Source organism: Amphiura filiformis, chromosome 18, assembly GCF_039555335.1.
Source record: "Amphiura filiformis chromosome 18, Afil_fr2py, whole genome shotgun sequence".
In the NCBI taxonomy this organism is placed as follows: domain Eukaryota; kingdom Metazoa; phylum Echinodermata; class Ophiuroidea; order Amphilepidida; family Amphiuridae; genus Amphiura; species Amphiura filiformis.
The window spans coordinates 11,488,745-12,642,177 of NC_092645.1; the positions used below are offsets into that span (position 1 = coordinate 11,488,745).

Sequence of the window (1,153,433 nt, forward strand, 5' to 3'; positions counted from 1 at the left end):
CATTTTTCCCTTTATAGCAAACCTCGCCTGAAAGGCAAAGCCGGAGGAGTTGCTTTGTTGGTTCGTAAAGGATTGGAAGTCAAAAATAACAACACTCTTGACTTCACAAACTTTGAACATATGGATGTGCAGATTACATCACCTTCTAATTCGTTCAGATTAGTTGTTGTCTATAGACCGCCTGCCAATACCAAGAATAGCTTTAAAAGTTCTGTTTTTCTTGACGAATTTTCATCGCTCCTTGAAACATTGACTGCGACGTCATCAAAAGTTCTTCTAGCCGGGGACTTTAATGTCCATGTTGACACCCCAGAAGAACGTGAAGCTGCTGTCTTCATTAACATCTTGGACTCTCACAACCTCGTCCAACACGTCAGCGGCCCCACCCACAAGCGTAAGCATACTCTGGATCTTCTCATCTCTCACAAAGATGATGACCTTGTGTCTGCAGTATCAATTCATAATGATCTCCCATCTGATCACTCTGCTGTGAGGTGTTCCGTTCGGATTGCTCGACCACCCCCTGCTAGGAAACTTGTTCGCGGGCGAAAACTTCGTGATGTTGATGCCAACCAGTTTTGTGAGGACATCGCTGCTTCCGACCTCTTGCAGGGTTGTATTGACAATCTTGACACTTTAACAAACCGGTATAATTGTGTCTTACGTGACACTATCGACGATCATGCCCCTATTGTGGAGCGCAACATCATCCTTCGCCCGCATGCTCCGTGGTATGACAATGCTCTTCGTGCCGCAAAGCAGGAGAAGCGACGTCGTGAACGGAAATACAAGTCTTCGGGTCTAACAGTTCACAAAGAGCTTTACAAGGAACAGTGTCAGACTTACACCACGTTGTTGAAAGACGCAAAGACGTCGTACCACCGAAAGGAAATTGAGAACGCGGAACAAAAGGATCTCTTCCGTGTCATTGACAAGTTATCTGTTCCGAAAAATGAGATTATGTTTCCTTCGCATAAGTCTCCTGGTGAACTTGCAAATCGTTTTTCGGACTTTTTCCATCAGAAAATTGAAAGTCTTCGCCAGCGCCTTGATAGTTCTCCTGCAACATACTTCGTGGATGATCTCGCTGTTCCTTGCTCAACTTCTTTAAAGTCGTTCAGTGAAGTATCTGAAGATGACTTGTTAAAAGTCATCCGTTCGTCAACTGTTACATCTTGCAATCTAGATCCACTCCCCACGTGCATCTTCAAAGATTGTGTTGATACTTTATTACCTGTGCTGACACAGATTGTGAATAAGTCCATAACATCTGGTGAATTTCCGTCTGCTCTCAAGCATGCTAATGTGATCCCTCTTCTGAAGAAAGCGAAACTTGACCCTGAAACTCTTGCAAATTATCGCCCGATTTCCAACTTGCCATATCTCGGTAAACTCATTGAGCGTGTGGTCATTAACCAAGTGCAGTCTTATCTGACCACCAACGGACTTCATACCAGAGCTCAGAGTGCGTATCGTCCCCACCACAGTACAGAAACCGCGTTGCTTTCTGTCATAAACGAAGTGTTATGTGCGTTAGACGAACGCAAAGAAGCTCTTCTGGTGTTGCTGGATTTTCTAGTGCATTTGACACTATTGACCATGCTATTTTACATCGTCGTTTGTCGTCTAGATATGGAATTACGGGCAAAGCCTTAGAGTGGTTTAAGTCGTACTTAACGGAACGCACTCAGTCTGTCGTCATCGGCGATTCTCCTTCAAATAGAGCCAATCTCAAGTGGGGAGTCCCCTGGGCTCTGTAGCCGGACCCATGTTGTTCTCACTCTACAGTGCCCCACTTCAGGATGTCATCACTAGTCATGGAGTTGGCACAATTGTGTATGCTGACGACACCCAGCTGTTCCTTACTTTTGATCCTAAAGATAGGGATGAAGCCTTACATCGTATTGAGAAATGCATCGAGGATGTTAAACGCTGGACAGTGGAAAATAAACTTGTTCTTAATGACGCTAAAACAGAGCTTGTCCACTTTACCTCGCGTTTCTCCACGTCCTCCCTTCCACCTCCGCATATCACCATTGGTGACTCAGAGATTGTCGCTTCTTCATCCGCTAGGAATCTCGGTGTCAAAGTTGATCACAATCTGTCCATGAGTGACCACATCTCCAGCGTATGCCAGAGTGCTCATGCTGCTCTCCGCCGAATTGGACAAATTCGTCCTTTCTTGAACTCTGCAACTTGTGCTAGGCTTGTGCACGCCCTCGTAACGTCTCGCCTTGATTCTTGCAACTCCATCCTGTTTGGCTTACCATTGCACGAGATCAACAGGCTCCAGCGAGTGCAAAACACTGCCGCTAGACTTGTTGCCAGGATATCGCGTCATGAACACATCACTCCTGTTCTCAAAACACTCCATTGGCTCCCTATACATGAAAGGACAATATACAAACTGCTTCTCCTCACCTATAAGGCTGTTCACGGCATGTCGCCTGTTTACATCGCTGAAAACATCTTGCTTTACAAGCCTAGTTACAATACCCGGTCGTCATCCAAACTGCTTCTAGATTATACTCGCAAGTCATCCACCAAATACTATGGTGATAGAGCCTTCGCTACTGCTGCTCCCACCCTTTGGAACAATCTGCCTTTCACTGTTCGCTCTTCACCAACTGTGACAGTCTTCAAGACGCGGCTAAAAACTCATTTATTTTCTGTGAAATACCTGCAAGTTTAATTCATGTGTTTTTTGGGTGAAATTGTGTCGATGCTGGCCATCTTGACTCTGACTTTTTATCTGTTTTCAGCTTGTTTTTTATTATGTTCTTACCTGCATGACTTATGTATATATATTGGTCTTGTGTATTTTATCACTTTTGTCTAGGATAAATTCTGTAGTGTAAGATTTTAAAAATGCTCTCTGTGTATTTTATATATCTATTTTGCTGTTGTAGAGTAAGAGTTTTCTGTAAAGCGCACTGAGACCTTGTTACTTGCGCTCTATAAATGCCTTTTTATTATTATTATTATTATTATTATCAAGCACTTAATCAATCAATCACAATATCGCAAAGGTTCGCCTAATGGCGCACTTGGGCTCCTTTGCCTTGGGGGTAAATTTCATGTTCTACGGGAGGGCACTTTTAGAGGGCACAATTTTACGGGAGGGCACTTTTAGGTTGTGCCTAAAATTCCACTTATGTCAAGTGAGTCCAAAGCGCCGAAAATTTGCGGTATTGAATCATCAGTCATTCAGTAAGTAAATCAATCAATCAATAAATTAATCAATCAATCTTTGTAACATTTGCTTCTTCTCGTTTATATTCAGGTGTTTCTGGTCAGTATTTCCGATACCTTCACGAAGCAGAGAGCTCGAAAGATTCACATGATCTGAACCTTGCCAAGACATTATGGGACGTCAGTGCTGACATGGTCAAATACGAGGCAGCTAAAAATATCTAAGTATGGTTGCAGTTGCTTCCAACCCCGGGCTTCCAACAAGAACTTTTATCTTCTGCTATATTGGCCTGCCTTGTCTTCCATTAAGAAACCATTCAGTCTTTGTTTAAAAAAATAGTAAGATTAAGAGTGATGATGGAAGTTCAGTGACATGGTGAATGATTGTGCATAATATTGACAGTTTTGTCCTGCATGTGTTCCATTGGGCCTTCATGACTTATTACATGCTCAGCAAGGGCTTGTTCCGACCCGAACCGACGATGTAGCTCCCGGTCTATTTATTTAGGTGGTTACGCCTAAGGTCGGAAAAGAGTATAACATATGGGTTTTTGCACTCAAATATTGAGACAAATAAAGATGACACACAAGAGGAATGGACGACGTGGGCTCTACAAAGGCGATCCAGCCCAAGACTTGGGGTGTCACCCCATGCGCATGATATTTCTCGGGAGGGAGAAAACGCCCAAAACATATTAAAACATATTACTGACCTTAACTCAAGAACCGAATGCGATTATTGGCTGCTGCCTTGACTCGTTTCTTATAAAAGATCAGTGAATAGGCCTGGTAATAATTATTAAGAAATATGGACTAGTGTATAGTTCTTTTAGATAAATGGCTTAAACCAGAAAATATGCTCCTCACATCTAACACGCAAATCAACGCAAATCCACATGTATAGGTGTTCCCAATTCATCAGGGTGATACTCAGTGACGTGCATGTTTTCAAAAGTGTGAGCCGGCTATCGATTCGCTCGACTTTTCAAAGATAGAATGCCCATCTTACACGCGTGGGCTCGTAATTATTTTACTAACCCATGTACAAAATGCATGCTCACTTTTCCTCATCGATCGACTTCTGCCTCCTACGATGACTCACCAGACACATAAAATGTTCGTAATTTTGGGTTTGGGGGAAATGAAAAATATTGGGGGGACATTTCCCGTAGTCGGGGGGCACTAGAATATCAAAGTGACATACCTGTGTGTCTACCGGAGTATAAAACAAGGAGTACAAAACTAGGGGTCTATCGGTGGCGACTTTTGTCGAAAAAAGGGGGTAATTCAGTGGGGGTTCCAAGAAAATGTGGGTCATTCAGTGGTGAAACGTTAAAAATTGGGTAGGCCTATCCATTGACCGTGAAAACGTAACTTTCTGGGCAAATGTGCAAAACTTTGTAAAAATTAGCAATTTTGCAGCTAAAATGGCTACAAAAATGTTAAATTTGCCAAAATGTGCAGATTTGGTGTAGAGCTGGGTCTATAAAAGTGGGTCTTTGGGTCATACTGCAGTTACTGTCCGTTTTCCTATACACAATACACAGTGCTCTTTCCCATTGACGCGTGACCTCTACAAATAGCCCTACGTTAAAAGTATGGGGATATGACTAGTTAACGTCGCTGTGTGAAAAATAACCGGCCAATATTAAAAGTACTCTTCTAAAGTTCTAGAAAATATAGTTTTTTTAACATGTCCTAAATTTTTAGCTAATTTAGATGTTTGGAAATATTCGTACTTTGGTGTTTTAGTTAATGTTATAGGTAATAGTACATTGCCTAGTTAACGTCGCTGTGTGAAAAATAACCGGCCAATATTAAAAGTACTCTTCTAAAATTCTAGACAATATAGTTTTGTAACATGTCCTAAATTTTTAGCTAATTTAGGTGTTTGGAGAGGGTCGTACTTTTGTGTTTTAGGAAGGATATGTAAACGACAGATAACACCAAAAATATGAAGAAATTATTTCCAAACCGTGTTAAGTCAACAATCATTATGTTGCTCATTTTCAAGAATGCTGGTTTACAAAAAGCACGCCATTGTCTCATTTCGTGAACAAAAGTACACATACCATTGTTTCCTTTCGTTTCCTTTATAATCGGTTACCCAACTGAAGCTATAATACAAACTTTCATGTGCGATATCGCACATGAAAACAGTCACATGTGCACAGCCAGAGAAGATCCGATTTAATCAGTTGAGCTGTTTCAATGAGTGTTATCTTGGTTTAATAGCTTTTAATGGGGTTAAGTCCTGCAAAGGTCGAGAGGACTTCTACTGTAGACATGACTGCATCATGTGTAAGCTGATGAAAAAAGGGGTCATTGGGTGGCAGATTTGCCTCAAAATGGGGGTATATTGACAAGCTTTGACAGGCACATGACGCGTAACAATGTATGGGAGTGCCCCCCCTCCCCGGGCCCGTAGTGCCATTACTGGTACAGTTGCAGCTAGCTGCAGCTCCTTATCGCGCTTGGTTCTTGTGTCATCACAAAGAATTAGGTCCTCACAAATTAAGATTTGTTCATCCTACATGTATTAACCCAGAGAACTAAGTGGGGCCTATAATATGATTTCTTCCCTATTCGTGTATTTGTTATACAAATAATTATGCAGTTCTGATACTTTCTGCCAGGAATGGGATGACCATTCGAACCCAATACCTATAATAGAGCTTTATAGATTTAAATCTTCCAGAAACGAAGCTAGTGATTGTGGCACCCAGGCCTAATGGCACCCTTCCCCAATTCTTGAAACAAGTGCGCGCGGAGCCGGTTTGAGTCCGATCAGATGCACATTTTTTTCAACATTAAATGTGCTTTGGCTGCTCTGAGCAAATGTTAAAGGAGTATTTTGTGATCCTAGCCCCGGGGGGTTCATAATAAAAACGCGTAAAAAGGGTAGTTTTTCGTGGATAGACACGATACGCGCGTATCGTGTTTAGGGTGTCAAAAACATGAAAAATTGGTGGGAAAAAAAGGGTAGCAAAATTGCAATTGCTAATACGCGAAACTGAAATTTAGGGTATGACATTTGATGCAAGGAATAAAATCCCTGTGAAAACAGGCGCATAGGGTATCTTTTTAGCCAAGGGTTAAATCCTTGTTTAGGGTGCTTTTCAAAAGTTGATTATCGCGGATGGTGTATAGGCCACAATGTGAGTGACCCCCCCCCCCCATGTGATCCTAGCACACTCTTTTTGACATTTTGTAGTAGATATCCACGAAAAAGGCTTATTCTCAAAATTTCAGTTGATTCCGATTTTGCGTTTGCGAGTTATACACCGGTATGCTGCAAAAATTATTTGCACATAAACTTTATGTAGCCAGAGGTATCTAGTGCCAAGTGGTATAAAAATCTCAACTTTTTTGAGAAAAGTGTGGGATGAGGCTGTGGATCACGAGTGCAATTGATTTCAGTTGCACTAATCGTGCAAATCATGTTAAAGTTGTCATATTTGGCAGATGAGTAGTACTTATAGTGGTAATAAGCTTGGCTATGGAGGCATGAACACTGACAGTACCCTCATTTTAGTGCAGTGGCGTAGCTAGGGGTTTTGGCCCCGGAGGGGGAGGGGGCACATCAAAAAATTTGATGGGTATGTTCCCCCGGATTTTTGAGGTGGTGGGTCTTTGGGAGCTGACGGCGTACCGGTAAAAGGGGGTCTTTTGGAGCTGTGAACTGGGCTGGTATTAACTTTAATGGAGCTTAACCATCAAATTTATTGCAAACAATACCTTTAGACGAATTCAAGTAATTGCATAAAGAACATAAAACCTTTTTAAAACCTTTTTAAATCTTCACTTCAGAACATGACAGCCAGATCACCTAACTTGTTCAACCTGAAGCCTTACAAATGTATATATTGCAGCAGGTATTTCCATGACACTTATCTATATCTGAGTCACCTGATCAAACACAGGAAGCGGATTAGATCATAATGGTACGAATCAGACACCAAAGAAGCAAGAGACCCACCACCTCAAAACAAGGGTCTTTCTTGGCTTTTTGGTTGAAAATTGCCTGAAAAAAACCAGAAATATGAGGAATGAGCAATTGGGTGCATTTTGGCAAAAGTGCCCCTAAACATGCTAAAGCGCTCAATTATGGCATTTGGACAGTGCATGATGCAGTCATGTCTACAGTAGAATTCATCTCGACCTTTGCAGGACTTAAACCCCATTAAAAGCTATTAAACCAAGATAACACTCATTGAAGCAGCTCAACTGATTAAATCAGATCTTCTCTGGTTGTGTACAAGTGTCTGTTTTCAATGTGCGACATCGCAATAAAGCTGGTATTACAGCTTCAGTTGGGTAACCGATTATAAAGGAAACGATTTGTTCACGAAATGACACAAAGATCTGCTTTTTGTTAACCAGCATTCTTCAAAATGAGCAACATAATGATTGTTGACTTAACACAGTTTGGAAATAATTTCTTCATATTTTTTGGTGTTATCTGTCGTTTACATATCCTTCCTAAAACACAAAAGTACGACCCTCTCCAAACATCTAATTTAGCTAAAAATTTAGGACATGTTACAAAACTTTATTTTCTAGAACCTATTTAGAATAATTTAAATGTAGCTTTTACCGTTTTTTGTGGCATCCTTCAGAAGTGAGCGGTCCGATACCAATATTTTCGGTCAAATCTCCATTCAATTAACACGGGGAGTTGGCTAGCTATGCCTTGCCCTCACTCATATTTTACAAAAGTGCGACCATTTCTGAACATCTAACCTAGCTGTAATTTTAGGTCATGTTAGAGAAATATATTTGCTAGAAGTTTTGGAGAATAAATAAAATATTGGCTGGTTATTTTTCACACAGTGATGTTAACTAGGCAAGTGTCCATTCTCCCAACATACATCATTTGTTGAGGTCACACGTCAATGGTGAGAGCACTGTGTATTGTGTATAGGAAAACGGACAGTAACTGCAGTATGGGCGTAATTAGGGGGCAGGGGCCATGTGCCTCGGGCGCTACCACTAGTGGGCGCCAAATCGGCCTCACTTAACCTCATATTTGGCTAATTTATTCCACTTTTGCACCATATTTCAACAGTTAAGCTTCAAAGTGGCAAAAAATTTCGCGCGCATTTGTAATATAAACTTTTTATGTCGCAAAAAGGTGCTGGATTAACTATACTTCAAGAAATCTGTCCAACCCCATCCCCCCCCCCCATGTCAAAATGAAATCTACGCCACTGGGTGGGGTGGGTAGGGGCGCCATTATTTCTTGCCCCGGGCGCTACCAACCCTAGTTACGCCACTGATTTTTGATGCTTTTTGTCAAGATTATTGGTAGCAAAAACAGCAAAAAGTAGGTATTGAGAAAGTCAGCATCCGAAAGTCTGCGTAGCGCACCCGGGGTAGCACACCCTTGAACAAATTTTTTCGAAGACCCCCTCATATCAATTTGTAAGCGCTCTTTAGCAAACTTGAGTCATTGAATATACAACCGTATGACAAAACAGGCAAAATCAGTAACTTTTTGCACAATGATTTACAATAAAGAGAATTGGCCATTGCTCATTCTAATCATGCTAATGTAGCTAGTATATGGCCAATGCAAATATGCTCCTTCATTTAATGACATAAAATTTGAAAAATGTTGTAAGGAACACTTGAGGTTTTGACTTTTAAAACCTACATTTTGGTTGGATATTAAGTAGTTTTCAACAGATTTACCACATTCGCCTTGCTATAACATTGAATTGCGTTATCTGTTGACCTAATGTAAAAAGTGTTTTAGGAGGAAGTGTTCGATACAAAAATAAATCTGATTGGATGAAGGATGAAGGAACACTTGAGGTTTTGGCAAAAACCAATCACAGATGTCTATTTTCCACTAGATCTCACACCGGGATCTCACACAGCTATTATGATGATGGGCACTAAACCGTGTAGTATAAAACAGACTGCGTGGAGACTAGACTCGCTGTGCTGGAAATATCGTTGTACTCGGGTGTATGAGGTGTGGAAACTGTGCGTAGATGCATTTATAAGAGAATCGTTTTTGTAGTCAAACCTTTTCATAATCGGGAGTATAAAAATCAATTAGTTTAAGGGATCTGGAATGAGCGTTTTGAGAGTTTCGAAAGAATTTTTGTGAGATATGGATTTTTTTTTTGTGTTTTGGAAAAAAAAATTCATATCTTCAATACAAAAGGTTAAAATATTCAATTGATCGTCAGCTTTTCATCCCACCTACATACACTTTAAGTATAAATTATCAGATTTATAAAGTTATTTATTTATTCCAAGTACTGTTAAATATCAAAAATATCAATTTTTAATCATTTGCCATATAAAATGTGTATTACATTACGAATTTCAAAAAATCAAAATTATTTGATATCAGAAGGACATTCTTCGTACTCAGAATGCAATTTGATATGTCTGATGTGCTCTAATGTCCCACAATAAATACTGTCCAAACGTTCATACCCCAGCCCTTAAGCGTAAGCAGTGTGAAGTTGTGAACCAGCAAAGCCTGATCCTAATAACAAGGGCGGTCATTTTCTTCGGAAGGTGTCATGAATACATATATGTCAGTGTTAATTTATGATGCCCCCCCCCCCGGCTATCGGGTATGACCCCATGCATGGCCGCGCACACACCGTGCATGCCCGCCGGCGGGGGCCCCCGCGGGGGCCGCCCCAAAACGTATTCCATAAACTATTATTTCATCAATGACATTTTGAATCATTTTTATCCGTAAAACGATACAGGATATAGGATATTAATATTACTTTGACTTTCCATTCTACATTGGATCTGTTTGGGGCTGTGCAATAATTATGCCCCCCCCCCCTCGACGGGCCCGCCAAAATTGCTTGCCCCCCCCTCTCGGCCTGCCAAAAATCGCTCCCCCCCTCGGCCCGACAAAATTCTTTGCCCCCCCCTTACACATGCCAAATTTTTGGGATCCCAATGATATTTGCAAACCTTGGGCTTAAATGGTCTAGATGTTGCGAGCGCAGCGAGCAGGGAAATTTGCATACTAAAGCGTTTCCGTACTGTTTTTCTGAGCCTTGCCCCCCCCCGGCTCATAATTATTGCACAGCCCCTTATCAGTCTTCCAGGAGGTCTGCAAATGTAAATCTAAAACACCTGATACTATTTATAGGGCCTAGGCCTGGCATAAGCCTATAACTTATTAAAGTTATTTTCTTCAAAACATAGTTCTTTCGAAATGATATTCTCACTCGTTTTCATTCGTTGAAACAGCAAAACCCCGGGAGAAAAACATACTTTCTTTTTCTTACAAATCAAATACTAGTAAGCAAGTAGCCATATCTTGTCGTACATATTATTTTCACCATAAAAAGTTCCGCATATTAATTCAAACCAATGCTAGTAGGCCTACTGCAATACTTCAGTACTGCAATATGCCTAAATCTCTTTAAGGGAGCGATCGTTATTTATGGCAGGGGGGAATGGGTAAATTTAGGGGGGAACACGATTTTTTTTTGTGATCTTGAGGGGGGAACCTGAAATTTTTAGCTGAACCAGGAGGGGGATTGTTAAATTTTAAATGGAGAAAATTGGGAAAACAAGGGGGAACGCGAAAATTTTGAGCGGACGCGAGGGGGGAACGTGAAATTTTTTGTCGATATTTTTGCCAAAACACCCATTCCCCCCCTGCCGTAAATAACGATCGGTCCCTTATGCAAATAAAGTCGATCTCTAATTCAAACAGCCAGCTTTTAGCCTGCGAAAAGGTCATTATAATATGTAGGCAGCCTATTGGTAGGCCTATACTATTTTAGTGTCTTTGGAAAATACCAGTTCATTGTAACTGCAGTTTTTGCCAAATTTTATATGTTTTTATTTTAAAAATATGCTCCACGCACACCCAAACTCACCATCCGCACAACCACTACCTGGGCACTGGCACCAATCTATCAGCGGCTCACACATCATACAGGCGCTAACCCTTAACCAATCATATCACTCTGCCTCTACACCCTGCTGATACTAGTCGGTACACTACAAGTTTGTGTAAGAGATATTGTTGTTACAAAACATTGCAGCTGAGACCAGGGCGTATTTGTTTTGAGTGCTTTTTGATCGCACAACTTCCCTTGTTTGTTGAATATTGCCTATGTAAATTCTGTGACAAACACGCAGAGTGACCAACGCCCATTTTAAGGATGGCTTCTGAAGAAGGACCACAAAAAGTATGCATTATTACAGGGTCTAATACAGGTAAGCTTACATCTCGTCATCAGCATTGTCAGATAGCACACGTTTTATACACCCATATCGTATGTGTGAGTTACGTCTTTTTGACAATTGGAAGATGGCTTCTGAAGAAGATGGTTTATATATAGGCCTACCGGCTCCATACATTCGATGTATGTACACATGTTTGAAGTTTATCATGTACGCACACCCATTCATTCATTCATTCAAAAGTATTTCGTGATCCTAGCATCCTCTATTTATGTCATTTTTCATTTAATAGATATGCACGAACAAAACCTATTCCCGAAATTTCAGTTGATTCCGATTTTGCGTTCATGAAGTTATGCATGATTATGTATGTATTACCATGCGCTGATTTAGAGGGGGGCACAGCCGCCCGTGCCCCCCTTTGGCGGATCTCAAAAATTTAAAAAAGAAAGGAAAGAGAGAGGGAACGAGGGAAAGAAAAGAGGAAAGAAAGAAAGGGAAAAAAGAAAAGAAAAGAAAAGAAAGAAAAATGCAAACGGAACGACGTAAAAAGAAAGAAAGAAATTCTTCGTGCCTACATGTATAGCCTAATAAATCTGTAGTGAGAATCATACACCGGGTGGCACTCCCCCCCCCCCCAAAAAAAAAATTAAATTGCACGTAATTAGTAGGCCCATCGCCAATAAAAGGATTAGGGATTAATCTAATGTGATAATCACAACCAGGCACATGTAGCTTCCACGAGTGTAGAGACAGAGAGAGAGAGCCCATCCAGACTCAGTGCACCTTAAGGGCACACAACTATGAATCAACTGGCGTAACTACCTCTTTCTCTCTTTTTGTCTTTTAAAAAAAAAAAAAAAAAGATCACTTTCCTCACAAGGAAGTGAGGATAACACTACTAAACAACTACTACTAACAACTGACTTGCAGAAACCAATCTAACAGCTTATGTGAATGAAGACACTGTTGGTTTAGAACACTCAAAATAGGCAATGTGCCAACAGTCAATAACATCAACAGTTCAAGAGTCTTTTTGTCTGCAATGACAAACTGACATTCAACATGAATGTAAAATGGTTCAAAGTTCAAAGAAGTAAACGTCAGTTCCAGAGTTTTCTTTTAGAATTCCAAATGACATCGTAAATCAGTTCAAAGCTCAATGAAGTGACCATATAGGAGGACACCGATGATGGATTAATGTCATAGTACACAGTGACCTGTCCATTTAGTTTAACACATAGTCTTTCAGGTGCTCAGGAAGTTTGTGAGGGGGCGCTGAACGCCTTTGTGTGAGCAATGGTGGCATGATCTCAGGGCCAACCATACTAGCTTGGGGGATACTTTCACTAACCTCACTGCTGTTACCGGTACATGGATTAGACTGTGCAACCAAACCGGAGGTATTGCTGGAGCTATGACCGCTATCGCGCAAGGGATCGCGAGGATCTGACTCAGAACTGGGGTGCGAGTGATTAGCATTCCTGGGCAGGGGGTCACAAGTAGCAGGTGTGGACAACTCGCCAGGTATGAAAGGAGGCTCTGGAGGGGTACATTCAGGGACCACTTCAACAAACTCGGAATCCTCGGTGGGTGGAGACGATTTGGGAAAGGGACGAGAATCCAGGTCAGGATAATACTGGACCTTAAAGCACTCAGATTTCTTGATACGATAAGAAGTATTCAAGCTGAGAACCCACAAATTTGGCGGATGTTGCACCATGGGCCTTCGATAGTAGTGACCAAGTAGCGATCTCTAGCATGAGATTTCTTGCGATCTGAGTAGAGGTAGACAAGATCACCAACCTCCAACTCTGCTGCTGGGGAGGCAGAGGCTAATGGGGCCTTTGAATGAGCACTGTGTGGGTGGTTGGCTTTTCGCAAGGCATGCTGGGCCTGAATCATTTGACAATCAGTGAAAGGAACCTGCTCATTGGTAAACTGGTCTCGCTGAAACCACATCTCACGGGCTGAAAGACCTCGGGATCTGATGCGAGTATTAAGGGCTGCAGTAGCAATGGCAAGTGATAATGCTGTAGCCGGACCACCTGTAGAATCTTGTCTGAGCAACTCATCTTCAAGCTCACGAATGGCTTTCTCAGCAACAGGATTCTTGTTATTATTTTTAATACGACCGATCTCAACCGATAGATGGTAACGTGTGAGAAGTTTGTCATTGGCGAGTCGAACAAACCCTGGTGCTGGGTCAGTACGAATGACTGCAGGGGGGCCATCAAGTGGACGAAGTTCAATGCACAATTGAATCAGGGCATCACGCAACGTGCCATGTTGTTCATTCTCGACAATGCAAGAAGCTGTGTAGGACGTTGAGGTTTCGCGCAGCACAAGGACAAGCTGGCGGCTACGCTTCAGGATATCAGCTGCAAAAGAAATGCCAACTGCATCGGGAGGGTCACTTGAGGACTGCTCGATCAATGCCTTAGGGGCATTGGACAGAGAAGCACACTGGTGACAAGTTGATGTCACTTGATCAATAGCCTTGTCCATATCAAGAGCATAAAAGTAACGCTGGGTCACCAAACTGAGCTGATGTTTGGATAGACCCTCCCTCGGGTCCGTGGAGAACGACTGGTAATGTAGATTACATAGCATTAAAAATCAACCCAATACACGGACCCTCCCAGTCTGTAGGCAATTTGACTTCCAGCTCCCACAAACTGCTGGAAGTTCACTTTTACGGATTTGGAGTCACGCAATCTTTCTATATACCACGTCCATGTTTTCACTACATTAACGTTTGTGTAAGCGACTAAACAACGATATTGTATCCGACCAATCAACGCAGCTTGGCAGCGCGGGGATATTTGAAAAGGCTTCCCTAGCTAAATAATGTGCAAACATTTGCAAACCGCACGCGATAATGTATGCAATATGGACAATAGGCCTAAGTCCGAGTCGAGTGGTTGCCTTTTATTATTGCGCTGTACCATGGGTCTATCAGACACGTGCCACTTGAGCTCAATACCTCTCAGTTGTTGACAAGTGTCCCATCCGATCTTAACGTCACATCCCGCGGCATAGCTTTGTGCTACCATATTTGAATTGAAACTGGGCGGGGCTTTCGTAATTGACATCGGAATCACCGTGCTTCGTTGAACGAATATTTGGAAGTGAGATCTCTAACAGATTGGACCAGTCTCGGAATCAGCGCTCAATGGACTTTCGCGTTCACTTATAATACTGAGTATATTTCTATATTGCTGCATGGTTGACTGTGGTGGGTGTAATTAGTGGCGTCGATTTGTGGATGAAGAGGAATGGGTTTTGGCATTGAAGAAAATAAGGGGGGAGTTGGCATTTTTTTCATAGGGCATTACGTAATTATTTATTGTTACATTATCCAGAGATGGAACCGAACCGAGACTGGGGGCCAGTCTAATGTTTGGAGGGATGGTCAAGTTGGATGTGCAGGGCAGTGAGAAGACCATTTAAGACCTGTCTGGGAACAACAATACAATCGCGAGTTGGGGACAATGGTTGATCACGACGAACAACAAGTAGGCCATCTCTAGCGATAGATGCAACCTGCAAATAGCGCTTCACATCTTTGACAGAAGTAGCTTTCTTTGAAGGGCGAGTGCCCTGAACTAGATGAGCATGTGTTCATCGCAGATCCGGGCATTCCTGCTGAATAGCATGCCAGGCTGCTTTGCTGGCAAAGGGGAGCTTAGCTTTCCCGGACAGAATGTCATGTGCGGAAACACGAAGGACAGTTGCTTCCTCTTCACGTTTGATAAAGGAGCATATTTGACAAGTGGGCTCAGTGCAGTTAGGGGCATTACGACTAGCAAAGTCTGAGGGGGTGTTAGCTGATCCTGCAAGATGACGAACAGATGCTTGGAAACGACTGACAGTGGAGAGGAATGTGGACACGCGAGGACTGGCTGAAAACTCACCCGGCAGAGCTTTTCATATGCCTGAACACAAGGTTTGCTGTCAGTGAGGATACATGTCTTGTGTTTGGACTGAATAACATAGGGACTGAAGTGCTTGGTGGAGGCAGAAATAGACAGCGCCTCAATTTAGAGGGTAACCATGTTGGCTGTCGATCACGCAATTTAGCACTGAAGAACCCGGCGAGGAAGAGTTTGTCATTGCGGGAAACATACAATGTCGACCCAATGCTATGTTTCTTCACGGATCCATCAGTAATGATCCAAAGCTGATCATTGGGATGGGGAAGTGTGACTGCCCTAGCGGAAGACAGTGCTGCTTGAGCCTTGTGAAAAGCAGTATGCAGACTATCAGACCATGTAAGCTCTTCAGTTGATTGGTGCCCTGCAATAGCATCATCTAATGGGGCTACCAGACTGGCACAATTCTGAATGACACGGGCCAGAACCTTGTATGCACCGATGAAGGACCGCATGCCACCAACTTTGCTTGGAGGCGAGCAGCTGGAAAGTGTGTGGCGATGCTATGGGGGCTAGCACAAAGGGTTCCATTTGACCAAATCCAACCCAGAATTACTGTCTTTTGGGGGCAAATGACTGTTTTGGAAGCAGAAAGACGTAACCCAGACTTAGACAAAGCTTGCAAAACTTGACGCCAATTCTCAACAAGTTCATCCACAGTATTACCACCACAGTACAAGTCATCAGCGAGTTTTGCTACGACACCTTTCTCTAAGAGGTCACCAAGGACACGACACATCAGTTCCTCAAGGGCTGTTTCAGAACCTGGCATACCCATGGCACACCGTGTATACACACGCACCCCACGAAAGGGAGTTGCAACACCACAGTATTTCATGGACTCATGGGATAAAGGGATTTGGTAGAAAGCACTAGTCAAGTCAGTGGCAATCAAATACTTCCATTTGGCAATTGAACGCAATGTTGAGTCCACATTGGGCATTAGAGAGGGTTGTGGCTTGCTATATCTACCGACATCAGCAAATGCAGTAACCAGACGAAAGCCTCCATTAGGCTTCTTGACAAGAAAGGACGGGTTAAGGTATTCGACACACACACCGACATCTTCAGGTCTAGCAAAGACGCCTGCTTTTTCAAGCTGATCAAACTTTGATTGCAACTCTTGGAGTTTATCCTGTGCATACAATGGGAGACGACCTTTGCGTTGGGGGGGTTGGACCGGTCCCATATTAACCACAGATTTGAAAGGGCCGACAGCACCATTGTAACCTGGGAAACTAGGGTCAAAAACCTCATCGTACTCATCGAGAAGACTGCGGAAGTTGGATTGCTCACAAGTGCCAAGTATACCATCTGGGTCAAGGGCAACAGCAGCTGAGTAGTTAACCGGTGAACTGGGCTTTGGGACATTGACTGATGCTGCTGCAGCAGTGTGTGATGGCTTAGAAGTTAGTAAAAATAAAAAAACAGTGTGTATCTGGCCAAGATGTTCATGCTTTCTGATGACAAGTGGCACACCAGTATTGTTGGGAATGCGAACCCTGCCTGCAATACTTGTGATTACATCAGGCTTGGGCCAGGCTTGTTTGGGCGGTAGGAACCTACCGAGCGGGGTATCAACACGGGGCGCAATGGCAAAAGTAGCATCTGATTCAACGATGTCTGCAGGGAGATTTACCTCAACGTATGAGCCTGGCCATATGGTAGTGTTTTGAGAAGGTCCACGAAGTATATGGGCACGACATTTAACAGTGTGCTGGGATTTGGGGCTCTTGTTGGCGCCATAAGTGATAATTGTACCATCTGTCAAGATGATTTGGTTCTTAGCAGGGCTTAATTGCGACATCATTGCATTTCATGAAGGGAATACCTGCAAGGATTTCTTCGTCAAGGTCTCTAACAACTAGACCTTTAAAGACAAAGGAGTGTCTGTCACGAGTAAAGGGGAGGGTGTTTCCCCAACTACCTTAAGAGGGGATGACCCATCAGCTTGACGGGCAGACTGCGAACTCTGATGAATGGGGCATCCTAATCGTTGGACAGTGTTTTCGCGAATGAGATTACCAGTGGATCCACTGTCAATGGTGATGCGGACCGCATGGTGCTTGTGGAATGCATCTACATAAGGAGACTGATCAACATGAATTCGCAGCGCTGTCTGAACATTGGGCTGCGCACTAAGGTCAGATTGGTCAACAAAGGCGCATGCTAAATCTGAGTCGCTGTCACAATCATCAAGGATGTTAAGCTGACGAGCGCCTTGGGCCAGGTATTTTCTGTCCTTTTCAGGGAGGTACGAGCACTCGCTTAAGAAATGCGCATGGTCATGCCGACCAGCTTGCTCACACAGAGGGCAGGATTTACCAAATGATTTCTTAGCTTTCAATTTAGGCATTGGTCTCACGCTGACTACTAGTGCGCATGCTGCGAGCAGCATCGTTTGAGCTCAGCTCATCCAGGAGCGAATCCAGAGCTTGAGAAATTTCGGCTTTGATAGAAGCCAAGGTGCGGATCTTAGCTCTGTACCGCCGTGCCGCTGCTTTACTAATCGGGGCAGATCAGGGTTTATAAGACGCAACCACGTTAACACTACAAAGTTTTCGAGTGTAGGCGTAATCTCCTTATCTTCATCGATGACTTGGTCATGGTGACTGATGCCGCCTCCTTCACGCATGAGGTTGTCTTCGGTGAATGCTACTAGACGCTGGTACAAGTCCTCTGGCCGTTCATCAGGGCCAAGGGTAATATTGTTGAACTCTAGGAAGTGGCCACCTGTTGTTTGGAAGCCAAAATGGAGACGGATGGCTTGCCATATCTTTTTCAGGCTGGTGCAGTTTTTGAGTATTGTATTTCGTGAGATAATTGGACAATAGTTGGCTATTTGTCCAAGCATAAGCTCAATGCAGCATTTTTCTGGACTGCTGTTTTCCTTTGGGCTTCCTGTATGTCCTCACCGTCGTTAGTGAGACCTCGAAGAGGGAAGTTTTTGACTTTTGCCCCATACCGCTCCTTCAACCAAGTAGGGAGAAAAGCTTGGGTCTAATGACAGTGTATACTGGAGGTTATGTTTCCAGCTTTCAAATGAGTTTATTGTTTCGTTCTTTGTTAGAGGCCATTGCTTGGCGCATACGATGTGTTGTGGCCATTGCTGATTGTTTTTACACTCGTGTATGTGAACCAGAATAAAAGCTAATATGCAGCCTTGCAGGCTTAAGCTTACTGTTTTAAGCTTACTGGTCGCTCACAGTCTTGTGAAAGATCACACAATTAGGGTTCAAGATGACCACCAATTTCGTCAGGAAGGTCAGCTGAGAGACTTCAGAGATGACTGGTTTCGAATCCAAGCTGTCACCACGCCAATAAAAGGATTAGGGATTAATCTAATGTGATAATCACAACCAGGCACATGTAGCTTCCACGAGTGTAGAGACAGAGAGAGAGAGCCCATCCAGACTCAGTGCACCTTAAGGGCACACAACTATGAATCAACTGGCGCATGCCAAAATAAGGTCTATCTGAAGTAGGCCCTAAATACTAGTATATAGGCCTGATTCTTTTAGGCAGTGCTTGTTGATTACTGCTGGCCCGTCTATGATGCAGGTCCCGTCACAGTATTAATACGGACTCCATGCTGACTTCGATCCACGCATGCTTTAAATTGCGAATCTCCGAGTCTTAGGCCTATAAAGTGTCAGTGTAACATTTTGCAAATTGAGCTCGGGCCTTGTTTTTTTTAAAGCAATGATATATTTTCGTAATATAGTGTAAAACTGATGCACCAAATGGCTTCAATTGGACCTTCATTTTGCACAAATTTCCAAATTTCGGAGGGGGAACATCAGACACCCCCTGCCTATATAAACTACCCGTTTTCGCTTCTGTATTTCACACCCAGCACTCTGAATTTATACAATAACAGTGAAAAAGGGTGGCTTCAATTGGCCTATCATTTCAAATTTAATATTTTCATGCGTTTTCAAACTCAAATTTTACACCATAATAGTGCCAAAATGGTCCACCAAATGGCTTCAATTAGGTCTTGATTTTGCAAAAGTTTCTCATTTCTGAGGGGGCACCCCTCAGACACCCCCTGTCGCGCAACGTTATGGGTACATATAGGCCTATAGCAATAATTTATACAAAATTTGGGTCAAAACTTGTCCACGAATGGCTTCAATTGGGCCGTCTTTTCGCAAATCTTAGGCTTTTTCAAACTAAAATTTTTGCACAATAATAGTGACAAATGGTCCACCAAATGGCTTCAATTGGGTCTTCATTTTCCAAAAGTTTCTCAATTCTGAGGGGGGCACATCCCCCTCAGACACCCCCCTGCGTCGCGCAAGCGCTTACATTTTATATTTTTCAGGAGTGCCCCCCCTTTCTCAAAATCCTGGATCCGCCCCTGTGTATTACACTCACTGCTCCATAGACAATGCGTTGTAATTTCGTTCTGGTGCACCAGAACGAAATTCAAATTTCACGATATCTTTGCTAAACGAATTAATCTGCAAGAAATATTTTGTACATAAAACATTATGTAGCCAGAGGTTTCCAGTGATGTAAAAATCTCAACTTTTTTTGAGAAAAGTGGGGGGATGAGGCTGTGGATCACGAAATGCCCTTTTAAGGGGCTGTGCAATAATTATGAGCCCTGGGGGGAGGGTAAAATTGTGGGGGGGCAAGACATTTTTGGCGAGCCGAAAGGGGGGCAAGCCATTTTTGGCGAGCCGAGGGGGGGAACAAGCGATTTTTGGCACACATTCATGGGGTGCCTTTTAAATAAAATGCTCTAAAAGGCTTATAGAAAACAGTACGGAAACGCTTAAATATGCAAAATTTCCTACAAATTTTGGCATGCACAAGGGGGGGCAAAGAATTGTTGGCAGGTCGAGAGGGGGGGCAAGCGATTTTTGGCGGGCGCATATGGAAAAGTAGTCTCTTTTGCTCTAATAAAAGGGGTCCCACAGTTAAGGGGGTACTACACCCCTCGATAAATTTGTGTCTATTTTTGCATTTTTCTCACAAACTAATAACACAGGGGTAACAAAAGTTATGTATATTATAGGGGCAAGGAATCCAATTACTACACTGGAATTTCAGTGACCCAAGACATGTGGTTTGTTATTTATGATAAGAAATAAGGTACCGCTAGCATGTACCTCGTTTCCTATCATATATACTGAACCGCTTGTCTTGAGTCACTGACATTTCAGTGTAGTAATTGGATTCCTTGCCCCAATAATATACATAATTTTTATTACCAGTGTGTTATTATTTTTTGAGAAAAATGCAAAAATAGTCACAAATTTACCACAGGGGTGTAGTACCCCCTTAAGCAATGGGAGAAAATTGTCTTTTTCACTTTCAACTTCAATTATTATAAAGGGAAAGTCTTTTATTTTTTGGCTCACTCTTAATTGTCTCATGTATATATTAAACTCTACTTTCCCCGATTTTCAAGGAAATCTGATGAAAGACCTCGTCGTACAGGAGCACTAAACACCGCAAGGTATTCCCAAAATCTCACTCAATTTACTGCAAAATACACTGACATACACCCCGTGTTATTAAAGTAGCGTGCTATAGACGGCCCTCACTTGATAATAGTCAGTCCGATTGACTTGGCTCACACGATATTTCCTAGAAATACTTTGCCAGATTCTACTCTCTAAAAAGGAATCCGATTGGTTACAAAATGCCGTCGTACAGTAGGAAAAACCATACCCTCTTCCGTACAGCCCTGCTTAGTGTGTTGTGTGGTAATGTATGCATTGTGCATTGACCTCGAACGCCTCTGAACACACAGCGTGCACACACTGGAGACGAGTATAATTTTTTCAAATAGGAAAACTTTTCCATATGGCCGAGAGGGGGGGCAAGCGATTTTTGGCGAGCCATTCGGAAATTTTACCCCCCGGGGGGGAAAATAATTATTGCACAGCCCCTAAAGGGACATATACAGAGATATGCCAACCCCACACAATTAAACCAGAGAACCCTTGATCGGGAAGTCTATCCTATAGACGAATCCAACGAGCCAAGTGATGGTCAGAATTCAGTCGGCCATTACTGAGTCCCGTCTGCACCAAACTGATGTTGTTTACTGCCCAATTGGGTGGATTAAATCCGCTTAAAAATCGATGTTGAATTGTATTGTGTTGTAAACTTTCATCATTCTTTTGTCTACGTGTAACACGGGTGATGGAATGCAGTTTAGCATCCCCGCCAAGGCCACATCATGTCACATTTTAGGTGGGATAGACCTAAGGGGGGACCCAGCTATGGCTGCCATTGAGGTGTTAGGAATGCGTGAAAATGGAATCGTCTATAGAGGATAGAGCTGCTCCCTGATACGAATCGTGACACCATGGCAGGTAGGCATGTTGCCCATGGGGTCGATGATAAAGTGAGGGGTGCATTAGCGAACTAAAAAATAGTACACAAAAGTAAGTTTGCATGTAAGTGTGATGCTTTAACATTAGTTAGGTTTGCCTTCTCCATAGAGTTGTACATTAAATCATTATACATGCAAAATCAAAAATGTGTACAACTCTATGGAGTAGGCAAACCTAATTGATGTGTTGAAGCCATCAAGACCCCAAGCCAATATCTCTCAGAAATGTTGTCCAAGAACATATCTTCAACATACCTGAAGTTGATGGTGGGGCAAATTGCCTGACATTGGTTTTCAGGGGGGTCAAAATGTAAAAAAAGTGGTTTTCCATGGGTAATATCTCAGCTAAATGTATTCTAATATGCTCAATATTGGATAAGACTAATGTGCTACCAAAGGGCTCTGACTGGCAAAAAAATTGACGCTAAAATTATTTTTACTTTTGGAGTTCTGACCCCCCCAAAGTTGGTCCTGGTTGGACGAAGTTGCATTTTGAGGGCCCTATATCTTTTAAAGTAAAGGAGTTACAAGTTTTCTGATAGCAGATTTGAATTCTACACCAAAAAGTACCCCAGGATACATACTTTTCAAAGTTTTAAAGGGTTCCTTTATACATTTATGGACCTCAAGCGTCGTCTTTCAAGCGTTGCGACACATTTTTACGCTGACCCCCTAAATTTCAAATTGATGCCACGGGAAAAGCGAAATGGAGTATGAAGCTCAAATTTTCAGGATTTTACTTTCTCATCAATATCCACCACCACACAGAAAAAGAAAAAAATTGAAGAGGTGCTGCGGTGCACATCCCTGGAGTTGACATGGAATGGGCCTACTGTAAAAGTGGAAATATTAGTCCTACAGTAATTTTTGGGCATTTATGGACCAATGTATTGAATCTTTGAATTTTTAAATTAAAAAAAAATAAACAATTTTAAAAAGTTCAAAATTTGGCCAAACACAAAAAATTAATTGTGCAAAAATTTCCATTTTACAGTATTCCCACACATCATTATTTTTGCAGTTTAAAGAGTACTACACCCTGGCCAATTTTGTGCCTATTTTTGCATTTTTCTCAAAAATTATAAGCGCATTGGTGACAAGTAAGATATGTATATTATAGGGGCAAGGACTACAAGTACTGCACTGACAATTCAACGACACAAGGCAAGTAGTTATTGATTTATTAATCAAATACTGGTTTTCCCTCATTTTTGACTGTAACTCCACAACTGTTGTCTGTGCTGAAATAAAATTTCCAGTGCAGTAGTTGTAGTCCTTGCCCTATAATATACATATCTTACTTGTCACCAATGCGCTATGATTTTTGAGAAAAATGCAAAAATAGGCACAAAATTGGACAGGGGTGTAGTACCCCCTTAAGAATATTTATCTACAGTAATAATGTAGATATTATTAGAAACATTTGTAGGATTGTAGATAAATAATTGGAACATTTTTGCTTGACAAATCTATTAAGCGAGTACTCACGACTTAAACTTTCGCCATCGGGGCTGATGGCTTGATCACAAGTGACTTGGTCCACTGCTTTTCCTGCAAAACGGCTTGTTTGTTCCTGGAAGTGATGATATTTGTGTTTTGAGCAGTGGATCGTTTATGTCGAGTGCTTTCAGCAGGAGAATCAGGGATGCAATCTACATTCTACATTTGTAAAAAGGGGGCCAAATAAGAGACACAATCTCAAAGATGGACATAACCTGTCATTTTTTTTTCATAATTTGTCCATATATCTGAAAATGAATATAGTTTTTTATTTCCCCGATTTTCAACCACTTTTAAATGACAAAAGATATTACACTTGGGCCAGCAAACTGGGGTCCTCGCCCCAGGATGGGGGCATTTAAACATAAAGCAAACATAAAGCGTGCTACCCATGCTCATTAATCAGCCCTCAAAACAGACCCTAAATCACTATGGACCACAATGGCCTCATCCCAATGGCATAGTTCAATAACCTCAATTAAACAATGATAGTGCAAAATCTGACCTCAAAGTTTCAGAATATTTTTCAAAGGTCATTCAATGAATGTGCAAATGTATTGGGATCATTCAATGAATGTGCAAATGTATTGGGGTTAAAGAACTTTGCCCTGATAGATGAGCATGTTGTGGATCCTAGTGAATGGTGTACGTGTAACTGTCAATATTTAATACTCTAAAATAGCCCCTCATTTTACCCCTAAATGGCATATTATCACCTTTAAAGGAGTATATCATGATCTTAGCATCCTCTTTATGACATTTTTCAGCAGATATCCACAAAAAAAACTTATTCCCAAAATTTCAGTTGATTCTGATTTTGGCATTTTCATGTTATTCATGATTGATTACGGTATGTGTATTCCATAGGTCAGTGTGTTGGATTACATTCTGGATTCATACACTCTAAGATAGCGCGAACCAATCAGAGCAATCGTTAGAAAAATCCAAACCATGCATTGATTGATATTGTGCACTCCGCGTACTACGCGCATTGCTTGCACACACGTTCGCGTCGCGTAGGTTTGATTCATTTTTGGGCGGGTTGATGCATTTATATTTGGTTCTATTTTCCAATATTTTGAGTGATAATTTTGTTATAAAAACAGTAAAAATCACATGTTTTTTTCCTTCTTGTGTATGAAATAGATTAATGAACGCGTAATACTTGTTGCTTAAGAAATTAGACAAAATAATTGCACTTGCGCTGATGTTGATGCGTCTTCGGGGCTCGTACATTAGACACTTCAGCATCAGCGTGTGCATTATTTTGTCTAATTTCACTCCCATCAAGTAATACCTATTAACCTATAAACATAATTCAAATTTGATGATATTTTTGTTAAACAAATTAATCTGCAATCAATATATTTTTGTACATTAACATTATAATGCAGCCAATGGTTTTCAGTGGTATAGAAATCTCAACTTTTTGAGAAAAGTGGGGTGATGAGGCTGTGGATCACGAAATGCCCTTTTGAATTATGATGGTAAAAAGACTGTTTTAACTCTAGACACCTTGCATTTCTCAGACCCGGAGTTTGTGAAGATTTTAATTTAAAGTCTTCAAAATAAAGCAATTATTCCAAAATACTTTGTTAGCAGAAAATGTAACCTTCAATTGTATTTTTTAGGTTGAAAAATGCATGAGATTTTAAGTGGGCACCTCCCCTGATAGGAAGGTTGGGGGTTGGGCACAAGCTATTTTTCAGCAATTTTGGTAACATTTATTTATTGCAGCCGACATATCTTTTGCTTCTATAGGTGTTGGATTTAATGCAGCAGTTAAGCTTGTACGAAATCATAACTTTGAGGTGATCTTGGCATGCAGAACCCCGGAGAAAGGAGAGGCTGCGGTTGAGTCTATTAAGCAGGAGTTGCCTAATGCTAAAGTGACATATATGCAGGTAGGTTGGTTGAAGCCTATGTACCGTACTGACGCGAGTAATAGTCCCACCTTCGAGTAAAGTCCCACCCCAAAATTTTCGAAAAATTTCAGAAATTAAAAAAAAAATCGCTTTGGAGTGTCCCTGGACCTAAAGCTAAATGTTAGGATCATTCATGGTTGATTTAAAAAAAATTGAATTTGTATGCATTTTGAAATCATTAATATAGTATGACATGAGTACAAATTTATTCAAAACACATAGGCCTACAATTTTTTTAAATCGACTATGAATGATCCTAGCATTTAGCTCTAGGTCCAGGGACACTCCAAAGCTGAAAAAATAAATAACTTAAAAAAAATTATAGTATAGTCCCACCCCCAATTTTGAAAAATGTTCACCCAAAACCGGGGTGGGACTGAACTTGAGTCATCAGTGATTAGTTGTTTGGTTATCAAAAATTTCCTTCACCCAATGGCATTTGGGGAGTTGCAGAGATTTGTGGATGTTACAATCTAAGTGCAGATAGGTTTGCAGCGGGTTTGGCTGCAACCAGCCTATGATGCGATCTGATTGGGATGATTCACCAGGCAGCAAAATTACAGCACTTTGAATCCTCTGGAAAAATATGGTATATAAATCCAAATTTTTATTTAGAGGACATAATGACAAAAGTGGCAGTATATCTAGATAATGAATGAATGAATTGATGATTGAATGAATGAATGAATTGTTGAATGAATGAAGAATGAATGAACTGAATGACTCTATCTGATACATATTTTAACCTGTTTCAGCTCTTTGCCTTTCTTATTTCAGTTAGACCTAGCATCATTGAAGTCAGTGAGGAAATTTGCAGATGACTTTCATGCTACAGGCAAACCATTACATGTCCTATGTGATAATGGTGGCTTTGGGAATTTCAATGATGACCAGGCTGCAAAAACTGAAGATGGATTTGAACTACACATGGGCACCAATCATTTAGGTAAGAGGGCCAGAGGGGAGGGGTAACATTAATTTAGGTATGAGGGCCAGAGGGGAGGGGTAACATTCATTTAGGTATGGTGTGTCAAAGGGGAGGGCACCAAGCATTGAGGTATATGATATGTGTTATCATGTGTCAGAGGAAAGAGGCACCAATCATTTAGGTATGTGTCTAAAGGGAGGGCACCAATGATTTAGGTATGATGTGCTAGAGTAGAGGCCCCAATCATCGATTTACAAGGTGCCAGAGGGGAAGGGCACCAATCATTTAGGTATGATGTGCCATGAAGGAGGGGCACCAATCATTTAGGTACAAGGTGCTAGAGGGTAAGGTACGATATATGTACCATAGGGGAGGGGTACCAATCAATGAGTTTTGAGGTACCAGAGGGGAAGGCACCAATTTTAGGTACAATGTTCCATAGTGGAGATGCACCAATCATTGAGGTATGTGGTGCCAGAGGAGAGGGGTACCAATCATTGAAGTATGAGGTGCCGGAGGGGAGGGCACCAATCATTTAGGTATGAGGTGCCAGAGGAGAGGGGCACCAATCATTGAGGTATGAGGTGCCAGAGGAGAGGAGCACCAATCATAGTGGTATCAGGTGTCAGAGGGGAGGGGCACATCATTTAGGTATGAGGTGCCAGAGGGAGGGCCACCAATTATTGAGTTATAAGGTGCCAGTGGGGAGGGGCACCAATCATTGAGGTTTGAGGTGCCAGGGGGGGGGGCAATCATGAGATGCCAGAGAGGAGGGGCACCAGTCATTGAGTTATAAGGTGCCAGAGCGGAGGGTTGCCAGTCATTGAGGTATGAGATGCCAGAGAGGAGGGGCACCAGTCATTGAGTTATAAGGTGCCAGAGCGGAGGGTTGCCAGTCATTGAATTATGAGGTGCCAGAGGGGAGTGACACCAATCATTGAGTTACAAGGTGCCAGAGGGAAGGGAGCGGAGGGGCACCAATCATTGAGGTATGAGGTGCCAGGGGGGAGGGTCACCAATCATTGAGGTATGAGGTGCCAGAGAGGAGGGTCAACAATCATTGCGGTATGAGGTGCTAGAGGAGAGGGGCTCCAATCATAGAGGTATATATTTGTTAAGTGCCAGAGGGGAGGGGCACCAATCATTGAGGTTTGAGGTGCCAAAGGGAGGGCCACCAATCAATGAGTTATAAGGTGACAGTGGGAAGGGGCACCAATCGTTGATGTTTGAGGTGCCAGGGGGGGGGGGGCACCAATCATGAGGTGCCAGAGAGGAGGGACACCAGTCATTGAGTTATAAGGTGCCAGAGGGGAGGGTACCAATCATTGAGTTATGAGGTGCCAGAGGGGAGGGACACCAATCAATGAGTTCAGAGGTGCCAGAGGGGAGGGGCGGAGGGCACCAATCAATCATTGAGGTATGTGGTGCCAGAGGGGAGGGTACCAATCCTTGAGTTACGAGGTACCAGAGGGGAGGGGCACCAATCATTGAGTTCAGAGGTGCCAAAGGGGAGGGAGCGGAGGGGCACATATCTTTGAGGTATGAGGTGCCTGAGGGGAGGGTCACCAGTCTTGAAGTTTGACTTATGTCTTACTTGTCACCAATGCGCTATAATTTTTGAGAAAAATGCAAAAATAGGCACAAAATTGGCCAGGGGTGTAGTACCCCCTTAAGCATAAAATATTCTTGTACGTGGACATTTTTGTATATTTTATGAGTGATGTAGATATGCAAAATTTTCAAGCACATAGCTTTTTGACTGAATGTTTCCGAGACCTTTAATTTTTATGTCCTAAAATGATCATTTCTCATGCGAATATTATTCACAGGTCATTTTCTGTTAACAATGCTGTTGTTGGACGATTTGAAGAAGACAGCAACAGAGACGGGAGAGGCGAGAATTGTTGTCACTGCATCACAATTACATGACCCCAACACAGGCATGGGTAAGATTATTTCATTATTACATGACCCCAAGACAAGGGACGAGGTAAGATTAAAGATATCATTGAATGACCACAAGACAGGACAAGGTACAATTATATCATCATTACATGACCCCAAGACAGGACGAGGTAAGATTATATCATTACATGACCCCCAAGACAGGACGAGGTAAGATTATATCATAACATGACCCCAAGACAGGACGAGGTAAGATTATATCATTACATGACCCCAAGACAGGACGAGGTATGATTATACCATCATTACATGACCCCAAGACAGGACGAGTTAAGATAATATCATTACATGACCCCCAAGACAGGACGGAGTAAGATATTGTCATTATATGACCCCCAAGACAGGACGAGGTAAGATTATATCATTACATGACCCCAAGACAGGACGAGGTAAGATTATATCATTACATGACCCCAAGACAGGACAAGGTAAGATTATATCATTACATGACCCCAAGACAGGACGAGGTATGATTATACCATCATTACATGACCCCAAGACAGGACGAGGTAAGATTATATCATTACATGACCCCAAGACAGGACGAGGTATGATTATATCATCATTACATGACCCCAAGACAGGACAGGGTAAGATCATATTATCATTACATGACCCCCAAGATAGGACGGGTAAGATTATATCATCATTACATGACCCCAAGACAGGACAGGAAAAAAAAGGAAAGTAAAAAAGATCCAAGGATTTTATCAAATGCAGTTTACAACTTTAAAAGTTGTATGGTAACTTTGGTAACTTAACACATAGAATGTCCTTGAATATGCTAGAAAATCTCTACCTACCGTATTGTTTGTAATAAACGCCTGGGGGCGTTGCATTTTTCCAAAAGGGTGCCGTTTATTGGAAGTGAATTGTCATTGAAAAAAGCTTAAAAATCAGGTTCAATTTCCCGATGGTGCTCCTATTAAAAGGAGGGATTCACGACTATACATGATGGCGGCTCCGGGGGCGGCTCCCACGGAAAATGATATTTTCGTGGGAAATACAACAAAATTACTCCTGTAAGTGCATGGAATTAGTGAAATTCTACCATAATTAGGCAATGAAATGGATGGGAGTTGAGTCATAACATGTTTTGTCCATTCAATATAGCGATCGTGACTGACATGACTGATGCAAGTTTTAAGCTTACCTACACGATATGGCATGGAAATGTTTGCATTTTTGTCAATTTTTCACAGAAAAATTGGAGGGGGGCGTTTATTAGAGGGGGAGCGTTTATTACAAACAATACGGTACCTACCTTAATTCTTTTTATGTTATGCCAATCAAGCAATTTCTTTAGGCCTAATAGAAGGACAATAAGGAAATGTGCATCTTCGTTTTTAGTACGAAAAACACTTAATATTATTTTGGGCCCAAATAGGGAAAAATTGCAAAATTGTGTGCAAAAATACTTATTATCTTATTATAGAGGGCAGTTTATTTGATTTCACTTTAATACATTTTAGGTAAAGCCAAACCGCCTACAATAGATTTTGACAACCTAATGATGGAGAAAGAAGGAACATACAATGGTGCATTTGCATATTCAAGCTCCAAACTTGCCAATGTTCTATTCACTAAAGAATTGGCACGGAGACTGGAAGGTACTGGAGTCACTGTCAACTGCTTATGCCCAGGTAAGAATAGTTGCTTGCCTTTTGCATCTCTTAAATTTTTACACACTGTCAACAGAACTAGGGTGGTAAGGTAGGGTGGCAGGGTATAAGTGGAGTGGTAGGGTGCTGGGGGTAGTGGGGTCAGGGTATGGTGTGGCAGGGTGCATGGTTAAGAGAGGTAGCAGTAGGGTGGTGGGATATGATCGTAGGGTATTGTGGTAGGCTCAGGGGATGGTGGGGTACTGTATAAGGGTATATGGGTGGTGGGGTAGGGTGTTTGAGGTAGAGTAGTGGTGTATGGTGGGGTTGGGTAGGGTGGTGGAGTAGGGCATGGTAGGAGTAGTAGAGTGGGGTAGGGTGGTCAGTGGAGTATGGTGATCAGCGTGATAGGGAAATTGGAGTAGAGGGTAGGGATAGGGTGGTAACTGGTGTCACTGGTGAGGCCACAGGGGACGACCAAAGGCATTAGCCGACGACAGATAGCATGCTATAGGCACCCCGACCACAGGCGAAATCTCGGTTAGTTCCAGGTGGTGGAGTATGGTGGTAGGGTAAGGGATAAGGGTGGGGTTATAAGGGTGGGGTAGGGTGATTAACTCATCAAATCAATACATAAACACCTTCGCACCTGTTTTCTCCCATAGAATAAGACTGAGGGTATAGTGGTTGTCATTAATCATGAAAGCAGGGGGGCACTTCAGTGCTGTACGGTGCGACCATTTTAGGCGCATTGGCGACTAGATTTTTTCTGATGCGACTAAACCTTCAATCCATGGGGCCAATGGCGACCAACTGTTAAAGCTTTTAATCGCCAGCAAATGCAAAACATATACATATGGATGATAATATAGGATAGGTCAAAAGTTTTGATTGTTTTTAAGCACTCAAGATGGCGTAAAAATAAAAAAAAATTAATTTGATGGAGCTTTTGGGAAACAAGAAGGATGACGATGAAACAATTAAATCAGGGAATCCAACAGCAGTTGATACTTTTAATGAACCTAGTAGAACCCGGAACTGGAAATGGAAGTAAGCCTAAAAAACTTAAAATTGTTTTTTTTACTTGGGAGCAAAATTTGGGCGCCTAAATTGATAAAGTTAGGAGCCACTGGCTCCTCAATCAGTTTTTGCACCGTACAGCACTGGGGCACTTCAATATGAAATGGCATTCGGTGAGAGCAAAATATAAAAAAATATGGGGTCATTGGGTGAGAACATGCCTTTTTTTTTAAATGGAACCTTTAGGTGAGAGCCGAAACAGCGCCACAGAAACCGCCAACATCAAATTTCTAGTTCTAAATGGCTTTAAATTTAACATTTTTTCAAAATAAGTAACAAAATCAGTGATAAATGAAAGTTGCTGTTCAAATTGAAAAATAAGGGTCTTTGGGTGACAGATCAAATGGAAAAATAGGGTGTCTTCGGGTGACAGAGCATGTGTTCGTAAAAAAATATGGAGTCTTTGGTTGACAGCAACGCTGAAAAAGGGGGTCTTAACAGTCCTACATATGCATCACCTCTACAGGTGGGAGTCACAGCCCCCCCCCCCCATCTGAAGCAGGTGGGCGATAAGAGCCCTTTTCTGATAAGACCTTAATTCCATATTCATGCTCTTTATTTAAACAATTACAAGAAAAACTAGACTTAGCTGTGGTCTAAGACCACGAACACAGCCGTGTGGTGACCCCTTAATCACCTTTGACCCCAAAATATATGAAAACCCCATAGACATTGGCTAATGTCAATGCACGTGTCCACGTGGCATCACTTTGCTATGCTTTTTGTGGCAGAAGGGCCATTTTGAAGGTATATCGTTTTATACCGGAAGTGACTCCTTACTGACCATTGACCCCAAATGTGTGTACACCATATAGACACTGTGTTATAACAATGCATGTGTGCAAGTAGCATCACTGTCCTACGTAATCTGTGGAAGAAGAAGCATTTTAAAGGTATTTTGTTTTATACCGGAAGTGACCCCTTAATGACGTTTGACCCCAAATAAAATAATACCACATATAAACTGGGTAACCACAATTCATGTGTGAATATACCGTTACTGTCCTATGTTTTTCTTAGCAAATAAAATTTTTTAAGGTTTTTCGTTTTATACCGGAAGTGACCCCTTAATGACCTTTGACCCCAAATCTGTGTACACCCCATAGACACTGGGTAATAACAATGCATGTGTGCAAGTGGCGTATCTGTCCTACAGAATCTGTGGAAGAAGATGCATTTTAAAGGTATTTCTTTTTATACCGGAAGTGACCCCTTAATGAGCTTTGACCCCAATTAAAAAAAATACCACATATACATTGGGTAACTGCAGATCATATGTGAACATACCGTTACTGCGCTATGTTTTACTTAGCTAATAAAAATTTGTGAAGGTTTTCCGTTTTATACCGGAAGTGACCCCTTAATGACCTTTGAACCCAAATCTGTGTACACCATATAGACACTGGTTAATAACAATGCATGTGTGCAAGTGGTGTCACTGTCGCACGTAATCTGTAGGAGAAGAATCATTTTAGTTGAAATCACGTTTTTGACCCCTATGACCCCTGCGTGACCTTTGACCCCACAAGTTTCATGTGACGTGTAGGGGCACGGTCAATGATCATTGTGACCAAGTTAGGTCAAAATCGATGTAAGCATGTGAGTGCTAGAGCAAATGTAATGGTTGACAGAAAGAAGAAAGAAAGAAAGAAAGAACCTGTAAGAAAAAGACACAGCCGTGGACGTTACGGCTGTGTAACAACACACTAATGCAGCATGTGTCTTTAATTTTCCACCTATCAGGGTTTATTCCAACGACAGATTTCTTGCGTCATGCATCAGGCTTCATGCGATTCCTCATGAATTATCCCTTGGGATTTATCTTTAGAATGAGAGGCATCACTAGCACCGTGGATGATGGAGGAGATAATACAGTACTCCTGGCATCGGATCCAAATTTGAAAGGTAGGTAATCATGCCAGTAGCGGGGGAATGAGAGGCATCACTAGCAACGTGGATGAAGGAAGGGATAACATAGTGCTTGTTGCATCAGATCCAAATATGAAAGGTGTGTAATCATGCCAGTAGCGAGGGGGGTGAGAGGCATCACTAGCACTGTGGATGAGGGGGGGGATAGCATAGTGCTCGTAGCATCAGATCCAAATTTGAAAGGTAGGTAATCATGCTAGTAGCGGGGGGATGAAAGGCATCACTAGCACTGTGGATGAAGGAGGGGATAACATAGTGCTTGTGGCATCAGATCCAAATATGAAAGGTGTGTAATCATGCCAGTAGCGAGGGGGGTGAGAGGCATCACTAGCACTGTGGATGAGGGAGGGGATAGCATTGTGCTTGTAGCATCAGATCCAAATTTGAAAGGTAGGTAATCATGCTAGTAGCGGGGGCAGGGTGAGAGGCATCACTAGCACTGTGGATGAGGGAGGGGATAGCATAGTGCTCGTAGCATCAGATCCAAATTTGAAAGGTAGGTAATCATGCTAGTAGCGGGGGGGATGAAAGGCATCACTAGCACTGTGGATGAAGGAGGGATAACATAGTGCTTGTGGCATCAGATCCAAATATGAAAGGTGTGTAATCATGCCAGTAGCGAGGGGGTGAGAGGCATCACTAGCACTGTGGATGAGGGAGGGATAGCATTGTGCTTGTAGCATCAGATCCAAATTTGAAAGGTAGGTAATCATGCTAGTAGCGGGGGGAGGGTGAGAGGCATCACTAGCACTGTGGATGAAGGAGGGGATAATATAGTGCTCATGGCATCGGATCCAAATTTGACAGGTTGGTCATCATGCCAGTAGTGGGGGGGGGATGAGAGGCATCACTAGCTCTGTGGATGAAGGAGGAGATAACATAGTGCTTGTGGCATCAGATCCAAATTTGAAAAGTAAAGTAATGAGGTCTGAAACAGTGGCTGAATCAGAGGAATCAGGGGAGAGAATAAAATGCATCACTAGCACTGTAGATGAGGGAGAAGATAACATAGTGCTCGTAACATCAGATCCAAATTTGAAAGGTAGGTAATCATGTTACTACGTAGCTCAACCAGAGGCAGCTTTAGAAATGCTAGGCATCTGTGTTTGTGTGTGTGGGGGGGTGTCCGACTGTCCGTGCATCCCTCACTAAACTTAAAATTTATCAATGCGATATCTATTGAACTAATCGAGTATGGGTGTCTATCTTTGCAGTATAGAATGTATCTCAGGTAGGCTGTGGTTGATCATGAGTTCAGTGGTGGCTCATGTGTCATAGGCCAAATGGGGTCAAATGGAGTTATAAACCTTCGGAGGTGGGTCATGTGTCAAAGTTCAAATAAGCAGTGCATAGCCAGCCCTAGTCATCATGGGCCGTAGGTACATCGCAGCTCAGCTGTATACAATGGTCCCGGTTCTGCGAAGTGCTTTCTGCCTTTTGGCCCATTTCAATCCTAAATTAGCCTAATTTAGGTCTAATTTTAATGCTCAAAAGCATTAATATTGCAAAAAGATATCCCGATATTAAAATTGGGCGGAACTAATGCTCATGGGCAATTTTTTTTCTTCTAGCTCCCCTGACAAAAAGTCCAGCACACCACTTGCAACAAGGATGCAAACACCAAGTGTTCAGTCTTCACTATTACAAGCATAACACAAATAACATGCCAGGGGCGGATTTAGGGGCGCAGCAGCGCACGCCCTCTATTTTTTAACTAGCAAAGGCGCGCGGTAACTTAAAAATACAAAAATTGTAAGAACAAATTCGGCCATGAACAGCAAACAATGGGCCAAAACCGTCGAGTTTTCGATCGGGTAACCCCTTTAACACATTTTTGTCGTAAATGCCGACCAAAAGGCGCCTTTATCAAAAATTCCTGGATCCGACCCTGCATGCTTGAGACAATGGAAGATTCAGTCTACAACACAACCTAACCATTTTGTTTGTTTTGTTTCCAGGAACTACAGGTAAATATTTTCGCTTTCTAAAGGAGACCGAGAGCTCTGAAGAGTCACGTAATGAAGAGGTCGCCAAGAGATTCTGGGATGTCAGTGCTGACTTGGTTGGATATGAAGATGCTAAGAATTTATGAAAATGTAATTTTCCTTTCCAGTGAAAATACTGCAAGATGATTTGTAGCTATTAGGCTATATTAATTAAATTGTTTGTCTCAAAGCTCCCGCATGCATTAATAGAATTGTGCGTTATGCTCAATGAAAAAGTCATATTTCAATTTTTTCATTTTTCCCCCAAGAAAATAACCAAACCTGTATAAAGATCGACATTGTATCATCATCGTATTCACATTCTCTTTTGAATGGTTGTACCCGTGCGTCACAGCCGAGAAACTGGAATGTCTGAGTGTTGCCATTAAATCTGCTGAGCTTTATGAGACTGACAAGTACAAAACAGTCACCATAATACTATAGGCCTACTCGTCATAAAATTTTATATTTAAAAAAAGAATAAAAACACATTCTGCATATGGTCTTCAAAGATTGAAGAGCTTTGAGACAAACAATTAAATTAATGTTCATAAAAGTTCATCTGTGACTGTGTTGTGGTATAAATCATGATTTTGATGTAAACTTTTGAACCAAACACAAAGAAATAATTCCTACCTCGGAATTAAATCAAAATCACAATTAAATTAATATAGCCTTATTACTAGTATTGAAAATGCAGGGTAGCTATATTTTTTAATTAACATAGCTGTAATTTATTTTACTTATTCAGAGAACTATCCTATATTACCGTACTGACTCGAGTATAGTCCCACCCCATTTTTGGGTGAACTTTTTTCAAAATTGGGGGTGGGTCTACATGTATACTCGAATTTCAAAAAAAAAAAAAAAATTTATTTCTGAAATTTTTCAAAAATTTGTGGGTGGGACTTTACTTGAAGGTGGGACTATACTCGCATCAGTACAGTACATACGTATATAAGACATACATTTCTAAAAACCAAAGATAATGTGGTGATATATGTAAATATTGAATGTTTTACATATCTGACACGAATATCGTCTCAGTACACATCGTCCCAGTTCTGGTAAAACCTTGTAACTCCAACAGCTACCATGTGTTAAATATGTACAATACAATTTGCAGGGCATAGATTTCATTTTGGTTTGTGAGAATCTAAATCCATCATAGTCACTGCACTTACTGTATGATACAATGAGAGAAGTTGATTTTCGCAACCGAATCTGACGAGAATCGATTCTGTGATTCTCTTTGAAATCTATGCCCTGAAAATATATTGTATTGTATATATTTACCTACCTACCTACCAGTCAGCTTCATGCAATTCTGCACATGCTGCCTGGCTCAAGAGATGCTTCCAAGTCCTACGGTCCAGAGCTGTGAGTGTCCAGCACTCAGCGGCATAAAGGAGTGTGGAGAGTACACAAGCATTGTAAAACTTCAGCTTGGTCTCCATGTTGATGTTATGGTCCTTCCACACCTTGCCCAGCTCTCTGAAGGCTCCTGTGGCTCTACCAATTCTGTTGTTCAGTTCTTTGACATTAGACCCGTCAGCACTGCAGACATATTTAACATTGTACATATTTAACACACATATTTAAAGGGGCATTTTGTGGTACAGCCTCATCCCCCCACTTTTCCCAAAAAAAGTTTAGATTTTTACACCACTGGATACCTCTGGCTACATAATGTTTATGTACCAAATATTTCTTGCCGATTAATTAGTTTAGCAAAAATATCGCCAAATTTGAATTTCGTTCTGGTGCACCAGAACGAAATTACAACACATTGTCTATGGAGCAGTGTAATACACATAATCATGCATAACTCGCATAAGCATAAAATCGGAATCAACTGAAATTTTGGAAATAAGCTTTTTTCGTGGATATCTACTGAAAAATGTCATAAAAAGAGGATGCTAGGATCACGAAATCCTCCTTTAACATTGCACATATTTAACACATATATTTAACACACAGCAACTATTGGAGTTCAGAGGTTTTGCCAGAACAGTGACGATATGTGACCATCCTCCACAACTGAGCCCGGATGTCGCCAGTGCCACTATTGAGATATGCTCCATTGAACTTAACAATAAACAATAGGAAACAAAGGATTTATTGACTGTTTGATTGATTTTTCACTACTTAAATGTCAAGTACTATAGACATTATATACATCATTTTAAAGCTAATTTCAAGCAGAATATTTTGGTTGAATATCTCAAAAATGATGATTGGCAACTTTGTGCTTGATGGTCACATATAAGTTTTTCACCAATTTTGAGGAATTATTTTATGCACCAAATTAACCCTATTCCATTCATACTATAAAAATATAATATCCGTGTAGTAACAAGCTTTTAAAGAAGGGCTGCACTGCTATAGCTTGATCAGCTCGTAATCGACGGGATTGTTAAGCTTTTAACACTACACCAAAGAGTAAACCCAGAGTGGTCGATATAGTTGACCTGTCTGGTCTATATTATAAGTAGACAAAGTATATAGGACTTGAATTAATAATTTGTGATACTTCTGGCGAGTTGTAACATGACAATTCTCAAAATAAAATATATTAACCAATTATGAGCTAATCAAACTATACCAGTCTCATCTCATTGGAAAGAGTGAAGACTAACCCTTAAAATCAAAGTATATATTTTTATACTAATAATTATTATGATTTCATATCATTCCATTTATGCAAGAACTTGTATTATCACACTTTAAATATATTTCTAATGCAAGGAATTTTACTACTTTTTATGAATTTCATGTGCATAATTTGACCATAAATGCTGCCAAAAATGGATTATGTTATGGTCAATGTCAGCCTTATTTCATGTTTTAAAAGCACATAAATTGATATGAAATGTTGACATGTAGTGTAGCTGTTTTAACTCCCTGAGCACTACCTGCCGATCTAACATTGCCTCTGATTGGTCAATTACGTGATATCTTCCCTTTAATCACCAATCAGAATGGAGCTTTGCAAATAATTCAGCCCAATTTTTTGCGTAGTGAAATTATTCTAACAATGTTGCTGATTGGTCCAATTGATAATGAACACTTCTTTTTGGCCAATCGGCAGGTAAGTTCTCATGGGGTAAAAAGATGTCATCTTTGTACTTAAAGAGTAGAAATAGGTAACTAAAATTTTATGGGGAAACTCAGAGGCATATCATCTCAGTCCATCTTCTATATCTATTATACTCATGCTTCCTATATGGCTTTATGGTCATGCCTGGACTCAGTGGCTCCATATGATTTTAAACGTGGGGGGGGGGGGGCTGACAAAATGAAATTATGTTGATGACCTTTTCTGAGGGGTGCCTGGGGTTTCCCCCTCAGAGTTTGAAAAGTTGGCAAATATAGGTCAAAAAATAATTTTCTGGTATCTTATCACAGTTTTTTACTTCACCTGGAATCGAATTATTGGGGCTGAAGGGTATCTGAGCCACACTCAAATCGTTGGGGCTGTGCCCCCACTAGCCCCTCCCTTGTTCTGGAGCCTATGCGACTTATTGCAAGTCTATAGTTTCACCTCTATCACAACATTTAAAGCATCATAAATAATTTATTTATATCAATTAGCCTTTTTGAAGTATGGCGTACACAAAAGGAGGGCAGTCTTCAATCTAGGTAAAACCGGCAAATTCAAAAGACTTTACCCACTTTGTGCAGCGCCATCCTGTTGTGTCCGCCATATCTCGAAAAGGCTAATTCTTTATATGGTCAGTCAGTTCTTACAGGGTCAGAAGATGGTTAAGTCCAGCATTATTTATAAAATGCAGTGTATATGTGTGTAATTTCAAGAAATAAACTTGTGTAACATTAACATGACCATTTGGTGGTGTAGTTATTTTTGCTGGTCGGGGGGGTTGTAAAGTGACATGCATGTTTGGCTGCAACTTTCAACATCCATGGTGATCTTTGGGGGATATGTGAAAAGCCAGTGGTCTTTCAGAGGCAAATGTTTAAAATTGTGGAAAATTTAGAAGAAAGAGACTCTTGATGCATTATTTTTTTCATTTTGGACCACCTTGCCTCAACTATGAAGCATTTTTTTGGCATTTTGGAAAATGTTATTGTAATTTTAGTAAAACTTTGTACTAGAATTACATAAAACACAGGTAACTGTGAATGGATCATTATGGTTGAGAATACCCTTGATGAATGTGGGTACGGGTTTAGTAATATTTGGCAATCTCAAAATCCAAATCACTCCTGGATCAAATATAATTTGAAAATGAAATTACATGACCAATTTATTCAAAATTGGGAAAGTTATATTAATAACTCTAATTCTTGTAAGAATTATAGAATTTTCACAAATGAATTTGAACTTAAACCATATCGGTTATCTCTTCCACAACACTATATGCTATTAGTATGTGTAGATTTGGAGTAGGAAACAGTAAAATTCCTGTATACTGGTAGATATTATAACATTAACAACAGTTTAGACATCCAAATACCTTATAAATAAATCTTCATTTTAGCAGTCAAGATTTGGGACAATTAAGGGAAGAAGTGCAGTAAAAACACCCATTTAATTTCATTGTCATTCCAGGTAAAAGAGCACATACTTTTTATTCCACAAAAATCGCACCGACGTTTCCCAAGAAACTGCAATTTGAAGTGAAGCATCTTGCGCGATCAAATGTATTATTAATGTATTTTATTGTTTTTCAAGCAGTGATATTTATTATATATTTTATTGTTTTTCAAGTGGTGATATATAACATTTCTATAGTCAAAATTTTAACTTTCATTAAAAAAAATTACATCTCTAGCATCTACGGTTGCATTCCGGTTCTATTTTAAATCCCGACACCTAAAATCCAAGATGACTGCCAATTAAATATGGAAATGATATTTTTTTTTGCATTTTTCTGATTTTTTGGTCTCAAGTGTCATTTACACCAAGTATGAAGTTCCTATCATGTTTAGTTTAAAAAAGTGATTTTTGGTGCACTTCTTCCCTTAATAAAACTCGGGCTTATTTATTATGGAAATTATTTGTCAATATAAGCTCTCCTAGCCACATCCCTTCTTCGATAGTTTCTTGTTTTAATTATTATTCTCTACCTCATTCCAAATGCTCCTATGATCGCATAAATTTCAGATTTCCATATACAATGCCCGGATACAATGTTATATCTATATTTTATATATCTTCATTCTTTCATATAAATTTTATATGTGACGTGCCATGTCAAAAGCAGACACTTTTGGGCAGGTTATCAATTTTAAAGTTTTTACATATATCTTAAATATAGAGATATTTTGCTCCACAACGCCATACGTTTTCCCCAATGAAATCGGACATTCCTAAGTGAAGATATTGAGTTTGTAAGTTATGGTATTATAAAACTGGAAATTGAGATATCAGCCTTTAAAAATATTATTGACAATGTTGAGAGTAGGAATTACCTTGGAAAATGTCTCAAAAAATACAAGATGCCAGTTATATTCCAGTCTGAAACTATCAGACAATATTTTAAACATGAATAACATCACAAATTCGCAACAAACCCAAATTGTGAAAAAATCACTCTCGGGCAGATTTTTGGCTATTTCTCCACTTACGATCCTGCCCAAAAGTGTCTGCTTTTGACATGACACGTCACATATGTTCTGTATGTACATGTTTTATTTATTTTAAATTTTATTTTTACAATATATTTTTATATGTATGATTCTCTAAAGTTATAGGTTATATATTGTATCTATGTAATTGTTAATGTTGTAGTAGGGTACCTGCAGGGAATATGGGACCATTAAGGACGTTTAGCTTATTTGCATAAAAACTAAAGAAGATATGCCTACAAGAGATTGTTATGATGAACAACCTGTCCTTTAAGATTAATAAAACAGGCAATGTTACCTTGTTTTTATGTTTGTTTGGACGCTATGACGTCAAAATGATGTCATCGTCAAGTGTCCCATATTACCTGCATGTGCAGGTAATATGGGACACTGTGTTATCTCTATGGTGAAAATCAAAAAGTTCAGAAAATCACTCTTTTGTTCTAAAAACATTTTTGTTACATGATTTTGAATGTTTATGCAAATTTCTACAAGAAAATTCAATTTTCTAAATAGTTTTGCTTTTCGCATTGACAATGCACACAATTTCCTATATATGTGTCCCATATTACCTGCACCCATTCAGTTGAAAATCAGAGAAAATAATCATTTATAAAAGGAAAGTGCCCCTTGTCAGTGGAATTTTACCTGCTGATAAGCTTAACCCATCACCTAAAGATCATAAAAATGACAAATGCCCCCTCAGTACCAGAGTTTTTGGATACACAATCATAAAATGTGGCGTCATTGATTTTATATCAGGCCAAAAAAAACGACATAATTTTTTGGGCAATTTCACTCTTTTTGGCATTGATTTCCAAGAGTTTGATACACAGACTCCAAAACTGCATTTCTAGAAGCACAATTGATGTCTCTAAACACTTAACAAATCAACTTAAAGTGTTTACCTTCTCTAAGCTACTTTTTGTTAAAATGAAAACAGGTGTCCCATATTACCTGCTGTCCCATATTACCTGCAGCTACCCTACTAACAATAGCCTTTTATTTTGTAGCAGTTTAAGCCATTTGCCCAAACAGCTAGAGCCCAAAGGTATAATAAACCCCGGGGGGCCACTTGACTCAAATATGACAGTGTACGCATACGTGACCAAAAACACCCCCTAAACGAGTTTTACCCTACCAGCAAATTTAGCCCCTTAATAAGGTAATTTAGGCCTATATAGAATTTACCCCCTAACAAGTTTTTGGCTAGTAAAATTGCAACAAATTAAATGTGCCCTTTTTGGACTTGTAATTTACCAAAAATTTGAAATGGTTCCCTAAACAAGTTGTTCAGATTCAGAAAATTATCCTTATTCTTGAAAATCTGTGTTTTTTAGACCCTAAATGCATCACACGCGTAACTTGCCTTGCCTGAAAAAAAACACCCCTTTTTACTTTTTTTTTTTTGGTCACGCATGCATACAGACCATTTATGTGCGTGGGGTAATAAACTGAAACTGAACTGAATCAAGGCCAAGGTCACCAGGCATTTATTGTTGATTGCATGCATGTATGACTTCTCGATGCAAGGACTGACTACTGTGACCTGCACCAAGTAAACACTTTTAAGTGTAAAAGTAAATACTTTTAAAATCGCAGCAGTATTTAAATTATGCTGTGATGTTTTTGTGTCAAAGACACCGAGTCGGCGCCCATTTAAGCTCATTTAGCATATGGCTTCTGAAGAAGGACTGCAAAAAGTATGCATTATTACAGGGTCTAATACAGGTGAGCCTAGGTTTTGTATAATATAGGCATAGTATAAATTAGCATTTGTATTTAGACTAAGTACAACCCATGACTCTAATTTCTGTTAGAAATTAAATGTTTTGTATCAAAAGTATAGTAAACATCCCTGTTTCCACACATTTACATGATTCCAGGGGGGGAGGAGAAATAGTAAAGTGACATGCATGTGCCTCTGTGAAAAGTTGTAGAAAAGAAAAAAGCATGGTCTTTTGGTGATTATCATTTATCAACATCGTGGTCGCAGGCAAAAAGTGTGTGTTATTGCGAAAAAAGGGTCTTTTAGGGGAACATTGTGGGTCAATCTATTTAGTGACAATCTATTTAGTGACAAAAGGGTTAGTTAAGTGAGAATTTTGAGAGACAAAGGGTCTCTAGGCCTATGCGGAAAAATTATTAAAAGTAGTGTAACATTTTCAAAAAGGGGTTTGGTTTTCCAGGGAAGATTTTGTAGTTTTTTTTGAAAACGAGGGAATTCCTCACCAGAACCAACCAGTGGCATAGCATCATATACACCACATTTCCCCATACTGCATTTTAGAAATGCTTGCTGTTAAAATAAGAAATTTTTTAATGCTAATTTATTGCACATTCTAGGGAAGCGTGGTTACCGTTTTGAAATAACCGAGTGAGAGGGTTTTCAAGAAAGTATTTTTCCTGTCAAAACTGAAGCATCCTCTGTATAAAAGAAAATATGAATATCTGCACATCATATATAACGATTTGTGATACCCAATTGTGGCACATTTGATGTCGTTTATGAGGCAGAGAATTTTATTTCAATTTTATATACGCCAAAATATTTTTTTAATTGAGCGAGAATGGCGATAGAAAAAACCTTGAAAATTCCATGTAAAAATGACATTAGACCCTACCAATGATTACTGTTTCGTTTTTATGGTAATCTAATCTTTTATTTCCTGAAATAAAATTAGGGGTCTAATGTGGATTTATTGTATAAATGATGAAAACATCGGCGTGTATACAAGAAGCTACAAGAAAAATGGTAGGCCACGCCACACCGACATACTTTTGGTATACGGCGAGCATGTGCGAGTCAAAATCGATATAATGTATGAAAAAACTATTGTGCGTAGGCTCATTTATTGTATATAGAACATGCAGTTATCAACAATTAATACACATTAATGTTTTAAACAAATAAAATTCCAAAATATGGTACGTTTTCTGTCTTTGCTTGTCACGTGGTATGTTGAAGTAATGAAGTTGCGATTATATGTTTAAATTTTCATCATGATGCAATCAAGCCCTTACGGCCGAGCGATCTAAGGCGCTGGTGTTATGTCAATAATACTGTATAGTACTGCTCAGTGCAGCGTGGGTTCGAACCCCACTGGCGACTCTGCCAAAATAAATTTATTTTTATATTTTTTTTATATTTCATAATATGTTAGGGAAATCTGGCTGGGAGAATGTATGTATGGCGAAGAGTGGTGTGAGCATCATAGAGCTAAATAAGGTCACTGGTCCGATGTGCAGTTGTGCACTCCCCCCACCCCCACCCAGCCCCTCCCATCGATTTGAAAATCTAGAAAATCCCATAGGAAAATTACTGAAAAATGGCTTGTGCCCCAATCAGACCGGTGCCACCCAATCATGGTTGGTTGAAATACAGATCCTACAGTGAAGCCATATTATGTACAAATGGTCAACTCATTCCAGGGGGTGGGGAGGTCACTCCTATTGTGGCCTGTACACCATCCGCGATAATCAATTTTTGATGTCGTTTATGAGGCAGAGAATTTTATTTCAATTTTATATACGCCAAAATATTTTTTTAATTGAGCGAGAATGGCGATAGAAAAAACCTTGAAAATTCCATGTAAAAATGACATTAGACCCTACCAATGATTACTGTTTCGCTTTTTATGGTAATCTAATCTTTTATTTCCTGAAATAAAATTAGGGGTCTAATGTGGATTTATTGTATAAATGATGAAAACATCGGCGTGTATACAAGAAGCTACAAGAAAATGGTAGGCCACGCCACACCAACATACTTTTGGTATACGGCGAGCATGTGCGAGTCAAAATCGATATAATGTATGAAAAAACTATTGTGCGTAGGCTCATTTATTGTATATAGAACATGCAGTTATCAACAATTAATACACATTAATGTTTTTAAACAAATAAAATTCCAAAATATGGTACGTTTTCTGTCTTTGCTTGTCACGTGGTATGTTGAAGTAATGAAGTTGCGATTATATGTTTAAATTTTCATCATGATGCAATCAAGCCCTTACGGCCGAGCGATCTAAGGCGCTGGTGTTATCAATCAATAATACTGTATAGTACTGCTCAGTGCAGCGTGGGTTCGAACCCCACTGGCGACTCTGCCAAAATAAATTTATTTTATATTTTTTTATATTTCATAATATGTTAGGGAAATCTGGCTGGGAGAATGTATGTATGGCGAAGAGTGGTGTGAGCATCATAGAGCTAAATAAGGTCACTGGTCCGATGTGCAGTTGTGCACTCCCCCACCCCCACCCAGCCCCTCCCATCGATTTGAAAATCTAGAAAATCCCATAGGAAAATTACTGAAAAATGGCTTGTGCCCCCAATCAGACCCGGTGCCACCCAATCATGGTTGGTTGAAATACAGATCCTACAGTGAAGCCATATTATGTACAAATGGTCAACTCATTCCAGGGGGTGGGGAGGTCACTCCCATTGTGGCCTGTACACCATCCGCGATAATCAATTTTTGAAAAGCACCCTAAACAAGGATTAACCCTGGGCTTAAACGATACCCTAAACAGGTAACACGCGCCCATTTTCATACCCTAAACAGGGATTTTATTCTTGCATCAAATTTCATACCCCTGACTGAAAATGTTACGCAGATATACATCCCGGGGTTGGCTCACAGGCCCCATGGCTAAAATGAAATTTATGAACTTCAATCACTTGGGCGGGTGCAGGCGTAGCATCATAAGGGCATGGGGCCCCATGCCCCCCCAATCGATTTCAAAATTTAGTAAATCCCATAGGAAAATTGCCAAAAATGACTTGTGCCCCCCCATCAGACCTGGAGCCCCCCCAATCATGGTCAGTGCCCCCCCCAATCGGATGACTCACGCTATGCCACTGGTGCACACCGGATGAGCCGACAGAAAATTGTGAAACTATAATATTTTTGTAAAACCACATGCTTTTTGAAGATCATTTCCCCTTTAATATCATATGAGCAACTAATTTGGGGAGGGGCAAGCTTACCTCCTCCCCCGGCCCCCTCCCACTGATTATGGCATTGTTGCTGATGTGTTTTTATAGGTATTGGATATAATGCAGCAGTTAAGCTTCTACAAAATCTTAACTTTGAGGTGATCTTAGCATGCAGAACCCCAGAGAAAGGAGAGGCTGCGGTTGAGTCTATGAGGCAGGAGTTACCAAATGCTAAAGTGTCATTTATGCAGGTTGGTTTAAGGCTTATATTTTTGTTCTTTATTTAGGCCTATTGAAATAAACTTTATTGGGGGGCGCCCGCTACGACAGGGCCCCCTTATTTGGCTTGACTTTGCAAAATGCTTCTAATTTCGGTCTATAACAAGACTCAGGGGTAGCTTCTACTAAATCATAATCATAACAGACAGCCCTCCCCAAATCACCAAAGGCCAAAAAAAATCCACTTTGTGCGCACAGGAGCGAAAAAAACCCCCATTTTTTATGTTTGTTTTTTTCAATCAAAAAAGGTCAAAGTTTGCCCATTTGTGAGTATATCAATTCATTCATTCATTCATATTTTATTTCCATAAAAATCAAAGACATTACATAAAAAATAATATATGAACACGGTATGGCCGCTGGAAGACCAAAGGTCTGAAAGTTAGCCTTTCCCTAAAATCAAATGAAATCAACAAAACAAATCAACATCACATAACATAACTCGGAAAAGATTAATTATATATAGAGATCAGTTTTGTTTTGAATTGATTGCGGAAATGTTTAACAGATTTTGAAGCTTTCAGATTTTTATCCAAAGAATTCCAAAGAATGGGACCTCTTGTACGTATGGCTTGATCAGAAAAGACTTTCTTATGTAGGTCATTTACATATCGTGTCTTGTAGTTATGTATGTCAGAACGTTTGGTAAAATAATTATCAAATGAACAGGGCAGCTCATTTATAGAGTGCCTGTACATGAATGTAGGCCTACCTAATTCCAGTGTGTCCATACCTTCAACTTTTAATATGTTATAATTAGCAAACAATAGTGAACGTTTGCCACCGTGCTAATAGACCATTTTTGAATTTTTACAATTTTATTTAAGTAAGTTTTACATGTATTTCCCATAAAAGTACTCCATAATTTAAATAAGGCAATATTAACGTACAATAAAGTGTAAATAAAATACGACTTGGAACAAAATGTTTCAATTTATTCATGACACCAACATTTCTTGAAATTGTTCTAGATACGCAATCTATGTGACATTTCCAAGTGAGACATTCGTCTATTAGTACACCAAGGCAAAAAAATTATTTTCTTTATGCTTGCTTTGTCAAAAAAGTCCACAGTTTTGGGAAAAGTCCAAAAAAAAGGTCTACTTTTTCAAAATCAGCTCCCCCAAATAAATCCAGGCTACGCCTCCGACAAAACTGGCCTACAGGATTTATTTGGGGGGAGGGGTGTTGATTTTGAAAAAGTGGACTTTTTTTTCAAAATTTTGACCTTTTTGGACTGGGGGCAGATTTTGAGAAAGTGGACCTTTTTTGACCAAAAGGCATAAAAAACCCCTATTTTTTCGCTGGCTATGCTCGCAAATGGGACTTTTTGGGTCAAAAAGAGAATGGGGGCATCCGTCCCAGCCCATGGTTATGGGCCTGCTGGTCTATAATAGTATAAGCCTTTCTTTAAATTAGTTACAGCCCTTACATACTAGCATAAGCCCCTTTTTTATTTATATTAATAGTATAAGCTCTTTGCCTTTCTTATTTCAGTTAGACCTAGCATCATTGAAATCAGTGAGGAAGTTTGCAGACGACTTCCATGCGACAGGCAAACCATTACATGTCCTATGTGATAATGGTGGCTTTGGGAATTCCAATGATGACCAGGCTGCAAAAACTGAAGATGGATTTGAGCTACACATGGGCACCAATCATTTAGGTATGAGGGGAGGGGTATTATTCATTTAGGTATGGTGTGTCAAACGGGAGGGCACCAAGCATTGAGTATGATGTGCGATCATGTGTCAGAGCGAAGGGGCACCAATCTTTTAGCTATGTGTCAAAAGGGAGGGCACCAATTAAATGATGTGTCAGAGTAGAGAGCACCAAACATCGAGTTATAAGGTGCCAGAATCGAAGGGCACCAATCATTTAGGTATGATGTGCAGTGCCGCCGAGAGCCATTATGGGCCCGGGGGCAATGTGAATGCACAGGTCCCTTTGATCAGTGATGACGGTGCAGGACTTCATAAGTGTGTGGGTGGTGTATGTGTGTGTGTGGAGGGTGGTAGCAGTGGCGTAAATTTCTTTGTGACATGGGATCGAGGGAGGTTGGTGTAAAATCCTTGAACGTATGTTGAAGCGGAGCAAAAGTAGCATATTTAGCTGCCAATAATCAAATATGAACATTGAAGGAGACAAATGCGTGCGAGGCGCACACAAAGTCGCAATTTGAAAGTGGCATTTTGCTCTTAGATTAAGTTCCTCTTAATAACTTCCACGCGAAGTGCACAAATTTTGCCAATTTGAAGCCAATTTGAAGCTAAAATGATCCAAGTATGAACCGTTGAATTGGACAAATACACGCGAAGCGCGCGAAAATATGCAATTCGAATTGGCGACTTTTGATTGAACTTATTGAAACAAACTCCGTGCGAAGCGCGGAAAAATGGCAACTTTTAAGGTAAATGATCAAATAAAAAAGTGAAGGGCACAAAGCGCGCGAAAATTAGCATTTTGTGTTACCATGATGCATGATTAAGCTGCACTCCCCCGATTTCTCGAAGATTTTGATATCGAGGATGATCATTTTGGCAAAATCAAGCAGTAAATTCAAGTGAAATATCCTAGGGATTTTACCGCCCCAGGCAAAGCCTCTCCCTGCCGCCCACCAAAGTATACCTTAAAGGTGTTAAGGGGTGTTACCCCCTTGAAAACTCATCCATTTGTATACTGCCCACGACCGTTTTCCTTCTATTCCGCCCTGTTTTCTGTTTCTCTTTTTTCGCCCCCTTTTTATTTTTCCTCCCATTTTTTCTTTTTATCTGCCCTATATTTTTTCTTCCCTTTTCTTTCTCCATTCCCTTTTTTCTTTTTTTCGGCGCCCCTCTGCGTTTGCCGCCCTAGGCGACCGCCTTACCAGGCCTAATGGTTGGAACGGCCCTGAGAGGAGAGAGTGCGGAGGGGCACATATCATTGAGGTATGAGGTGCCAGAGGGGAGGGCCAGGTTTTTTTATTTCGCACATGCTAGTACAAATGGTAGCGGCTTTTCTGATAACACAATTAAATGCCCATGCAACTGGCAACAAACCTCCCATTAAAAGACACATAAGTTTAAGTAAGTTTGTTTCTACCCCATGTGATAGTATTTGGATAGTATTGATTTTATTTCCTTAAAGTATAAATTATGAAATTTAGTAAAAAAAATTTGTTTTTTGATATACTTATAATAAAATATTCTTGTACATGAACATTTTTGTGTATTTCGTGAGTGACATAGATAGCTTTTTGACCGAATGTTTCTGAGACAAACCTTTTATTTTTATGGCGTAAAAATTATAATTTTGTGTCAACTTCTGTGTGAATTATCCATAGGTCATTTTCTATTAACAATGCTGTTGTTGGGTGATTTGAAGAAGTCAGCGACAGAGACGGGAGAGGCGAGAATTGTTGTCACTACATCATCATTACATGACCCCAAGACGGGAAGAGGTATGATGATTATATATTGTGATATGTTATGCGAATATTTTTCTCTCCCCCCCCCCCTCCCCACTTTGAAGGCAAAAAACCCAAAATTTCACAATTTTCCCCTTTTTGCAGCAATTTTGGGCAAAATTTGTTGATTTTCCCCATGAAATTCACGTTTCCCCGCGATGCTCCCCAAAAATATTCCTGGTGCTGCCACTGCTGGTCGGGGTGAGTAAGATGTCACGGGGAAGTATCTAGCAGGAAAGAAATACTTGCTTTTCTGTGTCGGGTTGGGAAGAATTTGATTTTTGGGGAAGTGTCAGGCCGGGGAAGAAAGGCAAGACATATTGATGGCAGGTAATTAAAGCCATAATGTGTGATTTGCCTCACAGCGACGCCCTCAATTTTACTCGGATTTCTACTTTTTGCATAATTATAATGCCCAGTGGTGTACTAAAATACCACGTAAGAGACTAATCCTGAAGTGCTTTAATATAACAGTAAAAGTTTATACTTTGTATATTAAAACCGGGTCGACCCGGTTTTAATCAGACTGCTTGCTAACATCTCCCGTGAATGTCAGCTTATGTGTACACACGTCGAACGCGATGCTCCGTGTAGTATTACATGTTACGATCGGCGAACGTAGTACACGCATTGTAGGCGCTGGAATGAAATCAAAAATTTTCTTCGTTATGCCTCATTTGTTTGGGTCAAAATTAAAAGGGGATAATGTGATCAGTGAAAACAAACATTCAAATAGGAATCTATTCTTTATGCAAATCACACATTATTGCTTTAACTGATTTCACTTTAATACTTTTTAGGTCCAGCTCCTACAATAGATTTTGACAACCTAATGTTGGAGAAAGAAGGAACATACAAGGGTCTATTTGCATATTCAACCTCCAAACTTGCCAATGTTCTATTCACTAAAGAATTGGCACGGAGATTAGAGGGTACTTGTGTCACTGTCAACTGTTTATGCCCAGGTAAGAGTACTGTAAAAGTGGTCATTTTTGTGTGTGTAATTTTTCTCCTTTTGCTGATTTTGAACTACATTGCTTGTCTTTAATTTATAATTTTGAATTTTCTTACATAGACCTATACATTAAAAGAACATATTCACATGTTTTTATATTTGCGGTAGCTGTGTTGCATGCGAAAAGCACGAAAATTAATGTACTGCGAAAATTTTCACTTTTACAGTTGTTGCTTGCTGTTCGTATCTCTTTGCTGGGAGGGGAAATTTTAATACACTGTCAATGGAACTAGTGTGCTGGGTTAGGGTAGCAGGGTATAAGTGGGGTCATAGGGTGCTGGGGGTAGTGTGGCCTGGGTGTGGTATTGTAGGGTGGTTGAGGGAGGTAGGAGAAGGGTGCCGGGGTATGATGGTAGGGTGTTATGGTAGGGTCAGAGGGTGATGGGGAGTACCGTAAAATGGGGTAACTTTGGGCACTTTTCAGAATTTTTAAACCACTGCTTCCAAACAAAACCAATTATATTTCTAATTAACACTTTTTTATGACATTAGGGTTCCCCACTACACTTTGAAGTTGAAAAAGATTTTTTAATAATTTAATGATTTTGTCGCCAAAAGGTGCCTTCCTTAAAATTTGTCTCTCCCTCCCTCTGAAAAGTGCTGGCTACGCCACTGGATAAGGGTGGGTAAGGGGGTTATAAGAATAGAACTCCATAGAATAAGATGTGAGGGTATAGTGGTGGTTATCAAAAGTAGGTAATCACGAAAGCAGGCGATAAGGGCCCTTTTCTGATGGGGACACCCTGTCAGTCTGAAACACAATCCTAACCTCCGTCAGTCCAAAAATCGAATTGAAAAAGACATCAACCCTAACCCTAGCTTTGAAAAAGATGCCAACCCTAACCCTAACCCTAGCCCTAACCCTAACTTCAATTAGATTTTCGGACTAACGGGGGTTCGGATGATGGTGTTTCGGACTGACTGGGAGACCCTGATGAGGTTTTAATTCCATTATATATTCAGTACACTAATGGCACATGCATCTTTAATTTTCCACCCATCAGGGTTCATTCCACTGACAGGTTCCATGCGTCATGCATCAGCCTTCACATAATTCCTCCTCAAGTATCCCTTGGGATTTATCTTCAGAATGAGTGGCATCACTAGCACTGTGGATGAAGGAGGGGATAACATAGTACTCCTGGCATCAGATCCTAATTTAAAAGGTAAGTAATAAAGCCTGTAACCAGTGGCTCAATCAGAGGGGGTATGGGAGAGAATAAAAGGCATCACTAGCACTGCGGTTGAAGGTGGGGATAATATAGTACTCCTGGCATCAGATCGAAATTTGAAAGGTTGATAATGAGGTCTGTAACAGTGGCTCCTCCAGAGGGGACCAGGGTGAGAATAAAAGGCATCACTAGCACTGTGGATGAAGGAGGAGATAATATAGTGCTTCTGGCATCAGATCTAAATTTGAATGGTTGGTAATGAGGTCTGTAACAGTGTGTCAGCCACAGGGGGCACCAGAGAGAGGAGACAACATAGTGCTACTGGCATCAGATCCAAATTTAAAAGGTAGGTAATGAGACCAGCTACAACTGTGTGTCAAAATCTTTGTTTTGATAAATGGATCTTAAACAATGCTAGTTAACAATATGTAGGATGTTTCATAACCAGGGACAGGCGATTTGTGCGGAACTTTTTTTCCGCGCAATTGGCTATTTTTTTCCTATGGGCAGGGTTACATGACCTAGATTTTGCATCAAATACCGTATTTCGTCAAATAAATGCCCCCGGGGGCGTTACATTTTCCCAAGGGGGGCGTTTATTCAAGGTCAATTTTAGAACGATAATTCCCGTTAAAATCATTAGGTAAACTAAGAACACACGCTAAAATGGCGAACTATGAACTAGAAACACTGACTTCTGGCTCACTTCCGGGTTTCTGATCCAGATTTTCGCCAATTATTGACGCTTATTATGGACCATGTGCCAACTTGGTAAGCTTACTACACAAGATAGCATGGAAATATCGGCATTTTGAAACATCTTGGTTGAAAAAAAGTGGTGGGGGCATTTATTTGAGGGGGGGGCGACTATTTGACAAAATACGGTAGGTCAATGACCATATAAACCTATTGAACTTGACCTATTTTGATGTGTACATAGGTAATGAAACATTCTACAAATTGCTAACTAGCATTATTTAAGATCATTTATCAAAACAATATTTTGGCACTATTTTCATCAAAATGATAGCAAGTTAGAAATTTGACCCTTTAGAGGTCAACGCTTGACCTTTGACCTTTTTGGGAATAACTCAAGAACGGTAGATAGGTAACACAACACTACACATTTTCTGAATCCTTATGACCAGAGGAATTAATACATTAGTAATGTTTTCGACACAATTTGATGAAGTTTGAAATTTGACCCCATGTAAAGTTTAATTACCTTTCCCCACCCACAGGACAATATTTTGTATTGGGAACAACAAAATTTGTGTACTAGAAATTACGAAGAAATAGGTTAGAAAAATAAATCATCTAGGTGCATGGGAACAATGGCTGGGTACTAGACTAAACCATGCATGTTCTTTGTTTCGTTTCCAGGAACTACAGGTAAATATTTTCGCTTTCTGGAGGAGACCGAGAGCTCTGAAGAGTCACGCAACAAAGAAGTTGCCAAGAGATTTTGGGATGTCAGTGCTGACTTGGTTGGATATGAAGATGCTAAGAATTTGTGAAAATTTATTTTTCATTTTCAGGCATGAAATTTCCAGTGTTTAGCTGATTTCAGCTAATGGTAAAAATTCAAATGGTAAAAAAAAACCCATGGTTTTCAGGTGTTTTTTTTCAAGACCATAAAGTAGTTGCTAACATATTTTTTTTAATCAACAGATCTATATAATTTATTTTACTCATTCAGAGAAAAATCCTATATTCTGGTGATTTATGTAAATATAGAATGTTATACATATAAGTTTTTCTTTCACCAATTTTATTTATTTATTAGATCTTATTTTGCCTGGGGAAACCCAATCAGTGTGAACACTGTTTTTCATGGGTGCCCAGGGGTCAAACAAAATACATCAAAATGGTTAACAATTTACAAGAATAATAAATATTATATATTAAAATACATTCAAAATTACAAACTCTGGAACTAAAAGACACTTAGGTACAGATAGCAAATATATATTAAAAATATAAAAATAGCATTAAGATACAATTCTTTTAAAAGTTCCAAGCTTGGCTGGAAGTGGTGCTTTAGCAGCAGTTGGAAGGTTGTTGAATGCTAAAGCCCCCTATAACTAAATTTTCTACTGTCCGATGTGTTGCGACAGAGAGATAGGACCAAATTTCCCTGAGAACCAGCTCTTGTCCTGTAGCTATGAATGTCAGAAACAGTATTAAAAATATTGCACAGATTTGTGGGTAGACTGCCAGTAAGACTTTTGTAAACCATAATATTAAGGTGTTTCAAACGACGATCACAAAGTTTTTCCCAGCTCAGTCTTCCTAATAAGACATCAGTTGGGAAACGACGTGGAAGACCGAGAATAACTTTACCAGCAGTATTTTGAAGAACTTCCAATTTAGACAAAAGAGTATTGTTGGCATTACCCCATACTACATCGCAGTAATCAAAGTGTGGAATAATTAAAGATTTGTACAACATGACAAGAGTTTTTGTTGGCAATACATTACGTACCCTTCTTATCAGACCAATACGCTTGTTGACTTTTAAGACCACTTTGTCAATATTTATACACCAGGTAAGTGATGGGTCAAACCAAACACCAAGATATTTAAATTGGTCAATTTGTTCTATTGCCTCACCTCTAATTTGAATGTTGAGCTTATCTTGGGTACGGGCAAGTTTTTGATGAGTGCCAAAAAGCATGGATTTTGTTTTTTTGACGTTGAGAGTGAGATAGTTGATTTCAAGCCACTGGGCAACATAAGAAAATTTAGAATTCAAGATTCTGTTAAGTGTATCAACTGTCTTTCCCCTGACGAAAATAGCAGTATCATCTGCATATAAATCTACTCTACAATCAACACTCTTTAGGATGGTTGGCAAGTCATTGATATATAGGGTAAAAAGGAGGGGGCCAAGGATGGAGCCCTGGGGACCCCAAACTTGACAGGGGCCTTACTAGATAAGTGATTATTAACTCTGGTGACTTGAAACCGGTCAGATAAATAGGATGAGAACCATCCAAGTTCCAAACCAAGCACTCCGACACTTGCAAGCTTGTTAATAAGCACTTCATGGTTGACCGTGATCGAAGGCTTTTTTCAGGTCGAGGAAAACAGCACCAGTTAAATAGCCTTTACTCATATTATCTAGGAGGTAGTCGCAGACATCGACGAGACAAGTTTGTGTTGAGTGCTTAGGTCTGAAACCAGATTGGTTAGGAGACAGGATTTGATAATAATCAATATATTGATACAACTGATTATGAACAATTTTTTCGAAAACTTTCATACAAGCTGGGATGACCGATATAGGCCTGTAGTTACTTGTGTCCATTGGATCACCTTCCTTAAAGATAGGTGAGACACGACTTAGCTTCCATGCCGATGGAACTATGCCAGAGGAGAGACTCAAATTCATTATATAGGCCAACGGCTGAGCCAGGTGATCGTGACCAATCTTGAGGAGCTTAGGGCTGATGTTGTCGAGCCCTGTGGCCTTACTACCATCAAGATTACTTAGAATGTTAGAAACTTCCTTGGCGTAGATTTCACAGAACCCAAACCGGTCTCTATTTGGCATTTTGGTTCCATCAGCAAGGTTGGCCTGGTTCGTTGTCACTGGAATGGCATCAGCAAGCTTTTTACCTATGTTTGAAAAGAAAGTATTGAATTCATTAGCAATGGCATCACCATCATTAATTACATCATCATCAACTTTGACACTGTGAATGGGGGTTTGTTGACTACCAGGAATAATAGTTTTAATTGTTTTCCATAATTTACGAGAGTCGGTGCCAGCATCTTTAATTGAGGACTCAAAATATTCCCTCTTCAGTTTCTTTGCCATGTTGTTCAGATTGTTTCTAGCTGCCTTAAAAACCTCCCAGTCTTTTGCCAATTGGGATTTTTGGGCTGTAGATTTAAAGTGACGAACATCTTTTCTAAGGGACAGGTACTCATCATCAAACCAGGGTGGAGGTTGGTTCGGAATTTTCATATTTTTGAATGGAGCATGTTTGTCACAGATGGGAGCAAAAAGACCTTCAAAAATACTCCAGGCAGTATCGGGGTTATCAGATACCTCAATGGTGTCCCATGGCACTTTTGAAAGATCATCAAGGAAATTGTTAGTATCAAACTTGCGATATGACCTGGCAGTGATATTACGAGCCAGACCCCTAGCACATTTTGCAGCCTTACTCACAGCATAAACCAAGGAGTGGTCACTGAAAGAGAAAATAGTAGCACCATGATTAGCAAACAATTCAGGTCGGGAAGTCCAAACATGATCAATACAGGTTTTGGAAAATTGAGTTATTCTGGTAGGTACCTTTATGATTTTAAGGACTTATTTTATGAACCAAATTAACCCTATTCCATTCACACTATTAAAATACAATGGCTGTGTAACAAGCTTTTAGAGAAGGGATGCACTGCTATAGCTTGATCAGCTCATAATCGACGGGATTGTTAAGCTTTTAACACTACACCAAAGAGTATAAACCCAGAGTGATATAGTTGACCTGTCTGGTCTATATTATAAGTAGACAAAGTATATAGACTTGAATTAATAATTTGTGATACTTCTGGCGAGATGTAACATTACAATTCTCGAAATAAAATACATTGATATTAATCTGTGATATTACAAGGCCCACCAATTTCGAGCTTATCAAACTATAAAAGTCATTGGAAAGAGTGAAGACTAATCCTTAAAATCAAAGTGTATATTTTTATACTAATAATTATGATTTCATATCATTTTAATTTATATGCAATAATTTGTATTATCACACTTAAATATTTCTAATGCTAGGCTAACAAATGCAAGGAATTTTACTACATTTTATGAATTTCATGTGCAAAATTTGACCTTAAATGCTGCCAAAAATGGATTATGTTATGGACAGTGTCAGCCTTTTTTCATGTTTTAAAAGCACATAAATTGATATGAAATGTTGACATGTAGTGTAGCTGTTTTAACTCCCTGAGCACTACCTGCCGATCTAACATTGCCTCTGATTGGTCAATTACGTGATATCTTCCCTTTAATCACCAATCAGAAGGGAGCTTTGCAAATAATTCAGCCCAATTGTTTGCGTAGTGAAATTATTCTAACAATGTTGCTGATTGGTCCAATTGATAATGAACACTTCTTTTTGGCCAATCGGCAGGTAGTTCTCATGGGGTTAAAAGATGTCATCTGTTGTACTTCAAGAGTAGATTTTATGGGGAAACTCAGAGGCATATCATCTCAGTCCATCTTCTATAGCTATTATACTCATGCTTCCTATATGGCTTTATGGTCATGCCTGGACTCAGTGGCTCCATATGATTTTAAACATGGGGCACAGTGTCATCGCCCCGATATCTTCATGGCAGAAAATGCCATGGTAGGTTGAATCCACAGCCACGCATGGCCATTGTGATCCGTTTAATAAACTATCTGTTTAATAGTTTTTAAACGCATAATAGGCTGAAGGACATCCGACTAAGGCTATATAATGACATTAGCCTGTGACTGACCTCTGTACGGTCAGCGAGCATACATACGCCATGGTCACTGCTTTTAGACTGCCTCTATGATAGTCTCCTACACAGCCAGTCTGACACTCGTCGATCCTGTATGTTCGTGATAGCCACATACAGTCTGGCCCGAGACTACCTCCACGAGGGTCTATGCTGCGCTTATATTTAAAATCTGAATTTTGGTCACTTTTTCAGCTCAAGACGCACGCTAGTTTCTCAAGACGCTAGCTAACGACGATAATATCCGTTGAACATATATGTTTAAGTGCAAGGAACCAGATCTGGTTTCTTTATATGAAATCATTTACGGGAGATATTCATCATTTTCTACACCGGTATCCAAATATTTATCGTCTGAATATCAATCGTGCATAGCATTTATGTGTATCGATCCCGTGTATTCATTTCAGTGTCTCTGGTTGTATAATGTAATTATTAACCGGGTGATGTTGGTGTGTGGGGGAGCTGACAAAATGAAATTATGTTGATGAGCTTTTCTGAGGGGTGCCTGGGGTTTCCCCCTCTGAGTTTGAAAAGTTGGCAAATATAGGTCAAAAATAATTTTCTGGTATCTTATCTTTACTGGAATTATTAGGGCTGAAGGGTATCTGAGCCACACCCAAATCCTTGGGGGCTGTGCCCTCACTAGCCCCTCCCTTGTTCTGGAGCCTATGCGACTTATTGCAAGTCCTCTATCTTAAATTATATTTTCACAACATTAAAGCATTATAAATAATTGAATACCTGAGTGGAAGAAGGGCCCAACTCCATCAAAACTGTTTTTGAGATATTAAGAAAAAAATTAATATTTGGAAAAGTTTTATAGACAGAATGTTTTCATCTTCAGGGGACCTTTAATACATGAACATATAATATTACATACATTCGAAATCATATATGACGTTTCCATGGCAACAGTACAGGTCTTAATACGAGCTGGAGTTGGGCCCTTCTTCCACTAATATACTGCAAGTGCCAGCTCCGTAAGCAGATGTGTTATAAATAGCTACAGAAATTAGGTAATTATCCATTAATTGCACAAGTAGAAGCATGTAATATGTTAGCAAGAAAGTTTATTGTAGTGAAAAGCAGATTTCATGGATGTACAAAATATTCCTCTTTAATCCAATATTTGTGGAAAAGGGCCCAACTCCATGGAGTTGGGCCTTTCTTCCATGAAAACCATGATTAAGTGTATGTGGAAGACTATTTAGAGAGTGAATTTTGGCTCATCTTTCACACACAAGGAAGAACAGGCTGCTGGCAATAAAATGCTGGGTCTAACTCATTTTTGTAAAAAAATTGGAGTTGGGCCCTTCTTCCACTCAGGTATTCAATTTATTGATATCAATTAGCCTTTTGAAGTATGGCGTACACAAAAGGAGGGCAGTCTTCAATGGTGGCACCAGGGGGGCATGGGGGAACTCTTGCACCCCCTGTTTCCCCCAGTAAAACCCAAAATTACAAAAATGTCCACTTTTTGTGGCAATTTTGAGCAAAATTTGTTGCCCCACCTGAAATTCACTTTGCCCCCTCAATGCCCCCCGCCACTGCCAGTCTTCAATCTGGGTAAAACAGGCAAATTCAAAAGACTTTACCCACTTTGTGCAGTGCCATCCTGTTGTGTCCGCCATATCTCGAAAAAGCTAATTCTTTATAAGGTCAGTCAGTTCTTACAGGGTCAGGTCTTTTGGGATGTACAGCATTATTATATAAAATGCAGCTGCAGTGTATGTGTATAATTTCAAGAAATAAACTTGTGTAACATTAACATGATCATTTGGTGGGTGGTGTAGTTATTTCTGCTGGTCATTGTGGGGTGGGGGAGGGGGAGGAATAGTAAAGTGACATGCATGTGTGGCTGCAACTTTCAACATCCATGGGGATCTTTGGGGGGACATATGAAAAGCCAGCGGTCTCTCCGAGGGAAATGGTTAAAATTGTGGAAAATTTTGAAGAAAGAGACTAAGGTCCAGTTTTAAAAGTGACAAACTGGCCTATTCAAAACTTTACTTCTTGAGGTCACATTAGATTCAATGTGGTGTCATAATGTACCGGATTAGATTATTTTTTTTAATTACCCCAATATGGTTCAGTTTTGAAATTGTGATTATTTTTCCAAGTGTAAGGATACTTTTTTGGCGCAGTATACTTTCCAACTGTATGAATGGACAAACAAATAAAGAGATAACTTGCAAAACTATTGAAATTTTAGAATTATAGCTTTTATTTTGCAATTGCTAAAAACATTATATTTACATCAAACTACACACAGATGTTTTTGGATAGATCTATTGTACAAACGGCTATTTCAGTTGAAATCCATACACCCCCCTATGGAAGACATGAGCTTAATCTCTTCCACACAAGGGTGTAGATATTGAATGGAGACCATGTCTTCCATAGGGGGTATATGGATTCTAACTAGAAGAGCCCAATCGGGCATAAATTTCCATAAAACCACAACTGGCTATATCCACTTCAGATCGGGCTTCTAATTTTGATCCATCATTTAACATATTATTTTTATTTTATTTATTTGTAAAAACGTAAACAGGTCCTATTTTGTTTGTTTTTTCCAAAACTATCTCGCCCAGATAGTAGTTGTTAGCTGAAGTTTGATTTAGGGTATGGCCAGGTTTTGGTTCTATACTTGCAGAACTGTAACAACCTCTTACACTGTAAGCCAGAGTGAATCAAATCATTGGGCTATTCCAGTTGAAATCCATACACCCCCTGTGGAAGACATGACATTAATCTACCACACAGGGAGTGTGAATTTCAAATGGGTTAACCTGAATGGGTGCTTCCATTTGAAATCTACACCCCTGTGTGGGAGATTAAGGTCATGTCTTCCATAGGGGGTGTATGGATTTCAACTGAATAGCCTATTACAGAATACTGTAAAAGTGGAATTTTTTGTGCATTTTTTTTGCTTTTCCTTTTTTAACTGTTTCAGTTGCATGGACCACATGCTTTCATACTTTCTCTGTTTTTCTACCTCCCCCTCTTTTCAGTATGCATATTACACTTTAATATTTGAGACCTTCATTGTCTTGTGTTTTATCCAGCAATTTTTGGCTTATTTTTCACTTTTCTTGATACATGTATTGTGTAGGTCTATAAACATTATTTGTTCTTTATTTAATATGCATTACTTTTCTCATAATATTAAAGTTTGAGTGACATTTGTCCACTTATCCTATCTATTCATTCTCTACTACCTCTATTGATTGCGTAACCCCACTTGACATTTACTTCCTGTCAATTAGGACAATACTCTATTGTCCCGTGGTGGTGCTTATTTACATATTGTTTGCCATTCTAACTTTGTAGTGAATTTGCTCTCAATGAGAGAAGACACAACTTATTTTGCTCTGAGTTTGCTGTCTTATTTTGCTACTTATTTCAATTTGAACTTGCCTTCAATTTTTGACTTGAATTTGTTTTTAAACTACAGCATGTAGTTCTTGTTGTTTGGTTTATATTTTGTTGTCTGTCCCTGAAGAAGAGCAGTTTATCTGCTCGAAGCGTCGGTTGTTTTTTGTCTGTTAAGTGTTTCACTGCTATGTACACAGTGATTTTCATCACTTCCAGTGTACTGTTTTCCTGACACTTTTGTGGGCTCTGGAATTGGCAATTTTTTTTTTTCGAACTTTGCCTGTTTTGTGCCTACTCTGGATGTTTGGTTTAGCGTGTCTGTTTATATGCACAGTGATTTTCATCACTTGATTTTCATCACTTGTTCTAGTGCAGTTTTATATTACCATTGATCCTTGTTGTTTTTGCAGGTTCAGCACTTACTTCTGTGGGCCTTGGAACTGGTAATTTTTGGCTATCGAACTTTGCCTACTTCTTCTGCCTACGTCTGATGTTTTTGTCCCCCTGCATACTGTCTAGTCTGTATTTACTTGTTTCCCCACATCAAGTTGGTGTACCTTGCTTTTTTTCTTTCCTGTTGTTATTATTCAAGGTATCCTCTTGTATCATTTATTGATCCTTGATGTGTTTTGTGTCCTCGTCCGTTGGATTCACCATTACCCACTTTTTTTGTTTCAGTTGTATTTAAATTTGTGATTCAAATCTTCCTTAAAACTGACCTATACATGTATTCACATGCTATTTTGCGATTGTTGCTTAATGGAACGTAAAAGCATGTAAAGCATCGCAAAAATTGCCACTTGTAGAGTACAAGAAGAAGATATGGTTAAATATGCGTGAGGTAGTGGCTTACTGTGTATTTTGAATAGCATGAGAGAATACAAATTGTGAAATAAAATGTAAAATGAATTGAATACTATGGTGAGGGTTACCCAAAGGCTTGTAATGAACATTTAAAGATCTCTTATTATATATGCACAAAATAACGTAAGACATTTTAAAACAGCCATTTAGAAATTCCTTATTTGGATTACATAATGAATTCCATGCTTAAAATATTAAATCCAGCTCATAATTTTACCTTACTTTATGTGAAATGTAACAGAAATTCTTAAAATCCTGTTGGATTTGATATTTTGGTATTAAATGATTCCTAAAACACCGGGAACCTGTTAGTCATAATGGCTATTGATGCCAAATGATCTGCACATGAATACCATCAAAATCATACAACTAGGCTGCATCTAGCTACTTTGTGTTTGAGCAACAAGGATCTATCTGGCAGATACCCCCTTGTTGCACTGAAAGTATGTGCATAATATCATGCAGATAGGTCTTTGTTGCACTGTAATTTGGTTACTTTGCATTATTATAATCATGGGCAGTGAGTTTATCTTTGATATGTTTAGTGGCAGTGAATGTGTCTGATATGCTTAGTGCCACAAGGGCCTATCTGCAACCAGCATCAGTGAAACTTGCTGCACCCATCATTTGTAATCTTTAATTGTTCATCTAGGCAGTTAGAATTTGAAAGGAATATCCTGTTTCTCACCAAAACCAAAGAAGTGATAAATACATGTAAACATCTTTAATGCCAGTTTCTAAAAATGACCAAAATGCCGATAGATCTTTGTTGCACTAAGCTTTAGATCGGAGCCCAGGATACTCAAGTTTGGCATGGGTACAGATGTGGCGCTTAGAAAGTGGAAAAAAGTCAACATTTTCAGCCAAATTTAATGCAAATTGCAAACATTTTCGGCAAATTTAAATTTGTTATTGGGCTATTATCTGAACAAATTGGGAAAATTGTTGAAAAATGAACCATCCAGATACCACAATTGTACTAGAAAAAGGGGTCATCAGCCAAAAATGAGTGGGGCACATCCCTGTGTGGTCATTTGAACTAAGTCCCCCCCCCCATCTCCCCTCTGGGGCCACGATATATACTTTGACCAATGAGATGAAGCTTATGATGATGATTTGTAAATATCTGGTCATCTCATTTCATACCATTGGTCAAGAAAGTAATATAGCTCCTTACTAGGAACTTAAGCTATTGGGCTATTCCAGTTGAAATCCATACACCCCCTATGGAAGACATGACAATAATCTCCCACACAAGGAGTGTGAATTTCAAATGGAGCCACCCATTCAGGTAACTCTATTTGAAATGCATACTCCCTGTATGGGAGATTAAGGCCATGTATTCCATAGGGGGTGTATGGATTTCAACAGGCACAACCCATTCAAGGAATGTAATGAAGTATAAAATTTAGTTTCAAGGTGATATATCTCAATATTGCTTCATAAATATCTGGAAAAAATATTAAAATCTACCTACAGTATTTACACACATAGAAGAATAGTATATATCGCCATTACCATGGTTACCACAGAGTAAAATCTACACTATAATTACAATTCTTTTCTTTTTTTAAGTATATGAACTTCAGAATTCCTTTTCACTTTTTCTGCTCCCTCCCTCCCCTATGGACTATTTCATGTGAAATCCACACTATCCCTGTGGAAGATTTTGGGAGATATGTTCCATAGAGGGAGTATGAATTTTGAATGGAATTAGTACATTAGACAGCTCCATTTGAAACTCAGCCTCCCTCTGTGGGAGATTCAGGTTGAATCTTGCTCAGAAGGTGTATGCAATTCAAATGAAGCTGCCTAATGTGCTAATTCCATTTAAAATTCATACTCCCTCTATGGAACATATTTCTAAAATCTTCCTCAGGGGTAGTGTGGATTTTAAATGGCATAGCCCAACGCCCACCATTATTGTTAATATAACCTACTGGAGACTGACTTTTTAAAAGCACACATTGAAAGAAGGCAATAAATAAAACATTATTAACATATATCATTCTATACACACAAGCATACAAAACAATGGCTGGCATTCACAAAGGGGCAAACTTTAGCAACTAAAATACAAAAATATACAAAAACCTTTTTTGAATACCTGTTTTACCACATGAAACACTCACATCTGTTAGTTCTACCTAATTTGGAATACAGTTAAAATTCTTTATCCAATCAATTTTTACAGACAACAAAATACCAAATTTTTTTCTATTTCCTTACATAGTAATCTTGATCTAACCATTCCAAGTCATGGAAATCTAAAGAATCACTTTTAATTTCACTACTTTGTCTCTTTTAATAATACCATATTTCCTTCAATTAACACTCCTCCTCATTTATTATAGGGGAAGAGTAATAATAAGTTGATTGCAATTATATTCCCCCTATGTCAATGCCAGCCAAACACTATTAGGCACTAGAAACAAATTGGTTCGATCTTTGGATCGACCGTCGATGCTGCTTCGATGCTTGTTATTAATGAATTATCAACTAATTAATCGGAATTAATGCTAAATTTATATTGATCAATATCACTACAGGCCCAAATTACTATTTAATCACAATTAAAAATAGTAAATTAATTGATTTCATGAATAATAAGGATCGACCAAGCATCGATGGTCGATCGAAAGATCGAACTAATTTGTTCCTATCGCCTTAGTCACACCATTCTTTTTTTTTTTTGAATATATAAAAAATCTCTGACCATGAACACAATATTTTAACATACCAGCCTCTAGCTCTAATCTGTATATTACTTTCCTCGAGTCGGTAAAATCAAATCAAATTTTGAGATTATCTCAAAAACTATAAATTTTTGCAGGAATCTGTTATGCTAGTTGGATTCCTTGAATCATTTCCTTTCTGAAAATATACTTTTATATACTTCTCATCGTTACATTTAAAGATACAATAAAAAACAATATCAAAATTCCTGACTCAAGGAAGGTATACAGACTACACATTTTTTTCATTTGTGTACATCCATATCAAAAGCTGCGCTTGTCTCCACATTATAAAAATGCAACAAGCATTGAAAACAAAAACAAACAAACATGTGTGTCTTTTTACACAATAGCTACAAACTCATCTCAAGACACATGGTTTAGGAATGTTCTCTAAATTCCTTAAGCATGTGACATAGGGATGATTTGAAGTGACCTGCACTTGAGATGAGTCAGGTATTCAACGACTCTTCCTATACCTTTTTACAGGAGCCAAACATTGTTAATCGGCGACGAATCCACACTTTTCCAGTCACGTTACGTGAACACAAGTTGACGGAAGCGCACATATACCCGTTGCGTGTGAGCGCGTAAAATTCATCATGCCAGGAACTTGGTTTACGTACTTGTACATGTTGGAGAGTTAGCGGCTAAACATTGCCATTTTAGTTTGTAGTTTCATTGCTCAGTGATATCAACAGAGAAATCACCAACTCTTTGTAGGTCTAAGATTGAGTAGCAATGGCCAACTGACATATTCCACATGAAATAATCATGTGAATTAGACGATCTTTAGCTTGTTTTCTTTGTTGAAATTCGCATCCAGCACGTCTGCATAGTATACTTTGCTCGGGTAGCTAAAGCTACCCTCACGAAGTAAACCACGCAAAGACACATCATTGTTAAACGGTGATGAACAATGGTGTAACATGATTGAATCCCTAATTCATTCTTAGCTAGTATTATGTAGAAACTTATGAAGTGCATCCTTTTCGATATGTGTGTACACATTTGAGACACAATGCGATGCAATCAGACCACAGAAGACAAATTTGAAAATTGAGTTATATCATCAGTAACTTAAGCTGAATTTGCCATGCACCACTTTTGGAAAGCGATATGCAATCGCCGAATTTTTGCGATGCATCACTCGTCGCTTTTGAATTCATAATTAACACGGTAATAGCAATTGCAGACAGCATTTAAAATATTCTAATGCCACAAATCCATTTTAAAACATCTATTGAACATTGTCAATAATTATTGTTTTGAATTCATTCATCACTGTTTATAATCAAGCTAAATAATAGATCCAGTTGGATGTAAATGATTGGTTGGTGAATTTAAAATGGGGTTACCTGAATGGGTGACTCCATTTGAAATCTACACTCTCTGTTTAAATATTATGTACAAGAGATAAAATATAATTGTAACAAAAAAGCACCAAATCGTCATAATTCACCAACTTTAAGTACACACGATTTAGTTATAATATAAAATGCGGATGACTTTAACGTAATAATAATAATAATTATATCATCCATTTTCACCCAATAAATTTGTGTTGATTCATCTTTTGGTATGTGCATCAGATTAAGCTAATAACAAGTGAATAAATGTAATGTGATCCATCAAAAATTGTCCTTTTTAGCTCAAATTAATTGAGTATAATTGTCAACCACATGGGGACAGAGATAAATAAGTGATGCAAAAAGCCCTAAATTTTCAAGCCTCTACCCTAAATTTTATTTTGCCCCCTCCACCTAGTGCAGAGCAACTTTATCATCATTGTTGCCACACCTAACCATAATCCTAACCCCTTAATTCTATCACTAAGCCCTAAACTTATCCCCCACATCAAAACAAATGTCATTAAAAAATTTCATGTTTTTGTCTCTGCCTTAAATTTTACTTTGCCCCCCACCCTACAAACTGGTGCAGAGCAACTTTATTATCACTGCTGCCTCACCTAACCATAATATCCTACCGTAACCTCTTAATTCTACCACTAATCCTAACCCTAAACTCTTAACCCCCTGAGCACCACCTGTTGATCTAACATTACCTCTAATTGGTCAATTATATGGTATCTTCATTTTAATCACCAATCAGAATGGAGCTAATAATTCACCCCAATTTTTTTGCCTGGTGTAATTATTCTAACACTGTTGCTCATTGGTCCAATTGACAATGAAAACTTCTTTTTGGCCAATTGGCAGGTATAGTTCTCATGGGGTTAATCCTAATCCTAACCTTTAACTCCTTTCTTTTGGGGTGCGGTAATGATTAGCTTTAACCACTACTTAATAATAATAATGAAGCATTGTTTGCTTGTAACGTAACATGAACTGTAATCCCATGTCAATATGAGACCTGTTCTCACAAAATGAGCAGAAAGTCGCTATTGAAGAAAAGGAGATATGGTTCACTGAATGTCAGAAAACGATAGAATCAAAATAATTATTCTTTGAAATACTGACTTTGAAGACGAATCGAGGGAGTAACATTACAAGTTGTATCACACTCTGTAGCTTACGATCCAGAGATTATGAATCCAGACATAACTTGAAAATAAAGATTTGTAACTTCCCTCTCATTTTGTGGGAACATGTCCAATGGCGTAGCCGGGGAGGGGCAGCTCCCCTCCTGTGAGAAGTCTTGCCCCCTCCCCTGTGAGATCCTGGCCACCCTGATATGTAAGATTTTTAGCCCTTTTTTGTACTTCTTAGCCCATTTTTGTCAAAGTTTCCCCCTTAAAAGTTGTATTTCCCACCTTGTCTCCCCCTCTGAAAAAGTACTGGCTACACAACTGAACAAGTCTCACATAGTATTCAGCATAATTTAGTTTGTTACTGGGCAAGATGGTTAAATAGACAAATAAACATTTACATCCTTCAAACAAATTGAGCTCAATCACATAGGACTGAATTTGTATACCATAACTTAATCAATATTAACATATTACGAAATACTTTTTTGCTGCACAACAAACTTGTAAATTTCCTAGTACACTCAAAATTCAAATTATATAATCTTTTTACATCACGTTACAGATCTATAATACATGGTAACACTAGATCAGTTTATTAAAAAAATGTTATAATGCACTACATCAAATACATAAGCCTTCAGCACACTTTACTGGAAACAGCCGATTAGTGTCTAAACACACTTCATAACGTTATGTATCATTAAGGGTTCCAGAACCCTAATCATGCTACATTCAGAATTATTACCATCACAGCCAGGATCAGCTCCCCAACTTAATTTCATTTTGGTAAACTGGGAAAAGCAACAGCATGTATGGGGTCATGTCATTATTTCAAATTGAAGGACTGTTAGTCAGAAGAATCGTTATTCCCAAGGTTCATTCTTCCGAGGTGTCATTACTCCAAATTAAAAATAACAAACCTTGTTGTAAAATTGAAGTGATGACCATTCAGGATAATGAACCTTGCTGTAATGGGCTATTCCATTTAAAATATCTTCCACAGACGGAGTATGAATTTCAAATGGAATGAACACATTAGGTGGTTCCATCTGAATTTCATACACCCTCTGAAAAAGATTCAACCTGAATCTTCCACTGAGGGAGAGTGAGTTTCAAATGAAGCTGCTCATGAAATGAAGTGTTCATTCTGTTTTAAAATTCATACTCCCCCTGTGGAAGGTATTTCCAAAATCTTCCACAGGGGTTTGGATTTTAAATGGAATATCCCAATTCGTAGATGAGACGTTTACTCACGGCTCAGGGTATGCAGACAATCATCAGCAATTTCAATGCAGAATAACAAGACTTCGGAATAACGACCCATTGGAATAACTAGCCCTTCGGAATTTCGAAAATTACCAGAAATTTTGAGTAATGAGCCTTCAAAATAATGACCCTTTGGAATCACAAACCATAACCTGTAACCGTATGCTCTTTGTTCAGGAGGAGAATCTAGAACATTCTAAATATTTAAAGGCCCATTCAGCGATTTGCTCATACGGACGACGGTAAAAATCATAAAAATTCAGATTTTGGTACTTTTGTCATTGTCATAGATGTGCTAACATAGCTTGTGAGTGGTTCAACCTAAGGCCATCTATTTAAGCCAAAATAAAACATTTTACACAAATCTGTAATTTAGATACTGACAGTATCTAAATTAGCTACATGTATTTGAATGGCGCTTCAACTTCGTTAGTACTGCTGTTTTCTTCGTTTTTTGCCAAATTTTTCATTTCAAAAATACCAAATGACAATTTGAATGACTTATCCTTCCCTTTTAAGCAATTTATAAACATTTTTTTACACTTGCGCTGGGATCACTGAATGGGTCTTTAAGTATAATTTAATTATTGAGAGTATAAAATTTGCTCAATATTCTATGTTGATTGACCCTGGATTGATCTTGGAAGATGAAATAATTTGTCTTTCAAATCCACATGTGTTCCCCCTGGTTTAAACACCAATACTACATGCATTGAAATCTTTGTAAATTAAGGTATTCATTACCCCCCCCTTCAAATAATGTATTCTCCCACTGCCAACACCCATACATCAAGCATGTAATCATCCCAGGGGGCCATTAAAGTTTCATAGTGTACACATGCGTGACCAGAAAAAAACGCAAATTAAGGGTCCTTTCAGAGAATGAACATGAATCGTGTGATCTGAATCCAATTTAGGGGGTCAAAAACACCTGTTTTCAAGGAAAAGGGTTGTTTTTAAACTAGTTGGTGCATTTAGGGTCATTTTTGGATCCCACTATTTCACAAAGCATGTTTCCCTGGCATGTCTTGCATCAGAAACATCACCTAAGCATAAATATTAGAAAATTGTAAACAAAAATATGTCCTATAAGGGTTTATTTTATCAAAAACCTGTAAGGGTGGTACCTTTCAGATAAAATCCTGCTTAGGGGTATATCTTTCAGGTACAATCCTGTTTAGGGGTAAAATTTGTTGCAAAATAGCGCTAAATTCCTGTTTCAGGGTGTATTTTGCTCAAAAGGACAAAATCCTGTTTACAGGGTTCAATTTAACTTGTGTCGTGGAGCAAAATGCTCCCCATTTTGGACAACATGCTACACAAATTTCAGCTTGTATACACCTATCCGACTTCGCCATTACTGCGGTGTCCCCGATGTAAACTGCGGTGTCCCGAGGTCGGGGGTTCCATCCATTATTTATTGTGTGCTATACAAAATTGTACCCGGAATTGTACACAACAGTGATATTCAATACACAATCATGAGTATTGAATTACTAATTAAATCTCCGCTCTGGTACATCTGTGTTGCCGTCAATAGAGGGCCAAATACAGTAAACGCTTCTCGGATTGGTGTATAGCAATTTTTTACAATGTAAACATATGCTAATATTATAAGAACATCGCCTAAATAAGGTTCAAGTAAATTAAACCCTGCCTGTTTAGGGTATGTTTTGAAAATCTCCGGTCACGCATGTGTACACTATGAAATTCGAGTGGTCCCCGGGATAACCGTCCTGGTCATCTGACGGGGCAATGGGTTATTCCATTTGAAATCTGTCATATACCTGTGAAAAATTTAATCCCTTGGATACTACTGGCCATCTAACAGCATTTCTGATTGGTTGATAACTTCAAATGCTCATTTCAATTGCCAATTACGACTAGGCTTTAAACTATTTATGGTCAAACTTGCATTTGCAGATGATTTTATTAATATCCTCCTGATTGGTTCAAAATTGGACACAATATTCATTTTGGCCAATTGGCAGGTAGTTCTCACAGGGTTAAGAAAAAGTCTTCACTAGAGGGAGTAATGTTTTTGAAATTGCTTTTGAAACCTGTACTCCCCCTGAATATGGCTTTACCTATTATGTTCCACAACTGGAGTGAGTATTTCAAATTTCCATTAGAACCCACACTCCCCTTGTGGAAGACTTGAGTAAAATCTCCCACAGAGGTAGTGTTGATTTCAAATGGCCAAATTAATATTAATCTTCATTTTTCACAACCCAATGTCACTTGAAAAGATTTCCAATAAGGCAGTTTTACCCTAAAAAAACCCAAAACAATAAAACTGTAGTGATTTACAGTGCGCTATGCACAGGCACAACCCCTAGACGTTAATCCACAAGCCTCAGCACACTTTACAGCTCTGCCACCCCATGCTCATGCATAATTCAAGGTGAAACTCTGAAACTATTTAATGCATCTATCTGGTCTCTCATGGTTGCCACTTCTGCTTGAGTCTCGGTCAGCCATATCTCCTGTTCCTCTACCCCCTGCTTCAAAATGCCTATCGCTGTCGCATACTCCCCAGCTGTGAACTTTTCCTGCGCGGCTTGAATACGAGTTCGAAATCCCTCCAACGCAGTTGTTTCGATACTGCCAAAATTTTGAATTTCATTCATGAGTTGTTGGATTTGTCGCGCAGTGGCTGATGTACGTGTGGTAGCCATAGCTGAATCGGCTGCTGCGTTGTTCACTAATGTTTCCAGCGCCTGTATTCCGGCTGTATAAGAATCGCAGATTACGCCGGCGGGATGGACGACAGAGTTATTAGTAGCCATGACAGCGTCAATGGTAGTGGCCATGTCATTGAGACTGCTGCCTGTACTGGCTTCATTCAGACGGTTAGCACGCTCATTGATTGGTTCCAAATTCTGCAGACAAAATGAGGCATAAGATTAGAATCTGAAAGCTGTACATAATAATAATAATAATAATAATAAATTTTGGATTTATAAAGCGCCTTTCTCCAGATCTTAGAGGACTCAAAGCGCTGTACTCATATTCAGTGGCGGAGCCAAGGGGGTGAAAAGGGGGACAGTGAGAAGTCTCCCCCCCCCCCACCATCAGTGGGATGCTAGTCACCCTGATATTAAAGATTTTATGCCCTTTTTTATTGTACTTTTTAGCCCACTTTGACCATTTTTGTCAAAATCCCCCCTTGAAAGTTCCCTGGCCCCCTTCACACCCTTTTCCCCTCAATGCTCACAATATAAGGACATAAAACCAAAACCTATTCCAAGGTAACAACAATTCTCAAATTTGATTTTAGCTTAAAAATAACTATAGTTTGTTTAATGTAGGTGGCTTGAAAAATAAGCTGTGATTTTTTATTATCATATATTTGGAAATTGCTCCCTTTACTTTTTGAAAGTGTACACAGCTTAAAGGCCCATTCAGGGATTTGCTCATCAGGACGATCGTTAAAATCATCAAAATTCAGATTTTGGTACCTTTGTTATTACATAGATGTGCTAAAATAGCCTGCAAATGGTTCAGCCGAAAGCCATGAGAAAAAATAAGACATTTTACACGAATCTGTAATTTAGATACTGACAGTATCTAAATTAGCTACATGTATTTCAATAGGCTTCAACTTCATCAGTACTGCTGTTTTCTTCATTTTTTGCCAAATTTGGCATTTCAAAAATACCAAATGACAATTTGAATGACTTTATCCTTCACTTTAAAACAATTTATAAACAATTTTAATATTTTTACTCTTGCGCTGGGATCACTGAATGGGTCTTTAATTCAATTGTTTCAGTAATTTTTAAATATTAAAACAACAGACCGGTAATCTGATTGGCCGATTACGCACAGAAAGAAACTAGCAAAAGGGAACACAAAGTCTCATGTATGTCGCTCATTAACAGGGCACTAATGTCTATCACATCAAGCGAGTGCCATTCTTTTCTGAAAGCCAGTGTAGGTGTCTGACTGTATTCACTATAACAACAGACACATATTTGAATAAAACCTACCATTTTTTCATCTTCTGCTGTATTGAACGCCTCCTCTGCCAAGGCTAATCCTTCAGCAGCATCGCTGGCTGCTGTACTCAGTTGGTTGCGTATTATTGCTGTTTGTGCAATTATGGTGTTACTGGACTGGACGATTGCCTGGGCTCCATTCAACACGTTGGTGGCTGAATTCTTTGCCGCTGACAATGGGAAAGAGAACAAACTTATGCATTAGGGGGCTGGCATTTTCTTCGGATGGGGGGTCCCAAATTTACAAAAAGTCAGCGTCAACAAAATTGCAACCCCCTATTTCGGCAACAAAAGTTTTATGACCCCTCTCACCACCGATACACCTTACCTCCTAAACAGGCTAAAATTGTATTGAAGTCAGTCTTTTGGAATAAAATAAACATATTATCTGTGGTCATCTTGTTACTCCCTACATTTTGGTAATCAACAATTTTATGACCCCCCTATTTTTCTTTCCAAAAATTTATGACCCCCCAGTATATTTGGGACCCACTCCTTCCGAAGAAAATGCCAGCCCCCTTAGTGGCATTGTAACCATTATCTGATCTATCTAGTTATACTTTTCCCACCTGCTACTAGAACTAACACTCTGCTATTCCATTTAAAATCCACACTACCCCTGTGGATGATTTAAGATATATCCGGGACAAGAGGAGTATGAATTTCAAATGGAATTAGCACATTAATCAACTGTATTTGAAATTCAAATGAAGCTGCCAAATGTGTCGATCCATTCGGGGTTAGACAGACATGGCAATTTAAAACTTAACATGGACAAAGCAATAATTGTGAGTGCAACAGCTGAATTTAAAAAGCAAATTTCCTCGCTTAAAAGCGGAGAATTCACACCCTGAGAAAAAAATTTAAAAATTGGAATCCTACTAAAATCAGAGCTCTCACAGGCCTGAAAAAAACCCATTGGGCAGGAAAAACCTCCAATTGTTATTGGGCCCTGATCATGTTTAAAGTAAAACCTCCTATGTACATCTTGGCAGTTTTGTTTTAAACATGTTCAAGGGCCATAAGTATATAGGGTTTTCCTGCTCAACGACAAATGCATTGACGAAAAAGATAACAGACCGCGTCCAAGCAGATAAAAGTCTCAGCATCACCCGATAATGAGGGCCGATTGTTCCATGAAATGGTAGTCTGTGGACAAATGTGTCATTGGCCCCTGAATATGTTTAAAGCAATACCTCCTATGTAACATATTGGCAGTTTTATTTTATACATGTTCAATGGCCACATATTCACCTGTTACTTGTGCATTGAAATTGCTGATCGTCGTCTGCATCTCCTGAGCCGCAGTAAACGTCTCATCCACCAACGTCTGTGAGCTTAGTGCCTTCTCATTTGCTTGTGTAACTCTATCATACAAAGCATTGATGGTATCTATGGTACTGTTGGCATCTGCTTCTAAGGTATCTGTGGCTATAGACGCTGTGTTGACTGCATCTATGATGGATTGGCTAGCTGCAAGTTGGTTATTAGCCTAGAAATAGACAAAGAGGTACATCAATAAAGTGTTGCATTTGCATAGTCCAGTTTTATCTAGGAGGATTGCGGGGTGAGTCTTCCCACTGGACAATACCCCAACCTGGCCCTCTCCTCCGAATGTTATCCATACCATTTTTCACCTTTATGTGTCAAAGCGTTGAGGCAACCACACATTTTTAATCATGTGTGTACATGTACATCAGCGCTTTGAGCAATCACTAGCAATTTATAGGTGTGCCCAATGAAATGTGCACTGGCGTCACTGCCATATCAAGGTGGAAAATGGTATAGGAGAGGTAAAACTATTAGTTTGGGCTATTCTCGTTGAAATCCATCCACCCCCTATGAAAGACATGACCTTCATCTTCAATACAGGGGATATAAACTTCAAATGGAGTCACCCATTCAGGTAACCCCGTTTGAAATGCACACCCCCTGTGTGGGAGATTAAGGTCACGTTTTCCACAGGTGGTGTATGGATTTCAACTGGAATACCCCATTACAAAATGATTCCTGAAAAAAAACCCAATACTTTTTGGCATAGATATATCTACAACATAGAGTGGACGAGTATAATACTGGGCCGATGATCCCTCCCCCTCATCAATGTTGTGGGCACACATATCCCCTCCAGGTTTTAAAAGAAGTCTCCGGCATTCATAATGCCTTATATGTTAGAAAAATAATTATCAAGCACGAATCACATGGTTTTATTAAAACAAACTCATATTGACAGTAAAAATGAATAAAAACAGCCGACTCTCAACATGCGATATTCAACATTCCCACACCGAAATTGTCTAGTGCAATGACATAATGGTTATCTGTGCTCAATTGTCGTCAGCCTTCATTGTATCACTGGGACGTCATTGCACCAGACAATTTCAATGCCCGGGAATTTGGAATATCGAGTGTTGAGAGCCCAGTTGTTTTTATTCATTTTAATGGCCAATATGAGTTTGTTTAAAATAAAATCACATGATTCGTAATTGATAATTATATTTCTAACATTTAAGGCAAAATATTGTGATTGCCGGAGAGTTCCTTTAACCGCCTGGACACTACTGGTCATCTAACAGAATTTTTGATTGGTTGATAACTTGAAATGCTTATTTGAATTGCCAATTATGACTAGGCTTTAAACTATTTATGGTCAAACTTGTATTTGCAGATGATTTTATTAATACCCTCCTTGATTGGTTCAAAATTGGACACAATATTCATTTTGGCAAATCAGCAGGTTCTTCTCATGGGGTTAAACATATAATATAACTTACACTTTGCTCAATTTGTAGTGCTTGTTGTACTTTCCCCATGGCATCTGTAACTACTGGACTAGTAGCCGGCAAACCCGTATTGATTCCATTCACCTCATTGACTTTACGCTGGCTCTCGGTCAATGCATCCCGAGATATTTGTTGCGTTTCCTCTACAACCGTTGCTAGAGTTTCCAGAGACTGGTCGATGCTGTTGGAACGTACGAAGAGGGCAGCCGTTCTGCCGGTAGTGTTGTCGTGGATTGCATTTGCGTCTTGTGCCAGCTGTTATGACGATAAAGAATTAAAATATTGATGAATGATTGAGAATAATGGAGCTATACATGGCGGCGTGGGCCACATATTGAGAACACATATCTATGGTCAAAACTATTTTTGTTTGGCCTCGGTGCAGATATGTTGAGAATTATGCTATTCCAGTTGAAATCCATACACACCTTATGGAAGACATGACCCTAATCTTCTACACAGGAGGCGCAGATTTCAAACAGCTTTCACATTCAGCTATAAACCCCATCTGAAATTCACATTGTGTGGGAGATTAAGGTCATGTGTTCCATAGGGGTGTATGGATTTCAACTCACAGTTTATTATTATTTGATTACAGGCCTTTGCAGATTAACGCTGGGAATGGGAGTACATTATTTTAGTCCATATGGGTGACAATTCAATATGGCAGATGTGCATGTAAATTGGTTAACTCTGTTGTAATGGGAAGTTATTTTCTTGGGTTTTTGTTTTGTGATTATTGTCCGTAATCACTCCGCTTACCTGAACAGCACCCTCTGCAGTCCTAACCATAACGTCAGCAGTAATTTCCATGATAGAAGCTGTTGATTGTAGATTGCCCACCACTAATGTCATCTGTGCAGTAAGGGTGGTAAAGTCATTCTCAACCTGTTGTAATTCACTACTCAGACTACTCAAAATCAGTTGATTTGCTTGAATTTCACCTAAAAACATGAAAATACAACAAATTATGACAAGTTTAGCTTTTGATTAATTAACACATGTTAGTATCCAAATGCATACTTATTAAGCATCTTTTAGTCTGAAAAAAGAAAAACCTAACCAAAATGGCACACATACATACCCACTCTTGTATACTCCTTAAGTGTGGAGTTTCAAACCATGGAGTTTCACACACACACCCCACCCCCCTTCTAATCATGGAGTTTTTCACACGCACGCCCCTACACGATCAACAATTACTGAGGAGGTGTGTTTATCACAAACTAGGGTGTTATACACTATCTCCAACCGTGGGGCTCCACAGCTGTGGCAAGGATTCACAGTTGTTATTAGACGTTCGCCTTTTGTATCTCTTTCCTTGTTGGAAAGGTATAACGTTGTGAAAAAAGGAACATGTACGACCATCCGGGACCTACTCTGCCATGTTTGGCCGAGTAACAGTAGATGAACACGGTCTTTTGTGCCTATGTAAATTATCCTCTGACAGGTATTGTGTTGAGAAATGACCCCACGACTTTCACGTGCTTAGAATTGTACCATTGACATTTATCAAATGTTGACGTTCGGACAACGATCGGATCTTTCTATATATGGAGATCATATTCGTTAGCCTGATATCTGGCCTTTAAACTTACCAATATTCTTCAGAAACTTGGTCATACATCTTTACGGCATGAAATAGACGACATTTGTGTGATATTGGCAATGTCAAAGGTTACGATAATCTGGACTATTCTACATTACGGGGAGTCCGAAAATGAACTTTGGCAGGGGCTGAAATGCATTTTTTACTAGCGCAATCTCTGTTTGTAACTAAAGCATTTGGAGTTCCAAGACAATCCAGCGTGTATTTTTTTATTCCAACTGGCGGCCGGTCGGTCGGTCATGCGTGAATTATTCTCGTTTTATACAGGTGTTTTACGTTTCATGTTAATTTACTATTCCTAATCCACTACTCCGTTATTTATTCACCCTCAAGTAAAATGGACATGACGAGCCGGGACATGAGGCGAGGACCTCGCGAGGTCAAATATAATCAGATGCGATTGCAGGCTACCCATAATGCTAAGCGTATGATGTGCTACGTATCGTATCCCACAAGCTACCACATAAAATCTCATGTAATCATGGTAATATACTGCAAAGCATTCTTGGTAGGGAAGATTGTTGCATATGGAAAAATTCAAAGCACCCTCGCCGCATCAGGTCGAGAGGTCAAATGATGTCAATGATGTAAATAACTGTAGAACCAAGCAATACCCTCCAAGTAAATGCAAGCGTTTTCACAGCAAATCAACAGGGATCGTCGAATTGAAGGTAACATAAATTGGTACAATATGATGGTCAATATAGAGGTTCATTTCTATAGGTAGGGAAAGTGCATGTGCATAAATTTGAAAACTATGTTTTTTCAAATGGAATTTTACAGCTCTTGCGGTAATGGTACACATGCCAAGTGACCCAGGAACACAATGAAAAGGTCAATTTTCATCATTTATTTGTTCCGGTGCGTTCAACCATCTCCAACAATTTTTTCAATGGAAGTTCCTCTGGCCCTAGTGGAAGTAAAAACGGATACTATGGCCAGAGTTCTAGGGCTAGTTGTTATGTGTATAATATAGTTTGAATGCAGTTCCAAATTATGCACCCCTACATCCATGCATACACAGAATGAATACCACCTTCGCAAAGTTTGTAGATACTTAAATACCATCCTAGTTTTTGATTAGCTGACTTTAATACCCCACACTGAAATCATAGTGTGCATTTATATGAGCTATTGACATAGCTGTGATAGCATCAATTGAAGAGGAACCCTAACCCGGTGGTTTTGGCTAATGGAGAGGAAAAAAGGAGAGAAATGAACAATGAAGTTGCTTGGTACCCGGGATTTGACTCCAGGACCCCTCACGTGCCAATCAGTGCATCAAATCCTGTACGTACAAGACGCGCTCATGCTCCTAGTACACAAAGCGCCGCATAGTTGTGTACAGTGTAGTTATGCAATGGTATCGGCACATACCCGGAGGATTTAGTAGGCCAGAAATCCGACAATCTCATCCATAGACAACCGTGTTAAACTTGTTAACCGCAATCGAAAGTAAGTAGTCCACTTGGGAAGCCAACAAACAGAGGGAGTACGGTGACTAAAAAGATCTGATGTGAAAATCTATCAACTGTGCACAAATTAATTAAATCAGAGTTTTAATAATAATAATAATAATAATAATGTACACTTAATAAAGCGCCAGTATCCGCCGAGAGACGCTCATGGCGCTTTACAAAAAACAATGGGCAAGTATGCACAATGGGCAAGTGGACTACGGAGAAGTCTAGGGTTTCACTGGCCCAGCCAATGAAACTGTGCGTATATGACTTGTGATTGCATGCTTCCACAGTGGTTTCACTTTATTAGATTCTGTTAGATTTGGCATGGTTTAATAGGGTAAAGCCATGATTTCTCCGTGTTACAAAATTTAAAATCTGTGTTAGAAATTGGACGATTTCCGTGATTTTCCGTTTTCCACAATAAAGCACTGAAAAGTTAACCCAAATATTTTTTTAAGTGTATTTTGTCTTATCGTTTACTGATGCAGTATGGCCAGAATTAATCGAAGGCCTAGATTTAATGCTAGAATGGTTTGTAATAATAATCACTTTTCTTTGTTTTATTTTACAAATCAACACAAAAGGTAGACATTTTGCACAGTTTTTCACTATTTTGTAGCATTTTCAAATGTTTGTGAGCAAACCCCGAATTCCGTGAATTTCCCTGTTTTTCTGTATCAAGGAGAAATCATGGCTTTAGGTTAAGGTTGATAGACTCTTGATACCTACCTCCAGTCAATGCATAGTGTGCATTTATAAGAGCCATTGATGTCGATGCGATTGCTTCTTCTGCGGCAGCTACACCCATCTGTACGGCAACTACACTAGCGTTTGCCAATGTTGCTGCTTCCTGTACAGGTCCATCTAGTACTGCAAGGAGTTGGAACATGGTAGAGTTGAGAGAAGTGATGATGCCGCTAAGATCTTGTCCTTCCTGAATCACTGTCTGGGTCTAAACAGGAAAATCAAGAAAATGGAGTAAAGAGGTTAAAGGTTATTTCACAAACTAATGCTTGGCTGGACTTTGCAGAGAGTCCTAGTTAAATGGGCTAACATTCTAGTTGAATTATATACACCCCTATGGAAGACATGATCTTAAGGCCAGTAATGGAAGACACATTTGTTCACGCCCGAATTTGAGATTTCTTGATATTTATCAACACTAAGATGTATTCTTTCACTTGAAACTGATAAAATACAACTTGCTAATATTTACTCGTATTTTTGCTTGATTTGTTTCACTCTGTTCAACTCTAAAAAGTCACATGGCTCAAGACAGCTTAGTAAATTGGCGGAAATAATGAATCAGAATTGCTTGAATGTGAAATATTTTGATTACTCATACGATGCGCTTGGCGTGATGCTTGGCGTAAATCTGTGCGTATGTCCAACGCAGTCTAGGCGCATTCGGTTTGTTGTTCACGCCAGCAAATGTGGTATAAACAAAACAAAAATTTGCAGTCAAAATGCCACTTAGATTTTTTAATTATTTTGAATTTTGGCGCACTGAAAGCAGACATTATAGATTTATTGGTGCAAAAAGATGCATATTTAGACCATGCACCAGATACAGCTTTTACAAGCGTGAAAGTCTTACCATTTTAAAATATAAGGACGTTTTGTGCATAATTGTGACATTTTTTTACTAGAACGTTGATTTCTCAGAGTTCACTTTTGACAATATTGCACAATTTTTGTGACAAGATAACTCGAAAAATATGCAAGCAAAAGGTAAACTTTTTGCACTGTCGTTTAGAGTACATCAAAGCCTAGGGAAGGTTTTCTCATTTTTTCAAAATATTTGTTTTAAACAAAAATATACACCATTCTGTGCAATTTTTAGCTTAATAGAGTGACAAAATTGCTTTTTTCACATGTTTTTTTAATATTTCGAAAAAAGAGACAAATTTCAAAAAAATTAAAAAACCTTCCCTAAGTTCATGTCTCTTCTTTATGAAAAGCTAACTGAATTTTTTTTACTCCCAACGGATTTTTTTCTAAGTTGTCACAAAAAAATGGGGGTAAAAAAAAAAAGTATAGTTTTATATACTTTTGACATACAATTCAGAAATAATGATGCTCGAAAAGGTCCATGTTCTCTCACACTGGCCTTAATCTCCCACAAAGGGAGTGTGAACTTCAAATGGAGCCACCCATTCAGGTAACCCCAATTAAAATTAAAAGTCATGCCTTCCATACAGGGTGTATAATCAAATTAAATAGCCCAATTTAGTTATTAATTGACCTCTCCTGGATAACATTCTTCATTCATATTCAAATGATATCCTTTATTTTGGCTTGCAGTGTAAGTCAATAATTGTATTGACATTTCATTTTCAGCACTAAGTTAGCATATTTTCGACAAATCAAATCATGTTTATGTTGCATAATATCCAGAATAAATTGTTATTCACCATCTTCCACAGGGGTAGTGTGGATTTTAAATGGAATGGCCCAATAAAAGGTTATCATAAATACTTTCCCAAACTTACCCTTGTCACTAAATCGGACAGCAAAGACTGTATGTTGGTGAGTCGTTCTACAAAAGGACTCGCACCCAATACCTCATTCTGTGTTAACAACATGGCAACATAGTCTGTCACATTTGTGTTGGATGCTTCCAAGCCATCATACTGGCTGTTTATACCAGCATAGCATGCATCACAGGCTGTAAATAATAAAAATGATTATCATATATAGTCTGTCAGGTTTTTGTTGGATGCATCTATTAGCCATCATACTGGCTGTTTATACCATTATAGCATGCATCACAGGCTGGAAATAATAAGAATGATTATTATATTAAACAATAATAAGGAAACTGCACTGGATGCAAGTAATTGTAAGTAGGTATACTAAAGTTTTCTACTATTATCTGTATTATGTATTCCACTTTTGTGAAAAACAATATACACAAAATGACAGAAAAACATATTTGGTGAATAAACAGATACACTGCACCATTTGCATAATGCTATATTATGGTCTTCAAAGTGTGCATGTTGGGTGTGTCTTCAATACAATTCAATACAATATAAAAACACAAAATCACACATAAGGAAAAAAAATACCCATCTGGCTAACTTTATTCAGCAGGATTTTTTTATTCCATTTTAGCAAGCTTTTTTTCCCAGTTAATTCTAAATTTTCCCTCAAAAACATGAAGAAAAATAAACAAGAAATGTGCTAAAATACATATTTTAAAACCCATGCACCCAAGAAGCTAGAGACAAATCAGCAAAACTGATTTTCAGGAAACTGAAATTTGACTCTCATCACTTCAGAACTCATGAACAAACACACTGGCTTCCCACCAAATGCATTGATTACAGCATTCTTGCACATGTATACCAGCACTTCCCGGACAAGCTCCATCTGACATCATTGATATCCTTCAAATTTGAGTTACTTACTTACTTAAAGCCTTTAAAATTTTAATTTTGTTATTCTTCATTCAAAATGTTGAAATAATATTAGTAATAATTGCTGGGAAGGGTTCCTGTAAACTCTAAGCTCAAATAACAAGGTAAAGTGAAAGAAATTCCACTGGTTATTTTGGACTTTTTTAACATGCAGTTCTATGGGAGGATATAAATTTCATGAATTTATGACTTAATGTCAAACTTTGCTCTGATGACCTACAAAGACAACAAATTTGGCACAACGGTGCTGTACAGTGATGCAGTATACAGGCATAGCAAATCAATAGTGCTGTGGCGTAATGTATATTTTCAGGAGTCCGGCATTGTAAGTTATTAATTCGTTTCTTCGAAGCATAACACATGTATGTGCAGTGTAGGCAACTGATGGAGTTAGTCTACTGATCTCAAATGTAAAAAGACAGCATTAGTTTTGAAAACTAAAAACTAGAGATAGTATTTTTACTTGGTCGACCCAAGTGATGAATACTTACGTCTGCACCCAGCAATGAAATCAAAGAAATTATTGTCACAAGTATCACATTGCATTCCACCATAGTTGCCAGTGCATTGACACTGTCCACTCAGGTTGTCACATTGAGGGTTATTGCTTGTCCCAACTGAATCACAATTACATGCTGTACACAGAAATTAGAAAACAATCTATTAAGGGATCTGGAATGAGCGTTTTGAGCGTTTAGACAGTATTTTTTGTGGGACATCAGACATATCGAATTGCATTCTGAATACGAAGAATGTCTTTCTGATATCAAATATTTTCATTTTTGAAATTCACGATATAATACAAATTTTATGACATATTATTAAAATTTTATATTTTTCACATTTTTGATATATAACAGTCAAATCTTATAAATCTAATCACATATTCTTAAAGTGTATGTAGCTAGGAAGAAAAGCCAACGATCAATTGAAAATTTTGACCTTAATGAAGATATGGATCTTTTTCCCAAAAGACCTTTTTTTTTTTTTTTTTTTGGAAAAAAATCCATATCTTCAATACGAAAGGTCAAAATTTTCAATTGATCGTCGACTTTTCATCCCACCTACATACACTTTAAGTATAAATCATCAGATTTATAAAGTTTACTTTGAGTACTGTTAAATATCAAAAATATCATTTGCCATAAAATGTGTATTACATTCCCGATTACATTGCGAATTTCAAAAAATCAAAATTATTTGATATCAGAAGGACATTCTTCGCATTCAGAATGCAATTCAATATGTCTGATGTGCTCTAATGTCCCACAAAAAATACTGTCCAAACGTTCATACCCCAGCCCTTAATTGGTTATATTGTGAGACATGAGAAATGGGCTATTACAGTTGAAATCCAAACACCCCCTATGGAAGACATTATGACCGTAAGCACCCACACAGGGAGTGTAGATTTCAAATGGGAGTCTCTCATTCAGGCAACACCATTTGAAATTTGCACTCCCTGTGTGCGATATTAATTATAGGTTATGAGCGCGTATTACTTATTGAGAGAGAAATTAGACAAAATAATGCACGCTTGCGCTGATGTTGATGCGTCTAATGCACGAGCCCGAGTCTATTTCATACTACGAGAAGAAAAAAAAAAACATGTGATTTTTACTTTTTTTATATAACAAATTATCACTTAAAATGTTGGAAAACAGCTAGAACTAAATATAAATGCATCAGCCCGCCTGAAAAATGAAACAATCCTACGCGACGCGAACACGCGCGAAACACTGCGCGTAGTACGCAGAGTGCACAATATACACAATCAATGCATGTTTCGTACTTTTCTAACAGCTTTTCTGATTGGCTGCTTTGATATAGGAGTGTATTGCATAGAGAGCATATGGATTTCAACTGGAATAGCCTAATTCAGCATAAAACAAACTGGACAGGCCAGACTAAAATGTTCCATTGATCCATATTTTACATTATGTGAACACTACCAACATGCTACAATTCTCAAATCAAATACCCACCAAATGACTAAAAGCTAATTTTGGGATCATCCCTTCCACTCATCTTACCCGGCAACGAGGCCAACATTCAGAGCTGGTGGGTATGAGGTTGGTGAAACTCGGCACCATTTATTTGGGCTAGGATACGATATGAGGGTTAGGATTAGGCAGGTATGTCCAGAGGCAGGTATGTCTAGAGGCAGGTAGGTCCAGAGGGAGGTTTGTATGGAGTTTTTGCTCCGGTTTATTTGCCAATGCATGTTATATGTTTCCATTTGTAATTTCATGTTTAATTGTGCTTGTGTGCGATGCATGATTCTTCATTCCCCTGTATTGATATATTTATAAGAATATTGATTAAATATCATTAATATGATGTTGGGCGCTAGTTTTGATGTTGTGGGCTAGTTTGTAATGTTTGAATGTTTCTCTGTTTCAGTGTATGATGCATAGGCCTCTTCCCTTGTTTATCTATACTATTAAAGAGGAACTTGCCGATAATCGATACTTTGAAGAGGAACTGATCGATTCATCGGTATCATGTCAGAGATTATAGATGACAAATAAATTAATCAATAGATAAATAAATAAGTTCTAGCATTTCCAGATGAATGGTAATTGCATAGATAAATAGATAAATTAATAAATACAAATAATTATTTGGATTTATTTGGTGGATCAACCAATGGTGGCCCGTCATTTCGTTGCCATGCTATAGGCCTACGTACATTAATACGCACACACGCATAGCAACCCAGCGAGCGAGCACGCGTCAACCTCAAGACGCAAAAATGGCAGAGACGGTCACGAAAATTGCGACAGTAAATGCTATTACCGTTAGAAGATTTTAAGCAGTTATGTCATCATATTGAGGGGGTCACCAACCATGGGGGGGCTTGATGGCGCAGTTTTTCGGCAATTTTCCTGTGGAATTTTCTACATTTTCAGATCGATCGGAGGCACATGCCTGTCCATATCACGCTACACACAACTGATTTAAAGGTATGTAAATTTGTAATTTGAAAATAAATTTTGAGTTTTGATGTGTTTGACTATAACTTGAGTAGGCCTAGAGAGGAAGAAAGACAGAGTAGGAGAAAGGGAAAGAAAAACCTAACGTAAGAGATATAGATAGAAGGAAAAAGACACAGAGAGGGAAATGAGAAAGAAGTAAAGAAATGATGTGAGCAAAAGTAAAGAGAGATAGAAGGACTGAGAACGAAGGAAAATAAGAAAGAAAGAAATGAAAGGAAAGAAAGGTTTAATGACAAGGAGCCCTGGCGAGAAATAAATAAATAAATGGTGGGAAAGGATATAGGAATGAAAGAAAGTGAGGACGGAAGGATGTGTCGAAAAGAGATCAAAGAAAACAAAGAACAAGCGAGCGAAAGAAAGAAAGAAAGAAAGGAAGGGGAAGTGACTAATGGAAAGAAAGAAGTTAAAAAGTATGGCCTACCAAAAATACGCAAAATGGATTTGTGTTTTGGTCAAATTCTAATATACAAACACGCGTTATTGGGTAAAAGCGATTCCAATTGCCATAATTACCATTTCCCCCACCCCACCACCTGAAGTTACGCCTATGTAACTCAACCTTCTTGAAACCCAATGTTGCTATAGTATAGGCCTACTTGATGAAACAGAAACAAATTTAAAAGGAAGAACGAAAGAAAGAAAGAAACGGCCACATACATGCGTGCAAAAGTGGAACAAATTCGCACGAAGACCGCATAAAAATGGGCACTTTTAGTATGGCCAAATTTGAGGTTAATCAGAAACCCACATGTACATATGTATACAGGAAAGAAAGAAAGAAAGAAAGAAAGAAAGAAAGAAAGAAAGAAAGAAAGAAAGAAAGAAAGAAAGAAAGAAAGAAAGAAAGAAAGAAAGAAAGAAAGAAAGAAAGAAAGAAAGAAAGAAAGAAAGAAAGAAAGAAAGAAAGAAAGAAAGAAAGAAAGAAAGAAAGAAAGAAAGAAAGACAGAAAGAAAGAAAGAAAGACAACGACAGAGAGACAGACAGAAAGAAAGAAAAAAAAAAAAGACAGACAGACAGACAGAAAGAAAGAAAGAAAGAAAGAGAGAGAGAGAGAGAGACAGAGAGAAAGAAAGAAAGGGAACAAGCAAGAAAATAAAAAGGCGGGCAATTCCCCTCCCCCCACTTTTGTTGGTCATTCGGGGGATTCGCGGGAATAAATTTTCCCCTTCACACTCCTAATCAGACTCCTTGCAGGGGAACTGAACAACCTCCCCCCCCTTTCAATGTGCTGCGCACGTCACTACGGGAAAGCAAGAAATGGAAAGAGATAGAGAGAGAAACTGAAAGAAAAAAGGAAAGACAAAGAAAAAATAAGTCGAAAGGGTGTTTGGTACAAAAATTACGCAAAAGATTATGCTAAAATGGAGGCAACAAATATTACCACATCACTGACCGAGTAGGCCCTAATAATTGAGCTGTTAAATCGATACCAATTGTCATGATTACCATTTTCCATCGTTTATGCTAACCGCTCCCGTTTACTAACCGCTCCCGTTTACTCACCTAGCGGGGGCCCGCGCGAAGCGCGGGTACCCGCTAGTTAGTATTAAAGTTAGATTGTAGGGTTAGCATGAGAGATTAAAGTTGGGAATATGGCTGGGTGTGGCAACAAAAGTTTCAAGTATTTCAAAGTTGGTCCAACTCATGTAATATACCGTAAATGTTCGCCTTATGGCGCTACGGGCTCCCTTGACATAACTGGAATTTTAGACACAAATTAAAAGTACCCTCCCATAAAAATCCCACCAGCAAATAAGGGCACATACCCTTAAATCTTGTTGGGATTTTTAGAGGAGGGAGCTCTCTATTTGTACACAAAATTTACCCCAAGGAAAAGCCCAGGTGCACCATTAGGCGAACGTTTATGGTATCTTTTCTTTTTCATACAAACTATGTACATACCTTCACAAGCGCCCCCAAACAAGTCGGTTCCACTGCCATAATGCCCTATCATACACTGGTCACAAATCGGCTCTTGGACATTAGCAGCACATGACTGGCACTGATCTCCCATTGTACCAAGTTGACAGTCCAGACACACTCCCGTCTCTGGATCACATGCTGTGGCTCGCCCGTTACAGTTACACGCTATACACGAATCGTATGGGTCACTTAGACCATCTGTTCTTCTGTGACCAATCTCACAAGATCCACATGACATACCTGAAGAGAATAACAAAATCAATAAAAGGTATGCATTTTAACTCAAAGCAATGAAGATTACAAAAATAAATACCAAAATAATCAGAAAAGATCCTTGTGCCTTACAAAAAGCAACTGATCACTTTCGCCCAAGATAAACCTTATAAATCATTAAGAGGTTAATGACTGGGCATCAGTTGTTTTGAGGGCATTGTGAAATATGTAAACATTGAGATATTCCGAGGTCCAAAGCACATTCTTAGTCAGTGGGAGTGGTCTAGTTTGTAGACACATAATCTGATTGGACAAGTGCATGATTTCGGGTGCTGTCTGTCAGACCGTACATGACTTCACGTCATCATGCGTGTTAATAACGCGTAATACGCTTAGCTGTCGTCTATCACACGGTAGAGGATAGTAAAAACACAAATTCCTATCGTTTATTCTCTAAATGTTTAAACATTCACAATTCTTGTAAAATACTGATGCAAAGTCACTTAACATGAAAAATAAGTCCCACTACTTTTCCATTTCCTCACATCTATAGCCCTAGCAGGGAGGAGATAAGTTTTAAGTGACCGCTTATAGGTTTGAATTTCAACCAGCCTAATCATGATGCTCCTGTGGCCGAGTGGTTAAGGCATAGGTCTTGTAGACCTGAGGACCTGGGTTCAATTCCCAGGCGGATTGCTTTTTATTATTTGTGTTGGTGAATCTAAATTATGTTTATTACAAAGTCATTAAACATCATTCATAACCATCAGTTTTGACTTAAGCACTCCTCTCCAAGTTCCCAGAAAATTTGAATATTTTCTGGAGGCCCGCTGCTACTGAAAAAAAATGGGCTTGTTTCTAGTAGTATGTGGATTTGTATGTTTCTAGTTGGATGTGTTTACTTACATAGAACAAAACTTACAATTCTTTTTTTTACTTACCCATTGTATTATCATTACATGTACAATTCTCAACAGTCGTTACATAACCAGTACTAGAGGGCGCTTCACCAACTTTTGCTGAATCCATGGCAATGCTGTAAAATGTACTTGCCGTCCCTGTACCAAAGGAAGCCTTGATTTGCAGGCTTCCGACAGCTGATAAGATTTCTGGAAGACAAACACAAAAACCAGAATTTAAAATTGCAAATCAAAATGAAGCTATATGTTTATAAACGTTAATGCTGTCATTGATGTTTTTTTTCTTGTCGACATGTCAGAAAAATTCATTGACATGTCAACAACATGTAGACATAAAAGTACGCCCAAGACTCGGTCAAGAATTTCAATTTAGTTGAACAAACAATCGCATATACCACAGTAAATGCATAATTCTAATAAGCTTAGTGAAAATGGTGATCAATATGTTGAACAACATGCAGTCACATATTTTGAAAAAAATCACACTTTAAATAGTTTTTTGAGTGTTTGTTAAACATGATTTTAGCACTATTCCGTAAGTACCATGTGTCATAAACAATGTCAATAAATGTTATAATCCAAATTTTATGTCGACATCTGCAACTTTTTCTGATGTCGACAACAGACATAATTGTATGTCGATGACAGCAAGAATGTTATCAACAATATTTTGCCCACAGGTAAGTTTCAGGTTCACATAATTTGCATGCACTTTTCATACCACCTAAAAAAAGGCCAACATTTAACAGTATATCAATATTTCTTTTTATATAACTCATACAAAGATTTGACTGGCAAACGACTATTGATTATTGATTACTTAAACTATTTTGAGCAAAAATGCCACTCCGCACAAGTGCAACAGTCCCATTTTCAATTGTACCAACGCAGACAAACGCAAATGTATAGCATCTGAGGTGATCACTTTGACACGCCAATTTTATGTGTGGATGTTGCTTTCAAATTAGACATCATTTTTAATCAAAAACGAGCTAGTAAAACCCATATATACCAATCCGAGAAACGTTTACTGTATTTGCCCCTCAATTGACGGAACCACAGATGTACCAGTGCAGGAGATTTAATTTGTTCAATCAATAAATGATTGTGTATTGAAAATCACTGTTGTGTACAATTCTGTATAGCACCCTAACAAGTAACTGATGGAACCCCCGGCCTTGGGGCACCGCAATTTTACGTCGGGACACCGCAGTAATTTCCAAGTCGGATGATTGGTGTATACTCACCAAGAAATTCAGCTGCAGTTGGATTCCTCTCCTCACCATCTATGGTCCAGTAACTCTCATACAACATCGCCTCAAATGTCATCACTTCAATGGAAGGTTCAAATGCTTCCTGACTATAGTACACCGTCATATTTGTTTGCCCACCAATCAAAACCAAATATTTTACATTTGTCCTGTCTATATTTCCCGTGTCCAGCTTCATACGGTAGGAGAGTTTTTGGCCGTATGAGCTAAGTTGAAATTTGAGGAATTTGTTTGGTGCCATGAGGTAGAGGAAGGTGCCCGCTTCGAGGCTTGGTGGATGCGAAAGGCGGACGTTGGTGGGGTTCATATTTAAAGCTGTTGGGTCTGATGTCGTCCAACCATCGGATCTAAAAGAGAGTTATTAAAAACAATTAAAACAAAAATTATATAGAAATCAAGGCTAAAAACTAACATGTTAATTGTAGGTGTACCCAAAAAAAAAAAACACATGCAAGATTTGGGTTTCATTTTAATTATATGTGTAAGCTGAGTGATTTGTGGTAAAATGAGCCTCAAATCCAAAATATTTATGGTAAAATCGGTTTTAAACTAACTTTTCTTCCATGACCAGACTACAAGTAACATGTTTATTAGGTCTTTGAATTAGTTCATTAGGAATATTAGATTTTTACATTTTAGTGATGTTGATCACCCCTACACTTGTGGTGGGTTGGTCAAAAATGCTGTTGAGTGTATTGGTCAGAGATGTTGTTGAGTTGCCCATAAAAGGATACAGTCTGATGTAATGAAACCACTTAGTGTAGTGGTGAAATGTCACTAAAATGTGAGTTAAAATCTCTGTTTGTACTAGGAATTGTCCAAATTGAATACAAATCTCACGCAGATGTTTATTAGGTGTCAAAAACAGTCTGAGTGCATTTCACTGGGCGCAGCTGTAAAATGTGAGGGTTTGCTATATATGTTGAGGGACATTGGTTAGGTATGTATGTGCATTTAAGGTTTGACACTATTTTAAAGTGTTGCGATTTGGTAGTTCACAGCATCTTGCGAATGGTAGTCAGCTTTGGCAAAAATCGCATTGCTCATTTCATAGTAAGTGTGTAGAAGAACTCAAATATCACAGATACACTTTGGTAGGTCCTGTGGTTCTTGAGTTATGTTGTAGGAGGGCTGGAACACCTGCAAACGTACATAACTCATTAACAACGATAAATCAAGCAAGGTTTGAAAGTATATGGTTTGTAGAATGAACTTTTGCAAAACATTGAAGTGTTATTTTTCAATAATATATTGATTTACAAAATGAAAATCAATATTTTTGGGCTTTGACCAACAGTACATTGACTACCCTTAAATGAGATGTGTGTGTGTGAAAAGCTACATTAACGTTACTAATCTGCATTGGAGAAAAAAACATGGAGTATAACACATGTGGCAATGGTCGAAACAGCACTCCTCTACCACCCGCACCCAGGGCACACACAGGCCATTTAGCAGGGCCAATTATGCTCCTGTGCTGTTTTGGGCTATTCAAGTTGAAATCCATACACCCTCAATGGAGGACATGACCTAAACCCTAACCATGCCCATAGTTTGTTTACTATCGGAAGGAAAAGAAGAAACAAAAACAAGGTGAGAAGATGAACAAAGAAGTCTCCGACCCTTCGCATGCCACACAGAATATCACTAGCCTCTAGCCACAGGGTTACGCTCGCCCGGCCAGCGATTCCCGTGTATATATGACTTAGGCTGATTGCATCATCGTGAAACGGGAGGAGCTGTAGGCCTTAATCTAGATTTTTAAGCTTACCTAATTTATTATGTCGTCGCATTGTATTCGTTTATGGGGATTTCCGTCATGCAATGTCAGGACTTCCTGGCCCAAATTGATGCCAAAACTGCATCGTTTATTTAATTTCCATGCGTGTATGAAGCTAAATTGTCCACGTAAACAGTCCGATCCAAGGAAAATGGGGTTCTATCGGCACAAAATACGCCAATTTTACCTCGTGGATCGGCTGACATTTCGGTCCATTTCCAGTATAAAACATGGTTCAAATTCTTAGATTTTCTATATTTATATTCCTCAGCAATTCAGGTTTCTGCTGATATGGTGCCCAATTTTGGAGGTGCAACCATTGTTCTAAAATTCCCTGCCAAATTTCAATGTTTACTTTCGGAAAAGACGCCATTATTGTCATTTTGTCGTCGTGACTTCTTCACATTCGGCGAGGGGTTTCTCAAATAACAGTGCGAATTCGTAATACTTTATTTCTCATTAAATTATTATATTCATAAGAAAGCAGCTTCTCCCCAGTTTTGGAAACTAGGCCAGTTTTATAGATTATTAAAGAATTAGTAAAATTATAGTTCGAAATAAGAGCAATTTAAAGAATTACTAATTACTAGGATTACCAGGAATTTTCAATCATAAAAACACTTAATACGTCATAACAAATTATTGCCCAATCAGCTTTCAGTACGTCATTCCTCCAATTTTTTCTAGGCCAATCAGCTCGAGGCATTCTTTGAGCAACAAAATTGTTCACTGTTCAAATTACTTTCGACCAGAGCAGACCTGTATAGAGCAAGCTCGTGAAATTATCGTCTGCACTCAAATTTTGATCTACTGTATTTTTCCAAATACAGACTTTGAGGTTAGCAATTAGCAAGTAATCCCCAAGCTCTTGTTGGGTGATTCGAGGGAGTCTTGGAACGGTATGGATGCTGCAGTCCCGCCGGTTTACGCCGGTGGGGTCTCTGGGAGAAAATACCGTTCGGGATTCCAGCTTGACTCGATATGCCCAAATCCCTTCGGGGTCATAAGCCACTCGGCAAGAGCTTCTTTTAGGAATCAGAACGACGGACATTATCTTTTTATATTAGGCCATTTTTATATCTTTTCATTATTCCAAATTAATCATATTGTAAGTATTTCCTGTGCGATAGAGTCACAGGAAATCCATTCGATAACTTTCTGAATCGAGTACAGAGTTCGCCATTTTGTCAAATGGTACCCGGTTCAAGCAATGGCTCCTTTAGCTCGTACGAATTAGGTGGGAGCCTTGCGAGGTTAATTGCTCACGGGGATCACCCAAGTCCCATGGTTACTGAATGGTTTATCATAGAAACCGAGTCCGTCGTTCTCTCCTGTCCCATTCCCAAAGTAAACAAAGAATAAAATCCCCAAAAGAAAGAAAGAACAATGAACAATTCCAAATAAATAAATAACTATCACATGAATTGCAAGTCAGTTTAATCTGAGAGTTTTATATCAACGTTTTTCCCCTTGTTTATGTGCTCGTTCGATTGAGAGAATTTGCGACTTGTTTGCATACACTTTTGGTATGTTATTTTTAGAATGTGATTCACGTGATTTGAATCAGCTGATTGAAGTTCAAAACAAGCCAAAATAATCCCGTAATGTTCAGCTGATAAGCATTGACCCACAAATATGCAATTTAAGTGATAGTTATGGAAGTTCTTATTTCTTTACAAAATAACAAGAAATAAGGTAGCGGCCTTCCCCCAAAATTCTAAAAGTCATGAATTGACCTTTTATTTATAAAATTGGGCAATAATGCATTAGTGTTATGACAAAAACTCTTCTTGTGCAGTCAGTCTCTGTAGAAATTGAAAAGGCGAATAAAAGCGTATATTTCACATATTTATTTTTCACATTATATATACGACAACCGTATTACCTAATCTCAGTTGTCAGTTACTTCGTGTTAGTGTCAGGTAATAAAAACAATAAGTGTTATAAACCAACAAAATAATGGTGTTATAAAACAATGAGGTGTTATGAACCGAAATAAGGTTCATCAAAGGTTAAAGGTTATGTAACCAGGTTAGAGGTTTCATAACGAGGTTTTAAACAGTCAAACTAATATTTAAACGAACAGTTCAATTCGAACCATTCGAAGTGCCGTGCAGATTAGATCTTCGATTCGCTCGTCCATTCGTTCGTACCTGTTCCAGAACTTGGAGATTGCTGATTAAGCCTGGACTTTCGACGGTTTGTATGATTTCTTTATTTCTACCCCCAAATTTAGGCCAGGCCCATTCAATATTTGGTTATCTTTGGCACTGGGTCCTTTATGGCCGCTCCCAAGAAACGCTACCCTGTATATAAGTTTGAGCCATCGAAATGTAGCCTTAAGATTTATTAGTTTATTTTATTCTATTTCCTGTTTAGGTCGTACTTCACTTGCCAGGCCTATTAAAGAGGTGCCAGTTGCTTTCATTACAATCGCATCATGTGGAATGCATACACGAGCAGTGGTTTCAATAGTGAGCTTTAGTGAGCTCTGGTTGGGTTAGGGTTAATCTTCCACAGAAAAGTGTGAATCTCAAATGGGGTAACCTGAATAAGAGACTCCATTAGAAATTCACACTCCCTGTGTAGAAGATCAAGTTCAGGTCTTCCATAGGGGGAGTATGGATTTCAACTGGAAGCAGCCTAGCTAGGCAAACTGTACTAACCTTCCCTTCGTAAAATCAGTTTTCACTTCACTCGCAATATATCCTGTAGCTGAAGAACACACAGAAGCATGACTGAAGCAGAAGCATGGCTGGCATCCATCGGTATTATTGACCTCCATATTGAAGAACCCATCTTTGCACAGGTCGCATTTGGCACCTTGGACGTTACTTTTACACGTACATGTGCCTACCGTTGGGTGACATGTACTGCCAACAGTACCTGCAGGGTCACATTCACATGATCTGTATAAATGGGAAATAATATATTATCACTGTGTACTTTCTGGGTAGCGTTGACATTGTCTGTTTTGAATCAAAAAAAAATTTTTTTAATAAAATTGTTGATGCCCATGAGAGGAATTGTTGATTCCCATGAGAGGGAATCCTGACAAAAATACTAGCCTTGTTAACAATCTTACCGAAAAAAGGGCTCAAAGTTGATATTCATGCTTTAGACATTGGTAGTTAGGGTTACCTATCACCTGAAAACATCTCTACTCTTAAGTCACTAATATCTCTCAGGTTAACTCAGACTTTTGAGAACGTTAGGAATAATCTCATAAAAATTATCCTGTGCACATCTATTAGTATAGTAAATGGGACACGATTAAGGGACACAAGTCGGATGTTGCTGACATTGATTTTCAGATATTGGAAAAGAAAATGTTAGAATTCTTTTGTTTTATGCTGTTTTCAGCGATTGATAAATTGACGTAACTTTGCAAAGGAAAGTCGTATAAACATAGGGTTTTCAGTTTCTGAAAGCTCTAAATGTCCTCTTTCAAAACATATGTAAAACTCATTTTCGACCAGGGTTGACATGTGACTTATTCGGATCCCCTTGATCGTGTCACATGTATTGTTCCAAATCCAAACCATCGTGGATTGATCCACCTCTATTTAAAATATAATGCCTTTTAACATATTTATCTTGCCAGACACATACTGATGTATTTCAGTGAAAGAAATTCAACAATTAACACAAGGCAGTTATGTCACGTGGTCATTATGATTTCACACCACCAAATAGAAATATTGTTGAGTGCCCTTAATTTACTGTTACTAAAAAACATGAACGGCATTAATTAAGCATTAAAATGAGCAGAATTTTGCATGATTTAGGCTACCTTTGGATTGGTTATGCTGAGTATGTGCCCCGAATGGAAGAGGGGGGGGGCAAGATTTCTCACAAGGGGAAGCTGCTCCCTTCCCCCTTGCTACGCCACTGGTATATAGTATACATCCTTGTCTATAACTTTCTACGTCACATGTTATGAAATATAAGGAATGACACATCTCTATACCATTTTTCACTGATGTGGCAGTGAAGTCAGTGCACATTTCATTGAGCAGCCTTAAATCACTAGCGTTCGCTCAAAGCGCTGGTATACACATGCACACGCTTAAAGATGCTGTAAAGATGCACAACAAAACAGCTGCTTCAACACTTTGACTTCACTGCCACATCAGAGTGAAAAATGGTATAGTGTGAAAATGGCTTACTCGCATCCATCTGCTGAGAACCCAAAATATCCCGGCACACAGTTCTCACAACGCTGCCCCGTGATAGTTGGTTTACACGTACAAAACCCCCCGTTGTCGCACTGTGAATCCAAAGACCCAATCTCGCTGCATCCACACTCAACACATCCTTCCTCGGTTCCAAATCCGAAATAACCAGCCAGACATGTGTCGCATACTAAATCGCTCATTTGGCCATTGGAGTTAAGTTCAGCATCTAAGGCCACCCCAGCTTTGCAAGGGCACTGACCAGTAATGTAGTCACATGCTAAAAACTCTGATCCTTGATCGTTGCAGTTACAAGCTGAAAGAAAAGATGAAAATGTCATCAAAAATTCTTTGAAAAACTTTTATGTATCTAGCTGTTACTTTGAGGTTCCTGTTTGCAACGTATTTTAGAATAGAACAGAATAGAATAGAATAGAATAGAATAGAATAGAATAGAATAGAATAGAATAGAATATACTAATAGAAGCACAGCAGACACTCCCACACAGTGTCATCGCCCTGATATCTTCATGGCGGTAATCTCCATGATGGTAGGTCGAATCCACTGGTTCTTCAACAGCCACGCGTGGCCATTTTGTTCCAACCTGTTTAATAGTTTTGAGACTATGGGCTGAGGGACCTCCAACTAAGGCTATAATAGCCTGGTCACTGAACTCTGTAGAGGTCAAAGATACGTTTCTTCCCCACTACTCATGCGCATATGAAATCCAAATTTGTGTCAGTTTTTGATTTCAATAAGCGGGCTTGGTTTTCAATACGCACACTGAAGATTAGCATGTTCTTTCAATACATATATTTAAGTGCAAGCCTTCCAAGTGGTTTTTATAGAAACCAAAAATAACTAATCATTTTCTACCCTGGTATTCAAAGATCTATCTTCTGAATATCAAATAGCAGATATATTAATCTACACCATGCACAACTCGGCTAGCCCAATTCTCCCAGCCCACCTAGAAAGGACAAGAGCGTGAGCGGTTACTTCAAATTATCTCACTGCCACCATGTGGTTTAATCGTTCAGGAATTATAACAGTCCTGATGAACAACTAAGCATAACCATAATTTTATGGACAGCATGCAGCATATATTTGCTGTGTGAAAATACAATATTTAAAATCACAGCAGTGTCCGCAGCTGATTCTGTAGCGACAGTGAGACACTGCTTATTTTATTGTCCCCTCAACAATATAGGGTTTTTATTCTGTTTGGTTGTTACTAAGGCAATGGAAACAAATTAGTTTGACCATCGATGCTTGGTCGATCCTTTTTTATTTATGAAATCAATTAATTTACTGTTGTTAATTGTGATAAAATAGTAATTTTTGCATGTAGGGATATTTACCAATACAAATTTACCGTTAATTCTGATTAATTAGTTGATAGTTCATTAATAACAAGCATCGAAGCAGCATCGACGGTCGATCCAAAGATTGAACATATTTGTTTCTGGCGCCTAACAATAGGGTAGTTATCATTGATAGGTTAATAGAAATGTCAACTCTAATTTGTAAATGGCAATATAACGGTGTGATAGCAGATACACATGCATTGGTTTAGTTTCACTGCCTGTACAATATAATTATTTACCTGGTGTTGTCGCTGTGTCCCATGTGCACCCATCCCATCCCCATACCCTCTAGCTACCACCACCAACCATATCATACTTACTTAAACATCCACTATCTGAAAAACCATAGTATCCTGGTTGGCACTGATCACAACGTCTTCCCCCAACTCCTGGTTTACAGTTGCATTCACCGCCATAAGCACTGCACACATTGCCAAGAGAACCCATGGGGTAGTCACACTCACACCCTGCAACAAATCAAATAATATATGAGATATATCTTGTGTAATAGCAGACCGTGTTAGTACTTCCTATTCCAGAATAATACAGAACTAAATGTTTGGGATTTAAAAAAAATGAAACAGCTAAATTCTAATCCATCAGTTAGTTCTAATTGGCAATAAAAGTCAAATGTTAATATTTGGCTAATTTTGAAAATGCCGTATTTCGTCAAATAAACACCCCCGGGGGCGTTACATTTTCCCAAGGGGGGGGGCATTTATCATTTTTAGCACGACAATTCCCGTTAAAATCATTAGGTAAGCTTAAAAGTCACGCTAAAATGACGAACTATGAACTTTTGACACTAACTTTTGGTTCACTTCCGGGTTTCTGATCCAGATTTTCGCCAATTATTGACGCTATTATTGACCATGTGCGCAACTTGGTAAGTGTAGTACACAAGATAGCATGGAAATATCGGCATTTTTGAAACATCTTGGTTGAAAAAAGTGGTGGGGGCGTTTATTTGAGGGGGGCGACTATTTGACGAAATACGGTAAGGGCGAAAAACATGAGTTTTTAGGGCGTTTTGTGACATGATGCTAAAAATAATGCTTACATAAATTCTGTGAACTCAAAACAAGACCAGACAAATAAATCAAGGCTATATTATATAGCAATAGCTATTTCAGCTGACTGAAACCTCAGAAGGGGCAGAGGTCTGGGTTGTGTTTTCAAAGTTCAATTTCGGACAGGCATTTTGGTGAAAATGACAGACATTTGTCAAATCTTAGCTAAGACCATGCTCCTGACATCCCACTCACCTTAGAGTTTACTGTAGCAGATTAAAACTCCAATGTATATGTCCCCCTGTTGGACAGTGAAAACTCTGTACTTTGATCAGTCATGAATAGGTGAGTCTTAAAACATCACAGATTTTAAAATATCTTGATTTTGTATTAAAGTTTCTCTTGCATATGTGACACGACCTGGTCCATGGGGGCCAAAGGACGCATTTTTATAAATTTAGTGACTATAATCATTAAATTCTACAAACATTAGGCTATCATATATATAATACTGAAAGCACCAAAGGTCTAGCATACTTGGTTCAAAAGTTATGAAGTTTTGTGACATTTATTTGTTTTTTACCTCCATATTTTTGTCTTAATCTCAATTTCAAATTTGCCGCCTTTGGGCCCCCATGGACCAGATTGTGTCACATGTATTAAACACTGTACATGTAGATGATTCAAGTTTGCATAAATATGATGTAACAGTTCAACTTACTTAGTGCTCCGCCATTCAACTCTGCACTCACAGAAAAACTGAAATCAAGACAGCTTCCAATAACCCTATTACGTGTACTCAGGGCTGACATGTCTTGCAAGCAGGTCTCATATATCTGTTGCTCTGTAGAATCTAAGAAATATACAAATAGAAATACATGTGTTATACTGTGTTATATTAAACTATGATCAGCTCGTAATAGACATCGTGTATTGATATAGAATAGCGTTCATGCAGTATGGGTGCAGCACCTTCACAAAGTGCGCTTTGCGTATTCTTGACACCCGCTTTTGTGAATTTATGAGAGCGTTGAACAAGTTAAGACTCAATTAACGCGTGCAGTAACAACTAGATGGACCGCGGTTCTCGGATGTTGTGGTTTTCGACGCACAGCGTCGACCGTGATGCCTCCACAAAAGGGAGCGATGTGGCACTCAAAAGTTGATACAAAGCAGTTTGTATCAATTTGACCTCAGATGATCTCTGGGTGACCCTGGATGACCCCAAAATGACCTTCCCAATATTTGGCTCTAAATGTTGACTGTACCCACCAAGTTTCATGCACGTATGACAGTTTTTACTAATTTGACCTCAGATGACCCCAATATGACCTCCCAAAAATTTGGCTCTAAATGTTGACTGTACCCACCAAGTTTCATGCCCATCTGCTAGTTTTTACTAATTTGACCTCAGATGACCCCTGGATGACCTCAAAATGACCTTCAAAAATTTCGCTCTAAATGTTGACTGTACCCACCAAGTTTCATGCCCTTACGACAGTTTTTACTAATTTGACCTCAGATGACCCCTGGGTGACCCCAAAATGACCTTCCAAAAATTTGGCTCTAAATGTTGATTGTATGTACCAAGTTTCATGGCCATACAACAGGCCATACAACTGTTTTTGCTCATTTGACCTCAGATGACCCCTGGGTGACCTCAGGTGACCTTGACCCACTAACCAATACAAACTTGTTCTGCCTGGGGTCAAGATGCACCCACCCACCAAGTTTGAGGAACGTATGCGACCCCTAGTCTCTGAGAAAAGAGGTAAATAAGGAAAATGGGCCCCCTGACCTCAAATGACCTTTAACCTCAGTATATGACCTTGAACCTCACCCAAAAAAAAAGTAGCCAGAGTTTTTGACCATAACCCACCTATCCTGAAAATCTGAAGTCAATCCGCCCATGCATGCCCGAGATATAGCTTCCGGACGGAAGCACGGAAGCTCGGAAGGACGGAAGCACGGAAGCACGGACATTGCAAAAACAGTATGCCTCGCGGTGGAGGCATAAAAACCAAACAATTCCCGCCTATAAACCAGATCGGCATTGCAATGCATTGTGGGACAATTTTTGCAGTTTTGGGACACTTTGCCCTCTGACCTATTGAAAAATTCAGAAAAATTGGTTCTTGTGCGTACAAGATATAATCTGAAATGTTTTACAAGAATAAAAACAAACCCCAAAAAACATTATTATTGAATAAATTAATTATTTAAATATTTTTAAATTTAATATTATGACAATAATAAATAAATAAATAATAATTACAGCAATTTCCCGGATATGTCAGAGGTCAAAGTGTCCCCAAAAAACGGAAGTTACAATAGTGATTGGGCTTATTACAAGCTGATTGTAGTATAAGGGCTGAGACACACATCTCACATAATTAAACATTCAAAGGAGAATGTTATGCTTTCATCATGTATCTATTATCTATTCCAACTCCAGTGACACCTGCGCATATTGTCCTGGGTAGGATTAGGTCAATGGTCACTGGTCAATGGTCCCTGGAGGGACATGAAAATTGCATTACGGCTCTGTTATATTGATTTTTCAAAGTAGAATGCTAATATCTATTTTAAGGCATACACAGATCCAGGGAAATTAATGAGGTGTCACTGGAGCTGGAATAGAAACAATCATAGAAATTGAAATGACCTTACTCAACTACAGTTTTTGTAAAAACAAGAAACCTATTTCTGACCTCAATTATCCACTCACCTGCGATTTCAAATGCCAGAGTCTCATTTATATTTGGCATCAACACCAATCCATCGATGTCAATATCATTCACTCCATCCCCATTATCCAGCATCTCTAAGGCAACCTCATATGTGCAATCCCTATCTAAGACTACTGGCCCATCATCATCAGGACGCGCTGCAACCGCAAGCCCAGGAGCAAACATCATTGCTGACGACCACACTTGAGTGCCCGGATCATAGGGGCAAGTGTCGTTAACGGTAACGTCACTGTTTCCAGTGGCTGTTACAATCAATCTGGCGCTGTCCCAGACAAAGTTTGATGAGTATGAATATCGGATGGTTGGGTAGAAAGTTCTGTGAATGAAAAACATTTAGAAAGAAAACGTTACTTTAGTGAATAAAAAAATCCATGCCTGCATATAATATTCATTCACAAAGAGTAACAACACCCCTTAAAGGTTGGTGATCTGATTAGGTAAGGATATGAATTTCCACTAAGCTTGTATCAATTCTTAGTCAGTGGTTTAGCTTGTTAGCACTGAATTTCATTGGTTTCTACATGCCGTCTATCACACGGTAGACAGCAGCAAGATGCTTATCGAAGCATATATATTGGGCTATTCCACTCTATTGGAGACTTGAGCTTAATCTTTCACACAGGGAGTATGAATTTCAAATTGAGTTACCTGAATGGGTGAATACATTTGAAGTCTACACCCCCTCTGTGGAAAATTAAGGTTGAGTTTTCTATAGGGAGTGTATGGATTTCAAATGGAATAGCCTATTTGCATAATATAGAAAAACAAAAAAAACCAGCTAGAGTTAACAAAAATTTATTAAAAAAAAGAACAAACCTTGTTTGGTTAATAGGAGTTGCCACTTTAACATTTTCAAATAGCACCTGGCCGCCAGATTGGCATCGTTGAAATCCCTGCCCACCAAAGAGACTTCTCTCTAACACATCTGATGTATTCATACATGATGAACTGGCTTCCCATGCATCGTAACTACGGGTAAAAAAATGAAGCAATGAAATAGTATTATCAGAGCCCTGATTGCCACATCTGATGTAGGTAATAGCTATCATGGAAGCCGTCATTGCCTGACACTATGTATCCTGAAACAAACGTTTGGTTACATTGTATGTGTCGCTGATCGTGTACACGTTATACTGATGACACATTCCCAGCACCCCCCATACGTGTGTCAAATTTGTGATTCCACACAGCTTGTTTAGAGGTTCCGTACCATGTAAATTTGGCTGGTCCAAATTTCACAGTCCACACACTGGTTTTATCACTAAGAGGAACAATATGATATTCAAAAGCATATTAAAGCTATATCATACGATTTCAGTCAAATGTGTCTTTATTTTGTTCAAATTGACACCCACACACATTGGGGTACTCAATTTTGGTTTGGGCCTGTGCCACTTAGAATTTGGACCCATCAATATATCAAAGTTTCAAGAAATTTGGACCCATCGATATATCCAAAGTCCAAATTTTTGGCCAAATGTAACAACTTTTCCCTACATTTTAGGATATTTTTTGAACATTTTAGCTACAATGAGACCAAATTTGGCAACTTTCTGAAAAATTGATTTTTTTTTTTTTAAATCACCCATCCATATTCCAAAATTGGCCTAGAAAAAGGAGTCATTGCTATACTAAAAGGCCAAACATGGGACCCATGTTTGCAGCACATCCTCATATGGTCTGTATTGAGTTCGTACCCCTGATCTAGACACTTTTTTTTATAAAATGCTAGAGTGAACAATAGCCCATGAGGAGTGACACAAGTCAAGAACTTATATAGGCACCAAGGCACTATAAAAGACAACCACATGGGCCAATCAGTGGTTCACAGCAGCTTAGGAACAACAACAGTGAAGGGGTACAGTAACTTAAGCATCAGACACATGAAATGAGATGCTTTTGCAGCAATTTGACGTCCTTGATGGAGAAAAAGACAGTGAGGCATACTCCATCACACCCCGAACCTGGGCTCTGCAAACGCCCCCCCCATCAAGTCCGGTCCACAACCCCTCTCAGAGCGCCCAGCCCCCGTCCTGCTCCGGAAGGTGTTTACATCTCCCACTGACTACTGATGGACAAGTGAAAAATTCAGAAGCCAAACATCCTGCAGTAGTTGCAGATTTCATAAAAAAGATGTAGATTTTCTCCCAATATGGTACAAGAGTACAATTTCCCAAAATCAGGACATTTTCACAGAACTCTGAATTAATGTTGAGCCTGATTGCTTACCTATTAGCATCTAAGTGAGAGCCATAGAAGAGTGTTGCAGGATTAGAGCACTCTCTACCGCTGATGTTAGCACGACATGAACACCGCCCTGAATCCTTGTTACATACGAGGGATGTAGCGCCACCAGGATTACATGCACAGGCAGTACATTCCTGCAAGAATACAAAATTAATTTATATTCAAACAAATCATAAATAATATACAAACATGGCTAGAACATGATTCTTTTACACAAGACATTTGGCCTGGATCAAATTTGAGGGGACTCACATGTGAAGGTGGTAAAAATATGTGCAGCAGTCAAGGATCCCTTTTTCCAGCAGTTCCGAAAGACCCATCACGTCTGGATCATGCTCCAGCTCTTTGAGCCTCAATTCTAAAAATTGTAGCTCTTTAGCTCTAATTTGGAATTTTTAACTACGCAGCCTATCATTTGTAAAATTCTAGTTCACTAGACCCAAAATTTCAGTTCATCAAGCCCCTATTTTGCACGAAAATCAGTTCTAAGTTTCCAAAGTTCCCCGCTTTCAGCCGTACCCTTCCAAAATTGAAGTTGAGTGCCCCCCTCCCAATCAAATGTGTACAGGAAGCTAGTATTGTTGAATGTACATACCATAAAACTGCAAGTCTGTCCCACTCATTGTAAAAGCTCAGTCCACAAACCCAAAAGGGGAAATAAATATACTGTATTTATTCCATTAACCACCCAATATGCTTAACAAAGTCATTTTTGGGTGGGTGCTTATTTTTTATATTGATTACATTATTGCAAAAATAAAATATAGCCCAAAATATGGCTTTTATGTGTAGATGGTTTTGTGTTTGATACGTGTGTAGTTGGATCCTGCACATAATAATGGGATCATGTCTGGTAAATGTCGCTGGGTGAGCGCTTATAGGGGGATGGGCAGTTAAGGGAATAAATATGGTACCTCTAGTTGGCAAAGTACATCATTTTGGCCAGTAACAACATTATGGATGTTAAACATAAGTTTTCCATTTTACCCTTTTCCCATTCAGTATAAATAACAAACAAAAACATTGTGTATTTGATAATTTCAACCTTAAAATGGAATTCAATTGTCTTGTTGAAGGTAAACTCAATTTTCCCCCATAATAACAAATTGTTTTTCTATGACATATAATCATGTAACATATAGGACCCTATCTCTTTCTTTCCCTGGATTTCATTTTTAAAAAGCCAGTGCAATTGAACAAAAATATGAATATGAAAGGCAAACAGTACACAGACACAGGCCTATCCATTGCTATGCAGTACACATGTGTCTATCCATTTGGCTATTCCAGTTAAAATTCATACACCCCCTATGGAAGATGTGACCTTAAATTCCCACACAGGAGTGTGAATTTAAAATGGGGTTACCTGCTCGAATGAGGGGCTCCATTTGAAATTCACACTCCCTATGTGGAAGATTATAAGGTCATGTTTTCCATAGGGGGTGTATGAATTTTAACTGGAATAGCACAATACTCAACTTTTCTGACAGATCTACCACCTGCTAAATTACAAAGTACTTTCATGCATAAACACAAATCAATTTTCATTATAACATGGTGGCCAACAAATCTTTACTTTTGATTATAACAAAACCAGACATAAGTCACTAATTTTGAAAATTGAGTTTTTGATGTCATCATTTAGTATATGTCTTCAGCTTTCATTTGATACCAAAATTATATTTAATTTCTGGGACATGTGGTCCTCATTCTACGGTCCTTCAATGGGAAGGAGTAAAGTGCTACATATAGAAAAGGCAAATGCAAGAAAAATGGCTTTAAAGTTGTAAAATGACATGTTAAGGACTTGGTTTGGCTTAGAAAATGCTAGATTTTGGGTGCTTTAGACATAAAAGAATAATTATTTTGTTTTCAATGGTAGGTTAAAGTAAACATATTAAGGAATAAAAAAATAATAAAAAATGAAAAACAAAATCTGCAAGTTTTTTCACCCCTTTCCCAACTTTGACTCGCCATATCTCAAAATGGCTGAGTGCGACTTATGGCGGGTTTTGTCAGAGCGGGTCACATAATGTGGTATGAACTTAATTTTTAGTCTCAACTCTCAAATGAAAGCCAAAACTTGAGAGAGAGTTCTATTATGAAATGGACTTATTTTTCCTCCTTTTTACACCATGTATAAGTAATATGACTATGTCATAGGATGGCATTCCTTTGTCTTTTTGGCAGCCTGTATAAGTTATAGGACTGTATATTTAGGATGACATAGAATTGATGTGGTTAAACATGTTTCACTGTTCCCATAACGTATGTTAAACGACCTTTGCTGATCGCTGTATTTAACCACATAATGTGTTAATGACGACAGCAAACCATTGGAATCATATGGCATGATGTCAACAAAACAAGTATGTACATGTATATACATTCTCAAGCCTGTAGCCAGGATTTTTCAGGGTGCAGAATTTCCAAAGACTAGGTCATAATCGATTTTTGATAAATAAAAATATGTTATTAATCTTGATCTAGTAAATGGTCATAATAAGGTTTATATAATTAGTGACAGTAAGGTAAAGTATTAATATGTAGGCCTATATTATTGAATGCAACATATTTTAACAGCTAATTAATGGCTCACTTCAATACTAAACAATTCTGATTTAAGAATCTACTAGTTTTTGATCGCAAAAGATCAAGTAAAAAATCACTTGTGAAGCTAACAAACAGAGGGAGTGCGGTGACTGAAAAGATCAGATTTGAAAATATATCAATTTTAGTGGTATACAAACTATAATTACAAATAGTTTTGTGCTTAAATTTAATAGCCAGAGTATGCACAACATTTACAGTTTGTGTTGTGATAACCATGTGATAATCATGTAACTATCACATCATCATGACTTACATTTGCAATGCTGACAGGGAACCCATAATACATATCAGCACACTCTTCACATGTTCTAGTTGCAGTGGAGTCTTTACATATACACTGGCCAGTCATCTGCTCACATTCACGGCTTCCATTCACCGTGCCTAATGTGTCGCATCCACAATCTGCAACACAAACATTACAAATTTGTTATCAAATGCTAATACACTCTTAAAAAGTAAAAGACAAATGTCAAAAAAAAAAAGTTAAATCCTTCCTAAGCCTTTCAGCCCATTGGGTGGCGCCTATCTCGGTTTCATAACCCTAAGCCACATGTCTGCAAGCAGAAAAGCTACACTAGGGGGCTAGTCCACGGGTAGCCATGTGTTTAGCTTTCCCTACTCCATTCTTTCAATGCCGAAGGCCTGGCAAGAAGGCAGTAGGTACCATTTTTAAAGCCTTTGGTATGGCCCGGCTGGGATTTGAACCCGCGACCTCCTGATCGTGAGGCGGACACTCTAATGTAATATTTCAGTTGAAATCCATGCACCTTCTATGCAAGACATGACCTTAGTCTCCCACACAAGTAATTTTGATGTATTTTTCTTTTATTTCACCAATATACAAATTATAACAGGATTTGCAATAACAATAGGTTTTGTGACCATTCATTGATCAAGCAATAAGTACTGCAAGTGCTCTTCTACCGAATTGCATGATTTAGTCTAAATTCAGAAAAAAAATGCCCAAAATATCCAGTATTGAATAATTTGCTACACCTTTGTACTGAAAAGGTAAAGTTGGCCTTGTTTTTATGCATTGTAATGATTTCAAAATTTTGAAATTGAATTTTTCCCATCGGACTCATTATTGTGAGGTAGCTCAAGGTTGTGGGTTTGAATCTCTGTGGCGTTAATGCGTTGTGCACTCTTTATCCCTATTGCCACTATTTACAACCGGAATTTTTACATAAAACTCACCAGTGCAAGTGACAAAAATGTGTTCATTTCCTAAATTTGAAAAATGATGAATTTGTAATAATAATTATAAGAAATTATAGGAAATATTGGAAATATAAGGTGCCTTGAAGCCCTGAAACCCCTCTATTTTATGCATTTATGCAACATGTCGCAAAGCTTTTACAAAGCATGTGCTATTTTAAGCATATAAAAGGCATAAATACACAAACAACACACACTTCACATGGAAAATCTTGTTTTGAGACTGCAAAACGGGCTCTTCCATTTAAAATCCATGCCCCCCGTAGAACACTTTGAAAATATATTCTTCAGGGGGTGTATGAATTTCAAATGAAATAAGCACATTAACCAACTCTTTTTGACACCCATTTACACTCCCTCTTTCTCAGAGGTTGTATGAAATTCAAATGGAGCTGTCTAATGTGGTCATTCCATTTGAAATTCATAATCTCCCCTGTGGAAAATATTTCCAAAAAGGGGGAATGTGGATTTTAAATGGAATAGCCCAATGTGATCTAAAAAGTATGTCATAACTTACCTTTACATGTCCCAACATTTGGTTCTACGGTCAGTCCAAAAAACCCCTCCTCGCATTCATTACAAGCACGCCCTCTAGTGTTATCTTTACATACACACTGTCCGACAGGAAACCCAAGTTCTTCATCAGGATATTGCGCACACGGCAGAGTCGCATTGTCCCAGCCAATAACGGTACCAAGTGGTTCACAGTCACATTCTGTAAAGATTAAAATGGCACATAGATATCACCAGTATTCATAAACATTCACAACCCCTGCGACACGGTTGTTTGATGGGATCATTTATTAGTTTTTCAAACAAAACATCACGTATAACCAAATTTTAGGCTTAAACAGCTAAAGGTGATATCGTGCTAATGTATACAGGTGCTTTTGAGTCGTTCTGAACTTTAATTTTCCCTCTTTTACAAAATTATTCACTTTTATAGTATTTTTAAAGCTTTTCCGGATATAAAATGTATGTATTAATGCCAAAATTGGTGGCGCTATTTAGTTACTTGAAATTACCCTTTCAAGCTTTTAATACAAATAATTCCTTTTATTGTTTGATAAAATATGTTTATAAAATGTCCTTGTTGCTGGTTTCACCTATTCCAGCTGTTTTAATGGTGGTATTAATCACCTAACCCTTGCAAATAAAGAAATAGGATTTAGGATAAATAGCGCCATCTATAGTTTGCATTTAGTTAATCATGAAGCCAATTCTATATAAATCAAACAGCCGTGGCGAATATTCCCTTCCCTGCGCATAAAAGATCAACTTGACAATGACCAATGGAAAACAGCTATATTTCTTTAGCAATTAATTTGCTGTCTCATTCTAAAAATAAAGAAGTTGTCAAGATTTTGAATGACACTGGTCCTGGGAAGTCACTATCACACAAAAGTGATACCCATCTGCATCCGACAACGTCTGAAATGCACCTGAAAATTGCACCTTTTTTGATAGTTTTTTGGACACAGGTGCGTTGCAAGTCACATAATGAGTGACCCCTGGTCTATAGGATCAGTCATTAGCTACATCAGAGAAGGGGAATGTTTGACTTCACAGAGCACAAATAATTTCAAGAAATAATGTGGAATTAACAGCATTACCCTATTCACCCCCTAGCATAAGTATTTATTGGCAGTTAAATAAGTATTAACCATTGTCATCAAATAATACCTACATTATGTTCACAATGACACAATTATATTCCCATTAATATATAGATTATACATTTTCAGTCTACAAAATACAATTTCTGATGCACATAATATCGTAATATTACCATATAAAAATAGGTTTTTATTTTCCCAACAAACTGTTAGTTTCCACTGTCAGATATGTCCCATTTTAATATTGAGGCAAACAAATGAGGTAAAACAAAGAAAATATCGCCCTGCGAGGTCGGGTGGCTTGATGTGTAATGAACATCCAGCACGTAATGTGTGTACAGTGTTATGACCATTGTGTACACATTCGACTAAAATTTTGTCTCGCTCTGCACTTTTAACTCATATTTTGGCACAAATACAGTACTTCAAGTTTGATTTTGCAGGGCATGTTAGTTATTAAAGTACATTTACAATCATGTAAAAATTGAATTTTGAAGTGAAAGAATGTGAGTGTCCTCCTCAGCAAATGTTACAATAATGCTTTAATTGGCTTTAGTTGTTAAGAAATAGCTGAATAATTTTACTTCTGTGAAAAAATTAGTGGATCATTAGTAGTAGATTAGTAGATCACACATTCCATGTACAGTAGATATAATTTGTGTCTTCAGTAGAAGCACACATTCAATGTACAGTAGATATCACAAGTGCCATCTTCAGTTCATATTGCATGACAGTAGTAATCAAATGTGTTATCTTCAGTAGATAGCACATTCTATTCTATGTACAGTAGATATCACAGTAGATAGCACACATCCCAGGCAGATAGCACACATTCCATGTACAGTAGATATAATTTGTGTCTTCAGTAGAAGCACACATTCAATGTACAGTAGATATCACAAGTGTTATCTTCAGTTCATATTGCATGACAGTAGTAATCAAATGTGTTATCTTCAGTAGATAGCACATTCTATTCTATGTACAGTAGATATCACAGTAGATAGCACACATCCCAGGCAGATAGCACACATTCCATGTACAGTAGATATAATTTGTGTCTTCAGTAGAAGCACACATTCAATGTACAGTAGATATCACAAGTGTTATCTTCAGTTCATATTGCATGACAGTAGTAATCAAATGTGTTATCTTCAGTAGATAGCACATTCTATTCTATGTACAGTAGATATCACAGTAGATAGCACACATCCCAGGCAGATAGCACACATTCCATGTACAGTAGATATAATTTGTGTCTTCAGTATAGGCACACGTTCAATGTACAACAGATATCACAAGTGTCATCTTCAGTTCATATTGCATGACAGTAGTAATCAAATGTGTTATCTTCAATAGATAGCACATATTCTATGTACAGTAGATAGCACACATCCCAGGCAGATAGCAGCACACATTCCACGTAGTAGATTTTACTTGTTATCTTCAGTACATATCACACAGTCCATGTATAATAGCAATCACTTGCACTATCTTCAGTAGATACCATTTTTGCTATCTTCAGCAGACAGCACATTCCATGTACTCTATATAACATGTGTTATCTTCGGTAGACAGCATATAGTCCAGAAACACAATTATTATTTGTGATATCTTCAGTAGACAGCATATGTTCCAAACAGATGTCACTTTTGTTATCTTCAGTAGATAGCATTATATTCCATGTAGATATAGACTATGCCATAGTCGATTTTTGATAAATAAAACATGTTATTAATCATGATGAAAGCATTCAGTTGAACTCGAAATTATACTGATATTTATTACATCAAATACTAGTATAAAATTTTTATGAAAAAGTTTATATAATCATATCAGTGACAGTAACAGTAAAAGTAAAGTATATGTAGGCTTATATTATTGAATGCAACATCATAATGTCATTATATAAGCACTTCAATACTGAACAATTCTGATTTTAGAATCTACCAGTATATTAATCGCATAATGTACCATGAAGTTATTTATGGTAATGGCAGGTACCCAGAGTATTTAAACCATAACAAGATCTGTGCGACCAATCACAAGCCAGATTCATTTAAAGATGCATTACATCATGGCCAATTTGAGTAGGCCAGGAATCCGACAATCTCATCCATAGAAGCTCATAGACAGCCGTGTTAAGCATGTAAACCACAATCCAAAGTCAGTAGTCCACTTGGGAAGCTAACAAACAGAGGGAGTACGGTGACTGAAAATATGATCAGTTGTGAAAATCTATCAACTGTGCACAAATTAATTAAATTGGAGTTTTAAGCTTAAATTCAATATCCAGAGTATGCACAATGGGCAAGTGGACTACTGGGGTAGTCTAATGTAGATATCACTTTTGTTATCTTCAGTAGATAGCACACATTCCATGTAGATATCACTTTTGTTATCTTCAGTAGATAGCACACATTTAATGTAGATATCACTTATCTTCAGTAGATAGCACACATTCCATGTAGATATCACTTATCTTCAGTAGATAGCACACATTTCATGTAGATATCACTTGTGTTATCTTCAGTAGATAGCATATATTCAAGACAGTTATCACTTGTGTGATCTTCAGTAGATAGCACACATTTCATGTACAGTAGATATCACTTGTGCTATCTTCAGTAGATAGCAAATATTCAATGTACAGTCAGTATCAATTGGGTTATCTTCAGTATAAGCACACATTTCACAGCCCGTTCCACAAACAGCAGAAATACACATACAGTAGATATCTCTTGTGCTATCTTCAGTAGAAACATACATTCCTGACAGATACAACTTGCGCTATCATCAGTAGATAACACACATTGAATGTTCAGTAGATATTAATATGTATAATGTATAATAAGCAATAACTTATGCTTCAGAAGCAATCACTTGTGTTATCTTCAGTAGATTATCACATGCGTTACCTTCATTAGACAGAATATTTTCTATGTACCGTAAATATTACTTGTGATATCTTCAGTAGACAGAACTTATTACATGTACAGTAGATATAACTTGTCTTATCTTCAGCAGATAGCACATATTCCATTATACAGTAGATATCAGTTGTGCTGAAGCCAGCTAGCGTATAGCGCAAAAACCATCTCAACTCCCCAATTACAGGAGTGGATGTTGCTTCTAAAATAGATATAGTTTAGATATTTTTTTTATTTCCTGGTAAATTACAAAATTAAGTGGAGGACAGTGGAGTAGATAGGGGGGCAAAGGCGGCATGTGCCCTGGGTACTGTCTGGGGGTGCCAAATTGGCATCTTAGGGGGCATTGAATATAATATGCCAATATTTGCTATTTGCTTCTTCCCCTTTGTCTGTCTACAAAAATAAATAACCAAATTTGGCCATATTGAAGGATTAATATTTCTACAAATAGATTATCAAGCAACATGGGCTAAAAATATTCACATGTTCATAAACATTAAATATTTGTAATATGATACAGCTAGATGCAATAATTTAAACTCGCACTTAATTTTCAAAAACAAAAGTGATAAAAATATCTCTATTTTTCATCAAAATTGAAGCAAAATGTTATTTTTGTTGGAAAATGGTGTATGTCTGAAATGTTCAATATCTTGCTCTGAATAAAACAAAGCTCTTAAGTAATTTGCAAAGGCAAAGTATAAGTAAATTCAGGTAAATTCCACGCAAAATATCTCCAACTATATAAAAGGACAGTACATTGGGTTTCAAATGTCATCATAAGTCCTGTTGTGATTACAAAACAGCTCATATGGGAGTTCCCTATACTTATGATCAAATGCTGCATTGGGCTATTCCAGTTGAAATCCATACACCCCCTACAGAAGACATGACCTTATTCTCCCACACAGGGAGTGTAGATTTCAAATGGAGCCACCCAATCAGGTAACCAGGCATGCGAATACATTTCATTGAAAAAAAATGAAAATCCTGAAAAAAAAATGAAAAAAAGCACGTAAATATGGCAAAAATGCTCAAAACGAGCTAAAAAGAAAATATAAACACGGAAATTAGGGTCAAAAACAAAAGGAATTCCTTTTAAAAAAGGAAAATTCTCATGCCTGAGGATAGTGAGGTAACCCAATTGAAATTCACACTGCTTGTATGGATTTCAACTGGAATAGCCCATTAAAAAGGGAAGTTCCTCATTTGTAACAGTAACAAAGCATCATCCATGTGTGCTTGCTAAGCCTTGCTTGCTTGCTTGCTTTGCTTGCATTTGTAAATGTGCGTGCCGGTGCCACAGCTGTTCTATCAACTATTATTGATTACTGGGTGTTGTCTATTTTATACAGACATAATTAGGACTGAATCAGAGGTTTTATTCATGAATTGAACTGTTCAATTGAAGGTATATACATACACCATAATTTGTTTCATCACATGCAATTTTAGATTAGTTTCATGTTAAGGTTATCAACTATTTTAAACTGTTGTGATTAGGTAGTTCACAGCATCTTACGAATGGTAGTGAGCTTTGGAAAAAACTGCATTGCTCAATTCATAGCGAGCGTGTAGAAGAATTAAAATATCACAGATATACTTTTATAGGTGATGCGGTTCTTGAGTTACGTTGTAAAGAGGGCTGAAACAACAACACTTTTGTAAAACTACATAACTCATTTAACAACAATAAATTAAGCAAGTTTGCAAAGTATACGATTTGTAGAATGAACTTTTGCAAAACATCGAGGTGTTATTTTTCAATAATATATTAATCTAGATAATGAAAATCGATTTTTAGGTTGCTTCGACCAACAATACCTCGTCTATTAAAGGTGGGTAACTCCAATGACAGACTTGTCATCCTCCACTTCATTACCCAATTAAAATTGAGATTTTGCCATCCGAAGAAAGCAAATTAATTTTCTAACAATCGTCCGGGACAATCCTACATTTAGTAAATTTTAGGCCAGAGATATATGTTCTATTGGTCAATGTGATATATGCATATATAAATGCATATTATTAACCTTTTTCATACACAACAAAAAAATCCTATGATTTTTGCTATTCTTATTAAAATATTTTTACTATAAAAATAAGGAAATATAAATGCATCAACCCATAAGAAAATTGAATCAATCCTACATGACACAAACACATTTGAAATCACTGCACCTTGAGTCACCGGCAATAGCTTTTAAGTTCAGCATGTTCTGCATTAGCTTAGCGTTACTTGGTGCATGTACATACTTTTACACACACGATCAACGTGCCGCATATGTACACACAAGAAACCATGCTAAGCCAACGCAGCACACGCTGAACTTCAAAGCTAGTGCCTGTGACTCGATGTAGATATATAGACTATAGTACTATGCCTATAATCTTACAATGCACAAATACCCTATACCAATACCCTCCATGTATGTTTTCCTAACCACCTTTTTGATTGGCTGCTATCGCTGGCGAAATTACGTAATAATCGGATTAACTACCATAGCAATAGGTGAAAACAATTTTGAATATACCGCGCTGCACTGATACTTTCATGCGGTACCTCTGCATTGAACCATATCATGCAGATCACTTGCACCTGTAAGATTAGTATCTTTGAAAAGGCCAGTATTGTGTTCAATCTATGATTGCACACATACACAGGTGATTAGTTCAACCTGATTGTAGTGCAGCGCGATATGTTCAAAATTGTTTTCACCTATTGCTATGGTAGTTAATCCGATTAATTACGTAACTTCGCCAGCGTATAGTATATGAATCTAATATGTACAATGCTGGAGCAATTTAACTCAATACAGCAGCACATTTGTTGATCCTCCATGATCTCAAAGTCATGCATTCACGTAATACAGGTGCGCAAACCAAGAATGCAGTTCAGCCGCTTAGATGTTCATGACGGGTTGTTTAAAAAACAACGGGGATGTTCTCGCAAAATTAACTTTATTTTTTTAAAGGAAAAAAGTAGTTTTACTAACAAAAATTATGCTTAAACTGAATAAGAATGAGTAGAGAGCAAAAGATAGGATTTTGTCTTTGCCTATATCATGTCACAATGGATGGCCTAGGAAATATTTTTATCATAGTGGATACCGGCTACGCTGGTATACTAAACATTGGCCAGCCCATCCATGACATGATATTGGATAGGCAAAAGACAAATCCTATTGTTTATTCTCTTAATTTTATATTCAGGGACACATCAGAATGTATGCACGTCTCAGTTTCGACCATCACACTCATAGACTGTTAATATTTGTATAATATCAGACTGTCCAACTTTAAAATACCTACTATTTACTATTGCACATGTATACATGTATGTGCCTAACCTTTTGAGGAATTTGTGTAAAGTACACACCATTGGTAAGTTATTGGAAGAGAATAATTACCATTGTTATTTACAGAACAACAAGCTAATTGTGCTGTTGCGAGAAACCATTTGCACATGTATGCAGAAATCAAGAGTGATGGCCAGGGGGGAGTACTTTGTACAAACAGGGAACTTCCCTGGTACAAATGACCATACAGGGATGTGGTGCAAACATGGGTCTCATATTCGGCCATTCCTAGTGGCACTTCCCTGGTATATCAATGACCACTTTTTCTAGGCCAATTTTGGTATATGGATGGGTCACTTTTTCACAATTTTCCCAATTCCCCCCTCCCCAATAGCCCAATTTGCAGCAATGTGCATTACATTTGAGCTTTGGTATCTATATAGGGCTAGTAGTGATCAGTGGCAGGATTTTTTTTTCAGGGGGGGGGGGGGCATTGAGGGGGCAAAGTGAATTTCACCAAAATCACCAAATTTTACGCAAAATTGCAGCAAAATATGCAAATTTTCTTAATTTGGGGTTTTTACTGGGGGCAACAGGGGGCAAGAGTTCTGACTGGGAGGTATTGAAGGATTACTTTTCAATCTGTATTTCAAATTTATATTCACATTGACTTTGTTGTGTTTAAGTTTATATACAGCTGGCAATTTGGATTTCATTCAACCACAGAGGCAATGATGCAGAAAAAGCTGAACGTACGTATGTCGTTATTTATACGTCACAACCAAAACGAAGAAAAAAATGTACCGGTATTTTTATTGATAACACATTCTATTTCTGGATGTGGTGTTATCTAGATCCTCCGTCCTCTCTAAACAATAATAATAAATTAAAAAATGGAGAAAAAAGAAGGGAAGTTACCTTAAGGGGTACTACACCCATTGCATTTTTTTTGCATTTTTTTGCATTTTGTGAAGAAATGAGAAAAAGAAATTGGACAAAGTGGTATGCAAAATGAAGGGGCAAATCTTCTCGTTCAATTGGTGGCATCAGTATCAATGACGCGTACATACTTCTAATGGTATAAGCCAAAAAGTGGTACATCACTGATGTTTTAAATTCACTTCATTTTGGAAAGCTTACTATCAACGGATTTCGTTAAAATTTTGGATATGTGTTGCTAACACATTAGGGAAATAATGTTGATATGTAAAATGGGAAATAAGTGGTCCCTGATTTCTTTTATGACTTCATGAACTTGGTGCTCCACAACTATCAAAAAAACGAACCGGTTAAAATGCTTCTATTTTCAATGTTGAGCTATATTTTGTATTTTGAACTTGCGACACTATTTCACTGAAACTTAATTAAGCCATAGGTAACAGGTTACCACAACCACACTACAGCAATGTTGAAAAAGATTGTATTTTTTGTCACCTATACCACCATATTAGGTAGTTTTCCGTAAGCTTCATTTTTGTGATTTTGGTAACTATTTTATATTTATTTGCCCAATCCATCTCAACTAGGCAATCTAAATTGTACTCACCATTTACATCCCAAGGTATTTTAGCATATCCACCTCACACATTTCCATTATATATCCAGTAACAGACAAAATATCAAAATTGATGCCTCATATGACATGTATGATATCACAGACTATCACATGTATTCAAAATTGATGCCTGAATTTGACCTGAACCAATTGACCTATAACCTGACCTTTGATGACCTTATAGCCTTTTTTAATCTCTTTTCCTAACAACACATTATAGAAGATGTACATGGTGTAGTATTAAATTGTCTATGTGGAAGAGATTAGGCGTATTTAATTTATTCAGTGTTATAATCAGTGAGTACATTTCTATAGATAGTATAACAAAGGATTTAATGTATTCTATTCACTACTTGGACATGTTCAATAGAATACATTATGGTTTGTTATGAAACACACATCTCAGTTACTAGGATACAGTAAACAAAAAATATATAGGGCTAAAATGACTTACTAAAATGGTTTAAAAACACTTTGTATGTAGATATATTTTATAAGTTCATGACATGAGGTGATGAACATATTTATGTACTTTATAAATTTGCAAGAAAAAAAAGAAGAGGGGTACTGATGAAAATCAGGGTATTATTCCCCCTTAATTAGCATATAAGTGACTTTTGTCTGAAATGTGTTTTGATGGTCAGGAAATGGCTTTTTCATTGCATTTTTCAGACCACATTTTCTTTGTTTTTCTTTCTTTCTTTCTGAACATTAAAAAACCCTTGAAAACAGAAAGGCTGCTGCCTCCATGAGCGTGATGAGATGCAGTTACTTGCACACAGGCAGGTATACAGAAATCCAGCAACCGGGGGCGCAAATTTCTTGGCAAGCTAAGAAATGATCTTAGATGAGCTTATAATGGTCAAATCTTGTTTAATGTTTAAATTGGAACATAATTTGCACGAAGCGTGCCTAAATTTGATTTTTTTTTAAAAGCTGAAATGGTCAAATATGAACATGCACACAGGGGTTTCTTGTCTCTTTTTCTCCATTTTCTCTTCTCTTTCTTTGATACTGGGGTGCGGACCCGTTTAAAAAGGGCTGTATAAGTGTATAATGCTATTGGTACAGGTATATTGATCTGCCCCAAACACGCTGGACAAGTTCCCAAGAGCACAGCAAGGTGGCACCACCAGGGCTCAAACTCACAATCATTGGTGCAAATCAGCGCCACCGTGCCCTATGAACATTTGGTTTTAAGATTTACTATATTGAAAACTCATCAAGTCTAAAGGTATAAGTAGGCCTACAGAAAATATGACAGCATACTCAAGTAATCCAAAATTTATGTCAATAATGATCATTTTACCCACTGGAGCCAAGTTATATGTTATGAAACAAGATGCTCATTGTTGTCATGGCAATATATGTATGTCATATGCTTTTTAATTCATTGTTTAATTCTAGAACCAATTAACATTAGCCTAATGGTTTTCATCTGTGCTAACTAGTGATTTAAATATTTTGGGAAAAAAATAATGAGCTATATACATAGATCATTTCATTGTCAACATCCAATTATTACATGTTTCATATCTTATTATTAATTTCTATTGTTCTCATTCATTTTCAAATACAAGTATTATGTGACCCATCCCCACTATATAAATACATTGCAACAAATATGATTTTAATATGAGTACAAAATAGATCAAATTAAAATAAAAAGGCTGTATGGATGAACTTGTAGACTTGGATACATTATACACAGTGTTCGAATTAAGGAAAAATAAATGGTTGTCCCACGGACAACCAGATTACAACTTCTGGTTGTCCGTCTAAGTTTTTGGTTGTCCGTAGGCCTACAAAGGTGACTTTTGGCTACAGATTTCGGCATTTTTGGTTGTCCGTCGACTTTTTTAGTTGTCCCGGGCGAACGGACAACCAAAATTTCGAATGTTGATAATACACATAAAACAGCCTACAGGTGTACTGTACAAGACTAAGTTTCACAAATGTGTTAAGGACAATATTGAGCTTATTTGTATTCTTTCCATTGATTTCTTAATAACCAATTACAAACTTTAAATACCCTTAACAAGTTACCAAACTTATCACTGCACTTTTTTTTAAATGATATTCAATCATTCATTACTTCTGATAGAAATGCTGCATGGTAATGTTAATTTTGGTATCAAAATGTTCATTAATTAGTGCAGATTACAAACATATGAATTATTATTTTAGGCTAATAGCAATGAATCATTAGTTTCCAAATGCCCGCCCAACCATATCATATGTTCATGTCTGCCAAAATTTGTATTATTTTATATGCACATTTTCTTTTGAAAAAGGATTAAAAAGTTTAATAGGCTAATAGCAATGAATCATTAGTTTCCAAATGCCCGCCCAACAAAATCATATGTTCATGTCTGCACAAAATTTCAGTCTAGAAAACATATTTAAAACAATATTTTTTGAAACTTTATATTTTGCCATTTTTGGCAGTCAAACCTGCTTCAAATCTGAAACCGTGTCATATACCCATCATGTTAAAAAGCAGATTATTTGGATTCGACATATAATTTTATTTAATATCAGGCATGAGAATAGATTTCCATGACAAAAAGGGAAAATTCTGAAAAAGCAGGAAAAAGTGTGTAAAATGTGGCAAAAATTCTCCAAAACGGGCTTAAAAATAAATTTGGACAACAAAAATGCAGGAATTCCTGCTTGGGCAGGACAATTCTAATGCCTGTAATATTTGTTGCATCTTGATGATGAAATTTCCAAATGAAACTATTATAATATGTATGCTTGCTACCCAGTACAAATGACCATGAAGAACTAAGCATTTTCAGCCATTTGGTATCAATGATCCCTTTTTCTAGGCATATGGATAGGCATTTTTGGTATAAATGGGCAATTTTTTCAATATTTTTCACATTTGCCAAAGCATGATTTTGGGAAAACTTGCACTAAAGTTGGTAATTTGCATCTTTTGACATTTGGTATAACAATGAGTCAAAATTTCTTGGAAAATATAGATGTGTCCACTTTCAAATTATCAGCAGCACACCCAACCTAAACCAAACTTGAGTTCCCCCCTCCCCCATGGTAAACCATGGGACTGACAAAAGTCAAATTGAAATTAAAAACACATCCTAGCATTTCTAAATTTGGCTAATTTTTCCACTTCAAAATTTCAGAACACAACCCACATGATATCTCAGCATTCCTTTTGGTTATGAATTTTGGATCTGAGAGTGCACAGCCAGTATCATTTCAGCATCATTCATTTTATGGGTGTAAAATAATGGATCTTTATTTAAAATGATATAATCTACAGATTTTGAACACCCATTAAACATGTTAAAATGCAAATAAATAATTTCCATTTTCAAACCAACGAACACAATTAACAGGTGCATGTAATTTGTACGTGTATATGTACAATAATTATGCACATGTTGCATGTATGCTGTATAATTTGAAATGCAAGGTAAAGGCCCTTTTAGGTTTATTAAGTGATTTGCTCATTCCAAAAATTGTAAAAATCATCATAACTCGGCCCTTTGCATCTTTTTGTTAGTAGCATCTGTGCGAACATAACCTGCTTGTGGTTAAGCCGAAAGTGGTTATTTAAAGACAAAATAGGACATTTTATATGAAAATTTAATTTCTTTATTTCAGTAGAGAAATTACAGCTGCATGTATTTGAATGGGCTTCAATTATGTCAATATTATAATTTTAAATGTTTTTGCCAAATTTTTCATTTCAAAAATACATTATGTTTCTCATTTGGACACCCATCCATCTACATTGTACCGCTTGGATATTGATGTATATTTTGTACAAAACAACAAGTTTCTACACAAAAAGAATATCTTTATATCAAAATATTTTGAAGAGTAAATATAAAAAAGCCCTTAAAGGCCCAATCAGTAATTTGCTCATCCGGACGATCGTAAAAATCATCAAAATTCAGATTTTGGTACCTTTGTCATAATATGTGCTGTAATACTATAGCCTGCTAGTGGTTCAGCCGATAGCTGTGTATTCAAGGCAAAATAAGTCATTTTACCTGAATCTGTAATTTATATACTGACAGTATATTAACTACATGTATTTGAATGGGGTTTCAATTTCATCAATACTGCTGTTTTCTTTGATTTTTACCAAATTTTGCATTTCAAAACTATCAAATGACAATTTGAATGACTTATTCTTCACTTTTAAGCAATTTATAAACAATTTAAATTGTTTTTATACTTTTCACTGGAATCACTGAATGGGACTTTAAGAATCACACAGAATCATATGTGCAGCAGCAAATATAAGGATCAGTTGCCCAAACTGATGCCAGCCTTGCCCTTGCTTTTATAATTTCCTCTTCTGTTGTTCGTATTGTATTTATCAATGCTATGTATATTTTTAGGCAATTTCCATGAAAATATATGCTAATTTGCAAAGAATGCACATGTGCTGTCATTAGTGATCTTTTTGATCTAAAATTGTGCTAATCATATAATTTTCTGGAAAAAAATCTAAAATGTCTTATTAAATCTGACCCATAGATTACAGAGAAACAGATCAAGCACAAACAAGCAAAGTCCATTATTATCTGTTAATGAAGGCCATATACTGTATGTTCCATGAAATGCACAAGACAACTACTGCTACATGCACTCTGCACCTGTTACGGTGTATTTTCCAAATAACATGCCATATCTTTTATATTTATTTTTATATTATAACATTCGACCAAAGTCAGGCAAAGCCCAATAGAGTGCTCAGAGCCTACTAAATTAAAGGGATGCCATTCCAACTGAATATGACAGGACAGGGATATGGGAAAAGGTCCGATTTTAGCCGCAGGAGGAAAACCGAGCACCGAGAAAAACCTGCGAGGACAGGGACGGATTGGCAACCAAACTCATCTGTGGCAGCGCAGGGAATTGAACCGGGCTGCAATGGTGAGAAGCGAGTGAGAAGACCACTACACTAACCCATCAAGTCATGCAATGCTGTGTCTTTTGATAAAACAATCAGCCTCCATGAATATGTGAGAAACCTCATACAAAGCTAGCACAGGGAAGTTTGTCTATTTGCTCTGGATCTGGTCTGAACTACATAATGAATACCATGCTTAAGTTACATAATTCAAGAACTATGAAAACCAAAGCAATTTACACAATGTACTGACATAATTGGTAACTAAGTATAACATGTTGTACAGAAATATATCGTGTATAAAGAAAATAAAACATGAACTGAATGGCCATGAAATGAACAAAAGCTGACAGTTCAGTAAATGTCAGACCAATTATCTCAACATATGAAACAGACTGCAAGTTGTTTTTTAATGAGAATTTCAGGAGAAGTATTATTGTGATTATGGAAACCTTGCATTTTTAAAAACCATGTTCCATATTAGACCCAATGAGCACCCATGCCCTAATACATGCCCGTACCGTACAGGTTTTGAACGGCAAACCCAGTTTTGGCTGTGGACGCGCTTGTTAATGCACACATATTTGCATCATCGGTAAATCTGTGTGTGTGTAAAGAAAGCTGGTAAAACATGGGACTAAACTGCATGGAAAAAGGGGGGAAAAAAAGAAAAGGAGAGAAAACAGAAATATATAAACAAAGAAAGAAAACAGAGATAGTTATGGCAACGGACATAAACAAATTTATTCTGGTGACCCTCTGGTCACGTCAGGTGTATTCATGACCCCCTCCCCTCTTTCCAAAGAAAATAACAACCCATCAGATCATGGCAGATTCTATTGAGCTCCTATGTGTCTTTGACCCTGTGTTATATAGCAAGCAAAATACATACAAGCAGGCAAAGCAGACCTGAATACGGTGCAGGGCTGCACGCAAGACAGTGAATTAAAAAAAAAAAAAACATAGGCCTATGCATAACAAGGCAATAAATACAATAATGCAAGAGACAAATGAATGGTAAAACACTAAGCTTGAGATGAGGTTGACCACATGAGCCCCATGTCGGTTCATGACGGGCATTCCAGATAGTGTAACTGGAGAGGATTGCAATTAAGTTTGCTTAGGTCATTTTTGATTGACCTGGGTGGTTTTTTGGCTTTGACAAAGGAGAAGATATTGGAAATCCTTTTGGTGGTATCGGGTGTAACCAAACCATGTGACCTGATTTCTATGCAGGTGAGATTGCAGGTTAAAAGCTTTTTGAAGATGCTTAAAACAAAACTGCAAATAGGTTACATAGGAGGTTTTGCTTTAAACATGTTCAGGGGCCAAAGACACATCTGAGGTTTTTCCTGCCCATGGATGCTGTACAACTTAATTCCATCAAATATCTTAATGAAATTACCTTCTAAAACTTCCAGTGTAGGAAGTGTAGTGCGCAAAGGGGAGGGGGTGGTGCAGGGGGGCCATGGCCCCCACTTTTGTTGGTCATTCGGGGGAACAACGTTAAAAACATTTTTGCAAAATTTTGCTCCTAATCAGACTCCATTCGGGGACTGAACAACATGTGCTGCGTACGCCACTGATATAGGAAAAAAAACCATGGTTTGATCAAAAGACGCATCTGGTTGACACATTTTCCTTTTCTTGGGGAGAAACTTTTCTCAGTGATTTTATACTCACCAATACAAACATCTACATCACTAATTGCTGCGGTCTCATTGCGATAGTAGCCATCGATGCAAATCTCGCATAGGTTCCCTGCTGTATTATCTTGACAGTCAGTGCACACACCGTAACCCAACGTATCGTTGTATACGCAACTTGACGCATGGTCCCCACAGTCACATTCTATAAACAAACAAACAAATTTTTTAACAATATTGTACGATTTTTGTGACAAGATAACTAGAAAAATATGCAAGCAAAAGGTAAACCTTTTGCACTATCGTTTAGAGCACATCAAAGTCTAGGGAAGGTTTTCTCATTTTTTCAAAATATTTGTTTTGAACAAAAATATACACCATTATGTGCAATATTTAGCTTAATAGAGTGACAAAATTGCTTTTTTCACATGTTTTTTGCAATATTTGAAAAATAAGGCAATTTCAAAAAAATAAAAAACTTTCCCTAAGTTCATGTCTCTTCTCCATGAAAAACTCATTTTTTTTTTACTCCGAACGGATTTTTGTTTTAAGTTGTCACAAAAAAATTGGGGTAAAAAAGTGCATTTTTGTGATTTTTTCAAAAACTCGAGATTTTTGAACAAATCTGACGTCACCATGGGATTCCTTGACTCAATTCCTTTCCAAAAATGTATAGTTTTATATACTTTGGACATACAATTCAAAAATGATGATGCTCGAAAAGGTCTGTGTTCTCTCCCATTACTCTGCCCTTAACTAAGCTAAACTTTAAAAGCACTAAACTAAACTAAGGGCTCATATTGAAATTCCCTTACACAGGAAGGTGTGCGCCATCCTGCAGATACGGTGCTAGCCTTCTTTTGTTAAAATCCTGTGTGATTATAACACTGCAATTAGCCACTTAAATAGGAGCGCGCTTTCCTGGGTTGTGCGATGAGCCGATTAGTTCAACAATCAATAAAATTGCCGGTCTTTGATAAACTTAAATTATAATCCTTGTCACCAGACCGTTATGTTTGTAGTGGGCGGAGTAAATCTTCCCATTTGTCATGGACCACTTCAAAAGGCAGGGTGTATCACTGATGCATATAATCCATCCGTTTTATGACCGAGCTTTCCTGAGGCGCACGCTTAGTGAGGGGAATCCTGCCTTCTTTCTGTGTGAAAACGTGGTAGGGTATTTCAATATGAGCCCTAAACTAAACAAATACTAAATAAAGAAAAGTTGAAACTATTAAACCTAACTCAACTTACTTTCACAAGCATTAGCAGTACCATTACCATAAGGTAGGTTAGATCCAGCTCGCCAGGGTTTATTGTTGTACATTGGTAGGCACTCCTCACAATTCTTGCCCTGTGTATTATGGTAGCATTCACATATCGTCTCGTTGCCGTGGATACTTGACAAACAATATTTCCCATGGAGATAACAAACGCAGCAGATAAGATTAAAAGAAACATGATAAAGCAGAGTGGTCCAACTTTTGCATGTTCTGTTTCCTACAAAATGTATCTTACATTGAGGCCTACCATTAATATAATGTTTCCAAAAGTTGAGTTGTATTGCTCCATCGGTTTTGATATGAGATATAAAAACGTATATGTGGTGTGATCAAGCAAAATCAGCCTGAAGTTTTCAGTTTTCTACTTTGATGTATAAAGCAACCCCATTGAAATCGGAAAAATTGTTCCATAATTAGGAGCAGTTGAAGGGTTTCCAAAACAATAGAAAAGAGGAGAAATTATTTCCTTTATTTGACTATATTTCAAAATCAATAATTTCCAACTTCTGACTGATTTTGCTTGATCACATTACATACATTGTATGTATCCCAGGATATAGAACATCAGTGGTTACAAATGTACTACAAATCAAGGTATCATGATACTATCATGTGACCATGAAATCTCAAAAAGCACCCTCAATAAGAATTTGCCAAGTCTGAAAATGCACCCCTTTTATAAAACAAGTACAATAAGTGTAATTTTCTACCCTTAGCAAGTATTTACTCTATTTTTACCCCCATAATCCGCCCTATTAGAAGCAAGTAAATCAGTCTTTTTTTTTTTTCTCTAAAACCCTTCATAACAACTGTTAATTGGGAAAACACAAATTCAAAAGTTCAAAACTTTTAAGGTGGTACTACACCCCTGCCCAATTTTGTGCCTATTTTTGCATTTTTCTCAACAATTATAGCGCATTGGGGACAAGTAAGGTATGTATATTATAGGGGCAAGGACTACAACTACTGCACTGGAAATTTTATTTCAGCACAGCCAACAGTTGTGGAGTTACAGTAAAAATGAGGAAAACCAATATTTGATCAATAAATCAATAAATACTTGCTTTGAGTTGCTGAATTCTCACTACAGTAGTTGTCGTCCTTGCCCCTATAATATACATATCTTACTTGTCACCAATGTGCTATAATTTTTGAGAAAAATGCAAAAATAGGCACAAAATTGGCCAGGGGTGTAGTACCACCTTAACCTCAATGCTACATTTGTCTCAAAGGTTCCAAAACACTGCAATTTATGGTGCAAGCTGTACCCCTTTTTCTTAAAGACAATTGGGTCCCTTCCATTTGAAATACTCACTCCAGTTGTGTAAGATATAGGTAAGGCCATAATACAGTTGGAGTATGTATTTCAAAATAATTAACCCTAGCCAATTCCGCTTCAAAAACATTACTCCTAGATGTGGAAAAATTACCTTTTAAATATTCCACAGGGGTATGGCAGGTTTCGCACATACTTACGTGACAAAGGTCTCCACATTTGAAATAGCATAAAAGTATTTGCCCAAGCCGAGATAATCGTCATGCGCACTGATGTGCAGCCCATCCGTCGCTGGCATTAGTAATTGAAAGCGCAAATCTGTCACAGTTAGAAACGACTGCAGTTCTGTGTTTGTTTCAAATTCCCTAGCCAGCTGAGCTACATCAATTCTACCCGGTGTTAACAGCATAATCCTATCACTAATACGAAACGTTACATCCACATCCGAAACACGTACTGAACTGCTATATTGATTGGTACAAATCACATCAGTCGGCAATGACAATGCCGTATCTTCTGTCACTGGCATGCCAAACTGTCGCTCGCATCCCGAAACAACTGTTCCATCGCACCCTTCTTCATCTGCATCACGCTCCGCGCAGCCCAACTCATCAGCGGCATAATACTGATACACCTCCCACGTTTCGCCGTAATCGTTACTCTTTTCCAGAATCATAAGCTGAGGGCGCCCATACTTAAACTCAATTTTGATTTCATCGGACACCTGATATGAATGTTCAAATGCGATTGTAACATTGACGTGTAGGGGCGTTGGGTAGTCATACCATGAAGATGATTGCCACCATGTATTAGCACCATTGTCTCCATTATCAAGAATGTTTTCAGGTGGGTGGGCTAGCGCAGGGTCATTCTCATCACACTTTGCACATGTAATAGCTACACCCTGAAAATACAAAGAAATTGAAATGCTCCTTGCAATAAATACTATTGGTCTAAAAAGAGTTTGCATTATCAATTGTACCAAATACCAATCAGCAACATTGTTAGAATAATTTCATCACACAAAAAAGAGGCAATGTTAGATCAGCACGTAGTACTCAGGGGGTTTAAAAGTTAGCAATTACTGGTACTTACCAAAGTACAATATAAATTATGATTTAAATCTGGATCGCCTCCACATGTGGCGTTCGGTGGGTACACAGTTGCACTAAGTCCAAGAAGAGCCAGCTTCTCTGGACTTCCAATACAGGCGCTGTACTCTCTTTCTCCCATAGAGTTCACTGTTTCACACTGATTATCCTTATCCACAAACTGTGCTGATGACTCATGGAATAAAAAAGAAATTGTGACAACAAGAACAAACATGCATAGGTTTGGTGTAAAGTTTGATGATATGACTCTGCAACTCTGTTGGTGTAACAGTCTGCTCTTCCATCTGTGTTTGGATGTGACAGCTTTTTCTTCCGACGAAGCCATCTGGCTGATGTTTAAAGTTCTTCTGTGCATCATGTGTTGGTTTTTACTTTCCCTGGCAAGCATGTGTGGTGAATGGTGAAGGTTGTACAGTACTATATAGCTCCGACAGACTTATTCTTTTCTTGAAGTGATATTCCGTTGATCACATGATTTACATTTTCTGATTGGTGTTCAAATGAATGTCACTGGATCTGAAAAATCGTTTTCAAAAGACAAATATTTATAACATATAAAAGGGATGCACCATTAGATTTCCAGGGGGCTGGAAGTCTACTAGACACAAAGTATACTGTCCATGAGTGACGTAGTCAGGGCTACGAAATCCCCGGTATTGTGGTGGCGTTCCCAGAAAAAAAATCAGGAGTAGCAGAAAAAAATCAAGACGGGAAAAATAATTTCTGTGAACACTACCACTCGTGAAATATTTTCTGCGAACTTGGACGATACCTGATAAATAAAACTAAACGCCAGTGACAAGAATGAACATGTAAACAAAGTAAAACAGATACCGTGTGTTGATTTTAATTGCGTATGACTCGATTCACTGTAAGTCTCTAACGCTGCTGCGTCAATATGACCTCCAGGCCAGACTATCGTACACTCCGGCTCCACGCTCGCAGAAAATATTTCAAACAACAGTTCACGTTCCCAGAAAGGAAATTATTTTTCGCTGCCCTGGACGTAGTCAGGATTTATATTCCAGAGGGGGCACAAGCTACTTTCAAGGGGGCTAAGATTGGATGCAATTAGTAGTAAAAATGGGCAAAAAAGGCCAGTTGTTATGGACTAAACACCGGGGAGGGCACTTGTATTTCAAGGTGGACACCATGCTCGGGTATAAAAACAAGTAACAAGGGTTGTTTTTCACTATTCAGCATTGGGCAAGTACAGCACTGTACCTGTTTAGGGTGTCAAAAATGCCAAAAATCAGGACAAATGGTATACTTTTCCAAGCATAATACTTGCTTAGCTAATTAGGGTACCAAAGTTTAATGGCAAAATAAAAAGGGTGAAATAGGCTGTTTGGCCTCAATCAGATTTTCGTAGGGTAAAGAAAACATTAAGAAACATCAAACTACTAATATTAGTCAGAACCTGAACATGAATTTTTACTTTCTTAGTGTTAAAAAAATGGCAAAATACTTGTTTAGGGTATGTTTTGCACGCGCTGAGTAATACTCGTTTAGGGTGTGTTTCAAGAGTCCATACCTGAGCATGGTGTCCATCACATAATGTAAGTGCCCCCCCCAGACTACACAGCTATGGTATTAAAGAGCATTTTGTGATCCACAGCATCATCCCCCACTTTTCTCAAAAAAGTTGAGATTTTTATATCACTGGAAACCTCTGGCTACATAATGTATAATACAAAAAAATTCGTTAAGCAAAGATATTGTGAAATTTGAAATTACATCACATTGACTATGGAGCAGCGTAATACACATAATCATGCATAACTCGCAAACGCAAAATCAGAATCAACTGAAATTTTTTGTGGATATCTACTGAAAAAATGTCATAAAAAGAGGATGCTAGGATCACGAAATACTCCTTTAAACTATCTACTAACCTACCAGTGGTGTAGCCAGAGGGAGTCAGGGAAAATTGCCCCCCCCCCCAAAAAAATGGGGATGGCAAAGAGTGAAATGCCATTAATTATATGAATGGGATGAAAAATTGACAAATGGGGACAAAAATTTGCCCCCCCCCCCAGTTCCGATATTTGAAACTTCCTGGTCCGACCGAATGGAGTTCCAAGAAGTGCTGCTGTGTGGGCCTATATATGTATCGCTGTGATTAAGCAATGTATGATGAATATATGGATAGGTCAAACTGGTTTTCAATTATTGTCAATATTAAAATGAAGACAGTTTAGTTTACACTAGAGACACCCTATAGCACTACAACTTGAGAACAAGTCCTCAAATGTTTGAAATCACTATAATCCACTATAAAAATTTAAAAAATAAAAGTTGTTCAAAAAGACCTGCTTTTTGTGTTTTTTAAGAGTAAGTGTATCACTACTTTCAGATGTAAAAAATTGCTAACACCACTTGCATATTTTTCTTTCAGGAAGTCATGATGTTTTTTAACACTAAAACTCAATGTAATGTGAGCTACGTTACCGACTACAAAATGGGCTGGTTTTACTCAATCCAAGGTCATAAAAAGCAAACTAAAGATCGATATAAATGGGGTTCGACCAGGTACTTTCACATATTATTAGGAAGTACATGTAATACAAGTGCATACTATAGAATCCTGGTAATTAACGTAGCTCACCAAGCTTAACATGCTACAGCATCACAATTTTTACTGCAATTTTTAAAAACCTACGAGTGTTTCCTTCCAAAAACCGCAAATTACATTGATACCTCTGTTTTACTTCTTTCCAATAACGTGTGTTAAAAAGGGGTAACGTAGCTCACAGCGTTTTGGTGGAAAGTGCAATTTATTTTAGAATTACACAAAGACGATTTAATCGCTAAAAAATAATGTTGATAAACAATATGATGGTGCGTTATCTAATTAAAAAACAACAAATATGTAAAGAAATCACATTTATTCAAAGAAAATATTCAGGGTCAGTTGTGACACTTGAGTAGTGGAAACGCATTTTTAGCGATTTTTGAGCCTTTGCAAGGGTTAATCAGGCTGAAGAAAGCATTAAAAGTATGGACGACTATACATGTCTGTGTAGATCTCGGTGACCAAAATCATAACATAAAAAAAACCCTAAATGCTCGACAAAGTGTTTGTGGACCAAAGAATGCAAAAAAGGCTATTGGCACCGGATTTTGTAGAATGAGCGATACATCCTGGATACCACACATGAACATGATATTGATCAATGCAAACAAGTGGAAAGTTGGTTTGCCTGTTGAAATTCCCCCCCCACCCGCGCTGCATCGATCAGCTAAGCTATTAAAGGGGCTATCATTTTCTTCGGAAGGGTGTCCCAAATATACAAAAAGTTGGCGTTAATAAAATTGCGACCCCCCTATTTCGGCAACAAAAATTGACCTCCACCACCAATAAATCTTACCCCCTAAAGCAGGCTAAAATTGTATTGAAATCGGTTTTTTTAAATAAAATAAACACTATCACTAGCTGTCTGTGGTCATCTTGTGACATTTTGGTCATCAAAATTTTTATGCCCTTCCCCCCTCCCCTCCTCCCCATTTTTCTTTTCAAAAATGTATGACCCTCCCCCCGCCCATTAGTCCGAGGTGCTCTGACGATAACACTCCGATCGCCAGGCAATCTACGTTTAACGTAGGCCAGTGGGACAACGAAACCGCTACGTGAACGAGCTACCCGCCCATAGGCCTATATTCCCGGGCCTATATTTGGGACCCATCCCCCTTCCGAAGAAAATGATAGCCCCTAAAACATTAGCTTAAAAGTAAATAAGCTTGCACACCAGTTAAAACTATCATCCGAGTATTTTGGATGAACAACAACCAAGTAGGCCTATGATCTGGAGCTGAGACTATTATAGTCTCAGATCTGGAGTATGGTATTGGCAATGCATCTATGATCTAGCATAAAATTAATTTAATTTTAGTTGTTGTTTTTTACTAATTCCCCGGGCATATTCTTTCATTCAAGATTCATAAATACAATTCGTGTCGAAACATTTATACATTACTGACCCATGGCCAACCATACCACTGAAATGTTAATAAAAATCGCTGAACATCGAGCGGGTGCACTGACCCGCAGCTCCCCAGCAATTCCAGCGTAGCTACCACGTTGCGATGGACGCCACACGCCTGATTCCGGAGCATGCGAAATTTTTTATTTTGTAATAAACTTTACTAACGTTGCAAAATGCTCTTAAACTACGTCTACATTAAATTCAAACCATCTGAATTAGTAGATTATTCTTATCTTCAAGCTTACCATGTCATATCATCTTCTGATTATATTTACAGGCTCAAACTGCTCATAGAAAGTACTCATTTTCTAGCTAAATTTCGTGAACTACCACTGACTAAACTCCATTAGCAAGTGGTTCACACACTAATCGATTATCGATGTTTTGATTGATGAATGAGTTTTGTCGAGGCCACGACTCTCGTAAGAATTGGATACACCTGATTGGCCAAATAACGATCGGCTTATAAATATTGATAAGGTTGTAGTTGGGAGAATTTACTTGTAAAACTTTTACCCTGTACTGCCTGGGGCAGGGAGGCCGAGGCGAGACCGGAAAGATAGAAGGAAAAAAGGACGGCAGGAAAGTTACGTAGTGGCGGGTGGGGGAGGGAGGGTCAAAGTGAATTGGGGTGGCAAATTTTGCGTAAAAGCAAAAAGTGGACATTTTCGTCATTTTGTGTTTTTACTGGGGTGAACGGGGGGGGGGCAAGAGTTTTGGGAGCATATGGCCCTGTGGTACCGCCAAAAGGTGGACTTCACCCTCTACAACTTTACAGCACAGTGGAGCGGCCGTGCGTGAGTATTCGAGGACTGGAGGATCGAGTCTAGCTTGATGGTCCTTTACGCCCCTGACTTCATAAACCATCACCTTTACCAATGGGTCAGTCCATATCAAAACAGATTGAGTGTACACCCACCATCTTGGATTTTGCTCTCCTTTGGCTCAGGGGTACCTTTCATGGGTCCCTAGGTGAGGTCACAAGAAAAAAAATCAAATTCCATTTCGTTTGCGAATGGCGGGCAATCAAAGTTTGGCGACCTCGACCAAAATTGGGAATTTAAGGGGTCCAAATGACAAAGTGCTCTCTTTGAGGGGCACTTTCTTCTTAATTGAATCAGTTGTGATCATCTTTTTGAATGTGGTCACTCACTGGCTGTGTCTGAAATACCTAATGCCAAAAAAGATAGATTTCGGAATTTCGTTGGGATTTCAGAGGGGGTCAAAATCAGCACTTCGTACTGTTCAATCAAATTATCTTGATTTTGAAGGACCCATGATAATGTCACAGTGCACTTATAGGTCCTAATTATGTTCAGAATGGATTAACCATATGCCAATGTCTATGAGCAATTCAAAAAGAGAAATTTCTAGACCCCTACAGAATTTTAGGCCACCCCTAAAGTGGTTCAGCCACAAATGGCGCTTAAAATCGGCAAATTTTGACCTATAATAACTTTAGGTGTACACCAGATATGAATTTCTAGTCTTTTGCATCTGAAAGAATGTAGTTTAATGTTACTAGGAACATAAGATTTGTTTTGTATTTTTGGTGTTTTAGTATTAAGTTGACGGTTTCAAAAATAGTAATTTTTGCCTGACATACCATGCATACTGGATACGGTACAAAATGCCAATTTTAGTATAATATTTTTTTTATATTTTTGATCACTTTATAGCCATTTGTATTATTTATCCTGATATTTCAAGTTGCTTTTGAGTCAAGTAATAAGAAAAAACTACTTTCTAATCCTCTGTATGGATTTTTAAGGGGTCAAAATGCACTTCCTGGCAACGATGCACATGCAAAGTACAGGTTATGGGGTCAAATGTTCAGAATGCTCCCAATTATGTCAAGTAATATATCAAATTACTCGTATGGTCATGAGGATTCCAAAAATGTATAGTTTGTTATGTGTCAGACCTTTCAGGAGGGCGCTATGACGAAAAATGTTCATAGGTCAACGACCTTTTTGAATTCTGACCATAGTTAACAACGTCTGATTTTGGTGTCTAATTATATATGTTTTCTTGCATGAGAAATACAACTAAGCAAATTAATAAACTATACAAGGAACCGATGACCCTCTTTTGCAACATGGCTGCCAAAAGCATCCATATTGTAATAAGGAGGTCATTGGTTCCTTGTACAGTTTTTTAAGTTGCGTAGTTGTATTTCTCATGCAAGATAACATAATTAGACACCAAAATCGGACGTTGTTAACTATGTAATAACAGGATAAATAAGACAATTTGCTATAAAGTGATCAAAAATAGAAAAAAGGGTATGTTGAAATTGACATTTTGTACCCATAACCTGTACATTATTAGTCAAAAATTGGGATTTTGGGACCATCAACTTAGTATCAAAACACAAAAATACAAAACAAATCTTATGTTCCTAGTAACATTAGACTACATTCTTTCAGATGCAAAAGACTAGAAATTCATATCTGGTGTACACCTAAAGTTATTAGGTGTCAAAATTTGCCGATTTTAAGCGCCATTTGTGGCTGAACCACTTTAGGCGGGCCTAAAATTCTGTAGGGGGTCAAGAAATTTCTTTTTTGAATTGCTCATAGACATTGGCACATGGTTAATCCATTCTGAACATAATTAGGACCTATAAGTGCACTGTGACATTATCATGGGTCCTTCAAAATCAAAGATAATTTGATTGAACAGTACGAAGTGCTGATTTTGACCCCCCCTGAAATCCCAACGAAATTCCGAAATCAATCTTTTTTGGCATTAGGCATTTCAGACACAGCCAGTGAGTGACCACATTCAAAAAGAGGGTCACAACTGATTTAATTAAGAAGAAAATGCCTCTCAAAGAGAGCGCTTTGTCATTTGGACACCTTAAATTCCCAATTTTGGTCAAGGTCGCCAAACTTAGATGGCCCGCCATTCGAAACGAAATTGAATTTGAATTTTTTCTTGTGACCTCACCTAGGGTTCCATGAAAGGTACCCCTGAGCCAAAGGAGAGCAAAATCCAAGAGGGTGGGTGTACACTCAATCTGTTTTGATATGGACTGACCCCAATATCAAATCATTTCCGCCAGTAGTGGCGTACATTTCTTTTTGACATGGGGGGGGGGATGCAGTTGGAAATATAGTGAATCCAGCAAACTTTTGGCAAATTTATAGTACAAAATGGTGAAATATGGCACAAAAGCTGAACAAATTTCCATGAAAAAGGTAAAAGTTTGCCCTTTTCATGCTAAAATAGCCAAATGTGATGTTAATTTGGTCTGAAATCCATATTCGGGCATCAACATTGGGGCCCGGCCCACCAACTCAACACAAAAGTTGGCAACCATGAGAGGCACCAAATCTTTTAAAGAAATTTACCCCCTTTTTCATGCAAATGCAAGGACAACATTTGGCCAAAAACAACCCCTTTTTTGTGGTTTTCAATGACTAGAATTTCCAAAACCCCTTTTCAATGACTAGAATTTCAAACACCCCTTTCCAGTGACACTAAATATTGACATAAAATTACCAGATTTTCCGAAGTAGGCCCTACCCCATTTATCTAAATTTCACGGACAGTGCAAATTAAATACCCCCTATTTTGCTGATATCATGGTCAAATTTCACGGACTGTCCAAATTAAATACCCCCTATTTTGCTGATTTCATGGTCAAATTTCGCGGACTGTCCAAATCAAATGCCCCCTATTTTCGCAATTTCGCTGTCCTCGCCACTGGTAAAAAAATTACCCCTTTTCCGCGCTATTTTGGTAACTCTCATGGTTGTCAATTTTTGTGTTGAGTTGGGGGCCGGGCATTGGGGGGAATGATTGTATGGACCATTCCCCTTATTTGGGGGATTTATCCCCCCTCATCCCCCGGGTTTACGCCTATGATCACAATGATTACCGCCACCGTTATCATCATTGGCAGCAGCATCATCAATATCATATTGGTCCTCATCATATTACAACAAACAAAATCAAGCATAGATTTGTTTTCCTTCTTCTTTTATTGAAAAAACATTCATTGATAATCTCAAGTATATGGCGATCTCTGGTATCTATATGTTTAGGTGTGGTCGCAGCAAAATGGGTACCGGTACTTTTCTTTGCCCCTGGACCCCTCCAGCTGATTGGGCTATTCCAGTTGAAATTAGACTATGCCATAGTCTATTTTTGATAAATAAAAGCATGTTAATCATGATGAAAGCATTCAGCTGAACTCGAAATTATACTGATATTTAATACATCAAAATACTAGTATAAAATTGTTATGAAAAAGTTAATATAATTATATTAGTGACAGTAAAAGTAAAGTGGCTTATATTATTGAATGCAACATATCATAATGTCATAATTGTATTGGCACTTCAGTACTGAACAATTCTGATTTTAGAATCTGCCAGTTTATTAATCGCGAAATTCCAGGTTAAAAATACACTTGGGAAGCTAACAAACAGAGGGAGTAGGGTGACTGAAAAGATCAGATGTGAAAATCTATCAATTGTGCACACATTAATTAAATCAGAGTTTTAAGCTTAAATACAATATCCAGAGTATGCACAATGGGCAAGTGGACTACGGGAAGTCTAAGTTGAAATCCACACTACTCCTGAGGAAGATTTAGCCAAAGTCCTCCACAGAGGGAGCATGAGTGTCAAATAGAATAGACAGTCGGGTAACTTCCACTTGAAATACTCACTCCAACTGTGGAAGATATAAATCCATAATCTCATAATACAAGGGGAGTGTGGGTTTCAAAATAATACTGATACTCCCCCAGTGGAAGATATTTCCAAAATCTTCCATAGGGGTGTGGAATTTAACTGAAATAGCCCACATTATATTATATTGGCACATGTTGGTTCTTACTTTGATGAAATACCTATGTCGTGAAACAAAACTGATACACCAAAATTGTGTTAATGGGCTCACTGTTTCCACATAGTCCCTATACCTAAAGCGGGTACTCTGCAGATTATGTAGTCATCTGGGCCGAACAGAGTTAGGGGCATTGATAAATATCAATATTTATATGTTCCAATTTTTCTCTACCAACATTCAGTGGTGGTGCCATGGAGGGGGAAGGTGATGGGGAATGGGTGGCTCTACCCCTGTTGCTCCCCCCCCAGTAACAACCCAAAATTGCCAACATTTCCACTTTTTGCAGCAATTTTGTGCAAAATTTGTTGATTTCACCCCCATAATAAAAATTCCTAGCGCCGCCACTGCCAACATTATAATCTCCATTTTATGAATGCATATGGATGGTATAGACAGCTGCTTCCTGCATCCCTTGCTAGGGATATTGTCATTGTAAAACCATAATGCTACAAAATGACTTGTTTGAAGGTTCACTTCCTTCACATATTTCCAGGATATGTGCTTCCTTTAAGGGCTATTTCTTGATCAGGGTATGTTTCAATAGGTTCAATAGATGTCCACGAAAAACTGCTTATTGCCAACATCTTAGTTGATTTGGACAACAGATCCTGTTTGGACATTGGATTTGCAAATTACGCATAATTACATTACAGCGCCCCCATAGGGGGCGTAATTTTGAGCGGTTGACAGCCAAATACAAATTGGACGATATCTTTGTCAATCGACCGAATCTACAAAAAACCTTATGCACACCATCATGAAGAAATCCTAGCTTTCTGATTTTGTCAAAATCTTAAATATTTTTGGAATAAGTCAGGGAGGATGTGGCTGTGTATCACAAAGTGCGCTATTGAGAACCCATTTTGTTTTGTTTTACAAAATACAGTAAAGCTGTTTGTGCTTCATGAAATTCAGAATACATAATTTACACTTCACACTTCAAATCAAAGTGCAGACAGGAACTGATATTGCATACTACAACATATTTTTACATTTATTTAAAAAATTCATGACATGTCTTTTATCACATATCACCAATTTTGGTTGATTCTATTTTTCTGTCAACTGTTTAAGAATGAGACAAGGAGATTCTCAAACCGCAAGCCTTGCCTGTTTTCATTACAACCTGCTTTAAGAATTACTTCTCGGAACAGAAGTTTTATCGACAGTATGAAAGAGCACATTGTTCATTAGAATTTCTTTTGGTCCTTCCTGCCCCCCTGCACGACTACCCAGTGAAAAATGTTCCCCTTACATCAAATGAGTCCTATAAACACTATTTTCCACTCAAAAATACACTTATAAAGATTTCATGATATACTTTTATTGGTTATCATACATATGATTGCGCCATTGATTTCTACTGAATATTCTTTCCGAACGTAGCTTCTATGGGGAACACATTCAATCTGAGACAAGTTTATTGAAAAAAAAGTTGTTTTTGCCACATCAAAATATAATTATGTTGATGCTATTGACCTAATGGTGTCTTTTTAGTCTTTTTTTTTTTATTGAGGATGATCACTGTGAAAGTAGAAATTTGCGCTAGATTAATTTTTCGCACTTTGCCAAGTTTCCCTTGTTTTTAAATTTGTGATTCAAAATTTCCTTACATTAACCTAAACACAAAAGATATATCTTTGCATGTTGTTATTTTCGTTGTAGCAGCTTGGAACGTAAAAAGCGTGAAAATAAATGAAAAGCGAAAATTTACACTTTTACAGTATCTCACACCAAACATCATGAAGAGTACAAATCCACTAGACTTTCAAAGAGTAACTTCTCATGCATGCTGTGTGGTACCATGGCATATGGTCTATGGTGGTGCACATGGACAGCTCTTCACAGTATACATTGGGTTATACCTGTTGATTTTTATACAACCCCTAATGAAGACATGACCTTAACATGGAGTCACCACACTCCCTGTGTGGGAGATTAAGCTCATATCTCCGATTAAGGTCACAACTTCCACAAGGGTGTAGGGATTTCAACTGGAATAACTCTTGTTCAAATACCATTCAGCAAATTACTTCAGCGGTGTCCATCTGCTCTGTCTGATTATTGCATAAAAAGAACTAGGTTACGCAGCTTGACCAGCCAGGGGCGTAGCAAGAGCATCAGGGGCCCATGGACAAGGAGCAGTACGGGGCCCTTTTAACCAAGGCGAGAATTTGGAGGCTTTGAACTCATGTGCTGAGGGAGGCATGGGCACTCAAGTCAGTGGCCAAGTTTTGGTTTACATATAATATAGAGGGGGACTAACATATTTTGTACCGATATTACTAGGATATTTGCGCGCGAAGCACACACAAATTTCAGATGATTTTAGCCCCAGATCAACATGAATTGTGTCAATTGAATGTGCGCGAAGCGTGGAAAATTTTACAATTTAGCCCTATTTTGGCCAAAAAAACATGCTGTTATTGGGGTTATAAGAAAGATGCATAGGGCCCTGGCCCAATGGTAAATCCAGACCTGCTCTCCATTATCAGCCCTTACTTAATTTTTGCTTTTGTGCTCGGGGCCCCTGAACCCTCAGGGCCCATGGACTTCGTCCACTCTGTCCCCCCGCTTGCTACGACCAGCGAATGAAGTGTCAATGTGATGATGACATGATTGAATTAGCCAATCAGAACCGCACTACCATATACGCCATAAACTGCGCCAAATTGGCAGACCACTGAAGTTCTTTGCTAAAAACTATAGTTCAAGTCAATAATTTTCCTATCATCATCTCCCGAATAAGGGAAATTTCCAGGGCAGCTTGCCATCTTTGCTCACTAATGCTGCCTGGATGTCTTCGTAATTGGGCAGCATCTTCAGGTCTCCTACTGCTGCAACTGATGGCTTACTCTATGTAACATACGGAAGGCAACTCTCTGAATATCTTCAACAGTGACTTTACCTGTACAGAAATATGTAAAGGAATACATAATTACAAGAGGTGTATGAACATGCAAATTACTTGGTATTGAACAGGTTCACAAGGGGCCAGTTTCACAAAGACTTGCAATTCATCTTCAGGTGCTGATGTGTAGTAAATCATCACAAGATCGACCGTAAGGCTTTGTGAAACTGGACCAGGCAGTGTTGCTGTCACATTGTCTGTTTTTGCTTACGATATTGGCCGTTACTGAATTAAAATGACATCTGCCACCATCGTCTGGCATATTCAATGAATCGGATCTCCTGTTCTTTCCTGGCAACTTTCCGCTCATTTTGTGAGAACAGGAGTCCATTCACTTAACTTTACGACGCTTTGTAAGTCTCGAAATCATTTATAACTTACGATGAGTCTTAAGTTACATTCCACTAAACGGTACCCTTCGTAAGTAATACGAATCCACTCCTCATTAAGTTACGTCTAGTATTAGGTATTCGTAACTTTACGAATGGTTACTTGAGTTACAAAGGGTTAAAAGTTTAGTGAAATGGACCCCAAGTCTCGTATTACAACATACCTATGAGATCTATATATTCCTCTGGTTGTTTTCTTTCATTGTTGGATAAAACCTGCCTACCAATGTCTTCAAACACAATAGCCCTGGATTCTAGATTCATCATCAGCATGGACTGCAGTTGGCGTTTGGCTCGGCTAAGCTCAACCTGAATAACATAATAGATGTATTCACACCGCACAATTTTAGTTTGAATTAATTTTAATTAATAAAAAAAAAAAAAAATAAGGTTTAGGCGACGAAAAAAAACCTATTCTACGGGCTGACGGACTTCTCATGTAGGGTCAGTCGGTCAGACTTTTTGTTTTTTGAAATGACACCAAAATTCACCCAAATCTGTAATATTTTGCAATTTGGGGAAATACCAGCAAAATTTTGTTCCTGCTATTTTTGAAATTTGGGTCGGCATTCATTTGCACAGGAAAAATTTGTTATTTTGTTTCCTGCAAAATCTGGGTCGGTCGGCCCGTAGTACAGGGTTTTCTTTTTTTGTCGCCTGAGCTGTTTGAATTTTTGAAAAATTCAAACATTTCAGTAACCCGAAATTGCTTTGAAGTTACAAATTAACAAATTGCTAATCAAACCTGTTTGTAAACTGAAGTGGTGTGGGTTTCTATTGGCATAATACGCCACTTTACCAGTGAAATTTCATTGGTGCACTTCTTGCGCTCCAAGCAGCTACAGCGAGAAAACACCACACAATCTTCTCTTTGTGTATAGATCAATGAAAGGATGGAAGCTTAGAATTGTTAACCCCCTGGACACTACTAAATCTAACAGCATTTTTGATTGGTTGATAACTTGAAATGCTCATTTCAATTGCCAATTATGACTAGGCTTTAAACTATTTATTGTCAAACTTGCATTTGCAGATGATCTTATTAATACCCTCCTTGATTGGTTCAAAATTGGACATAATATTCATTTTGGCCAATCGGCAGGTAGTTCTCATGGGGTTGATTTAAAAACAAGTGAAACAGTTCACAAAAACCTGAACAATTTAAAATTGTGCAAATGTTTTAATTCGCAATTTTCATCCACTAAAGGAAACACATTTCTATCAACATGTGACCTGATCTGATCCACTCAGGCCAAAGTTGGAAATGTTGACAAATGAGTTACTACCATTACCGACTTGCTCAGTACATACACTTTACTGATGTTGAATCCCCAGGTCTGTTGAATACTTGCTGGCAAAATTATGAACCTTTTATAATTATGTTTTTTATTGTTTTTCTCCTCAGACTTTTTGTCTATCTCTCAGAAGAGGATTTATCTCAGTTTCATTATTGCCAATATACCATACACCAATGTTCAAAGACCTATGTTCATGGTCATATCTGTTTAGGGTTTGGGTTAAGGTTTAAGGGTTTAGGATTAGGGTGAGCTAGAAATCTTCCGCTCCTATACGTTTACATTGGAATGGCCATGGTTGAATGAACTAATTGGTCAAATATAAGGGTGTGAGCGCGTCCCGCGAATTCGAGTCCCGCCCGATAATCCTATTACCCGGCAGGAAATTCCCTGCCCGGGTACCAAATTAAAAAAAAAAAAATAAAAAAAAAATTTTCAGTTTTTTTTTTCGGTTTTGTAGTGTCTCTGGACCTAGACCTAAATGCTAGGATCATGGTTGACCTAAAAAAAAAAATGAATTTTGCACATTGTTTTAATTTTAATATGAAAATTGATACATAGTTTTCATGTCATACTCTATTAATGATATCAAAATGCATTCAAATTCAATGCATTTTGATATCATTAATAGAGTATGACATGAAAACTATGTATCAATTTTCATATTAAAATTACAAAACAATGTGCAAAATTTAATTTTTTTTTTTTTTTTTTTTTTTTTTTAGGTCAACCATGATCCTAGCATTTAGGTCTAGGTCCAGAGACACTACAAAACCGAAAAAATAAAAAACTTTAATAATGTAAAAAAAAAAAAAAAAAAATTTTATTTTTATTTTTTTTTTCAATTTCGGGTACCGGTTACCCGCCGAAAAATGCGCCTGGTACCGGGCACAAAATTACCCGAAAATCACACCCCTAGTCAAATAACTATATAACTGCATAGTGATAGTGACTTACATCGCTGATTGGAGCAGTCAAGTTGACAAATTCTTTTACTAAAGCTTCTACCACGTCTTTCAGCTGAAAATAAAATGACAAAATGGATGGATTCAATTATCATAAAGAAGTTTCAGGGTACACACCACTATTAAAATTACTCTATAACAGGCCTTCTCAACTGGCGGCGCTTGGAGTTAGTTGAAGTGGCGCACGGTAAATTTACTAATTTTTTTCACATAAATTTTTAACAAAAAAGGGGTGAAAATATCACATCTTAGCCTTTAGAAAGCACTAAAATCTCAGAGCTTCCGGGGGCGCTGCCCCCTGGACCCCCATTACCGGGGCTTTCACACTGGACCCCTCCAAGGGCCATAAGGCTTGCCCTTGGACCCCATCCGCTTTGTGTTCAGTCGCGCACACGCTCCCTCGCAAAATCCTCCCTTTACATGTTGACACTTCATGATCATCAAAATTTCCCAGTTGGCACTTCAAATAAACTAGTTGAGAAGGCCTGCTCTATAATTAGTAATGATATTACTATATAGTTAGAGACCCATTGAGTGATTCCAGCAAAAGGGTAAAAGTTTCATATAAGTTGCTTAAGTATCGCATAGCAACGTTTGCACAGTATTTTTTGTGTGACATGAGTACACATCAGACACATTAAATTGCATTCTGAATACAAGGCATGTCCTGATATCAAATAATTTTGGATTTTTTTTCCTTATAATACAAATTATATGGCAAATTATTGAAAATTGATATTTTTGATATTCAACAGTACTCAAAGTAAACTTTATCAATTTTAATGATATACATGTACAAACTGTAGCTGGGAGGACAATCCATCCATTAGTTGAAAATTGTGACCTTTCGATTGAACATATACAGTTTTTGCCCCCCCAGACTTAAAATTTTAGGTCTTTTAGGGAAAAATAAAATACTAAGTGCAGTGATTGCTGACATAACAGCACTATTTGATAGAGATCTTGTTGGGGCTAGAAAGCATTTTTACAGCTTCTTAGACGAGGATATGTGGAAAGCCTATAGTAAACCTTGGGTCTGTGGTTGCTGGTGCAAGCACACCCTTTCATCCTCATTTGAGAGCGATTACTCATGCATGCACATGTTCATCCCCCATGTAAATATATGCATGTATACACCCCCCTGCGTGTAATCGCCTCCAAATTCATACTCTATCGACATACCACCATTTTGTTTGTGTATTTTTGTGGTTATGGAATTTAACTGTGGACATTATATCTTATATCTTATAACGATAGAGATCATATTTTGCAAATACAATATGCATTTGCAGGCATTTGCAGACTTTGAAAAACCAGGAACAGTCTAAGGGTGTAAATTAACGGTTATTTGTCTCACCGTTTAAACGGACCACAATCCGGTTGGTTAACCGTGTAAACATATGTAAAAAAATCTTTTAAAAAAATATATAAAATTTTTGAAAGTTTTGGGCGACTTTTGGAGAACCACTGGACCTACCGTATTGTCTGTAATAAACACTCCCCCTCTGATAAATGCCCCTCCAATTTTTCAATGAAAAATTGACAAAAATTTCCAAATTCCATGCCATATCGTTTGACTTTGAGTAAGCTTAACACTTGCATCAGTCATGTCATTGACGATCACTAAATTCAATTGCATGGACAAAACCTACTACGACTCAAAGTTCCATCCATTTCATTGCCTAATTATGGTAGAATTTCACCAGATTATTGCTTAATGATGCACTTTCACGTGTAAATTTCTTGTATTTACCACGAAAATATCATTGATCCACGCTGTTCTGTGGGCGCTGCCATTATTAAGTATTTGTAAATCCCTCCTTTCTACAGGAGCACCATCGGGAAATTTAACCCGATTTTAAAGTTTTTTTCACTTTTTTCAATTCATTTCCAATAAAAACGCCCCTTTTGGAAAATGCAATGCCTCTGGAGCATTTATTACAGACAATACGGTAGGTCCAGTGGTTCTCTAAAGTTGTCGAAAACTTTTTATTTTATTTTATTCTTATTTTTTTTTACGTTTAAACAGTTAGTGATTTTCCTAAACGGATAGTGCATTTTACAGTCGGTTAAACATGTAAACGTAGACACCCCTAGGACAGTCCCACATTGCTGAGTAGTCCACGGTTGGAATGTGGAGTGTGTGTGTGTGTAACTTTGTAATACTTCAAAATACTTCACTATAGTAACACCTACCTTAGATGGATGTGCACTAGCTTGGATACAAAACAAACCCCCGTCCTCGTAGGCATGGTTTGCCGCCACAGCACTGTACATATAATGGCACCTGTTCAATACATTGAGATATAACCTTGTGTACATCCCTTTACCGGGACCTCCGGCTGAAAACGAATCGCCTCCGCCCATTAAGGTGTTGAGGACGGCAAATGGCAGGAAGTCATCATCTTTATGGCTGCAGCTCTCCAGTCCCAGGACAAAATGGGCAAGTTCTGGAATGGGTGTGCCTGGTGCAATGTTGGACATGTCTTTGTTCAGCTGTTGTGAAAAATAAAAAATTGGCAAAGAAACATTTATTTTGATTGAAATTTTTGATAGTTTTAACTAGGAATTTCACAGTTTTCAACACAAAGTGTCAGCCGGAATATGCCTTGACGCTTGTTTTGAATTATGCAAATGAGCTACATAATTAGCATATTTTGCACCAAACATGTAAATACCTTTGCTTACTTGTGGGATTTAAAGACCACCCCTCCATCACATCATGTTATACGCCTAACCAGTTTGGAGAAATCAAGATCACAAGCTTGAACGGAAAAGGTAATGCATCTGGTGGAGTCCTAAAAATTGTACGGCTTTCAAAATCATAAATATGACGCACACACCTTCCACAATTTGCCATCAAACAAAGACCACAAACACATATCCAAGTGCAGAGTATAAGCATGGGATTTCAATCACCTCACCAAGAATAATCGCTACGATTTTTTGTGCTTCACTTTGGTATGTTATTCTACAGGGCAAATGCATGTGGACGCATCTAGCATCAACCAATATATACTGTGTCTCTTCTCAAGGTGAGAGTAACAACATGTTGGATTTTGTAGTGGCAGAAAATCAGTGTTACGTGGTTGCATCGCCAGTGTACGGGCAAATTCTTACCGTTGAGATCCCACCAGTATACTGTGATACAGATCCATCCAGCCTATTTCCCATAGCGATGATCTCAGGTTGTTGCCATGACGGTTGGATGTTGCCAAAATACTTCTGCGCATGCTCCACCAATTTGTTGTGTTCCATGCCCACTCCTGCAAGCACCATGCGTTCTGGCTTGTGATGGTTGTTGAGGTAGTGGTACAAGGTCTTCTGATCGATACGTGATATATTTCTTTCAGGGCAATATTTGGGTAAACCAAGTGTGTTCCCCCTAAATGCAGCCTGTGGTACAAAATGCATATAAAATGGGACATTATGATGGCTGATTAACTATGGCGATGTTGTGCACAGATTCTTTTAAAGTGACATGCATAGATAATAGCCTCTAGTAGGAAGGGTTCCCAGGACCAAAGCACTCAACTCACCCCACCCACCCCATCAGTCCAAAGTCGGAGAGTAACAGTTTGGCAGATTTTTACAAAACAGGAATGATATCTACCTGGGCTAGCCAACGACTTGCTTTATCATCTTACTAAAATTCTATTATCCATTATTCATAATCGTTTAAAGTGATTTGTTAAAACACATCATGTGAGAGCCCTTTATTCTGCAATAATGGCTCTGACGCATTCTATGCATGACATTATGATTACATGTACAATGTTTCCGCGATGCGCAGAGTTGCTTACCTTGAAGTAAACAACTTTAAGGGGGTACTACACCCCTGTGGTCAATTTGTGACTATTTTTGCATTTTTCTCAAAAAATAATAACACACTGGTAACAAAGGTTATGTATATTTTGGGGCAAGAAATCCAATTACTACACTGAAATTTCAGTGACCCAAGACAAGCGGTTCAGTATATAAGATAGGAAATGAGGTACATCCTAGCGGTACCTTATTTCTTATCATAAATAACGAACCGCTTGTCTTGGGTCACTGAAATTTCAGTGTAGTAATTGGATTCCTTGCCCCAATAATATACATAATTTTTGTTACCACTGAGAAAAATGCAAAAATAGACACACATTTAGCGAGGGGTGTAGTACCCCCTTAAACAACAACCCAAATAATGTGTCATTGGCAGTAAAACCGTGTAAATAATGAGTTTGGCTTACACATTATTGCCTCGGACACATCATTTGGGTGTAAAGGATACTGCATTACTCTTGAATTAAATTGAAGTCCTAAACAAGAGCCAGGATGCAGCCACATCCGCATTAATCTAACATTTGGCTCTATGAATACTATTCAGCAGTGTAGCTATAAAGGTTCGTTCATACTACCACCCCATTTGCGATGCGTTGCTTTGCGATGCCGATATATTGATTACTTTTGCCGCAACTCAACGCAACTCGTCGCATTTCCAAGTTAAAATGTATTTAACTTCATTGCGATATCGCAATGCAGTATTTTGCAGTACGATGCAGTGCGACAACGCACCGCATCGCAAAGCAACGCATCGCAAATGCGGTGGTAGTATGAACGAACCTTAAAGCCTACTGACTGTCCGTTGGTACATCAAGACCCTTCCTACATCTTAACCCCCTGAGCACTACCTGTCGATCTAACATTGCCTCTGATTAGTCACTTACATGATATCTTTACTTTTATCATCAAATAAGAATGGAGCTTTGCAAATAATTCACCCCAATTTTTTTGTGTGGTGAAATTATCCTAACAATGTTGCTGATTGGTCCAATTGAAAATGAAAACTTCTTTTTGGCCAATCGGCAGGTAGTTCTCATGGGGTTAAACATTTCAGTAAACATGGTCAAAGAGTACTCTGAAGGTTGATAACATTCCACATGAAACCAGCTTCATGAAACCGAATTGCCTCAAATCATTGAAAAAAACCACACAAAATTTCTAACGTAAAATGAGCGTAAACACTTTCAAATTTCTTTTTTATTGCATGCAAGTCCTTAGAACCTGTTTGATTTGAGGCAATATTTTTCCATAAAATTTTCATCATTTTTAGGTTTTCAATATCAATGCCCTACTTACTGCATGAATCAATTCTGTTAGAGTTGGTGCAGGTATTGGCATCATGTCCATGTTCTCTAATTCAAAGTTTATAGACATCATGGCATCTTCCATCTGACACGGGAAAAAAAGCAAAATGGTCATGATGACAAGTTAGTACAGTTTTCATTAAATGAGTATTTTGTGATTCTTTTTATAACAATTTTCAGTAGATATCCATGAAAAAAGCTTATTCACAAAATTTCAGTTGATTCCGATTTTGCGTTTGTGAGTTATGCATGATTTATGTGTATTACACTGCTCCACAGGCCACTGTGTTGTAATTTCGTTCTGGTACACTTAAAAGAAATACAAATTTGACGGTATTTTTGCTAAATGAATTAATCTGCAAGAATTTGTTTGTGCATAAACATTAAGTAGCCAGAGGTTTCCAGTGGTATAAAAATCTCAATTTTTTTGTGAAAAGTGGGGAGATGAGGCTGTGGATCACGAAATGCCCCCTTAATTTAACAAATAAAATGATTTGTGATCAGTCTGAAGTCAGATCAAATCAAATTCCACATTTTTATACTTCTTAAAGACAGAATTTATTAGCTTGGTTTCACTGAAATCCATTATTTCTATCATCTATTGTTAGAAAGTTACTCAAAGTGTAGTCATCACAAACAAAGGAATTACTGACAGTGTTTCCCCCATATCTGCAAACTAGAATTTCTGACTTCTGACTGATTTTAGTTGATCGCATTATATTTGGGGAATGATGTTATTGATTCTTAAATTACATACCTTATTACCATATCACTATCTTATTTACTCACGGACTCAATCAATCAATCAATCAATCAATCAATCAATCAATCAATCAATCAATCAATCACTCAATCAAATCACCAATCAATCAACCAATCTCATACATACACAAATCACTCAGTTATTCACTTGGTCATTCATTCATCTCAAAAACCTCGCTCAAAACCTCATTCACTCACACAATCAGTATACCTTTGCTTACTTGTACAAACATTCTTTACACTAATCCACTTGCAATTTTACTAACTAATAGTTAGCATGCCCACAGTACCCCTGTCATGCCCACATTCCAGTCCTTCACTTACTCAAACTCACTCACTCTTACAAAAACTGTCTCAAAATAATTCACTCACTTATTCATACATTTGTTTACTTGTTTCAACACTTCAACTAATTCAATCACAATCTCACTTGTTACTCAATTCAATTGTACAATCAATCAATCAATCAACTTACTTCAGATTGTGTTAATTTTGGTTTAAATACAGCATCAGATAACAAGTGTATAACTTCTGGTAGACCCTTAGTGTCCGCACTCACTCCATATATCAAAGTATCCCTGCAAATATAGGCACATATGTATCATGATCAAGGGAAATGATCAAAGTGAACAGACATCGCTAATATTGATTTTGAGATATTGGCAAAGAAAGTGTTCAAATTATTTTGTTTTATTATTTTTCAGCGATCGATAAATTGACAAACCTTCGCAAAGAAAAGTCATCAACATGAGGTTTACAGTTTCTGAAAGCTCTAAATGTCCTCATTTGAAATGACTCATTCCCCATGATCATGTCACATATTGTTTGAATCAAAATTGAAAGGGCACATGTACATTATATGATAGTGAAAACTAACATTTTAAAGGTGAACCTCATTGAAAATAAAGTTATATATCAATGGAGAGCTTATGATGTCAGGAAGCAGAAAAGAATATTTTTTATTTGCCTAACGCACCAGGCTAGACATAATCTCCACGCAAAGATTGGATATTGGCACCCCCCCTAAATTACAAACCGAAATCGTTCAAATTGGGCGCTTTCGTTGATGACGTCAGCCCAGGGACACACAGTTACTTCCGGGTTTGATTGTAAACACAATGTCCGTGTATACTATTACTGTGGCATGCATCGGGCCAATGCACAAATTCAGTCATTGTCAACTTACTTTACATGAAAAATATCTTCAATAAAATAAGAATAACATGAAGGAAATATCATGATCAAATTAAGAATGAAGTTCCTGAATAAAGTGTGTGGATTTAAAAATGGGAAAAGTGCTGGTCGGGTGATTTGGGATAGGCCAAGCCATCCACGATATGCATAGGGAATATTACAGTAAAGCACGAAGAGCGAAGATTAGCGAAGAACCGGAATGAAAACAGATTACAAAAAATAACTGCTAGTGCTACCAGTTCAGATCGTCACACCAAGTTGAGATGAACTTATCACAGTGAGAAAATGAAGGAATAGAATAAGGTACATGTACAGGATTTTTTAATTATTTCTTAGTTTTACAACCGGTCATGGCCGGTCATGTATGATAGGCGAACTCGTATACAGGATGAGCTCAGTGACTGACTGAGTCTCACTACGCCGAGTGTTCAGTATCCGCGACTGTACTGTATACTTGCAGACAAAATGACCGATTTGATATTCACATTCTGATATTTCCAACTTATTGCTACTTCATCAGCAAAATTTATTCCTGTTAATGTTCCAAATATAAGGGAACGATTGATCAAATCTGCTGAAACACCCCATGAAACACGGAGGACGAAGCCCCGAAGCGAGTCGCTGTGTTTGTGCATATCCGTCCCTGCAATTCAGCAGCAATTTACGCATCGTATTCGGTAATCCATAAAACATGAATGTTTCACTTTTTCAGTACCGTACACTGATTGTACTATCATTAAAGAATCATGACACAAGTGACAATATTTTAATTTTATTCAGATTTCAGAATTCCATCAAATAACGGTCTACTAAGTCTAAATTGTATTTATTTTATAATAAAGTATCTGCCCAGTATCTGTTTCTTTCAATCGCGATTGTGTGGAAAGAATGTATTACCGCAATACGCTAAATATGAAACCTTTTATGGGCTGGATTTGATGAAATCGGCGGTTTTTTATTAATTTTTTGATTACTGCAAGACGATATTTTTTTTAATCAGACATTTTAAAATGAATCAAGAATATATAGGGAATGTATTTAATTTGTTATTCGATCATGTTTATTCAGTCCATGACATGAACGGTAGCAGCATTTGCGCATGGGATTGATCCCAGCGCGAAATTCAAACTCAATTACCCAGTTATACCCAGCCAGTTATGACTGATTTTGTCAAAAATTTACGGAAAATTGATGTGTTGACAATAATTCTATTATTTCTAATATATATAGAAGGAACCAGCAATTTGAAGATTCCTCTAATAAAAATCAGACTTGCCGGGCAGCTTGCAAAGTACAGGAAGCAAGTCTTGTTTACATGTTTCCGAGTAGGATCACGTGACTCACGAACCCTGAGCTTACGTCCACGAGCATTCCCAAGGTCATAGACGATTGATTTGGGTGCTTTTGGGCGCCTTAAAAAGACCAAAAATTCAATCATTTTTTTAATTTTTCAGCTTTATTGGCCATCAAAAAAATCGGAAAAAATTATTTTTAATATCCTGACATCATAAGCTTTCCATTGCTATATAACTTTATTTTCAATGAGGTTCACCTTTAATGACTATTACCGTATTCATTCCAATAAGCGCCCAGGGGGCCTAACAAAGTCATTATGGGTGGGCGCTTATTTTTTACATGGATTATCCAATTTTTTCTAAACAGGCGTTTATTAGAGATAAATTTACATGCGTTATAAAAGGGTCCTGAGACATTCGGAAGCTTTTCTGATGCAGAAAATATATTGCATGTTTACACAGGCCTTCTAATCCCCCAGCTATTTCACTGTATCGACGCCTATCCGTCACTTCAACATTAATGGTACCTTTTAGCAAATTGAAAATACCCTGGTGGGCGCTTATTGGGGCATGGGCGCTTATTGGAATGAATACGGTAATTAAAATCTATTTTTATGGAAATGTTACAATTGCTTTAACAATAAAAGTCACAGCATTACAAAGATTAAGAAAAAACAGTATTTCTATGATACCTTGAAGACTGACAATCACAGATGCCTCCAAATCTCTCCAACTCCTGTAGAATGTGGTCCCGACTTTCAAATTTGTCTGTAACCTGATGAAAAGATACAAAGGCAAAGAGAATCATAGATCAAAAGCGTTTCCTGCTTTCCTGTTCTCTATTTTGGTTTTTATACTTGTTTCACATTATTTTTCTAGCAATATGAAGAACACACACTTAATTGTCAACAATGACACCATACCGTAAAAACTTGATAGTTAGCATGTGCTTACTATTGTTTAAAACATGAAGAGCCATCCACAAAAGTGTCAAGGGTTTTGAGCAAATCATCGATATACATAGTTAAATATGAACAAGTAAACCTGCAAATTTGTGTCTCAACTCCATTAGCTCAGCTGGTAGAGCGCTGGACTACGGTACAATTGTTTTCAAAAGCGCTCGATAATAAGCACATATGCTAACTATTGAGTTTTTACGGTATGACCCCTATATATAGTTGCTGTTCTGTCAAAACCTCGTAACACCAACAGGTGTTAAATATGTGCCATATAATATAATATATTGTATTGTACATATTCAACACATAGCAGCTATTGGAGTTACGAGGTTTTGCCAGAGTAGCGACGATATGACTTTTGACCCCAAAACCTGTGGGACCTCTGAGAAATCATCATCCAAGGACCAAACCACTCGAGTTGTATTGTATCGCTAAACATAAGGATTATATAGAATTATTATTATTATAGGATTAGGCATTTTAAGAAAGGAAATGATGCTAGGAATCCAACTAGCATAACAGATTCCTGCAAAAATGAACAGATTTGTTAAGTCATTTTTTGTAATTTTAAGAACAAAGTATGTGGTTCAAGCATGCATCAGTTACAAAATCACCCAAATTATTTTGGATTATTCCCTTTATTTGTATCATTATCGTTTGTTCTTGTGAAAACATTGTTGAATAAATATGTTTAAATGCATGATTGAACCATATTTTGTACTTTGTTCTCAAAATTACAAAAAATAACTTGGGCAGTTTGCTGCATAGGCTGACGATAATCGTTGTGCTCTTGGAGCACACCATGTTGAAGGAATTTCATACTTACCCCAAATGCAGTTTTCTCCAAGAAGTGAGATATTCCTTTGATGTAGTCAATTTCATACCTGGAGCCAGAGTCAATAACAACTGTAATACAAAAAATATCAATCACTCAATGTCAAATATCTACCATGGTAACCAGAGATATGGTTTGGAACCATGGGCTTATTAGGCTAAAAAAAATATGTTTGGTTGCCCTCAACAACCGACCCAAAAAATTGGAAATCTTGGGTCAGGTTTTTTTTTTCAATCACTTTTTTAGAAGAAACCTTAAATTTGGACAGAATCAAGGACATTTATATTTGTTATTCACTCATTTGATTTATTAAATGCATATTTGATTGAAAACAAGAAGTATTTCCATTTAAATCCAGTCCAAAAACACACAATTTTTTTACCATAAAATGATCAAGCATTTGTCAATACTAGCCTTTTCAAAATGGAGGAAAAATCGAGGAAGAGTCCATGAAAAAAAAGAAAGAAAAAAAAGGATCGACCTACTGACCCTCCAAATTTTTGTCTCGGAAGGGCAACCAAACAATTTTTTTTTTTTTTGGCCTTATGATTGATAGTATACTATAATGCTTCTATGCCTTTGGCTTCTTTGATAGCTCAGTTGGTAAGAGCGCTAGTCTAGATACCCAGAGGTGAAGGATTTATGGGTCGGTTGAAAAGGGCAATACAAATCTTTTTTTGAGGCCTATTCAGATATATGATTTCAAACCTTGGGCCTACTATAGTATACTATGATAATGCTTCAATGCCATTGGCTTCCTTGATAGCTCAGTTGGTAAAAGTACTGGTCTAGATACCCAGGGGTCCCAGGTGCAAATCCTGTCCAGGGATGAATTATTTTCTTCTTTGACCTACTCGAGCAAAAGCACTAAGTAACTCTCTGTTCACAGTATACTTCACAAACACTCTCTGAATGCATTGTGCACATGTAATTGGCTCAAAATAAGCTAAGGTGTCATAAAAGTGTAACACACAATTATTTTTCCAGCTCTTTTCTTTTGGTCTCCAACCAGGTTTAAATTATAGTATGCACATATATCGTTCATAATACACTACAAGAAAGATAAGTTATAGACCATTTACTTCACAAATTTAATTTTCTAGCCCTTGCGTACGTTATATTTGACAGACACAATTTTGATGATTTTCTGCAATCAAATAAAAATTTATAAAGTATTGCATAAGGTATTTTGTGGTTATTTAGGTGTAGGACCTACAGCAACTGATTGTGGAAAAAATGTGTCCAAATATTACAATAAGGAGGATAAATTGTTATAAATAAAATATGTGTGTCTGTCAAGCCATAACATACGCAAGATGTCTGTCAAATGTAACATACAGAATAATAATTTGGCAAAAACAGTAGTTCAAGATGGGAAATTGAATAAAGATCACATGCAGTTTATAAATCACATGTTTTAAAACACTTTTATAAACTCTAAACTATCATCATAATGTGAACATCAAGTGATTTTTAGTTTTTTATTCGTATTGCGTAGGTGACTTCTGACAGACACAGACATAGCGTGCGTATGTGACTTGCGTACAAATGTTAGACAGACAACACTTAACAATGGATTGTGTCATCAAAAAGCTTCTCCTCACAAAGTGATAGTGCCACAAAGCTAGGTGGAGCTAAATGCTATGTCATGTAGCATAATTAGCTGTATCACCCTAGTTTAGCAGGAATTACAGCACCGTCTTGCGTATGTTACTATTTGACAGACATTTCAAGAAAAATTTTAAAATTGTTATATGTTCAAAAAAGATGGCAGCCACTTACAAATTGATTATAATATGGAGAAATGAAGTTATTTACAATAGATTTACCCTTTAGTTTATGCTTCAAGTCTTTGTTTATAAAAAACTGAGGGACTTCAAAATCAATCAAAAGTTTGACAGACAATAGTAACATACGCAAGGCAAACTTTTAAAATCTGTTAACTTATAATTCATAATGCCTCTTTCTGTTTTTTTTTTGATTGGTTTACTGCACCATTTTGGGAAACAGGTCACATGAATTTCTATAAGGATCCATAAAAAAAATAAAAGCTGTTGAAAAAAGGCGTCTCTTGGCATGTTACAAATAAAAGTGTAAAAATAGGCATTTTTACAGCTATTTTTAATTTTTTTTATTATTTAGATTGAAAGGATTTTACTTAAATTGTGTATGCTATGTCTTTACTACCTAAACTTGCCACTAAACTAGCAAATATTCCATTTCTATAATTATTATTTTAAAAAAAAGATGTCAAAATATATGGCTATAATATGACACCTTAGCATATTTTGAGCCAATTATAGGTTAATAACTGTGTTTCACTTGTTGGGAGTGAAATTGTACAAAATAATTCATAGACATCTGTACATAATGAGATGTTGATCCATCTTAATGCACAAGCCCCATAGGGAGACTGCATTAGATGTATGAACTTCTCAGTAGAAGTGCATTATTTTGTACAATTTCTAGGGCAACAAGTGATATGCATTTATCAATCTATTTCTTACAAGAAAAAATCCTGTGATCTTGAGCTGAGGTTACATTTACAAGTTATAATACGGATACAACACAAGTTTTAAAACTGAAATTGGATTGCTAATATTGTACCCATTTAAAAAAATGTTAGTGCTAAGTTGGTACTATTATAAAAAGTACTACACCCCTGCCCAATTTTTTTGTGCTTATTTTGCATTTTCTCAAAAATTATAGCGCATTAGGGACAAGTAAGATATGTATATTATAGGGGCAAGGACTACAACTACTGCACTGGAAATTTTATTTCAGCACAGACAATAGTTGTGGAGTTACTGTCAAAAATGAGGGAAACCAATATTTGATCAATAAATCAATAACTACTTGCTTTGAGTTGCTGAATTTTCAGTACAGTAGTTGTAGTCCTTGCCCCTATAATATACATATCTTACTAGTCACCAATGTGCTATAATTTTTGAGAAAAATGCATAAATAAGCACAAAATTCGCCAGGGATGTAGTACCCCCCTTTAAATAGGCACAATAAACTTTGGCTGGAAGCTGCTTCACAATCACATGCAGAATTGGTGGTATGCACCCTAAACTGGTATTTGCTTACGGCCATGTGTTTTGAGCTCGCCACCCGTAGCGTTACATCGCAAATATATGAATTTTTACACCAATCGAGTTTCAAATTAGAATATCTCCACAATTATCAACCCTAAACTAGCAAAAGTATACATTTTTGGAAAGCTGAAGGCATAAGGAATGTAACAATACATATTTCAACTCATTATACAGGGTGACCTTGAAGTTATACAGGGTGGAATAAAAAATTCGGATACAAAAAGGGTTACTTAATGCATTGCTTATTACTAACTTGCAGTAATAAACTGAAAGTAAATAACATCTATTTAGTTAGAGGATAGGGGAGCCTACAGACTTTGGAAGATAAAAAATCACAGCTGTTTGGTAATCTCGAATACAGGGTGTCCCAAAGTATGTTAGAATTTTTACAATTCATCATATTTTGAACTGAATCATTTTACCCCTAACCCATACATGAAAAGTAAGTCCATATTTAGATTCCTCATCAAATTTCCTATCAGAAAATGTATACTTTGACTATGATAGGATAAGTAATAAAATTTTTACAGCAACTTTTAGATTTTGAAGACATCCGCATTACTTTCTACAGTGTTTAATATGAAAACGGGTGGTTTTGTGCGTAAAAGTTTGAATTTTATAGACTAAACCAATCATTAAGAGTTCAAAATGATTAAAAACAATTAGCAGAATTGTTTAGCTGTAAATTAAGACCAAAACCAAGTTTATAGCCCCTGTAGCAGTGAATTTATTCAAGTTACACACGTGAAACGTCGCGTTCCCATAGAGTTTGTGTGTACCTTCCCCCCCTCCGCTTCCCCCCTCCACCACCCTGACTGCTCGCAATTCAATCGACCACAGCTTCGTTAGTTGAAAAGCTATATTGTTCATATTTACAGGTTATTTAGTGGTATTATTTAGCTTTTAAATGAGACCAAAACCATGACATAATCTTTTTGTTTAGCCGAGCTATGATGAATTGAACAGATCACAATTTGAAAATACGTAACACCACCACCCTTTTTGGGTGGCGAGTTCAAAACGTGTGGCCTTAAACCGGTATCTTAACTACATGTATTTGCCATCAGTCAGAGATGATTTTGCCAATTATATAGAATGCTCTAATTTAAAATCCACACTGAATTTCAAATGGAATGAACACATTAGGCAGCTCTATTTGAATTTGATACACCCTCTGAGAAAGATTCAACCTGAATCTTCCACTGAGAGAGGGTAAGTTGAGACTGCATTTTCCTAAAAAAACTTGAAAAAACTGAAATGTGTGTGGAATTGAGCAAAAAGTGCCAAAAAATAGGCTGAAATTAATTAAATAAAGATGCGGAAATTTTGACTTCAAAAAAATGAATTCAGTTTTTAAACTGAAAATTCTCATGCCAGGTTAATGTGTTCATTCCATTTGAAATTCATATTCCCACTGTGGAAGATATTTCGAAAAATCTTCCACAGGGGTAGTGTGGATTTTAAATGGAATATCCCATATACATACCTCCCACTGTACAAAACTGTCCAAATTTATTCAACGATGCAACTCTCATGCCATTGTCCAATGTAGTTATATGTGTTTCATGTGTGTCATCATCACTGGACACTACAGCATACACAGGGGTGGGTATCCCTGGTAGTGGCTGGGTCAATGGAATACTTCCAGCTCCATTCCCTGCACTGCAGAATCCCCTGATGCTTGACTTACTGAACCTAAAAAAGAAAAACAATCAACAAGAAGTTATGCAATTATGCATTATAACCCAATGCAGATCTTTAAGAATAGATCAAAAAGTGAGATGTGATCCAAGGGTTCTGGAATACAAGTACTATATATAGCTCCTCGTTTGCCAGGGACTGTCTTTTGGAATTTGCAGGAGAGCATTAAATAGCTCTTCTGGAGCCTTCAAGGAGAGCTGTTTAGAGCATTTACAATAAAATGTAAGGAGAGAATGGTCAACTAAGGAGAGCTAATAATCACTCTCCTATATCAGATTTACGGAGAGCAGTAGAGAGTGATTGCTATTGCTCTCCTCAAAAGGCAGTCCCTGGTTTGCGCAAGTGAAGGCAGTAGTTGAATAAGTTGATAATTTGTAAACATCTATTTTTCACCAGGTTCGCCGTCGCAAATAAAAAAGGAGACAACCACACCACTGTTTTCTATGTCTCTTGAACAGTCGCAAAGAAGTCTAGCTTCGAAATTGTGAGATTGTTCCAGTGTACTCTAAGCTCTAGTCTAGATACACCATCGAGATAGAAATGGAAGGAGAGTCCACAAGACCTTTACCTATTGTACATGTACTATCGATGGGTGTACAAATGTACTAATATAATTTGAGTCTGATGAGTTGAAAAGGTCATACATTTTAGTTTGGCTATGACTTGATGTACATTTTTTATCAACAAATTTATTTCTGATTTGGTGAAAATGTTGACATTCAAAGATAAAATGGAATTTGTCACCCACTATGTTTTCACTCTATTATCATCACCAAAAACTCAAGCTGTTAATATTTGTAGATTAACACAAATATTCCTATTGTAACTGGTAGATATTTATATGTTGACTATGATGTTACAATAGGAATATTTGTGTTAATCTACAAATATTAACATAGGCACCGGAGTTTCGCGCGATCGCGCAAAAAGCGCAAAAAATCACGATTTTGGGGGTCCATCGCGATTTTGGTGGTCCATCGTGAATTTTGAGAATTTTGCCAAACACACTACTTTTAAATTTAAATTTACCAATAACCTTTTTACAACATAACAGGCTTCCCGTCAGTGTGCGTCATTGCGTCCAGATAATAAAAGCCCCAAAATTTTGACCCACCTGCTGAGAATTGAAGTAAATTCTGCAATATTTGTAAATATGCAACGTCAGGAAATCGTGCACTTTTTGCATGCTTTCCGAACGATCGCTGGCCTGATGGTGGGGAAGTCCCGATTGATTTGTTTACAACCAAGCACGTGCAGTTAATGTTTACTTAATTATTTATCACAACCTGACAATATTCAATTTTTAATATTTTAAATTTATTTTCTCATAAATAATCTAGGTTTCCTTTATTAGTATTATTGTTACGATGAATAAAAGCAATTTTAAAGACAAAATCCAAATGATAACTCCTTTTTCATATTATTTGTGGTAGCGCGTGTTTTAGTTTTTGTAGCATCAACTACACGTTAATTTTAAAAAAGAAACGCGGAAGTGAAAGTACGAACGAAAATTGCTCAAGATTGACAGACTTTGCTCATGTTTTTGCACCTGTTTTTGACCACGTTTCGGACCAAAACTGACACAGAAATGAGAAAAATTATCATAGCGAACGGAGATGGAATATCACGGCGAAAATGCACTTTTATTTTTTTAACAATCAACATTTGATGAGGTGTAGACCGGAACGTGTGTATCGTCATAATCGTGAATTTAAATACTGGAAAACGCATTTTCGCGCTTTTTGACTTGTATTTTCGCGCATTTTCGCGCTTTATAAAAAACCGGCTGCGCATTTTGCCGTTTTAAATCGCGCGAAACTCCGTGCCTATATTAACAGCTTGAGTTTTTGGTGATGATAACAGATAACTCTCTAGTTTGAATTCTTTTTTAAAGATTCTATAGTTAGTACATGTACAAGAGCTAGAATTATTAATTACGCTATTCCAATTTTGCAAAAATTGGTCTTTAATTCTACATTTAATGCTACGGTACTTTTAATCCATGGTTTATTTACATTTTGAATAAGCCAAACATAATTGAAACCACATTCGGTAAGAATTCTTTCAACTGTGCTGATCCAACTTGAAACTTTGTTTTCAATATGAAATAGAAGACTGTACTGTAGTCTAGAGCTAGTAGTAGTAGTAGAGGGTGTAAGTCTATATACTTTTGAATATAATAATTACCTTTGCCCAGTAATTAATTACCCTGCATTTAATACTATTAATTACAGGAAAATGACCAAGTTCACCAAGAACCATACCAGTTGCTGTAGATGATTTGCATTTAAGAATTTAAAGGCCCTTTCAGTGATTTCACAGGAACATTTAAAAAAATGGAAATTTGTCATAGTTGCTTAGAAATAAAGAATAAGTCTACAGAATTTCATTAAACCACTTTTCCCTGAATACATCGACAAATTAGTCAAAAACAGAAGTTTTAGAAAGGTTTTCTACTTCAACTCAGATCGACTCGAGAAAATCGAGATTTTCGTACAGTGCGCCACCAACCAGGGGTCGATTTAGAAAATAAAAGTTACATGCACAACTTTGATTTTTTCCTCAAAATGGGCTGAATAACACAAAATTTTGCATGCACAGGCAAAATTCTACATGCACAGAGCCAAAGTTACATGCATTTGTGCATGTAAAACCCCTCTAAATCGAACACTGCCACCAACCGACTGGAAAAACTTCCTAGTCCAGTGTTTCTAACACGGGGGAAGTAGAGTCTAAATTGATTTAAAACAGACGCTTAATTTTTGTAGTAGAAAACAAAATAAGCAATTAAACATGTTAAAGGTCACCGAGGCAAACTAACGGTCAATTCAAATATGAAAAACAGTTAAAATTGTGTATTTTGTTTAAAATAGTAGCTACTGATGTAATAAGTAGTAGAAACAATACGCAACGCAGCGTGTTGGTGCGTGGCGAGTGAGCTTCTTTCGATCTCGAGTCGGACTTTTTGTACTGTCAGTATCAAAAGTCCAGAATCATGCAAATGCTTTATTTTGTCTAAAATACACGGCTTTCGACCGAACCACTAGCAGGCTATGTTAGCACATCTATGCCAATTACAAAGGTACCAAAATCTGAATTTTGATGATTTTTACGATCGTCCGGATGAGCAAATCACTGAATGGGCCTTTAAGAAAAATCTGAGATTAATGATGCAATGCATGGTTGCAGAATTTGGAACCTTGATTGCATCCAGATCAGGATACCATTCATTATCAACAAAAACATCTTTTTCATTCACAACTTACTAATGAGGAGTAAAGAAAACATACAAAGATTGAAATACATACCTAGATCTTGATGAAATCTGATTAAAACACACAAATTCCTGCAACTTTCCAACGCACGAAAAGCACTGCGGGCTGACATTTTGAAAATTAAAAACGCTGGTGTAGTAAAGTTCCTTTTATTGGAGGAGCACCAAAAATGATGGAACAGCAAAAACTAAGGGGGCTGGCATTTTCTTCGGAAGGGGGGGGGTCACAAATATGTCAGTGACCGGAGTCAATTTTTATGACCCCCCCTATCGCGGGCAAAAAATTTTACGACCCCCTATCGCGGGTTGAAAAATGTTATGACCCCCCCCTTCCAATTACAGACTCAAGAAAAATTATTCATTGCCGGAACTAAGGCGCGGAGCGCGTCAAAAATTAAAAACGCTGGTGTAGTAAAGTTCCTTTTATTGGAGGAGCACCAAAAATGATGGAACAGCAAAAACTAAGGGGGCTGGCATTTTCTTCGGAAGGGGGGGTCACAAATATGTCAGTGACCGGAGTCAATTTTTTATGACCCCCCCCTATCGCGGGCAAAAAATTTTACGACCCCCTATCGCTGGTCGACAAATTTTATGACCCCCCCCCCTTCCAATTACAGACTCAAGAAAAATTATTCATTGCCGGAACTAAGGCGCGGAGCGCGTCAAAACTTAAAAGTGAAAAAAGTGTGTGGAGCGCGTTAAAACTTTAAAGTGTAAAGAAGGCGCGCGGAGCGTGTAAAAATATTGTGCATAGATTGTATGCACATTTCGATTGCAAAGTTAAAGAATGCGCGAGCAGCGCGTGAAAATTTTGAGTCACCAGCCCTTAATAATTCTATAACCCCCTATTTTGGGTGTTAAAAAACTTATAACCCCCCCTATTTTGGGTCTGAAAATTCTATGACCCCCCAGTATTTTTGGGACCCCCCCCTCCCGAAGAAAATGCCAGCCCCCTAAGAAAGAAAATCTAAAGAAAGCCTAGAAAGAAAATCTAAAGAAAGAAAAAAGAAAATCTAAAGAAAGAAAATCTAAAGAAAGAAAATCTAAAGAAAGAAAGAAAGAAAGAAAGAAAGAAAGAATAATTATTGCACAGCCCCGTATATTGCTATCAACAGTAGATAGCAGACATAATAATATTGCTATCAGCAGTAGATAGCAGTCAATGTTACATTGCTATCAGCAGTAGATAGCAGTCAACGTTACATTGCTATCAGCAGTAGATAGATAGCAGTCAATGTTACATTGCTATCAGCAGTAGATAGCAGTCTGTATTATATTGCTATCAGCAGTAGATAGTAGTCCGTGTTACATTGCTATCAGCAGTAGATAGCAGTCAGTGTTACAATGCTATCAGCAGTAGATAACAGTCAATGTTACATTGCTATCAGCAGTAGATAGCAGTCAATATTACATTGCTATCAGCAGTAGATAGCAGTCAATGTTACATTGCTATCAGCAGTAGATAACAGTCAGTGTTACATTGCTATCAGTAGTAGATAGCAGTCAGTGTTACATTGCTATATCAGCAGTATAGATAGCAGTCAGTGCTACATTGCTATCAGCAGTAGATAGCAGTCAATGTTACATTGTTATCAGCAGTAGATAGCAGTCAATGTTACATTGCTATCAGCAGTAGATAGCAGTCAATGTTACATTGCTATCAGCAGTAGATAACAGTCAGTGTTACATTGCTATCAGCAGTAGATAGCAGTCAGTGCTACATTGCTATCAGCAGTAGATAGCAGTCAATGTTACATTGTTATCAGCAGTAGATAGCAGTCAATGTTATAATTATTGCTATCAGCAGTAGATAGCAGTCTGTGTTATATTGCTATCAGCAGTAGATAGCAGTCTGTGTTATATTGCTATCAGCAGTAGATAGCAGTCAGTGTTATAATTATTGCTATCAGCAGTAGATAGCAGTCAGTGTTATATTGCTATCAGCAGTAGATAGCAGCCAGTGTTATATTGCTATCAGCGGTAGATAGCAGTCAGTGTTATATTGCTATCAGCGGTAGATAGCAGTCAGTGTTATATTGCTATCAGCAGTAGATAACAGTCAGTGTTATATTGCTATCAGCAGTAGATAACAGTCAGTATGATATTACTAACAGCAGTAGATAGCAGTCAGTGTTATATTGCCTGCCTTCAGCAGATATTAAACAGTCAGTGTTACATTGATATCAGCAGTAGATACAGTCAGTGTTATATCGCTATCAGCAGTAGATAACAACAGTCAGTGTTATATTGCTATCAGTAGAACTGTAGATAGCAGGCAGTGTTGCTATCAGCAGTAGATAGCAGTAGCAGTCTGTTATATTGCTATCAGTAGTAGATAACAGTCAGTGTTATATTGCTATATCGCCAGTCAGTTATCAGCATAGATATTAAAGTATATATTGCGATTGTTATATAATTATAGCCCACGTTGCAAAACCAAGTTGAGGGTGAACTAAATCACCATCCAGATTGGACTGCATTTTTTGATGCCGATTTAACACCCGAGGAAATTAAATCGAGTATTGATGCTCTTAAAAATGCCAAGGCTCCCGGTATTGATGGTTTTCCACCCGAATTTGTCAAAAACAGTCCAATTAATGAGTTGAGTGATATTTTGGTGAAGTTTTGCAACCTGATCTTGACCACTGGATCATTTCCACTCCAATGGGCATCCAGTCTTATTATTCCTATTTTAAAAAGGGGAATAAAACTGATCCAGCAAATTACCGTGGTATTTCTTTACTTCCTATAATGAGTAAAGTTTTTCTAAAGTTTTGCTCGAAAGGTTAAATTTTGGGCTGAGGCTGAAAATGTTTTCCATCAAGAACAGGCCGGCTTCCGTAAAGGTTTCAGAACCACAGATAATGTTTTTATATTGGATACAGTTATCAATAAATATCTTTCATGGAAGCGTGGAAGGGTCTATATAGGCTTTGTAGATTTTCGTAAAGCTTTTGATTTAATAAATCATGATGCTCTATTATTTAAGCTGAAACGATATGGTATTACTGGTAATGTTCTTAATGTTTTGAGTTCAATGTATATGCAATTAAATGCTTGTGTCAGAACATCTACAAGTATAACAAATGTTTTTTCTTGTAAGGCTGGAGTTCAGCAAGGTTCTTTGCTGTCACCATTTTTATTCAAACTTTTTATAAACGATTTGAGTACACGACTGAACTCTGACGACACTGAAAAAGTCCAGATAAATCAATGTTTTATCAGTCATCTACTATTTGCTGATGACTTAGCTCTTATAAGTGGCACTATCTTTGGTCTACAAAAACAACTTGATGTTCTAGCAGAATATTGTCATGAATGGGGCCTTTCAGTAAATATAGATAAAACTAAAATCATGGTATTTAAACGAGGTGGTGTTCTTAAACGTACTGAGAAATGGTTTTATAAGGGAACAAGAATAGAAGTGGTCAATACCTTCAAGTACCTAGGTAATGTGTTTTCAAGTAATGGGAACTGGCTTAATGCACAGAAATCCACTGCATCGCAAGCTAACAAAGCTTTCTTTGGTCTCATAAAGATTTTGAAAAGCTATAGTCCTCTCCCTGTGGATGTTCTATTCAAGATTTTTGACACAAAAATAAGACCTATACTCCTTTTCGGTAGTGAACTTTGGGGAACATCTGAGTCCCAGATAATTGAAAGAGTACATATTAAGTTTTGTCGTTATGTTCTTGGTGTATCTAAATCATGTAAATCTATCCCACACTGTGCCATTCGTGGTGAACTTGGTAGAAATGCACTGTTGGTAAATTCACTTATTAACTGTATTAAGTATTGGTTTTACATTTTATCACTGGATAATAACAGATTTTTAAGACAAAGCTATGAGTTTCAATACAAAAAGGCAGAGAATGGTAAAGAATGCTGGGCTATGAAGAAAAAAAATATTCTGTACTCTTACGGTTTTGGTGAAATATGGATTGCTCAAGGTGTTGACAATGTAAATTATTTTATTGATGTTTTCAAACAGAGATGTAAAGATATTGATATACAAAATTGGCGAAATGCATTAAGTACATATTCATCACTTACTTTTTATACTCAAATCAAAGAAAATCTAGTGGTGGAAGACTATTTATTGTGGCTGGAGAAACCATTTCATAAAATACTTCTGACCAAAGCCAGATTGGGTGTTCTTGAGTTAGAATATGTTCGTGGAATATGGTTTAAGGTTCCTCGAAATTTACGTATTTGTAAAATCTGCCACACTGGTGAAATTGAAGATTTGTATCATTTTGTATTAAAATGTCCTGCTTATGCTAATGAAAGAAATCGCTTATTGCCAGAGTGTATTCCAAATTTCAATTATTTTATTACTCTATTTCAGTCTAGAAATCAACAAACTATAATTTCATTATCAAAATTTATTTTTAATGCTCATAAAATCAGGCAAACTCTTTTGCCCCCTGGTGATGGGTAAATATATTGTACTGTACTTTATTGTATTGTAAGGCTGAAGGCCTTATACTGAGAAATAAAATCTCTCCATATGGAGAGAACTGAACTGAACTATATAGTTAAACGGTAAACGGTCGCTCCATGTGGATAAGCTTGGAGACTGATGGGACTAGGCTCAAACAAAATTCAAGCCAGGCTAAAAAGCATATTTTAGAGCATGCTGGACTATATGGGAAACAGATTTGAAGAGAAAGAACAAGCCGGAAAAGATGGCCCAACAACCAAGTGAGCAATTTTACTGTCAGCTTTTGGGCATAAAAAATGTTTTTAATTACCATTGAGGATAAGTTGCCAGTCAGTAGTCCTACTATATTAGGCTAGGCCTATCAGCAGTAGATAACAACAGTACTAAACAAAAGTATGTTAGAAAAGACTAATAGGCCTATGTCTAATACTAATAGGGCCTACACTGAAGAATAAATTTACAGAATAATGATGGGTTTGCTGTATGGTGCAGTCCCGGGGGATAGGGGGAGGGGATCCTTCCCGTCAATGTTGACGCCGCGCCGCGGCCGACTATCATGTGCTTTGGACAACATTCTGACCACATTGACCATTGACCATATTAGGGGACTATCCTTTTCTTGACAAGATGACAACAAAGTGTTTGTATTTTATTCAAAAAGACTGATTTCAATACAATTTTAGCCTGTTTAGGGGTAAGGTGTATCGGTGCGGGGGGGTCATAAAAGGGGTAAAGTGCATGTATCGGTGTTGGGTCATAAAATTTTTGTTGCCGAAATAGGGGGGCGCAATTTTATTGATACCGGCTTTTTTGGGCAGTGGTGTAGATTTCTTTTTGACATTGGAGGGGATGGGGTTGGGAAAAATCTTAAAGTATAATGAATCCAGCACCTTTTGGCGACAAATAAATTTATGGTACAAATAGCAAACATTTTGCTATTTTGAAGCTAAACGGATGAAATATGGTGCAAAAGTTGAATAAATGCGCTCGAAGCGCACGAAAATTTGCACTTTTGGGGCTGAAATGGGCAAATATAAGGTTAATTGGTCAGACACCCATATTCAGGTGTCAACATTGGGGGATGATTGTATGGACCATCCCCCTAGCAAAATATTGGGGGGGGGGATAAATCCCCTCTTCCCCCCGGGATCTACGCCTATGTTTTTGGGACCCCTTCCGAAGAAAATGGTAGCCCCTTAGGCCTACACATTTGGTATATGCTTCGCGCGAACATTGTTCAAATTTACGTTATATTTAACCATTTTACATTAAAAGTTGCAAAGGGACTAGATTTTCTCTAGTTTAGAATCTGCTCACAATCCCCATCCCCCCAAACGTCGAAAAAAAAAATCTACGCCACTGGTACGTTTATGGTGGCCAAGGCACCCTGGGGTGGGGGTGGGTTATAGTGACTTTGGTACCCCGTTCGGAAATGAGTTGAAATGCCCTCATAGTATCATTCTTGAAACTTTAATTTGCATTTTTAAATTGCTTGAGTTTTTGAAATTGCACATGGATATTTATACAGTACTGAATAAAATGAAAGAGCTGCCTGCTAAATAAAAAAATTCAAAGTTTATCTTTAAATTGGTAGAAATTTATTATTCGGAACCTGATTCGAAACCCGATTGAGGAGCGCATACTTTTTCCCCTACTCGTTGATTGCAAACTGAATTCTCCCAACATCGCACTTTCTCTTTCGCATCTCATTATCATCTCATAAATCGATGTATCGATAAATCCACCTGTTGCCCATCGCAAGCTGACAACAAATTGGAAGCTGATGAAGCAACTGGTTTGGTACCGAATTCGGCATACTTGAACGATCGAGTTTTATACTACGACGTGTGCAAGTGAGGAAAATTGAATAAAACGAAATAAAGATCTGTTTTGGTAAGTATGGCATTTTAATTAATTTGATTTTGTTTGTTCTTTTATGATCAAAATGATGATTCATGTAATTCGTTGTGTTTGATGACTAGGCAAGCGCCAAAAGTACCATCACGGAGTGCCGCACTGAGCTGAGTTGAGTAATCAGTATTATACTGAGTATATTGAGTAAGCTTAAAAATGATTAAAATACTACCGATTGTGAATTCAGTCACGCGGGCATAATATTTTGCTGAGACGAATATACCTGCACTATCCTCGGGAATGGTTAGTTGGCGAGTTATGTGGCGGTAAGTTAAGGGCGAGTTACTGTTAGACCATTGGGCGAGTTACTGTTAGACCTTTGGGCGAGTTACTGTTAGACCAATGGGCGAAGTTACTGTACTGTTAGACCAATGGGAGAGTTACTGTTAGACCAATGGGCGAGTTACTGTTAGACCATTGGGCGAGTTACTGTTAGACCAATGGGCGAGTTACTGTTAGACCATTAGGCGAGTTACTGTTAGACCAATTGGCGAGTTACGGTTAGACCATTTGACGAGTTAAAAATAACTTGTAGTAAATTAAATTTGCAAATTTAAATATACATGTTAAAAATTGTAGCTTCAATACAGTAATACATGGGTGGGAACATTGTGTGACACATTTTAAATTCTGGTATGTGAACTTTAGACTAACCTGGAAGAGCTTTAAATACAGTAAAATTTAAGTTTTTGTAATAAACCGGAGATTTCCAGGTTTCTTTAAAGTCTACTGATTGAGTGGTGGCTAAACACATCGCGTGCATTAATGAATCATTGAATCAGTGATGTATAAACTGTGTACATATTGCTATTAGTCTTACGCCTTGTTTGTTCGTGATAATAAGCGATCGGCAAGCTAACACACGCATTGTAGGTGCTTGAATGAAATAGCAATTTTCTTCGTTTTGCCTCATTTGTTTGGCTTGAAATTAAGAGGACAATGTGATCATAATGTCATTGAAAACTAACATTTTAAATAATAGGAATCTATTCTGTATGCAAATCACACATTATGGCTTTAGAGGGACAGGCCACGATCCAAATTTTCAACTGCTACTTTTTTTCCACACTTACAAACTCAACAACATCTTTTAAAACCGACTCATCATGCCCTCTATGGCGACTGCTGATATAATTGAAGACCAAATTAAAAAGACTAGTTTGCGTCTGATGTCAGGGCAAAGGCGCGATGTGATTGGTTGCTGACCTGCGCAGTACAGCATTTTTGGTCTGGTTGACAGGACGTCATATGAAGACTTTTTTTTTTCCGGTCTTTAATAATAAAAGCAAGCTAAAAAGCATGATCTGTACCATGAAAACACAAACTATTTGGGTTGAGTGAATCTTGCCCCCCAACACCCAGATACAAAAACCACTTTGATTTTTTTTTGGATGGAGTTCTGATGCTTTATAGTCGTAATGACCCCAAAATGACCTTGCCATTTCTTGTCTTCATTCTGTAATCATTCCCACCAAATTTGATGAACGTACAACTATTTATGGCGATTTGACCTTGGATGGTCCCAAAATGACCTTGACATTTTTTGTCTCGCTTCAGTATTCGTTCCCACCAAATTTCATAAACCTACGACAGTCTATAGTGATTTGACCGCAGATGACCCTAAATGACCCCAAAATTACCTTAACCCACCTCCCACGATATACCCTACCCAGTACCCACCACACCTTAACCCACCCCAAGCTACAGTAGCTGCTTTCCACCCTGTTCCTGCACTACACCACCACACCATCTTATCATATATCCACCCACTGGTCTAACCGTACCGGTAACTCGCCAATTGGCCTAACAGTAACTCGCCCAATGGTCTAACAGTAACTCGCCCATTGGTCTAACAGTAACTCGCCCATTGGTCTAACAGTAACTCGCCCATTGGTCTAACAGTAACTCGCCCATTGGTCTAACAGTAACTCGCCTATTGGTCTAACAGTAACTCGCCCAATGGTCTAACAGTAACTCGCCCATAACTTACCATCACTTAACTCGCCATTTATCCATCCCCACTATCCTCTCAGTTAGACTGCGGAACTCAGTCCTCAATGATCGTCAGTCATTTATCTTTTGGTCGTTATATGACTATCATTTGAGGGACTGAGTTGTTATAATATATCTTCCGAGGTGCAATTTCAGACAATAGCTGGGGATTAGTGGGGCAGAGGTTATCTATTGAATCCTTTCATGACCACTGAAGCATAGTCAAGTATGCCAAGGACACTCGGCACAAATTGAAAGACCATCACAAAAGAATGCATGCATGTCAGGTCATCGACACCAATTTGGTGTTTGTTATGACACAAATTTTGTGTCTGTTATGCACCTCGAAATATGTACCTTAAAGTCTGTATCTACCTCTCAGTTAGGGTTGTTCATCTATTGGGCTATATTCATTTTACATGTCCGGCAAAGGGGACACCCTCTCAAAATATCTTGGACTTCGTTTTGTGCAATGAAATATGACCCCCCCCCAGGTGTGGGTGATTGGGGGGTGCAGTAAAATTTCCAAAGCATGGCTTGTTTGGCTGTTGGAGAGTATCACCGTAAGAGTAAGAGTAAGATAATGCTTTCCCGCCTCTCCGCTTGCCAAAAATTGCTTGACCCCCCCCCCCCCCTCGGTCGGACTGCCAAAACTCCCAATTTGCAACCTATAAAACGGTCTTTAGGCCTATATTTGGAGCGCAGTGAGCAGGAATATTTGCATATAAAGCATATTACATCCACTTTCCTAAGCCTTTTTAGAGTGTTTTCTATAAAAGGTCAACCGGGGTGGGGTGACTGGCTCCCCCCACTCCATGTTAATCAAACCCATAATGATGCTGTGTGTCACATGTCTGGGAGAATATAAATAATCACATATCTATTCTAATGAATGTGCAAAAATTATGCACAAAATAAATTTAATTGGAAGGAGGGTCTAGCTCTGCACCCTCGGAAAATATACTTCTAAGTTCTATTCAATGTTTCTATCAGAAAACATGCATAGAAAATTATTTTTAAGCTATGTTAACAAATTCAAAAAGTGTCCCTGGGGTCAACAGGGGTCTAATTTCATACACCAGGGTGGAAATTTCAAAATTGCTCAGAATTTTTCAAAACCATGCCAAAGTATTCCTCTGGTCCAGGCCTTCTCAACTGGCGGCGCGCGCGCCACTTGTGGCGCTTGGAGTCAGTCGAAGTGGCGCATGAAGTAGCGCACGGTAGTTGTAATAATTTTTTCACATAAATCTTGCAATAAAGGGATGAAAATACCCAATCTGGGCCTTTAAAAAAATCTTAAAATTCATATGCCGATAAATCCCTACTTCACCTTAATCACTGTGCATACGCGCTACCTCGCAGAGTCCTCCCTTGACATGTTGGCGCTTCTGGATCACTCAAAGTTTCCAGTTGGCACTTCAAAGAAACTAGTTGAGAAGGCCTGCTCTGGTCTATCCAGGGGGGGGGGGGGTCACTCTCACACAAAAGTGCTACCCAGCCGCGTCCGACCACCTCTGAAATGCACCCTTAATGGCGAATTTTCACATGACCAAATTGCACCCCTTAATGGCGAAACACATGCAAAATCCTACCCTAAATGGCGTATCACATGCAAAACCATACCCTAAATGGCGTCAACGGAGAAATATACAATTTATACCCTAAGTGGCATAAACAGAGCTAATGGCGTAAAATGAGCTAATTTGATACTAAGGTGTTATTTTGATGTTGCAGACCTATAGATACTAAAGAAAACAATAATATTACTAACCCTAAACGTCTAAGGATTTGGCTGAAAAAGGAACCCCTAAATGGCGATGCCTTCTGAAAAAGTACCCTTTTTCAAAAAGACGCCGACGACGCTGTGTGGTGAAAAACATACCCTTTTAGACGCTTTTCTTGGACGCGGGTGCATAGCAAGACAAGTAGTGAGTGACCCCCCGGGTGGTCTATAAAATCAGAAAAAGTATAGTTTGACCTATCTGTGACTTACCATTCTTGAGTTATAAGCAGAAAGTTCAAAATTGGGGAGGCGGTGGCCACACAGGGGTCAAAAACTAAATGTGCTCCAATGTCAATGAAAATGGTCTTAAAAAATTGTTCATCATGTAAAATGAACTCACCTATGTTTCCTCCCCGGGGGGTACTCAAGTTTGGTTTTGGTAGGGACGTGCCGCTGAGATTTTGGAAATAGACCCATAAATATACCAATTTTTCAAGAAATTTGGACCCATTGATATACCAAAAAATTTCGGCCGAATTTACCCAAAATTGTCTTAGTTTTTACAAATTTTCCCAAAATTTTGGGAAAATTTTGGCTAGATTAAGGAAAAATTGGGCTGTTTTCCGAAAAAATTGAGAAAATTTTGAAAAAGGACCCATTCATATACCAAAATAGGCTTTGAAAAAGGGGTCATTGATATACCAGAAGGCTGAAAATGCTACCCATGTTTATGCACGCCCCGTATGGTCATTTGTACTGAGTACCCCCGGTGTTTTCTGATCTAGAAACATTGATTATAAGTATATATATTTCTGAGGGTGCATGCTAGGGCCTCCTTCCAACTAAGCTAGAAATTGCTTCAATTGGACCTTCATTGTAAAATTGTCCAAACCCCAGTCTATGAATAACAGTGGCATAGATTTCTTTTTGACATGAGGGGGATGGAGTTATTTTGAAGCTAAACTGATGAAATATGGTGCAAAAGTAGAATAAATGCGCGCAAATTTGCACTTTTGGGGCTAAAATGGGCAAATATGAGGTTAATTTGGTCAGAAACCTATATTCAGGCGTTAACATTGGGGGGGGGGGGTGATTATATGGAGCATCCCCCCTGGCAAAATATTTGGGGATAAATCCCCCCATCCCCCCGGGATCTACGCCTATGATGAATAAACTAAGTCTATTGGACAGGACATTGAACACTGTCATGCTTTTATACATCAATTTTGCAATATGTTAATGTTTTAACTAGAGTCTGAAGTTTTATGGAAAACGGAAAAAAAATTACAGAATCGGAGGTACAACACGGATGATGACATTTTTGTATGATGTGATAAAAATTGTTAAAAGATAAGAGAAATAAATAAAAACAATCATGAGTTGTGTGTGTAAATTTTTATGATAAATATACTGTTTAATAATACCGAAATCAAGGTATTTTACCAAGGCATCGTAACAGTCGGCGAGCCGAAAGGGGGAGGGGGAAGCAATTTTTGGCCAGCTGAGAGCTGCGCTCGCAACATATATCTAGACCATATAAGGTTTGCTTACTACTCGTTTCTGAAACATCCGCAGTGAGTACTGCTTATTGCACTAAGAACTTTCTGAATTTATGTTGCAACAACGGTCCTGATGAAAATGTTCAGTAATTATTTGTTAATACAAAAAATCAGGCTGAAAAATAAAACATGTTTCTCAACCCCTCCCACTTCCTTTTTGGAGGCTGCTCCAATTTTATTTTAATTTTAAGAAATTCAGTTACAACTTTTGGAAAAAGATGTCGAGGAAGTTCAGATGCTTTCTATAGCCTTACTAATACAAGAAACACTTGTGGTTCTGTGATCAGCAGAGGGGCATACCTTCAGAACAATGAAATAAAAAAATCCTCCTTTTTTGTATAATTATTAATATGCTAAATATAGTGCTCACTAAATACATGTATGGGTATTTACACCTATTTTTGGCTAAAAAATAAAAAGAACTTTTGGGTTGTTCCCTTTATAGCTTGTATACTTTTATAACATGTAAACCAATAACTCAGACAAATAGTTAAACATAGACAACAGTTATGTAGTTAATTTCTATCTCAATGAATTCTGTCATGGTCCAATGACTTATCCAATTATGTACACAGATTGGCATTGAAAGAAAATATTGCATTGTCATTATCTTCCATAGGTGGTGTATGGATTTAGCCCAATATATTTTCCCTTTCGGAAATGTTAATGACGAAACTTACATAGCACACCTACATCGCCTGGCTAATAATTATTTGGTGCAGCAGAGACACTAAAATGAATACACGGGATCGATACACGTGAATTGCTATGCACGATTTTGATATCAGATGAAAATCTTCGGATACCGGGTTAGAAAATGATGAATATCTCCCGTAAATGATTTCGTATAAAGAAACCAGATGTGGTTCCTTGCACATGAATATATATTTTGAACAGATATGATAGTCGTTAGCTTGCGCTTTGAGACAGTAGCTTGAGTCTTGAGTCAAAAAGTGACAATAATTCTGCAATAATTCTGATTTATATGTGCCAAATTATATAGCGCAGTGTATAGGCCAATCGTAAAGGTTGTCTAAAAGAATATGACCTATGGCATACCATGCTTGACTGACACACAGCGAGGTGAGTCACCGAGCTAATCGGGGCTATTGTTAGTAGCCTTAGTCAGATGTCCTTCGGCCTATTATATTTAACAGGTCGATATGTATAATGGGCATGTGTGGTGGTGGATTCAATCTACCATGGCGATTTCTGCCATGAAGATATCGGGGCGATGACACTGTGCATAGTACTACTGTCTGTTCAATTAGCTTAGATTCTTGTATTTTTAAGATATTTGAAAAAATAAAAAAATTTGATCAAAGTCATCAAAGAAAAGTGTTAGCACAGCCTTAGACCCAACATGATTTATACTTTTCAAATTCCAAAGTTTAATTTGAAACCCCATTTCTTTTCAATTTTGGTCTTTTCCCGCGATACTTTTATAACAAGCCGTAGAACTTCGGGTACCATAAACTTTTTTGAATGAATCCATTCAGTGCAACGGGACGATTGTCGTAATAATTAGATGAGCTGAGAATAAGATAGATAGTACGTATGCGACCATCCGCAACAGGAAGTATTGTCCAGCAAAATAGCTATAGGCCTATTTGCCAGTAATTTGTGTTGAAACCCCACTGTTGAAACATTATGTTATAAAAAAAAAAAGTACAGATGAACTAATGTTTTCAGAAAAGGCCAGCTTATATAAATACATTCCTTGCGTATTTATTTATTTATTTATTTATTTATTTATTTATTTATTTATTTATTTATTTATTTATTTATTTATTTATTTATTTATTTATTTATTTATTTATTTATTTATTTATTGATTGATTGATTGATTGATTGATTGATTGATTGATTGATTGATTGATTGATTGATTGATTGAGTGGATGTGTCCGAGAAGGTGTGGGCCTAGGCCTATTATAAAAACTACACATTTATTATCAATTTGTTATTTCGTTTTGTTGAAAAAGACATTTAGAAACAAAAGATTTTTTGTACAAGAAAATATTATTTAAAACAATGACTTAGGTTACAGAAAACAATTCTTGTAAAGTCACTGTATCTGAAAATGTCAAGTGAATGCTGATATTCTTGGGAAATAATGATAATATTTATATATTTATTAACATAGGCCTATTTGTTTGTGATATTTCAAGCGTTTTAAAATTTCAAAATAATCCCATTCAATTACACGGTTGACGTATGAAAATTTACTGAATTTAGAGAATGCACAGCGACCACCACCTGCAAAAACTGGTGGATCATCACACCGAACGGTATAACAATTGAAATGGCAGGACAGATTGGTGGACATATTGTTTTGCTAAATTCGATAGGGTCTATGCCGTAAGTTGAGAATGGACCGTCCCACTCGATTTGCGAAAAGGTCGCGAACCCTCTTGGTGGACCCAAGTAACTGCCTAAAATGAGGCAAAATTGAAAAGATATGGGGTTTTAAATTGAACTTTGGAATTTGAAAAGTGTAAATCACGTTAGGTCTAAGGCTGTGCTAACACTTTTCTTTGATGACTTTTAACACAATTTTTTATTTTTTCAAATATCTTAAACATTCAAGAATCTAAGCTAATTGAACAGACAGTAGCATACATACTTCATAACTTTCATTGATGTTAATAAGGAGGGCAGATTTGTGAAAAAGTGGACTTTTTTGGGGGGGGGGGTGGTGAAAAATGGAAGTCATTTCATTACAAGTTTAACATCAGTAATTTTTTAGTTGGAAAATATTTAAAAATGAAGGCCCAATTAATTGACGCCATTTTATGGACCATTTTAACACTAATATATTCAGTGTGTAAAACAGTCAGTAGGATATTGCAAGTGGAAGAGGGAAGGCAGGGGGCAGAGTGTTACCAGTGGCATAGCTATACAATGTAGAGTTGTGGCACCCAGGGCTAAGTAATGGCAACCCCAAGTCTTGAAACAATTTGCACCAATAGGGTCTACCACAAATTTATTTTGGTTACAATGAAGTTGAATATTGGCCCTAAATGGATCTTTCAAATGACTATTTGTGCTTAAATGTGTGCAAAGCCTGCAAAAATTTTGACATTCATCGCTTGGAGGGCACATGCCCTCCTTGCCCCCCATCGCTACATCCCATTTTTGAAGCTCAGACTTTACATGTAGGCCTACAGTTTCTCTATAAAGAACCCAATATAATACCACTGATAATGCTGGGTCAAAATGATGCAACTGATCTTTGACTCCACCAAAACTGAGAAGAAATTGTTAATTTGCCCCTCCCCCATCATGAATGCTGGCTACGCTCCTAAAAATAGTGCTGGTCAACAGGTACGAGATAGACTACTTTGCAGCTTTTGTCATTGGACATGCTATTTTCTTAATCTGTAAAGCCACGATTTCTCCGTGTTACAAAAGTGTGATGAAATAACTAGAGAATAAACCAGATAGCTTTAAAATCTGTGTTACAAATTGGACAATTTCCTTGATTTTCCGTTTTTCAATATAAAGCACTGAAAAGTGAAAACAAATATGTTTTAAAAGTGTATTTTGTCTTGCCTGTTACTGTACAGGCCTAGAATTAATGCTAAAATGGATTGTTTAATGGTTGATTACTGCTAAATAATCACTTTCAAAACAAAAGTAATTTTACACAGTTTTTCACTATTTTATGGCATTTTCAAATTTCCATGAGCAAACCCTGAATTCCATGAATTTTTCCATATCATGGAGAAATCATGGCTTTATCCATCTGACAGACGTCCTGAAATATTGCCACTATATAACTAGCAGCACTTGGCGTACAGAATGCCAAAATATCGGAACAATTTGACAAAATTGACTAAAATTGTTCATTTCCACTTTTTTGGCCCATTTTTTGTAAGACAGCACAGATCTTTTTTCCCCTTCTGTTTCCTCTCATTTACAGGACCCGCAAAGTGCCCCTCCGCACCCTAGCTCTGCACCCATCCCCCATACACACATTTCAATAGGGTCAGCAGGACGATTTTGCATTCATCACCCTTTGGAAACAGTGTTGCCAAAACTTTTCAGTGTCAAGGCGCGGCGCATTGACTCGCCAGGCCGCGGTAAAGGATTCTCAAGTAGCCCAATTTTTAAGCTTCAAAAAGCGCCTAATACCGGATATTTGGGCGGATTTACCCAATTTAGAACGCATAAAACACCCTATTGGGCGGAAAAGCACTTGACTTTGAAACTTCCGGTACTTACTGGGAAGTTACTGACCGATCAATAAATGGTCACAAAACCCATTGTAATTTCAATTTGGAGCTTCAAAGACTCAAAACCTTTATAAATCGGCTAAATTGAAAGGAAAATACATCAAATTACTGCCGCTGCCTGAGACTGGCAAAAGTAGCCCAATTTTAGATAAGTATCGGCATGCTTTTTTGAGTAGCGGCAAGTGATCGCCAAGTAGCCCAATTGTGCGCCTAAGGCGCGGCGTTGGCATCACTGTTTGGAAATCGTGCCTGATATCTCCCATGAAATTGCTTACATTGTATATTCTTTAGGTACAAATGCCACAGGTCTAACGGTCATAATAAAATTAATGAAATTTAATATTTAATAACCAATACCAATGAACCAACACAGAAATAGGTAACTAAAACAATGACCAATCAATGTGCCCCCAGCTGACGACAATTCTTTATGGTCAACATGCATATTACACTGCATAGCGTATTATGAAGCACAGAGCACGCCTATTTAGATGCTTCAATGAAAGAATCAATCAATAATTGGTCCTTTGTATTTGTCAATGATTCATAAGTGAAGGGATGGGTGTGTGTTTCATTTAGACATCTAAATGAAGGCTGCTGTTTGTGAAAATTTAATATCGTTCAATTTCAATAAATTTGATTTCAATATTATGATTTCTAATTATAGTTGCAAACATTTTGTGTCAATATTTGAAAATGATTTTAAAATGTTATTAATTAGAAAATCTGCTTTGTATGCCTAATTAAAAATGTTGCAAATAAACATTGTTTTCTGGAAGCTCATTTTGCTTGAAATAAAAAAACTCGAATCAGAAATTTTCATAAAGCAGCCACTCGATGATCCTTTGAAATTAGTTCATCATATGGGTGTTGGTTGTAAACAGAGTTGGAGCTTCCACTAATATAGTCAATGGGTGATAACATTTCAAATCCAGCCTGGTACATAGTCAAGTTTGTTTTGGGTTGGGGTGTTCCACTGATAATTTGAAAGTGGACCCATCAATATACAAATTTGTCAAGAAATTTGGACTCATTGATATACCAACATTTTTGGCAAAATTTAACACAAATTGTCTTGGTTTTTACAACTTTTTCCTCAAATTTTGGGAAATTACACAAATGAGGTAAAATTGAGCCATTTTCAAAAAAACCAAAAGAGGCTGAAAATGCTACCCTTGTTTGCAGCATGTCCCGCTATGGTCATTTGTACTGAATACCTCTCTGGAATGTAATATTTACCCATTGCAGTTTCTTTTTGCAGTTGACAAAATTAGTGTTTGGTAGTTGGCAATATCGCAGTAATAATTCTATATATTTGTTTTGAAATAAAAGCTAAAGGTCAGTTGTTTTTCATTCAAGAAGTGGAATATCTCATTGGTGAATGCAAATAAAGATACAAACAAGCAACATGTATGCAGATAAACAATTTTCCCCTGAAAATGTCCTTAAAACACACCATACTATTACTGATATTTTTTGATATATTTCTTTCTTTCAGACCTGTTGCCATAGAAACCTGGAAACTGTGCTAATGCTATACAATAATAATGGCCACCAAGATGATTGCTATTGGCAGCAATTAACCTGTGCTTGAAATATTGGTAGCAAACAACTTTATAACAGATTTAAACTAGAGTTAGAAAGGCAAGGCAAAATGGCCGCCATTATTCAACGCAGCTTTATGTGGTGCTATTTTACGTTATTACTGCTGTCTGCTATCATCAAGGTAACTCAAACGCAAACCTGTCGTTGGAATCGCCCCTGCTACCCACCAACCGTAGACTTTCTGCAGAATATAGATAACAGGACGATCACCGCCAGCTCAACGTGTGGTGACCAGGCAGCAAACTACGACCTCCGGTTTGCGGGAGATTTTCAAGACACGTACCAATCCACAATGTGTGATGCAGCTGATCCTGACAATTCCCACACAACGGTCATGCTCTATGATTTTTCAACGCATGAAGTTTTTGGGAATTTTTATACCAGGCCTAGATTGGATACATGGTGGCAGTCTGTGAACACCGAGCAAGATGTCACCCTCATGGTGACGCTAGGCGACTCGTTTCTCTTCCAAGAGACCATCCTGTCATTTCGTAGCGTGAGGCCGCTTGCTATGAAGATTGAAAAAAGTAACGACTTTGGGCAGACTTACGTACCACTGCATTATTATGCACAGGATTGCGGCGCATCATTTCCAGGTGTAACAACGTCAAGTAATAGCTATAATTTACCGTTTTGCGAGCAGAAGTACTATTATGGGGATGCGGAGACTACTGTTCCAGGAAATGATATTCAGATGGTAAGTTTTATGGCCTGTTGGTATCTATATAGAGTTAACACTCAGCAGGAAAATTGGAAATTTGGGTTGGGGTGGCATGATTGATGGGCTATTAAAGTTGAAATCCATATACCCCCTATGAGGGAGGTCGAGGGGGAACTAATGCATTCTGAGGTGGATATCAGCAGGGGCATGCATGTATGAACGTTCAAAACGGAACCTAAACACCCGGTGTCGTCACTTTACATTGACTATGTGTACGCATGATCGTTCCCAATTTCAGGAAAAAAGGGGTTATTTTTAAACTTTGTTTTAAAAATAGGGTTGTTTTTGACGAAGGCATACTCGAAATTAAAAAATAGGGTATATTTTTGTGAATCATGATAATGTTGAAATCCCAAGAAATCTTACCATTTCTCGCTCAATTTACTCCCGGACTTCACTTTTGTGAAACTTTTTGCCTTCCTAATATCCCGCCTGATATTCAGCAAAACGCTTCGACTCGGTTTTATTTGTTTACACTGATTACGTTAATGGGGACTTACCCAGTTTGGCCGCTGATTCCATGGGACTTTTTTTTTTTAAAAGACTAGTTTGCGTCTGACGTCAGGGCAAAGGCGGAGCGTGATTTGTTTTTTTACCTTCTCATTATGGCATTTTTTGTCTGGCTAACAGGATGTCATCGCAAACTAGTCTTTTTAATTTGGTCTTCATATATCAGTGTGTTTAATTTATGTCAGTCAGTTTAAGTATTGGTCATATTCAAGTTTTATTTAGCCAAAAAAACAACAACGGGAGGATTACATTGTTGATAACTGTATCATAAAAAACACACGATGCATCCTATTTGTATATATTTTTCTGTTATTTTCCTCATTTATATAAAAAGGACAACAGAGTTCTCCTCAGAAAAGAAAATGTTCAGAACAAGTGTTTTTGTGTGTGTTCTTGAAATGTTAAAAAAGGGGGACTTTTGTAAAAGTGTACTTGAAATGCAAAAAATAGGGGTATTTTTTAAGGCTAATTTGTACCCGTTTTCGAGTAAAATAGGGGTAAAAAATGACGAAAATGTTCTTGAAACCGCGCAAAATAGGGGGGTATTTTTGACTTGGGGAACGATCATGCGTTACGCCATTGAATGTTAAGTGACGACACCGGGCCTAAACAAGTATTTATCCGGGGATTCAGGACTAAATACCATAAACTCATATTTTGGTCGCAAGTTTTTGATGTTTTATGTTCAAGTCCTTTCAAATGGACCTTTTTCTGATTTTTGACATTTTTGACACCCTAAACGACGTATGTGCTTAGGCCTACTACATCATTTAATGCCCATGAAAAAGTACCCTTGGCATGGTATCCCCCTCAAAATACAAGTGTCCCTGGAATTTTGAATTTGTATAATTGATTGTATAACATATATCTCTTGTGATCATGCATGCTACAGGTGGAATACTCCCCTGCTGGAGATCTTGGGCAGACATTTTACCAAAAATTTGTGATGGAGTACTTTAGCTCGACCAATTTACGTGTCATGCTGGTCAAGACGGGAATGGCTGCACCGGATACTCGCAGTTATTTTGCGGTTGCTGATTGGACTGTTACAGGACAGTGTCTTTGTTACGGGCATGCTGTAGAATGCACGGGGCGGTAAGTACATATTGTTCAGTTTCCCTACATAAAAGAAATAAATCTAAAACCACTAATCACTCTAATTATCCCCCTGCTGAATGGCCTATTCACCCATTGCATGGTTCCGCCATGATCCATGATCGAGGAGAGCCTCAATCTGGCAGAATACATGAATGGGAATTGAGTTTATATGCTTTTCTATGGGGTTGACCCATAATTTTCATGTTAAAAATGGGAGGAGGGGCCCTGAAATTTTTGAGGTCTGTAAAAGGGGGGGCCCGAAAAATTTTCGTGATTAATTTTTTTTGCATCAGGCCCCCCTTACAAGTGTTTGTGAATGGTCCCTTATGCTCTCCTTGCTTGCATCATGGCGAAACCATGCAATAGGCGAATTGGTGTAGCTGTCAACAGATTCCATTATAACATTATTGCATACCGGTACCATTTTTCTATCAGTTGGTTTATCCATTATTCTGGTTGGTCTGGCCAACTGGGAATGAAATAAAAATTCCTTTAAAAAAGGAATGGGCATCCAGTGGGAATTTTGATGTGATGTGCTGAAATGTAACAGTTTGGATAAAAAATTTGTCTTTAAAACAATTGTAACATTAGTAACGTAATTAGCAGTATAATTGTTTGATTTTATATATTATTATTCATAGAAAACTCCAACTATACATATAATTGCATAATTATACAAAATTATAGGTAGGGTTTGGATTGATATGTGCTGTAAAGACCATTATGCTTTATAAAATGTATGTCCTCTAATGTAGAGTCGAACATAAGTCCTTGAACATGGCACAGGTTCCAAGTCAGCAAAAACATCTAATCATTGGTCGGAACCAAGTACTACACTACAATATTCTTATTGTGGTCGCCTGCACAGGTACACTGTCGCCAAGATACCTGACTGGTACACACAAGAGTACCTACACAGTACCAATGTTGCTACTGTAAAGGACCAACCAGCTGTGGTACAGCACTGGTACTCCCCTGGTACTGCAAAGTACCTGCCAAGTATGTTGGTGATGGTGTACCTGTGCAGGCAGCTCCCATAGGAATCTTGTAGTGTACATTTGTAATTACATTGTACCTGTCCGGTTCATGTGTGTTGAAATGCCTGTCTCCAAAGGCAACATAGGATTTTGTATACTCAAATCTGACAATTTGCCATACTAAATTTAGCTAGTGAATTTGCAGAAGTTTGATTATTAAAACAGTGTTGGTACCATATTTTTCTTGGGAGGGAGGGATGAACCCAAATAATATTTACCTAAATTAGCTTAAATAGTGCTTATTGCTCTTAATGTGTAACAGTTGATGCTAGTGAGGTTGAGACACCTCTGATGACGTCACATGTGTAGATGACGTCAAACAAGGGATGTTGTTCTTTCCGGAGTGTCAGGAGGTTGTCCCAGACAGGATCACTAGCAACAACAAATCTTATTAGCAGCAACTGTGGCGTGTCCAGGGGGTGTTTTAGGGGCTGACCCCCCCCCCCCCAATACACTTTGTTAAAAATCATGTAAAGCTGTTTTTTGGCGATTTTAGCCATTAAGCCCCCGCATAATTGTGAAAGCCCCTCTGAGCTCCCCGCAGGAACAGATCCTGGACACGCTGGCCAGGCACACCGGTGACCAACATCTGCTGAAGACGCTGGTTGAGCTAGTGAAAGCTCTCTGATGAGTGTACTAAATTTGAATAGCATAGAAGTTTCATTTTACCTTTTTTTTCATTTTTAATCAAGAATCAAGCAGAGTGTGTGTGTCAGCATAACACCCAGGGAGCAAGCTGTAGGGAGTGTAAACCGCTATTTAATAACAGACGTTGGATGGAAGGAAGAGGCAATAATGCCAATGCATGTGAAGGTATGTACATTTGTTTTTTTGTTGAAATGGTCGCTCCATGTGGAGATACGCTTGGTTCCTGATGGGATCAGGCTGAGACAAAATGCTCAGCCAGGCTAAACAGTGGCATAGCCAGCACTTTTTTGGAGGGGGGGGGACAAAGGGTGGCAAGACAAATTTTAAAGGAGGGTACCTTTTGGCAAAAAAATCAGTTAATGTTACAAATGCGCGCGAAAATTTTTGCCATATTGAAGCTAAACTGGTGAAATATGGTACAAAAAGTGAATAAATTAGTATGGCGCTCAAAAAGTCTTAAATGTCGGGCGGGCACCATCCCACAGGGGGAAAAAGGGGGCAAGACTTTTCACGGGGAGGAGCTTCCCCTTGTCGAATAGGAGGTCTTTGAGTGCCTGAAAAGGGGGTCTTAGCAGCCCTACATAAGTGTCGCTTCTAAAGTGGGAGTGCCCCCGGTATTAGCACATCAAAGTTTTTAAGAGCTTTTAAAGACTGAAAGAAGATCAAAGGGTAATATTTAACTGACTAAGATTAATAAACAATATGAACGCTGAACGATCCTCTAATTACATACTTGCTGAAATTATGTATCTCAAATTATGTCTGCTTACAAAAGCCATTTAGGGGGCTATCATTTTCTTTGGAAGGGGGGTCCCAAATATGTTTTATGACCCTCCTATCACAGGCTACATTTTTTGTGACCCCCCTATCTTGGGTCAAAAATTTTTTATGACCCCCCTTCTGCCAACACAGACACTCAAGACAAATTATTCATTGCAGGAACAAAGGCGCGGAGTGTATGGAGTTTGTTTGTTTGTTTATTGCTTGATTGATTTATTGATCGATTGATTGATTGATCGATTGATCGATCGATTTTTATCGATTGATTGATTGACTGACCGACCGACCGATGTACTCGCTTGATTTCCTTGGTTTTAATATAAACACCCATAAGGTGACGAAAAAAAGAAAACACAGTTTTGGGAACAAACATTTTTCTTGGTCATTTGAAAAAAAGGCCCTGAACGACCCTACTTGAAAGGTCCGCCCCAGTAGAACAGGATTTTTTTTTCATTGCCTGAACTGAACATGACTTCTACATTTATTTTGCAGGGAAATGGAAAAACATTAATGAAAACAATTAGAAACATAGTGAATATATTTGAAATGAGACACTAGTGACCTTCATGGGCACCATTGTAAAATGTCTATGTTAGTTGCTCAATTAATTGAAACTGGAATTTGATTACAAATAAGAGCATTTAATCAGGAAATTAGCCATTGTAAACATTATATATAGCAGTTTCATGAATACCAGTATCTGTTTCTGAAATGAAATACTAGCAACCTTAAGGGATCTAGAATGAGCGTTTATGCGTTTCAACAGTATTTTTGTGGGACATGAGAGCACCTCAGACGATCGAATTGCATTCTGAATACGAAGCATGTGTTTCTGATATCAAATAATTTTCATTTTTTGTAATTCACGATATAATACAAATTTTATGACAAATTATTAAAATTTGATATTTTTCAAATTTTTGATAACAGTCCTCGAAATAAATTTCATAAATCTAATGATATATTCTTAAAGTGTATGTAGCTGGGAGGAAAATGACGATCAATTGAAAATTTTGACCTTTTATATTGAAGATATGGATTTTTACCCCAAAAGACCTATTTTTTTTGGTGTTTTGGAAAAAAATCCATATCTTCAATACGAAAGGTCAAAATTTTCAATTGATCGTCGGCTTTTCATCCCACCTACATACACCTTAAGTATAAATCATCAGATTTATAAAGTTTACTTCAAGTACTGTTAAATATCAAAAATATCAATTTTAATGATTTGCCATAAAATGTGTATTATTGCGAATTTCAATTTCAAAATTATTGATATCAGAATTCTTCGTATATGTCGATGTGCTTAATGTCCATTAATAAATACTGTCCAAACGCCCAAACGTTCATACCCCTTCCCTTAAGGGATCTGGAATGAGCGCGTTTTGAGCGTTTGACAGTATTTTTGTGGGACATGAGAGCACATCAGACATATCGAATTGCATTCTGAATACGAAGAATGTCTTTCTGATATCAAATAATTTTGATTTTTTGAAATTGCAAATTAATTTTTCTTACTTGTATTTGATACAACTGTGGATTCACTTGTAAATGGTTTTAAAAATTTAGTTTTCAGCTGTTGGCTCCATATTATGTCATGGTACAACCAGAAATTTCTTTTCAGGGGAGATTGTGGGAGAGAGCTAAGGGACTTTCAGGGAGGGGAGAATCTTAAAATTGGGCAATTCCCCCCCCCCCCCCCCAAAAAACGTTTTTTTTGTAGCCAGTATGGCAATAGCATACAATAAAAGTTGTGAACCTTTTATTTAAACGGATGATAATTTACCTTTTTTGGATATATAATCTGTTGAAGACATTAAACTTAAAAAATATATTGTGTATTAATAGGCTTGCAGTGAAGAGATGAATAATTAAATATTTGTTCTGAATTCTGTCCATACTGAAAAATTATATTGAAAATTGTAAAATAAAAAAATAATACAACAATTTGCAAATTAAATACAAGGATCAGGTGTTCTGCCATCTGTTGTCATTAATGTATGCAGAACAGGGAGTAGGCTGTTTGTTGCTATGGTAACTTGTGTTACTAGAGTATAAACCAAGTAAATAATGTGATGGCAGAGAAGATATCGTACACTTCCCATGATGCATTTCTTTCATTTTAGTTTCCTTTATGGATTCGCTATCTAGTGCAACATGAGTCGATAGAGACGAAATGTAACTCAATGAACAGAGCATATCCAGATCTTACAAAATATGTCTATTTCTTGACTATTTACCCATGTTTAACCAGTCTATTCTCAAAATTAACAAAGGGAGCCTGCACAAAGTAATTAGAGTGCCATTTGATGATATGAGGGGACAAATCATGTTGCTATGGATTCTGGGAAGTGTATTGATATCTTCTCTAATGTGATAGTTTTATATCAATGGCTATCAAAGGAGCAGATGATAAATAAGACTACCCATTCATTGTGGTCTTTGTAAAAGTCCAGTGGCATATCAGTGTCAGTTGTCTGTGGGGGCAAAAATAAAATCCCAGTGAGCATCATTTTGGTCCTGTTTAATGTGATATTAAATGTGTGTGAAGCACAAAATTCTTTTTCAATTTACACTATTTTAGCCCAAAATTAAGGTGAAATTTTTGGTTTACCACATTAATTTTCAATTTTACACTATTTCTGCCCAAAATAAAGGTAAAATTTTGTATTTACCAGGCAAATTTTCAATTTTATGGGGGGGGGGGTAGTGGTTCCTCTTTTGGGGCTTGTTTTTAGGGAATTTAAATGTTTTTTTTTGCAGGGTTGAGTTAGCACATTACCAATTGGGAAATAGCAACATAATGAAAATTAGTGTTCAATTCGTTCCTTTTGTAACCTGTTTACCCTCAAACTGGTCAAACTTCCCCTAAGAAATGACCAGATAATGCTATGTCCCTATAGCTCCTGTCACACATTTTCTCTGGGTTGGAGTATCATGAACGTGAACTCAAGCAGTGGCGGCGGCAGGAAATTTTTTTTTTGGTGGTTTTGGGGGGGAAGTGAATTTCAGGGGGAAAAATTAACAAATTGTGCACAAAATTACCGCAAAACATGGAAATTTTCGTAATTTTGGGTTTCTTCTAGGGGGGCAACAGGGGGGACAAGAGTTCTGACTGGGGGCATTTTCTCCCCATGCCCCCCCCTGTGGCGCCGCCACAAGTAAATTTATAAATTGCCTGTGGTGGCACCTTTTTTATGCTATAAATTAGACTAAAAGTGTACAATTTTGCCCCAAATGGTAGCAGTTAAATGCTTTTTGTTCTGACAGGGGGAGCCCTGTCTTGTCACCTTTGTTGAACTGTTCCATCTGTCCGTATATCCATCTGTCTTTCTCCCTTTGTCTGTCTGTCTGCCGCTCATATTTCTCTAGATTTGTTGCTCTCTGTCTGTCTGCCCCTGTCCCACTCTTTCCTCTCATTCTAAAGATGTTTCCGTTTTGGATGTTCAGTTTGATTGCAAATTTTATGTTATAATGTAACCTTTCATTTGTTATATTTTCATTTACAGCATTTTGTTTAGTTAATTAACGAACTATTCCCTGTGGGGTCACTCAAGTTGCATAGTGTACATGACTAGAAATTGTCAAAACATGCCCTAAACAGGATTTGCCCTTTTGAGCAAAAAAGCACCCTTAAACAGGAATTTAGCATGATTTCACAATAAATTTTACCCCTACATAGGATTGTATCGTAAAGATACCCCTAAGCAGGATTATCTGAAAGGTACCAGTCTTACAGGTTTTTGATAAAAATAATGTAGCGATCGAAGATGTAGAATGATCCATGCAGGGAATCCCGGAAAGGAGTCGAGCTGAGGAAACATGCCAGGGAAACACACTTTTTGAAATAAAGAAATTAAAATGACCCCTAAGGCTGCGATCACATAGATGTATACGGTATACGCTATTCACTATACGAAATACGCTCATTCAATCAGGCTGAGTTCACATACATTGTACTCCTATGTGAACTCAGCCTGATCGAATGAGCGTATTCCGTATAGCGAATAGCGTATACCGTATACTTCTATGTGATCACAGCCTTAATGCACCAACTAGAAATTTAAAAACAACCCTTTTCATCAAAACAGGCATTTTTGACCCCTAAATGGGATACAAATTTTGTGCGATTCACAAAAGGACCATTAATTTGGAGCATGTGTATACTGTGAAATTTGAATGGCCCATATTATGCTTATAATATCTCTGATTTGATCAATACATATACTTTTGCAGCCTATATGGGATTGATATTTACACAGCTGTGACGTTAGTCATGGCTGTGTCTTTTTTCTTACAGGATCTTCTTTCTTTCTTTCTTTCTTTCTTTCTGCCGACCATTACATTTGCTCTAGCACTCACATGCTTACACCGATTTGGACCTAACTTGGTCAAAACCATCACTGACCATGCCCCTACATGTCACATTAAACTCGTGGGGTCAAAGGTCACGTTGGAGTCATAGGGGTCAAAAACGTGATTTCAACACAAAATGCTTCTTCTACAGATTACGAATGACGGTGACCCCACTTGCACACATACATTGCTATTACCCAGTGTCTATGGGGTCCTCACAGATTTGGGGTCAAAGGTCATTAAGGGGTCACTTCCGGTATAAAACGAAAAACCTTCAAATGTTTTTATTTGCTAAGAAAAACAGGACAGTAACGGTATGTTCACACATACATTGTAGTTACCCTGTGTATATGTGGTATTTTTTATTTAGGGTCAAAGGTCATTAAGGGGCCACTTCTGGTATAAAACGAAATACCTTTAAAATGCTTCTTCTCCCACAAATTACGTAGGACAGTGACAACACTTTTGTATTTGCTAAGAAAAACATAGGAGAGTAACAGTATGTTCACACATGAATTGTGGTTACCCAATTCATATGTGGTATTTTTTCATTTGGGGTCAAAGGTCATTAAGGGGTCACTTCCGGTCTGAGACGAAAAATGCCCCTTCTGTCACAAATAACATAGCAAAGTGGTGCCACGTGCACCCATATATTGACATTAGCAAATGTCTATGGGCGTTTTTATATATTTTGGAGTCAAAGGTCATTAAGGGGTTACAACACGGCTGTGTTCGTGGTCTTAGACCACAGCTAAGTCTAGTTATAAACTGCTTTCTCTTTCTGAAACAAAATGAATGTTATTCAGCAGTCAAATTCATCATTCGAAATGTTTTTGCTTTGATTGCAGATTGCGGTTGTGATGGTTTTGCGTCAATGTGCGTTTATGACGAGGTCAAAGGTTACGGAGTATGTCAGGGATGCAGAGAAAACACGGTTGGTGATAAATGCGAGATGTGCATAGATCATTATTATCGTAATCCTAATTACACCGGCCCTGGACGCAATGATGGGAATACTTGCGAAGGTAATGACAATTATCTAACTATCTTAATGGAATTCATGAAATTAAAACTAAGAGTTTGAAAGCCTCTTGATCTAACATTAACCCCAGTGGGCTATTCCAGTTGAAATCCATACACCCTGTTTAGAAAACGTACATGACCTTAATCTAAAGGTCCATTCATACTATGCTGCAATTGCTTTGCGTTGCGTTGCCGATATATCAATTACTTTTTGCCGCAACTCATCGCTTTTCCAAATTAAAATGTAGGCCTATTTAACTTTATAGCGATACGTACCGCAATGCAGTATTTTGCAGTACGATGCAGTGCAGCAAATTAACGCATTGCATCGCTAAGCAATTGCAGCGTAGTATGAACAAACCTTTACACACAGGGAGACTGAATTTCCAAATGGGGATACCTAAATGGGAGACTCCATTTGAAATCTACACCCCCTATGTGTGAGATTTAAGTCATGAGTTGGGTGAATTGCTGGTTAAGTCAATTCACTTTCAGCTATTTCCAGGTTGACAAGTCATTTGGGTTACAGGTCAATAGTCCGTAGGGTTATTAGTCCAAAACCCAAAAACGGTCATTATAAACCATAATCCTTACCCTAACCCTAATACGAGTTATATAACCTAAGCTCTAATCCTAAACCTAACCCTACTATCCTCAGCCCTACTATAATCCTAAATGTGATGTGATCAAGCAAAATGAGTCGGATGTCATGAATATTGATTTTGAGATACAGCCAATATTATACTATTCAACTTCTTTGTATTTATTGTTCTGAGCAACACTAAAATGGCCATATACCTGAAGTCTAATTATGATGGGGTTTTAAGCAAAATAAAGTTCTAAGAATATCTTGTGTAATGGAATATTGAAAACTGAAAAGTTTGATTTTTTTATTGACATCGGACTCATTTAGGTTGATCGCATTTCAAATGTATCCCAACTCTAATCCTAACCGTAACCTAAATGCCCTAAACCATAACATTAACCCTTTTTGTACTAATGACCCTTCGGAAATATGATCTGTTCCTGTCATTTGATTCAAATTGAGTCATTTGATACATACTGAGTTATAATCTGAGTCTAATTGAGTCACATACTAATGGATATCAGGGAATATCCATAGTGACATATGTTGAAATTTCCCCCAAAATGGTTATCACATAGTGACAGATGACTTTGTCAATCTTACACTGGAGATACACAATACACCCGGATGTTCACATCCATCACCTGGGGCGTGCCCAGAAACCGGGACCCCGGGGACTGATATCTGAACGGAAAATGTTTAAAGGTGTAACATTGGCGCAGAAGCGCATGAGGCGCGCTATGCGATAGGGGGTGTCTGAGGGGAAGTGCCCCTCAGAATTAGAAATTTTTGAAAGTAAAAGCCCTTTTGATTTTAGGTGGTAATACGCCCCCCTGCCCCCACTGGCTATGCCACTCTCACTCCCTCTCCCTCCCTCTCTCTTCCTTCTCTCTCTCTTTCTCCCTCACTCCCTCTTTTTTTTTTTAAAGACCCAGGGGGCTGAAACCCCCAAAGCTCCCCGGCACGCCCCTGATCACTATGTGATACACCCGGATGTTCACATCCATCACTATGTGATACACCCGACCAATTCATATTGTAGTTTGTTGAACTAATTCATCTGTTTTCTTTTAATACACAAAGTGAGTGTTTATATTTTGAATCATAACTTTATATTAACCATTCTATCAAACATTGTAATTATTTTTTTCACATTTATAGCCTATGTCAAGGGTTTAGTGAAACGCTACATCATCTTCATATTTTGGTGAAAAGAGGATTTTGATATCAAAATTAAAAAAAAAAAAGGTTTGGTATTGAGAACAAAGAATTACATGCAATCCAATCCTAACCCCAATAAAGCCACTGACTAAGAAACATAGCCTTATCTCCAAGAGGCCTAAGTTGCTAGTGCAAAAAAAAAATACTGAAATGGGACAATCTGAACAGAATGTTACCCATCTGAAACTCTCCACTGCCATATCCGGATTGCGTTTGCTTTTCAGTCAGTACGAAAAAGGCATAATACCACCGTTTAAAGCAGCACTTCTTAGGCTATTGATGTGCATTATGCACCCATTACTCCCAGCCAGGCTGGTGATTTTGAAACTTTACAGGTCCAGCCGCAAACTTACTCGTCACTGACTGGACTGGTGTTATTTCTGGAGCTGTACATACATGTATAACAAATGACCATACAGGGATATGCCGCAAACATGGGTCTCATTTTCGGCTATTTGTTCTAAAAATAGCACAATTTTGCCTAACAGTAACCAAAATGATCAATATTTGCCAAAAAATTGGGCAGTTGGCAATAAAATTAACTAAAAAATTAAAATTTGGGAATAGGGATGGTCGGGTAAAATTGGTATATGGATGGGACCACTTTCAAATTCTCAGCAGCACATACATCCTCATCCACAGTTGAGTACCCCCCCCCCCCCCTGTTTCATCCATGGGGTCATGAGGTCAAAATGGAGGTGAGTTAGTATTGACTAAGCCATTGATGTATTGTTTGTGTCATATTAACCATACTTACACTATACATATTTTCTTTGTGTACATTAACTTGTTGTGGACAGATGCGTTGGCACCGGAACCATGTTCACGGTACTGTTGGTGTAAGTAACATCCAATCTTGGACCTAGATTACACTATTTGCCTTTTGCATGGATCCGCCATCTTGCTTTCAAAACGAGGTTCTCCCTGCAAAGCATGCGCAAAATGTGTATTTTTGTTTCTTGCGTGTCTCTTCAAGTATTGTATTTGTTTGTCTCTTCAAGAATGTTTCTTGCGCTTTTCTAGCAACACGCCTGTATTCATTTGTCATCTATATGGGGATGCTAATTCCCGGGCAAATGAGCCGATTTGCATGTTTTGCCTGCATTTTTATTAATCCACTCTGCAGTTTAAATGCAATAACTGATCAACTTCAAACTTGGTATGGTGATAGTATATGGTGACCTGATGTGCTGTATATTTTTATCCCATGTTATTTTCATGTTTATAAATAGTAATGAGCTCATGTGCATATTTTGCCTACATATTCATTAATCCACTCTGCAACTTAAACGCAATAACCGATCAACTTCAAACTTGGTATGGTGATAGCTGATAGTATATAGTGGCCTGATGTGCTGTATAGTTTTGTCCCATGTTATTTTCATATTTATGAATAGTAATGAGCTCATGTGCATATTATTTTGCCTAAATATTCATTTATCCACTCTGCAGCTTAAACGCAATAACCGATCAACGCCATTATTATGTTTTCAGGGTTATTAGAAGTTAAGAAAATCTAATAATGATAATATTGATGGCTTATTTCAAGATGATACCATAACATATCGGATTCGTCATACAAATATCGAACTCCGCCGCTGGCTCGACCGTCCGATATTTTTATGACTCATCCGATATGTTAAGGTATCATGCTCAGCCATCCAATATTATATCAAACTTGGTATGGTGATAGTATATATGGTGACCTGATGTGCTGTATAGTTTTGTCCCATGTTATTTGCATATTTATGCATAGCAATGAGCTCATTTGAATATTTTGCCTACATATTCATTAATCCACTCTGCAGCTTAAACGCATTAACCGATCAACTTCTAACTTGCCTTGGTGATTGGATATGCTGGCCATATGTGCTGTTTATATAGTTTTATGTCATGTTCACGCCGCATTGCATGCTACAGATGCACTACCTTTGATTGTGTGTGTATCAATACGGATTCTATTGTCTCAAGAAAGCCAAATGGACTATACTGCGCCAATAAAGTATCCTTACACTTGGAAAAATAATCACAATTTCAAAATTGTCCCATATTGGGGTAGATTTGTTTTTGTAATAGATGCAATATCTAATTCTGCACATTATGACACCACATTGAATCCAATGTAACCTCAAGAAGTAAAGTTACAAGCAATTGAATAGATGAAGGTCCAGTTTTAAAAGTGACAAACTGGCCTATGCAAGGCGCACAAAGATTCCAACAAGCACAACAAAGAGACAACACAGTTTCTTCAATAAAGCGTTATTTAAAGCAGTTTTTATTTCAGTTTTTACTTCTCTGTACTTTTCATAACTTTCATTTTATTTCTCAGTTGTTTTGTTTCAGTTTTCTTTTGTTCTTTTTGTTTTAAATTAAAGCCAAACGCATAAATTAGCCATTCACCACTCTCAAACTGGCCTATGCAAGGCGCATAAAGATTCCAACAAGCACAACAAAGAGACAACACAGTTTCTTCAATGAAGCGTTATTTAAAGCAGTTTTTATTTCAGTTTTTACTTCTCTCTACTTTTTATAACTTTCATTTTATTTGTCAGTTGTTCTGTTTCAGTTTTCTTTTGTTGTTTTTGTTTTAAATTAAAGCCAAACGCATAAATTAGCCATTTACCACTCTCAAACCAGATTTGTGGTCGGTGGAGTTTTGAATAGGCCAGTTTGTCACTTTTGAAGCTGGACCTCCGTCTAATCAAATGCTTGTAACTTTATTTCTTGAAGTCACATTGGATTCAATGTGGTGTCATAATGTGCAGGATTAGATAGTGCATCTATTAAAAACAACAAATTTACCCCAATATTGTTCAGTTTGGAAATTGTGATTATTTTTCCAAGTGTAAGGATACTTTATTGGCAGTATATAATAGTTGTAGGGTGCTAATTAGATCAAATACAGTATTGGGAATTCCTGTGTGGTGTTCAAATTTGACCTCTACATCAAGTCTTAGTTGAGGGGCAGGAACTGCAAGTTAAGATCTCAAAAAAAAGTCATACCTATTTTAACCCCCTGGGCACTACCTGCCGATCTAACATTGCCTCTGATTGGTCAGTTACATGATATCTTCACTTTAATCACCAATCAGAATGGAGCTATGCAAATTAATCATCCCAATTTTTTTTTGTGTGGTGAAATTAAATTGATAATAAAAACGTCTTTTTGACCAATCAGCATGTAGTTCTCACGGGGTTAAAATGCAATATTTTAATATTTTTTCTGCCTGCTCCCGGGGTGCCTGCTCCTCTGCAGCTACATGCTGTTCTTCACAATTTTTAAGTGCCAGAAATTTTGAGAAATTTTGAAGGGATAGGAGCAATTATAAGCACAAGGTCACCACCCCAGTAATCCTCATCTGAACGTATAAATATCATAATCCTTACTTTAATCTAATCACTCTGTTCATCCTAATTGTAACCTTTCAAATTGTAACGCTACTAAGTTCTAATGGCTAGGATTGGGGAAATTATATTGTTATCTCACCGTGAACTTGCTACTTTGTAACAAATCTAATTGCATTATGTGAATTGCATTCACTTCATGTTCAAATTCAAATTAATTAAAAATTGACTTTTGGTTGTTTTTATAGCTTGTGGGTGCAGCAGGACAGGAACTGTACGAGGGAGTGTGTGTAATGAGACGGATGGGCAATGTGAGTGTAAGACACATGTAACAGGCCGGAAATGTGATGAATGCAAAGATACATACTACAACCTACAGTCTAGTAACCCTGCTGGTTGCCAAGGTAAGTCAAATCAACTCAGATCAGAATCAGATCAATCTTATAGCATATTGAATCAAATCAGATTAAGCAGTGGCATAACTAGAGTTGGTATCGCCCGGGGCAAGAAACAAAATTGGCGCCCCTACCCCCACCCGAGAATATCTTAGACGCAGGGTGTATTTTAATAATAAGACATTATGGAATTGAATACCTGAGTGGAAGAAGGGCCCAACTCCATCAAAAGTGTTATTGAGATATTAACAAAAAACTTAATTTGGAAAAGTTTTCATCTTCAGGGGACCTTTAATACATGGACATACAGTATTACATACATTCGAAATCATATATGATGTTTCCATGGCAACGGTACAGGTCTTAATACAAGCTGGAATTGGGCCCTGCTTCCACTAATATACTGCAAGTGCCAGTTCCGTAAGCAGATTTGTTATAAATAGCTACAGGAATTTGAAAATTGTCCATTAATTGCACAAGTAGAAGCATGTAATATGTTAGCAAGAAAGTTTATTGTTGTGAAAAGTAGATTTCATGGATGAACAAAATTCCTCTTTAACCCAATATTTCTTCCATGAAAACCATGATTAAGTGGTGTGGAAGACTATTTAGAGAGTGGATTTTGGCTCATCTTTCACACACAAGGAAGAACAGTCTGCTGGCAATAAAATGGTGGGTCTAACTCATTTTTGTAAAAAAATTTGAGTTGGGCCCTTCTTCCACTCAGGTATTCAATTGCAATCATGCTAATGCATGCCAAATGGTAGGTTCAATATTTTTTTAAGTGAGGCCGATTTGGCGCCCCCCCCCCTTGACCCCTAGTTACGCCACTGACATTAAGTCAAATCAAATCAGAACAAGTCAAATCAAATAGATCAGATCAGATAAGTCAAATGAAGTCCGATCAAATCAAGTCAAATCAATTCAGATTAAATCAAATAAGATCAAGTGAGATTAATGAAATCAAATAAGATCAAGTCAGATCACATAAGGTGAGATCAAGTCAAATCAGATCAAGTCAAATCAGATCAAGTCAAATCAGAACAAGTCAAATCAGATCAAGTCAAATCAGATCAAGTCAAATCAGATCAAGTCAAATCAGATCAAGTCAAATCAGATCAAGTCAAATCAGATCAAATCAAATCAGATCATGTCAAATCAGATCAAGTCAAATCAGATCAAGTCAAATCAGATCAAGTCAAATCAGATCAAATCAAATCAGATCAAGTCAAATCAGATCAAGACAAATCAGATCAAATCAAATCAGATCAAGTCAAATCAGATCATGTCAAGTCAGATCAAGTCAAATCAGATCAAGTCAAATCAGATCAAGCCCAGATCAAGTCATATCAGATCAAGTCAAATCAGATCAAGTCAAATCAGATCAAGTCAAATCAGATCAAGTCAAATCAGATCAAGTCAAATCAGATCAAGTCAAATCAGATCAAGTCAAATCAGATCAAGTCAAATCAGATCAAGTCAAATCAGATCAAGTCAAATCAGATCAAGTCAAATCAGATCAAGTCAAATCAGATCATGTCAAATCAGATCAAGTCAAGTCAGATCAAGACAAATCAGATCAAGTCAAATCAGATCAAGTCAAATCAGATCAAGTCAAATCAGATCAAATCAAATCAGATCATGTCAAATCAGATCAAGTCAAATCAGATCAAGTCAAATCAGATCAAGTCAAATCAGAACAAGTCAAATCAGATCAAGTCAAATCAGATTAAATCAAATCAGATCAAGTCAAATCAGATCAAGTCAAATCAGATCAGATCAGATAAGTCAAATGAAGTCAAATTAGGTCAGGTCAGATCAGATCAAGATTAAATCAAATAAGATCAAGTGAGACTAATGAAATCGAATAAGATCAAACTCAGATCACATAAGGTGAGATCAAGTCAAATCAGATCAAGTCAAATCAGATCAAGTCAAATCAGATCAAGTCAAATCAGATCAAGTCAAATCAGATCAAGTCAAATCAGATCAAGACAAATCAGATCAAGTCAAATCAGATCAAGACAAATCAGATCAAGTCAAATCAGATCAAGTCAAATCAGATCAAGTCAAATCAGATCAAGTCAAATCAGATCAAGACAAATCAGATCAAGTCAAATCAGATCAAGTCAAATCAGATCAAGTCAAATCAGATCAAGTCAAATCAGATCAAGTCAAATCAGATCAAGTCAAATCAGAACAAGTCAAGTCAGATCAAGACAAATCAGATCAAGTCAAATCAGATCAAGTCAAATCAGATCAAGACAAATCAGATCAAGTCAAATCAGATCAAGACAAATCAGATCAAGTCAAATCAGATCAAGTCAAATCAGATCAAGTCAAATCAGAACAAGTCAAATCAGATCAAGTCAAATCAGATCAAGTCAAATCAGATCAAGTCAAATCAGATCAAGTCGAATCAGAACAATTCAAGTCAGATCAAGACAAATCAGATCAAGACAAATCAGATCAAGTCAAATCAGATCAAGACAAATCAGATCAAGTCAAATCAGATCAAGTCAAATCAGATCAAGTCAAATCAGATCAAGACAAATCAGATCAAGTCAAATCAGATCAAGTCAAATCAGATCAAGTCAAATCAGAACAAGTCAAATCAGATCAAGTCAAATCAGATCAAATCAAATCAGATCAAGTCAAATCAGATCAAGTCGAATCAGATCAAGTCAAATCAGATCAAGTCAAATCAGATCAAGTCAAATCAGATCAAGTCAAATCAGATTAAATCAAATCAGATCAAGTCAAATCAGATCAAGTCAAATCAGATCAGATCAGATAAGTCAAATGAAGTCAAATTAGGTCAGGTCAGATCAGATCAAGATTAAATCAAATAAGATCAAGTGAGACTAATGAAATCGAATAAGATCAAACTCAGATCACATAAGGTGAGATCAAGTCAAATCAGATCAAGTCAAATCAGATCAAGTCAAATCAGATCAAGTCAAATCAGATCAAGTCAAATCAGATCAAGTCAAATCAGATCAAGTCAAATCAAATCTGATTAAGTCAAATTAGATTAAATAAAATCAGATCAAGTCAAATCAGATTAAATCAAATCAGATCAAGTCAAATCAGATTAAATCAAATCAGATCCAGGCAAATCAGATTAAAGCAAATCAGATCCAGTCAAATCAGATTAAATCAAATCAGAACAAGTCAAATCAATTCAGATCAATCAAATCAAATCAGGTCAAATCAGATCAAGTGAAATCAGATCAGATCAGATAAGTCAAATGAAGTCAAATTAGGTCAGGTCAGATCAGATCAAGATTAAATCAAATAAGATCAAGTGAGACTAATGAAATCGAATAAGATCAAACTCAGATCACATAAGGTGAGATCAAGTCAAATCAGATCAAGTCAAATCAGATCAAGTCAAATCAGATCAAGTCAAATCAGATCAAGTCAAATCAGATCAAGTCAAATCAGATCAAGTCAAATCAAATCTGATTAAGTCAAATTAGATTAAATAAAATCAGATCAAGTCAAATCAGATTAAATCAAATCAGATCAAGTCAAATCAGATTAAATCAAATCAGATCCAGGCAAATCAGATTAAAGCAAATCAGATCCAGTCAAATCAGATTAAATCAAATCAGAACAAGTCAAATCAGTTCAGATCAATCAAATCAAATCAGGTCAAATCAGATCAAGTGAAATCGAAACAAGTCAAATCCCTGGTGGGGTCACTCAACTTGCAATACTGACTGCACGATTGTTACCAAAATAGCAGAAAAAGGGGTCATTTTTAGAATTTGTCTGTGGACAAAATTTTCTGTGAAATTGGAAAAATAGGAGTGTTTTATTGCACAAATGTCTGCGAAATTGGAAAAAAAAGGGGTTCTCATTATTTTCTCCCGAATCCGTGGATAGTCGGCCAGATAAATAAATCACAGGAATAAATTTGGTTTCCTACTTCGGCCTTGTACTCTTCCCATGATCAATGTTGTTCTCGGTCCTATTTTGTGCGTATAGCCTTAGCATAGATTCGCGGAAATTTTGCAATAGCCACGGGAAGGCTCTACATACCAGTAGCTCGTTCTGTTGCTGATTTTGGAATATTTTGAAGTATGTGAAAATAAGCCTGTGGAACGAAGACATGAAGAAATGATTTTCATTGTCTAAATCAATATATTATTGAAAAATAACACTTAGATGTTTTTGCAAAAGTTCATTCTACAAATCATACTTTTTGTTTTGTTTTTCCATTACAAATCATACTTTGAAAACTTGCTTGATTTATTGTTGTTAATAAGTTATGTACATTTTACAAAAGTGTTGTTGTTTCAGCCTTTTTTGCAACATAACTCAAGAACCACAGGACCTATAAAAGTATATATATATCTGTGATATTTGAATTCTTCTACACACTTGCTGTGAAATGATCAATGCAATTGTTGCCAAAGCTCATTACCATTTCCACGATGCTGTGAACTACCAAATCGCAACAGGTTAAAATGGTTGCTAACTGTAAAGTACTGATTTGATCATAAATTTGGTGTCCATACTACCATGACTCCCGCTTAATTGTACCATAAAATTATGTGAAAAGTGACAACAATAATGTTTAATTGTGGTATTAGAAAATATTCACACATGACATGCTTGTCCATCATATAGTGAGTGCCACAGTTCATAATTGACTGAATCAAGATGATCCCATTTGTCATTTTAGAATCACCACAGGTTCAATTGATTCCAAAAGGTATGTGTGATAATATGTTATGTGCTTAAGTGAGGGTTATACCCAACCTATCCTTTAATAACAATTTGCTTTGACACTTATAGCAAAATCAGATAAGTCAAAATTATGTAATCAATCACTTTATGTAAGTGAAAATTATGTAATCAATGCAGGCCTCTGTACCTGTTTCAACCGAAATTTTACTTATAACATATCTTTTTTTTTGTGTTGCACTTTCTTACATGCAGAATGTCAATGCAGTATAGTTGGATCTTTAGGATCAACAAACTTCTGTGACAAATCTTCCGGCCAGTGTATATGCAAGACTAATGTCATGGGAGACACATGTAATATGTGTAAGGTAAGAAATTGGGGTTTGTTTAAAAAAAATGAAGGCTACTTTTTACTTTTACAAACTCTTTATTGTTGATTATATATTTCCAATGGCTTAATTATGTGACTTCAAAACTGCTCTATACACACACTACCTATAGACCACTTGGCATGTGACATCATTGCCCGGCAGTATGCGCGCGCATTATGGCTATTTCCATTGTTCTTTGCCCTGCAGTGTGCGTACGCATTGTAGTCTGCTAAGGGCATGTGCATTTTAAATCGCCCGCCACATTTCATATAGTACATGAAAGCCATTGAACAGTGTAGCGGCTTGTTCGACCATATCGATAGACGAGTCCCTCGCCTTTGTTGATAAACAGTGATGTCAAGTGGTCTATAGGCTACCTGCATGTGCCAAGCAGGTTGCGACTAATCATCTGATAGTCTTTTTTTATTTGTTAATTCAAATTTTCGATAATCAGGGCAAGCCATTTATCCAGTCCAACTCAATGTGACATTAAATATTTCTGTTAAACTTAGTATGTTCACAAAAGTAAAAGGCAGACAAGACCCAGGAGTAAAAAAGCCAAATTTATGAATTAAAGGAGGATTTGCGAGATTCTAGCATCCTTATGACATTTTTCAGTAGATATCCACAAAAAAAGCTTATTCCCAAAATTTCAGTTGATTCCGATTTTGCGTTTGTGATTACATGATTATGTGTATTACACTGCTCCATATAGGCCACTGTTGTAATTTCATTCTGGTATACCAAAACAAAATTCAAATTTGGCGATATTTTTGCTTAAGGAATTAATCTGCAAGAAATATTTGGTACATAAACATTATGTAGCCAAAGGTATCCAGTGGTATAAAAATCTCAACTTTTTTTGAGAAAAGTGGGGGGATGAGGCTGTGGATCACGAACTGCCCTTTTAAGGGATCTAAAATGAGCGTTTATTGCGTTTAGTAGTATTTTTGTGGGACATGAGAGCACCTCAGACCTATCGAATTGCATTCTGAATACTGAAGCATGTCTTTCTGATATCAAATAATTTTCATTTTTTCAAAATCACAATATAATACAAATTTTATGACAAATTATAAAAATTTGATATTTTTCAAATTTTTGATATATAACAGTCCTCAAGTAAATTATATAAATCTAATGACATATTCTTAAAGTGTATGTAGCTAGGAAGAAAAGCCGACGGTCAATTGAAAATTTTGACCTTTCATATTGAAGATATGGATTTTTTCCCCAAAAGACCTATTTTTTTTTTAGTGTTTCGGGAAAAAATCCATATCTTCAATACGAAAGGTCAAAATTTTCAATTGATCGTCGGCTTTTCATCCCACCTACATACATTTTAAGTATAAATCATCAGATTTATAAAGTTTACTTCAAGTACTGTTAAATATCAAAATATCAATTTTAATGATTTGCCATAAAATGTGTATTAAATTGCTAATTTCAAAAAATCAAAATTATTTGATATCAGAATGACATTCTTCAGTATTCAGAATGCAATTCGATATGTCTGATGTGCTCTAATGTCCCACAATAAATACTGTCCAAACGTTTCATACCCCAGCCCTTAAGGGCCAAAACATGCATTTTTAGGGTGTTCTTGTAGGCCTATAAAGTTATATTTCAATTTATGCATTCCAACTTTTGGAAAAGACATGTAACCAATCATAAAGTAACACAAAAAGATGAAAACTACAGCATAGAAACTTTTGGCATATACTCCAGATTTTGAATGATTAGACTTGCTCCAAGTCTTTGATGTTTGAGATTGTCAGAAAACATGTCGAATATGCATCTTTTTGGCTCTTTTTTCAAGAAATTTGTAAAATAGTGAACTTTTTCTTTTTTCTCAAGTTAATACTAAAATGAATGATTAGGATTGAGCTATGTTTCAATTGGCAGAAATTGATTATATTTTTTTATTAAAAAAAAAAAAGTAGAAGTGCTGTTTTTTTCTGGAATAGGGAGTATTATTGAATCCAATAATGAGACATGGTTGTGCTTGAAGATGAAACTTAACGGGTATATTTTAACACAATGTCATATTGTTTTCTAATATCTAATGAACCTTCGTTTAGGATGGCACCTACAACCTGGACGTCAATAACCCTGATGGGTGCACTGTATGTGAATGTGACAAAGGTGGGTCAATCAACGGTCAGTGTAGTGGTCTAGAAGGTGCTTGTGACTGTCGACCAAACCTAGATGGACGATCATGTAACACAACTTCAGCTGGATTCTATGTGCCAAAACTGGACGGGATTTCATACGAGGCAGAGATGGCCACCAATAACCGGGTAAGTAGGTCTAGAGGTCAAAAAGTCATGGTATTAATCAGGCTGTCATTGCTCAAACAAAAAAAATCAAGATAATCATGTTATTACCTATTCCAACTCCAGTGACACCTCATAAAATTTCCCTGGACCTTTGGATGCATTGAAATAGGTATTAGCATTTTACTTCGAAAAGTCAATGTAACAGGGCTGTAGTGCTAGTTTTCATGTCCCTCCAGTGAACATATGCCTAATCCTACCCATGCAAATATGCACAAGGTGTCACTGTGACTGGGATAATAACTGAACTTCTCTGGATTCTGTGTGCCAAAACTGGTTGGGATTTCATATGAGGCAGAACTGGCCAACAATAACAGTTACAGGGGGAATAGGTCAAGCGGTCAAGAGGTTGTTGCATTAACCAAGTAATTTTGAAAATTATCATTAATGAATGTAAGTTCATATTCTGAATTCCATAAATCAGCCTCAACTATAACAAATAAGGACCATGCATTAATAATTACAAAATGGGGGCAGGAGGGAGGGTGTATCTGAGGTCAAATAGTAGTGTGACCTCGGGTCCTGACATTGCCCATATGAACTCTCACCCTCCTGATTTACTCAAATTGAATATCAGAGATGGATGGCTAACTATAACTGGGCCGAAAGGTCAAGAAGTTTAAAGGTCATGGCATTAACCAGGGAGTAAGGAAGTGATAAACATACTTTTTTTGAACAAGTTCATATATGGAATGTTAGTATACAAATATTTACTGCTCATGAGGGATCTGGTGGAATCTATTGGTCCCCGAGGTGAACTGGAGACCGTGAGCCTACTATTTTCCCGAGACCGCCAGGTCAAGGGAAAATAGTAGGCTCACTGTCTCCAGTTCACCGAGGGGACCAATAGATTCCACCAGATCCCGAATTTAGAGCAGTAAATATTTGTTTTATATCCTTCATTAATATATTCTTTGTTCATTAAACACAAGGCATAGGCCTAGGCATAAATGTAGGCTAGGCCTAGTCAAGGCTACGCCGGCCTTGCTTTGTTTTGATTGAATGCAAAAGCACGCACACAGTTGAGTAGCTAAAGCTTACCGTGAAAATGTGTGACAACCTCTACAATACCGCCGTGAAACGAGTAACCATGTTAACATGTTCCCTGTTATTTCACCATCAATATTAAGATACTGATCCTGATGTAACTCAGATTATGCCATTAAACCGCCGTATTTTAGCTGCACTTCTGTCATGTCTGTGCTGCTTAACCCTAACACTGGACCCTGCTTTTTGGGATCGGAAGTCAAAGAAGATCCGAAAAAGTCAAGGAGAAGAAGAATTTTTGACTTGGCACCCCAGGGATTCGAACCTTTGACCCTCGCATGCCAACCACACGATCACGGGTCCGTAGCTACATCGGGTTATTGCTGCCCGCCAGCAATTCCGCAAGCGATATGACACTTAGGCTGATTGCGCCATCAAGAGACCCTGGGATTCATGCATGCGCATATTTTTTCCTCGTAAGATTTTGTAAGATGTTTGGGTGTTAGGGTTATAGTAGGCTCTAAAAAATACATCTTAGTTAACCCTAACACTGGACCCTGCTTTTTGGGATCGGAAGTCAAAGAAGATCCAAAAAAGTCAAGGAGAAGAATAATTTTTGACTTGGCACCCCCGGGATTCGAACCTTTGACCCCTCGCATGCCAACCACACGATCACGGTCCGGTAGCTACACGGTTATTGCTGCCCGCCAGCAATTCCGCGCGATATGACACTTAGGCTGATTGCGTCATCGCAGACCCTGGGATTCATGCATGCGCATATTTTTTCATCGTAAGATTTTGTAAGATTTTTGGGTGTTAGGGTTAATTGTGTGCTTCGCAAGACAAAACGAATTGCTACACATTAATACCCCGGAGCCGGTACTGATATTCCGCGTATGTGGCGAGTTGCATTGACCACTAGGAACTGCGACGCGGTTATGAGGTCATACGCGCTCCGGGACGCTCTCAGAGGGAGATAGTAAAACTATTTCCCGGAGATAGTACTTTGAATAGTACCCGCTCCCTCATCAATCGGGTTGTTAAAAAATAGTAAAACTATTTTTGGTCACATGATACTCGTTTAACCAATTAATAAACGAGAATATATTAATGAGGGATATAATTTCAACTGTTAACAAGTGAGGAAATTTACTCTCATTGTTTGCTATCTTCAGTTCAGTACTTGGAATTCATTATTTTGCTATTTTCAGTAGATAGCTTTCATTTGCTGGAGGGGCCTATTAATAAATTAAGTTTTCATTTGCTATCTTCAGTAGATAGCTTTGTTACCTTCAGTGGATACAATTAGGGATTCAATCATGTTTCATCGTTGTTCATCACCGATTAACAACGATGCGTCCGCGTCATCTGCGTGGTTTACTTTGCGAGGGCAGCTTTAGCTGCCCGAGCGAAGTAAACAACGCAGACGCGCCGGACGCGAGTTGTTAATCGGTGATGAACAATGGTGAAATATGATTGAATCCCTTTCAACAACGAAAAGAAGCTAAAGATCATACCGGTGATCGTATAATTCACAATTATTTTACGAGGAGTGTGAGTTAATCATTGCCACTCAGCCTTACAAAACCTTGGATGATTTCTCTGTTGATATCAGCAATAAAACTACAGAATAAAACTGCAATGTTTAGCCGCTACCTGTAAAATACTGAATTCAAATTGTAAGCTTGCATACGCACAAATGTTCCAGGCATGAAAAATTTTACGCGCTCTCGCGTAACGCATAGTCTCGCTCGAGTTTGCGTATACGCTACAGTAAAAGTGTGGGTTCATCACGGATTAACAACGGTTGGCTCCTGTACAAAGGTATAGGAAGAGTTGTTGAATGTTCTATAGCTTACATTTGCTACCTTCAGTCGAGCTTTGATAATTTGCATTCTTCAGTAGATAGCTTTCATTTGCTATCTTCAGTAGATAGCTTTCATAATTATGAAACCACTAGTGTAGTGGTGAAACATCACTAAAAATGTGAGTAGTCAACATCATTTTTCACTGGCCTTGTTATAACATGAACCATGTTAACAGTTGATACTGTCAAGCATCGGAGAGAACCAGTGTTTCTGGGAGAAGAAAATTTCACAAATTTGCACACTTTCTCAAGTAATCGGAGAGCAACGTTTGCAAAGTATTTTTTCTGGAACATGAGAACACATCATGCAGACATCAAATTACATTCTGAATATGAGGAATGTCCTGATATCAATTTTTGTTGTTGACATTTTTAGGTCTTTTAGGGGAAATAATGTGTATCTTTAATATGAAAGGGCAAAATTTTCAAATAATCGTCGGCTTTTCCTCCAGCTACATACACTTTAGAAGAGAATTATGTGAGAATTTGTTAAATGTTAAAAATATAGATTTTTAATAATTGTAAATTTGTATTATATCACAAATTAAAAAAAAAAAATCAAAATTATTTGATATCAGAAGGACACTCTTCGTATCTAGCATGCAATTCGATATGTCTGATCTGCTCTTATGTCCCAAAAAATACTGTGCAAAGGTGGGTGACAGAGCCATAAGGTCTATAAAAAGAAGAAAATATTTGCATGCATGACAATTTTATGATTTGAGTGTGCTGGTGCAATTTTTGGCACATCCACCATTCATAAAATTTACCGCCCCCTGTAATCTCACAACCTGTGTATTTTTTCTCTCGAAATGTGACAAAGCTGTCATTACTTTGACATAACAGCTGATATGATATCAATGCAGTGTGAAGGCTGCATATAAACACCACCTGCTGTACTTAGAATATTTGAATGCTAAGTACAGATCACGAGATTGTTAGACATCTATATGTAATCAACTGCACCTGACAGCCTGACAGGCATTTTGATTTTTGGGTGGGACTTGATTTTGGAGATATTAGACTAAATTAATATTTTAACACAGTATGCCTAGCATAGTATGATATTTTTAGACATCTAGGCGGAAATCATGTATGATAACAGTATTTGGGTGGGGCTCAGTCATTTTCATGTTTTACATTCATAATATGCAATTTGATTTTTGGGTGGGACTGATTTTGGAGATATTGGATTATTTTAATACAATAGGCCTAGCATTACAGTATGAGATTGTTAGACATCTAAGGGCAATCATCTATTGTAATGATTTGATGTTTGGGTGGGGCTCAGTTATTTTCATGTTTTACATTCATATGCAATCATTTATAGCCAGTATGCAGTAGGGGGCTTTGGGTGCTGAAGCCCCTGACTTTGTTAAAAATCATGTAAAATCAGTTGTTTTTTGGCGATTTTAGCCATTAAGCCCCCTCCCCCCTGCCTAACTGAGCCCCCTGCAGGAAAATATCCTGGACACGCTGGTGATAGCAGGGATTTGATTATTGGGTGGGATTGATTTTGGAGATAGTGGACTATTTTAACACTGTGCATATTATTATCATAATTATGAGATTGTTAGATATCTAGGGGCAATCATCTATTCCAATGGGGCTGATATGCATAATAGTAATCATGTGTGCCAGTTATTTTATTTTTGGGTTGGCTGATTTTGGCAATAGTGTTTTATAAATTACATTGACATGCAATAATGTATGACAGAAATGGTGGGTGTGGTGAAAGCATCCAAATTTAGGGGGGGGGGGGGCAAGAATATTAATTATACTGGTTTTCTGATACATTTTTTGACATATTTTAATTTCAGACTGTAAATGTTGGTATTGCAAAACATGTAAAATTGGGCAATTTTACCCTAGCTCTTTGAATCCAAAACAGTATTGCAGGACAGATTTGCTGTGGCCAGGATTTTTTGTGGGATGCTGATTTTGAAAAAGTGGACTTTTTCCAAGGGGGGGGCAAATTTGGACCTTTTTGACCCAAAAAGCTTTAAAATATCTGATTTTTTGGCTCACTACGCTCGCAAATTCTTAAATTTTGGGACTTTTTGTATACTTTTGCAAATTTTTTTTGGGGGGAGGAGTGCATCGCACTCACTGTCTACGGGCCTGATTGTGGAGCGCAAAATTTTGTTTACCATGATGGACAGGTCACCATGCAGGGATTGATGTAACACCAATTCTTCTCAATGCCAACGGCTTCCAATTCAGAATAGATATCTTATCTGAAGGCATGCTTGTATACGAGTAGCCATTAAAGTTGAATCTGCATGGCCCCTGTGTTGAATTTTGTCAAGTTGAGAAATTTAAGAAAGGTATATGGGTCCCACACGATTGAGCTGTAGGGCTACTCTAGATATTTGACCAACGTGAGTTGAAGGACTTACAACACAAAAAGGGCTGCGGATAATTGGAATTTTTTCTATCCCGATTTTACTTGAAAATACTTTTGCGAGGGTGGTGGTTATAATGTACCTGTTCATTTTAGACTGTGATAACCCCACTTTCATCCCAAATATGGTGGACAGGTCAAGTTGAAGCTCAACACAAAAACATGTCAGCTATTTTTCTCATCCTGGTTCAATACCACCATGGGGACTGCAGCTTAATTATCAATGATTGGTTACAAAGAGGACTATAATCATGTATTAAGCCAATCACAGATATTGTAAGAGTAGGGCTGAAAGAGAATTAAGTTTAAAAATTACTAAGAGATCTAAAAGCTCTATTTTCATTGGTTATAGATGATTTTATCATGTAATTAACCAATCAGAAGTATTGTAAGAAAGGTACTCAAGAGGTTGATCATTCATTACCCAGACATTACCCATTACATTAGTGGCAGATGAGATTGGAAGTTTCTTTCTCTTGCGCCAGAGGCTGACAGTAAAATTCTTCGCTTGCTTGTTGGGAGAAGCCTAATTCTTTTCCTTCATCTTTATCTTCAAATCTGTTTCTCTCTTTTCTTTCATATAGGCCAGCATACTTATATTGACTTTCTAGCCTGGCTTGAGCATTGGGCTATTCCATTTAAAATCCACACTACCCCTGTGGAAGATTTTGGAAATATCTTCCACAGAGGGAGTATGAATTTCAAATGAAATTAACAAATTAGCAGCTCCATTTAAAACTCATTTTCTCTCAGGAAAAGATTCTCGAGGGTGTATGCATTTCAAATGGAGCTGCCTATGGGCCCAAGTGCGTTTCTGCATGGAGCGATTGTTTAAATAAACAACTAAGCAAACAAACAAACAAGTTTCCCTTCTCATTCTGCAGGACGCGGTCGTTACGGAAGAGGATCTTATCGATTTGGATGATTCTGACAATGTCACCAGCAGACACACTGGATCTGGATTTATGGTTGTGTCTCCTAGTGACGAAGTATATTTCACCAATGTGCGGATACCGAGGACGCAACGATATTCACTTTTTCTCAGACACAAAGTACGTATTTTATTTCTTATATTCGTTAAAAAACAATGAAACTCAGAATAGCCAGTGTGCAGGTCCATAGCCAGGATTTTTGGTGGGGGCAGGGTGCTGGTTTTGAAAAAGTGGACTTTTTTTTCAAGAAGGGGGGGCAATTCTGTGAAAAGTGGACTCTCTTCCCCAAATTTAGACCTTTTTTGACCAAAAAAGATTAATTTTTTTTTGCTTGCTATGCTCGCAAATTCTTTTACAAATTTTTTTGGATTTTTTGTATACTTTTACAAATTTTGGTGGGGTGCGTCACATCCCCCTGGCTACGGGCCTGCCAGTGGGTAATACTGCAGGATGTTCACACATGGGGATTTAGTAAAGTGCTGCTCCATTTGCCAATAAGCCCAATCGCCATCCTAACTTACGGTTTTTGAGAGCAGTTTTGGGACACTTTGACCTCTGACATATCGGGAAAATTGACGTAATTATTATTAATTTTCTTATTATTGTCATAATTTTAATCATTAAAAATACCAAATAATTAATTTATAAAATACTAATATTTTTCATATTTGTTTTAAATATTGTAAAACATTTTAGATTATATTTTGTATGTACAAAAATCCAATATTTCTGCATTTTCTGAAAGGTCAAAGGACAAAGTGTCCCAAAACTGCAAAAACTGTCCTACAATGAATTGCAAACTTCCAATGCCGATTGGGCTTATTGCGCAGCTTTTTAAAATTTGTCAACTGGTCATACCAAAGAGCCTCAAATTAGGATGGCATAAATTGTCAAGGTTTTCTTACTCTGTATAAATAGCACAATTGGGCCAATAATGTCTGATATAAACCAAATCATTAACTTTGTTTGAAATTTGCTTGAAATAATTATAGGCTCCAAAAATGTATTAAATAGAGGGGGTAAAAGGTTCACTTTGGGCCAGGATGAAGAGTTCTCTACTCGAAAAAGTCTGCATTTGGAAATCTATACCCCCATGAAAAAAACTCTGGCTTACGGGCCTGTACAGGCTTAATGAGTCATATCAGTCATATTGCCCCTCACACCAAAATGGCTACAAAGGGAATCTTCCTTCTCCCCAGTTTCAGCCTTTCCCTTGCCAGTGGCCTAAAAGTTGTGGAAAATGCCACTATAAAAAACCTGTTCTAGCCAAAAGACATCCCTGCATGCCCCTAGTTAATAAATTGAATACATGAATACAAAACCCACCCAAGTCCATGGGAAGTGATTTTGAGAGAAAAACCTGTGTATCATTTTAATTCCTGAAGTTAGATTTACCTGGTCAATATGATCAGTTTTACGTGCAAATGAGTGGATTAAACTGTATAAAGTATGACGATTAGCATTTCAGGGACTTTGTAGGGTTCATTTTAAATTTTGGACTTGGGTGGTTTTTTAAATCATATACAAAGACAATAACGTTGGAATGAGATTACCACTAGTAAGATAATACAAAATAAAGCACACAGGTATGTATAATGTTGATAAGCATTCTGCCATGTAATATAAACCACACACGTTCCTTTATTAAACCCATTTTTTTTTCAAAAGTCACTCTCCAGCAATGAATGTTGTTACAAGTGGACTTTCATACATACTGTATTTCAATCAATGTGTTTCAAGACTCAAATCACAGAATTGGGTGGTTCTTTCATACATGCTACTTTTCACATGCTCAATAGACACATAATTATGATGAATTTGAGTTGTTCTTTCATACATATGACAGGCCTATGTATAGCAACAATTTCCCATGCTTAACTCAATCTGGCCAAGGTATGGACTTGGGTGGGTTTTGTATTCATATATTCAATTGTTTTTCTTGTTTTTGACAGAGTAAGGCCATCTGGAATACCATTACAATAAGCTTGACGCCACAAAACACAGCGGACTATACCTGTAATGGAATCACTATCCCCGGGAACGCGCCCATTAATTTACCAACCGGATCTATTTTACCAGCGGAAAATGGAGGTAAGGTATATGGGGGTTTAGGTCAAGAAGGCCCTATCTGTAATAGCTGCCAGATGTAAAATGTTGAGATTGTGTGCAATATAGAAAGCAGAAACTGTCAAATGTGTATAGGGCAGCTATTGCAGAGAGGGCCTTGCACCAACACCTCAATATCAAGGGTTTTGTGCATAGATTGCTCTATGTGTAAATAGCTGCCAGGTGTCATATGTGTACAATTACCCAGTGCAGAAATTGTCAAATGTCTATAGGGCAGCTATCACAGATAGGATCTTCTGGCACTAATCCCTCGATTATGTTCTTCTACCAATCCTGTCCGGCCTCATCCCAGACCCGGCCTATTCATCACAGAAATTGTCTTAATTTTACAAATTTCCCTCCAAATTTTTGGGAAATTTGAAAAAAATGTTGGCTACAGTGAGGCAAAATTTAGCTATTTTCCCAAGAAATTTAAAAAAAACCCTACCCATATACCAAAATTAGCCTCATTGATATACCAAAAGGCTGAAAAGGCTACCCATGTTTGCGGCATGTGGTCATTTGCACCGAGTACCCCAAATCCCCCACCCCCCTGGGGTTGCCTCCTTCATTTGGAATTTTCTCCTGGTCAATGAAGCTAATTCCCAACAGGTTTTAATGGCCATCCAATAGGGGCCTATACTCCTTTAGGCAGTTCTCCTTATATTTTGTTCATTTTGTTTTAGAATTTAAGGATGCACACAGGATCACTGAAGTGTTACATGGCCAAAATTGAGATTTCATCACTAATGTCATCTTCAAACCGTATTTTATCTTGTCATTAATAGATTTTAAAGAAATCTTAACATTTGAACCATAAGAAAAGCTATTTTAAAGACCCTTTTTCATTAAAATTAGGTCAAAATGCAAAAAAAGCAAATAAATCATTGTTTTCCATAATAGATCGCGTTCTCAGAACGCGTAGCGTACTGTGGCGATACAGCTAGCAAAGACACGCACACATGGTCAACTGGATGGGCGAGGTGATTGCTGATTGAGGCGCTGGAGTCGCCAATCGCGATCACTACCGTATGTTATCGTATTGATCTCTTCCAAGGTAGGTAAAGCTTGCACCATTGCATTGCGAAACTGCGGGCCGACAGACCACCACCGTCCCCGTCCCAGAATCAGTAGGCCTACTCGATAAATTTCGCCAAAAAGTACTGGTATAGTGGTATAAATTAGTCTCTTTTTTTTTTATATATATGAACATAGTAGTGAATTTTTTGTTTGTTTTTGTTTTGTTTTTCAAGTTTCATTCTGAACTTGAAGAAAAGATGAAATTTATCTGTAAGAAGTAGTTACCCGTAAGAAGCTCTGTAACAATTTGTTTTATTTTATTCATTCATTCATTCATTCATTTCATTCCCATTAACGCAATTTCAAAAACGTTGACATTTCAATACATCGTATCGACTATAGGCATAGGCCTACAACTCTATGTCAAAAATGTCTATTATTTGAAATCGGCATGAAGCATTTTCATGAATGTTTTAATGCTAAATAATAATTTCAAACGAGAAATATAATCGAAAAACGCAAATTGCGTGCTTTTTTTCATAACCCATTTTAAGTACATTTCCATTAGTAGGCCTATTAGGTCTACCATATGCCATGCATGATTGCGATAAAAGCTTTTGGTTTTACAACACTTTTTGCGAATGTTTTGGCCGAATGCCTTTTTATTTGCAATGTTTTTCTGGCTTTCAACATTCACGTTTATAATGTTTTCTGTACTGCTTTAAAGCATTTTTCGTGAATGTTTTCATGCAGTGTTTTAAAACGCTCTTTATAGCATGATGCCTATATCCTACGGTAGGCCTACTGCATAAACCACAATCTAATTTAAAGCCATAAGTGTTCCGTTTTCTACTTTTGAAATTCGGTTTTGTTAGGCTATGTCAATTTCCGTGTTTTTCAGTTTTCTTGTGACCTCTCCGTGTTTTGCCCGTTTAACATTAGGCCTATATATGCCTACTTTTTGTCCGTTTTACAAGAAGTTTATTCAAGACATAGTACAACTTTTATCCCACTTATTTTTGTTGTTGTATTTTATTCACTTTTTATGCGGTACAAAATATTTTACAACTTTATTGTGGCTTTAGGCCTATAATAGGCCTATGACTTTTGTACGTGTTTGATATTCCATAAAAAGTTAAAATAAAATATGATAACAACAAACAATTACAATAACAAAAACGGAATATTGAGTAATGACACATCAGAATCTTTTAAAATTTTACTTGGGATTCCTGTGGTGTAGGCCTAGCTATAACGGACGTTAAAATGCCTATCTTTGGCGCGGACGGCCCGCTGTGGTGCCTCTCAAGCACCAACTAAAAAGAAAAAGCAACGAAAAGTAACAACATCATGTTTGCGGTTCAGAAAAGGACAATGAACATAAAAATGCAATATTTGTCAACAAAAAAAAAAAAAGAAAAAAGAAAATCACCAAAAACGATCAATTAAAAACATTGCATTTCTAAAGCAAAATTATGAAAATTAGGACAAAACAGAAATCGCAATTATCATGATTATGTCTCAATTTATTCTTCATTTCATAAAACTCCCTGATTATCTGCTAAAATAATTGCTTGTCAGTTATTCTATGCTACTTTTAATGTCCGCAAATTTTAATACAGAGCATGATCTTTTTTTATACGGAACAGGACAAAAGTGTGCTTAAATAATCATGGTTTCGTTCGCGGCAACACGACCATGCACTGTGCAATTTATTCGCGTAACCTGTCTGTCTGTCCGCGCCCTGTCGCTCCTCAACGCCAACGCGACGCCGCTGCCTTGCGGACGCTCTGCTGCACCATGGAAACAAGACTGCAGTAAATAAAATGGCTGCTCCATGTGGATAAACATCTGCCGAATGTGCACGGATAATTTTGTCATATTGTATATTTTACCTTCTAAATCACCAACAAAATGCCAATCTGCTGCAGTTGGACGCCCCTTCTCATTTTTTTACTTGACCAAACGTCACAAGTCACCGGATTATATATTTATGGAATAATCTTCAAAAATGGACCTAAAATCCGCTGTATTTTTTCTAAATCGCGATTTTCGCAAGTTCACTTTTCACCACTTTTAACCATTTTTGGACCGCCGTACCGTCTAAATGAAGCATCACTGAGGTAAGTTTTTAAGTCGAACCTTAGATATGGCCAAAATCTAGATAGTGTTTTTTCATTTTTTTAAATTATGGCCTAGAACTTTTTTTATTACCCATTATTTTAAATTTTTAACACGGGTCACACGTTTTTACTGATTTTTTGCCTATATTTTAAAAACTAAGCAAAAATAAAAAAAAAAAAAAAAACACTTTCTAGATTTATTTGTCTAAATTAATAAAATTCATGTTTTACAGTTTTTGATTTTCAAATAATTTTTTTATGGCGGACCAAAAATGTTTGGTCAAAAAAGCCGTTTTTTGAGATTTTCTCGAAAATTGTACTTTTTGACCCAAAACTTACATTTTAAATGGATTTATGAGTTAATTTCCTTTCAAAAAATGTATATTTTTATATACTTTACATAAATAGTTTTCGAGTTATGAGGTGAATAATAATGGATAATTAGTGATCCTGTGTGCCTCCTTAATGTTTTTCTTGTATGTATTTTGTTATTTTGTAGTAATGTTTAATTTAGTTGCAGGGCAATCCTTCAATGTTGGGTTTGCCTGGCCTTGAGCCAAATGTTATAAATAGCAGTCAAGTTAGCTCAATCGTTAAGTAGTTCGACTATGGTGCGAGAGGTTGCGGGTTCGAACCCTGGCGGTGCCTAGTATGCTCTCGTGGAAAATTGAGTTAGCATGAAATTCCCCTGGACAAGGAACTTACTGCTAATTTGTCTTGTTTTAACCCATACGAAACTCGGGGAGCTGATCCTGGTTGCGATGGTTATTTGTGGAATGTCTAGGGTGTACTGTGCACTCTTGGGCATGTTGCAGTCCCTGATTTGTGGTTAAATGGTTTATGGAATGGTGTGGGGCTGTAGTGGTCAGTGACAACCTGTAAAGTGTGCTGAGGCTTGTGGATCAACGTCTAGGTGTTGTGCCTGTGCGTAGCGCACTATAAATCACTGCACTTTATAAAAAAAATAAGTATATGAGATGACACATGGAAAAACAGTGACATGATTGACAGGAATTATATAATTATATATTTCACAGGTTCATCGCCGCACATAATAAAGGAGACAAGCAGAATCGGGTATCGAACCCAGGACCTCAGGTTAACAATTCCTGGGCGGGATCACTTTTTCTGCTTGTCTCCTTCAGGGTCTTAGCTAGAAATTGAGGGTTGCCCATCTTTTGAATAAAATTGCCTGTCCTAATTTGGCCTTTTAATTAACATTTACTAGATGTCTATAGCCCATTGGGGAGTTCAAAGAGTTCAAATATGTGCTGATATGGCCTTGTTCTACAAATTGGGTCTACTAAAAAGGTCAATTAGCTTCTCAAAACATACAATTTATAATATAGCATCTGTCAAAGGCATTAATTTTGCCCATCCCATGAGCAAACTCCCCGTCTAAAATGACGGCCACCAGACGGATGGCTAGCCAAGACCCTGGTCTCCTTTATTATTTATTATTTGTGATTGCAAACCTGGTAAAAAATTCTATTTGTATTATGAGATGTCAGTTGAATACATCTGGAGTCATTTTCACCGACACCTGTGACAAATCTTAATGCTCTTCGTGCTAGCCATGCGCTTCAACGGAAAAAGTTGAAGTTTTGAAATATTTTCTCAAAATATCAAGAGCTATCTTAAGAACTACTGAATCAATACTAGGCTTGTTTGTACTCATTTTAATGCATTTTTCATGCTGATTCCAAATATGGTCATGACAATTTATATTTCTGACATTTTGAATTTTTGAATTTTTTTTGAAACATGTCATCAAACAAATCAAAACAAACGGTGACCAGGCCAGCCAAGCACCAACATATGGGCATATGGTATAATATCTGTCACCAATAGCACCCATAAAATTTGACCTTATTGACCTTTTTTCTATTTCTAAGATTCAAACCTGTTTACAAGTTGTCAAATTCCTTACACTAGATCGTAAAAAATGTCATTATCCAATTATGAACACCTCCCTGGTGTATATGTAGTTGGGGCAGTGAATACGGCCCTTTAAGTAATTTAAACCATCATTAGTCTATAAATATCGCTACTATCTTATGGAGATCGAGTTACGAAGGTTTTGGTACTTACGAAGTGTAGCAACTGTTTGTAAAATCAGCTGTTGGTCACACCACTGAGTCAATCAAGTCACACCACTGAGTCAAGCAAGTCACACCACATGATTGAGTCAATCAAGTCACACCACTGATTGAGTCAAGCAAGTTGGCAAACATTCTCCTCACTCCGAGTCACATAGATCACATAATTGTGTTGGCACTATTGGTTTGGTGGGTGTGGTTGGTGTAATGTGATTTAAGTGGTGCCCGATGACCCTGCACCAGTAGATTTTGATTTGGGCCAATGAATATTCAACAATTGTGGCGGTAGATTTTTGATATTCATATGAGTTAATTTTGACTTATTACAATAAGGGCATGTTCACATATGAATTATTTACCCGGGACCCGAGTTAATCCGGGTTGTACCCGGGTCCCGGGTTAAAAAAATCTCTGTTCACACTATACCCACTCTCATGAAGAAAATTGACCCGGGTTGATTATTTTACCTAAGCCTTCTGATGATGCAGGCGTATAGGCCTACATATTCTGTCAGTGCCGGTATATATAACAGGCTCCCCGCCTAACTATGCTAATTTTTTAAAGTTTATTTTCTAATTCCACCTTATGTAATTTATCTAGTTGCTTCTGTTTTGGGTTAAAAACTCACAAACATAATTGTTACTTCTTGATTCGATAATACTAGTAATTTGTTTGCATGAAAATAACTTTCTTATCTCAGGAATAGATGTTTATTGATTTTATTGCCAAAGAACTGAATCATCCTTTTCCCAGTGCAGACAGACACAATAGAAATGGGGTGATAATGGTTGCGCTTACTTCTAGTAATGCGGGTCAAACAGTGAATTTCTGTTCACACTACAATTGACCGGGTCATACCCGGTTTGACCCGGTTTTAACCTACTCTTTCCTAGGTTGAAAAAAATTGACCCGGGTCGATTTTTTTGAGGTTTTTTTTCCTGTTCACACTTATATCTAACCCGGGTTGTACCCGGGACCCAGGGCAAAACAGGCATAGTGTGAACACGACCTAAGTGATTTGGGACTGATACATTTGTGTAATTTTATTTTTTTATTCTTTGTTGATCAATCTATTCTTATTCTTGACGCCACAAGTTGCAATTTGTATACAGCGATTGTACTTGCAGCTCTTTGGTGTGCTTTCTGCATGCACTATGGACCACAATGGCCTCATCCCATTGGCATAGTTCAATAACCTCAATTAAACAACTCATAGTGCAAAATTTGACCTCAAGTATGTAGAGATTGAGTTTTTGTACCCAAAATTTCTGAGGTCATAAATGTATTAGGGTTAAAGAACTGTGCCCTGATAGATAAACATTGTGGATCCTAGTATTTCCATCAAAATTACAAAGCTACTTTACACCAAAATGATTAAAAAACACAAGATGGAAGAGATGCAACAAAAGGCAAAATATTAAAAGTATTGCACCACCTTACAAAAAAATAAAACACACACACTAGAGCAACAAAACAAGACAAGTGTGGAGGCCTAACAAACAAAGGATAAACAACAGGGACGGATTTAAGCAGTGGCCCGGTGGCCCGGGGCCAGTTGATTTTGCCTCGGGCCAGTAAACTTCCAACAATGCTGGCCCGGCAGGCCACTAGATTTTTGATCCTGATATAACTTGTATGACTGAGGCAAGATATAATCAGTGATGGACACAATTTATTTAATGATTTTTTTGTCTATTTATTCTTATCCTTGCTTTTCAAGCAAGTTGGAAATATACGACTGCTTTTTACGGCGATGTAGGCCTACGTACTATTTCCAAGCTCTTTCATGCTCTATCTGATGATGATAGCGATATCGCAAATACCGCATAGGCCTACTTGAACCTTTTCTTTTGTGAACTTTTGGAGTAACTATAGATTAAGGAAGGACTACTGACTAAACTTGTGTTAGTGACTAGTCTCTCTATATTGAGTATGCTCAGTACAAAACAATTAAAATTGTTCAGGTTTGCTTAAATTAAAGTGGCAAACCTGGATGTGGATGTTTAGGGTCCATGGTGGCACAGAATAAAATAATGTTAACACACAAGTAACATGTGTCAAGTTTGGTAGGCCTAATTGGTAGTCTCTAACTTTAAAAGTCGCATTGGAACATGCAGGCCCATAACCAGGATTGAAAACCTCATTTTTTTTGCTCGCTACGCTCGTGAATGGGTGAGGCGAGGGGGTATTCACCACCTGCCCCCTGGTTACGGGCATGGGAACATGCTTCTTAATCTTTATTTGCATTTTTTGCAGTCATCATAAACTTATCCCTGTGTAAAAATAAAATTCGACCTTTTATAACCCTAATCCCAGTTAAAAACACTCAGCCTATCACTGACTCAGGCCAATCAATAACAGTTTGCCTATCACAAAGGCACTAGCCAATTCAAGAAATCAATAACTGGTTATGCACTGGTCTGCTAACTTGGTAGAAATTGATGTTGATGTCCACTAACCTAGGAAAAACTGTCACTCATACAAAGGGGCGACTACGTTGAATTCATTGTCCAATGGGATTGGTTTTTGGACTCACGATAGGGAAGAAAATGAGGATGATTGACATGTGCGTTGCTAAGGAATCGAATATATGGTTCGCTTGTGGCGCTGTTGTAAAGTTGGACCAAATTTCAGGCAGTGACAGGCATGAATCTCCATTCAATTAGTACACGGATTGTGGTGATCATTTTCCTGCACAACGTGTCATATAAACCCTACAACCACGTTGAAAACATGCTCTATTATTTCTTTTGAAAAGATATTAGTAATCACAACAAATTTCTGCAAATGATGATCTGAATTGCTAAGACTTTGAATTAAAAATAACACCACCACGATGTTAGAAAGAAAGTGTCCTCCTTCAACACAGAGCTGTGTGCAGAGGTCACACGTCAATTACGGACACACTGTGTGGCTAGTATAGGAAAATGGACAATAAGTTTACAATGTAGAACATATATTGAAAAAGTTGGGCCAGTAAATTTATTGCAGGGCCAGTAGATTTGCCATTTCACTGGCCCGGAGGGCCAGTAGAAAACTGAAACCTAAGTCTGTCCCTGATAAACAAAGATAAATATGTCAGTGTTGTAAAGTGGGAGGTGGATTCAGTGGAGTAGCCAGGGGACAGCTTTCCCCTTGTCAAAAGTGTATCCCCCTTCTTGCCCCTCTCCCTGAATGCTAGCCGCCCTGATATTCAAGATTTTTAGGCTTTTTATGTGTACTTTTTAGCCCCTTGATAATTGCCTTTAATTGCCCCTAACCTGCCCTCTCTGCCCACCCTCTAAAAAGTGCTGGCTATGGGTGGAATTTACTTGGTTCAGGTGGAGGAACTAAAAATGACCAATTTTGCTCCCATTTTTGTTGTTGTTCTGATGGTGGTGGTGGTTGGGGGGGGGGGGGGGGTGGTACTGTAGTGCTGCAACTCCTCAAAGCAGACCTAAAATGTTGTAACTCATAGGTAGTTGCTGTCCTTGATTTAACCAGCATCTACATGTATACCAGCATCTATTTTGGGCATCTTTTTGGGCAGCATTGTTGGGCATCTTTGTTGGGCATCTTTGATGGGCATCTGTGGGCCTATACCAACATCTATCTTGGATACCTGTAGGCTTACTCCTATACCAGCATCCATCTTGTGCATATGTAGGCTACACCATACTCGCAATGATTTTGGGCAGCTATCTTGGGCATCTGTGGGCCAACACCTGTACCAGAATCTATGTTGGGCTTCTGTGTTGAGCATCTATTTTTGGCATCTATGGACCTACACCTATACCAGCATCTATGTCTGGCATCTATGTTGGGCATATGTGTTGGGCATCTGTGGTCCTCACCTATACCAACATCTATGTTGGGCATCTGCATGTAGGCCACACCTATACCAGCATCTATGTCTGGCATCTATGTTGGGCATACGTGTTGGGCATCTGTGGTCCTCACCTATACCAACATCTATGTTGGGCATCTGCATGTAGGCCTACACCTATACCAGCATCTATGTCTGGCATCTATGTTGGGCATATGTGTTGGGCATCTGTGGTCCTCACCTATACCAACATCTATGTTGGGCGTCTGCATGGAGGTATACACCTATACCAGCATCTATGTCTGGCATCTATGTTGGGCATATGTGTTGGGCATCTGTGGTCCTCACCTATACCAACATCTATGTTGGGCATCTGCATGTAGGCCTACACCTATACCAGCATCTATGTCTGGCATCTATGTTGGGCATATGTGTTGGGCATCTGTGGTCCTCACCTATACCAACATCTATGTTGGGCATCTGCATGTAGGCCTACACCTATACCAGCATCTACGGTATGTCTGGCATCTATGTTGGGCATATGTGTTGGGCATCTGTGGTCCTCACCTATACCAACATCTATGTTGGGCATCTGCATGTAGGCCTACACCTATACCAGCATCTATGTTGGACATTGGGCATCTGTGGGCCTACAGCAATTCCAGCACCTAGACGTTGGGCACATGGGGGCCTACACCTATTGGGCATACTCAAGCGTCCTGTAGTGGACATGAAGATCATGCATGGTTTGCCCTGGACTGATGAGCAATAACTATCTGTAAGAGAGGGATAAGAACATCATATCTGTTGGGTTATAAACTATCACACAGCAATTATACCATTTTTCACTTTGATGTGGCAGTACGTGACATCAACACGCTGAGGTAGCTTTGTATGTAGCGTCTGTATGCCAGCGCCTTGGGCGAAACGCTAGTGATTTAAAGCTGAGCCCAATGAAATACGCACTGACGTGATTGGCTGCCATGATCAGGGTGGGAAAATTGGGAAAAAGGGCCTTAAATTGAGCAATGTTGTTCCCAGGGAATGATATCCTACTACTGGGTTTCCAAGGAAAAGGAATTCCATGCCAGCAATGAATGAAAAAACTGAGGGATGAACTAATAGCAGATGGTTATCATGCAAGTATTGATGAATGTAGAAGATATGGGAGGAAAATTGATTGATATTTATTGGCCAATACATCCAATTTTTTTTCAAATCCTGACATCGACGATCCTTACTCCAGGGAACTCATGTAAAGTAAAAAATTTGACTTAATAGTTTAAGGCACAGGAAATGAAATGAAATGAAATGAAATGAAATGAAATGAAATGAAATGAAATGAAATGAAATGAAATGATGAAATGAAATGAAATGCTTATAAAGCGCATTTCGTCAAAATGACCCCAATGCGCTGTACAAAAATCTTACACTACAACTTAAAACTACACATAAGGGCTATTTCAAGTTAGCAGTTTATTTCTCAGTCTCACAGAGGGTCAAAATTAGAAGTCCTTAAATTCATGAAAATTCTATGATTTTTAGAACTTCATGATGATATCTACTCTCTTTTCCAGAAAAATACAGCACTAATTTTTTGGGTATTAAAAAAATATTATCAAGTTCTGTCAAATGAAACATAGCTCAATACTAATTATTCACTTAGTCCTAACTGGCATTAAAAGTTAATTTTTTTCTATTTGGCCAATTTTTATGAATTAAGGGCCAAAAACATGCATTTAAGGGTTTTTAATGTTTTTTTCACATGTGACAATTCAGTCTAAAGACTTGTACAAATTTCAATTTTTGCATTCTAAAAGACATTTGAAAAAAACATTTGAAAAGACACATTTATTCTTATGACCAATCATTTAATTAAAGTACATTGTAACACAAAAACAAAATTTTGGCATAAACAGAAGATTTTGAATGCTTAGACTTGTTCCAAGTCTTTTGATTTTTGTAACTCGAATTGTCAGAAAACATGCCGAAAATGCATGTTTTGGCTCTTTTTTCAAGAAATTAGTTTCTGTTTGAGACCCCACTACATTCACAAAATGTGTACTCGGCCGTGACAAAGGTGATTATTTCAAAAGTGGTGTCATTGTAAAGGGGAATAACATAGCTGTCCATTGATAACACAATATGAACAAAAATCTGAGATATAGATGCTGGAAAAAACTTTACAAACTTTTGTTGAGGAGTTACGGACACCAACTGAATGGTCATTCCACATTCATTCCATTCGGTTGTGAAGCAGGTGACTACAGAGTTTCTCCATGTACTACGATTTGAAGCCAAAGTGGTAATGGCATCTGGCAGTAAAAAGTTGCTGAAGTCCCCCAACAGTTTTTGCACATAAGACAAGTAGGGTGTTCTTTGCCTTCCAGGTCTTCTTTTACCATGTAATGGGGTGTAGAGAGCATATCTTCTGCATGGTTCATCTTCCTGCATCCCTGGGCTGCATCCTCAGGATAAGTCTTAGGAATCGTAGTTGTCGTGATTTAACCGAGTTGATAAGAGGCACAGTGTTGGTGATGGTATAGATCCTTTCATTACTAACATGGTCAGTGCGCTTGATGTTCAGCTTTATTCCGTAACATGATGCACCAAAAGCATTGATCTTATTTTCCATGTCAGTAGATATCACCCAGGACTCACAGCCATAGAGCAATACTGTAATATTTCACACCTGTCATCCATACCTTAGTGAAAGGTATGTTTACCCAACTAAAGCTTGTGAAGATTGACTATGGATACCTTTACAATGAGAGAATAATTTCAATCTATTAAACCAGATTATTCCAACATACCATGGAGCAACCACTGGAGTCCCGATCAGGTGACATCATCGGGACTCCAGGTGTTATTGATTGTTAGATTGAAATTATTCTCTCATTTTATGATCCCCAGATGATTGAGGGTATATACAGTGGCAACTCGTTAACACGAACCCTCTTAACATGAAGTTCCTGATAACAACATGTTTTACATTCCCAAGCATACCTGGATAACACAAACTCCTGATAACAAGAAGTAAAATTTGAAGAAGTAAAATTTGAATTCTGCACAACTTCGTGTTAATGAGTTTCCACTGGGTGCATGGGGCAAAATGCCCCCCAGTCAGAACTCTTGCCCGCCTGTTTCCCCCAGTAAAAACCAAAAATTACCAAAAACCGGCAAATTTGTTGATTTTGCCCCCTGAAATTCACTTTTCCCCCAGTCAGAACTCTTGGCCCCTGTTGTCCCCAGTAAAAACCAAAAATTACCAAAAAAACGGCAATTTTGCGCAAAATTTGATTTTGCCCTCCTGAAATTCACTTTACCCCTCAATGACCCCCCGAATTTTTTTTTTTTTCTGGCGCCGCCACTGATTGTATTCACAATTTGCATGCTCTACAATCATTACAAATAAATTGGGAACTCAAATAAGATGTTGCTGGACCTTGAAGGCACTTTAAACATTACAACAAGAAGCTGAGTTTTCCACCTTTCGTCCAGTTTTGTCCAATTTCATCAAGTAATTTATAGGAGTTCTTTATGTCAAGAGTAACTAAAATCCTAACCAATGGGCTATTCCATTTAAAATCCACACTGCCCCTGTGGAAGACTTTGGAAATATCTTCCACAGGGGGAGTATAATTTTCAAATAAAAGGAACACACTGGGCAGCTCCATTTGAATTGCATACACCCTCTGAAGCTTCCACAGAGTGAGGGTGAGTTTCAAATGGAGCTGCCCAATGTGTTCATTTCATTTGAAAATCATTTTCCACAGGGGCAATGTGGATTTTAAATGTACTAGCCCAATCTATCATGCAGTATCTGAAGAGAATTGGATAAATGATTGCAGTACGTACATTTGATCAAACAGTACGTACTGCAATTGGCAAGAGCTCTTGGAGGAAGATAGACAGGAAAAACCTGTATTTGTGCCCGTATTTGTGGCCCCTGAACATGTTTAAAACAAAACTGCCAACCAGTTACATGGAAGGTTTTGATTTAAACATGTTCAGGGCCATGACACAGGTTTTTCCTGCCTAACTACATACTGTTTAACTCTGCAAATATAAACCAACACACAAATTAGAGAATAAGCGATAGGAATTTTTATTTTGCCTATCCTCTATCGTGTGATAGGCGACAGGCAGGTCCAATATTTTGAGTAGTGGATGCGGCGCAGCCGGTATCCACTACGATAAAAATATTGGACCTGCCTGTCGCTCATCATAGGTAGAGGATAGGCAAAATAAAATTCCTATCGCTTATTCTCATTCTTAGTCAGTTAAATATTATTTTAATAACTGGAAACAATTTTTTAAAGCAAAAACTAAGTTGCCGTTATAAAAACTCCCCTCATTATAAAATGAACGAAACTTGTGTACAACTTCACGTATTCTGTTGCGCGTACTGCTAGCGCGTCGCGTATTCCGCACTAGTCTACGCATAGAGCGCGATACATACGCGCACCTCTACAAGCATTTGTCTGGGTCTACAAGCGTGTAAGCCATTATCAAGACGCATGATGACGTGGGGTCGTCTACGGCCTGATAAACGGCACCCGAAATCTTGCGATTGTCCAATCAAAAATGTGTCTACGAACTAGACCACTCTCACTGACTAAGAATACTTAAATGAATCTACTCTATCCTATCCACAACACTATTTACATATATGAAAGTTTATTATTATCAAATGCTTTGTACCATGTGACCATAAGATTGTTTACTACAGTACTACGTGTAAGTATGAGCTTATTTACATGAAACCATTACTGTGCATGATTTGAATGCATGAGCATAAACTGAGCATACAACAATAAGCGGTTGATAAATTGACATATAACGAAAAGTCGTATCAACATAGGGTTTTCAGTTTCTGAAAGCTCTAAATGTCCTCTATAGAAAAATATGTAAAACTCATTTTCAACCAGGGTCGACATATGTGACTCATTCCCCATGATCCCGTCACAATTCATCAAGTGATGTGCCAGTGTAAAGCCCTTGTTGCATACATTACATGCATGGCTTCTCTTTACTGTGAGTCTGTAAATGTACTTTTAAGGCTTCTAAAGTGGATGTTTTTTTTACTATGAATTGATTTGTGCTTTTTCAAGTCATGTGCCCCTGTAAAGAGTTCTGTATCATTAAGTGATATGACACTGTAAAGCCCTTGTGGCATACTTTACATATAGGTTAATGAACGCGTATTACTTGTTGGGAGAGAAATTAGACAAAATATTGCACACGCACTGATGTTGATGCGTCCAATGCACGAGCCCCGAAGGGGGGAGTTCATTAGACGCATCAACATCAGCGCAAGTGCATTATTTGGTCTAGTTTCTTGAGCAACAAGTAATACACGTTCATTAACCTATTTCATACACGAGAAGAAAAACATACACATGATTTTTCTATTTTTTTAAAAACAAATTATCACTAAAAATGTTGGAAAATAGAAACAAATGCAAATGCATCAACCCGCCCAAAAAATGAATCAATTCTACGCAATGTGAACGTGCGCGAAACACTGTGCGTAGTACGCGGAGTGCACAATAATTATACACAATTTTCTAATGCTTGCTCTGATTGGTTCTTGCTATCAAAGAGTGTATGAAATGCACATGGCTTCTCATTGCCATGAATTACTTTTTGCTGATCAACTGATATATGGCAGTGTAAAGTCCTGGTTGCATATTTTACATACAAAATGATTATCTTTATTAGGGGCTGTGCAATAATTATGAGCCCTGGGGAGGGTAAAATTGGGGGGCAAGAAATTTTGGCGAGCCAAAAAGGGGGGGCAAGCAATTTTGGCCAGCCGAGAGGGGGGGGCAAGCGATTTTTGCCACACATTCATGGGCGCCTTTTAAATAAAACGCTCTAAAAGGCTTAGGAAAACAGTACAGAAACGCTTTAATATGCAAATTTTCCTGCTCGCTCCGCTCGCAACATATATCTAGACCACTTAAGGTTTGCAAATTGGGATCCCAAAAATTTGGCATGTGTAAGGGGGGGGCAAAGAATTTTGGCGGGCCGAGAGGGGGGGGCAAGCGATTTTTGGCAGGTCGAAAGGGGGGGGCAAGCGATTTTTGGCGGGCAGTTAGGAAATTTTACCCCCCCCGGGGGGGGAAAATAATTATTGCACAGCCCCTTATGGCTTGCTATTATGGCTTGCTATGTGCTGTATCAAGTGTTTTTGAAACTGCAAAGCCCTCATCGCTTATTTGCATACATAACATAAGGATTCTTGCGATGAATTGCTTTGTGCTCTTCCAAGTGATGTGCCAGTCTAAAGCCCTTGTTGCATACCTTACATTCATATAGCTTCTCTTTGTTACATATTGCTTCATGTTGTTTCAAGTCATGTGCCAGTGCAAAGCCCTTGTTGCATACCTTACATACATAAGGCTTCTCTTTGCTATGGATTGCTGTGTGCTGTTTTAATAAATATGCCAGTGCAAAGCCCTTGTTGCATACTTTACATATATGAGGCTTCTCTTTGCTATGGATCAATGCTTTATGCTGTTTCAAGTGATGTTTCAGTTTAAAGCCCTTGTTGCATACCTCACATACATGTGACTTCTCTTCACTATGACTTGCTATGTGCACTTCTAAGTATTTTCCCTGTGTAAAACCTTTGTTGCATACTTTACATACAAGAGGCTTGTTATGGATTGCTTTGTGCTTTTTCAAGTAACGTGCCAGTGTAAAACCTTTATTGCATACTTCACATACATGTACAAGAGGATGGATTGCTTCATGCTTTTTCAAGTCACGTGCCAGTGTAAAACATTTGTGGCATACTTTACATACATGTACAAGGTTATGGATATTATTGCATACCTTACATACTTTGGCCTTCTCTTCCCTTGCATGAATTGCTTTGTGATGTTTCAAGTGATATGCCTGTGTAAAGCCCTTCTTGCATACCTTACATACATATAAAAGCTTATGGATTGCTTTGTGCTTTTTCAAGTTATGTGCCAGTCGGAAGTCTTTATTGCATACCTTACATACATAAGGCTTCTCATTGCTATGGGTTGCTTTGTGCCGTTTCAAATTACATGCCAGTGGAAAGCCCTTGTTGCATACTTTACATATATGAGGCTTTTCCTCGCTGTGATTCGGTGAACGTCTATTCAGGTATGTAAAAAAGGTTTTTCTAATAGTTGGAGTGCATTCATGGTCCATCCAATTCTGTTTTCTTGTGAAGTCTTTATTACAGTGTTTGCATTCATAAAGCTTCTCTTTGGTGTCTGATTCATACCAATATGGTCTTATCCGCTTTTTGTGTTTGAGCAGGTGACTCATATATAGGCAAGTGTCATGGAAATGCCTGTTGCAATAAATACATTTGTAGGGTTTCAGATTGAGTCTATTCAGGGGTGTAGTAAGAGTACATTCATGGTCGATCCAATTCTGTTTTCTTGAGAAGTCTTTATTACAGCGTTGGTATTCATAAAACTTCTCCATGGTGTCTGATTCGTACCAATATGGTTCCCTTCTTGTGTTGGATCAGGTGCTCAGATAAGTATCATGGAAATGCCTTCTGCAATATATATATTTGTGAGCCTTCAGGTTGAACCAGTTTTGAGGTGTTCTGGTAGTCGATCATGATCTGAAATGAAGATTTAATAAATGGAAATTATACATGAACATGTTGTGCCAACGACATGGCTTTGAAAAATATTGTGCAATAAATATGATGATCCGCTCCAAGAAGCAATACAATGTATGGGCCATGAATATGAATTTGACACCCTCCAAAAAGTGATGTGTCTCTACTTTATTTGCATCACTGCATGCAAGCCATAGACATCTGAAGTCCAAAGTTTTGAGATATTTTCTCAAAATATCAAGAACTATATCCCAAAAACCACTGAACCAATACTAGACTTGTTTGTACTCATTTAAATGCATATTTTATGGTGACTCCAAATATGGTCATGAAAATTTTACAATTTAGAAATGTTTGAATTTTTAAAAATGTGAAACTTATCATCTGCATTCGACATCTGCATGCTGCTCCTGCAAGCGCGCAGGTCCTGCACCCCTGCAGATCTTAGTGTACTGTATTGCTTTATTGCGAAGTTCACATTTGTAGGGCTTATCATTATTTGCTATGAATTGTCTTGTGCCATTTCAAGCGATGTACTTTTATGGCCTTAAGGTACTTGAAGTCTTCACCACAAAGTTCACATTTGTAAGGCCTCTCATTGCTATGAATTAGTTGGTGCTGTTTCAAGTTCTCTGCCCGCGTGAAGCCCTTGTTGCATACTTTACATACATGAAGCTTCTCATTGCTATGGATTGCTGTGTGCCGTTTCAATAAATATGCCTGTGTAAAGCCCTTGTTACATACTTTACATATGCAAGGCTTCTCATTGCTATGAAATAGTTCGTGCCGTTTCAAGTTACCTGCCAATGTAAAGCCCTTGTTGCATAATTTACATACATGAGGCTTCTCGTTGCTATGGATTGCTATGTGCCGTTTCAATTCACTTGCATATGTAAAGCCCTTGTTACATACTTTACAAACATGAGGCTTCTCTTTGCTATGGATTGCTATGTGCCGTTTCAATTTACTTGCACATGTAAAGCCCTTGTTGCATACTTTACATACATAAGGCTTCTCTTTGCTGTGAATTGCTATGTGCCGTTCCAAATCACATGCCTCTGTAAATCCCTTGTTGCATACTTTACATACATGTAAATGATGGTTCTCATTGCTATGGATTGCTATGTGCTGTATCAAGTCATCTGCCAGTGTAAAACTCTTGTCGCATACTTTACATATATAAGGCGTCTCGCTATGAATTGCTTTGTGCTGTTCCAAGTGATGTGCCAGTGCAAAGCCCTTGTTGCATACCTTACATACATGTTTACTGTGAGTCTGTAAATGTACTCTTAGGCTACCTCTGTTCTTGAGGTTTTTATTGCAAACTTCACATTTGTAAGGCTTCTCATTGCTATGAGCTCTTTCATGCAGCTTCAAAAGATTCTCCAGTATAAAGCCCTTTTTGCATACCTTACATACATATGGCTTCTCTATGTTGTGAGTCTGTAAATGATATTTTACACTATTAGGGTACCTGAACCCTTTATTACAAAGTTCACATTTGTAAGGCTTCTCATTGCTATGAACTGCTTCATGCTGCTTCAAATTATTCCTCAGGGAAAAACCCTTGTTGCATACTTTACATATATTAGGCTTATCATTGCCATGGATTACTATGTGCCGTTTCAAATCACATGCGTATATAAACTCCTTGTTGCATAATTTACATACATATGGCTTCTCTTTGCTATGAGTGTCTAAATGTATTATCAGGCTGCTAGCATAGCCGAAACCTTTTTTACAAATTTGACATGTATAGCTACTTGGCAGTGTAAAATCCTTCATGGATATCTGAGATACAAGTACATAAGACTTTTCTTTGCTGTGAATCGGTGAAAGTCTATTCAGGTGTGTAAAGGCTTTTCTACATTCATGGTCCATCCAATTTTGTTTTCTTGTGAAGTCTTTGGTGTCTGATTCATACCAATATGGTCTAATCCGCTTCTTGTGTTGGATCAGGTGACTCAGATATAGATAAGTGTCATGGAAATGCCTGCTGCAATATATACAAGTATGAGGCTTCAGGGTGAACAAGTTTTGAGGTCTTCTGGAAGTCATGTTCTGAAATGAGGATTTAAAAAAGGAATATTATGAAATGTCATCTGTGATACATGATGATGTTGGTTGTGTGTTTGCAGACTGAACATATTGTGCCAACCACATGGCTTGAATTCTTCTAATGATGCAATAAATAAATGCTTCTTTGTATCTCCATTTTAGCCTATTGTATGGTCATGTGTGTCTTGAAGTCGAACTTCTGTTATTGTGAAACCCTTTTCCAAGAATGTGCCTTTTGTTAGGCAGTATTTACAGTCAAACTTAAGGGAAGGGTATGAACGTTTGGACAGTATTTATTGTGGGACATTAGAGCACATCAGACATATCGAATCGCATTCTGAATATGAAGAATGTCTTTCTGATATCAAATAATTTTGATTTTTTTGAAATTCGCGATTTAATACACATTTTATGGCAAATCATAATAAAAATTGATATTTTTGATATTTAACAGTACTCGAAGTAAACTTTATAAATCTGATGATTTATACTTTTAAAAGTGTATGTAGGTGGGATGAAAAGCTGACGATCAATTGAAAATTTTGACCTTTTGTATTGAATATATGGATTTTTTCCCAAAAACACACACACAAAAGGTCTTTTTGGGAAAAAAATCCATATCTTCAATATGAAAGGTCAAAATTTTCAATTGACCATCAGCTTTTACTCCCAGCTACATACACTTTAAGAATATATCATTAGATTTATATAATTTACTTGAGGACTGTTATATATCAAAATGTGAAAAATATCAAATTTTTATAATTTGTCATAAAATTTGTATTATATTGTGATTTTCAAAAATGAAAATTATTTGATATCAGAAAGACATGCTTCAGTATTCAGAATGCAATCGACACGCCTGAGGTGCTCTCATGTCCCACAAAAATACTGTCGAAACGCCTATAAACGCTCATTCTAGATCCCTTAATGTAGTTTATTACAGAAAGAATTCTGTCTTCAATATAGACTACTCCGTAGTCCATTTGCCCATTGTCATGATTGTGCATACTCTGGATATTGCATTTAAGCTTAAAACTCTGATTTAATTAATTTGTGCACAATTGATAGATTTTCACAACTGATCATCTTTTCAGTCACCGTACTCCCTCTGTATGTTAGCTTCCCAAGTGGACTAGTGACTTTGGATTGCGGTTAACATTTTTAACACGGGACCAGGGGTGCAAATTGCAAGGTTTTTAGGTTCACAAATTCCTCAATCATACCAGACATAAAATAGCTTTATTCTGCACTTCATTAAGATGAGAATGGTAAAATAGCACTTTTTTTAGATATACATGTATATGCTACATGTAAAGTCATCGATCTTCCAAAAAAGGGTTTTATTTGGACAATGTGCGCAAAAATTTGGTATTTTACCCTAGCTTGGGATGAATTTTGGTGGGACCCAGGCTATAGTTACCCCTTTTCTTTTCCTCCCCTCCAATTTTCTCTTTTTTTTGGGAGGGAGGACTTTTCTCTTTCTTTTATGTCAGAGGACGCAATTTTCTCTTTCTGTTTCTTCTTCTTCTTCCTTATAAGTGCCTCCCTCATATGTATGAGTATTGTCGCACTGCGTACAGACAAGCTGTACTTAGGGAGCACTTTTCTCTTTTTTTTGTAAGGGGGAGCACTCTGCATGTATACAGAGTATTGCTCCATTGCTTTAAACTTTCAAACTGCTTCCCAAATCTGAAATCTGATTACATATGTACTTTGATAAACTGATTAAGTATTGTACTTTGTCACCATTCTTCAGTCCATCATCTTACATGTAAATCTTTCTCAGCCATGTGGTGAGTAAAATCATATGTAAAGTGAGCTTTGTGTAGATCAGTGGCGTAGATTTCTTTTTGACATTGGGGGGGATGGAGTTGGGAAAAAATTCTTGAAGTATAGTAGATCCAGCACCTATTGACGACAGAATAAGTTTATGGTACAAATTATGGTACGAACATTTTGCTATTTTGAAGCTAAACTGATGAAATATGATGTAAAAGTAGAATAAATGCGCGCAAAGGATTAAAATGGGCAAATATGAGGTTAATTTTGTCAGAAACACATTATCAGGCGTCAATATTGGGGAGATGACTCATAGCTACTCATATGGACGGCATCCCCACCTGGCAAAATATTGGGGGATTTATCCCCTCCATCCCCCCGGGATCTACGCCTATGGTGTAGAATGAGTGAATCAGAGAGATATTTCTGAAAACTTGTGGAAATACTGCTCAACAATGCCTCCTCAGTTCTGCAACTACATCTTTCTTTGTCAATAATTTCACCATTTATTGAATTGTTTGTGAAGCACCTATATCCCACCTACCTGCATGCAGTATATGCCCTTAGTTTTAACTTCTTCAATTTTTGCATCAACAGTTGCATCAAATTTGCATATCAAGTTCAAGTATTCTGATTAATTTGGCCTTCTTCATTTGTTTCCGATTTTAATTTCGTGGTGGTCAGTGGGTCAGCCACTCAGCAACTCATCTCCAATTCTGTTACCATCGTTGGTTTATCTGCCTTTGTATGATTACATGTATCTCTTAATGTTAATGGGTCCATTTCCTTCTAGATTATCCTTTACAACTTGTTCGGTGCTCTATGGTTCTTTTTAAATTTCTTCCAATTTTTTTAGGTCGACCTCTCCTCACTGGCATTAGCATTGATACACCGAATTGACTTTTATGTTAAATTACATTAACACGGCTGTGTACTCAAGACATTGTTTCTTTCGCAAAATTGAGCTTTTTTGAAATGTATTTACTTTGTTATGTTTTTTATAAATACAAGGAAAGAAAATCCAGATTTGTTAACGCCAACTGCTCTATTTTATGGATTTTATTTCACTATTTCACTCGTTTCCCCAATTTAAAAGGAAAGAAAATCTGTGTTGTACCATCGGGGTATACGCTGGCATAACAACGCATCGCGTTTTGTAGACGCGCAATTTGTTAACGCACAGATACGCTACGCATACGCAACGCTTAGCTGCATGCGCCGCGCATCTTATGGAAGCACCGCGGAAGCACTGATTTCATTAAAACCTAGCGGTCAAATGGCTCTGTTTTAGCTGATAAAATGTGAATTTTTCAAGTTCTTTCCCCGATTTAAACATCAAGATATGAATAGATTTACCAAACTTCTCAAAGGGCTGTGGATTACCCGATGTTCACGTAATGTAAGGTAGAAAAACGAGAACTGCCTCATACTCCTGTGAGCTTCGATCAAAGTGCAAAATATGACCACTTTAAACTTCAACAGCCTTTATTTCAATGTTCATTTTCTCGGTAAAATGACGATTTAGGTACACGATAACTCAATAAATACAGCATCTATAGGTAAGCAATTATGCTCATCATAAAAAGCATGATCGACTTAAGAAACGGTTTTCTCATCTTTTTATATTTTGGTCTATTTCCGATTTTAGGCATCATTTTGTGCAAATAGGCGTTTGTGAATTTTAAAAAGTTCATTTTGATGCCTTATATGATCAATATCTCAAAAAATAAGGCTAATATCAAAAAACTAAAAAAAAACGTTTTTGGAATGGTGTCTCAAGATTAAGAAAAAAACAAAACAAAACTTTTTGGAAAGAGTGTTTTTTGTTGTGATGTACCGAACAAAAATTGCCAAAAACTCACTTTTTTGTGATTTTCTTCATAATTGTTGTTTTTACACCAAATCTGTATTTATATTAAGATTCATTGATGTCTTGCCTTTATAAAAATGTATACTTTTATATGTCTTTGCGTTAATAATTACAAAGTTATGGCACTTTTACTACATGCATGTCTGAGAGTACACAGCTGCCTTAAATACTGTACTTCCACTGGTGATGAATTGTAAATTTCCTCAATAATGCATAGCTGTCCATTTCCATACCAATTGTGTCGAAAGTCCGTTCCACCTATATTCCGACTTCCCCTGGAGTGTAGCATCAATATTGAAGTACCCCCTCTGTTTATTTGCCTTTGGGCTACTAGCTGCAATGAATCTTAAGGCTCATTGCAGCGAAAAAAATATGTCGGCCGTTGTTCTAGATTTTTAGAGCTAATTTTGTATGTTTTGACGGATTTAAAGGTCTGCAAACCTCGAATTTCAATGAAAAAACAACAATAACCGTGGCTTGTATACCTTCGGAGATTATCGACCATAAAGAGACAACAACTGCAAATAAATTGCAAAGTGACATTTTTATTAATGTAAAACAATAACCAGTAACAAATTAATATCAAATTAATTGTGTAAGTTTAATCTAAAGCATGTTAAAGTGATTTAGAAGAATTTTTTGACTTCAACACTACTTAAAATTTGATCGCTTACCGGGAGCGCTTTCACAGTACCAACTGCGTCCTCAGCCGGATGTTATGGCTCTGATGATTTATGGCTTGTTGACAACCTTCGATGACGTCACACTAGAAGAAGATATGACGTCAAAGGTGTTGTCCTCGTCCCCCTGGTGGTCTTGGGTATGAGGAGGTTAATTGTCCCAAACTGGATCTAAATCCAGTCCAGTGTCTCTGTTAAAGTTTGGTCCTTTCCTCCTGATGTGAATGGCTTCTAGGACCCTTCTGGAAAATTCTTTGGGTTCTTTTTCCAGCACATTTACGTTTTCCCAGTCTATTTGATGGGTGTTTTTGCTCCTGGAAATATGTTCATGTACAGCAGATTTGGACGGGCAGCCTTTCTACCTGTTTCACCAATGTACATACATTGTAGCATCACAGTCTGAACAGGATCGAGATTACGTAGACGGTCCCTGACTGTTTTAATTTGTCTACTTTATCTTTCGGTGACACAAGTGTTTGCCGGAGTGTGCGGTATGGTTTAAAGGCTGTGGGAACACCTGCTGTTTTGAATGCTCGTGAAGCTGCTCAAGTTCCTTCCAAATAAGGTAAAGTTATTGTGAACCCCATGGAAGTTTCACTATCCGGTTCGTCCTGTGAAGCTGATTTTTCACGCTTCTCCTGGGCCCGGCTCTGAAAAAGGTCCAGTCGCGATAACCGCAGTTTCGGAGCGCTCCATTTACGTGTTCAAAAGAGAAACCAAAACTAAAGATTTGAAATGAGGGAATGTGTTTCACATGCATCCCTGAATGCATATCATGTATTATTCCCCGGGGGGGGGGGGCACTTACATTACGTGATGGACACCATGCTCATGTATATGACTCTTGAAACGCACCCTAAACAAGTATTACTCAGCGCATGCAAAACATACCCTTAAGAATTAAGTATTTTGTCATTTTTTTCACACTAAGAAAGTATAAATTCATGTTCAGGTTCTTCTTTAATATTAGGCCGTATAAAATTAATGTTTTGGTTCTCGCCCAGAGGATTTTCATGAATTGATGAGGGAGGGAGGTTTTTTTTTTTTTTTTTTTTTTGTCAATGTAAAATTAGCATTGTGAGTGGTTTTCGGTTTTCTCCAACAGTGCTCGAGGAAACGATGAGGCCTTTTTTTTTTTTTTCAAATGTGAGATTCTGAGGGATAAACCCCTAGAGTACCACAAAAAGACTTGGAAGTGATGCTTGTTCTCTAATAAACTTATTTATGTATGAAGATTTCATAAATCATTCCAAAGTCTAAAAAAATTGAAAAATCTAAAAAAAAAGAAACTCTGACAAATCCCAGAAATTGAGGAGGGAGGGGACGAGAACCAAAATATTAATTTTACACGGCCTTAGTAGTTTGATGTTTCTTAATATTTTACCCTACAATATGTTCTGATAGAAGCCAAACATAGCCTACATGTATTTCACCCGTTTTTATTTTGTCATTTAACTTTGGTACCCTATAAGACAGCATTCAAGCTTTGACTTACATTTTGTGGACAGAATGGTGAAAACATAAAGTGAAAGATATCCTACTTAAAGGAACATTTTCTAAGGTGAAATTTTGTGTAGAAACTGAATCTGACATAAAAAATGCATAATTATCAACTTGAAAATTTTCCCCATAGCACTGTACAGGCATATTTCTGCCCGAAATCCTCAACTGTGACTGGACGCGGCGAATCAGCGGTAAAGTCGGCCCCGGTCAATTTTGTTTTATTTCGTGTTTAGAAAATATATACCATAAGCTTTAAAATGGTATATCATTTGACTTCAAACGATATCCAAAAGCGGGTTATGATTTGTTGAACTCTGTTCCTTCGACAAAATTGTATTTTTTATCGGTTCTACATGTGTCTGTTTTTCTACATTTCTGGTAATAAATATGCAACAGTCATAATTGGCGGTCATTTCAAATCATCCCCAAGTTCAGAAATATCCTCTCATTGTTCATTGTTGATTATACATACCTAGACAAAATACAATGCTTTGTTATCTACCACTTGAACAGGATTTAGCCAAAGCAAACAAAGACAAGAACTATTCTATAGAAATAGGTAGAAGCTTATTATCCTCTTCAGCAGTAGTATTATTGATTGATTTAAATAGCGTTTGATAAGATACTTGTCGCAAGCGAATTGATACACCTATGAATACGACCTTCACATACATTTTACACTTTAACTCAGAATACAATTTGCCGAGTTTACGGCTGATTCGCTGCGTCCACTCACAAATATCATGAAAATTTGCTCTAAAAAAAATAAGTCCTTCAAAATGGGGATACTTAGGGCTAAATAAACATAAACTTGCTCTAGAGGGAGGTATTGGCAAGAGCAAGTTTGTGTTTGTTTAGCCTTAAACCTCCCAGTTTTGAAGGACTTATTTTTTAGAGAATCCATTAATTTTTTTTCACGCCCTCAAAATTCTTAGGGGTGGGGGTAGCATATTGCAAGTTATTTTCTTTTCTGTAAATGAAGCTTACTTATTTATTATATTACCATTTAGCTATTGAAATACTGAGCAAAAAGACACTTAAAGCATCCCTATAGCTCATACGAATGAGGAGATATGGCCTTTTCAAATAGAAAATGATCGAGGCGAATATCGTACTTTTTTCCAAATCAATTGTCACCCGAACACTCAAGTTTCTACTGCTGCTACGGAAATAAAGAAAGATGTTGATCCCATTCAATGCTTTTAATATCACAATTGTACCCTTGTTACACAATTAGTATAGAAAATTAAGCTCTATTTAATAGTGTTCATGTTCATACACTCACAGGAAATCTGCAAGTCAATTTTTTTGTCACCCCAAAACTGCTATTTTCGGTCAAAATCGGACATAAAATTGAATTTTTCTTGAAATCTATAAAAGATAGGGAGTTTAAAGTGCCAAAATCTGAAACTACATGATATTTTACCCTTGGAAACATATAAACAATCAAGAATTTTTATTGTTTTCACCCCTAAATAATTTTTTCACACTTTTGTCCGGCAAACGTAAGTCAAAGCTTGAACACTGTCATAAGCAAGTATTTTGCTTGAAAAAGTATATACCCTTTTTCCTGATTTTTGGCATTTTTGACACATACCCTAAACAGGTACAGCGCTGTACTTGCCCAATGCTGAAAAACAACCCTTTTTACTTGTTTAAAAAAAAATACAAGTGCCCCCCCCCCCGGGTATTATTCATGTCATGAATGCAAGCATGTGTTTTGATGCTGTTAAAACAGTTAAGCATAAACATCATATTAAACTACATGTATGGATTATCATCATGCATGACTGACACATGAGTCAACTAGCACCACTTACTACTATAAAGCTATAAACTTACTATTTATTCAATGACTGGCATCCATGCAAAATTGTCATTCTGTATTTACTACTTCACTAGTGTGATAGGTATACGGTACCCTAGCTCTTGCATAAACACACACTGCACTGAACTAACTGCATCCCGGTACCCCAGGTCAACATAAAAAGTGGTAACCATGTGTGTTCTAAATTTCGCAGAAAAGGGGTATTTTGTTGACTGAAATCGCGGACCATGAAATCGCGAAAAAAGGGGTATTCTGAGCATTGTCTTCGTAAAATTTAAAAAAAAAGGGGTATTTCACAGGTTCGTTTGATCGATGTCTTCAGCCCTACATACATAGGCCCTACTGTGTAATTGCCAAAGGAATCTTGTAAATTCATTCCCTTTCCAGAGATATCGGCAAATATATTCGATTTGTATTTTTTGTCCCGGGTTTTTTGTCTGTCGACAGACAGAAAATATACAATCCTATGGCTATGGACCATTGAAAATATACGTTTTGGTCCATATCTCGCCAACGGTAAGTCCCGGCAGTAAGTCCGATTTGCGGGAGTACAACAGACACAAAGTAATGTTCATACTTGCACATTTTGTACTTAATATATTAAAATATTTGGAGTCATTGAAAAGGGTGTCTGGAAATCTTCTCATTGAAAACCTTGAAAAGGGGGTATTTTTACCCTGATTTTGTCAGTGATTTGGCAAAAAAGGGGGTAAAATCAATGAAAAAACAGTGAAAAGGGGGGTTTTGAAAAAAGGAAGAACACACATGGTTACCACTTTTTATGTTGACCTGGGGTACCGGGAACTGCATACAATGATACATGCTGTGTGCTGTTGTATAAAGGTCACTGCATATTAATAGGGGTCACTGCTCTGTATGATAACAATCCCTTTAAAAGGGATGTGCAGTTACAGAGATTGATTTTAATTTTGTGTGGGATAAATTAAGCCTACATTTTAGATCAACATTGTTTTAATAAATTAATGAATTTACTTTTATGTTTGCCAAACTTGTCAGTATTTAATTGAATACCTGAGTGGAAGAAGGGCCCAACTCCATCAAAACTGTTTTTGAGATATTAAGAAAAAACTTAATATTTGGAAAAGTTTTATAGACAGAATGTTTTCATCTTCAGAGGACCTTTAATATATGAACATACAATACTACATACATTCGAAATTAAATATGATGTTTCCATGGCAACGGTACAGGTCTTAATACGAGTTGGAGTTGGGCCCTTCTTCCACTAATATACTGCAAGTGCCAGTTCCGTGAGCAGATATGGTATAAATAGCCACAGAAATTTGATAATTATCCATTAATTGCACAAGTAGAAGCATGTAATATGTTAGCAAGAAAGTTTATTGTAGTGAAAAGCAGATTTCATGGGTGAACAAAATTTCTCTTATATTCCAATATTTGTGGAAGAAGGGCCCAACTCCATGGAGTTGGGCCATTCTTCCATAAAAACCATGAAAAGTGTACATGGAAGACTATTTGGAGAGTGGATTTTGATTCATCTTTCACACACAAGGAAGAACAGTCTGTTGGCAATAGAATGTTGGGTCAAACTCATTTTTGTAAAAAATTTGAGTTATGCCCAATTGGGCCCTTCTTCCACTCAGGTATTCAATTGAATAACATGTACCGTACTTCTTTTAAAAGATTTTAGGGGGTGTTCATAAATTCATTGGGGGGGTAAAAGGAGGAGCCAAGAAAGAGGGGGGGCCAAAAGTTTTAGTTTGGGGCCAAAAAAGTTTTCAGCTTTGAAACCCAAAATTTCTGCGCATTTGCGCGCATTTGAGACTCTCTATATATCACTTTTCATTGCAAAATGATCCTGGAAAAACCAAGGGTTACCGTATATATTACAATAGAGTTGTGAGCATCATCTGCCTTTGGTGAATAGGCCTATTATTAGAATGTTTGAATCTCGCGTGTATTGGTATATAGGCCTACAACAGGAAATGAAAAAATGAACAAAATCCATGTTCTACCCCCCCTGCAAGTTTTGAGCATTCTAGAAAATAGATTCTGGTCAAGGACTTTCGGCGGAAAAATATCTGCGTTTTATTAGTAGGCCTATAATATCCATGTTGCAAGACCCCCCCTCTGGCTTTAAGTAGAAATTTTAGCACATTTGTTTAATTTTTCAGCCAATATGCGTTTAAGATAAGCCGGTTTCTTTGATGCTATCATTAGGAAATCATATTTGAAAAAGCCAAAGAGTTAAAGTCATTCACCCGCCTAGAACTAGCTCTAGTTCCTCGGCTGGGATCGAGGCACGTAGCTCCGAGACGTGCAGCGAGGCGCGCAGCGCCGAGGGCTGGTGGATTTTGTAATGTCAGAGAGGGGTTGTCATGGTCCCATACAGGCACTGAACAAGTGCTACACCTCCCCCGCCCCCCCCCCCCCCCATAAAATTTGCTTTAAAAAAATAGCAAATCACACCAGAAAAAATTAAAATTGTGTCAGACACTGCCTGATATCGTTTCAAGTCACAAGGAGGCAAACACTTCCAACGGACCGGAAGTGCAATGTCACTATAGGTCTCTAACACCCTAAAAATGAGCATAATATGCTTGTATTTCCAGACAAAAAAAAAATTAATATTTGTATTACATCATTTTAGGGTAATATATAAAAGTTGAACAATCCTAAGGCAGTTGGACATGATATATCGTGCATAAACTTGGCGCATTGTTTTCAAGAAATGTTATTCTATACGCCTCGCGGCGTGTCTTGTTCCATACACCCCCCCTTTAAAAAAAGGGGGACTTTAAATTGCCTTTGTATTTTGTTTGCTTAAATATGGATTTAGTTTGATTTCTGTTGTATAAATAAAACACAGATGAGAGATTTTGGGAGCTGATGGCGTACCCATACTACCCACGTGCGTAGCAAGGCGTATAAAGGTAGGGCACCCAATATGGCACAGATAAAAATGTAAAAAAAATGGCCGGGAAGCGACCATCGCGTCATGCTTGCGCGACGCAGGGGGTGTCTGAGGCGGGATGTGATCATGTGCCCCCCCTCAGAAGTTAGAAACTTTGGCAAAATGAAGACCCAATTAAAGCGATTTGTTGGACCATTTTAGTACTACCGTATCAGTGTGTAAAACTTTAGTTTGAAAAAGCCGAAAATTTGTAAAATGAGCATTCCATGAAGCCTTTCGCTCGAATTTTGTGGACAAGTTTTCCCTATTATTGTAGGCTTATAAATTGTGTTGAAACATAAATTGGCAAATGTCGAAAGGAGAAGCGAAAATTGCCGCTTGTTTGTCCACTACGGGGGTGCCTGAAGTAAGAAACTTTTGCAAAATGAAGACCTAATTGAAGCGATTTGGTGGACCATTTAGCACTATTAGTGAGAAAAGCCAAAAATTTGTGAAATGACGGTCCATGAAGCCTTTCTTGGACAAGTAGTTTTGCCTAGAATTATTGTAGGCCTATAAATGCTGTTAAACATATGGCCTAAACTGGCAAATGTTGAAAGTAGAAGCGCGAAAATGGGCACCTGTTTACCCACTTTGTTTATTACAAACAATACGGTAGGCCTATAGGCCTGCAATTATTTTAGGCATTGCTTGAAGGAGCCGATATGCAGGGCCCGTCACATTTTGTCAACAAAGTCTGTATTATTATGACGGACTCCATGCTGACTTCAACATGTGAGTCTAAAAAAAGGGGGACTTTAAATTGCCTTTTGTTTTGTATTTTGTTTGCTTAAATATGGATTTAGTTTGATTTCTGTTAAAAATAAAACACAGATGAGAGATATAAATTAGTTTTATAAACAATTTCGACTTCTTGTTCATTAAGTTTGTCTTTTTACCTCAAATATATATCTTGCCTTAATATGTGGCGCAATCGGTTAGCGCTATACCGTATTTTTTACATAACACATATATTGCATGTGTCACTTAATCTAGGTTCGAACCCCACCCAAGCCTTCTCTCAGGTTTTTTTTTTTTCTTCTTCTTCTTTTCTACATTTTCCCAGTTGTGTTTTTGAATCATATGGAACTGGTCAAAAACCTGTATTTCATACAACAAGTGTTTTTTTTGTGTTCTTGATTTAATTGGAGAATACTGCTAACTGATTCCTGGGGGGGGCAGATTATGCAATTATGTAAACTATATGCATGCTAGATACGGCTGGTTTAGCTGAGTGCCATTAGATCTCTACCCACAAACTTGATTGAAAATGACAATAACTTTATGTCCTTAAGCTTCAGCAATGAAGCGTTATGCGACCCCCCTTGAAAATATTGTTTGGACTAAGCCCAATAGTGCTCAGAGGCGACTAAATTCAAGGGATGCCATCCGGATATGACGGGACAGGGATATGGGAAGAGGTCCGATTTTAGATGCAGGAGGAAAACCGGAGAAAACTGAAGGAAAACTGAAAAAAAATGCTATTTACTGAAGAGAACAATGTCAAATGATATCTACTGAAGATGCTGTCTACTGAATATAGCAATGTCATGCTATCTACTGAAGATAACAATTTATCTACTGAATATAGCAATGTCAAATGCCATCTACTGAAGATGTCAAATGCTACCATAAAGATTAGCCTAATGGCGCAAATGGGCTCCTTTACCTTGGGGTAAATTTCATGTACAAATAGAGAGCTCCCTCCACTAAAAATCCCAACAAGAATAAAGGGTATGTGCCATTATTTGCTGGTGGGATTTTTATGGGAGGCACTTTTAGTTTGTGTCTAAAATTCCAGTTACGTCAAGGGAGCCCATAGCGTCATTAGGCAAACGTTTACAGTATCTGTACTGAAGATAGGAATGACAAATGATATCTATTGAAGACAGCAATGTCAAATGCTATCTGCTGAAGATAGCAATTTCAAATGCTATCTACTGAAGATAACAATTGCTAATGCTATACTGTAGATAACAATTGCAAATGCTATCTACTGAAGATAGTAATTGCTAATGCTATCTACTGAAGAAAAAAATTGCAAATGCTATCTCCTAAAGATAACAATTGCAAATGCTATCTACTGAAGATATCAATTGCTAATGCTATCTACTGAAGATAGCAATTGCTAATGCTATCTACTGAAGATAGCAATTGCAAATGCTATCTACTGAAGATAACAATTGCAAATGCTATCTACTGAAAATAACAATTGCAAATGCTATCTACTGAAAATAACAATTGCAAATGCTATCTACTGAAGATATCAATTGCTAATGCTATCTACGGAAGATAACAATTGCTAATGCTATCTACTGAAGATAGCAATTGCTAATGCTATCTACTGAAGATAGTAATTGCTAATGCTATCTCCTGAAGATAACAATTGCAAATGCTATCTACTGAAGATATCAATTGCTAATGCTATCTACTGAAGATAGCAATTGCTAATGCTATCTACTGAAGATAGCAATTGCAAATGCTATCTACTGAAGATAACAATTGCAAATGCTATCTACTGAAGATATCAATTACTAATGTTATCTACTGAAGATAACAATTGCTAATGCTATCTACTGAAGATAACAATTGCAAATGCTATCTACTGAAGATAGCAATTGCAAATGCTATCTACTGAAGATAACAATTGTAAATGCTATCTACTGAAGATAGCAATGTCAAATGTTATCTACTGAAGATAGCATATCAAATACTATCTACTGAAGATAGCAATGGCACCTGGGCTCATGGAAGAACAGAAGATACCTTGAAACATCCACTGGCAAAAGAAGAAAACTATATGGTAAATACTATTGAAGACGGTGATGTCATATGCTATCTCTTTTATTAAGCAATGTACAGGCTAATGGTAAAGCCACGATTTCTCAGTGATACGGAAAATACGGTCATGGAAATTTGAGAATGCCAGAAAATAGTGAAAAACTGTGTAAAATGTCTAACTTTTGTGTTGATTTGCAAAAGAAAACAAAGAAAAGTGATAATTTAGCAGTAATCAACCATTCTAGGCCTTTGATGCAAGATTATGGCCGATACAGCTATCGGAAGAGCTCGGAAGTACACACAAGACAATTGATGATGCTTAATTTTAATGGTGATGTTGAGGGAGACTACAGTAAAAGGTACATATAATTATATAAGACAAATTACACTTATAAAAACATGCTTGTATTGCTGTATAATGTAAAACGGAAAATCACGGAATCGTCCAATTTGTAACACAGAATTTAAATTTTGTAACACGGAAAATTTGTGGCTTTAGCTAATGGTATCTACCTTAATGAACAAAAAAGCTCTCTACTGATAAAGAGTGATATCAAAGTGTACTATACTTAAGAAATAAGGGCAATGCATTATCCTTTACGCATAAATAATGTGTCGAGGCAGTAAAACGTAAATAATGGGTGAGGCGCAGCCGAACCCATTATTTAAACGTTTTACTGCCGAGGACACATTATTTGTAAAGGATAATGCTGCACCCTTTATTTCTAGGCTATTCTATTACCACAAAATAGTGCAATTTAAAGAGAAAATATCACATTTTTTGCCCAAATATTACAAGTTGTTTACCTCAATGTGGAGCGCCTATGCGTAGCCAGATCGTAAGTGATAGCGATATTGCATAACGCGTAACCAAGCGTAATGCTTTGCGTAGAATGCGTAAAGATGCTAATATACTGCATCGCGCTTTGCTGTGCGCTGTGATGCGAGAAGAACACAAAGTTCGTTGCCCTGGCCACTTTATTGCTAATTAATGGTCTTTCACGTGACGCGTTTCAACAAATCACAGTGCACGATTTTGAATAATGGGTCGTACGGGGTAATAGAATAATAAATTAGGTTTCTTTATCAGTTTATATATCTATCTCTTTCGTGCAGCAAACATAAAAATGTATTTGAATTGTTACAAATGTGTTATAAACATCTTTTGGATTTGGTCAAAACATTTTAATAACATTGCGGGACTAGTGCATTTGATGCATCAGCATCTCAGTACACGTTATTTCACTCACAACAAGTTATACGCATTTATTGACCTTTACACACTATGCTATATCAATTCCCAGTCCTTTGAGTCTAGCATGTGACCAGCTCCAACAAAACCCAGAACAAGTTGCCAGACACATTATCCATATCTTGAAAAGTATTGATGCTATTAATTTTGGTATAATTTTAAAGCTTATTATCTGATGCTTACACATTTTAATTCAAATCATGGAATGTCAAAAATGCAACTTGTTCCTGGTTTTGTTAGAACGGGTCACATAATATGAAAAGATGAAACCAACACAGTACAAATAAAAATTCATTTCAAATCAGTGACAATGGGGCAAAAAACAAAGAATGATGTTCTTGATTGGTTCCATTGTAACACAAATCAAAGCCTTTTTCAACATTATTGCAGCACCTTTAAGTTTGAATGCCCTCTGCACTGTGTTACATATCTAACATCAACATGTTAATTGTAAACTAAGTCTTTCAACGAAGAATTCACTGGAGCTTCATTTTTGGGAACATCATGGGTTGATGGACAAGAGTCCTGAAGCTTCTATTGTTTGGTTCCATTGTAAAACAAATCAAAGCCTTTTTCAACATTATTGCAGCACCTTTACATTTGAATACCCTCTGCACTGTGTTATGTTGTATAAAGACATCAACATGTTAATTGTGAACTTGTGAACTAAGTCTTTCAACAAAGAATACACTGGTATCTCATTTTTGGGAACATCATGGAGAAGGGTCCTGACTGAGGGCAAAATAGGGCTATTCCAGTTGAAATCCATACACCCCCTATAGAGGACATGACCTAATCTTTCACACAGGGGATGTAAATTTCAAATGGGGTTACCTGAATGAGTGACTTCATTTGTCTATACCCCCTGTGTGGGATATGCCATGCCTTCCATAAGGGGTGTATGGATTTCAACTGGAATAGCCCCATGATCATTCCCCTTCTGGTTATGCCATGCACTGATACTCATATCTCCTTAATTGTCAGTTAAGTTCAATAGCACAGTAGATAGGGCATCACGCTATGAGGTTGGAAAAATAATGTTCTCGTAAAAATAATTGCACTAGCTTGAAATTCCCTTGGGCAAGGAAATGCCTTATTATCTCAGTTTTAACCTGTATGTTTTGGAGCTCGACCCTGGTTGCAATGTTGCAGACTAGAAGACTGCCTCTGAGCTTCTCTTTACTATATGAGTCTACAAAAATTAATTTTAGTCTAGTGTACGTAAAGCCTTTATTGCCAAGTTCACATTGGTAGGGCTTCTCACTATTTGCTATGAATTGCTTTGTGTTTTCCACGAAGTTCATATTAATTGTAAATAGGCTTCTGTTGGCTATGAATTTATTGATGCTGTTTCATATTCCCTGCCACTGTGAAGCCCTTGTTGCATACTTTACATACATGAGGCTTCTCATTGCTATGGATTGCTATGTGTCGTTTCAAATTATATGCCTGTTTAAAGCCCTTGCATAGTTTATACATAAGTCAACATTAATAGGTAAATTTTCACTGAAAAATTTTCTGGACATGTGACCAATGCGTATCATTGTGAGTGTAACCTCGAGCCTGATCCCTGACCCCCGGCGTTGACCTTGCTATTCAAGTCTTAGTCATTTTGAATTGGAACAGTATTCTTGCCCACAATTTTGATAGAAATTTGTGCATTGCAAATTTATTGAATATTATGTAATCTTTAAATATCATCAAAACGTAATTTCAAAAATATCTACCTACGGAAAAATCTATTTATCTACGGAAACTCTTACCATTATATTATTAACTTGTGACAAGTAACATATTTTGCATCAAAGGAGGAATTCTTCCTATTCAAATACATTGGAAGACCACCCGCTGTGCTTGGGGGTCACATTCCATAATGCTAATAATCTGCGCCCATGGGTGTCACATGTCCAGAAAACCTATTAAGTTTGACTGTACACAAGGCTTCTCTTTGCTATGGATTGCTGTGTGCCGTTTCAATAAATATGCCTGTGTAAAGCCCTTGTCGCATACTTTACATACATGAGGCTTCTCATTGCTATGGATTTCTATGTGTCGTTTCAATAAATATGCATATGTAAAGCCCTTATTGCATACTTTACATACATGAGGCTTCTCTTTGCTATGGATTGCTGTGTGCCGTTTCAATAAATATGCCTGTGTAAAGCCCTTGTCGCATACTTTACATACATGAGGCTTCTCATTGCTATGGATTTCTATGTGTCGTTTCAATAAATATGCGTATGTAAAGCCCTTACTACATACTTTACATACATGAGGCTTCTCTTTGCTATGAATTGCTATGTGTCGTTTCAAATCACATGCCAGTGTAAAGCCCTTGTTGCATACTTTACATACATGAGGCTTCTCTTTGCTATGGATTGCTATGTGCCGTTTCAAATAATCTGCATGTGTAAAGCCCTTGTTGCATACTTTACATACATGAGGCTTCTCTTTGCTATGAATTGCTATGTGTCGTTTCAAATCACATGCCAGTGTAAAGCCCTTGTTGCATACTTTACATACATGAGGCGTCTCTTTGCTATGAATTGCTATGTGTCGTTTCAAATCACATGCCTGTGTAAAGCCCTTGTTGCATACTTTACATACATGAGGCTTCTCTTTGCTATGAATTGCTATGTGTCGTTTCAAATCACATGCCTGTGTAAAGCCCTTGTTGCATACTTTACATACATGAGGCTTCTCTTTGCTATGGATTGCTGTGTGCCGTTTCAATAAATATGCCTGTGTAAAGCCCTTGTTGCATACTTTACATACATGAGGCTTCTCATTGCTATGTATAGCTTCATGCCGTTTCAAGTTCCTTGCCCGTGCAAAGTCCTTGTTGCATACTTTACATACATGAAGCTTCTCATTGCTATGGATTTCTATGTGTCGTTTCAATAAATATGCGTATGTAAAGCCCTGATGGCATACTTTACATAGATGAGGCTTCTCTTTGCTATGAATTGCTTTGTGCGCTTTTAATTGAGATGGCCATGTAAAGCCCTTATTGCATACTTTACATAGATGAGGCTTCTCTTTGCTAAGAATCGCTGAACGTCTATTCAGGTGTGTAAAAAAGAGTGTTTTAATAGTCGCAGTACATTCATGGTCCATCCAATTTTGTTTTCTTGTGAAGTCTTTATTACAGTGTTGACATTTATAAAGCTTCTCTTTGGTGACTGATTCATACCAATATGGTCTAATCCGCTTCTTGTGTTGGATCAGGTGACTCAGATATAGACAAGTGTCATGGAAATACCTGCTGCAATATATACAAGTGTGAGGCTTCAGGTTGAACAGGTTTTGAGGTCTTCTGGAATTCATGCTCTGAAATTAGAATTAAAAAGGGAATATTGTTTTAAGTTTCTGCAATACATGTGTGCAATGTGGTAGTGTTTTTGCAGAGTAATTTGTACATGAAATAGTGCGCCAATCAATTGTGCAATAACAATCTGCTCCAAGAAGCAATACATGTATGGCCATTTATATTGAACTTGCCACGTTTTACTCGCAAGCTCTCATCACTATATGAACCACAATGGCCTCATCCCAATGGCATAGTTCAATAACCTCAATTAAACAATCAAAGCCCAAAATTTGACCTCAAGTTGCAGAGTTTTTGTACCCACATTTTCAAAGTCATTCAATGAATAAACTTAGATGCATTGGAGTTAAAGAACTGTGCCCTGCTGATATATGAGCATGTTGTGGATCCTAGTGCATACTCCAGGAAGAAATCTACCCCAACTACAAATTAGGTCAGTCCATACTTCAAGAACAGAATGTGAGTAATCAACCACCTGTGCCCTCACCTCCCTTTTGCTTGGCTTCTGCAGAAGTGTTGTGCGGTATACAGTCAAAGTGCTAGCCATACACTTTTCAACATCAAAAGTCCCAAGTTTTGAGATATTTTGTCAAAATATCAAGAACCATCTTAAGAACCACTGAACCAATACTAGGCTTGTTTGTACTCATTTCAATGCATTTTTTATGCTGATTCCAAATATGGTCATGAAAATTTACAATTTTGAAATTTTGATAAATTTGAAACATCATCTGCAGTCGACACGACTGTGGAGAAAGTTAAGTTTTACTTTGAAAAAATATAAGGTACAAGTATATGCACATGGTCTTAAGCTTTCACTTCTGCTGTGTACATGTCATGAATTTATGTTGCTAGATATTTGAGATATTTGAAAGGAATAGTGGAGTGTGTAGTTGTGGGTAGATTTCTTCCTGGACTAAATGTGGAAGGGTGGATGTATGTAAAGTCTATAATACGAGTCATTTGACTGTATACATTGTAATGCATTGATTTTAACTGGAGTAGCCCAATGAGCCTTCCAAAAATGGTGATCAAATTTGAAATAAAGTTCCGTCATGAAGGAATTACTCAATTTTAAGCCAGAATAACAAGCTAGTAAAGGCCATGTGTTTTAATTTGAGTTGGGCCAGCAATGCGTAACATGCTTTCGCGAGAAAGCAATTGCACATTTTTTTATTTGATGTCCTTGCCTTGCCTTGCCTTGCTGGCTACGTCAGCCCATGTCGGCTGTAGCCCTCCTCATGAAGCTTCCATGTTTCTCTGTCTTGCGCTATCCTAGCCCAGGTTGTGCCAATGTATGATGTAATGTCGTCCCGCCATCTGCGTTTTTGTCTTCCCCTTCGCCTTCTGCCTGTTCTAGGTTGCCACTCTGTTAGTCGTTTTGTCCACCTGTTATCATTTGATCTTGCTAGATGACCTGCCCATCTCCATTTTGCCTCTTTTATTTTCTCCAGAATGTCCTTGACTTTGGTTTTATTTCTTATATACTGAGTTCCTAATTTTGTCCCGTGTATTGTGATATTCAGCATTCTTCTTTCCATTGCCCGCTGTGCTGTTATCAGTTTTTGTTCTAGGTATTTAGTTGTTGTCCACGTTTCGCAGCCGTATGTCATTGTAGGCAGCACACATTGATTTAAGACCCTCTTCCTTAATATCATTGATAGTTTTTTATCACACAGAATGTCTTTATATCTGCCAAAGCAGCTCCAGCCAGCCTTAATTCTGATTAGAACTTCCTCTCTCGTGTTGTCTTCCAGCTTCACAGTCTGGCCAAGATATTTGTAGCTTTCTACTTTTTCTATCTCATCAGTTTCAACTACAATGGGCTCATTTGTTTGAAATTTGTCATGAATTTTGTTTTTCCTTTGTGTATTTTTAAACCGATCTTCTTGCTTTCACTGTTCAAACCATTTAATTGAATCTCCATGTCCTTGACTGATGTTGTTGTTAAAGCAACATCATCTGCGAATCTCAGGTCTGTCAGCCATTCTCCATCTATATTTATTCCTTGCTTCTCCAAATCTAACTTCTTGAAAGATTTGATGTCCATCCTTTCACATATCATACCCAACATATTTAAGAGCATATGTTTTCTTGTAGCAAATGAACTGAGGAATCCAAAAATGCACTTCAAAGTGACATAGGGTATAACACTAAGGAGTTATGAAACTGAAAATACCAAATATTAAAACATATTAAAACATATTAAAAGTTCCATATTTGAATTCCTCTCAGTCAAAGCTTTTTATACATATTACATCATAGAGTTCAATAAAATCAAAATAATTTTGTGCCAGTCTCTTTCTAGACATATTTCCCCCTTGACTTGTGTAACCCAAACGGAAAATAACATATGCAAAATTGCTTCTCAAAGCAAATTAAATTACCTGAAATGTGATTGTATGGTTAAAGGTTGCATACGAAGAATGTCTTTCTGATATCAAATAATTTTCATTTCATGAAATTCACGATATAATACAAATTTTATGACAAATTATTAAAATTTGATATTTTTCACATTTTGGAGATATAACAGTCCTCGAAGTAAATTTTAATTTAAATTTAATGATATAGTCTTAAAGTGTATGTAGCTGGGACGAAAAGCTGACGATCAATTGAAAATTTTGACCTTTTATATTGAAGATATGGATTTTTTTTCCCAAAAAAAAAAAAATCCATATCTTCAATATGAAAGGTCAAAATTTTCAATTGATCATCGGCTTTTCCTCCCAGCTACATACACTTTACTAATTTACCTGCTGTGGATGCTGTGTCCCGGTGAGGTTGGAAAATGTTCTCATAAAATACTACGAGTCTGTAAATGATTTCAGTGTACTAGTGTACTGTATTGCTTTATTGCAAAGTTCACATTTGTAGGGCTTATCACTATTTGCTATGAATTGCCTTGTGCCATTTCAAGCGATGTACTTTTATGGTCTTAAGGTACTTGAAGCCTTCACCACAAAGTTCACATTTGTAAGGCTTCTCATTGCTATGAATTAGTTGGTGCTGTTTCAAGTTAAATGCAAATTTATATAAAGCCCTTGTTGCATATTTTACATACATGGGGCTTAATGGATTGCTATGTGCCGTTTCAAATCACATGCCCGTGTAAAGCCTTTGTTGCATACTTTACATACATGAGGCTTCTCATTGCCATGGATTGCTATGTGCCGTTTCAAATTACATGCGTATGTAAAGCCCTTGTTGCATACTTTACATACATGAGGCATCTCATTGCTATGGATTGCTATGTGCCGTTTCAAATCACATGCCAGTTTAAAGCCCTTGTTGCATACTGTACATACATGAGGCTTCTCATTGCCATGGATTGCTATGTGCCGTTTCAAATTACATGCGTATGTAAAGCCCTTGTTGCATACTTTACATACATGAGGCTTCTCATTGCCATGGATTGCTATGTGCCGTTTCAAATTACATGCGTATGTAAAGCCCTTGTTGCATACTTTACATACATGAGGCATCTCATTGCCATGGATTGCTATGTGCCGTTTCAAATAACATGCGTATGTAAAGCCCTTGTTGCATACTTTACATACATGAGGCATCTCATTGCCATGGATTGCTATGTGCCGTTTCAAATTACATGCCTGTGTAAAGCCCTTGTTGCATACTTTACATACATGAGGCTTCTCTTTGCTGTGAATTGCTATGTGCCGTTCCAAATCACATGCCTCTGAATGAGGGTTCTCTTTGCTATGGATTGCTATGTGCTGTATCAAGTCATCTGCCAGTGTAAAACTCTTGTCGCATACTTTACATACATAAGGCTTCTCACTATGAATTGCTATGTGCTGTTCCAAGCGATGTGCCAGTGTAAAACCCTTGTAGCATACTTTACATACATGAGGCTTGCTGTTATGAATTGCTTTGTGCTCTTCCAAGCGACGTGCCAGTGTAAAACCCTTGTTGCATACGGTACATGCAAATGGCTTAACTTTACTGTGAGTCTTTAAATGGCATGTTAGGCCATATGCCCTAGTAAAGTCCTTGTTGCATACTTTACATACATGAGGCTTCTCATTGCTATGTATTGCTTCATGCTGCTTCAAATGATGTGGCATTGTAAAGCCCTTGTTGCATACTTTACATACGTGAGGCTTCTCATTGCTATGGATTGCTATGTGCTGCTTCAATTTGAATACCTGTGTAAAGCCCTTGTTGCATACCTTACATACATAAGAATTCTCTTTGCTATGGATTGCTTTGTAACGTTTGAAGTGATCATATAGCTTCTCTTTGGTATCTGACTCGTACCAATACGGTCTAATCCGCTCTTTGTGTTTGATCAGGTGACTCAGATAAAGATAAGTGTCATAGAAATACCTGCTGCAATATATACATTTGTAGGGCTTCAGGTTGAGTCTATTCAGGTGCGTAAAAAAGGTTTTTCTAATAGTTGGAGTACATTCATGGTCCGTCCAATTCTGTTTTCTTGTGAAGTCTTTGTTACAGTGTTGACATTTATAAAGCTTCTTTTTGGTGTCTGATTCGTAGCAATATGGTTTAATCCGCTTCTTGTGTTTGATCAGGTGACTCAGATATAGATAAGTATCATGGAAATGCCTTCTGCAATATATACATTTGTGAGGCTTCAGGTTAAACAAGTTTTGAGGTCTTCTGGAAGTCATGTTCTGAAATGAGGATTTAAAAAAAGGAATATTATGAAATGTCATCTGTGATACATGATGATGATGGTAATGTTTTTGCAGACTGAACATATTGCGCCAACCACATGGCTTGAATTCTTCTGAAGATGCAATGAATTAGATGATTCTTTGTATCTTAGTCCATTGTATGTCATTGTGAAACACTTTTCCAGGAGTGTGCCTTTTGTTAGGCAGTATTTACAATCATACTCAATGTACTTTGTTTATTACAGAAAGATTACAGTATGCTCTTCAATCCAATTCGCCCTTTGAACGGAACTGCCATCTTGCCACCAAAATGAGGTACTCCCTGCAAACACATTCACAAAAAGTGCATTTTTGCTTGTCGCCTTTTTCTAGCAATGCACCAGATGACTTTTGCAAAGCGTGCATGGCAATACACGTGCAACATCACACACTTTGCGGGTAGAATCTCGTTTCGAGATGACTGGGATTAGCAAATTACAAATTGCATTTCGTTTGCGTATGACAGGCCGTCAAAGTTTGGCGACCTTGACCAAAATTGGGAATTTAAGGGGTCCAAATGATATAGTGCTTTCTTTGAGGGGCATTTTCTTCTGAATTGAATCAGTAGTGACCCTCTTGGTGAATGTTGTCACTCACTGGCTGCGTCTGAAATGCCTAATGCCAAACAAGAGAGATTTTGTTGGGATTTCAAATTCAACACTTTGTACTGTGTTCAATCAAATTATTTGGAAGGACCCATAATAATGTCACAGTGCACTTAAATAGGTCCTCAATTACATTCAATGGATTAACCATTTGCCAATGTCTATATACAAAAGAAGAGAAATTTCTAGATCCTCTGCAGAATTTTAGGGAGTGTTCAGAAATACTTTGGTGTGGGGGGCTGGTAAAAAGGGAGGGGGGACCAAAAAAGTTTTGGACCTAAAAAGAGGGGGGACCAAAAAGTTTTAGGTGGTAGGAAAGGGGGGCCAAAAAAGTTTTCCTCTTCAAAACCCAAAATTTTATGCGCGCTTATGCCAAGCATTGAGACTCCCTCTATATCACTTTTAACATGTGCAAGTTTTAGTTTTCAGTGCTTTTTTGAAAAATGATGGCACTAATAGTGTACACATACATGTATCTATTAATTAATATAACATTAAAGATGATCAGCAACATGCAACATCTGGGTTGGTCTCGAAACACTGGCACTTTTTATCATAAAATTTTATATCTCTTCAAAGTAGGCTACAAATCAGTATGATTATGTACCAATCTGATCAAATACAACTAAATCCAGAAAATATTGTAAATAAATTGGATTTCTTTGCACGTAAACTGCACACTTCAGCATGTTCAGTTTACTATTTCTCCTTGCAAAATTATTTTGTACACTTGCCATTTGTTGGCAATTTTCCTATGGCATTTTCTAAATTTTGAGATCGATTGGGGGTATGTGCCCCCCCCATGCCCCTATGACGCTACGCCACTGAGTCCTTGTTTGGTAATGCACTAGCACACTCGCCTAATTATAACCACAATTAGTACATGGGTTTGAGCCCGGTGTTTGAGGCCAGGCAGGATTGGAAATAAGGAAAAAAAGGAGGTTGTTCTGAGGACAGCATATATGCATGTAGATAAGAGTCCGAAGTTTACCGTTTTCTAAAATCCATTTTCCGTGTTGTAAAATTTGTAAATCCATGTTTCATGAACAAAGCTTAAAATGCATGCATAAACAATGATTATGAATGATATTAATGTCACAATAAAGTGTTCAATATCGTGATCAATATGATCTGATTGGAATATTCTCACGGTAATAGGCCGACTGTTACGATGTTTGGATGGATATAGGGGGTTCATGCCTTGGTAATATACCTTTTTCGGTATTATTTTTATCATAAAAATTGACACACACAACTCATGATTGTTTTTACATTTATTTCTCTCATCTTAACAATTTTGTTACATCATACAAAAATGTCATTTTCCGTGTTGTACCTCCGATTCCGTGATTTTTTTCCGTTTTCCGTAAAACAGAAAACTTCGGACTCTAAATGTAGATAAGATTCTGCTTAAAAAATCCTTAAAACATTTTGTATCCCCATTGAATTGGATGCAAAAAAAAAATCAAATTTGTGTGATGGTTTTCTTACAAATTACGAAATCTGCTCTAGCTAGCTTAAAAATTTGCCATTCTGATCATGATGGGCGTGTATACATACATACATACATACATACACAATTTTTTTATAAAGCGCCGTTTCATCTAGATCACAGCGCATAAACAAATTCAATGATTATCTCAATGATTATTGGTTAATTAACTCAGTGAAATGGTTAAATTAAAACTGAACATGCTGAACAAGTGAACGTCACAGCATACGGTGCATGTGCATGTGTAGTCGGTAGATCTACATTCTTGTTGATACAAATTTCATAATTTAAACATGACAAGTCAAAACTTTTATACACTTTAAATAGCTTTAAAATCATGAGGTAAAACTGTCCTTCAGAAAAATATCTTGTTTGTAATATAATAATACACTGCACTAGTCAGGCTGGTATAATAATAATTTTCCAGAAAACAACAATTAATTGTGATCAGAGTCACTAAACTTCAGATCGACACGCGTACTGAAAATTGTTGACTGGTGTCTGCAACTGCATGGTGGTTAAAATATAAGCAAATAACAAAGAATTTTTTCAAAACACATATGGCCATGAACATGAATGTACACAATGACTGTCTCATATCTGGCATCCCTGAATGCATCATATATGTGACACGATCAAGGGAAATGAGTCACATGTCGCTAATATCGATTTTGAGATATTGGCAAAGAAAGTGTTAAAATTCTTTTATTTTATATTGTTTGATAATTTGATAAATTGACATAACTTTGCAACGAAAAGTCATATATCAACATGATGTAAACTTTCAGTCTGTGAATGCTCTAAATGTCCTCTTTAGAAACATATATATGCAAAACTCATTTTCGACCCGGGTCGACATGTACATGTGACTCATTCCCCTTGATCATGTCACATATGTATATATTGTTCATGTCATGAATGTAAGCATGTGTTTTTTAAAACACGTCCATGCTGCAATCGGCTCTGGCTGGTTATGGAGGCTGCATGTGTACATTGTAGGCCTACTCTCAGACATGCATGTATAGTAAAGTGCCATAACTATTTGTAATTATTCACACAATAGACATATAAAAGTATACATTTTTATAAAGGCAAGACATCAATGAATCTCAATATAAATACAGATTTGGTGTAAAAACAATAATTATGAAGAAAATCACAAAATAGTGAATTTTTGGCAATTTTTGTTCGGTTTATACATCATAAAAAAAAAACACTCTTTCCAAAAATGTTGTTTTGTTTTTTTCTTAATCTTGAGGCACCATTCCAAAAACGTTTTTTTTTTAGTTTTTGGCCTTATTTTTTGAAGATAATTTTGCCTTTTTGGACACTAAAATGCATTCGATCCTTATAATTTTGTTTCAATTTCAACCGAGTCTTAAATTAGCAAGCACAATAAAGTTGCTACCGGTACCATTTTTATATACTGAAATTTTAAAGATTTTTTTTCAAATTTCTGACCTGCGCAAATCGTTAAGTGTGTATTTCCCATTGACATATCCAAAATGGTGTGAGCCAGGTACGGTATGTATCGTAGAACTGGCGAGCGAGTCTAGAGTACACATCCGCGTTTAAACAAGCTTAAACATCATAACTCATCATGCAATTCCAATGACTGGCATGAGTCAACTAGCACCACTTTACTACAAGCTTAAACTTACTATTTATTTAATGATCGACTGGCATCCGGCCATGCAAAATTGCTCATTCCTCATATTTCTTGTTTTTTCAGGCGATTTTCAACCAAAAAACCAAGAAAGACCCTTGATTTTGACTTTTCGCAGCTCCAAAAGACCCCATTTTACTTGTTCACAGCCTGGTTCGCAGCTCGAAAGACCCCTTTTGCAGCACGCCATCAGCTCCCAAAGACCCACCACCTCAAAATTCCGGGGGAGCATACCCACCAAATTTTTTTGATGTGCCCCCCCCGGGAAAATTGGTGTACTCTGTAATACATGTACTACGTACTAGTGTGATAGATTACCCTCTTTCTAGCTGCATGTGTATACACACACACTGCACTGTTACAACTGCATGTTGCTGTGTGCTGTTGTATTATTATAGAGGTCACTGCATATCAATAGGGGTCACTGCTCTGTATAATATTGATATTAAACAATCCCTTTAAAAGGGATGTGCAGTTACAGAGATTAATTTCAATTTTGTGTGGGATAAGCCTACATTTTAGATAAACATTATTGTTTTAAAGGGGGGGGGGGTATAACCCTATCAGTTTAGGATATGGATTGTCTTCAAACTTACATACAATTTCAAATATTGACCCCTTTATGCATCTATGTGAGAAAACGAGAACATTTTCAGCGTAAAAGTGAATAATTAGCACAATTAGCAAGCCAATACGTTGATACGCATGAATTGCATTGTGGTCCGGCATCCAGAAACAACACTCCCGTCGAGTGCTTCGCCATACCACTACGCCCATCATTCTTGTGACAAAATATCTCATTCTTTTTATTTTAATTTGACCCTGATACATTTCCTTTTAATTTTGTATATTATAATCATGTACATTTTACACTTTTCTTTTATTTTAGGATTTGTTTTAATGATAAAATGATTTTTTAAATTTTATTTCTAATTAATTAATTAATTAATTAATTAATTAATTAATTAATTAATTTTATAGAGGGGGGCATTTTTTCTCATATTTTTGTTCATATTCCTCGTATCATACTTAAGGTCTTGTTTTGTATTTATTTCATCCCTTATGTATTTCTTTATTTTTGTTTTAAGCGTTTATCATTATAGCGCCCTCATTATTTCGGACCTATTTCCGTTCGTGCGAATTGGTATGGGAGTAAAACGGCTCTTATTCACGGATTCATTTTTTCCTACCCAGAATGTCGAAGGTGGCTACCACTATAGCCTGTTTGTTTCTTGATTTCTCCGAAAATACATTGGATCGTCAAATTTCAGGATGGTAATGAGAAAAATATAATCTATTAAATGATACCAAAAACTCATCAACAATGAGAAAAATCGGGGGGATGATGCTGTCGATCGGGTCACAGACCTTTAATAAATTAATGAATTTGATTATTGATTGGGCTAATGGAAATTAAGGAAGTGTTAATTCATAAATTCTGTGGTAGGGGGAGGGGTGGAAAAGTTGGAACCTCGGACGTCAAAATATTTTTGATCCCCCTAAAAAAGGGTGGATTTTTTTTATCCCCCTTTTTATGGTCTAAAATTTTCTGATACCTCCTCCTTCATTTCCTAAAAAAGAAACCAAAAATATACATCATTAACAGTGGCATAGATTTCTTTTTGACATTGGGGTTGGAGAAAATTTCTTGGAAGTCTAGTGAATCCAGCACCTTTTGCCGACAAAATAAGTTTATGGTACGCGCAAAAAACTGGTGAAATATAGTACAAAACTGGAATTAATTTGCGCGAAGCGCAACAATTGGCACTTTTTATTTTAAAATGACCAAATATGGGGTTAATTTTGGTTAGAAACCCATAACAGGCGTCAACATTGGGGGATGATTGTATGGACCATACCCCTATCAAAATATTGGGGGGATTTATCCCCCTGGATCTACATGTACCCCTATGGTCATTAGCTAAAAATACCGTTTGGAGGTATGTATTACTCATTGGAGTCATAGTGTTACACCAAAATTGTAAAGTGCGCACATTTTGTTGATTTATAGCTTGAGATTACAAAATTGAATACCTAACATTCATGCGCGCGTAGCGCTCAAAAATTTTGGAATGTACATGCCTTCTCGTACATTTTACCCCAGAATTTTATCCTCAAATTTTTTTGATCCCCCTATTAAGGACTGAATTTTTTTGATCCCCCCAATATTTTCCAACCCCCCCCACCAAAGTATTTATGAACACTCCCTAATCATACCTTTCCAATTCATGCTTGCCAAAATTGTCAGTATTTTGAAAAACATGCACTTTTCTCTGGGGGTGTGGGGGGGGGAGGGAACTCAGAATTATACTTGTAAGCATCCGCGTGAAAGAAAACAAGGATGTAGGGTCTCAAAACACTCATTTTACTAGAAGATGGGGTGTTTTTTTTAAAGAACGATCCTCGCTTAGGTGTGTAGTTGTTTAAAATTACCCAATTAATGGCCAATTGTGGTAACATAGTTATCAAGTTATTTGCACAAAAGAGTGGTTTCCAAGTGATTTTTCAAACCAGATTACAAAAAAATTGGGAGTCGACTTCAACAGCGCCAGGAATAGCCAATCACCATATCACTGAATGACACTCATACCGACACATGCAATGGCTATCCTTGTTTAGGAGCAAATTTCAAGCCAACATGGTGTTTTTATAATGTCTATCCTTGTTTAGGGGCAAATTTCAAACCAATTCCTCGCTTAGGGTGTTTTTATTTGAGTAAAATCCTCGTTTGGGGTTAGTTTGACAAAATTTCAACATCCTTGCTTAGGGTCATTATTGAAAGTCAATTCACACGGATGCTTACAACTTTTATACATGAGTGGCCCTCGGGACTTAAAAAAAAGAAGATTTTAGGGAGTGTTCATAAATACCTTGGTGGGGGGGGGGTAAAAAGGGAGGGGGCCTTAAAAGAGGGGGGACCAAGAAGTTCTAGGTGGGGGTCCAAAAAAGTTTTCCGCTTCGAAACCCAAAATTTCTGCACGCTTTGCACGCATTTAAGAATCTCTATATCACTTAATTCATGGGTAAGTTTTGATTTTCAGTGGTTTTATTTGAAAAAAATGTTGGCACAATTAATGAATGTAACATTAAAGATGATCAGCAACATGCAACATCATGCACTATGTATCCTCTGCCCAGGAGGGGGGGCACATTAAAAAAAATTGGTGGTATGTTCCCCCAAATTTTGAGGTGGTGGGTCTTTGGGAGCTGATGGCGTACCGGTAAAAGGGAGTCTTTTGGAGCTGCGAACAAGTAATAAAGGGGACTTTTGGAGCTGCGATCAGTCAAAATCAAAGGTCTTTCTTGGCTTTCTGGTTAAAAATTGCCCGAAAAAACAAAATATGAGGAATGAGCAATTTGGGGGACTTTTAGAGCTGAAATTATCAAAATCAAGGGTCTTTCAAGCTATTTTTGGTCAAATATAGGCATTCAGAGCTGTAAAATCCAAAACGGGGATTCTTTCCGGGTGAACATACACTGTACCCGTATGGTCATTTGTGATAAGTGCCACCCTGGGGATCCTATGATGGTTGCAGAGCAGAGTCAGTTTCAGCCTTTGTTATTACTACAATGTAGCCCCTACTACCATACTAAATCACAATCTGGGTGGGTCTAGGAAATACTGGCATTTTTATCATAGAATTTTATATCTTACAAATAGGCTTATACAAACATGATTATGCAGCAATCTGGTCCAAAACAAGGAAAAATACAGTTAAATTAAGAAAATAAATTGCAAATAAATTGGATTTCTTTGCACATAAACTGCGCACTTCAGTTTTACTTTCTTCCTACATTCTTCCGTCAGAAAATGTATTTCTTTTCTATTTATACCTCATGTGTAAATAAAAGCTAATATAGTGACAAAATTCAGAAAACTGATAAATATCTTTGGTGAACATTGGAACTGTGTCGAGCGGAGACGTGTTGCAAGGTATACTGCTAGACCGAGAGTGAGCATGAAGCGAACGAAGATGATGAAGATCGAATAATTATCGATCGAAAACGATCAATGATCATTGTGTGTGATACGTACACACCATGCACCTGTCGTGCTAAAACGAAAAGAAATTTCACTTTTCTCATTGTGGAATAATTTTATTCAAATAGACCCATGGGTAGATTTACCACAGGGCAGAGTGGGCACAGGCCCGGGTGCCATGGTTTTAGGCGGCCCGTAGCCAGGATTTTTTGGGGGGGTGCTGATTTTGAAAAAGTGGACTTTTTTTCCCCAAAATTTTGGACCTTTGTGGACTGGGGCGGATTTGGGCATTTGGCCAAAAAGGCATAGAAAACATCTATTTTTTTCACTCGCACGCTTGCAAATGGGACTTTTGGGGCATTTGACATTTTTTGGGGGGGGTGGGCCTGGCTACGGGCCTGCTTGTGTGGGTGTGATTTTGACCAAATTAATCTCTGTGCATTTTTTGCACAAATATTCCAATTTTAACAATATTCATGACATTTGACCATTTAACCCTATTCTATTACCCCTACCAATTTCGTGCCATATGGCACGAAATGAATTAATATGCATGTAAAAAAATATTTACACAAATTAAGTCTTATCTTTGGAACAGTTTTGATAATTTATCACTTCTCTATCCACAAAACACCTTTTTTCCTAATATAACTACCATTAACACATCATAAAATGGTTTAAAATGTTGGAAACCTGCATATTTTAACCATTTTTAGGCCAAATTTTGCCCTAAAATTAGCCCAAAAATGTCCATAAACTTTTAAAATATAGTCCAAAGTAATTCGGATTTCTTTTTATTATATCTAGAAACACGGCAGTGTATTTAAAACTGCATAAAAATGCCACATTGATGTACTCATACACTTCAAAAATTTAAATTAAAAAAAAAATTTCATCATATTTGGCTATGAGCTCATTTCAAATCATATGCCAGTTTAAAGCCCTTATTGCATACTTAACATACATAAAGGCTTCTCATTGCTATGGATTGCTATGTGTCGTTTCAGATGATATGCCCTCTTAAAGCCCTTGTTGCATACTTTACTTGCATAAAGGCTTCTCATTGCTATGGACTGCTATGTGTCGTTTCAAATGATATGTTCGGTTAAAGCCCTTGTTGCATACTTTACATACATAAGGCTTCTCTTTGCTATGGATTGCTATGTGCCGTTGCAAGTCACATGCCAGTGTAAAGCCTGTGTTGCATACTTTACATACATGAGGCATCTCATTGCTATGGATTGCTATGTGTTGTATTAAGTCATTTGCCAGTGCAAAGCCCTTGTTGCATACTTTACATACAAAAGGCTTCTCGCTATGAACTGCTTCGTGCTCTTCCAAGTGATGTGCCAGTGTAAAGCCCTTGTTGCATACCTTGCATACATATGGCTTCTCTTCGCATATTGCTTCATGCTGTTTCAATTGCTGTGCCAGTGTAAAGCATTTGTTGCATACCCAACATACATGAGGCTTGCTATGGATTGCTATGTGTCGTTTCAAATCATATGCCTGTGTGAAGCCCTTATTGCATACTTTACATACATGAAGCTTCTCTTTGCTATGAATTGCTTTGTGCACTTTTAATTGAGATGGCCATGTAAAGCCCTTATTGCATACTTTACATAGATGAGGCTTCTTTTTGCTAGTATGATTTGCTTTGTGCACTTTTAATTGACATGGCCATGTAAAGCCCTGATGGCATACTTTACATAGATAAGGCTTCTCTTTGCTAAGAATTGGTGAACGTCTATTCAGGTGTGTAAAAAAGAATGTTTTAATAGTCACAGTACATTCATGGTCCATCCAATTCTGTTTTCTTGAGAAGTCTTTATTACAATGTTGACATTCATACAGCTTCTCTTTGGTGTCTGATTTATACCAATATGGTCTAATCCGTTTCTTGTGTTGTATCAGGTGACTCAGATATAGACAAGTGTCATGGAAATGCCTGCTGCAATATATACAAGTGTGAGGCTTCAGGTTGAACAAGTTTTGAGGTCTTCTGGAAGTCATGTTCTGAAATGAGAATTAAAAAGGAATATTGTTTTTAAGTTTTTGCAATACATGTATGCAATGTGGTAGTGTTTTTGCAGAGTAATTTGTACATGAAATAGTGCGCCAATCAATTGTGCAATAACAATCTGCTCCAAGAAGCAATACAATGTATGGCCATTTATGCCCGGGGGGGGGGGGGTCACTCACTACTTGACTTGCTACGCACCCGTGTCCAAGAAAAACGTCTAAAAGGGTATGTTTTTCACTACACAGCGTCATCGACGTCTTTTTGAAACAGGGGTACTTTTTCAGAAGGCGTCGCCATTTAGGGGTCCTTTTTCAACCAAATCCTTAGACGTTTAGGGTTAGTAATATTATTGTTTGAGTGAGTTTGCACTAATTTGATAAAAATCAAAAATTCTTGTTACTTTTGTGCATGTTTTCTTCAGTATCTATATGTCTGCAACATCAAAACGACACCTTGGGTATCGAATTAGCTCATTTCCCTGTTTACGCCACTTAGGGTATCAATATAGATATTTCTCAGTTGACGCCATTTAGGGTATGGTTTTTGAATTTGCTACGCCGTTTAGGGTAGGATTTGCAATTTGGTTATGTGAAAATTCGCCATTAAGGGTGCATTTCAGAGGTGTTCGGACGCGGGTGGGAGGCACTTTTGTGTGAGAGTGACCCCCCGGGCATTTATGTTGAACTTGCCACCCCCCAAAAAGTGATGGTGTCTCACTTTGTTTGTATCACTTAGTAATTAATGCTATGCGTGCTGATAAATGCTTTACACACAAGCTCTCATCACTATGGACCACAATGGCCTCATCCCAATGGCATAGTTCAATAACCTCAATAATAACAATCAAAGCGCAAAATTTGACCTCAAGTTGCAGAGTTTGAGTTTGTGTACCCATATTTTCGAAGTCATTCAATGAATAAACCTAGATGTATTGCGGTTTAAGAACTGTGCCCTGATAGATGAGCATATTGTGGGTCCTAGTGCATACTCCAGGAAGAGATTTATCTATCCACAACTACAAATTAGGTCAGTCCATAATCCATACTTCAAGAACAGAATGTGAGTAATCAACCACCTGTGCCCTCACATCCCTTCCTGCTTGTATTGGCTTCTGCAGAAGTGTTGTGAGGTAATATACCAGGGGCGGATTTAGAGGGGGGGCGCATCCGGCGCGCGCCCCCTCTAATTTTTGCAGAGAAGCGCCTGACTCTGTATTTTTGCAGAGCCGCGCCTGATTTTGTGTGGCAGCGGCGGTGGCTCGGCGCCCCCCGTATTGAAAATTCCTGGATCCGCCCCTGTATACAGTCAAAGTCAAAGTGCTAGCCATAGGCTTTTCAACGTCAAAAGTTTTGAGATATTTTCTCAAAATATCAAGAACTATCTTAAGAACCACTGAACCAATACTAGGCTTGTTTGTACTCATTTGAATGCATTTTTACTTTGAAAAAATATATAAGGCCCTTTACAATTAATTCTTAGTTTCCTGTTTCCCGCACGCGTCCAAAGTAGAGAATTGCAAAATATTTAATTATTTTTTTTTTATTTTGGATTTTCTTTTAAAATAACTTTTAATGACTTCCATTTGCTACTTTCTGACTTTGCTTGTATCAACTATAATGATGATTAAACAAAGAACATAACTGTACCATTACTTATGTATAAAATCAAACATAAACTGGCCTCAAAAAGAAACTTATAATTTTTCACAAGGTCATATCTTAAAATCCTCTCCATAAAATGAACAAAAATTGCACACAGGATTACTTCAATACTCTACTCTAAACACTGGTCAGTAACCAAACAGTTGTCCAACGGACACAACAGCAAAATGCACTGACATGGAACAACCTTCCTGGACCACATTAACAACCCAACAGACTTCTTTGGCTGGGTTCCAATTTTTCATTTGGACAACTGTTTGGTTACTGATCAGTGTTTAGAGTAGAGTATTGAAGTAATCCTGTGTGCAATTTTTGTTCATTTTTATGGAGAGGATTTTAAGATATGACCTAGTGAAAAATTATAAGTTTCTTTTTGAGGCCAGTTTAGTTGTAAAATAATTAAATGCATGTTCCGATCAAAACAGGTTGCTGTAGGATGCGACCACTTGTTTTAAAATAAAGAAAATAATAGATAATTAATAATTAAAAGTCGCCTCATCCCTTGTTTTCAACCATGAAACAGGAAACTAAGACTCAATTGTGAAGGGCCTAAGCTACAACTACATGCACATGGTCTTAAGCTTCTGCTGTGTACATGTCATGAATTTATGTTGCTAGATATTTTAGATATTTGGAAGTCATCTAGTTAGCAGCTACCTTGGGTAGCTGCTAACTAGATGACTTATGTGGCCACTGAAAATCGTGGAATTCTGTATAGCTTTATTAGACCACTATGGATCATAATGTTAAAAATCCAAAGTTACCGTACACCCTTTACCGTGAAAATGACCATATTATAGCGGCAAGGACTACAACTACTGCACTGAAAATTCAGCAACTCAAGACAAGTATTTATTGATTTATTGATCAAATATTGAGTTTCCCTCATTTTTGACTGTAACTCCACAACTGTTGTCTGTGTTTAAATAAAATTTCCAGTGCAGTAGTTGTAGTACTTGCCCCTATAATATCTTACTTGTCACCAATGCGCTATAATTTTTGAGAAAAATGCAAAAATAGGCACAAAATTGGGCAGGGGTGTAGTACCCCCTTAATAACTGCATGCGCCAGGGATGCAAATTGTAAGGGAGCGGGAGCACCGCCCTAGGAAATGACAGTCAAAATTGAGGAAATAATGCCTTGAGAAGAAAAACAAAGAAAGTGAGAAAAAAAGAGGAAAGGAGAAGAAAAAGAAAAGAGGAGAGGAAGAGGAAAGAGGAGGAGGAGGAGAAGCTAGAAGAGGGAAACAGATCTCTGTAAACATGGTAAAAGATAATAAGTTAATAGGTGAAGCAGTGAAGGTACTGAATGGAAAAGAGGAAGACACTTGTGAAAAATATTGAGGAATGGACATGATTAAGAAATAAGAGCCTTAAGTATTAAAAGAGGAAGGTTTTGGTGTTAGAGTATGGATGTTGTGGGTAACAATGCATCTTTGAGAAAAGTTACAATTTAGGGCACATATCTGAGGAAATTTATAAAGTGAAGGCAATGAGGATTGTATGAAAAAAAAGAAGTCATAAAGGAATTCAGTGTATCAATACTAAAAATTCAGAAGTGCCAGTGCAGGAGATGAAGACCTGGAAAATTGTGGGGAATTTAAAAAGAGAACATGAAGCACTGAACAAGTTCTAAAGGATAGTGAAATGGACCCATCAACATTAAGAGGTAAACATAAAAATAGGCAGTAACCAACAATGGTAACAGAAATGGAGATACAAGTGGCTCCTACTGACCAGCACAATTTGAGGAAATTAAAGGGAAACAAATAGAGAAGGGCAAATCAAACTACTTGAACATGATATGCAAATTTGATTCCCTATATTGATGCGAAAGAAAGAGAGACGAAAAGAAAGAAGACAGACAGAAAGAATGTTGACATAAACAAGCAAGAAAATAAAAAGGAGAGAAGTGGAATGAAATAACGGAAAGCAGTGGTGTAAAAGCAAGGGGGGAAGGCAGGCAATGCCCCCCCCCCACTTTTCTTGGTCATTCGGGGAATTCGCGGGAAAAACATCAACATTTTCCCCTTCACACTCCTAATCAGACTCCATTCGGGGGAACTGAACAACCTGCCCCCCTTTCAATGTGCTGCGCACGCCACTGCAGGAAAGCAAGAAATGAAAAGAGACAGAGAGAGAAAAAAGGAAAACAAAGAAAAAATAAGTCAAAAGGGTGTTTGGTACAAAAATTACGCAAATGATTATGCTGAAGGAAATCGTTTGCAAAATGGAGGCAATAAATTGTACCACATCACTGACCGAGTAATAATTGAGCTGTTAAATCGATACCAATTGTCATGATTACCATTTCCATCATTTATGCTAACTGCTCCCGTTTACTAACCACTCCCGTTTACTAACCGCTCCTGTTTACTCATCTAGCGGGGGCCCGCGCGAAGCGCGGGTACCCGCTAGTATAACATTAAAGATGATTCATAACCTCATTAATATACGCAGCAAGTGCGATCCAATCACAGATAATAACTTTTGAATATGCGGACGCAGATGCGGGTCATTGAAAAAGTATAATTATACGCGTTCGAACAATTTACGCAAACGCAGGCCGCCGTATTTGGACATCGCATGATTGCGTGCTAGTATGATTGGTCGCTAGCGGTATTTCCTTAATGGGTTATTCGATTTTGTACAGGCAAATGACAGATAAAGTTAAAATTGTGTGCTTTTTTCAGAATAAGAGAAGACAATGTGACTTAAATTTAATTTTAAAAAGTGAAAAGTGGCGGTTATGAATGAGGTTAATGACTTTGCATCAGTTATTTTTCGGTATTGTGAAATATCTAAACATTGTGCTTTGAACCGAGGAATATCCCGAGGGCAGCCCCGAGGATATTCGAATGCCTGCTGTTCTCTGTTGGACAGCCATGCTGGTGTTAGCTTGTATTTTGGTTATAACAAACAGGCATAGCCGCTCCCAGTTGTGAATACAATTATTGTGTTTTATGTTTTTGTTTATAAAACACCTCATCAAAAATCATGGACAATTTCAAAATACCCAATTCTAATTTATACAGGATCGTCCAGATTTTGTAAAAGTTTTCATGAAAGATGATTGAATCTTTTCAAAATATTCAACCCTCAACTAGTTTTAACAAGTTTGTACATAAGTGTTTCTAGTTTTATAATAGCACTTTGCAGTCAGAAGTAATTAAGCCTACTAGGTATAATAACATTCAAAATGGCTTGAACTAGAAGGATTAGTGGATTGTATTAAAATTTAAATAATTCAAATATTATAATTCAAATTTTACAAGAAACGTTTTAATATGATATCATCAATATGTTGGTGTGAATGTGTCAAATTTTGACAATAAGTGCATAATTCATAAACACTTCACAACTTGAAGTAATTACCCCTCTATTTATCTACGGAAATTCTTACCATAATATTTTTAACTTGCGACAAGTTACTTATTTTGCATTAAAGGAGGAGTTCTTCCTATTCAAATACATTGGAAGACCACCTGCTGTGCTCGGGGTCACGCTCCATAATGCTAATATGTCTGCGCCCATGGGTATCATGTGTCCAGAAAATTTTCCTGTGAAAATTTACCTATTAATTCTGACTGACTTGAAGTAATTACCCCCCTATATTATGAGACTATAACTCAAAATCTACACATTAATTTTTTAGAACTGAAATAGCTAAAAGAAACCCATTTTAGTTCTGCAAATGTCTGGATATAAATTTGTAACCATGGCGACTCATTTGATAATAAAGAGATGCAGATTCAAAAGTTGAACTAAAAAACTACTCAAGTCATGGCCAGTACATTCTATACATATCTGGTCAACGATGACCACAACCCTGGAAGGCACTCACTAAAAATGGGTGACGGGGATGTGCGGCCACATTGACCCCCATTTTTCAACTTTTACTTTCTTTTTTTGTTTAACCATATCAAAACCTTTTAGCTTTGAGAGACCCATTACAAACTGCGACTTATAACTTCTTTCCAACACTGCTTATAGGGATCACAAGGTCAAACGCAATCTCTGTGTGTAGTTCAATGCAGTCTCAGATTACCATCTTTAACCTTTGGTGAAACCTCAACACGAACCGGCTCACTGCACGGACTGTGTACAGAATGCGGAGAGACCAATATACCTAGTTCAAGCAGAGGTGATTTGGGGTTTTGCTCGTACCAAATTTTTTTCAGATTTTTCGCTGTACGCGATCGGGCGAGTGAGATACTTGACAAATCATATTCTTTCTTAGATGATAAGCTTGGAAACATCCCAAGCTTCAATTGGATACCTCGACCAGGTATACAATGGTTCCATGTCATTATAACGCTTTGAGATAAATGGTCAAAATACGTAGAAAATCATAGAAAAGTTGAAAAACGTGGATTTCATGCAGAAAACGAAACATTTTTAATACAAAGGTGGAGGTGAATAAAAATTATTTTGAGTAAACAATATCATCTACATTATTTTCGATGCGATCATAAATTGCAGGACATTCTCATGTTTGTTTTGGTATATCGACTGTGATATATGACTAATAATTTCAAAGTTGTGATTTTAGTAATACAAATGTTTTGAGAAAATGTTTGATTTTTGTTGATGTCAGTGGACGGTACGCGCGGTTCTTAATGGAATGAAATAAGAAAATGAGTAATGACGCTTAGGGTACCCTAACGTTTTGATATGTGAACTCCCTCTCACCCAGTGACCCCATTTTTTGTTTTCCTGTCACCAAAAGACCTCCTTTAAAAAAAAAATTGGGGAAATTTCTGATAATCTCTCACTAAATGACCCCATTTTTTCATTATTTTTCAATTTTTTTTTTGATCCAAAATTTTTCCAAGTCTCACTGAATGACACCCTCTTTTGGTCTGATTTTCCTTAGTCTCACGGAAAGACCCACTTTTTTTTTACCTTCTCACTGAAAGACACCCCTTTTTCTGTGTCTAGGCTCTCACCGAAAGACCCCTAGTTTCAAACTACTGTTCGCACATCCTGTCAATTCCAAAGTCAAGTGCCCCTGCCCTCCACAGTGCCCCAGGCCATCTACCAACAAAAGCAAAATTATCAATGGGCAATGTCAATTGCTACCATAAACATTAGCCTAATGGTGCAAATGGGCTCCTTTGCCTTGGGGTAAATTTCATGTACAATAGAGAGGTACCTCCACTAAAAGTCCCAACAAGAATAAAGGGTATGTGCCGTTATTTGCTGGTGGGATTTTTATGGGAGGGCACTTTTAGTTTGTATCTAAAATTCCAGTTATGTCAAGGGAGCCCATAGCGCCATTAGGCAAACGTTTACAGTATCTACTGAAGATAGGAATGACAAATGATATCTATTGAAGACAGCAATGTCAAATGCTATTTACTGAAGATGACAATTGCAAATGCTATCTACTGAAGATAACAATTGCTATCTACTGAAGATAGCAATTGCTAATGCTATCTACTGAAGATAGCAATTGCAAATGCTATCTCCTGAAGATAACAATTGCAAATGCTATCTACTGAAGATAACAATTGCAAATGCTATCTACTGAAGATAACAATTGCTAATGTTATCTACTGAAGATAGCAATTGCTAATGCTATATACTGAAGATAACAATTGCAAATGCTATCTACTGAAGATAACAATTGCAAATGCTATCTACTGAAGATAACAATTGCAAATGCTATCTACTGAAGATATCAATTGCTAATGCTATCTACTGAAGATAACAATTGCTAATGCTATCTACTGAAGATAAAAATTGCAAATGCTATCTACTGAAGATATCAATTGCTATCTACTGAATATAACAATTGCTAATGCTATCTACTGAAGATAACTATTGCAAATCCTATCTCCTGAAGATAACTATTGCAAATGCTATCTACTGAAGATAGCAATTACTAATGCTATCTACTGAAGATAATAAATGCTATCTACTGAAGATAACAATTGCAAATGCTATCTACTGAAGATAGCAATTGCAAATGCTATCTACTGAAGATAACAATTGCAAATGCTATCTACTAAAGATAGCAATTACTAATGCTATCTACTGAAGATAACAATTGCTATCTACTGAAGATAGCAATTGCTAATGCTATCTACTGAAGATAACAATTGCAAATGCTATCTACTGAAGATAACAATTGCAAATGCTATCTACTGAAGATATCAATTGCTAATGCTATCTACTGAAGATAACAATTGCTAATGCTATCTACTGAAGATAACAATTGCAAATGCTATCTACTGAAGATATCAATAGAGGCCGTCAGCCTTTCGCCATCTTGTGGGTACAAATGATACCGGTACGTGTGTTCATGCGTCACACATTATGCGCAAGGCGCACAGTGATTTTGCTGTTCACGCATGGAGATCGAACGACCATCGCAGCTAGTACCCACAAGATGGCGGCATATGACGTCAAGCTGACGGCCTCTATTGCTAATGCTATCTACTGAAGATAGCAATTGCAAATGCTATCTACTGAAGATAATTGCAAATGCTATCTACTGAAGATAACAATTGCAAATGCTATCTACTGAAGATAGCAATTGCTAATGCTATCTAATGAAGATAGCAATTGCTAATGCTATCTACTGAAGATAACAATTGCTAATGCTATCTACTGAAGATAACAATGGCAAATGCTATCTACTGAAGATATCAATTGTAATGCTATCTTCTGACGATAGCAGTTGCTAATGCTATCTACTGAAGATAGCAATTGCAAATGCTATCTACTGAAAATAACAATTTCAAATGCTATATACTGAAGATAACAATTGCAAATGCTACCTACTGAAGATAGCAATTGCTAATGCTATCTACTGAAGATAGCAATTGCTAATGCTATCTACTGAAGATAACAATTGCAAATGCTATCTACTGAAGATAACAATTGCAAATGCTATCTACTGAAGATGACAATTGCAAATGCTATCTACTGAAGATAACAATTGCAATAGAGGCCGTCAGCCTTTCGCCATCTTGTGGGTACAAATGATAGGTGTGTTCATGCGTCACACATGCGCAATGCGCAGCTAGCCACGCAGCTGTTATCACGCATCGACACAGTGATTTTGCTGTTCACGCATGGAGATCGAACGACCATCGCAGCGTGTACCCACAAGATGGCTGCATATGACGTCAAGCTGACGGCCTCTATTGCTAATGCTATCTACTGAAGATAGCAAATGCTATCTACTGAAGATAACAATTGCAAATGCTATCTACTGAGGATAGCAATTGCTAATGCTATCTACTGAAGATAGCAATTGCTAATGCTATCTACTGAAGATAACAATTGCAAATGCTATCTACTGAAGATAACAATTGCAAATGCTATCTACTGAAGATAGCAATTGCTAATGCTATCTACTGAAGATAGCAATTGCTAATGCTATCTACTGAAGATAACAATTGCAAATGCTATCTCCTGAAGATAACAATTGCAAATGCTATCTACTGAAGATAACAATTGAATACCTGAGTGGAAGAAGGGCCCAACTCCAATTTTTTGCAAAAATGAGTTAGACCCAGCATTTTATTGCCAGCAGACTGTTCTTCATTGTGTGTGAAAGATAAGCCTAAATCCACTCTCTAAATAGTCTTCCACGTACACTTAATCATGGTTTCCATGGAAGAAAGGCCCAACTCCATGGAGTTGGGCCCTTCTTCCACAAATATTGGGTTAAAGAGGAATTTTGTTCATCCATCCATCTGCTTTTCACTACAATAAACTTTCTTGTTAACATATTACATGCTTCTACTTGTGCAATTAATGGATAATTACCAAAATTCTGTAGCTATTTATAACACATCTGCTTACGGAACTGGCACTTGCAGTATATTAGTGGAAGAAGGGCCCAACTCCAACTCGTATTAAGACCTGTACCGTTGCCATGGAAACATCAAATATAGTTTCGAATGTATGTAATATTGTATGTTCATGTATTTAAGGTCCCCTGAAGATGAACACATTCTGTGTATAAAACTTTTCCAAATATTACGTTTTTTCTTAATATCTCGAAAACAGTTTGGATGGAGTTGGGCCCTTCTTCCACTCAGGTATTCAATTGCAAATGCTATCTCCTGAAGATAACAATTGCAAATGCTATCTACTGAAGATAACAATTGCAAATGCTATCTACTGAAGATAGCAATTGCTAAAGCTATCTACTGAAGATAACAATTGCAAATGGTATCTACTGAAGATATCAATTGCTAATGCTATCTACCGAAGATAACAATTGCTAATGCTATCTACTGAAGATAACAATTGCAAATGCTATCTACTGAAGATAACAATTGCAAATGTTATCTACTGAAGGATAGCATATCAAATACTATCTACTGAAGATAGCAATGGCACCTGGGCTTATGGAAGAACAGAAGATACCTTGAAACATCCACTGGCAAAAGAAGAAAACTATATGGTAAATACTATTGAAGATGGTGATATCATATGCTATCACTTTTATTAAGCAATGTACAGGGCCACCTATTAATGATGGTATTGGCTAATGGTATCCAGGGGTAGCGCTAGAACTAAAAACTCTGGTGACCACAGGGACCCCCAAACTTTCAGAAAATTAAAAAGTAGGGGGTCAGAAAGAGAGTTTGGTGAGTCCGAGTTGCACAAATGCAGCATAAATAGTATGTCTGCAATAGCGCTAGGTTGAAAAACTGGGGGTCTGCAGGGACCCCTGAACTTGCAGTAAATTTAAGAACAGGGGGTCCAAACTCTATTTTGGTGGGTTCGGGACCCCAAAAAGCAACCTAGCGCTACCCTAGATGGTATCTACCTTAATGAACAAAAAAGCTCTCTACTGAGTGATATCAAAGGGTACTATACTAATAAATTAGGTTTCTTTATCTCTTTCGGGCAGCAAACATAAAAATGTATTTAAATTGTTACAAATGTCTTATAAACATGTTTTGGATTTGGTCAAAACATTTTAATAACGTTGCGGGACTAGTGCATTTGATGCATCAGAATCTCAGTACACCTGAATTATTTCACTCACAACAAGTGATACACATTTATTGACCTATACACACTATGCTATATCAATTCCCATTCCTTTGAGTCTAGCATGTGACCAGCTCCAACAAAACCCAGAACAAGTTGCCAGACACATTATCCATATCTTGAAAAGTATTGATGCTATTAATTTTGGTATAATTTTGAAGCTTATTATCTGGTGCTTACACATTTTAATTCAAATCATGAATGTCAAAAATGCAACTTGTTCCTGGTTTTGTTAGAATGGGTCACATATAGGAAAAGATGAAACCAACACAGTACAAATAAAAATTCATTTCAAATCAGTGACAATGGGGCAAAAAATACTGCTTGTGACTGAGTTTGGTCGAAATCCGATCAAGGATGTGAAAGTAGTAGCAAATTGTGAGAAGAAGAAGAAAGAAAGAAGAACTAGAGCAACTGTGCCCGTTGCAAGGCGATTATGGCGATCTGATCAATACTGTAATACTGTAATACACAGCAATACTGTGCTGGATACAATTAATAAAGCTGGTATTTTGAAACAAGCAGCAATACTGTGCTGGATAAGATTAATAAAGCTGGTATTTTGAAAACTTGACATTTGACCTCTGTATGACCCCCTTAATGACTTTAAATGAATTTTAAATTTTTTAAAACATGTTAAGAATGTCATAAGGATCATTGCATTTAAATTTCCGCTCAATTGAAGCTGAATTGAAAACTTGACCTTTGACCCCTTTATGACCCTTTATGACTTTTTGCTCAAAAGTTTATAAAAATAAATGATTTTTACATCTTCCCTTTCCAAGAATCGATCAGGCTAAAAATAACAAAAGTGCGTATCACAATCTGTGCAAATATGGTAGCGTGCAATCCAAGTACGTCATCCAGCGCGCACGCAGTTTGTTCGACGCACAACAACACGCAAACGCCTCCGGTCAATTGTGTGTGACATTGGAACAATTTCCCCTTTTTTGGTCTCTTATGAGATATTAATGACCTTGATTTGCATTTTCACAAATAACTAAATGTAATTGGATCGCACATATCGCGTTTATTAATGAGGTTATGAATGTTATATTATGTAGATTAAAGTGAATTGTAAAAATATGAAAAAAGAAATGGACCTCTTGCATCAGGACCCCTGGGGCACACCGACACCGCCTGGCTAATAATTATTTGGTGCAGAAGGGACACTAAAATGAATACACGGGATCGATACACGTGAATTGCTATGCACGATTTTGATATCAGACGAAAATCTTCTGATACCGGGTTAGAAAATGATGAATATCTCCCGTCATGATTTTTTTTTCTCAAGAAACCAGATTTGGTCTCATAAACTTGGAAATACGTGTTGAACAGATATGATAGTCGCTAGAATGCGCTTTGAAAATTGGCCGTGCGCTTTGAACTCAAAATTTGACCATTTTATATTGCGTTGGTCCTGTTATGGACTACAGCGTGCAGCGTGTAGTACAGCTGCACTCACTGTAGGCAGTATAAAAGTCGATGACCATTGACCTCAATGGGGTATACAAGCTTAATCACGCACAACCAAGATCGATTACCCGGCTATTGTGAGTAGCCTTAGTTATGTCCCTCGACTAATTATTAGTTTAAAAGAGCTTTAAAGGTTTGAACCAAATGGCTAATCGTGGCTGTGGATTTAACCTACCATGGCGATTCCTGCCATGAAGATATAGGGTCGAAGACACTGTGTGGGGTCACTTTTATTAAATTGGCTCCTCCTGAATGATCCTCCTCCACCCTGCGCATTATGCTTATTAGATGCTAATTATTCAAATGTTAATAACTTTATTTATTATGTTTATTGTATTGGACTCATCACAAGCTTTAATTTGACACATCTTTTAGCACTATGCATACGCCGCTGCCTGTCAAAGACTCATTTTTACTACTGTGCATGCTAATTAGCTGGAAAATGATATAAGAAAATTTGATTTATTGTCAGTTTTTGTTTTCAAAACAAACGTTGGGTTTTCAAAATGCAGACTAAAGAATATCATATATTCTTTCAACGCATACAATAGTTTTACAGAAACCAAAAATAACTGGATATTTTCAGAGTTTGAGAAATATAGGCATTCAACGATCTAACTATGAATATCAGTAGGATATGACACCACCATGAGAGTAGCATGCATTGGTAGTCCATTCAGACACACTTGCCGAAACTTGTTTCTCTGTTTACATTATAGCTATAGAATATTTAAATCACATGGCTGCCAATTCTATAGTATGGAGCATAGTGAAACACTATGCAACTTTCAATTGTCTGCAACAATGGAATATTGACTCTAGTGTTAATTAATGGAATTGAAAATACATGATCACTGAGTGATAGCGATCTGTTTTTAGCCAACCAGATAGGACTCCTTTTCTTGCGTTCGGAAAAGTGAGCAATCTTATTGGTGAAAAACCAATTGCCCGTCGCTCACCGATGGAGTATAGGCCTAAATTCAGCTTATTTTGTAAAGTGGCACTTGGTGGTGTTATAACAAATCCATGTGATTCGCTGCAGGAAAAAATAATAATTTACCTGCTGCGGACACTGTGTCCCGGTGAGGTTGCAAAATGTTCTCATAAAATACTACGAGTCTGCAAATGATTTTAGTGTACTAGTGTACTGTATTGCTTTATTGTAAAGTTCACATTTGTAGGGCTTATCACTATTTGCTATGATTTGCCTTGTGCCATTTCAAGCGATGTACTTTTATGGTCTTAAGTCTTCACCACAAAGTTCACATTTGTAAGGCTTCTCATTGCTATGAATTAGATGGTGCTGTTTCAAGTTAAATGCAAATTTATATAAAGCCCTTGTTGCATATTTTACATACATGGGGCTTAATGGATTGCTATGTGCCGTTTTAAATCACATGCCCGTGTAAAGCCTTTGTTGCATACTTTACATACATGAGGCTTCTCATTGCCATGGATTGCTATGTGCCGTTTCAAATTACATGCGTATGTAAAGCCCTTGTTGCATACTTTACATACATGAGGCATCTCATTGCCATGGATTGCTATGTGCCGTTTCAAATTACATGCCTGTGTAAAGCCCTTGTTACATACTTTACATACATGAGGCTTCTCATTGCCATGGATTGCTATGTGCCGTTTCAAATTACATGCGTCTGTAAAGCCCTCGTTGCATACTTTACATACATGAGGCTTCTCATTGCCATGGATTGCTATGTGCCGTTTCAAATTACATGCGTATGTAAAGCCCTTGTTGCATACTTTACATACATGAGGCTTCTCATTGCCATGGATTGCTATGTGCCGTTTCAAATTACATGCGTCTGTAAAGCCCTCGTTGCATACTTTACATACATGAGGCTTCTCATTGCCATGGATTGCTATGTGCCGTTTCAAATTACATGCGTATGAAAAGCCCTTGTTGCATACTTTACATACATGAGGCATCTCATTGCCATGGATTGCTATGTGCCGTTTCAAATTACATGCCTGTGTAAAGCCCTTGTTGCATACTTTACATACATGAGGCCTCTCTTTGCTGTGAATTGCTATGTGCCGTTCCAAATCACATGCCTCTGAATGAGGCTTCTCTTTGCTGTGGATTGCTATGTGCTGTATCAAGTCATCTGCCAGTGTAAAGCTCTCGTCACATACTTTACATATATAAGGCGTCTCACTATGGATTGCTTTGTGCTCTTCCAAGCGATGTGCCAGTGTAAAGCCCTTGTTGCATACTTTACATACATGAGGCTTGCTGTTATGAATTGCTTTGTGCTCTTCCAAGCGACGTGCCAGTGTAAAACCCTTGTTGCATACGGTACATGCAAATGGCTTAACTTTACTGTGAGTCTTTAAATGACATGTTAAGTTACTATTGTACTTGAAGCCTTTACTGCAAAGTTCACATTTATAAGGCTTCTCATTGCTATGAACTCTTTCATGCATCTTCAAATGATATGCTAATGCAAAGCCCATGTTGCATAACTTACATTCATAAGGCTGCACTTTCCTATGAGTCTTAAAATGAACTTTTTGGCTATTAGTGTACTTGAAGCTTTTACTGCAAAGTTCACATTGGTAAAGTTTTTTATTACTGTGATTAATTGATTGGTGCTGTTTCAGGCCATATGCCGTAGTAAAGCCCTTGTTGCATACTTTACATACATTAGGCTTCTCTTTGTTATGGATTGCTATGTGTCGTTTCAATAAATAGGCGTATGTAAAGCCCTTGTTGCATACTTTACATACATGAGGCTTCTCTTTGCTATGGATTGCTATGTGCCGTTTCAAGTGATATGCCAGTGTAAAGCCCTCGTTGCATAATTTACATACATGAGGCTTAATCTCATTGCTATGGATTGGTATGTGCTGTTTCAAAGTATGTGCCCGTGTAAAGCCCTTGTTGCATACTTTACATACATGAGGCTTCTCATTGCTATGAATTTGTTGGTGCTGTTTCAAGTTACTTGCCAGTGTAAAGCCCTTGTTGCATACTTTACATACATGAGGCTTCTCATTGCTATGGATTGCTATGTGCTGTTTCAATTTGAATACCTGTGTAAAGCGTTTGTTGCATACCTTACATACATAAGAATTCTCTTTGCTATGGATTGCTTTGTAACGTTTCAATTGATCATATAGCTTCTCTTTGGTATCTGATTCATACCAATACGGTTTAATCCGCTTCTTGTGTTTGATCAGGTGACTCAGATATAGATAAGTGTCATGGAAATGCCTGCTGCAATATATACATTTGTAGGGTTTCAGATTGAGTCTATTCAGGTGTGTAAAAAAGTTTTTTCTAATAGTTGGAGTACATTCATGGTCCATCCAATTCTGTTTTCTTGTGAAGTCTTTGTTACAGTGTTGGCATTCATATAGCTTTTCTTTTACGTCTGATTCATACCAATATGGTCTAATCCGCTTCTTGTGTTTGATCAGGTGACTCAAATATAGATAAGTGTCATGGAAATACCTTCTGCAATATGAACAAGTGTGAGGCTTCAGGTTGAACAAGTTTTGACGTCTTCTGGAAGTCATGTTCTGAAATGAGGATTTAAAAAAGGAATATTATATGTGATACATGATGATGTTGGTAGTGTATGTGTTTGCAGACTGAACATTATTGTGCCAACCACATGGCTTGAATTCTTCTGAAGGTGCAATGAATTAGATCATTTTGTATCTCCATTTTAGCCTATTGTATGGTCATGTCTTTAAGTCATTGTGAAACCCTTTTCCATTAGTGTGCCTTTTGTTAGGCAGTATTTACAATCATACTCAATGTAGTTTATTACAGAAAGAATACCGTCTTCAATCCAATTCGCCCTTTGTACGGAACCGCCATCTTGCTACCAAAACGGGGTCCTCCTTGCAAACGCACATGCACAAAAAGCGCATTTTTACTTGTTGCCCTTTTCTATAGCAATGCGCGAGATGGCTTTTGCAAAGCGTGCACGGCAAGGCACACGCAACACACACTTTGCGGGTAGAATCTTGTTTTGAGATGACTGCGATTAGCAAATTACAAATAGGGTCAGTCCATCCCAAAACAGACTGAGTGTACACCCACCCTCTTGGATTTTTCTCTCCTTTGGTTCAAATGCCTTGCATGGATCCCTAGGTGAGATCACAAGAAAAAAATTTCAAATTGCATTTCGTTTGCATATGACGGGCCGTTAAAGTTTGGCGACCTTGACCAAAATTGGGAATTTAAGGGATCCAAATGATGTAGGGCTCTCTTTGAGGGGCATTTTTGTCGTAATTGAATCAGTTGTTACCCTCTTGGTAATTGTGTCATTCACTGGCTGTGTCTAAAATGCCTAATGCCAAAAAAAGAGGGATTTTGTTGGGATTCGAGGGGGCGGGGTGGTCAAATTCAACAATTTGTACTGTTTAATCAAATTATTTTTGATTTTGAAGGACCCATGATAATGTCACAGTGCACAAGGTCTAATTTCAGAAAGGATTTACCATTTGCGCCAATGTCTATGAACAATACAAAAGAAGAGAAATTTCTAGACCCCTACAGAATTTTAGGCCCCCACCCCTAAAGTGGCGCTTAAAGTCGGCAAATTGTGACCCCTTAACTTAAGGTGTACAACAGATAAGATCTTTTGTATCTGAAAGAATGTAGTTTAATGTTAATTCTAGGATCAGAACATAAGAGTTGTTCTGTATTTTTTGTGTTTTGGCATTAAGTTGATGCTTTCAAAAATAGTCATTTTTGCCTAATGTACAGGGGTTTAAGGGCTGGGGTATGAACGTTTGGACAGTATTTATTGTGGGACGTTAGAGCACATCAGACATATCGAATTGCATTCTGAATACGAAGAATGTCATTCTGATATCAAATAATTTTGATTTTTGAAATTGCAATTGAATACACATTTTATGGCAAATCATTAAAAATTGATACTTTTGATATTTAACAGTACTTGAAGTAAACTTTATAAATCTGATGATTTATACTTAAAGTGTATGTAGGTGGGATGAAAAGCCAACGATCAATTGAAAATTTTGACCTTTCGTATTGAAGATATGGATTTTTTTCCAAAACACCAAAAAAATTTAGGTCTTTTTGGGAAAAAATCCATATCTTCAATATGAAAGGTCAAAATTTTCAATTGACCATCAGCTTTTCCTCCCTGCTACATACACTTTAAGAATATGTCATTAGATTTACATAATTTACTTCGAGTACTGTTATATATCAAAAATTTGAAAAATATCAAATTTTTATAATTTGTCATAAAATTTGTATTATATTGTGATTTTCAAAAATGAAAATTATTTGATATCAGAAAGACATGCTTCAGTATTCAGAATGCAATTCGATAGGTCTGAGCTGCTCTCATGTCCCAAAAAAAATACTGTCGAAACGCAATAAACGCTCATTTTAGATCCCTTAAATATGTGCAAAAACTTGCTCCCCCCGGCCTGCCAAAACTTGCTTGTCCCCTCCCCTAACGGCCAGCTAAAAACATTAGGCCCCCCTAAATGTTATCCTCCTCAGGGCTCATAATTATTGCACAGCCCTAATGGCATTGATAAATACAATTCAGTTGGATAAACAAACATGTTATATAAACACACAAACAAAATCACCTGAGAATCGTAATTTAAGGGAAGGGGTATGAACGTTTGGACAGTATTTATTGTGGCTTAATCTCTTTGCTATGGATTGCTGTGTGCCGTTTCAATAAATATGGCATTTTAAAGCCCTTGTTGCATACTTTACATAGATGATGCTTCTCATTGCGGTGAGTGTGTTGGTGCGGTTTCAAATATCTTGCCAGCTTAAAGCCCTTGTTGCATACTTCACATATATAAGGCTTCTCTTTGCTATGAGTGTTAATGTGCTTTAAGGTTATACATGTAAGGCAGCGTAAAGCCTTCGTCACATATTTGACATTTGTATGGTTTCTCTTTGCTGTGAAATGATCCATGGTGTTTCAAATCAATTGCCCTTACGAACCCCTTGTAACATACTTTACATACATAAGGCTTCTCATTGCTATGTATTGCTATGTGCTGTATCAAGTCATCTGCCAGTGTAAAACTCTCGTCGCATACTTTACATATATAAGGCTTCTCGCTATGAACTGCTTTGTGCTTCTCTTTGCTATGGATTGCTATGTGTTGTTTTAAGTGATATGCTCGTGTAAAGCCCCTGTTGCATACTTCACATACATGACGCTTCTCTGTGATACATGTATGCATTGGTTCATGCCGTTTCAATTGATGTGCCTGCTTATATCCCTTGTTGCATACTTTACATACATAAGGCTTCTCTGTGCTATGATTTCGTTTGTGCCGTTTCAAATAACATGCCAGCTTAAAGCTTTTGCTGCATACTTGACATACATGAGGCTTGCTGTTAATTGGTGAACATCTATTCAAGAGTGTTTTTCTAATGGTCCAAGTACATTCATGGTCTGTCCAATTTTGTTTTCTTGTGAAGTCTTTATTACAGTATTGACATTCATACAGTTTCTCTTTGGTGTAACGTGACGTCCGATTCATACCAATACTGGTCTAATCCTTTTCTTGTGTTGGATCAGGTGACTCAGATATAGACAAGTGTCATGGAAATACCTTCTGCAATATATACATTTGTACGGCTTCAGATTGAGTCTATTCCATGTAAAAAAGGTTTTTCTAATTGACAGAGTACATTCATGGTCCATCCAATTCTGTTTTCTGTTGTCTTTACATAAATGAGGCTTCTCATTGCTACCAATTTGTTCATGCTCTTTCAAGTATTGTGCCTGTGTAAAGCCCTTGTTGCATACTTTACATACATGAGGCTTCTCATTGCTATGAATTGCTTTGTGCCGTTTCAAGTTACATGCCTGTGTGAAGCCCTTGTTGCATATCTTACATACATGAGGCCCCTCATTGGTAACATGAATTGCTTCATGCAGTTTCAAATTTGTGCCTCGTGTAAAGCCCTTGTTGCATACTGTACATATATAAGGCTTCTCATTGCTATGAATTGCTTTGTGCCGTTTCAAGTTACATGCCAGTTTAAAGCCCTTGTTGCACACTGTACATACATGAGGCTTCTCATTGCTATGGATTGCTATGTGCCGCTTCAAATCATGTGCCTGTGTAAAGCCCCTGTTGCATACTGTACATACATGAGGCTTCTCATTGCTATGGATTGCTATGTGCCGTTTCAATTCATATGCCTGTGTAAAGCCCTTGTTGCATACTTTACATACATGAGGCTTCTCTTTGCTATGAATTGCTATGTGCTGTTTCAAAGTATGTGCCCGTGTAAAGCCCTTGTTGCATACTTTACATACATGAGGCTTCTCATTGCTATGGATTGCTATGTGCTGCTTCAAATCATGTGCCTGTGTAAAGCCCTTGTTGCACACTGTACATACATGAGGCCTCTCATTGGTAACATGAATTGCTTCATGCAGTTTCAAATTTGTTCCTCGTGTAAAGCCCTTGTTGCATACTGTACATATATAAGGCTTCTCATTGCTATGAAGTGCTTTGTGCCGTTTCAAGTTACATGCCAGTGTAAAGCCCTTGTTGCACACTGTACATACATGAGGCTTCTCATTGCTATGGATTGCTATGTGCCGCTTCAAATCATGTGCCTGTGTAAAGCCCCTGTTGCATATTGTACATACATGAGGCTTCTCATTGCTATGGATTGCTATGTGCCGTTTCAATTCATATGCCTGTGTAAAGCCCTTGTTGCATACTTTACATACATGAGGTTTCTCAGTATGGATTGCTATGTGCCGTTTCAATTCATATGCCTGTGTAAAGCCCTTGTTGCATACTTTACATACATGAGGCTTCTCTTTGCTATGAATTGCTATGTGCTGTTTCAAAGTATGTGCCTGTGTAAAGCCCTTGTTGCATACTTTACATACATGAGGCTTCTCATTGCTATGGATTACTATGTGCCCCTTCAAATCATGTGCCTGTGTAAAGCCCTTGTTGCACACTGTACATACATGAGGCCCCTCATTGGTAACATGAATTGCTTCATGCAGTTTCAAATTTGTTCCTCGTGTAAAGCCCTTGTTGCATACTGTACATATATAACGCTTCTCATTGCTATGAAGTGCTTTGTGCCGTTTCAAGTTACATGCCAGTGTAAAGCCCTTGTTGCACACTGTACATACATGAGGCTTCTCATTGCTATGGATTGCTATGTGCCGCTTCAAATCATGTGCCTGTGTAAAGCCCCTGTTGCATATTGTACATACATGAGGCTTCTCATTGCTATGGATTGCTATGTGCCGTTTCAATTCATATGCCTGTGTAATGCCCTTGTTGCATACTTTACATACGTGAGGTTTCTCACTATGGATTGCTATGTGCCGTTTCAAATCATATGGCCATGTAAAGCCCTTGTTGCATACTTTACAAACATGCGGCTTCTCTTTGCTATGGATTGCTATGGTTTCAATTCATATGCCTGTGTAAAGCCCTTGTTGCATACTTTACATACGTTTCAAATCATATGGAAGTGTAAAGCCCTTGTTGCATACTTGTACATACATGAGGCTTCTCATTGCTATGGATTGCTATGTGCCGTTTCAATTCATATGCCAGTGTAAAGCCCTTTTTGTTGCATACTTTACAAATTGCTTATGCAGGTTCCTTGTGTAAAGCCCTTGTTCTACTTACATATATGGATTGCTATGTGCTTTTCAAATCATATGGAAGTGTAAAGCCCTTGTTGCATACTGTACATACATGAGGCTTCTCATTGCTATGGATTGCTATGTGCCGTTTCAATTCATATGCCTGTGTAAAGCCCTTGTTGCATACTTTACATACATGAGGCTTCTCTTTGCTATGAATTGCTATGTGCTGTTTCAAAGTATGTGCCCGTGTAAAGCCCTTGTTGCATACTTTACATACATAAGGCTTCTCATTGCTATGAATTGCTTTGTGTCGTTTCAAGTTACATGCCAGTGTAAAGCCCTTTTTGCACACTGTACATACATGAGGCCCCTCATTGGTAACATGAATTGCTTCATGCAGTTTCAAATTTGTTTCTCGTGTAAAGCCCTTGTTGCATACTGTACATATATAAGGCTTCTCATTGCTATGAATTGCTTTGTGCCGTTTCAAGTTACATGCCAGTGTAAAGCCCTTGTTGCATACTTTACAAATATGCGGCTTCTCTTTGCTATGGATTGCTATGTGCCGTTTCAAATCATATGGAAGTGTAAAGCCCTTGTTGCATACTGTACATACATGAGGCTTCTCATTGCTATGGATTGCTATGTGCCGTTTCAATTCATATGCCTGTGTAAAGCCCTTGTTGCATACTTTACATACATGAAGTTTCTCTGTGATATGAATTGGTTCATGCTGTTTCAAATGATGTGCCAGCTTAAAGCCCTTGTTACATACTTTGCATACATAAGGCTTTTCATTGCTATGAATTGCTTTGTGCTGTTTCAAATGATGTGCTTGCGTAAAGCCCTTGTTGCATACTTTACATGATACATGAGATTTGCTGTTAATCGGTGAGAGTCTATTCAAGTGTGTAAAGGCTTTTCTACATTCATGGTCCATCAAATTATGTTTCCTTGTGAAGTCTTTATTAAACTGTTGGCATTCATAAAGCTTCTCTTTGGTGTCTGATTCATACCAGTACGGTCTAATCCGCTTCTTGTGTTTGATCAGGTGACTCAGATATAGATAATTGTCATGGAAATACCTGCTGCAATATACACATTTGTGAGGCTTCAGGTTGAACAAGTTTTGAGGTCTTCTGGAAGTCATGTTCTGAAATGAGGATTTAAAAGGATACTGTCAAATATGAAGTCTTGTTTTTGTAATGTATAATGTGGTATTGTTTTTACAGACTTAACTGATACAAAAATATTGTGCCAACCATATGTGACATGATCAAGGGGAATGAGCCATATGTCGACCCTGGTCGATAACCTCAGCTGAAATTGAAAAGGGGACATATCAGTAAATTATGTAAAAGATTGTGGAAATGTTGCAATTCGCCAGCAAAGTTATAATGTTACTATGTCAACAGGCTCAAGAGCTTGAGTAATGAACCACGATCAAAACAACCACCACATATGCACAAAGTATGTGGCACTTGACGGCATAAAAAGCACGATCCGGTAATCAAGAGAATTACATAACCACTTCGATAATGAATAATTAAATTGAGAACAACATAAGTACAACTATGCACATGGTCTCATTTTTGATGGTCTCAATTTGACCTTGATTTTGCCCATGTACCCCTGCAGCCTAATTATTTGTATCGATTTTCATGTTTCTCATGTTGTAAGATATATTCCAGACTTGCACTACGTGGCCGGCACTCGGATGTCCCAGCTACATGTATGTGCCATGGTGATGATCTCCTTTTTCAGCGATAGAGAAAATCAGCACCGCTAAAAGGAACTTACATACAACTCAACTCAACATGTTTTCAGCCAATCACCATCCAGGAATCTTGATGATGTCATAAGAAATTATTTTGTTTCTTATAGCTGACGGTGTCCCTAATGGAAAATTTACAATGCAATTTTCAGGGGATAGTTAATGTTATTCAAATATAAATATCCTTTTCATAACATAATCAAATTTGCTCCAGATCTACTAAAAGTACTCCTGTGAATGTCAAGTTCAAAGACCCCATTACGATTCCAGTCATTCCTGGGACTAAGCACACCCTTAGGTGAAATAATGCAACATGGGGTTCCTTACCATTGCTTGATTCACATTCCCAAGGTTTTGTGGGGGCATTTTGAGTATTAAGCCCACCCCATAAAAAGCAGTGGAAAGATGGTAAACTTTATTCTGATAAACAAAGAATAAAATTTTTGTCCAGTTTTATTTCGAAGAGTTCAGTTCTGGTATGTAAAAACAAATAAAGCGATCTTCAAGTTGCAAAACAAAATCCAAGCATGGCTCATTGTTTAAAAAATGCAAAATCACCTTTCACCAAAAAGGCATTTTGTTATTACTGTTATGTAAGAATTCTTCATTTATTTGCTTATTTACCACCTTAGGATTTGATTTATTTTCAGTGCAGTGTACAATATTTATTTTTTTTCAATATGTTTCTTTTGTGCAATAAGTTCAACCATGAAAATGGAAGAGAAACATAAAAGTAATAAAGTAAAAATCTGAAAACAAAAGCATGATTGCAATCTTGTTTGTGTTCAACTTACGATCAAATAAATTGATGACAACGATATTGATTGAATGGTTGCACTCCGCCATAACTACGGTAAAGGACACCCCTGTCATCTTTGCAGGGGCTGACACTAAGTTAAGTTATTTTTAAGATAAGGATTTGAAACTTGGTAGAAAAACAGTTATCGAAGAAGGATGAATAAACTTGAATATCTGTTGACAAAAAAATTACATTGTTTTGTTGTTCAATGCGAGTACCAAGCCTTCACAGAAATCCACGGTTCGCTTTTTCTGAAACGCCTCAATGAGCTAACCTTTTATGGGACACAAATTGGTATATATATAAGAATGATCTAGTATTTTGTTTCTTAATTTTAATGACCTTTATTCAGCTTGTTTCAGCTTCCTAATGGAACTATTTAAACCCACAATGCAATTGTCATCAGGGATATCCCATTTATGAATATTCACAACAAAATGATTCATGTGCCACATCAAAGCGATGATCAAATTTCCAGATTTCGCTAAAAGTTTTTTGCCGTCTTGTGAAGACCAGTTCCAAAGACCCGCATTAGTAGCCGATCAGTTCCTAGTTTTTTGGGCAGCCGTTCATCAAAGTTGACCCCTAGACTTCAAGATCCTGGTGGTGGCACACCCTACCATATGATAGTTTTTAAAATGACCTCCACCCCTGACCCCGGGTGACCTCGCAAAATTTCTCAAATCGCTGCTGAAATTAATTACCCAGAACTGTTTCCTTTCAATTGCTTGATTCAAATTCCCAAGGTTTTTGTGGGTCCGAATTTGGGCCATTGGTTTTAACCTGTGAACCCCATAAAAAAGTGAGAAAAATGGTAAATTTCTTGCTGGCCATTTAGGCCTGTCGGATGTATCTTTTGCGGGCCCTCACTGATTTTCGGGGCCCTTGGCCCTCCTTATCTCGAGGCCTATGTTTTCATTTTGCTTGTTGCTGGTATTTAAGTAGCAGCCACTTCAAAACATCTTCTCAAGTTGCAAAAGCCAACAAGGCTCAGGGACAGGAAGTCCTACATGTAGCTCTCATTGTTTAAAAATGATTTGCCAAACACTTTAGTCCCATATGTGTTGTGACACAATCTGGTCCATGGGGGCCAACGGAGGCATTTTTGAAAATTGAGTTACTGTTATGTAACTGTAATTATTACATTATACATACATGTTATGCTATCATTTACTGAAAACACCAAAGGTCTAGCATATTTGATTCTAAAGTTATGAAGTTTTTGATGTCTATTTTCTTATGTATTTTACCTGTATATCTCAGTTTCAAATTTGCCAGAGTTTTTGGACCCCTATGGACCAGATCGAAGTCACATATAGAGGCCTTGCATGTGACGTATCATCCCGTAAATATGACGGACTACTCGAATGCATTCAACAAAAGCATGATTGCAATCTACTGTGACAGTTCGTCTCACACACATAGCCCTGCACTACGATCAAATAAATTGATGACAACGCATATTGATTGAATGGACTGCACTCCGCCATAACTACGGTAAAGGACACCGGTTCAACATTTCTAAATGGCCTATTTTTGCCTGAGTCACCTGGGGTGACACTAAATTCACGGTTATTCTAGTTTTAGTGCCAGACATAAGCACGCAAACCTATGACAAATTCCGCTGGTTTGTTGGTAGAAAATGAGTCCAGTTATCGATCGGTTATGAATATTCATGTTCTGAATCCATATTGATCATGTTAATTACGGTTGACAAACAAAAGCCGCCATTCAGTTGTTGCGAACTTTGTCGGTTCAATATGAGTACCAAGCTTGATTTGGCATCCTTGTAAAGAGCTGAGACCACTGACCTCCACTGACCTCGTATTTTAAAAGTTTTGAAACGAATCCCTCATTTTACAACTGAGCTGAGGCCATTCTGATTATATTTAATCACCCGAGTGTTTTGAATTTTGATTTATACACTACAGCGTGTGAGCCGGTTAGTAATATTAATGAAGTGACACACTGATGCACGGCGTTTATAGCACATTGCAATGATATGTCACTTGCTGAATTACGTGTACGGCCTACTCATAGTATTTAAAATCTATGGCCTACTAGAAGAGTTTAGGTCTATCAAAAGAATGATTGAATGATTTTGGAGAGTATCCCCAGAGATTATCAAGAGCTGTGTAATAATTCTGAGCCGGGGAGAAGGGGATTTTTGCACATATTCATGGTAGGCCACGCCTATTAAATAAAACGCTCTAAAAGGATAACTTGTCTAAAAATTGTCTTATGAACAAAACCAAATTCTTCGCCTGTTTAATAGGCCTATGGTCAATAATGAGTAAAAAATCGGTTTTGTTCAAAAAAATGTTTCTTACTGTAAGCCTAGGAGGGCCTATCCACCAATCTGATGAATCTATTTAATTTAAGGTTTGCGGGATCGGATCCCAATAATTTGGATGTGCAACGAGGGGTGGGGGTGTCACAATTTTATTTGCAGATAAGCGATTTTTGGCAGGCCGGTGGGGGACCCATAATGAGCCCCCCGGGGGTAAAATTTCCGAACGACCCGCCAAAAATCGCACCCCCTCTCGGTCCGCCAAAAATTCTTAGCCCCCCCCTTGCACATGCAAACTTTTTGGGATCCCAATTTGCGGGTATCATGCGGTATGGCTTATTATGTTGCGAGCGCAGCGAGCAGGAAAATTTGCATATTAAAGCGTTTCCGTACTGTTTTCCGAAGCCTTTTTAGAGCGTTTTATTTAAAACGCCCCATGGATGTGTGCCAAACATCGCTTCCCCCCCTCTCGGCTGGCCAAAAATTGCTTGTCCCCCCCTCTTGCGGCTCGCCAAAAAATTCTTGCCCCCCCCATTTTACCCTCCCCCAGGGCTCATAATTACACAGCCCCTAATGATTTCAAAAGAGAAATAGGCCTACAACAATTTTATGAAAACAAAACAAATATACAGATAGATAGCCCTAAACGAAATGGGACATCTATTGCATTGATTTTTCTTGCACAACTTTTATTTATTTATTAATATCTAATAATTAATGAATTAATTAATTGATTAATTGATTGATTGATTGATTGATTGATTGATTGATTTGTTTATTTAATTTAGGCCTATTGAAGTAACTTAGCTCTTAAACATTTCACGTACTCACTTGCACTTGTGATGACGTGAGACTAAATGACTGACAGATTGACTGATTGATATGTTGATGTATGGATTGATTGATTTGATGATTGATTGATTGATTGATTGATTGATTGATTGATGATTGATTGTTGGAATAAAGTGTGAAGGTATAACAGGTAAATGAATGAATGCAAGAGTGATTGAGAGGAGGGAGTTGATTGGTTGATTGATTTACTGACCATATATTATTTCACACAATATTATTTTGTAAGATGGATGATTACTGAATCTGTCATTATGGTAAAATAGACAGTGGTGACGGTAGATTTCTTGGCATTGGTGGATGAATAAATTTTTCTGAAATAAATGCGAGCAATAAATTGCCATTTTGAAGTTAAAGTGAGACAGGTGTCAAGAGAAATCAAAAAATCATCATTATATCAATGTGTTTTTCATTATTAGACACATTAACATAATGCACTTTTGATAATACATTAAACAAAATTTTAAAAGTTATGCAAATCGGATAAAAAGATTTAAAAACAACGCTTTTTTTTTTAAATTTTCAAACGCGTTTTTTACACATTTCATTTTTTTCACCATATTTAGACCTGAGATAAAATGTAGCTCCAAAAGTATACCCACCATAATAGGCCTTAAACTTTGCATATAGTGTCTTTAGACTATTTGTACCTACAATCAAATTGATCTATCTGGGACATTTATAAAAATATTTTGTCAAATTTACAAAATTTAAATAATTTAAATAATATTGTTCATGATATAATTAATTGGGTTGTTTTGTCATCAGAATGAGATTAATTTTAAGTGAGTGAGTGATGAAGTGAGTATAAATGTTAGTGATTAAATAATAAATAAATAAATAAATAATTAATTAATTAATTAATTAATTAATTAATTAATTAATTAATTAATTATTAATTAATTAATTAATTAATTAATTAATTAATTAATAAATAATAAATAGTATAGACAAGTTATTGTAATATTTTTTTCCAATAGAGGCGTAACATTCTGTTTCAAAATATTTATTTAAATTTATTTGATTATTTTCTAACTTAAAATTTTCTTTAGAGCAGCGACAAATATTTTCCCTTTTCTCTAGTATAGCTTTCTCCAATTTGAGCCCTAAATAAAACTCTGCTTCTTTTATTATTGATTTAATTTCACGATTTATTCCATTGAGCAATATCAAGGATTAAAATCACACGCCTCACAACAGATAGCTACTTGGCTTAGTGGTCGACGCTGTGCCTTTCAACCGAGAGGTACCGAGATCGATTCCGCCTCCGCCTACTATTTTGTTCAAGACTGGAAAGAATGAAGCTTATTTGACTTTACAACACTAAATTATTCATGGCTTACCCTACGTGGTGGTGTAAAGTGCTACCGGTAAACATGAATATGAATTTATAACACAATGGCTAATATAAGAATGCGGCCTCATGCTAAACTAATTAGGGAGTGCCTCTTCCTATCAATTATTCCATGTCCTTTGTTTGGAGCCAATCGATAAACTGATGCAGGACCTCTATTCGCCACTTGCACGGTTCCGCCATTATGCACTATATGCGGGAGAGCCTCGAACTGGCAGCATACATGAAAGGAAGAATTACGTAACCTTACACAGAATGTTATATGACTGGTTCAATTCCCATTCATGTATGCTGCCAGTTCGAGGCTCTCCCCGCACATAGTGCATAATGGAGGACGCAAGTGGCTAATATGCTTTGTAACCCACTCCCACCTCAGTCCAATCAAATCAATCAATAGGTCTATTAATTCTGCAGACATGGTTTTATTTATTGTAATGTATTGTATTGTATTACCAGGGGGGTATTGATTATTGATTGATGTGGTTGACTGGCATATATGATACATGAGCTGACTGTTTATATTAGACTGACCAGATAACACAAAATCCTGTTAGTGTTACCTCAAACTAAAATCTTAAGCTCAGACATTTTCATCTGAACAAAATGCCACTGCTAATATATTTTTCTATAATGTATAATGATTTGCTAAACACTCTACATGTAGTCCATACAATGCTTTGTAACCCACTCCCACCTCAGTCCAATCAAATCAATCAATGGGTCTATCAATTCTGCAGACATGGTTTTATTTATTGTATTATTGTATTGTATTACGGGGGGGGGGGTATTGATTATTGATTGATGTGGTTGACTGGCATACATGATACATGAGCTGACTGTTTATATATAAGACTGCACAACTAAAATCTTTTCATCTTTTCAAAACATTTTCAAAATGCCACTGCTATATATTTTTCTATAATTATTCTAAGGGCATTTTTTTGTACTGACCATAACAAAGATTTGGTGTAAAAAACAACAATTTTGGAGAAAATCACAAAAAAGTAAATAATTTGCCATTTTTTTTGTAACAACATTAAGGTCATATTCAATACCAACTGAATGAATCAGAGCTTTGCAGGTGAGCACTTTTGGTCACAATTGAATGCACCAAAAACGGCAACACAAAAAGTTGTGCTTTTATTTAGCGTGTAGCTGATGTAGCGTGAAAAATATGGGCTTTGGGGGACTAAAATAAATGGCCAAATATTAAGCTAAATGTGAGGTTAATTTGGTTAGAAACCCACAAACAGGCGTCAATCAACATGGTGGGGGGGGGGGTTAATTGTATGGACCATCCCCCCTGTTCAGTGGCGTAACTCCTATGGGCTCAGGGTGTGCAAAATTAACCCGCGGGCACCCGAGCCGTGAGGCGAAGGGTGCCCCCTCAGCTTGGGTGCCACTGCCCATTGGTTCCAGTGGGGCAATGGGGCACCCAGCTATTAATGCCCGCGGCACCCAAAACCAAAGTTACGCTACTGCCCCTGTTAAGATAATTAAGTGAACATAATACACACAATGTGTCTCATATCTGGGTTATAAGTTAGGATTAGATTACACGAAATAATTACATGAAGGATCGATCGACCCATATCTGCCATCTCTGGATTATGCATATTATGTCATCATGGATGTACATCATGTAGGCCTATAGCAGTGATACATCATGCATGTGTTTTAACAGTTAAGCTTAAACATTATGATATAACTATCATCATGATCATGATCAACTGGCACCACTTTACTACTATAAATCTAAAACTTACTATTTATGTGACTGGCGTCCATGCAAAATTGGTGCACTCTACATGTACTTTAATTGTGACAGATATAGTTCTGCTGCATGTGCATTTTACACACACACTACAGTTACTGCATGTTGCTGTGTGCTGTTGTATGTTATAGAGGTCACTACACTGCACTGCAGGGGTCACTGCTCTGTATAATATTGATAACAATTCCCTTTAAAAGGGATGTGCAGTTACAGAGATTAATTTCAATTTTGTGTGGGAAGCCTACATTTTAGATAAACATTATTGTTTTAATAAATTAATAAATTTACTTTTATGTTTGATTATTGATTGGGCTAATGGAAATTAATCATAAGTTTCCAATTTATGTTTGCCAAACTTGTAAGTATTTAATTGAATAACAAGATTTTCAAGATTCAAGATTTATTTATTTGATTGATATTCATCTTAGTTACAATGAGATATGATCAAATAGGCCTACATTTTAACGAATACAAATGTACCAGTGGCGTAGCGTCATAGGGGCAGGGGGGGCACGTGCCATAGGAAAATTGGCAAAAACGGTGTGCCCCCCCAATCAGACCCGGTGCCCCTCCAGGCATGGTCGGTGCCGGCAACGGATGACCCACGCTACGCAACTGACATGTACTTCTTTAGGGGGTGTTCATAAATACCTGGTGGTGGGGGTAAAAAGGAGGAGCCAAAAAAGAGGGGGACAAAAAAAGTTTTCAGCTTTGAAACACAAAATTTCTGCACATTTGAGACTCTCTATATCACTTTTAATTAATGGGTAAAAGTTTTGGTTTTCAGAGGTTTTGTTTGAAAAAATGTTGGCACAATGAATGAATATGACATTGATGATGATCAGCAACATGCAACATCATGCACTATGAATGTATCCTCTGCCCAGAGGCGGGCACATCAAAAATTGTGGGTATGTTCCCCAGAATTTTGAGGTGGTGCGTCTGTGGGAGCTAGCTGATGGTGTCTCGGTAAAAGGGGGTCTTTTGGAACTGTGAACAAGTACAATGGGGACTTTTGGAGCTACGAATAATCAAAATAAAACATCTTTCTTGGCATTCTGGTTGAAAATTGCCCGGAAAAAGAGAAATATGAGGAATGAGCAATTTGGGGGACTTTTAGAGCTGAAATGATCAAAATCAAGGGTCTTTCAAGCTATATTTTGGTCAATAAAGGCCTACTGGGTCTTTCAGAGCTGCTAAATCCAAAACAGGGGTTCTCTCATGGGGAACATACCCGTATGGTCATTTGTGTTAAAAGTGCCACCCTGGGGATGCTATGATATTTGCAGAGCAGAGAATTTTTTTTCAGGGGGGACATGGGGGGCAAAGTGAATTTCAGGGGGAAAATTGGTAAATTTTGTGCAAAATTGCCATAAAAAGTGGAAATTTACATGATTTTTGGGGTTTTGCCTCAAAAGTGGGTGGGCAAACGTGGGGGGGCAAGAAAAATATTTGGGGGGGCAAATGCCTAGGAAATACTAGCATTTTTATCGTATAATTTCATCTTACTATAAATAGCGAAAAGTTGTATGTTTGTATGTTTTTGTGTTAGTATGAAGATTGAAAGGCTCCGTCAGTTTTGATCCCAATGTCATCAAATTCATACGGGAGTTTGATGAATATACGGGGAATGCATTGCACTTTAAATTGAAGATAGCAATGCCAAATTTATTGAAGATAGCAATGTCAAATATCCTGACCCAAAAATCTCACCGAATGACACCCTTTTTTGGTCTGATTTTCCGCAGTCTCACGGAAAGACACACTTTTTTTGGACCTTCTCACTGAAAGACCCCCTATAGGCTCTCACCGAAAGACCCCTAGTTTCGAACTGCTGTCCGCACATCCCTGTCACTTCCAAAGTCAAGTTCCCCCACCCTCCACAGTACCCCGGCCATTTACCAACAAAAGCAAAATTATCAATGGGTTTAGATGCAACTTTCGAATCTGCATGTATCATTTCATTCAACTGGTCACTATGGCAACTCATTAAGTTTTGGCAAATGAGTCACGAAAATTTGTAGAATAAAACTGGGCATCTCTTTGCTATGCCAGTGTTAATATTTAATGCTGAGATTTTGAGTTGCTATCTACTGAAGATGGCAAAGCTTAAAGCTATCTACTGAAGATAGCAATGTCAAATGCTATTTATTTACTGAAGAGAACAATGTCAAATGCTATCTACTGAACAAGAATTAAAGGCACTTTTAGTTTGTGTCTAAAATTCCAGTTATGTCAAGGGAGGCAAACGTTTACAGTATCTACTGAAGATAGGAATGACAATGATATCTATTGAAGACAGCAATGTTATCTACTGAAGATAACGACTGTAAATGCTATCTACTGAAGATAACACTGCAAGTGTGAATTGCAAATGCTATCTACTGAAGATAGCAATTGGTAATGCTATCTACTGAAGATAGCAATTGCAATCTACTGAAGAAAGCTAATGTCAAATGCTATCTACTGAAGATAGCAATGTCAAATGCCATCTATTGATGATAGCAATATCGAATGCTATCTACTTAAGATAGCAATATCAAATACTATCTACTGAAGATAGCAATGACACCTGGGCTTGGGTATGTGTCCTTATTTGCTGGTGGTTTGCTGATGGCATGTTTAGTTTGTGTCTAAAATTCCAGTTATGTCAAAGGAGCCCATAGCGCCATCAGGTAAACGTTTACAGTATCTTCTGAAGATAGGAATGACAAATGATATCTATTGAAGTTAGCAATGTCAAATGCTATTTACTGAAGATAACAATTGCAAATGCTATCTGCTGAAGATAAAATTGCTAATGCTATCTACTGAAGATAGCAATGTCAAATACTATCTACTGAAGATAGCAATGTCATATTGATGATAGTAATATCAAATGTTATATACTTCATTCATATATTCTTGTTCATTGATTGGTTAAAGTGGATCACATGACCAAAAATAGTTCTACCTGCAGTACTCCTATCCGTAAATAGTATCTCTAAGCCGTAAATAGTATTTTCAATGTCCCGGATGAGCCGTAAATAGTACTTTTGACCATGCCTTCCGCGTACACACATTCGATGCGACGGAACAGTTCATGCACGCGAAAGTGCCATAGCATGATTTCGCTCTGCTGTAATTGGTTAGCCAGATTTTAGCCTATTAGATTTTTTGAAGGGCAAAAAGGTTGTGCTTAAATTGGTCATGCTGTGAGAGTCCAAACGTCAAATAATTTTCTTTTAACCAATCAGTGAACAAAGAATATATTTAGAAGTATATAAAACAAATATAATACTGCCTTTATTCGAGGTTCTGGTTAAAACTATGGTCCTCATTGAGATCAATAGTACTATTGATCTTTGGGCCCATAGTTTTAACAAGACCCTCTCATGGCAGTGTATATTTGTATACTATCTACTGAAGATAACAACTGCAAATGCTATCTACTGATATAGCAATGTCAAATGTTATCTACTGTCACATATATGAAAAGATGGAGTATCAGCTTATAAAACCAACACAGTACAAAGAAAATTCTTTCATCAACATTTTATTAAGGGAAGTTTTCAGCATCTCACTAGGAATTCAAATCAGTGACAATGGGGCAAAAAAACAACAACAAAGAATGATGTTCTTGATTGGTTCCATTGTAAAACAAATCAAAGCCTTTTTTCAACATTATTGCAGCACCTTTAAATTGGAATGCCCTCTGCACTGTGTTATGTATAGACATCAACATGTTAATTGTAAACTAAGTCTTTCAACGAAGAATTCACTGGAACCTCAATTTTGGGAACATCATGGGTTGATGGACAAGAGTCCTGAAGCTTCTATTGCCAAGTTCACATTTGTAGGGCTTCTCACTATTTGCTATGAATTGCTTTGTGTTACTAATGTACTTTCCGCAAAGTTCATAGTAATTGTAAATAGGCTTCTGGTAGCTATGAATTTGTTGGTTCTGTTTCAAGTTCTCTGCCAGTGTAAAGCCCTTGTTGTATACTTTACATACATGAGGCTTCTCATTGCTATGGATTGCTATGTGATAGCATTAGTGAGCAAACTTATTGGTGAAAAACCAATTGCCTGTTGCTCACCGACAGAGTATAGGCCTAAATTCAGCTTATTTTGTAAAGTGGCACTTGGTGGTATTATGACAAATCCATGCGATTCCCTGCAGGGAAAATATAATAATTTACCTGCTGTGGATGCTGTGTCCCAGTGAGGTTGCAAAATGTTCTCATAAACTACTATGAGTCTGCAAATGATTTTAGTGTACTAGTGTACTGTATTGCTTTATTTTGAAGTTCACATTTGTAGGGCTAATCACTATTAGCTATGAATTGTCTTGTGCCATTTCAAGCGATGTACTTTTATGGTCTTAAGGTACTTGAAGCCTTCACCACAAAGTTCACATTTGTAAGGCTTCTCATTGCTATGAATTGGTGCTGTTTCAAGTTAAATGCCTGTGTGAAGCCCTTGTTGCATACTTCTCATTGCTATGGATTGCTGTGTGCCGTTTCAATTCACTTGCATATGTAATGCCCTTGTTGCATACTTTACATAAGGCTTTTCTTTGCTATGGATTGCTGATGTGTGTTGTTTCAAATCATACACATGTGTAAAGCCCTTGTTGCATATTTTACATACATGGAGCTTCTCATTGCTCTGGATTGCTGTGTTACATACTTTACATATGAGCCTTCTCTTTGCTGTGAATTGCTATGTGCCGTTTCAAGTTACCTGCCAGTGTATTAGCCCTTGTTGCATACTTAACATACATGAGGCTTCTCAGTGCTATGAATTTGCTGGTGCTGTATCAAGTTACCTGCCAGTGTAAAGCCCTTGTTGCATATTTTACATACATGAGACTTCTCGTTGCTATGAATTGCTGTGTGCCGTTTCAATAAATATGGCAGTGTAAAGCCCTTGTTGCATACTTTACATAATATGAGGCTTCTCATTGCTATGGATTGCCGATGTGTGTCGTTTCAAATCATACACACGTGTAAAGCCCTTGTTGCATACTTTACAAACATGAGGCTTCTCATTGCTATGAATTTGCTGGTGCTGTATCAAGTTACCTGCCAGTGTAAAGCCCTTGTTGCATATTTTACATACATGAGACTTCTCGTTGCTATGAATTGCTGTGTGCCGTTTCAATAAATATGGCAGTGTAAAGCCCTTGTTGCATACTTTACATATATGAGGCTTCTCATTGCTATGGCTTGCCGATGTGTGTCGTTTCAAATCATACACACGTGTAAAGCCCTTGTTGCATACTTTACAAACATGAGACTTCTCATTGCTATGAATTGCTGTGTGCCGTTTCAATGAATATGGCAGTGTAAAGCCCTTGTTGCATACTTTACATATATGAGGCTTCTCATTGCTATGAATTTGCTGGTGCTGTATCAAGTTACCTGCCAGTGTAAAGGCCTTGTTGCATATTTTACATACATGAGACTTCTCGTTGCTATGAATTGCTGTGTGCCGTTTCAAAAAATATGGCAGTGTAAAGCCCTTGTTGCATACTTTACATATTTGAGGCTTCTCATTGCTATGGATTGCCGATGTGTGTCGTTTCAAATCATACACACGCGTAAAGCCCTTGTTGCATACTTTACATACATGACGTTTGCTGTTAATCGGTGAACGTCTATTCAAGTGTCTTTTTCTAACAGTCGGAGTACATTCATAGTCCATCCAATTATGTTTCCATGTGAAGTCTTTATTAAACTGTTGGCATTCATAAAGCTTCTCTTTAGTGTCTGATTCATACCAATATGGTCTAATCCGCTTCTTGTGTTGGATCAGGTGACTCAGATATAGATAAGTGTCATGGAAATACCTGCTGCAATATATACAAGTGTGAGGCTTCAGGTTGAACAAGTTTTGAGGTCTTCTGGAAGTCATGTTCTGAAATGATGATTTAAAAAGGAATACTATCAAATATGAAGTCTTGTTTTTGTAATGTATAATGTGGTAGTTTTTTTACAGACTTAGCTGATACAAAAATATTGTGCCAACCATATGTGACATGATCAAGGGGAATGTTGACCCTGGTCGATAACCTCAGCTGAAATTGAAAAGGGGACATATCAGTATTATGTAAAAAGATTGTGGAAATGTTGCAATTCGCCAGCAAAGTTATAATGTTACTATGTCAACAGGAGCAAGCTTGACCTTGATTAATGAACCACGATCAAAACAACCACCACATATGCACAAAGTATGTGGCATTTGACGGCATAAATATACCATGATCCGGTAATCAAGAGAATTACATAACCACTTCGATAATGAATAATTAAATTGAGAACAACATAAGCTACAAGTATGCACATGGTCTCATTTTTGATAGTCTCAATTTGACTTTGCCCCAAGTACCCCTGCAGCCTTTCATGTTTTCTCATGTTGTAAGATATATTCCAGACTTGTACGTGGCAGGCACTCCGATGTCCCAGCTACAAGTATGTGCCATGGTGATGCTCTCCTTTTTCAGCGAGAGGGAAAATCAGCACCGCTAAAAGGAACGGACATACGACTCAACTCAACATGTTTTCAGCCAATCACCATCCAGGAATCTTGATGATGCCATCAGAATGATCTAGTATTTTGTTTCCTAATTTTAGCTGATGTTTAATTCAGCTTGATTCAGCTTCCTAATGGAACTATTTAAACCCACAATGCAATTGTCATCAGGGGATATCCCCATTTATGAATATTCACAACAAAATGATTCACGTGTCACATCGAAACGGATGATCAAATTTGCTCTAGATTTCGCTAAAATTTTTCTGCCGTCTTGTGAAGACCAGTTCCAAAGACCCGCATTAGTAGCTGATCAGTTCCCTTGCTTCCCCTTTTGGGCAGCCGATCATCAGTTCCCTAGACTTCAAGATCGAAGCTGGTGGTGGCACACCCTACCAAAAATGCCCACCCCCTCCCGGGTGTGCGCTTCTCAAATCGCTGCTGAAATTAATTACCCAGAACTGTTTCCTTTCAATTGCTTGATTCAAATTCCCAAGGTTTTTGTGGGTCCGAATTTGGGCCATTGGTTTTAACCTGTGAACCCCATAAAAAGTGAGAAAAATGGTAAATTTCTTGCTGGCCATTTAGGCCTGTCGGATGTATCTTTATGGCCCTCACTGATTTTCGGGCCCTTGGCCCTCCTTATTTCAAGGCCTATTTTTCTCATTTTGCTTGTTGCTGGTATTTAAGTAGCAGCCACTTCAAAACATCTTCAAGTTGCAAAAGCCAACAAGGCTCAGGTCAGGACAGGAAGTCCTACATGTAGCTGTCATTGTTTAAAAATGATTGCCAAACACTTTAGTCCATATATGTGTTGTGACACAATCTGGTCCATGGGGGCCAACGGAGGCATTTTTGAAAATTGAGTTACTGTTATGTAAATGTAATTATTACATTATATGCTATCATTTACTGAAAACACCAAAGGTCTAGCATATTTGATTCTAAAGTTATGAAGTTTTTTGATGTCTATTTTCTTATGTATTTTATGTATATCTCAGTTTCAAATTTGCCGCCTTTGGACCCCATGGACCAGATCGTGTCACATATAGAGGCCTTTGCATGTGACGTATCATCCCGTAAAATATGACGGACTACTCGAATGCATTCAACAAAAGCATGATTGCAATCTACTGTGACAGCTGTTCGTCTCACACACATAACGCTGCACTACGATCAAATAAGTTGATGACAACATTTGATTGAATGGACTGCACTCCGCCATAACTACGGTAAAGGGCACTGGTTCAAATCCTTTGTTTGGAGCCAATCGATAAACTGATGCAGGGCCTCTATGCTTTGTAACCCACTCCCACCTCAGTCCAATCAAATCAATCAATAGGTCTATTAATTCCATATAGGGTATAATCTTCTTCCACGGTAAACCAAACAGCTTCCGTGGTAAACCTTGTAGCGCCATCACTTGATGAAAATACGTTATTAGTAGGCGTGAGTTAACAGCTATCTTGGCTAGAACTATTGCGACTGTAGGGGTGAGCTTGCCTACAGGTAAAAAAAAATACTGCGTGGCGGTTATATAACACGCCTTACGCCTAGTTTAGGGCAACAGGGTGGAAAGGAGGGTAGGCCTACAGCCTACTACGGGATGTGCGACAGATTCGGGGTGCATTTTGGTTTATTGATGGCCCTCAATTTCATGAAAATTTGGTTTAAGAAAGATTGTATTTGTTTATTTTTTTTAAATTAATTTGTTTCCCAAATTTTCATCGGAAAGTGTGCCATTTTTTTTTTTTTTTCTATGGCGCGGCGTGCGATTATAAATAGGCCTATTAATATAATTTTTAAATGCTATTTTATTATTTTGTTATTAATTGAAAATCTAAAATAGTATAAAATCGTAGGCCTATATGATGCCTTGAATTAAAGTTTAAAACGTGATTACTATTATTAAATAATTCCTAACATCTCGGACAACATGCCCCCCTCCCCCAACACACACACCCCCCACACCCCTACACCAACAACCACATGCCAATTCTTGGCGAAAGTCACCTTGCACATCGTAGCCACGCGTGCACCATCCAGCATTGTCCCGCTAAAATACACTACCCTATTACGAGCAATGGAATAGCCCGTCAATCATGCACAGTGGTTGCTCCTGGAAGGAAGATTATACCCGATGTGACGCGGTTGCTCATGGAAGACAAGATGGATTATACCCCTTTTCATTAATTCTGCAGACATGGTTTTATTTATTGTATTATATTGTATTGTATTACCAGGGGGGTATTGATTATTGATTGATGTGGTTGACTGGCATACATGAGCTGACTGTTTATATAAGACTTACCAGATAACACAACTAAAATCTTAAGCTCGGACATTTTCATCTTTTCAAACATTTTCAAAATGCCACTGCTATATATTTTTCTGTACTGATCATAACAAAGATTTGGTGTAAAAAACAACAATTTTGGAGAATCACAAAAAAGTAAATAATTTGCCATTTTTTGTAACAACATTAAGGTCATATTCCATACCAACTGAATGAATCAGAGCTTTGCAGGTGAGCACTTTTGGTCACAATTGAATGCACCAAAACGGCAACACAAAAAGTTGTGCTTTTATTTGCGTGTAGCTGATGTAGCGTGAAAAAATATGGGCTTTGGGGACTAAAAATAAATGGCCAAATATTAAGCTAAATCTGAGGTTAATTTGGTTAGAAACCCACAAACAGGCGCCAATCAACATGGTGGGGGTTAATTGTATGGACCATCCCCCTGTTCAGTGGCGTAACTCCTATGGGCTCAGGGTGTGCAAAATTAACCCGGGCACCCGAGCTGAGGCGAAGGTGCCCCTCAGCTTGGGTGCCACTGCCCATTGGTTCCAGTGGGGCAATGGGGCACCCATATTAATGCCCAGCATGCACCCAAAACCAAAGTTACGCTACTGCCCCTGTTAAGATAATTAAGTGAACATACACACAATGTGTCTCATATCTGCCATCTCTGCATAATTATGCATATTATGCCATCATGGATGTACATCATGTATAGGCCTATATAGCAGTGACACATGTGTTTTAACAGTTAAGCTTAGGGGGGTATTTAAGAAATAAAGGGTCAATTTTTATCCTTTTTGCATTTTCTCAAAAACGTAAATAATGGGCAGGGACGAACCCATTATTTAAAGCTTTTATGTATATTATTTGCGTAAAGGATAATGGACTATTTCTAATTACCATAAAATAGTGCGATTTAAAGAGAAAATATCATTTTTGGCACAAATATTTTAAGTTGTTTACTTAATGAGGGAAAACGCGATAAATGACATCAGATCGCGGGAAATATTGACGCGTAACAAGCGTGATGCTGTGCGTAGAATGAGTTACTTGGCTCGACCCATTATTGCAGAATAATGGGCTCTCACGTGACGCGTTTCAACAAATCACAGCGCGCGAGTTTGAATAATGGGTCGTGGAGGTAATAGAATATGATATATAACTATCATCATGATCATGATCAACTGGCACCACTTTACTACTATAAATCTAAAACTTACTATTTATGTGACTGGCGTCCATGCAAAATTGGTGCACTCTACATGTACTTTAATTACCAGTGTTATAGTTCTGCTGACATGTGCATTTTACACAACTTCAGTTACAATGTGCATGTTGCTGCATGCTGTTGTATGTTATAGAGGTCATCACTGCACTACATCAAAAATAATAGGGTCACTGCTCTGTATAATATTGATAACAATTCCCTTTAAAAGGGATGTGCAGTTACAGAGATTAATTTCAATTTTGTGTGGGATAAGCCTACATTTTAGATAAACATTATTGTTTTAATAAATTAATGAATTTACTTTTATGTTTGATTATTGATTGGGCTAATGGAAATTTATCATAAGTTTCCAATTTATGTTTGCCAAACTTGTCAGTATTTAATTGAATAACAAGATTTTCCAGATTCCAGATTTATTTATTTGATATTCATCTTAGTTACAATAAGATATGATCAAATACATTTTAATGAATACAAATAACATGTACCAGTGGCGTAGGGTCATAGGGGCAGGGGGGCACGTGCCATAGGCAAAAAATGGCGTGCCCCCCCCCCATCAGACCCGGTGCCCCTCCAATCATGGTCGGTGCCGGCAACGGATGACCCACGCTACACAACTGACATGTACTTCTTTAGGGGTTGTTCATAAATACCTGGTGGGGGGGTAAAAAGGAGGAGCCAAAAAGAGGGGGACAAAAAGTTTTAGATGGGGGCCAAAAAGTTTTCAGCTTTGAAACACAAAATTTCTGCACATTTGAGACTCTCTATATCACTTTTAATTAATGGGTAAAAGTTTTGGTTTTTTCAGAGGTTTTGTTTGAAAAAATGTTGGCACAATGAATGAATATGACTTTGAAGATGATCAGCAACATGCAACATCATGCACTATGAATGTTTCCTCTGCCCGAGGGCGGGCACATCAAAAATTGTGGGTATGTTCCCCCGAATTTTGAGGTGGTGCATCTTTGGGAGCTAGCTGATGGTGTCTCGGTAAAAGGGGGTCTTTTGGAGCTGTGAACAAGTAAAATGGGGACTTTTGGAGCTACGAATAATCAAAATAAAACATCTTTCTTGGCATTCTGGTTGAAAATTGCCCGGAAAAAGAGAAATATGAGGAATGAGCAATTTGGGGGACTTTTAGAGCTGAAATGATCAAAATCAAGGGTCTTTCAAGCTATATTTTGGTCACTAAAGGCCTACGAGGTCTTTCAGAGCTGCGAAATCCAAAACAGGGGTTCTCTGCGGGGGAACATACCCGTATGGTTGTGTTAAAAGTGCCACCCTGGGGATGCTATGATATTTGCAGAGCAGAGAATTTTTTTCGGGGGCATGGGGAGGCAAAGTGAATTTCAGGGTGAGCAAAATTGGTAAATTTTGTGCAAAATTGCCGCAAAAAGTGGAAATTTACGTGATTTTTGGGGTTTTGCCTCAAAAGTGAAAAGTGGGTGGGCAAACTGGGGGGCAAGAAAAATATTGGGGGGCAAATGCATAGGAAATACTAGCATTTTTATCGTATAATTTCATCTTACTATAAATAGCGAAAAGTTGTATGTTTTTGTGTTAGTATTCAAGATTGAAAGGCTCCGTCAGTTTTGATCCCAATGTCATCAAAGTTTGATGAATATACAGGCAATGCATTGCACTTTAAATTGAAGATAGCAATGCCAAATTTATTGAAGATAGCAATGTCAAATATCCTGACCCAAACATCTCACTGAATGACACCCTTTTTTGGTGTGATTTTCCGCAGTCTCACGGAAAGACACACTTTTTTTGGACCTTCTCACTGAAAGACCCCCTATAGGCTCTCACCAAAAGACCCCTAGTTTCGAACTGCTGTCCGCACATCCCTGTCACTTCCAAAGTCAAGTTCCCCCGCCCTCCACAGTACCCCGGCCATTTACCAACAAAAGCAAAATTATCAATGGGTTTAGATGCAACTTTCGAATCTGCATGTATCATTTCATTCAACTGGTCACTATGGCAACTCATTAAGTTTTGCAAATGAGTCACGAAAATTTGTAGAATAAAACTGGGCATCTCTTTGCTATGCCAGTGTTAATATTTAATGCTGAGATTTTGAGTTGCTATCTACTGAAGATGGCAAAGCTTAAAGCTATCTACTGAAGATAGCAATGTCAAATGCTATTTATTTACTGAAGAGAACAATGTCAAATGCTATCTACTGAACAAGAATTAAAGGCACTTTGAGTTTTTGTCTAAAATTCCAGTTATGTCAAGGGAGGCAAACGTTTACAGTATCTACTGAAGATAGGAATGACAATGATATCTATTGAAGACAGCAATGTTATCTACTGAAGATAACGACTGTAAATGCTATCTACTGAAGATAACAATTGCAAATGCTATCTACTGAAGATAGCAATTGGAAATGCTATCTACTGACGATACCAATTGCAATCGACTGAAGATAACAATTGCAAATGCAATCTACTGAAGTTAGCAATGTCAATGTTATCTACTGAAGATCTAAAATGCTATCTGAAGATAGCAATATCAAATGCTATCTACTTAAGATAGCAATATCAAATACTATCTACTGAAGATAGCAATGACACCTGGGCTTGGGTATGTGTCCTTATTTGCTGGTGGTTTGCTGATGGCACTTTTAGTTTGTGTCTAAAACTCCAGTTATGTCAAAGAGCCCATAGCGCCATCAGGCAAGCGTTTACAGTATCTTCTGAAGATAGGAATGACAAATGATATCTATTGAAGACAGCAATGTCAAATGTTATCTACTGAAGATAACAATTGCAAATGCTATCTACTGAAGATAGGAATGACAAATGATATCTATTGAAGACAGCAATGTCAAATGTTATCTACTGAAGATAACAATTGCAAATGCTATCTACTGAAGATAACAATTGCAAATGCTATCTACTGAAGATAGCAATTGCTAATGCTATCTACTGACGATACCAATTGCAATCTACTGAAGATAACAATTGCAAATGCTATCTACTGAAGATAGCAATGTCAGATGTTATCTACTGAAGATAGCAATGTCAAATGCCATCTATTGATGATAGCAATATCGAATGCTATCTACTTAAGATAGCAATATCAAATACTATCTACTGAAGATAGCAATGACACCTGGGCTTGGGTATGTGTCCTTATTTGCTGGTGGTTTGCTGATGGCACGTTTAGTTTGTGTCTAAAATTCCAGTTATGTCACAGGAGTCCATAGCGCCATCAGGCAAACGTTTACAGTATCTTCTGAAGATATGAATGACAAATGATATCTATTGAAGACAGCAATGTCAAATGTTATCTACTGAAGATAACAATTGCAAATGTTATCTACTGAAGATAGGAATGACAAATGATATCTATTGAAGACAGCAATGTCAAATGTTATCTACTGAAGATAACAATTGCAAATGCTATCTACTGAAGATAACAATTGCAAATGCTATCTACTGAAGATAGCAATTGGTAATGCTATCTACTGACGATACCAATTGCAATCTACTGAAGATAACAATTGCAAATGCTATCTACTGAAGATAGCAATGTCAGATGTTATCTACTGAAGATAGCAATGTCAAATGCCATCTATTGATGATAGCAATATCGAATGCTATCTACTTAAGATAGCAATATCAAATACTATCTACTGAAGATAGCAATGACACCCGGGCTTGGGTATGTGTCCTTATTTGCTGGTGGTTTGCTGATGGCACGTTTAGTTTGTGTCTAAAATTCCAGTTATGTCACAGGAGTCCATAGCGCCATCAGGCAAACGTTTACAGTATCTTCTGAAGATAGGAAGGACAAATGATATCTATTGAAGTTAGCAATGACAAATGCTATTTACTGAAGATAACAATTGTAAATGCTATCTACTGAAGATAACAATTGCAAATGCTATCTACTGAAGATAACAATTGCAAATGCTATCTACTGAAGATAACAATTGCAAATGCTATCTACTGAAGATAGCAATGTCAAATACTATCTACTGAAGATAGCAATTGCAAATGCTATCTACTGAAGATAACAATTGCAAATGCTATCTACTGAAGATAAAGATAACAATTGCAAATGCTATCTAATGAAGATAGCAATGTCAAATACTATCTACTGAAGATAGCAATGTCATATTGATGATAGTAATATCAAATGTTATATACTTCATTCATATATTCTTGTTCATTGATTGGTTAAAAGTGGATCACATGACCAAAAATAGTTCTACCTGCAGTACTCCTGTCCGTAAATAGTATCTCTAAGCCGTAAATAGTATTTTCAATGTCCCGGATGAGCCGTAAATAGTACTTTTGACCATGCCTTCCGCGTACACACATTCGATGCGACGGAACAGTTCATGCATGCGAAAGTGCCATAGCATGATTTCGCACTGCTGTAATTGGTTAGCCAGATTTTAGCCTATTAGATTTTTTTGAAGGGCAAAAAGGTTGTGCTTAAATTGGTCGTGCTATGAGAGTCCAAACGTCAAATAATTTTCTTTTAACTAATCAGTGAACAAAGAATATATTTATGAAGTATGTAAAACAAATATAATACTGCCTTTATTCGAGGTTCTGGTTAAAACTATGGTCCTCATTGAGATCAATAGTACTATTGATCTTTGGGCCCATAGTTTTAACAAGAACCTCTCATGGCAGTGTATATTTGTATACTATCTACTGAAGATAACAACTGCAAATGCTATCTACTGAAGATAGCAATGTCAAATGCTATCTACTGTCACATATATGAAAATATGGAGTATCAGCTTATAACACCAACACAGTACAAATGAAAATTCTTTCATCAACATTTTATTGAGGGAAGTTGTCTTAGCATCTCACTAGGAATCAGTGACAATGGGGCAAAAAACAACAACAAAGAATGATGTTCTTGTTTGGTTCCATTGTAAAACAAATCAAAGCCTTTTTCAACATTATTGCAGCACCTTTAAATTTGAATGCCCTCTGCACTGTGTTATGTATAGACATCAACATGTTAATTGTGAACTAAGTCTTTCAACGAAGAATTCACTGGAGCCTCATTTTTGGGAACATCATGGGTTGACCGACAAGAGTCTTGAAGCTTCTATTGCCAAGTTCACATTTGTAGGGCTTCTCACTATTTGCTATGAATTGCTTTGTGTTACTACTGTACTTGAAGTCTTTTCAGCAAAGTTCATAGTAATTGTAAATAGGCTTCTGGTAGCTATGAATTTGTTGGTTCTCTTTCAAGTTCTCTGCCAGTGTAAAGCCCTTGTTGCATACTTTACATACATGAGGCTTCTCATTGCTATGGATTGTTATGTGTCGTTTCAAATTATATGCCCGTTTAAAGCCCTTACATACTTTATATACATCAGTCAACATTAATAGGTAAATTTTCACAGGAACATTTTCTGCACACGTGACCAATGCATATCAATGTGAGTGTAACCTCGAGCCTGATGACCCCGGCGTTGACCTCGCTATTCAAGTCTCAGCCATTTTGAATTGGAATAGTATTCTTGCCCGCAATTTTGATAGAATTTTGTGCATTGCAAATTTATTGAATATTATGTAATATCGTAATTTCTCCACAATATCATCAAAACATAATTTCAAAAATATCTACCTACGGAAAAATATATTTATCTACAGAAACTCTTACCGTAATATTATTAACTTGTGATAAGTAAGGTATTTTGCATCAAAGGAGGAATTTGTCCTATTCAAATACATTGGAAGACCACCCACTGTGCTCGGGGTCACATTCCATAATGCTAATAATCTACACCCATGGGTGTCATGTGTCCAGAAAATTTTCCCGTGAAAATTTACCTTAAGTTTGACTGTACATGAGGCTTCTCTTTATGCTATGGATTCTATGTGTTGTTTCAAATAATATGGCAGTGTAAAGCCCTTGTTGCATACTTTACATACATGAGGCTTCTCATTGCTATGAATTTGTTGGTGCTGTTTCAAGTTACTTGCTTGTGTAAAGCCCTTGTTGCATACTTTACAAACATGAGGCTTCTCATTGCTATGGATTGCTATGTGTCGTTTCAAATCATATGGCAGTGTAAAGCCCTTGTTGCATACTTTACAAATATGAGGCTTCTCATTGCTATGGAGTGCTATGTGTCGTTTCAAATAATATGGCAGTGTAAAGTCCTTGTTACATACTTTACATACATGAGGCTTCTCTTTGCTATGGATTGCTATGTGTCGTTTCAAATCACATGCCAGTGTAAAGCCCTTGTTGCATACTTTACATACATGAGGCTTCTCTTTGCTATGAATTGCTATGTGCTGTTTCAAATCACATGCCAGTGTAAAGCCCTTGTCGCATACTTTACATACATGAGGCTTCTCCTTGCTATGGATTGCTATGTGTCGTTTCAAATAATATGGCGGTGTAAAGCCCTTGTTGCATACTTCACATACATGAGGCTTCTCTTTGCTATGGATTGCTATGTGCAGTTGCAAGTCACATGCCAGTGTAAAGCCTGTGTTGCATACTTCACATACATAAGGCATACTATGGATTGCTGTGTGCTGTATTAAGTCATTTGCCACTGTAAAGCCCTTGTTGCATACTTTACATACAAAAGGCTTCTGGCTATGAACTGCTTTGTGCTCTTCCAAGTGATGTGCCAGTGTAAAGCCCTTGTTGCATACCTTACATACATATGGTTTCTCTTCGCATATTGCTTCAGGTTGTTTCAGTTGCTGTGTCAGTGTAAAGCCCTTATTGCATACTTTATATAGATGAGGCGTCTCTTTGCTGAGAATCGGTGAACGTCTATTCAGGTGTGTAAAAAAGAATGTTTTAATAGTCACAGTACATACATGGTCCATCAATTTTGTTTTCTTGTGAAGTCTTTATTACAGTATTGACATTCATATAGCTTCTCTTTTGTGTCTGATTCATACCAATATGGTCTAATCCGCTTCTTGTGTTGTATCAGGTGACTCAGATATAGATAAGTGTCATGGAAATACCTGCTGCAATATATACAAGTGTGAGGCTTCAGGTTGAACAAGTTTTGAGGTCTTCTTGAAGTCATTTTCTGAAATTAGGATTAAAAAGGGAATATTGTTAGTTATTGAAGTTTTGTGTTTCTGTTTTTGCAGAGTAAATTGTACATATTGCACCATTCACATGGCATTGAAAAATAGTGTGCAATAAATATATAACAATCTGCTCCAAGAAGCAATACAATGTATGGCCATTTATACTGAACTTACCGCCCCCCCCCAAAAAAAAAGGTGATGGTGTCTCACTTTGTTTGTATCACTAAATGCTCCATGTGTATGTGTGTTGATAAATGCTTTACACACAAGCTTTCCATCACAATGGACCACAATGGCCTCATCCCAATGGTATAGTTCAATAACCTCAATTAAACAATTAAAATTTGACCTCAAGTTGCAGAGTATTTGTACCCAAATTTTCAAAGTCATTCAATGAATAAACCTAGATGTATTGGGGTTAACGTGGTAATGGAGTCATTTTCTAGAAATTAGGAAATGCTTTGAGCATGTTTTAAGCAGATTAATTGAATAGGGTAAAGTGCACTGATAAATACCGTATTGTTTGTAATAAATGCTCCCCCTCTAATAAACGCCCCCCTCCAATGTTTCTGTGAAAAATTGACAAAAATGCGAACATTTCCATGACATATCGTGTAGGTAAGCTTAAAACTTGCATGCAGTCATGTCAGTCACGATCGCTAAATTGAATGGACAAAACCTATTATGACTCAACTTTCATCCATTTCATTGCCTAATTATGGTAGAATTTCACTAATTCCATGCACTTGCAGGTGTAATTTTGTTGTATTCCCCACGAAAATATCATATTCCGTGGGCGCCGCCATCATGTATAGTGTAAATCCCTCCTTTTAATAGGAGCACCATCGGGAAATTGAACACGATTTTTAAGCTTTTTTCACTGACAATTCACTTCCAATAAACGCCCCCTTTTGGAAAAATGCAACGCCCAGGCGTTTATTACAAACAATCTGGTATGCCTTTTGTTTGAAGCAAATCGGACATATGGTTTCCATAATACATCAAATTATATTTTCTTTGTATCTTATTGGTTTTATCAATAATCAATACAGTTAATGAGCAAAAAAGGCTCATTAATACATGTATGTAATTTTTGCCAATATTTTGCTAAAAACCAATGCATAAATGTTCATGGTACTTTTATTTTGCATTCTTTTGCCCTGAAACTTGGTCAAAGTGTTTCTAATATGTTCTATTGTATTATATATTGAAGCCGCCCCCTAAGTTGCATATTTGCATAATTAATTAGCATTTATGCAAATTAGCTCATTAATTTCTGATTTGATGAACTTGGCAACATGCCAAAGACACTCCATGTGCAAAATCTATGGAGTTTTCCAATCACAAAAAATTACTTGAGTCAAAAACGCTCTTTTCAAAAAAAAAAAAAAAAAAAAATTGTCAGGTGAGTTTTTATCACCCATCTACATATCCTGTATTATTTTCAAGCAATAATGAGCATGACACCATAGCCGTTCATACTACCTTAAATCACAGGCTGCCAATTCTATAGTATAACAGAGCGTAGTGAAACACTACATCTACATGTATATTCAATTGTCTGCAACAATGGAATGTTGACTCTTGTGTTATCAATGGAATTGAAAATACATGATCACTAAGCGATAGCGTGTTTTTAGCCAATGAGATAGGACTCCTTTTCTTGCACCTTATTGTTGAAAAACCAATCGCCTGTCGCTCACCGACTGAGTATATAGGCCTAAATTCAACTTATTTTGTAAAGTGGCACTTGGTGGTATTTTTACAAATCCATGTGATTCCCTGCAGGGAAAATATAATAATTTACCTGCTGTGGACGCTGTGTCCCAGTGAGGTTGCAAAATGTTCTCATAAACTACTATGAGTCTGCAAATGATTTTAGTGTATACTGGTGTACTGTATTGCTTTATTTTGAAGTTCACATTTGTAGGGCTAATCACTATTAGCTATGAATTGTCTTGTGCCATTTCAAGCGATGTACTTTTATGGTCTTAAGGTACTTGAAGCCTTCACCACAAAATTCACATTTGTAAGGCTTCTCATTGCTATGAATTGGTGCTGTTTCAAGTTAAATACCTGTGTGAAGCCCTTGTTGCATACTTCTCATTGCTATGGATTGCTGTGTGCCGTTTCAATTCACTTGCATATGTAAAGCCCTTAATTGTTGCATACTTTACATATAAGGCTTTTCTTTGCTATGGATTGCTGATGTGTGTTGTTTCAAATCATACGCATGTGTAAAGCCCTTGTTGCATATTTTACATACATGGGGCTTCTCATTGCTATGGATTGCTGTGTGCCGTTTCAATAAATATGCCTGTGTAAAGCCCTTGTTACATACTTTACATATGAGCCTTCTCTTTGCTGTGAATTGCTATGTACCTGCCAGTGTAAAGCCCTTGTTGCATATTTTACATACATGAGACTTCTCATTGCTATGAATTGCTGTGTGTCGTTTCAATAAATATGGCAGTGTAAAGCCCTTGTTGCATACTTTACATATATGAGGCTTCTCATTGCTATGGATTGCCGATGTGTGTCGTTTCAAATCATACACACGTGTAAAGCCCTTGTTGCATACTTTACAAACATGAGACTTCTCATTGCTATGGATTGCTATGTGCTGTTTCAATTTACTTGCGTATGTAAAGCCCTTGTTGCATAGTTTACATACATGAGGCTTCTCTTTGCTATGGTTTGCTATGTGTCGTTTCAATAAATATGGCCGGTTAAAGCCCTTGTTGCATACTTTACATACATGAGGCTTCTCTTTGCTATGGTTTGCTATGTGTCGTTTCAATAAATATGGCGGTTAAAGCCCTTGTTGCTTACTTTACATACATGAGGCTTCTCTTTGCTATGGTTTGCTATGTGTCGTTTCAATAAATATGGCCGGTTAAAGCCCTTGTTGCATACTTTACATACATGAGGCTTCTCTTTGCTATGGATTGCTATGTGCAGTTGCAAGTCACATGCCAGTGTAAAGCCTGTGTTGCATACTTCACATACATAAGGCATCTCATTGCTATGGATTGCTGTGTGCTGTATTAAGTCATTTGCCACTGTAAAGCCCTTGTTGCATACTTTACATACAAAAGGCTTCTCGCTATGAACTGCTTTGTGCTCTTCCAAGTGATGTGCCAGTGTAAAGCCCTTGTTGCATACCTTACATATATACATATGGTTTCTTTTCGCATATTGCTTCATGTTGTTTCAGTTGCTGTGTCAGTGTAAAGCCCTTATTGGATACTTTATATATATGAGGCGTCTCTTTGCTGAGAATCGGTGAACGTCTATTCAGGTGTGTAAAAAAGAATGTTTTAATAGTCACAGTACATACATGGTCCATCCAATTTTGTTTTCTTGTGAAGTCTTTATTACAGTATTGACATTCATATAGCTTCTCTTTTGTGTCTGATTCATACCAATATGGTCTAATCCGCTTCTTGTGTTGGATCAGGTGACTCAGATATAGATAAGTGTCATGGAAATACCTGCTGCAATATATACAAGTGTAAGGCTTCAGGTTGAACATGTTTTGAGGTCTTCTGGAAGTCATTTTCTGAAATTAGGATTAAAAAGGGAATATTGTTAGAAGTTTTATGTTTCTGTTTTTGCAGAGTAAATTGTACATATTGCACCATTCACATGGCTTTGAAAAATAGTGTGCAATAAATATATAAGAATCCACTCCAAGAAGCAATACAATGTATGGCCATTAATATTGGACCTACCGGCCCCCAAGTGATGGTGTCTCACTTTGTTTGTATCACTAAATGCTATGCGTGCTGATAAATGCTTTACACACAAGCTTTCCATCACTATGGACCACAATGGCCTCATCCCAATGCCATAGTTCAATAACCTCAATTAAACAATTAAAATTTGACCTCAAGTTGCAGAGTATGAGTATTTGTATCCAAATTTTCAAAGTCATTCAATGAATAAACCTAGATGTATTGGGGTTAAGGTGGTAATGGAGTCATTTTCTAGAAATTAGGAAATGCTTTGAGCATGTTTTTAAAAAGCAGATTAATTGAATAGGGCAAAGTGCACTGATAAATATGCCTTTTGTTTGAAGCAAATCGGACATATGGTTTCCATAATACATCAAATTATATTTTCTTTTTATCTTATTGTTTTTGTCAATAATCAATGCAGTTAAGGTTAGCGAGAGTTTTTCATGCGCTTGATTTCAGAGGCGTAAGTTCATAACAGAAACAGCCATGCAGAAAATGAACAAGCGTACTGGGACGTAGGCCTACAATAGAATATTGATCCACGGTCAAGACATGAAACTTGGCTTAGCTTCGTGCCCGGAGCTCGTGAGTCGAGGCGGGCGGGGATTTATGAGGCGACATGCGGGTCGGATGCGGGGAGGGTACAAGCCATTTTCGGCAATTTTCATAAGGATTTTATAAATTTTAAAATTGATTGGGGCACTTCGTCAAGCTACGCCCTGGAAAATGTGTTGATTTTGAATTTATAGCCTTGATATCTTTGATGAAATAAATCAATGCTGCTATTCCCCTGATTACAATGTAATAGGGTACAACAATAACATCAACAACAATATCAAAAAGCAATTATTTGCAAATCGAATTTAGAAAGAATATTCAAAAAGACAGACTTAGCAGGCCTACAAAATTTCTGAATTATATGATAAAGTGGAAAACAATCAATCACGATTCACTGCAGTCAGCGAATCAATCAAATAAAACTAAAAAGAAAGGAGCAAGAAAGAATAAAGAAATAGTGAAAAAGAGAAAGAGAGAGAAAGAAAAAGAACGAAAAAGAAAGTAAGAAAGAAAAAGAAAGGAAGAAAGAAAGAAAGAAATGAAAAAAGAAAAGGAGAAAGAAAAGAGGAAAGAAAGGAAGTAAAAATGAGGAAAGAGAGAAAAAAGGAAAGAAAATTCAGCCACATGCATGGGGACTCGAACCCACAAAAATTGTTCATAACAGATTCCCAGTCCAACGCTCTATCCACTGGCCCATACATCAGCTTACACAATATCTTATTCTCGAAGCGGATATGTAACTATAATTTGATGTAATTACTTGATTACAATCGCGTCCGCACAATGGCTCTTAGAATAAACACGCATGTCGGCGCTGAAATTTTGAACGAACTGATGGAGGAAAAACCTCGTTTTTTGCAATACTAGCTTCAATTTGGAGTGAAAATCAAATGGGATAGCAATTGGCAGAATGTTGAGAAATAATGTAGGTATTCAGATGTCTAAATTAACGCCCCATTATCAATATATCGATAATTTCACAAAACAGTTTTTTCTCAGACAAGATTCGCGAAAATGTTCCCCCAAAGCGGGCTTTTTAAATTTGATCGGTGCTGTATTTGGTTCTTCCCCATGGCAACATTATTTCTTTAATCGATTTGTAGTACAATAAAAAAAGGAGAAAACAATCACTCGGCGTGGTTTTATACGGAGCGAACATTTGAAAAAAACTGCATGGAGCGTGTTTTTGATCTTGTGAACATGGTGCGTAAAAAAATGATTTAAGCGAAGGATTTTCAAAGCGGATTCTAATTTTTTTTATAAACACACAAAAATAATGTAAAGATACATCCATGCACCAACATTTGACTCACTGCGATATTTGATTGCTGAGAAAACGCGGTTTTAGAGAACAACTTTATCGTCTTTTATCGTTTTTTATCGTTTCTTCGTGTAACCTTAACCAATGCATAAATGTTCATGGTATTTTTATTTTGCATACTTTTGCCCTGAAACTTGGTCAAAGTGTTTCTAATATGTTCTATTGTATCATATATTGAAGCCGCCCCCTAATTTGCATATTTAATTATCATTTATGCAAATTAGCTCATTAATTTCTGATTTCATGAACTTGGCAACATGCCAAAGAAACTCCATGTGCAAAGTCTATGGAGTTTTCCAATCACAAAAAATTACTTGAGTCAAAAACGCTCTTTCGAAAAATTGTCAGGTGAGTTTTTATCACCGGCCATTTACATATTCTGTATTCAGAGGATGATTTAAGGAAGCCCCATCATGCACTGTAAAAGTGTTATCACTAGAGTTTCAACTGCCACTTTACTTTCCAAATCCCATTGAACTCTGTGCAAAAGATGTTGTTTTAGAATTGCCATGCGTGTGTCGTCATTATTTGGTCGATTTCAGATCTAAAGTGATGTATGCATGAATGATAATTCACACCCTCTGTAGATAACATAAAATGTGAAATCGACCAACTATTTGAAGGTGTATTTATTGTAAATATATCTGTCCAAATTCAAATTTAACCATGCACGTGTGTATGCAGTGGGCATGGTGGGCGGGCAGTGGTGTCATGTTTACCACACAGCTGTGCTAACCGCAAGACTTGCTGGGAAGTGCTTAAATCATCCTCTGTTCTGTATTATTTTCAAGCAATTCTGAGCATGACACCATAGCCGTTCATACTACCTTAAATCCCAGGCTGCCAATTCTATAGTATAATGGAGCATAGTGAAACACTGCATGTATATTCAATTAATTGTCTGCAACAATGGAATGTTGACTCTTGTGTTATTTAATGGAATTGAAAATACATGATCACTAAGCGATAGCGTGTATTTAGCCAATGAGATAGGACTCCTTTACTTGCATTCCGAAAAGTGAGCAACCTTATTGTTGAAAAACCAATCGCCTGTCGCTCACCGACTGAGTATATAGGCCTAAATTCAACTTATTTTGTAAAGTGGCACTTGGTGGTATTATTACAAATCCATGTGATTCGCGGCAGGGAAAATATAATAATTTACCTGCTGTGGATGCTGTGTCCCAGTGAGGTTGCAAAATGTTCTCATAAAATACTGTGATTCTGCAAATGATTTTAGTGTACTAGTGTACTGTATTGCTTTATTTTGAAGTTCACATTTGTAGGGCTTATCATTATTTGCTATGAATTGTCTTGTGCCATTTCAAGCGATGTACTTTTATGGTCTTAAAGCACTTGAAGCCTTCACCACAAAGTTCACATTTTTAAGGCTTCTCATTGCTATGAATTGGTGCTGTTTCAAGTTAAATACCTGTGTGAAGCCCTTGTTGCATACTTCTCATTGCTATGGATTGCTGTGTGCCGTTTCAATTCACTTGCATATGTAAAGCCCTTGTTGCATACTTTACATATAAGGCTTTTCTTTGCTATGGATTGCTGATGTGTGTTGTTTCAAATCATACGCATGTGTAAAGCCCTTGTTGCATATTTTACATACATGGGGCTTCTCATTGCTATGGATTGCTGTGTGCTGTTTCAATAAATATGCCTGTGTAAAGCCCTTGTTACATACTTTACATATGAGCCTAATTCTCTTTGCTGTGAATTGCTATGTGCCGTTTCAAGTTACCTGCCAGTGTAAAGCCCTTGTTGCATACTTAACATACATGAGGCTTCTCATTGCTATGAATTTGCTGGTGCTGTATCAAGTTACCTGCCAGTGTAAAGCCCTTGTTGCATATTTTACATACATGAGACTTCTCATTGCTATGAATTGCTGTGTGCCGTTTCAATAAATATGGCAGTGTAAAGCCCTTGTTGCATACTTTACATATATGAGGCTTCTCATTGCTATGGATTGCCGATGTGTGTCGTTTCAAATCATACAGGCGTGTAAAGCCCTTGTTGCATACTTTACATATATGAGGCTTTTCCTTGCTGTGGGTTGCTATGTGTCGTTTCAAATCATATGGCACTGTAAAGCCCTTGTTGCATACTTTACAAACATGAGACTTCTCATTGCTATGGATTGCTATGTGCCGTTTCAATTTACTTGCGTATGTAAAGCCCTTGTTGCATACTTTACATACAGGAGGCTTCTCATTGCTATGGATTGCTATGTGCTGTTTCAGATCATATGCCTGTGTAAAGCCCTTGTTGCATACTTTACATACATGAGGCTTTTCATTGCTATGGATGGTTGTGTGCCGTTTCAATAAATATGCCAGTGTAAAGCCCTTGTTGCATACTTTGCATACATGAGGTTTCTCTGTGATATGAATTGGTTCATGCTGTTTCAAATGATGTGCCAGCTTAAAGCCCTTGTTACATACTTTGCATACATAAGGCTTTTCGTTGCTATGAATTGATTTGTGCTGTTTCAAATGATGTGCTCGCATAAAGCCCTTGTTGCATACTTTACATACATGAGGTTTGCTGTTAATCAGTGAACGTCTCAAGTGTCTTTTTCTAACAGTCGGAGTACATTCATGGTCCATCCAATTATGTTTCCATGTGAAGTCTTTATTAGACTGTTGGCATTCATAAAGCTTCTCTTTGGTGTCTGATTCATACCAATATGGTCTAATCCGCTTCTTGTGTTGGATCAGGTGACTCAGATATAGACAAGTTTCATGGAAATACCTGCTGCAATATATACAAGTGTGAGGCTTCAGGTTGAACAAATTTTGAGGTCTTCTGGAAGTCATGTTCTGAAATGAGGATTTAAAGGGATACTATCAAATATGAAGTCTTGTTTTTGTAATGTATAATGTGGTAGTTTTTTTACAGACTTAGCTGATACAAAAATATTGTGCCAACCATATGTGACATGATCAAGGGGAATGAACCACATGTTGACCCTGGTCGATAACATCAGCTCAAATTGAAAAGGGGACATATCAGTAAATTATGTAAAAGATTGTGGAAATGTTGCAATTCGTCAGCAAAGTTATAATGTTACTATGTCAACGGGATCAAGAGCTTGAGTAATGAACCACAGTCAAAACAACCACTACATATGCACAAAGTATGTGGCATTTGACGGCATAAATATACCATGATCCGGTAATCAAGAGAATTACATAACCACTTCGATAATGAATAATTAAATTGAGAACAACATAAGCTACAAGTATGCACATGGTCTCATTTTTGATAGTCTCAATTTGACTTTGCCCAAGTACCCTGCAGCCTTTCATGTTTTCTCATGTTGTAAGATATATTCCAGACTTGCACTACGTGGCAGGCACTCGGATGTCCCAGCTACAAGTATGTGCCATGGTGATGATCTCCTTTTTCAGCGATAGAGAAAATCAGCACCGCTAAAAGGAACTTACATACGATTCAACTCAACATGTTTTCAGCCAATCACCATCCAGGAATCTTGATGATGTCATAAGAATGATCTAGTATTTTGTTTCCTAATTTTAGCTGACGTTTTATTCAGCTTGATTCAGTTTCCTATGGAACTATTTAAACCCACAATGCAATTGTCATCATGGGATATCCTGGCCATTTATGAATATTCACAACAAAATGAGTTACGTGTCACATCGAAACGGATGATCAAATTTGCTCCAGATTTCGCTAAAATTTTTCTGCCATCTTGTGAAGACCACAATCTCAGAAATATTTGTTCGAACACTTTTAAGGCCATATTGGAAATGGTCCCCCTTCTACCCCCGTACAATGTTGGCATGCCCAATATGCTCATCTTCACCATATCTTCTCCCAACATTGTTTGGTGGGGAAAGGGAGGGGCATGCTTAAGATGAACGTTGAGACAACACTATTATAATTCTTATTTTCCAGTGACTCATATAGCGTGCGCACTATGCTAAGAAGAACATGGGAATTACAGTGGGTGTTTGAACACATTTTTTCCGGGATTGTCTACAAAATTGCTTAGCAAAATCATCTGATTTTAGTTTTTGGACAATAACTCTGCAGTTACGCCATCGATCTTAATGCAATTTGGAACACATGTCAGAGACATAATTTGCTATCATCTCACAAAATATGGAGGAAATCGATGAATATTTGGATAGCGGTCAGTTACCATAGATTTAATATAGCGTTTTGTACACACAAATATTAGGCCTTAATGGTTTATGTGCTATGTTAATTGCTCATATGTTCATATTGTATAATAAATTAAGAGGAGGAATTAAAATTTTATTTTCAGCTAGAAATAAAAAATAAACATTACTCGTAAATTCAATGTTATTTATTTAAATGTCACAGAGTACCACGGTATGATAAATGGGGAGGGTGGGGGCATCGAGAAGCGAGGGAGAGGAGAGAGTGATAGGAAGGAGAAACGCACCGGATACGCACATGTATTGCTTTAAAATTAGTTTATAATAAAAAAAACATTACTTGACCAACATTTAAAAAACAGCCTAATGTGTGAAATTGTGTTCATTAAACATTTTAAATACACCATGGTAAGGATGGTCAAATGGTAAAACGTAATGATTTACACTCATAGACAAGCACGCATATCCATCGATTTACCATATAATAGAAAAGTAAATCATATTATTCTTTATGTTTTGTGGTCAATCGTGCATACTGTGTGTTTTCAATGGGGAGATGAGCAATGATTTACCTTTACCATGAATAGGGTTTCACACTTTCAGTGTACATAATTATACCCACTGAAGAGACAACGTAAATCACGTTTTTAATAAAGTTTGCCCATGTCAGATTGCATATAGGCCTAAAAATAAAGGTCATTATCCATGTTATCTATCATGCTCATAATGATCGGTGGTTCTTTAATCGGAAAACAGCATTTTTGAATCGTTTATATTTTCTTTTATTCCATTCAAATATAATGACAATCATGAAATAACCCTGAGCTTGCATACCAATCATTGAATATGTCAGTTAAAATTGATTTATGTGTCTTATACATTGCGCATGTGTGTCTTTTAATGTGCAATTGGTCTTGGACTTGAAACTTATTGACCAGCAAGTGACATGTGCACTTTTTATTACTTTTTTATTCTTCCTTCTTTTTTAATTCATGGTTTTTTTTTTAGTTTGATTGTTCGTTTTATCTTCTTTAATTTCTTTTTAGTATTTTCTTTGCATTTTTGTTTTGATTTCCTTTCTTTGTTTCTTTCATCTTTTTTATTGGGGGGGGGGGTCTTTAATGATTTCTTTTTCTTTGCCTTTACTTGAATTCTTTGAGGTATACTTTCGTGGGGTCGGGAATTACTGGTTTGGAGGGAGAAGTTTGGCAAAGCAATGGGCATAGGTTGGTAGATGTCGTTGCATTATTTTGCTATCTACTGCAGATAACATTGATAAATTTGCATCCCACATCCGTATGATGTTTGCTTGACGGTGCCCTTAGTGTCATAGCAAATATAAAAGATGGTGAATGATTTTCAAAAAGATTTTCAACTTTTAACTATCCAAATTGCTATGTTTTAAAATGTTTGGGGCTACTTATAATGTATTCTACGTCTTATTTGACTTAACTTAGTCAAAATTTGATGACAATATATGTTTAAACTGACCGATCCCTGAAATATTTGTGAATGGAATGTAATATTTTTTATTCCCTATGTTCCTTAGTATATATAAACTAACATGTGTAAGTTTCATTTAAATATGACGGACTACTCAAATGCATTCAACAAAAGCATGATTGCAATCTACTGTGACAGTTAGTCTCACACACACAACCCTGCACTACGATCAAATAAGTTGATGATAACATTTGATTGAATGGACTGCACTCCGCCATAACTATGGTAAAGGACACTGGTTCAAATCCTTTGTTTGGAGCCAATCGATAAACTGATGCAGGGCCTCGATCTATATGCTTTACTCACCCCCACCTCAGTCCAATCAAATCAATCAATAGGTCTATTAATTCTGCAGACATGGTTTTATTTATTGTATTATATTGTATTGTATTACCAGGGGGGTATTGATTATTGATTGATGTGGTTGACTGCCATATATGATACATGAGCTGACTGTTTATATAAGACTTACCAGATAACACAACTAAAATCTTAAGCTCGGACATTTTCATCTTATCAAAACATTTTCAAAATGCCACTGCTATATATTTTTCTATAATTATTCTAAGGGTATTTTTTTGTACTGACCATAACAAAGATTTGGTGTAAAAAAACAATAATTTTGGGAAAATCAAAAAAAAGTAAATAACTTGCATTTTTTTTGTAACAACATTAAGGTCATATTTCATACCAACTGAATGAATCAGAGCTTTGCAGGTGAGCACTTTTGGTCATAATTGAATGCACCAAAAACGGCAACACAAAAAGTTGTGTTTTTATTTCCTCATACTTTTGTAATTAACGGGTTAGGCCATTTTAAATCGACTTTCGAAAAGTTTTTTGATACATTCATTGATTTCTCAAAAAGTAAAAATCGCAGTTTAACAAATAACGGTTCAAATGAAAGCCGTTATTGGGGGCTAATTGTTGTACCACTATGATAGGCCTGACACCAATATAAACACTTGTTCCGGTGACCCAAGTTCATGGTCATTTCTGCTCACGCACTTTTTACAGATGGCCTGGAATTTCATATTTCGGTTTCAGCGATTGCCGAAAAAGGTGGTATGTTTTTGAAAAGCGTTTCCGCTTGGAATGTAGATAGTTATTGTTGCTATTACTCTTTGCGATTTTAATTTATGCCCTCTTTAGCCGACAATTTTCAATGCATTTTACACAATAGATACGTCGCTTGCATAAATACCGCTATTTTTAACAGTATCGTTTTTGTTAACCAACATACCATCCAAAAGAGTTCTCAAGACTTTGATGAAACCATTATCGGACTGCATGTGATGAACAGATTTTACACTAGAATCAAAAGAACCAGCGTAGGCCCTCTCAAAATGTACTTTTTTAAAATATCGCGATGTGATAAAATGACTGCCTTTTCCTTGTTTTTTATAACAAGGAAAAGTTTTACTACCTCAAACTTCAAGCGTAGTGCTGTCTCATCAGTGTCCGTTACTGGTTGGTATTATTCAGATTAAGCGATTTTCATGATTTAGGCCTACTTAGCCTACATTTGACCAACTATTTGCCCACACCGTGTATGCGAATATATTCCAAATATGGCGCTGCATTCAGTATCACACTATATTCACGGTTGTTCTAATGGCTATTCAAACTTTGGCTGGTTTGCGTTTATACCATTTCACCCTGATGTGTCAGTGACGTCACATCCGGGGTCACGTCAGTATAAAGCTGGTTTCATACTATCCTGCCGGTTGCAATGAGCGGCGTGGCGCACGCGCATTGCAGACAAACGGACACAATCAAGGCTTGTCATTGGTTGAAATGCTATGCCGCTTGCCGGGTGTTCGTGATCGCGCGCCATTATCGTGATGATCGAGGATTCCTTTTTTGTGATGAAGGGACCAGCCGAACTGTCCGTTTTCCAGAATGCAATGAACATAACTCTGTACTCCCGGGAGATGATGCATTTGCGACACTCATACCCCTGGAATAGTGCATGGTGGGAAAGAGGAAAAGCGGTCTATCTGAATTTTATTAGGCGCAGCGCATCACTCGCTGGAGTTCGATAGCGCTGGTGTACATACGCACGCACGATAAAGGTTGGCAATTGAAGCAGGCCTCAGTTTAGCGAACTTTGTCTAGTTTAATGCGATGCGAGTGCAAGCGCTGCTGCTCGGACTGTGAAGGTTTCTGGATACCGAATATGGGTTTAGATTAGGCCTATATCATGTCCTCTAGGCCATATAATTTATTTTTGGAAAGGAAAGTCTAATCTCGGAGCCTACAATGTATTCAATTGAGAAGGGACTGGATTTTGTCATAATAATATAAAAATTAATACTTGTCGTCCATAACAAGAAATAATGCCTCGCGATTTTTTTGATATCCAGCCATAGTATTTTAATTGATTAAACTGAACATGAAGCTATATCTTTACTAGCTTCATGCACTAATTTGCAGACCCGCCCGGCCTACTACATGTAGTGAGTACCACATTAGATTGTGTTTACAAGAAATAATAAGCGCTGCCTCCTCAAAATTTCTTATGCCATCAGCTTTGATGATTAAATATTATCTACAACTCTGCACCTGTGTTCAAGGCCTTTCTTTTATCTATTGACCTCAAAAGAAAGGATTAGAATGATCAGAATGAGCGTCCCTGACCCCTTTCCACACATTAATAATGAGTCGGTAAGGAGCGTGCTACCGTTATACTCCAGTGAGTACATTATGGCTACTACGCAGTTCAATGGCCTTATTGTGATCTGGCGGGCGTTTTAAAAGCACGGTCCCTGACTACGTGGGCATATTTCCGGACAAGGTTAAGGAACAATATAGAGACCAATTGCCTGGCAATGACGTCACATGTAATCCCAGTCTATAGTGTGATTAGAACATTATAGGCTGGTGGTCACTTATAGTACGATCAGTACGAAAAGTCCAAGCGATTATTAATGTATTTTCTAAAATTAAAAGAACCACTTTCTAGTGGGAATTTTTGTAAGTTATACAGCTAAAGTTGTGAAAGGGTTGAAAGACTACAATATTACGGCATAAACAAGAATTTCTTTGTTTGGTCGTTATTCCTATAGGCTCATCCCTTCAAAACAGGAATATTGGTATGAAGCAACAAATCACTACTCTGATGGGTAACTTTTACCCATATTTAAATTGCCATTTTTGCTACTACCAGATTTTGCCATCAAAAACACTATGACTATACCTACCCTGTTAAAAAAACCCGAGTCCCTAAAAATGCCATTTTGTAATGCGGAAGTGCTAAAAGTCCATGTTTGCACCCTATAAAACCCATATAAAGTACGTAACCCACAATTCTCAAATTGCAGGATATTAAATTTTTTACAGTTAGTTTGGAATTGGGTGGGGTTAAAAGTTGGGACGGGGAACCTCTCAACTCAAACATTGCCCATTTTTTAGTCCAACACGAATTCAGCATCCTTTCTCTCTAAAATAGCAAAGTTGTTTATATTTTTCAAGGGGGGGGGCGTTCAGCTGACATATCTCATAGAAATTTTTGTGAATGCATTTTAGATCTACCTCAAAAACTAATCTCTTAATTGTTGGTGACTTTAACTTTTATTTTGAAGACCCAAATGATAATGACACTGCACGGCTGAAAGAACTATTGGATATTTGTAACTTTGATCAATATGTTAATTCTCCGACTCATATCAAAGGACATATTTTGGATTTAGTAATTGGCGCGCCTCTGATAATTTAATTAATTCTGTTAATGTCGACTGTTTTATGACTGATCATGTCTCGATTCTTTGTAAGCTGAACCTCAAGAAACCTCCACTTTTGAAACAGCACATTTCTTATCGAAAATATAAAGAACTTGACCATGAACAATTTGCTTTGGATATTGGGAAATCTTTCACAAGCACTGATTCATCAGCAGATCTAAATGAAATTGTACATAAATATAACTCATCTCTCTGTAACATTTTGGATGCATGTACCTTTGAAATCCCGTACCATTACAATTCGCCCTTCCCATCCCTGGTACTCCCCTGAGATTGATGAAGCGAAGGAATTGAGGAAAAGACTTGAACGTAAGTGGAGGAAAACCAAATTGGAAGTGGATCGTCAGCTTTTTATAACTCAACGCCAACATGTTTATAACAAATTGTTCTGACCAGAAGGAACTTTTTAAGATTGTTGAAAGTCTGCTGCACCAAAAAGGAAAAGCAAAACTTCCTTCTCACAACTCTAAGGAACAACTGGCACAAAAATTTAATAGTTTCTTCACTTCAAAAATTACTAAAATACGTGATGATTTGGACTCTGAACTTACTGCTATTGACAAGCAAAACACATCCACTACTTCGGACATTGAACATGATTTAAAATCTTATTTAGATGCTTTCCGCCCGCGTCGGAAGAGGAAATTTGTAAAATCATCAGTGCTTCACCACCAAAATCATGTGACTCTGACCCTATTCCTACTTGGCTTTTAAAGAATCATCTTCAGCTGCTTGCTCCGCTTATTACACGCATTGTTAATCTGTCATTGGAATCAGCAGTTTTTCCATCTTGTTTCAAAACTGCCCTCGTCACACCTCTTCTTAAAAAGCCATCGCTTGACTCTGAAATCTTGAAAAATTACCGACCGGTATCAAACTTGGCTTTCATCTCAAAAATAATTGAAAAAGTTGTTTCATCTCGTATAGCTGATCATCTTAGTGCGAACAACCTATATGAGCGCTTCCAATCAGCGTATAGAAAACATCATGGAACTGAAACAGCATTACTTCGTGTTCAAAATGACATATTATGTAATTTGGATAAAAAACGTGGTGTATTTATGGTATTACTTGATCTATCTGCTGCCTTCGACACCATAGACCATGGTGTCCTTCTGTCGCGTCTCTCCTCTTTTGGTATTAGAGGTAGTGCACTTGAATGGACCCATTCTTATTTGACCGACAGATTGCAGGCTGTCAACATCAATGGTTGTTTGTCATCATTCATTCCACTCCTTTTCGGTGTCCCCCAAGGATCTGTATTAGGACCTCAATTTTTCACCATTTACTCGTCTCCAATAGCTAACATCGCCCGCAAGCATGGATTACAAGTTCACATGTACGCCAACGATACACATCAGCTTTATTTATCTTTTGATTTAGATAGTGCATCAGATGAATTTTCTTCACGTTCGCAAATTGAATTATGTATCAAGGACATTAAATCATGGATGACTGTAAATAAATTGAAATTAAATGATGACAAAACTGAACTTCTTATTATCACCTCCAAATATAATCAATCAAAACTTCGCTCCAACTTTCTTCAAATTGATTCTGCCAACATTCAAGCTTCTACTAATACTCGCAATCTAGGAATTATATTTGACAACATTCTCTCAATGGACGATCACATCAAAAATGTGTGCAAATCAACTTATTTTCAGATTAGAAACATTAATGAAATTAGCAAAGTGCTCGATTATGATACTGCTGCAACACTTGTCCACGCTTTAGTCACATCACGTCTTGACAATGGAAATGCTTTATTATATGGAATCACTGAACGACAACTCAATAAACTTCAACTGGCTCAAAATGCTGCTGCACGCATGCTCACAAGGACTAGGAAATTTGACCATATTTCACCCGTCTTACAACGTCTGCATTGGTTACCAATTCGGTATCGCATTCATTTCAAACTCCTTCTTCTCACCTGGAAAGCGCTCCATGACATGGCACCTTCTTATATCAGTGAACTTATCAATTTTTATATTCCATCACGTAACCTTAGATCATCGGATAAACATCTTCTTTCAGTTCCACGGACTTCTTCATCATTTGGCGACCGGGCCTTCTATGCTTGTGCACCTGCACTTTGGAACTTGCTTCCTTTAAATCTCTGCGTATTTCGATTCACTTGATATTTTCAAAAGACTTTAAAAACTCATCTGTTTAAGATTGCTTATGACAATTGACTTCTATATGTGACTGTTTTTATAATTGTGTGTTAATTTTAATTGTTCAATGTTTGCGCCTCGGAATAGGTTGTCTAGATAGATGGCGCATTATAAATGCATTATTATTATTATTATTATTATTATTTATTATGGTGATTCCATTATAATAAGGCCAATCAAAGTCGATTTTGAATTTCCCGTCGCCCGCCCTCACTTCATTTTCTGACCCTCACTTGAATTCATGTGATTTTCCAAAAAATACCGATAAAAACAAATGCAAAAAAAAGATGTCAGGCCTGAATTAAACCTGAATTCAGCTAGAAATCAGGCCTGAAATAATGACTAAATTCAGGCCTGATTCTAACCTGAAAAAGGGGCGAAATATTTAAATGAGATAAGCCAGAAATGTAATGTCAGGCCTGAAATTTTAGCCAGAAAAATTTAACCAGAAATAATAAGCCAGAATTTTAGCTAGAATTATTAAACAGAATTATTAGCCAGAAATATTAACCAGAAATGAAATCAGGCCTGATTCTAACCTGAAAAAGGGCCGAAATATTTAAATGAGATTAGCCAGAAATGTTAGGGCTGAAATTTTAGCCAGAAAGATTTATACAGACAAAATTAGCCAGAATTTTAGCTAGAATTATTAAACAGAATTATTAGCCAGAAATATTAACCAGAAATGAAATCAGGCCTGATTCTAACCTGAAAACGGTCTGAAATATTTAAATGAGATTAGCCAGAAATTTTATAAGGCATGAAATTTTAGCCAGAACAAATTAGCCAGAATTTTAGCTAGAATTATTAAACAGAATATTAGCCAGAAATATTAACCAGACTTCACTCTTCTCAACTCCCGGTCCCCGCACTCCGTGCATCCGCGGGTATCCATGCTTGTTGGTGAACTTTAAAAACACCCCTTTTGCATCTCATTTCGCGAATTATTTGCCTTCGACAATACCCCTATTTTCGCTAAAACGCAAACGATATTTCTAACATATCCTTTTCTGACAGAAACACGTAGGCTGCTCCATGAAAATATCCTTTTTTTTTTCAATTTCGCGAACACATGGTTTGAAAAAACACCCCTTTTTTGTGTGTTTCGCGAATCGCATTTCTTCATCTGAAAACACCCCCTATTTCGCGAAATTTTCGACGAGCATGAATACCCGCGGATGCACGGAGTGCGGGTCTCACATTCAGCCTCATACATGTGTAGATTGAAATTCCCACAATTGCCATGATCAGAATGCACCAGTGGCATAGCGTCATAGGGGCATGGGGGCATGTGCCCCCAATCGATTGCAAAATTGAGAAAATCCGATAGGAAAATTGCCAAAAACAGCTTGGGCCCCCCCCCCCAATCAGACCCGGTGCCCCCAATCATGGTTGGTGCCCCCCCCCCCATCGGATGACCCATGCTTCGCCACTGGAATACACCTTTTATAGGATTGAACTCTAAACCTGAAAGAAGTTTGATATTCATACTGTGCACTTGACCCTCTTTACAAATTAATGCTCTCCTTTCTCAAATGTTGGTCACAACCTTGTCAGTTTTGTTTTCAGTCTTTAACCCAGGTGAAAAGTGTTACTGATGTTCTTGGGGTGTTATGAAGTGGGGAAGGGTTATTTGGAGAGTTCACATATGGTGAGTTGTCATTTGGAGAGTTTTGATATTGCGAGTTGTCAATTGCAGAGTTCAACTATGGTGAGTCGTCATTTGGAGAGTTCCAAAGTGGCAATTTGTCACCTTGAGCATATTGGAAAAGTTTTGTTTGTATAGTTGGGATGTGGTGTGTTATGTCAATGTAATGGGAAGTTTCTATTTTGAAGTGAGGAGGGTAATTTAGAGAGTTTATGTTTACAAAGCACATCCTAACGGTATTACACAACTCTCCCAATATGCAGAAGGTGACAACTCACCATATTTGAACTCTCCAAATGACCCTTCCCCCACAAACATCCCCAAGACATCAACATGACATACCACATTGCACCACACCCCAAGTTTACCAAATACAACACTTCAAATTTGGGTGAAAACTCACCACATTTAAACTCTCCAATGACTCTCCCCCCCACTTCAAAGTAGAAACATCCCCAATATATCAACATTGCCCACCAAATCATCCCAACTTTAAAACCAATACAAAGCGTACCACTATGATGTAACAACCTTATTTGAACTCTCCCAATGACAACTCGCCATATTTGAACTCGCTAAATAACCCTCCCCGCTTCAAAGGACAACCTCCCCAAGACATCAGCATAATTAATACCCCAACAACATCAGTAACACATTTCACCTGGGTCAGCCAGCATCAACCTGCAGTATACCCACATAATTATTATAAATAAATGATACATGCATAAATGCATGCATGTCTGCTGAATTCAACAACCTTTCTAGGCAATGTTTCCTGGGGAAAAAGAATGACAAACTTCAGGCTTTGAAACTTACGAACATCTGATCTTCCTTCCACAGACATAGCTGGTATGTTTCCCATCAACTACACAATGTTAAAAGACCCTAAAATACCCTTTAAACTGTTAATTTTTCAAAAAGTTGTGGCAGTTTCTGAGCCTTATCAGTAGCCTGCTTCCTTACAGTTGGTGACCTCTGACCTAATATCATGTGACCATAATTAGCCTGAAAAATAATAAGCCAGAATCCCAAATCTGGCTAATATTTAGCCATATTTTTGATTCTGGTTAATCTTTTAACCAGAATACAAAATCTGGCTAAATATCTTAGCCAGAAAACTTTTCAAGTTAAGATTTTAGCCTGAAATTGGATTCAGGTTATGATTTCTGTTTATTAAATAACCAGAATTGATATTCTGGTTAATTTGTTAACCAGAAATTGATATTCTGGTTAATTTATTGGTCTTAGAATAATTTCTGTTTAGATTCAGGCTAAATTAACCAGAATGTTTGGTAAGGGCCCTTTATTTTTTGTGGAAAAATCAAAATCAAAACATATAATTTTGCTGTCAACCTTGCAGACTCTTTTAAATATACTTTTGAATCTCATTTAGGCTATAAACATCCATCTTCAAGTGAGTAGTAAGGTACATTGTATTTAATTATATCGTATTTACAAAAATGTCTGTATCACATAACGACATATTTGCCGATCATCTATAGCCCAGTATTATATTGTATCTGCATATTTGGAAGAATTTGCAGTTTCACGTAGTGACGTAACATATTTGTGTGACGTATTTGCGCAACTTTGTTTATTGTATGCATGGTAAAATTGCTGTTTTGTCCTTAGCATGACGTATTTGCACAACTGATACAATGTAGATTCGTTTTGATATGGGGGATGGGAATGAAAAAAATCATTGAAGTAGAGTGAATCTAGCGCCTTTTGGCGACCAAATAAGTTTTTGATACAAATGTACGTGAATAATTTTGCCAAAAAATGGTGCACAAGCGGAATATATGTGCGTGAAGTGCGCAAATATTGGCACATTTGGGGCTAAAATGGCCCAATATGAGGTTAATTTGGTCAGAAACCCACATACAGGTGTCAACATTAGGGGGGGGGGGTGATTGTATGGACCACCCTGCGGCAAGAAGATTCGCACCCACCCTCTGATCAATTTGATTTGCTCGAAATGCATATTTTGCAAATACGCAAAATCGCTGTTCTGAGTAAATTTTGGTACCATACCATATTTTGGTACTATGAAGACAACACACTGATTTTGGTCTATATTTTGTGTACTAGCTCTCACATGGTGGAACCATGCAGTGGAAGAATACTGCTAATATAATGAAAGGCAGAAAAATAATGAATAATGAAAAAGTTACCTAACTTGTTTTCAGAAATTATGTGACGGGAAACTCAAAATTGACTGTTAGTGGCCTAATCTGTAAGTGTGAAAACAATACAATATAGTGAAGCTAAACTGCATGAAATATTGTGCGGAAGTGAATAAATTCGCGTGTATATGCTGTAGCGTGAAAAAAAATATGGGCTTTGGGGACTAAAAATAAATGGCCAAATATTAAGCTAAATTTGGTTAGAAACCCACAAACAGGCATCGATCAACATGGTGGGGGGGGGGGTAATTGTATGGACCATCCCCCTGTTAAGATAATTAGTGAACATGTGTATATACACAATGTGTCTCATATCTGCCATCTCTGAATTGGGCTATTCCAGATGTATTCCGCACCCCCCTATGGAAGCGTTTAAAAAAATACAATTCCAGCTGGAATTGAGATGTGTCTAGAATTCCAGCAGTCACTTTTAGCAAAGATTCCGGCTGGAGGGTATGGAAGACATTGAGATTAGGTGAAATTACGTCTGCTAAAATAACAGAGTGGGGATTGTGAAAGGCCATGATGTGCCTATGGAAGACATTCACATTTCTTAATATTCCGGCTGGAAAGTGGTCACAAATGCTCCAATTCCAGCAGAATCTTCACTAATTATGATCACCATCTCGATTAACCTAGATGAAAGACATTTACTTGAATTCTGGCTGGAAACAAAAAATGTTCTAATTCCAGCTGGAACCCTATGGAAGACATTTACATTGACGTGATTTCCAGCTGGCCATATATATTAGACATATATAACAAATTCCGGCAGTGTCTTCCATGGAGTTATCCCGACATGTGAATTCGCTGTCAATTTAGCCGAAGTCACTCCCATTGTGGCCTGTACACCATCCCCGATAATGAAAGCAGCGTAAAAAGGGTAGCTTTTCAGGTGGGTAGGCACGATCTGCAGCGTGTCGCGTTTAGGGTGTCAAAAACATGAAAAATTTGAAAAAAGGTAGCACAATTGCAATTGCTAAATACGCAGAAATGAAATTTAGGGTATGAAATTTGATGTTAGGAATGAAATCCTTGTTTAGGGTGTCGTTTTAGCCAAGGGTTAAATCCTTGTTTAGGGTGCTTTTCAAAAGTTGATTATAGCGGATGGTGTACAGGCCACAATGGGAGGGACACCCCCGGGCAATTTAGCCATATACTTGCTTGCCAGTCCTATACACCGTACCTATGTATATTAAGGACTGGCTTACGCCATTTTGGATGTCAATGGGAAATACACACTTAACGATTTGCGCCGGTTAGAAACTTGAAAAAAAATCTTACAAATTTTATCAATGTATATAAAAGTGGTACCAACCTTATTGTGCTTGCTAATTTAAGACTCGGTTGAAACAAAATGAAGGATCGAATGCATTTTAGGGTCCAAAAAGGCAAAATTATCGTCAAAGTTCTGCGAAATCGGCACCCTTCAAGGGTTCAGAATTGAATCGGGAAGCGAAAATATCCGATCATTGCGATCAAAAACACAAAATTACAACTTTAAGGTTACACGAAGAAACGTATAAAAAACGTATAAAAGACGTATTTAAAGTTGTTCTCTAAAACAGAGTTTTCTCAGTAATCAAATATCGCAGCAAGTGAAATTTTGGTGCATTGCATGTAGCTTAACATTTTTCTTGCGTGCTTATACAAATTTTTAGAATAAATTTGAAAATCCTTCGTTTAAAGCCGCTTTTACGCACCATGTTCACAAGATCAAAAACAAGTTCCATGCGTTTTTTTCTTTAAATGGGCGCTCCGTATAAAACCACGCCGAGTGATTGTTTTCTTCTTTTTTGTATTGTACTACAAATCGATTAAAGAAATAATGTTGCCATGGGGAAGAACCAAATACAGTACCGATTAAATTTTAAAAGCCCGTTTTGGGGAACATTTTGAGAATCTTGCCTCGGAAAAACTGTTTTGTGAAATTATCGATATCTTGATTACGGGACGTTAATTTAGACATCTGAATACCTACATTATTTCTCAACATTCTGCCAATTGCTATCCCATTTGATTTTCACTGCAAATTGAAGCTAGTATTCCAAAAAACGAGGTTTTTCCTCCGTCAGTTTGTTCAAAATTTCAGCGCCGACATGCGTGTTTATTCTAAGAGCCATTGTGCGGACGCGATTGTAATCACGTAATTGCATCAAATTATAGTTATATTTCCTCTTCCAGAACAATTAGCAATTGCGTAAGCTTATGTATGGCCGAGTGGATAGAGCGCTGGACTGGGAATCTTTTATGAAACATTTTTTGTGGGTTTGAGTCCCCGTGTGGCTGAATTTTCTTCTTTTTTTTTTTTCTCTTTTCTCATTTATACTTCCTTCCTTTCCTCTTTTCTTTCTCCTTTTATTTTTTTCATTTCTTTCTTTATGGTCATGTGTCATATGGTGGGGCACATTTGCGTTACAAGTACTGATTTTGATCATTTAATTGTCCTCCTTTTCACTTAAATTGTTACATCTCTAAAACTATACATCTCACATCAACAAAACTATACATTTTTGGAAAGCTTATGTTCCAAGGAATCCAACTATGCAAAAATGAAGTTGGTATACAGGGTGCGTAAGAAAATATAAAGGGTGATATCATGAAAAAAATTAATTTTACTTGTGAATTCATAATTTATTGCATTTGCTACTGATATGGAATATCTCAAATGTAATCTAACTTTGTGGCAGGCAACACTATGAGCTTAAATAAAATGTATACTTTTGCCATGTTATGATTGACCAAAGTGGTGATACAGGGTGTGAAAATATACGTAACTTCATGCACAAAATGTTGATTACATTTTTGAAGATATTTTCTTTAGAGTGTATCCTACATTTATTTTAACTGCATATTTGGATTCCTGGGGTAAAAAGCTTTCCAAAAATGTATAATTTTCCTATCTTAGGGTGTATAATTCTCAAGATACAACAATTGAAAGCCAAAACGCATGTCGTGACTGAAAATCTTAGAATTAGAGTGTAAGAGAATAGGAAAAAATTGAGGTTCTTGTGACTTGCGGTTCTCAATTAATACTTGTTAACACGATTAGATAAAATTAATAGCTGAATATGAATAATGAATGATCAAGCTTTCATTTGAGGTATGATTTGCAAGTATAGCACACAATTTGGCAATTATATAATTTAAAATTCAAAAGGATGCCATGTCTCCCATAGAGAATGCACATACTCCACTACCGCTTATCCACTACCGCTTATCCACCAGGTTTATCTTCGTTAACATTTTGGTATTTTTCACTAATTAAACAAATTGGCATTCCAAATTGAGAAACATATTTGAAAATTAGAATAATCAGGCTGTATAATGAGCCCAAACTTCATGCAATTGAACCAATAATAGCCCTGTGACAACAAGTTAAATCTGAAAGAGGAGAGAAAAATGTAACATCACCAGGTATTTTATGGTCCCACCATAAGACACATGACCTTATTTCTTTCTTTTTCGTTCTTTTTCTTTCTCTTTTTCACTATTTCTTTATTCTTTCTTGCTCCTTTCTTTTTAGTTTTATTTGATTGATTCGCTGACTGCAGTGAATCGTGATTTTTCACTTTATATAATTCAGAAATGTGTAGGCCTGCTAAGTCTGTCTTGTTGAATATCCTTTCCAAATTCGATTTGCAAATAATTGCTTTTTGATATTGTTGTTGATGTTATTGTTGTACCCTATTACATTGTAATCAGTGGAATAGCAGCATTGATTTATTTCATCAAAGATATCAAGGCTATAAATTCAAAATCAACACATTTTCCAGGGCGTAGCTTGAAAAGTGCCCCAATCAATTTTAAAATTTATAAAATCCTTATGAAAATTGCCGAAAACGGCTTGTGCCCCTCCCTCGGCATCTGACCCGGCATGCCGCCCCTCATGACACCCCCCCCGACTCACGAGCTCCGGGCACGAGCTAAGCCAAGTTTCATGTCTTGACCGTGGATCGATATTCTATTGTAAGTAGGCCTACGTCCCGGTACGCTTGTTCATTTTCTGCATGGCTGTTTCTGTTATGAACTTGCGCCCCTCTGGAATCAAGCGCATGAAAAACTCTCGGCTAACCTTAAACATTCTATTGGCAAAAGACATTATTACCAAACAATATAGAATAGAAAATTTGACATCATTTTCTCAAAATATTGAAGAAATTTACTCACTAGACATCGAAAAAGCACGCAATCCAATTCCGTTCAAACGCGTGGGAAACTGAAAGTGCATAATCCCGACTATTTAGCCCAATTCGGAAGTGTCTTCCATGGGGGTGCAGAATACATCTGGAATATCCCATTTAATGCATATTATTTAGAGAATAAAAGGTATTGGTTTTAGCCCCTGAAGTGTATCTATTGTCTCATATAACATGGGCGACATCATTATTTTAAGTAAAACAACGAGGCGAAGCCGAGTTGTTTTACGCCAAAAATAATGATGTCGCCTGTTATATGAGACGATAAAACATACAACAGCTGACTAAAAGCAATAGTAAATATATACCTTTATTCTCATTCTTAAACACTTCAATTCAAATAGAAATATCATAAGTACCGGTATTACAAATTTTAATCAAACTAAATCCTACGTTTTAAAAGGAACTACCTATATGGCCCTATGGCTTTAAATCGATCAGTCCTGTTGTTGCTGTGGTTCAAATAGCGAGCACGCGTATCGCATTGATGCACACACGCTAACCCGTGTGATACCGTGTCATATATCACACGGGTAAAGAACCAATGAGATTGCAGGAACATTCTCAAGTGTTTAAGAAGTCGATCATCATGTACGTAAATATAGGCCTATAGCAGTGATACATGTGTTTTAAGAGTTAAGCTTATTACATTTACTCATTACTAGCATATGATATAACTATCATCATGATCAACTGGCACCACTTTACTACTATAAAGCTAAAACTTACTATAATTTATTTTTACTGGCGTCCATGCAAAATTGGTGCACTCTACTTTAATTACCAGTACACCGTTCTGCTGCATGTGCATTTTACACACACACTACACAACTGCATGTTGCTGTGTGTTGTTGTATTATTATAGAGGTCACTGCACTGCATCAATAGGGGTCACTGCTCTGTATAATATTGATAACAATTCCCTTTAAAAGGGAAGTGCAGTTACAGAGATTAATTTCAATTTTGTGTGGGATAAGCCTACATTTTAGATAAACATTATTGTTTTAATAAATTAATGAATTTACTTTTATGTTTGATTATTGATTGGGCTAATGGAAATTAATCATAAGTTTCCAATTTATGTTTGCCAAACTTGTCAGTATTTAATTGAATAACAAGATTTTCAAGATTCAAGATTTATTTATTTGATATGATCAAATACATTTGAACGAATACAAATAACATGTACCAATGGCGTAGCGTCATAGGGGCATGGGGGGCACAAAAAAAAATTGCCAAAAAACGGTGTGTGCCACCCAATCAGACCGGCACGGCCCCCCAATCATGGTCGGTGCCACCCAATTGGATGACCCACGCTACGCAACTGACATGTACTTCTTTTAAAAGATTTTAGGGGTGTTCATAAATACCTGAGGGGGGGGGGGTAAAAAGGGAGGAGCCAAAAATGAGGGGGGACAAAAAAGTTTTAGGTGGGGGCCAAGAAAGTTTTCATCTTTGAAACACAAAATTTCTGCACATTTGAGACTCTCTATATCACTTTTAATTCATGGGTAAAAGTTTTGGTTTTCAGTGGTTTTGTTTGAAAAAATGTTGGCACAATGAATGAATATGACATTGAAGATGATCAGCAACATGCAACATCATGCACTATGAAGTATGAATGTATCCTCTGCCTAGGGGGGCACATAAAAAATTGTGGGTATGTTCCCCTAAATTTTGAGGTGGTGCGTCTTTGGGAGCTAGCTGATGGTGTCTCGGTAAAAGGGGGTCTTTTGGAGCTGTGAACAAGTAAAATGGGGACTTTTGGAGCTGCGAACAATCAAAATCAAACGTCTTTCTTGGCTGTCTGGTTGAAAATTGCCCGGAAAAAGAGAAATATGAGGAATGAGCAATTTGGGGGACTTTTAGAGCTGAAATGATCAAAATCAAGGGTCTTTCAAGCTACGGGGAGTACAGGGTCTTTCGGAGCTGCAAAAGTCAAAACAGGGGTTCTCTGCGGGGGAACATACCCGTATGGTCATTTGTGTTAAGTGCCACCCTGGGGATGCTATAATTATAAAGACAGAGATAAAAAGAATTTATCGCGTGGCCGGATGTCACTGTCAATTACGATCCTTGATTGGTTTACATAGGTTAATCAGCGCGTAAAAGGAAGACCGATCTATCTGGTGCTGATCGGAGAAAAGGAATAGCAGCAAATGGCGAAAAAATTATTTACTTTTACAAGGCAAAATGCAGCTTTTCTAGGCATTGTGGACATGGTGCCTTCGGTTAAGAAAGTTTCCTACTATAAAGACCTAACTTTTGAGATGGTTTGCATGTCGAAAGGTGCAAAATTGACAATAAGGCGCCTGGTTATAAATCCGCGTTCAGCAAGTCATCATCACAACACTTGTAAACAAACCGTGCTCGAGTTTGATTGACAAATGACGTCAGACGCGATAAATTATCTTTATCTTTCATTATATGATGTTTGCAGATCAGAGGTCAAGCAGTTTCAGCCTTTGTTATTACTACAATGTAGCCAGCCCCTACTACTAATCATAATCTGGGTGGGTCTAGGAAATACTGGCATTATTATCGTAGAATTTCATCTTACTATAATAGCGAAAAGTTGTATGTATAATGTTTGTGTGTTAGTATGAAGATTGAAAGGCTCCGTCAGTTTTGATCCCAAATGTCGTCAAATTCATATGGGACTTTGATGAACATACGGGGAATGCATTGCACTTTAAATGTCAAATTTATTGAAGATAGCAATATATGTCAAATATCTTGACCCAAAATTTTTCCAAGTCTCACTGAATGACACCCTTTTTTGGTCTGATTTTCCGCAGTCTTACGGAAAGACCCACTTTTTTTTGACCTTCTCACTGAAAGACCCCTATAGGCTCTCACCGAAAAGACCCCTAGTTTGAACTGCTGTCCGCACATCCCTGTCACTTCCAAAGTCAAATTCCCCCGCCCTCCACAGTGCCCCCGGCCATTTACCAACAAAAACAAAATTATCAATGGGTTTAGGTGCAACTTTTGAATCTGCATGTATCATTTCATCAATGGGTCACTATGGTAACTCATTAATTTTGGGCAAATAAGTCACCAAAATTTGTAGAATAAAACTGGGTGTTTTTTGCTATGCCAGTTTTAATATTTGATGCATAGATTTTGAGTTGCTATCTACTGAAGATGGCAAAGCTAAAAGCTATCTACTGAAGCTAGCAATGTCAAATGCTATTTACTGAAGAGAACAATGTCAAATGCTATCTACTGAAGATAGCAATGCTACCGTAAACATTAGCCTAATGATGCAAATGGGCTCCTTTGCCTTGGGGTAAATTTCATGTACAAATAGAGAGCTCCCTCCACTAAAAGTCCCAACAAGAATTAAGGGTATGTGCCCTTATTTGCCGATGGACAAAGAGATTGTCATAACAGATGGACAAAGAGATTGTTAGATTGGCAACCAAGAATGGGAAAAAGAAGAAGAGGTAGACAGAAGAGAAGGTAGAGAGATGATATAACATCATATATTGGTACAACATGGGCGAGAGTAGCATTGGATAGCATATCGAAACGTTAATGCACAAAAGTCATGCTTATTTTCTGTGTGTTGTTGCACGAGATTGACCCTTTGATCCCACACCTCGAATCACCGTGGCTGTGTGTGTAGTGAGTCTGGCTAGCCTCTTCTGCAATCTGTGAAACAGTTAGCATTGTGCCGTTATGCCATGTGCAACGTGTTTGATGACTGTGCACAAGACTAACGTAGCAGGCAGGCAGCGACTGAACTCGATGACAAGAAATCTGCCATTTGATTTGGGGGTGACCTGTAGGTTTTTGTTAAATCTCGAGGCCAGTTATAAATAAATCAAAGTTATTTTTAGATGACAAGAGAGAGTACAACCATATCAGTTGAGAAGTATATTTCCTTTTGTAAAATGAGTGCGCACTTTATAGTTTCAGGCAGAGACAAAGTAGCCCAGACGAGGCAAATCAGGATTTTGTGCAGCAAATCGGCCAAACTTCATCGGTTTACTCAAAAGAAAAAAAATTATTCTCGAGTGCGTTGTAATATTTACCGTTTTTTGAAAGCTAGATTATGGAAGAAAACAATCTTAGCCACAGATAAATACCAGCCTTTCCTGAATTTTTTTTTAAAAATAGCCAACTGACTACGATTGAAAGCAAAATTGGCATATTTGACAGGATTGTACATTACGGTTTGCTATTGCTGCACAGCCTTTTAAACAGGGATTCTGAAATGTGACCAAGGGTTTTGATATGAAAGGTATGGAGTGATCATGAGGAGGGCTACATCCAACAGTGGATTGACATAGCCTAGATAGATAGATAGATAGATAGATAGCCCTTATTTGCCGGCGGGATTTGTATGGGAGTGCACTTTTAGTTTGTGTCTCAAATTATGTCAAGGGAAGCCATAGCGCCATTAGGCAAACGTTTACAGTATCTACTGAAGATAGGAATGACAAATGATATCTATTGAATATCAAATGTGCCTTGCAGGGGGGGTAACAATTGCAAATGCTATCTACTGAAGATAACAATTGCAAATGCTATTTACTGAAGATAACAATTGCAAATGCTATCTACTGAAGAGAACAATTGCAAATGCTATCTATTGAAGATAACAATTGCAAATGATATCTACTGAAGATAACAATTGCTAATGCTATCTGCTGAAGATAACAATTGCAAATGCTATCTATTGAAGATAACAATGTCATATGCTATCTATTGAAGATAACAATTGCAAATGATATCTATTGAAGATAACAATTGCAAATGCTGTATATTGAAGATAGCAATATCAAATACTATCTACTGAAGATAGCAATGACACATGGGCTTGGATATGTGCCCTTATTTGCTGGTGGGATTATTACAGGATGGCACTTTCAGTTTGTGTCTAAAATTCCAGTTATGTCAAGGCAAACGTTTACAGTATCTACTGAAGATAGGAATGACAAATGATATCTACTGAAGATAGCAATTGCAAATGCTATGCACTGAAGATAGCAATTGCAAATACTATCTACTGAAGATAGCAATTGCAAATGCTATCTACTGAAGATAACAACTGCAAATGCTATCTACTGAAGATAGCAATGTCAAATGCTATCTACAGTCACATATATGAAAAGATGGAGTATCAGCTTATGAAACCAACACAGTACAAATGAAAATTCTTTCATCAACATTTTATTAAGGGAAGTTTTCTCAGCATATCACTAGGAATTCAAATCAGTGACAATGGGGCAAAAAACAACAGCAAAGAATGATGTTCTTGTTCGGTTCCATTGTAAAACAAATCAAAGCCTTTTTCAACATTATTGCAGCACCTTTAAATTTGAATGCCCTCTGCACGGCACTGTGTTACGTATCTAAGATCAACATGTTCATTGTGAACTAAGTCTTTAAACAAAGAATTCACTGGAACCTCATTTTTGGGAACATCATGGGTTGATGGACAAGAGTCCTGAAGCTTCTATTGCCAAGTTCACATTTGTAGGGCTTCTCACTATTTGCTATAAATTGCTTTGTGTTTTCCACGAAGTGCATAATACTGCATATTAATTGTAAATAGGCTTCTGGTAGCTATGAATTTGTTGGTGCTGTTTCAAGTTACCTGCCAGTGTAAAGCCCTTGATGCATACTTTACATACATGAGGTATATCACATTGCTATAAATTGTTATGTGTTGTTTCAAATAATATGCCCGTTTAAAGCCCTTGCATACTTTATATACATCAGTCAACATTAATACGTAAATTTTCATGGGAAAATTTTCTGGACATGTGACCAATGCGTATCAATGTGAGTGTAACCTCAAGCCTGATCCCTGACCCCCGTCGTTGACCTCGCTATTCAAGTCTCAGCAATTTTGATAGAAATTTGTGCATTGCAAATTTATTGAATATTATGTAATCGTAATTTCTGCACAATATCATCAAAAAATATCTACCTATGAGACTTCGTATATATTTATCTGCGGAAACTCTTACGATAATATTGAGTAACGTATTTTGCATTAAAGGAGGAATTCTTCCTATTCAAATACATTGGGAAGACCACCCGCTGTGCTCGGGGTCACATTCCATAATGCTAATGTCTGCGCTCATGGGTGTCACATGTCCAGAAAATTTCCCGTGAAAATTTACCTATTAAGTTTGACTGTACATGAGGCTTCTCTTTGCTATGGATTGCTATGTGTCGTTTCAAATCATATGGCCATGTAAAGCCCTTGTTGCATACTTTACATATATGGGGCTTTTCCTTGCTGTGGGTTGCTATGTGTCGTTTCAAATCATATGGCACTGTAAAGCCCTTGTTGCATACTTTACATACATGAGACTTCTCTTTGCTATGAATTGCTATGTGTCGTTTCAAATCATATTGCAGTGTAAAGCCCTTGTTGCATACTTTACATACATGAGGCTTCTCTTTGCTATGGATTGCTATGTGCCGTTTCAAATTATGTGGCAGTTTAAAGCCCTTGTTGCATACTTTACATACATGAGGCTTCTCTTTGCTATGAATTGCTATGTGCTGTTTCAAAATATGTACCCGTGTAAAGCCCTTGTTGCATACTTTACAAATATGAGGCTTCTCTTTGCTATGGATTGCTATGTGCGTTTCAAATCATATGGAAGTGTAAAGGCCTTGTTGCATACTTTACATATATGAGGCTTTTCCTTGCTGTGGGTTGCTATGTGTCGTTTCAAATCATATGGCACTGTAAAGCCCTTGTTGCATACTTTACATACATGAGACTTCTCTTTGCTATGAATTGCTATGTGTCGTTTCAAATCATATTGCAGTGTAAAGCCCTTGTTGCATACTTTACATACATGAGGCTTCTCTTTGCTATGGATTGCTATGTGCCGTTTCAAATTATGTGGCAGTTTAAAGCCCTTGTTGCATACTTTACATACATGAGGCTTCTCTTTGCTATGAATTGCTATGTGCTGTTTCAAAATATGTACCCGTGTAAAGCCCTTGTTGCATACTTTACAAATATGAGGCTTCTCTTTGCTATGGATTGCTATGTGCCGTTTCAAATCATATGGAAGTGTAAAGGCCTTGTTGCATACTTTACATACATGAGGCTTCTCTTTGCTATGAATTGCTATGTGCTGTTTCAAAATTTGTACCCGTGTAAAGCCCTTGTTGCATACTTTACATACACGAGGCTTCTCATTGCTATGTATCGCTATGTGTCGTTTCAAATCATATGGCCGGTTAAAGCACTTGTTGCATAATTCACATTCATGAGGCTTCTCCTTGCTATGGATTGCTATGTGTCGTTTCAAATCAGATGCCAGTGTAAAGCCCTTGTAGCATACTTTACATACATGAGGCTTCTCCTTGCTGTGGGTTGCTATGTGTCGTTTCAAATCACATGGCCGGTTAAAGCCTTTGTTGCATACTTTACATACATGAGGCTTCTCTTTGCTATGGATTGCTATGTGCAGTTGCAAGTCACATGCCAGTGTAAAGCCTGTGTTGCATACTTCACATACATAAGGCATCTCATTGCTATGAATTGCTGTGTGCTGTATTAAGTCATTTGCCACTGTAAAGCCCTTGTTGCATGCCTTACATACATATAGTTTCTCTTCGCATATTGCTTCATGTTGTTTTAATTGCTGTGTCAGTGTAAAGCCCTTGTTGCATAGCCAACATACATGAAGCTTCTCTTTACTATGAATTGCTTTGTGCACTTTTAATTGACATGGCCATGTAAAGCCCTTATTGCATACTTTACATAGATGAGGCTTCTCTTTGCTAAGAATCGGTGAACGTCTATTCAGGTGTGTAAAAAAGAATGTTTTAATAGTCACAGTACATTCATGGTCCATCCAATTTTGTTTTCTTGTGAAGTCTTTATTACAGTATTGACATTCATATAGCTTCTCTTTTGTGTCGGATTCATACCAATATGGTCTAATCCGCTTCTTGTGTTTGATCAGGTGACTCAGATATAGATATGTGTCATGGAAATACCTGCTGCAATATACACAAGTGTGAGGCTTCAGGTTGAACAAGTTTTGAGGTCTTCTGGAAGTCATTTTCTGAAATTAGGATTAAAAAGGGAATATTGTTAGAAGTTTTATGTTTCTGTTTTTGCAGAGTAAATTGTACATATTGCACCATTCACATGGCTTTGAAAAATAGTGTGCAATCAATATATAACAATCTGCTCCAAGAAGCAATACAATGTATGGTCATTTATAATATTGAACTTACCGCCCCCGAAAAAAAGTGATGGTGTCTCACTTCGTTTGTATCACTAAATGCTATGCGTGCTGATAAATGCTTTACATACAAGCTTTCCATCACAATGGACCACAATGGCCTCATCCCAATGGCATAGTTCAATAACCTCAATTAAACAATCAAAGCGCAAAATTTGACCTCAAGTTGCAGAGTATGAGTTTGTGTACCCATATTTATTTATGCTATCTACTGAAGATGGCAAAGCTAAAAGCTATCTACTGAAGATAGCAATGTCAAATGCTATTTACTGAAGAGAACAATGTCAAATGCTATCTACTGAAGATAACAATTGCAAATGCTATCTACTGAAGATAACAATTGCAAATGCTATCTACTGAAGATAACAACTGCAAATGCTATCTACTGAAGATAACTGCAAATGCTATCTACTGAAGATAACAACTGCAAATGCTCTCTACTGAAGATAGCAATATCAAATGCTATCTGCTGCTGGGATTTTTATGGGAAATTTCAGTTATGTCAAGGGAGCCCATAGCGCCATTACGTTTACAGTATCTTCTGAAGATAGGAATGACAAATGCTATCTACTGAAGATAACAATTGCAAATGCTATCTACTGAAGATAGCAATTGCAAATGCTATCTATTGAAGATAACAACTGCAAATGCTATCTACTGAAGATAGCATTTGCAATCTACTGAAGATAACAATTGCAAATGCTATCTACTGAAGATAACAATTGCAAATGCTATCTACTGAAGATAACAATTGCAAATGCTATCTACTGAAGATAACAACTGCAAATGCTATCTACTGAAGATAACTGCAAATGCTATCTACTGAAGATAACAACTGCAAATGCTCTCTACTGAAGATAGCCATATCAAATGCTATCTGCTGCTGGGATTTTTATGGGAAATTTCAGTTATGTCAAGGGAGCCCATAGCGCCATTACGTTTACAGTATCTTCTGAAGATAGGAATGACAAATGCTATCTACTGAAGATAACAATTGCAAATGCTATCTACTGAAGATAGCAATTGCAAATGCTATCTATTGAAGATAACAACTGCAAATGCTATCTACTGAAGATAGCATTTGCAATCTACTGAAGATAACAATTGCAAATGCTATCTACTGAAGATAACAATTGCAAATGCTATCTACTGAAGATAATTGCAAATGCTATCTACTGAAGATAACAATTGCAAATGCTATCTACTGAAGATAGCAATGTCATATGCTATCTACTGAAGAGAGTAATATCAAATACTATCTACTGAAGATAGCAATGTCAAATGCTATCTACCGAAGATAGCAATGTCAAATGCTATCTACTGAAGAAAGCAATATCAAATGCTATCTATTGAATATAGCAATATCAAATACTATCTACTGAAGATAGCAATGACACATGGGCTTGGATATGTGCCCTTATTTGCTGGTGGGATTTTTACAGGATAGCACTTTTAGTTTGTGTCTAAAATTCCAGTTATGTCAAGGCAAACGTTTACAGTATCTACTGAAGATAGTGCTATCCACTGAAGATAGCAATTGCAAATGCTATCTACTGAAGATAACAACTGCAAATGCTATCTACTGTCACATATATGAAAAGATGGAGTATCAGCTTATGAAACACAGTACAAATGAAAATTCTTTCATCGACATTTTATTAAGTGAAGTTTTCTCAGCATCTCACTAGGAATTCAAATCAGTGACAATGGGGCAAAAAACAACAACAAAGAATGATGTTCTTGATTGCTTCCATTCTAAAACAAATCAAAGCCTTTTTCAACATTATTGCAGCACCTTTAAATTTGAATGCCCTCTGCACTGTGTTATGTATAGACATCAACATGTTAATTGTAAACTAAGTCTTTCAACAAAGAATTCACTGGAGCCTCATTTTTGGGAACATCATGGGTTGATGGACAAGAGTCCTGAAGCTTCTATTGCCAAGTTCACATTTGTAGGGCTTCTCACTATTTGCTATAAATTGCTTTGTGTTACTAATGTACTTGAAGTATTTTCCGCAAAGTTCATAGTAATTGTAAATAGGCTTCTGGTAGCTATGAATTTGTTGGTTCTGTTTCAAGTTCTCTGCCAGTGTAAAGCCCTTGTTGCATACTTTACATACATGAGGTTTCTCATTGCTATGGATTGTTATGCGTCGTTTCAAATTCTTAGTCAGTGGGAGTGGTCTAGTTCGTACACACATTTCTGATTGGACAATCGCATGATTTTGGGTGCCGTCTATCAGGCCGTAGACGACCCCACGTCATCATGCGTCTTTATAATGCGTAACACATGTGTTGAGATGCGCGTATGTATCGCGCTGGATGCGTGAGACTAGTGCGGAATACGTGACGCGCTAGCAGTACGGCAATAACAAAATACGTGAAGTTGTAAACAAGTTTCGTTCATTTTATAATGAGGGAGTTTTATTACGGTAACTTAGTTTTTACTTTTAAAAATTGTTTACAGTTATTAAAATAATATTTAACTGACTAAGAATGAGAATAAGCGATAGGAATTTTTATTTTGCCTATCCTCTACCTATGATGATAGGCGACAGGCAGGTCCAATATTTTTATCGTAGTGGATACCGGCTGCGCCGGCATCCACTACTCAAAATATTGGACCTGCCTGTCGCCTATCACATGGTAGAGGATAGGCAAAATAAAAATTCTATCGCTTATTCTCTAATTATATGCCTGTTTAAAGCCCTTGCATACTTCATATACATCAGTCAACATTAATAGGTAAATTTTCACGGGAAAATTTTCTGCACACGTGACCAATGCATATCAATGTGAGTGTAACCTTGAGCCTGATCCCTGACCCCTGGTGTTGACCTCGCTATTCAAGTCTCAGTCATTTTGAATTGGAATAGTATTCTTGCCCGCAATTTTGATAGAAATTTGTGCATTGCAATTTTATTGAATATTATGTAATATCGTAATTTCTCCACAATATCATCAAAACATAATTTCAAAAATATCTACCTGCAGAAAAATCTATTTATCTACAGAAACTCTTACCGTAATATTATTAACTTGTGATAAGTAAGGTATTTTGCATCAAAGGAGGAATTTGTCCTATTCAAATACATTGGAAGACCACCCACTGTGCTCGGGGTCACATTCCATAATGCTAATAATCTACGCCCATGGATGTCACATGTCCAGAAAATTTTCCCGTGAAAATTTACCTTAAGTTTGACTGTACATGAGGCTTCTCTTTATGCTATGGATTGCTATGTGTTGTTTCAAATAATATGGCAGTGTAAAGCCCTTGTTGCATACTTTACATACATGAGGCTTCTCATTGCTATGAATTTGTTGGTGCTGTTTCAAGTTACTTGCCAGTGTAAAGCCCTTGTTGCATACTTTACAAACATGAGGCTTCTCATTGCTATGGATTGCTATGTGTCGTTTCAAATCATATGGCAGTGTAAAGCCCTTGTTGCATACTTTACAAACATGAGGCTTCTCATTGCTATGGATTGCTATGTGTCGTTTCAAATAATATGGCAGTGTAAAGTCCTTGTTACATACTTTACATACATGAGGCTTCTCTTTGCTATGGATTGCTATGTGTCGTTTCAAATCACATGCCAGTGTAAAGCCCTTGTTGCATACTTTACATACATGAGGCTTCTCTTTGCTATGAATTGCTATGTGTCGTTTCAAATCACATGCCAGTGTAAAGCCCTTGTCGCATACTTTACATACATGAGGCTTCTCCTTGCTATGGATTGCTATGTGTCGTTTCAAATAATATGACCGGTTAAAGCCCTTGTTGCATACTTTACATACATGAGGCTTCTCTTTGCTATGGATTGCTATGTGCAGTTGCAAGTCACATGCCAGTGTAAAGCTTGTGTTGCATACTTCACATACATAAGGCATCTCATTGCTATGGATTGATGTGTGCTGTATTAAGTCATTTGCCACTGTAAAGCCCTTGTTGCATACTTTACATACAAAAGGCTTCTCGCTATGAACTGCTTTGTGCTCTTCCAAGTGATGTGCCAGTGTAAAGCCCTTGTTGCATACCTTACATACATATGGTTTCTCTTAGCATATTGCTTCAGGTTGTTTCAGTTGCTGTGTCAGTGTAAAGCCCTTATTGCATACTTTATATAGATGAGGCGTCTCTTTGCTGAGAATCGGTGAGTAAAAAAGAATGTTTTAATAGTCACAGTACATTCATGGTCCATCCAATTTTGTTTTCTTGTGAAGTCTTTATTACAGTATTGACATTCATATAGCTTCTCTTTTGTGTCGGATTCATACCAATATGGTCTAATCCGCTTCTTGTGTTGGATCAGGTGACTCAGATATAGATAAGTGTCATGGAAATACCTGCTGCAATATATACAAGTGTGAGGCTTCAGGTTGAACAAGTTTTGAGGTCTTCTCGAAGTTATTTTCTGAAATTAGGATTAAAAAGGGAATATTGTTAGAAGTTTTATGTTTCTGTTTTTGCAGAGTAAATTGTACATATTGCACCATTCACATGGCTTTGAAAAATAGTGTGCTATACATATATAACAATCTGCTCCAAGTAGCAATACAATGTACTGAACTTACCCCCCCCAAAGTGATGGTGTCTCACTTTGTTTGTATCACTAAATGCTATGGGTGCTGATAAATGCTTTACACACAATCTTTCATCACTATGGACCACAATGGCCTCATCCCATTGGCATAGTTCAATAACCTCAATTAAACAATCAAAGCGCAAAATTTGACCTCAAGTTGCAGAGTATGAGTTTGTGTACCCATATTTATTTATGCTATCTACTGAAGATGGCAAAGCTAAAAGCTATCTACTGAATACTATTTACAATGTCAAATGCTATCTACTGAAGATAGCAATGTCAAATGCTATTTACTGGAAAGAGAACAATGCTACCGTAAGCATTCGCCTAATGGAGCAAATGGGCTCCTTTGCCTCGGGGTAAATTTCATGTACAAATAGAGAGCTTCCTCCAACAAGAATTAAGGGTATGTGTCCTTATTTGCTGGTGGGATTTTTATGGGAGTGCACTTTTAGTTTGTGTCTCAAATGCTATCTATTGAAGATAGCAATTGCAAATGCTATCTACTGAAGATAGCAATTGCAAATGCTGTCTACTGAAGATAACAATTGCAAATGCTATCTACTGAAGATAACAACTGCTATCTACTGAAGATAGCATTTGCAATCTACTGAAGATAACAATTGCAAATGCTCTCTACTGAAGATAACAACTGCAAATGCTATCTACTGATGATGGCAATGTCAAATGCTCTCTATTGGAGATAACAATTGCAAATGCTATCTACTGAAGATAACAATTGCAAATGCTATCTACTGAAGATAGCAATGTCATATGCTATCTACTGAAGATAGCAATATCAAATACTATCTACTGAAGATAACAACTGCAAATGCTATCTACTGAAGATAGCATTTGCAATATACTGAAGATAACAATTGCAAATGCTATCTACTGAAGATAGCAATTGCAAATGCTATCTACTGAAGATAACAATTGCAAATGCTATCTACTGAAGATAGCAATGTCATATGCTATCTACTGAAGATAGCAATATCAAATACTATCTACTGAAGATAGCAATGTCAAATGCTATCTACCGAAGATAGCAATGTCAAATGCTACATGTATCTACTGAAGATAGCAATATCAAATACTATCTACTGAAGATAGCAATGACACATGGGCTTGGATATGTGCCCTTATTTGCTGGTGGGATTTTTACAGGTTAACACTTTTAGTTTGTGTCTAAAATTCCAGTTATGTCAAGGCAAACGTTTACAGTATCTACTGAAGATAGGAATGACAAATGATATCTACTGAAGATAGCAATGTCAAATACTATCAACTGAAGATAGCAATGTCAAATGCTATCCACTGAAGATAGCAATTGCAAATGCTATCTACTGAAGATAACAACTGCAAATGCTATCTACTGATATAGCAATGTCAAATGCTATCTACTGTCACATATATGAAAATATGGAGTATCAGCTTATAAAACCAACACAGTACAAATGAAAATTCTTTCATCAACATTTTATTAAGTGAAGTTTTCTCAGCATATCACTAGGAATTCAAATCAGTGACAATGGGGCAAAAAAACAACAAAGAATGATGTTCTTGATTGGTTCCATGGTAAAACAAATCAAAGCCTTTTTCAACATTATTGCAGCACCTTTAAATTTGAATGCCCCCGGCACTGTGTTACGTATCTAACATCAACATGGTAATTGTGAACTAAGTCTTTAAACAAAGAATTCACTGGAACCTCATTTTTGGGAACATCATGGGCTGATGGACAAGAGTCCTGAAGCTTCTATTGCCAAGTTCACATTTGTAGGGCTTCTCACTATTTGCTATGTGTTTTCCACAAAGTTCATATTAATTGTAAATAGGCTTCTGGTAGCTAGGAATTTGTTGGTGCTGTTTCAAGTTCCCTGCCAGTGTAAAGCCCTTGTTGCATACTTTACATACATGAGGCTTCTCATTGCTATGGATTGTTATGTGTCGTTTCAAATTGTATGCCTGTTTAAAGCCCTTGCATACTTTATATACATCAGTCAACATTAATAGGTAAATTTTCACGGGAAAATTTTCTGCACACATGACCAATGCGTTGGAATAGTATTCTTGCCCGCAATTTTGATAGAATTTTGTGCATTGCAAATTTATTGAATATTATGTAATCGTAATTTCTCCACAATATCATCAAAACATAATTTCAAAAATATCTACCTACGGAAAAATATATTTATCTACAGAAACTCATACCGTAATATTATTAACTTGTGACAAGTAAGGTATTTTGCATCAAAGGAGGAATTTGTCATGAGGCTTCTGTTTGCTATGGATTGCTATGTGTTGTTTCAAATAATATGGCAGTGTAAAGCCCTTGTTGCATACTTTACATACATGAGGCTTCTCATTGCTATGAATTTGTTGGTGCTGTTTCAAGTTACTTGCCAGTGTAAAGCCTTTGTTGCATACTTTACATACATGAGGCTTCTCATTGCTATGGAGTGCTATGTGTCGTTTCAAATCATATGGCAGTGCAAAGCCCTTGTTGCATACTTTACAATTATGAGGCTTCTCATTGCTATGGAGTGCTATGTGTCGTTTCAAATAATATGGCAGTGTAAAGCCCTTGTTACATACTTTACATACATGAGGCTTCTCTTTGCTATGGATTGCTATGTGTCGTTTCAAATCACAGGCATGTGTAAAGCCCTTGTTGCATACTTTACATACATGAGGCTTCTCCTCGCTATGGATTGCTATGTGCTGTTTCAAATATTGTGCATGTGTAAAGCCCTTGTTGCATACTTTACATACATGAAGCTTCTCCTTGCTATGGATTGCTATGTGTCGTTTCAAATAATATGGCCGGTTAAAGCCCTTGTTGCATACTTTACATACATGAGGCTTCTCTTTGCTATGGATTGCTATGTGCAGTTGCAAGTCACATGCCAGTGTAAAGCCTGTGTTGCATACTTCACATACATAAGGCATCTCATTGCTATGGATTGCTGTGTGCTGTATTAAGTCATTTGCCACTGTAAAGCCCTTGTTGCATACTTTACATACAAAAGGCTTCTCGCTATGAACTGCTTTGTGCTCTTCCAAGTGATGTGCCAGTGTAAAGCCTGTGTTGCATACCTTACATACATATGGTTTCTCTTCGCATATTGCTTCATGTTGTTTCAATTGCTGTGTCAGTGTAAAGCCCTTGTTGCATAGCCAACATATATGAGGCTTCTCTTTGCTATGAGTGTTTAAATGTACTATCAGGCTGCTAGCATAGCTGAAACTTGTTTTACAAATTTGACATGTATAGCTACTTGGCAATGTAAAATCCTTCATGGATACCTGAGATACATAAGACTTCTCTTTGCTGTGAATCGGTGAAAGTCTATTTCTACATGTACATTTGTGGTCCATCCAATTCTGTTTTCTTGTGAAGTCTTTATTACAGTGTTGGCATTCATATAGCTTCTCTTTGGTGTCTGATTCATACCAATACGGTCTAATCCGTTTCTTGTGTTGGATCAGGTGACTCAGATATAGATAGGTGTCATGGAAATGCCTTCTGCAATATATACATTTGTGAGGCTTCAGGTTGAAACCCTTGTTGCATACTGTACATACATGAGGCTTCTCTGTGATATGAAATGGTTCATGCTGTTTCAAATGATGTGCCAGCTTAAAGCCCTTGTTGCATACTTTACATACATGAGGCTTGCTGTTAATCGGTGAGCATATGTTAATCGGTGAACATTTATTCAAGTGTCTTTTTTTAATTTTCCGAGTACATTCATCGTCCATCCAATTTTGTTTTTTTGTGAAGTCTGTATTACAGCATTGACATCCATAGAGCTTCTCTTTTGTGTCTGATTCATACCAATATGGTCTAATCAACTTTTTGTGTTTGGTCAGGTGATTCAGATAGAGATGAGTGTCATGGAAATACCTGCTGCAATATATACATTTGTGAGGCTTCAGGTTGAACAAGTTTTGAGGTCTTCTGGAAGTCATGTTCTGAAATTTAAAAAAAGGATTAAAAAAGGGACACTGTAAAATGTGAAGTCTTGTTTTTGTATTACCGTATGTAATGTGTTATTGTTTTTTGCAGACTGAATTGTATTAAGAAAATATTGTGCCAACCATATAAGTATACGACAGGATCGAGAGGAATGAGCATTGTTGACCCTGGTCGATAACATCACTTTAAATTTAAAAGGGTACATATCAGTAAGTTATGTAACATTTATGTTACAATATGGCTTCAAGTTTCAATAATTAAATTGAGAACAACATATATACATATGTAAGCTCACTATGCATTGTCTCATTTTTAGGCCCCAAGCTTATCCCCACACATAATCATAATAATAATGGAGATTCATTAGGCAGAGGCATCCTATTTAGCTTTGGATATTTTATTTATTTATTTTCAACCTGACTTACCCGCGTGAAAATATAAATCAATAAAACAATTAAAATGTCCAAAGCTAATGTTAAATAGGGCGCTTCTGCCTAATCTTATGTTATGTTATCACCCAGATGGTTGTCTGCACTGCCTGGTTAGTGGTTACTTGGCTGTCCAAACTGTGCAGCTTAAGGGCTCATATTGAAATTCCCTTACACAGGAAGGTGTGCGCCATCCTGCAGCTTTCCTGTGCTAGCCTTCTTTGTTAAAATCCTGGGCAGGGTGTATCACTGATGCATATAATCCATCCGTTTTATGACCAAGCTTTCCTGAGGCGCGCGCTTAACGAGGGGAATCCTGCCTTCTTTCTCTGTGTAAACGTGGTAGGGCTAGCCCTAAACGCAATAACCGATGAACTTATGTTGCCATAAATCTCGCCGCTTTTGCCTTTGTACATATCCTATAGCTGTCCGATTAATTCACTACTCGGACAGTATAGCCACGTTTACATATTTATGAAGACTGCTTATTCTGAAAACATAACGATAAAATTTGATGTATTTTTTCATGAAACGTGAATCTAGAGTTTTCAATTTCATATATCATACTCAACTTCAACTCGCTGAACTTTTTGCAATAACTCAAAGTGAGTCGGAAACTAAGCACAACGACTCGGACCTCAGGATTTGAGAACTCAGCTTTGAGTCCGGCAAAATTGGGTCTTTTTTTCATTTTTTAAAATCATTTACCTGATGAATTTGGTTTCACTGAGGAACCAAATTCAGTCCTATTTTATATCAAACTTGGTATCTTCATGATGATAGTATATGGTGACCTGATGTGCTGTATAGTTTTGTGTTGTGATTTCAATTGCATATTGTTTGTACATGTATTTGTGTTTTTAATGGGGGTAGCCTTAATTACGAACTGCATAATTCTAGTTTAAGCTTAATTAAACTTGCTGTATATTATCATGGTTATGTGTATGTAAATGTCATGCATGAATTTATAAGATGTGTGGATGAGTGGATGCATGTGCGTCGTGCGAATGTGTAAAGTCTAGATGGGAGTCGCTGATACAGTCATTTGGCTATGATGAGACATTGGTTTGATTTTGCCCATTGTCACTTTTAAAACTGGACCTTCTTCTATTCAATTGCTGTAACTTTACTTCTTGAGGTCACATTGGATTCAATGTGGTACATATACGTGTCATAATGTGCAGGATTAGATAGTGCATCTATGAAAAAAATTAAAACAAATTTACCCCAATATGGTTCAGGTTTGAAATTGTGATTATTTTTCCAAGTGTAAGGATACATTTTTGGCGCAGTTTACAATGCTTTGTAAACACACTTCTACCTCAAATCAATCAATAGGTCTATCAATTCTGCAGACATATTATTTATTGTACTCTTTATATGATTATTGATTATTGATTCACATTGATGTGGTTGACTGGCATATTGAGATACATGAGCACCTGACCTGACTTGGGTACATTTGACTGACATGGTTGCCAAACCCGCGATTTGGTAGCCCAATTGGGCAACTTTTGACAGACCAGATAACACAAAATCTGTTTAAAATCTTATGCTCGGACATTTTCATCTTAACAAAATGCATGCTATACATTTTTTAAGGGCTTTCTTTTTTTGTACTGACCATAACCATAACATTACTTAACATAACAGGGTCATTCCCAAACGCACAATTGTATTGCTGGACGCAATGTTCAACAAATTTCATCAACCCGTTGCATCCAGTCGGACGCAAGTTGATTCAGCCTAAAAATGAGTGAACCAAATTGGTGTTTGCAAAAATCACGAAAATTATGTTGACTGATCACTCCTAATTCTCCTAATAATGCTTTTAATATTCATTACCAAGTCCGGTTCTCAAAAATACAGGGCTGTTCACAATTAAATCTAATGTGGCAGTGTTTACTGAACATATGACTGTACTTTCAGGATAAGAAAAATTATCAATGAACTAACTGAAGAAAACACAGGGTTTTACAAAAATGTTACTGTTTTTATAGTTTTTCAAAATGGCAATATTAAGTACATTTAAGCCTGCTAAAACTGAACGCAGTAACTCCCAAAGCTGATTATGCTACCCAAGGTAGCTGCTAACTAGATGACTTATGTGGCCTAAAATCATGGAATTCTGTGGCTTTATTAGAACACTATGGATTAAAATGTTAAAAATCCAAAGTTACACCCTTTACCGTGAAAATGACCATATACATATGTCCAGCGAGGTCATGTCACACACGAATCATCAAAAGGTACAGTTTAGGCCCTTCGCACTTGATTATTAGTTTCCTGTTTAAGATTTTGAAAAAGGGACAAGGTGACTCTTAATTATTAATTATCTTTTATTTTCTTTATTTAGTTTGAACTATACAAGCAACTATTGTTTCGTTTTTACTAGAGCGGGCATTTAATTATTTCACAACAATATTTGATTTTATAAATAAGTGAAGGTGGAGTTGTACTCTCTGTTCGTTCATCATTATTGTTGATATTATTAAAGTCAGAAAATGGCAAGTAGAAGTATAGTTGAAAGTTTATATTTTAAAGGAGAAAATTAGAAATAAAAATAAAATAATTAATTATTTTGAGATTTTCAATTTTGGACGCGGGCGGTAAACAGGAGATAAAATTTCCAAACGGCTCGCCAAATATCTCTTGCACCCCCCTCTCGGCCCGCCAAAAATCGCTTGCCCCTCCCCTCTCGGCCCGCCAAAAAATCTTTGCCCCCCCTTGCACATGCCAAATTTTTGGGATCCCAATTTGCAATTAGGTTGCGACCACTTAATTGTTTTAAAATAAAGAAAATAAAAGATAATTAATAATTAAAAGTCGCCTCATATCCCTTGTTTTCAACCATGAAACAGGAAACTAAGACTCAATTGTGAAGGACCTTAAATTGTCTATACATGTTGCGAGCGCAGCGAGCAGGAAAATTTTATTTATTAAAATATGGCACCCAAAAATGTGTGCCAAAAATTACTTGCCCCGGCTTGCCAAAAATTTCTTGCTCCCCCTTTCGGCTCGCCAAAAATGTCTTGCCCCCCCCCCCACCCCCAATTTTACCCTCCCCCAGGGCTATAATTATTGCACAGCCCCTAATGTATATACATACATGCTCATGCAGTCATGAACAATTATGAGCCAGAACATGAAATATAGTACATGCAGTATAACATATCAACATGAGTGAACTAGCTACCGGTACTTCACCATTTTACTTTACTACTAATAACTATAAGTCAGCTTTTCAACTTACTATTTATTTATGCAAAATTGGTGTTTCATTCTGTTTGATAATAATACACTCTTTCTAGGATCTGTTCATAAACACACACTGCACTGAACAACTCCATGTTGCTGTGTGTGCAGTTGTAGGTCACTGCATATTAATAGGGGTCACTAGCTGTTCTGTACATAATATTGATAACAATCCCTTTAAAAGGGATGTACAGTTACAGAGATTATTCTTATTTTGTGTGGTATATAGGCCTACATTTTGGGTAAACATTATTTAAATAAATGAATGAATAATTTACTTTTATGTTTGATTATTGATTGGGCTATTATGGAAATTAAACATAACTTTCCAAGTCATGTTTGCCAAAATTGTCAGTATTTTGAATAACATGCACTTTTCTGTTAAGCCTTAATGTACGATCTTTTTTCAGAATTTACCTTTATTTTTTTCAAACCCGATTTTTTTGGCATATTTGTAATACTTACACATGTTCTAACTTAAATCTATGAGCAAACTGTCAAATTTGCCCTATTTGTAGTAAAACGGGATGATTTTCTGTTGGTCCGACATAAAATCATAATTTTTTAGATTATGATTTTATGTCGGCCACAAAACTAGTTTGGTTACGCTCCCTCCACATGTGGAGAGAGCGTAACCAAACTGGCCGCTGTAAGATCCAATAGATTTAGGGGTTGTTTACTCACTGTAATAACAGACACATTTCACTACTCAAGTTGACAAGTACTTTCATGGTCGACGCCATTTTATCTTGTGACCTTTGTTGTAACCCTAGCAACCAAATAGATGGCGCTATACTGTTTACTCTCAGAGGGGTTGGTAAGCTTGAACATTACATCTCTCCCTTTTAGATAAAAGTCACTTTGCTTATTGTAAACACTGAATGTTAATGTCCATGAGTTCAAGAGTTCTCAACAAATTGTTCACTGTTAAGCAACTTGTATAGTGCTATGAACTTGTAAGTTTATACCAGGTTAAATAGCAATGTTCATTAAAACTCAGAAGATGATCAACATACTTTGAGTCTGGTGTTTTTGTATTGACCTGTTTTGCATTTTTTTTAAAATTTTTTTATAACACCAAAACAATTAATACAACGTGTTCCAAAAAACTCCAAAACAACACTGAGCACAACTTGCTCAAATTATCAAACTTTGGCACTTGGTATCTTTCCAGTGCTAAGATAAAGTTTAAAGTCTCACAACTGGTACACATGTCTTGTGCACTTTAACTATCAATTTTCAAAGAACAGTTTCAAACAGGGAACTTTGAACATGACGCGATTACGCACCAAATGCGCTTACGCACCAAAACAACCTAATAACATGCGCTTTACTTATGCGGGTAAATATAAGTATGCACTTTACAGAGTGTTACGCTTTTAGAGAGCTAGGTAACATAACTCTCAAGTTTCTTGGGTGGCTGTCTGATCCTTGTGGACCGTCTTGGTTGAGTTGTGCTGAGTTGAGATGGCTGCAATTCAACAGATGGTTCTGCTGGAGTCTCAGCTGCTGCTGGTTGATCAGAAGTCACAGGGAACATTGAGGCGGGGTATCTGCATCTGGGAGTTCCACAGGGTCGTGTGTGGGGACCATTTCTAGATTCATGGGAGTGTCTGCAGGGAGTCTCTTGAAGAAGGATACATTCCTTGTAAGTCTTGCCTCACCTCTTTGGACAGTTATAGCGTTTCCTCTCCTTTCAACTACTATGAAGGGATGAGGATTGTATGGTGGATCGAGCATGTTTTTTCTGTTCTGTTTCACTAACACCCGATCACCTACTTTGATGTTGGATTCAGTCACATGGAGATGCTTGTCTGCGTTTGCGTTGATTTTGCCCTTTTGTTCAGCATCTCTACTGCGAATTTTGTCGTTGACAGTCTTTGTCGGGACTTGTGGAAGGGTCGTTCTCATCTTTCTGCCGTTCAGTGCTTCACTGGGCGAAACACCTGTCGTCGCGTGTGGGGGTACGGTATTGGCGAAGAAAACCCCACAACTCTTGCTTCCAGTTGCTTGCTGTCCGGATAGCTTTCACCAATGTTCTCATAAACCGCTCAACTTCCCCGTTTGCTCGCGGCCACAACGGTGTACATTTACGATGAGTGAAACCGTAGAATTCTGCGAACTTAGTAAATTCACTGCCATTGAACGGCGGTCGATTGTCTGTGCGTACTACTTCAGGGATCCCCTGACGAGCAAATACTGCGTCTAGTTTAGGGATTACCGATCTTGCTGACGAGAGCTTACTATTTCCACTTCAGGAAAACGACTAAAGTCATCAACTATCACGAGCAAGTATTCACCAGTCGGAAAGGGACCTTTAAAGTCAACCGAGACTTCCTGCCAGGGACCATCCGGTAGTTGAGTCATTCGTAGTGGCTCAGGAGGGATCTTTCCTGACGTTGTCGCTGCTTGACATGGGACACATCCGCGAACCTTGTGTTCTACTTTGGAGTCTATGCCGGGGAACCATATCTTTTCACGTAACAGTGTCTTTGTTTTAACGATTCCTTGGTGCGAGTCATGTGCAAGATCGCTGGCGCGTTCTCTCAGGGCTGACGGTAGAACTAATCGCGTATCACAGAGGATGACCTCATTGTCCAATACCATAAGCTCGTGGCGATTTGCTTAAAGTCACTGATCGCGTTGTCATTCCAGTCCTTTTCTTTTCCACTTAGAAGGGCTGCTTTGATCTCTGTAGTGTGGAATCATATGTTTTGTCGCTTCGACGACTTCCTCGTATGTCATTGCTTTTGGAACTGCGTTATGACATACGTAATGAACGTATTCATCAGATACTGATACTTGCGATGCAAGGTTAGGGTCGGTGTGACTGGGTGGGTGCCTGGACAAATAGTCAGACGGATTGTCTTTCCCAGGTTGATAGACGAGTGTGTAGTCATACTGCTGAAGTTTTAACAACCACAGTTCAATGCGTGCATTTGGCTTTGAGTTCTTGTTATTAAACAATGGCAGAAGTGGCTTGTGGTCAGTACATACTACAAAATCACTACCGAACAAGTACATGCGAAAGTGCAAAATTGCCCAAGTCACGCCTAAGCGCTTCAAGCGCTCAATTTGTGAGTATCTAGATTCTGTATCCTTAAGCGCGCGGCTTGCATATGCTACCACGTGACCTTCTTGACATAACATCGCTCCTAGGCCGCTGGGGCTAGCGCCCACAACAACAGTTGATTTTTGGCAGGGTCAAAGTACACGGTTACTCCTGATCCAGCGAGGCGCTCTTCAGATTATCAAAAGACTGTTGTTCATCGGTTCGATCCCCACTTCCACTCTATATCTTTGTGGGTTATCTGGCGCAAGGGAGCGGTGATTGATGCATAGTGTGGTATGAACGGGGCGACATATTGTGCCATTCCAAGCAAAGACATGACCTCTTTCGCATTGCTAGGGGGCGCTGCATTGACTATAGCCGCTATCTTTTGCGGGTCAGGGGTGACGCCTTCTGCGCTGAATACATGTCCGAAGAATTGTACTTTGTGCTGCGAAAACGCGTGCACTTGCTTTTTGTTTAAGCGCGTTACATTCGCAAGAGTCGCTGAAGCACCGCTGCAAGATTCTTGTCATGTTCCTGCTGCGTACTGCCATAAACAATTATGTCGTCAGACATGTTGCGACATCCATCCAAACCTGCTAACATACGCGCTACCGCATTTTGGAAGATTTCTGAGGCCGCGTTTACCCCAAACATTAATCTTTTATACCTGTACAATCCTGAATGGGTTGTAAACGTGGTAATGTACCTACTCTCTGGGTGTAATTCAAATTGATGGTAGCCTGCTTTTAGGTCAAGTGTACTAAAGACAGTGGCTCCGTTCAAATCTGTGATAACTTCCTCAATGGTAGGCATGGGGGCGTTTTCACGCTGTATTGCCTGATTTGCTTCCCTCATATCAACGCTTACACGCACTGATTTGTCTTTTTAGGCACTATCACAACAGGGCTAATCCAAGGTGTTGGACCTGTCGCGCACTCGATTACATCATCATCGAGTAGCTGCTCAATTGCTACGTCAACATCTTTTCTCACATGAAAAGGAATTCTCCTATGTTTTTGGATTTTTGGTTGCACGTTTTCATCGATGTGCAGTTTGATCACCTCATTTTTCACCTTACCAATACCATTGAAAAGATCATCATAACTTGCTATCATGTCATCAGTATTGTTTGTGACTGAGACATTGTTTGTGATTTCAATTAGCCCAAACTCAGATGAAGTTCTAAATGACAATAAATTGCCTGCGCTGCCCTCTACAACACTGAATTTGGTTGTTGCCTGCGCATTTCCAACGCTTACACACGCTTTAATCTCACCAATGACAGGGAGGGAGCTTTTGCATTATAACCAAAAACCGGCGACTTGATTCTCTTAAGCTGGTTGAGGGCGCACTAGTTTCCTTGGCGGAGGCGATTAAAGGATGCGCTATCCATGATATTGACACTGGCTTGTGAGTCAATACCGGCTTTTAGGACTACGCCGCCAATCACCATGTCGCATGAGGGGAGCCGATCTTTTTTACGCGAGCTGGTGTTTGAGAACACGTATTCTGAATCGTCATCCTCTTGCGCGTTTGTTGCTGCGCCTACTGCGTTTGCTTTTTTTGAAGATGAACTATAGCAGTATTTCTCAAAATGATTGCTCCGCCCACACGAGTGACATGTTTTACCTGCTGCTGGGCACGGCGACTGCGTATGCGGATAAACGCCACCACAATTCCTGCATTTGTTTGACGCTGGGCATGGCGATTGCGGATCATGCGGCCATGCGCCACCACAATTTCGGCATGTTTTCTTTCCTTTGCGGTTTCCTGATCGCGCGTTAGCTTTGTTTGCGCGCTGCTGATTTGATCTACGGTGTGCTTTAGGCTTTCTTGCACCTGCACTATGCACAGTGGCAGTATTAGGCTCGAGCGTGGCTGTATCTGACATAGACATCGCTTTCATATTTGTGCTTGATGTATGTCCTCTAATTGCGCAGCTTCGGACAAAAATTGAGCGAGTGTCCACACCTTCTGCACAGCTTTTTCCTTTAGCCTTGCATTGTCCACAGTTAGAATTAAGTGTTCCAAGATACGCTCATCATGAATCCATGATTGTCACCAAATTCACATTCACCTGCTTTTTCTCGTAGTCGCGCACCGTACGAAGCAGTAGATTCACCAGGGTAGGGTCTTGTGCTCGAGAAAAGGTATCTCGCATGTTGTTTGTTCTTTTTAGGAAGGTAGTACGTGTTCAATTTAGTTCTCAGTTTTGTGTACACATCACCTTCATCTGGGTCTGGCAGAGATTTCGCCAACCTAGCTATCTCCTTTCCCCCGAAAATTATGATTGCATCTTGCTTGTCTTGTGCCTGTGTTATTTTGAAAATCTAAACTGTCTCTCAATATCCTCGATCCAATCTTGCCATGCAATGCCCGTCGATATTTGGTCGCCTGCATGAGTGAATGGGGCTATTTTTAGATTTCTCGATTCAGTGACAACAGTTATTTCTTGTGCCATTTTCACAGTTACTCACAGTTACAAAACCTCTCTTGGATCACTACTAGATGCTGAAGTATCTTGTATCCCATCCTCGTCGCCAAAAATGTAAGATCCAATAGATTTAGGGGTTGTTTACTCACTGTAATAACAGACACATTTCACTACTCAAGTTGACAAGTACTTTCATGGTCGACGCCATTTTATCTTGTGACCTTTGTTGTAACCCTAGCAACCAAATAGATGGCGCTATACTGTTTACTCTCAGAGGGGTTGGTAAGCTTGAACATTACAGCCGCAGAGGAGATGTTGTTTCTTTGCAAATTCCCAATGTTTTTCAAGCGTCCAAATGTATTGGGAACTTTCATAATGATTGCATATTATCATTTTGGAAGAAAAATCTAAAAATTTAAAAAGATCGTACCTTAAGGCTTTAAATGATTTTAGAGTAGCTGCATGTACCAAACTCAGCTGTTACACCAAGACTGCTTTCCCCCTTCCCCCTGGGGTGCTGCAAAGTTAGTGACCAAAACGCCAGGCCAAAACGGGGGCCCCATGGGGGGTGCAGGGGCAGTGGCGTAATTAGGGCATAATGGGCCTGGGGGGAGCTGGGGGAGGGGGGCAACGTGCCCTGGGCGCTACGACTATAGGGGGCACCAAATCGGCAACACTAAAAAAATATGCTATTCCCACACCCCCGCGTCTAAGATATAAGATATAAGGAAGGGGCGTAGGGGTGCCAATTTTGTTTCTTGCCCCGGGCACTACCAACCCTAGTTTTTTAATACAGTTTCAAGTTAGTGTATAAACCTTTTTATTCATTGGTAGAGGAATTTAACTGTTGTTTTTACAAAAGCTAGACCTGTCAAAATAAGTGACTTCTAGCTAGAGATGGGTTATTCCGTTTATTTTCCTACATCAGTGATGCGCGCGTTTAACATATTAACACACATTGACCTAGCTCGCCTGGCGGAAAGATTTCATGAATATCGACCGCAACTCACAAAACGGAATTTCTAACAGAATATGTTATTACCAATGGTGCCATACATAAGTTAAAAGTCGCAGTCAACGGCCCAAACATGTCAGAAACTATGCATTATTTCGACGTATTAGTATTAAATAATGAATGTTTTGAGCAAGTTTCATGTAAATTATTAAGGTCGTCTTCAGATTTTGTTACTGTTGATTAGCATTGAAAAATGGAAAATTGAAGGTTGAAAATGACTCTAAACTTTGCTCTAAACGTTTAACCGATCATGCATGCGTTTAACGATACATGGGTTTAACGTTCCCATGCCTAATTCTAGCTGCTGCTAAAAGCATAACAACACCTTGGACTAATAATGATGCTTGAATAATGAAAAGAGCTCTCGCTCATCCTTATTTTTAAGTGTGGAAACTAATTATCCATTTCCATGGAAAGATTTGGTGACCGCACTTCTGCAGTGACCCGGGCCATCTACCAATACATGTAAAAGCAACATTATCAATGGGTTTAGGTGCAACTATTGAATCTGCATGTATCATTGCATCAACGGGTCACTATGGTAACTCATTAATTTTGGGCAAATGAGTCACCAAAATTTGCAAAATAATACTGGGTGTCTCTTTGTTATGCCAGTTTTAATAAGTGAAGCATAGATTTTGAGTTGCTATCTACTGAAGATGGCAACGCTATCTACTGAAGATGGCAAAGCTATCTACAGAAGATAGCAAAGCTATCTACTGAAGATAGCCAAGCTGTCTACTGAAGATGGCAAAGCTATCTACTGAAGATGGCAAAGCTGTCTACTGAAGATGGCAAAGCTATCTACTGAAGATGGCAAAGCTATCTACTGAAGATGGGCATGCATCTACTGAAGATGGCAAAGCTATCTACTGATGATGGCAAAGCTATCTACTGAAGATGGCAAAGCTATCTACTGAAGATGGTAAAGCTATCTACTGAAGATGGCAAAGCTGTCTACTGAAGATGGCAAAGCTATCTACTGATGATGGCAAAGCTATCTACTGAAGATGGCAAAGCTGTCTACTGAAGATGGCAAAGCTATCTACTGAAGATGGTAAAGCTATCTACTGAAGATGGCAAAGCTATCTACTGAAGATAGCAATGTCAAATGCTATTTACTGAATATAGCAATGTCAAATGCTATTTACTGAAGATAGGAATGACAAATCGTCAGCAGAGTGCTACACTATCGTAATTGACATTTTTTGGCAAATTTGAGATGTTGATGAATTATGAAAAAAAAAAAAAACACACATTTTAAACCAGGTTTTAAGTTTCCAAATAGCTTTATTATTTTTTCATTAAATAAAATATCGTAAGTGCAATGCAATTTTATTACTGCCTGCAAGAATATCACAAGTCATGTGCCACTTACAATAGTCTTGCATGCTGATTTTGTTTTTCATCTGCTGCAAGACCATCATACTTTCTTGCAAAACAGTCTCTAACACATCACTGACTGTGAAGCTGACAGCTGTATAGGCATTGTCACTAAGCTCATAGCTCCCATGACTGGTAATAGAGATGATAAATCCGGTGTTTTAATTTTTAGATTCAGTAATAAATCTTGAGAGATAACATTAGGGCAAAAGGTGTCTTGCTATTGTAAATATCATTTTTGGTCAATTAATTAAAAATAAATATCTAATGCTTACAGACAGTACAGTTTTACTGGGTATCATGTATTTTGCATCGCAAAACCGATACATGTTCAGAAAAGCCTTCGTATTGACCCTTTTCCATAGGTTGTTGACTTTGATTGGGTTATTGTTGGTTCAAGTCATATTAATTGGTTCATAAGTTAAAATCAGATAAGTCTTATGCACAGTTTTTGTATTTTGCAAGTACATTGTATATACAAGGTTATTAACAAACTGTTCATCTTATTTTCACAATAAGGGCGTGTTCTCACTATGCCTGTTTGATACCAGGACGTGGACTCATACCAGGACGTGGACTCGATCCTACATTGAGTCCACTTCTTAGAATAGTGAGAACGCGAAATAAGTGGTTTCGATCCTACATTCAGGATGTAGCATCGAGACCACCTCGGTACCTAGGACGTGGTATCAAACAGCATAGTGAGAACGCGTTTACAAGTGGACTCGATCCACTTATACCGGAAATGTTGTATACACAACCTTGATGGCCGTCGTTGTACTATAGGCCTATACAATATACATGTCTACATTATATAATTTTCCATGATAAAATGTAAACATGCATTTTTAACTTAAAAATTCGTAGCTGGTATTATAGAACAAATTTATACATGCGCATGCTTTATTTCATGAATTTACAATATTTATTTTTTATGCGGAAAAAGTCGATGTTCGTTCGTTGTTCGAGATGCTTGCCGTAGTTTGATGAGCAGCATGCTTCTCGTGCAGTGTGAAAACAACGGCATCGCGGCAAGATACAGATTTTATCCAGTTTCAGAATTAAACAAAACGACATTGGGCTTTACAGTATAATACAAAAGAATATTCAGGTGTCATATTCGTTTTTGAGGTGTACATTTTGCTAGACTGAGTTAAAATTACCAATCAAAATTAGTATTTTGATGGTGATTTAGAAGTTGTGTTATGCGTGTGAATCGGCGTGCTTGACCAAAATCAGAAATAACAACCCGATGTATTTCTCTCATTTTACACGTATAGGCCTATATAAAATAACAGTTTTTAGAAGTGTTTATTTCAGATCTGTCCAAATACATGCATATATCACAAAATAACATATCCATAGATTGAAGGAATATATCAGGGGGCCTGGAAATAAAACATGATCTTTCCAAATTGATAGTCTATAGTAAAGTTTGATTTGTGCTGTGAGTTCGGCTCAAAACATGCATTGGAACAGAATTTGTGACGCCATGGTCATATGCATTGAAGCGCTTGATATTATAACATCCGGGTAAGTGGAGTCGATCCTACATCAGCATTTTGGTGTTAGTGAGAACGCGAAATCAATGTGGACTGAGTCCACTTGTATGTGGACTCGGACCTAGGTACGAGACCCCATGTCTGTAGTGAAATGCACGACCTAAGATGCACCCATTGCTTAAAATAGGACATAATTACAAATTACCTTTGTGGTCTAGTCGTATTCTGGCAAATTTCACTAACATTTGTTTGTCTGTTGAACCCTTTAATGTTTTCTTCTCAGATAAAACATGTTTCATTTTGTTTTGAAGTCCCGAGGCATGTCAGGGAGCTTCAGTTTTAGCTTCAGTTTTTAAAAAGAAAACCAAAAATAACATTTTCATCAAATAACTGTTGTTTTGTAGCATAACCATGGGTAATTTCAATATCCTGGCACGTAAGATAATAGAGATATGATGATGGAGGTAGAAGTTTTTGAATGACCCTCGTATATTATTAAATTTAAATTGCTTTACATTCCCATGTCATTTTATGGTTACTTTGGAAACAAGCGGTTATGCAAAACACAGATATGTTGCTCCTGTCCACAACTGCACTTATGACAGTGTAGCACTCTGCTGATGAAATGATATCTAATTATCTATTGGAGACAACGATGTCAAATGCTATCTAATGAAGAGGTGAATTATAAATAAAATACTGGAATAACTTACGAATTTTGTGAATTTTCATCCAATCTCATTGGACTTCATCTGGCAACTGCAAAGATGCTCCGGTATTGATCGTAGTCGGAGACTGGTCACGTGTCAATCGGCAAGGAATATTGACAATCGATGAATCCCAGGCGTGCGACAGTTGGAATCTCAGGCCCCCTCGTTTGTTGATAACTATCCCCTATTGTGCTGGTGTCTCTGAAAGAGTAAAGAACATCTACAAACTCTTCGACATCACAACAGCGTTTAAGCCGGTAAATAAATTGCATGCGGAAAACTAGTGCATGTTAAAGATAAGCCCCCAGAGACAAACAATCTAACCTTGTCTACGGTTATAAGTGTGGGGATTCGGACTGCACAGAAGCGTATGTAGGAGAAACAAAGCAATCCCTTAAAGGCCGCTATAAATATCTGGAAAACACATTAAGTTGGGAGCTGTACAAAGTTTGGTGGAAAAGAGGTGAACATTGACTTGATTATATTTTAAGCCTACTTAATTGGGTGGTCCTTGAAAGTTTGCCTGGTCAACTGGATCCCCCTTTAAAGCTCGTCTTGGTCAACATAGACGGCCTAGTTCTACTGACTGGCAACCGGATTCTGCTATATACGCTCATGCCAAAACTTCCGGACATCAAATCGACACGGAGGATGTTATCATTCTAGATCGTGAGGAGAGGTGGTTTGAGCGGGAGTTCGTGAAGCGATTTGGGAACGAGTGGAGAAGCCATCCCTCAACAAACGAGGGGGCCTGAGATTCCAACTGTCGCACGCCTGGGATTCATCGATTGTCAATATTCCTTGCCGATTGACACGTGACCAGTCTCCGACTACGATCAATACCGGAGCATCTTTGCAGTTGCCAGATGAAGTCCAATGAGATTGGATGAAAATTCGCAAAAATTCGTAAGTTATTCCAGTATTTTATTTATAATTCACCTCTGTTTCTACGACTGGATGAATCATAATATACATCAACAGCTATCTAATGAAGATAACAATGCCAAGTAATATCTACTGAAGATAGCAATGTTATGCTATCTACTGAAGATAACAATGTCAAATGCTATCTAATGAAGATGGCAATGTCAAATGCTATCTACTGAAGATAGCAATGTTATGCTATCTACTGAAGATAACAATGTCAAATGCTATCTAATGAAGATAACAATGCCAAGTGATATCTACTGAAGATAGCAATGTTATGCTATTTTCTGAAGATAACAATGTCAAATGCTATCTACTGAAGATAACAATGTCAAATGCTATCTAATGAAGATAACAATGTCAAATGCTATCTACTGAAGATAGCAATGTCAAATGCTATCTAATGAAGATAGCAATGTCAAATGCTATCTACTGAAGATAACAATGTCAAATGCTATCTAATGAAGATAACAATGCCAAGTGATATCTACTGAAAATAGCAATGTTATGCTATCTACTGAAGATAACAATGTCAAATGCTATCTACTGAAGATAACAATGTCAAATGCTATCTAATGAAGATAACAATGTCAAATGCTATCTAATGAAGATAACAATGCCAAGTGATATCTACTGAAGATAGCAATGTTTTGCTATCTACTGAAGATAACAATTTCAAATGCTATCTACTGTAGATAACAATTTCAAATGCTATCCACTGAAGATAGCAATGGCAAATGCTATTTACTGTAGATACTGAAGATAGTGATATCAAATGCTATCTACTGAAGATAACAATTTCAAATGCTATCTGCTGAAGATAGCAATGTCAAATGCTATTTACTGTAGATACTGGACTATCTACTGAACATGCTGAAGATAGCAATATCAAATGCTATCCTATGCTATCAAGATAGCAATGTCACCTGGGCTTATGGAAGAACAGGGGATACCTTAAAACATCCACTGAATGAGTATTCCAGGTAAAATATACAAACAAACAAATGGTAAATACTATTTTGAAGATGGTGATGCCAAATGCTATCTCTTTTATTAAAAGCAATGTATATACAAGGCCACCTATTAATGATGGTATTGCCTAATGGTATCTACCTTAATGATCAAAAATGCTCTCTACTGATTAGAGTTGATATCAAAGGGTACTAATAAATCAGGTTTTTATCCTATAGTTTGATCAACTCGTAATCGGCGGACCTTATAACATCGCGGATTAATATCAATATATTTTGTTGCAAGAACTGTCTTGTGATATCTCGCCAGAAACATCATAAATTATCAGTCAATTTTGTCCTATATTTTATCTACTTTCTTTAACATGCACATTATAGACCAGACAGGTAAACTATGTCCCTAACGTGGGTCTACTTTTCGGCGTAGTTGTAAAGCCTAACAATTCCTGCCGATTACAAGCTGATCAAAGTATACATGCCTATCTTTCCATAGAAGTGTAACATGCAGCAAACATAAAAATGTATTTAAAATGTTACAAATGTGTTATAAACATGTTTTGTATTTGGTCAAAACATTTTAATAACATTGCAGAACTTTATTAGATGCATCAACATCTCAGTACACCTGAATTATTTCACTCACAACAAGTGATACGCATTTATTGATAAATCGATACATCATTTACCAGTGCTTGAATCTAGCATAATGTGACCAGCTCCAAAAACCCCAAAACAAGTCGCCAGACACGTTTTTGAGTTAAAGGCCTTTAAAGAAGACATTCCCATAAAAAAAAAATCAAAATTTTGGAATTCTTAATTTCATGGTATTTGACTGTAGGACTAAGTGGACTTTTGAATCCTTGAAAGTACCATTGAAAAGAGGTTTATTTAATCAATAAATAACAGTTGAATTATGATAATCCCTATTCAATCCTGTGTAAAGTAAACTAATTGGCTTATTACTCGGAGTAGCAACCGGCAAAATATCAGTTGCGCGCGCTAAAGGGGGCAGGGGCCACAGCCCCCACTTTGTTGGTCATTCAGGGAAATCGGTCATTTCCGAAATGACTGATTTTGCCCGCACCTTACACTCCTAATCAGACTCCATTTGGGGGAACCGAACAACCTGCCCCCCCCACTTTCAACAAAGGCGACGCCACTGAAAAATATCAAGGTATCATTTACAAACTTATCCATATCTTGAAAAGTATTGATGCTATTATAATTTTGGTATCATTTTAAAGCTTCTTGTCTAGTGCTTTTATTATTTATTGAAATCACGTAATGTCAAAAATGCAACTTGTTCCTTGTTTTGTCAGAGCGGGTCACAATCATAATATATGAAAAGATGGAGTCTCAGCTTATGAAACCAATGCAGTATAAAAAAAATTCTTTCATCAACATTTTATTAAGGGAAGTTGTCTTAGCATCTCACTAGCAATATACCATAAATGAAGGGGGTAATTACTTTGTTCAAATCAGTGACAATGGGGCAAAAACCAACAACAAAGAATGATGTTCTTGCTTGTAAAACATATCAAAGCCTTTGTCAACATTATTGCAGCACCTTTACATTTGAATGCCCTCTGCACTGTGTTATGTTGTGTAAAGACATCAACATGTTAATTGAATACCTTAGTGGAAGAAGGGCCCAACTCCAATTTTTTACAAAAATGAGTTAGACCCAGCATTTTATTGCCAGCAGACTGGTCTTCCTTGTGTGTGAAGGATGAGCCAAAATCCACTCTCCAAATAGTCTTCCACGTACACTTAATCATGAGTTTTCATGGAAGAAAGGCCCAACTCCATGGAGTTGGGCCCTTCTTCCACAAATATAGTGTTAAAGAGGAATTTTGTTCATCCATGAAATCTGCTTTTCACTACAATAAATTTTCTTGCCAACCTATTACATGAGTTCTACTTGTGCAATTAATGGTGATTATCTAATTTCTGTAGCTATTTATAACACAGAACTGGTACTTGTGGTATATTAGTGGAAGAAGGGCCCAACTCCAGCTTGTATTAAGACCTGTACCGTTGCCATGGAAACATCGTATATAATTTCAAATGTATGTACTATTGTATGTTCAAGTATTAAAGGTCCCCTGAAGATAAAATCGTTCTGCCTATAAAACTTTTCCAAATATTAAGTTTTTTCTTAATATCTCAAAAACAGTTTTGATGGAGTTGGGCCCTTCTTCCACTCAGGTATTCAATTGTGAACTTGTGAACTAAGTCTTTCAACAAAGAATACACTGGCACCTCATTTTTGAGAACATCATGGGTTGATGGACAAGGGTCCTGACTTGAGGGCAAAATAGGGCTATTCCAGTTGAAATCCATACACCCCCTATAGAGGACATGACCTAATCTTTCACACAGGGAGTGTAAATTTCAAATGAGGTTACTAAATGAGTGACTTCATTTGAAGTCTATACCCCCTGTGCCTTCCATAGGGGGTCTATGTATTTCATCTGGAATAGCCCCATAGATCCTTCCCCCTCTGGTTATGCCATGCACCGATACTCATACCTCCTTAAGTGGCTGTTAAGTTCAAGCCCCAGTGAGGTTGGAAAATGTTCTCATAAAAATAATTTGCGCAAGCTTGAAATTCCCCTGGACAAGGGAATAGGAAATGTTTTGGAGCTGGTCCTGGTTGCAATGTTTATATGTTGTAGACCAGTGGTGTAGCCAGGGGGCAGGGGGGCCGGTGCCTGCCCCGCTCGTCATGGCTATTGGTTCATGTAAGGCCGTCGGTAGTCGGAAGGCGTTGGTGAAAAAAAATTGGGTTAACAATAGACTATTTTTCACCCACAATGACAGAAAAAAGGGAGGAATTGTAAAAAAATGATAAAAATGGTGAATTAAATTGAATTATACATAACAAATATTTCCATCGGTACATTTACAAGTTGTGTCCCCCGGATCCAAAATCCTGGCTACGCCACTGTTGTAGACTAGAAGACTCGTGCTGTTCAGGAGCCGCTCTTTGCTCTATGAGTATTTTAGGGTATTGGTGTCCTTGAGGCCTTCTCACTATTTGCTATGAATTGCTTTGTGCTATAATTCACATTAATTGTAATAGGCTTCTCATAGCTATGCATTTGTTGGTGCTGTTTCAAGTTCTCGGCCAATGTAAAACCCTTGTTGCATACTTTACATACATGATGAGGCTTCTCATTGCATCTCATTGCACTCTTTTGCTTTGTGCTAAAGTTCAATTTAACTGTAGGCTTCTGATAGCCATGAATATGTTGGTGCTGTTTCAAGTTCCCTGCCACTGTAAAGCCCTTGTTGCATACTTTACATACATGCGACTTTTCTTGGCTATGGATTGATATGTGCTGATTTAATTTGAATGTCTGTGTAAATGTGTGAATTGGTTCGTGCTCTTTCAAACGATGTGGCAGTGTAAAGCCTTTGTTGCATAGTTCACATGCATGAGGCTTCTCATTGCTATGAATTGTTATGTGTCGTTTCAACTTATGTGCCTGTGTAAAGCCCTTGTTGCATACTTTACATACATGAGGCTTCTCTTTGCTATGGATTGCTATGTGTTGTTTCAACGTATGTGCCCGTCTAAAGCCCTTGTTGCATACCTTACATACATAGGGCTTCTCTTTGCTATGGGTTGCTATGTGCTGTTTCAAATATTGTGCAAGTGTAAAGCCTTTGTTGCATACTTTACAAACATGATGCTTCTCTTTGCTATGGATTGCTATGTGCTGTTTCAAATATTGTGCAAGTGTAAAGCCTTTGTTGCATACTTTACATATATGAGGCTTCTCATTGCTATGGATTGCTATGTGCTGTTTCAAATCACATGCCAGTGTAAAGCCCTTGTTGCATACTTTACATATATGAGGCATCAAATTGCTATGGATTGCTATGTGCTGTATCAAGTCATCTGCCAGTGTAAAACTCTTGTCGCATACTTTACATACAAAAGGCTTCTCGCTATGAACTGCTTTGTGCTGTTCCAATTGATGTGCCAGTGTAAATCCCTTGCTGCATACATTACATGCATATGGCTTAATCTCTTTACTGTGAGTCTGTAAATGTGTTTTTAGGCTACCTCTGTTCTTGAAGCCTTTATTGCAAACTTCACATTTGTAAGGCTTTTCATTGTTATGAACTCTTTCATGCAGCTCCAAATGATTTACCAATGCAAAACCCTTGTTGCATACCTTACATACATATGGCTTCTCTGTACTGTGAGTCTGTAAATGTACTTTTAGGCTACTATTGTACTTGAAGTCTTTATTGCAAACTTCACATTTGTAAGGCTTCTCATTTTTTGAACTCTTTCATGCAGCTCCAAATGATTTGCCAATGCAAAGCCCTTATTGCATACCTTACATACATAAGGCTGCACTTTCCTATGAGTCTTTAAATGAAGTTTTAGGCCACTTGTGTACTTGAAGCCTTTACTGCAAAGTTCACATTGGTAAGGTTTTTTATTACTGTGAACTGATATGTGCCGTTTCAAATCACATGCCCAAGTAAAGCCCTTGTTGCATACTTTACATACATGAGGCTTCTCATTGCTATGAATTTGTTGGTGCTGTTTCAAGTTACCTGCCAGTGTAAAGCCCTTGTTGCATACTTTACATACATGCGACTTTTCTTTGCTATGGATTGCTGTGTATGCGTTTCAATAAATATGGCAGTGTAAAGCCCTTGTAGCATACTTTACATACATAAGGCCTCTCTTTGCTATGGATTGCTATGTGCCGTTTCAATTCATATGCCTGTGTAAAGCCCTTGTTGCATACTTTACATACATAAGGCCTCTCTTTGCTATGGATTGCTATGTGCCGTTTCAATTCATATGCCTGTGTAAAGCCCTTGTTGCATACTTTACATACATAAGGCTTCTCAGTGCTATGAATATGTTGGTGCTGTTTCAAGTTACCTGCCAGTGTGAAGCCCTTGTTGCATACTTTACATACATGGGGCTTCTCATTGCTATGGATTGCTGTGTGCCGTTTCAATAAATATGGCAGTGTAAAGCATTTGTTGCATACTTCACATGCATGAAGCTTCTCATTGCTATGGCTTGCTATGTGCCGTTTCAAGAAATATGGGAATTTAAAGCCCTTGTTGCATACTGTACATACATGAGGCTTCTCATTGCTATGGATTGCAATGTGCTGTTTCAAATCACATGCCAGTGTAAAGCCCTTGTTGCATACTTTACATACATGAGGATTCTCATTGCTATGAATTGCTCCATGCTGCATCAAATAACGTGTCAGTGCAAAACCCTTGTTGCATACCTTACATATATAGGGCTTCTCTTTGCTATGGATTACTTGATGCTGTTTCAAGTGATGTGGCAATGTAAAGCCCTTACTGCATATTGCGCATACATGAGGCTTCTCATTGCTATGGATATGCTGTTTCAAGTGATGTGCCCGTCTAAAGCCCTTGTTGCAAACCTTACACACATAAGGCTTCTTATTTCTATGAATTGCTTTGTGCTGTTTTAAGAGATGTGGCCATTTAAAGCCCTTATTGCATACTTTGCATAGATGAGGCTTCTTTTTGATAAGATTCAGGTTTGTAGCAAAGGGTTTTCTAATAGTCCAATTCTGTTTTCTTGTGAAGTCTTTGTTACAGTGTTGGCATTCATATAGCTTCTCTTTGGTGTCTGATTCATACCAATACGGTCTAATCCGCTTCTTGTGTTGGATCAGGTGACTCAGATAGAGATACGTGTCATAGAAATACCTGCTGCAATATATACATTTATAGGGCTTCAGATTGAATCTATTCAGGTGTGTAGCAAAGGGTGTTCTAATAGTACAATCATGGTCCATCCAATTCTGTTTTCTTATAAAGTTTTTATTACAATGTTTGCATTTAAATAGCTTCCCTTTTGTGTCTGATTCATACCAATATGGTCTAATCCGCTTCTTGTGTTGTATCAGGTGACTCAGATAAGTGTCGTGGCAATACCTGCTGCAATACATACATTTGTGAGGCTTCAGGTTGAACAATTTTTGAGGTCTTCTGGAAGTCATGTTCTGAAATGAGGATTTAAAAAAGGAATATTGTGAAATGTCAAGTTTTATGTTCTGTGATACTGTACATGATGTTGGTAGTGTTTTTGTAGACTAAACATACTGTATCAACCACATACATTGTAGCTTGAATTCTCAGAAGATGCAATAAATTAGATGATTTATGTCCATTTTTAGCCTACATGCCTTGAAGTCAAACATGCAATAATCATGAGCCCTTCAGCCCTGCTAAAATCACTTCCCCTCCCCCTCTTGGCCTGCCAAAAAATCTTCGCCCCTTTGTACATGCCAAATTTTTGTGATCTCAATTTGCAAACCTTAAATGGTCTAGGTACATGTTGCGAGCAGGAATAATTTTATATTTGTAAGCGTTTCCGTACTGTTTTCCTTCGCCTTTTTAGAGCATTTTATTAAAAGGCGTCCCATGAATGCGTGCCAAAAATTGCTTGCCCCCCCCCCCTCGACTTGCCAAAACTTGTCCCCCCCCCCACTTTTGGCTCGCCAAAGGTTTTTTGTCCCCCAATTTTACTCTCCCACCGGAGCTCATAATTATTGCACTGCCCCTTATGTTATTGTGAAACCCTAATCCAGGAGTGCATTTTTGTTAGGCAGTATTTACAATCAAACTCAATGTAGTTTATTACAGAAAGAATACGCTCTTCAATCCAATTCACCTTTGCATGTATCCGCCATCTTGCTACCAAAACGAGCCCTTACCAATGTTGAAGTATTTTTAAGCAGTATTTAAAGCCTTAATGTACAATCTTTTTTTCGGAATATACCTTTATTTTTTTCAAAACCGACTTTTTGGCATATTTGTAATACTTACACCATGGACGTACTAGTACGTCCAGTCGTCCATGCTTACACATATGTTCCAACTTAAATCTGAACTTAAAATGAGCAAACTGTCAAATTTGTCCTATTTGTAGTAAGTTCCGAGTTCCGACTGATTTTGCTTGATCGCATCACATAATTATAAGAAAATTTGATTTATTGTCAGTTTTTGTGTTTCAAAACAAAGGTTGGGTTTTCAGAACGCAGACTAAAGAATATCATATTCTTTCAACTCATACATTAGGTTTTACAGAAACAAAAAATAACTGTTATTTTCAGAGTTTGAGAAATAGGCATTCAAAGATCCAACTATGAATATCAATAGGATGACACCACCATGAGAGTAACATTCATCGGTAGTCCATTCAGACACACACGCTTGTTTCTCTGTTTACATTATAGCTATCGAATACATTTAAATCACAAGGCTGCCAATTCTATAGTATGGAGCATAGTGAAACACTGCAACAATAAAATATTGACTCTATAGTGTTAAATGGAATTGAAAATACATGTCTATAGCTGAATATGTACTGGGGGGGGCACTCAACTTCAATTTTGGTAGGGGTATGCGGTGTGGCGCGCCAAACTGTGGGAACTAAGAACTGATTTTGGGCAAAATAGAGGCTTGATGAACTGAAATTTCAATATGCTTTATGAGTCTTGTGAACTAAAATTGGGCCAAACTACAGGAGCTAAAAAATCCAAAATTTTCCCAATTTCGACTAAAGAGCTACAATACACTTGTCAGAGTTTGAGGCTCAAAATACTGGAACATGATCCAATTATGGGTCTTAAGGAATTATCAGAGAGCCTGAAAAAGGGACCCTTGACCACCGCACATACCCATACCACATTTATATGTCCCCTCTGGGTATATATACTACATCACTGAGTGGTAGCGATCAGTTTTAGCCAATGAGAAAGGACGCCTTTTCTTGCATTCGGAAAAGCCAGCAACCATAATTATTGGTGAAATACCAATCGCCCGTCGCTCATCGACTGAGTATATAGGCCTAAATTCAGCTTATTTTGTAAAGTGGCACTTGAATTCATATGATTCGCTGCAAGGAAAATATAATAATTTACCTGCTGTGGATGCTGTGTCCCAGTGAGGTTGCAAAATGTTCTCATAAAATACTATGAGTCTGCAAATGATTTTAGTGTACTACTGGTGTACTGTATTGCTTTATTTTGAAGTTCACATTTGTAGGGCTAATCACTATTAGCTATGAATTGTCTTGTGCCATTTAAGCGATGTACTTTTATGGTCTTAAGGTACTTGAAGCCTTCACCACAAAGTTCACATTTGTAAGGCTTCTCATTGCTATGAATTAGTTGCTGTGTGCTGTTTCAATAAACATGGCAGTGTAAAGCCCTTGTTGCATACTTTACATACATGAGGCCTCTCTTTGCTATGAATTGCTATGTGCTGTTTCAAATCACATGCCAGTGTAAAGCCCTTGTTGCATACTTTACATACATGAGGCTTCTCATTGCTATGAATTTGTTGGTGCTGTTTCAAGTTACCTGCCAGTGTAAAGCCCTTGTTGCATACTTTACATACATGAGGCTTCTCATTGCTATGAATTTGTTGGCGCTGTTTCAAGTTACCTGCCAGTGTAAATTAAGCCCTTGTTACATACTTATCATACATGAGGCTTTTCTTTGCTATGGATGGCTGTGTGGCGTTTCAATAAATATGGCAGTGTAAAGCCCTTGTTGCATACTTTACATACATGAGGCCTCTCTTTGCTATGAATTGCTATGTGCTGTTTCAAATCACATGCCAGTGTAAAGCCCTTGTTGCATACTTTACATACATGAGGCTTCTCATTGCTATGAAATAGTTGGTGCTGTTTTAAGTTACCTGCCAATTTAAAGCCCTTGTTGCATACTTTACAAACATGAGGCTTCTCATTGCTATGGATTGCTATGTGCCGTTTCAATTCACTTGCATATGTAAAGCCCTTGTTGCATACTTTACATACATAAGGCTTCTCTTTGCTGTGAATTGCAATGTGCTGTTTCAAATCACATGCCAGTGTAAAGCCCTTGTTGCATACTTTACATATATGAGGCATCAAATTGCTATGGATTGCTGTGTGCTGTATCAAGTCATTTGCCAGTGTAAAGCCCTTGCTGCATACTTTACATACATAGTGCTTCTCTTTGCTATGGATTGCTATGTGTTGTATTAAGTCATTTGCCAGTGTAAAGCCATCGTCGCATACTTTACATACAAAAGGTTTCTTGCTATGAACTGCTTTGTGCTGTTCCAATTGATGCTCCAGTGTAAAGCCCTTGTTGCATACCGTACATTCATACATGTATGGCTTATGTTTACTGTGAGCCTGTAAATGTACTCTTACATGTACATGTAGGCTATCTCTGTTCTTGAAGCTTTTATGGCAAAGTTCACATACATATGCCTTCTCATTGAGGTGAGTTTGTAAATGATATTTTAGAATACTAGGGTACCTGAAGCCCTTATTACAAAGTTCACATTTGTAAAGCTTCTCATTGCTATGTATTGTTGCATGCTGCTTCAAATGATGTCTCTGAGAAAAACCCTTGTTGCATACTTTACATACATGAGTCTTATCATCGCTATGGATTGCTATGTGCTGTTTCAAATCGCCTGCCAGTGTAAAGCCTTTGTTGCACACTTTGCATACATAAGGCATATGAGTATTCAAATGTATTATCTGAGATACATAAGACTTCTCTTTGCTGTGAATCGGTGAAAGTCTATTCAAGTGTGTAAATTAGGCTTTTCTACATTCATGGTCCATCCAATTCTGTTTTCTTGTGAAGTCTTTATTACACTGTTGGCATTCATATAGCTTCTCTTTGGTGTCTGATTCATACCAATATGGTCTAATCCGCTTCTTGTGTTGGATCAGGTGACTCAGATATAGATAGGTGTCATGGAAATGCCTTCTGCAATATATACATTTGTGAGGCTTCAGGTTGAAAACCGTGTTGCATACTGTACATACATGAGGCTTCTCTGTGATATGACTTGGTTCATGCTGTTTTAAATGATGTGCCAGCTTAAAGCCCTTGTTGCATACTTTACATACATGAGGTTTGCTGTTAATCGGTGAACGTCTATTCAAGTGTCTTTTTTTAATGGTCTGAGTACATTCATGGACCTTCCAATGCTGTTTTCTTGTGAAGTCTTTATTACGGTGTTGACATTTATACAGCTCTTCTTTCGTGTCTGATTCGTACCAATACCGTCTAATCCGCTTCTTGTGTTTGATCAGGTGACTCAGATATAGACAAGTGTCATAGAAATGCCTGCTGCAATATATACATTTGTGAGGCTTCAGGTTGAACAAGTTTTGAGGTCTTCTGGAAGACATGTTCTGAAATTTAAAAAAGGATTAAGAAAGGGACACTGTAAAATGTGAAGTCTTGTTTTTGTATTATGTAATGTGTTATTGTTTTTTGCAGACTGAATTGTATGGGGCTGGCATTTTCTTTGGAAGGGGGGTCCCAAATATGTCGGTGACCGGAGCCAATTTTTTTATGACTCGATCCCCCTATCACGGGCAAATTTTTTTTACGACCCCCCCTATCTTGGGTCGGACATTTTATGACCCCCCTTCCACCTACACAGACTCAAGACAAAATATTCATTGCCGGAACTAAGGCGCGGGGCAGGTGGTGGCCGCATTGCATTCTCTAAATTTTCATCGTCAACCGTGTAATTGAATGGGATTATTTTGAAATTTTAAAACACTTGAAATATCACAAACAAATAGGCCTATGTTGATAAATAATATAAATACAAGCTAAAACCATTTGGGTTTGATAATGAACCCCACAAAACTAACCGACTATATTGGAAAATGCCATATACGGCCGGGTGGTTTCATGAAAGTGCACGGAGCGTGTTAAATTTTTCATCGAAAGTGTAAGGAAGGCCCGCGGAGCGCGTAAAAATTTTGCATAGATTGTACGCACATTTTGATTGTACGCACATTTTGATTGTGAAGTTAAAGAATGCGCGCGCAGGACACAAAAATTTTAAGTCACCAGCTCTCAATAATTCTATGACCCCCATATTTTGGGTGTTAAAAAAATTATAACCCCCCCTATTTTTGGTCTAAAAATTCTATGACCCCCCCTGTATTTTGGGACCCCCCTTCCGAAGAAAATGGGGCTGGCCCTAAGAAAATATTGTGCCAACCATATACGTATATGACATGAAACATGAATCTAGAGTTTTCAATTTCATATATCATAGTCATACTCATTCGACTACAACTCGCTGGACTTATGAGTCAAACTGGGCACAACGACTCGGACCTCAGGATTTGAGAACTCGGCTTTGAGTCGGGCAAAATTGGGTCTTTTTTCATTGTATAATCATTTACCTGTTCTGAATTTGGTTTCACTGAGGAACCAAATTCAGTCCTATTTTATATACAAACTTGGTATCTTCATGGTGATAGTATATATTATGGTGACCTGATATACTGTATAGTTTTGTGTCGTGATTTCATTTGCATATTGTTTGTATTTGTGTTTTTAATATGTATGGGGGTAGCCTTAATTACAAACTGCATATATATGTGACACGATCAAGGGAAATGAGTCGGATGTCGCTAACATTGATTTTGAAATATTGGCAAAGAAAGTGTTAAAATTCTTTTGTTTTCTTTTGTTTTCAGCGATCGATAAAGTGATATAACTTCGCAAAGAAAAGTCGTATCAACTTGGGGTTTTCAGTTTCTGAAAGCTCTAAATGTCCTCTTTAGAAATATGTAAAACTCATTTTCGACCAGGGTCGACATGTGACTCAATCCCCTTGATCATGTCACATGTATCATGGTTATGTGTATGTAAATGTCATGCATGAATTTAAAGATTTGTGGATGAGTGGATGCATGTGCGTCGTGCGAATGTGTAAATTAAGTCTAGATGGGAGTCTCGTGTACAGTCATTTGGCTATGATGAGACATTGGTTTGATTTTGCTCACTGTTGGTAACCCACGTACGCTTTAGATAGGGTGGGTTTGAGAGGTCCACAAAATGCTTAGGTTTGAAAAATTTCTGGTTAAAATGTGTGTCCAAATATAAAGGGTGGTCACTGATAAAAAGTGTGGGTTTATAATTCAACAATCTCAAAGCTTACTGTAATTTCCGATTGAATGACACTAAATGACACACTGTAGTGTTTGGTCATCTAAAACTTCAATATGTAATTCTCTTTGGATGCATGTAATTCTCTTTGGATGCAAATCTGCACCTCCTTGACCACCATAACCACTTATGTATGATTTAATAGTAAGTAGTAACCACGCTTAGAAAGGGTGGGTTTTGGAGTTTTGGTATAAAGGGTATAAAATAAAAAGGGTGGGTTTGAAATAAAAAGGGTGCGTTTGCATCACCACTGCCAACTATGTAATCCCCGTTGTCACTTTTAAAACTGGACCTTCTTCTATTCAGTTGCTGGTAACTTTACTTCTTGAGGTCACATTTGATTCAATGTGGTATATGTGTCATAATGTGCATCTATGAAAAAAATTTAAACAAATTTGGTTCAAGTTTGAAATTGTGATTATTTTTCCAAGTGTAAGGATACTTTTTTGGCGCAGTTTACAATGCTTTGTAAACACACTTCTACCTCATGTCCAATCAATCAATCAATCAATCAATAGGTCTATCAATTCTACCAGACATATTATTTATTGTACTCTTTATATGATTATTGATTGATGTGGTTGACTGGCAATATGAGACTTGGGTACATTTGACTGACAGGGTTGCCAAACCTGCGATTTGGTAGCCCAATTGGGCAACTTTTGACAGACCAGATTTAACACAAAATTCTTTTTAAACCCAAACTAAAATCTTATGCTCGGACATTTTCATCTTTTATAAACAAAATGCATGCTATACATTTTTTAAAGGCTTTGTGGGGGGGGGGGCACTCAACACAAATGACCATACAGGTATTCCCCACAAAAAAACCCTTTTAGGATTTCGCAACTCCGAAAGACCCCGTATAATTAACCAAAATACAGCTCCGAAAGACCCTGATAATTTCAGCTCCAAAATTGCTCATTCCTCATATTTCTGGGTTTTTTAGGACATTTTTTTAAACAAAAAAGCCACGAAAGACCCCTTTTACTGGTACGCCATCAGCTCCCAAAGATCTACCACCAATTTTTTTATGTGGCCCCTCCCCCCGGCGGAGAGGTCAAACAGGTTGTTAATTATTGTCAAATTTAATATTTTGCAACATAACATAACACTGTCCTCAAACATTTGAAATTTGTAGTTACTATATATACAACTGCATGAATCCCCATAAGAATCATCGAATGGTACTACGTTTAAGTAATATAAACTTTCAAGAAAAACGATTGTGGCCTAATTCAGATCGACAATGAAAATTGTTGACTGGTTAAAATAAGCAAATAACAAAAGAAAACTCAAAACAGATGGCCATAGTAATCAGGGCTTGAAATAAGATTTCAGATCCAGGAGCAATTTGGTTTTGTGCACAATGCACAAATCAATTGTAGCGGGTCCAGTGGGGACTTGGCCGGGATGTAACAGCTCAATGTGTCCCCGCAGTGTGGGGACGAAGCGGGGGGGTGTACGGGGATCAGTGATGCCTCTCAAACAGGTTGGGATCTACCCGGGAGTGTACCGGGACGTAACAGAAGGAGTATACTCACAACTGTGCTAGGTCGTATGTGGGGGAAACACTCGCGGGGACTTCGAACATGGTGCCTGGGGCTAGGGGCAGGCACTTGGCCGGGGATGTACCCGGGATGTACACTGCGGGGACTAAGGTTAAGCCGGGACTGTAACATGTTTGTAACAGTTTCCAAAATTACATCCCTGACCCCGGGTAGGTCCCTGCTATCCCCGGGACTACAATTCATTTGTGCATATACACACTTTTTCCTTTTAGCAGCCCGGGTAAGTTTGCCCCTATATTTCAAGTCCCGATAGTGAATACATGCATGTACATGTACACATGATAATGTATGTATTCAGTCATGCATTTTTAAGAACTATATGATCCAGAACATGAAGCTACATGATGAAATATATGTATACATGCATAAAGTTGTTTTCTTTAAACTTCCGTGGTCGTGCCTGTGCGTATCGCGTACACACAAAAGCAATAAACAATCACGCTGATTGGCTGATCAATGCACTTGACAACAAGCCGGCTGACTCATTGGTCTTGGCGCGGTAGCGTAGTAGGCTTAACCTTGTCACTTCTACGCGATCGCAATTCACCAGCGCGTACCCGGACCACGGAAGTTTAAAGAAAACAACTTTAGTATATATATGTCATGCATGTGTGTACTATAAGCTTAACAATATTATAACATCATCATGAGTGGACTAGCTCACCATTTTACTTTACTACTATATAAATCAGCTTTTCAACTTACTATTTATTTATGCAAAATTGGTTTTTCATTCTGTTTGATATGTACGGTACATCACTCTTTCTAGGATCTGTTCATTGACACACACACTGCAATGAATACACATTCTGCATGTTGCTGTGTGTGCAGTGTTATTAGGGTCACTGCATATTAATAGGGGTCACTGGCTGTTCTGTATACTATTGATAACAATTCCCTTTAAAAGGGATGTGCAGTTACAGAGATTAATCTTATTTTGTGTGGGATACATTTTGGGTAAACAATATTTAAATAAATTAAAGAATTTACTTTTATGTTTGATTTATTGATTGGACTAATGGAAATTAAGCATAACTTTCCAATTCATGTTTGCCAAAATTGTCAGTATTTTGAATAACATGCACAGACCCCGGGCACAGACTTTTCTTTTAAAAGAAGCTGCACATACCAAACTCACCGGGGCACTCAAATATAATGATGTAAGCATGTGTGACAAAAAAAACGTGTGAAAAGGGGTGTTTTTTCTTGGTTGAGCACGTGTGACGCGTTAAAGGGGTAAAAAACAGTTCAATTTTCATGAAAAGGGGTATATGTGACATGATCAAGGGGAATGAGTCACATGTCGGCCCTGGTCGAAAATGAGTTTTACACATGTTTCTAAAGAGGACATTTAGAGCTTTCAGAAACTGAAAACCCCATGTTGATACGACCTTTCTTTTTGAAGTTACGCCAATTTGTCAATCGCTGAAAATAATATAAAACAAAAGAATTTTAACACTTTCTTTGCCAATATCTCAAAATCAAAATTAGCGACATCCGACTCATTTCCCTCGATCGTGTCACATATAGTTTTAAAATCGTTTGTAATTCATTTAGGGTACCATATCTTAATCCGCTTTTCAAATCTGCTGAAACTCCGATTCCGAAAAAGTTTATTCCAGTGCCGGAATTCCCCGTTCATAGAAATGTCTACAGCTTACTCCAAACCTAAAGTGTCACTCTGTTATGCAAATATATTTCATGACGTATTTCATGTCAAATTTTTTTTTAACCCTCCCACTTTGTGAACTCAAAACATTCTTAATGGACCTAAAACTTTTTGACCCCTCATATTAGGTTCAAAACTATTTTGACCCCCCTCATTTTAATGTAGCCTACCATTCTACATCAAAGGACAGAAGAAACATATTAATGATACCTACTAAAATTTGTATTGATGTGCAATGAAATTGTATGTCCATGTCATTGGTATAAAATATGTGAAATTGTGGAATTGTTTTATCATTTTGTAAAGTATGGTTTATGCAACCCGGGAACCCAGTATAAAAAAAACATCCAATTATGATTGGAATCAGTGGCGATGGAAGCATTGAAATTTAGGGGGCCGGGGGACGAGTATATTTTGTTCTGGTTTTACTGGAACTTATAAATAAAAATAAAATTTTGGGGGCACAGTTGACAAAAAAATTGCAGTTGCAAATACATATAGAGACTCTATTTTGAGCATTTCAAAATGTCATGTATTTGAGCTTCTAAGAAGGCCTTATTGGGATGATGTGTGTGTGTAGCGTTCAAAAATTTTGTATTTTACACTATTTTCGCCCATGATTGGGATAAAAATGCCTTTATTGTGACAATGTGCGCACACACCGGTCGCAAATGTTTCCTATTTTACACTATTTTGGCCCATGATCAGGGTGAATTTAGGTGGAAAAGGGGCTACTTGCCCCTTTTCTTTTCCTTTGCCCTCCAGATTTTATCTTTCATTTTTTTGTCAGGGGAACTTTTTCTTTCATCTTTGTCATGGGGGCACTTCCCCCCCTGCCCCCTGGCTACGGTACTGCAGAAATGGTGTGTTTTGCTATTTGATGGGCCAGTTCGCGTGATTGCAAAGTGCAAAATTTTGTAATTTTACCCTTATTTGGGCCCAAAACATGATGCTTTTTGATATTGCATGCAAGTAAATCTTAGGGCTCTCCTATTGGTTTTTTTAGGGGGATGTCCCCCATGGAAAAATTAGAGGGTGGAAACGTGTACCCCTCCCCCCAGTTCTCCAAGCTTCCTCTGCCTATGATTGTAATGCAGCATGGTTTAGTTGTATATATCAGTGATAACTGCATGAAACATTAAGAAGAACAAAGACATTGCATCTTTTTAATGATTAAAAGAGCAGACCAGAAGGAACTGATACAAACCTCAAAATTAAGTTGCAGACAACAAGACAATTTTTAACACTTCATATTAAAGCCATATTATAACATTTCCAAACAAAATAGATTAGCATTTCTTTGCCATAAAATGTTAGCTTTTACTGTCAGATATATCCCCTTTTATTTTTGAGCCGAACAACTAAGCCAAAGCAAAGAAAATTGGAATTTACTACCAGCGCACATGTCGCCAATACGTACCACTCCTTCGGTCATGTTATGGTACGACCCTTTGTTGTGTATATCACCGTCCGCGCTACCGTGTGTTATGAACATCGTGTATGCGTTCGACTAATAATTCCATCGTAATAATAAAGCGCCGGTTCCGGCGTTTTATTCAAAATCTCAGATTTTGACAAAACTACAGCACCTAGAGCCTTGATTTTTGCAGGCAGTGTTCGAAATAAACACTTATCCTCTTGTCCTCATGTCCAAAAATCACTGGGGACAACCATATTGAGCTATGTACTTATCCCCTGGACAACCACTATATTTTACCTCTAAAAGTATGACACATTTTGGGGACAACCAAAATGTATTGAGGACAAGCAGAATTCATGCTTTAGTTATCCTCGGGATAACCTCCATATTTTCCTTATTTCGGACACTGTTTGCAGGGTATATTGGTTTAATAAAGTACAATTTAATCTTGTAAAAAAAAGAATTTGAAAAATTCAGTGAGGGCGTCCTCCTCAGCAAATGTTATAATATGGCTTTAAATATATCTTTGACTATTGAATGACTTATCAAAAAACATAAAGGACCTGATCAAATACCCTTATAGCTCCTTATCTGTAATGAACTTTTGTTCTGGTTTTTAATACTGGAACATTTGCGCACAAAAAAATTTCAGGCTATTTTATATTTTTTGCTTCAGGACTAATGTTGCTAAAGTTTTTACACCCCCATGTGCCCAAAACCTTTTAACCCCCTATTCATACACCCAAAATGTTTTTACCCCCCCTTATTCAGAACTCCTAAAATGTTATGACCCCCTACATATTTTCCAGCCCCCCTACCAAAGTATTTATGAACACTCCCTTACCCAGTTTCAAGATAGTGTATTAAGCTTTTTATACATTGGTAGAGTTATAATTTAACTGGTGTTTTTACAAAAGCTAGGCCTGTCAAAATAAGTGAATTCTAGCTGCTGCTAAAAGTGTGTTCTAACGCAGCTGTGTACTCTAGACGTTGTTTCTTTCGCGAAATTGAGTTTTTTGATATGTTTGTACTTTGTTATGTTTGTTATAAATACAAGGAGTGAAAATCCAAATTTGTAAACTCCAACTGCAATATTTTACGGAGTTTATTTCACTATTCCACTTGTGTTTGAAATTTAAAAGGAACGAAAATCTTTGTTGTACCAGCAGGGTACATGCGCGCAACAACGCGATCGCGCATTTTGTTTACGCATATGCGACGCCTATCTGCATGCATGGCGCATCTTATGGAAACACCACAGAAGCACTGATTTCACAAAATCCTAGTGGTCAAATGGCTCCGTTTTAGCTGATAAAATGTGGGTTTTTGAAGTTCTTTCCCCGATTTAAATATCAAGTTATGAATGGATTTCGCTCAAACTTCTCAAGGGGCTGTGGATTTACCCGATGTTCACGTAATATAAGGTAGAAAAACGAAAACTGCCGCAATTTCCTGTGAGATTTGATGAAAGTGCAAAATGTGATCACTTTAAACTTCAACGGCCATTATTTCAATGTTCATTTTCTCGGTAAAATGACGATTTAGGTACATGATAACTCAACAGCATTTTTAGGTAAGCAAATATGATCATCGTAAAAAGCATGATCGACTCAAGAAACAGGTTTCTCATTTTTTTATATTTTGGTCTATTTCCGATTTTAGGCATCATTTTGTGCAAATAGGCGTTTGTGAATTTTAAAAGTCCAATTTGATGCCTTATATGGTCAATATCTCAAAAACTAAGGCCAATATCAAAAAAATTAAAAAAAAACGTTTTTGGAATGGAGCCTCAAGATTGAGCTAAAAACAAAATAAAATATTTTGGAAAGTGTGTTTTTTGTTATGATGTACCTAACAAATATTGCCCAAAACTCACTTTTTGTGTGATTTTCTTCATAATTAGTGTTTTTACCCCAAATCTGTATTTATATTAAGATTTATTGATGTCTTGCCTTTATACTTTTATATGTCTTGCGCGAATAATTACAAAGTTATTGCACTTTTACTACATGCATGTCTGAGAGTACACAGCCTCTAAAAGCATAACAACACCTTGGACTAATAATGATGCTTGAATAATGAAAAGAGCCCTCGCTCATCCTTATTTTTAAGTGTGGAAACTAATTATCCATTTCCATGGAAAGATTTGGTGACCGCACTTCTGCAGTGACCCGGGCCATCTACCAATACATGTAAAAGCAACATTATCAATGGGTTTAGGTGCAACTTTTGAATCTGCATGTATCATTGCATCAACGGGTCACTATGGTAACTCATTAATTTTGGGCAAATCGAGTCGCCACAATTTGCAAAATAATACTGGGTGTCTCTTTGCTATGCCAGTTTTAATAAGTGAAGCACAGATTTTGAGTTGCTATCTACAGAAGATGGCAAAGCGGTCTACTGAAGATGGCAAAGCTATCTACTGAAGATGGTAAAGCTATCTACTGAAAATGGCAAAGCTATCTACTGAAGATGGTAAAGCTATCTACTGAAGATGGCAAAACTATCTACTGAAGATGGCAAAGCTATCTACTGAAGATGGCAAAGCTATCTACTGAAGATGGCAAAGCTATCTACTGAAGATGGCAAAGCTATCTACTGAAGATGGCAAAGCTATCTACTGAAGATGGCAAAGCTATCTACTGAAGATGGCAAAGCTGTCTACTGAAGATGGCAAAGCTATCTACTGAAGATGGCAAAGCTATCTACTGAAGATGGCAAAGCTATCTACTGAAGATGGCAAAGCTATCTACTGAAGATGGCAAAGCTATCTACTGAAGATGGCAAAGCTATCTACTGAAGATGGCAAAGCTATCTACTGAAGATGGCAAAGCTATCTACTGAAGATGGCAAAGCTATCTACTGAAGATGGCAAAGCTATCTACTGAAGATGGCAAAGCTATCTACTGAAGATGGCAAAGCTATCTACTGAAGATGGCAAAGCTATCTACTGAAGATGGCAAAGCTATCTACTGAAGATGGCAAAGCTGTCTACTGAAGATAGCCAAGCTGTCTACTGAAGATGGCAAATCTATCTACTGAAGATGGCAAAGCTATCTACTGAAGATGGCAATGCTATCTACTGAAGATGGCAAAGCTATCTACTGAAGATGGCAAAGCTATCTACTGAAGATGGCAAAGCTATCTACTGAAGATGGCAAAGCTATCTACTGAAGATGGCAAAGCTATCTACTGAAGATGGCAAAGCTATCTACTGAAAGATGGCAAAGCTATCTACTGAAGATGGCAAAGCTATCTACTGAAGATGGCAAAGCTATCTACTGAAGATGGCAAAGCTATCTACTGAAGATAGCCAAGCTGTCTACTGAAGATGGCAAATCTATCTACTGAAGATGGCAAAGCTATCTACTGAAGATGGCAATGCTATCTACTGAAGATGGCAAAGCTATCTACTGAAGATGGCAAAGCTATCTACTGAAGATGGCAAAGCTATCTACTGAAGATGGCAAAGCTATCTACTGAAGATGGCAAAGCTATCTACTGAAGATGGCAAAGCTATCTACTGAAGATGGCAAAGCTATCTACTGAAGATGGCAAAGCTATCTACTGAAGATGGCAATGCTATCTACTGAAGATGGCAAAGCTATCTACTGAAGATGGCAAAGCTATCTACTGAAGATGGCAAAGCTATCTACTGAAGATGGCAAAGCTATCTACTGAAGATGGCAAAGCTATCTACTGAAGATGGCAAAGCTATCTACTGAAGATGGCAAAGCTATCTACTGAAGATGTCAAAACTATCTACTGAAGATAAGAAAGCTATCTACTGAAGATAGCAATGTCAAATGCTATTTACCAGTGTACTTCGGTTATATGTATAAATGCGCTTTTATAAATGTGCACATGACCCATGGGCATGACATACCAAGACAAGTGTGACCAAATCCTCATGCATTGACTACTATACAGAAAGTATTAAATTTAATATAGTATTAATTGAATTACAAAATTATTACACATTTTGCAATTCGAATTTGTAATGTTATCAAAAACAACATTTTGAAAATACACTAAGCCAAAAAAGAAACTTATAATTTTTCACAAGGTCATATCTTAAAATCCTCTCCATAAAAATGAACAAAAATTGCACACAGGATTACTTCAATACTCTACTCTAAACACCTGTCAGTAACCAAACAGTTGTCCAACTGACACAACAGCAAAATGCACTGACATGCAACACCTTCCTGGACCACATTCACAGCGCAACAGATTTCTTTGGCTGGGTTCCAATTATTCGCCTGTACATGAACAAAAACTACACACAGGATTACTTCAATACCCTACTCTAAACACATGTCAGTAACCAAGCAGTTGTCCAACTGACACAACAGTAAAATGCACTGACACGGAACAGCTTTCGGGATCACATTCACAGGCAAATAATTGGAACCCAGCCAAAGAAATCTGTTGCGCTGTGAATGTGGTCCAGGAAGGTGTTGTATGTCAGTGCATTTTGCTCTTGTGTCAGTTGGACAACTGCATAGTTAGTGGCATGTGTTTAGAGTAGAGTATTGAGGTAATCCTGTGTGTAATTTTGGTTAATTTTGATATGACTTTGTGAAAAATTATAAGTTACTTTTTTGGCTTAGTGTATTTTGATGATGGAAAATAATATCCAATGACGTTTACAATATAATCACAAAGTTTAAAAAATCGAAAATTTTGCTGCTGTTATGGCAGCGCGGAGGTGGTCATGTGTGCATTTATATTTTATAATTATAACCGAAGTACACTGTTTACTGAATATAGCAATGTCAAATGCCATCTACTGAAGAGAGCAATATCAAATGATATTGAAGACAGCAATGTCAAATGCTATCTACTGAAGATAGGAATGACAAATTGTCGGCGGAGTACTACGTACGTACTATCGTGACATTTTTGGCAAATTTGAGATGTTGACAGAAGTATGGAAGGCCATACAAAAACACACAATTTAAACCAGGGTTTAAGTTTCAAAATTTATTATTTTTTCATTTTAAAATAAAATATTGTAAGTGCAATGCAATTTTATTAATGCCTATTATTATATATGCCACTTACAATACTGTAAACGTCAATATTTTCGTGAAAAGATATTTTCGCGATTTTGTCAATTGCGTGAGAATAAAATTTCACGGTTTTGATATTGATACAATAGAAACCTATTGAATAAGTGCACCTGCATGATCCCACTTTTTTTTACTTGCAATCAGTTAAACATAAGCCCCTTTAGCTAATCATCCAAAAAGTAGATGGGATCTTGTTGGTGCACATTTTTATTGCCGTTCCACTTTTGTGCTGTACATAGGCAAAATAACGGCAATTTGGCTCAAAGTATGAACTTTGACCTCTATTGAATAAGTTGGTGCTGTTTCAAGTTCTCGGCCAGTATATAGCCCTTATTGCATACTTTACATACATAAGACTTCTCATTGCTATGGGTTGCTATGTGCTGTTTCAAATATTGTGCCAGTGGAAAGCCGTTGTTGCATACTTTACATACATAAGGCTTCTTTTTGCTATGGATTGATATGTGCCGATTTAATTTGAAGGCCTTATTGTGTAAATGTGTTAATTGGTCCGTACTCTTTCAAACGATGTGGCAGTGTAAAACCCTTGTTGCATAGTTCACATGCATGAGGCTTCTCTGTTACTCAGCAAATAACAAATCATATCAATGTCTATAATCTAGGTGAAATCTATCAATCAGCTTACAAAGCCAACACAAGTACTGAAACTGCTCTCTTGAAGGTGAAAAGTGATGTGTTGAATGCCGCAAACAGGGGAAGTTGTCCTTCTTGCACTTTTAGATCCGTCTGTGGCATTCGATACCATCGACCACGGTATCATGCTCAAACGTTTACAGGATAGAATTGGTTTGTCTGGTAATGCATTGCAATGGGTTCATACATATCTTAATTGTAGAAGTAGTCATGTATTTATTGATGGTTGTGTTTCTAATTCATGAACAATCTTCATGCTTCCGATTAGCAACCACATTCAATTCAAATTCTGTCTTCTGATTTATAAGTGCCTGACTGACTCTGCTCCACAATACCTCATCGATTCAATTAGTCTTAAGCCAACACCTTCCAGTGACCCTGTTACAAAACTCTCCTAAACATTAATTCCCAAGTGCAAGTTAACCTGTGGTAATAAGTCATTTACAGCTGCTGGACCGTCCATCAGGAACAGCCTGCCACGGAACATACGGGAAGCTTCATCTCTCACACAATTCAAAAAGCTGCTGAAAACTCACTTGTACAATTTTTAGTATTTTTCATTTTGTCTTTGCATTGACTTTTCTTGTTTTTTCACTGGCTGGTTATTGTTTGTTGTTGGTATTGTAGTTTTGCGCATTTAGATCAATTTTTTGCATAAGCACCTTAAATCACCTTGATGTATGTAATGTATCTCTGCTTCTCTTTGCTATGAATTGCTATGTGTCGTTTCAAATTATGTGCCCGTGTAAAGCCCTTGTTGCATACTTTACAAACATGATTAGGCTTCTCTTTGCTATGGATTGCTATGTGCCGTTTCAAAATATGTACCCTTGTAAAGCCCTTGTTGCATACTTTACAAACATGAGGCCTCTCTTTGCTATGGATTGCTATGTGTCGTTTCAAATTATGTGCCAGTGTAAAGCCCTTGTTGCATACTTTACAAACATGAGGCTTCTCTTTGCTATGAATTGCTATGTGCTGTTTCAAATCACATGCCAGTGTAAAGCGCTTGTTGCATACTTTACATACATGAGGCTTCTCTTTGCTATGGATTGCTATGTGCTGTTTCAAGTTACCTGCCTGTGTAAAGCCCTTGTTGCATACTGTACATACATGAGGCTTCTCATTGCTATGGATTGCTATGTGCCGTTTAAAAGAAAATGCCCATGTAAAGCCCTTGTTGCATACTTTACAAACATGAGGCTTCTTTTTGCTATGGATTGCTATGTGCTGTTTCAAATTATGTGCCAGTTTAAAGCCCTTGTTGCATACTTTGCAAACATGAGGCCTCTCTTTGCTATGGATTGCTATGTGCTGTTTCAAAGTATGTGCCCGTGTAAAGCCCTTGTTGCATACTTTACATACATGAGGCTTCTCTTTGCTATGGACTGCTATGTGTCGTTTCAAAATATCTACCCGTGTAAAGCCCTTGTTGCATACTTTACAAACATAAGGCTTCACTTTGCTATGAATTGCTATGTGCTGTTTCAAATCACATGCCAGTGTAAAGCCCTTGTTGGATACTTTACATACATGAGGCTTCTCTTTGCTATGGATTACTGTGTGCTGTATTAAGTCATTTGCGAGTGTAAAGGCCTTGCTGCATACTTTACATACATAGTGCTTCTCTTTGCTATGGATTGCTATGTGTTGTATTAAGTCATTTGCCAGTGTAAAGCCATTGTCGCATACTTTACATACAAAAGGCTTCTCGCTATGAACTGCTTTGTGCTGTTCCAATTGATGCGCCAGTGTAAAGCCCTTGTTGCATACCTTACATTCATATGGCTTCTCTTTACTGTGAGTCTGTAAAATATGTGCTTTTAAGTTACCAAGGAACACGAAGTCTTGATTGCAAAGTTCACATTTAGGCTTCTCATTCTTATGAACTGCTTCATCATGCAGCTTCAAAAGCGTCACCAATGCAAAGCCCTTATTGCATACCTTACATACATAAGGCTGCACTTTCCTATGAGTTTGTAAATGAAATCTTAGGTTACTAGTTGATGTGAAGTATTTATTGCAAAGTTCACATTTGTAAAAATGCTTCTCATTGCCATGAACTGCTTCATGCCGGATCAAACCATGTGCCAGGGCAAAACTTTTGTTGCATACCTTACATACATGAGGCTTCTCTTTGCTATGGATCGGTGAACATCTATTCTGGTGTGTGAAAAAGGTCTGTCCAATAGTCCGAGTACATTCATGGTCCATCCAATTCTGTTTTCTTGTGAAGTCTTTATTGCAGTGTTGGCATTTATACAGCTTCTCTTTGGTGTCTGATTCGTACCAATACAGTCTAATCCGCTTCTTATGTTGGATCAGGTGACTCAGATATAGACAAGTGTCGTGGAAATGCCTTCTGCAATATAAACATTTGTGTGGCTTCAGGTTGAACAAGTTTTGAGATCTTCTGGAAGTCATGATCTGAAATGAGGATTAGAAAGGGAATATTGTTATAAGATTTATGTTTGTGTATAAGGGGCTGTGCAATAATCATGAGCCCTGGTGGGAGGGTAAAATGGGGGGGGGGGAGACTATTTTTGATACACATTCATCAGGTGCCTTTTAAACAAAACGTTCTAAAAAGGTTTAGGAAAAAAGTACGGAAACACTTCAATACCCAATTTTTCCTGCTCGCTGCACTCACAACATGTATTTAGACCATTAAAGGTTTGTAAATTGGTATCCCAAAATGGCATATGCAAAGGGGTGGGGAGTGGGTTTTTTGGCAGACCAGGGGGAGCAATTTTGGCATCCATGAGGCTGAGAGGGTGTTGGGGAAGCAATCATTCGGTATGCCATTGGGAAATTTTACCTCCACTCAATGCACAGCCCCTAATATGTAATGTACATGTAGTAGCGTTTTCACAGACTAATTGTACATGAACATATCGCACCAACCACATGGCTTTAATAAATAGTGTGCAATAAATATGACAATCGGGTTGGAGATATATTTTCTCAAAATATCAAGAGCTATCTTATAGAACCACTGAATCAATACTTGGCTCACTTAACACATTTTTTTAAGTTGATTCCAAATATGGTCATCATAATTTACAATTCGTAATTTTTTGGGAAGACAAAAAAATGTATCTCCCAAAATGGGAGATGGAATTTACTTGGTAGTCAGTTACTTATTTTGCAATTGAAAATATTGAGAAAGCTGGTCCAGTAACCCGGGGGCCATTCATATACAGGCCCGTAGGTAGGAATTTTTTTGGGGATGCTGATTTTGAAAAAGTGGACTTTCTTCAAGAGGGGGTGCAATTTTGTGAAAAGTGGACTCTCTTACCTTTTTGACCAAGAAAGCGTAGAAAAAACCCTAATATTTTGCTCACTACACTCGTAAATTGTGATATTTTTGGGACTTTTGTATACTTTTGTAAATTTGGGGGGTCACAGCCCCACACCCTGCATGCTGGGCCTGCTCATATGTAAAAGTTGTAAACTACAGAAAATCACTCTTTAACAAGCACAACCATTGTATCTTCAAAATGACCCTTAATATATAAGGATGATGATTTGTTTTAAATAATACCCTTAACAAGGACAAAGTTACAAACTTGTGGATTAAAATCAAACCCTTAGCAAAGATGCACGATCAATTTTGAAGCAAAAAAAGATCATAGCTATTGTTGTAGCGATCTTTTTAAGTCAATCTCTGACATTTTTCTCATAATTATCGCCTGCATTATTAGGGCAGTATTATCTTATTACTAGATTTCGCGGTTCTCAGGTCGGGCGCTTCTCGTGATAGGCCTATTTCTAATTACCCAAACCCGTTACCCATATACATGCCCTGACTTTTTTAAACTACTATGAAATGCGTCTCTCAATGATCAAGACCCAACTTGACACAACTTCGGTAGTTCGGTAGGCCTACCCATAATCTGGAAACCCATCATTCGCCTCTTCCAAGCCCTGCCCTGCTACCACATTTAGAGAAACCGAAATTAATCGCAAGAAACGTGAACGCAAACACGGTTATATAATAGGCCTTACCATAACTGATAATTTTTATGTTAACCCATGCGTTCTGAAAATAAGGCCTATAATTATTGGTCCGATGAGATGCACCTGTTAGTCACACTGTAATGCTTTCCGATGCGCGCACTGTCATGTGTCGGAGATGATACATCAGCATTTTCATTCATTGACATCATCTCCGTCACTCTACAGGTAAGCCCCCCCAAAACAAACAAAAAATTGTTTGCTTCTCCATAGATCACTTTCAGCTGTTGGGTCAATCGGTCGGGAAAAGGTTTTTTTTTCATGTACCAAAAGTATAATGTGAAGTACTATAATTATGTAAAACACTCACTGACCACAGAATTTCCACCAAAGATAAATTCAAAGGTAAACACTACTTTATTTGACACGTACGTGTCTGGCAGACTTAAAATACTGCATTTTTAAGTTCAAAAGTGTTTTACTTTTATAGACGCTGAGAATGATAATACAAAATATTAAAACCCTCAGCCAGGTACAACTGGACAGTTCTAAATTAAATCTTCAGTTTATTGCTATGAATTGCTTCATGGTGCTTCAAACGACTCGCCTTTGCAAAGCCCCTATTGCATACCTTACAAACATAAGGCTTGCACTTTCATATGATACGTCTGGAAATGATGTTTTAAGTGATGTGCCAGTATAAAGCCCTTGTTGCATACTTAACATACGTAAGGCTTCTCATTGCTATGAATTGCTTCATGGTGCTTCAAACGACTTGCCTTTGCAAAGCCCCTCTTGCATACCTTACAAACATAAGGCTGCACTTTCATATGATAAGTCTGGAAATGAAATTTTAGTGTTCCAATGTACTTGAAGTCTTTATTGCATACATGTAGTAAGGTAAGCACTGGCGTGTCCAGGATCTTTTCCTGCGGGGGGGCTCAGCCCCTCTTTCAGATTTATGTGGGGGGCTTAATGGCTAAAATCGCAAAAAAACGGCTGATTTTACATGATTTTTAACAAAGTGCGGGGGGCTTCAGCACCCAAAGCCTCCCCCCTGGACACGCCACTGGTAAGGTTTTTGTTTGCTATGTTTTACTTCATGCAGTTTTAAGTGATGTGCCAGTGTAAAGCCCTTGTTGCATTCCTTACATACATAAGGCTTCTCTTTGCTATGTATTGCTTCATGCTGTGTCAAGTGATGTGCCAGTGTAAAGCCCTTGTTGCATTCCTTACATATATGAGGCTTCTCTTTGCTATGCAATAATGCTTCATGCAGTTTCAAGGAATGTGTCAGTGCAAAGCCCTTGTTGCATTCCTTACATATGTAAGGCTTCTTTTTATAAGGCTTCTCTTTGCTATGTATTGCTTTATGCTGTGTCAAGTGATGTGCCAGTCTAAAGCCCTTGTTGCATTCCTTACATATATGAGGCTTCTCTTTGCTATGGATTGCTTCATGCTGTTTCAAGTTTTGTGTCCGTCTAAAGCCCCTGTTGCATACCTTACATACATGAGGCTTCTCTTCACTATGACTTGCTTCATGCAGTTTCAAGTGATGTGCCTGTGTAAAGCCCTTGTTGCATTCCTGACATTTATAAGGCTTCTCTTTGCTATGAGTTGGTTCATGCTTTTTCAAGTTTTGTGGCTGTCTAAAGCCCTTGTTGCATACTTTACATACATGAGGCTTCTCTTCTCTGTGAATCGGTGAGCATCTATTCAGGTGTGTAAAAAAAGATTTTTTAATTGTCGGAGTACATTCATGGTCCATCCAACTCTGTTTTCTTATGAAGTTTTTATAACAGTGTTGGCATAAATAGAGTGTCTTTTCGGTATCCGATTCATACCAATATTGTCTAATCCGCTTCTTGTGTTGGATCAGGTGACTCAGATAAAGATAAGTGTCATAGAAATACCTGCTGCAATATATACATTTGTGAGGCTTCAGGTTGAGTCTATTCAGGTGTGTAAAAAAGGTTTTTCTAATAGTCGCAGTACATTCATGGTCCAACCAATGCTGTTTTCTTGTGAAGTCTTTGTTGCAGTATTGGCATTCATATAGCTTCTCTTTGGTGTCTAATTCATACCAATATGGTCTAATCCGCTTCTTGTGTTGTATCAGGTGACTCAGATATAGATAAGTGTCATGGTAATGCCTGCTGCAATATATACATTTGTGAGGCTTCAGGTTGAACAAGTTTTGAGGTCTTCTGGAAGTCATGTTCTGAAATGATGATTTAAAAAATGGATATTAAAATCTAAATTCTTTATTGCAAAGTTCACATTTATGTAAGGCTTTTGCTATGAACTCTTTTATGCAGCTTCAAGTGATATGCCAATGCAAAGCCCTTGTTGCATACCTTTACCTTACATAAACAAGACTGCACTCTGAGTCTTAAAATAAAATTTTAGGCCACAAGTGTGCTTGAAGCCTTTGCTGCAAAGTTCACATTGCAATTTGTACATTGTGAGGGGTTTTCACTACTGTGAATTGATTTGTGGTGTTTATATTATGTGCCCTTGTAAAGAGTGATGTATCAACTGATGTTGCAGTGTAAAGCCCTTGTTGCATACTTTACATACAAAGGGCTTCTCGTCACTATGGGTTGTCATGTGCCTTATAAAGTCATCTGCCAGTGTAAAGCCCTCGTCGCATACTTTACATACATAAGCGTTCTTGCTATGAATTGCTTTGTGCTGTTCCAAGTGATGTGCCAGTGCAAAGCCCTTGTGGCATACCTTACATGCATATGGCTTCTCTTTACTGTGAGTTTGTAAATGATCTCTTAGGCTACGTCTGCTCTTGAAACTTTTATTGCAAAATTCACATTTGTAGAGCTTCTCATCATTCCTATGAATTGCTTCATGGTGCTTCAAAAGACTCGCCTTTGCAAAGCCCCTGTTGCATACCTTACAAGTATTAGGCAGCACTTTCATATGATATGTCTGGGAATGAGATTTTAGGGTTCTAGCGCACTTGAAGGCTTTATTGCATAGTTCACATTGGTAAGGTTTTTCTTTACTATGTTTTGCTTTATGCTGTTTTAAGTGATGTGCAAGTGCAAAGCCCTTATTGCATACTTTACATACATAAGGCTTCTCTAAGTTCTCTTTGCTATGGAATAATACTTCATGTAGTTTCAAGGAATAAGCCACTGCAAAGCTCTTGTTGCATTCCTTACAGTATATATAAGGCTTCTTTTTATAAGGCTTCTTTTTGCTATGTATTGCTTCATGCTGTGTCAAGTGATGTGCGTGTGTAAAGCCTCTGTTGCATTCCTTACATATATAAGGCTTATCTTTGTTATGAGTTAGTTCATGCTGTTTCAAGTATTGTGGCAGTCTAAAGCCCCTGTTGCATACATTACATACATAAGGTTTCTCTTCAATATGACTTGCTTCATGCTGTTTCAAGTGATATGCATATGTAAAGCCTTTGTTGCATTCCTTACATATATAAGGCTTCTCTTTGCTATGGATTCCTATGTGCATAATATAATAATATTCATTTGTAAAGTCCTTGTTGCATACTTTACATACATGTATATGAGGCTTATCTTTGCTGTGAATCGGTGAACGTCTATTCAGGTGTGTGAAGACGGTTTTTCTAATAGTTGGAGTACATTCATGGTCCTTCCAATTCTGTTTTCTTGTGAAGTCTTTATTACAGTGTTGGCATTCATATAGCTTCTCTTTGGTGACTGATTCATACCAATATGGTCTAATCCGCTTCTTGTGTTTGATCAGGTGACTCAGATAAAGATAAGTGTCATAGAAATACCTGCTGCAATATATACATTTGTAGGGCTTCAGGTTGGGTCTACATGTATTTAAGTGTGTAAAAAGGTTTTTCTAATTGTCAGAGTACATTCATGGTCCTTCCAGTTCTGTTTTCTAATAAACTTTTTATAACAGTGTTGACATTCATAAAGCTTCTTTTTGATGTCTGATTCATACCAATATGGTCTAATCCATTTCCTGTGTTTGATCAGGTGACTCAGATATAGACAAGTGTCATGGAAATACCTGCTGCAATATATACATTTGTAGGGCTTCAGGTTGAACAAGTTTTGATGTCTTCTGGAAGTCATGTTCTGAAATAAGGATTTAAAAAAATGGATATTGTAATACATAATGTGGTAGTGCTTTTGTAGACTACATTGTATGTGGCTCAAAATAAGCTAAGGTGTCATAAAAGTGTAACACACAATTATTTTTCCAGCTCTTTTCTTTTGGTCTCCAACCAGGTTTAAATTATAGTATGCACATATATCGTTCATAATACACTAAAAGAAAGATAAGTTATAGACCATTTACTTCACAAATTTAATTTTCTAGCCCTTTGCGTGACGTTATATTTGACAGACACAATTTTGATGATTTTCTGCAATCAAATAAAAATTTATAAAGTATTACATAAGGTATTTTGTGGTTATTTAGGTGTAGGACCTACAGCAACTGATTGTGGAAAAAAATGTGTCCAAATATTACAATTTGGAGGATAAATTGTTATAAATAAAATATGTGTGTCTGTCAAGCCATAACATACGCAAGATGTCTGTCAAATGTAACATACAGAATAATAATTTGGCAAAAACAGTAGTTCAAGATGGGAAATTGAATAAAGATCACATGCAGTTTATAAATCACATGTTTTAAAACACTTTTATAAACTCTAAACTATCATCATAATGTGAACATCAAGTGATTTTTAATTTTTTAAACGTATTATGTATGTTACTTTTGACAGACACATACAAATCTAGCGTATGTTACTTATTACAAATGTTTGACAGACAACACTTAACAATGGATTGTGTCATCAAAAAGCTTCTCCTCACAAAGTGATAATGCCACAAAGCTAGGTGGAGCTAAATGCTATGTCATGTAGCATAATTAGCTGTATCACCCTAGTTTAGCAGGAATTACAGCACAGTCTTGCGTATGTTATTATTTGACAGACATTTCAAGAAAAATTTTAAAATTGTTATATGTTCAAAAAAGATGGCAGCCACTTACAAATTGATTATAATATGGAGAAATGAAGTTATTTACAATAGATTTACCCTTTAGTTTATGCTTCAAGTCTTTGTTTATAAAAAACTGAGGGACTTCAAAATCAATCAAAAGTTTGACAGACAATAGTAACATACGCAAGGCAAACTTTTAAATCCTTTTTTTGATCTGTTAACTTATAATTCATAATGCCTCTTTCTGTTTTTTTGATTGGTTTACTGCACCATTTTGGGAAACAGGTCACATGAATTTCTATAAGGATCCATAAAAAAATTAAAAGCTGTTGAAAAAGGCGTCTCTTGGCATGTTACAAATAAAAGTGTAAAATAGGCATTTTTACAGCTATTTTTATTTTTTTTATTATTTAGAGTGAAAGGATTTTACTTAAATTGTGTATGCTAAATCTTTACTACCTAAACTTGCCACTAAACTAGCAAATATTCCATTTCTATAATTATTATTTTAAAAACAAGATGTCAAAATATATGGCTATAATATGACACCTTAGCATATTTTGAGCCATGTATACAAACATATTGTGCCCACCATGGCTCTGAAAAATAGTGTGCAATAAATACAATGATCAGCTCCAAGTAGCATGTACATGGCCATTACATTGAATTTGCCACCCTCCCCAAAAAGGGACATTGTTTCACTTTGTTCTTAGCTATAGAACCACTGAACCAATACTAGGCTTGTTTTTATGCATTTTCCATTCCAAATACGGTCATGAACATTTACAATTCTGAATCTTTGTCATTGGCAGTCATCACCTGCATCGAGAATTAAGTTAGCATTCAATTTGAGAACAACATTAAGGGGGTACTACACCCCTGTCCAATTTTGTGCCTATTTTTGCATTTTTCTCAAAAATTATAGCACATTGGTGGCAAGTAAGATATATGTATATTATAGGGGCAAGGACTACAACTACTGCACTGAAAATCCAGCAACTCAAGGCAAGTAGTTATTGATTTATTGATCAATTATTGGTTTCCCTCATTTTCGACTGTAACTCCTCAACTGTTGTCTGAAATAAAATTGTCAGTGCAGTAGTTGTAGTCCTTGCCCCTACAATATACATATCTTACTTGCCACCAATGCGCTAGAATTTTTGAGAAAAATGCAAAAATAGGCACAAAATTGGGCAGGGGTGTAGTACCCCCTTAAGCTACAATTGTGCACTTGATCTCATTTGAAAGCTTACACTAATTCTGCTGTGTACATGTCATTAATTTTTGTTGCTAGATATTTTAGTATTACCGGTACTATGTACATGGAATAGTGGAGTGGAGGAGATATATGTGGAGGGGCGAAGTATGTGTGTAACTGTAAAGTCTATAATGGGAGTCCCAGAGAAATAGTCATTTGCAACACATTGCTGTGGATTGCAGGCCTTGCCGTCTAGATTTCAAAGGCGAGTGGTCAATCGCTCGCTACCTTGATGCTAGGCGAGTAAGCGAATCACTCGCTAGTGGTCGAATCACTCGCTAGTGGTCGAAGATCGCTAGTGGTCGAATCACTCTCTAGGTCTGAAAGAGCAATCAGTATGATACACTTACCATACGCACTGCTGATATCCTGTCTTTCAGAAATCAAGACTAGTTTATTACGATAAATTGAATACATTGGAAGTGCTAAAACTTGAATGTAATTTAGATTCAATTTGGGTGATTCGCAGCGAGCGATATTTATTGTCTATGGTGAGTGGAAAATCGCTCGCTAGAAATTGAGTTTGGGCAAGCGGTGGCGAGTGAGAGCGATCGCTCGCCTCAAACGGCAAGGCCTGGATTGCTATATGATGTTTCAAATAACATGCCTGTGAATGTAACCCTTGTTGCATACTTTACATACATGAGGCTTCTCATGAATTACTTTGTGCCGTCACAGTGAGATGAGCTAGTGTAAAGCCCTTGCATACTGTGCAATATTAACTCAGTTCTTGGTGCCTGTTACCTGGTCCACTCATACAGCAAATAGCCCCCCCTCGCCGAAAATCTTATGTAAGATCCACTGTCAGCTTCCCCAAACCACACCACTACTATATGGTCATTTTCAAGGTAAAGGGTGTAACTTTGGATTTTTAACATTTTGATCCGTAGTGTTCTAATAAAGCCACAGAATTCCATGATTTTTGGCCACATAAGTCACCTAGTTAGCAGCTACCTTGGGTAGCATAATCATCTTTGGGAGTTACTGCGTTCAGTTTTAGCAGGCTTAAATGTACTTAATATTGCCATTTTGAAAAACTATAAAAAACAGTAACATTTTTGTAAAACCCTGTGATTTCTTCAGTTAGTTCATGGATAATTTTTCTTATTCTGAAAGTATGGTCATATGTTCAGTAAACACTGCCACATTAGATTTAATTGTGAACAGCCCTGTATTTTTGAGAACCGGACTTCGATATTTGTCGTTTCGGAGGCTTCATTTTCCGTTAACAATTGTTAACAAACTTTGTGGGTATAGCTTTGGTTCATAATTCTTGGTTATTTCTTCACTTCTTCTTGATTCATAACAGTTGATATCTTAACTTGAAATGGGTAACAAAAATTAGTCGATTTGCAAGCTTTTAAAATTTTTATAAAATCTTGACTTCAAAGAGCCGATTTTCCGTTAACTTTTTTGAAGCCTCCGAAACAAACTGTTCAGCTAGCTTGGGCAAATATAAATAAAAGAGCTCATCCAATCTATTAATCAAAATGTAGCAAAGTAGATCCTCAAGTCACTTGTTTTTAAATCGTGGAGATATATATCACAGTTTGAAAATGGGACCCAATACAAACTTTCCGTTAACACTTGAAGCCTCCGAAACAAATGAAGCCTCCGAAACAACAATCCTCTTTGCACATCTAAATTGGTGTGTTCCATATTGATATCTGCATTGTAATTGTTACTTGATATGTGCAGAATGTCATAAATTTAAAAAAAATTGATATTATGGTTAATGTTTGAAAAATATACTGATACCCAAGAAAGCCTGTTTCGGAGGCTTCACATGCAAGTTAACACCATGCTTAACGAATGGGTGAAAAAATTAATGTGTGATTAATCTACAATATCTGCTGCATAGAATCATTAATTCAATACACACAAGAAAATAACAGCTTAGATGATCACAACAGTGTTGTTTTCAAAAAATACTTCTGCAATGTTTAACCATTGTTAACATGAAGCCTCCGAAACAAAAAAAAATTACTTGCTGTGATAATTTAATTTTTGTCACAACTGAAATTCAATACTTAGATGCAAAGCATGAAAATTGGTAATTGTGATATTTTGTACCTATTTTTTCATGTCAACTTGTAGTAGTTAGCCAAATATTTTACTTTTATGATCACCTGTGTTGTTAACTGAAGCCTCCGAAACACAAATCGCTTGAACTGCCAATTCTAAAAAATAACTCCAATTTCTGTGAAACTTGGCTGGTAGGTTCCTTTCATCAAGTAGTATTTGAACATGAAGTTAGACATTCAAATTATTTTAGGAACCCAATTAAAACTTAAAAAATATGTTTAAGGTTGGGAAATTTCCATTGTAAATGACACTTGATGTTTAAAATTTTCAAAACTGCAATTACAAACATAGCAAAACATGGTATAAAATTTAACTTATATCTGTTGACTTACTTTGGAATGGGATTTCACATGTATTCCAGCTTTCATGTCATAATTTTCTGAGCATATGTAAAATACATTTTTCTTAGATTTTAACCAAAATGTTATGGAAATGTCAAATTTTTTATTAGAAATCAAAAGATTTAAGCCTTGAAACATTATGTTACTGAAATTTAAGTTGCTTCTATGCATGATTTCAGTAAACAGAAACATATTTAAGTGGTTTGAAATTTTGACCCTAAAAATCAAAAGTTACACCCTTTACTGTGAAAATGACCATATATGTCCAGTTCAGTCTTTACTGTGGTTAAGATTCGATCTGCTTCTATAAAACTTTAAGAATTTCACAATATTTACGGTCAGGTTGTCTACTGTCAATGTATAGGTCACCATGCCTAATGATAGCTGTTCTATCAAATATTTAAGCCATGTCAAGATATGAAAAAGAACCTAAAATATGAATATTGACCATGAGTAGTGTCACCCCCCCCCCCCCCGGTGGGGGAAATTATTCTTTACTTTTAATCTCTTTCATTTGATACCACTCAGGGGGGTCATACCTTCTTGGCATTTTGAGATATAAAAAGGATATTAATATTGACCCAGGCTCAGGGCTTATTATGAGTGGGAAATACCAGACTCATCTCAAGTGGAGGTCACTTCCAATCATCCCTAAGTTATAGATTTAAGGAATGTTCTCTGTATTCCTATTTATCATGTGATTTTGGATGATTTGAAGTGACCTCTGCTTGAGATGAGTCTGGTATTTCTTCCTAGCTATTATGTGAAATGAGACACATGTAGCAGCCGACAAGTGCATCGCTTTTGATATGGATGAACACATATCGAGATACCACAGAGTTTCTATTCTACACATTATTATGATTTGCACATGCTCAGTACCCCATATGATGTTGCTGATTACAAGAAAATTTGATTTGTTGTCGGGTAAAACCCAGGTTTTGTTTCCAATACACTAACTTGAAATGCAATACCCTAATTAGCGGCAATTGCTGGTCCTGTGTCGCAACCTGGGGTACCTTTGTGTTACATAGTAAAAAATTAAATGGTTCAAACATTTTACTTACACATCTCATTTGAAGTGGTTCATCCTCCTGAGCATTTTGACACCTTTTTTTCTGGAAATCCGTTAAAAAATGAGAGAGTGCGGGCAAAAACAATCACAAAGTAGGGAGGATAATCCCACCTCTTTATTCCACATGTATACACTCATTCTGAGCAAGTATTGGTCTTTTAAATGAACTTCTGTATTTATAAACATGTTTTAGATCTATGCCTGGGAGTCCATTTAGACATTTTTTATTACATGTAGAATTTGTAGATTCAAATTTTTAATGGGGGTTTTAAATCAAATTTATGATAAGAATCCCTCCCCCTAATCCTCCTCCCCCTAATCCTCAGCCACCCTTGGCACATTTCATGCCAAACGTCATAAGAAAATAATTTTAAAATATTTTAAAACAGGATCAAAATATGAGTAATCTAGAATAAATTAGCCTCAATTTAAGACCTAATTGAATCTTCTAAGTGAAGGAATACTCAAGAGACAGTGTTTTGAAATCCAAGCTGCACATCAAAATGTAACAAAACCACCTTTTTGGGTACCCCAGTATATGACACAGGATCATATATTTTACTGCATTTTATCCGTAACAATTTTTAAAATTGTTTGAGAATTACAATTATATAAAGGAACACATTTAGCCCATTCAGCTAAGATCCAGGTGCTTGTTAGAATATTAAATCACAAGTCTAACACAATGCATATATTTAAACTTTCTTTATCTGATGTGTCTATATGACAATAGAATATTGATTTCAATAGAATTGATACATTTTGAGTTTGTACGGTACTTTACCATTGAGCGATCGATTTCTAGCCAATCAGATAGGACTCCTTTTCCTTTTCGGAGTATGGAAAAATATTTATAATACAGGGTGTTGACACTGTGCGATGCTATACTGCTAGTACCGTAACCATGGTAACCACTGGGTATAAGCCCACCCCCTAGTTGGCAGATTTCACTTCAAAAATGGGGGTGGGCTTATAACCGGGGAAGGGCTAGTGCTTGAATTTAAAAATAAGAACAATCACCCCCATTTGTATATGCCCAATGTACCAGTAATTTCTATCAACTATGTCAATTTCTTAAAATTATAAGTGTGGAATGTTATAAAATTATCAACTAATATTTTTTATATTTGTTCTTAAATATGAGAACAAAGCATTGATTTGATTTAAGAACTTGGCCAAAATTTAGTACTGGGCTTATACCTGAGTGCACCCTTGTTCCCAGAATGTTTTGAAAAATAGGGGTGGGCTCATAGCCGAAGTTGGGATTATCACCTGGTAGTTACGGTAATAGTATTTGCTACACATGAGCTGATATATGCGAACATGTCCGAAATAAGGAAAATATGGAGGTTGTCCCGAGGACAATAAAGCATAAATTCTGCTTGTCCTCAAAACATTTTGGTTGTCCCCAAAATGTGTCATATTTACAATGTAAGAGGTAAAATATAGTGGTTGTCCAGAGGATAAGTACACCAGGCACAAAAAGAAACTCGTCAGTTATAGTCATCCTTGCTGTTCTATAACTTGATAATTTTGGATTATTCTGAAATATACATTTTGTTAATTGGACTTTGCTTTCTCATTTGACACCCTGTTTGTGAAAAACGAACAAGAATTGACCATTATATACGCCTCCAAAGCCTCAAACTCCAAAATCAAAAGTCGCATTTTCAACGATTTTCAATGGGAACACATCGTTGTATTGCACACAAGCACCACAGGTCAATCAATAAAGCACACAGTGTAACAGGCACAATTGAATCGTTATTGCAACTTTTCATTTTGGGGTTTGAGAGTTTGGAGGTGTATATCTTGATCAATTCTTGCTCAATGTTCACGAACAGGGTGTCAAATGAGAAAGAAAAGTCCAATTAACAAAATGTATATTTCAGAATAATCCAAAATTTTCAAGTTATTGAAAAGCAAGAATGAATATAACTGACGAGTTTCTTTTTGTGCCTGGTGTACATATCTCAATATGTCCCCAGTGATTTTTGGACAAGAGGATAAGTGCTTATTTCGAACAACATGCGAATGATTCACTTCAGTGAAGCATATAAATTTCATTACCATGCATTCAAATATCAAGTAATTGGCATTCTGATTAAATTTTCTCTTAAATTTTCACTAAAATTTGGCTTGCTATACAGTCAGTTAACTACAAATTTGAACGTTTGAGGACTTGTTCTCAAGTTGTAGAAGGTGCCATAGGGTGTCTTCAGTGTTAATTATTTTCATTATAAATGTCTTAAAATATTAATATTGACAATATAATTAACAACCTGTTTCACCTCTCCATATATTCATACATTGCTCACCTGTGTTTTCACATATATTTTGTGGTGAAAAATGATTACAAATAATGTGTAATTTGCAATCATTTTTGGAGCAACGATTTCTTCGTACCGACGGCTAAGTGTGTATGTGAATGCACATTAAACACAATACAAACACATACACAGCACCTGTTGGAACTCCCCGACGGAGCGGGGAGTTTCAATTATTGGAACTGAGCTACAGTACAACCAATGCACTACAAGTACAAATACAATTTGTACATGTAGTAAAATATATTATAAGCTTACCATTATTTTTGATAAACCATGCTATGTCATGGTCCCATTTACATTCCAGAATGAGCTGAATTCCACTAAATAAATTGTAACATATAGCTTTTCAACTTACTATTGATTTAATGACTGGCATCCATGCAAAATCTTTGTTGTATGATGTGCTGTTGTTACACTGTTCAGTGATATCAGTGGATGTATGTGTGTGCCTGCATGAACACATGCACTGTACAGCTACAATACAATTTAGCTGTGTGTGCTGTGGCAGGGTCACTGCATATTAATAAGGGTCACTGCTCTGTATGTAATATTGATAACAATCCCTTTAAAAGGGATCTTCAGCTACAGAGATTAATTTTCATTGTGTGGGATATGATACATTGTGTTTGGGTATAAAACATTGCCCTGGGAAACATTGTTTTAATAATTAAATGAATTTACATGTTTGATTGTATTGATCATAACATATATGGAAACCTCAGGCCTGTAGCTGGAATTTTTTTGGAGGGGGGGGTGTATATATTTTCCAAATGTAGACCTTTCCAGGAGAAATCTTCATTCTGGTCAATAGTATAGACCTTGATCCCCTCTGCAATTTATTTTGGATCCTATTTTTTAACAAATTTCACAGAGTATATGATTTGGGGTAGGCCTATTTTATCAAAATGTTTGACATTTTTGGCCCAATTTTGCTTTTATTTTTACAGACAAAAGCAGACCTTCTGAAGATTTATGGGCCCGCATCATCCCAATGCATCCCCTGGCTACTGGCCTAGGAAATTAACCTTTTAGTGAAAGGACCCTATCAAAATTGGCCTGAATGCACAATTCACACTTGGTGAACATCATGCACAGATCGATAATGTGACTCTATCTGGACCAGTCCATTGCCGGGTGTATGTGCTAGACAGAAAACCTCAAAACCATTTAAATCAATCTTCTTCAGGGACAGACAACAAAATATAAAACTACATGATTGTTGTAGTTTGAAAACAAATTCAAGTCTAAAACTGAAGGCAAATAGAACTATACCTGCCGATTGGCCATAAAGAAGTTTCCATTATCAATTGAACCAATCAGCAACATTGTTAGAATAATTTCACCACACAAAAAATTGGGTAGAATTATTTGCAAAGCTCCATTCTGATTGGTGATTAAAGTGAAGATATCATGTAATTGACCAATCAGAGGCATTGTTAGATCAGTAGGTATAGTGCTCAAGGGGTTAAGGACAAAATAAGCTGTGGATAATGCAATGCCGCAGTTTGAGAGAATATGGTGACGATGCAATCGAAATACACCTTTAGTCCTTTGTTATTAAGGGTTGACTAGGTATTGTTGGTCGAAGTAACCAAAAAAAAATTGATTTTCATATTCTAAAATCTAAATCAATATATTATTGAAAAATAACACCTTGATGTTTTACAAAACTTCATTTTACAAATCATATACTTTGAAAATTTATTGTTGTTAATGAGTTATGTACGTTCTGCAAAAGCTGTTGTTTCAGCCCTCTTTACAACATAACTCAAGAACCACAAGTATATCTGTGATATTTGAATTCTTCTACACACTCGCTATGAAATCAATGCAATTTTGCCAAAGCTCATTACCATTCGCAAGATGCTGTAAACTACCAAATCGCAACAGTTTAAAATAGTTGCTAATTGCATTTTTTCTTTCCATTCTCTTTCCATGTGCTGACCACATACTGCTATATACACAGGTAAGTGAAATGTACATTATTTTCTATAGATTAATGCTCTGAGTGTGATTAGCACACCTCAATTTCTAAAATAATACCAAATAATACCGAAAGAAAAGGGAAGAAAAATGAGGGCGGATAAAAAGTTAAAATGGGAGGAAAAATAAAAAGGGGGCGAAAAGAGAAAAAGGAAAAATAGGTAAAAACTGATGAGTTTTCAAGGGGGTAAACCCCTTAACACTTTTTTGGTATGCTTTGCAGGGCTCGCGCGGAAGATTTTTGAAAGTGAGGGGCGAAAATTGTTATCATAAAATGTTGCGGAGCGGCCATCGCGTCACGCTTGTGCGACGCATAGGGGTGTCTGAGGGGGGATATGCCCCCTCAGAAGTAAGAAACTTTTGCAAAATGAACACCTAATTTTGGCACTATTAATGTGTAAAATTTTAGTCTGAAAAAGCCAACAATTTGTGAAATGAGCGGTCCATGCAAGGGCTCCATGAAGCCTTTCGTGGACAATTTTTCCCTGTTACACAAGTTGGCAAATGTAGCCTCAAGCAGAAGCGAAAATGGGCACTGTCCACTACGCAGGGGGTGTCTGGGGGGGGATTGAGTGCTTGAGTGTAGTCAACCAGAGTTTACCTGAGGTCAAAGGTCAATCAGAAGCCTGATATTCATGGCTCTTGAGCCACAGTAACTCTAGTTTATGTTGTTAAGATATATAAGGGTACTAGCGATACTGCTGCTCAAAATTTTATGATGACATTGCATAAGATGGGAAATCTCTTCATCATAATATTTTGTGTAAAATGTATGCTTCCCTGGTTGGTTCATAGTAAAACAATCTTGACTATTAAGAGGCTGTGCAATAACTATTAGCCCCCCGGTAAAATTTCCAAACGGCTCGCTAAAAAATCGCTTGCCCCCCTCTCGGCCTGCCAAAATCGCTTTCCCCCCTCTCGGCCCGCCAAAAATTCTTTGCCCCCCTTGCACATGCCAAATTTTTGGGATCCCAATTTCCAAACCTTAAATGGTCTATATACTGATGTTGCGAGCGCAGCGAGCATGAAAATTTGCATATTTAAGCGTTTCCATACCATTTTCCTACATGTAAGCCTTTTTAGCACGTGTTATTTAAAAGGCGCCCCATGAATGTGTGCCAAAAATCGCTTGCCCCCCCTCTCGGCTTGCCAAAAATTGCTTCCCCCGCCTTTTGGCTCGCCAGAAATTTATTGCCCCCCCCCCAATTTTACCCTCCCCAGGGCTCATAATTATTGCACAGCCCCTAAGAGCATGAAAGGGTTTTTGAACCACTTTTGATGTACTGAAGCTTAATTTAAAATTGATAAATAAAATTCCCTTTAAAAGGGAAAGCCAGCCTCAATGTAGAAGAGGTCTTGTAATTAGTTTTGGTCAATGTGAAAGGCATTTTTAGGATCACGCTTACATCTACATGACAGTCCACCAAACCATCAACGATGAGAACATGCACATTGAAACAGCAGAAAACATTAATTCCTAATCTCATGTCAACTCTTTTAATTCATTACATGTACTCCAAATTGTTCTGGTCTGTTTGTTTTGTTGTTGTTGTTGTTGTTGTTGTTTTTTTTTTTTTTTGTCTTTTCAGCTTTTTACCCACGATATCTCAATTTCCAATTTTGTAATACCAGAACTTACGAATATCTTCGCTTAGGAATGTCCGATTTCACTGCTTTCGATATATACACTGCGGTTTGAGTTAACTTACATGTACATTTTATTTTAAAATAACTTAATTAATTCGCAATGTATAGTTTAAGCCTACTATATTATAATAGATAGTGGCCAGCACATTTATAAAGGACTGGTTACTCACTACAATCTTCACTCTTAAACTGTGTTTTTCTGAATGTGCTGATCATGTTGATTGCTAGTCGGAAACCGGGGTCGGAAACTCCTGCGAAGCAATGGACATGGCATCTTACATACTCCATTCTATAACAGTCTGCCTAGTGCCTTGTGTGTTTTCTCTTCAATCATTTTGTTGAATGTAATTTTATGAATCAAATAGTTATGTGTCATTTTATTTTATAATAAAGAAGTTATTAAATTAATAAAGTAAGACAATTTATTTATCTATAAGTGCATGTCAAATGGGGTACATTGTTCAATACTATATATGCATAAATTATGCCCATATTATAGCTAGGCCCTAAAAACTTTATTTTGCATCGGATTTTTCCCGTTGAAAAGACAAAACTGATGTTTATGATAGCAACCATTTCATCAATAACATTTTGAGTCATTTTCGCCAGCCCATTCGGGCTGGTACCTGTTTCAGGTTTGGGGTCAGTTTACTCAAGAGATTATATTTTAGTGGTATTGGAATGATTTTTTTTTTTTACTTTTTGTGGTTAAATTTTTTAAAAATATTTTAATTCGATTTGTTAGGAAAAGTAAGTATGTTTTGCCGTTTCAACGAGCAGCTAAAACGAGTGAGTATTACCAAAGTTATGTTTGAACTAATTAATTATGACTTTAAAAGTTTAAAGGCCTAAATGTAACAATAATAGTTAATATATATAGCATCATATGGTCAGCAGAAGAAAATCAGACATCACCTATGATGTCATATCAGTGTCCTTGACCGGGGTCCTTACTCCTTGACCACTGAACAGCGTGATATCATGTTGATAACAGATCTATAGAATCAAAATCTTCATCATATCCCGGATCATATCACAGATTCTCAACAATCTGTGATCATATGGACCATATTGATGTGAAAGTAGTTATCTATCATCGGGTCTATCATATCCTGTGTCGTTTTATGGATAAAAATGACTCAAAATGTTATTGATGAAATGGTTGCTATCATAAACATCAGTTTTGTCTTTTCAACGGGAAAAATCCGATGCAAAATAAAGTTTTTAGGGCCTAGCTATAATATGGGCATAATTTATGCATATAGTATTGAACAATGTACCCCATTTGACATGCACTTATAGATAAATAAATTGTCTTACTTTATTAATTTAATAACTTCTTTATTATAAATAAAATGACACATAACTATTTGATTCATAAAATTACATTAAACAAAATGATTGAAGAGAAAACATACAAGGCACTAGGCAGACTGTTATAGAATGGAGTATGTACGATGCCATGTCCATAGCTTCGCAGGAGTTTCCGACTAGCAATCAACATGATCAGCACATTCAGAAAAACACAGTTTAAGAGTGAAGATTGTAGTGAGTAACCAGTCCTTTATAAATGTGCTGGCCACTATCTATTATAATATAGTAGGCTTAAACTATACATTGCGTAATTAATTAAGTTATTTTAAAATAAAATGTACATGTAAGTTAACTCAAACCGGCAGTGTATATCGAAAGAAGTGAAATCGGACATTCCTAAGCGAAGATATTGAGTTCGTAAGTTCTGGTATTACAAAATTGGAAATTGAGATATCGTGGGTAAAAAGCTGAAAAGACAAAAAAACCTAACGACAACAACAACAACAACAACAACAACAAAACAAACAGACCAGAACAATTTGGAGTACATGTAATGAATTAAAAGAGTTGACATGAGATTAGGAATTAATGTTTTCTGCTGTTTCAGTGTGCATGTTCTCATCGTTGATGGTTTGGTGGACTGTCATGTAGATGTAAGCGTGATCCTAAAAATGCCTTTCACATTGACCAAAACTAATTACAAGACCTCTTCTACATTGAGGCTGGCTTTCCCTTTTAAAGGGAATTTTTATTATCCATAAAACGACACAGGATATGATAGATAACTACTTTCACATCAATATGGTCCATATGATCACAGATTGTTGAGAATCTGTGATATGATCCGGGATATGATGAAAATTTTGATTCTATAGATCTGTTATCAACATGATATCACGCTGTTCAGTGGTAAAGGAGTAAGGACCCCCGGTCAAGAACACTGATATCACATCATAGGTGATGTCAGATTTTCTTCTGCTGACCATATGATATATATATATTAACTATTATTGTTACATTTTAGGCCTATACCTATAGAACTTTTAAAGTCATAATTAGTTCAAACATAACTTTGGTAATCGTTTTCATTCGTTGAAACGGCAAAACATACTTACTCTTCCTTACAAATCAAATTAAAATATTTAAAAAAAAATTCAACCACAAAAAGTTTTAAACAAAAGTCATTCCAATACCAATAAAAAATAATCTCTTGAGCAAACTGACCCCATCCCAGAAATAGGTACCAGCCCGATGGGCTGGCGAAAAAGGTTTTGTTTTTTTCATTAATGTTTTTTTATTGGGTTCAATTACATCACTAGTTACACTTACACTTTTTTTTTGGTTTCAATTACATCACTAGTTACAATTCTTACTTCAAGATGCCTAATTGATTTCATATAATCATCCCAGCCCTCTACACAGTACACACAAAAACAGTATTTTAAAGTAACCTTTTAGAAGACTAAAATTGATGAATTCATCTGTAAATGTGCATGTAAAATTTATGTGCATTTTCAATTCACTCTAATCATATACAATAATACAAGTATACATTTTTCTGAAGGTAAATTTTCTGGAAAACTAAATTTTGATGAGAAACTTAGGGTAGGGGTAGTAGAGGTAAAAAAATATGAAGGAAGAAAGATACACTTTTTGTACTTGTATAGAAAAAATTTAATTTGTTGCTGACATTTTAGTCTTGACAATTTAACACTAGCCCTGCACTTTTTAAATGGCATTTTAATTCATGAAATTTCCTTTCAGAAAATTTGTACTTGTTATAGTAAGGTGAATATTTATGTTGACTTCATGCTTCTACTCCCCATTCCAGAAAAATAAAGCACAATTTTTTTTTGGATTAAAAAATATTAGACTGTTTTGCCAAATGAAACATAGCTCAATCCTAACTAATTTAGTCCTAACAGGCAATGAAAGTAAAATTTGAATATTTGGTCAATTTTTGGAAATAAGGGCCAAAAAACATGCATTTTTAGGGCATTTTTCAACCTTTTTTGTATTCTGTGACAATCAAGCCCAAAGATGAGAACAAAGACTAATTTTTCCAATCTTTTTCATAACCAATTGGCAAAAATAACATATTATATTAAAATTATGAGCTAACTCTTACCCTATACTCAAGATTTTGAATGCTTAGACTTGTGCCAATTAAGTCTTACAATTTTGTGACTTCAATTGTAAAGATTCTTTCCTTCCCCCTCACCAAAAAGCAGCTAGGAGTTAGCTCGCAATTTTAATATTAAGCTATATTATATGTTTGCTAATTGGCTATGAAAAAATGTAAATGGGAAATGTGTTTTTCAAAAATCAGAATGCATTTAACTTAAGAAATTTGATCAAGTCTTTGGGCTTGATTGTCACAGAATATGAAAAAGGTTGAAAAACGCCCTAAAAATGTTTTGGCCGTTATTTCCAAAAATTAACCAATTTAAATTTCACTTTCATTGCCGGTTAGAACTAAAGGATTAGGATTTCACTTGGCAAAACAGGATACATTGTAATAACTGGAATGGGGCTCGGAGTAGCTGATACTCATATATCTCCTTCCAAGGTTAATAGCATAAGTGATAGCTATATAGCAGTGTTGTAGTCGAGTCCTCGTCATCCGAGTTCGAGTCCTTGGTGTCCGAGTCCCTGCCAATTTATGATGTCCGAGTCCGAGTCCTCAATGTTCGAGTCCGAGTCCGAGTCCGAGTCCTTATGTATCAAATTCAAGCCCCGGGGTTTTCACCAATACTTTATCAACATATAGCCTATACTTAACCAGAATTTTAGTTCTATATTATTTTCTTGTAAATACATAATTTGCTAGTCCCACCTAACATGCCTAGTATTGTTTTGGGGCTGTGCAATAATTATGCTGAGCCCGGGGAGGGGTGAAATTGCCAAAAATGCTTATCCCTTCTCGGCCTGCCAAAAATCGTCCCCCCCTCCCGACCTGCACCCCTTTGCACATGCCATTTTTTGGGGATCCCAATTTACAAACCTTAAAAGGTTTAGATAATTATGTTTCGAGCGCAGCGAGCAGGGAAATCTATATTATGTAAGCATTTCCGTACTGTTTTCTAAGCCTTTTTAGAGCATTTAATTTGAAAGGTGCCCCATATTGCTTGTTCCCCCAGTGCCAAAAATTGCTTCCATCCTCCCATTCGATCAGTCAAAAAGTTTTACCCTTAGGTAGCATACCTTGGAAACAGAGTATAATCACAGACTCACCCCAACTTATTAGGCTTGTGTTTTAGAGAGGCAAAAGATGCAGTCAGGGGTCCTTTTTCAGGCTCCCCGGCAGTCCCTTAACACATTTGCATCATGCTCCAGTTCATTGAGCCTATAACACTCTGAAAATTGTAGGTCTTGAGCTCAAATTTGGAAATATTTTGAATTTGTTAGCTCCAAAGCCTATAATTTGGCCCAACTTTAGTTCACAGACCTCCACAAAAATGTTGAAATTTCCGTTCATCAAGCCCCTATTTTGCCCCCAAATCAGTTCTTATACTATAGTTCCCAAAGTTCGGCGCCGCACACCCCTACCAAAATTTAACTTGAGTGCCCCCGAGTATTATTATTATTCATGTACATTCTAGACTTGCGTCTAACAAAGCAGTCATGTCAAAACAAACAAATATGATTAAAATCCATTTAACCAATTAAAAAGCAATCTTGCTATTTGATTGTAGGCCTACTTTTATTTACAAACTGAATTTATTTGCATGTAAAACTACTTAAATTAATCATGTGATGTGAAGTTTACAATGAACGAAAATAAAAGACCTAAAAAGACCCTATTTTGTCGGACTCAAGGAGGACTCGAAGCCGAGTCTCCGAGTCCTTCGGGTCCGAGTCCGAGTCCAATTCCTTAGCTTCCGAGTCCCAAGTCCGAGTCCGAGTCCTTGAAAAAAGGACTCGAGTCCGAGTCCGAGTCCCGAGTCCTCCAACACTGTTATATAGGGTATAAGAATCTGCAAATGATTTTAGTCTACTAGTGTACTTGAAGGCTTTATTGCCAAGTTCACATAGGGCTTCTCACTATTTGCTATGAATTGCTTGGCGATGCACTCTTAAGTTACAAAGGTACTTGAAGCCTTCACCACAAAGCTCACATTTGTAAATAGGCTTCTTATAAATGCTATGAGTTTTTTGGTGCCGTTTTAAAGCATGGGTCTTTGTAAACCCCTTGTTGCATACTTTACATACATAAGGCTTCTCTTTGTTATGATAAATTGCTATGTGCTGTATCAAGTGATGTGCCTGTGTAAAGCCCCGATTGTTGCATACTGTACATACATAAGGCTTCTCTTCATGAATTGCTTTGTGCTCTTCCAAGTGATGTGCCAGTGTAAAGCCCTTGTTGCATACCGTACATACATATGGCTTCTCTTTATTGTGAGTTTGTAAATGAGCTCTTAGCTTGTAAATGAGCTTGAAGTCTTTATAGCAAAGTTCACATTTGTAAGGCTTCTCATTGCTATGAGATTGTTGGTGCAGTTTCAAGTGCCCTGCCAGTTTAAAGCCCTTGTTGCATACTTCACATACATGGGGCTTCTCTTTGCTGTGCGTTTGTAAATGTAACTTTAGTCTACTAGTGTTCAGGCAATCTTTATTGCAAAGTTCACATTTGTAAAGATTCTTATTCCTATGAGCTGCTTCATGTAGTTTCATGTGAAATTTTAGGTTACTAGTGTGCTTGAAGTATTTATTGCAAAGTTCACATTTGTAAGGCTCGCTATGAACTGCTTCATGCTGGATCAAATCATGTGTCTGGGCAAAACCCTTGTTGCATACCTTACATACATGAGGCTTCTCTTTGCTATGAATTGGTGAACATCCATTCAGTTGTGTGTAAAAAGTTTTTGTAATAGTCTGAGTACATTCATGGTCCATCCAATTTTGTTTTCTTGTGAAGTCTTTCTTACAGTATTGACATTTATACAGCTTCTTTTTGGTGTCTGATTCATACCAATACGGTCTAATCCGCTTCTTGTGTTGGATCAGGTGACTCAGATATAGATAAGTGTCATGGAAATGCCTGCTGCAATATATACATTTGTGAGGCTTCAGGTTGAACGAGTTTTGAGGTCTTCTGGAAGTCATGTTCTGAAATGAAGATTCAAACAAGAATATTGTGAAATGTCAAATTTTATGTTCTCTGAGTTCTGGTTTTTTTTTGCATACTGAACATATCGTGCCAACCATTTGCACATACATGTGACTAGCTCCAATAAAACCCGGAACAAGTCGCCAGACATGTTTTAAAGTTATAGACCTTCAAAGATGACTTATTCCCATAAAAAATGGTATATGACTGTGGGACTAAGTTGACTTTCAAATCTTTGAAAGTACTTGTTAAAAGAATGTGTGTGCAGCATGCAAAAATTTTGACCCCCCCCCCACCATGTAAAAATATTATGACCCCTTATTTTGGTATAAATGGCCCAGTATATTCATGACCCCCTTCCAAAGAAAATGACAACTCCCTAAAATAGTAAAATGTCTTCCAGTGCATTGAATGTGTGACCCCGGCATGACCACTAACAGTTATCTATATACCACAAACCATCTCTCTAGGCCTGCCTTAAAATACAAACTCTTTTAATTTTGAGGGCTACTTTCGAAACAAAATTGTTCCGGTATATTGACTTTTTGTGGATTTCGGTAGCTAAATACCCAAAAATGCCCATTTACTTTGAGCCACAATATGCCAATTATCGCGGCTCTTTATATATTGTATGAAAACAACATTAAGAAATGTCACATTGTAGTTTTAAAGATATAGAAAATATTGGAATATTGGAAATAAGTTTTTATATGATCATAATAGGCTGTGCAATAAAATAAAATTGATAAAAAAGGTGTATTTTTTTCATTAATGTTTTTTTATTGGTTTCAATTACATCACTAGTTAGTTACAATTCTTACTTCGAGATGCCTATTTGATTTCATATAATCCTCCCAGCCCTCTACACAGTACACACAAAAACAGTATTTTAAAGTAACCTTTTAGCATACTAAAATTGATGAATTCATCTGTAAATGTGCAGGTAAAATGTATGTGCATTTTTAATACACTCAAATCATATATAATAATACAAGTATACATTTTTTCTGAAGGGAAATTTTCTGGAAAACTAAAATTTGATGAGAAACATAGGGTACAAAAAATGTAGGGGTAGTAGAGGTAAAAAATATGAACGAATAAAGATACACTTGTATAGAAAAAATTAATTTGTTACTGATATTTTATTCTTGAGAACTACTAGCCCCTGCACTTTTTTAAATGGCATTTTAATTCATGAAATTTCCTTTCAGAAAATTTATACTTGTTATAGTAAGGTGAATATTTATGTTGACTTCATGCTTCTACTCCCCATTACAGAAAAATAAAGCACAATTTTTTTGGATTAAAAAATAATCTTTAAGTTAATCTTTAAGTTAGTCCTAACTGGCAATGAAAGTAAAATTTGAATATTTGGTCAATTTTTGGAAATAAGGGCCAAAAACATGCATTTTTAGGGCATTTTCAACTTTTTTTGTATTCTGTGACAATCAAGCCCAAAGATTAAAACAAAGACTAATTTTTCCAATCTTTTTCATAACCAATTAGCAAAAATAACATATTATATTAAAATTATGAGCTAACTCTTACCCTATACTCAAGATTTTGAATGCTTAGACTTGTGCCAAGTCTTACAATTTTGTGACTTCAATTGTAAAGAAAAAAAGTTTTCTCTTCTTCTTTCTTCCTTCTTCATAAAAAGCAGCTAGGGCGTTAGGATTAATAAGGCCATTATGTCTTCCATATAGCCCAATGACCTTTCCCCTTCTGGTTATGCCATGCACTATTCCCTATTCCAGAAAAATACAGCACTAATTTTTTGGAATTAAAAAAAAAATGGTCCAAAAACGTGTAATTTAGCATGTTTCCTTACAATTGTAGTCGCATAATTGAAAGACTTGGCACAAGTCTAAGCATTCAAAATCATTGAGTATAGGCTAAGAGTTAGCTCGCAATTTTAATATTAAGCTTTATTATATGTTTGCTAATTGGCTATGAAAAAATGTAAATGGAAAATGTGTTTTTCAAAAATCAGAATGCATAACTTAAGAAATTAGTCTTTGTTCAAGTCTTTAGGCTTAATTGTCAGAATATATGAAAAAGGTTGAAAAACATCATAAAAATGCATGTTTTGGCTGTTATTTCAAAAATTGACCAATTTAAATTTCACTTTCATTGCCGGTTAGAACTAAGGGACCGTTCACAAACACTTGTAAGGGGGGGCCTGATGCAAAATTCGGGGCCCCCCTTTACAGACCTTGAAAATTTCAGGGCCCTCCCTTTTTGACACGAAACTTATGGGTCAACCCCATAGAAAAGCATATAAACTCAATTTACCCAGGAAAATTTGTGATCATTTTTTCAGGGCCCCCCCCTTAGGAGGTCAAAAAATTTAGGGCCCCCTTTTTGCATCAGGCCCCCCCTTACAAGTGTTAGTGAACGGTCCCTAATTAAGGATTAGGATTTAGCTACCGGTATATATGTTTCACTTGGCAAAACAGGATACATTGTAATAACTGGAATGGGGCTCGGAGTAGCTGATACTCATTATCTCCTTCCAAGTTTAATAGCATAATTGATAGCTATAGGACATACGACTGAGTCTGCAAATGATTTTAGTCTACTAGTGTACTTGAAGGCTTAATTGCCAAGTTCACATAGGGCTTCTCACTATTTGCTATGAATTGCTTGGCGATGCACTCTTAAGTTACAAAGGTACTTGAAGCCTTCAATGCAAAGCTCACATTTGTAAATGGGCTTCTTATAAATGGGTTTTTTGGTGCCGTTTTAAAGCATGGGCCTTTGTAAACCCCTTGTTGCATACTTTACATACATAAGGCTTCTCTTTGTTATGATACATTGCTATGTGCTGTATCAAGTGATGTGCCTGTGTAAAGCCCCAATTGTTGCATACCGGTACTGTACATACATAAGGCTTAAGCTTCTCTTCATGAATTGTTTTGTGCTGTTCCAAGTGATGTGCCAGTGTAAAGCCCTTGTTGCATACCGTACATACATATGGCATCTCATTACTGTGAGTTTGTAAATGAGCTCTTAGGGTTTTACTGTACTTGAAGTCTTTATAGCAAAGTTCACATTTGTAAGGCCTCTCATTGCTATGTGTTTGTTGGTGCTGTTTCAAGTTCCCTGCCCACATAAAGCCCTTGTTGCAAACCTTACATATATATGGCTTCTCTTTACTGTGAGTCTGTAAAATATGTCCTTTTAAGTTACTACTGTACTTGAAGTCTTTATAGCAAAGTTCACATTTGTAAGGCCTCTCATTGCTATGAATATGTTGGTGCTGTTTCAAGTTCCATGCCAGTGTAAAGCCCTTGTTGCATACTTTACATACATGTACATATGGCTTCTCTTTACTGTGAGTCGAAATATGTGTTTTTAAGCTACTAAGATACTTGAAGTCTATATTGCAAAGTTCACATTTGTGAGGCTTCTCATTGCTGTGAGTTTTTCCATGCCGTTTCAAGTGCCCTGCCTGTTTAAAGCCCTTGTTGCATACTTTACAAACATAAGGCTTCTCATTGCTATGAATCGATTTGTGCCGTTTCAAATTCCCTGCCTGTGTAAAGCCCTTGTTGCATACTTTACATACATGAGGCTTCTCTTTGCTGTGAATTAGTGAATGTCTATTCAGGTGTGTAACAAAGGTTTTTCTAATAGTCAGAGTACATTCATGGTCCATCCAATTCTGTTTTCTTGTGAAGTTTTTATTACAGCGTTGACATTCATATAGCTTTTCTTTGGTGTCTGATTCATACCAATATGGTCTAATCCGCTTCTTTTGTTTGATCAGGTGACTCAGATATAGACAAGTGTCATGGAAATGCCTGCTGCAGTATATGGCTCTGGTTTTTTTAACATGTATCAAAAGGCTAAATGACACTTTGGGAGACCCCAGCAGAAACACATGACCTATTTCCGGATAACTTTTTATATTTTTATGTAGTGCAGACCTAGGCTTATCTCCCATAGCTTAACAAAATTTGTCACAGTTTTCTTTCTTTACTTGTGACAAGACCAAATGTCCAATTGTTAACGGAAATTTGTCAACCTAACAAAAGTGACTAATTTGTTTTGTTTACAAAATAAAACTAGATCAGCTCTGAGTATTCTGTTCAATATTTTATGAACACATGTTAGTACAAGATCCAAGAAATCCAAGATTTACCTAAATAATTTCTAACATGAAAAAATTTTGAGCACTTGAAAATTATGTTTCGGACGTTACATTTTCCGTTAACAATCTTGCTCTATTTTTAACATGGTCTAAGTGATTGTTTTATCATGTAAAACATACACAAATACTTTAAATGTTTGCCTCATGGCAACATAAATAATTGCAAGTGCAAATTTTGTATCAGTTGAATGTTTTCAAATTATGGTGAAGCATTACTTAAATGGGTCTCATTTTCCGTTAACAGTTTTGTAACATCCGAAAAGAATACTTATTGTCTTATAATTATGTGAAGAACAATACTAGCTTTGAATTTTCATTATTAAGTTGAAGTAGACATGACAACATGTATCTAAATGAAAAATGATTTCACTTCCTCTTGACTTTATGTAAAATGTTGGCCACACAACATTTCCGTTAACAATGGTAACATCCGAATCAAATGTAACATCCGAGACAGAAAGAGTGACATTTTGTTGAAGAAATTTAATTAGAGGGGAAATAGAAAGGTCAAATGGATTGGAAATCATGGGAAGGCCATAGTAGAAATATTTTTTACCATACCCAGGTTTGTTCTTTGAGTGTGCAAACCGTTAACATGTCAAGTTTGTTTCGGATGTTACAAGGCAAAATGTTAACGGAAAGTGAGGCCAATAACAGGGCATTGTAAGAAGATTTTAGAATATACACTTAAATGAATGTGAATTTCTAGTAAATATGGTGTACATCCTCATTTTCCTAATATTGCTGACTCCATTTCACCTTTGTAAACCTTGCTAGTGGAAAAACTTACAAGTTGTTAACTCTACAATATCTATTGTCTCTATGCATAACACATAAGATAAAAAGCAACAGAATTAATTTGGTTCACTCCTTTCAAATTAATTTCATTACTGACATATACACATGTCCTAAGAAATTTATTTTAAATTTGAAAAGCAACTTACACTGAATATTTCTCCATTACACTAGCAAAATACTTTGATTTAAAATGTGTTTAGGATGTTACCCATTTTTTGTTAACAAGTCCAAAATGAAGTTGTAATTTCAATAAACTTTATAATATTTTAGCATTAGATGATATCTAAAACTTATTGAAATAATTAAGTAGCAATTTTGTCATAATCATTTATTTCAAAATTGAAAAAAGCTGCATTTTCATAAAAAAGTGATCATTTTAACATAAAATATATAAGTATGTACATGTGTTAGGCCTATATTGGAATCACTATGCACATATACCAGAAACGAAGCAGGAGAAATACTTACTATGCTTCATACAGCTTCATTATGTCCGATAAAACAATAAATTATCAATGGAAACAAATTAACCACTAAGAAAAATACTCTTACAACAGAACAAGTTTCATGGGAATTATTTGTTAACACAGATTTATGAGCTGTTTTAATACGATCAGTTTTTGCATATTAATATGTGTGCAAATGATAAATGATTGTGCCTTGCATTAAATAATTTCTGAGTGTCCATCATGGCAACATACCTGTTGTATATGCAATGATCTCATGTTTGTTAATTCAACTTCCAACCATCAAACTTTGTAAAAATGTTAACATCATGTAACATCCGAATCACTGCCTTTAATTATACACATATTTGTACATATTTTGAATCATTTGAATAATTTCAACAGGTTTTCTGATTCAAAGTGATTGATATTATGCTAAAATAATGAAATGTCCCAAATGTTTCGCTCAATAAGTTCATTTAGATTGCAATTGCATGTTAACGTAATGTAACATCCGAAACACTCTTAAGTTGGGAAGATGTAAACGAAAGCCTGATTATGATTGTAAGAAAGGTGTAGCCCTTTGTATTATCAACTTAATGCTTCAGGGAGCTAATTAATTTGGTTTATTATGATGTCCAGTGCACATTTACAATAAGGATGTGGGTAACAATGTATATGAATAAATGCCATATCAGTACATGTATATACATCTAAATTAAAAATTTCTTCAGTAAGATGAAAATATCATTTAATGATGATTAGATTTTCAAGTGATAGGTTTAATCATCTGACAGTGATTATCATTTACATTTTTGAACTAATATGTGCTTAGAAATAGGGCCAGATACCTGCAAATAATGCATGTTAACAAAATAATGTAACATCCGAAACCCACAAGTATCTAGAGTTACATTTTTACTATAAAGGCATTATCAAACTTATTTTGATATGTCAGTACTTGGTTATCATTACCTTGTTCACATATGGATTAGCAATATATGTGGATGAAATTAATTACATTTAGAGCATATTTTTGACCACCAAACCTGCTATTTTGCCCATTTTTCAGTTTCATATGCCTGAAAAGTTACCTAAAATAGATCGCAGAATGGCCATATTTGGTCAATAGTAACTTGGACTCATTATTTTCCTATGACAACTAATTTTGTAACTAATGGGCATTACATTAAGCAATATCTAGCTTTGGCAACAAGTTGCTTTTTTATGAAAAAATCTCATTTGGCCAAAGGGTCTACAAAGTTTACAGACCAAATGAACAGAATTAAGCTCCAAGTTTTGTATTTTCATAAAATTCAAGTCATCTGCTTTGAGAAATGACATATTTTAAGTGTCTTCTGTCAATTTCATTTTTACCCTCTCAGTTCACACTTTTGATACATGTTAAAAAAACCAGAGCCATATACAAGTGTGAGGCTTCAGGTTGAACAAGTTTTGAGGTCTTCTGGAAGTCATGTTCTGAAATGAGGATTTAAAAAGGAATATTGTGAAATGTCAAATTTTATGTTCTCCGAGTTCTGTTTTTGCATACCGAACATATCGTGCCCACCATTTGCACACACATGTGACTAGCTCCAATAAAACCGGAACAAGTCACCAGACATGTTTTTTAAAGTTATAGACCTTCAAAGATGACTTTCCTAAAAAATGAAATTCTTAATTTCATGGTATTTGACTGTGGGACTAAGTTGACTTTCAAATCTTTGAAAATACTTGTTAAAGGGACCATTGAAAGAAAATATGATTTGGTATCAAAATAAAGCATATAAAATATAGAATCAATATCTAAAACAATTGAAGAACTAACTATTTTAGAAATAAAAATACAATGAAAACAACGTACTCGATTTACCCCCTTCCGACGCTACATCGTGCGTCAATTATCAAAAGTAGAAAATTGGGCGCTTTCCTGATGGCGTCATTGTGGTTACTGGCGTTTTGTGTTTGCGTTGACATTTTGCCGGGATAATTTGACAACAGCGATCGCGATCTAAATGAAATAGGCCTATCAGATGCAATAATCATGGTAATACACTGACCACTTATAATCATTTAAAGGTCAAGTAAAAACAAAATTCCAGTTGATTGTCCACATGTTATCAAAAAGAGGAAGTGGAGGGCCTTTTTATTTATCATTTATTAGTTATTTTTTACAATGCAAATGGATCATTTCGATCATTTAGGCCTATGTATTATTCCCGGACATTATTACTAGTTGTGTAATTTGTAGAGGAGGATGATAGGATCGAGGCTCTTGTTATTTGATGGTTCTCTAAGAAGATGATTAAAACAAAGCCTCTAAATTGAAATGCTTATTGGACAGAAGCAAATCTGAACTATTGATAATATTATTAAGTTTTGAAACATTTAAAAAAAGAAGTTTTCCCTTATAATAAAGAAAATAGCATTAAACATTTCAGACTCCCTCAATTACAATGCCATGCTTGAAAGCGAAGCGGGGGGACGATCAATTGGTTTTTTAAAATCATTATCAAGCATGCAGCTTCCTATTTTACTTATTCATAAATTCAACCCCCCGGTCAACATGACCAAGATATGATTCCGATGACTTTATGTAGGCCCTACATGGCATATATAAAACCATAAAACTAATTATGAGTATGCCTATAGGCCTATGATATAGTGATGATGTTGAGGGAATATCGCCAAGATTTGTCATAATACATAAATTGCAGATGATGTGCGGCGCGAGCACCTTCCATGGGTATTATTATTATAGGCCTATGTATTTTTTTCCGTACTGAGGACCTACCTTAAAAAATATTCAAGAGATGATTATTTTTTCCAAAACCTGACAATTGGTATAAAAAAGCTTTTTCTTCCATAAGTTAACTTTCAAAAGTGCTTATTTTCATACCCCAAACAATGCAAAGTAGGCCTAGGCCCTTTTATTTTGCAAATTTATTCCCCTATATACCCAGCAAACACAAAAGCGTTTTAAAAACGTTTTAAATAAGTTATATTTTGGCTTTTGGTTTAGGTAAAAACGTTTTAATAACATTAAAATGTCGGGTTATATAAAGGTCATGATAACGTTTTAAAACGTTTTTGTATGAAAACACACTACAACAATATTTTGAAATGTTTTCAAAAAATGTTATTGTAAACTATTTTTGCAAACATTTTTGCCAAATATTGTGTCAATATTTAAATAACATTATGTTGAAATATTTGAACCCAGCAAACACAGAAATGTTCTTAAAATGTTTTTTTTTTTCAAAACCTTTTAATAACATTTAAATGTCGGGTTATATAAAGGTCATGAAAACGTTTTTAAAACGTTATTGAAAATATTTTGGGCAAACATTTTTCGCAAAATATTTGTTCAACCCAAAATAACATTCTGTTTAGAATGTTTTGTATCAAGTTTTCAAGAATGTTTTTGGAATGTTATTAAAACGTTTTTATACCATTTATATAACCCAACGTTTAAGCGTTTTCTGTAAAACATTTTTGTTTGCTGAGCAGTAGATTATCAAAAAGGTTTTTAAGGTTATGAAAAGCGTTTGATACTCTTAATATACCCTTTATATAACCCGACATTTAAACGTTTTCTGACAACCTTTTATAACCTTTTTGCGAATGATGTCGAAAGCGTTTTTGTGTTTGCTGGGTAGGCCTAGGCCTACCATGTGTTATACGGGAGACTTGCCAATATTATTTGAGCCGTTGGCACTGGGGCAGTAGCTGAACGACAGAGGAAGAAGTTGGTTCAGAAGAACATGACATGCAAGCTGTTCTTGAAATAAATTACGAGGAGCGCCTACAAACATACATGTAGGCCTTCAAAAAGCCTATTATGCTACAAACATCAAATGGGAAATATTATAGGCCTACACTTATTTTAATCCATGGATGGTTAGGACCGGGGTAGGCCTAGGCTATGCGAAATTGATGGCAGTCATTTCTAAAAACGAAATATTCATCCAGGCGCGCTGTATTTTACAAGATTTACCCAATCAACATAAACTTTGTAACTGTAGGCCTACCTTTGATAAAACGCTCGGACACTTTGCACTTTCAAGTATCAGTGGGAGTTGAGATTGGATTAGGCCTATAAGCATTTCCATAACGTTAACTAAAGGCTGACAGTAAATATTGTTCATATGATTGTTTGGAGTGGCCTTTATATGTTCCTCTCGTGGTTCTTTATCTTCAAATTTGTTTCTCATTTTTCATATGCTTTTAAAAATAAATAAAAATAAATTTCGGCTTTTATATAATAACGCCTTTTTCCAGATCTCGGAGGGTTCAAAGCGCTGTAATTTCGCTGCCATGGTACTTATCACAATCAGATCGCATCATCTAGCACAATGTCTAGGCTGGATGCTGCCGAACCTGTCGCAAATCTAGCCGCACTTCGATTGTAACATCCACTATCTTTTCAGCTCCCCAAATTTCATTGGGTGAAGGAAGTTTTTGATAACCAAACAACTAATCACCGATTTTTGAGAAGCAGGAGGAAACTGGAGATCCCGAAGAAAACCTGCGGGATCGAGATAAACCAAGTTCACATGAGTCTTTGGGCCGCGCGCCAGGGGCTTGAAGTTGAACCTGGGACCTTAGTAGTGGTGCAAGGCGAGGAAACAACCGCGCCAACTCGCTCTCCCGAGCCTGACTTTTGTTTTGAACCTGGTCCCATAAGTGTGTCTCTACACGGAGCGATTTTTTTAAATAGATTTTTCAATTATTTTAGACTTTGGAATGATTGATGAATTTTTCATACAGTTTATTAGAGAACAAGGGCCACTTCCAAGTCTTTTTGTGGTAGGGCCTACTCTAGGGGGTTTATCCCTCATCTCACATTTGAAAAGTGCGTCATCGTTTCCTCGAGCACTGTTGGAAAAGACCGAAAACTGCAGACGATGCTGATTTTACACTGAAAAAAAACACCCTCCCGCATTAATTCATGAAAATCCGCTGGACGAGAACCAAAACATTAATTTTATACGGCCTAACCTAGGCACTTGCACGCCCGGAGGTAGGCTAATTAGGCCTAAAGAAATTAAGTCGCATGTCATGGGCTATAACCCGAAACATCATTGCCTTCTCTTTCCTATCCTCACCAGCAGGCCCATACACAGGATTTTTTTTGGGGGGGGGTGCTGATTTTGCAAAAGGGGACCTTTTTCCCAGGGGGGGGGGCGATTTTGTGAAAAGTGGACCTTCTCCAATTTTGGACCTTTTTTGTACAAAAAAAAAAAAAAAGCCCCATTTTTTTGCTCGCTACGCTCGCAAATTCTGCAATTGTGGGACTTTTGTATACTTTTGCAAATTTGGGGAGGTGCGGTCGCACCCCCTGCGTCACGGGCCTGCTCACCAGGTATTTCAGAGGAAATATAAGTAAAGAGTTGATATATCAGAATGCCTCAGTCAAAACAAATGATACTCTCTTGCAAACGCCGAGCAGCTAGCACTGACAGCTTTGACTTTGTCAATATGAAGGCCTAGGCCTAACTTACTTACCGTATGTTTCCCCCGGGATGTTTCCCCGTTGTTAGCTAGAATTTATATATAGGCCTATCATAGAAGTCATTGTAGCTTTGTAATTTATATTAATATAATATCCTTTTTAATAAAAATTATACTTGTTAGGCCTAAAAGGCACATAAAAGTTCATTGCTGTAAACACGTTCATGCGTTGGTTTGGACCAAGTCTGGACTATGCAGTGTTGCCATGCAGCGGAAAGGATAACCACTTTGACGTCACAGGGGTTGCCACATGTCTCTGCACATATGAATTGGGCGGAACGACGCGACATTGGGCGCTTTGTCTTTATTTGCTGATTTGGGGGGTAAAATAAAGGAAAATTGCGTTTATCATTTTAGAAATGGATTCTATATGTTATTAGCTTTATTTTGATACCAAATATGTTTTTCTTTCAATGGTCCCTTTAAAAGAATGTGTGTGCAGCATGCAAAAATTTTTAACCCCCCCACCTTTTAAAAATATTATGACCCCCTATTTTGGTATAAATGGCCCAGTATATTCATGACCCCCTTCCAAAGAAAATGACAACTCCATAAAATAGTAAAATGTCTTCCAGTGCATTGAATGTGTGACCCCGGCGTGACCACTAACAGTTATCTATATACCACAAACCATCTCTCTAGGCCTGCCTTAAAATACAAACTGTTTTAATTTTGAGGGCTACTTTCGAGAAAAAAAATTGTTCCCGTAATTTGACTTTTTGTGGATTTCGGTAGCTAAATACCCAAAAATGCCCATTTACTTTGAGCCACAATATGCCAATTATCGCGGCTCTTTATATATTGTATGAAAACAACATTAAAAAATGTCACATTGTAGTTTTAAAGATCATAATGGGGTGTGCAATAATTATGAGCTCCCCCCCCCCCCGGGTAAATTTCCAAATGACATGCCAAAAATTGCTTTCCCTCCCAGCCTCGGCCTGCTAAATATTGATTCCCCTCTTCTCAGCCTGCCCAAAAATCTTTGCCCCCCCCCCTGCACATGCCAAATGTTTGGGTTCCCAAACCTAATGGTCAGTGTTGAATTAAGGGAAAATAAGCGGTTGTCCCACGGTCAACCAGGTTACACTTTCTGGTTTTCCTTCTAATTTTTTGGTTGTCCGTACTTGCAATTTTACCATCGGCTAAAAGATACACATCTAAATGTGAGTTTTGGCTACAGATTTATGGTTGTCCGATGGACAACCGAATCAGTATTTTTGGTTGTCGTGCAACTTTTTTAGTTGTCCCGGGCGAACGGACAACCAAAATTTCTAACACTGCTAATGGTGTAGATAAATGTAGTGGCAGGAAATTTTCATTAAACATTTCTTTGTTTTCCTAAACCTTTTCGAGTGTGTTATTTAAAAAGTATGTGCCAAAATTGCTTGACCCACCCCTCTTGGCGGTCACAATTGCCTCTCGCCCACCAAAAATCTTACCCCACCCAAATTTTACCCTTCCCAGGGCTCATAATTATTGCACAGCTCTGATGGCATTGATAAATACAATTCAATAAGATAAACAAACATGTGATATAAACCGGGGTACCCTCCCGGATATAAACACACAAACAAAATCACCTGATAATTGTAATTCAATGGAGATGGTGTTCAGATTAAACCAGCTGTGAAATAACACAGGCCATAGGTCAAATTTATATTAATGGTATATATTTTAATGTGTGATTTGCATAAAGAATATAGATGCTTATTTAAATGTTTGTTTTCACTGATCACAATTTCGAGCCAAACAAATGAGGTATAATGAAGAAAATTGCGATTCATTCCAACGCCTACAATGCATGTACTACGCTCGCCATTTGTATTACATGTAACTGTACAGAGCATCGCGTTCGTCGTGTGTACATTCAAGCTGACATCCACGGTACATGATAGCAAGTTAAGTACTCGATCGCTGAACTCTGAATAAAACCGGGTCGACCCGGTTTTAACACAAAAAGTTAAATTTTACTGTTATTAAAGCACTTCAGGCTTAGTCTTTTATGTGGTATTTTAGTATACCACTGGGCATTATAATTATGCAAAAAGTAGAAATCCGAGTAAAATTGAGGGCGTCGCTGTGAAGCAAATCACACATTATGGCTAAAGTAATAGTAGTATGTCTCAGCCAATAGGATTGGGAACTTTGCAAATTAGCCATGAGGTGTAGTCCAATTTAAAGCTCTCATAACATCTGCAATGAAAAAGTCTTAATGGTTTCACTTGTAAAGACTGTTATATCCTACAATAGTCTATATTATAAAGAAACACTCCGACAATCACATCATTATGCCTTATATGTGATGCGATCAAGCAAAATCAGTCGGAACTAGGAATTTTTAAATTTTCAGTTTCTTATAGGAAGTAAAAAACATTTACAAAGCTGGATTTTGCAAAAAAAAACAATGAAATTGAACAACCAGTTCCAAAGTTGTGAGCAATTAAAAAATTTCCTTTATTTGGCTATATCTCAAAATCAATATTTCCGAGTTTGAACAGCAACAAGTCATCTATCATTGATTTTGTTACTTCTTTTAAAATAACAAAGCCATTTGAACAGCGGCGGCAATACGTGGGCAAGGGGGGCTTCTTGCCCTACCCCCCCCCACCCCCGTATTTACCTTTTGGAGGACCCCCAAGTCACCGTAAGGAAGGCATGTGCAGATTATGCACTCAAGCATGTCAAGTGGCCAAGTTTTTGTTTACGTATACATACTATAGACATGTGCGGCAGAAGCATTTAATTGAATTTAGATGCATATTGTTTAGATTTTATTGTGCAAAAAAAATTTCAGACTAACATAAAATTGTTATATATATGAAAGGCTACTGGATGCATGCAAAGCATGCACAATTTTGCAATTTTACCAAAATTTGTTGATTCCCCCCCACCCGAAATTCACTTAGCCCCCCATGCCCCCCGAAAAAAATCCTGGTACCGCCACTGCATTTGAAGCTATTTAGAACTAGAAATTCAGTTTTCAAAGCTCTCGCCCAAATATCCCGTTTAAAAAAAGCCCATAATGCCACCCTAATTTAGATTCAAACGGTCCATCTGTCACCCAATGACCCCATATTTTGTACATTTTGCTCTCACCGAATGCCAAAAATTATGCTCTCACCCAATGACCCTTTATTGCTGAACCATGAAATGGATCAGCCTATAACTGCATATGTTACTAGGTTACTAGGTTACTAGGTCCCTAACTAACCATTTGGTCTGAAATGGACATATCTCTAAATGCCACGAAGGTATGACCCCATGAGTGGTGTCATATGAAAGAGAAAAACATAAAGAATATAATAAAAATATTTCCAAACGTCAGAGGTCATCCAGGGGTCACATGGGTCAAAAAAGGACATTTCAACCAAAAATGCTCCGATGGAGCTTAAATTTAAATGCAATGATCCTTATGACATTCTAAACATGTTTAAAACATTTTTGAATTTATTTAAGGGCATTAAGGGGTCATAAGGGGTCAAAGGTCAAGTTTTTCAAAATGCTCCGATTGAGTTGAAATTTAAACGAAATGATTCTTATGACATTCTAAACTTGTTGCAAATATTTTAAAATTCATTTAAGGTCATTAAGGGGCAATAAAGGGGTCAAAGGTCAAGTTTTCAAAATGCTTCAATTGTAGGTATAGGCCTACCACAATATACTGCCGAAGCCACATGGTTCAGCTATGGTGCGGTTATCGCTCTAGTTTTTTATGTTTTGCTCTCACTTAAAATTTATGCCCATACTGTGCAAGTGCCAGCCCTACACCTATCCATTTCATATTTAAGTCCCCCGGGCAAAAGGAAGCATTAACAATACATGTGTAGGTCTCAACCAACCCTAAACCATACAAAACAATTACAGCATGATGCAACTGCAAGACCCCTATGATCCTGCCAAACCATGTGCATTGAACCATTGGCCGGGTAACACCCGTGGAGGCACTCAACTTTAGAAGTGACGGGTATGTCGCAAAGTAGGGGCCTATCGGGTACAAAGCATTATTTTAAAAAAGGGGGTCATTGGGTACAAACAAAATAAAAAAGGGGGTCATTGGGTATAATATTTTGAAAAAAAGAGGCAAAATTTTGAAATTTTCGGCATAATTTTGGAAAAAATGGAGCAAAATTTGAAAGTTTCGGCATTATTTTGTTGCATTTTGATGATGCTATTCTAGAAAATCTAGAAAAAAAGGGGGTCATTGGGTAGACGCAACCAAAAGAAGGGGGTCATTGGGTAGCCGCAACTAAAAAAAGGGGGTCATCGGGTATAACTTTTAAAAAAAGGGGGTCAGCGGGTATAGGCGACTTCAAAAGAGGGGGCCTATTGACAGGCACATACCTGTCACTTCCAAAGTTGAGCCCCCCCCCCCGGGGGTAACGGTCATACTGTCACCCAAAAGGTCGGTGGTTCAAAACCTGTGCAGGAAAACAAAGTTCTTTTCTCATCTTCTTTCCTGCCATGTAGGCAAAGCAGAAAGGGAGTTGGGGTTACCATGTAGCATCCTCTTTTTATAACATTTTTCAGGAGACAGTCAACATTAATAGGTAAATTTTCACGGGAAAATTTTCTGGACACGTGACCAATGCGTATCAATGTGAGTGTAACCTCGAGCCTGATCTCTGACCCCTGGCGGTGACCTCGCTATTCAAGTCTTAGTAATTTTGAATTGGAATAGTATTTTTGACCGCAATTTTGATAGAAATTTGTGCATTGCAAATTTATTGAATATTATGTTATCTTAATTTTTTCACAATATCATCAAAACGTAATTTCAAAAATATCTATCTACGGAAAATAATATTTATCTACGTAAAACTCTTACCATAACATTATTAACTTGCGACAAGTAACTTATTTTGCCTCAAATGACGAATTCTTCCTATTCAAATACATTGAAAGAACACCCGCTGTGCTCGGGGCCCGGTACCCCAGGTCAACATAAAAAGTGGTAACCATGTGTGTTCTAAATTTCGCAGAAAAGGGTATTTTGTTGACTGAAATCGCGGACTGAAATCGCGAAAAAAGGGGGGTATTCTGAGCATTGTCTCCATGAAATTTTTAAAAAAGGGGTATTTCACAGGTTCGTTCGATCGATGTCTTCAGCCCGAGTCTTCAGCCTCCATCAAAGTAATATGTTCATACTTGCACATTTTGTACTTAATATATTAAAATATTTGGAGTCATTGAAAAGGGGTGTCTGGAAATCTTCTCATTGAAAACCTTGAAAAAGGGGGGTATTTTTACCCTGATTTTGTCAGTGATTTGGCAAAAAAGGGGGTAAAATCAATGAAAAATCAGTGAAAAGGGGGGTTTTGAAAAAGGAAGAACACACATGGTTACCACTTTTTATGTTGACCTGGGGTACCGGGGCTCGGGGTCACATTCCATAATGCTAATAATGTCTGCGCCCATGGGTGTCACGTGTCCAGAAAATTTTCCCGTGAAAATTTACCTATTAATTCTGACTGACGAAAAAAGCTTATTCCCAAAATGTCAGTTGATTGTGATTTTCCGTTTGCGAGTTATGCATGATTTATTTATGTGTAAAAACTACACCATATTCAAATTTCACAATATCTTTGCTAAAGGAATTAATCTGCAAGATTTTTCTTGTACACAAACATCATGTAGCCAGAGGTTTCCAGTGATATATAAATCTCAACTTACTTAAAAGTGTTGGGATGATGCTGTGGATCACGAAATGCCCTTTTAATACTTAAAAAGGGACTTGAGGTTAATTAAACTTACAATTAAAAACTTAAAATGCATATGATACCCAGTAAGTCTGTGACCCAGTTCTATGAAGTTACTAGTTACTAGCCTATGCCCCTAGCTCAATGACAAATATTGAATAAAACAAGGCAGTTTCATGTGTCTTTGGAAAGTATTTTTATTATGCATTTTCATAATATGACACCAAATTAACCCCTGTATACAATTTATGACATGATGAACATCACTATGTGAAAAGGTGTTACAGCATTCTACATGTACAGTTTCCAGAGGGCACATGAGTTCTCAGTCAATGGGATTGGGAATGAGATGTAGTCTACTTTCATAACCTGTGATCTCATCTGTGATGAAAAAAGACAATGTGAAGTCTGAATGCGCATGTATAATTCATGAAATCAGTGAATGGTTTCATTTGCAAAAGACAGCCCTATCCGGGAGCCCTATTAAGGCTATTCTATGCAAGTCCACAGGAATTCTGTACAAACTATGTATATAGTGCATCGCAATACAAATTTCCAAAAGTATACCGGGGTCACAAAATACATAGCAAAAAATAATGCACAATCTATTTCCTACCTATCAGTGAAAATGGGCTATTCCATTTAATATCCACAATACCCCTGTGGAAGATTGAGCTAATGTCTTCCACTGAGGGAGTACAAGTTTTGCAATTTGAGTAGCTACCATTTGAAATACTCACTCCAGTTGTGGAAGATATAGGTAAAGCCATAATACAGGGGGAGCATAAGTTTCAAAATGATTAACCCTAACCAATTACATTTGAAAAACATACTCCTCCTGTGGAAGATATTTCCAAAATCTTCCACAGGGGTAGTGTGGATTTTAACCGGAATAGTCCAATTGCTTTCAATTTGGTTTAGCGTTTGGCAAAAAGAATTAATTTGATGTCAATACATTTTATTTCTTTTATTTTTATATATACATAATCTTGCTTAGCATGCTTCTTATATTATAATATTTGTCGTTTTCAATGGGGGAGGGGGTGTTACTAAATTTGGCAGTACCTTTCATGAGCATGTACTACAAAATTCAAAGCTAACAACACATACATATGTACGGCACAAATTTCATTCATAAATTTCCACTCGGCAACAGCAGATAGCTTCAGCAGCCAATCAGAGACAAGTGCGTTTCATCACAGTAAAGACGCGATGTACGCTTAAAATACGCCCTCGTCAATGATTTTACTACAATATGTTGTCTTACATGTAATTTGTTGCATGTCCTTACAATTGCCATGACTGTGTAAAGCCCTCATTACATATCTTGCATACATAAGGGTGTTGTTCAGGCATCTCATCAAGGGTGAAAATAAGTGGAAGACGGGAGCCGTTTAGCCCCCAGAAACCCTGAAATGGCCCCTGGTTCCATCTAAATTTAAGCTGACCAGGGGATACTTTTGTACAGAAACTGGCCCCTGGTCACTACACCCAAAAATTAAATTCTGTAGCCATTAATGCATGATGAACTTATCCAGAACAAATATTCGCTCCTTGCTGATTAGAAGTGCATGACCCCTGGTTCCATGTTGAATGAAGTGTACCAGGGGCCATTTTGTGTAAAAAGGCGCCCCTGGTTCATCATTTCTTATTTTCACCCTTGCTTCTCATTGGCATGAGTTAGTATGTGCCTCTTCAAATAGCCTGCTTGCTTAAAGCCCTTGTTACATACTTTACATATATGTGGGTGTTGTTTTAGCTTGTGTTTCTTCAAATACCGTTCATGCTTGAAGCCCTTGTTGCATACGTTGTATCTTTTTGATATGAGTTTGTAAATGTTCTTTTAATTTACTAGAAACGGTAAAGGCTTGCTTACAAATTTGGCATTCGTAAGGTTTTTTACTATGAATTGCTTCATGGCGTTCCAATTGAAGTGCCTGTTTGAAGCCCTTGTTACATACCTTACATATATGAGGGCGTTGTTTAGGCTTCTCATTGGCATGAGTTAGTTTGTGCCTCTTCAAATAGCCTGCATACTTAAAGCCCTTGTTACATACTTTACATATATGTGGGTGTTGTTTTAGCTTGTGTTTCTTCAAATGCCGTTCATGCTTGAAGCCCTTGTTGCATACGTTACATATCTTTTTGATATGAGTTTGTAAATGTGCTTTTAATTTACCAGAATCGGTAAAGGCTTTCTTACAAATTTGACATTCGTAAGGTTTTTGGCTATGAATTGCTTCATGGCGTCCAATTGAAGTGCCTGTTTGAAGCCCTTGTTACATACTTTACATACATGAGTCTTTTCATTGCTATGATGTGCTTCATGCTGTTTCAAATTTGCTGCCAGCTTAAAGCTCTCGTTGCATACTTTACATATATAAGGCCTCTCTTTGCTATGAATTGCTTCATGTACTTCCAAAATATGTGCCTGTTGGAAGCCCTTGTTACATACTTTACATACATATGGATGTTTATTGTTATGAATCACGCCTGCATGCTTTTTCAACTGATGTGCCAGTGCATAGCCCTTGTTACATACTTGGATTATGGCTACATGCTGTATCAATTTATTTGCCTGTATAAAGCCCTTGTTGCATACTTTACATACATAAGGCTTTTCCTTAGTATGAATTAATATGTGCCGTTTCAAAAAAAATGCATGTGTAAACCTCTTGTTACATATTATACATACATGAGGCTTTTCGTTCCTATGATATGCTACATGCCGTTTCAATTTACTTGCCTCTATAAAGCCCTTGTTACATACTTTACATACATGAGGCTTTCCCTTAGTATGAATTAATATGTGCCGGTTCAAAGAGCGTGCATGTATAAAGCCCTTGTTACATACTTTACATACATGAGGCTTTTCATTGCTATGATGTGCTTCATGCTGTTTCAAATTTGCTGCCAGCTTAAAGCTCTCGTTGCATACTTTACATATATAAGGCCTCTCTTTGCTATGAATTGCTTCATTTACTTCCAAAATATGTGCCTGTTGGAAGCCCTTGTTACATACTTTACATACATATGGATGTTTATTGTTATGAATCACGCCTGCATGCTTTTTCAACTGATGTGCCAGTGCATAGCCCTTGTTACATACTTTACATACGTGAGGTTTTTCATTGCTATGGTTTCTGGCTACATGCGTTTTCAAGTTACCTGCTTCTGTAAAGCCCTTGTTGCATACTTTACATACATGAGGCTTTTCCTTAGTATGAATTAATATGTGCCGTTTCAAAAAACATGCATGTGTAAACCCCTTGTTGCATACTATACATACATGAGGCTTTTCGTTATGGTTTCTGGCTACATGCCTTTTCAAGTTACGTGTTTCTATAAAGCCCTTGTAACATACTTTACATACATGAGGCTTTTCATTGCTATGGTTTCTGGCTACATGCCTTTTCAAGTCACCTGTTTCTATAAAGCCCTTGTTACATACTTTACATACATGAGGCTTTCCCTTATGAATTAATATGTGCCGGTTCAAAGACCGTGCATGTATAAAGCCCTTGTTACATACTTTACATACATGAGGCTTTTCATTGCTATGATATGCTAATTCATGCTGTTTCAAATATGCTGCCAGCGTAAAGCTCTTGTTGCATACTTTACATACATGAGGCTTTTCATTGCTATGGTTTATGGCTACATGCTTTTTCAAGTTACCTGCTTCTGTAAAGCCCTTGTTGCATACTTTACATACATGAGGCTTTTCCTCATTATGAATTAATATATGCGTTTCCAAGACCGTGCATGTATAAACCCCTTGTTACATACTTTACATACATGAGGCTTTTCATTGCTATGATATGCTAATTCATGCTGTTTCAAATATGCTGCCAGCGTAAAGCTCTTGTTGCATACTTTACATACATGAGGCTTTTCATTGCTATGGTTTATGGCTACATGCTTTTTCAAGTTACCTGTTTCTATAAAGCCCTTGTTGCATACTTTACATACATGAGGCTTTTCCTTATTATGCATTAATATGTGCCGTTTCAAAGACCATGCATGTGTAAACCCCTTGTTACATACTTTACATACATAAGGGTGTTCATTGCTGTGCGTCTTTGTGTGTTGTTTCAAGTTACATGCCAGTGTAAAGCCCTTGTTGCACACTTCACATACATAAGGCTTCTCTGTGCTGTGTGTCTTTGTGTGTTTTTTCAAGTTAAATGCCTGTGTAAAGCCCTTGTTGCATATTTTACATACATAAGGCTTCTCTTTGCTGTGTATCTTACCATGAAGTGCTTCATGCTTTTTCAATTGAAATGCCCATATGAAGACCTTGTTACATACTTGACATACATGAGGCTTTTCATTGCTATGATATGCTTCATGCTTTTTCAAATATGCTGCCAGCTTAAAGCTCTTGTTGCATACTTTACATATATAAGGCCTCTCTTTGCTATGAATTGCTTCATGTACTTCCAAAATATGTGCCTGTTGAAAGCCCTTGTTACATACTTTACATACATATGGATGGTTATTGTTATGAATCGCTGCATGCTTTTTCAACTGATGTGCCAGTGCAAAGCCCTTGTTACATATTTTACAAACATGAGGCTTTTCATTGCTATGGATTATGGCTACATGCTGTTTCATTGTATGTGCCGCTGTAAACCCCTTGTTGCATACTTTACATACATGAGGCTTTCCCTTAGTATGAATTAATATGTGCCGGTTCAAAGACCATGCATGTGTAAACCCCTTGTTGCATACTTTACATACATGAGGTTTTTCATTGCTAGTTTGAGTCTGTAAGTAGCCATGAGTTGGTATGTGCTGCTGCAACTGATATGCTAGTCTAAAGCCCTTGTTGCATACATAACATACATGTAAACCAGACTTCTCTTTGCTATGAGTGTCTAAATGTACTATCAGGCTGCTAGCATAGCTGAAACCTTTTCTACAAATTTGACATGTATAGCTACTTGGCAATGTAAAATTCTTCATGGATGTTTGAGATACATCAGACTTCTCTTTGCTGTGAATCGGTGAAAGTCTATTCAGGTGTGTAAAGGTTTTTCTACATTCATGGTCCATCCATTTCTGTTTTCTTGTGAAGTTTTTATTACAGTGTTGGCATTTATATAGCTTCTCTTTGGTGTCTGATTCATACCAATACGGTCTAATCCGTTTCCTGTGTTTGATCAGGTGATTTAGGTAAGTGTCATGGAAATATCTGCTGCAATATATACATTTGTAGGGCTTCAGATTGAGTCTATTCAGGTGTGTAGCAAAGGGTTTTCTAATAGTCAGAGTACATTCATGGTCCATCCAATTCTGTTTTCTTGTGAAGTCTTTGTTACAGTGTTGGCATTCATAAAGCTTCTCTTTGGTGACTGATTCATACCAATACGGTCTAATCCGCTTCTTGTGTTGGATCAGGTGATTCAGATATAGATAAGTGTCATGGAAATACCTGCTGCAATATATACATTTGTGAGGCTTCAGGTTGAAAAAGTTTTGAGGTCTTCTGGAAGTCATGTTCTGAAATGATGATTTAAAAGGGATATTAATTGTAACATGTCAAGTCGTCTTGTTTTGAAATATGTAATGTGGTAGTGTTTTAGCAGACTAAAATTGTACATGGCTTATATGCAGTTTTAAGAATGACGATGACACCGCATAGGTCTTACAGGTGAGGGCTAGGCTGGCAATCAATTAATATTCTGTGAGCACAACCAAATCTTCTCCAGGAGCACTAACCCTCACCAACACCTTAACCATACTCAAAACCCTAACCATAACCCCCACCATTTTACTCATGGCAAATCCTTTGCTGTTTTATATGTATGTAACTCAAGGGGCCGAGGGGGTAAAAGTATAAGTGAAAATGGCGACAATTATGAACAGCCCCTGATTATAAAGTAGTATTTATACAGTTTCATGACCATCTATCTTGAATTTTCTCCCCCAAAAGGGGTGGTGTTTTTTTATTTTAAAATTAATTGAGCTGCCATTGTTAATGGTCCAGGATAAGAAATGTTCTTTATGCAATTTGGTGTAAAATCAATTAAGCCTAAACAAATAAGTAAACGGTATAAGACCGCTGTGCATTATACAGTCAAAATTAAACAGAAAATCATTGTAAAACCAGAATTGCTGGCGTTTTGGTCCTTAGTTTTGGTTTAATCCGCCTACTAATGACTAAAACGCCAGCAATTCCGGATCGCGTAAACGTAACATCGTATGGTACAACCCCTCTTCAGCAAGCAAGCATGTATCTACCAATGTGGGTCGAAAATTACTCAACCTTATTAACAAGCATTTCCCTAAAGGTCACATTCTCCACAAACTTTATAACCGCAACAATGTCAAAGTCAGCTACTGCTGCATGAACAACATATTAAGAATGATCAAAACCCACAATGAGTCTATCATCCAAAACCTGAGAACAATACTTCCAAACCCATAAAAACATGGAAACCCAAGAATGCCCCTAATGAGAAACTGTTGTGTAAAATCTATTATTTACAAGGCAACAGTCACCACAGATAATGATTTGAAATTATACACTTGATTATGTGAAACTGACTTTAAAAGCCGCTGGAACAATCACAAGTCATCTTTCAAACATGAACACAAAAGGAAAGAAACTGCTCTAAGCAAATACATTTGGGACTTAAAGCCATGTTAATGTTATAACATTTCCATAAAAAATAGAGTATTTCTTTTCCATATTAATGTTAGCTTTTACTGTCAGATATGACTCCTTTTGATTTTGAGCCGGACAACTGAGGTAAAGCAAAGAAAACTGAAATCTACTACCAGCGCAGATGTCGCCAATGGATGTCACTCCTTCAGTTGAGCTACTGCACGGGCCTTTGATGTGTGTGTACAATCCCGCACGCCATGTACGTACTGTGATGTGAACCACATGTACGTGTTCGACTAATATTTCCATCATAATAATAAGATGACGGTTCCTGCGTTTTATTCAAAATCACGAATTGACAAAACTACAGCACCTAGACATTCTTGATTTTTGCAGGACATGTTAGTTTAAAAAAGTATTACAACCGTGAAAAAAAATAGAATTTTGAAAACTATTGAGGCATCCTCCTCAGCAAATGTTATAATATGGCTTTAAAGGACAAGAAAACAAAATACAACATTAACTGGTAGATCCAAAAGAAAACTTGAAACCAATGTTTCCAAAAGGTGCCATCTCTGTCTATGGGAAAAGTACTTTATCATAACCGGTGACTGCATTAAATTCCCAATCTGAACTCATCAGCAAATGTAGACATGCCAACAAGTTTCTCCTAGTGAACAATAAATTGCTTTTAATGTTTTTTTCATGTTTGTAATTGATGACAATTGAAATAAATATTATTATTATTATTACAATGTCTTCTAATTTTTATCCAATTAATCTGTCTCATTTTATCAAGTTTTATGTTTATACATTGTCAGTTCCTTGAGTACATTGAACTTGTGGCTTTATTGTCCACTAAACTTTAATTGCTATGTTTATTGATAAACATGTGTAAATTATGTAACGACTCTTTAATTCTTAATTTGATGGTATAACTTTGTTTGTTCTATATTTCTCTCATTCAGGGTTGCCAAATTTGGTAGCCCAATTGGGCGACTTTTGAAGATTTTTCCTGTGACTTTTGACAATTTCCTGCTCCATAAAAACCAATGGTTAAGAAAAAATTTGGGCGACATTGGCTCCTGTGACTTCCGATAGTTTAATGCCCAATAGAAACCAATGGTAAAGTGAAAATTGGGTGACTTTTCAATTATTTGACCCATGATTCGGGATCCAATTCCCAAGTTTTGGGAATTTGATCCGTTTGCTGCCAGCTTAAAGCTCTCGTTGCATACTTTACATATAAGGCCTCTCTTTGCTATGAATTGCTTCATGTACTTCCAAAATATGTGCCTGTTGGAAGCCCTTGTTACATACTTTACATACATATGGATGTTTATTAGGGTGATTCACAAAAAATGAAATTGGTATTTTTCAACGGGACACCCCCTCATTTTGTTCATTTTGATAATAAAATCATACCTGCAAAATATGAAAAAAATTCAAAAAAGTTTAGGGGGTGCTACCGGTCAATGAACTTTTGTACACAAAGTCAATGGGATTTATGAGCCATTTTCTTTACAACACATAAAAGCCATGTTAATTTTCCCTGATTGTGCCAAAAATATTTGATCATAGTGTGAGTAATGTCCTTAAAATAAATGCTAAAGAAAATTGTAAAAATGTTAACCCGCTTTCCAGAAAATTGCATTTTTGTGAAAACTGTTACATTTGGGGCAAGGCAGTTGCTGGAACAGCCAAAATATTATGGTACTTGGCTATTCAGTACCTTGCACAAGGTGTAGTTTTGAACTGGCCACTATCCAATGTTGTGACCCCAATTTATATACATTTCTTTTCAACCATGGTGAATCTAATCCTTCCTGTGGTCATTCAATTCAAACAATACAAATCTTCATCAGGTATGGCCATAATGACCACCCCTGATACAGATGTATGGATTTTGATAGTTACTATTACATAAGATTTCAAAAGCTGGTATCACCATTGGGGTAAACTAATATGTGAAGAATTTTAATCTTTTTTTTTTTATCAACAGTTCAGTTCAAAAAGGTATAAATTTGGGGTGCCTGGTGGGATTCCAGGGGATATCCCAGGGTATTCTTTTCTTGAGCTACACTCCCTCTGTCACTTTTGAAACATTTTTTATTATTACAGTCAACTATGAACTTTAATTTGGTAAAAACCCATGTTTTCACAAAGTTAGGTATATCATTGAACATTTACTTCAGTTTTGCAAGCCTGGTAGACATTTTAGGCCCTGAAATAAGTGTTTGAAATTGTTGACAAAAAATCCCATTGACTTTGTGTACAAAAGTTCATTGACCGGTAGCACCCCCTAAACTTTTTTGAATTTTTTTCATATTTTGCAGGTATAATTTTATTACCAAAATGAACAAAATGAGGGGGTGTCCCGTTGAAAAATACCAATTTCATTTTTTGTGAATCACCCTAATGTTTATTGTTATGAATCACGCCTGCATGCTTTTTCAACTGATGTGCCAGTGCATAGCCCTTGTTACATACTTTACATACGTGAGGTTTTTCATTGCTATGGTTTCTGGCTACATGCGTTTTCAAGTTACCTGCTCTTAGATTACTTCACTTCAATACAATATCAGCATCACTTTATTGTTCAATTACATGTACAAAACTTCATACAGTAAAATGGGACTTTTAGGTTGTTTATTCACATTTGAAAAAATCTTTGGAAAAAAATAAAATAAATAAAAACAGATTTCACATTAGTTGGAGAGCTTTAAGACAACCTTTTTTTTAATTTGGCCTATAAACTCTCGCTGAAATTTTTCTACTTTTCATTTTTTCATATTTTTTGTTCTGCTAATTTTTTCTTTGTTCGGCATTTTGCTATAGTCTTATTTAAAGGGGCATTTCGTGATCCACAGCCTCATCCCCCTACTTTTCTCAAAAAAGTTGAGATTTTTATATCACTGGAAACCTCTGGCTACATAATGTTTATGTACAAAATATTTCTTGCAGATTAATTCGTTTTAATAGCAAAGAGATCGTGAAATTTGAATTTCGTTCTGGTGCACCAGAACAAAATTACAACATATTGTCTATGGAGCAGTGTAATACACATAATCATGCATAACTCGCAAACGCAATATCGGAATCAACTGAAATTTTGGGAATATGCTTTTTTCGTGGATATCTACTGAAAAATGTCATAAAAAGAGTATACTAGGATCACAAAATACTCCTTTAATTTTACAAACTGAAAATGAAAATATACCATGAACTCACCTTCGGCATGGCTGGTATTTTCATGACTCAGTACAATATATTAGTGTATCGCACTCATAGCCATCCTATTATATAAATAAAAATTTGGTTAATGGCATACCAAAATTAAGAAATGTAAATTAGTTACCGTGTACCAAAGCTACAAATCTTTTTAGTGACCGAAATAGCCCCTATATATGTACTCTAACTTCAAAATTTGTGATAAAAACGTCATTACGTGGATCTCGGACCAAAATATTAAAAATGCTTGTTCAACGAAATAAAATGTGCCGGTATATGTTTGTAATTGTATTTATATTTACTATGAAAACACATTACCTTGATGCAAATTAAAGTCTAATATGATACATTCAGATTTTTTAACCATAGCTCGGGTGCAGTGTTTGAAATACATGTATACCTCAAAAAGTTACAGGCAAGCCGGGCTTGACCTTACAAAGTTATGGGCCAGCCAGGCTGGCAGCTAGATGCCAGTCAGAAAAGTTACCAGCCAGGCCAGAAAGTTACAGGCCAATGGCCGGATGACCGGCCCTATTTCGAACGCTGCTCGTGTGGTCTAAAAGAAAAGATTACCGTTAAGTCTTTAGACATTACAGAGATACATTGTACAGATACAGAGGGAATGTCATAAAACTTTACAGAAAAACAGCTGATGATTTGCTCGAGAAGTCGACTAGCCAAGAATTTGCTCACTGATAGCTTCACATTCTAGGCTAGAGACCAATGCATTCAAAATCTAGTCGGATTCACTGAAGCATGGCATCGTGTAAAGCAATGGAAGTTGAAAAGTAAACACAGCCGATCATGACAGGCGATCGAATCAAAAATGTTGCTAAAATTACACTTTAAATAATGAAGAAGGAGGCGGCCTATTACACTTTGCCAGCAAAATTTTAGACCGTCCAAAATAGCCAAATCTTGCTCAAAAGATACAGTTGACTCATCGAAATAACTTTCATCCAAATTTCAACATAGGCCATTCGCACTTGATTATTAGTTGCCTGTATAACTTACCGCCCACGTCCAAAATTGAAAATCTCAAAATAATTAATTATTTTATTTTTATTTCTAATTTTCTCCTTTAAAATAACTTTCAACTACTTCTACTTGCCATTTTCTGACTTTAATAATATCAACAATAATGATGAATGAACAAAGATTACAATCCCACCTTCACTTATTTATAAAATCAAAATATTGTTGTGAAATAATTAAATGCCTGCTCGAGTCAAAATGAGTCAATATAGTTGCTTGTAATAGTTCAAACTAAATAAAGGAAATAAAAGATAATTAATAATTAAAAGTCACCTCGTCCCTTTTTCAAAATCTTTAACAGGAAACTAATAAGGCCCTTCGCACTTGCAATTATTAGTTACTTTCCTGTTTACCGCCCGCGTCCAACATTGAAAATCTCAAAATAATTTTATTTTTATTTCTAATTTTCTCCTTTAAAATTAAAATAACTTTCAACAACTTCTACTTGCCATTTTCTGACTAGTAATATCAACAATAATGATGAATGAACAAAGAGTACAACTCCACCTTCATTCATAAAATCAAATATTGTTGTGAAATAATTAAATGCCCATCCTAGTCAAAACGATCGAGTCAATTTAGTGTACATTTTGTAATAGTTCAAACTATAAAGAAAAAAAAAGATAATTTAATAATTAAAAGTCACCTTGTCCCTTTTTCAAAATCTTGAACAGGAAACTAATAAATAATCAAGTGCGAAGGGCCATAATCAAGTGCGAAGGGCCTTAACAGAATAAATAACCTCCGGTGCAAAAATCTACACCGCTGTCTGACCGAAAAACCATAGCAAAGCACTGCATGCACTCCAGCTATCGTGTGCAAATTTGAAGCTAGAGTTCTCGAGTAACTGACGATTGGACTGAAAAATGTGGACTATCACACTTCATTTAAATAGTATATATGGTATCTAACCATGTAGTTTAAAATAAAATGAGCAATTATAACACCCATAACATACAAATTGAAACACTGAAAAGTGTAAAATCTTCACCCTATAACTATAAGCATGTAAGGTACGTGTCACTGCCAACTCAAAACACATGGACATTTATATAGATATATACACAAAATTTTACACTTCACAGCACAGCACAGTGCAGTGCACAGTAGTCATGCTCATGTGTTTTTTAATAACTGAATGTACATGTAAGCTTAACCATCATTCATAAACCATATATCGCTCATTCTACAAAATCCGGTGCCAATAGCCCTTTTTCCATTCTTTGGTCCACAAATACTTTGTCGAGCATTTAGGGCATCAAATATGTTGTTTTTCTGGTAGAACTAAACGAGATCTACGGACATATATAGTTGTCCATACTTTAAATGCTTTCTTCAGCCTGATTAACCCTTGCAAAGGCTCGAAAATCGCTAAAATTGCGTTTCCACTGCTCAAGTGTCAAATCTGATCCTTAATATTTTCTTTGAATAAATGCGATATCTTTACATATTTGTTGTTTTTAATTAGATAAGGCACCATCATATTGTATATCAACATTATTTTTAGTGATTAAAAGCGTCTTTGTGTAATTCTAAAATAAATTGCACTTTCCACCAAAAGCGCTGTGAGCTACGTTACCCTTTTTAACACACGTTATTGGAAAGATGTAAAACAGAGGTATCAATGTAGTTTACGGTTTTTGAAAGGAAACACTCATAGGTTTTAAAAATAACAGTAAAAATCGTGATGCTGTAGCATTTTGGCATAGAAATGTTGTAAACATTGAAATTTCGACCGACCATGTTAAGATTGGTGAGCTACGTTACCAGAATTCCATAGTATGCACTTGTATAACAAGTACTTCCTAATAATATGTGATAGGTACAAGTGATCGAACCCCATTTATATTAGAATTAACCGACATAACATTCTAACGTTCGCAAATCACATCAAAAACATTAAAAACCCGTGAACTACGTTACTGTGAGCTACGTTACGCACTCATTTATGCATCTTCAAAACTTCTATGAAATGGTGAAATCGGTGTTACATTTCACTCAAGTGATCTTTTGTTTGCTTTTTATGACCTTGGATTAAGTAAAACCAGCCCATTTTGTAGCCGGTAACGTAGCTCACATTACATTGAGTTTTAGTGTTAAAAAACATCATGACTTCCTGAAAGACAAATATACAAGTGGTGTTGACAATCTTTTACATCTGAAAGTAGTGATACATTTGCTCTTAAAAAACACAAAAAGCAGGTCTTTTTGAACAACTTTATTTTTTTCAATTTTTACAGTGGATTGGCACCGGATTTTGTAGAATGAGCGATATATATGCAGATATATCTGACATGGTTCCAGATTTCTTGTTACACATGTACTAGCATATGAGCTGAATTCCATATAATATATATAATTATTATATAATTTTTCAACTTACTTAACGACTGGCATCCATGCAAAATCAAGCTGTTTGATATCAGATTATGAGCTGCTGTGTCTGTGCATTGCCATTGTGTGTACAACAACTGGCTGTGCTGTGCTGTGTAGGGTCACATGAATATTAATAGGGGTCACACTGCTCTGTATGTTGATAACAATCCCTTTAAAAGGGATGTGCAGTTACAGAGATTGATTTAGATTGTGTGGGATAAATATTATACATTATACATCGTAGTTTGGGTAAATATTGTTTTAATAATTAAATGAATTTACTTTTATATTTGATTATTGATTAATGGAAATGAATCATAATTTTCCAGTTGCCTGCCTGTCTGCATCAAAATTAATGTTCATGTTTTTTTTTTTTTTTTTTTTTAAGAAGGCCTAAACACTTCATCCTCACACAGTCAGAGAATTTTAATAGATCATATGGAAACCTTTTTAGTGAAAAGGACCCTATCAAAATTGGCCTGAACGCACAGGTCACGCATAGTGAACACAGATCGATACACTGTCAACGAAATGAGAGGATCGGTCGAATTTTTTTATTTTGACATACGACTCGTTTATTGCTATTTTAACCACTTTATATTGTGTTTTATTGCAAACAAAAACACACCTTTTATTCTGTATTACTTGTTTTGCAATATTGTGGTTACAGAATAATAAAAAAATTAAAAATTTAATTACAATTTGGCCACAAATACGAAAGAATCTACACGGACTTTGCGAAGAAGCTTGTCCGTGTTACACACAATAGCCCACTTAACCTCTTCAGCGGGTTGTTTGTTTACTTCCTGATCGATTGGCTTTGCGCATTCAGTGCGTCGAAATGTTTAGGTCTGTGCAAACGACTAGGATATGACGGCCTGATGACTAGATTTCAGCACGACTTCGAATTCACGATTTTTTCTTTCTTGAACACACGCGAGTCTTAATCTGAAGCCATCAAAATGAATGTTACATCAATGGAAAGCGGTCACTTTGAAGAAATTTTACTCAAGAGATCCAGTGATTAGATGGCGCTGTTTATTTTTCTGGTGAAGAGAAGCTGACTAGAAGCTTCCGGTTTTTCAAGAAACGTGAAATTTACACTGAAATTTTCGCGATTTTTGACTAAAAATATAAAGTTTACCACAAGATACGCGAGTCTAAACAAGTTTCGAGCATGTTTATTTTTGAAAAAATCAAAAGATCACAGTATTAGCTCAACGTAACTAGCGGATCGAAGTTATATCACTACAAATTATGTTTCGGTGGCAAGAGATGTAAAAAAGGACCCGATTGTAGCCCGTGTTTCTATCGGAGTTCAAGCGTGGAATAGCTTGGAAAATCTTAGTTCCCCAAAGGTTTCGATATGGTAGGGGCCTAAGCTTTACGACCCCTGAAAGTTTGGTAATGATAGCCAGGAATGATAGCACCTTCCTTGTGGGATAAAAAATTAAAAACTGGCAAAATTGAAGGAATTAAAAAAAAAATTGTTAAAATTCCTACTTTTATTTCTTTTAATTTAAATGAATAGACATGATTGGTTTGAGACAGGGGCTATATTTCCCAAGCTAGGGTGTAGTTACACCTATCGTATGAGTGAGTTACGGCTTTTGACAATTGGGCAAGCCTTGATGGTTTATATACCGGGTCCATACATTTGATGTATGTAGGGTGTCAGTAGTGTCCAAGTAAGCTACCGGTACCTTAATAGCATTGATAAATTCATCTATGTAAATTTGATACTGGAGAGCTAATATCTGATCATGAGATGCATTGGCTTAGGAAGATTTTCAACATGGGGTGGGGGGCTGAAAATTGAAAAATGTTTTCCAAAATACAGGTCACAAACACTCATTTTCCCTCTATTTTATCACACTTTTTTAACTTCACCTGGGACTATTGGGGAGGGGGGCTAAAAGGTATTCCAGCCCCTGCACCAAATTATTGAGAGGTGAGGCCCCCAGCCCCCCAGTTCCTAAGCCTTTGAGATATTTAAGATAGGGGCAGAGGAATAAAATGGTTAAATTTGTATTTGTATAGGTCAGCAGAGCATTGTTATGAAGTCATATTTTGTATGACTGGATGGGGTATGAGCGTTTGGACAGTAGGCCTACTTTTTGTGGGAGATGAGAGCACACCAGAGATATTGAATTGCATTCTGAATACAGAGAATGTCCTTCTGATATCAAATAATTTTGATTTTTAGAAATTTGCAATGTAATATACTTTTTATGGTAAATACTAGTAATCAAAAATTGATATTTTTGATATTTAACAGTCCTCGAAGTAAATTTTATAAATCTGATAATATGTACTTTTAAGTACATATTCACACTTAAAAGTGTATGTAGCTGGGATGAAAAGCTGACAATCAATTGAAAATTTTGACCTTTCGTATTGAAGATATGGATTTTCCCCCAAAATACAAAAAAAATCAGGTCTTTTGGGGAAAAAAAAAGTATATCTTCAATATGAAAGGTCAAAATTTTCAATTGATCACATACATGTCAAGGTAAATTTTCACAGGAAAATTTTCTGGACAGTGACATCCATGGGCACAGACATATTACCTGGGGGGGGGGGCCACTCACATAATTGGTCTGTGCGCATGCGTGACCAAAAAAACAAGGAAAAGGGGGTGGTTTTTTTAGGCAAGGCGAGTTACGCGACTGACGCATTTAGGGTCTAAAAAACACTGATTTTCAAGAATAAGGGTAGTTTTCTGAAACTGAACAACTTGTTTAGGGTACCTTTTCAAATTTTTGGTAAATTACGAGTCCGAAAAGGGTACATGTTTTCATTTTACTGGCCAAAAACTCATTAGGGGTAAATTCTATATTAAATTACCTTATTAAGGGGCTAAATTTGCTGGTAGGGTAAAACTCGTTTAGGGGTGTTTGAAAAAAAATTTGGTCACGCATGTCGCACAATGCCATATTTGAGTGATCCCCGGTACATATTAGCATTATGGAATGTGACCCCGAGCACAGCTGGTGGTCTACCAATGTATTTGAATAGGAAGAATTCCTCCTTTGATGCAACTTAAGTAACTTGTTCACTGGCATATAACTTGATACAGCACATAACAATGCATAGCAAAGAGAAACCTTAGTTTCTTGCCCCCCCCCCCAATTTTACCCTCCCCGGGGCTCATAATTATTGCACAGCCCCTAAATACATCAATGACAAAACCACACCCAAGTCTATGGAAAGTAATTTTGAGACAATTAAAAAAAGTATCATTTTAATTCCTTCAGTTAGATTTACCTGGTCAATAAGGCAAGTTTTACATTCAAATGAGTGGGTTAAACTATATTATGTATGACGATTAGCATTTCAGGGACTTTGTGGGGGTCATTATCCCAGGGCGGTACTTAGTACAAATGACCATATGGGGATGCGCAAATATGGGTAGCATATTTGGCCTTTTGGTATACCAATGTACCTCTTTTTCTAAGCCAATTTTGGTATATGAATGGGTCCTTTTTTCAATTTTCTGGAAAGGTAGCCAAATTTTGCCTCAATCTAGCCAAAATTTAAAAATTTTCCAAAAAAAGACAATATGTGATGCGATCAAGCAAAATCAGTGAACTCGGCAATAATGAATTTTCGGTAGCATTTACAAAGCTGGATTTTTGCAGAAAACTCCATTGAAATGGAACAACCAGTCCATAGGTATGAGCAATTAAAGAGTTTCCAAAACAAGAGGAAACAAAGGGAAATATTTCCTTTGTTTGGCTATATCTCAAAATCAATATTTCCGAGTTGCGACTGCTTGATCGCATCAAGTATGGATTAAATTTGCAGTGGCCGAAAATTTTGAATTTTGATATACCAATATTTCTTGAAAATTTGGTATATTTATGGGTCCACTTTCAAATAATCTCAGCAGCACACCCTACCAAAATCAAACTTGAGTACTCCCGGGTCATTATATGCTGGACTTGTTTTTTGAATCACATACAAAGACAACAATGTTGAAATGGGCTTATAAGATAATACAAAATAAAGCACACACATGCAGGTATATGTATGTTGATAAGCACTGACTGCCATATAATATAGACCACTTGACATGTGACGTCATTGCCTGACAGTATGCGCGCAGATTATCGAAAGCCCTGCAGAGTGCGTACGCATTGTAGTTTGCTCAGGGCACATAAAATTTAAATTGCCCACCACATTTCATACAAGAAAGCCATTGAACACAATGAACAGTATAGCAGCCTCGTTCAAGCATATCGATAGACCAGTCTCTCGTCTTTGTTGATAAATAATGATGTCAAGTGGTAGGGGCCTATATAAACCGCACATTTTCCTTGAGTAAACCCTTTTTCTTTAATACATGCTGGATTTTACATGCTCAATAGATGCACTTACTCTCTTAAAAGAGAGTGGAGTTCTTTTATACATTATGAGAGGCATGATGTCCACCTTATGTATAAGCAATTATAACATGTATAATGTCCCATATTCAATTTGGCCAAAGTATGGACTTGGGTGGGTTTTGTATTCAGGTATTCAATTGTACTCCATGATTAGAGTAACAGGCCATATTGCAAAATGGGCAGGGCTGGCAGATTTTGTTTCCTTTCCACTTCCTGTATAATTTACTTGATCTCGCAGTCATATAAATCACAAAATGACAAAACAACTTAGAATAGTACTTTCATTTGAACTTCTGTGTTGGTTGCATTCCTTTTGAAGAGGAACACTGCATAGTGGTTTTTCATGTTTTTTTAAAGTCAAAAATGGAAGATTTAAGGGCTGTCATTTTCTTTGGAAGGGGGGGTCATCAATATACTGGGGGGTCATAGAACTTTGAGCCCAAAAATAGGGGGGTTATAATTTTAAACCAAAATAGGGGGGGGTTATAGAATTATTAAGGGCTAATGACCCAAAATTTTTGCACATTGCGTGCAGATTTTAAACTTTTTAAACACTTTTTTAACAAAATGTGCTCACAATCTTTAGTTATACAATGCAAGATTTTTGTGAGCTCCACGCACCTTCTTTACACTTACGATCAAAATTTTAATGCGTTGCCAAGCCTCCGCTCTAAAATGTTTGGCGCTCCACGCCTTACTTCCGCAATGAATAATTTGTCTTGATTCTGTATAGGCGAAAGGCGGGGTCATAAATTTTTTGACCCGCAATGGGGGGTCATAAAAATGTAGCTCACAATAAGGGGTTCAGTAAAAAATTGACTCGGTCACCAACCTATATTCATACATTGACACCCCCTGCCGAAGAAAATGACACCCCTCTAATTCAACTGAAAAATTCAAAACACAAAATGTAAACAATTAAGTTGCACACACAGAATATTGGATTTCCTATGTGCCGTTGGTTTCATTCTTGTCATAGATTGAACTCATGTAGTAGTGTTTTAAAACACTAAGAACCATCATAATTTGTTTTATTTTGTTGCTGTCAGACTTTTTAATTAAAGATGTAAATTGCTTCCTGGTTGAACTGCTTCATATCGTTAATTATTTCGAGCTTGTTTCTAATTTTCTTTCCATTCTTTCAATATAGTGGAAACCATGTAGTTTATGTATATGCAACGCAGGGGGCTTCTTGTGTTTAAGAGCAACAAAGGACTATCTGCATTTGATCTAGCTATCTGCAGATATTTTTATAGCCCTTTGTTGCATTTATAGCCCTCATAGGTATATTGCTGATCAAGATCGATGGGCAAACGTGATGCATGCTGGGAATGAAAAGGGCTCATAAGCTATAAAATTTGTCACCCGAGATCACAAATTTGAGGCCTTTTCCTTCCCAGCATGCATTACTTTTGCCTATCGATCGCTATCAGCAATGTACCGTATAAAGTGTACATGAATCCTTGTGCATCTTCAATTGTGTCAGCCTATAAAGCCCTTGTTGCATACTTAAAACATACATAAGGCTTCTCATTGCTAAGAATTGCTTCATGCTGTTTACCCGGGGGCACTCCAACTTTGGAGGTTGACGCATATGTAGGGCTTTTAAGACCCCCTTTTTTCAGCAACGCTGTCACCCAAATACCCCATTATGAACACATGCTCTGTCACCCGTATTTTTCCATTTGATCTGTCACCCAAAGACCATTTAAGAGTTCAATTTGAACAGCAAATTTCATTTATCACTGATTTTGTTACTTATTTTGAAAAAACAAAGAAATTTGAAGCCATTAGAACTAGAAATTCAATTTTTGAGGTTTCTGTGGCGCTGTTTCGGTTCTCACCCAAAGATTCCATTTAAAAAAAAAGGTCATGTTCTCACCCAATGACCCCATATTTTTTTTACATTTTGCTCTCACCGAATGCCAAAAATCATGCTCTCACCCAATGACCCCATATTTTTAACATTTTTGGTCTCACCGAATGCCCCTTAGTGCGAAAGTGCCAGCCCTACACCTATATCCATTTCAAATTGAAGTGCCCCCCGCTTAAAACCATTTGTTGCATACTTTTACATCATAAAGGCTACTCATAAGGTTTCTCTGTGGTATGAGTTGCGCTGAATTTATGTGCCAGTATAAAGCCCTTGTTGCATACTGTAGTCAAACAAGAGGCTTCTCTTTGATATGAATTGCTTGACAGTGTGTCAAGTGATGTACACTAGATTTGTAAATAGGCCTCTCATTGCTATGAATTTGTTGGTGCCATTTCAAGTCATGTGGCAGCCTAAAGCACTTACAAACTAAGGTTTCTCTTTGCTATGCATTGTTATGTGCTGTATCAAGTTATATGCCAGTGTAAAGCCCTTGTTGCATACTTCACATACGTAAGGCTTCTCTCTGCATCTTTGTGTGCTGTTTCAAATTCCATGCCCGTGCAAAGTCCTTGTTGCATATTTTACATACATGACGCTTCTCAATGCTAGGGATTGCTATGTGCCGTTTCATGTGCTGTATCAAGTCATTTGCCAGAGTAAAGCCCTTGACGCATACCTTGCATACATACGGCTTCCCGATATGACCGACTTCATGCTGCTTCAAATGATGTGCCAGTGCGAAGCTCTCGTCGCATACCTTACATACATGTACATGATGAGGCTTTCCTTTGCAATGTATTGATATGTGCTGTTTCAATAAATCTGCCTGTGTAAAGCCTTTGTTGCATATTTTACAAATATGTTGCATCTGATTGCTGTGCATCTTTGTGTGCCGGCCGTTTCAAGTTTGCCTGCATATGTGTAAAGCCCTTGTTGCATATTTTACATATATGAGGCTTCTCTTTGCTGTGTTTCATTGTGTGTTTCAAGTCATATGCCCGTGTAAAGCCCTTGTTGCATACTTCACATACATAAGGCTTCTCTGTGCTGTGCGTCTTTGTGTGTTTTTTTCAAGTTAGATGCCTGTGTAAAGCCCTTGTTGCATATTTTACATATATAAGGCTTCTCTTTGCTGTGCATCTTTGTGTGTTGTTTCAAGTTACATGCCTGTGTAAAGCCCTTGTTGCACACTTCACATATATAAGGCTTCTCTGTGCTGTGCGTCTTTGTGTGTTTTTTCAAGTTAGATGCCTGTGTAAAGCCCTTGTTGCATATTTTACATATATAAGGCTTCTCTTTGCTGTGCATCTTTGTGTGTTGTTTCAAGTTACATGCCAGTGTAAAGCCCTTGTTGCACACTTTACATACATAAGGCTTGCTGTGCATTGCTATGTGCTGTATCAAGTCAACTGCCAGTGAAAAGCCTTTGTTGCATACTTCACATACATGCTTCTCATTGCTATGGATTGCTTTGTGCCGTTTCATGTGCTGTATCAAGCCATTTGCCAGAGGAAAGCTCTTGTCGCATACCTTGCATACATACGGCTTCCCGATATGACCGACTTCGTGCTGCTTCAAATGACGTGCCAGTGCGAAGCCCTTGTTGCATACTTCACATACATAAGGCTTCTCATTGCTGTGCATCTTTATGTGTCGTTTCAAGTTATTTGCCAGTGCTTACCAAACATGAATGCCTATTTGGCATTCTGTAGGTATTCGCCAAGCCCTCGAGTGCCAAGGATAGCGGTACTAGGTGGTCACTAGCACTCAGCAGCTAATGAATGCCTATAGAGCTGGTTCACAGGCATTCCGAATGCCTCACAAGAATGCTACCGAATGCTTATTTACTCATTAAGCCCTCGTTAAAGCTCAATACTATTAACTTAGGCATTCCTAAGCATTCGTAACTTAGGCATTCCTTTAATTAGGCGGTTTGCTATAGGCACTCAGTGGCATTCGGATAAGTCAGTGGCATTCGGTTAAGTAATAGGCATTCCACTGAAAAATTTCTAAGTATTAGACATTCGGTTAAAAAATTTCTAAGTAATAGGCATTCCATTCAATTAGGCATTCTGCTAATAGCCTTGACTAGCATTCCTTAGTGGTCAAGCAGGTGCATGATGGGAATATATTTCTAACTGCCATTTTGAACTGGTGTGAATGCAGAGATGATGGTTTCTTAATCCTTTCATGTTTCCAGCTTTATTATAGGCCTTATTTTTCACTCTTTACATTTGGGATGTTACATGACAATGCATATATTATGTGGACAACATCATACATGTATGGGATCCATGTAGTTATCTTTGTGTACAATAATTATGCCACAATATGGATGGTGTAAGTATAGGTAAGCTTAAATATGACTAGATGTAACTTTGAATATAGGTTTTTATGCAGGCAGTTTCTTGAAATATGGAATGGTCTAGTGTTAGGAAAGAGGAGCTAGTTACCATATTGGGGCATTATTGTTAACATTAATAATAATAGTGTACAGTTATACCATGCACCCACTAATCCACTAAAAAATGCACTCATATGGCGCAAGAAGAGCTCAAGCAAAGAGCAATGAAACCTCAAACAATGAAACCAAACAACAACGACAAATTACATAATTATGACGTAGCTATAATTATTTTGTGTATTTATAAAACACACTGATCCCAGTGGGCACACCTAACGTTGAAATCAGGTTGAAATTTCGACGTCGACTAGTTGAAATCGGGTTGAAATCAGGTTGTATAAATTTGCAAAAAGACTTCAACCTGATTTCAACCTCCTTAAATTTTGCATTGAAAGTTGGTTGAAACCAGGTTGAAATTTCAATGTGATTTCAACTAACCGTAAGGTTAAAATCAGGTTGAAATCAGGTTAGGTTGAAACTTGATGTTGTTTCAACGTTGATACAACCTCAAAATCCTAACCTGTGCCCACTGGGATGTACTCAATTTATCAGTTATCAATTTGATCATGCAATTTATGCTCTTGCTGATGCACATGGCTATATTTGAGTTAAATTTGTGCATATTTTTAATCCTTAATCTCCTAGAATTCCTATAGCAACCCCTATAGGGGTTCAAGTGCTATCTCGGGAAAATATGGGAAATCATATGGAAAAATATTTATCATGAGCCTCATTTGATCAGGAAAATGGGAAAATTAGCGGAAATTGTCTTTTTTCACTTTTGACCTAAAAATGTCATAGACTCGACAAAGACATACGCTGTACTGAACTAAAATGCCTCTGCATCTGTCACAATGGATAAAAAATGGTTCTGGGCTATTACCATGTGTGATTTTCTGCAGTGCATTATATTCCTATTTGTCACTCTCGTAGAATTGCTTAGCCAGCATATAGCTATATAATTATATAGTGGTTCGAGTGCCTCACCTGTAAGTGGTTGGAATACCTATAGGCGGTTGGAATGCCTATAGGCGGTTGGAATGCTTCTGAGGCGATTGGAAATTTCTTTGGCGGTTGGAGTGCTTCATAGGCGGTTGGAATGCCACTAAGTGGTTCGAGGGCCTAGCTCATTTACATATTTCGCCTCTGAGGAGGGCTTATGAACCACTTACGAACCGCTTATAGCGGTTGAGGGCTAAATAAGTGGTTCGAGTGCTAACCGGTAGACGGTTGGAATGCTTCTGAGGCAGTTGGTATGCTTCCTAGCGGTTGGAATGCTTCCTAGCGGTTGGAATGCTTCCTAGGCGGTTGGAATGCTTCCCAAGCGGTTCGAATGCTTCCTAGGTGGTCTAAATGCTAGGCGGTTTGAATGCCTCCTTAGTGGTTCGAATGCCTCCTTAGTGGTACGAGTGCTTAGCTCATTTACATATTTCGCCTCTGAGGAGGGCTTATGAACCACTTATGAACCGCTATAAGCGGTTGAGGGCTAGCAAACAGGCGGTTGAGTGCTAATAACCGCCTATTAACTCAATGTTATAGTATTGGAGGCATTCACCATTTAGGCATTCATTAACGGTTCTTTACCATTCAATGGAATGCCTAGTGAGTGCTTAGGGAATGCTAGTTTTTTAGGTAAGGCCGGTAATTGCACACTTCACATACATAAGGCTTCTCTATGCTGTGCGTCTTTGTGTGTTTTTTCAAGTTAAATGCCAGTGTAAAGCTCTCGTCGCATACCTTACATACATGTACATGATGAGGCTTTCCTTTGCAATGTATTGCTATGTGCTGTTTCAATAAATCTGCCTGTGTAAAGCCTGTGTTGCTTATTTTACAAATATGTTGCATCTGATTGCTGTGCATCTTTGTGTGCCGTTTCAAGTTATTTGCCTGTGTAAAGCCCTTGTTGCATATTTTACATATATGAGGCTTCTCTTTGCTGTGTTTCATTGTGTGTTTCAAGTCATATGCCCGTGTAAAGCCCTTGTTGCATACTTCACATACATAAGGCTTCTCTTTGCTGTGCATCTTTGTGTGTTGTTTCAAGTTATATGCCAGTGTAAAGCCCTTGTTGCACACTTCACATACATAAGGCTTCTCTGTGCTGTGTGTCTTTGTGTGTTTTTTCAAGTTAAATGCCAGTGTAAAGCCCTTGTTGCATACTTTACATATATGTGGCTTCTCTTTGCTGTGTATCTTTGTGTGTTGTTTCAAGTTACATGCATGTATAAAGCCCTTGTTGCACACTTCACATACATAAGGCTTCTCTTCACTATGACTTGCTTTGTGCTGTTTTAAGCCATATGCCAGTGCAAAGCCCTTGTTGCATACCTTACATACATAAGGCTTCTCATTGCTATGGATTGCTATGTGCCGTTTAAAAGAAAATGCCCATGTAAAGCCCTTGTTGCATACTGTACATACATGAGGCTTCTCATTGCTATGTGCCGTTTCAATTCATATGCCTGCGTAAAGCCCTTGATGCATACTTTACATACATGAGGCTTCTTTTTGCTGTGAATCGGTGAACGTCTATTCAGGTGTGTAAAGGTTTTTCTAATAGTCGCAGTACATTCATGGTCCATCCAATTCTGTTTTCTTGTGAAGTCTTTATTACACTGTTTGCATTCATAACGTTTCTCTTTGGTGTCTGATTCATACCAATACGGTCTAATGCGCTTCTTGTGTTTGATCAGGTGACTCAGATATAGATAAGTGTCATGGAAATACCTGCTGCAATATATACATTTGTGAAGCTTCAGGTTGAACAAGTTATGTCGTCTTCTGGAAGTCATGTTCTGAAATGAGGATTTAAAAGGAATATTGTGGAATCTTAGTTATTATGTTCTACTTACGCAACTGCTTGTTTCAGCAGTAAATTAGATGGTTAAGCTCCATTATTAAAGGGGCATTTCTTGATCCACAGCCTCATCCCCTCACGTTTCCCAAAAAAAGTTGAGATTTTTACACCACTGGATACCTCTGGCTACATAATGTTTATGTACCAAATATGTCTTGCAGATTAATTAGTTTAGCAAAATATCGCCAAATTTGAATTTCGTTCTGGTGCACCAGAACGAAATTACAACACACATGTCTATGGAGCAGTGTAATACACATAATCATGCATAACTCATAAGCATAAAATCGGAATCAACTGAAATTTTGGAAATAAGCTTTTTCGTGGATATCTACTGAAAAATGTCATAAAAAGAGGATGCTAGGATCACAAAATCCTCCTTTAAGTACCAGTAACAAATACAAAGTGTGACCCTTTAGGTTGAACTAGTCTTCTAGAAGTTATGTTCTGAAATGTGGATATCACCACAACAGCATGCTCATCTATCACATCACATATTACCCCAATACATTTACACATACATTGAATGACCTTTAAAAATTTGAGTACAAAAACTTATACTCTATAATTGAATACATGAAAACAAAAACCACCCAAGTCCATGGGAAGTGATTTTGAGAGAAAAACCTGTGTATCATTTTAATTCCTACAGTGAGGGGATTAACCTGTATTAGGTACTTGACGATTAGCATTTCAGGGACTTTGTGGGGTTCATTTTAAATTTTGGACTTGGGTGGTTTTTTAATCATATACAAAGACAACAATGTTAGAATGAGATTACCACTAGTAAGATAATACAAAATAAAGCACACAGGTATGTATGTATAATGTTGATAAACATTCTGCCATGTAATAATTATATAAACCACACACTTTACTTTATTAAACCCATTTTTTTTTCAAAAGTCACTCTCTAGCAATGAATGTGTTACATGTAGACTTTTATACATACTGGATTTCAATCAATGTGTTACAAGACTCAAATCATGGAATTGGGTGGTTCTTTCATACGTGCTATTTTTCACATGCTCAATAGACACAGAGGATGAATTTGAGTTGTTCTTTCATACATATGACAGGCTTATATATAGCAACAATCCCATGCTTAACTCATTTTGGCCAAAGTATGGACTTGGGTGGGTTTTGTATTCATGTATTCAATTATGCAACATGAGGTCACATTTTGCAATCTGGTTGTTTAATTGAGGTTATGAATCTATGCCATTGGGATGAGGTTATTGCAGTCCATAGAGTATTGTACAATGTGATGTCTTGTTTTTGTAATATGTAAACGTAGTAGTGTTTTGCAGACTAAATTTTTGCCTTCAGCAGCAAAAGCTTTTATTTGTAAGGTACTCTTTCTTTTTTCTGAAAGCTGGTTTGACTGTAAACTGGTTAATTATTTGACCAGTTTATGATCTCAACAATCCTACCAAATGAATCTCTTTGCTGGTTTGACTGTGTCTGAAAACTGGAGGCATAATGACATACGGCACTGAGCTTAACATCCTTGCCTCAATAATATGAATGCAGAATGCTAAGAAGATCTCAAGAAAGAAAAGAGAAATGCAGGGAAAAGCGAAGACATCAAGTAATCTGATCAGCATATGAAGATCGAAAAACATAACAACATTCTCAAAAAGTGAAGCGGTCATGGCGTCCCATGCCCTGCTTGTTTCATGTTTAGTCAAGCCTGAAAGATACAGGTCACACCATCAGAAAGTTGACTCATATTGGCAGCTTGGATGTGGTCATTGTGGTGTCAATATTCACAGCTTTTTGAATGGCAATGGAGACACTCACAAATCTGGACCCTTTTGAATATGCCCAATCATTCCAGTTAAGAAATACACCATGCAGGCACAAAAAGAAACTCGTCAGTTATATTCATCCTTGCTGGGTGCACAATAGTAATAAATTTCCCTATACTTTGTGTACAAAATGGCCTCTATTCAAATGGCTCTACCTACCTTACGAAGCGACTCAATTTTTCAAAGTGATGTTTTCCTGACTGACAAACATACAAGCAAGTAAACAAACTAAATTAAATATATTGGTGACCATTGAATTTTCGAGCTACCGGACCACGAATGCAATACACTTTTTTCACCCAATTTTCAAAATAGAAGCACTTGTGATTTTACCTAGAAGCAGCCGGTTTAAGAAATACATGAAAAATCTGAATAAAAGCCCAGAATCTTTTCCAATCTTGGTAGATGCTTAGATTCAAGCCTACATTTATTACCTGGCACAAATTTTTCCCAAAATCTGCACAATTTTTTGGTTTTTAATATTGATTTATAGTTGGTTAACTTTTACCGAAATGTAAAAACACCGCAGATCAGGACGGAATCCCACAAGAGACATTATTTGGTGATGTGAAATCTGCTGTTCAATAACTTGATAATTATGGATTATTCTGAAATATACATTTTGTTAATCGGAATTTGCTTTCTCATTTGACACCCTGTTCGTTATAAACGAACAAGAATTGACCAAGATATGCACCTCCAAAGCCTCAAACCCCAAAATGAAAAGTTGCATTTTCAACGATTTTCAATGGGAACGCAACGTTGTATTGCACACAAGCACCACGGGCTAATCAATAAAGCACACAGTGTTACAGGCACAATTGAATTGTTAAAATTGCAACTTTTCATTTTGGGGTTTGAGAGTTTGGAGGCGTATATCTTGGTCAATTCTTGCTCAATGTTCACAAACAGGGTGTCAAATGAGAAAGACAATTCCAATTAACAAAATGTATATTTCAGAATAATCCAAAACTATCAAGTTATTGAACAACAAGGATGAATATAACTGACGAGTTTCTTTTTGTGCCTGGTGTACATGGCAGAACTCCTGCTTATAGAAATCTCGGGGGTTCCTATGGGCCACATATCGTCAGGTAGCATCTGCAACCTGTAGGTATATGGATGACAGGAAGTTAAGATGACCTACAAACTTTGGTCCAGCAGGTTTATAAAGTTTATAAACTCTTTCAACAAAGAATACACTGACACCTCATTTTTGGGAACATCGTGGGTTGATGGACAAGGGCTAAATAGGCTATTTCAGTTGAAATCACATCCCCTGAGTACCTCTGAGTGGGAGATTATTAATAGGTCATGCCTTCCATAGGGGTAATGGATTTCAACTGGAATAGCCCATCATCGCTCACCCTCTGGTTATGCCATGCACCTATAGCTATATCTTGATTAACCCCATGAGAACTACCTGCCGATTGGCCAAAGAGAAGTTTTCATTATCAAATGGACCAATCAGCAACATTGTTAGAATATATAAATACATAATTTTGTTATGTAAAACTGCAGTATCAACACCTAAAATCTTCAATTTCTTGCAAATTCCGACTTGATTTCTGCATTTCTTTCGTTAATTTTGGCAGAGTAAACATAACAGAGAATAGACAGATAATGGGACAAAGAGACACAAAATTCGCCTGCCACACACCGAAAGTGCTTTATTGCCATCATTCACTTCCAATAATAATCTTAGCTCAAGAATGTATATATATAACTAAGCATCAACAAATATCAGATTTCTTACTATCAAAGAAAGTTTATTCAGCATTGTACTTTTTTAAACCGTTCCCTTACCTAAAAAACTAGCATTCCCTAGCACTCACTAGGCATTCCATTGAATGGTAAAGAACCGGTAATGAATGCCTAAATGGTGAATGCCTCCAATACTATAACATTGAGTTAATAGGCGGTTGTTAGCATTCAACCGCCTGTTTGCTGAGTGCTAGTGACCAGCTAGTACCGCTATCCTTGGCACTCGAGGGCTTGGCGAATACCTACAGAATGCCAAATAGGCATTTATGTTTGGTAAGGGTTGCTATGGATTGCTTCATGCTTTTTCAAGTTACTTGCCAGCTAGTGCAAAGCCCTTGTTGCACACCATACATACATAAGGCCTTTCTTTCCTATGTATTGCTTCATGCTGTTTCAAGTATTGTGGCAGTGCAAAGCCCTTGTTGCACACCATACATACATATAAGGCCTAATTCTTTCCTATGTATTGCTTCATGCTGTTTCAAGTATTGTGGCAGTGTAAAACCCTTGTTGGACACCGTACATACATAAGGCTTCTCTTCACTATGGCTTGCTCTGTGCTGTTTTAGGCCATATGCCAGTGTAAAGCCCTTATTGCATAATGTACATACAGGAAGACCACCCACAGTATTGAGGTCACCTTTCCAGACAGTCTGTCTACAGGCAGTAATGGATGCCTCCTGTGCTGGCATCAATGAATTGTTTAAAACGAATTAATAAATTCGGTATTTATACTGGTCAAATGGATGTGTTGCTACACATTTTCATACCAAAATCTCATTTTTGCCAATGGTTGCGCTGAGCCCTCGTAAACAAATGTATGTACTTGAAGTCTTTTCCGCAAAGTTAACATTAATTGTAAATAGGCTTTTCATATCTACAAATTTGTTGGTGCTGTTTCAAGTGATGTGCAAGTGTAAAACGCTTGTTGCATACTTTACATGTACATGAGGCTTTTCTTCACTATGTATTGCTATGTGCTGTATCAAGTCATCTGCCAGTGTAAAACTCTCGTCGCATACTTTACATATATAAGGCTTCTTGCTATGAATTGTTTTGTGCTCTTCCAAGTGATGTGCCAGTGTAAATCCCTTGTTGCATACCATACATACATATGGCTTCTCTTTACTGTGAGTCTTTAAATGACGTTTTAGGGTAAGAGTGTACTTGAAGCCTTTACTGCAAAGTTCACATTTGTAAGGCTTTTCATTAATATGAACTCTTTCATGCCGTTTCAATTTATATGCCCATTTAAAACCCTTGTTGCATACTTTACATATGTGAGGATTCTCATTGCTATGGATTACTCCATGTTGTTGCAAACAATGTTTCAGTGTAAAGCCCTTGCTGCATACCTTACATACATAAGGCTTTTCTTTCCTATGAATTGCTTCATGCTCCTTCAAATAATTTGCCAGTGCAAAGCCCATGTTGCATACCTTACATACATAAGGCTTCTCTTCGCTATGACTTGCTTTGTGCCGTTTTAGGCCATATGCTAGTGTAAAGCCCTTATTGCATACTGTACATACATGAGGCTTCTCATTGCTATGGATTGCTTCATGCTTTTTCAAGTAACGTGGCAGTGTAAAACCCTTGTTGCACACGCGTACATACATAAGGCTTCTCTTCACTATGGCTTGCTTTGTGCTGTTTTAGGTCATATGCCCATGTAAAGCCCTTATTGCATACTGTACATGCATGAGGCTTCTCGTTGCTATGGATTGCTTCATGCTTTTTCAAGTTACTTGCCAGTGGAAAGCCCTTGTTGCACACCATACATACATAAGGCCTTTCTTTCCTATGTATTGCTTCATGCTGTTTCAAGTATTGTGGCAGTGTAAAACCCTTGTTGCACACCGTACATACATAAGGCTTCTCTTCACTATGGCTTGCTCTGTGCTTTTTCAAGTTACTTGTCAGTGCAAAGCCCTTATTACATACTTTACATACATGAGGCTTCCCATTGCTATGGATTGCTTCATGCTGTTTCAAGTGACGTGGCAGTGTAAAACCCTTGTTGCACACCGTACATACATAAGGTTTCTCTTCACTATGGCTTGCTCTGTGCTGTTTTAGGCCATATGCCAGTGTAAAGCCCTTATTGCATACTGTACATACATGAGGCTTCTCGTTGCTATGGATTGCTTCATGCTTTTTCAAGTTACTTGCCAGTGCAAAGTCCTTGTTGCATACCGAACATACATAAGGCCTTTCTTTCCTATGTATTGCTTCATGCTGTTTCAGGTTACATTTCAGTGTAAAGCCCTTGTTGCACACCTTACAAACATAAGGCCTTTCTTTCCTATGTATTGCTTCATGCTGTTTCAAGTTACGTTTCAGTGTAAAGCCCTTGTTGCATACCTTACATACATAAGGCTTCTCTTTGCTATGACTTGCTTTGTGCCGTTGTAGGCCACATGCCAGTGTAAAGCCCTTATTACATACTTTACATACATGAGGCTTCTCATTGCTATGGATTGCTTCATGCCTTTTCAAGTGACGTGGCAGTGGAAAACCCTTGTTGCACACCGTACATACATAAGGCTTCTCTTTACTATGACTTGCTTTGTGCTGTTTTAGATTATATGCCAGTGTAAACCCCTTATTACATACTTTACATACATGACGCTTCTCATTGCTATGGATTGCTTCATGCTTTTTCAAGTAACGTGGCAGTGCAAAGCCCTTGTTGCATACTGTACATACATGAGGTTTCTCTTTGCTATGAATTGCTTCATGCATTTTCAAAAGATATGGCAGTGTAAAGCCCTTGTTACATTCTTTACATACATGAGGCTTCTCTTTGCTGTGAATCTGTGAAAGTTTATTCAAGTGTTTTTTTCTAAAAGTCTGAGTACATTCATGGTCCATCCAATCGGTCTCTTCATTGCTATGGATTCCTATGTGCATCATATAATAATATTCATTTGTGAAGTCCTTGTTGCATACGTTACATACATGTATATGAGGCTTATCTTTGCTGTGAATCGGTGAGCGTCCATTCAGGTGTGTGAAGATGGTTTTTCTAATAGTTGGAGTACATTCATGGTCCATCCATTTCTGTTTTCGTATGAAGTATATGTTACAGTGTTGGCATTCATAAAGCTTCTCTTTGGTGTCTGATTCATACCAATATGGTCTAATCCGCTTCCTGTGTTTGATCAGGTGACTCAGATATAGACAAGTGTCATGGAAATGCCTTCTGCAATATATACATTTGTGAGGCTTCAGGTTGAACAAGTTTTGAGGTCTTCTGGAACTGGAAGTCATATTCTGAAATGAGGATTTTAAAAATGGATATTAAAAGGTTTATGTTTCTATAATACACAATGTGGGCTTTTGTAGACTAAATTGTACATAAACATATTATGCCAACCAGATGGCTCTGAAAAATAGTGTACAATAAATACAACAAATAGCTCCAAGTAGCATGTATGGCCATTTATATTGAACTTGCCACTCAAAAAAAAAGAGACTTTGCCTCACTTTGTTTGCAACACTTTATAATTCGCATGTTAGCCATTGTTTGCCATAGCTATATGCTTCAACATAAAAAGTCCCAATTAAGTTATTTTCTCAAAATATCAAGAGCTGTAGAACTACTGAACCAATTACAGTGGAAACTCATTAACACGAAGTTGTGCGGAATTCAAATTTTACTTCTTGTTATCAGGAGTTCGTGTTATCCAGTTCTAATAACATGTGAAATGTATGCTTGGGAATGTAAAACATACTTCTTGTTATCAGGAACTTCATGTTAAGAGGGTTCGTGTTAACGAGTTGCCACTGTACTAGGCTTGTTTGAACTCATTTGAATGCATTTTTCATGCTGATTCCAAATATGGTCATGAAAATTTACAATTTTGACATTTTTGAATTTGTAAAAAATTGAAACTTATCATTTGCAGTTGACACCCATGTGGTGGAGAAAGTTAAGTTTGCATAATCAATTTGAGAACAACATAAGCTACAACTTTGCACATGGTCTCATTTTAAAGCTTAAACTTCTGCAGTTTTGGCCTACATGTCATGACTTTATGTTATTAGATATTTTAGATATTTATCATATTACAGGTACTAATGGAATAGTAGAGTGGAGGATATGGGGAGAGGCAGATGTGTTTGTTTGTTTTATTTCTTCTTTTGCCTGGGTTATTCATTCAGTGGATGTTTTAAGGTATCCTCTGTTCTTTCATGAGGCCCAGGGGTCACATTAAAATAAACATCAAAATACATCAAAATAATTTAACAAAATATTAAAATACATAGGATCCATAGGCACAATCATGAACTTAAAATGGGCAAACTAACCCATATTTATATATAAAATAAATATAAAAAAATTAAAATTTTTAAATTTGTTTGTTTATTTTATAAATTTAAAAATTTACCGTAAATGCAAAGCACTTTTATCAAATATAAAATTCAGAATTCAGAATTTGCGAGCAAAAACCCAACAAAACCTGGGATTTTTTTTTTAAAGAAAAGATTTCTGATTTCCATGATACTAGCCAAAATGCTACATAAGACAGCATTCAAGATCCCGATACCACCTGGTGGCCACAATTGTGCAAAAACTATCCAGGGGTGAAAACAGTGATAAAGTATTTAGGATACATGCATGTGTAGAATAGATCCACATTTCAGAACCAAAAACCCGTCATCTTACGCTTCAATTGAGAAAAAATACTCTTTGGGGTCCCTCCTGCCAAAAACGGGGAAACTCCCCGGTGACCTCCCCCACAGCAGACTTTAAACATGCCACTTTACCCAAGAAACCATTTTATGATTCAAACCATCCATTCAATTAAACAATCACCCCAACAAGTATAACCTGTCATGTTATTAAATACCCTTGCAATGTTTTCCCAAAATTTAGAGTCCCTGGGTGTGTAATAAGTCCACAATGGGGATCACAGAGAAATTACTAGTAAGTTGTTTGACTGTATAACTATATCGTATCATAGATATTGAAATATCTGTGATTGTATACAGTAAAATGAGATTATGGGCTTGTTTGAAAGCCATTACATTATGTATCATACCTAATTATTTTTCTAAAAAATTGACTGCTCAGTACTAGAAGTGGGTAAATGCATTGAATAGCTGCCATGAGCATTAATGGCAATTTAACCCCTGACAATACTGGTCATCTAACAGCATTTCTGATTGGTTGATGACTTGAAATGCTCATTTCAATTGCTAATGACTAGGTTTTAAACTATTTATTGTCAAACTTGCATTTACAGATGATCTTATCAATACCCTCCTTAGTGATTGGTTCAAAATTAGACACAATATTCATTTTGACCAATCAGCAGGTAGTTCCTATGGGGTTAAGGACAGTGTCTCTTTATCTTTTCAGTTTTGGTTTCTGTTTTTGTTTTCGGTTTCAGATCTCATTGTTATATAGAAGTGTTAGCATGGTATATGCGAACAATCCTTTTATTCTAGTCTTTTGTTGCTCACTAGATAGTTGAACAAAGTGAATTTTTGTTTCGATTTGGTGAGTTATGTTAATTTCCGACATGAAAACTTGATGAGTGGGTTGGTGCTAATCTAGACAAAAGAAGTGTCCACATTTTATGGTCTTAAATTGACTTGCATTTGGTACATGTAGGTACTTCCGCCTATGTGGAAGTGGCTCATATAAATAGTCTAGCATCAAAATATATACTATCCATGTTGCTAAGTAGTAAGCAAAATTTGGTCCAGGGTGGGGGGGGGGCACTCACATAAATGGTCTGTACGCATGCATGCATGACAAAAAAACGAGTAAAAAGGGGTGTTTTTTAGGCAAGGCAAGTTATGTGTGTGACACATTTAGGGTCTAAAGAATAAGGGTAGTTGTCTGAAACTGAACAACTTGTTTAGGGTAGCTTTTCAAATTTTTGGGAATTACGAGTCCAAAAAGGGGACATTTTTTTCATTTTTACTAGCCAAAAACTCATTAGGGGGTAAATTCTATATTACATTTGCTGGTAGGGTAAAACTCGTTTAGGGTGTTTAAAAAAACTTGGCCACACATGTATATACTATCATACTTGAAGTTGAGTGGCAATTAAACGAGAGACTGAAATATCGCCCAATGGGCATGCAGGTGGCAATTTGGTAATCACGTTATATTGCTATGCAGTACAAAACTAGAGCGGTTACCGCACCATAGCTGAACCATGGGGATTTGGCAGTATATTGTGATATAGAGTAGAAAATTAACTGCGTCGACATTTGATGAAGGAAGCAAAGAAGCGAAGAATAATTATAATGTCGTAAAAGAATATTTATTACACGAATTTTCGGGCCTCGCCCTTCGTCAGGTGATAATAATATTCTTTTACGACCTTATAATTATTCTTCGCTTCTTTGCTTCCTATTGTGATATATATATATATATATATATCACTCCTTTATAACCCCTTAATGCCCTTAAATGAATATTAAAATATTTTAAACATGTTTAGAATGTCATAAAGATCATTGCATTTAAATATCAGCTCAATTGGAGCATTTTTGAAAACTTGACCTTTGACCCCTTTATGACCCCTGAATGATCTTAAATAAATATTGGAATATTTTAAACATGTTTAGAATGTCATAAAGATCATTGCATTTAAATATCAGCTCAATTGGAGCATTTTTTGCGACTTGACCTTTGACCCCTTTATGACCCCTTAATGACCTTAAGTGAATATTAAAATATTTTAAACATGTTTAGAATGTCATAAGGATCATTGCATATAAATTTCAGCTCGATTGGAGCATTTTTGGTTAAAATGACCTTTTTTTACCCCTGTGACCCCTTGGATGACCTCTGATTTTAGGAAATATTTTTATTATATTCTTTACTTCTTTATCTTTTATTTGACACCACTTGGGGGTTCATACCTTCATGGCATTTAAAGATATGTCCATTTCAGACCAAATGGTTGGTAAGTAAGCAAGTAAGTAACATACACTCATATAGGCTGATACCATTTCATGGTTCAGCAAAAATTGCATTTGAGCGAATGTAATTTATTCTATTCATTCATTCTTCACAATAGCAATTGCTAATCTTTGGGCCTATATGCGAGATCTGAGTTTATTTCAAATGTATGTTCGGGGCAAAGGGGCCGGGAGGGAGAGGGGAGACTGAGGGGGAGGAAGCGAAATAGGGAGAGATACGTTGATACTGAAGGAAGGGTACAGTCCGTAGCCAGGATTTATTGGGGTAAGACCGGCTCATATTAGTGAAGGACTGATTTGCAACGTTTTTACAGAAAAAGGGAACCTTTTCAGTCGATTGGCATTTTGTCACATAAATGTGAACCAATTTAACAACATCAAAGGCCTATTCTGCAATAGCTATAAGAGGAACTCCGCCATCTGACAGCCATTTTATTAAAAGGAACTGTTGGTAGGAAAAGCTCCACCATCTTACAGTAAGTAGGAAATGGAGGATTTATTAAAGAAGGTTGAATTAAAATGTCAACTTCATAGGCTCATAACTTGAAAACTAACCTACATGGTCCTGTGTCACAACCTGGGGTACCTTTGTGTTACATATAGTAAAAAAAATGAAATGTTTCAAACATTTTACCTACATATCTCATTTGAAGTAGTTCATCCTCCTGAGCATTTTGACACCTTTTGTATGGAAATCGGTTACAAAATGAGAGAGTGAGGGCAAAAACAATCACAAAGTAGGTGGGATTTAAACCCGCCTCTTTTTTCCACATTTACAATCATTCTGAGCAAGTATTAGTCTTTTAAATGACCTGTATTTATTTCCTTGGTTTAGATGTCTGGGAGTTCATTTAGACATTTTTTTACTAGATTCAAATTTTTAATGGGCGTTTTAGATCAAATTTATGATACGAATCCCTCCTCCTAATCCTCCTCCTCCTAATCCTCAACCACCCTTGGCACATTTCATGCCAAACGTCATAAGAAAATTATTTAAAATTATTTTAAAACAGGATAAAACCATGAGTAATATAGATTAAATTAGCCTCAATTAAAGACCTAATTGAATCTTCTAAGTGAAGGAATACTCAAGCGGCACTGTTTTGAATTTCAAGCTGCACATCAAAATGTAACAAAACCACCTTTTGGGTACCCTAGTATATGACACAGGATCACATACACATATGACCTGCACCATGAGATAGAGCTTTTTGAAATAAAGCTTTCCTGAAAAAAATATGGACAGAGCTCTGTGCTCTCACAAACCCATTTAAGGGGGTGCTACACCCATGTGGTAAATTTGTGACTATTTTTGCATTTTTCTCAAAAATAATTACACACTGGTAACAAAAGTTATGTATATTATTGGGGCAAGGAATCCAATTACTCCACTGTTACTCAAGACAAGCGGTTCAGTATATATGATAGGAAATGAGGTACATCCTAGCGGTACCTTATTTCTGATCATAAATAACAGACTGCTTGTCTTGGTCACTGAAATTCCAGTGTAGTAATTGGATTCCTTGCCCCTATAATATACGTAACTTTTGTTACCACTGTGTTATTAGTTTTTGAGAAAAATGCAAAAATAGACACAAATTTATCGAGGGGTGTAGTACCCCCTTAAGGAACTGTCAGTAGGAACTAAGTCCAAGGGCATGAAAAGGTTGAATTAAACTGTTAACTTTGAAGGCTCATAACTTGAAAACTGGGCCACCAGTACTTATTAACTACATCATGAGATAGAGCTTTCTAAAATAAAACTTTCCTGAAGTAAAAATGGAGAGATCAATCAAATCACAAGTTGGAAGTTGGATCCTTATATCTTTATCACTTAGTTGATTTATCACCAATGACAAGAACAGTCTTTAAAAAGACAATCATTGCTCAGAATGGTGTTTAAGGCCAGAGTAATGGAAGACACATTCGTCCACGCCCGAATTTGAGATTTCTTGATATTTATCAACACTAAGATGTATTCTTTCACTTGAAACTGATAAAATACAACTTGTTAATATTTACACGTATTTTTGCTTGATTTATTTCACTCATTTCAACTCTAAAAAGTCACATGGCTCAAGACAGCTTAGTAAATTGGCGGGAAATAATGAGTCCGAAATGCGCGAATGCGAAATATTGTGATTACGCCACTGATTCGGCGGCCGCGTGTGTGCAAGAATAGCGCTCTTGCGTATGTCCAACGTAGTCAAGGCGCATTCGGTATGTTGTTAACGCCAGCAAATGTGGTGTAAACAAAACAAAAATTTGCAGTCAAAATACCACTTAGATTTTTTAATTATTTTGAATTTTGGCGCACTGAAAGCAGAGATTATAGATTCATTGGTGCAAAAAGATGTATATTTAGACCATGCACCAGATACAGCTTTTACAAGTGTGAAAGTCTTACCGTTTTAAAATTTAAGGACGTTTTGTGCATAATTTTGACATTTTTTACTAAAACGTCGATTTCTCAGAGTTCACTTTTGACAATATTGCACGATTTTTGTGACAAGATAACTCGAAAAATATGTAAGCAAAGGGTAAACTTTTTGCACTATCCTTTAGAGTACATCAAAGTCTAGGGAAGGTTTTTTCATTTTTTTTAAATATTTGTTTTAAACAAAAATATACACCATTATGTTCATTTTTTAGCTTAATAGATTGACAAAATAGCTTTTTTCACATGTTTTTTTCAATATTTGAAAAAGAGACGAATTTCAAAAAAATAAAAAAACCTTCCCTAAGTTCATGTCTCTTCTTCATGAAAAGCTAACTGAATTTTTTTTACTCCGAACGGATTTTTTTCTAAGTTGTCACAAAAAAATTGGGTTAAAAAAGTGAATTTTTGTGATTTTTTCAAAAACTTGAGATTTTTGAACAAATCTGACGTCACCATGGGATTCCTTGACTCATTTCCTTTCCAAAAATGTATAGTTTTATATACTTTGGACATACAATTCAGAAATAATGAAGCTCGAAAGGGTCCATGTTCTCTCCCATTACTCTGCCCTTAAATAAAGAACAATAATGATCACAATGGGACTTATTAATATTAAAGTCAGTAATGTGCAATTTCCATGAAAAACATTTGTTTTCCACAAAATGTTAGTTCACTAGCAGATTAATTCTGAGTTTTAAAAAAAAATGAGGTAAAACAAATAAAATCGCTAATTATCATATATCAGATTGTGGATCGTTATGAGGGGAGAGCTTCTTGCAGGGATATATAAATCAGACGTATAACTAAAGATATATAGAGGAGACTGGGCAAGTCCGTCCTGTGTTTCTGATCTTGCGACGGCTGTAAAAGTATGATGATGTAATTAACTGGCATACATCATAGCTATAACAGTCCGACACATCTCGCCAAAGATATTATCGTCAAAATACGTTTCCAAGTCGAGCAAGTTTACTTTTTCAGAATTAGTAATATTGTAATAATCTCAAGACCTTGCAGAGATGGTTTTTATGCCTCCACCGGAGGTATTATGTTTCCTGGTTGTCCGTCCGTCCGTCCATCTGTCCGTCCGTCCGTCCGAGCTTGCGGGTGCAATATCTTGTAACTGGTAAGATGTACAGTGATGCAATTTGGTGGGGGGATGGTCGTTGGCAGTCTTCAAATTCCAGTAGGTTTGGTTAGTGGGTCAAGGTCACCCAAGGTCATCTAGGGGTCATCTGAGGTCAAATTAGCAAAAACCGTTGTATGGGCATGAACCTTGGTGTACAGTGATGCAATTTGGTGGAGGGATGGTCGTTGGCGGTCTTCAAATTCCAGTAGGTTTGGTTAGTGGGTCAAGGTCACCCAAGGTCATCTAGGGGTCATCTGAGGTCAAATTAGCAAAAACCGTCGTATGGGCATGAACCTTGGTGTACAGTGATGCAATTTGGTGGAGGGGATGGTCGTTGGCAGTCTTCAAATTCCTGTAGGTTTGGTTAGTGGGTCAAGGTCACCCAAGGTCATCTAGGGGTCATCTTAGGTCAAATTAGCAAAAACCGTCGTATGGGCATTAACCTTGGTGGGTACTGTAAACATTTAGAATCAAATTTTTTGAAGGTCATTTTGGGGTCATCTGGGGTCACACAGAGGTCATCTGAGGTCAAATAACTTAAAACTGTTGTATGGGCATGAAACTTGGTGGGTACAGTCAACATTTAGAGTCAAATTCTTGGATGGTCATTTTGGGGTCACCCAGGGGTCATCTGAGGTCAAATAATTTAAAACTGTCGTATGGGCATGAAACTTGGTGGGTACAGTCAACATTTAGAGTTAAATTCTTGGAAGGTCATTTTGGGGTCATCTGAGGTCAAATAACTTAAAACTGTCGTATGGGCATGAAACTTGGTGGATACAGTCAACATTTAAAGTTAAATTTTGGATGGACATTTTGGGGTCATCTGGGTTCACACAGGGGTCATCTGACGTCAAATTACTAAAAACCGTCATCTGGGCATGACACTTGGTTGGGTACATTCAACATGATACGCCTCAAGGTGGAGGCATTGTGGCCGACGCTTTGCGTCGAGAACCGCGCAAGCCGAGAACCGCTCTAGTGGTTCTTATATTTATTTGGAAGGTGAACGTTTTGCCCAACATATTGTGCAATTTCAAGATGGTGTCAGTTTTACTCATACAGCGGCGTAGCTGGGATTTTTTCCAAGGGGGGCCCACCTGTATGGGGTGGGGGCCCAAATCCACCAAATTTCCCTGCACTTGGGAGGGGGGAGGGGGCAATTTTTGCCAGGCTTATTGATAATAATCGTATGGTATTGCATATCGTATGGATTATCCATCTCTATGCCCCTCTTCTCCCTCTCTCCCCCTTTCTCTCCTCTCTTTTTTTTCTCCCCTCTTTCTCCCTCCTTTTTCCTCTTTTTTCCTTGCACTAGGGGGCGGGGGCCCAAAAAAATTGCCCCCCTGCCCCCCCCCGGCAGCTACGCCACTGTACTCATACCACTGTTTATGCCCTAAAACCTTAATTGCCGAAGTTGTAAATAAAGGTTTTGCTCATAATACCCCTCTAATAAATTTAGAGAATGAGTGCCAAATATACCCGTTACTAACCGTTTGCATTACATTTATCATTATTATGCAATATTATAACATTTTCATTTTATCAGGGCGAACTTACCACCATAGGGGCGGACTTGCCCCAGCACAGGGCAAGTCTGCCCTTGCATCATGATTTTTATTTTCTCCTGCCGTTACTGAAAGCTCAATGTTCTTACATATGTGGTAGTACATGTATTTAGCAACAGCTTACAGCAGAGAAGATGCTCTCATGCAAAAGCTATAGCCTTCTAAAATAAGAATTGCCCTCTCTAGGCGAGATTTTAAAATAATAGGGCGGACGTGCCCGGTCTCCCCTACAGTTTGCGCCAATGATTCGCACAAGACAAGACATAAAGCCATCTCTAAGATTTTGATGGGTGAACAGAGTGAATAAAACCCGGGATGCCTCGAAAAATTAACTGGGGGACATGAGGGGGCAATTAACTTTAGGCTTATTCATAGTGCACTCCCCATTGGGCATTTCAAATTGTGCAAAAAGTAGAAATTCAAAAAAAAATTGAGGGCATCGCTGTGAGCATGCAAACATGCAAAGGACACAATGATAATTGTTAGTGTCACTTACACTTTTGATAGGGTGCTTGCTCAGTCTGCAAGGTCAAATATTCAGTGTCATTTCACTTTTCCCCTCAATGCCCCCCCCCCCCCCCGAAAAAAATTCCTGGTGCCGCCACTGCAAATATTGATCCATATGCCTTGGTGATTTTACTGGCTCTATAGGCTCGGGGGGTTGTTTGTGTACATGACTCTTCTAGAAATTTACTTTGCATTTTCATGTTATATATGCCAAGACATTCACAAAATGTTTGGGTAAGAAATTCAGATCAAGTATAATTTAAAGATGGCATCCAAAATGGCGCCAAATAGGAGTTTGCCCACTACAGCAACATACAAATGATCTAATGAAAAGATCAATGCAATTAATGTTTATAATCAACAGAAATAACTTTTTAATGTTTGGGGAAAGTCAACAGAACTGATAAAAACATTAATTTTCCACGTTTGCTATTGTTGGCAATATCAAAATGTTTATTGATTTAAAAAGCCTTGTTTTTGGCAAAAAATAACACATTTAACCACATATTATAAATAAAACCTTTCCAGCCCAACAAAGTTTATTTTATGAGATGGAAGTTTGCATTCTACTACTATTCCACAAGGCAGCACTCTCCGTATTTTTAGTTCCCGAGAGAGAATATCGAAAATATACAACAATACCTCATTTCAGCCTGATATATTTTCAGCCAGTGACTGTAGACCATTATGTTTATGCAAATTTGGTTATGTAATCAAGTGTGTGATACATTTAATTATACATACATATTTCAGTTTTTAAATGTATTTTCAAGCTCATACTATGTTTGAAGCCTTTTTTACAAATTTGACATTCGTAAGGCTTCTCATTGCTATGAGTTGTTTGGTGCCGTTTCAAATAATGTGCCTGTGTAAAGCCCTTGTTGCATATTTTACATACATACGGCTTGTCATTGCTATGGATTGCTGTGTGCCGTTTCAATCCATTTGCCCGTGTAAAGCTCTTGTTGCACACTTTACATACATGAGGTTTGTCATTGCTATGAATTAGTGTGTGCCGTTTCAAACTACATGCCAGTGTAAAGCCCTTGTTGCATACTTCACATACATAAGTCTTCTCCTCGCTATAAGTCTTTGTGTGCCGTTTCAAATTACATGCCTGTGCAAACCCCTTATTACATACATGTACATTCAAGCTCTTATTATATTTGAAACCTTTTTTACAAATTTGACATTTGTAAGGCTTATCATTGTTATGTGTTTTTTGGTGCTGTTTCAAATAACATGCCAGTGTGAAGCCCTTGTTGCATACTTCACATACATGTACGTATGACTTTTCATTGCTATGATTTGCTTGAACATGGCATTTTAAATAATGTGCCTGTGTAAAGCCCTTGTTGCATACTTTACATACATGAGGCTTCTCATTGCTATGGATTAGTTTGTGCTGTTTCAAATAACGTGCATATCTAAAGCCCTTGTTGCATACATTACACACATAAGGCTTCTTGTCGCTGTGAATCAGTGAATGACTATTGCTATGCATTGCTTCATGATGCTTCAAAGTAAAGCCCTTGTTGCATACTTTACATACATATGGCTTCTCTTTGCTATGAGTGTCTAAATGTACTATCAGGCTGCTAGCATAGCTGAAACCTTTTTTACAAATTTGGCATGTATAGCTACTTGGCAATGTAAAATCCTTCATGGATATCTGAGATACATAAGACTTCTCTTTGCTGTGAATCGGTGAAACACTATTCAGCTGTGTGAAGAAGGTTTTTCTAATAGTTGGAGTACATTCATGGTCCATCCAATTCTGTTTTTGTGTGATATCTTTATTACAGCGTTGACATTCATAAAGCTTCTCTTTGGTGTCTGATTCGTACCAATATGGTCTAATCCGCTTCTTGTGTTTGATCAGGTGACTCAGATATAGACAAGTATCAAGGAAATATCTGCTGCAATATACACATTTGTGAGGCTTCAGGTTGAACAAGTTTTGAGGTCTTCTGGAAGTCATGTTCTGAAATGAGGATTTCAAAAGGAATATTGTGAAATGTCAAGTTTTATGTTCTGAGATAAATAATTATTGTGGTAGTGTTTTTGCAGATTATAAAACTCTACACATGTTATGAAAATATTGTACCATCCATGGCTGGAAGGTGCAATCAAAGTAGATTATATAACTGATTCACCTCCATTCAAAAGTACCATAAATGTATGGCCATAAACTGTGTCTTGAATTTTTTTTAATAGGGGCCGGTGCACAGTGTCATCGCCCCGATATCTTCATGGCAGAAATCGCCATGATGGTAGGTTGAATCCACAGCCACGCATGGCCATTTTGTTCAGACCTGTTTAATAGTTTTGAGGCGCATAATGGGCCGAGGGACATATCTGATAAGGCTATTGACAATGGCCTGGTGACTGCATGACCTCTGTAGATGTCAGTGAGCATGGTATATGTAATATGACGTCATCTGCTTTTAAACTGAGTCCACCAGTGGCTTATGCTAACCCGAGTGTTTATGAATGAGAACAGCTGTCATTGTTTTTTTGTTCAGCACATATAAAATAAGAATTTTTGTCAGTTTTTGAGTTCAACACGCACAGTTCTCAATACGCAAGCTAACGACTATCATATATAAGTGCAAGCCTTGAAATTGGCTTCTTTAGAATCAAAAAATTACTGGAGAGATCATTTTCTACCCCGGTATCCAAAGATTTACCGTCTGAATATCAAATTGTGCATAGCACATACACAACAATGTATCGATCCTGGGTATTGATTTTAGTTTCTCTGCTGTACAATGTAATTATTTACCAGGCGATGTCGGTGTGGGGTGTCGTATGTGTAAATCACACCTACTTGGGAGTAGAAATAATTAATAAAATTTACATCAAAAGGAAATCAAATCCTTGGTTTGCTGTGTAGCTGAAGTGAAATCGGTAGCATACAAAACTTAAGTTAGGCCGCAGGTGGTACTGCGCAACAATCTGGGATCCATATCAGAAGGACTACAAACTTCAATTAGAAGCGGTTCAATGCCGATCGACCAGATTTGTTTTAAATAATAACAAAAGGAAGGAAGGTGTCACCCCGGGGTGTCACTAAAAATGCTTTCTCAACTTGAATGGGGCCTTTGGAATACCAGCTAGAGCAGCCCACAGGCTTAACACTCCTTTACAAGTGTTTCAACAAGTTAGTTGTAGACACCAGTCATTACCAAGTGGTCACCACAAGAATAAAACAATTAAGCTTCAGCTGTTCCTGAATAAAACAAGCTCCTGACACAAAACTGTTTAAAATATTCATTCTAACAAGCTTCAACTGCATTTGTCAAAATACCTCGGCAAAAAGACTGATTTTATGATTACAAATATTTACTATTTTCCCAAGAACATTTTGCTGAATGGAACAGAATATCATTTCGGGAGGCACCATCATTAGGAATTTTCAAGTTCAAATAACAGGCACTTATAACATTGAGAACGTCATCAAGGGGCACATTTCAAAAAAAGTAGTCACCGTCTGCTCAGTCACGTCTGCAATATACATCCCATGAAGATGGAGCTTGAACTTAAAATAAAGATACAATTCTGGTCCAATGTCCCCAAACTATCATGAAATCTATCAAACAATATATAGAAAATTGTCATGTATAGAAAATTGCCATGATATTCAAAATAAGGGGGGTTCAAAAACAAATCCCCTTCTGCATTGTTTTTGACCGGTATACCACACAGCGTTGCCATCGACCGGTACCACACAGCGTCATCATCTTTGTGTCATCAAAATTGCCATGATAGTAGGGCGAATCCACTAGTTCTTCAACAGCCATGTACTCGATCATGGCGATTTTGTTCGAAATAAAGTCCGAGCACTTCAACACACATGAATTAATGAGCTACTAAGTCTTAATCTATATAGCTCTGTTATCTTTTTACTGTGAATTTTTCCATGTTACACACTTTTTTATGTACTTCAGGGCGATGAGGTGTGAATTCCTTTGTGCTTTTTCAAATAGTCTGCTGCTTTTAAAAGCCCATGTTGCATACCTCACATATAAACGCATCCCCCCCCCCAAAAAAAGTATCCAGTTTGATTTTGGTCCATAAATCAAAGACTGGGTCTTAAATCAAGACCTACCAAAAGTATGGTACAGATGAATTTATTCCGCACAGTTTGATACCTCATTTGTCCAAATCGATGCAGAATTGATGACACAATGACCTTTTAAATGCAATCACCTCAATTTTAAAAGTTGCAGTAAACCCTATTGATGTGGTTTTCCTGCTTCTCAAGATTCTTCATAAAGGTAGGCCTACACAATAACAAAGACGGTATATGGTGGTATAAGACTGTTTGACTTCACTTTTATGTGTTTAAAATTCAATACATATGCTCTTTTACTCCTTTCTCAATGTTTTACCATTCACTCTTCACAGTCAATATCTGGTATGTCCTCCTGCTGCATCAATAACTGCCAGCCAGACATCTGCGGTACATGCTCTCAGCGAGACGTCTGATGCGCCCTGGCCTTGATCTATCGCTGCCCATATTGAGCATGATATTGTTGATCGAGTAGCAGGACCAAATCAATAGAAATTTACTGCAACTTTTAAAATTGAGGCGATTGCATTCAAAAGATCATTGTGTCATCAATTCTGCATCGATTTGGACAAATAATTATGTATCAAACTGTGCGGAATAAATTTATCTGTAACATACTTTTGGTAGGTCTTGATTTAAGACCCCATCTTTGACTTATGGACCAAATTCAAACTGGATACTTTCTTTTTGGGATGCGTTTATATCTAGTTCTCTTTGCTGAGTCTGTAGTGTAAATGTTTTGTTAGGAATTACTAGAAAGCATAAATTCTCAGACATTTGCAAGGCTTCTCGTCACTGTGAATGGCCTCATGTTGTTTCAAGTTATTTGTCCATATAAAGCCCTTGTTTTAATCCATACTCTATCTACATGAAGTACATTGTCATCATCCCTATATCTTTGTGTCAAAAATTGCCGTGATAGTACAGCGAATTCTCTTGTTTTTCAACAGCAACGCATCGCGATTTTGTTCAAGATAGGCCGAGCGACTCAGGCTTAGCATACCATGACTATCATATGAGATACCACAGAGTTTCTACTGTATATTCTACACATTATTACGTTTTCGGATTTTCTAAATTTTCAATTTTTTAAATTATCCTGGATGATATCTGTCGTGAAATAAATCAATGCTTCTATAGGCTATAATAGGCCTAGTATGCCTATTTATACCCTGATTATGCAATATATAGGCCTACAACAATAACTACAACAACAGTAACAAAACCAACAACCAATATTTTGTTAATCTAATTTGTAAAAATATATAGGCGCGCCTTATTAGACTATTATAGCCTAAAAATTCTTGAATTATATAATGAAAAAAAACGGGCAAAAACAATCAATCGCTGCAGTCAGAAAGAAAGAAACGAACAAGAAAAAAGAAGAAAGTGAGAGAAAAATAAAATAAAATAAATGGAATGGACCACATAGGGACTCGAACATGTACCAAAGTTTTCCAGCTCAAAACTATAGTATTATATATAGTCGAACGTGAGTCTGGCGCCCTGACCGATTGAGCTACTGAGTAACCTGTGAAATCGATTGATCTCAAACTGACTATTATGGAATAGTGCATACCAGGCTTTTATGATAAACAATCTCGTCACCGTTGTAAATGTCGGAGGCATCGATGGCGAAAAACCTCGATTTTTGCAAAAGTAGCTTAAATTTGGAGTGAAATTCAAATGGTAAAGGAATCAACATACTTTTGAGAAATAATGTAGGCAGATAGAAATCAAAATTAACGTTCCACAATCCAGATATCGATAATGTAACATAACAGTGTTTTGTGGTACAAGATTCTCGAAAATTGTTCCCAAAAACGGGCTAATAAAATTTAATCGGTACTGTATTTGGTTCTTCCCCATGGCAACATTATTTCTTTGGTCGATTTGTAGTACAATACAAAAAAGGAGAAAACAATCACTCGGCGTAGTTTTATACGGAGCGAATATTTGAAAAAAACTGCATGGAACATGTTTTTGATCTTGTGAACATGGTGCGTAAAAATGATTTAAACGAAGGATTTTCAAACGGATTCTAAAAATTTGTATAAACACACAAAAATAATGTTAAGATACATCCATGCACCAACATTTGACTCACTGCGATATTTGATTGCTGAGAAAACGCGGTTTTAGAGAACAACTTTATACGTCTTTTATACGTTTTTTATACATTTCTTCGTGTAACCTTAAGTGACTCAGATAGTCTGGTGTCATGGAAATGTCTGCTGCAATATTATATGTGACCATCCAGCACAACTGAGTCCTGAAGTCGCCAATCATCATTTTTGAGATATTCAACCAAAATATTCTGCTTGAAATTAGCTTTAAAATGATGTCTATAGTACTTGACATTTAAGTAGTGAAAAATCAATAAAACAGTCAATAAATCCTTTGTTTCCTATTGTTTATTGTTAAGTTCAATGGAGCATATCTCAATAGTGGCACTTGTGACATGCCGACATCCGGGCTCAGTTGTGGTGGATGGTCACATATTTGTGAGGCTTTAGGTTGAACAAGTTTTGAGTCTTCGGAAGTCATGTTCTGAAATGAGGATGTGTGAGACTGATGAGGCTTCTCATTTGGTATGAGTTCGTTTGTGCTTCTTCAAATAAGTTTCTAGCTTAAAGCCCTTGTTGCATACTTCACATATGTAAGGTTTCTCTTTACTATGAGTCTGTAAATGTGCTTTTAAGCTACAAGGAAGTGTAAAGCATTTTTTACAAACTTGACATTTGTAAAGCTTCTTGTTGTTATGAATTGCTTCATGCTGTTCCAAATAATGTGCCCGTATGAAGCCCTTGTTACATACTTTACATCCATAGGGCTTTTCATTACTATGATTTGCTTCATGCTGTTTCAAATATTTTACCAGCTTAAAGCCCATGTTGCATACTTTACATATAATAATATATAAGGCTTCTCTTTGCTATGACTTTAAATGTTCTTTTAAGTTACAAGAAACGGTAAAGCCTCTTTTTACAAAATTGACATTTGTAAGGCTTCTTGTTGCTATGAATTGCTTCATGGCGTTCCAAATAACTTGCCCGTATGAAGCCCTTGTTACATATTTTACATACATGAGGCTTTTCATTGCTATGAATTGCTAATTCATGCTGTTTCAAGGTATGTCAGTGTAAAGACCTTGTTGCATACTTTGCATACATGAGGCTGCTCATTGCTATGAATTGCTTTAATGTGCCGTTTCAAGGAAGTTGCCCATGTAAAGCCCTTGTTGCATATTTGTGCCCATCCACCACAAACTGGTCGTAAAGTCGGCATTTTCCATTTTGAGATACAATCAAAAACAGTAATGGATTTCTATGTAAAATATATTAGGAATTTGACCTTTGATGAACCATAACTTCACTTCCAGATGTCCGATGAAGCTTGTTGAGGTCCCGGGTTGAGGTGTCATTTTAAAGCTGAAAATGCATTCTTTCAAAATCTGCAATAAACAGAAAAATGACCTAGAGCCGACTTTACTACCACTTCGTGGTGGATGGTCACATTTTACAAACATAAGGCTTCTCTGCGATATGAATTGGTTCATGCTGTTTCAAATGATGTGCCAGCTTAAAAATTTGATTTGATTTTATGTCATCTTTAAAGGCCTATAATTCAAAAACATGCCTGGCGACTTGTTCTGGGTTTTATTGGAGCTGGTCACATTAAGGTGTCTCGATGAATTGATTTGTGCTGTTCCAAGTGATGTGCCAGTTTAAAGCCCTTGTTGCATACTGTACATACATATGGCCTCTCTTTACTGTGATCCTGTAAATGTACTCTTAGGCTTGTATTGCTAAGTTCACATTTGTAAGGCTTCTCATTGCTATGAACTTTTTCATGCAGCTTCAAAAGGCTTGCCAATGCAAAGCCCTTGTTGCATTAAGGCTGCACTTTCATATGATGAATCCGTAAATGATATTTTAGGCCACTTGTATACTTGAAGCCTTTATATTGCAAAGTTCACATTGGTAAGGTTTTATTACTGTGAATTGATTCGTGCTGTTTCAGGTCATATGCCCATGTAAAACCCTTGTTGCATACTTGACATATGTGAGGCTTCTCATTGCTATGTGTTGCTTCATGCTGCTTCAAACGATGTGTCAGTGCAAAACCCTTGTTGCACACCTTGCAAACATAAGGCTTCTCTTTGCTATGGATTGTTTCATGCTGTTTCAAGTGATGTGCCCGTGCAAAGCCCTTGTTGCACACCTTACATACATATGGCTTCTCCTTGCTATGGATTGCATCATGCTCTTTCAAGGACGTGCCTGTGTAAAGCCCTTGTTGCACACCTTACATACATAGGGATTCTCTTTGCTATGGATTGCTTTATGCCGTTTCAAGTGATGTGCCTGTGTAAAGCCCTTGTTGCATACTTTACATACATATGGCTTCTCCTTGCTATGGATTGCTTCATGCTGTTTCAAGTTATGTGCCAGTGTAAAGCCCTTGTTGCACACCTTACATACATGTGGCTTCTCATTGCTATGGATTGTTTCATGCTGTTTCAAGTGATGTGCCCGTGCAAAGCCCTTGTTGCACACCTTACATACATATGGCTTCTCCTTGCTATGGATTGCATCATGCTCTTTCAAGGAACGTGCCTGTGTAAAGCCCTTGTTGCACACCTTACATACATGTGGCTTCTCATTGCTATGAATTGCTTGATGCTGTTTCAAGTTATGTGCCAGTGTAAAGCCTTTGTTGCATACTTCACATACATGAGGATTTTCTTTGCTATGAATTTCAATCTCTAAATGTACTTTCAAGCTACAAGCATAGTTGACACCTTTTTCACAAATTTGACATTCATAAGACGCCTCATTGCTATGAATTGCTTTAATGTGCCGCCTCAAAGAATGTGCCAATGTAAAGCCCTTGTTGCATATTTTACATACATGAGGCTTCTGTGCGATATGAATTGGTTCATGCTGTTTCAAATGATGTGCCAGCTTAAAGCCCTTGTTGCATACTTTACATATATGAGGCTTCTCTTTGCTGTGAATTGGTGAATGTTTATTCTGGTGTGTGGAAGAGGTTTTTCCAATAGTACATTCATGGTCCATCCAATTTTGTTTTCTTGTGAAGTCTTTATTACAGTGTTGACATTCATAAAGCTTCTCTTTGGTGTCTGATTCATACCAATATGGTCTAATCCGCTTCTTGTGTTTGATCAGGTGACTCAGATATAGATAAGTGTCATGGTAATGCCTGCTGCAATATATACATTTGTGAGGCTTCAGGTTGAACAAGTTTTGAGGTCTTCTGGAAGTCATGTTCTGAAATGAGGATTAGGGATATTGTAAAATGTCAAATGTTTTGTTTCTGTAGTAACCAATGTGGTAGTGTTGTCTTGAATTTCCACCCAAAAAGGGGTTTCTCACTTTTTTGATAAATAATGACAAAATCCGATATTTTAAATAAAACGAGGTGTCCCGCTGATTAATTCATACCATCTAACTGATATACTCGATGTTTTAATGCCTTACGTACATAATAATAAATATTAAATAATAATAATTTTGGATTTATATAGCGACTTTTTTTTCAGATCTTAGAGGACTCAAAGCACTGTAATTTTGCTGCCATGGTGAATCATCACAATCAGATCGCATCAACTAGGCCGTGGCCCATTGCAGCGCAAACCTAGCAGCGCAAACTTAGATTGTAACATCCACCAACTATCTGTGCAGCTCCCCAAATTCCATTGGGTGAAGGAAATATTTGATAACCAAACTAATCACTGATTGAAAGCAGGAGGAAACCGGAGATCCCAGAGAAAACCTGCAAGAGCAAGCAAGGAATTGGGATAAACCAAGTGCACATACATGTACAGTCCTTGGGCACTGCTAGGGTTTGAACCCGGGACCTCAGTAGTGCAAGCTGAGGGAACTACCGCTGCACCAACTCGCTCTCCCGAATGGCAATGATGGCAAACAGGATGGTGATAACACATCAATAGGGCTGACCTCACTCACGCATTGGCGACATCGGTACTGGGATTAAATTGCTATTTTGTTAGCTTTTACCTCTCAGCTAAAAATTAAAAGGGGACATAGTTTAGTTGGAAGACAAGGCTACCATGCACCCTGGAAATCAATTTCTAACCGACATCTATAGGTCAGAAAAAAGAAAACAATAAAGCTACGTTAAAAAATTCAAAAAATGTCCCAAGGGGTCAAAATTCATACAACAGGGTTCAAATTTCAAAATTGCTCAGATTTTGTCAAAGACCATGCCAAAGTATTCCACTGGTCATAACGATTCAGAAAAAGTATAGTTTGACCTATCTGCGACATACCATTTGATTCTCGAGTTATAAGCAGACAGGTCAAACTTATTCTTTCATTTCTAAAATAGTTCTTTATGGTCTTTGCAGAAGCCTTTTCAGGTCGTCCGAAGGCATCACAAGTAGTGCTTATGCACAGCGGTTGGGGGTGTGTGGGGGGTGTCAGTGTGTGTTCCGTCAACAATTATGTAAGGCTTTTGGTTAAAATTTGGTCTCACATGAACAGTTCAAATCCTTTTACGACCATTATCATGTTTTGATGGGTCCAAGTGTTTTGGCAGGTCGAGAGGGGGAAAGCAATTTTTGGCTGGCCAGGGGGGGCAAGCAGTTTTTGGCGAGGTATTTGGAAATTTTGCCCCCCTGAGGGGGGCTTGTAGTTATTGGACAGCCCCTCCCTATCCTCAAAAGTGAACCAGAAGTCATTGTTCCTAAGTTCATAGTTAGTCATTTCAGCTTACCTAATGATTTTAACGGGAATTATCAATCGTGATGAATTAAAAATGACCTCAAATATATACGGTCATACATATAGACCATTTCCCCAATTTCAAGTTTGCAAAAACAAAACATTTGGTGTGTGCAAAGGGGGCGGCAATGATTTTTTGGCAGGCTGAGGGGGGAGGAAGCACTTTTTGGCAGGCTGAGAGGGGGGAATGAAGGTCAAGCAATTTTTAGCAATTGGCACAACAGTTGAAAATGTTACCCCCCGGCTCATTATCATTGCACAGCCCCTAATAATAATATATGAATATACATGTACATGTATGACTGTCATCAAATTATTTCAAGAAAACATAGGGGAGATTGGGGTTAGTTGAAACATTTTTCACAAAATCGTCTTTTTAACGCAAACCGATTACTTTCAAGAAACACTAACCATATCAGTATAAACATACATACATGCTACAAAATACAGCTTTAAACTTTATTGGACCTGCTTATGATTATTCATAATCCAATTTGAAAATTTGAAAAAAAAGTGTTTCAACTAACCCCACCCCTGGGGTAAGTTGAAACATAGGGTGGGGTTAGTTGAAACACGGCTTGTAAAAATTTCAAAATAATTATTATTGTGTTGTTAGGGTTATACTTCCCTTGAAGGCACCCTTTAACATACAATCAGTGTGAAAAAATGAATAAATAAATATGTGAGTGCTGGTCAATACTTTGGACACAAGGTGACGAGTGTCACCATGGACCAAAATATGAGAAGCCTAAAATATTATAAAATGTACTTTCTGTGTGCACTTTTTGCTTGTATTATTGCTTTTTAACCATATTAAAGCAATATTGAAGAAATGGTAAACATGTTACAAATTTTTAAAAAGTCGAATTTTTAACCATATTTTTCTATGCGATTTTCACGTGTCAACTAACCCCAACTCAAAAGTTTCAACTAACCCCGATGCCTATTTTTACATTTCAAAGTTCATTACACAAAATAAGAAATACAATAAAACTTTTATTTAACATTATTCTGGGACTTACTACAAGTACTAGTGCTTATGATACTCAGATAATAATCTCCTGAATCTTCAAACAACATGGAGATAACGATCTTTTCTGAGGGGTATAAAAATTAGTCAGTATACAAGTCAAAAAACAGATATTCCTTTCCCAAGCCAACACTGGTGGGGCATCAGTGCTGTTGCTAATTTGGTGGATGACCCTTACTAATACCTATTACATGTACTACATTTTTGTAGGTGCCAGTATTTTACCAAATTAATTTTTTGTGTCAGAAAAAAAAATTTTTCTATAATTTAATTAGACTATGGATTTTAATGAAAGTGGTTTTAAATTAAAGCATATATTTATTTAAGTGGAATTTTGAATTATATTTATGTATGCAGTCATTTGCAGTGTTGCTTAAAACTACACTAAAGTTGTAGTTCTGTATGTGAAATAGTTAATTTCCGATATCATATTTAAAATTGCTTCATACTGGTCTATCTTGGGTGATATCTCGAGTTCGCGAACGGTGACGTTACATTAGACGCTTCACATACTGGTCTCGAGATAGACCAGTATGTAATGCACTTTCAATACGATATCGGGAAATTAACCGGGCCCCCTGGCCCCCACTGGCTACGCCACTGAAAGTCAGTATATGGAAACAATTGTAAAACAAACAAATAACACAGAAAGAGTGCATACTGGAATGTGCATGTATGTATGGAAGTGCCATTTTGACGCCCTTGAAAATCCATACAGACGATTTTGAATTAGTTCTTTCTCACTATTTGACTCAAGAGCACCTTGAATTGTCAGCATAAGTAAAGAAATTGCAATAAAACTAAAAAACCTAGAAACAATAGCACAGTGAAATGGGTACTTTGTACAGTGTACCATTACCTGTAATTTGCAAGTGCATCGTTGCCAGGAAGCACCATTTTAACCCCCTTGAAAAAGAGTTAGAGAATTAGAAATTAGTTTTTTCTTATTATTTGACTCAAGAGCAACTTGAAATAACATTGCAAATAAAACAATTTGCTATAGAATGATCAAAATGGAAAAAAAGGCATTTAAAATTGGCATTTTGTACCCAGAACCTGTACGTTGGTAAAAAAATGGCATTTTTGAAAGCGTCAGTTTAGTATCAAAACACACAAAATACAAAACAAATCTTACGTTCTTTGTAACATTAGACTACATTATTTCAGATGCAAAAGACTAGAAATTCATATGTGTGTGTACACCTTAAGTTATTAGGGGTCAAAATTTGCCGATTTTAAGCACCATTTGTGGCTGAACCACTTTAGGGGGCCTAAAATTCTGCAGGGGGTCTAGAAATTTCTCTTCTTTTGTATTGGCACATGGTTAATCCATTCTGAATATAATTAGTGATCAAAAATAGAAAAAGGGCATATTAAAATTGGCATTTTGTCCCCGTAACCATGGTAACCTGTATATGTTGGTAAAAAATTTCATTTTTGAAAGCATCAACTTAGTATCAAAACACAAAAAATACAAAACAAATCTGATGTTCCTAGTAACGTTAGACTACATTCTTTCAGATGCAAAAGACTAGAAATTCATATCTGGTGTACACCTTAAGTTATTAGGGGTCAAAATTTGCCGATTTTAAGCACCATTTGTGGCTGAACCACTCTAGGGGGCCCTACAACTCTGTACTAGGGGGTCTAGAAATTTCTCTTTTTTTGAATTTCTCATAGACATTGGCACATGATTAATACATTCTGAACATAATTAGGACCTATAAGTGCACTGTGACATTATCATGGGTCCTTCAAAATCAAATATAATTTGATTGAACAGCACAAAGTGCCGTTTTTGACCCCCTCCCCTGAAATCCCAACGAAATTCAAAAATCGGCCTGCCATTCGCAAACGAAATGGAATTTGGAATTTTTTTCTTGTGACCTCACCTAGGGATCCATGAAAGGTACCCCTGAGCCAAAGGAGAGCAAAATCCAAGAGGGTGGGTGTACACTCAGTCTCTTTTGGCATGGACTGACCCCTATATGAAGCTTCTCTTTGCTGTGAATCACAGAATGTCTATTGGCATTTCACATTTTGTTACTTATTAATTTGATAACCATGCAGTTTTAGTTCACCCCAGAAGAACTGCTCTGGTGGGGCTTCCTATTGAATGAAAAATTAAGTCTTTTACATTAAATCGTTTTTAATCGTTTTTTTAAAGTTTGATATTTTTCTTTTGCTTTTATAAACTGAAAATGAAAATGTATACAAAACTCACCTTCGCTCGGTCGGTAGTATTTTCATGATTCGTATGCGGTATATTCTTGTATCACACTCATAGCCATCCTATTATAATAGTGGTTATAAAAATTAGTTATTAATGGCCTGAGCTTTTAATCCTAGCAGGATCTTTAGGCCAATTACAATTAATTCTTAGTTTCCTGTTTCCCGCCCGCGTCCAAAGTAGAGAATTGAAAATATTTAATTATTTTATTTATATTTTGGATTTTCTCTTTAAAAATAACTTTTAATGACTACCATTTGCTACTTTCTGACTTTGATCATATCATCTATAATGATGAATAAACATAGAACCTAATTGTACCATTACTTATGTATAAAATCAAACATAGTAGTAAAAATAATTAAATGCATGCTCCTTATCAAAATGGCTTGATGTAGGTTGCGGCCACTTATTTTAAAATAAAGAAAATAAAAGATAATTATAATTAAAAGTCGCCTCATCCCTGGTTTTCAACCATGAAACAGGAAACTAAGAATTAATTGTGAATTAAGGGCCTTATCAAAGGCAGAGTGACAAGACAAGACAAAAATTAATATTAGAAGACAAGGTTGTTACATCGGCATGCAGAGTAAGATAAATATTGTTTTCCGTTACGTATCGGAAATATTTATACCAAACATACATAGACAAGGGGCTAGAAATGAGATGAGACGGATATGATGTAATGATCAATAGATGCAAAAGTTGAATAGAAATTTAATAGAAATGAAAGAAAAGAATCATGTTCCTACAATGGAGCAGGAAGTTGGATGACATTTGGGATTTAAGAAAAGACAATTAAATGTGTCGACAGGGTGAAATGGGTAGAAACATTTTGTGGAAAAGAAATTATTTATTACATTTTTATCTATTTCAGTGGCATAGCCAGTGGAGGGGGGAGGGCAGGGGCCGGTGCCTCGAACCCCTGCTCATCATTGCCGTCAGTCCATCTCAAGCCGTCAGTAGACGACAGGCCTTGGCTAAAATAAATTATGAAAGTTACCGGTACTAATATAATAGACAATTTTGTGCCAAAATTTGAGTTTATATGCTTTTCTTTAGGGTTGATTGACCCATAATTTTCATGTCAAAAAGGGCCGGTCCCTGAAATTTTTGAGGTCTGTAAAGGGGGGCCCCAACATTTTTGCGATAACAATTAAGTGTTTGTGAATGGTCCCTAATTCAATGAAGTTTTGAGATGACAAAAAAATTGCATTGAAGTAAAAAAAAATTGGCAAGGTTTTCTCATCATCCTATCGTTTTCTGTAAACATTTCATAAACGCTGTATGCCCAGGTCTTAGCTAGGCGATCCTGACTTTTAGACCACCCGAGCTATATAAGGTACAAATTGCAAATTTATCATATTAAACTTTCGCAACAAGGTTAAACATGTTTTCAACTGTACAAACATACCTTTTATTCCATCGAACAAGCTTTATTTTGTTCCAAAATTCATGTTTTTATAGCTATTTTTGACATAAAAGAGCTGGTAACAAAACCGGTGATGCCAGCTCCGAAGTTTTCCCGTAGCACAAGCGCTAGGGTGCATCTCTTGCCCCTCATGTTACCCAAATTTCTTGTCCCTAGTCTCAAAATGTGCCATTGGTTAAAATATTACCCCATACCAAATTTAAAATTATTCCGAAGTCGTTTAGAGAGGCCTCCGTGACGTTGAAATTATTGGTCAATGGCCATACCATATGCATAAGGCAGCTATTTTGTTTTGCATGGTTAACATTAGAAATGACTGCTGCCTTATGTATTTTGTTCATGTAGTTGGACTATTAATGATTCAAGATGTTAAAAATAGTCTAAAAAAAAAAATAAAACACAAGGGAGCTATCTACAGAGGTCAAGTTTATGTAAACATAAATGGCTGCCCTTTGCTATCTTTACTGTGTAATTGTGAATTTGCTTAGATACTAGTATACATATCTTTCCTGTTTTCGTGCTAACTTTGACCTGTTAGGCTGATATACAGAAGAGTGATCGCACACTTGCACATTTATAGACCTTGCTCAATTTGATGAGACAGCATCGTGTTATACGTTAAAAAGAATGGAAGGCTGAGGTTCCTCAAATCTTCAGATCGGAGTTCTCAGCAGAGATGATTTCGCGAAGTTGTGAATTGCATTATTGTGGGTAGTGGTGAGCAAACTCAGAAGTTAAGTTTAAGATTCCAGAGCATTGTAGATGCTAGGCGAGATGAATGGCAAAACTTTTGTTCCCCATAAAGATCTGCTTACTTGAATTGAGGTTCCAATCCAAGAAGAACTACATGTATCTCTCATGAAAATATTCATAGGCCTTCAAAGGTTACTTTGTGAATCATATAATTTCAATGCCAGTTAAATCATAGTACATAAAAGAAAGTTGCAATGTAAAACCAAACCAAATGGTACATTTTGCAGTTGCACTCTGCAGTGACAATTGACAAAGTACCAACACAGGAGAAGCACTGACTTAAACGGCCATAACGAAGACAATGTATAAAGCCGTATGGGGTAAAATGATCATGCCAGTACCAGTCGGAGATATCCAATATCAAGATTTGAAGAACCTCAGTCCTGTGTGTGTTGTCTCATCAAATTCAGCAAGGTCTAGATGCAAGTGTGTGATCACTATAGTCTGTACATGTAGTAGTAACTATCAGCCTAACGGTTCAAAGTTGGCATGAAAACAGGAAAGTTATGAATATTTAAGTAATTTCACAATTACACAGTAAAGACAGCAAAGGGCAGCCATTTATGTTTACATAAACTTGGTCCTTGTAGATAGCTCCCTTATGTTTAATTTTGGGACATGGGCTTTTTTTAACATCTTGATTCATAATAGTCCTAACTACATGAACAAAATACATAAGGCAGCAGTAATTTCTAATGTTAACCATCTAAACAAAATAGCTGCCTTATGCATATGGTATGGCAATTGACTAACAATTTCAACGCCACGGAGGCCCCTAAACGACTTCGAATAATTTTAAATTTGGTATGGAGTAATATTTTGACCAATGGAACATTTTGAGACTAGGGACAAGAAATTTGGGTAACATGAGGGGCAAGAGATGCACCCTAACAAGCGCTTGATGTACGCTCGTTTCTACGGTAATTTACGCTAGCATTTTGCATTTTCAAGCGCGTTTGACATCCTTTTACTGCGTGACGCAATTCTGCATTTATTCAAGATGGCGAATTTCTCGAAAAACGTAATGTATTTTACCCCGTAATTTCCCTCATACTCAAAACCCTGCCCTCTAGTAGCTTTCACAATATTTCAGCTTCTTGGATATCATCGGAAACATAGATTAATAATATTAGGTAGGTCACTGTATTTTTAAAGATTTTTTACGATGAAAAAATTGATGTTTTAAGCTTCTTTTCAAAAATTGGTTTTAGCTTGTTGAAAATCGGGTAAAAAAATCGTTTTTAGCTTGTTGGTTATTTTTGCTTAATAGTTTAGGCTAATGAAAGTCAATGTTATGTTTAGCGTAACATTTTTTTCAAACCACAATGAGGCAACTTTTTCATTATTCATTATTCATTATTTTGCAACGTTTCATTAATTACAAAATAGCAGCCACTTCATCAACACTTGTCGCACTATATACATGTATATCCTCCAATATTCTATTAAAACAACTCTAATCAACAGTAGGCCTTTTTTTGAAGGCATATGAACCAACACATTTGTATTAAAAATATTTTTCACCATCCAGGTATTTATACCAGCTTTCTTACCAGTTAAAAGGCCATAAATTGTTAAATGACTGTCCACATTATTGGTCCCAAACCAGCCCTCCTTGGGGTAATGGCCAATTAACCCCAGACAAAATAATGAAATTGGAAGCAATGATTTGCGTCTTTGTCAGACGTTCAACAGACATATATGATTTATTTGCAATAAGTATGTAACAAAAATATATAGCATGCATATAAGGAATCAGCCCCAAAACCTGGACTTATTAGCAAAACGATATTTAGATTTACAAAGGACCCTGATGAACTATCAAAAGTCACCACCCAAGTGACCTACACAATAAGGGCTTATAAATATCTTAAAATAAACAAGAATATTTTAGAGGACCTAGATGAAACCTATCTTAAGTCACCACCCTCGTGACCCCTACAGAGGGAGCTGAATAATATCTTGTTAATATAAAATATAAATATAAAATAAGGAATATTTAATATAGCACCCCAGATGACCTATCTGAAATCACATCCCCAGTGAACTACAAAAAGGGAGATTATAAATATCCAAACAAAGAGCACAGCCAGTAATATTATATAAAATGATATGGGCTGAAACCTTTAACAATATTTGTGCATGCAAAATATATAATATATATTCCTGTCAGATGGTTTCCAGGAATCGTACATTCATATAGGGGAATTCCCTGACAGGTTAAATTGGATACTTGATCCATACTAAAATGTCTACATACTTTAATTTGTGTGCATTTCTTATCCATACTTAAATAGATATATGTTTCAAATTAGAAAATCTCTGCCAGCGGATTTTAAATTTGTTTAAATTGCTGCTAATGCTTTAGCATTGCTCACTTCAAATGACATGGTTAGACATGTGTGTATTTTTAATCAACTACAGCTATCTCGTCCTTTTCTTTTCTTTTAATTTTTTTGTTTGAAAAGCTATAACATATGAGATAACATTTAACTATATGCTTTATTAACCCAAGGAGAGAGAATCCATGAGTTGTACATTTTACAAGATGAAGTTAAAGTATCAGCAGGAAGTTCTTGATTGATAAAGCAAAGGAAGGCACCTATCAAGAGTTTCATGATTTGAGCAATTTACCGCTCTCAAAAGGAATTAGACGACTGCACCAAACCAATCATCAATCACGAATATCGTGACCGAATCTTTGCTCTATCAATTACGTTAGAATTGCTTCTTTAACTTTAACATAAAAACTTTAAATTTTCTTTATAAATTTTCCGCACCACCACTACCATACTCTCAATATGAATAATTGCACAGGGGGTGGTGGGTGGGAAAGAAAATTTTAAACACAACCTAGTCTTGTTGAATCTGACAAAATAATGACGAAACAAGAAATGATCGGAATGCAAAACAACGCCTGTGTACCACGCGACTTAGCAACAGTACACAAAATCACACAATAGGCCCTACCAACGTGGGACCACAGCATTAATTCTGCAGGGTTAAATTGGTTTTCAATTGATGGGATTGAAAACTTTATTAACCCCAGACAAAATAATGAAATTGGAAGCAATGATTTGCGCCTTTGTCAGACGCTCAACAGACATATATGATTTATTTGCAATAAGTATGTAACAAAAATATATAGCATGCATATAAGGAATCAGCCCCCAAAACCTGGACTTATTAGCAAAACGATATTTAGATTTACAAAGGACCCTGATGAACTATCAAAAGTCACCACCCAAGTGACCTACACAATAAGGGCTTATAAATATCTTAAAATAAACAAGAATATTTTAGAGGACCTAGATGAAACCTATCTTAAGTCACCACCCTCGTGACCCCTACAGAGGGAGCTGAATAATATCTTGTTAATATAAAATATAAATATAAAATAAGGAATATTTAATATAGCACCCCAGATGACCTATCTGAAATCACATCCCCAGAGAAATAAAAAAAGGGGAGATTATAAATATCCAAACAAAGAGCACAGCCAGTAATATTATATAAAATGATATGGGCTGAAACCTTTAACAATATTTGTGCATGCAAAATATATAATATATATTCCTGTCAGATGGTTTCCAGGAATCGTACATTCATATCGGGGAATTCCCTGACAGGTTAAATTGGATACTTGATCCATACTAAAATGTCTACATACTTTAATTTGTGTGCATTTCTTATCCATACTTAAATAGATATATGTTTCAAATTAGAAAATCTCTGCCAAAGAAGTTAATGGATCATGCAAGAACTGAATGAGAAATAAACTTCCCAATCCCCCCCCCCCCCCCCATTTTTAAAAAAATTCTATTTTTTCTTTAATTTTTTTCATTTAAACCCGGGGGATATGGGAAGCTCTCTGGGTGTTCTTTTGCCTGATATATAGGAGACCAAACGGTGACTGCGAGTGCAAATGGTCTATGGTGCAATCCCCTACCCATAGTGGTTTGTCAATATTACGCATATCTGGATGAACTATATCTGTGGGTAATGACATGTGCGTTTGTTAACTCTGCTCTACAAATTGTGTGTGCCACTCGTTTATATTTCTGGTACATCTAAGCCCCGCACCATGTTTTTCTCATCAAACGAGAAATGCTATAAAAGTGTACAGAGATCTAGGATAACATGCCTATTCTATAAAATACAATAGGTCAACCTACTTCTTGAATCAACGTGATAACTAGGCGGCTGCGCAACCTCACGAAAAAACTTGAACACAATTTTTTGATTTTGAATTTTGTTGAACAAGAAAAATTTTGAGGGCATAGTACTTGGCCCCTGCCTAGGCTATCCCATGCCAACCTGGAGTTGATTCCTTCCTTAGTACAAACAAACCTAATCGACCAAATAATAATAATAATAATAATAATTTATTCTTATATAGCGCATTACATCAAAGACCACAAGGCGCCTTACAATTAAAACATGTGTACTTAAAAACAAAATACCCATTAAAATATAAATATACATCATTAAGAAATAAGAAACAATTGAAATAGGCACACGATGAACATTGCACAAAAAGGTATTGCACGGAAAAAATACATGCAAAATGAGTAAAGAAACAACTGAGTGAAATGTTCAAAGTGACGGCATAAGCACTAAAGCAAAATAAGTTTAACCAGACAACAATTGAATAAACAACAGCAAGATACTGCTAACAAATATCAAACAGAAGATGAAATTAGAATCATAAAACACGAATTTTTAAAAGCCAAGCTGTACACACATAGATAAACACGTGAGTAGAAAACAAAATGAAAATGAAGTATACAGCGAAGCAATAAAACACATGATCAATTCAATGTAATCTCAAAATTGGCAAAACACAGTATCAAATTGAATATGAAAAATTCTAAACAAATAAGGATCCCACCTGCTAGACCGGTCTTCAATAAATATTTATTAAATAAATACAATAGGTCAATTCATGGTTCTGAACAAGAAGATCGTTTAAAACAATACAAAACAAAACCAAAACAAACATTCAAGCAGCAACTTGACACGTTCCTTGCTTATTAACTTATACCAATCTGACAATTGAATTCTTAAGTGTTCTTGGCATTAAATTTACATCTTCTTAATCCACTATATCATGTGCACATATTCAGTGTGCATTCCAACTGTTATGGATACTTTCATTAAACAAGAATTTTGAGTACCTGACAACTGAAAGTATAATTGATGATGCTGTACAAGTGTACATACCTGTCAAATGTTCAGAATGTCAGAAGATTGACTGCAGCAACTGCAGGACTTTGGGAACAGAGGTCTATTGGTCAGATGACATTCAAAACCAACTTGTGAATGCTCAACATGCATCATCTTGGATTGGACAGGCAGAGTTGAAACAACACTCTTAAAATCACAATACCAGGTCAGTCATATTACTTATGACCCATGCAAGATAAACGACGACGCATAATAATTGTACATGATTTGTGATTCTTTATACCAGATTGTACTCCATTTTATGTTTTTTTTAAAAGCACTTGAAATGATTCTTCCATTGTACATAGCTTGTAAATAAAGCAACGTGCAACATTCGATATTAATTCAAAATGTGCAAATATAAGTCATTGATTGCTGCAATGTAGCTGTTATGTGGCTCCATGTAAATGGTCTATGGTCTAACTGAAGTAAACCCTTGATGATGAGATCACCACAAATATTGTGGTTATAAACAAATCTCCAGTCTCACAACAAGCAACACGTCTTCCCTTCTGTTACCTGATATAATCTGCAATGAAGAAGACAGAAAAAGGGAAGCAAATTGTGCAAGCAAATGCTTTTGCATATATACAAGCCTGATGATTAATAAAACTACCTTACTATATATTCAAAAGTTGAAAATTGAATTGATCTTGAACATGATTATTTTTCCATTTATTTTGTTTATTTATTTACCTCTTTATTTACTTTTCAACTTTTTTAAATATGCCAGAAGGTCCAAGTGGAAAGGCAGTGCTCTGTTCCCACTATCTAGGCTAGCTTCACAAAGATGCTGCCAAGTAGATTAAAACCAAATCTAGTAAAAAACTATGCCGAGTTAATTTGGGCAAGTAAATATAAGGAATCGCACCATGATCCACCAAACTTATTTTACATCAGATGACTCTACAATTTCCTGATGATACATTTTCTATGAGTTCCTTAAATGCCACACACCGACACCGCCTGGCTAATAATTATTTGGTGTAGCAGAGACACTAAAATGAATACACGGGATCGATACACGTGAATTGCTATGCACGATTTTGATATCAGACGAAAATCTTCGGATACCGGATAGAAAATGATGGATATCTCCCGTAAATGAATTTTTCTCAAGAAACCAGATGTGGTCTCATACACTTGAAAAATACGTGTTGAACAGATATGATGGTCGCTAGAATGCGCTTTGAAAATTGGCCATGCGCTTTGAACTCAAAATCGACCAAAACTCTAATTTTATATTGCGTTGGTCCTGTATGGACTACATCGTGTAGTACAGCTGCACTCACTACTAGGCAGTATAAAAGTCGATGACCATTGACTTCAATGGGGATACAAGCTTATTCACGCAAAACCAAGATCAATTACCCCGCTATTGTGAGTAGCCTTAGTCATGTCCCTCGACTAATTATTCGTCTCAAAGAGCTTCAAAGGTTTGAACCAAATGGCCAATCGTGGCTGTGGATTCAACCTACCATGGCGATTTCTGCTATGAAGATATAGGGTCGATGACATTGTGTGCCAACACCTATGCATATGTCAGAAAACCCATAAAACGATCTCCCAATTGTTAAATTATAGGGCTGCCACTCACTGTTAATATTTTCTGTAATTTACAGGTATATACGACCTCCAAAATTGTTAAATTATAATGCTGCCCTTCGATGTTAGTATTTTACGCCAAAAAGGAAATCTGTTCACCTATCCTAACCCTTACCGATTGCTTTAAACAATTGTCCAGGAATTTTCATGAAAATCCAACCAAAATTTGACTTCCAGTAATTTCAAGCTTTTTCAAAAGCCACTAACATTATTTAATCAGACTAAATGATTCACGAATATCCCACTTGTAATATCCAGGATATCATATACCGCGCATCACTAATGCACCGCAAGCGATGTTACTATATTGCATATCGCACAACACTTGTTTACGATCTTGGCAGATCAAAATGCCTACTATATAAATGTAAATATATTATTTATATCAGCGTTCGTGTTACTTTTATCTTGCAAAGTCTGGATGTGACACCCCCTTTCCTTGTTCTTGTTCTTCAAATTAGTTTTTCACGTCTCTTTGCATATAGGCCAGTATGTTTATAGGCTTTTTAACGCTGGCTTGAACATTTTGTTTGAGCCTGGTCCCATCAGGACCGGAGCGTGTCTCCACACGGAGTGACTGGCTACCATATATGCCCTACCAGAAACTTTTTTTTTTTTTTTTTTTTCATTAATATGCCCATAGGCTATATATTATTTTCAATTTATTTATTAATTTTTTCGTTTATTCATATGCCCCGAGGCTATAATTTTTATTTATTTATTTATTTATTTATATGCCCATAGGCTATATATAATTTTGATTAATATATATATTTTTCCCATTTATTTATATGCCCATAGGCTATTTATTTATTTATTTATTTATTTTTTTCATTTTATTTCATTTTATTTATTTATTTATTGCACGATTTTTAGATGTCGCTTGTATCAGCAAAAAACTTGGAGCACTATTCATATTTATTGATTGACTGATTTTTGGCTGCCGCTTGTATCAGCAAAAGCTTGTGCTCTATTCACTGATGTAAATGGACTTAAAGATTTTATCTTATTTTATTATTATTATTTTTTACTTGGATGGGAATACAAACTGCTTGTAAATTTTCCCGACACTAGTTACCTAAAAAACATAACGCCTCCCAAGCGCTGCCTGTGAATGACTCCTGTCCCACGATTGGACAAAGCAGAGGCATTTTATATGTTTTATGCAAAGCAGGAGTCACAGCACACCACGCATGGCTCCGCATCTTAACCTTTTCAGGACTGAAACCCTGGGATTATTTTATAATCCCTACAATGCCCGGATATTGCAGCCACAACAATACAGTTTGTTTTCAACTAAAACCAGGCACGCCGTGCATCAGCATGATTATATAAAGGGTTTTGACCACCCACGGTTGTTGTTTCTGATCCATGTGTTTTTAACCAGGGAAGTGATTCGATCTTTCCCGTCCATGGATTCTAGAAAATCAAGCATGTCGAATTCTGCAACCTATACCACGCGCCTATTTCATCCTGCAGAAGTCCGATGTTTTACTTACAATTAAGTTGATACATTTTGTGAACGATGCTAATTATATGTGGAAACCCAAATTTAAACTAAATAATAAACATTTTAAATCATAACTGCTCTTTATTGGCACTCAAATTTCGTTTGAACACAACTTGATATCGCATTCAACAATGTAAATATCTTTGTATACGTGGTACATGTTCGAATGACGTCATCTCATTAATGAATTACTGATGTAATTTCTCGTAATTTCAGTAAATGGGTTTGACCATTTAATCTATGGGGTTGATAACGCGCCATAGAAATTGGCTATTTGCATAATCCCCAGGACTGATTGACGGTAAAGAATTTACTCAATCATCGAGACCGCCATTAAGTATTGCCAAACCAGCGATTTGGTAGCCCAATTGGGCTTAATTTTGAAAAAATATTATTTATTTATTTTCGCGACTTTTGACAATTTCCTGTCTCAAAACCAATGATTAAGGACAATTTTTTTTTTTTTTTTTTTTATTTGGCTCCCGCGACTTCAGATAGTTTCCTGTTCCATAAACCAATTAAAAATTTTTTTTTTTTTTTTTGGAGACTTCGATTATTTGGCCAGCAAATCAAGCAGAAATTTTTTGTCTTTTTTTTTTTGCGTTCTGCTTTTGCGAATCTCACAGTTTGAATTGAAGTGAAATTATTAAAATAAATCGCACTCAGGCGACCCAATGTTATTACTTCCAATGCCCATTTTTTACAAATGTGCTCTACCTTTAGGCTTTACTACTAAAACCCGGGATTGATTATAAAAGCAAATTTCTCACCAAATCAACTTTTCATCTTGATCTCAACTCGGGATCTCAACACCTCTGCCGGATGACGGCCGACGGACACCTTGCTTGGTCATTGAATTGCATTTGCTGGGTGACCCGTTCACGTAGAATTGTCACATACCGCATGTATACCAGCAACTTCGCCTCTATCACTCGGGTTAGTTTTTTCCAAATATTTATCATTTTATAACAAAAATATTAAGGGAATCTCAGCCAATGTCACAATTTCCACTTATCATATTGATGACTTTTAATACTCCTTGCTGCAGCTGGTTGTTTCGTGCGTAAACTCAATTAAACATCGATTTTCCGCTCACGTAACAAGACTTCGAACTCGTAGAAAGGAGTCCAAACTGGAACTATCATACTACAGCCTATGATCGCACTTCAATAACTGATGAATTATCAGCCATCATGCACCTGGCGAGATGCTCGGTGATAGTGCAAATAGACATAAAATTCGATCCTTTTAAGTCCAGCTGGTGGTAGGCATACCTACTTTTCTCCCCAATGTTCCACTCAAAGTTCTTGAACTGAATTCCAAACCGCCGCACAGATTTTGTTGTATTTTTCCGACGAAATTCATCAATGAAAATCCACGTAATATTGTAATTACACTAACCAAATTAATATATAAAGCTACTGGATTACTACTTATTATGAACGATGGTTAAATTGTAAAAATATGTTCACTAAAAACTTCCGAAAGAAAATTTTTAAACACAACCTAGTCTTGTTGAATCTGACAAAATAATGACGAAACAAGAAATGATCGGAATGCAAAACAACGCCTGTGTACCACGCGACTTAGCAACAGTACACAAAATCACACAATAGGCCCTACCAACGGGGGACCACAGCATTAATTCTGCAGGGGTTAAATTGGTTTTCAATTGATGGGATTGAAAACTTTATTATATATAGTTTTATATACCTCATATATAGATTCCTGTCATCTGATTGGTTGAAAGTGCAGTCATTGAATTAACTATGCCCGCAAAATGAACTATGGACCGTCCATGGAAATGAACTATGGACCGGTCACGTGCGCCACGATCAAACTGCGCGCTTTTTCCCAGCGTAAAATGATATTACGCACGCGTTGATGTTTTCACGCGTTATAATCACGCAGAAATCGCAGATTGTAATCTGTGTGCCGCTCGCATTGAAACTATTAATTTCTCTTCCCAAAATCGATGCTTTTAACCAAACAGATGACAAGAATCTTAAGATTTGGTAGAGAACAAATATTGACTGCTTTTTATTGGGCATGGTTAAAATTATAGGCCCTTGGTGATCTCAAAACCATGACTATGCCCCTCGGCCACGCCCGGGCATAGTCATGGTTTTGAGATCACCTTGGGCCTATAATTTTAACCATGCCCCTCATAGCAGTCAATATTTGTATAATATTTGATAACAGAATCTTGTTTTTAGTTCTTTTTTATGTTGGAATAGGTTGATTTATCATTGGCATTTGTGCTTGTGTCCCCACTGGAAACTCTCTCTCTCTGTGTCAGGTGGCGCTGTGTAGCGCTGCTGTGGTCTTCACAAGAGTACGCCATCTCACTCGATCCGATGCCAAGTGTGTTGCACCTTGCATTCCCTGGTTAGAAACCAGCTTCACGTCATTAGTCCAAGATGTTGGTGGACGCCCTCTTCCTCGCTTGCCTTCCATGGCCCCTTGCAAAATCTGTTTTTCTACACCTCCATGTTTCCTGACAATATGGCCAAAGTACTTCACTGGAAACTAATTGTGTACAAAATACAAAATAATGAACTGTTTTGGGATTTTGGCATCACAAACGCGGCCAGAAAATCCAAACGCGGGCGGGTGACGCTAAACATAACATTGACTTTCATTAGCCTTAAAGCTTGTCGACTCCTTAGATGAAACTTTTAGTTTAAGCTTGTTAGAATATTAAACCTTGATGAAATAGTAATATTTGAGCCCTATATAGCGCGGGTGGTCTAAAAGTCATGATCGCCCTTAGCTAGACCAATCACGCACGCTGTTGTTACATAGCGTATACATGTATGTATGAATTACGGATTCAATCATGTTTCACCGTTGTTTATCACCGATTAACAACGATGCGTCCGCATCGATCGTCTGTGTGGTATACTAAATCTGCCCAAGCGAAGTAAACCATCAGCCGCGCCGGACGCGAGTTGTTAATCAGGTGATAAATAACGGTGAAACATGATTATTGAATCCTTTCAACAACAAAACAATAAAGCTGATACCTCAGAATATCCCTCGGTTCCAAAGCACATGTTTAGATATTTCACAATACCCTCAAAACAACTGATGCGCAATCATTTTCTCTAAATAATTTTAAGCTTACCATCAATCATGTGCATTGTCCATGTTGTCATGAGTTGAGTGACTAACATTTATTTTTATTCCAGATTTCTTAAAACATATAATTCCAATAATGAATTAACATATAAGCTCTTCAACTTACTTTTAATTTTAATGACTGGCATCCATGCAAAATCATTGTTCATATGCCTGCATGTTCTTTGATATTCAGTGTTTATATGTTTTGTATTCTTTCCAGCTACTATGGGCATGTGTGCATGCACACACACTTGTAGCTGTTTGTGCTGTAGGGTCACATGCATATTAATAGGGGTCACTCTGTATGATGTTGATAACAATCCCTTTAAAAGGGATGTGCAGTTATACAGAGATTGATTTGAATATGATACATACATTGTAGTTTGGGTATTAAACAGTTAGTGCTTGAATAAATTAATGCATTTACATTATATTTGAGTATTGATAAGGCTAATGGAAATGAATCATAACATATGCAAACATTTTTAGTGAAAACGAAGTCATAATTGTGAGGGACACTTCCGGGGCTGTGCAATGAGCCCTGGGGAGGGAAAAATTGGGGGAGGGGAGAAATTTTTGGTGAGGGGAAAGCCAGGGTCAAGCAATTTTTGGCCAGCAGAGAGGGAAGGAAACAGTACGAAAAGCTTGAATATGCAAATGTTCCTGCTCGCTGCGTTCGCAACATATATCTAGACCATTTAAGGTTAGAAAATTGGGATCCCAAAATTTGGCATGTGTAAACGGGGAGGGCAAAGATTTTTGGGCAGGGCGAGAGGGGCCAAGCAATTTTGGTGGGCTGTTTGAAATTATAGTTTTTGCACAGCCCTTCACAGATCGATGCAGGCCGGGTTGCCAACCCCCCAAATTCAAGTAGCCCAATCGGGCGACTTTTGAACATTTTCTCTGTGACCTATGACAATTTCCTGTCCCATATAGAAACCAATGGTTAAGAAAAAAAAATTGCTGACTTTTTTATTTTGAAATTTTTGTGATACTGAAAAAAATATAACAAAAACTGAAAAAGAAATTGCAAGAAAATTTTAAGGTTGGCTAATGGGGGGGGGGGCATTCTATACCCCCTTTTATTTGTATGAAATGCTGAAATAAATTATATAAAAAAAACTGAAAAAGGGGGAAATTAAAAACATACTTCTGAGCAAGAAAAAGTCAGCTCAGAGGATTCTACTCCCCACTTATTTGTGAAAATTTTGGGAAATGCTGAAATAAATTATTTCAAAAATAACAAAATGGGTATTAAAAAAAGGGGGAAATGGAAGAAAATAGGCTCAGGGATTTTACACCCCCTTTAATTTGTGATTTTTTTTGGGGGAAGATGAAATAAGACAAAAATAATGGTTGTAGACAGAGAGCGGAAAAGTGATGAGTTTGTGATAGATGGACAGCAGATTGAGGAGGTGAAGCAATTTGAATATCTGGGTTCAATGATTAACAACAGTGGTGACAGCACAACTGAAATTAAGAGAAGACTGGCTATTGCAAGGACAACTGTGCAGGGCATCTCAAGCATATGGAAAAGCAGAGGCCTATCCATTGACCTCAAGGTACGCCTACTTCGTGCAACTGTGTTTTCCATTGCCACTTATGGATGCGAGTCTTGGGCTATGACCAAGAATGATAGGAAAAGAGTAGATGCTTTTGAGATGTGGTGTTACAGGAGGCTTCTACGAGTGACATATGGAAAGACAGGAGAACAAATTCCTGGATCCTCGACAAGATTGGTACAAGTCTAACCATCAGAAGCGGCATAATGGAGAGAAAGCTGAAGTACTTTGGCCATATTGTCAGGAAACATGGAGGTGTAGAAAACAGATTTTGCAAGGGGCTATGGAAGGCAAACGAGGAAGAGGACGCCCACCAACATCTTGGACTAATGACGTGAAGCTGGTTTCTAACCAGGGAATGCAAGGTGCAACACACTTGGCATCAGATCGAGTGAGATGGCGTACTCTTGTGAAGACCACAGCAGCGCTACACAGCGCCACCTGACAGAGAGAGAGAGAGAGAGAGATGAAATAAATAATAAAAAACTAAAAAAAGATAAAAAAATTCATAAATAAACTGCAAGGAAAATTAAATGTTGACTCTACACCCCCTTTTATTTTTTAAATATTTGGGAAATGTTTGAATAATTATTATAACAAGCTAACTTTTAATAATATATTGCACTTGTTCAGTGCGTATGGCACCATGACAAGCAGTGGCGGCACCAGGAATTTTTTTTTTGGGGGTGGGGAAAAATGAATTTCAGGGGAAAAATCGTCAATTTTGCATCAAAATTACTGCAAGTTGAGTAATTTGGGGATTTTGCCTCAAAGGTGGGGGGAAAATGGGGGGGGGGAAGAAATATTTGTCCCATAGCGCCATCAAATGATGACAAACCCTCTCTGACCATAACAAAATCCAGAGGAAGGGGGTGCACTCAAGTTTCAGTACTCTAAACAGGATTTGCCCTTTTGTGGAAAAAACACCACTAAACAGGAATTTTGTGTGGTTTTCAAACAAATTTTACCCCTTAAAGATGTCCCTTAGAAGCAGGATTTTTTCTGAAAGGTAGTAGGCCTACATGTTTTTGCTTACAATATTCAGGGAATCCCCTGAAACAGCCGAGTTGAAGAAACATGGCCAGGGAAAAACACTGTGTGAATAGCGTGATCATTAAAATGACCCCCTAAATCCACCAACTTGAAGTTTAAAACAGCCCTTTTCTTGAAAACAGACGTTTTGACCGAGATTTGCGTAATTCACGTCCATTCTCTAAAAGGACCCTTAATTCGTGTTTTCTGGTCACATGTGTACACTCTGAAACTTGAGTGGCCCCAGGAACGAAATCGACCCCAAGCTCTTACCAAATGGCATTTCCTGATAGGTGAAAAGTTTGTAAAAATTAGCCTTGTGCCAGCTTGGCATAGACCAGGGATGGGGGTACACGTACATGCGAGCCGTAACCCTCACCTGTCATGAGTCATTGTTGAGTTCCAACAGGAAGATCATTTAAGGGGTACTACACCCCTGCCCAATTTTGTGCCCATTTCTCAAAAATTATAGGGCATTGGTGACAAGTAAGATATGTATATTATAGGGGCAAGGACTACAACTGCTGCACTGGAAATTTTATTTCAGCACATACAACAGTTGTGGAGTCAAAAATGAGGGAAAACCAATATTTGATCAATAAATCAATAACTACTTGCCTTGAGTTGCTGAACTTCCAGCGCAGTAGTTGTAGTCCTTGCCCCTATATACATATCTTACTTGTCACCAATGCGCTATAATTTTTGAGAAAAATGCAAAAATAGGCAGAAATTGGCCAAGGGTGTAGTACCCCCTTACACACAAGCAAAAAACAAAGTATGCAATGCCCCAGTTTGAGAGTATGGTAAAGGTGTAATTGGATTATACCATTATTCTTTTGTTATTAAAATTAATTGTATTTTTTTTTCTTTCCATTCTCTTTCCATGTGCTGACCACATACACAGGTAAGTGAAATATCAATTATTTTCATAGATTAATGCTCTGCTGTCAGGGCCCAATTTTAGTTCACAAGACCCACCAAAAATGTTAAAATTTCAGTTCATCAAGACCCAGGCCCGTACGCAGGATTTTATTTGGGGTGCTGATTTTGAAAAAGTGGACTTTTTTCAAAGGGGGGGGGGGCCATTTTGTGAAAAGTGGACTTTTCCCCCAAATTTGGACCTTTTTGACCAAAAAACGTAAAAAAAAACTGATTTAATTTTGGGACTTTTTGTATACTTTTGCAAATTTGGGGAGCCCCCCCCTGCGTACGCACCCCCCTGTGTACGGGCCTGTCAAGACCCTATTTTTCCCAAAATCAGTTCTTAGTTCCCAAGGGGTGTGCTCCGCACCACACACCCCTACCAACATTTCAGTTGAGTGCCCCCCCCCAGGTTTGTACTCTTTTTCATGCTAATTAATTCAACCTTTTTCCTCAGGATTCCACACCCAGGGGGTTCACTAAAGAGGGCTATAATTTTCTTTGGAAGGGGGTCCCAAATTTACAAAAAGTCGGCATCAATAAAATTGTGACTCGGTCCCCCTATTTCAACAACAATTTTATGACCCCCACCACCAATACACCATACCCAATAAACAGTGTGTATTTGAATAAAATAAACACATCTGTGTTCATCTTGTGAATCCCTACATTTTGTTTATCAAAAAAAATTTTCTTTCCAAAAATTTATGACCCCCAGTTTATTTGGGACCCCCTTACAAAAAAAATGATAGCCACCTAAAGTGGTACCCATGCTTGTCACAGCACCTCAAAATTCGACCCTAAATGGCCTTCTATATTCAAGGGTAGACTGCTTTGCATTCCCCTTTTGATAAACAATTCACACCATGCATTAAACACAACACATCCCTTGCTGCTATGCTATTTTTCTCGGGGGATAGCGGTTTTTGGGCAACCAACATTGAAGATTTTATTTAGATGTTGTCAGAGGGAATTTACAGGGAAGATAAATTTAATAAAAGGGTCTACTACAGCAGACTAATTCAAGGGTAGCAAATTTCTTGTAGAAGAAATTCAGGCTTGTAGAAATATCAGTATTCGACTTGCCCATGTGTTGGGCCAAAAAAACCAGGTTTGTCTCAAAGCTCACAAGTGGTTTGAAAACAAATGCGAAATGCAATTTTTTTTTTGTGTGTGAAAATGACGGGCACTTTTCAAGACACAGACTGTATTACCCTAAATGTGAAAGAATGACAACTTTGTTTATTTATTTATTTATTTATTCTTTCTTATTACAAATGAAATATGTTAACAACAAAATTATAAACAATGAATACATAATTAATAGAATAACATAATTAGGCCTACTATATACATGTAAAAATAGAATTTGAAGAACAATCATAATATCATATTTATTGACTATGTGGGTGCAACCATAGATAGTGATATATGATGCAACATACCAAGCAGTGGCATTACCAGGAATGTTTTTATTTGGGGACAAAGTGAATTTCAGGGGGGTAAATCAATGAATTTTGCGCAAAATTGCTGCAAAAAGTGGAAATTTATGTAATTTGGTTTCTTTCCCTCAAAACAGGGGGGGCAAGAAAAATTTTAAGGGGGGCAGACAAATCCCCCCCTCCCCGTAGTGCCGCCACTGATACCAAGACCACCAAGTGTGACCAAATCCACATTTTATTGCCCACTACTTATGCCCGGGGGGTTACTCAGTACAAATGACCAAATGACTTTTGGTATATTGATGGGTCCACTTTCAAATTCTCAGCGGCACTCCCCTACCAAAACCAAACTTGAGTACCCCCGATGCATGCAGACAACTTTTAAGATAAATATCATCAAAGTTTAGTTCAAGGGTGTGATTCAAAGCTTGTGAATTATTCAAGTAGTAGGAAAAAAACAGCGCGAAATTGAGCTAAAATACCCCCAAACCGGCTGATAATCAATAAAATGTCGTAAATTTTGGCACAGAAATTCTGAAATCGAGAGAAAAATCCTTAAGAATCACACCCCATAACTTAAAATAGCAAAATTATTCACATTGGGGGATTCCAAATTTTTGATATATCCTGTCTATCTTGTTATGGCAGCGCGTCATGTGCATATATTATACAGACTAGCGGGTACCCGCGCTTCGCGCGGGCCCCCGCTAGATGAGTAAATGGGAGCGGTTAGTAAACGGAAGCGGTTAGTATATATAAACGATGGAAATGGTAATGGCAATTGATATCGCTTTTAACAGCTCAATTATTACGCGGTTAGTGATGGTAGGCCTACCTCTGTCTTCTTTCTTTCTTTCTTTCTTTCTTTCTGTATGTCTATTTTTTCTTTGTCTTTCCCTTTCTTTCTTTTCGTTTGTCTCTCCCTTTTCTTTCATTCTTTCCCGTTGTTTCTTTCTTTCTTTTCTTCTTTCTTTCTTTCTGTCTTTCTTTCCCTCTTTCTTTCCCTCTTTCTTTCCCTCTTTCCTTCCCCTTTTTACTATTTTTTCTTTGTCTTTCCCTTTTTTCTTTCAGTTTCTCTCTCTCTTTCCTGCGTTCCATTTCTCTCTTTCTTTTTCTTGCTTGTTCACTTTCTTTCACTCTCTTCTTTCTTTCTTTCTTTCTTTCTTTCTTTCTTTGTTTCTTTCTTTCTTTCTTTCTTTCTTTCTTTGTTTGTTTCTTTCTGTTTCTTTCTTTCTTTCTTTCTTTCTTTCTTTCTTTTTTTCTTTGTCTTTCCCTTTCTTTCTTTTCGTTTCTCTCTCCCTTTCTCTTTCTTGCTCTCCCTTTGTTTCTCTTTCTTTCTTTCCATTTTTTCTTCCCTCTCTCCTTCCCCTTTTTACTTATTTTTTCTTTCTTTTCCCTTTTTTCTTTCAGTTTTGTTTTCCATTTCTCTCTTTCTTTTTCTTACTTGTTCACTTTCTTTTCTCTCTCTCTTCTTTCTTTCTGTCTGTCTATTTTTTCTTTGTCTTTCCCTATCTTTCTTTGTTTCTCTCTCCCTTTCTCTTTCTTGCTTTCCCGTTGTTTCTCTTTCTTTCTTTCTTTCCCTCTTTCTTTCCCTCTTTCCTGCCCTCATTCCTTCCCCTTTCCCCCGCTAGATGAGTAAACAGGAGCGGTTAGTAAACGGTAGCAGTTAGCATAAACGATGGAAATGGTAATCATGGCAATTGGTATCGATTCAACAGCTCAATTAGTACGCGGTCAGTGATGTGGTACCATTTGTTGCCTCTATTTGGAAACAATTTCCTTTAGCATATATATTTTGCGTAATTTTTGTACCAAACACCCTTTTGACTTTTGTCTTTCCTTTTTTCTTTCAGTTTCTCTCTCTATCTATTTTATTGCTTTCCGTTATTTCGCTCCATATCTCTCTATTTCATTTTCTTGCTTGTTCGCTTTCTTTCTTTCTTTCTTTCTTTCTTTCTTTCTTTTAAATTTGTTTCTGTTTCATCAAGTAGGCCTATAATAGGAACATTGGGTTTCAAGATACCCCCCCCCCATATTTTGATAAGGGCAATGGTCCATACAATCACCCCCAAGAAAGTTCATATAAAATACCATCTTCATTATGGCCATAAATTATTCTGTCGCCAAACGGTGCAGGATTCACTGTAGGCCTATTTCAAGAAATTGAAACGGACCCTACCTATCCCCATATCAAAAGAAATCTACGCCACTGTTAATGTTGCCAAAAGGTGCTGGATTCACTATTATAATATGCCTACTTCAAGTTCAAGAAATGTTTTTCATATCTCTACCCCCCCCCCATGTCAAAAAGAAATCTACGCCATTGAGATATCATAGTGTTTCGCTATGCGGTTACCATGCTAATAATGCTCCACCATCCCCATCGAAATACATCACAACAAAAAAAAAAAAAAAACTCAAATTATACTTCCAATATTATAGGCCTACCTTGAATTTAAAATCTTCGGAAAGTTATCACAAAATAAGTTACCAACAGTCATCGTAAACTAATGCAGCTGATTTATTATATAGCGGTTGCGGTTAGCCCGTTACCATGCTAATAATGCCCACTCTCCATCGAAAGACACCGCGAACGGATAAACTATGATCACTTTCAAAAAGATCACTTAAAATTTTTCGAAAATCATCTGTGTAGCGGTTACAGCATGAAATATCCGCCGTGAGCAGTGTGTTTGTCTTGAACATGCGTATAGGATACGCGTATTTTAAAGCTTGTCCGTAGCAACGAAGCAACGCGTAGTGAGTTCACCATTGGTTGATCTACCAAATAAATCCAAATAATTTTTGTATTTATTAATTTATCTATCTATCTATGCATTTACCATTCATCCGGAAATGCTAGAACTTATTTATTTATCTATTTATTAATTTATAATTTATCTATAATCTCTGAGATGATTTGTCTATAATCTTCAAAGTATCGATTAGTATCGATTATCGGCAAGTTCCTCTTTAATAGTATAGATATTGACTGCTATGAGGGGCATGGTTAGGCCCGCGGTGATCTCAAAACCATATGCTATGACCCAAGGCGCAGCCAAAGGGCATAGCATGGTTTTGAGATCACCGTGGGCCTAAATGTTAACCATGACCCGTAGTCAATATTTGTTTTACATACCTCATTAATGTAGATTTTGGTCATCTGATTGGTTAAAAGGCCTATTTTATTTTTCATAGGCCATGGTAAAATTTACAAAGAAAGTTTTTCGTTATGAACCGACCGCGTCACCGCAACTGGCAGGCAGTGCGTTGGTGCTGTGTGCATGCAAACACGCCATCACGCGCGTAAAGTTTGATGATGTGAAATTGGATAATGGGTACCGGGGACAGAGTTAGGTGCACTGAGGAAGGGCTAGGTGTACTGAGGACAGGGTAAAGGGTACAACGGGTTATGGGTCCCCGGTGAAGGGGCTATGGGTTTCACTCCCATGACTATGCCGGGGAATAGTCTTTTTAAAAGACTAATGACCGGGGAATAGTTCAGTTTTTACGTAATTCTTAAAAGGAGGGCATAGCTATTCAATTACTGCACTTTTAACCAATCAGATGACAGGAATCTATATAAGGTATATAAATATAATTAATAACCTCATTAATATACGCAGCAAGTGCGATCCAATCACAGATAATAACTTTTAAATACGCGGACGCAAATGCAGGTCATTGAAAAAGTATAATGTATGAAGTATAATGACCTCGGAATATCGGGATATTCCTCAGTTCCAAAGTACAATGTTTAGATATTTCACAATACCCTCAAAACAACTGATGCGCATTAACCTCTAATTATATACCTCATCTAAAGATTCCCGTTATCTGATTGCCAGGGTCTGATTGGTCAAAAGCGCTGGCATAGTTTTGATTTATATACCTCATATATAGATTCCTGTCATCTGATTAGTTAAAAGTGCAGTCATTGAATTAGCTATGCCCTCCTTTTTAAGTATTAAAAACTTTTAAAAAGACTATTCCCCAGGCATAGTCATTTTCACAATCAAACTCTACGCGCGCGATGGCGTGTTCGCATTACGCACGCGGCGCCAACGCGCTGCCTGCCAGTTGCGGTGACGCGATCGGTTCATAACGAAAAAGCTTTCTTTGTAAATTTTACCATTAGCCTACAATAAAATAGGCCTTTTAACCAATCAGATGACAAAAATCTATATTAATGCGGTATATAAAACAAATATTGACTGCTTTATTCGGGTCATGGTTAACATTATAGGCCCGCGGTGATCTCAAAACCATATGCTATGACCTGAGGCGCACATAGTATGGTTTTGAGATCACCTTGGGCCTATAATTTTAACCATGCCCCTCATAACAGTCAATATTTGTATACTATGCCTGTAAAAGTAACTATTCTCCAGGCATAGTTCTGTTTGTGCTTTGTTCCCAGCGTAAAATGATATTACACACACGTTAATTTTTTTGCGCGCTATAATTACCGCAGACAATGCCAATTGTAATCTGCCGTTCACATTGAAACTATTAATTTCTCTTCCCAAAATCGATGCTTAATTACCAAATAGATGACAAGAATCTTAAGATTTAATACATAAAACAAATATTGACTGCTTTTAATTTGGGGCATGGTTAAAATTATAGGCCCGTGGTGCACATGAACTCAAAACCATATGGGCCCCGACATACTGCAATACAGGGTAGGGCACACATAAAAGATCTCTTTGCCATGTCCTATGTTTGCCATGACTATTACGTGCCTTGGGCACAGTCATGATTTTGAGGTCACCTTGGGCCTATAATTTTAACCATGCCCCTCATAGTATACAAATATTGAATGTTTTTATTCGTTCAATGGTAAGAATATTTTCATGAGGTGAAATATGGACTGTTCCATTCAACAAGGCTTTCCATTGAACGAATAAAAACATTTAATATTTGTTTTATATAACTCATAAAAATGTTCCTTTGCTTCCACTTAATTTTAAAAATTACCAGGAAAACAAAATAAATTAAAAGATATCTAAATGCATATTTATTTTAGCAGCAACACCCGAACCTATAATAATTGGCGAGTCGAGGTGGAAAACTCACGCTATACGCTCGCGCGTCTGTCAGCGTTGCAATGGTAGCTCCGCATCCATGCAATGGAAAAATATTGCACTGACGCGGAGTGCAATAGTCCTTTTGTAGCTGGCCGCTAAAAATAGCAGAAATAATCAATAGTAGTTGGCCAATCAAATGACAAGAAACTTTGTATGAGTTATATAACAGTCAATATTTGTATAATATGTAAATACATCACACTAATATATACAAACCATGCAGATTTAAACAAAAGCATTTTTAAACATTTTAACTCCCTAAGCACTAGCTTTTTAACAACAACTTTGATTGATTGATAACAAGAAATAATTATTCAGTTGAATAGCCAATAAAAACAGTTTTGAAATTATTTCACCACATTCATTTTAAATGATGGCATTATTCTTACAAGATCACTGATTGGTTCAAGGCTGGTTCAATAAATGAAACAAATGGAACACATCAAGAAGCTGATTTTCCACCTTTAACCCCGGTCCCCACACTCCGTGCATCCGCGGGTATTCATGCTTATCGGTGAACTTTAAAAACACCCCCCCTTTTGCACCTCATTTCGCGAAGTTTTTAGGGGAAAAAGACCCCTTTTTTTAGCGATTTCGCGAATTATTTGCCCTTCGACAATACCCCTATTTTCGCTAAAACGCGAACGATATTTCTAATATACCCTTTTCTGGCAGAAACGGTAGGCTGCTCGATGAAAATACCCTTTTTTTAATTTCGCGAACATGTGGTTTGAAAAAACACCCCTTTTTTTGTGTGTTTTGCGAATCGCGTTTCTTCATCTGAAAACACCCCTTATTTCGCGAAATTTTCGACAAGCATGAATACCCGCGGATGCACAGAGTGCAGGGACCGGGCCTTTAACATGCAGTTTTGTCCAATTTAAAGATTTATCTACTAATATTTATAGTTCTTATGCATATATCAGTTCCTAAAATCCTAATATCTAAAAGCAGTATCAAGGGTGAAATCTGGGGGGGGGGGAGGGGTACTCAGTACAAATGACCATACAGGGGACGTGCCACAAACATGGGTAGCATTTTCGGCCTTCTGGTATATCAATGCCCCCTTTTTCAAAGCCTATTTTGGTATATGAATGGGTCCTTTTTTCAAAATTTACTCAATTTTTTCGGAAAACAGCCCAATTTTTCCTTAATTTTGTGAAAATTTGCCACCAAAGACAATTTTGGTTAAATTGGGCCGAAAATTTTGACTTTTGGTATATCAGTGGGTTCAAATTTCTTAAAAAATTGGTATATTTATGGGCCCACTTCCAAAATCTCAATGCACGTCCCTACCAAAACCAAACTTTAGTACCCCCCCCCCCCCCGGATGAAATTGGCCGGGGAAAATGGGCTAAAATACCCCAAAACGGGCTGATAATCAATAAAATTGCGTAAATTTAGGCCACAGAAAATTCTGAAATCGGGAAAAATCCTTAAGAATCACACCCCTATATAACTTTTAAAAATAGCAAAATTATTCACATTGGGGGATTCTGAATTTTTGATATATCCTGTCTACAAATATTTATGATGAGGGGGATGGTTATAATTATAGGCCCAATGTGATCTCAAAACCATGCTATGTCCCGAGGTGCAGCTGAGGGGCATTAAGTATGGTTTTTACTTTATTGCAGTTTTTTCCATTACTGTAAATTGAATTAAATTTATGCTGTTTCAATTACATGTACACTTGATGTATGTGCCCTTGTAAACAGTGCTCTACCAAGTGATATTCCAGTGTAAAGCACTGGTAGCACACTTTACATACAAAAGGCTTCTCTTTACTATGGATTCCTATGTGCCGTTTCAAGTCATTTGCCAGTGTAAAGCCCTCGTCGCATACATTACATACATAACGCTTCTTGCTATGAATTGCTTTGTGCTCTTCCAAGTGATGTGCCAGTGCAAAGCCCTCGTCGCATACTTTACATATATAAGGCTTCTTGCTATGAATTACTTTGTGCCGTTTCAAGTGATATGCCAGTGTAAAGCCCTCGTTGCATACTTTACATACATGAGGCTTAATCTCATTGCTATGGATTGGTATGTGCTGTTTCAAAGTATGTGCCCGTGTAAAGCCCTTGTTGCATACTTTACATACAAAGGGCTTCTCTTCATGAATTACTTTGTGCCCATCCAAGTGATGTGCCAGTGCAAAGCCCTTGTTGCATACTGTACATACATAAGGCTTCTTGCTATGAGTTGCTTTGTGCTCTTCCAAGTCATGTGCCAGTGTAAAACCCTTGTTGCATACCTTACATTCATATGGCTTCTCTATTCTGTGATCCAGTAAATAAAATTGCTCGAAGCTTTTATTGCAAAATTTATTTCTATGAAGTCTTTGATGCTCCTTCAAAAGACGCACCTGTCTAAAGCCTTTGTTGCATATTTTACATACGTAATTCTTCTCTTTGCTATGAATTGCTTCATGCTCCTTCAAATAATGTGCCTGTGCAAAGCCCATGTTGCATATTTTACATACGTAATTCTTCTCTTTGCTATGAATTGCTTCATGCTCCTTCAAAGAATCTGCACGTGTAAAGCCCTTGTTGCATTCTTCACATATATGAGGTTTTACATTGCTATGAATTGATATGTGCCGTTTCATATCATATGCCTGTGCAAAGCCCTTGTTGCATACTTCACATATATGAGGCTTCTCATTGCTATGGATTACTGATGTGTGTCGTTTCAAATAGCCTGCCTTTGTAAAGCCCTTGTTGCATACTTTACATACATGAGGCTTCGCATTGCTATGGATTGCTGTGTGCTGTTTCAATAAATATGGCATTTTAAAGCCCTTGTTGCATACTTTACATACATGAGGCTTCTCATTGCTATGAGGCTTCTCATTGCTATGAATTGCTTCATGCACCTTCAAATAACTTGCCCGTATGAAGCCCTTGTTGCATACTTTACATACATGTAAACCAGACTTCTCTTTACAATGAACGTCTAAATGTACCACCAGGCTTCTAGCGTAGCTGAAACTTTTTTTACAAATTTGACATGTGTAGCTACTTGTCCATGTACAGTTCTTCACGGATACCTTATATATGTAAGACTTCTCTTTGCTGTGAATCTGAGAAAGTCCATTCCAGAATGTTTTTCTAATAGTCAGAGTACATTCATGGTCCATCCTATTCTGTTTTCTTGTGAAGTCCTTCTTACAGTATTGACATTTATACAGCTTCTCTTTGGTGTCCGATCCATACCAATACGGTCTAATCCGCTTCTTGTGTTTGGTCAGGTGACTCAGATATAGATAAGTGTCGTAGAAATACCTCCTGCAATATATACATTTGTGAGGCTTCAGGTTGAACAAGTTTTGAGGTCTTCTGGAAGTCATGTTCTGAAATGAGGATTTAAAAACGGATATTAAAAGTTTTTGTATCTGTAATACATAATGTGGTAGTGCTTTTGTAGACTACTAGTACATTGTATATGAACATAGTGCCCCCCCCCCCATGGCTCTGAAAAATAGTGTGCAATAAATACAAGAAACTGCTCCAAGTAGCATGTAAATATTGAACTTGCCACTCAAAAAAGAGACTCTGCCTCGATTTGTTTGCATCACTTGGTAACATTAATTAATGCTCTGGCTACGTGCGCTAACCATAGGCAGATGACGGTCAAAAATTTAAAGGGTCGAATTGATTTTTTTCCGAGTTCTTTTAAGGGCTGGGGTATGAACGTTTGGAAAGTATTTATTGTGGGACATTAGAGCACATCAGACATATCGAATTGCATTCTGAATACGAAGAATGTCCTGATGATATCAAATAATTTTGATTTTTTGAAATTCGCAATGTAATACACATTTTATGGCAAATGATTAAAAATTGATATTTTTGATATTTAACAGTACTCGAAGTAAACTTTATAAATCTGATGATATGTACTTAAAGTGTATGTAGGTGGGATGAAAGCCGACGATCAATTAAAAATTTTGACCTTTCGTATTGAAGATATGGATTTTTTTCCAAAAAACACCAAAAAAATAGGTCTTTTTGGGAAAAAAAAACTCATTTACTTCGAGGACTGTTATATATCAAAAATGTGAAAAATATCAAATATTTATAATTTGTCATAATAATTTGTATTATATCATAAATTTCAAAAAATGAAAATTATTTGATATCACAAAGACATTCTTCGTATTCAGAATGCAATTTGATATGTCTGATGTGCTCTCATGTCCCACAAAAAATACTGTCGAAACGCTCAAAACGCTCATCCCTTAAGCCGTGCAAAACATAGATGTTTACAAGGGGTCCAATGAGAATTTGAAGGTGTTTGAAGTTCTGAACTTTAACAAGGCGGTTCTTGAACCACGAGTCTCGCCTGCTTTTGCGACCGCCTGCTTTTGCCATTACTTTTGGGAGAGGTAAATGAATTTGGCTGTTATCGGCTGGGCACGATTATCTGGCTGATGGTGACTGTACCCACCAAGAGTCATGCCCATGCAACAGTTTTTACTAATTTGACCTCAGATGACCCCTGGTGACCCTGAAATGACCTTCCAAAAATTTGGCTCTAAATGTTGACTGTAGGCACCAAGTTTCATGCCCATACGACAGTTTGTACTAATTTGAACTCAGGTGACCCCGAAATGACCTTCCAAAAATTTGGCTTTAAATGTTGACTGTACCCACCAAGTTTCATGCCCATACAAGTTTTTACTAATTTGACCTCAGATGACCCCTGGTGACCCCGAAACGATCTTCCAAAAATTTGGCTTCAAATGATGACGGTACCCACCAAGTTTCATGCCCACCCGACAGTTATTACTCATTTGACCTCAGATGACCCCTGGTGACCTCGAAATGACCTTCCAAAAATTTGGCTTAAAATGGTGACTGTACCCACCAAGTTTCGTGCCCATACGACTGTTTTTACTAATTTGACCTCAAATGACCCCTGGTGACCTCGAAATGACCTTGCAAAAATTTGGCTTTAAATGTTGACTACCACCAAGTTTCATGCCCATCCAACAGTTTTTACTAATTTGACCTCAGATGACCCCTGGTGACCTCAAAATGACCTTCCAAAATTTGGCTTTAAATGTTGACTGTACCCACCAAGTTTCATGGCCATACGACAGTTTTTACTAATTTGACCTCAGATGACCCCTAGATGACCTCAGTGACCTTGACCCACTAACCAATACAAACCGGTTCTGTCTCAGGTCAAGATGCACCCACCCACCAAGTTTGAGGAACGTGCGACTCATAGTCTCCGAGAAAATAGGCGGAAAGCAAACTTTAACCAAATTTGTCACATACACACACACGCCACACATACATACAGGAAAGTGATTATATAGTCTCCTGCCTTATCAGGCGAGACAAAAATATCAAATCCCTGAATCAGATTCAATTAGTTTTTGTATCGACAATGACGGAAATTTAATTCATTATGAGCAACTTGGCAAAAACGATTTTATAATCTTGCTATGAATTGCTTTGTGCTCTTCCAAGTGATGTGCCAGGGCAAAACCATTGTTGCATACTTTACATATGTGAGGCTTCTCATTGCTATGCATTGCTTCATGCTCCTTCAAATAATGTGCCTGGATGTGCAAAGTCCTTGTTGCATACTTTACATACATGAGGCTTCTCATTGCTATGGATTATTTTGTGCCGTTTCAAATCACGTAACTGTGTAAAGCCCTTGTTGAATACTTTACATATATGTGAGGCTTCTCATTGCTATGAATTGCTTCATGCTCCTTCAAATAACACGCCTGTGCAAAGCCCTTGTTGCCCGGGGGGCACTCCCTATCTGAAATGGCAGGGATGTGCCCAGGCAATGTTAAAAGTAGGGGGCATTCAGGTCAAATGTACAATTACAAAAATATGGGGTCATTCAGTACACAACCTGAAAAAAATGGGGTCATTCGGTATGAAACTTTGAAAAAAGGATGGTCATTGGGGTAACAAATTGTAAAATGGGAGTCATTGGGTACAGGATTGCCAAAGGAGTATCATTAAGTACACATAAATAAGTGCTAAACTGCGAAAAAACAACTTGGTCACCTTGGAAATTTGAGAAATCTCATTATTTCTGAAGGAGAACACAAATAGGCCTACCACCTAAATTTGGGAATTAAAAAGGGGGGTCATTGGGTAGCAGGAAATAGAAAAAGGGGGTCAATGAGTACATGAATTTTTTTAAAGGGGGTCATTGGGTAATAGGAAGGACCATAACACAAAAAAGGGGGTCATTGGGTACAAGCCGGTTTGAAAAAGGGGGTCTATCCCGAGGCACATGATGCATATCTGTTATGGAAGTGCCCCCCCCCCCCGGCCTTGTTGCATACTTTACATACATGAGGCTTCTCATTGCTATGAATTGCTTCATGCTCTTCCAAGTGATGTGCAAGTGTAGAGCCCTTGTTGCATACGTACCTTACATACATGAGCCTTCTTGCTATGTATTGCTTCATGCTCTTCCAAGTGATGTGCAAGTGTAAAGCCCTTGTTGCATACTTTACATACATGAGGCTTCTCCTTGCTATGTATTGCTTCATGCTCTTCCAAGTGATGTGCAAGTGTAAAGCCCTTGTTGCATACCGTACATGCACATGGCTTCTCTTTACTGTGAGTCTTTAAATGTACTCTTAGGCTACATCTGTGCTTGAAGCTTTTATTGCAAAATTCACATTTGTAAGGCTTAACATTGCTATGAACTACTTTGTGCTCTTCCAAATGATGTGCCCGTGCAAAGCCCTTGTTGCATACTTTACATACGTGAGGCTTCTCTTTGCTATGAACTACTTTGTGCTCTTCCAAATGATGTGCCCGTGCAAAGCCCTTGTTGCATACTTTACATATGTGAGGCTTCTCTTTGCTATGAACTACTTTGTGCTCTTCCAAATGATGTGCCCGTGCAAAGCCCTTGTTGCATACTTTACATTCGTGTGGCTTCTCATCATTTCTATGAATCGTTCCATGCTCCTTCAAGTGATGTGCCCTTGTAAAGCCCTTGTTGCATACTTTACATACGTGTGGCTTCTCATTTCTATGAATCGTTTCATGCTCCTTCAAGTGATGTGCCCTTGTAAAGCCCTTATTGCATACTTTACATACGTAAGGCTTAACATTGCTATGAACTGTGTCATGCTTCTTCAAATAACTTGCCAATGCAAAGCCCTTGTTGCATACTTTACATATGTGAGGCTTCTCATTGCTATGACTAATTGCTTTGTGCTTTTCCAAATAATGTGCCCGTGCAAAATCCTTGTTGCATACTTTACATACATTTATATGCTTCTCTTTGCTATGGATTGCTGTGTGCCGTTTCAAACTACGTAACTGTGCAAAGCCTTTGTTGCACACCGTACATACATGAGGCTTCTCTTTGCTATGGAATACTGCTTCGTGCTCTTTCAAGCTCTGTGCCAGTGCATAGCCCTTGTTGCATACCTTACATATATAAGGCTTCTCTATGCTATGGGTTGCTTCATGCCGTGTCAAGTGATGTTTCAGTTTAAAGCTCCTGTTGCACACTTCACATACATGAGGCTTCTCTTCACTATGACTTGCTTGGTGCACTTTTAAGTGTTTTGCTTTCCTATGAGTCTGTAAATGTATTTTTAAGATTGTTTGCACTTGAAGCCTTTATTGCAAAGTTCACATTGGTAAGGTTTTATATTACCATGAGTTGATTGGTGCTTTTTCAAGTTACATGCCCAGGTAAAGCCCTTGTTGCATACTTTACATATGTGAGACTTCTCCTTGCTATGTGATGCTTCATGTCTTTCATGATGCTCTTTGCTGCGAATCGATGAACGTCTATTCAGGTGTGTAAAAAAGGATTTTCTTGTCGGAGTACATTCATGGTCCATCCATTTCTGTTTTCGTATGAAGCATTTGTTACAGTGTTGGCATTCATAAAGCTTCTCTTTGGTGTCCGATTCATACCAATACGGTCTAATCCGCTTCTTGTGTTGGATCAGGTGACTCAGATATAGACAAGTGTCATGGAAATACCTGCTGCAATATATACATTTGTGAGGCTTCAGGTTGAACAAGTTTTGAGGTCTTCTGGAAGTCATGTTCTGAAATGAGGATTTAAAAGGGGTAATGTTAAAAAGTTTTATGTTTCTGTAAAACACAAAGTGGTAGTGTTTTTGTAGACATTGTACTTGAACATATTACGCCAACTAGCTATGGCTTTAAAACAAAGTGTGCAATAAATACAACAAACAGCTCCAAGTAGCATGGCCATTTAAATTGAACTTAAGAGACTGTACCTCGATTTGTTTGCATCACTTGGTAATGTATGCTCTGGCTGCATGTAGCCCTAGGCAGATGACGGTCAGAAATTTAAATGGTCTAATTGATTTTTTCCGAGCCCTTTAAGCCGTACAAAACAGTTTACAAGGAGTCCAATGAGAATTTGAAGGTGTCCGTAGTTCTGAACTTTAAAAATATCAAATCCCTGAATCAGATTTAATTAGTTTTTGTATCGACAATGACGGAAATTTAATTTATTATGAGCAACTTGGCAATTTGGCGCTTAGGGGTGGTGCAATAATTATGTACCTCGGGGTGAATTATAGGGGGGCAAAGATTTTTGGCAGGCCAAAAGGGGGGCAAGCATTTTTGGCAGGTTGAAAGGGGGTCAAGCGATTTTTGGCAGGTCGAAAGGGGGGGCAAGCAATTTTTGGCACAGATATTTTGGGCACTGTTTCTATATTACGCCCTAAAAGGCGAGGAAAACGTTATTTAACACGCTCAAATATGCAAAATTTCCTGCTCGCTAAGCGCCGCATTATATGTTAAGACAATTTAAGGTTTTAAATTCGGGTTCCCCAAAATCTTGCATGTGTAAGGGGGGGCAAAGATTTTTGGCACGTCAAAAGGGGGGCAAAGGTTTTTGGCACGGCCAAAGGGGGAACAAGCGATTTTTGGCAGACCATTTTGAGAATTCACCCCGGGTACACATAATTATTGCACCACCCTTAGGGTGTCAAAAACATGAAATATTGGAAACAAGGCGGTTCTCGAACCACGAGTCTCGCCTGCTTTCGCGATCGCCTGCTTTTACGATTACTTTTGGTAGAAGTAAATGAACCTGCAACAACCCATGGCAATTTTTCTGTTCAATTTGAGCTTGATTGGACCAATATTGGAATTTGACCTTTGATCCCTAAATTTTGGTGGGTCTCGGCTGGGCACAATTACCTGGCTGATGGTGACTGTACCCACCAAGTCTCATATTTTTACTAATTTGACCTCAGATGACCCCTACTGACCCCAAAATGACCTTCCAAAAATTGGGCTCTAAATGTTGACTGTACATGTCATGCCCATACAACAGTTTTAGTCATTTGACTTCAGATGACCTCTGAGTGACCTCAGATGACCTTGCAATGACTGTCCAAAAATTTGGCTCTAAATGATGACTGTACCCACCAAGTTTCATGCCCCTGTGACAGTTTTAGAAATTTGACCACAGATGACCCATGGGTGACCTCAGATGTCCCTGAAATGACCTTCCAAAAATTTGACTTTAAATGTTGACTGTAACCACCAGGTGTCATGCCCATGGATGACCTTTGATGATCCCAAAATGACCTTCCAAAAAATTGGCTCTAAATGTTAACTGTACCCACCAAGTTTCATGCCCATACGACAGTTTTTAGTAATTTGACCTCAGATGACCCCTGGGTGACCCCGAAATGCCCTTCCAAAAATTTGACTCTTAATGTTGACAGTGACATAAATTATGCAAATTAGCTATGTTAATTTGCATATTTTTCCCCGAAAACATACGGTTACGGAGCAAACTTGGATACCCTTCCTCCCACCAAGTAGCGTCGCCGTAAGTCTTACGGTTCCCCAGATATAGCTCGGACGGACACACATACATACACACCCCCAACCCCCCCCACACACACACACCTCTGTTTGTAAACACGTTCAAACGAGGACCTCGACTTTAGAAGGATCTAACCGAGGACTTACACACCGTTTTTAATCGACACACCGTGGACCTCACGCAAACACACCAGGCAACTTACTATCCAACTGAGACCCGCCCCTATACCCGCTATGGGGACCTATCTTATATGCATATTTGCATCATTTACGTCATCCTGGGCATAGTTTCAAAACGAGGACGCCCTCGTTTGGAGGTGTGTCCTCGTTTTATGGTGTGTATCCATATGTAGGTCCTCGTTAGACGGCATTTACAAACTCACACACACCCCCACACACACACCCCCACACACACACCCGCCCACCCCCACGGACAGACAGAAATAGTGATTACTAAGTCCCATCCTGAACAAAGTTCAGGTGAGACAAAAAGGGTAGCAAAATTGCAATTGCTTATACGCGGAAATGGTATTTAGGGTATGAAATTTGATGCAAGGAATAAAATCCCTGTTTAGGGTGTGAAAACACCTGTTATCGTTTTAGCCAAGGGTTAAATCCTTGTTTAGGGTACTTTTCAGAAGTTGATTATCACGGATGGTGTACAGGCCATAATGGGAGTGACCCCCGCAATTCATGGGGTCCAAATTGTCCAAAACAATAAAGTAAAGGGTCCCAGGACAAGCAGACATGCAATAATGTGACCCCCGCTTGCATAGGCTTCGATCAACATAAAAAGTTTTGAGCTATCTTTAGAACCACTGAATATCAAGAGCTATCTTAAGAGCTGTAAGATCCAATAGATTTAGGGGTTGTTTACTCACTGTAATAACAGACACATTTCACTACTCAAGTTGACAAGTACTTTCATGGTCGACGCCATTTTATCTTGTGACCTTTGTTGAAACCTAGCAACCAAATAGATGGCGCTATACTGTTTACTCTCAGAGGGGGTTGGTGAGCTTGAACATTACATCTCTCCCCTTTTTAGATAAAAGTCACTTTGCTTTTGTAAACACTGAATGTTAATGTCCATGAGTTCAAGAGTTCTCAACAAATTGTTCACTGTTAAGCAACTTGTATAGTGCTATACCAGGTTAAATAGCAATGTTCATTAAAACTCAGAAGATGATCAACATACTTTGAGTCTGGTGTTTTTGTATTGACCTGTTTTGCATTTTGTTTTTTATAACACCAAAACAATTAATACAACGTGTTCCAAAAAACTCCAAAACAACACTGAGCACAACTTGCTCAAATTATCAAACTTTGGCACTTGGTATCTTTCCAGTGCTAAGATAAAGTATAAAGTATCACAACTGGTACACATGTCTTGTGCACTTTAACTATCAATTTTCAAAGAACAGTTTCAAACAGGGAACTTTGAACATGACGCGATTACGCACCAAATGCGCTTACGCACCAAAACAACCTAATAACATGCAGTGTTGTAGTCCTCGAGTACAGTCCTCGGCCTCGAGGACTCCTCGAGGATGCAGGTTTTGAAGTCCTTGGTCCTCGGACATGTAGTCCTTGGCCTCGGATGTGTAGTCCTTGGCCTTGGCCTTGGCCTCGGACCCCAAAGTCCTTGGTCCTCGACAACAAGGACCCAACAAGGACAGGCAAAATCATCAAAAATGCAGGCAAATGTTTAAAGAGTGAAAGAGTACAATCTGCTGTTTAGGTATAAATTAAAACGTTTTAGAGAAACATAACAGTTAAGGATAGCTTTTTATTGTACCTGATTGAAATACAAAACAGTTTGTCAATATTTTGGTGCACTCTTAACTATCATCTTTGCTCTTTGCAAAAGATGCACATGGAGGCCAAATATGTGGTTTTATATTAAAATTCCACTCAGCCAATATGATTCCTAAAATAGGAATATCGAATAGACACAACGGGTTCTTTAGATATTTTTAAGGAACTCATTGGACACTACTGTATGACATGTTTCGATTACCGGGTAGGCCTAACTGTGATCAAATGAATTTTATCTATTTTGGTTAATCTCATCAGCTACATTTGCTGCGTTTGATCTTAAGATAGATCAGTGCCCATTTTAGACTGCTTTGTCGCACATTATTATATACCACATAACTGTCTAGCTTTTGACATCAAAATGGTAGGTATGCGATCAAACATAAGTGTGTTATGTTGTAATCTTCACTACTTGTCTAGATAAGGGAACAGCCCAAAAGTTGAAGTCTTATTTACGAAAGTCCTTACGTTAGCTGCGATCACATAGAAGTATCACGGTATTAAGCTATCTGAAATCGCTCATTGATCAGGCTGAGTTCACATAGTATACTCCTATGTGAACTCAGCCTGATCGAACGAGCGTATTTTGTGTAGCGAATACCGTATATTGTATACTTCTATGTGATCGCAGCCTTAGGGAGGGAGGGGGCCGAAAAGTCAGATTACGTTTGTAAAAAAGTCGTTAAAACATTGGTCAAAGTTGATCTTTTTTAAGGATTTAATATAAAATTTTAGTATTTTCTGAAGTAGGCCTACGATATTGAAATTTTACAGTGGTTGCTTCAAAATGATTTTAAATCAATCTAGTGTACAGTATTCGCAACCTGCAACTTGTAAGTTAATTTTGTAAGCAGCTGATTATTTTTCATATGAAAATCCAGCAAGTCCTAATTATTTTTTTTCGTGCTAAAAAGGTACGAAGAAAATATCTTAAAATAAAATAGAATATTTGTTTCTTCCATAAACGTGATCACATATAGTATCCTAGCATTGTCGCACCCATCCACCACAGCGACCGCACTGTATCCTATGAATACAGGTTGGAGCTTTCGATATTTGACACTTGCGTTAGAGGGGAGGGTGGAAGGGTTAGCGTTCTAGCTTAAAGGACTTTCGTTTATAGGACTTCATCAAACTTTTGGGTTGTTCACTAAGACTAAGAAACAAATCGATATAATGAACAAGTTGGGTTTTGTTGGTTGAAACTAGGATAAATAGTCCATTTTAGGCATGTTTATTTTATAAAGTTTAGGCTTACTGTGCAGCGTTATTTAAAGTGCATATAAAATTGCCTTATGTTGACGACAATATGACCCCCGATCGGGCGTGGTTTAGTATGGTTCATTATTATGAAAGTCCTTGGTCCTTGGCCTTGGCCTCGGAGACAAAAGTCCTTGGCCTCGGAGGGTTGTCCTTGGCCTCGGACACCATGTCCTTGGCCTTGGCCTTGGCCTCGGACACCAAGTCCTTGGCCTTGGCCTTGGCCTCGGACATGAGGTCCTCGACTACAACACTGATAACATGCGCTTTACTTATGCGGGTAAGTTTCTTGGGTGGCTGTCTGATCCTTGTGGACCGTCTTGGTTGAGTTGTGCTGAGTTGAGATGGCTGCAATTCAACAGATGGTTCTGCTGGAGTCTCAGCTGCTGCTGGTTGATCAGAAGTCACAGGGAACATTGAGGCAGGGGTATCTGCATCTGGGAGTTCCACAGGGTCGTGTGTGGGGACCATTTCTAGATTCATGGGAGTGTCTGCAGGGAGTCTCTTGAAGAAGGATACATTCCTTGTAAGTCTTGCCTCACCTCTTTGGACAGTTATAGCGTTTCCTCTCCTTTCAACTACTATGAAGGGATGAGGATTGTATGGTGGATCGAGCATGTTTTTTCTGTTCTGTTTCACCAACACCCGATCACCTACTTTGATGTTGGATTCAGTCACATGGAGATGCTTGTCGGCGTTTGCTTTGATTTTGCCCTTTTGTTCAGCATCTCTACTGCGAATTTTGTCGTTGACAGTCTTTGTCGGGACTTGTGGAAGGGTCGTTCTCATCTTTCTGCCGTTCAGTGCTTCACTGGGCGAAACACCTGTCGTCGCGTGTGGGGTAGCACGGTATTGGCGAAGAAAACCCCACAACTCTTGCTTCCAGTTGCTTGCCCGTTTGCTCGCGGCCACAACGGTGTACATTTACGATGAGTGAAACCGTAGAATTATGCGAACTTAGTAAATTCACTGCCATTGAACGGCGGTCCATTGTCCGTGCGTACTATTTCAGGGATACCCTGACGAGCAAATACTGCGTCTAGTTTAGGGATTACCGATCTTGCTGACGTAGAGCTTACTATTTCCACTTCAGGAAAACGACTAAAGTCATCAACTATCACGAGCAAGTATTCACCAGTCGGAAAGGGACCTTTAAAGTCAACCGAGACTTCCTGCCAGGGACCATCCGGTAGTTGAGTCATTCGTAGTGGCTCAGGAGGGATCTTTCCTGACGTTGTCGCTGCTTGACATATGGGACACATCCGCGAACCTTGTGTTCAACTTTGGAGTCTATGCCGGGGAACCATATCTTTTCACGTAACAGTTTCTTTGTTTTAACGATTCCTTGGTGCGAATCATGTGCAAGATCGATGGCTCGTTCTCTCAGGGCTGACGGTAGAACTAATCACGTATCACGTAGGATGACCTCATTGTCCAATACCATAAGCTCGTGGCGTATTTGCTTAAAGTCACTGATCGCGTTGTCATTCCAGTCCTTTTCTTTTCCACTTAGAAGGGCTGCTTTGATCTTCTGTAGTGTGGAATCATGTTTTGTCGCTTCGACGACTTCCTCGTATGTCATTGCTTTTGGAACTGCGTTATGACATACGTAATGAACGTATTCATCAGATACTGATACTTGCGATGCAAGGTTAGGGTCGGTGTGACTGGGTGGGTGCCTGGACAAATAGTCAGACGGATTGTCTTTCCCAGGTTGATAGACGAGTGTGTAGTCATACTGCTGAAGTTTTAACAACCACAGTTCAATGCGTGCATTTGGCTTTGAGTTCTTGTTATTAAACAATGGCAGAAGTGGCTTGTGGTCAGTACATACTACAAAATCACTACCGAACAAGTACATGCGAAAGTGCAAAATTGCCAAGTCACGCTTAAGCGCTTGGCGCTCAATTTGTGAGTATCTAGATTCTGTATCCTTAAGCGCGCGGCTTGCATACGCTACCACGTGACCTTCTTGACATAACATCGCTCCTAGGCTGCTGGGGCTAGCGTCCACAACAACAGTTGATTTTTTGGCAGGGTCAAAGTACACGGTTAGTCCTGATCCAGCGAGGGCGCTCTTCAGATTATCAAAAGACTGTTGTTCATCGGTTCCCCACTTCCACTCTATATCTTTGTGGGTTAGCTGGCGCAATGGAGCGGTGATTGATGCATAGTGTGGTATGAACCGGGCGACATATTGTGCCATTCCAAGCAAAGACATGACCTCTTTCGCATTGCTAGGGGGCGCTGCATTGACTATAGCCGCTATCTTTTGCGGGTCAGGGGTGACGCCTTCTGCGCTGAATACATGTCCGAAGAATTGTACTTTGTGCTGCTAAAACGTGCACTTGCTTTTTGTTTAAGCGCGTTACATTCGCAAGTAGTCGCTGAAGCACCGCTGCAAGATTCTTGTCATGTTCCTGCTGCGTACTGCCATAAATAATTATGTCGTCAGACATGTTGCGACATCCATCCAAACCTGCTAACATACGCGCTACCGCATTTTGGAAGATTTCTGAGGCCGCGTTTACCCCAAACATTTATCTTTTATACCTGTACAATCCTGAATGGGTTGTAAACGTGGTAATGTACCTACTCTCTGGGTGTAATTCAAATTGATGGTTAGGTCAAGGGTACTAAAGACAGTGGCTCCGTTCAAATCTGTGATAACTTCCTCAATGGTAGGCATGGGGTGTTTTTCACGCTGTATTGCCTGATTTGCTTCCCTCATATCAACGCACACGCGCACTGATTTGTCTTTTTTAGGCACTATCACAACAGAGCTAATCCAAGGTGTTGGACCTGTCGCGCACTCGATTACATCATCATCGAGTAGCTGCTCAATTAATTGCTACGTCAACATCTTTTCTCACATGAAAAGGAATTCTCCTATGTTTTTGGATTTTTGGTTGCACGTTTTCATCTACAGGGTGTCCCAGAATGATTTGTACCGTGTTTGCAAAAATAACTAAAAATAGAAGACGGGCAGTGTATCTATTTTTGATACCAGCATTATAATGTTGGACATGTCTCCTACTTATTCTGTTAATTTCAGCACGCTACCTTTATTTGTTTTGGCGTGGCATGTAATAATGTAAAATCGATGAAAAACGACTCGCATACCTTTGAAAAATGGCACGATACGATTAAATGAAGAAGCGTGGGATGTTTGGCACAGCATTTCGACGACAACTACTGTTTGGGTTGCGCTTAAAGCTTGCCGGACAGCTGCAATGTTCGCTCTAGTTCTTACAGTCTTACGAGCACCTGAAGCTTCACTCTGCCGATTCCTGACAGTTCCGTGCTCGTCAAATTTCTTTACATTATACACTATCGTCTATGATCTTCTTTGCGTCTCAACATAGCTGCCGGTTTGCCAGTAAGTTTTTGAAAGAAATCCACGCTGCTGTACGGTAAATTGAGGAGCCGTCGTTTCTGTACCACAACCAGTTCGATCTCTGCAAGCATTTCAAATGACATGGACCTCACACCACAATAACTATATTTAAAACTACAACTAAAATACCTGCATAACTTTTTCCAAATAACTTTGTGCTGAACGGTTAGCAATGTTACAGATTTTCAAAATAGGTTGCGTTGTCAAAACTTAGAATTCACCATTTTTACGTTAATCTTCTATAACTTCTACTAGAAACGTCAAATTTTAAAATCTAAAAAATCTGAGAAAGCTAAATATCTGTAAAACTTTAAATGTAAATCAATATGACCATTCAACATGCCCTTCATACCTAAACAATTCCATCTTTACCGGTATAGATCATTCTGGGACACCCTGTATGTGCAGTTTGATCACCTCATTTTTCACCTTACCAATACCATTGAAAAGATCATCATAACTTGCTATCATGTCATCAGTATTGTTTGTGACTGAGACATTGTTTGTGATTTCAATTAGCCCAAGCTCAGATGAAGTTCCAAATGACAATAAATTGCCTGCGCTGCCCTCTACAACACTGAATTTGGTTGTTACCTGCGCATTTCCAACACTTACACGCGCTTTAATCTCACCAATGACAGGGAGGGAGCTTTTGCATTATAACCAAAAACCGGCGATTTGATTCTCGCAAGCTGGTTGAGGGCGCACTAGTTTCCTTGCGGAGGCGATTAAAGGATGCGCTATCCATGATATTGACACTGGCGTGTGAGTCAATACCGGCTTTTAGGACTACGCCGCCAATTACCATGTCGCATGAGGGAGCCGATCTTTTTACGCGAGCTGGTGTTTGCGAACACGTATTCTGAATCGTCATCCTCTTTGCGCGTTTGTTGCTGCGCCTACAGATGAACTTGCACTTACTGCGTTTGCTTTTTTTGAAGATGAACTATAGCAGTATTTCTCAAAATGATTGCTCCGCCCACACGAGTGACATATTTTACCTGCTGCTGGGCACGGCGATTGCGTATGCGGATAAACGCCACCACAATTCCTGCATTTGTTTGACGCTGGGCATGGCGATTGCGGATCATGCGGCCATGCGCCACCACAATTTGGGCATGTTTTCTTTCCTTTGCGCTTTCCTGATCGCGCGTTAGCTTTGTTTGCGCGCTGCTGATTTGATCTACGGTGTGCTTTAGGCTTTCTTGCACCTGCACTATGCACAGTGGCAGTATTAGGCTCGAGCGTGGCTGTATCTGACATAGACATCGCTTTCATTTGTGCTTGTATGTCCTCTAATTGCGCAGCTTCGGACAAAAATTGAGCGAGTGTCCACACCTTCTGCACAGCTTTTTCCTTTAGCCTTGCATTGTCCAGTTAGAATTAAGTGTTCCAAGATACGCTTTTTCTCGTAGTCGCGCACCGTACGAAGCAGTAGATTCACCAGGGTAGGGTCTTGTGCTCGAGAAAAGGTATCTCGCATGTTGTTTGTTCTTTTTAGGAAGGTAGTACGTGTTCAATTTAGTTCTCAGTTTTGTGTACACATCACCTTCATCTGGGTCTGGCAGAGATTTCGCCAACCTATAGCTATCTCCTTTCCCCCGAAAATTATGATTGCATCTTGCTTGTCTTGTGCCTGTGTTATTTTGAAAAATCTAAACTGTCTCTCAATATCCTCGATCCAATCTTGCCATGCAATGCCCGTCGATATTTGGTCGTCTGCATGAGTGAACGGGGCTATTTTTAGATTTCTCGATTCAGTGACAACAGTTACTGTATTGGCGTTTTCTTGTGCCATTTTCACAGTTACTCACAGTTACAAAACCTCTCTTGGATCACTACTAGATGCTGAAGTATCTTGTATCCCATTCTCGTCGCCAAAATGTAAGATCCAATAGATTTCATATAGGGTATAATCTTCTTCCACGGTAAACCAAACAGCTTCCGTGGTAAACCTTATAGCGCCATCACTTGATGAAAGTACGTTATTAGTAGGCGTGAGTTAAAAGCTATCTGGGCTATAACTATTGCGACTGTAGGGGTGAGCTTGCCTACAGGTAAATACCGGTACTCGTGGCGGTTACATTATAGATTTTACAGATTAGACACTTAAAAGTGACCACCTAAATAACATATTTGAAAACACAACCCTCTCCTGTATAGTTTAAATAGGCCTATTAATATAATTTTTAAATGCTATTTTATTATTTTGTTATTAATTGAAAATCTAAAATAGTATAAAATCGTATATGATGCCTTAAATTAAAGTTTAAAACGTTCTTCCAATATTAAAAACTATTATTAAATAATCCCTAACATCTCAGACAACACCCACCTCCCCCAACACACACACCCCCACGCCCTACACCAACAACCACATCTACCTTGTACTAGTACATGTGCAACGTACCGCGCGTGCACCATCCAGCATTACCCCGTTAAAATACACTACCCTATTACGAGCAATGGAATAGCCTGTCAATCATACACAGTGGTTGCTGCTGGAAGGAAGATTATACCCGATATGACGCGGTTGCTCATGGAAGACAAGAAGGATTATACCCCTTTTCATAGATTTAGGGGTTGTTTACTCACTGTAATAACAGACACATTTCACTACTCAAGTTGACAAGTACTTTCATGGTCGACGCCATTTTATCTTGTGACCTTTGTTGAAACCTAGCAACCAAATAGATGGCGCTATACTGTTTACTCTCAGAGGGGGTTGGTAAGCTTGAACATTACAAGAGCCACCATTAATACTAGGCTTGTTTGTACTCATTTTTACTGCATTTTTCATGCTGATTCCCAAAACAGTCATGAAAATTTGCAATTCAGAAATGTGCATAATCAATTTGAGAACAATGTTAGCTACAACTATATGCACTTGGTCTCATTTTAAATTGAGTGTGAAGAAACAAGATTTTCATGTTAGAAGATCTCGTATGAGACACTCTCGCTGTCAAGGGAGAGAATCGTTTAGCCATGTTTTACAAAATTCATGAGTTGGTGGGGATCAACAAAGAAGACTGCATTCAAACATCATCTGCAGCGGGTGCAAGAAGAAACCACCTAATGTTCCATTCAGCAATAAGGATGCCCGGGGGGATCACTCACATAACAAAGTGGTATGCATGCTCGTCCCAGACCCTCAAAAATGGACCCTAAATGGCGTAATCAGTGTGGCAAAAATTCACTCCTTATTGGCGTAAGGCTCTGTAAATAGTACCCCTAACATATGGCGCAATTCGGCATAAGAAACTAAAATGGACCCCTAAATGGCGTAAATTCTAAAACAAACCCACTGAAGTAGAAAAAATATACCCTAAACGTCAAAACTTTACCTGAAAAGCACCCTTTTTTTCTAAAAGCGTCGACGACGCATACAATGCCAAAAATCAACCCTTTTCGATGTTTTTGGGGACGAGCATGCGTACCACTTTGGTATGCGAAAGTGACCCCGGTAAGGATGTCTACAAAAACTTATTCTTTCCAAGAACCAGTAATTACAAACCGCTGAGATTTGTTTCATTTTATTTATCTTATTTTGCCCTTTCGTTGTTAACTAAACATATCTCGAGATTAAAACAAGCAAATTGAACAGAACAGCATTTAAGGTGGTATTGGATGTATTTTCTAGAAATTAGAAAATGCTTTGAGCATGTTTTAAACAGATTAATAGGTAAAGTACACTGATCAATGTGCCTTTTGTTTGGAGCAAATCGGACATACGGTTTCCATAATACATCAATTTATATTTTCTTTGTATCCTATTGTTTTTGTCAATAATCAATATAGTTAATGAGCTAAAAGGACTGGAAAGGCTCATTAATATGTAATTGTTGCCAATATTTTGCTTAAAATCCATGCATAAATGTACAGGGTACTTTTATTTTGCATACTTTTGCCCTGAAACTCGCCCTCTAATTTGCATATTTGCATAATTAATGAGCTAATTTGCATAAACACTTTGACCAAGTTTCAGGGCAAAAGTATAAAAGTACCCTGAACATTTATGCATGGCTTTTTAGCAAAATATTGGCAAAAATTATATTCCCAAGGACTTGTATGTAGATGCCTAAAAGTCTCTGTTTACATGTACATTAATCCCAGGGAGCTGATTATAGTGGTTATGTGTGGTACACTAGGAGATTGTGCCTATTGAGCTTCCCTTGAGCTATGAGTCTGCCACAGAATTAAAGACGTAGAATCGGGACTTGACCGCCATCTTGATACAGGCATGGAGCAAAAATTGAGGATATTCGGTTTCCCTCGGAATGCACTCGAGGCATTTGTTGTCATGCAAGCGCGAAATGGATGAAGGACGCATTTGAGAGAGGCACTTGATGTGACAAGCACGCGAGTACAAAGACGCTTCAGATAAGACCCAGAATTGTTTTCGTTCGTCTCCGTCCACCGTTGGCAAGGACCCCAATACCCCCAATTTTCTCCCCATAGCTCATGTCGCGATTGTATGTGGCGGTATAGGGAGTCTAGGTTCTCCTTCTCTAATTCTGTGGAGTCTGCAAATGTAATTTTATGCTGCTAGTGTACTTGAAGGCTTTATTGCAAAGTTCACATGTGTAGGGCTCCTCTTGAATTGCTTTGTGCTGTTTCAAGTGATGTACTTTTAAGTTGCCAAGGTACTTGAAGTCTTTGCTGCAAAGTTTACATTTGTAAATAGGCTTCTCATTGCTATAAGTTTGTTGGTGCTGTTTCAAGTTCCATGCCAGCCCTTGTTGCATATTATACATATATCCAGGCTTTTCTTCTTTATCAATTGTTTTCTGCTGTTTCAAGTGACGAGCCAGTGTGAAGTCCTTGTTGCATAGTTTACATACATACATGAGATCAAGATTTCTCATTGCTATGGATTGCTATGTGCTGTATCAAGTCATGTGCCAGTGTAAAACTCTTGTCGCACACTTTACATATATAAGGCTTTTCGCTATGACTTAATTTGTGCTGTTCCAAGTGATGTGCAAGTGTAAAGCCCTTGTTGCATACCTTACATGCATATGGCTTCTTTTTACTGTGAGTCTTTAAATGACGGTTTAGGTTACTAGTGTACTTGAAGACTTTATTGCAAAGTTCACATTTGTACGAAGGCTTCTCATTGCTATGAACTGCTTCATGCAGCTTCAAATAATAAGCCATTGCAAAGCCCTTTTTGCATACCTTACATGCATAAGGCTGCACTTTCCCATGAGTCCCTAAATGATATTTTAGACTATTAGGGTACTTGAAGCCTTTATTGCAAAGTTCACATTTATAAGGCTTCTGATTGCTATGAACTGCTTCATGCAGCATCAAACGGTGTATCAGGGCAAAACCCTTGTTGCATACCTTACATACGTAAGGCTTCTCTTTGCTATGGATTGATTTGTGCAGTTTCAAGAGATGGGCCAGTCTAAAGCCCTTGTTGCATACTTCACATATATGAGGCTTCACATTGCTATGAATTGATTTGTGCAGTTTCAAATCGCCTGCCCGTGTAAAGCCCCTTTTGCATATTTCACATATATGAGGTCTCACATTGCTATGAATTGATATGTGCTGTTTCAAATCACATGCCCGTGCAAAGCCTTTGTTGCATACTTCACATATATGAGGCTTCTCATTGCTATGAATAATTGATATGTGCAGTTTCAAATCACTTGACCGTGTAAAGCCCCTGTTGCATTCTTCACATACATGAGGCTTCTCATTGCTATGGATTTCTGATGTGTGTCGTTTCAAATAGCCTGCCTTTGTAAAGCCCTTGTTGCATTCTTTACATACATAAGGCTTCTCTTTACAATGATCATCTAAATGTACTATCAGGCTTCTAGCGTAGCTACTTGTCAATGTACAGTTCTTCACGGATACCTTATATATGTATGACTTCTCTTTGCTGTGAATCAGAGAAGGTCCTTTAAGGTGTGTCCAGAATGTTTTTCTAATAGTCAGAGTACATTCATGGTCCATCAAATTCTGTTTTCTTGTGAAGTCTTTATTACAGTGTTGACATCCATAGAGCTTCCCTTTGGTGTCTGATTCATACCAATATGGTCTAATCCGCTTCTTGTGTTTGATCAGGTGACTCAGATATAGACAAGTGTCATGGAAATGCCTGCTGCAATATATACAAGTGTGAGGCTTCAGGTTGAACAAGTTTTGAGGTCTTCTGGAAGTCATGTTCTGAAATGAGGATTAAGAATATTGTGATATGTCAAATTTTATATGTTCTGTATTAATGTTTTTGCATAAACATATTGTGTCAACCATGTGCACATAGATTGGCTTGAATTCATCAGAAGATGCAGCCTTATATTCCTATTATTGTATTCACAATATTTAGAAGGATGGTGTTTTGATGCATTTTGATACCCCATTTGTGCTTGTTAAAGAAAAATTTACAGCAGTCAATGGTTATTATGCAAGCATTGTAGCACAAAAAACCTGACATTATCTTTGCACTGACTTCAAATCAATAAAAGCTGCAACTTTTAAATCCAGGTACAGTGTACTTTCAAAGCATTGAAGTGTTGTTAATAATATTGAAATAAAATTTGGACAAAATGGCTGGTGTCTCGCCTGGGGAGCACTTCAATTTGAAATGGATATAGGTGTAGGGCTGGCACTTTAGCACTAAGGGGTATTCGGTAAGAGCAAAATGTAAAAAATATGGGGTCATTGGGTGAGAGCATGATTTTTGGCATTCGGTGAGAGCAAAATGTAAAATATATGGGGTCATTGGGTGAGAACATGACCTTTTTTAAATGGAATCTTTGAAAGTTGCTGTTAAAATTGAACAAGTATGGGTCTTTGGGTGACAGATCAAATGAAAAAATAGGGGTCTTCAGGTGACAGAACATGTATTCGTGAAAAAATATGGGGTCTTTGGGTGACAGCGATGCTGAAAAAGGGGTGTCTCGATAAGTTTTGCTTGGTACAATATGGTACTTTGGATAACAGAAAGAATACTCTTTTCACTCAAATCACAAGTCAGATCCTTATTTTTATTAGTTTGCTGATTTCTCAATGACAATCATTGCTCAGGCCAATAAAAAAATAGTCTGTTTGCCCTTAAATGAATTTTCAAAATTGGGTCGGTCAGGATTTCTTTCTTTCTTTTTTTAATTACTATCAAACTCTACTGTTTGTATTAATTAAGGCTCAAAATATCAAAAATCAGGCAATTTTGTTGTAAAATGAATTAATTAACATTACAAAATAACTAAAATGTTGAACACAAGCTCTAAAACACATTTTTTTTACATATTCAGAATGCAAAAATTTGTAAAAGAGAAAAACACTTTTCCAGGATTTTCCAACATACTGACATCTGTTATGCAGTTTTGAAGAAGTACAAAGATTATATATATTTTAGTAGGGGTAGGTTAAATTAGAGATTCAATCATGTTTCACCGTTGTTTATCACCGATTAACAACTCGCGTCCGGCACGTCTGCGTGGTTTACTTCGCGAGGGTAGCTTTAGCTGCCCGAGCGAGTAAACCACGCAGACGCGCCGGACGCGAAGTTGTTAAACGGTGATGAACAACGGTGAAACATGATTGAATCCTTTCAACAACGAAAAGAAGCTAAAGATCGTATAATTCACGATTATTTCACGAGGAAATGTCAGTTAATCATTGTCACTAAGCCTTACAAAAACTTCGATGATTTCTCTGTTAATATCATCAATAAAACTACAGAATAAAATGGCAAAATTTAGCCGCTATCTGAAAATACTGAATTCAACTTGTAAGCTTGTATACGCACAAAGGTTCCAGGCATGACGAATTTTACGCGCTCTCGCGTAACGCGTAGTCTCGCTCGCGTTCGCATATACGCTGCTTACAGTAAAAGTGTGGATTCATCACGAATTAACAATGGTTGGCTCCTGTACAAAGGTATAGGAAGAGTTGTTGAACAGCCTTTTAAAAAGGGTGATGTTTCATAATTCTTAGGGAACAGGCTTATTTCGTCGCTGTTTTGGCATACTGTCGTATGATGAAAAATGCTGTTTTGAGAAAATCGCATTTAAAGTTTTTCCAATTTTTGAAGACCCACTGGAGAGCACCAAAGTAAAATATGTTTATTATTATCAAAGAATATAATCAATAATATGTTTGTCTTTGTTCTTAACTTAATACAAACTTTTTATTCATTCACTAATTAGAAGTAATTAATCTGCAAACTCATACGGCAGTATGCCAAAATATGCACAATTTGACAACCTATGTAAAAATATATGATACGCCATGTGATACGACAGCATGCGCCAAAACAATAGGAAACCCCAGTTACACGGTGGCCTATGGCGACGTATCATGATACGACTATGATACGACTGTATGCCAAAAAACAAAATGAAGATTTAGGGGGGGTTTTACATAAAAACATACGACACTATGCCAAAACAGCGACGATTTGATTCAGTATGATCTCCTGAGGATTTTGACACCATTTTCAACCAAATCGGCCAAAAAATGAGTTGGTGCTGGCCAAAACAAGTACATTTGGACCGGGGGGGGCTGTCTAAAAATCAATATTTTCAACAATAATCATTATTAGTATGCCTAATTCAGTTATAGTTGGTGCTGATTTGTATGTAATTTATGTCTAGAAGTTCTCAAGTTCTTTAAGGATCCGTCCAGCTGATGGGATTTGTTACATATTTATTTGCTTTTGATTGCTATAAATTATTGCTTCATGTTGTTTCTTATTTACCAGTTCATAATCCTTGTTGCGTACTTTACATACATGTATAAGGCTTGTTGCATACTTTACATAATTATATTTAAGGCTTCTCTTTAAAGAAATGTACCTACATGTAATGGCTATAAGGATGTGTTAAGCCTTTTTTACACATTTAACATTTGTAAGGCTTCTCATTGAGTATGAATTGCTGTTCCAAATAACATGCCCGTATGAAGCCCTTTTAAACATACGGTACATAAGGCTTTTCATTGTTTGCTTCATGCTGTTTCAAGTTAGTTATTTGCCAGTTTAAAGGCCTTGTTGCATACTTTACCAATATCTTTGCTGTGAGTCTGTATGTACTTTTAGGCTTTTAGGGAGTACAGTATAAAGCCTTTTTTTACAAATTTGACATTTGCAAGGCTTCTCATTGTCTATGAATTGCTTCATGCTGTTCCAAATAACTTGCCTGTATGAAGCCCTTGTTACATACTTTACATACATAAGGATTTTCATGGCTATGAATTATTGCTTCATGCTGTTTCAAGTGATGTGCCAGCTTAAAGCCCTTGTTGCATACTTTACATGTATAAGGCTTCACTTTGCTGTGAGTCTGTAAATGTACTTTTAGGCTTTTATGGAGTATAAAGCCTTTTTTACAAATTTTGACAATTGTAAGGTTTCTCATCGCTATGAGTTGCTTCATGGCGTGTTAAAGAACGTCTCCGTATAAAGCCCTTGTTACATACTTTACATACATAAGGCTTTTTATTGCAATGAATTAGTTCATGTTGTTTCAAGTTATTTGCCTTCTTAAAGCCTTTGTTGCATACTTTACATACATAAGACCTCTCTTTGCTATGAGTCTGTACATGTGCTTTTAGGCGATGCTTATCTTTAAAGCCATTTTTACAAATTTGACATTTGTAAGGCTTGTCGTTGGTATGAATTACTTCATGGCGTTCTAAATATCTTGCCTCTATGAAGCCCTTGTTACATATTTTACATACATAAGGCTTTTTATTGATATGAATTGCTTCATGTCGTTCCAGATATCTTGCCTGTGTGAAGCCCTTGTTACATACTTTACATACATGAGGCTTCTCATTTATATGATTTGCTTCATGTTGTTCCAAATTTCCAGCCCGTATGAAGCCCTTGAAGCATACTTTACATACATAAGGCTTCTCATTGCTATGAATTAGTTCATGCTGTTTCAAATAACGTGGCACTGTAAAGCCCTTGTTACATACTTTGCACACATAAGGCTTCTCTTTGCTATGAAGTACTTCATGCTTCTTTAAATATTCTGCCCGCTTAAAGCCCTTGTTGCATACTAGACAGATATAAGGGTGTTGAGGCTTCTCATAGGAATGAATTGCTTCATGACGTTTCAAATATTTTGCCAGCTTAAAGCCCTTGTTGCATACTTCACATATATATGCCTTCTCTTTGCTATGAGTCTGTAAATGTGCTTTTAGGCTACAAGGTTGTGTAAAGCCTTTGTCACAAATTTGACATTTGTAAGGCGCTTCTCATTGCTATAAATTGCTTCATGCTGTTCCAAATAACTTGGCCTTATGAAGCTCTTGTTATACATGTATACATAAGGCTTTTCATTGAAATGAATTATTGCTTCATGCTGTTTCAAGTTATTTGCCAGTATAAAGCCCTTGTTACATACTCTACATGTACATATATGAGGCTTCTCTTTGCTGTGAATCGGCAATGAACATCTATTCAGATCGGGATTCAGGTGTGTATAAAAGGTTTTTCCAATAGTCAGAGTACATTCATGGTCCATCCAATTATGTTTCCTTGTGAAGTTTTTATTACAGTGTTGACATTCATATAGCTTCCCTTTGGTGTTTGATTCATACCAATACGGTCTAATCCGCTTCTTGTGTTGGATCAGGTGACTCAGATATAGACAAGTGTCATGGAAACATCTGCTGCAATATATACAAGTATGAGGCTTCAGGTTGAACAAGTTTTGAGGTCTTCTGGAAGTCATGTTCTGAAATGAGGATTTACAAGGGATGTCAAGTCTTGTGTCTGTAATACGCAATGTGGTAGTGTTTTTGCAGACTAAATTGTATACATAATTTGCCATGAGTGAGCAATTCAATTAGATTCAGCTTCATTATAAAGTAATATTATTGTATGGCCATGCATGCATCTTGAATTTCCACCCAAAAAGGGGTGGTGTCTCACTCTTTTTGATTAGCCCTAACTCTCTACAATGAAAACCACTCCGCATGCATGCATGCATTCCATATGTGACGCGATGACACAATCACCCCAAGTCATATGCTCACTGAATCGCTGGCCTGGCCAGTCAAACCTCAATTGCATGAGGTCGTTGATCATCTGCATCATGCACTCGAGGGGTACCAGGGTCAATTCCTGGTGGTACCAAGTGAAATCATTGTTCACCTTCCCTCCTTTTTCGTTCCTTCTCTGCCTTCCGATAGGAAATAACCATGGTGCGTGTTAGGGTTAATAATTGAATATTAACCCTAACACGCCTGAATACTACAAAATACTTAAATACTACTTGATATATGCGCTGTTCATGCATGCATCCCACTTGGTGTGATGATGCAATCACCAAGTGAAATATAGGCACGGTTTCGCTGGCCAGCGAAGCCCAAGACCTGTGGCAAAGTGTCGCGGACCTAGTGCTTGGCATGTGAGGGGTCTCGGGTTTGAATCCCAACCAGAGCAAACAAGTTCTTTCTTTGTTTTCTCTCTTTATTCCTTCCTTCTTTCCCTTCCCGTCACCAAAAAGCCACTATCAAAACTCAATATAGGCTCAATGAACAACTAGCATACATAAACCCTGTAAAAATGATGCCTTAAGGTGCAGTGTTTGTCAGGCGGCGGATGACATGATCGAGCCGGCAACTCGTGAAACCGCCCGGCCGTATGGCATTTTCCATATACTCGGTTAGTTTTGTGGGGTTCATTATCGAACCCCAACGGTTTTAGCTTGTATTTATATTATTTATCAACATAGGCCTATTTGTTTGTGATATTTCAAGCGTTTTAAAATTTCAAAATAATCCCATTCAATTACACGGTTGACGATGAAAATTTACTGAATTTAGGGACTGCACGTCATACACCACCTGGTGTTTGTGACATAATCCAGGATAATAAAACAATGTGTCCCAGTCGAACACAGACATGATGTTAATAAAACTCCACGTACATGGCGTACAGGATGCATATGTAACAGGGCCGACCTCACTCACGCGTCACGCATTGGCGACATAGTACTGGAATTAAATTGCTATTTTCTTTGTTTTACCTCAGATCAAAATTAAAAGGGGATATATTTGACAATTCTGATATTTTGTGGAAAAGAAAATACACATTTTTTGCTGAACCATGAAACGGTATCAGCCTATATGTGACCCCTCGGCACAACTGAGCCCGGATGTCGCCAGTGCCACTATTGAGATATGCTCCATCGAATTTAACAATAAACAATAGGAAACAAAGGATTTATTGACTGTTTTATTGATTTTTCACTACTTAAATGTTAAGTACTATAGACATGATATACATCATTTTAAAGCTAATTTCAAGCAGAATATTTTGGTTGAATATCTCAAAATGATGATTGGCGACTTCAGGGCTTAGTTGTGCCGAGAGGTCACATATTAATGTATAATGTGACCCCTCAGCACAACTGAGCTCTGAAGTCGCTAATCATCATTTTTGAGATATTCAACCAAAATATTCTGCTTGAAATTAGCTTTAAAATGATGTATATCATGTCTATAGCACTAACATTATTATGATCCTCCTCATTATGCAGGCCCACATGTTTAGTTTTCTTCATTTATTGGACAGTCATTTATGGAAAATAAGGAATCAAAAGATGAAAAGCCAAGGCCTTTATTTTATTTTATTTTACAAATTCGGCTAAAATACAATGTACATCAAAAAGCAAAGTAAAATTTCACAATACATGTACATAAGAAAACAAAAGTAAAATAGACCCAATGGGTTAGCCAGGAAGAGTCAGAAGCATCAAGACACTGTCACCAAGAGGTGTGACTCCTCCAACCCATTGGGGCAATATAAGATAAATACTATTGCCCTATTTAAATTGGCTAAACATCAACTTTCCTTCTTTTGTTGCTCCATATGTTTTAAACAAGCCTAATTTTAAAGTCATTCTAAAATGTTATGCGCCTGTCAATTGCAGTCCCCGCCCCAGGGCAATAGCGGGGACCTAGCCGGGACTTAGCCGGGATTGTAACAGCTCATAGGGTCCCCGCACTGCCGGGACATAGCCGGGACTTATACGGGGATGTAATGCATTTCGAAAGGGCTGGGATCTACCCAGGATGTTTTAAAAGAGTCATCTCAACTGTGCAGGGTCTTAAGCAGGGGAAACACTGATCTGTTCTATCCATTTACCAGGGGAATCCAGGTTCTTTGATATTAATATGATTTGAGTCACAGAACAATTCAGAACAATTTCATCGATTAAAATAACTGATGTCTTTTTAAAAGACACTTCTTGTTTGAGCAACTGTTTTATTTTAAAACTTGCCGCAACCCTATAGCACCCAAGACCCAAATAACAGTAGCGTCATAGGGGCAGGGGGGCACGTGCCCCTAATCGATTGCAAAAATTGTGCCCCCTGTAGATTATTGTATGATCATCTATCATTTCATATCATATCGCCCATCATTAGATCACTTAACACATAATGTATCACGCCCATGACTAACCTCCCCATCATGCATCTAATATCTGAACTATGACCTTGTACATGTATCATACCATTTACCTGTCAAGTTATCCGTGTAATAAACCCTGATATATCAAGCTGAATCTATCGTCTCAGCCATCCATATGATCCATTATTCTACATGGTGTCAGAAGTGGGATCCGACCCCCCCCCCCCGCATCAGACCCGGCGCCCCCACAATCATGGTCGCGTGCCACCCAGTATGGCAGTATGTGATGACCCACACTATGCCACTGCCAAGTAATATTATACTTCATTGCAAGTTTGCTTTTTAAAAACATGCTAAAATTGTATCATTTTTAATCATACAGATATTAAAGATTCCTATGTACAAAGAAAAAGTTTTGAAAAAGTGAAGTTTTTGTCCTTATTCAATATACCATATTTTACCGGTAAAATATAATGGTGGTAATTTGCCATGATAAATAACCGGAAATTTACCGACTCTTTTACCAACACTGCTGGGTGCGGATATATAATTTCTTAGCTCAAAATATGTGCTTTACCCAAGGCTGTCGCTTGCCGTGCCCTCGAATGAAGTTACCGTCTGTGCCTCATCAGCCCTGCCCCTTCATTATAAAATCATCTGTATACCGTCATGACGCGCACAGTATCGGCGTCCTATACGATAAATATAAATTTAATACTCCGTTGGTGAGCGACAGGCGAGTGGTAGTGGCGACAGGCGAGTGGTATTTCACTGAAGCATAAGAAAAGGAGTTCTATCTGATTGGCTAGCAATCGATCGCTTAGGTCGCTCAGTAGTCAACTACAAACTCATGCATTCAATTCGATTGAAATCGATTATTCTATTATTGACGAAGATAAAGAGCGTGATAGTGTGTCAATAATGTACATTGTATTGCACCTGGTTTTACCAGCATTCCTTTATAAAATAATTTTCTCAAAGAGTTGAATATTATCAAAATTTTTACAGCGGATTTCAAATGTTTTACATCAAAATTGCAGTTAAACATATCCACAGCAAAATACCGGTCCTCACTAATTAGTACAAACATTAAATTCTTTCAAATTGGACTTTATTTTATCCACTATATATTTCAAACTTCAAATAATTTTACTTTGTGTAGCAAATATGATTTTGAATTTCCAATTCATTATCCAAATAAATACAATGTTTTAGGACAGACTTGTTGCAGTCTAAAAAGTTTTTTTTATTGAATTATCAGTATTGTAACATGGTAGACTTGGAACAAATCTTAATTAATTTTTATTCTAAGAAAAAAAACATAGATAGCATTAAAATGAGCAGAAATTTGCATAATTTTGGCTAAATTTGGATTGGTAATGATTAGTAATATTAAATCCTACAATTGTATCACAGATGGCAGATATCAAAAATTGTTTAAATGATTTTAATTAGCATTTTTATAGAGAAAAACTGGCATCATTTTCAGTGATGTGCGCCCTTATGTTAATATTCTCATGCGATATCTGGCGATTTGCACGATGGTCGGATTCAGCACCTTTGAAGAGCTAGCGTTTGAACTTGAAAATCACTGTACTGTGAAAGCCGAATAGATTTCATGATGGAATTTGAATGTCTGTGATACTAGTGATGTGAGTAATTATGATTGTGTGTGTGGGTGGGGGGTGGGACATAGACCTGTATGTTCCGTAAGCTTATAGATTTCATGCACGTGAAAATGCAATGCTGTTGATAATGCACTTGTCAATAGAAACCCTGACCCTGTGATACTAGTGATGTTAGTAATTATGATTGTGTGTGTGTGCTGGGGGGGTACATAGGCCTGTATATTCAGTATTTAAGCTTATAGATTTCATGCACGTTAAAATGCAAGGCTGTTGATAATGCACTTGTCAATTGAAACCCTGACCCTGTGATACTAGTGATGTGAGTAATTATGATTGTGGGGGGGGTGCATAGGCCCGTATGTTCAGTAGTTAAGCTTATAGATTTCATGCACGTGAAAATGAAGACTGTTGATAATGCACTTGTCAATTGAAACCCTGAGTCCCTGACCCACTCCAACCCCTGCCTGCAGTGCAGATCAGGACCCGGAACAAATAGCCGGGCAGTTTATTATAACAGACGGGCATTGACACAAAATTTGTCCCTGTAGGGCCGGCCATGTGTTGTTTCCCGTCGGTCCGGGACTTGGCGGGGAGTTTTAACATTTTGAAATTTAGCCCTGGTATAAGTCCCAGCCACCCATCCCCTGGTACCCTGGCCATAAGGGGGGGGCTGGAAATTCACAGCTGCATATAGCCATATCTTTGATAACATGGACAAGTATAGTGATGATGTACATTATACAAATGATGAGATATCCTCTAAATAGGCACAATTTCACGGCTTTACCAGGCAGCGTAATGTTTTGAGTAAATTAAACGCCATTTTGTGCGTAGGAAGTTGCAATTAAAAAACTGCGATAATTTAAAATGACTGCAATTTGCAATGAAAAGCAAACCACCAAAAATTTCTCATTTGTAGATGTACACACATTGGTATGCATATAGCCTCTGGCATTGGCCAATTTGTCCTTGTACTATAAAAAGACCATGCACATTCTTCATATGAATCACAAGCCTATATTCACATAGCCATACATGTACCTGTACAGATGTACACACACCCACACAAACAACTGTATTTTATCCAAGGTAATTGCAGACCCCTCCTACATACGGTGCCCTATAACCCTAAACCCTAAACATGGGCCATAACACTAACCGTAATTCTAATCCTAACCCTAATCCTAACCCTAATCCTAACCCTAATCCTAATCCTAACCTAACCCTAATCCCAACCTTAACCCTAACATACCCTTAACAGGCAAACCCTAATCCTATATCAATTCCTAACCTTAGTCCAAATCCTAATCATATAGCCTTGGAAGTGGGGGGTGCTCCTTTTGGAATGGATAATAAATTGGACATTCAAAATCATACTTGTTACACAAAGTGAATTTAATTTCAAGTTTAAAATTAATCTGGACTTAGTAAAGTCCAAAATGAAAATCATCTCTGTTGTAATATGTAATCTGACAAGCAAAATGGATAGCAATTATCCATGCTGGTCAGCACTGGGATGGATAAGAGCTATCTATTATTTTCCCATTTCACTTGTATGCATGGATAACTGCTATCCAAGCCTTGTGCCAAACACATGTAAACTGAGAGGCAAAATGGATAGCAATTATCCATGCTGGTCACTCAGCACTATGGATAAGAGCTATCCAATGTCCATTTCACTAGGGCTATCCATGCATGCATTGGTCAAACATGGATAACTGCTATCCAAGCCTTGAGCCATACACCTTAGAACATTAAATTCTTTCAAATTGGACTTTATTTTATCCACTATATATTTCAAACTTCAAATAATTTTACTTTGTGTAGCAAATATGATTTTGAATTTCCAATTCATTATCCAAATAAATACAATGTTTTAGGACAGACTTGTTGCAGTCTAAAAAGTTTTTTTATTGAATTATCAGTATTGTAACATGGTAGACTTGGAACAAATCTTAATTAATTTATATTCTAAGAAAAAAACATAGATAGCATTAAAATGAGCAGAAATTTGCATAATTTTGGCTAAATTTGGATTGGTAATGATTAGTAATATTAAATCCTACAATTGTATCACAGATGGCAGATATCAAAAATTGTTTAAATGATTTTAATTAGCATTTTATAGAGAAAAACTGGCATCATTTTCAGTGATGTGCGCCCTTATGTTAATATTCTCATGCGATATCTGGCGATTTGCACGATGGTCTAATTCAGCACCTTTGAAGAGCTAGCGTTTGAACTTGAAAATCACTGTACTGTGACAGCCGAATAGATTTCATGATGGAATTTGAATGTCTGTGATACTAGTGATGTGAGTAATTATGATTGTGTGTGTGGGTGGGGGGGTGGGACATAGACCTGTATGTTCCGTAAGCTTATAGATTTCATGCACGTGAAAATGCAATGCTGTTGATAATGCACTTGTCAATAGAAACCCTGACCCTGTGATACTAGTGATGTTAGTAATTATGATTGTGTGTGTGTGCTGGGGGGGTACATAGGCCTGTATATTCAGTATTTAAGCTTATAGATTTCATGCACGTTAAAATGCAAGGCTGTTGATAATGCACTTGTCAATTGAAACCCTGACCCTGTGATACTAGTGATGTGAGTAATTATGATTGTGGGGGGGGGGGGGGGTACATATGCCGGTATATTCAGTAGTGAGGCTTATAGATTTCATGCACGTGAAAATGAAGACTGTTGATAATGCACTTGTCAATTGAAACCCTGAGTCCCTGACCCACTCCAACCCCTGCCTGCAGTGCAGATCAGTACCGGAACAAATAGCCGGGCAGTTTATTATAACAGACGGGCATTGACACAAAATTTGTCCCTGTAGGGCCGGCCATGTGTTGTTTCCCGTCGGTCCGGGTCTTGGCGGGGAGTTTTAACATTTTTGAAATTTAGCCCTGGTATAAGTCCCAGCCACCCATCCCCCTGGTACCCTGGCCATAAGGGGGGGGGGCTGGAAATTCACAGCTGCATATAGCCATATCTTTGATAACATGGACAAGTATAGTGATGATGTACATTATACAAATGATGAGATATCCTCTAAATAGGCACAATTTCACGGCTTTACCAGACGCGTAATGTTGCGAGTAAATTAAACGCCATTTTGTGCGTAGGAAGTTGCAATTAAAAAACTGCGATAATTTAAAATGACTGCAATTTGCAATGAAAAGCAAACCACCAAAAATTTCTCATTTGTAGATGTACACACATTGGTATGCATATAGCCTCTGGCATTGGCCAATTTGTCCTTGTACTATAAAAAGACCATGCACATTCTTCATATGAATCACAAGCCTATATTCACATAGCCATACATGTACCTGTACAGATGTACACACACCCACACAAACAACTGTATTTTATCCAAGGTAATTGCAGACCCCTCCTACATACGGTACCCTATAACCCTAAACCCTAAACATGGGCCATAACACTAACCGTAATTCTAATCCTAACCCTAATCCTAACCCTAATCCTAACCCTAATCCTAATCCTAACCTAACCCTAATCCCAACCTTAACCCTAACATACCCTTAACAGGCAAACCCTAATCCTATATCAATTCCTAACCTTAGTCCAAATCCTAATCATATAGCCTTGGAAGTGGGGGGTGCTCCTTTTGGAATGGATAATAAATTGGACATTCAAAATCATACTTGTTACACAAAGTGAATTTAATTTCAAGTTTAAAATTAATCTGGACTTAGTAAAGTCCAAAATGAAAATCATCTCTGTTGTAATATGTAATCTGACAAGCAAAATGGATAGCAATTATCCATGCTGGTCAGCACTGGGATGGATAAGAGCTATCTATTATTTTCCCATTTCACTTGTATGCATGGATAACTGCTATCCAAGCCTTGTGCCAAACACATGTAAACTGAGAGGCAAAATGGATAGCAATTATCCATGCTGGTCACTCAGCACTATGGATAAGAGCTATCCAATGTCCATTTCACTAGGGCTATCCATGCATGCATTGGTCAAACATGGATAACTGCTATCCAAGCCTTGAGCCATACACCTTAGAACATTAAATTCTTTCAAATTGGACTTTATTTTATCCACTATATATTTCAAACTTCAAATAATTTTACTTTGTGTAGCAAATATGATTTTGAATTTCCAATTCATTATCCAAATAAATACAATGTTTTAGGACAGACTTGTTGCAGTCTAAAAAGTTTTTTTTATTGAATTATCAGTATTGTAACATGGTAGACTTGGAACAAATCTTAATTAATTTTTATTCTAAGAAAAAAACATAGATAGCATTAAAATGAGCAGAAATTTGCATAATTTTGGCTAAATTTGGATTGGTAATGATTAGTAATATTAAATCCTACAATTGTATCACAGATGGCAGATATCAAAAATTGTTTAAATGATTTTAATTAGCATTTTTATAGAGAAAAACTGGCATCATTTTCAGTGATGTGCGCCCTTATGTTAATATTCTCATGCGATATCTGGCGATTTGCACGATGGTCGAATTCAGCACCTTTGAAGAGCTAGCGTTTGAACTTGAAAATCACTGTACTGTGAAAGCCGAATAGATTTCATGATGGAATTTGAATGTCTGTGATACTAGTGATGTGAGTAATTATGATTGTGTGTGTGGGTGGGGGGGGTGGGACATAGACCTGTATGTTCCGTAAGCTTATAGATTTCATGCACGTGAAAATGCAATGCTGTTGATAATGCACTTGTCAATAGAAACCCTGACCCTGTGATACTAGTGATGTTAGTAATTATGATTGTGTGTGTGTGCTGGGGGGTACATAGGCCTGTATATTCAGTATTTAAGCTTATAGATTTCATGCACGTTAAAATGCAAGGCTGTTGATAATGCACTTGTCAATTGAAACCCTGACCCTGTGATACTAGTGATGTGAGTAATTATGATTGTGGGGGGTGCATAGGCCCGTATGTTCAGTAGTTAAGCTTATAGATTTCATGCACGTGAAAATGAAGACTGTTGATAATGCACTTGTCAATTGAAACCCTGAGTCCCTGACCCACTCCAACCCCTGCCTGCAGTGCAGATCAGTACCCGGAACAAATAGCCGGGCAGTTTATTATAACAGACGGGCATTGACACAAAATTTGTCCCTGTAGGCCCGGCCATGTGTTGTTTCCCGTCGGTCCGGGACTTGGCGGGGAGTTTTAACATTTTTGAAATTTAGCCCTGGTATAAGTCCCAGCCACCCATCCCCCTGGTACCCTGGCCATAAGGGGGGGGGGCTGGAAATTCACAGCTGCATATAGCCATATCTTTGATAACATGGACAAGTATAGTGATGATGTACATTATACAAATGATGAGATATCCTCTAAATAGGCACAATTTCACGGCTTTACCAGACGCGTAAAGATGAGAGTAAATTAAACGCCATTTTGTGCGTAGGAAGTTGCAATTAAAAAACTGCGATAATTTAAAATGACTGCAATTTGCAATGAAAAGCAAACCACCAAAAATTTCTCATTTGTAGATGTACACACATTGGTATGCATATAGCCTCTGGCATTGGCCAATTTGTCCTTGTACTATAAAAAGACCATGCACATTCTTCATATGAATCACAAGCCTATATTCACATAGCCATACATGTACCTGTACAGATGTACACACACCCACACAAACAACTGTATTTTATCCAAGGTAATTGCAGACCCCTCCTACATACGGTACCCTATAACCCTAAACCCTAAACATGGGCCATAACACTAACCGTAATTCTAATCCTAACCCTAATCCTAACCCTAATCCTAACCCTAATCCTAATCCTAACCTAACCCTAATCCCAACCTTAACCCTAACATACCCTTAACAGGCAAACCCTAATCCTATATCAATTCCTAACCTTAGTCCAAATCCTAATCATATAGCCTTGGAAGTGGGGGTGCTCCTTTTGGAATGGATAATAAATTGGACATTCAAAATCATACTTGTTACACAAAGTGAATTTAATTTCAAGTTTAAAATTAATCTGGACTTAGTAAAGTCCAAAATGAAAATCATCTCTGTTGTAATATGTAATCTGACAAGCAAAATGGATAGCAATTATCCATGCTGGTCAGCACTGGGATGGATAAGAGCTATCTATTATTTTCCCATTTCACTTGTATGCATGGATAACTGCTATCCAAGCCTTGTGCCAAACACATGTAAACTGAGAGGCAAAATGGATAGCAATTATCCATGCTGGTCACTCAGCACTATGGATAAGAGCTATCCAATGTCCATTTCACTAGGGCTATCCATGCATGCATTGGTCAAACATGGATAACTGCTATCCAAGCCTTGAGCCATACACCTTACTAATATGTAATCTGACAAGCAAAATGGATAGCAATTATCCATGCTGGTCAGCACTGGGATGGATAAGAGCTATCTATTATTTTCCCATTTCACTTGTATGCATGGATAACTGCTATCCAAGCCTTGTGCCAAACACATGTAAACTGAGAGGCAAAATGGATAGCAATTATCCATGCTGGTCACTCAGCACTATGGATAAGAGCTATCCAATGTCCATTTCACTAGGGCTATCCATGCATGCATTGGTCAAACATGGATAACTGCTATCCAAGCCTTGAGCCATACACCTTAGAACATTAAATTCTTTCAAATTGGACTTTATTTTATCCACTATATATTTCAAACTTCAAATAATTTTACTTTGTGTAGCAAATATGATTTTGAATTTCCAATTCATTATCCAAATAAATACAATGTTTTAGGACAGACTTGTTGCAGTCTAAAAAGTTTTTTTTATTGAATTATCAGTATTGTAACATGGTAGACTTGGAACAAATCTTAATTAATTTTTATTCTAAGAAAAAAACATAGATAGCATTAAAATGAGCAGAAATTTGCATAATTTTGGCTAAATTTGGATTGGTAATGATTAGTAATATTAAATCCTACAATTGTATCACAGATGGCAGATATCAAAAATTGTTTAAATGATTTTAATTAGCATTTTTATAGAGAAAAACTGGCATCATTTTCAGTGATGTGAGCCCTTATGTTAATATTCTCATGCGATATCTGGCGATTTGCACGATGGTCGAATTCAGCACCTTTGAAGAGCTAGCGTTTGAACTTGAAAATCACTGTACTGTGAAAGCGAATAGATTTCATGATGGAATTTGAATGTCTGTGATACTAGTGATGTGAGTAATTATGATTGTGTGTGTGGGGGGGGGGTGGGACATAGACCTGTATGTTCCGTAAGCTTATAGATTTCATGCACGTGAAAATGCAATGCTGTTGATAATGCACTTGTCAATAGAAACCCTGACCCTGTGATACTAGTGATGTTAGTAATTATGATTTGTGTGTGTGTGCTGGGGGGTACATAGGCCTGTATATTCAGTATTTAAGCTTATAGATTTCATGCACGTTAAAATGCAAGGCTGTTGATAATGCACTTGTCAATTGAAACCCTGACCCTGTGATACTAGTGATGTGAGTAATTATGATTGTGGGGGGGTGCATAGGCCCGTATGTTCAGTAGTTAAGCTTATAGATTTCATGCGTGAAAATGAAGACTGTTGATAATGCACTTGTCAATTGAAACCCTGAGTCCCTGACCACTCCAACCCCTGCCTGCAGTGCAGATCAGTACCGGAACAAATAGCCGGGCAGTTTATTATAACAGGCGGGCATTGACACAAAATTTGGCCGGGTAGGGTGGGCGCTGTGTTGTTTCACGTCGGTCCGGGGCTTGGCCGGGAGTTTTAACAGTTTGGAAATTTAGCCCTGGTATAAGTCCCAGCCACCCATCCCCTGGTACCCTGGCCATAAGGGGGGGCTGGAAATTCACAGCTGCATATAGCCATATCTTTGATAACATGGACAAGTATAGTGATGATGTACATTATACAAATGATGAGATATCCTCTAAATAGGCACAATTTCACGGCTTTACCAGACGCGTAATGTTGCGAGTAAATTAAACGCCATTTTGTGCGTAGGAAGTTGCAATTAAAAAAACTGCGATAATTTAAAATGACTGCAATTTGCAATGAAAAGCAAACCACCAAAAATTTCTCATTTGTAGATGTACACACATTGGTATGCATATAGCCTCTGGCATTGGCCAATTTGTCCTTGTACTATAAAAAGACCATGCACATTCTTCATATGAATCACAAGCCTATATTCACATAGCCATACATGTACCTGTACAGATGTACACACACCCACACAAACAACTGTATTTTATCCAAGGTAATTGCAGACCCCTCCTACATACGGTACCCTATAACCCTAAACCCTAAACATGGGCCATAACACTAACCGTAATTCTAATCCTAACCCTAATCCTAACCCTAATCCTAACCCTAATCCTAATCCTAACCTAACCCTAATCCCAACCTTAACCCTAACATACCCTTAACAGGCAAACCCTAATCCTATATCAATTCCTAACCTTAGTCCAAATCCTAATCATATAGCCTTGGAAGTGGGGGGGGTGCTCCTTTTGGAATGGATAATAAATTGGACATTCAAAATCATACTTGTTACACAAAGTGAATTTAATTTCAAGTTTAAAATTAATCTGGACTTAGTAAAGTCCAAAATGAAAATCATCTCTGTTTACATTTAATTTCCAGTTAGTACATTTAAACGAAACCTGTGATTTACGTGACAACAAATAAAATTTTCTTACAATAGAAATATCATATGGGATACTGATATGGTAGGCCGCAACCGCCACAACGTGGAGCTGCTACGCGTAGCTGACTTTTTGTTCCGTGGAGCCAAATTGACCAATCATGTTAGAGTTTTTCATTACTCGGAGGTAAAACTGACCAATCAAGTACGACTTACTCATTACGTGAAGCGAATTTAGTCATTAAGAATTTGCCAGGCGAGCTTCACGTAGTTGCAAGATATCCTCGGTCACGATAGTTATGATTCAAAAGTAATTTATGAAAAGTACGAACCGACTTATTATTAAGATGGACACGCACTCACAGGAAACTCATACAGTATTGTACACAACTATATAGCTAGGCAGAGTGATGGTAAACCATGCACACAATTCTGCGATCTGCAGTGTATCGCCGGGAGCTGATTTGTACATCTTCTTGCGGGCGTGGCCTGCGGAATTCGACCTTCAGCAAACCAGTTCGGATTTACTTTATATACTAGTAGTAGGCCATACATACTGTAGTTACGGTACTGCCCGTTTTCCTATACACAATACTCAGTGCGCTCACCATTGACGCGTGACCTAGTGTATGTTAGAAGTATTATGCCATTGCCTATATGACGTCACTGTGTAAAAAATAACCAGTCAATATTTAAAGTATTCTCTGAAATTCTAGAAAATATAGTTTTGTAACATTTCCTAAATTTTTAGCTAATTTAGGTGTTTGGAAATATTGGTACTTTTGTGTTTTAGGAAGGATATGTAAACGACAGATAACACCAAAAAATATGAACAAATTATTTCTAAACCGTGTTAAGTCTGCAAACCATTATGCTTCTCATTTTCAAGAACGCTGGTTAACAATAAGCAGACTATTGTCTCATTTCGTAAACAAAAGCCCAGACAGTATTATTACCTTATGCGTTAAGCTTTATAATCATTCACCCAACTGAAACTATAATACCAGCTCATTGTTCATTGCACAGGTAAAACAGACACAAGTGCAGTGTGTATTTAACCAGAGAAGATCTGATGTAACATAGTTGAGCTGTTTTATTGAGTGTTATCTTGGTTTAATAGCTTTTAATGGGGTTTAAGTCCTTCAAAGGTCGTGGTGAATTCTACTGTAGACATGACTGCATCATGATTATTTTAAAGTCAACAACATTCAACAATATGATCACCGTGATAGTATGACAGTATCAGTACCGTGGGTGTCAGTGATCCTGGCCTGACACAGTAGACAAACAAACAAACACGCCACACACATGGCACATGCATGCAAGGTAACATTGACTATACACTAATCAAACAATGGTATTGATCCTGTACAACTGTTTGTGGTTTATTTACATTCGATTCATTTAAAATCCACATAGTAAACATTAATTTTGGCAAGAGTTTTTCTCTCTGGAGCGATGATGCATCAACTGGCTCCAGCGTAATGAAAAGATCTAACATGATTGGTCAATTTAGCTCATGAAGTTTAAAAAGTAAGCTTACGCCAGTAGCAGCTCCATCGTTATGGCGGTTACTGCCAGCCATATACTGATCATGCGAAAATCGTAAAACATAGAATAGAAACAGTGTGGCCGGCTCTCAAAATCTCAAATTGTATGCATAGCCTGAGTCGCACGGCCTATCTCGAACAAAATCACCATGCGTAGTTGTTGAAAAACGTGAGGATTTATCGTACTACCACGGCAATTTTTAACACGAAGATATAGGGATGATGATGGTGTGGACCGTATCTATGTTTGTGTACGTGTGTTTTCTTCATTTTTGAAAAATTGCCTTGGTTTTTGGTGCGCCCTTCTCAAATTTTCAACAGTTGCCATGATGCCCTCTTGAAATATTACAAACTACCGTGCTGCCTTCCCTTTTCAGTGAAAATCCAAGCAAGGCAATTATTAACTTGCCCAAAAAAAGTTGCCGTACGTGCCCCTTCAGATCCTTAATTCGAGGGCACGTACAATGTACATGTATCACATATAATCATATGTATATGCACATGCTGATAATAATTACTGTATAACTTATAAGCTTATGCTGATAACATGTGGATCATGAATTCATGATAATATTAATATTAAAGTGTAACTTGATAAGCTTATCACCCACATTAAGTCTACAACATACATTACAATATCAACATTAATTTACATCTCGATCCTATTCCATTTCTTGTAAGCCTATAATACATGTCATAATCATGTAATGATATTATTATATAAAGCTTTTCAACTTACTTGATTTTAATGACTATATAGCATCAATTAAAGCAGAATTGTGGTGTCATGCATATCACTATTTATCAGATAGATCTGTGTACTATGATGTACATGTACAGTATTTCCTGTGCATTGTGTGCATGTACTGACTGTACAACTACATGTGTGCTGTGGCAGGGTCAAATGCATGGGTCACTGCTCTGTATGTTGATAACAATCCCTTTAAAAGGGATGTGCAGTTATAGAGATTAATTTTCATTGTGTGGGATGATACATGTTCACATTGTTTTAATAAATTAATGTTTGATTATTGGGCTAATGGAAATTAATGAATCATATAAGTTAAGTTTAATATGTTTTTTAAAGTAGCCTAAACACTAAAATATCTACAAATCTGTGAGAGAATTTAGAAGCTTTACGCGCAGCTTTATGAACCCAGTGACAGTTTGGTAAATGATATCACTTTTTGCCTCTTGGCCGCCAAAAATTGCCCCCCCCCCTCTCGGCCCGCCAAAAAATCTTTGCCCCCCCTTGCACTTTTGGGATCCCAATTTTGCAAACCTTAAATGGTCTATATACATATGTTGCGAGTGCAGTGCCAAAAATTTCTATCCCCCCCCCCCTTTTGGCTCGCCAAAATTTCTAAGAGGTGGGGGAAATACTCTTCTTCCTTATCTATGAATAGACATTTGACACAAGAGCTATTTTCCTGCAAGCTAGGAGTATAAGGGAACATTCATACCTCGATGAGAGGGGCTGGAAAATTCCAGGGGGGGTCAAAAAAGTTTTGACCTTCCAAAAGAGGGGGGTCATAAGTTTTTGATGTGGCAAAAGAGGGGAGGCGGGAGGGGAGGGGCCGAGTGGGGTCAAGAAAGTATTGACACAGATACAGTGAGGCATATATGATTTAAATCATCGTGTTTAATTATGCAGGAAAGCTTAATATTGATTTTAGCATATTTTGCAGGAGATTTTGTGCTCAAATTTCATTTTATGTTTTAAACAGCTAATTTTTCACAAAAATGAAGTTCTTGAATGATATCCGAAATTTTTAGTATCATAGGCCAATCAAATTAAAAAATCACCCACCACTAATTGCAACAGAAACCATTTAATCACCATTCATTTCAGAAAAATATATTTAAGAACATATTAAAAGTCCCCAAAAGTCCGTAGAACAGTGCCTAATTTGCATAAATTAAAAACGGCCGCTTTATGCAAGGGTGAAATTTCAATTTTAGTATGTTTTTAACAACAATTGACCAATGTACTATATTCATTTTCATCATAATACATAGGATTCAGAAAAAGTAGTTTCACTTAAGTATCTCCGATATACATTTCTTGGGGGTGGGGTGGGTACACAAAGTTTGGGTGGTTACAAATAAAGGAGGGCCAACAAAGTTTTGAGTCCATAAAGAGGGGGGTGTTCTAAAAGTTTATACAGAGAGATGGGGGGGGGGGGGTTAAAAAAAGTTTTGACATACCGAAATCAAAATATTCCAGCCCTTCCCCCCCCCCCCCACCAAAGTATTTATCAATTTTCCTTAAGTTGCCTTTATAATAGCATAAATTGATCAATTCATCTGTGTAAATTTGCACATCAAATTTATCTGTATTTTCACAGAGTAATTTCGAGATGAGGGCTGTGCAATAATATTATGAGTCCGGTTGGGGTTTCCATTGTACTCCATAATTGGTGTAATAATTATAGCACGGTAGACTTTAAGATTTCAGCCCCCAATAATTGGTGAGGGGCTATACAAAGTTAATAGGCATATCAGTGGCGTACCGTGGCCGTGCCAACCCCGGGGGGCTGAAGAAAATTCAATTTTGCCGCCCCTTCTTCAACAGCTTCAAAAGGTTGACCCAATTTTTTTCTCGGTCGTTTGAAAAAGTGAACAGCCCCCCTCCCCCCCAAAAAAATACGCGCATGCATATACCCATTCCACGTCACGAAAAATATTACTCATCAGATACCGAAAAAATAGGCGTTTTGGACCTATTTTTTTGAGCACCCCCACCCCCCCGGCCATTGGCAAAATTGCCAAATATACTCTTCCTAACACTGATCTGTATAGACATCGGTCAGACATCACAAATAGACCAATATATTAAGGTAAAGCCAAGAATTTTCTGCTTTACAAATGCTAAATTCCGCTTTGTAATTTTAGCACATTTCTGACATAATAAAATTTCACAAGAATCTTGTGACGATCATTGCGATTGGCAAAGTTGGGATGGGTGATTGGCAGCGTTCGAAATTTTGGTTGTCCGGTTGCCCGGGACAACTAAAAAAGTCGCCGGACAACCAAAAATACTGATTCGGTTGTCCGCCGGACAACCATAAATCTAGCCAAAAGTCACATTTGTAGGCCTACGGACAACCAAAAACTTAGACGGACAACCAGAAATTGTAATCTGGTTGTCCGTGGGACAACCATTTATTTTTCCTAAATTCGAACACTGGTGATTGGGTATCATGGCTGCAATGGGAGGTAGGACAGGCGTTGTACGGTAAATCTATGATGGATTTTACTTATTTATTTCTTTTCAATGGTATTTTTTTCCTTTTTCTAGGTCATTTTTACTTATTTTTTATATTTTTTCTCAGAAATCGTTTTCCGCTTTACCTCAATTCGCGATTTGGCGGAATTTCCAACGCTGGAAAATTCTTGGCTTTATATTAAGGTTATTTATCAGCCAATTATCCGACGTAACCGTGACATGACTGACGTCTTCATACCAACATTAATAAGTCAAAATCTGGCCGAAGTGTGGCCAACTACTCCGACCTATATGACCCTGACGTGTTGCCGACTTCCCTACCAATATCCGATGTAGGGCCGGGGGGCACTCCTACTTTGGAGGTGATGCATATGTAGGGCTGTTAAGACTTTTTCAGCGTCACTGTTACCCAAAGACCCCATATTTTTTACAAACACATGCTCTGTCACCCAAAGACCTGGTATTTTTCCATTTGATCTTGTCACCCAAAGACCCTTATTTTTCAGTTTGAACGGCAACTTTCATTTATCACAGATTTTGTTACTTATTTTGAAAAAACTAAGAAATTTGAAGCCATTTAGAACTAGAAATTCGATGTTCGAGGTTTCTGTGGCGCTGTTTCAGCTCTCACCAAAAAGGTTCCATTTAAAAAAGGTCATGTTCTCACCCAATGACCCCATATTTTTTACATTTTGCTCTCACCGAATGCCAAAAATCATGCTCTCACCCATTGACCCCATATTTTTTACATTTTGCTCTCATCGATTGCCCCTTACTGCAAAAGTGCCAGCCCTACACCTATATCCATTTCATATTGAAGTGCCCCCCCCCCCTGGTGTAGGCTTATGTATTAAAAAAAAAAAAAATGGTTTGTCTCAAAGCTCACGAGTGGTTTGATAACAAATGCAAAATTCAATTTTTTTATTTTTTATTATTATTCCCGACTTTTTTCATGGTATTTGGAGAAAAAAATCGGAATTTTGCTGAATTTTTCTGGAAAAACTATAAAAAAAGAAATTTTTGAAATAAAAAATTCCGCATTTCTTTTTTTTTCCAAATCTCACGATTTTACAAATGCGCGCTGGAGCTTTGAGACAAACCTTTTTTTTTTCCTTATCAGGGTTATCCCTTTGTTATTGTAAAGTAGAAATTTTAGCGAGGTTTTTATTTTCGCAATTTCGTGAGTGGACATAAAATCGCTGAAAATAAAAACTCACAAAAATAACCTTTTGCATTAGGTTTCTATTGTATCAATATAAAAACAGCGAAATTTAATTCTCGCGCAACTGACAAAATCGTCAAAATCGCGAAAATATCTTCTCGCGAAAATATTGACTTTTACAGTATTAATATTAATTGCATTTTCTCTTTCATTTCTCTCTCCATATGTGCTGACCACATGCTGCTTTATCACAGGTAAGTGAAATGTATACATTATTTTCATAGATCAATGCTTTTTAAGTTTTGAGATATTTTCTCAAAATATCAACAGCTATTTTAAACACTAAGGGGCTGTGCAATAAATATGAGCCCCCGGGCTATGTATAGGCCTACATGACCGCACCCCATAAGTCTTGACACAATTGTGTGCAAAAATTTGCACAACTAACTGCATTACCACTGATTTCAAATTTTGACTAGTGCTGGAATTGATGCTGTATTGGTCAATTCAGTGCCCCCCTAAGGTCGCACCCAGGGCATGTGCCCCCACCTATCCCCCCATAGCGTTATCAAATGTATGGGCCTCAGTGACTGTTACCTCTAATCTAGTCCTGTATTGTATATATATATATGTGCTTGCGCTTATAGCTACAAATCTGCTGAATATATGTTTAGTGTCACTTCTACACAAGTCATGTCCTAATCCGCACTCACACATCATCAGCCAATCAAAATTCATGAACCAATCAGTGATCGTTATTTCAAGCTTTTTGACGGTTTGATTAGTGACGAAGGAGCGCAATCCGGGTGGGACAGGGACTTAATATTTGACCCACTCCAACAAAACCCGGAACAAGTCGGCGAACAATTTTTTGAGTTATTGATGTCGATTTCATATAATGTGGAACTTATATTAGTTGACTTTCAAATACAGTGGAAACTCATTATAACGAAGTTGTCAGGGACAGAGAAATTAGTTCTTTATATCCAAATTTCGTTATATCAGGGTTGTAAAAACAATAAATAACAAAAGTATTTTGTATCTTGGTTCTGGAAAAATACTTCTTTATAACAGGGTTTTTCTTGTATCAGATTTCGTTATAATGAGGTTTTACTGTACTTGAAATTTCTTATTTTAAAGGTTTATTTACTACATAATTAACCATTAAAATAGGATAATCCCTATTGTGTAAAGCCTTAATCTTTTTTCCATTTCTCAGAATTGCAATAAGGTAAAACTATATCGTTTACAAAATTATCCACGTCTTGTTATTTTGTATAATTTTGGAATTATTTCAAAGCCTATTGTTTAGTGCATGCATTTATATTCAAATCTTGAAATGTCAAAAATGTGGTTTGTTTACTGGTTCACATATGTGACCGCCTGACCGGCTCTGACGAAACCCGCCATAAGTCCTACTCAGCCATTTTGAGATATGGCAAGTCAAAGTTGGAAAAGGGGTGAAAAACCTTGCAGTTTTTGTTTTTCAGTTTTTATTATTTTTTGATTCCTTAATGTGTTTACTTTAACCTACCATTGAAAACAAAATATTCTTTTACATCTAAAGCACCCAAATTTAGCATTTTCTGAGCCAAACCAAGGCCTTAAACATGTCATTTTACAACTTTACAGCTTTATGTGTCGCATCTCCCCTTCCTGTTGAAAGATGTTCAAAATTAGGGACTTGTCTGGTTTTGGCAGAGTGGGTCACATAATTTGTTTTGAGAATGTAACTATAAAGCAGGCTATCAAGCCATCATTAAAATTGGCTGCATAAGGGACCGTTCACAAACACTTGTAAGGGGGGGGCCTGATGCAAAAGGGGGCCCTGAAAATTTTGACCCTCCTAGGGTGGGGCCCTGAAAAAATGACCACAAATTTTCCTGGAAAAATAAAGTTTATATGCTTTTCTATGGGGTTGACCCATAATTTCCATGTCAAAAAGGGGGCCCTGAAATTTTTGAGGTCTGTAAAGGGGGGGCGAAAATTTTTCGTGATGAAATGTTTTTGCATCATCCCCCCCCTTACAAGTGTTTGTGAACAGTCCCTAAATGAGGGAAATTTGAACTTTGTTCTACCTTGCATGCTCTACTCCCAATTCCAGATATTACAGCACTGATATTTTTGGGATTCAGCCAAAAAATGTTGTTTCCGATAGCAGGTCTGAAAAGTGCAATGCGCAAAGATGTTTTTTATTTGAATTTTATTATTGAATAGCGACGTATTATTAAGAAAAAATACAAGAAGAAAAAACACACACAAGCAACACCATTGGTATCCGTTTAACATTTATTTAAATAAAACAGAAAAAATTCCCAATTATACACCAAAACTGTTCATATATGTGACCTGTCACGGCGAATGAGCCGTAAATTCCTCCCCCGGTCAAAATTGTTTTATTTCCTATTTAGAAAATATATATCATAAGCTTTAAAATGGTATATTATTTGACTTCAAACGAGATCCAGTAGCGGGGCTCCTTCAACAAAATGGTAGCTTTTTTTCGTTTCTACGTGTGTCTCTTTTTCCACATCTAGTCAACAAGGTTCAAGAAAGTTCAAGAAAGTTCTCTCATTGTTAATTGTTGGTTATACATACCTATACAAAATACAATGCCTGGTAACCCACCACTTGAACAGGATTTAGCCAAAGCAAATTAACATTCTATTGCCATCTAAAGTAGAAGCTTATTATCCTTTTCAATAATAGGATTATTGATTGGTGTTGTGACTATCAAAATGAGACAGATGTCGCGCCAGCTTAAGTTACCAATGCATACGACCTTCGTACACATTTTACACTGTAACTCAAAATACAATTAAGGGAATTTATGGCTCATTCGAGCTGTACGGTCACATATCACAATATTTTCAAGTTCAAATTGTCAGCATTTCCTTCTATTCATTTCCTTTTGGGGGGATACGGGCAGTGGCGTAATTAGGGTTGGTAGCGAGTAGCGACTAGATATGGGAATCTTAATTTGGGGACGGCAGGCGCTGATCAAACAACATTGACAGATTTAAGCATTCAGAAGTTAAGCTAGAGTGACATTTTTTCTCATGAACACAAGCATTTTATAGTTTATACAGGTTATTCCTTCATGTAATTTTACACAAAATTAGGGTTAGGGTTAAGGTTAGGGTTAGTTTAGGGTTAGGATTAGGGTTAGGATTAGGGTTAGAGTTAGGATTAGATTACACGAAATAATTACATGAAGGATCGACCTTTATACACCTGAGCTCGTTGCCCATTACGTTTTGTTACCTGGAGAGATTTGATCATGTCTCACCTCCTTTTTCAACCAAATTGATGGTAATAAGTAGTGAGGGATCAACATTTAACCACAAATTGCCTCGGGCAAAACTTACTTCCTGGGAACAAAATACCACACAAGGTCATTTTTATGTGACTCATTGACCCATTTGTGTTATATACTGCCTCTAGCTATAGACCACTTGACATCATTGCTTATCAACAAAGACAAGGGATTGGTCTATCGATATGCTCAAACGAACCGCTTCACTGTTCAATGGCTTTCTTGTACTAATTGAAATGTGGTGGGAGATTTAAAATGCACATGCTCTCAGTGGCATAGCCAGCACTCTTTCAGACGGGGCAAGATAAATTTAATGTTACAAATGCGCGCAAAAATTGGCACTTATTAGGTTAAAATGGCAAAATATAATGTAAATTTATTTATTTATTTATTCTTTCTTTATTGAGGGTTATACTGCTTCAGTGACAAGCACTGCTTTTCAAGCAGGCCCTCATTGCTACATGTTGCATAGCAACAAAATATATTACGATACACAATATTTACAAAATATCATACAGTATATTTACAATGTATTTACACTATATTACAAATAAGTATAACTTACAAGATAATTACAAATACCATGATTAAAAATACAGAAATACAATAATTATATTTATATACAAAAAATCAAGCAAGTAAATGAATAAAATATAGATAAAGACAGACCTAAATTTCTTTAATTTTTGATTGAAATCGGCCTAAAGTCATATTTTCCATCTGAGCTCTTACTGTCGGTGGCAAAGAATTCCATGCATAGGCTGCCCTGACATGAAAAGTACGTTGACCTGAATTTGATTTAAATTTGGTACAATCAATGTATTAGAAGTATGATTTTCTAGTTATATGATTATGGTTATCATGAACAAAATCAAATTGAGAAGTATGATGGATATTCATTCTTTAAACATTTGAAAACAGTCATTAATAGAGTATTATGCCATCTTTGATCAAGTTTAACCCACTGCAATGTATTCATTAAATCATTAGTTGGTGTCCTTATATCTGCTGAGAGAATTATTCTAGCAAAATTATTATGAAGTACCTGAAGCCTATTATGGTACTCTACACTAAAATTTGACCAGACCATGCTTCCATAATCAAAGTGGGGAAATAACAAGAGCATTGGATAACATTACAGTGGTTTTGTATGGAAGGAAATATTGTATACGTTTTATTATGCCAGTTCTTTTGGAAATAGTTTTACTAACATTATCGACATGAGCTGACCAAGACAGCTTGCTATCAAATTTCACACCTAGATATTTAAACTCATCTACTCTTTCAATATCATTGTTGTTATATATTAAATGTACATTGTTGAACTTTTCAAGCATTTTGTTTGTACCGAAGATCATAAACTTTGTCTTTTCAACTTTTAAAGTGAGTTTGTTTACTTTGAACCATTCAGCTACCCTACTTAGACATGAATCCATTTGAATTTTAAGATCAGATTCATTTTTAGCTTTACACATTAAAGAGGTATCATCTGCATACATTACAGTTTTACATCGAGACACAGCATTAGGTAAACAGTTAACAAAAATTATAAACAATAAAGGACCTAAAATTGAGCCCTGAGGAATACCAATATCAATTGGCCTAAAGTCAGAATTAAAGTTGAGTTAACATTAACAGTTTGTTCTCTGTTGTATTAATTGCTTCATGCTGCTTTATATGTGTCAGTTCAAAGCCCTCCCAGACAGCAAGACAATGTTGGCCCATGGTCGGCATGGTCGCGGTTGGTAAGCAGAAGCCAATTAAGCCAACGTTGGTCCTACGTTGTTATGCCAACCTTATGGTTGGTATAAACATTATGCCAATTATGCCCACATAAGCCAATGTAGCCTGTCAACCTTAATATGACAGTGTGTATGCCAACGTTGGGCCAACGTTGTTGTGCCAACCGTAAGCAGGCCAGTAAGCAGAGGGGTTGGGGGCAGAGTAGGAGGGGAATTTTTGACAGGCCGAGAGGGGGTGGGGTCAAGCGATTTTTGGCAGGCTGTTTGAAAATTTCAAGGGTTCATAATTATTACACAGCCCATTAAATGAATTTTTTGGTGCCGTTTCAAGTTACATGCCAGTGTAAAGACCCTGTTGCATACTTTACAAACATGAGATTTCTCTTTGCTATGGATTACTTTGTGCTGTTTCAAGGCCGGTGCCCTTTTAAAGCCCTTGTTGCATACTTCACACACATACTCCTCACTGCTATGGATTGCTTTGTGCTGTTTCAAGTGACATGCCTGTGTAAAGTCCTCGTTGCATACTTTACATATAGGAGGCTTCTTTGTCTGAATTTTGCTGTGAATTGTTTTGTGCCTTTTCAATGTCTGTGTCATTTTAAATCCCTTGTTGCATACTTCACATACATAAGGCTTCTCATTGCTATGAATTGCTTTGTGCTGTTTCAAGTTCCCTGCCTGTTTAAAGCCCTTGTTGCATACTTCACATACATGAGGTTTCTCTGCGTTATGAATTACTTTGTGCCGTGTCAAGTAAAATGCCATTGTAAAGCCTTTGTTGCATACTTTACATACATATGGCTTTTTCTTAATTTTGATGTGAATTGTTTTGTGCTGTTTCAAGGCCTGTGCCCGTTTAAAGCCCTTATTGCATACTTCACATACATGAGGCTTCTCATTGCTATGAATTGGTCCATGCTGTTTCATTGCTATGTGTCTTTTCAAATCACATGCCCGATTAAAGCCTTTGGTGCATACTTTACATACATGAGGATTCTCTTCGCTGCCAATTGGTGAACGTCTATTCAGCTGTGTGAAACAGGTGTTTCCAATAGTTGGAGTACATTCATTGTCATTCTGTATTCTTGTGTAGTCTTTATTACAGGGTTGACATTCATAAAGCTTCTCGTTGGTGTCTGATTCATACCAATATGGTCTAATCCGCTTCTTGTGTTTGATCAGGTGACTCAGATAAGTGTCATGGAAATACCTGCTGCAATATATACATTTGTGAGGCTTCAGGTTGAAGTTGAAGGTTTGAGGTCTTCTGGAAGTCATGTTCTGAAATGAGAATTTAAAAGGGATATATTGTCAAGTCTTGATTCTGTAAGCTATTTGGTAGTGTTTTAATTAGCAGGTTAGCAGATTAAATTGTATAATTGTCGCTGTTCTGGCAAAACCTTGTAAAGATCTGTTCATACTACCACCGCATTTGCGATGCGTTGCTTTGTGATGCCGATATATCGATTACTTTTGCCGCAACTCAACAAAACTAGTCGCATTTCCAAGTTAAAATGTATTTAACTTTATTGCGATATCGCAATGCAGTAGTTTGCAGTACGATGCAGTGCGACAACGCACCTCATCACAAAGCAACGCATCGCAAATGCGGTGGTAGTATGAACGGACCTTAACTCCAATAGCTGCTATATGTACTGTTACAATACATTGTACATGTTTAAAGGAGTATTTCGTGATCCTAGCATCCTCTATTTATGTCATTTTTCATTAGATATCCACGAAAAAAACCTATTCCCAAAATGTCAGTTGCTTCCGATTTTATGCGTTCATGAGTTATGCATGATTATGTGTATTACACTGCTCCATAGACAATGCGTTGTAATTTCGTTCTGGTGCACCAGAACGAAATTCAAATTTCACGATATCTTTGCTAAACTAATTAATCTGCAAGAAATATTTTGTACATAAACATTATGTAGCCAGAGGTTTCCAGTGATATAAAAATCTCAACTTTTTTGAGAAAAGTGGGGGATGAGGCTGTGGATCACGAAATGCCCTTTAACACATATTATTAGCAGCTATATTTGAGTATTATGTGTTAATAAGCGAGAGGGTGGTGATAACGATATGATAAAGTGGAGCGAGAGGGGTGAATGGCTGGTTACGATATGATTAAGTGGAGCGAGAGGGGTGAATGGCTGATAACGATACGATAAAGTGGAGTGAGAGGGGTGAATGGGCAATAACGATACAATAAAGTGGAGCGAGAGGGGTGAATGGGTGCAACAATACGATAAAGTGGAGCGAAAGGGGTGAATGGGTGATAACGATGTGATAAAGTGGAGCGAGAGGGGTGAATGGGGATAACGATACGATAAAGTGGAGCGAGAGGGGTGAATGGGTGCAACAATACAATAAAGTGGAGCGAGAGGGTGAATGGGCGATAACGATACAATAAAGTGGAGCGAGAGGGGTGAATGGGCGATAACGACGATAATTAAGTGGAGCGAGAGGGGTGAATGGGCGATAACGATACAATAAAGTGGAGCGAGAGGGGTGAATTGGAGATAAAATTATGATAAAGTGGAGCAAGAGGGGTGAATGGGCGATAACGATACAATAAAGTGAAGTAAGTGGGGTGAATGGGCGATAACGATACGATAAAAAGTGGAGCGAGAGGGGTGAATAGGCGATAACGATACAATAAAGTGAAGCAAGTGGGGTGAATGGGCAATAACGATACGATAAAGTGGTGCGAGAGGGGTGAAGGGGCGATAACGATACAATAAAGTGGAGCGAGAGGGGTGAATGGGAGATAACGATACAATAAAGTGAAGCGTGAGGGGTGAATGGGTGCAACAATACAATAAAGTGGAGCGAGAGGGGTGAATGGGCGATAACGATACAATAAAGTGGAGCGAGAGGGGTGAATGGGCGATAACGATACAATAAAGTGGAGCGAGAGGGGTGAATGGGCGATAACGATACAATAAAGTGGAGCGAGAGGGGTGACTTGGAGATAAAATTACGATAAAGTGGAGCAAGAGGGGTGAATGGGCGATAACGATACAATAAAGTGAAGCAAGTTGGGTGAATGGGCGATAACGATACGATAAAGTGGTGCGAGAGGGGTGGTGCGAGAGGGGTGAATGGGAGATAACGATACAATAAAGTGAAGCGTGAGGGGTGAATGGGTGCAACAATACAATAAAGTGGAGCGAGAGGGGTGAAGGGGCGATAACGATACGATAAAGTGGAGCGAGAGGGGTGAATGGGCGATAACGATACAATAAAGTGGAGCGAGAGGGGTGAATTGGAGATAAGATTGTGATAAAGTGGAGCGAGAGGGGTGAATGGGTGCAACAATACAATAAAGTGGAGCGAGAGGGGTGAATGGGAGATAACGATACAATAAAGTGAAGCGTGAGGGGTGAATGGGTGCAACAATACAATAAAGTGGAGCGAGAGGGGTGAATGGGCGATAACGATACAATAAAGTGGAGCGAGAGGGGTGAATGGGCGATAACGATACGATAAAGTGGAGCGAGAGGGGTGAATGGGCGATAACGATACAATAAAGTGGAGCGAGAGGGGTGACTTGGAGATAAAATTACGATAAAGTGGAGCAAGAGGGGTGAATGGGCGATAACGATACAATAAAGTGAAGCAAGTTGGGTGAATGGGCGATAACGATACGATAAAGTGGTGCGAGAGGGGTGAAGGGGCGATAACGATACGATAAAGTGGAGCGAGAGGGGTGAATGGGAGATAACGATACAATAAAGTGAAGCGTGAGGGGTGAATGGGTGCAACAATACAATAAAGTGGAGCGAGAGGGGTGAAGGGGCGATAACGATACGATAAAGTGGAGCGAGAGGGGTGAATGGGCGATAACGATACAATAAAGTGGAGCGAGAGGGGTGAATTGGAGATAAGATTGTGATCAAGTGGAGCGAGAGGGGTGAATGGGTGCAACAATACAATAAAGTGGAGCGAAGGGGTGAAGGGGCGGATACGATAAAGTGGAGCGAGAGGGGTGAATTGGAGATAAGATTGTGATAAAGTGGAGCGAGAGGGGTGAATGGGGGATAACGATGAATTAAAGTGGAGCAAGAGGGGTGAAGTGGCAATAACGATACGATAAACATTGATAAAGTGGAGCTAGAGGGGTGAATCGGTGATAACGGTACAATAAAATGGAGCGTGAGGGGTAAATGGGGGATAATGATACAATAAAATGGAGCGAGAGGGGTGAATGGGTGATAACGATTTGATTAAGTGGAGCGAGAGGGGTGAAGGGGCGATATAGATACAATAAAGTGGAGCGAGAGGGGTGAAATTCACCAGGTGATACCTTGATAAAGTGGGGCGAGAGGGGTGAATTGGAGATAAGATTACGATAAAGTGGAGCGAGAGGGGTGAATGGGGGATAACGATACAATAAAGTGGAGCAAGAGGGGTGAAGGGATATATGATAAACATTGATAAAGTGGAGCAAGAGGGGTGAATTGGACATAAGATTACGATTAAGTGGAGCGAGAGGGTGAAGGCGATAACGATACAATAAAGTGGAGCAAGAGGGGTGAAGGGCGATAACGATACAACAAAGTGGAGCAAGAGGGGTGAAGGGGCAATAACCATACGATAAAGTGGAGCGAGAGGGGTGAATGGGAGATAACGATACAATAAAGTAGACCAAGAGGGGTGAGGGGATAACCATACGATAAAGTGGAGCAAGAGGGGTGAAGGGGCGATAACCATATGATAAAGTGGAGCGAGAGGGGTGAATGGGAGATAACGATACAATAAAGTAGACCAAGAGGGGTGAAGGGGCGATAACCATACGATAAAGTGGAGCAAGAGGGGTGAAGGGGCAATAACCATATGATAAAGTGGAGCGAGAGGGGTGAATGGGAGATAACGATACAATAAAGTAGACCAAGAGGGGTGAAGGGGCGATAACGATACGATAAAGTTGAGCGAAAGGGGTGAATTAGAGATAAGATTACGATCAGGTCCAAATATTAATTCACAAACGACAACTTAATTGCCATGATTGTAGAATGCAGTGAATGAACTGTGGCTTTGGAAAGGAGAGTTGGCTCATACAAATGTAGTGAAAAGTGACAATGTAGTGACGATGTACATGTAGTAATGAATGAGTCCCAGCCAGTCTATGGCCCTTCGTCTCTGAACAAACCGTCTTGTGGGCAGGGGGGCACTTGACTTTGGAAGTGACAGGGATGTGCGGACAGCAGTTTCGAAATTAGCGGTCTTTCAGTGAGAGCCTAGACACCAAAAAAGGGGGGTCTTCTAGTGAGAATTTTTTTGTTGCAATTTCTGCAAAATCAGTTCGGGGGCACTGCTAATTCAAAGACGTCTCTGATATCAAAGACTCTTCAGTGCCGAGTCACCTGACAGTATCATAATTCAAAGACGTCTCATAAATCACATACTCCCTAGTCTCAAAACCCAGCCGCAAAGCGATATTGTGAACGTGAACTGGCGCAACGGGAATAATTTTGCGAGTAGGCCTAATCAGCATGATCAGGGTTGTAGCTAGCCCAAGTGCCTGCTAGCTCCTGCTAATTTTACTATCCAATTTTAGTCTTTGTCAAAGACGACTCGCTATCCCTCCCTACGATCCTTGGGAGCGGCGAAGCCGCGACAGCGAGCCGCGAAGCGACGAGAAACGACCGGCGAAGTCTCCGTGTCGCGGCGGCGCTACTTTATTACTGGGTATTTTTACTGATACAATATTTATGTGGGAAAATAACCAACGGGCCTTTCAGAAAGGCTAATCCAATTTATGAATTAAATCGCGGGCTCGGGATACACTCTTTCAAGTGAACGTGAGAAATCGGAGAATGCTAAAAAAATGTTGCTCTTTTTCATAATTGAGCTTAAGGGATCTAAAATGAGCGTTTATTGCGTTTCGACAGTATTTTTTGTGGCACATGAGAGCACCTCAGACCTATCGAATTGTATTCTGAATACGAAGCATGCCTTTCTGATATCAAATAATTTTCATTTTTTGAAAATCACAATATAATACAAATTTTATGACAAATTATAAAAATTTGATATTTTTCGAATTTTTGATATATAACAGTCCTCGAAGTAAATTATATAAATCTAATAATATGTATGTAGCAGGGAGGAAAAGCCGACGGTCAATTGAAAATTTTGACCTTTCATATTGAAGATATGGATTTTTTCCCCAAAAGACCTAATTTTTTTTGGTGTTTTGGAAAAAAAATCCATATCTTCAATCTGAAAAGGTCAAAATTTTCAATTGATCGTCGGACTTTTCAACCCACCTACATACACTTTAAGTATAAATCATCAGATTTATAAAGTTTACTTCAAGTACTGTTAAATATCAAAATATCAATTTTAATGATTTGCCATAAAATGTGTATTAAATTGCGTAATTTCAAAAATTCAAAATTATTTGATATCAGAATGACATTCTTCAGATCGGAGTGCAATTCGATATGTCTCATGTGCCCTAAGGCCGTGTAAAATTAATATTTTGGTTCTCGTCCTCTCCCTTCTCCATTTCTGAGATTTGTCAGATTTTTTTTTTTTTTTAGATTTTTCAATTTTTTTAGACTTTGGAATGATTTATGAAATCTTCATACATATAAATAAGTTTATTAGAGAACAAGCATCACTTCCAAGTCTTTTTGTGGTACTCTAGGGGTTTATCCTCAGAATCTCACATTTGAAAAAAAAAAAAAGGGCCTCATCGTTTCCTCGAGCACTGTTGGAGAAGACCGAAAACTACTGACAATGCTAATTTTACATTGAAAAAAAAAAAAAAAAAAAAAACACCTCCCTCCTCATCAATTCATGAAAATCCTCTGGGACGAGAACCAAAACATTAATTTTATACGGCCTAATGTCCCAAATAAATACTGTCCAAACGTTCATACCCCAGCCCTTAAATGCTGCAGAATAACTTTGCTCCCTCGACGACATTTTGCAGACTTTCAATTCTCCGGACACATCAAAACTGTTTATTGGTTATTTTCGAGCATATATTTTTTACAGATTTCCAACTGAGCGCGAATTTTAGTTTTAGGCTTAGGGGAAACTGGGGTAATTGTGGCCCCCTTTTGCATTTTTACCCATGTAATTCTTTAAGTATGAACTGGAGAAGTAAAATTTCCACATGAGTGGATAGAGGCAATGGATGTGATAAATATAATCATAAATATATTGCAATTTGCATAATAATTAACATAATGTTTTAGGGGCCAATGTGGCCCCTGAACAAAATAAAGAATTTAAAGAGTATTGTGAATCCAGTTCTTCCTGATAACTATTAATAGCATGTTTTATAGTCATTGCGATAATTCTAGGCCATTTGGACTGGTTTATTTACCAGAAAAAGGCATTTTAAGGCATTTTGTAAAATACTTGTTATTATGCTAATTTTTGCATGCGAAACTGCGGCCGGATCTGACTGTTCATTATACTTCCTTGTTTTGCTTGAAAACATACTAAATATGTCTTTTTTGTTTCAATAATGACCCCAACCAAATGGCTAATTTGATTAACATATAACAGATTAATGACCAAAATAGCTTTTTAGGGGGTCAGATGCAAGTAATTTGCATAAGACATGAACAGGGGCCACATTTACCCCAAGCCGGGTATTACATAATATGCAAATTTAGCTCATTAAATAAACAATTCTTTTATAAAATTGTTATATCAATGGGAACTGTTATGATTACCTTTCATGTCAAACACATACAAAATAGTCAGTGATACAACCAATAAGTACCACCCCTATGAATAAAAAGTGGACTTGCCACTTTTTTAGAGCCATTTTGATGTCGCTCCGCTAATTAGACCCCCTCATAAATTTTTTTAATGCTATTTGAATATTTTTTCACCAAACAGTAACATAAAGACCACTCTTTCATACAATACAAAGTTAAGTCACCTAGACCAATGCTTAGTATAAAGACACCCTGATAAAGACAAAGGGGTCACAATTACCCCGGGGCCACAATTACCCCAGTCTCCGCCTATATTTAACACTCGTGCTCAATAATTCCTTCAATTCAGCCTAAGTTTAGGCTTTTCTGTTTTGCTTGAGGGGGATGTGCTATAATAGGCCTATAGTCATTATATCTATGAAAGATAGGCCTATAATTCCTAACAAATTTCCTGCGGACCTGACTTCTGCATGGGTATGAACCTGCTCAATTAGGCCAATATGGATAAATGCAAGTTAGCCTTTTCTTTTTTGACGGAGAAGGGTGCCTGAGGGGGATGTGCTCCCTCAGAAGTTGGAGAATTAATAAAAAAAAAGTTATGAAAGGCACAATAAAGTCATTTGGTGTAAAAGTTTACACTTATTATTCAGTATTATTTTGGGCATAACAGATTTCAACGGACCCGACTTGTGAGGGAATATTATCCTCAAACTAAAAGCCAATTGGTGCATCATTTTGCATTAGGCCCCTATTATTAACTTATTTTTCCGACCATCATGATTAAGCATAGCCTATAGGCCATATAACCATGTCATGATAATGCATAATATGTATTTTAGAATGGATTTCCAGTGGATGCGACTTCCGTCACAAATTTCAAGCATGAACATAATTATGATGCATAATGACTCAGAACGTAGGCCTACTCTTCCTCGTTTCTTCTTGTTTTCTTCCTTGTTTTCTTTCCACTTTTCCCCCTTGCGTCTGCCTAAAAATCCCCGGATATTGAAATGAGCCTGGGTGGCTGAGGCAAAACAAAATTTTCAACCCAATTTTGCTAATATTTTGTCCTGATTTTTGTAACATTTTCGTTCCGGTATATTGGCAGTTATTTTATATATGTTTTCAGTTGTCGGGTTATTTCTTTCAATTTTTGGGAAATCACACCGAAAAAGTAGACCTTTTTCTTTTCCCTCCCGTTTCCACCCTTCAATTTTTGTAGGGGGCACTATACTGCCCCACTGGCTATGCCCAGGCCCGTACGCAGAGTGGGCCGTGCGGGCAAAAGTCCTCAAAACAATCCTAATTTACGACCGTAGTGAGCAAAAAAATATGTTTTTTATGCTTTTTTAGTCAAAAAAAGGTCCAAAGTTTGTGAAGAAGGTCCACGTTTTACAAAATCGCCCCCTGGAAAAAAAAGAAACACTTTTTCAAAATCAGCACCCCGCAAAAAAACGGGCCTGGCTATGCCACTGCTCTATCACTCCCCTTCCTCTCCCTCCCTCTCCCCAGTCTCTCTTTCTCTCTCCCTCATTTTTTTTTAGAACCCGAGGCTGCAGGCCCCAAAGCCCCACTCCCTGGGGCACGCGCCTGGTTTACCGTAATTTGTTGATCTATTTTGAGCCACCTAATCATAACATAACCCTACCCCTATCAATAAAATACAAGTGTCCATATTTCACCGAATTTATCCCATGCACGTGTGCAAGAATCAGGCCACGAGGTTAGGCCTGAACGTTTCCGTGAGGGGCCTACCATTTTCAAGTCATTTTGAATATATTTTTGAAAAGTTGCCGCCACAATGCGTGCCAAAAATCGCTCCCCTCCCCCCTCGTTGACTGGCCAAAAATTCATTGTTCCCTACTTTTTTTGCCTTGCCAAAATATTCACTCCACCCATGACTTGGGATGTTTTGTTATACTTCAAAACGTTAGATATGGCTCGATTTTGCCAATCTAAGTGTTTTCTGGGACCATTTGTCAAAATTTGCACAGATAGATATGATGTTTGCACAGGCAGATATTTGCTAAACATAGGAAAGCATATTCCGATACAGTCACCTTCTTTCCGATATGCTGCATCTAGCCCCAAACTGTAAAAAAAGCACGGCGTATGTGATATCACAGACCCCCGTATGTGAAATCACTGACCCGTCTTTGATATCAGAGACGTCTTTGAATTAGCAGTGCCCCCGAACTGAAATACGACGTGACGCCAAAATACTTTGCATAGAGAATTTTAGAGAAATACATGCGCTTTACAAACATACACATATTCAGGTACATATTTTATCGAAAATATAACAGAAAATGTGATGAAATCATTTTCCTAAAAGTTACAGCGTAGGCCTATGTTTACGCTGCCAAAATAAACGAAACAAATGCAGAGTCAAAATTTGCAAAAATGTATGCATTTATACTGCAGTTTAATATAAGTAAAAAAAATATTTTGAATATTATAAACTAAACTATGACATTTCTCTATAGCCAAATTTAAAAAAACGCGACCATGTTTTTTTAGATTTTTGGGTCGGTTGATAAAGGCAAGTCAACTTTTTTTGAAAGCCTTATATCAGACGATTGGCGCCTCTGGCTAGAGGCTTGCGGTTAGCTACAAATCTGGACACAGACCATAGACTGTAGAAGGTAATGCACAGACCCTAAGGCCTCAAAATAAACGAAACAAATGCAGAAATCGAGTCCGAATTTGCAAAAATGTATGCATTTATACTGCAGTTTAATTTAAGTAAAACACATATTTTGAATATTATAAACCAAACTATGACATTTCTCTATAGCCAAATTTAAAAAAACGCGACCGTGTTTTTTTAGATTTTTGGGTCGGTTGATAAAGGCAAGTCAACTTGCGGTTAGCTACAAATCTGGACACAGACCATAGACTGTAGAAGGTAATGCACAGACCCTAAGGCCTCGTATCCATAGGCTGTTCCCTTGTGGCGTGTGCCCTTGTTCCGTGTTTACTTTTTCCCATGTGACCTGCCACACAGACAACGAACCTTTATTTTGCTTATAGTGGCCGCTACGGTTCGTTATTGTCTGTGTGGCAGGTCACATGAGATCACGCGAGAGGAACTCTGGTGGTGGACCCATATCAGCCCAATTTGACCCAGGGTGTCAGGTTTTCCTGCACCCCCGGTATGTCACATAGTGACGACCATAGCGTCAAAACGGGGCTGGGGGTCCACATCCACGGAGACTCCGTCTCGGGCCTGTGGGGGCCATAGAGACCAGTGCCGTACTATTACGCTGACTTTCGTATTCGGCGAGGAGGACGATTTCGACCTCCTGGTTTGTTTACAAACAGAGAGGTAGACAAAAAAACCGTTCCGCTTGTCCAAACACTCAAGTATCAGAAGGATGGTCCACAATAGCGTGATTCACGTAACCTGAATAGGGATTAAAAAGCTGTCACGTAGAACCATGTGCTTCTATTGTCCAATTTGCCATCAAGATTTCATATGGAAACAGTTCAGACCCAGTACACGATCATGTCAGAAATTAATATTTTGTTCTGGGTCTGATTATTCGGACTAATAGAGACAGAGTTTCACATCAACCTCCCTCGCTTACGAGGAGGTGATCGTGGAATCAATAGAACAATAGACCCTTCAGTGCGTTGCTCAACATCATGAAAACCATATTGATGATGTACCGTACAATGAATGAGTCAATGACCCCAGATTTCTTGTAATGTGTAGCATGAGCTGAATTGTAACACATATGTGACTCCTCGCCACAACTAAGCCGGATGTCGCCAATCATCATTTTTGAGATATTCAACCAAAATATTCTGCTTGAAATTAGCTTTAAAATGATGTATATCATGTCTATAGTACTTGACATTTTAGTAGTGAAAAATCAATAAAACAGTCAATAAATCCTTTCTTTCCTGTTGTTTATTGTTAAGTTCGATGGAGCATATCTCAATAGTGGCACTGGCGACATCCGGGCTCAGTTGTGGCGAGGAGTCACATATATTATAGCTTTTCAACTTACTATTGATTTTTATGACTGGCATCCATGCAATATCATCGTGACTTGCTTGCTGACATTTGATAATATCAATGCAGCGTGTATTCTTCTATCACAGCTGTGCATGCACACTGTGCAACAGTAGTAGTCTATGGTGCAACTGTACATTTATGCTCTATGCTGTGGCAGCTAGGGTCACTGCCTGGGTCACGTTGATAAAAATCCCTTTAAAAGGGATGTGCAGTTACATAGAGATTAACATGATTAATTTGAATTGCGTTGCATGGGGGTATTCCCGTGCGGTACTCAAGTTTTGGTATGTGCTGCTGAGAATTTGAAACGGGTCCATCAATACACCAATTTTTCAAGAAATTTGGACCCATCGATATACCAAAAGTAAAAACTTTCAGCCAAATTTACCGGGGCACTCAGATATGACAGTGTACGCATGCGTGACCAAATTTTTTTCAAACACCCCCTAATGCGAGTTTTACCCTACCAGCAAATTTAGCCCCTTAATACGGTAATTTAGTGTAGAATTTACCCCCTAATGAGTTTTTGGCTGGTGAAAATGCAACAAATGTACCCATTTTTACAAGGTACCCTAAACAAAAAAAACACCCCCTTTTACTTGTTTTTTTGGTACAGACCATTTATGTGAGTGATCCCCCCGGGCAAATTTACTGCCCATTTGTCTTAAGGTAGGCCTATTAATATTGATATACCAAACAGCCAAAAATGCTACCCTATCCCTGTATGGTCATTTGTATTGAGTAGGCCCTATATCCCCCCTCCCCCTGGTGCTGGATATATTGATACATTGTAGTTTGGGCATTGTTTTAATAAATTAATTCATTTATGTTATTGATAAGGAAATGAATCATAACATACAGTGGGGGAACAGTGGGGCAGGGGTGGTGGTGGCATATGCCCCCACTAAAAACCCAAAATTATGAAAAAATTCCACCGTTTTGCCAGCAAGTATGCACTAAATTGGTTGATTTTGCCCCCCTCCAAATTCACTCCCCCCCCCTCATGACCCCGAAAAAATTCCTGGTGCCGCTATAAGACCCCTTGGTCGGTTTTATGACGGGTCTCATTTAGTAATTCTTCTTAGTAGATTAGTGGTTATGTTAGACGACGGATGGTGTTAATAGTGAAGACAAAATCAAGACAGCATCAGGCCAGATGTGTGGTTCCTATTGATTCATGATTTATTGGCTGACAATCTTACAATATGAAAAGTTGATACTGAAAAGTGAGAGAGAGCCACGATCTTCGCTCCGCTCCCCCCTTATATGCGACCCCACCCTACCATCGATCCGGTATCTGGCGACTCTTGACCAATCGTAGCCGAGGATCGCCCGACACCCGTGATCGGCAGGGCGGTTCTCCAATAAAGAGGGAGTGGCGCGCATGATCGATATTAGGCTGATATTATCTTTATCTTATCGCGGTATGGTAACTTTCCTCAACCTTTTGTGGGGCTTTCCCTAGATGGCGCTCCACTCATTCGTTCCAGCCCATATGGTCTAGTGGTTAGGATCCGGCGCTCTCACCGCCGTGGCCCGGGTTCGATTCCCGGTGTGGGAACCAGTTATAAGACCCCTTAGGTCGGTTTTATGACGGGTCTCATTTAGTAATTCTTCTTAGTAGATTAGTGGTTATGTTAGACGACGGATGGTGTTAATAGTGAAGACAAAATCAAGACAGCATCAGGCCAGATGTGTGGTTCCTATTGATTCATGATTTATTGGCTGGCAATCTTACAATATGAAAAGTTGATACAAAAAGTGAGAGAGAGAACCACGATCTTCGCTCCGCTCCCCCCTTATATGCGACCCCACCCTACCATCGATCCGGTATCTGGCGACTCTTGACCAATCGTAGCCGAGGATCGCCCGACACCCGTGATCGGCAGGGCGGTTCTCCAATAAAGAGGGAGTGGCGCGCATGATCGATATTAGGCTGATATTATCTTTATCTTATCGCGGTATGGTAACTTTCCTCAACCTTTTGTGGGGCTTTCCCTAGATGGCGCTCCACTCATTCGTTCCAGCCGGAGTATGATTCAGAGGGGCTTACACCGCCACTATAACTGAGTGAGGACCCTATCGAAATTGACCTGAATGTACAAGTCATGCTTAGTGTTGTGGTTTATAAACAAACTGAAGTCAAAAACTGAAAAACTGTAAAGATATAATTGAATACCTGAGTGGAAGAAGGGCCCAACTCCATTTTTTTACAAAAATGAGTTAGACCCAGCATTTTATTGCCAGCAGATTGTTCTTCCTTGTGTGTGAAAGATGAGCCAAAATCAACTCTCCAAAATCAAATAGTCTTTCAAGTACACTTAATCATGGTTTTCATTGAAGAAAGGCGGCCCAACTCCATGGAGTTGGGCCCTTCTTCCACAAATATTGGGTTAAACAGGAATTTTGTTCATCCATGGAATCTGCTTTTTACTACAATAAACTTTCTTGACATGCTTTTACTGGCAATTAATGGATAATTACCAAATTTCTATTCTATTTATAACACATCTGCTTACGAAACTGGCACTTGCAGTATATTAGTGGAAGCAGGGCCCAACTCCATCTCGTATTAAGACCTGTATCGTTGCCATGGAAACATCATATTTAATTTTGAATGTATGTAATATTGTATATTCATGTATTGAAGGTCCACTGAAGATGAAAACATTCTGCCTATAAAACTATTAAGTTTTTCCTTAATATCTCAAAAACAGTTTTGATGGAGTTGGGCCCTTCTTCCACTCAGGTATTCAAATGAAATATAGGCCTACCAATATTCCTTTGATATTAAAATTCATTGCATTTGTTTTCCTTTCTCTTTCCATGTGCTGACCACATACTGTTATATACACAGGTAAGTGAAATGTACATTATTTTAGATTAATGATGCCTTTTAAAGCCATATTATAACATTTCTGTAAAAATAGATTCCATAAAATGTTAGCTTTTACTGTCAGATATGTCCCCTTTTAATTTTGAGCCGAACAAGTGAGGTAAAGCATAGAAAATTGGAATTTACTACTGGCGTCCATGCATGTTACTCCCGCGGTTATAATACGGTACGATTCTCTGGGTGTATGTCTATGTGTATCCCGCACGCCGTGTATGTACTGTGCATAAGTGTTTGACATCGTAACAATAAAACGCCGGTTCAGCGTTTTATTCAAAATCTCGGATTTTGACAAAACTACAGCACCTAAAGTCTTGATTTTTACAGAGTATCTTTATTGACAAAAGTACATTACAATCGTGTAAAAAAAAGAAAATAAAAAAAAATTCGAGGGCGTTCTCCTCAGCAAATGTTATAATATGGCTTCAAGTTTGAGATATTTTCTTAAAATATAAAAATATCAATTTCCTAACCAATACCAGGCTTGTTTCACAGTCCAGGATTTGTGCTTGTTTAATATTACCGTACTCATTTTAATGCATTTTTCATGCTGGTTACCCAGCAAAGTACCACAATGAACAGAGCACATCCAGATCTTGCAAAATATGTTTATTTCTTGACATGAAAACAAATAGTAGGGAACCTGTATAAAGTCAAGTTCAAAATTTGAGAGAGTGTACATCATTTGATGTAAGGGACCGTTCACAAACACTAGTTAGGGGGGCCTAATGCAAAAAAAAATTTCCTCATGAAAATCAGGACCCCCCCTTTACAGTCCTCAAAAATTTCAGGGCCCCCCTTTTTGACATGTCAAAAATGTGGTTTGTTTACTGGTCTTGGTACAGTGGGTCACATATTTGTTTTGAGAATGTACTGTCAAGCCACCAATCAAATTGGCTGCATAAAATGAGGGAAATTTGAACCTTGTTCTACCTTGCATGCTCTACTCCCAATTCCAGATATTACAGCAATGATATTTTTGGGATTCAGCCACAAAATGTTGTTTCCGATAGCAGGTCTGAAAAGTGCAATGCGCAAAGAGGTTTTTTATTTGAATTTTATTATTGAATAGCAACGCATTATTAAGAAAAAATACAAGAAAAAACACATACAAACAACACCATTGGTATCCTTTTAACATTTTTATTGAAATAAAACAGAAAAAATTCCCATACACCAAAACTATATATACATCACAATATATTTTCAAGTTCAAATTGTCAGCATTTCCTTCTTTTCATTTCCTTTTTGGGGGGGGATATGGGCAGTGGCGCAACTAGGGTTGGTAGCGAGTAGCGACTGGATATGGGAATCTTAATTTGGGGAGGGCAGGTGCTGATCAAAAAACATTGACAGACTTAAGCATTCAGAAGTTAAGCTAGAGTGACATTTTTTCTCATGAACACAAGCATTTAGTTTATATACACCTGAGCTTGTTGCACAATAATTGAGTATGCCTAAATCTGGATGATCAAGACTTTCTGGACCCAAATTCTACTAGTCAACAATTGAAACAAACAGTAGACCTTTGACCAGGATAAGCACCAAGATTGAATTAAATTGGTACGGTATTTTCAAAAGAAAAAGAAATTAAAAATGACATGATGAAAATTGAAGAAACAAAATGTAAACAAATTTTACACATATGACTTTGGATTTACTGGGTGCCATTGGATTTACTGGGTGCCATTGGTTTCCAAATTCCTTGTCATATATTGAGCTCACGTAGAAGTGTGTTAAAAGCACAGCAGGAATCATCACAATTTGTTTCTTTGTTTCACCCCACTCTTTGCTATGAGTCTGTAAATGCAAAGATCATGTTTATAAGGATCGATCCTCATTGCTTTGAATTGCTTCATGTTGCTTCATATGTTTCAAAGCCGTCCCAGACAATGCTGGCGCAACGTTGGCAATGGTCGGCATGGTAGCGGTTGGTAAGCCGATGACAATTCAGCCAATGTTGGACCTACGTTGTTGTGCCAACCTTATGGTTGGTATGAAAACGTTATGCCAACCTATGGTACGTCAGTATGCCCACATTAAGCTAACTTAGCCAGCCAGCCTTAAAATGGCAATCTGTATCCTGCCCACGTTGGGCCAACGTTGTTGTGTGCCGTAAGCAGGCCAGTAAGTAAAGGAGCTGGGGGCAGAGTAGGAGGGGCTAAGAATTTTTGGCAGGCTGTTTGAAAATCCCCCCGAGGGTTCATGATTATTACACAGCCCCTTAATGAATTTTTTGGTGCCGTTTCAAGTTACATGGCAGTGTAAAGCCCCAGTTGCACACTTAACATACATGAGATTTCTCTTTTAGCGTGTTTATACCGAGCACCTCGCATTACCACGCTTTCACATTCACCCGCATTTTAATCCCGTCACCTTCATCGGGTCGTTTCTACTGCACTGTGAATGCAGGGTAACAAGGTGGATGATGGATTCACTCGCATTACCGCGCATTCACCTTCACCCGATCTGTTTCTGCTGGGGCCGTTACCGCGTATTCCTCGCATCACCCCAATTCTAATTCACCCGCAACCGCCTGCACAGTAGAAACACGCTATTTGCTATGGATTACTTTGTGCTGTTTTAAGGCCTGTACCCTTTTAAAGCCCTTGTTTCAAATCACATGCCAGTGTAAAGCCCTTGTTGCATACTTCACATACATGAGGCTTAGTTCTCACTGCTATGAATTGCTTGATGCCTATGCCATTTCAAATCACATGCCAGTGTTTTAAGCCCTTGTTGCATACTTCACATACATGAGGCTTAATTCCAGGGGGGGGGCACTCCAACTTTGGAGAAGAAACGTATGTAGGGCTGTTAAGACCCCCTTTTTCATCATCACTGTCACCCAAAGACCCCATTTATTTTTACGAACACATGCTCTGTCACCCGAAGACCCCCTATTTTTCCATCTGATCTGTCACACAAAGACCCTTACAAATTCAATTTGAACAGCAACTTTCATTTATCACTGATATTATACTTATTTTGAAAAAAACAACTAAATTTGAAGCCATTCATAACTAGAAATTCGATTTTTGAGGTTTCTAAGGCTCTCACCCAAAGATCCCATTTAAAAAAAGGTAATGTTCTCACCCAATGACCCCTTATTTTTTACATTTTGCTCTCACCGAATACCAAAAATCATGCTCTCACCCAATGACCCCTTATTTTTTACATTTTGCTCTCACTGAATGCCCTTAGTGCGAAAGTGCCATATATCCATTTCATATTGAAGTGCCCCCCCCCCCCCGGCTTAATTCTCACTGCTATGGATTGCTATATGCCATTTTAAATCACCATTTGGTGCAACATTTTGTACTATTTTAGCCTGTAGAAGTAGAACCTGGGAATTTATTAATTAATTTTCTTATATTTTTTTAAAATCTAAACGGCGCCACGCCACTCGGGAAGCCACGGCGCGGACCCCTGATATATAGGGGTATTTTTCCGAATTTTGCTATGAATTGTTCTGTGCCTTTTCAAGTGATGTACCAGTGCAAAGCCCTTGTGTGCCGTTTCAAGTTGTATGCCTGTGCAAAGCCCTTGTTGCATATTTTACATACATGAGGCTTTTTATTGCTATGAATTAGTTTGTGCCGTCTCAAACTACATGCCTGTTTAAAGCTCTTGTTGCATATTTTACATACATGAGTCTTTTCATTGCAATGGATTCCTTTGTGCTCTTTCAATCTACATGCCAGTTTAAAGCCCTTGTTGCATATTTTACATACATGAGGCTTTTCATTGCTATGAATTAGTTTGTGCCGTTTCAAAATACATGCCAGTTTAAAGCTCTTGTTGCATATTTTACATACATGAGTCTTTTCATTGCTATGGATTCCTTTGTGCTGTTTCAAGTCACCTGCCAGTGTAAAGCCTTCATCGCATACCTTACATATATAATGCTTCCCGCTATGAACTGCTTCATGCTTCTTCAATCCATGTGTCATTGCAAAACCCTTGTTGCATATTTTACATACATGAGGCTTCTCATTGCTATGAGTTGTTTTGTGCTGTTTCAAATAACGTGCTAGTGTAAAGCCCTTGTTGCATATTTTACATACATGAGGCTTCTCCTTGCTATGAATTAGTATGTGATATTTCAAATTCCCTGCCTGTGTAAAGCCCTTGTTGCATATTTTACATACATGAGGCTTTTCATTGCTATGGATTCCTATGTGCCGTTTCAATAAAGATACTATTGCAAAGCCCCTGTTGCATACTTTACATACATAAGGCTTGTCATTGCTATGAGTTGTTTGGTGCTGTTTCAAATTCCCTGAATGTAAAAAGCCCTTGTTGCATATTTTACATACATGAGTCTTTTAATCTTCATTGATATGGATTCCTATGTGCATCATATAATAATATTCATTTGTAAAGTCCTTGTTGCATACTTTACATACATGTATATGAGGCTTATCTTTGCTGTGAATCGGTGAGCGTCCATTCAGGTATGTAAAGAAGTTTTTTCTAAAAGTCTGAGTACATTCATGGTCCATCCAATTCTGTTTTCTTGTGAAGTCTTTATTACAGTGTTGGCATTCATACAGCTTCACTTTGGTGTCTGATTCATACCAATATGGTCTAATCCGCTTCTTGTGTTTGATCAGGTGACTCAGATATAGATAAGTGTCATGGAAATACCTGCTGCAATATATACATTTGTGAGGCTTCAGGTTGAACAAGTTTTGAGGTCTGCTGGAAGTCATGTTCTGAAATGAGGATTTGAAAAAGGATATAGTAAAATGTAAAGTCTTTGTTTCTGTAATGACATGTATGTGATTACGTGGTAGTTGTTTTGCAGACTATAAATCGTATTATACAAATACTACATGGTTTGAAGAGAAATAGGATAAACTATACTGGCTACAGGGTGTAATATAGGCACAGAATTAAAACCAGAGAACCAGGAGTCGACAGCCATCTTGATACAGGCATGGAGCAAAAAAAGAGGGTATTCAGTTTCCCTCGGAATGTGCTCGAGGCATTTGTTACCATGCAAGCTCGACATGGATGATGGGCACATATGAGAGATGCTCTTGATGTGACCAGCACGCGAGTACGAAGACGCTTCAGATGAGACGCAGAATTGTTCGTCTCCATGCACCGTCAGCAAGGACCCGAATACCCCCAATTTTCTTCCCATAGCTGACGACGCGATTGTATGTGGCGGTATAGGGAGTCCTGGTTCTCCTTCTCTAATTCTGTGGTGGTACGCCTGTAGCCAGTACCAAGGGAAAAATAGTGATCCTATTTCCATGAAAATACCATGGTATTTAATTGTTTTATATTACACCTCATACATATTTATGAGCGAATGATATCACCAATTCATAACATTTTAATAAGGATATAGCCCTAGTCCCCTCGGTCAGGCCAATTTGCTGTCTTCATCAATTTCATTGCACCAAATGAAGTTATATAAGCTTTGGATTCGAGAGCTCTTCTAGGCACTACACGCTTCTCCTGGCAATAGAGCCTACATCTTCATGGCTTTATGAATCATAAATTGGGTGTTGAGTGCATCCATAGAGGAAAGATATAAACAGAGAAAGTACCCTGTGTATTGTATGCTACCAGTTCTCGCATATTCATGAGGGCCGATTGTTCGATCGTGCCGTGTCAAACAATCATGCCAGCACTGTGTGCCTTCGCGTATACGCAATAGAGCATTGCATGCTTTCGCGATCGACCATGAAAATAAATAGTAATTGCGTAGCAGTCTCGCCTGTCACATTTCATGGAACAATCGGCCCTCATTATCAGATGACATGGAGACTTTGACTGGTGGTATGCGCTCTGTAGTCCTCTGTGATGAGTGCATCCTTTTACAGAAATAGTTTGGCAGTATCTGCTTCGGACAGCAACATGGATGCTGACATTTTTGTTGTTGCTATAATAAATTGGTTAACCCGTTTATTCATATGGAGAACCATGATACAATATAAAATGTCCTAAATATAATAATAATAACAATATAAAAAGTCCTACCAAAAAAAAAAAAAAAACACACTTACGAAAGGGACTATACAAACGCTTTTCTCTGATGATGATATCGTGAATAGGGGGGATATGACATGCTGGCTTACTGGGGATAGGTCGATCTACTTGGGTTGTGTCAAGTCGATTGACCAATGAATTGGTGATATGCTAGCCAGGCAAAATTTTTTTTTTTTTTTTACGGGTTTTTCGTCAAAAAATGTCCAAATTTTGGAAAGAAAGTCCACTTTTCACAAAATCGCCCCCCCTCGGGGAAAAAAGTCCACTTTTTCAAAATCAGCACCACCCAAACAAAATCCTGCGTACGGGCCTGATGCTAGCTCTCATGAATATGTACGAGGTGTAATAAATATATACACATTGTGCCAACCATATGTAGTGCACAATCATAACAGATGGCTGATTCAGCTCTATTTTCACATGTGTCTTAATAGAACTTGCCATCCTGGCTTGCCATGAAAAAAAGTTTCACTACTTGGAGAGAAATGAATTCCCTAGCTCCTATCTGTTTCATATCTGTAAAGGAGCTGACCTGATCACAAGGATGTCATCATTATAGCCAGAGGACTTTGGTATAACACAAATGGGTCAATGAGTTACATAAAAATAACCTTATTATAATGGTATGGAAGTGAGTTTTGCTTGCCTCATAAGGGGCTGTGCAATAATTATGGGATCCCCCTTGGGGGATAAAATATCCGAACAGCCTGCCAAAACTCGCTTCCCCCCACCCCCCTGCCTGCCAAAAATTGCTTGCTCCCCCTCTTGGCCCGCCAAAAAATCTTGACCCCCCCCCCCCTTTACATAAGCCAAATGCCTGAAATGGTCTATATATGATGCAAACGCAGCGAGCAGGAAAATGTGCATTTTATTTAAGCCCCATGAATGTGTGCCAAAAGTTGCTTTCCCCCTTTCGCTTACCAAAATTTGCTTCCCTCCCCTTCGCACGCATAAAATATTTCTCCCCCCCTCCAATTTTATCCCCTCCGCTCATAATTATTGCACAGCCCTTAAGGGAAACTGTAACTGTGTGCATTTCAGACAAAAATGAGTTTGAAAATGGCCGATTTGTAACAAGGTTGTGTTGTTGCTGCTCATTCCAAATTCTCTGTATTGAAAACTTTTATTGTTCAAAGCACATACTATTTTTACTTCACATTTTAGCTTTTAAATGGTTTGAAAATGATCTTAAAGTTACACGTCAGAACGGGAAATAGAAAAATGCTGACATCGGAATTTAACATAGAAGCGTATTGCCACTATTTCACCCATGCGAGGAGAGCCTCGATCTGGCAGCAGGCATGAATGGGAATTGAACCAGTCATATAACATTGTGTAAAGTTACGTAATACTTCCTTTGATGTCTATTACCAGTTCGAGGCTTTCCTCGCACATGGCGAATGTGATGAACTTTTCCTTAAAAAGGAAAAACTGCATCACATACATCACTATACATCTTTTTACTTTTTGTACCATCTTACTTTTTCTTACTATACACCAATAATTATATGCTCCGGGCACGGGGGCTCCTTAATCACCTGCCAAAATCGCTTGCCCCCCCCCCCACCCCTATCAGCTTGCCAAAAGTTGCTTCCCCCCTCTTCGACTTGCCAAAAATTTCTTGCCCTCCACCAATGTTACCCTCCGACAGGGCTCATAATTATTGCACAGCCCCTTAATTATAATTAATTAATTTTCAGCTTTGGGGTTGGCGTATTTGAAGAGAGTGATATTCAAAACCGGGGGGACTACAATATGAAATGGATATAGGTATTGGGCTGGCACTTTCGCAGTAAGGGGCATTCGGTGAGAGCAAAATATCAAAAATATTTAGGGTCTTTGGGTGAGAAAATGTTTTTGGCATTCGGTGAAAGCAAAATGTACAAAATATGTAGAGACGGACCATTTGGATCAAAATTAGGGGGGGGGGGGGCGTTGGGTGAGAATATGACCTTTTTAAAATGGGGTCTTTGGGTGAGAGCCGAAACCTCGAAAATTGAATTTTTAGTTCTAAATGGCTTGTAATTTCCAAAGAAGTAACAAAATCAGTCCTAAATGATTTGTTGCTGTTCAAATGGAAATATAAGGGTCTTTGGGTGACAGATCAAAAGGAAAGATATGGGGTCTTTGGGTGACAGCATGTGCTCATAAAAAATATGATAGTCTTTGGGTGACAGCGATGCTGTAAAAGGGGGTCTAGCTAGCCCTACATATGCATCCCCCCTGCCCCGGCCGGGGTCAAAACCTATACCAAAAATGGCAAAAATCACTCCAAATCATGATACATCACCATTTCTAACAGGTGACAGGTTATCTTCTGGTCATACTACACAAGGCATAAGGGAATGCCCTGGTGCCGTGTGTCATTACTGCTCATGCACTGATCAACCACACGATAAAAAGATTTGGGAAGCACCGTAAGAAAACTTGGCAAGTGGTGGCAAGAAAGTTTCGCACCACGTACGTTGAAGTTCACTTTTCAAAGGGCGAACTGTTACGAAAATCAAAACGACTGGTAAACATGTCTACTAAATGACCTCATAAGGTCAAATCTTCTCATTTCGTCTGTGAAAAATAAAATGACGAAATTGCAACAGTGACTGTCTGCACCCTTACGAGTGAAAATACAGCTTATTTAGCCAGTGTCAACATGGTCATCAGTTTGAATATTTTCCTAAAATATTGGACTAACTCCACAGCTATATGGTTTTTCACAATATAACAGTAATGGAAAAAAACTGAAATTATTCGTCATTTTTCGGCACAAAAATTTTGGCAAAAAATGAAGTCACAGACATAAACAACAATCTCCTAATTAGCATAATGGTCGCCATTCCTCCATCCAGCTAGCTCGTCCTGTGATTGGTCCTTTAGTTATCTAGTTTTTATTCTATATCAATGATACTACATGTATGGATCACAATGGCCTCATCCCAATGGCATAGTTCAAATAACCTCAATTAAACAATTCACAGTGCAAAGTTATCAAAGGTCATTGTGCAAATATATTGGGGTTAAAGAAATATGTGCCCTAAGGGGCTGGCATTTTCTTCGGCGGGGTGGGTGTCCCAAATTCACAAAAAGTCGGCGTCAGTAAAATTGCGACTCCACCCCCCATATTTTTATGACCCCCACCACCGATACACCTTACCTCCTAAACATGCTGAAATCTGACATTTTGAATAAAATAAACACCATCTGTGGTTATCTTGTGACTCCCTACATTTTGGTCATCAACAATTTTATGACCCCCCATTTCTTCACAAATTTAATGACCCCCCCCCCCAGTATATGTGAGTGGACACTACGAATGAGCCGTTTATAACTCGGCAACTGGCATTCCGAGTTGCAGTGTAAAATGTATGTGAAGGTCGTATTCACAGGTATCTTAATAAGTCATGTTAGTTATGAGCCAGGGCCGACTTTACAGCAGATTCGTGGTTTCCAGTCACATATTTGGGACCCACCCCTTCCAAAGAAAATGCCAGCCCCCTAATAGAAGCTAGTGTCATGGCCATACATAATTATTGTATTGTATGTGCTGTTTCAAGATCCATGCCAGTGTAAAGTCCTTGTTGCATACTTTACATACAAAAGGCTTCTTTGCTATGAAGTAGTATGTGCTGTTTCAAGATCCATGCCAGTGTAAAGCCCTTATTGCATACTTTTAAGTACTTTAAGTACTTTTTTGTATGATAAAACATACAAAGGGCTTCTCTTTGCTATGAATTAGTATGTGCTGTTTCAAATAATCTGCACGTATAAAGCCTTTGTTGCACACTTTACATACATAAGGCTTCTCTTTGCTATGAATTGGTATGTGCCGTTTCAAATAATCTGCACGTATAAAGCCTTTGTTGCATACTTTACATACATGAGGCTTTTCTTTGCTATGAATTGCTATGTGTCGTTTCAAATCAAATGCCTTTGTAAAGCCCCTGTTGCATACCTTACATACATTATCTTTGCTATGAATTGCTATGTGTCGTTTCAAATCACATGCCAGTGTAAAGTCCTTGTTGCATATTTTACATACATTAGGCTTCTTATTGCTATGGATCGCTATGTGCTGTATCAAGTCATTTGCCAGTGTAAAGCTCTTGTCGCATACTTTACATACATAAGGCTTCTCATTGCTATGGATCGCTATGTGCCTTTTCAATCCATATGCCCATTTAAAGCTCTTGTTGCATACTTTACATACATTAGAATTCTCTTTGCTATGGATTGCTACGTGCTGTTTCAAATTATGTGCCCATGTAAAGCTCTTGTTGCATACTTCACATACATGAGAATTCTCTTTGCTGTGCATTTTGTGTCCTGTTTCAAGTTAGATACCAGAGTAAAGCCCTTGTTGCATATATATGTATGAGGCTTCTCATTGTCCGATTTCCTATGTTGCATACTTTATGAGGCTTTTCTCCACTAAGAGTTTCAGTCTCTAAATGTAATTTCAAGTTACAAGCATCATTGATGCCTCTTATACAAATATGACAAGGTGATTGTTTATTCAGCTGTGTCGCAGAGGTTTTTGTAATGGTCCGAGTACATTCATGGTCCATCCAATTCCGTTTTCTTGTGAAGTCTTTATTACAGTGTTGACATTCATATAGTTTCTCTTTAGTGTCTGATTCATACCAATACGGTCTAATCCTCTTCTTATGTTGGATCAGGTGACTCAAATATAGACAAGTGTCATGGAAATGCCTGCTGCAATATATACATTTGTAGGGCTTCAGTTTGAACAAGTTTTGAGGTCTTCTGGAAGTCATGTTCTGAAAAGAGGATTTAAAAGGATATTGTAAAATGTCAAGTCTTGTTTCTGTAATAATGTAATGTGGTAGTTTTGCAGACTAAATTGTATATAAAAATACAAACATGTATCGTGCCAACCATAGGCATGTGGCATAAAGGTTGTGTACAATCAAAACAGATGTCCGATTCACGTCTATTTTCATGTGTGCAAAAAAAGTATGATCTCTTATATATCTTATTAAAATATATCTTATTATCTCACTTTAAGGAATCACACAACTAAATCAAGTTCCTATTCTTTTATGTGTTAAAAGGTACCCAAGAAATCATCATTTTCTCATGGTTATAACGTCATCATTCATTCAAAACACCATTTTTCCAAAAGTTTATGATATATTCTACCCTACATTAGAACCAGCATTTTTTGGTAGTTGAGCCGCTTGATTTTTCGCATTGGTGCCTTGAACCAGGGCTTGAACATGATGTAAACCATACCAAAGTCTACATCTCAGCGCCTCTATGCTGTGACATCATTTGGTGCATGGAACTAAAAAACCTTCCTAAAATGTCAGAAGTGTAATATTTTTTATTATTTTATGCTTGGATGATAAAAAAAATGGGCACATCAGCCTTCCGGGGCAGCCTTCATTTCAAACTTTTTTTCCATTAAAATGCACCTGGTATGGTCAGCGAATAATAACACTGGTTGTTATTTCTTCAGTCAGATAGGGTTGGACCCGATTTAGTGGTGTGATCTCTTAAAGCCACCATGCGAAACTCAATACAACTGTGGATTTGTCCAAAGAAAAATGAAGATGATGAATGTGTGCCAAAATTGCCCTCCCCCGCCCTTCTCAGCTTGTTAAAGTTGCTAACCCCTTTGGGGCTTTGCGTATTTGAAGAGAACGATATTAAAAAACCTATACTGTACCAAAAATTGCAAAAATCACTCCAAATCATGATACATTTTTTGTACATCATACAGGTGAAAGGACCACAATGGCCTCATCCCAATGGCATAGTTAAACAACCTCAATTAAACAATCATAGTGCAACATTGTCAAAGGTCATTCGATGAATGTGCAAATCTATTGGGGTTAAAGAACTGTTCCCTAATAGATGAGTATGTTCCTAGTCTATGGCCATACATTGTGTATTCGCACACAGATGTGGTACTTTGTCAGTTTCTATTTGTCAGACTTTATCCTCTGGCATTGGCATTATTATACGACGTGTTAAGCCCTTGTAACATACATGAGGGCGATGAGGCTTCCCTTGTTGCACTAGTCTTGCATATTTTACATACATAAGGCTTCTTTCTTTTTGCTATGACTCTGTAAATGTGCTTTTAGGTTATGAGGAAGTGTAAAGCCTTTTTTACAAAATTGACATTTATAAGGCTTCTGGTTGCTGTGAATTGCTTCATGGCGTTCCAAATATCTTGCCTGTATGAAGCCCTTGTTACAAACTTCACATACATAAGGCTTTTCATTGTGATGAATTGGTTCATGCTGTTTCAAGTTATTTGCCATTTTAAAGGCCTTCTTACATACTTTACACATATGGCTTTTCATTGCTGTGAACTACTTGATGCTGTTGCAAGTGATATCTCCGTTTGAAGCCATTGTTGCATACTTTACATACATACGGCTTGTCATTGCTATGAATTTCTTCATGCTGTTTCAAGTATGCCAGTGTACACCTCTTCTTGCATACTTTGCATTCATAAGGTTTATCAATGATATTGCTATGAATCCGGCTATGAATTTTTGTGTGTTGATTTAAGTTCTGTACACGTGTGAAGCCCTTGTTGCATATCTTACACACATAAGGCGGCCTCTCTTTGTTATGAATTGGTTTGTGCTCTTTCAAACGATGTGCCAGTGCAAAGCCCTTGTTGCATACTTTACATACATGAGGCTTCTTTTTGCTATGGATTGTTATGTGCCGTTTCAAATAATTTGCCATTTTAAAGCCCCTGTTGCATACTTTACATACATGAGGTTTCTCATTGCTATGAATTAGTTTGTGCTGTTTCAAATAACATGGTAATTTAAAACCCTTGTTGCATACTTTACATACATGAGGCTTCTCATTGCTATGAATTAGTTTGTGCTGTTTCAAATAAACTGCCAGTCTAAAGTCTTTGCTACATACGTTAGAAATGTGAGGCTTCTTTTTCCTGTGAACCGGTGAACGTCTTTTCAAGTGTGTAAAAGAGGATTTTCTAATGGTCCGAGTACATTCATGGTCCAACCAATGCTGTTTTCTTGTGAAGTCTTTATTACAGTGTTGGCATTCATATAGCTTCTCTTTGGTGTCTGATTCATACCAATATGGTCTAATCCGCTTCTTGTGTTTGATCAGGTGACTCAGATATAGATAAGTGTCATGGAAATATCTGCTGCAATATATACAAGTTTGAGGCTTCAGGTTGAACAAGTTTTGAGGTCTTCTGGAAGTCATGTTCTGAAATGAGGATTTAAAAGGGATATTGTTAAATGTTAATTAGTCTTGTGCTTATGATATGTGGCAGTGTTTTTGCAGACTGAATTGTATATATGTGACCATACCGCACGAATGAGCCATAAATTCCCTAAATTGTATTCTGAGTTACAGTGTAAAATGTGTATGAAGGTCGATTCATCGCCAAGCTGGCGCGACATCTTTCTCATTTTGATACTCAAACACCAATCAATAATCATATTGTTGAAGTGGATAATAAACTTCTACCTTAAATGGCTATAGAATTTTTAACAGCGCTGGTCTTTGTTTGTTTTGGCTAAATCCTGTTCAAGTAGTGGGTTACCAGGCAAAGTATTTTGTATAGGTATGTATATAAACAACAATTAACAATGAGAGAACTTTTTAAAACCTCCTTGACTTGGGGATGATTAAATGACCGCTTATTATGACTGTTTGATATTTATTGCCAGTAATGTGGAAAAAGAGACACATGAAGAAACGAAAAAAGCTACCATTTTGTTGAAGGAGCAAAGTTTAACAAACCATAACCTCGCTTCTGGATATCCTTTGAAATGATATACCACTTTAAAGCTTATGATGTATATTTTCTAAACATGAAATAAACCAAAATTGACCGGGGAGGAATTTACGGCTCAATCGCCGTGTACAGTCACTTATATGAGGTCCTGTGTCACAACCTGGGGTACCTTTGTGTTACATAGTAAAAACATGAAATGGTTAAAACATTTTACCTACACTCATTTGAAGTGGTTCATATCCTTCTGAGCATTTTGACACCTTTTTTTATGGAAATCGGTTAAAAAATGAGAGAGTGCGGGCAAAAACAATCACAAAGTAGGGAGGATGTAACCCCACCTCTTTCTTCCACATTTACAATCATTCTGAGCAAGAATTGGTCTTTTAAATGAAATTCTGTATTTATTTACTTGGTTTAGATGTCTGGGAGTTCATTTAGACTTTTTTTACTAGATTCAAATTTTTAAAGGGGGTTTTAAATCAAATTTAGAATATGAATCCCTCCCCCTAATCCTCCTCCCCCTAATCCTCAGTCACCCTTGGCACATTTCATGCCAAACGTCATAAGAAAATAATTGAAAAATATTTTTAAACGGGATAAAATCATGAGTAATATAGACGAATCCAACGAGCCAAGTCATGGTCAGGATTTGGTCGGCCATCTTTGCGTCGCCCCCGCATGCACCAAACAGGTGTTGTGAGTACCCAATTGGGTTCGATGTTAGATTCTTTTGTGTTGTAATCATTCTTTTGTCTACGTGTAACACAGGTGATAGAATGCAGTTTATAATACCCTTCAAGGCTGCATCATCTCACATTTTTAGGTGGGATAGTTGGGTATACCTGTCGAGGCTAATGGCTGCCATTCAGGAGCAGGAATGTGTGAAATTGGATTCGCTCTCATAACGCTGAACGCTTTTTCTTCTTTTGGTCATGGCCATAATTGTATTCACCAGGATGTGCACTGATTCAGTTTCTATTGGCGTAACAGACTTTATCGTCTGGCATTAGCATTATATGGTATGACATGTTTTAAGCCCGGGGGTACTCAGTACTCAGTACTCAGTACAAATGACTATACAGGGACGTGCCGCAAACATGGGTAGCATTTTCAGCCTTTTGGTATATCAATGACCCCTTTTTCAAAGCCTATTTTGGTATATGAATGGGTCCTTTTTTCAAAATTTTCCTAAATCCAGGCAAAATTTTCCCAAAATTTGTAAAAACTAAGACAATTTGGGTTAAATTTGGCCGAAAATTTTGAATTTTGGTATATCAATGGGTCCAAATTTCTTGAAAAATTAGTATATTTATGGGTCCACTTTCAAATTTTCAGCTGCACGTCCCTACCAAAACCAAACTTGAGTCCCCCCAGGGTTTTAAGGCCTTGATAGATACATAGGGTCTTTTTATCTTTTCCGTTTTCATATGTTCAGAAACAAAAATGCAAGGGAAAAGTGAGCTGATCTGTAACTTGAATTCATGGTTAGTTTGAAGTACCAATCAGCTTATTTCAATAGAGGTAGATGCATGTGTCAATAAAGGCTGGATAAGACAGGATTATGGAACACCCCTCTCGCCTTTGAGGTTGTTCAATTGGTTCACATTAATGTGACAAAAATGCCAATCCGAATGAAAAGGTCCACTTTTTTTTTCTGTATAAGCGTTGAAAATAACCCTCACAAAAGGTCCGCTTATGAGCTATGGACATTTCTTATGGAAATGTTACAATATGGCTCCATCCCTAAACCAAACCCATGGTTTTTTTATGCAAAAGGGAAAGAAGAAATGAAAAGAGAGAAGATGAACAAAGAAGTCACTTTGTGGTACTATCAGGATTCGAACCTCGGACTCCTCGCACGTTATGCAGAAGATCACCGACCTGTAGCCATGAGTGTTATGCTGGCCTTATTCCTGGGTATACATGCCTTATGCGGCCCATACAGTATTAATATTGGGGACCCTAGATGCGGACTGGATACAAAATAATATTTCTCTTCAATATTATTGAAGAGATCTAATCTAGTTTGATTTTATTGATGGTTGCATGGCCAATAAAATCACTTTTATGTCTGTGTGTACAGTGCACAATAGTAGATTTTTTATGCACTCTTGTATCTAGGGTCTTTGATATTGATCAATCAAATTGATCGTGTATGGGCCGCATAAAGCTGGTTGCTTGATCATATCATGTGGAAACCGTGCATGCGCAGTGGGTTTCATAGTACGCTTTAGTGAGTTCCAGTGGGGTTAGGGTTAATATGATAATACATGTAGTATTTCTGAATTCTCTGAATCAAAGAGCTTCAAATGGTATACTTCTGCTATACCCTAGGATGAGGCCGATGGGGGATGCAATTTTTGGCACACCATTTGGAAATGTTTAATTTGTTCATAATATTGAAGTTTCCACAAATGGGTTCCAGATGAACTCCTTATGATACATGTACATTCCACTTTGGTAATAAAGCTCCTTCTTGGTCAAACAATAACATAGCAGTTGCTGATTTGCACAAATTAACCAAGAACAAAATTTTTTTTCGAAATGGACTAATACATAGTCCATATAATTTTCATTTGAGCCTTATCTGGTAGTTGATATTTTTTGTTGGAAATCATGCCCGAAGTTTAAAAATGTGATTTAAGAAATGTATTCCTTTGACAATGGTATGCCGGTAGTGATGATGATTATGGTGTTGATGATGGTGATAATGATGATGATGATGACGACGACGACGACGACGACGACGACGATGACGATGATGATGATAATAATCTAGAGATCCCTTGTTGAATCACCGTCAAGTTTTTATTTATTTTTCAAATGTCATTACCATCGCATATGAAATTGTAAACATAACGCAAGGTACAGAAACTAGTCTTGGGAATCTTGAGGACCATGAACCGTCTTCGACCCCCCCCCCGTCCCCCGTAACAATGTTGATCTGGGTCTTATGATCAGCCTCCTTGTTCGGACTCTGCAATTTTGAATCCTAATTTGTTTGGTCACGGGAGTCTAGTAGAACCCAACATTGATTGGAGGGGGAGGGGGAGGGATGGGGTGTTAGCAAAATGTTAAGGTTTTAGCACTTCATTTGCATTCTTAATAAACAAGTAATAACTTTCAAATGAAATGACGTTTAGTCAAGTGTTTGCTTAAACATTGATGGGGGGGTAAAGGAAAGTGAAACATTAATGTTACATTATTATAGAGCCTGTCTTGCTCACGTGTTATGTCCAACCAGACATGCGTTTTTCTCGCTTCATAATATTTTACAAAGTGAGCCTGTTTTAACACACAGATGCATAGCGAAGCATATAAACTGTCTCTCTCGAGGACAACATTAGAACTTTTACAATGACACAATTTCCAGTTCATTTCACTAGGATCTATCAGGGGAACAGTTCTTAAACCTCAATACATTTATACATTCATTGAATGACCTTTGAAGATTTGGGTACAAAAACTCATGCTCTGCAAACTGGAGGGGGAGTTTGGCGCTATGATTATGTAATTGAGGTTATTGGACTGTGCCATTGGACGGCTCTTATGGTCCATAGTGTTTACTTTGAAAGGATACATTACGTAACCAAATTAAATCGGCATACTCCCCTCGAACATGTTGAAGGACGAGCAAGGTCTGCTGACCTTTTATAACGAGAGGCAAATTATGTACTACGCATGTTTGTGCGTAAGCACACTTGGTTGTCATATACGCGTACTGTGTTCACATACGTTTCGCATTTTGAATAGTATACTTCGGCTATAATGCGCAATGCGTTTTGGGCATTTAAATGTTACAAGTAAAATGTGTTGGAGACGTTTGTGCGTATGTGTATGCACTAGTAAATGTCATATGCGTACAAGGTTTGGCAAGTCTTGTGTTGATTATTATATACGTGCGCGGTCCGCGGGGTGCGTATGTATGTGTATACACTCGCGTCAGAGGAGGCTTTAAGGCATTCCTACAATGCACTATGATTGGGAAATTTGATCAATATAACCTAATTTTAAAGGCAAAGTCCCCATTGCCACAGACACAAAATGGTAATTTTAAAACTGCAGCCAACGAGCTACATGTAATAGTTGAGACTTAGGACTGATATTTGATTTTCTAACAGGAAACATTCATATTGTCCCACTGCATTAATTTTATTCCTAAGTCTCGATGTTATGAATGTTAAATAATAGGATGAAAACACCAGATATTTGCACACAATTCCAATGCAAGGCATGATCAACTGTACCACATGTGTACAAAAGCCAGACATACAAGGTCCGAAACCCCATTGGGTTGTGGGAATGTCTTTAAACATCCTCTGCACTCGCGTATGTCATTGCGTATACTGTTCAGTAAGTCATGCATTCAGCATTATGTGCGTGTGCAGGCGAGGAAATGCGTATTCATGTTTATTCACTCGCGTATAATCCTACGAGTACCCTGCGTACAATGATCGCGCGTCGGCATGCGAGGTGGACAGATGTATCTTGTCACGTGTGTATTTGGCGTGTGCGTTATCAACAATAATTATTATGAATACTGCCCTGATAATTCTAACACATTGAACCTACTTAATACAAGCAATACTATAGTATATACACGCATTACGTATGTTTAAAAAAACCTTAACTTTTTTGGTGTACACCAAAAAAAAGCCTTGTTTCTTCAAAATCATGGACTTTCAAAAGTCCACTTCGAAAAAATTTGTTGTTCAAGTCTATAAATTCCTATACCTTTATAGTATTACAGATTTGTGGGCTTGTTTTTGACAGAGCTTTAGCATCAAGATGGAACCTTTCATAAGGTGGTGCTCAATCGGTGACATTGATTTTGATTGGTTTCAGGCAGAGGCCCCCCAGTATGGTTCAAATGAATTTTTCCCATGGGGGGGGGGGCTATAGAAGCAAAATACTATGAATTTGATTTGAGCAAATTTGAAATGTAGACCAAAAAACCCTGAGTAGAGCATTTGAATGTTCTAACAGGTGCAGTTTGTGCGAAATAATGGCCTCTTTAAGGGGGTACTACACCCATTGATTTTTTTTTTTTTTTTTTTGCATTTTGTGAAGAAATTACAAAAAAAAATTGGACAAAGTGGGATGCAAAATGAAGGGGCAAATCTTCTCGTTTTATTGGTGGCATCGGTATCAACGTAGCTTACATGCTTTTAAAAGTAGAAGCCAAAAGGTGGTACATCACTGATGATTTAAATTCACTTCATTTTGGAAAGCTTACTATCAACGGATTTCGTTAAAATTTTGAATATGTGTTGCTAACACATTAGGGAAATAATGTTGATATGTAAAATGGGAACAAGTGGTCCCTGATTTCTTTGATGACTTCATGAACTTGGTGCTCCAAAAATAAAAAAAAACGAACCTGTTAAAATGCTTCTATTTTCAATGTTGAGCTATATTTTGTATTTTTAACTTGCGACATTATTTCACTGAAACTTAATTAAGCCATAGCAGGGGTGGAATTTCGGCGGGAGTCTGAGAGTCGACTCTCGCAGAGACTCCCGTAAAAGCCCTATTGCGAGAGTCCATGTGGACTCTCACTGGAAATGGATCTGGAAATGATCGGCTCAGCGAACTTACGTTTAAGTTCAACACGCCTTAAAACTCAAAGCCTGCAAAATAAGATAAAATGTCATATGGAAGTGAGAGTATGATGACACATATTAAAAACTTAACTTTGTTAGTTTATTTGTTAGTTTGTTTGTTTGAATGCATTTTACGTAGGCCTACATATAATACCTTTTGGACTCCCGCAAGATTGTACAACGAGAATCCATTTACGGGAATCCATGGACTCTCGCAAAACTCTCTTGCGAGAATCCACTTGGACTCCTGTGGCACTTTACGAAATTCCACCCCTGCATAGGTAACAGGTTACCACAACCATACTACAGCAATGTTGAAAAAAATTGTATTTCTTGTCACCTATACCACCATATTGGGTAGTTTTCCGTAAGCTTAGCTTTTGTGATTTTGGTAACTATTTTATATTTATTTGTGAAATCCATCTCAACTAGGCATTTTAAATTGTACTCACCATTTACATCCCAAGGTATATTAGTATATCCACCTTGCACTTCTCGATATATATCCAGTTAAGACAGAATATCAAAATTATTCCTCATTCTGATATCACAGACTCTCACATGTGTATTCAAAATTGATGCTTAAATTTGACCTGAACCAATTGACCTATAACCTGACATACGGTGACCTAATAGCCTTTTCTTCTCCTAACAACACATAGTATTGACTTGACTAATGACTATATGCATCTATTGTGTAAGTGTTTATTTAATTTATTCAGTGTTATATATTTTGCATGTACCACTAGATTTTCTATAGAGAGTATAACAAAGGATTTAATGTATTCTATTCATGTACCCTACTTGAACATGTTGAAAAGAATAAATTATGATTTGTTATGAAACACGCATCTGAGTAACTAGGTTACAGTAAACAAAAAATATATAGGGCTAAAATGACTTACTATACAATGGTTTAAAAGCACCTTTTTTTTTCTTTTTTTTTATTTCACATGATCCGTGCATATATCGCCTAGCTATATATGACAAAATATTTTTTTAGACCAATCAAACCAATATATGGGTGTAGTACGCCCTTAAAGGAATATTTCGTGATCCTAGCATCCTCTTTTTATTACATTTTTCAGTAGATATCCACGAAAAAAGTTTTTTCCCAAAATTTCAATTGATTCCGATATTGCGTTTGCGAGTTATACATGATTATGTGTATTACACTGCTCCATAGACAGTATGTTGTAATTTCTTTCTGGTATACCAGAACGAAATTTCACGATATCTTTCCTAAACGAATTAATCTGCAAGAAATATTTTGCACATTTATAAACATTATGTAGCGAGAGGTTTCCAGTAGTATGAAAATCTCAACTTTTTTTGAGAAAAGTGGGGGGATGAGGCTGTGGATCACGAAATGCCCTTTTAAGTTGGACTTTCGTGTGATGACACACTTTTCATGCAAATTTCAAATTAATGCTCAAGAGGCTCAAATTTTCAGGTTTTTCATTTCTCATTGATATCTATACATACCCAAACTAAGAAAAAATCCATGAGGTATGGTGTACACACCTTGTACATTTGGCATGGGATGGTGGCTCGCTTTGGTAGACCTATAATTAATACACATCAGTATTCGTATGGGTCTAGAAAATCACATTTTTAGCTCTCATATCAAAACGAATTGAAACTATTGACATGAAACGTCACAGATGGGAATTGGTGGTAAAGGTCATTCAATCAAGCCGAAAACTTTATATTGGTAAATCCGGCCATCCCCGTTAATGCTTTTCAAGTTTTGAGTTGATTTTCTCAAAATATCAAGAGCTATCTTAAGAATCACTAAACCATTAACCAATACAGTTGAATACACCACCAATACCAGACTAACTTGTTTCACAATTTCAAGATAGCTTGTGTGTACTTATTTTAATGCATTTTTCATGCTGGTTCCACATATGGTCATGAATATTTAACAATTCTGACATTTTTTAATTTAAATGCTATCTAGTGCAACATGCGGTGACGGTGACAAAAAACTGAACAGAGCACATCATCCAGATCTTGCAAATATGTTGCTATCTACCCATGTGTAGCCAGTTTATTCTCAACATGAAAACAAAAGTGTCATTTGATGTAATGAGATGATTCAGCATGTTCTGGCAAAACCTCATAACTCCACAAAAGTTCCTTCAGCTGTATTCCATGCTATATGGTGAAGTGGCGTAGTTAATCGGATAACTACCATCTAGCAATAAATGAATTATTGCAGAATACAATTTTGACTATATCGCCCCGCATTTCAACGTCCATGCAGCACCAATGTATTGACGTTAGCAAATCACTTGCACCTGTATGCAAGATAAGTCTCTTTGAAAAAAGCGGTATTGATTGATTAAATCTATTATTGAACACAGGTGATAAGTGCAATCTACTGTAGTGCAGAGCGATTTATTCAAAAATTGTATTCATCTATTGCTATGGCAGTTAATCCGATTATGATGTCACTTCGTAGCGTACATGGCGTAACAGACTTTATCCGTGGCATTGGCAAAAATTGGTATGCCGTGATAAGACCTTGTTACATGAAATGCTTTTTTGTGTTCTTCAAATATTCTGACCGAACACTAGTGGCATACTTCACATTATAGTTTCTCTTTGCTGTGAGTCTGTGAATGTACTTTTAGGCTACTAATGTACTTATAGTCTTTATTGCAAAGTTCACATTTATAAGGTCTCTCGTTGATATGTATTTCCTCATGGCATTCCAAATAGCATGCCAGTATGAACCCCTTGTTGCATACTTTACATACATGAGGCCTTTTATTGATACAAATTGCTTTATGGCGTTCCAAATAACTTGCATCTATGAAGCCCTTGTTACATAATTTACATATATAAGGCTTCTCTTTGCTATGGGTCTGTAAATGTGCTTTTAGCCCAGAAGGAAACATAGAGCCTTGTTCACAAATTTGACATGTGTAACGCCTCTCATTGTGATGAATAGCTTCATGTTGTTTCAAATATTCACCCTGTTGAAAGCCCTTGTTGCATACTTTACATATATAAGGCTTCTCTTTGCTATGGGTCTGTAAATGTGCTTTTAGCCCAGAAGGAAACATAAAGCCTTTTTCACAAATTTGACATTTGTAACGCCTCTCATTGTGATGAATAGCTTCATGTTGTTTCAAATATTCACCCTGTTGAAAGCCCTTGTTGCATACTTTACATATATGCGGCTTCTCTTTGCTATGAATCGGTGAATGTTTATTCAAGTACTGTGTAGAATATATTTTTTCTGAGTACATTCATGGTCCATCCAATTATGTCTTCTTATAAAGCTTTTATTACAGTGACATTTATAAAGCTTCTCTTTGGTGTCTGATTCGTACCAATATGGTCTAATCCGCTTCTTGTGTTGGATCAGGTGACTCAGATATAGACAAGTGTCATGGAAATACCTTCTGCAATATATACATTTGTAGGGTTTCAGGCTGAGTCTATTCAGGTGTGTAAAAACGGTTTTTCTAATTCTTGAAGTACATTCATGGTCCTTCCAATTATGTTTTCGTAAGTCTTTATTACAGTGTTGGCATTCATGAAACTTCTCTTTGGTGTCTGATTCGTACCAATATGGTCTCATCCGCTTGTGATGGATCAGGTGACTCAGATAAATATAAGTGTCATGGAAATACCTGCTGCAATATATACATTTGTGAGGCTTCAGGTTGAACACGTTTTGAGGTCTTCTGGAAGTCATGTTCTGAAATGAGGATTTAAGGGATATTGTAAAATGTCAAGTTTTGTGTTTCTGTATAAATACGCTACAGGTGACTGTGTTTTGCAGATTAAGCCGAGAAAAATAGAACGAGAAGCGACACTCTATACAAACTGCCTATACAGTGGCATAGCCAGTGGGGACCAGGGGCGGTCCCCCGTTCATGATGGCCGTCGGTTCATGAGAGCCGTCAGTAGACGGACGGTGTTGGTGACAAATAATTTGGGTGATCAATGGAATAATATTTTACTTGATATAAAAAAAAATTTAAATTGAATTATACATAAAATTAGTTGTTTTTCGGTTGCTAGCGCACGCCTGATATCCTTTTTTTTTTTGCTTTTCACTTTTTCAAACCATTGAAAAAATATTTGGGGCAACCATTCACAACTTCCGTCGGCAAAAAATATTTCCGTCGGTACATTTACAAGTTGTGCCCCCTCAGTTCCAAAATCCTGGCTACGCCACTGCGCCTACATGTATACCATGCTTAATACCGCAGTTGAAGACAGGCAATTTGGTAAGCGTCGTCGCTGGCCAAGTCTTACTACGATCGTGTAAAGGGAAGAGACCACATAGAGTCCTATGGAAGAGTCTGAGGAAGAGACGGTCCAAATCCTTTAATTTATTAATTTATCGGGGAATCACATTTTGGTACCGCTCACAAAACAAAGAGTATAAGTCCACCCACCGCTGTCAATCATTCTAATGAAAAATAAAACAAGGTCTGACAAAATTAGCAATGCGTAGTCTTAACAAAGTCTCTAACAAAGTCCTCAGTTGATTTACTCATTTAATACCATGTTTACGTAATTTCAGAGCATTTGATGACCACTCAATAACAGAAAACATATTCCCATAAAACATTCTCGGTTTGTAATGGTTTAATCCCATCTTAGATCTGGTTTTAATCGTAGCAGTTCTGTAATGAAGTAGGCCTACACACTTTGGTCGAGTCTACGTTCTCAAAACTTGCACGATAATGTATTTCATAGGAATCACAATTGTACATGTACTACTGTCTGCTGTGCTCCTGTCTTCCAACTACATGTAGTATAAAATTTGGATGATAGCTATTTTGATGATCGAGTCAACTGTATCTTTTAGAGCAAGAGTTGTGGACCATTTTTCACTATTTCTGTAGGCTTATCAAGTTTTAACATAAAGTACATGGATGTCCAAAATAAAAGCGGAAACGGCCATTTGTTTATCCATGTACGCAGGTTGGATGTTGCCCTCAGAAGTTGGAAAAGGTCCAATTGAAGCCAATTGTTTTTATCATTTCGTAATTTTCACACTATTTATATCATCGCTTTAAACCAACAAAAGGGCTCAAATTCAATTTCACATTTGCAAAATTTTATATGGATTTAATGTTTATACGCTGTACATGTACATATATAATGTGGCAAATTATCGATGCTGTCGTGCACATTTTTCATGCTTGCTTTCGCGGAATATTTTGTGTTGTTTGGGGGATTTTTGTCATCAGATTTGCGAGAATCCATGGATTAATTCTCGCAAATTCTTCACGGTTGTTTGATGGCATGTAGAGCTGTATTCATTTTTAAGCAAAGTTGAACACTGATGGCGCTATTCATCTAACTCTTGTTTGCGTCTTTATAGGGTGATTTAGACACTTGTGTAGTGACATCAAAATGTCAGAAAACTGTACGGTACAAATAGTAAGGAAATTTTCTAACATATTTTTATCATAAAAAGAAATAACTCACATTATTGGGCTAAATAAAACTTAGAATCATAGAATGTATGTAAATAGCGCCCCCAATTTGCATACAATTGATAGAATAAACTTACCACGAAAATGCAGAAAAAGATGAAAAAGTTGATTAAGAAAGGAAAAAATTATTTAATTGACAGCTGTTGGTATAATACGGTATACCAACAATTAAAGGAGTATTTTGTTATCCTAGCATCCTCTTTTTATGACATTTTTCAGTAGATATTCACAAAAAGCTTATATTCCCAAAATTTCAGTTGATTCCGATTTTGCGTTTGTGAGTTAAGCATGATTAGGCCGTATAAAATTAATGTTTTGGTTCTCGTCCAGCGGATTTTCATGAATTGATGAGGGAGGGAGGTGCTTTTTTTTTTTTTTTTTTTTTTTCAATTCATTGTGCATTATCAGTATTCGTCTTTGCCATACAGTGCTCGAGGAACGATGAGGCCCTTCTTTTTTTTTTTTTTTTTTTCAAATGTGAGATTCTGAGGGATAAACCCCCTAGAGTACCACAAAAAGACTTGGAAATGATGCTTGTTCTCTAATAAACATATTTATATGTATGAAGATTTCATAAATCATTCCAAAGTCTTAAAAAAATTGAAAAATCTAAAAAAAAAAAAAAAATCTGACAAATCCCAGAAATTGAGGAGGGAGGGACGAGAACCAAAATATTAATTTTACACGGCCTTATGTGTATTACACTGCTCCATAGACAATATGTTGTAATTTCGTTCTGGTATAGACCACTTGACATCAATGTTTATCAACAAAGGCGAGGGATTGGTCTTTCGATGTGCTCGAACGAACCGCTTCACTGTTCAATGGCTTTCTTGTACTATATGAAATGTGGAGGGAGATTTAAAATACACATGCCCTGAGCAAACTACGATGCGCACGCACACTGCAGGGCAAAGAACAATGGGAAATGCTATAATGTGTGCCCATACTGCCGGGCAATGACGTCACATGTCAAGTGGTCTATACCAGAACGAAATTAAAATTTCATGATATCTTTGCTAAACGAATTAATCTGCAAGAAATATTTTGCAAGGTTTCCAGTGATACATGCATGTATAATAATCTCAATTTTTTTTGGAGAAAAGTGGAGGATGATGCACTGTGGGTCACGTAATGCCCTTTTAATTGTCCAGGTCAATGTTAGGCCTACATGTATATTAATGATCGCATGTGAAACTTTGTAAAATACGCACACTAAAGGGAAGCCTGTGCTCGCATCCAGGGTTCGATTTACTTTGAAAAAAATGCATAGCAATTTTTAGCGAAAACCTTATTAAATATGTAAAATATTGTTATACAAGCTGAAATTTGTGTAGCAGGTTGTCCAAAATGGGGAGCATTTTGCTCCGCGACACAAGTTAAATCGAACCCTGCTCGCAATCATATACATTCTAGACCATTTCCCCAATTTCTCCAAGTTTGCAAGGGGGGGCAAAGATTTTTTTGGCAGGCTGAGGGGGAGGAAGCAATTTTTGGCAGGCTGTGGAGGGGGGGAAGTGCAAGCAATTTTTGGCAATTGGCACACCATTTGAAAATGTTACCCCCCCCCCCGGCTCATAATTATTGCACAGCCCTAAATAATAATATATCATCAAATTATTTCCAGAAAAACGTACATCTGCAATGATTGGACTTAAAGTAAAAACTAGTAAACAAATTAATCCATTTCCATGTGAATTTAATTTCACAAATATTTTGGCCTTTATCATTTATGCGCCTTAATTTCAAACCCTACATGACGATGTACGCAGGGTTCGATTTAGAGGGGGTTTTACATGCACAAATGCATGTAACTTTGGCTCTGTGCATGTAGAATTTTGCCTGTGCATGCAAAATTGTGTGTTATTCAGCCCATTTTGAGGAAAAAACCAGAGTTGTGCATGTAAATTTTATTTTCTAAATCGAACCCTGGATGTATGTGTGAAGTTTATACGTACCATAGATCATAAACCATACAACAAGCTTGGACGTATAAACCATGAAATAAGCAGACTGGAACCAGGAGAAATTTGTTTTTGAACATTGCTCCTGGTTCACTGGGATTTTACAACAACAGGAGCAATTTCTGAAGAAACAGGAGCAATTTACAAATAGTAATCCTTTTCTGCATACAATACCAGCACTACTGATGTGCCAAACTGTAACAGCAATTTGTTCTAGAAAATTGCTCCTGGTTCATGTGAATTGAACAAGGACCAGGATCGAGCAATTGGTGGCTTTACGAGAGCAAATTTGCTCCCCGCGCCCGCTTATTTCAAGGCTTGGACGTAACATTCAAAATGACAACATTCATAATGCTGGGTCCCCAGGGCTGAAAAGGGTCAGAAATTTGCCAGGGAAATTTGCAACCAAGTGCAAGAATCCTTTTGGATTCTCCCAGGCAGTGGAATTTTGCAAGAATACATGGATGCTTGCCATATGTATTTTACTTTTGTTAAAAATTTGTATGATAAACTGAAATATTTATGAAAATCCATACCGGTACTAGTCTTGCAAGATGATGTATATAAATGTATTATTGACGAGACTCCTTCTCACAGAATTTCTGACCAGGCAAACCAAAAGCACATGAGCTCGAATTCCACTGGCACTATCATCAAGATCATATGGAGTCCCCGGGATGAAGTACATAAATTATTATTAAAGCTTTTCAACTTTATGTGGCAAGCAAAAATCAACAAGTGTTATGCAAAAGCTTGCAAATCTCATGTATACATGTATGTTCTACACTGACATGACTGTACATACATGTACATACACATACATGTACACCCCAGCTTAAGCTTAACAATCATAACAAACATCATGAAAACCATGTTCATGTAAAAAAACATGCAGCATGAGCTGAATTGTAATATCATATAATATTTATAAACTTTTCAACTTACTATTGTATTGATTTTAAGACTGGCATCCATGCAAAATCATTGTGTCTTGCTCACAGCTGCATACATGTGCATTTGTGTGCACACTGTGCAATACATTGTGTACAATGCTGTATGCTGTGGCAGGGGTCACTGCATATCTAAGGGTCATGTTGATAACAATCCCTTTAAAAGGGATGTGCAGTTGCAGAGAGATTAACATGATTAATTGGATGGGGGTGAATAGAGTTGGATGGGGGGGGTTAGTTGGCCTACTCAAGTTTGGTTTTGGTAAGGGTGTGCTGCTGCAGAGTATTTGAAAGGGGGTCCGGTCCATCAATACTCCAATTTGTCAAGAAAATTGATATTCGATATAGGGGGTAACTTGGGGCAAATTGGGACACAGGGTAATTTGGGACAGTGATTTCGGAAATACTTTTATACCTTAAAATAGTCACATTTTGCCCATTTTGCAACAAAATAACTTTGATATAATGTCTATTTATATTTCAAACCGCTTAAAAGTACCATTCTTCATTAAACAGGAACTTCTGAGGGTCGTAAGCTTAACACATCAAAATAAGTATTCCATTTTTTTGTCATGTCTAAGCAGAGGTCACGACTTGTGGCTCAATATCTGAATCAATGGTCCGGATTAGTGTTTCTCAAATTAAAAATAACTTCTAAGCTACCCTTTCAATTAAATAAGACAACAATTGTAACTTTTTTCTTCGAAAATTATAAGAAAAGCTTTCTTTTAGAAATATGCCAAATTGGGGTAAAATGGGACGCCATTGATTTACTGTGTACTAACTCAAACTGTCCCATTTTGCCCCAACAAAAAAGTCCCATAGTAAATCAATGGCGCCCCATTTTACCCCAGCTGTCCCATTTTACCCCAGCCTCTGTTACAGAAAAATCTTGCAGTGGGGTAAAATGGGACGCCTTAAAGACACCTTTAATAAAATAATGAAGCCGGAGGCCAACCGCACCAATTTTTGTGAAACGTAAGTCTACTAGACACTTGGTGATGTACCTTTTGTTTCAGAGTGGTCACTTATGCATCGCAAGTTGTCGGGTATTAGTATTATAGCCGAGTAAAATCTGGTGGGGCAAAATGGGACATTAGGTGGACCAATTTGCCCCTACCAAAAGTAACTTTCGGCCAAATTGTCTTTATATAGGGCCTATATTGGTATCATCATGATCATTGATATACCAAACAGCCAAAAACCCTCCCCATGTTTGCAGCACATCCCTGTATGGTCATTGGTACGGTACTGAGTAGGCCCTATCACCCCTCCCCCTGGTGTTGGAAAAGATACATTGTAGTTTGGGCATTGTTTTAATAAATAAATTCATTCATAACTTATGTTAGATACCCCGGTATGGAAATGAATCATAACACACCGTACAGTGAAGGCACTATGGGGGCAGGATGACGGTGGTGGTGGCATGTGCTCCCCACCCCACCGTAAAACTCAAAATTATGAAAAATTCACATTTTGCAGCAATTATGCACTAAATTGGTTGATTTTGCCCTCCCCCCCACTCCAAAATTCATCCCTCCCCCGAAAAAAATTCCTGGTGCCGCCACTATAACATATGGAAACCTTTTGAGTGAAAAGGATCCTATCGAAATTGGCCTGAATGCACAAGTAGTGTTGTACCGGTAGATAAAGAACAAACTGAAGTCAAAATAGGAAGAACTGTAAAGATGTACCGGTAATTGAAATAATAGGCCTACCATATATTCCTTTGTTATTAATATTAATTGCCTTTTTTCTTTCATTTCTCTTTCCATGTGCTGACCACATGCTGCTTTATAACACAGGTAAGTGAAATGTACATTATTTTCATAGGTTAATGCTCTGCGTGCTGATCATAGGGCTTCAACATAAAAAGTCCAGGTTTTGAGATATTTTCTCAAAATATCAAGAGATATCTTAAGGAATCTGGAATGAGCGTTTTGACAGTATTTTTTGTGGGACATGAGAGCACACCAGACATATCGAATTGCATTCTGAATATGATGAATGTCTTTCTGATACCAAATAATTTTCGTTTTTTGAAATTCACAATAATAAAAATTTTATGACAATTTATTAAAATGTGATATTTTTCACATTTTGATATATAACAGTCCTCAAGTAAATTTTATAAATCTAATGATATATTCTTAAAGTGTATGTAGCTGGGAGGAAAAAAGATATGATCAATTGAAAATTTTGACCTTTCATATTGAAGATATGAAGATATTCAAAAAGACCTAATTTTGGTGTTTTGGGAAAAAATCCATATCTTCAATACGAAAGATTTTCAATCTCACCTACATACACTTTTTTAAGTATACGGTACTTAAAAGTATAAATCATCAAATTTATAAAGTTTACTTGAGAATTTTAAGGGTACTACACCTGCCCAATTTTGTGCCTATTTTTGCATTTTTCTCAAAATTATAGAGCATTATAAGTATATTATAGGGGCAAGGACTACAACTGCTACACTGGGAATTTTATTTCAGCACAGACTGTTGTGGCGCTACAGTCAAAAATGAGGGAAAAACCAATTTTGATCAATAAATCAATAACTACTTGCCTTGGGTTGCTAAATTTTCAGTCCACTAGTTGTAGTCCTTGCCCTATAGTATACATATCTTACTTGTCACCAATGCGCTATAATTTTTGAGAAAAATGCAAAAAATAAGCAAAAAATTGGCTTGGGGTGTAGTACCCCCTTAAATATCAAAAATATCAATTTTTAATGATTTGCCATAAAATGTGTATTACATTGCGAATTTCAAACAATCAAAATTATTTGATATCAGAAGGACATTCTTCGTATTCAAAATGCAATTCGACATGTCTGATGTGCTCTGATGTCCCACAATAAATAGTGTCCAAACGTTCATACCCCATCACCCCTTAAGACTTGCTCAGATTTAAATGCAATATTTGGAAAGATTGGACATTTTCCTTTCAGAAAATATATACATGTACTTTTGCTATGATAGGGTCTAGAGTTTGGAAATTATGAGTGTTTCAATGCAAAATGATGCACAATCCTTGAAATTTGCTAAGGAAATTCAAAGGAACACAGCCATATAGGCAAGTGTCATAGAAATACCTGCTGCAATATATACATTTGTGAGGCTTCAGGTTGAACAAGTTTTGATGTCTTCTGGAAGTCATATTCTGAAATGAGGATTTAAAAAGGGATTCATAACTGCGATTCATACCAATATGGTCTAATCCGCTTCTTGTATATTTTGATCAAGTGACTCAGATATAGATAAGTGTCATACGTGTCTTCTGGAAGTCATGTTCTGAAATGATTGATGCGTGAGAATGATGAAGCTTCTCATTTGATATGAGTTCTTTTGTGCTTCAAATATTCTGCCCGCTTAAAGCCCTTGTTGCATAGGCCTACTTCATATATAAGGCTTCTCTTTGCTGTGTCTGTAAATGTGCTTTTTAAAAGCTACAAGGAAGTGTAAAGCATTTTTTACAAATTTGACATTTGACAGGCTTCCTTTTTGGGGAATTTTTTCCGGGGGGCATTGAGGGGGCAAATTGAATTTCAGGGGGGGGGGGAATGGTGAAATTTTCGTCATTTTGGGTTTTTACTGGGGGCAAGAGTTCTGACTGGGGGGGACATTTGCCCCCTCATGCCCCACCGGGTTTTCTAATCAAAATACTACATTCATGGTCCACCCAATGCTGTTTTCTTGTGAAGTCTTTATTACACTGTTGGCATTCATATAGCTTCTCTTTGGTGACTGATTCATACCAATATGGTCTAATCCGCTTCTTGTGTTGGATCAGGTGACTCAGATATAGATAAGTGTCATGGAAGTCATGTTCTGAAATGAGGATTTAAAAGGGGTGCAAATATCAACATTTGAATAATTTAACAATAAAATTATATCCTGAAAAGTTCATCATGAGTGATTTTCCAACAATATTTGACTGCTGGATATAAATATGTGTCCTGTAGTTTTGGAACTTATAGCCTTTTATAGGCAATATGGCGCATTACTTTGTGAAGTTGGTAATGACTTGAAGTATTTGCTGCTCTATGCATTTTTAAAAAGCCTTTAAGTTAGTTGCAGTACTGGAGGACTCGAATCCTGGACTCGGACTTGAGTCCTTTTTTGAAGGACTCAGACTCAACTGTGCAGGACCTGTACTCGAACTTGGGCAGTTAGGATTTGGCTCCAGGACTTGGACTCAAGTCCTAGAGTACGTCCGGCAAAATGTGGCCTTTTTAGGTCATTATTTATACCATAAAAATTTGTTGCATTGAGCTTCTTAATTCAACAGTCGATCTTATACTTGGGATTGAATTCTTAAATTTCCCTTGAAAAATACCTAAATAGTAATATTAATAGTACATAAAATAACAATAGCCTAATATTACTACTAATAATTACAATAATAATGATGATGCAATAATAATAACAATTGTAGAAAATGCATAATTTATGATTTATTTGCATTATTGTGGATGTTGCTATACAAAATCAATGTGATAAAATATACTGAACACAGTAGAGGAACTATTATATATTATTAAGTTCTCACAATATACTTTTTAAAACATTGAATATGCTGCAAAAGCAGTTTTTTATGATCATAATGGCATTGATAAATACAATTCAGTTGGATAAATAAATAATGCGATATAACACACAAACAAAATCACCACCTGAGAATTGTAATTCAATGGAAATGGTGTTCATATTAAAGCCATATTATAACATTTGCTGAGGAGAACGCCCTCACAAAATGTTTAAATTCAGGTTTTACCCCGGGGTTGATAACAATAATTATGGTATATTTCTTCAATCTTGTGCACATATTATACTTGACCTGACAGCAATTTATCCAGGGGGGATGTTGGCACTCAGTAAAATGGGTGTTGGGGATGTACATGTGCGGCCACTTTGACCCCCATTTTTCAACTGCCTCTCACCCAATGACCCCCTTTTTTGTTTTACTGAACTCCCTCTCACCCAATGACCCCCTTTTTTGTTTTCCTGTCACCAAAAGACCATCTTTTTCAAAAAATTTGGGAAAATTGTTAATAATCTCTCACTGAATGACCCTGATTTAAAGTTTGAATTTTTGAAAATATTTTGACCCACAATTTTTCCCGTCTCACTGAATTACCCATTTTTGGTAAGATTTTCCACAGTCTCACGAAAAGACCCCATTTTTTGGGCCTTCACACTGAAAGACCCCCCTTTTCGGTGTCTAGTTTCTCACCAAAAGACCCCTAGTTTCGAACTGCTGTCTGCACATCCCCGTCACTTCCAAAATCGAGTGCGAGATCATGAGATCAGCGACTGGTTTCACTTGCAAAAGACTGTCATCCTAAATCCATATCCAAGTTGAGTAATTCCTTAATATATTCAGCTTGTTACTGTGAGTTGATCCATGTATATAGTCAAATAAACATCTCACAAAAAGTAAATAACCCCTTAAATAATGGCCATTATTCAAAAGGGGCTATTGTATTGCAAATCTGTAAAATGCATTTTGACACCTCAATTGATACGATGGCCCAGAAAACAATAAAACACCGCTCAATTTAATGTAGTGAGGTCCAGATTTGAAAGTTGCACTTTACATACAAATTTTACAATACAAAAACACTCAGATATCATTACACAGATTTCCTTCCATTACACTGAATGCAAAATCAATAGAATTTACTGCAACTTTCAAATCTTAGGCTACATTGATTTAAATGTATACTGTGACGTAAATTTTGCTTCCAACGCATTTTACAGATTTGTAATACAATCATCCGTTTTTGAATAATGGTCATTATTTAAGGGGGGTTAGTTACTTTTTTTGAGATGTTTAGTATAGCAGTGTAAAACCCTTGTTACATGCTTTACAAACATGAGGGCGATGATTTAGCTTCTCATGAATTGCTGTTTTGTGCTTCCTTAATAGCCTGACCCATAGCAATAATGTGAATTTCTGAATGTATTTTTAGGCCACTCATGTACTTGTACTCTTTATTGCAAAGTCCACATTTATATGGCCGTATGGAGCCCTTGTAAGGCTTCTCATTGCCATGAATTGCTTTGTGCCGTTTTAAGTAATGTGCCTGTGTGAAGCTCTGCTTGCATACTTCGCATACATGTACATAAGGCTGCTCTTTGCTATGAATTGCTTCATGCTCTAATTGCTGATTCAAGTTACCTATAAAGCCCTTATTGCATACTTTGCATACATAAGGTTTCTCATTGCAATGAATAGGTCCATGCTGTTTCACTGTCATGTGTTTTTTCAAATCACATGCCCGTTTAAAGCCCTTGTTGCATATTTTACATACATGAGGCTTCTCATTGCTATGAGTCGATTTGTGCCGTTTCAAATTCCCTGCCTGTGTAAAGCCCTTGTTGCATATTTTACATACATGAGGCTTCTCATTGCCATGGATTGCTATGTGCCGTTTCAAATCACATGCCTGTTTAAAGCCCTTGTTGCATTCTTTACATACATGAGGCTTCTCATTGCTGTGGATTAGTGAATGTCTATTCAGGTGTGTAACAAAGGTTTTTCTAAAAGTCAGAGTACATTCATGGTCCATCCAATTTTGTTTTCTTTTGAAGTCTTTGTTACAGTGTTGGCATTTATACAGCTTCTCTTTGGTGTCTGATTCATACCAATACCGTCTAATCCACTTCTTGTGTTTGGTCAGGTGACTCAGATAAAGATAAGTGTCGTAGAAATACCTCCTGCAATATATACATTTGTAAGGCTTCAGGTTGAACAAGTTTTGAGATCTTCTGGAAATCATGTTCTGAAATGAGGATTTGAAAAGGAAAAATGTCAAGTCTTTGTTTCTGTAATGACATGGTCCTGTGACACAACCTGGGGTACCTTTGTGTTACATAGTAAAAAAATGAAATGGTTCAAGCATTTTATCTACACATCTCATTTGAAGTGGTTCATCCTTCTGAGCATTTTGACACCTTTTTTATGGAAATCGGTTAAAAAATGAGAGAGTGCGGGCAAAACAACAAAGCAGGGAGGATGTAACCCCACCTCTTTTTGCACATTTACAATCATTCTGAGCAAGTATATTGGCCTTTTAAATGAACTTCTGTATTTATTTACTTGGTTTAGATGTCTTTCCATGTGCTGACCACATACTGCTATGTACACAGGTAAAGTGAATGTCAATTATTTTCATAGATTATTGCTCTGAGTGCTATAACCAATACCATAGGGCTTCAACATAAAAAAGTCCAGGTTTTGAGATATTTTCTCTAAATATCAAGAGCCATCTTAAGAACCACTGAACCTAACTAGACTCGTTTGTTATTTTTCATGCTGATTCGATTGTGTGATGCGATAAGCAAAATCGGTCAAAACTCAGCAATATTGATTTTGAGATATATTTTGTATAACAAAAATGTCATTTTCCCGGATTTAATTAAAAATTCATAATTAAAACAGTAAATGAGATATTTCAATTTTTCTTTTTGATTTTGAAAGCATTAGTCAAGTTACATAAAGTAGTGCAAACAAATGGGCTCAAATTTGATTGCAAATGTGGTTTCTAGAAAAGGGGTCAATTTATTTTGTTGCAAAAGCCCTTACATCCACAAAAGGCGCAATATTAAATTAATAAAATAAATAGGAAGGCTTGAAAATTGTACCAAACCTATTCTTTTAGTTTCTATTCATCAACACTTTATCCGAACCCAAATTGAATCAAATATAACAAGTCATACTTGCACATTTGAAAAAAGCTGCTTTTCTCAAAAAGTCAAAAGTGGATGCAGGGTTTTGAAACAAAGCTCTTCATATACTGCTCCAAGAAAGTATCCTTGCACTTGGAGAAAATAACCACAATTTCAAAACTGAACCATATTGGGGTAAATTTTTTTTTTTTTTTTATCTAAGTCGGCACATTTTGACACCCTGTTGAATCCAATGTGACTTCAAGAAGCAAAATTACAAGTATTTGATTAGACAAAGGTTCAGTGTAAAAGTGACAATATAACTGGCCTATTCAAAACTCCACGGACTAGACATCTGGTTAATGGCAATTTTGTGCGTGCCTAATTTAATTTGAAAGAAAGGGAACAAAACTAAACTGAAACAAAAGCTGACAAATAACATGGAAGTTATGAAAAGTACAGAGAAGTAAAAACAGAAATAAATACTGCTTCATTGAAGAAACTGTGTAGTCTCTTTGTTGCGCTTGTTGGTATCTTTTTTGCGCCTTGTATAGGCCAGTTTGTTACTTTTAAAGCTGGACCTTCGTCAATTGCTTGTAACTTTACTTCTTGAGGTCACATTGGATTCAATGTGGTGTCATAATGTGCAGGATTAGATATATAGTGAATCTATTACAAAAACAAATTTACCCCAAATATCTTTCAGTTTTGAAATTGTGATTATTTTCCAAGTGTAAGGATACTTTTTTGGCGCAGTATCCCGCGCAGTATACTTTACATACATGAGACTTTTTGAGATGAACTGTGTTTTGTGCCGTTTCAAGGTCTGTTTCAGTTTGAAGCCCTTGTTGCATACTATACATACATGAGGCTTCTCATTGCCATGAATTGCTTCGTGCTGTTCCAAATAACTTGCCTGTTTGAAGCCCTTATTACATACTTTGCATATATGAGGCTTTTTGAGATGAATTGTTTTGTGCCGTTTCAAGGTCTGTTTCAGTTTGAAGCCCTTATTGCATACTATACATAGATGAGGCTTCTCATTGGCATGCATTGCTTCATGTCGTTTTAGTTGTGCTTGTGTGAAGCTCTTCTTGCATACTTTGCATTCTTTGCTATGCATGGCCTCATGCTGTAATTGCTGATCCAAGTTACCTATAAAGCCCTTATTGCATACTTTGCATACATAAGGTTTTCCATTGCAACGAATTGGTCCATGCTGTTTCATTGCTATGTGCAGTTTCAAATCACATGCCTGTTTAAAGCTCTTGTTGCATACTTTACATTTATGAGGATTCTCTTTGCTGTGAATTAGTGAATATCTATTCAGGTGTGTCAAAAAGGTTTTTCTAAAAGTCCGAGTACATTCATGGTCCATCCATTTCTGTTTTCGTATGAAGTATATGTTACAGTGTTGACATTCATACAGCTTCACTTTGGTGTCTGCATACCAATATGGTCTAATCCGCTTCTTGTGTTGGATCAGGTGACTCAGATATAGATAAGTGTCATGGAAATTCCTGCTGCAATATATACATTTGTGAGGCTTCAGGTTGAACAAGTTTTGAGGTCTTCTGGAAGTCATGTTCTGAAATGAGGATTTAAAAAAAAGGAATATTGTAAATATATTGTTAAATTTTGTGTTTCTGTATTTCTGTATATACAATGTGGTAGCTATCTTTGTTTTGTAACGTAAAGTGTATGAACAATATGCCAACGATATGACTTGAATTTGAGATCTGGTGTTGAGAACCTTCTTGGTTTATCTAAATGAATGCTTAGGATTTCATTTGGCAGAACTTGATAATGTTTTTAATCCCAAAAACTTAGTGTGCTGTATTTTTCTGGAATAGGGAGGGAGTAAGCAAAAGTTAAAAGTATACACTCTTAGCATTATTTTTGAACATCTGTAAGGTCATAGATTTAAGAATATCATCTAAATTGTTTCAAATGATTGCACCTCTATGTATGTAACTATGTTTCTTATAATCTGTCCTTGGTTGAGGGATCTTAACATTAAGATTCTCTGGAATTGAAAATATATGAGCTAAAATAAGATGACAAGTTATTCAAAATCTTGTTATATGTATATGTTAATTAAAACAGAACATTTTACTGAAGCCTATGAGAAACTGGCTTCCAACCAAGTTGATCAAGAACAATAGCTAACAATATTACTAGATATGTCCCATTTACAGTTTGATCAGCTTGTAATCGGCAGATTAATATCAATATATTTTATTCCAAGAAATGCCTTGTGACATCTCGCCAAAGTCATCATGAATTAATTAAAGTCCTATACTTTGTCTACTTTCTTCAACATGCATATTATACACCTATCCGACTTCGCCATTACTGCGGTGTCCCCGATGTAAAACTGCGGTGTCCCGAGGTCGGGGGTTCCATCCATTATTTATTGTGTGCTATACAGAATTGTACCCGGGGAATTGTACACAACAGTGATATTCAATACACAATCATGAGTATTGAATTACGAATTAAATCTCCCGCTCTGGTACATCTGTGTTGCCGTCAATAGAGGGCCAAATACAGTAAACGCTTCTCGGATTGGTGTATAGACCAGACAGGCCCACTATATCACTCTTAACGTGGGTCTACTTTAAGGTAGAAGCCTAATAAGGGAGCGATCGTTATTTATGACAAGAGGGGGGGAATGGGAAAATTTAAGGGGGAACACAAATTTTTTTGAGGGTCTTTAGGGGGGAACCTGAAATTTTTAGTTGAACCAGGAGGGGGATTGTTAAATCTTAAATGGAGAAAATTGGGAAAACAAGGGGGAACGCGAAAATTTTGAGCGGACGCGAGGGTGGAACGCCAAATTTTTTTGTTGATGTTTTTTCCAAAACGCCCATTCCCCCCCCCCCCCTGCCGTAAATAACGATCGGTCCCTAAGTCCCGCCGATTACAAGCTGATCAGACTATAGCATTACAAACTATAATGTGCAGTCCTGTTTTGGATAATTTGTAGATGAATTGCTACAGAAATACTACATTTCCCCAAACATAACAATGGGCTATTCCATTTAAAATCCATACTACACCTGTGGAAGATTTTGCTAAAGTCTTCCATAGAGGGAGTATGAGTTTCAAATAGAATAGACAATTGGGTAACTTCCATTTGAAATATTCATGCCTGTTGTGTAAGATAAAGGTAAAGCCATATACAGGGGGAGTAGGCCTATGGGTTATGATAAACCCTGACTAATTACATTTGAAAAACATAATCCCTCTGCTAGATATTTCTAAAATCTTCCACAGGGGTAGTGTGGATTTCAACTGGAATAGCCCTCCAGATGAGGCAGATATATTGAATTATAAACCATCGACAAAATATCTTCAATGAGGAAAGTAGATTTACAATTTTTTAGCATGAACATTCCTTTGAGAGCTTTTTTACGCAGTATCAATTTGTTGGTTCCAAGACAAATTATCATCAATAATAATGAAGGTATTGCTCTCAATATGCACCCTCTTATTATTAATACCTTTTGGGCGACTCTAACCCCTTCCAGTTTTACGGGTGGATGGACTTTTCAAGTAGGGTTAGGGGCTGTGCAATACTGAGCCCCCCCCCCCCAATTTCCCAAAATTTGCATATTTAAGCGTTTCTGTAGCATTTTCCCAAGCCTTTTTAGCGTGTTTTATTTAATAGCCGCCCCATGAATGTGTGCCAAAAATTGCCCCCTTCGGCTCGCCAAAAATTTCTTGCCCCCCCCCCCAATTTTACCCTCCCCCAGGGCTCATAATTATTGTACAGCCCCTTAGTCGGTCGAGATTTTTTTTCTGGTGGTGATATTAACGCTAAAATATCACCAATAGCTTGAAAATTTGACAAAATATTGAAAACATTTCACGGTGCAAATATTTATGTTCTGATTTTTTTAAGTCATTGGCTGCATGACCAATGACTTCTATTCACAATTCACATGCAAAAATGTATATATCTTATTCGATTAGCCAACATCAAAGTGCATCATCAATATTGCACCACAACGATAAACACAACACAGATGCTATACATGTACGCGCGCTGTAGCGTATAAAAAGGTAAATATACCGGGGGCTAACCTGTATAAACAGTGAACGGAGCGCCCATCTCTCTTTCATTGGCGATTGGGCCAGACTCCCAGCGGCGGCACCAGGAATTTTTTTCGGGTGGCGGGGGGCATTGAGGGGGAAAAGTGAACATTTTCAGGGGAGGGGGCAAAATCACCCAATTTTGCTCAAAATTGCCGCAAAAAGTGGAATTTTTTGCAATTTTCATTTTTTTCTGGGGGGGGCAACAGGGGAGCAAGAGTTCTGATTGGGGAATTTTCCCCCATGCCCCCCAGTGGCGCTGCCACTGCAGACTCCTCCATGTAATGTTGCTGTAGGGGGATTGCTACACCTCCTCCACAGCGAGTAGCTGTTACCTTCGCAGCATTAAAGAATGCCTGTACCCATATATACACCTGGGTGGAGAGGAGTAAAAAGTACCTTACTCAAGGGCACAACACGATGGCGTCGCCGGGGCTTGAACCCACAACCTTCTGTTTATGAGTCGGAGCTTGTTCCGCTCGGCCACCGTGCTCCCTACGTATGTAAGAGACTAATTATTCAGGTCTGTTGAAATGAATGCCACAAGGCGATTCCACATCACTCTCAAAGATGAGCCCGAAAAATTCCAAGGAAGTAGGATCGAGACCACTCATTTCACTTCGAGTGGACTTGCTGTAGGATCCAGTCCACGTCCTGGTATGAAACAGGCATAGTGAGAAAGTTTTACCCAGAATGTTTAACCTATCATGTACCACACCTACCAAACATTGCTCTCACTATGGATCACAATATAGCCTCATCCCAATCATAGTCCAATAACCTCAATTATATAATCATAGTGCTACATTTGACCTCAAGTTGCAGAGTATAAGTTTTTGTACCCAAATTTTCAAAGGTCATTCAATGAATGTACTTAATGTATTGGGGTTTAAGAATAATAATAATAATAATAATAAAGAAACATTTGCCCCTGATAGATGAGCATCAAGAACTGTGCCCGTGATGAACATGTAGTGGATCCTAGTGTGTCTGTTGGGCAAATATCTATGAGGAGGTAACTTCAGATTCAGATTTCTTCTTATAGTGGGAATATTCCAATTGAATGAATGCAGCTTTCAATAGCGTGATGAACATTTGCGTACACTTTGCGATGTACGCCAGCGTGTGCGACTGTGCGTGAGTAATGCGGAAGTGAATCCAACCATGCCAACACACTTGTGATTGGTTAGCATTGTATCCAAGGATGTGCGTTCGCATTGTAGTTTGAAATACGAAATATACAATCGCGGTTGGATCGAGTATAGCTGTTGAAATTAAGCTGCGTTCATTCAATTGGAATTCCTACTATAATTATATTCTCTGAATATCATGTAAATGCATGCATGTTTTTTTATCTTTCGACAGCCATGGTGTTACTGATGGTTTATTTTTCAATATTTTCATAATAAAATTATGGCTGATTTATGATTTTTTTTAAGCAGCAATAAGGACAAAACAAAAGGAACAAAAACAATGACAAAGACAAAAAGACTAGTTTCCCATGTTATTTTCATCAGTTGTGGAATGAGGAAAAAAATTATAAAAAAAATAGAATTAGAAAGAGGCGAAATGCAGGAAAAAAGAAGAATTTCTTGGTTTTCAAACAAATATTGCAATTGACCAAATAGAGTCCTGACTCCTGAAGAAAGTAATTATTATATAACCTAAATTCCCCTTTATTTAGTCCTTACACACATACCAAACCCTAAGAGTTTCTGCCAATTGTTTAAGGGATCTAAAATGAGCGTTTATCGGGTTTCGACAGTATTTTTTGTGGGACATGACAGAACCTCAGACCTATCGAATTGCATTCTGAATACGAAGCATGTCTTTCTGATATCAAATAATTTTCATTTTTTGAAAATCACAATATAATACAAATTTTATGACAAATTATAAAAATGTGATATTTTTCAAATTTTTGATATATAACAGTCCTCGAAGTAAATTATATAAATCTAATGATATATTCTTAAAGTGTATGTAGCAGGGAGGAAAAGCCGACGGTCAATTGAAAAATTTGACCTTTCATATTGAAGATATGGATTTTTTCCCCAAAAGACCAAAATTTTTTTGGTGTTTTGGGAAAAAAATCCATATCTTCAATCTGAAAGGTCAAAATTTTCAATTGATCGTCGGCTTTTCATCCCACCTACATACACTTTAAGTATAAATCATCAGATTTAAAAGTTTACTTCAAGTACTGTTAAATATCAAAAATATCAATTTTAATGATTTGCCATAAAATGTGTATTAAATTGCAATTTCAAAAATCTAAATTATTGATATCAGAATGACATTCTTCAAATATTCAGAATGCAATCGATATGTCTGATGTGCTCTAATGTCCCAAAATAAATACTGTCCAAACGTTCATACCCCAGCCCTTAACATGGCAAGAACACAATTTGGCGCACCTGTTTTCCATAAAGCTGATGTGTCAGTATGAAATTTTGAAAGAACATTTGTTTCCAAATGCTTCCAAAAATCGACACAATCAGGGTCCAGCAAATGATTTGCCCAAACTTATTTTTGCGTAACCCTTCATTGCTGTAATCGTTCAAAAGGTAGTTTCATTTTACCTGGTCACTTCCACCATTCCAAATAAATCTAAAAAACAAAGAATTCAATTTCTTTTTAAAAAAAAAGCTTTGGAATTGGAATTCGCTACTTGCACGGTTCCGCCATTATGTACTATGTGTGCGGGAGAGCCTCGAACTGGCAGCATACATGAAAGGAAGAATTATGTAACCTTACACAGAACGTTATGACTAGTTCAATTCCCATTCATGTATGCTGCCAGTTCGAGGCTCTCCCCACATAGTGCATAATGAACCGTGCAAGTAGCTTAATAGAACTGAAAAATAACAAATATGACGCTGTGATAATAACAGACTCAATAATCACTGCAACTTTACCAACTAAAGATATTCTTTGAACGCCAACAATTCAGAATTCGCTGAATTTGATTAAGTTTGGGGAGAAAATTCAGCCTATACAATGCATTCATAATCAACTGAACACCAATTTTCCAAACAAGACATTTATCACTAAATGGTTTTGATTCATTCATATTTATGATTCACTTTTTTTATGATTCATATTTATATCTAGTTTATAAAAATTAATAAGACCAATCTTAAAGCACTTGTGGCATACTCCATTATACTCCACATATAGTTTCTCTTTGGTGAGTCTGTGAATGTACTTGAAGCCTTTACTTGCAAAGTTCACATTTGTAAGGTTTCTCATTGCTATATGTATGAGTTTGTTGGTGCTGTTTCAATTGATGTGCCAGTGCAAAGCCCTTGTTGCATACTTCACATACATGGGGCTTCTCATTGCTATGGATTGCTATGTGCCGATTCAATTCAAATGCCTGTGTAAAGCCCGTATTGCATACTTTACATAATACATATGAGGATTCTCATTGCTATGTGCCGTTTGAAATAACATGCATGCGAAAGCCCTTGTTGCATACTTTACATACCGGGTACATGAGGCTTTTCTTTATGAATTGTTTTGTGCTGTTTCAAGTGAAGAGCCAGTCTGAAGCCCTTGTTGCATACTTCACATACATGAGGCTTCTTCTTGCTGTGAATTGGTTTGTGCCGTTTCAAATAAGATTCCCGTGTAAAGCCCTTGTTGCATACTTTACATACATAAGGCTTCTCACTATGCATTGTTTTGTGCTCTTCCAAGTGATATGCCAGTTCAAAGCCCTTGTTGCATACTTTACATACATGAGGGCGATGAGGCGCTGGTATATGAATTCTTTTGTGCTTCTTCAAATATTCTGCCCGCTTAAAGCCCTTGTTGCATACTTCACATATATAAGGCTTCTCTTTGCTATGAGTCTGTAAATGTACTTTTAGGGTACTAGGAAGCGTAAAGCCTTTTTTACAAATTTGACATTTGTTAGACTTCTCGTTGTTGTGAAATGCTTCATGGCGTTCCAAATAACTTGCCCATATGAAGGTCTTGTTACATACTTTACATATATAAGGCTTTTCTTTGCTAGTATTGCTACATGTATGTCTTGCTGCATGCCGCCTCAAATATCCAGCCAGCTTAAAGCCCTTGTTGCATACTTTACATACATAAGACTCATTGCTATGAATTGCTTCATGTTTTTCAAGTAACCAGCCAGTATGAAGCCCTTGTTGCATACCTTACACACATATGGCTTCTCTTTACTGTGAGTCGAAATATGTGTTTTAAGCTACTAAGGTACTTGAAGTCTATATTGCAAAGTTCACATTTGTGAGGCTTCTCATTGCTGTGAGTTTGTTCATGCCGTTTCAAGTGCCCTGCCTGTTTAAAGCCCTTGTTGCATACTTTACATACGTGAGGCTTCTCACTGCTATGAATTGCTTGATGCTGTTTCAAGGTATATGCCTGTATAAAGCCCTTGTTGCATACTTTACATACATGACGCTTCTCACTGCTATGAATTGCTTCATGCCTTTTCAAGTAACTTGCCAGTGCAAAGCCCTTGTTGCATACCTTACACACATAAGGCTTTTCTTCACTATGAATTTTCATAGTACATTCATGGTCCATCCAATTTTGTTTTCTTTTGAAGTCTTTGTTACAGTGTTGACATTCATATAGCTTCTCTTTGGTGTCTGATTCATACCAATACGGTCTAATCCGCTTCTTGTGTTGGATCAGGTGACTCAGATATAGATAATTGTCATGGAAATACCTTCTGCAATATACACATTTGTGAGGCTTCAGGTTGAACAAGTTTTGAGGTCTTCTGGAAGTCATGTTCTGAAATGAGGATTTTTAAAAAGGAATATTGTGAAATATCACTTTTAAATAATGTTCTAATGTGGAAGTGTTTTTGCAGACAAAGCATACATGATCAGCACTAGTGTTCTCCTGTCCATTTTAGTGATTTGGTTGAACCATTTTATTGTGCAAATGGGGGGGAGTTAAAGTTAATTAGTCCTCATGTGCAATTCCCTCTATTGTCATATATGTGAAACAATCTGGTCCATGGGGGCCAAAGGAGGCATTTTTACTGTAATTATTACATTACACATACAATAGGCTATTGCCAGAGCCAACAAACCTTTAATTTAGCAGATAAGCGAGGTCTGCTTGTTTTCTGTTGACAAGGGGCAGTCTTCAGTGAACAGCTCTTTTCAGAGCCACCAAAACTTAAAAATCAGCAGACAGGCGACGTCCCGGCCCCCGCACTCCGTGCATCCGCGGGTATCCATGCTTGTCGGTGAACTTTAAAAACACCCCCTTTTGCATCTCATTTCGCGAAGTTTTTAGGGAAAACGCCCTTTTTTTAGCGATTTCATAATTATTTGCCCTTCGACAATACCCTATTTTCGCTAAAACGCTAAGCGATATTTCTAATATACCCTTTTCTGGCAGAAACGCGTAGGCTGCTCGATGAAAATACCCTTTTTTCAATTTTGCGAACATGTGGTTTGAAAAAACACCCCTTTTTTGTGTGTTTCGCGAATCACGTTTTATTCATCTGAAAACACCCCTTATTTCGCGAAATTTTTGATGAGCATGAATACCCGCGGATGCACGGAGTGCGGGGACCGGGGGCGACGTCTGCTTGTTTCTGTAGACAAGGGCAGTCTTCAGTAAACGGCTCTTTTCAGAGCCACCAAAACCATTATATTAGCAGATAGGCAAGATCTGCTTGTTCTCTGTAGACAAGGGGCAGTCTTCAGTGAACGGCTCTTTTCAGAGCCACCAAAACCTTTATATTAGCAGATAGGCAAGATCTGCTTGTTCTCTGTAGACAAGGGGCAGTCTTCAGTGAACGGTTCTTTCCAGAGTCATCAGTAGACAAGAGGCGGTCTACATGTCTCATTCTTATAGGTACTTTGTCCTGAAGAAGAGCTACTCCTGACGAAAGCTTGACAGTTATAAATTTGTCCGATGGCGAACCCGCTAAAAACCCACTAATTGTTATGAATTCCCGTCATAGAAGCCTATCCCACAATTCAATAGGCTATCATTAACTGAAAACACCAAAGGTCTAGCATACTTAGTTCTAAAGTTATGAAGGCTTTTTTTATTATACCACTGGAAACCTCTGGCTATGTTCATGTACAAAATATTTCTTGCAGATTAATAATTAGTTTGACAAAGATATCGTCAAATTTGAATTTCATCATTGGTATACCAGAACGTAATTAAACACAGTGATGGAGCAGTGTAATACACATAATTACATGTATGCATAACTCGCAAACGCAAAATCGGAATCAACTGAAATATTGGGAATATGCTTTTTTCGTGGATATCTACTGCAATTATGTCATAAAAAGAGGATGCTAGGATCACAAAATACTCCTTCAATTGTCTATCTTTATTTAAATTTAATTGTAATTCACCAAATAATTACAGTCATTTTTGCTGCCCTTTGAGTGTTTTTTTAAAATAAATATACCTGAAATAATCCATTATAAAGTACCAGTAGCATACACTCCCACTTTGGAGGTGACATGTATGTAGGCTGTTAAGACCAAATTTTTCAGCATCGCTGTCTGACTCTGATGGCGGCGCCAGGAATTTTTCGGGGATTTACATGATTTTGGGGTTTTGCCTCAAAAGTGGGGGAGGGCAAACTGGGGGGCAAGAAAAATATTTGCAAAAAAACCACTGCAGACCCAAGACCCCATACACATGCTATGTCAACATTTTTCAATTTGAACAACAACTTTGTTTTTTCAAAATCAGTGATAAATGAAATTTGAAGCCATTATAAAGAACTAGAAATTCAATATTGGAGGTTTCTGTGGCACTGCTTTGGCTCTCACCCAAAGGTTCCATATGTTCTCACTCAATAACCCCATTTTTTATATAATTTTGCTCTCACCGATACCAAAAATCATGCTTCCACCCAATGACCCCATAATCTTTACATTTTACTATTGATCACTGAATGCTCCATACTGTGAAAGTGTCAGCCCTACACCTACATGTACAGGGTCGAAACCACTAAAAACAAGCAATTCAGACTTCCAACAAGAGCACCAATGGCGCTGTGGCTCTGTGCTTTTTTGAATGTGAAAGTAATTGCAGTCGAATGTGCAACAGGTGAAATCATATACATTGTATGTGCCAGATCACATGCAATCATACATCTTGCTGGTTGGTAGCTATATCTTATTTGCAGAGCATAATACATCCATCAATAAGTTTCATATCCACATGAGGTTTTAGTAATTTGACCACAGATGACCCCTGAGTGACCTTGGATGACCCCAAAATGACATTCCAAAAATTTGGCTTGAAATGTTGACTGTACCCACCAAGTTTCATGCCCATGCGAGTTTTTAGTAACTTAACCTCAGATGACCCCTGGGTGATCGGACCCCTTCCAAAAATTTGACTCTAAATGTTGACTGTACCCACAAAGTTTCATGCCCATACAACAGTTTTAGTAATTTGACCTCAGATGACCCCTTGGTGACCTCAGATGACCCCAAAATAACCGTCTGAAAATTTGACTCTAAATGTTAAGTGTACCCACCAAGTTTCATGCCCATACAAGTTTTAGTAATTTGACCTCAGGTGACCCCTTGGTGACCTTGGATGACCCCGAAATGACCGTCCGATAATTTGACTCTAAATGTTGACTGTACCCACCAAGTTTCATGCCCATACGACAGTTTTAGTAATTTGACCTCAGATGACCCCTTGGTGACCTTGGATGACCCGAAATTACCTTCCGAAACTTTGACTCATAATGTTAAGTGTATCCATCAAGTTTCATGCTCATACGACAGTTTTAGTAATTTGACCTCGGATGACCCCTAAGTGACCTCGGATGACCCCAAAATGACCGTCAGAAAATTTGACTCTAAATGTTAACTGTACCCACCAAGTTTCATGCCCATACGACAGTTTTAGTAATTTGACCTTAGATGACCCCTGGATGACCTCGAGTGACCTTCACCCACTAACCAATACAAACTTGTTCTGTCTGGGGTCAAGATGCACCCGCCCACCAAGTTTGAAGAATGTGCGACCCCTAGTCTCCGAGAAAAAGGTTTTTGCATATTATGCATAAATTATGCAAATTAGGTAGGTAATTACCATATTTTGCGCTGAAAATCGAATCAGGTCGAGATCCTCTGGTCATGCTACCCCCACCACGTTTCATCATCATAGGGCTTAGCATTCTTACGGATCCCCACTAGAAACAGCTTCACAAGGAGGATTTCTTCAGATTTCCAACCATTTTGTAGAAGCGTTCCGCATAAATTATGCAACTAAACAACTAAATGCGCATACTTTTCGCCAAAAACTAATCAGGTGATCAGCAGGTGTGTATCATTCCTGTCACAAGGTTTCGTTACCATGCACCGCTATCAATTTGCGCTGATATTCGCATAAATTATGCAAATTAGCTATGTTAATTTGCATATTTTCACCGAAAACATACAATTACGGAGCAAACTTGGATACCCTTCCTCCCACCAAGTAGCGTCCCCGTAGGTCTTACGGTTCCCCAGATACAGCTCCGGACAAACATTCGGACACCCCACCCCCACACACAGACTGAAATAGTGATTACTAAGTCCCATCCTGAACAAAGTTCAGAAATGAAATTTTATCAATTTGCGCTGATTTTTGCATAAATTATGCAAATTAGCTATGTTAATTTGCATTATTTTTCACCGAAAACACACAATTACGGAGCAAACTTAGATACCCTTCCTCCCACCGAGTAGCGTCCACGTACGGCGTAGGTCTTACAGTTTCCCAGATACAGCTCCAGGCGGACACACGGATATCCACACCCCGGACAGACAGAAATACTGAGGCGAGACAAAAATGAAATTTTATAACAAATTTTTGTGACTTGAGATCATTTGCATTTTTTTGTAAACACCAAAACTGTTCTGTCCTGACATGTCTGTTGTGTCATGTGTGTTGAACCCGGTCCAACCGAACAATCGTAACTTAAGTTCTGTTCGGATCTGGATCTGCCTGGTCTGGATGCTGTACTCCGATTAAGCAGGACTAGCCTACATCACATCAGTGTTTATTTCTGATAGATTTCACTTCATGATTTTTTCTTCAATTTCATCACTTACGAAAGTACAAAAGTAGACAATCTAGTAGTCAGTATATGGAATAGTAGTACATGGCTTCCGAATTTGGAACTTTACATGTTCAACTCGTCATGCCGGTCGAGTCCCGCGTTTACAACTAAAATCAAACCACTTCTAGATTAAGTCCATCGCTGAATTTTACAAATAACTTAAATAAACATCTTTATATTTAATAAAAAAAATATTATGGTATGCTCGTAAATGCTTCGGAATGACATTTACCAAAAGCTCATGAGCTCAGAATGGTAAACAAACTAGCGTATTTTCACCTCGATTATGCACCGTAGCTCTCTGTGGTTGAGTTTGCAAGGTCAGTGGGTCAGTGAACTTAGTCTCCTATGCAGCCAGTTTGGTTACGCTCCCTCCACAAAAATGTTTGTGTGGAAGGCGGAACCAAACTGGCTGCTATGGAGACTACTGCAAAATCGATCAATCACACAAAACTGTTTGCTGATTGGTTCAGAAATGGTGATGTCATCAATCAAGAAAAACTAATCGATTTATTGGTTCAATATAGCCTCATAGAAAAGTACGAAGTTTGTTGAGCATCGCAGCTTATCGGTAAAAGCGTGACCTTTAACAAAAAAAATCGGCACAGTGCTTTCGTACTGCACTTGCATAAGCCAAATAGTCCCCAGAAAAGTCATTTGTTCAGATTTATTCGGGATTTATTCAAGATTCAGACATGTTCTTGACTATTTTTTGACATTCCTTACCTATCTCTTTATTTAAATTATAAAGAAATAGTGAAGAAAAGTTAAGAAGTAGTCAAATAATTTCTGATCTGAACTAAATCTTAAGAAATGTACCTCCATTGGTTTCCGTCTGTATTACGCATCTTAAATTATACAGACCAGAATAATCTCTAGCACACACAGGAACCAAGATATAACTTCGATTATCGTGACTATTTTGGTCTTTTTACCCAAAAATAATACTTTTATCGCCTGAATTTCAATAAAATCTGGAGTGCAATCGATTAGAAAATAACTTAGCCAAACTTAGAAAGCGAAACTTAAGTCTTCATATCAGTCATTAAATGATCCTTAGCATAAAAACCAACAGCGTATTGTGGCCTGAAAATGAATGCTAGTTAGTTGCATGACAAAGGCACTGATAAGCTCCGCTCAGAGCCAAAAATGGGAAAAATAAAATGTTATTCTAGTCATGCTTACACATATAAAATCAGAGATTACACTTCAGATTCTGACCCACACAAATATGTACACGTAATATTGTGAACATTTTTATTTATGGCACTTTCAAGTAACCTAGCAAAATTTACTGCTGTAACATATGTTACTATGGTTTGTAAGAGTCGGCAATGTTTATGTCAGTGAGGGAAGCGCATTACTATTGATCGGTTTTCACCATTTGAAATGGATGTTTGAACCCCGGTTTGAACAGTGCTTCCTTCAACCCAAAAGACTTATTTCACCCTTTGGTATCCTATGACATTATAAGTAAACTATATAGCGAAATTTACTGCTGTAACATATGTTACAACTGGTTCATAAACTCAGCCGTGTTTTTTTTTTTTTTTGAAGCGCATTACTAATGATCGGTTTACACTATTTGAAATGGATGTTTGAACTTGCTTCTTTCAACCCAAAAGACTTATTTCACCCTTACCATTGGCATCCTGGAATGTGTGTGAATTTTAATACAGGAGATGTGGAATAAGTAATCTAATATCCATCTTACATAATTTAGACTATTATCTGGTACTGATGCAAGTATTGGATCAAAAAGTTTCTTGTTTAATGTGTTTGACATATATCAACAAATAATTTCCATATGGTTCCTCATATTGCATAATTGTGTCACTGTTAAGAATGGTAACGTATGTTACGTAATGTAAGTTACATAACGTATGTTACAAATCGTTTACATGTACTCATAGAACTCAAAAAATAGAAATGATATACATGAATTGCTAGCCGTGCGAGGGGGCGCTAGACGGACTAAAAATGAGATGCAGGCAGGGTCTGATGTTATTTTCTTATATTTGATCATGGTCATACAAATACTGGTAACGTATGTTTCAGTAACGGATGTTTAATTCATTTAAACTTCTAAAATTTCCACATGTTCTGTTAATGATAGCAGTGCAACAAAATTATTTCACTAATATCAGGGTATCACATGCTAATGTTTACTACCTACCAGGTGTATATTCTACCGTTTGATTTTCAGACAAATGGTAACGTACATGCAGGTTACTTTCCTTAACCATACGGTCATAGATTATATGGTACTTTGTCTTGCTTTTCTCTAAAGCGGATACCCACATTACGTTTTCAGTCATAAATTTAATTTCCACGCCATTAATTTGACATTATAAAGGCAAAACATGATACCTAAATTGATGAAGGTAATTAAGGGTTAGATAACATGTCAATGTAACGTAGGTTACACAGAGTATTGCGACAAATTTCAATTGTAAATAAATCATCTTTTACAATTTAGGGATGGTTGTTTCCTTTTTTATACACTGTAAATTACATTTTAATCAAGGCATCATTCATTGCGTTCCTTTTAAGCACATTACACAAATATGTGACACGAACAAGGGAAATGAGTCAGATGTTGCTAATATTGATTTTGAGATACTGGCAAAGAAGAAAGTGTTAAAATTCTTTTGTTTTATATTGTTTTCAGCGATTGATAAATTAACGTAACTTCACAAAGAAAGGTCGTATCAAGTTCATGGGGTTTTCAGTTTCTGGAAGCTCTAAATGTCCTCTTTAGAAAAATATGTTAAACTCATTTTCGACCAGGGCCGACATGCGACTCATTCCCCTTGATCATGTGACATATGTGAAGTTTGTGATTTGTGGGTTTTGACCGCTCAGCCAACTTAAACATCGCTACTTCCAAAATAATACGATTTGAATGATCAAATTTTCAGGTTATAGCCTAGCCTGTTTATATGTGTTAAAGATGATTCCATGATCATTTCTTTATATTATGATCCACATTTTTTTAATTGGTACAATATATTAAAGGGCATTTAAGTGATCCACAGCCTCATCCCCCACTTTTATCAAAAAAGTTGAGATTTTTATATCACTGGAATACTCTGGCTACATAATGTTTATGTACAAAATATTTCTTGCAGATTAATTCGTTTAGCAAAGATATCGCGAAATTTGAATTTCGTTCTGGTGCACCAGAACGAAATTACAACGTATTGTCTATGGAGCCGTGTAATACACATAATCATGCATAACTCGCAAACGCAAAATCGGAATCAACTGAAATTTTGGGAATATGATTTTTTCGTGGATATGTACTGAAAAATGCCATAAAAAGAGGATGCTAGGATCACGAAATACTCCTTTAAGGGACGCACCATTATATTCTCAGGGTGGGGGTAGGAAAAACAAAACTTCACCCACTACATGAACAAAAAAAAACAACTTTCCCCACCAACACTCAAAAAACCAAAAACTTTCCCCACCTAACTGTGTATATAATGCATGAAATTGAAAAACGAAACAAAACGTGGCGAAAAAAAAAACTTCTTCCCCTGACCCCAACTTCCTACCCCCCCCCGAGTATCAAAAAATGGTATGTCCCTAAGTTGAATGGTTGCGACAGGATTTTCACCGAATTGCTCGTTTTTAGTGGTTTTGACCCTATATCACATTTCATATTGAAGTGTGCCCCCCCCCCCGCGTCGGCACCGGTTCGCTATCTCTAAAAAAATAATAATAATTCAATGAAGCCTGACGATGAGCACAAATAACCATGACGTCATTGCTCTAGAAAATTTCGGCGCAGGAATTTTGAATATATCGCGTGTTGAGAGATTGCTCTTTTTATTCGTTTTTATGGTTAAAAGGGCATTTCGTGATCCACAGCCTCATCCCCCCACTTTTCTCAAAAAAAGTTGAGATTTTTATATCACTGAAAACCTCTGGCTACATAATGTTTATGTACAAAGTATTTCTTGCAGATTAATTAGTTTTAAAGCAAAGATATCGTGAAATTTGAAATTACAACGCATTGTCTATATGGAGCAGTGTAATACACATAATCATGCATAACTCGCGAACGCAAAATCAGAATCAACTGAAATTTTGGGAATAGGTTTTTTTCGTGGACATCTATAAATGAAAAATGACATTAATAGAGGATGCTATAGGATCACGAAATACTCCTTTAATATGAGTTTGTTTTTAAATAAAACCATTTGATTTGTGCTTGATCATTATTTTTCTAACATAATGTTGTTATTGCCAGACACTTCCTTTAATTACACTAATTAGCAAAAGGACGTTTATTGATTCTAACAATAACGTTAGTGAAACTAAAACGTAGTGCCGTACTACTACAATAAATCCCGGTGGGTTCAGTTTGTATTTAAAGGTAGGACGTATGACCGTTCCAGGATTTGAAAATGACCCTATTTCACGGGAATCGAGGACATTTGCAGCAATTTTACCCCCTATTTTGCGCGAAATCAAGGAAAATTTGCCCCCAAATACCTCCCCTATTTTTATCATTTTGAGGCCGCATTTTCATTTCACCCCCTTATCACGAGGAATCAAGGACATTTTTTCGAAATAAATACCCCTATTTTTACCATTTAAGGGCGCTTTTGCATTTTTACCCCTATTTCACGGGGAAATGAGGACAATAACGAAAACTGTAGTGGTAAAACACGGATGAAAGTCCTAGAAATATACCCTATTTTTCATTTCAAGGACAATTTTGCTCCAAAACACCCCTAATTTGGACAATCGCGAATAATTTTGTCCTCGAAAATTCCGCGGACATTTCTTAAAAAGTACCCCTAAATTGGAACCATCATGTGTACACATTGTCAGTGAAGACTGAACCCACCGGGCAATAAATACGTCCTTTTTAAAAAAATTGTCCGGCTGTTTATAATAAAACATAAAATGCAACTTGAAACACTAAAAAGGTTACATATCTCCACCCTTAATAATTATGGGTAGCAAGCTCAAAACATGTCATACAAAGTGATATGATTTATGTGTTTTAGTTATTAGCTTAACCATACATACCATGCAACTTGCAAGTGAATGGATCCAAAATTACAACATAGGCCTATATTCTAGCATGAGTATGATGAGCTGAATTTATATATGGGTTGCAACTTACTAGATATACATGTATTGATTATTTGTGAAAATCCTACTGGCATACAATCGACTGGTAGGCCTATCCATGCAAAATTATCTTGTCTACTGTTCAAGTATAAACAAACATGCAGACAGCTATAGATATGCTGTACATCATCACTGCACAGGGGTCATATAGCTGTCATGATAAAAAATCCCTTTAAAAGGGATGTGCAGTATCGTACAGAGAATAATTTGAATTGTAATGCGACTACATTTTTTAATTCAGTTTAGTTTATTTTCATCAACACATATAAATAACATAATACAGAGAAAACATTTTGAAATAAATTAGTAAATACCGGTATACAAAATGCAATATGCCAAATAATTTACATGTTCCCCCTCGCATCGGCTCAAAATTTTCGGAGACTCCCTTGTTTTCCCTAATTTCTCCACTTAAATCCCCCTTAATTGTTTTCCCTAATTTCTCCATTTAAAATTTATAACAATCCCCTCCTGGTTCAACAAAAAAAATTGCGTTCCCCCACAAGATCCCAAAAAAATTTTGGGTTCCCCTCAAAATGCCCATTCCCCCTGTCGTAAATAACGATCGCTCCCTTAGGCTAATGAAAGTCAATTCCCAGTTTCATGTTACATAATTTTTCATGACTGTTTCATTATTCATTATTTTGAACCATTTCATTATTGCATCTGTTACAGGTGTAAACCAATAACTACCCATGTATACTGTATGTACATCACAGTTTGTAGTATAGATGTACTGTTTACAACCACATGAAAAATATTAAGGTGATTGTACAACTATTATCAAAAGTTTCACAATATATTTTACAGGATGAGATCAGAGCAGATAAAAAATGTGGACAAAGAATTGAATAGGTATATTCATTATTAACCATATACCATGCTGACCTACTGCAAAGAAAATCCCTGAAAATCAACAGAAAGCGAATTATGATATTTTTAAAACCACAATTATTTATTAGTACGGTATGTTAAAGTTTGTTAGAAATCAACATTTTATTCAAAATAATGAAATACTTGGCGGCAATTGTTTTGGCGGAGTAGGGTAACAGGAAACTGGGAATCGACTTTCATATCCTAATATTAAGGTGAGGCATTATGGAAGTTCTCTAAGCATGTGTTAAACATATTTTATTGAGTAAAGCAAAACACACTTGTCATATGCCTTTTGTTTGAAGCAAATCGGACATACGGTTTTTAAAATATATCAATTTATAATTTCTTTTTATCTTATTGTATCTAGACTATAAAAGGTTTGTAAATTGGGATCCCAAAAATGTGGCATGTGCAAGGAGGGCAAAGAGGGGGGCAAGCAATTTTTGGCGAGCCAAGAGGGGGGGGATTTTTGGTGAGCCATTTGGAAATTCCCCCAGGGCTCATAATTATTGCACAGCCCCTAAGTGTACCTAACCTTTGAATTAGAGAATAAAGGTATTGTATTTAGCCACTAGAGTGCATCTATCGTCTCGTATAACACGTGCGACATCATTATTTTAAGTAGCCGAGTTGTTTTACGCCGAAAATAATGATGTCACCCGCACAGTGTCGACTTCCTATTCGATAAATATAAATTTAATACTCCGTTGGTGAGCGACAGGCGACTCTTATTTCACGAGCGCAAGAAAAGGAGTTCTATCTGATTGGCTAGCAATCGATCGCTTAGGTCGCTTAGTAGTCAACTACAAACTCAAAACTGAGCATCGTATTCAATTCGATTGAAATCGATATTCTATTATTGCCGTAGATAAAGAGAGTGATAGTGTGTCAATAATGTACATTGTATTGCAGCTGGATTTTACATGTATTCTTTTATATAAATTTTTTCTCAAAGAGTTGAATATGATCAAAATTTTTACTCAGGATTTCAAATTTTTTACCCGCAAATTGCAGTTAAACATATCCACAGCAAAATACAGGTCCTCACTAATTAGTGTATTTAATTTCCAGTTAGTGTATTTAAGATAAAACCTGACAACAAATAAAATTTTCTTGCAATAGAAATATCATATGGGATACTGATATGGTAGGCGCAACCGCCACAGCGATGGAGCTGCTACTGCGTAGCTGACTTTTTACTCCGTGGAGCCAAATTGACCAATCATTATCATGTTAGAGTTTTTCATTACTCGGAGGTAAAACTGACTAATTAAATACGACTTACTCATTCGTGAAGCGAATTTATTCATTAAGGATTGGCGAGGCGAGCGTCACGTAGTTGCAAGATATCCTCGGTCACGAAAGTTATGATTCAAAAAGTAGTTTATGAAAAGTACGAACTGACTTATTATTAAGATGGACATGCACTCATATGAAACTCATACAGTATTGTACATAACTATATAGCTAGGCAGAGTGGTGGTAAACTATGCACACAGTTCTGCGATCTGCAGTGTATCGCCGGGAGCTAATTTGTATAACTTGCGCGGTGTCCCTGAGGAATTTGACCTTCAGCAAACTGCAAACCAGTTCGGATTTACTTTATATACTAGTAGTAGGCCACACATACTGTAGTTACTGTCCGTTTTCCTATACACAATACTCAGTCGCTCACCATTGACGCGTGACCTCTACAAATAGTGTATGTTAGAAGTATAGGCCATTGCCTAGTTAGCGTCACTACTGTGTAAAAAATAACCGGCCAATATTTAAAGTATTCTCTGAAATTCTAGAAAATATAGTTTTGTAACATGTCCTAAATTTTAGCTAATTTAGGTGTTTGGAAATATTGGTACTTTTGTACCAAAAATATGAAGAAATTATTTCTAAACCGTGTTAAGTCATTAAGCTTCTCATTTTCAAGAACGCTGGTTAACAATAAGCAGACTATTGTCTCATTTAAGTAAACAAAAGCCCACAGTATTGTTACCTTGCGTTCGCTTTATAATCGTTCACCCAACTGAAACTATAATACCAGGTCATTGCTCATTGCACAGGTAAAACAGACACAAGTGCAGTGTGTATTTAACCAGAGAAGATCTGATGTAACATAGTTGAGCCGTTTTCATTGAGTGTTATCTTGGTTTAATAGCTTTTAATAGGGTTTAAGTCCTTCAAAGGTCGTGGTGAGTTCTACTGTAGACATGACTGCATCATGATTATTTTAAAGTCAACAACATTCAACAATATGATCACCGTGATAGTATGAGAGTATCAGTACCGTGGGTGTCAGTGATCCTGGCCTGACACAGTAGACAAACAAACAAACAAACACGCCACACACATGACACATGCATGCAAGGTAACATTGACTATACACTAATCAAACAATGGTATTGATCCTGTACAACTGGTCGTGGTTTATTTACAATCGATTCATTTAAAATCCCCATAGTAAACATTAATTTTGGCAAGAGTTTTTCTCTCTGGAGCGAGAATGCATCCACTGGCTCAGCGTAATGAAAAGATCTAACATGATTGGTCAATTTAGCTCCAGCGAAGTGAAAAGTAAGCTACGCGTAGCAGCTCCACGTTGTGGCGTTCTGACCAGCCATATATTGATCATGCGAAAATCGTAAAACATAGAATAGAAACAGTGTGGCAGGCGCTCAAATCTCAAATTGTATGCTTAGCCCGAGTTGCACGGCCTATCTCGAATAAAATCACCATGCGTAGTTGTTGACAAAACGTGAGGATTCATCGTACTATCACGGCAATTTTTAACACGAAGATATAGGGATGTTGACGGTGTGACCCGTGTTATATGAGACGATAGATGCACAACAGCAGCTAAAAACAATACCTTTATTCTCATTCTTAAGGTGGTACGAAAGGCAAAATCAAGTTGCTCTGATTGAGATTAAAATAGACTTGTTGCAGAGGGATATGCAAAATAATCTTAATTCCAAAATTTGAGCCAAATCGGACATACGGTTTTTGAGATATTGCTGTTGAAAGATTCTTTGTATTCTATTGTTTTTGCCAATATATTGATGAAGTTAATGAGGAAAATTGGCAAAATGTGCTCATTAATATTAATTTTTGCCAATATTTTGCCAATATTTTATGAATAAACCTTCATACTACATGTACTTTTACCTTTAAGAATTTTGACCTGAAACTTTGCCAATGTGTCTCTGTGACCTAAACCTTTAACATGTGATTTTCCCGCCCATCTAATTTGCATATTTGCATAATTAATTAGCTTTAAGTATAATGCTAATTAATTATGCAAATATGAAAATCACATGTTAATGTTTTAGGCCATAGAAACACATTGGCAAAGTTTCATGTCAAAATCATATAAAATAAAAGTAGTACATGTATGAAGGTTTATTCATAAGATATTGGTATAATATTGGCAAACATGAATATTCATGAGCACATTATGCCAATTTTCCTCATTAACTTCATCAATATATTGGCAAAAACAATAGAATACAAAGAAACTAAAAACATGTATATCTTGACAACCGTATGTCCGATTTAAAAAAAAAAAAAACTATTTTGCTCAGTGTATTTAGCTTAACTTATTCAATCTATTCAAATGGTTCTAAATTCAGTTTCTGTTTTCCAGAAACATTGTTTCGACACAAAAAATAGAAATATCATAAGTAGGCCTGTTACATTGCGCCTCCGATTGATTCAAATAGCGAGTACGCATACCGCGTTGATGCTTGGACGCGCTGACATGTGTGATATCGTGTCATCACACGGGTAAGAACCCTGGGGTAAGAATTACCAATAAGATTGCAGGAATGTTCCCAAGTGTTAAAGAATTGAAAATTCTAGATCTTGAAGCCATAATGTATGCCCCCCCCCCCAATAAAAACCCAAATTTATGAAAATTTCCACTTTTTGCGGCAATTTTGCACAAAATTTGTTGATTTTACCCCCCCTGAAATTCAGTGTGCCCCCTAAATGCCCCCCCCAAAAAAAAAAAAAAATTTGTTGTCTTTGTAATTGTTTTTTTTTTACCTGGCAGTATATTGCGCATCATATTTTGTTCAGGGCTCGTCGTCTTTAAAACTCCCGCTACATCACAATAAGACTATTAAACAGTGTAGTGGTTGCATGGGGTTCTGTATTCAAGCATAAAGATATACCAGTCCCTTGCCTTTGATAAACATTATGAGGTCACCTCATCTATGTAGCCTATACATTTATGATGCTTTAGGTTGAACAAGTTTTGAGGTCTTCTGGAAGTCATGTTCTGAAGATAAAAAAGGAATATATTGTCAAATGTACCGGGAAAATGTAATGTGGTTGTCTTTTGCAGAATTTCAAATAATATCTAATTAATGCGATTTGCACAGATATGTGAAACTGATTGTGCTTCAAATTTCTTTTTGTGATTCCAACTGTATACCTTTGAAGATAAAAGCACTCAGTCATTTTGATTAAAACACTGTATTTATCTCTCTGTTGTCTTCTTACTGTGAGTTTTTCCATGTTTTTTCAATTGGCATGGCTGTGTAAAGCCCTTATTACATATTTTACATACATGAGGGCGAGGAGGCTTCTTTTTTGTGCCTCCTCAAATACGCTGCCTGCTTAAAGCCCTTGTTGCATGCTTCACATGTATATGTCTTATCATTGCTATGGTAATCTTTGCTGTGTATATGTGTGTGCCGTTTCAAGTTCTCTGGCAGTGTATATGCCTTGTTGCATACTTTACATATATAAGGCTTGTCTTTGCTATGGATTGCTATGTGCCGTTTTAATAAAGATGGCAGTATAAAGCCCTTGTTGCATACTTCACATACATAAGGCTTCTCTATGCTGTGCATATTTGTGTGCCGTTCAAGGTCCCTGCCAGTGTAAACCCCTTGTTGCAAACTTTACATATATAAGGCTTCTCTTTGCTATGCACTGCTTTGTGCAGTTTCAAATTACATGCCAGTGTAAAGCCCTTGTTGCATACTTTACATACATGAGGCTTCTCATTACTATGGATTGCTATGTGCTGTTTCAAGATCCATTCCCGTGAAAAGCCCTTGTTGCATACTTTACATACATAAGGCTTCTCTTTGCTATGAAATAATTTGTGGTTTTTCAACATCCATGCCAGTCCAAATCCCTTATTGCATACTTCACATACATGAGGCTTCATCTTGTTATGAATTGGTTTGTGCGTTTCAAATGAGATTCCAGTTTAAAGCCCTTGTTGCATACTTTACATACAAAAGGCTTCTCATTACTATGGATTGCAATGTGCTGTTTCATAATCCATTCCCGTGTAAAGCCCTTGTTGCATACATTACATACATAAGGCTTCTTGCTATGAATTTGCCGGTGATGGTATGTCAAGCTCTGTGCCTGTCTAAAGCCCTTGTTGCATATTTTACATACATGAGTCTTCTCATTATTATGGATTGCCATGTGCTGTTTCAAGAGATATTCCCATATAAAGTCCTTGTTGCATACCTTACATACATAAGGCTTCTCATTGCTGTGAACTAGTTTGTGCCGTTTCAAATAAGATTCCAGTGTAAAATCCTTGTTGCATACTTCACATACATGAGGCTTCTCTTTGCTGTGTATTACTTCATGCCGTTTCAAATTCCTTGCCCATGCAAAGCCCCTGTTGCATACTTTACATACATGAGGCTTCTCATTAGTCTTCTTGCTATGAATTTGTTGGTGCTGTTTCAAGACCCCTGCCTGTCTAAAGCCCTTGTTGCATACTTTACATACATAAGGCTTCTCTTTGCTGTGAGTCTGTAAATGTGCTTTTAGGCTACTATTGTAGTTAAAGCCTCTATTGCAAAGTTCACATTTGTAAGGCTTCTTATTGCATTGAATTGCTTCGTGCTGCTTCAAGCGATATGCCAGTTTAAAGCCCTTGCTGCATACCTGGCATACATGAGGCTTCTCGTTGATATGAATTGCTTTGTGCACTTTCAAATATTGTGCTTGCGTAAATACCTTGTTGCATACTTTACATATATGAGGCTTCTCTTTGCTGTGAGGCTGTGAATGTCTATTCAGGTGTGTAAAACAGTTTTTTCTAATATTCTGTGTATATTCACAGTCCATCCAATTCTGTTTTCTTGAGACGTTTTTATAACGTTGACATTCATACAGCCCCTCCTCTGTTTCATACCAATATGGTCTAATCCGCTTCTTGTGTTTGATCAGGTGACTCAGATATAGACAAGTGTCATAGAAATACCTACTGCAATATATACATTTGTGAGGCTTCAGGTTGAACAAGTTTTGAGGTCTTCTGGCTGTCATGTTCTGAAATGAGGATTTAAAAAGGAATATTGTGAAATATCAGTTTATGTAGAATATGCAATTACTTGTTTTTGCCAACAGAATATATTGTGCCAACCACATGGCTTGAATTTGTCTGAGGTATATGTAACGGGATCCGATACCCCTGGGTACGTTATAATAAATCACGCCCTCTTTGGGTCCTTGGTGATGAATACTCAGATAGGCTTTAATAATATAGGATGCTAAGGATTTATTCTGATAGTCAAGGTAAACAATCTAGCTCATGTAAGTCGCCATTTTAGATAGTGATGGGCGATCACTGATATATGAATAATATCATTCGATGTCATTATTCTACATCTCCCTTCTTAAGATAAACTGCACAGTAATTTCAAATGAAATTGAATTAGCAAATCTTGCTAATTTAGTAGTGTCTGAAACTTTCACACTAAAAGTCAAATGTGACATCTCAAGATTTTTTCTTGATTGTGATATCAAATAAACTGTAAATATTTCTGTGCCGAAATAAGCTTTGCTTGCTTTTTGTCATTCTTTATGAGTTAAAGTATCCTTTATCACTTATAGTCTTTTTCAAAGTTTCTGCTCTTTCTTTTAGAACTTTGTCCAAAGCATCTGATTAAAACTTGTGAAACTTTTAACTGTAAACTTCATAGAACTCACAAACTAACATTCTTAAAGTTGCGAAACAATATCAAACCTCGACAGTCTACTTTTTTTTTTTTTTTTTAGAACTTTTGGAAAGAAAGGAAAAATTATTTTCCCTGCCAAAATTGTCAAAATGTGGTGACCGAAATAAACTGAACTGTCGACTATTGACATTATTCTTACCTACTCTAGAGAACAGGGTAGACTACCTGGATTCTCACTGTGTGGTACATGGACCTTATTCTGAGTCCATTAGTGTTGTGATTATATACTCACACAGATCTACACTAGAATTACATTTTTATGTTTAGACTTGCTTGCAGACTGGTTGACAGGTAGAACTTCACACACGCTCACGCGAATGTTGTAATTGGTATCATGTGTGTCAATGAGTATTATGTTGCAGACATAATAATAAACAACATGCAAACCTAACAATACACAATCTGCTAACTTTAACAAAATTAGTGTAGTAATGTATCAATTAGAACTTCAATTTTGGTTTCAAATGCCAAACATTTTTACAATTAGTTTTGTTTCAAGTGCCAAAACTTTTAAATGTCATTTTTTTTTTTTTTTTTTTTTTTTTTTTTTTTTTTTTTTTTATTTTTTTTTTTTTAGACGATTTGTCTTGTTTCAAGTGCCAAAACTTTTAAATATGTGACGTGTCATGTCAAAAGGAGACACTTTTGGGCAGGTTATAAATTTTGAGGTTTTTACATATCTTAAATATAGAGATATTTTGCTCCACAAGGCCGTTTTCCCCAATGAAATCGGACATTCCTAAGCGAAGATATTGAGTTCCGAAGTTATGGTATTATAAAATTGGAAATTGCGATATCGGCCTTTAAAAATATTATTAACAATGTTGAGAGTAGGAATTAACTTGAAAATGTCTCAAAAAATACAAGATGCTAGTTATATTCCGCTCTGAAACTATCAGACAATATTTTTAACATTAATAACATCACAAATTAGCAACAAACCCAAATTGTGAAAAAATTACCCACCGACAGTATTTTGGCTATTTTTCCATTTACGATCCTGCCCAAAAGTGTCTCCTTTTGACATGACACGTCACATATGACTTTTTAGAAGTTCAATAAGAGTCTCTGTCTCTAAGTTTTGGTAGTAAGGCTAATGTGAAAACATCTATGTACGGTCATACACTTCTGAATTGTACTTTGGGTTAGGCTTCACCACTCGTCCACTTCTGGTTTTCACTGGTGGATGCTGAACAGGCTGTTCTTGTTCTTGCTGTGGTGCTGGCTGTCTATGATGACCAGGTTGAACTGTTGCTGGTTGCACTGCACTGTTGACTGGTTGTTCTAGTTGTAACTCTGGAAGTGTGTCATTTCTTGGCTCTTGGCGTACATATTCTGGTACTGGTAGGAGATGTTTTCTATTTCTCCTAAGTTCATGTCCTTCACTTGAAATTATGTAGGATCTTGGTTGAGGACCAACTTGCTTGACAACACCAGCGCGATCAAATCCTTTCTTTGTCTGGAGTCTCACAGGCTGATTTACAAGTGGAGGTTTCAGCACTTTTACATGCTTGTCGTAAGATGCTTTCTGCTGATTTCTCTTCTTGTCAAGTTGGTTTCTTACTGTCTTTGGTTGGATAACAGCAGGTTTTAGCAGTTTGCTGTTTGTGTACATGGGTGTTCTAATGGATCTAGACATAAGTCTTTGAGCTGGAGATCCAAGAACTGAGTCTCTGGGTATGTTTCTGACATTTAGCAAGTTCATGTAGATGTCGGAACCTTCTCTCTTGGTTTTCTCTAACAGTAGCTTGGCTTGTTTCACTGCGTTTTCAGACAAACCGTTTGACTGGGGGTATTCGGGACTGCTTGTAATGTGAGTAAAGTTCCATTCTTTGGCGAACGCTTTGAACTGGTGTCCGAAAACTGACCACCATTGTCGCTTATGACGATTTGGGGGTACCATGCGTTGCTATGAAGTGACGCTTCAGCTTTGTTATCACTGTTGTCGCTGTCAAATTTGCGAGGCTGTTTATTTCATACCATCCCGAATAGGAATCTACTACCACTAGATAGTGCAAACTATTCCATTCGAAAATGTCTGTACCGACAATTGTCCACGGCAGATCTGGAATGTCATGAAGCACTAAAGGCTCCTTCTGCTGGTGGCTCTTTAGCGCGTTGCAAATTGAACACTCGGTTACATGTCTCTCTAAATCACTGTTCATTCCGGGCCAGTACACTATATCGCGGGCTCTGCGCTTTGTAGCTTCTGCGCCTTGGTGTCCACGATGTAAGATCTTAGCATACTCTGTGCGGAGTGATTGTGGAATTACTGCTTTCTGTCCTTTCATGACTATACCGTTATCTACTACCATCTCTTGGCGGAATGGGAAGTAGCTGCGTATCTCTGGTGCACATGCTGAATGTGTCTTGGGCCATCCACGATGCACTGTGTCTATCAGTTTCTGCATCGCTGGATCTTTCGCTGTTTCTTGATTAGCTCTTCTTTTCTACTGTCCGACACTCTGGAGTTAGAAATCGTCATGACTTCATATTCAAAGTTAATGTCATCCTTTCTAGTAGAGGGCGCTCTTGAAAGTGTGTCAGCTAAGTAGAGTTCAGCTCCTTTCTTGTAGTACAACTCGAAATCATACCTCTGTAGCAGCAGCATCATCTTCTGTATAAGCGTGATGGTGCTTTTGATATTGGTTTTTTCAAAATTGTCACTAGGGGCTTGTGATCCGTTTCTATGCGGATGTGCTTGCCATATATGTACTGGTGGAACTTGCGACACGCTTGAAGGTTATACTTAGCAACTCCTTCTCAATTTGCGCGTAATGTTGCTCTGTCTCCGTCATAGTACATGACGCAAAGGCTATAGGTCTGCCATCTTGCATACATGCACATCCAAGTCCGAATTGGCTAGCATCGCAGGTGAGTGTCAATGGCTTGTTGACATCATAAAATGCGAGTACTGGAGGGCTACTTATCAAACGCTTAAGCTCATCGAAAGCTCGTTGATGCTCATTTTGCCAGCTGAATTGGACGCCTTTGTGTAGCAACTGTCTTAGCGGTGCTGATACTTCACTGAAGTTTTCTATGAACTTTGACACATAGTTTACCATGCCGAGAAATCGTTGCAGGTCTGCTGGTCCTTCAGGTATCGGAATTTCATTAATCGCGGATACCTTCGCTGGATCGGGCTTGATCCTTTTATCTGTTACGAGGTGACCAACATAACCGACTTCTGACTGCCTAAATTTGCATTTGTCCTTGTTCAACTTCAAACCGACTTCTCTTGCTCTCTTCAACACTCTCTCTAGATTTGCATCATGCTCTTCTAAGTCCTTTCCCGCAACTAACAACACATCTACAATGATTGAACATGGGTATCCTTCAAACAATGTTTCTATTGACCGTTGAAAGACTTCCGACCCACTGTTAATTCCGTATGGCATTCTGAGATACTTGTATCTCCCTAGCGGAGAGTTAAAGCAAGTGAGTTTGGATGACTCTTCATCCAGAGGGACCTGCCAAAAGGAAGTTTTGGCATCTAGCACTAATGAACACTGTAGCATCCGCTAAATTCATAGTTATCTCTTCGACCGTTTTCATTGGATGATGTGGTCGCCTGAGTGCTCGATTAAGATCTTGCGGGTCAATACAAAGTCTTATGTCCTCTCCATTCTTCTTCTTTGTTGCTACTATTGACGAAACCCACTCTGTGGCTTCCTCGACAGGCTCTATTACACCTAATGCTGTCATTCGTTTCAACTCTTGAATCACTTTCTCCTCCATTGGCTTTGGTACTTTTCTGGGGGGTCGTATCACGGGAGGTACTGCTGGGTCAAGGGTCATCTTGTACTTAATTGGTAGTGCGCCCAACTTATCATCAAATAAGTCTGCGTATTCAGTAATTTCTACCGGAGTGTCAATGATGTGAACCATGTTCATGTTCAATGTGATTAAACCCATATTCAATGAATCTCTGCAACCCAGTAGTGGTACGACTGAAGATCTTGATGCGGCTACGATCTTGAATTCTGTGTTGTATTTCTTTCCATCACTGATACACTCAAGTCTAGCAACACCAATAGTTGGTATGATGGTACCTCCATACGCTAATAAACCTGGTTTGTATTGCGTGTTGAGGTGTTGGTCACAACCGATTTGCTGTAGAAGAGACATTGGCATAACACTGCACTTGGCTCCTGAATCAACTTTGATGTTGACACTGTGACCATTCACTTGCAAATTGGTGTAAATAGAATCTTGATCAAATAGCTGAGGGCAGTTTATACTTCCTATCATGTCTATCACATAGTCTGTATAATCTATGTCCTCCTCCTGCACATCTATTTCATGTACGCTTCGCTGACCGTGTTGTGCAGGTCTTGCTTGCTGTCTTCTGCGACTCGACACATATGCTTGAAGTGATTGCTTCTTGCAGAAATGACAGGTTTGCCCCATTGCTTTGCACTGTCCGTTCGGATGACTGGCTCCACAATTCTTGCATTCTCTTAATGGCTTGCTTGTACTAGGAGGGGTAGGACTGGGATTTGAATTCACCTTAGGCTTGAATTTCCTATAATTTGCGGACTGTGGTTTTTTCTTGTTGATATAGTGTACGGCGCTTGTTGAATCCGAATCGGCTGCTGCGGCTGTAAGTGTCTTGGAATGCGCATCAGTCATTTCAGATATCTGGCCCAACTGTACTGCTTTCACCAGTGTAAGATCACGTTCTTTCAACATCGATCTTCTCAGTCTATCATTATTTATACCACACACGATCCTGTCCCTAATAAGTTCATCTGGGGTGAGCTTATCAAACTCACATGTTTGAGCTAATGTCCTGAGTTCTGCCGCGAAGCTTTGAAAGCTTTCACCAGGTTTTTGAAACCTTGAGTTAAACTTATGTCTTTCCATTATGACGTTTTTTTGTGGGGAACACAACTCTCTGAACTTTGTTTTCAGTATTTCTGGGTCTTCTTTCGACTCAGCAGGGGTTACAATGTTACCTTCATCGTTTGTAACAGCTGCTTTATACGTGAAACTCCTACTCTTTTCTATTGCGTCTTTGCCGGCAATATTAAGTAGGATGTAAGCTTGTTCCTTTTGGGACTTCGCTCCATGTGCGGCCATGACGAATATATCGAAATCCTGTTCAAATATTCGCCAATTTTCTGCCACGTTCCTTGAAGCTTAGGGGTCTGGCTTGCGAAATTCTGCCATGTTTTTGGATTACACGCGTGTAGAGCGTCTGATATCGATGCGGTAAGTAAGCTTAAATGCTGTGGTGCGTACGCTGACTTTATCACTACGTTACTCACTGGTTATTGCGTGTATTTACGGTATCTACTTGCCACCGGTTTCCAAAACATATCCTCTACGACTGACACCATGATGAATACTCAGATAGGCTTTAATAATATAGGATGCTAAGGATTTATTCTGATAGTCAAGGTAAACAATCTAGCTCATGTAAGTCGCCATTTTAGATAGTGATGGGCGATCACTGATATATGAATAATATCATTCGATGTCATTATTCTACACTTGGAGTCTCCATCATGGCAGAATAGCAACTAAACCACGTCGTCTTTGCCTCCTGATTTATTGTAGTTTTATGAAGCGTTACATCGATCACGCAACATGGTGTCAGAGTGGTTTTCTGACATTGTGGAGGACTCCCGCCCGTAGTGAAACGAGTCCAGTCGCCGTGGACGTCGTTAAGACTGTGAAAATGCAAGATTTCATCTGGTCATCGGGGCGTAAAATATAAGCTTTCTGAATGAACTTCGTCAATTTCCGTGAGAAGCCGATTGGCCGAAAGTTGAGGTGACGAGCTGTCGTACCTAATTGCCTACGGCTGTGTTTTAGAGAATTGATGGAAGTGCGTATCGGCGAATGCATGAATGTGAATCTGGTCCAAATTTAAGAATGTCACTGTATAATCGTCCTTGAGTGTGGACACCAGCTTGGAAGAACTGACGTTTGTAAGTAGTCGTGTATCATAAACTGTTTGCTGAGCTAATGTATAAGCAAGATTGCAAGCATAATAAACTAATAAAGCAATTAAGTGACAGTGAGCTGTACAGAGAACAGAGCTTTTGGCATATTGTTTATTTGTCATCATAGTCATTGTTTCATTGAAGGAAAATATCCAAAATTGTAATCCTTGTTCTGAGGATACCGTACATGTGTTACTTATAAAATGACTTTTAACAGAAATAATCACAGATAAATGAACAGTTTGTTTCATCACAACCACATGGACAGTCAAATTGACAATATGGACACTTGAACAGATTTAGTGAAAAAACTCCTTGAGCATAGAATTTTTTTAAATCATTTTTTCTAAAGGAAAGGAGATGTAACGGGATCCGATACCCCTGGGTACGTTATAATAAATCACACCCTCTTTGGGTCCTTTGAGTCTCCATCATGGCAGAATAGCAACTAAACCACGTCGTCTTTGCCTCCTGATTTATTGTAGTTTTATGAAGCGTTACATCACGCAACAGTATATATAATTTAACGCTATTATAAAGTGGCTAGCCTATAGATAATGTGACGTACTTCTGACGTCAATGCCTGGCAGTATGCGCACGCATCATCACTCACAATTTCCATTGTTTTTTACCTGGCTGTATGCGCCCATCATATTTTGTTCAGGGCTCATGTTTTTAAAACTCCTGCCACATCACAATAAGACTATTAAACAGTGTAGTGGTTGCATGGGGTTCATTCAAGCATAAAGATATACCAGTCCCTTGCCTTTGTTGATAAACATTGAGGTCACCTCATCTATACAAGTTGAGCCTATACATTTGTGATGATTTTGAGGTACGTCTTCTGGAAGTCATGTTCTGAAGATTGAAAAGGGATATATTGTAAAATGTAAATAGGCCTATGTAATGTGGTTTTTTTTTTTTTTGCAGACTAAATTTTATATAATACAGGGTGTCCCAAAAAAAAGAGGCCCCTCATTTCACCCTCTTTTTCTCCTATTTCTGAAAATTTGATCAAATATATTTTGGTATGTAAAGATACCTTGAGTCGTTAGCTTGAATAAACCAAAACAATTATATCAATCGGCTCACAGCTTTTGAAGATATGCTATTTTAAGGAAATGTACCCGTTTTTCACTCTGTCCACGGAGAAGGTTTGGCTACTTCAAAGATTGAAAAGGAGTACACATACAAACATTTGATCATGCATGAATATCAAACATTCCTCAATGATAACTTTATAAAATAACTTTATTTATGGAATGGACTTTACCGGTGGGTTTATGGGCAATGGATTTTGTTAATTGTGTCATTAATTTGTGGGTAAAATCCGGGGGTAAAATGGATGCTGAATGGGACTTCTTTTGCTTTACTTGCAATTACTTATTTTTTCTTTGTTATTTATGCCTTTTTGTTTTATTATGTTTCTTACTTTGTTGTTTCTTGCTTTCTTTGTTTTTATTTACAACATAAGTAATTTCTCTTTTTAGGATAAAAGGTAGCCCTAAAGGGCTGTTTGGTTTGTCTTTGGTTCTTCTGAAGTGAGTTTACTGTGCTGCTCTGCCCTCTACCTGGTTGCCTCCTTGGCGAATACAGGTTTCAGCCCTGGTCTTCATTGCATCAATTGCCTTGCGTACCATCCTTGTGCGCCGGATACTTGCGAATGCATTCAGTAATACGTTTGCGAAGATCTTGGATTTTGTCACAAAGGAAACAAATCAAGTGGTGTGAGGTCTGGTGATCGTACAGGCCACTCCACAGCATGAGCCATCCCAACCACTCTGTTTGCTATCCGTGGACAGAGTGAAAAACGGGTACTTTTATTCAAAAGGACATATCTTCAAAAGTTATGAGCCAATTGAAATAATTGTTTTGGTTTAATTATTAAAGCTAACGATTAAAGGTTTCTTTACATACCAAAATATATTTAATCAACTTTTCAGAAATAGGAGAAAAAGAGGGCCCAATGAGGGGCCTCTTTTTTGGGGGACACCCTGTATCTAATGCGATTTGCATGGATATGTAGGATATGTAGGATATGCTTCAATTTCTTTTAAAATTTTGTGATTCCAACTGTATACCTTTGAAGATAAATGCACTCAGTCATTTTGATTAAAACACACTGTATTTATCTCTCTGTTGTCTTCTTACTGTGAGTTTGTCCATGTTTTTTCAATTGGCATGGCTGTGTCCGGGGCTGTGTAAAGCCCTTGTTACATATTTTACATACATGAGGGCGAGGAGGCTTCTTGTACAAATTTGACATTTGTATGGCTTCTTGTTGCTGTGAATTGCTTCATGGGGTTCCAAATATCTTGCCTGTATGAAGCCCTTGTTACATACTTCGCATACAAAAGGCTTTTCATTGTGATGAATTGGTTCATGCTGTTTCAAGTTATTTGCCAGTTAAGCCCTTCTTACATACATATGGCTTTTCATTAATTGTGAACTGCTTCATGCTGTTTCAAGTGATGTCTCCGTTTGAAGCTTTTGTTGCATACTTTACATATATAAGGCTTCTCATTGCTATGAATTACTTTGTGTTGTTTCAAGGAATATTCCCATGTAAAGCTCTTGTTGCATACTTTACATATGAGGCTTCTCTTTGCTTTGAGTTTGTAAATGTACTTTTAAGTTACAAGAAACGGTACGGTAAAGCCTTTTTTACAAATTTGACAATTAGGCCAAAAAAAAAAAATTGTTTGTTTGTCCTCCACAGCTTTGAAAGAGGAGGTGCGGGCGGGCAGATTTTTTTTTTTAAATTTTTTTTCGGATTTGGCATATTCCTGAACCTACAATCATTCATGGTGACTTAAAAGAACAACAACATTTTGTTTCTTTAAATGCAAAGTTATATTTTGTGTTCATGTCATAGTTTTTTAATGATTTCAAAATGGATATAAATCCAATGTACTTGAAGTCATTAATATTATGACTATGACATGAACACAAATTATAACTTTGCATATTGAAGACACAAAATGTTTTTTGGTGGGCTTTTTATTTTCAACCTTGAAAGGTACTAGCATTTGGGCTCTAGCTAGGTCCAGAGATACTCCAAATCTGAAGAAAAAAAAATTGAATTTGTTATTTAATAAAAAAAAAAAATTAAAAAAATTAAAAAAAAACAATTTGGTCAGGCCTAACTGAGGAGCGGGCGGTGGAGGACAAACAAACAACCTTTTTTTTTTGCCTTATAAGGCTTCTTGTTGCTATGATTTGCTTCATGGCGTTCCAAATAACTTGCCCGTATGAATTAAGCCCTTGTTACATATGAATTGCTTCATGGCTTCCAAATACCTTGCCATTGTAAAGCCCTTGTTACATACTTCGCATACAAAAGGCTTTTCATTGTGATGAATTGGTTCATGCTGTTTCAAGCTATTTGCCAGTTTAAAGCCCTTTTTGCATACTTTGCATACATATGGCTTTTCATTGCTGTGAACTACTTCATGCTGTTTCAAGTGATGTCTCCGTTTGAAGTCCTTGTTGCATACTTTACATATATAAGGCTTCTCATTGCTATGAATTACTTTGTGTTGTTTCAAAGTATGTGCCTGTGCAAAGCCCTTGTTGCATACTTTACATACATGAGGCTTCTCTTTGCTATGGATTGCTATGTGTCGTTTCAAATCACATGCCCGTGCAAAGCCCTTGTTGCACACTTTACATATATGAGGCTTCTCTTTGCTATGAGTCTGTAAATGTAGTTTTAAGTTACAAGAAAAGGTAAAGCCTTTTTTACAAATTTGACAATTATAAGGCTTCTTGTTGCTATGATTTGCTTCATGGCGTTCCAAATAACTTGCCCGTATGAAGTAAGCCCTTGTTACATATGAATTGCTTCATGGCGTTCCAAATACCTTGCCATTGTAAAGCCCTTGTTACATACTTCGCATACAAAAGGCTTTTCATTGTGATGAATTGGTTCATGCTGTTTCAAGTTATTTGCCAGTTTAAAGCCCTTCTTGCATACTTTGCATACATATGGCTTTTCATTACTGTGAACTGCTTCATGCTGTTTCAAGTGATGTCTCCATTTGAAGCCCTTGTTGCATACTTTACATACATGAGGCTTCTCTTTGCTATGGATTGCTATGTGTCGTTTCAAATCACATGCCCGTGCAAAGCCCTTGTTGCACACTTTACATATATGAGGCTTCTCTTTGCTATGAGTCTGTAAATGTAGTTTTAAGTTACAAGAAAAGGTAAAGCCTTTTTTACAAATTTGACAATTATAAGGCTTCTTGTTGCTATGAATTGCTTCATGGCATTCCAAATAACTTGCCCGTATGAAGCCCTTGTTACATACTTCACATACATGTACAAAAGGCTTGTCATTGCTATGAATTGCTAATTCATGCTGTTTCAAGGTATATGACCGTTTAAAGCCCTTGTTGCATACTTTGCATACATAAGGCTTTTCATTGCAATGAATTGATTCATGATGATTTTTCAAGTTATGTGCCACTTTGAAGCCCTTCTTGCATACCTTACATACATAAGGCCTTGCATTGATATGAATTTTCATAGCATGGTCCATCCAATTTTGTTTTCTTGTGAAGTCTTTCTTACAATGTTGACATTCATATAGCTTCTCTTTGGTGTCTGATTCATACCAATATGGTCTAATCCGCTTCTTATGATGGATCAGGTGATTCAGATATAGAAAAGTGTCATGGAAATACCTGCTGCAATATATACATTTGTAGGGCTTCAGGTTGAACAAGTTTTGAAGTCTTCTGGAAGTCATGTTCTGAAATGAGGAATTTAAAATGAATATTGTGATTGTGAAATGTCAGTTTTATGTTCTTTGATACACAGTTAATGTGGTAGTGGTTTCGCAAACTGAACATATTTGTCTGAAGGTAGTGTGCAATTAATTCAATGATTTTCCTCCATTATAAAGTACCGTACCATATACAAGTGTGATGCTTCAGGTTGAACACATTTGGAAAACCTCTGGAAGTCATGCATGCTCTGAGGATTTAAAATATACATAATACATACATTTGTAGTGTTTTGCAAACTAAATTGTATAAAAAAAATGTACCAACCATATGATATGCACTATGATTATTTAATTGAGGTGGTTGCAGGGTCAGAATTTTGTTTCACATTACGAGAATCAATCTTGATTCTTGCAGAATAAATTTGCGGGAATCATTTGATTCTCGCAAATCAACTTCTGTGTAACCTACAAACGTTTGCGGGAATCAACTTTGATTCACACAAATCTGTTTACGAGATTCTTTGTGAGTATCGATTCACGCCGAAATTCTGACCGTGTTGTTGAACTATGCCATTGGGATGAGGCCATTGTGGTCCATAGTGTCAACATGAATTGGAATACAATTAAAGATCTGAAGAACAAATCTGAACCAAATATAATGCGATTTGCACTAACGTGTAGGAAACTGATTGTGCTTCAAATTCCTTTCTGTGTGATTCCAGTGGTTACATTTGAAGTTATAAATAAAAGCACTCAGTCATTTTTATTAGGTAGACAAACATACTTTAACCCCCTGAGCACTACCTGCCAATTTGACATTGCCTCTGATTGGTCAATTGCATGATATCTTCATTTTAATCACCAATCAGAATGGAGTTTTGCAAATAATTCACCCCATTTTTTTTTTTTTTTTTGGTATGGCGAAATTATTCTAACAATGTTGCTCATTGGTCCAATTGATAATGAAAATTCCTTTTTGACCAAAAGGCAGGTATAGTTCTCATGGGGTTAATTTAAACTTGTATTGTCTTACATGTGAGTTGTTCCATGTTTTTTCAGGGTTTTTTTTTAATCGCCATGGCCTCGTAAAGTCCTTGTTATTGGCATGAGTTAGTATGTGCCTCTTCAAATAGCCTGCCAGCTTAAAGCTCTTGTTGCATACTTCACACTATATATAAGGCTTCTCTTTGCTATGAGTCTGTATATGTGCTTTTAGGTTATGAGGAAGCGTAAAGCATTTTTTACAAATTTGACATTTGTAAGGCTTCTCATTGCTATGAATTGCTTTATGCTTTTTCAAGTTATTTGACAGTCTAAAGCCCTTGTTGCATACTTCACATACTTGAGGCTTCTCATTGCTATGGATTCCTATGTGCCATTTCAAATCATGTGGCAGTGTAAAGCCCTTGTTGCATACTTTACAAACACAAGACTTATCATTGCCATGTTTTGCTTCATGCCGTTTCAAGGTATATGTGGCACTGTGAAGCTCTTTTTGCATACTTTACATACATAAGGCTTTACATTGACATGAATTTTCGTAGTGTACGTATTCATGGTACATCCAATTTTGTTTTCTTGTGAAGTCTTTATTACAGTGTTGGCATTCATAAAGCTTCTCCTTAGTATCTGATTCGTACCATTTTTTTTGTTCATTATTGTCCACAACTCCACATATAAAAACAAGTACCGTATTCGTTGCATTAACTCCTCATACCCCTATAAGTGCCCACCCAGCGACTTTACAACACATGATCCTCTAACGCTCTTTATTTGCATATGCTCTACGCGTTTTTAACCTTAGGCCTACGCTTGTGCTTGCGCGACGCCTATAACTTTTTTGTACTCGCACACACGTTTACGCATTTTATAATTTTATTTTATTTTCTGTCTTGCGCGTTATGTTTTCCAACTTAAACATGTTTAACGCGCTGTATTTGTATACGCTCCACCCGCTGCTCTCTTGTCGCTCATGTGTCACTTGCGTGTCGCTCCCACCATTCACCTGCGCTCGCGTTTTAATCATGTTTTTAAATGTTTCTCTCGTGTAGGCCTCACAACACCAATATTGTCACCTGACGAAGGCGAGGCCGAAAATTTGTGTAATAAATATTCTTTTTACGACATTATAATTATTCTTCTACGTGTTTGCCATCCTCTATCATTATGTGGATCCATGCATATTCAACTACTAGTGTATCAAACACAGAGCCATCAACACACAAAGTCCATATTCTGGGCCATTTTTTACCTATATGTAATTTTGTAAACAATATAAAAAATAAGAGCCCACCCAAAATGACTTTGTGGTTAATGGATTTGTAAAACTTCTTGAAGTGTGTGCATTATAATGTGAGAAAGATAAGGGCAAGAGGCTGTCTCTTGTACACATATTTTATTGATTTAATAGTCGATCATGAGTGTGCATGGAGGCCATGATATGTACCGGGATATGTAGCTAGACCCTTACCAATGTTGAAGCCTAATTAAGCAATATTTAAGCAATATCACAAGCAATAAACAAAATATGCTTTATTTTAGCAATACCACAAGCAGTGTTGAAGCATATTTTTTTCTCTTTTCCACTGAGCACATATTTCGGTGCCAGTGCTTTTATTTTGTTTTGTTTTTATAAACAAAAGAACAATTAAAAAGAATCACAAAAAATCATTAAAAATCACAAAGAATTACATACACAGCATTAATAACAAAGTGTTACTATATTTTAAACTTAAACAAAATACAAGAGTATACTCAAAGAATCATGTTCTGACAACCAGTCTTTAAAAATCAAATAAGATACAGTACATGTACTTACATGTATGGTATGGTACCAAAAGAAAAATTAAAAATCAAACCGCCATTTTTTGAAATGGGCAGAAAGTTTTCCCTTTTTTGGCAATAAAATACTACGTAATGTTGTTTTTAATAAAAGCCTTACAACTCAAAAAATTAAGCTTCTTTTTTTGAAATTTGCAAACATAAATATAGTATTTTATACATAAAATTAAGTATGTAATGAAATTATCTTTACTAATCCCAAAGATCATATCGAAATTTGAAATGGAAAAATCAATATCATGTTTATCTTGAATAACTTGAACAAATTTATCCCAAATAGGTTTAACCTGTTCACATTCACAAAAGATGTGAATGATTGATTCAGGAAATTTATCACAAAAATCACAAAGTGGGGAATCTTTCCGCTTAATTTTGAATAAAAAATCATTAAAAGCAATTGCCTTATGGAAAACTTTGAAATAAAAGGAACGGAGCCAGTGTTCGAAATAAGCACTTATCCTCTTGTCCTCTTGTCCAAAAATCACTGGGGACAACCAAATTGAGCTATGAACTTATCCCCTGGACAACCACTATATTTTACCTCCAAAAATATGACACATTTTGGGGACAACCAAAATGTTTTGAGGACAAGCAGAATTTATGCTTCAGTTGTCCTCGGGACAACCCTTACGAAAATGTAATCATAAAAACAAGCTCGAATAAGCTTGTTTCGAGCTCGAGTGAGCTTATTTTGAGCTCAGATGTGATTGATTTTGCTTGTGTAAGCAACATTGAGCTCCTTCAAGCTCGAGGTCGAAAAGGTCGAGCTCATATTTACGAACACGAGCTCACAATACAAACAAATTACGAGCACAAGTAGTCAATTGCGATCTTGCCCACACAAACCTTACGAGCTCAAAATGCTCGTTTCTTATATGTGAGCTTGCACGAGCACACATGAGCTCATAAACTTTACATGTGAGCTCACACAAGCTTGTACATTTTTAAGTAAAAATTTCTATTAAATTTGTAAGCTCAAAAATTTGAAACAAAAACGCATGAGCACATACAAGCTCATTAATTTTGTACTTCATATTTCTAAAACATGTTGTGAGCTTGCAAATTTGATGTGAGCTCGCATGACCGCATACAAGCTCGTAAATTTTGTACTTTTGTAAAATTTCTACTATGATAATTTGTGAGCTTGTAAAAGTGTAAGCTCATAAATGTTGTACTTGATAGTGACAATTTCTCCTTTGAATGATTCATATAGACATAGCTGTCATCACCATCACTTTTTACATTTTTAATTCCAATATATGTATTAACATTTTTTAGCGAAATAAGAAGTATTGTCGAAGGGCAAATAATTCGCAAAATAAAAAAAAAAAGGTGTTTTTTCACCGACTAGCATGAATATCTATATATCTGTGGATGCGCTGCACGGAGTGCCGGACCGGGGTTCCTGTACTAAGCATCATTTCAAATTCAACAAGTTGTTGTTTATCTAAAATGCAACAAAACATTTAAAGAAAAAAAAAAAAGTTGTTGTTTATCACATGATCAATCACAATTCAATTTTAAGGCTTAAGCTTACTTGAAGTTCGACATCAGCTGTCTTTAAATTAATGAATGGTGCATTCATTCTCAAATTGACACAAGCTCCAGTACAGGAGCTCTTACTTAAACACTCATCATTTCATTACCTTCCCTGAAAATGTGAGTTTACAATATATACAAACCTGAATTGGCTCAAAATATTTTCAACAGTACTGGGCGCTGACATCTTGGATTTTCAATTTGGCATTGTCACAAATCTTTTTACAACAAAAAAAAAATATTTACAATAAACAAAAACTGCCACAATTTTTGACATAAAAATATATTAAAATGCGAAAAAAAAATATTTAAAACAACAATTGTACATTATAAAAGATTACTAACCAAATATATTATGTTGAAAGATCTTAGTTTTAGAACGAGCCGACAAGTTAACCTCCACGCATGCGCACAAGCCTTAGCAACGATTTGCATAGGAAGTTTATGGAATCCGTGACGCACGTATGTGACTATTTTGAAGAGCATTTGTCACGCATAAATTCAACCAATTTACAGGTGTGTGTAGAGTATTTTTAAAAGGAATGGTTAACGAGACATTTAAGAATCACACGATTGCCTAAATATGTAAAAGTAAGGTGTATGTTAAGGGTTTTTTTTTCTTTATTTGTATTTACGAGTCGCAAGAAAACTGCCGAATTAAGCCAGCCTTGGCACCTTTGGTCATGTATTAAAAATTGGTTGGGTATGAGAAAGACAGAGCTGGAGGGGGGCATGGAAAGGAGAGAGAGAAGGGTAAGATAGAGAAAAGAAGGAGACAGATTAGAAAAAAGATGAAGGAAAATGGTGAAGAAAACTGAGAGAATGCGGCGATCGATCCTGAATTAGTAGACCACCCAAATAAACATGTGAAAAGGACTACACGCATTGTGCACGGTATTTAACTTTTACTTTTGCATCAAGGTTTAGTTTTACATCATGGTTAAAAAGGTGCCAAACACTTTGGAGTCAAGGTTAAAATGTATTGGAAACATCATTTATTTTAACATGTGGAAAGAGGGCAGGGCTTCGATAAATGCTTCGAGGGCAGGGCTTGGGAAATGTTCAAAATAATCTTCATTAATTAGCTCTTTTCATGACGCTGACGCCATTAAATGCGCATAGACCTTTGACTGCGAAGTTGGTGAAGCACTACAGCATGTCTGGCAATGCCGACTCAACCAGAACCAGAATGAAGGAAATTATGATGGGGTAAAAAACAAGGTCAAAAGTAGGTATGAGCATGATGATGATGAGAGGCAAACCTAATTTGCTATAGCCAAAATAACAATTTCTCGATCATAAGAGGATGCACCTTCTGCGTCAATGTACTTTCCATAGAATAACAATAGTCAATCACAATTTTTTTTTTAAACATCATAATATACCTACAGGTGTAGGACCACATGAAGCCCTTTGACCTGACAACAGGATGCCCATCAGCTGACCTGCATATTAGCCAGAATGTGCTTTTTGGAAAAGACAACAATCGAGAAATTACGAATATTGGCTTGTGATATGGAGCTCAATTGAGCTTGAAACAAGCTTGCATTTGTTACAAGCTCGTTAACAAGTTAGCTTGTGAGCTTACATTTATAAGCTTGTGTAAGCTCGATAGAAATTGCTGTTGCGAGCTTGTTTCCAGCTCACAAATGTTGCAAGCTCGATATGTTTCAAAAATAAGCTCGTTTTGTTTCAAAATTGAGCTTGTAATTTACAAGCTCGTATTTGTGAGCATATATTAGCTCGTAATGAAACTGCGAGCTTGTTTCAGCTCGCTTGGGGTGCAAGCTCGTTTTGTTCCAAAATAAGCTCATCAGTTCCAATATCGAGCTTGTAATTTGCAAGCTCATCAAAATGCAAGCTCGTAATGTTTCAAAAATAAGCTCGTTCTGTTTCAAATACGAGCTTTTTCTTGATCATTACGAGCTTTTTCTTGATCGTAACAAGCTCTGAACGAGCATATATAACAAGCTCATAACAAGCTCGTATACAAGCTCAAAATGTGCTCGGCATTTTCATAAGGGAACCTCCATATTTTCCTTATTTCGGACACTGAACGGAGCCTTGTATCGATAGAACATTTAAAGTTACGTAAATGAATTTCTTCCCAGTCCGTTTCTTCATGGCCATTATCATCAGAGTCTTTTTCAACAACAGTTTCCCAAAAATCAATACGACTCTGAGGTATTATAGTGCCTGTCAAAATAGAATAAGAAAACCTTGGAACCTTGCTAGCAATATATATATTTTAGGCAATATATTGTTACCTGCACCAATGTCCATTAGCAATATAAAACTAAATAAACAATATAAACATTTCAAGCAATATACTGTTAACAACTAGTATTTAGCAATATAAAATTAGCATTTAGCAATATAAAATATTTTGCAATATGACCTCAGGATCAAATGGTGCATTATGGGAATATATTTCCAACTGTCATTTTGAATTGTGGTTACTGCAGAGATGATGGAAGCTCCTCATTTTTTTGATGTTTTCAGCTATGAAATGCCTTCTTTTCATTTTAACATTGTGATATTGCCCACTTGGACGCCCCACCAAATCCCAAAATGGCCAAAAGTCCCATTAGCGAGCATAGCGAGCAAAAAAAAAAAAGTAGTTTTCTATTTGGTCGTAAATATGATCGCATCAACATGGTCGTTCTTTTCATAGGGGTAATTGCGATCAAACATATTGATAAAAAAAAACGATCAAATTTACGATAAATATTTGGATTACAATCAAAAATACGATCAACATTCGTGTTACGATCATTTCTATGACCATTCTTTATAAGATCACAGCAGTCCTATTATGGTCATTTTTTGATCGTAACGATCAAAATTTTGATCGTTACGATCATGATTTGATCATTGTTTTTCATGCCTTTTTGGTAAAAAAAAGTCCAAATTTTTTGGGAAAAGTCCTCTTTTCAAAATCCCCCAAGTCCAAAAAAGGTCCAAATTTTGACAAATGAGCCCCCACAAATAAATCCTGGTTACGGGCCTGAAGTCCACACAAGGTCATAAAAAGCATACAAAAGATCACTTGAGTAAAATGTAAAACTGATTCACTAAAAATGTGTCAATGAGTGCGTAATATAGCTCACAGTAACATAGTTCCAATTTTTAATGTTTTGATGTGATTTGCAAACATTAGAACGATATGTCTGCTTTTGGGGTTCGATCACTGGTACCTATCACATATATATTAGGAAACACATGTTATACAAGTGCATACTATGGAATCTGGTAACGTAGCTCACCAGTCTCAACATGATTTAAAAAAACCTTGACTCATGTTCGAAGGAGGCCTGGCTACATTATACATTTGTATGCGCTGGTATGCCGATAATCTTTGTATTTCTGTATCTGTTTGGGCCAAAATTAAAAGAGGCAATCCCTGATTAACAGTTCCCATTTGACAAACAAGGCAACATATTAGTTAACTGTAAAAAACATTATCATAACAATGTGCCAGACTCTACTCAAGCTGTGAATCTGGCCAGGATCGAGGGGCAATTATCAATTCTAGTGAGCAATTATAGTTTGGACCCGGGACCCCTCACATGCCACGCACACGATCACCGACCCGTAGCTATGAATTCATTGCCGCTGGCCTTAGGGACTTTGCAATAATTTTGAGTAAAATATCCAAACAGCCCGCCAAAAATTGCTTGCCCTCCCCCTCTCGGCCTGCCAAAAATTGCTTGCCCCCCCTCTCTGCCCACCAACAAATCCCCCTTACACATGCCAAATTTTTGGGATTCAAATTTGCAAACATTAAATGGTCTAGATATGATATTTAAAAGGCACCCCATCAATGTAATGTGTGGCAAAAATTTCCTGGCCCCCCTCTCCTTGGCTGACCAAAATTGCTTGCTCCCCCCTTTCGCTTGCCAAAATTTCTCCCCCCCTCAATTTTACCCTCCCCCAGCATGCCAGGGCTCATAATTATTGCACAGCCCCTTACAGTTAGGGTTATCATGGTTATTAGGGCTAACCCTAAAAATTCAGACTGACAGTGTTTTCGGACTGACAGGGTGTACCCATGAAATTAGTGAATAATTAGGCAATGAAATGGATGGAAGTTTGAGTGAAATGCTAGGAAAATATAACCAATGCCCCTATGTCAACTTTGGCTAAATAAGCTGTATTTTTGCCAGAAAGGGTCCGAATAATTTGCAGTCACTGTGCGCCATCTTGGAAAAATATCTGAAATAGACTTCCTTGACAGTCTCGCTCAAGATTGAGGAGATTTTAGCCTGGCGATGTTAGACTTGATCATGATCAAGACGGGAGTGTCGCTTTGCACTGTTTATGTGCACATTTCATAAATAAAATTTAGCTCGAAATTCAATAAAACAAGTAAAATATGGGTCTAATATTATCTCTACTAACATAAAATTTGAAGAAAATGGTATTTCTTTCTTAAAACAAAAAACATTATACTTTCAAATTGCATTACAATTGAATACCTGAGTGGAAGAAGGGCCCAACTCCATTTTTTTTACAAAAATGAGTTAGACTCAGCATTTTATTGCCAGCAGACTGTTCTTCCTTATGTGTGAAAGATGAGCCAAAATCCACTCTCTAAATAGTCTTCCATGTACACTTAATCATGATTTTCATGGAAGAAAGGCCCAATTCCGTGGAGTTGGGCCCTTCTTCCACAAATATATATGGTTAAAGAGGAATTTTGTTCATCCATGAAATCTGCTTTTCACTACCGTAACATGGGGTGGCTTTGGATAATTTTGATGTATTGTCGTAAATATTTTTATAATGATCAGTAGAATTCTGAGTTTCATGTTGGGTTTGGCAAGTACCAATAGAGGACAGTTCATGCCCATAAGGTAAACTCGAGTTTATTTTATTTTACGATAATTTTGGGGGCAAAGTTTGTCCAAAGTCACCCCTGGGTTTGGGGTGACTTTAGACACCATGTAATCAAGTGCATGTCCAAAGTCACCCCTACCTGAAGAGTAGAGCAATGGAGAGGGTGGAAGTAGTTGTGAGGTGGGTAGGAGCACAGAGGACACTGTTGTGGTAGGGCATGGTCACTGTGGTGTATTTTTAACAAAGTGTCAAATTTTTTTGTATTCATTTGTTATGTCCAAAGTCGCCCCGGAAAGGAAGCCAAACCCTGGGGTGACATTGGACACAGCCTGCTTTTAAATTCTTAAGAGTGGCTAGATATCATGACTATCCAGGTAGGTTCTTGATTCATCTGTGTTTACTATCCAACCAACAGGCTTGAGTTTCTACTCTTATGTTCCGGTGGAGTACCGAAAGTTTGACCACCACAAAAATCCTGTATTTTATGGACCCCGCTAAAAAGTTCTGAAAAACATATAAGATAACACATTATACTGGAAAACTTTAGTCATTTGTAATGTCCATACATCACCACATAAGAACATACAAAAATATTCTTAGAAATATTAAAAGGTAAAACAGCCTACATGAAATAATAGTTTTTCCCATGTGTGTCCAAAGTCACCCCAGTGTCCAAAGTCACCCCATTTTACAGTACTATAAACTTTCTTGCTAACATATATCACATGAGTTCTACTTGTGCAATTAATGGTGATTACCTAATTTCTGTAGCTATTTATAACCCGGAACTGTCACTTTCAGTATATTAGTGGAAGAAGGGCCCAACTCCAGCTTGTATTAAGACCTGTACCGTTGCCATGGAAACATCATATATAATTTCGAATGTATGTAATATTGTATGTTCATGTATTAAAGGTCCCCTGAAGATGAAAACATTCTGTCTATAAAACTTTTCCAAATATTAAGTTTTTTCTTAATTTATCTCAAAAACAGTTTTGATGGAGTTGGGCCCTTCTTCCACTCAGGTATTCAATTGTACCTGTACTTGCAGGTCTGGAAACTATTTGGGCACTGAAATGCCCTAGCAACTGTCAATCAAATAAAAGTTGACTGACAAAGCAGTAACACGCATAATATTCATAGCTGTGCACAAGTACATATTAAAGTTTTAGGCTACGTGACTGGATTGCATAGCAACCGCATAGCAATGAATGATCAGGTATACATAGCAATTACCGTCAATCAAACTGCCGGCGAAAGTGACATCACTTTTTATACATGGGATATTGAATACGACGGTCACGGCCCTGGTTGCATTAGCTCGATCACATAGCGGTTCCGTTATCCCACTGGCCTGCTACAAAAAAACGTAGATTGCATGGCGATCGGAGTCAGGGCTGTCAACTTTTTGGAATTGCTTGGCGTGAGACAGAGGCGTACGTACCAGGATTTGCCAACTAAAATGTTCATTTTATGATTATTTGAGCCACAGCTCTCAAGAATCTGAAAAGCGGGCGGGAGCTTTTTGGGATTTCTTTTAGAATACCCTACACTGTAGATTTTCAATGGGGGTCTTTTATGAACGACCCATACACATACACTGTGAATGTAAAAATGGTAGGGTATTCTATAAGATAGCCGCTTTTTGTGTGACATTCATTTACTACCTAGGCGTGAGATGTACTTGGCGTGAGACCGTGAGAAAGTGACCCAATGCGTGAGACTCACGGCCAATGCATGCAGTGAGAGTTGACAGCCCTGATCAGAGTGTTATCGTCAGAGCATGGAGGTATATAAATACCTCCATGGTCAGAGCTAGACTGCGGAACTCAGTCCTCAATGATATATAGTCAGTCATTTATCTTTTGGTCGTTATATGACTATCATTTAAGGACTGAGTTGTTAGCCAGACAGGGTCTAATTCTGCATAAAACCGGGCAAAGTTATTTCTATAGATCTGCTGCGCATTCAAATTGCATTGTATTGCATCGTAATTTCATTTGTGTCTATGCTAATTATGTTTACACAACATGAACTCACGTGTTTTCAAGCAAATTCGCCGATAATAGGTGATCAAAAGCGATCGGAATGTTACAAAAGTACAGATCGCATTCAGCTTACTTCATATGAGACGATCTTTGGAAAAATACGGCATAATTTGTCTTGGTGTTTGCGGAATGCCATGCAGTAAAATATTAATACGCTGCGGCAATTCATGATTGACAACTAACAATCGGCGTGTCCTTCGATCCTCCACTGTCAATTTCTTATCCACTCACTAATCCTCACAAAAGCTTTGTGTTGATTACGTAATGTGTGGAGGCAAATTGCAATAAGTACAATGAAATAATGAGTAGGGCGGGCTCGAGGCGGGTTTCTTCTTCATCTTACGTAACAGTATTGTTCTCCAAAAAACCGAAGCTTGTCGTTTGGAGCTCTAGCTGAAATACAGCAAGATAATGTAAGATAGTAAATGTAAACCTGTATTTTAGCTAGAGTATCTCGAGCTATTGTTAGCATACATCTTCCGAGGTGCAGTTTCAGACAATAGCTTGGGATTATTGGGGCAGAGGCTATTGAATCCTTTCATGACCACTGAAGCATAGTCAAGTCTGCCAAGGACACTCGGCACTTAATTGAAAGACCATGTCGCTTCTCGACAAAAGAATGCATGCATGTCAAAGGTCATACGACACCAATTTGGTGTTTGTTATGACACCAATTTGGTGTTTGTTATGCACCTCGAAATATGTACCTTAAAGTCTGTGTCTGGGTCAGAGCACCTCGGACTATGGTTGCATGTGTTATATTTTAAAAAGCTTTTTAGTTTTGAACTTACTATTATTAATTTATGAAAAACCTACTGCATATTAAATCGACTGGCATCCTTGCAAAATTGTTGTCATGTTAGCTGTTAATTGATATCAGTGTGATAATACTGCTTGCTTAAGTACTGTTGTAGACAAGAACACACCATACACCAAGAACACACTATACACACAGTAATATCTGTGAACACAAGCTGAATGTACACAGTGTGTGTGCTGTACATGTGTAGTAAGCATGGTAAGGTCAATGCATGTTAATCAGGGGTCATTGCACACACTGTATAATGTTGATAAAAAATCCCTTTAAAAGGAGGGGATGTGCAGTTACAGAGATTTATTGTAGTTTGGGTATTTAATAAAGTTGTTTCAACCCAATCGGGTTAGGATATGGATTGTCTTCAAATCATTTCATTTCAAAAATACCAAATGAATGACTTATCCTTCACTTTTAAGCAATCTTTGTACACTTGCGCTGGGATCACTGAATGGGCCTTTAATACCTGTACCAAACTTGAACACCCCCCAGTTGACCAGGCAAACTTACAAGGGCAACGCAATTAAGTAGGCTTAAAATATAATTAAGTCAATGTTAATCTCTATACCACCAAACTTTACACAGCTCCCAACTTTATATGTTTTCCAGATATTTGGAGTGGCCTTTAAGCAGTTGAAAATCAAAACCGCTCTTGTCCTTCCGATGATTTTAACAGTTATCAGGGTAGTCATGTATATAATTAACAGTATTATTTAGGGGGCTGTCATTTTCTTTCTTCAGAAGAGTCATATCAGTACAGAGTCATAGATTTTTTAAACCAAAAATGGAGGGTTGTAATTTGTCAACCCTAAAATAGGGGGATTACCGGTACTTAAATTAAAATGATCAAGGGCTTTGTGCACTACTCATGCAATGTTTCACTAAGGACCAATGGCCTCATCCCAATGCCATAGTTCAATAACCTCAATTAAACAACCATTGAGCAAAATTTGATCTTGAGTTGTGTACCCAAATTTTCAATGAATGTGCAACTGTATTGGGGTTAAAGAACTGTGCCCTGATAGATGAGCATGTTGTGGATCCTAGTGTTTACACTTTCAATCAATTTTGCGCTTTTCACCAATTGTGATGCACAACGACTGTGACAACATATATATGGGCCTTCTTTCCAAAAATGGGACTCATTTCCTCTAACCTGGAATAATTTGTTTTGGATCTGAGTGTCCAAAAGGGGGGGGGGTCTTAAAAATTGGCAACATGTGATAGGAGAGGGGTCATAATAAATTTAACCCATGATAGGGGGTCCGAAAAAATTGACTCCAGTCACCAACATATTTATGACCCACCCCTTCTGAAGAAAATTGACATCTTCCTATTTAAGCAGTCAAACATTTAAAAGTAAACACAGAAAGCTCATGAACAGTTAGTAAAAACAACTTTTAATGAATCAATTTGTCTCAAAATCTTTACACATGTTAGCATGGTTGAAGGCACAAAGTGGAAAACCTTATTTCCCAGGAAAACCAGCATCAGGTCAGACAATAGATTTTAAATATATGGTCAGACCCAGTGGCAGCACCGGGGGGGGGGGATTCCCCTCTTGCCCCCTGTTTGCCCCTCCCCAGTAAAAACCCAAAATTATGGAAAATTCCACTTTTTGCGGTCAGATGGTAACATGAGTAGGTTTATTTCACCTTCAAGGCATGGATAGTCTAGCAAAATGGACTAACTTTCCCAAGGGCCATGAACTAGTAGGACTACTGCCAGTTTATTTACTCATTTTCACATTAGTGAAGAAATTAACATTGAAAGCTCCCCGAATAAAATTTCAAACAGCCTGCCAAAATTGCCTGTCCTCCCCTCGGCCTGCCAATTGCTTGCACCCCCCCACTCTTAAAATAATTAATAAAATTTCCAGCTGCATTTTTCATTAACTTGTGGAATACATCTCTTTTGATGTATGTTCTGACTGGTGGGCATTTTGTAGCTTGTAGCCTTCACCAGTGGCGGTGCAGCGATGGCCGTCCCCGTCAGAACTCTTCCCCCCCAGTAAAAACCCAAAATTACAAAAATGTCAACTTTTTCACTTTGCCCCTCCATGCCCCTCCAGAAAAAATTCCTGGCGCCGCCACTGGCCTTCAAACTCATGCTTCTATTTGTGTTGAGTCCGCGTCCGTATATGTTTGTTCAAGTTTCCGGTCTGTGTAAAGGCTTTATTACAAATTAGACATGTGTGAGGCTTTTCTTTTGTATGCCTTCTTATGTGAATAAGTAAGTTATTGTAAAAAAAAAGGCCCTAACAAGGTTGACAAATGTGGGGTGGCCATCACAAATGTGGGGCAGCCAAATTACAAATATATGCCCGGGGTATATGCCTAAATTGAAATAAAGATATAAAGAAAAACATAAAAAATTCTCAAAAGTGGGGAGGCCATATGGCATTCCCAGCCACCCAGCTTGCTACAGCCTTGGTGTGAAGCAAATGCCTTGTTGCAAAGCTCTATGAGTCTTCCTTTGCAGTGCACTGAGCGCTCATGTCTTGTCAAATATAGCTTGGTTTCCCAACCAGCTATTGCATTTACATGACTTCTTTTTTACGTTTTCTAAGCTGTGCCCGGGAGCTGTGCATCATTTCATGTTGGTTTATAGGCTACCTTTATCACAAAATTGGCACCAATATGGCTCCCCTTTGATGTGACTATTCCGGTTTGTTTTTCTTATGCGATTGGGTGCATTGGCTCTTATTCTCATAAGCTTGTCACATTCTTGCTTATTCCAGTTCAGTCTTGTTAAGCTTTTATTGTAGTTTTTGCATTTTCTGTGAGTGTGTTTATGTTCGTTCAGATTCCCTATTGTTGCAATGCCTTTATTGCAGATTTGACATTTGTAAGGCATCTTCTGTGCAATCTGGTAGCATTTGTGGTCTACTACAGTAATTTATATACGTGTGAATCCCTTTACATTCGTAAAGCTTCTCTTTGGTGGGCGACTTGTACCAATACGCAGACTTGGGACCCGCCATGGGTACGGGTCGACGTCTTAGACATAGAGTTTTCACTTGCATCCCAAAATATGCCACCTTTAGGCTAGATTCGCTATGACCACCCACAGGGTTCGAATTCGTTTAAAATTTTGCGTAGCAGTTTTTCGCTAATTCATCGTAAAAGGGCATTTCGTGATCCACAGCATCATCCCCCAACTTTTCTCAAAAAAAGTTGAGATTTTTATGTCAGTGGAAACCTCTGGCTACATAATGTTTATGTACAAAAAATTTCTTGCAGATTAATTCGTGCAGCAAAGATATCGTGAAATTTGAATTTCGTTCTGGTATACTTTCGTTCTGGTATACCAGAACGGAATTACATGTACAACACATTGTCTATGGGGCAGTGTAATACACATAATCATGCATAATTCGCAAATGCAAAATCGGAATCAACTGAAATTTTGGGAATAAGCTTTTTTCGTGGATATCTACTAAAAATGTCATAAAAAGAGGATGCTACTTCCATATACTAAAGCACGATGCTATACAAATGCAAAATTGGGTAGCAGTAACTTACAAAATAAGGAGCAAACTGCTACGCGATACAGCCAATTGGAACCCTGACCACCCATATTTAATCTCTTTTTGTACTTGTTTAATTAATTTGTTTATATACCCATACCCACAATAAGACTTATACAAGTCCCAATTTCCATACCCGTACCCATGGCCAGTACCCGTACTCAGGGACCCTATCCGTACTCTAGTCCCAATTTCCATACCCGTACCCATGGCTTTGAACCCGTACCTATGAGTTATTTTGACTTTGGACTCGTACCCATAATTTTGTTTTCATTATGAATTTATGATCAGAGGACTCGCATATTCATGAGTGGAGGTAACATGCATCTGGGAAGTGAGAGTATTCTCACTTTCCTGCATGTCACGATCATCAGCATGTAATGGCTCTTCAGCATCGATGTCACCATCACCATCACAGGTTTGCTCTTCAGCATCAATGTCAGTTATTGGTCCTCTTTCCCAGTGGCTCTAGGCCTCTCATGGATCTCTAAAGGATGCATTGGAATCGTTGCAAGAGACTCCATACACAGTCCTATTAAAACTTGAATACGTTCATTTATTGTTTTACGAAGTTCACTGTCTAAATGGCATGGCATATCTTGGAAATTACGTCCTCCAAAAAGTAAATGGCAAAACGCAATTGTTGAGATCCCTTTTCTACGGCGAATGTTACCCGCCTTGTCAAAATGGTGATCTGGATTTAAACCGTTTGTTTGCAGAAACTTATCAAACGTGCCCCATCCCACATTTTTCTGCCTGTTGGCACATCCAAGGAAGAGCAGTGCATTTTTTGCAGGAATAAATGTTTTACCATCAATGACATATGAATGGAAAAAATGTGTCCAAATTGTGTAGCCAGGTTCTGTGTACCCGTACCCATTGGTCCGGGTCCCAGCCCATGAGTATGAAGAGTACAGGTATGGGTCCCGTGCCATGAATACGGGTCCGGGTCCCAGGCCATGAGTACGGGTCCCAGTCCATGAGTACGGGTCAAAAAGGGCCGAAGTCAAAATAGGGCATGAGTACGGGTACGGGTCTGAAGCTGTGTGTACGGGTACGGAAATTGGGACTCGAGTACGGGTACTACAAGTCTGCCAATACAATCTTATCCGCTTCTTGTGGCAGTTCAGGTGATTAATATATCGATGAGTATCATGAAAATGTCTGCTGCAATATATACAAGTGTGAGGTTTCACCAGGTTGATCAGTTGTCTTCTGGAAGCCATTTGTTCTGGAAAAGAGGATAACAAAGTATGATGTTGTGTGAACTTGAAATTGCCTAGACTGCTCTGCATTCCCTTTTTGATAAACAATTCACACCAGCTGTATGCCATTCTTTAATAGAAATTGCCTAGCCTACAAACCACATTGTTAAATATGAAAGTTTTCAGCTCTATTATTAACTCCCGATTCCAGAAAATACAGCACTGGGGGTAAAAATGTTATCCTGGGCATGTTTTGCCAAATGAAAAGACCCACTCCTAAGTTGGAATGGGCAATAAAAGTTAATTTTAATATTTTTAGCCAATTAATTTTGGAAAGGGTCAAACATGCAATTTTGCTTCTTTTTTTTTGACAATTGCAGTCACAATTTTAATTAAAAGCCCCCCCCCCCCCCCGAAAGAAAATACGGCACTGGCTAAAGTTTGTTCGGCTTATATAAAGCTAAAATTATTCGCCTTATGCACGCATCAATAAATTCACACAAACGTGCACCGATCATGCATTACGCAACACACAACCAGCATGATTGTGCCCTGCAACTGTGTGCATGCCATTCTATATCAATACACATTGTTATAAGTCTTATTTTTTTCCGCCTTTTGAACAAACTTTAATTTGGTTATATTATTACCGGTTGACATATTTCTAGAAATTAGGAAATGCTCTGAGCATGTTTTTTATAAATTGATTGAGTACCCTGATAACACAAAGAGGTTGGCCCGACGTCGGGTATTGGTCGGTCGCCATGGACAGTGGCTGAACGTCGGCTCAGATGTCGGCTGCTCACTGGGTATATGTCCTGCCGACGAGGTCGGCCCGACTTTGGTTCGACCACCGGCCGACGTAATGCCGACTGCTTAAAAGCCGGTGCCGACCCTAACCCGACTTCAACAACGTCGGCCCGACCTTGGAACTACGTTGGACCAACCATCCAACGATTGGCAAGTTAGCCCAATGAGACGAAAAATCATGAAAAAAAAAATCAAAAATATTATTTCGTAGCGTATACTCTGCTTACACCGAGTATTACACTTACCTACTCTCTATTTTACAACGAACACAAGTTTCCTAGCTTAATTTACACAAGTCACTTACTGGACCTACCGGGATTCGAACCAGGGACCTTCGGTTTATAAATCTGGTGCTCTACCGACTGAGCTACCGAGGTTTCTATATTTGATGAAGTGTTTTAAGTTAATATATAAGCAATATTTTGATGGCTAAACCAGCTAAAGTGTATTATTTAAAGGATATTGATCAAATTTACTAAATGTGTTGATTTGTTTTCTTTATAAAGTAATATACATGTAAAAATAAAACATTTGGATTAATAACATTGGCCCAACATTTGATGAATTTCACCGACCTCAACCCGACGTCGCCCCAAAGTCAGCGGGCCGACATTCACTTAGTGACGTAGGGCCGACCTCAACCTGACGTCGCCCCAAAGTCAGCGGGCCGACATTCACTTAGTGACGTGGGGCCGACCTCAACGGAAGTCGCCCCAAAGTCAGCAGGCCGACGTTCACTTAGTGACGTAGGGCCGATGTCCGCCCGACTACTTCAGCAGGACCCCGACCCCTTGCCGACTTCGCCGACCAATACCCGACGTCGGCACTGATCAACATGGTTTTTGTTTAAAGCAAATCGGAAATACTGTTTTCTTTCTTAATACAATTTACATTGAGCTAAAATGACTGAAAATGTAATCTATGTCACATATCGTCAGCTTGTTACGCTAATTGCCTAAGTTTTTTTTTGTAATTTTGAGAACAAAGTACAAAATATGGTTCAAGCATGCATTTAAACATATTTTTTCACCAATCTTTGCACACAAACAAATGATAATGATACAAATGAATAATCCGAAATAATAAGGGTGATTACATTAACTGATGCATGCTTGAACCACATTTTGTTCTTTGTTCTCAAAATTACAAAAAATGACGTAGGCAATTAGCGTAGCAGGGTAACGATATGTCACTTTCAGCATGGAAGTGACCACCGGGAGGGCACTCGACTTTGGAAGTGACGGGGATGTGCAGACAGCAGTTCAAAAGTAGTGGTTTTTTGGTGAGAGCCTAGACACCAAAAATGGGGGTCATTTGGTGAGAAGGCCCCAAAAGGTAGTCTTTTCATGAGCCTGGGGATCTTTCCGTAAGACTGGGAAAATTTTGGGTAAAAATATAATATTATAGTTTATAAAAAAAGTAACAAAATTTCAAAACAAATTTCAAGAAAAATAATGAAAAACAGGCCGTCATTCAGTGAGAGACTATCAGACATTTTTCCAAAATCCATGAAAAGGGATCTTTTGGTATCAGGAAAACAAGAAAGGGGGTCATTGAGTGTGAGGGAGCTCAGTACATCCTTGTCACCCATTTTTAGTGAGTGCAGTCCCCTTCTTAAAAAAAATTCAAGAAAAATAATGAAAACAGGGTCATTCAGTGAGAGATTATCAGACATTTTTCCAAAATTCATAAAGGGGGGTCTTTTGGTGTCAGGAAAACAAAACAAGGGGTCATTGAGTGCACCCCCCCGGAGTGCTCACCTATGTTACTTTCAGCATGGGTTTGCTCCTCATCTTGGATATTGCCTCCAACATCGGATTGTTCTTCAATATTCATGTCACGATCATCAGCATGTAATGGCTCTTCAGCATCGATGTCACCGTCACCATCACAGGTTTGCTCTTCAGCATCAGTGTCAGTGAATTGTTCCTCTTTCCCAGTGGCTCTTGGCCTCTCATGGATCTCTAAAGGATGCATTGGAATAGTTGCAAGAGACTCCATGCATAGCCCTATTAAAACTTGAATACGCTCATTTATTGTTTTACTAAGTTCACTGTCTAAATGGCATGGCATATCTTGGAAATTACGTCCTCCAAAAAGTAAATGGCAAAACGCAATTGTTGAGATCCCTTTTCTACGGCGAATGTTACCCGCCTTGTCAAAATGGTGATCTGGATTTAAACCGTTTGTTTGCAGAAACTTATCAAACGTGCCCCATCCCACATTTTTCTGCCTGTTGGCACATCCAAGGAAGAGCAGTGCATTTTTGGCAGGAATAAATGTTTTACCATCAATGACATATGAATGGAAAAAATGTGTCCAAATTGTGTAGCCATGTACTGTGTACCCGTACCCATGGGTCCGGGTCCCAGACCATGAGTATGAAGAGTACAGGTATGGGTCCCGTGCCATGAATACGGGTCCGGGTCCCAGGCCATGAGTACGGGTCCCAGTCCATGAGTACGGGTCAAAAAGGGCCGAAGTCAAAATAGGGCATGAGTACGGGTACGGGTCTGAAGCCGTGGGTACGTGTACGGGTACGGAAATTGGGACTCGAAAGTACGGATACGACAAGTCTGCCAATACGATCTTATCCGCTTCTTGTGGCGGTTCAGGTGATTAATATATCGTTGAGTATCATGAAAATGTCTGCTGCAATATATACAAGTGTGAGGTTTCACCAGGTTGATCAGAGGTCTTCTGGAAGCCATTTGTTCTGGAAAAGAAGATAACAAAGTATGATGTTGTGTGAACTTGAAACCATGGGGGGTACTCAAGTTTGGTTTTGGTAGGGACATGCCGCTGAGATTTTGGAAGTGGACACATAAATATACCAATTTTTCAAGAAATTTGGACCCATTGATATACCAAAAGTCAAAATTTTCGGCCGAATTTAACCATGCAACATTGTCTTAGTTTTTACAAATTTTCCCAAAATTTTAGGAAAATTTTGGCTAGATTAAGGAAAAATTGGGCTGTTTTCCGAAAAAATTGAGAAAATTTTGAAAAAAGGACCCATTCATATACCAAAATAGGCTTTGAAAAGGGGGTCATTGATATACCATTGATATATCCCTGTATGGTCATTTGTACTGAGTACCCCCGGACTTGAAATTGCCTAGACTGCTCTGCATTCCCTTTTTGATAAACAATTCACACCAGCTGTATGCCATTCCTTAATAGAAATTGCCTAGCCTACAAACCACATTGTTAAATATGAAAGTTTTCATCAGCTCTATTATTAACTCCCGATTCCAGAAAATACAGCACTGGGGGTAAAAAATGTTATCCTGGGCATGTTTTGCCAAATGAAAATTCCCACTCCTAATGCTCAAGTTGGAATTGGCAATAAAAGTTAATTTTAATATTAAGCCAATTAATTTTGGAAAGGGTCAAACATGCAATTTTGCATTTTTTTTCTGACAATTGCAGTCACAATTTTAATTCAAAGACCCCCCCCCCCCGAAAGAAAATACGGCACTGGCTAAAGTTTGTTCGGCTTATATAAAGCGAAAATTATTCTCCTTATGTACGCGTCAATAAAATCCCAACTCACGCTCACATAAATTCACATAAGCGTGCACCAGTCATGCATTACGCAATGCACAACCAGCATGATTGCGCCCAACTGTGTGCATGCCATTCTATATCAATACACATTGTTATGAGTCTTATTTTTTCCCCGCCTTTTGAACAAACTTTAATTTGGTTATATTACCGGTTGACATATTTCTGGAAATTAGGAAATGCTCTGTCTGAGCATGTTTTTTATAGATTGATTGAGTAGGGCATAAGATATATCACTGATCAACATGATTTTTGTTCAAAGCAAATCGGACATACTGTTTTCTTAATACAATTTACATTGAGCTAAAATGACTGAAAAGATATATGTAATCTATGTCACATATCATCAGCCTGCTACGCTAATTGCCTAAGCCTTTTTTTGTAATTTTGAGAACAAAGTACAAAATATGGTTCAAACATGCATTTAAACATATTTGTTCACCAATCTTTGCACAAGAACAAATGATAATGATACAAATGAATATCCAAAATAATTAGGGTGATTACGTAACTGATGCATGTTTAAATCACATTTTGTTCTTTGTTCTCAAAATTACCAAAAATGACTTAGGCAATTAGCGTAGCAGGGTAATGATCTATGTCACTTTCAGCATGCAAGTGACCACCGGGAGGGCACTCGACTTTGGAAGTGACGGGGATGTGCAGACAGCAGTTCGAAACTAGGGGTCTTTTGGTGAGAGCCTATAGACACCAAAAATGGGGGTCATTTGGTGAGGCCCCAAAAGGTAGTCTTTTCATGAGACTGGGGATCTTTCCATAAGACTGGGAAAATTTTGGGTAAAAATATAATATAGTTTATACAAAAAGTAATAAAAATTTCAAATTTCAAAACAAATTTCAAGAAAAATAATGAAAAACAAGCCGTCATTCAGTGAGAGATTATCAGACATTTTTCCAAAATTGCCATGAAAAAGGGGAGGGTCTTTTGGTGTCAGGGGTCATTGAGTGTGAGGGAGCTCAGTACATCATTGTCACCCATTTTTAGTGAGCGCACCCCCCTTTAAAAAATTTCAAGAAAAATAATGAAAAACAGGGTCATTCAATTCAGTGAGAGATTATCAGACATTTTTCCAAAATTCATAAAGGGGGGTCTTTTGGTGTCAGGAAAACAAGAAAGGGGGTCATTGAGTGTGAGGGAGCTCAGTACATCCCTGTCACCCATTTTAGTGAGTTCACCCCCCCCCCCGGAGTGCTCACCAGCATGGGTTTGCTCATCTTGGATATCATCTCCAACATCGGATTGTTCTTCAATATTCATGTCACGATCATCAGCATGTAATGGCTCTCCAGCATCGATGTCACCATCACCATCACAGGTTTGCTCTTCAGCATCAATGTCAGTGAATTGGTCCTCTTTCCCAGCGGCTCTAGGCCCGTCATGGATCTCTAAAGGATGCATTGGAATCGTTGCAAGAGACTCCATGCATAGCCCTATTAAAACTTGAATACGTTCATTTATTGTTTTACGAAGTTCACCGTCTAAATGGCATGGCATATCTTGGAAATTACGTCCTCCAAAAAGTAAATGGCAAAACGCAATTGTTGAGATCCCTTTTCTACGGCGAATGTTACCCGCCTTGTCAAAATGGTGATCTGGATTTAAACCGTTTGTTTGCAGAAATTTATCAAACGTGCCCCATCCGACATTTTTCTGCCTGTTGGCACATCCAAGGAAGAGCAGTGCATTTTTTGCAGGAATAAATGTTTTACCATCGCTACCATCAATGACATATGAATGGAAATAATGTGTCCAAATTGTTGGTGGATTCATCTTTTCTCGTTCACCACTATCTGAATCTGTTTATTTTTTAAAGTTGGGCTCGATCAGTGGTTGAACTTGAATACCAGTACAAAACTAATTATGATCTTCCCTTGCTGACTGCATAACTCGGTGGATGACGTTGCTTTGAGGAGAGGAGAGTTGAATATTGTTCTCATGTTCTCTGTTAGTATTTCGTCATTTCAAACATCTCAATACCAAGATTGATATTTACTCTGGAAACAAACAAAAAATAAATAAATAAGATAATATAAACAAATCAAGTTTATTAAATTTATTAAATCAAACTTATTCAATTCAGTTCATTTTGACTTGTGTCATAGACATTGGTGCAAAAGGTGGCACCTTCCTACCCAAACTCACCCCCTTATTACTTTCGGATTCTTGGTGAGCCCCCCCCACTATAAATTTTAGATTCTTGGTGACACCTCCCTACCCAAATTAAACTTGTGCCCCCCCCACTATAACTTTTAGATTTTAGGCAGGCCCAGTATGCAGGGGGTGCGGTTGCATCCCCCCCCCCAATTTCACAATTTGCGAGCGTAGCAAGCAAAAAAATCAGGTCAAAAAGGTCCAAATTTTGGAAAAGTCCACTTTTTACAAAATTTCCCCCCTCCTCTTGAAAATAGTAGACTTTTTCAAAATCAGCATTCCGACATATGAGCCCAGGCTTGGAGCAGTAAACAATGGTTACTAACGTGCACTACGACAGCGAATTGTCACAGACCAGGGGTTTGGGAAAAATATATTAAAAGTCAGACTTGCGACAAAGTTTGACAAATTGCCTGGCCATGGGTAGTGTGGCCTTAAATTAAGGATGGGACCAAATAAATTTAACATTAATTTTATGAATCAACAACTCATTAAGACAAAGACTGAAAACTTAAATTTGAAGTTGCAACATTTGAATAACAACATTTTTATTTTTCAATCAATTAAGGTACATGTACATGCATGAAAATGGTCAAAATTTGATACATATTTTCTTTTACACACAAAGATATTTATAAAAGTGCTTAAAGCCGGCTGCCATGGACCTCGCATCTCCACCAGTTAACTGGCAAAACAATGAAATGCCGACACCGATGCAGACAAGTCCAGGACACCCAACGATAAACACAAATTATTTCTTTTTGTAAACATAAATATATAGCTATAGCAATCACATACAAAAGACAATGTTGGCATATTAATTGAACAACAATAAATCACTGTATAAATAAAACCATTCTTCTCCAATCAAGACCTTTCCAAAATACTTAAATTACTTAAATACAAAATCCCTAAATACAAGTAATGGTGCTCATCATTGCGAACATGTTTTAATGAACATCATCGCAACTATTTTTTTTAATGAACATTACAAACATTTTTTATGAACATCGCGAACAAATTTCAATGAACATCGCGAACATTTTTAACTAACATCACAAACATTTTTTAATTGATACACAAGGTATTTGAACCTCATAAAATAAATCATCCAAATGATCGAATTAAATCATCCAAATGACCAAAATAAAATATCCAAATGATCAAAACCATTCAAATGATCCCAGTTACCAAATGATCGAATCAAGTCATCCTAATGATGAAAATAAATCATCCAAATGATCAAATTAAACCATTCAAATGATCCCAGTTACCAAATGATCGAATCAAGTCATCCTAATGATGAAAATAAATCATCCAAATGATCAAATTAAACCATTCAAATGATCCCATACAGTTACCAAATCATCAAATTAAATCAGTTCGGGGGCACTGCTAATTCAAAGACGTCTCTGATATCAAATACTCTTGAAGCGTCATGTCACATAACAGTATCATATTTCAGAGACGTCTCATAAATCACATACTCCCTAGTTTCAAAACCCAGTCGCAAACGATATAAGTAATTTTGATGAACGTGCCAGCGCAGTGGGAATAATTTTGTGTATAGGCCTTATTAGGGTTGTAGCTAGCCCAAGTTGAGCAGGTTGAGTGCCTGCCAATTTTACTATCCAATTCATGAATTGGATAGTAAAATTGGGATTTTTTTTACTTCAAAACATTTGATTTTGGCCATTGCAATCTTAAGTGTGATCTGGGACCATTTGTCAGAATTTGCACAGATAGATATAATTTTTGCACGGGTAGATATTTTCCAAACATAGGAAAGCTTATTCTAATACACTCAGCTTCGTTCCGATGTGCTGCATCGGGTGCCGAGCTGTCAACAAAGCTTGACGTATGTGATATCACAGACCCCGTATGTGAAATCACTGACCCGTCTTTGAAATCAGAGATGTCCGTTATTACGAGTGCCCCCGAACTGAAATCACTCAATCAAATTAAACCATTCAAATGATCCCATTACCAAATGATCGAATCAAGTTAGTCATCCTAATGATGAAAATAAATCATCCAAATGATCAAATTAAATCACTCAAATGATCCAATCCTGATGTAAAATCATCTGAGTAAATTAAACCATTCAAATAATTATAATAAATCATCCCAATTGGCATAACAAAACAACCTTTGCTTTAAATGACGGAAAAGAAAAGTAGGATGTATACAAAATGAAGTGTTCGAAATTTAGAGTCCCCCAAACACTTCGGGCAAGTTAGAGGGCAATTTGGGCTGCTAAAACCCTGAATTTTTAGCATGCAGTCTGCACTGCAGAGTATACAAAAGCTTGAGCCAAATACCAGCCGAATGGGAAGAATAATGTGGATCAAGTAATCTAGGCCTTTAATTAGAAGGACCTGAATAACAAGTGTAAGCTTGTGTAATAAATTAGTCTTTGTCAAAGACTGACTCATGATAGTGTCGGATTCGCGATCAAGGGGTGAGCGGCGAATTCGATTCGCGGCGAGTACAAGCCGCGAGTGGTTCCCAGTTAGTTTCTCTCCCTATGGATAATATAGGTACACGGTCTGTAACACAGACTATACATTAATCAGATAACACATCACATTGTCGCGGCATTCCAGAATGGAGGACTAAATTAAATCATAATTATAACTACCCTAACAATTACTTTTTAGAAAAAGATCATGACCAGAGAAGAATTAAGTTTGTTTAGGCACAAAAAAAAAAAGGTTTGTCTCAAAGCTCACGAGAAATTTAAAAACAAATGCGAAATGCGATTTTTTTTTAATTTTTTTATTCCCGACTTTTTTTCATGGTATTTTGAGAAAAAAGTCTGATTTTTGCCGATTTTTTCTGGAAAAAACTATAAAAAAAAAAAAAAAAATTTTTTTTTTTTAAATAAAAAAATTTCCGCATTTATTTTTTGTCAAATCGTGGCATTTTACAAACGCGCGCGCAAGCTTTGAGATGAATTGAATTTCGTTCTGGTGCACCAGAACGAAATTACAACGCATTGTCTATGGAGCAGTGTAATACACATAATCATGCATAACTCGCAAACGCAAAATCGGAATCAACTGAAATTTTGGGAATAGTCTTTTTTCGTGGATATGTACTGAAACATGTCATAAAAAGAGGATACTAGGATCACAAAATCCTCCTTTAAGGGATAGAATGCGTTTGGACAGTATTTATTGTGGGACATTAGAGCACATCAGACATCAAAATGCATGCATTCTGATATCAAATAATTTTGATTTTTTGAAATTTGCAATGTAATACACATTTTATGGAAAATGATTAAAATTGATATTTTTGATATTTAACAGTACTCGAAGTAAACTTTATAAATTTGATGATTTATACTTAAAGTGTATGTAGGTGGGATAAAAAGCGGACGATCAATTGAAAATTTGGACCTTTTGTATTGAGATAAGGATTTTTTTCCCCAAAACTCCAAAATAAATTAGGTCTTTTTGGGAAAAATATCCATTATCTTCAATATGAAAGGTCAAAATTTTTAATTGATCGTCGGCTTTTCCTCCCAGCTACATACACTTTAAGAATATGTCATTAGATTTATAAAATTTATTTTCGAGGACGGTTATTTTTATCAAAAATGTGAAAAATATCAATTTTAATAATTTGTCATAAAATTTGTATTACCGGTATATGTTGTGAATTTCAGAAAATGAAAATAATTTGTTGTCAGAAAGACGTTCTTCGTATTCAGAATGCAATTCGATATGTCTGATGTGCTCTCATGTTCCACAAAAAATACTGTTGAAAATAATGCTCATTCCAGATCCCTTAAAAAGTTTTTAGAAAAAAAAACCCTTTTTCTGGAAATTCCAAAATTAGGGTTGATATTCTTTCATTCATAGTAAAACCAAAAAATAAAAACACTTTTTTCTACACTTTTCAGATTTTTAATAGGGTCGGTCGGTCGGATAAGGACTTTTTTGCCTAATTATGTCTTAACTTTACCATGTTGATATCTGTTCCCTATCACATATCTCATCGTCAGTTAAAGTTGCCCAATGGCTACTCTCTGGCACCAGAGTGGCAGGGGTGTTAACAAGTTGAAGTTCAGTTTCCAATATTAACCTTTGACCAGGGCTGTCAACTCTCACGCATTGGCTGTGAGTCTCACGCATTGGGTCACTTTCTCACGCCAAGGTAGTAAAATCTCACGCCCAGGTAATAAATCTCATGCAAAAAGCTCAAAAATGAGTAAAATCGCACGCATCGTCATGAATAATTTGTTGTACCCCCCACTTTTCACAGTCTCGAGCGCCGTGGCTCAAATAATCATCGGTCGAAATGAACATTGGAGTCGGCAAATCACGGTACACTTCTGTCTCGCGCCAAGCTATTCCAAAAAGTTGACATGCAGCCCTGCCTTTGACTTTGCTCAATTAACTCATTGCTTGTATGATGTAGTGTGTGCTCTTGTAATTCACCACTTTTTATAAATCCTTTGTTGCATATCTATGAGGTATCTCCTTGAGATGCGCATTTTCAAGTTTTTGCAAGTGTACTGAATGTTCAAAATCTTTGCAGCGATACTGGCATCTGTATAAGTCTTTTACATCAATTCCAATATGTGACCATCCTCCACAACTGAGCCCGGATGTCTCCAGTGCCACTATTGAGATATGCTCCATCGAACTTAACAATAAACAACAGGAAACAAAGGATTTATTGACTGTTTTATTGATTTTTCACTACTTAAATGTCAAGTACTATAGACATTTTAAGGCTAATTTTAAGCAGAATATTTTGGTTGAATATCTCAAAAATGATGATTGGCGCCCGGGATTGGCGACTTCAGGGCTCAGTTGTGCTGAGGGGTCACATATGGTTTCTAGGGTCTATGCTTTGTTCATGGCTTGTCAAGTTTCCTGCTTGTTTTTTCAAATTTTCCAAGTTTCCAATGCTTTTGTTACATTGGTTCGATTTCCGTTGGTCTTGGTGAGCTGAACCCCTCTGCAGTATGAATAAGCATATGCAATTTCAATTGCTCCGAACTTGAAAAGTCCTTGTTGCATTTTTTGCATCGATGACTCGATATGTAAATGTAATGGTGTGTCTGTTCATGGATCCTCAAGTCGCAAGCCCGTATGAAGCCCTTCGCACAGATTTGACATACATGAGGCTTGACATCACTGTGATGTGACTGTTTAATTTCATGTCTCTTTAAGTAAGAAGCCTGTGTGAAGCCCCTGTTACAGATTTGACATATGAAAGGCTTCAGAGTTTCACTGTGTGCCTTTTCATGTCTCTTCAAGTTGGAAGCTTGTGTGAAGCCCTTGTTACAGATTTGACATACGTGAGGCTTCCTTGTGACTTGAGAACATTTATGACTTTTCAGAATGGAAGCCTGTGTGAAGCATTTGTTGCAATATTGACATATGTACTTCTCTTTGGTGTGCGTCCACTGATGTTCTGTCAAATTCAGTGTAGTGGAGAAGTTTTCAGAACAATGTTTACATTGGTAAGATTTCTGTTTGTCTTTACTAGTAGTTACTTGTGAGCTGAATTCCTCTGCAGTATGAATAAGCATATGCATTTGTAATTGGTCAAAACTTGTAAAGTCCTTATTGCATTTTTTGCATAAATGAGTCTCCTTACTGTGGGTATAACATTCATGTCTCTTCAAGTCAAAAGTCTGTGAGAAGCCCTTGTTACAGATTTGACATACGTGAGGCTTCCTTGTGATTTGAGTTTCTTCATTGACATCACTGTGTGTCAGTTCATGTTTCTTCAAGGTGCAAGCCTGTGTGAAGCCCATGTTACAGATTTGACATACGTGAGGCTTCCATGTGATTTTAATTTCCCCATTATTGCCATCACTGTGTGTCAGTTCATGTTTCTTTAAGGTGAAAATCTGTGTGAAGCCTATGTTACAGATTTGACATACGTGAGGCTTCCATGTGATTTTAATTTCCCCATTATTGCCATCACTGTGTGTCAGTTCATGTTTCTTTAAGGTGAAAATCCGTGTGAAGCCCATTTTACAGATTTGACATATGTGAGGCTTCCTTATGATTTGTGTTTTTTCATTGACATCACTGTGTGTCAGTTTGTGTTTCTTTAAGGTGAAAATCTGTGTGAAGCCCATTTTACAGATTTGACATATGTGAGGCTTCCTTATGATTTGTGTTTCTTCATTGACATCGCTGTGTGTCAGTTCATGTTTCTTCAAGGTGCAAGCCTGTGTGAAGCCCATGTTACAGATTTGACATACGTGAGGCTTCCTTCCCGGGGGGGCCACTATAGTGTCAAGAGGGGGTATCAGGCGCGTCCGAGGACTCTCAAAAAGCACCCTAAACAAGTATTTCCGAGACTGAAATTTCCCACCTAAACAAGTATAAGTTGCACGATTTGCTACCCTAAACAAGTAGTTGTCTTTTCCCCAACCCTAAACAAGTAATTGATGCAATTACTACCCCTAAACAAGTAAACACACAGAACCCAGGCGGCGAGTGGCATGATATGGCTAGCAATTTGTGGCAAGCCGTCTGAATTTTGAGCCATACAAGTTTACGTGGTGCTAAAGCTTACCTCAAAGTTCATGCAGTATGTCCAATATTTTCAAGATTTTTGGGCCAATAATTTCCCTTTTTTGGATCACAGGTCCAACCCTTTTTATTGAAATATTGTAGAATTTATTCTTTGGGATTGGGATGTACCCATTTCTCCACATATCCAAGAGAATTTTGAACTGCAAGCCCAACGCGAATTACGACCATGGCGATTGGAAACCACATATTGAAGCTGGAAGAAGACGGCAAACATGGTTTATTTCCTAATTTCGTCTAGATTTAAAACATCCTAGAGCATTAATTATCATACTGGATTTAGTGGTAAACCCAACCAAAATCCTGAAACTCATTGATTTATATTTTAAGAAAGCCAAAATAGTTCCAAATTATTCAATCGTTCTGTTTGTAAATACCCCGGTAAAATTTCACACAATCATGTCAAAAGTTCATTGACACAGCTTGTTTACAAAGCTAGAAGTTCGTGGTTGCTTTGTTGCTCCTTTAGACCATGTTCCGATCAACCAAATTTTCTGGGCTGGAAGCCACCAAGACTATGAATATTAATGAGTTTAAAGAGGTTCGCCAATCAGAAATCCTCTTATATTTTTCCTCATAATTTATTGACTCCACAGTTAAGAAAAAGCATGCTGATTGGTTGTATATTCTGAACAAGTTGTGACCTCGTCCGGGGACCTTGTGTTTAGTATGCTAGCTGGGCCAGTATCCCGGGGCACATCAAAAAATTTGGTGGGTATGCTCCCCGCAATTTTGAGGTGGTGGGTCTTTGGGAGCTGACGCGCACGGCAAAAAGGGGTCTTCGGAGCTGCGAACCGGGCTGTGAACAAGTAAAATGGGGTCTTTTGGAGCTGCGAAAAGTCAAAATTAAGGGTCTTTCTTGGCTTTTTGGTTAAAATTCGCCTGAAAAAACAAGAAATATGAGGAATGAGCAATTTTGGGGTCTTTTAGAGCTGAAATTATCAAAATCAAGGGTCTTCGGAGCTTTATTTTGGTCAAATATAGGGGTCTTTCGAGCTGCGAAACCCAAAAGGGGGATCTTTCGGGGAGCATACCCGTATGGTCATTTGTGTTGAGTGCCCCCTCGGGGCCAGTATAGGGATCTATCGTCTCTGACAGCTATAAAAAGATGGTTTTTAACTGCTTTTGGGGTGTAGGAAGAAGACACTTTCCTTTCACTTTTCATGAATGAAGGAGAAAGCACAAAATCCCAAACTTGGCAAAACTACCCTAAGTACTTAAGAGCTCCAAAAACATAACCTTTTACACCAATTTTACATGAATTTGATACCCTATTCACGTTACGCACGTAACGTACCTAATCTGAAAAAAATACCCTTTTTACGTGAATTTACGGACGCGCCTGATACCCCCCTTCACCATTACAGTGGCCCCCCCGGGGCTTCCTTGTGACTTGAGAACATTTATGACTCTTCAGAAGGGAAGCCTGTGTGAAGCCTTTGTGACAATACTGACATGTGTAAGGTTTCTCTTTGGTGGGAGTCCACTGATGTTCTGTCAAACTCTGTGTTGAGGAGAAGACTTCAAAACAATGTTGACATTTGAAAGCCTTCCTAGAAATGAAGTGGATCTGTGTGTGTCGTTTCAATTGGCTAGCCACTGCGAAGCGTTTACGACAATACCAACATATGTAAGGTTTATCTTTCTCTTTGCTGTGGTTCAGTACATGTTGCTTTAGAAGACTAGCTTGCGTGAAGCCATCATTACTAAACCGTTTGTGTGTCCTTTGATGATCTTTCAACTGACGACACTTGTAGGCTGCCTTTTTAGTGCGAGTCCTTACATGTTGCTGCAAATGACTAGGCCATGACAAGTCTTTACTAAAGTACTGACATCTGTTTCGCTTTACATTGGTATAAATCCACTTCTTATGGCGGCGTAAATGAAGCAAATATCGGCAGGTGTTATGGAAAGTTCTCTTGCAATAGTGACAGATGTGAGGCTTCAGGTAGTACACTGGGCTTCTGGAAGTCATGTTCTGAAAAAAGCGGAAAAGGTATTGCATGAAATTGAAATAATCTGGAAGACCAACACATTCTCACAACAGCAGTGATTCTTGAAACTCAATCTCATCTGGTTTTGTCGTTACTTTCAGCCACTCAAAAAGATTACAAGTAATTATATTTAGTGTACATGTTTTTCAATAAAACATAACAACAGTTGATGAAAGTGTGATTATTGATACATGTATGTACTATGTGACCTTTTTACAGTGCAATAACCTTTTTACAGTGCAATAATTTTATAGTGCAATATATATATATAACTTAAGTGAACAAGTGTTTTGGGATTCTGGGACTCAACAAGGACTATTACCGTACTGACGCGAGTATAGTCCCACCCCATTTTTGGGTAAAAATTTTGTCTTAACTTTACCATGTTGATATTGATATCTGTTCCCTATCACATCTCATCGTCAGTTGAAGTTGCCCAATGGCTACTCTCAGGCAACAGAGTGGCAGGAGTGTTAAGAAGTTGAAGTTCAGTTTCCAATATTAACCTTTGACTTTGCTCAATTAACTCATTGCTAGTATGATGTAGTGTGTGCTCTTGTAATTCACCACTATTCTTAAATCCTTTGTTGCATATTCTGCATCTCTGAGGCATCTCCTTGAGATGCTCATTTTCATGTTTTTGCAAGTTTACTGCATGTTCAAAATCTTTGCAGCAATACTGGCATCTGTAAGAGTCTTTTACACTAATTACAATGTGAGTTTTTTCGTGTGTTGTCTTGTTTCCTTGCTTCCAAGTCTCCTTGAAATGTTCATTTTCATGTTTTTCCCAGCAATTTCTTTCATGTTTTGTCAAGTGTCCTGTATGCCTGAAGCCTTTTCTGCAATATCGGCAACTGAAAGAGTTTTTAAGAGCCTCGGCTGGAAAGTGATTTTGTTCATGTCTTTTCAAACTCTCCAAGTTTCTGAGGGTTCTGTTACAAATTTTACATTGGAATGGTAAGCTATTTGAGTTTTGAACGGTCTTTTGAACAGGAATGTGATTTTGTTCATGCTCTGTCAATTGCTCCAAGTTTTTGAGGGTTTTGTTACAAATTTTACATTGGTACGATTTCTGTTGATCTTTACTAGTTACTTGTGAGCTGAACTCCTCTGCAGTATGAATAAGCATATGCAATTTCAGTTGGTCCGAACTTGAAAAGTCCTTGTTGCATTTTTTGCATTGAGTTTCCAATATGCCAGAGCTGTGGCTGTATGTCAGTTCATGGACCTTCAAGTTGTAAGCCCGTATGAAGCCCCTATTACAGATTTGACATATGTGAGGCTTCAGAGTTTTCCCATTGACATCACTGTGATGTGCCTTTTCAATTTCATGTCTCTTCAAGTTGGAAGCCTGTGTGAAGCCCAGTTTACAGATTTGACATCTGAAAGGCTTCTTTGTGATTTGAATTTTTTCATTGACATCATGTATACTGTGTGTCAGTTCATGTTTCTTCAAGGAGTAAACCCTTGTGAAGCCCATGTTACAGATTTGACATATGTGAGGCTTCCTTGTGATTAGAGAACATTTATGACTTTTCAGAAGGGAAGCCTGTGTGAAGTCTTTGTGACAATACTGACATGTGTAAGGTTTCTCTTTGGTGTGAGTCCTCTGATGTTCTATCAAATTTTGTGTTGTGGAGAAATCTTCACAACAATAGTGACATTGGTAAGATTTCTGTTTGTCTTTACTACATGTAGTAGTACCTTGTGACCTGAATTCCTCAGCATTATGAATAAGCAGCATATGCATTTGTAATTGGTCATAACTTGTAAAGTCCTTGTTACATTTTTTGCATTGGTGAATAAGATGAGTCTTTCCATTTATACCATCACTGTGTTCAAGTTCATGTCTATTCATGAGGTAAAACCATGTGAAGCCCTTGTTACAGATCTGACATACATGAGGCTTCCGAGTACTGTGTTTCTTTTTATGTCTCTTCAAGAGGTTAGCCTGTGTGAAGCCCTTGTTACAGATTTTACATACATGAGGCTTCCGAGTGTGTGTCTGTTTATGTCTCTTCAAGCGGTAAGCCCATTTGAAGCCCTTGTTACAGATTTGACATATGTGAGGCTTCCTTGTGGTTTGAGAACATTTATGACTTTTCAGAAGGGAAGCCTGTGTGAAGCATTCTTTGCAATATTGACAAGTGTAATTCTCTTTGGCGTGTGTCCCTTCATGTTCTTTCAAACTCAGTGTAGTGGAGAAGTTTTCAGAACAATGTTTACATTGGTAAGATTTCTGTTTGTCTTTACTAGTAGTTACTTGTGAGCTGAACTCCTCTGCAGTATGAATAAGCATATGCATTTGTAATTGGTCCAAACTTGTAAAGTCCTTGTTGCATTTTTTGCATAAATGAGTCTCCTTACTGTGGGTATAACATTCATGTCTCTTCAAGTCAAAAGTCTGTGAGAAGCCCTTGTTACAGATTTGACATATGTGAGGCTTCATTGTGATTTGAGTTTCTTCATTGACATCACTGTGTGTCAGTTCATGTTTCTTCAAGGTGCAAGCCCGTGTGAAGCCCATTTTACAGATTTGACATACATGAGGCTTCCTTGTAATTTGAGTGTCTTCACTGACATCACTGTGTGTCAGTTCATGTTTCTTCAAGGTGTAAGCCCGTGTGAAGCCCATGTTACAGATTTGACATATATGAGGCTTCCTTGTGACATGAGAACATTTATGACTTTTCAGAAGGGAAGCCTGTGTGAAGCCTTTGTGACAATACTGACATGTGTAAGGTTTCTCTTTGGTGTGAGTCCACTGATGTTCTGTCAAACTCTGTGTTGAGGAGAAGACTTCAAAACAATGTTGACATTTAAAAGCCTTCCTATTACTAATGAAGTGGATCTGTGTGTGTCGTTTCAATTGGGTAGCCACTGCGAAGCGTTTACGACAATACCAACATATGTAAGGTTTATCTTTCTCTTTGCTGTGGTTCAGTACATGTTGCTTTGGAAGACTAGCTTGTGTGAAGCCATCATTACTAAACTGTTTGTGGCTCCTTTGATGATCATTCAACTGGCGGCACTTGTAGGCTGCCTTTTTGGTGCTTACATGTTGCAAATGACTAGGCCATGACAAGTCTTTACTAAAGTACTGACATTTGTTTGGCTTTACATTGGTATAAATCCACTTCTTATGGCGGCGTAAATGAAGCAAATATCGGCAGGTGTTATGGAATGTTCTCTTGCAATATTGACAGATGTGAGGCTTCAAGTAGTACACTGGGCTTCTGGAAGTCATGTTCTGAAAAAAGTGGAAAAGGTATTGTGTGAACTGTGAAATTGAAATAATCTGGAAGATCAACATATGACTTCACTGATATTTTGTATAATTCTCACAATATAGTAATTACTCAATCTCATCTGGTTTTGTCATTACATTTAGCGACTCAAATGTTTATGGTATTATCAAAAGTAATTACATGTATGATTGAGGCAACAACACCCTTATGAAAAAACAACGACCAAATCATGATCGTAACGATCAAATTCTTGATCGTTACGATCAAAAAATGGTCGCGGCGACCAAAATTTTGACCGTCAATGATCATACGACCATAATAGGACTGATAGAGAATGGTCGTAGAAATGATCGTAACAAAAATGTTGGTCATATTTTTGGTTGTAATCCAAATATTGGTCGTAAATTTGATCGTTTTTTTGAATCCAAATATATTTGATCGTAATTATTGCTTTGATTGTGAATACAGTTGATCGTATTTTTGGTTGTAATCAAAATTTTGGTCGTTTTTTTGATCGCTTTTTCAACCAACTATATTTGGTCGTATATTATGATCACAATTTTGATGGTTGTAATTTTACGATCATTCAAGATGGTCGCAATCATGATACTTATATGATCTGAGAATTATACTATCAAAAATTCAAATTCATCATTTGAAAATTACAATCACAAAATTTTCATAAGATTTTAGGAACACCTCATCATCAAAATCATGAAAATGACCAGATATTATATTCCTCATTTTTTTGCCATTTTATTTCATAATCAATTTATTTCCACAGTAAAAATTGCTTTTACAATAAAATTGACTTCATGAAATATACCACGCATACAATGTAGAACATAATTCCTGAAATGTTTGTTGATGCCACTTTGGCCACATGTTCTGTATGAATTCGCCATGCACCCTTAGCGTTACATCGTTATATGTTATTACGACAGGTGCACATGTTTTATAGTCTCTACATTTACATTACAATTGTGTTAAAAGTTTATGGTGATAAAATGAATTGCAAAATAAACTTTGAATTTAAAACATGCAGATATCATGCAACTACTTCAAGTTAATTGAGCTATTAAGCTGAGATATTCATGTATAGCAGTAAAACATAGTACTAGCAGAATATAAGGTACTGCATGTTGTAATATCAATATGTTATGACTAAGTATGATGATGAGTATATACCATACATACCAGCCCGGGATAACAGCAGATTGTCTTTTAAACCAACTATAGTTTGATATTCAAACTTAATATAGCCTTCAGCTTCATGCAGCTACTTACAATTAAGAAATAAATGTCCTCAAATAATCATTGCATATTATCTTATACAGCACAGCATTTCAGCACTCACTTGTTGATGTTGCATTCTGTTTTATCAGCATTAGCTTAGTGACAGCTAGTAGCCCATGACCTTTTGTGGTTCATTTCCATTTTAATTATTAATTTTTGACTCATTTTTCAAAAATATTTTACAAAATAAAAGTGATTAATAATTTTATTATCATATATGCATAAATATTTGTTACAAAAAAAACCAAAAATACAACCAAATAATATTTTGAAATAAAAATTTTCTCAAGGGTCAAAGCCCGTAGCCCCCATACAGCCAATCACAATTCACATGGCCAAAGGTCATATTATATTCAAAAAATTGGATGCATGCAGTCATGGCAGTTGCAGAGATCACAAATAATATGATATATCTTTTGATTTAAAAAAAAGTTCATGAGAAAGAATGTGAGAAATATGATCTCTGCCTACATGTATAACTAGGACCATCCAGCCAGCGCAGGTAGTATAGTGAAATGAGATGGACATGAATGATGAAATGAGTGTAGCATGTTACATGTACATGTTGTAGGTAAGCTTATTAAAGGGCATATGTATTTTTATGGAATTGAATGGTCGATCATGATCAGATGATGGTTGGCAATCCTTTCTTTGCATGCACCTGGCCTGGATCAGGAAATTATTCTCTTCCATTGTCTTCTGCAACTATACTCACACATCATGATTCGAGAATCGAGAACTTTTTACTTTAATAATAATGTTGAGTTATAAATCAGTTATATTACATGTAACTCATGCAGTTTAGTTATATTAATTTTTACAGGCTTATACTACATGACTTTGTTTTAAAGATTAATTTAGGCCCCTAAGTGAATATCTTGTCCAGCATTTATATACCATTCATAACTGTTGATGCTTTTCTTGGACTTATGAAAATAATTCAGGGTTAAATGGTGCATGCATGGTTTGTACGTACTAGTGAGTCATTTTCGGTCACAGCAGTGGGAAATTTTACGATCATTAAAATATTGATCGCGATAGAAGCAATCAAATGCAGCGATCAGAAATAGCAATCGTAATAATGCGACCGTTTTAATGGTCGCATTACACAAAATTACGATCATTATTTGCGATAAAAAAAACAATCAAAAGTTGGTTGCATATATGGTGGCAGATTCGCGATCAAAATTACGACCATTAATAACGGTCAAAATAATGATCGCTGGGGTACCAAATGTGATCAAAATTACGATGATAAATACAATCAAATTTTGGTCGTAATTATGGTCGCAATTTTGGTCGTAATTATGGTCGCAAATTTGGTCGCAAATTTGGTCGTAATTATGATCGCATCAACATGGTCGTTCTTTTCATAGGGGCAGTTGGTGAAAATGTGAATATTGATGATGTACTATGTGAGTATACATGTGACCTTTTTGCATATCAGACTGGAACCCGTTGCTACATAGGATAGCTATGTTTTTGTTTATTATTTTACATGTATCATGTCATTTGGATGTTGTTTTTGCGTGTTTTAGAGAACAGTTCTCAACTTAAGTGAAATTGAATCAAGAAAAACTCTAATTCCAAGTTACAAATCCACAATATTCAGAGGACCCCATTCTTGACTTGCATATTACAAGATGTTCAGGAAGGGCATTAAATATGTTGGAAGAAAAGGGGAGAAACTTTAACACTTTACATGTACATACAAATTCACATAAGACAGCATTCAAGCTTTGACTTACATTTTGTGGACAGAATGGTGAAAACATAAAGTGAAAGATATCCTACTTAAAGGAACATTTTCTAGGGTGAAATTTTGTGTAGAAACTGAATCTGACATAAAAATGCATAATTATCAACTTGAAAATTTTCCCCATAGCACTGTACAGGCATATTTCTGCCCGAAATCCTCAAATAACATGAAAATTTGCTCTAAAAAAAATAAGTCCTTCAAATTGGGGATACTTAGGGCTAAATAAACATAAACTTGCTCTAGAGGGAGGTATTGGCAAGAGCAAGTTTGTGTTTGTTTAGCCTTAAACCTCCCAGTTTTGAAGGACTTATTTTTTTTAGGGAATCCATTAATTTTTTCACGCCCTCAAAATTCTTAGGGGTGGGGGTAGCATATTGCAAGTTATTTTCTTTTCTGTAAATGAAGCTTACTTATTTATTATATTACCATTTAGCTATTGAAATACTGAGCAAAAAGACACTTAAAGCATCCCTATAGCTCATACGAATGAGGAGATATGGCCTTTTCAAATAGAAAATGAGGCGAATATCGTACTTTTTTCCAAATCAATTGTCACCCGAACACTCAAGTTTCTACTGCTGCTACGGAAATAAAGAAAGATGTTGATCCCATTCAATGCTTTTAATATCACAATTGTACCCTTGTTACACAATTAGTATAGAAAATTAGGCTCTATTTAATAGTGTTCATGTTCATACACTCACAGGAAATTCTGCAAGTCAATTTTTTGTCACCCCAAAACGGCTATTTTCGGTCAAAATCGGACATAAAATTGAATTTTTCTTGAAATCTATAAAAGATAGGGAGTTTTAAGTGCCAAAATCTGAAACTACATGATATTTTACCCTTGGAAACATATAAACAATCAAGAATTTTTATTGTTTTCACCCCTAAATAATTTTTTCACACTTTTGTCCGCCAAACGTAAGTCAAAGCTTGAACACTGTCATAAACTGTATTATTTCAGCTGACCTTTCATAAAGTGTGTTAATTCTTCAAATGATATTTGTCAATGCACAAAAAACATTACACATGTATTAAAAACTTCGGTCGAAGTTTTGCCACAAGTTTAAAAAATAACGGTTAGTTCATGAAAAAGAAGAAGTGAAATTTAGCAAAACGCGACGAGGTTTATTTGCCCGTAAGAGAGCTCTATTGTTCCGCTATTGTATCCGCTATTGTATCCACTATTGTATTCTATTCATAAAAGCTACTGCAAGAATCGCGGCAATCCCTGATCTTGCAGGTGTCTACCCTTGGCGTTTCGCATTTATTAACATTCAAAATGATCCCATACTCTTACATTTATAGTCTTATTAGTGCTTTTTATATAATATTCAGAAATTGCAATTCTGAAAACTACTAAATTTTCAAGTGAAAATATATATTCCATCGAAAATATATCATACTTAATTGTATAGATAGAAATCTATTATACCCAACCCAGAAGTGCCCATTGCACCCAAATATCCCCGCAAATATCTCATACACGATTTTATTCATTCATTTTGGGCTTTATTAACTCAGAAGTCGTCCAAAATGGCAACATCATCAGCATGATCAAACCCTCTATGACTTGTTCACAAGTTGATGCTTTACAAATTACCCTCACTTGACCAAACACGCATAATACATGATCGAAACACCCAGCAGAGTTTTACATAAGATTATAAGACGGCGCGTATGTGGCTTGTCTTAACGATTCAAAAGAGGCCACCATCTAACCCACTGACACTAGCTAATTAGCATGGTAGAAATCTATAGTGCGGACACTCTTCAGTCGCAAACCAACAAAATTCGTGCTATTTTGGCGTTCTTGCAAAAGAAATCTCGTGAATCGAGTGCCCTCTCAACAATATCCCTAGATGTTTGCCAATAATGACACACTCTAGAAACGCCAATATAAATCACCCAACAGCTTCATTTTAAGAATTATTTCAGTATCCAAATCAATAGGAACAGAAAGAGTATGCATGGTCTACACATTCCAGGAAAATGTTTCATTTGTTTGTTCCAGCATTCTATATTTCCCTAAAATTATCACATTTTTGTCACCAAAATACTATGAAAATGATTCAACAAGCTACGCAGAAATTATGTGCGATAAATCATACAGATTTTACCAAATTTTACATAACTTTAGTAAATATTGGAAGATCTTGAAGATTTTTAGCCATTCTGAAGGGCAACATGAGTATATATATTAAGAAATCAAACATCGCGCCCTCCTCGCAACCTCCATTTAATCGAAGGTTGTCAAAAATGATCCGATAATATGACCTCAAAAAAAGAATTAATATCTACCAAAAAACGTTTCAAAACGTAAAAAGGGGCCAAAGTTTAAAAAATCTTTCCTGTGTGGCTTTTCACCCTTTTTTAAACTTGGTCCCATTCAGTAAAGTAGTAATAACATGAAGAACAAGTCCTAATTTCTACATGCAACAATTACATGTAGGTTTAAGACTGTTCGAAAGCATAGGCTATAATGTATTATCAAAAACATTTGAAGGTTTATGTTTTATTATATTGTGTGTTCATAAGAGTAGTAGAGTATTATATATACTTAGCAAATTGACTGTCTGTCAACCTACATCTGTACATGAGGCGCAGAATCACACAAGCCGATGAAGAATTTAACAAAGTGAGTATTTGCTACTTTTGCTTAAATCAAAATACATTATAACGTCTTTACGGAAAAACGTCAATCACGCACGAACATTAATTCATTTACTCTACAAAATGAACACTGACAACTAAGAAAACAAACAAGTAGCCTAAGTGATCACATGGTTTGCCGAATGTAGCCGAATGAAGCCGAATGAACGGTATCGGTGTCGGAACAAGGATTGTTACTTGTAAACAAATCGTTTCGCCGACACGTTTCAAGAAATTAAATTTACGATCTTTTGATAATTAGTTAGGGATCGTTTTATTTTAACCTCTGGCATGAGAGATTGAGAATGTGGGTTAAAGATAAGCCACTCTGTGTCCTCACTATGTTCGGGTCTGTGAGGGTGCTCGACCAGGCATAGGTTCGCTATACCTAAAGGGATCCGATCATCCGCTAACTTAAGGTTCAATACCACTAATTCAGAAAAAGGTTCGCTAGTTCTAAGGTTCGTTATCTATCTCTAATTGAAATTTTAAGGTTCGCTATTTTAAATTTAAATTAGATAGGTATAGCGGTAGCGAGCCTTTTCTAATATTAGAGTTACCGTATTTAAAATTAGAGATAGCGGGTCTGATTTCAAGTTAGTGATATCGAACCTTATAGAGATAACGATCTTAAATATAGCGAACCTCAGAGATAGCAGGCCTTATTTCAAATTAGAGATAACGAACCAGGGATACCAGGTTTGTTAAAATTAGAAATCGTGGGCCTTATTTAAAATTAGTGATAGCGAACCTTATTTAGCCAATTACCTTCAATAAATTAGTGATAGCGAACCTTAATATTTCAAATTCATGATATCGAACCTTAGAAATACTGAACCTTTTCAAATTACTGTTTTTAAACCTTGGTATAGTGGACCTTTTTGTAATTAGTGATAGCGAACCTTAGAGATAGGGAACCTTGAGATAGTGGTCCTTAGAGATAGCGAACCGGCGCCCTCCTAGTTTCCCCTAACACTACGAGAACTTCATCCCCATAGTAAAAGGTTGTGTAATAAAACAAATACTATACATGGTTTATATTGGGACAGTTTATAGGGCTCACTTAGGCATTTTCCCTCTGGCTTCGCTTCGGGCCTATCACCCCTCACCCTCTGCCCCGGGTTCGTGGTGATAGGTCCGTAGTAGGCGTAGCTGTGAGTACCTCGGCTCGGTAAAATACATGTTGTTTGCCCTATTTCCATCCCCTCATGATGATGTAGTATTAATTGTATACTACAGTTCAACTGACTACTATGTCAGCTACTAGTTCCTGTACTTATAGTAGGGATGACCACTGTTAATACAGTTTCCACTAGAACGATTTTTCATTTACTGTGTGCGTGCACTCACACACGTATTGTCTATGGAGAAAGTGATCGATACAAGAAATCCCAGGCCTGTTAAATGGCGCACATACTTGTTTTGATCCAAATGTGGGCCTATATCAGGGTGTTTCAAGAAATTCCTGATTCCACCAGAAAACATTAACCAAACTTTTTCCTGTTTGGTCAGTAAATAGAGATGACCTTCCTTCATGAAGAGATCAACTTTTTTAATGAAAAATTTAATGAGATGAGAACTACAACAGGTTGAAGTGACACCATTCTAGACTCGCTGAGTCTCATGGACGCCGTTCCTATGTCCATCAGACTCGTATTTCCCATTTTGGATGTCAATGGGAAATACACACTTAACGCTTTGCGCCGTTAAAAACTTGAAAAAAAATCTTTAAAATTTTATCAATGTATATAAAAGTGGTACCAACCGTATTGTGCTTGCTAATTTAAGACTCGGTTGAAACAAAATTAAGGATCGAAAGCATTTTAGTGTCCAAAAAGGCAAAATTATCGTCAAAGTTCTGCGAAATCGGCACCCTTGCGAAGGGTTCAGAATTGAATCGAACGAAAATATCCGATCTTTGCGATCAAAAACACAAAATTACAACTTTAAACATACTATTGGCAAAAGACATTATTACCAAACAATACAGAATAGAAAATTTGACATCATTTTCTCAAAATATTGAAAAATTTGCTCACTAGACATCGAAAAAGTAGGCAATCCAATTCCCGTTCAAACGCGTGGGAAACTGAAAGTGCGATAATCGTGACTACACCATTCCGTGCATCAGGTGTTCAAACGCAATTATCTCGAATTTGGAGTGAATCAGACAAGCAAACTTACATACTCATAAAATTTAACTATTTTTGAAGACAAAATGTGCAGGATGTTAAGAAATTTAAGAATGTTTAAGCCTACCATGCCCATCTCAAATCTTTTACTTCCCTGCACTACTCACTACCTAGTCTGTGTTACAGACCGTGTACCTATATCCATAGGGAGAGAAACTACTGGGAACCACACACTCTCGGAAACCATAGTGGGCACATGCACACACAGGAAATCTGAATAACGTGTCATGTTTGGAGGACGTCAATCACAACACATCAAACAATCACAATGACATGTGTATACAATTAGTTCAAATGCTAAAGCGTATTATTTCAAGTTGATCATGTTTTTATATAAATCAATCAAGACTTACTTGTAATCATTCTCTCCAAACTCAAGGAATTAATTGCTAAACTACACCAACAGAAATCAGAATTGTGGTGCTTGTTACGTTGTGTTATCAATTTGTTTTTGTGACTTGTTATAAATGTGGATTAATACCAGTATTACAAATGCAGAAAACTGAGAAAACACAAAAGTGAAAATATTTTTGTTCTTGAAATATAATGAATATATTTGTCATTAATAGTGAAACAAGTTTTGTTTTCCAAAAGGATTCTACTTAAGCAATTAAAAGACAAAAGCAATTGATTTTAGGATTACTCTTTTCTCATTTGTAAACACTTCCATTTGGCTGAAATAAAATTCCTTTAAAAGGTGTGTCATTGTGTAGCCCTGTGCATTGTTAACTGAGTAGCTCTGTGTCAGGTTCTGTGTGTTAATATCCTGCTGTGAGCATGCCCCCTTTATAAAAGTCTATAAATTTCAATTTCAGTAATTTGTTCTTGTTCAATACAAGCCTTAAAGAATAAGAATAAGAATAAGAATAATGTTTAAAAAAAAAGATGGATTAAAGAATAGGGGATCCAAACAGTTATCATGGTTATTTTAATATCATTAGGGCCTATAAATATTAATGTCATGTCATAAAATGACTCTGTGCTAGCTCTATGCATCATATTCTTCCAGATCAATATCCCTACAATATATTGTTAGTTATTGTTAAATATATTGTAAATTTGGTAAATGTTATTGACTATTCCTTAATCCCTACACTGTCCTGGCCAGGGGCATCTTTTAGTATAATTTGTTTCTCTTTCATAACACCATATTGAAAACTTTTCAAGACCACTATGTTGTCACAGGTTGTTATACTATTTTATTTCAACTCTGATTTATTTATTTTTCACCTGACTTACCCGGATGAAAAATCAGTAAGTATATATAGTTTTAATGTTCAAAGCTAACTTTAAATTGGGTGCATCTTCTCTGCTCCCCTAATGTTAAGCCCCACATTTGGAGCTGCTCCAGTTCTTTGAGCCTCAAACTCTGACAATAGTAGTAGCTCTTCAAATTTGAAAAAAAAAACCATTTAGCTCCATTTTGAATTTGGTCTTAATTTCAGTTTATCAAACCCCTATTTTGCCCGAAAATCAGTTAAGAAAAAGTTAAGCCCCCTCCCCGGATTTCCTCCAATTGGATTTTTTTTCCTTCAAAAAGTGAAGGTCAAAATTTGCTTTTCAGAGGTGGGGTTCAGTGGCGTACTGTGGGTCATCATATTGGGGGGCACCAACCATGATTGGGGGCACCGGGTCTGATGGGGGGGGGGGGGCACAAGGAAAATTGTCAAATGTTGCCCAATATAGGTTTGGCAACACTGATTTAGATTAGAAGCGTCTACACAAAGAGCAATTAAAAAAAGGTTTGAAAGTAGTTTTTTGGAGGTGCTGATTCCGAATCTTTACGTACATCTGAAACAATATTGTAACTGCATGAATTTAGAGAAATTTAAATAAACTTGTACTTTTACTGGAATAACTGTGTTATGTGGGTGAGATTGTTTGATCTTGGTTATTGAATGTTTCCATTTTTATTTTGTGGTCTTGGAATGTCCCTGGACCTAGAGAGCTAAGAACGATCCTAGCATTTAACTCTTAGGTCCAGGGACATGACTGCAAACCGGTTTTTTTTGAAAAATTGGGAGTGGGATTTTATTCAAAGGTGGGACTATACCTGTGACCTGCATCAGTACGGTAATTTGCAATTTCACAATATTTTTAGCCCTAATCAAGGTGTTTAACCCCTGGGGGGGTACTCAGTACAAATGACCATACGGGGACGTGCCGCAAATAATTATGGGTAGCATTTTTGGCCTTTTGGTATAATCAATGACCCCTTTTTCAAAGCCTATTTTGGTATATGAATGGGTCCCTTTTTCAAAATTTTCTCAATTTTTTCCGAAAATAGCCCAATTTTTCCTTAATTCAGCCAAAATTTTCAAAATTTTCCCAAAAGTTTGGGAAAATTTGTAAAAACTAAGACAATTTGGGTTAAATTTGGCCGAAAATTTTGACATTTGGTATATCAATGGCCAATGGGTCCAAATTTTTGAAAAATTGGTATATTTATGGGTCCACTTTCAAATTCTCAGCGGCACGTCCCTACCAAAACCAAACTTGAGTACCCCCCCCCCCGGGTTTAACCCCGCTACAACAAAGATTCGATGGTAATTCTGATTTCGTTCTCCCTGATTGGGAATGGAGTTCCCCCTAATGCTTTTTGAAATAAATTGAAAATTATTTAACGAAATGTAAAATTGTAAAAAGTTATGAGTAACCTTATCTGTTTTACAAATCTGGGCCAATTTGTAGTGTCACACATTATTGTGTTTGGTCACAATGGTTCATTATGTAAAAAAAGAGTGACTTGCTGGTCCATGTTGTTCCATACATGTTGGATTGCTTGGGTTAGCTCTTGCAGTGTTGTGGTTTCATTGATAAGATATCCATTTATCATTAAAAAGAAAAGAATTAAACACCTGCTTTGCTTTTGAAAAAGAAGAAAAAGTTTTCTTTTACAAACACATGAATAGCCCTGGCCTACGTACTGTATTGTTTGAGAATTGAGTCCTATGGACTCAGATGCAACTTTTTAACACTGTTTAAAAGGTCGCTTTTTTACATAATGAACCATTGTGACTGAACGCAATGACGTGTGATGCTGTGTAAAACAAATAAGGCTACCCATATCTTTTTACAGGTTTGCATTTCGTCAAATATTTTTCGATTGATTTTAAAAAGTATTTAGGGGGAACTTATAAGTTGTGGACCCTATATCTTGGGGCTTACCCCCATGCACTCACTACTGATAATGACTCAAGAAAATCAAGAGCTGTTCACATGAATTTTACATAACACTAATGATTTTATTTTTCTTTCTTTTCTCTTCCATGTTCCTTGTTGGATGTTACTGTGATTATTCTTCTGTACATAGGTAAGTCTTCTAATAGGTGTCAACATGAATAAGGCCTAAAAAAATTGTTTGATTGGCGTAACCCGACCTACCCTAAAATTACATGTAGGCCCGACCCTAACTTTTTTTATTTCTTTTTTGCCTAATGGGCTGTGCAATAATTGTGTGTGGGGTGAATTATCAGAATGCTCTGTCAAAAATCACTTCCCCCCCCCCCTCTGGCCATAAAAAAAAATCTTCCACCCCAATCCCCAATTTAGGGGCTGTGCAATAATTATGATTCCTAGGGGAGGTTAAAATTGGCGAGCCGTTTGGAAATTTTACCCCTCCCTCTTGCGGGGCTCATTATTATTGCAAAGCCCCTTAAAACTTTAAATTGTCTGATCATGCGATACGAGCAGGAAATTTGACATATATGTGAACATTTTCCTAATGTTTTTAGGGTTTAATATCATAATAGTTCCCCCAAAAGTGTCAGAAATTGTTGACTGACCATGCTTTCCTCTGGGCATTATGGCTTTACAACAACCCCACCCCCCTCCCCTATATCCAGTACCTGGTGTACACATAATTATCAGCATAATTATTACACTATGAAAAGCCTTGATAGTATTTTTTGACAGGAATTCTCTATAGATGGACCAGATCTGGCCTGCTGACCAATGACGTAACTAGGGGGCAAGGGGGCAACGTGCCCCGGGCGCTTCCACTAGGGGGGGGGTGCCAAATTGGCATCACTTTAAAAAATATTGAAAATTCCCACACCCCTGCATCTAAGATATTCTCGGGTGGGGTGCCAATTTTGTTTCTTGCCCTGGGCGCTACCAACCCTAGTTACGACACTGCTGCTGACCAATTTTGGTTGGAACTTGAAGCTTTGATATATGCAGTGACGGGAAATTTTTTCTAGGGGGAGTGGGGGAGCAAAGTGATTTTGACGGGGGCAATATTGACACATTTTGTGCAAAATTGCTGCAAAAAGTGGACATTTATCGCGGAATTTGGAGGTAAAGCGGAAAACGCATTTCTGAGAAAAAAATAAAAATATAAGCAAAAATGACCTAGAAAATGAAAAAAAAAAAAAAAATGAAATGGGTCTTCAAAATTCATCAAAATAAAGTAAAATCCGTCACAGATTTACCGTACAACGCCTGTCCTACCTCCCATTGCAGCCATGATACCCAATCACCCATCCCAACTTTGCAAATCGCAATGATCGTCACAAGATTCTTGTGAAAGTTTATTATGTCCGAAATGTGCTAAAATTACAAAGCGGAGAAAAGCGGAATTTAGCATTTGTAAAGCAGAAAATTCTTGGCTTTAGTATATGCACAGTAAACATAGCAAACCAAGATGTATCTGCCTCTCAAAAACAACACAAATCTTTTAAATAGACAGGTCTGGAATTCAATATCTAGCATGAGCATCAATCAGGAGGAGGGGATATACCCCCCCCCCCCAATCCTCGGGGTAAAATGACCCATTTTTTGTTCTTTTCAGCCACTTTTTGACAATTCAGGTTGATTGTCACTTATGTAAAATAGCACAATGCACATAGAAAGCATTCATGATTGTTTAAAGTGGATAACAAACATAGGGTGATTTGAGGGTGCTGAATTTAAAACAGTTATCATGCTCAATGTTGGTGCCTTGAACCTAAAAAATTAATTTGAAAAAATTAACTTACTTTACTCAAAATCATATCAAATTATTCCTCTGGTCCCAGGAACTCCAAAATGTATATTGAGACCATGCGCATCAAAGGTTAATCTACACATTGTACAGGGGGCAAAATTTATAGTTCTCCAATTGAACCTCTGCAGAGATTCAGAAAAGAATAGCTAGCACTAGCTGTGATGTATAACCATGCTAGGAAATGATTATTAGGTCAATGACCATTTGAATGGGTCTTTTTACCCTTTTTTATGTAACACACACATATACATCACAGCTAGTGCAAACTATTCTTTTTATGAATCTCTGAAGGCAGAGGGCACTATGTTTTATTATTTTTGTAATTCTTAGGACCAGAGGAATAATTTCCAAATTGGGAATTTAATTTCAGCGTCGATGTTGCCATTAATGTGTTTCACTACGTCAGTCGTACTGAAGTGATCCATTGAACCATCCCGTACGCCATGTACGTACAGTTCATGCATATTGTGAACATCGTGTGTACGCATTTGACAAATATTCCACAATCATGTGAATAATATACAATGTGACATGTCGTTTTATTAATTATCTTAGATTTCGTCATAAAGACAGCACCTAAATGTTAGTTGGTTCATTTATATTGTGCATTGTATCATATAAAGTTATGACAAAATTTGAGGGTGTCGACCTCCTCAGCAAATATTACAATATGAGCTTCAAATTCGGACTCTGATAAGCAGTGGCGTAGATTTCTTTTTGACATACGGGGGATGGAGTTGGAAAAAATTCTTAAAATATAGTCAATGCAGCACCTTTTGGCGACAGAATAAGCTTATTGTACAAATACGCGCAAAGCGCCGCGAAAAAATTTTTGCTATTTTGAAGCTAAACTGATGAAATAACGGTGTAAAAGGAGAATAAATGAGCCAAAAAATTGGCAAATCTGAGGTTAATTTGGTCAGAAACCCATTATCAGGCGCCAACATTGGGGGGGATGATTGTATGGACCACCCCCTGACAAAATATTGGGATAAATCCCCCATCCCCCGGATCTACGCCTATGCTGATTAAAGGTACAAGCCTCGTGGGGAGGGGGGTACTCAAGTTTATTTTGATAGGGGTGTGCCACTGAAAGTGGACCCATCAATATACCAATTTTCCAAGAAATTTGGAACCATGCATCGATATACCAAAAGTTAAAATTTTTGGCAGAATTTTACCAAATTGTCTTTTTTTACAAATTTCCCAAAATATGAAAATTTTGAAAAAAGGACCCATTGGCCTAAAAAATGGTCATTGATATATCAAAAGACTGAAAATGCTATACCCATGTTTGCAGCACATCCCGGAATGTCATTTGTACTAGTACTCTCCCGACAAGCCTGTACCCCTAGGCTTTTATTACATCAAGTTATTGATCATCTGCTAGGCATCCTTTTAGTGTGGATGTTTTGTCTCCTGCCATACATCCCATACCAGTATGGTTTAATCAGCATGTCATGGTGGCGCAGGTGGATCAAATATCGACAGGTGTGATGGAAAGTTCTCTTACAATATTGACAGATGTGAGGCTTCAGGTAGTACACTGGGTGTCTGCAAGTCATCATCTGAAATAGATGGGAAAATGAAATCAAATATTTACATACAGGCTATAGCTAGTCATTATCACAGTTGTAGTGGTTTAGGGAACAAACCAAAAGATTGATGACATCCTAGTTTCGTTTAGGGGGAGGGGTAAAAATACTCGATAATGTTTGTAGTGTTATAATTATTAATGTTAAAATGTTCAACATTTTATTATTACGTTTCTGGCAGGGAGGGAGGGAGGGGGTCGGCTAAGAAACAAAACTAGTTAGGTTTATAGGACATCATCAATCCTTTGGTTTGTTCCCTTATGGGGCGGTAATTTGCTTCAGAATGGTGGGTCACAATATGGGGGGATCATAAAATTGACCAAATATTGGGGGTATAAAATTGTATTGGTATAGGGGGCTGTCATTTTCTTCAGAATGTTGGGTCACAAATATACTGGGGGATCATGAAATTTACCAAAAACAGGAGGTATAGAATTACAGTAAAACCTCATTATAACGAAATCGGATACAAGAAAAACCCTATTATAAAGAAGTACTATTTTTCCAGAACCAAGATACAATATTCTTTTGTTATTTATTGTTTTTACAACCCTGATATAACGAAATTTGGATATAAAGAACTAATTTCTCTGTCCCTGACAACTTCGTTATAATGAGTTTCCACTGTATTAAGGGTTTAATAGCGCACTTTACACTTTAAAATTTGTGCATAATCTTATTTTCCACAATTTCAGGGTTAAGGTTAGTAACTATTTTGAACTATTGCGATTTTGTAGTTCACAGCATCTTGCAAATGGTAGTGAGCTTTGGTAAAAATTACATTGATCATTTCATAGCGAGTGTGTATTCAAATTCAAGTTAGTAGTGGTTCTTGAGTTATGTTGTAAAGAGGGCTAAAACAACAACACTTTGTAAAACGTAGTACATACATGTAACTCATAACAACAATAAATCAAGCAATTTGCAGCATGAACTATTGCAAAACATCAAAATTTTATTTTTCAATAATATATTGATTTAGAAATAATTTTTTTTTGGCTGCTCCTACACTCTCAGAACATTGGATAAAAAATGAATGGGCAGAAAACAGTTGGTTAAAAATGCCCAACAGTGGTTAAGATTCTTGAAGTTGGGCAAAATACAGTTTAATACATTGTTGGTCAAACCTGTTAAGTGCAATATCAGATATTTATTTAGTAGGGTTGGCCACGGTCAAAAAAATTTTTCTTGCTGAGGTGAAAGGACTTTGGTTGGAGGTTACAAAAATGAATTTCGAAAATTCAGCTGAAGTCCGTTGAAGAACGGCCCCATTTGTGTTTTTTACAATTTTCGCATATTTTGGAGCTAAAAAAAGTGAAAATTGCCCTTAAAAGGACGCCTTGTTGCCTTTTATACAATAAATTATATCATAAAAAAGCCTTATCCTTGTTCTATCTACAAATGAAGTTGTGTTTAGAGATTTGTTTTCTAAATATCGATTTCGGGCCTGGCAACACTGCAAGTTTTTCAAATTTTTACCGATTTTGGTGATACTGAAAAATGAACTTTCAAGCGCCACCTAGGATTTTGTCGTTATGGTTATTGGTAGAACATACCTTGCCCCCAACATATATAATAAGAACATCCTGGGGAAATTTATTTCTCTAAGGAAGGTGTTGCCAGAAAAACATACATTTTGTAAAAATTCAAAATTCTCATAAAAGGAACATTTGCTGCAATTTGCCCTAGATTTAGCACATGTGATGTAATGAGTCATTTTATCATCATGGTCAACGATTCTGAATGTTTGGAAACAATAAATGAAGTTTAATTTTAATGCGGTGTTGCCAGATGCCCAAAATTATGAAAGCTACATTACATAAAATAGCCCAAATATGTCAAGTTTTCATGTATGAATCTAGTCAATCCAGTCAAATCACAGTCTATTATTATAAATCATTTTATCATAATTTTCACCTGTTTTGAATGTTCATCATACAGTGTTGCCAGATGCCAAAAAGTAGAAAAGGTACAATTCTGGTTTACCCTGTGCATCCTGTGTTTTCAATACCATTTTTGATTTACCGTGCGCATTTTCATAAAGGGACATTTTTTCCAATTGCCCCGAATTTAGTACATGTGATGTAATGAATTGTATGTAGAGTCACATTATCACCATGGACAACTATTCTCTATGTTTCAAACTTTAACTTGCAGTGTTGCCAGATGCCTAAACTATGAAAAATAGGACAAGTTTTTATGTATGATAAACAATTTCTTTAATGATGTATCTAAAATACAATTAAATTATAATAAATTATGATATGACCCTTAAACTATTTGTTTGGAGATTTGATACGGCGCCGAAGACTACAGCTGTGCCATAATAAAACTGAAACCCTGTTTCCAGACGAAAATGTGTATGTTGTTACAAGAAATTCAAAGTAATTCATAGAGCAATACGACATCGATCGTGAGCCAATCTGCATTCTGTTGCCTGCAAAAGCCGAAGATCAGAATGAAATTCTGAAACGACCATGACCAGATATTTTTCTTAGTAAACTTCAAACGTATTAAAAACACCAAATTGCAGTCACAAAATATATGATATTAGTAAATCACCAAAGCGAATGGTAACAAAGGTATGCGGAAACGAACTGCATTAACAATAACAAAGTATGTGCCCAAAGATTTGTCTTTGGCATGTCGCTTTTTTGAAATATCACCAAAAATGTTAAATTTTGGAAAAACACCCCAAAACTTAGAACGTCGAAACAAACACGAACCTTCCAAAATAAATACATATTCACACTCGGCGGCCCAGTCACTACCTGCTGCTGTGATTTGGGGTAACTCGTTGCTTCCCCTCTTCAGATACCTGTACTTCAAGTATACCCCAAAGAAATTTGTGTATTAACACTTTCTAGGGTGTTAAATTAAATCGTAGTAAGATGCATTGAGATTACAAGTAGATAGTGTGGCAGAATGGTGATAGATTGTAGACAGTGTCTGTTAGGTTAGACCTGGTAAGAGTTATTGGAATGGCTCCACAGTATTCAATACTTCAACGTGCTTTCATAATGAAGAATTGCTGGTTGACACGAAGCTATGGAGAAGTGCAGAGCAGATTTAGAAGACAGTTTCAATTTCAAAACGTTTCAAAATTTGATGCGGGCAGTTACAGAATGGATCTATCCAAAGCTCATTTAAAATCACGGGGCTTCACCACACACTGTCAGAGTCGTAAGGCAGAGACTTGGGAACTATCTTTCTAAAAGTACGTGTACAGCAATTTTATGTTATGTAGACTGAAGTGAGATAATGCTTGAGAGCATGTATGCAATAAATAGTTCAAGCAGTGAACCTATTCATCTTGTGCTGTGTAAGTAAAACAATGCTTAAGTCGATCTTCGCTTAAATGACTGTAGCTCCCAGATGCATCAACCTATTATCTTCAGATTATTAGAACAATAAGTTAACATATTCCCCTTTCCATTTGTTTTAGCAATTTTATATTTTTAATATATTTTTGAAAATGTCACATATCCCGGTACCAACCATTTTGATACACCCTGTACATCAAGAATGTCTTGTTAAACTCAAAATTATGTTCTGGGAACACTTTTTGATCAAATACCTGGTCATATAATCATGATAATAGAACACTGGTAAAGAGTGTATGTGTATTGATAAGATATGATTGGCCAATTCCTTTTCCAACTTTTCAGCAATATCTGAAATGAAAATTAAAATCGGCGATACTGAGGACTTCTATTAAAGTAATGAAAGTACAATTTTGTTTGTAAACATGTTTACTGGAAAGTTTATGTCAATGTTAAAGGCTTAATGTACGATTTCCTTCAAATTTTAAATTTGTCATTACATGTAGGGGAGAGCGGGGAGTGTTCGCCCTATTTTTTTCTGACCAGCCTAGCGATATCAATTTTAAGGTTAGGGATGACCTGATTAGCCCATGTGAAAGCCCTATGTCTTAGCTATATACTGCCACAATCCCTGAACTATAGGCCTTACAATAGCAACAGGATAGAGCAAACAAAAAAGTTTTGCAAAGTGGCGAACTTGCCCCATATTGGGGCAGGTTCGCCCATATGGTTGGGTAAGTTCACCCTAATCACAAAAAGGTTTAAACATTGCATAACAATAACATATTCAATGCAAACATTTAGCAAGAGTATACAGGGCATTCATTCTCTTCTGGGGAGTCACTAAATTTGTTGCAGGGGTCGGGTCAGGGTAAAATGTAGGGGTCCAAAGTGAGCTTAAACGTATCATGTTTACAACTTCGGGAGAAATGGATTAGGACATAAACGGTGGTATGACTAATACCGATATCACATAACTTTAAAAAAACATGTTTTCAGTAGTTTTACCTTGTTTAATGGTTTAATTATCAATATTTTGCATAATACGCTGATGGGGCAGGTCCGCCTCCAGTTTGGGGTAAGTCCGCCTGGGAAGATATAGGGCTTAACATGCCCCATCCTCAAAAGGGCTTAACGAGCCCCTTGTGCACATTTTTGTATTTTCTTGGGTATGCAAAACACAAATCGAATAAGGAGTTTATAACTGCATTAAATCTTTGACAAATCCCATATGTTCTCATTACAGATTTCCATTAAAACCATCTGTATTTATGTATCAATGATAATACAACATTATGAATGCAAGAAAAAATTACGTTTTGGTGTAATTTTTTTGTTTTGGCTGCAGTTCGATGAACACTTCCCTATATGTCGCGTAGCTAATATGAGAAGTTTATAATGACCTATGTCACCTAATTTTGCCATCACCAAATTCCCTGCTAGCCGTAGTGCTGAGAAACAAGGGGTGGGCGAACCTGCCCCCATTGGGCGAACACTCCCCGCTCTCCCCTATATACTCAAAATGCTGAAATAATACTAGTAATAATGATCGGGAATGGTTTCTGTCCATTTTAGCTGAAATAACGAGGTAACGTGAAAGAAACACTGCTTGTTATTTTGGCCGTTTAACACGCAGTTCTATGGGCGGACATAAAGTCATAATTTCTTGAATTATGACTTTATGTCTAACTTTGCTCTGTTTACCTACAAACACAACAAATTTGGCTGATTCCATTTAGGGCAAGTTGTGACATGTGTAAACATTACAAATATGCCAAAAAATCAGGTTTGAAAAAAATTAACCAAATTCATATTATAAGATCGTACATTATGACTTTAAAGTGGTTAAGTAAAGACTACAAGGTTTAAAAAGCTCTGAGAGTGTATGGCATGTATGGTGTATTTTTTACAAAATCCTCCTACATTTGTATGTCTGCTAGTATTTGGCATCTGGCAACACTATGTCAAACATTCACAACTGACAAACAGATAGGTTAACATGGTTAAAGAGGTCATATCGAAATTTAGTATAATTTAATTGTATTTTAGATGCATCATCAAAGAAATTGTTTATCAATATCATACATAAAAATTATTTTTTATAGTTTACGCATCTGGCAACACTGCATTAAAATTAAAGTTTCGAAACATAGAGAATAGTTGTCTGTCCATGATGATAATGTGACTCTACATACAATTCATTACATCACATGTATACTAAATTCGGGGCAAATTAGAAAAAAAAATGTATTGAAAACACAGGGTGCACAGGGTGAACCAGAATTTAACCTATCTTTTCTACTTTTTGGCATCTGGCAACACTGTATGATGAACTTTTTTGTTTCCAAACATTCAGAACAGGTGAAAATTATGATAAAATGATTTATAATAATAGACCGTGATTTTTGGATTGATTAGATTCATACATGAAAACCTGACCTATTTGGGCTATTTTGCATAATGTATCTTTCATAATTTTGGGCATATGGCAACACCGCATTAAAATTAAACTTCATTTATTGTTTCCAAACATTCAGAATCGTTGACCATGATGATAAAATGACTCTACATACAACTCATTACATCACATGTGCCAAATCTAGGGCAAAATGCAGCAAATTTTCTTTTTATGAGAATTTTGAATTTTTACAAAATGTATGTTTTTCTGGCAACACCTTCCTTAGAGAAATAAATTTCCCAAGCTGTTCTTATTAGATATGTTGGGGGCAAGGTATGTTCTACCAATAACCATAACGACAAAATCCTAGGTGAGCGCAAAAGTTAATTTTTCAGATCGCTAAAATCGTAAAAAATGGCATTTTTCAAATTTGAAAAACTTGCAGTGTTGCCAGGTCCGAAATCGATATTTAAAAAACGAATCTCTTAACACAACTCAGTTTGTAGATAGAACATGGATAGGACTTTTTCATGATACAATTTATTTTAAATACCAACTTGTATATTATAGCAACGAGGCGCCCTTTTAAGGGCAATTTTCATTTTTTAGCTCCAAAATAGGCAAAAATTGTAAAAAACACAAATCGGGCCGTTGCCATGGCAACGGACTTCAGCTCAATTTTCGAAATGCATTTTTGTAACCTCCAACCAAAGTCCTTTCACCTCAACAAGAAAAGATTTTTTGACCATGGCCAACCCTACTAAATAAATATCTGATATTGCACTTAATATGGTATTTACACAATGTTGGTTAAAAGTTAACCTTGGCAAAAAACATCCTTTTCCCGCCAATAAAGTTGGGCAAAGTATGGTTTTGCCCAACCATGGTCACATGGTGTTCCTTTGCGAACTGTGATTGGTCATTGTGTTGGGCAAAAATGCATTTCAGAAAACAAGATGGCCGATATGAGTGGCTTGTTGCAAAGCTGTGGATCGGGTCTTCAAGATCTGTTGGAGACATTTGAAGGTAGGAAATTATATTATAAAGTATATCATTTCATCGGGTATAACACTTAGTTTAAGTGTGTGCGAGGCCGAGACTGTGAGCAAGACTTACGATGCTTTATCGACGACGACTACCACCACAACCAGTAAGCTTATTAAGCTTAAGCTTACCGTTGTGGTGGTAGCTGTCGCTGATAAAGCATCGTAAGTCTTGCTCACAATCTGGCCTCGCACACACTTAAACTAAGTGTTACAATGTATACCCGATAATGTTTATAATATAATTTCCTACCTTCAAATGTCTCCAATTGGTTAAAACATGAACAATGAAATGAACTTCCCATTCATAGTGTTTAACCAACTATTGGTTATATTTAGCCCATTTTGCCCAACATGCTTTGCCCAACTGGTTGGTTACTGTAATGTTAACCAGTAGTTGGTCAATGTTTTTAACCAACCTGTGGTTATATTGTTAAAGGCCCTTTCAGTGATTTCACAGGAACATTAAAAAAAATGGAAATTTGTCAGAGTTGCTTAGAAATAAAGAATAAGTCTACAGAATTTCATTAAACCACTTTTCCCCTGAATACATCGACAAATTAGTCAAAAACAGAAGTTTTAGAAAGGTTTTCTACTTCAACTCAGATCGACTCGAGAAAATCGAGATTTTCGTACAGTGCGCCAATTAATCGACTGGAAAAACTTCCTAGTCCAGTGTTTCTAACACGGGGAAGTAGAGTCTAAATTGATTTAAAACAGACGCTTAATTTTTGTAGTAGAAAACAAAATAAGCAATTAAAGGTCACCGAGGCAAACTAACGGTCAATTCAAATATGAAAAACAGTTAAAATTGTGTATTTTGTTTAAAATAGTAGCTACTGATGTAATAAGTAGTAGAAACAATACGCAACGCGTGTTGGCACGGTGGAGAGTGAGCTTTTTCGATCTCGAGTCGGACTTTTGTACTGTCAGTATCAAAAGTCCAGATTCATGTAAATGCTTTATTTTGTCTAAAATACACGGCTTTCGACCGAACCACAAGCAGGCTATGTTAGCACATCTATGCCAATTACAAAGGTACCGGTACCAAAATCTGAATTTTGATGATTTTTACGATCGTCCGGATGAGCAAATCACTGAATGGGCCTTTAACCAACCCAGGTTGGTTAACAATATAACCAACTGTTGGGCTGTTCACCTGTAAATACATGGTTGGTTAAAATTTTAACCAAGTTGGTTAAAATTTTTAACCAATGTTCTGAGAGTGTACCAGCAATACAAACTGTACCCTTAAAACCACCCTTAAATCATTAGCATGCATTTCATGCAATGAAAGGGGGTTTCTCGATAGCCTTGATAAATGATACTATGATCTTCATTTCGATTGTACATTATACCATATCCACAGATCCCCGCACAAATCCTGCTCAAATATTGAGATTGTGAGAGAAATCAAAGATTTTCTTGCCTTTCTCGATGGACTGTCTTTCAACATTCTTTTAGTGCGTTTAGCCTCAATAGCCTGTATAGAGTCAACATGTCTATTGTAGTCAGCAATAAGCTCGAGTCGTTTCTCATCATTTTTGTCAGTGGTTTCAACTTTTCTTGCACAAGCTTGACAAATATAATTTGACGGATGTTGGTTGTTATCTACTAATATAAGTACTAACTTTGATAAGATACCAATCTTAAGTTGTGAGTGCACATTTGGGAGCAGGAACTTATAGGAGTTCTTGTTCCTTTTCCCTGTAATAGGATCCACCTTGCCCACCTCACAATGGCAAATAACGCACCTCCTTTCTATATTTGTTGGTGTTGGTGTTGGTGTAGGCCGAGTACCAAAATAAGTCTTTGGTCGACATGATACCATTTCAATAAGCTCGAGTCGTTTCTTATCAGTTTTCTCAATGGTTTCAACTTTTCTTGAACAAGTTTGACAAATATAATTTGACGGATGATGGTGGTTATCTACGAACTTTGATAATATGTTCTCAAGTTGAACATTTATGTGTAGGAATTTGTAAGACTTTCTGTTCCTTTTCCCTGTTGTAGGATCCACCTTGTTGCCCACAAGACATTGGCAAATCACACACTTCTTTTCTGTATTCACAGCATTTGGTGTTGGTATAGGACTAGGAGTACTACCAAAAGGCTTTGGTCCACATGATGCCATTTCAGAGAAACTATAAAACTTCCAGCTATAAATATGAATCTGCATACGTTACATGATCATGATCGATGTATTATACACTAAATCATGAACTATATATATCCACACCAAATATATGTAAATCCTGCCTTTTACAGAGAAAGTTGACCTTCCACTGCACTGCTTACTATATGCAGCACTAGTGATGCACTGTGTGTACATCTTGCTTGGGCAGTTCCATTAAATTTGTGGGTAAAATGGATTGTCAGTTCAACAGCACCTGATTGTGTGCAATAATTATGAGATCAAATTAGCTGGAATATTATGTATCAATTAGGGGCTGTGCAATAATTATGAGCCCTGGTGGGAGGGTAAAACTGGGGGGGGGAGACATTTTTGGCTAGCCCAAGGGGTGGGGGGCAAGCAGAGGGGGGGACAAGCAATTTTTGGCACACATTCATAAAACACTTTAAAAAGGCTTTTAGGAAAACAGTACAAAAATGCAAATTTTCCTCCTCACAGCACTCAACATAATCTATATAGACTCGGGTATAGACTATTATTTAAGGTTTGCTAATTGGGATCCCAAAAATTTGGCATGTACATGCAAGGGGGTGCATAGAATTGGCAGGTCGAGCGGGGCTGGGGACACTCAATTTTTGGCAGGCTGAGAGGGGGGCCATGCAAGCAATTTTTGGCAAGCCAATTTTAAATTATAGTACATTAATTGAAGGAATATATGTGTGCTGCAGAAAATTACAGCATATCCCGGGATCCAATCAGGCTTCAGTTTCAGTGACTGAAATAGGTCAGTTGAAATACATACGTACACGTATCAATAACTGACTTGCAGACCTCTTCAAGATTGCTACATCAATATTAATATGACAAAAAGTTTCAGAGTGCTGAATACTAGGCACATCTAGAATTTCCAAATGGCGTGCCAAGAAATGCTCCTCCCCCCTCGGTCACCCAAAATCGCTTGCCCCCTCCTCTCTGCCTACCAAAAACTCTCCCCGCTCCGGCCCTTGGACATGGCAAATTTTTGGGATCCCGGTTTGCGAACCTTTCGGTCTAGATATATATTGTGAATTATTCAGCTGGAAAAATGTCATTATCTATAAGCATTTCCATAGGCCTACTGTTTTCCTAAGTATTTTAGAGCATTTAAAAGGTGTCCATGAATGTGTGCCAAAAATCACTTGCCCCCCCCCCCCATACCGTGCTGTTGAATAACTAGTGGTTCACCCTACTATCATGGAGATTTCTGACACGAAGATAGGGATGGTGATGCTGTGCTCCCCCTCCTTCCGCTGGCCAAAATTGCTTGCTCCCCGGCTGGCCAAAAAAAAATTCTTTCCCCAATTTTACCCTCCCCAGAGTTCATAATTATTACACAGTGGCGTGTCCAGGGGGGGAGCTTTGGGTGCTGAAGCCCCCCGCACTTTGTTAAAAATCATGTAAAATCAGCCGTTTTTTGGCGATTTTAGCCATCAAGCCCCCCACATAAATCTGAAAGAGGGGCTGAGCCCCCCACAGGAAAAGATCCTGGACACGCCGGTGTTACACAACCCCTTACCTTTATACACCCGACCTTACAAGCACTTTTCATCATAGGCCAATGGCTATACATGTAGATCTTTTGCAGTACATTATCAGTATTATAAAGTGCCATTGGAACCATTCCTGATATCGTAGACTGTATTTCTGAAGTTGACGTTGATTGATGTGACATCTGAGATTTTCTTGCCTTTCTCATCATGCTCATTGGACCTGCGCTGTCTTTTGATATCCTTGAAAAGCGTTTAGCCTGTATGGAGTCAACATGTCTATTGTAGTCAGCAATAAGTTTGAGTCGTTTCCGATCAGTTTTGTCAATGGTTTCAACTATCCTTGCACAATTTCCACAAATATAATTTGATGGATGCTGTTGGTTACCTACTATCTTGGATAATATGCTTGTAAGTTGTGAATTTACATCTGTGAGCAGCAACTTGTAAGACTTGTTCCTTTTCCCTGTTATAGGATTTATCATGCCCACCTCACACTGGCAAATCACACACTTCTTTTCCATCATATTTGTTGGTGTAGGAGTATTCAAAGTCTTTGATGGACATGATGCCATATTTTAGCAAAACTAAAACGGGAAACTTCCGCATGAAATGTTGCTATGAAATATCCACCAAATATAAATCATGTAAATCCAGAAAGTTGACCTAATCCCTCAGCAGCATGCAGCAGTATCAACACAATGCAACTTTTAGAAGTCTAAACACATGTGTGACCCTGGAAAGGAAATCCAGCTGATTAGCACTGTGCATGCACTATCATGTACAGTAGCAATTCAAAAACACAGGTTATGTATACATTTGTATCATATACATCTTGATTGGGCAGTTCCATTAAATTTGTGGGTAGGATGCACATTACATACACATTATTGTAGACTCTGTTTTTTGATACTGATAACATTTTCAAGCAATCTGCCAAAAACGGTTCCCCTCCCGTCTTTGCTTTACCCCTTTGGGTTCCTAATTTGCAAACCTTTAAAATGGTCTAGATATATGAGCATAGTGAGCAGGAAATTTGGCATATTTCGGAACGTTTCTGTACTTCTCCCCCTTCTCCTAAGCCTTTTTGGGAAATTAGGTTAAGTTAGGGACCGTTCACAAACACTTGTAAGGGGGGCCTGATGCAAAAAGGGGGGCCCTGAAAATTTTTGACCCTCCTAAGGGGGGCCTTGAAAAAAATGACCACAAATTTTCCTGGAAAAATTGAGTTTATATGCTTTTCTATGGGGTTGACCCATAATTTTCATGTCAAAAAGGGGGGCCCTGAAATATTCGAGGTCTGTAAGGGGCTGTGCAATAATTATGAGCCCTGGGGGGAGGGTAAAATTGGGGGGCAAGAAATTTTTGGCGAGACGAAGGGGGGGCAAGCAATTTTGGCAAGCCGAGAGGGGGGGCAAGCGATTTTTGGCACGATTCACGGGCACCTTTTTAATAAAATGCTTTAAAAAGGCTTAGGAAAACGGCACGGAAACGCTTAAATATGCAAATTTTCCTGCTCGCTGTGCTCGCAACGTACATCTAGACCATTTAAAGTTTGGAATTTGGGATCCCAAAAATTTGGCATGTTCAAGGGGGGGCAAAGAATTTTTGGCGGGCCGAGAGGGGGGGCAAGCGATTTTTGGCGGGCCGAGAGGGGGGGGGGAAGCGATTTTTGGCGCGCCACTTGGGAAGTTTACCCCCCGGGGATCCTAATTATTGCACAGCCCCTAAAGGGGGGCCCCGAAAAATGTTCGCGATAATTTTTTTTTGCATCAGGCCCCCACCTTACAAGTGTTTGTGAACGGTCCCTTAAAGCATGTTTTATAAAAGGTTAACCCAATTAATGTGTGCCAAAACTTGCTGGCCCCCTCTCAGCTGGCCAGAAATTGTTTACCCCTCCTTCTTTGCCTGCCAAATTACTTTCCCCATTTTTGACTTGCCAAAACATATTGGCCCTCATATAATTCACCATGCACCCTGCCTGGGGTACACATAATTATATTGCACCATCCCTTATCATGTATTAAGACCTTATAAATTGGGTGTGTGCAAAAGGGGGAGCAAAGTTTTTTTGGCAGGCCGGGGGGGGGGGGGGTAGTGCAATCTTTGGCAGGCTGCAAGAGGGAAGCAATTATTGGCACACAGTAGGGGAGAGCTCAAAATTATTGCACAGCCCTTTATGATCAACAGTGTACACAAATAATTACCATTTTTCTTCTCTGATCTTTGGAAGCATGCAGTTGAGGGCAAGGTGGTTGGCGAACAGAAAAAGTTGAATTAACATGTGAAATTATATCCGATTTATCAGTTTCAACAGGAAGTTGCGATTGCTTTAATTTTGGAATCCCAACTGTTGTTGCCAGGTATCCCCGCGTACGGGGCTTATACTTGTGTGCATCTCCTTTTGATCCACAAAACCCCGCATGATACGATGAACACGTTTCACATTTTCCAGTCTGTGGATGTTTTTCCCAGTTGGGTGAATTGAAAGCTGGATTGGAACGATATTGTCGTGTGCCTCTTCTTACATGAGAAATTTTCCTTCGACATTTGTCACATATTTTCTTAGGATGTATACCATGTTTGTCTTTCCATACATTAATGTTCCAAATAGCTTGCAGCTCATTCGCTACTAAAAGTGAATCAATATATTTGGCTCTCTTTGTTATGTAAGAACTACAAACTCTACACAAACTATTCAGTGCTTTTGTGTGGGTTTCCATAACATCTAAAACTGTGTGTCTCAAACCCGGGGTCTCAAAAGGTATTTGAAGCGTGAACGATGTTGAATGTAACACAGCTAATGACTGCGACTCTTCCAAATTACTGTCTTTAAATGGTGAAAGCGTTGCAACATGCGGTGTTGTTAAACTGGGGATAGATAAAAAAAAGGAAAATAATGTTATTGTATTTACCTTGTAGTATTTGATTTATCTACAGGGGAAGGGGTTGTTTCCTAAAGGCCCAGGGGAGGAGCACTCACTAAAATGGGTGACGAGGATGTGCGGCCACATTAACCCCCATTTTTCAACTCATTCTCACCCAATGACCCCCTTTTTTATTTCTTATCACCAAAAGACCCCCTTTTAAAAGACCCCTTTTAAAAAAATCTCTCACTGAATGACCCTATTTTTTCATTATTTTTCTTCAAATTTTGTCTGAACATTTTCTACCCGATGACACCTTGTTTCAAAATTTTATACCAAATGACCCCTTTGTTTCTAAAGCTTGTACCCAAATGACTCCACTTTGTTTATACCCTTTCTTTTAAACAACATAATAGGTAATAGGTCCTACTTCTTTAAGCTGGTAGGCACATACCTGTCACTTCTAAAGTTGAGTGCCCCCTCCCCACCGATTCCAAACTCAGCATTTTCAGATTGCACTCCATCTTTCATCAACCTCAAACGATCAACTGTGAACAATGTTTTAACTACATTTATTTTTTTACGAAAGTAATCACAGCCTTTGACCCCATCCCCCTAATGCAAGGACTTTCATTTATATGTCATAAAACATTTGGTTTGTTCCCTAATATAGGTCATAACCCTCAGATGTAAAGCCTTTGCATCTAGTCTTTTTAAAGAATTATGTGCAAAGCCTTATTACAAATATCGCAACTGTAAAGCTTCTCACTGGAATAAGTTCATGCTTTTCCTGGTTAATTTTACGTGCGCAGCCTTTGTTACAAATCTTGCAAATAAAAGGCTTCTCGTTGTTGTGAATCACTTTCTTTCAAGCTTTCAAAATTGAGCAAATACATTTTACATAATATATGCCTACTATCCAAAAAGTGAAATTTTCCAGATTTATTTTACTAGGGGGTGCATGGAAGAGGCAACTTACCTATTGTTGTTTCCCCCCTTCTCCCCAAATCTTTTGAACATTTATGCTGAGCCAATTTTGGGTCATTTTAAGTACTAATGTAAAAACAATAAGTGTTTTGAATTGCAAAGATACACACCAGTGAGTTGGAAAAGAAACACTCTTTTCTCATTTTTGTTAATGCTCACCTATTCACTAACTGTAGAGTGGAATATTTTCCCTGGGTTAAGTTTTTGGACAGTTTAGTTGGTATTAAATTTGCTTTTTTCTATTATATTCACAATAATGTGTAGTAAATATTTTTAAAATATTAAAAAATTAATGGCTGCCTGTTTGACCACAAAAAGCATGAAATTTGGCCCTGTGAAAAAATCCCAGCTATATTCAACATGAAATAGATTTCTCATATCTATTTGACCACATTTTTTGAGACACCTGACACAACAAAAAACATGTAAATTTTGTTACTATATTTCTATGATCTTTTTATTCTATACTATATCCATATTTCTGTGATCTTTTTTCTTTGATAAATTAAATTATTACTGGTTGTTGAGAAACAGCATCTAGCTAGTTAGCCCTGGAAGCTAGCCACCGGTCTGCCCTAAGATAAGTCCATGTAAATATTAAGCACTCAAATAATACAAATGTGTGCAGTATACACTGTGAATGAAAGGGGTGTTTTTTATGACAGGCAAATACTTTGTGACACATTATTTTTAAAAAGAATAAGTTTTTTGAACATGATCATTGATCACCTTTAATCAAAATAGACCAGTTTTTCAAAAACAATTTGTAAATTGAGTCCAAAAGAGGGACTCATTTATGGCCAAAACTTAAACAAAAAATTGGCATTCTTGTGATGGGGGGAATTGTTGCTGGTAGGTTGAATCTAATTTACAGGGATTGCCTTTTGAGAAGAGTGAGAGCAATAACTCCTCTACAGCTCTTCTAAAGTTGCATTTGCAAGAGTGATTTATAGCTCCTCTAGATCGATGACTTGTTAAATTCTCTATGCTTTAATGGCCACAGGTGCAGACAGCTCTTCTAAAGCTCTTCTTGAAGAGACCAGAAGAACATTCTACAGCTCTAAATTTCAAAAGGCAGTCCCTGATTTAGCGGGTGTTGCATCTTCAAATATGTAAATCATTCTGTATCATACTACTTTCAGATGTTAAGCCTTTGCATCTAGTCTCTTTATGTCTTCTTAAAGAAAAATTATGTGCAAAGCCTTTATTGCAAATATCGCAACTGTAGGGCTTCTCACTGGAATGAGTAAGTTCATGCTTTTCTTGGTTAATTTTACGTGCGAAGCCTTTGTTACAAATCTTGCAAATAAAAGGCTTCTCGTTGCTGTGAATCACTTCATGCGCTTTTAGACTACAAGATTGAGCAAAACTTTTATCACAGATGTTACATTTATACGGCTTTGGTCTATCACTGGTATGTATAAGTTCATGCCGTTTCAAATAACTTCCTCGTCTGAAGCCCTTGTTGCATATTTTGCATATATGAGGCTTCTCTTTGCTGTGTGTAAGTTCATGTCCTTTTAGGGTTCCAAGCTGTGTGAAGCGTCTGTCACAAATTTCACATTTGAACGGCTTCTCACTGGAGTGAGATCTTTTATGTACTTCCAATTGCCATGCTGATATAAAATCTTTATTGCATTCGTGACATTGAAAGGGCTTCTCTTCAATGTGGTAGCGTTCATGTACTTGAAGATAAGAACTTGATGCAAACTCTTTATTACAGTATTGGCATATATACGGGGTAATGTGAGAATGTTCATGTTTGTGTAAGTAATTTGCTGTAGAGAAGCTTTTGGTGCAGTGTTTGCATTGGTAAGGCTTCTCATGACTCTGTTCATGCGATTTATAATAACTTTCCTGACTGAAGCCTTTATTACAAAATTTACATTTGAAGGGTTTGTCATCAGTATGAATGAGTTCATGTCGCTTCAAATGATCTCTCCGTATAAAGCCCTTGTTGCATATTTCACATATATACGGCCTCTCACTACTATGTGCCTTCTGTTTATGCTGCCTGAGGTAACCAGGTGCAGCGAAGCCTTTGTTACAGATTTGACACTTGTATGGTTTCTCTTTGGTGTGGATCCTTCTATGAATTTCCAACTGACCTGAACGTATGAAGCCTTTATTGCAGTATTCACATCGATAAGGCTTCTCTTTCACATGGTACCGTTCATGGGTTTGAAAATACTTGAATGTGTTGAAACTTTTGTTACAGAATCGACATATATGCACTTTTTTGTTATGAGAGTCTTGATGTTCTTTCAAATAATGTTTGCGTGTGAAGCCTTTATTACACTGTTTGCATCTATAAGGCTTCTCTATAATGTGAACTACCTGATGTTCTTTTAATTGCTCAATTCCAGTGAAGCTATGATGACAGCGATTACATCTATAAGGCTTCACATTCAACTTAGCATAAGTCCAAGGATGAGGTTTATTGTCATACCAATAAGGTCTAATCCATTTCTCATGTCGCCTTAGATGAATCAGATATCGATGCGTGTCACGGAATGTTCTGCAGCAATATTTACACCAGAGAAGCCTTAAGAAGTGCAAGTTTTGTGTTCGTATGGAGACCATGTTGTGAACTGGGGATTAGAAAAAAGTTACAAATTGTGTTAATAATATCCAAATGGGTTTATCATCTGTTTTTATTTATACTAACTAGTGTCACATCCACTTGGTTGTCATTGGTTCTTGCCTGTTGTATACATTTTATAAGACAATGAGCACAATAGGCAGATTATAGGCTAGGTGTGTATTGAACTGTGCGGTTGCAGTTATTGTATGCATTGCGTGTAACATGGTATGTGTGTGGCTCGATCTGCGCTGTGATCTTGCTTGTTGGCGCGGTGCAACATTTTATGTCCGTGTGTGAAGGAAGGACTCAATGGATTCATCACAGGAGGGTAACTGGTCTAACTTTATAAAAATGGCCATACAGAGTGAATATTACAGGCAGACATTATTTTTATGGGTGATCATTTTTAAGAATGGGAGTGGCAGTGTCATTCAAAGCACATTTATTTTGCACATGACTATGTACATCACTCTGTGTTGAGGTATGTGATTTGTATCACTCCTAGAGCACTCATATGTCTTGAGGAGTGCGATCGGTAGCACATCTAGACTTTAGGTGAGCTAGTTTTTGAACGTTTGAGGACTAATTGTTCTCAAGTTGTAGGAAGTGCCATAGGGTGTCTCCAGTGTAAGCTGTTTTCATATTATTATATTATATGCCACAAAATATTAATATTGACAATATTTATTTATTTATTTATTAGATCTTATTTTGCCTGGGGAAACCCAATCAGTGTGAACACTGTTTTTCATGGGTGCCCAGGGGTCAAACAAAATACATCAAAATGGTTAACAATTTACAAGAATAATAAATATTATATATTAAAATACATTCAAAATTACAAACTCTGGAACTTAAAGACACTTAGGTACAGATAGCAAATATATATTAAAAATATAAAAATAGCATTAAGATACAATTCTTTTAAAAGTTCCAAGCTTGGCTGGAAGTGGTGCTTTAGCAGCAGTTGGAAGGTTGTTGAATGCTAAAGCCCCCTATAACTAAATTTTCTACTGTCCGATGTGTTGCGACAGAGAGATAGGACCAAATTTCCCTGAGAACCAGCTCTTGTCCTGTAGCTATGAATGTCAGAAACAGTATTAAAAATATTGCACAGATTTGTGGGTAGACTGCCAGTAAGACTTTTGTAAACCATAATATTTAAGGTGTTTCAAACGACGATCACAAAGTTTTTCCCAGCTCAGTCTTCCTAATAAGACATCATTAACGACGTGGAAGACCGAGAATAACTTAACAATAATTGACAACCTGTTTGATGGGGTGGCCTACATGTATATTCATATTGCTTTTTTTTCATATCATATGTTGTAGTGAAAAATGAATACAAATGTGTAATTTGCAATCATTTGTAGAGCAAAGATTTCTTTGTTCTGATGGCTAAGTGGGCATGTGAATGCACACTAAACCACAGCGACACATACACAGCACTTCTTGGAACTCCCAGACGGAGCCGCGAGTTTCAATTATCGAAACTGGTAGTTTTGTCACTCTAATATTTTGAATAAATCGTTTATTATTAATATGATGGAAATATTAAACATCCATGCAATGTTCATAACATGTACACGTACGTACATGGTGTGTGGTACGGTCATATACACACATCAAAGGACTGTACCATAGCATAAATTCCCATTTTCTTTGCTTTAAAGAAAATCATTATACTTAGTTCTATGGGTTAATACATGTAGGTTGAACAAATTTTAATCTTTCCCTAGAGCAGCCAGTGCACACAAACGTTGAAAAAACCAGTGCATCTGGCCGGCCAGATGCACTGGATTTTTTTCAACGCTCACGTGCACTGGCCACTCTGGGGAAAGATCAAAACATATGACCTTTATATATCTCCGTTGTTTGACTCAAAATTAAAAGGGGACGTGATATCTGACAGTAATTAAGCTAACATTTTATTTTTCATGGATATGTTACAATATCATATGGCTTTAATACACATGCATATTATAAAATTATATGCAGTACAAATGAGTAAAGCCCGGGAGTAAAGCTTACAAGTTCTGTATGTTTATACACTCACACAGTCACAGTGTGACTGCAGTTGTACTCATGTACTGTAGTGTAGTGTGGAAGAGATAAAAGGTACACATACATGTATGGTACATGCAATAATAACTAAACAATAAATTAGTTTATCAATTAAATCACAAATTTAATCTGCCATATTACCAACTTACTTCAAATGCATACTACATGTCAATAAACAGTAGAATCAAGTGATTATTTCTCACACCCACTCAAGTCAACAGCTGAATAACAAAGCTAGGGCACAATACCAGATCATTAAATAATGAAATTACTTGTATCAAAAAATTAAACTTATGAGGCTCAAGAAACTATTTAATTTGTAAGTACAAGAGTTACTTCATGCTATTTGATCATCTGTTGTGATATGTTTACTTAAAAATATAATAAAATTAAATTAGTTTTTGGACAATTTTATTTCTCTTTTTAGAAACACTGCAGGGCACTATTATAGAAAAATTCCTTTAAAAGGGATGTTTATAATTGTGTTGGAGTACGTAGCAGGCGCAGATCCATGTTTTATAAAAGGGGGGCATGAGCAGAAATTTTCCAACCCTCTGTACTCCGCAAAATTAGTCAACCATTTATTTTTTTTTATAATGGCCATTCTGGGGAGTCCATGGAGGAGGAAATTGTGCAGATGTGGGGGTCATGATAATCGCACATTTGTATCTGAACAGTTTTTTTTTTTTTTTTTCCTTTTTGAGTTTTTAGGGGTTGTGCAAGTGCAATAATTATCTGTGGGTTAAATTTTCAAAATGACCTGCCAAAAATGCTTGCCTTCCCCCTCTCGGCATGCCAAAAAAAGCCTTGCCTCCACCGACCCCAACCGGAGGAAAAACTTGGGCTGTTTAAAAAAAAAACCCTGAAAACATGACCCCCCCATATACCAAAATTGGCCTGGAAAAACAGGTCATTGTACAAAAATTTTGAAGAACCCACCCCAGCGGCATGTCCCAATGGCCCGTAATGGAAATGGTATGTACTGAGCATGGTACCCCTGGGTCCTATCCTCTACCCTTTGATAAAAATGTTGCTATGAAATAACTAACTAACAGTGTTTGTTTCTTCTTTTATGAATTAACAGGTGCAGCAGAGTTTGGTTCAGATACCACTCCATGTTTGGGAGAAGGACTGTATGACATCACTGTGACTTTTGCTACATCCAGTGGGGGATCTACTGATACACTGCTGCTTGATTCGGTAAGCTGGATTGATTGATTGATTGATTGATTGATTGATTCTGCCATTGATTGATCATTTTCATTGGTTGATTGATGGAGTATGTAAGTGAGTGTTTGAGTGATTGATTGAGGGGTAATTGAGTGAGTGAGTTCAAGCGAGCGAGTGAGTGAATGGATAAAATGGTTTAATGCTTTGCATGCTGGCCATAATATGTGATGCGATCATGCAAGCAAAATCAGTCGGAACTCAGAAATATTAAATTTTCAGTTTCTTTTAGGATAGTAAAAAGCATTTACAAAGCTGTATTTTGCAGAAAACCCTATTAAAATTGCACAACCAGTTCCAAAGATATGAGCAATTATAGAGTTTCCAAAACAAGAGGAAACAAAAGAGCTCAAAAGGAAACATTCCCCACTCTCGGCTGGCCTAAAAATTCTTGCCCCCCCCCCCCCTCACCCTTCCGGCTCATAATTATTGCACAGCACCTCGGACACATTTGGAAAAGTAGTCTCTTTTGCTCAAATTAAAGGGGTCCCACAGTTAAGCAATGGAAGAAAATTGTCTTTTTTCTCTTTTAACTTCAATTATTATGAAGGGAAGTCTTTAATTTTTTGGCTCACTCTTAATTGTGTCTCATTTATATATTAAACTTTACTTTCCCCGATTTTCAAGGAAATCTGAAAGTCCTCGTCGTACAGGAGCACTAAACACTGCAAGGTATTCCCAAAATCTCACTCAATTTACGGCGAAATACACTGACATGCACCCCGTGTCATTAAAGTAGCGTGATATAGACGGCCCTCACTTGATAATAGAAAGTCCGATTGACTTGGCTCAAACGGTATTTCCTAGAAATACTTTGCCAGATTCTACTCTCTAAAAAGGAATCTGATTGGTTACAAAGTGCCGTCGTACTGTAGGAAAAACCATACCCTCTTCCATACAGCCCTGCTTAGTGCACTGTATGCATTGTGCATTGACCTCGAACGCCTCTGTACACACAGCGTGCACACACTGGAGTCAAGTATAATTTATTTAAAGAGACTTTCATAGGAAAACTTTTCCGTATGTTCAGACTACTGACCTGTAACTGTTTAAAAAGGTGGGTGAGTGACTGAATGAGAGTGAGTTGTTCAAGTATAAGCAGAGATGCCATTTTTCAGGAAATTTGTGTAATTTGGGTTTTTTTTTTTTTTTTGTGGGGGGGGGGGCGAGAAAAATATTTGGGGGGAAAATCTATTCATTCCTCTAAATATAATCAATTGACCTTCTGTCCTGCTTTCCTTTCAGCTTGTCCTTCTACCCCGTCTTGATGACATTGAAGCATATACATCAGTGGACACACCAGCAGCCACCAAGGAGGACATGACTGAATGCTGGGGTGCGGCTGGAGCAGCCTATGATCCCCTGAGGGACACTGTCAACTGTACCAAACTTGAGTTCTCACTTATGGCAGAAGTGTATAATGGTGCTATCAGTAAGTCTGTATCTGTGTGTTCTGTGTCTGTCTGGGTGTCTGTGTGTCTATGTCTGGAATGAAGGAAGAGAGTGAGGGGGAGGGAAGGAAGGAGGGAGGGGCAGGGAGGGAGGGGCAGGGAGGCAGATGGATAGTAGAAAGGAAGGGAGAGAGAAGAAGAGAGAGAGAGAGAGGAAGGAAGGAAGGAAGGAAATATTGTTGCAGCATCTCTCATTTACTCATTTATCAGCTTTCTTGGGGCTCTCTTGAAGGCTTCACTTTTTACTTTCTTGAAGTTCTATTGAAGACACCAACTATTGACACTTCTTGTTCATGCTTATGAATGTCGACATTGTATTTTCTTGTTACTTGCAGGCTGCTTATGTGAAGTTGTTGGTACCGTTCCTAACACTAACACAGAATGCGACTCTCATGGTGGTCAGTGCCTATGTCAGCCTGGAGTCATAGGCAAGTCATGTGACACTTGTATGGCAAATCACTATGGTTATGACACAGGAAATGGATGCACAGGTAAGAGATATTGACAGTTTACATTGTTGCAAGCATTTTGGAGGGTAAGGTTTCTGGGGGCTTGAGCCCCTTGCTCAGGAATATTGTCACTCTATTGCTTTAGTGCTTTCCAAGTGAACTATAGCAGTTTATACAGATAAATTATAATTGATCCAGCACCATACCATATAGAAATCCCAATTTCAACTGCCTGTTACTGCACTGGCAAGTTTTGTCACTTCCTCCCCCTCATTAATAAGTCTGATCAGATTTAATCAAGAATGCTGATCAGAAGTTAGAGGCGAAATCCCCACCTGTTGATTCAAAGGAGCATAACTCCTCAAAAGGGTCATGGCAAAAACCTCTGAAACTCAGCGCAAGCAGTTTTTTTTTTTCCATGAATTTCCTTGCATAAAACAGTAGTGATACCTTATACTATGTGAAACTACATCTATATTGCTGATTTATTGATTGATCAATTGATTTATTTGATTGATTGAACAGTCATCCAGTCAGTTAATCATGATTGCTCGGTATATTGAATGATTGATTTGTTGATCGATATGTTGATTAATTGGATTGATTGACCAGTAATGTGGCCAATTAATCATGATTGGTTGATTGGTCCAGTGATTGATATGTTGATTGATTGGTCAGTTGATTGATTGATTTGTTGATCGATATGTTGACTGTTTGGATTGATTAATCAGGAATGTGGCCTGTTAATCATTATTGGTTAATTGGTCCATTGACTGATATGTTGATTGATTGATTGATTGATTGATTGATTGATTGGTTGATTAGTCAATTGGTCAAGTAAGTGATTTGTATTAAACTGTAATGGTGATGTTGATAGATTAAGCGCTATGAACATGATGAAGTATACCCAGAGATAAAGCAATGGCCAATAACAGTAAACTTCTTTTTCTTCATTCCCAGCATGCAACTGTGATCCTTTGGGGTCCGAGAGATTATCATGTAATCAAACCAGTGGTGAATGTGACTGCAAAATTCATGTCATTGGGAGCAAATGTGATGCTTGTAGACCAGAGCATTATGGGATTGCATCAGGTAAGAAACTGGGTACAATTTTATTTTGTAACAATTTCATTCCTCAAAAGAGGATTTTATTAAAGTATATATAGTCCACCGGCCCAAAATACATTGACAATAAAAGTAAATAATTTATTACAATTAGCTCAAACATTTATCTCTTTTCTGGCACGGCATGACCTGCAAAATTCCCTGTGCAAATCAAATGCAACTTTTAGTGACTATCACTCATTTTGTGGACCGCTCTTTTCCGAAGGGCATTAAAACTAAACCACTTGACGGATATTTTTGTACTTGCTGTCAATCAAGAATAGTACATGTAGGCTAAATCTGAGTAGGTGGGGCATCTGGAAATGGTCATACCTCCCTGATATGTAAATGACAGATAACAGCAAAAGCAACTCCCAAATCTGTCCATAGCTGGTCAGTGAAGAGAGTCAGGGTGATTATTGATTGGCAAGTGACATATTTGGGCATAAGTACAGCCCACCATTCAATGTGTAGGATGGACTAGACTTTATTTTGCTGGAGTAATTTCCTGTTAACCAGGTTTAAGTACTGCAACAGTCGAATCCTGTGTGCTGTGCAGCATAACTGCACTATGATGATATCAGCTATCTTCAGTAGATAGCAGCATTAACACAATATGATATCACCTATCTTCAGTAGATAGCAGTATTAACACAACCTCATATCCGCTATCTTCAGTAGATTGCAGCGTTAACACAATCCCATATCAGTTATCTTCAGTAGATAGCAACATTAACACGATCTGATATCAGCTTTCTTCAGTAGATGGCTGTATTAACACAATATAATATATCTTCAGTAGATATCAATTTTAACACAATATGATATCAGCTATCTTCAGTAGATAGCTCAGTAGATAGCAATTAATTTAACACAATCTGATACCAGCTATCTTCAGTAGATAGCAGTATTAATACAGTCTGATACCAGCTATCTTCAGTAGATAGCAGTATTAACACAGTCTGATATCAGATATCTTCAGTAGATAGCAGCATCATATAAATTTGTAAATGCTCTTTAGCAAAGTCATAGCTCATTGAATTTACAACCGTGTGACAAAACAGGCGGAAATAGTAACTTTTTGCACAAGATTTGCAATTTAAAGAGAATTGGCCATTGCTCATTCTAACGATGCTAGTATAATTATGTTTTAAAAATATTGTTTTGATTTTTAATACCTACATTTTGGTCAAAAATGTGCTTGGATAGGTAGTTTGCAACAGATTTACCACATTCGCCTTGCTATATAAGATAGCAGCATTAACACATATGATATCAGCTATCTTCCGTAGATAGCAGTACAGGGTGTCCCAGAATGATCTGTACCGGGAAAGATGGAATTTTTTAGGTATGAAGGGCATGTTGAATGGTCATATTGTTTTGCATTTTAAGTTCTACATATATTTAGCTTTCTCAGATTTTTTAGATTTTAAAAATTGGACGTTTCTAGTAGAAGTTATAGAAGATTTCGTAAAAATGGTGAATTCTAAGTTTTGACAACGCAACCTATTTTGAAAATCTGTAACATTACTAACCGTTCAGCACAAAGTTATTTGGAAAAAGTTATGCAGGTATTTTAGTTGTGCCCTGTTCGTATTTCCACTAAATAGTCGATATCTATCTATTATTTATGACGTTACGAAGCAATCATTATATGGAATTAAGGATTTGTGGCCTTATCCCATTCTCTCTTTGGCGGTAGTTTTAAATAAAGTTATTGTGGTGTGAGGTCCATGTCATTTGAAATGCTTGCAGAGATCGAACTGGTTGTGGTACAGAAAAGACGGCTCCTCAATTTACTGTACAGTAGCATGGATTTCTTTCAAAATCTTACTGGCAAACCGGCAGACACAAAGAAGATTCATTAGACGATAGTGCATAACGTAAAGAAGTTTGACAAGGACGGAACTGTCAGGAATCGGCAGAGTGAAGCTTCAGGTGCTCGTAAGACTGTAAAAACAAGAGCGAACATTGCAGATGTCGGCAAGCTTTAAGCGCATAACCCCAACAGTAGTTGTCGTCGAAATGCGGTGCCAAACATCCCACGTTTTTCATTTAATCATATCGTGCCATTTTTCAAAGGTATACGAGTCGTTTTTCATTGATTTTACATTATTGCATGCCACGCCAAAACAAATAAAGGTAGCGTGCTGAAATTAACAGAATAAGTAGGAGACATGTCCATCATTATAATGCTGTTATCAAAAATAGATACACTGCCCATCTTCTATTTTTAGTTATTTTTGCAAGCACGGTACAAATCATTCTGGGACACCCTGTATTAACACAATCTGATATCAGCTATCTTCAGTAGATTGCAGCATTAAAACAATATGATATCAGCTATCTCCAGTAGATAACAGCATTAATACAATCTGATAAGCTTTCTTCAGTAGATAGCAGTATAAACACAATCTGATATCAGCTATCTTCAGTAGATAGCAGCATTAATACAATCTGATATAAGCTTTCTTCAGTAGATAGCAGTATTAACACAATATGATATCAGCTATCTTCAGTAGATAGCAGTATTAACATAATCTGATATCAGCTATCTTCAGTAGATATCAGCATTAACACATTCTGATATCAGGTACGGTATCTTTAATAGATAGCAGCATTAACACAATCAGATGTAAGTTTTCAGCATTAATCAGCAGATAGCAGTATTAGTACAATCTGATATCAGCTATCTTCAGTAGATAGCAGTATTAACACAGTCTGATATCAGCTTGCCCTATCTTCAGTATATTGCAACATTAACACAATCTGATACCAGCTATCTTCAGTAGATAGCAGTATTAACCCAATCTGATACCAGCTATCTTCAGTAGATAGCAGTACAATGTATTAACACAGTCTGATATCAGATACCTTCAGTAGATTGCAGCATCATATCAATTTTTAAATGCTCTTCAGTAAATAGCAGTATCAATACAGTCTGATACCAGCTATCTTCAGTAGATAGCAGTATTAACACAGTCTGATATCAGATATCTTCAGTAGATAGCAGCATCATATAAATTTGTAAATGCTCTTTAGCAAAGTCATAGCTCATTGAATTTACAACCGTGTGACAAAACAGGCGGAAATAGTAACTTTTTGCACAAGATTTGCAATTTAAAGAGAATTAGCCATTGCTCATTCTAATGATGCTAGTATATGGACAATATAAGTGTGCTTTTTCATTTAATGACATACAATTTGAAAAACATTGTTTTGACCTTTAATACCTACATTTTGGTCAAAAAATGTGCTTGGATAGGTAGTTTGCAACAGATTTACCACATTCGCCTTACTATATAAGATAGCAGCATTAACACATATGATATCAGCTATCTTCCGTAGGTAGCAGTATTAACACAATCTGATATCAGCTATCTTCAGTAGATAGCAGTATTAACACAACCTCATATCAGCTATCTTCAGTAGATTGCAGCATTAAAACAATATGATATCAGCTATCTTCAGTATATAGCAGCATTAATACAATCTGATAAGCTTTCTTCAGTAGATAGCAGTATAAACACAATCTGATATCAGCTATCTTCAGTAGATAGCAGCATTAATACAATCTGATATATTAAGCTTTCTTCAGTAGATAGCAGTATTAACACTATGATATCAGCTATCTTCAGTAGATAGCAGTATTAACACAACCTCATATCAGCTATCTTCAGTAGATTGCACCATTAAAACAATATGATATCAGCTATCTTCAGTATATAGCAGCATTAATACAATCTGATAAGCTTTCTTCAGTAGATAGCAGTATAAACACAATCTGATATCAGCTATCTTCAGTAGATAGCAGCATTAATACAATCTGATATATTAAGCATTCTTCAGTAGATAGCAGTATTAACACAATTTGATATCAGCTATCTTCAGTAGATAGCAGTATTAACATAATCTGATATCAGCTGTCTTCAGTAGATATCTGCATTAACACAATTTGATATCAGCTATCTTCAGTAGATAGCAGCATTAATACAATCTGATATATTAAGCTTTCTTCAGTAGATAGCAGTATTAACACTATGATATCAGCTATCTTCAGTAGATAGCAGTATTAACACAACCTCATATCAGCTATCTTCAGTAGATTGCACCATTAAAACAATATGATATCAGCTATCTTCAGTATATAGCAGCATTAATACAATCTGATAAGCTTTCTTCAGTAGATAGCAGTATAAACACAATCTGATATCAGCTATCTTCAGTAGATAGCAGCATTAATACAATCTGATATATTAAGCATTCTTCAGTAGATAGCAGTATTAACACAATTTGATATCAGCTATCTTCAGTAGATAGCAGTATTAACATAATCTGATATCAGCTGTCTTCAGTAGATATCTGCATTAACACAATTTGATATCAGCTATCTTCAGTAGATATCAACATTAACACATTCTGATATCAGGTACGGTATCTTTAGTAGATAGTATTAATATTATATGTTTATAATACAGCTATCTTCAGTATATTGCAGCATTAACACAATCTGATATCAGCTATCTTCAGTAAATAGCAGCATTAACACAACCTCATATAAATCAGCTATCTTCAGTAGATATCAAATATCAACTACCTTCAGTAGATAGCACCATTAACACAACCTCATGTTGGCTATCTTCAGTAGATAACAGCTTCAACACAATCTGATATCGGCTATCCTCAGTAGATAGCAGTATTAACACAATCTGATATCAGCTATCTTCAGTAGATAGCAGTGTTAACAAAATCTGATGTCAGATATCTTCAGTAGATATCAGCTTCAACATAATCTGATATCAGCTATCTTCAGTAGATATCAACATTAATACATTTTGATATCAGGTTTCTTTAGTAGATAGCCATAGGGCCAGCAGTTTGGCTCGTTTTTGGCAGGTTTACATGGTCCAGTAACCATAGATGACTGACATGTGCTAACAAAGGAAACAGTCACTGCAATCAAAATATAATCTGTGTACAGACAGATAACTGTGTGGGTATCATTATAATAGAGGCGTGTCCAAAAAAAAGTTCACACCCCTTCAAATATGAAGCCAAAATGCAGACCTTGTGTAGAAAAATGCATGCACATTCAATTTAGACTCTCCTTCCCCACCCCCCCATCTTTCAATGTTGGGAGACTGAAATGTAAAAATGCAGACCTTATGTAGACAAATGCATGCACATTCAATTTAGACTCTCCCCTTCCCCACCCCCCATCGCTCAATGTTGGGAGACTGAAATGTAGAAATGATGACGATTTTGTCCAAATCAACATTGCAATAGGGGGGCGGGGAAGGATGTGTGCCAATTAATGCTTTGGAAGATAGAACACGAAAAAATTAAAATATATTTTAATGATGACGAAATAGCGTGAAGTTTAAGTATTAGCCCTAAAATAATAGGTAGGATCAGAAGAGATAAAAAATATAATCATAACAAAATTCATCAGACGGATTCGAACTCCGTGATTCCACTAAGCTATAGATTACAAGTCAGCGACTTAACCACTGAGCCACAAAGAATTCGATGATTACGTATCCATTTCTAATGTATAAATGTTAATTTAAAATTGTTAAATGCATGTCCCGTGACTTGGTGTGTGTGTGTGGGGGGGTACTGGTCATTATTTTCCTAAAATATTCCCCCAAAGATTTGTGCACTAAAACAGGTGATTTACTTGTCAGTCAGAAATACTGGAATATATCTACATGTGTGCCATTTCAATAATTATACCGTTCTGATTGATGTATTTGATAGGGTCTATAATAGAGGTTTTGCATATGATGTATCATCCCGTAAATATGGCGGGCTATTATAATGCATTCAACAAAAGCATGATTGCAATCTACCACGAAAGTTCGCCTCACACACATAGCAAATGTACTACGATCAAATAGGTTGATGACAACATTTGATTGAATGGACTGCACTGCGCTTGTCCTTCACCGGTTCAAATCCTTTGTTTGGAGACAATCAATAAAAGCATGCAGGGCTCTATAGTGGAAATAATAGTGTACTGACATATGTCCTAACCTCATAGTAGAATAAACATGTCAAACAAATGCATTTAAAATCAGTGACCCATTGCACAGAAGGAGTCGAGGTTGATGACCTAACGATCGACACAAATAATATTAAAAGAAATTGATATAATTTGTTTTATTTTAACTGAGTCGACCGTGGTGGGATTGCATGAATCCAAATTCAAAGTTTATTTTCATAACATAGTTCTCGTGTTGCAGCGGTAGAGAATTTGACTTGTAAACCATAGGTCATGAGTTCGAGTCCTCTGTTGTTCTATTTTGTTTAATCATTATTACTTTTCCTCTCCTCTCGCATTTAAATGTTCCATCTTGACACAAAATTTGAAACAAAAATGATAGCAATATGGTGTTTTTTTTCTTCATTTTTTCAGGTACCATAATTTTATTGTACTGCCCTAAGCCACTCCCAAAATCCTTGTGTACATACTTTAACAATACAAACCTGAAATTGACTTCGTGCATTTTACATAGGGCCAGCAGTTTGGCTCGTTTTTGGCAGGTTTACATGGTCCAGTAACCATAGATGACTGACATGTGCTAACAAAGGAAACAGTCACTGCAATCAAAATATAATCTGTGTACAGACAGATAACTGTGTGGGTATCATTATAATAGAGGCGTGTCCAAAAAAAAGTTCACACCCCTTCAAATATGAAGCCAAAATGCAGACCTTATGAGCATTAACACAATCAGATGTAAATTTTCTGCAGTAGATAGCAGCATAAATCAGTAGATAGCAGTATTAATACAATCTGATATCGGCTATCTTCAGTAGATAGCAGTATTAACACATGCTGATATCATCAATCTTCAGTAGATGGCAGCATTAACACAATATGATATCAGCTATCTTCAGTAGATAGCAGCATTAACACAAATTGATATCAGCATTAACACAAATTGATATCAGCATTAACACAAATATTGATATCAGCATTAACACAAATTGATATCAGCTATCTTCGGTAGATAGCAGTATTAACACATTTTGAATTTAGCTATCTTCAGTAGATAGCAACATTAACACAATCTGATATAAGCTTTCTTCAGTAGATAGCATTAACACAATTTGATATCAGCTTTATTCAGTAGATAGCAGCATTAAACAATCTGATATAAGGCCAAATTTAAAAAAAAGGTTTGTCTCAAAGCTTCTGTGCGCAGTAGTTTATTCACCTGCATTAGTTAAAAAAAATTTCTTCTTTTTATATTTATTTTTTAGAAAAAGTGTATATAAATACGATCGAAATGATATTTTTACAATTTGAGACCCCTAGCTGCTCTTAGATTACTTTACTTCAATACAATAGCAGCATCACTATTTATTGTTCAATACAACACTTCATACAGTAGAATAAGACTTTGAGATTTTTTTCACATTTGAAAAAAATATTTGGTTAAAATTTTTTTTTAAATAAAAATGCATTTTGCATTAGTTTTGCAGAGTTGGAGAGCTTTGAGACAAACCTTTTCTTAATTTGGCCTAAGCTTTCTTCAGTAGATATCAGCATTAACACAGTATGATATCAGCTATCGTCAGTAGATAGCTACTGCTATCTTAAGTAGATAGTAGCATTAACAAAATCTGATATCAGCTTTCGTTGGTAGATAGTAGTATTAACACAATTTGATATTAGCTTTCTTCAGTAGATAGCAGCATTAAAACAATCTGATATAAGCTATCTTTAGTAGATAACAGCTTTAACACAATCTGATATCAGCTATCTTCAATAGATAGCAGTATTAACACAATCTGATATCAGCTATCTTCAGTATATAGCAGTATGAACACAATCTGATATCAGCTATCTTCTGTAGAGTGCAGCGTTAACACAATCTGATATCAGCTATCTTCAGTAGATAGCAGTATTAACACAATTTGATATCAACTATCTTCAGTAGATAGCAACAATAACACAATCTCATATCAGCTATCTTAAGTAGATAGCAGTGTTAACACAAATTGATATTAAATATCTTCAGTAGATAACTGAATGCTGCTATCTTCAGTAGATAGCAACATTAACAAAATCTGATATCAGCTATCTCCAGTTGATAGAAACATTAACATGATCTGACATCAACTGTCATCTTCAGTAGATATATAGCAGTATTATTAACATGATCTTATATTTTATCATTCAGTAGACATGAATGACAACATTTCATGCCAAATAATATAAATTTGCATCATCCAGCTTAAATTACCATATAATATATAGATGTATTAAATGCTCCAGAAGCATGTTTGGCTACTTATAAATAAATTATTTTCAATTTAAGTACATGCTCCGGGAGCATGTTTGAATTAGAAACATGTTTGTCAAACATGCTCCTAGAGCATACTAAGTAAACATGCTCCTGTACTTAAATTAAAATATTTATTAAATCAAACATGCTCCTGTACCATATGGTGCCATGGGCCTGGACCATATTATCGGAATGGAGCTCTTCATTTAATTGTTATACACCTTTGTTGTTATGTTCAGGAAATGGCTGTACACCATGTATATGCAACATGGATTACTCAGAACATAAGGACTGCGCCAATGACAGCGGACAATGTGTCTGTAAGCCTGGTGTGGGAGGAATGAACTGTAATCAATGCGCTTCTGGGTAAGTACAGGAATTGAACCAGGAACCTGTAGTGTGTCTTGTTTTAATGCTCTGCATGCTAGCCATGCGCTTCAATGGAAAAAGTTCAAGTTTTGAAATATTTTCTCAAAATATCAAGAGCTATATAACATAAGAACTACTGTATCAATACTAGGCTTGTTTGTACTCATTTTAATGCATTTTTCATGCTGATTCCAAATATGGTTATGAAAATTTACATTTCTGACATTTTTGGATTTAAATTTTTTTGAAACATGTCATCTGCAGTCGACACCCGCGTGAAGAGAGTTAAGTTGAGAGTAACAACATGTTGGATTTTGCAGTGGCAGATTTGAATTGGTGTGTTGGGGTGGTTGCGTGTTCAGTGTACGGATAAATCACACTTTCATGCATGTGTAAACACTTTTGGGATTAGGTTCGCAAGTGCGATTTGAATGCAACTGCAAAATCCAACATGTCGTTACTCTCAACTTAAGACGAGACAGACTATAGAATAGGTAGTGCTCTTTTTTGACTTCTAATTACTTAACAATTCGGTCATTGAAAGGTCTAAAATGTTGGTTTGTCATCCAAGTTAAAGCAATAATGTCTGATTTCTGACATTTTGGGGGAAATTGAGTTGTTAATGGATTGTAAAAATATTAAATATAGATAAATGCAAACATTTTAATCTATTTTACAAGTCTTGGAAGCAATGAATTAGATTTAATTAAATAATTGAAATACCAAAATGCTTCTTGTAAAATCACTAAAGCCACTGACACAACAAAATATATTTATATTAGAACAGTAAACTGATAGAACAGCTAGAGTTTCTAATCCTTTGGTCTCAGATCAAAACTGAATACACTATGGACCACAATAGACTCATCCCAATGGCATAGTTCAATAACCTCAACTATGCAATCAGTGCAAAATTTGACCTCAAGTTGCAGAGTATGAGTTTTTGTACCCAAATTTTCAAAGGTCATTCATTGAGTGTGTAAATGTATTGGGGTTAAAGAACTGTGCCCTGATATATGAGCATGTTGTGGATCCTAGTGATAGTCCGGGGTGATAGTTTGATGATTTCTATATTACAGGTACTATAACTTAACTACTTCGGGCTGCACATCATGTGGCTGCAACTTTGATGGCATCACAGAGGATGGAGGATGCGATGATAATGGACAATGTGTGTGTCGGGAAGATGTGACGGGAGAACAATGCGATGTGTGTCCTCAACGATTTTCACAGCAAGGAGAAGAAATACGTATGTATAACGTTTAACACTGTTAAAGAAAGGTGCGGGTGGGTGGGATGATAATTAATGATGGACATGTGTCGGGAAGATGTGACGGGAGAACAATGTGATGTGTGTCCTCAACGATTTTCACAGCAAGGAGAAGAAATACGTATGTATAACGTTTAACACTGATAAAGAAAGGTGCGGGTGGGTAGGATGATAATTAATGATGGACATGTGTCGAGAAGATGTGACGAGAGAACAATGCAATGTGTGTCCTCAACGATTTCCACAGCAAGGAGAAGAAATTGGGACATTGATATACCATGGCTAAAAATGCAGTCCATACTTGCAGCATTTACCTATATGTACTGAGTCTCCCCCTTCCTCCCCCCAGGTCCCAGGCCCCATGCCTGGAAAGAGAGAGAGAGAGTGAGAAAGCAAGAGTATAGGTAGGATGGGATGGAAGGAATACGGGGAAGGAGGAAGGAAAATAAACGGAATAGATTAGATTATCAACCATTTGTAGTCTTATTTTGTTTTTACTATGCGCAAGATGTTGCCATAATTGACAGTAATTATGTGCCATGATTTGATTCATTAGTGATCTATCAATGCACATCAACCTATGAATAATAAATGATAACAAATTATCAAGTGTTTTACCGGTCGTAAGCATCTCTACTAGAGATATGTGCAGCTTTGCTTATTCAGGTTTACAAATGTGCTTCATGTTTTTGGCATTCAAATGTAAGTACAGAGCACATGGGTTGTTGAATTAACCCCTTGAGTTACATTAGGTTTCACTGCCTGAACAGAATTGATCATGTCTCACCTCCTTTATCAACCAAATCAATGGTAATAACTCTTATAGTGAGAGATCAACATTTAACCACAAATTGCCTCAGCGAAACTCACTTCCTGGGAACTAAACACCACACAAGGTCTTTTTATGTAACTCATTGACCCATATAACGTGTCATGCTGCTAGCTCTAGCTACAATGACAGCATGGTGATCTGGTCTACTCATTGACAGATACTAACCTCAGGAAGGTATTCAATTTTTGATCAATTCTCTTCAGGTAGTGAAATGTAATGTAGAACTACCAGTTTTCTTACAGTGTTTCTTATTGGTTGCAGTTTTCTTACAGTGTTTCTTATTGATTGCAGTTTTCTTACAGTGTTTCTTATTGGTTGCAGTTTTCTTACAGTGTTTCTTATTGGTTGCATCTGAGTGACCAATTAAAAAACAGCTCAATCTTTCTCAGCCCTACGACCATTCATACCATGTTGCTGATTGGCTTAGTAAATCACAATAGTCTATTTGTAACCAATCAGAAGTTAGTTCTCATGGGCTTAACCATATTTTTCATCCACATTTGCATTTTTCCAGTTACATATGGTTTTGGTCCGTGGAGTGAGCGTGGATGCATTCGCTGTTACTGTTCTTCTCATTCGTACAATTGCACGCAGGCAACGGGTTGGCTTGAAGCCAGCGTTGTCAGTCGTTTCTCTCTGACCAACTTTGGGGCGGTATCACCACGATGGACTGGATATGATCTTGATACAAACACAACGGTGGCTGTCGGAGATGTACCAGTTTTGAGTGTTACAGATCCAAGGTAAGAAACACATCTCACAAGGCAAATTTTTGATGAACTGCAGGGCAAAAAGTGTTAAATTCTTGGACTTTTGTTGGGGCCTCTGGATTTATTTGATCATCATGGTACAATGAACATATAAGAATTCAAAGATAGTCATATTGAGTTGGGTCATTTTGGGTCACATGGTGAGTCCATTTAGTGAATTATCTATTTTTTGTTGTGCACATATGTTAACCGATGAATTGAAGGTATTAAAAATGAAATAGATCAATAACATTCCAAAACTGCAAAGACTACGAGTTTAAGGAATTTTAGTGGGATTTGGCCAAAAAAAAAAAAAAAATTAGGTGGTTAGTTTTTTCCAGCTTATCTGCCTAACTTTGTGACATGATTAATTTACCTAACTTCCATTCAATTTATTTTGCCTAACTTTCCCTATGGAAGATTTAACTCAACTCTTCCACAGAGGGTTTATGTTTTTCAAATGTAATTGCTTATTGATAATTATTTTGAAACTCATACTCCCCCTATGTATGGATTTTATCTTCCACAACTGGAGTTAGCATTTCAAATGGAAGTTAACCAATATTGTTAATTCTATTTGAAACCCATACTCCCTCTAAAAGCTACATCTTCCACAGGAAAGTGTGGATGTCAGATGGAATAACCCATTATAGGTGCTACTGTATATTAAAGTGGTAATTTTCGCAAACATTATTTTCACGTAAGAGACACATTTTTGCTAATGTTATTTTCGTGATTGCCCAGTCCTTCCCTATACTTGTACTACATTATTGCATATATTTGCAAGGTGTTGTTTTTGCGGTTGAAGCTCTCATCGTGAAATTTGCAAAAATAAAACCCTCGGGAAAATTTAAAAAAAGGAGCTTATATTCTTAATATTGGAAGTTTTCTACAAATATTTATATTTATATCATGAAGCAAAATTATACTTGTTTAGGTCTAAACTATTGATTTTAATCTTTTCCCTTCCAGGATAATTTTAGAGCTCATAGATCCCAGCAATCTCACCAGCATATTCTTCAAATCACCTGATCTCTACAATGGTGACAAGCGTACATCTTATGGCCAGATGTTGACCTTTGTCCTCAGCCAGTCTACGACTTCTGACCCCTTGATTGACCCTGATGGTGATGTGTTCATCTACAGTAGATTTGCAACAGAGCCCATTGCAACAGCACTCCCTACACCACCAGGGACTGATGCTACACCGTACAATGTAAGTGCTTTTATATGGGATGAATGACCTCTGACCCCTTGATTGACCCTGATGGTTATGTGTTCATCTGCAGTAGATTTGCAACGGAGCACATTGCACCAGCACCCCCCCCACACACACACACCCCACACCCCCACACACCCACCCCCATGGACATGCTGCTACACAGTGCAATGTAAGTACTTTTATGACCCAAGAATAGCTTATGTTTACTGAGGTTTGATTATTTTGCAGTTTGTTGCTGGAAATAAGATTTTGTTTTTCAAAATGAGGGCATGTAGGCAAGAGGTGCAAAACAGGGTAAAAATTTCCAAATTAGAAGAAATAATTTAAAAAAAGGATAACTTTTTATGTTAAACTATTCAAAATAGCCCCCTGTTCAGGATGGTGAAATCCACTTTTTGCATTTAAGCAATTTGTGGAGGAAAAGATCCACATTTTGGACATTCCTGTGTTCGAGCCTGGAGTTACTGAAGTATATTTTAGGTAGGTAGGTGACTCCAAGAATATAAAATATTAACTAATTTTCCAAGAAAATTGGACCCAAAACCCAAATATTCAATCAAATTTAAAACAAATTAAGTATCCCACAGGTATCCCAGAACTCTGGGAGACTTTCAGGAGCTAGTGCCCAGAAGTCTCCCAGAGATTCCAGAACCTAGGCGGTTATAGGAGACTTTCGGGAGCTAGTAGTGCCAAGAAGGATCCCAGAAAGCGGCTTCTTGGAGATCTCCGGGAGACCTCTCAGAAATGCTTATAAAGTATCCCAGTATATGGTTTTGGGATACCTAATTTGCATGAGAAAAAAGTCAGAAACCTCCCAGAGACCTTCCTGCCGGCTTACCTGCAATGGGACATCATATAGGCACAGTTTTTACCCAAATTTCCAACACTATTTAGCATATTTTGACCCATCCATTATTAAAATTGACCTAACAAAGGGGCCATTGATGGCTAAACCTGTTGGCTATTCCAGTTGAAATCCATACACATGTGGAATATAGACTCATGCCTTTCATAGGGGTTGTATATGGATTTCATCTGGAAAACCTCAATGTTGTTTATTTATTCAGATCAAGCTTCATGAAAACTACTGGAAGAAAGGTACAATAGCAGGTGCACAACCAACTACACAGGAAATGATACACATACTAGCTGGTATCACATCTATCCAGATTAGAGCAAAGTACACAACTGTAAGTATCATATATTAACTTGGGTTAGGACTGAGTTAACTAGAGTTTATTACAACCAACTACACAGGAAATGATACACATACTAGCTGGTATCACATCTATCCAGATTAGAGCAAAGTACACAACCGTAAGTATCATACATTAACTTGGGTTAGGACTGAGTTAACTAGAGTTTATTACAACCAACTACACAGGAAATGATACACATACTAGCTGGTATCACATCTATCCAGATTAGAGCAAAGTACACAACCGTAAGTATCATACATTAACTTGGGTTAGGACTGAGTTAACTAGAGTTTATTACAACCAACTACACAGGAAATGATACACATACTAGCTGGTATCACATCTATCCAGATTAGAGCAAAGTACACAACCGTAAGTATCATACATTAACTTGGGTTAGGACTGAGTTAACTAGAGTTTATTACAACCAACTACACAGGAAATGATACACATACTAGCTGGTATCACATCTATCCAGATTAGAGCAAAGTACACAACCGTAAGTATCATACATTAACTTGGGTTAGGACTGAGTTAACTAGAGTTTATTACAACCAACTACACAGGAAATGATACACATACCAGTTGGGATTTCATAGATTAGAGCAAAGTATACAATCGTAAGTATCATATACATTAACTTGGGTTAGAACTGAGTTAACTAGAGTAAGTATCATACATTAACCAGGGTTAGGACTGAGTTAACTAGAGTTTATTACAACCAACAACACAGGAAATGATACACATACTAGCTGGTATCACATCTATCCAGATTAGAGCAAAGTACACAACCGTAAGTATCATACATTAACTTGGGTTAGGACTGAGTTAACTAGAGTTTATTACAACCAACTACACAGGAAATGATACACATACTAGCTGGTATCACATCTATCCAGATTAGAGCAAAGTACACAACCGTAAGTATCATACATTAACTTGGGTTAGGACTGAGTTAACTAGAGTTTATTACAACCAACTACACAGGAAATGATACACATACCAGTTGGGATTTCATAGATTAGAGCAAAGTATACAATCGTAAGTATCATATACATTAACTTGGGTTAGAACTGAGTTAACTAGAGTAAGTATCATACATTAACCAGGGTTAGGACTGAGTTAACTAGAGTTTATTACAACCAACAACACAGGAAATGATACACATACTAGCTGGGATTACATCTATACAGATTAGAGCTAAGTATACACTCATAAGTATCATATACATTAACTTGGGTTAGAACTGAGTTAACTAGAGTAAGTATCATATGTTAACCTGGGTTAGGACTGAGTTAACTAGAGTTTATTACAACCAACAACACAGGAAATGATACACATACTAGCTGGGATTATATACAGATAATTAGAGCTAAGCATACAACCGTAAGTATCATATATTAACTTGGGTTAAGACTGAGAGTTTATAATTACTATTGTAAATGGGGATGTTAATTATTCCAGTGTCCATAATGCAAGTCCATGAGCTATAGGAAGCCATATGTGTACAAAAAAGTTACCAAAGCTAATGTCAATTCTGTTTGTATACTGATAGCCTATACATGAGCATTATATTTTGAGAGGTCCATGTATACCCTATTATTTGTCTAAATTGTATTTTGATACATAAAACTAGGACCTTGTATAATTATGAAGATATGGGTAGAGCCATATCTGTGTGCAATATAAGGCCCTATTGTAGGTTTGATAAGAAAACAGGAAAATGTACATTCTGAAATGTACTGAAAAATTCTGAAATGTTTGAATGTTTATTAATTGAAACTTGTCATCTGCAGCCTCCTGCATGGAGAGAGCTATATAATGAAAAAAGGGGACAGCCTTATGTATTGTGAAATTCTAGAAAACTGAGTCAGTGGTGGCGCCAGGAATTTTTTTTTGTGGGGGGGCATTGGGGAAAAGTGAATTTGGGGGGGGCAAAATCAACAAAATTACTATAAAAAGTGGACATTTTCAAATTTTGGGATTTTACTAGGGGACAACAGAGGGGGGGGGGGGGCAAGAGTTCTGACTGGGGGCATTTGCCCTGATGCCCCCCATAGCCAGCTACTGAACTGAGTTGGTATTCTCTGATATCCATGAAATTTGAAATCCATTTGTCTTGACCTGTTTTTGTTTGTGTATGTTTTTATATATTTCAGTTGGATAAAGAATCAGTATTTTTTCATGAAGCTGAATTGCAGTTTGCAGTTGATGGAGCAATTGATGATGATGCATACACTGTTAGTGCTGTACCAGCAATGTTTGTTGAACTGTGTAACTGTCCACCAGAATATGAGGTAAGATTGATTGATTGATTGATTGATGGATTGGTTGATTGACTGATTGATTGATTGATCAGGTGGATCATATCAATTCATCCACTGATTCATCCGTTCATGCAGCATTTCATTACTTTCTTGATTAAATGATTAATCGACTGATATTTTTCGACAATATTTTTAGCTCGGAAATGCAATGTCTCCCTGCTGCAACGATTGTATACAAAGTAGAAAAAACAAATAAAGACCATAATCTTTCACATAGAGGATGTAGATATCAAATGAAGTCACCCATTCAGATAACCCCATTCAAGAGGGTGTAAGGTACACATGACAATTTGGGTTAATTCTACTCAGTATGACAGTAATCAAGCTATAGTAAGTACTAGCTCCCTGGGCGAACTTCGCTGTTCCGAAAGGTTCGCTTTTCCGATGGTTCGCTATTCCGAATGTTCACTATTCCAAAAATTAAAAAGGTTCTCTATTCCGAAGGTTCTCTATTCCGAAAACAGAAAAGGTTCTCTATTCCGAATATGAAAAAGGGTTCTCTATTCCGAATATGAAAAAATGGGTTCTCTCTTCCGAAAACGAAAGAAGGTTCTTTATTCCGATATATTATAAAGCCACCGTGTTCTCTACTCCAAAAATGAAAAAAAGGCTCTCAATTCGAATATGAAAAAGGGTTCTCCATTCCAAAATCTGGGGCCGTGACCTTTGACCTCTGGGGCTAAGATGGGCAAAGGATAAATCTACGGGGTAGGGCCCGTTAGTGTTCCACATATGGGCACTGGGGCCTTTGTAGTTTTAGCGCTAGCCTTGACAGAATGATGTGTTTGATGACGGAGGAAAAGGACCTAAAAGAAACCAAGTAAAGTTTTTCGGTGTTATGAATTCCACTGCATATAACATATTCGGAATAGAGAACCTTTTTTCATATTCGGAGTAGAGAACACGGTGACTTGTTTCGGAATAGAGAACCCATATTTGAATATTCGGAATAGAGAACCTTTTTTCATATTCGGAATAGAGAACCTTTCTGTTTTCAGAATAGAGAACCTGTTTATGTTTTGGGAATTTTCGGAATAGAGAACCTTTGGAATAGACAACCGTTTTTACGGAATAGCGAACCTTTAATTACATTCGGAATAGCGAATGGTAAAATTACACATTCGGAAAAGCGAACCTTCGGAATGACGGACCTTCGGAATAGCGAGAAGACCCCAGCTCCCTTAGTCCTATGGGCTTATCCAGTTGAAATCCATACACCTATGGAAGCCATGACCTTGATCTCCCACACAGTGGGTGTAGACTTCAAATGGAGTCACCCATTCAGGTAACCCCATTTGGAATAGATGAGTAAGGTCATGTCTTCCATAAGGGTGTTTGGATTACAACTGCAATACCCAGCACGCCACAGGACATATGCATAGGGCACTGTGCAACCATCTATTTATATATCCGTTTCTAATTTTAGGGTAACTTCTGTGAGCAATGTGCCCCAGGTTATCGCTGGCAGTCTACAGACCTCGGCCCTGTCGCGGGCTGCGTGATATGCAACTGTAATGGTCATAGTGACGGGGCGTGTGATCAGGAGACTGGTGCATGCCAAGACTGTCAACATAACACTGCTGGTGATACATGTCAACTTTGTCAGGATGGGTACTATGGAGATGCCACAAGAGGAACACCAGGTAAGCAATTGTGTATGGTGGCTTTTGAAAATGTGAGTGTGTTCGCTACTTGCACGGTTCCACCATTATGCACTATATGCGGGGAGAGCCTCGAACTGGCAGCATATATGAAAGGAAGAATTAGGCAACCTTACACAGAATGTTATATGACTGATTCAATACCCATTCATGTATGCTGCCAGTTCGGGGCTCGATCCCCTGCACAGAGTGCATAATGGCGGACCGCCAAACCATGCAAGTAGCGAATATTTGGTTATCAAAATCAAAATGATTGATGGTTATTGTCAATGAACTGGAGTATTTTGAAATATTATAATAATTACTTTTGGTTAATATTTAGGGGGCCAATTTTAAATGAAATTGATAAATTGACCCAAGAACAATCACATGGGTGTTGATTGTCATCATCACCATCATCAACATCTTTGTTATCATAATTCTTAACAACTGTCGTCATCAGCAGCAGCATCATCAACTTGATATTGGTAAATTTGTATTTTTCAGATGATTGTCAGCCCTGTATGTGCCCAGGTCCCCCAGGTGAGAACTCATTCTCCCCTACATGTGATGGGAATGGCGTTTGCTTACAGTGTGCTGAGGGACATGAAGGGAACAACTGTGAGACCTGCTCAACAGGATACTATGGATTACCTACTGATATACAGGTACTGTCATTTTAGTATGGGAGCTACAATCAGGGAAATTAATGTTGGCACACTTTGGCATTATATTTAATGTAAATCGCCACCCCTCCCCCACTCCAATGTTGATGAAAGCTCTTTTTCCATTGACAGTCTCCCAAACATTGATTGAGGGGAATGGGGGAGGGAAGGAAAGGAGAAGGTTTGTACTTCTCATTAAACATATAGTACTAATTTCACTGAACTTTCAGAATGGCAATGAAGATCAAGTTCCAACATTATTGTCAAGGTGTGCCAACTATTTATTTCCTTGATTGTAGATTTTGTTTGTCCTGGCATGGTATTTGTAGTTTGCCAATGGTAAAAACACCATAGCTTCATCTACATGTATTACCTTTGACTTGGGTCAAAGGTCATCTTTGCTGTCAAATAAGGATGAAAGCATGTTAAATGTTTTCACACCTGCAAATGTGGACCCACATCAACCACAAATGGTTCACATTCTTTTTAACACCATTTGCATAACACTTTGTGGGTTGGTGGGTGGGCAGGCAAGCAGGTGCAGTTGAGTATGTGGGTTTTGAATGGGTGGATGAATATGCATACAAGCCAAGAATGGGCTATTCCAGATGAAAGCCAAACACTCCTGTCATAGAAGACACAACCATACCTTAATCTCCCACACAGGGAATGCAGATGACAAACAGATCTCTATTTAAAACTCACACTCCATAACTGGAAGATTAAGGTCACATCTGCCATAGGGGGTGTATAGATTTCAACTGTAATAGCCCAATGGGGTAGCAAATTGGCAGCTTTTTCAAATTCATTCCAAAACCATGAGCCTTAATTATAATCTTGTTTTAATTGTCATCTCTCCTTACAGATGAATGGTGGTCAATGCCAGCCATGTTTCTGCAGTCTCAGCCCAGCTGTATGCGATAGCATTAGTGGGCAGTGTTTGGATTGTCAAGGCAATACAGGAGGGTTGACTTGTGATGTGTGTGATAATGGCTACTGGGGAAACATTGCAAACTGCCAAGGTAGGTTTGTTTCTTGGTTTTGTTGAATTATAGGTTAATAAATGCATATTACTTGTTGGGAGTGAAATTGTACAAAATATTAAATGCATGCATATTGAGATGTTGATGCATCTAATGCACAAGCTTCGCAGGGGGAGTGCATTATATAAACATCAACAGCTCAGTACAAATGCATCATTTTGTACAATTTCACACCCATCAAGTGATACACATTGATTAACCTATTTCATGCATGAGAAGAAAAAAAAAATCTCCAATGATTTTTGCTATTTTTATAACAAAATTGTCACTAAAAAGCAAATATAAATGCATCAACCCACAAGAACACAATCAATGCATTGTTTGCATCCTTCTTGCTTTGATTGGTTCTTGCTATCTAAGTGTGTATAAAACATTAATTGTTAAAACAGTCCAACTTCTCTTATCTGGACTTTTTATAAATAAATCTATCTGATATACGGCTGTATGCATGATCTTCACAGGAAAACATGTTTTTAATGCTTTTATACTTTAATTTCATATGCTTTTAGAAAAACATATCTATGTGACATACACCACTCAAATCTTTCAGTGTTATATTGCCCCATGAGTATCTTTAGTTGTCCCAACTTGAACACCTTGGACACAATTACACATAATTTACTTATCCTGAGAAATATGAAATTACTCATTGTGAACAACCATGTCCCAGCACATCCCTTTTAAAGGATTTTTATTCACTTATCTGGCCAATAGTTGCATACTGCAGTTACTGTCCGTTTTCCTATACACAATACACAGTGCTCTTTCCCATTGACGCGTGACCTCTACAAATAGCCCTACGTTAAAAGTATGGGGATATGACTAGTTAACGTCGCTGTGTGAAAAATAACCGGCCAATATTAAAAGTACTCTTCTAAAGTTCTAGAAAATATAGTTTTGTAACATGTCCTAAATTTTTAGCTAATTTAGATGTTTGGAAATATTCGTACTTTGGTGTTTTAGTTAATGATATAGGTAATAGTACATTGCCTATTTAACGTCGCTGTGTGAAAAATAACCGGCCAATATTAAAAGTACTCTTCTAAAATTCTAGACAATATAGTTTTGTAACATGTCCTAAATTTTTAGCTAATTTAGGTGTTTGGAGAGGGTCGTACTTTTGTGTTTTAGGAAGGATATGTAAACGACAGATAACACCAAAAATATGAAGAAATTATTTCCAAACCGTGTTAAGTCAACAATCATTATGTTGCTCATTTTCAAGAATGCTGGTTTACAAAAAGCACGCCATTGTCTCATTTCGTGAACAAAAGTACACATACCATTGTTTCCTTTCGTTTCCTTTATAATCGGTTACCCAACTGAAGCTATAATACAAACTTTCATGTGCGATATCGCACATGAAAACAGTCACATGTGCACAGCCAGAGAAGATCCGATTTAATCAGTTGAGCTGTAATGAGTGTTATCTTGGTTTAATAGCTTTTAATGGGGTTAAGTCCTGCAAAGGTCGAGATGAATTCTACTGTAGACATGACTGCATCATGGGTCCCATCATGGTTGGATAAAGAGCTTGGACTGTACTTGCAAGTTGACATTAGAAATAGAGTTTGCCCTTGACTGATACCTGACGGTCTGATTGACTGAAAATTTTGAAAATTGAGTTACCATTTCTTACATTCTCAGGCTCTATTGTTCAGAAACTAAAATGCAAGGGATTAAGTCAGTTGATCTGTAACTTGAATTCATTGTTAAGTACCAATCAGCTTATTTCAATAAAGGTAGATGCATGTGTCAATGAAGGTGGGGTAAGACAAGATTATGGTACACTGGTGTTTTAGAGCCCCTCTTGTCTTTGATGATGTTAAATTGGTTCATATTAATGTGACAAAATGCCAATCCGAATGAAAATGTCCACTTTTTTGTCTAGATTAGCACCAACCCCCTCATTTCAAGTTTCCATGTAAAAATTAACATTACTTACCAAAACAAAAACAACAAAATCACTTGCTTCAACTGGTTAGTAAGTGACAAAAGGCTAGAATAAAAGAAATTGTCACACCTAGGAGGCTTACACTTCAGAATAACAATGACATACAAAAATGTATGCGTAAACGAAAACAGAAACTGAAAAGATAAAAAGATCCTCAGTACCTGTACTTACTGATGTTGAAACCGTCATATCCCTTGCACACTTGGTTGAAAACTTGTGTTTTTATTGTATTTTTACTCCATATTTTTCCCATGTCTCAATTTTATTATTGCTAACTTTGATACAACTGTTATATTTTCCATTCACTCAATCAGAATGTGACTGTGACCCAGTAGGAGGAGACGGGAATTGCACCCAAGACCAAGGCATATGTGAGTGTCATCCTAATGTTATTGGTAATCGATGTACTCAGTGTGCTCCAGTGTCTTGGGGATTCAACACAGGGGAAGCTGGCTGTACCTTGTGTGACTGTCACCCAATAGGGACGGTCTTTGGTGCCTCGCAGTGTAACTTGGTAAGTGTTTATTACTATGTGGGAGGCATGACATCTTCCTTTTCTCAAGTTGTCCATGGAAAAGATTTTTTCCCAGAAAGCAATTTTTTCACACCTCTTAGGCTAAGGGATGAAATAAAAACTTGACCGGTGGTTGACTGCCGGTTCCATCCGCTTTCTATTGTTCTAAACAATGGAAACTGGATGGAACTGGCGGTCAACCTCCAGTCGAGTTTTGATTTCATCCCTAACAAAATTGTAACATTATAAGTCCCTTTCAAGGTGGTTTTGGATCCAAATATGTTTAAGAGTTCAACAATATGTAGGTTTTCTTCTTTCAACATTCCAAATTGTAAAGTAGGGTACTCACAGAAATGTGTTCAAAGCATCCAACTGAAATATGTGACGGGAGTGGATTAATATTTCCAGTGGTAACCTACGTAACTGATTTGATCTTTGACCTCTTACAGGAGACTGGTCAATGTGAATGCAAGGAGCGAGTGACAGGTCTAAAGTGTGATGCCTGTGTAGATGGTTACTACAGTGTGGAACAGGGATGTATACGTAAGTTGATATCTGTGGCTCAGCGGCACAAAGCTGTATGTCCATTAGCTGCCATATTAATGATAATCCATTGCACCAAGACAGCTGAGAGCTCAGCGGCACAAAGATGTATGTCCATTAGCTGCCATATTAATGATAATCCATTGCACCAAGACAGCTGAGAGCTCAGCGGCACAAAGATGTATGTCCATTAGCTGCCATATTAATGATAATCCATTGCACCTAGACAGCTGAGAACTTAGCATCACAAAGGTGTATGTCCATTAGCTGCCATATTAATGATAATCCATTGCACCAAGACAGCTGAGGGCTCAGCGGCACAAAGATGTATGTCCATTAGCTGCCATATTAATGATAATCCATTGCACCTAGACAGCTGAGAGCTCAGCGGCACAAAGATGTATGTCCATTAGCTGCCATATTAATGATAATCCATTGCACCTAGACAGCTGAGAGCTCAGCGGCACAAAGACGTATGTCCATTAGCTGCCATATTAATGATAATCCATTGCACCTAGACAGCTGAGAGCTCAGCGGCACAAAGGTGTATGTCCATTAGCTGCCATATTAATGATAATCCATTGCACCAAGACAGCTGAGAGCTCAGCGGCACAAAGATGTATGTCCATTAGCTGCCATATTAATGATAATCCATTGCACCTAGACAGCTGAGAGCTCAGCGGCACAAAGACATATGTCCATTAGCTGCCATATTAATGATAATCCATTGCACCTAGACAGCTGAGAGCTCAGCGGCACAAAGGTGTATGTCCATTAGCTGCCATATTAATGATAATCCATTGCACCTAGACAGCTGAGAGCTCAGTGGCATAAAGATGTAAGTCCATTAGCTGCCATATTAATGATAATCCATTGCACCTAGACAGCTGAGAGCTCAGCGGCACAAAGCTGTATGTCCATTAGCTGCCATATTAATGATAATCCATTGCACCTAGACAGCTGAGAGCTCAGTGGCATAAAGATGTAAGTCCATTAGCTGCCATATTAATGATAATCCATTGCACCTAGACAGCTGAGAGCTCAGCGGCACAAAGACATATGTCCATTAGCTGCCATATTAATGATAATCCATTGCACCCAGACAGCTGAGAGCTCAGCGGCACAAAGCTGTATGTCCATTAGCTGCCATATTAATGATAATCCATTGCACCTAGACAGCTGAGAGCTCAGTGGCACAAAGCTGTATGTCCATTAGCTGACATTTTCCCAAGGGGGGGGGGCGTTTATTAGAGGTCATTTTTAGCACGACAATTCCTGTTAAAATCATTAGGTAAGCTTAAAAATCACGCTAAAATGACGCACTATGAACTTTTGACACTGACTTTTGGTTCACTTCCGGGTCGCCGATGCAGATTTTCGCCATTTATTGCTGCTATTATCAACCATGTGAGCAATCAGAATTTTTGAAACATCTTGGTTGAAAAAAGTGGTGGGGGCGTTTATTTGAGGGGGGGCGACTATTTGACGAAATACGGTATGGACATACATCTATAATTTGACCATCATGGTTAATATAAATGTATTTTATTTTGAGAATTGTCTTGTGACATCTTGCCAGATGCATCACCCGTTATCAAGTCAAGTCCTATACTTTGTCTACTTTCTTCAACACACACAAGATAGACCAGACAGGTGAACTATATCACTGTGGTAAAGCCTAACAATTCCTGCCAATTATGAGCTGATCAAACTATATGCCATTGAGTCATTGATCTATATAAGATATCTTAGAATGCCTACCCTAACTATGAAATTCTTTTCAAGATTTTTAAAAACATGAATGAAATAAGATATTCTTATTCACATCTTATTCGGCTTCATGGAGTATAAGTTCTTAGTTGTGATATTAATCATCATAATAATTGAACACATTACCGAAATAGAGTCTCAACATTGAGTCCTTTGATCTATGTGTTCTTATAATGATATTCTCAGTGTTTATATATTTTAATTTTGTCTAATATCTAACATTAATATTAATTAATCTCAACAAGTGTGTATGTTTTCTGTTTGTTTGCTATTGTTGTTATTGGTTTCTTTGTTGGTGTCCTATTGAAATGTTTTACACTTTAAACAAAGTTGGATTTTTGTAATAAGTATTTCTGTTATCCAAAATAATCTTGACCATGTTTATAATTATTTTGCTCTTCTTACTTGGATAGTTGGTATGTTTGCAATCAATAGATATTTTGATATTTTCCATAATATATTTTGGAGGAAAATGCATGTTTTGTATCAACATTTAATTAATATTTGCTTGTTTTAAAATATTTTTAAAGAATTTTATAAAGCATGAAGTCGAGGTGTTGGTTAAGCTTGACGCTTCCTGATTCTTTCAGTGCTTGTTTGGCTGGTTCTTTTTTAAACAATTGACAAAAACGTAGTTTTGCATTTCACAACATTCTGGTTGTATTTAGAATTGCCTTTTCTCTAATTAGTAGGCCTGTATGAATTTTATACCTGATTGATAAATTCAATTTCCTGAACAATTTTCTTATATGTATTTACTATTGTCTTGCAGTTGGTTTGACATCCAAATTTGCTTTTATTTATATCTTTTATTTATTCATATATTCAATTGATTGTTTGTTTGTTTATTTATTTATATATTTGTCTGTTCATTTTTTGTTCCTTCATTCGTTGGTTCATTCATTCATTTATTCATTCATTCAATCATGTTATATTTATTTGTTTGTTTGTTTATTTGCTTGCTTGCTTATTTGTTACTTGCTTACCTACTTTCTTATTTTAAATTACAAAATATGTGCTCTGAATTATGAAATGTCCACTTGGAATGGAAACAGAGGTGACTGATTATTACTTTTCTTAATTGATAAATTTTCTAAATTAAAAAAGTTTTTTATTTATGTCCTTATTTTTTTATCTGCCTACTAGTATTAATTGACCTTTTCCTTTATTGTTCTCTGAGCCACTATACCATTTTTACCCAATGTGGCATTGAAATCGGTGCACTGCCTAAATTACTAGCATTTGCTTAAAGTGTTTGTGTACATAAGAATGTACTTAAAGACTCTGCATAGATGCGCATTGAAAACAGCTGCCTCAGTGCATTGATGTCACATGGGTGAAAAATGGTATAGAGTCTTAAAGTTATGATGTACAGTATAGTCACACAAATGAGAATCCTGCTGTGTATGCTGAAGAAAAAGCCATCAAATAATTAACATTAAATAAAAATAGTAGGAATTCCAATTGAATGAACGCAGCTTTCAGCAGCTGTATTTGATCCAACCGCGATCGTGTATCACTTATTGCAAATTACAACCTGGAAGCACGACCTTGGATACAATGCTAACCAATCACAAGTGCGTTGACATGATTGGATTCACTTCCGCATTACTCACGCACAGTCGCACACGCTGGCGTACATCGCGCAGTATACGCAAAAAATTGTCACGCTATTGAAAGCTGTTCATTCAATTGGAATTCCCACTATAGGCAGAACATTTTTTGTTGCCTAATTGTGCCTGAACTCGCCACCGTCGTCTGCTAATCAGTATATCTTTGTGTCCATCCATTTCAGCATGTGAATGTAGTAGTGAAGGTACATTAGCTTCTACATGTGATGCACAGGGTGTGTGTTCATGTAATGTTACCACTGGACAGTGTACCTGTATGCTGGACACCATAGCTGGACGCACATGTGACAGGTGTGGACGTGTTGGAGATGGTACGTATGCAATATAGATACAAGATTTACCTGTCATTGCATAAAGGTGCCCATGTACTGACCTAAGGGGCTATCATCCCAAATATACTGGGGGGTCATAATTTTTTGGAAAGAAAAATAGGGGGGTCATAAAATTTTCGATGACCAAAATATAGGGAGTCACAAGATGACCTCAGATAGTGCATTTCTTTTATGCAAAAAGACTGATTTCAGTACAATTTTAGACTGTTTAGGGGGTAAAGTATACGGTGGTAGGGGATCCTAAAATTGTTGTTGCTGAAATTTTTGTACATTTACATTTTGTAAATTTGGGATTCCCTTCCAAAGAAAATAATAGCTCCCTAATGGCATTTGAATCTTTAAATATTGAAGGAATTAAGAAACATAAAATAATAATTTTATTTCAAATATTTCAATAATGTTGTAAAAGTTGCTTTTGTGAACAAAAATATGTTACATTGAATCACAGGATCTGTGATTGAATGAATTATGTTATTCAATGTTCATTTTGCACATCCAGACATGATGAATGTGGTAGAGGAAGTCTTCGTCGGAGCCTACCCAAACTGTGACCCATGTCCTGAATGCTATCAGAATTGGAGGAGGACCCTGCTGGATCTTGGTGAAAACTTTGAGGCACAAGAGCAAAATCTCATGAGTAAGAGCTTCTGATTGGATGATATAATCATAGGCTGAGTAACCAATTAAAATAGAGCTTTGAGATTTCTGAGTAATTTCTATTCTACCATATCTCTGATTGGCTCAATACAGGATATATCCTTCTTTGTAACAAACCAAAACAGTTCTTAGAGGTCAGATAATTTGGACTGGTAGTGCATCGCTCATTCTACAAAATCCGGTGCCAATCCACTAAAAAAATAGAAAAAATAAAAGTTGTTCAAAAAGACCTGCTTTTTGTGTTTTTTTTAAAGTAAATGTATCACTACTTTCAGATGTAAAAATTGCCAACACCACTTGTATATTTTTCTTTCAGGAAGTCATGATGTTTTTTAACACTAAAACTCAATGTAATGTGAGCTACGTTACCGACTATAAAATGGGCTGGTTTTACTCAATCCAAGGTCATAAAAAGCAAATTAAAGATCACTTGAGTGAAATGTAAAACAGATTTCACCATTTCATAGAAGTTTTGAAGATGCTTAAATGAATGTGTAACGTAGCTCACAGTAACGTAGTTCACTGGTTTTTAATGTTTTTAATGTGATTTGCGAACGTTAGAACGTTATGTCGGTTAATTCTAATATAAATGGGGTTCGACCACTGGTAGCTTTCACATATTATTAGGAAGTACATGTAATACAAGTGCATACTATAGAATTCTGGTAACGTAGCTCACCAATCTTAACATGGTCGGTCGAAATTTCAATGTTTACAATATTTCTATGCCAAAAATGCTACAGCATCACGATTTTTACGGTGATTTTTAAAAACCTATGAGTGTTTCCTTTCAAAAACCGCAAATTACATTGATACCTCTGTTTTACTTCTTTCCAATAACGTGTGTTAAAAAGGGGTAACGTAGCTCACAGCGTTTTGGTGGAAAGTGCAATTTATTTTAGAATTACACAAAGACATTTTAATCACTAAAAATAATGTTGATAAACAATATGATGGTGCGTTATCTAATCAAAAAACAACAAATATGTAAAGAAATCGCATTTATTCAAAGAAAATATTCAGGGTTAGATGTGACACTTGAGCTGTGGAAACGCATTTTTAGCGATTTTTGAGCCTTTGCAAGGGTTAATCAGGCTGAAGAAAGCATTTAAAGTATGGAAAACTATATATGTCCATGTAGATCTCGTTGAGTTCTACCAGAAAAACAACATATTTGATGCCCTAAATGCTCGACAAAGTTTTTGTGGACCAAAGAATGGAAAAAAGGCTATTGGCACCGGATTTTGTAGAATGAGCGGCATGCTTGTAGGGTTAACATATTATTTTGTTTGCATTGTAAATGGAGCAATTTACATGGGTTACCAAATAAAGAATATGTTGTATACCGGTACTTCAAAAATCCAGATCATGCAACAAATGGACTTGCTTAGGACTCTAGTCGCTACACAGTAAACAGTGCAAATTGCATACAGTAACAGCACAAGTCACAGCGTTGCAATTTTTGAAATTCTTAAACAGCACAAGAACAAATCAGAGCAATTAATGTAAAAAATGTTAAGATTGTATATTTGCACTGGCATGCACTCTGCATACCATGGGAAATGCTTTCGGATGCACTCATTTTTGATCAGTTGTATTTTGTATTTCCAATATTTTTAGTGACAATTTTGTTTTAAAAATACCAAAAATCACAGGGTATTTGTGTGTGTATGAAATAGGTTGTTGATAAATGCATGTCACTAGTTTTACTGAGATGTAGATGCGTCTTATGCAGGAAACCTTGCTTGCCTTCCTGCTTGCCTTATTCCACTTGGGACGTTAAGCAGTATCCGAGAAGAAGAAGAAGAAGAAGAAACCCATCAACATCAATGGAGGGGGGGCAGGGGAGCTAGAAGCTTCAACATCTCAGTGCAAGTGCTTTATTTTGTACAATTTCACTTTTAACAAGTAATTTATGCTGCAGAGTTGGTTGCTTTAATGGGCTATTCCAGTTGTAATACATATACCCCTTATGGAAGACATGACCTTAATTTCACACACAGGGGGTGTAGATTTCAAATGGAGTCACCTAATTCAGGTAACCCCATTTGAAATTCACACTCCCTGAGTGGATGGAAGATTAAGGTCTTCCCTTCCAGGGAGGTATATATTGATTTCAAATTCAACAGGAATAGCCCATTAAATAGATAGATTTTAACCTATAATCCTACAATTTTATTATCAGATTTGATGCAGAATTATGGAGATCTAGCAGTGTCAGAGGTAGACATGTATTTAGGCAACATCCGGGGGAACCTGTCATATGCAGAACGGGCAATACAAGAAGGGACAGAGGAGGCTGGTGACCTGGAAGCAATACAATCAGGATTTGATGCGGTATGGGGTTAGGCATAGAATAAAGAGATACAGAACAATCACCAACAGACAAAATCCCAGCATCACCCATTATATGAGGGCCACTCATTCCAACGAGCGCGACATATACAAAACTGCTATGCACATACCATGTATGCCATGAAAACCGCTAGAGCAATACAACTGAAAAGTTTGAAATATGTTGTTTTAATGGTAGCCCTCAATGTAAGATGAAAAAATTGGACCACACCCCTGTAAATGTTTGTGCAAAATATGTTGAATTTCCTCATCCCCACCATGGTGTTATAATAATTATTATATCACTCATACATAAATTCTAGATAGTTCATTGGTTGATTACCATTTATCATTTTTACCATCACCCTCTCCGTGTGATAGTCTTTACTATCATAGTACTCTGCCATAGTGCGCCTGCGCCAAACCGTGCGCTGACTCTTGGGCTCCCCGATTGAGTTATGGGGTGGACCCCAAAATGTGAAGTATATCACTGCAAAACATGGTGTTATGTTGATGAAAAATGTATTTCCTACCTTAAATAGTATTTTAGTAATATAATTTATGCATGAGTGATATAAAACAAATATTAACTGTCTTAAATTAGGTGTATGGTGAAATATAATCACTCGGTGAAAGATGTATTGTTCCATTCCACTCGCTGCTCCAGCTCGTGGAATGGAACAATCCATCTTTCACCTCGTGATTATATTTCACCATCACACTCATAGACAGTTAATATTTGTATAATATTGAATGATTCCTTGCGACACTTTTTAAGTATCCTCAGGGATGTAGCCAGGGAAGTGGGGACGGTCGTTTTCCCCATCACCAAATACCAAAAAAGTCCACTTTGCGAGCATAGCATGTTCAAAAAAAGGTCCAAGTTTGTCCATTTTCGAGTGTAGCGAGCAAACAAGTTAGGTTCTTTATGTTTTTTTGGTCAAAAAGTTCAAAATTTTGGGAAAAGGTTCACTTTGGGGGAAAAGTCCACTTTTTTCATTATTATGTTTTGATGAATCCAAGTGTGTGAAAATATTGGATCCAACACATAATAATGATAAAATTGGATGCTAATAATTACGCCCAATAGTTTTTGGTCTCGCTGTGACTTTTAAATATTGTACTCAACTACTTCTCGTGCAGTATTTTGAAACTTGTAGCTCGGCCAATATTATATATATGGGCTCAATCGATCCAATTTTTGTATCAAAATATGCCCCTTCCCCAAAATTTATCATGACTACGCCCCTGAATATCTTTCCTTTAATCTCTTCTACAGATTACATCAGGTGTTTTCCTTATGTCTAGCCTGATAGCTGATATAGAATCACAAGTGAACAACTTGACGTTACTTGCAGAGGATATCAAATCATATGATGGCATGGTGATGGTTGAACCAGGTCTTACCAGGAATGCAGCACAGTTGCAGCAAGAATTAGACTCCCTCGTCAACACAAGGGTAAGTGGAATATCATTGCTATACCAGGAGGATGAAGGTGTGCTTGAGAGCCTCATCAACCCCTTTACCTCCCTTGCCCAACTGCTATGAACCAGTATACCATGGTTATAGGCAGGGGGGTAATTCTGAACGGCTCGCCAAAAATCGCTTACTCCCCCTCTCGGTCTGCCAAAAATCGCTTGCCCCCCCTCTCGGCCCGCCAAAAATTCTTTGCCCCCCCCCTTGAACATGCCAAATTTTTGGGATCCCAAATTCCAAACCTTAAATGGTATAGATGTATGTTGCAAGCACAGCGAGCAGGAAAATTTGCATATTTAAGCATTCCCGTACTGTTTTCCCAAGTCTTTTTAGAGCGTTTTTATTAAAAAGGCGCCCTGTGAATATGTGCCAAAAATCACTTGCAGCCACCCCCCTCTCAGCTTGCCAAAATTGCTTGCCCCCCTTTCGCCCACCAAACATGTCTTCCCCCCCAATTTTACCCTCCCCAGGGCTCATAATTATTGCACAGCCCCTGACTCGTTTTCATTTCATTGCCAAAATTCTTCCCCTTCCCAGGAAACTTACTATAGTCTAGCAGAGGAATCCTGGACCACGATACAAGAAATGTACCAGCTAGTTGAAAACCAAGAGATCCAAGTACAAACTTTACAAACCCTCACCGAAAAATTACTCGATGACACCGAGAGGGCAGCAAACGACAGGCGAGATGCTCGTAGCATCATCGTCAACTCACAAAGAGACACTGAATTTGGCGAAAATTTCCAACGTTTGCAGCAGATTAATACAATCTACGAGGCGTATCCATTGAACCAGGCGTCCAATTTGGCCATACTAGCAGAATCCAATGTGAATTCCGCCAATTTAACGGTGCAAAGTGCCAAGTTGCTAGCAGGACAGAAGAAGACCGAAGCTGAAGCGAAGAAATATGATAGTGAAGTTGCAAAATTCAACGCAACGTCTGCAGAGGTTGCTGCTAACAACGCCAGGACAGCAGCAACGACTTATAAGGATGTTGCCCTTAGTTCGGCAGGAGACATGGCGTGGTCATATCTAACTGTACTAGATGTCAACTCAAGATTGTCAAGAACAAACACAAGACGTACAGAGATTGAAACACTTGGTATGTACAAGGGCTATTCCACTTGAAATCCACACTCCCCAGGTGGAAGATTTGGAAATATCTTCCCCAGGGGGAGTATGTTTTTCAAATGTAACTGGTCAGAGTTAATCATTTTGAAACAAATACTCCCCCTGTATTATGGCTCTATTTTTGGGGACATGACTGATTTCCCCGAATGACCAACAAAGGTGGGGCCATGGCCCCTGCCCCCCCTTTGGCGCATGCCACTGGTCCATGAGACCCTCCAACATAGATAGATGTGGAGTGGGGAAGGGTGAGATACAGGGGAGAGTGTGTGCTTTACTTAGATAGGGCATGTACGCATTTCAATTGTTTAGTACAAGTGTTCCAACTATTTTTTTCCAGGATTGTATCTATCAGGGGGGGGGGGCACTCAACTTTTGAAGTAGCAGTATGTGCCTGTCAAAATACCCCCTTTTTTTAAGTCTAATATACCCGATGACCCCCTTTTTAAAAGTCATAACCAATGACCCCTTTTTGAAGTCCGGGTACCCAATGACCCCCTTTTTTCTGATATTGTATCAAAATGCCACAAAATAAAGCAGAAACTTTCAAATTCTGTTATTTTGGAAATAAATTTGGGGCAAGAAATTTACTGATTTTAGTGGTGAAGTATCATAAAACGTCATTTTTCGGCAATTAAAGTAAACATCAATCTCTTACACAAGACATGTTATACACACATTGAACTTCGCACTGCATGTAATGCTGAAGAGGTACCGATATATATATGGTCGAATCCAACGAAAAGTGTACACGGCATGTTCAGGGCCATAACTTAAAAGTATTAATCAATTGGCATTCGTTTTTGTATTGTGTTTATTCGCCTTGATCATACGCTTCGCGCCATATATATAATAAGACCCCCTTCTATGAAAAATTTAGACACAGAGACCCCAAAACATGCTATTTTTACCCATTTTTTCAAAATATTTCTTAAAGTATTTTTAAAAACATCTAAATCAGTTATGAAAAGAAGTGATTGGATTGAATCTAAATTGATTTCCTGAAAGGTGTGTATTCAAAGATTGCCTGTTCAATTTTTCACATATTTGTACATAATTATGATATTTTTGTGATAATTTTTTGAGTGGTATTTTTTTACATTACCTACGAATACAATTTTTCATAGCACTAGATATATCTTTAAAAAATGAAAATCACTAATAAATGTGTAATTGATACAAGCTTTGATATGTCCAATACTGAAATGCATTGCATTCGGACATCTTTATTATTGTGTTTAGCTGCCAGAAATTCTAAATGGCACAAAGGTAGGTTTGGTAAAAAATATGCATTACCTCCGAATACATGTTAAAAGCTGTGTCATTTCCACAAAGTGAGAGAATAGTAAACAATAGTTAAGCAATATGTGCAGGGTAATACACTCTTTATTTCTACCAAATTTCAATAGCCTGCGTTTAAATATTTCTGAGATGTCAACAATAAAAGCAAGTATTCAGAGTAGGTAAATTTCGGTAACCGAATGTTACCTACGAATACACTTGGACATCATGACAGTATTGTGAAACACCGCTATTCATGCCAATGCCCATATTGGTACATAACGAAGGCCTGCATGTTTGCTATCAAATCATATGTCAATGAAAGTTGCGAATTCACATACATGCCCACCATGCAAAACTGAATACGGCTTAATTGTTGAAAAATATGTACTGAAATAGACGACGGTCTGCTCATTTGAAAGAAAAATCACATTCAAAGAAGATTAGAAGGGGATAAATACTTTGATTTGTCAACTGTCATGTGTGCTTCATTTTAAATGTTTACCGACCTTCTGGTTTCTGAGTAATTTGTGTCCAAATTGATTTATTCGAAGGTAACTTTTGACGTTTTCGCTAAGGTTACCTACGAATACCATGGAAAAAACGACTGTTCTCATTGTCTCATGATCTAGACAACACAGTGATGGACCCTGGTATAAAGCTAACTGTAGTTGCCCTCAAACGAAAGGCCAAAAGACGTAACTGACTCCAAGATGGACTTCACAAGTCTGCAATAACGGTTTTAAGCGATTTGTGTGCAATTAAGCAAATGAAAGTCACTTTAGTGCCTTTGTTTCTTACTTCAATCCTCTTTCAACCGCTGTGAACCGACATTATTAATACATGATAGGGTCTAAAGTATCAATAAACGCACATAAAGAAAATAATACATTGAAAGTGCTTTATAAAATGAAGTTTTGATTGCGATATCCACCAAAAGTCTAATTCTTACCGACAAATACTGAAATGTTACTTACGAATACAGCATAATACATGACATGTGTCATGAAGTGTCCCTACCAATGGAAATTAATTGTCAAAAACTTTAAGCGGTACCCCGGGACACTATTATTACCCATATACGGATTCATTCAACAATTATTTATTATGTAAAATTGCTGATTAACTACTTGTATATCAAAATGAAGTGGTCAAAATCTTGCTAAAAGCATCAAATTTTTTGGATCTAAAGTAATAGCATTTATTCATTTGGACGTACCATCTGAAAGAGATCTAAAAATTACCATTTTATTAATTCATTACCATAATAGCAAAATTTAAACCTCTAAACTCAATATAGATATTGTTAAATCGCTCATGTTACCTACGAATACCGGGTTTCTTCACCTTTTCATTGTATAAAGCGTTAGGTGTATGCGTATAATTCCTAATATTCTTGAAAACATATATCCTACTCGTTCTTATACAATGTGTAAATTGATTCATACTCATTTGATAAATAAAATACAGAAACTGACCTAAACTTCATTTTCAAAAATAAACTAGCATAAATTGACTAAGATCATATTGATCGCGTTATAAAAATAAAAACACATATTTTCTGGTTGAGCTAGCATTTTCCTGACACCCTGTGGTCTACATTACACGAAAAAAAAAAGCGTTAATGGGAATATTCCATTTGTTTTAGGTTGATTAGTATTGCGATAGTGAAAGCATCCTAGTGGTATTCGTAGGTAACATTGGGTTTTGATATCACATTTACTATCACACGTCCTGGATTTATTTTTCAAGATTAGTAATGGCACTTTTGGTTCCTATAAGGCCAATATGTCATCAATCAATGGGCAAAAGGAAAAAATTGTGGAGACATTTTTATTTCGGACTTTTATTTTTGGCCCGTGGACACTTTTGGTTGGATTCGACCATATGTGAGCATTCACACCACTCCACGCCATACATAAATTCTCCCAGTCACATTTCCCCAATATGAAATTTTAAAAAAGTTAAAATTTAATTTTAATTTTACTTCTTTTAAAGTTTGGCAGAGGCGGGGTTCGAACTCACGGCGCACCACGCCGCTTTGGATATGCTCCATGAGCCTAGCGCCTTAGACCACTCGGCCACTTGTCTTGATGGAATCCATTTGAAACTTATTTGAAGATACAATCGCAACTTCAATATAGGCCTACCACGTGACAAGCAAAAGCAGAAAACGTACCATATTTTGGAATTTTATTTCCCTAAAAACATTATAATGTGTATTAATAGCGCTCAATTGTTGTTAATCCGACAATAAACATGATAAATGCGTCTATATGGACAATACATTATATCGATTTTGACATGTGCTCGCACGGTGTCAGTACATTTCCATGGTCAGTAAAATAATATAGAGGAACCTACCATTTTTCTTGTATGTCGTTCGATGTTTTTATCAATTACATAAAAAATCCATTTTAGACCCCAAATGTTTTTTCAGGAAATAAAAGATTAGATTACCATAAAAACGAAACAGTAATCTTTTGCCGGGTCTAATGTTATTTATACATAGAATTTTCAACGTTTTTTCTATCCTTATTATTGCCCAATTAAAAAAATATTTTGGCGTATATAAAATTGAAATAAAATTCTCTGCCTCATAAACGACATCAAATGTGTCACAATTGGGTATCACGAATCGTTATATATGATGTGCAGTTAATATTCATATTTTCTTTTATACAGAGGATGCTTCAGTTTTGACAGGAAAATATTTTCTTGAAAACCCTCTCACTCGGTTATTTCAAAACGGTAATCACGCTTCCCTAGAATGTGCAATAATTTAGCATTAAAATTTTTCTTATTCTAACAGCAAGCGTTTCTAGAATGAATTATGGCGAAATGTGGTGTTGTGAGCATTTGGGTAATTATTTCATGCTTTGGATTTAATCGGAATGAATTGATTTGAAAAAGTCCATTGGATGCCTTACATCTGAGGCTCTACTGAATCTAGCTCATAAAAGTTAAAAAAGTTAAATCCTTCCCAAGCCTTTCGGCCCATTGAGCGGTGCCTATCTCCGTTTCATAACCCTAGGCCACATATCTGCAAGCAGAAAAGCTACAGTCCACTGGTAGCCATGTGTTTAACTTTCCCTACTCCATTCTTTCAATGCCGAACGCAAGAAGGCAGTAGGTACCATTTGTATGGCCCGGCCGGGATTCAAATCTGCGACCTCCCGATCGTGAGACGGACGCTCTAACCACTAGGCCACCACGCCGGTCAAATAGTAATGATTTTATTGTAATGGGATTTGTCTTAAAGGTAATGAAGTCCAGAACATACAGTTGCGTCCAGCAGCAGAGATGACAACACTGGTTGAGCAGATCAATGCATTAAATGTTGATGGCAATGCACAGACATACTTTGATGATTCAGCGGCAGGATTGCAGACTGCGGAAGAGACTAGGAATACATCACAGCTGGCTCAGTAAGTTTGTGTGTCTCTGTGTTTGTTTGTTAATTTGCTTGCTGAAATGGAAAGAGAAAGAAAATGGTTTTTGAGAAAAAAGTAAAATGGGGACTGCGAACTGTCAAAATCAAGGGTATTACTTGGCTTTTTGGTTATAAATTGCCTGAAAAAAACAAAAATATGAGCAATTTTGGCGTCTTATAGAGCTGAAATTATGGAAATCAAGGGTCTTTCGGAGCTCTATTTCGGTCAAATATAGGGGATCTTTCGGAGCTGCGAAATCCAAAAAGGGGGGTCTTTCCGGGGGAACATACCCATATGGTAATTTGTGTTGAGTGCCCCCCCTGGCTGAGATGTGAAGACATTACCTAGTATTATCTAAATTTGATAGAGTGTGAAACTGTGTTTTTTTTCTGTAGGATGGAATCTTCCAGTGTGGAAGCCTTAAAGAACACCATTGAGTATGAATTAACCCAGGCAGAGACGGTGCGTGGCAACACGGTAACAAGTCTGGATACATCAGATGGATATGTGGAAAACATAAACAACGTGGCACAACAGGTTGGTATATCCTAAAATATAAAAGGAAAATAGATATGGATATTAATTGACCAGAAGTCTTTTGGTGAAAGAGTTCTTTTTGACATTTATGGGATGGGGTTGGAAAAATGTATAGTGATGCAGCACCTTTTGGCGACATAATAAATTTATGGTACAAATGCGAGCAAAGCTTGCGAAAAATTTTGCCATTTTGAAGCTAAACTGATGAAACAGTGGAATAAATATGCACAAAGTGAGCAAAAAATTGCACTTAAACAGGAAGCCCCACTTGGTCAGTTCACCACAGAAGAACTGACTTACACCTGTTACAGAACAGAATTTACATTTAAATTTTATCCTTGACTAATTCCCTAAGGAACTTGAACCAAAAGTGGGGCTTCCACTTTAACCATCCCCCTTGGTAGCTCATTTTTACTCAAAGTATTGAAACTGAATGAATTGACTTAATATGTATTTATGAATATCCTCAATCATTCAGGTAGATAAATGAAGTCATTTATAAATCTTCACAACTGGACTTATTATTTTTGCTGGCTACTGTATCATGTCATATCCATGATGCATCATCAGGCCTAGTGATCATGAATTGTATAAATGTATAATATTGTGTTTTCCCTACTTGTTGTTTAGGTTATGCGTAGAGGTGAGGAAGCCACCAATCAAGGCCGCTCCACCTCGGATATCATCAGCGAGATCCGTCAAAGTGCGCAAAATAATGACCAGTGTTTGATATCCAAGAGAAATCAAGCTGAGAATGCTAGGGATAGAGCTCAGGGTGCTAAGTTACAAGCTGAAGCTGCACAACAGGTTAGTAGCATAGTGACAGAGAATCTTCACTCTGTGTAGACTAAAATATTTTGGTACAAGCCATATTAAGGCCCGGTATTAAGGATTGAAAGTGTCAGAAGGGCTTATCCTATCCTACCTGTCAGAACAAAAAAATAATTGAAACCCCACTATTTTGGACAAAACATGCAACATTTTCCACCCCAGAAAAAATTTGCTACTGTACAAACTGCACATATTATACTTTATAGCCCATTTTTTTAACTGCTTTACTTTATATATGTGACCAGATCTAGTCCAATCAGGCTAAAGTTGGCAATAATGAAACTGGGATATAAGCAAAAAGTGAGGAGAAAAAGCAATTAAAGACATATACATATAAGGTTCATAACTTAGCAACCAAGTATTCAAGAGACCTGGGACTCAACATCAGTAATTGTATGTACTGAGCAAGTTAGTAATGGTAGTAACTCAAGTTTCTGACTTTAGCCTGAGTGAATCAGATTGATTCACATATATAGTAAACTTTATGATAAAATTTCACATAAAACAAGATGCGAAAAGGTTTTTTGTACTCTAAAGATCAAAATACTTGTTAGTATTATTAACACTATTTTGTTATACCTGTGCATTTTGATAGGAGTATTTAACCAGCATCAATGATCAGCAAGTACTGAGGAATATGATATCATCTGAGATGAATGCAAAGGCAGCAGCCTTCAATGATGTCAACACTGTATCATATTCAGCTAATAACTTGTATGATGATGTTATAACAACTAAACAGATGGAGGACTTAGATGGTAAGTGGGTGTGTGTAGGGGTGGGGGTGTGTAGGGGTGGGTGTGTGTAGGGGTGGGTGTGTGTAGGGGTGGGGTGTGTAGATGTGGGGTGTTCATACAATGATGTCAACACTGTATCTTACTCAGCTAATGACTTGTATAATGATGTTATAACAACTAAACAGATAGAGGACTTGGATGGTAAGTGGGTGTGTGTAGGGGTGGGGGGGTAGGGGTGTGTGTGTAGGGGTGGGGTGTTCATACAATGATGTCAACACTATCTTACCCATGATAACAGCTAAGCAGATGGAGGACTTAGATGACAAGTGGGTGTGTATGTTGGGTGTGGGGGTGTAAGGTGTCCATACAATGTCTACTGTATCTATATAACTCAGCTAATAATCTGTGGCGGTTGTGGATGTCTACATGTGTGTATTGGGAGGGGGCAGGGTGTGTCACTTCATGTTCCAAGGATCCAAGCATATGCTGTTTGGGAAAACACACTAAAGTCACATACTGTCTCAAAAATGGAATAATACATTCATATAATGTCCATGCAGACCATAGGTTAAAGAGGTACAGATTGGACACCAACAGGTTAAGTCCATAATGAGCTCAAATGCTTTGTATTGGCCCTCATTATACTGGACTTTGCCACTTTGGGCACCTGCTGCCCCCATTTTTATATTATTAGTTCATGCCTGATCCAGACATGCTTGTATACGTCACTTGAAATAACTGTACCCCACAAATATTTACACACATATATGTGTATATTCTCTTTTGCATCTTTTTATTACAGCACTAATTACTCAGTACATTCGGCAGAGGAATGACATGCAGATATTAAGCACACAATTATCTGAGATGGAGAACCACTTGGATGCCATATTAACTAACTTAGATGGGGCCACTGATGGCAGCTTACAATGTAATGAACCGTCTAACTAGCAATGTAATTTCTGATTTCCAATAATTAGTGTGTATTCTCTAATAAATGCCTCGAGTGGCATAACATATTCAAGAAGGGGGTGTGTTATAAATCAATTTTTACAATGGTAATTCCATAATGCTAGTACTGTCTGGCAGTGCTGTGGTGCGCACCACAAACAATATGAAATTTGTACAAGTACTGTCGAAAAATAATGGATGCACACATGGATAATGTGAAATTGGCGATCACATCTTTGAAAATATGGGTACTCTATGGTATTTTGACAGCATTTATGGAACAGCTTAGCTCAAAAGAATGGTGAGGTGTTTATTAGACAGGGTGCATTTATTAGAGAATATATACAGTACTTGACACAATAGGTAAAAACAGTCGGGGAGAAGAGTGATAAAACTAAAGTGAAAAAAAAGTGGCCTGGAATGTTCCATTTAAAATCCACATTCCCCTGTGGAAGATTTTGGAAATATCTTCCATAGGGGGAGTATGAATTTCTGATGGAATGAACACATTAAGCAGCTCCATTTGAATTTCGTACACCCTCTGAGAAAATTCAACCTGAATGTTGCACTGAGAGAGGGTGAGTTTCAATCTTCTGCTAATGTGTTAATTCCATTTGAAATTCATATTCCCCTGTGGAAGATATTTCCAAAATCTTCCACAAGGGGAATGTGGATTTTAAATAGAATAGCCCATTGCCAAATAGAAAAAAAAAACTGTCACAGCTAAAAAATTAGCTACGTCAGCTTCTGTTGACAGAATAAAGCAATTCAAAAGCTTGATTGCTACTCACGCTCAGCGAATCTTCTGAAGTGCCTCATGTGTTTGATAGAGAAGTTCATAGTAAACTGTTCTTCGGTATTCTGTCATCTTCATAATGATATAATGTCTTTATTTCTCAGTTCTTTATTTTCCCCCAAAATTAAAAATTATATCATGAAGTGGAGAGGCCAAAAAGAGCAGGGCTCAAATTTATTTGGTTACCCTTCATTTTGTTCTCTATCCTGGGATTCTACTTTGTGTTCTGATTTCAGTGGTGGCGCCACAGGGGGGTGAAGAATGCCCCCCAGTCGGAACTGTTGCCCCCCAGTAGAAAAACCAACTTACAAAATTGCCTCCCCCCCTATTGCCCCCCTGACAAAATCCTGGTGCCACCACTGTCTGTTTTGCCCACTGTCACCTATTGTGTCTTTTTCAAGTACATGTTGACAATCCTTAATTTGTTGTGTTGTGTAAGGTGTTGTGTACCATTCATCCCATCGGTGTGTTTCTCAAACTAAACTATCTGAAATTAAAAGCTGATCTTGATCTTGATGTTGTGATCTGTTGTCGTGTGATGTCGCCCCCTGGGAGATCAGCAGTTGAGTGCCCGAGTTGATATATACTCTCGCAAAGAAAGTCCACTGATTTACTACAAAAATGAAGCAAAAAAAAAGGATATTATGGCCATGGTTCATGAACGTTTTGAGTTTCAAATTTATGGATTTCAAATTTATGAATTTTTATCAAATTTTGTTACTTTATCTTTTGGGTTTCACAAATTTTATTGTTAGTTTGTACTTCTTTTATACTGTTAAAGTGGCAATTTTCACTACATTTATACGCACGAACATATTCCTTTTGTGTATAGGTCAATGTAAGGAAACTTAGAATCGCAAATTTGAAAACAAGGGAAACAGTTCAAAATTAGCAAAGTGCAAAAAAGTAATCAGACAGAAATTTCCACTTTTAGAGTATTTGGTCAAAGAAGTAAGCAGAAAAAGTTCTCTCATACTCTGAAGATGACAAAATATTTATTCAGCAGAAAAATGATACATATCTAGCAAGCTGATTACTATGACCAATGTGTTGTCTAGAAACAGTTGACAACACTGCAGATGACATGTAGTGAATACTGATGAAGGGGCCTATCATCTTAGTCACTTATTCAATCAGCTGATCTCCCAGAGGGCGACATCACATGATGATGTCACAACATCAAGATTGATTAGATCAGCTGTCATTTAGATACTTTAGTTTGAGAATACACACTGAATGATTAAGTGTAAAGTATCTCTTGAATTAAAATTGAAATAATGCTGACTTGGCACTTACTTGGATCGTTACCCAACCCCTGGGATTGTAAACTCTAGCTGCACCTCCAAATTGTGCTTTATTTAATATTAGATATCTTACTTTTTTTTAGAGTTTGAATTTTGCAACTGCCCACCCTTATGTACATCATTATAGAAAGGGCTCATCAGGGTCATGTATTTTGTAGTAAGAATTATTACTGTGTACGAGGGGGTATCAAAAAGTTTTAGAAATCGCCCAGAAGTGAAAGAGCTATATCAAAGAAATTTTGTCAGTGCAATCACTGGTCCTTATGTACACTATGATGCAAAAATGGTCTCATAAGAAGGTTTGCTTTTTTTACATGCGCTAGATGTCAGTACCTGCCTATGTAACCGCATAACCAGCAAAATGGAGAAAATTGAGGCATGCAGCATGATTAAGTTCCATTTTAAGGGTTACAGTGCCCAAAAAATCTGTGATGAAATAAAAATTCATTTTCCAAAAAGCAACAGCGACAATATCACAATCACCACCGAAGATAACTTTCATTTCATCATTGATTTTCAAGGCACTGCAACCATTCAAAAGCAGGATCTTAATAACGCTGCTTGCCTCAATTTTCTCAATCTTGCAGTTTATGCGAAGTAACTGTGGCAGCAGGTTATTAACATCTAGCGTAGCCTGTAAAAAAAGTAAACATTCATATGAGACCATTTTTGCACCATAGTGTACATAAGGACCAGTGATTGCACTGACAAAATTTCATTGATATAGCTCTTTCACTTCTGGGCGATTTCTAAAACTTTTTGATACCCACCTCGTATATAAAGACAATAAATTATTACTTAAAATGGAGAAAGAACTTTAAAGTGATGTTACACCTCAGCATTCCCCCTTGATACTGTGCACAAAAATTGCAGCCATTTTTTAGACTTGCATTAAGAAGTTTACGGTCTAAATGACCAAATAATTATATTGAATTGAAGATTCATATATTATGAAGAGGTAATGCAGTGAGAATAATTTAAAATTAGACTTTCACATTACTCATGTATTTTGCTTTATACTGGGAGCACTGTTGAGGAAGTTGCCCATCATCTTGATGTTCTTCTTTGGAAAGGGCTAGAGACCGACCTGATCAGGATGGTGACGTCACCTGATCATGCCATCCAGATCAAGAAACAAGGCCTCTTCATTGAACCAATTAAGACACAGGATTGGAATTAGATCCTGTGTGGGACAACCTGATCAAACCCAGATCAAGACATGGGACAGGAAACCTGATCAGGTTAGTCTCTAGCCATTTCCAACAAACACATTGGCTGATGACAAGGAAGTTCCTCAAAAGTGCTCTCGGTAGGCCTAAGGGAAATCAGCAAGTAGTGTCGAAGTTTAATTTAAATTATTTTCAAATGATAGTTGTGAATTTTGGGGCAAACTTGTGTCCAAAAATACAAAAATACAGTGAGAGATTGTTAACCCCTGAGAACTATACACTGCCTTTCTTACATTGTTTCCGATTGGTTGATTACACTATATTTCCATCTGAGTGACCATAGTTTCTAAATACAAGGTGTCCCATAAAAAGGTTACATGTAGAAAATTAACCGCATTTTGCGATGGTACAACAAAACAATGTTATTTTTTCAGATATTATTTATTGCTTCTTCTTGTAACTGTTTGCAAAGTTTCAATTCCATATCTTAAAAACAACTTAACCTATCAGCGCAAGATGACATGGGTGTCAATATGTGCTAACCATCAAAATATCGCTGTGAAAGTTGAACACACACACACCTTTGTTTTTAGATTTTTTCTTTATTACTTTTTATGTTTCTCTTATTTTTCATTGTTGAACTTATTGAACAAAAGAAACATACTGAAAAATAAAATATTGTACACTGAAAATAAATCAATTTTAGAACTTCTTGACTCTTGGTGGTTACAAATAAAGGAAGGTGGTCATTAGCAGTTCTGCACGCTGTATCCCATGTCATCAACATGAATAACAATCTTTTGCAATTAGGCCTGTTTGGATTTTGCTGACTTGAAATCTCTGCTGTTTGTTTTTACATTTCTGACTGAACTCTTGAAATAAAAATGAACAAGTCTTATTCTTTAGGCCTATTTATCAGAAGAAAATACTGCATCTGCCATGATATGACTGGGCCTACTCAAGTGCCCCGCCAAATGCATGGTGGCTGTGACGGTGGTATAATGAACCTCGTGTTGCATTATGTCATGTAAAGAGCTTGCTCAGGAATGCGGGTTAAGTACGTAGGTTGTGAACTTGACATTCACAGGGGTACTAGTAGAGGGAACATAGATTATGTCATGAAAAGGATATTTATATTTGTTAACTTTAACTTAGATTATTTTCAAAAATCTACATGTAACCTTTTTTTGGGACACCCGGTATTTAACCTCAATCCTCTTCTGTCCTGCCACCATTCATACCATGTTGCTGATTGGCTCAATAACTCATAATAGTCTACTTGTAACCAATCAGCAGGTAGTATACTGGGGGGGCATTCACTAAAAATGGGTGACAGGGATGTGCAGCCACATTGGCCCCCCATTTTTCAACTCCCTCTCACCCAATGACCCCTTTCTTGTTTTCATGTCACCAAAAGACCCCCTTTTTTCAAACATTTTGGGAAAATTTCTGATAATCTCCCACTGAATGATCCCATTTTTTTTTCATTTTTCTTCAAATTTGTCAAATTTTAATAAATTTTTTTAAATTTTTGTATCAACTTTTATATCTTGACCAAAACTTCACAGTCTCACCGAATGACCCCCTTTTTTGGTCAGATTTTTACCCAGTCTCACGGATAGACCCCCTTTTTGGGACCTTCCCACTGAAAGACCCCATTTTTGGTGTCTAAGCGCTCACTGAAAGACCCCTAGTTTCGAACTGCTTTCCGCACATTCTTGTTACTTCGAAAGTCGAATGCCCCCCCCGGTAGTATATTCATGGGGTTACATTCCCCATCCCCTTTGAAGTTCTTTCTTTATACATACTTTAACACCTTGACTTGAATCACAATCTTCCTTGAAATGCAATTCTGAAATTTACATTCCATTTTTATACATTTTGAAATATTTATTTATGACTTGCTTAATTACGCACTTAGAATTTGTGTATTGTGACATGAGGCTGAGGTCATTTTGTTATTGGGAATTAAATTATTCATGATTTTCCACTGCAAGTTTTTGTTGAAAACAAGAATATAATATTGTCTGTAAAATGGTGTGCTTTTATAAACTTTTCAGTATTTAGACTTCTTGTTGTGCTATGTAGTTTGTGAAACTGTTTACCCTACTTATCAGTGGCATAGCCAGGTTTTCGGACTTGGGGGGTAACCTGTTAATGTACAGATGGAAATATTACTTGCAGATAGCAGTTGACCCTAATTTCTATTGACAAGTACACTCATGAATTAAGTGGCAACGTAAAACAGGCAGATTGGGGGTTTTGTAATTGTTTCTTCACCATGCACAAGCAGTGCACATAAATTTGTCTAATGTTCACCCCAATTGTTTTCCCAAGACCCATCATGTACCTAAGACTTCATGTACTGACAGCCTAGCTAAGATGTAATGGTCTATGATGAGAAGGGGGCACCCCTCTCCCCACTGGCTATGCCACTGCTACTTATGTATATACTATTTCCTATATGAAGTTATTTATGGTATAAGTGTATCTAAATCATGTAGTGTAATGTTTTTCAAAGGAATTGCTATTAAAATTAATTAAAATACCATTGTGCCTGTACTTGGTCAATTATGACATGTTCTCAGTATAATTTTCCTTGACCAATAATTGGCAATCTCCTCAATTATGCATATTGTTAATGTAGCTGGGAGGTTTTGATTTTCAGTTACCACTAAAAGCAAACAGATAAAATCTTTTTATCTTGTGATAATTAGGTACATTAATTGGTGGTGAAGGCAAATCCAAATCTTTTCAAGTATTTTCAGTGCATGAATGTGTTATCTAAATGTAAGGACATGTATATGCATAGTAGCTCCTCTTGAAGCTCAATTACATTTCAAAGTTAAGTTTTCTGTGCAAAGTGAATGTGGTACATTATAGGCTCCACTAAAGCTAAAACCTGAAAATGCTCAGATTTTAACAAAACTGGTCTCAAGTAGTTTGTAGTGTAAAAGTAAACCAAATAAGGAATTGGTTTACTGAGTATTAGAGCAAGAAACAAATTCACCACACCCTATATCTTCAACTACACATGGAAAACTTAACCTTGCTATTATATAATCCAGCTCTAGTGACACCTCATTACTTTCCCTGGACCTTAGGACTTATTGTAATAGGTACTAGCATTTTATATTTCAACATGACATGACCAGAGTGCTAGTTGCAATACACCACCAGGATTCGCTAATCCTACCCAGGACAATATGCATGAGGTGTCACTGGAATTGACACAGATAAGAAGCCCTTTTGCAATGTCAGGAATCTCGGACTGCGCATCACCTGCACATCAACGTCCAGGTCTGTTTGAGAGATAAACAACCCAATCTCCTTCATTGATGATGCATGTGATTTTCTAAGGCTGAAACGGCTTGCCACATCTCCACCCTTTCTCCGCACTGCGCATTTCTAGCTAGCTTATCAATACTTGCTTGTCTTATGCAAGTGTTCAGAAGACATGGCCAAAAAATTGCAAAACACACGTAAGAAATGTGCACTTTGATTCTGAGACTGTGAAAGGGCTTAAAGTATATTTTAAATCTGCATGAGCTAATTCTAGCCTTGGCTCAAATATTTAATTAAGATACCTAGCTTCTTGCAACTTTGCAAGCATGCATTTGATGAGCAACCTGTAAGCAACTTGTGTGATAAGCCATATGTTGCTTGTATGAATGAGTTTCAACCACTAGGCTATTCCAGTTGAAATCTATACACCCCTTAGGCTGTGATCACATAGAAGTATACTGTATACGGTATTTGCTATACGATATCGCTCATTCGATCAGGATGAGTTCACATAGTATACTCCTATGTGATCGCAGCCTTATGGAAGACATGACCACAATGTCCCACCGGGGATATGAGACAATCATCCCTGGTCCCACACAAGGGGTATACATGCTCCCTGTGTCACTGTGTGGGAGATTAAGGTCATATCCTCCATAGTGGTGTATGGATTTCAACTGAAATAGTCCATTTATGCTAGTAGGTGCATTCCATTTCAATAATAAGGAATGTTTCTCCTAAGACAAGATAACTAATAATTATACTTCTTTTAATCATGTTAATCAAAAATTGAATTTTATATTCTGTCCTGTCTTTCTAATGCACAATAAAAGCAATAAATAAAACCAACCTTTTTAGTATTTTTTTTTCTTTCTGAGTGATGCTATGGAAATGGTCCAGCAGATATTATTTTGTGGTTTATGTGCAGTATCCAACAAATTGATTCAAGTGACAGAAAAAACAACTGTTTCATGATTTATTAATTCCCAGACCTGCCAACCTACAGAAGTCAGAATGAGGGACATTGAGACCTAAACCTTGTACATGTACAATAGAATGCTACAATGTATAGCAAAATTTAAAAGTGAAATTTGCATCATTTCCTGCTGTTCTTACATTTAAATTTGCCATCACTGAAATTTTCAGAAAGCAGGACTGTCCCTCTTTTTCACTTCGGAAAACCCCAAATGAGGGAGTTGGCAGGTCTGTATTCCTCATTTTGCATGGTACTTTCAGAATAAATTATACAATATGAAATGCTCCCTTAAAATGACTTTGTCAAGCATCTGAAATCAAAATAGGTAAATAGGCAACTGATTTTACATGATTTTCAAAAAATGTTTAAAAATTGCACGCTTTAATGTTGGCATTTTTCACCCGGATGTGGCAGTGACGTCAGTGTGCATTTCATGGGACGCAGCATCAAAGCGCTGGTGTACGCACGCTGTGCACAAGCGAAACAGCTGCTACAACGCGTTTGACGTCACTGCCACATCAGGATGAAAATGGTATAGGAAAGGATGCTTAATAGAGTACATCAAATTTCTCAACACATTAAAAAAGTAAACCAACACATAACGCATGTCACAATTATATAAAATGTTTTTAGTTTATTTTAACAAAACTAAGAGAGTAACCTTAACAAATTCATAGAATAACCAAATATAAACATAATAAGATCATGCAGTTATCGCCTACTGAAGCAAAAGAAATAAGTTACACCACCTAAGAAAAATAGGAAAAACATTAACCACCAAAGTTGAAAGAAAGTCTGTGAATAAACCTTGTTAATTATATGAAATTAAGTTTTGCCATGATTGGATTCTTCTTCTAAATATAGAAAAAAAACTCAATAATACTATTAATAGCACCATGATGGCATACACACTTGTGTTAATGACAATTCATCCACAAATTTTTGCATAAAGTAAATTTGTTTAATACCTTCCGTGGTCTGTGCTGTGAGTTGAGTGCACACGTGCATAAACATAGAAGTGATAAAAAATTCACGCTGATTGGCTGATCGACAGTAATGACAACAAGATCAATCATCACCATTGCCTACCAGGACCACAGAAGGTTAAAAAAATTACTTTAATAATAAAATACAAGCACTACACGTTAAAAACTATACTGTTGAAAACCAACGATGTGTATTTCCACTATGTTATGACTTTCAAGTCTGCTTTTAAAAACCTCCATAAATTCAATCAAATGACCTGCGAGACTTCAGATATTCAGAAATACCGAATCATTTCTGTACAGATATAGTGAGAGGAAATATTTTCAATTTCATTTGCAGAACCAAAATATGACAAATTAGCTTTTCAGGGATATATTTTTTTTAATATCATCCCATATGAATTGCATACTTTCAACAACTAAGAATACACAGAATCTACATTCAGATACAGATCATACAGACCTAATTTCCTTCCTACATGTTTTCTACACACCAGCACCCTCTCTTGTATGACATCCAAATGTGGAGTTTCACACACCCACATTCTAACCATGAAGCTTTCACACACCAATCCGTACATCATCAGCTTACTGTGGAGGTCTTCATATCATAAAAAGATGGTTTTATACCCCCCTCTATGGCTCAAAGACACTGTTTTTGAAGCGATAGTGTTCCACAGTTGGTATGTATAATATGCGCAACTTCACAGTTTGAAAACAGATGCAAATGAATAGCCGAGTGGAAAAAGGGCCCAACTCCAACACTTTTTTGAGATATTAACCGCCAAAAAACATAATATTTGGAAAAGTTTTAGGAGACAGACTGTTTTCATCTTGAGGGGACCTTTAGTACCGGTACATGAACATACATTATAACATACATGTGAAATGATATATGTTGCAATGGCAATGGTACAGGTCTTTTTTAAATATGATCAACTCATTTTTGTTAAATGGAGTTGGGCCCTTCTGCCACTAGGGTATTCAAATGCATTGAATTATGCACACAAGTGGTGTTTTATTGGCTTAGACTACAACAACAACAAAAACCCAATTCTAGCAGGGTCAAGGGTGTGTGTTTTTGTTTTCCTTAAATTGCAAATGACCATACAAACCCTTTAGAAATGCCCAAACTGGGTTGTTTTGTCTCCTTATGGAAACATTATTTACACATCAAACTATCACACTATCATTCAAGTTTATTTCTTGCATCATAAATTGATGTTGCACACCTTACCCTTGTTTCACAAAGACCTGACATGCATAGTAATACTGCTATCAGACTAGCTGTAATTGCAGCGTTTAACAGAGAAATCATCCAGAGATTTTCCACACCTTACCCCAGTTTCACAAAGACCTGGCATGCAGAGTATTGCTGGTATCGACTAGCTGTCCCAGTGTCCAACAAATCCTTGGGATTAAAAGCTGGTTTGCAATTGTGCAAACACTACTAGCAGGGTCTTAACTAGCCACCTGTCTGGCCGTCATTTTAGACGTGGAGTTTGCTCCTGGGACGGGCAAAATTAATGCCTTTGACAGGTGTTATATTATAAATTGTATGTTTTGAGAAGCTAATTGACCTTTTAGTAGACCCAATTTGTAGAACAAGGCCATATCAGCACATATTTGAACTCTTTGTCTATGATTAACTGGGCATGTTGGCAACTTCCGATTGATATATACCGGTAGCTCACTTTCTCCAACAAGTGACTGGATACATCATCAAAACACTACACTGGTAATGATCAGAAGACTGTCATGATTTTTAAATACCTACTATACTATACATTGCAGGTCATTATGAAACCAATAATTTAGGCTTGATTTGCCGACTGGCCATGATTAGTCTTGCCATTATTTCAGAGTTGTTACCTTCTCATATTTACATCTTAAATTATCACCGTTATCATTTCCTGAAACAATGATGCACTGTTTAGGAGTGTGATTTTCTCTGTTTGATTTTGACCTTTGACCTGTAACTTTCTTGTTGACCTTTCATAATTGACTACTACTAGACCTTTCACCTTATCAATCAATGTAACCTTTTTGGCAATTCCCAGACTCCTATGCATATTGTTACTGCACATGATGACATTGTGACCTGCACAGTAACACATTCCACTTACAATTTTATTTCAATAATGTGAATTCAAAATTTTTGAAGACCCCACAGTGCATCTTTCACTATAAAATTCTTGCTATGGTTTTTACAAAAATAATCTATTATATTATCAGATTCAAATTTCCAGATCTAACATGATTGATTCCTTTATTCAGCCATGATTTATCACATTCCAAATACTGTAATTGTGGAATATAAAACACGGCTTCACAACAATACACACTGTGTGCAAACCCTGATAGCCTATACTACTGTCAGAATTCCTCTCAAGAATTCCTATGGAGAATGGAATAAATGAAGAATTACTGTACATAAAATGGTGGAAACTACCATTTACCATCCTAGCCGATACTAAATAATTCATCGTCTATACCGGCATATATTTGTGTTATGCTTGTAGTCATGGTAGTGATGACTAAAAACCTTACGGTTCATCTCGTATCAGACTCATGTGACTTTGGTTGTGCACCGTACAGCGATTTCCTATCGAGGCCCACGTCATACCGTGCCGATGTGACAGGATTGTGCTCTGATGTTCAATTTGGGCAAAACTGCGCAATCTCTGTTCCCCAAATTCTTGATAAAGTCGGACACTTTTTTAACACCTAAGTTTCTCAGTCGTTAACACAAACAGTTGACAAATGAGGGCAGCAGTCTAGTTTGGGCCTGCTATTTCTAAGGCATATACAAATATCCTTCTCATTTTGGAGGACATGGTAATTTGAATGATGATAATTGTGACCAGCACTGACCATGTTCTACCATTAAATTTGTGTTGGTTGGTTAGAGGAATTCTGACACTGCTATTATACATATTGCTACTACTAAGCAGTACAAAATGGCAAAAGAATGCATCTCTCATGTCCTATCCGTGGCAATACACATGTCATCTACACACATATCGCACTGGCAGATGTGCTCAACCTGATTATTGTGCAAAATGCTACACAGCTGTATCAATAAAGGTGCCGATAATTCATGATCTTATTCATCACTAAGTAAATCGAAACCCCACTTCCAAGTTTACACTGTACACGGGCTAAAATTGGCAAAGAGTGCAAAAGCTGATAAATTGTATCATTCTAAAGTTTAACACTCTTACACTGCATGTGATACCACAGTAAATAATTAGTCATACAAGACAATGTGTAAAGTGTTGGGAAGGACAAAAAGAGATGCATACTCTTCTGCTATTGGGCTGTTCCAGTTGCATTCCATACATCCCATATGGAAGACATGACCTTGTCTTCCACACAGCAGGGAGTGGGGTTACCTGAATGGGTGACTGACTCACTTGAAATCTACATCCCCTGTGTTGGAGATTAATGTCATGTCTTCCACAGGGGGTTATGATTTCAACTGGAATAGGCCATTTAGACACATATCTATTGCAGAACTAAAGAGGCAAGACTTTGAATATTACATCATACAAAACACTACACACGTGAGGTTACATAAAAGACATGAACAGTTTTATATTACACGTTTTTTTAACAGAATATATCAAATTTGAAATACCAGTTGTTCATTTGGCTGTAAGTAACCGGCCTATGTTAGGGTTATTTCTGTTAGAACTCAAAGGCACATATAATATATTTCTGCCAGTTTGCTACCTAAATGTATCTCTGGATCAATTCCATTGTCCAACTGTATGAATGCAATAGACTATCCATGGAATGAACAGGGCATTCATCCAGGGCTCGAAATAAGGGGAGCCCAAGGGCCCTCGCCCCCACGAAAATCAGTGAGGGCCCACAAAAGACACATCCGGCAGGCCCAAATGGCCCGCAAAATTTGTGACAATTTGCTTACTTTTTTGTGGGGTTCATAGGTTTTAAAACCAATGGCCCAAATTCCGGCCCACAAAAATTTGTGAGGGCCCTCAAAACATTTAAGATCAAGGGCCCAAATGGCCCTCAGAAATTCTGGCTTATTTCGAGGCCTGCATTCATCATTAAACAATGCATTCTACCTCTTACATAATTGAGCTAACAAAATGGTAGAAACATAAAAATAAAGACAAAATTACGGACACAAGGCTTATATTATATTTGTTTGCATAATGGTATTTTTGATCATTTTTTATCCCCAAACATCTGTTTTAAGCTGTACACCTACCCTGTAATAAGTAATCATCATTTTTGGTATTCATGTAATATAAATTTAAAAACTTCTCACTGCCCCTGGGATTTATTTGCTAATGACAAGTATACAAGTTTCTACATCATACGTACAATCTTACACTGCTGGTCTAATTACCGTAGTTATTCCTGAAGTTGATAACCAACCACAATACTAACCAAGATTAAATTACATCTCAATATAAAAAACTATACCAATATCATCATTTTAGCACATGATACTGTTTAGGGCTCCAAGGATACAAAAACATACATGATTTGGCACCTAGTTCTATATAAATCATGTTGTACACCATGTAGGAGGGCTAAAGTAATCTTACTTTTATTTTGTAATTCCTGAGATTCATAGGCTATTCATAAACCAGTGGATATATTTGGGATTCAGCAAACATGGTTGTATATGAAACTCATAGCCTTTTATTGCCCTAATGATCAAGAGTACATAATGTGATATGATCAAGAGGAATAAGTTCAATGTGGACAATTTTCAATTTTGATTTTTGCTCATTATCCAATCACTTTGAAAATGCTTAACCACATGAGAACTAACTGCGGATTGACCAAAATGAATATTGTGTCCAATTTTGAACTAATCAAGGAAGGTATTAATAAGACCATCTGCAAATGCAAGTTTTACCATAAAAATTGGCAATTGAAATGAGCATTTCAAGTTATCAACTAATCAGAAATGCTGTTAGATGACCATTAGTGTCCAGAGGGTTAAAATGCTTATATGCAAACTCCATTACATTTGGATTTCTTATACTTATAGAACTCAAATTCAATAATAGCGACATTAGAACTCATTCCTCTTGATTATGTCACATATTTAACACACTGACACAAAAGGATATGGGCCACAAACCATGGTCAAATTCAAGTGTCTTGCTTATAAAGCAGGTGTTAAATACAATCAAATATTCATGTGTATACACATGGCTTTGTATGTATGCCAACAAGCCCACTTGGATGACACCAAACTGCAGACAAGTGTTGTGTACAAGTAATATGACAATCTAAGGCAATAGAAACAAATTAGTTTGCTTGGTCGATCCTTATTATTTATGAAATGAATTAATTGACTGTTGCTAATTGTGATTACATATATGAATTTTTGCCTGTATTGATATTGACTGATTAATTAGCTGTTAGTTCATTTTAAATAACCAGCATCGATGGTGTGATGCAATATGGGTTATTTTGAGCTTTGAGCTTGACACCCCTGTATTATGCACTTACTGAAAATTACCGATTGTCGAATGATCACAGGACTAGCATTTGGTTCACAGCAAATTCGATTAAGGCGCAACCGTGAAAAAGCACTGACGTCACTACCGAACTTGAGGTGAACCACAATAGACTTAGTCATTTCCTTTGCCGTATCTACGCGTCTTGTACGTTGATGTTTCATGAGGTGCATGGTAACCATGTACAGTGACGGCCGATATTATTGCAAAGCCGATTCCCATTACCCAGGGGTGTTGTTCTGTGTACTCATCATAGGTGATAATAGCATGGAGTGTGATGAGAAGAGCACCGATGAGATTCTGTAGAATGAAATAAAAGAAATGAAGCAAAAATGTCGTCATTAATAAGATTCAGATTTTGTTATCTTGCCATTCACAACAAAACACATATAATGGGAGTCACACTTTTAATGATGCACATTTGAGTAACTTTCTATCAATTGGATACTGCTATGATACAATCATAATCCGGAACCTATGGATGGGTTACTCCTGAAATTGAAACTCGACCAGTGGTTGACCGGCGGTTGAACCGCGTTCATTTGTTTAGAACAACAGAAAGCCGGAACCACCAGGAACCAGCGGCCGAGTTTTGATTTCTTCCCTAAAATAAAGTAAACATTATTGCTTGTAACTGTGTGATGGTCAAGAGATAAGACTTAATGAGTCTGGACTTAATCATGTTTGCATATATCCCTAAGGCTGCGATCACATAGAAGTATACGGTATATGGTATTCGCTATACGAAATACGCTCATTCGATCAGGCTGAGTTCACATAGTATACTCCTATGGTGAACTCAGCGTGATCGAATGATCGTATAGCGAATACGGTATACAGTATACTTCTATGTGATCACAGCCTAATGGAGGGCTAAATAGTATACCACTAAATTATTATGTCATGCACAAGGCAAACTACTATTGAAACTGCTTGTTAGGCATTCTGCATGCTATGTGCTGACTTGAAACTGACCTTCGTGAAAAAAGCTGAAAAACAGCGTGAAATTTGTGTACAATAGCTCAAATCCGCTAAAAAGCTGAAAAGTTTCAGGTCTGTATGTATTGTGCCTGCTGTAAACACACTAAGCTGCCAATTATCTTTTGATTTTGGGCTTTTGCGGATGAATATCAGTGATAAAAATATTTAGGCCTCTATACATATATATGTGATAATCTAATATGGCAGGGGATTTACCATAGCATTGCACACTGTGCCATTCAGAGTCCAGGATCTCTAAGTCTCTTTGGTGATGGAAACATACAAACCCAATACATTTTGAAATCATTAATAGATTATGAAGTGGACCCAAATGAAATCTTTGCATATTATTGAAAACACAAAATGGTGGTTTTTTTTTGGTTTTTGGTTTGATTTTTGGTTTTTTTACAGTGACCCATGAATGATCCTAGCATTTAGCTCTACAATGTAGGTCCAGGGACACTCAAAATAAAATTGAAAAAAAAATGAGGGTGGGACTGCAAATGTGGGACTGTACAGTAGTCAGACAATTACGGTAAATTTAGAAAGGACAGACTGGACAGTCTTTTAGTAAACATTGACTACAGCTAATTTTGATGCAAGTGGTAAAACTATTAACATTATAAAATAATTAGTAATATAGAAATCTTGTCAATGTGAACACAGAAAATATTCAATGCAACAACACTGTGAAGTGATCTACCTGAAATGTTAAAATGGAGAAATGTGAGAAAATTATGGCTGATGTTAATACATAATGCTAATGATCTGAATGTATTACTACATCGAAAGTGTTTGGAAAGAAGAATTTTGAGTCATTCTGCACTTAAGTTGAAATTCAAAATGTATTCATAAGAATCATCATCATCCTGAATTTTAAAACATGTTACTACCAAAGCAAGTACCCACTGCATGCCGTGACTGATTTTGAGCTAGTCAACATGAAGAAAGCATGAATTGCATTCAATAGTTCTGTATAAAAGGAAAAAAACAGGTTACCTTACTTAAAAATATAATTTGAGTTACAGCAAGAATATTTAATTATTGAACACCTATTTTGTAAATTTGGAAAATTCCTATTTCAAACACTCATATGGTTATGTATTTAATTATATCATTCATACAGTTTAGTTGTATATATTCTAGACAGTTCATTAGTTTCTAGACAGTTTATAATAATAATTGTTACCATCATAGTGCTGCGCTGTAGTATGTGTGCACCAGGCTGTGCACTGACTCTTAGAATCGTCAAATTTAGTTATGGGGTGGAACCCAAAATGTGAAGTGCATCATGGCAAAACATGTGTTATGTTGATGAAAAATAGTACTACACTAAGCCAAAAAGAAAATTTTTCACAAGGTCAGTATCTTAAAATCCTGTCGATCAAAATTATGAAAATTACACACAGGATTGCCTCAATACTCTACTCTAAACACATGTCAGTAACCAAGCAGTTGTCCAACTGACACAATAGCAAAATGCACTGATATGGAACAGCTTCCTGGACCACATTCACAGCCCTATTGACACCTAGCAAACGAAATCTGTGAGAATGGCATCTTGAATCACAGGTCACAAACTTGCCAACCGATACAAACAGATCACAAACTTACCAGGATCATTATGTCACATGTCCAAACAAATAATGAAATCCTTTAGTAACGGTCCACCGTGCGCTTGCACGCATGCTGTGCACCTGCTTCTCATGCTTCCAACCAAGTTCCTGATGATATCCTGGGGAAGATTGCCCCATACTTCCCGTTACTAAAGGACTTCATTATTTGTTTGGACATGTGACATGATGATCCTGGTAAGTTTGTTTTGACTCTCTTTAATGTTTTTAACTTAATGTTGTTAAAATTGTTGGCTGTGACCTGTGATTCAAGATGCCATTCTCACAGATTTCTTTTGCTGGATGCCAATAGGGCTGCGAATGTGGTCTAGGAAGTTGTTCCATATCAGTGCATTTTGCGGTTGTGTCAGTTGGCCAACTGATTGGTTACTAACATGTGTTTAGAGTAGAGTATTGAGGCAATCCTGTGTGTAATTTTGGTAAATTTTGATGGACAGGATTTTAAGATATGACTTTGTGAAATATTATAAGTTTCTTTTTTGGCTTAGTGTATATATCTATTTACAGGTGATATACAGGGGACACAAGAATCACACATCGGACACTGGCACATTTACAACAGAAACATAACATGGATGGGCAGATACATGTTCATACGCCAGAGAAAAAACTCTGGACACACCTGCCTGTGTAGCTATGGGTGAAAACAAATATTAACTCTTTATACTGTAAAAGTGGCAATTTTCGCACAATTAATTGTTCACACTTTGCCAATTTTGAACTGTTTCCCTTGTTTTTAAATTTACGATTCTAAGCTTCCTTACATTGTCCTATACACAAAAGGAATATATTCACACCTTGTTATTTTCGCGGTAGCAGCTTAGAATGCGAAATGTAGCACGAAAATGTCCACTTTTACAGTATTTGTGTCATGATAATAATATTTGTACTATAATCTAGTCAACTGGACTAAACGTGAACTAAACTAGATATAGTACAAATATTACTTTTGTTTATGACCAGGATGAACATGATAATCTTCACAAACATATTTGTGTAATGGTCAAAATATAATTTCAAACAATGAAAGATGTATTGTTCCATTCCACGCACTGGAATCCATCTTTCACCTTGCAGGGAAAAACGTTCATTTTGGCATTTGCAAGGGCAGCCAGGCAATTCTGCTAAGGCCTGGACACCAAGACAATCACATGCTGAAGAATACATCCAAAGTTACACATTTTGAGGGCCACCAAGGCATAGGAATGGGGCACCAAAGGCAATTGTCTTCGGTGCCTCTAGTTATTTTTTCCCCTGACCTTGTGACTATATTTTGACCATCACACTCATCTACAGCAACATTGGTTGTAACAGCAAAGTGGTGCTAGAACAATACAAAACAAACTGCTAATGTGAAGATGTCAAAGTATGATGTGTATTACAGTGGTATTCCTGTGGAACTCCATCAAGTGACTACTACTCATCGTGTTGGTCCGATAAACTCCTGGTTTTACGAGTAGGGGTCTTGTAATTGGACGTTTCATGTGGTGCATACTTGTATCCTAGAATGGCATTCAGAATCCAGAGGCTGTTCACGACAACTGATACAATGGGGCGATTCACCTCATATTCAGATGTGTAGAACATACTGAAAATGCCAATAATTATGTATGTGATCAACATCTGTAAAAACAAGCAAAGCAAAAAGTACATGATGTGCACAGCCATCTCACCCATGCCCGATACTTCTGTAGTGATTCTAAACATAATCCAGTCACAAGCGGAGAAAATCATAGCAAGCAGGATTCAGGAAAGTATGCACCAGTGGGAATTATAAAAGTCAAAGAATACCTTTAATAACTTCACCCTTTTGGAAAATGCAATGCCACAAGGGGGGTTTAATAGAGCAATTTGGAAACCCTTCATTTTCAAGCACTCCTATGGATAAGACACAGGACCAATGGATGCAATGATATATGGTAGAAGTGCTACAACAATACAAAGTGCTAATGTTATGGTGTCAAATATGAAACAGAAGTTTTAATTCATTACAGAGGCAATTTTGTAGGTCCATCTCAAGTGGTATTTATTCATCATGTTGGTCCGGTGTGCGCCTTGTTTTACGAGGAGGGCTCCTGTAATTGGATGTTTCATGTGGTGCATACTTGTATCCTAGAATGGCATTCACAATCCAGACAAGGTCTAACACAACCGATACAATGGGATGTTTATCCTCATATGCAGCTGCGTAGAATAGAGAGTAAATACCAACAAGTATGCTTGCGATCAACATCTATGAAACAAAACAAAAACCGGACATGATGTACCTAAAGTTAGCACTGGATTCTGCAGCAGCATTAACTAACATTCAAAACTACTCACTAGCGTTCTGCAGCAGCATTAACTAACATTCAAAACTACTCACTAGCATTCTGCAGCAGCATTAACTAACATTCAAAACTACTCACTAGCATTCTGCAGCAGCAAAACTAACATTCAAAACTACTCACTAGCATTCTGCAGCAGCAAAACTAACATTCAAAACTACTCACTAGCATTCTGCAGCAGCAAAACTAACATTCAAAACTACTCACTAGCATTCTGCAGCAGCAAAACTAACATTCAAAACTACTCACTAGCATTCTGCAGCAGCAAAACTAACATTCAAAACTACTCACTACTGCTAAACGTTTCGCTGGTTCTCTTCAAACAACAGTTGCATTCACTAACATTGAAAGCTACTCACTACCGGTAAAGGGTTGGCTTGTTCTCTTCAAACAGGAGTCGAAGGACTACAGCACCCGGGATGACATCACTGCTCCTATAATTTGGTTCACCTCAAGTTTGGTAGTGACGTCAATGCTTTTTCGCGGTTGCACCGCAAGCGTGACAACAAACCACCTCTGTACGCGTGCGTGTACACTCACCACGTCTAAATTTACACGCGTAATTCCATACTACGTCACTACCAAACTTGAGGTGAACCAAATTATATGACTTGTGCACCCAAGCTTGCCACTCTCCCTAATCTCAAACTAACATACGCTTACGAACTCTTACTGCTACATTGCCAAGCAGATCTTTTGTTTGTCTTCTTCAAAACAACAACCCTGTCAAAGTTACATTTCCAAGGATGGCATCTACTCACCGATTCACCATGCCACTCTCCCTTCCTTCAAACCCTAATTGGGCTATACACCACCTTTGGAAGACATGACCTTAATCCTCCACACAGGGAGTGTGAATTTCAAATGGGGTTACCAGAATGGGTGACCCCAATTGAAATCTACACCCCTTGTGTTGGGCTGTGTGGAAGATTAAGGTAAAATGCGACACAATCTGGTCCATGGGGGCCAAAGGAGGCATTTTTGAAAATTGATTTGCTGTAAAACACCAAATGTCTAGCATACTTGGTTCTAAAGTTATGAAGTTTTTTTGATGTCTATTTTCTTATGTATATTATTGTTTTTTACTCCATATTTTTACCTTTATCTCAGTTTCAAATTTGCTGCCTTTGGCCCCAATGAACCAGACCGTGTCACAAATCTTCCATGGGGGATGTATGGATTTCAACTGGAATAACATATTTTGGAGCAGATGACCCTATATGGGTGAAATCTACCCCAGTGTCATGCCTTCCATAGGGGATGTATGGATTTCAACTGGAATAGCCCTCTAACACTTACCACAACTCTGCCAAGGAGAACATTTCGCTTGTCCTCTTCAAACAGGAATCCTGGAGCTACAGCACTGAGTATGGCATCACCTATAAGCATAGCACCAAGGACCTGGCCAAAATGCACCTGTACGGTATCAGGTGCAGTTACGCCCATCTGAAATTAAACAAATATGTGAATTGAGAAAGAGTATTATTACTCATGCAATTAATTTTGATGCATGGTCTTAATCTTATTGAAAACTGATGAAGTGCCAAGAAACAAAAATATTTTTACATGAATTTCCACAGCAACATTGTATTTCTTTTATGCCATTTCTATCAAGTTGACGTTCACTCTATTCTGTTTTGAAAACAATTAGAAATATTGTTCAGCTACAATGTACCTTGTGTACATATGTTAGCGTTCCGCCAGTATATATATACATGTAAAGTGTAATGTTTGGAGTTCAAAACACAGCGACGGTAATGTTTTATGATATTTGTGTTGCCAATTTGTGACAAAAACTTTAAAATGACAAGGCAATCTTATCGAATTTGATGAGTTTCTTGTCATTTTGATGAGAAAATCTGATTAAAGAGAAATTTGTTATATCCCCCTCTGAATAGTCATACTTTTCAAATTTGAATAGATTCTATTCATTTGCAAGGAGTCAATTTTTACAGTGCATGACAGCATGTTATATACATGTACTAACCTTGAAACCAAGAATTGTTGGGGTATAAGCAAGCCATACCACTCCCGCTATAAGTGTGACAAAGAAGTCGACACGGAGATGAATGTTAAGCAGGCTATCCAGTGATGTATGTCCACCATAATGGCGTGATTTCAAGAACCATACGACATTGCCGAGTAGGGCACAGATTACAGCTGTCATATTAAGTGATCTCCACTGAAAATATAGAAAAAAACATACTGCGTGTTTACACTGAGCACTCTGTATTTTTACCTGGTATTACCTGGTAACCCACTATCCGATTCAGGCAACAACCAGCACATTTCTACAGATGCTTAAAATAAGGGTTGTGGTGTGTACCGGAAGTACTGACAATATTTTCCTGACCCCCCAAGGTCACAATGTGATACATAAATTGAACATAAAAGAAGTTCAACACCCAGCAACCGTTAACCATTGTGTTTCCACTGACAGAAATACCGGGTGTCACACCACATGGTCTACCTCATGAGGTGGATCACGGTTGCCAGATGTCCACACCGCATCACTCTGAACCGATCTGTTTCCACTGAGCACATTAACCGGTAACACTCTAAACTTAACCACATTACCCACCAACCGTTCCCCAGTAGAAACATGCAGATAGAGATAATAATGAAACGGGGCTATTCCAGTTCAAATATGCAAGACATGACCTTAATCTGCCACACAGTGAATTTCAAATAGGATTACCTGAATGGGTGCCTGATGGCTTCATTTAAAATTCACAATTCACTCTCTGTGTGGAAGATTAAGGTAATGTCTTTCATATTTGGGTGTATGGATCCGGATTTCCAATGGGATGTTATTTTAAAATGTTATAAAATATCCAACTATTATTGCGACTCCAGATACAAGAGTCTGAGATACACAATTTCCATGAACACATACATTTGTAAACACATTTGCTGACCAACCTTTTTAGTATGTAATTTGTCACAAAAAGACCCGTACATGTAGTTCAGGGATGCTGAAAGCAGTCATACGGTAATCTGTGATAATATGAAATGCTCTCAAATTTAAGCATTGCAGCAGAGAAGATACCCCACCCTTCCCAGAATCCTTTGCAACATGACACATCACATCATTACAGCTTTGTTCAGCTTCCCTTGTTTTCATCATGGGTCAATAGTCAAGAAATAAACACATTTTCCAAGATCTGGATGTGCTCTGTTCAGAAACTTTTTGTCAATATCAACTTATGTTGCACTAGATAGCAAATCAACTGGTACAGAAAATTGCAATGGAAGAAATGCATTGTGGGAAGTGTAAGATATCTTCTCTGACGTTGAATATTTTGCACCAATACCTGGTCATTGAAGACTACACCCTTGGCAGGGGTTGGTGCAGGCTTTTCTCCTTCTTTAGGTTTGGGTGGAGCTTCTTCAACTTTTCCAGCCAATCGATCCCCATAGACTGAGTGGGCTAACACTATTAGGAGTATCGATGTACTCTGTTAAAAAATAAATAAACAAACAAACATAATTTCATACAGTGAGCTAAGTCACAAAGATTTCCCATAAATTCATAATTAGAATAGCGCTTGTGAAGTTGTAACACTGAACTGGTATGAATCAATTTAATTTAAATGATAAATTAATATTTACTCTGTGTCAAAAAGAATTTTAAAATCACAAAGATTTCCCATTATTCATAATTAGAATAGTGCTTGTAAGTTGTAACACTGAACTGGTATGAATCAATTTAATTTATGATAAATTAAATATTTACTCTGTGTTGTTCACAAAATATTTTGATCGTAAGTTAAAGAAATAATTATGTTAAGTGCTATTTTGTTCTGTACAAATTCAGAAAAAAATCCTGTGATATTTTTTTTTATTACTGAAGACACTTACCATACTTAAAAATAAAAATATCTTGATAATTTATGATCTAGTCTTTTAAAATTGCTAGATGTAAATATATTTTTGTCTTAGTGTTGGCTTTCAAGTTTGTAATTGATCCTTGCAGTTGATACACAGATGTTCATTGACCTGATCCCACCTGGGGTGAACAATAATAGACCAATGAAAGGTTTCGCTCACAGCTAACTGCATACTTGCTTGTGCTGCTGTACACAATGTACTGGGAATGGGAGATGATGCTTGCATCAAAACTTTAGTGATGGAGCATACAGGATATTTATGTTAGTCATCAGTAATTTTTTAATCTACTCGGTCCAATATTTGATGTAAAGGAACCAAAAACAAGTAATTGCTCAATTTTCAAATGCTGCAGAGTATATACTATTTGCAATTTATACTCAGAAATATAATAATTGAATAAAACAAATTATAAATATTCAAAATTAAATATGATTTGCAAACACCTATACCTTGTAAAGTGATCACCATATTGCTCTCTCAATTGAAATGAACAAGAGCAGTGCTTGTTTTGAAGTTTATATTTGATGACACACCCCACCCCAGTAATTGGATTCCTTGCCCCTATAATATATATAACTTTTGTTGCCAATGTGTAGTTATTTTTTGAGAAAAATGCAAAATTAGTCACAAAATTTATCAGGGGGTGTAGTACCATCTTAAAGTTCCGTTTGAATTTGCAACTTCCAAAATCATTGTGCTACACACATTCATTTATTTTATTGTTTTTTAATTTTGCTGTGTTAAAACTCAATGATGTGTGGACATCTGAATGTCTAGAACTCTATTAAACTTAAAGCTGAGTTTACCAAAGGAGAAAAGGAATACTTACCACAATTCTTGAAGCCAGCAACATGACTTGAGCATAGCTGTCATGAGACCTATAGTTAAGGTACATCTTCACTGCTCCACATAACATTACAACGCCAAACACTCGGCCCAAAAATAGATGGATGCCATTTAGTTCTCCTTCAGTCTGCAGGGATTATGTAAAAAAAAAAATATGAAAATAGTCATCACATTCAATTTTGTAGATTGGTCAATAGCTTGTATTACTATGAACTACCGGTATAGCTATCCTGTAATGTTACACTCATCTTCGCAACATCATATCTCATGTCGTCATCATGTATTTAAAAATTAAAAGTCTCCGAATCTACTTTTTAAATTTCAGTACTGGTACCAGAAGTTGTTAAAATATTTATACTTAATTTTGTAAAATGGACAATGATTGTACATCAACAATATTTTGTATAATTTGTTATTTTTATTTCACCAAAAAATATGGGTCAAAAAGGATCAAAATACAACTTTTTTTTTCAATTTTGACTAAAATTTTGAATATTTTAAGGTAATGGTATGGTATGTAATTTGAAAAAGAAAACAAAATGTACAAATTTGAGAAAACCATTTCTAGTTTCAGGTTCCATATGCTGCTGCTCTGGTTGACACTTTACACTCAGCAATACATTGATTTTATGAAAAATGTATAATGACAGCAGAGATGGTTTGGTAGGGGTCCTTAAGGGGCTGTGCAATAAGGGGGGGGGTAAAATTTCCGAACGGCACGTCAAAAATTGCTTGCCCCCCCCCCTCCTCAACTCAAGACTCTCCAACAGCTTTGCCATATGATTGGAGAGGTCATTATGGCGCTAAAGTGCAGACCAGTTACCAGGGGGGAATATTGGGAAGTATCTCAATCTCAACAGGTACGGCAAGAAGCAAAAGCAACAGCAACAAATAACATCAATGGGGAGAGAAGATTTGCAATGGTAGACTCCAGGAATACACCAAATGTGTCAGTTGCTTGTAATGGAGAGCAAATGCCTGGTGAAATCCAACAACATTATGGAATATGGTTGGCCCTAGTACGGAAGAAAGACACAAACGACTAAAGCTTGCCAGAAAAGACGGAAGAAGACTTGTCAAAAATGATAAGGAAAGAAAGAAGGATATTCAGTGAAAGTGATGGAAAAGATAAAGGCGAAGAGACGTATGAAAAGTAAAGGAACAAGACAGCAGAGAGAAAGGTGCGTTCTTAATCCAATCCAACATATAGTGGTGGTATTTGGACTTCTATGGATTAGATGAGAACAAACTTGCCAAAACAAGGCATTTAAAATAACTGAAAGCCCCGGGCTGAAAGCTCAAATTCAAATAAGGAAAGTGTGATGAAGGAGCAAAAATATTGGTTTCCAAATGCTATGACATAGAACTAAACCATGTAGTGCAGCTGGTTCAAGTCCAGTGAACTGTGAACCCAACAATAAATTTAAAACATTGTAAACATTGTAGATGTTTTGACCAATCCGCATGGATTAGTAGGAAAGAGATTTTCACAGAATTGGCCAGATGATGAAACAAACCAAGTGTGTGTTAAACGGCATGGCCATGTTGCAAAAGTGGTATCTGCAGACAATTATGAAGAATTTGTTTTGCTTTAAAAATGTTGATGATCCTTCACAGCCAACTTATTTGAATGTGTCTGAATTTACTGATATTATTTTTAAGGAAACATCTGTGTTTAGGAATAAAGTACTGCATAAGTGGTAATTTTCGCTATTTGGCGTGTGAGACACATTTTCGCGAATGTTATTTTCGTGATTGCCCAGTCCTTCCCTATGCTTGTTATACATTATTGCATACATTCGTGAGGTGTTATTTTCTCGGTTGGAGCTCTAATCGAGAAATTCAAAAACAAAACAAAAATTACCACTTATACAGTAAGTAAGTAAGAAAGGGCCTTTGTAATGTAACTCTGTGATTTGTCTTGTCAAATGGTAAAGCAAATTAGCAGTATTTACATTGTAATAGTGATAGGCTGTATTTGGGTGTAGTTGCAAACAGCTTAGGGTACCAGCTTATTTGATGCAGCTTGTTGTTCTGAGTAATTTGACACCAATTTCATTGAAATCGCCAAAATTGAGACAGTGCCGCCAAATAACGACACACAAGGGGGGGCAGATTTGTCCCTTATTTTCTAGTTTTAGGGGAATTTGATCACATTAAGGATTATGTAATGCATTTTTGGTATCTACTTACATAGTTTTAGGTCCAGGAAGGTCATTTATGCACTTTGTGTCAAATGAAATCTTTTAGTGTCCTTAAAATTAACGGTTTTGGGTAAAATTAGGCCGTGAGGGCGCTTTACCTTTTAGCAACCCATTTCGCAACCATTTTTGATTTTTAAGTTAATCATACTAGAGATAATCATCAATCATCCATATTCTGAAATTTTCAGCTATTTATCACATTTGGTGTAGCCTTGGCACTAATTTTTATTACAGGGGTAACCTGCCCATAGCAATATACAGGGGTCAACGAACTTTGTATCATATGTAAGTCAATGGAAGCGTCTCTACACATATTCAAATGGGTACCACGCACAAGTGAAATAAGGTTGAGAGTTCAAATTTGGACAGAAGATGTTATTTATCAGTAACTTTGATTTGATAATAAAAATGATAAAATTTTAGTAGGGGGGATACGTAACAGCTATTAGGCAGAACAGCGCCCTCACATCCTAAATTGGCTCTTAAACGTGCATCAAAACATATGATTTGTGTAAAAATTGCATAATTATATCCAGGGGACCCAAAATCATGTAAATAATCATTAGAATCCAACAAACAGCAAAGAAAATGCCTATAATTGTCAAAATAGTGGAAAATAGGGGGGGTCCCAAGAAATCCCCCTTATGCATCGTTTTTTGGCCGGCACTGTCTCATTTTTCAACCGATTTTTTTTTTAAAGGTGTCAAAATGCTCAGGAGGATTAGCTGCTTTAATTCAGCTGGTACCCTAAGCTTTTTGAAACATCACCCTTTTTTTGGGGCTGTACAGCCTATCACTAATTGTAAGTCTAAAATAATAGTCCCAAACAGAAATGTTTGGTAGACTCATAACCGGTGCGATCTTACCTTTCCGATGTTGATTAAGATACTTCTTGCATCGATCCCGAGATGCGGAAAAAACCAATAGTCATTTTGTCCCACATAAATGAATAAATAACAAAACCCCCGATCCCCGGTGGACTCACCCAAAAGGTGACGTCACACCATATGATAAATCCCTTATCCGACTTGGGATCCCCTACTCGGACCAAACTTGTAGGGGGTGGCCGGGGTCCGGATAATCAACATCGGAAATGTAAGATCGCACCGGTTATGAGTCTACCAAACATTTCTGTTTGGGACTAGACTCAGTACACCGGTCGATCTTACCGCTTCCGATGTTGATTAAGATACTTCTTGCATCAACATCTGAAAGATCGATCTAGCAAGTAACCGACGGATGGAGGTACAAGATTGGTCAGCATCTGATCAGGGATCGGGAGCGGGTAACGATGGTTTTCGCGAGGTCAGAAATATATTTTCCCCCAACGGTCGGGAAACAAAAAGACCCGCGATCACAGACATAAACCTCCTTACTTAATAAGTTTGGTGGTTAAGAATAGCGACACTGGTTCTTACCATGCTGAGTATTCTGTATAGTCTGAAAACCTGGTACCGTACACCACCGTATTATGATCGCCGAACAATGTCCCGGTAAACCTCCCGCCCGTCTCTGATTACTAACGTAAGCGGAAGTATCGTAGAGAAGGGCGAAGGTGGCTTCGGGACACCGCCTGCTAGATCTCCTCAAGGGACAACCGAACGGTATACCCAAGATGATGAGATAGCTCGTGTCGAGTGGGTCGGGACGCTTGAAACCTTCGCGATCCCGGACCCCACCAACACCTGGACCAGCCATTGCGACAGCGGCTGGACCGAAAGGCTCTGTAAGGGTGATGAATGCGGTCGTGAGTCCCTCGCAAGGCTTGTGTTCGGAAGAAATAGTGCTGCAGCGCCTTATCGGACACCCCAGCCTATCTTTGGCTTCAGCCGAACCTTGCCCAACCCTGGGGATTGGAGAGGGACGAATGTCGGTATGCACCGCGCCCGTTCAGTAGTCACGAGAACAGAGCGCCCGAAACAGTGTCGCTCCAGTGTTTGTGAACACGGAAGCTAACCTCGAGACCGTGTGCAACTCAGCACCGCCGCCCCGAAGCCAACGCCAAACCGGAAAGCCATCTTGAGAGTTACGTATTTAAGCGTCGCTTTTGGACGGAAGGTCAAAAGGTGACCCTTAAAGTAATCTAAGACTGTGTTGGGATCCCTTAGGAGGATCACTTTCCTTTTTGGTATACACTCGTTGAACATACCGTCGAGGCGTAGACTAATAAGGTAACCATCGGCTATGATAGTTTAACCGCCTCGAAACCTCGGTGAATGGAGAGGACAGCTGACTTATAGCTGGCCCCAGTGGCCCGCTGAAGTCTTGCTTGGAACTTTTCTGTCAGAAACTCCGGAACTAGCAGCACAGAGGCTCTAGCGGGAGAGCTATTTGTCTCATTGCACCAAGCGTAGTATGGAGCCAGACTCTGGCTATACGCACGGAGGGTAGACTTCCGTCTAGCCCGGCGATGAGAAAAACAGCTTCTGATGAAAAGTATCCCTCCGCTGCGTGTTCCCTGGTAAGGGCCATGCAGCTAACTGCAGGTGCTCTAGTGATAGACTGGGTACCTCCGCTCCGGGCATCCGGAGTAGATCTGGTACCTCGGGGAGTGCCACCGCTAGCAGAATGACAATGCAGTCTTCCCACCCGATCTTGGCCACCACCCTCCTGAGTAGTGAGATCGGAGGGACTGCATAAGCTGTCATCCCTCCCCAGTCTATGGACAGAGCGCCCACGGTGAATGCTTGGGGTCCGCGACCCTTGAGCAGTACACCGGCAGTGGATGATTGCGATGAGATGCGAACAGATCTTTCGAGGGTGGTACATCCCTTGAAGATCGTCTGAGCGACCTGCATGAGCAAGGGACCATTCTGCTGGTCCCGACACCCTTCCTCGTGACAGATTGTGCGCGAGGATGCTGGTGACGCCAGCGATGTGTATCGCTCTCATCGTAATCTGCCTGAACTTGCACCACCCTATCAGGTGTTGTGCATGCAGGCTCAATCGTGGTGCCCCGGAGTCCCCTTGTCTGTTGGGGTAGGCTACCACGGTTGTGTTATCCGTCAGGACAACGGTATGTGATTCCACGATCACCTCCTCGTAAGCGAGGGAGGTTGATGTGAAACCCTGTCTCTATGGCCCCCATAGGCCCGAGACGGAGTCTCCGTGGATGTGGACCCCCCAGCCCCGTTTTGACGCTATGGTCGTAGATCTCGGCGGTCGCCGGATCATGAAAAAAAAAAACCCTGGGTCAAATTGGGCTGATGGGTCCACCACCAGAGTTCCTCTCGCGCGATCTCCGACAACGGAACCGCGAGGGATATTGGTGACGACTGGGCCTGCAAGCAGGCTAGAAGGTGTAGTTGGGTAAGCCTAACGAGAAAGCGGCAGTACAGTACGAGGTCTACCATACTGGCCATTAGGCCTACCACCTTCATCCATGCCACAGCGGGTTTTGCCCGAGACTCGGCCAAGAGTCAGGCACACCGCACCATGTTAAATCACCCGCTCGGGTGAGAGCACCGCGAACCCCTCCGTGAGGGTGATCTGGGCCCCTACAAATAGTGGTGTCTGCGTCGGGACCACGCTGGACTTTTTGAGCTGATCAAAAATCCAGGGTCCCGCACCCACGGACTATCAACCCCATGAGACCCGTAGTCTTCAGTGGAGTGCGTCCGTATATGAGCCAAACGTCCAGGTAGCAACTGATGTTGACACCCCTGTGCTTCAGGTACGCTGCCACCGCTCTGACCAAGAGTGTTAAACACCCTGGGAGAGATGGACAGGCGGATGGCGGTATCAAAACTGGTAATTTTGATCCTGTACCTAGAAGCGCAGATGCCTCCGATCTTGAGAGGCGATTGGCATATGCAGATAGGGCGTCCGAGAGATCTAGCGATGCTGTTCCCATGCCCCTGATGGGGCAGGCTAGCACCGAGGCGAGAGTCCCCATTCTGAACCTCTTGGGCCTGAAGAACGTGTTCAACAGCCTGCGGTTCCGGATGGGGCTCCGTCTTGGTCTTCCTTGGAGCCAATGGCTCCAAGATCACCGTAGAACGGGGGTAGACCGGGACAATCGCCCGCCGTGAGAAGCTGTGTGATCCCTGTCAGTAGTGCCCGACGCTGGGGGCCGTCTGACGGCACTACTGTGGACCTCTGAGATGTGCAGACGAATGTGGGGAGACTGGGTTGCCAGTCTGTAACCCCCACTCACCACTGACCATACCCAGGCGCCAAAGAGATGGTTTCCCACCTCTGGGTGAAAGCCATAAGCGGTCGCCCACTGGGAGATCCCCTGTGGAAAAACCGCTGAGCCCCCAGGAATGCTCTGCCTAGCTTCCCTTGGAAGAGCGCTTGCTCTTCTTCGGGCTTGCCAGCTGTTCCTGTGCTACCCTTGCGCCTCCCAGAAATGGGTGCTGCAGAGGTAGTGGGCTCGGGTACTGTTGGTGGTGCACGGCCTGCTGAAGTCGGAGCTCCTACCCATGGTAAGGGCAGTTTCCGACCTCTTCAGAGTGCTCCCGTTGGTAGCTTCTTTGCACGGTCCTCCACCGTAGCGCAGAAGCATCCAAAGAGAAAAAGGACCCTGCCTTTCCATCGCGTTGAGCGATTGGAGTGGCAGGCCCCTCCCCGGCGCTGAGTGGACACCCTATGGGCTAGGCCCATGGAGCTCTCGTTGAGGCTAGCTGTTAGCACCGCTAATAGGCTCACCTCGCGGAAGAGCTCAGATGTTGTCTGAGCGTGAAACGCTTGACGACATCTGGGTCCCTCTCGGATCCCCTCAGGTAGGTCCCGTGGTCCTCCCGCGTTACACGCAGAGGAAGCGTGCAAGCACGCGGCGCCATAGCTCTACTGAGCTCGACAGCCCACGATATCTACCCGTGAGGTTTGCGGGAATGAGAGTGCAGGCGTCCCCTGTGAGGAAGCAGCAGCTGAGCATCCTACTGAAAGGATCCCTGGTCCTCCTCCATGGACTCCCCCTTAGGGGTGTCCGGAGGAAGATCAGTGCTGTTGCTCCCTCGCGGGGCAGCGGGGAAGGAGATTGTAGTGATGTCACTACCGGACTCAGCTTCCGACTCCTTTCCCTCGCCCACAGTATCCGTGATCATGCTCGGCGATGATGACGGTAACTGAGGACGGGCATCTGAAAGCGGGTAAGAAGGCATAACCACTGTGTGGCTCGCCGACTACCTGCCAGCAGAAGAGGGAGTACTCCCGCAAGACCCTGAGGTATCCGCCATGGCACCACTGGGTCCGCATGCTCTCGCAGCCGCCGTCCTAGCGCTAGCAGCACGGGGCCTACCCTGATCAAGATCTGGGTTAGCCCCATGCCGGCTGGCCTGGTCAACAGCTGATGTTGGTACTGCGTGGCCATCGCTAGGCGACACTTGCCACGGTGCTGGGCCGTGGAAGAAACACCCTGCGGCGGGTACCACGGGCATACCCAGCCGGCAGCTGACCCTGAAAGGATCCGCCACCAGGGTAACCCCATGGTACTGCAGTACCAGCACCGCCTCCCCCCTTGTTGCCACAGAGACTGTGGCGACTAAAGCGGTGCTGCGGTACCGGTGCGGTATCAGCGTGGGTACCCGTGAGGGTTCCCAACTGTGGACCGCTGTACCCTCGCCACACCGCGCTCCCTGTTTGGGGATCAAGCTGTGTGCTGGCGTGGTACCGGCGCTGGTACTAGCATGGGTACCCGTGAGGGTTCCCGGTTGTGTACCGCTGTATGCGTGGTTCCAGCGTAGGTGCCCGTGAGGGCTCCCGGCTGTGTACCACTGTACCCATGCCTCACTGCGTTCCCCGCAAGGGGATCAAGCCGTGTGTATGGGTACCGCTATACCGGCTGTCCCTTGGCTAGAGGGAGCTTGCCTAGTACCACGGGTAGCTGGCGTGCATACCCCGATCAATCACCTCGCCACCTGAATAGGCAGCGTCAATCAATGGAGCTATGCCCTGTTGATTTGACAGTGATCGATCAAGAGAGGGTAATTGACCCATTGACGGTAATGGATCATCCACGCTCCGCTGGCTCTCGAGGACATAAGTGGGTTGTTGATCAGCTAGGCTGTTCAAGCTACTTACTGTACCCTCTAGAGCTTCGCCAAGGTCGCTGTGTGTGGCGGACCACTCACGGCAGCTATGGGCGGGTGCATAGCGGCTACCACTGAAGTCAAGCCGTGGCTCGTCTTTGTAGCTGCCACCGAATGCACCTGGGTCGCTGTCCCGTGAGAGACTGCGAGCCCAACCCCTGAATAATCGCCAGCCAGTCCCTGTGGACAGCCAGCAGCTATTCTAGGGCCCAGGGTATCACTCGGCGGTCCCGCCATGGAACGCTGCCGTGTGACAACCCCAGTTGGTTCTGCTAAGACTACACCCACAGCGTTAGCCGCGGTATCGTCTCTGCTGAACCCATGCATGCTAGGGTTCAACCCAGGCAAGCCCGAGGTACCCTTGCATGCTGCCCGTCGCTGGCTACTACTGTGGCTGTTTGAGCCGTAGATATGCCTGCAACAGGCGGGTGCCCGCCTGCTAAAAACCCGTGAGGATTTTCGCTAGAGGACTGGTATCCTCCTGCTACAAAACCCGCTAGGGTTTTCGCTGGTGGTTACCGCTCTGCTGCCTGCTACTTTGCTCCGACGTATAGTCAGTGCTTTCGCTGGCTGCTGAGCCTTTGGACGCGCTTAGCAGTCCCGAAGGAACCGCCTGCTTGTCCGGGGACCGGAGCCCCTTAAGCAGACCTGCCATGACCCATAGGGGCTGTCACAGCAGAATCTACCGTATCGACTGGTATCCTCCTGCTGCAAAACCCGCTAGGGTTTTCGCTGGTGGTTACCGCTCTGCCTGCTACTTTGCTCCGACGTATAGTCAGTGCTTTCGCTGGCTGCTGAGCCTTTGGACGCGCTTAGCAGTCCCGAAGGAACCGCCTGCTTGTCCGGGGACCGGAGCCCCTTAAGCAGACCTGCCATGACCCATAGGGGCTGTCACAGCAGAATCCACCGTGATCGACCTTACCAGTGCCCTTGGTAGATTTCTTCTTCGCCGTCTTATGGCGATGGCGACGGAGCCTATCCCAATCGTCAAGCTGGAACTCGGAGAGTCCTAAGCAAAAGAAAGACATCTAGAAGATCGTGAGCACTCCTGTGGGTGAAACAGAGCGGGTGTGGGTCCCACTCCGTCACCAGGGAAGGGCAAGCCCGACAGGGCCGAGGCGAAGCGAGGAGAAAGGGAGGGGGGCACTACCCCCCCCCCCAACACGCGACTCAAGCCCAGTAAGCAAACCTGAGCACGGAGGCTGGTCGCTAACGTTAGTGGTAAAGTAAGGACTGGCTAACTTTATTACTAAAATGTCAGACGGGTCCCTACCAATCCCCACCGTATGAATATCTGATTAACTCGTCTTTATTGGACGGTAATGAAGACATAACGATAGAGTAATCACCCTAACATAGCAACAATAACCTACCGTACATGAAATACAATGTGTATGTACAAACATCTATTGTAACTTACAGGCTGCAATGGTTGTTTTACGTGGGAAACAAAATGAATGGCGCCAACGAGCGGCCATTTTGAATTGCTCGTGTGTCCCGTATACAAACGGAGGCACGATATGTAGCTAAGTTTTGGATCGTTTTTTGTCACTTTTTCGCCAGAAAATGGCGTCAAAACTATCCTCAGCCGAACAATACCGGTTTGGTTTTACCTAAGGTGTGAAACTACAACCGTATATCTCGCCTTGGTCGAGAAATTGATACACAGTGCTATGAACAATCGATAGGCACGTCTGTGTCAGTCGGAGACCAAGGAGGAGGGGGCGATCATATGGTGTGACGTCCCCTTTTGGGTGAGTCCACCGGGGGATCGGGGGGTTTTTGTTATTTATTCATTTATGTGGGACAAAATGACTATTGGTTTTCCGCATCTCGGGATCGATGCAAGAAGTATCTTAATCAACATCGGAAACGGTAAGATCGACCGGTGTACTGAGTCTACTAGAATATTTTCCTTAAGAATTTTATGAAAATAGACAGTGGTCCCAAGATTGTCCAAAGATATGGGATTCATGCCAGACATTTTTTGGCCTTTTTAGCCTATTTTACAAGTTAACCTCAAGTCCTCAAATGACCTTCGACCTCAGTATGTGATTTGCATGGCTGTGATATCCTTCACAGCCAACTTATTTGAATGTGTCTGAATTTACTGATATTATTTTTAAGGAAACATCTGTGTTTAGGAATAAAGTACTGCATAAGTGGTAATTTTCGCTATTTGGCGTGAGAGACACATTTTCGCGAATGTTATTTTCGTGATTGCCCAGTCCTTCCCTATGCTTGTTATACATTATTGCATACATTCGTGAGGTGTTATTTTCTCGGTTGGAGCTCTAATCGAGAAATTCACAACCCTCACAAAAATTACCACTTATACAGTAAGTAAGTAAGAAAGGGCCTTTGTAATGTAACTCTGTGATTTGTCTTGTCAAATGGTAAAGCAAATTAGCAGTATTTACATTGTAATAGTGATAGGCTGTATTTGGGTGTAGTTGCAAACAGCTTAGGGTACCAGCTTATTTGATGCAGCTTGTTGTTCTGAGTAATTTGACACCAATTTCATTGAAATCGGCCAAAAATTGAGACAGTGCCGGCCAAATAACGACACACAAGGGGGGGGGGGCAGATTTGTCCCTTATTTTCTAGTTTTAAGGGCATTTTATCACATTAAGGATTATGTAATGCATTTTTGGTATCTACTTACATAGTTTTAGGTCCAGGAAGGTCATTTATGCACTTTGTGTCAAATGAAATCTTTTAGTGTCCTTAAAATTAACGGTTTTGGGTAAAATTAGGCCGTGAGGGCGCTTTACCTTTTAGCGACCCATTTCGCAACCATTTTTGATTTTTAAGTTAATCATACTAGAGATAATCATCAATCATCCATATTCTGAAATTTTCAGCTATTTATCACATTTGGTGTAGCCTTGGCACTAATTTTTATTACAGGGGTAACCTGCCCATAGCAATATACAGGGGTCAACGAACTTTGTATCATATGTAAGTCAATGGAAGCGTCTCTACACATATTCAAATGGGTACCACGCACAAGTGAAATAAGGTTGAGAGTTCAAATTTGGACAGAAGATGTTATTTATCAGTAACTTTGATTTGATAATAAAAATGATAAAATTTTAGTAGGGGGGATACGTAACAGCTATTAGGCAGAACAGCGCCCTCACATCCTAAATTGGCTCTTAAACGTGCATCAAAACATGTATACGATTTGTGTAAAAATTGCATAATTATATCCAGGGGACCCAAAATCATGTAAATAATCATTAGAATCCAACAAACAGCAAAGAAAATGCCTATAATTGTCAAAATAGTGGAAAATAGGGGGGGTCCCAAGAAATCCCCCTTATGCATCGTTTTTTTGACCCGCACTGTCTCATTTTTCAACCCGATTTTTTTTTTAAAGGTGTCAAAATGCTCAGGAGGATTAGCTGCTTTAATTCAGCTGGTACCCTAAGCTTTTTGAAACATCACCCTTTTTTTTGGGCTGTACAGCCTATCACTAATTGTAAGTCTAAAATAATACTAGAATATTTTCCTTAAGAATTTTATGAAAATAGACAGTGGTCCCAAGATTGTCCAAAGATATGGGATTCATGCCAGACATTTTTTGGCCTTTTTAGCCTATTTTACAAGTTAACCTCAAGTCCTCAAATGACCTTCGACCTCAGTATGTGATTTGCATGGCTGTGATATAACATAGTATACAAATATTGACTGCTACATGTATGAGGGGCATGGTTAAAATTATAGGCCATGGTGATCTCAAACCATGACTACTCGGCATAGTCATGGTTTTGAGATCACCTTGGGCCTATAATTTTAACTATGCCCGTATAAAAAGCAGTCAATATTTGTTTTATACCAAATCTTAAGATTCTTGTCATCTGTTTGGTTAAAAGTATCGATTTTGGGAAGATAGTTTCAATGCAAACGGCACACAGATTACAATCTGCGATTTCTGCGTAATTATAGCGCGTGAAAACATTAACACGTGCGTAATATCATTTTACGCTGGGAAAAGCGTGCAGTTTGATCGTGACGCACGTGACCGGTCCAAAGTTCATTTCCATGGACCGGTCCATAGTTCATTTTGCGGGCATCGTTTTTTTGAAAATGAATTTAAAAGCTACCGTTCTGTTTTACATATTTTCTAAAAATTTGGTAAAATTCTGACCCGCAGGTATTCATGACCCCCTTCTCAACGAAAATGGTAGACCCTCCCTTTATCTGGTGGGGTGCTACCGTGCTTGCCAAGGAACTATTTACGGAATCCATAAAGATTACATAAGTAGCACACTTGTAAGTGTTTTAGTTGATGATGTGTGTAGTTTATATCATGAAGTTCATTTGGCTCATCAGTTTTCTTTAGCTCTTCATGAGACTAATTTTTAAAAAGCCATTAATTTACATTCAATGTCTTCAATATTTTTCAAAATTCTGTTAACTTTGGTAAAACTAACATGTACCCTGCAAAAATCAAGACTCTAGCCCGGTGCTGCTGTAGTTTTTTTTTAATCTGAGATTTTGAATAAAATGCAGGAACCGTCATTTTAATATTAAGCCACCGGCAATGAATTCATAGTTTCCTCTTGGAGCACTCATCATTTTTCAAAACTGGCCCAAACTTTCATTATTTTCATTCAAATCTCACATTTTCCTGAAGATGATTGTCAGTTATGTTTGTCTCATTCAAGATTGTAAGTATTTTAGCAGTTTTTTGCTGCAGTAGGGGTAGAGCGTGTGCTAAATAATGGCAATTTAAAACACTTTCCGGAGCAGTTTCAGATGCGCTTGCAATAATAGTAATTTATTTTTAAAAGATTTTTATTTCACAATATGAGCAAAATGAACCTACATGTATGATATGCTGCAGTATTCATTTGGAACATGTTGATTTAGAGGGGTTTTACATGCACAAATGCATGTAACTTTGGCTCTGTGCATGTAGAATTTTGCCTGTGCATGCAAAATTTTGTGTTCGATTTAGAGGAGTTTTACATGCACAAATGCATGTAACTTTGGCTCTGTGTGCATGTAGAATTTTGCCTGTGCATGCAAAATTTTTTGTTATTCAGCCCATTTTGAGGAAAAAATCAGTGTTGAGCATGTAAATTTTATTTTCTAAATCAAACCCTGAACATGGTTCCTTTCAGATTCCTGATTGTAAATATTATTGTCAATAACAAATTACATGAATGCAAACTTGCTGACAATGGAGTGTTGCAAAATGGGAGTGGTTAAATATGAACCTGGTCAATAACTTGTGTTGCTACACGTACCCCCGCGGTCTACATCTCATCAAACATCGATCGTTCAAATAAAATAAAGATGCATTTTCCATGATATTCCATCTCCAGTCGCTATAATAAATTATTTCTGTGTCAGTTTTGGTCCGAAACTTATGCAAAAACATGCACAAACTTTTTTAACACATTTTCGTAGTTTCGCACATCTTAGATTAACGTGTGGTTGATGAGAAAATTTCTAAATCACATGCTGCCACAATAAATAAATAAAAAGTTATCATTTTGATTAAATTGTCTTTAAAATTGCTTTCATTCATCGTAACAATAATATTAATAAAGGAAAGGTAGATTATTGATGAGAAAATAAACTTAAAACATTAAATTCTGAATATTGTCAGGTTATAATAAATAATTAAATAAACATTAACCGCACATCGTCAGTCCGACACACCAGTAAGGCCATGGGAATTAAAGTAGTAGATTTGCGTCCACCGCCCGCATGCTCCAAAACCTACCGCATATTTTTTTCATTATTTAATTACAAAAAATTTCATTATTTACCAGAAACAAGAAAAAATGGCTTTCAAACATAAAATCAGCAAGTTTGAAGTTGGTAAAACAGTCGTAAAAAACGTGAAAATGAGTCTGCAATTTGATGTTGTTCACCCGTGTTGGTTGTTCACTGCGAGTCCCGGGCGTGTAGTTCAGTACAACAAGCATGACAGGCCAGGCAACGCCGGTAGCCAGCAGCCATCTCAAGTTTTTCAGAGATTTTCAAAGTTTTTCTACGGAAGTTTAAGGTTTATTCAAGCTACTTGTGTAGGAAGTACAAGTGGAGACAGTCAAATGTTGATGGACAAACGTAATATGCATGAGCATTTTCATAGTCCAGAACAAATTTTCTTGAAAATCCATGCACCTGATTGGTCAGTTCAGTGCATGGGGTTGTAATGTGAGCAGCTCTGTGTGTACTGTTGGTTGGTGGTTCTGTGCAATTGATCATCATGGTGGTGGTACTGGTACCTGGTGTGTTCTCTTAATTATTTGTACAGTGCCAATGGTGCAAGTTTGATTGTGCTCGTCCCTTTTTCAAAATCTTAAAGGAGTATTTCGTGATCCTAGCATCCTCTATTTATGTCATTTTTCATTAGATATCCACGAAAAAACCTATTCCCAAAATTTCAGTTGATTCCGATTTTATGTTCATGAGTTATGCATGATTATGTGTATTACACTGCTCCATAGACAATGCATTGTAATTTCGTTCTGGTGCACCAGAACGAAATTCAAATTTCACGATATCTTTGCTAAACGAAATAATCTGCAAGAAATATTTTGTACATGTATAAACATTATGTAGCCAGAGGTTTCCAGTGATATAAAAATCTCAACTTTTTTTGAGAAAAGTGGGGGGATGAGGCTGTGGATCACGAAATGCCCCTTTAAACAGGAAACTAATAATCAAGTGCGAAGGGCCTTACGGAAAGCATGCAAAAAGTGCAAGATTTCCTGACGTTGCATTTACAAATATTGCAGAATTTACTTCAATTCTTAGCAGGTTGGTTAAATTTTGGGGCTTTTATTATTTTAGAAATTATATATAAAAGAATGGAAAATTTTTTATTTTATTTTATCATCAATTAATGATTAAATTTCGAAGTTTTGTCTGTCTGCGTCCACATGCATGTGAATTTGTGAAATGGACTTAAAATACGACCGACCATCTGTAAGCAATGGCGCACACCAGCAGCGGAAGCCTGGTTCATACCCACCCCTTAATTGATGAAAGGGGGGTGCGGCAAAGGCCCATAAAGTCCCTTTTTTGAACCAAAAAGTCCCATTTGCGAGAGTAGCCTTTTTGGTCAAAAAATGTCGAAATAAATCTGAACAATCCATTTACAATTTTGAGAAAAAAGTCCACTTTTTCAAAATCAGCACCCCCCCAATCAAAATAAATCCTGGCTAACTACGGGCCTGTATTTGTTTATCATGTATTATGTGTCACACCCAGATCAAAGCAATGAAAAGAAGAGTAGACTTACATGAAATCCAAGCACAATTTGTGGGATAAACACCCAAGCAGCTCCCATCACCACACTGGCTATCAAATCAACAGTCATCCAAGTCACTCGGTCTCTCGACATTGCAAGCAGAAAACCAACGACTATAAAAGCCGTGCGTACTAGCTCAAAATACTCCATCATGATGATTTAACTTTCCTCAAAGTTGTAAAATCACTAGATCTATATTATCGGAGAGTTCAAAATGACAGATTCTTTTGTTTGCTGATAGAATTAGTGAAAATTGAGAGGATTAAAGCTTCGGATGCTGTCTGCTTCAGCAAGCAGCCATGAAAAGTGTTTCCAGATAGTTTTAGATCACAAACATGATTATGCACACTGTTTTGTATTTTTTCCACTTTGAAAATGTTAGTAAATAAAGGTTACAATAGTTTTCTAGTTTATAGGTCAATTTTGTTAAATTTTCTATATTAGATTTACTGAAAAAAAGATGACAATCTGATCAATTATTAGAAACTTTTCCCTCAATTTTAATCACATTCAACGCGTCTTATTTTGCGCGTCGGTAATGAATATTCATGAGGCGGCTGCTTTTAATTTAGGATCAGTCTGTCAAACAGGGTCATATACGCAACTATTGCGCAGCCCAGTAATATTCGGCTGTCAAAATTGTTATTTACAAGTTTTAGGCTAGAGTGAACTACCATAGTCACGTGACTTTTCCATCAAAAAGGGCAACGTGTGAATAATTTTGCTGGTAAGTAAAATTACACAAAACAGCTAATTTTTCTATTTATTTGAAACGCTTTATGTTTGAAATTTTGCCACATGAAAATCTAAAGTGTAAGGTCAGTGAAGGTATCATGTAAGTAAAGAATGTATTTTGTGTGTGTTTTTAAAAGTGTTTATTTTTTGATCCTAAAATTGGTCTAATTTCTAAATTTGATGATTTTTAAGCTTACCACATACACATTCGACATTCAGTCATCAGCCGACGTGACATTTTCACAGACATTCCTTCTTCTTCTTCCTTATAAGTGTTTCTCTCATAATTATGTATGAGTATTATCGCACTGCGTACAGACAAGCTGTACTTATTTTTTACTTAGACTCGCTTGCCAGTCTTGACTGTGTACACCGCCCGGTACGCCGTTTGTACACTGAGTGAGACTGGCTTATGCCATTTTGTGTGTCAATGGGATTTACACACTTAACGTTTTGCGCAGCTCAAACATTTCAACAATTTTTTTTGCAATTCGGTCAATTTATATGAAATTGGTACTCGCATATATCTGATCTCCAAATCATAAATCTTATTCTGTTATTCAATGTATCCAAGTAAATTAAACTTGGAATTTCTGATACTTAAAAGATAATTTCCAAGCCGTCGACCCCCCTACGTCCGTCGAGCGTGATCGGTGGTGAAACAATGCAAGTCACGAGATGACCCACCTCATTTACAGCCGATTTCTGTCGTCAAGTCGTGTTCGCGATACAGCCACGTTGCACAAGTGGGGTCGAGACTAATTGGTGACGTCGATAACAACGAGTAAACAAAATGGCTGGGAGAACTGAGAAAGTAGTGTTTTTTAAAAAATGTTTCATCGTGACGATCAGAAACCTCAAAAAACTTTTTTTGACCGCGCATAATATGCTAACGATATAGGCCTACAGGTACATTGAAGGATATAAATTGGATGGTAAATAAGCCAAATATTGCAAGAAATCTACTCGCTAGAATCCTAGCGAGCCCGCAAAAACATGTCCATCCATGCGAATGTAATAGTGACAACGTAAAATCCCGACTATTTTTTACTCTTGAAACCTAGAGCAGGTGAGTGTATTTTGTAGTACAACAGTACCGGGATGATCCCCTAGCTGGCCTGCTCTTTTCGAATAGCCTCACAATCAGTGTTCGAAATAAGCACTTATCCTCTTGTCCTCTTGTCCAAAAATCACTGGGGACAACCATATTGAGCTATGTACTTATCCCCTGGACAACCACTATATTTTACCTCCAAAAGTATGACACATTTTGGGGACAACCAAAATGTATTGAGGACAAGCAGAATTCATGCTTTAGTTATCCTCGGGATTACCTTCATATTTTCCTTATTTCGGACACTGCTCACAATCAAACTTCTTACCAAGTTAAAATTATCTGATCGGCCGAATAAGACCATGTGTTTGTGACGTGTTGGGTTCATGAATGAGCAGCGCGCTCCTGCCTGACACGGTAAATAAAGATAACGGGGATCACCAAAAGTCCGATGCTATGCACTTTGCATGCTTAGTGGTGCCTGGCGTGCTAACTGGCTCCTTTAATTCTAACTTTGTACAGCGTGAATGGGGGTAGTTCGTTCGTGAGCCTGTGACATTCTTTAAATGTGCACACTACACTAATGTGATTGTGATAAAATATGCATGTACATGTACACGGGACTGACAGCTTAAAGTGCCCTCCGAAGCACTAAGCAAGTAGAGTGAAGTGCCTTGCTCAAGGACAAAAAGAGCCAGCCGAGCTCAGGCGGACCCGGAATTCGAACCCTTGACCCTGGGATTCCCAGTCCAACGCCTTAACCGCTAGGCCACGCTCTCCTCTTACTGAGACTTACATCAGCACATCATGTACTAGGCATAATCGGTATTGTAAAAACCAAAAACCGATAAAAACCGATTAAAAGTTTTTTAATGTTTTTCCTACCTATAAACAAACTCTAACCCTCCCCAAACCTTACTACATAATATACAAACCCACCCAAGCCTAACTAGCCTAACACTGTTGCCCCAAACCCCAAAATGGAATAGGAGTGAAATTGATTTCACCACAAAATTTAAATCGGACCTATATTTAGCATGTTTAGTAAATGCATGAATATATATTAATAAAGTTTCAATTACTTTATTTAGCATCATCTCATCAAAATGGCCATTTTTATGGCTAATTATAGGAAGGCGAAACCTTTCACATAATTTTGGAAATTTCAAAAAAAAAATCTAAAAATACCAAAAAAAAACCAAAAGCTTATTTTCTTCTGGGTAAAAATTCTTTTCTTACGTTATTTTGTTTTAATGTTTTACTGACCTTAAACAAACTATAACCCTTTTTCCCAGGCATTACTAATTACTATATACCGTAACCACTCGGGTATAAGCCCACCCCCCTAGATGGCAGATTTCACTTCAAAAATGGTGGTGGGCTTATAACCGGGGAAGGGCTAGTGCTTGAATTTAAAAATAAGAGCAATCATCCCCTATTTGTATATGCCCAATATACCAGTAATTTCTATCATCTATGTCAAAATTATAAGTGTGGAATGTTAATTATCAACTGATATTTTTTTATACTTGTACTTAAATATGAGAGCAACGCATTGATTTGACTTAAAATTTAGTACTGGGCTTATACCCGAGTGTACCCTTGTTCCCAGAATGTTTTGAAAAATAGGGGTGGGCTTAAAGCCGAAGGTGGGCTTATACCCGGGTGGTTACGGTAAGTCTATAACTATGCAAACTCACCCAAGCCCAACTAACCTAACACCCGGCCTAGCCCCAACCCCAAAGAGGGAATTAGAGGTAAATTGATTTCACCTAAAATCGGACCTAGACATGTTTAGTGTTATTAAATGCATAAATATATGTCAATAATATTTCAATTACCTTGTTTAGCCTCATCTCATCAAAATGGCTATTTTTATGGCTAATTATAGTAAGGAGAAACATTTCACATAATTTTGGAAATTTCAAAAAAAATCTAACATTCTGAAAATACAAAGAAAATACATTCGAGTGCACAAGTTGTTTTCTTCTAGGTAAGAATTTTTATCTTACATGCACCAGTTTCTTTCTTGCAGGTTAGAAATTTGATAAATAGGCCCATGCATGAATTTTGTATATGATGACCTATTTATCAAATTTCTAACCTGCAAGAAAGAAACTGGTGCATGTAAGATAAAAATTCTTACCCAGAAGAAACAACTTGTGCACTCGAATGTATTTTTTTTTTGTATTTTCAGAATTTTAGATTTTTTTGAAATTTCAAAATTCTTTAAAGGTTTCTCTTTTATAATTTAGCAATAAAAATAGCAAATTGATGAAATGAGGCAAAATAAAGTACCGTAATTAAAACGTTATTAACACATTCATGCATTTAAAACGTAAAAAAATAAATATAGGTCCGATTTTCAAGGTGAAATCAATTTCTCCCCTAATAAGGGGGCAAGGGTTTTGGGTTAGGTTAAAGGTTAGTTGGGCTTGGGTGGGTTTGTAACTTTGTATAGTTATAGTAAGGTTTGGTAGAAGGGGTAGTCGTAAGGTTCGGGTGGGTTATAAGGTTAGGAAAAACATTTAAAAAAAAAAAATTTAAACGGTCGGTATCGGTTTCGGTATTGATTTCAAACCGATATAAACCGCGAAATTCGGTATATCGAATATGCCTATCATGTACACACACATGCAAATTACAGCAGTCCAGGGCCAGAATCTCGTTTCGCACATGCGCAGATTAAATTCTGTGTACTCAAATCTGTTTATGAGAATCTTTTGCGAGAATCGATTCTCAGAATCTTGCCGAAATTCTGACCCTTTTTTACAGTTTATAGTTCCTTAATTCCTTCCTAGTGCAGCCTCATTACATGGATCGAATCCATGGGTTCCTACAGTCACCCATGGAAAACAGGGTACTGAAAACCAGTACACCATGTTCACATGGGCCATGAGTTAGTTTGTTATGTAAATATAGCAGTAATTCCCTCAGAATAGTCAATACAGATTCCAAACAGATAAAACTTACCTCAAATCAGTTTTAGTTGCCCTTAAGGGGGTACTACACCCCTGCCCAATTCTGTGCCTATTTTTTGCATTTTTCTCAAAAATTATAGCGCATTGGGGACAAGTAAGATATGTATAGTATAGGGGCAAGGACTACAACTACTGCACTGGAAATTTTATTTCATCACAGACAACAGTTGTGGAGTTACAGTCAAAAATGAGGGAAAACCAATATTTGATCGATAAATCAATAACTACTTGCCTTGAGTTGCTGAATTTTCAGTACAGTACTTGTAGTCCTTGCCCCTATAATATATATATCTTACTTGTCACCAATGTGCTATAATTTTTGAGAAAAATGTAAAAATAGGCAAAAAATTGGCCAGGGGTGTAGTACCCCCTTAATAACCACAAATTGACATGACACTGAATTTGATTTGCTCAATTCCATACCAAAATCAAGGAAAACATGGTTTTGTTATTGCAAAATAACATGGAAATCATACAGGGTTATATCAGGTCACTCCAGTAGGCCACTTGAGGCAATCAATATTGATACTTGAATGGTGTGACTCAGTGACTTTCTGCTCATTGTATATTAGATAGTGTTGTAAACTTGATTGCATAACATTAAAATTGCCAACTGATATCCTTTGTATTTGAGTTGTCTGATGATGGTATTAGAACTGTCATGAAGGTAAACATTAAACAAATGTAAACAAAACATGCTACTGCAGAACTCTATGCCTGTATGGGCGAATTTCTCGACGGGTGGCTTAGCAGTTGGCTAGTCTAGCCTCAAGGCTTAAGAGGTCGTAAGACCAGGCTTAACTGAAAACACATTCCCTGAAGCACGGCTACCATAGCCTCGAGGCTTCGTTAGCCTGTGTTCCAGACTTGTAGGATTAGCCCAAGGCTTCGGTAAAATTTGCATTTCTCGAAATCAGTCTTCTGTAGCCGTAGTGTACGCAAGCCTGTTAGGCCAGGCTTACAGCGGCTTTTCTTGGCCTTGCCTCAGAGCAGGTCTTAGGTCGTAAGCCGTGGTCTATTTCAATTGACAAATTGCTTAAATTGTAATGGAAAGTTTTTCTTTCATATTTTTGAGAAATCGAAACAGATGCTGTCTTTCATTCAACATAGAGTAGCCCCCCCCCTAAGTAATAATTATTGTTCGATTTAGTTGAACATTTTACCATTTTATTTTAGTGTTCATTCGAGTCAGTTAAACCTGCTGTTGCTATAAAGCCTACTCATTTTGAACATTGTTGAATGATGAACTTTCTTTTGGAGCAACGGTGCCAAAGGGGTGAAATTAGAGCGTGACGCAATCTTCAACGTCAACTTGCTGTTGTGAGCGTCTTCAGGGGAGGAAGGATCCTTTTCTGAAGTATTCGGGTACCAAATTTAAATTGCGCTGCCGATTCAGTAAAGGCAAAGGCTTACTGATCTGCTTGAACCTAACTTGTAATGGTCAACAAATAGGAGCAACCCTCTCCTTCCTGTTCAACGAATATTGCTAACCTTGCGATATCGATATTTTGCTACAAGTGCCCCCCCCCCCCCATATCTGACATGTCCAAAAACCTTGACGTTCCACATGAACATGCTCCCATGCTTTCCTCTTTTTTGCCTGAGATTTATTATCGGACGCCTTGCTTTCAATGACATGAAGCAGTGGCTGCAAAATATGCAGTAATTCAATTCTGTATACATTTCTTGCCTGAGTGCGACTTTTCGGAGGCATGCTGATGGTAATAATGATTATATTTGTGCACGGAGTCGTTTCGTTAACATACCCGAAGGAACAGTTCTTGAAACGTTTGAATGACCAAGAAACAAAACCTTTTATCATCATCGTCCCCGTCATCATCATCATCATCATCATCATCATCATCATAAACTGTGCACTCATGCTAAATTCACAAATAGAACATGAAAATATCAGCAGTAGACATGGTAGATATATGGTTGTCAAATGCTTGGTTATGTTTTTGTTTTTGCACCAAAATTATCCTTAAAATAATGTTTTACTTTTGACAAACATGCGTATGATTTGTTTGAAGTGTGAAACCATTTTTGCTTTAAGCCTACTTTTAGGGGAACCAAAGCTTCCTTTTCTGTAGGCTTGCAGTTTGACCCTTTTTGAAATGCAAAGAAAAATTAATGAATCGAGTAAAAAGTATAGAAGTATGATTCATGCAAGCAGGACTCATAATAAAGTAAAGTGGAAATAGAATAATACATAAAAGACACAAAAACAGAAAAAAATACTAGTCTTGCATCAAGTTGTGTACGGAGTAAGCCCAAGCACAAGACCGCCGGGATTTATAGGCGCTACCGCCCCAAAAGCAATACATTTTGATATATATAGTACAATTTTTTCACATTTTCCGCCCTTTTTTCTTTACTAATTCTTTTTGTCGCCCTTCTTCTTCCGCCGCCCTCTTTTTGCCGCCTTCTTCTTTCCGCCGCCCTCGATTTGGCCGCCCCTGCTTTGACCCGGGGCTAGGCGCCCAAAGCCCCCCAAAATATGTGCATGAGTACGGTGAACCGTGAAGGACAACAGCTTACATGTATGCACATCTACCTCCAACTGCCTATACAATTATGTCGCTGGTAGAAAGGGACGCGGTTGTCAAGCGTTAAGCCTGCAAGGCCACTAAGACCAGGTTAAATATGCGTTCAAGAAATCCGGCTACAGTTAAGACTCCTGCTTCGAGAGCGGGCTAGGCTTAGTAGCCTCAAGGCCACCTTAAGCCTAAGGCTTACTAAGACTCCTATCGAGAAATTTGCCCTATGTGTGTGTCTGAGGGCCGATGACCGGGCCGATGACACACATTCGATGGGTGTACATATATATGAGGAAAAACGCACTGTGTGTGTGCATGGGTAGGAACTTGAACATAAGATTGAGGTTGTAATAGTCTTAGGCATTAATTTTATACGGCCTTAATTAAGTATTTTAGTAGTACTAAAATGTACTAAGTACAAAGTATTCCCATTCTTTCAAGCATGCAGCATAACTAAAACATATTAATATACATTGCAAATTGAAAAAAAAAAACAGAAGTGAAATGTACCCTTTATAAATTGACTAAATTAGTCATTTTATTTTATGAATAGAAACTGTCTGGCATCATGGGGGACGTCAAGCAGTTCTTCTATGCGTGGCTGGGTAAAAAGAAGCTGACACCATCATATGATGTGCGGAACAGTGGACCAAAACACAGACAGAGATTCCTATGTGAGGTAGGTACTCCACATGTGAACACAAAAGTGAAGTGATCATCATACTACACCAGGCACAAAAAGAAACTCGTCAGTTATATTCATCCTTGCTGTTCAATAACTTGATAATTTTGGATTACCCATAGACACGAGAAATGAATATGAGACGCACCACTTAATTTGCCACACATCAGCATCAAACCGAATCAAGAATTTATTTTCGCTTAATATTTCTACATAAACAAACAACGATAAGCATTATCAATTGCATAAGTATATAAAGGTTCCGGCAAGCCACATACATGTAAACAAACATTAAGGCAAACATAATTCTTTTGGATGAGGTATCTAAAAGTAATAATTATGCGCTATTATGCGTTAATAGCTTCATACAAAAACAAAGCAAATAAAGTTGCAAGAGCAAAAGCTAGGGTGTGAATTACTCTAAAATTTTGTAAGAGAATAGCTTCCTACAAAAACAAAGCAGATAAAGTTGCAAGAGCAAAAGCTAGGGTGTGAATTACTCTAAAAATTTGTAAGAGAATAGCTTCATACAAAAACAAAGCAAATAAAGTTGCAAGAGCAAAAGCTAGGGTGTGAATTACTCTAAAATTTTGTAAGAGAATAGCTTCCTACAAAAACAAAGCAAATAAAGTTGCAAGAGCAAAAGCTAGGGTGAATTACTCTAAAAATTCGTAAGGGAGCAGCTGCTTACAAATAACATCAAAAGCTAGGGTGCATTAAATATAAGTTTAGCAAAAGCTGACAAATATGAAACAATGGCTGCGAACCTTCAGAAATACATCAAATTAAGAAAATATGCAGAAAAAGCAGAGGGAATTACTCCCATTCACTATCATTGACGCTATATACATGTAGGCTAAAATACCCACCTACTCATAAACCATGCCATATTTAGCACTAACGCTAATGCTTTTGAAACACATTGTAATTAGGCAAATTGTAACATGCAATGACTGGATCTCAAAAGAGATTCCTGGCCATCTTTTAATTAATGGCAACAAAATCGCAATTGTGGCTGCTCAACCACTGACTTTAAAGATTTGTAAGCGACTGAACAACAAACATACTGCTTATGTTAAAATGCACAGAAAGGAACCAGCAGAACGGTTGGTCCTCTTTTGAAACACTAAACTCAATTTAAGACATGATGTGCCAATCAACTTTTCTTTTTCCAGCACATAAAATCATTACATGTACTACTCATAGAAGTACATGTAACTAATCAAAGAACAGTTGCTGATTATTTTTAAAACCAATATTACGGTAATCAATATTATCAACCCATTTCGATAATGAAATAAATATTTCAGCTTAACAATATGTGTACTAAAAATATACTGTACTGTTTACCAAGTCTCACAGACATTAACATGTACATGTACATCATTCCCAATTTAAAACACATACAAAATCCAATATGCACAAATAAAATAATACATGTGTACTTCTCATGGGAGAAGCACATGTATACAGTCTACATGTATGAAAGGTTGTAGACTAATATTATATCAGAATTTCAAAATCTTTAAATGATTTTCAGCTTAATTATACCATATGTACACGATTTATAGTTGTACTAAAAACTCAATCACTTACATGATCCCCCCACACCCATTGATCCACTTTCCTCATGGCAGATTGATGATTAACTTAGTGGAATAAAAGTATCGTTTTAATTGTACATTTTTCGCTTAATATTCTAAGCTGTCTATATTACATGCATGAACAGTACCAACAAGTTTGATTTTTTAGCTTGGATTTATACCTTTACAAATGTATTTCAAATTACCTTCCCCCAGAGCACTAGTCCACCACTTCAAAGCTTTCCTCAACCTTACTTTCCTATTTAGGGAGTGGTGGGTGGGAAAATAAATTTCTCGATCCGAATTTGATGAAAGCTGAATGTGATATGAACCAAAAGCAAACCCGCATCAACATTAGGTCTACTCCCATTGGTTCATGGCTAGGCCATAACGGGCCTTACGATTGGACGTGGTATGATGCACTCGTAAACCATAACAACAATAACCTCACGGTTCAAAACACAATGACCTTACATCAACAGTCATTACGGAAGCAACCATTTCTCTGCATGGGTAAACTGGTTTCTTACAGACAAGCTTTCAGAAACGTTATTATTCTGAAATATACATTTTGTTAATTGGACTTTGCTTTCTCATTTGGCACCCTGTTCGCGAAAAACAAACAAGAATTGACCAAGATATGCGTCTCCAAACCCGCAAACCCCAAAAACAAAAGTCGCATTTTCAACGATTTTCAATGGGAACGCATCGTTGTATTGCACACAAGCACCACGGGCCAATCAATAAAGCACACAGTGTACAGGCACAATTGAATCGTTAAAATTGCAACTTTTCATTTTGGGGTTTGAGAGTTTGGAGGCGCATATCTTGGTCAATTCTTGCTTAATATTCACGAACAGGGTGTCAAATGAGAAAGAAAAAAACAATTAATAAAATGTATATTTCAGAATAATCCAAAATTATCAAGTTATTGAACAGCAAGGATGAATATAACTGACGAGTTTCTTTTTGTGCCTGGTGTATGTGGTTTTGAATAATTGTAGTCCAAAGAATAATGTTTCTGATATTAGCATGGAACTGTATATGGTCATTTTCACGGTAAAGGGTGTAACTTTTGATTTTTAGGGTCAAAATTTCAAACCACTTAAATATGTTTCTGTTTACTGTAATCATGCATAGAAGCAACTTAAATTCCAGTAAAATAGTGTTTCAAGGCTTAAACCTTTTGATTTCTGATAAAAAAATTGACATTTCCATAACATTTTGGTTAAAATCTAAGAAAAAATGTATTTTACATAAGCTCAGAAAATTATGACATGAAAGCTGGAATACATGTGAAATCCCATTCCAAAGTAAGTCAACAGATATAAGTTAAATTTTATACCATGTTTTGCTATGTTTGTAATTGCAATTTTGAAAATTTTTAACATCAAGGGTCATTTGCAATGGAAATTTCCCAACCTTAAACATATTTTTTAAGTTTTAATTGGGTTCCTAAAATAATTTAAATGTCTAACTTCATGTACAAATACTACTTGATGAAAGGAACCTCCCAGCCAAGTTTCACAGAAATTGGAGTTATTTTTAGAATTGGCAATTCAAGCGATTTGTGTTTCGGAGGCTTCAGTTAACAACACAGGTGATCATAAAAGTAAAATATTTGGCTAACTACTACAAGTTGACATGAAAAAATAGGTAAAAAATATCACAATTACCAATTTTCATGCTTTGCTTCTAAGTATTGAATTTCAGTTGTGACAAAAATTAAATTATCACAGCAAGTCATTTTTTTGTTTCGGAGGCTTCATGTTTACAATGGTTAAACATGGCAGAAGTAGTTTTTTTTGAAAACAACACTGTTGGGATCATCTAAGCTGTTATTTTCTTGTGTGTATTGAATCAATGATTCTATGCGGCAGATATTGCAGATTTATAACATGATAATTTTTTCACCCATTTGTTAAGTATGGTGTTATTTGCATGTGAAGCCTCGAAGCGGGCTTTCTTGGATATCAGTATATTTTTCAAGCATTAACCATAATATCAATTTTTTTTAAATTTATGACATTCTGCACATATCATGCAACAATTACAATGCAGATATCAATATGGAACATACCAATTTAGATATGCATAGATGATAATTAAGTTTACTGTTGTTTCGGAGGCTTCATTTGTTTCGGAGGCTTCAATTGTTAACGGAAAGTTTGTATTGGGTCCCATTTTCAAACGGTGATATATATCTCCATGATTTAAAAACAAGTGACTTGAGGATCTACTTTGCTACATTTTGATAAATGGATTGGATGAGCTCTTTTATTTATATTTGCCCAAGCTTGCTGAACAGTTTGTTTCGGAGGCTTCAAAAAAGTTAACGGAAAATCGGCTCTTTGAAGTCAAAATAATATAAAAATTTTAAAAGCTTGCAAATCAACTAATTTTTGTTACCCATTTCAAGTTAAGATATCAACTGTTATGAATCAAGAAGAAGTGAAGAAATAACCAAGAATTATGAACCAAAGCTATACCCACAAAGTTTGTTAACAATTGTTAACGGAAAATGAAGCCTCGAAACGACAAATATCAAGTCCGGTTCTCAAAAATATAGGGCTGTTCACAATTAAATCTAATGTGGCAGTGTTTACTGAACATATGACCGTACTTTCAGGATAAGAAAAATTATCCATGAACTAACTGAAGAAAACACAGGGTTTTACAAAAATGTTACTGTTTTTTACAGTTTTTCAAAATGGCAATATTAGGTACATTTAAGCCTGCTAAAACTGAACGCAGTAACTCCCGAAGATGATTATGCTACCCAAGGTAGCTGCTAACTAGATGACTTATGTGGCCAAAAATCATGGAATTCTGTGGCTTTATTAGAAAACTACGGATCAAAATGTTAAAAATCCAAAGTTACACCCTTTACCGTGAAAATGACCATATCTGTATTGGCAATCCATATAGAAAAGTTTAAACTCTTAATCTCAATACAAAAATATTTACCTCCATAATTTTAAGCTGTTGCTACTACAGCGAGTGTCAGCAGATTGACCCGATCGTGAACTCTTGAAGAGTGCCATAATTATTGGATCATAGATCTTTGGTAACTTGTTAGTTGTAGTACCCACTGTCCTTGGCCCAATGACTCAATATGGATATATTTTGTATTGAGATCAAGAGTTTTAAATCTTTCTAAATTATGTTTCTGGTCATTATCAAAATAATGATCTTTATGAAAATATTTTCTTATTGTGAATTGTCAAATGAGGGCATAGCTGAGCTGATGTCTTACGATAAAGATCTCATCATTTGATTCATTTTGTAAAAATCTTTGTAAATTGCTCAATTTCCTTTGCAATTTTTTCCCTTTTCTTTTCGTTTGTTTATTTGTTTTTTGTTGTTTTTTGTGGCTGCTTTTAAAATATAAAAAATATTTGTACAAAAGTTTTGTCTTGAAATGCAATTCTTGAACACAACCAGTCATACATGTAGTAGGCTAGCATCAGGGTCAAGCTTTGAAATAAGCCGGCGTAAAGCCATCAATTGCTCCTGGTCCTTGTTAACTTCACATGAACCAGGAGCAATTTTCTAAAACAAATTGCTCCTGGTTCCAGTTTTGCACTTGATACAGTAGTGTTGGTATGCTGTATTGTACATGAATGCAGAAAAGGATTTACTATTTGAATATTGCTCCTGGTTCTTGTAAATCCCAGTGAACCAGGAGCAATGTTTAAAACAAATTGCTTGTGGTTCCAGTCTGCTTATTTCAAGGCTTGATCATGGTTGTAATATGAGTGTAATCCACAATCGACTAGATTCTCTAAAGATTGATGCGAACAGATATAAAAAAAATCAGCAAAAGAACTGAAAAATCATATTGTTTTATATACATTGTATTATCTCAAAACAAGCTCTGTTACAGCCCATTCACAGTGGATGGTCGCAAATTGATTCTCAGGCTATGTGACAAATTTCTAGCCTTAATATTTTATAATTGGATATTCCAGTTGAAATCCACCCACCCCTATGAAAGCCATGACCTCAATCTCCTACACAGACGATATAGGTTACAAATGGAGTTGTCCATTCAGGTAACCCCATTTGAAATTCACACTCCCTGTGTGGGAGATTAAGGTCATGTCTTCCATATATAGGGGTGTATGAATTTCAACTGCAATAGCCCATTTAATTAAGATGGACTAATATTTTGTTACAGGTTAGAGTACCAGGGTACAGTTATACTGGTGTTGGTAACTCCACAAGCAAGAAAGATGCACAGGCTAACGCTGCGCAAGACTTCTGCTCATACTTGGTGCGCATCGGTGAGATGAACAAGGCTGAAATGCCAGCACAGGTATGGTAATGGTTAACTTAAGGCCAGAATAAGGGGAGGCACATATGGCCACACCCGAATTTGAGATTTCATGATATTTATCAACACTAAGATGTATTCTTTCACTTGAAACTGATAAAATACAACTTGTTATTGTTAATATTTCTTCTCATTTTGCTTGATTTATTTCACTTTTTCAACTCTAAAAACTCTAACCTCACATGGCTCAAGACAGCTTGGCAAAGTGGCGGGAAAATGCATGAAATGCATGAATGCGAAATATTGTGATTACGCGCACGATTCGTGTCACATAACACAGTGCAACCCTGTGCGTAAGTCCATCGCAGTCAAGGCGCATTCGGTATGTTGTTAACACCAGCAAATGTGTGTAAACAATTTTCAAAAATTTGCAGTAAAATGCCTCTCAGATTTTTAAATTATTTTGGCACACTAAAAGCAGACATTATGGATTCATTGGTGCATAAAGATTCACATTTAGACCATGCACCCGATACAGCTTTTACAAGCGTGAAAGTTTTACCATTTTAAAATATAAAGACTTTTTGTGCATAATTTTGACATTTTTTTACTAAAACATTGATATCTCAGAGTTCACTTTTGACAACATTGCATAATATTTGTGACAAGATAACTAAAAAAATATGCAAGCAGAAGGTAAACTGGTACAATATTGACTGGCACATTTTGTGTTAAGGGAGTACTACACCCATGTGGTAAATTTGTGACTATTTTTGCATTTTTCTCAAAAATAATTACACACTGGTAACAAAAGTTATGTATATTATTGGGGCAAGGAATCCAATTACTACACTGAAAATTCAGTGACTCAAGACAAGCGGTTCAGTATATATGATAGGAAACGAGGTACATCCTAGCGGTACCTTATTTTTGATCATAAATAACAAACCGCTTGTCTTGGATCACTGAAATTCCAGTGTAGTAATTGGATTCCTTGCCCCTATAATATACATACCTTTTGTTACCACTGTGTTATTAGTTTTTGAGAAAAATGCAAAAATATATACACATTTATCAAGGGGTGTAGTACCCCCTTAACTTGCACTAATCTAAACTCTACAATCCATGTGCGTCTGTTTTAGGGAATGATTGGAGCAGGAGCCATGGGAGGAGAAGGAGGTGATGAAGGAGATGGCATGGGAGGAGGATTTAAAACCGAAGGAGGAGGAGGAATGGGAGGAGGAGGAATGGGAGGAGGAGGAATGGGTGGAGGGGGAGGAGGAGCGTTACCCTCTGGTGTTGTAGCACCACATCTTGCGTTAATGGATATTGGAGACAGAAGAGGTAAGCTGACAGAATAATGTGAAGAGATAGAACAGACAGGTGCAACACATAAGGAACAAAATGGCCCGGGGGGGTACTCAAGTTTGGTTTTGGTAGGGACGTGCCGCTGAAAGTGGACCCATAAATATACCAATTTTACAAGAAATTTGGACCCATAGATATACCAAAAGTCAAAATTTTCGACCAAATTTAACCCAAATTGTCTTAGTTTTTACAAATTTTCCCAACATTTTGGGACAATTTTGGCTAGATTAATGAAAAATTGGGCTATTTTCTGAACAAATTGAGAAAATTTAAAAAAAAGGACCCATTCATATACCAAAATAGGCTTTGAAAAAGGGGCCATTGATATACCAAAAGGCTGACAATGCTACCCATATTTGCGGCACATCCCCGTATGGTCATTTGTACTGAGTACCCCCCCCCCCCTGGGCAAAATGGGGTAGCTGGCATAATCAGGGAAGGCCCCAAAACATGTGTTGGAGCATAGCATACAAAATCACCACAACACATGACATGCAGTCACATTAAAAGGCAAAATAACTAATTCTTGATCATGAGAGGATGTACCTTCTGCGTCAGTGTACTTTTCGTAGAACAACACAATCGCGAGACCTACATGACCAAACCTTGACCTTGCCTAGCATTGACCACATGATTGGCCAATTCTCAAAAGCTGTGTTTGCGTCGTAAGCGTCAGTCGTTGCGTTGTACGCTCTACGCAAATACCTGTGATCGAGAATTATATATTTTGCCTTTAGTCGTTGTCGTTGGTGGTGCATAAGGAGGAGAGGCAGATAAGAGAATACAGCTTTATATGTAGGAGGTGGGAATTTTGACAAATGGATAAGAAATGGTAGCTTTTACATCTATAGTGTTACAGGAAAAGGGGAATGGCTGTTTTATGGATGATAGGATTGGAAGTTAGTACATTAGGAGTGATAGATGAAGATGGAGGAATGGGCAGCAAGTTTACTGTTTTATTTAGATGAGTTGTGACTTATGACTCAAGGGGAAATGAGGGAACTGACTCAAGTGACTCAACCCTATTAAATTTGTACAGTGACTCAAGTGATTTCGATTTGACTCCAACTAAAAATTAAGCCAAATTTAAATAACTTGACTTGACTTGAATTTTTGGTGAATCTGTACAATATTACAAAGTATAACAATTTGATTTTTTCCTTCCAGCTGGACCAAGTGGACAGCATGGTGGCGCTATATTTCCTGGCGGTAGGCGAGATGGAGATGAAGGGGGAATGCCATCATATCAGAGAAGTTACTTTGATTTCCGTGGAGAGAAACGAAAACTGGAAGAGGTAAAGTACATGCAGGAATAAAATAAAAATCGGATAATCGTCTTGTAGTTAAAAAATATTGCACAACATGTTCTGGGCTCAAGTGATAGACTTGCAAACAAAGGATGTATCTCTTCTGCACAAACTCAAAATTGTGTGGCATTTTGTTTATAATATGTACCATTTTGTTTATAATATGTAGCATGTTGCTATGCAATACCAGTGAAAACACTGCAGTGAGTGCATACATGTATGCTTGATTTGTCAATACTTTTTTTTTCATTATCGGTAACTTTGATATATCGATTTTCTTCAGAAAGTGATATCGGCAATATCGATATCATTGGATAGTCGATTTATTGATTATTATCAATATATCGACAGACCTTAGTTAGAGGTCACATAACATTAAACAAGCGACAAAAATCAAACGAGTTCAGGTTCTGTGTTTATTCCAGAAGGTGTGTAATTTTCTTTTTTACCAAACAAATCATGTTTTTTCCCTCTGCAGTCTGAAAGTGTGGATTTCAATTCCGGTATCCATGGTAACTGGACGTTGGCCAATGCCAAGTCTCGCTTACATCAGTATCTACAGACCAACAAGATACCGGCTGACTACAAATATTCACCAGTTGGACAGGACCACAACAGGTAACCATGGTGATGTATGGGTTAAGAAGCAATATGAGTCAAATTCCATGCTTTTCATTTAAATTATTTTTTTTCAAAAACACTTTTAAACAAGTTTCCTTTCAAATGCCAAAATTCCTCTCAAAGGAACTTTCTACAGGGATGTAAGTTTTCAGGTATTTGTCTGAGTTCAGGCATTTGTTATTCCAAATTTCGCCCTTTAATTTATGTTCAGCCTATTTTACACGCTTTTTCCTGCATTTCCTTGGAAGGTCACTTCAGGCCTCTTGCATCTCGGTTCCTAAATTGCACTTTACTTTTCAGAAAAAGACCATTTCTAGTATATTTGTGGTGTTAATGTTCAGGCAAAACAAATGATATTTGGTTTGTGAAATTTGTATAACTCAAAACAAAAGATACTATTTTTTAATTGTTGATGAAGTGGAAAAAATGTGACAGAAACCAGGAATCCTTGGGTTGTCCTTCAATCAGAACAGTTACAATTATTGTAGATTTCATTTCAAACTCTGTTTTTAAAACTTTGATAAACAAAATATTCCCCCTTACATTTGTACAGTCCTAAATCACTTTGAAAATTATTGCATCTTTATTTGGTTGTGTTTGTTTTGTTTTGTTTTGATTTCTATCTAGATGTGTAAAAATTGTGGAAGGCAGGCAATAATATGAATTCCATAGTTTTTGCACATAGATGCACATTTAGGCAAAACTTACGCTGTTCATTAATATGTGAGGTGTTGTATGAGAGTGTTGACTGTAAATGGGCTGTTATTATAGTTGGCAAAGCTGTTTTACAGCAAACTGTTAAATGCTGTAAAAATCCTATCCAAACCAAATCCAAATACACAGTGAGTCAAGAGTATATTCACTTGGGTTGTGCCCTTTGGAATACCAACTACCAGGCGTGAGAATTTTCAGTTTTAAAATTGAATTCTGTGGGGTTTTTTTAAGTCAAAATTTACGAAACTTTAATTAATTTCAGCCTTTTTTTGGGGGTACTTTTTGCCCAATTTTATGTGCATTATCATTTTTTTTAGGAAAGTGTTGTCTCATGCTTGATTTACCTATTATATTATATGTAGGAGGAAGTAAAATTGCCAACTTCGTAGCCCATTTTTAACAGTCATGTGATAGTGATAATCTTTTTCAACAGACAAGCTTAGTTTTCTGTTAATGTGTTTGCAACATGGAATTTGTTTGTTTAGCGATATTGCAAACAGGCCAATTGCATGTTTCCCACACATACATACATTAATACAGGAATATAAGTTTGTCACTGATTTTATGATGAGTGCACCTGCAAAACAAATACCCATAGTAACAGTTACCATGGATATTTGGTATTTTGACACTTGGCATTACATTTTCTCTGTGTAATTAAATTTCATCCATAATACTGATTGGTTTCGTTTGAAAAAACTGGCAGAAGTGAATGGGTGCTTGATATTGATAAGCCATACACAATTATAGATTTATGGAAGGGTTTTTTTTAATGAAATATTTTGAGACTTCAAACTAACAATTCCATGTTTTACAGCTGAAGCTGTTATTGTTTGCAAGGTGTTATTATCAAACATTGAATTGCTAGTAGGAATTCTCAACAAAAGTAAAAAGGGATTATTCAATATTTATGCTGTGGGAATGGGAGTTTTAAGGGTGGGAATCTGAATTTTTTACTAAGTTTTAAATGGCGAAAAAGAGGAAACAAGGAGAGAATCCAAATTTTGAGGGGCCACGAGAAGGGAAATGCAAAATATTTTGGTCAAAGCTCCCACTGTCCCCCAGGCGTAAATGTTGAATGGTCCCTAAGTGAGACACAGAGAAAATGTGATGACATCCACCAATGTGATGTCTACTCCGTTCACATAATTTCATGTTTTCCTGTTGCCAATTACGTACCAGTTGTATTTGGTGATGGAAATGCAAGAGAGGACTGTCTATAGGTCATTTCAGAGTCTCAAGTATGCAAGCATATACCATCCAAAATAAACAAACATAACTAATTTGGACTCAAATTCAAGTTGAATTGATGCTTTCAGAATCTTGACACTCTGTAATGGGCTATTCCAGTTGAAATCCATATACTCCCTCTGAAAGACACAACCTTAATCTCCCAAACAGGGCATAGATTTCAAATGGAGTCACCTTATTCAGGTAATTCCATTTGAAATTCATAATCCCTGTGTGGGAGATTAACATCATGTCTTCCATAGGGGGTGTATGGATTTCAACAGGAATAGCCCAATGGTCCCGAGTCCAAACAAGGTATATCATGACCCGTCTTGTCATAAGTAGACAAGTTTGTTTAAGGAGAGACAGCTGACAACTTCAGGATGCAGCTGTACTCATAAGGCAATCTGTTATAGCTTTACGCCTTTGTGAGCGATTTTCCGTTGCGACATTATCAGTTCTTAATTTCTCATCCTTGATTTTCCACTCAAAATCAAGTGATTAGTTGTCCAGAGTTCCATTCTCCATCTGATGTTTTCTGCAGCGGAAGATGCTGGCAGAAATTATGCTTGTCGCAAAGGGGAAAAACCCATGAGACCTTGAACTATAATAGTATGGCCTTTAATATCACTGACAACTTGTACTTGTGAAGAAATGGGTCAAAATTAGAAACGAACATGTGAACTGAGTATGACATCATTGATGATGTGACACAGGGTTGTAGGGTCAAGGTTCAAAGTTGAAAGGTCAATATTACATGTAGCCCTTAATCTTCTCTAGATGTAGAAGTGAAACATGAAGTCTCTTTAACATGCAGATCAAAGGAGGGGGATTAGGTTGAAGTTGGTGCAGCACTCGGGAGAGATTTTTTTAAATATCACAGATTTATAAGAATTTGGAAAACCTAGCAGCCATTTTGTTATATCTGAGGATACAAGATGTAATATTCTGGCTGAGCCAAAATCGGAAGTCTGTAGACGACTTATTAATGATATCATTTAACTTTAATATGGGAATGGAAGCTAGGGAGGGATGAAAACGGTGTCGGACGAAAAACGGTGTCGGACATTGTTATAAAGCAATATTTAGAGGTGGGAAAGGTTTAGCCATAAAGCAACAGTGATTGACTTCATGTATCATTTCTACTTCCTCTCAAGGTCACATGTTATATTGACCTTTGACCCTTCCCTTGTGGGCACTATCATGTGGAAAGCTGTACTGGTGCACTCTGTGGTGGAGGAAACGCTTAGAATGGCGGGTGACTCTATGGGACTAGTGACCGGAATGCTGTAAAGGTTAGTATCAGTTTGGGAACAACCCAAAAGATTGATGATGTCCTCAGGACGAAATAAGACTTGTTAGTTAGCGAGGGGGTTAAAAATGTTGATTTTGTGTCTCGTAATGCACTTACAAACATAAGTGATTTTGGCCCTAATCCGATCTCATTACAGATGGGATGAGATAGGGTCAGCTATGGGCCCAAACTATAATTAAAGACAGAGATAAAAAGACTAGTTTGCGTCTGACGTCACTGTCAATCAAATTCTCTATGATCCTTGATTGGTTAATAGCGCGTACAAGGAAGGTCGATTTATCTGGTGCCGACCGGAGAAAAGGAAAAGCAGAAAATGGCGAAAAATTACGTACTTTTACAAGGCAAAAAGCAACTTTTCTAGGCAGTGTTGACATGGTGCCTTCGCGAGAGAAAGTTTTCTACTATAAAGACCTAACTTTTGAGATGGTTTGTAGGTGCAAAATTAACAATAAGGCACCCGGTTTTACCGCCACGTTCAGCAACTCATATCATCACAACACTTGTAAACAAACCATGCTAGAATTTGATTGACAGATGACGTCAGACGCAAACTAGTCTTTTTATCTTTGTCTTTCATTATAGTTACGTTTATATGATGTCATCAATCTTTGGGATTGTTCTTTTTAGACTGGAAAATTGATACATTCATTTCAATCTGTGCCAGTTAATTTTAGGTGCTTTTTATCTCTATCAATTATTGACACATGCATTTTGTCAACATTCTCAATTCTAAGCTGATAATCCTAACACTGTACTGAGTGTCATCAGCAGAAAGTTATAATGTACTGTGTGTCCTCTGTGGAATGTTATCATGAGTCAAACTTCAAACAATGTTTGCAATTAGTTCTGTTAGTTATGTTCATGCTTTTGAATGTCTCCCTTTTGCTCAATTCTTTCAGAACTTGGATTTTCTGTAAATGTATATTTGATTTCATTTTAGTCTTTGAAAGTAAAATAAATTATAGTTTTAATCTTTCTTGTTGTCTTATTTTCTTTCTCTTTCCTTTTCTTTCTCACTCTTCTTTCTTGGGGGTGGGGAGCTTAGTTGGCACAGCGGTTGTTCCCTCGCCTTGCGCCAGTCCTGGGTTCAAGCCCCGGTGGTGCCTAAGGACTACATGTGCATTTGGTTTATCCTGATCCATGCTCGCTCTCAGAGGTTTTCTTACTTTTCTAAGTGATCTCCGGTTTCCTTATGCTTTCAAAATCCATGGTTAGTTGTTTGTTTATCAAAACTTCTTCACCCAATGGAATTTAGGAAGCTGCTCAGATAATTGGGAATGTTACAGTTTTAGAGCGGATAGGTTTGTGCAGAGTTCGGCTGCAACCAGCCTAGTTGGTGCACTTTTAATCCTCTGGAAAAATGCGCTATATAAATCCAAAATTTATCATTTATTATATTTCTTCCATCCATATCTTTCTCTTCCTTTTTTTTCATCTTTTTCATACTTTATTCTTATATCTTTCATATTGTAGCTATTTGTTCCTTTGTAATTAAATTACACTTGTTGATTTGATTGACTTATTCATCTATCTTGAGTATCATTATTTTAAATATTATTTCTATTTGACACCATTACAGGAGCTTTGTTGCAGAGATGTCAATCTTCGTCAAACCACTTCGGCGAAGTAAGTCGTGCCTTGTGTTTACTTATATCAATAGTAATAAGTGTATTATCTGGCCCTTTGACATACAAGGCAACAGTTACCTGTGCAGAACATTTGGTTATAAAAATGTGCCAGTGGAATTAGTATGTAGTATTTGAAAAATAATTACAATTTTTCTTCATGATTGGTGCATAAAATTTATTCACTCTCTTAAAAAACCTACTCGAGTTATTCTTCATTATATATTATTCTTATTTGTTTTAGGCATTCATGCTCGTGAGCAAGGGTCCAACAAGAAGATAGCATCGATATCGTGTTCGCTGTCATTGGTACGTCAGCTTTATCATCTGAAAATGATTGAGGCCTTCACAGGAGAAGCCAAAAGAAGAAAATAGAAACAGTAAGTACATGTATTCATTAGTGCTGTGGTCGGCACCATTTTTTATTGTCGACATGTCGATATAATTCGAATACCGACGTCGACAGTGCGTCGACATAAAAAATTAAAAAACTAGAGAAATACTGCTACTCAAAAAAAAAAATGCCAATTTTTTTTTACAAAGTTGTAAAAAGTTGTACATTTTAATTACTTTTGTTTCTATTGAACAGCTAGCAATGCATACTAATTCAATGTGTCCCTGACTGTTCAATAGAAGCAAAGGTAATCAAAATGTACAAGTTCATCCAACTTTGTAAAAAAAAATTGGCATTTTTTTAATTTTTAGTAGCAGTATTTCTCTGGTTTCCAACCTTGAATAACAAGTCAGTTTGGGCCTATAACTGGCTTTTCTGTCCCAAAAATATTTTTTGAAAACTAAAAAAAAAAAAAAAAAAAAAATTTTTTGTTGTCGACATGATTTTTTGATGTCGGCATACGTGCCGACGTCGACATTATGTCGACATAAGGCATGTCGACCACAGCACTAGTATTCATTGTACGGTCCAGCCTCCCTTAACAGGACGCTAATAAGTGCAGTGTGTTATTACCCCATGTTGAGTTATCTTTTGTTATTCCAATTTTGGCAGTTTGATCATTCGATGGAACTAAATTTCACCCTTGTCTAAAAGGTGTCATAATGGTTTGTCCATTTCCCATTAATACAATAGATTGACCCTTATCATACTAAAAGAGATTATGGCTCTGAAAAGGGCTGTTAGAGCATAACTTGTTTCTTCTGATTAAATGATGTAATAATATCTCTTGACATGTTACAGTTGCAGCCATATGAAGTGTCCCTCATGGGAGACGTAGAGGAGAGAATCACCAATGTGTTACAAGAATTAGAAATAACACCAGTACCAGAACCAATGAGTGGGGTAAGTACAAGGGATGTGTGTATCGCTAAAGCATATGGCATGCATACCATGCAGGAGTGCAGTGTTACATATGATAGAGACTATAGGAGAGACTTGCCAATGTGTTACAAGAATTAGAAATAACACCAGTACCAGAACCAATGAGTGGGGTAAGTACAAGGGATGTGTGTATCGCTAAAGCATATGGCATGCATACCATGCAGGAGTGCAGTGTTACATATGATAGACTATAGGAGAGACTTGCCAATGTGTTACAAGAATTAGAAATAACACCAGTACCAGAACCAATGAGTGGGGTAAGTACAAGGGATGTGTGTATCACTAAAGCATATGGCATGCATTAGTTGTAGTAACTACAAATTTCGAACGTTTGAGGACTTGTTCTCAAGTTGTAGGTACTCTCGTAGGGTGCCTCCAGGGTTTTATTTTGGCAAGTTTGCATTAGTATATCTGGTAAAATACTCACTTTAGAAACCTGTGTTACTGATGTATGTCATCTGTGATTGCTAAACTTATTCTATGCATCAGCTTTTGTCCAATTTAAAAAGACAATTTTCGAGCGATTTTTATGAGCAGCGAAAAGTCCACTCCATACGACTATGTATATGTGAATGGTGATGAATGCACGCTAAATCGCGGCGGCACATACACATAGCTCCTTGGAACTCACGGTCGGAGCTATGAGTTCCAATTATTGGAACTAGGCATGCATACCATGCAGGAGTGCAGTGTTACATATGATAGAGACTATAGGAGAGACTTGCCAATGTGTTACAGCAATCAGGAATTAGAAATAATACCAGTACCAGAAGCAATGGGAAAGTGAAGCGCAAGGGATGTGTGTATCACTAAAGCATATGGCATGCATACCATGCAGGAGTGCAGTGTTACATATGATAGAGACTGTAGGAGAGACTTGCCAATGTGTTACAGCAGTCAGGAATTAGAAGGTGAAGTGCAAGGGATGTGGGTGTGTTACATATGGCATGCATAACATAATCATGTCATGTGTAGTAATATCACATGTGATGTATTATAGGAGTATGTTATAAGAATTAGAAATTATACTAGTACCATACATGATATGACCATACCACATGCAGTAGTGTCACGTGTGAGAGGTAAGACTCAGAGCCCTTAGTAAGCCCCTGCATGATTTTGGAGAGTTGTTGCTCAGTGGTTAAAATTTTTGCTTCTGGTGAATGAGGTCCTGGGTTAGAATCCAGGCAGTGAAAAACTTGCTGGGATTTTGATCTGGAAAAATGAAGTCTGAATTGAATTGGTAATCGAAAACATGTCCAGAACTTAGTAAGGCCGGATTCATAACGCCCTCAGCGCTTGTTGATCGAAAGACAGCCTAGGCTAATAGAAATTGGCACTCCACTCGTGGTGGTTGTTGTTGTGAACCAAATAATAATAAAGTATCCATAAAACATGAATATGTCCGGCACTTCGGCAGGGTGATTCTTTGTTGGATTATTTGATCCTATTTGTGACCTCTTCTCATAATTTATTATTTTCTTTTTCTCACAAGTCTGAAAACATAGAGCGTTGTATGGACTGACAAACTATGTAAGCTTAAGGGGGTACTACACCCCTGGCCAATTTTGTGCCTATTTTTGCATTTTTCTCAAAAATTATAGCGCATTGATGACAAGTAAGATATGTATATTATAGGGGCAAGGACTACAACTACTGCACTGGAAATTTTATTTCAGCAAAGACAACAGTTGTGGAGTTACAGTCAAAAATGAGGGAAAACCAATATTTGATCAATAAATCAGTAACTACTTGCCTTGAGTTGCTGAATTTTCAGTGCAGTAGTTGTAGTCTTTGCCCTATAATATACATATCTTACCTGTCACCAATGCGCTATAATTTTTGAGAAAAATGCAAAAATAGGCACAAAATTGGCCAGGGGTGTAGTACCCCCTTAAGCTATTAATATTATCATGTGTGTAGGCCTACACGTTGACGCAAATTCAAGAAAGTAGAAAACGTGGAAATATGACTGTATTATATCTCCTTAAATTTGCCTCTGTGTTTTGCAAACTAACTTATAATAAAAACGAATAGGCCTAGGCCTATATATTAATTTAGATGCCAAGACAAACTGCGTAAAAGTCACCAGCGCTTGTAGTTATGAATGAACGCTGGACATGGTTTACACTTGTCACACGTTTTTATGGTCGACCTGGGAGAAACCGATACAATAACTTAGGTGGTCTATCCGGTGGCGATAATTATTTTGGGTCGACCTGGGATTTTTTTCTCCGAGCTTTACCCAAAACACCTTAGTAAGGGCTTGTAGGTTCCTGCTTCTTTTGCGCAATAAATTATTGCCAACTAATATAGCTTTGACTATTTTTGTACCTCTGTGTAGAATGAAGAAGGGGTAGTCTCTCTGCTCATTGATGAAGGAAGGCAGACATTTGAGAATCCTGAAGGACCCAGAGGGGCTTATGGGATATCATGGTCACCTCCTCTGGCTAATTGGAATCCCTGGTTGAATTGCAACATAGATGAAGGACCTCTTGCACATGTAAGTAGTGGGAGGGAAAACGGAACACTGCAATAAGGGACCTGCAACTTATTTCCTACACAACAAAGAATTTCTGCTATTTTTTTTTAAGTGTTTTAATTGTCCCAGGGCTTGAATTTCAGGGAGGCCAAAAAGGCCATTGCCTGCTCTTTTTTCAGTTTTGGCCTTGGTTCCCCCACCCCCAGATCTTTGTCAACTTCAAGGCAATCTTCATCACTTGGTGCCCTTCTTTGTCTTTGCCCAGTGGCCTTGAAAATGGTGCCCCTAAAAATTAAAATTTCAAGCCTGAATTTGTGATGTGTATATCAATATTGTGAATTTACATAAAGTGGATGACGACTTCTCTGGCACAAAAATGTAGTAATATTTATAAGTTACTCCATCAGTGTACGAAAGTTTGTTTATATCACTTGGAAGACAAAATAACTGTATGTACATGAATTTCTTTCAATATAATTTTAATTTTAATTTCCTTTCAGTTGAGTCTGCAAGAAATCAGCTTACAATTGCAACAAGATATGGAGCATCAACGTACAAATCCACAGTATCAAAAGGTACAGTGTATGTAGGGGTGACTATGTTTACAGTGTATATATAAATGCTATCACTCAGGGGACACACAGAAAACCCTGTGTAACTTGGAACTCACTAAAACTGAGGACATCTGCATTTTACATAAACAATGTCTGTGGCTGATGGTGTATGGTCAGTCTGGGCTTGGGCGATAAATCTGTATGGAAAGGTAAATCCATACCGTGGAAACATGGCATGTTGCCTCAGGGAATCGACGCTAAATCAGGTACTGCATGAGCAAACTCAAAAATGCGTACACAAAAGAAACTTCGCGCGTAAGATAAGCGATGTCGCCAGGCCTGTACGTTGTACCGGCGTCAGCTGAATGCGAGTACGCTTTGAGGGCACAGGCATGGAAAATTCCAATCTGTGTATTAATAATCTAAGGGTAAATCAATCTTAAATGTGCAGGTGTCCACCAGAGATGATATTTCACACTTCCCACAATGCATTTCTTCCCTGAACTCTTGTTAATTTAGGTGATTTTTTGTCACTATCAACCTACGTTGCACTAAATAGCAAATCAGTACAGGGAAGAAATGCATTGTGGGAAGTGTAAGATATCATCTCTGTGTGTCCATGATTACACTAGACTTTTCGCATTCAAACCATGGACCTACCTGCAAACAAGCACAATCCTTGGTTTGCGGAGGTCTGCAGTAAGTCACAACTAAATACCAAATGCATTTTAGAGATACATCTGCTATTGTGTATTATACATGGCAACCTCAATGTTCACTGCTATATAAATGTAAAAATCCATGCTGTTGGGCTTAGTTTGTGTTTTGATAGCAATAGGATGGTAGTGGTGTGTGTGTATGTGTTTATGCCTGTTGACATGCTCGTGTGATCAGAGTATTAGAACATCATCTTACCCATATCAAGATCAAACTCATCATAAGTCATCAAGCTTTAAACAAATTCATCAATGTTTTAGCTGTGATTTTGGGTTCATAACTTATTTCCTTAAGGGATCTAAAACAAGCGTTTATTGCGTTTCGATAGTATTTTTTGTGGCACATGAGAGCACCTCAGACCTATCGAATTGTATTCTGAATCTGAAGCATGTCTTTCTGATATCAAATAATTTTCATTTTTGAAAATCACAATATAATACAAATTTTATGACAAATTATAAAAATTTGATATTTTCGAATTTTGATATATAACAGTCCTCATAAAGTAAATTATATAAATCTAATGATATATTTTAAAGTGTATGTAGGAGGAAAAGCCGACGGTCAATTGAAAATTTTGACCTTTTTATTGAAGATATGGATTTTTTCCCCCAAAACAGACCTAATTTTTGTTTGTGTTTTGGAAAAAAAAATCCATATCTTCAATACGAAAGGTCAAAATTTTCAATTGATCGTCGGCTTTTCAACCCACCTACATACACTTTAAGTATAAATCATCAGATTTATAAAGTTTACTTCAAGTACTGTTAAATATAAAAAATATCAATTTTTAATGATTTGCCATAAAATGTGTATTAAATTGCGAATTTCAAAAAATCAAAATTATTTGATATCAGAATGACATTCTTCTATTCAGAATGCAATTCGATATGTCTGATGTGTTCTAATGTCCCAAAATAAATACTGTCCAAACGCTCATACCCCAGCCCTTAAAAGTAGCATATTGTATATATTTACATTTTCCACCTTAACAACTGAAATGCTAATGTCACACATTCCAATTAAAAAATACATGACCCTATTTTTGTTCTAGATGTTGGGTGACAGGCACTCCCTACCTATTTACCAATCAGAAGGATTAATTATTGATGCGATCACAAAGAACCCCATCATTGTGATCCGTGGAGCCACTGGGTGCGGTAAAACAACACAAGTACCACAGTACGTCCTGGACCACTACATCAGACAGGGACGAGGAGCAGAATGCAATATCGTTGTCACACAGGTGAGTGGTTGATGGCAGGGTTATCACTAAGCCAGTTGGAGGTAACTGCCACTAGCTTCCGACCGTCACAAAATTCAGCAAATATTGTATGATTACGAACAGAATTTAGTAAATATCACAAATCTAGGCTAAAATCTACAATATTTCACACCCATATGCATATAAAATTGCAATTTGCAGCGACATACACCGCTGCCATAACATTCACTCGTTGTTCATGGCGGCCATTGTTGTTGCTGTAGTTATCGGAGTTTCGTCAATAGGTGGCGCACTAACACGTGTCCCAGACAGGTGTTTTAGTGAATTAGCCAGCACTCAACTTGAGCTGGTGACAACCCTGGTTAATGGTCAGTATGAACAGAAGAGGACACTTTCTCGATTTTGAAATTGATGGGGCTGCACTAATCCTAGATAATTATATCAACTTGCATTACACAAGATCCTTTACTATAACTTGTAAGTGCTGTAGGTTATTCAATTTGAAATCCACACTCCCCCAAATTATTTCAGGGTATGTATGATCTGCATCTGTGATTGATTTCAGCCTCGTCGTATCAGTGCAATATCCATTGCTGAGCGTGTTGCTGAGGAACGCTGTGAAGAGCTGGGACAAAGCTGTGGCTACTCAGTACGATTTGATACCATCAGACCACGCCCTACTGGAGCAGTGTTATTCCTTACTGTTGGTAAGTATTGAGTCATAAAGGCACCAAGGAAACAGGTGCAGTACAAGCTAGTGATGTGGTCGACATGCCTTATGTCGACATAATGTCGACGTCGGCACGTATGCCGACATGTCGACATCAAAAATCATGTCGACAAAAAAAATTGTTTTTTTTTTTTTTTAGTTTTCAAAAATATTTTTGGCCAGAAAAGCAAGTTATAGGCCCAAACTGACTTGTTATTCAAGGTTGAAACCAGAAATACTGCTACTAAAAAAAAAAAAAATGCCAATTTTTTTACAAAGTTGATGAACTTGTACATTTTGATTACCTTTGCTTCTATTGAACAGTCAGGGACACATTGAATTAGTATGCATTGCTAGCTGTTCAATAGAAACAAAAGTAATTAAAATGTACAACTTTTTCCAACTTTGTAAAAAAAAAATTGGCATTTTTTTTTTTTTTTTTTTGAGTAGCAGTATTTCTTTTTCAACCTTGAATAATCAAGTCAGTTTGGGCCTATAACTTGATTTTCTGGCCCAAAATATTTTTTGAAAATTTAAAATTTTTTTTTTTTTTTTTTTTTTTTTTTAGAATTTTTTTTTATGTCGACACACTGTCGACGTCGGTATACGAATTATATCGACATGTCGACAATAAAAAACGGTGCCGACCACATCACTAGTACAAGCCCCGGCAAAAAGCGCAATTTTTTGAAGCAAAAAACGAGATTTTCCCAAAAAAATGGCACAAGAAGCTTTAAAAATGCCCGAAAATACGAAAATTTTAAAAAAAATCCAAGAAAAAAATATTGCCTGCCCGGCCCTCTATTGATCAGAATAGGTCAGTTTAGATTGTCATGTAAACAACTCACTGAACTGATTTGAAAATGGAAGATAGCATAAACATGCTTAAATCATGTTTGCTTTATATTTGACTCATTATATTTGACTGTATGAGTTATTGGATCGTAACAATGTAGGCTAAATGTTAATTTTCGTACATAAATGAAATACAACACATTCAGCAGTCATTTTGTATGATACAATTAGAATTGGTGAATGGACCACTGGTAAAAACATCAAAAATGCAAGAATACCAAGAATATAAAAATGCATTGTACAGAAATACAATATTATATGCTGGCGAAGTTATGTAGTAATCAGATTAACTTCCATAGCAATAGGTGAAAACAATTTTGAATATACCGCGACTGCACTGGTGCGTTCACGCTGTACCTCTGCATTGAACCATATCATGCTGATCACTCGCACCTGTAAGATTAGTATCTTTGAAAAGACCGGTATTGTATTCAATCTATGATTGCAGACATACACAGGTGATGAGTGCAACCTGCTTGTAGTGCGGCGTGACATATTCAAAATTGTTTTCACCTTTTGCTATGGTAATTAATCCAATTTATTTTTGTCACTTTGCCAGCGTATAAAAGAAGACAATTATTTCTAAAACTGTTTTTTTATATTTTTTTTTTTTAATTCTAACAGGTACATTATTGAGAAAGTTGGAGGCAGGATTGAGAGGTATATCTCATGTGGTAGTGATGAAATCCACGAAAGAGATCTCAATGTGAGTCATTGCTTATGCATTGTTTCAGTTCTTCCCCTCACTGTTAATCATTGTACCTTACGTATTATTGTTAAACATTTATGGGTCCAACAGGCATGTTTTTCTACCAGGTCGACTCATAACGCCCCATTACAGAGATGTAAGTTTTCCGTATTTATACGGAATTCCGTCTTTTTTTCAGATTTGCCAAAGCTTCCGTATTTTTCCGTAATTTTAGTATTTTTCTGTAATTTAAAAAAATACAAAATCTCGCAATCACCGTCTGGGAAGAAAAACTATAAAGGGCGTCTCGAATTGTGTAGACTAATCTGGGTCATAAGTTATTATTTACCGTTTCTGTATCGTACCATGTGCGACTGTGTGCCTGTGTCTGTAATAATGATAAAGAGTGTGTGTGCACGTGTTCATGTCGGAGTTTATTTCGCAATAAAAATAAAGTGACGTTTATGTGCTCGCATGTGCGTGAAATTTGTGTGAAAAAGTCGCCGTTTTGTTTAGCTTAAACATCAAAATTGCGATCAGTAATGGATGTTGACTGAACAGCGGATTTTCGCATTATGAAGAGGGAGTGAAATATCTTGAACTATTCTAGAAGGGCCTCCTAAGGGTTTTTTAAGTGTAGAAGCCCAGGAGCTGGACTCCATCCCATGATGGGCGAGAGCTCCGCTAACTACGCTTCACTATAGAAATACTTTCCATATTTTTTTATTAAGGCCACTTACATCTCTGCCATTAACCCCTCTAATAAAACAACAGGTTACTCAAAATTTGAGTCAAATACATCCTATTTTCCTTCTCTCCACAGACTGATTTCCTGCTGGTCGTACTACGAGACATGCTGCGCGCATTCCCAGATATGCGTATTATTCTTATGTCGGCAACTATTGATACCACACTCTTCAGCGAATATTTTGACAATTGTCCAGTAGTTGAGGTGTATGGTAGAGCCTACCCTGTGCAAGGTCAGTGTACTTTATTTTTATTCTTTTCACATTCCATTATCCCACTATTGGTATTGGCTATTCCAGTTGAAATCCATACACCCCCTATTGAAGACATGAATTTGATCTCCCACACAGGGAGTGTGAATTTCAAATGGAGACCCCATTCAGGTACTAATAACGGTTAAATAATCCCTTTTGAAATTCACACCCCCCGTGTGGAAGTTAAGGTCATGTCTTTCATAGGGGGCGTACAAATTTCAACTGGAATAGCCCAATTTGTACTAGATGTATCTTATCAAAAGTGAAAAAGGAAGAAATTCAAAATGTCTATGGTGAATGTGGAAATGATAATCATTTTAAATTATGAGTACATTTAGGGATTCAATCATCACCCTTTAACAATGATGTGTCCGTGTCTTTTGCATTGTTTACAAAGGCAGCTTTAGCCACTTGGCAGATGCGCCGGACATGTGGTATTAAATGGTGATGAACAATGGTGAAATATGAATCCCTTTCATCAATAAAAACAATCTACAGATTGTCTAATTCATAAGAATATCCCATTTGGAATGTCAGTTAGTCATTGCCACTCAATATAACAAGAAGATTGATGATTTCTCTGTTAATATCAACAATAAAACTACATAATTCAGCAATGTTTAGCCACTTTCTCTAAAATAATGAATTCAACATGTAAGCGTGTATATGCACAAAAGTTCCAAGAATTTTACACATAGCGCATATGCACGCTTCCGTTAACTTTCACTACTGTGAAAGTGTGGATTCATCACCGATTAACAACAGTTGTCTCCTCCTGCACAAAGGTATAGGACGAGTTGTTGAAACAGGTTTTAAAACTTCCCATCACTTTGTTTTTTCTCACCTGTAGAATATTACTTGGAAGATGTAGTTCAGATGCTTGGATTTGTGCCCATGTCACAAAACAAGAAAAACAGGAATAACAAGAACAACATGGAAGATGACGATGATGCCATAGACAAAGAGGACGATGTAAGTAGAATTTGGTGTAAGATTTTGTTATCTGATATGATTTGATCTGATCTACTGTATTTAACCTAATTAGCACATAATTAGCATTCAATGTGAACTGCTGTAACTTGCATCTGTGAATGTGCTTATTTTGATTGTGCTTGCAATTCCATGCCAAATTACCTGATGGTCCCTGCTTTCATATTCTTAGATTTGGCCAATTTTAGAATAGGATTTATTTGAACAAAAAACCATTGTGGCAGTCACCTCTTACCCATGGGTAAAGCCGAACCGTCAAACATTGAGTTAGCGAGGTATGGTTGGTGAAACCCACTGTAGCTTTCTACAGTAAAATCCTTGAGTTAGGTTTGTTGTTTTGAAATTATTCTGTGGGATATGGACTTGAAGCATGCTCACAGGGACATCATAGTATCAATACGTGGGGATTGTCGAATGTTTGTACTTGGTATCACTGAATAGAGGAGACCCATGGCTAATATAACAGTGTATGATGTTTAATATAGAAAAACATATGGGGTTGCAACACCCTCTTTTTAGTTTGTGTTACAAAATTTGTCTCAGTAGGATGAGTGATAAACAGAGGAGGGTGATCACAACATTTGCATAGGTGCTCTAACTGGAGGCCAATTTAAGGATGCTCTGTGTAGCATCTTTGATAGACCCTTCGTCGTCTGCAATTGGTTCAAAATACTGCCGCTCGCCTCATCACTCTCACAAAGAAACGTTCGCACATCACTCCAATTCTCATTGACTTGCACTGGCTACCTGTTGAACAACACATTGAATTTTAAGATCCTCACTTTTGTTTTCAAATCACAAAACGAACTTGTACCATCATATATCGCCGATCTTCTGCACACTTATATACCTGGGCGCACTGGACTTCGTTCAGCCAATCTTCATCTTCTTCAGGAACCACGATCTAACAACTCTTTTGGCGACCGTTCTTTTGTCATTTGTGCTCCTAAACTTTGGAACAATCTACCATCTCACATTAAAAACTGTACTACTTTGGACTCTTTTAAATCTTTGTTAAAAACACATCTGTTTAATATCGCTTTTGCTGATGACTTGTAGTGTAAAATGTTTTTCTTATTATGGTATGTTTTATATTTTCTGTATTTGCTCTGTTCATCATGTTCCCCTTTGTGGTCATAATCCTGTTGTTGCGCAGTGAGCGGCTCTGACGGATACTTGCGCATTATAAATTTCCTTATTATTATTATTATTAGTTTTTGGAGCAAAAGTAACAGATATTGCAATTATTTTGCACCGGTCTTGAAGAAAGGAAGATATCCATGACAGCAATTGGTAATTTATGCCATAGTACTTGAATTTGGAGGTGGGATGAGGCACAATGTCAAATACCTTTGTGAAGTTGAGTAGAAGGACATCCACATTTTTTCTCTAGTCTAAAGCACTGCCGAGATCACGATGCATAATCAGAACCTGTGTGTCACATGAACGCTGAGATGACTCTTGATTTTGCTGTGGATGACATGTTGCATGGTTTTGCAGGAGATGCTCGTCAATGTATAATATTCTCAAACCACAATTATTTTGTTTCTGTAGGAGGACATGAATAAAATGGTGAGCAATGACTACTCTGAGCAGACTCGGAGAGCCATGGCACAGATGAGTGAAAAGGAAATGAACTTTGACCTCATTGAGGTAAGTAATAAGTTTTGAATTTGTAATTATTGGAATACTGTGGGTGTAATGGGAGAGAGGGAAGGGGCGAGAGGGCAAGTGAGAGATGGGGAATGTAGAGGAGAGGAGAGAAGCTGATTTTTTTTTAAATGTTACATAATCACAAGACTGGCGCCGTCAGTTGTTCAAGTGGGTTGCTGATCAACTTACACAGGAAACCCCACTTTGCCAGTTTGTCACAGAAGAACTGACTTACACCTGTTACTTTGATGACAGACAGAACAGAATTTACATGGATAAATTTTAACCTTGACTTATTCCCTAAGGACTTGAACCAAAAGTGAACCTTCCACTTTAAGTGTGATTTTTGTGACAGAATTTTTTTTTAAATCACTTATCACATATTGTTAATATCTATTCTGTTCTTATTTTCTTCCCAGCAACTTCTTGGCTACATTGGTAATCTGGGTGTAGAAGGAGCCGTCCTGGTGTTTCTGCCAGGTTGGAATTGGATATTTGCTCTGATGCGTCATCTACAAGAGCATCCAAAATTTGGTGAGTGCAGACTTATTTTGGTGTGTGACTGGAAAGGGGGTGTATGTGCATTGTGTGTGTGCTTGTAAACACTGGTAAACAAAATCTCTGTACAACAGTTCAACTGTCAAAACACATAGTTTGGAATGTTCCATACCTGTGCCCTCTAAAGCATACTTGAATTCAGCTGATGCCGGTAGAGCGTTTGGACCTGAAGACATTGCTCATCTGATTGTACACAACTTGTCAGCGCTCACGCATAAACTTTCTTTTGTGTACACTCAGGCTATTTGCGCTATTTTTGAGTTCGCTAACACACCAACACTTATCGTCGACCCCGTGGGAAACATACCTACCTTCCGCGGTATGGGAATCGTGTATATCTACAGGTCCTAGGTGGTATTTCTAGGTGTAAAACATAAGAAAGTCTTATGGCTGAAGGAGTACAGTTGGTGATATAGAGTAAGTCTGCTCTCGGATTGTAAAAACTTGGCCACTCCATGGTAAGGCAAAAAACAACTGTAAATGTGTGTGTCCACTGCTCGATAGTAAGAACTCTTCATCATAAGTTGCAGTGATTTCAATAATCATTTTTGCATTGTAAATTATGTAGCAACAATATGACAGTGAAGAAGTGACAATCAAGAATTAAGACATGTGGGTAGTTGAAATCCATACACCCCCTACTTGGAAGACATGACCTTAATCTTCCACACATGGAGCGTGAATTTGAAATGGGGTTACCTGAATAGGGGGCTTTAATTTGAAATCTACACTCTCTGTGTAGTAGATTAAGGTCATGTCTTCCATAGAGGGTGTATGTATTTCAACTGGAATAACCCAATCACCGTACATTTTGTCATTGGGCAGGAAAAACCTATATGTCATTGGCCCCTGAACATGTTTAAAGCAAAACCTCATATGTAACCTGTTGGCAGTTTTGTTTTAAATATGTTCAGGGGCCATAAGCACATTGCCCAACAACGATTTTCAATATCTTGCATGTATATATTGACATTGCAATATAAGCTTTAAAGGGGTAAAGTTTGCCTGAATGTGTAAATACACACATTTATATGCGTGCAGAAAACCCTGACCCATGCCCATCATCTCACATTTTTGTGCCAAAATTTCACACCTTTTTGACTCTCATAAATCATTGTTGTCTATATTTCCTTCGCATATGCAGGAGGGCGCAATTTCTTGATCTTGCCACTCCATTCCCAGGTTCCAAGAGAAGAGCAGCACCGAGTCTTTGAGTCGGTCCCTCCTGGCGTCACCAAGGTAACTTAGTTTTACTATTCAAATTCCTTTCGGTGTGGGTTGTCATGTAGGGAATAACAGTTTTGTTTGGTATGTTTTCCGCCACAAGCAGGCATCAAAGTACAAAAGCATCTAATTGCCATCCTCTTGATAGTGAGATAATAATCTTGAGAAGTAGACATATGTGACATGATCAAGGGAAATGAGTCGAATGTCACTAATATTGATTTTAAGATATTGACAAAGAAAGTGTTCAAATTCTTTTGTTTAAATATGGTTTTTACCGATTGATAAATTGACGTAACTTTGCAAAAAACAGTCATATTTACAGGGGTTTTCCGTTTTTAAAAGCTGTAAATGTCCTCTTTAGAAATATGTGTAAAACTAATTTTCGACCAGAGCCGATGTGTGACTCATTCCCCTTAATCATGCTGCAATATCAAAGCATTGTTTTATAGATGTCATATCAATGGAAAGAAGAAGTAAATATGAAGAAAAAAACAGAACAAAAATAGTTCTAAGGTTAATTTTGTTATGTCGCAAGTTGAAGTTACAACTTTTATCTTAATTCCCCAGACGTTGTTTAGTTTAGATAAATGTAAAATGAGATTATGAGCTATTCCAGTTGAAATGGCACTGACATACCCATGCCAGGTTGAGGCATATAGGCCATCTCATATCTTCTTTATTAACCTTTATTCCTGTGAGAAAAACAATATTGCTATATTATATTACTAGGATTGACTATGGGTTTTTATGTTCATTCATCCTATAGATTATCCTGTCCACCAACATTGCTGAGACGAGTATCACCATCAATGATGTCGTCTATGTCATTGATATCTGCAAGTAAGTCTCTCAAACAACAATGTCGTCATATCCATGAGTATAAAGGGTTTCATGGCTTTCATGGCTTTCATGGCCTTCTAACAAGAATGACTATTGAGGCTGGAGAGTTTGTTCGCATTTTCTTGTTATGATGGGAATAAAGTGGTATTTGAACCAGTAGAACGTTGGTAGAACTGATTTGTTACTCATCCGGGCCCTCCATTTACTCAATGTCTCAAGGGTCCTCAAGCTTAGTTCCTTATGTCTGGCCATGAACTCATAATATCAATCCATTCCCAGGAATTTATCAATTTTATGTGATGGCTTCTGCTTGTCTCCCTATAAATAATCATATAAGCAAGCTCTTTGACTTGTTCTCTGGTTTCCCATCCCCTAACTCTGAACAAGCTATTAGATATTCTTTTAACCTTTCCTCTTCAAAGGTGAGACTGTATCAGCCCCTGGATTGGAAATTACTCTATTCGCCTAGTTACACAATCTCTTAATGTTGAGTATGGAATACCATACATTTCATTGGTCTTTTTAATGGACAATTCCCCTGCTTTGATTTTTGCAACAGCTTCAGGAATTTGTTTCCCATCTTATTGAAGTTTAACATATTTACTAGCTCTAGGAATCCTGCAGAAGTTATCAGCGTAACAACTACAATGGCTAACTTACTGGGCTACAAAGGAAATGTTTATACAGTGGTTTACATTACACCACATGTACTTGTGTAAGAATGAATATTTACACAGGTTTACATCTGCTATTGTATGTAACCTCATCTGATGGGAGGCATGGATAGATGTATTCAAGGTGGATTGTGATATGGCATGGCTCTGAAAGTTGACAAGATTTACTAAGTATATTACAAAGGTCTTCATGAGATCAGTAACATACTTCATAAGTGAACAAGACTGTCGTATTTTAAGTAAATCAGAATGGAGCTTTGCAAATGACAGATTAAAATAGTCCATGTAGAGCCACGGTAGAGGGATACATGGTCATAGGTTAGGCTCTTTGACGGATGTGTTTAATGACTTGTTTCTTGACGATATTGAGTGACCTGCTGTTGATGATGTTGTCAGGGAGTCTGTTATAGTCTTTGGAGTTCCGAGTTAGACACAAAAACTTGTATGCGTCTGTCCTGTCGTAGGCCTGGTTTAGTTACTGTTACTAATCATTCAATGGTGTGATCTTCATTGAAAAGAGCGGTATTGTATTCAATCTATTGTATTCAGATGCCATTTGCCGACTATGCGTGTAGAGTATCCGATGTCTTGTAATTTATCTGCTATTGTATGTAACCTCATCTGATGGGAGGCATGGATAGATGTATTCAAGGTGGATTGTGATATGGCATGGCTCTGAAAGTTGACAAGATTTACTAAGTATATTACAAAGGTCTTCATGAGATCAGTAACATACTTCATAAGTGAACAAGACTGTCGTATTTTAAGTAAATCAGAATGGAGCTTTGCAAATGACAGATTAAAATAGTCCATGTAGAGCCACGGTAGAGGGATACATGGTCATAGGTTAGGCTCTTTGACGGATGTGTTTAATGACTTGTTTCTTGACGATATTGAGTGACCTGCTGTTGATGATGTTGTCAGGGAGTCTGTTATAGTCTTTGGAGTTCCCGAGTTAGACACAAAAACTTGTATGCGTCTGTCCTGTTGTAGGTCTGGTTTAGTTACTGACTGTTACTAATCATTCAATGGCGTGATCTTCATTGAAAAGAGCGGTATTGTATTAAATCTATAGTATTCAGATGCCATTTGCCGACTACGTGTGTAGAGTATCCAATATCTTGTAAGTTATCTGCTATTGTATGTAACCTCATCTGATGGGAGGCAAGAAGGTAATTACCAATGCTTCAATCACATGATGTTGTAAAGCATATTTTATCTATAAATTGTAATAAGAATAATTGCATGATAAGTAGTCCAAGCATGCAATGTGATTGAATTCAGAAATTGCATCGCAAAGTTTCGCATGTTTCTACACAAATGGTGTTAATGACTTTGGTATGGCTGAGTCCCTCATCTAGATTTGCTTCATTAGTACAAACCTGGTGGCTTCACAAAGTTCTGAGCTCTGAAGACACATTTCAGTGATTGGTTGCCTCTTGTAATATATCAATGAATATTTGGCGTAAACCATAACGGTCAATCAAGCCCAGCTTGAAAAGGTACCAAGCTTTAAAAGGTACCAATATTATGGACAATAAAAACTCATCATCATCATCATCATCTTCTCTGTCATCGCGTCTGTCTTGGGTGCCTCTTGTAATATATCTATGAGTATTTGGTGTAAAACAATCAATCAAGCCCAGCCTAAAGAGGTGCCAAGCTTGAAAAGGTACCAGTACCATGGACAATAAAAACTCATCATCGTCATCTGGTCTGTCTTGGTGAAAATCATGTGGGTTGTTTGAATTGTCCATTTACTCAAGATATAAGATAAAAGAAGAGATTATTTGAATTAGCTAATGTAGCGATTCAATTCAATGATTTCCAATCAATCCAGAAAATTATCCTGCAAAAAAGGTCTTATTTAACACTATATTGAGGTTTTTTCTGCACAAATTGTGTGAAATGCGAAATGTGAAATTTTTTACTTTTTAAAGGATTCCTTGTGGAAGTAAAGTGTAAATATGTGTATGTGCACATCTGGTTCAAAACTTTATTTAAGAATAAACAAACAAAATGGGGTGGTGGTTTTGTGTATGGGGGGTGTGTGTGTGTGTCGCTTAAGGTCAAAATTGTAATTTGTTTTAATTGTTTGTTTTACAGATGTAAGATCAAGTTGTTCACATCACACAACAACATGACCAACTACGCCACAGTGTGGGCATCAAAGACCAACTTAGAGCAGAGACGAGGTCGTGCCGGTCGAGTCCGTCCAGGTTTCTGCTTCCATTTGTGCAGCAGACCAAGATTTGAGAAGTAAGTTGTGAGAATGTAGATTGTAATATATGGACCATGGAGTTGACTGATCAATATCAAGTGGCAAAACCTGTGCAATGATTCCCGTTAACAGATTACACTGGTCAAGAGAAGACATCTTACCCTTCCCAGAATCCTTTGCAGCATGACACATCGCTTAATTCCATCAAATGACGCCCCTATTACTTGGTACAGGTTCCCTTTGTTATATTTTTAGAGAATAAAGGTATTGTTTTATAGCCGCTGTCGTGCATCTATCATCTCATATAACACATGCGACATCATTATTTTAAGTAAAACAACGAGGCGAAGCTGAGTTGTGGAGACAAAATTTTGATTTGACAAATTCAACACTGGATTTTATTTTTGTAGGTTGGAGCAGCACACCACACCAGAGATTTTCCGTACACCACTACATGAATTAGCCCTGACCATTAAGCTCCTGAGACTTGGTGGTATAGCAGACTTCCTGGGTAAGGCCATAGAACCACCGCCATTGGATGCTGTCATAGAAGCTGTAGCTGCGCTCAAAGGTAAAGAAATAACTTTTCAGGGACAAGTTCAAATGAAACTCTTTTTAGGTAGATGTGCTGAGGAGTATTATAGTCCAGTTTGTGGGTAAACCCAATTCAACTGGCACAATTGTATGCTGTGATAGAGGCAATAACTATTAATTTGATCTTAATTGTATATATTATGCTTTATCACAGGTACGTAACTATGTATAATTACACCATAATGAAATACAAAATATTGCACATGAAGGACAAACAAAATAATAAGTGACCTTTTAAAACACTTCTTAGTTGCACTTTCTGAGATTGTGTGTGTATATTATGCACAGGGCTGTCGAAACAGCTGCGGAAAGTGCGGTTATGGCTGCGCCACTTTTCAGCCTAAAAAAAATTTGAAATAAATCAAGTGACCCAGACCCATAATTTCAGCTGCACCAGTTTAAAATTCGTTCTGATGGGCCTGATTACGCAGGAGGCCTATGCTTATACCTACAATGTGTTACATACGCATGCCTCGACAAGCGTGTTACGTGATATCAATACTCATTATGACGTAAGGTCAACTACAGCCTGATAGATGACACCAGAAACCATGCGATTGTCCAATCAAATTAAAATGTGTGTAAGAACCTGACCACTCCCACTGAATAAGAATTGGCAATATTTATTTGATAATATTTTTTAATCCCAAACAATTACTGCTGTATGTTGCTGGAATCGGGTGTAGGCCCACTGTGTTACTCATCATAGTGTTTATATTTAATTTGGATTTACCTCATGAAATCTGATTTCAGATATGCATGCGTTGGATGAGCAGGAAGAGCTGACTCCAATGGGTCGTGTGTTAGCCAAGCTTCCTATGGAACCACGACTAGGAAAGATGATCATACTGGGATGTATACTATTGTAAGTATATAAAGTTGGTGGGGTTTTTTTTGTGTGTGGTTTATTTGCTAGACTGTGCAGTTATAGGTCATTTTATGTTTGCCCAAACATCAGATAGTATAGATGAGTTGACTTCTGACGTCAATGCCTGGCAGTATGCACACGCATCATCACAGTTTCCATTGTTGTTTGCCTGGCAGTATGCGCGCGCATCATATTTTGTTCAGGGCACATGTTTTTAAAACTCCCACTACATCACAATAAGACTATTGAGTAGTAGTTGCATGGGGTTCACTCAAGCATATCAATATACCAGTCCCTTGCCTTTGTTGATTAACATTGAGGGCAACTCATCTTTATTTTCTACAACTGACGTATTTCAAATGGATGTTACCTGATTGTCTTGAAACTCATACTCCCTCTGCGGAAGTCTTCAGCTAAATCTTCCACAGGGACTGTGGATTTCAATGGAATAGCCCAATGCATTTTTGGCTACAAGTTGTTTTTTTACTTGCCTATTCAGGCAAGCTAGGTCAATGTATGCTTGCCCAAACATGCCTGAGAATTTATGGAATACTATCATCATCAATCAGCTGAACACTGTGATAGCTGAAATCATGCAACTGCATTCCAGGTTGTAGTCGGCTTGCATTGCCACTGCTGCAGTAATTTTAGCAGACTATCCTACTGGGCTTTCACAATAGCAATGCTCAGTTATACTACTATTTCAAGTTATGTAATTCATGTCAAACAAACATCATACTTTGAATTACTTTCAACATAGGTTTTTGTTCTTAACGAAGTTCAAATGATCAATTGTTTAACAACCTTCAATTTCGGGCTCATCGTCAGCATTCTGCTCACTGTCAATCGGCCAATGATTCAGCTGATGGCTTGTTGTGTCTGTGGATAGGACATTGTCCTTCTCCTGCAGTTAAAAAGTTGTTGATGGCAGTGTCTGTGGAAGCAGGTGTATTATTCCTTCACACTTGGAGTATTCATGCTCACCATAAGATGACTTCTAAGACATGGGATAGTCCAGTTGAAATCCATACACCTCCTATGGAAGACATGACCTTAATCTCCCACACAGGGAGTGTAGATTTCAAATGTAGTCACTCTTCCAGGTAACCCCATTTGACATTCACACCCATTGTGTGGAAGATTAAGGTCATATCTTCCATAAGGGCTGTATAGATTTCAACTGGAATAGCCCAATATTGATGTCCCCTAGTTTAATATGGCGGCTGAGCAGATCAGGCTCCGAGTCATAATTGGAAGGTTGTGGGTTCCGAGTCCTGGTGATGCCATCATGTTGTGCCCTTGAGCAAGGCACTTTATCTTGATTACTCCTCTCCACCCAGGCACCCAGGTGTATAACTGTGTACTGGCATTCTTAAATTTAGGGATTCAATCATGTTTCACCGTTGTTCATCACCGATTAACAACGATGCGGCCGCGTCGTCTGCGTGGTTTACTTCGCGAGGGCAGCTTTAGGAAGAGTTGTTGAAACTGAGAAGGTAGCAGACTCACTGTGGAGGAGGTGTAGTCTGGCCTACTCACTAACGAAAGAGAGATGGGCACTCCGTCCTGTAAAAAAAATGCAGGTTCACCTAAACCTTTTGCATGTTTGTTTCAGTGTTGGTGATGCTATGACCATTATTGCAGCTGCCAGTTGTTTCCCAGAGCCATTCATCACTATGGCTGGTAAAGTGAGCGGGGCTCATAAGAGGTTTGGAGGATGTCGCCATAGCGATCAGATTGCTGTGATGGGAGCTTTCCAGGAGTGGGAGGAACAACTGTAAGTTGTGTTCACTATGTGAAGGTTAAATAATATTGTCATCTAAATGACATTGTTGTCTTGCTCTTCGCACCGACCCATATTTTGAAAATTGGAAACATATTTTTTACTGTGCTCTACTTTTGTATTTTCAAGAAAAAGGGTTTTGTGCTTTTTTTGTCAAATTTTTAAAATACAAATTTACTTAAATCAGCAATTTGAACAATTTAGAACATGGATTTCTGTAATAGTAACAATTATTCCTGAATATATTCCCGTACGTACTGCTCTTGTTCAGGTTTCTATCATGGTCGATTGTTCAGACTTTTTTTTATTCATATTCATATTCAATGTATTTCCATCATAATCACACACATTATAACACCAATAACTTTTTGTAAAAACAAGATGGGGGAGGTGCAACTAAAAGCAAAAGCCTGAGAAGATGTTGCACCACCTGACAATTAAATTAAACACTCTACAGACATGACATGACAAGAGCGGTAGACGAGAAACACACACACACACACAAAAAAAACCATTATATATAACATGACTGTCCAACCTTCCCAATTGGTATGGCAACACAACAATTCACCTGTTTGGACTATTGATACTAGACAGAAGGAACCCATATCCTGATCTTGACATAAATGTGTTGCACACTTACCATTAATTAACAATTCACCTGTTTGGCCTATTGATACTAGACAGAAGGAACCCTAATCCTGATCTTGACATAAATGTGTTGGACACTTACCTTTAATTTCGCAAAAAAAAGGGTACATAAGTGATGTTATCAACTTTTTTATAGAAGTGGAAAATTGGATAAAATAATTATTATTTCCATAGTGTAAGACTTAAAAGGGCATTTCGTGATCCACAGCATCATCCCCCCACATTTCTCAAAAAAAGTTGAGATTTTTATACCACTGGAAACCTCTGGCTACATGTTTATGTACAAAAAATTTCTTGCAGATTAATTTGTTTCGCAAAAATATCGTGATTTTGAATTATGTTCTGGTACACCAGAACGAAATTACAACACATTGTCTATGGAGCCATGCTTGGCGTATTTTGAGGGAGGCTTTTGGGCGGCAGCTCCCGGGTCAAAGACGGGCGGCAAAAAGGAAGGCGGCGGAAGAAGAAGGGGGGAAAGAAGGGCTGCGGAAGAAGGGGCGGCAAAAACAATTAGTTAAGTAAAAAGGGCGGAAAATTTTGAAAAAGCATAAACAATTGTGAATAAAAATATCGTGAAATTTGACAGAACAAAATTACAACACATTGTCTATGGAGCCATACGCGTATTTTGGGGGCGCCAGCCGCCCGGGGTCTAAGGCGGGGGCGGCAAAAGAAAGGGGCGGCGGAAGAAGAAGGGGCGGCAAAAAGAAGGGCGGCGGAAGAAGAAGGGGCGGCAAAAACAATTAGTAAAGTAAAAAGGGCGGAAAATTTTGAAAAAGCATAAACAATTGTGAAAAAACGGTACGGTACGCCACTGGGAGCAGTGTAATACATATAATCATGCGGAATCAACTGAAATTTTGGGAATAAGCTTTTTTCGTGGATATCTACTGAAAAATGTCCATAAAAAGAGGATGCTAGGATCACAAAATACTCCTTTAAATGTTAATCAATATATCAGACATAATCATTTATTTTTTCTGCTATAGGAATGGAGGAGAGGATGCTGCCCTTGGTTTCTGTGACCGTGTTCAAATTCAGATGCAAAATATGCGCATGATATATGAAGCAAGGGTAAGGAAGGTGCACTAATTAATTGAAAAAATGTGATCGTTTTATGATATTGTCATGGTCGTCTTCATCATCTTTATTGTCATCATCATCGTCATCACAATAATCAACATGTGTGATATGATCAAGGGAAATAATTCACATGTAGACCGTGGTCGAAAATGATTTTACATGTTTCTAAAGAGGACATTTAGAGCTTATAGAAACTGAAAACCCCATGTTGATATGACTTTTCTTTGCAAAGTTACATCAATTGCTGAAAACAATATAGAACAAAAGAATTTTAACACTTTCTTTGCCAATATCTCTCAAAATCAATATTTGCAACATCTTACTCATTTCCCTTGATCGTGTCACATGTGCGATGCGATCAAGCTAAATGAGTCTGATGTCAATCAAAATTCAGTTTTCAGTTTCATTACATTACATTTTCAGAGCTTTACTTTGCTGAAATCCCCATCGTAATTAGACATGCGATTTTTGAGTGGATTTTTCTCGAATAAACTTAAAGATCACACTACCATGTTTTCTTTGTGTACAAATACCTTACAAACAAACGTTTTTATTTTCATATTTGATTTTGGTTCTTTTCTTTTTCTTTAGAACCAACTGAAAGATATCTTAATTATGGAGGGATTCCCAGAAGGTAAGACTTAACCCCATGGGTTCTACCCACCTTTCTTACAATGCCTCTGATTTGTTAATTACATGATATAATCATATGAGTAACCAATCAAAATACAGCTCTTTTAAATCTCTTAGCAATTTTAAGCTTAATCTCCTGTGGTCCAACTGACTATAGCCCTCTTTGTAACCAATCAGAATAGTGTTTAGAGGCCTATTATTCACCCAGTAGTGCCCATGGGGATGAGCATCAGTTGTTACATCTGGCTATAAAACACTTTTCCCACTAGGGGTTTTGAGTCGTAACCAACCAGAACCAGAAGAATAGTGTTATTCCAATGCCGCCATAGATCCACTCTGTAATCTTGGCCCCAGTAGATTACTTAATGGTAGGCCTCAGAAAATAGAAATCCTTGTATGTTTTCATGCATATTAGCACAGCAAACTCTTTATATATGCAGAAATGTGTATAATCTTATATTTGCAAAAAGGAAACATATTTAATGAGTCCACCACATTCCCTCATAGCATCATTTCCTAACGGTTTGAAAATATTTTTACCCCACAGAATGTCTAGCTCCTCAATTCTTCAATTACAATGGTCCTGATGCCAAGATGGACGTCATAGTAGGTCTTTTGGCCATGGGACTGTCACCAAATGTCTGCTACCACAAGGAGAAGCGCAAACTACTCACCACAGAGAACAAGAGCGCCCTCATTCACAAGTCGTCAGTCAACTTCAGCAAGTTTGAGCAGACATTCCCTTCACCTTTCTTTGCTTTTAGTGAAAAGGTAAATATAAAATGTTTGTGTCCAGTGGCAGCACCATGTGATGTGGGGGGGGCAATGCCCCACTCAGAACTCTTCAGTGCAAAATTCCCTTTCCCCCCCCCCCCAAAAAAAAAAAAAAAAAAAAACAATACTTGGTGCTGCTGTCAGTATTCACACTTGAGGTCAAGTGATGCTATTTTTGTACACTTAAAATGAGATTTGTTGTTTTTCCATTCTCAATAAATAATTTAACTTATTGCCAAAATATGTATTTCTTGGGGAAAAGATGTTTCATAAAAACAAATTAGTATGCGCACTGGAATGCAGTGCAGATTGCATTTTGTGTGATATAAATTGTAGTGATGTTTTGATAAAAATGGATGGGCTTATTACTTTATTAGGTCTTGTTCCTTCATCATATTCTAAGTCAGTGGTCTAGTTCATAATTTTGATTGCACAATCGCATGATTTCGGTGCCATCTATCAGGCCGTAGACGACCCCACATCATGAGTGTTGATAACGCGCAACACGCTTGTAGAGGTGCGCGTATGTATCACGTTGTATGCGTAGACTAGTGTGGAATAAGCGCACACACTACATGTAGCAGTATGCGCAACATAATATGTGAAGCTGTAAACAAGTTTCGTTCATTTTATAAAAAGGGGAGTTTTTATGATAGCAACTTTTGTTTTTACAGAGTCTTGAATTGTCGATGTTTTTGGTCAAAAAACATCACTCGGTGTATTTTGAAACTCGAGGCATTAACTCTTCTCAAATTGGCCCCAAATCATAATTTATTATATGCACGTGTAGCAAACACCAATGGGAATAATTGGACGTTGTTTATGGAGCCTAAATTTGGTTTGATTTTATTTCACAATAATTCTAAGGTGCGAATTTTGACCTGACACTTACCTTTTGGCTTTCAAATTTACATTTATTGATCTACATATTTTGAATAAATAAAGAGTACGCTTACCTCTCTGCAACACTTCCCGGTAGCATTAAGCATCTGCTGATAACCAACATTTTAGCTGGAAACAGCCCTTCCTATCATTTTGGAACAAAATATGGTTCAAAAGTGCGCACTGCCGTAGTATAAACGGGCACAGCGAGGCAATGAAGAGAGCTATTTACGGTGGGGTATCTATTGTAAGCTATTAGGGTAGGCCTATAGTATATCTTCCCGCAAATGACAGGATGTGTCAAGCAGGGCGGTATATTCAAACGCTATTGTTTGGATCTTTGAGTATCGATTGCGCACGTATACATGCAACACGGATGTGTGTGGTCCTCCCCAGGTTTTGACATGAATTACAAATGACGTCGTGAATGACCCAGCGTTTTCATTTTATTATTACTAAATTAATCGTCGTTTATCACGAAGTGCTAAGAGTCGTACCAGTTCAATTCATCAAAATTAATTTGTATTAAATGAAAAACAAACAGACAAGTAGAGTCATATGTCTTTCTATGACCGTATTCCTACCAAAGTCTGATTTTCAATACAGTAGAAACGTGTTGATATGTATATCTTTGAAAATCGCCGAATGTTAACCACAGTCACCGTGGCACAGTAGGCATCTTTAGTATTCATAGTGCAGTTGGCAGTGGTTGAACCCGGTGACAATTTTAGTATTTTTATTCTTTTTACTAATGCGCTGTGCCGTTTTTCAAACACGCCCCTGAATGAAACTGATGGGCAAGTACCCTTAACCTACCGCTAGTTCGCAATGTCCTTAACCGTGTATTACATTCCTGTAATGATGCATTTTTCTCCTTGTTCAGATTCGTACGAGGGCAGTATCAGCTAAAGGGATGACTATGGTCACACCACTTCATCTGCTGTTGTTCTTGGCACGTAGAGTAGAGAATGAAGATGGCCTCATCAAATTGGATGACTGGTAAGAAATAATTATAATATTAAACTCTTAATGTACGATTTCAGTCAAATTTAATTTGGTTATTCTTTCCCATATCTATACTAATAAAATAATAAGCGGTCTCTCTCTGTCTATCTGTCTGTCTGTCCGGCTATGCGTTTCGCCGTGCTTCGACGCATCGCGCTGAAATTTCGCATATATAGGTAGGTATCGGGAAAAGCATGTTGCCCATGTGGTTTTCAAGGTCATCGGAGGTCAAGGTCAAAGGTCAAATGGGGGAAAATACCCCACGTGGATACAAAGCAGCAAGTGGATAAAAAGAATCCAGTAGACAATCTACAACATGTTTCAAGCTGCCCAAGCGGGTTTCATTCAGCTTTTGGCTATCTGCCCAATTTGAAATGCACTGTAATGTCTACCCAGAATGCATTGCTGCAAATGATTTGTACATTTCAAACTTTGTCCGATCGGGCCCAAACTTGCTGGCAATGAATTCTATAAGCCCATACGCCAATAAGTGCCCACACCCCAATAAGTGCCCATACCCCAATAAGCGCCCATACCCCAATAAGCGCCCATACCCCAATAAGTGCTCTCACAGCATCAGGCCTCTCACAGCCGCAGGTGCACTAGTATTATAAAATATTGATAGAAACAAATGTCAGGAAAGTTTTCTGGTCATTTTAAGCCAAACTAATGAAGTGGTGTTCTATAGGGGGGGAGGGAGTTAAAGTCATAATTATGACTTTTAATTCAAACTTGCTCTGTTGTTCAAAAACAATGAATTTGGCAGCATCAAATTAGTTGTAAGTTGGGACATGTGTAAACATTACAAATATGCCAAAAAATCAGGTTTGGAAAAATTTAACAAATTTCATGTTAAAAGATTGTACATTATAGCTTTAAGCTAAACTAGATACCACTAATAATAATAAGCTGATTATGCACAAATGTAAAATAGACGTCTGGTGAATGTTACAGGCTCTACATGATACTAAAAACACTTTTATTTGGCTGAGTTTTTGGCTGAGCCTAGCCTGAGTCAACTCTCAAACAATACAGTAGTAGGCCAGGCCTGTTTATGGGTTCATTAAGGAGGTTAAGAAAAGTTGACTCATGGACTTGGGTGCAACTTTTAAAACTGCCTCTTTTTTACACAATGAGCCATTGTAACCAAACACAATGATGTGTGATGCTATAAATTGGTACAGATGTGTTAAACAAATAAACATGCACACACCTTTTTACATTTCATAAAATAATTTTTCAATTTATTTGGAAAACTTTGGGAACTTAAAAGTTGTGGGTCTTATTATAATGATAATATGTCAATATCCAATTTGTCTGAAGCAACAAGAAAAATATTGATTAGTACTGAGCATTGGGATGATTTATGTAGAATTTTGTAATTTCAGGAAATTTACTTTTAACAGTTTTCTTTTCAAACTGTTTTTCTCTCCTTTCCAGGGTACAGCTACGCATGCCACACATGTCTGCTTCTAAGATATGTGCCCTCCGTCCTGCTATCGAATCGTTGATATTCCGCATGACGGGTGACCCAGAGACCATCATGCAGCCGCAACCGAGGGATGAAGCCTTGCTGAATGTGGTCAAGACAATTTGTAAACCCATGTCAGGGTTGTACTCCAGTGGGGAACCTCAGAAGGAAGGAGGAGACTTTGGGTAGGTCTAATATAATATTATGTAAGAAGTCATCAAGAAGCGCCGATAGGAACTGCAATGGCCCTCTAAATCATCCCTATAACACATGAAGTATTCCCCAAGCACTAGCAACTTGAAGCAATCAAAGCAAAATAATAAAACATTACAGACTGGTGTATTCACAGCAGTATGACTTGCTCACAATGATATGATGATTATCAGTCATTGACTGTCAATTGCAAATGCATATAATAATATATGTAACACTTGTCATGGTATTTTCTACAAGTTGGTGATGTATTTGGTTATTCCATTTGGAATCTATAATAGAGCCTATGCAATAAACCAACCAGAACGGTATAACAATTGAAATGGCAGCCATGTTGGAGCACAGAGGGACAGGTCTTTAGATTGATTTCACAACATTCATACCTGTCACCTGTTTTATTGTATTATCATGCAAATTGGCCTGTAGTACCTTATTGAGGACAGAATTTTATTTAAATGAGGATAACTCTGTGATAACTCTGTCATGAGTGATGTCGTATTGCATACCCTCTATACACCTCATCTTCCACAGTGTGAATGTCACATAGGCCTACAACCTGAATGAGCGACATTATTTGAAATCACCGTCTGTGTGGAACATTAAGGTCATGTCTTCCATAGGTGTATGAATTTTAAATGGAAAAGTCAATTGGATGTTCGATGTGTATTAGAATCTTACCCTTCCCAGAATCCTTTGCAGCATTATGCATCACCTCATAACAACAAATGATACTCCTATTACTATATATACAGGTTCCCTTTGTTTTCATATTGAGTATAGACTGGCTAAACATGGGTCGATGGTCAAGAAATAAATATCTTTTGCAAGTTCTAGATGTGCTCTGTTTATTGAAGTACTTTTTGTCAGCTTTCCGCCCATGTCACACTAGATAGTATAATAATTGAAGACAGAGATAAAAAAAAAGACTTGTTTGCGTCTGACGTCACTGTCAATCAAATTCCCTACGATCCTTGATTGGTTAATAGCGCGTAAAAGGAATGTCGATTTATCTGGTGCCGATCGGAGAAAAGGAATAGCAGAAAATGGCGAAAAATTATGTACTTTTACAAGACAAAAAGCAACTTTTCTAGGCATTGTTGACAAAGTGCCTTCTCGAAAGAAAGTTTCATACTATAAAGATTTAACTTTTGAGATGGTTTGTATATTTGAAGGTGCAAAATTAACAAGGCGTCCGGTTTTACCACCGCGTTCAGCAACTCATATCATCGCGACACTTGTAAACAAACAGTGCTCAGAGTCTTTTTATCTCTGTCTTCCATTATAAATCAGTACAGAAAATCGAAGAAATGCATTGTGGGAAGTGTAAGATATCTTCTCTGAACAAGTATATACTATCATACTATTCTGATGGGGTTTATTAGTAAATATTATAGCTTATTATTGATTCATTGCATTTCTTGTGACCTGTATTAATGAAAGACTGAACTTTTTTCCACACAGGGCCGGACCATCAGGCCCGGACAATAGACGGTTCCGTTTCTCAAGACCACCCGGACAAGGTTACAGTGACAGAAGAGGACGAGGAGGCTTTGGTGGCGGACGAGGTGGCTTTGGTGGTGGTGGCTTCAGAGGTGGATATGGAGGGGGAGGACGCGGCGGCGGTGGTTTCCGTGGAGGGCGTGGAGGCTGGATAAGAGGACCAGGAGGAAGGGGTTTCCATGGTGGGCGTGGAGGAGGAGGATATTAAGATGTGTCACAAATATTGACTGGGATTTCAGTGAGAATCCATGCCTCACAAAACCTTCTGCTTGAAACCAAAAATAGATTTTGGTGAACTAACTGTATATTATTCACTCAAACTATGTGGTAGAGTACTTAGTAGGTTCTCTTTGCTAGAATCCAAAGAGATGGAACAGAGGGGTTCCAGTAGGAAGCGAGTGACCAAAATTGTTGTTGCACTTTGCATCTTTGCTCCATTATAAATATTAAGTTAAACAATTTTACCATGAAATAATTACTGTAGGGATTCAATTCATGTTAGTTGCTACACAGTGGTTCATCAGATTTAGGAACGATGCCTCACACATACAGGCATGAGAATTTTCAGGCTTTTGCCTGAATCCAGGCAGTTTTGTTGTCCAAAAATACTCGGACACGCCGGGTGCAGAGCTGGAAATAACAGGCTATTTTCCAATCTTCTAGGTTGTCGCTCAGGAAAAGAAAGGGTTGGGAACCGCCGACCTAAGAGGAAAAACAAGCAACCGCCAACCTAAGAGGAAATACAAGCAGGAGGGATACAACTTGCAATTGCTTAGTATAAGTAACCCTCCTCAGTGACAATTTTGGTATAGCTGACATACCAATCCTTCACAACAGACTATTGTATTGTTTAAGGGCTGGGGTATGAACGTTTGGACAGTATTTATTTTGGGACATTAGAGCACATCAGACATATCGAATTGCATTCTGAATACGAATAATGTCATTCTGATATCAAATAATTTTGATTTTTTGAAATTCGCAATTTAATACACATTTTATGGCAAATCATTAAAAATTGATATTTTTGATATTTAACAGTACTTGAAGTAAACTTTATAAATCTGATGATTTATACTTAAAGTGTATGTAGGTGGGATGAAAAAGCCGACGATCAATTGAAAATTTTGACCTTTCATTATTGAAGATATGGATTTTTTGTCCCCAAAACACCCACAAAAATAGGTGTTTTTGGAAAAAAATCCATATCTTCAATATGAAAGGTCAAAATTTTCAATTGACCGTCGGAATTTCCTCCTGCTACATACACTTTAAGAATATATCATTAGATTTATATAATTTACTTCGAGGACTGCTATATATCAAAAATTTGAAAAATATCAAATTTTTATAATTTGTCACAAAATTTGTATTATATTGTGATTTTTAAAAAATGAAAATTATTTGATATCAAAAAGACATGCTTCAGTATTCAGAATGCAATTCGATAGGTCTGAGGTGCTCTCATGTCCCACAAAAAATACTGTCGAAACGCTAATAAACGCTCATTTTGGATCCCTTAAGATAAATCTTATTCCTTATGATCTGTAGGAAACAATAAATAAGTATAATTATATAAATTATGAAATTAATACCTGCTACTGATATTAAACATATCCATAGTTTAACATGAATTTTAAAAACAAAATGGAATATGATGACAAGATATGTAGCATTTTATATTTCATATTCAATGTCGCATACCGTATTTCTTCGAATAGTCGCCCCCCTTAAATTAAACACCCCACCACTTTTTTCAACCAAGATGTTTCAAAAATGCTGATATTTCCATGTTATCTTGTGTAGTAAGCTTACCAAGGTGCACACATGGTCTAGTCATAAACTGGAAGTCATCGTTCCTAAGTTCATAGTTTGTCATTTCAGCGTGAATTTTAAGCTTACCTAATGATTTTATAGGGATCATTGTAAAATTGGACCTCAAATAAACGCCCCTTTTGGAAAATGCAACGCCCCTGGGGCGACTATTCGAGGAAATACAGTAATTGAATACTTTTTGTCTTATCAAACAAATATTTAACAGCGCACAGAACTCGCTGAGATGCTGAGTTGAACCAGATTAAATAGCACTATAATCCTGGTATTTCATTGATATCTGAATCAAATTATTATAGGCATACATCTTAAACTGGTCTATACTTTTACTGATGTTGAATATGAATACTTTTTTTTTTGGACATCTCAAAAATATTCAGTATTGAATATTATATCTGTTTCAGCTACGATGACATCTCTGTCACTATAGAAGAGGTACTGTAAAAGTCAATATTTTCGCGAGAAGATATTTTCGCGATTTTGAAGATTTTGTCAGTTGCGCAAGAATTAAATTTTACGGTTTTGATATTGATACAATAGAAACCTAATGCAAAAGGTTATTTTCGCGAGTTTTTATTTTCGCGATTTTATGTCCATTCGCGAAATTCGCGAAAATAAAAACCTCGCGAAAATTTCTACTTTTACAGTATTGGAGTGGTTTGATGAGACAGGTGCCCTGCTCAATTCAGAGCAAATAAAGGCTGTAGTATTTGGAGATTTAGGCTATTTACTCCATTGCATTCACACACACAAACCTCCTCTGACAGTGAATGGCATTTGTCCACAAGGTGTCACCATAACTGGTACATATCAAGGCTTCCCATTGCACTGTGACACAGTTTTATTACTTAATATGTCACATAAGCAGATGGGCTTTCTTGACGGGAATTCATAATAAGTTGTATATAGTATTTCTACAAGTATGTTGTCGGTTATCATAATACCAGTGCAGCCGGTCCCTGTGTGAGTGGTCGATGCATCTCTGACGTCATCAGGACTGAAGAAAAGTTGTGCTTTTCAACTTTTTTTCTGTCCTGATCTGATGAAGTCGGAGACACGCCTGATGAAGCAAGACCACTTGAATTTATAAAAAAGGAGATGATTTATTTCAGTTGTTATTCTCATGGGTACTACTGATGGAATTATTGACCTCTAAGAACTAGTTTGATTGGCTACAAAGAGGGCTATATCATATATTAAGCCAATCAGAGATATGGTAGAATAGTCAGTAGAGCTGAAGGAGATAAAGCTCTAAATTGCTTAGAGATGAAAGCTCTATTTTGATTGGTAACTCGGATGACTATACTGTGTAATTAACCAATCGGTGGCTTTGTAAGGAAGGCAGTAGTTATTGTGCATTGGGTTAATGATGTAGAAAACAATAAAATGCATAAGTTTTTTCATTTCTTCAATTTCAGCAACAAACAATTGATTTTGCTGTCTTGTCGTAATATTTCAAAGTGGTGAATTGTGTGTATATGAAGAAAATTAAAAGCAAAATTACCATCCGATAGCCATGTCTATATTGTATCTTTTTTGTTGTAAAAGAAGTGTTTCTTGTGTTCACAAGTTAATCCATAGTTCCAGGGTCTATGGTTCATCCCTAACTCCCCACTCCAGAAACATACATGCACTAATTTTTTGGGATTAAAAAAAATATCAAGTTCTGCCAAATGAATGAAATGCAGCTCAATCCTAATCATTCATTTAGTATTAACTGGAGATAAAAGAAAAAGTTCACAATTTTATCAATTTCTTGAAAAAAGAGCCAAAAATGTGCATTTTTAGCTTGTTTTCTAACAATCAAGCCACAAAAATCAGACTTGATGCATGTTTGAGCATTCAAATTCTTGCATGCAATGTCGAAATTTTGCTAAAATTTTTACTTTTTTGTGTTACTCTAAAGGGCATTTCTTGGTCCACAGCATCTTCCCCCCCACTTTTCTCAAAAAGTTGAGATTTTTATTTCACTGGAAACCTCTGGCTACATAATGTTTATGTACACAAAATTTCTTGCAGATTAATTCGTTTAGCAAAGATATCATGAAATTTGAATTTCGTTCTGGTATACCAGAACGAAATTACAACACATTGTCTATGGTATGGAGTAGTGTAATGCGCATAATCATGCATAACTCGCAAACTTAAATCATACAAACGCAGAATCGGAATCTACTGAAATTTTGGGAATAAGCTTTCTTCATGGATATCTACTGAAAAGAGGATGCTAGGATCACAAAATACTCCTTTAAATGATGGGTTATGAGAGTGAAACATGTATTTTTCCAAAAATTAAGATGCATGAATTTTATTAGACTTGATTGTCACAGCATGTAAAAAAATACCCTAAAATGCATGTTTTTGGCCCTTAATTCATAAATTCGGCCAAATAGTGAAATTTAACATTTATTGCCAGTTAGAGCTTAGAACTAAGTGAATAATTAGGATTGAGCTGTATTTCACTTGGCAGATGTTGATAATATCTTTTTAATCACAAAAAATTCGTGCTGTATTTTTCTGGATTCAGTATTAAATAAACTTGTATGTGATGGATATTGTTGGCAACTTTTAGACCAACCATAATTGGAGATTGTAGCTACTTTTAAGTAGCTACAATGAGGAATTCTATTAAAGCCATATTGTAACATTTCCATAAAAAGATAAATTAGTATTTCTTTTCCATAAAATGTTTGCTATTACTCAGATATGCCCCCTTTTAATCTATTAAAATGTTAAATTTCTGAAGTAATCAGGGAGCAGTGGCGTAGCCAGGGAGCAGCTGCACCTCCTATGAGAAATTGTCGAAAAATTGATATCTACTGCTGATTTATCAAATCAAGTAATACTTATTAGCAGGCCCGTACGCAGGGGGTGCTGATTTGATTTTGAAAAAGTGGACCTTTTTCCAAGTGGGGTGATTTTATGAAAAGCGGACTTTCTTCCCAAAATATAGACTTTTTTTGGACAAAAAAAGCGTGAAAACCCGATTGTTTTTATCGCTACACTCACAATTTTGGGGAATTGCTGCGGCACCCCGGGCCTGCTGATTAGATCCACAGGAAATAAATCAAATCACATACACACATATTACAGCTGACTAAGAACAGTGCCCGTTGGTAATTAGAGCCTACATAGACAGCTATGGTTCGTCCAGCTTCACTCACTTTTCTATTAAATTTTCCCTATCACCCTTTGTAACAATCCCTCACCAACATAATACACTATCTCCAGACATTTTCAGTATAAATGAATTAATTTCATTTTATATTCTAGGGTAATGGTGTTTAGGGTACTGATGATGTAACTATCCACTGCTGATATGGTATCAATGAAATAGCTATCCACTGCTGATATGGTATCGATGAAATAGCTATCTACTGCTGATATGGTATCGATGAAATAGCTATCCACTGCTGATATGGTTTCGATGAAATAGCTATCTACTGCTGATAAGGGTGTTAATGAAGTAGTTATCAACTGCTGATATGGTATCGATGAAGGAGCTATCTACTGCTGATATGGTATCAATGAAATAGCTATCTACTGCTGATAAGGGTGTTGATGAAGTAGTTATCAACTGCTGATATGGTATCGATGAAGTAGCTATCTACTGCTGATAAGGGTGTTGATGAAGTAGTTATCAACTGCTGATATGGTATCGATGAAATAGCTATCTGCTGTAAATAAGGGTATTGATGAAGTAGCTATCTACTGCTGATATGGTATCGATGAAGTAGCTATCTACTGTAAATAAGGGTATTGATGAAGTAGCTATCTACTGCTGATATGGTATCGATGAAATAGCTATCTTCTACTGATAAGGGTTTTGATGAAGTAGTTATCAACTGCTGATATTGTATCGATGAAGTAGCTATCTGCTGTAAATAAGGGTATTGATGAAATAGCTATCTACTGCTGATATGGTATTGATGAAGTAGCTATCTACTACTGATAAGGGTGTTGATGAAGTAGCTATTTACTGCTAATATTAGTATTGTGAAGTAGCTACATGCTGCTGATATCAGTACTGATGATGTAGCTATCTATATCTATCATTGCTTATATGGTATTGATGAAGCAGCTATCTACTGCTGATATGGTATTGATGAAGTAGCTAACTACTTCTGATGAGAGTACTGATGAAGTAAATATCTGCTGTTGGTAAAAGTATTGATAAGGTAGTTATCTACTGCTGATATTAGTCAGTGGCGTGGCGTGGGTCGTCACATGGGGGGGTCGACCATGATTGGGATTGGGGGGACACAGGCCATTTTCAGCAATTTTTATGGGATTTTCTAAATTTTCAGATCGATTGGGGGCATGTGCCCCCCCCCCCCATGACGCTACGCCACTGATATCAGTATTGTTAAAGCCATATTATAACATTTTCAAACAAAATAAATTAGCTTTTCTTTGCCATAAAATGTTAGCGTTTACTGTCAGATATATCCCCTTTTATTTTTGAGCCGAACAACTACGGCAAAGCAAAGCGCACATGTCGCCAATACGTACCACTCCTTCGGTCATGTTGTGGTACTGGTACGACCCTTTGTTGTGTATATCACCGTCCCGCACGCCGTGTACGTACTGTGTGTTATGAACATCGTGTATGCGTTCGACTAATAATTCCATCGTAATAATAAAGCGCCGGTTCCGGCGTTTATTCAAAATCTCGGATTTTAACAAAACTACAGCACCTAGAGTCTTGATTTTTGCAGGGTATATTGGTCTAATAAAGTACAATTTAATCGTGTAAAAAAAGAAATTTTAAAAATTCAGTGAGGGCGTCTTCCTCAGCAAATGTTATAATATGGCTTTAAGTAGCTACATGCTGCTGATATCAGTACTAATGAAGTAGCTAACTACTCACTGATAAGAGAGTTGATGAAGTAGCTACTGCTGATATCACTTGAGTATTATGAAGTAGCTACATGCTGCTCATACCAGTACTGATGGTGTCGCTATCTACTGCTGATATGGTATTGATGAAGTAGCTATCTACTACTGATAAGGGTGTTGATGAAGTATCAACTGCTAATATCAGTATTGTAAAGTAGCTACATGCTGCTGATACCAGTACTGATAGTGTTGATGAAGTAGGCCTATCTACTACTAATAAGGGTGTTGATGGAGTAGCTACATTCTGCTGATATCAGTACTGATGATGTAGCTATCTATTGCTGATATGGTATTGATGAAGCAGCTATCTACTGCTGATATACTGCTGATATGGTATTGATGAAGTAGCTATCTACTGCTAGCTGATGAGGGTATTGATGAAGTAATTATCTGGTGTTGGTAAGAGTATTGATAAGGTAGTTATCTACTGCTGATCAGTGGCGTAGCGTGGGTCATCATAGGGGGTCGACCATGATTGGGATTGGGGGCGGCACCGGGTCTGATGGGGGGGGCACAGGCCATTTTCAGCAATTTTTCTATGGGATTTTCTAAATTTTCAGATCGATTGGGGGCATGTCATTGTTGTGCCCCCCCCCACATGACGCTATGTCACTGATATCAGTATTGTTAAGTATCTACATGCTGCTGATATCAGTACAGCGTTCGAAATAGGGCCGGTCAGCCGGCCATTGGCCTGTAACTTTTTGGCCTGGCCGGTAACTTTCCTGACTAGCGGTCGAGTTGCCGGCCAGGCTGGCCGGTAACTTTTTAAAGCTCAAAGTTTTAGTTTTTCATGATTCGTGAATAATGTATCGTCTATCTGTCATTATTTATTAAATCAGTTACGAAGTTTCAACCCGAAACAATTCAGCCCCGGTCTTGCCAGAAACATTTCAACGGTTTAACCACCGCTTCTACCAGCCTAAGTTTTATTCTGTGCATTTTGAATTAGTACCGGGGGTACCAACGTATTTCGTCATAGTAACGAGATGCCCGTTTTGAACAGCTTGAGTTGGACGCTAAACACAAAACCCAGCAAACACAAAACGTTTTCGACATCATTCGCAAAAGGTTAGAATAGGTTGCCAGAAAAGGTTTAAAATGTGTCGGGTTATATAAAGGGTATAAAACCTTTTCATAACATTCATAAACATTTTTGATAAATAAAAAAAAAAAAATATTTTCAATAACATTTTAAAACATTTTGAAAATACTGTAGTATGTTTTCATACTAAACGTTTTAAATCGTTTTCATGAACTTTATATAACCCGACATTTAATGTAAAAAACGTTTTTACCAAAAGCCAAAATATAACCTGTTTAAAACGTTTTAAAAACGTTTTGTGTTAGTTGGATATTGAACTTGTGTAACTTGACGGAAATATGTTGATATGTGTCCCAGCATATAATTTCCCGTTTCAAAGCTCTAAAAAGTTTTGACCGGTAACTTTTCACCCGGGCCTGTAACTTTTCAGAGTTACAGGGCCGCCTGGCCTGTAACTTTTTGAGGCATATTTCGAACACTGTATCAGTACTAATGAAGTAGCTAGCTACTCACTGATATGGGCGTTGATGAAGTATCTACTACTAATAAGAGTATTGATGAAGTAGCTACTGCTGATGTCAGTATTGAAGTAGCTACGTGCTGCTGATATCAGTATTGATGAAGCAGCTATCTACTATATGATAAGGGTGTTGATGAGTAGTTATCTACTGCTGATATCAGTATTGAATTAGTTACATGCTGATGATATCAGCATTGCTGATGTAGTTATCTACTGCTGATATGGTATTGATGAAGCAGCTATCCACTGCTGATGAGGGTATTGATGAAGTAGCTATCTACTACTGATACGGGTGTTGATGAAGTAGCTATCTCCACTGCTGATATCAGTATTGTGAAGTAGCTATATATACATGCTGCTTATGTCATTAGACCTACTGATGATGATATCTATTGCTGATGAGGATATTGATGAAGTAGCTACATGCTGCTGATATCAGTAGGCCTACTGATGATGTAGCTATCTACTGCTGATATGGTATTGATGAACTAGCTATCTACTGCTGATGAGGGTATTGATGAAGTAGCTATCTGCTGTTGGTATAAAGAGTATTGTAGTTATTTACTGCTTATATCAGTATTGTGAAGTAGCAACATGCTTCTGATATCAGTAGGCCTACTAATGAAGTAGCTAACTACTAAGGGTGTTGCAGGGGCGTAACCAGACCTGACCTTCCGGGGGGCAAGATTGAAAAATTTCCCAATTCTTGACCAAAAGTCGCGAGCGGCTTGCCGCGAAGCGTTAAACGGTGGGGTCCAGGGGCCCGCCTTATGGGCCCTGGTGGGGTCCAGGGGCAAAGCCCCGGGGGGGTCAAGGGGGCGGAGCCCCCTGAAGCTCCTGGTTTTTGGCATATTAGAAGCTAAAAAATCAGTGTTTCAGAGTACAAATTTCAAATTCCCTCTTTCTTTCCCTTTTCTCTTCTCTCTTCCCTTTTTCTCTTCTCCCTTCCCCTTTTTTCCCCTCTTTTTTTCTTTTCTTCTTTCCCCTTTCTCTTCTTTCCTCTTTTCCCCCCTTTTTCTCTTCTCCTTCCCTTTTTCTTCCCTCTTTTCTCTCCTTCCCCCTTTTCCCTTCCCAATTTTTGGCTCTTCTTCCCAGTTTTTTTGTGTCCGGGGGGCAGCTTGCCCCCCCCGGCCACCCCACTGGTTACGCCGCTGGGGTGTTGATCTATTGATCTATCTACTGCTAAGGGAGTGTTCAGAAATACTTTGGTGGGGGGGCTGGAAAATATTTTTTTCATGTCGAACAAATTTTAACCCCCTCTTCGCGAACCCAAAACTTTTTGCCCCCCCTCTTAATGGACCTTATTTTTTTTACCCCCCCATCATAATGTACCATTCTATTAATTCAATTCCACTACCGGCATTTCAAATGGCATTAATGATACTAAAATTTGTATTCAAGTGCAATGAAATTGTACGCATGTCATTGATATAAAATATGTGGAATTGTGGAAATGTTTTAAAGTAGCACACTAAAATTTTTGCCATTTGGAAGCTAAACGAATGAAATTGGATGTAAAAGTGGATTACATACGCGCAAAGTGCGCAAAAATTTGTACTTTGGGGGCTAAAATGGCCAAATATGAGCTTAATTTGGTCAGAAACACACATACAGGCGTCAACATTGGGGGATGATATATTTATCTAAGGGCACTCCAAATAATTTATCAAATGTTGACAAATCAAAATCAATGTCATGTTTAACTTTGATAACTTGAACAAGCGCCTCCCAAATAGGTTTAACAATATCACAATTGCAAAAAATGTGGGAGGACGTTTCTGGAGCTTTATCACAAAAAGCACAGTTTGGAGAATTTTTCTTTTGATTTTAAATAAAAAATCATTAAAAGCAACACATAATCTATTTTTGTATGCTGCTTTTTTTTGCTTTTTCCATGTGATTTCTTGTGATTTCTTTGTGATTTCTTTGTTTTGATAATAAAAATACATGAAGATAAAAAAAACATCGGGGGGATGATTGTATGTGCCCCCGTATGTGCCATACCCCCGGGATCTACGCCGATGTTTACTGGGACTTTTTGTTGCGCGCAAAAACAAGACTATTTTAGCCCAAAATACAGGGGCGTAGCCAGTTTTCTTGGTCGGGGGGGTGAATAAAATTTCGGGGGCACAGACGAGAAAATAAATTGCAGTTGCAAATACATATACCGGTTTTATTTTTTTGAGAGACTGAACATGTATTTGAGCTTTAAAAAAGGCTTTATTGGGACAAAACGTGTGCAAAAATTGTGTATTTCGCCCATGATGGGATGAAAATGCCTTTATTGTGACAATGTGCGCACACACCGTGCAAACATTTTGTATTTTACACTATTTTGGCCCATGATCGGGTTGAATTTATATGGAAAAGGGTCTCCTTGCTCCTTTTCTTTGCCCTCCAGATTTTCTCTTTCATTTTTTGTCAGAGGGGCACTTTTCTCTTTCATTTTTTGTCAGGGGCCCTTCCGCCCCCTGTCTACAATACACCGAAATGATGTGTTTTGCTATTAAAGTGATGGGCCAGTTCGAGTGATCGCGAAGCGCAACATTTTGCAATTTTACCCTATTTGGGCCCAAAAGATGGTGCTTTTCGATGTGCTAAAAAAAGTTGCACATGGCAATTATTGCTTTATTTGTTCTTCTTTAAGGATTTTTAGGGGATGTCCCCCATGGAAAAAATTAGGGGGGACGTGTACCCGGGTTCACCAAGCTTCCTCCGCCTATAATTGTAATGCAACATGATTTAGGTGTATATATCAGTGATAATAAATGAATAAGAAGTGACACAAACCTCAAAATTAAGTTATAGACGACAGTTTTTAACACTGGATCAAATGTACTTTTGTTCTGGTTTAAAATGGGAACATTTGCGCGCGCAGCGCGCGAAAATTTTTTACACCTCCCCCTTTACGTTCCGAAAAACTTTTTAACCCCCCCCTGTTCATACACCCAAAACTTTTTTAACCCCCCTATTCAGAACTCCCAAATTGCATGACCCCCCCTGCTTCTTTTCCAGCCCCCCCCCCCCACCAGAGTATTTCTGAACACTCCCTAACAAGGGCGCCTGGTTGATGAAGCTATCTGCTGCTTGGTGAATTAGCTATCCCCTGCTGATATGAGTGATATCAGTATTGCTGAAGTATTTATCTACGTACTACCATAGATGAACTCCTGGATGGGGCAGCTTTAATTAGCATGAGGCCGCATTGATATGTAAATAGCGTATTGTTATTTAAATTTGCGCCCAGACGTATTGAGGGCGACAGTCATGTTATCCAGACGGAGAATGGCTGCATATGCCGGGCATGTCAATTTGCTGAGTGAATGCTGATAATCACCTTTCTGTATAGGTATAAATAAGCTAGTATATTGCGTGTACCAGTTGGTTATAACAAAAAATTAGTATCATATTAAATATATTAAATGTATAAACTTTGAAATTTACATGAATTTGAAGATCAGAGCTCCGAAATGTAGCTAAGTCAGGTGATGTGAAATTCTGCTGCGTGACCCCCTCTGCGTGGTAGAATTATATTCATAAAACATTGAATTTAACAGATATCATGGGTAGCCAACCACGATTTATCAGCATTTAAAATATATGTTAATTAACAAAGATAAATAATAAAGAGTACAAATGGCAATTAACTAGTAAACAAGCCTGAAATCTTAAAATGTTGCCACGTGATTTCCCGAACACATGATATGTTAACATGTGACCACTATTCAGATTTACCGTAAATATTTGGAGTATGCTTGCACATCATGCACATACACTGTGCATTTCTTTACTTCCGTATAAAATCAATAATTCATGCTGGGAGCCAAGTAACATTGTCTGCTCAGAGCAGATTGGTATTTTATTTTACTTGAGAGCATAATAGAAATACATAAAACGAATAAGGCGCCATGATGGAAGGTCAGGTCGGGTATCAAAGGTTATTATAACTTAAATACTACTTGTATTTCCCACCTTGCCTCTGTCACATGTTTCCTTCATATTATTGACAGCAAGTCCTAATTTTGACTTTGCTATTGCAAAATGTCATTTCATATCAAATTAGTAGACTTTCTTTGAAAAAACATATCACTGGTGCCTGATGGGAATACCGTCCGCCATTTCATTAAACTGGATCGTTTTCGCCTGTTTTGTGCCCAGATGTATTGGGGGCGGGCTATACTCTCATTGAACAGGCAAAGTTCGCAAAACTAACAACGTTGTTATTTGCCAAACTCAATTAACATGATCCAAGGGGTCGAACATGAATTATTCATAACGAGCTATAACGGATCGATAACTGGCCTCACTTTCTAGCTAGTAAACCAGCTGAATTTTTCATAGATTTTGCGTTGCTAATAGAACAACCGTGAATTTAGTGTCACCCCCTTGGTACTACTGATATCGGTATTGATGATGTAGTAGCTTTAGTATGCGGATAAGGGTAGTGATGAAGTAAAAAAAGAATAAGAGCAATGATTTATACACTGATAGCCAGAATGGAGTCAAGAGATTCTCAAAGTCAGTGTAATAAACTAGCACTTACTCTCAAAAGGAGTCCCCTGACTGTCACAAGAGAGTCAGTTGACTCTACCCGTGGAGTCAATTGTCTCTACATTCAGAGTTGTTGACGGAGTCAAGAAATTTATGACTCTTCAAAGGAGTCAGATGACTCCCAATATGGAGTCATTTTAGACATAGAGTCGCAGAGTGGCTGGACTCTGCTTTTATAGTCATCCTGACTCCAGTTTGGCTTTCAGTCTAGGACGCTACGCTACGCACATGCACAACGCAGTACAGACGTTGATCCACAAGCCTCAGCACACTTTTCAGTATAGCTAGCTATCTGCTGTTGATAAGAGTATTGATAAAGTATATCTACTGCTGATATCAGTACCGGTATTGTTATTAGCCACATCCTGCTGATAGCAGTAGCCTACTAATGAAGTAGGTGCCTACTGCTGATACGGTACTGATACAGTAGCTGCTGATAAGGGTGTTGATAAGGTAGATATTTACTGTTGAATGCTAATAAGGGTTTTCATAGCAGACGTAATTATATCTACTACATGTAGGGCCTATAGGCTACTGGTAACTAGACTGTATTAACGAAGTTGCTACTTATACTGTTGTTATCAGTATTATATATAGTTATCTACTGCTGATATCAGTATTGATAAAGTATATATAGCTACCTACTACTGATATAAGCATTGATGACGAATATCATCTGCTAGTGACAGGGTTATTGATATCATAAAGTATAGAAAGTATATGCTGATATCAGTTTGAATAAAGAAGTTACTTGCTGATGTAATAATATAATTGATGAAGTATCTATATACTACTGATATCAATTGATGAAGTATCTAGTGGAATATTTAGGGCCTAATTATATTATTATAGGCCTATAGCGTTTACAGAACTGCATCGTCTACTAACTTACTTTTTCTGAATCCTTAGGCCTATTAGTACCCGCCTTATTGGCCCTCCCTGCAAAAGCGGTCACTTTTTGTCCAAATATGCAACTTAGTATTTTTCCTTATTTTCTTTCTCTCCTTTTGTAATAAAATTATGTTGTGCTTTGTGGAGAGGCTTGAATAATTTGAATAAAGGACGACAACGATATTCCAATATTTTATGGTCAAATTGAAAATGAAAGTTATTCTTACGCCCAAACCTCAAATTACATGTAAAGTTTACACCTAAACAATCCGCCCAATCAATTTGGTTCCTGACCGATTCTTTACGTACAGGAAGTAATTACCAACAAAAGTATGACGCGAGAGCCAACAAAAATTGTTGCAGAGACTTCTCACTGGCAGTGCTCAATGATGGCGGGGCAGGAAAGTTATCGCAGTTCGACCATGTTTTCTGCCGCAAATATCTCCAATTTGCGAGCAATTTTCGTCTTCTTGTCCTGCCTAATAGTAGTAACGACAGCTCAGGATTCCTCGGCTGTGCCATGTACAGACAGTTACGGTCGTCCTCAGAGATGTCAGCCTGCTTTCGTCAATGCAGCTTTCAATGTTGAAGTAAATGCTTCCAATACCTGCGGTGAAAACGGGCCAACCAAGTACTGTAGACAAACCGGTGTCACTGGGGCTGTGGAAACATGCGAGTTTTGTGGAGAAGGCCGGGCTCATCCTGCTAAATATCTGACTGATTTCCATCAAGAGGAACAAATGACGTGGTGGCAGAGTGAAACTATGCTAGAAATGAATTCAAAAGAAAATGTGAATTTAACCATACATTTGGGTAAGAAATTTTAATATGAATTAAATAATTATGAAATATAACTCATGAACTAAAAAATAAGACTAATAACTAAAACATGTACCGTATTCGTTCCAATAAGCGCCCATGCCCCAATAAGCGCCCATTCCAGGGTATTTTCAATTTGCTAAAGGGTACCAGCTAAAGGGTACTATCATGCTATACCATTAATGTAGAAGGTCATGTGTCATATGGTGGGGCACATTTGCGTTACAAGCACTGATTTTGATCATTTGTCTTCCTTTTCACTTAAATTGTTACATCTCTAAAACTATACATCTCACATCAACAAAACTTACATTTTTGGAAAGCTTATGTTCCAAGGAATCCAACTAGGCAAAAATGAAGTTGGTATACAGGGTGCGTAAGAAAATATATAGGGTGATATCATGAAAAAAATTAATTTTACTAGTAAATTCATAAGTTATTGCATTTGCTACTGATATGGAATACCTCAAATGTAATATAATTTTGTGGCAGGCAACACTATGAGCTTAAATAAAATGTATACTTTTGCCATGTTATGATTGACCAAAGTGGTGATACAGGGTGTGAAAATATACGTAACTTCACGCACAAAATGTTGATTACATTTTTGAAGATATTTTCTTTAGAGTGTATCCTACATTTATTTTAACTGCATATTTGGATTCCTGGGGTAAAAAGCTTTCCAAAAATGTATACATTTCCTATCTTAGGGTGTATAATTCTCAAGATACAACAATTGAAAGCCAAAACGCATGTCGTGACTGAAAATCCTGGCATTTGTGTGTAAGTGAATAGGAAAAAATTGTGGTTCTTGTGACTTGCGGTTCTCAGTGAATACTTGTTAACACGATTAGATAAAATTAATAGCTGAATATGAATAATGAATGATCAAGCTTTCATTTGAAGTATGATTTGCAAGTATAGCACACAATTTGGCAATGATATAATTTAAAATTCAAAAGGATGCCATGTCTCCCATAGAGAATGCACATACTCCACTACCGCTTATCCACTACCGCTTATCCACCAGGTTTATCTTCGTTAACATTTTGGTATTTTTCACTAATTAAACAAATTGGCATTCCAAATTGAGAAACATATTTGAAAATTAGAATCATCAGGCTGTATAATGAGCCCAAACTTGATGCAATTGGACCAAGAATAGCCCTGTAACAACAAGTTAAATCTGAAAGAGGAGAGAAAAATGTAACGTCACCAGGTATTTTGGGGTCCCACCATAAGACACGTGACCAGAAGTGACAGATAGACAACAATATTTACGACGTCGAGACTCGATACAGTGTCAGTGAAATAGCTGGACTAGTCCGACTACTAGTACTACAAGTCCTGTGTAAACTTGTAATAAATTTTCTGCATCAGAAAAGTTACTAGAACGTCAAGGACCCTTTTGTAACATGCATAAATTCGTCTCTAATAATAGACGCCCAGCCTTGAAATAAGCAGGCGCCAGGAGCAAATTTGCCCTGGCCTTGACAAGCCATCAATTGCTCCTGATCCTACTAAAATTCACATGAACCAGGAGCAATTTTCTAAAATAAATTGCTCCTGGTAGTGGTAGTGGTACCACTTTTTTGCAAGTTTAATAAGTGCTCTACTTAAGCTAGTGTATGCAGAAAATGGTTTACTATTTGAATATTGCTCCTGATTCTTCAGAAATTGCTCCTGGTTCTTGAAAATTTTAGTGAACCAGGAGCAATGTTCAAAACCAAATTGCTCCTGGTTCCAGTCCAATTATTTCAAGGCTTGTAGACGCCCATTACGAAAAAACCTGGTAAACCCGGTAAAAAATAAGCGCCCACCCAAAATGACTTTGTTTAGCGCTATGGGCGCTTATTGGAATGAATGCGGTACATTGTAGTCTACAATTATACCCTGTGTGGGCAAGTCATACTTCAGTATGACTTGCCCTGAATGTCCATATATGTTCGGAAGAGACGGATACATTGGGTGAGAGCCTGCCAATTTAAGCTTCCTATTAAGCCACTTGCACGGTTCGCCATTATGCACTATATGCGGGAGAGCCTCGAACTGGCAGCATACATGAAAGGAAGAATTACGTAACCTTACACAGAATGTTATATGACTGGTTCAATTCCCATTCATGTATGCTGCCAGTTCGAGGCTCTCCCGCACATAGTGCATAATGGCGGAACCTGCAAGTGGCGTAATAATATCAATTGCACATACTTTGTAACATACGAAGTCACAAACTTATAAACTTCAATATGCTTTTCAAATACAGCAGACCAGCTGTTAATTATTACCGATCCTGTAGAATAACTTACATAATCGTCCATTTCATGGAATCCCGTTGCTCAGAATTGCCAATTTCATTTTTATCTGTCAAATGCGCTGTGGATGTGCTCCATTAAATCACAGGTGTGAAACTGACTTTATACCACTCGCTCGCTTTCGCAGAAAAGCCAGCCTTGTGGCACTGGGGCATGACGTCATCGTGGGACGTATGCAAAATTTCCGACGAGCGTCATATAACCCAGATTGTGATTGGTTGCAAAAGCCATTCTTTGAAATCGTAAGCCAATCAATGAACGCTGACGGCTTTTTAAAAAAAAATTTTACAGTATTAATTAATGTGACTCGCCAGTAAAGTACGTCTAACGTTCATTGGTTTACAAAACTACTTTGATAATTGCTAAGCCAGTCAGCGTGCTCGATGCAACAACCTCGTAGAGGTTTTCGAGAGGCGAATTCACGTGGTGATCCAGCGATCGAGTATAAATTCAGCTTGACAACTGCTCTCGCGCGAGATCGCAGGTGCAATAACAATACATGGACACAATCACTGACATTTACACAATGGAATAAAGAATTATTTATGACATGCATCGGCTGGATTTTACGATCGAGGTAAGGTTTTTGGCCTGTCCCTGCGTGAATATCCTTAAGTAGTTTTCAGCATCAAAGATACTTGCGATGACCAGTTTTTTGCGGACACTTTGATAACAGGTAACTTTTATAGGTCATAGGGTAGAAACTATAGTTGTACAATTTGTACGAAATATACATTTTGTTATCTAGGCCTAAAATGTTTACAAAAATATATTGGTCCATACGTTGTGCTTGTATTCAGTTGTTCGACGTATAGTCTACAATTGCAGTAAACCTTTGTTGACGAGCGTGTGTTTTAAGCATACATCGCGTATTTACTGCATTGGATGCACTTGTCTCTGATTGGCTGCTGAGGCGATCTGCTTTTGCCGAGTGGAAATTTATGAATGAACTGTGCGCCGTACCGGGGCGCCGTACGCGTTGTAATGTTAGCTCCGAATTGCAACATCATGGTAGTCACGCTCCTCGACAAAGGTTTGCTGCAAAATAGTACTCGATTGCGATGAAACGCTTTTGAAAAGCGATGGGCAATCGTTGAATTTTGCGATGCATCGCTCATCACTTTTGCATAAATCTATACTTGGTGAGATTTCTTCAACTCGCAAAAGCAACACCGTTTTTGCCTCAGGCTCAGCGATTTGAATCGATTGATCGGCTTGACACTCTGGAAATGTAAGTTAATACTGAGTCTGAGCATGTGTGAGAATTGCTTTTCTGCAAAAGCGATCAAGTATAATTTATAAATTCAGCTTATTATGTATATGATCCAGCTGTACCAGCTGTTTGACTGGTGTAACATTAAAAAAAAAGGTTCTAATTTTCTTCTAAAGGTCGGTCGAAAGTTTACAGACAAGTTTAGAACTGTCTAAACTTGTCCGACGGCGAATGAGAATTTTGGAAATCCCAGAAAGCCTTATTTGCAATTGAAGTGAGAATAAGTCGTTGTCAATGTGCAGTGTACCGTGCGTGCAGCTCACGGCATTCACCGTGCAGTTCACGAGCACAGCCTTTATCGGCATTTATACGCAATGTGTCTTAAAAAGACCATTGACGATGTGTGCATCAACAAAGTTCAGGATGTATTTTGCAAAGGATTCTGGGAATTGCAGGATGTCATTACAAGTGAGAAACATCCCACCGCCGCGTCCTTTATCATATGGGTGTCCATCTCGCTACAGTTTGTCCGCTCTGAAGTACAAAGTGACAATGCGCACATATACTATACATCGCATTAACGGTGCGTAGTGCTCTGCTGCAGGTATGTGTGCCTTCAAAGTCAGCATAATGTGTGCGTCCGCGACGGTACTTTGTACTTCAGAGTAGACTGACTGTAAGGTGGGAATTTGTTATGTACATTTCCGCGATAGCAAGTACCCCCACACAAATTCAATTACGGTAAAACTGCGGGTAAAAACTTTCCTGTAGTTCTCTATGCGTGTCACGTTGGCTCCCAATCTCCAAGCATGCGGTGTGGATAAACTTACTGGGGACCACCACGATCTTCTGCTACGTGTTTCAGGGCTACCGGTATTTATTGTCCAACTTAGTGGAGAGTCGTTTTCCGTTTAAAAAAATCAATGTGATTATTGATAACAGTCGATGTCTGTGTTGACGAAACTAAGTTGGACTAAGTCCATGGCATAAAAATGCTACTCAACTCGAAAATTGTGTAGCAACTTGATAAAATGGTGTAGCATTTTGCTATGCGATACCAGCTTTTTCCAACGCTGATTGGATCGTGTACAGATTTTAACGTACCACAATGAAATGCGGGGACAATATTTGTATCCGCATTGCAGCACTGCATCACCTTGTTGTGAACAGTGGAAGTATACGCGAACCTTAGGGAACGTTCACAAAAATTTGTAACAGTTGGGGGGGGGCTGATGCAAAAAGAAAACATCACATTTTTTTTTCAGGCCCCCCCCCTTTCGGGCCTAAAATTATTTTCAGGGCCCCCTTTTTGGCCATGAAAAATGAACATCAACCCTATACTAGAAAATAGTTTAAACTCATGTTCTACAAGAATAATTACGGTGATATTTTTAAAGCACCCCCCTTCAGAGAGATAAAAAAGTTTCAGGGCCCCTTTTTTGCACATGCAGACTTGTGTTTGTGAACAGTCTCTTATTATTACTTAGCTTTGACTTGTATTTTATTTAGGGCAGATCTGAAACATCCATCCAGTGATTGAGTCCAGGTCAAGTGACAATTACCTACTGACAAAAACAAAGCAGCCTCTATAGCCACAATATTCAGGTGAAACTTACCAAATGTGAAACCAATCCATCACATTCTTTCAACCATATTAAATAATACACAGTTCAACTTCTAAACTAACCTTTAAGAATTCCTTTAAGTGTATGTTATCAATTAAAACCAAAATTACAATTCCTGTGATTCTTAAAACATTGTCCAAGTGAGTGCTGCATACAAAAACCAGCTGAAGTCTGACCACAGCCACATTTAGGAATATGAAATGGGTGTATCATGATCATGCTGTGCTATTCTACGTTCCATATATGCTTAACTGCTACTTGCCTTTTAATTTTATGTGATATATTAGTATTTATTCATGAGTTGGATTTCAGAAATGGGTATGTACATGTACATAGGCCCTATACGGTACAGTAATTGCACACACGTTCTTGTGCTGCTGTAAAATTCAGGGTTTCTTTTCAAAATATTAGGCCTATGTATTCCAAAAATGTGACCCATCACATCGAAACACGGCAGTTGTCGTCAAAAATGAACTTGTAGGTTTCTTTACCAGACTAAAGGACTGCTTTTAAATTTTAAAATGACACCTCTTCCATTGATGTCGCATGTAGAATAGCTCTAGTATAGAGCCTCTCTGCCATTGCCCAATAGCACAAGTAATTTATAATGAGGTCTGATGAAACGCGCCTCGATGTCGGCGCTACGCGCCTCTACTGTTTGGACATCGCGATCCGAGGGAACTGACCAAGTTCTAATATGTAGAATGGTGATTTTAATGTGACAAATAGAATTCAAATTCCTTATTGGTTTCTTTATTTTTCGGGGCACATTTACTTTATTATCTTTAAATGTGGGTTTCCGACAACTGCCATGTTTCCATGTGAGGGTCACAAATGCAGAACTTTCTCTTGGCTATTTTTTATTCCCCAAGAACTGAATTGGTTAATTGTTGTAATTTTAAAACTGCAAAAAATAATGGGTAGGCCTAAATTGCATATAAGATGAAAAAGGGATTTTAAAAGATGAAACAGGCCTACTGGTAACATACATAGGCCTACAATACATGTACACTATGTTCAGCATTTCTGGCAGTTAATTAAGACATATATTTGTTCACAAATTCATTTCAAATTTTATACAATAATAATTTTTGTTTATTTTGCTTCTGAAGTTTAAAAGTACACAGGACTTTTTAGACAGGTCTGTCTAATCATAGATCATGGTCTAATCATAAAATAATTTTCTTCCTCCTAGTCCTACAAATCTTGTGTGAAAATAAACTAGGTTGAAAAATATACTGGTCAGTGCATCCCCTGAGGCCTGATGTAATTAAAGGGCATTGTTCTATAAACAATGACAGATCCTTCACTTCCCAATATGAATAGGAACAAGTTCCTGCCCATTCATATTTTGTGTAGCTACAAAATCTAATTCATAGTAATTTATTAGTCATTTTGATGAAGTTGTTCAGGGGATTATTAAAGTAGGGACTAGATTTGATTAAATTGATTTCTTTTGATTTTTGAAACAATGTAAAATACACAATATCATACTTATTTTGCATAAATTTGGTACTACTCTTTTGGTGGTCAATTTCGTTTCTGATGGCTTAATAATAATAATTTAATCCAACAACGGTCAACAACAACAGGCTAAAAATGTGTATACCGGGTAAAATCTCAAATAAATTGATTTTAGGGATGCACCATTAGTCTTCAAGGCGGGGGGGGAAGTTTTTGAATAAAAAAAAAACTTCACCCACTACATGAGGAAAATAAAAAACCTTTCCCCACCAACACTAAAAAAAAATTCCCCACCTACTGATTCTACTCTGCATGAAAATATTAAAAAACCTTGCAGCCTTCGGTGTGGGGGGGGGGCCACTAAGGGGACAAAAAAATTGCCCTGACCCCAACTTTCAACTTTAAGATTTAACTCTTCGCAGAATAGTTGAGAGTATACATTAGTTACGCAAAAATATAATATGAAATTTTGTTTGATATTATTTTAGCATTTTAGCATTAAATGTTATTGGTAGTAGGTGTGAAATAATTAAAGAATGTCAACTCATTTATCTTAGAATAAATACAACAATCAGCCCAAGTTATCAATGATTTGTTGACAAATTGTATACATGTAGCTCTGATAAGTCCTTTTGAATCAACTGACAACATGATACATCCTGACATCGATCTCTGTTGAACACAGATTGGCGTTATTCTGATATAATTACACATCCAAAATGCACATGTAAAGGCAACATCAGTAAGGTAATCAAAGCAATTATTAAAATTTTGAAACTGAGTATAGAAACTTCCAGATAATATTCTGAGTTTTATTCAGGATAAAATAGGGCCCTATGTAAGGACTCCCAAAAAGTCTTGAAAATAGAATGCCCAACTTGAAAATGAAGATTTTTTTGCTGCTTCTTTGGCCACACTTCAAGGTTCCCTGATATCATCATGCATGTTGTAGCAAATGGCAATATTTTGTAACCATCATCCACATGCCAGCCAAAAGCAACAAACCAGTCTTCTCAGATCTCTGGATGTAACCTGTGGGCCAGCAAAACCCATCACCAAGATCTTGTAACATGCAAACTTGCAAAGCTTTGGAGTACTAACAGTTTGAAAGGCAAATAAACCCCAATACAAAAGGCATTCCAGGCTCTAGAAATGGATTGTATTGTATGGAATAGTTACTCAGTCAACACTTTACTGAACTGGTTATATTTAGCCATCAGATTATTGAGGGTTATAATGAAAACTTTACAAGTGATGTATTACTGGGTTTATACATTCAGATGGAGATTTTATGTAGTGTTATAGGCAATGCATGGCACAGTATTCATATGTGGCATCCGGGTATATTAATCTGCTGGCCTGTTTGTTTTCTTTCACCAGGCTGGTCAGGAAGGGGTAACATATTTGCTATGTTACTTGTATTAAGGCCAATGTATACTCAAAATTCCATGGAGTTTGGCATGTTACATTTACGTAGTGTTTTAGGCAATAACATGGCAGAGTATCCACTGGCCTGTTTGTTTTCCTTCACCAGACTGGTCAGGAAGCGGTAAAATTGTTGTCGTTGGGTAGGAAAAACCTATGTGCTTGTGGCCCCTGAACATATTTAAAACAAAACTGCCATCAGGTTACATCGGAGGTTTTCCCTGCCCAGCAACGCTTTGTTTCAAGACTTGTTATTAAGGCCGATGTATACTTCAAATCGTAGCCGGAATGAAATTAGAGACAGATTTTTTAGACTCTTCAAAACAATTTCTCATCACAGTATGGATTTCTGGCTTATCGCTGGCCAGGACTTGAATATTGTTTAACCTCTTTGCTTAGATTCGCAATATCTCAGTGCTGTGAGTTTATGATTTGATGCGCCTGATTTACATGCAATAATAAAGTTACACTTTCGGAAGTTTGGAATGGGTCCACAGAATATAGACTGCAACAATGATGTTATCATTGATCACATCAAGCCTTGGGGTAGTCAGGAAAAGAACATTCCAGTGGTCCCCAGGTCCCACGATAAGCGTCCACAGAGAGCACATGAGGGCAAATGTTTCTCATTTTATACATGAATCATGACTTTGGAAGCTGTGTTTTCATCCCATCTGTGGTTTTCATGTACATGTAATACACAAAATGTAACCAGTTGCAATGTCCTAGATCATGTCCAGGCAGACTTACTTCAGAAAACTATTTTGGGGCCTTTAAATTGAAACCAAACTAGTAAACTTTCTGTAATGTTTTAGTGTTGTTGGTTTGGAATGCATGGTGCCCGTATTACATTTACATACATGTAGGGCTTAAATGTATGCCATTCACACACACAGAAAAAGAAAAATGCTTTTAGGGAAGGTACATGCAAATCAGATCAATAAATCCTTTTGAGGAGAGCGATCTCTACTGCTCTCCTAAAATCTGATACATTGTAGGATCAAGCGATTTTTAGCTCTCCTTAGTTGACTATTCTCTCCTTCACATTCTATTGTAAATGCTCCAAACAGCTCTCCTTGAAGGCTCCAGAAGAGCTATTTAATGCTCTCCTGCAAATTCCAAAAGATGGTCCCTAAATCTTCAAATTGTCACCGCATAAAAGTTCTTCCAAGAAGTTAAAAAAAACCATGTCAGTTACCATGGTATCAAAGTAGACCAGTTGATGAATGGTTGATATGTCATAAAGCGGCCAGTTTTCATGTTGCAGGCCTGCATGAAGAAGTGCAGGAGCATTAATTATCCTAATTGCTGTGTACACATATAAATATACCCACATGCACTTGGATTCACCTTTGATATGATTTACATGTAGGTTAGTGTGGGCCAGTTTGTAAATGGCATCAGTTGACAAATTAATTTGCTGTTAATTTACATTGAACTCAGCTAGTTTGCATTCCACTTGAGTGATGCAATAACAACATGGTTCAGATACAGTCTTGAATCAATAACAGTTACTGAGCATTATAATTTTGTAAAATTTGATTTTTAAAATATGACCAATTAAAAAAAATCTTGTACCGGTACATTGCTTCAGTGCACAACTTACAAAACTTACAATAATAGTTCAGAGGTTCTAGATGTTGTCACATTTTGGAAGTTTCTTGTGGCAAAACTGATGAGCTCTTTGGCTTTTGTTAAAATATGATGCCACAAAAATAGTGCAAATTTATGGACCTGATTTATGTTTGTACAAGTTTGCAAGTGTTAGTACACAAGCTAGCTGGAGTATGGCAACATGTTTTCAAGGGTCTGTCAAGTTCAAGGTTCTGTTGTCATGGTAACAGGTTAGTTATAATAGAAACTAGTCCAGAAGATGTAGGGCCTAAATTGCAGTTGCAGTGTGTAAGGTCAAAAAGTGAAAAAGGTGAAACTATCTAACAAAATTTGATCACTCAAAATAAAAAAAATAATTTAAAAAAATTTAATTTGCAGGGCAAAAACTATGTCAGTCCCAAAAAATGGCACTGTTATTACAATTTTGCTGAGAATCAATGAATTGGCACTCATAACGATAACAATGCTCAAACAGATGTGTGAATCGGGCGGATTTCTTTTGAGTGATACTTGATAAATTAAGCAAATTAATCACTAAGACTAGAGTCAAATGATTCTTGCTATATTCTTTTCCAAGAATTGGCACCGATTCTCATGGTCTGGGATCATGACATTTTACACCTCAGCCTGCCTATGGCCCAAAAATGAGCATGTTGAAAATGTGTAACCAATTCCTGAATACTGTTGTTCAGACTATGTTGATCATGCATCTTGTGGTACGTTATATTTCATTTAATTTAATTTAATACCATTTTGGATTTTGCCAATCCAGCTTTTGCTTACAAAACAAACAATTTAGTGGCCATTGACCAGTGTAAAATAACATGGATGGAAATAGCTTGGTAACTGGAACTTTGAAGTTCACTTCCACATTGCCAGACAGAACTGACATTACAATGTAGTGCAAGTTGAAATCCAAGTCATTGAGAATAACCCATATAACTTCATCATCTCTCTCCTTTATGGACTTGAGCCAAAATTCTCTGTGGGTTTGAGCCAATAAATAAGTATCGTTTTTTTTTATATCTAATTGTAGCTTGGAGAGAGGCTTAAGTCCTGATCAGCGGGGGTGACAAGGAGGGGAGGGGGGTATGGGCAATTCCCCCCAAGTCGAAGCTCTTGCACAAGATTCCTTGATTTTTGGTCTCTCCTCCCTGCAATTCAATTCACTTTGCCCCTTAATCACCACTGGTCCTGATGGGACCAGGCCCCAACAAAATATTATGTTTAAACCACAATTTCTTGAGGGGGGGGGGGAGTCAAAGTGCTATCATTTGAATTAAAAGAGACACAATTTTCTTTCAAACCTGAGGACTGGCCTTTGCTGTAATTTTATTTGTTATGAAGTAGGGCCTATGTAATGGTGGCACAACAGTTTGCTAGACTACATACATATGTATGTCCAGTCTCTGCTTACAGATTTGAGGGTTGGGGTAGGGCACTCTTGTAATGAGACTAGTAGAGTTGCACACTATTCGGTAATCGCTCTGTTTGTTGTCAGCAGAAATATCTCCACAGCCTGTGCACCCTTTTGCAGAAAAAATTACATTGAAGTGGTGGGCAAAGGAAAATAGGTCTGGAATAGAGGAAATGAAAGGATCTTAGCTGCCCAACTACTGCTAGCCAATGTAGCTTGTTATTTGAAATGTAGGAGAGGCGCCAAATCCGGTAATATAAGATCTGGAACACAGACTAATTCAATTAGTGGTAATTTATTAATTTGTTTTATTTTTCCAATTTCAAGTTTTCTAGTTTTGCACTTTTTATCACATATCAGCCTTGTAGAATATGTGTAAAAAGTGCAAAAGTTACTGTATCACATAATGGACCACTGGACTTTCATAGCATAAAGCAACCCAACTGATGGTGGACCATGATCAATATTCTGTCGACCTGAACTGAACCATAGGTGGATGATTCCTAAAGTTGAAATTGGTGAAATCACCTTTCACATTGTAATTCGCTGGCGTAGTGCATTAGAATATGAGGTGGGAATTCACATAAACATGGCATATTTGGAGCATGAGTAAGGGGTTTACCTGGATCTGGCCATTTGTAATACAGTGTGTTTCATCAAGAAACGGATCTGTCAAACTTTTGGAAAGTATACAAAATTTTATTCTTGACATTGTACTAATTTTTATGCAGAGTTTTTTACAGTGCAGCCAACTACTGTGTTCATGGTTTTGGGAAGGGCGGTGCACATTTTGCAGGGTCAGAATTTCGTTTCACAGTGCGAGAATCAATCTTGATTCTTGCAGAATAAATTTGCGGTAATCATTTGATTCTCGCAAATCAACTTCTGTGTAAACTACAAACATTTGTGGGAATCAACTTTGATTCCCACAAACAATCGATTCTCTCATTCACGCCAAAATTCTGACCCTGTTTTGTATAGCAATACACAAAATAAAGCTAGGACAAGATTGGGGTAGGATAATCAAAGGATGGGGATGTTGTCATTTTGGCATCAGAAGTGTAGGATGGTTTGAATGATTAGAGCCAGACAAACTATAGGCAGCAGCAGGCGAGGCAGTGAAGGTTCACTGCATGTGAAGACTGATGTCACACAGAATATTGATGCAGAAGTGTCAATGGTGAAAGGTAGAATTTATATTCTATTTGTATTATAGTAGGGGCATTATAGGCCTATAATGTAGTAGGTTCCTTCTTTCTGATATTATATACACTGGCCACATGTGTGACTCGCATGAACTTGATGAAGTAAAGTGGATATGACTTTACTTACTCTAGGCCTACTTCTTTATAGTTAATGAGTTGGTTATATTTTGGCTGTAAATAATAGCCAATTACTAGATCCACTGGTAAATTAATGCAATTTGGATTAACGAAAATACTAAATTGTGATTAGGTCCTATGCCATGAGCTGCCATACGTAGACATTTAAATTTAGGATACAACCGTCATGCTTTGCGCTTGTTGAAATCTGTTTTCCGTACTTCCGGTTTACAGGAAAAAATGCTGTGCATCGTGCGAGACCCGGCTTTCTGGTCTCAGTAGAAACAAGCTGGGTAACGGTGGCCGGATTATGATCGGTATTTTGTGCCCGGAAAATAGCGGGTCAAAAAGCCGTACGCTCAGTATAAACACGCTCATAGACCATTGTTTTAAATGGTCTATGATGCAGCGGACAATGTCATTAATTCCATTTTGAAGGATGTGTGCTAAAATTATTTTACCTGCAGAAAAGTATGTGATCGATAATTGAGAGGGGAAATTGTAAAAATTTGATGAAGAGATTTAGAAATTGAGTTTTCACTCATGAAATTTATATTTTCAAACTGAGACTTTTATTGTTTTTGTACCCATTGGAGATGCATTCCAGGCATAACCATATGAAAATAAGTGTGTACACACACAGTATCTGTGGTACACATCACGCTCTGTAAAATGTTATGTATATATGTAGGTGTTTCTAGGTACACCCTGGGATATTTTATTACTTTCTAGCATTAATAATTGAATCAGTTTGTCTAATTTGTGTGCCAAAACCTTCAATAATTGTATGTTTAGAGATCATTATTACCATGGTATAGCAGGTACACCTTTACATTTTCACCTGGTAATTTTGGTATGGATTTGAGGTATGTTTTGGCTGTCCAAGGTGGACAACCTGCCTGCTGTTTACACACCAAAGCCTGAATAACAGACAGAGTGCTTGCCATGCATTAATATTGTGAATATGTGAGCAAATCATATTCCAATAAGCCGGCCACCCTCCATGCCCGTAGCATTTTAATTAGATTGCGGCAGTAATCGGGTATTCCACAATCCTGTTTCACACGTGATGTGCCATTGCTATCTTGAATAATCCTTATCCTTAAGGGTCACCATTAGTGCATACATCTTTATTCACTGGGAAGCCAACTTCCATATTTTAATTTCCTGTTGGTGATGTTCGTAACATTGCAGGTTCCTTCAGTCTCCTTTCTCTTTCAGTCTTAATTTATACTCCCTCTGCATACATTGTTATTGTATGTATCCTCACATGAAAGTGTTTGTGATCTTCTTCTTTTTCTTTGACTTAAATTGCTTAGAAAGTGATTATTGAAAGCCTAAAGCCTAAGATGACCTTTTATGACAGCATATAGGTTATTTGGAATTGGATAACCTATGATCAGCTCGTAATAGGCGAGAATTGTTCGGTTTTTGTTACTTTTTGTAAAGTCCCTATTTACACCCTCGTAAATTCACAAAAGTGTGTGTCAGTCATGCAATTCACAAAGCACACTTCGCGTATACTGTGTTCAGCTGTGTGTATGCAATTCTATATCATTATCAATCCAAGATGTTATGAGTCCTGCCTATCATGAGCTGATCAGAGTATCTTATGTTATAGGGTAAGATGTCATTTATTCTGATAAGCAGTAACATTCATGTACTGTAAATGTGGTATTTTTCATGTTACATTTATTTTGGCACTCAAGAAGCTGTGCACAGTGAAAATATGTACATTTGTGCATATGTCTATGCAAGGAAAGTCAAAATCACAACATTAAAAACAGACGAAATAGCAAAAATCGACTAAAACCCGCCAAAACACAAAAAAACTACATGCACAAAAATTACTATGTACTTTTACAGTAGAAGACTGACAGTAGTGTATTATTCCTTTAAAAACCTTTGGAGAATAGTTGTTATTTCAGTGAAAATATTTGATGGGACCCAAAATGGACATTTAAAATTTGTAAGTGGTGGTTCTATAAACAATAATAAAAGGCTGAAAACATTAAACACTACAAAACATTGTTTTTTTAAGTGGTGACCTTTAAATTGATTCCAGCTCTGAATTTCAGAAAACAATTTTCAATCAATTCAGGAAGTTGTATGTGAAGGGTTTGGGAATATAGCCTTTAGTGTATATACATTGTACTTATTCCACCAAGAAGAGGAAATGAAAAAATAACTTTATTTCTAACCAGCTTTCTAGGACATCAGTGTTTCTAATATCTGTCCTTCCTCTTTCCCTTTATTCCATTAAATTCATTTTAGGTCCCTCAAAATCTTTGTGCCTCCAGAGAGAGGAAAATACTTGGGGCATTGCCTTGGATCACACAAAATCAACCAGGATCAATGAAGTGCTAATCTAGCTTGAAATCATCCAGGAATATTGATGTGTGATTCTAAGATGATGCCTTGCTGAATAGCTGCTGCATGTGATTTTAAGAGTACGATGCTTTGCTGAATAGCTGCCGCATTGTACTCTTCCTGATACTAATAAGTCTGTGCTGCAGACCGTGTACCTATATTACCCATATAGTGAGATAAACTACTGGGAACCACACACTCTTGGAAACCATAGTGCTCGCTATTTGTAGGGCATCACGGTTTGTGACTCGCGGCTCGTGTCCTCGTAAATCGTGAGAAGTCTTTGATAAAGACTAGATACTAATTTGCCAATCAGGTACATTCCCTAGATACCCATATACCAGAGCCAGATCGGGTTTATGAATTTAAACTTTCCCATTTGGCCAAAGGTAGACCAGTTGTAAATGCTTTCTGGAGTCTGGATTGTGTCTCAACATAGACTCTGAAGACAGTGATGCCTACAGCAGGCAGTTATGAGTATGAGAACTGTTGCCTTCACTACAGCAGGCAGCTATGAGAACTTTTGCCTTCACTCCACAACCAGATATCCCTTACATGTATTATCAGTGACCTCAGTATGGCCCACCATGATAAATGTCAACTCTGTAAATTGCATCTAGATATCCTATGATTAGCATAGTAGGAATATTGTATAGAACCAAGTGCTAACTTTAGCCATGCCCATGCACCCTTTCAAGAAATACATTTTCACACTGGATTGGAAGACATTATGAAATTAAGTCCTGTAATTTATGCCCCCCAAACCCAACAAACAAAAAATAGGCCTATATATTTCCTCAATTAAATTTCCCTGCTCTAAGTTTGTTCCCTGATTTGTTTCCATGACCAAGTGACGGATAAGCTAAAATTTCCTTGTACCATTTATATCATATCATGCGAGTAAGCATTTCAGAACATCAGTTGCTGGATGTCACAATTACGGAATTCCACAGACAAAACCTACATGTATTTTAAACTTCCATTTCTAGCAAAGCATAAAAAGTATTTAGAAGCAAACCCCTAGATCAAGATAAAGAGGTCAAGTGAAATACTTCAATTTCATTTATGATAATGAAGGCTTCCTCATCTAGGAAAGGGAGATGGCATTACATTAGATTTATTCATAATCAATTTTTATGGTAAATTTTACACATTAGCGTAATTAACATAATTGAGTGCTTACTAATTGCCCCCCAAAGGGGTAAATCTTGTGAAAATTGCTCTTACAGTACTGGTGTCAACAAAGTCTGCTTTTACTCCGGTCTAATTTAATAGATTTGGAAAAGAGTCTGTGTCAGACACTCTATTTTAAATGCAGTTTGAATCCTTCCCCTTTTCTTTCTGACATTTGAATGCTCTTCATCACTGTGTTCCAAAATAGTCTCAATTCCAGTGATCAGTGATCTACATTCAACAACCATATCTCAATTAATCTTAAATTGTGTTCATACTAGTTTTTGTACCCAACATATTCAAAGGTCATTTTGTAAGTGTACACACATATGGTTTTAAAGAACTGTGGCATGACAAATGAGCATGTTTGAGAATCTAGAGTGCTTTGCTCATGTTACACTCACCCTTCCTCTCTTCAGTATTCTTGCAAGCTTCAGCAAGCAGTACTCAAATGACAAAATTATCTCGAAACAAAAACCTCACTCTTCTCACCCCCTATCTCTCAAGTTCATAACTTTGTAACAAAGCAAATATGATATCTCTTTTCCCTACCAGATGAGTCCATGCAGTTGCTGTTTAACTTGTAATGTTTTGTAACTAATTTTCAAGGGTAACTTAATTTTTGTGGAATGATGAAACCACAATTTGATTGCATAATGCTGCTTTCTGCAATACAGTTGCATGCCATTTCTACAGGTTTTGTCAGAATTCTTTCATGGCACTTGATTGCCAGTTAAGCATGCTATATAGGCATTCTGCATAAATTTACAGTGATTTTCATTTCAATTAATTTAAAAATTGATTAATTGAACAAGCTTTGGCATCTCATTGGGGGTGCACTGGGTGAACAACTTGCAGCATGTAATCTTTTGCGCATCCATCCATTATCTGGCATCAAATCTTTACTTGACTATCGACTTTGGACTGGTGCAGTGGCAATTAATAGGGATTTCCAATGTTTCCAAATGCTCATTCAAGAGCTGGAAAACCAACTTTGGAGGCGGGGGGGGGCACTCCTGTGCGTTGAGCAAGCTCATCATACAGTGCTAACATGCGAAGTCCACTTTTTGTAAACATTCACACCACCCCCAAAAGTAATTTCTGGCTAGGACCTTAGTTGGCCAAAAGATGTTTGCAAACTTATTTTCAGTTGCAGCATCGAGTCTTTAAATAGGAGGATAACCTACTTGATCAATACTTGCATGACAGCATGCATGTCACAGTAGAGTTCATATTGTTTCGTTTTCCAATTTGTCACCAAGTTGTTTGACAGAGCACGTAGACATGATGGTATGTGCTGTGTGTGAGACTGACTATATGAATGTCGGTCAGGTAGATGTGGAGTCATTGGAAGTGTTGAATTATCATCAGTGAAAGATGATTGCAATGATATCATTTACAGCTTTGCATGTTTACTTTCCAAGTCATAGACCTGAATTAGCATAGTCTGACGAGTAGGACCTGTTTTTTCTAAGTTTATTCTTCGCTGGCATAGTGCACGTTAGAATATGACCGTTACTAGGCCAACTGGCTCACGCTTTCTTTGTTACGAATCACTGATCGAAATGATCACAACACAAAGCCTATATGGCATATCATAATTCGGAACAGGTGTATGAGCACAGGCTTGAACCCGTAAGCAATGGTTATTAATGTGCACTACGGCAGCGAATACCAGTCCACCAGATCATCTACTCGGATCGCTATAGAAAGATTTTGGTAACCGTGAAAATACAAATTGGATGATTTCTTTGTTTACAATTAAAAAAGGTTATATTGGTAGGACTAATTAGCATGGACTTGATTTCAAGATGAGAAAATATTCAAGACACCAATGAATAGGAGCTTAGCTCTCAGAATGTTGATCTGATTGGACACATCATAGTATGATCTTTGAAGATGTTGCATATTAAAAAAGTCATACCCAACAACTTGAGATCAATTATGATTTTTTTTTCTTCAAAGACGGAATGCTGTGGAGCCTGTGGTGCTTCTCATATTGATTGTAGGATCCAAACTTGGCTGTTCACAAATTAGTTTTAGAATTGGGGAAGAAAAATTTTGGAGTTTGGTGGACCTTCTGCATAATTTTCAAGAAACAAATCCTATATATTTTGGCTATATTTGATGACAATCCTTGAAATAGCCGACTGGAACCAGTAGCAATTTGTTTTTAACATTGCTCCTGGTTCACTGGTTTACAAGAACCAGGACCAATTTCTGAAGAAACAACCATGCAATTTTCAAAATGTAAATCCTTTACAGCATTATACATCATACCAGCACTACTGCATCAAGTGCAAAACTGGAACCAGCAGCAATTTGTTTTACTAGAGAAAATTTCCAATTTTGAGCAATTGGTGGCTTTACGAGGGCTTATTTTAATTTTCGCCCGGTGCCCGTTTATTTCAAGGCTTGTTTGATGATACCTGATATTAATGTTTTGAATGTTGTATACCCAAATAGACAGTGATGTCATGTGAGAACTAGCTTTTGAGTTGAGAATGGAATGGATGTCAAGCCTTCTTGGTTTACTGAATCATGACCACAGACCATCTATTTCAAGACATTCATTATTTTCATACAATTTATTTTCACGTACAAAAAATCTAAGCAAGTTGTTCTGTGATAAATAACTTGCATTGTAAAGCTAATTAAACATTAATTAAGTTGCCTAACCAATATGTCATGTCATAATTTTTCAATGTGTTCCGTCAAGTCTACAGTAGGATTTGGTGGAAAGGTGTTCCATCCCAAATGTCCAAAAATAACTCGCTTGATCGCATGCAATTGGACACCGGTCTCATACAGCCCAAAATACACCAGAATAATATTCATTCCATTTCTGTCTTCAGGTTCAGAATTAAAATGCTCAAACTGTGATTTCTCTATCTGGTATCGGTGACGATTCGGTAGGGGGTCCCACCACTACCCAGCTGATTCAGTATCAACCCTATATGGCAAAGTTCATAGTAGTATTCGACTTCTATTGGTCATGTGGATTCTGACCTATTCAGCATCATCCCTAAGGAAGTTGTTAACTTCATGCATGTGTATGAAAGTTTTGAACTGAGACATTGGTTTTAAGAATAGGTGGAGTGGTAGTGCTGGGAGGTAAGGATGTTGTATAGCAAGCACTAGGATCCACAACATGCTCATCTATCAGGGGCACAGTTCTATAACCCCAATACAATTGCACATTCATTGAATGACCTTTGAAAATTTGAGTACAAAAACTCATACTCTTCAACTTGAGGTCAAATTTTGCATTATGATTATGTAATTGAGGTTATTGAACTACACAATTGAGATGAGGTCATAGTGAAGGCCATTGCCAGGGCAAGGCCAATGCCACCGTGAGGAAATTTATATACCTAGGGGCGTATACTCAAGCTTTAAAGCACACTGGGAGTGATCGCTGTTACAACAGCAATTGTATGTTGTACTCTATGGAACATTTGTACACTACAGATATTTCAACGATGCAATTGTCTAGTTTTGATTCAAAACATTTTCAGGGTAGAAAGTTCACTTTTTCATTCAACTTTGTTTGTAGGTCTTCATATAGTGTGATATTTAGCCTTTTTCTTTCATAAAATATAAATTCAATTTGCAACATCCCAAGATTGAACTGCATATTACAGCATTCAGAACTTTGAAATGCTCATGATGAGGTTGACAAATCTCTCCAGAAACCAAAGACCTGTAGTGTATTTAGGTTTACCACTGAAGTATCACTGAAGATTTGTGGTTAGGTTGTAGACATGCATTCTTGATGGATGTTTTAATGTCTGGTATTTTTACACTGAAACTGGACAAGTTATTCACTTGCTTATTCCATATGGCTTCCTCAAGTGATGGCAGTACTTTGTCAGAGTGTACAACTGTACGTGTGTACCATCTTTATAATATTCAGGGATGTATAGTTTTCTGGTTTTTTGTACAGATTTTAATTAATTTTTTACATTTCCAGAATTTGATGATGATATTTCATCATAAAATACCAAGTTATAGCCTATTCCCTGATCCCTAGCGTTTGTTGAAAAGATAGTGCTCCAATCTAGCGTTCAGTCTGTTTTATAGATTTTTGTTGTCAACTACCACTGATCCTCATCACATACACAACTGATAAAACTAAGATGGTTCTGATCTAATAATGATGTCTTCACATCCTTCTTCACCATGTATATGAACCAGTCATCACTCATTTGACCAACAAATGGAAACTGGTTGGTATAACGGCAATTGATGTTGGTTGGTCACTCAAAAATGGTGTTTTTGTAGAGAAAAGTGGAATGGACTTAGGGCAGTGCACTATGCTCAAGACCAATATTGTTTCATCACATAAACAAAGTGTTAAAACAAAGAGAGGATCTTGTGGTGAAGTGAAATATGTGATAACATATAGGTTGAGATATCCCAATGTAAACCCAGCATTTCTGAAACAAGGTTGTGCAGGGAATCATGGTAGGCAGTGGATGTGGGTTTGAAGTTAGACCATTGAACAATATAACATTTGGTTTTAATAAGGTCTTTTGGTGAAAGTTAGCAAGGATGCAAAATATTTTCTAAAGTACCATAGTCTTTATACTTTTCCATCAGTCATGCAATTTTGAAGAAAGGAATGCTGTTTTTTACTGCCTTTTCATCCCGTCAACAAATCTAAATCTAAAATGTGATCATTTTGTGTGTGAATACACAATTCAAATCTTGGTACCATTTAAAAGATTAAATACCAGTAAGGCTGCCAGTTCATTCATAAATCCCTGCCTTCCACTGAATATAATTTGTCAAAATTATATAATTTGTCAAAACTATTTATATTTGACAATGAGGATGATCTCTTGATACAATTATTGTCAACCAAAGTGCTAAATTTATTTCCAGAATTCCTGTAAAACTTTTTACACTGTGTCAATTCAATCACACAAATGGTTTTACCGTCCAATCCTTTCATTGTATGGGTAGACTGACCTAGGAAAGACGACCTTCTTGAACATGTTGAATAGTACAAATTACCTCACGCTGAAGTTTGACCTAACAACTTCAACTGTCAAATTTCTTGTACATCACAGAATAGTATATTGGTGTCATGCTATTTGTTGGAATGTTCTTCAGGTTTTCCTCAATGTGTAGATGGGAGAGTGGTATTCTGTAAGTTTGCTGCAACATAGGCCTATATTGCTTGTTAAAAATACTAAATAAGCCCATTGTAAAGTGAAATATTTTTGTCTCAAAATTTGGGAAAGAACCATAATTTGTGTGGCATGTATTTAAATTGTCAAAAACGTGATGCATTTTCGGACCTTAGTGCGTCTATCGGAAAAAGAAATATTTACGAGCATAAAAATGTTGCGAATTCATGCACACAAATATTTCGTGTTTTACATAATAATAAGCACCTTCTTCAAATGACTTGCTTAACCCGCTGCTTTTGTTGTTGACACAAGATGATCACATTTTGTCTTTGCACACATTTGTTCCACAAGAACTTATTCAGGAAGATGCACCATTCCCTCTGCTTTTACAGATTTTATATCAACCCCCAATGTCACCCCACAGAACAGTACTACTGTTTTTGATCCCTGTTGACAGTATCATAATGTTGCAGCATCCCCATGTTGTAACATACAGGAATAAAACATGAAAGTATCCGCGGCTACCATTTCCATTAAAACCGGCAGAGCTTTTAATTTTGGTTCAAAAATACACTACTTATTTACCTTTGGATGTGGTTCATGAAGCAGTAATTTGGTCTTGGTAACCTTTTGTTGAGTAGGTTTTCCCACGCTTATACAGGATTCTGTACTGCTAGTTTTAACAGACTCAATTTCCTCAATTTAGATAACACAGTCTACAGAACTGACGCCATGTTTTTACCTGCAGCACTCATCCAAGTATTGCCTAAATGGCTTACATTTAATGCTCACTAAATAAATGGCGGTACAATTGAAAACAAATGATCAAAATCTTATAAAGGGGGTACTTCTGCTGATATGTTTAGTCAAACCTAAAGCAACAAAACGTAAAAAAGGGACAACATTTTTCTTTTCTTATCATTACAAAATATCATAGAAATTGCTCTGAAATAAAATGAAAAGTGGCTGTTAGTGCCCGAAGAGTGAACTGTATTACACACAGCAAAATAATGCACTATTTTGAATACAAAAATTATAAGCACCAAAAAAGTTTATATAAAAAGTGGGATTTTTGTATTGTTTGGGGAATAGGTGCAGAACTCTCTCCTTGTTTTTCCAGTGCAGCTGGATTTGGGTTTACAACAAAAATAACCAGAAGATAGAATAGATCAAAACTGAATGTCAGTATAAAGGGGTGCACCATACTACTGGAAGTTCCAGGGTGGGGGATGTCTGAAATTTGTGGTTAAACAATTTTTTTTTACAGTAGGTCACTTGGCCAGGATTCAGTTTGGCAGTTGTTTATAGAATTATGTGCAAAGTTTTGTTGTTACTCATTTAGTGGGTTCAAAGTATTTTCCAGGCCATGGACTTCGTTATAAACCTAATCATAAATGGAACAAAATATTGTTTTATTCTGATCATATAAGAAGTACACCAAGCTCAAACAAAGCTGACCATATTCAAGGGGGTCGACTGTCTCTTGATAAAAGTCAGATTTTATCACTTTCCTTCAGTGCAATTTCAAAGTTTAAAGCTTGAAGTTCTTGATTTTAAAAATTCTCTTCAGCGGGATTTCCAAGTTAGATCTTGGAAGTAGATTATCACCCAAGTTACACACCAGTCTATAATTTAGTTACTAGATGAAATACAGATAAAACATGTCTGAATGAAACTTTGAAAGGAGTGGCCTAAATTAGTTACTGTGCTATACTTAACACCAGTGTTCGAATTTAGGAAAAATAAATGGTTGTCCCACGGACAACCAGATTACAATTTCTGGTTGTCCGTCTAAGTTTTTGATTGTCCGTAGGCCTACAAATGTGACTTTTGGCTAGATTTATGGTTGTCCGGCGGACAACCGAATCAGTATTTTTGGTTGTCCGGCGACTTTTTTAGTTGTCCCGGGCAACCGGACAACCAAAATTTCGAACACTGCTTATAACACCCTTAAACCTAGATTAACCTGCATTTTAACCTGCTACAAAAATGTACTTAGCAAAAATTACAAAAAAGCTTTCGAATGGTTTTTAAAACCGCACACTCCAGGCATGTTCTAAGATGAAAAGTGTCCAAGCTAAAATTTATATTGAAGTAGTCCGTACTCCGTAGTGTCCATTGCATGGATAATTCAACCGAAGTTGATCAGTTCTGCACCAGAACTGGAATTGTAGTTCTAATATTTACAGAGCCACCGTGAGCAATTTATACCTGTTTTATCCACAAGCAATCTGATGCGGTCATTTGGCAGCACTGCCAGCTTCGCTATTGGCACTATGCACCTTGCGCTACAGGCTTGATGTTCAGGTATGGTTATCCGAAGCAAACAGAGCAAGTTCTACTCGAAATAAGCTATTCCAGTTAAAATCCATATACCCCCTATGGAAGACATAACCTTAATCTCCTGTCACAGGGGGTGTAATGGAGTCACCTATTCAGGTAACCCCATTTGAAATTCACACTCCCTGTGTGGAAGATTAAGGTCATGCCTTCTATAGGGAACTTCTGGATGTCAACTGCAATCTTGCCCATTTATACATATTGTAGGTCTGTGTGTATGGTATTGGAAGTTCGAATGGTCCCTAAAATAACTATTTTAAAACTAGTACAAGACTTGACTTAGGGGAAAACTGAACACAATAGGCACGTTCCAAGTACTGAATTAAGTGTCCAGCCAAAGCTCTATAGTAGTGTCCATTGCAAAGAATAGTTCAATGAAGTTGTCCAATTCTGGTGTTGAATGGTCATGGTGTTAGGTTAATGAAAGGGACAGATTTAGGATTTCTTTACTGCCTGTAACCGCTTCCTTTGTCGTGCCACTCGACTTGCCCCGTGGGTTTGTTACTGTTTCTATTGAAACACACTCTATTATTGCGGTGTTTTGGTACAAATCGAAGGTCAGGGTGAGAGCAAATGCGAGCTCTGGAAAGAGACAGAATAACGAAATTAAGTGGGTATTTAGTCAAAATAGAATTGGACATTTAATGGACCTTTTGGTTTCCTGTACAAAGAATGGGAAAGCAGTCAGGCAAGACCATGTTGGTTTCGCTTGAGTCTCCATGATTTCCTGCCTCGTTGGCTGCTTCCCTCGAGCAATTTTTGTGTTATAAGCCTTATAAGGTGATGATGGAGCTGATTTTAAAGTGGGAACCAGAGATTATCTACAGTGAGCTACAAAGTTACAAAAGTGTTTGTGCATATAAAATGGCAACACTGTTGCATATGAATTATTTAACACTTCATGTATTTCTGACTAGACAATCATCCATGTTGATATTGACTCTGGGATATTGATAATAATATTTACATTAATCTGCGATACGATGCAATACCAGCAAAATCGGGGACAAAATATACTTTGAACAGAAAAGAACTTGAAATATTTCGTAAATGCGGACAATGGACCCTACACACGCAAGATCTTGTGTAGAAAATACATCCTTTTTCCTGGTATTTAATACCCTATTCACGTTACGCCCATAACATTCCCGACCATGAAAAAAGACCTTAATTACATGCTCTTTTGTTCACGGATGATACCCCCCTTAACAGTACAGAGTAGCCCGCGGGCCAAGTACCCCCTTTTGACTGTAGATACACTGTATTTTTTTAAGTACAAATTCCATAATTCATTTCCTAACTTTAATAAGTGCCCCATGAAATTGACTGACTGTGTTAGGTCAAATATGGGATATCAATCAATACTTCAGATATATTTTTGTATACAAATTTTGTTTATAAATTTTAGTTAACCCTGTATAGAATACTATGCTGTAGTGACTGCTTACCAGTTGAATGGAAATGTAGCTGAGAAGTGACTTTTTATTGAACTCCTAATTGCCACTATAATATTTAAGTTGACCTGTCAAAGATTACTATAGCTACACACAACAATAAATTTCTGTGGTTTTAATAACAAGTTCTAGAAAATCTTCCACCAGTTTTTCAGAGCATGTTCAGAGGACCATGTAAATAGCACATACAATCTCCTTTTATAATTCCATAGACTGTCTTCAAGGATCCATTTCACTAAACTTTATTAAGCTTTGTGAGTCTTCAAATCGTTCATAACATACGACGATTTGTAAGTTCTATTTCGCTAAACTTACTGAACGGCACCCTTTGTAAAATTACAGTTAGTATTGGGTGTTACTTGAGTTGCGAACTTGCGAAGGGTTAAAGGTTTGGTGAAATGGACCCTATGTGTACTACAATGTATGCATGTTTACACTCATTGGAATCCAATAGTATTAAAATGTTTAAATCTTATGTGGTCCAGGTACTCGCTGGATTATTGATCGATGTGCCAATGACCAATGGGTCAGTAAAACTTCTGGTTGTCATGACTGTTGACCAGCCAATCAGCATCAACAAAGAGGGCGATTGTTTATAAATCATTTTGCATTCACACACATGTTCGCTAAATGCACAGCACACACCAAAGAATTACAAAATTTACTTCAGTTAGACCTAAATTTAGATAGTAAATATTGATGTGTAGAAATATCATGTGGTACTGTAATCTGTTTCACTGTAGAAATAAATGAGTGCTTCTTGATAGCACTTAGTATCAGCATATTAGACTTTTGTCAATGTAAACTAGAGTTGTCAATTTCTTGGCACTGGTGCATAAATAGTCCATTGTCAGCAATGATAGGATGCCCAGGAAGGATTTAGACAATAATTGGCATTCACTCAGTTTATTGAAAAGGAAAATTATTGAAAATTAGTCAATATTTTACATAATGTCAAGCTGTTTTGCATTGTAACTGGTGTCATATTCAGTTATGTTTTGATGATTGATCATGGAATATAATAAAAGAGTTTTATTCGGTTGTTTAATAGGCATGTGGAGGAATATAAACCAGGCCAGTATTGGGAGATGATGAGATAAATTATGATATTTGTTGATATTTAAGTTTGGGTTAGGCTGGGTTGGACTGGGAACTTATGCTGCAATGATCAGAAATGTTAGTGGACTTTGAATAATAATCATAAACAGAATTGTGAGAAGTAATACAATAAATACTTGTTCACCCACAGATATATCAGTAGAACATTTACCCCAAAATGGACTATTCCAGTTAAAATCCATACACCCCCTATGGATAACATGACACTAATCTTCCACACAGGGAGTGAATTTCGAATGGGGTTATCTGAATGGGCAATTCCTTCTCCATTTGAATTCTATGCACCAGTGTGGGATATTAAGGTCATGTTTTCCATAGGGGTGTATGGATTTCAACTGGAATAGCCCATTGTTGAGTACAAAACCAAGAGGATAGAAGATATTCAAAATAAAAATCCCTTTAAAAAGGAATGTACCGTGGCAGAATTTATTCCACGTGAAGTATAAGTAATGCTTTTGATTATGTTTTTATTTGATACTAATTGCTGATCGGAAAGATTGTCAAGCAGGACTGTTAGCTTCACATTCTGTTTCTTGGCTGCCAAGTTGTTTGGAATTGGATGATGGCATTTGATTATCTGATTTGGATTAATTGAAAAATAGGGCTACCTTTTGCCATATTAAATAATGTGCAGCGCCAACATTCATAATATCGGTTACCTAATTATTAATCCTGCCTTTATCATCAGAGCCCTTACCCAACCAATGATCCTGGCATGGATATTTTCACTTAGATGTGATGTATTTAATTGCTTCCTCCTCTCTTTACCATTACTAGTACTGTATAAGTGGTAATTTTCGCGTACAGTTATTTTCGCGATTTGGAGTGAGAGACACATTTTCGCGAATGTTATTTTCGCGATTGCCCAGTCATTCCCTATACTTGTAATAATACATTATTGCATACATTCGCGAGGTGTTATTTTCGTGGTTGGAGCTCTAATCGCGAAATTCGCGAAAATAAATCCCTCTCGAAAATTACCACTTATACAGTACTTAGTGCACAGGTTTAGGCCATGGCCTTTGTATTTCCCCATTGTATAGGGATAGTATGTGTAACCTAACCTTCCCAATTACTTCCTTTAAAACTAGCTACGGAGTTAATCATCAGTCCTTAGATAGTTGAGATTTAGACACAGCAAAAAGGATGTTTAAGTAAACTGTTCCCTGAGCATTGGCAGGCTGACAGTGGTTTGATCCAGGACTGTTTGAAGATTACCAGCTCATAAGGACTGAGTACAGTTGAGTCGGGCTGGGTCCTACTCCTAATAGACTATTCGCATTTAGTATTATTAAAGTGCCATGAAAATAGTTGGGCACAAGTCGGAGGATGCAAGATGTTTTTTTTTGCTATCGGAAGGGAAAGAAGAAACGAAAAAGGAGAGAAGATGAACGAAAAAGTCACTTGCCCCTCCACCACAGTAGCCACAGGGTTTGTGATTCTGTGGGATATATGACTTGGGCTGAGTGCGTCATGCACTAGTGGTTTTCCTAGTGAGTTTTAGTGTAGTTAATAGGCTTTCCTCGGACCCCAAACAGAAAAAGGTTTGATGTGTATGTGCGCAAACATGGGTAGCATTGCAGCCTTTTGGTCAATGACCCCTTTTTCTAGTCCAATTTTGGTATGTGGATGGTTCCATTTATTCAAAATTGTCTATATTTTTTCGGAAAATAGCTCAATTTTGTATCACTGTCATCAATTTTGAACTTTCCCCAAGATTTGGAGGAAATTTAGACAATTTGTGTTAAATTTTGCAAACTTGAGTACCCCTTGGGGGAAACCAAGCACTGGCCAAAGTGCTGGATGTGACAGATCATCCTTTGGTAATGCAGTCTAGTCACCATCCAGTAGCTGCTTGGATGAGAGCACTGAGCCAGTAGCCCTACCACACATTATACACATTATATACACCATGCTATATACTGAGAACTGCTAAAAACACAGTGACAGCTCACAACCCACTAACCGCTGCTGTCCCCAAGAAATTTCTGGGGAATTAGCAGTCGCTGGCAGCAGCTCTCTGGACATAGCCAGGTTTTATGATATAGCATGGTTTTGGATCACCACAGTCAAAAGGCCCTATACTATAGGGCTATGAGCCAGTTCTAGTAACACCAATTGCTGCTGAGTCTCATCCACAATAAGAAGCGATGCATTTTGCATCTATCTGGCAGTGATGACATTAAAAAAACATGACGTTGTGATTTTAACTTCAATAACTTAATTCAATACTAGTATGAGATGTCCCAAATTAAACATGATCTTTGAAGCTGTTGAGTGAAACTATCTGTCAAAGAAAATCATCTGAGTGCAGAGTTCCAATCACATGGAAGAAAACATGCAAAATGGAACTGTTGCCCCTTGTTCATGTGCTGCATTGAGAGATCAAACCAGGGTACAAAGTTCAATTACAGCATGGATTACAGTTCATGTAGTAAATGAACTTTGACCTTTTTGATAGCAGCAACATTTTGGTGCTAGGAATTTTAGTTGACATTTTGTGTTACTCTTTATACACATGGATGATGTCAGTGTTCTGTAGATGGCACACATCCTCAAATGCCATTTCTGTAACTCTTGCTCTTGAAATAATCTGGAGACTGAATTAAAGACTTGTTTGCATCTGATGATTAACTTCCCACATCCAGTGATTGGTTAGTAGAGTGTAAAATGGAAGGTCGGTTCGTATCATCTGGTGCCTTCATTGGAGAAAAGGAATCACAAAAAAGGTCGAAAAATAACTAAAAAGCAACTATAGTTTTCAAGGGATTGTTGACATAGTGCCTTAAGGAAAGAAAGTTTCTAATTACTAAAACCTGTAGGCAGGATCTTATGAATTGGAGTCAAGTGTTCAGCCCTGATCTACCTAGAGGTGGATGGACTTCCAAGAGAATGTAGACATGTAAATAAACAAACAAAGCAAACCAGCTTGCATGTAAAAAAAGGAATTAACCTTTGGGCTATTAAAAGGTTTTCTTTTTTAAACATTTTCACTCAAAATAGTGGACTTACCCCCCCCCCCCCCCCAAAAAAATTGGACATTTTGGAGCAAATTGTAATGCACATTCACAAAAAAGTGGAACTTTTATTAGATCACACCACCATGCACCATGACACCTTACACACCACCATAGCTACGGGCTTGATTGGAGGGAAAAGATATTTCAGATGATTCCTTACTAGCATCTGCATTGCCAATTGCATCCTAGCGTGTCCATCCTGATCTAATGTTGACAAGTATTGTCCTGAGGATTTCATTGTGAGTATTGTATCACTTGTGAGGAAGCAATAGATTACCATGCCCAATTGCGTTTGAATGCATCTATAGGCAAGATGCAATCCCAGTGGCTGCGGAAGTTGTAGGGAAATAGATCTGTGACTGAAATGAGCTGACTATTGAAGATTGATATACACTGTCTGGGATGGATTTCACTAACATCCAAGTCCTAAACCCAATGGTGCTATTCTACTAGACTTCCATACACGCTAACAATTGCACATTTTGGGTACAATAGCGTATTTTAGGTCCGATCGCAAGTTTTAAGATTTGCCCAAAATAACCATTTTTCATGTACTCAATTTTCCAACAACCTGTAGTTTTCACTAAAATCAAAGAATCCATAATGATCTGCAATGCAATTAATGTTTAAAAAAAAGTATAGAAAATAGGTCGTTGCAAAAATTTGCAAGAAAATATAGAAGAAAAATGGTAAATTTTTTTAAATATTGCATATATATTTGAACTTTTTTGGGACAAAAAATGGTCAAAAACTGGCGCACACGTTTTACTCTCAAAAATAGCACATTTTCCCTATGCTTACATACACCCTTGTGGAAGATGTAACTTTAATTGTCTACCTGGGGTGGGGTTCAATTTGAAAACTACCCCTGTGTGTCTTCTAGGGGGTGTATGGATTTCAACTGGAATGGTCCATTGTATCCCAAACCCTTCATAATTCCAATAACATAAATCCTATGGAAAAGTGAATGGAATTCATGATCCTTTGGTGTTTGACCATTTGCAATTATGAGGTATTTATGAATAACTTCCAAGTTGCAAAACACAGCATCTGCATGGTCCAGCGGCGCAGGTGATGACTTCCAAGTTGCAAAACACAGCATCTGCATGGTCTAGCGGCACAGTTGATAACAAAAATTAAACACAAGTTGTGTTATCTAGAGTTTTTCACATTGATTTGCAAAATATGAATTTAACACATCTTTATGAAAAGTAACTTTGAATTTCATAGTATTGGATCAGGTCATGGTACTTGTATTTGGTATGAGATTTGGTACTCAAATACTTCACTTTCAGGTCGTAACTGGATTAATTTAATTTTGATCTCCAAATTTACACAGTTGCAGTACTACTTCAACCCCCTACCAGCATTCCAACAAGTTTAAAATCACATTTCATAAGCTTAATATATTCACTTTCAAAAATATTTTGCCGATATTTTGTCTACAAAGGTGTAATTGTCATGGTGTGGTGGAATTGTCTCCTTTGAACTCCGTATCTGGTTGCCTGTGTTTATAGTTTCACATCCTCCACCCTAGACACAAAATATACTCAAATTGATGTGAAGATGTGGAAAAGTTATGTGAATTGTACTCAGGCCCATACGCAGGATTTTTTTGGGGGGGTTCTGATTTTGAAAAAGTGGACTTTTTTCCAGATGGGCGATTTTGTGAAAAGTGGACTTTCTTCCCCAAATTTGAACTTTTTTGACCAAAAGTGTAAAAAAACTGATTTTCTTAAATTGTTGGGACTTCTTGTATACTTTTTGCAAATTTGGGGAGGCCCCCCGCATCCCCCCCCCCCTGCGTAGGGGTCTGATTGTACTTTGCATATAATTGCATACTGATTAATGCTTTTGTGAATTTATGCAAGCGTAAAACACCTGATTTTCTTAAATTTTGGGACTTTTTGTATACTTTTGCAAATTTGGGGAGGCCCCCGCACCCCCTGTGTACGGGCCTGATTGTACTTTGCATATACCGGTAATTGCATAACTGATGCATGCTTTTGTGAATTTATGCAGGCGTAAGTTGGGACTTTATTGACAGAATAATTCTTGCCTTATTATAAGTGGATCGTAGTAATATACAATCCGTTTGGACCAGGGGCTTTCTTTCATAGGTTGCAGCACTGTATTAGCAAAAGACAAAATTTGTGATCAATTTATGACAATATTATTCATGGAAAAGAGACTGAAAATGTTATTTTCACTAATATTAGGCCTACACATAAATTGGAAAGGCCATGACATATAGCAATAAACACGGTATTTATAAGTGGCTGTCTCAAGCAACATTCGTACAAATCATGATGTAAAGGTAGAAATTTGTGTGCGATTCAATTTTCGCCCCTTTGCCAATTGTGAACTGTTGCACTCGTTTTCAACTTTGCATTTCTAAGCTTTATTACATTGACCTATACACAAAAGGAATATATTCACACTTTGTTATTTTAGCGGTAGCAGCTTCGAATGAGAAAAGTTTGAAAATAATGTAGCGTGAAAATTGCACCTGTACAATACACAGACCCACCTATGGGTAGATAGTTTCTGTGTCATCTTCAAGGTGAACTGATATCTGAACCACCAACTGGGATTGGCCAAAGTGTCATGTAGCATATACCGTGTCTGATCGGGAAAATTGCTTGCCGTTTCGATTAGACGAATCGGGTTTCACTAGTCCGACTAGTAAAGGTTTGATTCAGTATCAGGGTACTCCATTCATGAATGCTAAATGAAGTGATCAGTATTGAGATATATGTAAAGACTGCACAAAAAGTAACACAGCTGTTATAAATACACCTATAGCTTCAGAACTAATTATTGTTTTCACAATATTTCAACATAGGATGATTTTTGTGTGCATTTTGATACCTAATTCGTCCAATGTTGTTCAATATTAACAACACAGAAAGTGCTTTTAAAGAAAAATACCCAAATTAAAAAGTTGCAGTTAGGTGCAATTTACAGCGATCAATGGTTATACGCAAGCATTGTGGCACATAAAACAAGCCATTACCTTTGTGCGGACTTCAAATCACAGGGATGTAAGTTTGTAGGATTAATCCTGAATTCTGGATTTTTTTGTGTCCCAATTTCCGCACTTTTATTTATTATCAGCCCATTTTGGGACTTTTTAGCCCAAATTCACACACTTTTTCAGGATTTTTTACAGATTTTCAGGATTTTTTCTTCAGGCCTACTTACATCCCTGAAATCAATACAAATAGTAGCCGCAGTCTGTGGCCCTCATGGACTTGGCGAGCGGAGCGCGTAGCGCGAGGAACCGAGCGCGGAGGCGTTCTCAATCGAGCGCACTAAATAGCAACAGAGCCCGAAAGTAGTGCTATACAAATAGCTGCAACTTTTAAATTGTTCATACCTCAAAGTCATTCTAGCAATTAATCAGGGCCGTAGCAAGCGGGGCGGCCGGGGATGCCATGGCCGCCCCACTTTTTGATAAATTAGTTATATTTTTCTTTATATCTTTATTTCAATTTGGGCAAATATTTGTATTTTGGCCGCCCCACATTTGTGATGGCTGCCCCACATTTTTCAACCTTGCTACGGCCCTGCAATTAATTAATGTTCTTGCAAAAAAAAATGGGATCCCATCTCATTAGACTACACAATCATGACAATGATAATTCTTAGAGTTCATTATACATTATATTGCTTCTGTCATCTACTCCAATGCTATTCGTTGGCCATTTAGGCAGCTGGACAATTGTGTTATCCCTACAGGTTGGACTACATTACACCTCTGAAGCAATATCAATTGCTATTAAAGTTGTGAACTATAATGGTGGTCACTCAGTCTCAATGCCCTGTAGGATCTATGACTTGTGTGTTTTGAAAATAAATTGTTTTGTTGATATTTGAGTGATGTAACATTTGAATTAAGGATATTATATAAGTTTATTTTGCAGACATACAAAAACATGCACATTTTTGGCTCTGAGCGGAGCTTATCAGTGCCTTTGTCATGCAACTAACTAGCATTCATTTTCAGGCCACAATACGCTGTTGGTTTTTATGCTAAGGATCATTTAATGACTGATATGAAGACTTAAGTTTCGTTTCTAAGTTTGGCTAAGTTATTTTCGAATCGATTGCACTCCAGATTTTATTGAAATTCAGGCGATAAAAGTATTATTTTTGGGTAAAAAAGACCAAAATAGTCACGATAATCGAGTTATATCTTGGTTCCCTGTGTGTGCTAGAGATTATTCTGGTCTGTATAATTTAAGATGCGTAATACAGACGGAAACCAATGGAGGTACATTTCTTAAGATTTAGTTCAGATCAGAAATTATTTGACTACTTCTTAACTTTTCTTCACTATTTCTTTATAATTTAAATAAAGAGATAGGTAAGGAATGTCAAAAATAGTCAAGAACATGTCTGAATCTTGAATAAATCCCGAATAAATCTGAACAAATGACTTTTCTGGGGACTATTTGGCTTATGCAAGTGCAGTACTGAAAGCACTGTGCCGATTTTTTTGTTAAAGGTCACGTTTTTACCGATAAGCTGCGATGCTCAACAAACTTCGTACTTTTCTATGAGGCTATTTTGAACCAATAAATCGATTAGTTTTTCTTGATTGATGACATCACCATTTCTGAACCAATCAGCAAACAGTTTTGTGTGATTGATCGATTCTTGCAGTAGTCTCCACAGCAGCCAGTTTGGTTCCACACAAACATTTTTGTGGAGGGAGCGTAACCAAACTGGCTGCATAGGAGACTAAGTTCACTGACCCACTGACCTTGCAAACTCAACCACAGAGAGCTACGGTGCATAATCGAGGTGAAAATACGCTAGTTTGTTTACCATTCTGAGCTCATGAGCTTCTGGTAAATGTCATTCGAAGCATTTACTGAGCATACCATAATATTTTTTTATTAAATATAAAGATGTTTATTTAAGTTATTTGTAAAATTCAGCGATGGACTTAATATAGAAGTGGTTTGATTTTAGTTGTAAACGCGGGACTCGACCGGCATGACAAGTTGAACATGTGAAGTTCCAAATTCGGAAGCCATGTACTACTATTCCATGTAACGTAGGTCTCACACGAACTGCTCGAGGTTATACTGACTACTAGATTGTCTACTTTTGTACTTTCGTAAGTGATGAAATTGAAGAAAAAATCATGAAGTGAAATCTATCAGAAATAAACACTGATGTGATGTAGGCTAGTCCTGCTTAATCGGAGTACAGCATCCAGACCAGGGCAGATCCAGATCCGAACAGAACTTACGATTGTTCGGTTGGACCGGGTTCAACACACATGACACAACAGACATGTCAGGACAGAACAGTTTTGGTGTTTACAAAAAATGCAAATGATCTCAAGTCACAAAAATTTGTTATAAAATTTCATTTTTGTCTCGCCTCAGTATTTCTGTCTGTCCGGGGTGTGGATGTCCGTGTGTCCGTCTGGAGCTGTATCTGGGAAACTGTAAGACCTCACATGATGCGTGGACGCTACTTGGTGGGAGGAAGGGTATCTAAGTTTGCTCCGTAATTGTATGTTTCGGTGAAAAATAATGCAAATTAACATAGCTAATTTGCATAATTTATGCAAAAAATCAGCGCAAATTGATAAAATTTCATTTCTGAACTTTGTTCAGGATGGGACTTAGTAATCACTATTTCCGTCTGTGTGTGGGGGTGGGATGTCCGAATGTTTGTCCGGAGCTGTATCTGGGGAACCGTAAGACCTACGGGGACGCTACTTGGTGGGAGGAAGGGTATCCAAGTTTGCTCCGTAATTGTATGTTTTCGGTGAAAATATGCAAATTAACATAGCTAATTTGCATAATTTATGCGAATATCAGCGCAAATTGATAGCGGTGCATGGTAAGCGAAACCTTGTGACAGGAATGATACACACCTGCTGATCACCTGATTAGTTTTTGGCGAAAAGTATGCGCATTTAGTTGTTAAGTTGCATAATTTATGCGGAACGCTTCTACAAAATGGTTGGAAATCTGAAGAAATCCGCCTTGTGAAGCTGTTTCTGGGGATCCGTAAGAATGCTAAGCCCTATGATGATGAAACGTGGTGGGGGTAGCATGACCAGAGGATCTCGACCTGATTCGATTTTCAGCGCAAAATATGGTAATTACCTACCTAATTTGCATAATTTATGCATAATATGCAAAAACCTTTTTTCTCGGAGACTAGGGGTCGCACATTCTTCAAACTTGGTGGGCGGGTGCATCTTGACCCCAGACAGAACAAGTTTGTATTGGTTAGTGGGTGAAGGTCACTCGAGGTCATCCAGGGGTCATCTAAGGTCAAATTACTAAAAACTGTCGTATGGGCATGAAACTTGGTGGGTAGTGTGGGTACAGTTAACATTTAGAGTCGAATTTTCTGACGGTCATTTTGGGGTCATCCGAGGTCACTTAGGGGTCATCCGAGGTCAAATTACTAAAAACTGTCGTATGAGCATGAAACTTGATGGATACACTTAACATTATGAGTCAAAGTTTGGAAGGTAATTTCGGGTCATCCAAGGTCACCAAGGGGTCATCTGAGGTCAAATTACTAAAACTGTCGTATGGGCATGAAACTTGGTGGGTACAGTCAACATTTAGAGTCAAATTATCGGACGGTCATTTCAGGGTCATCCAAGGTCACCAAGGGGTCACCTGAGGTCAAATTACTAAAAACTTGTATGGGCATGAAACTTGGTGGGTACACTTAACATTTAGAGTCAAATTTTCAGACGGTTATTTTGGGGTCATCTGAGGTCATCTGAGGTCAAATTACTAAAAACTGTTGTATGGGCATGAAACTTTGTGGGTACAGTCAACATTTAGAGTCAAATTTTGGAAGGTCATTTCGGGTCATCCGAGGTCACCCAGGGGTCATCTGAGGTTAAGTTACTACAAACTCGCATGGGCATGAAACTTGGTGGGTACAGTCAACATTTCAAGCCAAATTTTTGGAATGTCATTTTGGGGTCATCCAAGGTCACTCAGGGGTCATCTGTGGTCAAATTACTAAAACCTCATGTGGATATGAAACTTATTGATGGATGTATTATGCTCTGCAAATAAGATATAGCTACCAATCAGCAAGATGTATGATTGCGTGTGATCTGGCACATACAATGTATATGATTTCACCTGTTGCACATTCGACTGCAATTACTTTCACATTCAAAAAAGCACAGAGCCACAGCGCCATTGGTGCTCTTGTTTAGGTTAAGGGTCACCCTGTATGGGCTGATTGTAGTAGGGTCACATTTTTGTTCTCCATGTGAAAATGTAGTATATCTACTTTCTGTTGATTCCCAGGGGTGGAATTTCGTAAAGTGCCACAGGAGTCCAAGTGGATTCTCGCAAGAGAGTTTTGCGAGAGTCCATGGATTCCCGTAAATGGATTCTCGTTGTACAATCTTGGAGTCCAAAAGGTATTATATGTAGGCCTACGTAAAATGCATTCAAACAAACAAGCTAACAAATAAACTAACAAAGTTAAGTTTTTAATATATATGTGTCATCATACTCTCACTTCCATATGTCATTGCATCTTTGGCGACTTTTCCTTTATATTTTGCAGGCTTTGAGTTTTAAGGCGTGTTGAACTTAAACGCAAGTTCGCTGAGCCGATCATTTCCAGCGAGAGTCGACTCTCAGACTCCCGCGAAATTCCACCCCTGGATTCCTATCAGACAGTGTTGTACTTTGTTAGCATTCTGCTTTTAAACATTATAATTTTAAACATAATTATTGATAAAAGTATTATTTCTTCTGATGCTTGTTGCTACAAGCAGAAGAGATATAATTTCAAACCTTGGGCCTATAGTATACTATAATGCTTTGATAATGATACCATTGGCTTCCTTGATAGCTCAGTTGATAAGAGCAGTGGTTTAGATACCCAGGGGCCCCAGGTTCAAATCCTGTCCAGAATGAATGTTTCTTCCTTGGTCTACAGGAGGGAAAGAAAAAAGAATAAATTACGTTCAAATAATTACATGTCTTTGAAATAACACAGTATACTTGCAAATATTATCGAAGGTAAGTTTTCCATGCGCAGTGCAATGCGGAGTGCTAGACGATAAACCAGGAACCCTTTCTCAGCAAAATTACAGTGTTTGAACCCTCCGAGATCTGGGAAAAGGCGCTATATAAATATCGAAAAAATTTTAAAATTTTTCTCAGTGACCTAAACATCAATCCTATATGGTCATTTTCACGGTAAAGGGTGTAACTTTGGATTTTTAACATTTTGATCCGTAGTTTTCTAATAAAGCCACAGAATTCCATGATTTTTGGCCACATAAGTCATCTAGTTAGCAGCTACCTTGGGTAGCATAATCATCTTCGGGAGTTACTGCGTTCAGTTTTAGCAGGCTTAAATGTACCTAATATTGCCATTTTGAAAAACTGTAAAAACAGTAACATTTTTGTAAAACCCTGTGTTTTCTTCAGTTAGTTCATGGATAATTTTTCTTATCCTGAAAGTACGGTCATATGTTCAGTAAACACTGCCACATTAGATTTAATTGTGAACAGCCCTGTATTTTTGAGAACCGGACTTCGATATTTGTCGTTTGGAGGCTTCATTTTCCGTTAACAATTGTTAACAAACTTTGTGGGTATAGCTTTGGTTCATAATTCTTGGTTATTTCTTCACTTCTTCTTGATTCATAACAGTTGATATCTTAACTTGAAATGGGTAACAAAAATTAGTTGATTTGCAAGCTTTTAAAATTTTTATAAAATCTTGACTTCAAAGAGCCGATTTTCCGTTAACTTTTTGAAGCCTCGAAACAAACTGTTCAGCAAGCTTGGGCAAATATAAATAAAAGAGCTCATCCAATCTATTGATCAAAATGTAGCAAAGTAGATCCTCAAGTCACTTGTTTTTAAATCATGGAGATATATATCACCGTTTGAAAATGGGACCCAATACAAACTTTCCGTTAACAATTGAAGCCTCCGAAACAAATGAAGTCTCGAAACAACAGTAAACTTAATTATCATCTATGCATATCTAAATTGGTATGTTCCATATTGATATCTGCATTGTAATTGTTGCATGATATGTGCAGAATGTCATAAATTTAAAAAAAAAATTGATATTATTGTTAATGCTTGAAAAATATACTGATATCCAAGAAAGCCCGTTTGGAGGCTTCACATGCAAATAACACCATACTTAACAAATGGGTGAAAAAATTATCATGTTATAAATCTGCAATATCTGCCGCATAGAATCATTGATTCAATACACACAAGAAAATAACAGCTTAGATGATCCCAACAGTGTTGTTTTCAAAAAAACTACTTCTGCCATGTTTAACCATTGTAAACATGAAGAAAAAAAAAAAAAAAAAATGACTTGCTGTGATAATTTAATTTTGTCACAACTGAAATTCAATACTTAGAAGCAAAGCATGAAAATTGGTAATTGTGATATTTTTACCTATTTTTTCATGTCAACTTGTAGTAGTTAGCCAAATATTTTACTTTTATGATCACCTGTGTTGTTAACTGAAGCCTCCGAAACACAAATCGCTTGAATTGCCAATTCTAAAAAATAACTCCAATTTCTGTGAAACTTGGCTGGGAGGTTCCTTTCATCAAGTAGTATTTGTACATGAAGTTAGACATTTAAATTATTTTAGGAACCCAATTAAAACTTAAAAAATATGTTTAAGGTTGGGAAATTTCCATTGCAAATGACCCTTGATGTTAAAAATTTTCAAAATTGCAATTACAAACATAGCAAAACATGGTATAAAATTTAACTTATATCTGTTGACTTACTTTGGAATGGGATTTCACATGTATTCCAGCTTTCATGTCATAATTTTCTGAGCTTATGTAAAATACATTTTTTCTTAGATTTTAACCAAAATGTTATGGAAATGTCAATTTTTTATCAGAAATCAAAAGGTTTAAGCCTTGAAACACTATTTTACTGGAATTTAAGTTGCTTCTATGCATGATTACAGTAAACAGAAACATATTTAAGTGGTTTGAAATTTTGACCCTAAAAATCAAAAGTTACACCCTTTACTGTGAAAATGACCATATACTATTGATCTTGCTATGTTACACTGAGAACCATATCTGAATAATACATTTTTGTCTTTGGAGGGCAGAATTTCCATCATCTTATTATGTCCAAAAAATTAACTTTTCAAATCTTTTGTCTTTTCATTTTACAGGAAAATCATTTGAGATCACTTACATTAGGTTAAAATTTTACTCACCCGGCCGGAAAGTTTTGCAATCTACAAACGCATTACAACAGTGATGGGCCGTGGATTCCTTTATCAGTACTACAGTGGCTCGTGTTATTCTACATATGGAATACCCAGTGAAGGAATTGTAAGGCGCGGGGACGAGACGGAAGCTATATGCACAAGGGAATTTAGTGATATATCGCCGTTGACTGGTGGAAATATAGCATTTAGTACACTGGAAGGAAGACCAAGTGCCTATGATTTTGATAATAGTGATATTTTACAAGTAAGTGTTATAATTTATATACCGTATTTCGTCAAATAGTCGCCCCCCTCAAATAAACGCCCCCTCAAATAAACGCCCCCCACCACTTTTTTCAACGCAAGATGTTTCAAAAATGCCGATATTTCCATGCTATCTTGTGTAGTTAGCTTACCAAGTTCCCCACATGGTCGATAATAGCGTCAATAATTGGTGAAAATCTGGATTGGAAACCCGGAAGTGAGCCAGAAGTCAGTGTTTCTAGTTCACATTTCGTCATTTTAGCGTTATTTATCGTTCTAAAATTGACCTTGAATAAACGCCCCCCCCTTGGGGAAAATGTAACGCCCCCGGGGATGTTTATTTGACGAAATACGGTAAGTGTACATGGTGTGGACATGTAAAACAGCAGGGATGCAATTTGGCGAGAATCAGAGAATTGATTCTTGCTCGCAATGACTGGGATGCGAGAATCAAAATTGATTCATGTATTAAACATTTTGGCAAACAACATATTCTCTCTAATAAATTAAATTTAAACGCACAATAAGCCCATTTTTAGCCCCTAGATGACCTTTGCCCTCTGTTGACCTTGATTTTATTTGGCACATATATTCCCCTCATATCATTATCAAGGATTCCACCCACCAAGTTTGAGCCCAATCGAACAAAGTTTAAAATTTGAACCCTCCACGACCTTTGACCTTCAACACCGTATGCCCGGTACCTATCTATATCTGTGAACGCATTTTGGCAAAAAAATAAGTTTGATTGGGTCTCATGCATCGCATATATTCATGAGGTTATAAATTAATTTTAGGGTTTTCTAGTTCGGCAAATCACTGGTACGATCCTTGTAAAGTGAGATATCCAAGATGCCATTAACTACCAATGATCTCTTTTCAGGAATGGGTTACAGCCACAGATATTTTAGTAATGTTGAACAGATTAAACACATTTGGTGATGAAGTTTTCGGCGTCGCTGACGTCTTGAGGTCGTATTTCTACGCCGTTACAGATTTCTCCATTGGAGGAAGGTAGGTAGATCATCACAGACAATTATAATTTGGTTCACCTCAAGTTTGGTAGTGACGTATGTGCGTATATTGCTCGTCGCAGTATCGAATTGTGTGAGTAAACTTAAACGTGCTGAGTGTTCTCGCACATGTACAGAGGGGGTTTGTTAGCATGCTTCGGCGCAATCGTGAAAAAGCATTGACCTCATTACTAAACTTGAGGTGAACCAAATTTTAGTTATTGAACTGTGCACAAAAAATATTGTAAAGAGACAATATCTGAAACAAAAAAATGAAAATTTCAGCTGTTTGTAAAACCTGTTTTCACAGTTTATCAGAAAATCAGAACAAATTTTGTGGAACTTTGGTTTTCTTTTTTGAATGTGAATTTATTTAAGAAATTGCCTTCTATATATTTTGCCCTACCTGCCCAGTTACAAACATTTCAAGAGTTTGAATGCAAAAAGTGATATATCTGTCTTTCTCGATTTGAGATATAGGCAAATATAACTTGTCAAATATAAAGAACATAATAAGAAAAGATCTGCTATATATGATCATAGTTAGAAAAATTATAAATTTGATTTTTGAAAGTAGTTATCAATTAAATATTAGCATTTACGGCAAATGTTAGCGGCCTTAAACTCAAAAAGTTTGAAGATGGTTATTTTTTCAGCTTCAGCATCAGAATTCTTCATTTAATCCTCACGGTTATAAATGTTTATGTCTCTGGTATGGCTTAAAGCATAAGTTGCTGCTATATAAGCATTTAGTGATGCTATCTTCAAGACCATGTATAATGCCATAGCTCATTAACTCCCATTCAACAATCAATACCTCAAACCTCTCCTGCTCTCAAGTTGTGGAGTTTTGTGCCCAACACATTCAAAGGTCATTTCATGAGTACACACACATTGGGGTTAAAGGACTATGCCTGGACAGATGAGCATGCACTATGGACCACTATGGCCTCATCCCAATGGCGTAGTTCAATAACATCAATAAAACAATAATAGTGCAAAATTTGACCTCAAGTTTATACAGAGTATGAGTTTTTGTACACAAATTTTCAAAGGTCATTCAATGAATGTACAAATGTATTGGGGTTAATGAATTATGCCCTGATAGATGAGCATGTTGTGGATCGTAGTGATGTTTGTGGTCCTAGTCATCAGTGATACCATCTTCAGCATGTTTAGTGAGTGACCGACCTGGCAACTATCCTCTACAAATCACTTTGTGTTCACCACCCTATCTATTGCATAGCCCTGGAGGGTGTGGTAATGAGAAGGTCTAAGCCAAGTTCATGACCTTTGACTTGACTAGTCCACTAGAGAGTTGAATTACTAGGCTCTGCATTAGAACATGCTCATCTTCCAGGGTGCAGTTCTTTCACACAAATATGCTGGTGTAGTCATAGAATGACCTGTTGATGTGTTTGGTACAAAAACTCATACCCAACAACTTGAGATCTACATTTGAGCTATGATTATTGAATCGAAGGTGCTGAACTATACCATGGAGAATGAGGCAATTTTGGCGCAAAGCTGGCGGTGGGATTAGCTAGACAAACAGAGCTTTGTGTGTGTGGATTGAAATCTAGTGCTTACACTAGGATCCACAACATGCTCATCTATCAGGGCACGGTTCTTTAACCCCATACATCTGTACATTCATTGAATGACATCTGAAAATTTGGGTACAAAAACTCATACCCTACAACTCAATGTCAAATTTTGCACTATGATTGTTTAATTGAGGTTATTGAACTATGCCATTAGGATGAGGCCATTGTGGCCCATAGTGCAAGGAGAGGTGTCTGGTCATGGCTTTAGGCTAGGCAAGTGGGTTACTAATAAATGGTAATTTTCTTTCATGATTAAGACTCAGATTCTCATCTGCTTTTATGTTCAAAAAGGGCACGACAAATTTGCATTACAAATTGATTTTGTTAGTCCATTTACAATGTGCTTAATTACAATTTTCATGCATCCACCACAAGGCATACAGCCTGTGTCTGCAATGTTCCCATTTTCTACCTGCGGCAGGTACCTCTCTCCATCCGGATGCTGTAGCCCTTGAATGGACAGGCAGATTGACTTCAGATATTCTAGGATAGGAAGGCCAGGTTTAGAAACTCAAGCTACTTATTCTGGGTCTGATATGCACCACCTACCACTCAGACCAAAGACCAAAATTGTGACATGCAGATTTAATGCAAGCATCAATTTGAAGCTTGAACCTACCAACCTCAAGCCTTAACATATTATCGATGTCAAGTCATTTTGATGCCGATTGAGGTCATACTTTTGGTCAGTCATTGGCATCAAATCAACATCGATAGTAGCTTCAAATTTGACATTTGCATAAAATCTTAACTCTTTTTATTTGTAAGAAAATTTATGCAACTTTGCAACCAAAATAAAATATGCTAGGGATATGAGGATGTCAGCAGTAAAATTGGGAGTAGTGTGTAACTAAGCTAATGATGATAATAATTTGAATTTTCAAGATTTACCCCGTTGGCCTGATTGGATCTGATTGGGGTCATAAATCAGGGTTGGGGTAGGAATGCAGGGACTAGCTTTTGGAATTTGTAGGAGAGCATTAAATAACTCTTCTGGAGCCTTCGAGGAGAGTTGTTTAGAGCATTTACAATTTAATGTAAGGTGAGAATGGTCAACTAAGGAGAGCTTAAAATCACTCTCCTATATCAGATTTAAGGAGAGCAGTAGAATATTGCTCTCACCCTACTGAAAAGGCAGTCCCTGAGAATGCCCTATCTCTTGCCTTATCTGCAATCGCTACCGGGTGCCATATGTTTAGAGTGCAGAATATAGAATGCAGAAATTATCAAATGTCAATAGGGCAGATATTGCTGATAGGACCTTCTGACACCAATACCTCAAAATGTCTTTCCATTCCACCTGACTATGATACTAACATTTGTTGCTTTGTGTGCTAGGTGCAAGTGCAATGGTCACGCCAGTGAATGTGTACCCAGCTCAGGATTAGATAATTCACAGAGACTTGTATGTCAGTGTCAACATAACACAATGGGACCAGATTGCAGTGAATGTACACCCATGTTCAACGACAGACCGTGGAGAAGAGCGACGGGAAACGAAGCCAACGAGTGCATGCGTGAGTACAATGAGATTTCATGCATTTATCATGTCCTATATCAAGTTGAAGATGAAGTATAAACTACTTTACGACCAATGTGTTCTCAGTTTTGAACCATTCCTTTTCAGCAAGAACATTGGACATGTTACCTTAAATGGCTACAGGCAAGAGCTGCCGTCAGACAATGCTGTAAATTCTTCATTATTTGTAGAAGTCACCTTCAGCTTGATAAGGAAAAAATGTTTATTTTGTCAAACATTTCATATTACCCCCTTCCCCCAAATCTTCAACAAAAGTACTTGCATAACAATTACTCCATCTATGGATCAAAACAAACAATTTCATGTAGACCTACACCAAATTCAGTCTTTGACGTGACCATTACAGGTGAGCTTCATGTCACTCTCCTGAGAAGGTTTAGGAGTGATGTCAGGAGAGTGATTTCACTTAAACATCAGGTGTAAGTTTAAAAATCACAATTGTGTGGATAGTATGTACATGTAATAAACCAACCGGAATGGTATAACAATTGCAATGGCAGCCATATTGGAGGTCAGTTCTAAGATAGCTTAAGATGACAGAGGGACAGGTCTCTAGATTGATTCCACAACCATTCAACCTATTACCTGTTTTATTATAATTTAAACAAGCAAATTGCCCTGTGTTACCCTATGAAGGACAGAATTTTATTTAATACTCTGTCATGAGTGTCGTCGTATTGAATACCCTCTATAGAGTCGTCTTCATCTCCTGCTTACAGCAATCACTCCCATGCTTCATAAGTGAAAGCCTGCATATGTTAGGTTTCTACTTCTGATGCCATTAGAACCCAAGTCTGTCTCTGCACAGAGCGATTGTTTAAACAATTGAGCAAACAAACATCTGATTGGCACTATCATAAACACCTTTTACATAACTTGCTAAAAGTACATGGAATCATTTCACTATGTTCACCATTAAAGAAAGAATTTATGCAAACCAAAACATACTTTCCCACTTTACATACATTTGTATGAAATTTTCCTTGTCCTTTCTGTGACCCATCCACAACTATTAATATCCCCCTTGCTATAGGAATGGACCCAGAAGAAATCTTCAACTGATCATACAGGTATCATTATATAGTTTGATCGAGAATACATCTGCCAATAACAAAAAATTATTAGCTAAATACAATATGGACACATACCAGGTGCTATTGCAAGACATTAATGTACATGTACAAACCTTGCACACACACCTATATCATTGCCAAATGCAGCAATAGAAGTTGTTAACTTGTTGATATTTTAGCACCGATGTGAGTATAGAGTAGGCTCAAGACAGGTGTACTATGACCCAGCCAGCATTTGTGTTCCTAGCAGGTGTTTTTATCCTGCATCCTTAAGTTCACTTGTAGCACAAAGAACTTTGCTCATATCATACTATCAGCTAAAACACTCTCATGTCCAATGGCACAGTTCATAACATCCATTCAGCAATCACAGCATTCAATTTGACTTCTACTTGTGAAGTATGAGTTTTAGTACCCAAAATATTAAACTTCATTTTGTGAAGTTACAAAGCAAATTGGAGTTACAGAACTGTGTCGTGACAGATGAGCATATTTGATGTCCTAGACAATATATGCACTAGATAGATTGCTATTGCAATATTTGAAAACAAAGGGCATGGAATTCAAAGTCTTGATGAGGTCTCAAGTGAGTTCTATCATTACAATTTACAAGATAATGTATACTTTGAAAGTTTGCTATTTCAAAACTCTTTCTCAAATGTTTGTATTAAAATGTCATTTGAATTGGAAATACCAAAATTAACTTGATGTTGCACTTTTTAAAACAAATAATATTCTGAAATATGCTGAGAGAGAAGAAAGTTCAATTTCACTAATATTCTTGACAAACTTACTTGAATCTCCTATTAAAAGTAGCTATGAACAGTGAATTTGAACAGATTTGCAATATATTTGGAATTTGACTCAAGGCATTTATTAACCCTAACATGGAACATGCTTTTTTGTTATCGGAAGTTGGTTTTCCTAGTACGATTTTGTAAGATTTTTACGTGTAAGGGTTATAAAAGATTAACGCTTCCAGCATTTTCAATGTGATGCCTCTTAACAAAATAAAAGAACTATTTACTCCTTTGTTTCTGGTCAATATGCATTTTGGTGATCATAAAGGTAAATTTTGCTTGGAAGTTGGACTGACCAGTCAGCTTTGCCTGTTGGTCAATGTATAATTACATGTATGTCATCGCAAAAACAACAGTGATGATTACAAAATCACATTATCCAGATTTCATAAACTTGTTTAAGTTCCATTTCTTCAGCCTTTCTAAATTTGTCAGTTCTCCACAGTCCATTGTAAAAATGTGCAAATAACCCTGTTGAATCAAAACCCACCAAATTTAGAGTTGAAAGGAATCGGAAGAATGGTGGTTTATTTATTTATACAGTGGCATTTACCTCCATTTGAAGTTAAATAACATTACATAGTTGACTGCACTTGTTTGCTTGTCCATTGTAGTCAGCATTCAGTGAACTTCAATGGCTTTGACAACTGAGGTTTTGGCAGAAGTCATTTGTGTTGTTCTCTGTTACCAAAACTGAAAAGATTTTTAATTGTTTCAAAAATTGAAAATGTATATAAACATTGGCAGACGCCACATGTTTATTTGTTCTACAAATACATGTGAGATCAAACATTTAATAATGATTTTGATAATTTCTTGCTGCTATTAAAAGTTTTATTTGATAAAAATTGTTTTTGTCAAGATGTCATAAAAAATACCTTTCTTTCATGACCTATTGCTGTCAACTGTCAAATTAAGAAGTTATCATCAAAATTGATCTAGAAAGTTGAATACATGCAATATTTCCATGTCAATATTATTATCAAAACATTCTTTTAACTCTCAGAACATGCTTGCATGCTTCTGACAGACAGCAGAAAGCATATTTAAGATTATTGTGCACATAATCTGAAAAATCAACAATAAAATAATTTGAAAGTTGAAAGTTGCTTCAAGTTCAATGCCTACAAGATATTGATTTAGGTCAAAGTTCAATATTTAGGTCAAAGGTTATAGGATTATGGCTTAGTAACTAACAAACTGCTTATCAGTGAAATGATCATAACACTAACACCCAAAACTACTGAATTCATCAGGATTGAGCTTGCTGCATTAGACAGATAAAATAGGTTTCCGGAAATACATCACAATACACAATATAACAATGACTGACCTGCATAGTAAGTACTAAGTAATGTAGGTCATGGAACTGTTTATCTGACCATGAGACTATTATCTGTCTTGTTTTGTCTAGCATTTCTGTGTGGGAGTTTTAATTTGTTATTATTTGGTATTACTATTTTCTCAAAGCACAATTTTTAGTCAAAATAGATGTGGGCAAATTCTGGTGTGGGTTGGTGCATTGACAAAGCAAGTCATGGCTGAGTGGAAGTGGTGACATTGGACTTGATTGTATACATGCTGTGTGTGGCACATTTTGAAGAGCTAATTCACAAGTTTAGAAATGCTTCCCAGATTTATTTAAGCAGTCAGTGAGTCCGTGGATATTAATCTACTGCCCAAGATTTCTAAAAAGAGGGGGACAAGAGTCTAAATCGGTAAAAAAGGCCCGGGGGGGCCACTGGTCATTGACAAGGGGGTATCATGCGTGGCCATAGAGTTTCAAAAAGCACCCTAAACAAGTATGTGCAACGACTGAAAATACACCCCTAAATAAGTATAACAAGTGTAATATCCTACCCTAAACAAGTATTGGCGTTTTTTTTACCCCTTAGCAAGTAAAACATATATTTTCGACACCCTAAGCAAGTAATACTACTTGAAGCTCCATTTTCATTGATTTCTTTAAAGTAACTCAGAATGGCTCTGTTACCATGCAGGGCAAAATATGAGATTTATAGTATCAGAGAGCCTAAGAGGGAATTAAATGAAAAGAAAATTTACAAAACTCTAACTAAGAAAAAAACAAATGAAGAAAAGAAAATAGAGAAAAAGTCAAGAAATGTTTTTATATCATTTTTGTAGGCCCTATTAAAGTTTCGACAATTTATTCCCCATCCTCCAAATATTATTATGAGACCTACAAATCATGTTTCAAAGTGAGACAAAAATCATATAAAAATCCCCTTTAAAAGGGAAAGCCAGCCTCAATGTAGAAGAGGTCTTGTAATTAGTTTTGGTCAATGTGAAAGGCATTTTTAGGATCACGCTTACATCTACATGACAGTCCACCAAACCATCAACGATGAGAACATGCACACTGAAACAGCAGAAAACATTAATTCCTAATCTCATGTCAACTCTTTTAATTCATTACATGTACTCCAAATTGTTCTGGTCTGTTTGTTTTGTTGTTGTTGTTGTTGTTGTTGTCGTTGGTTTTTTTTTTGTCTTTTCAGCTTTTTACCCACGATATCTCAATTTCCAATTTTGTAATACCAGAACTTACGAACTCAATATCTTCGCTTAGGAATGTCCGATTTCACTGCTTTCGATATATACACTGCCGGTTTGAGTTAACTTACATGTACATTTTATTTTAAAATAACTTAATTAATTCGCAATGTATAGTTTAAGCCTACTATATTATAATAGATAGTGGCCAGCACATTTAAAAGGACTGGTTACTCACTACAATCTTCACTCTTAAACTGTGTTTTTCTGAATGTGCTGATCATGTTGATTGCTAGTCGGAAACTCCTGCGAAGCTATGGACATGGCATCTTACATACTCCATTCTATAACAGTCTGCCTAGTGCCTTGTGTGTTTTCTCTTCAATCATTTTGTTGAATGTAATTTTATGAATCAAATAGTTATGTGTCATTTTATTTATAATAAAGAAGTTATTAAATTAATAAAGTAAGACAATTTATTTATCTATAAGTGCATGTCAAATGGGGTACATTGTTCAATACTATATGCATAAATTATGCCCATATTATAGCTAGGCCCTAAAAACTTTATTTTGCATCGGATTTTTTCCGTTGAAAAGACAAAACTGATGTTTATGATAGCAACCATTTCATCAATAACATTTTGAGTCATTTTATCCATAAAACCGACACAGGATATGATAGATAACTACTTTCACATCAATATGGTCCATATGATCACAGATTGTTGAGAATCTGTGATATGATCCGGGATATGATGAAGATTTTGATTCTATAGATCTGTTATCAACATGATATCACGCTGTTCAGTGGTCAAGGAGTAAGGACCCCGGTCAAGGACACTGATATGACATCATAGGTGATGTCAGATTTTCTTCTTCTGACCATATGATGCTATCTATCTTACCTATTATTGTTACATTTAGGCCTTTCATCTTTTATAGTCATAATTAATTAGTTCAAACATAACTTTGGTAATACTCACTCGTTTGCGTTCGTTGAAACGCAAAACATACTTACTTTTCCTAACAAATCGAATTAAAATATTTAAAAAAAAATTTAACCACAAAAAGTAAAAAAAAAAAATCATTCCAATACCACTAAAATATAATCTCTTGAGTAAACTGACCCCAAACCTGAAACAGGTACCAGCCCGAATGGGCTGGCGAAAATAGTGATCAGATTTTTTTTTTATGACCTAGGCCTTTATTGCGAAAAGATGAAAAGTGCATAATATTAATAATTTATTTTAAAAGCTTAAAATGATAACAATTAAGGCCTATACTTCTGGAAGGAATTGGATGAATAATAGTGGTATTATTTCATAAGTTGAATAAAGTATTAGGATGAAAATAAGTCGATAAATAGCGACTGAGATGCATGGTGCTCAATCAGTTCAGCCAAGACCAGACAGGGTCTAATTCTGCATAAAACCGGGCAACGTTATTTCTATAGATCTGCTGCGCATTCAAATTGCATTGTATTGCATCGCAATTTCATTTGTGTCTATGCTAATTATGTTTACACAACATGAACTCACGTGTTTTCAAGCAAATTCGCCGATAATACTTTAATAGGTGATCAAAAGCGATCGGAATGTTACAAAAGTACAGATCGCATTCAGCTTACTTCATATGAGATGATCTTTGGAAAAATACGGCATAATTTGTCTTGGTGTTTGCGGAATGCCATGCAGTAAAATATTAATACGTTGCGGCAATTCATGATTGACAACTAACAATCGGGCGTGTCCTTCGTATCCTCCACTGCACTGTCAATTTCTTATCCACTCACTAATCCTCACAAAAGCTTTGTGTTGATTACGTAATGTGTGGAGGCAAATTGCAATAAGTACAATGAAATAATGGTAGGGCGGCTCCGAGGCGGGTTTCTTCTTCATCTTACGTAACAGTATTGTTCTCCAAAAAAACCCGGAAGCTTGTCGTTTGGAGCTCTAGCTGAAATACAGCAAGATAATGTAAGATAGTAAATGTAAACCTGTATTTTAGCTAGAGTATCTAAAAGCTAGCCAAGACTTGCAGGATTCGTGTATGACTGCAGAATTTGATACCAATCCAAAAACGTATTTTAATTCTGCACCATATCCATCTTACCTTTTAATATTCATTTGATGTTTTCACAATTTATTCAAAAGTTTAAAATTTGTTTTTAAATAAAATCAAGATCACTTATTGTGACAAAATTCTGACAAAAATATGATGCTTTTGACGATAATAACATGCATGTTTTTATTTATTTATTTTGTGGATAATATGTAGGTCACAGGTCAAATCAATCAATCCTCTATCGTAGATATTTGTGGTTTATAAAAGTAATTGTATACAACATGAAAATTAGCTTGAAAATCTGTATTTTTTATCCATAATACAAGATAGAAAATTCAAATAATAGTAAAAATATTTTGAAATGAAATGAGAAGCTTTGGACTTTATAAAGGAGAATTGAAACTCTTAAAATCAGAATATACATGTCACCATTGAATGTTGTAGGGTTGTGTAGCATTGAATGGGTTAATGGAAAAATATTAACAGGGCCAGCTGGGCGAAGTCGGCAATCTTTATGGACTTAAAGAAGAGATAAACAGAGAACTACACAGTCAAGTCTAGGGATAAACATGAAGGACATGAAACTTATGAAGGACTGGAGTCTGGACGGACCCTAAATTCGTAGATCTGTTGTGAAAAAGATAGCCTTTTTCTCGTAATTTCTATGTTTTTGACACCCTATTCACGATACGTGCGTACAGTGCCTGATCGTGAAAAAAGACCCTTTTTACGTGATTTTTTGGCCACGCATGATACCCCCTTGTCAATGACCAGTGGCCCCCCCGGGAAAAAAGGAGGGACCGAGTGGCTGTTAGAATCCCCAAACAGGCTAAATTTGCCAGATTTAGCTGTAAAAGATGGTGACTGGGCCCCCATCATTCAACTCCCACCCCTTTTGATCCACCCATGATCTAGCACTCTTCAACATATCAGGTGGCCAACTTTGGGGAAGTAAAAACTTGAAGGGGAAAAAAGACAGGTTTTTGATCAATTGTTAAGATTCAATGAGACTAAAATTGTTGAAATTGAGAAATGGTTTCCAATTTTGGAAGCCCATACAAAAACCAGTTCTAAATAAGAAAGAACATGATGGACAATACTATTAAAAAACATGAAATAAAATAAACCTTGTAACCTTTTCATTACCCTGTTATGAACATAAGTAAAGATCTAACTGGCCCCTTGATAGAAACAAATGTTAACAATTCAGTTTTTCTCATATAATTAAAATATGAGTCTTTCACTACAAGCCCAATTCGCTTTCATGCGTAGCCTAGTATGCTAAATTAATGCTCTGTGTGCTAGCCGTAGGCTTCAACATACAAAGTCCCAAGTTTTGAGATATTTTCACAAATTAATATCAAGAGCCATCTTAAGAACCACTGGAACTAATACTAGGCTTGTTTGTGCTCATTGTAATGCATTTTCCATGCTGATTCCAAATATGGGCATGAAGATTTACAATTCTGAAATTGTTTTTAAAAAATTTGAAATTTGTTGTCTGCAGATCCCGTGTGAAGTGAGTTAAATCAAAAGTTTCAAGCCTTATTTCATTACGCAAGTATGCATGACAGCTTTGTTTAACAACTTGATTGGAACGCTAATTTCTTTACCCAATTATGTATGACTGGTATGTTTACCAACCAATAAAGGTTTATGGTTTAACAACTAAATCTCAAATAGAGCTTAGATGCACTGAACTTTAACATGTAATGCAGTATATCTAAACATCCTCAATAGCCGCACTGTTATTGTTCCATGTTTTCATAACTTACAAAATTTTTTAAGACAATTTCATTTGCCGTTTATAATAAAGTAAATGATGGATATCCTGTGGCACATGGCCCAATGCCTTAATTCTATGTGTCTATTAAATGGATTGGAAAGTGCAGGACACTAGGATCCACAACATGTTTTTGTTCAATATTTCCAATATTACGCCAAAAATGGTCCTTTATGGCCATTTTAACCAACTTGTTAGTTGTTGGAAAGTGGGAACTTCACTTAATAATATGAACATGTAATTGTACTTTAATGTTAAGCTATTTCAAGATCCACTAGTATGCCCACTACCGTGGTAGCAGCAATTTTATCTACTTTCAATGCAGTAAAATGATGACTAAAATGATTTTGCTGCATTGAAAGTAGTAAAATTGACGATATAATTGCTTCTGCCATGGAAACCGAGCTACCAGTGGATCTACAACTAGCTTAAAATGAAAGTACTATAATATATCCATAATATATGTGAACTTCCCACTTTCCAAACACTGAAAATTTTGTTAAAATTACAAAAAGGTACCATTTTCAGCCTAATATTGGAAAAATTGACAAAAACATGCTATTTTAGTCCATGTGAATTTGAAAGGGCCATAGATCAAAAACTATAGGTCACAGACATTCACCATCATTAACTTTTTGTTCAGAATAACTAGGTTGATATAATGACATATTTTTTAAATCAAGAAAATATATATTTATTTTTTCCCCATGCAAAATTACATTTTAGCTCAAAAATGGCAGAAATAGCACAAAAATATGGTTTTTGCCATTTTTTTATATTTTAGAGTTGTGCTGTGACATTTTTATTCACCAGTGTTAGACATCCATGTAATATGTAACATCTACAATAGAAATGAAATTTCTACTCAATTTATTTTGAAAGTTACAGCTATTTTAATATTTGACATTTTTTGGGCAAAATGGAAAAAATCACTGAAAAAACACATTTTTAACCCCAAATAACTCCTAAATTACACAGTAACGTGCAACTTTTGAAAGTGGGAAATGTTATATTATTGATCAGTGATATAATAGCTATATTTTCATGTATAAACCATCCTCTACCCAGAAAGGGAGAACGAAAACTACTTTCTGAAGCACTTAGCAAGCCTTGTCCCATGGTCTACAATACATTTGTACATTCATTGAATGACCTTAGAAAATTTGGGTACAAAAACTCATACTCTGCAACTTGAGGTCAAATTTTGCACTATGGGTGTTTAATTGAGGTTATTGAACTATGCCATTGGGATGAGGCCATTGTGGTCCATAGTGTGATCAGAGAAGATATCTTGCCCTTCCCAGAATCCTTTGCAACATGCTATTTCACCTCATTTCATCAAAAGACACTGTTACATTTGCACAGGTTCCCATTGTTTTTATCTGAATAATTGGATTCGCTAAACATGGGTCGATAGTTAGTCTAAAAATAAAAATATTTGGATGTAGTCCGTTTGTGGGCACACTTTTTTGTACTTTTTTTGCAGCATCGCTTACTCCACTTTCCAGGATCTTAAATTTAGGCGTTCCATTTTTTATCACCCTGCTACGCGCCTGCTATCGGCCCATGTTACACTCAAATCAATACAGAAAATTGAGGTGGGAAAAATGCATTATGGGAAGCGTAAGATTTCTTCTCTAGTGCGTGATTTTGTGTGCAAAAAAAATAATCAACAAAATAATGTTAAGGCTCAAATTTTCATTATTGCTCATGAAAGTTGCTAAAATTTACAATTTTTAATGGAAAAATGAAATCAAAAGCCAAATGATGAAGAACTGATCTATCTCAAAAAGAACTTGTAGGCCTACATTAAAATGGTGGAAGTTTTTTTTATGAGAGTAGAGTTTTTATGAAATCAAAGAAATGGCTAGTACACACTATAGGCAAATTTTGCACTACCTGAACTATCTGCACAACATACGATTTTACCCTAGAATCTGTGGTTTTACGCCATTGAGCCATTGACCGCCATGTACTTGTTGGTGACAGAAGGATTTGTTTAGCTCAACCGCAAACTTGGGAGTGAGTCATTGGGTGTTTGGCTGGCTGATGGATTTGTTGAAAACATAAACATTACACTAGTGAAGTTCCCATGTATGTTTCTATAATTGATTGTTGTTGGGAAATTGAGTCTATTTTCAGCCAAGCTCTTGGGAAGTACTGTTGTTTACTCTCCAAGAATGATGCTTCTGAAGTAGTATAAACTGAATGCTAACGATGCTACAACTGACTATTCAAAGGAATTCAAAATCTCTAAAGGTGAACCAAACTACCAATCCGATATCAATGTTTCTAATATTGGCAGATATCCGATCCGATTAAAAAAGAAAGTTATAGACCCTAAACTACTTGTAATTCAAGGTTGGAAAGAAATAAATTATTTTGAAAGTATTTTGGCAAAGCTGCATGGATAACAGCTATAGCTAAAATAATAATTTCTCGATCATGAAAGTATGAATGTACTGCGTGCACTGCGTAATGTCGCAAGTTTAGTGGAATGACACGATAGCGCTACCCAAAGCGTGTGTTGTACACCGACGCAATTGTCATTGCGTGCCTATTGAGCTCTCATGATCGAGGAACTATTGTTTTAGCTATAGCAATGCATACAAATTCAATGTGTCACTGGCTGTTCAATAGAAGCAATGCACAGTAAAATGTACAACTTGATCTTAAAACTTTTATCTTCTTTAATTTTCGTTAAAAAAATATAGGCCCTATGTATTTTTTTTACTGATCCGATATTTTACCGATGACGCACATATTGGTACTGATCTGATATCCAATCCAAAAATTGGTTCAGCCGGAATCAGCCCTATAAGTATAACTTAGTACAGCAGTCCATGTCAGAAACATCCCTGGTATATATAGAAGGGAGCCAACCCTGGTTGAGATTGTATGAATGCATAGGCTCTTCACCTGAGCTTGAGGGTTAAGGGTTATCCAGAGTTTAAAACCAGGAAGCTAATCCCCTGGGCTTAAAAATTGTCAAAATGACACTAGGAAATGTCAAGTGCAGGTAAGCTTAGGTCTTTGTTATAAAAATGTTACAATACCAACACATTAAAATGTCAACATCAGATGCACAAATCCAAGTGAATATGACAATTGTTATAGACCTCTTGGTCTCAGCTATCAAGTCATGTAAAAATCACATGCATGTGTATACACTTCTTATTTGGGCTATAAAGCAGCAACTACTCTTTCAATGCAATTTGCAGTGAACAGGGCTTTAAATGAAGAGTGTATACTGTGCACAAAAATATCTCAAAGACACTGTAGAAACCTAAATTACCAAATAAAGTAGTCAATAGATGGAGAAGTTTGTTCTGCGTATTTTGATACCTTATTTAGCTCAGTGTGACTTTATTTTCCCAACTTAAAACCAATTTGATTGAAAAAAAGAGCATTTCAATTAAAAAGTGAAAAAAGTTTACACTATTACATCTATAGACTTTTCTCTCAAAACATGCTAATTATGACCACAGCGAAGCGAACCACAGTTTGTTAATCCCAAATTCTTACATACTCTTGACATGTTAATGCATTTGGCACAAAAACTCGTACCCTTTAGGTCAAATTTTGTGTCATGATTGGTTTATATTGGAGGGTATTGAACTACACCGTTTTAGATGAGAGTATTGGGCTATTCCATTTGAAATGCACACGCCCCTTATGGAAGACTTGAATCTTTCACACGGTATTTATTTTGAAAATAAAAATTGCCTGAATGGGTGACTTGTAAGTGCACCCTAGACTGTGAACGATTATTTGCATCTTACAGGGGGTGTATGGATTTTAGATGGAACCGCCCATTTTGGTCGATAGTGCAAGCATCCATTTATACCCATCACATATCAGTACCTGAATGAAGTTATTTCAGGCTGCAAAGCATTATGACCTTGGCAGTGACCTTAAATTCCCAAGATTCAGAGTGTTGTACCTTGTGTAATTGATCTTGAAACAAGGCCATTACTGTTCACCAATCCTACTGATAGCAAAATGACAACAAGATGACTAGGCCTACAGGTATTCAGTGGTTCTATGTGTACCCAAGGATTTTCTAGTTTTGGGAGGGGGGGAGGGCTTCAATATCTGGACCTCTTTTTTAAGAGGGGGAAGGCCGGGGGAAAGGAGACTTGAACCTCCTTATTCTATCAGATATGTTTTGTCTTATTGTTGACATTTTCACTCAAGTTGACCTTTTGTAAATGTTTCTTCCAAATGGGAATCTGTTTTGGAACATTTTAAGACACATGTTGTAGGCCCTAATGTAGATTAAAAATAGTGGACTTGTTGGATTTGTGCGTCTGCGTTGTACCCCCTATTTACAAGCTATTCGGGGCCCAGTGTAGGCATGTTTTCTCTTCAGTTCAGTTTTACAATATATGCCTGCCTGATGCGTGATGAACTGACTGATCGAATATCTGATTTATCAGTCTGTAGAAAAGTAATTGAACATCCTGAGGGACCTATGATTATGGCTTGCACTCCCTGTCATCAAGGCTTTGACTTCTAATGTTCCAGCCCCGTGTTCCAGTTGCAAATTAGTTCTGCAGAGTACTCTCATGATCTTGGGAAAACTTTCATCTTCAGGAAATTCCAGCCATTTCAGAATTTTTTGAAAACTGGTGAATGGTAGACATCTCTAAAATAGTGGGGATAATAGTGGTGTGCTAATAATTACACTTTATTTGTATGGAATTTACTAAACATATTTACAAAACATTCTTAATTGAGTATCCCTGGGGACTATACCACATTCCATGTCACTTGACTCTGACCCCAAAATCTATGGGTAGACCTATGCATGCACTTTATATAATTGAACTTGAAACAAGGCTGTCCCTGTTTTTAAGTTTCCTTAGGGACAACATAGATTACATTTGAGCTCACTTTTGTTTAGTCTAGAACTTGCATGTAGATCCTGAAATAAGGTTTCACTAGGATCCACAACATGTTCATCTATCAGGGCACAGTTCTTTAACCCCAATACATTTGTACATTCATTGAATGATCTTTGAAAATTTGGGTACAAAAACTCATACTCTGCAACTTGAGGTCAAATTTTACACTATGATTGTTTAATTGAGGTTATTGGACTATGCCATTGGGATGAGGCCATTGTGGTCCATAGCGTTTATGGCTGCAATGTGATGGACTCCAGAGGGAGGGCAAGGAATCTTTGTTTTGTGACCTGATTTGATCTATCCAGCCCAAAGGTAGCAATTGTGAAATTGAAATACTGTAAAAGTGGAAATTTTCACGGTACATTAATTTTCGCGCTTTTCGCATGCAACATAGCTAGCACGAAAATAAAAACGTGCAAATATATTACTTTTGTGTATAGGTCAATGTAAGGGAGCTTAGAATCAGGAATTTAAAAACTAGTGAAACAGTTCAGAATTGGCAAAGCACAAAAAATTAATCTTGCGAAAATTTCCACTTTTACAGTAGGCCCTAAAGGCAAAAAAGGAACAAAATAAATACACCCTAAACAAGCAAAAACACAGCACAATAAAAATGGCATTATAAAAGCCGTTCTGATATGCCTGCCGATCATGTTATTAAAGTGATGGCATTGGCAAGAAGAGTAGCTTTTTTTTTGTGACGTAACTGCCATCACTTACCGAAAAACAAAATGGACCCCCTTAAAGTTGACGCCGCTGTATGCTTTTCTCGCTGTTTGTATTTAGGCGGATGCGTAGCGTTGTTATATTCAAGTGACCCCCTGGGCAATAAAGAAATTAATTGGCATGAAAGTTTAATAATGTCTTTGGATAATTAATACACAAGTTCACTACTCAGAATTATGGCTCCGAATCAGTGCATCCATTTTGACAACAATTAATAAGCGAAGACACCATAATGGTGATTCCCACTGATAACAAATTGTCAACACTAATAGCCCATAATTATTACAGACATTGACATAGATTTGGCAGTGAAAACGTTGTTGTTTTAAAGCCAGCATGATGTGTAATATGGGCGACTTCAAAAAAAATGACTCCTTTCAGTTTCCACCCTATATTTGTAAATTGAAATGATTTTTAGAGCAGGTAATTATTCTTAAATATGAGTTATGATGCCCACCTTTCGTTACCAGAAATTCTTTTCTCTGGCTGCTTCAGGAAAAAAATATGAGAATTTTTGATGCCAAAAATGGTCAGGAGGGTAACGTTTTTTATGGACATTGAAATTCAACATGAAATTTCTGTAAGCTATAGCAAAAGTAAGACCTATTCAATTTGATTCCTGATATTTGTTCCAGTAACATGTACCCTTATATTATAATTTTACCAAATATCTGTGTAATTTATCTTTTGTAAGTACCAAAAAATGTATCATCTACCAATGAAGTCAACATTTTCAAAAAAGGGGGTCAAATTCTAATTTAGCAACAAAATCACTCAAGAAAGAATATTTATCAACAGCTGAAAATTCCAGTTTCCATATTTTGAATAGGTGTTCTGTTACCTTTCATTCAATGCTGAATTGATGTTTGTAAATTACATTTTCTTATTATAAATTTGAGTTCAAACTGTGTACCCTACGAATGTCAGGAGTGTAACATTGAATTTTATCCTGGATTTTGACAATGTTATTGCTGATGAAATTGAGCAATCATATTTTTCTGTTGTTGTATCTAGTGCAAATAAACTAATAATGATGGAAACAGACATGCTATGTTACATGTGTCTGCTTCATTGTGCATTAAGTTGGTTGTCAGGAGTGTAACACCATTTTAAAGTTACACTCCTGACAACAAAACAACATCAATGCACAATTGTAAAGTGAAATTTATGGCAATATTATCAATAATATATCATGTAATCATATAAACTAAAGTACAAATAACCAACAAAAATAAAAATCATGGTAATGTTAATGTGTTCTGTTCAAAAACAGGGCTTCACCTTGCCTAAGTACCATAACAGGCACTATGTTTAGCCACGTATTTGTACTTTTTATAACTAATTTATGTATAATTAATATATTTATGATTGTCAGCATTACTTTAACATCCCTAACAGTTATTTCTTTAAACAATGTCAAATGTTTGTGATCATCAAGAGTTGCTAGTATTTACCACTCTTGGTGTGTCAGGAGGGTAACACAAAGTGAACAAAGTACATTATGTGTCTTGGTGTTGAATTATCTTAGAAATGAATGAAGCATTAGCTCCACATTTTCAGAATGGTTAAAACAAGACTATGTTGACATTTTAAAGGCAAGTTTACATGGTGTTACTGATATTTTTTTGAATTGTCATTAAAATACTAAAAACTTGAGATAAATTCTTGCAGAAGGGACAAAACATTTCAAAGACACCCATAATAATTGTTGTAGAATGAGCTTTTCTATGTTTCATATTATGTTGGACAATCTTAATACTTGATTTCTAAACAAGACAAGGATTTTGAGATCCACAGAATAGCAATTTCCTATCAAAGTTGGCACGTCAGGAGTGTAACACCAATGTACAAATATGGCATAAATACATTTTGGATCCTGCAGTGCCTTGTCATACATTATGCTATGAACTTGAAACTTTTGGAATAGTTTCTGACAGGTATTGTTTATAATGTAGGTATGTTAAACAGTCTAACTACAGTTAATTTTTTTGAGAATGAAAACTTGATGGTAAATATATACTTTAAAGGGCTTGTTTGTCTTTAACCATGTCACAGATTACCTCTGAATGTTACAGTAGTGTTGATAACCATTATTTTAGATACCTAAAACACAAATAAAGTTTTATATGACTTTTCTTACAAAGTGGGTATATTCTATAGTACATGTACCATAAAAAAATAAATAGATGCTTTCAGACTGTCCCCTCAACTGTTTCACAAACTTTAACATACTAACTTCAAAGTAACATACAAAAATCACTTGAATAGCGAATTTGAATTTTCGGACAAAATGTCCCACTTTGGAGTCATTTTTTTTGAAGTCGCCCATATGGTAATTGCTGGCTGGGAATGGATAATTTGGATATAGCAGTTATTAGTTGTACTTGTACAGCACAATATTTTAGTAGCAATACTGGGAGGGGGATTTACATATATTTAGTCACAATACTTGGGGGGGGGAGGCTGTGAACATTCAAATTATAAAAAAAAACCCAAAACATGGCCCTATTTTTTCAGATTTTTTGTCGGTGGAAAAGGGCAATACACACTAAGCTTAATGTTAAAATTGTTTTCAAAAGTAAATGTTATCCAAAATGTTACATTTCAAGCTGTTTATCAAAGTTCCCATTGGTCGCCCCATTCCTTTTAAGGAATTTTTATTTTAGGCCTTATGTTAAATCGTTCAAACACAGGATATGCACAGATACCCAAGAACAAGGCCACACAGAAAATGGTGATTCCGGTTATGTCATCTAAACTGTATAAGCACTTATTTTAGTGGCAATAACCGAGAAGTTGGAATTCCCTATTTTATTGTGAGAACTTGCAAATTTCAGATACAGCATGCTAGAATTTAAACATTGCAATATAATGTTCAGTCCAGCCTCTCTTAACTGGCCATGATGGTGGGACCAAGGTCCGGGGACCAATGGTTGACAGAATAAAGTGAAAAAACCCCAGATACATGGAAGTGAATTATGTGCAAAAGTGAAATTTATATGTAAGAATATTAAATAGTTCATAGTGTCTAAAGATAGGCTTATGTAACTTAAAATATCAGGATTGGTAATCAATTAATGATTAATTACCCCAGGTAACCTAATTATTACATTTAGAACCATCTTGTGGTTTAGGTCTAAATTTACTAGGTCAACAGTTTTATCATCTAACTTGTTTGTAAATTTATTGTTCAATTTGGGGTGTGCATCATTTATTTCTGATCTGCGCATAGGCCAATATTATTTGTGTATCGCAATGTCTTGTGCCCAGCTAGGTTTGGGAACAGGAAACGGAGTCGATTTTAATGCATGGTACTTAAAGTGTCTTTTTTTTCAGGATTGTACAAATTTAATATATCATTTTGCTATTACTTTATTGCAATGCCATGATAACCTGCGTAAATTACAGACATGTATAAATATCACATCATATTCATATGGAACCCCAAGTATAATCCTGGACACACCTGGTTTGTAGTCCTACTGGAATGGACAATGTTCTCTCTCTCTGCATATTTACTGTCATAGTGGAAATTTTTGCTTTGTCCATTTTTGAACCATTTCTCTTGTTTTTAGATTTGCGATTCTAAGCTGCCATGCGTTTACCGATATACAAAAGGAATAGATCCGGGTCTGCAAAAAGTATGAAAAAAGTCACAAAAATCCCAGTTTGCGAATGTAGTCAAGCAAATAAAATCAGGTTTTTATGCCCTTTTGGTCAAAAAGGTCCAAATTTTGGGAAGAAGGTCCACTTTCACAAAATTGCCTCCCCATCTGCACCCACAAAAATAACATCAGGATCTAGAAGGACCCTCCTCCCAAATATTTTTAAAAAAATGATCAGGGATGCATGGTTTCACGACTTGGCTATTGTACTCGTTTCAGTTTATTCCTTTCACAAGGTAGATTTTGGTATGAAAAATGTTCTACATGTTTAGACTAACAGCGTAAGCTAAGGCTAGTGACCCAGTGGGTGGAAGCTTAAAAAGGTCACAGAAAGGTTCCGACCACTAAATCTACATCTCTACTTAAATGTTTGGAAGAAACTGCCACTAATTTCATGAATTTATATCTTTGATTCAAAAACAATGGAGTGAGTTGTTCAGGGAGGGACGGTGAGATCATGAAGGTGAATTGGGGTTGTTGCAAGACACACTGACCTCATATCCAAAGGCACAGTTTGTAAAGCTCCAACAACTATCATAGATCAAAAGTTGGAACTCAAGTTGTGGAGTATGAGTTTTTGTACCCAATACATTCAGAGGTCATTCTGTGAATATAGAAATATGTTGGGGTCAAAGAACTGTGCCTTGGTAGATGAGCATGTTGAGATTCTATTGAGTATGAGAGTTAAGGGTAACTAAAGTGGGCATATGACTGTACAGAATAATACTAGTAAATGGATGGATGCTTTAGGCTTGCCCATAAGCATAAATTTGCTGCTTGTAACCAAATCTATCTTCATTTGATTATTCCTGTACCAGTACATTTTTGTAGGCATATGATAAAGTTGGATATCGATATTATAATTTTTAAAGGCATTTATGAAAGTTAGATAGATAATAGAATTTTTAAATAGGAATTCTTTTGATTTATACTGCAGATAGCTTGAAGTTGGTATCTATAGTATTATAGTGGTATGAACAAAATGGAAGTTATGCAGATATTAATTAACAGTGTGTAAAGACACTGGAAGATTAGGATATTCATGCATCTAAAATTGAAGTATGTGTCGTCAAATTAACTCATTCCATCTTTATGGGTTTTTTTTCAAGTCAGTTGCTTTGTAAAGTTAATTACGGTTCACAGTTCAGCACTTCCCTCATAAGAGTCCGGAAGATGAGCCAACACTTAATAGTTAAATAAAATGCATAAACCTGAAATTATCAAAGCTCTTTTAGGTCTTTAAAGTGGTAAGTTGCTACGCTTTTACTTGCATGTCAAATTACTAATAATTTGAAATTTACAATCAATATTTGACATATCTGGCATTTCATTTCATGTAGCTTTCATCACAGATTCTTTCATCTATCTTGCAGGGCTCATTGATTGTCAAAAAAGTTAACAGTAGGGTATAACACTGCCCTCTAGTGATTACCTTACACAATATAGTGTTGCCAGATTCTCTGACCAATGCAAAATTGTGTCTGCTGCCATCGCTTGGTAAACATTACTACCATGTATGCGACCGTTGTAGTTTGGCTCTGTAGAAACAGCATCTTGAAAACTTTGCTGAGCCCTCTGGATAAGCTGAGTTAAAAATGCAACTTTTCAATCAGAAGCATTTATGTAGATGGCAGTATATCATTTGTTCATTGCACTGGCAGGTTGGTTATTTCTCAGGGAAAATTAGCTTCTGTTGCTCTGTAACACTCTGGAGGAAGACAGTTGAGGCATGTGGGAGGGGGGGAAGGGGTGATGCCAAAGATCTGGATTATTCGTTCATTCATATTTATTCGGCAAAATCGACAAGAACAATAAATATAATCAATCACAAATTTAGCATATATGAAATACCGTAAAACCTTGTCTACAAGCATATAGTGTGTTTTTGATGAAAGCTAAATTAAAACGAGACAGCCGTAAATATGCCAATACAATATATTGTTCTTACAATGGTAATTGTTTGTATATATGTTTGTATCGGTAATTAATTTACTCAAACTCCATAATATTATACTTTTGTCGGTGGATGGCATCTGGATTAATTTAGCTTTCATCAAAAGTACTCTATATGCTTGTAGACGAGGTTTTACGGTACATGGATACAAGCAAAGACACCAAAAAGCCGAAATGCCAGGATAACCCATAAAGTCTAGCTGCAAATGTGTAAACTTATTTCCAATGGGGTCCTACATAAAGACAAGGCGGTGCCTGGGATGGAGGACAAAATAAGCAAAAGGACAGAAAGGAACAGGTTACACAAATAAATGCAGCTGACTCTTGGGTTAACACACTTCTGGCAAGGTGTTTTTTATGGCATATTTTAAAGTATTTTTGTCAATAATAGCTTTGATTAACTTATTCTGGGGTCTCTATGTGACTATAAAAGATCGTTTTACTGAATGACACATACCTTTAATATTACAACAAACATTTTGCAATTGCAGATGGAGAAATGGAACATTTGTTTACAATTTAATGAAATAGGACTTGGACAATTTCCTGTGAAGATTTGACCAAACTTACCACAAAAGTAGCAATATATTCTGCAATTTTCTATATGTTTCTTAATTTGGGAAAACAAATTGTCAACCCAAAGTCCCAAACGCCAACATTTCCTTTCAAATCCAAATGTCAACATTTCCATGGAATTGAAGGAGCCCCGGGAAAGGAGCTACTTGAATTGCTCATTTTTCAAGGCATGATGTCCTGAGCATGGGCGAAGCACACAAAAACCAAAGTAGTTATATGAATGACCCGAGGATGACACAAACATTTAGCAGTCATACAATCATAGTTAAGTATCAGTTATGACATGTGATATGCTGTCACTACATGTAAAATACACTATGAGCCAAATGATCTCAACTCTGATACCAAAGTTTAATAACCCCCCATTCAATAAGCATAGCTCAAAAGTTGGTCTCAAAAAGTTGAGCCCAAGTTGTGGAGTATAAGTTTTTGTACCCAACACACTCAAAGGTCATTCTATGCATGTAGAAGCCTATTGGGGTTCAAGAACTTGGTACTGAGAGATGAGCATGTTTGAGATGCTAGTGATAGCACCACCAAGATTCAGATGTGGCACTGGTACTGGTAGTATCAAATGTTCACCAATCTGGAAGCTTTCAAAATGCCAATGTCAAGAGTAACTCTGATGGGATTCAAGCTGAACCTCCCCTCCATGGTTTGGTTTGGAAAAGCGAGAGAAAAACAGAGATGGTCTGAACTTTTTAGAATGATATCTGAAGGCCTGCAAATTGAGCATAAGTTTGCAATTGAAACAATTTGCACACATTTTGTATCCAAAGCAACAAAAAATGAGGACTGTGTATAATATATTACAAATGTAGTGCATCATTTTGTATCTTTTTATGTTATTGATATTTTGTTTTACCTCTGATTTTGTGATAATAAAAGCACAGGACATTTTGGTGCATTGTGGAAAAGATTGAAAAAAAATTAGGACAATTTCAGATTTTCTATCAGATTTGAAAAATCATCCCTATTGTAACCCATTTTCTCTCAAATTTTGTGACCAGAGCCTGAAAATAGCCCATTCCAGTTATCATTATATATTATACCCCCTATAGTAAGTATAAGACATGACTTTTAATCCCACACACAGATGTGATATAAATTTTAAATGGACTCACCCATTCAGGTAACCCCATTTGAAATTCACACTCCCTGTGTGGAAGATTAGCGTCATGTCTTCCATATGGGGTGTATGAGTTTCAACTAGAATAGCCCAATGGTACCCTCTCCTTCCGCACTTCCCCACCCCCACATTAGGACAAAGTATCCTACCCCTTGTGGTTTTTTTAATCAGACTTGACATTAAATCCCTAAGAGATAGTAAAAGTCATCTTTCTGTAAGCATGTTGGGGTTGTTTGGTGGAGCATAGGTCACTGAAAGTATGAATTTATCAAACTTCAAGTGATGGATGGACTTGACTTGAGTTGTACAAATAAACAATTAATTCCAACTTATAAAAAGGTTTGATGGTTTGACTTTAGAAGTATTTCAGTATTACATACATCTGAGGAGTAAGCTAACCAGAGGTTAATTTGGTCATGATAAAGTCCCATATTTTTGTGTACCAATATTTTTGCGGTTGCAAGCTGTTCTAACATTTTTGCGATTTAATGATTTCACGGTTGTAGATTTCTTAGTAATTTAAAAGCTTAGTATTATAATGTGTAGGAAAATAAAAGGAATAACCTATCTCTAATAGGCATGGTGCCATTTTAAACTGTAGAATGATGTGTTTCGGGAATTTTAAAAGCTTTGCTTATTGACGGAGTAGAGTAGATGCTATCAGGACTATTCATCATCATTTAAAATATAAAACTCAAAAGTTTCATGTTCTATTCTGCCATTTATGTGTCATCTGATATAAACAGGAAACATTTTCTAGTACAATTATGCTCATTATTATGTTTTGATGGATCCAAGTTGTGATAATATTGGATCCAAAACATAATAATGATAAAATTGGATGCTTTACGCCCAATATTTATTGGTCTCGCTATGAGTTGTAAGATATTGGACTCGACTACGTCTCGTCCAATATTTTAAAACTCATAGCTCGACCAATAAATATGGGCTCAACCGATCCAATTTTATATCACTATTATGTGCCAAATCTATCTAAATTAGGCTAATGGTGCCCTGTAACATTCTGCTGTGAAGTAAATTGGCAAATAGTACCTTTCATCTCCTTAGTCTTGACCTAAGGTCTTGTAATCTAGCTTAGACTTGACCTAAGGTCATCTCATTTATCAAGTTGTAAGTTGTCAACATTGTTGGGGTTGTAACAAGCTTTCTTTGTTTACTAGAGTTCTCAAGATTTGGAGTGAGTAGTATAAATTGACAACTTCTCTTGGGGACTGCTAGATAATAATACCACGCACAGCTCCAAAATCATCAGTTAAATCCACGGGCTTGCAGGAAGAGACAAAGAATTTTCAATTTCTTTATTTGTTTCAAAAAATTACTAAAACTCCATACAATTCACAACACAAAATCTGCCAAATATCATGTATACCATGGTGTGTATGAGAACTGAAATGAGAAGTGGCCAAAATAATATTTTTTACAAGGATCATTTCTTAAGTTTGTACAATTGGATGTTATAATTACAAGATTTATAATGAAATAATATTTCCCTTTCCATTAACATAGACAGTTGCACTTGACAATATACACTTTCAACTGATTCCCCTAATTCGTATTTTACCCTGATGAAGCGTGAACCTTTTCCTGAAGAGATTTCATACCATTATATTGAGTAACGTCTCAAGAATTTTGAGGTGCTGGTTTTCTGTGTGAGCACATTGTAAACCAAACTAAAATCTCTCCTGAAGTCAGAAGCATCAGCATCCAACAGCGATATAAATACGGAGGAATGGAGGATACACTCATGCCATGTTGTCTCAAGAATTGGAGAATATTGAGGGGTTGATTCCTCTGTGAACACACACATACAAAAGTAGAATCTCTGAGTCTGACAGAAGCATCAGCTTCCAACCGAGATTAAGGAGGAATGGAGGATACATTGATGCCATATTGTGATCTGTTGTCTCAAGAATGGGAGAATATTGATGGGTTGGTTCGGCTGTGAACACACACATACAAAAGTAGAATCTCTGAGTCTGACAGAAGCATCAGCTTCCAACCGAGATTAAGGAGGAATGGAGGATACATTGATGCCATATTGTGATCTGTTGTCTCAAGAATGGGAGAATATTGATGGGTTGGTTCCGCTGTGAACACACACATACAAAAGTAGAATCTCTGAGTCTGACAGAAGCATCAGCTTCCAACCGAGATTAAGGAGGAATGGAGGATACATTGATGCCATATTGTGATCTGTTGTCTCAAGAATGGGAGAATATTGATGGGTTGGTTCCGCTGTGAACACACACATACAAAAGTAGAATCTCTGAGTCTGACAGAAGCATCAGCTTCCAACCGAGATTAAGGAGGAATGGAGGATACATTGATGCCATATTGTGATCTGTTGTCTCAAGAATGGGAGAATATTGAGGGGTTGGTTCCTCTGTGAACACACGCATATAAAAGTAGAATCTGTGAGTCTATGAAGTAGCAGCATCCAACAGCGATATAAATGAGGAGAATAGAATGATACTATCTTGGGATACTTCTTGTCAGGATGGAAATTTGACATTTGCCAGCTTTGTATGACATGCTTGTAATGGAAATGTATCATTAGGTGTATATTATGTCCCACACTGTCAGTTTCAGGGATGAGTTTTAAGGCATGTAAGTGCGATCACACAGCATTGCATACCTTAAATCGCCTGTCCAAGTGCGATTTATAGCACACCTCAATTCCTAAAGTTAACTTCTTAGGGAGTGCATTTTAATAGCACACCTGACAGCCCACCTTAACATTTCAAGAAGTGTGATTTGTAGCACGCCTGCAGTAAGTTTTTAATACACTTGGTCTTTACACCGTATCAGCATGTTATCATCTACAAACCAGGCCTCAAAATACTTTTATTATTTTGGGGCTACTTTTGAAAAAAATGGCACTCATTATTTATAATTTAACTTTTTGGGCTACTTTCAGTATTTCAGTGATAAGTTTCAATATTTCCTTTTTTTTTTAGCCACAATCCTCAAAATTTTGCTTTCCAGGGTCTACTCTGTATTAAAAATCACCCCTGTAATAATTTTTGAAGGGCTATATTGGGATTCATGTTGGAAAATCGCCGACAAATCTTATCGGTTGCATTTGGTTTGTAACCAGCACAATCAGTGAAAAACAAGTTGGTGATGAGAAAGCTTATTGTCACCGTAACATTTGGCGTCTTATGGGTGCCAAACAATTACCTAGTAAGTGATGTTGCTACCCGAGGGCTTAGGCTTGATGGCAAACAATCGGATGTTGAATTGGAGGGATAATTGCGGTGATTGGTGGTTGAATACATTGACCTGTCCGGATTTTTCTCAATTACTTGAAGAAAAGTGGAACAGAGATGTTGAGAAATGCAGGTGATGTACAGAGGATTTTCAATATAATGTGGTTTAGTAGCCATGTTGGAGGCAAGCCTTGAAATAAGTGGGCGCAGGGAGCAAATTTACCCTTGTAAAGCCATCAATTGCTCCTGGTCCTTGTAAAATTCATACAAACCAGGAGCAATTTTATAAAATAAATTGCTCCTGGTTACAGTTCTGCACTTGATGCAGTCGTGCTGGTGCTGGTATGCTTATTGTATACATATGCAGAAAAGGATTTCATATTGAAAATTGCTCCTGTTTCTTCAGAAATTGCTCCTGGTTCTTGTAAAATCCCAGTGAACCAGGAGCAATGTTCAAAACAAATTGCTCCTGGTTCCAGTCTGCCTATTTCAAGGCTTGGTTGGAGGATGGGAATTAGTCTAAAAAGGGTTAAAGCCAGGGTTAAGGACATTTTATGTAAGAATAAGGGTAAGGTTATGGATAGAGTTAGGGTTATCATTTTTGTTAGGGCTAGTGATAGGAATAAGGTTAAGGTAGGGAGAGGGTTAGTGTTGGGATTAGAGTTTTGGTTAGGTTTTACATTAGGATTAGGGCTTAGGTTAGGGTTAGGGTTAAGTTTAGAACTAGGATAAGGTTAGGGTTTATAATTAAGTTATTGAGTTTTTGAACTAATGACCCTGCAGACTATCTACCTATAACCTGGATGACTTTGACTAGTTGTAAGATGTCAAAGGGACTGGTCTGTAGATCGATTCCATTGTCATCCAACAGTATTTTATTGTTCTGTGAGAAATTCCCACTAGAACTTCTAGTAGAAGGCAGCCAAATTTGAATAAGGATGGATATTGTATTGCATAGATTCAACATATTTGTTACGAAGTGTAAACAATGTCACATAAGTGATGTCACCTAATTGAGAAGTGAGAAGCGTATCAAAAGAAGATATGTTGTGCCACAAATCAGTAGTTTCATAGCAACTCGCCACATTCTCATCGCTTGAATCATAGTTTTATTTATTAGTTGATGAGCCAATCTCTCTGATTCTACCTTCAAAGGAATGTGAAATTTCAGTGAAATAATAATACCTGTCAATACCTAAATGAAGCGAGTAAAATGAAGATGATAATAGCAACTTTGTTTTAGGGATTTTTGTCAAAACTGTCCCTACTATTAAGAGATTTTAGTACCTACCTTTTGTTTGCGTTTGTGTAACTGTATTCAAACTTAGTGTGGAAAATATTCAAAAAGGCACCATTTCTGGAATGAAATATTCTGAATTTTGCTTTAACTAATCATCTTTAAATGGTATTGACCACTATAAATTGAGAACACATTGTTAATTGACGTTTCATTGTGTTCTGTCACTTCAATCATGTACAACATGGAAGTCAATAATTTAAGGTATAATGATATTTGTACTGTGGAAACAGAAGGACAAATATGGGTGCACGTCTTAAAGAAATCAATAAGACAATCAATGAAAAATGTCTTAATCTTCCACAATACATGCCATCAAATCAGACCAATAAGCAAAATATTCTGTATGAGATACACTACAGCTTTGAAGTAAATTTGAGAATTTTGTGTATTTTCTTGCTCATGTTGTTTGATGCTGTGGATAGATAACTGATTGTCTCTTATGCCCGGTCCCCGCACTCCGTGCATCCGCGGGTATTCATGCTCGTCGAAAATTTCGCGAAATAAGGGGTATTTTCAGATGAAGAAACGCGATTCGCGAAACACACAAAAAAGGGGTGTTTTTTCAAACCACGAGTTCGCGAAATTGAAAAAAAGGGTATTTTCATCGAGCAGCAGACGCGTTTTTGCCAGAAAAGAGTCTATTAGAAATATCATTAGCGTTTTAGCGAAAATAGGGGTATTGTCGAAGGGCAAGTAATTCGCTAAATCGCTAAAAAAGGGTGTTTTCCCCTAAAAACTTCGCGAAATGAGATGCAAAAGGGGGTGTTTTTAAAGTTCACCGACAAGCATGAATACCCGCGGATGCACAGAGAGCGGGGACCGGGCTCTTATGCAATCCCTGGTTATCCACCCTGCTTGTAAAGATAACACCTATTAACTAGTGTAAATAGTATAGGTGTGCAAGAGGTTAATCATCAATATCTAAATGTACCCAAGAAAACTTACCTCTTGCACAGTCACAAGAAATCTTATCTTAATTGTATAAAGAACATTGCAATTAAAGCAAACAGTACAGGTGTGAAAGAGGTTAACCATCTCAAAGTCCATGAAAACTTTTTCTCTTACACACTTCTCAAATGAGATACTTAAACAAGGCAACTGGTGCAACAGTACAACTGTGTAAGAGACTTATCATCTCCTCAGAAGTTTGGCATGTAGTACATTTGTAAGTCTCACTCAGTCATCACTGTTTTGATGCAGCGCATGTGTGTCTCACCGACACCACTCCCAATATAGGGACATCTTTCTTCTACGGGTATAAAGAGTGGGTGTTAGATGCACTACAATCAAGACCTAGGAGAACTAAAACCCAGTGATAATCCAGAAGAGGAAAGAAAAATATTACATGTGGTGATGGGTGAGGACTATTAACCCACTTATATCTGGTGTTAGTCAAGATTTAGCTTTTTGCTGAAGAACTTGAGGTATTACATTGTATTGCGAGGTGCTTGATTATACGAAGTGCATATCGTGAGGAGGGAACTGGCAACAAACTTCATCAAAGTTTACATCTTCATTGGACATAGTATTCATCATTATCATTTGATCTCGTCGATATATTGATCGTAGTAGGCTCCAATGATCTGATGAGGAATAATTAACTTCTGAAAATACTAATGATTTCAAATCAACCTTGAAGTTTGGTATTTTTTTATCATCGATTATCACCAACTTTGACATTGACAGTTTTGAAATCTGTAATTGTAAGTATTGATCGTTGGTCAATAGATATTGATGTACAGAGGTCATCAAGGTGAACTTGAACTGAACGGTCAACATCAGTCGTGACAACTATCCGTTTTCGGCATCTTTTCTTCGACGATACTGAAATTGTGATACTAGTTCTTACTCAACAAACAGTGGAAGTTCCATCATTAAAAATTGAGTGAAGACAAATTTATCATTTGTATCAAAGGAAGTTGTGAGAAATTGAAACAAGGACATAAAATTTGACACAGCCATTTGTAAGATTGTGATTGCAGCACCTGACTGGTTACATACACACCATACCAGCTAATTGAAAATAACATTAATGTTTTAAGGGATCATCAAACAGTGCTTCTTTAATGACTCATACCAAAACATAATCTAATCACAGCACGGTTATTTATTCTCCTACGGAGCTGAGAAGTGATCTGAGTGACAGGACAAGATTTTGTTTCTTTTTGCTTTTAACTGGAAAAAACACTGTGTTTCATCTGCTGTACAAAGTGAGCGAAAGGAAAAATAAGTTTTGAGTCATATATGTGTAATTATTCAGAAATCATCAACAACTGTTCATTAATTATTCAGAAATCATCAACAACTGTTCATATGTATTCGTATGAAGAAACATACTACTTGCAGAAGATTGTGGATGCTTAGTAACATATAACAGTGGCGGAATCGTACAAAGTCGAGGCGAGTATTCAGAACTGCCCAAAGGAATCGTTTACTCGTTAAGCAATTAACAAATTGCTCATGTAACTCATAAGCGTTTAAATTGACCCTCAAAAATAATAAGACCCTGAACCTTAGAACGGTCACATCTGCCGACCAGGAGCTGGGACATATCGACGGCGTGGTACAATTAACCTGTGACCATAACACCGGCCACTTACCGAGTGTTTCTAGGGTGCGTAAACATTGCGCAGACTACATCATTGTTACAAGTTTATCGTTGAAGCTCAGGTGTGCTGGAGTTTGGTAAGCAAGAGACAGATGGACAATGTAAGATGGTGAAACTTATGGAAGTTAAAACGTGGTGAATTTCAAGTAAAACAGATACACACTAAGTGGGAATATTGACTTCATACTATGCTGGAAATTAACATCAAGTGGACTTGATGTAAGGAGTTTGAATAAAAAGTCTCTGGTGATGAAATAAGATGCAGGGATGATATCATTGAGCAGTTTATAGGATGTAACATTATGCACATGGAGTGAGATCAGTATTGCAGTACACAGTCAATGGAAATATGCAATTTTTAGCATAAGTTTGGAATTATATGTAGAAGAAATTCGAGAGATATATGCCTACAAATCATGACTTGTGATGAGCACATTACCAATGGAAATAATATGTATGCAAATTTCTTCAACAGTTTGGTGTCTAACTAGTGAGCAGTTCTAAAGATATACAAGTTGTGATTCATATACAGCACATTACCAAAGTTTTTCAGTAGATTACATTATATAGAATAGAAAGACATACTTACAGAATAATAAGCTTGTGGAAATGTGATTTCGCACAAAAAAAATAAGCTTTTTCAATTACGGAATAATTTCTTGGAAATGTAACATTGCTTTGCTGTATCAGCAAGACATTTTGAAAACCAAAACTTTACGGGTGAAAAATGGTGTTGTCGTCATCGAGAATGGAGAAACAATTTTATCGGTGTGTGTTATGTGTGTTAGCTATACTTCAAGTCTTTCAGTACTCTTATGCTCAAGAAATATTTGAATGGTGGTATTGGGACGGTTTCCAATGGCAACGTAAGTATTTGTTTATCAATTTTATTGAAAATATTTGTATGTGGTGTTTTTATTTAAGGTATTCAGTTAAATACCTGGTATTTGATCAAAGTTGACGCTTTCATAAATATTACCACAATACTATTATTTTCAATGGAAGTTTCTGTTTAAAAACAAACAAGAGAAGCCTATTACTTGAATTTTGTTACATTAACTTTATGATTCTGTGCCCAGGTACGATCAGCCAAATTTTGAGGTAGTAAAAGTTTGGGATCAAATCATGTAGCAAAACTTTAATCTACAGCTTAACAAATTTACGAAGGTATCAGTGCCGTAGCAAGTGGGCGGCCGAGGATGCCATGGCAGCCCAACTTTTAATTTTGAGAAATTTGTTATGTTTTTCTTTATATCTTTATTTCTATTTGGGCATATATTTGTATTTTGGCCGCCCCCACATTTGTGATGGCCGTCCCACATTTTTCAACCTTGCTACGGTAGGTATACCTGTATCAAAATAGGGAAGTGAGGGAGGGAGATTGTGCCATTTATTGTTTGTTTGCATATTATAGAAGTGAGCATTTAAAGTTTTGACTTTGATGAAGTCAGTGCAGGAATTTCATCCTCCATTGGTAAGATGATATTGTTAAGTAGGACACTATGATTTCTCATGTGTCAAGCTCAGTTTTAGAAGGCACTGTTCACTTTACATTAGATGAAATGCATTGAACTAGTGCCATTTCTTGATGGAAAATTTATTCTGCATAATTTGTTTCTTTGTCATACACTTAATTGGATCAATTTATACCAATTTCAATGGTTAAACGTAGATTTCCAAAAATGAAGACTGCTCCATGGATATTTCCTTCGAACATGCCAATGATGCACACACAGCAACATCTCAAAAAACCTGTCACATAATAATCAGCCAGTTCCAAATGTGGCGGAAAGCACTGAAGAATTAGTTGAATTAGTCATTTTGAAATCTGAACTTTATTTATGCCAAGTGCCATATATTTTAGATGATTTAACCAAGTGAGGTATTTAATTTCATTTAACTGTAAGGGTACTTTTTGTTATATTTATGCAGTTTACTTTGTGCACAGTGTGCCTTGTCTTCCTGAAGATGGTAATGATAACCTTTAATACAGGCTCTGTGATCAGGCCAATGTGTCACAAATCAAACAATGCATGCAATTGAAGCTGCAGCAAGAAACACACTTTAAAAAAGTCATAGCCAGAAGGGCAAGGAAAACCTTTAAATTGTTGTATTTATTCACTACACAGCAGGCGTTGATCGTATTGCCAGGATTTGGTAATAGGAAAAAAGTTTATAAAGATTAAATACTTGTAAGAGAAAGTTTGCAAAGTCCTTTTACTACAGGTCAGTGGGGTAGCAACTTAGGGCTCTCCCCCCCCCCCCCATCGTGGTTGGTGCCCCCTCCAATATGATGACGCATGCTACACCACTGCTACTGCAACTTTGAAACTTCATTGGGCTATTCCAGTTGAAATCCATATATCCCCTATGGAAGACATGACCTTCATCTCCCATGCAGGGGGAATAGATTTCAAATGGAGTCACCCATTTAGGTAACCTCATTTGAAATTCACACTCCCCTTGTAGAAGATTAAGGTTATGTCTTCCATAGGGGTACGTACATGGATTTCAACTGAAATAGTCCATTCTGTTCTGTCAAAGATAGGACTCACAGAATTTGCTTGCCCGGCTGCCAGGGACAACCAAAGTTTGACACTGGGCAACCAAACAGATAACAAACTGACATGCCCAGCTGGGCAACTGGGTTTAAATTTAAAAAAAATGATTAAATGATGCTCTGTTATGATTTTCAATTTAAAAAAAAATGCAAATCAGGGAGGATTTGTTGAAGGAGTTTTGCCATACAACTCCATCTGCCTGGTGAAGGAGTTGAGAATATTGTGTATGATACAATAAGTTGCTAATTGAAATAGTGGATGTCAGCATCCATCTACTGGTGTCATCCTGCATCCATTAGTCAAGAGGATTGGTAGTAATCCATGGATGGATGCTATCCTGATGGAGAGGAGATGCCTGCAGATATTATTACAAGGTGGAAAGTTTAGCAAATAGCTATTTAAAACTTGTAACATGTGTACTCCAATTATGGGGTTGGGTAGATTGGTATTGGAGGAGAAAGGAAACAAGGGGGAGAATAAAGGATGATAAAAATGAGATATTTGAAATACCAAACATAAAATAATCTCTTAGCACTGTATAAGGGGAATAGAATATTACAATAAAAATTATGCCAAATACAATCAAAATAGTGTAAAAATTTATATGGACCGAGTCAAAACTAATGTGGTCCTTGACCAACAGCCCAACACCACATATTACGAGACAAGTCATAGGTTATACATCGGACAGAGTGTCTAGAGGCAAGTAAAAAATCCTGCAAAAGTTGTCAAAATTTGAAACTCTAGACACCCGTACAACGTAACCAGAGGTGCACACTATCCAGTTTGTGAAAACATTGTCAAATGTTAGATAAACAATGTGGCGTAATGGAGCATGGGAGAACAGCAGGAATACCCCAAATTAATGAGCGGTTTTTGGTTGGGAGCTGGAAGATGATCACCTAGTCGCCTTACAAGCAAGTGTAATTTAGGACGGATGTGTGTACAAATAGGTTTTATTTGGCGGTGATGATGGTGGTATTGAGTGTGCTATTGGAATGTGACTTGTGAAACTTGTGTCTGATTCATTGCTAAGGTTGTTCACTAATTAAAATGTGATGTCTTGTACTGGAGGCAGGAAGAGAAGCTTGTAGGGAATATGAATGACCAAATTTTAAATGGTTAATGCAAGCACAGACCTGATGGGGTACTCAAGTTTGGTTTTGGTAGGGGTGTGCCACCGAGAATTTGAAAGTGGACCCATCAATGTACTAATTTTTCAAGAAATAGATCCTCGATATACCAAAAGTCAAAATGTTAGCCTGAATTTAACCAAATTGTCTTAGTTCTAACAAATTTTCCTCCAAATGTTGGGGAAATTTCAAAGATTTTGGCTGGATTTAATTTTTTTCAAAAAAATTGACAAAATTAGGGTTTGGTTGGGGTGCTAGGCACTGGTGAGTATTCTAACATTGTGCACAATAAAAAGGAGATATAATTGGGGAACATCGATATGCCATTGTTAGGTTTGATATTCATATATATATGGGTAATGCCCACTACTTGACTCTTCATGGCAGTATAGTATTAAGTTGCAGCCCAAGAAGACCAAGCTGTACACCATGACTTGGTAGTATGTTTAATATCAATATATCTAGGTGCTTAAGGGTGTCCAAGATGTATCTCAAAGGTGTTCTAGCGATAAGATAAAGCAAGGCATCTATGTATTTTGAGGACACATTACGTTTACATAGTAGATAGGTCTTGCTTAATGGGCTTTTTATCGCATTTGCGAAGGCCATCAATCAATAAGAAGATAGCACTTGTTGTTATGTGTATCTGCAAGGATACAAAAGGTGTTTATTAACTGCTCATATTCAGCCATTTACTTAATTGATTGAAATAGGGTGTAACTGTAAAAGCTTGTAAAGAATGGACATTTGATATGCAGAGCTGCAAAAATGTTTATTTCCTGGGAAGTTAAAACCAAATTTCACTCAAAGATAGCAACAGCTTTTCTTGTGTATTTCTTAAATACGAAAACAGATTTTCCTTCCAAATTCAAATTGTCCCTCCAAATTCCAAATTGTCCCTCCAAATTCCAAATTGTCCCTCCAAATTCCAAATTATCCCTCCAAATCCCAAATTGTCCTTCCAAATCCCAAAATTTCCCTCCAAACCCCAAACTTTCCCTCCAAACCCCAAAATGTCCCTGGCATGAGCCGCCATGATTCCACATGATACATCGGCCCCAGAAATAAAATTATATTGAAAATAATAAGAGCCTCCATTTCAAAGACAGTATTGGCTATGATTACTTGTAGAATCCCAGAACGTCATTTACATGTAAGGAGCACATCCATTATAAGAAATCATACATTTATATGCCATGTCTGCTAAGTTATGTTTTATGCAAAGAAAATTTCTTTTCAGGAATTTGTAAAATGTAATCAAATTATTGATGTCTCTTTAGAGAGTTGCAAAGATGAACAATACACCTCTATGTAATGGATCCATTCATACATCTGATTGGTTGTCAGACTTTTGTAAATAAGAAACCATAGTGAAAATTGAATCGGAGAAAGCCAGGAGATCCCTATGTGTCGCTGGGGGCCAAATTGCATAAACACAGCTAGAGCCTGACTCACAGCTGTTGAGGGGTAAGCTATTATGAAAGCATGGAGGAGACCAGAAAAAAGAGTCGGTTTGGGTCTGATCTTGAAAAGATGGAAAGTATAGATATGTGGACTATCCATTTGTTGACATTGTTCCTCAGCTGGTGGTTGAGAAATTTGAACTTACTTGGAAAGATGAAAAATGCATGTATTTGAACTTCATTTTGTGGTGGCGCATTTTCTTTTAGTTTGTATTGTGTAGCACAACAAATCTAAACTTCAAATAATGAATAAATCAGGGTTTACATCATATTATTGTAAACATCATATGTTTGGCCTCATGTTATGGTGCAGTTGGTTGGTTGATCCATCTGCTGTTTGGCTGTCCGGGGGCGGAAGCAAAATCATTAATCCACTCTGCAGCTTGGATGCAATAACCAATACACATTTATGAATATTAATGACTTCATTTGCATACTCTTTGTATTTTATACAAACCTTTGTTATTTACAAACTTTTATTGTGGGCCACCTGAATTACGATAATAGCATAATTGTAGTTTTAGAAATAATACAGAGTTCAACAATGAACCAATTTGACTTATTTTGTAACATGTTTCACTTTTGTCCATTCCAACAAATTGTTACCAACTGCTTAGGGCAACATTAGGAACTACTAGACTAGGAAAGTTCAGAGAATTTGTGTGATTTACATTTATCCCAGTAAAAGGGTTTATACAGGGTTTTACTGTTCAGTACTTGGTTGAGATCAAAAAGCTTTGAAACATGCCGACGTTGTGTGACATGGCCCTGCAAGTGTGGAGAATAGCCTATATCATTAATTCAATCTTGGTATGAGAGTTACATGTATGGATGAGGAAAAAACTTTCATTAGCTTGTCACAAATTAATACAAAATATGAAGTGATTGAATAGTCTCTTTTCAGGATCAACAAAATAATAATGAAATAGTGAGAATTAGAACAAAATAATGTGACTTTCTTAGCACTATGGTGTGACCGAGTCGTAAATGTGCTTTCAAAGAATGTACACTGTTGACTAGTAGATGACCAGACATCATAAAACCATACATTTGTGTGCAGTGCAATGAAAGTCTACAGCGACAGATATTATTTAATGATCAAATTTGAAACACATAAAATGAGTACAGAATGTTTTTTCTACATTTTGTAGTAAACTGTTAAAAGTATATGGTAATTGAGAACAGACATTGCAAACAAACACATCACCACACCAATCAGAAACACAGGGTTTGATTCCTAACAGTTTTCTATGGAGAAGCTCTGATCAGAACTGTTTGGACACAGGTCTGTGTTAGCACTACTTTCGGGCTCTGTTGCTATTAGCATAGACCATGGTCTATTAGTATACTATCCAGAGAGGTTGCGTCGATTGAACGTCTCGCGCTCGGTTACTCGCGCTACGCGCTCGCTAAGTCCGTGATGGCCACAGACTGCGGCTAGTCTGTGTGTACAAAAGAATTGACCGGGTCTCAAGTTAGACCTGGTCTAACTGGAATTGAGTGCCATCAGGAACAGTCCTTTACTGTTATTTCCTTCCTAGAGTAGCTAGCAAATTCTAAAGATTCAAATGCAAAGTTCAAAAATAATACAAAATAATTTAAGCAAATGTAAAGGAAAATGTTCTTTCTCCTTGGACTAAATTTCACTTAGACCAGGTCTAACTTTAGACCCAGTCTAATTCGTTTGTGCATACAAACCGTATTGTACAATATCAGCGCTGCTTCCACAAAAATGATTGTATATGGGTGAATGTCAGTTTCAGTCCCAATATTTGAGCACAGCAGTTTTGAAAATAAAGTAGTCCAGGGCACAGAGCAGATTCGAAAATAAAGTACATGACAAGATTCCTATTGCGACCACCGCACAGTTACACCGCCGCCAAGGTAACTGACAGGTACAAACCGAGTACCTACACAGTACCAATGATGCTACTGCACAGGACCAACCAGCAGTGGCACTCCACTGGTACTACACTGGTACTCCCCTGGTACACTACAGTACCAGCCAAGGTGTACCTGTGCAAGCTGCCACAAGAGGAATCTGGTTGTGTAGTTTAGGGAAGTCCGCATAGTTTACAAATCTGCACATTCTGATACTGCACAAGCCATGCAGTTACAGGATGCCTAGTTATTACGAATCATGAGTCCGCGCAGGTGTTTTGGGCTATTCTATAATAGTCTTGCCGCTTCTGAGAATAAATTGTTTTTGTGTATTCCAAAACTGGTGGTGTGATTCATCACACAAAAATGTTTTAATTGATGTATTAGCTGGTTTCATGAAAACCTCAAACCAGTCCTGAAACAAGTGTCTGGGTACCTTGCACTTAACGCAGCACACATTTAGGTGCAAAGTTCTATAGTCCGCATGTCTCCCATTCACTTTTATAAGGCAGTAGATTCCTGGTGGTTTGAAACTGACATTATTTTTGGAATTCTTAAAAAGGTGAAACATTTGTATACAACCTCAAATTAACCACAGTTAATCAAGTATAAGTAATTAAAAAGTTGAAATTTCATTAATGATGTATAATGAAAAAGCCTATTCATGCAATTGAAAGTAAAATTATTCATTTCACCTGTTCGTCATTCCAACAATGCAAGACAGTGACACTTGTTTGAATATGATTATGAGGGGATATAGGAGGCAGAATAACTTGAACAACATCACCTTCACAAACAATCTCAATTCAACTAATGTATAATCCTACTTCTAAATATTAAACTTGAAATTATTCATTTCACCTGTTTTTCACTGAACAATGAAAGGCAAAAACATTTGTTTGAATGAGGATAGAAGTTAGATGGAAGAAGCATCAACTTTATCAAGCATTCAACCAAATGAAAATATTAAACATATTTTACACTCTTGCTAGTTAGGAAATAATTAGCATTTTTCATTAACCTTTATCTGCACTATTTCAACATGCGATTTATTAGACCTCTAAGAACTATTTTGATTGGTTACAATGTTAGCTGTATCATGTATTGAGCCAATCAGAGATATGGAAGAATAGGCGATAGTGCTGAAGGGGCTTACGCTTAATATTATGAAAAAAATCCAAAATCCAATTAATGTTTTAACATACTTATTACTTATAAGACACATATTTTAGTAGTGCCCACTTAATTGTCCACCCCTGCCCTCAAGGTATCAGTGTGTGTAAATTAGAAAACAATTAATCAATTAGTAACACAGTTTTAATTAATTACACAGGTTAGCTTGTGAAATATTATAGGAATGCCCCAGATTCATGTTACCTTTTGTAGTTATTTTGTGACCAGTCTACCCACCCATGGACAAAAGAATAAGTTCCCAGGGACTTACTGTTTTCTTGAAAGTCAAATACAACTGAAATGTTTTTCTTTACAGAAATCAAATTCCAACCAACAGCAACATGTCCCAATAAATTTTACAAAATGTGCAAAATAAAGGATGATGGGGTGGTGAGATGGCCAATAAGACCTCGCCCCCTATTGAGACCATTGAAGTTACAATAGTCAGATGAAAATGGCACAAACACACATAATAGAACTTGATGCTTCTGGTGAACCCAAATGGACACACCCCACACCCCCCCCCCCCCACATGCCCCTTGTCCACATTCACACACACCTTCCACACACACCCCACTAAGACACAAACAAGGGGAAAGTTGACTTATATTGAATAGGAAACAACCAGTTTGTTTCAGTTGGTTGTTTGATCAAAAAAACTGTGGAAAAGAACAATCATTTTCGTTAAAAATAGCAGTACTGGATGTGTAATTTGACAATGTTTAACAGAAATATTCTTTGTGTGAAACCAATAATTTGCTAACTGATCATCTGATTTGTTTGTTGTTTTTACAGCTTGCAACTGTAATGAAAAGTCCAACAAGTGTTTCTTTGACCAGGACCTCTACGACAGGACAGGTCACGGAGGTCATTGTACAGAGTGTAGGGAGAACACAGCTGGTGTCAACTGTGAGAGGTGTAAGGATTATTACTATAGGCCCAGTCCTCAGGAGCAGTGTAGACCATGTCAATGTGACCCTACAGGTAAGTTAAATATGATATTTGGGGGTGGGTGGGGAGGTATGGCAGGTTACAGCCTAGGTCATTTTACAGCATGTAGGGTGGAATTAGCCGGTGAACTAGATGGATATTTGAGGGTGGGGTAGGTATCAGCTTAAGTTATAGCTTGAGAACTGTCCATGAACAACCATTTAAAAGCATATTTCACTGTTGTTCAACACCGTTTAACAATGATGCGTCCGTGAAGTCTGCATAGTTTACTTCATGAGGGCAGCTTTGGCTGTAAACCATGCAGACGCACCAGATGCGAGTTGTTAAATGGTGATGAACAGCAGTGAAACATGATTGAATCCCTTTCACATACCTGCCAACTGTCCCTATTTAATAGGGATTGTTCCTATTTTTACTGAAACAAAAAGCATAAAAGAGAGCAATTTTACCACTGTCTAATTCACATGGTGATTTCATGAAGAATGTTTATAGTTAGTCATTGCCACTCAATATTACAAGAAGATCCGTGATTTCTATATTAATATCAGCAATAAAACTACAGAATAGCCGCTACCTCCAAAAAACTGAATGCAACATGTAAGCGTGTAGGCCTATACACACACAGGTTCCAGCCATGACAAATTATACATGCTCATGCGTACTATACGCTACTGTTAAAGTGTGGATTCATCACAGATCAACAATGGTTGCCTCCTGTACAAAGGTATAGGAAGAGTTGTTGAATGCACTATTATCCATCATGTTTATTCACATTGATGACATCTTTAAAACCATGAAATGGCATTGCGAGTTGCAATCTGTTCATGTCTGTTCAATTAATCTCAACCTGTTTTTTTGTAACATATATTTCTGTATTTTTCTTACCCCTCAATTCCAGGTTCATTAAATCAGCAGTGCGATAGCCGTGGTATTTGTCCGTGTAAGGTTGGCGTTGGTGGAGACAAATGTAACCAGTGTCTGCCCAATTACTTTGACTTTGACGTCACTGGGTGCAGGTAAGGAGATTGGTGTCATCATTCATGGCAGATATCTTTATACATGTGAAACAGACAAGTTATACACCAATCCGAGAAGCGTTTACTGTATTTGGCCCTCTATTGACGGCAACACAGATGTACCAGAGCGGGAGAGTTAATTCGTAATTCAATACTCATGATTGTGTATTGAATATCACTGTTGTGTACAATTCCGGTACAATTCTGTATAGCACACAATAAATAATGGATAGAACCCCCGACCTCGGGACACCGCAGTTTTACATCGGGGACACCGCAGTAATGGCGAAGTCGGATAGGTGTATACTGATGAGTCTGGCCCATAGATGTTATACCCAAAGAGTACTTACTCAACATTGAGCTATTCCAGTTGAAATCCATACACCCCCTATGGAAGACATGGCCTTCATCTCCCACACAGGGAGGTGTAGATTTCAAATGGGATTACCCGAATGATTGACTCCATTTGATATATGTGTGGGAGATTAAATTCATATCTTCAATTTGAATAGCCCATTGCCCCTTGTATAATGCTATCAATCAACCTGAGGGATTACCAGCCAGTGGCCCATGGGGTGGAAAGTGGACCAACTTTCAAGAATTGGGATCATGTTTAAAAAACAAATGGTAATGCATGATCTAAATAGATGCAGATCAGCTAATTTGTTTGTTTGTTTAAAACAGATCATATCAATGTACCCCCAGAAGGTAGTGTCAACAATGAGCCCAGATGCGATACCTCCACGGTCATGTTTTAGGGTCATGTTTTCAAAAAAAGTTGGTAATGCCTGATCTAAATAGATGCAGATCATTTAATTTGTTTGTTTGTTTGTTTGTTAACAGATCTTGTCAGTGTACCCCAGAAGGCAGTGTCAACAATGAGCCCAGATGCGATACCTCCACTGGAGAGTGCGACTGCAAAACAAATGTGGAAGGCAGAGATTGCGAAAGGTAGGTAACATGAATGTAGTCAGTTTACAGAAAATTTCTTGATATCAGAAAAAGCAGAGGAAAAAGGACATTTTTAGGATTGTTTGACAGCACTGACTGCAATGACTCAATTGGATAATTACTATTTTTATCATCAAACACCACCGTTTGATATTTTTTACCATCCCAATGATGCTTATAGCGCTCGCATGTTGAAAGGTATGACTGAAAACCAGATCTGTTGACCAAAAATGGAGATGAGTGCCATATAGAGAGCACCCTTGGTAGGTAGGACTTAGATCACCTAATATCATCTTTAATATAGCGGCACAGTGTGCTTGGGCAATAGGCCAAACAACTCCCATACCTGTAGGTATGTTGTGTACTACAGTGCAACACAATGTAGGCCATATATTTTTGCATATCAGTACCAAATGGAGGGCATTGTGTTTGATAATCAGTTGTCAATATCTTTGGCGTGGATGGCATGTATAAGGGGGAGGGTCCTCAAGTGAGAATTTCGAAGAGGACCCATCCATAAACCAAATTTCCAAAGAATTTTGACCCATCGCTATAACAAAAGTCAACATTATCGGCCAAAAGTAATGCAAATTGCCCAAATTTGTTCAACTCTTTCCAAAATGTATATAATTTTGGCTAAAGTAAAAAGAAAAAATTACCCATCCATACCAAAATTGGCCAAAAAAATATCCAAAATTGCCGAAAATGCGACCCATGTTTGCGGCACATCCCAGTATGCTCATTTGTACTGAGTACCCCCTGGGGACGACATTTATTATCAATTAGTAATAAATAAATGGCTATATATAATAATAAATAATACTTCTTGAATTGAAGTGGCTATGATTTACAAGGATGTAAAAGAAATATCTTGTAAACAAGAACAGCAGAGGGAAACAAAAGTGGGTCGTTAGTGGGGATGCATAATTGCCCAAAACTTACTTTCACATGAAGCCATCATAATTTGGTGAATACATGCATGTCTGTCTGGGTTGTAGGGCATGAAGGGAATGCTGTATACCTGATCTGCACAACATCATAGCCAAATATTTGACATAGTCTAATACATTGGCTATAATGAGTTATGTCTAGGGAATTCATTTCAATATGCAGAACTGGCAGGTTTACAAGTTTCTGATTGAGAGTTGAAATATACCTTTGTGAAAATGGTTGCATCCCGTTGCCAAATGTAAATGGAAGGAATGAATCTTTGATGTGCCATGGCTCTACCTACCCCGGCCATGCTGGGCGAGGGCTCCCCTTGCTATGCTTCGCACTTTCATGATTTTTTGCAGCAACCAAGTGGCATCTCTGGGGTTAGCATTTTGGTTATGATTAAGTTAGAATTAGGGAAAGTGGAAGGATTCGAGTTCTGGTTATGTTTTGGGTTAGGAATAGAACTTAGGTTAAAGGTTAGGGTAAGGATTAGTCATTAAGTAATTGGGTTTTCGGAGTGATGACCCTTCGGCTATTAACTGTAACCGTTAAACGAAGGAAAAAAGGCAAATTTAATCATTTGAATGATTAGAATCTTATGGATATGGAAAATTATAACATAATCTCTCATCAAATGTCTAATGGGCTATTCCATTTAAGATCCACACTACCCCTGTGGAAGATTTTGAAAATATCTTCCACAGGGGGAGTATGAATTTACGATTCAATGAACACATTAGGCAATTCCATTTGAATTTCATAAACCCTCTGTGAAATCTGAATCTTCCATTGAGGGAAGGTGAGTTTCAAATGGAGCTTCCTAATGTGTTCATTGCATTTGAAATTACACTCCCCCTGTAGGAGATATTTCCAAAATCTTCCACAGAGGTAGTGTGGATTTTAGATAGAATAGTCCAATATGTAAAATAAACTGTGAACACTATCATTCATTTGGGTATGTTGAAATAAAGAATAAGTTTGAATGTAGTCAACCATTCATATCTATTTATAATGGACAAACTGACATTGTGATGGTGTGTAACATAAATCGTACTTGTTGTAAGTGTAAACTTCCATGACATATTAATGATATGACATATGATTTGATATGTTGTAGCGGATGTTACAAATGATTTACATTGGTAGGAAACCGGCCCAGTTTCATTACTGTCATGCCCTCAAAATAACCTCATTCTACACACCACAATTATGTGGTATGTAGTTTTCATGTATTACAAACTCCATTAATCATATACAAAGTGTCATCTACTTTGGAATGCCAATCAAATCCAAACGTTTGAAGATTTCCAGATCCAACGTTAATCAGTGGCGACATGTCCACAGGTTTTCAAAAGCCACAGAATTAAAGAAGGAGAATCGGGACTCCCTATACTGCCACGTACAATTACGCCATCGGTTATGGGGTGAAAATTGGGGGTATTCGGGTCTTTGCAGATGGAACACAGAGACAAACAAAAGCAATTCTGTGTCTCATCTTTAGCATCTTGGTATCATGTGCCAAGTGCGTCTCTCAAATGCGCCCATCATGCGATGTTGCGCTTCCATGACAACGAATGTCTCGTTCGCATTCCGAGGGAAACAGATTCCCCCCAATCTTTGCTCCATGCCTGTATCAAGATGGCAGTCGAGTCCCGGTTCTCTTTCTCTTAAATTCTGTGGGAAGCACAGGTCTTGATTCCTCCGATTGTTAAAAAGTAACTCCAAAAATTTCCCCGTCAACAAATAAACTGGTATGATAAGATGCTGGACTCATTTGACAGAGTGAGTTGTTCTACTGACAAGTCTGGCCCATAGATATTACACCCAAAGAGTACAGACTCGACATTGGGCTATTCCAGTTGAAATCCATACATCCTGTGTGGAAGGCATGAATAAATTGGAATTGAGATGGCGGTGTAAACTTCCTCAGGGGGTCTGTTGATTTTAAATGGAATAGCACATTGACAGATTGGTGATGGGTCATCGGAGACCATTAAATCTTGGTGTTAAATTTATACTGGCATTTAGACATGGCAGTGCAAACTTCCACAAGGGGCGTGTGGATTTTAAATAGAATAGCCCATTGACAGATTGTGATGGATCATCGGAGACCATTAAATCTTGGTGTTAAATTTATACTGCAGTGTAAACACTCATCTGACAAAAATGCCATCTTGTATTCATTGCTTTACAATGGATATTTGTTTAGTGTGTATAGGAGGAAACTGCTTGGAATTATTCAATTAGGTGAAAAAATGCTCACAATGTCCAAAATGTGGGTGCATCATACTAGGAAACTGCTTGAAATCACCCAATTAGTTGATAAAAATGCTCACAATGTCCAAAATATGGGTAAATTTGAGGAGAAACGGCTTAGAATCGCCCAGTTAGGTGAAAAAATACATACAATCATCCAAATTTGGGTGCATGTAAGGAGGAAACTGCTTGAAATAGCCCAATTAGGTAAAAAAATGTTCTAACTGTGTGTGCAACAGAAAACAATCATTAGAAAATAACTTCTGGTACTTCGATTGAATACACATTCTCTGTTTCAATTGCCCAAAATTATACACAAAACAGGGGTATGATTTCTCAAGATTTTCCTTCTTTCAGGATTTTTTCCTCTCTTTCCCTGTTCAAGAGAATAGGAAAGTGTAGTTCACACATCCTGACAAAATCTTCCCCACATCAATGAGGATGATGATCCTCAGTATTATAGATAATGTTTTTAAATTCTCAACAAACCGAACCAAAACTTTCACCTTTCAATGGAAACTCTACCAAAGGGCTCAAATGTTGATGTGTGAAACACTTTCTAAATGACTCTTTTTTTCCCCATTTCACACCAACCATTCAAGAGATGAAAAATTATGAGCTACGTCTCAATATCCCATACCAGCTGTAACATTGATTTGTTGTCGTACATATGCCCTAGATATTAGGCATGTTCAGGCCGTCGTAGAATCCATTAGGATCAGAGTACTCGAGAATTGTGATTCCTAAGTCAATCCTTGACTGCTTGTTCACACAACTCCATTTGAAGACTAGAATCCGCGAGTTTTGCAATGACGTATGAGATCTCACACCACCAAATCAGAGTCCCATAGAGATATGTGCTAAATTTGCCTTAAGAAAACATCATTTTTTTCTTCACAGGAGCGATTCAGTTTTAAGCGATCTTGCCCAGCTGTGGTTCACTTGCAGGAAATAATATTACTAATCATGACCAATCCAAATTTGGCTAAAATTATGCAAATTTCTGCTCATTTTAATGCTTATTGAGAATCCATGGGTTTCTCTTAGAAGTGAAATTAGGGGCGCACAACGATATAATTCTATTTGGTGGTGTGAAATCATGACATATGCTTTGGAATTACAACTTAAAGCTTATTGTAACCTATCTAGGGGCATGCCAAATTGAACCATATTAAATATGATAGAACCAAGATCATAGGTTAACTCTCTCCACGCTGGTGTCGACTGCAGACGACAAGTTTTTAAAAAAAAATCAAAATTTCAAAAAATTTAAGAATTGTAAATTGACATGACCATATTTGGAATCATCATGAAAAATGCATTAAAATGAGTACAAACAAGCCTAGTATTGGTTCAGTGGTTCTTAAGATAGCTCTTGATATTTTGACAAAATATCTCAAATATCTTTTTATGTTGAGGCTTATGGCTAGCACGCATAGCATTAAGCTTAGCACTCCAGAATCTAAAAATGGCTTGTTCACACAGCAGTAGCACTGGATCACTCTAGGAAATCACAAAATCCTGTAAGTTTCTTGGTTGTGAATAAATTTGAGGACAAAGTTAGAGATTGGAATCTTCAAGACCGTTCACACAGGGGATTTCCCCAAGTTTTTACTCGAGAACCGTGTTGCTTCAACAAAAAGCCCTCCACGTGAACATGACTATTGCCAAGTAATTAGTAATCTAAATCTCACCAATTAACTTGGCAGACAAGAGATGAGAAAGAGAAACCTAGTGACACGTTTGTGGCTCAAACCAAACAAGTCATAATACAGATGAAACACCTGGGACACCAGCGATGACTCAGGCTATGTGATATTATAGTGTACCCAACAACAACAGAAACCTCTAATTATTGTAAATTTGCTTAAGGATCACTCAAGGAAATCATGAAATCCCCTTAAGGGGGTACTACACCCCTGCCCAATTTTGTGGCTATTTTTGCATTTTTCTCAAAAATTATAGCACATTGGGGACAAGTAAGATATGTATATTACAGGGCAAGGACTACAACTACTGCACTGGAAATTTTATTTCAGCACAGACAACAGTTGTGGAGTTACAGTCAAAAATGAGGAAAACCAATATTTGATCAATAAATCAATAACTACTTGCTTTGAGTTGCTGAATTTTCAGTACAGTAGTTCTAGTCCTTGCCCTATAATATACATATCTTACTTGTCACCAATGTGCTATAATTTTTGAGAAAAATGCAAAAATAGGCACAAAATTGGCCAGGGGTGTAGTACCCCTTAATTTCTTGGGGATATATTTGGGGGACATGTGAATGTATGTGCCCCTCATGAGTGGAGACATTTGTTGAAAGATGAGTCAAAATGGAGTGATTTGGTGCATAGTTTTTAAGGTGCAATTTAACACACTTTCATCATTTGCATGCATATCAAGAACCCAATGTCTATTCTTGCTTTCGTATTTTCAATTACATAATTAATTATGCGATTGTTACTTATAAAATTTTCAAAGCTATGGACAATAATTACAAAAACAGAACTTGTTTGTACTTATCGATAGTTCAGATATAATTATTTATCGTTGCTCTTCATATTGATCTTTTCCATTCTCTTGTTATATAGTTTTCCCATTTTCTTCATCTTTCTTTCTCTTCCCATTTTTCATTCTTTGATCAAACCCCTTGATTGTTGGTTTGCGTTGCAAAATTTCCGGGCACTTTGTAACCTGTGGAAAAGGTTCCTAATTGTGACCGTCCACGTCGTATAAGTATAAGCTTATTATCCGCTTGAACAAAAGGATTAAAGATTGGCGTTTGACTGACACTAAAATGAGAAACATGTAGGACAAACATTATGAATACAACCTTTATGCACTGTAACTCGAAATACAGTTTGCCAACTTTACGAGCGGTTTGAGATGGATGGTCACAATTTAAATGTATTTACGTTAGTCTACATATGCAAGGAACTTTGATTTGAAATAGCAATTATTGAGTGACATCAACTTTTATAGCAGTGACATTGTTATACATTGGTTCGCTTCAAGTTTGGTAGTGACATCAATGCTTTTTTGCGGTTCCAACGCAAGTGTGCTGATAAACCACCCTTGAACGTGTACACTGTGCGCAATTAGCTTTATGCACGCAATTTGATACCGCGACTAACGAAATATGCATGTACGTCACTACCGAACTTGAGATGAACCAAAGAATGGGCTATTCCATTTAAAATCCACACTCCCCCTGTGGAAGATTTTGGAAATATCTTTAACAGAGGGAGTATAAATTTCAAGTGGAATGGACACATTAGGCAGCTCCAATTGAATTACATACACCCTCTGAGAAAGATTCAACCAGAATCTTCCACTGACGGAGGGTGAGTTACAAATGGAACTGCTAATGTGTTCATTCCATTTGCAATTCATACTCCCCTTGTTGAAGATATTTCCAAAATCTACCACAGGGGGAGTGTGGATTTTAAATGGAATAGCCCAATAGTTGGAAGAATAGTTCCTTTTGTAACATATTCAACAAACAACTGATACGATTCCACACTTTCTCTCCTGTCTTTGTGTATAACAGATGTAAGCCAGGATATTTCAACCTTCAAGCCGATGATGAGTTTGGTTGTATGGCATGTTTCTGCTATGGGCATTCCTCAGTGTGTACATCAGCACCTGGCTACACATTATCACAAATAGAAAACAAATTTAGCAATGGTGAGTTGTACCAAGTTTAACCCCAAGAGAACTACCTGCCGATTGACCAAAAAGAATTTTTCATTATCAATTGGCCCAATCAGCAACATTGTTACAATAATTTCACCAAGCAAAAAAATTGGGGTGAATTATTTGCAAAGCTCCATTCTGATTGGTGATTAAAGTAAAGATATCATGTAATTGGCCAATCAGAGGCAATGTTAGATCAGCAGGTAGTGCTCAGGGGGTTAAGTAGCCCCAATTGTAAAATCCCCGCCCAGTTGTGTATTAGGGAGATAGCTTTTACTGGGATGGCCAGCAATATCTACCGGGCAAATATAAACCAGAATTGCCCTGTGAATTGTCTTTTTAGCCTGCTATAAACACCTTAATTTGCTAAAATAGTGTAACATTATAAATTGGCTCAGTAAACATCAAATTTCACCTTAATTTTTTGTCCCACACAGGCCAAATTTGTTATCTTCCCCCCCCCCCCCCCCGACCCCTAGTATGCCGCTCACTCTCCCCACCTCTCTTGATAGATTAAAGACACTGTTAGTGATTTCTGCCAAGAGGGTAAAGGTATTGAAACTTAGGCTTAAAAGTTTATAAAATCCTCATAACATATTTTTCATATGTTAAATGTGTTCTTCCACTTTTTGTTTCCTTCGTACAGGTGTTGAAGGATGGAAAGCAGAAGGTCGTTATGGTGAAGAAGGACTCCTAGTACCAAATGCTTTACGTAATGATATTGGTGTGGCATTCTCTGATAAAGTAGAGTACTTTGTAGCACCAGGTAAGTTCTTCGTGATAGGATTCTCAGTTGGCGGCACTCTGATCAGCTCTAGCCCGCAGATTTGCGGTTGGCTCTTAAGCAGCTCTGAAATATACAATAAACGTAACAAAACAAGGTGTATATGGCCCTCAAACACAGATTTTTGACAAAAATTGTTTGGCCTTGTATGGCCGGCGAGCAATTGTAATCAGGAACCTCTGGCATAGCGGCATATGACTCTAATATTGTATTCTAAAGTACATGGATTTTCTGGTCTGGTCCTTACGGCACGTATCCGACACTTAACTTGCAACCCTACATATAACTTACTTTGCATGCAGATGTAGCAACCTTGTCTATTATTATTTACATCTCTAGCAATTTGCTTCCTTTAGCCATTAGTTTGATCTTTCTATCAGGAAAAATAATATTTTGTTTACATTTCAATGTTTTCATTATTACATTATTTGTTCTTCAGCGGAATACCTTGGCGACAAGTCGTCCAGTTACGGTCAAGAACTTAGCTTCCAGCTGCGACTCGGCAGCGACGAAGTAGAACCATCGTGGTATGATGTCATCTTAGAAGGAAATGGACAAACACTCTCTACTAGAATAGACTCGCAGGGCAATCCTACACCAGGCACTTACCCACAGAAATATACATTTGTGTAAGTTATTGTCAAGAAGGTGTAAATAAGTGTGTTAGTGTCACAGACAGGAAAGTCCTCTTTTGGCCTAAGCACTAGTACGCTCATCTTTTCACCACAAGATTGTGGGTTCAAGTCTCAGCACGACCGAGTGACGGGTAGATAGCGCAGGATACTTTACGCCTGATGGCCGGGCGGTTTGTGATAAAAATCATAAAAGTGACACAAATCAGATGTTAACTTAAAAGTCAATCAGATGTTAACGTAAAAGTCAATTAAAGTGCCAAAATGCATTTGCCCCTCCGTGTGTGCTGCAGAGATGATACCTTGGGACTCAATTGGCCCCCCCTCCTCTGACCTTCATCAATTTTTAGAGGACCTACCAGCATCTCTGAACATAACCTCTGAATTGTATATAATCAGTAGCTAGCATAACATCAGTAGCATAACATCTTTGTAATCAGATGAATTAATCTATCTTTCTTTTACATATGTACCATGCAGATTGAGAGAAGAGGAGGCTCTTAATTGGGCCCAGCGTCCATCAGCATTTGACTTCCAGCGTATGCTCTCCAACCTTACAGCCATCAAAATCAGAGCCACATACATGGATAGAGGTAAGACTCAATGGAATAGACCAGTGATTCCAAAACTCTGGGTCGTGATCCTTTTGGGGGTCGCAGCCTCTTACATATGGGGGTCGCTGGATTTGCCGTGAAAAAATATTTGTAAAAAATACATTACTGTGCATTAAAATGTAGAGTACCATCGTATTGATCATTTAACCCCTTTTTGACTCATTTTAGCATTAAAATGTCAAATTTTCACATACTTTGTTCGCATTTATCCCGGTAAAGTCATTCTGACAGCCAGTCAGCAGGACGACTTGAGAATTGTGCCCTCTTCAGAATTTTTGCCTGGTTTGCCGCTGATAAGACCAGACAGTAACAGCATTTGTATGATGCGGTGGGTCGCACCATATTTTACTTCTGAAATTTAGGTCACAGAAAAAAACAATTTGAACAAAAAGAACAGTTTGGGAAGCCCTGGAGTAGACTATAGAATAATTATCCTTGTGTTGCACATGAGGAATAGAAAGGAATAGACTATAGAATTACTTGTGTGCAAAAATGAAGACCAAAACCTGTCATTGAAAGGGGCTATTCCAGTTGACTCCATACACCCCCTATGGAATTCATAACATTAATCTCCCACACAGGGAGTGTGAATTTCAAATGGGATTACCTGATTGGGTGACTCTGTTTGAAATTCACACTCCCTGTGTGAGAGATTAAGGTCATGTCTTCCATAGGGGTGTATGGACTTTAAGTGGAATAGCCCAATGTCAAATTAGGTGTGTTTAGAATAGTACATGTAGTCTCATGGATCAAATCTATGCTTTGATAAGCTTGTAATTGGCGGATTAATATCAAAATATTTTATTTTGAAATTTTTCTTGCGACATCTCGCCAGAACCATTACGAATTATTAATTCAAGTCCTATACTTTGTCTACTTTAGACCAGATGGGTCAACTAATAGCACTGTTAACGCGGGTCTACTTTTCGGCGTAGTGGTAAAAGCTTAACATTCCCCGCCTATTATGAGCTGATCAAACTATAGGTGGTTAGAAAGGAAAAAAAGTGAAAAAATGACTCATTGATTTATGTTTATACTTGTTCTATTGCAGGTCAAGGCTTCTTAGATAATGTCCAGCTCGGCAATGTCCAGCGAGCAGTCGGTCCCGGCAGAGAGGAAGCCATGTCTGTAGAGCTCTGCACATGCCCAGAAGGTTTTGTGGGTCAATTCTGCGAGTCATGTTCGGCAGGATATAGGCGTGATCCACCAAACAGCAGTCCATTTGCTATGTGTGTGCCATGTGAATGCAACAATCACGCTAGCTACTGCGACCCTAACTCAGGTATGTCGTTGAAAAACTGCTATGAAAAGTTTGACTTTGTTAGCTTGAGGAGAAGCAACATTGTGATATTGCTGTTGAAATTCATAAGCCTGATATGGAAGACTTGACCTTAATCTCCCACATACACACAGAGTGTGAATTTAAAATGGGGTTACCTGAATGGGTGACTCCATTTGAAATCTACACTACCTGTGTGGGAGATTAAGGCTTTGTCTTCCAAAGGGAGTGTATAGATTTTAACTGGACTAGCCCATTTAAGCTTCGGGTTTCTCATTTATCTGGAAATTCTTGAGAGTAAATATATGAATTTGAAAAGATTCAGAATAGCATCAGTTGAAATGCTAGTTGCAAGCTGTGAATCACAGCAAAGTGGACCATTCTGGACACACAAACTCACAAAATGGTTGAAATGATTTAGTGTGAGTATTGCTGCTTCTTGCCTCTTAGTTTGGTAGTGACATAGTTGCATACTTTGATGGTTGCTGTACGCAATCACATATTTGCTAGCATTACGCAGAGCATATAGCCATGCACTCAGGGGTAGTATGTTGGCACACTTGTGTTGCTACCATATAAAAGTGCTGATATCATTAGCAAACTTTATAGGTGAAATAAAAATTTATATTAGTTGAAATGTGTGTCAGGTCAAGGTGCTTTGTAAATGCATAGACATCACTAGGATTCCAAACATGCTCATCCCAAAATACACAGTTCCATGACCGCAACATGCTTCTTCATTGGCAGAATGACCTTTAAAGACCCATTCAGTGATTTGCTCATCCGGAGGATCGTAAAAAATCATCAAAATTCAGATTATGACACCTTTGTTAGTGTCATAGATGTGAAGGCAAAATAGGACATATTACATGTATTAATGACTTGTCCTTCACTTTTAGGCGATTTATGCACAAATTGAATCTTTCTAAACTTTTGCCAGGAACACTGAATAAGCCTTTAACCATGTTAACTGTCATGGGTACAAATCTCATACTCCACAACTCGGGTCAAATTGTGAGCAATGATTTATAGATGGTGGTTAATTGAACTTTTGTAATTCAGTGAGGCTGTTGTGGCCCATAGTGCATGATGTGACTACATGCAAGTATTTATGGCATTCTTCATCAGCTGTTGTAAGATTTAATTCAATTATTGTATAAGTCTTTATTTTTGCGCACATAACATTTTTGTGCTGTGATGATTTCACAGATGTAGATTTCTCAGTAAATTAAGCTTAGTAATAAAGCTTCATTACCAAGAACATCTGGGGGGTGTTGAATTTTGTAGGCCTATGTCAAACTTCGTAATGCGCAAAAATAAACCACTGAAAATTTTAGCCTATACTGTACTGGATTGAGTGGCTATGTTTCGTATTGGGACATGGAAGAAATGTATACAAAGTAGCATATAACTGTAGATCGCAAGTAAGAGAATTTTTGTGTTCTAAAGCAATAGGATATGAAATGGGATCTAGCATCACATCTGGAGGAAAGTGTAGACTTGCAGTGACACACTGATAATGTATGGGGAATCCTACTGCACTCAATCATAAAGTAGGACTACTTAATGGAATAATACCCTCGATTACAAATTGGTTACTAATTGGTCATGATCATGTAACAGTTTATAATATGTTGTGCAATGTATGACATTCAAAATGGTTTTTTTTTAAAGTAGAGTCGATGCACAAAATAAACTGGACACTCAGGCTAAATACTCACAAAAATCACTGCAGCCTTGCTCAAATCCCATACTGTGTGCAAATAGAAAGCTCCCACCTTCGAAATTCCAACAAGAAGTAAGGTTCTGTGCCCATATATGTCAAGGGAGCCCATAGCGCCATTAGGTGAACTTTTACGGTATTGTGGAGGGCGGGTTAGTGTAGTGGTCTGCTCACTCGCTTCTCACCACTGTGGCCCGGGTTCAATTCCCCGTGCCGCCACATGTGAGTTTGGTTGCCGATCCATGCTCGTCCTCGCAGGTTTTTCTCCGGGTGCTCCGGTTTTCCTCCTGCATCTAAAATCGGACCTCTTCCCATATCCCTGTCCCGTCATATCCGGATGGCGTCCCTTAAATTTAGTAGCCTCTGAGCACTATTGGGATTAGCCTGGCTTCAGCCGAATGTTATAAATAAATAAAAAATCATGAAAGCCTGGTAAATTTTGATGCCAAAAGCAGGAGCATATGAGGCTGCTATGTGGTGATATGTTACAGAGTGCCCCCTCCGAACTAAAAAATTGGTACATAAAGAATGACAAACCATATTTGGATCCCCTTTTCCTGCCAACTGGAAAATATTTAAACAGCAAGGCTTGTGTATAATGGAATAACTAGGATGGTTCACACCTCGGGGATTGTTAAAAGTAATAAATTTTGATTAATCTTTTCTTTTTAAATCAGTTATTTTCTTATGTATCAAATATTGCATGAGGACATGAAAGACAACAGTAATTTTCAATCAATTTCAATCAGATCTAAAAGCTCAGGTAATTAATTATATCACATAATTATCCAATCAGGAGCACTTTAAGATTGTCAATTATCACACCATGTTTCTCCATTCCCAGGCGTCTGTATCTGTGGGGACAACACTTTTGGTGAGAACTGTGAATTCTGCGCACCAGGCTACTATGGCGATGCCACACAGGGGACGGAAAGGGACTGCCAGCCATGTCCATGCCCAGGACAGTCTGAGTGTATCCTAGATGATTTTGGTGAAGTGGTGTGCACCAACTGTCCTGAAGGATACTCTGGTGAGTAAGGATTTCAACAAAGTTGTCATGACGATTGAAAATTCAGGGTTTTTCTCAAAAAATACTGCTTGATATAAAATTGGATTGAAAAGCCAGAAATTTGCAAAATCACCCCGAGTTACAGGGCACTATCTTTAAAACGAAGCACTTTGGGAACTTACAAGCTTTAGAAACAGAAAGAGCACCCTCGAATTACTTAAGCAAAGCATTTATCTCAAAAAATGTTTGAGTTACAGTGTTTTTCCCAATGACAGCCTTCATTACATTGTGACTTTGTTGTTGCAGGTAATCGTTGTGACAAGTGTTCTGATGGCTACTATGGCGAACCAGATAGGTTTGGACGTCTTCTGTGCCAGAGATGCTACTGTAATGACAACATTGATTCAAATGCTATTATGAACTGTAACAGGTGAGTGAGTGTATGCAAAGTATATTTGGGCTTTTCAGTTGAAATCCACTCCCCCCATGGAAGACATGACCTTAATCTCCCAGAGGGTGTAGATTTTAAATGGAATCACCCATTCAGGTAACCCCCATTTGAAATTTATACTACCTCTGTAGAAGATTAAGAGGTTGTCTTGCATAGGGGATTTCAAATGGAATAGCCTAATGGTTTTATCATCCTAAATTGGGGTTTCCTCTCTTTTTTATTGCATATTTATTGGTGAAGAACCAGATCTGTTGTTCCAGCTTCACTTGGGGGTTTACCCTCGCCCAGGGCTATGAAATCCAAAGTATCCTGGTACCGTGGCTGATCCCAGAAAAAAATTCAGAGTCACAAAAAAATAATCAAGACATAGGAAGAAATATCCTAAGATCTTACAATTTTCTGTGGCTCTGACAATTTTCTGAGAACCCAATCACTCTTTAAAATATAGTTCTGTCAAAAATGCAGAAATACGGGAGTTAACAGTGCAACAGTGTCTCAGCAAATTCACATGCTAATTTTTGCTCATGAAAAAGCATCACTGGCACTGCATCAAACCCAGGGGTGCTGCCCCTTGGACCCCTCTATGGTTTGCTCTGGACCCCAGGGGCCCACCACCCCAACTGTTAAGGCTTGTGCTCTGCCCTCACAGAAAATATTCCAAACTGCAGTTCAAGTTCCCAGAAAGTTTTTTTTTTCACTGCCCTGCCCTCGCCTCAGGAGCTCTATCAGATTGCACAACCGTACTGTGAAGATTCAAACTCCCACAGAAGACCATTGAATTATATAATTTTATTACACACAATTGTGTCTGTTTTTGTGTTTCAGAACTACTGGTGAATGCTTGAAGTGTATCTACAACACAGGTGGATATTATTGTGAGGAATGCTTACCTGGTTTCTATGGTGACGCATTGGCTCTACCAAAAGGACAATGTCAAGGTAAGACACGCCTTAACCTTCTGGGCACTACTGGTCATCTAACAGCATTTCTGATTGGTTGATATTGATATTGGTTGAAGGGAATATTTTCGTCATCTGTCTTTACCAGATGAAAATATAGGGTTTTCTATATATCAAATCATTGAATTTATGAATGCAAATGTTTTCCAAAATTTGGACTTATCACTTCGCATTTGAAGGGGCACAGAAAGTGGGTGAATGCGTAAATACACATGATTTGTGTGTTAAAGTAAACCCTGCAATAGAGATACATATCAAAAGATATTCTCAAACTTAAATGCAATTAATGTATACCAAATGAATGAGTGAAAAATAAAAAAATAAAAGATTAGACTGTGCAACTCGGTTGCAAAAAGTCAGTTTGCATAAATTGTGTGCAGACGCTTCATTATTCATACAAAGTCTGTGTGCAGTATTATGTAAATATATTTTGTTATAGAGTGACATTACTATGCAGCTAGCGCAACTTGTTATTAATATCCTTACGTTTTCCCACATCCAGCTTGCGAGTGCTCAGATACCGGTTCATTTGGCGTTGAATGTGACCAACAAACCGGCCAATGCCAGTGCCTACCATTCGTGACGGGACGTGACTGCGGCGAATGCTACCATGGTTATTGGGACATAGAAAGCGGCCGTGGATGCCGCTCGTGCAGCTGCGATCAAACAGGATCAGAGGGTCCTCAGTGTAACTCTACTACTGGTCAATGTCCATGTAAACCAGGCGTAGATGGTGCTTATTGTGACAGGTGCCGATATGACCACTATGGATTCTCTTATGACGGATGCCCAGGTATGTGAAATGGTCTATTACAGTTTAAATCCATGCACCTGCTATGGAAGACATGGACTTAATCTCCCACATAGGGAGTGTGAATTCTAAACGGGATTACCTAAATGGGTTACTATATATGAAATCTACGTGCCCTGTGTTGGGAGATTGAAATTATGTTTTCCCAAGGGGTGTATGACTTTCAATTGCAATAGCCCAATTATTCGAGACAAAAACCAGTGATTTAAAGAGAAATTTTGTGTGGTAATTCTGCTTGTTTAGTGGATAGATTTCTTCTCAGTGGTAGTTAGGCAGAATTACTGAACTGTTTATACAAACATTCCTGCTGACTTTTATGTATTTTGAACTCAAGAAATTTGGCATACAGTATGTACTGTAACAGAGCTGCTAACTTAGTACCGATTGCCAGTATTTTGTATTTTACCTCTAAATTTTTCAAGAAGTCTCACTTTTGATAAAATTGTAAAGAAGTGAAAAAGAAGTGAGAAAGATTGCACCAATAGTTTGGCTAATACTTAACCATGATTTCTTCCATTCTAGCCTGTGATTGTAACTACCAAGGTTCACGCTTCCTGAACTGCACTGATGAGGGCATCTGTTATTGTCGCGATGGAGTCATTGGTGACAAGTGTGATTCCTGCGAGGAGAACCATTTCAACATTGCATATGGATGTATACGTGAGTAACAATTCTTCATGTTATATAAATTCTTCATGTTATACCAGTTGGCAGCGAAATTACATCGCTTTGAATCCTCTGGAAAAGAACTTTCCAGTTGCATTGACCTTGCTAAACTTGTCAGGACTTCAACATAATAATACTCTAGTGCAAAGAGGACCGGTTGCAGCTTTAATGGGGCCATATTTCAAAGAAAGATTCTTAAAAATGAGTTCTTTCATGAGCAAATTAAACAAATTGGGTCTTATGGTTACATATGTTGTAATAGTAGGACTTTTTCCACAAATAGGGTCATGGTAGCAAAAATTGACCTATTTAGGAGGAAAACAAAGATAAAATGGGGTCTTTGGGTGGGGAAGGGGGTCTTTGGGAAAAAAAGAAAAATATGGGATCTTGGGGGAAAGTAGGTGTTTGGGGATTGGGTCTTTTTCTTTGAGGGGCAAATGGGTAAAAAATGAGGTCTTAGGGAATGCACATAATGCGGGAAGGAAAATGTTCAAAACCAGTTACATACATGAAACTGCAGAAAAAGAATAATTTGTTATTATTATTTTGAGTTTGCAGTGTCAATCTTTTGTCGTTAAGCTACTGGAGTAATAATAATCATCTTTTTGTATTTATTCATCTTACTTCTCATCCAGCATGCCCTGCCTGCTACAATTTGGTCCAAGACCGTGTTAATGAACATCGCGACCAACTGCAGGAACTAGAAGACTTGATCAACAACATTGGCAACAATCCTGAGCTAGTGAATGATGAGGACTTTGAAAGGAGATTGCAGCAGTTAGATGGGGAACTGAATAGGACTATTGCTGAAGCTGAAAATGCATCAGGTAATGAAATGTTACAAATTGGAGCATCAACTTGGCCAGTGATTGGGAGTGGAGACTTAAACATGAGAGGACACAAGGGTATCCAACATGCTCATCCGCCCAGTGGCGTAGCTAGGGGTTGTGGCGTCCAGGGCTAATGATGCATAATGGCGCCCCGCACCATTCTTGAAACAATTGCGCGCTTTGGACAATTAGGGCCTACCACTAGATAATTTTGGTCATAATTAAGTTGAATATCGGTCTTAAATTAATCTTTCACATGATTATGTGCCTAAATGCATATCAAACACGCAGAAATTTTGACATTCATCGCTTGGAGGGTGCAGAATCATTGCTGAATTGGCCAATTCGGCACCCCCTAAGGGTGGCGCCCAGGGCCTGTGCCCCCCCCCCCCTTGGGAGTGAAGAGGGAATTGGAAGTAAATTTTATAAATTCAAATTTTGAATTTTCTTGCCTTTCATCCACCAGCTGAAGATGCAGCCCTGGCCAGCCAATTCACAAATCTCAAAGATAGCATTGATGGACTTTTGGAACAACTCGAGAGAATTAAGAATAACATCAATGGATCAGAAGGACTGTCACAAGAAGGACAACAATGTAAGTATGGGATGGTGTGGCCTGTGTGGGCCAGTTTACAATCTCTAGGAATTAGTTTCCCACAATTACACAGTATTCTTTGTGGGACATGAGATCACATCAAACACACCAAATTGCATTCCAAATACAAGGAACGTCCTTCTGATATCAAATAATTTTGATTCATGGCAAATTATTAAAAATTGACATTTAGTGTTCAAATTCCAAATGGCTGTGATTGAGCTCAAATTTAGTAGACCCATAGAAGAGGAGAACGTGTTAATAGCAAAGCAGACGTCATTTGAAGTTCAAAATTGCTCCAATTATGCTCAATATTAATTTAATTGTGAATAATAAATTCAGAAGCGACTTCAGCAGCATAGCTAGCTGTTTCTTGTTTTTTAATGGGAAGACAAAAGTGGTATAAAGCAGGCCAATAATGACAGGAAGAAGACAGTATGCCGATTGAAACGCAAGTGACCAACCAACCAACCAAATATTGACCCATTTCCTACAGATATTGGTGATGCTGAGGAGATCATAGATCGCATCAAGGCTATGTTGGCTGATGCACAGGCAGAGTTAGACCGGGGCTGGTTGACACTGAGGGAACTCAACGACACAGCTAGGAATATGAGTGAACAGGCACTGGAAATGCAACAACTTGCTAAACAAGCCAGGGATCTTGCTAATGGGTAAGTTAATCTCATGAGAACTACCTGCCGATTGGCCAAAAAGAAGTTTTCATTATCAATTGGACCAATTAGCAACATTGTTGGAATAATTTCACCACACACTAAAATTGGGTTGAATTATTTGCAAAGGCTCTTTCTGATTGGTGATTTCATGTAATTGACCAATCAGTGGCAATGTTAGATCAACAGGTAGTGCTCAAGGGGTTAAGCCGTAAAGCTTTAGAACAGGGCTTCCCAAACTTTTTTTCATGTGACCAAATTTCATAATAAACTTTCATGCAACCCACAGCATAATACAAATGCTGTTTTTCCAAAACTTAGCAGCATACTGGGTAAAGTTTCCAGATGGGCAAAATTTCCAAGTCATCCAGCCACCAGAATTCGCCAGCGAAGTGTTATGTGTAATCCGATTATCCCTATGTCGACTGGATCATGCTTTTGAGTTCTGCACTAGGATCAAAATGATCGCGACACAAAGTCTATGACATGTTCTACCAATTCCAAAAGGTGCATGATCCAGTTACCAGGTAGTATTTGTAATCACTTCGCTGGCAAATGACTTTACAGGAACAAATATGTGTGAAACGCACAACATATGTTAATTTTAATGCTAAAATGGGTCAAAATGGGTTCCATGACCAATACGATGGTACTCTGCACGGAGAGGTCTTGAAAAAAATCTCGGCAAATCCTGTGACCCCTTTTGGAAGAGGCCACGACCTTCAAAAGGTTCATGACCCACAGTTTGGGAACCGCTGTTTAGAATAGGAATGAATGTGTACTTACCAGGTGGGTACTGGGAGATGTACCAACTTGCTAAACAAGCTATAATATTTTGCCGCTTTCCTTTTTCAAACTAAGCGTTCTGCTAATCTTCCAGTGCATGTTATTTTGCACATTTTTTGTCTGGTCACCCACACACTACCAAAAAGAGATGTGGACACATTAAACGACATACATGTAGTAGTTTTGTGGTGGAAAACTTACAAAAAGAAAAAAAGCAAACCCTGTTCTGTTAGCCCGATCTGATTTTTTTTTTAATCTGTAGAAACAGGTGTTTTTTTTTTTGTACAAATGAATATTAACCCAAATTTAGGAGATCCTAATCATATTAATAATATTATTATCAATTTCAGTCAAGAAGGTGATGCAGACAGGATAGAGGGTATTGCCAACGAAGCCCTAGCCACATCAGAAGAAGCTCTGAGAATAGCCAATGAGACTAGCGGATTGGGAGATATTGAAGAAAAGATTGCAGAAGTTGAAACCAAGTAAGTGCATGATGATGTGTAATAAAGAAAGAATGGTTCTTGAGCTGCACCACTATAGTCTCAAAGTGCTAATATATAGCCCAAGTTGTTTACTTCTCCTCGTCCGACTGACCGTCTGACCGCAGAACTTTTTTTTTTTTAAGGTGGGTATTTTTTTACAATTTTCCAAAAAAAGTCATGATATTTTCGTCTGAAAAATTGAATATACAAAAGATATTTTGAAACGACCCAGCTTCTGAAAGTGATCTATGGACAAGCAAGCAATTTATTTTTTTGGCCTTATGGTGGATATCAGAATCCGTTCATTTTGTCCAAGACAGATACTCTATTTCCACAAAGATCTATTCCAGTTGAAACCCATACACCCCTTATGGAAGACATGACCTTAATCTTCCATACTGGGAGATGTAGATTTCAAATGGAGTCACCATTCAGGTAACCCCATTTTGGAATTCACACTCTGTGTGGGATATTTAAGTCATGTCTTCCATGAGGGGATGTGTGGATTTCAACTGAAATAGCCCAAATCATGTATACTTAGATTGAATATTTGATTATCACAACATCGTTTTTGCTTTAATTTCCAGTTATGAAGCAGCACAGGAGCTGTTCGACGAGGTTGACCAAATTGCCAGAGGCGCTCAGGAAAGAGCTAAGAAGGCATTGAGAGATGCTACTGATTTGCTGGGACAAGCCAGGAAAGAACTGCCAACATACGATACCACTGGCTTGCAGGATCAAGCTGGTGAAATTATTGAGAAGGTAAGGGTTTGAAATAGATATACAGTGCCTCTGATTGGTTAATTACATGATATAATCATTTGAGTAACCAATCAAAATAAGAGCTTTCAGATCTCTTATAGCCAAAATAACAAATTCTCGATCATGAGAGGATGTACCTTCTGCGTCAGCGTACTTTTCATAGAATAACACGATCGCGCGACCTGCATGACCAAACCTTGACCTTGCCTAGCAACGACCGTGTGATTGGTCAATTCTCAAAAGCTGTGTTTGCGCAGTAAGCGCCAGTCTTTGCGTAGTACGCTCGACGCAAATAACTGTGCGTACCCAAGTTGGCTCTCATGATCGAGAATTTATTATTTTGGCTATAGCAATATTAAGCTTAATCCCCTTTATCCCTACTGACTATTTTTACCATATCTCTGATTGGCTCAATACATGATCTCGCTAATTAAAAGCAACAATTTCTCTGTGTTACAAAATTTTAAATCCGTGTTACAGAATGGATGATTTTTCGTTTTCCTCTATAAAGCACTGAAAAGTAAAAACAAACAATGTTTTATTTTGTCTTACCTTTTACTGTAGTATGGCCAGAATCTTGCATTGTTGACCTAGAATGGTTTGGTTAATGGTTGGTTACTGCTAAATAATTACTTTTCTTTGTTTTATTTTGCAAATCAACACTTTACGCAGTTTTTCACTATTTTGTGGCATTTTCAAATTTCTGTGAGCAAACCCTGAATTCTGTGAATTTTTCCGTTTTTCCGTATCACAGAGAAATCATGGCTTTAGATATAGCGCGCTTAGTAACCAATCCTTTCATTTTCAAGAATTGCAGTGTCACTTATATTTTTGTCAATCAAATTATTTCAAAAGTTTTTGAATTTCTACAAACTACAAGGTCCTTTCCCTACAATATGGAACAAGGCTCTGTTATTGACAGGGCTACATAAAATGGTGAGGAGCAATTTGTTGCAGAATTTACCAAATTTTAACAGAATTTGTGTTTGTCCGACTCACTTTTTGTTTTGTTGTGGCGGATGGACAACCACTTACTTGAAAGCTGCTTTGAGAGCAAACCAAAATCACTAGAGAAGATATTTGACACTTCCAACAATGCATTTTTCTTTCTAATTTTCTGTACTGATTTGCTATCTAGTGCAACAGTGATCATACAAAAATATGTTAACTTTTTAGCTAGTCTATTCTCAACATGAAAACAAAGGAAACCTGTACAAAGTAATAGGAGTGTCATTTGCTGTAATGAGGTGGTGTATCATGTTACAAAGGATTCTAGGAAGGGCAAGATATCTTCTCTACAAAATCACTATGAAAGTACTCCTCTCAGGGGACATTTGGCAGGGCATTGATTTGTTTTTAGCATGTTTAGCATAACTCTGTATATTGATTTGTTTTTCAGGCCAATCAAATCAAAGAAGAGGCTGCTTTAGTGCAGAAAGAGAATCAAGAACTTATGGAGCAGGTGGAAAGAGACTCAGAAGATGCAGCCAACCTCCTGGAGGAAGGCATCAAGGCACAACAGGTACGAACTTTGAACAATAAAAAAAGCAATTCATCTTTAAAGTGATTTGCCATGTATGAAATAAGTAACCATACTTAAATGTGCACACATTTTCATAAACATTCACAAAAATAAATTGTCAAGAGTTATGTGATGTGCACAAGGGTGATATGTATAAACGCCATCAGGTTATTTAACAGAGTCATCAGGAACTCAAGTTTGTTTTCCATACAGATTTGGCAAACCTTTATGTTGTCTTTGTCATTGGTGAATGCCAGTTGGTCCTTTGTTTGATGTAATAACATCATCAGGTGATGATGCCTTTTGGATCAGAAGGTCATGTTGGAAGGCTCCCTCATTGCTGTTCATTAGGCTCTCCTTCATATTTGGTTGTGATCTCCTACAGATCAAAATAGGCTCTCTGATCCATCTGGTGTTTCTTGTATCGGCATGTTTTACGTATGTTTCTCGTATGTGTGTGTGTCAATCAGGTTTTTTTCCTAGTTTCATCAGGTTTTTGTTTGTTTTGTTACCATGGCATAGTGAATGGTTTGCATGTGCATACCAGAGTGTAAGTTAAGCGTGTACACTACATTGCAGATGTGTAACATCCATGAGATGGGGACAAAATTGCAATATTCATATTCTGACCTGCGTCTTACATGTGTATGTTTGATGCAGGGTTAGGCATAGACTGCAGAGTCTTGATTCTTGAAAAACTCATTTGATTCTAAACACACAACCTTGATTCTCACAAATTTTTGTAAAAAATCTCTGCAAAAGTGAATTTTTGAATTTGCACCACAATACTAACCCTGTGCCTCATTTGTTCATCAACAGGAGCTGGATCTACTGTTAGCCATGGCCAATGCAGCTGAAGCAGAAGCTGAATCGGCCAAGAAGAAGGGTGATGCGACACTCGCAGAGGCGGAAGACATCCTAGAAACACTACGAGGTAGGTTTGCCAGTTTTATTATCTAGAAACACTATGAGGTAGTCAAGGTGATGCCACACGCACGAGGACACTCTGATATTGACACAGAGCACATAAATCAGTTTTATTACTTCAGCAAATGGGTTTTTCAATTTAAAATCCACACTACCCCTGTGGAAGATTTAGCTAAAATCTTCAGAGGGAGTATAAGTTTTGAATAGAATAGAGAATTGGGTAACTTCTATTTGAAATACTCACTCCAGTTGTGGAAGATATTGGTAAAGCCATAATAAAAATCAAAATGATTAACCCTGACCAATTACATTTGAAAAACATACTCCCCCTTTGGAAGATATTTCCAAAATCTTCCACAGGGGTAGTGTGATTTGAAATGAAATGGCTCAATATTGTACTGCATCACAGTTTTCTGTACCTGCTCCAGACCATGATTCAATTTTGTAGTCAAAATATGCAAATCAAGTAGGCAATTTGCATAATTTATTTCATTATTTTATACCTGTACAGGTTTCAACAAGAAGGTTGAGGACAGCAAGGAGTTGGCCGCCAATGCCAGCGATAAGATTCCAGGTATCATTGCTATGATTGAGGAAGCAAACGAGACCGCCCTCACTGCTGAAGCAACTATTGAAGCTGCCGAGACAGACGCCCTCATGGCACGAGAAATTGCAAACGAAGCAGAAGCTAATGCAACAAAAGCATCGGAGGTAAGATATACTGCCAAGCGCAATATTTTCATAACATGATATTTTTAGGACATGAAATTTTCATGATTCGGGAGGAATCCTCATTTTTTAGCATGCAGTTTTCACAAATTAATAAATTTCTTTTGAGTAGTATAAAACAAAACCCAATAGGATTCCAGATTTCAAAGGCATTGGATGGTACAAGAAAGTTAATACATTGTGCAATTTGCGTCCAAAAATTAGCTAGGGTGTTCAAAGTTTCATCATCAACAATGGAGGTAATTAATCAAAAATATTGGTTTCAATATTTTCAGGGTGCAGACCGTGTTAAGGAAGATGCAGAGCAGACCAAACTTGAAGCACAACGTCAGAATGACAGAGCTACGGACATTGCTAACAACGCTACGGCCACCGAGAAAGAGTTAGATGCATTAGAGGATCAGGCAGAGGGTGATGCAGAATTAGCACAACAGGTAATGGGGCTGGTTATCAACAGGGTTGCCACCCTGGTGTTGCCACATATGTGATTTGATAGTCCAATTGGGCGATTTTGTAAGATTTTCCCCACAGCTTTTTTCAGACAAATTTCCTGTCCTATAGAAACCAGTGGTTCAGAAAAAAATTGAGATAACTTTTCAACATTGGCTCCCTGATTTCTGGTAGTATTCTTCTCCCATAGAACATTGGTTTCTATGGGACAGAAAATTGTCAAAAGTTGGGGGAAAATCTTCAGAAGTCGCCGAATTGGGCTACCAAATTACAGGTTTGGCAATGCATTAAAGGTAATTGAACTGGGATATAAGCAGATATGATGGCATACAGTGAACCCAAGTTATCATGTAGCTTGTACGATACGGATAGCTACCGTATGTGCCCTGCAAGTCCAGGGGACATGTGAAGTTAGTGTATTGATAACAATAGGTCAGGCAACTATAATATGAAAGGTTAGGGGAGGTTCCTCTTTAGATATGAATGGGCTGTCCATTTGAAATCCTTACACCCCCTATGAAAGACATGATCATAATCTCCCACACAGGGGGTGAAGATTTCAAATGGAGTCACCTACTTTGGTAACCCCATTTGAAATTCACAAAGGCCAATGAAGCTAATTCTTTTTGTAATTTGACTATTTAGGCTGAGACAAAGGCTGATGAAGCTAATTCTTTTTGTGATTTGACTATTATATTCTAGGCTCAGACAAAGGCTAACGAAGCTAAGAGGAAGGCAGAGCAAGCAGCTCAAGCTGTGCAGGATGCCTTGGATGCAGTCACTGCACTTATGATGCAGCTACGTAAGTATAAATATGTGTGATTAACACTGCTAAATTGTGGGATAGGCTTTTACGACAGGAATTCATAACAATGAGTGGGTTTTTGTCAGGAGTAGCTCTGACTTCTTCAGGACAAAGTACCTAAGAATGAGACATGTAGACTGCCCCTTGCCTACTAATGGCTCTGAAAAAGTCAGAGCTACTCCTGACGAAAGCTTGACAGTTCTAAACTTGTCCGACGTCGAACCCGATAAAAAACCCACTAATTATTAGCACTTCCTATGCACAGTCCCAACTTTGCACATCCAACATGCCTCCATAACATGAGAATGGATTTTAATTTTGTGTTTTATACATTTCTGGAATTGGATGCTATTATTTTAGCATAAAAAGAGAGAGAGAGAAAATAAGGGGGCGTTATCCATTTAACCCCTACCGTAGTCGAGCCCCCATAAATGTTCAGGTCCAGATTGATTTTTTGGAACTTCTACTTGTATGGTGATTCTTGGTAGACCGATACTCACTGGTATCTCGCCAGGTGGTGCAAACATCGCAATCAGTGCAGAAACAAACATCAAAAATCCTTACACCCACTAACAACAATTTGGTGTGGATTTCATCTGCAATAACCCAATGCAAGCTAACATCATATCTGTCGTTGTCTGATTGGAAAACAGTGTGGTTGCACAATACTAACATCGCCTCATTTCAGTGATAGCACTCTTTGTTGGCTTAGTTCAAATTAAATTTAATCATGGTAAACTATACATATATATTTTCTTGTTTCAACAGAAAACTTGGATGAGCTTGACCCTCAAAAACTTGCAGACATCGAAGAAGACTTCATCAACCTCAACCGCACGTTTGAACGTGACTTGAACATCAACGACGTCATGGACAGACTCCGCGGCAACGATAATGAGCAGGAAGTATGGATCACCGGCTACCAGACAGACCTGGATCAAATTAGGAAAGATGTAGCAAACATACGATCAATTAACGACACACTGCCAGACTTCTGTCCCTTCCAAGATGTCCTAGAAAGACCTTGATCCAGGGTGTTTTTAACTTCAAAAATGGGGTTATTTTTTTTAAGGAGACCTAACAAATTTTGCAATTTTGTACTATTTATGAAAAAATATTATTTTTCGTCTTACAACAGAAAACTTAGATGAGCTAGATCCAGACAAACTCAAAGACATTGTAGAAGACTTTGGTAATCTTCAACGTACATTTGATCGTGATTTGAATATTGACGAAGTCATGAACAAAGTATGTGGCTACGAACAAGAGCAGAAAGTTTGGATCACCAGGTATAACACGGACCTGGATCAAATTAGAAAAGACGAGAAAATAAGCGATCAATTAACGAAACAATGTCACATTTCTGTCTCTATCAAGACATTATAGAAAATCCTGGCTATTCCCTCCTATATAGGATAAGTCTTAAAAAAGAAACTTCCAAAAATGGGTTCCTTTTTTTTAGGTGTGCATTTTCCTTATAGCAAATTTTGCAATTTTGTACTATTTATATAAATAAACAAGTAATGGAGGATTTGAAAAGTGAAGCCATTGATTTTCATCACTTATGCATTCATGTAACAGTGAAATGTTCATGTTCATGAAAAATCAAGTAAACAAAATTTTATACAGACAAAAATATACGACTTCTACATACATTTTAACTTTGTATCGCATTCAGTACAAGTCGACACTGTTTACCGAAATGTCAAAAACCATGAACATTTTTACCATGAAAAAATATGGCTATGGGATATTGTTTGTTGATACTGAAAATCATGTACTTGTGATTAATAATATTAATGATACATGTATGTATATAGTTACTAATATACATGTATTCTGAACATGTTTTTATTTTGTGAAAATGGAACAGTATCGGGGTTTCAGTGACATAACAACCATTTTGTTTTTGTCATTGTATTTGAATTGGCTATTAGTATATAACAGTAGAAATCAACAGTTTGCAAGATCTGTCATTTGTAACAACGGGCTATTCCAGTTGAAATCCAACGGGCTATTCCAGTTGAAATCCATACATCCCCTATGGAGGGCATGACATTAACCCTAACACCAGTAAAAACCACAAAATACCACGATGAAAAATTCATAACATGCATGCATCCCAGGGTCTGCGATGGCGCAATCACCGAAGTGTGATATGCTCACGGAATTGCTGGCGGGCAGCAATAACCCGAGCAGCTACCGGTCCGCGATCGTTCGCTTGGCATGCGAGGGTCAAAGGTTGAATCTCGGGGTGCCAAGTCAAAATTCTTCTTCTTCTTGAAAAATTCGGATCTTCTCTGACTTCCGATACCAAAAAGCATGGGTCAGTGTTAGGGTTAATCTTCCACACAGGGGGTGTAGATCTCAAATGGAGTCATCCATTCAGGTAACCTCATTTAAAATTTACACTCCATTTGTGGAAGTTTAAGGTCATGTCCTCTATTGGGGGTGTATGGCTTTGAATAGCCCATTGTTACACAATCTATCTCAGGGTTACATCATAATACTTCTATGCAACTGACGTGAGAAATCACGTAGTATGCTCCACACTGTAAAAGTGGCAATTTTCTTGTGATCAAAGTTTTGCGTGAAAACAATTTCAAACATTTTCACGTTTTAAAATTCCGCTGCTTTCAAGTTTTCTACACAACACTTAATGGTGCGCTTTTAATATCACACAAGCTTAAAAAATTACTGTTGTGTGAGAATTTGCGCTCTTTACACAAAAGGTGAAACACTCCTCAGGTGTCGTCTCCTTGTGATTAGGACGCTATGTGTAGTACGGGCTGTCTATAAGCCCAATGATTACAGGTTGCATCAGTTGGGCTGTTCCAGTTGAAATACTTACACCCCTGGAAGGCATGACCTTAATCTTCCACACAGGGAGTGTGAATTTCAAATGGGGTTACCTGAATGGGTGACTCCATTTGAGATCTACACCCCCTATGTGAGAGATTAAGATCATGTCTTCCGGGTGTATGGATTTCCAATGAAACAACCCATTGCAACTTTGCAATCTCATAGCATTTTTTTTCAGTGGTCGTAGAACATCGTTATTTCATTTTAGTATAAGAATTACGGAGCAAAACAGTCCCAATATTTTTCAAATTTTTAATATAAAAATCTGTATGTGTTGCAGTGTCCAACCAACTTACGTGTGCTCTGTAACTATTTATCCTAACCACATCACTCGTATTTTTAGTCATTTTCTACTTAAAGATCAAGTAACTTAATTAATCCAATTTTTTTTAGTGGGGATGGATATAATGTATTTTTATACTGTACTGTAACTTATATAACATTGTAGTGAAGTTGGGTTTTACAAAAGTTTTTAAGAAGCCAAAAAAAACAAGCTTATTTTTGTACTACTAACACAAACCTGGGTCATGTTTGGACCTATACAGTATGCGGAACTCTGACGGCAAGTCTGCTGCTGTGTCAACCAAAATCAAACTATTGTGTGTTCTATTTTAGTTATTTTTGAGAAGAAAAGGGACTGAGAGCATATTACATTTTGCAACAAGTGTTTCTTCCACTTTGGTATAGAGGATGTATCAGTATAAGCTATGTGTTAGCTAATCAGTGTCTTAGCTAGAAGTTAATGTGTGCAAATTTTGCACTAATTTAAGAGCAAATTTAGCGCAAATTTCGCACAGTTTTATCGCAAATTTACTGTTTAAACACTTGCTAGGCTTAAATAACCTCCTAGAGCAGAGGCTCAGTATAAATTAAAAATATGTTACTGAGGCCTGTATTCAGGAATTTGATCTACTTCTGACTAAATAGGACTGTTACAACAGCTGTAAGTATAATTAAACATCTGTCAATCAAGGCATATGCATCTCAGCAGCAAACTCCCTGTCCAAAATGACAGGTGAACAGGTGGCTATAGTCTGTTCAGTATAAGGCTAGACATGACCCCAATCATTAACCTTTGCTTTTCCATACTCCCTCCTTCCCTTCCCTGTAAATGATCTAAAGTATGTTCTAACACAAGTTGGCAACATGGTCTCTTGTGTAAGATCTGTGCATTTTAGTGTAGGTCTTATTTCACCTTATTCTAGATGGACTATAGCTGGCTAAGACACTGATTAGACTTTGGCAAAGTAAGGATATCAAAATGGTCTATTCCAGTTGAAATCCATACACCCCCTATGGAAGACATGACCGTAATCATCCATACAGAGGGTATGAATTTTAAATGAGTTTACCTGAATGGGTGGCCCCATTTGAAAGCTACACCCCCTCTATGGAAGATTAAGGTCATGTCTTCCATAGGGGATGTTTGGATTTGGGATAGCACAATGATGATTTGTGAAGGGGGAAGGGTATGTTTCAACACATATCCATATCTCACTGTGAGTGCAAATCAACGCATGAGAAGTTTGGGAAGATGGTCTCCACAAATATTGCACACATTTTAGAAGTGGAATTCCAATACTTTGTTTTTTCCCGAGGACCATCATGCGAATTACTTACTATCCTTGTAACAAAACTAGTTCATTTGTGTTGTTTTTGTTTGTAATTATTATAAATATTTAGGTACAAACCACTTTTGTTTATTTCCACTAAAGAGTGTATTGTCTTAACCCCATGAGAACTACCTGCCTATTGGTCAAAAAGAAGTTTTCACTGTCAATTGGACCAATCAGCAACATTTGTTACAATGGGGTGAATTATTTCGACGCTCCATTCTGATTGGTGATTAAAATGAAGATATCATGTAATTGACCAATCATAAAGAATGTTAGATCGGCAGGTAGTGCTCAGGGGGTTAACTTTATAAATACATGCAACATAACATAACATGTGTAATTTATGTAGGTGATTAATTTTTGTTTTCATTTTAGTTCGAGCACTGTAATTATTTATTCACTTCAGCTTGGTAACATAGTGTAGTTGTGTTTGATAGGGGAGAGTTACTATTAAATTGATTATTTTTCATGCTATTAATTTTCATGCCTCGAAAAATTTCATGTTTTTGCTTGTTTTTCAATTTGCAAATTCAAATGATATTTTCATATATTTATTGTCGTCTGCAAGTTTAGCAGAGCAAAAAAGGCAAGGAAATTAATTATGCATGAACATTGTCACTTTTATAGTATGTTTGCAGTCTGGTGTATTGTCAGATTGGACCCTTTGCTCGGAGATCCGATATTAATGGTTGGGATAGGAGCCATGCAGTATGTATGGAAGCTAACCATATGGGTGAATCAACTTTTTAAAATTAAATTCAGTGGATGCTCTTGCTGTTACTGCTGTTGTTGCTGTTGATGTCATCATATTTTATAGCTTTGCCTTCGTACAAATATAGCAAAAATTGCTCTCTGAGAGGAACTTTTTGTTATTTTTGGATTATTTGAACCTGCTTTTAAAGGGCAAGTTCTAAGATGAAGAATTGGAAAGTAGATCTCAATTTGTTGTTTGAAGTTTGGGCTATTCAATTTAAAACACACACTACCCCTATGGAAGATTTCAGAAATATCTTCCACAGGGGAAGTATGAATTTCCAATGGAATGACACACTAGGCAGCTTCATTTGAATTTAACATGCCCTCTGAGAGATTCAACATGAATCTTCCACAGGAGGATGGTAGATTTTGAATAGAATTGGTTAATGTGCTAATTTCATATGAAATTCATACTCCCCCTGTGGAAGATACTTCTAAAATCATCCACAGGGGTAGTGTGGAATTAAAATGGAATAGCCCAAGGCAAGAAGGTTATGCTCATGAATTGCATAATTATAAGATAACAAAGCACTTTGAATTATTACCAGCTTCTGCCTTTGCTGGTTTGCCACCTGCTGTCACTTGTGACACTGCTGTCACTTGTGACACTGCTGTCACTTGTGACACATGTTACCCGTTATGTAAGTTTTTCCGACAGCCAAAGAGTTCAATCTGACGACCTGCTCAGACTAGCAATATTTTGTATACAGTCAGTATTTAAACTATGCAGCAATCGTGTATAATTATTATTTTTTGTTTGTAACATTTCTACTAAGTGTTTGTATCATTACTTCATTCATTTACTGTATCATTTACATTGTTGCGTTGACAATTATTAACCAAATCTATGCAAATATGGAGGCTACCATTTCCATTGTACATCTAACCTTTGACCCTAGTGCTGCCTTCATCTCACATGTGGCCCATATTTATGTTGATTGAAAATATTTAATGTTATAAGCACTGCCTCTTCTGCACCTCAGGTAGCTGCCCTCCCCAATGCTGCCATTCTTGAGTGACTATTCCATCATCTGTTTTCCCTCCCTCTGTATGCTGTCATTGTTCACACACATCTTCAGGCTTTTAGGTTCGTTTTTCGTTACGGAAATTACCATGTTTTTATATATTTTTAACCTGTTATGGTGTGTATTTGCTCAATTTTACCCACTTTTCCCATCACTTTATAAGGTTTTTCCACAAAAGTTAATTCTCACCTGCTTCTTAGGTGGTTGGCTCTTAATCATCTCCCTCCCTTCCCTGTGTCAATTCCTATATTTCAAGTCTGCTGCGTTTCTCTTCTCAGTGCACCCCAATGATTTCACCTTAAATATGTTCACCCATTCAGGTGCTATTCCAGTATCTGTCTTCCCTCCCTTTGCACGTTGTATACTGCATGGTGCTACAAAGGTACTGCGTTTTCTAATATGGCGTAGTCGAATACCAAAATGCTGCTATTTCTAATCTAAACAAAACCTTAATTTCTTGCTAACTGAAAAAATAAAATGCCCAAAGAGTTTTGATTGGCTATTGACGACTGACCTGTGACCAAATATAGAAGATACAAACCTCGTTTATAACTGAACATGTTCATCAGGGCTGTTATATTGAAACATAATGGCAGATTATTCTTATTTCTAGTCTAGTACAGGGTGTCCCAGAAAAAATTACCGGGCGAATGAATTTGGACGTAAGTCAAGATATAGATATCGGAATCCAAAACACTAAACATCAGCGTGTAGCCCATCGTATTTTGCATCTTATATGTCAATGTTACTTGAATCGGTTGACTGATCGCGAAGAAATGAGCGATTACACAACGCATGCGTCAATTCACTTCGTTCCAAGTTTGAAAGAAATGCGCACTAGTGGTTAACAGTCAATGGGCTTCATAATTTGTTCTGTGAAATCCTTTTCATTCTTTTTAAACAATCTGTTTCTTGCAAAACATTTAAATTAGGTTTTGTTCAAATTTGAAAACCTGCACGATATTGAAAATGAAAGCTTGCATGTAAGATGATGCTCGGTACTTGTAAATATATTTTTTTGTTAATGTTGATACAAATGTTGCATAAAGAATTATTGTATGAAGAATTCCAGCTGGCTTAAAAAATTTCTCACACACATTAATGTTTTTGGAATATTTCCAAGAAATTGTATTGCAAAGTTTAAATCTTTTAAAACTTCAACATTAATGTTGCATGGTATCAAAAATCACACGTAAAGCTGTAAGCACTTGATCATTGTCATTCTTGGCATAAATGTTCTTTGGAAAGTTAAAATATAACATATTTGTACAACATAAAGAATTAAAATTGGAAAGTTTCCAATTGCAGAAATCAAAGTTTTCTCGGACAAACTGTTATTCATCTTCAGTAAAAGCATGAATGACATAACACCGTCGGATTATAAAATAGATAATGTGGACTAAATTTAATGAGATACACAAACTTTAGGAAGCGGTGAGCGAGTATGAAAAAGCGCCTTTTGATCAAACTTGGAATGAACTGCATTGATGCACGCATTATGTTATCGTTCATTTCTTTGCAACCAGTCAACCGAATTAAATAAATTTTTCGTATGTGATGCACAACAAAAGAGGCTATGCGCTACATTTTAAATTGTTTGATTCTGATGTCTAATTCTCGACTTACGTTCAATTTTATTCGCTCTGTAATTTTTTCTGGGACACCCTGTATACCGGACTTGAAATATGAAAAATCCGCTATTAAGCTTCGTTCATGTGTTGTTGAGTGAATGCGATAATGATGCAAGTGCGCTTGCTGATAGTATCAAGACTAGTGTGTCTAGGTTAAGATTTTGGGCTATTCCTGTTAAAATCCATACACCCCTTATTATAGAAGACAAGACCTTAATCTTCCACACAGGAGGTGTTGGGGTTACCTGAATGGATGACTCCATGTGTAATCTACACCCCTATGTGGAAGATTATAAGGTCATGTCTTCCATAGGGAGTGTATGGATTTCAACTGGAACAGCCTAATGTAGGTGAGCCACAAATCACATTGCTGGTGATTTTAAGGAGAGCGTTCTAAGAGACACTGCAAATTGAGTACTGCATAAGAGCAACATTGAAGAGAGATATAGGAATTCACACTCCTGTTATTTAGAATTAGCCTTTAGGAGTGCTATAAATCACTCTCCTAACATCTGAGCTCGAAAGTTTGCCATGTTATAAACATACCTAGTCTTTGATATTAAATTGACTTGCTACACTGGTTTTTGAGATATGGCAAATAACACAGCAGTAATTGAACTTGGACCTCATTTTATTCACTCAACAATCTATGGCCAACACATGAGGTTGTATCTGTATGTTTATGAGGTTAGTCATGTCACCTCACCTCACCTTGTAGAGTGATCACTATGTGGTTGATAAACACCTGTTTTCAGTCTGAACCATCAGCTGTAATTCCTTAATTAGGATCACCCATATCAGGAACTAGTTGCTTCTCTTTGGTCACATTGGCCTATTCCAGTTGCTATCCATACACCCCCTATGGAAGACATGACCTTAATCTCCCACACAGGGGGTGTTGATTTCAAACGGAATCACCCATTCAGGTAACCTCATTTGAAATTCACACTCCCTGTGTGTGAAATTAAGCATGTCTTCCATATGGGGCATTTGGATTTCAATTGGAATATGCCTTTTTTCTGCTGATTTGGATAGATATTTTGTGTACATTTGGGTGTGTAATTTTATATAATTTTCATGCATTCACATTGATTAAACACAAACAAGTGGGACCGAGTATGCCGCACAGCACAAGTAAACGTGGCTGATTGCTTCATGCATATTGTTGTTGAGGCAGACTGAGGTAAACTGTAGGTAATATGGACATTTTGATTGCAGGCATTGAAAAAAGCAAGTAGTTCAGACTTACGAGAGTGAATTGCCAAATATTTACTTTCAACTCATGTTTGTGAGTTTCTATACAAGTTAACTTTGATACAAATTGTCAGGGTGTATACTTGCTAGAATAATGTCTGGAATACACTCCATATCATGCCCAAGACTTGATTTCTGGATACTACAACTTAATAATACATTTTAATTTGCCTCAGTGTGCCTCATGGGCAGTCATTACAAAACAGAAAGACCTTGCTGTGTTATTATACTTTGATCAGTCCTTAATAGGCGGGTCTCATAACATCACAGATTAATATCTTTATTTAGATACTATTCTGGTGCTATTTCACCAGAAATATCAAGAATTATGAATTCATGCCTTATGCATCTTCTGCCATATGCATCTTATGGTGACCCTTTCACCAAGGTCGCTTGTGCCTGGCGAAGTTAAGTCAGCGTTTTCCTAGATTTAATGTCTAGCTAGATATGCTTGACATAAAAAAGCCTAACAATTCCAACCTATTATGCACTGATCAAAAGTATGATACCCACCTATTTTGTACTGATCAAGATATATGTGGTCCATCCAGATGTGATAACATGGTAGTGTGTATCAAAACACTGCATAATATATATATGACATTTGAACTGATTTAGTCCTGGTAGGACTTGCATCTTTTCATTTCCTGGATGTGAAGTAGGCTCATTGTGTCTCATCATCATCACCATCATCCATGATAGGACACTCATCTTTTCATATCCTGGACGTAATATAGGATCATTGTGTCACACCATCATCATCATCCATTTGTAGTTAGAGCATCTATACTTTGCTAGTGTTTCTATACTTTGAAAATAATTTTCTGCAAGTTATAAACTATTTGTACAGTTTTTTGTTTTTATAAAATGGTGCTGAAGGACTGTCTATAACATAGTGTTTCTAGTAATAATAATAATTATAAGTTCTTTTGCAAGCCTGAACAAAATGGTTATTTACCGGGAGGGTATACAACATTTACCATAAAAATAGAGCAATAGTTCACACAATTTCTAAAACTTTTACTATCGTGTGCAAAATAAAAAAACCTGGACACTACTGGTCATCTTACGGCATTTTTGATTGGTTGATAACTTGAAATGATTATTTCAATTGCCAATTATCGTCAAACTTGCATTTACAGATGATCTTATTAACACCCTCCTTGATTGGTTCAAATTTGGACACAATATTCATTTTAGCCAATCGGCAGGTAGTTCTCATGGGATTGAAAGCCAATAATTCTAGATTCACTATGTGATAGATAAATGTACAAGTTGTATTTTAACAGTTAGCTAATTAATTTAATCTCTCTCCTGTGGCAAGTCCAGCATAAATTTCAGACAAGTTTTTATTATTTTTTTCTTTTCTTTAAATTACAAAGACAAAATGTAGACTATGATAACATGATTGTAACAAGAATTGAACAATAAAACATTTTCACAGGAAGACAAGTTGTGATTTGTTGTGGGCTATTCATGTTTTTGTTTGTTTGTTTAAGCGGTTGCTCCGTGTGGAGACACGCTTAGGTCCTTGATAAGGCATACATTCAGATCCGCTACTTGCGTGGTTCCGCCATTATGAACTATGTGCGAGGAGAGCGTTGAATTACGCACTATGTGCGGGAGAGCCTTGAACTGGCAGCATACATGAAAGGAAGAATTTACGTAACCTTGCACAGAATGTTGATGACTGGTTGGCTTCCCATTCATGTATGTTGCCAGTTTGAGGCTCTCACTGCACAGTGCATAATGGCGGAACCATGCAAGAAGCGGATCATCAGCCTTTTGCATCTAGATTTTGAAATGAATCCCTCATGGTTGAATGGGCTATTCCATTTAAAATCCACACTACCTCTGTGGAAGATTTGGAAATATCTCCCACAGGGGGAGTATGAATTTCAAATGGAATGAACATATTAGGCAGCTCCATTTGAATTTCATACTCCCTCTGAGAAAGATGCAACCTGAATCTTCCCCTGAAGAGTATTATCCAATATTACATTTGGAAGAGGCAGACTTTTCAATAAACATGCAAATTGATGGGTACCAATCATTTTGATAGTTTGTAATTGTGAGTGATAGATTTTACTAAACTGAGCTCAAAAAGAAACTTACAATTTCTCATAAGATCATATCTTAAAATCCTGTCCATCAAAATGAGCCAAAATTACGCACAGGTTAACTTCAATACTCTACTCTATCAGTAACCAATCAGTTATCCAACTGACACAACAGCAAAATGAACTGACATGGAATAACTTCCTGGACCACATTCACAGCCCAATAATTGGCACCTAGCACAAGAAATCTGTGGGAATGATTACAAGATCCTTGCACAGGTGATAATTCCCAGAGTAAGTGGAATAGTAAGTAACAAATGAAAATATGTGCGTTTGAGCGCCCTCGGCGAATTAGCATATATTTATTTTCTTCATGTTACGTCATAATGAATGACTTGGGTAAAAGGCGTGTTAGTGTTTGGTAGTCACTTCAGGTTGGTAGCACCACGCAGCACACACGCTTTTTCAATATATCCCGGTTCCGTCTCAACTTCAGTGAGCGTGGCATTGGTGTTAGGCCTATATGAATATGACGGCCGCAACGAAAGAAGACATTCAAGAGTTACTGAATCAGTTCAAAAGTAGCCAAGCAGAGCTAAAAAGTTCGTTCACAGAGTCACTACAGTCAGCAAAGGAGGAATTTTGGCAAGAAAATAAGAAAACAGCGGAGTGTTTTGAAAAGAAGTTGGCGATGGCCTCTGAGACAAAGTGGAAAGAGAAGGAAATAAGCGGCAGTACTGAGTTTAACCAGTTAAGTTTTCGTTCCGTTTCTGTAGTACTTAAAATGATTAAATTTATTAGAAGGATAATTCAGTTACTATCATGTTTAATAAGAAATGGTTGGCAGCAGCTTTTCTGGTCAGTTGTAATAGGTCCAATGGACCGTGTCACAGTGGACCGTGTAATATCAATAGGTCTGTTCTGTGTGCAAGGTTAACAATAGCAAAAGGGCAGTGATACGCGTGGCTCACCTTTTATAGAAATTTTGTTCAATTGGTATGAGCTAATGTGTCTGAGTAAAAAGAAATCATCCAGCGTGGAAATGTATTGAATTATCTCAATTGGTTGATTGGCGCGAAATGTGCGATTTGGTGCGTATATGATCTGATATGAATTGTCTCTAATAAGTGTTACGTGTTATTTACTTGTAACATAGATCTGTTGACAACCTAATAACCAAGGCCATTGATGACCCAGTTGATGGTAAGGTGCACCTACTTAAAGCGAGAGATACCATCGGTACAAGACAGAAGTTTATAAGACTGGCTGACATCAGCGAGCATGGGTGGGCGACCGTGTCAGAGTATGAAACCAATGAGTTGGCAGCTGATGAGGATGATCACAAAAGAATTCAACGGGCGAATATCGAGCAGGAAAAAGATCAAGCAGAAGCAAGCTAGCAAGCAAGCGGCAAAAAAAGTTCAAAAAAGATGGCGGCGCTTCCGTGGGTGGTGGTTTTGGTATGCCTGGTTCTTCTAGTCAGCTTTTTTAGGTGCAGGAGGGTCCTTCACTGGGCCCATCAGCAGGCAAGGCAAAGGCAGTTGCTACTTCTGTGGGAAGTTCGGCCAATGGAGAGAAAGTTGTCCAGCCAAACGGCAGCAGTTTAGTACAAACCAACAGCAAAATGCAGGAGGCATCTAAAGTAAATAGAGCTAAAGTTAAGTATGATAATTCATGTAGCGTAGATGAATGTGTCTGTATTTCAGATGATATAGTATTTGATTATGCAGATTATGAGAGAAGCGAAGGTAATATTGCGATCAAGGTTTCAGGTAGGCTAAAAAGCCACGCCCAGTTTTGGCGGGAAATTGGGGCACCACAGTTTATAATGGAAATTATTGAAAACGGATCGTAATTCCTTTTATGACGAGCCTCCGATGCAATCATCCAAGAATAACAGGTCTGCGATATAATAATCACGAATTTGTGTCTGAGGCCATATCTGAGCTGGTAAAATTGGGGTCTGTAGAAATTTGTCAATCTCCCCACACGTTATTAACCCACTCACTGTTTCTATTCAGCCAAACGGAAAAAAGAGGCTAATTCTTGACCCGAGGATGGTAAACAAGTTCATTCGCAAGCAATCTGTTAAGTTTGAGGATATGAGAACAGCACTGCTGTTTCTTAGGAAAGGTGGTTTCATGTTCAAATTTGACTTAAAGTCCGGGTATCATCATATAGAGATTCACCCTATGCATAGAAAATTCTTGGGATTCTCATGGAATCTCAATGGTACAGTGCGGTATTTTAGATTTTCGTGCCTGGCATTTGGTTTGAGTTCGGCTCCATTCATTTTTACTAAAATAGTTCGACCGTTGGTAAAGAAGTGGAGAAGCGAAGGCAAGGCAATTGTAGTATTTCTAGATGATGGTCTAGGTTTTGGTGGGTCTGTAGATAAAGCAAAAGAGGCTAGTGATAGTATTAAAGCCGATCTGATTAAATCTGGATTTGTGCGAATATCCAGAAGTCGATTTGGAGCCCAACAATAACATTAGAGTGGTTGGGATATGATATTGATCTAGAATTGGGTGCATTTGGGGTCACCGGAAGAAGAGTTCAAGACATCCATCAAAGTACTACCACTATTCTTAACTACAAAGACAATAGTGGGAATTTAAATGTGAAGGCTAGACTTCTGGCTAGTGTGGCGGGAAAAATTGTTTCCACTAGCCTGGCAGTTGGAAATATAGCAAGATTAATGACGAAATCTTTACATGTCTGTGTAGAAGGTAAAGAAAACTGGGAATCCTTTGTTTGTGTGTCGGAAGAAGCCATTAGTGAATTAGAGTTTTGGCGGGAAAATATTAGTACTCTCAATTGTGCAAAAGTAGAACCGAAAACAGCAGCATCTAAAATAGTATATTCAGATGCAAGTAGCACTGGCTACGGTGGGTATGTAGTAGATATGTCAGATGATATTGCTCATGGGCAATGGAATCAAGTTGATGCAAGACGAAGCTCAGCATGGAGAGAGTTTAAGGCCGTAGAAATGGTCATGGCTTCATTTGTCAAGAAGCTTGGGAATCATGTTGTGAAATGGTTTACGGATAACCACCAAAGTGTTGCAGCGATAGCAACAAAAGGCAGTTCGAAAACTGAATTACAAGAAATTGCTTTGAACATTTTCAGAATTTGTGTCCAAGATAATATATCTTTAGAAGTGGAATGGGTCCCTAGATCAGACAATGAAAGAGCTGATTATATCAGTCGCATTATTGATGCTGATGATTGGGCTATCTCAGATTATATATTTGAGAAATTGGACAAAAGATGGGGTCCTCATACAATAGATAGATTTGCCAGTTTTACAATGCAAAGTTGCCAAGATTCGATTCGAGGTTTTGGAACCCAGGTTGTGAGAATATAGGCGCATTTACTGTGGATTGGTCTAATGAAAATAACTGGTTAGTGCCACCTATCCACCTCATTCCAAGAGTCCTATTTCACATGATGCGTTAAAGGCAGCAGGAACTCTTATTTGCCCTCAGTGGTATTCGGCCCCTTTTTGGCCGATATTGTTCCCAGATGGACAGACTCCTGTAGTTGGAGTGGTGGATATACAGGAATTACAGTATTTTCCTGGTATGTTTGTAAATGGCAGATACAATAACGAGCAGTTCGTTAAACAAATAGCCAGAAGTGCTATTCTGGCGGTAAGAGTCCAGTTTTAATCGAATGCGTTGAGCAAAATCGGTTGGATTTGAAATCCTAATAAATTTGATATTTTAAGAGAAACATATTCTGTAAATTGAGTATGCCATGATATTGGTAATGAATTTTCGAGGAAATACAAAGAACTTTATATAAATGAAATGCAACAAATATCAAAGCTTGCAGCGAAGATAGTTACATGCTAATATAGCAGGAATTTATGAAGATTGATTTGGTACTCGATGCGTGAAGGACAGCATTGACAAGAAGTGAAAATTAAGAAGGTAGAGTAATCAGACAATGTTAGAAATATTAGTAGGCCTAAATACATTTGATCTGCGAATTCTTAAAAATTGTTTTCATTTCATTTGCAGGTAATCTTCCAGAGTGGTATATGGTCAGATGCGGGATCTGAAGAGCATGATGAACTGAACAAATTAGCATCAGAATTGCCTGGTGTGACATTAAACTCTAGAGCCGAGTCAACTATAAAACAATATGGGGAGCATTTTGCAATTGGTGCACATGGGCTGACAGATTTGGAAAGTCAAAAATTCCAGCGGATCCCTATTATGTTTCATTATATCTCATTCATGTCAGTCATTCAGCCAACACACCAGCACCTATTTTGAAAGCCACTGCTGCTATTTCATGGGCTCATAAATTGGCAGGGAGTTCAGATCCTTGTCTTTCTCCAATTGTTAAGAATGCTGCTGAGGGTTTGAAGCGTAAATTAGCATCTCCTACCGTTAAAAGGAGCCTATAACAGCAGAAATTCTGGTTAAAGTATATGATCACTATTGTGCAGATTTGTCCATCAAGAATTTGCTTACTCTTAGAACTGTAACAATGTGCTTGATAGCGTATGCAGGGTTTCTCCGTTTTGATGAACTTTCTGAGATAAAAAGAGAGCATGTAACATTTGAGTTATCACATATGTCAATTCTGATTCCTTCTAGCAAGACGGACATTTATAGGCAAGGTAAATCAGTTATTATAGCACGTCTGACATCAAGAGTTTGTCCTGTTAAGTATGTTACAGAAGTATTTAGAGTTAGCTCAGGTCCAAGATTCATGTTCATTCATTTTCAGGAGTTTGTCTGCCACAAAAATGGGTTACAAATTGCGCAAGGATAACCGACCAATGTCATATACTAGAGTTCGCGAAGTCATTTTGGATGCGCTCAAGCCAATAGTTGGCGACACATCAAAATTTGGTGTTCATAGCCTGCGTTCAGGGGGTGCCACAGAGGCAGCTAATGCGGGGTGCCTGAAAGATTATTTAAGAGGCACGGCAGATGGAGGTCTGATTCAGCCAAAGATGGCTATGTCAAGGAAAGTTTACCAAAATTGCTTTCAGTTTCCCAATCGTTGGGATTGTAGATTTCCCTGACTTTTACTTCATTGAGCTCACGATTCGCTGTGGACGGTGCAAATAAATACCAACACAACGCAAGCTTATGTATTAAAAAGTGTTTTATTGGCCGGCATTGGTGTCGTTCTTTGGGAGTATAGTGGAGAAGACCTGTTTCTTAAAGAAAGTGTGTGAAAAGCAGAACGCAACACCGTTTTATCATCTATGCAAGGGTCTTGTGCTGGGTGCCAAATATTGGGCTGTGAAAGTGGTCCAGGAAGCTGTCCTGTGTCAGTGCATTTTGCTGTAGTGTCAGTGGGACAACTGCTTGGTTACTGGCATGTGATTTGAGTGGAGTATTGAACTAATCCTGTGTATAATTTTGGTTCATTTTGATGGACAGGGTTTTAAGATATGACCCTGTGATTCACAACTTGTGAAAAATTATAAGTTTCTTTTTGAGGTCAGTTTAGATACGACACAGCAATGCATTCTTATTGTAATGAACAAGTTTAATTAAAAGTGCATTTTCAATCTTTTTTTATAGTCATGAAAATTGGATGATGCAAACAGACTTTGGAACTCTTCAACCGGTAACATAAATTTGTTGATACTTCTGTGGTCTGTGTGTCAAGTGTGAATGTAGAAGTGACATAAGATGGGCTATTCCATTTAAAATCCACACTACCCCAGTGGAAGATTTAGCTAAAGTCTTCCACAGAGGGAGTATGAGTTTTGAATAGAATAGAAAATAAGGTAACTTCCATTTGAAATACTCACTCCATTCATGGATGATAAGGTAAAGCCATTATACAGAGGGAGTAGGGGTTTCAAAATGATTAACATACTCCCCCTGTGGCAAATATTTCCAAAATCTTCCACAGGGGTAGTGTGAATTTCTCATGGAATAGCCCAATCACACTATCGCTGCTGATCAGATCAACAGTCACAACAAGACGTTTGGCCCATTGGTGTGTCCACATGTCCTCTCCGCACAGTGTCGACACCCTGTATTATAAATATTTTTTTCATAGCTCCATACTCCGTTGGTGAAATCAATATTCTATTGTTGACATAGATAAAGAAAGTTTACATATGCATTGTGAAATACATGTGTGATTGAATATTCAATACAAGCACCTGGATTTTAGGTGAACGGGCTATTTGTGTTCCTTTATATAATTGTAATTCTCAAAATTAAATATATCACAATTTTAACTTACGATTTAAAAATCATTACGCCAAAAATGCAGTAAAATGTATCCAGAGCCAACAGCAATGGTAAGCTAATTAGTGTATTGCATTTCAAGTTAGTGTATTGGAAACAAAACCCTGGGTTTACCTCAAAACAAATCAAATTTCCTTGTAATAGCAACACCATATGGGATACTAGAGCATGCGCAAATCGTAATAATTTGTAGAATAGAACTTGGTGGTGTCTCACATGATAGTCGTACTATGCTTAGCTTGAGTTGCTCGGCCTATCTCGAACAAAATCGCCATGTGTAGCTATTGAAAAACGAGAGGATTCACCGTACTATCACTGCAATTTTTGACACAAAGATATAGGGATGATGACGCTGTGCTCCAATGCGATCGATAATCACCAGCATTTGTGTCTTTCATTTTCATACTACAGAGATCAAATATTGAAAACTCTGAAACTTGGAGCAATGATGTGCCATTTCTATAAAGAATATATCCTTATTTATATTCCACAATAAATTTTATGTCCTTTTTAATTTGAAGCCAAACAAATGAATTAAAACAGAAAATTGCTATTTCATTCCAGGGCCTATAGTATAATAATCGCAAATGCGTGCATAAGCTCGCCGATCGTTATTGAGTGGAGCCGCTTCGCACAGCTGGGACGTATTTAAGACGTATATAACTAACTAGCGATATACACAGTTTATATGTCAATGGTTCAATGATATACATGCACAATATGTGTCAGCCTTCAACTTAATTTTTATACCAAAATAGGGGGTCAGAATGTTTACACCAAAATGGGGGGGGGGTTATAAAATTTCCTTTAGTTATGAGCTGGGGGTAAATTTTGGCCTTGCAAAAAATTCTTGCTCCCCCAATATTGGCCTCCCTCATGGCTCATAATTATTGCACTACTCCTAATTGGAATTTACCCTTATGGACCTTTTTGACCATTTTCATGCATCAAAACCTAAATTTAAGGGCACATTTTTGTTAACACAAAGCATTGCATCTTTTGGTTGGATCACACCCACTCAGTGGTTATATTCTCCATATAGTTCACCTGTATGTGACTGGATTCAATCAAGCCTCCTAATTTTCATCTCTGATTTTTTAAGATGTTGCCACTCTTTCCAAGTAAACCATACCATACCTCTCCAATCATCAATGCCTGATGAACCTAAATACTGTGCATTTAAATTAGCAGCATGACATCGTTTATACCACCAGCCGCCTTTACTGATTAATGCACAGTTGACGACACTGGTGAGGTCATTATCTCTGTCATATGTGGAAAACTGTGTGCCATCAAGATTCCAATAACTTATGCTGTGCTGAAGTGAGTCGCCTGCATTCCCACTATATGTACCCACTGATAATGTATAATTAGAGGCAGCATCACTGATCGTAAATGAATCATACACAGCGTAAGCGATGTCCGAGTTGAAAGCCTCCAAATCAATCCTTAAAATCCATGAGGTGCCCTCCTGTGAAATTAGTCTGCGGATGTTCTGTAGACCCAACCAATATTCACCATTAGTATCCCCAAACCCATGTTCATAATGATACCAATCTCTGTCAAAATCTTCAGTTCCGTCCAGGCGTCTTTGAAAGACAGTCCACTCACAGCCATCAGTGTCCATGTCACAGAAGACCTCCATGGATCCTAAGCCATCTGGTGGATAAATCGTACAAGTACCACTCTCATGGTGTCCTCTTGCTGCAAGATCTTGACAATCTTTGGGAGGTGGTGGGTCTGTGGTGAGTCCATTGGCTGGATGTGACACAGTTGGCTGCAGTGTAGTTGTCCAAGAAGTACCACTGCGACTGGATAGTTCTTCTGTTAAAATATCAGGTCTTTCCTTGGGAGGTGTTGAGCCTGTTGGTGTGAGTCCATTGGTTGGTTGTGAAGCAGTTGGCTGCAGTGTCTGAGAAGTACCACTGGACAGTTCTGTTACAATACCGGGTCTTTTCTTGGGAGGTGGGTCTGTTGTTGCGAGTTCATTGGCTGGTTGTGAAACAGTTGGCTGCAGTGTAGTTGTCCGAGAAGTACCACCGCGACCGGCCAGTTCTTCTGTTACAATATCAGATCTCTCCTTGGGAGGTGGTGGGTCTGCAGATGTGAGTCCATTGGCTGATTGGGAAGCAGTTCGCTGCAGTGTCAGAGAAATACCACTGGACAGTTCTTGTGCTACAATATCAGGTCTTTCCTTGGGAGGTGGTGGGTCTGTTGGTGTGAATTCATTGGCTGGATGTGAAACAGTTGGCTGCAGTGTAGTAGTCTGAGCAGTGCCACCATACAGTTCTTCAGTTACAATATCAGGTCTTTCCATGGACATTGGAGCCAGCCCAGTCTCAAGAACATTCAGTTGATTCTGCAGAATATTAAAAACATTGCTAAGAAGAACAGTCATAGTTGATGTTAGGTTCTTGATCTGATCATGATGACTTTGGAAAGCTGTATTTATAGAAGTTGTCAAGTTTTCAAGGTACCTTTCATTTCTTTTCAACAAGGCCATAGTGTCCTCATTCTGGTGCTGTGATGATGCCAGTGTTTGATTCAACAAGGCAACTATCTTCATTTGCGAATCTATGTTTGGAAGAGCTGATACTTTAGCATCTGTTAAATTCTCTGGAAACTTGACTTCAATGTCTGTCTCGTCTGGATCAAAATAGCAATCTGTCCCGTAGCAGTCATCATCCGTAGCTCCTCGTTTTTTCAGTTTCACTGGATTTGAATACAAACATGATACCAGCATCATTATACATATGATTGTATAAAACTTGGATGCCATCTTGGATTGTGCTGATATGGTATATGGGTTCCTTATGTTGAGTTGATCAAACTTTTGATTGTCACAAAAAGTTGTTCTGGTTAACCAACTAAAATGCTGAAGACTGAAGTCACAGTTGAAAGCAGTTCACAATCCTTGATGTTGTATATTGGCTCTCAAAGAGTGTTGATAGTCAAGTCAATTTTGGGAAGTTGTATAATTGGCTTGCAGTATATTATTAAAACAAGTTGCTTGTACCTATGCCAAGTCATCAAGTTGTACTGAAAGAATGAAGCAGTCTGGTGCAATATAGTAATATCACAAATCACTACAGCAAATAACTATTATATTCTATCTGGAGCTGAATGACTTCATCGAGCAAAATGGCAGAGCTGTTCTAGCTGAATGCTACCTGTAGTTATAGGGATTTGTTGTCTTGCCAACTGAAAGTAGAACTTGAGTACTCAACATTCCAATTGGCAGGCATACACCCCTTATGTAAGGCATGATCTTAATGTCCTACACAGGGAGTGTGAATTTACCTGAATGGGTGACCTGAAAGGTCTTCCTTAAGGGGTGAATGGATTTTAATTTGGAAAAACCAAATACTCTCACTGCTAGTGTACTGCTAAAATGCATAGACCACTGAACCAACATTGAAAGTGAACCCATTTTTATTTGGGGTATGAGAATATTGTGTCTGAGCCAAGAAGTTCATAATGTTAATAACCATACACCAAGGTATGTTGCATACACCATGGTTGGGATGTAGACATACTTTGTGGAAGGTTTGTATAAACTTGGATCAAAACCAAGATAATTTTTGTTCACAGAGTGAACTATGATTCAACTTGAACCCATATCCAGGGACAAGTGATTTGCGCGGAAAAAATGCCAATTGCGCGGAACTTTTTTTCAGTGCAAATCATGTATCCCTTGTGCCATAGGAAAAAAATAGCTAATTGCACGGAGATTGCGCGGAAAAAAGTTTCGCGCAATCATTTGTCCCTGCCCATATCCCATATATCTTGAATAGCTATTGTAGCACACCAACCCGGAGGCTGGGAAATAATTCCTAATATCTCATACCCTTGTTTGTGTGCCTTTATCTAATCCTGCCCCACATGACAAGGATTATTTAATATAGGCCTAGAATGTGTCCATCTGGGCGTCTAGGGACTTCTGCACACCATCAATAAAGTTCAGTAAAAGGCTAGAAAAAACCCCCAAATTTGTTTCCTGTATGTGGCTTACAAACCTTAATTCAAGAGTCAGGATTAGTCTAGTTCCCAGCTATTGTTCCCATGCACACAGATGTATTTTTCTAACCTATTTCTTCGTAATCCTTAAGGGAACTGGAATGAGCGTTTTGACAGCATTTTTTTGTGGGACATGAGAGCACATCAGACCTATCGAATTGCATTCTGAATACGAAGAATGTCTTTCTGATATCAAATAATTTCCCTTAAAGTCCCTAGTACACAAATGTTGTTGCTCCCAAAACAAAATATTGTCCCATAGGTGGGGGAAAGGGCATTAAACTTTACATGGGGTCAAAATAGTATTAAAAACATTGCTAATGTATTCCTCTGGTCACAAAGATTCAGAAAATGCATAGTTTTACCTATCTGGGATGTACCATTCTTGAGTTAGTACCAAACAGGTCAAAGGTCAAGCATTGATCTCGAAAGGGTCAAAATTTTAAACTTGCTCTGATCTTGATGAAAATGATGCCAAAAACTTTATTTTGATAAATGATGTTAAATAATGCTAGTAGCAACATGTGAGGATGTATCATTACCTTTATACACATCAAAACATGTCAAGTTCAATGGGTTTCTATGGTCATTGACCTATTTTGATGCGAAATCTAGGTTATGTAAAAGTTTATATATATACAGTCCTCAAAGACAACCCTCTTTTTGTCTTACAAATAACATTACATAATCTGATCAAAAGATGTTAAAACATTGAACCAAGGTCTTGAAAGCACCATCTCACTATTCCAGAGTTGCAGCAGTCGATTTTATAGTGGAATTCCTACATGTATACAGGTACATTAGCACTGAACCACAGCTTAATGTGCTCATCTGAGAAAAGTTCAATCTTTGTATATAAAAAAAAAAAAAAAAGTAACTCAGCTGTTATAAATACGCCTATATACAATGTATTCAGAACTAATAATTGTTTTCACAATATTTCAACATAGCGAGAATGATGATTTATTTACACGCATTTTGATACCCCATTCGTCAAATGTCGTTCAATATTAACAACACAGTAGTGCTTTTACAGAAAAATACCAGAATTTAAAAGTTGCAGTTTACAGTGATCAATGGTCAGAATGCCAGCACTGTAAACATGTAAAGCCCGCTATTATCTTCGCGCTTACATCAAATCAATACAAATAACTGCAACTTTTAAATTGGGGTATTTTTCTTTCAAAACACTGCTGTATTGTCAATATTGAATAAAATTGGACAAATGGGGTATCACAATGCTCGTAAATATCATCCTTCTTTTTATGTTGAAATATTGTGAAAACAATTATTAGTTCCGAATCTATAGGCGTATTTATAACAGCTGAGTTACTTTTTGTGTAGACTTTACATTTTTTTACATGAATTCTTTTCCTGAAATGCGTGACCATCCATGACAAACCCAATGTAAAGTTTCACATTTAAGAATCACAGATTTTGAATTAGTCAAAATCTCCTTAAAAGGGCATTTCGTGATCCACAGCCTCATCCCCCCACTTTAACAAAAGAAGTTGAGATTTTTATACCACTGGAAACCTGTGGCTACATAATGTTTATGCCGATAAATTTGTTTAGCAAAAATATCGTCAAATTTGAATTTTGTTCTGGTATACCAGAACGAAATTTTAACACTGGCCTATGGAGCAGTGTAATACACATAATCATGCATAACTCGCAAACGCAAAATCGGAATCACCTGAAATTTTGGGAACAAGCTTTTTTCGTGAATATCTACTGAAAAATGTCATAAAAAAGAGGATACTAGTATTACGAAATCCTCCTTTAAAACAAGCTGTAAAATGATGTATCACATGCCATAATTCCTTTGTTTTCTATTATCAAGTTGATTTAAATTAAAAATTAAAAAAAACAAAAAAATTTCTATTGATTTCTGTTTGGTGTATTGGTCCATATCTCGAAATATGTAATGGCGACTTTACACTGGGTTCACCGTGGATCAAGCTAATCTATTGATTCAATTACCTCAAGATATGTGGACCCCTTTTAAGGGAAGCACAATCTGCTCGCATATGATAATTAATGAGGTGGGGGTACAATTTGGCTTGCCAAAATATCTGTGCACCCCAAATTTCACCCTCCACCTGGACTCATAATTATTACTTCTCATTGGAATTTTCACCCCCCCCCCCTCTTCAAAATTGACTTTTTTTGATAATTTTCATGCATGCATGCATTTGAACTACATTATATCACAGTCACATTTGTGTTCAAACAAAACAGTGCATCATTTGGTTGGTTGGATGTATCACACCCACCCTGTGGCGGCTATATGCTTCTACTTTGGAGCCATATAGTTATTATAAGTTCAAGTCATGTTGACACCTCGTGATGTCACGATGGACAAATTCCATTCACTGTCAGAGAGGAGGTGTGTGGCCGGTGTAAATATAGGAGCAAATAAACATGTAATCGATACAGCATTAAGCAATGTTGAGTTGCTAAGAATGGAACAGGGCACCTGTCTCATCAAATCCCCCTTTGAAAGTGACAGAGGTGTCATCAAAGTTGGAATAGATAATAACTTATATATGATTGGATTCAGTTTAATCAAGCCTCTTAATTTTCATCTCTGATCTTTTAAGAGACTTCCCTTTCCAAGTATACCTTCCCAATCATAAATTTCTGCACCTAAATACCGTCCATTTAGATTGGCAGCAAGACAGCCATTATACCACCAGCCGCCTTTATAATCTGATGCACAGTTGATACTGTAGAGGTCATTGTCTCTGTCATGTGTGGTAAACTGCATGCCATTGTGAATGTAATGCTGGTTGCTATTATATTGAAGTGAGTCGCCTGCATTCCCACTATATGTACCCACTGATAATGTATAATTAGAGGGAGCATCACTGATCGTAAACGAATCATACACAACATAAGCAGTGTCCGAGTTGAAAGCCTCCAAATCAATCCTTAAAATCCACGAGGTGTCTTCCTGTGAAATTAGTCTGCGGATGTTCTGTAGACCCAGCCAATATTCACCATTAGCATTCCCGAACCCATTTTCATAATCATTCCAATCTCTGTAAAACTCTTCTGATCCATCAAAGCGTCTTTGGAAGACACTCCATCCTCCACCATCAGTGTGCAGGTCACAGAAGACTCCATGGATCCCAAGCCATCTGGTGGAAAGATTGTATAAGCACCACTGTCATGGTTTCCTCTTGCTGCAAGATCTTGGCAATCTTTGGGAAGTGGTGGGTCTGTGGTGAGTCCTTTGGTTGGTTGTGAAACAGTTGGCTGCAATGTAGTTGTCCGAGCAGTACCACTGGATAGTTCTTCTTTTACAATATCAGGTCTTTCCATGGACACTGGAGCTGGCCCAGTCTCAAGAACATTCTGCAGAATATTAACTACATTGCTGAGAAGAACAGTCATAGTTGATGTTAGGTTCTTGATCTGATCATGATGACTTTGGAAAGCTGTATTTATAGAAGATGTCAAGGCCATAGTGTCATCATTCTGGTGCTGTGATGATGCCAGTGTTTGATTCAACAAGGCAACTATCTTCATTTGTGAAGCTTCTATGTTCGGAAGAGCTGATACTATAGCATTTGTTAAATTTTCTGGAAACATGACTTCAATTTCTTTCTCGTAATAGTCGGGATCAAAGTAGCAATCTGTCCCGTAGCAGTCATCATCCGTAGTTCCTCGTTTTTGTATTTTCACTGGATTTGAATACAAACATGATACCAGCATCATCATACACATGATTGTATAAAACTTGGATGCCATCTTGGATTGTCAATTGTCAGTCAATTAATGCTTATACAGATTGTCACGAAAAGTTGATCTGATTACCAAATGAAATTGCTGAAGACTGACAAGTCCACAGCACACAATCCTGGGATGCTGTATTGGTTCACTGATTATTCAAGTCAATTTTGGTATTTGTACACCTGGCTTGCAAATTGGTCATGCAAGTTGCATATACTTATATCATCAAGTTTAACTTTAAGAAAGAAGCAGTTCGATTGTAGAATGGTAATATCACAAAGTCTATCTGAAGCTGAATGACTTACGTACAAAATGTCAGAGCTATTGTTGCTGAATGCTACATGCTATCATGAGGTCACTAATGGAATGTGCGTAGGCCTATGAGATTTAATGTGCTGTCATAAAAAAGTAAACTTTGGCTAGCTATATGATAATTTTGGGAAGTTGACATTTCCATTGTCAGATCAAATGTGCTGGCAATGTACCAAGTGTTGGTTGCATTCTCCACAAAAAGAAAGACCCTTTCCTAGAAGTGTTATAGATTGAGATTTAAATCTGATTAAAAATATATTAATGTGCAAGAGAGTCATAATATGCAGCAATTGCCTTACATTATATATGTTTTAAACATGGACAAGGTTAGAATTTTGATGCACAGAAAAGGAGGTTTGCAATTTGACTTGTGCAATTTCTATATTTTGTACACTTTGTAATTAAAGGTTGGTGACCATCAAAGTATAGGTATTGGAGGATGCAGCCTATGGTCATGGTGGCACATAGAACAGTAGTATAGGTATTGGAGGATGCAGCATATGGTCATGGTGGCACATAGAACAGTAGTATAGGTATTGGAGGATGCAGCATATGGTCATGGTGGCACATAGAACAGTAGTATAGGTATTGGAGGATGCAGCATATGGTCATGGTGGCACATAGAATAGTAGTATAGGTATTGGAGGATGCAGCATATGGTCACGGTGGCACATAGAACAGTAGTATAGGTATTGGAGGATGCAGCATATGGTCATGGTGGCACATAGAACAGTAGTATAGGTATTGGAGGATGCAGCATATGGTCATGGTGGCACATAGAATAGTAGTATAGGTATTGGAGGATGCAGCATATGGTCACGGTGGCACATAGAACAGTAGTATAGGTATTGGAGGATGCGGCCTATGGTCATGGTGGCACATAGAACAGTAGTATAGGTATTGGAGGATGCAGCATATGGTCATGGTGGCACATAGAATAGTAGTATAGGTATTGGAGGATGCAGCATATGGTCACGGTGGCACATAGAACAGTAGTATAGGTATTGGAGGATGCAGCATATGGTCATGGTGGCACATAGAATAGTAGTATAGGTATTGGAGGATGCAGCCTATGGTCATGGTGGCACATAGAACAGTAGTATAGGTATTGGAGGATGCGGCCTATGGTCACGGTGGCACATAGAATAGTAGTATAGGTATTGGAGGATGCGGCATATGGTCATGGTGGCACATAGAACAGTAGTATAGGTATTGGAGGATGCGGCCTATGGTCATGGTGGCACATAGAATAGTAGTATAGGTATTGGAGGATGCGGCCTATGGTCATGGTGGCACATAGAACAGTAGTATAGGTATTGGAGGATGCGGCCTATGGTCACGGTGGCACATAGAACAGTAGTATAGGTATTGGAGGATGCGGCCTATGGTCATGGTGGCACATAGAACAGTAGTATAGGTATTGGAGGATGCAGCATATGGTCATGGTGGCACATAGAATAGTAGTATAGGTATTGGAGGATGCAGCATATGGTCATGGTGGCACATAGAATAGTAGTATAGGTATTGGAGGATGCGGCCTATGGTCACGGTGGCACATAGAACAGTAGTATAGGTATTGGAGGATGCAGCATATGGTCATGGTGGCACATAGAATAGTAGTATAGGTATTGGAGGATGCAGCATATGGTCATGGTGGCACATAGAATAGTAGTATAGGTATTGGAGGATGCAGCATATGGTCATGGTGGCACATAGAATAGTAGTATAGGTATTGGAGGATGCGGCCTATGGTCACGGTGGCACATAGAATAGTAGTATAGGTATTGGAGGATGCAGCATATGGTCATGGTGGCACATAGAATAGTAGTATAGGTATTGGAGGATGCAGCATATGGTCATGGTGGCACATAGAATAGTAGTATAGGTATTGGAGGATGCGGCCTATGGTCACGGTGGCACATAGAACAGTAGTATAGGTATTGGAGGATGCAGCATATGGTCATGGTGGCACATAGAATAGTAGTATAGGTATTGGAGGATGCAGCATATGGTCATGGTGGCACATAGAATAGTAGTATAGGTATTGGAGGATGCAGCATATGGTCATGGTGGCACATAGAATAGTAGTATAGGTATTGGAGGATGCGGCCTATGGTCACGGTGGCACATAGAATAGTAGTATAGGTATTGGAGGATGCAGCATATGGTCACGGTGGCACATAGAATAGTAGTATAGGTATTGGAGGATGCAGCATATGGTCATGGTGGTACATAGAATAGTAGTATAGGTATTGGAGGATGCAGCATATGGTCATGGTGGCACATAGAACAGTAGTATAGGTATTGGAGGATGCAGCATATGGTCATGGTGGCACATAGAATAGTAGTATAGGTATTGGAGGATGCAGCATATGGTCATGGTGGCACATAGAATAGTAGTATAGGTATTGGAGGATGCAGCATATGGTCATGGTGGCACATAGAATAGTAGTATAGGTATTGGAGGATGCAGCATATGGTCATGGTGGCACATAGAATAGTAGTATAGGTATTGGAGGATGCAGCATATGGTCACGGTGGCACATAGAATAGTAGTATAGGTATTGGAGGATGCAGCATATGGTCATGGTGGCACATAGAATAGTAGTATAGGTATTGGAGGATGCAGCATATGGTCATGGTGGCACATAGAATAGTAGTATAGGTATTGGAGGATGCAGCATATGGTCATGGTGGCACATAGAATAGTAGTATAGGTATTGGAGGATGCAGCATATGGTCACGGTGGCACATAGAATAGTAGTATAGGTATTGGAGGATGCGGCCTATGGTCACGGTGGCACATAGAATAGTAGTATAGGTATTGGAGGATGCAGCATATGGTCATGGTGGCACATAGAATAGTAGTATAGGTATTGGAGGATGCAGCATATGGTCATGGTGGCACATAGAACAGTAGTATAGGTATTGGAGGATGCAGCATATGGTCATGGTGGCACATAGAACAGTAGTATAGGTATTGGAGGATGCAGCATATGGTCACGGTGGCACATAGAATAGTAGTATAGGTATTGGAGGATGCAGCATATGGTCACGGTGGCACATAGAATAGTAGTATAGGTATTGGAGGATGCAGCATATGGTCATGGTGGCACATAGAACAGTAGTATAGGTATTGGAGGATGCAGCATATGGTCATGGTGGCACATAGAATAGTAGTATAGGTATTGGAGGATGCAGCATATGGTCACGGTGGCACATAGAATAGTAGTATAGGTATTGGAGGATGCAGCATATGGTCACGGTGGCACATAGAATAGTAGTATAGGTATTGGAGGATGCAGCATATGGTCATGGTGGCACATAGAATAGTAGTATAGGTATTGGAGGATGCAGCATATGGTCACGGTGGCACATAGAATAGTAGTATAGGTATTGGAGGATGCAGCATATGGTCATGGTGGCACATAGAATAGTAGTATAGGTATTGGAGGATGCAGCATATGGTCACGGTGGCACATAGAACAGTACACTAGCTATACTTCCTGGGTGATAACGATCAAAGTATAGGTATTGGAGGATGCGGCCTATGGTCACGGTGGCACATAGAATAGTAGTATAGGTATTGGAGGATGCAGCATATGGTCACGGTGGCACATAGAATAGTAGTATAGGTATTGGAGGATGCAGCATATGGTCATGGTGGCACATAGAATAGTAGTATAGGTATTGGAGGATGCAGCATATGGTCATGGTGGCACATAGAACAGTAGTATAGGTATTGGAGGATGCAGCATATGGTCATGGTGGCACATAGAACAGTAGTATAGGTATTGGAGGATGCAGCATATGGTCACGGTGGCACATAGAATAGTAGTATAGGTATTGGAGGATGCAGCATATGGTCACGGTGGCACATAGAATAGTAGTATAGGTATTGGAGGATGCAGCATATGGTCATGGTGGCACATAGAACAGTAGTATAGGTATTGGAGGATGCAGCATATGGTCATGGTGGCACATAGAATAGTAGTATAGGTATTGGAGGATGCAGCATATGGTCACGGTGGCACATAGAATAGTAGTATAGGTATTGGAGGATGCAGCATATGGTCACGGTGGCACATAGAATAGTAGTATAGGTATTGGAGGATGCAGCATATGGTCACGGTGGCACATAGAACAGTAGTATAGGTATTGGAGGATGCAGCATATGGTCATGGTGGCACATAGAATAGTAGTATAGGTATTGGAGGATGCAGCATATGGTCATGGTGGCACATAGAATAGTAGTATAGGTATTGGAGGATGCAGCATATGGTCATGGTGGCACATAGAATAGTAGTATAGGTATTGGAGGATGCGGCCTATGGTCACGGTGGCACATAGAATAGTAGTATAGGTATTGGAGGATGCAGCATATGGTCACGGTGGCACATAGAATAGTAGTATAGGTATTGGAGGATGCAGCATATGGTCATGGTGGCACATAGAATAGTAGTATAGGTATTGGAGGATGCAGCATATGGTCATGGTGGCACATAGAACAGTAGTATAGGTATTGGAGGATGCAGCATATGGTCATGGTGGCACATAGAATAGTAGTATAGGTATTGGAGGATGCAGCATATGGTCATGGTGGCACATAGAATAGTAGTATAGGTATTGGAGGATGCAGCATATGGTCATGGTGGCACATAGAATAGTAGTATAGGTATTGGAGGATGCAGCATATGGTCATGGTGGCACATAGAATAGTAGTATAGGTATTGGAGGATGCAGCATATGGTCACGGTGGCACATAGAATAGTAGTATAGGTATTGGAGGATGCAGCATATGGTCATGGTGGCACATAGAATAGTAGTATAGGTATTGGAGGATGCAGCATATGGTCATGGTGGCACATAGAATAGTAGTATAGGTATTGGAGGATGCAGCATATGGTCATGGTGGCACATAGAATAGTAGTATAGGTATTGGAGGATGCAGCATATGGTCACGGTGGCACATAGAATAGTAGTATAGGTATTGGAGGATGCGGCCTATGGTCACGGTGGCACATAGAATAGTAGTATAGGTATTGGAGGATGCAGCATATGGTCATGGTGGCACATAGAATAGTAGTATAGGTATTGGAGGATGCAGCATATGGTCATGGTGGCACATAGAACAGTAGTATAGGTATTGGAGGATGCAGCATATGGTCATGGTGGCACATAGAACAGTAGTATAGGTATTGGAGGATGCAGCATATGGTCACGGTGGCACATAGAATAGTAGTATAGGTATTGGAGGATGCAGCATATGGTCACGGTGGCACATAGAATAGTAGTATAGGTATTGGAGGATGCAGCATATGGTCATGGTGGCACATAGAACAGTAGTATAGGTATTGGAGGATGCAGCATATGGTCATGGTGGCACATAGAATAGTAGTATAGGTATTGGAGGATGCAGCATATGGTCACGGTGGCACATAGAATAGTAGTATAGGTATTGGAGGATGCAGCATATGGTCACGGTGGCACATAGAATAGTAGTATAGGTATTGGAGGATGCGGCCTATGGTCACGGTGGCACATAGAATAGTACACTAGCTATACTTCCTGGGTGATTAACGATGCACCAACTTACCACTTCGTTTTATTAATACTTTGAATATTTGTTGTGTTTCTTGTACAGTGCAATTTGGCTGTTTTGCCGCAATGTTAATTGTACAGGGTAATAAAATCATATATCATATTATATCATATCATATCATAACATTATTATACTATATCATATCATATACCATACCATATCATATGAATGATAACATTAACATATCATGTCATACCATATCATATCATATCATAACATACATGTACCATATCATATCATATTATACCATATCATACCATATAGCCATAGGCGTAGATCCCGGGGGGATGGGGGATTTATCCCCCATTTACCCCCCCCCAATATTTTGCCAGGGGGGATGGTCCATACAATCATCCCCCCAATGTTGACACCTGAATATGGGTTTCTGACCAAATTAAACACATATTTGCCCATTTTAGCCCCCAAAGTGCAAATTTTCGCGCGCTTTGCGAGCATTTATTACACTTATGCATTATATTTCACCAGTTTAGCTTCAAAATAGCAAATTTTTCGCACAATATTTTTCCAACCCCCATCCCCCCATGTCAAAAAGAAATCTACGCCACTACATATAGCCTCAACAAAAAATAAGCCTAAATTTTCACTGAAGTGAATAAGAGTGTTGACCTGATGCCAAAGTCTGCAGGGGTATAAAAGTAGGGGAGTGTGGCTGTCAATTAAAGCCAGAAGTCCTCAAGGCGTTGCAATTCATGACAATCACAGAATTCTGGGAATTCTGGAAGAAATGCTGAAAAAAAAGCAGTTTTGCTAAAAAAAAAAAAAAAATGAACTGAAAAAAAACGTACCAAAAACCAAAATTAATAATTTTTTTTTAAAATGTACTAAAATTGGCTTCAAAATTCAACATAATAAATTGAAATTAAGTTAATAAACTATCATTTCTCTCGCATAGGCCCTATATATCGATCTAAGAATGTCCAATCTTAAGGCCTAAGGTTTTTTGTGAAATTTTTTTATCGCAAAATTTAAAAAAAAAAAAAAAGCGGAAATTTTGAGTTTTAGCTGTCAATCAGGTCACACACCTTTCATGGAAATCAATTTGTTTTATTCAATTTTTTCCCAGAACAGATTCACAGATTCTCGATTAAATATCTTCATTACATTCAAAACTGCTGGCTGTAGGTCTATATATAAAAAGGGAGTGTTATTTTTTTACTATATTGTACATATATTTGTACATGAATTTAGGCCATGGGAAAGAGCAAGTTTGTGTATTTCTACATGCCAATGAAAATAGCCCAATTGAAAGCCAACCCCTTATGGAAGGCATATGACCTTAATGTCCTACTGTTCTACATATTTTTTACTATATTGTACATGAATTTAGGCCATGGGAAAGAGCAAGTTTGTTTATTTCAACTATGAAATGGGCTATTCCAGATGAAATCCATACACCCCTATGGGAAACATGACTCCTACACCGGGAGTGTGAATGGGTGACTCCATTTAAAATCTACACTCCCTGTGTGGGAGATTAATGTCTTGTCTTCCATAGGGGGTGTATGGATTTAAATGGGTATAGCCAAATACTCTCACTGCTTGATGCATAGATCACTAAACCAACACATACATAAGATATTGAAAGTGAACCTAACAGATTTTGGGTATGAGACTAATGTGTGTGAGCCAAGAAGTTTATAATGTAATACACCAAGGTATAGTTCTTCAGGAACTAGGTGAACATTTCAAATTTGTTTAGAATGAGTTTGGTCAAAAGCAGCCCCAGTGGTGAAAAGTACCCAGTAAACAAAATGTTTGACAGAAAACAGCGGGTTATATATCATTTTGAAAACTAAATACAAAAGATTCTAAAATAATGTCATTAAGTTTTGACAAAAAATTTTGCAAACATGTTTGTCAAAAAATATTTTGCAATAACAATTTGACAACATTTTAAGATGTTGTTTTAGTGTTTTTTCATATAAAAGGTTTTGAAATTGTTTTCATGACCTGACATTTAAATGGTATTAAAACATTTTGACCAAAACTAAAATGTGTTTATAGCATGTTTATAATGTTTTCAAAACAAACAAACGAAATACTGTCTATAATTCCATATACAGTCTGTTTGCCTTCCTAAAGGCAGTATATTATTTTTTACTGTATCTCTGAATGTAATGCTGATAAGTACATGTATATAAAAGTATATATTTTTAGACAAGAAATAATGCAAGGAATCCAACTAGCATATCAGAGTCTTGTAAAAATTAGTAGTTTTTAAAAAATGAAAATCACAAATTTTGATTTTACCCGAATGTAGAGACCAATGTTTCCGTTATTTTCTAAAAGGCAAATTCCGTTTTGTGAATTACAATACCAGTTTCCAACAGTTTTCAAATTGCAAAATTACATCTTCAACACAGACATACCATTATGAATTTGGAGTGTTTAAGGCAAAGCAAAGATTAAAATGACATTAATTAGTCTAGCAAAGTCTTCTTGAAGAGGTTATTGCATAAACTGGTTTTGCACCAAATGACTGAATTCCGGTTTCTTACCAGTATATGGAAAATTTTGGTCTCTACCTTACTGCCTTGAGGAAGCATACAGAATATATAATACAAGCATATATGCCTCCAAATGAGACGTTTTTTGATGAAAGGCAGATGCAACTTTATTACTGATACAAGTGGCTGTACAAACAAGTATTATTGTAAGACAGCTTTACATTATTTTGCACATTTTGTATTCCTCCTCTTTGGAAGACATTACCAAAATAAGTTTACACAGTGTTTCAATTAGGAAATCTGCCAGTTGTCCGCCAGAATTCTTGATTACCACAATCGCAAAATAAAAGACACAAAAATGTTTCCTAATGCAATGTATGGGGCAGCCTATTTTACTAGTTGACCTCAAATGACCTTTGCATGTATGGGATAGGATTGAGCAACAATGCAATTAATAAATCATTAAATGTTAGCTTATACATCAGCCCAAATTCCAGTCCTGTAACAATTGTTGACTTCTTGAAGAAATCATATTTTTTAAATCAATTTTGCTGGCGGTGGTGGGAGGGGGGGGGGAGCAATAAAATAAAAACAAATGTAAAGTGGTTGAAAAGGTTGATTTTGTTCCTTGTAAAGTGTTAAGAAAGCCTATAAAGCTAGTCGCTCACAGGCAATTTATAGACTTACAGGCAGCCTATAAGATAAAGGCAGCAATGTGCCAAAGTGCTCATCTCTTTTTCCTTGGCATTTGACTACCCTATGTCACCCATTCAGGTAATGTAATCCCATTTGAAATTCACACTCCCTGTGTGGAAGATTAAGGTTATGTCTTCCATAGGGGGTGTATGGATTTCAAATGGAATAACCCATAGTTGTTGAAAGGGTCAGACTTCATCATTAGGATTTTAGAAAAAAGATCCATTTATCTTCCTCATCTGTAGTCTTAAGGCCGCTACAGACTTTTTTAGCGGATGCAGAATATTTGATGTAAACATGTCTTCATTATTTAATCTATTCCTATTCTATTTCCAGTAATGTTTAACTTGTAGCGAATGTTTGATGATGTAAAATTGATAATAAACTCATCCCAAAAAGAAAGTATCCAGTTTGATTTTATTCCATAAGTCACAGATGTGGCCTTAAATCAAAACCTACTAAAAGTATGTTACATATAATTTTTTTCCGCACAGTTTGATACCTCATTTGTTCAAATCAATGAAGATTTGATGACGCAGTGACCATTTGAATGCAATCACCTCAATTTTAAAAGTTGCAGTAATTCCTATTGATTTGGTCCTGCTACTCAGTTATGGGCAGCGATAGATCAAGGGCGCATCAGACTCACGTCTCACTGAGAGCATGCGCCGAAGATGTCTGACAGTCATTGATGCAGCAGGAGGACATACCAGATATGTGAAGAGTGAAGGGCAAAACATTAAGGAAGGAGTAAAAGAGTATCTGCATTCAATAAAACACATGAAGTGAAGTCAAACAGTCTTAGTTCGTCTCTGTTATTGTGTACCTTTATGACGAATCTTGAGAAGCAGGAAAACCACATCAATTATGAATTACTGCAACTTTTAAAATTGAGGTCGTTGCATTTAAAAGGTCACTGTGTCATCAATTCTGCATCGATTTGGACAAATGAGGTATCAAACTGTGTGGAATAAATATATCTGTAACATACTTTTGGTAGGTCTTGATTTAAGACCCCATCTTTGACTTATGAACCAAAATCAAACTGGATACTTTCTTTTTGGGATGAGTTTATATTTCCACCAGACATTCTACATAATGCATTATTACAAGACATGTTACATTGAATATTCTACATCTTATGTACATCATAAGTTTGGTACATGATAAGGGTGTCTACGTTTACACGTTTCACGTGTAACCGGCCGTAAAATGCACTATCCGTTTAGGAAAATCACTAACCGCTTAAGCGTAAAAAAAAAAAAAAAAAATCTAGCGTCGAGATTTAGAGTATTGAGCGGCGCAATAACAGCCGGGGGTCTAGGGCCATCCACCGTAGCAGTTTGAAGGCACTCAGCAATGCTCAGAAGCCCATCCGGAGCACCAATTTCTGAATGAAACTATCTTTAACTTGAAACCAAATAGAATTATTTTTCACTTAAAAATAACATCTACCTAGTTTTGATTCAGGATTTCCTCTCTGACAAGGCTAGCTAGGTGAGAAATAAGCAATTCTCACCTGCGTTCTCACCACTGAACAACACAGCGCGCCGCCAGCCTATATTAATTTACTAGTCAACATTTGCATAGGAACCGCATAGATTGGAGATTATATACGTATTTATTAGTAATAGACAAGTAATATATATATATCGTGTGTTTGCGATTTATTCCGTAATCAATAAGTATGATGAACAAACGCATTTCTGGCAGAAGCACTCACAGCGTAGTGGTATTCGATCTGGACTGTTAATCAAAAGGTTATGGGTTCGAACCCTGGTAGAATTTTAATTGGAATAAATTTGTTTTTCTTTTGTTAAGTAAGAGGTAATAATTATGGCAATAAATCCGCCGTATAAAACTGAACACAGCTCAATCCAGCCTCATAGGCCTATATCATGTAAATGTATTATGTGATGCAAATGTTGACTAGGAAAAAAAAAAAAAAAATCGCCACCATATTGTTTTGGTTCCACTGGTTCTCGGCAGTTTAAAACACAATACGATAGAATACTGAGGATACACGCATTTGCAAACCATCGTGGTATATTTCAGATCTCGGGTTGCCGACTGTTTTCCTACCAAAAATACGCTAATTATCATGATTGCAAATCATTTCTGGCCGGAAATTTGTGATTTTTGAATTTTAAAAAAAGAAAAGATTTTTTGGGGGCATGTTAAACAAAACCTTGAATAACAAGAAATTTAGCATCTATAACTTACATTAACCCTAACACTGACCCAGGTTTTTGCTATCGGAAGTCACAGAAGATCCGAAAAAGTCAAGAAGAAGAAGAATTTCTGACTTGGCACCCCCGGGATTCGAACCTTTGACCCCTCGCATGCCAACCGCACGATCACGGACCGGGAGCTACACAGCTAATTGCTGCCCGGCCAGCAATTCCGTGCGCATTTGACACTTAGGGTGATTGCGCCATCGCAGACCCTGGGATGCATGCATGCGCAGAATTTTTCATCATGGTATTCTGTGGTTTTTTGGGTGTAAGGGTTAAAGAAATTAAAAATATTATAAAAATAATTTTTTTTTTTTTTTTTTTTTACATACGTTTACGGTTAACCGATCGGATTGTGGTCCGTTTAAACGGTTAGACAAATAACCATTAATTTACACCCCTAGTACATGATTAGATGGCTGATGCTAAATATTCATATTAGCCAGCAGCATCTCATTATTTGGTTTGGTAGTCTTTAAGGTGGTACTACACCCCCTCATACATTTTGTGACTAATTTTGCATTTTTGCAAAATAACTTCACACTGGTAACAAAAGTTATAATTATATATTATAGGGACAAGGAATCCAATTACTTCACTGAAATTTCAGTGATTCAAGACATGTGGTTCATTATATGTTAAGAAATGAGGTACATTCAAGCGGTACCTCTTTTCTTATCTCAAATACTTACCGCTTGTCTTGAGTCACTGAAATTCCAGTGTAGTACCTGGATTCCTTGCCCTATAATATACATAACTTTTGTTACCAGTGTGTTATTATTTTTTGAGAAAAATGTAAAAATAGTCAAATTTATCAAGGGGTGAAGTACCACCTTAAAACTCCAGAATCGTGAAGTTTTTCAAGGTAAAACATTACCAAAGGAATACAGATTGATCCATGCCATACCTATAGCCATACCTATCTTTGACCACGCCCATCGCTAGAGAATCTGTTACTTCTCTCTAGTCCAAAGGGCTGCTAGTCCAAAGGTTCTCTAGTCTAAATATTGAACGGGTTAGGGTTTTGGGTTAGGGTTAGCGAGCCTTATTCTATATTCGACCTAGAGAACCTTATTTATTATTCAGACTAGCGAACCCTCGGAATAGAGAACCCGATATTTGGACTAGCAAACCTTTTTCAGAATTCGGACTAGCGAAAGGTAAATTACGTGTTTGGACTAGCGAACCTTCGGACTAGGGAACCTTCGGACTAGCGAGTTGTCACCAGAGAATCACTGTTGTTGTTTGACACGCATTATACTATCCACATGCACCGGAGTTACATACATGATGTACTACTGTGGCCTTCAGGTGGATATACAGGCTTGAATCAAGGCTACTTCATCTGCAACCCTTGGCAGTTGCTTCTCCTGTACACTCTTGTGGCTCACCACCACAAATGCCTTGTCTCAATTCTTCTTTTTATCATCTAATCATTTTCAATCCAGAAAATGTCAGACTACGTCATAATTCTTCTTCAGCAAAAGGGTCTAATTTTTCTTCCTCGTCCATCAACTCCACAGTTTCCTTACCCTCCTGCTGATCCCCACCACCACCACCACCACCACCACCACCACCACCACCGCCACCACCTTTCTTCCTCTTCCTCTTTCGTTTATTTGTTTTCTCTTCAGCCTCTGTTTCAAGTTCCGGAGACAGGAGTCCGTTAGCGATACGATAGTACAGGATGGTTGAGTCAGAGTCGGTTATGGCTAGTGTTATTATGGTCTGTGTAGCTTCATCCTCTGTGGTGCTTTTGCTTGGTGGGGCTGGAATATACTCCAAGTATTTCTGTAACCTGCACATGATGAGAGAAAGCAAGGAGTCTTAACTTATGTGCTAACCTTGTGTGCTCTACTGCCTTTGTTACAGTGCTGCTTATTGGTTAATTAAATTAAATCAAATCATATAATCATCTGAGTAACCAATCAAAATAGAACTTTCTTAGCAATTTTGAGCTTCCCTTACTGACTTCTTACCACATCACTGATTGGTTCAATACATGATAGCCCTGTTTTTAACCAATCAAAATAGCTCTTAGGCAATAGAAACACATTAGTTTGGCCTTGTGATCTACCATCGAAGCTTGGTTGTTCCTTATTATTTAATGAAATCGATTAATTGACTATTATTAAATTTAAAAACATATGAGTCTTTACCTGTATTGATATTGATCAATATAAATTCAGCATTAATTCTAATTAATCATAGTTGTTAGTTCATTTATAACAAGCAAGAAACAATTCTTTCTTATTTATGGGGCACCGCAGCACTGCCAGACAGTACTAGCGATGTTTTTAATGGGAATTTTCATCATAAAAAACCCTTTAATTAATGCCCCCTTTCGGGAAAATGCAAATATGCCCAGGGGCCTTAACCCCCTGAGCACTACCTGCCGATCTAACATTGCCACTGATTGGTCAATTACATGATATCTTCACTTTAATCACCAATCAGAATGGAGCTTTGCAAATAATTCACCCCAATTTTTGTGTGTGGTGAAATCATTCTAACAATGTTGCTGATTGGTCCAATTGATAAACTTCTTTTTGGCCAATCAGCAGGTAGTTCTCATGGGGTTAATGAGAAAGAATACAGTAGGTTCCCACCAAACACAAAATGTTTTACAAAAAATGTTTAAATGTCAGGTTATATAAAGCATATATAACATTTTAATAACATTCAGAAAACAATTTTGAAACCTTGATGCAACATATTCTAACATCACCTAAGGCCCCCTTGCTGTGAGAAAATGTTTGCATAAAAGTATTTTTCAATAACATTTTTGTTATAGTGTTTTTGTTTTCATGAACTCTTCATATATATTATAACTCAACATGTCCAATGTTATTAAAACGTTTTGACCAAACCAAAACATGTTTATAACAGGGGTGTGATTCAAAGCTATGGTGAAATATCCTGAAGGTAGTAGAAAATCCTGAAAACAGTGTGAAATTGGGCTAAAATACCCCCAACGGGCTGAAATCAATCAAATTGCGTAAATTTTGGCCACAAAAAATCCTGAAATCAGGAAAAATCCTGAAGATTCACACCTCTGTTATGATACGTTTATACGTCTTCAAAACATGTTTGTGTTTGCTGGATTATCTTGTTTTACCTTTCCATGCTGAGGTTTGTCTGTGTAGTTAGAGGCAATACTGTTTGGTAGTCACTTTTCTTGTTTGGTTTTCCTGTGATGTAGCCCATGTTGAGTTTAGCACATGGATGGATATGTACATTCCACCAATTCTTGGCTGAAACAGAAAAGATCCATAAATCAGGTTTGTAATATTGTCCTGCAGGGCATGGTGTCATGGCTGTCTAACACTTCGACTCGTAATTGTGAGGTAGTTCAAGGTCATAGGTATGAATCCCTGTTGTGTCAATGTGTTGTGCACTTTATAGGTTCTTCACCTCTATTGCCTCTCCTCACACATGTGTACAAATGGATACCAACTTTACTCAATGCTAGACTGTGGAACTCAGTCTTCAATGATAGTCATTTATCTTTTGGTCATTATATGACTATCATTTGAGGACTGAGTTCTTATGATACATCTTACAAGGAGCAGTTTCAGACAATAGCTTGGGATTATTGGGGCAAAGGTTATATTTTGAGTTCTTTTATGTCCACTGAAGCATAGTCAAACCTGTCAAGGACACTCGGTGTGAATTGAAAGACCATGTCACTCGCCACAAAAGAATGTCAAAGGTCATAAAACACCAATTTGGTGTCTTCTGCTCCCAAGAATTTGTACCTAAAGGCCAATGACTCACTCAATGCTGGGAAAGTCACAGACTCACTGAGGAGGAGCTATATCATGCAAAGTGCCCAACTGTAAAACATATTTTGCATTTGGAGGATTTTGTTGTATTACCTACATGAAATTAAAAACAGCCATTTTTTGGCCAAATGCAACGTTGACAGAACGTTTTGAAAAATTTTCAAAATATGTTTGCAAAAATTTTTCTTTTAGATTTTTCTAGCTCAAAGTGATTTAGGTCATTTAACTCTTCCAACGAAAAACAAAAACAAAAAACAACTGATTTACATAAAAAAGCAAGTCTGTCCGCCCTTACTCGATAACTCTAGCTTTGAATTTGCACATGATAGTTACGCATTCGATGCTAGAGAACCTTCCTATTGTTTTTAGGTCAGTGTGAAGCTCAATGATGAGCACATTTGTGGCTAGACTTCTCAAGCAAGTCTGCCTATGGATCAGAGTGTTTTTTTCTTTGCCAAAGTTACAAAGGTGTAATACTTTACCTTCACAAAGGTCCAGATAAACTAGTAGTGTTGTTTGAATCTGTACTTCATTAAAAAACTCCCATTCTTGCATTTCTTTCATCTGTGGCAAAAAAAGTAAAAGAACAAAACTCCAATTTACTGTACATAAATTAATGGTGTACACATTTTAAGTTTCAAGAATATTTTCCCCATTTTATACATGAAGGCCAAATTTTTGTCAAAATTTAACAGCTACCATACTAATTACTATGTGAAATTCTAGCACAATTTCACAAAATTCTGACACAATTTCACCAAAACCTAGAAAAGATACCATTGATATGAGACCCATATTTGCAGTGCACTGCCTGTATAGTCAGTTGTATTAGGGAACAAACCAAAAGATCGATGATGTCCTATAAATGTAACTAGATTCGTTTCTCCCTCCCTGCCAGAAACGTAATAATGATGTGTTGAAAATTTTGACATAATAATAAATGACACATTCGTCAGACCACAGATCCTGGAGAGATCCAGGATCTGTGGTCAGACCAATGTTTTTGTACAAATGTAATCAAGTATTTTACCCCCTCCCCCCTAAATGAAACTAGTTTCGTTTATAGGACGTCATCGATCTTTTGGATTGTTCCCTTAGTAGTACTCCCTGGACCAAAGATCACTCATCAGAGGCTCGCCAGGAATCTCTTTTTCTGAGGGGCATTGGGGAAAAGTGAATTGGGGGGCACAATTGCAACAAAAAGTGTAATTTTTGGGTTTTTTTACTGGGGAGCAACAGGAGGGGGATGAGTTCTGATTTGCCCTTTATGCCCCCCCCCCCCTTGTGGCGCCATTACTGCCAAAGATGTTGTTTCACAATGTGATTCAATCCGGCCAATGAAGCAGGAACCCACTTCGGTTATCTCTCACGGTTGTAGTTTTTTCTGTGCAGGCACCAACCAATTTGTTGTCACCTAATTCACCTTCAAACTCAATGTAAGTCAGTACTCCTTGCACACAATGTGAAAACTCAAGGAATCATAATTTTCAAGAATGGTTTCTGCTTAATCCTATCACATAATTATTTTGTTCACTCGATCATTGTCTATTGATACATTGAAAAAAGACTTTCATCACAGCAGTTGGGGGGAAAATGGTAGAAATTGGAATTAAAAGAAATAGACTCTATCGCAGGCATAACTGTGAATCCAGGAAACGCAAGAACAGAATTTGCAGACTGCCCTCAAAAAATTTTTAATTCTGGTTTTTACACGATTGTAATGTACTTTAGTCAATAAAGATATTCTGCAAAAATCAAGACTCTACAATGTAGGTGCAGTAGTTTTGTCAAAATCCGAGATTTTGAATAAAACAATGGAACTGGCGTTTTATTATTACGATGGAAATATTAGTCGAACACGTATGCACAGTACGTACATGGCGTGCGGGATACACATACACACACATCCCGAGGGTTGTACCTTATTACAACCGCGGGAGTAGCATGCATGGGCGCCAGTAGTAAATTCCAATTTTCTCTGCTTTACCTCACTTGTTCGGCTCAAATTAAAAGGGGACATATCTGACAGTAAAAGCTAACATTTTATGGAAAATAAATACTAATCTATTTTTACAGAAATGTTATAATATGGCTTTAAGTGTAGGGTAGACAGACTTGGGTCTAGTACATGTGCTACATTGGGCAAGTTTCAAAATGGCCTGCCAACAAATGCTTGCCTCCCTCTCAGCATGCCAAAACACCTTGCCACCTTTTGGCCTGCCAAAAGGGCTTTCCCCACACTATCTAAGCCTGCCAATTTTATTTTGCATACAATCTTTCCATACTGTTTTCTAAGCCTTTTTAGAGTGTTTCATTTAAAAGTTACTTGAGAACTTTGAATATGCACACAATAGTTACGCATTTTATGCTAGACTCCAGAGTTGTGACCTGTCCTCGTCGATCAAGAAGATACTCGGACAAATTGCTAAATGACCTGGACTTTGCTGACGATATCGCTCTCCTTGAGTCTTCCACTCCTCTGGCCCAGTCTCAGCTCTCCAGGACCATTAATGCCTCAGCAGACCTTGGACTTATAATCAGCGCACCCAAAACAGAGTACATGACCATCAACTGTCAACCCCAGCCTCCTCTCCAAGTGTACGGAAACCCCATTAAGCATGTAACCGACTTCAGATACCTAGGCTCTATGATAGGGTCCAAGGCTAGTGACCTGAAGAGACGAAAAGCTCTTGCTTGGACAGCCTTCTGGAAATTAGAGCAACTGTGGAAAAGTCCTACCATCCCAATTTACACCAAGGTTCAACCTGCGTCACAGTTTTGCTATACGCCTGACTGCCTGTACGCGCGTCATGGGTTATCTCTAAAGATATGGAAAATAAAATCAACTCATTTGGCACATCCTGCTACCGTATTATGCTGAACATCAAGAGAGTAGACAGAGTACCAAATACTACCATCTACAATCTGACAGAGACAGCGCCACTTGTTAAGAAAGCCAGGACTCGTCAACTGAAATTTGTAGGGCATATACTCCGCTTACCTGGCGATGAGCCAGTGAAAGAATATGTATGTCCCAACTCATAGTAAGAGGAAACCTGGACGGCAATGAACCTTGTTCTAGAAATACATCCTGTGTCTTTTGGGGGATTACTGGGGCATGCGAGTCAAGGTCAACTATACTATCAGCAATGGCTCCCACAAAATCGTATTGCTGGACGCAATGCTCAACAAATTTCATCAACCAGTTTGTGCGGTTGATTCAGCCGAAAAATGAGTAATTATAAACTTACCAAATTGGTGTTTGCAATGATCCTATTTCGTAACTTAAAAAATAAAATTTCACATCTCCATCGTGCATATATTAATATTAAATTAGCAACAGACCAATCAGTAATCAGCATTATTGACCTTATTTTGAAGTCTTCAACATAAGCTATGCAGCCAGTTTGGTCACGCTCCTCCACACAAACATTTTGTGGAGGGAGTGAACCAAACTGGCTGCTGTGGACACTACTTATTTTGCGAACAACTTCCGGGGTCAAGTATGTCAATGAAAATTTTTACAGTAAGGCGATGTGTGAATCACTTAAGCTTAAGCTCAAAACACAAGAGCGAAATAAAAAATGTCTTAATTATCATACAGTGTCAGCAAGTTTACATTCACATAATTTGTTATACAGCATAACATATTAGTGCTGAACCGATGATCGGTATCGGCCATCGTATTCGTATCGGTGCCGATGGTACACCCTATCGGCAAAAATCGCATCGGTAAAAAAACTTACCCCTTGCCGATGTCAGCTACCGATGTTTAAATGGTCCACCAAGTTGTAAAACACCAATAACATTGCCGATTTTGACAACAAAATAAACAAAAAAGTAATGCGTACCGGTACTCTGGATTGAACTGACCAGCTTTTAATAATTTGTGCTTAATGTTAATATCAAATACCGTATCATGAAATATATCAATAGAAATTAGAAACTTCTAAAAATCAATACGTACAAGTCGTACATACACACAGACTGCCAAATCAAAATTCGGCAGCTTGCACACTGCATGCTGCAGCATGTCCAACGTTGTGCGTACGTTCCTTAATTGAACCACAATTCCGGCACTAATAGTGTAAATCACTTCCTGAATAAACTGTCAATCAAGTGAATCAACCCGATGTCTCCGCAAATCTACCAGATTTCATGTTCAAAAGCTTGCAAAAATAATAATAAATCTTTAACATCTCATCAGAAAAATGAAAGGAAATATTAGTCAAATATTTACGTCAAACTGAGATGTGATGCGATGCAATACCGGCGACCAGAAGCCTTGTAAAATTGTATTGCCTGTTGCCCAACACATCAACATAGGTACGGACGCACAAAAATATTGTGGGACGCACATTTCGATGTAGCTGGAAGAAACTTGTAGTCACCTGCTAGCTGCTCCGCAGCCGGGTCCGCAGCCGAAAGAAGGATGATGATGACTCAAGGTCTTTAATTTGACATGTAAAATGATGTGGTTTAATGACAAATTTGAATTTGCCCATATATTCCTAATTTATTAATGTTTGGCTTTTGCCTGCAGTCAGCTGCACCCTGCCAAAACTTCCATGTCCCCTCCCCGCTTTGCCTTTTGCCCTGTCAAAATTTCCCCCTCTTACGGGAGGGGAAGATTATTATTGCACAGCCCCTTAATAATCCACTGAACTATTAACTATGCCTAAAAATAAAATCTTTTTGACGACTAAAACAAAAGCTACTAGCATGACTAGTAGTACTCAAGTAGTAAAGTTTAAGCTTAACTAGAATACATTACTTCTCGTAAAAACCTCACTGGCATTTCAGCATCAACCACCCAACATGACCAAACACATGTAATAAAAAAATTCAAGACGAATTTAAAAATCTAATACCTTGGGGTGTTCTAAAAACCACGAATTTCGATCTAATTTCGGCTCCGCTTCTTCACATTTCCTTACAGTGGGCGCCGCCATTTTACATATACTTCTCATTCTCAACCCTATTACAACGTTCAGCATACGGTGTACAATCAATGGAAGGAATACGAAAATACTATCGTAGCGTACGTAAAATGACTAATGGACTATCCCAGGGTAGACGATCAGCCAATGAGAGACCGCTTCGATGATGTCATCACTCAGCTGTGCTTTGTTTGTAAACATTACCATGTGCCAAAAATAGAAATGCAGATGACATAATTTCCTTCAAGTTACACGCCTGTGGTGCAATCAACAGGTTATGAATAAAATCAATCAAAAACAAAGCTTAATGCTATTTCAACCTATGCCAGGCTGTGGGCAGGTGCCCCAACGATAGAGCCTTAATTACCGGAGGATTTTAAAGACACCATGGTAGCTCAAGTGAGTGAATGTGAAAGTGGTGAAATTGTCGAGCAAGTCGGGAATTTACGGGAATTCCCCGCACTAGAGGGCTCAAGGAATTCGCTTCATACTTGCAAGGCTGGGAAACATACATCGAAACTGAACAGAAAACAGTGTGTTACAACTATGGCGAAATCGGAAGAACAAAATTCAAAGAAGAAGTTTAAACCGGCGGACAATTTATTGTGTTTTTCAATAAGAGATCACAGATACGATCGAGATGGAGTCAATGGAGACGAATTTGATGCCAAAGATTATATTGCAATATCATCATCTCAGGAAATGCCTGTGTCATCCCTTTGTTGGGATGAGGACTGTGAATTGATAGCTGAAGTGTATATGCGTGGAAGAGCATACAAGTCTGTAGCGAGAGAGACCAACCCACCTAAATCACAAAAGCAGCTCAAAGAACTTCAATTCAACTTGAAACTCGTTAAGCAAGGTAAAACTGGTAATAAGAAACTCATGGTCAAATCTGATATTTATTCTCGTAAAGTACAACACGATGAAACAGTACTGGATCATATAAAAGCAAAGAAATCCAACATCGATAAAAGGTTGAAAATGGACGCCTTGGAAAGAAGAGGGGTAAAGAAAGTCACTTTTGCTACTAAACCTCAAACACAACCAAGTAGTAATAAGCCTCGTAATCGTAAATTAAAGGGAAGGTGGTCTTACGAGAGGAAAGAAGAGCGAAAATTCATGTGGGAAGTTTTCTCCTATGCACTTATTGAAGAGGCATTACCTGAAAACGTTGATAAATCAGATCCGGAAGCGCAGCTCATGTGGACTTTGATTCAACTCCAACACAGGGAATTAACCCCTGAAGATTACGACACACTTCTGCAATTAGATGAAAAAATCGCTGCGAAAACTGTTGCTGAGGATAAACTGAAATCTTTGAAAACACAGACTTTATCTGACTGTGATTTGACGAGCAATGTTGTCTTTGAGGACCCGTGTAGTATTTGTATGGATGGCTATAGCGTTGATCAAACTGTCAAATTTCTACCATGTAATCATGTCTTCCATGAATTGTGTATTGATAATTGGTTAACAAACTCTGGCACCAAGTGTCCTCTTGATGGATTGGAAGTGGAGTCATAACAACAATGATTAAAGCCATAATGTACGAGCTTTTTAAAACGAAGTTTTTTATTTTTTTTAGACCTGATATTTTTGGCATTTTGTGATATTTATAACATGACTGTCCCTAAATGGAATCAGCCAAATTCGTTGTTTGTTATAGGTCAACAGACCAATTTGAATATAAAATGTATACTCATCAGGCATAGAAATCCACGTTAGACTGCCAAAATTGTGTTTTGTTTTGTTTTAAACTTTACCTTGTTAATTCGGTTTAAAATTAACAGAAACTTTTCCTGACAGTTAAAGACCCATTCAGTGATCCCAGCGCAAGTGTGAAAAAATTAAAATTGTTTATAAATTGCTTAAAAGTGAAGGATAAGTCATTCAAATTGTCAGTTGGTATTTTTGAAATGACAAATTTGGCAAAAAACGAAGAAAACAGCAGTACTGCCGAAGTTGAAGCATCATTCAAATACATGTAGCTAATTTAGCAACTGACAGTATCTAAATTACAGATTCGTGTAAAATGTCTTATTTTGTCTTAAATACACGGCTTTCGGCTGAACCACTCGCAGGCTATGTTAGCACATCTATGACACTGACAAAGGTACCAAAATCTGAATTTTGATGATTTTTATGATCGTCCGGATCACTGAATGTGCCTTTAATTTCTAATATTATTTCAGCATTTTGAGCAAAAAATAACAAAATTAAAATGTGACGGAAATCGTACATTATGGCTTTAAATGTTTTATGTGTCGGGTGGTATAATATTGACTCCGGCGGGGTGGGGTGAGGGTTTTGGTGGGGGTATATTTCATGTTCGATATCATGCTCATGAAACGCACTCTAAACAAGTATTTTCCCATTCACCATAGCAATTAAGTGTTTTCATGTGGGGGTGGGGGAGTACTCGAATTACATTTTGACAGGGATATGCCGCTGGAACTCTGAAACCCCTATACCCATATTTAGGGATTTCTTTACCTAAAAACGGCTGCTTTGACAGTTTTTGACAATTGTTTTTCAAATCGGGGCCCACGTTTATGGATTTTTTTACCTAAAACCCGGCTGATTTAACAGTGTTTGGCAATTTTTCCCCAAATCGGGACCCTTGTTTAGGGGTTTCTTGCAATAAATGACCCATTAGAACGGCACATCCCCATATACCTTATACGTGCATGAGTGCCCCAACGTGATTTTTGTGTAATTTCCTATACAAAAGTGAAATCATGATAATTATATTGTTGCATCGAAACATTCATAAAAAAACCTTTACACGCTATAAAAGTGTTTATACTCTAATATTCTTATAATATAGCCTATAGGCCTACTAAGTATTCCTTGATAACGTTATAAGCTGCGTTATGATGTTTTTAAAACCTAATATGATACTATTCTATCGTTATAAAGCATTTTTTCGTGAATGTTACGATGCACTCTTTTCAAAACGTTGCAGAAATATTTAATGTAAAACGTTTTAACGTCCCCTAAGGGATGAAATCAAAACTGAACTGGCGGATGACCGCCGGTTCCGTCCAGTTGCTATTGTTCTAAACAATGGGAACCGCCGGTCAACCGCCGGTCGAGTTTTGATTTCATCTCTAACTTTCTAATAACCCGACATGTTTACGTTGTAAAACCTTTCCCCAGAATATTATAACAATATGGGCACAGGCTTAAACCATTTTTTCGTGAATATTTCGATACAACATTCTTTCAAACGTGGTAGAAATGTTGAATGAAAAATGTTTTAAAACGTTCTAACTTTCTAATAACCCGACATAAAACTTTTACGAAAACAGGCCTATTGTAAAAATATATAAGCAAATGTTTTTTCTGGCGTTTAGAAGTACATTCTGAATTATGATGAAAAATAATGTATACCCCTTTCTTTTATTTTATTTCCATTATAACCAAGCAACCGCAAAACGTTATCGACATCATTCGCAAAAGGTTAGAAAAGGTTGCAAGAAAATGTTTAAATGTCGGGTAATTTAAAGGATATATAAAGTGTATAAACGTACTGCAAGGGTATAAACTTACTGCAAATACCGTATTCTAACATAATGTTATTAAAGGGTAAACAAAATATTTGGCAAAAAAGTTTGCAAAAAATATTTTACAATAACACTTTGAAAACGTTCAAAACATATTTTGTAGCGTGTTTTCATATAAAACGTTTTAAAACGTTTTCATGACCTTTATATAACCTGACATTTAATGTTATTAAAACGTTTTTACCAAAACTAAAACCCAAAATACGAGCGTATAACCTGTTTAAAACGTTTTAAAAACGTTTTGTGCTTGCTGAGAAGTTTCATCGAATCAAAATAGTATGCCTATCCTGCACCTCGAAACTACGGAAATAAAAGTTTGGAGAACTAAAAGCCCTGATGGGCCAGATTCGAGCAAAGTGCTCAAGCCAAACTAAAAATCTTATAACGTTTGTTTGTTTGCGTGTCATTGGTTGCTTGTTTGTTCGTTTGACAATTTGACCCTATTTTTTGTCCAAAACATGTTTTGGGGGCTAAAAGGAAGATGCACCGGTGCAATTTATATTGCTCTATATTTTTTTTCTTCTGTTAGATTTTTAGGAGGGACGTCAATTATGGAAAATTAGGGGACGTGTCCCCTCCGTCCCCACTTCCATCGCCTATGTTTGTTTGTTTGTTTGTTTCTTTGTTTGTCTACATGTATGTCTGTCTGTTTGCTTGCTTGGCAATAATACTTCATTATGTTGTAATCCTTAAAGATAATACAACTATGTTAAGGGATGGGGTATCGGAGCGTTTGGACAGTATTTTTTGTGGGACATGAGAGCACATAAGACATATCGAATTGCATTCTGAACATGCTGAATACGAGGAATGTCCTTCCGATATCAAATCATTTTGATTTTTTGAAATTCGCAATGTAATACACATTTTATGGAATGATTAAAAATTGATATTTTTGATATTTAACAGTCCTCGAAGTAAACTTTATAAATCTGGTGATATGTACTTAAAGTGTATGTATATAGCTTGGATGACAAGCCGACGATCAATTGACAATTTTGACCTTTCGTATTGAAGATATGGGTTTAAAACACCAAAAAAAAAAAAAAAAAAGGGTCTTTTGGGGAAAAAATGTATATCTTCAATATGAAAGGTCAAAATTTTTCAATTGATCGTCAGCTTTTCCTCCTAACTACTTACACTTTAAGTACATATCATAAGATTTATAAAGTTACATTCGAGGGCTGTTATATATCAAAAAAATTTAAAATATTACATTTTAATAATTTGTCATAAAATTTGTATTATATCGCGAATTTCAATAAATGAAACTTATTTGATATCAGAAAGACATTCTTTGTATTCATAATGCAATTCGATATGTCTGATGTGCTCTCATGTCCACTGTGACAAAAATACTGTCGAAACGCAATTTATTACAATAAAAATCATCATAAAATTCACACAGAATTGTCAGAAATCTTACTTAGGCAAAATATCACTCATATTTTGCCTCTTTTGTCATGATGTAGACAAGGTACTGTTGGTCGAAGCAGCCAAAAAATATCGATTTTCATTATGTAAATCAATATAGGCCTATTATTGAAAAATAATACTTTGATGTTTTGCAAAAGTTCATTCTACAACCCATATACTTTGAAAACTTGCTTGATGTATCGTTGTTAATGGGTTATGTACGTTTATGTAAGTGTTGCAGGTGTTTCAGCCCTCCTACAACGTTAACATAACTCAAGAACCACAGGACCTACAAAAGTATATCTGTGATATTTGAATTCTTCTACACACTCGCCATCCCGGCTCGCTATGAAATGAGCAATGCGATTTTTGCCAAAGCTGACTACCAGTCGCAAGATGCTGACTACCAAATCGCAACACTTTGAAATAGTGTCATAACCTCTTAATGTAAACCGGTATCTATATAAGGCGTATAGACGAATCCAACGAGCCAAGTCATGGTCAGGATTTGTTCGGCCATCTTTGGTTTCCCGCTAGCACCAACCTGGGGTATTGAGCGCCCGATTGTGCAAATAAAAGCCGCCTACCACCTGGAGAAGATGAGCTAAGATGCAAAGACGAGGAGGGTTAATACAATAGAGGTAATCCTGTCGCATCTATTCATACATAGTCCTTTTGTTCATCCATTTGTACATCTATGAATACATGCGACGGGATTACCTGCGGAATTATCTCTATTGTATTATTCCATTAACCCTCCTCGACCTTATCTAGGTGTAAGGCGGCTTTTATTTGCACAACTGTTGGAACTGTATTGTGTTGTAAACTTAAATCAGTCTTTTGTCTACCTGTGTTTTCGCGGAAGGTGTAAAACGGGTGATGGAATGCAGTTTAAAATTTCCACCAAGGCCGAATCATTTCACATTTTGGATGCATTGTAGCCGGCGGGGACCCAACTCAAGGCTGCTAGTCAGGTGTAGGGATGCGTGTATTTGGATTCGTCTATAATAAGCGGTCTCTGTATGTTCGCCGCGCTTCGACGCATCATCGACATGACATTTTGGATATAGATATACCGGGCGTGTGTGACGTTGAAAGGGTGGTTTTAAAGGTCATCTGAGGTCAAAGGTCATGGAGGGTTCAACATTTTTAACTTTGTTGGATTGGGCTCAAACTCAGTGGGTGGAATCCTTCATCCGATGTCAAATGTAATTTAGAGGCTAAATTTTAATCTTCCCCTTGATTTTTTTAGTGGAATCCTTCACATGAGGGGGACACGTAAAAATAAAATCGAGGTAATCCGAGGTCAAATGTCATCTAGGGACTATATTTTGTCCCGATTAAGCATAAATTTTGTGAAATTAATTTCACTATGAGGGATGAGGTGAGCATAAACAAAATCAAAATAAGGTCATCCGAGGTCAAAGATCATATGGAGTCAATCGTTAAAGTATGTCCGATTGGGCTTACATTTGGTGAAAACAATCTCAGGCACGAGAGAATTTACCCTTTTTTTTTACAGGAATTCACTTTTTTTGCCCAAAGTTCCGCGTTTTTGTTTTTATCTATTTAGCCCGATTTTTGCTAATTTTCATTCAAATATAGGCCCTATTCTTATGCCTGGAATCTTCAAACAGTGCAATGATTGCTATCGTGCTGGGTCCTATCACAGCTACAGGTGCAGTGAATAGTAAAAATCTTAGAGGGTTTTTTTCGCGAGAGGTGGGAGAGAACCGAAAATATTCCTAAAATGTGGCATTTGTTGTCCCCAAAATAAACTTTTAACAATGTCATTTAAAAAAAAATGTAAGTAGGTTGAAGTCCAATATTGAAGGGGAAAATCGGTACAGACAACGGGTTTCCTGACTAACATGGAAGAAAACAAAATAGACGAAAATTTCCCACGCCGGGAATCGAACCCGGGCCGCGGCGGTGAGAGCGCCGAATCCTAACCACTAGACCACATGGGATTACTGCAAGTCATAAATGACCAATACGGTAATATGACTGAGGTCACATGTCACAGGGTATTGTTGTCCAAAGTTTACCACATTGTCCAACATCACAATATTATTTAATAATAAAGTGGCCCAAACCGTTAGCATTGTCTTGATCGCTTTGAGAAATTTTGGACAACGCAGTTTGTTAGCAGAGTGAAGCAATTTTCAATAATTTTGAAAACATTTGAGCATCTTCAGCAACTTCAGGCAATTAAAAAATGTTAAGCAAGTTTGTTAAAGTTGTAGTAACTTTATGAAATTTTGAGAAAAGGTAAAGCAATAATTTAATATTTGAAACTTTGTATAACTGAAAAAGTTTTAAACAAGTTTGTGAAACCTTGAGTATCTTTATACTATTTTGACAATTTGAGCAATTTCCCCTGTGAACGGGCCTAACACATGGATACATGTAGTTTACATACACCACCTGATTAGCACCAACTGAAGCAAAACGTGCCCTCATTCGTTTTACTATGTCGCCCTCATTTTACGATGATAGTTAATGTTTTTGATTTAGAGCTAGAGGGCTCTTCAATAATGAAATATATTATTGGTAAGGCTCAGAAAGTATGAAGGTGCCGGTGAAAGAGCTCTTGGCCTGAGTGTGTACTTGTGGGCCTAATATATTGGATCATTGGATAAGAATATTGAATTTTTACACCAAAAATATCAGATAATTCATTCATGCACAATTGCACATGTCTACTGCATGCTTGATATCACGTAGTTAATCAATGCGCACATCCACTGATGGGTAATTCATCAATGCTCACATCTACTGCTGATATCATGCAGTTCATCAATGCACACATCTGCTGATATAAGGTATATTAGTGATGTCCACACTGTATAAATGTTATAAGGTACCTTATAATATAACATCAGTAGATGTGTGCATTGATGAACTAGCCTACCTGATTTCAGCAGAAGACGTGAGCATTGATGAACTACCTTATAACACCAGTTGACGTGTACATTGATAAACTACCTGATATCAGCAGTAGATGTGTGCATTGATGAACTACCTTATAACATCAGTAGATGTGTGTATTGATAAACTACCTGATATCAGTAGTAGATGTGTGCATTAATGAACTACCTGATGTCAGCAGAAGATATGAGCATTGATGAACTACCTGCTATCAGCAGTATAGATGTGTGCATTGATGAACTACCTGATTTCAGCAGAGGACGTGAGCATTGATGAACTACCTTATATAACATCAGTAGATGTGTGCATTGATAAACTACCAGATATCAGCAGAAGATATGAGCATTGATGAACTACCTGATATCAGCAGTAGATGTGAGCATTGATTAACTACCTGCTAGCAGCAGTAGATGTGAGCATTGATAAACTACCTGATGTCAGCAAAAGATGTGTGCATTGACAAACCTGGTATCAGTAGTTAATGTGTGCATCGCGGAACTACCGGATATCAGCAGAAGATGTGAGCATTGATAAACTACCTGGTATCAGCAGAAGATGTGTGCACAATTGATGAACTACCTGATATAAGCAGAAGATATGAACATTGATCAACTACCTGCAATCAGCATTAGATGTATGTGTGCATTGATGAACTACCTGATATCAGCAGAAGATGTGAGCATTGATGAACTACCTGATTTCAGCAGAAGATGTGCGCTTATACCTGGTATCAGCAGTAGATGTGTGTATTGATGAACTACCTGATATCAGCAGTAGATGTGTGTATTGATGAACTACCTGATATCAGCAGTAGATGTGAGCATTGATTAACTACCTGGTATCGGCAGTAGATGTGCGCATCGCTGAACTACCTGATATCAGCAGAAGATGTGTGCATTGATTAACTACCTGATATCAGCAGTAGATGTGAGCATTGATGAACTACCTGATATCAGCAGTAGATGTGAGCATTGATGAACTACCTGATATCAGCAGTAGATGTGAGCATTGATGAACTACCTGATATCAGCAGTAGATGTGAGCATTGATTAACTACCTGATATCAGCAGAAGATGTGTGCATTGATAAACTACCTGATATAAGCAGAAGATATGAACATTGATCAACTACCTGCAATCAGCATTAGATGTATGTGTGCATTGATGAACTACCTGATTTCAGCAGAAGATGTGAGCATTGATGAACTACCTGATATCAGCAGAAGATGTGTGCTTATACCTGGTATCAGCAGTAGATGTGAGCATTGATGCACTACCTGATATAAGCAGAAGATATGAACATTGATCAACTACCTGCAATCAGCATTAGATGTATGTGTGCATTGATGAACTACCTGATTTCAGCAGAAGATGTGAGCATTGATGAACTACCTGATATCAGCAGAAGATGTGTGCTTATACCTGGTATCAGCAGTAGATGTGTGTATTGATGAACTACCTGATATCAGCAGTAGATGTGAGCATTGATTAACTACCTGGTATCGGCAGTAGATGTGCGCATCGCTGAACTACCTGATATCAGCAGAAGATGTGTGCATTGATTAACTACCTGATATCAGCAGTAGATGTGAGCATTGATAAACTACCTGATATCAGCAGAAGTTGTATGCATTGATTAACTACCTGGTATCAGCAGTAGATGTGTGTATTGATGAACTACCTGGTATCAGCAGTAGATGTGTGCATTGATGAACTACCTGATATAAGCAGAAGATATGAACATTGATCAACTACCTGCAATCAGCATTAGATGTATGTGTGCATTGATGAACTACCTGATATCAGCAGTAGATGTGAGCATTGATGAACTACCTGATATCAGCAGAAGATGTGTGCATTGATTAACTACCTGATATCAGCAGTAGATGTGAGCATTGATTAACTAACCGATATCAGCAGTAGATGTGTGCATTGATGAACTACCAGATATCAGCAGTAGGTGTGTGCATTGATGAACTACCTGATATCAGCAGTAGATGTGAGCATTGATTAACTACCTGGTATCAGCAGTAGATGTGTGCATTGATAAACTACCTGATAATTCCCAGGGGCGTGTGAAATTTTGCTAACGTGGTACCACAAATCGACCATTTTTCACGATTTCTTCGGAAATACATCGATTTGGAACGTCAAATTTTAAAATGGTAATGAGAAAAATATGATATCAAAATCTTATCAGCAATGAGTGAAACCGGGGTGGGTAGGGATGGGTGTGATGAGGCTGTCGGGTCACGGGTCTTTAAGCAGATAACACACCCTCGCCACGCCGATGATGATTCATATCAGTTAGTCTGATGCTATTTGGCATGATATTCTAGAGAGAAAGAATGAACATGCATAGTACGTCCAAGTTTGAGTCACCTTGTTGGCTAATCTACCGGTATGTTAGCATATTGTGACACCTTTGGACTCATACTGCAGTTACTGTCCGTTTTCCTATACATAATACACAGTGCTCTTTTCCATTGACGCGTGACCTCTACAAATAGCCTACGTAAAAAGTATGGGGATATGCCTAGTTAACGTCGCTGTGTGAAAAATAACCGGCCAATATTAAAAGTACTCTTCTAAAGTTCTAGAAAATATAGTTTTGTAACATGTCCTAAATTTTTAGCTAATTTAGATGTTTGGAAATATTCGCACTTTGGTGTTTTAGTTAATGTTACAGGTAATAGTACATTGCCTAGTTAACGTCGCTGTGTGAAAAATAACCGGCCAATATTAAAAGTACTCTTCTAAAATTCTAGACAATATAGTTTTGTATCATGTCCTAAATTTTAGCTAATTTAGATGTTTGAAAATATTCGCACTTTGGTGTTTTAGGAAGGATATGTAAACGACAGATAACACCAAAAAATATGAAGAAATTATTTCCAAACCGTGTTAAGTCTGCAAACCACCATGTTTCTCATTTTCAAGAACGCTGGTTAACAATAAGCACGTATTGTCTCATTTCGTAAACAAAGACCACACACAATTGTTCTCTAGCGCTCGCTTTATAATCGTTCACCTAAATGAAAGGATAATCCCAGTGCATTTCTCCATTGTACGTGTAAAAGCAGAAACATATGATGTGTGTATTTAACCAGAGAAGATATGATTTAATCAGTTAAGCTGTTTTCAATGAGTATTATCTTGGTTTAATAGCTTTTAATGGGGTTTAAGTCCTGCAAAGGTCGAATTGAATTCTACTGTAGACATGACTGCATCATGTATCAAACATGAAACACATTACAGGAGAAAATTGAACTGTTTTGCAAATATTATCATAGTGAACAACAAATTATTCATGACGATGCGTGAGATTTTACTCATTTTCCAGCTTGCGTGAGATTTACTACCTGGGCGTGAGATTATACTACCTTGGCGTGAGACCGTGAGAAAGTGACCCAATGCGTGAGACTCACGGCCAATGCGTGAGAGTTGACAGCCCTGTCTAAAGGTAGTTTGAGGACGTAATTTGGAAGCGTCAACGTTCTGTCCACTTAAAAGTGCATTTCGTGATCCACAGCCTCATCCCCCACTTTTTTCAAAAAAAGTTGAGATTTTTATACCACTGGAAACCTCGAGCTACACAATGTTTATGTACCAAAAAATTCGTTTAGCAAAAATATCGTCAAATTTGAATTTCGTTCTGGTATACCTGAACAAAATTACAACAGTGGCCTATGGAGCAGTAGGCCTACTCACGCAAAATCGGAATCAACTGAAATTTTGAAAGTAAAATTTTTTTCGTGGATATCTACTTTAAAATGTCATAAAAAGAGGATGCTAGGATCACGAAATCCTCCTTTAATTTAGATTTAACAATTTTTGATTTCGTGTTGTTTGAAATCTGGTGATAAATGATAAAGCTGATAATATGATAACAATGTTATGAATATAATATCCCAGAATAAACGGTGTGTTGCTAATCTTCGAGTATCGAGTTTCGAGTTCGAGTATCGAGTTTCGAGTTGCAATTTTCGAGTATCGAGTTGCAATTGTCGAGTATCGAGTTGAAATCTTCGAGTATCGAGTTGAAATTTTCGAGTATCGAGTTGAAATCTTCGAGTATCGAGTTGCAATTTTCGAGTATCGAGTTGCAATTTTCGAGTATCGAGTTGAAATTTTCGAGTATCGAGTTGAAATTTTCGAGTATCGAGTTGAAATTTTCGAGTATCGAGTTGCAATTTTCGAGTATCGAGTTGAAATTTTCGAGTATCGAGTTGCAATTTTCGAGTATCGAGTTGAAATTTTCGAGTATCGAGTTGAAATTTTCGAGTATCGAGTTGAAATCTTCGAGTATCGAGTTGCAATTTTCGAGTATCGAGTTGCAATTTTCGAGTATCGAGTTGAAATTTTCGAGTATCGAGTTGAAATTTTCGAGTATCGAGTTGAAATTTTCGAGTATCGAGTTGAAATTTTCGAGTATCGAGGTGAAATCTTCGAGTATCGAGTTGCAATTTTCGAGTATCGAGTTGCAATTTTCGAGTATCGAGTTGAAATTTTCGAGTATCGAGTTGAAATTTTCGAGTATCGAGTTGCAATTTTCGAGTATCGAGTTGAAATTTTCGAGTATCGAGTTGAAATTTTCGAGTATCGAGTTGAAATTTTCGAGTATCGAGTTGCAATTTTCGAGTATCGAGTTGAAATTTTCGAGTATCGAGTTGAAATTTTCGAGTATCGAGTTGAAATTGTCGAGTATCGAGTTGCAATTGTCGAGTATCGAGTTGAAATCTTCGAGTATCGAGTTGCAATTGTCGAGTATCGAGTTGAAATCTTCGAGTATCGAGTTGCAATTTTCGAGTGTCGAGTTGAAATCTTCGAGTATCGAGTTCAATTTTCGAGTATCGAGTTGCAATTTTAATTTTCAATCTGCTTTTGAAGTAGGCTATAGGATGTCCCTCTCCGACATGAAGAGAAAGCACAAATGTTTAACCCTTCTCTATCCAATTTGTTATTGCGTTCTCCACGGAATTCGTAAAAGCCCCGGTAAAAGCACACTAGTTGTTCAAAAAAAGGGGTAGGCCTACTAGTGGATAGGTATTAACCTCGGGGGTATATTTACTATATATGAAAGGCAAAATACTTCAGATCAATTTAGATTAACCTTTGGCCTAAATAATATGTGTTTACCACTTTGATTAACGGCCGCATGTGCGACAAATGCATCATTTGCAACAGAAAAGTTTAACTCGAACTTCGTTCATTTGAGCGCATTTCGAGTAACAAACTCGAAAACCTGCAAAATGAGCGTACATCGAGTTAAAAACTCGAAAACCTGCAAAATGATCAATATTCGAGTGAAATCCATATTTACTGTATACAGTATATGAAAGGCAAAATACTTCAGATCAATCTAGATTAACCTTTGGCCTAATAATATGTGTTTACCACTTTGATTAAGGACGGCATGTGCGAAAAATGTATCATTTGTAAAAGGAAAGTTAAACTCGAACTTCGTTCATTTGAGCGCATTTTGAGTTTCAAACTCGAAAACCTGCAAAATGAGCGTACTTCGAGTTTCAAACTCGAAAACCTGCAAAATGTTCAATGTTCGAGTATCATTATACCCATCATAATGTAAGGCAAACTACTTCAGATCATTTTAGATTAACCCTAGTCCAAAGCAGGGGTGGTATCGTGGTATCCAACCCCATGACGGATGATTTTACCGTAACCCAAAAACGCTTTTAGTAAGCTTTAGCACCCTTTACTTTTTATATAGCTGTGGGGTTTGGGGACATCCTTTGCGCTCATTTTGATGCCAAACGTGTTGGCCTATACAAAACCTTCCACTCGGGTAAAGGGATGGATGCCACTCACGACGACCTCCATAGACATTTCAAATTTGAGGTGGATGCCCCCCCATCGTGAGTGTTACAAATAATGGCTAAATTAGACTAGGGTTAACTTATATTATATATGTTACCATTAAAAAAGGCCACGTCGATAACGAGAAAAGCGGAAAATCTACATCAGAAAACTCAAACTCGAAAATCGTTCATTTTAGCATGCAAAATGAGCCTACTTCGAGTTTTAAACTCGAAAACCTGCAGAATTTTCAATTTTCGAGTTTCATTTATACCTACTATACTTCACATCATTTTACATTAACACTATAACGCAGGGGGTGGTATCGTGGTATCCAACCCCCCTAACGGATGATTTTACCGTAACCCAAAACGCTTTTATTTAGCTTTAGCACCCATTACCTTTTTATTTGGGGCCTGGGGACATCCTTTGCGCTCATTTTGTTGCAAAAACGGGGTAGGCCTAATCTCCCCCTCGGGTAAATGGGGTGGATGCCACTCACGACGATTTCAATAGACATTCTGAGGGCGGGTGGCAAACACCCATCCCCTTAGTTATGTTCGTGAGAGTTACAACTAATGGATGAATTATACTAGGGTTAACTTATGTTACCATTATATTAAGGGCACGTCGATAACGAGAAAAGAAGCAAATCTGCATCAGAAAACTCCAACTCGAAAATCGTTCATTTTGGCATACTCGAGTTTCAAACTCGAAAACCTTTAAAATGCGATTACTTCGAGTTTTACACCCGAACTTCCGCAAATGTACAATTTTCGAGTTTCATTCATGCCTATCATAATGCAAGGCAAACTACTTCAGATCAGTTTATTTACATTAACCCTTGGCAAACGAATGGGAGGTATCATGGTATCCGACCCCCTAACGGATGATTTTACCGTAACCCCAAAACGCTTTTATTCACGCGCATTGGTGTTCACTTTATGTTAGAATTATGGATCTTAGACTGAAATTTTCCGGGGAATACGGTACGCCCATGGACAAAATTCTAAAAAGGACCCAAAGTGCTCATTTCCGGGGGTGCCCCTACAAGGGGGGTCCGAAATTAGGTTTAACACGTTTGAAGTCCTATAGCGGCGATGTTGGTGTCTAAGTATATATGTTTTTGGGCACGGGGAATTCATTTAGATACATTTCAAAATCCAAAATGGCCGCCTTGTGCCATAAAATTCAAAATGGCGCCCAAAATGGGGCCGAAAGGGCTATTTAATAAAAAGGCTATTCAAAGCTTAATGATGGCAATATTAGTACCAAGATATATGTTTTAGGACATGACAAAGACGTTCTGATACCATAGAAAATCCAAAATGGCCGACATATACCTCAAAATTCAAAATGGCGCCCCAAATCACGTCAAATGGACCAATTTAGAATAGTACAGTTCCTATACGGTGGGTCTTTTGTCGATTTTTTCCCTCCCTCATGCACCGTATAGCGAAATTTAAATTGTACACGGGATTTCTCTGAAGATCGCCAGTGTTATTTCAACTACAGCTGTCATAAATTTATAACAGCACAGTTTGGGGTCAAAGTAGATCTTGTTTGTCATTTCATTAAACCTAAGCAATGCTAGTACTTTCAACTCACCACTTGTATTTTGTCCAAAATATGTAAAATTAAAGGGGTATTATTTTCGTGATCCAAATTTCTTCCTACCCATATATTTTTATCAGTTCATTCTGTAGACATTCATGAAAGAAGCTTAAATCCAAAATTTCATGCAAATCGGACATTCCGTTGGCGCGTTATAGACCAAAACGTATATTTCAATGGTCCATAGGATTGTGTGTCATAATTTCGTTCTGTAGGGGGTGCCATTGGTATGAAAAGCTCAAAAAGTTTGGTGTTACGTGGGGGTCTGAAAAAGTGGATCACGAAATGGCCCTTTAAATCAAAAAAAATCACGTAAATATCATGCCATGTTTTCCCATGTAAATCCTATGGCAGCTACTAGCCTGGTGCGGATTTCGAAATATGTGCTTAGTTTTCAAGCTAGACGCAAATCCACGTAAAAGCTGGCAACCACCTTTATTTTGTCATTTTGAGTATGCTGAATCCAAATATTTTGTCTGCCGAAAGAGTGTTTATCATGTGACCTTCAAAATGGCCGCCAAAAATGATGCTTTTAGCGCTTGTCGTTTGATAGATGTAAAATATGTAAGTGTTATAATGTTTCAATCCATGTAAGTGCTAGCAACCACCTCTAATTTGTTATTTTGGATGTGCTGAATGCAAATATTTTATTTGTCAAAATCTATTTTGATCATGTGTCCTTCAAAATGGCCAGCAAAAAGTCTGCCTTTTGCGCTTGTCATTTGAATGATGTAAGAGCTTGTTATAATGTTTATATATCCGCGTAAAAGCTGGCAACCACCTTTGTTTTGTCATTTGGGGTATATTGATTCCAAATATTCTGTCTGCCAAAATGTATCTTTTTCACATGACCTTGAAATGACATAAAGGTAACGTTTGTATAGGAGTATACAGGTGGCCAAAATTGAAAGTGCCAAAATGTGTGCATCCAGCATATCAAATTAATCCGCATTCTCCAAGGATTCCAGAAATGCATTTCTTTTCTCAATAAGACCGATGGTTTTCAAGATAGGGGTTTTAAAGGCCAGAAGTCTTGTACAGGGGTCAGAAAATAAAATGCTCGGATTTTCTTCAAAATGGTCGCAAAATGTTCCTCTTGTCATTTGGGATAAGAAAAGAATAGTTTGCACAACGTCTGATGTCCAGTTCTTAAGGTATGGGGCGCCAACTAGAAATCGCTATTAGCCAGAGAAGGGCGGCCACGATTTCTTGGAATTTAAATCTTGCGTTGCCGTTTTCCCATTCGATTAGGCCTACATGTGATTTTCTAAATTCCCCCCGAAATTCACCAAAATCACATATGTTGTGTAAAAAAATATTGCGATTCATAATCTGCAGGAGTTCAACTTTGGACTCCAGTCTAAGTAGGTTTTTTCAGCCCGTTTTCAGTCGACCCAATGCGGAAGTCAATGCGGAAATTCTGGGGGATTTTATGCCGATGTGTTTAGGCACGATCGACTCCCACCCCCACTGCTATTAGCCTCAGTTGTTATGATGGTGACAAGTGGAATCGTGATCGATACACCATGAAGGAGGCATCCAAGGTGTCCCAAACTATTCTTTTCTTATACCAAATGACAAGGCGAACATTTTGCGACCATTTTGAAGAAAATCCGAGCAACTTTAATTTCTGACCCCTGTACAAGACCTCTGACCTTTAAAGGACCCTATCTTGAGAACCATAGGTCGCATTGAGAAAAGAAATGCATTTCTGAAAACCTTGGAGTACCTGAAGTAATTTGATATGCTGCATACTGACATTTTGACTCTTTTAATTTTTCACCCTATTTACCCGTGTACAAACTTTACCCCCTTATATCAAGGTCATGTGGGAAAGAAACATTTTGGCAGACAATAGATTCGGAATCTCTATACCCAAAAGGACAAAATAAAGGTGGTTGCCAGCCTTTACGCGAATTTGCGTCTAGCTGAACGATTTTTCCATTTTCGCACCAGACTATACGTTTTCAACGATCAGATCGCGAAGTACTGTAGTCTAAATCCCAGTCGTCGAAAAAAAAGTAAAAAGCTTGCGTCAGCCGCATGTTTGACGATATCAAAATAAAAATGCTTGACGAGAAAAAAATTCGACAAATGACTCCAAAATATAGGAACTGTATACAAGTACTAAATTTAGAATACGATGATATGATCATGGTTGTGTTGTTAGTGTCTAAGTAGGCCTATATATGTTTTCGGAATAGTACATTTGTCGCGCATATTTAGGCAAATTAATCTAAATTGATCTGAAGTAGGCCTATGTTGCCTTTCATATATAGTAAATATGGATGAGACTCGAATATTAATCATTTTGCATGTTTCAGTTTGAAACTCGAGTAGGCTCATATCAGCGCTTATTTCGTAGGTTTTCGAGTTTGTTACTCGAAATGCGCTCAAATGAACGAAATTCGAGTTAAACTTTCCTGTTGCAAATGATACATTTTTAGGCATGCGGCCCTTATTAACCCTCGTCCTACCAAGCCTTTTTTACTACGTATCTTACCAGGGGGGGTGGTTACCACCCCCCTCGGGAATTCGTTATAAAGCACCCCACACAAAGTGGTACCAGTGGTTAGCTATGACCCTCCTCTAAACATTGATACCCAACAAGTACCAACATTCCCCATAGCCTAGAAGTTATGACGTCATAATGAAGCCCGCCCTCGAAAAATATATCAGAATACACACAAAAGTATAGGAAAATTGAAATTTTGCTAATTTTTTTTAGAAAAATGCTATTTTGATGGGGTTTTCTGTAGAATATTGTGGGAAATGACAATTCTAAGCTACATACCAAATTAGAAGTCAGTAGGACTTCAAATATTTATGTAAGAGCAGTACAAATATGCCCAGGTGGCAACCACCCCCCGTACCCGCCATCTTTGACGAGCTACCCTACCCCGGGGTAGGTGGTACCCCCGGGGTTTTTATGTCAAAATAAGCGCAAAGGATGAAAGGACAACTACCTAGAAGCCGTAGGTCCCATTCGTTTGCGTTTTTATGCGACGGGGAACAATCCGTTAGGGGGGGGTGGTAACCACCCCCCTTGGTAGGACGAGGGTTAATCAAAGTGGTAAACACATATTATTTAGCCCAAAGGTTAATCTAGATTGATCTGAAGTACTTTACCTTTCATATAGGCCTAGTAAATATGGATTTCACTCGAATATTGATCATTTTGCAGGTTTTCGAGTTTTTACTCGAAGTACGCTCATTTTGCAGGTTTTCGAGTTTGTTACTCGAAATGCGCTCAAATGAACGAAGTTCGAGTTTAATTTTCCTGTTGCAAATGATACATTTTTCGCACATGCGGCCCTTAATCAAAGTGGTAAACACATATTATTAGGCCAAAGGTTAATCTAGATTGATCTGAAGTATTTTGCCTTTCATATACTGTATATAGTATATGGATTTCACTCGAATATTGATCATTTTGCAGGTTTTCGAAGTTTTAACTCGAAGTACGCTCATTTTGCAGGTTTTCGAGTTTGTAACTCGAAATGCGCTCAAATGAACGAAGTTCGAGTTAAACGTTCCTGTTGCAAATGATACACTTTTCGCACACTAGTGCGGCCCTTAATCAAAGTGGTAAACACATATTATTAGGCCAAAGGTTAATCTAGATTGATCTGCAGTATTTTGCCTTTCATATTATACTGTAGGCCTATATAGTAAATATGGATTTCACTCGAATATTGATCATTTTGCAGGTTTTCGAGTTTTTAACTCGAAGTACGCTCATTTTGCAGGTTTTCGAGTTTGTAACTCGAAATGCGCTCAAATGAACGAAGTTCGAGTTAAACTTTTCTGTTGCAAATGATGCATTTGTCGCACATGCGACCCTTAATCAAAGTGGTAAACACATTTTATTAGGCCAAAGGTTGATCTAGATTGATCTGAAGTATTTTGCCTTTCATATATAGTAAATATGGATTTCACTCGAATATTGATCATTTTGCAGGTTTTCGAGTTTTTAACTCGAAGTACGCTCATTTTGCAAGTTTTCGAGTTTGTTACTCGAAATGCGCTCAAATGAACGAAGTTCGAGTTTAACTTTCCTGTTGCAAATGATACATTTTTCGCACATGCGGCCCTTAAAGGTGCCTGACATGATTCACAACATCATCCCCTCAATTTTTTCCAACCCTAGGGTGATTTTGGTACCAAAAGTTGCGCTATATTTTTCTGAGTTATGTGGTGAAATTTGGTGCGCATATTCCATGTATTTTAGAAGAAATTAATGAAAAGGTCGAAAATAATTAAGAAATCTTGTAACCACGCTAAATAAAACAATAAATAACAAAAGCATTGTTTTCTCTTATTTCTTCAAAACGAAATATAAAGTTTTCGGTTTTTCACCAAAGATTGATCATTTATATGGAAACTGACCATATCTGAGATTTTTAGCCAAATTTATTTTCCAAAATATCATGTCAGGCACCTTTAATCAAAGTGGTAGACACATATTATTAGGCCAAAGGTTGATCTAGATTGATCTGAAGTATTTTGCCTTTCATATATAGTAAATATGGATTTCACTCGAATATTGATCATTTTGCAGGTTTTCGAGTTTTTAACTCGAAGTACGCTCATTTTGCAGGTTTTCGAGTTTGTTACTCGAAATTCGCTCAAATGAACGAAGTTCGAGTTTAATTTTCCTGTTGCAAATGATACATTTTTCGCACATGTGGCCCTTAATCAAAGTGGTAAACACATATTATTAGGCCAAAGGTTAATCTAGATTGATCTGAAGAATTTTTCCTTTCATTATAGTAAATATGGATTTCACTCGAATATTGATCATTTTGCAGGTTTTCTAGTTTTTAACTCGAAGTACGCTCATTTTCTGTTGCAAATGATGCATTTGTCGCACATGCGGCCCTTAATCAAAGTGGTAAACACATATTATTTAGGCCAAAGGTTAATCTAAATTGATCTGAAGTATTTTGCCTTTCATATACAGTAAATATGGATTTCACTCGAATATTGGATATTTTGCAGGTTTTTGAGTTTTTAACTCGAAGTACGCTCATTGTGCAGGTTTTCGAGTTTGTTACTCGAAATGCGCTCAAATGAACGAAGTTCGAGTTTAACTTTCCTGTTACAAATGATACACTTTTCGCACATGCGGCCCTTAATCAAAGTGGTAAACACATATTATTAGGCCAAATGTTAATCTAGATTGATCTGAAGTATTTTGCCTTTCATATAATATGGACGAGACTCGAATATTAATCATTTTGCAGGTTTTCGAATTTTTAACTCTAAGAACGCTCATTTTGCAGGTTTTCGAGTTTGTAACTCGAAATGCGCTCAAATGAACGAAGTTCGAGTTAAACTTTCCTGTTACAAATGATACATTTTTCGCACATGCGCATGCACAAAAGAAATGTGTGCTAAAGCTTAAATAAAAGCGTTTTGGGTTACGGTAAACTTATCTGTTGGGGTGTTGGATCCCGGGCTGGATACCACGATACCACCCCTTCGTTGGACTATATGGTTAATCTAATGATCTGAAGTAAATTTAGTTTACCTTACATTATGATAGGTATGAGGTATGAATGAAACTCGAACATTTAAAATTTTGCAGATTCTCGAATTTAAAACTCGAAGTAGGCTCATGTTAAAGGTTTTCGAGTTTGAAACTCGACGTATGCCAAAATGAACGATTTTCGAGCTATATAAAAAGTAGAGGGTGCTAAAACTAAATAAAAGCGTTTTAGGGTTACGTTAAAGTCATCCGTAAGGGGAGTTGGATACCACGGTACCCCCTGCGTTAGAGTAGGGTTAATCTAATATGATGTGAAGTAGTTTGCTTTTCATTATAATAGGTATAAATGAAACTCTAAAATTAAACATTTTACAGATTTTCGAGTATAAAACTCGAAGTAGGCTCATTTTGCAGGTTTTCGAGTTTGAAACTTGAAGTATGCTAAAATGAACGATTTTCTAGTTTGAATTTTCTGATGCAGATTTTCCTTTTTCTCGTTATCCACGAGCCCTTAATATAATGGTAACGTGTGTATATCCCGGTATATATATAAGTTAACCCTAGTCTAATTTAGTCATTCTGGTATCAATGTAGGCCTACTCGGGAGGGTAATACCCCGAGGTTAATACCTATCCACTAGTAGGCCTACCCTTTTTATGAACAACTAGTGTGCTTTTACCGGGGCTTTTACGAATTCCGTGGAGAACGTAATAACAAATTGGATAGAGAAGGGTTAAACATTTGTGCTTTCTCTTCATGTCGGAGAGGGACATCCTATAGCCTACTTCAAAAGCAGATTGAAAATTAAAATTGCAACTCGATACTCGAAAATTGAACTCGATACTCGAAAATTTCAACTCGATACTCGAAAATTTCAACTCGATACTCGAAAATTTCAACTCGATACTCGAAAATTTCAACTCGATACTCGAAAATTTCAACTCGATACTCGAAAATTTCAACTCGATACTCGAAAATTGCAACTCGATACTCGAAGATTTCAACTCGATACTCGAAAATTTCAACTCGATACTCGAAAATTGCAACTCGATACTCGAAAATTTCAACTCGATACTCGAAAATTTCAACTCGATACTCGAAAATTTCAACTCGATACTCGAAAATTTCAACTCGATACTCGGAAATTGCAACTCGATACTCGAAAATTTCAACTCGATACTCGAAAATTTCAACTCGATACTCGAAAATTGCAACTCGATACTCGAAAATTGCAACTCGATACTCGAAGATTTCAACTCGATACTCGAAAATTTCAACTCGATACTCGAAAATTTCAACTCGATACTCGAAAATTTCAACTCGATACTCGAAAATTGCAACTCGATACTCGAAAATTTCAACTCGATACTCGAAAATTGCAACTCGATACTCGAAAATTTCAACTCGATACTCGAAAATTTCAACTCGATACTCGAAAATTGCAACTCGATACTCGAAAATTGCAACTCGATACTCGAAGATTTCAACTCGATACTCGAAAATTTCAACTCGATACTCGAAAATTTCAACTCGATACTCGAAAATTTCAACTCGATACTCGAAAATTTCAACTCGATACTCGAAAATTGCAACTCGATACTCGAAAATTGCAACTCGATACTCGAAGATTTCAACTCGATACTCGAAAATTTCAACTCGATACTCGAAAATTTCAACTCGATACTCGAAAATTGCAACTCGATACTCGAAAATTTCAACTCGATACTCGAAAATTGCAACTCGATACTCGAAAATTTCAACTCGATACTCGGAAATTGCAACTCGATACTCGAAAATTTCAACTCGATACTCGAAAATTTCAACTCGATACTCGAAAATTGCAACTCGATACTCGAAAATTGCAACTCGATACTCGAAGATTTCAACTCGATACTCGAAAATTTCAACTCGATACTCGAAGATTTCAACTCGATACTCGACAATTGCAACTCGATACTCGAAAATTGCAACTCGAAACTCGATACTCGAACTCGAAACTCGATACTCGAAGATTAGCAACACACGAATAAACGCACCCGCTACGCACCTATGTTTACTCAAAATTATATTGATAATCGCTGACAATGAACCCCTTTGGACTAACACAAGTGTTATGTTTTCGTTGTTTGTTGACTTTTGGTGCACTGTATTATTTAGTTTCGTGCTACTCCCCATTCCAGAAAAATGCAGCGCTAATTTTTTGAGATTACAAAAATATTATCAAGTTCTGCCAAATGAAAAATAATTCAATCCTAATCATTCATCATTTTAGTACTACCTGGAGATAACAGAAATGGTTCATTATGCCTATTTTGCTAAATGATTAGGATTTAGCCGATTCATTTCGCAAAACAGGATCCTAAAAAAATTAGTGCCGTATACATGTTTCTGGAATGGGGAGTAGGTCAAGTCATGACAATAGTGTAAAAATTGTGTTTAACAATGATAAAACACATTCTTATTTGTTTATATATTATAAATTAAGAGAATTGCTGGATATATTCAATATTAATGTCTCGATATTTGAAACACTTTGAAACGATTAGGCTGCGTTCACATAGAAGTATACTATTCGGGTATACGGTGCACGTTTTACAGGTGCACGCGTATATAGTTCAATCGAGCAAAGCAATTTCATAGTACCGGGTCACATAAGGCTACGATCGCATAGAAGTATACTATTCGGGTATACGATGCACGTTTTGCAGGTGCACGCGTATAGATCGAGCAAGGTAATTTCATAGTACCGGTCACATAAGAGCTATTCGAAAAGGCCGTATACCTGCGTATAGTATAGTATAGTGGGAATCAGCGCGTGTTCGATTTAGTGCATACGTATACCGTCGAATGAGCGTTTTCGTAAAACGAATATCGAGTATGTCAGTTTACCCAAATTCTTCGTCTTAATAGATGCTTCTAATTCTGCACATTCTTGAGGTCACCTCATTCAATGCAAGGTGTCATAAGTAAAGAATTACAAGCATTTGATCGAAAAAATGAATTTGACATACTCGCCATTGGTTTAGGTTTTAAAATTTCGATCAGGCTGAGTTACATAGTATGCACTAAAATCGAACTCAGCCTGATTCCACTATATCTATACTATACGCAGGTATACGGCCTTTTCGAATAGCCCTTATGTGACCCGGTACTATGAAATTACCTTGCTCGATTTAATCTATACGCGTGCACCTTCAAAACGTGCATCGTATACCCGAAGAGTATACTTCTATGCGATCGTAGCCTTATGTGACCCGGTACTATGAAATTGCCTTGCTCGATTTAACTATATACGCGTGCACCTGTAAAACGTGCACCGTATACCCGAATAGTATACTTCTATGTGAACGCAGCCTAAGGAGTCTTTTAAATTGACCGATTAAAATATTTCAATCTTTTAACGACTGATAATAGGAATCAATCAATCAAAAAATAGATATACAAAGATTGAATGTTTATGAATTCAATGGTAAAAATATTTTCACGAGGTGAAATATGGACTGTTCCATCCATTCAACGAAGCTTTGCCGACACTGAAAGCCAAACTGGAGTCTAGGTGACTCTAAAAGTAGAGTCCAGCTCTCTGTCTAAAATGACTCCATATCGGGAGTCATTTGACTCCCTTGAATTGAAGAGTCATACATTTCTTGACTCCGCTGAAGAGTCACTGTTGATGACTCTATACACAGGAGTCATTTGACTCCCAATATAGAGTCATATTAGACATAGAGTCGCGTAGTGGCTGGACTCTGCTCCTAGAGTCATGCTGACTCCATTACAGGGTCACTCCGACTGTCCGAAAAAAGACAAAATAATGATACACATAGACCTACCGGAATAGGAGACTTTACTCTGAGTTTCACGCCATTGGCGATTGTCAAACGACAAGATGGAGAAAATTTGGCTTGACCACCATCACCTTGAAATGGGAGAAAATACATTCCATGGTGTCAAGAGCCGAGCAATTACAGAGTCTGACTCCCTTGAAGAGTCATAAATTTCTTGACTCCGTCGACGACTCTGAATGTAGAGTCAATTGACCCCACAGGTAGAGTCAACTGACTCTCCTGTGATAATCAGGTGACTCCTTTGGAGAGTCAGTACTAGTTTACTCCCCTTATAGAGTCACTTGACTCCATTCTGGCTATCAGTGGAGTTGAATGGAACAGTTCATATTTCACCGAATGGAAATATCTTTTCCATTGAACGAATAGAAACATTCAATATTTGTTTTTATAACTCATAAAACTTCCACTTAATTTTATAAATCACCAGGAAAACAAAATAAATCAAAAGCTATCTAAATCCATATTTATTTTAGAAGCACACCCGCACCTACAATGGGCGAGTCGAGGTTGAAACCCCGCGAGTCTGTCAGCGTTGCTATGGTAGCTCCGCGTCCATGCAATGAAAAAATGACGTGGAGTCCTGGCAGAAATAATCAATAGTATATAGTTGGCCAATCAAATGACAAGAATTTATATAAATTGAAACAAGTTTTGTTTAAATCTTTTTGTAGACTGAATTCACTATCCAATTATAATGTTACTCCTGATGCCAGGGGTGTAGCAAGAGCATCAGGGGCCCATGGACAAGGAGCAGTACGGGTCCTTTTAACCAGGGTGGGATTTACCATAATGGGCCCTGGGCCAGACCAAAATTTGGAGGCCCCGAACTCACGTGCCGAGGAAGGCACGTGCACTCAAGTCAGTGGCCAAGTTTTGGTTTAAGTATAATATAGAGGGGGACTAACATATTTTGTTCCGATTTTGAGATTTTAAACTTTTTAGAGTGAATATTTTCAATCTTTGTTTCATTTGGATCGGATTTGTCCCTAATTGCAGCCTTGAAAAGATTGAAAAACAAAGAAATCGATCCTTTTTACAGAAAATTCAATCGAAAAAGATTGTCCCTAACTTAAATCGCTAAAAGATTGAGAATCTTCAGTTTCTGAGCCCGCACCCGCGAAACATGTAGATTTTGAGATAGAGAGCCTGTTTGGGCCAGCTATGACTGCACATCTTATTCTATTCATTGACCCATCTGGGTGATATGCTGCCTATGTCTAAAATGACAAATAATGTGGAGAGTTGAGCTTTATATTAACGATTATTTAGTATTCGAGTTTATTTCATCATAATATGTACAACAGAAAGCCAAAGAGAGAGCTCAGCTAATTACAGAATATCGCGAGGAGCTTGACGATCCACAAACCTTTACTATATACGAGTACAGGGTGTCCCTGAAAGAACTGTATCGTCGGACACTGAATTGTTCGGGTATTTTAACGCATAAACCGGACATAACTAAATAACTGTTGTAGTGAAGGAATGTATCAGCTATCACACTTTTTGAATTTTGACAATTGACGCTCCGTTTTTGAAATAAAAGAATTTTACGAAACTACCTCATTTTCAATCTGTTCCACTGAGTCAAATATCTATCGCTCATTTAGACGCCTTATGTGCTGAAGATGCGCCGTGATTAGCACTCCGAATCAGTAGCGTAGCCAGCAGGGGGCAGGCAGAGTGCCACCCCTGACAAAAAAATGAAAGAAAAAGTGCCCCTCTGACAAAAGAATGAAGAGAAAATCTGGAGGGCAAAACAAAAGAAAAAGGGCAAGGAGCCCCTTTTTCCACCAAATTTCAACCAGATCATGGGCTAAAATAGTGTAAAATACAAAAATTTTGCGAGCTCCGCGCGCATATCGTCACATTCAAGCCCCTTCATCCCAATCATGGGCAAAAATATAGTGTAAAATACAAAAAAATACTCAAATTTTGTTTCGTCTCTGCCCTCAAAGTTTTATTTTGCCACCCCTGACTAAGAAAGCTGGCTACGCCCCTGCTCCGAATACAGATCCGAATCCGTGAAAAGGTTTAAATATGAGGGAGTTTTGTACATTCTTATATTTCAGGAACGGTGTGGTCAATTGTCGAAATTAAAAAAGTATGTGATAGCTGATTTGTCCTTCAACCACGTCAGTGATTTAGTTATAATGTGACGTGTATTAGTTAGGGAAAAAGTTCACTTTGGTGACCACTCTCTGGCTAGTAAGGTTTGACGATTGATTCGACTTCTATGGACCATTTAGAAAAAAAAATAGCCACCATGTCCCTCACGAAAATCCCGGCATTTTTCGCTAGAGGCCAAAATCCAAAATGGCCGCCACCACCATTTTGAAAATTTAAGTTTTGAACCAGAGCACCTATAATCAAAGACACTTTTTCGGATATGTCGAGTACAAGGATTCCGATTCTGACATTACGGCATCATTTTCACCCAGAAATCCAAGATGGTGGCCGGCACCATCTTGAAAAATTTAGTTTTGAACAAGAGGACCTTAAATCGTGTACAAAGACACTTTTTTTTTTTTTTTTACCACAAGGATTTCAAATTTGACATTACTTTGACATTACGAACTCATATTTACCCAGAAATCCAAGATGGTGGCCGCCGACGCCATCTTGAAAAAAATAAGTTTTGAACCAGATTACCTAAAATCGTGTACAAAGACACTTTTTCCGGGTTGTCGACCCCAAGAAATCCGAATCTGACATTAATTTGACGTTACAAAATATTTTTGCCCAGAAATCCAAGATGGCCCCATTTGGTAGAGCGTATTTGTGATTTTTGAATGAAAGCAGAAGCATAAATGTGTCATTTCCGCCTTATCTGGGGTTCATGTCCTTTATATGGGGTTTAAACTGCCTTATCTTGGGTTTACATCCCTTATCTAGGGATAAGGCGCCTTACCTGTGGTTTAGACGGCCTTATCCTGGGTTTACGTTCCTTACCTGTGGCTAAGATGCCTTAACCTTAGCATATCGCAGTCTAAACCCAGATAAGGCATCTAAACCCCAGATAATGCGCCGTAACCCCAGATAAGGGACGTAGACCGTCGATAAAGCAGTCCAACCCCCAAATAAGTCGCTTTAACCCTAAATGAGGAACATAAACCTAAGATACGGCATCTAAACCCCACATAAGGTGCCCAAACTCTAGATACGGGTCGTTAACCCCAGATAAGGGTCGTAAACCTCAGATAAGACATCTAAACCCAAGATAAGGCGCCTTAACCCCAGATAAGAGACGTAAACTCAGATATGACAGTTTAAACCCCCGATAAGGCGCCGTAACCCCAGATAAGGGACGTACACCTCAGATAAACCAGTTCCAACCCCAAATAAGGCGCCTTAACCATAAATAAGGAACATAAACCTAATATAAGAGAAGTAAACCCCAGACGGCGCCTTATCTGGGGTTTAGACGGCCATATCTGAGTTTACGTCTCTTATCTGGGGTTAAGGCGCCTTATCTTGGGTTTAGATGCCTTATCTGAGGTTTACGACCCTTATCTGGGGTTAACAACCCTTATCTAGAGTTAAGGCACCTTATGTGGGGTTTAGATGCCTTTTCTGGGGTTTATATTCCTTATTTAGGGTTAAGGCGCCTTATTTGGGGTTTAGACTGCTTTATCTGGGGTCTACGTCGCTTATCTGGGGTTACGGCGCATTATCTGGGGTTTAGATGCCTTATCTGGGTTTAGACTGCGATATGCTAAGGTTAAGGCATCTTAGCCACAGGTAAGGAACGTAAACCCAGGATAAGGCCGCCTAAACCACAGAAAAGGCGCCTTATCCCAAGATAAGGGATGTAAACCCAAGATAAGGCAGTTTAAATCCCATATAAGAGACATGAACCCCAGATAAGGCGGAAATGACACACTTATGTTTCTGCTCTCATTCAAAAATCACATTTACGCTCTACCAAATGGGGCCATCTTGGATTTATGGGCAAAAAATTATTTTGTAACGTCAAATTAATGTCAGATTCGGATTTCTTGGGGTCGACTTACCGGAAAAAGTGTCTTTGTACACGATTTTAGGTAATCTGGTTCAAAACTTATTTTTTTCAAGATGGCGCCGGCGGCCACCATCTTGGATTTCTGGGTAAATATGAGGTCGTAATGTCAAAGTAATGTCAAATTTGAAATCCTTGTGGTCGACTTATCCAAAAAAGTGTCTTTGTACACGATTTAAGGTCCGCTTGTTCAAAACTAAATTTTTCAAGATGGTGCCGGCCACCATCTTGGATTTCTGGGTGAAAATGATGCCGTAATGTCAAACTAATGTCAGAATCGGAATCCTTGTACTCGACATATCCGAAAAAGTGTCTTTGTGCATGATTATAGGTGCTCTGGTTCAAAACTTAAATTTTCAAAATGGTGGTGGCGGCCATTTTGATTTTGGCCTCTAGCGAAAAATGCCGGATTTTCGCGAGGGACATGGTGGCTATTTTTTTCTAAATGGTCCATAGAAGTCGAATCAATCGTCAAACCTTACTAGCCAGAGAGTGGTCACCAAAGTGAACCTTTTCCCCTAACTATATGTTAAAAGGAGACACTTTTGGGCAGGATCGTAAATGAAGAAATAGCCAAACATCAATAATTAGGGTTTGTTGCGAAATGTGATGTTATGTTATTAATGTTAAAAATTTTGTCTGATAGTTTCAGACCGGAATATAACTGGCATCTTGTATTTTTTGAGACATTTTTCAAGGTAATTCCTACTCGCAACATTGTCAATATTATAAATATTTTGAAAGGCCGATATTTCAATTTCCAAATTTATAATACCATAACTTACGAACTCAATATCTTCGCTTAGGAATGTCCGATTTCATTGGTGAAAACGGCGTTGTGGAGCAAAATATCTCTTTATTTAAAATATGTACAAACCTCAAAATTGATAACCTGCCCGAAAGTGTCTCCTTTTGACATGACACGTCACATATGTAGTTATGGCGTTAAAACAATAGCAAAACATTAAGATTCCGACGATATAGTTCTTTCAGGGACACTCTGTATAAAACATACTCTTCTAATCACCAGAATAGCTGAATCAATATAAATGAAATTTTCTATTAAAAAAGTTACTAACACGCACACCCATCACAAACAAACAGAACAAAGACAAGACAAGACAACGGGACAAGGACACCTTAGTTTACAGTTTACTTCGTAGCCTATATCCTTTAACTATACATTTTGTACCATCCCATTTTTTTTATAATAAAGCACATACTACTACTAGTCCGGCAGCAGAGCCATAATTTGGATCCATGGACTGTGATATTGGAGCACATATTTTTATTACCCCTGTATAACCCTATGGAGTCCGAATCAGTACAAGTCGCAGAAATTATACAAAAAAACATTTTTGCGGAAGCTATTTTCGGGTTTTTGGCCTGAGCACCATTTGGTTGTCTACTCTTTATGCAAGCAACTATAATTCTAAACACATAACCAGATAATTATTATAAAGTATATTTTGCATTTGAAAATGCTACTTTCATTCTTGCTACATAGTTCACATCATCCTGGGGTCCACAACAACGTGTTCGTGTAAAACTCGAGTTTTGTCAATATTTGGTCAGAGCTCGTTGCTAAATTACACGCACATTTGTACAGATCAAAGTTCGTTTTTTTTCCTTTTTTTTTTTTGCTGCTCACTTGAAGAAAATGGTTAACCAGGGTCGACTAATCAGCCATTTTTGGTTATCATCGACTTTAATTTGGATATTGGTCCATGGCCATCACTATTCTAGAGTTTGATGCTTGTAAAGTAATTAGGTGTTTTTTGAAGAACGAATCCGAGAGTTCACTTAATGTATTTTAGCAATGATAAATAACTAATGTTCTATATATCCATTACTAACCACCGTCCGCTTTTTTAGATATAACTCACTCACACTAAGTATTTGCTATGTCCACCGTGACACGTAAGGTATCATTTGGAATGTTTACTATATTGTATAGTCAGTTGCTGGTGAAAACACAGCTTTTACATTCTTCCAACATGTCCACGGCATAATTCTGTCCATAGTTTATGGCGATAAAGGTGATAATTGGATGTTTAAAATTAAGCACCTGAATCGGGATGTATTAGCAAGGATTCCGGAGTGCTAATGTACTATGGTATTTAGTACTGAGCATTTACTCATCCGTGTGTAATCGGATCCTTGGTAAGATCCATGCAAGGGAAATACAGCAACAGTTGTAGCGTGTCTTGATGACCATATGAATAATTGCAGCTTTGAGAAGACGCCACTAATCGTAGTAAATAATATTTATTATGGTTAATTGTTAATCAAGCATTTCACAAAATAAATTTATCCACAGCACCACAAAGCTCGTATTTGAAATGAATGGAGCACTGCAAGCACATAATCCATTAAGCATAAAGACAAACTAGCATGCAGAGTTTAATAATCCAGATCCATCATTTACAGATATCACACTCTTGCCATCGACTCTCCAGCTCCGAACGCATGTACTGACATCTCCTGTGCCATTTGCGGAATCACCAAACACGGCAAAAATAAAGAACAGAAGAAATCCGAGCACACACCTCCTCCTATCTCCTTATTAGCCCGCACCTTTCCACGGATGTGGCAGGTCACAAACGGGTAGATGAAGAGCCAGAGTATGCAGCAACAACAGCAACTACTGCCGACAGTTTCTGCCGTTTTGCCGACGATGTAACATGGTACAAAGTAGGCTACAAGACACAAGCCAATGTTGCTGAAACAACCGCATAATCCGTAATCCCATCCAGCCATTGCTCTTCAAGGTGTGGTTTCGAGGATGAAGTATATTGACGTGATAGCTGACACGCTTGAGATTCAGTTTGATACTGTTATCTGCAGTTCTAATGCATATGGTGAACTTCACACATATTTCAAAAGCACGTACTTGTACGCGGGAGTTTGGTAACGGTCGGAACGGTTCAGCGGTCAATGTTCAATGTTCACAATTTCAAACAATTTACTACCATCGCAAAAACGTATAATTTGTAAATAAACACATCACAAAAAGCAACTACACCCTTTATTGCGAGATAAAAACCCAAATTCTATGCATCAAATTGAAATTCAAAAATTGAAATGGCCAAAAGAACGCCAATTTTGTCAATGTTAACATGGTTAATACCTCATTTGCCTTAGAGCTCAAAATGTGTTGTATGGTGACCCTTCTACGGATTCATAAGTTGCACATCAACTTTCTAGTCGTCACTGGACACCGCCGGTCATCCTTGATGGTCATGTAGGGACTGTATTCACCCATTGCATGGTTCCGCCATGTTGGGTAGAGCCTCAAACTGGCAACAGACGTGAAAGGAAGAATTATGTGACTTTACTGTAAGTTACATAACTGTTGTATAACCGATACAATTCCCATTCATGTATGTTGCCAGTTCGAGGCTCTACCCAAAACTTGAGAAGTTTGAGACTTGAGAAGGTTTATAGTGCCACTTTCAATCTACATCTTTTTTATTGAACGAGGATTCACTATGGACACACATTTTGAGCTGTCGAGACAAATTGTGTGTCAAATGTTGCTGAACTGAAAGTAGTTTCTTTTTGCTGTTTCAGTTTTAAAATTTAATGCATAGATTTGGAGTAATTATCTCGCAATAAAGAGGGTAGCAACTTTTCGTGATGTGTTTACATAACGTGGCAAATAATGAATGCTGTGGGAAACAGACGTGTTTGAGTCAGTCTGTTGGAAAGCTAAAATCATGTGTAGTATCTGCTAATAATTAACAAAGAAAACGTTTCTTCACTTGGGACGGACGGAAGACCGCTGTAGCAATGACGTATCAGCCAATGGCAAGCCTTGATTGTGTTCATTTGTCTGCAATGCGCATGCGTCACGCCGCTCAGCGACAAACTGCTTGACAGTATGAAACCACCATTATGCACCAGTGATTTAGTCTGACATTTTTCGCGTATCCGTAAATAAGTTCATCAGGATTGTCAATAGATATCATTTTTAAAATTTCTTGTAAACAAATTCCAAGTGAATATTGGGTAAAATGATGTTAAACACACCTATGATGACGTTTCGTGCTACATCGTAGCATTTTCTAAAATCAACTGACCAATTCTCCCAATCCTCCTCGCCTGCTTCTTGTTGGAGCTTGACGTTGGTGGTGCTATTGACGTTGGTGGTGCGATTTGGATAAGGAAAATAAAGCGCCAAACACACTAAACCGAAAAGAAGGAAAGCACTTCTTGCCGCATATCTGTGACCAGCTCCTGAAGTCCAAAATAGCACCATCGAAGTCAAGCTCCAACAAGAAGCAGACGCTAGACGAGGAGAATTGGTCAGTCGATTTGAGAAAATACTACGAAGTACTACGGCACGAAACTCCATCATTTTATCCAATATTCACTTAATTTTGAGTACAAGGAATTTAACAAATGATTTTTAGCGTTTTTTCCAGTGGAAACAAACGCGCGTTTCCTAAAATCCTCTGTGAATTTTGATTTTCACGATTTCCTGCGCACATAATGGTGTTCAAAGTATGGTTATTCTTGACGTTTTGTCATTTGACCAAAAAAGCGGCATACATTCGGTCGTTTCAAATATTGAGTTTTAGTTTTGATTTAGGTCACGTGGTTTCGTATCATCCTGCCTAAGCTCTTGACTGACGTCATTTTCGATATCTTTGTTTGTACCCTTTGTTAGAAACTTACAATTTGTAGAAAGCATTTTCGGTTTTCATTTCAGTTTGTTACATAATCGAAAAACCGCAGAATATCAGGTTTGAAGATACCTTGATCAAAGTATACAAAAGTTAAGAAGTTTTTAAATTTCGCAGTGCAATATTCAAGAACAAAGAAGTCGAACAAGCCAATCTACATTTGAATGCATGGGTTCAATTTCAAATTAGCCATAGCTTATTTCCCTGTCAACAAATATAGACCATCCAAATATTTCAACCGAGATTATAAAAGAATAGATACATGAAGCCTACTCGAGTGTCTATTCGTATGCATATCGCATACACGCGGATCGATTGAAGCTATATCACAGTATAGACTGGTTGAATTTGATCCAGGTTATTTATTGCTCGAAGAAATGAGAAGAGAGGGGGAGGGGACGAGGGGGTGTGTGTGTTTGTGTGTGTGTGTGTGGGGGGGGGGAGGTGTTGAAGGTAAGGGGAGGGAGAAAGAGAAACAGATGGGAGAGAGCATTGGAAGTTGAAAGGAAAGGAGAGAGGAGAGCTCGAGAGTGGAGTGGAATAGTGTTTAGGGTAGAGTAGATAGTGTTATGATTGCAAACCAGTTCTGCTCCACTTTTTAATCCCCTGATGTTTTGTTTCTGAACAATATAGAGAAACTAACACTCAATATTTGAAACGACCGAATGAGTTAACCATTTAGATGGAATCTGGTGATCAGCAATTAGTTGGCCAGCGAAGTTTAATCCGATTATCAGTAGCTATGCCAGCTGGAGCACGCCTTCGCGTCCTCAAACATAATGAAAATGATCGCCATACATTGACCTCAACAAAGGCAAGGGAATGGTATATCGATATGCTTGAACGAACTGCATACAACCACTACACTGTTCAATATTCAATAGCCTTATTGTGATGTGGCGGAATTTAAAAGCACGGGTAATGAACAAAATATGATGCGCGCGCAGACTGCCAGGCAAAAAACAATGGAAATTGTGATGATGTGCGCGCACGCTGCCAGGAAATACCGTCACAAGTCAACTCATCTTTACGTGTACCATCCGAAAGGTGCGTGATCCAGTACCCGACATACCAAGGCTGGGTGTTCATCGTAGCCTACCGGTGTCATTCAATATAAGAGATATTGCGGTGTTCAAACGACTTGCGCGGTCCGCGTGTTCATCATGGGCCATACTCGCGTACACATCGCTAGACTCAGATCCGTGCTGGATTGTGCTCCGTCATCTCCAAGGCGCACAAGCTGGCTGGCTGGGATCGGGGTGTTCACGACTCGTCTGGACGACCGAATTGCCATAACAATGCAAACCGGCCAATTTCGCCGCATTTGTATTTATATGCGTCACCATTTCAAAGTACTCAAGCAAGGGATACATCTGGGCGATCAATGATATCTAGTTTTTCTTTTTTGATTTCAGCCCTTACTGTCACAATTCATAAGACCTGTTTATCACTCAATAACCATTTTCTTGATTTCTTTTTCCTCCCTGATTTGTGTTAAGAGGGCTGGTGCATGGCCACGAAGCTTTCATTTGATGTGTGTGAATGCGCGTAGCTCAAACATGAGGCAGACGTTGAGTAAATGTACTGTCGCCGCAGTCTGTCGGACGCAGACTTTAGTTGTTCGCCCCTAACTAACATTGGGCTTTGCACTAATTATGAGCGGGGTGGGGAAAAGTAGGGAAGGCGGGGTGTAAAATATACAACCCCTAAATACATTCGTATTGGTTAACACTAGAAAGACGTTACAAATGTACATTTCAAACACTAGAGTTATGATAGCCATTTTTTATTTACATTCAGTTATATACATCATATAAAAACAATTGTACATGTATAAAAGCTGTAAAAGCACGCATCATGAAAACAGGACGCATGATGAATACAGTTAGGACCTGACCTTGAATTAACAGGCGGACGGCATGGGTCGAATACTAAATTTCGTATTTACTTTGTGTGTGAATACTACTTAATATCGTTATTAAACTAGAAATACTGGTCAAATCCACGTCATTACAGAATGGTCGACTGCAGATCCGTCGGATAACGCTTTTTCTATGGGAAATGGACTTTGCTGCTTGGATGATGTCACGATGAGGTCCGTATTTAAAACCGTGTTCCGACGGATCTGCACTCGACCGGCCTCTTACAAGCTCTGACAAACAACTTCTTCAACAGCCATCGGAAAATGTTCCCGATAGCATTGTAAATCAATCAAATGTTCTTGTAAAAGAAATTTACAGAACTTATACAAACATTACAAAACAACTCGTAGTACAATATGACCTTATATTGTATACAAATTATGTACAATTAATAATTTATACTGATTGTTATGTAGATTTCTGTATGGCACATTGTTATAATTCAAGACAGAAATTAGACTAGTTAGCGTATGACGTCCTGTCAACTACACCGGAAATGCCGCACTGCGCAGGTCAGTAACCAATCACGTCGTGCTTTAGCTCGGACATCAGACGCAAACTAGTATTTTCAATTCGGTCTTTGATAATAGCACAACTCTGGAAATTGCCGATTGTAATCTTGACACGTACACTTAATCACATGTACAATATCGTACGGATAGAATTATAGCAATGGATACCGGCTGTTGAGATGGAATTAGGCGCTTATGGTACTGTATCGCCACTAACAAGTTCCACGGTCTTTAATTTCACCAATCAATACATGTACATGTCGAGATAATAATATTGATATTATTCTACAATTACAATGGGATTACCGACTACTTGTACGTTTACATATAACCTCAAACTCAAAGGGATAGCCTCAAAACTCAACCACCGGTGTCCTGGTAGAACCGGCTGGTAGGCTAAGTTCATATTGTTCGGAACAAGAGAACGCAGTAAAATCGCCGGGTCTGCCAGGCACCGGCGGTCGGGGTTTGTAGTCAGCCATAAGATAGGATGAGATAAAAGCCCCGGGTAAAATAGTCTCAAATAACACTTGTATCAAATCTGTTCATTGATCGAATTTACGATGGGCTTTAAATCTTCTATCGCCAATTATCTCTCCTCATTCCTCGCCTGCTGTAATCATAAGACCTGGACGGATGGTGATTAAATGGACTATCGCGAAAGTGATCACCGCGACGTTCATTTGGTGGGTGGCGATCATCGAGCCTGGATGAAGGAGGATAGCGATCACTGGGGGAAAATCATCAAATCGCCCATGCCTATAGTCATCGCGGTGACGTTCACTTGGTGGGTTTTCATGGTAGCGATTATCAAACCTACGTGGCAGGTCATCGAATGGAATATTTCGATGGCGATCATAGGAGTGATGGTCACCAGACGGATCTCTTGGGTATCGGTCATCGGGCCTAAGAGGAAGGCTATCAAATGGACGGCGTACATCACGTTCAGGTGAACGTCGATATGGAGCCCTTAGACTATCATCTCTACGCTCATATGGGTGATTATACCAACTCCTACTTTTAGGATGACACCTGTCTCTCCTTAATGTTTCTTGCTGACTAATCACCTTCTCATTTAGTTCCCTCAATCTAGCTTCAACCTGTTCAATGGTTTTCAAAATGTTTGTGTTTTGGGGCACGCTGCTTGGTGCACGTTGCCCTGAAATTGAATCCATTTGAATACTTTCAGACGCGGAGGCATCTTTTAATGTGGGTTTCTTTGGAGCAGCATTACTCTCTAATGTAACTTTTGATGCACCTGTTCTCTTGTGACCATAATCAACAACAAGGCCACCACTCGAGTCCAAATCAATATCCATATCAATGATGTTAAAATTTTCATCTTGGTTAGTTGATGGTAATCGGGGTTTTGGTGGAGGTGGATCAAGGTCGATTGAAGGTAATCGGGGTTTTGGTGGAGGTGGATCGTCTGGTAAAGGTGGCCGAGGATAAATGGATGTAGCACTCTCTGATGGCAAACGAGGCCTGGTTGGAGGTTGTTGGGAAGGTAACGGTGGGTATTGCTCCTGTAGTAGAGGTACAGGTAACGGTGGCTGTGGCTCCTGTGGAAAAGGTACAGGGGTTTGTGTCTCAACGGTGCTAGCATACTCAGTGGATGGTTCTGGTACTGAAGGTAGGTTTTGTTCCAACACTGGCTGGAGGATTGACCAATGGCGTGTCAAAGTGGTCGATACCGGTACTGGTATTGGACCATACAACTCTTTGGGGATGGGCTGTCTATTTAAAGATGCGATTTGTTCCTGTGACGCCACGTGCTCAGTTTCCGGGCGATGATTGGTGGAACTGGGAGGTGCAGATAAAGGAGGTTGTACATGCCAAGGCGACTGTGTCTCAGTTGGAATCTCTTGTGCAATTCCGACTTCACGCTCATCACCAACAGTCTTGGCTCCATGGTTATAGTCAATGGTGACGAGTGATTTTGTATAACCGTAAGATCTATGGCTTGAACCTTCATCATGTTCATGTGTTTCATACGGTCGTGAGTTGAATTCTTGATCTCTTCTTCTCCTATCATGGTTTCTGTGATTTTCGTGCCTTTCATTTCCATATATGAAGTCACGCCTCATGTCGTGCTTGTCAATCCTTGATGGTACATTCCTATCACCGCTGCGCTCTTCATGATAGGGGTGTACTCGCTGCCTCCTAATATGGTGATTCCAGTTGCTATATTCATCATTCTCATTTATAGTTCCTTGCTGTGTGTCTTGCCTATTACTTTCACTTTCTGACAGTACACGTTCCCTTGAGCTCGCCACATTAATAGGTTGTGCATCCTGCGAATGGTTGTATCGTTCAATAATCTTTTTCTTATGGTGTGGAGCATTACTTCCCATCTTTGGCACCGATATATCCATTAAGCCTGGTATATCCTCGCCTTCTGATTTGGTCGACTTGGAAGGAGGTTCATTACCTGACACTTCTCCACTTCGTTTTAATGTGGAAGAGGTTCCCTCAACGCGTTCATCACGTTGTTTCTTCCTAGTTTCATTCGACTTTGGATCTTTCTTGCGTTCTTCTGACCTGGTCGAATTCTGTAATTCTGTGGATGTAGCGGAATTACTAGACCTTGGAATTGAACTCAAATTTGTTTCCATTTGCTTCTTCTTGCTTTCTGCTGTCCTGCCCGACTTGGATGATGTAGTCTCACTACTTGAAGTCTTTCCAATTCCTTCCTTTCCACCAATATTTCTGACTGACCTTCGTAATCCCTTCAAAGCAGCAGCATTACCAGTGCTTGATCTTTCAATTTCATTTGATGGTCTGCCTTCTTCTGTCCTAGCTGACTTCTGGAATCCCTTTAAAACAACTGCATTTCCAGCTTGAGATACCTTTAATGATGTTGAAGGAGATACCTTGGTTGATATCGACGGAGTTACCTTTGATGATGTTGAAGGAGATACCTTTGATGATGTCGAAGGGTTTACCTTTGATGACGTTGAAGGGGTTACCTTTGATGACGTCGGAGATACCTTTGATGATATCGAAGGAGATACCTTTGATGATGTCGAAGGGTTTACCTTAGATGATGTCGAAGGAGATACCTTTGTTAATGTTGAAGGGGATACCTTTGATGTCGAAGGGGATACCTTTGATGATGTTGAAAGAGATACCTTTGATAATGTCGAAGGGGTTACCTTTGATGATGTCGAAAGGGTTACCTTTGATGATGTCAAAGGGGTTACCTTTGATGATGTTGAAGGGTTTACCTTTGATGTCGAATGGGTTACCTTTGATGTCGAAGATACCTTAGATGATGTCGAAGGGGTTACCTTTGATGTTGAAGGGGGTAGCTTTGATGATGTTGAAGGAGATACCTTTGATGATATCGAAGGCGGATGGGTTAGCTTTGATGATGTTGAAGGGGTTAATTTTAATGATGTTGAAGGAGATACCTTCGATGATGCCGAAGGGAATGTATTTGATGATGTTGAAAGGGATAACTTTGGTGTTTTTTCAGTGGCTTTACAACTTCGATTCTTTACATTTCCTTTCTTGCCATCTGACCAGGCAGACTTTGACGGTTCATTAACTACACCTGTCTTGCTGGATTTTGCTACTCTTTGGACTTTTGGGGTTGATTTCTTTGCGCTTTCTTTTGATTTTGGAACCTTTTTGCTTCTGTTTGAATTGGATGACTTTGGTAATCCCTTATTAGCAGCTGCATTACTTTGAGGTTTTGAAGTTACACCCTGTCCCTCTATAGGTATATTCATGATATCAATTGGTGACCTTTCTCCATCTGTGCGGGATGAAATTGACATTTCGCCCTCATCTGGGGTGGTGACTTTGCAGTTATTTGAAACATTGACATCTTTATCAAAAGCTACAGCAACTGCAACTGCAACAGCAGCTGTAGTTACTGATTTGTTTGGTTGCCTGACCCTAATTTCAACAGCATCAGCAACGGCTGCTGCATGCGATGGAGTCGTGGTTACCGCTTCTTTTTCTACATTCACCTTTCGCTTGGATTTACTGGATTCGCTTCCCATCTTGAGTTCATGGTTCGTCTCTTTTCTAGTTTTTCCTCTTGGCGTGTCCTCAAGTGTTGTGTCACTTGGCCTTTTCCTGCTCACTTTACTTGTTGTTTTTGAGGTATCCTTTGGCAATAAATTAGGTTTGGAGTTGCTAGCAACAACCTGCAACCTTTGCTTTAAGAGTTTTCTAGCTGATGCTTTTATAATTAAACCTTTCTTGCCTTCCTTGTGGGAGGTTGTACTGGGATCAACACTAGGTTGAGGGTTTTGTATACGCGCTGAGGCATTACGTAATTTCAGCTCCTCAAGCTTTCTTTTATTGGCTATTTCTAGCTTTTTTACCATTTCCAGAGTCTTTTTCTGTTTTGAAGATTGATGATCGTCATCATCAGTATCCGTGTCGTTCATTTGAATGCCACGCCTAGCTTCTGCTACTTTCATGACTTCACGCCTCTTTTGTGCAGGAGGGGTCAATTTCTTTGGCTGCCTCTTTCCGGATGCCAAAACAGGTGTCAATTTCTTTGGCGTGTAAGTGGTTGGCTTGTTCTCTGGAGGACTAAGCTTTTTTGGTCCAGTTTGAGGGTTGGGATTTTTGGCACCAATCCCATTAGATTGTATGTTTAGCATATTCATAGATTTTGTACTGCTGTTATTTGAGACTACTTTGATGGAGCTACAGCTTGGAATATCATCCTCATCCTCAGACGGTGTCAAGTCACTAACTGAAGAAGTGTCAGAATTATAGTTATTGCTCTCAGATTCAGAATTATTACTTGGAAGGCCTATGATTGGATGGTCAATGTCCATCTGGGAGTTAGCCTGAGCATCACTAGCACTGCTATGATAACCGTTACTGAAAGGCGACGCCCCTGTTTCGTCATCGCTACTAAATCGTACATCGCTACCATCATTGAGCATAGGAGACTCTTCACCTTCATCTTCATCATCAGTCACTTCCCCCGCACTAATGAAATCTGAGGGACTATTCTCATCATCGCTTTTCTCAACATCCTGAGGTAGAGCAAGATCTGATGCGCCAGCGTCACTCTCATTCTCACTGTCATCAGACATGAACAGATCATTTCGGAGTATATCTACATGTACACTGGAATGATTCAAAACTGATGGCTTTTTGGAAATGCCTTGTTCACTATCCTTACAGCGCTGTGCTATATTACAAACACTACCACGTATATCTACTTTCACACTGCTCTCGTTTCTATCATTTTCAATGTTAGAACCACTTGAACTGCTTCCAAGACACGCGGAACCAGCAGCCCTACTTTCTGACCTGGAATGTACTGACTGCAAAGGTGCCGAATTCGGCTCCTGTCTGGACTGTCTAGGTGGGACAGACTCGTCTCGTTTGAAGCAGATAACTGCATAAGGAAGACAATGTCTGGGGTTCCTCACAGGGAGACATTCGTTGTCGTACTCGTATAGAAAGATCTGGAAAAAATAGAATGAAAAATAAAGTTTCTGTTATTACTGATAATGCTCATACTATCATATTCTTTTGGAACCGGTCGCTATTACGCCAGGGGATGGTGAATTACCAAAATATTTGTATGAAAGTATTTCTTGAAACCCATACAGATAAATTCATGCAGATAATCTCTTGTCCAGTGAGTGGTGTCAATGGGTTGATGCAGCTGTTTTGCCTATAGGCAGCGTCTTTAACACACGTCATCGCTTCCAGGATCTGTGCTTTGAGTAATGCTGGTTTCATACTACCCTGCCGCTTGCCGCTGAGCGGCGCACGCGCATTGCAGACAAACAGACACAATAAAGGCTTGTCATTGGTTGAAACGCCCTGCCGCTTGCCGCAGCGGCAAGCGGCAGGAAAGTATGCTGGAGGCTTTATGCTGGTATCATACTTTCTGCCGTTTGCCGCTGAGCGGCATGACGCTTCATCATGTCGCTTGTACTTTTCTGCAAGCGGAGCGGCACACCGCTGAGCGGCAGCGGCATGACTCTGAAAGTCACTCTTGCCGCTCAGCACCGCTCCAAAATCGTATTTTGTTCTCATACGTCAGAGCGGCACCGCTCCGAGTTGACTTGAATTCAACTCCCAGCGGTGCTGCCGCCGCGGCAAAGCGGTGGAGTGATCGATATATCGGCTTGCCGCTGGTCACCGCTAGCGTTTTTGGTGCGATTGCGCAGTGAAGTAAAATCATCTTCAGAGCGGCAAAGCGGCAAGCGGTAGGAAAGTATGAAACCACCACTGCGCCCACAGATGCCACAGATTTTACTGACTGCACTAAACACACATAATAATTGAATACCGAATTAAAAAAAGACTAGTTTGCGTCTGACGTCAGGGCAAAAGCGAGGCGTGATTGATTGCTGACCTGCGCAGTACGGCATTTTTGGTCTGGTTGACAGGATGTCATACGCACACTAGTCTTTTAAATTCGGTATTTAATTATACAAAACTGTACACAGTTTACAAGGACAACTTACCTGTGACTGCATGATACGTTCTTTTAGATCATCGTTAGTGTGTGCTTTTTCCTGCAGTACATGTGAATCATAATTCAGCGTTGGCTCGTATACTACGCCATTGGTCATCCTGCATCTTGGAAGAACTTTACACCGTCCTTTAATTATCTGTGGATATAGAGTATAGGATACTATCAAGTCAGTATGCCACACGCCCATATAACATTATTTTATACTGGTATAGACCACTTGACATGTGACGTTATTGCCCGGCAGTATGCGCGCGAATTATGGTAATTTCCATTGTTCTTTGCCCTGTAGTGTGCGTACGCATGGTAGTTTGCTCAGGGCACGCGCATTTTTTTATCGCCCACCACATTTTTTTTATATAGTACAAGAAAGTCATTGAACAGTGTAGCGGTTCGTTCAAGCATATCGATAGACCAGTCCCTCACCTTTGTTGATAAACAATGATATCAAGTGGTCTATAGGACCCATCAAAAACTGAGTAACTTTTAACAATGGTTGATAACAACTAATAATATGGCCTCTGCCCTGCGGGTCCCGCGATATTTTTTCCTGGTCAACATTTGCATCATATAATACATTTACATGATGTACTTAAGTATATGAGGCTAGTCATTGCCATTATTATTTCCTCTTACTTAAAAGAAATTTCTTAGAAATAATATTCCACTAGGTTTCTAAACCACTATCTCTGGATACATAATCCATATGCTATATTACCATGACTACTATGCTATGAGTCGTTCTGCCAGAAAGGCGTTTGTTCATCATTCATATTTATTAATTACAGAATAAAGCGCATATAACACACGATAATATTAGATAGTCTATTACTAATAAAAAATATTTATAATCTCCGATCAATAATGAGCCTTGGCTCCCAAAATACTATCATCTCTCCCAAGTTACAAGTCGGAAAAAAGACTGGTTTAATATAAAGTTTGAAACAGCTCGTAATAGGCGGGAAATGTTAGGCTTTTACCACTACGCAGAAAAGTAGACCTACGCGTACGTAAAGAGTGCTATTAGTTGACCTGTCTGGTCTTTATTTTGTGTGTTAAAGAAAGTAGACAACATATACATTGTAGGACATGCTTCTGGCGAGATGTCACAAGAAAATTTTCAAAATAAAATATTTTGATATTAATCCGCGATGTTATAAAGTCTGCCGATTACGAGCTGATCAAAATATAGGCGTATTAATAACGCGTATTGTTATCTTACCTTATATATAATCAAGCACGGCTTTGCATATCGCTGTTTTCGCGCCCATTCCAAGAGCAAGTCAGCGTGTAAGAATAAATTGACTCCCTTGTCTGCATCACCAAGAGGCATGTCGCAGAATTCGTGATTCTTGAAGCTTAAGTCACTGCAGACGTCATTTGCTAGCGAGTCTTTTCTTACAAAACCAAATGCATACCCTACACGAGGGTCTCGACCAAAGGTTGATTTCACTTCTTTGCGCTTCTGATGAAATGTTGCAGTCAATGCTGGTTGGTGCACTGATGTTGTTGTTTTCTCCACCCAGTAGCGAGAAATAACGTTTTTATCCAAGCATGAGTGTTTTACTATGTCATGTAGTTCTGATCTCTCTCGTGCATTTGGTACCGGATGTCGGTTCCCTTTTGAAATAAATAAATGAAGAGGTAAACAAGTAAGCAAACAAATAAATTAGATAATGAACAGAAAATCTTCACAATTTCATAAAAATGTGATAAACTCAAAGGATTTAAGAGTACGAAAGAACGGACGAAAGAACGAACGAACGAAAGAGAAAGAGGGAAAGAAAAAAAGAGAGAAAGAGGGAAAGAAAGAGGCCCAGGGGGGTCACTCCCATTGTGGCCTGTACACCATCCGCGATAATGAAAACACGTAAAAAGGGTCGTTTTTCGTGGGTAGGCACGATACGCGCGTATCGCGTTTAGGGTGTCAAAAACATGAAAAACTGGAAAAAAGGGTAGCAAAATTGCAATTTCTAAATACGCGGAAATGAAATTTAGGGTATGAAATTTGATGTTAGGAATGAAATCCCTGTTTAGGGTGTCGTTTTAGCCAAGGGTTAAATCCTTGTTTAGGGTGCTTTTCAAAAGTTGATTATCGCGGATGGTATACAGGCCACAATGGAAGTGACCCCCCGGGGAAAGAGGGAAAGAAAGAAAGAAAGAAAGAAAAAGAAAGAAAGAAAGAAAGAAAGAAAGAAAAAGAAAGAAAGAAAGAAAGAAAGAAAGAAAGAAAGAAAGAAAGAAAGAAAGAAAGAAAGAAAGAAAGAAAGAAAGAAAGAAGGAAGAAAAGAAAAGAAAAGAAAAGAAAAGAAAAGAAAAGAAAAGAAAAGAAAAGAAAAGAAAAGAAAAGAAAAAAAAAAAAAAAAAAAAAAAAAAGAAAAAAAAAAAAAAAAAAAAAAAGTTCAGCTAAAAATCAAACGAACATACCTTGCACTGATCTGTCCTTAATCTTTGGGATAGTAAAACGCGGCATGATTATTGCAGTCTGGTTCTCACGACAAATCTTCCCTTTGGTTAGGATTTGATTTGAATATCAGACCTGCAATTAAAAGAATAAAAAAGAAAAAAGAAATGATTTTTTAAAAACGACATAGGCATATTCTTATAATAATAATAATGTACACTTAATAAAGCGCCGGTATCCGTCGAGAGACGCTCATGGCGCTTTGCAAAAAACAACCAATGTACAAAGATACAAACATATTATAACAATTTTAACAAAAACAGTTCATCAGTGTTGTATAGTTCATGATATACAAATCTTGAGTCAATTAAAAGCATTTTGGAACAAATGTGTTTTCAAATTTGTTTTGAAACTACACAAGCTCTTGGCAGAGCGAACCGAAAATGGCAGATTGTTCCAAATGGTTGCAGCTGAAACATGAAATGATCTGCTGCCCCACTGGTTTCTGGCAACTGTTTCTTGAAGAAGTCCTTTTGTAGTAGAACGGAGGTTACGAGTTGGTGAATACATTTCTACAAGTTCATTTAAATATGCTGGAGCTGATATATACAAGATCTTGTAGACAAACAAGGCTATTTTAAATGTGATTCTTTGTTCAACTGGTAGCCAATGCAAGTCATGTAAAACAGGTGTAATGTGCTCACGTGGTTTTGTGTATGTTATAAGTCTGGCAGCAATGTTTTGAATTCTCTGTAGTCTGTGCAGTTGGGTCTTTGTGATGCCATGCAACAGAGAGTTGCCAATGTCTATCTTGGATGTTATGAAGGCATGTACCATCATTTCGGCAGTCTCCTGTTTACATGTCTACGAATACGACCTATGTTTCTAATGGACGCATATGCTGCTCTACACACTGTTGTAATGTGGTATTCCATAGAAAGGGATGAGTCAAAAATAACACCCGGGTTTCGAACCTGATGATGGGATAACATTAGCATTTCCTACCCTGATATGTGGAACATGGACTTTTGCAGTTTGATATTTTGAACCAATAACCATGAACTCTGTTTTGTCATCATTCAGTTTCAAGTAGTTATGGGACATCCACAATTTTACCTCATCAATACATGTTTCCAAGCGATTGATAGCAGCATCTACGCTACATTGGTCAGGGTCTACAGAAATATATATCTGGGTATCGTCCGCATAGCAATGGTAATCAAGACCATGGCTTTGTATAATGTCACCAAGTGGTAATGTGTATATTGAGAAAGCGCTAGGTCCGATGACAGAGCCTTGGGGAACGCCATAGTCAAGACGGACTTTTTCGGACCTTTCATTATTTATGCACACAAGCTGATATCTGTCATGCAGATATGATTTAAACCATTCTAACGCTACGTCATCAATTCCAATTTGATATTTCATTCGATGGATTAGTAATTCATGGTCCACAGTGTCAAACGCTGCAGATAAATCTAATAGCACTAGCAGTGTGATTTTCCCATTATCCATTGCTTGAAGCAGGTCATTTTGTACTTTAAGCAAAGCAGACTCGGTACTATGGTGAGCACGATATGCTGACTGGTGATCATCACATAATCCATGTTCTTGGAGGAAAGGGTTTAATCTCGCGAGAACTACACGTTCAAGAGTCTTGCTGAGGAAGCTTAGGTTTGAAACAGGCCGGTAATTTTTAAGTGTATTATGATCTAAATTCTGCTTTTTAATGAGCGGGCGGACATGCGCAGTCTTAAATTCCTGTGGCACAACACCCGTTTTCAAAGAGTGGTTAACAATGTCTGTTATCAGCGGAACAGTAGCACTGGCACATTTTTTAGCAGAGAAGTAGGAACTGGGTCTAATTCACAAGATTTTGTTGGTGATTTGAACAAAATGTCTTGGATTTCCTCTTCTGAAGCAGGTGCGAAGTTGGTGAGATGATGAAGTGGTGCTACAGGTTCATTGCATGATAAGTCATCGGCAATCTGAAAACCATTTCTGATTTTCTTAATCTTTTCAGTGAAGAAGTTACAGAACTTGTTGGCAAGGTTTTTATCTGAGTCACAGTCTGGGAGAGGGGCCTCCTGCTTATGATGAAGCAACTTATTTACAATGCTAAAAAGCTGTTTCTGGTCATTGGCATGGGCTACGCATAAGTCATTATAATAATTGGCTTTGGCTTTCTTTAGTAGTGATATCACCTTTTGTTTTTGCTGTTTGTACAATTGATGATCAATCACAAGTCGCGATTTCCGCCACTTTTTCTCCAGTTCTCTGCGTTTCTGCTTTTCAGCATGGATTTCATCATTATACCAGCTGGTGTTGGGTCTGATCGTTACAGTTCGCGTTTTTGCTGGAGCATGTTTATTAAGTAATGCGCTAAGTTCAAAGTCATATTTTTGTGTTTTGCTAGACAAATTTGAGGAATTGGTTGAAAGGTCAATGGTAGCAATATCATCACATAATGAATCAATGTCTATTCCATTTAATTTGCGAGCAGTAATTGACTTGGTGATGGCTGATGGCTTCTTTAAAAAGAGATTACATTTGACCACGTAATGATCTGAGAGTCCATCAACACCGTGAAGATTGGAGAAGACTGGTGGATCAGATATGCGTGTGATGAGCAAATCTAATGTGTTTCCATGTATGTGTGTTGGGAAAGTAACGTGCTGTTCGAGTCCAGTAGCAGATAACACATTGAGGAATAATTTAGCATCCACATCATCAGGAACATTTACATGAATATTAAAATCACCAGTGATGACAAGAGGCAATGGTCTTAATAAAAAGTGATCAATTAGATCAGAAAATTCCTCAATGAAGATACCAAATGAACAACCTGTTGATTTGCATTGAGGGCGGTACAAAACGACAAGAGATATTGAAGATTTCTCACTTGTAATGTCTACACATAGCAATTCAAATGATTTGAATTCAAGTCCAGTGTCATAAAAGTCTATATTCAAACCAGTTTTATACAGAAGTGCTACCCCTCCTCCACGTTTTTTACCAATACGCGGGGCATGTTTAAGAGAATATCCAGGTGGGGTAATATTCCCAATTACAGATGTGTCCTCTGGTTTTATCCAAGTCTCTGTTATTGCCACAAGATGATAATTTCCTTCAATAACAAAATCTACGAACTCTGTTATCTTGCTTCCAACTGATCTTGTATTAATACAGCAGAACTTTGTACTGTTATTAGAAGATGATGCTTTGGAATATTTTCTGCGTTTACCAGCTTTAGTACCCCTTCTGGTACGCTTCTTGGATTTCTTGTTGGGATGAATATTACATTTACTGTTATGAACTTTGTTAGCTTGTATAAATAAACAAGTCTCTTCTGATAATGGACAACCTATAACATTACTACAGTTTTGTAGACCAAGCAAAAATTCAGCACTATACTTGATACTGGGAGCAGTAGACCCAGTGGGAGTCACGAGCATAACAGTAACACTAATTGAAGTCAAGTGCAGTTTCCATCATATTAACTTGAATAGAGAAGATTGAAATGTCATTAAGTCCAGAAGTGACCATGAAGTTGGTGATGAAATATGGGGGCCTTGCATAGTAGGTCAGTAGGTCAAACATTAAGGCATGGATCAATTTTGACCTTGCAGGTTGTGCACTCTATGCACAATGTAGGTGAACTTGTAGACTTACTTGAAGATACACACACAAAGTCGAAAATACATAATCACAAAATACTTAAAATCCTGAAGTATTGCAGATATAAAAATATAACAATGATGATCCTGGTGCTTGATACAGTATGTCCATATAAAAATTCCAAGAGGTTTCATTCTGGAACAGGTACAAATTGGTTGCTTTTGCAGAGAGTGATAGAGGAGCTTCCTACTAAGGCGCTGCCCTCTATTTCATATGGTGGATAAAATCAACATATCATGTTAATACTAACTATAGAGTCCACACGTTGCAAGTTCCCTTTCCATGCTTTTGTTTTACATAAAGCGAAAAGGTGTATTTTTTTCAAATTATTCAAATTATTTTTGTTTGGTTCGAGCAAATTTAATCCACTGGTTTGTTCAGACCAGACCTGGTTCAAACTCGTTATATTTCGTGTTTGCGCCCTCTTTTTGTTGGTAGTTTCAAAAGCTTTAGATTTGGACTGCTGCGGTTAATAGCTCCATAGACTGTATAGCTCTCGACTCGTGATCGCAGGTTTCCCATGTTTGCGATTTGTTATCTGTATGACGATTTGGTTTAACCATTTCCTGTTCCACAAACAAAACCTTATTTTGCTGCGCCCCCCCCCCCCCTAAATCCGCCCCTGCCCACGACTTCCCTCAGTATACTATCCCGTCGACAGAGAAGATATGTGTACGACGTATCTACCATAAATCACATCTCTTTGAAGCCAATTTATAGCCCTGCATAAATATGTTTTTGTTATGAAATTTAATTCTATATTTTTTGATTATTTGACTCACGATTTAAAAGTATATAAATCAATCTTATTCATTTATTTATTTACCTGTATTTACAGGTCAAAATACTCATTTCCCAAGCAAAAATATCAATTTCGGGCAATAATTGTAAATACCGTGTGGGTCTTCAAGCAGAAAGACACAAAAAAGCGCGCAACCACACAAAGCGATTTGACCAACTTCGTTATTTGTGTGTGCACAGAGCAAATTATTATAATTTTATTTAACAAATTATTCCAAGGAAAGGTATTTACAGGTCCAAATACTCATTTCCCAAACAAAAATATCAATTGCGGGCAATAATTGGAATGCCGTGTGAGACTTCAAGCAGAAAGACCACGGAGATAGACACAAAAAGCGCGCCAACTCACACAAAGCGACTTTACGGTCCCGGGCCCTGCTAACTGTATGTACAATTTCATGGTGAACAAGGAGGTCCAGGTTGAATAAATCAAACGATTGTGGACACAGCTGTTGTGAACACAAGTACTACCTGAGACCACAGATCCTGGAGACGATAATACACTTTATAACTATCTGAGACTAATCGTTATCGCATTATGATTTCCGTGATAACATTTAACTTCCACACATTATCGGAAGCGTCTATTTAAGTGGCAAAGATAAGAACAAACAGAGACCATGGAACAAAGAAGATTCAATCCCTGGGAATTTCACTTTGCTGATAGTGATATTGATTTTGTGACATAAAATGATTCAATCTGTTGACCAATACAGGTTGAACTAACATCGGGGGCAAAATACAATATTCTAATATCAATAAATTGATTTATTTGTAGACATCTGTCGCCAACCAATAATGACGTAATTATTATAATCGGGTCTACATGTATTATGTTTTGTGATGGTGGCGATTAAAGATTTCATAAATATGTTACGAAATTCACTCGGCTTTGAATGCCTTCAACATGTTCAAGATTCCAAATTTTGATCAATACTGAATTTGGTTCACAATAAAGGGAACATATTGACTTTTGGTGTGGCCCTATGATCGCTGTCTGGGGTGTGTTATAACATTTCGACCTGTATTGATCTTTACTGTGTACATAGTCTCAGGTGTACACTGTTACAAAATGAACAGGTGAGATGTCTCAGGCATCATACGGTCTGGTCGTCACGGGTAACAAAGTATTACAATATACTTTGAATATTCTTTTCGATTAGTAACGCAGTAAGTTTCACTTATTTAATCTACAGTCCATTTAATTCTTAGATGTATAACTTTCGACCTGTATTGATCTTAACCATGTTTACTGTTATAAGTTACAAAAACACGAACAGGCGAGATGAGGCATCATTTGGTCTGGTCGTCAATGGTAACAAACTTATAATATATGCGAGCTTTACTTTATTAATGTTCTACAGTCCATTTAATTCTTGTGAGATATAACTCTCGACCTGTATTGATCTTAACCATGTTTACTGTCACAATTTACAAGAACGATCAGGATAGGTGACCGAGGCATCATACGGTCTGGTCGTCACGGGTAACAAACTTTAATACAATATAATTATTTTCAATTACTAACGCAGTTAGTTTCTCCGGCGAGCTTTACTTTATTAATGTTCTACAGTCCATTTAATTCTTGTGAGATATGTTACATTCGACTGTTACAAAACGATCAGGAGAGATGCCTGAGGCATCATACGGTCTGGTCGTCACGGGTAACAAACTACATTTTCGAATCTCGATTAGTATTCGCAGTAAGTTTTCCTTGGTGAGCTTCACTTTATCGATGTGCTACAGTCCATTTTAATCTTGCGAGATATAACATTCAACCTCATTATTCTTTACGATGTCTCAGGCATCATACGGTCTGGTCGTCACGGGTAACAAACTTACAAACTAACAATATTATTTTCAATTAGCCGCGAATAGACGCACATTGTTGCAACTTCAGACAGGAACAGCATAATTAAACACACTTCCTTTGTTATTCTAACAGCTCCATCAAGAAAATTATACAAGTACAAAAAGTTCATACCATTAAATAATGTGGTATATCCGTCATCATTGACATCAGTATGAACGTATCAGAACACAGTGGCTTCTGCATGAACCATGACAACCAGTCATGTCAGACTAGCGGCAGAACGGCACACCAGTGTGAAATTATCACGTCTGCATGGAGCTCTGCAGAACGCTAGAATGAACAGATCCGAAATAAATTGCTAACGCGACGCGCAGTGACGAAATCGAACCACATCGTGGCGGCTTTCTATTGGACAATGTAAGTTGGTTGGAAACAATAACGCCCACTTGTTTATGGCGTGATCAACAGTGTGTTGCTGTTTGATCATCATATCACGCCAGTGACGGCATTCTATTGGACGATGAATAAGTTTCCCACATGTTTAGTGCGTGATACAACCCTGGGACATCCAATAGTGATCTGGCACTGATCCAAGTTCCAACGTACTGCACACTGAATTGGCACGGTACCAACTCTCAATTTTATGCAATCGATGCAATTCAAGGCCGGTCGCGTTGTTTGCAGCAAGTCAGGATGCTGATTCATGCAGCGACCTTGGTCTGATAGCTGGCGTGATATTGCATTGGACCAATAGCACGCCACGACTGCTCTCTAGAGACTTTATGGTGTGACAAACCAAATCAGTGAATTGATGCACTGTTGTTGACTGACTGGCGTCTCAAACGTTGTCCAATCAAAACGTTCATGCACCGGTACACTGGCAGGAGTTCATAGAAACTTTCTATTGATAGAAACTGATTGTCAACGCATCGATTTTCTGTCTGATTTGAGGCACTATTAACCCTAACACCACAGGTGCTTTTTGGCGAAAGGAAAGGAAGGAAGAAAGAAGATTATGAACCACGGACCAGCCGAATTAATACATATAGGCTTAAGACCCGGGATAGCAGGCCATCGGTTTATTGCGCAATCGGATCACGTGGGATGCTTGGGTTGCTAGTCGCTTTGCATATTGAGCTTTAGGATACTCCAATTGTTACACATCCGGATCTAATTAATCAATAATTAACAAAGAGTTAAGATAGGACTCGCATCCATCGTCGAGAATAAATTACACGTGTCATAATGTGCTGGGCTACAACCACACACTGACATCGCCCGGTTAATAATTACACTATACAGCAGAGACACTGAAATGAATACCCGGGATCGATATACGTGAATGTGCTATGCACGATTTGATATTCAGACGATAAATCTTTGGATACGGGGGTAGAAAATGATGAATATCTCCCGTAATGCTCACTTACACACAGAGAGGTCAATTACCAGGCTATTGTCAGTAGCCTTAGTCGGATGTCCCTCGGCACATTATGGGTCTCAAAGGTCGGAACAAAATGGCCACGCGTGGCTGTGGATTCAACTTACCATGGCGATTTCTGCCATGAAGATATCGGGGCGATGACACTGAACCATTGACTCGAGAAAATCACAAATTGAAAAGGCGTTATTAAAATACTGGCATTATTCATGACCTGATTGCGTGATCTGGGCCTGTCCCCAATTAATGCAATTCAATGTTGTGATGCTTACCACTGATGAGTCATGTATTCAATTAAGAAGCCGACTCATGCAACTACCTTTTGCTTGGAACATCGCACGGTGGGCTATGCATGTCAAATCCCAGACATGCAGGAGGCTGTTTTATTAAAATATGCTGGGCTGCCTATGTATGCCAATTTAAGCAGATCATGCACATTTTGATAACTTCATTGATGCATTCATTCATTCGTTTGTTCATTCATTCGTTTGTTCATTCATTTCCATAATTATATAACAATATTTATATCCATTAAAAGCAGCCACAGATGTAGATTGCATGTTTAAAATATACATTCATTATGCTTATTTACAGAAAACAGATGACCACTTTGGCTTACCAACCATCACTCAGCCCTATACAGGCGCAGAACCCTGAACAGCCTAGAAGCATAACAATCGCAGCCAAGACCAGCTTTCCGAGTTTCATACAGTAGATCGGGACAACTTAGCAGCAAGTTCCTAGTTCAGGGGAATCTCAATTTTCCACGAGAACAGAATATTATACTGTCGGGATGCGAACTCGCATCGTAACGTACCAGAATCTAGCGACTTCCTGATTGAGCCAACTGGAATAATTAGCATCAGACCATCAGGCTAACCCGCTCAGTTATAAAACCCAGAGCTCAGCACCAACCAAAACAATCATTATCATGTATCTCTCGTTCTCGTGCAAGCATCGCCGTACGTCGAGAAGTGTGGAACTAACACGGCGCTCTGCAAAAAGCTCTGCTCGTTCAGCGTCATCACGACGGCGACGACGGCATTCATTGTAACTGTAGGATGATGATGATCAAAAGCCAGTATTTAGCTCCGGCGTCTCCCGGACGTTTTTCTGCTGTGACTGACAGCTAGGCATATCCAAGGTTTCTAGCGTATTCAGCTGCAAAACACGTCAGGAATGGGAGCAAAGCACTGACCAAAAATAGATGAAAAATGTTCAAATGTATGTAAACAAAATGAACCACATCAACCGACAAAATAACATTCTAGCATAATCATACAAATGAGGTCATGCAATCATCGTAATACATTGTAAATTAATGTCGAAATGTAATCAAAATTTTGATTAACATAACAAAATATAAGTATTTACAAACATTATCATACCATTAAAACAACCTGATAGCTTCACACATCACCGCAATAATTCCTAGGAGTAACCATGCAGCACTACCATAAATCCACCTGACCAACTTGAACTTCCATGCACCCCGACTCGAATAAACATGCAGTTAATCCAAGATATATATTCCAGCATAGCCGCTGAGCAGCGTGAAACAAACACGTCTGCACAGAGCTCTGCAGAAAGCCGAAATGAATTTACAACTGAATGCTTTGCCGTTTTATCATCATATCACGCACGCGGCGACACTCTATTGGATGATAGCAAAATTATAAACAGCTGCCCACGTGTTTATGGCATGATACAGCATGCTGTCCACGTGTTTACGACGTGATACCACTGAATCTAATTAAGCATGGCACTGCGCCAAGACACGACATAATTGCGTGATTTGGGCCCATCCCTAATCAGTGCAATTCAAGGCTGAGTCATGCAGCTGCGTTCTAGCGACCCTGCTCTGCTGGCGTGATGTGGCATTGGTCCAATCAGCATGCCAGTGGTGTGATGTTGAGTTGCCCAATCAGAGAATTGCTAGCTGGAGTCTGTTTTAGTTGTCCAATCATAAAGTTGATGCACCGTTAACGGGCAGAAGTTTCTATCAATAAAAACTCTTGTCCGTTACAAGTGAACAGTGTATTGATTTTCATACATTCTATTTTCTGTTAAAGTGCTTTGTGTCTAGTTTTCATAAATATTTTAAGAACCTTATTAAAACGATTTATACCATTTGTATTATACATAGCCCATTATAAAACGTAATATAGAACGTTTTGTGTTTGTTGGATAGGGTCTATCCAAACACCGCTTAAAGCACATCGACACACCGCATTGTTTTGGTAGTACAATGTACTATAGGGGCCTACATAATGCTTATTTGAACATGTGGAGGAGAAGTTCTCCCTATACACGGCTGAGCCTGAGGGAGGGGGGGGCAGAAGGGACATGTCCAACGAGAAGAAATAATAATACATAAATGCTCCATTTACCTGGAGAAATGGACCGGAATTGCCTTGTGCATCTTTTAATCAGCAAAATAGCACCATGTATTGGATTAAATAAGATAATATTTCTTTAGAGTTTATTGAAGGGTTTCTTTTTGGCGAAAAATGGACATTGAAATTGTCAGGTTTTTTTTTCGAAACCTACCAATCGTGAAATACAAATGCGCATTACATATTACTAAGTATTTGTGCCACAAAGCACACTTCCATTGATACCAAATCTCAAACTATAGTACGACGTCATGCGATTTAAATTACCCCGGAATGTTCCGCATTCTTCAAGCGCTTTTAATCTTTACGGGGATAAAACCAAAGTTAAATTTTCCTCGCAAAGATAAACCCGGGAGGTAAACACCACAGTTTAAACACAATTGTAGAATCTCAACACCACCTTATTGCACTTTATACAGCCCATACTATAAATATCGGTAAGAAAGAAAGCAGCCGACTACTGAAGTGATTGCCTTTGATTTCATTCTACCGCCAAAGTTACTAGTCCCGGTTCGCAAAGAATAAGAATCACCAAGTCTCGTTATAGCGGGCGTTATCGCAGTGTATATAGATAGACACAACCATTTCTCGAGGCCATTTCTCTTAAAGTATTTCGTTTCAGTGTGAGAAAGAATACAATACGCAAAAATATAATAAAATACTTTACATGCAGAGCCCTCGCCATTGTGCAATTGTTTGGTTTGAAAGAATGGCGCAAGTTAGTTAAGCTTGTAAAATGACCCACGTTTAATAGGAAAGAAAAGGACTGTTTACCCTTGCAGCTCAAAATAAATTTGGGTCGTACTCGGTAGGTGTTTTTTTTTTAAATTCCCAAAGAATGCCATCAGCCTAACCCAATATATCAGAACACAGAGCTCGACACCAAAACAATCTTGACAATCATCACCTGTGTCGCTCTTGGTCTCGTGCCATGCAGCATCGCGTACAATGTACGTGGAGCAGCGTGGAACGACAGATAGTGGTGGAACTAACACGGCGCTCTACAGAAAGTAAATTGCTGAATGCTTTGCTGGCTCGTCGTCAACCAACTCTAGATATCGGCGACGAGATTCTAGCTGTCGGCGACGGATAGCTCTAACGTCATACGGCCGCGGCGTTTTTCTGTTGCGAAAGCTCGACACATCTAACTTTCTGTAGCGTATTCAGTCAGTACACGTCAAGAATTATACAGAGTCCTGAATACAGCCAATCACTTGAGCGGGAAAATCACGGACGAGAACTAAAAACGTATAACGTCTATTGCATCGGAAAAACGTCGAACAATGACATTAATTTTGAGGCCAGTTAGTGGATCACCATTTAATAAAGTTGTGCATGGGCGTTTGTGTTGGGTTTTTTTGCCGAAAGCTGCGAATTCCTATGGCGGCAATATCGGCAATATTTATATATTTCATATTTTAATGTAAGCCTGACTACAGAGCTTGGTGGTGGAATTTAATTTCTTATCATATGATGCAATTGTTTTTGCCTCACTAGTAGTAGGTGGTTTATTTTTCTTCAAAAATCTCCATGCCCCAGCCCTGGAAATCAAATGGTGCACCCCTTATTTTATACAATGTATTGTAGTGATAGTCCAATTACAACACACGCAACTTGAAGCAAGAGAGAAACACATAATCGTAAAACCGAAATGCATTCAAGTACACAAAATGACAACATCACCCGAATATAGATGAGTTGACCTCAATGTTTATCAACAAAGGCAAGGGACCTGTATATCTTTATGCTTGAGTGATGTGATGTGGCGGGCGGGAGTTTTAAAAACACGGGTCCTGAGCAAAATATGATGCGCGCGCATACTGCCAGGCAAAAACAATGGAAAATGTGTTGATGCGTGCGCAGTACTGCCAGGCATTGACGTCAGAAGTCAACTCATCCATACAATATCAGTCTCACACTACACGAGCCCGTACATGTACGAAATATAATATGCAATCGTATTAACATGCCGAAATATATTCAAAACTAGATTTTTATCAACATAGCAAGATAAAACAAACATTTTCATACCATAAAATCAATAGAAGTAGAACTGATAGCTTCATTTATCACAATTGATCTAGTCCAACAACAATAATTCCATAATTCCAAGATAAAGATTTGCCAGCCTAGCCGCTGAGCAGCGTGCAACAAACACGTCTGCACGGAGCTCTGCAGGAAGCTGGAATGATAAACTGAACATGCTGAATGCTGTAGACGTGTTTGGCAGTTGGGGCGGGGCAGCTGCTCACAACGACTTTGCTCAGACTGGCGTGATGTGGCATTGGTCCAATTAGCATGTCAATAGGGTGATACGGAGTTGCCCAATCAGACAACTGTAAGCTGGCGTCTGTTTGTTTAATGGTCCTATCATAAAGTTGACGCAACGTTAACGGGCAGACGTCTCTATTTATAGAAACTTTTGCCAGTTACTAGACCCGGGCGAAAAATACATGGATTTGCATAATTATGTATAACTTCAGAAACTGCCTGTTAACAGGGAGTCCGGGTGGTGAGCCGATTCACTGATTGGATCGGCTACTAGCGGCACTTTCCTGACTGGATAACTGAGTCACAACGCTCCGTAATAAATTACGGAATTATTTCCCGGAATTGTTTTTGACTGGACATTTCCGAAGAAGCTTTTAGGGACGGGCCATTTGATTTATAGGGACGGGCCATTTGATTTCCAGGGACGGGAAATGGGAGTTTTAAAAGAATCCGAAAGAAATTCCCTTCTAGCATCATGCTATAAAATGACCATCTGGTGTGATATAGAGCTATCCAATCAGAAAAAAAGTTTTTTGTCAACAAGTTGAAATTAACATATTACCGACTTATTTTTGCTTGTGGGTATGGTCATGGGATTTACTAGTATCCGAAAGAATTCAACCACTATACAGAGGTCTGATTGCGCGGGCCAAATTCTTTTTAGAGTCGTCTATTACTATTGTTGTGTGAACCGTGGTGAATTGGACTATATAAAATTGATGCTTGGTAGTACGGGTCTACCCCAAGGGCCCCAATGTCAAGTCAAGAACCAGGTAGAAATCTGGAAAATATCAAGTAAATACTACTTTATAACATGGTGGTGACAGAAAAAAAATTTAAGTGTTTGTTGTCAATTGTTGTCAATAATATTGACTGGTATAAAAGAACATTATAACCAGACACATTCCATTGGGGTGAACAACGAAATGGCTCTTTATTAAGCAATTGATTTGTACAGTTGACATCCCAAGTAAACTGTTATTTAAAAAATACTCGTAAATGAATTTTTATATACATGAAATAAAAGACATGCAGCGCTTTCGCGGATACTTAACTAGGCCAACAAAATTCTACCAAATAATGCTTTGTATTTGTAACCAGAACATGCAACTATAAATGGCTACTTTTTAAGTGAAAAAAGAGAAGAGACAGGCCTATAGCCCAAATATACAGGTGTTCTCATCATTCTCATAGAGATACCGAAACAAGACAATTCCATATGTTGGTGAAATCATACGACAGGTGCAACCATGAAGGACACGTGAACAGATGTTCCATTGTACATCAGTGACATTTAATTCCCGGCCTCATTAATAAACAATATCTAATTGATCATATTGATCGTAGACTAACCTCTAAACTAACCGTGCATATAGCGTAGAACTAATAGTATACTAGTATCTGAAGTCATACCCCTGAAATCACCCGCCGTTCCGTTGTATTTTTGGGGCGCCCTCTACGGAGGCGTCCCACAATATTGGCATGTACTTGTGAGTAGCTTCTAATTTCAGTCTTACTAGATTTACTCCGCAATTGTTGTGCTATTTTGCTAAAATTATGCCCTTGCTCAGAAATAAATCCACAATATGCTTGGATTTTATTTTATTATTGTTTTCCGTTATGCACAGGATAAAATGGTGTGCGTATATTCTTTGTTTAAAAGACAAAATTAATGGATTTGTAAAAACACCAAATAAATCGAGACCTTTGACCTTTGTAACCACTTTGACCTTTGTAACCAGTTTACCGCCTCTTAGAACCCGATAGACGGTGACCAACACTTTGGATTACAATAGCCTAATCTGAATGGCATAGTCCAATAAGCTCAAATAAACAATCATAGTGCAAAATTTGACCTAACTTGCAGAGTATGAGTTTTTGTACCCAAAGTTTCAAAGTCAGGCATCTTATCAAGATCAAGATAGTGATAGTGACATAACAATTAACACGCTTATCTTACCAAGGTCTTATCTATCTGCATGGGGTAATTGGAAATTATGGTGTAGCCTATTTGTTTTAAGGATGAAACAACTGGCTCCTTTTGCATGGAAATTAGAACAAATTACTATACAAGCTGTATCAAAAGTTTGGTACCCAGCAGTTTTGATAGTAATTGAAAAGCCTGGTTCTTCCAAATGCAATATCAGGTCCCCCTTAAAATGATAAAATGATCAGACCATAAATCTTTTGTGACTGTTTATGACATTAATCAACAAATTATGCGGATCCTAGATGTGTCGAGGATGTTATGTTTATGAACAAAACGTTACGTTTGTATTTTCAACATTGTTAATCATTGCTACGTGTATGTTAACAAATGAAAGTTCTGTAATTATGTTAATTCTTCAATGCTAAGTTAGTAAGTATTCTTTTGGATATCATCAAATTGTAAATCTCTAGTCAGATTTTCAGTGTGTTAACAACTATGTATCAAAGATGTTACGTTCATGTACAAAACATTAACGTTCTTATCTTGTAAACATTGTATACCCATATAGCTACTTTTGAAGAATGAATGTTCTGTAATTGTCTTTTATCCTTCATCTCTATTAGATTTTCAGTGTATTAGCAAGTAGATGATGTATATGTATCACAGACGTTATGATGTATATGTATCACAGACGTTATACATTCATAAAAACTTTTCTTTTGGTCAACATAGGGGTAGATCCTCTTCTATACTATCCATCATAATTATACCCCCTGCATAACGAAATTCAACAATATTCAATATCCAAAGCAATATCATCACTACAATATGCCCCAGAATTGAACTCCCCCACCCCACATAATCGCAAATTGACACGACAGCTTCATTCCAATTCAATTTATTTCATCCAAAACGGTCCTGTGATACACCTTCCCCAATCAAACACATTTGTCTTGCATTTGATCATCTTCTACTCTTCCCTAGAAAAAATCATTATGATACCAAATCCCCGGGACCAAATCTAAACACCATGCCATGGAATTCACCATATCACGTCCAAGCTCACATAATTTGGGCGCCCCATTCCTTTTTTAAAGGAATTTTTATTATGCAAAAGCATGCATGCTCTTCCAATACACATGTATCTCGATGGTCTACTGATATTTTTATCGCTACCCAAACACGGTACAGATTATATACCGGGATTATATAACCGGCACCAGGATGGCTGGTCGTGATAATAAAAGTGTTACAATGTTTGGAAGATAAAAAGGAGAATACAATAGATAGTTGTATAATCCCATACAGTGTTTACTCTCTCTGGAAATTGGGTGCGCCAAATGAAGCATTTTCCCCCAAAATTTGCCTAATTTTGGCTCAGTCATTGTCAGTAATTCCTCAAATTGACTAATTGTAATAAGGCATTGAAAATATTTGTGCGCCAAATATAATTTTCACTGGGCCCAAATTGAGACATACAGCCTCTGAGTAAACACTGATCCCATATATCGTCAGCCTGCTGCTATGATTTTTGCCCAAGTCATTTTTTGTAATTTTTAAAACAAAGTACAAATTAATGTGGTTCAAACATGCGTTTAAACATACCAGTACTTATTCACCAATCTTTGCACAAGAAGAAATGATAATGATACAAATGAAAGGGAATAATCCGAAATAATTAGGGTGATTACGTAACTGATGCGTCTTCGAACCACATTTTGTTCTTTGTTCTCAAAATTACAAAAAAATACTTAGGCAATTAGCGTGGGCGGCTGACGGTTATCATGGTTATGTAATCGGGCACCAGGATGGCTGGTCGTGATAATATTAAAAGTGTTACAATGTTTGGAAGATAAAAAAGGAGAATACAATAGACAGTTGCATAATACACTGCAAAAAGTGTGTTTAGGAATTAAACACTTTTCTAAACACTATCTTGCACCATGTTTTTAAACATGTTTAAATGCTACACATGTTTAGGAATTTGATGGGCTGTGTTTAGGAAATTTGACATTGGTGTTTAGGAATCAAACATGTTTAGAAATGTGTTTAGACATTGGTGTTTAGGAATCGAACATGTTTAGAAATGTGGTGCAAGAAAAGTGTTTTATTCCTCAAAACCAATGTCAAATTCCAAAACATCATGTGTTAAATTCCTAAACACATACCCATCAAATTCCTAAACATGTGTAGCATTTAAACATGTGTGCAAGAATATAGTGTTTAGAAAAGTGTTTAATTCCTAAACACACTTTTTGCAGTGCGCTGTCTGCACACCCCCATCACGTCAAGTGGCCCCGAGATGGAGCGGTTAGTAGCTATATCAGGGCTGGCTGCCACTATAGGGTTTAGGAATCAAGCATGTTTAGAATGTGGTGCAAGAAAAGTGTTTAATTCCTAAACACGCTTTTTGCAGTGTAGCGTTAGCAAAAAGAAAGAGGGAGAGAGAGCATGCTTAAAATCATAATCTTATCTCCTATTTCCATGCATCTTTCTTCCATGCTTTTAAGTAAATATACAAATTCCTGGTAAAATTTCAATTCTCTACTGAATGACAAGCCCCTGAAAGCTGGATCTTAGTTTTACTTCAACCATCATTAATTACTGGAAATTTTCATTCAAAATTCAACCCAATTCACAATTCAATTTAACGTTGGTTTAGATGTGTTGCAGCAGCTCACCGTTACCGACGAAACCACATTGAGATTGAGATTGAACCCCACTCCGGGGGGGGTCACTCCCATTGGTCACTACCTATACCATCCGCGATAATCAACTTTTGAAAAGCACCCTAAACAAGGATTTAACCCTTGGCTAAAACAATACCCTAAACAGATGTTTTCACACCCTGAACAGGGATTTTATTGGCTTGCATCAAATTTCATACCCTAAATTTCATTTCCGCGTATTAGCAATTGCAATTTTGCTACCCTTTTTTCCAATATTTCATGTCTTTGACACCCTAAACGCGTTACGTGGGTATCGTGCTTACCCACGAAAAACTACCCTTTTTACGCGTTTTTTCATTATCGCGGATGGTGTACAGGCCATGGAGTGACCCTCGGGACCCCACTTCATACGCTATATAATTTTTTAGAAGGCAAAGGCAAATCAGAGGAATGCACTTGAACAAAGATAAATCTGCCAAGCAGGAAGTTTGATTGATGCGTTAGTTTATCAGATCAAATGGACTGTAACAAAATTAATTGGTTCCTATTCCTCCGGAACTTCTCTGCCCTGACCTCCCATATGTATGGTATGTGCCACAGTGCTATACTTGTATCCATGGTCTATGCTCCACTAAACCTTCTGATAAACAACTCCCCTTATTTACTCTATAATTTAAATAATAGTATTGTTACCCAAATCCTATTGCGATATTTTCCCCCGAAATAGGGGCACTCACATGTTAAGGTGGTACGGGTATGTGCGGCGCTCAAGGGTCCCTTTTTCAGGCTCTCCGGCAGTTCCTTAAGCCCCACATTTGGATCTGCTCCAGTTCTTTGAGCCTCAAATTCTCACAATTGTAGCTCTTTAAGCTCAAATTTGGAAATAATTTAGAAATTTGTAGCTCAACAGCCCATAATTTGGCCCTAATTTCAGTTCTTCAAGCCCCTATTTTGCCCGAAAATCAGTTCTTAGTTCTCAAAGTTCGGCGCTCCGCGCCGCACACCCCTACCAAAATTTAAGTTGAGTGCCCCCCCCCCGGGATTTTCCCTTTCCCTGCATATCATTACCATTAAAATGGAATTTCTCTAGCATACTGACACACCCTGTTCAAATGTTTGTATAATACATGTAAACTAAACTACTACATGTAGTACTAGAGGCATTCAGTGTGACATTTTATACTCCCGAGTATTTTAAACTTTCCTTTTATATTTATTTTACCAATAAAACCGGATGTATACCTTCAGTGTTAAGATTGTTCTTCATTTACTGTACTGGTAACGTTATACAAAGTTACAACAGACCTAAATAGCCACTTTATACTTTTTACAGTCAAACACTCACCTGATTTTAAATAGGCTACACACCACACTCAGAAGATCGTCGGAAATTTGCTAAATTCTACTAACAAAGTTGTAAGTTTGTATTCTTCCTGCAGAGTCCAGATCTATGCATACGCTATTTCAATCAGTGTTTTGAAATTTTGAAAGTATTGTTTAACTTGATTATTTCCAAGTGTAAAAAATATCACATATTTGTTGAATTCCTCTTCGTGTGTTTTGTTCATTCACTGGCTCTACACCTGACTACATGTAGGCCTATATCACAGATTTGCTAATTCCTCTTCATACGTTTTTTAACTTGAATACTAATACTTCAAGTGTAAATAAGATTACAGATTTGTTCAAAATTCTCTTCATACAAGTATGTTTTTTTAACTTGCTATGTTCAAGTGTAAAAAATATCAAATTTGTTCTCTTCGTGTGGTTTGTTCCTTCACTAGCTCCACACCCGAGCCGATATTATACATGTATATCACAGATTTGTTAGTTGTTCTTCAATACGTTTTTAACTTGAATACTTCAAGTGTAAAAAATATCACAGATTTGTTCAATTCCTCTTCATAAGGTTTGTTCCTTCACTACTATAGCTCCGCACCGAGCCGCTGCTGCTATATGACAGATTTGCCAATTCTTCTTTTTTAACTTGTTAAGTTCAAGTGTAAAAAATAACAGATTTGTTAAATTGCTCTCGAACTTCGTGTGTTTTGTTCCTTCACTCACTGGCTCCACACCCGAGCCGCTACTATATCACAGATTTGTCAATTGTTCTTCATACGTTTTTTAACTTGAATACTTCAAGAGTAAAAAATATCACATATTTGTTCAAATCCTCCTCATACAAATGCTTTTTTAACTGGTTAAGTTTCAAGTATAATTGATTTGATTTGATTTAATTTGTTTAATTCCTCTTCATATAGCTCCACACCCGAGCCGCTACTATGTATCACAGATTTGTCAATTGTTCTTCATACGTTTTTCAACTTGAAAAGTTCAAGTGTAAAATATATCACAGATTTGTTAAATTCCTCTTCATAAGTTTGTTTCTACCTTATTTCGTCATTCCATGTCATGTATGTCTATGTGTTTAGTATGTTCCTTGCGTTTTCAGTTTTCACTACGCGACTAAAAGTTTTCCTCAAAAACCTCAATTTTAATGTTTTGTTTCAACCTTGAAAATAGGGCTAATGTTTATCACAGATTTGCTCGAAGTCTTCATAAGTTTATTTCTACCATATTTCGTCATTCCATAGGTCTATGCGTTTTGTATTTTCCTCAATATTATGACGAATACCATTTCATAGATAGTGTTTTCAGTGTTCACCACGTAGGGCTGGCTAAAAAGTGTTCTCAAAAACTTAACTTTTAATGTTTCGTCTCAACCTTGAAATATGGCTAAATGTTTATCACAGATTTGCTCGAAGTCTTCATTAAGTTTGTTTCCACCTTCTTTCGTCATTCCATAGGTCTATGCGTTTTGTATTTTCCTCAATATTATGACGAATACCATGTCGTTGTGTTTTCAGTTTTCAACACGTAGGGCTGGCTAAAAAGTGTTCTCAAAAACTTAAATGATTCGTCCCAACCTTGAAAATGGCTAAATGTTTATCACAGATTTGCTAGAAGTCTTCATAAAATTACCAGACTTTCAAGTAATATAATATTTTGTTCATCACAGGTTGATACCAGATCCAGGCACATATCCTTTGGCCTGATTATCACACTGACATCAAAATGTATCTATAGGCCTACCATGAAAATGGTAACTGATACGTCGGTTGCTTCAGGAATCTGCATCTGCATCTGTAGCTGTGCAAACTCCTATTAGGAATGCTACGTAACATACATGAATCATTGATAATAGGCCTACCTATCATACAGTCGATCTGCGATGCAACCACAATGTTTTATAGCTCGGTGGTTTAGTGTCTGTGTCCAGTTTTCCCTCTGTATAGTATCGACGGAATTTAACGGGATGTCTAACACATGAATAGTGCTACATGTACATGTACATGTATACCACGCATACACCATGCACCATACTCCATAGAGTCAACACAATGTTGTTTTATGTGAAGTTAATTGTTTGCTTGCTTGCCGGCCTGCATGCAGCACAAAACAATATACAAGTTTTTCCAGTGATGTCCGATACACTATGAAACATCAATGATGTACACAGAACTATTACACAGTTTTACCATGGATAGTCAAGTTGACACAATGTGGTTTTACATGTAGATTGCTTACTCCAGCCATGCTCCAGCTTAGATACTTTTCTTCCAGATGTCCGTTGCTATCAACCAACTACATTTGTGATTTGTATACTGACGCGACGCACTTAGTTTTATAAGCTTTTATATGTAAATAGCCTGTTCATGTTCAGCGGTGGTATATCGATTCTCACGCCACCACTAACCATGAAAACAGGGGGCGGGGCACCAGTTGACATCCCGAACATCTATTGACTTTAAATTTATATACGCATTGCTAGTATGCTCTGGGACTGCCGACTGGGATTTTTATAAAACGACTTGGCGACGCCACGTACTACAAATCATTTTTACGTCCACCGAGTTCATACTCGCTCACGTATTTCGTTCCTCAGAAGCGAATTTCGTTTTTCACGGTCAAAATCTAATGTAACTTATTATACTAAATGATTTTTAAAAATAATTTAATACTTTCACATGCAACAGCGGCCGAGCTGGCAGCGGGATTTGATTTCGGGCACGAAAACGGGATGATGAATCACCGGAATCATGGAAGTACTCACCGCGCTGCATACTTTTTTTACTCGCTCCTATTATACTAATACTAGTACTAGTAATAATATTTACAGAGTAGATGTTACACTGTCTATTTTAATTAATATAATTAGTATATCATTCTGCGACCCAGTGACTAATAATACCGCCCGCCTTTTAATACGAACCGTTCGCTAAAAGAGCTGCGCCGCACCGCCGCGGTCTCCCCATTCCAGAAAAATAAAGGGGGGGGGGGGTTCTCTTCTGCCCCTTTATCCATTATCATAATGTTTGTACATAAATAAAACCAAAACCCTTGGTCAATATACAATATTCATGGGTCCTTTTCATATCGCAAAATGCCAAGAAGGTACATGACCTCCCGAGTGGTGTCAAATGACTGAAAGGAGAGAGTAAAAAGTAAGGAATAATTATATTACAAATTTTCCCCATGGGGGAGGGGGAACACTCCTCATAAGTCCTGGGCCAGTATTCATATTTTGGGTCCTCTTCATATCCCAAGTATGACCCCCCTATTAAGTGGTGTCAAGCGAAAGAGAACAAAGTAAAGAATATTTCGAAAAAACAATTTTCTCACCGGGGTAACACTCATAAGACTTGGGTCAATAGCTTAACCCACATTTCAAACAAGTAAAGAGTACATTTTGGATGGTAAAGTAATATACTATTTCTTGATTCTTATCTCAATGGGAAAATCGGAGCAAGTTGACATTTTTACCCCTGTACATCCAAAATGTGCCATTTCTGACCAAAAATGAGGTTTTTTGTAGAACAAGTCTGTAAAATAGCGCAAACTATACATTTGTGAAATCCTTATTATCAGACGAACGAATAATTTGGCTTACATGTAGCAGCTTAACTAGAAGACAAACAAAGATAAAATCTTCGGCTAACTCTCAAGCAGGAAGTTTGATTGATGTGTTAGTTTAGGGGCGGTGCAATAATTATGTGTACCCCCGGAAGGTCGTAAGGGGCGGGGGCAAGCGATTTTTGGCACAGATATTTCACTTGAGACCAAGGAAAAGTCATATAATTTATTAAAGTAAATGATTTCATTTTACTCATGATGGTGTGTTTTTCCTTTCATGATCCATTTCTGATGCAATATAATGAAAAGATTATACAATCTTGAACTTCAACAGCGATAGCTAGAAACACCAACATGAAATTAGAAAAATGTGTCGATATCGTAAAGCGTTTTATTTTATTCTAATATCACAAATCATTGTGGGCCTATACATCGTTTTGTGATCAACGCTGTTAAAACACATTCTATTAAAACAAAGTCTATTATTGTAAGGGAGAGGAAGCTAAACTGTTTGAGGGAACTAGCAAAATATTACACGTGATTTGATATGTGTTAATATTCACAAGAAACTGGTTAAGTAAGGTATCAAAGCAATTGTTCGAGTTTCTTCTTTGCACGAATCAATCCATATCATCACTCTCAATTGGTAAAGGAATTTTTGGGACACCCTGTAGTTATAAATATTCATAATACACACCAACTTTAACCATAACCCTAACCCAATGGGCTTCTGAATTTAAAAAAATTTAAATTTTAAAATTAGCCAATGGACGAGAATTAATAGCCAAGCATCCGCTGTGCGGGACTGCGGTGCGGGGCTGCGGAGTGCGGTGCGGTGCCTAAAAACAATTTCTCATCTGATATAACCCCATATGAGTCAGCATCGATTGACGCGGGCCCGGTCCGCCTCAGCATAGCGGGAACAGAGATTGCTGAGTCGGCATGTCTATCGATTGACGCGGGCCCGGTCCGCCTCAGCATAGCGGGAACGGAGATTGCCGAGTCGGCATGTTATCGATTGACGCGGACCCGGTCCGCCTCAGCATAGCGGGAACGGAGATTGCTGAGTCGGCATGTCTATCGATTGACGCGGGCCCGGTCCGCCTCAGCATAGCGGGAACAGAGATTGCTGAGTCGGCATGTCTATCGATTGACGCGGGCCCGGTCCGCCTCAGCATAGCGGGAACGGAGATTGCTGAGTCGGCATGTCTATCGATTGACGCGGGCCCGGTCCGCCTCAGCATAGCGGGAACGGAGATTGCTGAGTCGGCATGTCTATCGATTGACGCGGGTCCGATCCACCTCAGCATATTGGGAACGGAGATTGCCGAGTCGGCATTCCTACCGATTGACGAAGCTAAATCTTCGGCTAACTCTCAAGCAGGAAGTTTGACTGATGTGTTAGTTTATCAGATCAACTGGACTTAACAAAATTCCTGATCTTCTCTGCCCTGAGTCTCTGACCCATCGCTATCGCGTATGCATGATATGGTATGTGGTACTTGTATCCATGGTATAATGCTCAGACCGTTCTGATAGTGATAAACAACTCCCCTTATTTAGCCTAATAAATAGAATTGAACAATTATCTAATCATATTTTGATATTTACCCTTTCCTGCATATCATTACCATGGAATTTCTTTAGCACACACTGTGGCGGCGCTACGGGGGGGGGGAGGCAAGGGGGCATTTGCCCCCCACAATTTTTCTTGCCCCCCCCCCCCGTTTGCCCCCTTCACTGTTGAGGCAAAACCCAAACAATTACGTAAATTTCCACTTTTTGTGGCAATTTTGTGAAAATTTGTCGATTTCCCCCTCCCCCCGAAAAAATTCCTGGTGCCGCCATTGAGCATGCTGACACAACCTGTTCAGATATGTTTGTGTAGGGCTACTAAAATACTAACTACTAGAGGCATTCAGTGTGGCATTTTACACCAATAAAACCGGATTACATTCCGTGTTTAGACTTTAAATAATTATTGTTCTTCATAAAACTGATTTACAAGTAACTTATCGGTACCATGCTTACAAAACAAGTTACTATAGACCTTTTAACCACTAAACTTTTTTACAGCCACTCACCTGATTATTTGTTGAAATCCCGGGTTGAAATAGGCTACACACCACACCCGACACCAAACTCACAAGATCGTCGGAAATTTGCTCAATTCTTGTAATAGTTGTAAATTTGTATTCTTACTGCAGAGTCTAGATCTATACATACGCTATTTCAATCAGTATTTTGAAGATTTCAAAGCATTCACTAGCTCCACAACTGAGCCGCTATTATATCACAGATTTGCTAATTCCTCTTCATACGTTTTTTAACTTGAATACATAAATGTTTTATAGCTCGGTGGTTTAGTGTCTGTGTCCAGTTTTCCCTATAGTATCGATGGAACGGGATGTCTAACACATGAATAGTGCTACATGTATACCACGCATACACCATGCACCATACTCCATATAGAGTCAACACAATCAGCTACAATCCCTCATTTAAAATATATAGTTTTGGTTTCTCTATTGTTCAGAAACCAAAAATCAAGGGATTAAAATGTGGAGATGAACTGGTATGCAATCATAACACTATTGTGCTGGGAGGACACAAGAGGGTATATATAATCAAAAGTATAATGGCCTATAACCATACGTATATAATAGCCTATTGTGCTAACATTTTCATTATCGATATCTATCAACACGGGCGACTTTTGCCGTAGGTGGCACACTTCCATGACACCATAAAATTACATCCGAGATTCGTTTGATAAGTTATGCATAGACATCGTTGAGACATAATATAGTTCAGTTCAGTTCTCTCCATATGGAGAGATTTTATTTCTCAGTATATATAGGCCTTCGGCCTTACAATACAATAAAGTACAGTACAATATATTTACCCATCACCAGGGGGCAAAAGAGTTTGCCTGATTTTATGAGCATTAAAAATAAATTTTGATAATGAAATTATAGTTTGTTGATTTCTAGACTGAAAGGATATAAGGATGGATATATACGAGACCTAGGCCTACATGTAGAAATCATGTGCATATATTGAGGGGTGGGGGGGGGAGGTGTTTTGTTTATTTGTCTGAAATATAAACGATGCATGATGATGTAGATGATTTGATTATGAATTAGATTATTCCCGGAAAGCACAACCCATACCTCTTACCTATGTTCCCTCCGCCACCTATATATAACCTCCTCCCTCCCCCACTCGATATCGACTCTTCCCTCTTCTTCCCCTCCCCTCTTGCGCCCCCCTCTCCCCCTCCTTCCCTTCCCACTTCCAATGCTCTCTCCCCTCTGTTTCTCTTTCTCCCTTACCCTCCCCCCCCCCCCTCACACACACACACACACCCCCACACACCCCCACACACACACACCCTCTTTCCCTGGCGATCTCTTCTATCTCTCTCTCTCTATTCTCCAATAAATAAATTGAATAAAAGTTAGTTTAAACCAGCTTTCTATGATATTGATCTTCCGTCATGCGACATGCACATAAATAGAGTTGTGCATAATAGTGTGTATATGGTCGAATCCAACCAAAAGTGTCCACGGGCCCAAAATAAAAGTCCGAAATAAAAATGTCTCCACAATTTTTTCCTTTTGCCCATTGATTGATGACATATTGGCCTTATAGGAACCAAAAGTGCCATTACTAATCTTGAAAAATAAATCCAGGACGTGTGATAGTAAATGTGATATCAAAACCCAATGTTACCTACGAATACCACTAGGATGCTTTCACTATCGCAATACTAATCAACCTAAAACAAATGTAATATTCCCATTAACGCTTTTTTCGTGTAATGTAGACCACAGGGTGTCAGGAAAATGCTAACTCAACCAGAAAATATTTGTTTTTATTTTTATAACGCGATCAATATGATCTTAGTCAATTTATGCTAGTTTATTTTGAAAATGAAGTTTAGGTCAGTTTCTGTATTTTATTTATCAAATGAGTATGAATCAATTTACACATTGTATAAGAACGAGTATGATATATGTTTTCAAGAATATTAGAAATTATACGCATACACCTAACGCTTTATACAATGAAAAGGTGAAGAAACCCGGGTATTCGTAGGTAACATGAGCGATTTAACAATATCTATATTGAGTTTATAGGTTTAAATTTTGCTATTATGGTAATGAATTAATAAAATGGTAGTTTTTTAGATCTCTTTCAGATGGTACGTCCATATGAATAAATGCTATTACCTTAGATCAAACATTTTTGATGCTTTTAGCAAGATTTTGACCACTTCATTTTGATATACAAGTAGTTAATCAGCAATTTTACATAATAAATAATTGTTGAATGAATCCGTATATGGGTAATAATAGTGTCCTGGGGTACCGCTTAAAGTTTTTGACAATTAATTTCCATTGGTAGGGACACTTCATCACACATGTCATGTATTATGCTGTATTCGTAAGTAACATTTCAGTATTTGTAGGTAAGAATTAGACTTTTGGTGGATATCGCAATCAAAACTTCATTTTATAAAGCACTTTGAATGTATTATTTTCTTTATGTGCGTTTATTGATACTTTAGACCCTATCATGTATTAATAATGTCGGTTCACAGCGGTTGATAGAGGATTGAAGTAAGAAACAAAGGCACTAAAGTGACTTTAATTTGCTTAATTGCACACAAATCGCTTAAAACCGTTATTGCAGACTTGTGAAGTCCATCTTGGAGTCAGTTACGTCTTGTGGCCTTTCGTTTGATGGCAACTACAATTAGCTTTATACCAGGGTCCATCAATCTGTTTTCTAGATCATGAGACAATAAGAACAGTCGTTTTTTCCATGGTATGCGTAGGTAACCTTAGCGAAAACGTCAAAAGTTACCTTCGAATAAATCCATTTGGCCACAAATTACTCAGAAACCAGAAGGTCGGTAAACATTTAAAATGAAGCACACATGACAGCTGACAAATCCAAGTATTTATCCCTTCTAATCTTCTTTGAATCTGATTTTTCTTTCAAATGAGCAGACCGTCGTCTATTACAGTACATATTTTTCACCAATTAAGCCGTATTCAGTTTTGCATGGTGGGCATGTATGTAAATTCGCAACTTTCATTGACATATGATTTGATGGCAAACATACAGGCCTTCGTTATGTACCAATATGGGCATTGGCATGAATGGCGGTGTTTCACAATACTGTCATGATGTCAACGGGTATTCGTAGGTAACATTCGGTTACCGAAATTTACCTACGAATACTTGCTTTTATTGTTGACATCTCAGAAATATTTAAACGCAGGTTATTGAAACTTGGTAGAAATAAAGAGTGTATTACCCTGCACCTATTGCTTAACTATTGTTTACTATTCTCTCACTTTGTGGAAATGGCACAGCTTTTAACATGTATTCGGAGGTAATGCATATTTTTTACCAAACCTACCTTTGTGCCATTTAGAATTTCTGTCAGCTAAACACAATAATAAAGATGTACGAATGCAATGCATTTCAGTATTGGACATATCCAAGCTTGTATCAATTGCGCATTTATTAGTGATTTCCATTTTTTAAAGATATATCTAGTGCTATGAAAAATTGTATTCGTAGGTAATGTAAAAAAATACCACTCAAAAATTATCACAAAAATTCATAATTATGTACAAATATGTGAAAAATTGAACATGCAATCTTTGAATACACACCTTTCAGGAAATCAATTTAGATTCAATCCAATGACTTCTTTTCATAACTGATTTAGATGTTTTTTAAAATACTTTAAGAAATATTTTCAAAAAATGGGTAAAAATAGCATGTTTTGGGGTCTCTGTGTCTAAGTTTTTCACAGAAGGGGGTCTTATTATATATGGCGCGAAGCGTATGATCAGGGCGAATAAACACACTACAAAAGCGAATGCCAATTGATTAATACTTTTAAGTTATGGCCCTGAACATGCCGTGTACACTTTTCGTTGGATTCGACCATATCAATGAAGTCATAATCTGTCGAGTGGCTATTGTAATGTCTGTGGAAATATTTCGATGGTCTATATATTTTCACAGTGAAATCAGCTTAAGCTAATTCGTAGTCTCAGGTCAATGCTTTCAAACTAAATCAATGCTTTCAAATGTAGACTACTTTGTTCGACTTCTCTGCTCGTGAATATTGCACTGCGAAATTTAAACATTTACTCTGTATACTTAGAGTAGGTAACTTCAAATCAAATAATTTTACGATCCACACCACTTATAAGAAACTGAAACCAAAACCGAAACTGACTGACACAAATGTTCGGTTTTAAACAAAAGATAGAGACAATGAGTTCGATATCTTATGATTCAAGTGGTTAGGCAGGACAATAGGAAACCACGTGACCAAAACCAAAACCAAAACTAAAACTATATATTTGAAATGAGGCAATGTTGTTTTATGTGAAGTTAATTGTTTGCTTGCTTGCCGGCCTGCATGCAGCACAAAACAATACAAGTTTTCCCAGTGATGTCCGATACACTATGAAACATCAATGATGTACACAGAACTATTACACAGTTTTACCATGGATAGTCAAGTTGACACAATGTGGATTCCTCTTAAAGCAGACCTGCAGGGCTTGACATTTCAAAGGGTTAAGTTTCAGATTATTATTGGCAGACCATTCACTGAATTCATCCAAAACATCTTGAATTTGGCTGGATTGGGGATGGGTACAGTTCTCAACAATTGTCAAATCGTCAACATATTTCCAACATTTTGTTTTAGGTACACTACTTGATACAGCATCATTGATAATAATCTGAAAGCCTATTGGGCCTAGTTTTGTACCTTGTGGGAGACCTCCATTTACAGTTTTGTAATCAGAAAGAACATGTTTATAACGAACACACTGTTGTCTGTTGCTGACAAAGTCAGACAACCATGGCACAATAGACTCACGGACCCCCATATGGATAAATTTCTCCATAAGCAGAGTATGGTCGATCAAATCAAATGCTTTTGAGAAATCCGTGAGTACCACTGTGCCAACGTTGCTGGCCTTGTCAGCGCCTTGATGAAGAAAGTGAAGCATGCTAATTAAATAATGTGAGGTTGACACACCTTTGACATTACCAAATTGTTGGTGGTCAATTTTACGACTTACATCTTCTAAAACCCACTTGGATATAAAACCCTCCCCAATTTTTGCAAAGCAGTCAGTAAGTGAGACAGGACGAAGCTTCTCAATGCTTGGTGGGTTTGTTTTTGGTATTGGAACTACAATGGCCTTCTTCCATTGCGAAGGGACTACTCCCTCAATGAGGGAGGTGTTCAAAACCTCTGTTAAGGGAACACTTAGCTCATAGACAAATTCTTTAACCAACCTTGGAGGGAAGCCATCCGGCCCACATGCTTTACTCCGATTTACCTTACTGTGCTCAGCATACACGTCCCAAGGATATAATTGAGGTGGTGAGTTGTAAGCAGGTAAATAAGAAGGAAGCTTTGTGTTATCCAGAGGATTGATGTTGGAAGACACATTCACAAACAATTCATTGATGCTGTTAGCAATACTGACATGATCAGAATTCTGAATACCGGGGACATGTATGTTGTGCTCAGACTTTGTATCATTAGTCATGACTTTAATTTGTTGGTGCCATTTACGTGGGTCCTTATGTTGTAAATTCCTGACAGAGTTAGCGTGATAGTTAATTTTAGCTTTAGCAATTTCACGTTGAACTTTATTGCGAAGTTGACGCCATTGAGTTTTATCTTCAGCCAGAAAGGCTGCTTGGCGTTCCCGAATCAATTTTTAATTGGGGGGGTAGTCCACTTTTTATCATTATCATGGTTCTTTACTGTGACATGTGGGAAGAATGACTCCATTGCACTGTTAAGATGTTCATAAAAAGCATCCACCTTTTCCTGCGTATTATTGGCTTCAAACACATTAGACCAGTTTTGATCTTGAATCCAGGTGCCAAACTCCCTAAATAACGAACCGCTTGTCTTAAATCACTGAAATTTCAGTGTAGTAATTGGATTCCTTGCCCCAATAATATACATAACTTTTGTTACCAGTGTGTTATTATTTTTGAGAAAAATACAAAAATAGTAACAAATTTACCACAGGGGTGTAGTACCCCCTTAATGGCGTTTTTGTTTTCTTTAAATTTTATGTAATACGATAACCCAGTTTGAAGTTTTCAAACCGTTGTTTTTTAAACTAGATAAGAATTCGTTCAAATGTTAAAAATATCGCACATTTGTTAAATTTTTCTTCATATGTTTGCCTTCACTCATGTATTATGTGATGCGATCAAGCAAAATCAGTTGGAAGTCGAATATATCGATTTTCAGTTATAATCAAATAAAATGAAGACAATAATTTCTTTTGTTGCATTACTGTTTTGGAAACTAAATGTTTAACTACAATGGGGTTTCTGCAAAATGTAGCTTTGCAAATGCTTTATACAATCATGTAAAAAATAGAAAATTGAATATGCCAGACTTCAGACTGATCATTTCTTGATCACACCACATATGAGAATACATATTGCATATATTGCCTCAAGTTTATATTCAGAAGTGTTGTTCAACTTTGAATAGTTCCAAGTTTGTAATATCACAGATTTGCTCAACTCCTCTTCATAATATTATAGTTTGCTTCTAACCGCAAGTAAATTTAGGTCAAGTTAAAATTATGCGTTTATTATTTTCCTCATATGACGAATACCAGTTCGTTTCGAAGTGCCAATCTCCAGTGCCAGTATACTTATACAATTTATCATAGGGCTATATACTGTCCGGCTACAGAAACAACTTCCAATGTTTTGTCCCAACCTAACCTTGAAATATGTCTAATTATTATCACAGATTTGCTCGAAGTCTTCATATTAATATCATACACCTTTTATCATGCACCTTTTTTTTTGTTTCTCTCTACTTCAGGTACCGAGAACCCGAAGCTACCAGAAACCATGGAAGAAAGAGATGAGACTTATCTATTTCTTCCATGCAGAAACATGATATCTTTGATTTTTACGCTGCCGCGCTGACACACCCACCGCCAATAAAACCGTTACAGCGAACAGTGTGCGGTTGTCACGTACATCGTAGTTGATATGTTTTGAGTCCTTGGGTTTTGCGCATTTTGCGGTTCAGCTGACTAAAGTCCGCTAAATTTTTGACGCTGCTGATAGAATCGGTACAGCGGACAGTGTGCGATTAACGGTTGTGCATGCTTTTAGTCCTTGGATTTTGCGGTTCAGCTGAATAAGTCCGTATACAACATACACGAAATCCTACACGGAGAGTAGTACACCAAATCCTACACGGAGTTTTTATTTAGTACACGAAATTAAATGTACCATATGTACCATTATGACACATTAGTGTAGCATTAAAACAAAATACACCACACCCGACACCACACCAGGCCCGTACGCAGGATATTTTGGGGGGTGGTGATCTTTAAAAAGTGGACTTTTTTCCAGGGGGGCGATTTTGTGAAAAGTGGACTTTTCCCCTCACATTTGGACCTTTTTTGACCAAAAAAGCGTAAAAAACCTGATTTTTTTTGCTCGCTACGTTCGCAAATTCTTAAATTTTGGGACTTTTTGTATACTTTTGCAAATTTGGGGAGGTGCGGTCGCACCCCCGCACCCCCCTGCGTACGGGCCTGCACCACACCATTGTACATAGAACCATATACATGCAGACTGTAGTTTAATTAATAATACACAGTCTGTGATAGTCGATAGTACATGGTTTTATCACACAGTCCCGCCACAGATATTCAACACTGCTGTTTTACCTGAAGGTCGCTAATTACTTGCTTCTATCCTAATTGCTAAGTACTTTCATACCACATGAATACCGCGTGAATCGTCAAAAATTCACGATATTTAAGTATGCTACCACTGCACTGGCCGCCGTGGTCAATGATCGCTGACCAACCAATAAGGTGAAATCTCCGTGTTATATACTAATTCACACACGACGGCGCAATGCGGCATAGATCGTCAAAAAATATATATTTCACGATAAAACCTCGCACACCCGGGCGCACACCGCAAAGACTGCTGAAAGGGATATTTCTACCGATTGACGGACCATAAACGGGGCGGCATAGATCGTCAAAAATTAAAATCTCCGTGTCAGGCACGCAAAGACTGCTGAGCTGAGTCGGGTACCGGGGTCGGGTATTTCTACCCGATTGACGAACCATAGTGGGGACAGCATAGATCGTCAAAAATATTTTTCACGATAAAACCTCCGTCTCATGCACGCCGCAAAGGACCATAACGGAGCGACATAGATTGTCAAAAATATACATATTTCACGATAAAACCTCCGTGTCATGCATGCCGCAACGACTGCTGAGCCGGGTATTTCTACCGATTGACGGAAAGCGGAGACCATATAGATCGTCAAAACATTTTCACGATAAAAATCTGTGTCATGCACGCCGCAAAGACTACTGAAACGGACATTTCTACCGATTGACGAACCATAGCGGGGACGGCATAGATCGTCAAAAATATTTATCACGAAAAACCTCCGCTCATGCACGCCGCAAAGACTTCTGAAACGGATATTTCCGGCTACTAAACTTAAGTACAGAAACAACCTAAATGTTTTGTCCCAACCTTGAAATATGTCTAATTATTATCACAGATTTGCTCGCAGTCTTCATATTAATACCATACACCTTTTTTTTGCCCGGTTTCTCACTTGCTACTTCAGGTGCCGAGAATTCGAAGCTACCAGAAACATATCTTTGATTTTACGCTGCAGCGCTTATGATTCCCCGGGAATGATTATTGCCAATAAAATCGTTACAGCGGACAGTGTGCGGTTGTGCATGCCGTAGATACACTTGATATATTTTTTTTATAGTCCTAGTATTATAGTCCTAATGTTTGCGGTTCAGCTCACATGGTTCAGCTGTCTATAGTCCGTATACAACCCTAAATGGACTGAGTTTAGTACACGAAATCCTTGATTTTTGACGCTGCTGACACAATCGCCGATAAAATCGTTAGAGCGGACAGCGTGCGGTGAACTTGTGCATGCCGTAGATGTACTTGATATGTACGGTGGTACTGGTATATCAGAAAACTGCGATTCAGTTGCGATTCAGGATCGCCATCATAACGCTATGGTAGACATGGTAGATGGGTTGGGAAAATGGGTACTAATACTAGTATTTTACTCCGTGTCATGCACGCCGCAGACTGCTGATACGGATATTTCTACGCGAGTCGCGGAAAGCGGACCACGGTATAGATCGTCAAAATAATTTTCACGATAAAACTCCGTGTCATGCACGCTGCAATGACTGCTGAAACGAATATTTCTACGCGATTCGCGGAAAGCGGGCCACGGTATAGATCGTCAAAAATTATTTTAACGATAAAAACTCCGTGTCATGCACGCCGCAAAGCCTGCTGAAACGGATATTTCTACGCGATTCGCGGAAAGCGGGCCACGGTTTAGATCGTCAAAAATAACTTCACGATAAAAACTCCGTCTCGTGCACGTCGCAAAGACTGCTGAAACGGATATTTCTACGCGATTCGGAAAGCGGACCACGGTATCGTCAAAAAAAAAATTTCACGATAAAAACTCCGTGTCATGCACGCCGCAAAGACTGCTGAAATGGATAATTTGGATAAAATTGATATACTGATAGTAGCAAAAACAGCAAAAATTTGGTATAGAGAAAGTCATCATCCGAATGTCCGAAAGTCAGCGTGGCAGATGCCCGTACATACTTTTTCGAAGACTCCCCGGCTTAAACCCTCTCCTTTCACCTGATATTTGGAAATAGGCTACACATCACAGCTGCGTTTCATAAATTTGCTAAATTCTTCTTTATAAGTAGTGTACTCTTCTTTAATATTGATTGCAGAGTCCAGATCTAGGCATGTGTTATTGCCATCATTATTCTGAAGTTTTCAAAGCGTTGCCGGATAAGATTTCGTTCAGATGTCAAAAATATCGCAGATTTGTTAAATTCCTCTTCATATGTTTGCCTTCACTCATGTATGGGATGTAATACATAATTGCCTCAAGTTTATAGTCTGAAGTTCAACTTTGAATAGTTCTAGTTTGTAATATCACAGATTTGCTAAACTCCTAAATTATATACAGGGGAAATAAGAATTACGCATCGCACACTAGCACATTTAAACATGAATTTACAAATGGAAACATAACATGCATAGGCAGATATACCAGAGAAAAAACTCTGGACATACCTGCCTGTGCGGGGACCGAACCCCAGACCTCTCGCTTGTCGGGCGAGCGCTCTACCACTGAGCTACACAAACTGTCCCTGATAAACAGGACTCAAGTCTGGTACTTATGGATTATTACTTATGGATCCTAAATAATAGTTTGCTTCTACCCGCAAGTTAATTTAGATCAAGTTAAAATTATGCGTTTATTATTTTCCTCAATGTTTTGACGAATACCATTTCGTTTCGAAGTGCCAATCTCCAGTGCCAGTATACTTATACAATGTAATGTATAGGGCTAACAGAAACAACTTAAATGTTTTGTCCCAACCTTGTAATATGTCTAATTATTATCACAGATTTGCTCGAAGTCTTCATATTATTAATACCATACACCTTTTTTGTTTCTCACTTGCTACTTCAGGTGCCGAGAATCTACCTTAAACATTATATCTTGTTTTTACACTGCATCCAGCGCTGACACATCGCCAATAAAATCTTTACAGTGGAGAGTGTGCGGTTGTACATGCGGTAGATGCACTTGATATGTTTTTAGACCTTGGGTTTCGCGCGCGGTTCAGCTGTCTAAGTCCGTAAACAACCCTAAACGGAGTTAAATACACGAAATCCTACAGACACGAAATCCTACAGACACGGAGTTTTTATTTTAAGTAAACGAAAATTGTATATACCATGACGCATGCAGCATTAAAACAAAATACACCAAACCATTGTACATAGAAGTTCTAGAACCATATTCTCAGGGGCGTAACCAGACCTGACCTTCCGGGGGGGCAAGATTGAAAAATTTCCCAATTCTTGACCAAAAGTCGCGAGCGGCTTGCCGCGAAGCGTTAAACGGGTGGGGTCCAGGGGCAAAGCCCCGGCGGGGGTGAAGGGGGCGAAGCCCCCTGAAGCTCCTGGTTTTTGGCATATTAGACGCTAAAAAATCGGTGTTTCAGAGCACAAATTTCAAATTCCCTCTTTCTTTCCCTTTTCTCTTCTCCCTTCCCTTTTCTCTTCTCCCTTCCCCTTTTTCCCCTCTTTTTTCTTTTCTTCTTTCCCCTTTCTCTTCTTCCCTCTTTTTTCCCTTTTTCTCTTCTCCTTCCCTTTTTTTTCTCTTTTTCTCTCCTTCCCCCTTTTCCCCCTTCCCAATTTTTTGCTCTTCTTCCCAGTTTTTTTGTGTCCGGGGGGCAGCTTGCCCCCCCGGCCACCCCACTGGTTACGCCACTGCATATTCTAATACACTCAGTCTATGGTAGTTTAGAAATAGTGCATGGTTTTTATGCCAATCTCCAGTGCCAGTACAGGGCTATACTGTCCGGCTACAGAAATAACTTTAATGGTTTGTCCCAACCATGAAGTACGTCTAATTATTATGAGAGATTTGCTCGAAGTCTTCATTATTTCATATTAATATCATACACCTTTTGTTTCTCACTTGCAACTTCAGGTGCCGAGAACCCGAAGCTACCAGAAACATCATATTCTTGCGCTGCAACGCTGACACATCGCCGATACAGTGCCGATAAATCGTTTACAGCGGACATTGCGGTTGTGCATGCCGTAGATACACTTGATATGCTTTTAGTCCTTGGGTCAATTTTTGCGGTTCACCTAGCTGTATTAAGTCCGCATACAACCCTACACGGAGTTTAGTACACAAAATCATACACAGAGAAAAGTGACACGAAATCCTACACGGTGAGTATACGAAAATTGTATGAATAACGGACCATAAGGAGCCGCGGTATAGATCGTCAAAAATATATTTCACGATAAAACTTCCGTGTCATGCACGCTAGCTGCAAAGACTGCCGAGTTGGGTATTTATCAATTGACGGAAAGCGGGGACGGCATAGATCGTCAAATTATTTTTCGCGAAATCTGAAAGGGCTATTCCCACTTGGTCCAATCCCATTTGGTCCAATCCCACTTAGTCCAATCCCATTTGGTCCAAATCCCACTTTGTCCAGACCCAGTTAGTCCAATCTCACTTAGTCCATGTCCCACTTGGGCCATGTCCCACTTAGTCCATGTCCCACTTAGCCATGTCCCACTTAGGTCATTCCCACTAGGGCCATGTCCCACTTAGGCCATGTCCCACTTAGGCCATGTCCCACTAGGTCCATGTCCCACTAGGGCCATGTCCCACTTAGGCCATGTCCCACTAGGTCCATGTCCCACTAGGTCCATGTCCCACTAGGGCCATGTCCCACTTAGGCCATATCCCACTAGGGCCATGTCCCACTTGGGCCATGTCCCACTAGGGCCATGTCCCACTAGGTCCATGTCCCACTTGGGCCATGTCCCACTAGGGCCATGTCCCACTTGATCCATATCCCACTAGGGCCATGTCCCACTATGGTTATAATATTTGTTTTTGGTCATTTTCAGTACTTGTTTTAGTTTTCATAGTAGGGCCTATAGTTGTAAGGGGGGGTGGGAGCTGATGCAAAAAGTGGGTCCTAAATATTTTAATCCGTCTGTAGAGGCTCATTAAAAAATCACCAAAATATTTTCTCGCAGAACATGAGTTTACACTATATTTTCTATGGGGTTGACATACATTTTTTCATGGCCAAAAGGGGGCCCTGAAAATAATTTTAGGTCCCCTAACAAGTGTGTGTGAACGGAAAGATAGTCAATGTCTGTCTAAGTTCTTCTGTTCTTTGGTATAGGATCACAGTCGTCTAAGTATATCCAGTAATTGAGAATATAATGTAAGATTGGATAAAGTTGCACTGAGAGTGGGTCCCATGCATGACCATGCCATTTTTCTTTTTAAAAAAGGTGTTGTATTCAAGAACGAGACTTAAAAGATTTCTAAATTGTTCAGTTGGTGGTTTGTTAAAACATGTTATTAACCTGGAGTTTTCAAAGGCTTTGCATGCTATACCTATTGCTTCAGATTAATAATGTTTCAGTATATATAGCCGTGCCAACTATTATTTCTAGTGAGATATTAGAGTGGGACTGGTTTGTTAGCCTCTAGTTTGTTTATGATGTCAGAAGCATCGTTCACATAATTATATAGATTATTTTGAGGTTATAAGTTTTAAGAAATAGTCATAACATGTGGATATTTTGGATGTAGGTCCATTATGACTAATAATTAGTAGGCTTATATAATAGGATGTGCATGGAAGAGTAAGTTATCTGGAGGTGGTTTATGGACTTCTGGTAAAAGGCATGTGTAGTTTGTTATATATGGGTCAAGAAAGGCCCATCTTTCCTTGATATATTTGGAGTTGTACATATCTACGAGTGTGTTATGTACATGTTGAGCTTTATCATGCATTTTGGGGGTTTTGATGACTATATCGTGGATGTTATAGAGTTTATTGTAATAGAGCAGTTCTTTCTTTTGTTGCAAGATTTGGCTGTGGTCATGTGAATCTTAGATGACAAATTTCATTTTTGGTTTTCAGAGTCTATGGTACCCATTTTGATTTGACTCTGAAAGGAGCAATTTTGTTTTTGTTTTTAGGCAACGAAAAAAGAAAACCCTGTTCTACGGGCCCAACCGACCCAGAGTTTGAACAAATTGGGAAACAAATTTTTATTTGTATTTTCTCAAATTGCAAATTATTTACAAATTTGGTGATTTTTTGGGTCATAAAAAAAAAAGAAGAAAAAAAAGGCCGACCGACGTAGAACAGGGTATCTTTTTTTCGTCAACTTATCGTGCATGATAGAAGATACTCTCATTTTTCTTGCAAAATTGATGTGTGACGATGTGCGTTCACACAATTTACAAACCTTAAATGGTCTATATAATATAATGCGAACTATGCAAATTACATAGGCCTATGATAAAATGCCACTTTCGTATGATTATGCACATAATTATTATACAAGCCAAAGATCATCATTTATGGGTCATTTCCGTTCATAGTCTCCGGCATTATGTTGGCAAACAATCCCTTCTTCTCCTTCAGTCTCCATCTCCTTCCTTTGTCCTACTGATTCCTTCTCTTTTCCTTCCTCTGTCTATTCTTCACCCTTTTCATCCACCTTATTCTGCTCCTTCTACATCATCTCATTTTTTTCCTTTCTGTTCTTCTAAACCTTTTCATCTTTTTATGTACATCTAGGCCTATGTACGGGTCCAAATGGGATATGGCCTAAGTGGCACATGGCCTAAGTGGCACATGGCCTAAGTGGGACATGGCCTAAGTGGGACATGGCCCTAGTGGGACATGGCCTAAGTGGGACATGGACCTAGTGGGACATGGCCCTAGTGGGACATGGCCCTAGTGGGACATGGCCCTAGTGGGACATGGACCTAGTGGGACATGGCCCTAGTGGGACATGGACCTAGTGGGACATGGACTAAGTGGGACATGGCCCTAGTGGGACATGGACCAAGTGGGACATGGACCAAGTGGGACATGACCCTAGTGGGATTGGCCAAAGTGGGATTGGACCAAATGGGATTGGACCAAGTGGGAACTGGACCAAGTGGGAATGGACCAAGTGGGATTGGACCAAATGGGATTGGACGAAGTGGGATTGGACCAAATGGGATTGGACCAAGTGGGAATAATCCATCTGAAATCTCCGTGTCAGCCACGCCGCAAAAACTGCTGAAACGGATATTTCTACCGAATGACGGAGCGGTATAGATCGTTTAACAAATATCGCAGATTTGTTAAATTCCTCTTCATATGTTTGCCTTCACTCATGCATGAGATGCAATACATATTGCCTCAAGTTTATATTCTGAAGTGTTGTTCAACTTTGAATAGTTCAAGTTTGTAATATCATAGATTTGCTAAACTCCTAAATTATAGTTTGCTTCTACCCGCAAGTTAAAATCATGCGTTTATTATTTTCCTCAATATTTTGACGAATACCTTTTCGTTTCGAAGTGTCAATCTCCAGTGCCAGTATACTTATACAATGTAATGTATAGGGCTAAGGGACCGTTCACAAACACTTGTAAGGGGGCCTGAGCCCCCTTTACAGACCTCAAACATTTCAGGGGGACCCTTTTTCGGATATAAAATTATGGGTCAACCCCATAGAAAAGCATATAAATTCAATTTTTTCAGGAAAATTTGTGGTCATTTTTTTCAGGGCCCCTTAGGAGGGTAAAAAAATTTCAGGGCCCCCTTTTTGCATCAGGTCCCCCTTTATAAGCGTTTCTGAACGGTCCCTAACAGAACCAACTTTAATGTTTTGTCCCAACTTTATATGTATAATCATTATCACAGATTTGCTCGAAGTCTTCATATAAATATCATACACCTTTTTTGTTTCACACTTGCTATTTCAGGTGCCGAGAACCCGAAGCTACCAGAAACATCTTTGATTTTTACGCTGCAGCGCTGACACATCGCTAATAAAATCGTTACAGCGAACAGTGTGCGGTTGTGCATGCCGTAGATACACTTAATATATTTTAGTCCTTGTGGGTTTTGCGGTTCAGCTGTGCACGATATGCTACACGGAGAATAGACACGAAATCCTACACGGAGTTTTTATTTCGTACACGAAACAGATCTGCGAAAATTGTATGTACCATTATGACGCACCACAACAAAATACCCCACACCATTGTATATACATAGCCTAGAAGTTCTAGAACCATATTCTAATGATACACTCAGTCTATAGTTTAGAAATAGTGCATGGTTTTATCACACAGTCCCGCCGCAGATATTCAATACTGCACTGCTGTTTTACCTGAGGTCGCTAACATGTACGCCGCTAAGACTGCTGAAACGGATATTTCTACGCGATTCGCGGAAAGCGGGCCACGGTATAGATCGTCAAAAATAATTTTCACGATAAAAACTCCGTGTCGTGAACGCCGCAAAGACTGCTGAAACGGATATTTCTACGCGATTCGCGGAAAGCGGGCCACGGTATAGATCGTCAAAAATAATTTTCACGATAAAAACTCCGTGTCATGCACGCTGCAAAGACTGCTGAAATGGATATTTCTACGCGATTCGCGGAAAGCGGGCCACGGTAGGCCTATAGATCGTCAAAAATAACTTCACGATAAAAACTCCGTCTCGTGCACGTCGCAAAGACAGACTGCTGAAACGGATATTTCTACGCGATTCGCGGAATGCGGGCCACGGTATAGATCGTCAAAAATAATTTTCACGATAAAAACTCCGTGTCATGCACGCCGCCGCAAAGACTGTTGAAACGGATATTTTGGATAAAATTGGTATACTGATAGTAGCAAAAACAGCAAAAATTTGGTATAGAGAAAGTCATCATCCGAATGTCCGAAAGTCAGCGTGGCAGATGCCCGTACATACTTTTTCGAATACTCCCCGACTCAAACCCTCTGCTTTTTACTAACACTCGCCTGATATTTGAAAATAGGCTACACATCACAGCTGCGTTTCATAAATTTGCTCAATTATTCTTTATAAGTAGTGTACTCTTCTTTAATATTGATTGCAGAGTCCAGATCTAGGCATGTGTTATTGCCATCATTATTCTGAAGTTTTCAAAGCGTTGCCGGATAAGATATTGTTCAAATGTCAAAAATATCGCAAATTTGTTAAATTCCTGTTCATATGTTTGCCTTCACTCATGTATGGGATGTAATGCATATTGCATATATTGCCTCAAGTTTATATTCTGAAGTGTTGTTCAACTTTGAATAGTTCAAGTTTGCAATATCACAGATTTGCTAAACTCCTAAATTATAGTTTGCTTTCTACCCGCAAGTTAATTTAGATCAAGTTAAAATCAGCTAAAATCATGCGGTTATTATTTTCCTCAATATTTTGACGAATACCATTTCGTTTCGAAGTGCCAATGTCCAGTCCCAGTATACTTATACAATGTAATGTATAGGGCTTACAGAAATTTTTCACGATAAAAATCTCTGTGACATGCACGCCGCAAAGACTGCTGAAACGGGCATTTCTACCGATTGACGAACCATAAGCGGGACGGCATAGATCGTCAAAAATATTTTTCACGATAAAACCTCCGCTCATGCACGCCGCAAAGACTTCTGAAACGGATATTTCCGGCTACTAAAGTACAGAAACAACTTTAATGTTTTGTCCCAACCTTGAACATGTTGAAATATGTCTAATTATTATCACAGATTTGCTCGAAGTCTTCATATTAATACCATACACCCTTTTTGTTTCTGACTTGCTACTTCAGGTGTAGAGATCCCGAAGCTACCAGAAACATTATAATTATTTTTGATTTTTACGCTGCAGCACTGACACATCGCCAATAAAATCGTTCAGCGAACAGTGTGCGGTCCGGTTGTGCATGCCGATACACTTGATATATTTTATAGTCCTAGTGAGTTTTGCGGTTCAGCTGTCTAAAGTCCGTATACAACCCTGCACGGAGTTTAGTAGACGAAATCCTGAACTTTGAATAGTTCAAGTTTATAATATCACAGATTTGTTCAACTCCTAAATTATAGTTTGCTTCTACCCGCAAGTTAACTTAGATCAAGTTAAAATCATGCGTTTATTATTTTCTCAATATTTTGACGAATACCATTTCGTTTCGAAGTGCGAATCTCCATACATGTATACCAGGGAAGTGGCACTTCCTGCTTATACATGTTATACAACTTTTATGTTTTGTCCCAACCTTGAAATATGTCTGATTATTATCACAGATTTGCTCGCAGTCTTCATATTAATACCATACACCTTTTTTTTCTCACTTGCTACTTCAGTTGCCGAGAACTCGAAGCTACCAGAAACATATCTTTGATTTTACGCTGCAGCGCTTATATCGCCAATAAAATCGTTACAGCGAACAGTGTGCGGTTGTGTATGACGTAGATACACTTGATATATTTTTTATAGTCCTAGTGTTTATAGTCCTAGTGTTTGCGGTTCAGCTCACAGGGTTCAGCTGTCTATATAGTCCGTATGCAACCCTAATGGACTGAGTTCAGCTCTTATGGTTGGCTAAGCAGTTCATAACGTGTACTAATACGTGTATTCGAAATTTCGAATACGCGTAATGGAATAAACCAATCAGCGTTTAGATTCGAGAACGTGGGTTACAATTTCGACCTCGTGAGACTGCCCGCATGTGATATCAAAGCAATTGGCACTTGTCCTCGTGCACTAATAACAAACTTAACTTAATAATCAAAAGGCTTATAATTATTATAAGAATAAGAAGCGGGAGAAGAATGTGAATGAAGATTATTTTGAAACGGACCCGATATAGCATTCATTTCTACATACTTACAAAGTATGATCTTTTGCATAACTTTTATTTTGCATAAAGAGACACCGCGCGATGTGTGTTGTAAGGGTGCATACTACCAAATTACTGCCCCATATCATTTATTAGACATTAGGATAATCATCCCTAAAAACAGAAACATACAGTCATGCAGCGTACACTTAACATGTGTTTGAACCCCGGGGTTTGAACCTGCAGAGGTAGGTGTCAGGTTTGAACATGAACACTAACTTATGCAGGATGCACCCCATGCAGCCTACGTATATACGGTAGTTCTGACCAAACACGGAGAAGCTGAAGGTCACTCTGTATATTTATCTAAGTTCTACCTGACCAGCATGCAAATCCCTCAGATTTAGACAACCGCAGGTCAAGGCTGTGTATGTGTTGTTCGGTATCGGCCGCTTTAGGGGCAGGATACGGTCACTGTTCTAATATTCTCTACTTTCAAAGAATAATTCATATTATATGTAGCCTAGCCTTAGGATTCAGTGTGGAGACAGATACATATATTGCTAATTCATTTGTTACATACACTATCCGCTGTTTAAAATGTTTTTATTCCAGGACGGAATAAATGTATTCCACGTAGAATAAAGTTGGTATTAGGAGTGGAGTGTACCCTATCTATTTTTTGCTACATCAGAAAATATTTCAAAAATCGGAATAAATGCATTCTAATTCCCCCAAAGGAATTTTTGAAAAAGCATTTTATATAAAGGAAGCCGATAGGCCTACCTTTATATAACCCTTCTCCCCTAAAAAGGTATGAAAATACCAAAAACTACTTTATTCTCTGATCTTTTAGCATGTTCTGTTCATTCCCGTCATTTCTTACAAAAACGGCGTGATGTAGCACGGTGAGGATTAAAATTATCTCCGAATTTTTATCTGCAGTGAACGAGGTTGTTTACGTGCCTCGATTTAAATACACGGGCTTTAAAATTGTCCTCCCACGTTCTCGAAACTCAACGCTGATTGGTCTGTTCCATTGCGCGTATTCGAAATTTCGAATACACGTATTAATGAACGTTATGAACTGTTTGGCCAACCATAAGCTCTGTGAGTTTAGTACACGAAATCCTATCTTTGATTTTTGCATTAGATTTCCAGGGGGGCATGGGAGTTTTTGAAAAAAAAAAAACTTTGCCCACTAGTGAGAAAAAAAAAAAAACTTTGCCTCACTGGTGAGTAAAAAAAAAATTTCCCCACCCAACTTTGTATAAAAATGTACATTAAAATTGAAAAAATAACTTCACCGCCGAAGGCGGTGAAAAAAAAAACGAAAAAAATTCTGCCGCCTTCGGCGGCGAAAAAAAAAAATTCTGCCTGACCCAAACTCCCATGCCCCCCCCCTGAGAATCTAATGGTGCGTCCCTTAGCGACCTTCAGGTGACAGCAGTGTACTGGTGCAGTGTTGAATCACGATAAAGCCTTCGTGCCATGCAAGCCGCAAAAGATTTCTGAGTCGCGTACTCTACCGATTGACGGACCATATAAACGGAGCGGTATAGATTGTCAAAATAAATATCCGGGGAGGGCACTCCAACTTTTGAGGTGACGCGTATGTAGGGCTGTTAAGACCCCTTTTCAGCATCGCTGTCACCCAAAGACCATGATATTTTTTTACGAACACATGCTCTGTCACGGCCGAAGACCCGTATTTTTCCATTTGATCTGTCACCCAAAGACCCTTACAAGTTCAATTTGAACAGCAACTTTCATTTATCACTGATTTTGTTACTTATTTTGAAAAACAATGAAATTTGAAGCCATTTCGAACTAGAAATTCGATTTTCGAGGTTTTGTGGCGGTGTTTCGGCTCTCATCCAAAAATTTCAATAAAAAAAAAGTCATGTTCTCACCCAATGACCCCATATTTTTTACATTTTGCTCTCACTGAATGCCAAAAATCATGCTCGCACCCAATGACCCCATATTTTTTACATTTTGCTCTCACCGAATGCCCCTTAGTGCGAAAGTGCCAGCCCTACACCTATATCCATTTCCCCCCCGGGGTAAAATCACGATAAAACTTCCGTGCCATGCACGCTGCAAAAGATTGCTGAGTCGCGTATTTTTACCGATTGACGAACCATAACGGAGCGGTATAGATTGTCAAAAATATCATCGCGATAAAACCTCCGTGCCATGCCCGGGTGCCATGCACGCTGCAAAAGATTGCTGAGTCGCGTATTTCTACCGATTGACGGACCATAGCGGAGCGGTATAGATTGTCAAAAATATATATCACGATAAAACCTCCGTGCCATGCACTGCAAAAGATTAATGAGTCGCGTATTTCTACCGATTGACGGACCATAACGGAGCTGTATAAATTGTCAAAAATATATATCACGATAAAACCTCAGTGCCATGCACGCTGCAAAAGATTGCTGCGTCGCGTATTTCTACCGATTGACGGACCATAACGGAGCGGTGTAGATTGTCAAAAATATCATCGCGATAAAACCTCCGTGTCATGCACGCTGCAAAAGATTGCTGAGTCGCGTATTTCTACCGATTGACGGACCATAACGGAGCGGTGTAGATTGTCAAAAATATCATCGCGATAAAACCTCCGTGTCATGCACGCTGCAAAAGATTGCTGAGTCGCGTATTTCTACCGATTGACGGACCATAACGGAGCGATATAGATTGTCAAAATATATATCACGATAAAACCTCCGTGCCATGCACGCCGCAAAAGATTGCTGAGTCGCGTATTTCTACCGATTGACGGGCCATAACGGAGCAGTATAGATTGTTAAAAATAAATATCACGATAAAACCTCCGTGCCATGCACGCTGCAAAAAATTGTTGAGTCGGGTATATCTACCGATTGACGGACCATAACGGAGCGGTATAGATTGTCAAAAATATCATCGCGATAAAACCTCCGTGTCATGCACGCTGCAAAATATTGCTGAGTCGCGTATTTCTACCGATTGACGGACCATAACGGAGCGATAGATTGTCAAAATATATATAAAATCTCCGTGCCATGCACGCCGCAAAAGTTTGCCGAGTCGCGTATTTCTACCGATTGACGGGCCATAACGGAGCAGTATAGATTGTTAAAATAAATATCACGATAAAACCTCCGTGCCATGCACGCTGCAAAAGATTGTTGAGTCGCGTATTTCTACCGATTGACGGACCATACCGGAGCAGTATAGATTGTTAAAAATATCATCGCGATAAAACCTCTGTGCCATGCAAGCTGCAAATGATTGCTGAGTCGCGTATTTCTACCGATTGACGGACCATAACGGAGTAGTATAGATTGTCAAAAATAAATATCACGATAAAACCTCCGTGCCATGCACGCTGCAAAAGATTGCAGAGTCACGCATTTCTACCGATTGACGGACCATAACGGAGCGGTATAGATTGTCAAAAATATATATATATCACGATAAAACCTCCGTGCCATGCACGCTGCAAAAGATTGCTGGGTCGCGTATTTCTACCGATTGACGGACCATAAACGGAGCGGTATAGATTGTCAAAATATATATCACGATAAAACCTCCGTGCCATGCACGCTGCAAAAGATTGCTGGGTCGCGTATTTCTACCGATTGACGGACCATAAACGGAGCGGTATAGATTGTCAAAAATATATATCACGATAAAACCTCCGTGCCATGCACGCTGCAAAAGATTGCTGAGTCGCGTATTTCTACCGATTGACGGACCATAACGGAGCGGTATAGATTGTCAAAAATATATATCACGATAAAACCTTCGTGCCATGCACTGCAAAAGATTGCTGAGTCGCGTATTTCTACCGATTGACGGACCATAACGGAGCGATAGATAGTCAAAATATATATAAAATCTCCGTGCCATGCACGCCGCAAAAGTTTGCCGAGTCGCGTATTTCTACCGATTGACGGGCCATAACGGAGCAGTATAGATTGTTAAAATAAATATCACGATAAAACCTCCGTGCCATGCACGCTGCAAAAGATTGTTGAGTCGCGTATTTCTACCGATTGACGGACCATACCGGAGCAGTATAGATTGTTAAAAATATCATCGCGATAAAACCTCTGTGCCATGCACGCTGCTAATGATTGCTGAGTCGCGTATTTCTACCGATTGACGGACCATAACGGAGTAGTATAGATTGTCAAAATAAATATCACGATAAAACCTCCGTGCCATGCACGCTGCAAAAGATTGCAGAGTCACGCATTTCTACCGATTGACGGACCATAACGGAGCGGTATAGATTGTCAAAAATATATATATATCACGATAAAACCTCCGTGCCATGCACGCTGCAAAAGATTGCTGAGTCGCGTATTTCTATCGATTGACGGACCATAACGGAGCGGTATAGATTGTCAAAAATATATATCACGATAAAACCTCCGTGCCATGCACGCTGCAAAAGATTGCTGGGTCGCGTATTTCTACCGATTGACGGACCATAAACGGACGGTGCAGATCGGAAGAATATATATCACGATAAAACCTCCGTGCCATGCACGCTGCAAAAGATTGCTGAGTCGCGTATTTCTACCGATTGACGGACCATAACGGAGCGGTATAGATTGTCAAAAATATATATCACGATAAAACCTTCGTGCCATGCACTGCAAAAGATTGATGAGTCGCGTATTACTACCGAATGACGGACCATAACGGAGCGGTATAGACAGAAATATATATCACGATAAAACCTCCGTGCCATGCACGCTGCAAAAGATTGCTGAGTCGCGTATTTCTACCGATAGACGGACCATAACGGAGCGGTATAGATTGTCAAAAATATCATCGCGATAAAGCCTCCGTGTCATGCACGCTGCAAATGATTGCTGAGTCGCGTATTTCTACCGATTGACGGACCATAACGGAGTGGTATAGATTGTCAAAAATATCATCGCGATAAAATATCCGTGTCATGCACGCTGCAAAAGATTGCTGAGTCGCGTATTTCTACCGATTGACGGACCATAACGGAGCGGTATAGATTGTCAAAAATATCATCGCGATAAAACCTCCGTGTTATGCACGCTGCAAAAGATTGCTGAGTCGCGTATTTCTACTGATTGACGGGCCATAACGGAGCAGTATAGATTGACAGACCATAACGGAGCGGTACTAGATTGTCAACAATATATATGGTCAATTCCAGCCAACACAGGACAAAATTCTCTCTGGGGCCATTTTAAAAATGTTTTCCATTTCAATTCTAGACTTATCAAATGAGAAGATCATTCCTGCGGGGACTGTGCTGGCACTTACATCGGAGAAACCGGCCGTCCTTTCGGCGTTCGCCTCAAACAACACCAAAAAGAGGTAGAGAAATTTGAAACTAAGCCCTACACACGAGCCAGCCGCAAGTCATCAATTACAGACATTCACAAGTCAGCTATCACCGATCACGTTGCCTCGAAAAACCATTCCATCAATTGGGAGGACTCAAAAGTCATCGATAGAGAAGCTGACAAGACAACCAGATGGCTGAAAGAAGCCACCTGGATTCACCGAAAAGGAAAAGACACTCTAAATAAGGACGAGGGGGCCTACTCACTCAACAACATCTTTGACCAAGCACGCCCTCTATAGCGGTTCCTGTTGCCTATAAAAGGAAGTAGTCAGATGTGATGAGTTGCCAGTCTGATGAAACCACTAGTGTAATGGTGAAACGTCACTAAAATGTGAGTTTAACATCTTCATTTTTATTGGATTTGTACAAAAAGAAATATGTCAACAGAGAAGATCATATCTAGTGAATCATCAGGTGGAAGTGCCATCGGATTGAAAAATAACTTTTCTTGCTAGACCAAATAAAGTGTTAAATGCGCATTTGCATGTTACCCACGAAGTTAAACCTTTTTCACTTGTTGTACGTCATAAAATTTAACTTTCTTTAATATCTTTCAATATTTTACGTCTGACCCATATACACTAGCAATCGGTGAAGACTTTGAACGTAAAATAGAATTTTTTACATATATCTACAAAGAAATATTTTGGTTATTGCAAATTTTAATAAAGAACAGGAGTACAGGTAAGATTGTGTCAATTCTTCGAGCTCTTTCCAAAGTGGCTGTCATTTAACATTACTGCATTAGTTCGAAAGATTAAAATAGATGCTTTATAGAAATATAAAGTTAGATTTTGTATCTCGTCGCAGGATGAGGATCTCGGATGGATTCGTGAGGTAACAGCGTCTGAAAATTAGCAAATAGATTGTCAAAAATATATATCACGATAAAACCTCCGTGCCATGCACGCTGCAAAAGATTGCTGAGTCGCGTTTTTCTACCGATTGACGGACCATAAAAGAGCGGTATAGATTGTCAAAAATATCATCGCGATAAAACCTCCGTGCCATGCACGCTGCAAAAGATTGCTGAGTCGCGTATTTCTACCGATTGACGGACCATAACGGAGCAGTATAGATTGTTAAAAATATCATCGCGATAAAACCTCCGTGCCATGCACGCTGCAAAAGATTGCAGAGTCACGTATTTCTACCGATTGACGGACCATAACGGAGCGGTATAGATTGTCAAAAATATATATCACGATAAAACCTCTGTGCCATGCACGCTGCAAAAGATTGCTGAGTTGCGTATTTCTACCGATTGACGGACCTTCGCTGGAATAGTCATTACATCAACACCTTGGATAAAGACAGCCATGCATACAATTTGAAGTGTTTTGGTTCAAGCAGCTCTCAAGGATAGTCCCCTGTTTACCATGTTCACACAGTATGACTAATTGGATTTTTGGAAACCAACGAATTGGTAAAAAGAACATGATAAATTCTGACAAAACTGTATATTTTTAAGACATAATTGCAGAATATTATGATTTATTTAGCTAATCACTATAACTGGGTGAGTTTTAGCTCTTAAAATTATGTAGTTTTTGAGATAATGCAATTTAGGTGGATGTAAACTTCTTCTGTTCAACACAAATTCAATAGGAACCATGCATGACTGGGAACATGTCCTTGAACCAAAGTAGGAATACAGGCTGTATTATGACATCACACTATTCCAGTGTCAAAAATATATATCACGATAAAACCTCAGTGCCATGCCATGGACGTTGGACGCAATTGATTTTTAACCAATGACGACGTCAAAATTCAGTTCAATCTTGGCCGCCCCGCCCTCGCTAAGTTTGTGTTCGCTCTCGGTATCGTCATATTTTTCGGGGGCCTGTCTGGATGCCATGCCATGGAGCGTTTTGTGGACAGGGAGCAATGCTCAATTTTAACAGTAACATTAAAGGGAGCCCTCTCTTAATAAAAGTATGAATATGGGGAAATTAACAAGCAGTGTACTATTTGGGAGCGCTATAGAGCCATTCCATGTCAACTCCTGGGATGTGCACCGCAGCACCTCTTCATTTTTTTCTTTTTCTGTGTGGTGGTAGATATTGATGAGAAAGTGTAAAATCCTGAAAATTTGAGCTTCATACGCTATTTCGTTTTCCCGTGGCATCAATTTGAAATTTAGGGGGGTCAGCGTAATAAATGTGTCGCAACGCGAAAGACGATGTTTGGAGGTCCATAAATGTATAATAAAGGAACCCCATACACTAGTATGTATCCTGGGGTACTTAATTATGTAGAGTTCAAATCTGGCATCAGAAAACTTGTAACTTTACTTTAAAAGATATAGGGCCCTCAAAATACAACTTTGTCCATCCAGGACCAACTTCGGGGGGTCAGAACTCCAAAAGTAAACATTATTTTTTTGTCCATTTTTTTGCCAGTCGGAACCCTTTGGTAGGACATTACTCTTATCCAATATTGAGTCAATTAGAATAATTTTAGCTGAGATATTACCCATGCAAAACTCCAATAGTACATTTTTTTGTACATTTTTACCCCCCTGAAAACCAATGTCAGACATTTTGCCCCACCATCAACTTTAGGTATGTTGAAAATATGTTCTTGGACAACATTTCTGAGAAATAGTGGCTTGGGGTCTTGATATGCATGATGACTTTGCATTAAAAACATCAGTTAGGCTTGCCTACTTATGATAGGAGTCATTCCAGCCACATCAACAAAAAGGGTTGGTTGGTCAGTGGTCATCCCCTCAAATTTGGCTGAAAATCATTTCTAGCATACCTCTATGAGCATAATGAACACATGGAAAAAAAAAGCTCAACTCCAAGCGGTTTGGGAGATATGGCTTGTCAAAATTTGGCCCAGACGCCCACTTTTTGCTCTCTCGAGCCGCGTCGTTGAATTATTTTTACTTTTGGAGTTCTGACCCCCCGAAGTTGGTCCTGGATGGACAAAGTTGCATTTTGAGGGCCCAATATCTTTTAAAGTAAAGGAGTTTTCTGATGCCAGATTTGAACTCTACACAATTAAGTACCCCAGGATACATACTTTTCAAAGTTGTAGGGGGTTCCCTTTATACATTTATGGACCTCCAAACACCGTTTTTCGCGTTGCGACACATTTTTTACGCTGATCCCCTAAATTTCAAATTGATGCCACGGGAAAACCGCAAAATAGCGTATGAAGTTCAAATTTTCAGGATTTTACTTTCTCATCAATATCTACCACCACACAGAAAAAGAAACAAGTATTCCTGAAAAAAATTGGTGTCAGTTCCCATTTAAAATGTAACTATTATTTTAATGTAATGTTAAAGAGAAGTTTTGCACTGCAGCACTGACAAGAACATTTAGTGGTAGTTCATTTTATCATTAAATAGGCCTAATTATACACTTACATAGGCCTGCGTGTTTTGGCGCAACGTCAGCCTTCTATTCTTCAAATTTTTTCACAGGAGGAAGATGGCGAATTTCATCATTCGATATCAGCAAAGTATCAGGCCCTTGCAACTCCTATATACCAGCGCAATACAAAAACATGCTGGATGTTTTATAAAAATATTGTATGTGATGAAGAAGGGGCTGGTGGTTTATTTGTGTAAAGGTCAAAATAGGATTCGGATAGGATCAGGACTCTGTTTTGTCATCTTCCTTCTGTGGGTCTTTGAACCTGCTCATTGTCTGGTGTTTTTGTTTGTTTTTTTTGTAATTTTGATTTTGAAATGGAGCCTTCATCTTTGGTTCGAGTTGTATTTTTTCCTGAATGTATTTTAATGCTTTCTCTCCCCCACCAGCTCCAAGTACTGATAAAATACAAAAAACTGAAAAAGAAATAAAGAAAGAAACAAAGATGTGGACACCGTCAGTTCCCCCCGTGTATTATCCGCCGGCGCCATTATCACGTGATTGTAGAAAAATGCTGCTGCCACCAGATATAGGCTAAGTAAAACTGTGGTCGTGGAGGGAGAGCACATACTTGTAATATGCTCTCATTTTTGTTATTATTTTGAGCCCTAATTGTATATTTGGCTCACATTTTGTGGCTTCAATGTCATCAATAGACTCTGCAGCATCCTTAGATGTGTTTTGGTGAGTTTTCTCCATCAGTATTTGAGAAAAAACTTGAGACTTTCAGCTGCCTGTCTATCACTTCCGGCCTTGAATTGTAAACACCACGAATTCGGCAGACTTGACAGCTTTTGTAACACATCTTAAGCTTTACTACATCTAGCTTGTTTATGGTTGTCATCAACTGAATTTATTACCAAGTGCTCCCAAATGATATATTTGGACTTGTACATGAGCTGAGACTTTATGGCAGTATCATGTCAGTAAGCTTATCATTTTAAGCTTTACCCGTTGACTTCACATACCATATTTCTGTATTTTGAACATCAATGGACATGGCCGCCCTCTTCGGGAAACAGTCAGCCATCATTTATACTATCATCATTTTATCATTGTCACTAAGACTTTTCTTCAGCAATGATTCTCTGAGAGCTCCGCCTGTTCCACCATGTAAGCTCTCCAATTACATAAAATGGACTGTCTCCAGAGACTACACTGCAGGTTGGTCAACACCAACCCAACTGCATTCAAATCATAACATTCAGTATCCTATTAATTATGCCCTCATAAGATCCGGTGACGTTCATGTTAACCCCGGGCCACGCATGTCAAACACGACCCCAGCAGATTTCAGTCTATTCCCTAAGAAAGGTCTCAACTTTCTTCATGTCAACACCAGATCCCTAATACCCAAACTTTCAAACCTCAAAGTTATCGCCCAACAAACCAATGCAGCTGTCATCGGAATTACGGAAACTATGCTTGATTCATCGGTTACTGACAATGAGATTGGTATCGACAATTACAACGTCTTACGATGCGATAGGAACCGCAATGGTGGTGGCGCCTGCTTATATATAAGAAGCGACCTGGCTTTTAATCTTCGCAATGATCTTATGAGTGAAGGCGATAATGAAGTGGTTTGGTGTGATTTGTTGTTGCCCAAGTCCAAGCCCATCTTACTTGGTGTGATATACAGGTCACAGATATTTACTGATGTTATAACCAGATTAGATAAAATCTTTAATACTCTTCCACTTGAACAGGAAACCTACATACTTGGTGACTTTAATATTTGCACTTTAGAAGAGTCTGTGCATAATTCCAGCACAACTAGATCTTACCTTAACAGACTTTCTGGTGCAGGTTTTGAAAATGTCATCAAAGAGCCTACCGTGTAACTGAAACAACTGAATCCTGTATCGATCACATTTTATGTAACAATCTTGACAAGGTTTTTCAGTGTGGTGTCATGCCTACGGGTTTTAGTGATCATTTTCTGGTGTACTGCACTAGAAAGTCTGTTAGGGTTCCATTGAATTCTCAAAATATTATTCGTATTAGATCAATGAAGCAATACTCTGTTGAATCTTTTAGAAATATGCTATCAAACTGTGACTGGTCAACTGTTCTAAACTGTGAGTGTGTCAATACTGCCTGGATCAATTTTAAAATCATATTGACTAATGTTCTAGACCAAATTGCACCCGAAAGAGACGTGCGTATTAAAATACGCACAGAGCCCTGGATGACCCCAGCTATTCTCGAAAAGATACGGAAGCGTGATACGATCAGGAAAATGGTTCTCAAAGGTAGTAGTGACTATTCTTATCAGGATTTCACTGCATTACGCAATGAAGTCCAGAGGGATATCAAAAATGCGAAGGCTTCATTCTTTCAATCGAAACTCGAGGATAGCATGGGTAATCCTAAGAAGCTCTGGGAACATCTAAAACTTCTGGGTTACAGTGACAAATCCAAAAGTAAAGGGGAAATCGTTTTAGACATTGCTGGTAATTTGTGTTACGACACTCTTTCTGTTTGCAACCACATCAACAATTTTTTCACAAATATTGCCTCAACACTGGTCAGTAAATTGCCCTCTCCACTCAAGAAATTTGGCACGGACTCGGTGACTTTTAAACAATTCTATTTGGACAAAGGTGTGACTCCTAATGAGTTTGATCTTGAGTTAGTTACCGAAGATTTTATACTCAAGGCTTTATCCAATCTTGATGCTCATAAAGGTGCTGGTTTGGATGGGTTGGCGCCCAAGTTTTTGAAAGATGGGGCCCCCAACTTACCTCTGTTGTCACCCATATTGTTAATCTATCAATTGTCACCAAGACTGTGCCGGATGACTTGAAGTGTGCCAAAATAATGCCCCTTTACAAAAAGAACAGTAGATTGGACGTGGGCAATTACAGGCCAGTGAGCATTCTGAGTTGTATTTCAAAAATTCTTGAAAGATGTATTTTTGTTCAGCTTGATGAATATGATTTTATACCAATACCAATCTGGCTTCCGTCCAGGCTTTTCCACAGAAACCTGCCTTATTCATTTGACTGATTATATAAAATCTGAGCTTTCAAAGGGCAATTATGTTGGGATGCTGTTACTAGATGTACAGAAAGCTTTTGACAGCGTAAATCATAATATTTTGTGTTCTAAACTTGAGTGCATGGGAATCAACCCTGGTTGGTTTAGATCATATTTGTCCAACAGGCAACAACTTGTCTCGGTTGATGGCATTTCATCGGATTTCATGAAAATTACCTGTGGGGTTCCACAAGGTAGCTTATTGGGTCCCCTGCTGTACCTTTGCTACAGCAATGACATGGTGTCCTCCGTGCAAAATAAACTATTACTATATGCCGACGACAGTGTCATCTTAGTTTCGGACAAAGATGACACTGTCGTTTCCCATGAACTCAACAAAGAACTTCAATCATGTAATCAGTGGCTAATCGACAATGAATTATCCCTGCGTGTGGGTAAGACCGAGTGTATTTTATTTGGCTCTCATGTGAAATTAAAGAGAGTCACTGATTTTAACATCAATTATAACGGGCAAATTATCTGCTCCCAAGATAGTATTAATTATATACCTCATATATAGATTCCTGTCATCTGATTGGTTGAAAGTGCAGTCATTGAATTAACTATGCCCGCAAAATGAACTATGGACCGGTCCATGGAAATGAACTATGGACCGGTCACGTGCGTCACGATCAAACTGCGCGTTTTTCCCAGCGTAAAATGATATTACGCACGCGTTAATGTTTTCACGCGCTATAATTACGCAGAAATCGCAGATTGTAATATGTGTGCCGTTCGCATTTCTAAAACTATTAATTTCTCTTCCCAAAATCGATGCTTTTAACCAAACAGATGACAAGACTCTTAAGACTTGGTATATAAAACAAATCCTGACTGCTTTTTATTCGGGTCATGGTTAAAATTTAGGCCCGGTGATCTCAAAACCATGACTATGCCCTCGGCTACGCCTCGGGGCATAGTCATGGTTTTGAGATCACCTTGGGCCTATAATTTTAACCATGCCCCTCATAGCAGTCAATATTTGTATATTATCTTGGAATCACAATGGATCAAACACTCTCGGGTGACAACATGGTTGATGTTCTTGTCAGGAAAGTCAGTGGGCGTCTTAAGTTTCTTTATAGGCATTCAAACTATCTCAATCAAACCCTTCGCAAAAATTTGTGTGCTGCTCTCATACAGTGTCACCTTGATTACTGCTGTTCAGCATGGTTTGTTGGTATCAGTACCAGAGCTAAACACAAATTACAGATCACCCAAAACAAAATAGTCCGCTTTATTCTAAATTTGTCTCCCAGGACCCACATTGATCAGTTGACTCGTAACTCAATTAAACTTCTAAATTCTCAGGACCGTGCTAAACAATTAAGGCTTAACCACGTATTCAACATCTTCAATGATACTGGTGCACCATACCTCAGAAACAACTTCATTAGAACCTCAAGTGCTCATACCCATCGTACCAGATCTAGTAATTTTAATTTCTTTGTGCCCAGAGTCAAAGGTATTGCCAACAAGTCCTTCTACTATAATGCCATCTTAGATTGGAATGACTTGCCACCTCAAATTCAGTCCATAAGCAACAGGATGGCTTTCAAAAAGGCTGTCAAAAACACCTGGCTGATAGTGCTTTGAAGCAGGAATCTGCAGAATTTATACGTATGTAGGCTTATGTCCAAATGTCTCTTTTTTTTCTACTTTCCTCCACGTCCACAGCCATTTTTTGTTTTGGGACCCCATTGGAAATAAGCCTGCATACGTAGCCAGGCTTTTATGGGCTATCCTTGCCTTGCAACTTTTGGTGTTGTGGCGTGTATGCCGTTCCAATCTGGGATGGCATTTTGTGGTTTGTGCACATTTTATTATTGTTGTTAAATTTTGATGCATTGTACTTGATGTCTTACCATTTTTCTGTATTTTTGTATATGTTGCAATGCTAAATAAAAACTAAACTAAACTAAACTAAACTATCAAGACTTATGTTTGAAAGCTGTCCTCTGACGTCATCTGATGATGACTTGCAAAACTCAGCGGTAAACCGGGCCATGATTTTAAGCTTATTGTTAATTTTGCACCTTCAAACATACAAACCATCTCAAAAGTTAGGTCTTTATAGTAGGAAACCTTTTTGGGCGAAGGCACCATGTCAACAATGCCTAGAAAAGTTGCTTTTTGCCTTGTAAAAGTACGTAATTTTTCGGCACTTCCTGGTATCAGGTCGATTCGGCCAAATCAATTCGTCCACAGTTGACTTGGCCATATGCCAATTCATGCATTTGGCCCCAAGCTAAGTCAGCCACAAACCAATTCGATATTGACCAAAAGGGATAAACGATTTAAAGGTCCGTAACCCGATCGACAGCATCATCCCCGATTTTTTTCATTGTTGATGAGGTTTTGGTATCACATAATAGATACTATTTTTCTCATTACTATCCTGAAATTTGACGCTCCAAGTCGATGTATTTCCGGAGAAATCATGAAACACAGCGGTTTTTACAGGTTACCAGTTGTTCGCATTTTACATGACACGGGAGTTTTGGGTAGTCATAGAATGAAATCGGAATAGATTCGGAAGACTTCACCCCAGTACCAATTCGGCCGCAAAATACATCAAATAGGCCCCTAATGTCAAACTATAGATGGCGCTATAATGATATAAATCAAAAAACAAAATTAAAGAAATACATACGGGGAGAAATAAATAAGAAAAAATGACCTATATGGTCAAGCATGATACGAGGAATATGAAAAAAATTATGAGAGCACCTCCCCCCCCCCCCATTAAAAAATTAGTTAAAAAATAAAACAAAGAAAAATCATAAATATCAACGGAAGCTACAAGCCGTACAGTAAGCCGAACAATCCACCTGTATATATCAACACCAGCTCTAACCATCCACCAACAATTATTAGAAATATACCTGCAGCAATCAGTAAGAGAATTTCTACTTTGTCCTCAAGCAAAGAGATTTTCGACCAAGCAGCCGAAACGTACAACGAAGCGTTAAGTTCATGTGGCTATTCTGAAAAAATCCAGTACAGTGAAAAGGAGAATATCAATTCGACGAAACAAGATAATAGCAAAAAGAAGAATAAAAGCAGAAAAAGAAAGGTTATATGGTTTAATCCGCCATTTAGTAAGAACGTTAAAACAAACGTAGGAGGTACTTTTATTCGCCTAATTAATAAGCATTTTCCAAGAGGGAGCAAGCTGTTTAAAATATTCAACAAGAACAGCGTGAAAGTAAGTTATAGTTGCATGAGAAATATAGGCGCGATTATGAAATCCCACAACGCACAAATCAGACGTAGCGCCGATAAGCCACCCGAAAAAGAGTGTAATTGTAGAAAAAAAGACAGCTGTCCTCTTAGTGGAAAGTGCTTATCTCAAGCTATAGTTTACAAAGCCACAGTAAACTCAGACAATGAATCAAAGCAATATGTTGGATTAGCAGGCGGTACATTTAAGGAAAGGTACAACAACCACACTAAGTCTTTTCGGCTAGAAAAATACAAAAAGGAGACAGAACTATCGAAATATGTTTGGGGACTTAAACACAAAGATGAAAAGTTCAACATCAGTTGGGATATAGTTCAAAAATCCAACACCAAAATGAGAAAATCAGGAATTTGTAACCTTTGTTTAGAAGAAAAAATGGCAATCTTAAACTCAAAAATGAGTAATCCAAGAATCTCGCTCAACAAAAGAAGTGAGCTGATAAGCAAATGTCGTCATAGCCGTGTTAAGAAAAAGTAATGTTTTATATGGTATGTTTAGGCCTATTCATTTTCTCCATAACCTATGTCACCACCTACCGTTGTGCGTCATACTCGCGCCAGGTGTGTTTTTCGACACCGCGTGCACGCGTTGCTAGGTTACGGAGTTTTTGGAAAGGCCTTTGATCATCGTGTTTTTCAATTTTAATTTATTCACCTGATGATCGCTTTGGCGTGAAACACAGTGTTGTGAAATGTATTAATATCTGTGTCTATATTTTTTTTTTTGAAAATGTGCATCATATAGCTAAAAATAAAGAAATAATTAAGCGAAGTAAATTACAGCATGGGCTATCTGGTCAAGAATGATAATGAGCGCAGTGATATGTAATGTTTAATAAGATTAATCAGTATGAATAGAGGGTATAAAAGTGTACAGGGGCGAGCCGGTTTTCAGTGCCAAGGCGAACACTTCCTGTTTCCACCGGGACATGCGCTCGGCCGTTGTTTCGGGATGCCTGACCAGAATGCAATTCACGCGTACCAGTGTATTGGCTTGCTAATATGCTAACTATTCACATTTATGCTGAAATTGTTCCTGTTTTCTCACATAGATTGATAAAGGGGACAATATTTGACATTGTATGTAAGTTTGAAGAGAATCCATATCCTAAACCGATAGGGTTACCCCCCTTTAATATGTTAATGAATATATGTGACCGTCCATCTCGAAACAGCTGTAAAGTCGGCTCGCGGTCAATTTTGTTTTATTTCTTGTTTAGAAAATATATCATAAGCTTTAAAATGAAAAATCATTTGACTCAAACGATATCCAGAAGTAAAAAAAAAAGAGGGTTAAGGGGTATAATCCACGCGTCTTGTACGCACTCGTTTCTAACTGAAATTTCTGTGAAATCTTGTCCTCGCAGTTCTTGCCACCACGCGCGCGTCAAACTAAAAACTGCGTGGAGGTGCGCCAGGCGCTGGTAAGAAGTTCAGCTACGCGAGAGTACCGTGTTTTCATCGCCATTTACCAATGATTTTTGTAAAAGAAAGAAAGATAAACAAAGAAGAAAAGAAGGAAAGAAATAACTAAAGAAATAAATGAAGAAAGAAAAAGTTCAGGAGTGAAAGAAAGAAAGAAAGAAAGAAAGAAAGAAAACTAAAAAAGAAAGAAAAGAGGAATAAAATGAAGATAAACAAAGAAAGACAGAGTGAAATAACAAAAAAATTCAAAATAAAGGAAACTGAAAAAAATCAATGTAATCAATCAAATAAATAACAACGACAGATCACAGAAAGAAGTGAGAAGGAATAAAAAGAAGAAAGGAAACGAAAACAAAACAAAGACAGAAGAAGGAAAGGTAAGAAAGAAGGAAGACAGAATTAAATAATGAGGGAAAAGAAGGATAAAATAATAACCAAGATAACAAAATATATGGCGAGCCCATTTCAGAAATCCAAAAAATGTATTATTTCATGGAAAAGAAAATTATGATGTAATTCAGTGGTATTACCGTTACACATCTCTCATTTGGTTACCTATAAAGTGTAACTTCGTAATGTAATGTAACACAATTTAACTCAATTTTGGTAAAGGTTGGGCAAGAGGAAATCAATAATACGTAAAATTAATATAGGCTATAGGTTTATATATTATATAAATAAAACTATATTTTTATTTTGTTTCTTAGGCATACTGTCCATTTAAACAGGCACAGTAGGCCTACGAAAAAAATATATAAAAGGGGTGATATCAAACGGCCTTTTTATGTGTCTTATTAACTAGTATTATATAACTTATTTATTATAAAGTAGTTTCTTATTTTACTGATTATTAATATAATGAAATTATTTCAATAGTATTTTAAGGTAAAATTCTGTAATTTGAAATATATATCACATGAAGATGAAGTCAATTTTTTTAATGTCTATCTTCACATCTGACTTCATGTGCAACTGACTTTATAACTTAATGATAAAACGAGAATGATAAGTAGATCGAACCAAGTTGTCCCAGCAAACACAAAAAAACGTTAAAACGTTTTAAACATTTGGGTTTTTATTTAAGTAAATTAAATGTCGGATTATATAAAGGTTATGAAAACGTTTTAATACGTTTTGTATGAAAACACACTACAATAATATTTCTAAAGTGTTTTCAAAGTGTTATTGTAAAAAATATGTTTTGCAAATAGTTTTTGCCAAATATTTTGTCAACATTGAAATAACATGTTAGAATGTTTGCAGTATAACGTTTTTGAGTGTTTTGAAAACGTTTTATACCCTTTATAACCCTTTAAATAACCCGACATTTAAACGTTTGCAACCTTTTCTAACCTTTGCGAATGATGTCGAAAATGTTTTGTGTTTGCTGGGTACATGCCTAAAATGAGATGATATTTGAGTAATATTAATCCCGGGATATTAATATCATTCTAAACATGATAAATAACGGGATCCGCTAATATTTAAGTTAATAATTAAAGGCCTATTCAGTGATAGCCTGCAAAAAACTAACATTGTTTATAAATTGCATAGGAGTGAAGGATAAGTCATTAAAGTTGTCATAGGTAGGCCTACAAGTATTTTTGCTATATGCAAAACAACGAGAAAAAACGGCAATATTGACAAAGTTCAAATTCAATTCAATTTGAAATTACAGATTCATGTAAAATATCTCATTTTGTTTGTTGGCTTAACCACTTTTGGTTTTCGATTTTTGAAGAACTTCATATTAAGTGAAACATAACTTAATGGATACTTTGGATTCAAGAGGGTTAATAAAACCGACGAAAATCACCCCACTGTCATGTTGCAGGTGTTTGCGATATCATCTGCATACGCGGACAATTTAGCGCGTATGAGTTGCGACAAGTTTTTGCGAGTGACGCGCTATGATATCGCACTGGTATTTTGAACCAAAAATATGCCATTTCTGCTCAAATTGTGAAAAAAGTAACTCGGTGACCCCCATTTTTTATTAGCATTAATGAAACATCCTATCAGTGCGCATATTATATTAAAAAATCAGCAAAATTGTTGGGGTAGATTTTTTGTTATAATCGAAAATATGTCTAAATTTTTCATTTTTCCATAGACGCCTGTACTAATTTTTCCCCAAAACAGCCTTTTTAAAATGGTTATTTCTCAAAAACGAGCTTGGTGACCCCTCTTTTTTAATTTTAGATATTCGAAGTATATCGATGAAAGTTAATTGGTACGAAGTTTAAGCAAAATTGTTGGACGGGATCTTGTATGGACTAGACCCCTTAAGTGCACAACGTACAAAAAAGTGACTATATCTCATTAACCGATGATCCTACAGATATGCGACCACTGACTTTTTTTTTTCCCTTATTGACCAGAGGAAAAATTCGACATATGGCACGACTCGAGGATATTTGGTTAAAAAGATATAGGGTTAAGTGCACAAAATTTTAAAAAAAAGGTGACTATATCTCATTAACCAATGATCCTACAGATATGCGACCACTGACTTTTCTGTTCCTATGACCAGAGGAAAAAATTGACATATGGCACGACTCTCTAGGATATTTGGTTAAAAAATAAAAAAAGTGAGTATATCTTATTAACCAATGATCCTACAGATATGCGACCACTGACTTTTTTTGTTCCTTATGACCAAGGGAAAAGTTTGACATATCTCACGACTCTGTGGGAAATGATGTACATCATCATCATCATTTTATTTTCATTCAAATCAACATACAAAATATAAAAGACACAACATTTGAATGAGGAGATGCTCAAAAGGCCCAAAGGCCTGAAGCGAGCACCCCTTACACTGCCTTAAGTTACAATATACAATTACACAAAGTTAACAAATAAAAGAAAAAAGAAAGAGGAGAAGAACATGCAACTAGAAACCACAGTTGTGTTTGACCAAACACGAATATCTATGCCCGTGATGACCACACCTAACCCCCTTCCCTTATTCACAAACGAAAACTTGGTGAGCACCATGTGAAACCCCTTGTTTTAAACTTTCATTTGATATACATGTAATGCTCATAACACTAGACTGGCCCACACTCTCTCTAATACCCTACCAAGCCTTCACTCTCATTTATACCCCACCAGACCCTCACTCTCTCTAAAACACCACCAGACTGGACCACACACTCTCTAATACCCCACCAAGCCATCACTCTCTCTTATACTCCACTATACACTCACTCTCTCTAAAACACCACCAGACTGGCCCATACTCTCTCTTATACCCTACCAAGCCTTCACTCTCTCTTATATCCCATCAGACCATCAATCTTTCTAAAACACCACCAGACTGGACCACACTCTCTCTAATACCCCACCAGACCCTCACTCTCTCTTATACTCCACCAGACCATCACTCTCTCTAAAACACCACCAGACTGGACCACACTCTGTCTAATACCCCACCAGACCCTCACTCTCTCTTATACTCCACCAGACACTCACTCGCTCTAAAACACCACCAGGCTGACCCATACTCTCTCTAATACCCCACCAAGCCTTAACTCTCTCTTATACTCCACTATACACGCACTCTCTCTAAAACACCACCAGACTGGCCCACACTCTCTCTTATACCCTACCAAGCCTTCACTCTCTCTTATACCCCATCAGACCATCAATCTCTCTAAAACACCACCAGACTAGCACACACTCTCTCTAATACCCTACCAAGCCTTCACTCTCTCTTATACCCCATCAGACCCTCGCTCTCTAAAACACCACCAGCCTGGACCACACTCTCTCTAATACCCCACCCCTTAACCAACCACACCCCTTGTCCCATCATGACAACCTTTGGAGGTGGTCCAAGGAACCAAAATCAAAATGCCTACACATTCCCTTTTCAGGGAGTTTTTGTGATGAGTTTCCTTGACGTACGATTCAGATCTTTATCATTGCAAACACAGGTAGCTAACAAAATACTACGTATTGAACTACACTGTGTTAATATGTCGTACCTAGTTTGATTTTTAAAGACTTTAGACTTTGACCTCTGGGGATGCGGCTAACATAGAATACATCTACGGTCATGGGTCATCATTGTACCAAGTATGAACCCTGAGGGCGCTGTAGTTCATGAGCTAGAGCTGTTTGCAATTTTGCACATATTGCCCCTGTAGCCCATGAACTTTGACCTCTGGGGTCGATGCTACTGCAGAAAATATCTACGGGTCATGGGCCATGGTTGTACTAAGTATGAACCCTGAGGGCGCTATAGTTCTTGAGCTGAAGCTGTTTTTAAAGTTTACACATATTGCTCCCTGTAGCATATGACCTTTGACCTCTGGGGTCGTGGCTACCATAGGTTACATTTAGGGGTCATGGGTCATCATTATACTAAGTATGAACCCTAAGGGCGCTATAGTTCTTGAGCTAGAGCTGTTTAAAATTTTACACATATTGCCCCCTGTAGCCCATGACCTTTGACCTCTGGGGTCGGGGGGTACCCTAGGAAATTTCTAGGGGTCATGGGCCATCATTATACCAGGTATGGGCCCTGAGGCTACTTCAGTTCTTTCGCGAGAGGAGTGCAAATAACTGGTCTTGAGAAGGAGAAGAAGGAGACGAAGAAGGAGAAGACTAAACGCAACAAATACAATATCTATGCCCCGTTGCACGGGCATAGATAAAGAAAGACTCCAATATAAATATTTATAACATTTCATATAGACATTCCACAGTCCACACAAGAACTTGATAGTTGGAGTGGAGATGGGGGGATGGGTGAGGTCATTAAATAATCCCTAAATATTAGATGTAATTTTTTATTAGACTTTTCTTTATTTGTAACTTAAATTGGTTTACTGATTTTGCCATCTTTATATATTTATCATTAATGTTCCATTTCCTAGGACCGGAAGCCCGTGTTGTGAGGGCCACAAACTGCGGCTACGTACAGATACGCGAACGCTGACTTGTTTTGTTCTTTATGACCAGAGGAAAAGTTCGACATATCGCACAACTCTTTAGGATATTTGGTTTAAAAGATAGAGGGTTATTGCACAAAGTACAACGAATTGGTTTGTGACCGAATGCAAGACATCAATTCATCTAAATATGAAGAGCTTTGTTTCAAAACCCCTTACATCCACTTTTGGCCAAATTGAGTTATTGGCATAACATTATAGTGTGGGTAAAAATACACATTTTGGTGGTTGTTTGACCTTCCTACTATCTTCCCTTCCGGAGTTATCGCATATTTCCCGTTTGGGAAATCTTAGGGAATTTCCGGAAATCTGAACTTAAAATGAATATAGAATTGTTTTGTTTTAAATTTTTTGTTTTGATGTATAATGGTAGCCTGGAATGTTCTTTACCTATTAAAACCAAAAGGAACTGTTTTTGGGTCACTATGTTTGAAAAAATCATTTTAATTAACAAAAGGTGTAGCTTCGGAAATACCCAAAAAATGCCATTTTCCCGAATTTAATTAAAAATTCATAATTAAAAAAGTAAATGAGATATTTCTATTTTTCTTTTTGATTTTCAAAGCAATAGTCAAGTTACATAATGTAGTGCAAACAAATGGGCTCAAATTTGATTGCAAAGGTGGTTTCTAGAAAAGGGGTAAATTTATTTTGTTGCAAAACCCCTTACATCCACAAAAGGTGCGATATAAAATAAATAATAAAATAAATAGGAAGCCTTGAAAATTGTCCAAAACCTATTCTTTTAGTTTCTATTCATCAACACTTTATCCAATCCCAAATTGAATCAAATCGAACAAGTAATACTTGCACAATTAAAAAAAGCTGTTTTTCTCAAAAAGTCAAAAGTGGATGTAAGGGGTTTTGCAACAAAGCTCTTCATATACAGATTTGGTGTAAAAACAACGGTTATGGAGAAAATCACGAAATAGTTCAATTTGGCCAACTTTTTTTGTACATCAATATACAGGGTGTATCAAAATGATTGGTACCCATCAATTTTAATGTGTATTGAAAAGCCTGCCTCTTCCAAATACAACATTGGATACTCTTGAAATGTCCAGAATGTATAGTTTATGACTTGTTTTACAATAAATCAACAAATTATTTGGATCTAATATTGAATTTTTGATGCCTCATGCTCATCCATTATCAGTGAAAACTGATGGGTACCAATCATTTTGATACAGCTTGTACAGGGTTCGAATTGGCATGTGGGTGATTTGATTTGGGGCTGAATTGGCGAATAGTATCGATATCGATATTGATATTTTTACAGAGCACGTGATATTTCGATATGATGATTCGAATTGTCACGTGATCGTCAAAGGAACTGACACAAAAAATTGAAGAGGTGCTGCGGTGCACATCCCAGGAGTTGACTTGGAATGACTCTACATATCACGATATCGGTGTATTAGTGATTTCGTAATTTAGCAGACAGTAGTGTCCGGGAGTGATATAGATCCAGATTGAATGAATTGAAAATAACAATGTAGGTACGTGAAGCATTGGTTAATAAATAATACTTGCCAAGATCAGACAAAATATAATCCTCTTCATAAGTTTCCTTCCGTACCTGCAAATTAATTTCATCACTTCATTGGTCAAGCTATGCGTTATTTTCCCTCATTATTTTGACGGATACCGTTTCGTTTCGAAGTGCCAGTCCCTGATGCCAGTCACCACGTACGCGCATATAGCATGTATAGGGCCACTGAACTCAACTTTTAATGTTTTGTCCCAACCATGAAATATGGATAATTATCATGATTATTATCACAGATTTCGTCAAAGTCTGTGTAAATATCAAACTTATACATACACTTGATGTGTCGACTCATCCATGAAACAAGGCCTTGCGGATTTTTGATGCTGAATTCACCAAAAAAAATCGTATACAGGCCAGACATGTCTTAATATTATCGATTTGCATTCGTCTGATAAACGTGCTATCTACGTTAGATAGCACATTGTTTAATAACCATATCGTGCTAGCTATCATAGACAGCACATTCTTTAATGACTATATCGTGTTATCTATACTAGAGCACACTGTTCAGTGACTATCTACTGTAGATAGACCTATAGCACTTTGAATAATAACCATAACGTGTTATCTACTGTAGCTAGCACATTGTTTCGGAGTGATATATCGTGCTATCTATTGTAAAGCTCATTGTTCAGTGACCATGCGTATCTACTGTAGACAGCACTTTGTATAATAACCATAACGTGTTATCTACAGTAGATAACACATTGTTTAATAACCATATCATGCAATCTATTGTAGATAGCACATAACTATATCGTACTATCTACTATATAGCACATTGCTTAATAACCATATTGTGTTATCTACTACTACTAGAGCACATTGTTCAGTGACCATCTACTGTAGATAGACCTAAAAACCTAGAATAATAACCATAAACGTGTATCTACTGTAGATATCACATTATATATCATGTTATCTACTAGATAGTAAATTGTTTAATAACCATATCGTGCCATCAACCGTAGGTAGCACATTGTGTAACCACATATCGTGCTATCTACTGTAGATAACACATTGTTTAATAACCATATCGTGCTATCTACTGTGGACAGCACATTGCTTAATAACTACATCGTGCTACACTAGACTGTAAAGCACATTGTTCGGTAACCATGCGTATCTGCTGATGTATAGATAGCACTTGAATAAAAACCATAACGTGTTATCTACGGTAGATAGCACATTGTTGAATAACTATATTGTGCTATCTACTGTAGATATCTACTAGATAGCACATTGTTTAATAACCATATCGTGCTATACTATAGCACAGTGTCAGTGTTAGATAACAATATCGTGCTATCCTACTATACTGTAGACAGCACAGTTTTTAATAACTATATCGTGCTAAACTGTAAAGCACATTGTTCGGTAACCATGCGTTATATACTGATGTATAGATAGGACATTGTTTAATAACTATATCGTGCTATGTAACCATGCGTATCTACTGATGTATAGATAGCACATTGTTTAATAACTATATCGTGCTATCTACTGTAGATAGCACATTGTTTAATAACCATATCGAGCTATCTACTGTAGATAGCACATTGTTTAATACCCATTTCGTGCTATATACTGTAAATAGCACATTCTTAATAACCATATCGTGCTATCTACTGTAGATAGCATGTAGCACATTGTTTAATAACTATATCGTGCTATCTACTGGATAGCATATTGTTAATAACCATATCGTGCTATATACTGTAGATAGCACATTGTTAATAACCATATCGTGCTATATACTACTGTAGATAGCACATTGTTAATAACCATATCGTGCTATCTACTGTAGATAGCACATTGTTAATAAATATATCGTGCTATCTACTGTAGATAGCACATTGTTTAATAACTATATCGTGCTATCTACTGTAGATAGCACATTGTTTAATAACCATATCGTGCTATATACTGTAGATAGCATTTCAAAACCAAAGCATTTCAAAACCAAAGTGTAAGATAATATTATTCTTAATTACATTTAGTATTTTATCTAATTTCCTTGTACGGCTTAAAGTAATTTAATTTTGTATCGTATTATCTGTAATATGGTTAATGTATTATTGAATTTATCTCTGTAATTTCTTGCATATTCTTGATCACAAAACAGGCTCTTTGGGTGTTTGTTAGGGTAAATGAGGGGGGAGGGAGTTTTTGACATTTTGCGGTATATTTTGTTGTTGTTGTTGTTATTTTGAAACTTTTTTTGTTAGGACAGGGGGTTCTTAATACAGGCCAACCGGCCTTCCGAGAACCTCCTCATTCAATGTATGTGTTTAATTGTTGTGCTGTTATATTTTATATTTGAATGAAATAAAGATGAATGAATAAATGAATAGCACATTGTTTAATAACTATATTGTGCTATCTACTGTAGATAGCAGTGTTTAATAACTATATTGTGCTATACTGTAAAGCACATTGTTCAGTGCATGCGTATCTACTGATGTATAGATAGCACTTTGAATAATAACCATAACGTGTTATCTACTGCACGTAGATAGCACATTGTTTAATAACCATTTCGTGCTATCTACTGTAAATAACACATTGTTTACCATATCATGCTACCTACTAGATAGCACATTGTTTAATAACTATATCGTGCTATCTACTATAGATAGCACATTGTTTCGGAGTGATATATCGTGCTATCTACTGAAAAGCACATATATTGTTCAGTAACTATGCGTATCTACTAGATAGCACTTTGAATAATAACCATAACCTGCTATCTACTGTAGATAGCACATTATATAATCGACCACATAACGTGCTATCTATGAAGAGCACATTGTGACATTCAAAGTCAGATTTTGAATGCTCGCGCTGTAGTGGGTTAGTTCCTCCTGTGTCACCCATCAAATAACTGTTTCTACTGATTACCGCGTACTATACATTCACCACTGACTATTACCCACTTCATTGACGGTTGACGGCGAGATTCATTCGTATCACCATGCATTCACCTTCTCACCCGATCTGTATCTACTACTGGGTCCCATTACCGCGTTTTCCTCGCATCACCTCGAATGATTAACTTGAATTCACCGGCTAACGTTTAAACAAACTGAATAACCATTGGATCTAACAAGGTTTCTCAAACCACACTGTGGTAAGATATCCCCTTATCAACTTTCCACCAATCACGCCAGGGATTTGATCCCAAGGCCTAATTGTACCAACATTATACATGTATTAAGCCCATTATAGGATTTTATGATATGACAGAAAGGTATTAAAGCAGAATTGGAGTTTTTACCGTATTATTCTCCATTTTTAGGATTTATCAAAATGATACCTTAACAATTGTAGAGGTGAACTGAAGAAAGTGACAATAATTGATAAAGAGAGTTTGTTGGTATAATAAATGATAATAATTTGATCAGAACAACGCTTATTAAACAGCGGCACACGACCCGACATGGCCTTACATTATACAACGGTACCGAAGTGCATTGTGGGTAGATGTTGAACCTACCTTTCTTATCCAAGGCAAGTCAGTCATGTTTATTTTAACCCTAGGGCCTATTATGGTAATAGCATCTTGACGGCTTTTTGACATATTCCCAAAGTGTATAAACATGTAAATTAAACACGGCAAATAAGAACAGCAACAAACAATCCTTTCAAAGTCTTGTCAAGAACTATTGTTGATTGGAATAACAGTTACTTTATGTGATTGGAACTTGTGCACCCATCGATAAAAACTCCGGGAAACCCCATACCGTATTAGCCGTAACTATTTTCCGTGGGCTGTGTATGATGTAGGCCTACATGTGTGATATTGAGTCACTATTTCGTCGAAAACAGCAGAGTAGCTGCGATATGTCAGATATTAATGAGCATCACCAAACGGGTTGAATTTTTGACCCCACTGCATGTTTGGCTCATAAAGAAGGGGTTTTGTATAACACTTGATATATTCCAGATTCGACGAGGGTTGATACCAGAGACCTATACACATTTCTTCTTCATCATATGTATTAAAGCCTACTGTCGTTTGCCATGGTTTTAGCCCGGGGTTTTAGGTACCTGTTGCTTATCGAGTAAAACCGTATCTCTACTTGCAGCTGTAGGTAAGAAACATTACTTTTTTTTTATTATGTTAATAATAATTTATGGTATAGGCAGGGTTCGGTTTTTGCCGGCAAAAACCTGTTTTTGCCGGCAAAGTGGCAAAAACCTGGCAAAAACTGTTTTTGCCAGTTTTTGCCTGGTTTAAACCGGCAAAAATGGCAAAAACTGGCAAAAACTTGCATATAGTCACTCAAATATTAAAAAGTGACACAGAAAGCTCATAAACAGTATTAACACACATATTTTAACGAATCATTTAACATATTTTTTGTCTCATCAAGTCTTTAAAATGAAAAAGTTTTGAATTTGATACATCATGCCACATTTCGATTAAATGCACTTGAGCAATGAAAACGCATGCCTTTAATTTCTTAATATATTGCTATAATTACAAAATCTGGCCTTGTTACACTCGGGAACTTATTTTTGTAACTTAATCATTTGTTTTGAGATGAAAAAATTGAATTATAAATCATTTTCTTAGTTTTTGCCATTTTTGCCGGCAAAAACTGTTTTTGCCAAGTGGTTAAAACCGCGGTTTTTTCCACCTGCGGCAAAAACCTGCGAACCCTGGGTATAGGCCGTATTCGATACCATGGATAATTTTACTCGTACTTGATACTCGATTTAGCATGGCAACAAAGTAAGCCTAACTTCAGCAGCGTTTTTCATCAATGTTGTCCGTGCCGCAATGTACAATGTACATAGCATTCCGCATATAAATGCCATTATTTATCAAAAAGAAACGAAATAGATTTTAAATCTAGAATTAATAATTCTACCAGGACGGGGTTCGAACCAAACCTATGCTATGGGCCGCATGATACCCCCGGGATGATACCCTATTAAACCTACTGAATCAAAAACCCTAACCGTGAGGACTCGGGACTCGGACTCGGACTCGAGTCCTTTTTTCAAGGACTCGGACTCGGACTTGGACTCGGGAGCTAAGGACTCGGACTCGGACTCGGACTCGGACCCCAAGGACTCGGGGACTCGGCTCCGAGTCCTCCTCGAGTCCGGCAAAATAGGGTCTTTTTAGGTCTTTCATTGTAAACTTCCTTGCTTGATCAATGATCACATCACGTGATTACTTTAAGTAATTTTGCATGCAAATAAATTCAGTTTGTAAATAAAAGTACAACCAAAAAGCAAGATTGCTTTCAGTTATATCTTTATAAATGGTATTTAATCATAATAATTTGTTTTGACATGACTGCTTTGTTAGACGCAAGTCTAGAATGTAGCCTACATGAATAATAATACCCTGGGATGGGGCACTCAAGTTAAATTTTGGTAGGGGTGTGTGGCGCCAAACTTTGGGAACTAAGAACTGATTTGTGGGCAAAATAGGGGCTTGATGAACTGAAATTTCAACATTGAACTAGAACATGATGCAAATGTGGGTCTTAAGGAACTGCCGGAGAGCCTGAACATTAGGGACCCTTGACCGCCGCACATACAATACCCGTACCACCTTTACATGTGAATGACCACCCCCACCCCCAGAATAATACCGCATAGGCCTACAGCCAGATCCAACACCCCTTCGTTTAGCACCTGCCGTCATATTTTTATTGTCATAATGCATCTTTTGCTCTCTTTAAAACACAAGCCTAATAAGTTACTGTGAGTCTATGATTATTCTGTTTCCAAGGTATGCTACACATTAAAGGGGCTGAGCAAATATTATGAGCATTGGGGGAAGGTAAAATTGGGGGTAAGAATTTTTTGGCCGATCGAAAGGGAGGGTGGAAGCCATTTTGGGCAAACTGAGAATTTTTGGCACATACGGGGCTCCTTTCAAATAAAACGCTCTAAAAGGCTTATAGAAAACAGTACGGAAACGCTTACATATGCAAATGTCCCTGCTCGCTGCGCTCGCAACATAATCTAAACCATTAAGGTTTGTAAATTGGAATCCTAAAAAATGGCATGTGCAAAGGGGGGTGCAAAGATTTTTGGCAAGCCGGGAGGGGGACAAGCGATTTTAGGCAGACCGAGAGGGGATAAGCATTTTTTGCAATTTCACCCCTCCCCGGGCTCCGCATAATTATTGCACAGCCCCCAAACAATACTAGGCATGCTAGGTGGGATGAGCAAATTATGTATTTACAAGAAAATAATATAGACCTAAAATTCTGGTTAAGTATGGGCCTACGTTGACAAAGTATTGGTGAAAACCCCGGGGCTTGAATTTGATACATAAGGACTCGGACTCGGACTCGGACTCGAACATTGAGGACTCGGACTCGGACTCGGACTCGGACATCAGAAATTGGCAGGGACTCGGACTCGGACTTGGACTCGGACACCAAGGACTCGGACTCGGACTCGGACTCGGATGATGAGGACTCGACTACAACACTGATGATAGGTGTGTGTAGCCTAAGAGATCAGAATGGACGGGTAGAGAAAACATTGTCTTTAGGATTATGGTAGAGAAAACATTGTCTTTCGGATTATTAATATTAACCAGCAATTAATATGGAAATATCTGGAGAAGAGAGCCCTGGGAGATAATCATTCTGTTTACCCCACAAAAATATATTATCATAATCAAGCCATTTTTTAGTATCTCAAGTGTTTGTCCACCGTTTATCGGCACCTTCATCCCCTCTTCTATTATTATTCATTTTGATCAAACCATAAAAGGTACTCCATTAATATCACCAATTCTAAGATTTTATCTCTCCTCCTTATTGTGAAGGGATCAAAATGTATAATCCCACAATTATCTTAATTGGGATTATAAAACTAATATTAGGCCCTGGGATCTTTACCCTATCGTGATTGGCTAAAAGTTGATCAGGGGATGGCCTGACACACCCTGGTCTGAAAAATCAGGGGAGATCCCAGTGTCTTTGATTTGTGACCACCATCGGGAGAAGACCCGTCTTCAAATCCTCTCCCTCCGATCTACTGAATCTATGCCAGAACTACTATCTCGTCTTTCGTTAGGGGCTGTGCAATAATTATGAGCCCTGGGGAGGGTAAAATTGGGGGGCAAGAAATTTTTGGCGAGCCAAAAGGGGGGGGCAAGCAATTTTTGGCAAGCTGAGAGGGGGGGGCAAGCGATTTTTGGCACACATTCATGGGGCGCCTTTTTAATAAAACGCTCTAAAAAGGCTTAGGAAAACAGTACGGAAACGCTTAAATATGCAAATTTTCCTGCTCGCTGCGCTCACAACAGGTATATAGACCATTTAAGGTTTGTAAATTGGGATCCCAAAAATTTGGCATGCGCAAGGGGGGGGGCAAAGAATTTTGGCGGGCCGAGAGGGGGGGCAAGCGATTTTGGCAGGCCGAGAGGGGGGCAAGCGATTTTTGGCGAGCCGTTTGAATGTTACCCCGGGGCTCATAATTATTGCACAGCCCCTTATGAACTTTGTTGTTCAGTCATCGCCAGTCTAATAAATTATCTTAACATTAACCAAAAACAATCGGTATCGTGCTTGTGTCTTCTTATCGGCGCTCCTCTAAGAACCTGCCCGGTTCTTACATTATGCAGACTGGCAGACTGGGGCAGACTGGCAGACTGGGTATATGAGACTAGTATCAAAATATGGTATACTAGTGGTAGTAATGTCAGGTTAGAACTACCCCTAATGGTGGACAAAAATTATCAAGGTCATGTCAGGGTCATACAGGCTCAAATTGCCACAGATTGTTGCAGGTTCATAAAAATTGGTGTGAAGGAAAGCGAGACAACAAGCTACAACAAATGTCTGACGTAAAATCGATATATGTTACGTATAATATCTGGTAAAAATATATTATCGTTTTTATGTCATCAAACATTCGTTAGAACTTAAGGGGCTGTGCAATAATTATGAGCCCTGGGTGAGGGTAAAATTCAGGGGGGAAATTTTTGGCGAGCCGAAAGGGGGGGAAGCAATTTTTGGCAAGCCGAGAGCCCCCCCCCCCAACACACACACACTGGGGGCTCATAATTATTGCACAGCCCCTAAACATTTAAATACTGAATATAGAATGGGAATAGATTTAAAAAAATACGATATGTTACATCAAATATTTTACATCAAATAAAAAGTCTGTAGCCTAGGGTGATAGGGTCACTAACACTATTAAGATTTGACAACCACTTTCCATCCTATTTATCATACATTGTAAATCTACACTATGGACCACAATGACCGCATCCCAATGGCATAGCCCAATAACCTGAATTAAACAATCATAGTGCAAAATTTGACCTGAAGTTGCAGAGTATGAGTTTTTATCCCCATATTTTGAAAGGTCATTCAATGAATGTACAAATGTATTGGGGTTAAAGAACTGTGCCCCTGATAGATGAGCATGTTGTGGATCCTAGTGACACTATTATAATACTAGGAACACAAGAGGATGAATTCCTAGCATGAGGGTCAACCCATATATAGGCCTATTGCTCAGGTGACATCCCGCTATCTCTAAGGTCCGCTATCTCTAAGGTTCGCTATCTCTAAGGTTCGCTATCACTAACGTGTAAAGTCTATGGAGATCAGAATCCCGCTATCTCTAATAGAGAAAAGGGTTCGCTATACCTAAAAAAGGGTCCGCTACTTCTAAGGTTCGATATCACTAATTTAGAATAAGGTTCGCTAGTTCTAAGGTTCGATATCACTATTATTATAAATAAGGTTCGCTATCACTAATTTAAAATAAGGTTCGCTATCACTAATTTTGAATAAGGTCCGCTATCACTAATTTATTGAAGGTTCGCTATCTCTAAGGTTCGTTATCACTAATTCCAATAAAGGTCCGCTATACCTAAGGTTCGCTATCACTAATTTTGTTTCAGGTTCGCTATCCCTAATTAATAAGGTTCGCTATCTCTAAGGTTCGTTATCACTAATTTCGATTAAGGTTCGCTATACCTAAGGTTCGTTATCACTAATCTTAAATAAGGTCCACTATCTCTAATTTTAAATAAGGTCCGCTATCTCTAATTTCAAATAAGGTCCGCTATCTCTAATTTTAAATAAGGACCGCTATAGCGAACCTTATTTGAAATTAGAGATAGCGAACCTTATTTAAAATTAGAGATAGCGAACCTTATTTAAAATTAGAGATAGCGAACCTTATTTGAAATTAGTGATAGCGAACCTTAGAGATAGCGAACCTTAGAGATAGCGAACCTTATAGATAGCGGACCTTATTTAAAATTAGAGATAGCGAACCTTAGGGATACCGGGATTGTTAAAATTAGAGATAGCGGACCTTATTTTAAATTAGTGATAGCGAACCTTAGAGATAGCGAACCTTCAATAAATTAGTGATAGCGGACCTTATTTAAAATTAGAGATAGCGAACCTTATTTAAAATTAGTGATATCGAACCTTAGAAATACCGAACCTTTTTCAAAATTAGTGATATCGAACCTTAGGTATAGCGAACCTTTTTCGTAATTAGTGATAACGAACCTTAGAGATAGCGAACCTTAGAGATAGCGAACCTTAGAGATAGCGAACCGTAACCATTGCTCAATACAATAGGGGTATTTTGTTAAATAATTGAATTGAATTGAATTGAATACATACAATTATTAAGTATGACTTTGGGATGTACCTGTTTACACAGCAACTGTTGTAAAAAAATTACAGTTTTATAATGATGGAAAGTATTTCATGAACATGCAACAATCCAGTCTGCCAGTCTGCCAGTCTGCATAATGTAAGAACCGGAACCTGCCCGTTACTCGCAAAACATAGTCGTAAGGCGACGAAAAAAGAAAACCATGTTATACGGGCCCGACCGACCCAGATTTTGAACAAATTGGGAAAAAATATTTTCCTGTACAAATGAATGCCGACCCAAATTTCGGAAATTTCAGGAACAATTTTTTTATTGTATTTTCTCAAATTGCAAATTATTTACAGATTTTGGTGATTTTTGGGGTTATTTAAAGCCCCCCAAAAAAAAAACCCCGACCGACCGACCCTACATGAAAGGTCCGTCCGCCCGTAGAACATGGTTTATTTTTTTCTTCGCCTAAGCGTGTGAGCCGCGAATTTATTTCTTGCAATCATAATTCGTCGCAATAGAATTTGGCTCCATTTTCGAAATTTTCCCGCGATTTAATAGGCCTACCCATTTTTTTTTTAATTTTGTACTTTTTTCATTTCTTTATATATCCCGATCATTGTATGTTACATTACGTATTTTGTAAGTAGACCGGTTTGATAAATAATGAGAAATTATAAATGTTTTCTTTGTTCTTTAAATTTTTAAGTAGGCCTAGATCACACCCCAGCAAGCACTAAAACGTTTTAAAAACTTTTTTAACAAGTTATATTTTGGCTTTTGGTTTACATAAAAACGTTTTAATAACATTAAAATGTCGGGTTATATAAAGGTCATGAAAACGTTTTATAACGTTTTGTATGAAAACACACTACATCAATAATTTTTGAATGTTTTCAAAAAGGTTTATTGTAAACTATTTTTGCAAACATTTTTTGCCAAATATTTTGTCAACACTTAAATAACATTATGTTAAAATGTTTGCACCCAGCAAACACAGAAATGTTCTTAAAATGTTTTTTTCAAAACGTTTTAATAACATTTAAATGTCGGGTTATATAAAGGTCATGAAAACGTTTTTAAAACGTTATTGCAAATATTTTGGGCAAACATTTTCACAAAATATTTTTCAACCCCAAAATAACATTCTGTTTAGAATGTTTTGTATCAAGTTTTCAAAAATGTTTTTGGAATGTTATTAAAACGTTTCTATACCCTTTATATAACCCGACATTAGAACGTTTTCTGTAAAACATTTTTGTTTGCTGAGCAGTAGATTATCAAAAAATGATTTTTAATGTTATGAAAACGTTTTATAACCTTAATATACCCTTTATATAACCCGACATTTAAACGTTTTCTGATAACCTTTTATAACCTTTTGCGAATGATGTCGAAAATGTTTTGTGTTTGCTGGGACTGTACTACAGTGACCTAGGCCCTGGCCGTAGGCATATCGTAACTATAATTTCATAACTTGATCACGTGATGAATTTAGTTATTATTAATTTTAAAGTACCCAAAGCAAGTATTTTTCATTGTAAACTTGAGCAAGTATGTGGCTGTTTTTCCGATTTTTGTTAGAAGTATCCTTTTCCCATTTTTGCAGTTTGTTTTTGATACCCCCTAGCCTAAAAGAGTTACTTGTTTTTGTACGCGGGTGATGTGATAGGCCTATACAACTTGAAATACATGTACAAGTGGCTTGTTTTTAGGCTCATTTACATACCAGACTTATAGACTTCGGTTTATAATATTATGTTTATGCAGTTTATGTTAGCGGTCCGTGTGCTGTCGCATAGGCCTGGTTTTGTTGGTTTGTTATGTATATTAGGATTTTATTAACAATTTTTAACGCCTGGATAGCTGCATTTGGTCCTCATCGCCGTTGACAAACAAAATCCATGCATAGTGTTTACGCTTTATTTGGACTATTTATGTTGAATTAACCAACCCAAGTTTTCATTGATTAGGCCTATATGCCCGAGCTTGAAAACATCGTTATTTTGACATCGCTTGACCACAAAATGTCCTTCCCATCCCATGATGCATTTGTGAAATTACAATTATTATCGATCAAAGCGGTTACCTAAACTTCACACTTAAGGAATCGGATAGCAACGTTTGCACAGTATTTTTTGTCGGGCATGAGAGACACATTACTTTGCATTCTAAATACGAGGAACGTCCTTTTGATCTAATAATTTTGATCTTGTGAAGTTCGCGATAGCCTATAACAAATTTTATGGCAAATTATTAAAAATTAACATTTTTTATATTTTTGATATTTAACAGTCCTCGAAGTAAAATTTATAAATCTGTGCATGTAGCTGGGATGAAAAACCGTCAATCATTGGGAAATGTTGACCTTCCGTATTAAAGATATACAAGTTTCCCCAAAAGACCTCAATTTTTTTCTCTATTTCCCCGACCCCCCACCTCTCTCCCTGCTTCTTTCCTTTCTTTCTTTCTTTCGTTCGTTCGTTCGTTCGTTCGTTCCGTTCGTTCGTTCGTTCGTTCTTTCTTTTTTCTCTCACATTTCTTTTTGATTGATTGTTTTTCCTCCGCATTTTTTCATTATAATTGACTAAGTTTTCCATCTTATATTGATTATTTTTCCCAAATTCGATTTACAAAATAATTTTTCCATCTTATATCACTTTTCCCAAATTCGATTTACAAAATAATTTTAGTAGTTATTGTTAAATTAAATCACCTAATTATAATTAATAAAGGACAAAGAAAGATAAAAGCAAAAGTATATGCTTCATTTAGTTAAAACAATAGTAACATCCCTGTTGTGTACAAAAATATAACTCTATACGACAATGCAAATCAGGATCAATTCATGGACTAAGTGCACAGGGAAATGTTGAGTATGTAAATTAAATGGAACAGCCAAAATGCCAATGGGTATGTAATTTAACTAGAACAGCCTTAAATTGATATCGATATTAATATTGACGTCACAGATTCGATTTGTCACGTGATCGTCAAACCTGTACTAGAAGGTGTCAGTTCCAAGAAATGGTGATTTCTCAGAACCATCAAAACAATGCATAACCTTGGCATCATTGACATCATCATTTTTGTCATACATCTTAGACCATATTGGTGTTCAGTGAATATGCAGACAGAAATTTATTATGTTCCTGCTCACATACCATAATTTTGGGCCAATAAAGAGTGATATGATCCCGGATATGATCTACTCCCACACATATTCTAACATCGAAGAATATTAGTATAGTATTATTATGTTGTATAACCAACCAGTAGTATTGAAGATTTGACGAGTTAACATCTTATGGATATAGCCTATAGATATTAAATTTCCGATTGTTTCTTTATATCCCGGTTATAGAATTGTACCAGTTTCCACTTTCCAGCAGATTGGTTGAAGCACAGTAATCAAAACGTGGACAATAAACGTGGACAACAGTGCTTAATCGATATGGAACGTCCCTTCATCATCCCCAAAAAGGACTTGGCAAGTTCTGTAGAAGGTATGTAGAGTTTTATCATCTTCATTAGATATATAGGCCTAGCCCCTTTAAGTGTAGACATGGTTTTGTTGGTCGAAGCAGCCAAAAAAAAAAAGATTTTCATTATCTAAATCAACATAGCCTATTATTGAAAAATAACACTTTGATGTTTTGCAAAAGTTCATTGTACACATCATACACTTTGAAAACTTGCTTGATTTATTGTTGTTAATGAGTTGGCCTATGTATGTTTTACAAAAGTGTTGTTGTTTCAGCCCTCTTTACAACATAACTCAAGAACCACAGGACCTACAAAGTATATCTGTGTGACATCGTATAACCCCTAATTGAGGGAGATATTTGATAAATAACTCAATTTGTTATTTATATATGTTCGCTCTTTATAATGTGTTCATGTTAAAAGTAGATTTTTGTTTTCATTATTAATATATAATAATCATGATAATTATAAAAGGATTCAAAGAGAAAGTTAAAAAGTCACCCATATAGAGTTAACTTTCTGGTGTGAGAAAGTGAAATTTCTGACATATGACCATATAAGATTGCCAAAACAGATGGTATGTTCAAAAGTAATGGTTAATTAGATAATTTTTTCCGACTATCTAACCAAATAATCATAATGTGGTTTTGGACAAGGAATTAACACGTCAGAATATATTATTAATTAACTCCCCTACAAAATTTGGCAAAGCCATCCCTTTTCCAAGATTTAGACCATCTCAAGGGACACCACCACTTTAATGGTGATCTGAATCATACATACCATCACAATCTGTGATATTTGAATTCTTCTACTCGTTCGCTAAACGCTATCAATATGATCAATGCAATTTTTGCCCAAGCTCACTATACCATTCGCAAGATGCTGTGAACTACCAAATCGCAACCATTTAAAATAGGGTAGCTCATAATGAGCACAATAAATCAAGCAAGTTTTCAAAGTACATGATTTGTAGAATGAACTTTTGCAAAACATCGATTTTTTTTGGCCGCTAGCTAGCCTTTGACCAACAATATTCTATACCCGGGGAAAAACACCAACACGACCCAGGTTTGTGGACTTTGACCACAGTTTGGGTCTTGTATATGTTTTAATTACATACATTTATTATTCTTACATTAACCTGAGTTAGAAGTAGATTGCTTACTAAATAAAATTGTTACGAAGATTTTTGATAATTGATTATTTGGTTGATTGATTGATTTAAAGGATGAATGGTTGGATGATGGGGTGGCTGGAGTTTTGTGGTTATTTTTCTTGGCTGGCTCATCTCTTTCTTCCATGGCTGGATAGATGGAATATAATATGGATTGATTGATTCATCACTTGATTGATTGATTGATTGATTGATTTTTTACAGGAAATCGACATCCTGTCGAATCTATGCGAGAAAGATCAGATCTTCATGACATAGTAAAACAGTCATGCTTAAATCATCGTGTAATTCCGCGGTTTTGGAAGGAGCGAACAATTACAACAGTACACCAACCAGAATGGGCGGGAAAATTCCATGGAAAGCGCAGAGAATTACGATCGACCTCATCATGGGAATCCAGTGTGGTCCCATACCCTGTCGGATATGCATTTGGGTTGGTAAGAAAAGACTCTCTAGCAGATGTCGTCTGCAGCACATTAAGCTTCAAGAATCACGAATTCTGCGACATGCCTCTTGGTGATGTAGACAAGGGAGTCAATTTATTCTTACATGCTGATTTGCTTCTGGAATGGGCGAGAAAACAGCGTTACAGGAATCCCAGCTTGGTTATATACAAGGTATGTGCAATGCGTCTCAACCATTCTCTTTTAATTAAAGTACACTCATAGAAATGACTTGTTCGTCTTGTTGGCGCAATTCAAAAGGAGTAAGTTTGGACAACTCAAAAATAGTGTAAAAGTTGCCAAAACAAAATTCATTTTAGTTATCCGAACTTAAAAAATGCTGAAAAAGCTCAAAAAGTTCCGTCAACTAATCAACTTTGTTGGCATTACTTAAAAAGTTGATGTAAGTCGTTGCGTCAACTTTTAAGTAATGCCAACTTCTGAATTCAAGTTCAGGAAACTTAGAAAAATAAACAAGGTTCAAAGAACCAATTAGTTGAGTTATTGTAACTCAACATGTAAGTTGATGTAACTCGTTCATATTAAGTTACTGGTACTTATTGTTTTGAGTTATTCCAATTTGGTACTTTGTTACTTAATTCACGTAATTGGATCATTTTCTGCACAATTAGCAGTATTCAAATATTTATTTTTGTAATCAGTGCAAAATTTTGTATACTATAGCACCTCTAGAAAAGTTGTAACAACTCAATAAAGTAAGTGCAAATGAGTGCGACCAACATAATGATATCGAGTCAGCGTTACTCAAAATTGTACGCGTTGGCATTACTCGGAAAGTTGACGCAACGACTTCCACTAACTTAATACTGAGTAATGCCAACGAACAATTTCTATGAGTGTAGGAAAGGTTCTTTTTCAGATCCAAATAATCTGGTAGGCCTACTACTCAGAAATATTTCAATTCCTCCAGGAATCTTGATCGCTCTGTTGTGGTGTTTCTAGATGTTTGATAAAACGGCAACACTGTTTGATCTTGATGATGTTTCCAAACTTGTCGTTTGTTGATGAGTTAATCGTAGATCTTGTCTAGTTTGTAAGCCCCTCGTCTTTATTCATGGTGTTGCGCCCAAAAACAGACCAAACAGTGTTGCCGTTTCATCAAACATCCTGATAGGATTTGAAATATTTCTGAGTGTAGTACCAGATTATTTGGATCTGAAAAAGAACCTTTCATACGTTAATGAACTACGAACGATCCTGATGAATTATTTGTTTCAAGACGTTCTCTTTTAAACAGGGGAAAGAAGAATTACGCATCGCGCACTAGCACAATTAAACATGAAAAACGTGACATGCACAGGCAGATATACCAGAGTAAAAACTCCGGACATATACATGCCCTTACGATAACTTGAACCTGCGCACAGGCATGAGGTTCAAGACCCGCCACGGGCAGGTATATGTCCGGAGTTTCTACCCTGGTATATCTGCCAATCCTGGCTGCCAATGCATGTAAATTCATGTTTAATTGTGCTAGTGTGCGGTGCGTAATTCTTCTTTCCCCTGTTTATCGATATTAAGATAACGAGATCTCGTGCGATAGTTTGTATAATGTTTAAATGTTTCTATGTTCCGATTTCTCATCAAGATCAATTTGCCTTCTGTCCTATGATGCGCTATCAAACGAGAGATATTGATTTCCCCATTAGCATGATTAGGTGAACTCCGCCAGTTTTATACGAAAACCTCGCTTCAAATGCGGGGGATCCACTGGATATTACTATACAGTAATGTTGATAGTATATTTCCTTGGGCTTAAAGAGGAAGCCCCGCCAGAGCAGTTCTTCTGGGGTGAACCAAACCTGTCTTGTCATGCTTGTTAGCAATCAGTGACAAGGTTATCTCTGGATTTGATTTGACAGGCGCTGATTGATGTTCAGAGATTACCTTGTCACTGATTACTTTGATAACCATGCAGTTTTGGTTAACCCAGTCAGAAGAACTGTTCTGGTGGGGCTTTCTATTTAACATGATATCGATATTAGGTGGGCTTTAACTATGCTGCATTTATGTGTATACATGCATAATACTGAAAACTGACGAGTTCCATTCATTTTGATCAAATTGATACAACCTGGTTATACCAGCAAGTTAACTTAAAAGTGTATGCTTTAAATCCACAGATAATAAAAGGTCGGTGTAAAATTCTTCCAAGACATTCGATGGCAGATGGTCAACTGTATGAGCCTACATTAAATTACGAGTGTCATGTACTAAAACAAAGATACCCGGCCAAAGATGACCTACTGGGACACATCAGGCAATCACAGGTAGGCCTATGCAACCGTCACTCAGAAGACCCGTTACTCAGAAGAAGGCCTACTACTCAGAAAATCTGTCAAATTCTGAATAGCGGGATTGTTTTCATTTAAAATGGCCCGCTAACCAGAAAATCCGCTAATCAGAAAACCCGTTAATCAGAAAGTCCGCTACTCAGAAAATATTTTTTGAGTAGCGGGTCATATTTTCTGAGTAGCGGGACTTCTGATTAATGGGTCCTTTGCAGGTTTAAGGTTGGTGTTAGGGTTAGGGTCAGAAAAAATTCTGAGTAGCGGGACTTTTGCATAAAATTCAACAAAAAGGCCACTATTCAGAAAATCCATTATTTAGAGAAGGCCCGCTACTCAGAAAATTCTGAGAAGCTGACATTCTGAATAATGGGTTCTAACTACCGGGCTGCACCCCTTCAATGTTCTACTGAGAACGTTCGTGGAGAACGTTAATTGTGTCGGCGTTTCGTATCCGATTCAGTCACCATTGTATATACCGCATCACCAAAACGTTTTTGACATTATTCGCAAAGGTTAGAAACGGCTGCCAGAAAACGTTTAAATGTCGGGTCGTATAAGGACATAATATAAAATATTTTCATAACATTACATTCAAAAACATGTGTTGAGAACCTACTGCAAATATTATATCAGAATGGTAATTTAAGTGTTAAGTATTTGGCAAGAAATGTTTGCAAAATAATATTTTACAAAACGTTTTGACAACATTTTTATAATATTGTTGCAGTGTGTTTTTATACAAAACGTTTTAAAACGTTTCCATGACCTTTATACATCTCGACATTTAATGTTATTAAAACGTTTTTTATCTAAACCAAACCCCAAAATAACATGTTTAAAACGTTTTAAAAACTTTTTTGTGTTTGCTGCGACCTCTCTTTACTGAACATTAAAGTAGTAGGTGTAGTAGTAGTAGGACAAAGCATGGAAGTTAGAGACATGGAAGCTGGTCGATCCAACACCTATTGAATTATTTACGTAACATTCTATAGAGGGTACGTATCAAGCTATTGTGATAACAATGTAGTCAGCGTGTCTTTGATGTGGATCAGACTTGCCGCCTTTATTGCCAGTTCGTTTATTTACAGGTTTATTATTTTGAGCAAAAATCGTGTTTTTCTTGATTATGTTTCAAGTATGTTGTTTTTATTCGGAAAAAAGTGACAGGGATGTTAGATTTGTAATCCATAATTACAGAAATGCATTCAAAATATCGATTTCTACCCTATAGGCCTACTTACAGATTTTCTTAAACTTCAAAATATTGGAAATCGTGCATTTACGTCTAAACCGCTAATTAGCGGTAATAATTGATATGCGCACTTGGCACATGCTTTACATTATAAAATGAACCCCGCATCTATTTGTGTGCCCGGGGCTGCCCGAAATTGCTGTTGACCAGAATGTTCCAGAATCGGGTATTATCTTTACATTTTGCGTAAAATAAATTGTATTTCATTTCATTTTCTGTTTTAAAACTGCTATCTGAAAGTCTAACATATAATCGGTAGGTTTTCACATAATTACATACTTTTAATAAAATTGTATTAAACTGATAGCATTCTGACCATTACGTAGGGATTTTATAAAATCTGTTTGTGTTCATAAAACTAGTCATGCACTGCGGTAATATAACACAGCCCATTGTCAGGACTTAGTACACGACCTCGTACTGCTATTGATTTTTAAGCGGGAACTTTGATTTTAGACATGGTACACGTTGACCATGCGATGACTCAATTGTTCCAGTTTCAACTGTACTGCTTTTGTTCAGTATCGCGGCAAGTATGATACCCACTTTGATGTAGTATTTGACCAGCTTCCATGTGTATTACTTCCATGGACAAAGGAAGCAATACAGATCAGGACAGAACAGAGACGAGGGGCAATTGCAAATTGCAATCTTAGTCACGCATTTGACGATCTTCTTGCAAAACGAACTGGTAACCATGTTGCTGAGAACCCAGTATCATATACGGTAAACAGAAGATCATCACAACAACAATAGTGTTGAGAAAGGAGTCTGCTAGATTTCGAAACGTCCACAGTGAGTAGGCCTACTACTTTATTGGAGTAGAAATAGAAAAATCTACAATCATGTGACCTCTCTGTATTTTGATTTCTGTCTTCCAGATCTTTCTGTACGAGTATGGCGAAGGCTGTGTTCCTATGAAGAGTCCCAGGCATTATGTTCCATATGCCGTCATCTGCTTCGAAAGAGATGAGTCCGTTCCATCCAGACAGGAGACGAATTCAGCAACTACGCCGAAAATGTGGTTACCATGGTTACAGTCAGTTCATTCAAATCCCAGGTTAGGCATCAGAAGTGAAGATTGCTCATGTCGTGAACACAGTGCAAGCGCATCTAATTATAACTTGAACACCAATAGAAGCGTTTCTAATGTGGAACGTATCAGTGGTTCTAATGTTGAACATGTTTCTAATGTGGAACGTGTCAGTGGTTCTAATGTGAAAAGAGTCAGAAGAGATCTTGAGCTTTCCGATAATGACAGCAATTCGGAACTAGACATAAATCCCTGTGTTCATAATGTAACTCATGAAACAAATAGTGTTTCTAGTTTGAAACGTGTCAAAAGGACCACGCCCAATGTTTTTGATGATTCCACATATGAAGATGAAAATGGCATTAGCAATGCTCCTGATGATAGTTACGATGAGGATAGCGATGATGAGAATGGTCCGTCAGATTTCATTGACGTGGGAGACTTAAGTGATGATGAATGCGAAGGTGATGATGCAGACACAATAGGCGCACCTGACATATCTGGTCATGGGTATTGCAGCTTTACAAGGCAAAACCAGTTGGACCCAGAGGAGGCATGTAACAACGATGAAGAAACGAATGAACATGGTAAATCGCCTGTCAGTAACGGTTACCATAGCAATAACTCTCCAACATATGAAAGTTTCAGTGAAAACGAATCTGCTTGCATTTATAATTCAGACACGACCTCTTGCAGTGATTTAACACCGTCTGAAGAAGAGTCTGACTCTGAGGAAGAGTTTGATTCTGAGGACGAGTCTGATTGTCCGAGGTCTATCAAAGTAATCCCAAACATCAGCACAAACCCTCCAAATGTACAAAGCACCCGATCGTATAAAATTGGACTCCAAATTCCAAGTCCCCAGACCAAATATGCAAACAGTGCAAAACTGACAAACATGTTCTCCCCCGCCCAAGAGTCGTTAAAGAGGCGTAAAAATATGTCTGCTCCCGCCCCAAAGTCTGTAAAGAGGCGTCACCTAGCCGAAACAAGACGCAATCAAATGAACGAAGCGGAAAGTGACGACGAAGAAGATACAATGCGTCTACAAAACACCTCAGTGCGCAGGAATCCGCCTAAATCTTGCAATCAATCTGATATAAAGCGACAGAACACTTCAGCGCGTAAAAAGTCATCTGGTCTGAGACAGTATGTAGGAAGCCCTAAATCAAGCAAGCAATCATCTGATCGCGAGTTGCAAGAAACCTCCGTGTTTATTAAATGTCCTCAATCAAACAATCAATCCTCTGATCCGAGTCTACAAAACGATTCAAAGCGTAGGAAAATGTCTGAAGCAAGAGACCATTATAATTACGTTTGTCTTGGCACGACCCAGGAGGTCACCAGGGTTAAAGATCACCGTAAAGCAGAAGCTAGCAAGATGTTGAAGCAAACATTGCTCAATGCCTTTGCACTTGAAGCCCTAAAGACTGCTATTTCACAAGATAATTGCATGACTTTAACCAATAGTCACAAGCGGGGTAGAAAAAGGCCCAGCAATATAGAGAATGAAAACGCGAAGAGTGAAAAGGCTAGGAAGCAATCCAGTCACGAATTCGTTTATTCTACATGTTCCAAGAGAGAAAAAGTAAACGATCTTGCTGAAGCTGGTAATGATGCAGATGGTGGTATGGATGAGGGTCCTATTAGTGATGATTTAAATACCATGGAAGTTCCCATCTCGCATGTTCCGGTTAAGGGCGATACAATATCATCATCCTGTGCAGACGATGGAAAACAATTTGATACTGAAATAACCCATGCACATGATGCAATTTACACACCCCGAAGAGTGTCAGGATCTAGTAATACAGCTGAATCATTACCACAATTGATAAGGTCAGACAAAAGCACGTTGGCTTCTGGGATGAAAGAAAATGGAAAGACACAAAGTCTAATCAAAATGACACCTTTAAATGGTACCACCTCAGGAAATCCAAAAGTGTCATCGGATTCCAGCACAGCAACAGTTACTGTGTCCAAAACAACGTCAGTCAGGTCTAAAGATGTCAAGGTCGTCTCCAAGATGAAAGAAGATGGAAAGAAACGAAGTCTAATCAAAAAGACACCTCTTAAAGGTACAATCTCAGGAAATCCAAAAGTGTCATCAGAATCCAGCACAGCAACAGTTACTGTATCCAAGACAACGTCAGTCAGGTCTAAAGATGTCAAGAGCGTCTCCAGGATGAAAGAAGATGGAAAGAAACAAACTATATTTAAAAACACACCTCTTAAAGGTACAACCTCAGGAAATCTAAAAGTGTCATCAAAATCCAGCAAAGCAAAAGTTACTGTATCCAAGATAACGTCAGTCAGGTCTAAAGATGTCAAGAGCGTCTCCAGGATGAAAGAAGGAAAGAAACAAACTATAATCGAAAAGACACCTCTTAAAGGTACAACCTCGGGAAATCCAAAAGTGTCATCGGATTCCAGCAAAGCAACAGTTACTGTATCCAAGATAACGTCAGTCAGGTCTAAAGATGTCAAGAGCGTCTCCAGGATGAAAGAAGGAAAGAAACAAACTATAATCGAAAAGACACCTCTTAAAGGTACAACCTCAGGAAATCCAAAAGTGTCATCGGATTCCAGCAAAGCAACAGTTACTGTATCCAAGACAACGCCAGTCAGGTCTAAAGATGTCAAGAGCGTCTCCAGGATGAAAGAAGATGAAAAGAAACAAACTATAATCAAAATGACACCTCTTAAAGGTACAACCTCAGGAAATCCAAAAGTGTCATCAGAATCCAGCAAAGCAAATGCTACTGTATGCAAGACCATGTCAATCACGTCTAAAGATGTCAGCGATCCCAAAAAGATACCGCTAAAGGACACTTATAGACGCTCAAAAGTCAAGAGAGTGTCAAAATCTGCCAAGGCAGGTGCAACTAACTTGTCTAAAGGATTATCAAGATCAGCCACGCCAGGTACCAAGGAAGGAAATGGAGAGATACCTCCAAAGTGTGCGACTTCATATCCTCAAAAAATATCAGGATCTGGTAATGAGGTATCCAACGGATTATCAAAGCCGGCAGAGGGTGCTGAGAAGGTCCATGGAATGGAGGAGAAAATTCCTTTAAAATCACTGAAGTATACAACAGCGTCCAGATTTTGTAACGCATTGCGATCAAAAGAATGTCCACAATCAGCCATCTCGTCAGCTAGGTCAGAAGAGGTCAAAGTTCAAACGTCAAGAGAAAAAGCAAAGAAGTCAATCGGTAAACCAACAGCACGAATAGCACCGACATTTGTAACCGGTATGAGAGTATCCAACGACAGCATGTCTAGTAATGCAACTGCTTCCATGAGATTACAAAAGTCAACAAGTCCTTCGGCAAGGTCAGAAAAAGACAAACTTCCCAGATCAAAGGAAAATGGAACGATTTCAAGCGACAAACCTACTTACAGAACACCATTGACATCATCAACTGAAACAGAAGAAGTATCTTGTATTGAAGCCACAAATAATGGATTACCAAAGACAGATATGACAGAGGAAGATCACCTAGAACAAGGGGAGAAATCAAGTGACAAACCGCCGAAAAGAACATCTTTTACATCATTGAAGGATAAAGAAATACCAAGTTCTGGTAACGCAGTTGTTTCCAAGTTACCTAGGCCGTTAGCCAAATCAGACGAAGTCAAAGTTTCCAGGTCAAATAAAAATGGTAAGAAGTCGTTTGGCAAATCAAGAGAAAGAATATCACGTAATGGACCATCGAATAATTCAGGGGTACATGCTGTATATAATGGATCACCAGAGTCAGTCCGGTCAGAAGGAGTTAAGAAAGTACGCAGTTTAATGGATATTGTAATAAGGCCGAAGAGAGAAGATAATGAACAGCTTCATTATGGACAGCACCATCGTGAACAGCGCACCACGGGCAACTTTATGGATGCGTGGCAGCATAATATCGACATAATACGGGATCATGATTGTAGGTTACCATGGTTACCGGAAAGGTGGATGCAAAGATTTGTAGATGAGGAGGTTGCGGGTTATATCAATGGCGGACGTCATGGTGAATGGAGGAATGAACAAGAGGAGATTGCGGGTTATATCAATGGCAGACGTCATGGTGAATGGAGGAATGAACAAGAGGAGATTGCGGGTTATATCAATGACAGACGTCATGGTGAATGGAGGACGGAACAAGTCTGTTGGGAACGATGCAGCAAGGATGACATACATATGAGTGATGACATGGGGCATTCATCCAGGATTACAAATAACGAGCATATCAATAGACGTCGCAATAAACGGGGGAGGAACAGAGGTCGAGGAAACAAAAGGAACTTGTTATCTTATAAAACAGATGATCTTGGTTCATCCCAACAAAAATCTTACTCCCATGCATGGTAAATATGATGCCAACCGTCCCGCCCGAGTTGTATGAGGTTTCTGCATCAAGGTAATATTAGACATGAGGATCCATTGTCTTTTGGTTTTCCTCCACTGATAAGCAAGCCACCAGCCAATTTGAAGAGCTACAAAACGCAGATAGTGCTACAGAATCCACCTTCATACCAATACCACCTCATGATGCAGCTGCAAGCCTTCTGCATACATGCAACAGCACCAAGCCTCCCTATCTCTACCGTAGGAGCCACAACCACCGCCGCCTCGAACCTGTCCGAGCATTTAAATCCCGATTATCAGAAACGGGAACATCCATCAGTCTTCCGCCTCCTCTGCAAGAGACAAGATATTCCACATAATGTCCAACATACCGCAAAGCATCCTATCTGATCTCTACCTAGCCCGAGTCCCTCGGTCCCGATCTCGAAATAGTAAACATGGCGGAACAAGACTGGTGGATCAAGACTATCTCTACTGCAGGAGCAACAGCACCACCACTGCCATACTTAGCATGTGAAGAGGCTGCCTAGTATCCTCGATGCAGAATGCCTATATCCTCGATGCAGAATCGACAAAATCCTCGGCAGCCACTGCCAAAGTATAGCAGACTCCATGATTCACGAGTAACCTGCGTCAAGCCTGCCTATCCTTATCGCAGGAGCTAGCTACAGCCGCTGCTGCATGTTGCCTTCCGAACCTGCCCCAAGTAGACATATTCCGTTTCATAAGAACCGGAAAAAGATGGAAAATTCGCTAATCCTTAGCAGCCTCTACGACCGAAGTGCAGCCGCTTCAATCCACGGCATGAGACATCTATATTACCAAGGCTAGCTATCTCTATCATGCGCAGGAGGCACATCCGCTCCTGTTGCTTCCTGAACGGCTGAACCTCCAGCTACCTGCCCGGAGCAGACCTCGTGGCCTATCATCAGAAACGGTATTCCGTCAATTAGCTGCATGCCGATTGCGCGCCTCTGCCAAAGGAACAGACTCCATCACCACATGAGTCACCCATATCATGTCTGCCATACCGCCAACCTGTGTCATCATAACCGGAATCGTATACCGTATCGCTAAGCCTCCCTATCTCTATATCGCAGGAGCTACAACTAAGCCTGCTGCCCCGGGCTGCTGCCATGCCTCCCTCAAAGGCTGAGCAGACCACCCGTGCCATCGACAGGAACAGCAACATCAAAAGCGGCACAATATGTACTTGCCCAATCATAAGTCGTGCATCCTGCATGCAGGATCCACCAGCGGCTCATTGCTGCGGGAATGCTGCCTCCCGAATCTGCCCTATCACATCTCCCTTGCAATTGGCTATTATCTGGCTATTCCAGTTGAAATTAATACACACCCTATAGAAGACATCATCTTACTCTCCCACATGGGGTGTCAATTTTAAAGGCCCCTATCCCCATTTGAAATTCGTGTGGAAGATTAAGGTCATGTCTTTTATGTAGGGTAAACATGGTAAATTGATTTCAATTGGAATGGCCCAAAATGGAATATGAACTCGCCAATATTGCCAATGTGTAAGTTAAAGTACGTCAATTATTGGAGACAATACTGAATGTAGGCCTACTATGGAAACTGACTGATTCCACAATATTAAGGAGGTCAATTTCCGATCAATATCAGCTACCTTCGACTATATTATAAATACGTATTTATAAATACGCACGTGACCCAAGGGCACGACATATCAAGACCAGCAAGCGTGACCAAATCTTCATGAAAAGGATAGGAACTCTTTAGATGAATATCATCAGATTTAAGTATTATTGAATAGCAAAATTATTACACATGGGGGGGGGGTCCGAATTTATAATATGTTATCAAAAACAACATTTTAAAAGTATTTGCCGACAGAAAAAATATTCATCAATGGAAACGTTTACAATATAATCACAAAGTTAAACAAAATAGACACTTTTGCTGCACAGTAGTCTCGTGATGTTTACCGCCTTTGCATTCAAATGTGCAGGAAGACCACCCGCTATGTAGAAGGTCACTTCGAGACTTACTGTCTACAAGGTGTTATGGCTGCGCGGAGTGGTCACGCGGCGTATTTATAAATACATATTTATAAATATAGTCGAAGCATTGAATATTGTTTAATATTTGTATGAGTTTTGTAAATAGTTCGTATACGAATTGTGTCTATATAAAACAAACCGCCATTAATAATAAATTGGCTTCTGAGATCCTCAAAGGTTTATTACGAATCGCATTGTAACGCGTTGTTAAAAGAACCAGTGGAAACAAAGCTTTTGCCAACGGGTTGCATGTCGCCCTGACAGGTCGATCACGATAAGTACGCCCTCTAATTTTGTGCATGCGCCTTACTTCAAAAATCCTTTTTGAATTATAGCGGGCACAAAAGGAGAGGGCGTACTTTGATTTGGGTAATCTTTTGCCCGAGGGAGAAGCACTTCAAAAAGGCTAATGATGTTAAAAGCAGTGAACAAAATATTAATTTTAAGGTAAACAAAATTTTTAAGGTTTGTATGACATATTAATAATATCTTTATGAAATGCATTTTTGCATGCAACTGAATGTGTATAACAATAAAAAAATAATAACACGATATTGATAAACCAAACGTGTGTTTTATTACCAGTCATCTTCTGGGTTTCCGGGTGGGAGATTCCAAAGAAGCTAATCTAGGAAGGGTCCATGGACATTTTCGTAATTTTGGGTTTTTACTGGGGGGGCAACAGGGGCCAAGAGTTCTGACTGGAGGCATTCCACCAAGCATCCCCGTGGCGCCGCCACTACCAGGAGAAAACGTTCGAAAATTTGTTTGAAGTGTGACCATGTTTACCCATTATTATGTTTTGATGGATCCAAGTTGTGATAATATTGGATCCAACACATAATAATGATAAAATTGGATGCTTTACGCCCAATATTTATTGGTCTCGCTATGAGTTTTAAAATATTATTTTAAAACTCATAGCTCGACCAATAAATATGGGCTCAATTGATCAATTTTATATCACAATAGTACGGTGTACCATCTCCGCTAATTTCCCTTTTTTTTATTTCCTTTTTTTATTTCCCTTTTTTAATATCCTTTTTTAATTTCCCTTTTTTTAATTTCCACTTTTTTTATTTTCCCTTTTTTTAATTTCCCTTTTTTAATTTCCCTTTTTTTAATTTCCCTTTTTTAGTTTCCCCTTTTTTAATTTCCCTTTTTTAATTTCCCTTTTTCTTTTTAAATTTTTCAAAAGCAGAATCTCGGTCGAGTTATAAATAGATTTGCTGTATTCCGTGTGGTAGTAACTGGATACTAGAACTTGTCCAAGATTCTGCTTCCTGGGTAATCTACGTCGCAGCCATCAACATCAATGCCAATCACAATATGGCCAAACATAATGCACGTCTAGAAACAGGCTGTGTAGACGACTACGACTAAGACGCCAAAAACCCGCCTCTGTATCGTGTTTCTACAGAGCCAAATACCGTTTTGGAAGCGGTATGGAAGCGTTAACCACTCCTGTGGAAACAGCCTCCAACGCCTTTTTTTCAACGCCTTTTCAACGCCAACGGAAACCTCGTTGGAGTAGGTTTTTGCCGATGACGAAGCGGGTAGATTTTCTGTGGAAACAGACCTAAGCGGTAACTTGCCGTTTATTGAGCAAAATCAGGCAAAATGGCTGTTAATCAACAAGACGACATGATAAAATCCTTAATAACAGCCTGGGCAACATTTAACAAGTCCAAACTATTTATGTAAAGCAACAATTTCTCTGTGATACGGAAAAACGGACAAATTCACACAATTCGGGGTTCGCTCATGGAAATTTGTAAATGCCACAAAATAGTGAAAAACTGTATATATAAAGTGTCAAACTTTTCTGTTGATTTGCAAATTATAACAAAGAAAAGTGATTATTAAGCAGTAATCAACCATTAAACAATCCATTCTAGCATTAATTCTAGGCCTACGATGCAAGATTCTGGCCATACAGTAAAAGGTATGACAAAATACACTTTTAAAACATGTTTGTTAGTACGATGCAAATATAACTAAAACCAATATTAGGCATGTTAGGGTAGAGGGACATCACATGACGTCATTCAGCTTAAACGGTATGAACACGCCAACGGCAAAAACCTGTCTGTGGAAACAGCAGGTTAAACGGTAAGTTAACGGTAAGATACCGTTATCCATTTAGCACAAACAAATAAATAAACAAATAAATAAATAAATAGATACATAAATATAGGCCTATGGCCTATAAATTAAGTAAATTAATAAATTAATTAATTAATAAAGAAATAAATAGATAAAATAATTAAATAAATGCATAAATAAACAAACAGTTGTTATCAATTAATTTATTAAATGGAAACGATTAAATAAAGAAATAAATATAAATAAAATAAATCATTAATTGATCAATTAATAAATAAAAGAATTCATTGATTGATAAATAAACACATAAATAAGCAAATAATCAATTACAGGTAATTGTTAAATAAATACATAAACAAATAAATCAAGGCAGAGAATTTTATTTCAATTTTATATACGCCAAAATATTTTCTGACTTTAGTCAAAATTAAAACTCTATTGATGGTAAAAATTTTATGTAAATTTTACGTAGGTCCTAGACTATGCCATAGTCGATTTTTGATAAATAAAACATGTTTATATTAATCATGATGAAAGCATTCAGTTGAACTCGAAATTATACTGATATTTATTACATCCAAATACTAGTATAAAATGGTTATGAAAAAGTTTATATAATTATAATAGTGACAGTAAAGGTAAAGTCCCGGGGTAAAATATAGGCCTACGTAGGCTTATATTATTGAATGCAACATCATAATGTCATTATATAAGCACTTCAATACTGAACAATTCTGATTTTAGAATCTACCAGTTTATTAATCGCATAAGTCCCCGGCATAAGTCCCAGGAAGCTAACAAACAGAGGGAGTATGAGGCCACATGTCACAGGGGAAGTTGCCCAAAGGTGTCAAAATTCTCCAAAAATGTCCGAAATTTTGCAACATTTTTTAATGTTACGTAAAGTTCCCCAAAAGTGCGTGAGGTTGCATGACCTATTTGTGCTGCACTGGAAAAAATTTGACAATTTGATAGAATTCGCGCTCACTTTACGCAGCTTGCGCGGGAGTTGAAGCAATTTTGAGTAATTTTGAAAACTTTTGAGCATCTTTTCAGCAACTTTAAGCAATTTTGAGAAAATGTTAAGCAATTTTGTAAAATTTTGAATAACTTTACGTGATTTTGAGAAACTTAAAAAGCAACTTTGTGCAACTTACCGCAATTTCGAGGAAGTTTTAAGCAAGTTTGTGAAACTTGGAATAACTTTATACTATTTTGACAATTCTGGACCACTTTGGGCAACTTCCCCTGTGACATAGGGCCTAGTACGGTGACTGAAAAGATACCCGGTATATTTATAGGAGTATTATAGCACGTGCAGCCGGTGCGGCCATGCGGCCTAGCGCGTTCAAATCGATAATGTATTGTGCATGATAATTTTTGAACTGACTGATTTTGAGGAGTGAAGACGTGTTTCACACTCTCTCTCCCAATTACACACAAATCAATGGGATAATCAGTGATAAGTATTGAGCCTACATGCCTATCACTGTTCTACTATAGCTACCTGTACAACACTGACTGATGTAGTGATGAACTATATGTAGTGATTAATATGGAGACATCTAGCAATACAGATCATAGTACACCTCCATCTCAGGGTATTACTGACCAGTTAATGGCAAGCTCCGAATATAGAGCCTACATGAAACAGCTATTAGCTGAAGTAGTTGATGAAAAGATTGGAAAAAGACTCGAAATATGTGAAAGTGAAATACATGAGATAAGACTAGAGATTGACACATTGAAGGAGGACAAGAACCAGAGAAAGAAAGTAGATGATGATTTTTCTGAAAAACTATCTAATGTCCAAAAT

General features: G+C 37.7%; 34 protein-coding genes and 2 non-coding genes across 46 annotated transcripts; 8 read left to right on the top strand and 28 right to left on the bottom strand.

Annotated features, from left to right (window-relative positions):
• Nucleotides 1–11,200: 11,200 nt before the first annotated feature.
• LOC140139842 (retinol dehydrogenase 12-like) lies at nt 11,201–38,417 on the top strand. Its single transcript, XM_072161595.1, has 7 exons — nt 11,201–11,409; nt 24,928–25,070; nt 25,869–26,037; nt 27,849–27,965; nt 29,457–29,627; nt 32,409–32,570; nt 34,553–38,417. The coding sequence occupies exons 1-7, from the start codon at nt 11,355–11,357 to the stop codon at nt 34,684–34,686; spliced, it is 951 nt and encodes a 316-aa protein (XP_072017696.1). The 5' UTR covers nt 11,201–11,354; the 3' UTR covers nt 34,687–38,417.
• Nucleotides 38,418–41,782: 3,365 nt separating this feature from the next.
• LOC140139843 (retinol dehydrogenase 12-like) lies at nt 41,783–52,801 on the top strand. Its single transcript, XM_072161596.1, has 7 exons — nt 41,783–41,902; nt 45,221–45,363; nt 46,889–47,057; nt 48,714–48,830; nt 49,637–49,801; nt 50,856–51,017; nt 52,407–52,801. Exons 1-6 carry the CDS (start codon nt 41,848–41,850, stop codon nt 50,903–50,905), a joined length of 699 nt encoding a protein of 232 aa, XP_072017697.1. The 5' UTR covers nt 41,783–41,847; the 3' UTR covers nt 50,906–51,017; nt 52,407–52,801.
• Nucleotides 52,802–68,824: 16,023 nt separating this feature from the next.
• On the bottom strand, nt 68,825–129,015 carry LOC140139844 (laminin subunit alpha-1-like). Its single transcript, XM_072161597.1, has 25 exons — nt 128,874–129,015; nt 124,626–125,158; nt 123,738–124,434; nt 122,226–122,417; nt 121,009–121,176; nt 105,549–105,746; nt 104,067–104,215; nt 101,183–101,334; nt 99,770–99,922; nt 98,932–99,269; nt 96,925–97,056; nt 95,514–95,660; nt 93,820–94,141; nt 92,317–92,559; nt 87,847–88,217; nt 86,621–86,788; nt 85,446–85,706; nt 81,035–81,178; nt 79,614–79,789; nt 77,851–78,073; nt 74,812–74,993; nt 74,041–74,304; nt 72,521–72,758; nt 71,258–71,436; nt 68,825–70,147 (listed from the first exon to the last, which is right to left on the bottom strand). The coding sequence occupies exons 2-25, from the start codon at nt 125,028–125,030 to the stop codon at nt 69,665–69,667; spliced, it is 5,985 nt and encodes a 1,994-aa protein (XP_072017698.1). The 5' UTR covers nt 125,031–125,158; nt 128,874–129,015; the 3' UTR covers nt 68,825–69,664.
• Nucleotides 129,016–134,894: 5,879 nt separating this feature from the next.
• On the bottom strand, nt 134,895–160,832 carry LOC140138969 (mitochondrial-processing peptidase subunit alpha-like). Its single transcript, XM_072160750.1, is given in 13 exon segments — nt 134,895–136,347; nt 136,350–136,399; nt 136,956–137,100; nt 139,044–139,106; nt 141,248–141,547; nt 142,172–142,447; nt 144,173–144,265; nt 145,418–145,520; nt 148,124–148,206; nt 149,217–149,296; nt 153,810–154,018; nt 157,333–157,445; nt 160,734–160,832. Coding segments are annotated over 13 exon segments (1,737 nt in total). The 3' UTR covers nt 134,895–136,224.
• Nucleotides 160,833–174,780: 13,948 nt separating this feature from the next.
• On the top strand, nt 174,781–730,297 carry LOC140138970 (laminin subunit beta-2-like). The gene is made up of 20 exons (XM_072160751.1): nt 174,781–175,468; nt 176,895–177,097; nt 177,856–177,928; nt 178,830–178,950; nt 184,770–184,946; nt 187,552–187,590; nt 190,345–190,500; nt 195,442–195,554; nt 197,639–197,857; nt 204,036–204,203; nt 206,036–206,174; nt 713,204–713,319; nt 714,592–714,778; nt 715,133–715,288; nt 716,207–716,338; nt 724,887–725,013; nt 726,096–726,265; nt 727,633–727,861; nt 728,840–729,083; nt 730,157–730,297. The coding sequence occupies exons 1-20, from the start codon at nt 174,821–174,823 to the stop codon at nt 730,295–730,297; spliced, it is 3,558 nt and encodes a 1,185-aa protein (XP_072016852.1). The 5' UTR covers nt 174,781–174,820.
• Nucleotides 223,350–224,927, bottom strand: LOC140139858 (uncharacterized). The gene has a single exon (XM_072161616.1). It carries the CDS (start codon nt 224,910–224,912, stop codon nt 223,350–223,352), a length of 1,563 nt encoding a protein of 520 aa, XP_072017717.1. The 5' UTR covers nt 224,913–224,927.
• On the bottom strand, nt 239,040–245,722 carry LOC140139859 (uncharacterized). Its single transcript, XM_072161617.1, has 2 exons — nt 245,628–245,722; nt 239,040–242,873 (listed from the first exon to the last, which is right to left on the bottom strand). The coding sequence occupies exons 1-2, from the start codon at nt 245,670–245,672 to the stop codon at nt 241,443–241,445; spliced, it is 1,476 nt and encodes a 491-aa protein (XP_072017718.1). The 5' UTR covers nt 245,673–245,722; the 3' UTR covers nt 239,040–241,442.
• Nucleotides 267,432–287,075, bottom strand: LOC140139853 (uncharacterized). The gene is made up of 2 exons (XM_072161607.1): nt 286,950–287,075; nt 267,432–273,039 (listed from the first exon to the last, which is right to left on the bottom strand). The coding sequence occupies exon 2, from the start codon at nt 273,034–273,036 to the stop codon at nt 270,862–270,864; it is 2,175 nt and encodes a 724-aa protein (XP_072017708.1). The 5' UTR covers nt 273,037–273,039; nt 286,950–287,075; the 3' UTR covers nt 267,432–270,861.
• LOC140139867 (uncharacterized) lies at nt 291,625–297,086 on the bottom strand. Its single transcript, XM_072161626.1, has 2 exons — nt 296,996–297,086; nt 291,625–292,858 (listed from the first exon to the last, which is right to left on the bottom strand). Exon 2 carries the CDS (start codon nt 292,853–292,855, stop codon nt 291,881–291,883), a length of 975 nt encoding a protein of 324 aa, XP_072017727.1. The 5' UTR covers nt 292,856–292,858; nt 296,996–297,086; the 3' UTR covers nt 291,625–291,880.
• Nucleotides 301,808–330,135, bottom strand: LOC140139863 (uncharacterized). 3 transcript variants are annotated; one of them, XM_072161622.1, is made up of 3 exons: nt 330,023–330,135; nt 305,863–307,617; nt 301,808–304,051 (listed from the first exon to the last, which is right to left on the bottom strand). In XM_072161622.1, exon 3 carries the CDS (start codon nt 303,837–303,839, stop codon nt 302,850–302,852), a length of 990 nt encoding a protein of 329 aa, XP_072017723.1. In that variant the 5' UTR covers nt 303,840–304,051; nt 305,863–307,617; nt 330,023–330,135; the 3' UTR covers nt 301,808–302,849. The 3 variants fall into 3 exon arrangements, with proteins under 3 accessions (XP_072017723.1, XP_072017724.1, XP_072017722.1); XM_072161623.1 differs by lacking the exon at nt 305,863–307,617; XM_072161621.1 differs by lacking the exons at nt 301,808–304,051; nt 305,863–307,617 and adding an exon at nt 309,758–312,505.
• LOC140139855 (uncharacterized) lies at nt 334,384–349,884 on the bottom strand. 2 transcript variants are annotated; one of them, XM_072161612.1, is made up of 2 exons: nt 349,786–349,884; nt 334,384–337,347 (listed from the first exon to the last, which is right to left on the bottom strand). In XM_072161612.1, the coding sequence occupies exon 2, from the start codon at nt 337,342–337,344 to the stop codon at nt 335,899–335,901; it is 1,446 nt and encodes a 481-aa protein (XP_072017713.1). In that variant the 5' UTR covers nt 337,345–337,347; nt 349,786–349,884; the 3' UTR covers nt 334,384–335,898. The 2 variants fall into 2 exon arrangements, with proteins under 2 accessions (XP_072017713.1, XP_072017712.1); XM_072161611.1 differs by lacking the exon at nt 334,384–337,347 and adding an exon at nt 343,665–346,100 and having other exon boundaries at nt 349,786–349,883.
• On the bottom strand, nt 366,416–367,941 carry LOC140139577 (uncharacterized). The gene has a single exon (XM_072161281.1). It carries the CDS (start codon nt 367,808–367,810, stop codon nt 366,416–366,418), a length of 1,395 nt encoding a protein of 464 aa, XP_072017382.1. The 5' UTR covers nt 367,811–367,941.
• LOC140139864 (uncharacterized) lies at nt 368,336–376,159 on the bottom strand. The gene is made up of 2 exons (XM_072161624.1): nt 376,081–376,159; nt 368,336–372,021 (listed from the first exon to the last, which is right to left on the bottom strand). The coding sequence occupies exon 2, from the start codon at nt 371,332–371,334 to the stop codon at nt 370,297–370,299; it is 1,038 nt and encodes a 345-aa protein (XP_072017725.1). The 5' UTR covers nt 371,335–372,021; nt 376,081–376,159; the 3' UTR covers nt 368,336–370,296.
• LOC140139854 (uncharacterized) lies at nt 383,575–440,445 on the bottom strand. Of its 3 annotated transcripts, none has more exons than XM_072161609.1 (3): nt 440,142–440,445; nt 436,724–436,788; nt 383,575–386,623 (listed from the first exon to the last, which is right to left on the bottom strand). In XM_072161609.1, the coding sequence occupies exons 2-3, from the start codon at nt 436,745–436,747 to the stop codon at nt 384,860–384,862; spliced, it is 1,788 nt and encodes a 595-aa protein (XP_072017710.1). In that variant the 5' UTR covers nt 436,748–436,788; nt 440,142–440,445; the 3' UTR covers nt 383,575–384,859. The 3 variants fall into 3 exon arrangements, with proteins under 3 accessions (XP_072017710.1, XP_072017711.1, XP_072017709.1); XM_072161608.1 differs by lacking the exon at nt 383,575–386,623 and adding an exon at nt 427,410–432,384 and having other exon boundaries at nt 440,142–440,429; XM_072161610.1 differs by lacking the exons at nt 436,724–436,788; nt 440,142–440,445 and adding an exon at nt 400,565–400,662.
• LOC140139861 (uncharacterized) lies at nt 412,633–417,282 on the bottom strand. The gene is made up of 2 exons (XM_072161619.1): nt 417,094–417,282; nt 412,633–414,088 (listed from the first exon to the last, which is right to left on the bottom strand). Exons 1-2 carry the CDS (start codon nt 417,140–417,142, stop codon nt 412,986–412,988), a joined length of 1,152 nt encoding a protein of 383 aa, XP_072017720.1. The 5' UTR covers nt 417,143–417,282; the 3' UTR covers nt 412,633–412,985.
• Nucleotides 450,423–480,613, bottom strand: LOC140139578 (uncharacterized). The gene is made up of 3 exons (XM_072161282.1): nt 480,564–480,613; nt 456,800–458,513; nt 450,423–451,216 (listed from the first exon to the last, which is right to left on the bottom strand). The coding sequence occupies exons 2-3, from the start codon at nt 458,508–458,510 to the stop codon at nt 450,423–450,425; spliced, it is 2,505 nt and encodes an 834-aa protein (XP_072017383.1). The 5' UTR covers nt 458,511–458,513; nt 480,564–480,613.
• On the bottom strand, nt 506,798–513,158 carry LOC140139856 (uncharacterized). 2 transcript variants are annotated; one of them, XM_072161614.1, is made up of 2 exons: nt 513,061–513,158; nt 506,798–508,985 (listed from the first exon to the last, which is right to left on the bottom strand). In XM_072161614.1, exon 2 carries the CDS (start codon nt 508,980–508,982, stop codon nt 507,312–507,314), a length of 1,671 nt encoding a protein of 556 aa, XP_072017715.1. In that variant the 5' UTR covers nt 508,983–508,985; nt 513,061–513,158; the 3' UTR covers nt 506,798–507,311. The 2 variants fall into 2 exon arrangements, with proteins under 2 accessions (XP_072017715.1, XP_072017714.1); XM_072161613.1 differs by lacking the exon at nt 513,061–513,158 and adding an exon at nt 512,044–512,146.
• Nucleotides 525,409–548,012, bottom strand: LOC140139857 (uncharacterized). The gene is made up of 3 exons (XM_072161615.1): nt 547,887–548,012; nt 532,306–532,638; nt 525,409–528,115 (listed from the first exon to the last, which is right to left on the bottom strand). Exons 2-3 carry the CDS (start codon nt 532,633–532,635, stop codon nt 526,787–526,789), a joined length of 1,659 nt encoding a protein of 552 aa, XP_072017716.1. The 5' UTR covers nt 532,636–532,638; nt 547,887–548,012; the 3' UTR covers nt 525,409–526,786.
• Nucleotides 556,674–568,425, bottom strand: LOC140139865 (uncharacterized). The gene is made up of 2 exons (XM_072161625.1): nt 568,310–568,425; nt 556,674–557,880 (listed from the first exon to the last, which is right to left on the bottom strand). Exon 2 carries the CDS (start codon nt 557,875–557,877, stop codon nt 556,870–556,872), a length of 1,008 nt encoding a protein of 335 aa, XP_072017726.1. The 5' UTR covers nt 557,878–557,880; nt 568,310–568,425; the 3' UTR covers nt 556,674–556,869.
• Nucleotides 569,807–569,878, top strand: Trnae-cuc (transfer RNA glutamic acid (anticodon CUC)). Its single transcript has one exon. It is a non-coding gene; the product is annotated as a tRNA-Glu (tRNA).
• LOC140139868 (uncharacterized) lies at nt 604,707–608,590 on the bottom strand. The gene is made up of 2 exons (XM_072161627.1): nt 607,422–608,590; nt 604,707–605,753 (listed from the first exon to the last, which is right to left on the bottom strand). The coding sequence occupies exons 1-2, from the start codon at nt 607,500–607,502 to the stop codon at nt 604,866–604,868; spliced, it is 969 nt and encodes a 322-aa protein (XP_072017728.1). The 5' UTR covers nt 607,503–608,590; the 3' UTR covers nt 604,707–604,865.
• On the bottom strand, nt 630,444–632,268 carry LOC140139862 (uncharacterized). The gene has a single exon (XM_072161620.1). It carries the CDS (start codon nt 632,156–632,158, stop codon nt 631,028–631,030), a length of 1,131 nt encoding a protein of 376 aa, XP_072017721.1. The 5' UTR covers nt 632,159–632,268; the 3' UTR covers nt 630,444–631,027.
• LOC140139860 (uncharacterized) lies at nt 657,467–666,444 on the bottom strand. The gene is made up of 3 exons (XM_072161618.1): nt 665,944–666,444; nt 662,919–663,874; nt 657,467–660,374 (listed from the first exon to the last, which is right to left on the bottom strand). Exons 2-3 carry the CDS (start codon nt 663,568–663,570, stop codon nt 659,587–659,589), a joined length of 1,440 nt encoding a protein of 479 aa, XP_072017719.1. The 5' UTR covers nt 663,571–663,874; nt 665,944–666,444; the 3' UTR covers nt 657,467–659,586.
• On the bottom strand, nt 674,853–687,065 carry LOC140139852 (uncharacterized). Of its 2 annotated transcripts, XM_072161605.1 has the most exons (3): nt 686,965–687,065; nt 675,844–678,711; nt 674,853–675,445 (listed from the first exon to the last, which is right to left on the bottom strand). In XM_072161605.1, the coding sequence occupies exon 2, from the start codon at nt 678,706–678,708 to the stop codon at nt 675,871–675,873; it is 2,838 nt and encodes a 945-aa protein (XP_072017706.1). In that variant the 5' UTR covers nt 678,709–678,711; nt 686,965–687,065; the 3' UTR covers nt 674,853–675,445; nt 675,844–675,870. The 2 variants fall into 2 exon arrangements, with proteins under 2 accessions (XP_072017706.1, XP_072017705.1); XM_072161604.1 differs by lacking the exon at nt 674,853–675,445 and having other exon boundaries at nt 675,580–678,711.
• LOC140139869 (uncharacterized) lies at nt 692,935–702,198 on the bottom strand. Its single transcript, XM_072161628.1, has 2 exons — nt 701,387–702,198; nt 692,935–693,166 (listed from the first exon to the last, which is right to left on the bottom strand). Exons 1-2 carry the CDS (start codon nt 702,134–702,136, stop codon nt 692,978–692,980), a joined length of 939 nt encoding a protein of 312 aa, XP_072017729.1. The 5' UTR covers nt 702,137–702,198; the 3' UTR covers nt 692,935–692,977.
• An 817-nt stretch (nt 730,298–731,114) lies between the features above and the next one.
• LOC140139851 (uncharacterized) lies at nt 731,115–756,680 on the top strand. Its single transcript, XM_072161603.1, has 17 exons — nt 731,115–731,208; nt 732,448–732,585; nt 734,042–734,258; nt 734,763–734,923; nt 735,786–735,942; nt 738,232–738,431; nt 738,881–738,974; nt 742,540–742,686; nt 743,207–743,344; nt 745,550–745,701; nt 746,978–747,157; nt 747,713–748,277; nt 752,847–753,012; nt 753,414–753,555; nt 754,186–754,362; nt 754,982–755,144; nt 755,926–756,680. Exons 1-17 carry the CDS (start codon nt 731,152–731,154, stop codon nt 756,072–756,074), a joined length of 3,003 nt encoding a protein of 1,000 aa, XP_072017704.1. The 5' UTR covers nt 731,115–731,151; the 3' UTR covers nt 756,075–756,680.
• Nucleotides 756,681–764,759: 8,079 nt separating this feature from the next.
• On the bottom strand, nt 764,760–795,705 carry LOC140139845 (uncharacterized). 3 transcript variants are annotated; one of them, XR_011857182.1, is made up of 7 exons: nt 795,283–795,695; nt 779,763–779,906; nt 778,357–778,500; nt 777,030–777,224; nt 776,342–776,488; nt 764,848–770,400; nt 764,760–764,810 (listed from the first exon to the last, which is right to left on the bottom strand). XR_011857182.1 is itself a non-coding variant. In XM_072161599.1 (6 exons), exons 1-6 carry the CDS (start codon nt 795,442–795,444, stop codon nt 770,215–770,217), a joined length of 978 nt encoding a protein of 325 aa, XP_072017700.1. In that variant the 5' UTR covers nt 795,445–795,695; the 3' UTR covers nt 764,760–770,214. The 3 variants fall into 3 exon arrangements, 2 of the variants coding, with proteins under 2 accessions (XP_072017700.1, XP_072017699.1); XM_072161599.1 differs by having other exon boundaries at nt 764,760–770,400; XM_072161598.1 differs by lacking the exons at nt 764,760–764,810; nt 764,848–770,400 and adding an exon at nt 774,709–774,948 and having other exon boundaries at nt 795,283–795,705.
• Nucleotides 795,706–795,890: 185 nt separating this feature from the next.
• LOC140139847 (ATP-dependent RNA helicase A protein-like) lies at nt 795,891–846,885 on the top strand. Its single transcript, XM_072161600.1, is given in 31 exon segments — nt 795,891–796,018; nt 803,155–803,280; nt 809,047–809,184; nt 810,285–810,486; nt 811,678–811,805; nt 812,296–812,435; nt 817,277–817,323; nt 817,567–817,706; nt 818,518–818,619; nt 821,003–821,161; nt 821,641–821,715; nt 823,466–823,657; nt 824,202–824,343; nt 825,825–825,875; nt 825,878–825,906; nt 826,712–826,868; nt 827,740–827,861; nt 829,434–829,532; nt 829,952–830,066; nt 831,235–831,329; nt 832,084–832,157; nt 834,938–835,090; nt 835,463–835,623; nt 836,400–836,511; nt 838,130–838,291; nt 839,941–840,025; nt 840,626–840,668; nt 841,215–841,438; nt 843,207–843,322; nt 844,769–844,984; nt 846,474–846,885. Coding segments are annotated over 30 exon segments (3,837 nt in total). The 5' UTR covers nt 795,891–796,018; nt 803,155–803,169; the 3' UTR covers nt 846,721–846,885.
• A 13,713-nt stretch (nt 846,886–860,598) lies between these two features.
• On the top strand, nt 860,599–970,092 carry LOC140139848 (laminin subunit gamma-1-like). Its single transcript, XM_072161601.1, is given in 29 exon segments — nt 860,599–861,064; nt 900,275–900,313; nt 900,316–900,578; nt 901,461–901,591; nt 904,536–904,714; nt 942,077–942,265; nt 943,131–943,248; nt 944,092–944,199; nt 950,945–951,081; nt 951,737–951,856; nt 952,314–952,503; nt 952,987–953,099; nt 954,172–954,402; nt 956,967–957,152; nt 957,438–957,561; nt 958,408–958,520; nt 959,044–959,334; nt 959,875–960,012; nt 960,654–960,845; nt 961,315–961,443; nt 961,940–962,117; nt 963,254–963,388; nt 963,976–964,150; nt 965,550–965,672; nt 966,492–966,606; nt 967,111–967,310; nt 967,604–967,762; nt 968,481–968,580; nt 969,352–970,092. Coding segments are annotated over 29 exon segments (4,863 nt in total). The 5' UTR covers nt 860,599–860,637; the 3' UTR covers nt 969,612–970,092.
• Nucleotides 970,093–984,966: 14,874 nt separating this feature from the next.
• Nucleotides 984,967–989,304, bottom strand: LOC140139849 (uncharacterized). Its single transcript, XM_072161602.1, has one exon. It carries the CDS (start codon nt 988,797–988,799, stop codon nt 987,084–987,086), a length of 1,716 nt encoding a protein of 571 aa, XP_072017703.1. The 5' UTR covers nt 988,800–989,304; the 3' UTR covers nt 984,967–987,083.
• A 17,247-nt stretch (nt 989,305–1,006,551) lies between these two features.
• On the bottom strand, nt 1,006,552–1,013,952 carry LOC140138971 (tRNA-splicing endonuclease subunit Sen15-like). Its single transcript, XM_072160752.1, has 4 exons — nt 1,013,744–1,013,952; nt 1,009,355–1,009,436; nt 1,008,206–1,008,341; nt 1,006,552–1,006,885 (listed from the first exon to the last, which is right to left on the bottom strand). The coding sequence occupies exons 1-4, from the start codon at nt 1,013,867–1,013,869 to the stop codon at nt 1,006,552–1,006,554; spliced, it is 678 nt and encodes a 225-aa protein (XP_072016853.1). The 5' UTR covers nt 1,013,870–1,013,952.
• Nucleotides 1,013,953–1,020,695: 6,743 nt separating this feature from the next.
• On the bottom strand, nt 1,020,696–1,020,767 carry Trnae-cuc (transfer RNA glutamic acid (anticodon CUC)). Its single transcript has one exon. It is a non-coding gene; the product is annotated as a tRNA-Glu (tRNA).
• A 24,178-nt stretch (nt 1,020,768–1,044,945) lies between these two features.
• Nucleotides 1,044,946–1,045,272, bottom strand: LOC140138972 (uncharacterized). The gene has a single exon (XM_072160753.1). It carries the CDS (start codon nt 1,045,270–1,045,272, stop codon nt 1,044,946–1,044,948), a length of 327 nt encoding a protein of 108 aa, XP_072016854.1.
• Nucleotides 1,045,273–1,049,302: 4,030 nt separating this feature from the next.
• On the bottom strand, nt 1,049,303–1,079,090 carry LOC140139870 (uncharacterized). Of its 2 annotated transcripts, none has more exons than XM_072161630.1 (5): nt 1,076,849–1,079,090; nt 1,058,528–1,058,639; nt 1,057,323–1,057,720; nt 1,056,093–1,056,239; nt 1,049,303–1,055,078 (listed from the first exon to the last, which is right to left on the bottom strand). In XM_072161630.1, the coding sequence occupies exons 2-5, from the start codon at nt 1,058,571–1,058,573 to the stop codon at nt 1,050,234–1,050,236; spliced, it is 5,436 nt and encodes a 1,811-aa protein (XP_072017731.1). In that variant the 5' UTR covers nt 1,058,574–1,058,639; nt 1,076,849–1,079,090; the 3' UTR covers nt 1,049,303–1,050,233. The 2 variants fall into 2 exon arrangements, with proteins under 2 accessions (XP_072017731.1, XP_072017732.1); XM_072161631.1 differs by lacking the exon at nt 1,076,849–1,079,090 and adding an exon at nt 1,064,968–1,065,085.
• Nucleotides 1,060,313–1,061,959, bottom strand: LOC140138973 (uncharacterized). The gene has a single exon (XM_072160754.1). It carries the CDS (start codon nt 1,061,957–1,061,959, stop codon nt 1,060,313–1,060,315), a length of 1,647 nt encoding a protein of 548 aa, XP_072016855.1.
• A 48,740-nt stretch (nt 1,079,091–1,127,830) lies between the features above and the next one.
• LOC140139871 (uncharacterized) lies at nt 1,127,831–1,148,930 on the top strand. The gene is made up of 5 exons (XM_072161632.1): nt 1,127,831–1,127,885; nt 1,136,777–1,136,918; nt 1,138,280–1,138,692; nt 1,140,663–1,140,809; nt 1,142,964–1,148,930. The coding sequence occupies exons 2-5, from the start codon at nt 1,136,867–1,136,869 to the stop codon at nt 1,147,473–1,147,475; spliced, it is 5,124 nt and encodes a 1,707-aa protein (XP_072017733.1). The 5' UTR covers nt 1,127,831–1,127,885; nt 1,136,777–1,136,866; the 3' UTR covers nt 1,147,476–1,148,930.
• The last annotated feature ends 4,503 nt before the right edge of the window (nt 1,148,931–1,153,433 follow it).

Bases quoted from the DNA above. Each gene is read 5' to 3' on its own strand.
- LOC140139842 (XM_072161595.1), top strand. From the start codon at position 11,355: ATGGCTTCTGAAGAAGGACCACAAAAAGTATGCATTATTACAGGGTCT. The intron at 25,071-25,868 runs GTAGGTTGGTTG...TTCTTATTTCAG, and splicing joins CTAAAGTGACATATATGCAG to TTAGACCTAGCATCATTGAA. The intron at 32,571-34,552 runs GTAGGTAATCAT...TTTTGTTTCCAG, and splicing joins ATCGGATCCAAATTTGAAAG to GAACTACAGGTAAATATTTT.
- LOC140139843 (XM_072161596.1), top strand. From the start codon at position 41,848: ATGGCTTCTGAAGAAGGACTGCAAAAAGTATGCATTATTACAGGGTCT. The intron at 41,903-45,220 runs GTGAGCCTAGGT...GTGTTTTTATAG, and splicing joins TATTACAGGGTCTAATACAG to GTATTGGATATAATGCAGCA. The intron at 45,364-46,888 runs GTTGGTTTAAGG...TTCTTATTTCAG, and splicing joins CTAAAGTGTCATTTATGCAG to TTAGACCTAGCATCATTGAA.
- LOC140139844 (XM_072161597.1), bottom strand. From the start codon at position 125,030: ATGCTTGCCAGGGAAAGTAAAAACCAACACATGATGCACAGAAGAACT. The intron at 105,747-121,008 runs GTGAGTATAAAA...TAATCTTTACAG, and splicing joins TGATGTAGATGTTTGTATTG to AATGTGACTGTGAACCACTT. The intron at 99,270-99,769 runs GTTTGTTCTTTT...TTTCATTCACAG, and splicing joins ACTCCTATTAACCAAACAAG to AACTTTCTACCCAACCATCC.
- LOC140138970 (XM_072160751.1), top strand. From the start codon at position 174,821: ATGGCCGCCATTATTCAACGCAGCTTTATGTGGTGCTATTTTACGTTA. The intron at 206,175-713,203 runs GTAAGGTATATG...ATGAATTAACAG, and splicing joins TTTACCAGCGGAAAATGGAG to GTGCAGCAGAGTTTGGTTCA. The intron at 729,084-730,156 runs GTAAGTGCTTTT...TTATTTATTCAG, and splicing joins CTGATGCTACACCGTACAAT to ATCAAGCTTCATGAAAACTA.
- LOC140139858 (XM_072161616.1), bottom strand. From the start codon at position 224,912: ATGACTTCCAGAAGACCTCAAAACTTGTTCACCCTGAAGCCTCATACT.
- LOC140139859 (XM_072161617.1), bottom strand. From the start codon at position 245,672: ATGAGAACATTTTCCAACCTCACCGGGACACAGCATCCACAGCAG. The intron at 242,874-245,627 runs GTAAATTAGTAA...TTCTAATTTCAG, and splicing joins GGACACAGCATCCACAGCAG to AGCATGAATTCCAGAAGACC.
- LOC140139853 (XM_072161607.1), bottom strand. From the start codon at position 273,036: ATGACTTCCAGAAGACGTCAAAACTTGTTCAACCTGAAGCCTCACACT.
- LOC140139867 (XM_072161626.1), bottom strand. From the start codon at position 292,855: ATGACTTCCAGAAGACCTCAAAACTTGTTCAACCTGAAGCCTCACACT.
- LOC140139863 (XM_072161621.1), bottom strand. From the start codon at position 312,502: ATGACTTCCAGAAGACCTCAAAATTTGTTCAACCTGAAGCCTCACACT.
- LOC140139855 (XM_072161611.1), bottom strand. From the start codon at position 346,097: ATGACTTCCAGAAGACCTCAAAACTTGTTCAACCTGAAGCCTCACAAA.
- LOC140139577 (XM_072161281.1), bottom strand. From the start codon at position 367,810: ATGACTTCCAGAAGACCTCAAAAATTGTTCAACCTGAAGCCTCACAAA.
- LOC140139864 (XM_072161624.1), bottom strand. From the start codon at position 371,334: ATGCCTTATGTATGCAAAGTGTGCAACAAAGGCTTTACACTGGCAGGC.
- LOC140139861 (XM_072161619.1), bottom strand. From the start codon at position 417,142: ATGACTTCCAGAAGACCTCAAAACTTGTTCAACCTGAAGCCTCACACT. The intron at 414,089-417,093 runs GTATATGGCTCT...AAAAAACCAGAG, and splicing joins CAACCTGAAGCCTCACACTT to CCATATACTGCAGCAGGCAT.
- LOC140139854 (XM_072161608.1), bottom strand. From the start codon at position 436,747: ATGAAAATACCAGCCATGCCGAAG. The intron at 432,385-436,723 runs GTGAGTTCATGG...TCATCATTTCAG, and splicing joins AAATACCAGCCATGCCGAAG to AACATGACTTCCAGAAGACC.
- LOC140139578 (XM_072161282.1), bottom strand. From the start codon at position 458,510: ATGACTTCCAGTTCCAGAAGACCTCAAAACTTGTTCAACCTGAAGCCT. The intron at 451,217-456,799 runs GAAGCAATCCAT...ATGTATGTACAG, and splicing joins CACGTTACTTGAAAAAGCAT to TATGCAACAAGGGCTTTACA.
- LOC140139856 (XM_072161614.1), bottom strand. From the start codon at position 508,982: ATGACTTCCAGAAGACCTCAAAACTTGTTCAACCTGAAGCCTCACAAA.
- LOC140139857 (XM_072161615.1), bottom strand. From the start codon at position 532,635: ATGACTTCCAGAAGACCTCAAAACTTGTTCAACCTGAAGCCTCATACT. The intron at 528,116-532,305 runs GTATGTAACAAG...TCCTCATTTCAG, and splicing joins CTCATATATGTACATGTAGA to AACATGACTTCCAGAAGACC.
- LOC140139865 (XM_072161625.1), bottom strand. From the start codon at position 557,877: ATGACTTCCAGAAGACCTCAAACCTTCAACTTCAACCTGAAGCCTCAC.
- LOC140139868 (XM_072161627.1), bottom strand. From the start codon at position 607,502: ATGTATAGTATGCAACAAGGGCTTCAAACTGAAACAGACCTTGAAACG. The intron at 605,754-607,421 runs GTATGTAAAGTA...TCCTCATTTCAG, and splicing joins TTCATCTCAAAAAGTCTCAT to AACATGATTTCCAGAAGATC.
- LOC140139862 (XM_072161620.1), bottom strand. From the start codon at position 632,158: ATGACAGCCAGAAGACCTCAAAACTTGTTCAACCTGAAGCCTCACAAA.
- LOC140139860 (XM_072161618.1), bottom strand. From the start codon at position 663,570: ATGGCACGGGACCCATACCTGTACTCTTCATACTCATGGTCTGGGACC. The intron at 660,375-662,918 runs GTGAGCACTCCG...CCTCTTTTCCAG, and splicing joins CCATGCTGAAAGTAACATAG to AACAAATGGCTTCCAGAAGA.
- LOC140139852 (XM_072161605.1), bottom strand. From the start codon at position 678,708: ATGACTTCCAGAAGCCCAGTGTACTACTTGAAGCCTCACATCTGTCAA.
- LOC140139869 (XM_072161628.1), bottom strand. From the start codon at position 702,136: ATGCAGATTCATATTTATAGCTGGAAGTTTTATAGTTTCTCTGAAATG. The intron at 693,167-701,386 runs GCAAGAAAATCT...CATCTATTTCAG, and splicing joins AAGACAGTCCATCGAGAAAG to ATGATGACTTGCAGACACCC.
- LOC140139851 (XM_072161603.1), top strand. From the start codon at position 731,152: ATGATACACATACTAGCTGGTATCACATCTATCCAGATTAGAGCAAAG. The intron at 738,432-738,880 runs GTAAGTGTTTAT...GACCTCTTACAG, and splicing joins GTGCCTCGCAGTGTAACTTG to GAGACTGGTCAATGTGAATG. The intron at 753,013-753,413 runs GTAAGTTTGTGT...TTTTTTCTGTAG, and splicing joins AATACATCACAGCTGGCTCA to GATGGAATCTTCCAGTGTGG.
- LOC140139845 (XM_072161598.1), bottom strand. From the start codon at position 795,444: ATGATGGAGTATTTTGAGCTAGTACGCACGGCTTTTATAGTCGTTGGT. The intron at 779,907-795,282 runs GTAAGTCTACTC...TAATCCCTGCAG, and splicing joins AAATTGTGCTTGGATTTCAT to ACTGAAGGAGAACTAAATGG. The intron at 776,489-777,029 runs GTTAGTACATGT...GTTTAATTTCAG, and splicing joins CAACAATTCTTGGTTTCAAG to ATGGGCGTAACTGCACCTGA.
- LOC140139849 (XM_072161602.1), bottom strand. From the start codon at position 988,799: ATGGCATCCAAGTTTTATACAATCATATGTATAATGATGCTGGTATCA.
- LOC140138971 (XM_072160752.1), bottom strand. From the start codon at position 1,013,869: ATGCTGAACGTTGTAATAGGGTTGAGAATGAGAAGTATATGTAAAATG. The intron at 1,008,342-1,009,354 runs GTAAAGTATTAC...TTTCTGTTTCAG, and splicing joins TTATCTGGACCTTTGTGAAG to CCAAGAATTGGTGGAATGTA. The intron at 1,006,886-1,008,205 runs GTAAAACAAGAT...CATCATGTGCAG, and splicing joins ACAAACCTCAGCATGGAAAG to GTTACAGAAATACTTGGAGT.
- LOC140138972 (XM_072160753.1), bottom strand. From the start codon at position 1,045,272: ATGGCTGGATGGGATTACGGATTATGCGGTTGTTTCAGCAACATTGGC.
- LOC140139870 (XM_072161630.1), bottom strand. From the start codon at position 1,058,573: ATGCCGCGTTTTACTATCCCAAAGATTAAGGACAGATCAGTGCAAG. The intron at 1,057,721-1,058,527 runs GTATGTTCGTTT...TTATTTCAAAAG, and splicing joins TAAGGACAGATCAGTGCAAG to GGAACCGACATCCGGTACCA. The intron at 1,056,240-1,057,322 runs GTAAGATAACAA...CTATATCCACAG, and splicing joins CGTGCTTGATTATATATAAG to ATAATTAAAGGACGGTGTAA.
- LOC140138973 (XM_072160754.1), bottom strand. From the start codon at position 1,061,959: ATGCTCGTGACTCCCACTGGGTCTACTGCTCCCAGTATCAAGTATAGT.
- LOC140139871 (XM_072161632.1), top strand. From the start codon at position 1,136,867: ATGGAACGTCCCTTCATCATCCCCAAAAAGGACTTGGCAAGTTCTGTA. The intron at 1,136,919-1,138,279 runs GTATGTAGAGTT...GATTTTTTACAG, and splicing joins CTTGGCAAGTTCTGTAGAAG to GAAATCGACATCCTGTCGAA. The intron at 1,138,693-1,140,662 runs GTATGTGCAATG...TTAAATCCACAG, and splicing joins CCAGCTTGGTTATATACAAG to ATAATAAAAGGTCGGTGTAA.